The 1,153,433-nt window shown below is 37.0% G+C and overlaps 3 protein-coding genes, 1 long non-coding RNA gene and 1 other non-coding gene across 11 annotated transcripts; 3 read left to right on the top strand and 2 right to left on the bottom strand.

Moving 5' to 3' along the window:
• Positions 1-239,521: 239,521 nt before the first annotated feature.
• Positions 239,522-973,751, bottom strand: Sugct (succinyl-CoA:glutarate-CoA transferase). 4 transcript variants are annotated; one of them, XM_074065358.1, is made up of 14 exons: positions 973,589-973,751; positions 945,393-945,444; positions 944,604-944,677; positions 941,709-941,794; positions 940,791-940,841; positions 930,987-931,107; positions 884,222-884,313; positions 842,729-842,872; positions 781,412-781,507; positions 660,633-660,704; positions 650,679-650,776; positions 607,289-607,391; positions 329,117-329,180; positions 239,522-240,091 (listed from the first exon to the last, which is right to left on the bottom strand). In XM_074065358.1, exons 1-14 carry the CDS (start codon positions 973,734-973,736, stop codon positions 239,928-239,930), a joined length of 1,365 nt encoding a protein of 454 aa, XP_073921459.1. In that variant the 5' UTR covers positions 973,737-973,751; the 3' UTR covers positions 239,522-239,927. The 4 variants fall into 4 exon arrangements, with proteins under 4 accessions (XP_073921459.1, XP_073921461.1, XP_073921460.1 ...); XM_074065361.1 differs by lacking the exon at positions 239,522-240,091 and adding an exon at positions 320,060-320,494; XM_074065360.1 differs by lacking the exon at positions 781,412-781,507.
• On the top strand, positions 947,264-947,385 carry LOC141421173 (small nucleolar RNA SNORA26). The gene has a single exon (XR_012445835.1). It is a non-coding gene; the product is annotated as a small nucleolar RNA SNORA26 (small nucleolar RNA).
• A 2-nt stretch (positions 973,752-973,753) lies between the features above and the next one.
• Mplkip (M-phase specific PLK1 interacting protein) lies at positions 973,754-978,653 on the top strand. The gene is made up of 2 exons (XM_020184487.2): positions 973,754-974,474; positions 975,716-978,653. The coding sequence occupies exons 1-2, from the start codon at positions 974,082-974,084 to the stop codon at positions 975,914-975,916; spliced, it is 594 nt and encodes a 197-aa protein (XP_020040076.1). The 5' UTR covers positions 973,754-974,081; the 3' UTR covers positions 975,917-978,653.
• A 24,510-nt stretch (positions 978,654-1,003,163) lies between these two features.
• Cdk13 (cyclin dependent kinase 13) lies at positions 1,003,164-1,112,477 on the bottom strand. Of its 4 annotated transcripts, none has more exons than XM_074065356.1 (15): positions 1,111,261-1,112,477; positions 1,088,940-1,089,581; positions 1,080,446-1,080,616; positions 1,078,765-1,078,904; positions 1,076,514-1,076,684; positions 1,045,552-1,045,741; positions 1,044,272-1,044,328; positions 1,031,653-1,031,754; positions 1,031,473-1,031,550; positions 1,019,467-1,019,583; positions 1,018,589-1,018,720; positions 1,014,361-1,014,408; positions 1,012,649-1,012,854; positions 1,009,016-1,009,465; positions 1,003,164-1,008,461 (listed from the first exon to the last, which is right to left on the bottom strand). In XM_074065356.1, the coding sequence occupies exons 1-15, from the start codon at positions 1,112,475-1,112,477 to the stop codon at positions 1,007,611-1,007,613; spliced, it is 4,572 nt and encodes a 1,523-aa protein (XP_073921457.1). In that variant the 3' UTR covers positions 1,003,164-1,007,610. The 4 variants fall into 4 exon arrangements, with proteins under 4 accessions (XP_073921457.1, XP_073921458.1, XP_020040393.2 ...); XM_074065357.1 differs by having other exon boundaries at positions 1,009,016-1,009,285; XM_020184804.2 differs by lacking the exon at positions 1,014,361-1,014,408.
• On the top strand, positions 1,031,750-1,069,600 carry LOC141420730 (uncharacterized). Its single transcript, XR_012445283.1, has 3 exons — positions 1,031,750-1,034,959; positions 1,035,821-1,035,934; positions 1,069,432-1,069,600. It is a non-coding gene; the product is annotated as an uncharacterized lncRNA (long non-coding RNA).
• Positions 1,112,478-1,153,433: the final 40,956 nt, after the last annotated feature.

Raw genomic sequence — 1,153,433 nt, 5'->3', positions numbered from 1 at the left:
AACCAATCAGGTAAAGTCCATAAAAAGAGAGACAACCAATTAAAAAGTGGCCTAACTCAAAGTATAAGACTTACTTTGAATTGTGTCTTAGTGTGCTATGTTCCTTTGCATAGCTGCCTGACAGTCTATTCTTTTTGAATGGCATCGTAATAAATCTTTTCTGTCTCCTATTCTCCATCTCAGTAAATTCTTTTACTGGCCTGTCACTCCCCAAATCCACTACAAGTGCCTTACATATCATGCTAAGAACCATGGGTTTTCCTTTAGGAAATAAAGGACATTGGAAAGAGGTAAGGACAGAAAATAATGTGATTAAGAGAGGGTCAGAGAAAGTTGGGAAAGGATACATGATTGTTAAAATTCTGGCTCCCTAAACCAGAACATCCCTAGTTTCCTTTCCAGATAATCCTAATTACTGTCTGGTAGAAAAGGAGCTAGACCTGAGACTGCTATGTTTTCTGACTCCGGGTATAACTCCAGTTCTAATAATTGATTTGGTTATTAATTATGTCTCTGAAAAAAGCCATTGTAATCTAACAGTGACTAAAATGCCAGTGTGAATAATTACTCTGCATTCATTCACTTATTCAAACACTATCTGCTATCCTCTAGGAATACATCCTGCAAGTCAAGCTGGTACACAAAATGATGATGAACATTAGTCTTGCTCTCTGACCTCTTGAAACTTTCAGTGAAAAGGGAAAAACAGTAAGCATGCAAGTAGATACATAAGTAAAAATTTCATTATGTCAAATACAAGAAAATGCCAGAAAGCCAAAAGAGAAAATAATAGGGTAGAGAAGGGGACCAATTTTATGTAATACGTGAGTAAAATTTTCATGAAAAGGATAAGGTCTATAAGAGGTCAGGAGAAAGATTTAGTATTGAATGAGTGAGATAATTTTGGAGAAATAGAGACCAAAGTATTCATGTTTTTTTTTTTTTTACAGCGGTTAGGAAGATTTTATTTGTAGAGAATTTAGTTGGAGAAAAGAGAAGAGAAAGACTGCATATTAGAGAATCTGTATGCATGGTTTTATAGGCATATTAAGAAGTGAGTCTTAGTTTACTTTAAGGCCAATAACAGGATGATTTGAGTTATGAAAAATGGTCTCTGGAAATTGTGAATGGAGCAGAAGAAAGAGTAGAGGTAGAGAAAACCAATAAAAGCACATATCCAAGGGAAGAAATAATGGCATTTTAGAATACATTCATGAAGAGTTGAAAAGATGAATGTGTTTCTAAGGGCCCAGTTTTTTTTTTAAAAAACAAGAAAACATTTTATTTAAAATGGAAGAAAAAAGAGAAAGTTTAATCTCTGGGGTTACTAGTCAAGTAAGAAAGAGCTGTGAAGATGATAGAGGATTTAGTAACCTAGAGTTTAAACAGCAAGAAGACACCTTTACCCTCTTCAGCTGGTGGGATCAGGTGAGAAGATGCCATCACTGGAGCTTCTGGTCTAGAGTCACCCACTTAGCAGTTGGAGCCACTGAGTATAAAACAGCTCAGGTGGAGTAGAGGAAGAAATAATCAGTTTTTTTCTTTTCCTCCTGCTCTCTGATATACTGTCAATGTCTTCCATGGGAGACACAACAGAAACCAGATGACATGGGAGCCTGGGAGCATATTGTAGAACAAGGAAGATACAAGATGAAGAATAGATCTGAATACAAATGGGCTCAGAGCAGGTAAACATAATATCTGTATTTTACGGTCGCTTTGACATCCACTGGTAATGAATGGAATATGGGGAAATGAACAGAAAAAAATTGAGAATGATCACTAAGTTTCTGCCTTGAGAAACCATATACACTTGCCATGTTCAGAATAGAGAAGATATGGGGCTAAAGTACATTTGGTGAGGAGTATACATATTCAGTTTGGGAGATGTTAAGTGTAAGGTGCATCACATACATATTCAAGAAGCTGTTTGAGTCTGGAAATTTCATTTGCAGATCTTGATTCCAAAATAGAAGTCAAATGTTTTTGTTTGGAAGTTGTCAACATTAAGTTGTAGTTGTAATCATGAGGATCAATTATGTCACCAAGGAGGAGAATTTGAAATAAAAACAGGGCTTGAGATTTATTCCTGTGTTATGGTCTTGATCTTAAATGTTCTACAAGGACCTATATGCTTAAAAGGATTGGTCGCTAGCCTGTGGTGTTATTGAAAGGTGGCGAACCCTTAAGAAGTGGGTCTTAGATGACATAATGAAACATACTAAAAACTGTTGAATAATAAGGGGTAGAAGAGAAATGGTAAGGCAGAGTAATAAAGGGAGTCAATGTGACCAAAATACAGTACATTCACAGCAGAGATACCATACAGAAACCTCTTTGAACAATGATATGAATTAAAAATAGAAGACAGAATTTAAAGTAGGTCTTGTGAGGGATTGAGTACTTGTAGAAAGGAGGATAAATGGAGGTGATAAACAAGGGTGAATAGGGTTGATGTGCTTTTCATAATTATATGAAATAAAACAAAACCTTTTGTAAATATTTTAAGCAGAAGGGAGGGGGATGAGGGAACAGAGATAAGGGCCAGACCTAACCAAGGTTCAGTGTAAGCATATTCAAAAGAGTCAGAATGAATCCCCCTTGTGCAACTAATAAAAAAATAATAAAAAGAAGTATTGAAAATCTCTTTAAAGAAAACTGCAAAGAACTGTTGAAGAACCCCAAAGTATACAACTGGGGAAGATGTATGATGTTAGTAAATTAGAAATTTTGACATCATGATAATGCCACTTCTTTCCAAATTAATTAATTAATTAATTATGATCCAATAAAAATATCCCCAATTGCAAGAATAATGAAATCTCTTACCAATGTACAATGTAAGGTTATTTGGAATTGTCCCAGTGAATCCCCCCTGTACAATGAATATATCCTAATAAAAGTGGAAAAAAACAGCAACAACAACAATAAAAAGAAGTATATCACCACGCTGTCTTTCTTAGCACTAGAAAAGTTGTCTATAAAGTCAATGTTGAAAGAAAAAAGCAATAATAAATATGATAACCTTAAATGAAAAGATCAAGAGGGAAAAATAATTCTAAAATATATTAAAACATATTTTATACTATAAAATCTCTATAAAGTAGTACATTATGACTAAAAAGGAAAAATAGACCCAAATTCATATGAAAATGTAGTATAAATAATCTTGTTTAAGTCAGGAAAAGATAAACTTTTTAAAAAGTGGATACTAGTGGAAGGAAGTTAGGTTATTGAGTATTTGGTCTTGAAGAGGATCTTGGCCCTTCCCCTTTTTCTCCTGGATTCCCACCCAACATGAGGTAAACCAGTTTCCTCTGCCAAGCACTTCTGCCATGATATACTGTGGTGCCACAGACCCAAAAGCAATGACCCAACCACCGTGGACTGAAGCCTCTGCAACCATGAGTCAAAATAAATATTTCCTCCTTTTAGTTGGTTTTATCAGGTGTATTGTCATAGCAATGGAAAGTTGACAAGCATTTCCTAATTAAGTCCAAATTTTAGGAGGCAAAGGAGAAAGAGTTGAAACAAAGATAGAGAAGCGCATCTTCCTGAAACAAAAATCCAAACAAAGCTTACTACTCTGAAGCTATTCACTGTCCAGCTACTATCTCTATATTTCTGCTTCTCCTCCAGCAGAATCTCTGGATTCATGTGGAATGTATGTGTCTGAATTCACTACTTCCAACTTCTCTGTTCATATTCTATTCCAAGTCATTCTAACCAGGCTTTTACCTCCATGCCCTCCACCTTTACTGCTTATATTGAGCTCATTAAAAACATTTCTAAATATATTAGTCAATTTTCAGTTAATCCTACTTGATTCATATCTTTTTTCCTTATTTTTTTGCAGAACTAACCTATCAGCAGTCACCATGATTTATACATCCAGGTATTTACAGAATTCAGGTGTTTCTTACCATATTCACCACATCCACTTTGGATCAATGATGAAAATTGCAGCCACCTTCCTGCTTCTGTTCCTATACCCATTTACTGCCTTATCGACTCAAGCCAGCATGGTTCTATGAGACTTTAGATCTTGTCTCATTTATCTACTCCAATTTTTTCATAGATTTCCTAGCTCAATTAGAATACAAAGAAAAAATGCTATTAAAGCCTTCTTACCACCCAAACCTCAAACCTTGCTCTACTCAAACTTCTTTAGCCACATAGGCCTCCCTTGTCAGTCCTCAAATAATCCAGGTGCTCCTAACATTTGGACATCTGCTGCAGCTATTCCTTCTGCCTGGGAAGATTTCTGTTTATCTAAATGACCCCTCTTTACTCTTTATTCAAATGTCACCTCTGAGATCTTCCTTAAAACTTCCCTTTCAAAACTGAACCCCTTCATATCCCTTCATAGTTTTACTTTCCTCCTTAACATACATCATCATCTACCATCCCATATATTTTACATGTTTATTTTTCTTCCCACACCAAAATGAAAGCTCTGTGGGGTCAGACATTTTGTCAGTGTTGTTCACTAGTAGATCCTAGCTCTTGGAACTGTGCCTAATGCAGAATATAAACTCCATAAAGATGAGATGATCATAAAGAAAGAGAAAATCAGGGAAAACTGTGCTTTTAAAAAGTCAAGAAAAGGCATTATTTCAAAAAGAGGAGTGTGATCAGTGGTATCTAATATTGTTGAGACAATAGCAATAGAGGTCTATGATTATCATGGCATGAGAAATTTCAATGAAAAGCTGGAGAAAGACTACAAATCAGAATGAGACAAAGACTGGAGGGAGTAAACACTGAATGGGATGTGATAAAGGGGCACTTCAGCAGGCATCACCAAGAAGTGTGGCAGTGACAGAGCAGGGAGAGAGGGCTGAAGCTGAGGACCATCAGTGTCATCATCAATATCCTATTACTCCAGCTTGAAGACAATGTTGTTTCTTTGATTTTTCATTATGCACTGTCTAATCACAGTCCTAACGATTGAACCTTTGAAAGACCTCTTAGTCCTATTCTTTTTTTCTATTGTCATAGTTCAGTCTCTTCATTACTAATCTATCAAGAGTTTTCTTATCATTAGTAAATAGACTGGACTCAAGTTCAACACATTTTGATTTCCCCCCAGTGGAAGGAAATGGGACATAATCACAAGATCAATAGAGGTTAGGGCTGAAGAAAACTGACAAGGATAACAAGAGAAATTGTTCAGGCCCTACTCTGTTAAGCCCAGAATCCAAAACCAACTTCAAAGAGGTATATCAAATTGAAGCCCAGCCCTTATCAAGATCTATAACAACTGGATGTGGTGTCCAGATTTTCAGATGACAGCCCTTCTCTGCATGAGACAATGATTATATAAGCCAGGGAAGGGCATTCAAGTAAAGATGTGGGAACTCAGCAGGGTACAGTGGCTCTATCCTGGAACCCTAGCTACTTGGGAGGCAGAGATAGGAAGAGTTGCAGTTCTAGGTCAACCCCTGGCAAAAAGTTCAGGAGTTCCCATCTCAACCAATAGCTGGGTGTACTGGCATGCAATGTGGCAACCAGCTATGTGGGTAACCACAAATAGGAGGATCGCAGTCCAGGTTGGCACAAGCATAAAATGAGATTCTGTTTCAAAAATAATGCAAAAAGAGCTGGCAGAGTGGCTCAAGAAGTGGAGAACCTCCCTAGCAAGTGCAAGGCCCTAAGTCCAATGCCCAGTACCTCCACAAAGAAAAGTGATGTGCCAACATTGGATACAAGATCTGTGTCCAGATAAAGAGAAGCCTACGGGAATAAAGGGAACACTATTGATATTAGTTGATGAGCTGGCGCAACAACATGGGTACCAAAGTCTAGAAGGAAAAGCAGAATGAACAGACATCTAGAACTTGAGCAGGGATTCTAGAAATAGGGAGATTATACATCTAAGTTCCTGTGGGCACAGGAATTTGGGATCAGAGCAGCAGGATGTTTTCAGACCTTATTTTCTATAGGCAGAAAAGATATTAAAGTATCATCATTGAAACAAGCTCTGAGCTGGTAAAATCCTAATCATGGTTGCTGAGATGGGACTGGGGCAGGCTGGGGTTGACAGTAACAGGTCCCAATGCCTTTATTCTTTCTTTAGTTTTCATTCCTTTCTACTCAATAGCACTAGAGTTATTCTCCTCCAAAGGCACATCTTGATAAGACCACTCTTGTGACTTAAATCACTTCATCCTTCTTCACTATGTATAAGTCCATACTCATAGCACTGTGTGCAAGGCATTTTACAACCTAAGTCTTCATGAGGGAGTTGCCTTCATGCTCCCCCTGCTAAGTCCACTGTGTAATCTTGCAAACACCATCACTGTCTCTCTTTCAACTCATTAATATTATCTAATGTCATTGTCACCAAAATTCCTTCTGCTTCAATGCTTCTGTTTCTACTTTCTTTACTTGCATTCTTACTTGTAATCAAAGTTCTTTTTATCATCCATTTCTTCCCCAGCTATGGAGTGGCAATGATCATTTTCCTCTGTTCTTTTTTGTTTGTGGTGTTTGCTACTAATGTAAAGATGTGTTTATTTAGAATTCTTCTTATTTCATAAAAGGATTCTGAACTCATAAACAATTATAAAATATAACACAATAATATGAATATTAGGATTTTGAAAGAGAGAGAGAGAACTCCCAGGGACAGACTATGGAGCCAGGAATGAGACTGATCCAAGCATGCAAACCAAGGAGCCTCATACAATTGCTAAAGGGTGGGCCATAAGTTTAACAGTAACCCTTCCTACATCCAAGAGGCAGGAAGAAATTCAGACTGTTGCACCATTTCTTCTGCCCAATAAAAACTGACCTGTTGGTTAGTAGATTCATAACTATTCCTCATATATCAGAAGAGAATTTTTTCCAAGGATCCATTTGTAAAGAATAAACTGTACAATGCAATAGAAAACACCCTCAACAAATATGTTCATAAGAAAAATGGCAGTATCATAAGGTGTCCCTTTAGCATTATCAGCAAAGTCCAGTTAGTCAATTCTATAGGGGGAGACTGATCACAACTATATAATTCTCAGTTCCTCTGGCTTGATGTTTAAGGACAATAGTTTATGGACCAAAATGTTTGAGAAATTATCCAATTTCTCAGCCTCCCCAAATTTAATACACATTTTTACATATTTCATTTACTGATTGATTGGTATTCACAGCCTTTCAAAATGCTTTGGCCTCACAGTTAAAGAATCTCTAAGTGAAGCTAACTGACAATTCTTCAATCATCCTTCATACATGTTGTTTTTCTCATACACAAGGAGCACAGTCTGTAGACCCAATGAAGGACAGAAGATTATGGCTTAATATGCAATTCAATAGCTTGTTATGGGAATGGGATATTCCAAAGAAAAACTTAAGTCACACATCAGGGACACATAGCTAAATAAGAGATTATCCTAGTTTAAGTAAGAAGTAATACAAAGAGAAATTATTAGCAGAATAAAAATATTTATTTACTTTTGGTAGTCTCAAGTACCTGACTAGCACAGGTAGTGGTCCCTGAGTGGTGTCTGTCAAGCACAGCACTCCACAGAGCTCAGTGAGGAGATCCCTGATGTAGTGAGAATAAGATGGGATTAAAATACACATTATAATCATGAAACCACCGCTAATTAATTTCATCAATTCAGGTAAATTATTAATCTCATCCATCTTTAATTTTCTCCTCTAAAAAGGGAGAGTGATCATACTCATTTCACAGAGTCAGTGTGTGAATTAAATAGAATACTAGTGAAACTCCAAAGCCAATTGCCCTGGACATGGGCTTAATCTTTGTTAATTTATTTTAAAATAAATTCTTTCCATCTTAACAAATGTCAGCGTTGGCCTCAGAAATTCTGACTGAAAGATCTTTAGTGTTTGAGATTTATATTCGTCAACACATTTAAACTATTATGAAAGAAATTATGTGACAACTTTATAAAATGCAAAGCCAAAAGAGAAAGGCATTTTAAAATCTAGTATTTGTAGGACCAGTTACTTACCAAACTAATCTATGCATTTTATTAATAAGATTGATAACTTGTTTCTACAAAATTTAGGCATGTGTCCTACTATTGTGGGCTGCACACATGCAGATATCAATGTGAAGTTTATAGCAAGAGTAAGGTATTAGACATTTATTGTTTTTCCTGCCTAGACTAGCATACATACTTCTGCTGGGAAATTCTTCTTCCACTTTAACTTTGGGATTCACATGGATATATTTCCCTTGGTTTATAAGTTCTTCCCCTCTTGACTACTATTACTGGAGAAAAGTACCTAATCCAAACTGGAACAGTATCTTGGTCATCTTCCAGTCCTTCCCTATATCTGATCATCTGTGGTTGGAACAAGTACGGATAGACTCATGATCCAAATTTTACTGATAATGCCCCTTCCAAATTCCACCAATAAAGTCCCTTCCCTTTTTCTTTTTCTGATGGTGGGAATTGGAACATATAAGCCAGCAGATGGGTTTCCTACAATCTAAAGACTTGAAAGAGGAAGCAGAAATGTGGGTCTATGTGTATATTGTGGTGGAGGCTGAGACTCATTCCATTTAGGGTCTGGTGGTACCCCCAGCTGAATTCCCCTACCTTTCCCAATGTACTTAAGTGAGTCAAGGAATTCTTCCTGTGGCCTGATCTAATTGTTGGATTCTACCACCTAAAACCATAAAAGTCTTGACTAATTCAAGTGGGTGGTAATTAGTTAGAAAAAAAATGCTCTGTCTCTGTTCATGTCTACCTGGAGGCTGATTATGGTAAGAGCTGAAGGAGTAAGAGGTTTAGTCAGATAAACTACAGTTCAAATCTACCATTACAAGTTAGTTGTTGGAAATTTTTAAAAGTCAATTAATTAATTGGTCAATTAAAGTTTTAGGTTATTCATCTATGATTCAGTAGGAGAAAGAAACCATTCTAGTCATTTTAACAGAATTCTTTATAAAGAATCATTAAGTATGTACAGAAGAACAGAAAGAGTAAAAGGAGAGTTCTTTTACCAATTCCAAAAGAACTTGACAACCTCAAGCAAGACCACCATGTAGGGTACAGGGAACCAAGGTGTGAAGTTGTAAATATCAAGTCTTAGAAGCTTGGTGGAGAATCGTTCTGGGACTAAATAGAGGACTATGGGGACGCATTGCTCTGTCGTTGCTGGTGATTCTGAGGAGAATTTCATGAGCCTGATTTTTCCCATGTTGGTTTACAGCTGCTCCAGTAAAGAATCATCTCAGCTGGGGTGAAGCCTTGGAACAAAAAACAGATGGGGAAAGCAAGTCATTTTCCCTCCTAGATCCTCTATCAGCAGAACCTAAGATGGAGCCCTCTGACTGGTCAGGAAAGTGCTTTGCAGAATCTCAGATCCACTCTCACAAAACTGAAGGTAGAAGAATAGGTAGGAAGCTGAGTGACATAATGGGCACAATATGTAAGGATAATGAAGCATGTTTCACTAGGATTTGGGGAATATGCAATTATATATAATTAAATATAATTAAATTAGATATTAAATATAATTTGGGAATATATAATTATAATGAAATTGGCACAAATCTAAGAACATTACCTGAAAAGGTGTTCAATAAACACAATATCTTTCTTATGGTGACAAATCAGGCACATGAGACTATAAGAAATAATAATAGAGGTGCCTAGGTCTTGTCCCTCACTGAGATGAATAGCTGGCAAAAATCAACTTCCAAAGTTCTAGTTGTAATTATTCATTTCCAGGCTGTTCCATGCAATTGAGATTTTCTTTTCTATTTCATCATTTGCTTTTTTAGAGATCAGCTTTTGTTCACTGTCAAAATTCAACATGTATCCTTTTCACTCTGGAAAATTTTTCAGAATATTCCAGCCCCAAGTGATTTTTTTTCCATGTTATTAGCTATTAATACACGTACTATGCTTTTTTTGCTTTTTCCAAATAATGGTGAGAGGCCTCGGAATGTGGCTGGGTTCCACAAATTGACTCAGATCTCTCTGAACTAGGCCAGAGGACAGAAGTGTGAAGGAATTTTTAGAATAAAATTGATGGCCAAAGAAGAGACAGTCATATATTTGCATACTGGGATAGATTTTGGAAGTGAAGTTGAAGCAGTAAACTCTCTGGAATTCAGTATCCACTTCTAAGCTTTTGGACCTTAGAGATAGGACACTGATAAGCTATCTTTAGTTCCTGTGTATAAAGAAATTAAGAACACCCTAGTAATCTAAATTTGGATACATGATTGAGCACTTAGGTTTGAATGAGATTGTGCTTAACTATCACTATGGGATGCTAGGGATTTGCTAAATTTGACAGTGCCTGGATTAGACAATGCTTTGTAACTTTATGGGTCTTTACCTAGTTCTTTGATAAACTACTGTGTGCAGAAGAATTTTATTGATTTCTGTCTGTGAAGATGTGTCTTCCCAACAGATTGAGAAGGATACTTTTCCAATCTTTTACCAAATCTCTCCCAGAACATGGAGTCAAACGTGAGATTTTCTGTGTATACAAATCTGGGATGTTATCCCACTGTATAGACATCATATAATTAACTATGGGCCATCACTAATGAAGATCTTTATACCCATGGTAGAACAATCCAGAAACTACATGGATGAGCAAAATATTCTGTAGATGAACACTGCATTCTTTCTGGAATAAACTCTTCTTGTGAAAAGATTTCTTGTGACAGGTGATAACAATCTTCTCCAATTACCTGTAAAAGTAAGTTGACAGTACAAAATTTCTTTTGAAGACATTCTATTAAGCACATTTCAACCAATGTTTACTGTCAAGCCAAGAATTCATGCCAGACAGGTAGAATCACTTTCCTTTATAAACCTATTATTAGCACCAGATAGACAACTAGATCTGCAAAAAGAGTTTTCATTAGCATTCACACATTACCAAAAGTCAAATATTTTATTTCTTCATCCTTTAATGTATAATCCCAATGAAAATATAGCTATTACTTATTATACAAAATGCTGAAATGGTTAAATGGTATATATATATATATATATATATATATATATATATATATATATATATATGTGTGTGTGTGTGTGTATATATATATACACAAAATATGTATATTTTATAATTACATATATATATTAAATGCTTACATGGAATAAAATCAATGACCTTTGAAAATTTTTAGGCAACTGTGCTCTTTTTATTGGTTTTTCTAGAAATGCTTATGATTGCAGTGATTTCCTCTTGGTTCCCTGGTTTCTCCTTTCTAGGCAAACAATAAGCAGTGAAATAAGGAAAGATGGTTTCAAAACATACAAAACCTGTTCCTTGTGTAGATACAGCTTAAAGAATATAAACAGATGGGTTTCTCCCACAGGACAGGTCATCATACCATCAGGGGAAAATGAGTTGGCTGCTGCTGAGTTAAGAAGCAATGAAGTCATTGCTATGCACATAATTAAAATGTGATATTTCAAGAGGAGTGAATCCAAGAAGGAGAAAAGAAAAATTACAGATAATACATACTGTGATTGTGGCTTTGAATTAATATGTGCCGGGGTGCAGAAGAGACAAAGCAAACAAATGTCAGCCATCAAAAATAAGCAAAATGGCAATTCATTTAACATGTCACCTTCACCCTGTGCTCCTTCCTCCACATAATGGCAGTATTATTTATTTTTACTCAGCCAACTTTAAAAAAAACATAAGTTTTGATAGCAGACTAAATTTACATTATATAGAATAACTTGATATACACTATTCCAGTGTGTATAGCAGCCATGGTCAGTGTGTAATGAAGCAAGCCAATTCAGAAGACATGAGTTTGGGTCATGCCTTGTGATAGATTTTGCATCTATGTATGAATTACTGATTGGACCAGTTCTGGAGAGAAGCTCTTCTTGTCTTAGCTGTTATTCAGTTTATATAAATATTCTTCTTTGTAGGTAGCATTAGGTCTAGATAAAGAAAAGAATGCTATAGATTTTTGAACAATGGACCCTATCCCCTTTATGTCCAGGAATTTGCCTAGTGAGGAGAAAACAGCAGATGCACAAGCGACTGTCATTTGGGTAAGAGATCTTTTTCTTGGGACCATGTCAGTTTCATGTTTACAGCTCCTCTAAGGCTATATCTATATGATGACAGGCTTTCTGGTGAAAGCTGAGAAATTCAGTTGCAAATATGAATGCTACAAAATGTGTGGCTATTTGGCAACGGGCAGATCAAACATCTGGATCTTTGACTCAGTTTTTCCATTTTCACCCAATATTTTCATATCGTGAAAAACACTAATTAAAAAAAGCAGCCAATCTGGTGTTTTGGCTTTCCTACTAGCCAATTTGTATCTCAGAATGGTTGGTCCAATTGATTGTGCTGCTTTCGATGGCCAAAATGAACAGATCAAGATAAAAATAGTTGATGGGGTAGCTGTTCTGATCTGTTTCAATCAACATGGTGGAATTATAAACTTTTAACTCCTAAGTGCTATACAAATGCAGATAATTTCTGACATCTCAGGATTCAGCAATCAGCAGGTAGATAATTTACATTTCTCTCTATTTTTCCAGACAAAGATATAGATATCAAGTCAGGTGATTTGTTTTGGAAAATACAGCAAGTTGGTGTTCTTTTTCTACTAGAATTTGTGGGTTCTTTCTGCAGTGGAACCTCAAGCTAGCAAAAGGAGACCAAACTACATGTGAGTATTTACAGAGACAGAGCACTAGAGTTTGCTTTTGAGTCTCCATGCAAATGGAATACACTAGCACTAAAAGAAATGGAAAAAATCAGAAAGCAAAAGAAATGTTACTGAAATCTTGTTTTGCTGTGTACTACAGTGAGGTTTATAAATATTCTAATACTGAAGAATAACTTACATTTTGGAGAGATATCAATGAATGTTAAACTAAATGCATTTCAGTTTACAAAATGAAAGGTCATACAGATTAGGTTATTATAGGAAGTATTGATGTTATGATACAAATTTTGTACAATTGCCCTTGAAAAATAGATCTAATACTAAGTGATAAAAACCCTAGTCAGGGACTGAATTGATTTGTGTAATATTTAAGTGATCATACATTGTTTTAAAAAGAAATGCAGATATATATATCTAAGTAAATAATCCTGTGTAAAATATGTCTTTCTTTCTCAATATAGATTACCTAGATCCAGGAATACCACCATATACATTTTTGTAGGCCTGTATCTAGAATTCCATATCATGATGGTTCCATAGCAGACTTCAAGGATGGCACATTTTTTCCTCTGGCAATGAATCTGATGCTATGGAAAGATTTACAAAGAAAAAAATACTAAGTCAAAGAATAAAATTGAAATAATATTTAAGGAAAATTATTTTTTTCCATGTATTTTTAAATTTTGCAGCTTTCAAAATAACCCAGCATACAGTACCCCTCAGATTGACTGACTCATCCCCATGTCCACACACTTTCTTTAAAAACAGAAAAATCATTTTTGAAAATGATCAAAACATAACATTTTGCTGGAACAGATGCCTTGCCTGCGCTCTGTGCCACATTTTTGTAGTATTTAAAATGAACGTTTCAGTTTTAAACATGGAGTGACTAATCGTAGTTGGGGAGGAAAGGAAGGTCCTGTTGGAGGCAAAGTCAGGCTCTTCCTCCATCACATTTGTGAGAAGCACCGAGCTTCAGTCTTGTGCACACAAAACACTTCTGATTGGGCTACCTTTCTCAGGATTGCTTTTCAGCAAGAAGTCTTTTTGAATATTTGACTGGCTTGAGTTCAAGGAAATGGGGTAATTTTTAATATCTGAAACTAACATGTACTTTTCAGTCATCTGTTTGTTATTTTTAATTTTTGCATGTCTTATATCCCATGCTTTGTTTTAAGTAACCTCAGCATTATCACTTTCCAGGATATATCCAAAGTATCTTTGTTTATATCTGAATTTGTAGCTGTTGTTCCAGCATTATGTATAAAGGGATTCCTTTGCCTGTTAAAATCAGACTGATTTGCAGGGTAAACTATATAGTTACCCTAAGAGTAAAGATTCTCTATTCAGAAAAATATATGCATTATTTTATTTTCCTTGCTACATTTTTCTACATAAACAGATTTAATCATAAATGGGTTAAAGTTTGGTGCAATTATAAATCACATAGGTGTTTCTAAATTTCTCCAAAACTGGGATACTGCTTAACTGTGTTCTTTTCACTTTTCACTAGGGTAAGAATTCAATGAGGTTGCTCGCTAACATTCTGATTGTCATATTACAGATGGCTCCTGTAAGTAGTATAGTAGCTGTCCTCTGTCTCCCTCACTACCAGCTCTGTGTACAAGCCTCTGAAGACCAAGAGAACATTTGGAAAAAATATTTTCCAGAATAACAGTTTTATAGCCCACTCAAGCATACTAGAATCATATTGACATCTTAATGATAATAAGAATTCATAATAATAACAGTAAGTATTATTCAGTGTCAGGCTGTTTGCAGTAGAACCAAACGCTCATTTTATTAATAACTATTTATCTCATTTCTGCTCTTAACACACATAATTTTTGCAAGCTCTGTGCACCAGAGTTTCTTTTGACCCACTGACTTTTCCCAAATCCTGCAACTTCCAATCTTTCATAGAAAATGTGGGATTCTTAAAGGGAAGTTATCAGATAAATGTGTCCCAATTTTTTTCTCAGTGTGTAAGGAAATTGGACAGAATCTAAGATTTGCAATTAATGATGATTTGCCAAGCCCACCAGAAATTTGTAGTGAGCATTAAAGTTTATTTACTAACAAGGTAACAATGCCAATTAAGACAGAGTGGGGTCAGGAATGTCATTTCCTGATTCATAATGTTTCAGTTTGATAAAATACAGATGCTTCATCTCCCTCACCTAAGTCATGTCTTTCACCTAACACCACAAGTACAGTGTTCCTCAGAGGCTCAACTCATATTACATAAAGCTGAGTTTTCCAGAGAGGAGTCATAGCTCACACCCTCACAGAAGCATGGTGAATGTATAGAAGGGCTGTAGCCAGGTGTGGGAACTGACAGGGGTTAGGGCTATGCATTCTTATTTCTTTAGATCACCGGATTTGTCATTGTTTTTCTGAATTGCATAAGACACCCTGATAGATGGCATCTATAAACGAGGGAAGGGTTTGATTTGAAGATAGAATATGGAAATGAAAAAAACTGAAAAACACTAACCCAAGCAGAAACTGCCTAATTCTGTTATTTCTATTATAAATCTGAACTATAAAACAACCAACACACTTTTAGGAAGTGTTTGTAATTTATTTTTATTCTTCCTCATATTAGAAAAGATTTAAGAAGCTTGCACATGTGCTATCTGTGAGGGAAAGTCAGGACTAAAAAACATGTCTCTTTGGCATCTAATAGCTTACATTGCTATTGCAAGCCAGGAATAAAAAGTAATTGTCATATTATGTAAAAAATTCTTCGCTAAATTTTGTCACATGAAAAATATGACACATATCTTATATCATATACTCTGAATATTTTATATGTTACAGTACTGTGACGATTTTTTAATATTTTATATCATTTTTCTGTAGGTTCTTTTTCATTCAACTGGACATTTTAATGTTGGGATTAGAAAATATGGTCACCAATGCTATAGTCTAGGAATCTTGAAGCTATTTAGAGAAAACTTATGTTATTGAATATGTACATATTCAGCAAATTCTACAAGAAAAGATACATTGATTAGATTCATTGAAAAGAGAAAGTTGAATATTTCAGGTAATTGCCACAGGCAAGGAGTGCCTATGAAATCATCAGATAGTAAAAACTCTAATCTGGCAATGTCATTGATTAGGAGAGTGGAAGAAAATAAGGCTGGATAGAGAGAGATTATGGAAGATCTTTAAACTAGGGAAAGAAAAGGAACTTAGCCTGAGAGCTAAGACTTTGATTAAGGAGAGTGATAGCATATTATCAAATTTACAATGGTCAGTTTGGCAGTAACATGGAATAAAGCAGAGAATGGGTAGATTTGGGGGATCTAGTTCAGAGGTTGTTATACTAATACAGTTAGGAGGTGATTAAAAACCATTTTTCAGTCATATGATGGTATTTCCCAATTGCCTGAATAACAGCTTTGCTTAATCGGTCCCTCATTGAACAGATGTATGTTGGAGTTAAGGCAGGTTCTAAAACCCATACCACCTCAGAGAACAAAGTTATTTGATTTAGAATGTTCCAAAGAGTGCCACAAAGTCTCTTAATGTAATTATAAAATAAGAATGACAAAATTTTTAAGCATTGGCTTCATCAATGAAGCAAGCATTTTGGCATATCTTGTAAGACTTAAACTCTCATATTACAGTATTCCAGAATTTCTCAAAGGCTATTACCTGGAACTTTAATTCCTTGAAGATTTTAGTAGGTGTGTGTAGGGGAAAAGGATTCCATGTTTATATTTGGATACTGGGATCAATGAGGTTGAACAAAGTCCTTACTGTACCACGGTGGTGCATGGAGAAAACACGACATTTCCAGCTGAACTTGATCATGGCCCTTTGCTTTCATGTAGTATCTCCTGACACACATTGGAAAGTGCTTGTGTATGCAAATAAAATAATATAGTCTCACTCATGATCTAGATACATAGGAAAAGTATATTAGAAAGAGATATATATATATATGTATAATTTCATTAGGACGCAGTTATTTCATAACTGCAAAGAATTCAATTCAAGTTATTCATCCTTTGCTAATTGCCTTTGGCTTTAAGGCTTGTCAGAATTCTTCTGCTCATTAAATTCATAATCTCTCCTTATGAGGGAGCGTTGAGGACGACTTCACTGGAGTGGCTCACCCACACACAGCCCCCAAATCATGCTGTTCATCATTTGAGTATTTTTCTTCAAGCACACAAAGAAACTATTTTCTCCTGGGTAGGGGCTTCCCCTGACCTCCCACCCACCCCTGTTAGGTAGAGAGTCATCCCCAAAGAGATGTGTCATTCTTGGAACAGAACATACCTTGGCTAAGACTCACTGAGTAATCATTCAGCTAGAAGCATAAATCTACCCCAAGGGTCGGAAAAACCCATAGCGAAAGAGAATAATGGGCAAAGGGAATTGCATTCCAGGGTATTAAAATAGACGCAGGCACTTGGAGTGAATGTGCTGCAGTGAAACAAAGTGAATTATCCAAATTTTACAAAGTGAATCCTCCAAATTTCAAACATTGAACTCTGGGTGATAAACTCTCAACTGAGGTGTGATTAACTCTTTAGTCACTCAGAGGAGATCATCATTCCCTTTTACTCAGGGTAGTGTGGTGGTTGATCGACCCTGAGCCATTTCCTGTTAGTTTTATGGGGCTGATGGTAAACACAAACTTCTTTCCTTCCTTTCCATCTTCCCCTCCATATGTGGCTATAATGTTGACCCTGCAAAAAACATTAGATGAAAGATTAGTTGAACTCAGGATTCTCTGGTGAGTCAGAACAGCCTACCTGCAGCCAGACAGGCCAGGGGCAGGGAGCACAGTTGGCACTAGCCCTGCTCTGTAGGTTGGAACAGGAGCTGAGAGCTGTCCTTGCTGCAGAGGCTGGCGGGGAATTTTCTGCTGGGTGGGCTAGGCACAGGTCCAATAGGGATCAACATGTTCTTGTCACGATTCAGGCAGCCGCCTGGCACCAGGGGGGACCAAGCTGGAGCCACCCAACAGGTGGGCAGAGCATTGCTCAGAAAATCAGACTGACTGGGGGCTTGATTATGAAAAAGCCAGGATATGGGAAGGGTAAGAACATGGGCTTCTGGTCTCATTTCCACTCCTTCTGACTATTTGATTATGGACAAGTTACTCAAACTTTCTGAACCTCAGTTTCAGATAATGTTACCAAGGCTTTTCTTAAAAGATAAAATGAAATAAAAGTGATGTCTAACAATTACTCAAAACTTACTATGTTAAATACTATGCAGAAAATCCTATGAAATAGCTAGCATCCTTACATCTCCATTTCATTTATGAAGAAGCTGATACTCAGATCAGCAACTGGAAAATGATAAGTCCAGATTTGACTTCAGTGGCCAAGATTTTAACTAAATGCGAATCATTTAAAAATAAAACCACTCCCTGATTAGTAGAATGGTAATGCTACCACGTCTGTTGCTGTTCTTGAGAGTGAGAATGGTAACCTTAGTTCAAGTTCTTGGTGGAAAGGGCAAGATGAGAGCAAGACTGTGTGGTCTTCTCAGTTGGAAGGACCAGCTGAGGAACCAACTCCTCATTGTGTTAGAAAGTACACCAAAATCAAAGCTCAGTGCTATGGATGAGAGTACAAAGAAGGACTTGAGAACAGAGTGATCCATGAAACTCTGGCTTCAAAATGAGGTGACTTGTGGGTGGGCAGATAGCAATGGAGGGGCCCTGAGAATAGCCCTGGGACAGTGACCCTGAAATCGCATCCAGGAACTCAGGAAAGACTATGGCAATGTGGTACATAGAAAGTCATTGAATCCCAAGGCCACTGCAGGACTGTGTGAGGCTTGGGAAATGTGGGCAAGAACAGAGTCAGTATGCAGCTGGACTCAACGTGCAGGATGTTAGTTGAACTCTAGTGGACTCAATCCAGAAGACTGGAGCTAAAAGTCTCTCCAGGTTAATTTTTTGTTATGTCGTATTGTGCACTGGAGTTTAGTGTGAAGTAGTGCAGTGTAACATGGTGTACTGTACTATCCTACAATAGTGTAGTACAAAGCCACACGTATAGTAGAGTGTGCAGTGGGGCAGTGATATTTGTTCTAGTGTGGCACAGTGGGGTTTAGGATGGAGTACTGGGGTATTACATAGACAGAGTAATACAGTGCAGTATAAGGAAGTGTTTTGCTGTGTTGGGTGGTGTCATGTAGTTTACTGAAGTACAATGTAGTGTAATGCACTAAAAGAACCAGTCAGCCAGAAGTCAGGAAACGAATTCTCATTTATTTCTGTGCAATTAATAAGCCGTACGGCCTTGGATAAATCACTTAGCCTTTTTTGGCTTCATTTGCCTGCAACATGTAAAATGAGGGGTTGGAAAAGATGATCTTGAAGGTCAATTCTAAGACATCCCACAGCTTGGTCTTACTCATGAGATCTCTAACAATTTAAATTCTCTGCCAAGATTTAGAGGTTCCTTATACAGACTTTCCCCAAGTTCAGAATGCCAGATAATGTTCCTGGAAGAAAATAGTAAAGGGAAAAACCCATAAATAGACTTTAGTACCAATCCAACATTGAGAATTAAATTAAACGAAAGGTTAACTTATTGTAATCCAATCCTGGTCATAATTCTTTGTTAAATGAAGGGTATTCTTAGCCAGAATCCTGGGTGGTCTGGGTGGCTGCAGTCTAGCTCCAAAAGCTTCCTTTGTCATACCCTGGTGCAGACACAACTCGAGTACCTGAAGTGTAAGAAATCTACTTGCTCAAAATCACTGGACCAGATGAGAACACTGTGATTGCTATGATCAGGAGTAACATTTAAATGGTACCTTTGCTGGAAGAAGTGTAAACTGATACAATGCTTTCAAGTCTGTTATTAATTACTTCATTTAATAACAAAGATAGTACAAGTTTTAAAGGTAAATTACCTTACGAGACTTGTTAAAAGCATAGAGATTTCTTTTCCTGTTCCTCTTCATTTTCTATAGTCCTGCCTAAAGCAAGCTCTTTTGACTCTTACTGTTACTCCAATTACTTCCAACATTTACATATTTGTATTTCTTAAATAATACTATACTTCGGACTTTTTATTCAGACATTATCTGATAAGTTCTTGTATTGATAAATGAAGATTGGTTAATATTTAACATTTCCTCCATATGCTGTCTCCCATACACATAATACAGTATTATATTTTGAGGTTGAAGTAATATTCAGAGTTAGCATTATTATGCCTACAAAAATATTCTTCACAATGTAGCATTGTATTGTACCATGAAACTGTTTTCTTCCTTCCTTCCTTTCATTCTTATTGAAGTGACTTCTTGCCTTTTTTATTTACTTGGTTTTCTTTGCACGTACTGTTAATTATTTAAACATCTTCCAAAAGCATATCAGATTAATTTTCACAAGGTAAATTAGATCAGTAATCTTTCAATTCCTTGATATGTTTTTTTGAGACATCTTTACGTCTTTTTCATAACTGCCATCCTTGGACTACCCTCTGTCCATTATCCTTGGAATTCCCTGTGCTCTTCTTCTTGCTTGCTCTTTAATGACTATTTCTTTGTTTTGAAGCACCAATTCACTTAGCGTTTATGTCAGATTAAAAGCACTTTATTAGGGCAGAACTCAAGGTGATAACCTCAGCATGCCTGTCTTTTGAGTCATAACATGAGCTGCTTTACCCTGAAGCACTATTGTCATCCTGGAATTTTTCTTATTCATCATTGCTTATCTTCTGACTTGACTTTCCTGTTTTCTGAATCTTGTATTCTTCCTCTTTCTAGATGATAATATCCTGTAGTGGGAAATGTCTTCTAATAGCTTCTTGAGAAGATGTTTAAAGGAGGCTATATATATTCAATTATTATTATTGTTTTTGTTGGAACTGGGGTTTGAATTCAAGGCTTCATGCTTGTAAAGCAGGAGCTCTGTACCGTTTGAGTCATGCCCCAGTGAGAGAAAACATTTGAGACCTTGTGTGTTTGAAAATGTCTTCATTTTCCTCTGTAACTTATTGCTAGTTTGGCTAGGTATGAAATTATAGCAAGGAATTATTTTTCCTTTAAATGTTTTTTTTGCTTCCTATCTTGTCTAGGAAAGTTGGATTTCATTTTTATTTTTCATCCTTTACAAATGTGCTTTTTTTTTTTCTCTCTGGGGAACTTTTAAATTGCTTTATTATCTTTAGCATTCTGAAATCTCACAAAGCTGCTTCTTGATGTGTACCTATTTTCTTCTTGTGTAACACATTCAATTTGGAAATTCCTGTTATTTAATTCTGAAAAAAATTATTTAATTGTTTTTTTCATTTAGTTTTATGTGTTGCCTCCTTTTTCTGGAGACAAAAATTATTCAGATTTTGAGTCTTACAAGTCTTGTCCTTTCTTTAAGACCCTGTTCTCTGTTCTCTTTCTCTCTCTCTCTCTCTCTCTCTCTCTCTTTCTCTCTCTGTCTCTCCCAGTTTCCATCTCTTTTTGTTTTACTTCTTTTTCCTAACAGAGTTCTTTAACTTCATTTTATATCCTGGTATTGAATTTTCCATTTCTACTATGTATACTGTTTAAATTCCCAACATCTATTTGTACTCTGAATATATATATATATATATATATATATATATATATGAATATATATATGAATATGAATATATATGTTTTTTTCTTACATTTAAAAACATATCTCTGTCTCTTTATGTGTGTCTATAACACACAGAGACACATATACACAGTTGATTCTCATTAGTCACAGACTAATGAGACCATTACAGAATGGTACTTCAGTAGCCCCTCATAGAAATGTGTAGCATGATCTAAATTTTCAGCCACCAGTACAAACATTCTCAGTTGAGATCAAACAAAGTAAGGCTCTGTCTTCTTGTTTCAACTCTCACACTGTCAACTGTCCTTTCTGCAGTCCATTTGTGCAACATTTGACATAATTTTGTGATTTTTTTATTGGTTACATATTGATAGGCTCATGAAAATGTTACTAGAGGCTCTCAAGAAGCAGTGGCTCAAAAAATATTGTCTAGTTCAGTGTCATAGTGACTTCATAGGACATAAGTAACAGGGATAACAAGAATCAACTATATAGGCATATGCGTGTATAGCAGTATAAATATAATTTTCTTCTCCCTACATAGTCTCTATTTCTTCTAAGTTGCTTTTTTCTGTCAAATTAAATGTTTTCATTAGTTGTATGACAGTATTTGGTGTTTTATTCATGGAAAGAGCATTGGGGTTTTGCTCATGAAAAAAGCAAAAACCTAAAAAAGTGAGTTACATTCTTGGAGTATATGTGGCATTGTGTTGACTTTAAGCTTCAGTTTGTTGGGAAAACCCATGTGTCAAGATCTCCGTAATTTGTTTATTTAACTAGTTAGTTATTTTTAGTTGATCAGATATTCTGAGGAAACTCTTTTCAAATAGTTTCTTTTCAAAAGGAAGCAACTGTTTTCAAAAAATTTTTAAATGTACACATATAGATAAACTTTTTTATGTAATAACTTCCATTTTTAAAACAACCTTCAGAAGAAATAGAAAGGGCGTGGTGTGCTGTATCAGTCCTTAACCTTAGCTACTTAGGAGGCAGAAATCAAGAGGCAAAGCCCTGGCTAAAGTTCATGAGACCCCCATCTTGACTAATGGCTGGCTACAGTGATACACGCCTGTTATCCCAGCTATGCTGGAAGCAAAAATATAGGATCATGGTTCAGGCCAGCCTGGACATAGAGTGAGATCCCACCCTCACAATACCAACAAAAAGAGGGTTGCAGAGTAGCTGAAGCAGTAAAACACCTGCCTAGCAAGCACAAGCCCCTGAATTTAACCCTCAGTACCACCAAAAAAAGAGAGAAAAGAATATAAAGTGCAAATAAAAAATCAAGCATGGCTGTGCACCAGTGGCTTTTGCCTGTAATCCTAGGTCCTCGGGAGATTGAGATTGGGAGGATCACAGTTCAAGGTCAGCCTGGGCAAAAAGCAAGACCCTATCTCCAAAAGTGACGAGGGCAAAAAGGGCTGGAAATATGGGTCAAGGGGTAGAGCATCTGCCTAGCAAGTGGGAGGTCCTGAGTTCAAACCCTAATACCACCAAAAAAAGAGTTGAGTATGGTTCAAGAGGTAGAACACCTTCCTAGGAAGTGGGAAGCCCTGAGTTCAAACCCCAGAACTTTGAAACAAATAACAAGCAATGAAGACATTCTTTGCAATAGAGACATATTGAAAAATGGCCAACAGCTTATGTGTTCAATGACCAATTAATTAAGAACACTCAAAACTTCCAGAGAAATATCTTGTAATCATGAACAACTATGTTTACAAAAATGTATGCCCCCAAATGTTTATGAAATAATAAGAATAAGGAGAATGGTGCAAAATGTAGTGCAATGTAAACTGTCATAAATAGGAACAGATGGATACGTCACTGAAAGATTAAGAAAACAACAGGTAGGGGTAGGAGGGATTTTTATACTATTGTAAATATTTGACCATTTATTTGGACAGCTTTCTATGACAGTATATGTTTACATCTAAAACCTAAGGGGTAGTAATAGGCTGTTTTTCTTTGCTTCCAAATTTCTGAGTCTTACTGGTATCCAAAACTACAGTGCCCAACCATTGTGATTGGCCTGGTACTAAGGGCTCTCCTAATATGTGGGCATTTCATCACTAAAAATAGGGCAGTCCTGGACAATCCTTGATTTTTGATTTTTGGTCATCCTATGACCAGAACTCTTTTTTTTAGTGGTATTGAAGTTTGAACTTAAGGCTGCACTTTTGCTAAGCAAGTGTTCTATGACTTCAGTGACTCCCCCAGCTTTACTGTTGTAGTTATTTTTCAGATAAGAGCTTTAGCTTTTTGTCTAAGTCTGGCCTCAGACTCCAGTCCCCCTACCTCTGATTTCCATATAGCTGGGATTACAGAAATAATCCAGTATGAGCGACTTATTTATCAAGTTGGGGTCTTGTTAACTTTTTGCTTAGGGTGGTCTCAAACCCTCATCCTCCCAATCTCTGCCTCCCAAGTACCTGAGATTTCAGGTATGCAAACTATATCTGGCCACAACCAGAATTCTTGATGAAAGGATAGAAAGCAACATATAAAATTATGTTGACAACTAGTCTACGCCCTTCTATATATTCAAAAGAAGGAAATATGTTAGCTAAATTATGTAGAAAGTCAGCTTCCTTTATACATACAAACCTTATTTTAATTATCCAAAACTGTACTAATACCATAGATTTGGTCATATACAAAGTCTGTCATTTATTATTAATATTATGTAGAGGGACTGTTAGTACATTCTATAATGCCAGAAAAAGTAGTGGTTGTCTTCCTGATTGTCTTCTGCTCAAGTTGTCTTGCTTGCTTCATCCTCCTGATTCCTAAGTCCTTTCACCTGGTCTCTTTATCCGTGACCCAAGCAATGACTTTAGGGACCTTTACACTGGTTCTCTTGCATATACCCTTCCTTCTGATTTTCAGGATTTAATTTCCATCTCCATATTTCCTGTCATTTATTATATCCCTACATTTCCCTCTCCTAAGTGGCAAAGATATCATTATACCCCTACCCAAATTAATCATGCTACTAACATTCAGGTTACCTGAGTTAGAAATCTTGGCATCTTCCCCTTAACTATTCCTAAGCCAGTCCATCCCCACATCTTGCCAATTTTAACTTCATAATATCTCTTTTCCTTATATCTTTGTTTAAATAATTTCTGACCTTGTTCATCCTTGAGCAGCACATTTAAGGCAGTTCCTAGAACCCTAGTACTAACAAAAAAAAGAAGCCAGTCCCTGAAACTGCTAGGAAGGCAAGCATTTTGTTCAGGCCAAATGCCAGCAAGCTACTGTCTCTCTCAATTAAGCAAAGCCATCCTGCTCCCATGACTTCTTTTGTTTTTCTGAACTTGACTTCTATAGTGAATTCTAATTTGATATCTATGACTGTCAGTGATGGGCAGTTTTCATCCTAATTCTCTATCACTGACCTTTGCTTTGCCCCTATACTCTATATCAACATATCCTGTACTGTAATAACAAAAATGTAGCTCTGTAGGCATAATGCATGCCCTTACTTGACATATTAATGCATGTCAGATCTTGCTTTCTTGCATATATCAGAAGCTTAGAAGGGAGAGATAACCAAGAGACCTCTAGGATTTCCCATACATGATAATCCAGGAAATCCTTTTCCATTCTTCTTTCTTTGAAACCTAGAGGAGAACTGTTGATGGCAAAAAGGGCATCCTACTAGAACAGTATAGTCTCTTCTTAAAAGAGTTCCATAAGTATTTTAGAGATAACATTAAGTGAAATTATCAACTAAGCCTACTGTATCAAAGATAAGTCTCAAACCAAAAGTACACTATTGTTTTGCCTCTTTTTCTAGTGCTTGGAGCATAAAAGGACCTGACAGAAGAGCCTGGGCAATGAAGGGAATGACAATATTTCATCTGATCTCTGACCTGTGTACTTGGTACTCATGATCAGTCCACTCACCAAAACACGTAATTCAAAAAGAAATGGTAGAGAACTGATCTTCTAAATCCTTCTTCAAATCAAGGTCATAACGGGATCACGATAAGCAGAGAAGGAGTTGTGAAGATTCAGAAGAAATGTAATTCTCTGCTATATGGGTGAGTCACTTCCAACCTTCAGGAGATTTGTTGGGTGGTGGGACTAGGAGTGGGTTATTGCTACCTACTCTGCCCCAAGAATAGAGCCATATGGAGAACTTGAGTATGTTCCTGGAATGGCCCAATCTTTGACTTGAGGCTTATTCATGCCTGAGAAAGTCTAATATAGTCTTTGGTAGAACAGAGAACATGGAAGACTGCATTTGGAAAGTTATTAGTCTCTTATCCATGACAGGGCAAGGGTGAGTCCTTCCTCATAGATCACACAGAAGAGAGAAGGCTTAGAGTTATTTAAGTTCAATTCAAGAGGATGCTTGGAAGAAAGGGGATCCATCAAAAGAAACTGGGCATAGAAAAGACCAATTTACTGTAGTAAACTCCAAATAAAAACCTGGGAAGGAAAACAGATTAGCAATGTAGACTAGTACAACCACTCTGGAAAAAAATCTGGAGGCTACTTAAAAAGCTAGACATTGATCTACCATTTGATCCAGCAATACCACTCTTGGGGATATACCCAAAAGACTGTGACACAGGTTACTCCAGAGGCACCTGCACACCCATGTTTATTGCGGCACTATTCACAATAGCCAAGTTATGGAAACAGCCAAGATGCCCAACCACTGACGAAGGATTAAGAAAATGTGGTATCTATACACAATGGAATTTTATGCAGCCATGAAGACGAACGAAATGTTCTCATTCGCTGGTAAATGGATGGAATTGGAGAACATCATTCTGAGTGAGGTTAGCCTGGCCCAAAAGACCAAAAATCGTATGTTCTCCCTCATATGTGGACATTAGATCAAGGGCAAACATAACAAGGGGATTGGACTTTGAGCACATGATAAAAGTGAGAGCACACAAGGGGGGGGTGAGGATAGGTAAGACACCTAAAAAACTAGCTAGCATTTGTTGCCCTTAACGCAGAGAAACTAAAGCAGATACCTTAAAAGCAACTGAGGCCAATAGGAAAAGGGGACCAGGAACTAGAGAAAAGGTTAGATCAAAAAGAATTAACCTAGAAGGTAACACACACGCACAGGAAATCAATGTGCATCAATGCCCTGTATAGCTATCCTTATCTCAACCAGCAAAACCCCTTGTTCCTTCCTATTATTGCTTATACTCTCTCTACAACAAAATTAGAAATAAGGGCAAAATAGTTTCTGCTGGGTATTGAGGGGATGGTGGGGAGGGGGCGGAGTGGGTTGTAAGGGAGGGGGTGGGGGCAGGAGGGAGAAATGACCCAAGCCTTGTATGCACATATGAATAATAAAAGAAAAAAAAAAGAAAAAGAAAAAGAAAAGAACCAAAGGAAAACAAAAAAAAAAAAAAAGAAAACAGATTAGCTAAATATAGCTCTCCACAGACGCTGGGTAGATGCTGTCTTAGACCTTTAGAGGAAAAAGGGATGGAGGGGTTTAACCTTAGAATGAAAATTAAAATTATTAATCTGGATATGCTAATTTCCCAATAGATGGGTTTGTAGTATAAAGTGATTTTAGAGCTGTTTGTGACCTAAGACTGATTAGAAAAGTCTTAGTGATAGAAAAATCTCCTAACCCCACATATGCTGGGAAGAAATAAGAGGAGAGAAAAAAAAGTTGAATTTTGGACACATTTTGGATCTGATTTTTCACATACTGACTTTTATTTGGATTATTGAATTTATTTCAGTGAACATTTATTAAACTCTAACTGGAAGGGGCATTATTAGTATGGGTTAGTAAAAATAATACAGGGTTTGAAATCAGAAAACCTGGCTTTAGACTCCAGCTCTTCACCTAATCATAGTTGTACTGAAAAATTTAACTTCTCTTGAGCTTCATTGTTTTTGTCTGTTGACTGAGGAAAATAACTAGACATTCTTTTGAGTGCTAAATTGGATAATGGAAAGAACAGCAACCCTGGTAACTGCACTTAGTGCAATAAATGATTACTCTGTGGGGCACATTCCTATATATGCAATTTTTAAGGAAGCTTGAAAGAGAATGTTGGTATTTATAGTTGGAGATTATTTCTTTGTAATTTTGAACGAGTTCTTTCTTGTCTTTGGAGGAATTACTTTTTAAATGCATTAATCAGGCAGTCTTTAGGCTCCTGTCCACAGTCACATAAGGACACACATTTACAGAATAACAGTAATCATCAGTCATACTAACATTGGTTAGCCACAATGACACACACCTCTAAAGTAGATATTCAAAAGAAATGTTAGAAAATATCTTTCTAAATATATGTCTCATAATAATGACTACATCTTGAGTAGTGTCTAAAATAGACTGACCTTGTACTTTTTTAACGTCCAAAAAACATAGAGTCAGCTCATCCTAAACCTCAAATGGCTTCTTCCAGGCTGTTGAAAGCCTCTTTGGTGAAAAGCTACTCATACTTTGGTGAAGGATGAACCTACATATTCTACTGGTTTTCTTCTACAGTTAAGCCTGAACTGTGACTGGGTGGACATTAGGATGACTAATACAAATTCTCCAGTCCTCAAGGAGTGAGGTGGGATAAGCATAACATGAATGAATAGAATAACAGAGAAGACATTATATGCTAATCGCTACATGAGGTAGATGACAGGGAGGCAGGCAGCAAGGTGCCACAAAAGTTCTAAAAGAGTCAGCCAGTCATGATTCAAATAAACCACCTCTGCTTTCAACTTCAGGATTTATAATTATACGGTCCTCTGACACTCTCCCCACATCACCTAGAAATTTCCAAAAGACCACTGTGGATGATGTCATCCTTTGGCATCACTCACTATACTTGCAGGCTGCTCTCATCCAACTCCGGCAGGAGATGCTGCACTTTCTCTGACCTGACTGAAAACTTCATAGACCTCAGGCCTAATTTTCATCTCTTGTCATCTCCACACACCTTTTATCAAAGTGTGACAAGAAGCACTAATCACAATGTATATGTACCTCATTAATCGTTATAATAGAGACCTGTTGTAATTTGCTTCCATTTACATTCATTCAGGCCCTTTTTGCTTCCCTGTCTGTTCTTTAAACTGTTTATTCTCAATCTGGGCTGGAGACGTGAGAATTTATTCTTCTAGTCCCTCAGAACTCTGTCCTTACCATTAGGCTTTTATATAGTTCCTTTTTCTAGAACTTTAACCCTGTCTTCATTATTTGACATTTCTTCACATGGAATTCCATCAGCCAGTGATCAGGGTATGTTTCCATTTCTTTTCACATCATCCCAATTTTTTTTGATTAGCCTTCTGTAATTCTTTACTTTCATCACTTCATTACAAATAGCCTTTATTGGGCAAGAATATTCACAGAGAACCCATTTTTAAAAGCCCTTATTCCTCCTAGCAATCATCTTCCATCTTTCTTTCTATATTTAGAACAAGTCAACAGAAATTAACCTTCTCCAAAGGCAGCAGCATGCCCCATATATTCATTATCAAATGGAAAGTTTCCTCCTTAAATGTGTCTATTAACTCCAGGCATCATTCTTTCAGAGAAAAATTCGACAGACTTGTCTATGTAGGATGGCATTTTTAAAAGGTTCATTGAAATCCATATGTCTCCTTCTCTTGTATAATTTATTTATTTATTTATTTTTGTTATTCATATGTGCTTGGGTCATTTCTCCCCCCTGCCCCCACCCCTTCCCTTACCACCCACTCCGTCCCCTCCCTCTCTCCCTCCACCCCCTCAATACCCAGCAGAAACTATTTTGCCCTTATTTCTAATTTTGTTGTAGAGAGAGTATAAGCAATAATAGGAAGGAACAAGGGTTTTTGCTAGTTGAGATAAGGATAGCTATACAGGGCATTGACTCACATTAATTTCCTGTACATGTGTGTTACCTTCTAGGTTAATTCTTTTTGATCTAACTTTTTCTCTAGTTCCTGGTCCCCTTCTCCTATTGGCCTCAGTTGCTTTTAAGGTATCTGCTTTAGTTTCTCTGCGTTGAGGGCAACAAATGCTAGCTAATTTTTTAGGTGTCTTACCTATCCTCATATCGTTCTTGTGGACTCTGTCTTGTATAATTTATTATGGCCATTTTTAAGTAATTTATTCATTCTTCACAGGTGATCCTATTTGCATCAAAGCAGATCTCTCTCTCTCTCTCTCTTTCTCTCCCTCTCTCTCTGATTCAGTAAAGTTCTGACACTTTGTCTTCATCTACCTCTTATCTCTTAGCAGTGTTTCACATACTTGAATGCAGGTCTTGGCTTCCTAAACCCCTCGGTCCCCTAGTTACACTTTTATCTCCTTGTAACTCTTTCCTAATCTCTTGCTGGTTCTTTCTTCTATATCTGGTTTGAATGATAGAGCCTTTGGGGACTTAGGCATAGGCCCTATTTTCTATCCACAATTTCTCCCTTGATAATTTCATCTGACCTCTTAACTTTAAATACAAACTATGTGCTGATTTCTTTCAAATTATTATCTGGACCTATATGTATCTATTTGTCTTCTTTACTTATATGTCTATTAAGCATTTCAAACTTACTATGTTTCAGATGAACCTCTTTATATCTCCTCTATCTATTCCCCAATCTGTTTCATGCCAAATACTTAGTTGCTCTACCAAAACTGAAGTAGTCTTCTCTGGTTCTTCTATTTTCTTTGTCTCTATAGTGAATTTGTCATGACATCTCATAAGATGTACCTTCAAATATAACTCACATATATCCAATTTTCTCTAATTCCACTGATCCACTAGTCCAAACACCTATAATTTCTCACCTAAATTGCTAAAATACCCTGTTAATTCACTTTCTTACTTCTGTTCTTACTTTCCAATATCTGTTCTCCATGTGAAAACTTAGTAACCCTTTGTTTTTCTTTTTTATATTTAAATCGGCTCTCTGGTTATAATACTTCTACAAGATTATACCCTCAAGTGCTCAAGTGAAAGTACTCTTCAGTACAGACATGTCCAAAAAAATTGCCATGGCCAAGGGGAGAGACAGATGAAAGAGACCAAGAGAACAGTACCCAGTGATCAAACATACAACATGGAAAACTTCATAATTCACAAAGCATTGTATACTTAGAAGAGTGTAGTGTTAGTAATAGGAAAAAATAGCACAAAAGTCTGCACTAGTCCCATCTGCAGATCTTAAAGTTAAATTTTAAAATGATCAAATTGTCTCAAAGTAACTTAATGATATCTTACAATATACCTTGCACTTATTTAGACATACACAGCAATATTTGCAACTAACAAGAAAAAATTCACAATGTCTAGCATATAACAACAGACTCTTACCAAGCATTAGTAGAAGTAGGGAAGTATATCCCATAATGAGGAGACAAGACTACAAATAGAAAAACACTCAGCTAGAATCTTAGTAGGCAAAAAAATCAAAACAGTCATTGCAACTACACTCCATAAACATAAATTTATTTCTTATATAAATACATATATCTTGTTTCCACTTCTCTGGAAGAACCTGAGTGAATTGATTTAAGACAGAAAGAAAATAATGCTAGTTAAAAGTCCGGACGTGTATGCTTAACCACATCATTAATCCCATTCAATGTAATAAGTACAAACATCCCAATAAAAAAAGCATAAATTAAGCCAGGTACAATGGCAGATGCCTATAATTGCAGCCTTTGGAAGCTGGATAGGAACATCATGAATTTAAGGTCAGCCTAAGCTTCACAGTGAGTTCTATACCAGCCTGGGCAACATACAAACACACCACTATTCCAAAATAGATTATTAGATTGACCAAAAAAAAAAAAAGGTACAACTATTTTCTGTTGGCAAGAAATCCACATTAAATATAAAATATTGATGAAAGAAATGAAATTAACTTCAGTAAATGGAGACTTATAGCATGTTCATTGATCAAAAAACTAAAAAATTTTAAGATATCAACTCCTTCCAAATGATCTATTAATACAATGCAATCTCAACAAAAATTACAAATGGATTTTTTGCACAAATTCTAAAAGGCAGTTCTAAAATTCATACAGAAATGCAAAGGACCAAAAAGAGGCAAAAACAACTTTTATACCTAATGTGAAAACATAAAACTTTTGGAAAAAAAGAAAGAAGATATTAGATTGGCAAAGATTTATTTAATACAACACCAGTACCAATTACTTAAAAATTTCTAAACAGTACTCCATCATAATGCAAAACTTTTACCATTTATTTATTTATTTATTTTGGCAGTACTGGGACTTGAACTCAGGGCCTCACACTTGCTTGGCAAGCTCTCTACCACTTGAGCCATGCCTCTATCCCCAAGATTTTCACTCTTTAATTTTAGCATATGTGTTGCCCAAAAGAGCACAAAACTTTTACTTTTTACAAGAAACTTGGGAATATGAAAAGATAAACAACAGAGTAGGAGAAAGTATTTTTATAAAATAAATATTTTCAAAATATTTACCATTCATTGGATATGGTGGCACACATCTATACTCCCAGTACTCAGGGGGCTGAAGCAGGAAGATCACCACTTTGAAATACATCTGGCCTACATACTGAGTTTCAGCCAGTCTTCACTATACATTGATATCCTGTCTCACCCCCCCAATACCACCAGAAAACTTACACCTAGAACATATAAAGAACACTTGTAACTCAATAATAATGAGGTAAACAACTCAATAAATTATGGGCAAAATGTCTGAACAGGAACTTCTCCCAAAAATATATGTGATTGGCAAATAAGCACATGAAATGTTGATGAACACCACCAGTCATTACATAAGTGTAAGGTGAGACCAGGAGGAAATTCTTTGTGCCAACAGGAATGGCTAACATTTAAAAGCCTGATCTTACCAAGTTCTTCCGAGGATGTGAAGTAAATGAAACATTCTTACATTGCAGTTGGACTTATAAAATGGCATGACTACCTTGAAAAGTAGTTTGGTAGTTTTTATGTACTTTTTATTTCCCTTGTTAGATGGGTTGTAACTCAGTGCCTAATGCTTGCTAAGCAGGCACTCTTCCACTTCAACCAATCCACCAGCAGTTTGGTAGTTTTTCAAATGTTAAACACACCCCTACATTTTGGTAATAACAAATGTGAAAGGACCTGGAAAAGAAAGGAAACTCAATTCCTTGAAGAGGTTCCCCCAGACACAAGATTTCCTCTGGGAAAACAATAACTTAATGCAACCATACCCTTCAAAATCCTTTCTGCTGTGAGCAATTGAATATCACTTCCATTATTCAATTACTAATCCATTAACAATAACTTATTAGTATCCAACTAATTGTTTGGCCTGTGTTAGATTTTAAAGATACTGATCTTATGAGGTTCATTGTTAAAGACTGCAGGTGAACTCATAAGTAACGTAAAACCCTAACTCATAATAGGATATCTCAAATGCAGACAGGATAAAGAATGATTAGTTTCATTTTATGAATCTCCAGAGAATGAAATTTTTTAAGTTGGATCTTGAAAAATAAATTTGGAGATATTCAGAGTGAACATGCAGAAAAGAGGGAAATGCAGTTTCAGAAGAGTGAAATGCAAAAATAAAAAGATAAGGGGTACAATGAAGCATACTAGTGACAAACACATGTGAAGCATGTTGGTGCCATGTCTATGTTATAGGGTTATTCGGATTTTTATCTATATCCCACATTTAAATCACTCCTTTGTGCACACCCATGTTTATTGCGGCACTATTCACAATAGCCAAGTTATGGAAACAGCCAAGATGCCCCACTACTGACGAATGGATTAAGAAAATGTTGTATTTATACACAATGGAATTTTACACAGCCATGAAGAAGAATGAAATCTTATCATTCGCAAGCAAATGGATGGAACTGGAGAACATCATCCTGAGTGAGGTTAACCTGGCCCAGAAGACCAAAAATCATATGCTCTCCCTCATATGTGGACTTTAGATCAAGGGCAAACACACAAGAAGCTTGGACTTTGATTACATGATAAGGCAAGTACACACAAGGGAGGCATGAGGATAGGTAGGTAACCCCCCACAAAAAAAAAAGATAGCATTTGATGTCTTCAATGCCAAGGAACTAATGCAGAAACTTCAAAGCAACAGAGGCCAATAGGAGAAGGGGACCAGGAACTAGAGAAAAGTTTAGTTCGAGAAGAATCAATTTAGAATGTAACACATATGTACATGGAAGCAAAACTAGGAATCTCCCTATATAGCTATCCTCACCTCAACTAGCAAAAACCCCTGGTCCTCCTTATTAATGTTTATACTCTCTCTTCAACAAAATTAGAGATAAGGGCAAAACAGTATCTGCTTGGAAGTGAGGGGGTGGGGGTGAAAGGGAGGGGGTGGAGGGAAAAGGAGGGAGCGGGGGGAATGGGATAGTAATGACCCAATCATTGTATGCACATACGAATAAAGTACATAAAAAATAATAATAATAAATAAATAAATAAATAAATAAATAAAATCATTCCTTTGTAGATCAAGGCTATGATTTTTTTAAATGAAGTAGGGTATGAAATGCGTAAGAAAATACTAGAATGCCATGCATGTAATGCTCAGAATTATTTCATAACATTTTGTTTTAGTTAGATGTGAGTGTGTGTTCATGCATGTACCCACTAGATGCATTTTCAAATGCACTAATGTATCATGGCCAGCAGTTTGTAAACATTGCTTTAGTATCTGGAGATGTGTGTAAGCACATCATCTACAGGTAACATAGAGAAAGAAGGCGTCAAAATGGCAATTGTAATAATCAAAGATAAAGGTGGTGAAAGCTTGAATCTATAGTTGGTGGGAATGAATATGGACAACAGGCATTTGAAAGACACTGATGGAGTATAATTAACAGGAATAACTTGGTAACTAACTAGAAGTGGGGGAAGTGAACAATAGCACTAATTTCTCCAGATTAGATGACAGTATGGTAAAGTACAAATGAAGGTTTGGAGGGAAAAGAGCAAGTGTAGCATATAGCACTGTGGTGTGAGTTACTTGGATAAAGCAAAGCAGAACTATGTACTACAAATTGACTCTAGGTAACAGGCATGCAGATTATTAATTTTTATTGTAAGTAATTTGATATATTATTACATTGGTAGGTAATATTGTAAAAATGTATTTATATAATATACTAACTATATATAATTCTAATAATGATGATTTATATACACAACTAAACAAGTATAAGTAAGAGCATGGAAGATCATACTGTGAGGCAAATTTCAGATCCTTAAAGAAAACAGTAGACATATTTGCCTATAATCATGGCTTTTTAAAAAATTTCTGTAAGCTTTTTTGATTTTATTCTTCACTAATTGAAGTTCCATGCTTGACAAAATAAGATGCTTGGTTTTATATGCATAATTAATGGATATGTTCATTGGTTTAATAGAATTATAGTGCATTAGGATCCTGATAGAAAATAAGAGTTAACTGAATGGATTTAATGAAGAGACTTTTTCAAAATGTGAGTACAGTAGGAGAAACAAGGACTGTTGAGGTACTCACGGACTATCACCAAAGAAAAATCACTAATGCTCTTAAGTTGAAGGGGCTAAAGGAAGAAATACTGTGCCTAAGCCATCACTGGAATTGTGTACTTGGGGCCACCCAGAAGGAGCTATAGCACCCTATAGAATCAAAGCATCAAAGCAGAGAGAAAGCTATAAAGAACTATCTCTCACTTATTCTCATTTCATATTCTGAACCCAGTTGGAACTTTTTATTTTTTAAGAATTATAATATTTTTGAATTCTTATACATTATTAATACAAGGGGTTTTCATTGTGGTAATTCCATACATGCATAAAGTGTACATAGAATAATTTCATCCCCTCCATTATATTTCCTTTTCTGCTTTCTACTACTCACTTTTTCAAACAGTGTTTGGTGGATTTACTTATGCTGTCTTCAACTAGACAGAGAGAGAGAGAGAGAAAATAGATAGATAGATGTGGCATGCTTTGATTCTCTTCACCCCTCAGTATCCTTTCCTTTCCCCCTCCCATTGATCCCCTACATAATATCCCACTTTCATATTCATGTGCCATTACCATCATTGTCGTCATCATCCTCATCACTTTAGACCCAGGTTCCACCAATGAGCAAGAATGTGGGATATTTGGCTTCCTTATCCATTCACCATTCATCACTTTTTGGGCACCTTGGCTGATTGCACAGTTTAGCTATTGTGAACAGAGCTGCAATAATCATGGGTATTCAAATGTCTCTCTTGTATATTGATTTACACTCCTTTGGGTAGATGCCCAAGAGTGGTGTGGTAGTTCTACTTTTAAATTTTTGAGACTTCCATACTGATTTCCATAGTGCTTGCACTAGTTTACATTCCCACCAACAGTGTGTGAATGTTTGTTCCTTTTCCCCACATCCTTGTCAGCATTTGTTGTTTTCTTTTTTTTTTCTGTGATGGTTTTTTTTCTTTTATTTATATGTGCATACAATGTTTGGATCATTTCTCCCCACTTCCCCCAGCCCCTTCCCTTATCTCCCCACCCCCTCCCTCTTCCCTCTACTCCCTCGTTACCAGACAGAAACTATTTTGCCCTTATCTCTAATTTTGTTGAAGAGAGAGTATAAGCAATAATAGGAAGGAACAAGCGTTTTTGCTAGTTGAGATAAGGATAGCTATACAGGGAGTTGACTTGCATTGCTTTCCTGTGCGTGTGTGTTGCCTTCTAAATTAATTCTTCTCAAACTAACCTTTTCTCTAGTTCCTGGTTCCCTTCTCCTATTGGCCTCAGTCACTTTAAAGTATCTGCATTATTTCTCTGCATCAAGGACAACAAATGCTATCTAGTTTTTTGGGTGTCTTACCTATCCTCATACCTCCCAAGTGTGCTCTCACTTTATCATGTGATCAAAGTCCAATCCCCTTGTTGTGTTTGCCCTTGTTGTTTTCTTAATGATAGCCAATCTGACTGGGGTGAGTATAGTTTTGGTCTGCATTCCTTTTATTTTAAAAGATTTTGAACATTTCTTCATATATTTATTAGCCAGTTGAATTTCTTTTTCTGAGAACTGTCTGTTCAATTCACTAGTCCTTTAATTAATTGATTATTTCTGCTTTTGCTGCTCAGCTTTTTTTTTAACCTCGTTTCTATGTTCTGGATATTAATCTTTCACCTGTTGAGTAGGTGGTCAAGATTTTCTCCCATTCAGTGGGTTGTGTCTTGATTCTGGTAACTGATGAAGAAACTTTTTAATTTGATACTGCCCATACTGACAATTCTTGCTCCTATTAGGAAAATAATTACCTATGCCTATTTAGTCTAGACTTTTTGCTATTTTTTCTGTGGTAGCTTCAAAATTTCAAGACCTTTGATCCATATCTTTTCTCTAGTGTAGGATTTTTTTTGCTCCTTTGTCAAACATTAGATGACTGTAACTGTGTGGTTTTATATCTGGGTCTTTGATTCTGATCCATTGATCTTTGTGTCTGTTTTTGTACCAGTACCATGTTGTTTTTGTTACTATGGCTGTATACTATAATTTGAAGTCCAGTATTGGGATACCTCCAAGTGTTGCTCATTTTGCTCAGGATTGCTTTTGCTATTCAGGGTCTTTCATTCTTCCATGTAAATTTTAGGATTGATTTTTCAATTTCTGCAGAGAATGACATTGGAATGTTGATGGGAAATGCATTTGAATCTGTAAACTACCTTCTGCATTGTAGCCATTTTCATGTTATTAATTCTGCTAATCCATAAACATGGGAGGTCTTCCCATTTTCTGGTTTTTCCTTCAATTTTTTTCTTAAAAGTTCTGTAGTCTTTATTGTAAAGGTAGTTTGTCTCCATGGCTAAGTTTATAACTAAAGGATTGTTTTTGAGGCTGTTGTAAATGGAACTGCTTTCTTGATTTCTTTCCAGCCTGTTCATTGTTAGTATATAGAAAATTTACTGACTTTTATATGTTGGTTTTATTCCTGCTATGTTTCTGAAAGTGTTTATTGGATCTAGGAGGCTTTTAGTAGAATCTTTAGGGTCTTTTAAAGTATAGAATCATATAATATGCAAATAGTAATTTCCATTGTTCAAACATAATACGAAATCAGAGAACAGAGGTAGTCCATAGCATGAGCCACTGCAATAAGAAAGGATGGTGAACAAATCTCAGAAAGGGGAAAGGAACAAATGGAAAATAATCAGCATTAGTAGCCCAGGTTAATTTCCAGAGTGTATTATCATTTAAACTAAACTTAATCAGTTTTTGCCATTGCAGCTGAAAGTGAATGTTTGTTTGCCCTTTTATGTGTGAGACTTCTGGTTTCTGGTCCAGTATAAAAGTAGTATGGAAGCCATCACTCCATTCTAACAACAAGTAAAGTACTGAACAAACTGAAAATATCAAAATTCTTAGATCTTTCAGAGAAGTGATGTCATAGGACAAACTGTTACCCCCCACATTGGAGAGGTAGGTAGGAGAACAATGAGAATTAATCACAGCTTACCAAAACAGAAACTCATGAGCAAAAATTCTGCAGTAACCAAAGCCAAGTTAGGAAATTTTCACCTGTAATTGATAAATAGATCAAGCTCAGTGTGGATAAATCTGAGAATTAAAAACTCCAGGGGACCATTCATGAAGTATGCTCACACTTCTGAAATTTTATAAAAGTGTTCACCAGGTTTATACAGCAAAGACCACAGAAAAATCCCTTTGATTACCCTGTCAAAGAATGTGATGAGAAACCATTTAAAACATGCTGGAGTATTTTGTTCCTCTTGGCAAAGCCTGCTCTCAAGAGAAACTATTTTATTAGTGCCTAACATATTGAGGGTTAAAGGAAATATCTAATGCTGCTTCTCTCTAGTCTTCCATACAGGGGAAAGGAAATATACAATACCAGTCACCTGTAGCCAATCAGTCACAACTGTGGGATAGGGAATTAAAACACAAAATTACTTAAATTCACAGTCCAGGGACACAGTCTCCTAAAAGACTGAAAACTAACCATGGAACAGCAGAACACTTTCCATCCTCCTATATCTGAACAGTACACTACAAAAGACAAATTTACACATCTACTCAGTACATCATATGACTATCAAAAAAACTTAAAAACATACATAAGGGCAAAATAGGCAGTTCAAAGAAACTGAGAAAACATCAGAACCAAACTGAGATAGGGCAAGAATGTTAGAATTAACAGACCAGAAATTTTTAAAATTAGGATTAATTAACAAAAGGAGCTAATGAAACAAAACTATAACAGGTAAGAACAGATGACAAATGTAAGCTGATTGATAGAAAACCTTAAAAAATTTTTTTTAATGCTAGAGATAAAAAAAACTTTAACAGAAATGAAAAGTGCCTTTAATGAATTCAGTACTATGCGACTTATAGCTATGAAAGAATCTCTGAACTTGAGGGTATACCAAAAGATATTTCCAAATGGAAAGTAAAAAGACAAAAGGCAGAAAAGAAAATGGAATAGAATAGCCAAGAACTGTAGGACAACTACAACTTTGGGAAAAAGGATCTAACATAAAAATAAAAGGAATACCAGAAGAATAGAAATGAGAAAAAAGATAAGGAGGATATGAAACAACAATGACTGAGAATATCCTCCAAACTAAGGGCTGACACAACACCACAATCCCAAGAAGCTGAGAGAATAACAAGGGTAATGAATATCCAAAAACTATGTCTACACTTATAATTTCAAACTGCAGAAAATCCAAATAAAAGAAAATACTGAAAAAAAAAAACCAAGCTAAAAAAGAACTTACCTATTATCAAAGTTAAGAATTACATATGACTTCTGTTCAGAAACCATGCAAGAAAGAGAGTGGTGGGGAGAAATATTTAAAGTTTTGAGAGCAAACAATACCAAGTTATAATTTATACTCTATACTCTGAAAAAATTATTTTTTAAATGAGAGAGAAATAAAGAATTATCCAAATAAAAATTGAGGGAATTTCAAATAGGAAAGGAAAAAGTTAAATTATCTCTATTTGCAGATGATGTGATTCCATACTGAAAGGACTTTAAAGGTTCGACCAGGAAATTCCTAGATTTGATAAACACTTTTGATACCATAGCAGGATATAACATCAACATACAAAAAATCAGTAGCTTTTCTATATACCAACAATGAACAGGCTGAGAAAGAAATCAGGAAAACAACCACATTCACAGTAGCCTCAAAAAATACCTAGGTATAAACTTAACCAAGGTGGTAAAAGACTGCTACAGTAAAAAACCATAAAACACTGAAGAAAGACATCAAATAAGACACCAGAAGATGTTAAGACCTAGCATGTTTATAGATTGGCAGAATTAATACTGTAAAAATGGCTTTTGTACTCAGAGAAATCTAAAGAGTCAATGCAATTCTGATCAAAATCACTGTCATTCTTCTCAGAAATAGAAAAATCAATCTTAAAATTCACATGGAAACATAAAATAGCTAAAATAATCAAAGAAATCTGAGGAAAAAAGAGCAACACTGGAGGTATCATAACACCAGACTTCAAATTATACCACAGAACCATTATACAAAACCATCATGGTACTGGCACAAAAACAGACACAAAGATCAGTGGAACAAAATAGAAGAATCAGAATTGAACCACATAACTACAGCCTTCAGATCTTTGATAGAAGAGCCCAACACGTACATTTGATAAAAGGTAACCTCTTAAGAAATGATGCTGGGAAAACTGGTTACTTACATGAAAAAGACTGAAATTAGACCCCTATCTCTCACCCTGTACAGAAATCAACTCCAAATGGATCAAAGATCTTCACATAAGGCCTGAAACTTTGAAAGTACTATTGGAAAAAAAAAGGACAAATCTGGAAGATACAGGCATAGATAGGTAATTGTTTTCACAATAAGACACCAATTTCCCAGGAAAGAAGAACAAGAATTGAAAAATGGGGCTGCATCAAATTAAAAAGTTTCTTTACATCAAAAGAAACAGTTACCAGAATCAAGACACAACCAAAAGAATGGGAGAAAATCTTGGCAAGCTATTCAATAGATGAGAAATTAATACCAGAAAATAAAAAAGGGTCAAAAACTGAGCAGCAAAAGCACAGATAATCCATTTAATTAATGGACATGTGAATTGAATAGACAGTTCTCAGAAGAAGAAATAAAACTGGCTAATAGACACATGAAGAAATGTTCAACATCCTTTGCCATAAGGAAATGCAAATTAAAAGTACACTAAGATTCCTTCTTACCCCAGTCAGATTGGCTATCATTAATAGCCAGTGCCAACGAGGATGTGGGGAAAAGGAATACACTGTGGATGGGAATGTAAACTAGTGTAAGCACTGTGGAAATCAGTATGTACAGTTCCTCAAAATGCTAAAAGTAGACCTACCTTCTGATCCCACCACACCACTCTTGGGCATATGTCCAAAGAAATGTAAATCAATATATAAGAGAGATACCTGCACACCATGTTTATTGCAGCTCTCTTCACAATAGCTACACTATGGAATCAGCTGAACTGTCCAAGAAATGATGAATGAATAAAGAAAATATGATATAAGTATATGCAGATATGTATACATATATATATAAATTACTCAGCCATAAATAAAAATGAAATCCTGCCATTTGCAAGAAAATGGATGGAACAGGAGATGATCACTCTGAGCAAGGTAAGCAAAGCTCAAAGCCCAAATATCACATATTCTTTTTTTATTCATTTTTTCATATATGCATACATTGTTTGGGCCATTTCTCCCCTCTACCCCACCCCGCCCCCTCCCTCTCCTGCAACCCCCCTTCACTTCCAGGCAGAGTCTGTTCTGCCCTTATCTCTAATTTTGATGAAGAGAGAGTATAAACAATAATAAGAAAGACAAAGTGTTTTTGCTAGTTGAAATAAGGATAGCTATACAGAGAGATTCCTAGCATTGCTTCCTTGTACAAATGTGTTATAAAAAATGATGATAATGGTAATACTAATAATTATCAGTGGCATATGACTGTGTTTGCGGAACTCTGTGAGGAGAGAGGGGTGAGGGGTGAAGGAAAGGATACTGAGGTGTGAAGTGGATGGAAGTATACTGTACATACACATAATAAGACAGCATAATGAAACCCATCAAGCACTTTAAAAGAAGGAGGAAGACAAGAGGGAGAAGGGGAATATATTGGATGAGGGTACTTTTTTCAAGGTGCACTGCATACATGAATGGAATTCTAGTAACAAAATCCCTTCTTATTATGAGTGTATGGTAAGGTAAATCAAAAATTAGAAAAAAAATTAAAAATTGACCTTTGACTGTTAACACAAAAAATCTGAAAAGAAACTCCTCAGAGAAATACAATAAAATGTATATCAGAAAGTCACATATGACACAAAGAAAAAAATAGTATTGGAGAAAAAGACAAGTGAAGTCAAAATAAAACCTTCTGTGTTATCTTGTATTGATCTAACAGATAACAGTGTGTTCAAAATAATAGCAGCCCAATGGCTGGAGGTATGAGCCAACGTTACTCTAATACCAAAATCAGAGAAAAATATAAGGAAAGGAACCTATAACCCAATATCTCTCATTCATATAAAAAGTTCCAATAAAATATTTAGATGTCTGAATCTAAAAACATATAAAGGAATTGTACCACATAACCAAGTAAGATTTATTCTACGTATGAAAGCTATTGAAAATCAGTTAATGTAATCGATCACCAAAACAAGCTAAAGAAAAAACATATCATCACATTAGAAAAAGCATTTTTTAAATATGGTACACATTCATAACAAAAGCTCTCAGTAAACTAAGAATAAACTAGACAGTAATGTCCTCAATTTCATGAAGAACATCCACAAAAATCTTATAACTCACATTATCTGAAGTAGCAAGGAACTAAAAAAATGTGTATGGCTGCTTTATTGATATGTGCCTGAACTTGGAATCAACCAAAATGATCATAGTTAGGTGAACAAATAAATCAGCTGCAGTATCTCCAGAAAATGGACTATTATTCAGCAATAAAAATAAATGAGCTTTAAAGTCATGAACAACACTGAAGAGGAACCTTAAATGCATATCTCTACATGAAAGAACCCCATCTGAAAAGGCTGAAGAGTTTGTGATCCCAACCGTACAACATTCTGGAAAAGGCAAAACTGTATGCCATAAAAGGTATAGTTTCTAGAGATTAAAAGAGGAGAAGAATGAATAGGTATATCACAGAGGACATCTGGTGCAATGAGTTAGTGTAAGGACAGTATAATGGTGGATGCATGTAATTATACTTTTGTTAAAACCCACAGGTTGTATAACACCAAAGGTGAATCCTAATATAAACTGTGGACTCTGGGTGATAAAGTGTTGACCTAGGTTCATTGTTTGTAGCACACTCTAGTGTGGGAACGTTGTCCATGGGAGAAGGCTGTGTGTATGTTGGGGAGTGGATATATGGGAAATCTCTGTATTTTCTGCTCAATTTTTCTGTGAACCTAAAACTTCTCTAAGAAACATGTTTTTAAAAAGTAGTTTTGTGTGATGAGAGATGGGAATCATCATTCCTTGAACCTTGGGCAGTGGGCAGGCTGTCTTTCCTACATCGTATATTTTTGGTGCCTTTATCAAAACTCAGGTGGGCATAGCTGCGTGGATTCATTTCTGGATCTTATATTCGGTTCCACTAATCTGTCTGTTTTTGTGCTAGTACCAAGCTGTTTTTATTACTTTGGCTCTGTAGTATAATTTGAAGTCAGGTATTGCGATATCTTCGGCATTGCTCTTCATGCTCAGTAGTTTCTTGGCTATTTGTGAGCTTTTGTTCTTCCAAATTAATTTTAGGGTTGGTTTTTCAATCTCTTTGATGGATGTCACTGGAATTTTGATGGAGATTGCATTGAACATATAGATTGCTTTTGGTAATATAGCCATTTTTACCATATTAATTCTGCCAATCCATGAGCATGGGAAATCTTTTCATCTTCTGTAGTCTTAAATTTCTTTTTTTTTTTTTTTACTGGTTTATAGTTCTCATTGTAGAAGTCTTTCACATTATTTGTTAAGTTTATTCCTAGATATTTTTGACACTATTGTAAATGGAATTATTTTCCTATATTCTTTCTCAGTCTATTCATTGTGTCAGTATGTAGAAAGGTTACTGATTTTGTAAATTGATTTTGTATCCAGCTACTTTGCTGGAGGTGTTTATGATGTCTAGGAGTTTTTTGGTAGTTTTTTGGGTCTTTTATGTATAAGATCATGTCATCTTCAAATAGTGATAGATTGACTTCTTCCTTTCTTATTTTTATTCCTTTTATTTCTTCTTCCTCTATTGTTCTGACTAGAAATTCCAAGACTATGTTGGATGGAGACAGTGGACACCATTATCTCATTCCTGACTTTAGAATAAATGGTTTCAGTTTTTCCCCATAATAGTATAATGTTGGCTATAAGTTTGTCACATATAACCTTTATTGTTGAGATACATTCCTTCTATTCCTAGTTTCATCAGATTTTATCATGAAAGGATGTTGAATTTTGTTGAAGGCTTTTTCTGCATCCATTGAGATGATCATGTGGTTTTTGTCTTTGCTTCTATTAATATGCTGTATTATATTTAATGATTTGTGAATGTTGAACCATTCCTGGGATGAAACCAACTTGATCATGGTGTATGATTTCTTTGAAATGTTGTTGAATTTGGTTTGCCACCATTTTATTGGTGATTTTTGCATCTAAGCTGATTAAAGAAATTGGCCTATAATTATCTTTTGTTGTTGTTGGGTCCTTGTCTGGTTTTGTGATGAGTATAATACAGGCTTCATAAAAAGAGTTTGGCAGTGTTCCTTTCCTTTATATTTCATAGAAAAGTTTGAGGAGTGTTGGTGTTAGTTCTTCTTTAAAGGTCTGGTAGAGTTCAGCAGTGAATCTGTCAGATCCTGACTTTTCTTTTTTGGGAGACTCCTTATTCCTGTTTCAATTTCACTGCTTGTTCTAGATCTATTTAGGTGACTTATATTCTCTTTGTCAATTTTGGATACTCATGTATGTCTAGAAATTTGTCCACTTTTTGTAGATTTTCCAATTTATTTGAATATTGATCTTCAACATAGTCCCTAATAATTCCCTTGGTGTTTGTTGTTATCTCCCCCTTTCCACTTCTATTTTTATCAATTTAAGTCTTTTCCCTCCTCATTTTAGTCAGATTTGTAAGTAGTTTGCCAATTTTACTTATTTTTTTCAAAGAACCAGCTTTTTTTTCCTTTGGTCTTTATTTAGTTAATTTCAGCCCTCATTTTTATTATTTCTCTCTTTCTGCTAGTTTTGGGTTTAGCTTGTTCTTGTTTTTCTAGGAATTTGAGATGCAGCATTAGGTTGTTTATTTGAGATTTTTCTGTGCTCTTAATATATGCATGCATGGCTATCAACTTTCCTTTCAGGACTGCCTTTGTTGTCTCCCATAAGTTCTAAAAGGTTCTGATAGGTTGTGCTATCATTGTCATTAAATTCCAGGTACATTTTGATTTCCTCCCATATTTCCTCCATGACCCACTGATCGTGGAGTAATTTGCTGTTCACTCTCAGGTATTTGAGTATTTTCTGCTGCTTTTGTTCTTGACTTCTCATTGCATTATTGTCAGACAGTATGTAGGAGGTTATTTCAATTTTCTTATATTTGTTAAGACTTGCTTTGTGGCCTAAAATATGGTCTATTTTGGAGAAAGCTCCACTGATTGCTGAGAAGAATGCATATTGTACTATTGCAGGATGGAATACTCTGTAGATGTCTGTCAGATCCATTATATGTATGGTGTCATTCAATTCTAGAGTTTCTTTATTGATTTTTTGTCAATAAATGACCTACCCATTGGTGATACAGGAGTATTGAAATATCCCACAACCACTGTGTTGGGGTCTATTGTGTTCTTAAGTCCAGTAGTGCATGTTTAATGAAGTTGGGTGTGCCAACATTGAGTGCATGTAAGTTAACATTTGTTATTTCCTCTTAGTGTATTTCTCCTTTTATTAGTATGAAGTGACTCTTCTGACAAATTTAGGTTTGAAGTCTACTTTATCTGATATAAATATTGCTACTATTGTTTGTCTGGGGGGATCATTACCTTGATAAATCATTTTCCACCCCTTCATCATAAGACAATGTTTGTTGCTTTCTATAAGGTGGGTTTCTTGTAAACAACAGATTGCCAGCTCTTCATTTTTAATCCAGTTTGCCAGTTGAAGTTTTTGAGTGGGTGTTAATGCCATTAACATTCAGTGTTAATATTGAGAGGTATGTGATGATTCCTGCCATTAGTTGTTTTTGTTGTATAAGGGTTTGTGTATATGCAACTAATTCTATGCTACTTTCTACTTTCTTGTCTGCTATTTTCTTGAATTTAATACTTCCCATCTTTTCATGGCTATGATTGTTTTCATCTTCTGTGTGTAGGATTCCTTTCAGAGTCTTCTGTAGTGTTGGGTTACTGGTCATGTATTGTTTTTGTTTCTGTTTATCATGGAAGATTTTTATTCTTCCCTCAAGTTTGAATGGTAGCCTTGGTGGGTACAGTATCTTAGGACTGAACTTGTTTTCAGTCATACCTCACTCCATGTCCTTCTTGCTTTTAAGGTTTCTGTTGAGAAATCTGCTGTTATTTTGATGGGGGACTTTTATATGTTATTTGACTTTTCTCTCTTATAGCCTTCAGTATTCTTTGCTTTTTCTATGTGCTAATTGCTTTAACTATAATATGCCATGTAGAAGTTCTATTTTGGTGCTGTCTATTTGGTGTCCTAAAGGTTCCTGTACCTGAATGGACATCTCTTTCTCAAGATTTGGTCATGTGTTGTTGATTAGTTAGTTGTGGGTTTTAATCCCTTGTTATCTTTCCCTTGACTTAATTTCTACGCTCTGACTAGATTACTTGTTAGCTAGGTGGTTGTAATATTTCTGTTCACTGACCTGGAGGTATAACTTAGCAATAAACAAATTCACAGATTCATTGCCAAACCAGTTATTTACATAATATATAAAACCCTTGGTGATATTATCTATAAACAGTGGATATTGAGGATATAACAGTTGTTTGCACAGAGATTGATACTTAGGTAATTAAAATGATGGTACTAGAAGAGGAGATAAGGGAGAGAGAATGGGGTCAGAGGGAGAAGAAGTATGAGATGTGGGGGCTATTGGGTAGTAAGGCCCTAATGTGTATAAAGGTATAGATTAGTGCTTGTGGTAGAGGGTGCTATTGTCAGGGATTGCAGATGGATAGGAAGAATGGGGATACTGTGTAAAGTTGGTATAATAGACTATTTAGTGAATGGTTAGTGTGAAGGAGGTAGGGACAATGAGGGAGAAAGGAGGAGGAAAAGAGGAAGGTATGGAGAAGACAGGAAGAGAGATAAGAAAAGAGAGAAAAAATTGGGGGGAAGGAAGAAAAGTGGAACAAGAGAGGGCTAAGCAAATTGAAATTGTAAAGAATGGAAAAAAGGAGATAGATGATAGCAACAAATAAAAAAAGGAAAAATAAAAAATAATATATATTATATATGTACACATGCATGTATATGTATACATATATATATACATACATACACACACACATATATGGGGAGAGAGAGAGTTCAAATTACTTCCTTGTTATGAAGAGGTGTGGGTTTCCTCAGTTCAATGAGTGCTCTGAGCTCTTTCCTCTGATTTCTAATCCAGGTACTGACCCTTCTGACAGGGACTCTGTGTATTTGCCCCTCCTTAAGGTTGATAAGCTGGGCTGGGTAGCAATGGATGGTACCCCTCTTTACCAGGCAGCTTTGGGGATATATCTGCTCAGGGTGTTTGGGTTCAGGCTCTTTTTGGGGTGATGGGCCACCTGGTTCAGCATGTATTTATTGTAGTTCTGCAGAAAAGCTGGTTTGTGGGCACTCTCCAAAAACCCTTCCACTCACAGGGCAAGTCTGGGAGCTAGAATTGAGCTTTTTGGTCAACTGCTTTTCTCTTGGAAGGTTTTCAGTTTCAGCTCACTATCAGTTTCTCCAGGCTTTTTTTGCCTGCCCCCATACAGGCTGGGTCAGCTTAGGACTCTGCCCCATCCCCACTAGGCAGAGGTGAAATTTCACTACATTTATTTGGCCACCAGTTTTGTCCAAGAGGGGTACAATCTGCCCACAAGCTACACTGGACTACATGGTTCCCCCTGGAGCAGATGATGTGGCACACTCACCTGGCAAGGTTTTAGTTCCTGGGTTGGTGCCAGCAGCCTGCAGTTAGCGGTTCTGTGTCCAGGAATGTTTGCAGGTCCAGGAAGTCCTAGATGCTTGCAGAACTGGTTCTACAGTTTACTGAATTGCGTTTTTGCTCTTAGGAAAGAGGAGCGGCAGTGTCTGGGCTTCTGGGATATATTATATGCACTCTGTGTGTTGCCAGCATCTTGGCTGGTGAAAAAGCCAGGTTACGTGATCCTCACTACCGTGAACCTGAAGGATTCTTTCAGAGTCATGAGAGCTCAGGGTTCCAGGGTCTGTTGGCTATCTGCTATCTTGGTCTTTCCAATCATTTTAGAATATAATTTATACATAGTATAAATCAAACTGTGGTTGGTAATAATAATAATAGTAATAACCCTGAATCTCTCCATAAATTATCCCTAAGATCTTGATATCTTAAAAAATTTTTAATTATATATATTTTCAGTGTTTAATTTACTATCGAGATATTGAATCTTTAAATAATTTTAATAAAACAGATGATCAATAAGTAATGCATTTATACTTCACTTGACAAAGCAGAAGAGCATAATACAAAAGTTAAACTTACATTTTTGAACTTTTCCAAGGAAGGGAAAAAGTTTAATTCATTTAAACACAATTTACTTTTAAAGTAACACTGTAGTAACTATTACAAGTCATTTAACAAAATCCAACCATTAAATGAATCAGTGAATAGTAAAAGACCATGAAGAGACAGTAAGTCCTGTCAATTCTTTCATATTAGAGGTTTAAAGTATTAATTCAACAATCAATTTTTTCATAAGGAAGTTGAAATACTTTATGATTCTTTGACCTACTGCAGGCCTAGTTTGAAGTCTTGTGTGGTCTGCATTTGTGTGGCCATTCCTCAATGTGATGATTCACCAGTGGTTTTAGCTCCAACACACCAGAAGATTTTAACTTGGGCATTGCTGGGAATTATTTATAAAATTGGCTTCTCTACTGTGTGGAGGAAAGGAAACTGAGAATAGAACCATTATATTGTCATAGCTATAAATTTTTCCACAAACTGATGGATTGAAGATTTTCATTGAATGGAATTGCTAGTCAGTTATATCTAATGTGTTTTGGGACTCAGTTTGTGTACACGGTTCTTGAAAGAAAGAGGTGAGTCTCCGGAAATCCAGAAGGGAATCTAGAGGTTGGAGTGAGGAACCTTGACATGAGCAGAGAGAACAAACCTCTCACCCACATACCCCAGGTGGCTTTTCTCCATGTATGTAACTGACATGAGCAAGTCAAGGATGATTTTCTAAAACTTTTCTTCCTTCTAAATAAATGGCTGCATAAAAATTTTCAGTCCTACTGCTCAAACTAACAAATCTATGAACAATTGCTGGTTTTCGCCATCTACAAATACAAGATGTATTTGTTTGATTTTTAACATAATTGAGGGAAATTATCAATTTTATTAAAAATCAAAGCAATAGATACACACACACAGTTTTAAATTTACAGAGCATGGACAAAGAGAAAATTTTAATTTTCTATTAGTTCTTCAGGTTTAAACATGTAATTTAATGATTTTTAAAAATGATCAATATGTAATGCACTTATACTTCATTTGACAAAGTTGAATGACCTAATGGGGGTGTCTTAGTTTCCTTCTGGCTTGCAGGTTCTCCTCTCAAAATATAAGTTAGCACCCAAACATATAAGCATACAAACTACTCTTTGCAGAAACACCATAGTGATTTCCAATAAGCAGAGACCTATTTCTTCATTGTATCTGTAAAACACTAGGGATGTATGACAGTTTGACCTTTTGTCTAGTCTCCTGCATTATCTGATTTAGAACAAACTCCTATTTGTGTTGTAGCTGTTGTGTTTCTGGAAGTCTGAAAAGTTTTTAAGTAGGATGCAGACCTCTCTCTAGACAGAATATTAGAGTGTCAGAAGAATCCCAGAGTACCCTACATTTCACTCTTGTACCTTACAAAGTCCCAACTCCATTAATAGACATGGGACTCCTCCTGTGGATGGCTACTAGAGGTTCCTGAGGGTCTTGGGAAGGCAAAAACTACCAGGATCTGGCAAATGATGGCATTAGGAATCAAGTGTGCCTTGGTAAGAAGGCACATAAATCAGTAAATGAAAACAGCTCAGAAAATTGCAATTTGCCTCTGAAATATACAGATTTTTTAAAGCTCAGTTTACCCAAACTGCTTCTAAGTATGAAATGGAAAAATGTGTCATTAATATGTATGTGTGCAAATTTATGAGTTACAAATTTCATCACTGTCACAAAATACCTGATATAAACAGTTAAAGATTTATTTTAGCTCATAGTTTCAGAAGTTTCAGTCCTTAGTCCTTAGCTCCATTGATTCTGAGTTCATGGTGGGAACATGAGGCAACTCACCTCATGATAGACAGGAAGCAGAGAGAGAGGAAGGGACCATCCAAGGACCAGGTATTACTTTCAGAGGCATGACCTCAGTGATATACTTCTTCCAGCTAGGCCCCATTTCCTAAATTTTCTGCCATATTCTAAAATAACACCACCAGGTGGGGACCAAGGCTTCAAAACCTGAGCCCTGTGGGAGACATTTCATATTCAATGTATTATTGGGAGGTTGTTGTCCTCCAGGATAAACTGAACACCTATGAGGAGATATTCAGAAAGTAATTAATAATTCAGAATCAGAGATAGATCTAGATTTGTATATTGGTGTAATATTAGAAAGGGCATTCCTGACAAAATACTGAAATACATAAATGTGTAGCAAGGGTTCTTGGAGTAAAAACTGCCCTTTGGGAATTATCTAAGCTATATGGGGTTGTATTCAAACATACTGGTATTAAGACAGATTAAGGGACAATAGCATATCGAGAGATAAATATTTGAAAAATACCAAAAATAAGTAATACAGAAAATAAGAGGATGAAAGGAAAATATAGAAGGATAGTAATATGGAAAAAGAGCTCAGTAGTAGCAGAAAAAGACAGATGGTAGCAGAAGAAATCTAAATAAAGAGTAAGATGGGGCTGAAGTAGAAGAGGCTCCAGTACTTCAAGATTAGTGTTGGGCATTATGGCCTGGTGCTCTTCTGAACCTGAATGTTAACAGTATTAGCATCTGATGTCCTTGACCCTGTACCATGTCCATTAGTAGAGTCATTAGGCATGACTGTCAGACTGCTCTATTCCCTTACTCAAGGCTCTCCTCTGACTAATACAACCATATAAACACAGAAGCTCCCAAGAAATCCTAACCTTCACAGAAGTGACCATGCAAGTCTTCATATCACATCTGACTCCTCATCCACAGGTTCCCCATCCAATACTAAAGCAGATTCCAGAGTTTCTGGTTTTAACTAAATGACAGCCTGTTTTTCCTTCATGGGAAAGAAATCTTAGCTAAGTATTCCTAAAAGAAAAAACTAGACAAATAAAAATATCCATTCCTACTCTAGCTGGTCAAAGATGAGCAATGCCTTAGTTTAAATTAATCTACAGCACAAGAAGAACATCCACTTACCAATTATATATTATATGTATATAATATTAAATGTAATATTATAATGTATATAATATACATTATAAATATGTGTGTATATGTAGTCCGTTTCCTTTGTCAACAGTGGAGTCCCCATTCCTGGCCTTTTGTTTGAGGAGCTGGAAGTGTAAGTTGTCATTTCCATACAAAATGCTGAGATAGTTTGCCAAATGACCCTGGTGACTGCCTGGCCTATACCCTCATGTACAGGACCTGACAGCTCCCATAATTTCATTCTATTGGACTTTAAGCAATCAGAACAATGTTTTTTAGCTATGAACTTATGCAACCCAAAACTTTATTTGCCTGGGTCATTTGTGTTTTGGAATTCCCAAATGTAATCTCTTTGCAGGTTAAAAAAAAAATCAGATTTTTACTGAATTGAATGCATTGAATCATTACAAGAGTAGCTTTAATTAAAGAAATGCTAATATGAACAAAATACTGTGAACTTTTCTCTTTGCATGTCACAGATTAAGTAAAATTTTAGGCAATACTTACTTTTGACTAGGAAGCATATAAAATACGATATAGCTCTTGATGTAATATAAAATATTTTTTTGGCTTTTTTATTCTTGTTGTAAGGAAACAGGTCTCTATTGTGCAACCTGGGAAATTGAAGCAAACTTTGAACTGAAATATTCGGGTAATTGCATACTAAATAATTCCTAAAAACTGGTTTAAATTTTTTCCAATGTAATAGAAGGAGTGAGTATGATCAAAGTACTTCATATGCATGTATGGAAATGTTACAATGCAACCCCTTACTAGGTGCAATTTAATATACACCAATACGTTTGTTTTTTGTGGTAATGGGGTTTGAACTCAGGGCCTTCACCTTGAGCCATTCCACCAGCCCGTTTTTGTGAAGGGTTTTTCAAGATAGGGTCTCCCGAACTATTTTCCTGAGCTGGCTTTGAACTGCGATCCTCCTGATCACTGCCTCCTAAGTAGCTAGGATTATAGGCATGAGCCACCAGCGTCTGGGTAAATTATTTTTAAAAGAATGACAAATAGTTCACTATATTTTAAAAACTATAAAGTGTTATATGGTTCCCAGATTAAGAATTATTCTCATTCACCAGACTCTGAATTTATTTCTGTCAAGATTATTGAGATTCATTAGAATGAACTCTGAGGCACAGAAGCTCAAGATTCTAGTCCTAGTTCCACTAAGTATTTCTCCACACACTAAGAAATCAGGTAAGCACCCTACTCCTCTCAAATGTCAGTGTTTTGGGCAGGATGCTCTTGGCATTTGGAGTGAGACAAGGCTAAATAACAATTTGCCTCCTTAGCCCCTGACATGCTAAGTTAGATCCAGACCAGTGCTTAGCGTTTAGACCAGTAACAGAAAAGTTCCCACACAAGTCAAATTGCCTGGAGAGGACCCTTTTGACTGAAAAGTAATGTAGATCATCTTTAAAGTCCCTTCCTGCACTAACATTAAATAATTGTCTGTGTGCATAAGTATATTTTCTTCTTAAGTAATGCTTGGCACACGCAAGTCATTATTTTGAAGTCTACTCTTGGAATAAAACTGAAAAACAGTAACTATTCTGGTTTGCTTGCACATGACTAGCCTTATATTTCACATCAATTACAAGTACAAATGTAAACAATGCACTTATTTACAACTGCTGCACCCTTCCTATCCTTCAACTACACTATGGTTTTATATTTCTCCTGACATGTTATTTTTCTAGCAATGTCTTCTACTTAACATTCAAAGGAAAGTATCTTCTCCATCTTTGAAGCCAAATTCCCAAATATCAAGGAATTTATTTTAATGCCATATATTTCTATTAAAGTGTCTTCCACAGACTCAGAATCCTTAGGTCAGAGCACAAAGTTTAGAGGCCTCTTAGGATTGTGGATTGCTCTGTCCTTTGGAACAGAAAGGATGGTGTTGGAGTGAAATTTCCTGAGTGTTTTGTAAGTACCAGGGAATAACCTAGATAATGACCTGTGTAACTTCACCGAATCCTCACAACTTAGCAAAGAGTGTATTATTATACTTACTTTATGATAAAACAGATCGTTATAGGTTAATTTGCCAAATGAGTTTATAGCTACTGAGATTGTGTTTATTAGTAAAAAACAGAAATCTTCATGATGTTATCAAACCATAGAGATTTTTCTGAATCTAGTACCAATGCTGGAGTTGCACAAACCCATACCCAAGATGCTTTTAGTGTGTGTGTGTGTGTGTGTGTGTGTGTGTGTGCATGTATACATGTATGTGTTCTTTTCATTTTGGATTATTGTGCTGCAAACCCACTGTTCTCTTCATCCGAGCTAGTCTCTCTAGTCACTAAGGGGAACAAAGTACTATCAAAAATAATCCAATATTTCATAAAGTTTATTTGTGTCCACTTACCATAAACCAATTTGTGTTTTGCAGATTCATGACATTGTGAGTAACTATTATTGAATTTTAATGTATTAAACTTCTTACTGCTTATTCCTGTTTTCAGCTTTCTGTGTGGTGCATATATTCCCTGAAGGTCAGATTCCTGTGTGGTCCATATATTCCCTGAAGGTCAGGGAATGAACATGGCAGCTATCCCACATGGACCCTTCCAAAAATCAATCAAATACGGAAATAAACAAATAAATCTTAGATTTAATTGCACTAACTACTCAGTGGTCTTTTCCATGTATTTTCTCATCATCTTTCCAGAAGTCCTTGAGAGAGAAAAATAAATTTCCAACCAAATATCTGTCCTGTCCCACTTAACCTGTGGCTGAATTAAAATTGGAGTGCTATTTATGCAGAAAGACCTTGGCACAGTGCTCAAGATTCAACACTTATTTTAAGATAAAGAGTCATTAGGCTTCTAACTTCTAAAAGTTCACAAACTCAATTATTTAATTCATCAGAAGTCTTTAAGTTGCTTACACATTCACCACAGGCTTGGGCGTGACCATGTTCTGAATTGTCAATGTTGTTGAAATGAACATATGTTTTTTTTCCCCACATGATTTCCCCAAACACAGTCTCAAATGGTTTGATTTTCACTCATTTTCCAGTCAGTGTCTCTTTAGTAGGGAAGATAGTAATGCTGGTAACATTTTACTCAATACAGTAACCTCAGTGATTTTCCCATACTTCACCTCAATTACTTCATTGTCTGCTTTTTAATCAGACTGGTAACTCTCCAAGCTTGGCCTGGGGATCCCTGTGCGTCCCTGAAGCTCTTTCATATGGCCTATTCTATTATCAGAATAATAATAATAAGGCATAATTTGCTCTTTACACTTTAAAGTGATTGGAAAAGATGTGAAATGATGCCACTACTCACTAATTTTATTCTCATTTTAGAAAACATAGTTATTTTTATATTACTTATGTTAACATGCAATGAATTTGTTACTGTTATTTTAATGATCAATTTTTTAAATTTTCCACTTATAATGTAACATAAGTCAATATAGACAGGTATATTCATATTATGCATGTTATATGTACATAGATATAACTCCATTGTATGTTATGCATATTATGTCATATTATACATATTATAGTACATATTATAGCAAAGGGCCTTTGGGGTCTTCAATACTTTTCAAGAATGCAAAGTGGTCTTGAGAACAAACAACTTGAGAACCAATGAATTAGACCGTTGTCAATAATTTCTTCTAAAAAAGCCTAAAGTCTGATTAACTTTGAATTTTAAAAGAAATGTAATTCATGAAGCAGCTAGAATAATGGTACATGAAGTACTGTTTCAATTTCTTTTTTTCAAAACATTTTTTCTAGAGTTCCGCAGAGAAACTAAAGCAGATACCTTAAAAGCAACTGAGGCCAATAGGAAAAGGGGACCAGCAACTAGAGAAAAGGTTACATAAAAAGAATTAACCTAGAAGGTAACACACACGCACAGGAAATTAATGTGAGTCAACTCCCTGTTTGGCTATCCTTATCTCAACCAGCAAAAACACTTGTTCCTTCCTATTATTACTTATATTCTCTCTTCGACAAAATTAGAGATAAGGGCAAAATAGTTTCTGCTGGGTATTGAGGTGGGGGGAGGGGGAGGGGGCGGAGTGGGTGGTAAGGGAGGGGGTGGGGGCAGGAGGGAGAAATGACCCAAGCCTTGTATGCACATATGAATAATAAAACAATAAAAATAAAATAAAAAACAGTCAAAACAGAAAAAAAAATAGAGTTCATGAATCTGTCTTTGCAATTTCTTCCCATACTCTGATCTTATAAATATATACCTTCGCTATTATACCTCACTGTTGGAAAATTATAGGGAAATTTGTTTGTACTAACACACACATCTTATAGACATTGTTGTGTATTCTTTTTTTTTTTTTTTGGTGGTGTCATTTTTATTCCATTAAATGGCCTTACAACCAGGAGTGATACAGAAACATGCAATATACTAATAGCATAATATCTTGTTGCATTTTTTAAACTGTGTTAAATTTTAAAGCCATAAGATGGCAAGAGTGTAGTTGTGTATTCTTTATTTGGAACTTTTCTGACTATACAGTTCTGTGAGTCACAGGTTCATAGACAGATCTGGATTTGCACTCATTTCTTGCATCACCTGGGAAAATGAAAGCAAGATGCTTGAAAGCCACATAGGGGAAGAACTTTGGAGTTCCACAAAGTCCTTTTATTTTTTTACCTTTGGACCAGGTACTTTATCAGTTCACACCAAGTGTGGATTGCAGAAGGGCTGATTTTATCTTTCTGTGGCCCAACAATAATGGCCAAGTCTCTTTCTTACCTTCAGAACCTGGAAAAGAACAGTGCAGTGTTCTGGAGGTTTCAGGTGGCAGCCAGAAGCTTGCCAGCATGCTTGACACCTGAGTCCTCTAGCAAAGGACACAGTTAACTCCACTCTGAAGGTGGTGAACTCGCCAATGTCTGGAGACATATGGTGACTTCTTCCCTGCCAAAGAAACCAAGCCCCTCTGCCAGGGACTTAGCCAACCAGTGCTAGCTGTCAGGTCTCCCTTCCCAGGGGACGATAAGTGAGCAGACCCCAGCATTGTTGCTTGTTCCGAGTCCCGCAGCACTCTGAGTCCTAGGTATCATGGTGTCAGGCCCACAGAAAAAGAGAGACTTTGATCAAGGACAGGAGAGACATGATAAAGAGGACAACACCCTTCTCTGATCTCTTTGCTGATAGGAAATGCAACTCAGTGGCGCCCAGGTTCTGCCCCAGCAAGTCAGTTCCATACACTGGCTCAGGAAAAGGTGCTCAGAGGCACAGGACCTGCTGCTCTCAGGTTCAAAAACTTCAGGTTTCATTGCTCTGTGCCATGGAGCAATGCTCATGCCAGCTGGGGTCAGTTTTCCCTGGAGCTCCTGAGGGACCTTGCGATGTCTTCCCTTTCCTTTTTGAAAACTTTGTTTAACCAAGAAAAAAGTGAAAACTTGTACATTTTTAAAAAGAAAACTCAAACAAGAATAGAAAGTTAGTTATAACATGTCTGTGTCTGCCTATATTACAACTTTAACTCTTCTACTACAGGTAACTACAACTAATAACTTTTTGCACCCAAAAAATAATCAAGTGGTATTTGGTGTGGGTATCCATAACCTAGCAAAGTTAACAGTGCAGCATTTGGAGCCAGACTGCCTAGATTTGATTCCTGGCTACATCATGCACTAGAGCCACCGGCAACTGACAGTGACTGTGAGACACAGGGCACCCATAGGTATACCTCTTGCTAGTTATTGAGAGATAAGGCATGTGTTTAAAATAGTACCTGAAATATAGCGACACATAAGTGCTGTGTATTTTTATTATTTTAGAACTACTACAATCAACATAATTGTTATTTATGTATAACTCCTTGGTAAAGGTTTTACAAACACAAACACAAAATGTGCTGTTTTTAACTTTCTTTTCCACCAAGTAAAATAGGAGCCAGGTCTTTGATGAAAACATAGATCTGTTTCATTCTTTTTATAGGCACATGACATTTCATCATATGGATGTACACTGAAGAAATGCAACTAAATTGCAATTGACTCATGTTTGAGTGGTTTCTAGTTTTTTTTTCCTATTGTAGATAATTCTTGGAAAAATTTTGTTAATGTCATTTATGGTCAAAGACTATGCTTTAAATTATCATTGTCACTTTTAAATTTAATCTATTTGGAATTGAATTTGGATATGTTGTGAGGTAGGGTTCAGCCTTGTTTTCTTCTACAGGTTACAGCCAATTATGGATACATTTTTTGTTGAACAAAATATCCTTTTACTCACTGAATTGAAAGCCTATTTATATTGTATTGAATTCTGAATATGCTTTTAGTCTTTATTCTATTTTAATGACCAATATTGTAATTCTTGTACATCATGTCATCAAATCTGTCAAATTTATCAAGTGCTAAATACATTTTAAATCCTTATAGAAATGTGTTATAGAAATACTGGATTAATATACAACTCTCATATTCCCATACCCTCCCATCTGTGGATATCATCAATTACCTTTAACTATTTTTGTTAATCTACTAGTTGAAAAATAGAATCATGTTTTTCCTTTTGTGTCTTATTTTCTATAGAGTTGTTAGTGATTTTCATGTTTTTTGACTGTTCTTTCTATTTCAAGTAAATTAGGTTCTAGTCATTAGTATGTGTTTTAAAATTTTTTAGTGTGCTGGGGTTTTAAACTCAGGGCCTTGAGCTTTCTAGGCAGGTGCTCTAATACTCAAGCCATACCGCAAGCCCTTTTTGCTTTAGCTATCTTTCAAATAAGGTCTCATTTTTATGCCTGGGCAGGCTTGAAGTATAATCCTCCTATCTATGCTTCCTCTATAGCGGGGATGACAGTTACATGCCACCATGTCCACCTTCCTATTAGCAGAAATTGGGGCATTGTTTGCAAGTGATGGCCTTGACAACCCCCCAACACTCTGGATCTCCACCTCCCAAATAGTTGGAATTGCAGGCATGAGCTACTTGATAGGGTCATGATTTGGATATCAGCTTATAGGAATTTTTTGTGCTTTGATACACAGATATTCTATATTAATGAGATTGCTATCACTAGAGTGAAGACCTGAGAAAGGCAACTTCTATATAGAAAAAGTTCACTTTGACCCATATGTTTTGAGGTTTCAGGTCATGATTGGTTAGGCCCATTGCTTTGGGCCTGTGGCAGTGCAGCATGGAGAGAGTATGTGGCAGAGAAAAGCTGCTCACTTCATGGCCAAGAGCAAGAGAAAGAAAGAGGGATTTCAGGCCTCAAAATTCCCTTAGAAAGCATGTCCTCAATGACCTAAAGATCTCCCACTAGGCTCCACCTCTGAGAGTTCCCATGGCCCCATCACTTTAAGTCTGCCACATCAATGTTTAGGGACACTTAAGATCCAAACTACAGCACATAAACACACAGAGAGACATGTACATTTCCTTCATATTGTCTACCAGATCATTTGAGAATTTTTTAATGTGTATATATGTTTTTAATGAACTGAATTTTATTTTGGTATACAGTCTCACAAGTATTCCATTTATGCTTCACATGTTTATCCAGTCCTTGACATTATTTATTAACTAGTTTATCTTTTCAATATTGATTTTAGAATGCCAGAAATTATCAAATACTGAAATCTACATGTTTACACAATCTACTCCAATATCAAAATGCATTGATTATCATAGCTTCAGATTACAGCTAATATCTGACAATTATATTTGTCTTCTTTTATTCTGAGTGGTTTTGAACATGGGATTTTTGCAAATGAAGTTTGGCATCATTTTCCAAATTTTCTTAACAGAAAAAGAAAAATACTAAACTCTGAGTAATTTAAATATAACAAATTATATATTGGGGTATTAAAATCATATCCCTATAATATATAGCCAGAGAATATCTTTTCTCTGCTTTCAGGGATCTCATCTCCTGCAGAGTGAAAACCAGATACCTACAACTATAGACCAAGGGACCTTCAGTGGATCAGCACTGACTTTGTACCCTAACCCATCTTTGTCTCTCAGTTCTCAACTCCCACATGGGTCAGCCTCACATTTCTAAACACCAGCATCCTCCCCACTTTAAGGACTTTGCACTTGGCTGTTCTTTGTGCCTGGGATGCTTTTTCTTCTATTAGCCACGTGCCCTGGATCTTCACTCCCTGTGGTCACAGCTTTAAAAGTCACCTGTCAGTGAGGCCTTCCCTGACCCTAACCTGCTATTTAAAAGAACACACTTCATCATTCTCCATCTCTTTCCTGTTTTACATTTCTTCATAGCCTTGAGCACCCTCATAATTTGAAATATTTTTTACTGTGTCTACTGTCTGTCTCTCCTTGTTCCATCCAATGGACTAGGTAAAGGACTTTGGTCTATTTTGTTCATTGCTGTTTCCCTAGAGCCAGCTTTTTCTATGTTGTAGGCCCTCACATACTTTTTGAGTGAGTGAATGAATGAATGAATAAAAGAATCTTTTCAAAATTAATTTTTATTATCCAAGATATAATATGGTTTAATATTTGATTTTTCTTTCAAGTCCTTTAAATATAGGTCATTTACATTAAAAAATAAGTGATCCTTATTTTTTTGTTCTAAAAGATGTTCTTATCTAATTTTAATTAGACATTAGTTACACAGAGGAAGCTTTTGATTTGTATTTTAAGTTTGTAACTATTATTGATTAAATGATATAATTCCTTCTGATGGCTATTAGTTGATTGTTTTAGGTATTCAATAATATGCAAATAATGATAGCTTTTATATCTGCCTTTCAATTATCATACCTTATTTGTATGTGTTCCTAAATTGCATTTTCTAATATTTGGAAAGCAATGTTAAATATAGCAGTTATAAAGGGCATTTCTCTTAATCTTTCATAAGAATGTTTCTAGTGTTTTATCATTAGTATGATAGTGAGTTTTCATTGCATGTTTACATACATAAATCCAAATACATACATATACATGTGCACACACACAAAAGTCACAGAAAGGTCAATTAAATATTGTCAATGATTCTTCTTTTAAAATAACAATAATTGTTGCTTTTAATAACTTACATTTTGATATATTTGAAGTGAATATACTTTTACTTCATAAACTAGATGAAATTATATGATTTGCTAATAATTGGCCATCTTTCTACTCCTGAGTAAAACCGATGGTACAATTTTGTATTTTTCTCTCATGATGCTATTGAATTTTATTTGCTACTGTTTTAAAGATCTATTCTCATACTTATAAATGAGATTGATCCATGGAGAATTCTTTACCATTCATTTGTTGTGTTTTCTATTTCAGGTGTATCAATTATCTTTACTTTAATCTTTGGTCTCCAAAGTAATTCTAATCTCATTTTTCTGCATTCTTTCCTTGACATAAAGCCCTTTATCTATAATTACTATCACATTTCAATGATATTAATTTGGTTCCTGATTGTTTTAATTTATTAAATTATTCTGTAAATAAAAAATTTTGATCTCGAACTTATTTTCATACTTTTGAAATTGCATTCTACCATTTTAATATCTTGTTGCTTAATGTCATTTTAAACTTTTAGTTTTAAGTTACAGAAAGAAAAAACACATTGTAGGACGTGTCCTTAATTTCCTGACTCATCTTGTCTCACAGAAAGCATGCACTGTCTGAGGCATGCTCTTTTGACCCTACTGCAGTGGAATTTGTGGAAAGTTACCGTCAGTGGTGTGCTGGAACCATAATTAAAAGTCACAACAGTTCTAGTAACTATCTGCCTTTCTTTTTCCTCATTCATGACTTTTCAAAGTTGTCCTTTTTTTCAGAAAGACTTTATGTGTGTGCCTTTTATAATACCCATTAATTTGAGTTCATTTTGTTAGATATTAGGAAATGGCTATTATGTGATCCTTTATGTCTTCATTATATTTCTTGAAGCCTCCTTCTTCTGGCCCAATTTTTTGATGAGACATATATACATATGTATTCGCACACATATATAATGTTACTGGGTATGTAATATAGTGTTGGATGAATGCGTTTCTTAACATTGCCATTTACTCAAATGAATCATATTAAAGTGAAGAAGCAGCACACCTTTGGGTTGAATACCTTCTGATTGATTTAAGTTCACAAAGCTTTTAAAGGGAATGCAAAATTCAATTTGGTATGAAATATTTCTATGAGAAAATTAATAGTCTATTGATTGTATGTGGTATTAGCAATTATATTTAATTATTTTAGACCACATAAAAAAGCTACAATTACAGTATCTACTATGCTACCTTGAAGTATGTATATCTAGGTCAAATGATTCTGTGAAGATACAGTTATATATTTGTAAGATGTATCTAAAAACATTTGCAATAGTTACCCTCATTCCAATTCTCTTTAGCATATTTTAAAGTTTTGAGGAATTAAAAAGTTAGGATGCTCTTTTTTATCTCTATCAAGACAGGAAAGATCTGCAAACACTGACCTAAACAATCTCTGTACCTGGTGAAATTGGGCAGATCAAACAAATTCTGCAGCAACAGACATTTTTCACATTTCCCTGAGCTCTGCCTCATATTGGCAGAAGGATATGAAATTCTCCACCAAGGATGATAAATTTAATTAATTGTGTTGGAATCTACTTTGGGGCTCTTTGCAAGTCTTGTGTCACTTAATTATCATGACAACTTTGACATGCAAGTATCATCATCCCCACTTTACTAGCTTGGAAATGTAGGCCCACTTCAGATCACAAATATTTTATGAAAGGCACAGAAGACTTTTTATCCACCTCTTGGAACGCTTTACACTACACTGTCATGCTTCTCAGAAGATCAAGAACTCTCTATACTTTGAAACTGCAATTACTCTCAAGAAAGCATTACTTGCTATTCATCTATGCAGCCCCAGTGAGTCAGAGTTAAGTCCACTATCGTTGATTGGACTTGCTTATTAGGTGGGCTAATCTAAAGGAGCTAAAAGAAAAATGTCAAAAGGAGTTAACCTTACTTGCAAGAGAAAAGGTAATTGACTTTATCTCCCTGTTTTCACAAACTTTGGTTTTTATGATGACAGCTAGACTGACCACGACAGAAACTTTAAAATTTTTGTCAATGTCTGAACCATGCATGTATATTTTCTTTACTACGAATTTCATGTCATCATAGTCCACACATGAATTATATGAACATTTGAAGATAGTAGCAGCCTTAAGAAGTGGATATAAGAAATGAAAGAAAAAAATAAAACAAACCCTTCAATCAACTGTTTCACCTATAGACTTCTATACTGGATAGAGGTGATTTTTTTAATGAAATTTACTGCTTTAAATAAAATGAATCATTCATATGTTGATCAGTTGGGCCACTGGGGCAAAAAAGTAATAAGTATTTGCACACATACTATGTACTTGGAACAAAATTCACAAGGTGTAAATAGAGACTTCACTGGGTCTACAGGATCACCTTGAATGTAAAAATGAATAAGAAAATTTACTTTTACCTTGCCTCCTCTCTCTAAAAGATAATGTTCAGTGTGTGACCAGAGAAAACAGTGAAATATCAGTACTTTGTTGAGAATAGGTTGCTACTAATCATGGCTTCAATAACTGTTAGAGGAGCAGCCAGATATTGATTCTTTAGTGCTTAATGGACAGTCCCATTGCTCTCTCCAGTCAGAGAGCAAGATCAGCCAGATTTAAAGCCTGGGGAGATACCCAGGGTTGAGATGGGTACAGGAAGATCTGGCCCTGAAAGCCTGGACGATGATGATGAAGAGGAAGAGCCTGATTTCAGTGAAGAAAAGATACACTCTAAAACAGCCATCATCCATTTAGCATCTCTATTTAGGATAACCTCTTCTTACTGAAATATTCAGTCTCTCTGGAGAAGCTCAGAGACTTGGGAGAGACATGGCTTTGTTTTAGACAGAAATCTGAACTGTTTTACTTGAGTGAAGATCATTGAGAACACATCACAAAGGCATCATCTGTTCCAACACTTTCTTATTTTCCCCCATGCAAGGTTGACTGGGATAAAATCCAGTCGTTACAGAAAGGTAATGACTACATAGAGAAGGGAACAGTAAGTTAGTACCTTCTCGTGGATTAGACACAATATCAGAGAGTTCTGGACACAAAACATGCTATTTGATTTAAAATTTTTAACTTGTTTTCTCAACTGTGTTACTTTGTTAAAAGTCCACTTCTCTAAATGCATATAGTACAAAGACTATGAGTGTCAAAGAGTTGAGTTAAAAACTTGATTTAATGTCTGACAACTGAAACTTGTCTGGCACACAGGTTTATTTTGATGAGGACATTTGTTTTTGATGAGTGATAACTATAAAGGAATAAAATTCAATCGCCTTTGTAATGGATTTTAAAATGTCAGTAAGTGCCTGTATTTCCATCTTGCTTCCTTTAGGTGAGAAGGATAGTGCTATTATGTTTCAGGTATGTTAAAATTACAGTGGCTTGCCTTGAGTCAGTCACTATCTAGTAGGCAAAGCACTAACAAGAAAACATTTTTAATGCCCAAGAAGAGTCATTAGTTGTGCTTGACTCCAAAGATGTTATCGCAACTTTAAATTCTGATAAACATGCACACAGTCAGATTTTGACAACATTGACTGTGATGACCCAATGGCCTCATGAAGGAAGCAATAGAAGGAGGAAAAATCCGTCTTTCAGCTGAAAACAGAATCAATCTCTGGTCACCTGTAGAACAAATTACCAGGTATCAACTTTCAAATTTCAACTCATTGGTAAAGAAGACTGAGCTTCCCTGAAACATTCTTGTTGAGGCCAAAAACAGAGGGAAATTATTGCAACCTTATGGTGAAAAAAGACAAACTAATGCAATCATTATAATTATAATAAAACATTTAAGAATAATGTTCTTTCAAGCCTATGCAGTCAAATAGATATCTAGAAAATGTATGGTGTTTTGAAAAAGAAATGTTATTCATAATCAGATTGGTTTGAAGTCGTGGAGAAAATAAACCTAATATGAACAAAACAGAGATACAGAAAGAGGTTAAAACTTCAGAAGGTATTTGAAGATTTATTTGAAATTCTTGTTATTGGAATTCAAAATGAAAAATACAAAAAAGAGCCAGGATTATGGGATAAAGTTCAGCTATCATATAATTATTCCAGAAATTGAGGTATTGGTTTATCTGCATAATGAAGAAATTGTAACAACTGCATAGCTTTTCTTGTTTGCTTTCTCCTTTTAAAAAATTACTGAGCTGTATCTACTCTGACTTTGGCTTGTGTGAGGCAAAGCCAATGTCATTCTTGTTCTGCCTCAAGATATTTTTTGGATTCTTTCTGGCTCTCTTTTTATTCCTATACATTTGGTAGTAATTGTGCAGAAGGTTTGAATGAAGCAGGAACTCAGAAGAGACATTAAACTGTATCACTCCATAAAACATCCTTATTCACCATGGCCCTGTAGATCTTGGTGGGTATCACTGTTTAGATATCAAGGACTGTCTACCCATAGCAGAAACTATGAAAGAGACAAGATGGAGATCTTCAGGTACCAGGAAGCATGGGAAAGCTCTGCCTGATTAGGAGAAAAATAGCTCAAACTTTAACATCGGCCTAAGGAGGAACTGGTCCTCAATGTTTCTTCAAGTGCTTTCCATCTTTAATTTAGATATTTCAAAGGAAATTTAATCCATATGTTTTGGATTCATTTGGACTTAACTCATAAATATGCTTCATCAAGGGCTGCCAAGTACTGCATTCAATAGAAACAAGTAGTTTTATGGAACAATAGTACAGACAGAGGAAATTTGATATTCCAGGACCCATCACCCAAACAAGGCAAAGAAATCCTCAGACTCAACCATTGTCAATGAAATATATTTGAACAGTAATTTACCCTGCAACACTGTCATAGCAAAGTAAGTCATTTTGACTGTTAAGGGCACATACAGATGCACATGCAATAAATACATGTCCCTTCTGAGGGAACTATCACAACTCAGAGTCTTGTCACTTCCAGAAAAGCTAACAACTTCAGCATCATGTAAAATCCAGACAGATTCTTTTCTCTTTGTCTTCCTCTTTCCGTCTCTCTCTTTCATGTACACGTGTACACCTTGCTGGCACGGGGACCACTATTAGGTCAGATAACTTTAATTGACCTCTCTTTCTTGAGTTCGCATGGCTAAAGTGATGCTTTTCCAACTACAAAATTGTATTGTATTACTAAATATGATTTTTAGTAAATAGCTCTTTTGAATTTTTTTTCTTTTATTAGGGACATGTACCCTACAGGTTATGAATCCTTGTGAATCTTTTGGAATAAAGAAGGTGACCCAATGAAGGTAATATTATAGATCCTACCCATTGTATATATTATTCTATTTTCCTTAAATGTTATTGATTCAAAATGATTGGTTTTGGTATATTTTTAATCAAACACTATCTTTCAGGGCAATATATACTATCAATATTCCATGTAGCATAACATCTGTGTTTTAGAGTTTTCATAAGTGAAGACTAGGAAGTCTGTGGCCCATTTCCGTATTGGCTCAAATTTCTTGTGTCAATGGCATCTAATACCTCAAAGCATCTGAGGACATTTAATAACCAAATACATTTCAGGCATTAGAGATAACTTGGCACAGTTATTATCTTCACATTCTCATATTATAGAAAGTGAGTGTGTGTGAGAGAGAGAGAGAAAGAGAGAGAGAGAGAGAGATAGTAGTGCAGGGTGACATGTCAGATGGGATTCAGGGACCCATGCACACTGAATTCTCAATTTTTGGTCAGGCTGAACAGCAGTGACACTATGGACAATATGGACATATTTATGTAGATAAATATGATTTGGCCTATATTGTCATTTGGCCATATTCCCTTAGCATTTCTTACCTAAAGGACTACAGGAACAATTATGATGTCCTTTGACTTGAAAAGATGAATACTGGTCAGGCAACTAGATAATAATATAAAATATCACATAACTATCATTTAAAGTGCATAGAATCCTAGCCTAATGGCCAAAGATTTTTGACTCATGCAAAAGAATGACATTGTATTTTTCTCCTCAGCAGGAGAGAATTATATGTAGTTTAGTAATAAGACAGAGAAAGACAACCAGGTTTAAAACGGTTCAGATTTAACTCACTTTTCTTTTCCACAGGTAGAGTTTGGTATCAGGTGATGCTCATTTCCCTGCACTGTGCCCTCTCACAGATGGAAACACCAAGTAGTGAACTTTGCCAGGGTCCAATAATGGTAACTGTGCTTTGGCCACAAGCCTAAATTCATCCTGGTGGGTGTGGTGACTTTTTGAGGTATAACAAGCTTTCAGGAAAAGAAAAGCAGAGACAAAAGATGAAAGAGAGAAATCAAATAAGTAAAGAATGTGTACTGGTTTCCTTGCTGGTAAGAGCCACCAAACCCCTCTCCTGGTTTCAGTGCAAGACAAACAAGGAAGCAATGGTGCTTCTCAGTCTTGGTTTGAAAAGCACTGGACTGAGGCAGTATTAGCTGGAGCAACCAAGCCTGGCTGGGAACCTTGGAACTCACCTGGGTTACTCCACCACCCCTTTCATCCACCTTCCTCACCCACAGCCTTCAGACATTAAGCTTTTTCTGAACAACTGAACTCAACCCCACCCAAAGCCACACAAAGCAGCATTCTCACCACTTCCCTTTCACTGGCAAGCCCCTCATGGGTCGTTGTAGCTACTGATGAGAATTCAGTTTTTTTCACAGGGCAGTTTTAACTTTTAGTATTCCTACTCTGTCAGACTGATTTATTTATCTATCAAAAGTGTTATTTGGCTTATAAATTTTAATTTCTAGCTTTTACAACAGTTTTGTGAGGTAAGGAAAACCAACATATTTACTTCTGGTCTACTTTTTGTCTTACAGGTGGCTGAAAGTGGTTCTATCTACCCTAAGATGGGTTTTCCTTATAATCCACACAAAATGCCCTAAAGGTAATGATGGAGTGTTGAAACGATTATTTCAACACTTTGAAATAAATGTCCTCAAAGAGAGGCTCTTCTTAGTGCAAAATACCATTCTGGGCTGTGAACCACTTCATCCAGTTCTGCTAACTTCTGGGGGCTCACCAACGAAGAGGAGCCTGCATGGAGAATGGTGGAAATAGGGAAATAGCAGAAGGAAGAAGGCCTGGGAAGATCCTAGCTCAGAAATACCAGGAGACCTGCAACCAACTCTCTTAGTGAGAAAGTCAGGACCATAAATCAGGTACCATAATGAAGTATTTTATGCCCCTTGCTCCTTTATTGGGGTCAGCAATTGAATCCTCGTCCTGAGAGAATCATAAGCTCTTGTCTATGGAAGCAAGTGCAAGTGGGAAGGCTGCAGAGACCATGCTGGCTACCCAGTCTGTTTGATGAGCAATAGGACTGCAAGGATGAAGTCATGACAGATGTAGGCTAAGAAAATGGATTTCAAGCAAGCCAAGAGCCAGAGAAGCAATTCAAGCTGAAACCAGAATGAGCTGCCAAATGTTAGAACCCTTGTTTCATACTAGGGACGTATACATAGTGGTAGACACTTACCACCAAGTAAAAGTGAGTAGGAGATTGCCTCAAAGCAGGTTAGGAGACCTGAGAAATTGCCAGTTAAGCCAGAAAATGAGTTCAGCCCAAGATAAAAGGCCCTTTGTGGAGGTAACCGCCCATTCCCGCCTTTCCTTTTTCTCCCTCTGTAAGGAGACTTTCAAAAACAAGACTCCTGCTATTGTGAATAGTGCTGCAATAAACATGGGTGTGCAGGTGCCTCTGGAGTAACCTGTGTCACAGTCTTTTGGGCATATCCCCAAGAGTGGTATTGCTGGATCAAATGGTAGATCAATGTTTAGCTTTTTAAGTAGCCTCCAAATTTTTTTCCAGAGTGGTTGTACTAGTCTACATTCCCACCAACAGTGTAAGAGGGTTCCTTTTTCCCCGCATCCTCGCCAACACCTGTTGTTGGTGGTGTTGCTGATGATGGCTATTCTAACAGGGGTGAGATTTATACTCTCTCTTCAACAAAATTAGAGATAAGGGCAAAATAGTTTCTGCTGGATAGTGAGGGGGGGGAAGAGGGAGGGGATGGGGGATAAGAGAGGGGGTGCGGGAAGGGGGAAAAAATGACCCAAACATTGTATGCACTTATGAATAAAAAAAAAGACCCCTGCTGCTCCTAGGGTCCCTAATCCCAGTGTGATCCCACCTATTAACAACCAGCACCTTCCCTGTAACCTGATCCCCTGCAAGGTCCTTTATGAATCCCCTGATTTCACTGCTGGGGTCCCAGGAGTACTAGCTCATCTGGGACCACTGGTGTAAAATAAAGTAAAAATCTGAATTTTCCCACTTCTCTGAGTGTCATTTGGTTTCTTGTCTGACAATATTTCCACAACAAAAGGAGTGCTAGCTCAATAGGAATGAAGAGAAACAAAAAACAGGTACTTCAAGTCTACAATCCCAGGAGGTTTCACACTATGAAGGGTATGTAGTGGACACTGAATTTGTACTTCCATCTGAAATTCATCCTTGTTCTTTTGGTAATAGCACCTTCATTGTTCCTATATAAACACCCTCTGCCACTCTCAGTCCACCTTACTCTTAGCCTCTGTGTGGCCTTGGCCAATCCTATGGCCTAGCTAATGGGTACCATAATTGGTATTAGGTTGAGTACACCATCAGTTTTTGAGTCAGTGAGGGAATTGGGTAGGACTTGTGACAGAGCTATTAGCAAAATTAAAATAAAAACAGAAAACCTCTGTCCCGTGTGTACTTGAATCCATGAAGAGAATCATGTGACATTCAGAAAGTGCAGAAAGCAAAACTGAGGCCTGGTGAAATCTTTTGGATTCCTGGGTCAACTGTGCCGCTGGAATTTTCAGTTAAATAATCAACCGTATTTCCTTTTCTGTTTCAGCTATTTGTTTGTTTGTTTTTTTTCGTTTTTTTTTTTTTCATTTTTCTTTTATTATTCATATGTGCATACAAGGCTTGGTTTATTTCTCCCCCCTGCCCCCACCCCCTCCCTTACCACCCACTCCACCCCCTCCCGCTCCCCCCCTCAATACCCAGCAGAAACTATTTTGCCCTTATCTCTAATTTTGTTGTAGAGAGAGTATAAGCAATAATAGGAAGGAACAAGGGGTTTTGCTGGTTGAGATAAGGATAGCTATACAGGGCATTGACTCACATTGATTTCCTGTGCATGTATGTTACCTTCTAGGTTAATTCTTTTTGATCTAACCTTTTCTCTAGTTCCTGATCCCCTTTTCCTATTGGCCTCAGTTGCTTTAAGGTATCTGCTTTAGTTTCTCTGCATTAAGGGCAACAAATGCTAGCTAGTTTTTTAGGTGTCTTACCTATCCTCACCCCTCCCTTGTGTGCTCTCGCTTTTATCATGTGCTCATAGTCCAATCCCCTTGTTGTGTTTGCCCTTGATCTAATGTCCACATATGAGGGAGAACATACGATTTTTGGTCTTTTGAGCCAGGCTAACCTCACTCAGAATGATGTTCTCCAATTCCATCCATTTACCAGCGAATGATAACATTTCGTTCTTCTTCATGGCTGCATAAAATTCCATTGTGTATAGATACCACATTTTCTTAATCCATTCGTCAGTGCTGGGGCATCTTGGCTGTTTCCATAACTTGGCTATTGTGAATAGTGCCGCAATAAACATAGGTGTGCAGGTGCCTCTGGAGTAACAGTCTTTTGGGTATATCCCCAAGAGTGGTATTGCTGGATCAAATGGTAGATCGATGTCCAGCTTTTTAAGTAGCCTCCAAATTTTTTTCCAGAGTGGTTGTACTAGTCTACATTCCCACCAACAGTGTAAGAGGGTTCCTTTTTCCCCGCATCCTCGCCAACACCTGTTGTTGGTGGTGTTGCTGATGATGGCTATTCTAACAGGGGTGAGGTGGAATCTTAGTGTGGTTTTAATTTGCATTTCCTTTATTGCTAGAGATGGTGAGCATTTTTTCATGTGTTTTCTGGCCATTTGAATTTCTTCTTTTGAGAAAGTTCTGTTTAGTTCACGTGCCCATTTCTTTATTGGTTCATTAGTTTTGGGAGAATTTAGTTTTTTAAGTTCCCTGTATATTCTGGTTATCAGTCCTTTGTCTGATGTATAATTGGCAAATATTTTCTCCCACTCTGTGGGTGTTCTCTTCAGTTTAGAGACCATTTCTTTTGATGAACAGAAGCTTTTTAGTCTTATGAGGTCCCATTTATCTATGCTATCTCTTAGTTGCTGTGCTGCTGGGGTTTCATTGAGAAAGTTCTTACCTATACCTACTAACTCCAGAGTATTTCCTACTCTTTCTTGTATCAACTTAAGAGTTTGGGGTCTGATATTAAGATCCTTGATCCATTTTGAGTTAATCTTGGTATAGGGTGATATACATGGATCTAGTTTCAGTTTTTTGCAGACTGCTAACCAGTTTTCCCAGCAGTTTTTGTTGAAGAGGCTGCTATTTCTCCATCGTATATTTTTAGCTCCTTTGTCAAAGATAAGTTGCTTATAGTTGTGTGGCTTCATATCTGGGTCCTCTATTCTGTTCCACTGGTCTTCATGTCTGTTTTTGTGCCAGTACCATGCTGTTTTTATTATTATTGCTTTGTAATATAGTTTGAAGTCAGGTATTGTGATACCTCCTGCATTGTTCATTTGACTGAGTATTGCCTTGGCTATTCGTGGCTTCTTGTGTTTCCATATAAATTTCACAGTAGATTTTTCAATCTCTTTAATGAATGTCATTGAAATTTTGATGGGAATTGCATTAAACATGTAGATTACTTTTGGGAGTATAGACATTTTTACTATGTTGATTCTACCAATCCATGAGCATGGGAGATCTCTCCACTTTCTATAGTCTTCCTCAATCTCTTTCTTCAGAAGTGTATAGTTTTCCTTGTAGAGGTCTTTCACATCTTTTGTTAGGTTTACACCTAGGTATTTGATTTTTTTTGAGGCTGTTGTAAATGGAATTGTTTTTATACATTCTTTTTCCGTTTGCTCATTGTTAGTGTATAGAAATGCTAACGATTTTTCTATGTTGATTTTATATCCTGCTACCTTGCTATAGCTATTGATGATGTCTAGAAGCTTCTGAGTAGAGTTTTTTGGGTCTTTAAGGTATAGGATCATGTCGTCTGCAAATAGGGATATTTTGACAGTTTCTTTACCTATTTGTATTCCTTTTATTCCTTCTTCTTGCCTAATTGCTCTGGCTAGGAATTCCAGTACTATGTTGAATAGGAGTGGAGATAGTGGGCATCCTTGTCTGGTTCCTGATTTTAGAGGGAACGGTTTTAATTTTTCTCCGTTAAGTATAATGCTGGCTGTAGGTTTGTCATATATAGCTTTTATAATGTTGAGGAACTTTCCTTCTATTCCTAGTTTTCTTAGAGCTTTTATCATGAAATGATGTTGGATCTTATCAAAGGCTTTTTCTGCATCTATTGAGATGATCAAGTGGTTTTTGTCTTTGCTTCTGTTAATGTGGTTTATTACGTTTATTGATTTTCGTATGTTGAACCACCCCTGCATCCCTGGGATGAAGCCTACCTGGTCGTGGTGAATAATCTTTTTGATGTGTTGCTGAATTCGATTTGCCATTATTTTGTTGAGGATTTTTGCATCAATGTTCATTAAGGAGATTGGCCTATAGTTCTCCTTTTTGGAGGTGTCTTTGCCTGGTTTTGGGATAAGTGTAATACTGGCTTCATAAAATGTGTTTGGCAGTTTTCCTTCCCTTTCTATTTCATGGAACAGTTTAAGTAGGGTTGGTATCAGTTCTTCTTTAAAGGTCTGATAGAATTCAGCAGAGAATCCATCAGGTCCTGGACTTTTCTTTTTGGGGAGACTCTTGATTGCTGCTTCAATTTCATTTTGTGTTATAGGTCTATTCAGGTGATTAATTTCCTCTTGGTTCAGTTTTGGATGATCATATGTATCTAGAAATCTGTCCATTTCTTTTAGATTTTCAAATTTATTTGAATATAGGTTCTCAAAGTAGTCTCTGATGATTTCCTGGACTTCCATGGTGTTTGTTGTTATCTCCCCTTTTGCATTCCTGATTCTACTAAATTGGGTTTTTTCTCTCCTCATTTTAGTCAGGTTTGCCAGGGGTCTATCGATCTTGTTTATTTTTTCAAAGAACCAACTTTTTGTTTCATTAATTCTTTGTATGGTTTTTTTGGTTTCTATTTCGTTGATTTCAGCTCTTATTTTTATTATTTCTCTCCTTCTATTTGTTTTGGGATTTGCTTGTTCTTGTTTTTCTAGGAGTTTGAGATGTATCATTAGGTCATTGATTTGGGATCTTTCAATCTTTTTAATATATGCACTCATGGCTATAAACTTTCCTCTCAAGACTGCCTTAGCTGTGTCCCATAGGTTCTGGTAGGTTGTGTTTTCATTTTCATTGACTTCTAGGAACTTTTTAATTTCCTCTTTTATTGCATCGATGATCCATTCTTCATTAAGTAATGAGTTATTTAGTTTCCAGCTGTTTGCATGTTTTTTGTCTTTACTTTTGTTGTTGAGTTCTACTTTTACTGCATTGTGGTCAGATAGTATGCATGGTATTATTTCTATTTTCTTATATTTGCTGAGACTTGCTTTGTGCCCTAGGATATGATCTATCTTGGAGAAGGTTCCATGGGCTGCTGAGAAGAATGTATATTGTGTAGAGGTTGGATGAAATGTTCTGTAGACATCTACTAGGTCCACTTGATCTATTGCATATTTTAGATCTTGGATTTCTTTATTGAGTTTTTGTTTGGATGACCTATCTATTGATGATAATGGAGTGTTAAAGTCTCCCACAACCACTGTGTTGGCGTTTATATATGCTTTTAGGTCTTTCAGGGTATGTTTGATGAAATTGGGTGCATTGACATTGGGTGCGTACAGATTGATGATTATTATTTCCTTTTGGTCTATTTCCCCTTTTATTAGTATGGAATGTCCTTCTTTATCTCGTTTGATCAATGTAGGTTTGACGTCTACTTTGTCAGAGATAAGTATTGCTACTCCTGCTTGTTTTCGGGGGCCATTGGCTTGGTAAATCTTCTTCCAGCCTTTCATCCTAAGCATATGCTTATTTCTGTCGGTGAGATGAGTCTCCTGTAAGCAACAAATTGTTGGATCTTCTTTTTTAATCCATTTTGTCAAACGGTGTCTTTTGATGGGTGAATTAAGTCCATTAACATTAAGTGTTAGTACTGATAGGTATGTGGTGATTCCTGCCATTTAGTTATCTTAGTTGTTTGAAGGTTTGATTGTGTGTACCTAACTTGATGTTACTCTCTACTGTCTTGCTTTTTCTTATCCTGTGGTTTGGTGCTGCCTGCCTTTTCATGGTTAAGTTGGGTGTCAATTTCTGTGTGCAGGATCCCTTGCAGAATCTTTTGTAATGGTGGCTTTGTGGTCACATATTGTTTTAGTTTCTGCTTATCATGGAAGACTTTTATTGCTCCATCTATTTTGAATGATAGCTTTGCTGGGTAGAGTATCCTGGGGTTGAAGTTATTTTCATTCAGTGCCCGGAAGATCTCACCCCACGCTCTTCTTGCTTTTAATGTTTCTGTTGAGAAGTCTGCTGTGATTTTGATGGGTTTACCTTTGTATGTTACTTGTTTTTTCTCTCTTGCAGCCTTTAATATTCTTTCCTTAGTTTCTGAACTTGTTGTTTTAATGATGATATGTCGTGGAGTAGTTCTATTTTGATCTGGTCTGTTTGGTGTCCTGGAGGCCTCTTGCATTTGTATGGGAATATCTTTCTCTAGATTTGGGAAATTTTCCGTTATTATTTTGTTGAATATATTACGCATTCCCTTCGCTTGCACCTCTTCTCCTTCTTCGATGCCCATGATTCTCAAGTTTGGTCTTTTGATGGAGTCAGTGAGTTCTTGCATTTTCTTTTCACAGGTCTTGAGTTGTTTAATTAGTAGTTCTTCAATTTTTCCTTTAATTACCATTTCATCTTCAAGTTCTGAGATTCTGTCTTCTGTTTGTTCTATTCTGCTGGATTGGCCTTCCGTTTTGTTTTGCAGTTCTGTTTCGTTCTTTTTTCTGAGGTTTTCCATATCCTGGCTGTTTTCTTCTTTATTGCTGTCTATTTTTGTCCTGAGTTCATTTATCCATTTATTCATTGTGTTCTCTCTTTCACTTTGGTGTTTATACAGTGCTTCTATGGTTTCCTTTATTTCTTCTTTTGCTTTTTCAAATTCTCTATTTTTATTGTCTTGGAATTTCTTGAGTGTCTCCTGTACATTTTGGTTGACCCTATCCAGTATCATCTCTATAAAATTCTCATTGAGTACTTGTAGTATGTCTTTTTTTAAATTATTCTTGTAGGCTTCATTGTGTCCTTTGGCATAGTTTATCTTCATTTTGTTGGAGTCTGGCTCTGAGTTTCTGTTCTCTTCATTCCCCTCTGGTTCCTGTACTAATTTTTTGCTGTGGGGAAACTGGTTTCCTTGTTTTTTCTGTCTTCCTGTCATTGTCCTTGGTGTTGTTACTGTCCCTGTACTGTGTGTAATTAAGTATTTTCTAGCTTGTAATAATAACACTGGTAATATTGAGAATGGAAGAGTGAGCTGAGATGGAAAGCAAGAAGTTAAAGAAAAGGGGAAAACAAATATACAGACAAGAGGGAGAAAGCAGAACAAGGTATCAGACAAGAGAGTTTCAAAGGTATAAACAGGGAGTGTTAGTGTACTAATCGACAGTAAGCTGAACAGACAATAGTGTGACAGAGAGAGGATTGAAAATCAAAGATAAAAAAAATAAAAAATAAGTATATGAAAGTAATATCTATTTATAAAAATGAATTAAAATAAAATGGAAAATAGAAAATTAAAAAAAACAAAAAAAACCAAAAAACCAAAAAACTTCCAAGTTTATATGCAATGCAATTTCAGTCTTAATAATTTGGATGTCCGTCTCAATCTCCAGTCCTGGAGTTGGTGCCTCAGATGTTGTTCTGTAGTTGTCTCATCAAAGGGGATGCATAAAGTAGAACAAAACTACACTCACACACACACAGAAGAAAAAAAAAAAGCCCCACCAAGTGTCCCCAGTTCAAATGCAATACAGTTTCAGTAAGTTTTTCGGCTTGCAGGTGTAATTCGGTTGTTCTCTCATCAAAGGTAGGGAGAAAAAGAAAAAAAAAGCGTCTGGAGGCAGTTCTGAGAGTGGTATCTGCAACTGTGGCTTGCCTGCCTGCTGCTCTCAGCCTGTAGCTGGCGGAGTTATTTATGCAGATCTCTGGGGTGAGCTTAGCACTCACCTGGTCCCACAGGCTTTGTTTGCTCAGAGTTCTCCTGTGGGGGGGAGGGGGGCCTCTGCTACAGGCTTTTCCCTTTCCAAGCACTGGGAAAGGCGACACTGCCCCGCGTTGTCAGGCCTGCGTGTTTATTTACAGTTCACGTGGGAAGTGGGTCTTCCCTCCTCTCACAAGCGTCCCCGCTCCTGGTTGCTGGTGCACCCCGCTCCCGCCAGAGCCTCTCCGGCTCGTTTATTTACAGTCCCGGGAAGGATTCCCTTCCCCCAATCTTCAGCACTCAGGGCGCCCCACCCTCTTTCCAGTGTGTCTTAACTGTTCTTATTGCTTAGTACTCAGTTTCTCTTTTTTTCCCGGGGGGAGGTCAGTCTGTCCAGGGGGCTATGCTGCTCTGGCCCAGGCTTGTCTGTGGGGGAACCGCGGTACCGCGAAGCTCACCTGGTCCGCGTCTTCCCAAGCCGTATGGGCGCCGGCCACTGGCGGCCCCGGGGGCCTCCTCGGTTCTCCGTTTAACGTGAAGTGGAGATTCTCTGCGCCGGCTGGAGATGTGGAGGAGTCAAAGTTATGCCTTTTCTCGGTGATTATGCCTGCAAAGTGTGTCTCCAGCGTCTCTCCAAGATTTCACTATAGGAGGGTCGCTTTCTGCTTCCTACCTCTAGCCGCCATCTTGGAATTCCTCTGCCTGTTTCAGCTATTTGTAATTTGGTTTCCTATCACTTACAGCTAGAAATCCTGCTTAATATATTAGATCAAAATTTGATTTATACAAAAACACATCCATTTCAAATAAGCAAACAGATTAATAAATAGAGTGAGAGTCCACACAAGACAGTAATGAGAAAAACTTATGATTGTCTTCATGGATGTTGAAAATACATTGGACAGCCTCCAACAATGCGTGTGATTTTTTTGAACCAGACTTAAGTAGAAATAGATAGCTACTTCCTTATCAAGATCAGAAACATCTATTTTAAAGGGCATATTTGGTAGTGAGACACGTCAGGCATTCTAATTAAAACTAGCCACAAAACTAGATCAGAAGGTAGATAGATCAAGGATTACAGATTTGATACTTGCACAAATTCCTGACACAGATTATTCTTCTTTTGTTATAGGAACTTGAGCAAATGGCTCTAAATTTCATAGAAGAAAATGCATATGAGAGCAGCTAAGATTTATTCTAACAGATATTAAGATATATTTTAGTGTGACAATAATACAAATGGTGTATTAGTGGCATAAAAATTGAACAATGAGTCAATTGAATTGTTCAATGAAGTGGCTTATAAAATTGATGATTTGGCAAGAAATGAAGTTGATTTTTGTTTCTTGAATATTTTACTGATATTGGAATGGATACAAATTTTATAAAATTGAAAGCCATAGCAAAATAAGCCAGTGGCTCACGCCTATAATCCTAACTACTCAGGAGGCAGAGATCAAGAAGCTGGCAGTTTGAAGCCAGCCTGGGCAAATAGTTCTTGAGACCCTACCTCGAAAAACCCATCACAAAAAAAGGGCTGGCAGAGTGGCTAAAGGTGTAAGATCTGAGTTCAAACCCCAGTGCCACAAAAAAAAAAAAAAAAAAAAAAGAAAAAGAAGATATTCCACAAGAAATTATTAGCAGTTTCCCAGAGCTTACCTAAAATATTTTAGGAAGATATGAAGATAGTCACCAAATAGGAAAAAGAATTATAACACATATCAGAACCTTAACTTCTTAATATGCTAACCCTTTTTCTTATTCAAAATACTACTGATTTTAAAATAGAATCCTAACTAAAGTCTAGTTTTAATAATTCTTGGGTCAAGAAAAAAATTGCAAAGTGCCAACACAGGAAACAGTGACCCACAATCTGCTAATGGGACAGAAAAGTCTTTCTGGAAATCAATTAGGTCATAAACATCAAGAACCTTAAATGATTCATACTTTTTAACCCGATTATTCTACCATAGGATGTGTCCTTGAGGATATAATCTGAGATAAAAACCAGCAAAACAGGAAGATTGTTCAGAACAGACTTATGTAAAATAGAAAGTGACCTAACTGAATAAATTATAATATATCCAGTTTTATTTTAAAAATCATGGTGACATTTCCTAACAAGTTCTGAATAAAAATTTTAGAACATTGTAAATAATTGGCTGAGCACAGTCACTCATGCTGATAAGCTCAGCTACTCAGGAGGTAGACATACAGAGGACTGGTGTTTATTGCCAGCCCAGGCAAAAAGTTAGCAAGATCTCATCTTAACAACAACAACAAAAGCTTGTCATGGTGGCACATGTCTGTCATCCCAGCTATGCAGGAAGCATAAGTGGGAGGTGCCTGGCCCAGGTTCGCACGGGGAAAAAAAAAAAGTGAAACCCTACCTAAAAAATAACTAAAGCACTGAGGGCTGGGGATGTGGCTTAAGTTGTAGAGCACCTGTTTGGAAAGCATGAGGCCCTGAGTTCAAACCCCAGTATTGCCAAAATAAAGAAGTAATGTTATTTATTAAATGTAAATAATAGAATTATAGATTATTTTATTACTTATATAAGTAATAAAAATTCCAATTCTGTTCATTCTAATTTGTCTGATTTTTTAAAGGAAGGTCCAAAAGAAAAATGAAAGGCAAATTTTTGTTTAGGAACTTTAAATTTTCTGCTGTTACTATAACTGAAAACTGCCAGGACTTACCACTTCTTAAATCAAATTATACATTGAATATACAGAAGCATGTTAATTTTTATTACATGTACTTTTTATTATACAAATTTAATTTATTAAAGACATGCATAGTTATAGTTTTAATTTTATGTGTTTTATTTTAAACTACCCCACAAATTTGTTTTAAAAGTATTTTTCAGACATATTTTGAAAGAAGACCACCAGGATTATTTGTACATGAATTGTTTATGTGGATTAATCTTGTCACCGTAAGTATATGAAAGAATGGGAGTCGGTTATTTCTCTTCCTCCCCAGGGTCTCTGGGTAATCATTCTTAGCAAACATCTAGAGGAAAACATTTAAGATACGTGACTTTGAAATTCAGCACCATTCTTCTGCTCTGTGGCCTGTGGGAGGTGCCCTGAGGTTTTCAGCCAATACAAGTAGATGTAACAACAGCCAATACTTACTTTCTAAGCTTTGGTTTGATCATCTGTAAGGTGGGGATTATGGAAAACATACACAGAAAGCCCAGAAAACATGTCTGGCACATCGTAAGCACAATAGACATGTGCTCTGCTGACTCTTTTCATATCCCTGGCTCTGCAGGCCACAGATGTGGGAGGAGCGTGCTGCCAACTCTGTGGCTGGGCCTACTTCCCAGATGGTCTCCTCCCTCTGCCCAGGCCGTGTTTCACTCCAGCAGAACATGACCCAGACACGCCCAGGGCAGAGGCAGACCTCCAAGCTACTCTGATGACTGACCACCTGATTAGAAATGTACTCCTTTGTAAGCTATGAATCATTTATTGATAGCAATAGTAAGCAAGGTATTCCCACACTGAATGCACAGGTATTGTCTGTCACTCCAGCCCAAATCCCGTGCAGTCCATGTGAAGGCAATCCAACCCTACTGGTCATTGTCAGTCATGTCTCAAAATGGCCTAAATGTTAGATGTGCTGAACTTAGCTGAGCGTTGCCTGGGGGCTGTTGCCTGGGACTTTTTTTTGCATATGACCTGGGGTTGAGAAGAAGGGGGGACTTGTGGTCAGAAGAAAGTGTTTTAATGGATTATATTTTTTTAAAGGAAGTTTTTTCTAATAATGTCTTCTTTTGTTCCATGGATGAAGGGCCCATATTAAGCTAATCAGTTTCCTTTGCTTTTGGGGCTTATTTTCTTACAAGATCTGTTTTAAAACCTCATATTGAGGCACCATTTTCAGTAAGTTAGAGATTAAAACCACTTCTTTTGCTAAAACACAAATACTCAAGGGCAGGTGGAAAGCTGGACTGTGTTTTCCCTCTGTTCCTACCTTCCCGAGGATGATTTATGGGAGCATCTTGAGCAGGTCGGGGGGCAGCACAATGACACTGTTCTCTGGATGTGAAAGGGAGGATCAAGATGACCAACATCATGGAGGAGGGAGGCAGAAAGGGAACTAAAGAGTTTGGCCTCCTTCTGGATGCCTGATTCCCGTTGCTTGTTCTAAACATAAGGTACACAGTATAGCTCCATCCACCCTACACCTCAGCGTGAGGGTTCCCACTCTTTCGTCTTTCTTCTTATGTGTCTGTATATGTTCACAGCTCACTTGACTTTTCCTCCTCATGGATGAAAACAGATTGTTTTGTTTCCTTATACTGATTGATGCTTGCTCACTATGGCACTTACCTTGGCTAGGGTAAAGGGAAACAAAACAGAACTTCTAATGTTCCTAACAATTTAATCCCATATTTGTCATAGGAAAAATGGGGAAAGGTTTTGAGAGTTCCAAGACATTCACTGACAATAGGAAGTGTTGTAGGAATCTGCACTTTCTATTTTTCCTAAAATTTATTTACTCTTTCCCAAATCTTCTTGGGTAAGCAATTCCCTGATGCCCTGGCCCTCTGCCACACCTGAAGCTGGGAAAGGGGAGTGTTGTCCCAGGAAGGAAGCTGCACTTGAACCAAAGACAAACAGTGCCACTAAATTGTCTCAGAAAAACCATCGCAATAGATGCTTTTTTTCAGATACCCAGTTTGAACTTTCTCATGTCCCATTGGCATTTTGATACCAGCACAATCGGGAACTTTTGAATATACCTGGTGGAGAGGTCACTTATTCCCTTTTGCAAACTGGGAAATTCTCGGCTAGCCACTGTAAACCAAATACTCTTCTCCTTGGAAATCTCAGAATAGGTCTGTGTGATATCAAACACCTATGCTGGGAAAAACAGGAACAAACAAAGCCATAAGGGATTGCCTTTGAAATGGAGCCTGGGAACCCTTCAGCCACACAGGAGTATTTGTTTGCTTTCCTTGTTTCCCCAGAACAGTGCTCACCTGGAGCAACAACACGCACTTTGTCGTTTGCTGGGATGAGGAGGGGCAAGAGAAGGGAGGCACGCTGGCTGCATGTCAAAGCAACTCCAACCAGAGACTGTTTAAAGAGTTCATATCTTAAGTAACCCTCAACCCACTGTTCCTTTCACCTGGGGATATGCCAAGGATTGTCGTGGACTAAGCTTGGGCCTAATTCTGCTGTCATTCCTTAAGCCCAAAGTTCCTGGTTCCCTGGCTTTGGTGCCTAGAATGTAGGGGCAATACCTTGGCGGGCCAGCACTAGCTTTGCATTAAGTACCTTTGAAGCTGCTACTTTCCTCTATGAACTCTAATTGCTGCTATGAAAAGGACAAAGAAAACAAGGAAGTCTTCTAGAAGCAGCTCTGTTGGCAGCCTGTGAACCCTATGTCACACAGGGGAACAGGGGTGGGAACACTTCCCTGCATTGATGAAGAAACAAGTCAGGTCCTTAGAATCTTTCAGTTTACAAGGGGCAGGTGTACTCTGCAACTTTGGGGACTGCTTCTTTAAAAAGATACACAGTAAAGAGACCATTCTTTACCAGGACTGAAATGCTGTGCATGGCAAAATCCAGACCTTGCTGGTTGCTACATTTAATGCTCGCCAAGTCAAGGGCCTGTGATTTTCTCTACACCATTCTTTTTCTTTTTTTTTTTTCTTGAAACAGACCCTCACCAGGTAACCCGGTCTGATCTCTAATGAGCTTCCTTGCCTCTGCCTCCCAAGTGTTGGGATTATAGGCATGTACCACCATACTCTGTTAGACTCTACCATTTTGATGCTGTGTCTCCTCTCTGAAACCAGGGGCTAAATATCTTGGTTCAAACTTCCAAAGGAAGGGTTTGATGGTTGAATTAGTTACTAGCTAGTGTAGAATACCTGTTAATCAGAGGTTTTTTTCCCAATCTGCCCATTGGCTGACCATCTAGAGGCCCTGATGCGCACCCCTGGTCCACGGGTGAGACCACCTTGTGGTATCACAGGATGTGATGTATTTTGTTTCATGGGTGAGGGGCTGCCATGACTCATGACCTCAGCTGGGGACCGTGGGTGTAGCAAGCATTCAGGGCACCATGTTTTCCCCAGTTCTGAAGAGGCAGTGTCAGAAGTGAGGTTTGCTAAGTGCTATGAATAATTTGAGCCACCAAAAGATTGGCTGTGGTCCTCCTTTATCTTAGTGTAACTCAAAAGTAAGACAAGGAGACTGATTCCTACATGCAGGTTTGGTATATGGAGAAATCACCACAGAGCTAAACTCAGAACTCTGAGGATGTCAGTGCCTCAAGGATGTATGTGGCTCCTATGAGCTATCAGAGATAGTGACAGAGGTGACACTAGAGGCCCCAAATCAGGAGCAGGAGGACACTGGGTGGCTGGAACTTAGAATTGGCTGTGAGAACACATGCAAGCTCTCTGATAGCTTGATTTTGTGGGGTCTTTTGGAAGGTGCTGGAGGTCAAAATTCGCAGGTACAAGAAGAAACACTAAAAAAAATGATAAAGGATGAGAAAAAGGTCTTAAGGAGAAGAATAGAGAGAGGAAAAGAAAGGAAGGAAAAAACCTCCATTTTGGAATATATAAAAAATAGCTGTCGATTCTGATATTTCATTCAATTAAGAATATTAGAAAGATAAGCCTTGGTCTGTTTTCTATTGCTGTAACAGGATACCCGAGACTGGGTAATTTATAAAGAACAGAGGTTTTTGTTGAGCCACAAATTAGGCTGATTTTCCTCCCCCTGTACAGTGATTTCACACAAGTAGATCTCCCCCATGACCTCACTTTCTTGGATCAAGGCTTTGATGACTAAGTAGCCCAAACTTAATTTGAAGAACGGCCTTTGTTAAAATTGCTGATGATGTTTTGTTTCACTCCAATCCTGTCTGGAAACACTGTCAATTCTGTTTAGGATTCTGGGGATTGTCTTTCTCTCCCATTTCCCTTCTTGATTTTTTCATCTTTTGTTTGGTTCCAGATTATCCCTGAGAGTCCTGCTTGATATTCTGTGCCTGCAGTGGCCATGGAAGGAATCAAACATTGCCCCTGGGGTTAGCTTAGTATATCCCACAACATTAAGCAGAAATACAAATGCTGCCCCTTTCCAGACCAGGCTGTTAGGACTCCCTTCTATATCTATAGCCCAGAGGTTATTCTTTTTCACCCATTTATGCCTCTTAGAGTGAAGACTTTGATTCCTTCAGCCATAAAGACACTCTACTCTGTTCTGTCTCAGTCCCCTGTATTCAATATTGTATGTAGTTTTTTGAAAAAAGCCATGCCTCCATTGCAGAGACTATTTCTACCCTCCAACCACCCAGCCATCACCATCAGGCACTTCTACCTCATGCTTGTATGTTGTTTCACAGTTGTCAAGGTACTTCTGTGTCTGATATGCAGAACCTCCTGTGACCTATTCACAGTACCTGTTATTGCCTTGACTTTTTTTCAAATGAGAATCCTTTAGATTGGCAAGGTTAAATGCCTCAAGGTCAAGACTTGGTGCAAGGTCACATGGCTGATGAGCAGCAGAACAGAGCCAGAGAAAACCAGATGTTCGTGGCCTTTGCTATGCTCAGGCCCCCTGTCAGTTTAACCTTCCCTCTATCATTTGTCCAACCCCAGGGGGAGTCGTTTGCTAAGAGCTTGGAAAGATGAAGTTTGGAAAGGTTCTGACAAACTAATGTTTCAACATGTCACCCCTCTCAAGGACATTGCATTTTAATGAGCTGTCTTCAGTTATATAACATGAAGGAAGACTTTCCTAAATACAGAATTGCAGGCATTTATGAGAAGTTAGTTGGGGAAGTATATGTGGGAAGCAGGAGCTTCTCACACCTCTAAAATCCATATCATATCCAGATCCTCACCAGACAGAGCTGACCTGATTCTTCATGAGGCTGAACCAGCTCTGAGGTGGTGATTTACATACCCTCCAAGAATTTCCATACACACAGAGAAGCTTCACTGCCATTCATTCAATCAAAGTAGGGTCTAGGTTGTGCTTTGATCTCACACTTACTCATCAAGCATGAATTGGCTCTCGTTGTCTGGTGTATTTCCTCCATTCAGTTTTGCTCTGCTTTTTGCCACATTCAGTGGTACCAGGTCTCTGATCATAAGAAGAAAAAGCAGCCCAGTAACTGCAACCTTGGGCCAGTGACAAGCAGCAAGGGTTAATCAGCTTTGCTCGAAGCAAGCCTGGCTCCACCCTGTGAATCTCTTTTTCACATTTGCTGCTTATTCATAACCCAAGCCCATCTGCTGCACAAGAACGATCAGCGGCTCCTGTTTCAGATGTCAACCGCCCCAGCTGTTTCTCTCTCTGTAAATACGGAGAGGGAGCAGTTACCACAACACTAATAGTCCAGCTTGATTATTTCTGTCAGTGGAATGGAGACTGATGGACTCTCCTCTCACCCACTATCATCTCAGCCTCACACCTTACGCACCTGTGTAGGGCAGTCCAGTTCAAACTTCCCAAGAAAGCCCAGGTGATCCTTAGTGTCCAGGCTGTGACCTGGACCACCTAGAAATGCCATGGTGAGCCACATGTGTGAGGGAAACTTGACAACACGCTTGGGTTCTGCCGAGCTTTGAAAGTGACATCAGCATTGAAATGAAAGAATGAAGCCAGAATCAGGCATGGTGGTACACACCTGTAATCCCAGCACTCAGGAAGGTGAGGCAGGAGCTTGAGTTTGAGGCCAGCCTGGATTACAGAATGAATCCCAGCCTCAAAAGAAATAATGATGTTCTCAGATGACCCTGCTAGCCAGGTTGACACTTAGACCTGCTTTGATGTAGACTCCAAGAGTTCTAATAATCCTTTCTGTCTGTATTCTTTACGGTAAATAACATGCCCAAGTTATTCTGCTTTCAGATCTTGGTTCCCTTACCAAGTGCATGATCTCCAGCAAGTTCCATGGCCTCAGCTTCCTTATCCATGAAATAAAGATGGGATTGTTAAGAGGACAAAAAGCGTTAGCAAGTATAAAGTGTGAAAAGTGGGGAATGGAACCATTAAGTGAAATACAGGTATTGCCACTATTTCTCTATCTCAAAGGGTTTGCAGGGATAATCTGTGTGAACATCAGTGGCGGCGTCGTAGAAGGGGCACGTGTAAACCAAGCCCTGGCCAAAACAGTGGCAGCTCAATGTTCTGAGAGAAAATGGAAGCCAAAGGTACAGCTAAAGCAAGCAAGGAAGGAAGGAAGGAAGAAAAGTTCTTTACATGTTCAAAGTTAAGTCATACATGGGGACAAGAGTGTAAAGTGCATGGTAACAGGAAAAGGAGGGAAACAGAACACAAAAGGAGTTACTCTTGGAACAGATGAGAAAAGGCTTTGAGCAATAAACTGGGGAATTATGGTATGTTCTTATGAAGAGCAGGAAAGCTTGGTAAATTTCTACATAAGAAAATTACCCATACAAAAAATTCTAAGAGTAGGCAGTTGAGAGGCTGGATTAAAGTGGCCTTCTGATAACCAACTAGGCCACTACATTAAAGCATCAGAGCATACCCTCATGGAGGGAGGAGAGTCCCAAGAAGCCATTTTTTGGCTGTAGAATTTTGCCCAGTTCATTCTAACCTTCAATGAGAGTATTGCACTTTATACTGGGAAATCTTACCTTATGAATCAGCGATTTTTGGCATATGTGCATGGGCATATGTGTATGCCTGGACATGCCTGAACATATGTGTTCATGCATGCATGTGTAGATGAGTTGGAGGGGAGAAGGTGGATCCAGTAAGAAGAGCTAAAGTTGTATGATAAAATTTCAGTGACTTCTAACCCTATCCTCAAGAACTTATTCATCTCACTGTGCTGAAATTCCTTTAATGGCATCCCAATCCTTTCTTTCTGTTTAGCTTAATTATATACCCTGTAGTAGAGAAAGTCTGTGGATGAGACCCCTCCCACTAGCTATCCAGCTTTGACCTTGAGTAAGTTATGTAACCTGACTTCTTCTCCTATAAAAGGGGTTAGTTGAAAGAATTTAAGGAGCACTGCAAGGATGAAGTAAAACAACAAAACCACTTAGCAGAGGGCTTCAAATTTACTAAGTAGATAAACATGAACCTGAGCTGTTACTGTTATAGAAAGACTGTGGAAGGGTACAGGCAAGCTGCCATCGGTCATGGTCACATATGATGTCAGTATGGCTCCTTCCCCAACCCAGGCTGTCTAATGCTGTGATTAAGCCTTGCAATCCCAGTTCTGCCACTATGAGGCCTGCACTCACCAGTGCCTGAGCCTCCTTTGGTTTTGTTTTTGTTATTTTCTTGACAAATGGAGGTGCACCTGCTGCATGGAATTGTGCAGATGAAATGAGCTGGTATATGGAAAGTGGTGAGAACTGTGCCTGACTTATATTGGTACTACTTATGTTTAGTTGTTAATGCTACTAAAGAAGAGGAAAGACAGAGAAAAGTGACTAGAGAGAACAGAATGCCATCAAGAAGTTAAGAGTGACTGATAGTAGGTCAGGGATGCTGAAGAGCAACTTTTCTGATGACCTGGCTCTGAACACACAGTAGGACCACAGCTGTCACTGTGTCAACCAGCATGTTGATATACACCAGATTTTCTGAGTAGGGTCATTTTTAAAGTGGAACCAAAAAGCAATACTTGAACTACAGTTCCAGAAGAGTCTAGGTTGTCTTAACATGATGACTGGTGGTCATTTGGACATACCCTTTTTAGATATTACATGGTTGAGAAATAAGGAGAGATATGCAAAGTGAGAGCCATAGTCTGTATTAACTGCTGTCTGGCAGCAAGCATGTGCCCAATGTTGAGAAATTTCAATGTACATCAAAACAAATTCCTAAGCTTATAAAAATGGAGTGGAGTTTTCTGGAAAAAGAGAGAAGATAGTCAATCATTTGCATTATCAAAGAATTCTTCAGAAAAGGAAGAAAGAAAGAAAGAGAGAGAGAAAAGGGAGGCAGGGAGGAAGGGAATGAAGAAGGAAGGAAGGAAGGAACAAAGGAATGAAGGAACAAAGGAAGAGAGAGAAAAAAGATCAAGAAGTCTTTACTAGTTGAGGTAAGGATAGCTATACAGGGAGTTGACTCACATTGATTTCCTGTGCATGTGTGTTACCTTCTAGGTTAATTCTTTTTGATCTAACCTTGACCCAAGCATTGTATGCACCTATGAAAAATAAAAAAATGGAATTTTTTTTAAAAAAAGAAGTCTTTAAATGGCATCCTTTCTTGGTGCATTTCAAATGGGATTCAATTTTCAAATACTGGATTTGCACTTCTGGTTATAAGGCTTATGTTTTGGAGGAGAGTTTAAAATGTGTAAAGTGATGCACCCCTGTAGGAATGATATCTAGAAGAAATTAAAACAAACCAGAGAAAAGCAGCTCTTTTCTTTAGGAAGAAATAGAGTAATTTAACTTAGGAGTGTGTGAGTTTAAACATCAGCTGAAAAACAGCTGCTCTGAGGAGAAGGATAAGCCAAGAGAGTGAAGTTGGGAGGAAGTTGAGATGAGAGCTGTTTAGTTCTTTAATGCTCCTGTGTGTGGATAAAAGAGTGAGAAGGAGGGGATCTTCTTTGGCACAAGCAGCAGTTCTAGAAGTTTCTGCCTCACTGAATATGATCTTTCCCCATGGCCAGCTGAAGGGGAGGACCAAGGCCAAACACATGGAGCGGTGATGTAGCAGGGCTGACGGGGCAGGCACCTGTGAGGCTGCAGCCACATTACAATCTTCAGAAGCTGCTTTTTGACTTAACCAAGCACAATTTTCCATCCCATATGTGCAAAGCATTTCATCCATTAGTGTCTTCTTGGCTCTTTTGAGCTTTTTTTCCATTAAAAAAGTCACAAAAAATAAAAAATCTCCCCAAACTCCAACTCATTGCACACAAATATTATGCTTCTGAAATCCACTCCATTCTCTCCTCAAAGCCTGGCATATTTTAACCTGTCGCAGCCCAATTGTCCCTCTCTGCTTTTTATTAATGCAATCTCCCTCTTTCTCAGGTCTGAACCCAATCACATGAAACAAGGTACTTTGCTGAATGTTGTGAGGCATAACAAGGCAGCATGAGCAGCTGTCTTAAAGGAGCTTACATGTAATTTAATCTCCATGTAACTGCCTGTCTGATTTCCTCAACTTCTAGAGTATACTCTCCTCCCTCCCCCTCCCAAAAAAGCCATGCTTTTAAAAACTTGCAAACTGATGCCATAAATTTTGTATAGGTGAGGTGAGGCATACGTGTGTCTATATTGCACATGTGTGTCCACACACGTACACAAAGATACACAGGCATCCAAAATAACTACTTCAGGTTCTACATTGTGACATATAAACAATATGATACTTTGGGGATCGAGCACAAAGGGTTCTTTGATCTGAATACTACATGTAGCCTGAGGAGGGTTTCAAAATGGAGAGAGGCTGGAGCCAAGAGGGCAGCAAAGGGCACTTTTGCAATCATGCAAGGATGAAAGAACAATGGCCTGAATGAGGAGATGATGTGGGAAGGTGATTCCCTGAGTTTGGAGGGAATGTGGAGTGTCTGCAGTCTTGGTTCACTCTGTGATAATTGACCTGGTCACTAGGAAAACGGCATTCATGTTCGCAGAGATATAAAACTCATGAAGAGGAGTAAGAGTAGGCAAGGAGTAGAAACACAATGGATTAAGTTTGGAAAAATTAAGTATGGGATCTCTCTGGGAATTCCTAGTGTGTGTCCAGCCGGTAGTTGCAGAAGTAGAAGAGTCTGAAGCTGAGAGGAGGGAGGGGACATTGCTGGAATGCATCAGGCAAAGCAGAAGAAGTCCGGTCCAAGAGGTAGGTAAAAGCATTTACACCAGGACAGAGGTCAAGGAGTCAATGGGCAACCGTAGCACAGTGCAGGTGTCCAGTGCAGGATTGACAAAATGATGGCTCTTCCCAGAAAGCTTTGGTGACGTGACTGAGGAGGAACACAATGGTAGAGGGCTTGGAAGTTGGGAGAGGGTTGCTAGAAAGAAGTGGTAGCAAGTATAACCACACAGAGTAACCATATTATTTCTGGTATTTGTTCTGCAGTAGCACGGACTTTCATTACAAAGAGAATCAGAAAGCATTTGAGGTGGAGTAACAGCAAATCCGTGTACCTCCCTGAGAAATGTCCACAGTCTGTGCCACATTCTCCTCTCTAGTCTTATCCTCCAAGGAACACAATGCACATGACCTGACATCTGTGCTTAAGAACATGAAGGAATTTAGGATTTATTTAATATATGAAGGAAAATATTTTAAGGATTAACACACATTGATGGATGTATACTCATGACCGTCCTTAGACCATCAATTCATTAACACAGTCCCCTCACCAAACCTTCCTGGCCACTGGTAGCACACTGGTAACTGACTAACACCAGTCTTCCCATTTGAGAGATGAGGCAATTGAATGGTTGAATGTCTCTTTTTATTTATTTATTTATTTTCATTTAATTCATACGTGCATACAATGTTTGAGTCATTTCTGCCCCCTACCCCAGTGTCTCCCCCCAACCCCTTAGAATTTAGGTATGCCAAAACTCCAGGGCTTCACCTATGTGTGAGGGATTTCCCAGGGATATTGATTCAATTCTCACTTCCTCTACTAAGCTCAGTCCCTACACTATGTCTAGTCCTTGAACTCTCTAAAATGTAGACAGAAGAGTTCTAACCTATGACAGAATTATAGAGCAACTGTCTGTTTGAAAACTTCTCTCTGATGAGGGTCCCCTTTGCATTGAAGGAATGTATGGTAAGTTCTTTTAATGGTTATAGTGCTTTTGCCTTAATAGAGCCATGTGTAAAATCTTTGTCCCCTTGTGGCATGAGCAGACCTTTAGTAAATACCATGTCAAGTGATCCATGGGCAGTGTGCATTTGCAAACACCTGCCTAGTATTGCTATGTAGTTCTCAAGTATTGATTCAGACTTTTTTTGCTAGCCCAAATTTCTTCCTCATATCCCAGTCAGTTTAAAAGCACCTTAGTGGTTCTTCTCACCTCTGAAGCCACATTTGCAAAAATTCTCTTCACTTACCAGCTTCTGGGCTTAGAAGCCCAGAAAAAAACTTGTAACAAATACAGTTATTATTTCTGTCTCTTGATATTACTTTGCTGAAATTTGGAATTTGGAACTTTTTCCCACCTTGATAAATGACCTCTGACCCTTTCTACATAGAGGCAACCCATCTTAGTGGTAGAGTATGACCTCTGAACTGCACTCTTGGATTCATTTTTTGACCCTGACACCTGCTATCATTGAACTAGGGGTAAGTTGCTTAACATCTCTATTTCCCCATATCTAAAATGGTAATAAAAGTAGCACCTCTCTGGTCTGGTCATTATGAGAATAAACCTATCCATGCAATGTGGATAGAATAGTGGCAAGCACATGGTAAATATATGCATGGGAGTTGTGTGGCTGTGGTTGCTACTACCGACTCACATAAGCCTCTTAGCCTACACTTCCCACACTCCTACACAATGGAGTGGTCCCAAGGAACTTGGAACCTGGAGGCTGGGCTCACAGATGGCTCCCTGACAGAACCAGGAACACATTAGCAACAGGCCCTTGGGTAGCTCTGAGCAATGACAAATATCCACTTGGGGCTCAGAACTGCTCTTCTTATGGAGGAGGAGGTATAGAGAAGAGAAAAGCCACAAAGTACCTTTTAGTTTTCAGTATTTCCTCATCCTTCAAGTCTTTACTTCTGTTACTATCTCCCGTCCCCCTGAAATTCTAGGGAACGAGGAATTTTGGAGACATTCTAGAATTCAACAGGGACTTGCCACATAACAAGACAGCAAAAACTTCTTGAAAGCTTTTATTTATGAGACCAGTTGCTTAACCCTTTGGACAATCAGCATGGTCCATTTGTGGGTTAATCTATAATTTACAGTTACTGGTATTGAGGACAGCTACTGAACAAACCCAGCCAACCCAGGTCATCATCATAGAAAGCATGGTAGAGGGCCATCTTTTCAAAAATGCTCCCACCCACCTGCCCCAAAGGAGACGAGGCATATGCCCGCAATGGGAGTGTGAGCACAGAAGCCATTCTGAGGGAAAACAGCGTCAGCAAATAATAGGGAAAAAAAGCTGGAGGAGCCCTGCCTTTTCTCACTATGTTTTCAGGCCTTTCTGATGAAAGAAAATAGAAATAAATGTGTATGTCTAGGAGACAACACTAATAAAAGAGGAAAAAGATTGGAAATGAGAAACTTAAGGAGTGGCAGCAGCAGGGATGGCAGACTGCCTTTACTAAGCACATATAGGTGCCAGGCATTGTGCTCAGGGCTTCTATGTGTCATCCCATTTCACCCTCCTCTCTGCCCTTCTGAGCAGGTGTTACCTGGTGGGTTAGTATAGCAGTGAAGAGGACAGGCTCTGAATTGGGCTTTCTTAGCTTTAGCATTATTGACATTTGGTCTGGATTATCCTTGGTTGTGATTACTGTCTTATACACTGTAGGGTGCAAAGAAGCATCCTTGTCCTCAGTTGCAAAAATACCATTAGCACCATCCTCTCCCTCTTGGCAGTGACAACCAAAAGTATCCCAAACACTACCAAAGGTCTCCTGGTACGCAACATTGCCCCTGGTAGGGAACCACTGCTCCAGAGTCTTAAGAAAAGGCTCAGGAAATTCTGGCTCCAACAGCTACCAATGTGGCTGTCTGTTAGTTTGCTCATTGGCAAATGAACAAACCACATCATATTGTTAAAATCTAACAGAAAGAGTTCTAGTATCTTGCATAGCCCAATGCCCCGACTCATAGGATGTTTCTATTTGTATTAGCTATTTTAATTACTGTTTCACTTTTTTTTTTAACTGATGAGGAAACAGAGACCCAGAGAAGCAAAATAACATGTCTCATTCTCAGCTGAATGTGTGGCTGGGTTCAACCCCAGTTGAAACCCAGGCCATCTGTCATCAGACTTGTTGTCCACTAGCTTTTCCAAGAGGAAAGCTCTGGAAGCTGGCTGGGCTGAAAACTACATTAAGCCAGGGTGCTTGGCTGGAATAAGAAGGCCAGAGCTTGCTATTCCTCTGATGGCAGACCCCTCCATGGCACCAAGGGCAGAAGGCACTTTAGCAGCTCAGCCAGGCAGCCATGGCGATCCTCTGGCATTTGACATTGTTTTTCAGCAGTCACAAGTGGTCACTATCAAGGATTACTATTTGTGTATCTGTGAGTCACAGTATGCCAGATTCATAAGAGCCAGATGTCACAGCTGACCCAGACAAGGCCTTCAGATCCATCCCACGCGTTTCATGTGTCAGGCCTATATTCATTCATAAAACAGTTCCCTCCCAAAATATAAGTCTCAAGAAAAAATAATATCTGAAGTTGATTGTGTAATTCTGAGACTAGTTACAATTGATTTACAAGCTTTTCCCCCAAGCCTCTCATACTTTTAATTCTGGATTAATTCTTTCATGGTTCAAAGCAGATGAGGGGACATAGTTTCTGTCACTCAACCCCAGAAGATGAAACAGGAATTGCAAGATATAAATAGGTGAGTATGGACTAATAAAATTATTTTTGCTGTTGTAAACCTTTAAGCTACAGAACATCTAATGGTCAGAATTGAACAGATGTGTCACTAAACCCCTCCTCCTGTTGCTCCTTTTTCTTTTTTTAAACTTTGGACTGAGCCACTTTTTCAGAAGCACAGCTGAAAAAGCCTTAAAAACACATGCATGCATACACATCACCTCAGGAGCTCTAGGTGTCTGGAGTAAGGATTAGAGAGATTCAAGTCAACTCCCCTTGCTAAAATTACAGCTGCACGGAAGATGGTACAGTATATCAACCCAGGGCTCAGGAAACTCGTCCAGTTCTCAGGAATAAGAAAATGCAGCTGTGCTGGATCAGACACAAGGTGGAGGGTGAGGCTTTCCTTTTCCTATCACCACTCTGTCCAGAAAGAATCAGAGAGATGCCTAGCCACACTGGGCAGAATCCAGGCCGGCCAGGGCCTAAGCAAGTGCAGTTGTCCTTCTACAACTGTTTAAAAGACAGGTACACTTATTTTTGACCAAGAGTCAAAAATAAGCTCTGAGTTTAGCGTTTTTTCATTTTTCATTTTTGCTTTTTTGTTTTCCTCCAGGGGTTGAAATTTAATCTCTCTTTTAACAAAATAGAGCTGGCTTTCTGTCTTGCTCTGGCTTTTTCTCCCCAGTATACTCTCAATACCTATCCCACAGATACACTCAGCTGATTATGAAGCCTGTGCATTGTCACTAAGGCCTGTTGTCACCACAGAAATGTGTTACTGGGCAGGTGCTTTCCCTCCCCTCCCTGCCTCCGATGTCCACAGCCACAGTGACTGTGCTAATCTGCAGGTTCAGCACTTGTCAGGTGCTGACAGCAAAGGAATCCCTGTGCAAAAGGCACCCACCATGGACTGTCTGTGCATGTAAACGTGTGTGAGGCCGTGTGTGTGTGTGTGTGTGTGTGTGTGTGTGTGTGTATGTGTGTGTGTGTTCAGCTCTCCTGCACAGTTCCAAATCTCCCATGGCTCTCACTACTGCACTCATCAGAGTGACATAATCTCATTCAGTAGCTGTTCTAAGAAACTTTGGCCCAGGGCTAAGCTTGCCCCTCTTCCTAGGATGTCCTCCTTGACATTTCTCCCTTCCCCAAGAGGCACTTTTGGTAAATGAGGCAACAAAACATCATTCACCAGCTGCACTCCCACCCCTCCACTTGATGACCTATGTTATTGGCTAGCACAGAGCCTTTTTTTAGTTAAACTCACATCCGGTTAGACACAAAGATATTTTTAAGGCTACTTTGTGGGGGGTGAGGACACATCAGGGGTCACTCCAAATTCATTCCAAGTTGAGCCTCACAGGCAAACCCCACAGAGAGCCAGAAGGAGGAAATGACTCACTCCCCAGGCCCATTGCTCTCTGGTAATATGTTAAAACTCCCTCTCCCATCGCAAAAAGCCAGAGACCATCACTGAGGTTCATCTGCTACTTGAAATTGAAGTCCTGCCTTTAAGAGCATCCATTGCCCTTCACTTTCCAGAAGATGGCCATATTCTAATGATACATGCCTATGCACTGGGTCATCCTTGTATTGTACAAAAAGTTGACAACAACAGGTTTCCAAACACCTCACTCCCCTGTGAAAACCCTTAGAAGGTCCACCCTAGAAATAAGGTGATTTAAAAATCTTTAGTAAATAGAAAACACTCATTTTCCCCACCTCACCATTCTTCAGATCCATTGTTTGCAAGCAAACTGGTAGATAGTGTTGGGATTAAATAACTTGATGCCTTGACTCTCGTTTAAAACATGTATCTTTTATTTACTCATCATCCCTTCAAAAATACTTAAGTGCCCCATCTCTGGGCACAGTGAGACCCAGGAGATGGATATACCTCCCCTTTCTGATGGGCTAAATGGGTAGCAGGAAAGAAATTGATGAGTGAACAAGTGCAGTAATGTGTCACTGAGAACTAGGTCTTAGGAAGCATGGTGAAGTGACATAGCATAGGTGGTCAGTGCCACCTGCAGGCAGTGAGGAGGCTCCTGAGACTAGATGGTATTTCTAGGCAGGTGAGTAGGCAAAGGCACAGCAGATAATGAGGACTCTTTGAGCTATTTTACACCTCTTGTCCTTAGGACTCTTTAGGAAACTTCTAGCATGTGGTAGACAACTAAAAGATGATGAATAGTTAAAGAAAAGATGGGGGTAAAGACACAGTAAGTAAAAGAAAATGGGAATGGCAGACATCAGTAAAGCATCACCACAGTAAAGCAGTCTCTCCACTTGGGTTCAGTGCCAAGGAATTTTCAGGCCTCTCAGACAGAGTGCTTGGCTAGCACACAAAGTAGAACCTATTTGTGTTTGCGTTTGTAGACTTTTCTTATGAGGAACTTGACCATGAATAGTATCATAAATAGCTGCACAGGGTTAGAGAGAGAGGAGAATACTTTTACCATAAAGAGTCTTTGAGGTGAATGTCTGCATATTGCTCACATCTCATATGGTGATAAAAATGAGAGAAGCTAATATTTCTAGGAGGATACATTTTTTTGCAGTTGTGTTTGTTTCTACACTTAAAATTTGCTTTGACTGTGCTATGCAGTGTATTTTCTCTGAGGATATTGTGAGCCTTATAGAATTGTGAAGATACAGGGATGTGGGGATGCAGAGGTAAGTGTGTAATTTCCATAGTGAGAAATTAGGAAAATTCTAAATGATGTACAGCTGGACTTGAAAAGATGTTTGATATTTAAACATGCAAGAATTGGTACACAAATACTTTCAGGAGGAAAAGAGCTTGGAAATGCCTAAAAATAAAACAAGGGAAGAGGTTAATGTATCCAGAATACACACTATACTGAGTGCATTTTTTGACATTAATTAACTGAGTCCTCTCTTAGTCATGCATGGTGTCTATTGGTAAAAGGTCAATCAGTGTGCTCATATTTTCATATTTTGAGGACTTAAGGGAAAAAGTGACATTTTTAGGAAACAGAGGTCATAAGAATCTTAGTTCATTCATTACATCTATTTGGTCCTGGGAGAGAAGCATGAACTGCTGGTTCAGGAAGGGTATTCAGCTAGGCTTCTTGTTTCTAAGCCTGAATAGAATTAATCCCTTAGAAAGTTATTTAATTGCTTTGATCTTCACGGTTTTTTTTTCTTTTGAAAATGTGGCAAGAGTAATTGAAAATTCATTTGAATCAACTTCAAATGATTGCTATACGCAGATAAAATGAATCTTGCCAGGTACACAGTAAGTGTATGCAGGAATCATGGACTATGGGTGGTAAAACCATGCTTATAACATTGATGGTGTATCAGCATCACCTGAGAGCTTCCTAAAACACAGATTTGTGGTCCCACCCTCCAGTGTTTCTGATTCCATAGGCCTAAGGAAGACCTGAATGTTACATCTTTGAATAATGTTACTGGTCCAAGGACTACTCTGTGAGGCCACAAATGGGGCTACACTGCCTTTCTCTGCTGTATCATTTAGCATATCCATTCTGGGCCTTTACTTACTCTTACCAAGGACCTCTAAACAACTCTATACTCAGAGAGAAGATCAATAAATTCATCCATGGAAAAGTAAGAGATGGCTAATGAATTCACTACCAACTAGTTAATATAAATCAGAAAAAAAATCAGGTAGTAGAAACAATATCAGATCATTTGTATATAAAGGGGACATATTTAGAGGAAGGAGGATTGAGCATTATTTTTGGAGCCATAGCTCTCCTTTCAGTGAGGTAACTAAAAATTTGAGAATTTTCCTAGCAAATAAAATGTAGTCTATATTTCTATCTAGCTAAAAGACCATTGGCTTTCATTTGGCACAGGAATTTCATGGAATCTCATGGAATTGAAGCTTTTTTAATCTGCTTTTCTTCTTCCTCCTACCCTGCCTGTCTCATTACCTAGGACAGGGCTACACTGTGCACTCAAGGACAGCTTTGACTGGCCCTTCTACAACAGACAAAGCATTGTTTAATTTGACACCTGACCCAAGCATAGATGAGGTGGCACTGATAATAGAGCAGATATGTTCTCCAAACTGTAATGTTACCTCTTAAAGTCCTAATGTTAAGGATAGAAAAATCCTAACCCATGTCTGCCACTCAAGGATCCTGATGCTGCTAAATGGAGATTTAGAAAAAAAATTGAACTTTTCTGAAAAAATCCTCAGCTTTCCAACAAAAGATACAGCATAATGAAAACTTCTGAGTTGGGAATTACCAGCTGTAGAAATAAATGATGGTATGTTGGCAATCTATGTAAATAATTCTTCCCCATCATAACCCTCATCCCTGGTGGAAAATAAGAACTTGACATCTTTGTCACACAAACTCGTGTGGGGTACTGGATGCTCCCTGTTAGCACAGATCATGAATCACATTAGTTAGGAGGACCCCACAGAAGTACCAGAAACAACTTCAAATACCACAGGCCGGTAGCCTGCTGAGTGAACCTCATATTAAAGCTTTAAGGAGAAAGGGAGAGACCACATGGCACATGCTCCTCTCCTGGTTCTTCACAGAGACCTTCCCATAAACCTAGTTTCCTTTGCAGTCCCCCTCACCAGTGTGTGCTCATGAATATGTAAGTAGGGAACCAGCATGAGGAACTAGACTTCATGCAGTGTACTTTACAAATAATGAAATTTCCTTTAATCTTCGCAGCAATCCTATAAGGAATCACACACCATACATTGAAAAATATGCAAGCAGAGATTTTACCAATGGGGAGCCACATTGCTTAATGTTAGTGACAAGACCAGGAATAGAGCTCAGGCCCATCTGAACCAAATCATCACTTTCACCAAAACAGCTGGGTCTTAATCTTTTTAAATTATATTAAAAGACACATGACAACTTATCATCTCAACAATTTTAAGTGTGTAGTTCTGAAGTGTTAAGATAATCATATTGTTGGTCCACAAATTTCCAAAGCTTTTTCATCTTGCAAAATGTAAGCTCAATACCTATTGAGCAAAAACTCTTCATTTTCCCTTTTCCCATCTCTCAGATATCACCATTCTACTTTCTGTTTCTTATAACTCATATAAGTAGAATCATAGAATATTTGTCTTTTCCTACCTGGCTTATTTCACTCAGCATAAGATGTTCGAAGTTCATGCACTTTGTAGCATGCCAGATTTCCCTCTCTTTTAAGGATGAGTAACATTCCAGTTGTAGGTACATGTCACATTTTTCCCATTCATCTGTGGAAGGACAGATTCTCCATGGTGAATAATTCTGGTATGAATGGTGATGGGCAAACACCTCTATAAGATCCTGCTCTCAATTTTTTAGGATATACCAACAGAAGTAGAATTTCTTGTCATATGTACCTTCTATTTTTGTTGGTAGTACTGGGGTTGAACTCAAGGCCTCAAGTTTGTTAAGCAGGTGCTCTACCACTTGAGACTCAACCCTAGCTCTTTTTGCTTTGGTTGTTTTTCAGGTACGATCTCATGGTTTTTGCTCAGGTCACTCTGGACTGCAGTCCTCCTATTTATGCCTCTTGCAAAGCTGGGATGACAGGCATGAGTCACTATGCCTAGCCCTGTTTTTAATTTTTTGAGGAACCAGAATACTGTTTCCATTGTGGTTTTATCATTCTCACCAATAGTGAACAATTTCTCTACATTTTCACCAATGCTTGTTATTTTCTGTCTTTGTTTTTTTCATTTTAACAGTAGCCATCCTAATGAGGCTTGTGGCTTGGGTTTGCATTTCCCTAATGATGAGTGATTATGTTAATCAGTTTTCCATTACTGTGACAAAATACCTGAGAGAAACTACTCATTTATTCATTCATTTATTTTGTTTGTCCCTCAGGGTTCTTTTAAAAATGATATTTTTATTATAATTAGTAATATTGATTGAATGTATAAATGAATTTCACTGTGACATTTCCATACATGCACAAATCATGCTTCTTCAAGAATTTCTGAGGAGAAACAATTTAAAAGGAAAAACATTTATTTTTGTCCACAGTTCCAGAGGTTTCAGTCTATAGTCACTTGACTCCATTGTTTCTGGGTTATGATAAGGCAGACTATCATGGTGGAGAGCATATAGTTGGGCAAAGCTGCTCACCTCATGGCAGCTAGGAAGCAGAGAAAGAGAGGAAGAGGAAGGGGCCAGTACAAGTTATAGTCACCAAGGACTCTCTCTGTTCAACTAGGTCCCACCTCCTAAGTTTTCATCACCTCCCAATAACTCATCAGACTCTAGCCCATTAATAGACTAACCCAATGATTAGATCAGAGCCCTCACAACCCAATCACTTCCCAAACCCTGTCTGAATAATGCTGCATTGGGAACTAAGCCTTCAACACACCAACCTTTGGGAACATTTCAGATCCAAACCATAACAGTGATGCTGAACATCTCTTCAAAATGCTTGTTAGCCATTGTACATGCCATTTTGAGAAACATCTACTCAAGTCCTTTGCCTATTGTTGAAATCATGGTTTTTGATGTGTGTGTGTGTGTGTGTGTGTGTGTGTGTGTGTGTGTTTGGTGGTGGTGTTTAGTTGCAGAAGTTCTTTACATATTTTGAATATTAGTGCCTCATCACATACATTGAAAAAAGTTCCCCATTCTGTAGTTTGCCTTTTGACTTGGTTTAATGTGTTTGGATGCACAGAAGTTGTTTAAATTTTTGATTTAATATAATTTATTTATCTTTCAGTATCATTAAGATTTTCTTTTGTGTTTTCTTTTAAGAGTTTTATAGCTTTATGTTATAGATTGAGGTCTTTGATCCATTTTGAGTTCATTTTTATATTCTGTGTAAGGTAGTGATACAACTTCATTTTTTAAAATGTTGATATCCAGGTTTCCCAGAACCATTTATTCAAAAGATTGTCCTTTACCCATTGAATGGTCTTAGAGTCCTTGTTAAAAATTATTTGACTACATATGCAGGAGTTTATTTCTGGGCTTTCTATTTTATTTAATGGGTCTGCATGTGTGTCTTTATGCCAGTACCACACTGTTTTGATTACTGTAGCTTTGAAATAAGCTTTGGAATTAGGAAATGTGATAACTTCAGTTTTATTCTTTTGTTCGTCAACATTACTTTAACTACCAAAAGGCCTATTCTAAAGGAAAAAATGAGGTATTTGAGTCTAAAAATTGGAATGGAGTTCTTAAACACTTTTTATAAAGAATCAGTTAAGATTCCAGACACTCTTCAGTTAAAGGGGAATCACTTCATAAGCATCTGAGAATATCATCCCCTCCTTCATGAGTTAGGTCAGGTGATTTTAAACTAGCCTCATACTGCCCTTCTCTTCCTCTGCTCTTCTAGTAACTCAGAGTTCTGGCCATGACTCCTGGTTAAATGAACAGTTCTAGGTGGGAAGTTCACATCCTGATAATCAGGAATGCAAGAGCAGCAGAAAGAAGGAGAGTAGCAAACAGAATGGGATGTACCCAACCTCATGGAGGGTTGTGGCCATTCAGGAAAGAGAGTTCCTTTTCCAGTTTTTAGTTTAGTGGCAGAAGGTTAGCACTTGGCAGAACAAAAACACCAAATTCCATAGGAAATACCTCTGTCCATCCAAAGCACTTTAGCTGGATATGTGAGAGGATATAGAAACTTCTTTTCCTTCCTTGCAAAGACACATAATCAACAAGAAAAATGAGAATGAACAATATTGCCACCACTTTAAAAGACAGTGGTGAGAGTCTATGGGAGTCTGGAGATGAGTCAGAATGACAAAGCCAAGGAAATATGAGCAAAAAAGGGGAACAAAAGAAACTCCAAGTTTCTGGGACAGGTGAGTACAGAGATTTCCTCAGGACCTCCTGTAAGGATTGTCCTAAGGCCCAGCAGGTTTCCTGAGGCAAATGGTGGAAAGAAGGGAAAGGACTCCTCTTCCACACTGCTCTTCTTTATCACTCTTCCTACTACCAAGAGTTCTGTTCTTGAGTTTCCCATGATCATCACCACTGTGGTCTCTTCTTCCCAGAAATCCTTAGATTATAAATTGCTCTTCCCCATCAGGATATAACAGCTCTATCCTCCAAACCTCAACCTACACACACACACACACACACACACACAGCACTGCACTCTCCTTTTCCAATCTCGATCTTTGTCTAACAAAAGATTCAGCTCCTTAGTACTAAGTTCCTCACTCAGAAAATGCTGAGAAATGGCTTCCAATGGGCAAACACTTCTTAGAGGGTGGCCTCATGATGACATTTTGATGGAACAGAGAGTTACAGGAGACACTGAGTTAGAAAAGGGGACTCTGGTAGAGAGAGAGTTAGAGAAATAGCAGAAGTAGATTAAAATAAAATAAGAAAACGTACATAAAAGAAGGAGTAAAATAATTATGAGGTAAGGGGATCATTCCATTGGCCAGTCTGTACCTTGCATGTGCTATATACACCACCTCAGTTCATCCTGACAGTGCCTCTGTGAGGTAAGTATTACTATCTTCTGCTTGCTGGCAATAAAACTGATGAAAGAGAGATGACGCTTAATGTGTTCTCTTTTATGGAAACTATGAGGTAGGGTTTGGGAGACAAAGATTTGGCCTCCTTGGATTAATGTGTTCTCCTTCTGTAGATACAGCCCTCTTTGGGGAAGTTCAAATTGAGTTTATAATACAGTCACACAGCACAGTGATCCCTCACTGTGGGTAAAAGGGGTGACTCCTCTCCCTTCCTGTTCTGAAACCTGTATTGGTCACAGAAGGGCTGGGTGAACTGACATATTAATAGGGAGTTAAATATGATGACTACTAGTCTGTTCTGAGCAACTGACATATACCACATATACTCACTTATGCTTTCAGTCAAGGTGCCATTTTTGTTGTTGTTTTTGCAGTGCTGGGGATTGAACCAAGGGCCTTCTCCATGTTAGGCAAGCATTTTACCCCTGAGCTACACACCCAGCCTTCAAGATGCCATTTTTACAGTTAACTTCTCAGAACCTCAATTTGCTGCCTGCAATGTTAGTGTTGAGGAAAGAAAAAGGGGAAGTTGACACACAGCAGGCATCAGGGGAAATTACAAGGTCAGAAGACATGAAGGAGCTCATTCTTATACCCAGGATTGACAGGAAAGGAGGAAAGAAGGACAGGTGAACTTCTACCTGTCCCCACCAGAGATAATCTGGTGGTCTGAGCTGTCCAGTTCTCAAGGTCTTCTCACAACTCTTCTGTTCCCTCCATTTTAAGGCTTTCTTGGGAAGAAAAACATAAGAAGGATAAGGGCTATTCTCTCCCTTGTAGGGTATGCATGTGTTTTAAGATAATTCTTTTCCTATCCTGTATTTGAGTGACCCAACAACATTCCTTCATAGCAACTGTACTTCTGTGTGGATTAAGAACCAAATGTTGAAAACACAACAGAAAAAGGAATCTTATTGCAGTTTCCTACCTCAGACCTGCCAACGAGTGGGAGCTTCAGGGAAGCTAAATCAATTACTTAAGAAGTTTCCACTTTTTTCAGCTTTTCTCAAGAAAAGTTGGGGGGAGGCACTGTTCCAAAAAAAGTGCACCAATGGCAATGAACTGATAACTCAGGCATTTGTATGGTTTACACGTTGGATGGGAGGGCTCACATAGAGATTTGCCAAGAGCACCAACACTAACTCCAGAAGGTTTTCTGAGATTGCAAATGAAATATTCTTTTCAATGAATGGTCCTTAGCAAAGAAATTTGCAGTTCTTTTGTCAGGGAACTTAGTTATCTGAAACTCAGTCCTGTAAAGCCAAAAACAAACAAACAAAAATGTCTAAGCACATGGACTTTACTGTCTTCTAGAATCTTATGGAATATTATGTAGCATATCATTTTTAGAAAGCTTTGTTGATTACTAATAATTGGGAGGTGTGGGGGAGAAGAGTGGAAAAAGAGGGCTTGGGTTTGATTAGTGAACACTGTGTGCATGTGTGAAATACCACATTTAATATGTACCATAAGTGCATGTTAATAAAAATTAAAAAATAAGAAAGCTTCATTTAATTTGATGCAATTTGCCTACTGTTTGTTGAATGCCTGGTGTGAGAATTCAGGTTTGGTAAGAACTTAGTTCAGAATTTCAAGGGAAAGGTGGGCATAAACACACATGCTTCAGGGGGAGAGTGTGAGAGTGTCTCTGGGGAAGAGATGAGTCTACTTCACGTGGAAAGGATGAGGAGACAGAGGTCTTTGTTGCCAGGTGAAGAAAGCAGCCCAGAGGGAAGGACTGTCTTTGTGTCACAAATTTTTGTGTTTTGTTCCCCTTCCCCCCACACAAAGGTGAGATTCAGGTCTTACAGGAGTAGTTTTGCTACTTCACAAGTGAGGAAATTGAGTCAACAAGAGACAGAGCTACTTGTCCAAGTTAACAAAAATAGCAAACCAGAACTTGGACTCAGGCATCTAAATGCTTCTGAGAGCCAGCTAGCTTGTTCTGGTTAGGCGTTTAGTGAGGAAAGAAGCTGTCAGTAGAATCATGGGGTAATGACTGGCATTGGTAGATGGTCAGGGGAAACAGGGAGAGTGACTCAAATGTTAAAGAGAACATAGGACTATAAAAATCAAGAGACGTAAGTTTTAAGAAATGCCAAAAATGCTGCCTCGAACTTACACAGGATGAGAAAATTACTAGACCTGGCAATTAGCAGGTAGTTGGAGACCTCAATGTAGAGGACTTTTTGTTGTTGTTGTGCTGGGTGGGGGTACATTGTGGCATTTACAAAAGTTCTTACAATATATGAAATATATCATAGTTGAATTCACCCCCTCCATCATTCTCCTTTATACCTTCTCCCCCTATTCCTGGAATAGTTTCAACAGATATCATTTTGCTTTTTTTTTTTCTTTTATTATTCATATGTGCATACAAGGCTTGGGTCATTTCTCCCCCCTGCCCCCACCCCCTCCCTTACCATCCACTCCACCCCCTCCCTCTCCCCCCCACCCCCTCAATACCCAGCAGAAACTATTTTGCCCTTATTTCTAATTTTGTTGTAGAGAGAGTATAAGCAATAACAGGAAGGGACAAGGGTTTTTGCTGGTTGAGATAAGGATAGCTCTACAGGGTATTGACTCACATTGATTTCCTGTGCGTGGGTGTTACCTTCTAGGTTAATTCTTTTTGATCTAACCTTTTTTCTAGTCCTGTTCCCCTTTTCCTATTGGCCTCAGTTGCATTTAAGGTATCTGCTTTAGTTTCTCTGCGTTAAGGGCAACAAATGCTAGCTAATTTTTTAGGTGTCTTACCTATCCTCACCCCTCCCTTGTGTGCTCTCGCTTTTATCATGTGCTCATAGTCTAATCCCATTGTTGTGTTTGCCCTTGATCTAATGTCCACATATGAGGGAGAACATACGATTTTTGGTCTTTTGGGCCAGGCTAACCTCACTCAGAATGATGTTCTCCAATTCCATCCATTTACCAGCGAATGAGAACATTTCGTTCTTCTTCATGGCTGCATAAAATTCCATCGTGTATAGATACCACATTTTCTTAATCCATTCGTCAGTGGTGGGGCATCTTGGCTGTTTCCATAACTTGGCTATTGTGAATAGTGCTGCAATAAACATGGGTGTGCAGGTGCCTCTGGAGTAACCTGTGTCACAGTCTTTTGGGTATATCCCCAAGAGTGGTATTGCTGGATCAAATGGTAGATCGATGTCTAGCTTTTTAAGTAGCCTCCAAATTTTTTTCCAGAGTGGTTGTATCATTTTTCCATTTACATGTGCACACAGTATTGGCACTCCTCCCACACCCTATCCCCACTACCTCCTCCTTCACAGTGGTACCAACCCTCCTCCCAGGCAGGACCCGTTCTGCCCTCCTGTTCTCTGATTTTGTAATAGAAAAAAACATGACATTTTTGTTTGTTTAAGATAGGTAAACAGGGATTTTTAATAGAATATTGAGATAGGGAAACAGAACAGTTTAGTGAGGAAGAAAGTAGAATTTAAAACAGGAAAAGCAAAAACAGGAAAGCTGACCCGGAAGGCGAGGAAAACATTAATCCATGACCATCTAAGGGCAGAGGCAAGGATTATTTTCTTTATATATTGGTATGCTTCAGGGTGGGGGTTTAAGGAAATTTTCATGCAGAAGGATGTCAGTGAAGATGACTGGAATAAAGTAGAGACAGAAGTTTTCAGAAGGAATAAAACTCCAAAGGGAAAGGTAGAGAAGCCAGCAATGGGGAGATAAGGGATGATGTGGACAGAATTGACAGTCAGGGTCAGCAGGATCAACAGTACCTATCATCCTTCACTTTCTGTGACAGTGGCTTAAGGGCTATGTAGAGAATGAAGAGAGCTGTGGTGAGTGAGATGTGAAGCTATGGAAGAAACCACCAGAAAGATATTGTTGTCAGGGATGAAGAAATGAGGTAGGCTGCTGTGAGAAGCAGATATGATAGTAAGAAAAATAACACCAGGTAGCCTGGTATCAGTGTAGGAGTAGGGTAGCAAAACACGAAAGAAAAGATTCATAGTTGATGTTCTCAATGAAAATACTGAATGAAGTACACATTGCATCAAACTCAGTATCCTCTGTAGATAAAGACTAGATGAAGACAGGAGTGAGCATGCTAATATTATAATTAAATATTTTTTCATGCTCCCTCTTTGTGTTGGGTGCTAAGCTTTTTAAAATTTTGTTGTCTTATTTGCCATGCTGGGGACAGAACTCAAAGCTTAATGCATATTAAGCAAGACTTCTACCCCTGAACCACAACCTCAGACCAGAAGCTAATAGTTTAATATATAAGAGCACCTTAGTTGTTGTTACCTCTAGTCTACAATGAGGAAACTGAAGCAAGATAAGCAACTTGCCTAGTCACAGAAATAGTTAGCACTGAAAGCAGATTTAGAACCTAAGTTTGTCTTACAATATTCTGTTTTTAAATATTATTTTCCTCACATGGAAAAATTTCTAACCTAAATTGCTACAAAAAGTTTGATAGAAACATTTTTAAGAAAAAGTGCCTTAATTGGATTGATTTCTTGATAAGGTCAGACATATATATGAGTTATCCATCCAATAATTTCTTATTTATTCATTCATTCCACACAGTTATTATTTTGGGGCAGTCCTGGGGTTTGAACTCAGGACTTTGTGCCTGCCATTTGAGCCACACCCAAGCCTTTTTTTGCTTTTTAATTTTTCGTATAGGGTCTCCTGTTTTTTTCTGGGGCCAGCTTGACTGAGTGCTATCCTCCTATCTCAGCCTCCCGCATAGCTGGGATTACAGACATGTACCCCCATGTCCAGCCCTCCACACAATTTATTGAGTATCTATAATGACCCCAGCATAAGGCAAATCACCAAAGATCCACATATAAGGGAGACTTGGTCCCTTCCTCACAGATCTTGCAGCTTCAGGGCAAATAAGCACTTAAACAAAAATGTTCTTTGTCTATTGGAAGGAATGTGAGAGAAAACTGCGTGGGGCACCAAGGGTTGACCTGAGGGTCGTAAAAGTTCCAAAAATGAAAGTAGTCAAAGCTAAGCCCTAGGAGACAGTCACAAGGCAGGCTCACAGTGGGGGTATAAGAATATGCTGGACAGAGAGGCCATATGGCCAGTATGCGGTGCATAGAGCCACCAGGGATCTGTGTGGTTAGTTTGAGTTCCTGAATATCAGGAAGTCACCCTCATTCTGAATTTTTGATGTATCAATGCACCACTTGTACAATTGTTTGATTGATATGTTTTATTTAAATCAACTATAAATAATTGAGTTTCAAAATTTTAAGTCTACAGAACTGCTATTTTGATGTTGTATTTATTTTATTCCTAAGACATTAAAATTAAAAGGTATTCATCTGTGTGTATCATAAATCACCTGTACCTGCATGACAAAAAGTGAAACCCCCAGGCCAGAGAGTGGAGGTGAGAGCATAGATTGGTGAATCTTAAATTTAGGAGGCTGCAGATGCCTTTGAGCGTATAATGGCAACAGTGGAGTCTCTCTATGCACCATATATGCACAAGCACATGCACTCAATGGGCATTGTGCATGTTTTTTCAGGACAGAAGGGCTCAGAGTGTCCAAGATGGAGAGGTCCAGTCACCTTGCTCTAGGACTAGGTGGATTGCATCGCGAGTGGTCGTGTTAAAGCATCAAAAAACAGATGTCTCCACCTTCTACTCACCTTATTTGGATTCTTAGAGGCCACCTGGATGCACCAAATAGCCACTGATAGAATTTCAGTAATCTTCTCATCCTAGCAATAGGAAGACTGCAAATTATAAGAGGTCCAGACTATGCAAATCAGCCATGGCCTGTGTGCATTGGGCACTTTAGCCCTCTGCTGGCTGAAGGAATAGACTGACTAAACTCAGCAGGCAGCTGGTGCCAAAAAAGAAATCTTCCTGGGGCAGAGGCTTGCCACTGCCCCCAGTGCACAAGTGTCCACTTCACAACCTGTCAGCTGGCATGCGGACCAGAGAGATAGGGAGTCTGGCTGGCCTGTTCTGAGATAGTTTGGATGGGGCAGCTGGAGCCACCAAGCAAGAGCAGAACCATGCTATTCGTATTCTGCACTTCATTTCTGAGGTGAGGGCCTCATTAAGTACCACTCCTCATCGCCCCTAGAGAGAGAGCCAGACGACAAGGAATGCTTGTCTTCCGTTGGCAGCACAACTCCAACTCAGCGACCACTTCGCCTTCCTCAAAAGACCAGAACGAAAGGCAGACGGAAGGAAGGAAGAAAGAAAGAAGCAAAAAAGGGTGGATGGACATGAGGAGGAATGTGGCTGCTGCCTTAAATGTACCACTGTTTAAGCTCCGAACACAGTAGCCAAGAGATCGTGTTAAATGGTGAGTAAATGAAAAGGTCAGCATGTCCGGGGACCCAATTACCCTCAGCCTGGTGTGCAGGAAGGCCCAATTAGTCCTCATTAGCTGGCTTCTGCTGGGCTGCATGTGGGCAGCTTTGGCCCGTTCAGCTCCAGCTAAGATTGCGTTCCTGGGCCCAAATGCTTCATTGTGAGCCTTGGGTTTTCAATACTCAGGCTCAACTCTAAATACTTGCCAGCTTGACCCAAGGAATAAAGGACTATGGCCCTGAAGTAGTAAACTATTCTTCCTAAATTGTTTGTTTTTTCTCTAAAATGAGATTTCTCTTGACCATACACATATTACAAGAATCAAGCCACCCCACAGAACCTCTCTCAAGTGCACATGAGCATGTATACACAATTTTCTGAATTCAAATGATTTGATTCTGAGCTAGAAGCTAGACCATGTCAACATATCCTGACTTAAATACTTTAAAAACAGTGAGAAGTATTAATGAATCGTGCATGCCTTTGTGTTGTATTGGTTTAGCAGCCTATTATAATCTCTATGCCATTGTCCATCTGAGCAAAGCAAGCTCACACACCTTGTCCATACAGGATTCAAGGACCAAACTGACAGATTCAAACCTCTGTGGATCTGAAAACTTTGGTTTCTGACAATTTCCTCCTAATGTGCCAGTATCACTTCCTCTTCCTGGTGTCAATTTTCCTCTATCTTTCACCTACGTGGTTGCCCAGACCTGACTCTAGTTTCCTATTCCTCTAGACATTTCTCTCACATGAAGATCAACTCAGTCCCATGGAGTGGCATGAGGCTCATCCCAGGTTAGCATTTTTTCCAACCCAAGGAGCACCTGGTGTCAAAAACACCTGGGGACTCATTGACAATATAAATTCCTGGACTCCACAACTAAATCAAAATTTCTAGAAGTAGGAACTACAAAAATGCTTTTAAAGTAAATTTCCTAGGACTTCCTACGTGCATGCACAAATACATACACACAGGGGAAAAAAAACCCACTAAGATAAAGTATTTCACCTCCCAGGGCCACAAGAGAAATTTGTAAACCATACAGACTTGGAGATTCCAGGACAATCTCTAGTCATTAGCCTCTGTGGGGAGATGTATAAACATGTCTGTATATTCGAGTTCTTGCTGCATGCAAGCTTCTCAGATCAAGTTATTGATAGGCACCACCCTCCCAAAAGGCCAACAGATAGGTGGAGAAGTCTAAGTGACCGACCATAGCTTATCATGCAAATTCCAAGAAAGAGAGGATGGTGCGGGAAGAGATAAGGTAGTATAGGGAAGACTGGAAAGGGAGGTCAGGAAGGAAGGATAAGGAAAAAGTTGTAATTGTTGATCTAATTTACTACAACTTAAGAACATGTGCTAATCAGATGTCCCCACAGTGGTGGGACCCATTGTGCATGAGCCACCTACAAACTGATTGTTGAGTGACCAAATGTTTGGCTTCTACTCATTTACATTGTGCCATACAAGAATTCAAACTGGGATTTTTGTCTTTTCTCACTCCAATGCACTCACTATAGGAGTCTAATGATGAAGTTCTGTGTCTTTCAGAGATGGAGTTCTGCATGGAATACAAAAGTCTACTGTGGCCTAGCCAGTTTATTTTCCTCATACAATGATATCTAAGAAGGTAGACTCTACTGTATTTTTTTACATGTCCAAATCTCCTTCTATTGTTTTGATCTGTCTTCCTTAGGAAAGTATTATCATTCTAGGGTGTCCTACCCTCACTTTCCCTCTGTTTTCCATACAAAAAGAGGAAAAAGAAAATAGGAAAAGTACCACTTGTTTCAAGGAGCCCAAACTTTCCCTGAATCCCAGGAATCCTCCACTTCTCTCTGGTGAAGATATCAGAGATAGCAACAAGGGAAATGGGAAATGAGGCTGTTCTTTTTAAATTTTGGACACTGTCTCCTTAAATAAAATTGGGTTGCTATAAGCAAGGAACAAGAGATCTATGGACACTGGGTAGTTAACAAGTAGTGCTGCCCAAGTCTAGAGAGAAGTCCTTGGTTCTCTGGGAAAGATGATTCTTCTGTTATATGTATTTGCTTCTCAGATGAGATCCACAGTCTTCATTTCAGACTTTAACATGAATTTCAGACTTCTTCATCTTACTTTTAGGTTCAGTCATTCACTCATTGAGATCCTATGAATTATCAGGCACAAAGCCCCACCCTCTGGGTATGATGAAGTGGCTTTTGCTCTCCTAGAACCTGTAGTCTAATAGATGGAGGCAGATGCAAAAACAGGTAGGAGCAAGGCAGAAAGAAGAGGGATGTGACAAGGGAAGTAAATAGTGAGTGGCACACAGCATGTTGGTTTCCAACTCACGGAGGATTGGCAAGGTTGTCCAAGAATAGAAAGGAAAAGGGGGCCATGGAAGGGCTATTCTGGGATAATAGACAGCATGTTTTAAATGATCTGTAAGGAAGAGAATTGGCTTCTAGAAACTTTTGAAGTCTGGAGAATGTAAAATACAGCCTGCAAAAGTAAGAAAAACACAATCTGAAGGTTTGGAAGTGATCTGATAATGATGACCTTACCTGGAGAACATGGGACGTGGCTACAGTCACATTTATCATCTTGACTTTCAGTTCTGGTACTCTATCAACAAAAGACTGTTTTATCACTGCTGACCAATCAGTTTACAAAATTCCATTCTGAAGAGTTTTTCTCTTATTTGGTGAAGCAATTGGATTGGAAACAGATTATTTTGTTTTTCAGCCTTTTATGGCAATCGTGTATAGACAAAACTCCCAAAATTTATGAATCAGAGGCCAGACTACACCACTAGTGCCCTCATTGACCCATGGCATCTAAAGTCTTCCATCCCTGAGCCATCTCATCTAGGCATGGCATAAGTTGTTAGCACAGAAGAATGAGAATCCTTGATTTAAATAATCCTTGAAACTGGGTACCTACTGCATTAGCTATGATATACTAATATGTCCCCCAACCGTGAATGAGTATTCATTACTCCCCTCAGCATCCCTTTCTTTGGGGGTGTCTTACCCACATCTTCCATTCCTTCCTCCCTACTTACCATTTACCCCACTCTTCCCACAACTCAGATGAGGACAATCTTATTTACAGCCAATGAAAACTCACCTTGAGACCAAATAGAACTGTCACCATACATTCCAAATTTGTAGTGTGTGATTGATCAAGAATGAAAACTGGGGTGTTTTTGAAAATCCTCAGATACTGAATTTAAATGTATCTGAGTTTAAAACTCAAGAAGGTAATATAAAAGTCATCTTTTCTGGGTTTCTAAACAATAAAGGATGAAAGTAGTGCTGGGAGGAAGAAATAAAGAATGCAAAAAGATAAACATGAATAATTATTGGCTGCTTATTATGGTGTCACCATCATCTTAACACATATTTTCAAACTTTTATGTCATCACTCCATTAGTGGATGAGTAAGCAGCAGTAAGAAAATTTAAATGTACTCAGAAAGGATGAAAACAGGCTTCCCACTTCACAGCCTGTTTTCCAAATGAGAAAAACTTTCAAATGAAAACTCCATTTTGGGTACTCTCTAAGAAAAAAATAACTAGAACCAGAAGACCTAGAATCAACCTGAAGATTTTAGTAAAGAAAACAGTATCCAGAACTTAAGTCCACATAAAAACGTGAACATGAGTATTTATAGTAGCTTTATTTATGTTGCTCTCAAATGTTAGCAACCAAGATATCATTCAATAAGCAAATGTTGAATCTGAGGCAATTCACACAATGGAGCAATGAAAAGAATCAGCCAGCAATATAAAAGAATGAAGTTATCAGGCCATGAAAAGATCATTTTGCTAAGTGAAAGAGGTCAATCTGAGCAGATTGTGTTCTTGTTGGTACAAATTTTATAACATTTTGGAAGAGGTAAAACTGTAGAGACAGTAAGGAATTAGTGGTTTCAGGAGTTGAGGTGTGGAAGGGAGGGAGAGATGAATGGTGGAGCCCAGGAGATTTTTCAGGCAGTAAAACAATTCTGAATGATATTACAATGGTGGTACGTGACATGTACTCACCAGAAACCCACAGAAATGGGTAGTACTAACAGTAAGCCCTAATGTAAACTAAATGTGGGTTTTAGTTAAAAATAGTATACTGATTTTAGTCCATCAATTGTAACAAATACACCAAAATAGTATAATATGCTAATAATAGGGGGAACTAAAAAGGAGGAAATACATGAGAACTCATACTTCCTGAGAAAATTTTCTGAAAGCCTAAAACTCTACAATATAATATCAACTGCAAAAAAAAAATCTCTGTCCTGAGATTTTTCTGGAAGGAAGATAGGACATTTCAGATGTCAGTGGTGGGCCTGTCAGGGAAGAGGATTCCACAGGCCAAGAGAATTGTTTCATGAACATCCACTCAGTCTTGTGTCAGTCCTTAGCCACAGAGGTGGAGGGGTTGTGACCAAATGCTGCTTACTCAGTAACCTCAAGAGGTTCTATAAGTTATGTGAAAAATCTAGAGGTAAGATCACACCTCTGATTTGGGGGTGTTCTGACTAATATGTGACTAAGAATTCTCAAGGAGACATTATCACATATAGCGAAAGCCTCATTGTCTATGCAAACAAATAGCACTCACCTCATAGAGGGCGACATTTAGAATTAGGTGACTCATGCTCCCATCTCAGAAGCTGCAGATGACTGGATTTTCAGGTCATCACACTGCATGTAGGCTGGCTTGCTGAGGAGACCACACGAGTGCTCCCACACATCACTGAGGACACAGGAGGAGGAAGCCATAAGGAAGGGGTGACTGACTCGAGCTATAAGTGTTCAGAACTAATAATCCTTTCATCAGCTGTTTAAAGACCTAGAGTGTGATTGTGGTACCATCTTGTTCTCTACAGCTCTTCCCTGGAGACTTATTAAAAAAAACAGTTAACACTAATGAAACATGAACATTTAATACTTCAGCCAGCCAATGACAGAGACACCACTGATCTCCCAATTATAGAGATGCAGGAACTTGCGCTTACAGAGGTCGGATTGCCTGCCCTACAGTATTCTGCCAGGGCACACTGGAGTTGCTTGTCTCCAGAACTGGACAGCTGACTCATTTAGGTTTATCACTTTCCATGGTAGGCACTTAGAATGGCCAGTGATGCCTGGAATTATTTAGGGTCCTACAAAACAGTAAATCCTAATGCTTTTATTTTGTGTAGTCTTTCTTGGGCCTTTGATCTATTCTGCCCCTTTATCATGAAGTTTTCTCCATGTTCCCAGGGTTTGCAACATTCCTTCTTTCTCTTGGCTTGTAGGTGTACTAATGTAATTCACGTTCTTCTCCACCAATCTTATCAATGCAAGATAGGGTCCAGATACCAGAGGGATGGCCTCAATACCTGCCTGCATTAATAATCTTCCTGATCACCACGAAAAACTTCCTAAACACTGGGCACTGAGGTAAGTATGTGTCCTGCATGATCATTTAATCCTCAAAACCTTAGAAAATAAACCTCAATATTATTCCCATTTTACAGATGAGGAAAGTACAATTTGGAAGGGTTAATAAACTCTGAGAGAGGAAAGGCCTGACATCTGGTGAGATAACACGTGCAAGGTCTGGGACTCTTCCAGCCCCTGTATGTTGTCATAATGTGGTTATCTCAGTTTAAGTAGATGAGAGAAGAATTTGAACATCTTCCTATCACAGATTCTTTGTGGTCTTTGGATGACATTACAAAACTAAATATGCCCCTGTTATGTCTCTTGTCTCCAATTGTTTTCCCAATGGGAGCTTGAGGTTTTTCCACATGAGACGACTGGTTTATACTCCCCAGGAGCCATGAATGAGAATGTGTTGCCCTGAATACCTTCAATTTCTCATAACCACAACTGTAGGATGTATAAAATGGGCGTACAAACTTCCTGAATATTTGTCCCTTCCATTCCAGACATGCTTCTTACACCACAGAACATTCTACAGATCCAAGGGACATCTCCTCAGCCCCTGATATAATGTAAGCTTCAAACCTACTCAGTGACATGAATTACATTCTTCTGCTCATAGTCACCACTCTTTGGCTTGGCCTCAACCCTGACCTGGACAAGGTGTTCTTTCCAAAGTTAAGCCTTTCCTCAGGACTCTTTCCTGAATTCCCCGGAAGTCAGTGGAAAGCAAGGAGGCAAGATGAGGCTGGGATACAGAAAAGACCAGCCATTAAACTCTATATGGCACCTCTCAACCTCTTTTTGCAGCTTGCATCGGCTTCCAAAAGGGAATATAACAATGAACCGTTTCTATCTGGATTATGGATTGTAGAGATAATATGGATCTAGTTTGTTTTTCTTTAACATTGTCTTAAGTTTAAAAGCTGAGGATTAGATAATCAGCATTTAAAAAAGCCTGGCTTCAGCAGGTACCTTTGATATGGATAAAGACTACAAGATTTTCCAACTAGTTGCGTGTGTGTGTGTGTGTGTGTGTGTGTGTGTGGTGTGTGTGTGTGTGTGTGTGTGTGTGTGTGGTGTGTGAATACTGTGTAAATAAAATCAAACTGTGTTAGCATAAATCCAACCTAAATTATCACTTCCAGAATACCAATATTGCATCACTCATTGTGCTTTTATTTTATTTTATTTTATATTGGTGTCAGTTTCACTGAGTATAAATAGAATTAATACCCAGACATCAATAATGAGATGAATGCAGACTTCTGCCCTGGACACTCCAAGTTTCACTGCACTTGATGGCTGTAGGGCACTTTTCTCCCTAAGCTCTTTGGTGCTATATGTAATGGATCAAATCAAAGCTATAAAACAAACAAGGGAACAGATACCTGCAGGGGTCCGGCAAGTAATGTAAATGGGAGAATCAATTTAAGTGGTGACCAGGTGAGGATAGACATCATATCCTCTATAGCAGGGTACCATTGCCAGTCTGTTGTTGCCAAGAGCAGGACCAGCTACACACTTTGAGAAGCTCAGTGGAAAGTGAAAAGGCAGGTGCCTTGTTACAAGAGTGACAGTAGAGCATCAAAATAAATGTGTGGCTTTTCTGTGGGAGGAGCCTTATGCACCTATGTAGGTTGCAGACCTATGAAACTGTCACAGCCAGAAAGAAATACCCAGTCCATAGGACAGTGACAGCAGCTGTGACACACAGTTGCAGCACAGTACATGGATGCAGCTTACTCTCCTGAGGCTGTTGAACTGATGGAGGCCCAGCACGGGTGTTGGAGGAGGTGGGCTGGCCTCCACTGCCTATCCCGAAGATCACTTCTGCACCTCTCTGTGGGCTCCTGGACTTAAGAATGCCAATGTTTCCAGTGCCTGAAATCTGTTCTCCCGGAGTCTTTGTTAACTTGGCAAGGTGTGTGTCAGAGGTTTGTGGTCACATAGTTGGACTAAGCAAAGGGACCTAACGCACCTTCCTTTCCTGTCTTTCCATTCTAAAGTGAATGAACAGATGTCTTCCTTTCAACCATGACATTTAACAATTTTTAACCTTTCATTCACAATGTGTTTTAACTTTTTATTTGAAAGTACTCATATATTGATTACATTTCAAATATGTAAAATAATTAATTACATTTCAGATAGGCTAAAGATATTATACAGACATCAGACATGTCTAACCCTGTATTTAACAAATATTGGCATTGTGACATATTTCTTTCAGTTGTTTATTTGTTTTAAGAAAGTACTTATTGCAGATATATTTGAAATGCCCTGATATATTCCTTTTACTTCTACCCCAGAATTAACCATAATCTTAAAGATTTTTATAGCTTTCCCGTCAACAGTTTTACATTTTGGCATTTAAGAAAATATATAGCATTATTTTCTTTTTAATTTATTAAAATTATATAATGCATAGGTAATTTGTTAAGGACTTTTTGAACCCCCTCTTATAATTTTTTTAAAATTTTTTATTATCATATTATTGTTGTGCTGGAGGTACATTGACATTTACAAAAGTTCTTAAAATATATTGTAGCTGAATTCACCCCCTCTGTCGTTCTTCTTTATAACCTCTACCCCCATTCCTGGAATAGTTTCAACAGGTCTCATTTTTCCATTTTCATACATGAGTACATGGTATTTCCACCACATTCGTCCTCCTACACCCTTTCCTTATATCCTCCCCAATCTCACTGGTAACAAGCCCCCAGACAGGACTTGTTTTACCTTTCTGTTCTCCATTTTTGAAAAAAAAAAAGAGACATTTTTGTTTAAGATAGCTGTATAGGGTGTTTCATTGTGACATTTTCATGTGTATTTGTATTACAACCCAAATTGGCTCATTCCTCTATTTTTCTCCTTTCTACCATCATTTCCTTCTTATAGTGATTTCAACAGGCTTAAAAATTCTACATTCATTCTTGTATAGAAAGTACATGAACCATATTTACCTCCTTAACTTCCTTCTTTTACCCTCCCTCTCTTTATATGACCTCACCTTATCGTGACCTGTTTTTCGTAATAGTGCTTACATTTGTATTAGGTCTCTATTCCACAAATGAGAGAAAATATGTGGTCTTTGGCTTTCTGAACCTGGCTAACTTCACTTAAGATGATGTCCTCCAGTTCCATCCATTTACCTGCAAATGACAAAATTTCACTCTTCTTTGTGACTGAATAAAATTCTGTTGTATATAAATACCACATTTTCTTAGTCCATTTATCAGTAGTGGGGCATCTTGAGTGCTTCCATAGCTTGGCGATTGTGAATAATGCTGCAATAAACACAGGTGTGCAGGTGTCTTTATTGTAACTTGACTTATATTCATTTGGCTATATCCCTAGGAATGGTATTGCTGGATCATATGGTAGATCTATGTTTAATTTTTTGAGGAGCCTCCATACTGTTTTCCATAGTGGTTGTACTAATTTACATTCCCTCCAACAGTGTATGAGGGTTTCTTTTCTTCCACATCCTCACCAACATTTGTTGTTTTGTTCATGATGGTAGCCATTCTAACAAGAGTGAGGTGGAATCTTAGTGTGGTTTTGCTTTGCATTTCCTTTATGGCCAGAGATGTTGAGCATTTTTTCATGTGTTTTTTGGCCATTTGGACTTCTTCCTTTGTTCAGTTCAGTTCATTTGCCCATTTCTCCATTGGATCACCAATTTGGGGGGAATTTAGTTTTGTGAGCTCCCCACATATCCTGGTTATTAATGTCTTGTCAAATGAATAGCTGGCAAAGATTTTCTCCCATTCTGTGGGCTGCTTCTTCAATCTGGTGGCCATTTCTTTTGTTGTTTAGAAGCTTTTTAGATTCATGCTGTCCGATTTTCAGTCCTTTTCTTAGTTGCTGAGCCATTTAAGTTCTTTTTAGGAAGCTATTGCCGATGCTTATTAGTTCCAGTGTATTCCCTGCACTAGCTTCAAAATTTCAGGTTTTATATTAAGGTCCTTAATCTACTTTGAGTTGATATATGTATAGGGTTAACACTTTGAGAATATACCTATATCTATATTGATGCATGTAGATCTAGGGTATTCTAAAACAAATGTTGCTTAGTAAGCCTCTATATTTTTGTAAGGTAATTTACCTGGGCATCATGCATGAGACTTTATGTTTCTTTCTGGTAGCTTGCCATTTTTCAACAAGCAACGTGCAGTGAAGGTGTGGCATGTGAGTCCTTGTGCACATGGGCACATTTCTCAATGCTCTGAACCTGGGTTTTAGAGTCTGAGCATCTTCAAGTTGGAAGTAGCCTGACAATATCCATTAGGAAGCCTCTGTCAATTTACATTCCCACAGTCAACATTTAAGGGTTCCCCAATTCCACATCCTCTCCCACACTTGTTATCATGAGGCAATTTTTTTGCCAAACTGATGGATATGAAGAAACAATTCATTGCTGATCTAACCATTTCTCTGTCAGTAATGAGAGTTTTCATTTTTATGTTTATTGGCCTTTAGGGTTTTCTCTATTGCTAAGCATTTATTTCTACCCTTGACTTGTTTTTTTAAAAGGAAAAGTAGATTGTCTTTCTTTTATGGAAACATTCTTATACAGTCTGGGTATAGAGTTTTTTGGTTGGTTATACATTTGATAAATATCTTCTCTTAGCCTGTGGCTTCTGTGATCACTTAATCTTGATTGCCTTTTGTTATGGAGAAGAATTTAATTTTGATGTTAAATTTATCAATTTTTTGCAGTTTATGTTTCTCCAATCCAACCTTATGAAGGTAGTATTCAGTGTAGTCTTCTGAATATTAAAAAAATTTGTTTTCTATACTTAGGTCTTCAATTGTCCTGCAACATAATTTTCTATATATTGTGAGGTAAGGTTATAAGTTTATTTTTTTCCAAGTGAAGTTTTCTCAGGATCCTTTATTTAATAGTACATTTTGTCTCCACTTACTTGTAATACTCTTCTGCAATATATCAAATTCATATAGTCATTCACCACTTACCAAAGAGGACAGGTTCTAAGAAATGTTTCATTTAGCTATTTTGCCATTATGGAAACATCATAGAGTATATTTAACACAGACTAAGACCATGGTGACATCACCACATGATGAAATCTTATGGAATTACTATCATATGTTTGCCCCATCATTACCAAACTTTATTATATGTACACGACTGCATATGTATGTGGTCATGGATTAGTGTATTTAGCTGCTCCTGCACTATTATAAGGATTTTAATTACTATATCTTATTCATGATTATTCATATGTAATAAGGTAAATTCACGTTTTTATTTGTTAGGATACTTTAAAAATTAACAATTCAATTAACAATGCCATAAAATGGGTTTTTATGAAATGTTATATAATATTTTATGAGATAGGAAGATGGTGACTTGAAAGTCACTTCTCTTTACCAGGAAAAACAAATCCTGTCCCAGTAGTCCTGCTAGGGACTGTCCTCAAATACCACTGCCAAGTTTGAGGTGGTGCAGACAGTCATGTTATTGTCTAGAAAAGGAAATGAGTTTTGTAGAAACTGATTTATTATTGTGGATTTGGTTGTTTTTCCTTTTAACTCTGTTTGATTTTACTACAATATATTTTAATTTCATATATTCTATGATGTATGTGTTAAATATTTAGGATTTTTATCTTCATGGTAGATGGTTTCTTTTATTTTTTAGAAGAATATATTTTTGTTTTTCTGTATTGCTTTATTTTTAATAATTCTGTTATTTTAATTTATTATTTAATTTTAATTAATTCTGCTATTTTAAATATCATTTGCCTAGAAATGATATTAATATGTTGGACTTTTTATTAATGTTTCATTACCTCTTTTCTTATCGCTTTACTTTCAAAATATAATTATGTTTTACATATTTCTCTTGTATACATCACTGGGAATGGGCTACATGTTATGCTGCAGATAGGAATGGCTCCAACATATAAACTACTTAATGCGACAAATATTTATTTCTCTCTTGAGCTTTGTGTGCCTCAAAGCTCCATGGCGTCTCTGCTCCTTTTTATAATTACTCTAGAGATGAGAGCTGCCAGTTGCTGTAGCGTTGCTAATGTTGTAGTGGAAGGAAAGAGGAAAAACGATGTGTCATGCACTAGATGTTAACGGCTCCACTCCCAAAATGGTGTATGTCACTTCAGTCACATGGATTTGGTCACAGCAAATTACATAGCCTCACCTCTCTTCTAGGGGGAAGGCAACTAAAATCCAAATCATGATTTCAGGCTCAAGATTAGAAATATTTAGCTATTAGCATTAATAACTGCCTTGACAGGTACTTGGGTTGTTAAAATAAATTCAATTTCAGAAGCTATTAATTAATAAATTTATTTATATGCTTATTACAAATACTGATGTGTGGATTAATTTGTGTTTTCTATTTATCTTGCATTTTTGCTACTTATATCCCCTTGCCTCTCATCTAGCGGGGATAAAGAATACAGATTCAAGTTCTATTTTTACATGCTTATCTTAAAATTTTAACAAGTATGTTTAATGTAGCAAATTAACACTTCTACTCTTGTCCCTTATCCTAGTTCAAATTAGAATCTTTTTCTAAATGGTTATTTCTTACATGGAAAATAAGAAGTTGAGGCTTGGATTGGTGGTATACTCCTGTAATCCCAGCATTTAGAAGGCTGAGACAGGAGGATTGTGAGTTCAAGGCCAGCCTGGGCTACAAAGGAAGGCCTTTTCTGAAAAAAAGCAAAACAAAACAATAATAAAAAATGCATTGTCTGGTTATAGCATCACAGAGAACCAAATTATTTATAGACACAACCCCAACCTTAAACAGCAAACATGCAAAACTGTGACATAAACTCTAATAGAACACTTTAAAAAAATGTACCATGAGGAAAAATAAGGATTCTGTGAGTCCTTTCAGCTTGGAATCCCTAGAGGTTCTGATTTTGCAAAATATCAAGGGTTTCACCCATCTTAGACCAGATTTCAAGTTAATTTTTGAGTTGGCATTCTGCACCAGCTAATAGCATAACTTTGATTGTCACTCCTCTGTATATGGTAGACTAGAGTTTCAGTTTCTCAAGAAACTTGTTCCTGAGTCTTGGGCAGAGAAAATTTCTTGCATCTTGTCAGGTTGGTTATGAGGGTGTTCCATGAAGGTCTTTTCCCAGAGTGGGTTACCCAACCAGGGTTCAATGCAGCATGAAATTCAGTTAGAGTAGCATGCCTCTCAGAAGCCAAGTCCACATGTCCTTCTGTGTGTGAACATTTGTACTTCCGTCCCTAAATTATAGGACATCTATCTAAATCACAATGACTTCTCCACCATATAGGGATGTTACTACATTAGCTTAGGTCAGGAGTTTATTCTTCATTTCTGGCAACAAAGAGCTCCTTTCTTTTATTTTTCTCCTCAGATATGTTTTTATAAACTGTTGTGCTATGTATCCAAAATTTGTATGTTTGTGGAAAGAGGTGAGTCTGTTACAATTTAGTCCTCTATGCTGCTAGAGCTTTACTTTCTATGTAAGAAACCATCAATTATGAGAGAAAAAGCACCAATCTATAATTACTTCTATGGAAATTTATTAAAATATTGAATTTTCTTAAGGAATAAAACCTAAAAATACACACATGTACGAGTTAGAATAGCATCTATACATCCAGGTACTACAAATAGTCTTCACTCCATCAGTCATTATTTATCTTTTTTGTCTTAGTCTGTGGCCCTGTTATTTTAAATCTGTGGTTTCAATAATGAAACTTCTCAGAATTAACATATGGAACTGCATTTTTGCTAAACTATTTACTTCTCATTTCTTGCTTCCAGGTTTAGTTTAATGTGATCTCTCGCTTTAGCTACCATACTTTGTAGAAAATGCGTTCTCTTGCAGAGCCAAGGAAATGTAAAACAAAAATGACACACACACATGTCCCAAAAGTATCCATCTGTTCATTCACCCTTCTGGAATTTAGGAATTTTTCATATACTAGTATGGAGACTTTTCCCCTTTAAGACTCATGTATTTGATATTTTGTGAGACCTGGTAAATCCATAACATAGCATGAGGTAAGTTCCAGGGAGTAAGATAGCATTTGTTATTTACAATGCATTCAATCCTCTTGATGATTGAGTGTTATTTTTGCTTTAAGGGAAAGAAGGAGAATGAAAATAAGTGCTTGGATTTGGAAAAACAGGACCTTTATGTTGGTGAATATTGAACACAGGGAAAGTGACATGTGGCAGCCAGTGAGGAATTATGTCCCACAGGAAGATACCTCTGTAGCCAAATATAGACAGAGGGGATTATTGCTCATTAAAGTCCTATTTTGAAATATTTATTAAAATTTAAAATTTGTTTGTTTTCCCCACAGCAAAAGCCCCAGAAAATTCATAGCCCTATACCTTCCACCTTTCAAGATGAGAACGATTATAAATAACACTTCCTTAGGCAGAGGTTGACTGGATCAAACTCCTACTTACATCTTTAGCCGAGGTTGTGAGGTCAGAAACCAGTTACACCTTTCTCAGACTGAAAATACAAGGTTGGAAAATTCCATCCACTGAATTTCTTTTCTCAATTCAAGTAATCTATCCAAGTCATATAAATAATGGTGGATTTGCATATATATGTTATAATAATAAAGAATAGTTAAAACGATATAAAAATTAGCTGCTACTATATGAACAGGATTGGATTTCTGAAATGCATTGCATCATGAGTGCTGGCATAAGAATGGACATGAAGCATCACCATTGAGGTGGGAAGACATGACCTTGGAGAGTTGACAGTGCATGAGGTCAAGGTCAGCAGAGCAAAATCATTCTGAGAAGACAGAACTGAAGGTTGAACATGCAGATGACAAGTTAATTGGTGTGAACTGGAAAATTCAGAGTATCAATTTTAATCATGAATTTGGATCAGCAACTTCACAGTTGTCCTAAAGAAATAAGAGTATACAAGAGCATTATCAATGTTATTTATAGGAAAAAATTAAAAGTAATTGAATTTCAATGACATTGGTTAAAATTATTGATAATTATTCATAATCATGTATAGTTATTAAAAATTACAAAGCAATGTTATAGAAATACAGAGAAATTGATCAGTTAGTATCTGCTATTTTTGTCTTCCAATGTTTCTTCAGACTTTATTAGATAAGGACAGTGTAGACACTTATGAAAACATAAGGAGGCCCATGTTTTGTTCTGTTTTATTTTTTTAATCAATCTTAAATACTAGTAGATTATGTAAGGCAAACACGGTGTCAACTCAGTAATTTAAAGTATCCAGTGTCATGCAATCATTGAAACTTATAACTTGGTTTTAGAATAAACTTCTCTTTCACAGCTTAGACCTTCTGCAGGCCTAGGGCTGGAAAGGCAGGTGGTTATTTCTTCCCATTTCCCACTGTGTTTCCTCACTTTTCCCTCTATTTTTCTGACTGACTTCTGACTATTTCTGGTGGGGCAGGGGAGAAGTAAGGGGCAGGACCATTACTTGACTGGTCTGTAACGAGAGCCACTATGCTCTCAGAGCCAGATTAGAGGTCTGAGCTCTGTTTCTCTGGCAGTTCCCTTGATGGCTTTTCTCAACCTCCTCCCCACTGGATTCATTGAGTGCATTTGATTGCATGACTCTGTCATGTATTAGTCACTACGCTCAGAAGCCCTATAGATAGAGACTGTAAGTCCAAGGAGCTCTCCCAGAAGCCTTGGTTTGGGGTGAAGACATCAGAATAACACTGACTATGGGGCCATATCCTAGCTAAAGAGGAACCATCCCTCTTCTTTTGCCCTGAGGGCAAGCAAGGTAGCACATGTAGCTCATTTCAGTTTCTAAGTTTTCCCAAGCAGAAGTAACACATAAATCTACTGTGACTTCCCAAGTGCAGACAACACATGTCAAAACAATCCCAAGTGGCCCTGAAAGCCACTTGTCACTAGATGTGAAATGCAAAGCATTCTGCTTCTTCATTTCTTTCTGGCTTGGGTAAGGATGTTTTATGGCCCACTAACTGCTCTATCTAGTAAAACCTTTCCTAATCTCCATTCTTGTACCTTTTGTATTATTCAAGGGAGGGTAGGGGGGACCCAAGAATTGGGTGACTGGTTTTTTTTTACTGTCTCCCTTGAAATTCCCACCATGTGATCTTGTTATTTCTCTTTGTCTTTTCTGTGTATTGCATCTCTCTGTCTCTGTGGAAACTTCATACATATATGGGGGTGTGAATGGCCCTTTTCCAATGGCTCAGACTCCTTCTGAAAATGACAGTGTCAGTGTTTCAGGGGAGACTTTGTGTAATGAAGGGAATTCCTGAATTTAAATGTGGAGGCAAGCTTTTAAAATATCTGTATTGCTTTGCAAGAAAAATGGGGTGGGGAGTGAAGAATATGATTTCTGCTTATGAGAGGAAGACAGTAAAAAGAAAAGAGCAAAGCAAGAGGGGCAAAAGTGCATGCCTGAGAAGCATAGCTTTAAGACTAAAGAATTCTAATAGAAAGGATGTCTGATGCTCATGTGTAATGGTCTTCACATCCTGAAATGTTCAGTTTAGAGGGTTATGCATGGGGAAATCCTTGTATGGATGATTTGTTGTACTACTGAATCAAGGAAAGAACCCAATTCCCTTATTTGGGTTTATGGCCAAAGCAAAATAAAGGAGCAGCTGTAGGCTGAAGAGTGGAAAATGGGATTCAGAAGAAGCAGGAAGTCAGAGTAACAGGTGAGCATTATAACGTGAGATGCTGGGGAGTTGCCAAAATCTTGAGGAAAGCAATGAGTGAGGGGGCCAAAGCATCTTATCTAAATAGCAAGGAGCAGAGAGACCCGGTTGACATCTGGCTTATCCATATAAGTGCATATATTAGAATGTCTGGAAGATGTTAACTCTACTTATTGCTGGGTGGTGGGATTTCAAGATATATTTTCTTCTTTTTTTCAGTTCTAATATGTTTCTTAGATTTTCTACCATATTGTTATAATTAAAAAAATAAGTATGTTTGAGTTTAAAGGAAAAGCAGAGACAAAAATAAGAATCAGAATCAAGAGAGTCAGAGAGAAGAGGTTCAACCTTGACAAGTCTAACCTGAATACAATGTGCTCTTCCTGTTGGTTCTGTTTTTAATATAAATTAGCATGATTGTATTTTGTTTGATTAATGCATTGATTTTTGTGATTAGCTAATACATGTTTATCCTAAATGCATTTACATACCAGAAAAATTTTTTAAAAAATAAATTTCATAAATGTATTTGCTTGAATTTCTAGGAAAGCCAAAAACCAAAAATTAACTGTACTGACTTCATTAAGCAAATTGCTCCTTTACAAGGCTTTTGGATGGAAAACTATTTTTCTCATGATATACTACCATAGTGTATTTCTTGTTACTGTAACAGAATACCACATACTGTGTAATTTATAAAGAATAGAGGGGTTTTTTTGGGTTCATGGTTCTGGAAGCTGGGAAATTCAAGAGCATGGTGGCAGGTCCATGCTCTTCAAGTAAGGATTTTATGCTATGTCATAACAAGACAGAAGTGGAAAGGGGTTACTTTCTAAGAGGGGAAGCAAGAGAAAGTTGAAGAAGCCAAACGTATTTTTAACAGCCCACTCCTACAAGAACTAACTCTCATGGCATTTTAATGTATTCATAAAGGTGGAGCATTCATGACCTAAACACTTCTCATTAGACAGACACCTATCACCACTGTCCACTGGGTGTTAAGTTTCCAGTACATGATCTTTTGGGGTGCACATTCAAGCCACAGCATATAGCTCTGTGATGTTTGAAACATGGAAACATTTTTTTCCCAGAGAAAAGTCTGAAGGCATAGTGGTGGGGCTTATTCTCAGCTTCTATCCTTCCATAGACCTTGCTGCTAGCTGCTCTCTACCATTGGAGGACCTGCCCTCTACCCCGCTACACTCTGTTGCTACACCCTACTGTTGGAGAAACACTCGACATTAGAGTAACGGCAGATGGCAGCAGTAGAGGGTGGTTGGCAGAGGGAAAGTCTTCCAGTAACAGAGGGCAGCTGGCAAGAGAGGCTATATACAGGTAGGAACCATCTAAGTTATTTTCAGGGCAGGTGCTCTTTGTAAGAGCTATTTCTAGGTAACCACAGTTGGAGAGATGAGGAAATGCTGCTTCATTTATTTAAAGGCCTGACCTTTCATGTTGATCAGAAATATAGGCTCATCTGGAAGCATACTAGTGTCCTAAGTCCTCCTGGATAAGTGACTTGGGTCAGGAGTATAGATTTTCCCTTACCAGGGAAGCCTAAGAAAATGGAAAGACAAAAGGAGGGATGGGAGGAAGAAAAATAATAGAGTCATGAGAGTTTTCATCTAATATAAAACACAGGTTTGTAAAGCTAGCATCCAGGTTATAGAAGAGCCTGGGCTCTGCCATCTCATTGCCTGAATTTAAATCAAGGTATTTCCCTTTACTAACCATATGTAAGTTTTGTAACTATTCTTATTTGAAAAATGAGGGTCATCAGAAGGTCTGTGTCATAGGTTATTATCAATATTAAATAAACAAATGTGTATAAAGTACTTGCAACAATGCCTAGTATGTAGTGAGCTCCCATTGACTAGCACTAAAAAATGTGCTGTGCTGTTGTAAGCCCCTGCCCTACACCCTTTCTTCCTAAACGGTTTTCTCTCTTGAGGTCTTACTTACTGATTTTCTGGAGCAATCCAACTGCTTCTGGTCCAGAATCTGAGTTCTTCTTCAATGAAAGACTACAAAGTTTAGCTTGTTTAGTCAATATTAAATACTGAGTAATATTGATCTGCCAGGTCACACAGATATTTTGCATGGCTCTACACCTCCAGGAGAAAGGTAACACTACAGGATAAGTTTTTCATTTAATCCCCCTAGCAAAATGCCAACAGGTATTATTTTTAGTAAAATGTATAAATAAAGATTCCTATAGAATAACATTCAGTGACACAGGTGAGACCCAGGAACAAAACTCTCTTTTCACCTAATTATGAGGTGTGTGCTAAGACCAGAAAAAAGATTTGTGTTTCTTTCCCTCTTTTCTCTATGAATGTGTGAAAGAAATAAAAAACAATTTAACTTAGCACTTTTGAGTATTACATTATCTAAGATGTATTTAAGGACCTCCAGTTTCATGAGAAAATCATGAATAATAGCAAGAAAGGGAAAAAGAAAGTTAAAAAGAACTTCATGTCAAAGAAGCTTGAGAAATGTCAGATTAAACCAAAGGAGAGAAATTAAACTAAGGCATTCTCACTCTAACATGCTGAGGTTGGTCCTTAGTTAAGTAGGTCTCCAGAACAGCACAAGTTGTTGATGTTAATAATAGAGTGCCTAATATTAAAAAAACTAAAGTTAATGATCCTAGTGGAAACCAGGTGAGATGCTTCCTGGAGTGTGTGTGTGTTTAATTGTTTTCATTATTGACTCTCTTGTTTTGACCCATGTTTTTAGAGGAGCAAAGTAGACAATATTATCAAGGTGAGACAAGAGTTACTCTTAAGAAATGATCACTTTGAGATGAAGCAAGGTAGAGAGAAGAGAGGTAAAGGGAGAAATAAATGTAGACAAAGTTTATGGCCACAGTGAGAAAATAAGAGCAGCAGGATGATTGGCATACATGATTTTTTAAAAAAATATTTAAACATATTTTTTCTTTAAAATGGCCATAGATTTATAAAAAGTTATGAAGATAGTACATGTCACAGATCTAGTTTCCACTATTATTATGGTAGTGTAGTACTTTGTCAAAATTAATAAACCAATATTGATACTATTAATCAACCATAGTCCATGCTACGTTCAAATTTCTTTAGTTTCTACTTGCCAGTTCCAGGATATTACTTGGCATTTAGCTGTTCTATCCCCTTGTGCTCCTCTTGGCTATGACAATTGCTCAGGCTTACCATGTGTTTGTTGACCTTGAAGGCTTTGAGGAGTATTGGTCAGACATTTTATTTAATGTCCCTCAATTCACATAATTAGACTGTGGCTATGGATTTTGGAGAGAAAAACCATAGGAATAAAGTGTCATTCTCATTACATTATAAATTAGAATTTTCCACGGAGATGGTAATACCGACTACTAGTATTTGTTCACCAAAAGTTGTTTCTATTTTTGCTGAAAGCATAAATAGACAACCTTCTTAGCCTTGTAGTTAGTAAGGCCATAAAATTGGACTCTGGTGAAAGAATCCCAAGGTTTTGACTATAACAAACCTCCTAACAGACTTTCCACCATATTTTCCATCCCATGACTGCTGATCTAATGAAAAGATCCAGTGGAGGCATCTGAGAGACTGGAAAATAGTGGCACAACTAGAAGGAAGGACCCTGGGTCTCTGAGTGGCACAACTAGAAGGAAGGACCCTGTGGAGCAGAGCCTCAAGTACTCTGCAGTGTACTGTGACATGAAAGAGAAGAGATTTGGAAGTTGTAAGCAACAGAAGTTAATCTTCCCTGAACAAGACAGATATTCAAGGTAAAACTCTATGCTGGTCATAAGATTGAGAACAATTCCAGTTTTTATTTAAAATCCTCTTCCCCTTTGTAATTTCAGTAGTCAGGGTTTATTTCATAAAAAGGCAGTGCCTCAGAATAGGGAGAATTAAATTTTTCCCTGCAGGACCTCCCTGGATCACAAGTCCTTCAACACCATTTGTGATGCACCCTTCTAACTAAATCCAGTAACTGTGTTGATCTGTTACTGTGTTAATCAGAAGTCTTTTTCTGAATCTACCGTGAAGTTTATATGGAAACACAGGAAGCCACGAATAGCCAAGGCAATACTCAGTCAAAAGAACAATGCTGGAGGTATCACAATACCTGACTTCAAACTATATTACAAAGCAGTAGCAATAAAAACAGCATGGTACTGGCACAAAAACAGACATGAAGACCAGTGGAACAGAATAGAGGACCCAGATATGAAGCCACAAAACTATAACCAACTTGTCTTTGACAAAGGAGCTAAAAATATACAATGGAGAAATAGCAGCCACTTCAACAAAAACTGCTGGGAAAACTGATTAGCAGTCTGCAAAAAACTGAAACTAGATCCATGTATATCACCCTATACCAACATTAACTCAAAATGGATCAAGGATCTTAATATCAGACCCCAAACTCTAAAGTTGATACAGGAAAGAGTAGGAAATACTCCGGAATTAGTAGGTATAGGTAAGAACTTTCTCAACAAAACCCCAGCAGCACAGCAACTAAGAGAGAGCATAGATAAATGGGACCTCATAAAACTAAAAAGCTTCTGTTCATCAAAAGAAATGGTCTCTAAACTGAAGAGAACACCCACAGAGTGGGAGAAAATATTTGCCAGCTACACATCAGACAAAGGACTGATAACCAGAACATATAGGGAACTTAAAAAACTAAATTATCCCAAAATTAATGAACCAATAAAGAAATGGGCAAGTGAACTAAACAGAACTTTCTCAAAAGAAGAAATTCAAATGGCCAAAAAACACATGAAAAAATGCTCACCATCTCTAGCAATAAAGGAAATGCAAATTAAAACCACACTAAGATTCCACCTCACCCCTGTTAGAATAGCCATCATCAGCAACACCACCAACAACAGGTGTTGGCGAGGATGTGGGGAAAAAGGAACCCTCTTACACTGTTGGTGGGAATGTAAACTAGTACAACCACTCTGGAAAAAAATTTGGAGGCTACTTAAAAAGCTACACATTGATCTACCATTTGATCCAGCAATACCACTCTTGGGGATATACCCAAAAGACTGTGACACAGGTTACTCCAGAGGCACCTGCACACCCATGTTTATTGCGGCACTATTCACAATAGCCAAGTTATGGAAACAGCCAAGATGCCCCACCACTGATGAATGGATTAAGAAAATGTGGTATCTATACACAATGGAATTTTATGCAGCCATGAAGAAGAATGAAATGTTATCATTCGCTGGTAAATGGATGGAATTGGAGAACATCATTCTGAGTGAGGTTAGCCTGGCCCAAAAGACCAAAAATCGTATGTTCTCCCTCATATGTGGACATTAGATCAAGGGCAAACACAACAAGGGGATTGGACTTTGAGCACATGATAAAAGTGAGAGCACACAAGGGAGGGGTGAGGATAGGTAAGACACCTAAAAAACTAGCTAGCATTTGTTGCCCTTAACGCAGAGAAACTAAAGCAGATACCTTAAAAGCAACTGAGGCCAATAGGAAAAGGGGATCAGGAACTAGAGAAAAGGTTAGATCAAAAAGAATTAACCTAGAAGGTAACATACATGCACAGGAAATCAATGTGAGTCAATGCCCTGTATAGCTATCCTTATCTCAACCAGCAAAAACCCTTGTTCCTTCCTATTATAGCTTATTCTCTCTCTACAACAAAATTAGAAATAAGGGCAAAATAGTTTCTGCTGGGTATTGAGGGGGTCAGGGGGGAGAGGGAGGGGGCGGAGTGGGTGGTAAGGGAGGGGGTGGGGGCAGGGGAGAAATGACCCAAGCTTTGTATGCACATATGAATTAAAAAAAAAAGAAAGAAAGAAAATGAAGGTGAGGGCTCCTCAGAGCCCCACCAACTCTACTTTTCACCCAGAGAGCTCAATTTGAGATAGCCATTTTTTTCCTATTAAAGTTGGGTTTCAACTTAGAAAAAAAAAAAAAGAAGTCTTTTTCTGAGCTTTTCCTTCCTGAAACACCTTCTTCCACATAAATGCAGTGCTCAACCCAAGGACATTTTGTGTGAGAAACAATTGGCATCCAGGGGAAGAAATACAAAAGATATTTTGGGGGTATATGTTAATGGGCTCTGGGTTAAAACAGGCAAATATAGAAATAAAATCACTCTGGCTGTGTTTTACCACACGGTGAAGAGAGTTCGAACTGGGTCTGCCATGTTCCACACAATGCATTTTCTGAAAGTCTCCACCAACAACCTCCCAGAGTTTTGCTAACTCAGTGCAAGTGAATAAAAATGGGCTGGTGTCAGTTACTATTTGAAGAGTGAGGAACCAAAACATCCGTTCATTTCTACCTTGTTCTATATATGTGGGTGCTAGTAAGACTAATCTGGAATCAGTTGAAGATGTGGAAGTCAAGGTTCCACTATTAATAGTCTTCTCTGATAGCTTATTATTTGATCTCCATCTCTTTTCTGATTCCTGGGTCCTTATATTACCATGGGACTAGTGGAGATTAAAAGTTATCTTATTGTCAATGATTTACATCACTAGCTTTTGTCTGCAATTGTATCTCTTCTTATATTAACAAAAAAGCTCTGCCTGCAATAATAGTTCCTTTTGTTTTAAAAAGGTGACAACTCTTAGGTATTATAATGAAAAATGAATGGGTTTCCTAGATATTCAGTACAAGGGCTGCATATGCTACACACTACACAATTTCATTTGATCATCCCAGTTCCTCCAGCCTGTTCATGTCGATGCTGTAAATGCTGTCAGCACCCTAATTAATGAGGTTTGCCCTATCCCTAAAGCTGTGAGTAAAATGAACTGAATTAGAACACAAAATGCAAACAGTTAAGGAATTTTAGTAAAATTTTTCTTAGAGACCCTATTTTGCTTTGGAATTCCCTCTAATTTTTTTTATCCTTATAATCCATATCTTTAGTAATTAGTTCAAACATTACTAGGCTCCTGTCAAGTTTGTTGTCTAGGTTCCTCTCAGCTGTCACAAGCTGTAGCCTGGCGTTCTCATCTGCAAGTCCTTTGAGTCCCCTGGAAAAACTGAGAGACACTAGAAAGTACTGAGTTTCTTTTGCTGGTCTTAGATTCCATTTACTAATATTTATTGTGGTCTTTCCAGTATAAAAATTATGCTAGTCAACTATAATATGCCACTTTCACTTCCTAAATTCCAAAAGATATTGGGGGGGAGATGGTGAATAAATTAATGGAAAATATCTAAATTTTATATTTTTGAAACTTTCATTAGTCACTGAATATTCTATCAGAATATTAGCCATATCAAATCAGCTCGTTGACCACAGACACACACATACAGATAAACTCACATCTACACAGTGCACTCATATGTAGCCATTTTAAAAACATTTTGAAATAATTGGGTTTGCATGATGTTACAAAGAAAGCGCAGACAGGTTTCATGGATTCTCACCCTCCCTGTTTACTCCCCATGGTTTCATCTTATATAACTAGGGTACGATATCAAAACCAGAAAATGGCACTGGTACACTATGTGTAACTTTTAAGAATCCTATTATCTGTTTTCTCAGCCAAAGCCGTTGACTGTTACTGAATTTGTGAACTCACATTGGTGGGCTCAGTCCAATTATTTTGATTTGCATTTGAATTGGGTTATAGCTTCCCAAGTTAAAGATTGACAGTATTTAATTTCAAATTATATGCGTTCATATAGTTATCTGTTGCTGTTTAATAAACCAACCCTACATGTAATAACTTACGACAATAACATTTATTTTACTGGTCAGCCAAATGACTAGTCACATACAGATGCACACAAATCTGGTGTGCATTTAGGGTTAGATAGGGACAGTCATTTCTATACCTCTTCGTCATCCAGTATCAACAAGTTGCTCAAAGGCTAGCTCCATCTGGCATAGGGCAGGGAAGCTTGAGGGTGAGGGGCTAGAATCACCTGAAAGATCCCCATGTAACATGCCTCTCTTCTGCTACATGGTTTTTCTTAGGATGTTCCAGCATGGCAGTTGGGGGAAAGCTGTAGTTTTCACATGTCAACTCAGGGGTCCCAAGACGTGTGAAGAGAGGCTGACAGAGACAGTTTGCAGGGAGAGGGAAGCTGTAACCTTTTAGTGACTCAGCTTTGGAAGTCACAGCCTCACTTCTGCTGTGTTTTATTCTATGAGGCAGCAATATAAAGGAGATGGGATTTAGACTTCACTTCTGCCCTCCTAAATCAGCTCACCCAGTACAGTCACACACACACGCACACGCACATACACGTGTACACACATGCACATACACACGCACAATATATATTTATAATTATATTCACAGCATACACATGAATGCACATGCATGCTTGAACCTATACACACACACACACACACACACACACCATGCACACACACATATATACACACACATACCCATGCTCACCAACTTTGGTTACTTTTTTTCTCAAAGTGGCTTCTCCAATGTCAGACCTGACCCAGGGGCTATCAGTGAATCCAATGTCAAGACACAACTAAATTGCTTTTGGTTTATCTATGAATTGAGTTATGGACCCCAAGAGAAGGAACTGAAATCATCAAACTAATTTCACATGATGTACTCAAAAGAATACATACTACATGAAAGAACTTAATGATGAGTTTACCAAGCTGTCCAGGTCCATGGAAACGACCTGTGATAAATGACTGGCCAGCCAAAAGAACAGAAATCACGCATTATTTCCACAGTTTAAAGTAAAATGCCATTTGTATTTATCATGGTTCTGAAAGAACATAATAAATTGTGTGGGACAAAACTTTCTGCCAACACATAAATGGAGTTTTTAGTATTAAATACACACACACACATGCACACACACACACATCAGAGTTTCTTTACTTGGTTTGTCAATATTGACTTGCAGGTTGTTATTATTGTGCTGTAAATCATGTAATTACAAGAGCTCTTAATCCAGAAATACTTTAACAAGGTCATGATCTTTTGCTTTTCTTTTCAAATATTATCATAGATCCTAAGAGTCACGCAATACATGCGTAGCTATATTATGATATGTTTTGATTTTTGCATTCTTCTGCTTTAATTTTTCTTTTAGTTTCTCTGGATAAAATATTAGCATAAATAAATATGGGGGGTGCTTTCCACACCTAAAATTACCATGAATCTTAGAGCTCTGTCTAGAGAGAATTGAAGTCATCACAGTATGAATGAGCCATTTGGACATATTAATATTTCTTAAAAGTCAAGATTAGCTAATGAATTGCCAATTAAAGGCCCCAGCAGCTGCCTTTTATCAGTTTTGAACACTTGCTATATGTAGTACTGTGCTAACTGCAGCTCCTAAAGACTGAGTAACCAGGATCTCAGAGACATGGGGGTGGGTTGGAACTCAGGCCCGTCAGACACTGACACCTGCCTTTAGCTATCATAGTGCATTGCCTTTTACAGAGACTACACAGTACAAAGGAAGGCAGCTTGAGAGGCTGTGGGAAGAGGCTGTAGAGTGTGAGCTGATCAAGTTTGGAGCCTAGTGAGGAATATGAGTAAGACTCAAGAGGAGGGAAAGTTCACTGGAACTAATGAGAGAGGGTCCCTAGGCCCTAGAAAGAGGCTAGTTCAGGGAAATTTCCACATTACAGAAACTGGGGAATTATTATGTTTCCAGCTGAATGGCAAATAATTCTAGCCGTCTCCACTCAGCTTCCTCTGTTAGCTGGTTGAGCTTGGGCTGCACACAGAAAGATATAAGAGTGGAATATGAAGTGAAATGGAGAAGGAACATAAAATATCATTGGTGAAGGGAAAAGGGTATAATTCAGGGAAAAGACAGTAATTCCATGACACAGTGTAAATCAAAACACAAGCTGATCAAATGAGCTGATTTAGGGTTGGAACAACAGACATTTTCCTACCAGTGCATTCTCAGAGAATTCTATTTGTTTACACAATGTGCACCTGTGATTAAAGTCTCTATGTTTGAATACATAGTAGGTTTGTAGTAATTTTTGTAACTTATCTAGATTCAGTTCGGCAGCAAATGGGACTATGTACACTGTTTTCTGTCCTGTGGGATTACAGTTCTCTAACTTTGCTCACCTCTAGTTTATCTGGGTTGCTCCAAACTGTCTAACACAGTTGCTATGGTTTGGATCTTAAATATTTCCCCAAAGGCTCAAGTTGAAGGCTTGGTGGCCCACCTATAGTGCTATGGGGGCAGGGTGAAACTTTTAAGAGGTGTGGCACAGTGGGAAGAAGCTAGGTCATTAGAGGCATGCCCTTGAAGGAGATATTGAAACTCCAGCACCTTCCTCTTCTTAATTTTTCTGTCACACCTCCTCTGCCACCCACTCCCACCATGATGAACTCTGCTGCCACAGGCCCAAAGCAACAGAGCAAAGCAATCATGTGCTGAAAACATGAACCAAAGTAAACCCCTTTTAACTTGATTTATCTCAGGAATTTTTTTTTCTCAGCAAGGGAAATCTGTGTTACTCAACACAACAGTGCTTCTTAAACTTCAATGAGTTTATGAATCACTTAGGAGATATTCTTGAAATACAAGCTCTTATTTAGTAAATCTGAAGTGGGGTCCAAGTTTCTGCATTTCTAAAAAGCCCTTCTATTTTACCCCAAGCTTTTAGGTTCCCCTGCTTTGGGACATCTAGGGATTAGATAAGCCAGGGCCTCATACATATTAGGCAAGTGCTCTGAGCTATAATCCTGGCCCCCACACTTTGAGTAGTGGGTTCTAAGAAATGAGATCATCTTAACAAAATATAGAGAAGATTATTATTTTCTCCCAAGAAAATGGCAATTGTCTCCCATTTCACACTTTCATTTCTTCACTGAACTCTCTTTTTTGTGTATTCTAATAAAGCTAAGGAAAGGATACACAGGTCCAGGAGGTGCCACGCCAAATCCCAGGCTTGTCAGCCTCTCTCTCTCCTCAGTTCTTTCCCGCCTGTCCTCCTCCCTTTGCCTGCTCCCATCTGGATGGCTGGACTTCCTTCCTCTCCAGAGGGAATTCCACCGAAGCAGCTGCTTCCTCCTCGTGCACATCAGCAGGCGTCTTATAGAAAAGCTATAATCTAGAGCTTGGAGTGGAACATGAGAAGTCAGCTGGCCTAGCCTTCTGCCCTTGGTAAGGGAATGTCTAAACCATTCATTGAGAGAAAGATGCCTACTTTCCTCACCCAAACCACCCTCATTTATTTTTTTTTTTCTTAACGGTGCATGTTTTCAAACATTAGCTGTAGGCCTGGTCCAGTTCAAGACTCAGTCATCAAGACCATATTTGGATTCATTTGGTTCCAGGTCAAACATATTTTATCCCATGATTTCCTAATGCTATCAAATGACACATCATTTTATTTTTTTCCTTTGTTTTTCTCTTTCAACTAATTTATTTAATAGGTCCAAAATGAGTGATTAGACCATAAAAACATGTGGTATCCTAATTGGATTTTGAAAATGTGTAAACATGGCCCTCCAGTGGCTTGCTATTACCATCTGGACCAAATATAAACTTCTGACCATTGCCTTCAAACTGTCCTCCATCTAGCCACGCCCTACTGCCATTCTCATGTGGCACTTCTTCTAGGGTCCTGCTGCTCCAACAAGGTTGGCTTCTTATTTTTCAGAATGCATTTCTCAATTTCTGCCCAGAAGCTCCTGCCAGAGATGGTCTTAAGAGGAGTTATAGACAGTTCCCTGTAATTTTCAGAAGGGTTTTCTGGCTTGGTCTCATAATCTATGCCTCTAGAGATGTTTCCAAAACTAATCCTGCCCATTCTTCAGTCCACTGTGATCCATAATTCACCTCAATGTCTTCAGATAATTTTGGCAAAGCTTGTGTTTTACTCATGTATATTTTGAGTCATTAACAGACGCTAACCATATGTTTCAGTTAGTGAAGCTTACACTAAGTAACCTAGGTACTAGGGATCAATAGTGAACAAGCAATGTTCTTCACACTACAGTTTACATTCAGGTTTAGAAAGGTGGATAATGAGAAGTAAATAAATAATAATAGTTTCAGGTGATAAAAAAATGAACTGTTGCATAGTATGAGGCTAGAGGGTAGGAAGTGAGTTTGTTCTTGATCTGAACTGTCTCCTTCAGAATGCACTTTAAGCAAATACTGGTTGACTCACTTGATTGAAATATGCATGTCAAAGTTAGTGTGTGAACAAACATGTTGCACATGTCCTGAGGGAAGGCTCTTTGTGAGACTAACATGCCTGGGAAAATATCACTGAGGAGACTGGTTACTGATTCACTGATGGTAAGTAAGTTCCCTGCCTGTTGGGTTCATGGTTACCCAGAACTTCTCAAACTTCATTTGGACTCATTTTGGGTCCTTGCTAATTATCTACACCTCAGGTGATTCTGAGACAATTGACTTTGGCTCACATAATTAAAACACTGTACTATAACCTTTAGGCAACAGTAATCAAGACACTGTGGTGAGTGCATAAAAGGGTGAATAGATGGGGGGGCAGGAGGGAGTACGGCTGGAAGGAGGGATGGGTAGTAGATGGACACCAGAGATTTGGGGCTGTAAGTTAGCAGCCAAATTCATAACAGGGTTCTAAACAAGCAGGACAAGTAAGCTCAGTTCTGGCTCCTTTCTCTGACTTTTCACAAAGAAATAGTATACTCTTTGAGCCCTAAGTATAAATAATATTGGGAATGAATAATAATATAGACTGCCTGGAAGGTAATTTTTTATTCAATTGTTCATCATTTGCCATCTAAATTGCATTTTTTAGAGCCTCATTTTTCCTAAATATGTCAGTTTTAAGATGTGCTCATTTTTGCTCATGTTAACAGAATATTCAAGAGCATGGAAAACAAAGATACTTTCATATTCCAACAAGACCCATCAAGAAACTCCTATGTATGGGAACCAGACGCTGCCCTTCAGGATGACTGAGAGACAGCAACCAGTCTCATTGGCACAGACACCATTCTATAGGCCTTCCCATGTCTGGGGAAAATGTGGGAAGAGGGTTGAGAAAGGGTCTTGTGGGAATTACAGTGCAAGTGTCTGTTCTCTTCTTTAACCAAAGGGCAGGAAGAGTATGTCCTCTCCCAAAAGCAAAATGAAAGGACTCCCTGGTAGTCATCCAGTGACTGGGGGAGCCATAATAAAGTGAAACTAGTACCTCATTTCCCAGTGAGAGGACCCCAAGTTTTCAAAGCTTTAAGATAAAGTTTTTTCCATAGAAGACTCTGTACCAGAGTTCTTGGGAGTGCTTGATATATGGCCTTGCTCTGTGGCATAGGCACATAGGAACATATAAGCTGTGATCAACTTTCAGTCTAGAATTTTCTGAAGACATGAGCATAAGAACTTGGAGGAACTGTAGCAAAAGTACCTGGAGGGGCACAGTGAAACCCAACTCGCCTAATTGTCTTCCATGCTTGAGTGAAGTGGAAGAGAACCCTGGCTTTTCATAAGCTCTACTTGGAAGAGTGCTGACATTGGTGAGGGTGCTGAAATAATGGTGTTCCTTTTGTTTTTACAAAAATGAGACCTGAGATGTCTTCCCTAGGGTGATGACAGGCAAGGCTGCTTTGGGGAGTGGGGAAAGCTTCAAAACACACATATACCACTATGTGGAAGCCACTAGTCTTAGCCGGGACCTAGAACAATGAGAGAAATGCCCAGAGGCACCTCCCTTCCAAAGGCAAGTGGCCATTTAAGGCAGGATTTCTCTGTGTCCCCATGGCCTCCTTCTGCATCCCTAGAGGAGCTGGGCTTAGAGAGGGGAGGACAGAATTACTCTAGAGACAGATCTTGCCCCACCTTCTTTCTAAGCAGCCAGAGTTTAAATTGGATATGCAATTAAGGGTTTAAATTAAGCCACACTAAGTTTTAATTACCAAATGTGACCAGGAAGTTATGGAATACACCCAAGATTTTGTTAAGGGAAGAGAAAACAGCGGATTCTACATAGCACAATTGAGCACAGTGATTTTAAAAAATACATAAGACCATTTTCCCTTTTCTTCAGATTTTACTTGCAATTCTTTCAAGATTCTATTGTCATAGAAGCCGTTACTTAAAGCAAATTCCATGCTCTCATGGTCAAATAATTCAAGAATGTTAATTTCTTTTTTTTCCCCCTCCTTACTTTTTTGCATATTTCTGGAATTACATAATGTAGTTTCACTCATTGATCACTGCACATTAAATCTTTCACCAAAAGTTCAAAGTCAAGTATTTGGTCATTTGCAAGGGAATATATCTGGCATTGGTGAGTAGTAGGTCTCCAGAGTGAGGGAATTAGATGAAGTGCCAAAATTTTGCATCCTGTTCCCTGGGTGATGTCCTCAGACATGCACACAGCAAGAATAATACTGTCCACCAGATTCAGTGTCCAGGCGCTCCCATTCTGAATATCTACTTGTTTATATTTTGCCACTCTTACACATAAGTAACTTTACTCTGGACTAAAGAGGTCTTGATCTGGTGCAAAATGCTTTTGGTAAAGCCTGTTTCATGAAGGCAATCTTGGTATCAGATCAAACAGAATCATGCAGACTGATCAGAAGTGTAACAATAAGTCAGGTCCGTGTGCAACTCAAGAAATGAGACCCACTCTTTATTTTCCTGTGATGACTCTGATGCCAAAACCTTTGTTTTACTATCAACAAAACTCGCACTGAAAGAAAATGTATTTTAAAGTAAAATAGCATGTGTTTCTGCTCTTTATTTTAAAAATAAAGTATGAATCTCCAAGTCTAATATTTTTCCATATCAGTAAAATGAACATTTTTCCATGAGTTTCCTTGAGGCCCCACTCCTTTAAATTTATGTCGCTGCAAAACTGACTAACAAAGATATATGTTATAATAGAGTCCTTCCGTGGGTAATCATGTAGCTTTCAGAAACTATTTCACAATCTTAAAGTAGTTATTCTTCAATCAGCCAACATATTCAATCAATAAATGCCATTCTATGTGATCATTACAATTCCTGCCAAGTGATGCAATCTTAAAATGTGGGAGAAAAATAAAAGAAGGAGAGGTTGAATATCCAGGACAAGACCAAGTATTTTACAGCAAGAGGCTTTTCAGGTAAACTGGCTGAGTTCCATATAAGCCCATTCATATCTGGAAGTCTTTATCATTGTCTTAAGCCTGGAAATCAATGACCACCATCCCCCTGAGAGTCTGAAACCTGAAACAAGCATATTTCTTTAAGCACCTTTGCAATTGTACTTAATTTTTCATGAGAACTCACTGTCTTGACCTGGCTCCTGGAATTCAAGGGAAGGGTGGAAAGTCAAGTCCAATAAAGGAACAACTTTCAGGAACTTCAAACTTCATTATTTCTGATAGCAACCCAAATCTTTTTCCATTGTAAAAAAAAATGGTGAGGTATTTTGCACTTAAGTAGCTCTTTCAAAGAGGAGAATGAGAGTGTGCAACTCTCTGTACCCTGGTGAGAGCCTTACATTCTATATCTTGTTAGCTCAGAGTGCCTTTGTTTGGAGTCCAGCCCGGGCTGAGGGTCATCTAATGAAAAGAGGGAATGAGGTTCAAATTCTTTAATTAGTTTTGTCAGTGATTCTCAATGGTTGGCAATAAAAGAAATACTTTCTGGGCGATCAGGTTCTCTCACTGAAACTTTGGATAGGATAAAGCACTTGAAACGCCAAGATCATTTTCAGTCCATTGTTCTAGCCTGTCTCTGAACTGGGCTTTTTGCTAAAGGGCTTTGGAACCTAAATTTGTATGTCATCCCCCACAATCACAGCTCACAGGCACCAATAAGCATGTCCCTTTCAAATATTAATGCAGAGACCTGCCATCTCAGAAGGGCTTCATAAAAGCAGTGTATTCCAGAAACCAATTGGGAGGCAAGCATGTTTTGTTTGGGAATGTTGTGAATGACAATTGCAGTCTGCTATACAAAATTCCTGGGATGTTCACAGGTCAAGTTCTTCCAAGGTGAAAGGATGAAAGGATGAGGGCAGCTTACCAATGATACTGAAACTTGCTTAGAAGTCAGTGTTGAGGATGGGGGCAATCTTCATAGAAGCATCTTGGAATAAAGTTACTGTATTCTAACAGTAAATTCTATTCTCTAATTCCAATGTAGGTCCTATGTAGACTGACTACATAGTGTAACACAAAGGCAACACATGTAAAAATATGTAACCTTATTCACATGGTTATGTACTGAGAGAGAAATTTTTCACACAGCACAGGATGAAAACATGACTCTGGTGCCACCTTTAAAATGGGATACTTCACACTTGAACAAAACCCACAAAGGAGAAGTTTCCATGTTTTTCCAGCTTATGGAGCAGCTGGAGCATGTCTGAAAGGGACCCCACCCTCTGTCTCCTTGGTGAGTCACTGTTCTTGTCCTTCCTTGGGGAGAACCCGCCTTGCTTCCTGATGGAGATGAAGGCCATATATGGAAACATCTCTTCCCACTGGGTGTAGGGTGAGATACAAAGTTCAAATCTTACATTGGTATCCAATCTCACAAAGGTTTTTTTTCTTGGGAAGTCTGACTTTCCTGTACAGGTCTATATCAAACAGAGATCAAACATTCAGTTGAGGGAAAAACATTTGCATTCTAAATGTTACTAAGTCTTCTCCTTCCTTCTCCTTCAAACTTTACTCTGTGTGTGTGTGTGTGTGTGTGTGTGTGTGTGTGTGTGTGTGTGAGGGGGATGGGGAGTAATTCCTTGTGAGAATCACCTCTCTCCTCTCTGATTTGGGGCATCATCAAGTGATTCTCAAAGCCATGTAGGATCCCCATAATGTTCACCCAAATGAGAAACTCAAAACATCAAGATGGAAAACAAGAGCAAAGAGAGAACACAGAAAGTATGCATTCTAAGCAGATGCTAGCCACTATTTGTGCTCACCATTAGAGGTACCTCTTTTCTTGGCTACTTCAGTGTCATGTCCAGTTGATGTCATATCAACATATCATCTCTAAGTTCCTTTAACTGCCTTCTGTACTTTTGGAGCTTTCTTCGTCAGCACTTATTTTGGTGAAAAGAATATTGAGATGTAAGTGACTTCTTTCTACAAGGAGAATTCATTATACATTTAATTTATAGAATATTCAGCTATTCTATAGTGGTTTTGTAATGTTATTTGGTTCTTAATTCAGTGCCCTATGTGCATGTTCCCAAATGGCAGAGCAGACAGGAGCTACAACTTACTAATGTCCTTGACAGTCATTTTTCTCCATACCCTGCCCACTGGGCGTCTTGTTATATCCACAATGGTTACTTTCTGAACCCAGTGGTATTTGTGACTTTGTCCACTGTGTCCTATTGCAAATGTCTGTACAGGAGGCTGGTCTTTTGGCTGTAAAAATTATCTCTCAGTGCCCTAATTCTGCAATAGTATTTGAAGTTTTCATGCTGGGTCTTTTAAATTATTTCTTCTGCCCACCCTGCTTAGGATTGCTCAAAAAATAGCAAATAACAACAATAAGCTCGCCGTAACTTTGCCAAAAGAAATTGCCTGGGACTTTTCAGAAGCCACATTCAATTTATGAATAAATGAAATAGATCTTCTCGACCAACCATGACAATAAGCACTGGCCTACATATTCAGGGCCTGAAAGAAGTTGAGGCAATGGGCCTAATGAGAAGCAGTCAGTGAGTCTAATGAGAATCAGACAGAAGGCCTAATGAGACATTTAACATGCTCTGCCTCTCCCTCCTCTTTTGTTCAGTTTTCATGGGAATCTGTGTTTGGGGAGTTCAGTTGCACTGACTACAAGCAGATACATATGGCCTTACTGGGGTGATCTAGAAAGCAATAGAAAGACACAAAGATCTCCAGGGATAGGGAGGAAACTCCTATCCCTGAAGGAGATCCCAACTCCTTTCCAGAACTTGGAAAATGTACCCAAAGGCCATGACAGTGTGGTAAAGTCAGTTTTAATTTTAATTGTATCTACACCTTTTCCAGAATACCATAGAGTCTTGGAGCTATGGGTGATGGTTCAATAAACAGGCAGAGATTTCAATCACATTACATCACTGCTCTGAGGGAAAGAAAGATAAGAAAAGCATGTTCCTCTGTTTCATTCAGAAAGAACCGCCTGGAATGGAGGTGTTGCAAAAGAAGGATACCTGGGATAGTCTCCTTATGAGGCAATGTTCCTGGGAACAGTAGGTGTTTTCATTTGTTGATCTTGGATGGGGTTGGCAGCTAGAGAGATAGCTATCAAATTATACATTGGGGTGGATTAGAGGTGGGGAGGAACACAGACCTTACTGAGTTACAGTTCTGCATATCCATTACCTGCTCTGGAGGCATGAAAGGGTGTGTACACTCCACTGTGCAAAATTTTGTCTGGTCCATGGATTTAACAGCTTTGGAGTGTAGCTTGGTTTTGAGAAAGTAGGCAAGATTTCTGTTTTATTTAGCTTTCCAGCACAGGAAATTTGCATTGGCCCTTGTTGCCTGCCTATCAAATTAACAGTCTCTTTGGATATACATGTTCTTTGTTTTATTTGCTTACCCAAATATATGCTTTAAATGCAACCCTATCCCTCTCTCTATCCATCTGTTTATTTATTTATGACAACTTTTCCTTTGGTTGCCAAGGTCCAGCTTCTGCTCGCCCACCTGTATCTGAGTTAAATCAGAAGGTAAATGAAACAGACTTGTTCTTTGGTGGCGCCACCTAGTGGCCTCCAGTGGTGACACAGTTCTCAGCAATTAGATGTTGAAGAACTTAGATTCAGAATACCGTATGGACTGGTGAGGCGAGGATAAAATAGAAGCACACCAGCATTTAGACAGCTCCAGGCAGCAGGATAAGAATTTCATACATTTCAACTCTTTTCTACTTTACAAAATATCTGTGTGGTGGATAATATCATTCCCTAATGGCTTCTTCATAGCTAACAATCGTGGACAGAGACTTCCATAGGCAGAGCACTGTGCTAGATGCTTTACGGCTCATTTTTATCTTAGTACTGACATAAATGTATGAAAAAATTTGGATTTTAGGTATAGTAGTTAGGATCTGTAGCAGGCTCTAGCCCTCTCAAACTGTGTGACTTTAAACAAATAACTTCTCTGTGTCTCAGTTTCCTCTTCTATAATAATAGCACAACTATATGTAAATACTAATCCTTGCAAAGTCCTTTAAAGAGTGTCTGAACACAATAAGCATTGGTCATATACCTGCTATTATTAGTAGTATCAGCTAAGACTTTTGCCTTATTACTGTTAAACTTTGCTGGACAAAAAAAAATAAAGAAAATTATACTGACTGGTCTCATAAATCCCATGTCAGACAATCTCAGATGGACACACACTTAATTGTGCCAGACTTTTTTACAAGTATTCTCTTTCATGCCTCTTTCAGCCTACCCTAAACAAGGATTTCTCACCTTTCTGTCTTCCTGTCTTCTCCTTCCCTACCATCCTCAACCTCAGCTGATACTATTGTCCCATTACTGATTAGACAAGCAATTACCAGGTGCTTTCTACCTCTCACCCATAATATCCACTGGCCTGCCTGCTCTCTGCCCTCTGTCTATTAACAAGAATTGATGCTCCCATTGTCATTAAAAGGTAACTGTTTCAATGTGCACTCAGATTTCAAGGCCCCTTGTCTTTTCAAAGGTTTGGCTCCTGCCTTTGCTAATTCATCAAATTCTGCCTGACACCAGCAGACAAACATGCAACCTTCAACTACTCTGCACTGAAGCTCCATCCTGTCATAGACTGAATGTTTGTGTCTCCTCATGATAAGCATGACAAGATCTTAACCAGCACTGTGGTAGTCAGAGAAGATGAGGCCCTTGGAAGTAATGGAAGTCATGGAGGTGGAGCCTTCCCAGTGGGATTACTACCTTTATAAAAGAGATTTTGGAGAGCTTTCTCACCCTCTCACCACATGCCAGGAGGCAGGAGAAGTCAATATCTTCAGGGCTGTCACCAGAACCCAGCCATGTTGGCCTTTTAATGTTGAATTTCCTCATTCCAGAATTATGAGAAAGAGCTTTCTCTTATCTCTAAACTACTTCAGTTTATGGTTGCTTGTTATGCAGTCTGAACTAAGCCACCCCTTCCAGTTAACGTCCTCATTTTTTTTTTTTACTATTTTTATTGTTGTGCTGGGCACAACACAGTACATTGTGGCATTTACGAAAGTTCTTACAGTATGTCAAATATATCAAACTTAGACTCACCCCTCCATCATTCTCCTTTATCCTCATCTTCCCCCATTCATGGAATAATTTCAACATGTCTCATTTTTCTATTTACATAGATGTATACACATAATTTGCATCACATTCACCCTCCTACACCCTTTTCCCACCTCCTCCTGCTCCTACTGATGCCAATCCCCCCAGACAGGACCTGTTCCATGCTCCTGTTCTCTGATTTTTCAAAAGAAAAACAGAGACCTTTTTGTTTGTTGAAGATAGCTTTGCAGGGAGTTTCCTTATGACGTTTCCATGTATATATGTATTATAACCCAAATCCCTTGGTTCATTTGATGCTTTTTTGTCCGAGGTTCCATGATGCTGTACGTCCCCTCTTTTGCCCTTTGCTGTTTGACTTTTAAATGTTGCAGTATCTACCCTGACAGCTCCATCCCAGGCCCTTCTCTTCTTTAACAGCATCTTTAACTTAGAAATTTTACCAGATAACTTTAAACATCATTTTTATGAAAGATGAAGGTAGATATACCCAGCTCTAGCTCTTTCCTGAAATTCTAAACCTACTGTCTACGCCTAACTTGTCATCTCTACATAGATACAGAACAATCACCTTCAGCCAGCAGAGCAGTAATTCCGATGTCACTCTCAAGCATCTTTCTTATACAGCTTTGATTTTTTTCTCAGTAAATAGCATCAGTACTCATCAATTGGTCACATCAAAGGCCTAGGAGCCAAAAACCTAGGAGTTGTCCTTTAATGACTCTTCTTAACTTCAAGATTATGTTTGGCCTCTATTCCTCTCTAGGAGGAGGACACTTCTCACCTGATCCCTAACGTAAGTCTCCCAAAGCATTGTTCTGATTCACCTTACTCATCTACAGTGTGTTCTTACAGCATTTAGGGATGTTATTTGGAAATATGAATCAGGCCCCACCAATCCCATTTTGTGAATCCATCCACATTGCACTTAAACCCACTTTTCTTACTCTGTCTCACAAAACACAATATAGCACTTCAAGAAAAATTAATAAGCTTTTCCTTAATTCTGAGAGTTAAGTGTCTTTCCACCAGATTCCTTTTTAAACTGGATACACTAAAGAAATCAAAATTGCATAGTTTAGGAGTAGAATTTATTTATAATTGCCTGACACTTTGTAGGGGAACACTTGGGGTATGGATAAGTTATAAACATAACAACCAGACTGCAAACTCCTATCATCCAAGATCAATTTAAGTGCCTTTGTGTGTGGAAGTATAATAGAGTACACACACACACACACACACACACAAAGATAACAGGCTTAATAAAAACGTATTGAGTGCTTTGAGTTTAACTTGCAATTTCTCTATGAAATCTGCCTTCTCACAAATCTCAATAACAAAACAAAATAAAACACATCTTGTTCTGGAGAGAAAAACTGCTGGCAAAGTGTAGGCCTTTGTGATGTGACTATTGAGCAGAGCTAATTTATCCATAAAGCACTAATACATTTAGGAATTCACAAAGTTCCTTTTAAGATCATAATAAAAGACTAATATAATGATAATTAATATATAGCAATGAATACAGCTTGTATTACATTCATCTTTGTACCGAAGCAATAAAATGCAATTTTAATTTGTTTTAATGGAGGAAGGGGTCAAAAAAGGCAAAAATGCTAGTAAATGGCCTATGAAAGCCATAATTTGGCCCTGCTGCTGGAGACCTTGTTCCTCACAGGAACATTTGGGAAAGGAACTTTAGAATTTTGGGCCTATTTGGACCTCCTCAATTGGGGAAAGGACTACTATTTAGAAGTGACATAGTGAAGTTAAAAATCACAGCATTCTAGTATATTTATTTTGTTTTTGTTTAGCGCTTATTTAGGGCCAGCTGTAGATGACTTGCACCACAGCATGTAATCTTAAATGAATATGAAGTTTATCTCAAACACCTGGCTCCACCCTTACAAACATACCTCTTTTTCAAGGTGGATGTCATCCAAAGACCAATAGAAATTCAAGCAAAGAAGTGTTGCTCTTTTTTTTTCTTTGACAGTGAATCTCTAGAGTTTATTCAGCTTGCTGTCCTGAAAGTTTCTTCCACCATTCCACACTTTCATTCTATGATTTGATGAATGTGTGTATCTCATGTAAGTGGTAAATGCAGTGTCCATCTGTGACTGGCTTTTTTTTAATTTTTATTTTATTCATATGTGCATACAATGTTTGGGTCATTTCTCCCCAATAAGAAATGCCCCAGCACTCTCCCTTACCCCCCTTCCCCCACGCCCTCCCTTACTCCCTCCTTACCCCTCGCTACCTGGCAGAAACTATTTGCCCTTATTTCTAATTTTGTTGAAGAGAGAATATAAGCCATAATAGGAAGGAACAAGGGTTTTTACTGGTTGAGATAAGGATAGCTATACAGGGAGTTGACTCACATTAATTTCCTGTGCATGTGTGTTACCTTCTAGGTTAATTCTTCTTGATCTAACCTTTTCTCTAGTTCCTGGTCCCCTTCTCCTATTGGCCTCAGTTGCTTTAAAGTATCCGCTTTTGTTGCTCTGAGTTGAGGGCAACAAATGCTATCTAGTTTTTTTAGGTGTCTTATCTATCCTCATACCTCCCTTGTGTGCTCTCGCTTTATCATGTGATCAAAGTCCAATCCCCTTGTTGTGTTTGCCCTTGATCTAATGTCCGCATATGAGGGAGAACATATGATTTTTGGTCTTTTGGGCCAGGCTAACCTCACTCAGAATGATGTTCTCCAATTCCATCCATTTACCAGCGAATGATAACAGTTTGTTCTTCTTCATGGCTGCATAAAATTCCATTGTGTATAGATACCACATTTTCTTAATCCATTCGTCAGTGGTGGGGCATCTTGCTGTTTCCATAACTTGGCTATTGTGAATAGTGCTGCAATAAACATGGGTGTGCAGGTGCCTCTGGAGTAACCTGTGTCACAGTCTTTTGGGTATATCCCCAAGAATGGTATTGCTGGATCAAATGGTAGATCAATGTTTAGATTTTTAAGTAGCCTCCAAATCTTTTTTCAGAGTGGTTGTACTAGTTTACATTCCCACCAGCAGTGTAAGAGAGTTCCTTTTTCCCCACATCCTCGCCAACACCTGTTGTTAGTGGTGTTGCTAATGATGGCTATTCTAACAGGGGTGAGGTGGAATCTTAGTGTGGTTTTAACTTGCATTTCCTAAGGCTAGAGATGGTGAGCATTTTTTCATGTGTTTTTTTGGCCATCTGAATTTCTTCTTTTGAGAAAGTTCTGTTTACTTCATTTGCCCATTTCTTTATTGGTTCATTAATTTTGGGATAATTTAGTTTTTTAAGTTCCTTATATATTCTGGTTATCAGTCCTTTGTCTGATGTGTAGCTGGCAAATATTTTCTCCCACTCTGTGGGTGTTCTCTTCAGTTTAGAGACCATTTCTTTTGTTGAGCAGAAGCTTTTTAGTTTTATGAAGTTCCATTTATCTATGCTGTCTCTTAGTTGCTGTGCTGCTGGGGTTCCATTGAGAAAGTTCTTGCGTATACCTATTAATTCCAGAGTATTTCCTACTCTTTCCTGTACCAACTTTAGAGTTTGGGGTCTGATATTAAGATCCTTTATCCATTTTGAGTTAATGTTGGTATAGGGTAATATACATGGATCTAGTTTCAGTTTTTTACAGACTGCTAACCAGTTTTCCCAGCAGTTTTTGTCGAAGAAGCTGTCTTTTCTCCATAGTATATTTTTAGCGCCTTTGTCAAAGATAAGTTGGTTATAGTTGTGTGGCTTCATATCTGGATCCTCTATTCTGTTCCACTGGTCTTCATGTCTGTTTTTGTGCCAGTACCATGCTGTTTTTATTGTTATTGCTTTGTAATATAGTTTGAAGTCAGGTATTGTGATACCTCCAGCATTGTTCTTTTGACTGAGTATTGCCTTGGCTATTCGTGGCCTTTTGTGTTTCCATATAAATTTCAAGGTAGATTTTTCAATCTCTTTAATGAATGTCATTGGAATTTTCATGGGAATTGCATTAATCATGTAGATTACTTTTGGGAGTATCGACATTTTTACTATGTTGATTCTACCAATCCATGAGCATGGGAGATCTCTCCACAGAAATGTTGCTCTTATAACTCCAATGTAACAGGCATGAGAAAGAAAGTTGAAAAAAATATTGTTTAAAATTTAAGTTGTAGCCTCAAAGGTTGACTTACCTTTTAATCTCAATGATGGCTGGTCTTTCTAAAAATAAAATACAGAAAGAATACTTTAAAAGGAAAACAACAACACCACCAAAAAAATCCTTCAAGTAGCAGGAGTCTGTTTGTCAAGCAGCCCCTGCCACCTGGAAACTGTCCTCTCCAAATCATGGAGGCCAATCTCCATGCTTTCCCAAGTCAGAGATAAAGTACAAGTGTGTCACTTCAGCAGGTCACAGCATGGCAGAGCCTTCTGTAACACATTCTATGAAGATGTGCACATAGCATGTTGTATGTCTTTGGGTAGTTCCATTTACATATGTATATAAGTGCTTAAAGTAACTGGTACAGAAACATAAATATGATCCTTGCAGAATATCTTATTTTTTCTTTTCAACAAATTTCTTTCGCAGGGAAATACCCAGGGGAAGAGTCAGTTGAACTTGTGTTCAAGAGAGATTGCCTGAACTTTGTGAAGCCCATTCCCACTGTGGACATGGAAAAAGAACATGCTCTGGCTAGAAAGACAGAGTGTCACATCTAATGGAGAGCAGCTCCTTCTCAATCCTAAATGCTCAAAACATCCCAGGGCAAGGGTGTGGGGGAAAAGGGGAATTTATATAAGATCTTAATACTTAGACCACTTAAATCAGAATCCTTGGGGTTATACCTGGGTATTGGCTTTTCCAAAAGCCCCCTAAGTGATGCTCAGATTTAGTCAGAACTCAAAACAGTACTAACTTAGTAATAAACACTAAGACTGCTAAAGTTTCCAAATTAGACCAAACCTTTGTACCTGTGAAATGCCATAAAGTTGCGACCTTTTACAGGTAGTCCCATGTTTTTCTCTGTCTTTATTAAGGAGCACCTTTTGAATTTACTACTAATTATATGCTCAACCCATCAACACCTAGTTTCAAAGTCATTCTAGAATGAAGACCTCATTGAAAGTTTTCTAAAACTGTAGAGAAGCTACTGAGAGATCTTAGGGCTGGAATCACAAGAGTTGACCCCAGGACATTGAGGGATCCCCTAGAAGTAGCTGTCAGCATTGGTGGGCATTGTTCAGAAGGACACCGGAGTCAGCATCACTGCTAGGTCCATCTATACCTTTGTCAAGACAGGAAGTAAAGTAAGTCCAGATAAGCACCAATTACACTGATTTGAGGGGAAGTGAGGTTGATCATTTCTGTTAAACAGATTTCTTGAACATCTATTGTGTTCCATGTATTGGGCCGGGAATTCTAATCCACTGTGAGTTTAGAGAGGAAACACCATCCAATAACTCAAAAATTACTTGAGAATATTAGCAGGGTGAAAAGGGGTATTTGATCCAAGCAATGCATTTGAGAAGACTTCCAGGAGATACAACCTTAATCTTGTCTTGAGATGTGAAGGTTATCCATGCAAAGCATACAGAGAAATGCCGAGAAAGTAGACAAAACAAGGGCGAATGCACGTGGTCATCATTTAGTAGGTGTGTAGGTACAGTGGGGATAGGTATACCATAAACTATCTAGTATGACCAAACATTAGAATGTTAGGCAGCTAAGAGCAAGGTCAGGTGCATTTTGTGGATCCATGGTGCTGGCTGAAATAGGGGAACAAGGTTGATAATGGGGCTATTGTGAAGAGAGGGCAGAAGGTACAGATGAGGGATGGGGGACATGAGCCAGAGCAATGTCAGAGTAGGTGCAAAGGAATGAAGCAGGAAGTAAAATCATGGGGCTTATAGCTGATTGATATGTGGAGAGAGAGAGAGAGAGAGAGTCAGTTGATGCCCGGTGCTTAGAGGATGCTTTCCTCAGGACACGGAATTTGAAACGGGTGGGGAAAAGCACTTCAAAGCAAAGGCCATGGACCCCATGAGGGTTTGGGGTACCAGCCTTAAATGGGGTGCCAGTTGTGGCTCAGACCTGGCTTGACCTTGACTTGTTAAGCTACATTTAGTATCTGCAGAAAGATCTTGCCTTTCTCCTTCATTTTCATTCTCCATTTTACTCATCGCTTTGACAAGTCAGGATTAGTACTTTCCTAATTCAATTGTTTTTGGAAATCCCCATTCATGTGATGATTGATTACAGGTGTCTATAAACTGAGAAATGACAGAGAATGGTTTGGACTCCCCTTGTTTCTCCTCAGTACGCCAGAGGCCTGGAAAATCTTGGGGCTGCCTTGGGAAACATAATATACTTCAAATTGGGAGCCGAAGGAAGGTGGAGCATTTAAATTAACCTCCAGTGGAAAACCCCAACCCACTTGTTATGGTCATTCTTGGCAAACAAATCTTCTCTCTCATGTTGGCTAAAATCCAGAAACACAAAGATGGTAAAATTACAGGACAGAAAGTTGGCATACACCTTGTGGTATTCTCCCCTGATTCTCCTGACTAGGAATTCTGTCTAGACTTGGCTTTGAGGCACATTCCTTCAGCCTTCAGTAGGCAGAGGTGTCCGGCTCTTACAATGAGTACATGATTTAAAAAGAACTAAGAACAGGCTCTCAACAACCACTGCCTTCTAAAGGTCAAATCTCATTGCTCTAACTGTGACCGGGAAACACAAATATATTCCAGACCTCTCAGCCCACAGGTGTAGAAGCTGAGAACTGCAAATTTCATGTGCAGACTGGCGGGGTTCTTTCTTCCAGTCTCCAGATGCACAGGGAATGTTTTATGTACAGGAAGACAGAGGCTACACAGTGACAGCTGAGCTTCAGAGAAAAAAAGTATGGACATGTACTTAACTCTACCACAAATCCCCCAAATTCAAGCCACCAACATAGGAGGGAGAGTGAGAGCATCCAAGGGGATTTTATCTATGCATTCCTTCCAAAAATGTTGAGTACCTATTATATGTCAGACATTTTCCAAAGGTATTTCCTCATCCGGGACTAAATTGCTCACTCTGGAGAAACATGTTTCCTGCCACTTAGAAGTCACTAGGCAACTCAAGGGGTTAGAAAACCAGTAAGCCATTTGCCTTTGAAATATGAAATCACCAGGAAAGTGATTTTTGTAACTTAACTTTTATTCAACTAACCTAGTCCCTTTTCGTAAATGCTCTGGAGTGAAACATACTCTGAGAAGTAGATTCACCAGAGGCATCTTTCCTGAAGGAATTTGTAAAATGTGCAGCTTGGAGTACACTTCCAGCCCCTCCAGTGACCACAGGTATATTGCCTAGAGGCTGTTGCCATGGAGGGCATTAGTTTTCAAATTCTCCATATACAGAAATGCAAACAATTCTATATGATGATTATAGTGATGACGATAGGGAAGTGAGGAAAAGATTGAGCAGTGAAGGGGGGGAAATTCAAGTATGACACATTGTAAGAACCTTTGTAAATGCTATGTTAGTACTCACTTCCAGCACAACATTAATAGAAAATATGTGAGAAGAACAAAAAAGAAGTAGAGGAATCTAAAACTATAAGGCGAGGGAAGTATTCAGGACCACTGAACAGAACATGATCCAGGACATCTTTCATTCAGAAATAGTTTTGACCACCTATTTCTTAGCTCATGCTAAGTGCTAGGGATGCAATAATAAACAGAGAAGTCAATGTTCTTCTGGAAATTTCTTTAGCAACATGGAAGAGAGAAAACTAAAACTAAAATAAAACATAGAAGATGTTGAGTCCTGAGAGTGCTGGGGAAGAGGTAACAGGGAAAAGTATGTATGTGTCTTGGAGTGATGTTAATTTTCTTGAGGGGTGTCAAATAAAGGAACAGTAAGAAAATAAATAATATTTAGACAAAATCTAATGGCTAAATGAAAAAGTCATTCCTTGGGCAAGTAGTTGACTGGTTGCCTTCCTCATCATTCTTAGTCCTACCCACTCTAGGAATAGCTGGTGTACGCTCCATTTTCAGCATCCTGTTTCTTTCCCTATTAGAAATGTACTATGTGTTAATGTAAGAGAACATCTGATTATTGGACCATGTGAACAAAAATACAGAAGAGTTTATGTCCAGTATGTCCAGTACCCCTTTTTGCATCTCATGCCTACCACATCCCAGGGTTCCTGCTCTGGGTGCTAGGTAGTTTCTGAGTTATTCTGTTTCTTCCAAAATGTCAAGAAACCTATCCATAGCATGTGCTCTGTGAGATTTGTTAATACAGATTGAAGAGTTACAAAAACCAATATTAAAAACCTGGCAGGCTTCCAAATTGGGGGTAAGTCTTTGAGGAAAAAGGAATGTGCTCCCTTTGGATTTCTGGAGTATTTTCACTCTAGTATCAATGATATGAAAAGGACTGGACTCCAACTTCTTATTCAAATGCACTTTATTAAAGCAAGAAGATCTCTTTACTCCAAGCTAAATGCACACTAACACCTTTAGGGCCCAGCAGCCTATCATGTGGTTTATGCCCTGGTTGACAATGTCCTGACCTGCTTCCTATCCTTGGAGCCAGGAGTGACCTCACTTTTGGGTGTCAAGAGGGCAGGGAAAGCTTGATAGATTTCCTGAGTAGTTCATCACCCTTCTGTCTATATTACCCTCCCTGGGGTATTACTAGGGCTCACTTGATGGGATTCTAGAATCTTGGACATAATTTTACAGTTGGCAAATTGGGTAGCCAAACTAATGCAGAATTCTTGTTTCTATAATCCTTAATAATTGTAAAATAATGTTTTAGTTTTTTTAAAGTTTTTTCAAATATTTTCTCTCTTGGTCTTCATAATAGAGTTGTTAGAAAGCTTGTGCTATTTGGTAATCTTCATTTTACAGATGAAAAATACGGTCTCAAGGAAGCTAAATAACTTGTCTAAAGATATTACTGACTAATTTCAGAGCCCTGAGTGGCACCCAGTTTTTCTCTTCAGTTACACCTTGAAGGTGCAGAACACAAGTACTGGATTCTGGCCACATGGATAATGCTTGTCAATGGGAAACAAGTCACCTTCTTACCTCCTTCCCACCAAGGAGTAATTTTCTCTTGCTGGAGAAATTTCATGAAGGAAGTTGCAGATGAATCTGTTTCCTGTGCACTTAGATGTGAACACCCAACAATGGAGAGAATTGGTGACATTAAGAGCCTTTCATTTCCCACCTTCCCTGCAGAGAAGTCCTCCACCCAAGCCTTGGCCAGGTTCCACCAATGCTCCCTGACATATGAGCTCAGCTCTGTTTGTGAAGGACACTCCAGTTCAGTCTCACAGGATAAGCAGTGGTGATCTCCTGCACCTCCCATAATTAATCTTTTTTCCTCAATGTAGTGGGCAAACACAGGGCACAGAGTACTGAACTCATCTAGGATTGACTACCTGAAAGAGCTTGCCAGTGTAGTGTGTGGAGGTGGGTGGGGGGCTTCTTGGACATAAAAGTAAGGGTGATGAGGCTCATCTTCATGAATGATGTGGAGAGCTGCTACTGAAGGGTCCACAAACCAGATGATCAGCATCACCAGGAAGTGAGGACAAGTTAGAAACACAGAAACTCAGATCTCACTCAAGAACTTCCAAATGAGAATCTTGATTTTAACAATATCCCATGATTCATTAGCTCATCCAACTTTGAGAAGCTTCTGCTGAGAATTTATTTCCCCTGTGGTTGTATATGGGGTATGTGTGCTCTAGTTCCTACTTCATTCTCCTACCCACTACCACCCCTCCTACTACCCATGTCTGTCTGCCTGTCTCTCTCTCTCAGCACTCAAATCTAGCCACACTCTTGTTCTTGGATACACCCATTGAATTTTCTCAACAACTTGTATAGATGGCCTCTACTTTACAGGTTCTGAAACAGAGGCTCAAAGACAGAGTAACTCTTGCTAACTATGGCTGTGTCTGGGATTTGAAGCCAGGTTTTACTCCAAATACAAATCTCTGCCTAGTACAGCCACAGGAGCCATAGGTGCTCCATAGGAGGCCTCCATAGCCCCTCTTTCTAGAGAAAACCTTTTCAGAACAGGGGAAGCAGTTCTCACTAATCCTGTAGGGAGGGAGCCTATCTCTGGAAGCTCAGATATCTCCACAAATACCATGGCCACAGAATAGCTCAGGAAACATCAAGCTTCACATCTTCAAGTGCCATCTAGAAGAGAGGCAGATTCTTCTGGTATCTTCTTCTCCTCGGAGATGCTATCCTTCATTGACCCAAACTCTTTCATGTCCATTCTTATACCGATCATAAGGGCTGAAACTGGAAATACTTAAGTCAGTAAGGGGCACTAGGCTGCAGGTGGGCTCTTTCCATCTGATCTCATGACTGAGGATGGAGAAAGAAATCCCCCAACTCCCATCCTATGGCATGGGATATGATACATGAAGTTAGAGTGAAAACTAAGGAAGAAATAAAAAATTGTAAAGAATGCATTAGAAACATATTTGTTGACAAAGGAAAAAATTAATCAAATCACAGAAGAAAAATTTCACCATTCTTTCATATCTTTTCTTCTTGAGTATTTATAAAATGAAGTCTTTAAAAGAGTGCTAAGATAATAGGGTTGTGAGAGTTCTTTATTTTTGAGGTTTTCCTGAATATTTTGTATTTTCCCTACCATAAAAATGTATTTTACTTGTGAAGCATATACTTAAACATACTCTTCTCCCCCTAGAATTGACATTACCCTCTACACAATGTCCATATTTTAGTATCTATATTGTTGTACAACACTGTATAAAATAAGTTTTGTTGACCATCATTATTCCAATTGCTTATAACACTCCCTAAATGATTCCTTGGAAGAAAGCAAATCTTCCTTAGGAAAATGAAACCAAGACATGGTAGCACTAGAGGAGAGACTTCTTAATGCAGGAGTGATGATGCATGGACCTGAGTTCCTTTCCTTGGGAGTGTTCCCTGTCATAAAATCTTATCCCTACCTATATATTCTATGGTGGCCCTTGATCTTTCACACTTCAGCACATATTTAAACTAAACAGCTCTGACTAGATGCCTATTTGCTTAGCTCAGAAAGTGTTGAATACACTTAAAATAAAGAACTTTACCAATAATTAAAGAATTTCAGAAGACGAATAAACCCAAACTACCATAAGTTTGTATCACCTATTACATATGCCATTGTGTTTGGGGAATATAGATAAAAGCTTACACAAATGGAGCCATTTAGAAAAAAGAAGGCTTCACTCTATCTCTACATGCACCCCTGCTTTCTCCAAGGATCTCTTTCCCAAAACAAGAGGCAGACAGAGAGATAGACACAGACACAAAGAAATTTCACAGTGTCTCAATCAACCTTGCAATAATAAGAGTGACTTCTTCTTGGACCCCAGATCATTACCAAAGTATTTATTTTATTGCCATTGACTTGTTTGTGGGGATAATAAATAAAATGTACAATTGTGGTTCTGCTCTAAAAAGCTTACTATTTCTGATGGGAATATCCAACAAATGCTTAGAATCTATGTTGGAACACTAAGAAAGAACTATGTAAATGTTCCCTACTCATTCCATTCATCATTTGGCTCATGATTTAATGGTCTCTGCCACCATTATAGCTTCTTAAAATCAAAGTTAACCTTTAAAGACTAGTTTTAAAGACATCTCTTCCATGAAGCTGCCTCTGATCCATTCTTCCAAAGTCATAGAATTATTTTCTTCTGAACTCCCAACATATACTGTGTTTCTCTTGAGAAACAGTTCATGATTTACAAAGACTTTCCACAGAATGAAAGGGTAAGGATATAGCCTTTGAGAGGCATGGAGTAGAAGCAGCAAATATCTTTTACTGGAAGCTTATCATAAGCTAGAGAATATAAGAAGTCTTTTACAAAATCTCACATCGTGTCAACAGTGACACAATTAATTTAAAAAGTTACATAATGTCAAAAATAGCACAGATAAGTAGAAGGCTCCACATTTAACATTTAAATTTACATCTTGTTTTGTTCCAAAGACCCTGCTTTGAGCTACTAGTGCCTTGTGATCATTTTCAAAAGACTTCCACAAGCTCCTCTTCTCTCACCCTCCACCCCAAGCTTGGATTCTGGATACCTCATCCCTTCTATACATTCTTGTCAATCACTGATAGTTTAGCAGGATGGTCAGTGGAGAGCTGCACTCCTCTCAGATGCTGAGGAGAAATGATGTTGAGGACTACTCTTTGACCCTATTGATGTGTCTTATCTTTCCTACTGGGTTATATATCGCTATAGGGAAGAACCTGTAACTTCATTTATCTGTCACTTCTTACAGACACCATCACCATGGAACATGGAACAATGTCTTGCCCTTATCATTTCTGTATGAGTTTTTAACCAATTTTGAATAAAGAAAAACAGATTAGGCAAGTACAAATAATATAAGGTACAAGTGGCAACATTTGTGGATAATGAGGCTGATGTAGGAAGGGCTTCCTGTGGGAAGTGAATGTTTTCATTTTTCTTGGCTAAGAGGACCCCAATTTAGCAAAGATAAAGGCAAAGGGAGCCTTGTTCAGAATTGCAAAATGGTATGATGTAAAACACTTTTCAATGTTGAAGAGAAATGATGGTGCTGATAGATTTCTTATGACCATAGAACAGATGAGCAAGAAAGTTTAATTCTGGGAATTTCTGTTTTCCATCTCAGGAAACCATTTTCACTTCCGTAGATGAAGGTACTTACTAAAAATAGGCTGCTAATGTTTTCCTTAGAATTATAGAACGCGTCAGAAGAAACTAATGACCCAATGCTGCAGTATTTTCTTTTCATTTCAGTTGGCCTCAAACAAATAAAGCTGATAAATATTATCAGAGTCACATATGCTCATTAAGGGTTATAGTCAGTGGCTATGTTTGTTTTACTGTGTAATAGATGATGAAACCATGGTGATGAGTGGAATAAGCAGAGATGGTTTTCGTATTTTCCCATCTTAGCACTGAAGACTTGCTCATTGTTTTTCACTGGCTTATATGGGAAATAGGATGCTTGCTAATACACTTGCTCATTTTGACATATCTTAAAGCAGTCCACATTCATAGCTTCTGATCTATCTCAAAGATACATGATAAATGTTTGAGAGTGATTCCTGAACATAGCATTAAACATTCAATAAGCATTCTCAGTGGCTACAGGGTCTGAAACTTTTCCAATAAGAAACAGTATCCTTTAACAACTTTGAATTCACCATAATCAAAGACTGAGTTGGTAAACATTTTATAGACTAGAGAACAAAATGTGGCTTACGCTATATAAAATATGTCATTCAAATGTCAAGACATAATATAACTGTCTGCTGTCTTTTTTTTTTAAATTCCAGACTTGTCAAAGAAAATAAATACTATGATTATTTCCCAATGAAATTTCCACACATTTTCATATCTGATCCTGTGGTTTTCATATTTTTAAAAGAGATGATAAAAAATAAATGGTTTTCCCTTTCTTTTATAAATTCTTACCAAAATGGAAAAATTATACCTGTAATTTGACCATCCACAAGGGCTCCTTTTCCCTTCATACTTCACTCCATCCTTCTGACTGTCAACTAAGTGATCTTTCTAAATACAAATCTGACCACATCACACTCTAGTGAAAAATTTCAATGGCTCTGTATTTACATAATCCAAGTACCTTGGCATGATACCATGAATATTCATATTGTGCCTATTTTAGCTCCTTTTAAAATTCTCTTTTTGCTGTTTCCTTACTCTCCTCCTGTGTAACTCATAATCCTTCTGAAGTTCCCATGGACCAAAATTACAGGCTTTGGTCTCTCCATCTGCAAACAGCCTCCAGCTAACCTTCTGAATAAAATTATCATAGTCAAACCTGAACTCAAATGTAACTACTTCTGAGATTTTTTAAATTTAGTCCTAAACTCTTAGTGGTTCCTTCTTTGTGCATCTCTACCATAATCTCCAGGCCTTCAAGTCTTGTCATTTCCATCACCAGTGTTTTCAGTGTTTGAATGTCTACCTCCCATGTTCTAATGAGGATTTTATCTTTTTCATAATTGAAAGGTCAGTGTTGACACAATCCCTAGCCCCAAGGCAGTGCTCCACAAATGCCCCTTTATAGTGAAGTTGAATGAATTAATTATAAACTGTCCCTCTAGTAGAAGGAGCACATCCAGAACTTAAGCCTTTTAAAGCCCTGGTACAAGTTACAGTTTCAGACAGGGATATGGTTTTGCAGAAGTGTCCAAGTAGCTTTTAGTTGTTACTTTTTAAAACCACATACACCCTAGGCAATATCAGGAATGGTGACTAGAATAGCCATCCCTCATCCACATGAAAATGGTGAACACACTTCCTTCTTTGACAAGGCTTCCTTGTGTCTCTGTTGGTATGTAGTAATTTAGAAGATCAAAGATTAATGAGTGTGTCACCAACCAAACAGCAGGAAATCTATGTTTGGCAACCACTTCCACAGCGATAGAGGCCTATTTATTTTTCCTAACAGAATTCAGGGACCTGACTTGGAGGGAGAAGTTACAGACAAGGCAGCAATAAACTAAGAAAAAATAGTGTCACACTTAATAGTAATAATGTTCCCATCAACATTGTCCAAATCTGCTCTATAATTACATACTTCACACAATTCTAAAACAGTAACCATTGGAATATAGCTACAGAAACATACAATGCTGCAGGTGAAAGGAGGCTTAGAGATCATCTCAATACCATTTACTATTCAAATGGGTATGTAATAGGTAAGAAATAAGTCCTAATTGCCTAGCCTATTAGGAATACCAGGGGAAATAGATGTGAAGAAAAGCCATAGAGGTGGCAGCATGTACAATGGACAGACCATTAATTCTTAGGTCAGAGAAGCATTGGTTCATTACTTGTCACCTGTATAGTTAGAGGTAAGAGAAGCTCTTTGATGGTCATTTTCTTCACCTGTAAAGTAATATATATAGTCATCCCTCAGCATCCACAGAGAATTTGTTCCAGGATGCCTAAAAATGTTTAAAATCCATGGATGCTCAAGTCTCTTATATACAATCCTGTAGTATTTGCATATAACCTCAAACATCATCCTACATATTTTAAATTATCTTTAGATTACTTATAACACCTAATATAAAGTAAATGCTATGTACACACTTGCTACACCGTATTATTTAGGGAACGGGGCAAGGGAAAATGTCTGTACATGTTTGGCCTAACTGAATTTTTGATCTGCAGTTAGTTAATCTATGGATATGGATCCCGTGGATATGGACAGCCAGCTAGCTATATGATGCTTTTGTTTTAGATGGTGTGGTAAAGATGAGAGATTAAACATACAGAGCATCTACGACAATGCTTGAAAAATATGTGTCCTCAATAACTGATGGATATTATTACTACAGTATAAATAAGGGAAATGTTAATCATGTTTGCGGTGGACTTTTATCATTTGGGGCTTCACAACCTCTGAATCTTTTAAGAATCGAGAGGAAACATCAGAGGGAGGAGGAAGGCCCACCTTCTACTAATTATGGAGGCCAAAAGGTATGGTTCCTTCAGTTATGGTGCAGTGAAATTTGTCAATCAGAGTTTTCACCTATAGTTCTGGATCTGAATGCAACACGGCAGGACTTACTGCATTCTGATAGAGGAACCTATAGCATAGGTTTCCTTGATTCCTACATGTGATCTGAACCTGACATTTGTAGGAGCTTTCTCATATCCTCCAGCAAATTCTTTTCTTTGTTTAGTATAAACCAGTATGGTTTCTGCAATTTCTGACTGATAAGATATTCACTACAGATATAATTCTAACAGAGGTAGACCAACCCTTTATAATCTGTTCACTGTTTCTTCATTGATAACATACTTTGTGTCATATCACTTCCTCAATTATTACTAGGACTCAATTTCCAATGTTAGTGGACACAGTATAGATCTATAAAAATGGGAAACTGTACATAAACCACAATGTTGACTTTAATGCAAAAGATGAAGCAATTATAAACACAAACCTAGGCAGAGAGGCTTACCCATCACCAGTGGGTTTAAAGGCCTAAGTCTGACTGCTCAAAGAGTAGAAGCCTAGAAAGTCCGGTCTCACCGGTCTCACTCAGTGAGAGCCAATTATAAAAGCAATGATTGTCTAGTGCAGGCCTGACTTTGTGCTCAGTAGCCAGTGATTTTCCAATGTTTTTAAGTTGGAGGGAAATTCATGACAGATGTGTTGGCTCTAGAAACAATAAAAACAGCTCCTTAAATCACCAAGAAGGGTGTGGGGAGAGTAATACAATACAGAATAAATCAGGAGGGAGGCAGCAGGACTGTCCGTTAGGGTTGGTGGTAGCACAGGGGTGATGTATTCAGTAGCAGTAAACAAGCATGAGGTAAGGAGGCCTTGGACCACAGCATAGACCAGTGTAGAAACCTGTCCGGAGCTCCACTCTACAGGGATGTGATACACAAATTGAAGACAGAAGAAGGATAAAATACTAACAGAAATTTAAGTGGAGCAACAAGATTAAAGCACTGTAGTCTCTATGCATTTAATAAAACAAAGGGAGAGAAATAATGAGTTGGTAGCCTGTCCCAAGTTCCATTAAGACAGTGGTTCTCAACATTCATTGTACCTCAGAATGCCCTGAGGTTCTCATTAAAAAATGCAGATCCCTGGGCTTCTTAGCCAGGAGGTGATGCAGTAGTGTATTTTATATGGAGCTCAAGAATCCATATTTTTAACTTAGAAAGTACTTCTCAAGCAGTAGCATTACTTACTACATTGCACAAGAATCCTGTACGGTTTTTAGTCTCAATAAAAACAATAGCAGGCAATATTATCCTAGGATAGATAATAAGTTAAAGACTAAGACACTGGATATTATAGAAGTATGAGTAATTAGAGAAAATAGAATTCATTTATGAAAATTCTACCTCTCACTGTAGATTTGTTATGTGGTGATGTGTACAGACCAGTGATGGTAATAATGACCATCCTGTTGAGGCTTCATCATACTCTGCTAAGGGATTTACATGTATTAAGGTTTATTCTTAAAGCAGCTCTGTGAGGTTGGTTTTATTAGTACCTCTATTTTATACTAAGCAGAGATGATAAGAATCTTGGAGATCATTCATTATACTTAATTTTCTGTGTCAACTTCACTGGGTCACAGGGCAACCAGACTTTAGGTCAAATATTCTTGACTTATCTGTAAAGGTGTTTTCCTGATGAGATTAACATTTGAATTGTTAGACTCAGTATAGAAAATTGTCATCCCTAATACAGGTGAATCTCATCTAATCAACTGAAGACCTGTATAGACAGAAGACTAAGAAACAGGCAACTTCAACTGCAAGACTGGTTGAACTGAAACATCAGTCTTCTGACCTTAAACTGGAACTTAGAAGGCTTTTCTGGTTCGTAGGGTTTTAGACTCAGAGAAGACCATACAACAATTAGCTCTCATGAGTCTCCAGCTTTCTGACTGCTCTTAGGACTTTCAGCCCCCATAACTGTGAAAAAATAAATTCCAGTTATTTAAGCCACCCAATCAGACTAATAGAGTCCAATCAGACTAATTAGTCCAAACAGACTAATAGAGATTTTGATATTAAGTGAAGTACTGCTGTGAAAAACACCTAATCCTGGGGAAGTGAGTTTAGAACTGGATAGTGGAGAGAGTCAGTAAGAGTTTTGAGATTCTTACTAGAAATAAAGACATCAAAGGAGATTCTGGTGAGGTCTCAGATGAAAATGAGGAACATGTTATTGGAAACTAGCAGAAAGACAAATTGTTGCTATAAAGCAAATAAATTGGCTGAACTATATTCATATTCTTACGTTTTATGGAAGCTAGAACTTGTGAGTAATGAAATTAAATAGCTGTAGAGAGTTCTAACCAACGTGTTGAAGAAGTGGCTTGGTTTTTCCTGACTGCTTATAATAAAATGTGAGAAGAGAGGGAGTTGAATTGAAGAAGAAATTGTTAAGCACAAAGGAATCAAGAATTTAAAGATTTTGAAAATTCTCAGCCTATCATGTTACAAACAATAAGAAAGCTTGCTTTACACAACAAGGGGATTGAACTTTGATCACAAGATAAAAGCAAGTGCACATAAGGGAGATATGAAGATAGGTAAACACCTAAAAAATTAGCTAGCATTTGTTGCCCTCAAAGCAGAGAAACTAAAGCAGATACTTTAAAAGCAACTGAGGCTAATAGGAGAAGGGGACCAGGAACTAAAGAAAAGGTTAGATCAAAAAGAATTAACCTAGAAGGTACCACACATGCACAGGAAATTAATGTGAGTCAACTCCCTGTATAGCTATCCTTATCTCAACTAGCAAAAACCCTTGTTCCTTCCTATTATTGCTTATACTCTCTCTTCAACAAAATTAGAGATAAGGGCAAAATAGTTTCTGCCGGGTATCGAGGGGGTGGAGTGGGTGGTAAGGGAGGGGGTGGGGGCAGGGGGGAGAAATGACCCAAGTATTGTATGCACATATGAACAATAAAAAAATAAAAATTAAAAAAAAAGAAAGCTTGCTTTGGAGGGAACATTGATGATATTATTGAACATTTGATAAGAGATCGTGGGTGCAGCTCATGGACTTGATAGTCATCTCAACAGAATCAAGCAATGCAGATATGATTATACCAGCAGAGCACTGCTAGTTTGAACTAAAGGGGAAAGATAAGGCAGAGCAAAATTTAGGATAGGATCCTAGAACTATTTAGGTGTGTATGTACATACCTTTCAAGAAAAGAAAAGGGGGACTACAGAACTAATTCAAATATTATCAGAGCTTCCAATCCTATTACTGTTCCAGAGTGCACAGGCCAGGAGCAAGGCTCCCTCCACCTATGTCAGAGTGTGAAAACAGAGCCCAGCAGAGACATAGATGGGCAGAGCTGCTATACAGAGCCAAAGAGATGGGTTTGCCCTGATGATCTATAAGGCTGATGCTGCCACCCCAGTACACATGGAGGGTAAAGCATTGAACCAAAGAGGATAATTCTAGAGTCTGAGTATTTAATAGCATTTAATAGCATTTGCCTTATTAGATTTTGCTCGAGTGTCCAGTCATCCCTTTCTTTCATTCAATATCTCCCTCTTGGAATGGGAATGCTATACTTTGACTGCCTCATCATTTTGTTTTAGAAGTACAAAGCTCGTTTGGTCATATACATTCACAAGTATAGGAGCATTCTTGTTCAAGATGAACTTTAATTTGAGTCTTGCCCATATCTAATTTATATTCAGGTGATGCTGGATTTTAGATTTTAGAGATACTAGATTTAAGCTTTTTGGGGTATGTGGGAGGAATTAATATACTTGCATATCATAAGGACATAAATTGGGGGGAGGCAGTCCAATGTTATGAACTGAATGCTTGTGTCCCTCTCCCCAAAATTCATGTGCTGAAGCCCTAATTTCTAATATGATGATATTGGCAGGTAGAGAATTAAGGATGTAATTAGGATCAAAAGAGGTTATAAGGATGGGATCTCATGATGGGATTAGTTCCCTTAAAGAATAAACACTTGGCCTTCTCAGCCTCCAAAACCCAGAGCAAAATAAATTTCTGCTGTTTAAGCCACTCATTATATGGAATTTTATTATGTCAAACTGAGTAGAGTAAGCAACATGCCCAGGAAGTGTTAGGGTTAGGATTTAAACCTAGACATGTGACTTAAGTATTTTTCACTTGGCCATCTATACTGTACTCCCCAAGAATTTCTAGAGAGAAAGTTTTGTATTCTCTCTCTCTCTCCCAATCTCCTTTTGTTGTTGCGCTGGATGGAGGTACATTGTGGCATTTATAAAAGTTCTTATAATATATCATACTTGAATTCACCCCCTCCACCATTCTCCTTTATTTCCTCCTCTCCCCATTCCTAGAATAGTTTCAACAGGTTTCCATTTACATACATGAGCACACAGCATTTGTACCATATTCACCCTCCCATGCTCTCTCCCCACCACCCCACCTCTGGTACCAATCACCCCCCACAGTCACCCACCACTGCAGAACCTGTTCTGCCCTTCTGTTCTCTGATTTTATAAATGAAAAAACATGACATTTTTGTTTTAGTCTCCTAATTTCTCCTAATTTTCCTAATTAAAGAAAACGCATGACTTGATTGAGGTTTGAAGTGCTTGAATTTATTCTTCCTTTGTAAAATGTCTCTGAATACTGAGATAGAAATTTCCCCACTACTCCATCCTAAAGCTGCATAAAGAAAAGGAGGATTTGAACTTCTTGTTTCTACATGACTCAGTTATGTCACCAACACCTGTGTCAAAATGAAGTTTCACCAGATGCAGTGGTGGCCTTGAAGAGGGCTGCACTGACTCCTGCAGGACCCATTGATGATGCACTCTCCAGTCAGCTCATCAGACCACCATTCTGCTGGCCTTCAATGATCCGGTAAGAGTTGGAATCCTGGGAGAAAATTGCAAATGCATATTTAGTACCTACTATAAAGGTAAAATATTTTGCAACAGCATTTCTAGTCTTTAGATTAACACATACAATATGTCAGGTTAACATCTGGGCCAGATTTGAGTTCTGGAAAAGATCAGGGTGACAGTAGTCATACTTCTTTCATAGGAAGGGAAAAGGGTACCAGGGATGCTTGTTTGTGGATGCCTTGGTGCTTGGAATGTTGAAAATGGTAAGAAGAAACAAAGTCAAGGAAAATTCTCTCACAGATATTGGGGGTGGTGTTTTGTGAAAGCATAGCATAGGGTCATCATGGAAACACATGGGGAACAAACAACTAAAATATGGGGTGCATCATTTATGCACTTATGTCCAGTCTGAAAGGAAGATTATGGGACTGGGCAAGGCAGACACACAAATTACAGTAACTAACACTTAGCCAAAGTTATCTTCCTAAAACCAAGTCCTACTTAAACCTCTCAGTGTCTTCCATTGCATTAAGAATACAGTTGAAAAGCATCAGTGTATCCTGCAGTTACCTGTCTCATACACATTTTGATAACTACCTTTTCTAGCTTCCTTCCCTCTACACAAATCTCCCTTCTGTTCCTGGAGTGCATCTCTACTTTTCTGCTTCATGGCCTTGGCATGAAGATGATTGGACCACTCATCTTCTTGACCTTGGGTTAGACTTATCCTCTTGGTCTCACTACAAATGCTCTATTTCAAGTTTTATTCCCTGCATTGCTATTACTGTTTTCTTTCTCAGCACCCAAGTCATGACTCCCTTAGCTGTCATTATTACCAAATGACTATGTCTGCTGACATGTCTTTGCATGGCTATCAGATTTGAGAGGACCGTGAGCTCAGAGACCATGTTTTCTGTGCTGTCTTGCAATGGTGTCCCCTTAATGTACCCAGTGCCTGACACAGGGGAAGTACTCAATAAATATTGAATAAATGAATGAACTGAAAGTTCCAGTGACAGGAGTTGCGCTATCCCTGCTGGGGCATTGTAGTCACCTGGCATAGGAGTCAAAGGAGTCTAGAATACAAGCACTGCTTAACTTTGAGAACTGATTTCTCTGTCACACTCTTGCCAAAGGCAGAGAGAAAGAAGAAAAGTTTTGTCATCAATCAGGCTGTCTTAGTCCATTTTCTGTTGCTAATAACACAATGCCACAGACTTGGTAAGATATAAAGAAAAGAGGTTTATTTTGGCTCTTGATTCTGGCCCAAGGCAAAAAGGCCACATATGGTGATATCCTTCTTGTTGCCAGAGTTTCAAGGCAGTGCAGGACATCACATGGCAAGAAAGCATGAGAGACCGACAAAAATGGCTTCTATAGCCGACTCACTCTCAAAACAATCCATTAATCCATTGATCCATTAATAACATGAATGGATTACTCCATTCAATAGAACAGAGTCCTAACCACCTCTTAAATGTCCCTCTTGGTTTTATTTCTTAATAGCTTAAATGAGGATTCAATTTCAACATGTATTTTGGTGGACAAAAGCCATATTTAAACCATAACACAGCATGTATCTATGTCTTGAGCAATGGGAGGAAGTGGAGCCAAGGATCAGCCTGTGCTCCACTGGTCAGCCATGTGTCCTGGCTCAAGCTGCCTCAGTCCACAGAAGGATGCTTTTCTAGTAAGTCTGCCAAGAGTGGTGAGCTTTTGGTAATTCACACAAAGAGCCAATAGGATTGTCCTGCTAATGACTCAAGGGAATTGCAATCCAGTGAGAAAATGGTGGCCAGAAAGAGTTGAGTCTCAGCCCCAAGTTGGCTCAGGTTTAAGGGTCAAGTGATAGGCTTAACAGGCTACAGAAAAACATCAGCCAAGTCCAACACAAGAGCCTCCAAACCAGAGAAGGAAGTGGTGGCATTTCAATAAAGTCTGCCTAAGGAGAAATTTACTAATCACTTTGATGCAATTTGCCCCTAATTAATTTGGAGGGAAAAGCAAAGACCAGGGGAATCAGAGAAATAAGACAAAGGAGAATAACCTTGTACATATGTCCTCTGACTACATCTTAAAGCTGTTTATCAAAATAATTTCCCTATGGGAGGAAATGGTTTAGATTTCTGATGAGAACAGCTGTTCTATAAGTTTACGTCTACCCTCTATATTGTAAACCCCATGCAGCTTGCCACATAGAATGCTTTGAGAAATATTGAAGCCCTAATTCCTTTATTTTCCTTCTCCAATGAAATACAGACAGGCCTGGGTTAAAAGAGATAGCATGTGTAAGTTGCTTTATAAATTCTCAAAGAATCCTGACAGACTTTAAATAATGTACCTTGAAGAGAAAACTATGCGAACAGAGAAATTGAAAATGACATTGCCATTCATTTTAGTAGTAGGAGCTCTGTCTTGCCCAGTTAACCTTGTAGCCAACATACTTTGGAAGTCAGACCAGCAGCTCCCTTTTGCAGATGGTCTATTGCACTTGCTATTATTATTGACATTGCAACCTGTTCCCTTTTCTCTTCTTCCCATCAGCAGCCAGAGTATCAGCCAAAAGGCCTTGAATGAAGAAACCCATTCAAGGCCAATTGTCTGCGGTTGCATGTGTGTTCAGGCCTCCAACTTCACACTCACTCCATCCTGACAAGTGCAGAAGGTGAAAACATTGCTAGACAGTCTGTTTTCTGAGAGGGATCAGCCTGTTGCTGAAAGATTTATTATTAGGAAACTATGAGGTTGGGAAAGGCCTTTACTTGAACCAAAATTGGTCATTCAGAGTTCATTCTGTAACCCGATCATTTATTTATATTTTGTGCACTTTCTACTGAGGAGAATAGGGTGCGTGTGGGACTCTTACCTTATTGAAAGTAGTATGGTCAAGAAACAGTCTCACTGGGCAGTTTGTTAGGAACTTGAATGTGTAGCTCATTTAAACACTGCTTTAACTCTTTGGGTCCTGTGTGACCTCCAGAGAGAAGGAGTAAATCAGGGTCTCTTCTTCTCATTTACAATGGGATCATGAGACATTGCTCCTTGTTCCAGTAGACATATTCCTTCTCTTCCCCTTCCCAACAACTCAAGAAAGAGAACATGGCTGATGAGAGGGAACAGAGGCCCAGAAAAACAATCAAAGAATGGGTTGTAGGAAAGAAAATTCTTATAGTGATGGCCTATAATCATGAGAACAATTTCAGTGATATGTAACATCAATGACCAGGAATGGGAGTCATAGCTTGGCATTGTTCTAAGATAAAATCTATACCAACACCCTCTATTTACACCAGGATTTAAGCTTATAAGAGTGTGCTAATTCTATTTTATCACTAATCTATAGATATTTCTATTTTTATTTCACAGATGAGGTAATAGAGGTCTAAGGAATGGTTTGGCCCAAGTCACAGACCAGAGTCAGAATTCGAACCTGTATTTGGATGTCTCCAACATCTCTAAAACCACATCTACAGAATGTTGAGGACAATAGGAGGTGATACAGAAAGAATTTGCTTGCCTCAATCAAAAATAAGCTGACCTCCCAGCTATGAGTGATCCACAAAGGGTATAAGGGATATATAAGTCCTCGCTTTGTTCATTCAAGTTGGAACTCAGTGCCATAGACTGGTTCTCCATGGAGCTTAATTAAGTCATGGCTATGAAAAGAATGTCCATAATTTGTTGCTGAATTCTCAGAAGCTACCCTTATTTCTAAGTCTTGTTTGGGATTCACCAAAATCTTCCTCTTCTTATTGAAGATAACTTTGAACACAACAGAGGTTGGTTCATTTAGCACACATTCTCAACCAAGTTCTTCCTTTCTTTCTCTCTTGTATCTAAGAGCAGCTATACAATGTTTAAGCAACAGAGATTTGTTTTCTGAGTTCTGGATGCTGGAAGTCCTAGATCAAGATCTGGCAGGGTTGGTTTTTGGAAAGAGATCTTTTCCTGGCTTGTAAATAGCTGCCTTCTTGGTGTGTCTTCACATTGTGAAGACAGAGAGAGCCCTGGTGTCTCTTTTCTCTTCCTACAAGGTTACCATCCCTGTCAGATTACATCCCATCCTTCAAATTTCACTTAACTTTTACTTCCTCATATGCTCTATTTCCAGATATGGTCACATTAGGGGTTATGGCTTTAAAACTTGCATTTGGGGAAGATACAAATATTCAGTCTGTAATCATGATTGATTCCTCATGCTTTGGCAATAGAGTGGATGTCTTTCAAAGGCGACTTTCTATGAACAGTACCACAAGATCAGAAAGAAATATAGAGTTTCTTTCATTTAAGGGTAGTTCTTTAGGCTCTATGTATTTTTTCTTCTAACATCCTTGGTGTGGAGACAAAATTAAACTCTCCTTAGGACATAATAGCTCTACTCTCTTTTTGGACTCATTCACTTCAAGGAAATTCCATGTCTAGTCAATAAGTAATTCATTTCAACTTACCTGCTTCCAATGCCAAGAAGTGCATGGGGAAGAAAATGGAGGAACACCTGCTGGGGGATAAGATAGAGAGGAACTCTAGAGAGAATATACAGACTAAGAGAATATATGACTTTAGTCTCACACATATAAATAAAAAGGGACTATTGCAGAGGATTCTCTAATTGAAGTAAAGCTCATATATTCACACTCTTATTTAGCAGAAAAAAACAAAACAGAAAAAATGTGACAATACTAAAGTCATAGGAAAAGTCTGTCATGAAAACTGGGTTTCCCATGCCCCAATCCACTGGCTCCAGCCACTACTCAGTCAAAGGCATCCTACAGCAGGCTTAGACCCAAGGGCAGGCCTTTCTGTTTAATTAATGGTCGATGGTCCCATCTTGCTTTTAACACTGTTAGTTACTGCTCAGGGTTCCTTCCCACAAAATTTTCCTATATATTAAAGACAACACACCTGGAAAAGAAAGTCACTGAAACTTTCAACCTAGGAATTCAGATTGGCATGAGCCAAAGCCCCCGGGGAAGGATAGTAAAAAAGTAAGAATTGCATATTTCCACATCTGTTTTCAATGAGACTTATGTCAAATAATTTTATTATTTGACAAAAGCAATCCAAGGAATTACTTTTTTGTTTTTCAGAATGCCTTGAAATGTCATTAAAACTCACCTACAGGCACACACACATAACATAACACCTGTCCAGAGTGTTAGATCAAATGAGAAAACAGGGAGCAAGGCCTCATGAGTGGGAAGAGACTTGACGTGCTACAGTGGAGAAGGGTAGTTATTGCTTATCGTAGCATTCCTGCTTCCACCAACGTGGCACAAGCAATCTACTTTCAGCTTGACCCTAATCAGGAAATGGTTCTGCAAAAATACCCTTCCTATTGATCCAAGTGAGACATATGCCCAGAAAAGCAGAGACTAGCAGCATGGGTCTGAGGACTCAGAGGAGAGAAGCCAATCCTGACTTAGTAAAGGAGCAGCAATAGTCATTTTACAGAACGTAATCAGGAAAGCAAACCGAAAGGAGCAAGTTTCGTTGTGTTCAAAGTAACAACTCTGCAGTCCAGAAGTTTCACTCCTTTGAAGTTATAAGGATATTTTAAACATATATAGGTAAGAACGTTTATTGTTGGGAGACAGTCATTCATGGGTCTCTTGTGACACTAGTGTCTCTTAAGGAAGACATCCTTACAACTCTTTCCTATAACCCTGGAGAATGAGGGATGCCTTGCCCCAGTGCAAAGAGCAAGCTTGCTTAATGTCTCCTGGGCAGAGGAAGGTTCCCCTTGGTGTTTCTCAATTGCAATACAAATCCACTGTGTGCACGGATCTATGGAATTACCCACATCGCGCTGCCTGTTGTATTGTTGCTGATGAAGTCCTTTGTCTCTGAGCCGAGAGTCTCGTGTCTTCTGCCAGTGTTCACAAAAAAAGTATCCTTACCTTTAGCTGGCGAGGAAAATAAAATCAAATTCCGGATTTATTTTGTAAAAAACAATTAGGTTAACTTTCCTCTGTGGAGAAACTGATTAATTTCACTGTGGTACACAATGTATAGTATGGACATATATAATAACTTCAGGACATGTTTTTGGAAAGAATATATTTGATATATTATTTATTACATTAAGATATTTCCATACCCAGTAGGGTATGTGAGTAAAATGTCTCTGTGTAAGAAAATGCAGACAACAAAAACACATGTGCGGAAGTGCCAACTTTACACAAATATATGGATAGTTTATAGACACGTATGCACACAATTTCTTGATGGTTGTCTACACAAAAAGAAAAGTGAACTGGAGTTTTCTCTGGCTTTTAGACATTGAATGTGTTGTATTTAATTTTCTCATTTAGTTTCCTCCTCCTATTTATTATGCAAATCATCTACTTGTATAGAAAAATAATGACAGCAGTTGAAAAAGAACTTCTAGAAAAAAAATCACATGACAAATCCTTGTACTTGAAACAAACCATGAACAGCTGCTGTGCAACGACACAGTTTGCTTCAAGTCAAAGTGAGTTCCTGACAGGAAGCGGGTCTTCCTGTGGTGCGGAGGGTGACTCACGGAGCCTTGAGAAAGAGAGATAATGGAAATGTTCATGGTCTACACAATCCTCTTAGAACAACCGAAGAATGGTGTAAGAACCTAGCCACTAGTATCTGAGAGGAAAATGAGGTTAGTGGTTAGTGTTTCACATTAAAAATATCACTCTTGGGCCAGGCACATGGTGACTTACTCCTGTGATTCTAGCTACTCATGGGGATGGAGATTCAGAGGATTATCATTTGAGCCTAATCCAGGCAAAAACTTAGTGAGACATCATTTCAACAAATACGCTGGGCATGATGGTACATTCCAGTAATCCCAGCTACATGGGAGGTATAGGTTAGCCGCAGGCTCCAGGCAAAAATAAAGACACTCTGAAAAATAGCCAAAACAAAAAAAAAAGTGCTCCAGGCATGGCTCAAGTGGTAGAGCGCCTGCCTAGCAAGCGTGAGGCACTGAATTCAACCCCCAGTACCACCAAAAATAAAATACTGATCTGTCAACTGTTTGAATTATACAGTCATTCATCTATGATTTCACTGACTCCTCTCCACACAAACCTCTCTAAATCTCTTGTGCTCATTTCTTTCAGTTCATTTCACTGGTCTGGCCCGAATCTGGGTTCTCCTTATCATCTTCCTCAATATTTCAATATTTTTTGACATGGTCTTTCTCTCTGCTTCACACTTCTTTGGCCTATGGATAATTCTGTTTCCAAGTCATTTTTTTTAAAGACATAAATGAGAGCATACCACTTCTTTGCTTAAAATACCTCAGTGACTCCCAAATACCTACCAACTTGTATGGTCGGCCCATTGCCTCATCAAATTTGTTTCTGGTTGTCTCTTTCCCCGTCTGTCTACACTACTTTCACTTCCTACCTGTTCTTTTCTCAGGAAAATGCTAACTTTAAGTCTTATCTCCTGGAGGACATGGCTCATAACGGACTCCTCAAAAAGAATTCCATTTTTGGAGTCCACTGGACCCCACAAGAACTCATCAGAGCACCAGCCACCTTGCTTTTATTTGTTTCATAAATAGCTCTCCTGTATGATTATAAACCCTTTGAGGGCAGACAGCATTTCTTTTTTATATTTATATTATCAGCATCTTACCCTGTAGCTGCCCAAAACAGAATCCATATGTGGGCAACAACAAAAAGTATTGTTAAGCCACAGAGTCTGAGTTTAAACACAACAAACCTGGATTCTGAAAAGTTCCAAGAGCCAGGCACCAGTAGCTCGTGTCTGTAATCCTAGCTATTCAGGAGGCAGAGATCAGGGGGATTGTATTGGAAGCCAGCTGGGGGCAAATAGTTCCAGAGACACTATCTCAAAAATACCCAACATAACGGAGGGTTGGCAGTGACTCCAGTGGTACAGTGCCTGCCTAGCAAGACCGAGGCCCTAAATTCAAACCCTAGTACCACCAAGAAAAGAGTTCAAGTTCAGAGTCCCTCATAATTAACTCTCAATATATTGCCACCAACATTTTGCTACCCAAAAAGAAAACAATTAAGGGGGATTCTTATCTACAATGAAGGCAGGAATGGAACCTTCCTTCCTTCCTTCTTTTTTTTTCTATTTATTTATTTATTTATTTTGGCAGTATTGGGGTTTGCATTTAGGACCTTGTCCTCACTAGACTATGACACTTGAGCTACACCCTCAGCTCTTTTTTCTTGATAGTTTTCAGATAGGGTCTCACATTTTTGTCTGGTGCCGAACTCAGACCAAAGTCCTCCTACCTACAGCCTCCCATGTAGCTCAGATTATAGGCATGTACAATCATGCCAGCCTTATTGACTGAGATGGAGACCTTGTTATTTTTTTTCCCCAGGCTGTTCTGAGACATGTACTATGTAGTTTGGTGTACAATAACTGCTTCTGTACTGAGTGTGGGTAAACCTTTCTTGCTTGTCATTATTCCTTTGGCAATATGGTATAACAACTATTTGCATAGTGTTTGCATTGCATTGGGTATTATAAATCATCTGAAGATGAGTTACAGTGTGCAAGAGGATATGCATAAGTTATATGCAAACAGTTTGTCATTTTATAGAGTGGATTTGAGTAGACTTAGATTTTGAAATTTGTAGTAGGAAGAGGGACCTTGAACCAACTCTGAAGATACCCTGGGAAGAGTGTAAATAAGACTTAACGATGGGGACCAAAAGAAGAATTTGTTTCAAACTTCATCGACTCCATTTTTCATAGAATGAGTAAGTTTTTCATATGGAAATTTTCTTAGGTTCATGAAAGTAAGAAAGAAAAATGATAGGTTAAATATCATCTGTTGTTAAAATTAGGCTACGCACAGCATTCTCCCTTGCACCATGTCCAGTTCTCAATAGTCAATGATTTCAGTCTTAGATTCTATATGAAGGAAGAAACAGAGAATTTTTGTGATTGTTACATGTGTTTCTATGTGAGAAATCACTATGCTTTGGTCCATTAATTCCTGTAATTTGGGAAAGGACAGTCAAAGCTACATAGTCAGACTTTATCCAAGTACCTCTTCAACTTCAGTGTGATTGAGGGTAGGCGTGCGTGAGAGTGGGAAGTACGGAGGTGGTTATTTTATTTAATTGCTTGGGTGTGGGAGGATCTGGTTATCAGTTTCCTATGAAACGCACTGCATTCTGAAGGATTCTGTGCTTGTCTTCTTAGTCATTAAGTGGGGATTCTGTGATTCTCTCATTACTTACACATGAACTTAGTGACTTATAAAAATACTTCATGATCCAATCTCAACTTTCTCCTTTCCAGCTATGACAAGGATAACATCCCGCCTCAGGAATTCTGGCAGCACCTTTTCCACACTGGAGAGATTAAGCTCTGGCCCATGCAGAATAGGGTTTTAGACAGCCAAAGACTCTGCAGTAATGGGAGACAGAACACAGGGCAAGTCAGTTCTCACCCATTAGAACAACAGCACAGATCATCTGAGTAATACCTAAGTAGTGCATCATAGACAGTGAGCCCAGAGAAAGGTATGCTTGGAAAATGTCCACAATCTTGTCATGGTAAGTACCAAATTTTCCAAAAGATGGAAGAAGGGAAGGAAGATGTGGTCTGATGGGTCCAAAAGCACATCTTTCTGGATAATGGGCACAGAGCCAGATTAATCACTATGGACTGGTATAAACAACCCCTAGAACAGACTCACATGTTTCCTCTTCACTATTCCTTTCAGAAGCTCTTTCAACCAAACCATGAATCTTTTCCAATGTGGTAGTTGATTCCTCTGTGTTTGAGTCAAGATTTTAATCACCCCTTAATAAAGTCCTTAATGTCTAAAGGGAGCAAAAGAGGACAATCCACTACCAGAAAGGAAATATTGCTATCACAGGAGCTCCAATGAATGTCCAGAGAATGGTGCAAAGCAGCTTTATTCAGTAGCTTATTCTCAGTGCAGAATCCCTCTCACGAACCTTCTCTCTCATTATCACCTCTCATTGTCTTTTCCCTGCTTCCTTCCTTCCAGAAGCCCAGGTCAACCAGCTGTCCTATTTAGTTTCATCACCTGTAAAAGTTTGATTAAATCTTAAGAGACCTGTTCTTTCTTGGAAGTAAGCATTAGGTCTTTCAAAACTAAAATGCTTATAATAAACAAACAATTTTCTTGCTATCAGTGCCCACTTGTATTGCATAACCTTGGTGTTGTTTGCAAATAGAAATGCTGGTATCTATTCTTTTATTTTAAGAAAAGTTTCCTGAGATGGTGGTGGACAGAAAGAGAACAAGTGGGATAAAACCCATTCTATAGTATTTAAAGTATCCCATCCCTATGACTGAACTTTTATAATTTTCTAAAACTTTTGGTAAACAGTCTCCTTTCAGTGATGGTATCTACGTATTAGTGCGGTTCACCTAATGAAAATTACTTATATTTTTCATTTCCTGTTTTAAAAGAAAGGAGTCAATCTCAGTATCTGCACAGAATTTGGGTTTTATTTTGTTTGGTTTAGAAAGTGTTCTGATTTATCTTTCAGAAGAATTGCCAAATTAATAAAATTATAACCAACCAAAAGACTTTACATTTTCTTTCATTTGTTTTAGTATGAGTATATACTACTTTAAACACCATATACAGATCAAATGACATGGATGCAGGGATTTATTAATAAGCATAGTAAAGTGTAAGTCTTTATTTTTCAAATTACTAAATATTTTCTACTTTTTATATGATTGTTAATTTATAAATCTATTTGCTCAGAGTAATTGATGAGGGCAAGACTAAACCAAATGACTTAATAAAGAAAGAAAATAAATAAATAAAGGAAAGGGAAATGACAAATGGATCCAAATATACAAACCACATGGGCTTGCACAGTTGCAAACAGTTTCATTTGGCTCTAAGCCCCTATCAGACAAAGCAAAAGAAGGGAGATACAGTCAGTTGCATAGTTCCTATTATTAGACAAGAAGAAGCACTCTAGGTCCTTGGAGGATGCTACCAGTATGTTTCTTGCACTATTTTCCCAAAGAAATCATATTGGTGGGTCTTCATAAGGAAAACACAGAGTAATGTTACAGGCAATGCATTCAGATTAAGTCTTAAAAGCAAGGATAGGATCCCCCTTAAAAATCAAGAGCACAATATTAAAACACAATCTTGTCTAGGAAATTTGTAAGCCCAAGTGTGAAGTTTTCTGTGTGTCCAGCATGATTAGAGGTATGGATGGAATGACTAGCTTTCAGACAACTTTTTTGCTAAGACTGCTTTGATACTGTCTTTTCAGTTGTGTAATGAGGCAGTTGAAAGCAGATCAACTTCTTAGGCCAAACAATCTCAGTCACAGCACATGGATCTACTGCAACCAAGCATGTAGTCTCCCTTCATCTTCCAAAAGAAGGATGCTCTGGGGTGAATGCAGATGCACCTTTTTGTAGGAGGGGTTTTTTTTTTGAGCACATGAATAATGAATTGAGCACTCAGCTTTTGCAGAGAAGAACATACATTTGGGGTGTACCCAGCTGAGAACGCTCCCTTGGAGTTGCACAGACTGAGACTGCACAGTTCTGGGGCAAAGCATCCTCACTCAGCGCTGCATACCATCGACTATTTTTCACAATGTGACCTTTGTGAAGTGAAGTGACTAAGTGTTTATGTCATTTGAGGCCTTGGCCTGGACTTTGCTTTCTTGAACCCCTCATTAGAACCTGACTCTCTCCTCTTACTGAGAAGCACAGTCAACTTGATATCCCTACAAGGGTGAAATATATTTCTGAATTTAGGGTACAAATAAAGCATTTAAAATTATTTGTATTTTAGCAAGTTCTTATATGTTTCCACTTCCATGCATTCTCTCTGACATACATAGAGCTTTCTTTCTCCCCAGGAAAACCTTCCAAACCAGTAACTAGACATGTAAGTCCAAGTTTATTCAAACATAACCCTACAAATGTATTTCAGTCTATGAATCATTCATTGATAGGAAATAGAGAGGCCTGAAATGATAAGACAGTAAAAAGTAGTAGGTAGAATAGGAAAGGCTTTCTGCAATTCTAAATGTCATTTGATTAAGTCGGCATTCAGTGGGCTAGGAGACATCATTTCAAGTGTTCAAGTGCAGGGGATAAAAAACACTTTCAACAGGCCCAGGGTATCTGTCCTGATGAAGGAACTAATGGAGATTGATGTCAACCTTACGCAATTGCAGTCTAAATCCACATTCAACATCTTTTCAAAGGATCAAAACATTGAACAGCATAAAATATTGCTGCATTTGACTTCTCTTATTTTTAACTTGTCTTGATTATTTGCAACTGTTTCTAAATTATCTATATGCATTTATTTTTCCAGACAGAGTGAAGAGAGTGAATATACAATGATGATTATATATAAGGAGAATGAGATGTTCTAGGATATTGATATATGTAAGTAATATTTATCCCATAGAATGCCATTTCTCATTATTAAATTTTGTATGCAAATAAAATTAGAAAGGAGTATTCTATTTAATTTCACAAGAGAAACTTGAAAACATTCTTTCCAGTACAAATTGGCTCTAGGTAAGGCATGAAAGTATACCCTGCTGTTCAACTTACAGAGAAAATTATTTTCATTACTAAAAGCAGAGAATGATTAAATGTTAAGAGACTAATTGAATTCTTAATATCTACGTAGACAATGTGTGAGTTGCATCAGAAAGAGTCAAAATTGGGAATAGTAAAAATATCAATGAAGAACATCTATCTCGATGTTTATGTTCAGTGGTCAAGAAGTTTGGTGACAATCTTCACCTAGGCAGCCAACAATACCTTTCTGTTATCCAAAAATGTCTCTTGCTTCTGGGTACAAAAAGCAAAATGCTTGAAAATAAAATAAGCATAGTATACACATGTGGGAATAATTGAAATAATTAATAATTAGGTAAATTTTGAAATAGTATAACTTGGAAGAGAGAACTTATGAAAGCACAGGGCTGGGGTAGCATAATAAGGTTTCTTTGTTTTTGTGGATTTCCCAGAAAAGAGCAGTTGATACTTAAATACAATCCCTTTGGTATGATCAGCTTCTTCTTGGAGGGATCTGGTAATAAATTCATCTCCAGATGATTCTCCTGGAAACCTGCCTGAGAGGGTGATATGTGGATCCAAAAATAAACAAGCTGAGAAGATTAGGGTAGAACAGTTTCCAGGAACTGAATCATGACACCTCTATCTAATTAAGAGCATTCAACTCAACTGCGTTCCTTATCAAAAGTCAACCTGGAGCCATTGTGTGGTCATCCCAGGAACAGCAAAACCATCCACCCTTTTCCCATTGAGTTGCACACTATTTGCATGGTTTTTCAATCTCAAGCTGCTGCCCAGGCACATTAGCAAGTGTGCTGCCTACCCAGGTAGAACTCACTGTTCTTCTGAGTTTGTTGCCATGTGTGTACATAGAGGCCCAGGGGTATTTTTGATTTGTTTTTAAGGAATCCACAAGCCTAGAGACTGGGGATCCTCAGGAATCAAGGCCTATTGAATGGGGTATCATTCAATCCAAAGGATCCAGAGATACCAAGTGTCTACTTGAAGCAAAGCAGCCTACCTCTCTCTGTCATTGGTTTATTGCACTTAAAACAAATGGAGAAGACATGGGTTTTCTGAGTCTTCCCATCCTTCTTCAGTAACAAAATGTATAAGATGAAGTTTATCCTAGTAGAAGCCACAGCTCTGGAGGCAGATGATAACAAAAGAGAACAAGAAACAGGTGACAGCTCTGAAGGTAAGGGAGCTCCACCAAAGACCCACAGGATCCTTGGATACAGTCTGTTACATTCCTAAAAATGCTAAGAAGTTGAGGTGTTGTGTGTTATATCTCTGCCTCCAGAGCCCTTCCTTGAAGAATACCTACATGTGGACAAGCAAGTCAGCCTTCATAGGACAGTTGGATTTGGTGAACTTTACTTCAGTTTGAAGCCATTCAAGATTCTTCAAGTATTTCTAAATATTTTTAATCCACTATGCAATTTAAAGTGACCTGAAATCAGGGGAGTGTGGGGTGGAAATGAGAGGGTTCACGTCAACTTACCGTAAACCACAATAACGTGATTGCCTAATATCATGTGTATGTGTGCACAGTATTTTTCCCTTCTTAAGAAAGTTTTCCAGTCTTCCAAGAATAAACACCTACTTCAAAATACTTGTGGTAAGTTAATACTTTTCAGATCTGCCTACTGGGTGAGTTGTCATAACATCAGTGATACAAGTTTGTGGACTAATGCATTAAAAGTTCTGGGAGAGAAGCCATGTGATGGTATGCTGGGATATATAAAAAGAAACATACATGGTATGTAATGCTGAACATTTTACTAAAATGGAGAAATATCTGGAGGTAAGCTAGATATGCAAAAGGATGGCCCAAACTTCTCCAAGTTGGTGTGCCATTTATTTATGACATTTCTCTTTAAAAATTTATTTTGGTGCTAGTAACATATATGCCTCTGAATTTCCAACACTTTTAAATGTATGAGGCATTTGAAAGTATTTACAGTATCTAAAGTGCATGTACATTGTACAGCATCTTGTATGGTTTCAAACTTATTGTTTAGACCCAGAAGGAAATTAGAAAATGTTTTTAATGGCACTAAGGGGACTCTCTTTACAAATACTGATGTCATTTATGTGCCATGACTGAGTGAAAAATAAACTTGTGTGAGAACCAAACATTGGCACAAACACAAGGTCTGTATATTGCAAGTCCCAACTTCCAAAGAAATTATAGTGATCACCTTGAAAAACAAGATTTGAAGCAGGGAGTGCAAATGAGATGATACGACCTTTTGTGAGTAGTTGTTTTTTCCACTTCACCAAGGACTCAGAATCTAATGGTTACCACTGACAATTGGGCAATGAGGCATCAAAGGTTTCTGGAGAAGTAGGGATGCTGCCAGAGTTGACACTAAATCTGTTTGTGGGTTTCATTCCAGTCTGAGTGACATGAATCATGGAATGATGGAGAAAGTCACCCATTAAAAGTTGTGATCCATCTTGCAACTACCTTGGAACATGATCATAAGTGGCAAGTTCTTTAAAGATATAACCATTTGGGGAAGGAATAGCATGACTACAACAAAGAGAGAAGTAAACAAAAAGCTATTTTCTATTTGTCATTCAGTTACTTGTGCAACAGCACAGGACATGAGGAGGAACACCAAGACACATAGGGAATTTCCTTAAAGAGACAAACCAGCTAAAGGGTATGCCTTGCATTTTGCCAAACACAGAATGAGAATGCATTAGTTAATTCTTTTGCATAATCAAAATGGCATTGGAAACTTCACTGGCTAGAGGAGAAGCAGCTTCCCTTTTGCATACTGGGTAAGAATGGAAGTCCAGACCCTCCTAATCCTCTATTCTTTATAATCTCAGCAGGAAACTGATGACTGAACTTGAGACCCTACACAATCATTAAATGAAGGCTAAGGCACAGTTTTGAATTGTTAACTTAAGCATTGATGATATCCTTGAGCACACAGAGCAAGCCACTTGGGAAATAAGCATTGAAGGAAATGTCTATTCAATAACCCATGGACTGTTGAACTAATTAGGTAGAGATTTCAGTAGTCACATATGATAAAAAAATTATAGACTGTTATTGAGCTTTCTGTTACTATAACAAATATCTTCAATAATCAGCTTATAAAGAGAAATGATTATGTTGATTCTCAATACCAGGTATCATTCTGTGATTGATTGGCCTCATTGTTTCAGGGCCAGTGGTGAAGTAGCACATCCTGTTGGAGAGTGCATGAAGGAAGAAAGCTTCTCACCTCTTGGCTAGAATGCCAAAGAGAGGAAGACAAAGGGGATGGGGTATCAGTATCCCTTTCAACTGCATGCTCAGTTACCAAAAGACCTCCCACTAGGCTCTACCTCTTATTGGCTCTTCTATGTCAAAATAGCACTGTGAGCTTGTGACACACAGAAGGCAGAGGTAGGAGAATTGTTCAAGGCCAACTTGGGCTACATAAATGAGTTTTATGTCAGTCTGAGCTACATAAAAAGACACTGTCTCAAAAATAAATAAATATGGCCACTGCCTGCCCACTAAGTGACCTGCTGGCCACCGCCGCCCACCCACCAGCCTACCAGCCATCAGCTCCAAACGTGCTTGGGAGACCTGCAGCAGACCAAACAGAATACTTCCTTACTGGAGCCACACTTGGCAAAAAAAAAAAAAAAAAAAACAAGAAACAAAATTCCAAAATCCTGAACCCCCAGCCCATAAAAAGCTTCTCCACACCACGTTACACTGAGAAAACAGGAGGGCTCCAGCACTGCCAGACACCAGCTCCAAACCTGCTTGGGATACACAGACAAACGGGACTAGATGCTAAAGGAGTAACACCAGAATTACTAAGACTGAAATTCTACTGTTCCTGAACCAGGAATTTTGTTTTTTCTTTTCTTTAAGTGTTTGTTTGGCATGTTCACTTTTTAATTATCCACCATCTCTCCCTGTTGATATCTTTGGTTCTCCATTTTTTTTCTTTCTTTTGCTTTTTTCTCTTTTTTTCTTAGTTTTGTTAGTTTTACTATTGTAAATTAGCTAATACTAAATTACACATAGACCAGGGACAGAAACAGTACCAAGTAGAATGATGGGAAGACAAAAATGGGATGGAAACCATTCTCCCCCCAAAATAAATTAGTACAGGATTCAGAGGGAAATGAAGAAAGTGGATACCAGTTCCAGACTCCAACAAAACAAACAAACTATACCAAGGAACCCAATGAAGCCCACAAGAACAACCTGAAAGAAGAAATCCTGCAAGTAATCAATGAGAATTTCATAGAGATGTTACTAGACATGAACAACCAAAATGTAAAGGAGACACTCAAGAAATCCAAGACAACAAAAATAAAGAATATGAGAAAACACAAAAACAAATAAATGAAATCATAGGAGCCCTAAATAAACACCAAAGTGAAACAGAGAACACCATAAATAAACACCAAAGCGAAACAGAGAACACCAAAGAGAGATAAATGAAATAAGGATGAAAATTGACAATATTAAAGAGGAAGTGACCCATGATATGGAAAACCTCAGAAAAAAGAATGAAACACAAATACAAAACAAAATGGAAGGCCACTCCAGCAGACTAGAACAAGCAGAAGACAAAACCTCAGAACTTGAAGATGAAATGGAAATTAAAGGGAAAACTGAAGAACTATTAGTCAGACAACTCAAGACCTGTGAAAGGAATAAGCAATAACTCACCAGCTCCATCAAAAGACCAAACCTGAGAATCATGGGCAAGCATGAAGAGGTGCAAGCAAAAGAAATTCATAATATATTCAACAAAATAATAACAGAAAATTTCCCAAATCTAGAGAAAACTATGCCCATTCAGGTACAGGAAGCCTCCAGGACACCAAACAGACGTGACCAAAATAGAACTACCCCATGACATATTATCACTAAAACAATAAGCACAGATAATAGAGAAAGAATATTGAAGGCTGTCAGAGAGAAAAAATAAATAACATACAAAAGTAAATCCATCAAAATCACAGCAGATTTCTCAACGGAAATCTTAAAAGCAAGAAGAGCATGGAGTGAGGTCTTCTGGGCACTGAATGAAAATAACTTCAATCCTAGGATAATCTACCCAGCAAAACAATCATTCAAAATAGATGGAGCAATAAAACTCTTCCATGATAAGCACAAACTAAAACAATGTATGACCATGAATCCACCACTACAAAAGATTCTCCAAAGAATTCTGCACACAGAAAGTGAAAGCAAACAAAACCATGAAAGGGCAGATAATACCAAACCACAAGAAAATAGAAAGTAACATTGATTCAGCTGCACACAATAAAACCCTTAATCAACAAAGACAACTAAATGATAGGAATCACCATGTACTTATCAATACTAACACTGAATGTTAATAAACTTAATTCCCCCATCAAAAGACACTGTTTGGCAAACTGGATTAAAAAGGAAGATCCAACAATCTGCTGCCTACAGGAGACCCATCTCATTGACAGAAACAAGCAACGGCTGAAGATGAAAGGCTGGAAGACGATTTACCAAGACAATGGGCCTCTAAAACAGGCAGAGATAGCAATACTTATCTCAGACAAAGTAGACTTCAAACTTACATTGATCAAACGAGATAAAGAAGGACACTCCATACTAATAAAAGGAGAAATACACCAAAAGGAAATAACAATTATCAACCTATATGCACCCAATGTCAACACACCAAATTTCATCAACCATAATATGAAGGACCTAAAAACATATACAGACTCCAACACAGTGGTAGTGGGAGACTTTAATACACCCCTATAACCAATAGATAGGTCATCCAAACAAAAAATCAATAAAAAAATTCTAGAACTAAATCACACCATAAATCAAATGGACCTTGTTGATGTCTACAGAATATTTCATCCAACTTTGGCACAATATACATTCTTCTCAGCAGCTCATGGAACCTTCTCCAAAATTGATAACATCTTAGGGCACAAAGCAAGCCTCAGCAAATAGAAGAAAATAGAAATAATCCCATACATTCTATCTGATCACAATGCATTAAAACTAGAAATCAACAACAAAAATAACAGTAAAATACTTGCAAACAATTGGAAGCTGAACAACACATTGCTCAATGATCAATGGGTCATTGATGAAATAAAAGGAAATTAAAAGGCTCTTGGAAGTTAATGAAAATGAAAACAAGACCTACCAGAACCTATAGGACACAGCAAAGGCAGTCCTAAGAGAAAAGTTTATAGCCATGAGTGCATCTATTAAAAGATCAGAAAGATCTCAAATCAATGACTTAATGCTACATCTCAAACTCCTAGAAAAACAAGAACAAGCAAATCCCAAAACATGCAGGAGGAGAAAAATAATTTAAAAAGGGCTGAAATCAATGAAATAGAAACAAACAAAAGAAAAAACCATACAAAGAATTAATAAAACAAAATGCTGTTTTTTTGAAAAAAATAAATATTATTGGCAGACCTGGCAAACCTGACTAAAATGAAGAGAGAAAAAAACCCAAATCAGTAAAATCAGAAATGCAAATGGGGAGATAACAACACCATGGAAATTCAAGAAATCATCAGAGACTACTTTGAGAACCTATATTCAAATAAATTTGAAAATCTTGAAGATTTCTAGATATGTACAACCATCCAAACTGAACCAAGAGAATATTAATCACCTGAACAGATCTATAACACAAAATGAAATTGAAGCAGCAATAAAGAGTCTCTGAAAAAAGAAAAGTACAGGACCTGATGGATTCTCAGCTGAATTCTATCAGATGCTTAAATAAAAAACAATACCAACCCTCCTTAATCTGTTCCATGAAATAGAAAAGGAAGGAGCACTGCCTAACTCATTTTATGAAGCCAGTATTACTCTCATCCCAAAACCAGACAATGGCACTGCCAAAAAAGAGAACTATAGGCCAATTTCATTAATGAACATCAATGCAAAAATCCTCCATAAAATAATGACAAACTGAATCCAACAACATATCAGAAAAATCATCCACCAACCAAGTCAGCTTCATACCAGGGATGCAAGGGTAGTTTAACATACACAAATCTATAAATGTAATACAGCACATTAATAGCAGCAAAGACAAAAACCACTTGATCATCTCAATAGATGCAGAAAAAGCCTTTGACAAGATCCAACACCACTTCATGATAAAAGCTCTAAGAAAACTATGAATAGAAGGAATGTATCTCAACAATATAAAGGCTATATATGACAAACCTACAGCCAACATCATACTTAATGGTGAAAAACTGAAACCATTTCCCCTAAAATCAGGAACAAGACAAGGGTGCCCAGTGTCCCCACTCCTATTCAATATGGTACTGGAATTTCTAGCCAGAGCAATTAGGCAAGAAGAAGAAATAAAAGGAATACAAATAGTTAAAGAAACTGTCAAAATATCCCTGTTTGCAAACGGTATGATCCTATACCTTAAAGACCCAAAAACCTCAATCCAAAAACTCCTAGACACCATAAACAGCTATGGCAAGGTGGCAGGATACAAAATCAATTTACAAAAATCATTAGCTTTTCTATACACTAACAATGAACAAACTGAGAAAGAAATATATGGAAAAAATTTCATTTACAATAGCCTCAAAAAAATATCTAGAAGTAAACTTAACAAAGAATGTGAATGATCTCTACAAGGAGAACTACAAACCCCTGAAGAAAGAGATTGAGGAAGACTACAGAAAGTGGAGAGATCTCCCATGCTCATGGATTGGTAGAATCAACATAGTAAAAATGGCTATACTACCAAAAGCAATCTACATGTTTAATGCAATTCCCATCAAAATCCCAATGACTTTCATCAAAGAGATTGAAAAATCTACCCTAAAGTTCATTTGGAAACACAAGAGACCATGAACACCCAAGGAAATACTGAGCAAAAAGAGCAATGCTGGAGGTGTCACAATACCTGACTTCAAACTATTTTACAAAGCAATAACAATAAAAACAGCATGGTACTGGCACAAAAATAAACATGAAGACCAGTGGAAGAGAATAGAGAACCTGGATATGAATCCACACAATTGTACCCACCTTCTTTTTCACAAAGGCACCAAAAACATATGATGGAGGAAAGACAGCCTCTTCAACAAATGTTGCTGGGAAAAGTGGTTATCCGTCTGCAAGAAACTGAAACTAGATCCATGTTTATCACCCTGTACTAGTATCAACTCAAAATGGATCACGGACCTTAATATCAGACCTGAAAATCTGAAGTTAGTACAGGAAAGAGCAGGGAACACTCTGGAAGCAACAGGTATAGGCAAGGACTTCCTCAATAGAACCCCAGCAGCTCAGCAACTAAGAGAAAGGATAGACAAATGGGACTTCATAAAATTAAAAAGCTTCTGCACAACAAAAGAAATGGTCTCTAAACTGAAAAGACCACCCACAGAATGGGAGAAAATATTTGCCAGCTATACATCAAACAAAGGACTGATAACCAGAATATACAGGGAACTTAAGAAACTAAACTGTCCCAAAATCAATGAACCAATAAAGAAATGGGCAACTGAACTAAACAGAACTTTCTCAAAAGAAGAAATTCAAATGGCCAAAAAACACATGAAAATATGCTAACCATCTCTAGCCATAAAGGAAATGCAAATCAAAACCACACTAAGATTCCACCTGACCCCTGTTAGAATAGCCATCTTCAAAAACACCACCAACAACAGGTGTTGGTGAGGATATGGGGAAAAAGGAACCCTTGTACACTGCTGGTGGGAATGCAAGCTAGTGCAACCACTCTGGAAAAAAATTTGGAGGCTTCTTAAAAATCTAAACATAGATCTTCCATATGATCCAGCAATCCCACTCCTGGGGATATACCCAAAGGAATGCAACACAGGTTACTCCATAGGCACCTGCACACCCATGTTTATTGTGGCACTATTCACAATAGCCAAGTTATGGAAACAGCCAAGATGCCCCACTACTGATGAATGGATCAAGAAAATGTGGTATTTATACACAATGGAATTCTACTCAGCCATGAAGAAGAATGAAATCTTATTATTTGCAAGTAAATGGATGGAACTGGAGAATATCATTCTGAGCAAGGTTAGCCAGACTCAGAAGACCAAAAATCTTTTGTTCTCCCTCATTTGTGGACTTTAGATCTAGGGCAATTACAACAAAAGTTGCTGGACTTGGATCACATGATGGGGGAGAGCACACACGGGAGGTATGGGTATAGGTAGAAAACCCAAAACATGAAAGTGTAGATGTCCCCACTGCAGAGGAACTAATACAGAAACCTTAAAGTGACAGAGATCAATATGAGAAGGGGATCAGGAACCAGTGTAAAGATCAGTTAGAGATGAATCAACTTGGGTTGTAATACATTTGTACATGGAAGCAATGCTAGGAATCTCTCTGTGTAGCTATCCTTAACTCAACTAGCAAAACCGCTCTGTCTTTCTTATTATACTTATATCTTCTCTTCAACAAAATTGAAGATAAGGGCAGAAGAGGTTCTGCCTGGCAGCGAGGAGTGGGGAGAAGTTGGGGTTGGGGGGAACGGGAGAGAATGACCCAAACAATGTATGCACATGTGAATAAATGAATAAAAAAAAAAGAAAGAAATTTTAACAAAAGTATCAGTACTTATCCAAGAAAATAAATAAATAAATATAATTTTTTTTTAAAAACCCATTATCCAAACAAACAAACTATAACATAAACTTTATAAAATTAGTTCGGGAAAGTCACTAAGGAAATAGCAGCACCAACAATAACAACAACAAAGAACAGAAAAATCAATAAATCCTTGGGAAAAGGTAGAATCATATTTCTAGAGTTGCTGCATTATAATATTTTACTTTGTCAACACAAAATTATAAGACATGCAAAAAAAAAAAGTAAGAAAATACTATCCATGCACAGGACAAAAAGCAGTCCATAGAAACCAAGTCCTTGGATTTACTAGGAAAAATAAGTATGTTCAAACAATGAAAGGAAATTATTTATAGGAACTAAAATAAAGTATGACAATGATTTTTCATGGATTAGAGAATACCAATACACTAAAAGGACAAAGAGCAAACTAGAATTCTGAAGTTGAACAATGTAACTGAAATAAAAAATTTATCATAAGGCACAGTAACAAATTCAAGCTGGCAAATCCAGCAAAACTTTTCTTCAAAATAAAATTAAAGAAGAAACTCAGACACCCCCAGATAAACCAAAACCAGGAAAATATATCATTAGTAACTGTACCCAATTAGACATACGAAAAAGGACACCTCATGATGAAATAAAAAAACAAGAGAAAAGAATTCAAATTCACAGGAGAAATAAATAATACCATTTAAGATAAGCATGTAAATACATATAAAACATAGTACAAATGTATTTTTATTCTTTTTCCTCTTAACTGACTTGAAAGAAAACCACATAAAATGATAGAAATGAGACTATATTAATGTGTATATCAAATACAAAGATTTATTTTATGAAACTAATAGCTTGAAGGAAAGGAGCAGAACGAAGTTTCTTAGAGGAAAGTTTTTGTATGCTACTTTAAGTTAATTTGGTTAAAATGTTGTCTCCCAATGGTCCATGTGCTAGAGACATGGTTCTCCATCAGTGGCAGTAATTGAAGGTGGTGAAACTTTTAAGAGATAGGTCTACTGAGAGATTCTTAGGTCACTGGGGACATGTCCTTGAAAAGGACAGTGACCTTGAAAAGGGGTCCTAGCCCTTCCACTGTATCTCTTTCACCTTGTGGCTGTGAGGGTAGTGATCATGTTCCACCACACCCTCCCTATCTTGATGTTCTGCCTCACCAAAGGCCTAAAAGCAATTGGGCCACCCAATAATGAACTAAAACCTCCACAATTATGTCCCCAAAAACCATTTTATCTCATAAGTTGATTTGTTATATACAGTGATAGAAAGCTTACTAACATAGTTGGTAATAATTCAAACTAAATCATTATAAATTGAGATGCTAATGGCAATCTCCAGGGCAATAATTCAAATAACTAGGAAACAAAATGACAAGGGAATTGTAATGGTACACTAAAAACATTTAAAACAAAGAAGACAATAATGGAGGAATAGATAAAAGATACAAAAATCAAAATCAAAATGGTAGATGTAGCTGGGCACCAGTGGCTCATGCCTGCAATCTTAGCTACTTGGGAGACTGAGATAGGGAGGATCCTAGTTTAAGGCCATCCTGGGCAAACAGTTCACAAGACCCACATCTCCAAAAATAACCAGAGCAAAATAGGCTGGAGGTACAGCTCAAGAGTTAGAGTACCTGCTTTGCAAGTGTGAAACCCTGAGTTCAAGCCACAGTCCTGCATCCCCACAAAAAATGTAGATGTAAATCGTATCTTATCAGCAATTCCAAATGTAAGTGGATTAACTACACCAATCAAACAGCAAGAAAAAATATCCAACTTTATTCTACTCTGTCTACAAAACACGATTTCCAACTCAAAGCGAATATAGGTTGAAAGCAAAATAGGTGAAAAAAATAGTAACTGAAAGAGGACTAGAATAGGCATAGTAATCAAAGAAAATAGATTGTAAGAGAATAACTGTTGCTAGAGACAAAGAATGAAGTTTTACATCAATACAAGTTACATTTATCACAAATACCTTACAATTAAAAACACATATACAGCTATTGACAGAGCTCAAGAATACATGAAAAAAAACTGATACAGTTGAAAGGAAATAATAAACAATGCAAGAAAAATTGCTGAAAACTTTAATATAGCACATGCAATGATGATTAGAACAACTAGACAAAACAACAGATAGAAGATTTAAATAATAATATAGACAGTATACCTAACCTGCCTCTACAGAATCTACCCCAAAGTAGCAGAGTACATTTTATCTCCAGGAAACACAAGTTTTCTCCAGGATAGAACATAGGATACATAAAATAAGTCTCAAAATATTTAAAGTAATGAAATTGTATAGATTATCAGTATTCCATACAGTGAAATGAAATTAGAAATCAGGAACAGAAATTTTTGGAAACATGGAAAAACACACACAAATATTCTCAAACAACCAATGGATCAAAGAAGAAGTCATAAAGGAAATTAGAAAATAATTAAGATGGGTGAAAACCAAAATTATAACATATCAATATATGTAACATATCACTAAAGCAGTACTTACAGGGAAAGGCATAACTCTAAACACATATATTAAAAAACAAATCTCAGACAAATAAACTAACATTTCATTGTAAGAAACTAGAAAAAGAAGAGCAAACTAAACCCAAAGCAAGAAGGTATAGAATATAAATAAAGATTGGAATCTAAGTAAATGAAATAGAGAGTAGTAAAATAATAGGTAAAACCAACAAAACCAAAAGTTGGTTCCTTGAAAAGGCTAACTAGTTTACTAAACCTTTAGCCAGACTTATCAAGTATAAAAGAAAGAATACTCAATTATTAAAATCAAGAATCACCAGGAACTAGAGAAAAGGTTAGTTTGAGAAGAATTAACTTACAAGGAAACACACATATACAGGAAATCAATGCATATCAACTCCCTGTATAGCTATCCTTATCTCAGCTAGCAAAAACCCTTGGTCCTTCCTGTCATTGCTTATACTCTCTCTTCAACAAAATTAGAGATAAGGGCAGAATAATTTCTGCCAGGTAGAGAGGGGTAAGGTGGGGTAAAGGAGGGAGTGGGGGTGGGGAGTAAAGGAGGGGGTGGGAGAAGGGGGGAGAAATGACCCAAACATTGTATGCACATATGAATAAAATAAAAATAAAAATAAAAGAATCACAGACTGGACATTATGAATGATCTTATGGAAACAAAAATAGAACAACTTTAGGGAACACCATGAACAATACCAACAGTTTAGATTACCTAGATGAAGAGGACAAATTCCAAGAAAAACACAAACTACTAAAGCTGAATGAAGAAGAAATAGAAAATATTAATAGACCTATAAAAAGTAACCAAAAAAAACTTCATAGATAAAAGCCCAGACCAAAATGGATTTGGTGGTGAATATTACCACACATTTAATAATTAACAGCAGTAGTTCATAACTATGTTACAATATGTCTATAATATACAAATCACTTATAACTTGAAAATAAAAAGACTAATAGTACAATTTAAAATCTGGCAAAGGATTTGAGCAGTAATTTCTTTAAAGAGACATACAAATGGCCAATAAACATATGGAAAATCTTCAACACACTTCTCAGCCATCATAAAAATGAAAATCAAAACTGCAGACGATCCTACTAGACTCCCAGGAGGATGAGTCTACTCAAAAAAGACAATAGCAAGTGCTGTTAAGGAGCTGGGAAAGGTAGACCCCACATACACTGCTGGTGGGAATATAAAACAGGAAGTTGCTATGGAAAATGGATTCACAGATACTCAAAAACCTAGGTATGGGGTTACCAGACGGCCCGACGATTCAATTCTTAGGTATAGACCCAAGAGTCGTGTCTGAGAGAAAATCAATGTTTGTGGCATTTATTTCAAAGTAAACTCCATGTTGCTAACTCCAACTTGAGGCAAGGGTCAAGGACACCTTTATACTTACTAATCCACAGCTCACTAGGCTTTTCCTTGAATCCTACTTTATTCTGGATGTAATGAAATTTACCAGTGGTTTCTTTTAAAAGAAGAGACAGATTGGATAGGAATCCTTGTGGGTTTGCTTCTCTTTAAACATGCATGTGATTTTGGTTTTGCCTGAGGTCGTTGTCTCTGGCTTCTTGGCAAGGACACTGAGCCTCTCCCTGAGCTAGGTTGGACTCCTGATGCATGAGCTCTGAGGCAGGCTGCAAAGTCTCCCAAGGGAGAAACGATGTATTTTCTCCAGATGTACCTAGGTCTTAGCAAGCATGGCAAAAGGGCTAAAGAGTTACCAGAAATTATGGTTGGAATACTGGTGCTTCTACCTCCAGGGAGGCCAGGTGAGATGAAAAATCCACTGCCCTGGACAATTTTATAGAAAGTCTGGGGTATGTGCAAACATTTCACTAAGTCTAAAAGCCTAAAAGACATAGTCCAACTCAGAGAAACACTAAACTTACACATCAAAGACCCCTCTCATCCTTCTAAACCCAGGTGTAAAAACCAAGTGTCTCCCCTCATAGGCACTCAATAGTCACTAAAAGGTTTTGCAGAAAGGAGTGAGATGGTCAGATTGGTTCTTCTAGCAACTATCCAGGAAAACACATTAGGACAGGGGGCAGTGGGGAACAGAAATGGGACAAGGAGGAGATGAGGCAATCAGTTATTATAATACTTCTGACTATGAGATCATAAAAACTGCATTCTCTCCCCCTGCCCCAAGGATGGGTTATTCAGGAAATAAAATTGGTAAGGACTTTCTGAGTGACTAAATGCCAAGTGGAAAATGGAGGGTTTAAAGGAGATAGCTTGAATTATGGTGTGGAAAATGGCACTTACAGAAAACATGGGAGAAGTTTGTTTTGAGAGAAAGATGAGTGAAGTGTTAGGCTGGATTTGAATTGGAGTGGGACCTCAGGGGGAGATGTCCCATAGGCAATGGACAAACAGGTGTGAAGGTTGACAAAACCAAGTGTGAGCTATCTGTACCTACAAGGTGGTTAAGAGTATGTGATTCAATGAGCTCATCCAGGAAGAGCACTTGGAGCCAGAAGAAGAGAAAGATAACAGTCAGTGGATGGTTCTACCTGCCTAAGAAATGAACTAGTATCTGGGGTAACTTTTCTCTTGCCACTACATCTGAAAGGATGTTTTCATCTGTGAAGAGTCCCCAGACACCAGATCTTTCTGAAAATGTCATAAGTATGCTTGTATCAACAATAATACGGCATATTGAAAGCTCAGCTCTCTAGAATCTTAGTTGAAGGGCATCTGGCTATTGGGATGAAACAAGAAGAATGAAACTTCAGACAGAAACAACTATGTGTAAAAACAGGATGGGCACGAAATAGCACATTCCCTCTTGTTCCCCTCCTTATTTTATCTTTGTGTTACAATCATCTCTTTCCAGAATTGTAGTCTCACTAAGTGAGACCCCCTGGGAGAAAAACTTTACTGGTAAAGGAAACGGCTGTAAAACTGGTAAATTATACCCATACTAGTTTGGTTCTCCTCTTTTAATCATGCATAGTCTTGAAGTTTTAAAAGACTAACAAATGTTCCATATTTTTCCCTTCTTATTAAAGACCATTTACAGAGAATTGTGGGTATGTGGTGAAAACTCTAATTTTTCCTCTCAATTTCACTCACCTATCTCTACACTCTAAGCTTGGCAACATGTCCTACTTTGCAATGATAATCTGACCCACTTTTCTCCTGTGGAAGGTGCCTTCACTCCTATACCTTGACCTTCCAGGCTGTAACCAGGTGTTGTAGACTAAATGTGAAGCACTAACCTCAAATGTGATGATATTAGAAGGTAAGGTCTTTGGGAGGTAATTAGGATTAGATAGGGCCATGAGGGTAAGGCTCTCCTCATTGGATTAAGTTCCTTATAAGGAAAGAAAAAGACATCACATGAGGTTCTCTTTCTTCTCTCTGCTATGTGAGCATAAAAGAAGGTGGCCATGTGCCAACCAGAAAGAGGGTCCTCACCAGCAATGATTTTGGACTTCTCAGCCTCCAGTACTGTTGAAGTAAACATTTGTGTTTAAGCCACCCATGCTATGTTGTTTTTATTTTTTTAATAGCAGCCTAAACTGACAAAGACAACAGACTTCTTCTGCCTTACAACAGGCATGGTTGTAAATCAGAGTCTACCATGCAGAGGATGGCAAAGTCCTAAAGGATGATATGGTCACAGGATGAAGGGAACTTCGGTGGCTGCTTGAATCTCACCACCTCTCACCTTGTCTGTTTAGAGGAAAACAAACTTTTTGTTCTTTGAACCTCTGAATTTGTGGGGAATAATTTTGGAAGAGTAACCTACCTACCCTAACTAATGGGAACCAGAAAGGATGAGTTAGATATGCCCGTTCTTCTAAAGGGAGCCAAATAGTTTTAAAAATTATAGCCAACATTGGGAAGTTATTTCACAATGATTAGGAGAGACAAGGATGCAATAAAAGTGTTCTTAATAATTGACAGCCTTGAATTTTTACCTAAAGTCTTCAAGAAATCTATATTGAATGTCTGAGGACTTTGATGTCACTCATTGTATCTTTTGGGGATTTTTGCTTTTGTCTTTTTTAAATTATCATATATTAATCATACAAAGGAGTTTCATTGTGATATATCCATACATGCATACAATGTATGTGCTCTGATCAAATTCACCCCCGCATCACTCTTTCTTATCCCCCGATGAATAATGGCTTATTGCTTTGTTGTGTATTCTTAGGCTACCTCCTCAGCCAAGAAGATTGCTTAACCAGTTGAGTCTCTTGGGCTCTCTATTATGATTTCTTATTTATTTGAATCAATGTTGTGTGCTTTTTTTTTTTTTTTGCCATTTTAGTTATGGTCAATTGATCATATGCTTTCGGTTCTGAATTATTTCAGATTATAACTTTGTCAATAGCTTAATATATGGATATTTTGAGAGAGTAATATCTGTGTACATAAAGAAACAAATGAATAAAGATGCTAAAACTGACAGTCTGACACTTGAAAGGTGTCAGTAGCATATCCTCATGTTTTCTGTATACATGCATGCAAACATTTACACGAATATACTCTGTTTTTTTAAGTGAATAAAAAAATCAAACTAGACAGTGGAATGTTTGGAAATAGCAGATAAATGGTTCATAACAGTGCTGCTTAAGTGTGGACTTAGCTTTTATTATGATGAGGCAACATGACCCATATGATATCATAAGGACCCAGTTTATCTCTCTTCATTTGTATGGCTCTGTTCTTAAAAGACTTTTCTCATTGCCACAGGATTGTCAGAAGCTTATGGTCTACATAACCCTAGGTTGAAATCTAGTGATAGCTAGTGAGAATCTTTCCTAATATTGCCAATGTCTGAGAATTCACTTTGCCTGCACTCACTTGTTCGTACTTATCTCTCAATCAACCATTGCAATCAGAAGGCAAAGCCCTGATTTCTTCACACCTGGGTCACATCCATAGGGATGTAAGTAGATCCACACCCAGACTATAGGGACTGAGAGAGACAGGAGCAGACTCCAAACTACATATTAGATCTGTTACTGAAAAAGGAAACAAATAGTAGCTATTCACTGTAATTCACCTCTTCATTACTTACATTATATACAATTTTAGTACCACTGTATTACTATACACTTATTTCATTAATGTCCAAATCTGGATATCACATACTCAATCCCCAGAGACAGGACGTGAACACCTAAATTCAGGTTTAGGATTACTGAGCAATGTGCAATTCTTACCACCCAGGAACCCAACATATCCATATATAATTAGGAAGAGAAGACAATCATACCAACAACAAAAAAGGGTGTGGGATGGGAAACATAACGAGTATACTGTTCTAATTTAGATTGTATGTGTACTTTGGGTGGAATAATGGGTGATAAAATGTTCTTACTTCTAAGATGTACATTTTCCCACTTAACATTTCTAAAACCAGGATGTTTCAATCAATGTACATGTGGCACAGTGGTCTTTGACAGTGTTTCTCTATCTCACCAGCTCCACCTCAATGGTGTCCATCATGGGAGGAATCAGTGGTCTCTCACATTCCAGCAGCTCAGAAGTCAGGAAGGATTACAGGGGTTGACGGCACTGAAGCAATAAGATCAGGGCTGTGCTCTGTGACAAGAGCATCAAGTATCTAAGTAGCACTATTAAATATTGATGGAGTACAAATTAACTCAAAGCAAAGTAGTATTCTGTTGCAAAACTAAATAGTGAGCTCTGCATTGCACTGTGGTAAAGTAAGCTCTTTGGGATAGTCTTAATTGCCTCAATTTGCAGTCTTTCAGAGTGAAGATTACCATATTATGCAGTAACAAAGCAATTACTTTTAATTTGGAAATTGTTCAGAACAATTCCTACCAATTGGCCATCACGTTTATAAAACAGCTGTGAGATGGCCCCATCTGGCATGGGAAACTGGACGGAATAAATCAGTGATAGATGGAGTTACATAGAACTTGCCTTGTGAACATTGGAGATTGTCAACCAAAGCAAAACTTCAGCTTTAGTTTATCTGATATCAAGCTGCTCTTTTTGATTATAGTTAGTCAACATATTCAGCAGCTGAAATTTTCCCATGAAACAATCTTATAATTGGTTGGATAATTGGGAATTGTGTTCCTGACCAAGGACTCAGCAGCAAATAAATCATAGATATAACCAACAATATGTCATACAAGCAGATACAACAGCCATAAACCTCTAAAATCATTTGAATTAGTAAAATTATAGTCCAGGTCCCATAAAATGGCCAAGAATTTACAAATAACACATAAAATACAGGCCTAATGTATCATAAATTTGGCCAACCTAAAACTAAGAGAAAGTGAGCTATTGTAAACATAGAATTAAGACTTTTGTAGGATAATGTGTAACAAGGCCTAGGTCTTCAAGAAAAGAAAAGCAAGCTGTCATGGTAAGTATAACCGATGCATTCTTTATTCCTCCATAAATTCCACTGCTATAAATTTGTCAAATAAAAGCCAATATTGTTTCTTGAAATGCAAAACCTTGGGAAAAAGTTCTTAGGACAAAATACCAACAAGCCTTAAATTCAAATTTTCAACTTCCCCATCTATCTTCATTTATAATTAACTAACAATGTGCACACATCTGGGTATGTGCACACACGTGTGAGTCCATGCACACACACACACACTTCATTCCCACATGAGTTTATTGTTGGTATATTTCCTTCAGCATCAGAACATGGGTCTGTGAGAAGTCACAGCAAAACAAAACAAAACAAAAAACACCCAAAATGCTCTTTTTTGGTCTTTTTGTACCAGTGGTTGTTCACTGAACATGACAGTGTCTAGGGACACTTTTGAGGCCAGAAAGGTTGCTAAACATCTTATAATTTGTTCCTACACAGCCCTCACAATAAAGAATTATCTGGCCCCAAATATTAATAGTGCCAAAATTGAGAGACTCTTTTTTATATAAAGATTTGTATTGTAGAAAAAGATGCTGATTCATCCATCCAGCTTACTTGGATAATTCTTGGTCATCTACTTTGTTATTTAGCAAGAAGCACTACTCAGTAGTCCCGTCACACTTAACCTCCAAAGAAAGTAGGGAACTGGATTATTTTGCTCACCATTGTGATCTCAGCCAAGTGCCTGGCATATTAAGTGGTGGATTAAGAAATATTTGTTAAATAAATCAGTAAATGGGTGGAAAGAGGGAGAAGGTATAAGAAAAATAGAACAAATTGGGGAGAAAGGAATTGCATTGTCCTAGAGCCAAAATTTGCTTGATTTTGATGAGTCTGCTTCATAGTCTCTCAGAAAGCAGTAGGTACAGGCTCATATATCTATTGTTTACTAGTTAATATCATTAATTGCTTATTGTCCTTAACTTATGGCAACAGTAACAATTAAAGGACCTAAAGTATTTTAATGATCACTGCACAATTCTTGCAGCAGCTCACAAATAAGAGATTTAAAAATAATGCAATTGACTTTCAACTCTACTCAATGTCTAGGAAAACTATTTTCATAAATCATTTGTAACTTCAAGATATTCTAGTACTTTACTTAAATTTTTGGTGTCTTTTATTGTTTGTTTATTTGCTTGGTTATATATTGCTTTGTCTGTTTATCTTTTTTTTTTTTTCTTGTACTGGGGCTTGAACTCAGGGCCTATACCTTAAGCCACTCTATCAGCCCTTTTTGTGTTAAGTATTTTCAAGATAGCATCTTGCAAACTATTTGCCCAGAGCTGGCTTTGAACAGCGATACTCCTGTTCTCTGCCTCCTGAGTAGCTAGGATTACAGGTGTGAGCCACCAGCACCTGGCTCTGTATATCTTCTTTGTTCTTCTGATCTTTCCCCACACCCTAAGAAATATCCTGAAGCAAAAAAATCTAAACCTCTTTGGAGTATTTAGGAAAAATAAAAAGTTATCCTTGCTAGTCATGGAGAAGAAAAAGGGTGCAGAAAGCAGAGGGGATACAAGACATAGTCTAGGTTAAAAAAGCCTAGACTTATTTTTAGCACTTATTACTAGAATGTTGTCCTCTGAATTTCTTCTTCTTTCCTTAAATTACAACCCACTGACACCAAGGTCTTAATTAATACTAAACATAAATAGACATTTCTTTCTTTCTAAATGTCATCATCCTCCTCCCAGTTTGCATTCCAATACACTTCAAAAACATTGATCAACTTTCAAGTTTTTATCTCATTATAAAAAATGGTTCATATTTTTATAGGCAGTTAGCTCAATATCTCTGAAACTCAACCTATGATACGTGAACTACTTTTTGTAGATAGCAAGTACCAAACTAAGTTTATAATTCTTGCTATCCTCCACTAAAAATGAATCATCTCAGATTGGGCATTTTGCCATCTTTCTTAGATTTTAACCTAACTTCTGTCTTCTTTGGTCCTAATCTTCCTTTTCCAACTTGATATAGATTTCTGGTTAAGCCACTGATTGCTTCATGTCTCAGTCTCTTCATCTATATTCAATGGACCTGTTAGAGCATCCTCATTTGTGGGCTGGCAGGTGTTGGAAAAGCACTTTCCATTTTGAAAGAAAGAGAGAGACAGAGGCAAATCCTACATCCAAGTTAAGGCAATAACAGCTGGGTTGAATTGCAATTTCCAACTCTGGATGCTATCCCTGTCCTCACCAGCTTCCGAGGAGGAAAACTAAAGGTGAATTAGCCTGTTGAACCCCAAATCAAGGATTCAGCAAGTAATGTGAACATGTTCCTGGAAGACGACCTTGGGTGGGACCTTATCTAACAAGTTGCTGTTTTTAAACCCAGACATGCTGGCTCTAAAAGCCACTACTCTGTAGGAATTTTACACAAAAGAATTCACTCTACTGAAAACCTTTCTGATAAATCCACTAGATGAATTAAAGTACTTCATAACCTTGGAGCCAGCCTGGTTGGAAAGTGCCAGAACAACCAGACAAGTTGCCCAGTTGAAATCTTCCATGAAATATCTGCAGCAGGTAATAATGAGAAAACAGAATCCCAAATGAAGTTACACAGAAAGAAATTCAAGCAAAGACCACCATGAGTAAAGGTGATGTTTAAGCACAGGCTGTCCTTTCCACCTGTCCTCCCTGCGGTGTCATAAGGAAGACACATCTCGGTCACCTTCCTGTTGCCTTGCATCTAGGAATCAACTCTGGCTTCATAAAATAGAACAGCTTTCAGTTACTAAATAAAACAACCTTCATGAATAAAACAGCCTTCAGTTACTAACTGACTATTGAACCCCTGGTTCAGCAGGAGCAGCAGGAGCTCAGTGAACCAGGGGTGACAGTCACACTGCAGAGCAGTAAGTCAAAGATACAAGTCTGGAGGCCTACTCTGTTTGAACAAGTCATACTCAGAACCAACACTGAGTGTTCATCAGTGTTGCTCTTGGTTCTGCCAGGCTCACCAAGTGATCTACCGCCTTCCAGACCTTAGCCTGTCCTTGGCGGAGTTTGGTCCAGGTGACCTGAGAAGGAACTGTTGAATTTGGAAATGACTTGGGCTATATTTCTGCCACAACAGATTGCATCTCCTCTCTTTTATATAATAAAATTTTATTATTATGCTTTCAGTTTATGTTCATTAAAGAAAAAGCACATGAAAATAAAGGGGAAAATACCATAAATGACTACCAAAACACAGATTTGAGGGTAATTTAGAGTTTTCTGCTATGAAAATTTTCTTCTGTATTTGATGAAGACATGCATATTTTTAAAAAATGGAGCCATGCAGTCCGTAGTTATTTTAAGATTTTAAGTATAGTATATGTACAGAAAAGTGCATATGTTATCATGTAAGTCAGTCAAATAACTTTTTCTTTTCTTTCTTTTTTACTGATTTTTTTTGAGACAGTTGTTGCTCTGTTGCCCAGGCTGATTTTGAACTAGTGGGCTCAAGTGATTCTCCTGTCTCAACCTCCAGAGTAGCTGAGACTTCTTTTTTCTTTACTCATTCACTACAGATTTTTACAAATTCACAGAGGGGCTTCAAATATCCCCATGTATGTTAATAGCCACGTTATATTAGATTGTATTGTTAATATCATTTGGATCTTCCAAAGTGCAATATGACTAAATTATAATATTAATATCATGAGATTAAACTTTGAGTCTTTTAAAGTTTATTCAACCAATCCTCTTATTAGATATACTGTGAAAATTCAGGTAGCAATATATTCTGCTGTTAAGTATTTTTGTTTCATAAATTAGATTACAATTATAAATTTCTTGATGAAAAAAATGTGTTATTCAAAGAGTATGAAGATTTTAAGGCTTTTGATATAATTGGCCAAATTGCTCTCCAAATTATTTTTGAAAATGTCTTTTGTCATGCCTAAATAATGCAATATTCATTTGTAAAATATGCCTATTTGATAAAGTGATGTATCATCAGTGTTTTGTAATTACTAACAATCTTTTTCTGGTCCCTATTTTTAAATGGGTAGTGCCCATTTTCCAGTAGTCCCTTTTGCATTTTCCTATTAGGTTGAGGTTGGATGTGAGTATTTTTCTTGCTTATTTGTATAATAAATATCATACAAAAATGAATTTCATATTTACCTTTAAATATTCTGAAACTGTGAAGTGGTGAAACTAGACCTTTATTTACTAATGTTAAGAATGGAAAGGTGAGCATTGAGTCTCTCATGAGATGAATGAATTGACACACTTTTCTTGTTCCAATATCTCAATTTCAGTGACAATGATGTCAAGCACTATGAAGCACAGCTTTAGAACACAGCGTGTTTTAGGCATTGTCAGTACATTCTCCATCTTTACACAGTCCTGAGCTAAAGATACCATGTGTTAAATGAATGTAGAGTCAAGTTCTTTTTATGACCTACCAGCTATGTGACATTAGGCAATAGACTTAATCTCTGTTTCAGTTTTTCAGCTGTGAAATGGGAAGAATAATAACATGTACTTCACAGGGTCTTTTGTGAGCGTTAGATGAAGCAATGCATATAAAACTGCTAATAGTTAAATGTTAACTACGTTTATGTACCACTTTATAAGCATAACACCTGACACAGAATGATAACTCAGTAATGTTGGCTGTATTAAACTAGTGTTATTATAGCTATTATTCATGGGCCCTATCTAACAATTACAAGCAGGAATTCAGAACCCAGTGAGGGAAGAGATACATTAGGCATAATCCCTTATAGAATTTTGTTTCAGCAATGGCGATTTTTGCCTGGAATATGACACAGAACACAATAATAGTGCACTAAGTCAGGACGTTGATACATTTCTGAGCTGAGAAGGTGGTGAATTACTGCTATGTTCATGAAAGGATTCAGAATCCAGTTAAGTTCATGCTTCTGTATCCAAAACCAAAGACCTCACTCTCACAGTTCTGTACACACACACACACACACACACACACACACACACACTTAGGACAAAATGTTTATCTGGGTTCTATATTCTTAACTTACATCTTCCCACCCTGAACTCAAGCCCTATCATATTACAGGAGAAAGACTCATCAGAAGAGGCCCCTGGCTCCTAATGGCAACACAACCATAATAAAGAAAGAGAACCACCTGGAGTCTCTCTCTAAGAATATTTTTTATTTGCTTTGTCAACTCTAAATTATGTAGTATTTTAAAAACCTGGGGATGTAGCTCAATGGTACAGAAATGTGTTGGTCATGTGCAAGGCCCTGGATTTGATCTGCAGTACTGCTATATATATGTATGCATGTGTATACATATATATGTAAATTTTTAACATATTGGCTCCTATTTATCACTTATGTGGCAATCAGTGTGCTTTTCCTACTCCTCCTCTGTTTTTTTGTTCTAGGTATTTTTAGTTGTTTTGTTTCAAAAAGCAAAAGTGGTTTCCCCACCATTGTCCCCTCATTTTTTCATCCTTTCTTTTCTTTTCTTTGTGGCACTGGGGATGAATTCAGGGTCCCATGCATGCTACTGAGCTACAGCCTTAGCCGCACCAGCCATCCTTGATGAGAGTTTTCCCAGCGGTTTCTGTTGTGGATGATTTTCTTTTTCTCCTTTCAAAGTCTTGCAGAAGGGCTCAGAGTACAGAATCCCTAAGACTGGCATGTTCAAATATGCTATAGGATAGCATTGCTGGATAAAATCCTTGGCTCACATCCTTGAGATCTTGAAAGTGCTTTCCACTATTGCCTGACTTTACTGTTGAGAAGTTTGATGCACAAGAAGTTTGATGTACTGGAGATGGACAATAAGTGATGGCTGCACAACAATGTGCGTTCACTTAACACCAGTGAACTGAGCACTTAAAAGTGGTTAAAATGGTAAAATTTATGTCATGTATATTTTACCACAATCTTTTTTCCTCAAAGCACTTATTTGATGCCCAGAAGTTTGCTACAACCTGGGACACAGTTGCTTGCCATCACAGAATTTACATCTAGAGGGAAATATACAAAAAAATCAAGAACCTGAATATAAATATGTAGTCAATATTTATTAAGCTTTCTTCATTTTCTTTTGCCATCTCTACTCATTAGTATTTACTCATCCTTCTGCTGTTTTGTGAGAAATATGTGATTTTTTTTCAAATAATAACAAAAATTGAGACTTTTAAATCAATAAGAAAATTGCTCTTCTTAGAGTGTTTGGAGTTGTTTTTTCATAACTGATGGCTTCTTCCCATTTGAAAATGAAAGGAAAGTCATCTTCATGATCCAATTGATTAAAGTAAAAAGTTTTATTCAGTAAAACATTCAGTTTCATTTTTTGATGCACATACTTATCAGTACTTTCAAACATTAGTAATTCATCACAAAAAGTGTTTGATGAATATTATCCTATTCGAAGTTCCCATAACTGAGCTTCTCACACCATGAGTTAACCATTTACAGAGATTTTAGTTAAAAATGTTGACTTGTCACACTAAAAATACCTTCATCCACTGCTACTAAGGCAAACCTGAGTAGCTGATAAAGCTAGAATGTCCTAATCATTTCATACTAAAGCTAGATTTTAGTAACGCTTGAGACCTAGATGTTGGTATTACCAAGAAATAGAGTAATGCATCATTGAATATGATTTCAAGAAAGGGGGTGTTTTATAATATCTGTATATATAGATACGGGTATTTCCTACCCTACTCCTAATACCTCATCCTCTAAAGACAACAATAGTTGTTCTTAACTTCCCAATGATTTTTCATTGTGGTAAAAATATACATGAAATTTTTCATTTTTAACCATTTTGAGGGAACAGCTCATGGCATTAAGGGCACTCAGATTGCTTCATCACATCACCACTCATCTGCAGAACCTTTTTTTTTTACCTTCCCAAACTCAAACTGTACAATTAAATAACAGTTAAATAATAACTTCTCATTCTTTCTTCCCTGAAGTTCCTGCCCACCATTATTCTACTTTAGGTCTCTATAAATTGACTATCCTATTATTTGACAATAAGAAACAATTTTTAATTACAACATAATTATGTTTTAAAACACTTAATTAAGTAAATGATGTTTCATAACCAATAGGATCCACCCAGCATCAGCATATATACAAAGACCTCATAGTTCGGTAATCCAATCTCTGGTTTGATGGTGACCTGCCTCTATCAGGTAGGCACAAAGAGCCTTTATCCCCCTATTTAGATGAGCCCTAAACAGTTTCACTGGTGTTCTGGGCCCTGCCTATATATGCTGTGTGTTTCTGATGGTGCAAACTCAGTCGTAAAAATATCTACAGCACTTGCTTTAAAAGTACTTGCTGCCATTTAACTGTAAACAGACTTGTAATGTGGCTGTAAAAACTCATGAGTTGCTGAAAGGGGCCATAATAAAGTCATAATAATTGTTAGTGCAAACACTGCCAGAGAGGCCAATGATGGTTGGCTGGCTGGCTATGGAGGATGGTATGCATGATATAAGCGGGGCAAAACATGGGCTGTGGCTGAGGAACATCTTTCTCGTGATCATCGTTGCCCAAACACATCGGGTACTGGTGAACTCCTGGTTGTTACAGGGAAGATGTGATACCAGTCTTGCCGTACTGGAGGATGTGGAGCAACATTTGGAATGAAAGTTAGAGCTCATGGTACTTCATGCTGGAAAAGAAGTCCTACTGAATGTGCAGTGTGCTAGCCCTTGCTTGGTGGAGGACAAGAGAACTCTTCCTTTCAGGGATTGTCAGGGGAAGGTTTGGCCAAGTACAAAAGAGGTTTAGTTTTCTCTTTCATTCTTAGGTACAGGGAGGAAATAACCAAAAGATGGTCCCTCATTTCCGTTAGCAGGCCTGTGAAGGGGCTTCAAAGATGACTAAGGAACCTCTGGTAAAACAGACTGGAATGTAAGCAAAGGCCAAGCTTGCTGCCCTCCTCTCCTTCTCGCTGGCACTGCTCTCTTTTTCCTAGCTCTGTCCACAGTCATTTTTCATACTTCACTCTCCAGAGGAGGGAGTGGATGTGGGGCTCACTGCACAGAAGGTAAAATTTCTCACTAGACACTCTTCAGATTTCCCAGAATTCCACATACAGCTGCCCAGCTTGTCAAGAGGGTTTGGCTAAACAAATGTCTGCCCCACCATGGCTTGGCCAAGGCCCCAAGACAATAGATAGTATTTGGATTTGGAATCAGGAGATCTGTACTTGTAGAAATAGTTTTATCTTTTAGGACTTAGATCCTTCTTTGTAACATGAGGGAATTAACCCCATAGTTTAAAGTTTTTCTCACTTAAGTTAGTTTTTTTTTTTTCTTTTTTGAGCTACAGGATATCTCTTGGAAACCCTGGTACTCCACACTTTTTGAAAGATGAGGCCAGAAAATAACTGGACACAGGAGTACATTTCTTTCAGCTGAGGTCTTGGCTTAGACTTATGGACATAGAGAAAGACAAAGAAGTCCTGAAAGACAAATGGAAAATATCATTAACATGGAAATTTATCAGTATTTAATTATGCTAAAAGAAACATAAGGAGAATGTGATTTTTTATTAATTCTTTGTGGTTCCACCTTTTTTTTTAAAATAAGTGTTTGAAATGTAACTATTCTGGCCTCTGAATACATTTTTTCATATAGACACAATTTTCTCTATGATGCTTAAATTCACAGGAAAACCATCCTGATGACTTATCTCATGATCACCATTGACTGTAAAGGAAAACACAGATTCTTATTTCTTTGCAGAACTCCTGGAACCAGCATTGTGTGCTCCAGAGTCCTGAGTCCATGTGTGGACTTCGATAAACCCTGAAGGGGTAGGATAATGATGGCAGTGTTTTAAATGAGGCCTTCTTCACCTTTCCACTCCCACCACCTGGGATTTGGCTTGATGTGTATTATTTTTCCTCCCATTTTGTACAATATGGCCAGTAAATCCTTACCATATCATGACATTTGTTCTGAGATTCTAGAATTTTTAAAATATCCAGTACCTATTTTCACATTTAGCATTTCTGTACTATTTTAAGGAATTTTAAAGACTGAAATCCAATTTATCCCAAACAGAAACCAGATATATTCTGCATTGCCTTTGATTCTCTTTATGCTTATTTTTCAATTCTGTTCCTGATTTATTGCCTGGCATCCTTTGCTTTGACAGCTATGTGCCAAGAAAATGTGGGCATGGAGTGTGCTGTGAATCTCTGTCTGAAGATGGCCATAAGTCAAAGCAGATGAGAAATCCCATTCAGTGAGGCCTGATCTTCCACAGTGCATTGGGATGACCTAAATGGGTGCATTCCATCTGCATTGTCTAGTACTCAGAGGACATGGTTGCTAACTACTGTATGTTGCAAACATTCATGGGTTTAAAAGGTTTTCCTCTTGAGAGGGAGAAATAGGGGCCAGCCTCTTAGGCAATAACAAAAAAGGAGAAAAAAACCAGAAAGTACATCTTCTAGAATGGCCAAAGAGGTGACCAGAGAGTCTTGATGAGGAAAAGAGAAATTCGGAACTAGCTAGGAGAATCATTATTGTCCTCCTTGCAAGCCTGAGTCACTTCCTCACTAGTTACTCCCAGCAATTGGTCACCAAGATTCCTAACTCACTTTTCCAATCCTTTGTAAACAAGTTCTGCTTCGATTCCATAGATCTGTAGATCACTGGGAATATCTACTCTGTAAGGGACCTAAACTCCCAAATACAGTCTGAATCACAAAATGAAAACACTCAATCAAGCTTACATTTGGAAGCACTCTACAACCAAACTCTACAACATACACATTCACCCCAGATCAGTTATTTTTTTAAGCTCAGTGGGCCAGATATAATCCTTGGATTTATTGTTATATAGGTTTGCCTACATTTATCTTGCATTTTCAGTTGCGTGTGCTTTTAAAAAGCACTTTAATTGTTTAGGAGGAAATGATGCATAGCTCAATCACTTCATAAATGAAAAAAATAAATGAGGTGCCATTTTCCTTGTGAAGGCTCCTCCCTTCAGTCAACTGTCTTCCTTTCATTCTGGATTCTGTTAGCTTTCTTATGAACAAACATTCTGTTTCTTGTGGAAATTGTTTACTTTTTAGCACAGAGCGTTTCCTGAAAATATTGTTTGCAAGGACCCTAATATTTCTTCAGCAGTCTTCTCAATATCCATTGACACCCACCCAGCTTGGGTTGGGGTACAGTCTATACCATTGACAATAAATAATCACTATTGCTCTTGTCAGCCAGATACGTGGAATTTACTTCAGAGAACAACAGGTGGTTTTTGTTCACATCTGCTATGCCCAGAATCATCATTAACCTTCATAGCTAGTTATCTCACAGATAAGGAAATGGAGGCATAGAGAGGTTTAGTAGTCTGTCCAAGCTGGTAGAACATTGCCAGGAATTTAGGCAATGAACTTCACAATTCAAAATTCTAAGTGCACAGGGAGGCAGAGCAGGCCAGAAAAAGAAGCAGTTAGATAGGAGGGTTGGAGGTGGCTTCAAGGGGATCGTAGTGTTGGCTCTAGGCCTTAGTGGACAGGAAGACATGAGACAAGCTTAGAGGGTTAGAAGGGGAAAGGATATTTAAGGAAAAGCACCAGGCAAGTTTCCAAAGCTGGAAAGCTCGGGATGGCCATCTTGGGCTCTTTCCACAGGCTGGCAAATGCCTCATTGAGGATGTCTCAGAACAGCACCCAAAATGAAGGAGATGCAACCATGACACCTAGACCAGAAGGAGGAAGAGCCTTTCCAACACCTCAGCCTGCCTCAGCCAGAGCCCAGAGCAGGCAGGCCCTTGTCCCAGGCTCCTGCTGATGTTCAATCTACAGGCCTGGACTACTCTCTTTATCTTTATAATCAAGCTTGACTTATACTTTAGAGCTGGGTAATGTGTAATGGTGTACATGGACCATACACTAGGAAGGAGTGGTAAGTTAAAGACTCAATTTCCTGGCCTCTGCAGCTTTGCGTCACTCTCCTTAATGATATTTCAACATTGAGAGGTTTGAAGGATTTTTTTTCTCTTTAAATTAAATATACAGTAGGTGTTTTGTGTTTAATTTCCTTAAGAAAATGTGTGTTGTGTGGGTGAAATGTTAAAAAAAAATAGAAGAGGGACCTGGAAATTTATAAAAACCATATTGTGTGTTCAAGAGACGGGAGTTACCTTTTTGGAGCCTTTTTATTCTCCTGGGAATACTCATAATGCAGTCTTATGAGTTTTGTTTGTTGTTGTATTTTTCCCTTTATCCTTTCTTTATTTTCAGCATGTGCATTGCCTCCTGAGTGGCTTGTCTTTTTATATGCTTCTCAGAGGTATATTGCTGACACAATAGCCCCGAGCAAGGAGGCTTTGGAGCCACTTCTGTTCCATAGCCATAATTACATTCACAGGGTGTATTTATAGCAACAAAGGTGCCAAAGAGGGGGATGGAGAAGGGAAGAAAGGGCCCTGTCTCAGGAAGGTGGCTCACAGAATCTGCAATGCAGAGGCTCTGACATTGGAGCTATGGATTGCTAAGAAGGGTGGCTAGCAATGTCACTCATTACTCAGAAGGAAGGTCCACAGTTGCATGCTGCTCATGTCAACAGCTGAAAGAATGTGAAGAGGAACACACCAGGGTGCTGGAACCCTTGCTCCTCCCATATCTGATTGAGTTGTCACACTGTGCCCTTCAGAACCTTGGTGAATGTGCAAAAGTGGCTTAGAGACCATTTTAGGGGACAAAAAGAAGGGATCACCTCATGGATGAGGGCAGAGTTGTCTCTAGGCTCCTTTCTCAACCCCAAAGAAGTCACGGCACAGCCCAAATCAAAGACCCTATGGAAGTTCTGAATAAGACTTTAAAGTATAATTCCTTCAATAAAAATTGGCCCTCATAGGAACTTTCCATTCCTGTCAAAGGAACCATCTATCTCCTGACCCCTTAAGGCCTCATTAAATATTATTCTCAGTCACCCTATCCCACCCTCAGACAAACTCATACCCTTCCCTACTTCCTGTTCCTGGAAGTCCTTAGGCTCAGTTGGAGTCCCCATCACTCACAAAAGGCTCTTGGTGGCCCTCTGGGATCTATCTGCTTCTAGGTATGACACAACACACTTTTCCCAGCAAAGAGTGCTCACTCTACACACACCTTTGGTCCTATCCTTGAAGTGGGTATAACCTTTTGCAGCACCCTCCAGCTCTTGAACAATAAGCACCAAACACCACCACACACACACACACACACACACACACACACACACATTTCCATCTTTGTTAATGCATGATTAATCAATAAAAATTTTATATATTTAATGTGTGCATTGTGATGTTTTGATATGCATATACATTGTAAAAAAGATTACCATCATAACGCTAATTAACACACCCATCACCTCACATAGTTACTGTGCATGTGTGTATTGAGAACAATTAAGATCTACTCTCAGGAGATTTCAATTATACAATACAGTATCATCAACTTTCCTCAGCATGTGCACATTGGCTATCTAGAACTTATTCATGTTGTACAGCTTATACATTGTACCCTCTAGCCAACATTCCCCATTTCCCCCACCACCCTGCAGCCCCCTGTTTCTATGAGTTAGACTCTTTTAGATTCCACATATGTGAAATAATTCAGTATTTGTCTTTCTGTACCTGGTTTATTTCACTTAGCACTACGTACCCCAGGTGCATCCACATTGTCTCAAATGACAAGATTTCCTTTTTCAAGGTTCAATAACATTTCATTATGTATGTGTATATGTGTGTATGTGTATGTGTATATATGCATATATATGTGTATAGGTATGTGTGTGCATATATACATATATATATATATATATATATATGTATACATATATATACATTTCAGTGAAAATGAGCAAAGGACCTGAATATACAATTTTAAAAGAAGATATACAAATGGTCAAGAAGTATAAGAAAAAGCACTCAACACTAATCATGGGGGACATGCAAACCAGAAGCTCAATGAGATATCACTTCATACTTATTATAATAATTACTATAAAAAAACCAAAAGTTAACAAATGTTGGTGGTTATGTTGAAAAAATGGAATCTTTGTATACTTTTTGGTGGGCATGTAAACTTGTAGGATCATTATGGAAAACAATACGAATTAAAAAATAAAATTACTACATAATCCAGCAATTTTACTTCTGGTTGGAAAGAGAATCTGAAGGAAATAGTATGTCCAAGAGAAATATTTACTCCCGTGTTCATTATAGCACTACTTATAACAGATAAGACAGGGAGTCAACCTAGATGCTCATCAACAGATAAACAGATTAAAATGTGATATATATATATATATATATATATATATATGTTTGCATATATTTTATCCACATGTATTCTGTTCCATTAGTCTATGTTTTTACACAGCACTATACTATTTTGATTATAATAGTTTTAAATTATATCTTGAAATGAGGTTGTCCTATGTTTCCAGCTTTATTCTTTTAGCTCAAGATAGTTTTGGCAATTTAGGGGACTTATATTGAATCTACAGGTTGCTTTGGGCAGTATGGCCCTTTAACAATATCAGTTCTCTCAATCCATAAACACAAATATCTTTTCATTTATGTATGTCTTCTTCAATTTCTTTCACAATTATTTTGCACTTTCAGTGTAGAGAAATATCACCTCATTAGCTAAATTTATTTTTATGGTTTTTTTTAATTGATGCTATTGTAAACTGGATAGCTTTTATTTCTCTTTTGATTTATTCTTTGACCCGTGGGTTTTTCAGGAGGCTGTTTTTGAATTTTCATATATTGGTTTATTTCAAGTTTTCCTCTTATTATTTTCCAGTTTCATACATTTGTGGTCAGAAAGGTACTTGATAGGGTTTCAAATTTCTTAATTTATTCAGACTTATTTTATGGCCTAAAGTTTGATTTATCCTGGAGAATATTCCATATGTGCTTAAAAAGAATGCATATTCTGCTGCTGTAAAGTGGAATGTTCTCTGCATGTCTGTTTGGTTCAATTTGTCTGTAGTGTTCAAGTCTGATTTTTCTTTATTGATTTTCCATCTAGATAATCTATCCTTTATTGAAAGCGAGGTATCAATGTCTCCTAGTAGGAGACATTGTATTGTTGTTCATTTCCTCCTTGTTCTATTAATATCAGCTTTACATATATGTACACATGCTTCAATACTGGGTGTATATATACTTAAAAATGTTATGTGCTCTTAATGAATTGACCCTTTTATCATTATACAATAACCTTCTTTACCTGCCAGAATAGTTTTGACTTATAACCTATTTTGTAGGATACAAGTATAGCCACTCCTTCACCATTTAGTTTACCTTTGTTTTAATATCTTTTACTACCTCTTCTTCTTTCTACCCATGTATATCTCTAAATTAAAGTTAGTTTCCTGTAAGCAGTAAGAGACTTTAAAAAAAAAATCCACTCAGACACTATATGTCTTTAGATGAAGAACTTCATTTATATTTAAAAGAAATTTCTGAGAGGTAAGGACTTTATTGTGACATTTTGTTCATTATATTTTGATAATTTTGTAATAATTTTGTTAATTTATTCCTCTTTCTTTTTGTGGTTTGATTTTTTTGCAGTAGTATGCTTTGATTTCTATATGTATTTTATTTATCTACTGCAAGCTTTACTTTTATCCTGGTTACCATAAGGTTTACACTAAACATCTTATAACAATTTATATTAAGATGATAATTTAACTTTGACCTCTTCTAAAATATCTATAATTCAACTTCTCTTCTGACATTTTATTATTGATGTCATAATTTATATCTTTTATACATTGCATATAATTAAAAATTACTGTACCTACAGTTATTAATACTTTTGTCTTTAACTTTCATACTTTTAAGTTTTAATTTTCATCACCCTTACATTAATAAACTATTCTGAATTTGACCATATTCTTATCTTTATGTAAGTTTTAGACTTGCATACAAACTTTTCACACTTGGAAAGTTGTTAGCATTACTTTATGTCAACTTAAATTTCTTATAAAGTAGACCTAGTGGTGATAAACTCCCTCAGATTGTGTTTCTCTTGTAAGGTCTTTATCTCGTCTTCATTTCTGACAGATAGTTTTTCAGGGTATAATGTTTATTGATTGGCAGTGTTTTATTTTTTTCTAGTACTTGGAGTATATCATACTACTATCTCCTTGGCTAGTAAGGGTTTCTGTTGAGAAATCTGCTGATACTTTTGTGATAGTTGTCTTGTTACTTGAAAGAGAATTTTCTTTTGCTATATTCAAAATTCTGTTTGTCTTTGCCTTTTGAGAATTTGATTATAATAAGTCTCAATGGTGGATCTGGATGCTTGTTGCCCTATGTGTGAAACTCTCTGATTTGTCCCTTTTTGTTGAACTTATTTTGTTTATGTATAGAATCTCTTTTTTTATTTAGTTTTCTGTTGTATTCACTTGAACCTCACTGACCTTTTTTTTTTCTTTTATTATTCATATGTGTGTACAAGGCTTGGTTCATTTCTCCCCCCTGCCCCCACCCCCTCCCTTACCACCCACTCCGCCCCCCCCCGCCTCAATACCCAGCAGAAACTATTTTGCCCTTATTTCTAATTTTGTTGTAGAGAGAGTATAAGCAATAACAGGAAGGGACAAGGGCTTTTGCTGGTTGAGATAAGGATGGCTATAGAGGGCATTGACTCACATTGATTTCCTGTGCGTGGGTGTTACCTTCTAGGTTAATTCTTTTTGATCTAACCTTTTCTCTAGTTCCTGGTCCCCTTTTCCTATTGGCCTCAGTTGCTTTTAAGGTATCTGCTTTAGTTTCTCTGCGTTAGGGACAACAAATGCTAGCTAGTTTTTTTGGTGTCTTACCTATCCTCACCCCTCCCTTGTGTGCTCTCGCTTTTATCATGTGTTCAAAGTCCAATCCCATTGTTGTGTTTGCCCTTGATCTAATGTCCACATATGAGGGAGAACATACGATTTTTGGTCTTTTGGGCCAGGCTAACCTCACTCAGAATGATGTTCTCCAATTCCATCCATTTACCAGCAAATAACATTTCGTTCTTCTTCATGGCTGCATAAAATTCCATTGTGTATAGATACCACATGTTCTTAATCCATTCGTCTCACTGACCTTTTTTAAGATGGCTACGTTGAATTCTTTGTCAGCAGTTCATAGATTTCCATTTCTTTAGGTTACTGGCCCTTTGTTTTGATTCTTTGGTGCCATGCTTTTACGAATATTTGTACTTCCATGACCTTATATTAGCATTTGGACCTTCCATCAGCACCTCTTTACAGATTCTTCATCAGGGAAAGCCCTTCACTAGTCAGCTTATTCAGGGATTCTGGCAAGGCTTATGGGTAGGCTAACCTGGTACCAGAGTTAGCAGGTAGGCAGACAGGCCTGAAGCTTTGAGTCCATAGTGGCTGACCTCCTGCAAAGGTCAGTCTGGGTGATTCTGAAGATAATGTCGATGAGGATAGGCCTGAGTCTTAGCCTATGGGGGTAAGCCTAGAGCCTGAGTCCATGCATAGGCTTGAGCACGCTGAGAGTCTGAGTTCACAGGAGTGAAAGCCCAAATAAATCAATATAGCACTCGATAGTCTATACAGTCTTAGTCTTACTTTGTAACTGCTTACCTGTTTCTCCCCTCATGCTCCATATGGCAACCATATGGACCCTTTATTCACTCAATAATTAAATAATTCTTTATGAAACAACTGGGATATTCTAGGTATACCGTCAAGGCTAAATGATAAATGCAAGTAACTACCCTCATAAAGCTTACATTTTGCAGGAGAAAGGGGACAATGAACACAAATACCTAAATAATATGGTTGGTAGGTACCCTGCAATACCAATGAAGGTGAAAAGGGTAAAACCTGACTTGTAGGACTATCAAGGCTAAGACCATTTGGACAGATAATGTTTGAGTAGACTTGAAAGGTGAGCACCCACAATAGCATCTGAGGAACTAGCTTTCTGGGAAAAGCAGAAGGGTAGATAAGGCCAGGGAAGTAGGCAAGGTCAGGCCAAAGTAGGAGGATTATGATTTTACCTAATTTTAATGGGAAGCTATTAGAAGGCTGAAAACAAGTGGAATATATGATCTAATCTCCATTTTTAAAGATCTCCTGAGATGCTGTATGCAGAATGGATTTTAAACGGTGTTGCAGGAGAAAAGAGCTGCATATTCAGCACACCATGCATTTCCACAGTGTAGAAGGATTACCAATTCCCCAAAAGGAAGAAGCAGGAAAGAGCTCTCCAAGCACACTCTTACTGCTGTCCACTGGTGACTTTAGACAAGAGTTTAAGCTCAGAATGAATGTGAAATGAGGAAGAGGACCAGTCCCTTTCCTGAGTTTTGCTGAGAAAAGATCCAGTAAAAAAAGACTGTGATGAAATCCTAGCTACTTGGGAAGCTGAGATTGGTAGGATCACAGTTCAAGGCCAGCCAAAGCAAAAAGTTTGGAAAACTCCAACTCTGTCTCAGCTAAAAGTTGGGTGCAGTGTGCATGCGTATCATCCATGCTACTGAAGGAAGCATAAAATAGAAGGATCATGGCCCAAGCTGGTCTGGGAAAAAAGTGAGAGCTTATCTCCAAAATAACCAAAAGTAAAAAGGGCTGGAGTTATGCTTTAAGTGATAAAGTTCCTACCTAGCAAGCACAAAGCCCTGAGTTCAACAAAACAAAACAAAACAAAAAAAAGAAGAAGAAGAGGGGAATTGATTGGCAGGCAATAATATAGTTAAAGGAGGGCTGTTTAGTTTGGGTTGGGAAAGATATTTGTGGTAGTGGTGGTGGGAATTTATTGTGATGTGGATTCCAAAAACAGGATCTTTGTTTGTACGGACCAGAATCCATTCAGGTCGTCAAGGAATGGACTGGAGCATGAGGACCTGACTATGTACTCTATTTCTGACCCTGAAGGTAGCTAAGGCCCATGGTCAGGTAGTGAAAAGGCCCCTGAGAACTACTCTTGCTGAGATTCAGGTTCTCAGTGATATAGGCATAAGATTTCCTGTACCCTTTCTTGAGGCCCACCTCAAAGACAGTGATGGTCTGAAAAGTCATCTTCTCCCATTAAGCTGGCTCCACAGAGTACATGGCCTTCAAGTTTTGCAACTGTCTATCCTTCTAGGGAGCACTGATGACCACATGCTTTAAGACCATAAAGTCCAGCTAGAAGCCACACACGAATGTTCCTCACTTTCCAAATGTTGCCTCAGAGTGTTGGTGGCCAGCTGGCCAGCTTACCCACCAGGGCCCATGTTCCCACAAGTTGTGATGCACCACTGACAGCTTGGCCCATCAAACTGCCCCTGGGCATAGCTTAACTCCTAGATTCCCTGCTTCATCCATCACAGTCAAGCTCCAGCACGTCTGCATTTTCTTGCTGCCTTTGTGCCAAAATAAAATGGTCAAATAAAACACAATCATGCAGCATCAGGCCACAGGTGGTTTGTCTCAGGCTAAGTGACTCTGACAGCACAGGGAGGAGAGCAGCAGATCCAGCCCAGCTGAGAAGCAGCTATTGCTTGAGTTCCAGAAACACAAGTAGACACTGGTACCTCTAGCTGTATCTGAGATTCTCTCTGGTGTACATTCAGGAAAGGATGAATTGGGCTTATCTCAGACTGCCTCCTTGGCACCTCCCTCCCACCTGGATTCCCATGCCTCAAGCGAGGCAGTAAAGAGTTCTGTCTTTTGCCTGCCATAAATCCTCCCCCACCAAGGTTCAAGGTCTGTGCACCCAACCAAAAATTAAGGTCCTTGCTTGGATAGTGCTGGCTACTATACCCAAAGTACGTCTTGCCTTTATCTGTAATATGGTTATGAAAAAGATCTGTGAGTGTGCCTTAGAACGTTGGTTGTTCCAAACCCTGCTGGAAACATGATGTCAGTTATAGGTCTATTTTTTTTGCAGATAGGTTTTCATGAGAACCATTTCCCACAGTCTTTCGAGTCCATGTTTGCTGCTACAGAATAAAAAAAAAAAGATACATAGATTTAGGAGTGAGATGCCACAGGCTACAGTCCAACATTATACCCTATTTGTCTTTGTAGCCATCTGAAACTCTGATGCTCACTTCTGTATCAAAATGAGGGTATGGATACCTGGTAGCACAGTGTAGTGTAGCAAGAAAAGGCATTGGGCATAGCATTGTACATACTTTGTTTTCAAACCAAGCTCTGTCACTTTAGAAATCAAATAAGATGCTACACGTAGACTGACCAGTGCTGCACGTACCACAGTGAGCCCATCAGTGGCCCCTGGTCTTGATGACCTCTTCCTTTTTCTCCACTCCCTATTCCAGTGGACTACTCCAACTTGTCATCCAACTTCATTGACAACTTCTTTTCAGTGTCCTTTGACAACTCTGCCTCTTTGCCACAAGCACGAAACTTTGGATTTTCTGGGAGTTAGTCCCAGAGCCCTGTCACCTGCTTCTCCCCTGGGAATTTCAGTCTTCTCAATTGTGTTTCTCTAATCTTGACCACTCCTGACACAGCAAAACATCTTGGAAAAGCAAATTCTTGCTCAAGATCCTACTTGACTATCTCAAAATCAGAATTCTTGCACCCCTCAGGTAAAGCAGTCCCTCCTCTCTGTATAATCCATCTAAGTCCATAGTACCACTGTCAGTCTGGTTGCTGAAACTAGAAACTGGACCAACTTTGTTGATTCTACCATCTCCATCTTCACAGCCTTTGTAGTCCACTATTGAGTGCTGTGGTTCAATTTTCAAAACATAATTTGAATTTTTATTTGTGTTCATGACCCTGTCACTACCATTGTAGGAATCAAAGTCAACATCACCTCTTGCTCTGACTCTGCAGTCATTTCTTTACTAGTTTCAGCTTCCAATTTGCTTCTACCCAACACATTCTCCAAAAAACTATGGCCTTTGAATGAATATGAAACACTTTCCCTATCAACTTCCTATTCCACTTACAAATGAATTGAAACTATTCTCCAGGATTTAGAATGTGTTCTACCATCTGCCCTTTCCTAGATCTTCAAGTTCATCCCACACTACTCTCCAAGTCAATGGTTGACCCCAGTTATGTTGGCCCTTTGGTCCAGCCTTGAGGTCCTGCTGGTGTTGTTTCATCCATTTATTGCTTACAATCACTTATCTAATGTAGGATTCAGCTGTATGTCCAAGGGAGACTAAAGGAAGGGATGCCATGGGTTCAGAATTGTTCCTGCTCTACCAAGATAAAAACAATTTGGCCAAGAGTCAAGTTTCTTAGAATGGCAAATTTTCCTGGTGGCATCCCAGTTTTTTCATATAAGTAGACTTTTCAGGCCTTCTGAGCCCTTCTGATGGTTCAGAACTTTCAATAGATAGACCTGAAATTTAATAGTGAAAACAAACCTAGGCATATGGGATGTCCTGAACATAATAATATGGATGTCTCTGAATTCTCTTTTCACTTGAACTTGATAATTCTGGGAGTTGGCTGGCTAGCAAGTTCGGAAAAATAGACTGCCATGGAGATATCCTGTTCTGGGAAGAATTTCTAATTAAGACAAGACCTCTAACATTTTAGCCCAGACCATTTTTCATCTACTACTCTATCCATATGCATGCATTTTGTTCCACTGAATGATTCATTGCTTGATGAATTAACCTTTCATGGCTCCTGTGTCCAATCTGTACTCAGAATGCTTCCCTACCCATTGAAGGAACCAGTGAGGTCCACAGTAAATATTAGCTCCACTTCAAATCTAGGCATTCATCTAACAGTGGCTGAGTGTACTCTCCTCAGGGCATCAAGGCATGGTGCTTATCTACCTCTAATGGTCTCTACTGAACCCTACCATAGATTGAATATCAGCTCTGTACTAAGCACTTTATAAGTCCTACCTAACATACACTCTATGAAGAAGCTACTATCAGTATCTCCATTTCACTCATGAGGAAACAGCCCAAGAAAATGGAGTGGCATATTCAGTTACAACTCAAGCCTACATCTAAGCTATTCTGTCATGCATTATCTTAGTGGTTACACTGCTTTTCCTCATTTAAAGGCATGACCATCTCTCCATATTCTTTGAAACTTAGCTTCATATATCCCAGGACTTCATAGCATATGATAGCTGTTAGCATAGCATAGTGATACACTATTAATGGTGTGATTTCCTTTTCTGCTTCTGTAGTCTTTTAAAAGGAAAAAAAGAAGAGGTAAAGGTCCTTCCACAACACCATTAACATTCTGTTATAATGAAAAAAAAAGTTGAAAAATTGATATCTAAATCTTCCCAGCACCAACATAAGCTTAAATTCTCATCCACACCCTTGGCCTGTGAGGGCCACACCAAGACAAGTCAGCCTGCCCTTTGGAGCCCATTCATTAGCAAAGGGAAGGGAAGTGTTTATGTGACCTCTGTTCAGGGATGATATAATAATGATCGCCTTTCCTCCCAGCAGGTCTCACCCCATCTCAGGAAGACGTCAGGGGTCAGCACAAGGACAAACTCCAGTTTGATGAGTCACTCTGGGAGAAGGCCAATCACAGCATGAAGGTTGGCTCTAAGGGACTGGCAAAAGGAAATGGTACCTTTCCCTTTGAGGACTGAGGGTGAATCTAACCTCAGTCTGATGTTATGGAGAACCACCAGGTTTCTCAGGAAAGAGAACAGCAAGGGTCCCCAAAGAAAGCTCATAGGGCCTTTAGAAAATCAAATCTCTGAGAAACTCAGGTGAGGCAGGTGTCAGTAATAGGGGCCTATTTATTTTTTGATTTGTAAGTTTATTCCTTTAAAAGCAGTCCAAAGTGATGGGGAAAATGTACTTTTGAGGAGGCGATAGAGATATGAGGCCAGCAAACTTTGGGTTCTCTTTAGTCCTGTTCCTCTGCTATGGCACCCTTGAACAACCATTGATTCATATGATTAAACAAACTACAGCTTAAATGTATTACTGTCTCTCCATCCACTTATAGCACCATCATTATCACCATCCTTCACTTCACCATCATCGCCAACACTATCAACCCCATTTTCATCATAACTACCACCAACTACTCTTTCAGTGCCATGAAATTATTTGAAAGACACCATTCTAGACACTTTGATGTTTTCTTCCGTTTTATTTTACTTTATATAACAGAAACTATTGTCTTTAACAATGAGGAAAATAAGGTTTAGAAAGGTCAGGAAACCTGACCAATCTTATAAATGGCAGAATCTTTCCCAAGAGTGTCTAACACCAAGGCTGATCTCTCAATTACTATGCCAGATGGAACATTCCTTCTTGAGAAGAAAAAAAAAAAGAGTTTGGATTAATATTAATAAATAATAAACCATAAAGAAATATCAGTCTTATTCCACAGTTCTCTCATTCTCAGTTTTTTTCTCCTTTTGCTTACTCTTGGCTTTCAGTGACTCCAGAGCACTCTAGAATAACCACTCTTCCTCTTTTATCAAGGATGACATTCTCTTGTCTGTTTCTACCAAGAAAGAGTTAGTTACCATGTTTCTTCTGCTCTAGATTACTATAGCTATTGTTGTGTTCTCAGCAGGTCACTGTGACTTGTGCTTGAAAAATGCAGGCTCCCCAGTCCCCAGTATCAATTCCTGGAGGGTAAATGAACTAAATCTAATGTGAGGACTGAACTGCCCAAAGGGAGTCTGCCATCCTCTTCATTATGACACCCAAGAGCCCACATCAGGAACATGAGATCAGAGAGCGTAGTCATAAGGTGATGCCTCAGTTCTTTGGGAATCCAAAAGCATTTGTTCCCTTGTCAGAAGTTCATGGGGCAAGGAAACACAGATGAATCTGGAATCCTAGAGTATAATTTTCCAATCATGAACTGCAGAGTTAGTGTTGATGTAGACCTTGATGGAGAGGCAATCTGTTGAAGGCTCCTGAAGCCTTTTCCTCAACAACTTAGAGAATCAGCCAGGTAGCAGTCTACTGATGATGGTTTGGGAAAATTTCCAGTGTGTTCTACAATCGTAAATATCTTGGAATGAATCTGATCCTAATAAAAACACCAAATGTCAGGAAAGTTGAATATAAATCTTGCACAGGGTGGTGATTCCTTGACAGATTTTTTTTTCACTTGGATTACAAGAGAGAATGTGAAAGTCCAGTCTGATTTTATGAGCTATGATCATAGTATTCCTCTTTCTAGAACAAACTTGCCATTGTAGAAAGTTTCTGTTATTTAAGCTTCTGGCAACTTAATTTGCTGGAGACCATGTCTGTGGCTATGTATCCTGCTCCCTCCCATGGTGGGTGCCAGTTCAGTGGGATAGTCCCTGAAGGTGGTAGACAAGGTCTATCTGCTCTTGCAGGACTGAGGTGGCGCCACATCAATGGCTTATACTTACAGGAAAATATATGGGACGTTAGATCATACTTCACATTAAAAATGTATCCAAAGCATTTGCAGTTTGAAACTTTAGAGCAGGGAAAGTAAATTTCCACTCTTAACTTCTGGAAGGCCCATTTAATACTATTTACAACAATTACAGAAGCTAACATTTAACAAGGCCTTCCTCTGTACTATATGTTTCATATGCATTTAATTATCATGACAGTCTTATGAAATAAATAGTTATATAAGGAAATAAAAGGAACTCAGAGTCCCAATTGAATTTTTGTTCCCCAACTCCAACTTTGAAGATGTTCAAAGTCACCCAGGTAGGTGAACTATAGGAATAAATAACAGGTGTGTTGAAGGGACCAATATCCCAGACCACCTGATACATACTTCCTTTACTCTGAATGTACATGAGAAAGATCTTCACCTTGTGTAGCTCATCAGATAGATAGATATCTAATAAACAAGCCTGTATCATTAAACAGAAAGACAAACAAGTCAGGAATGCCACGTTCTAGAATAAATTGAAATGATATGAATCTGGTTTTACCTGATAAGATACCATTTCTGATCATACCTTTATCTCTACTTTAAAATTGAACCAATAAATTAGTGACTTACTTAATTGTTCTGTTTCATCATTTAAATCTGTACAATTTTGAAAAGTCCAGTGTTCACTTGGACCTTCTTTACTCCTTTCACCCGAATTCCATGGATAGCAGACTTCATAGGCACTTACAAATGCATCAATCTCAGAGTTTTACTGTGTGATCTAATGCTGAGCACATATATGCCTATCTTCACTTAATGATGGTGGGATCTTGAAGCTGCTTGTGCACACACATTCATGCACATTTCTTGATATATGCTACAAACAGTGTACATTCTAAAGGGACCATTGAGTATTACCTTCCATAAGGGAAAAAAGATAAAAATATATAGGAGGAGCTAGCTGAGATGGTGTTCTCCACAATGTGGTCATAAAAGAATCCAATCAGTTGGAGACAGACACCAGGGTCCCATGATCCATAGAACAATTGGCCATTTTGAAAGTTTCTGAAAAGAAGTCAACAAAGTTTTGTGTAAAATGGGATAGAGTTCAAGGAACTTTCAACTTTAATATTTTATTGTTCAAAAGCTTCATAAATTGGTAAGTTTCTCTACATAATTTTTAACCCAATGGATCATGTTTTGATGTTTAGTATTCAATAGAGACCTCCTTCTGTGTGGCAGATTTAGTGTGTTGCTCTCATCTATTATAAGGATATTTCAGTACTTCCTAGACTATTTAAAAGGAAACTATGAAACAAACAAAGACGTGATAAGGAACTTTACAAGGAATATAGGTGAAAATTAGATCCAGTGTTGATTTACTCAATAAACCAAATAACCACCTTTCTCTGTGATGCTTTTTGTACATGCATTTTTGCTACAATAGCCCTGAATGTTCACTCAGATTATACCACTTTCCAGAGCTGAGCAGTCTGTCCGGCTACTCCTTCTGTAGCCTGTTTTCCTTGAAGTGGGAGTGACAACTTCAGAATAAACACAATCCTTGTATAAACAAGGTTCCATCTTGACTCTCTCCAGAACCACCCAACATTGTAGAAGCCAGTGTCAACTTCCACATGAGGAAGGATGCCACTGTGTTTCAATACTGGAAATGAGATCTGGAACTATCTCCCAGCCTGTTGCTTTACTTGGCCTGCAATTATCATGTTAAGAAAGGACCCAACAATGTCCTCTTTTATATCAGGGCATGAGCCACCTACAAGTCCCAGCCAAAGCAATAAAAGGAAGACTTGATATGCAATAATGTGGCTATCACTCAGATAGTCTATTCTTCCAAACCTTGTCATGTATGCCTGAACCTTAAGAGAGGAGACAATGGGCTCAACTTGAAGGAGATGTTTGACTAGGACCCAATCTTTGTAAATTGTTGAGTACCCAAGAGGACTGCATTTGTAGTCATATAATGAAATGAAACACAAATCTGAAGGTGAGGTGTTATTCCCATTTCAAAGGAGATGAGAGCAGATTGAGCACACTGGAAGCATAGAGAACATAGCAGAGCTGGCTTCTACAGCCATAGTAAATTATGGTTTCAAAGAAACTGACACTTTGGGTGATGGGTTGTGAGAGGAACTTAATGATGGTGCCTCCATGTTTCTGAAAACATATGGGAACAGTTTACTATTCTGTAAGAATGTGGGGACAGTTGCAGGTTACTTTAGAGAAAGCTGAAGGCCTAACAGTGTAGGAGAAGGGACAGAGAGAGATTATGTTTTATTATGGTTTGGAATCCCAGTTTTATATCCCACATTAGTGTGAGGTACATATTTGTACAACTTGGCCTAATAATCATTCTTCACAGATTCCAATGACAAAAATTGAGGGTCATTCTCACTTACTTTACAAAAAGAAAAGCTGTTACCCAAGAGATCTTCCATGATTTCCTTACAGTCCATTCTCTTCAAGCACAGAGGGAGACTAACTGGCTACAGTTCTACAATCACAACTGAACTTCACTCTATCATCTGTAGTGCTTTGTCCTGTCATGAAACATCGGTTCAGCCCAAGTCACTGAATCATAAGCCGTTAAAGCTGGAGGGTACCCAAGAGATTCTCTGCCCAGTGATTTTTAAACTGTTTTTAATAAAATGTTTTCAAATGAAATTTTGCTCAGATTCAAAAATATAAAATAAAGACAATGGTTGTGATTCAAAATGACAGTTTCATCATAGCTTACTGCTCTTATCTAATAAATGAAGATAAATGTTAATATTCAGAGGAAAATATAATTTTGTAGTCCTAATGAAATAATAGACCAAGACAGTAATTATTACTGGGTGCTAAGATCATAAGCTCAGAAGTTGATGGGGAACTTTACAATAGAGGAATAAACTATTATCAACTAGACTCACTGATCAACCTGAACATTAGTATGAATGGGTTGATCTGCTATCTTCTGGGCTTAGAGGGGTAATAAGGGATCACATAACCCAAACCATGAAGTAGTGTTGGTGAGAAAAAAATTGAAGCCAATTTAATCATTCCGTTAGAACTAAATATCAGTGTTCAGGAAATATGGGACGTGAAAGCATAAATCAAATACTACTAGAAGAAAGCAATCAGCCAAATTCAAAATGTGAGTCTATAGAACAAATGTCTCAGTTTTTGTAATTGATCAAGGGCATGTTCAGTGGATTGCATTATTGCTCAATTTGTTCACTCTTCCTGTAAGAAGACTTTACATCCATGCCTCCTGCCCTTTGACTGGACATACTGACAGGAGACAGTGTGCATTTCTGCCACACTGATGTCATTTGTTTTGACCAATGGCAAATGAGTAGAAGAGACCATGCCAGGTCAGGACAGAGCTTGGTCAACTATGCCACCATCAGTTTTCTTGCTTTTTTACCTTGCCCACAGAAGTCCTGATAGACATTGAGTCCCAGAATAACAAGACATACACAGAGAGGCCAAACCACTGCCAAATGTCAGTGTGCAATGGGATCCATAATAATAACTTTTTAACTATTTTTGTTATAACCATTGAGATTTGGGGTCATTTGTTTTTAAAACAAAGCAGGTAAATTTAATATAGAGTGAAAAAAACATGAACAAGAAGTGTTACAGAGTAAGAGAAATCTGAAACATTGAAAACATTCTGTGGTTCATGATTGGGCCTCAGTTCAAACTGTAAAATGTCACTTTTGAGGCAATTCAAACAATTTGTTAATGTTCCTATATTATGAAATACTAAGAAGTTCATTTTGTTTTGGTATGGGAATACTCATATCTATGTAGTTCTGACTTACTGATGTATGTTGATGTACCAATGGGACAAATAACATGATGTCTGGATTTGCTTTTAACCATTACAAGAAAAAAGTTAAAGGATAGAGAAAGTGTTCACAAAATATCGATAATTATTAAAGCTGAGTAACAAGCACACAGAGATAATTGCACCATTATCTCTAATTTTATAGGACGGGATTTTTTGTTGTTGTTATTTTGTTTTGCTGTGCTTTGTTACTTTTTAAGACAGGATTTTGCTATGTATCCCAAGCTGGCTTCAACCTCACAATTCTCTTGCCTCAATCTGAGTGCTAGCATTAGAGGCCTGAGCCACCATACCAAGTCTTCAAATTTTATATGTGTTATAGAATGTTTCTAATCAATAATTTTAAATTATAGCAAACAAATGAAATGGCATTTAGAAAAAAACATGACAGTATGGAAGTCATCAGCAGACAAGAAAATTCTGAGATTTCTGGAAGATTTCAATAGTTGGGTGAATGATAATTTAGGAAGAAATGTTTGGAAAGCTTTATTCTCAAATATGGGTGGTAGATCCTTGAAAAGGGCCATGATCTGGGGTAGTGTGGAGCAGACAGAGAGGGATAAGTGAAAGTTTATGCAGCAACATCGAATACTACATCCTCCTGTCGAAAAGTCTACACAGAGTGAGCCCCAACACACGGTCTACCTTCAACTGGTGACAGTTGGCAGGCTTTCTTTCTCTTTAAACAAATGAAATAAAACATGCTAGGAAAATCTAGGGCAGCTAAGGTAGGCACTTGTGCCAAAAGGTGAAGCACTCCAGATGATAGCAGCTTTCTGGCATGATGGTCCATTCTTACTGTGTGCACCCTAAAGTGAAGTCTACCAGATAATCAGCTCTGCCCACAGAGGAATACTCACAGGTTACCATTGCTCCCTTATTAAATATGAATGAACCGCCTGCTAGGGATCACCATGTACTTGAGGAAAGCCTGCAGCATGCCAGAGAGAAACACAAAAAAATGACACCAGAGAACACATAAATCATTAGGAAAGAAAGGATAACATGTTTTAAAAGAAAAAGATTTGAAACAAAATGAAATCAATAAAACAAGAATAAGATCCTATGAAAAAATTAGAGATAAAGAAAGGCTATTGGAAATTAACATTCAGTTCCAATCCTTTTTCTACCTCAGTTAGAAAGGAGAAAAAAGGAAGAAGGAAGAATAGGAGGAAGTGGAGGAGGAGGAAACACAAAAGAAATAAAGGAAATAGGATGCTTTTCACTAATGTGAAGGTGAAGGAAGCTTTAGGGACATGGAAATGGGAATGAAAGTAAGTGGATAAGAGAAGGGCGGAGTAGTATTGATTTGAAGGAACAGTGGAACACCAGAGCTTTGTTTAAAGTGTCAGTGTTTTCATCATCTCTAGTTTGTCACCGTGTATTTTCCAAAATACATGACATGTGCATATGCACATATGCAGGTACAGTTTAATGTGATAACCTTACTCCAGAAATATAAATCATTAGAAGATTCAGCATCATACATTGTAAATCATCAAATGTCTAATAATTAAGGCAGGCTTTTGTATTTTTAGAACTAACAAATATTATAGTCATCTCTTGGTTTATACAAGTTAAGATTTACACATGAAACAGAAGGGTCTGAAGTGGTACTGCAGCCTATAATCTCAGCTATTCAGGGGACAGAGGTAGGAGGATCATGGTCCAAAGTGAGTAGACAGGTAGTAGCATGAGGTGGTATCTGAAAAGCAAAATAACTTGAAGTGTGGCTCAAGTGTTAGAGCATTTGTTTAGCAAGCGCAAGGTGCTGAGCTCAATTTGTAGTACCACCAAAAAATAAAGATGAAAGAAAGAAAGAAAACAGAAAATCAAAGTTTCCCTCACAGTGAAGTAAATGCTCCATAGAAGTTTCTGTTGTCATTTTGGTTTAGGAAGTTTGGACTATATGGTTTTCGAATGAGAGCTATGTTGGGATTTTTTTTATAAAAAGGAAAGGTTTACTTGTTGAAAAAAACCTTCACTAACACATACTTCCCACTCACTATACATTAATGACCGGTAATACATTATTGAAAATGCCAAAAAAATGTCAAATTTACTTTCACATTGGCTAAGTCTAAAAAGATTCTTATCAAAGAGCTTGTAATCTATTTGATAATGATTGTGGGGAAATATTTAAGAATGAACTTGAAATCCATGTAATTTTCAGTAAACACACACAGATATAGACATTTGGGTATAACATGAAAGATATTTTTAGGAATCTCTTTCTAAATTGTTCATTATATCTAAAGATTATTTGATGTTTTGATAATAAGCCAAATTTTGAAGAGAAACTTCATCCGAGCTGATCCTTCAACTACAGGAAGCATCTATTGGGTTAAAGTGATAATACACATATAAAAATATACACATATAATACACATGTAAAAAATGTTCTTCAAAAAACCCTAAGTAGATCTCAACCTTAAATGCTTTTGAACCTCATCCAGGCTCTAAGAGAAAAAAAAAAAAACCCATGTGAATTTTGGAGAAAAGCTTTTGTTAATTCTAGGGGAGCAATGGCTGATCCCAAGGGTGCAGATCAGGTGGGATCCAGGAATGGCTCATGCCTACACAGGCCCCTCCTCAGCAGTGGGTGCACAGACAAGGGACTGTGGCACTGAGCAGCATGTTAGGTGTGGCAGCCCCAGAAGGGACACACATAGACACATTTATCCAGCATGGCATTTTGCTAACCCACCCACAAAGGGCTTCGCCATCACCTTCCACAAGCCTGAGACAACCCATAAAGAATTTGGAGAGGAACCTCTGATTGGTGGTGAAGCGTTCTTTTCTTCTGAAATAGAGCCTCAGCCTGATAGAAGGAAAGAGGCCAAATTCAACAACTTTCATAATAGACTTTTAAGTCATGGGTGGCATTTAGTAGCTTAGCTATAACTTCAACTTATTAAATACACATAATCCCCTTTTTTAATGTGTTAAAAACTTCAACATGCCCAAATGAGTATGATCCTTCTGCTTTTTCCATGAAATCAGACTAAGATGTAAGAGTTTAGGTTCTGGAATCAGACTTCCCAAGGATACATGGCTGTACGACCTTAGGAATGTTCACTTGAGAAGTGAGGATGAAGACAATATCCACTTTTATTGTGGATAGGAAAGTGAGGATGATAAGTTAGAGGAACTGGCCTAAGATGAAAGATATGACTTCATTAACGCCAGGGGTAAAAGGGAATAACAGGATTCTGTTCCTTTTATGTTCTTTCTTTCTGCCATGTTTGAAACTTTAGACATAAGGAAACACCTCTCACAAATCCTCAAGACTTTCAGATTCAAACCACAAAAGCATCTCTACCACTGAAGAATAAACTTCCAAATTTCTGAGACAGTTAGTTTTATCAACAGTCCAATAATTATTTACTGAACACTAACTCATTTTCTATTTTGTGTCAGATGCTAAGTGAATACAAAAGAAGCATAACACAGAAGCACTACCCTGAAGAAATTTCCAGTCTCTCTCTAAAAATAAAACATGTGAATAGTAAAGTGTTAAATAGTACAGCAAGACAATCTAGAATTCAGAGCCCAGGGAAATTGTTAGAGCCATTTTAATTGGCCATGACTAAACTGACCAGGGAGAATCCCATAATTAACTGCAGCACTGTTTTGCAGATTGACATATGGGCTCAGCCTGAATCTGTAATAGGGACTGATACTTTCCAAGGAGCAGGCAGACAGATGGCCACAGAGTTTTTTAGACTTCACGTCAATTTCTCCCATGTGCTAACTAAAACCACTACCATGACCTTGTATAAATACATATTCATCCAGAGAAGGATGAATCTTGAAGCATGATGAGGTAGTAAGTTTTTACAGCTCTAAAATGTGTAGCAATGGCTTCTCAGGCTCCTGTCTCATCTTCTAACAGAACTCAGAATTTTCAGATTGAACTTGATTGATCTGACCTCAATGACTTGGAGCTCTTGGCCCTAGAGAATACAATATCAATGCTATATGTTTAGAACTCATTTGGAGCAGTTTAGCCTGATGAATATTTTAGAGTGCTATTTACAACAGTTACTCACTAATAGTTACTTAATCCCAAGCACTGTGTACGTAAGAAGGGACATGCCATAAGCTAGGAAAAGACTATCTCTAGCTCATGGGGCATTTATATCTGGTTAAGCTAATTAAACACAGACATATAGAACAAAATTTTACAAAGCAACATAGAAGGCTCTGGTGTCTCATGAAAGTTAGCTTTTTGGGCCCAGTTCTTCTCCACTGCTGTCTACTGTATACACAACTGTAAGAGCAATCTTCCTAAAGTGCAACATGGGGCATGTGGTTTCTTTGGTGAAAAGCCTCCTGTGACTTCACAGTGCTTATGGAAAAACCACCTGCTCAATTTCCAAGACCTCCAACTATCCTCTCAAATCTGCTCCTCCCTAGCCTTCCAATCTTTTGCCAAAACAATGGTCCTCTTTTACTACTCAAATGTTCTCTTTAATTTTGTTTATTTAAGATCTCTATTTCCAAATGTGCCAGTGTCTTTCCTGCTTCCACAGTTCAATCTTCCCTACATTTAACACACCTCCTGTCTCCATTTATACAAGTCTCACTTTTCTTTGAAGGTAAAAACTCATTTCTGATATAATTACTCTCCCAAACATACTGGATTACAGAGTTATTCCCATCTGTGAACTCCAATAGCACTGACATTTCTCATGTAATAAGATGCGTTATTACTTAGCAAGTTTGCTTAAGTTACTTGCCTCCCTAGCTCAAGTTCCAAGTTCCAATCATCTCTGTACATCCAAAGCCTAATAAACACAAAATTTTCAACAATGATGTTGATAGAAAAAATTAAGTCAGCCTTAAGTATTGAACAGAGTGGAGAAATAATCAGTTATAACCCAAATGGACTTGAATGAATTTCCAAAAGTCCTACAAGATGTGGACTTTTTGAACTGGATTTGAAAGAAAAGCACAGGATTGCCCAAAAGGGCGAGACAGAGAGGAAGCAAGAAGGGCATGGGCTGAAATGGTGGTGTGCACATGGAAAAGAATGTGAAAGTAGTGGGTGGACTTGGGAGCCTGGCCATGCCCTGATAATGGAGTAAAATCAACAAACCAGCACAGAAGTCTGGTTCCCAGATGCCCTTCCTGTTGCATATTTTCTAGGTGTAACTTGCTTAGGTCTATGGAGTTGACAGGGTCAAGAAAAAGTCATCATTTGGGGTTAAATTCTATCGCATGACCTTTAAATACTATTTTTCCATTTAATTCTTTGAAATACCATTTCCTTTGGCAAAGTAATTTTTTCCAATGGGAACCTTGTTGGTGAGTTTTTTGGTCCTAACTTGAAACTTGTCAGAATAATTGGGAAGAATTGCAAATGTTGATTAATGCTTTGCACATGTATTTATTCTTGTTTTTATGCCTTCAGGTTCTCCCTCAATAGCTCTATGTTATAAAGAAGACCCTGTCACTTCCAGATCTGCAGTTTTTCAGGAGAGTAGGGGACACTACTGGGGATGCATTGATCAAGGGGTCAGCTGAGTTCCTCTGAGGCTATAGCTGTGACAGTATCAGCTAGTCTTTACCTGAAAGGCTAAACTGTTCAACAGTTTAGCTCTGACATCTTCAAGATGCATCAAAGAGATAGACAGATGTGTCAAGAAATGTGTAGATCATCTCACTCTAGGTTTGTTTACTTTGTAAACATTCTATCAGCCTACAACTCTGGATTGCTAGACACCCAAAAGTAGTACTGCAAATTCTTTATTTAAAGTATCTTTCTCCTTTAAATATTATTGCCCTAAACTGTCCATCAGTTTTGTCTATACTTATGCCATTCTCATTGGATTTACAGTGTGACCCTAAATGAAAGAACTATAGAATGGATGAAGTCAAAATAAGGATCCTGGAAATTATCTCATCAGAACCCCTTTGTCTACCAAGTAATCCCAAAGCCAAGAGATACTTGTGACCTGGCCAGTGTCACTTGTATAGGTTACAGATCTCTGGTTATATTAAGGTCTAACATCTCTCCTATAATTTAATTTAAATCCTTAATGTACCTGAAAATGTGAAGAACAATGGATAACTAGTAATAGAATGTTTTGTTTCTTCCACTTTAGAAGCATACTCATTGCAAAACATTAAAACAAGAATTTCATGAGAGGTCAAAGTGGTTAAAACAAAATTTTCCATCAAAAAAACAGTTGTAAATCGGGCACCAGTGGCTCACACTTGTAATCCTAATCAGGAGGCAACGATCAGGAGGATTGTGGTTCAAACCCAGCCTAGGCAAATAGTTCACGAGATCCTATCTCAAAAAACCTTTCACAGTAAAAAGGCTGATGGAGCATTCAAGGTGAAGGCCCTGAGTTCAAACCTTAGCACTGCAAAAAAAATTGTAACCTTAATTTTATATCATGTTTTATCTCAATAAGTCTATCTTTTTCCTCCCCTAAACTTACATAATATAAAAATATAGAAGTGACCATTTACTCTTTCACTTCAGGTATCAGCATCCTCTGGAATAATATTTCTCAACAGCATTAGTATTGACAGTACAGGCTGAATAATCCCTTAATGTGAGAGCTGTATTGTGTACCATGGAATATTTATCAATTTCTCTCACCTCTGCAAAACTCTTTCCCCCTACCCTCTTCTTCCATGCTATTTCCTGTCACAAAAAACAAAAATTACACTCAAAAGTCCCCTGTGGGAAACATTTGTCCCCTCACCCCATAGAACTACTTGCCAGGAATAGACTATAAAGACAGAGTTATTCCGAGGGCCCATTGCTAAGGTTTCTCATTAGTCATTGTGTTCTATACCTGTACCACCAGCTTCACCATTCCTACTTTAATTTCTATTCCGAGTTCCACAAAAGAGGTTAACATACAGCAGGCAACACTGCTCATTATTCTTAATTATGCTTCCACACAAGGCTTGACAGAGTAGAGATGTTGAGGCTTGTGACTGAAAGAAATTGAGACTCATTAAGGACCTCCATAAAAGTTGCCTAACATAGAAACCACTCAATAATTTGAACTCCTCCTAGATAGGAATTCTTATTATAAGTGCCCTTGGATTTTATCTGAAGATGGCAAAGGATTTGCATCTGGTTGAAATATTGGTCCTGAAGCATGACAACCTCAAAATAATTCAAAATACTCCATTCTTTAGTGACAACAGTAAGAAAATCTATCTCAGCAGAACTTTCAACACCAAGATTTTGTTGGCCTTCATACAATAGAAAAATTAGTTACAAAGCCATTTAGCATATTATTTCCTACTTATGTCACCAAAGATTCCATGAAAACATTAAACTATATTCACCAAATATTCACTGAAAAGCTTCTCTAAATTAGATAATTATGTATTGCCACATATAAAAACCACCTAAGAACTTAGTGAATTCAAACATCTATCTATGTCAGTCAAAAATTTGGACAAGGCTTAACTGGGTAGTTCTTCAGTTCCATGTGGCATTGACTGAGGTCACTTACTCAGTTGTTTTCACCTGGTTGTTCAGGAGGGAGAGATGGAGATTCCAGAAAGCCTCATCCTCAGTCATATGTGTAATGTGTTGGTGCTCCTTCCAGTGACTCTCTCTCCATAGGGTAACATGGGTTTCTTCAGGATGAAGGCTAGACTTCTAACCTAGTGGTTGATTTCTGAGAGAAGAGGAAGATTCCAGGCCTCTTAAAGTAGAATTTGCATATAATTTTAAAAACAGATTAAATAGATACATATAAAAATAAATACAAATCTGTTCATGTACATTTATTTTCTCCCTGGTCTGCAGAGAGGGCCATGTAACAAAGACATTCCAGGAACAATGAGCATATCTAACATAGATATTGATTTCTAAACATCCTTCTCCAGTAAAATGGAAAAAGTGCTTTTTTGGAGAAATGCTTAATTCTAAAGATGTGACAGGAAAATATAATATGCTCCTGAACATTTTCTGTTGATAGAAAGCAAGGAAGTGCTCAGAAAGGGCATATGAGTCACCTTGAAGATGCTCATGGTGGCCAAATTTGTAAAAATTTAGCAACAAAACAATGAATACAATGGATCACAACCCATAAAATAAATATGCATTGCTTCTTATTGACATAAGTAAATAATTGATTCAAGCACATTGGTCATGCCTATAATCCCAGTTAGGAGATGAAGATTGAGAAAATCACAGTGTGCCTTGGGCAAAAACGTGAGATGCTCTGAAAAATAACTAAGAAAGCAATCAAGGACTGGGGTCATAACTCAGGTGGTAGAGCCCTTTCCTAACAAGTCCAAGGCCCAAAACCCTAGTACCACCAAAAAATAAAAATAAATAAAAAATTTTTAAATATGTAATTGAATAAATAAACATATAGAAGAGAATGGACAATGCTTACTCCCACTAGAATTACAGTCAATAAATTTAGGAGAGGAAAAAATAGCAGAACACAAATAAGTATTTCAGGCAAGAATCAATAGCAGGTACAAAATTTCATGAGTAAAATTATAACACAAAACACAGTATTTGTATGATTCCATATATGCTAGAAAATTGCTACCTCAAAAGATAACATGTTCTAATCCCCACAACCCATAAATGTCATTCTATGTGGCAGAGACTTTATTAATGTGATAAGTTAATGGTCTTGAGATGGAGAGATTATTTTGGATAGTGTGGGTGGGTCTGAAATAGAACCACAAGACTTACAAGGGAAAGACAAAGGGAAATTTGATGGCCCACAAAAGATCATGCAACACAAGAACAGGCATGCAGAGTCACAGAAGGAAGATGTTACACAACTGGGTTTGAAATAGAGTAATGGCTGTTAGCCAAGGAATAGAAAGAATGTAGCTCAAGATGCTGGAAAATGTGAGGAAGGGGATTCATTCTTGGAGACCCTACAGGGAGCACAGCCTTCCTGATGCTGTCATTTCAAGTTGGGTGATATTTTATTTTAGACTTTGGACCTCTGAACTATAAGAGATTGAAGCCCTGTATTTGAAGCCACCAAGTTTGTGATATAATTTTATAATTTTTAAATAAATTTTATAAGTTCATTTTATAACTTGTCCAAAGGAAACTAATACAACATATTTATCAAATAAAAAACTCAGAAGAAAAACAGAAACTTTACAGAGGAGGGGCCTGGAACTTGGTAGATATAATCCTAAGAAAACAATCAAAGTTAACATGAGTAGTAATATAATACACAAGAACATTAAATACTCCCTGTTAGAATATGCTGAGAAGATATAAAACTGTCTCTGAAATCTCTTACCACAAATGCATAACCTTGATCTAATAATGAGAGCATTCCTTACAAAATCAAATTGAGGGATATTTTACAAAATACCTGTGAAATACCCTTCAAAAGTTTCATGATCACAAAACAAAGGAAAATTGGGGAACTAAAAAAACTGACAATTAAATGTGACATGGAATATGGGAAGGCATCCTGAACCAGAAGAAGGGTAGCAATGGGTATATTCATATACAAAGCATAGAGGCTTAAAATAATATCAATTTATTAGCTTATAGCTCCAAAGATCAGAAGTTCAGCATAGTATGACTGACATCTTTATTAAAGACAGAAATCAAGGTATTAGTTTGCTTGAGCTCCTGTCTGGAGGGTCACGGAATGAATACACTTCCAAATTTGTTCAGGTTATTAACAGAGTTGAGTTCTGTGTAGTTATAGTACTGAGGTCCCTGCTTTCCGGATGGCTGTCAGTTGGAGGCTCCTCTCAGCTCCCAGAATCCACCAGTGTTTTCTTGCCATGTGATTCTCTCCAGCAATGGAGACTTCATACAAAGTCACATCCTCTATGTGCTTCAAATGGGTGGCCTAATGTAATATCTAGACCCATACCTAAACAACTCACAAAATGATCTTCTTATTTTAAGGTCAACTGATTTTTGATCTTAATCTTATCTACAAATCCTTCCATAGAATCTTTTAGATTGTCTTATTGTACAACTGAGAGAGAGAGTGCATACATCAGGGGTAAGAATCTTGAAGAAAGTCTTAGAATTCTGCCTGATAACATTTGAGTAATGTCTATAGATTAGTCAATAGTATTATGGCATTGTTAATTTTCTGACTTACATAATTATACCTTGGTTGTATAAAATGTTAACATTAGTGAAAACTGGATGAATAACACATGGGATTTCTTTGCATCATTTTTGTAATTTCTTCTACATCTAAAATTATTTAAAATATAAAGGTTAAAAACATAGGAGTTCTCAAGACCAGCTCATGTTCCAGATGAGTGTGCCCACTGACATAATGTCTTCTTCAGACAGAACGTACTTCAGGCCTTCTGATTCACACATACTAAGTGAGTTAACACATGTAAATCTCAGTGGAAAGAGACTCATGGGAATATAGATGGAGTGAAGAATGGAATGGTGGCAATCTTTGAAGATTATTTTTGGTACTATGAGTAATAAAAAAGCAGATATAATCAGTTCCTCTCTCACAGAACTTGAAGATTGGCAGGTGAGAGAATATCTATTAAAAAGATATTTCTTGTGCAACTCCTGTACAGTAGGCACTATGAGTAGTAGTCACTATAGTAGTAACCACTGGAGAAGCAATGACTAAGATATCCTCAAGGATATTATAGGATATTATGTGGGAGAGAGTCGCCAGTCACCAGGTAGCTAGAACTCAATATGAGATAACTGTTCTGGCCAGATAAGTATATGAGACTGAGACAGTAAACAAAATTCAGAGACCTCTTCCATCTGTAGAGCTCAGAAAAGTATATACATTTTGTATAACTCTCATACTTCTTTTCATTTGTTCAAGAATATGGAACACAATTGGAAATGAACACCACTCATTTTCAGACCTTTTTCAGGAGTTTTTGATAAATTATAGTTTATACACACTGGTCTCAACAGTGTGTGAATTGTTTTCTTGTACACTAGATTATGGTCCTCTCAGTGGTGAACTCCAAGTACATTTTGTTTTCTCTTTTCTTTTTTCAGCAGTGGTGTTTGGGAGAATTGCTCTGACCTACCTCATTAGCAATTTTATGACTTAAAATTTAACATTTTAAAAGAACCAAATAGACATACTTGTTGGAGTAGAGAGGACCCTACAAGTCCTTCTGTTACAAAAGTGCATATTCTTAGGACTTTTAACAGGTGAGAAAATGCACTGCACCCCTGCAAGGGCAGTCTGAGGAGACTGCTGAGGATTTTGCCAATAGTGTTCAGGCTTTGGGAATCTTGCTATTTCTAGAACATTTGCAAAGGTCGAAATGATTAGATTAGGGTCTTTCTTTCCCTGACATGTTTTAGCCTTTATTTATTCTTTAAAGATCCCCAAAGCTCTAATGCCTGTGAGTTTAGGCAAACAATCTAAGAGTAGTGCTCACAGCAAAAATGGCAGGGGAGCACTTGGACACACTGAACGTGACAGAGCAGAGAGAACATGAGTATGACCACTGATGGATGCTCTCTTCAGGGAGAACATCCTTAAGGCCTTCTTTTTCACATTTATTAAGTGAGTTAAAACATGTAAATCAGTTATAATAGTGCCATATATGTAAGAATCTAAAAGATTTAATTGTCCTCATTATTATCATGTAGAATCAAATTTAATACCAATTTTAGAACCCTGTAAATAGCCTACTAGTATGGGTGACCTTTATTCATTATTTAATCTAATCTATCATCTATCTAATATATACATGTGCGTACATATATGTGTGTGCATGTATGTATATGCAGATATATAACTATATAATATATATATACATAAATATCAAAAGTTCTTATATTACATGAATAACTCTTGTAAATCTACTTCCATTTTGTTCACAAAACTAAAGGTAATAACTTTGACAACTGCCAGAGTCCTCTTCCTCGCCTAACAGGGCCTATTCTAGATCTGAGAGCAATTTTTGCCGACTTAATAAACCTTCCCCAGAAATGCACCCACACAGAGACCCACCAAGCTACTCATTTCACCTTACTTCACCTGGTAGTATGAGAGTAATTGCATAAAGCACTCAGATTTGATCACTGTCACCTCCCTGTGGTTTGTTGAGAAGTTCAGCTAACTAATTCTGCTAGCAAGTCTTGAGATTCCTGAGTGCTGAGCCCGTATCTTTTAGTGGGGTTTTCCAAGATGCTAGCAACTAAAGCAAGAGAACCAGACAAAATGACTTGGATTCAGAAAGTGGGAAGCATGCCTTAGAGATGAAAATCCAACTAACTGGGTATTCCCAGCTTTGTTGTGTATTTTAGAATGGGACACTCTAGTTTGCTTTTGACTCATACTTTCCCATGACACAGATCAGCAAAGCAAGATGAGAAGATTCTCAGGGTATCAGACACTGTTTCCAGACACGAACTGGTGGTTTGTAGCATTTCTATCCTGCCCTGTGGCATTGCAAGCACATTCCAACCCTACGGAGGGCAACCCTACTCAGAAAGATAGAATTCACTTTTTAATTCCAGAAAGAGTGACACTTTAACTGTCCCCTCAAAATAGAAGCTACATTTTTCTTGACCTCTGCAAGGAAGAAACACAGTAATGTCCATTACCAGCACATTTCAAAGCTTTTATCAAGAACAGCCAGGAAGTTCTTTGTAAAAATCTAAAAACATAAACACAAGACAGTCAAGGCAAATGTGTGTTACATATGTTGCTACATCTCATACCAAGTGATGCTGTGGAAATTTTTTCTTCAGGGTTCACGAAAGGTAAAGGGAGCAGAAGTAATGATATTTTCCTGTGTCAGTTTTACATTAATTTCTTTACTCTTAACATCTTGGTTGCATGTTCCGAGCCTGAATGGCCCTGCTGCAGGATGATGCCTGTGCAGAAGTTCTGGGTTAGAGGAAGGGGTGCGGGTGACAGGATGAGAACCATTCCTCCAATCTACATGGTCAGGAGCCGAAGAAACTAATACAGTACCATGCGGTTGATTCTCAAAGAAAAAAGGAAAGGGGAAAGGAAAAGGGAGGGATGTGTCAAAGTGTTTTGCATTCTGTTGAAAGAAGGAAGGAGGAAAAAAAGGGATCCATGAGGATCAAATCATTCTGCTTGACAGATGGTGAAACCAAGGTAGAGGAAAAGGCACCATTCTCCTGGAGTCCATTTGAGTAAAATATCCAGGATCAAATGATTAATCACCCCTGAAGTTTCAGTAAATTTACCTTCCTAAGAAAGAGCAAGAAACAGGTCTGGGGTGTGCCTTAACTGGTAGAGCACTTGCCTGGCAAGCATGAGGCCCTGAGTCCAAACCCCACTACCATCAAAAAAAAAGAAAGAGAGAGAGAAAGAAAGAGAGAAGAGAAAAGAAAGAGTAAGGAACCAAGTTCAAGTCCAAGGCTACTGCTGGAGCAGAACAGTCCACCATCATGTCCTCCCTGTCACTGGAGCCTCCTCCAAACTGTAACAGCCTCCAGCTGTGGAGCATAGTGTCTGTGACTGTGACGAAGTCTAGACTCTTAGAATTGGGGCAGGTGATAGAGTGGTAGGAAGACTGAGGACTTTTGGAGCATTCCTTCACTTCTTCTCCTGGTGTCAACGGAGAAGAAGTGACAGTTATTGAATAACTGCCCCAACCAGAGATTAATTCTACATTGCTTGTGGAGGTGAAGTCATGCCAGAATTACCACTAGTTATCTTCCAAATTACTGAACAAGTCCTTTTTTCTGAAGGCCAGACACAGGTTTGGTATTTATGTTTGTGCAACATACATCTGTACCACTGTGTTCACATGTCCATGCGTGGAGTGAGAAAGAGAAGAAAAGGATGAAGAGATGAAGATTAAGAAAGGGAAGAAGAGGAGGAGGGGAAGGAAGATAAAAGATTATTACCACAGAGAAGAAGACAAAGAGAAGGAGGTTTGAAGAATGAATAAAAAAGAAACGTAGGAAAAGAAGTAACCAGAAAAAAGAGAGAAAGAAGCAAAAATGGAACAGTAAGGAGGGAGCTACTGGCCACCTTGCAAAGTAAAGATTTCCCTGTCCTGTGCTGTGAACCCTAAACTTTTAATAAATAAGGGAACAATTCCCAAGAAAAAAAATGCATTGAGTGAAGTCACTTTTTGGGGCAGTGTTTGAGCTCCCTCCAGGGCTTTCTCCTTCTTCTTGGCATCTCCACCTGAGGCTGATATCTCTCCAGCATGGCCATGGCTCTCCAGCACCTTCAGAGGGAATGTGCTCTTATATCTATCTCTCCTGGGTATGCTTATTTTTCCTTTCCTGCTAATCAACCCTACCTGTTTAATCATTGTTCCTTCAAAACTCTTCTCTGTTGTACTTATTTTTCCTAGTGTGTGGAATAATTGTATTGATGCAGACAATTTGCATTCATTTGTCTAGAATACCTCAACCTCCTGAAGTGATACTGGAAGGCTTATTCTCCAGTGGTTGTTGGGGGATGTGTGTCGATTGAAGTCGCTTATATTCCGCTAATTCAACCACAATCTTGCATACTGCTAATCTTGTTTTAAAGGTGAGGGCTGCTTGTACTCAGAAGTTAGCATTGTATGTCTGTGTAGAGAAACATTTTAAGTATCTCACCAGACCAGCAATTTATAAAGCATTTCACCTTGGTATTGCTATGTTAGTAGTAAGAGAAATACAATCATATCACAATGCCTGAGCAAACTTTTAGACCTCAATGTAAAAGCATCTGTGTTGTATTTTGTTTGTTTGTTTCTCCTAACTGATGTTTCGAATAGAAATCTGTAACTTTTTTTGTGAGCCTCTTTAGCCTCCTTATGAAATAATGCTTGCAGCAGTACTGGTGCCACAAAAACAAGATGGAAGAGAGGTGAGATTAATATTCTGACCTCCCGAAGATTATTGACATTACAATCAAGATTAGAAGTCATTTTTTCAGGCCCATTGTACCCCATGAATCCAACCAATTACAAATGCTCGCTACAGCAGGGAGTCTCCCATGAATAGAAGTCAATGAAAGGAGAATATAAACTTGGAGGAGTCTGAAAACCAACAGCCAAGGATGAGGGTGTGGAGGGCAAGAGCGTCCCTTTTACTCCCACTCATCTCCTTTGCCATCGAGAATCAAGGGTGAACAGTTCTAAGAAGGGACTGTAGATTTGAATAGTCTGGTCAGCTCTGTACCTGACATTCATTGTCAGATGCTTTAGGACAATAATCTGGAGAACAAATCCTGTGAAATGTTATCATTCGCTGGTAAATGGATGGAATTGGAGAACATCATTCTGAGTGAGGTTAGTCTGGCCCAAAAGACCAAAAATCGTTTGTTCTCCCTCATATGTGGACATTAGATCAAGGGCAAACACAACAATGGGATTAGACTATGAGCACATGATAAAAGCGAGAGCACACAAGGGAGGGGTGAGGATAGGTAAGACACCTAAAAAACTAGCTAGCATTTGTTGCCCTTAATGCAGAGAAACTAAAGCAGATACCTTAAAGCAACTGAGGCCAATAGGAAAAGGGGACCAGGAACTAGAGAAAAGGTTAGATCAAGAAGAATTAACCTAGAAGGTAACACACATGCACAGGAAATTAATGTGAGTCAACTCCTTGTATAGCTATCCTCATCTCAACCAGCAAAAACACTTTTTCCTTCCTATTATTGCTTATACTCTCTCTTCAACAAAATTAGAGATAAAATAGTTTCTGCCGGGTATTGAGGGGGTGGGGGGGTGAGGGAGAGGGCGGAGTGGGTGGTAAGGGGGGGTGGGGACAGGGGGGAGAAATGACCCAAGCGTTGTATGCATATATGAATAATAAAACAATAAAAAAATTTTAAAATAAAAATAAATAAATAAAGACAGCACTGAGCCTTATAGGAGGGTGATTGGCAAGACACATCAATTTATAAAAGTTTTTAAATACACAGCATGCCAAAGCCAAGACACAAAAGAGTCAGTAGTGAAATGTCAAATTCAACTGAGATAGGAGTGGATGCAAATTTTCCCAAGAAGACTCATAAGCAGGAGTTGTGAAATTGTAGAGTAGAAGCTCTCTCTGTGGAGCTATCCAGGGTTAGTAGCCTACTATTATAGTCTGTCATAGCCACTGTAATACCTCCGTTGTTTGCTGAAATCATGATAGTAATTCTAACCTCAGTAGATGGATCAAAGAAAAGATCATGCCCAAGTAACTGGGGAACTCACACAAAGTTGATCCTCATTCATTTCTCTTCTACTAGAAAACCCTTTAGCTTATCAGACTGCTTGCTGGAAAACATCATGCTTGATTAAACAGAAAATCATGGCAGTTAAAAGTTTAGGGAAAAAAACCCATTTGCTTATGGATACACCCCAAATTCTGTAATGATTAACCCACTAAGTTTCAAGGAATTTTCTAAGCCAACCTCAGACACAAACCTGCCAGAAGGCAGGCCTTGACACAAATTGAACTTGAGCATATGGTATCTTAGTAGTGTGTTCAGTTTTGGGAATATGTAAGATAATAGGCTTTGATAATTAAAACAGCACATTTGTTTATAAGCATAACTTGATCTGGGGCTTATTGCTAGAAGTTTTAGCAATCACAATACTTCTTTCAGACTAATTATCCATCTGAACTTAAAACATATTTTTTCACTAAATCAGTAGAGTAAATCCTTCTGTTAGGTGGGTTACTAATAGGTACAAAGCTCTCTTGAACCATTTTCAGCTGGGTAGGTAGAAATCTGGATAACTGCATATATGACTGCACTGCAGACACAGTCTGTTTCAATGGTGAAGTTGCTGAATCTGAAAACTTCAGTCTTTTTTGACTTTAAAGTTTCAGAAGCATTTTTTGACCTTTATGTCTGATCAGGATTCCCTTATTCAGGGTTATTCACATATTTAGAGTTATTGTTCAGTAATTGAGTAATTTTTATTTTGAGATACCAAACTGGATCAGTAGGAGACATGGTAAATCTGTCTTTCAAGATATGTGGTTTTATCAATTCCTTCACTGATTTCCATACTGCCATAAAGATATTTTTCTTAAATGCCTGACCTGAAGTGAGCATCTCCAAGTGTATATCTATGAGTTAGGCAGTGGGGGTAAAAGACTCCAGAGGTATCAAATTACCCTGGTATGATGAAACTCTAGTGGAATAAAACAGGAATCCTTCAGAATAAGATGTCCACAAACAGCCAAGCAGGGAGGACAATAACTATTTCAAAATTAGTAGGCTTTCTCCTAAAAATCCTCTGGGGACCTTGTCAGAAGACAAGCTTTTTATTTATTTGGAATCCTTATTTCTTGAAACATATTGGTCCTTACAGCATGGATAAATGACTCAAATCATTCCAATTAAAAAGAACATGAAAAGAAATCTAGCTTTAAATCACAGTTTGAAAGATGAACATCTGTAATTTAGCTTTCAATTACCACTTGGTATGTAATGACATTGCTTTAAAGTATGTGTGCCTAACAGCCATGAGTTGAGGTCATATCAGAACACTGATCATGGGGCCTCTGATTCTCTGGTCTGTACCTGGGCTTCACAGTCTCAAGTGAAAATTTATCCTGGAATATATGATCTATTCACTTTTTACCTTCCAGACATGAAACTTTTCTATTCTTTGAATTTACTGACAAATTAAAATACTAAGGCATGATATGGTCTTCCACAGTGGATGCTCATATTACAGACAAATGTTTTTCTATCATTCTCCTATCTGTCATTATTCATGTATTATTTAATGCATGGAGTGTCATATAACATTTACTTAAAAACCTGTTGCCTTTGAGCATGGCTCAAAATAAGGTATCAGCTGAAGAGCCGCTCCTTGACCACTCACACAGACACATACTTATACCTCAAGTGTATTGGGAAAAATTCATTTTCTGCCGTATGTCATGAAGTCACCAGACACATAAAGTCCCATGGGAAGAACGAAGTTCAGTTTTACAAGAACAGCAGCAAAGTCCGTGGTTTAAATCGCACACTAACGAAGGGTTCATGAGCACAACATTAAGTTATTCCATTTAAAACCAATCACAGAGATTATTGTTGCTCTGACTTCCTAACAAAAATTTAAATAAGAACTTTAGGTATAAGTAGAAAGCACCAAGAGATCTATTCTTTTTCAGCCTGGTTTGGGTAGGGCAGGCAAACATTTAGACCAGTAAGGTAACTAGAATGAGGAGTGCATTTTTCCAGAAAAAAATGTTTCTATAAGTTTTATTTTATTTTAAATTAACAAATATCAATTGTACATTTCATGGGGTAAAATGTGATGTTTCCATAGATGTATACATTATAGAAGGATCAAACCAGAGTAATGAACATATCTATCATCTCAAATAATTATCAGTTCTTTGAGGTGGGAGCAAAGAATTAAATCTTTATCCACAACCATATTCTGAAATTTAAATGGTAGGTAATTAAAGGTGGGGTATATTTGAAGAGTACTAGATTCATTAATTCCAGAGATTCCAGGCAGTAAATCCACTGTTTTCCTAACTGTTCTTTTCTATGGTATCAGAATTGGGGGAAGGGTCCAGGCAAAATACTTCTTTTGCTAGAAAAGTGAATTCAACTTGTGTTTTTGAAAAAAAGCATTTTTTCCTTTGTCACTTGGCTTCATGTTGGGCCACTACTCCAGCACTAAGCAGCTCCCTGATGACCCTGTCATCATATCTGAGGATCTCCTTCAGGATGTGTGTTGTGTGCTGCCCAAGCAGGGGAGGTGGCCTGGCTTCAGACATCTTGAACTTACTGTATCTCACAGCTGGACCTGTCAAAAGAGGGAGAAAGCAGGAAGCCTATTAATAACTAACCCTTGGAAGTTAATTACCAAAGAAATTTAGGGTGTCCCCCATGAATGCCAAGAATATCCAGTGACACCCTTCCATATACACCATTATTTTGGAAATAAATGTATTTTCACATGTGGCTTTTCTTGATTCAGTTTCATGCAATTATACAGTGGTCATTTGACCTGCCCCCGCCATGAAGTGGTCTGCCTGTTGGAGCCTGGCATGTGCTGGATCTGTTCAGAAGCTGTCCCTCCTAATACAAAGATCCTCAGAGGTAGGCCATTCAACTGGGAAGACTGGATCCAAAAGAACCATGACCACAGATACAGAATGTCTCACTAAAGCTAGAAATCTGGCCTGAGATGAAGGCAACCCAGAGGTGTACTACTCAGTGTCTACTCTATAGTTACAAAATTTAGCTCAATAGACTTCAGATAAACAAACCCCAAGCCAGATCCCCCTGGTTTAAGCCTTTTGGCAGCAGATGGGGTTCTAACAAGCAAGTCTTATAGCCAAGGAGATTTGGATCAGGAGAGTGCTTTTAATTTTTTTTCTTTTTCTTTTCTCCTTCTTCCTTCCTTCCTTCCTTCCTTCCATCTTTCCTTTCTTGTAGTACTGCTAATTGAACGCACAGCCTCACACATGCAAGGCAAGCACTCTACAGTGAACCACATCCCCAACTCCAGCATTTGTATGTTCCAGCGAAGACATCTTGATCAGATTACTTACCTTATCTGCGCCTCATATTCCATGCTGTGAACTTGGTATAATGTTTACCATCCAGAATTGAGGTAAGGTTTTAATTGAGAAAATGGAGAGAAAACACTAAGCAAGCATTCCTTAACCCATAATAATGCACAAAACCTGCTGTCTGCCACAGTTATGAACATCTGTGCCACCACATCTCTCTTGAAGCTTGCTTGCAGTGTAAGGGGGAAAAGGCCATTTATGGGCAGCTGTTTGCTAAGCACTAAGTCACTCTGCACAGGGTAATGCAAGCAATACTTTCAACAACTGTTAGAAATGGATTTCATTACCCCCATTCTTCCCATAAGAACACTGAAGTCTCAAAACCTAAGGCTTTCTCAAGGCCTTAATCACAGTGGCGGGATGAAATCCATGTTGGTTGGAACTATCTCATATTAACAGCCAGGCATTTTCCATAATATTAGTGAAGTCTTCTTGTCTCTCACTCCCCAGTTGACAAGTTGGACACTGAGAAACATGTCTCAACAAATTTTGCCTTCTTATCCCAGTCAATAGATGATATTAATATTGGCTTGTTTACATTTCATTTTAACTAGGCTTCAGGAAAACATATTAGATAGTAGTCCCAAGACTTTACAAAGCAGTACATTTCAATCTCTTGAGAGCTTATGTAGAGGTTCTAGAACAGCTGCTCATATACCCTTGATTGAAGAACAGTCCTTTTTGGTAAGGGAAGGTTAAAGTGTGCAGCTATTGGGAGGAATGCACACGGAGGGGTGAGGAAAGAAGGGGACATTTACCTAGCCAATCAGGTCAACTGAATAAACCCTGGCAATAAATAATATAACAGATGTCACATCCAGATCACCCTCACATCCTACTTTTCTATTTCTTAATTTTTGTCCTAGCCTACTCTTGATTTGAGATGCTCACAGGAAGAACAAATAAAATGCATGTATAGTTAACAGAGCATCCATCAGTAAAGCAGCAAATATGCTTTGAGCTCTTTGAAGAATTCTATTAATAAGAATACTTTTGTGCATGTCATTTTTGATAAGAAATAGCAGTCATAGATTTCTCAACACCATCAAGCAGCATCTTTCTCTAACACATGCCATCTACCACAGTCCAACAACCTCCAAACTAAAGTTTTCCCTTCTCTGAAGCTTAGTGAAATTCATTTTTCTCACATCTTCCTTTAAATGCAGTGTGATATGACTGTTTCAAGGGTTCGTTTCTGTTCAGAAAAGGATGACACAAGCATAGCATATGTTGAGAGGCTAAGAAGAGGTGGATAAAAATTGATCTGTTTCACCCTCTCAGAGCCTCGGATCTTAAAATGATTAGTTATGAGAAAGACAGAACTGGAACTAGAAATAGGATTGAAAACAGAAGTCTTGAGATTCTCAATATAGAAAAACGGATCCTGTTTGGATCCACTATCTCCTTTAAGCAAGCTTTATAAAAGTAGATAATAAAACCCAAATGTGCCAGAAGCTTTTGGGTAATAGGGGTTCAGGGCAATAGAGAAAGATAGATGGGGTTAATTTGATTAAAGCACGATATATACATATCTGAAATACCAAGGAAAACCCCCTAGAATTATCAATATACACTTTTAAAAATAGGTAACAGGATGGTTAAACAGGTCTTATTAGGAGTGAGCAGCAGTGGATATAGGATTTGAGGAGCCCATAGCCTATCTTCAGCTTCCTGTACTTGTTTCAACTACTCCTTCTAAAATAAAGTTCAGTTAAACTGCCCTGCACCCTTCCAAGAATTCTTACTCATACTAGATACAAGAAGAGTGGAAAATAGTCTCACTGACAGAAACAGTCAATTTGTGGGCATCCAGATCTTTTCTCTACATAAGAATGCTTGACCAAAGATCACCAGGAATGAGAGCCACATAAGAGAGAAAACAATGGGAAATGTAAGGATAACTCAGAGCAGAATAAGAATACAATACAATGCAAAAGGCACAATTGAAACAAGATTTAGCACTTAGGATTTGTCATAATAGTGTCAAAATTAAGAATTTAGAAAATAATGTTAAAGATAACTCCAAGGATATATACAGAAAAATGTAAACTGTCCTGTCCAAAAATGTGAAGAAAAGCTATCTCATAAAACAGACAAAGATCCCAAAAGGAAGAACTAAAGAAGTGGAGGGTAGGGTGAGAAATTTTTGCAACACATACTAAGAAGAATGAAAAAGCAAACATATTTTCATATTGAGTGAACTGAGAATCCAACACAATATATGAAGAAAAGATATACATCTTGACATCGTCACATGAAATTCTTACAATATTAGTATTGAAAAGAACTTAGAATGTTTCTTCGGGTGTAAGAAGGGTGAACAAATCCGGGATTAACCCTAGGGCATGGGAGTAGAAATGAGTTGTCTGTGAAAGAATAAAAGTATACTGCACCAAACTGCTCACTAGTTTTTACTAAAAACTAGAAGAAAATAGAACTTGATTTAAACTTTATAAAAATAAATTATGTTAAATCTAGAATTGTATATCCAGTCAAATACTGAAACAGGGGAAGAAGAGAAAAAGGAAGAGGAAGGAGAAGGAGAAGGAGAAGAGGAAAATTTTGGCACACAGTAAGGACCTACCAAGGAGTGCAGGAAAGGAAGGTCCCAGGCTGACAGTTTGGAGCTGGAGAGCAAGGAAGAGATGAGGGTGTAGAACAGAAGCCTCCAAAAGTCAAGTCTAAGAAGACAAAAAGAGCCTAGTGGTATAACTAGTATAACCAAAAGGCTGGAAAAACACAACAATGAGATAAAGTTATATCATGGAAGAAAATAATAATAATCAGAGAATTTAGGAAAAAATGTATGCAGAAAGTCAAATATGAAGCAAATCCAAAATTGTGGCAAGATTTTAGTCATTGTTGAATTATAAGCTAAGGAAATCCATTTGACCTTGATGCCAGAACTTTCATTGAGAAAGACATTTCCCTTTTTCATCCTATTGAACAGCACTTAGTATAATATATTAAATTGACTGTTTAGTTGCCTGCATCTCTATGGAAGCAGGAATGATGCAACTGTGTTTGGTAATGGGTCTCTATTGCTTCCCATGGTCTCTAAAAATGAAGGCAGCAGGGGCAAGCATTCTTCTTTGGACACTCACTGCTTTCGTGGCCTGTCATTCTATTTCCTTGGACTCCTCCATCCATATGAAGTAGTTCTTATTTTATAGGTCAAAAAGCTGAGGCTCTTTTGGGGGAAACTGATTCATCTAATGTCACCCAGCATTACAGTTAGTGTTAGATCCAGGACAAGAACTGGTATCTGCTAGACTCCAAAGTCTATGCTCTGGCAATCGATACAAATTAATTGAACTAATGATTGCTAACAATTAGATACATTGGAATAAATATTATTCATGTCACATTAATGAATTTATTTATCCGCCAATTTATTCTGGCTATAATTTTTGAGTATTTATCTCTGTGTCAAGATTTGGGCTATCTGATCTTGATATATCTTAGTGAAAGAAAACATATCTAGTCTGTACTCTTAAGAAATTTACTTTCCAATTTGGGAGACAGACAATAAACAAATAAACAAATTGCTAAAGTTTGACAAAGATTATAAAATTATTATAAACCAACCTGATAAGGGAATAATGTTATAAGGGGCTGTCGTGGAAGTAAAAGACTGTATTAAATGAGATGTTCGGAGAAGTTCAAACTGATTAGATCATCATAACCTGCATCTTAAGTTGAACTGTCAATATAAATAGTGGAGTAAAGAAGCATCTAGGCACCATGAACAGGCTTGACATTTAGGAAATTGAAGAAAAGATCCAGTGTAGCTAGAAACACAGTTTGATAGAAGAGACATCCCAGGTGAAGTTGGAAAGAGAGTCAGAGAAGAAAATGCATAGCTACAGTGATGAAGTTAGATCTGATGGGTTCAGGGGAAGGCACTGGAGCTTTAAGAAAAACAGTGACAGGATTTATAATAGTCTTGTTGGTAGGCAGAGAAGGTAATGAGTTTTGAGTCTGTTGTGGGTGGAAGAGAAGAGATGATGATGGCCTGGTAGAATTTGAGGAGAAGAGATGTGTTGAGAGGTTTTCTGGCAATAGACAAAGAGTGCTTGCTAATGAACATGTGGCTGTGGTGGTTGGGGAGAGAAAGAAGGATCAAAGGAGAACCCTGCGTGTCTAGTTAAATAATTGATGGGCCACCTACTAGATGGGGAGGACTGAATGAATTGTATGGATGTTTGGGTTGGAGAAAAAGTCACAGATTCTTTTGGACATCCTAAGTTTGAGGTGCTTATGAAACACCCAAGGAGAGATAGGGGTGAGCTTGTACAAGTCTCAAATCCAGGGAAGAAATCTGACAAGTGTATATGAATTTAGAAGGTATTTATCATTAAAAATGTCCTCATTCCAAAACAATACATTTTGAAGGAATTGTATATATTCCAACATACTTGATGCTAAGGATTTAAAAGTAAGTTATTTATACAGTCTATCTTACTATCTAAGCACCCTACCAAAACCTATTGCACTGAAAATGTTTTGTGTACACAGGAAGCAAATTAAATTAATAAGAAAACCTCAAAAACTTGTAATTTTAGAGATAAGTGCATCTCCTTTTTTTAAAGGCCTCTATCCTTGGTCTTCAGCAGGTAAATCTCCATTGACTTGAGGGTAGAAGTTAGGACACTTTTCCTTTTGAAAGAACTATGTATTTTGTTCCCCTCAGAAAAAGGCAAAGAAAGCACTGAGTTCTCTCATGGGTCATAGCCATTTAAGGATAAATTAATGTGGGGCATTTTGCCTGTATCTTAATAAAAACAAACTTAAAAATACTGAAACAAATATATATATCACGGTGAGTTCCAATACATCACTTGTACCAAACATGAACCCCGAGTTCTGTTTGATGATTGGTGATCAAGCCCCAAATATATATATCACGGTGAGTTCCAACACATCACTTGTACCAAACATGAACCCTGAGTTCTGTTTGATGATTGGTGATCAGGCCCCTGGGTGTCCTGATGTCTTTTACAAGAAAGGAAGTTGGGCAGCATGGCTTTTAGGTATTCCTACTCCCCATGGAGGACTGTATGTGAACAGCCTGTGATCCTCTAGGAAGGCATCAAAATGATTCCAAGAAAATGACAAACCTTTCTTTCTTTAACACCTGCATTGCTCACACCTGAGAGTCTTAACTGATAAACATCGTGAAACCTAGAGTTACAGAGCTTGCAGTTAACAAAACACAAAGGTAAGTGTTAGAGGGACCCTGTGTAGTTTCTAATGATACATGATAACAGTTAAAACTAATATTTAGTGAGGGCTCACTGTATACCAGACCCAAGGTTAGGCAATTTATATTTATTATCTATCTTGATCTTCACAATAACTTTAGATAAGCTTTTATATTCACTAATTAATTTTATCCCCATATCATAAAAGAGGAACATGGAGCTCTTGTACACAAGAGCACAGAGGATATGCAAATATAACTTGCTGACTTCATAGCTATTGTTTCTGACAAGTGATATGGCAAGGTTCAGGAACTAGAATTTCTAGATTCACAACCTGGTTGTACCATTTATCAACTGTATCTTCTTGGGTAGTTCATTTAATGAACCTGTGTCTTGGTATCTTAATATATAAAAATGGGTATGTAATGGTAACTACCTTATAAAGTGGTGAAGGTTAGTAGAAATAGTTTTTCACAAATCCCTTAGAAGTGTGTCAAGCCTACAGTAAGCACTTAACACTTGTTGTGTTTCCTGCTCTGTAATAGTGCTTACCTTAGCAATTTAGATAATTCTGTGAGAGGCCCAATCACCTACTAATTCAAACCTGGACATCCCAGAACAATTGGTAAGATAGCTGCATTTTAAATTTGTGAAAGCAGATTGAGGATAAAAGTTTAAAGTTTTAAAAAATCTTCAACATTCAGGGAGAAAGTTACTCCAAGTGAAGGAAAAGGAGGGAAGGAACTAACCATTTCTTAAGCATCATTATATAATAAGCACTTTTTGAATATTTTATTTATTCCTCATCACAACCCCTTTCCTACTTCCTACATATAATAAAAGAGAAACCAAAGGAAGATAGATGATTGCCCAAGATATATCTTACACATTCGTCAACAAGCAGATGACCAGCTACTGTCTCCAACAGCATCAGAACATGTAGAAATTAATTTTATACTCTCTTTCATTTAACTAGTTATAGTAGAAGAAACTTTGGAAACATGGAACTTTTTTTTTTACTTCTTTAACAAACATCAAATATGTGCCAGATACTATTATATGTGATTTATACATTTGCTTCATTAAGTCCTCACGGTAACACCAGAAGATACTATCGTTATCCCCAGTTAACAAATGCAAGTGGCTTGCTCAAGGTAACAAACTTAGTGAGGAGTGAGTATGAATCACAACCAGATAGTCTTGATTTAGAACCCCTGCTTTGCCATGGGCTGCACTTCTTCCTTGTAAAAGGAAAGAAGCAAAAGAAGAGAAAAATACTTCAATTTGACATTGAACTTAGGGGTCCTAGAGCAGAACATGCCAAGGACAGCTTCAAGCTTTATCTTCTCACCAGTTTATCCTCTTTGTCTTTCTAGATCATATTTCTTCCACTGTATGTACTCATTACTTTCTCATTTTTTCAACTTATTTGTTACATGCCAACTATCCCCCTATAAAAAAAGTCCTGGAATCACAGCACCATCAATCCATTCCACTTTCTCCTCAGGCAATGCTCTGACACTTTTCTCTCTATTCACCCAGAAAAAGAATGAAGCCTTCACTGCTTTCTCTGCAAAGTTACCTGGTTCAAAGAACAAGAAAGGCCAGTGCCTAGCATGCCAGACAATACCTCAGACTAATCCTGTAGTGTTTTCCATTTGTGACTGGAGGCTCTTTTCAGTAACAAGACACTGACTGTTTTGCCTTACCTATTTTAGAAACTATCCATGATTCTTGGACTGAAAGAGAATCTACCCAATCTATGTGAATATCACAAGCTACTCTATATCCAGAGTTCAAGCTTCATATCCATAAGCCAGATCAACTTAATAATGCAAACAGTTGCAGGAAACAGAGGTAGCCAAAACCATGTGGGAAACCATAATGAATATTCAAGTAACAGGAACATAAAATCACATAATCATGAGAGAAGGGATGTAAACAGTCCCTTTTTCCAGAACTCCATGCTCCTCCTGTCTTAATGATGCATTTCCAAAGCAGTGAAACAACTTATTACTCTACCTCACAACTAACTAGTAACTGATTGGCATGAAGGATTAAATGAATTAACATAGCTGGCCAGTGGAAGCAAGACTGACTAGAATTAAAATTAAATATATCAGAAATTTTTTGCATTTGTTTTTTTCTTTGAAATTTAAACTTAAAATATCACAAATACTTAAAAGCAAACATCTGTTTTATAATATATGAAATGTTACATTGAATGTTTTCATTTTGACTTCTTTGGCCCATTGCTAAGATACATGTGCTAGATACTATTTAATCTTCAGGACTTACTAGTGTAATAAGAAGCCAAACTTCATTTTGCTAAAAATGATAGTTCCAGTATCGAGTTATTTCACAATTTCCCCTCTGGTGCTTGAATTCATCATTATAACAATAACAATATTTTTTATATGGTGCCTCTCAGCCATAGCATCTAATGCACCAAATGGAGCCATACAGTTAGAACACATTAAACCCATTAGACGTGAGATCAAAACAGATAAAACCATTTAAACTAGCATGGAATGATGGAAGAAGGCCATAGAGAATAAATATGGCTTTGAACCTCTTTAACAGAAGAACTCAGTCTATGGTACTGCTCATGAGGTCAGGCATCCCAGAAACTCCAGGCAGCATGTGGTATATACCAATAACTTGGATGGGTCATCCCTGTCTCCCTCGGAGTTTAGAGGCACCATACATCACTACTACTGTAGTGAATTTTAACATCTTGCTGGGATTTTTTTTTATTAGCATACATTAATTGTACAAGGGAGTTCAATTGTGATATTTCTGTAGATGTATACACCATACTTTAAACAAGTTCACCCCCTCTTATATTCCCTTAAGCCCCTTTGTTCCTCTCTTTTCAAACAGTATTTGATGGGTTTCATTATGCTACCTTCATCTATCTATCTATCTATCTATCTATCTATCTATCTATCTATCATCACTTTATCTATATCTTTGACTCAATAAAGAGTGCCCCAAATACCACTATCTATCATAGTCTATTTTTAACATCTATGGCTGTGCTGCTATTATCAGCGTTGTCCATCAAATTTCCATTTTCTACCTTCCTTTCTAGTATTACATGACCAGCCCTCGTGTGGTTGGGTGAGACCATAAGGCCCTGATGAATTGTGAATGGCAGGGCTGTTTATGTCACCTACAGAACACTCAATACTTGATTTAAGGCCTAGATCTCTCTCTCTCTCTCTCTCTCTCTCCCTCTCTCTCTCTCTCTCTCTCTCTCTCTCTCTCTCTCTCTCATGACAATAGCAGTGTGTGACATGATTACATGTAGAAAGAACAAGAAATATATTGTGTTGTTTCAAAACAGTGTTATTTGGGAATTGCTTTTGGTTACAGCATAACGTAGCCCTACTGAGACGGATCCTGTGCCTCAGTGTGCCTGGACTGAGGAGGAACTCATTTAAAAGCATTCTTTAAAAAGCAGTTCTTACAAACAAATCCTTTACAAATCATGTAATCCAGACATTTCAAATACTTTGAAACTGATTTCATGAATAGCCAATTTTGACCATGGTATGACGATAATAGCTATTGTTTATTGAGAACTTTCATGTGTTAGGGACTTGACAGAATGGTTTCCATACATTGTCATCTTTGATAAACTAAATGACTTTAAAAGATAGTATTATTATACCATTTTATCAATGGGGGAATTAAAGCTAAGTAACTTTATAATATGGCGTAGCTTGTTAACTAAGGAGATTCATTAGAACTTATGCTGACTAAATACAAAGTGCATGCTCATTAACACAAAGCTGTACTTCCCCTCTGCATAATGAGGGAGAAAATCTGTTCTCATATCAGTGGCTGAATAAATACCATTCTTTGGCAGATGGTGCTATAAAGCAGTACTGTGTTATAAATACTTATATATTTCATGATTGCTAATCCATTAAGGCATTTTTCTTTCATTTGAAACAGAAACAGGGAAACTTGTATTTGATTTATCTATCTTGTTCCAACCCACTGAAATGTCATAGCAGATTATCCATTTCCTACTTGAAAAATATATGGCCCATAAGGAAATGCTATTCGTATTCATTAGTAAACATGCTGTCTCCCCTCAAAGTGTGCTACCCAAATCTTCCACTGAGGTCACTGAAAAATGTCCGGCTGGAAGGAGCTCTCTTCTGAAAGCTTCTTTCCAACATTTATGTTTGTTTCTCATTATTTCTCACACTTCTGAAAACCTGAAGACAGGTGAAGAAACACCTTGCTTACAATGTGTGCTTTGCCAAAATAATCAATTCGTTTGCTTCTTTGCCTTCTAAAATTCAAATATTCAATGCAAACTCTTTGGGCACCCTCCCAAGATTTTGTTTGGTTAGACTTCACCATGGAAAACAAAATTGGTTCAGCTGAACTCTGTAGCCAGAACATTTTCAGCTTCATAGATCTTCAAAGTACTGACCTTCTCCTCACCTCCTCTGCCGCTGTACTCCATTAAGGAAAATACCGGAAGAAGTTTCCAGTCAGAGAAGCCAGACTGCAATTCAATTCAATTTTGAGAGGAGGAACTGAGTGGAGCTGGAGCAGGTGGTTATTTGTGGCTCTTGCCTCAAATGAGCTTTGAAAAGTTCTGTAAATCTTTGAAGGTCTTTTGTAATTTAATAAAATATTTTTGGACTCTTAGTCTTTTATTAAAAGATTTAGCTTTATATCTACCATCTTCTTCATTTCCTTCCCAAGAGTCTCTGAGATCACACAAATCACAATTATATTCCAAGAAAATCAAAGGTCAAGAGTTAGGTCCCAACCTGTTGCTGAGAAAATGAGGATGTCCTAATTATTTGCCAAAAGAATTGATCTTTGCATTTCCCTTTGCACTTTGCCTGTGCGGTCCAGATGGAAAGGTTGGAAGAGAAGGTTCTTACTCTCTATGTTCCTATTTCAGTTTTGGCACACAGCCCTATCAATAAAAGTACCCAGTAGTCTTGCCTTTAAAATGTCTCTCACATATGCCCACACTTCTGATCTTTCCTTCTATCTCCTTGGTCCAAAGCACTCTGCAATATGAGAACACGTAATCAATCTTTCCTTCTGATAAACTGCACCAACTCTCCCCTGGAACTGGTGCTGTGCAGGTCTGTGTGCCAACCTGGAATGCATGCCAACTGGGCAATCCCCAAGTCTACATTATTCTCAAGAATCAGTTCTGACTAACTTTATGTGGACTCTTCCTTTTTCTCACATTCCAAAGGAACATCTCTCTTTTTGACTTTCTATAACCTTCGATTTATTTTGCATCCCTAATAAGAGACCACTTGTGAACTCTTCTGAAACCAAAGTTAGTATTTGTCCCAGTTTATACCCTCCATAGCACCTGTGTATACACTTTAAATAACTGCTGAAAGAATCCTTTCCTTTGGTCTGAAAGGAAACACACAACCTATCCGCCCCCTCCCCCACCCCCACCCCCACCCCCGTCGCCCCCCGCCCCCCGCCCCCCAGCCGCCACCACACACACACACACTAGTACGTTCCTAGATTAGGAAACAAAGCCACTAGAAACATGTAAAATATATAATTAAAAGGCAATCAAGGCTGCTGGAAGAGTATGTTTTGCACAGGCTTCTAAACAGTCCATGTGCCATCTTCATTCTATCAGTAAATTCTATTGACTCTATCTTCAAAATGAATACAGATCCCGGCCACCTTTCACAGCCAGCCTGATCAGAGCCATGATCTCTTCTTCCCTAGAGCTCTGTGAGTGCTGTCAGGTCTCCCAGCCTGCATGCTTTCCTGCACTCAATTCTCAAAAAGGCAGTGGAAGTCACCCTTTTAAAATATAAGTCAGATCATATTCCTTTGCTCAAAAATCTGTGAAGCTTTTCTTGTTTTACACTTGACAGTGGGCTATGGGTCTACCCAATCCACTCCCCTTCCTACTAAGCCACCCAGGACCTCCTCTCCACTGTGCTCCTCTTCATCACTTTGCTACAGCTACACTGGCCTCTCCGCTGTTCACAGCCATACTCCTCCTCAATGTTTTTGCTCTAGCTGTTCCCTATGTTTAGAACATTCTTCCTCTTGAAATATACTCAGATATTCCATCCAGCCCTTCAAGCCTCTGCTTGATGAAGTCTACCCCAATTGCCATGTTCAGCCTGCCACTGTGCCCCTGCCAGTTCCCATCCCTCCTAAGTCTGCTCTATTCTCTCTGTCTTCCACAGTACTTTTGGCATATGTCTACCATTCTTTGTCTGCTTCCCTTTGCTAGATGCACATGTCAGAATGGCAGGGATCTTTGACTGTTTTCTTCAACAAATATGTGCTACAAGAAAATGAATGAATCAATGATTTAGTTTAAGCTTTGAGTTCAGTCTTCAGGTCTCTGAGACAATGAAACTTAATGTGTTGCCAATCTTAAACCTTGAGATTCTAGCAAAATAAATCTTGTCAAACAGACTCAAAGGCAAGACGATGCACTTTTATTGCTATGAATCAAAACAGTCATGTATAACCAAAAAGACTAAATACAATGTGTTTGTTCTCATTGCATCTGATTTAATAACTTGCATTTCTGCTACCCATGAGGAAAGATGCCTTGCAATTTTTCAAAAGTCAAATAGTTCAACAGTTGTGTGGAATTTTTTGAGTACAGAGACTTGTTTCATGGGATAGGTAAACATTGGTGTTCAGGAGAATTTTTAAGTTCCTTAAGAATAAAAACCTATATATTTTCATTGTACTGTTTATCCAGAAGCTGGCAAATTAGAATGCTCAATACATAATTTGTAAATTAATGAACCACTATATTTTCAGAAATATATAAAACAGCAGAAGATAATTTTATTATTCACACAAAAAGGTTTTATCACCTGGAGGTTGGTATGATACAAAAAATTTATATTAATAATTCTTAGAGGTTAATTTTTATTAAACAATAATATTTAAGAATTTATTAATCACATAAAATAGCCCAGGCAAACATTGTCAGACTTTTTTTCTTAATGTTCATTATTTCTTCTTGGAAAGACATAAATTCTGTTAGATTTTTAATAACCTTTTCTATTCAGTAAAAAGTTATTTATGTGGGACTATAATTTTTACAATTGCACATTAACTTTATTTTCTTGCCCATGTTTCTCTTTGCTAGTGGCTGTTGTTGATTTTATATAATAATGACAATAATACATGTCTATTGTGGTATACAAACAAACATTTTCCCATTTGTTGTTTTTTTCTTTCTTCCATAGTCTCCTCATTAGCTATTTAAATCGATGCTTTCAAAATGCTCTGCCAATTCTTTTGCACATTAATTCTATGGCTATTCTTTCCCAGTATCTTTTGAATTATTTAAAAACATTTAACACATAAGGTGAAAAGAACTAATTACTATTGAAAATATGAAATGTTTTTATTTTCAGTTTCATCATAAACCAGAATGTGTTCATTTTTTAATGTACTAATGCACGAGTAATATTCTCTTCCCCAAGGAGATCTTTGCATGGTTTCCAAGGACATAAGCTCAGTTTTCATCTTCCATTCATGATGGAGTTAGCTTTTGACTATAAAGTTTGTTACGATATCCTTAATCCACACTGAGTGGAAAAGCATTCTTTCCATATTGGAATTTCATTAATTTTGCCTAGCTGAATAATAATCCAGCTTAAGCAAATGAAAAGTATGGAACATATCATTTCTTGTAAGTAAATGAATCTAGGCTAAAGGTGTTCTGTAAACACATAAGAAAACTTACTTTGATAATATACACAAATGGATTATAATTAGCAAGTCAATTATTTGCCTACACAGGATACTTGTTCTGGGTTTGAGTCTGCTTATATTTCAGAGTAATTGAAACATTTCCTGTGTGATCATAACTAAAGCAATAATTTGTGCAGGAATTTTTTTAACAAGATAGCACAAGATAAACTTCAACTTAGCTGACCCTATCTACATGATCATATACTCCAAATTAATGAGAACCAAATTTTAAAATGTTACGGTTCTTAATCCCATAAGGTCAAAGGTCCATAGACCCAAAAGACTAGGTTTCTGAAAATGATCTACATATCTTCGTGATCAGTGAGCCAGGGATAATTTGTCATTTGTGTCAGCAAATATTATTGTTTGAGTCAACACTTTACTTTATTAAAGAAAAATAAGTAAATAAGAAATATTCTAAGTAGGTTCCTACATGACACTTTGAATGCTATAAAAGAAAAAGTATTATAAAAATGAATTATAAATTTAAAAGTTTTCCTTGGATTGTACTTTCTATGAAAATCTTTGCACTTTAAAATCACATGAAGTGATTTCCTAACAGCTTATGTTAGGAAAGTGACAATTTTTTCATGCTATAAAAGGATTTTGTACTTGGTATTCTATAAAACAGCTGTTATATATTTTAATGGTAAACAAAATTTTGTTTTCTATGAGACAAAACATTCAAGACACATCCAAAGGGTCACCCTGCAGAGACTGATTGCGTTCAATTCCACAAAGTATGGTAAAGTGCTTGGCATCCTGCTGGGCAAAACTCAGAAGAGGATTGTATCTCCCAACTTCTTTTTTTTAAAAAGAAGAGGTTTATTTGTTTTCCTTATCGTTTATTGGTGAAAGCCAGTTTACCAAAGAGAAGGCAGTTATCTCAATGTGTGAATAAAAGGCTTCCAAACTCAAATTTCCAGCTTGCCAAGTCAAAAATGTATATTGCTGAGCTGACTCTGCACTTAATAAATCGGAATACTTGGGAGTAGGATTTGTTATCTGGCTTTGAATAAGGATGTCAGCAAATATTTTATTACTAAATTGGAAATTTCATGCTACTTCCCACCTTTGTGGGACTGAACAAATCATTTCATCTCTTGCAGCCTCAGAGTTCTCATCTATAGCATGAAGGTAGAAATACTATTGTGTCCATGGCTTACTTCTGAGGATTAACGGATGCTAAGTACTTTGTCCTGGCATGCATGAAGCATTTTCAGATTGTCAGTCCTCATTCTTCTCATTATAATGAACATGGTGGGGGCCTCAGGAGAAGATGAAATGAGAATTAAGAGTCTGCTCTGGTGATTCAAGCTCATGTTTAGGTCTTTTCTGAGAGCTGACAGAAGGACTCTTTCTAATGTGAGGTTGTTTATTCCACCTATAGAAAACAGAGAATGAAATCTAACAGAGAAAGCATTACATAAAAAGCAATACCTTAGACTTTTTGTTCTGGTCAAAGTGAAATAGCCCCATTCTTCCTAGGTCCTCCCTCTTACACCTAAAAATCACTGAACATAAGGCAACAAAAGCATACAAAAATTCTCAAAAGTGGAAAGAAGGGACACTGGAACTTGAGAAATGACATTACTGAGGATTTTCTTGGATTTTATTGCTGCCTCCCACATTCCTGGAGAGGATACCACAGAAGTTTCTAACCCAAAACCAGCTACATGCATGAACAAGACAAATGCCAAGAAAAACATGTTCCTCTTAGCCACAGGACAAGGAACAGAGTGGTCAAACTAAACTAAAACCTTTTTGGCAACCTGCTCTACTCTAGCCAGACACCAATAGGAGGATTCTCTATTTCTACTGCCAAGTGGTTCTAGTAGGGTCATACCAAGAGCTGATCTTCTACCGTACCCCTAAAGAAGCAGGGAGTACTGTTCTGATTCCCCAACCCCTCTGAGTCAACAAGACCATGCAGGAGAAGATCTCTTATTCCCCATATAGAGAAAGCAGATGTCACTCTAATTTTCCCACTTGGATAGTGTCATGGAAATCTGGTAGTGATCTGAGTATCCACTCCCTACCTCTCATAAATGAGACTGAACAGGAAGTATTCAATAGGACTATTCCACACTATGCTTCACTCTGCTCTCCTCTTCATCCTCACCTCTTAAGTGTCTGCAGGTCCCATCCAGGAGTTGAATTCCATCCTTCAACCTCTTCAGCAACAAAATGGGGTGGATTGGCTCTCTAAATCTGCCCTGCCAGAGTCAGTGGAGTCCAGAAGAAAACTGAGGTCACACCCCCCACTTGGAAACAAAGAGAGGGTGCAAGTTGGTCCCCCATTTCCCAGAGGAAGATGCTGGTAAAGTCAAGAGGTGAACCTATGTTTTCACTCCACCTATCTGCAATGAGACAGTGTTAGACATATCTGACTTTTGTTACATTGGGAGTAGAAAATCTAGTGGGAAAGCTGTACATGCCACCTGGTCCTGTGATAGACCTCAACAGGAAGAATGCCTGCTTTAAAAAAATGAAGATTGAGAAGACCTAGAGTTTCATAGAATAATATCCAAAATCCAAAATATAATTAAAAAGCTCTCATCATATCAATAACCAGGAAAATCAAAACTTCAATGAGAAAAGACAATCAACAGATATCAATTCCAAGATAAATCAAAATGTTGGCATAATCTGACAAAGATTTTGAGAGAATCATCATAAAAATGCTTCATAATTAATTATTAAAAGAACAAAGTGGAAATCATAGAACTGAAAAATACAACATCCAAAACAATAAAAAAGTACTGATAAGCTTAACAACAACGTGAATATGAAAACTTGAGGACAAATCAATCAAATTTACCAATTTCATTGAGAAAATAATAGGCTGAAAAAAAGTTAAAAGAGAGTCATGGACCACTAGAACAAAAACAAAAGAGTTAATATTTCTATCATTGGAGTATCAGAAGGAGAAGAAAGTGAGAGAGTGAGACTAAAAAAATATTTGAGTACATTACATAAAGACTACAAGTTTCCAAAATTTTGTGAAAGATAACATAAATGCATAATTTCATTTGGACAAAGTTCAAATAAGATAAACCATGCCAACATTCATCATATGAACTTTAGACAACAAAAAACAAGAAAATATCTTGAAAGCATTCAGGCAAAAAATGACACCTGTCCTGTGGTGGAAAATAATTTGAATGAGAGCAGACTTCTCATCGGACACCAAGGAGAACCAAAGGAAGAAGCACATTTTTAATGTGCAGGAAGAAAACAACAATTAGTTATGGGATTTACATCTAGCAAAAATATCTTTCAGGAGTAAAGGGGAAATCAGTATATTCTCAAATGAAGAAAAACCCCTGAAATTTATTGGTAGCAAATAGATAAAATAGGAATAAATATGTAATAGACTACCCTTGTCATAACTTTTAAAAATCATATTTTATTAGTGAAGTGAAAAAGGTAATACCACAGTTATGGTGTCTTACATATTTAAGAAGTAGGAAAGGGGATATACCTTACTTGATAGTAAATTGTCAGCACCAGTAGACTGTGATGTTATGTATATATGACATACCACTTAGAACAAAGTCTACACAAAGAGATACACCAAAAACCTGTAAATACATGAAAAATAATTCTGAAAATGTTCAAGTAACTCATAGGAAGGGAAAGAAAGAGAAAAAGAGAAAACAAGACATAAATAATCAAATGCCATTCTTGTTCCATAACATTTCCCTAATTACTTAAATATTAATAGTCTAACTGCAATAATTAAAACACAGCAATTTGCACAAAGCACAAAACATATACTGCCTTTAAGGAACTCATTTCAAATTTAATGCAGAGGTAAGTTAAAAGTAAAATGTTAGAGAAGTTGAACCATGCAAGCACTAACTTTTTTAAAAAGCAAGTGGCTGTATTAATATTAGATAAAGTAGACTTCTAAGAAAAGAAAATTACTAGAAACAAAGAAACATTAAACAATTATGAAATGATTGTTCCAACAGAGACAATGTAACAAACCTAAGTGTGTACACACCTAACAACAGAGTTCAAAACTACATAAAGCAAAAAATGACAGCACCCAAAGACAAAATATCTAAATACAAAACTGGAATTGTAGACTTTAATATTGCCTTCTCAGCAATTGATAGAATTACTAATCAGATAGTCAGCAAGAATATAGAAGATCAACCAACATACTTATATTTACATTCATAGAACACCCAACAGGAGCAAAATGGACCTAATGTTCAGGCTTCCATATAAAATGCAAAAGGGTGCCCACATTTGGGACCACAAATCAAGCCTCACTAAATTTGAAAGAACTGAAATCTGTAATATAGTCTGATTCCGTTTTTATGCTAGCTACATTTAAAGCTCACATTTACTCCTTGTCCTTTTTCTCTACACTTAGACAAGCTGACGAGAAAGTCTATATGCTACCTTGTATGTTCCAAATGAAAAATTCAAATCACATAGACCCAAGCCATGTGTGTGCACAGAAAACTTTACTCCAGCACTATCCTCTAACCACCACTGAAACCTGTATTAATTTTCTAGGGATACCATAACAAAATACCCAAGACTAGGTGGTTTAAACAACAGAAACTTATTTTCTTTTTGCAGTACTAGGGCTTGAACTCAGGGCCTTCACTTTGAGCCACACACCCAGCCCTTTTTGTGTTGGGTATTTTTGAGATAAGGTCTCACAAACTATTTGCCCTGGCTGGCTTCAAACTGAGATCCTCCTGATCTCTGCCTCCTGAGTAGTGAGGATTACAGGCGTGAGCCACCGGCACCCATCCTAGAAACTTAATTTCTAGTGGTTCTGGTGGCTAGAAATTCCAAGGTGTTGGTAGAGTTGAAGTCTTCTGAGAACTCCTCAAGTTGCACATGGCTATCTTTTTTCCCTGTGTCTTTCTTTGTCCCTCCCTCTGTATTTGTCTGTATCCTAATTTCCTCTTTTTATAGGGACACTAGTCATATTTGGTAAAGAGCCACACTAATGACCTTTTTTAAACTTAATAAGAGACTTTATCTCAAAATATAATTATATTGTGAGGTATGGGAAGTAATATCAAGAAATGAATTTTGAGAGAACACAACTCAGACCATAAGGAAACCCCAAGCCAGTTTTACTTCCCTGCTCTCTTTTGTCATTTTGTGACCTGCTTGGGAGCCACCATACTCTCCTTGGAAAATTTCATAATGTAAACAATAGATATCTTAAAAAGAAGTACATACCAGGATCAACTGGAATTTATCCCAGTAACGCTAAGAGCTGGTTCAACTGGAAGTCAACCAATGCAATCTACCATATCAACATGGCCAAGAAGAAAAGTTTTATGAACACATCAATTGATGCAGAAAAATGTATAAGACAAAACCCACACCTTTTTGTGAAAAAAGTTCTCAGGAAAGCAGGAATAGAGCACATTTTCTCAATTTGGTAAACACTACACAGCATTCACAAAGCCTAACAGATGCCATCCTACTTGATAATATAAGGCAAAGTACTTCCCTCTAAGATTAGGGACAAGGCAAGGATATTTCTCTCTATCACTCATATTCAACAAAGCACTAAAAGGTCCAGCCAATGCAATGCAAAAAAAAAGTAACAAGCTGTGAAAGGTTGGAAAGGAAAAAATAAACTTTCTGTATTTGTAGATAACATAGTTGTCTATGCAGAAAACAGTAAAATACAAAACACACAAACACACACGATTTCATAAATGAGTTCACCAAGAAATGCCTCAGGATGCAAGATAAATACATAAAACTGGATATATTTCGTGGTTCAAGTGGTTAGAGCGCCTGCCTAGCCATGAAGCCCTGAGTTCAAAACTCCAGTGCAAAAAAAATGGATACATTTTGATGGACTAACAAGGAAAACTGAAATTAAAACCAAAATATTATTTACAGTTGCTCCAAAGGAAGTGAAATAGACATATCCACTTAAAGAATTTACATGATAAACATGCTAAAAAATTACAAAATTCTGATGAAAGAAATCATTGAAGACAAATAAATGAAGCGATGTACTGATTCATAAATTGAAAACTTCAACATGTTAAAGATGTGGGTTCTGCACCAATTGACTGTATATAATATTTGTAAATATATATATACATATGTGTATAAATATATTCAGTGCAATTCTGATCAAAATCTTGGAATGACAAAATCATAGAGATGGGGAACAGCTAGTGATTGGAAAGAATTAGAAAAGTGAGGAAGAAGGGAAATATCAGTGGTTCTAAAGGGCGTCATGAAGGATCCTAGTGATGAATGTATTTTGTACATTGACCATGACTGTATTCACAACAATCTACATGTGCGGCAAAATTGCATAGTCCTAAACAAACACAAATGAGTCAAATAAAACTGCGAAAATCTGCCTAAGGTCAATTGATTGTATCAAGGTTAATATCTATCTGCAAAATTGTATTATAGTTATGCCAAGTTTTACCACTGGAGAAAACTCTGTAAAGAGATTATTTCTTGCAATTCCATGTAAATCTATAATTATCTCAAAATAAAAAGGTTTTGAAAGCTATAAATAGACACCAAAACCAAAAACATTTTATCTTATACTTTGTAAATGTATTCCATTTGATATTACAAATCATTTCATAACTAACATCTAATTTCCACCTAAGAAAATGGAAGATAAAGTGCTAGGGGCATAGTTCAGTGGTATAGCACTTCCTTAACATGTGCAAGACCATAGGTTCAATCCCCAGCACTGCGAAGGAGAAGAAAGAGGAGGAAAATGAAGTGGAGGAGAAAAGAGGGAGAGGGGAACAGAGAACACAGTACAACCCTCACGTGTGTTCTCCTGTTAATTTGTTGGCACACCTTGGGAAATGCCTACCATGCTACACAAATCAGGTTAATACATGGTGGTAGGCAGCAAATACAGGTTTTCAATTAAAAAAACTCCATTTCTGAGAACCTGGAAGGAGAATGTGAGTGATGCTGGAAGGAAGGCCATAGCAAAACTTAATTTTTACAGTCATGGTTTTGACATGCAAGACATGGGAAAGACGCTCATAACTGATAGTACTTGACAAGAAGAAATTTGAACAATTTAGGCATGGAACTCAGTATATATATAGAAAGAATCTAAAACAAATTAAAAGCTAGTCCATACCAAAACTGGAAATCAGATTTTATTTCCATTACTCATCATATTTTAAGTTTTGGAGTGAACCTGTTGTTCACTCAGGGCCTTTCACATGCTATGCACACATCCTACATCCTCCAGCCTTTCAGGTTAAATCTGGAAGAGACAATGGACCAAATTCCAAGGCTGTCACCAAGAAGAAGAAGGCAATATTTTGACCTGTACTGTCCAGTGTCAGAGCCACCAACCTTGTGTGGGTATTTAAATTAACATTATAAAATTGTTTAAAAAGGGAGGAGGAGGTGGATAAGAAAGAGTAATATAGGGGGTAAATATGACCAAAGAACATTACATGCATGTATGGAAATATCAAAATGAGAAGTTTTTATCTAATTAATGCATGCTAACAAAATATTTTTAATTAAATTAAATTAAAATTCAGCTTCTTAACTAGACTACTACATTTGGAGGGATTGTGGCTAGCGGCTACCATACCAGACAGTGAAAAGTTATTTCCATCATTTCAATAGGCATGATTAGCTCCAATCTAGATAATTTGGGAAGATACTACAAAGCCCCACAGCATTTTTTATAAAAGAGGACACCATTTTACAAATGACACTTCTGAGACCTTATACCCATGGCCTCTTAGAAGAGCAGGATTGGAAAGACTTCTTACATCATCATGTCAAAACATTTGCTATATGCTAAATCTTCCTGGTTATATGGTCAGTCTATATCTGAATGTCCTTTCCTATGGTAAATAACTTTTATTTTCTTCATCCTTTGAAGGTTAAAAGAAACATTATTGTCACTTGAAACTATTTCATGGCTTTAAGTCTTTGACCATCTTGGCTGCTCACTGTTGGATTCCAGTCTGGATTCCAATGTATCTATATTGCTAATGAAATTATTCTTGTGCCAAAATTATGTACCATTCCAGGTGCTCAGGCATAGACGGCTTGTCTTTTTCCTTACTCTAGACATCACACTTCTATTTTTATAGAATAAAACCACAAGGTATCTTTTAGTAACCTCTCGGTTTATTTGCAATGAGTTTTCAGCCAATAAAATCCTGAAATCTGGCTACTTTAGTACATTTATCTACCTGACTGAAGCGTTTTGTATACTAATTCTAATAGTGTCTCTATGAAGTGAACCACCAGCTTACTTTTGAATACTCCCATGACAAATTTACTAACAATGCTGATTTTGTATCAGATGCTAAAATGGGGCCACCTACATCTTCCTGCATCTAATAAAATGATAACACCAAACACCAAGCTTATTTCCTTAAAAGACTCCTATCACCACCTACCCCCTTCCCAACAACCAACACAGTTTGGACCCAACCATTCACAAGTCCAACAGTACTTGGGTCCAGTCTATGCTTCTCTGTTATAACCACAAAGACATACCTAGGCATCTTGAGTTTATTGAATCTCCTACATTATGCTTCATCTTTTTCAGAAATTTAAAAGCAGATATAGAATTTTGTTTGTTTCTTTATGATGAGTAACACAAAAGGGAACTTTCCAACCCTAGAGAAGGGACAATACAATTTAAGTCTCGACACCCCACAGTGAGCAAATCTATTATTTCATATGGTAATAATGCTGAGGACAATTTCTAATGGTTCCATTGATTTTCAAGCAATAATAAAAGGTAGAGTCTTACTTAACTAAATTCTAATAAGTATGATATTTACCACATCCCTTTACTGGATGAACTTCTTGTACAAAATTCTGAAGTTGCTATGGAAGAAGAGAACTCAGTGTTCCAAATGTTGCCATCACCACTGCCCAGCTAGGATGCTTAGACTCAAATCTCTTATGGTCTCATTCAGTCTAGAGATAGAGGAAATTTTTAGCACCTGACCTCAAAGCAGGTGGCTATGCATTAATGATATAGATAGCCAAGATCCCTGAAAGGAAAGGTTCTTGTAAGATAGAATTATTTTTATGTTTCTCCCAACTTTAAATGTTTTGTGGCCATGACTTCAATTTTAAAAAGATACAAGATGGTTTGGGACTTTAAAACAGGAAATCTGATTAAGGAAGTAATAAATGTATAAGCATCTGTATACTGTACCTGCAAAGTACTATGCAGGTAGACTTGTTTCTATCCCAGAAATTAGAGTCACTTAACAAGAGTAAAGAAGTCAATGTTTACTTTCCAAGCAAGGAAAAACTTTACATTAAAAATGGGAGAAAAAGTCAGCAGGTAGCTAATAATAGAATAGTAAATAATTACTAATAATAGGGAAGTTTCGCTGGGTTTTTTAATGTTTCTTTTTATGTTCAAGTCTTAAAAACAACTCACCTCAGCTCAACATTCTTACACTTGAAATTTGGACAGGATTTTTCTTTTCCCATAGTAGTCTACAACTAAAATCAAATCTATTTGATTATTGTTAGGAGAACTTAAAAATATTATTTATTAGATTCCTCTCCAATGGGACAACCCTAAAGAATGAGCTACTAGAAAGGTGCATTATTTTGGAAGGAGAACTTGCAACATAAGGGGATGCTGGCTCCAGCAGAGGGCTAGTGTCTGAGGGATGGGAGCAAGTAGACATGGAAACTAGACTTCGGAGTAGACAGAAACTAGAAGGCCTGGAATAGAGGTGATATCTAGGCTGAATTCTTCCCCTTTAGATAATTCTGTTACAAGAAGTGCTTAAAAACAAAAACACTGAATAAACAGAATTTTGTAGCTATCCCTCTCTTGGCTGTTTGGTATTAGCACACTAAGAATATTAACTTTTAGAGACATGTGGCCCATTGTGTAGTTCTAAGTATAATACTAAGTTAGCATTCAATGGGAGACAGAGTGTTTTCACCACCATATCATGTTAGATGTTCACGATAACCCTGTGGAATGGAGAGTAATTATTTTTCCCACTTAATTTTAAAGAAAAATAATGTTCCGAGAGGCTACATGTTGCCTAGAATTCCCCAAACAAGGAAAGAAAGTAAGGACTAGTGCAGCCACATTCCAGTTCTAGGTACTTTCCATGACTCTGAACTGTCACCTATTTCATCAGTGTCCCTAAAGGCACTAATGGACAGTCACAACTCTACAAGTGTGGCCTCTTCAGGATGATGCTTGACTCCTTATTGCTTACATTCTTTCATTACTCTGTTCATCACAGAAGACCCCTCATCACCTGTTATTGCCCTGAAACTGGAGCAACTGCCATATTTGCTTAGAACACAGGCTATTGCCTTTTCAGAGGACCATATTCTGTTGGTCCCTAAAGTCCCCTCTTCTTGCTGGTGTGAGAGCCTAGTACAAATCCATCCTTAAAATGCTCAGCACCCCCTTTACTCTAGAGGTCTACAATCACTCTGTTGACTTTGGGCTGCAGTAAGAGTAAACAGTAAGGAGAATCTCACACAGAGATAGGAGCTGGACATGAAAAATGTGAACAGAAGTGTTCTTGGTGTCTGCAGTTGGAACTCAAAACTTGTATTTTCCCACAGAATCTATGTGACTGATGCTGACTTGCTAATGAGGTTCAATAATTCGAGGACTGTCTAGTATCTTGGCTGGACATCTGCATTATACAGCCCTTCATGGTTGACCCTAAGACCTTATCCATTATTGATAATATTGTTTCTATGGGGAAATGTGTTTTGAGTTTCATATGACAGCTGGCCAAAGAAATTCTAGCAAACAAACCTATTTGTAAGTTGGGCACTGTCTGTCTTCCAGCACTGGCTGTTCCCTGGCTTGTTCTCTCTGACCTAACCTGTTTTCTATGTCCAACTTCTGGGTGGTCCACAAAAGCTATGGCTCCTCTGAGACCACAGTGGAGTAAGCAATGAAGAGAAGGTGAAAGTTCTGGGGAAAGGGCCTAGCAGCAGAAGGAGGAAGTGAGAAGAGGAGGGAAGAAGACAAGGTTGGAATTATTCACCAGACAGCACAAATTGGGTATGCCTATGCTGTTGACAGCTTCCAGTCCTTTTACAGCAATCTAATATGCAACTTTTAGGCAGAATGGATGGGTGTCGTTAAGAAAGCACAGGCTGTCACATGAGACAGGCCTGGGTACACTCTGTTACTTATTAGAGATAAGGATTTGAAGCTATATTCTTAACCTCTTAAAAGGTTCCTTTTCTCATCTCTGAAATTGAGACAATGTTGACTTCCCTGAGTGTTTGTGAAGCTTAAAGTAATCATGGAAATGTGACTGTCAGGATCCCTGGTAACTTAGAACAGATAGCAACGTCACTTTTTCTCACTGTCCTCTGGATGATGCAGTATGGTGTAAGGTAAGATACACGGTAATAAATGGATTTGAATTACTCTCATAGAATCCACACCAATGAGAGCCTGTGTACTCTCTAGGCTTCTGTCTTTTGCATGGTCCTCTGGGATCTTTTGTTGGTAGTAAATGAAGTCATGTATGTGTGGATGCCTGTGAGTAGCTGGTCAATAAGTAGTATTAATTTGTTATTTCAAATTAAGCATCCAATATGTGTTAAGCATCCAATATGGACCAAGCATTGTTCTAGAAAAATGAATCTAGGCAAGGAGAGATAGGGCTCTTATAGTAGATCGGGTGCTCCAAGAAGAAGATATTTGAGAAGACCCGAATGAAGAGAGGGATAGAAAGAGCCCTAGAAATACCTAAATGTAGCGGCATCCAGGCAGAGGGAAGGCTAGGGGAAAAGCTAGAAGGTCAGGGACTTCCTGTGTCCTCAGAAGGTCTTCTTGACTAGTGAAGGGAAAGTATAAGCTTGTGGGAACTGAAGCCTATTGACTGCCCTCTGCAGACTGCTGAAAGGATTTTCTTCTTAGTTCTAAGTATGAGGAATTCCTTGGAAGGTCTTGAGCAGTGGAGTATGCTTTAAAGAACCTGTTTGGAGAAGAGGCGGCAGTGGCCCAAGTGCAAAAGCAGGGCAAGGACTGGGAGGAGACTGTGACCAATGGAGCAAGCCTGAGATGACATGCTGGGGCCAGAGTGCAGGAGGGTGGGATGCTCAGGTGTCTTGATTCAAAGTGGGCTCTGAAATTAGAGCCAGTTGAATGTGCTAAATGAAGACTTGGCTGTGGAGCATGAAAGAAAGAAGGAATCCGAGAATCAAAATGTTGCTGTAGTGGCTTTTTCTCTGAAGATGATGCTAGTGACTGTGACAGGGAGGCCTGTGGGAGAAAGAGTTGTGGTGGGAAGTCAGGTTCTACTTTGAACAGGTTGAGTTTGACACACACTTTGGTGTCTGTGTGGAGACAAAACACAGGGCCTGGCATGCAAAGACTGCAGGCCTAGAGACCAGGGCAGAATGACAGTGTGAAAGCAAGGACCAGAAACAATCACCTGGAGAAGATGAACAGAGGTGAGGGAGAAGTAACCAGAACAGCAAAGCATTTAAAGGGAGTGGGGAGTGAGCGACCCATCAATGGAAAATGAGAAGGTAAGAAGGTCTCTCAGCAGAAGAAGGTCTTTCTTATTAAAACTCTGCATCTTCTTCTTTTATTGCTTTTCCTTTTTTTATTTAAAAAAATTATGAAATATTTCTAACACACTGAGTACTGAAAATAAAATAATTCCACTCAAATTCTGAACTTGCAAACACTTTGATGACTTGCTGTATTCAATGCAAAGACAACTAAATAATGCCCTTCCTTCCAACCCCCTTCTTGTCCTTCCCTCGGCATAGGCCTTAATGAGAGTCAGGAATAGTGCCCAGCTGCCGTGTGGTAAGTTCACCATCCAGGACAGATACCATGGTGATGGTGCTGGTGAAAGTGGAGGTCACTGTTACCATAATTATGATATTGATATAGTTCTTTCCTGTGCATTTTCTAGCTTGTACTACATAAATCCAAATCCATAAAAGCAGGTAGTACAGTTTTATATGTTTTTATTATTGTTGCACTAGGGGTACGTTGTACATTCACCAAAGTTCTTACAATATATCAGCTGAATTCACCCTCTCTATAATTCTCCTTTGTTCTCCCTCCCCCCACTCCTGGAATATTTTCGCAGGTCTCATTTTTCCAGTGCATAATAGCTCCACCATATTCACCCTCCTATACTATGTTTTTTAAGATGGCAATGTTTTGTACTATTTTTTCGTATTTGTTATTTTTTCATTATTTTTAATCAATTGTGTTCTTACGATGGCATTTTATTTTTCGTTTTTTAATTATCATATTATTGTTGTACTGGAAGTATGCTGTGACATTTACAAAAGTTCTTACAATACTTCATAGCTGAATTCACCCCCTCCATTATTCTTCTTTATCTCCTCTCACTCCATTCCTGGAATAGTTTTGACAGGTCCCATTTTTCCATTTTCATACAGGCCTACATAATATTTCCACTACACTCACCCTCCTACACCCCCTAGTGGGTAATATATACACATGTATGGAAATGCAAAAATGACACCTATTGAAACTGTTCCAGAAATCAGGGGAGGGGGAACGAAAGAGAGCAGCGGAGGGGGTCAATTCAAGTATGATGTATTTGACATTTGACCCATTGTAAGTACCTTTGTAAATGCTACAATGTACCTGCACCCAGCACAACAATTTAAAAAAAGAGAGAGAGAGAAAGAAAGAGTAACAGGAGGAGGAAACAAAATCTGTGCAGAGAAAGAAATGCAGGGGAAGGGGTTCCCTGAAAGTCACAACACACCAGTTCTGAGCACACATTTTCCTCCATCTCTTCTGTCCTTTGCATCCCTCTTTAATGTGCAGCTACTGGAGGAAAGAAGATCATTCAGTGTTGTGACAATATTAAAAGTTAGCCTTACAGATTTGAGCAGGAAGGAACCCTAAAGATCATATCCTTCTATAGTTCTGACTTGATATACCGTGGCTCTCCCTTCCCTGATAAGGAGCCAGAAAGTGGTAACCTGGGCGGCCTCTCACTTTACTCATGAATCGACCAGCATATCCTTTTCTGTAAGCGAAAACCAAATTGAGCATATGAGCTATACTTGCCGGTCTCTCATAGTTCACTTGTTCTCATACACAACTGTTCTCTCATAGTTCAATTATCTGCTTTATTTTTATTTCAGAGTCTTCACAGAACAGGCAATGTTTGGATTTAAGCTCCAAAGAGACGAGGGTAGACAGAGGGCACATTCCACATGAGAATCCAGGCATAAATTTCAGAGTGGCAATTTGATCAATGTCGTTGTGGTGCTTAGACTAGAACACTGGATTGGTTTTCGAGATCCTGACACCCATTTGCGACAGAGTAGACCATTTTTTGTGCTGGCAGTATCAAAGTTTCACCACCAGAGATGTACAGCCCTTCTGCGGCACCATGGTTTTCATGATGTAGGGAGTTTTGTTATTGCTGTTGTGAAGTTGAAGTTCTTGTGGCTTTTTCCCTTTTGCCAGCCTTACTTTACCAGAGGAGAGTTTGGATGGTTAAGATTTTCCCAAGGGTGGGCAAAAAAGTTGCAGATCAAGTCTCCTGCCACAGAGAGGGGGAAAGGATCAAGCCTTAAGCTTGGGTGTGGACAAACCCTGGAGGAATAAGCCTCGTGGTTAGTAACTGATCCAAGCTTCCGCTGCCTAAACTTTCACTGGAATTAAGAGCTTTTCACATTTCATTTGATTACAGAACAGCTTGGGAGCCTCCAAATCAGAATCAGATTGAAGCTGGTGAGAGGAGAAATGACTCTTGGACATCTAAATGTGAAAAGCCAGTTCCCTTCCTTCTCCCTGTCCCATATAAGCTTTCTCTTCCCTTTTCTGAGGCTCTGACTTTAAAGCAGCAGGTGCCTGATTTCGGCAGAATTTTTCCACCACAGAATATCGCAAGCTGGGGCAGCACCTTCCACCCACACACCCTTCTCACCTTTGATCCTCTGCCATTTGCACTTGTCAGTTTTCTTTTGACCCATGCTCTGAGTTTGATCCAGTATCTGTGTTTTCATATTTTTCTCTTTTATGCTATTCTTTCCCTGCCCAGTCTAATTATACTGTGACCTGAGTCCACTGAGCTCCTTCCTTTGTAAGAGACAGAATTTGTTTTAATTTATGTTAAAACATAACTATATGGAACACAAAGATTTGAAACATAAATTGCCAAAAACAAATTGAAATTTGTTTTAACTTGAAAACATAGTGAATTTGAGAGTGAAAGGAAGCACACATACATCCCAGTTTCATAATCCTGAAATACATTTATGTTCTTGGCCAAGTTCTCAGTTATTCACCAGTGAGCTCCTAATTGGTATCTTAAGGGATAGGTGAAGGAGCTTTCCTGCTTAGCACTTAATTCTGAGGAGAAACACCCCTTTTTTTCCTCTAGTGATGCACTTGCTGCTGGCAGTGGAAACACAGAGCACCCAAGAGGCCAAACTCTCTAGAAACCTGAGGCCTATTCTAACGGAGACTGACGCCTTGTGGGGGATTCAGAAATAGCCCCAGGGTTAGAGGAAGCATTCTTCATATATTGCTTAAATGGTAATTATCTGTCTTGAGCAGAATACTTTCTGAAAACCACTTCTCTAGCCTATAGAAAGCCTAGGCTTTGGCTGGGAGACCCAGAAGTCTAGCTTCTTCACCCAATGCTTGCAAAATGTTTATAGTAAACTCAAATACCTTTCACAGATTACTCTCACTCTCCATCCGACTTCTCCACCAGCTGTTCTCTGCCTGATTCATTGTCCAGATTTCTTTCTAGTGTTGTGGATATTCCCTAGTTACCAACCCTAATGCTAGGACTTACAGGTGTATAGCATGCTTATAATGCTTGTTCCTACACTCCCAGGGAAAAAAATCATAAAATATAATCTTACGTGTAATTTTCATAAATACTAAATGCTTTGCCCTAAACTTGGAGATAGTGTATCAGTCAAAGGATGCCAGGAATTACTTCACCTCTTGTATATGTACCTGATATAGATTATATTCATTTTTTAATTAATTTCAAAGCCAGCTGTTACTTTTGCTAAGAGTAATCCAGGATGGTAGGCTTTCATAACTACCATTTAAAATGTAAGCGACAACTAGCTGTGCAATTTGAGGATTTAAAAATACAGTGATCAGTTGTTTTATATTTTGAGCTTAAGTCATCCTTATAATTACATTGCCCATAGACACTTAAAAATGGACTCTTAAGAAAAAAATTATTCAGACTGACAGATAGATAGATAGATAATTTAGATTATATAATGTATTTAAAATGCTGAAACTTGGTGATTTATTTTTCTTTTAAAATATAGTCATTTAGCTATCTCTGTAGTAATACTAAATTTGAAAAATAAGTTTCTATACCATGGGGGTTTGTTGGGAACTCCAGCTAGGCCTCTATGTAAGTCTTAATCCAAATTGATGTTCCTCTCCCTGGGAAGGTACCTCTGGATGATCACATAGTCCTGTCATCATGGGTCACCTGCCTCCCCCACCTGGAAAGCTGAGCCCACTCTGGCAGTGAGAGCTGGGAGGAAGAATCTTCTTCAATATGAGTACGCATCAGATACCATTTTCATTTTCCTTAGTCATGTGGAGTGTTAGGATTTTAAAGTAGAGTCTTGTTGTTTTTCCCCCATGAAACTGATACAATGAATATTTGCAGAATAAAAAATGAAAATAAAGAAATTTTTAGACTATATCATCCATTTCAAATTAAGTTTCCACAGAAGTTTGAAACCCTAAAATGTTTCTTTCTTTTTTTTTTTATTTGCAGTACCGGGACTTGAACTCAGAGCTTACAACTTGAGCCACTCCACCAGCCCTGTTTTGTAAAGGGTTTTTTCAAGATAGGGTCTCATGGAACTATTTGCCCAGGCTGGCTTCAAACTGCAATCCTCCTGATCTTTGCCTCCTAAGTAGCTAGTATTATGGTGTGAGCCACTGGCACCTGGCCTAAAATGTTTCTTAATTCAAGCCATAGACAGATACAAGTGTAAGAAAATTTTTTAACGTTAATTTCATGATAAAAATTAAGAAAACTACCTCATCTGCACACAAATGCTTTTTTCCATACCTGATGTTTCTCCCCACTTCCTTTCTTTTATCCTTTACACACACATATGCAGACACTCACATGTATTTTTTTTTCATCTTAAAATTTCAAGCAGGCCTGTCAGCAAGGACTCTTAGGACTCTAAGAACACTAATCAGCTTTATTGCTATAGACAAATTTCTTTCCTTAGGGAACTTCTTTTTGGGAAAAGATTATGTTTTGTTTTTTTCTAGTTATAAGGTGGATTTAAGCTACCTGCTTGTCCTAAGCCTGAACAAGAGGAAGAGACAAATTTTCTTTCTCTCTTCCAAATTTCTGTGACCACCACTACAATATGAGTTCTTTTAGGAAAGGGACAAATGCATATTGATTGTTTATCTCTAATACTTGGACCTTAACAGGTTATCAGTAAATGTTGGATATTACTTTGAAATAAGATTATAAAATAGGAAACCAGTTGGTTTTGTCTCTGTCAAAAGGCATTATGACAATTTTATGAGATTTAGACATATGTCTTGCCATTCTCTCAGTCCGTGGTTATTTGAAACACAGATCTGAAACTTAAGGGAAATAAAAATTTAAATATAAAATATCACCTTTTAGCTCTTCTTCAGGTCATCTTTTTCTTTTCTCAAAAAATGAGGAGGAGTAGGAGAAGGAGCAAAAGAAGGATGAAGAGAAGAAGGAGGAAGAAAGGAAAGGAAAACTTTCATCTTTGAAAAGAAAATGGATGCCTTAAATGCTTACAACATCTTCCCCTTCCATATTTATGGTAAGCAGTCATAGTAGAGTTACTTGAAGGAAATGGAAAACCAGGGGAGAAGAAATTGCGTTAGGTAAGTATAAATGTGAAACCATAGTTTCCACCTTCATTCTCCAGTGTTAGTTTTTCAAATCCCCATAGTAGGAAATCCACTTGAAATATGTTTGCCTTTGGATCTATTTTTAAATGAAAAAAATCTCAGTGCTTCTGGTATATGTATGTACTAGAGACAGTCTTAACCTAAGATGTTAAGAGAGAAGCCTGGGGGCAATTTATCAGTGACAGAACCCAATGCCAGAAGAGAAATTGGAATGGCTTTTTAACAAAGGTTCTATTTTTAAGACCTAATTGACTTATCCACTGGGATTATTTCTGGTATTAAAATTTTTAAAGGATCTGTTCCAAGAAATCCAGACAGGATGTATGGTAAAAATCATTACTAAGATGATACAATAGTGGTAAATATTTATTGATGCAAAATAAGAAGCTCTAGAAAATCTGAGGACTCACTCTGCTACGGTTATGTGTTATGAGAGACATTACAACCAAGACCTGCTTTTTGGTTTTTACTTGTAACAAAAGAAATAAACACAATCCTTAGAGTCATCATAATCTGTAAAAGGACTCATAACCTGTCTTTTGAGTACATTAGGTCAAACTTCTGTCAGCTGATTACTCATCTCTGAATTTTCCACCTGTTTCCTTTCCTGTTCCTATTTGTGTTTCTGACTGCTTAATCATATAGCATTTCTCTATTCCTTAAACACTCTCATTTTACTCCTCCTTTATACCATTCTCATAATTTCTCCACATCTAACACTATCAGATTTCCTCAAATGAATGAGTCTACTCACAAGTGTAAATATAGATAGGGCAAATGGTAGTTCTTCTAGGTTACTTTCTAGCTCTTTATGGACTTCAGTCATCCTCTCCCTTTCTTATAAACCATTTCTTTCTATCTTGGAATATATGTTCTATTAACAATGATACTGTATCTCCTTCCTTCCCACAGACTTATACATATTCTCTTCTCTACTGGCTCACTTCCCACTTACTTTTAAATCTTCTGAACCCATAAATCTGGTTTTCATCTCTACCATTGAACCTACTGTGTGAGGAACAATGCTTTCATATTACCACTGTCCGTACCACTAAACAAGAGGCATACAGAAAACTTCTTCCAGGGCCACTGACTCTTTTTGAGAAAGCAATCCATGGTGGCAATTTATGAAAAGATAGTTATTTTCTAGGTATCCTATTACTTTGTCTCCTTGGTTACAGCTACCTGGACCCCAGGGAGCAGGGCAATACAAGTGATCCAAGCACTACCAATCTACACATTGTAAGATCTCTGCCTAATAAGAAATATGGGGATAAACTAGACCAAGTGGATTTTTTCCTTTAAGACTTGATGTAGACATAGTTGAACGGCAATGGAGTTAAAGCATTATAGCTTCTCATACAGTAACAGTCAGGCAGATGGCAGGTTGCATACAGAGAGATCAGGGTGCACTTCCTATTGACAAGGCAATGCTAGATCCTGATTGAAAAAGCTGTGTTGTAACCTGAACAAACATCTAGTTCCGCACAGTATTCTATTCTTTATGTGGCCTTGCTTTTTGTGGTTCCTGTTCTTTTAAAACCTGATTGCATGAATTGGGTTCCCGCCAACTTCATTTTCTGAGTGTATACTTATTATAATCAAGACACTTGATTCCTTGATTTCTCGCTCAAGAAAACTGGAATGAACATGTTCACTGATAGCAAAAAGCCTTTCTAAGTAACAGAGACACGTAACAACCATTATCGTACATCTGTGATACTCGACTCTGCTGATCACTAACTCTTTCTAGAAGTTCTCTCTCTTGGCTCACAGCATTTCTTGGTATTCCTCTTACTTACCTGGATACTTCTCTGTTTTCCCTACCATTTATATTTCCTCATCCCAAAAATCAAACATTGTTGCTTCTCTGGCATCCCATGATCTACTTTTTTTCAATGTAAAGCAAGTGCATACATGGTTTATGGCTTCAACCTCTATTTAAACACTAATGACAACTGGTTGTTGAATATCATCTTTTGGATGTACTACAAGATCCTTAAATTCTACATCATTAAAACTAAAGTCATCACTAGTTTGCATAAAACAGCTCTTTGTCTTATATCCCTTACATCAATAGATGATAGTATAGTTATCCTGAATCACCCCATCCAGTAGCCTGATTCTAAATCCAATCTATTTATTCTCACCAATTCCATCTGTTACCATTCTTCCACCACTGCTCTATTCAGATCTTCCTTACTTGCCAACCCACTGTCCTTCCTCTGTGCTTCCATAGTACCTGCTGTATACCTCTTTCACAGAACCAATCTGTTGTTCAGGGTATTGATTTCCTCATCTGTCTCCTCCAACACTGTAAGTTCTTTGTGGGTAGAAAGCCAATTTTAGTCTTGTTTGTACTTTTATCACTTAACACAAAGCTGGCCAAACACATGTACATGTTAATAGGGCTTTTCAGAGTGGATAATAAATAAATGAGTAAATAAAGAAAAAGTTTACACTATACACAAACATAAAGATGCTCTACCCACCTCATTACATCAAAACCTACTAAGAATGAGAAATGTAATATTGGACCACAGAGATGTTGGGTCATAATTTCTAAACTTCTCTCAAAAGACACTAGTCAAACCCTTCTCCTTCACTTCACTCACATCCCCTTCTCTGACTCTTTTATAATACCTTCATGCAACTCTTATTTCACTTCTCACTTTGTATTCTCACCAAATGAGGCCCTGGATTTGGGGTTAATGTCCACTATGAGTACTATAGAGTTGTGATTACCTCACTTACTAAGATTCCATCTTTTCCATTTGTGAGGAAGATCTTTACTTCTGGAAGGCTTGCTAAAGAATGATTTTAGTAACATTTTCAGCCTTAAACTTGACCTATTCTCTTCATATTAATGAGATATTGAATTAAAAAGAAGGATTTGAGAAAGGAAATCTTAGTGTCATCCTTTTAACTAAGTTAAGTTAATCCTGAATCCTGTGGAGGCAGCAATGTAGTTACCCTGTTTGATATTTTGTCTGCTTGTTTTGTGTGTTTGTGAATATGTGAGAGAGAGAGAGAAAGAGAAAGAGAAAAAAAAGAGACAGAGACAGAATACAAGCATATACACATATTTACATGTATATATAGAATATAATGTCACTGTTGCCCATCTTGACTTGCCCTTTGTAATGGAAAATAGAATTGACATACATGGTAAACAATAGACATATATAAAATTTAATTCTGGAAGGAAAATCATAGTGAAAAAAATAATATGAGCTAAAAATTTACTTAGCATTTAAAATAGACATTATTAATCACCATACAAGTAATTATCTTATATAATTCTCACAAGCTTGTTTATAGATAAGAAAATGGAGGCTTTGATGCAGGTGAGTCACCTGGGAAAGCAGCAAAGTGGGGCTTAAAATCAGGAACATTTTTCTATAAAAATCATGTTTTCAACAGCAATAACACACTGTCTGCCAAAATGATCTTGTTAAGTTCAACTTGCTAACTTTCCAAATAAGAAAATTGATGCCCAAAAGTATGACATGACTTGACCAAAGTCCCACGGTTGGTTAGGCGAAGAGTCAAGAGCAGTCATGATTTTCAAGGGAGCATTTAGCCTTGCCACTAAAATATATGGCTTCTGGAGACAAATATCTACAAGTCAGGATGCTGAGTTTGGGAGGTGAGCAAGACAAAGTCACATGGTTTCCTCCTTTGGCTGAGCTTGGAATGGCCTGCTTTCTGTTTCTTATAAAATCTCCAAGAGACAACAATTACATTCATGAGAGAGAAAACAATCTGTTTGAATGACACACACAAGAGATATTTTTGCATGAAAGCAGGGAATTGAGCCACATATAGCCTCTTGAAGATCAAAAGGCCCTTGGAGGAATGTTCCTCCTTACCACCAGCTCCTTATCCCAACCCACAGTTGACTGGCTTCCTTATTAGGCTTGGACAGTAGAAGGACAAAGAATTTAAAACAACTGGGCTTTGTAAAACTGCAGAAGAGTAAGGCTTGGGGAATGGTAGTAATGTCCCCTGGGAGCATGGCTGGATGTAGACCAATTGGGCAGTCAGGGAGGAGACAGTGCCCAAGCATATGGACGTCTCTGCAGATAATCCAGACTTGGCTGACTACAGATATTGCAAATCTAAGGCTTCTTAATTTTTCCAGAAGGCTGTTCCCACTTATTCATACTGCCCAGGCTCATGCTGGTGGATGTCTGCTATCCTCCATCTTCAGGTGGCCAAGGGCTAGTCTCACAAAGTTCTTCAGATTAGCCTTCAATTAAAATTCAGCAGCTTTCTCAAACCTGGAGTCTACTGCAAAGCCCTGGATTACTTTAATCTACTCTTGAGCCTCTCTTTCTACCAAACAGGTTATGAGGGAGTATGGCCAAGTATAGCTAGACAGCCTTTCCATCATAACTCAAACTTATCCCCAAGTTAGCTTCATTCTGCTAGAGCAACTGCTTAACAAGCATACAAGAATGAGACCATGGGTTCAAATCGCAATATCACCAATAAAACAAAACAAAACTCCACCACAGTTCCTCTAATTTTATAAAATTTAAAGAAAAGAGTAATAGACAAGCTAAGAGAAAAATCAGGCTGCTGAAAGAGGTTACAATGATGGTGACAGAGAAGGGAACTAAGACTGCCTGTGATAGAATCTCAGTATCCAAAGAATACTTAAGGAGGAAATTAATTTGCACATTTAGAGAAGTAAGGATGGGATGAAACAGATTTAAAGTTGGGAGGACTGGAGGTTAAACATCTACAACTCTTGATGATAAGTTTGATTAAAAACCTGAATAGACTATTCAGGACCACCTGGAAGCCTTTGAGAAAAAGCCTCCATCAATACTACAGGGTTTAGACATAGCCTTCCCTCTCTACCCACACCGACCTTAGAAGCAGGAATTCAAAACAAAATATCTTGCCCTAGGTACTTGTAAATTTGAAATTTCTTTAAGCTATAAGCTTTATTTTACAGAAAGAAGATGTCATTAAACTTAATGCTTTTCACTCGGATGCTAGATATTTGAGGATCTGGAAGTACATCTACTCATTGCTCCTCAGGAGATTCCCAGAGTGGCTTTCCAAGATGCATGCACTATTTCAAGGGATCTTTTCTTCTCATTGTTTTACATTTCTGAGACTTCTTAAATGACATTTTGCACAGACAAAAAATGATTTAGACTAAGTCAGAGCAGCACCCTATTTATACTACTACAATAGCCTGATAATACACATGGAACCATTTAATATGTTCAAAAGCAAAGCACTAGAATTTTTATATTAAAAAGAATCCCAGAGGAGTATGTTCTTTTTTCACAAGGACATAAAACAAATGACAACTGCCATTAAGTCAACTACACAGATGAAATATTGATTCCCAACAATGGAGGCATTAGCAGTTCCCTAGGCTGGATTCATGTCTGGATGATGTGAATGGGGAACATTTGGGATGTTCCTCTCCAAATGTTTTATAGGAACTGAAGCTTTGGAGGAAATCTTTAAGAAGAATCAAGTTAGTCTCGATGTTTGTATCACACCCTAATGCAAACTGCTTGCATACATACCACTGCATAAAACAAGTCACCTTGCTTTAAGGTGTTGTCAGCTGGGGGGATGTCAGCTTGAGTTGAAGTGTGGAACTCCTGACATATTTTGGCTTTCAGATAGTGACCAGCAAATGATTTTCTTTCTTACCAAACCCAAGGAACAAAATTTTCATGTCTGTTTTGATGAAAGAGTTATTCAGAAGCAGTGAGTTCATCTCTTTTGCTGTCCAGAAATTGGTGAAGACTCATATAAATAGTAAACAATGCTTTTTTGGTTTCCTGACCCAACCCAAATAGTATGTTACATGCAACCAGCCAGATTCTACCCTTGGACACACCCATGCGCCCCACTGTAGTCAATGAAAATTGTAGGAGAATTTCTTGGGGGCAGAATTTGTCTGGGTGCTATGCATGAGGACCTAAGGGCATGGTTTAGGCCCAGAACTTAGCTCAAATAGGTCGGATTCATGTGTCTTCTACAGTGCCTTTCTTCTTAGCAGCATTTTAACTAGCATGCCTCCAGCAGGCAGAAGAAAACTGACCCAGGAGCCAGTGAATCCTAAAACTGTCCAAATGTCTGAAGTCATACTGTCAGAAGGCAGAGTCCTTTTTACTTCTGAAGTGTGTTTTCGTGTAGACACATCGAAACTGACCACAAATAAAAGTGAAAACAGATACAGAATAAGTACAGCAAACAATGGAAAACAAATGGGTCCTGGAGTTCAGATGAAATGAGATTTGCTTTGCTTGCTCCATACTCTGCTTTTCCCCCCAAATGTTTTCTTAACATTTCTAGCATTATTAATGGAATTAAATTGTTCCACATGGGTGTGGAATCAGTCCCATGGTGCCAACATTTGTTTTCTGCACTCAAGCTGGGAGAAACATAGAGCACTTCTATGACAATGCCACAACTTTTTTATTATGGCAATTTAGGACTTAGTGTTTACCCATGGGAAGCTAGACATCATGCAGAGGATATAAATGACAGGGACTTTGAACTTGAGTACCTTATCATGCTTTCTAACAGATGCTTTCACTTAAGAAGGTCAGTCTTTGCATCATCCACAACATCAAGTATAAAGAGAAAGACTGTTTTTATCTGAGAAGGGCCTGGACAGTGATATTCTTAAGAAAAGTAAGGTAGAGGATTGCACAATTTCAACTCATATACATAGAAACTGATGCAAGAAGAGATGCAGCACCTGTGGATTCCTCCTCTTAAAATTCACATTATCTAAGAAAAATTTATTAACCATCTATTATATGTCAGGAATTTTTCTAGGTGCTAGAAACATAATAATTAATTAAAAAGAACTAAATACCTATCCCCCATGGAACTTGCATTCTACCTGGAGAGGAGAATGTAGACAACTGTGTCAGTAAGTGCTGGCTTAAGGTTTTGTAAGCTATTTCTATTGTCTGCTTATGCTTAATGGTATATTAATGCACAAGATGTACAATACAGCCAAAATTTGAGTTTTTGAAAGGCAGGAAGAGGTCTACACACTTCTCCTTCTGGGACAGTCATCAACTCATGGATGATAGAGATGAACACCTTTGCAAGGATAATTAAAATGTTATCATCTCAAAACTCCAGGTTCCACTTAGTCACCATTGTGACTATAGTGGCCTGCTTGTCATGTGATAAGTGAATAGACCTGAGTTTTGAAGTGGATCTTTCCAGATAACTAGGTAATAAAGTAAAATAAACCACTCCTTTTCTTCTTATAAAAGTAAATTTAATCAATGGGTTATTCTTCTCACAATGGATTGTAACAATATGCTTTATACTCCTGGATAAAACTAGAACTTGAGGAAACAGTAGTGAAACAGACCCCCAGGGATGGAAATGGTCTTCAATTGAACTATAAGACTCTTTTTAGAACCACTGCTTGATTTCTTTAGATTACTAGAAGAATTTGTCCATAGTTGCATATTATATTATTTTGGTGGTCATTTTAATCATTGGTAAAATTAATAATATTGTTTTTATTAGTTTTAGTAGTTCAAAACTATTATTTTAGAAAGTAAATTCTTGTTTTCTTCATGAGGACAGAATAAGAAGCTGCATTGTGAGGAAAGGGAGGGACACAGGAAACACAGTGACTTCTTTAAGGTTTAAAGGAATATGTATCACTACATAGCATACCACAGGGAGTTAAAGGCATAGGCTTTGGAGTCAGAAAAATTTGACTTAAATTCTGGTCCTGCTACATACTCATGATTTTAGGCTAAGATCAGCTGCCTATCAGTAAAATAAGAACAATTTGCTCAGAGAGTGTTTGTGAACATGAAATGAGACAATGTCTGTGACCTAGTGTGAGAAAACAGCGAGGGTGATATTTGAAATCTTTCAGCTCCAAATGCAAGAAATTGGCTCTTCAGTATTGGGATGTCTACCAGCTATCTATGAAAAGCAAACATTACTCAAGGGACTGAAGGAAAGCACAGTGGTTTTCAGATACGTAAAATGAAGTACACAGCCTCTGTAAATGAACTTTTGATTGAAGTTAGGTTGTCCTCTTCATTCTTCATCACTTCTTAGAAAGGAAGCTCAACTGCTTACTACTTGAGTCACTAAGACTCACTGGGGAAGGTGTTTACAAGGCTTTAAAGATGACGGAGTGGAAACTGTGAGGATTTTATAGTCTTCACAGAAAACACTGTCCATAATGAAGACCAAGGGGAATCTGAAGAGACACCAAATGTAGACCTAGCAATAGAAAGAGGCTTTGTTGGTTATAAAATGATATTTTGGTGATAATCAAACTGAAAAGTCAGAAAGGAGATAATTCAGAAGTGACCCTGGTGTGTGTGTGGGGTGTGTGTGTGTGTGTGTGTGTGTGTGTGTGTGTATGTACATTCTCTGACACCACTGAGGTAATTTCCATAGGGGAATAGAGAAAAAGTATATTAATCCACTCTCTACACCCCTGCTTCTCGCAGCGTATCTTCAAATCATTTGTCTGATCTCGTTTGAAATGACTAAGTGATGGGGATTCCAAAATGTTCCCAGTGAGACTATTCCACAGTCTACAAAATTTCACTGTTTCCTTTCATTTAGCTTAATTTTACTTCTGTTCAATTTACTGCTTCTATTTAAGAAAAAATAAGTCTGACCTTTAAATTCATGTCATAGGAAACAATTTTTGATTTTTTTCATTTTTAACGATTGGCATTCTCTGTGCCCATGTCTAGCATTTGCCAGAAGGGATGTATAATCATATGAAGATTTTTTTTCTTGTCCAAAAGATCTATCTAGGCTAGTCTTGGGGTCAAATTCTCATCCAGTACAACTGTGATGGATGGCATTTTTAGTTCTATGCATCCTGGCCCAGAGGGACCTGAACACATGTGATAAATCATGTGTTATATAATAGATATCTTTAGAATTTGGGGGATTTCCCCCCATTCATTATGTCCAAGGTTCATAAATGAAAATTGAAGGTTCAGTCCAATTTAAAATGTTCCACAGGCTTTATTTCCAAGCTTACTTCTAAGAGGCATGAACTACTGCTTGCCCCACCTTCCAGAAGATGAGACATCCTCCTGGGAAGCAGGGAGTTTTAATTTCATAGTTAGGACCTCAGACTGACTCACTATTGCCAGCTTCTCCCTCTTTCATTGCCAAGAAAAATCTGCCTGTGAATGTGAATTTGTGCAACAAAGTTTCATAGCAAGACACATTCACAGGATCCTGGAGGAGGAAGATGTTTGGGATAAAATTTTAGTTTCTACTCTTATACAAGTTGATGGTTGTAAGACACAAATCTCTTAAGAAATAATTCTAGGCTGCTCCTAAGATGTTCTGAATTGTTTGGGAATTCTCATAATAATGTGGACTCTACATCCCAACAAAGTTTATTGAATCTTTTGTAGGTGGGGAAAATTAATAAATGTCCATTGTATTTGTGTCCATGCTAAAGTGGAAGCACCAAAGGATCTAGTTCTTTTGGCTCTATCTAGGAGAGTTTCCACAAACTTTTAATGTCTATCCACTTTAAACATATTGTCTGCTACCACTGGGTATCTGCTTGAGATGAGCATCAGGAGGTGGTTAGCAACATAAGCCCTGGGCCCAGCTGCAAATTCCTGGCTTCATGACTTTAGACGAGATGTTGCCTGTCTCCAGCTCAGTTTCCTCATCTCTGAACTGGTGGTAATAATAGCAACTACTTCATAGCGCTATAGTTAGGATTACACGATTAAATTAATTAACATGTGTGAAGCACTTAATGCCTGAAACATAGTAAGCACTTTATAATGGTTATTATTAAATTTAGAACACTATGGTGTCAACTTCTGAAGGTAACATGATCTTCTGTATACCCTATACATTCTCCTGGGAAGAAATCAAAGTAACAGAGTAACTTGAATCTACTGTGAGCCATGCCAGGAAAAAAATGGAAATCCTGATTTCTGTGGTGTAGAATCAATAGCAAAGACCTAAAATGGCCATGAGGACAAACCCCCACCCAGCCTGCAGTCCTGACCTATACCACTGCCACCCTCAGACAGGGCCATGCCGTAATCCAGGACAGGTAATGTCAGCAAAACCAGAGCACTGCAAATATCGTCATGATGTGAAGAGAAAGGAGGAAGGAAGTCTTGCTTTTCTGGCTAAATAGGCAAGAATAAATGTTTGGACATTCATGACAATGAAGTTTGAATGTTAGAAATGAAAATAAATATCTATGTGGAGTGCAATGTCATTTTCCAGGTCCATACAGACTGCCACCACCATAGCACTTGTGCTAACAAAGAATTTTCCTTCATACAGAACCAAAAGATTATGAATAAAAGCTTGCTGATTTTCAGGAAACTAGCCTTCTGAACTCTGTTACCTGTCTTCATTTGTGGCGGACTTGCTACAGTAATAACCTTCTCACCACAGGTATTCAGCATTTGCTTGTTTCACAAACTTTCTTCTCTGTATTTTCCAAGATAATGTCAAGGATAAGTCTTTTCCATGGCAGGTTTTCTGAAAAATTAATATATCTGCTGTCATAATTCTAGCTGCCTCAGCTGACGAATTTAATAAACGACAGGATGCAAAGCCCAGGTTTCCTAATGGAATTGCTTTCTGTTCTTTCTTTCTTTTTTTCCCCCTCTTTGACAAGTTTTACAGAGTAGCACTTCTGAGATGTGGACAAGTGCTATAAACCTAATCCTTAGCAATTTCCTCCTTAGCTCAAATAACCTAAATATTTTATGAATGGTAAAGGGTTTCACATGACAGTCATTGACCAACCCTTGTCTCTCTCTTCACTCTGTCTTAGTTTTCTTCTGGTTGTTTGGGTAATTTTCTTTAAGAAAACATACTTCTGTCAATTTTCCACACAAAACATACATGATATTTTTAATATGTTTACTTTAGAAGTTTTTAAAGGAGCATTACCAAGTGAACTATATTATATGAAAGTTATCAAAAGTTTCCAATGGCCTTGATGTTAGTTTTTTTTAAGATCTGGATAAATACAGGGAGCTGAAAAGAACTCATGGTGCCACAGAGATGGGATAAACTCCAGGGTCCAGATGGGAGAAGCAGCTCTGGTAGCCTTTCAGGAATTCTAGATCCTACTGGAGATAAGTGTGGACCCACAACTCACACTGACTCATAGGAGTTCCTTTTCTCAAAGTAGCTGGAGTCTTCCTCAGATTCAACGGTCTCCAAAGCAAAGTTATTCAGTACCACTTAGTCTATAGCAATCTTCCTAAAGCAAAGAACAGCAAGGATTTATGATGTCCCTAGGGTAGTTTAGCTTGTAATTAAAAATAAAAAATTATTATGTATTTGTAAATCTAATATTTGGGGGCACAGCCTATCTAACAAAAATGATTACAGGGGCACAATAGAAGTACTCTCTCTATATCTATCTATCTATCTATCTATCTTTCTATACAGATATAGATAGGTAGATAGACAGATAGATAGAGAGAGAGAGAGAAATGAAACCCATCAAACACTGTTTGAAAAGGGGAAGAGAGAAGGCTGGTTAATGGAATATAATACAGCAGGTAAACTTGTTCAGAGTATACTGCATGCATCTATGGAATTATCACAACAAATCCTCTTGTACTGTTAATGTATGTTAATTAAAAAGTAAAATAATTTTTAAAAATAAATAAATAAAATTTGATTATTAAGTGATATGCCAACCACTATTTCAGCAGCTTAGATAGTTTGCACCCTTGAATCTTTATGATAATTCTATGAAGTAGATACCATTTCCCATGCAAAAGGGAAGGAATCTGTGCTCAGAGAGGGTAAGTAGCATGCATAGGGCATGGAAAGACACAGATAAAAACAAATGGTGGTATTTGAACCTTACAGCATGAAAGAAAACAAGGTATTTTTAAATTTTAAATCACAAAACACTAATATATATGGAAGTGTTATTCACTAAAAGGAGGATGTATTACTTGCTAAAATAAGGTAAGGTTTTTTTCTTATTTTGACTAAAGCTATGTCAACAAGCAACAAATTCTGACTTCATTTTTTATTACTATTAACAAATAATTTCTGTATCTTCTTAATATCTATGTGTCCTACCTTAGCAACTCAGAATACAAACTTTTTGTCTTTTTAGATATTTATTCAGCTATACAGTTTTCAAAGAAACTAAAAAAAATGCATCATAAAAACAACAGAATTTATATCAAACAGGCCAGAGTCATTTTTGTCATAATCACTTATTCTTAGTACAATCATTTATTCAATGTTGGCATTTATGGATTCAAGCTTTATGCAAGGGGCTGAGGATAAAAAGTAGATATGACATGAGTCTACACTTAAGAAGATTACTTTGGAAGGGGAAACAAAAGAGCAGATTGTTATTGTAGAACATTTTTATAAATTGTAGGAAATGTAGCCATACAGAGAAGTAAGTTAACTTGAAGAATTTTCTGTGTGTGGCTGGGAATTCCATTGGAATTGCTGATGCTTGAATTTTGAAGGAGCAATTAGAGATCTCCTAGTTGACATGATTTTGCACACTTTGGGCAAAGAACATGAAATCAGCAACAGCACACAGCTACAAGTATGTCTAAGTGGATAATGTATAGGGTAAGTTTGGGGGTAGGGAAAAACAGGCAGGGAGGGTAGACTGAGTCCTGGTTATGACATCCTCTTATTACAGGCTACAGAATATGAGTTTTGACCTATAAGCGAAGGGTTTGAATACAACATCAATAAGCCTAAAATCTTAAAGGTACCTCCCACTTGCATTACCAGTTCCAGGAAAAAGCAGACCTTGTCCATCCATGTGGGATCCATGCTTTTCATTATTTGATCTTGTAAGTTTGGCCACAGAAAAATGAGATGAGAATCAATGTTTGAGCCACATTTTGTAGACAACAAAACTCCATTGTCCTGGAAAGTGGATGGGATGGGAAATGCAGGAATGGAGAAGAAGGGATAAATCTAAGAGTGGTATACGACAAGGCTTTATTGACCAGTTCAATGTGGACATGAAACAGATGAAGCAGCCTAGGATGACTGACATTTCCAAATAGGGTGACTGATGAGCCAATAATCTAGAAAGTGGATATATGAAGAGGAAAGGATTACAGAGGATAGATAAATAGGGGTGTCTTGAGAGATCTTAGGTTAGGACAGTGAAATGACTGAGCTGTATATGGTGGAGCAGTTATATTTTCCAATTGGAAAAAATTGGTTTATAAGGACTTCCCAGTATATAGTTTTTGTTTGAAAATAAGGCAGTTATTTCAATTTGAGGTTATTACTGTAACTAAGAAATACTGTTGTATCTTTATGTTAAATGCTGGCATCAAAGGTCAATTTTACAATTTAAGAAAATCAGCTTCATGCTGTTAGTTCATATACACTACTTTAATATGTATGTAACTATACCGTGCATCAGTGAGTCTCCTCTCTGTCCTACTAGGTATATGAAAATCACAAAACTTAAACAGGGCTCTTCAGTATGCTCTTCAGGTTACAGAATAAGGAACTTTGGTCATGACCACCAGAAAATGCTTTTTCAGAAATGCTATGGCCCCCTTAAAACTTTGTGCATGTCACATTCAACTTTGGGCCTACCCTGTCTTGCTCTTTGGACCTTTGGCTGCTGGGCTGCTCCTAGCCCATGCTCAGAGACCTCCCTGGTCTTAGCTGTTGCTGACCTCCACTCACGGCCATCTTCTCTCATCAGCACTTGCTTCATGCTAAGATTACTAGGGCTTCTTGGTTTCACACTTCCACTGGTTCAGATTCACAGCAGAAAGTCATCTCTTTCTCCAAAGAGTCAAAGATTAAAAAAAAAAAAAAGGAGGAGGATTATAACCACATCTGCTCTAGGATGCTTAAGAATTAAAACTAGGAGTGTGGTGTCAGAAAAAGTTGTGTTCAAATCCCTGATTTTTCATTTATGATGTAAGATCTTGAACACATAACTTTAACTATCTAAGCTTTGTTTGTAAAACAGGGATAATGAAAGAAGTTGTCTCTTAGTTATTGAAGCACAAATGTTATGATATGCTATATGCTTAATAATGAGTGTCATATGTCCAGTACTTAACCTGGCACCCAACAGAGAATAAAAGATTCATATTTCTTCTCCTTCTTCTTCTCTTCTTCTTCTTCTTCTTCTCCTCCTCCTCCTCCTCCTCCTCCTCCTCCTCCTCCTTCTCCTCCTCCTCCTTCTTCTTTCTCCTCCTCCTCTACCTCCTCCTGTATCTCCTCCTCCACCTCCTCCTCTTCTTCTTCTTCCTCTTTCCTTTTTGTTCTCATCATTAGGAATACTTCATAATATGCTTCTTGTTAGTGCAAAGCCTACCTAGTAGCCATCTTATAAAGCATTTTCTCAGAAATGCTTCAGCCACCTCTTCACCTTAGAAAGTTCTCTCTTTTTATAATATCTCTATTCTCAACCTTTTGAATAATTCTCCATCTATCCATTTACTTTCATGACCTAAAGAATAAATGAGATACCAACACTAGGATTCCAAACCCAATTCTCACCTTTGTCTTATTTCAGCTATTAGTCACACCTTACTGATTATTTAGTAGGTTCAAGGTACTGTGCTTTTTTCCGTGAAAGGTATTTGTTGTACACAGACAAACAGAAAAAGGAAGTTCTAAAAGGAAAGAATTTTTAGATCTAGGATCCAAAAGAGTTATTATAAACAATTAAGAGTGTGAAAAAAAGAAGAAACATTTAAAAGAGGTCAAGAAAGTACCTTGACAGAACCCTTTTCATTTATATTGTTTCAAGTAAAAGATCACATATTCAAAATGTTCCTATTAATTTTCATATGCGGCACTCACCCGGCATGTTTGACTATTTCACTTCATAATGTTTTGGCACAAAAATGTAAATAACCTTGCACTTCACCTTCCCAAGTCCCCACAGTCCATTTTCTGTAATAGCAGGAAGAATACACTAACAGTCAGAAATCGTGCACATTCTGTTGGTTTAAGTCCAAAAGTGGTTTTTTAAAAAGTTTTCTGTCACAACGTGTTCTTGGAAGTTTGTTCCCTGCCAACTAAAAACCATGATTTCAGGAGAGCATAAACCCTCTTAAAAATCAGACAGGATTATTGTACCTCGGGTGTTGATGTGGATTGAAGCCCCATGAAAGCATCAATTTTCTACTTCAGGTCAAGATTTGGAACTACTGCTTTTTGACTTCAGATTTTATTTTCCTTAAAGAACTTCTGGAGCAAGCTTATTTAGCTGTTCTCAGAAAGAAGTCAATTTTCCTTTCATATAGTGAAAGAAGATGGCCCTGAACACATTTCAACTTGGGGATGGAGTCCAACTGGAAATAGCTTCACAAGTAGCTGTTTACAAAATGCTTCATTGTGACAATACAGAGGAAGGGAGAGTTAGGAGAACAGGTTTCGATCTTGGCTGTGCTGTGCACTTCCCATATGGCCTTGGGGAAGTCATTTTTTAATCTATATGCTTGTTTTCCTCAAGTTTCCCTCAGGAAGGTGAGTCCCATGAATGATCCCACTCTCAAAGCTGCTCAGTCATTCTGGCATATCACACGCAATGCAATATCTTCAATGAGGGAATTGGCTATTTTGTTTAATCCAAGCTTATGTCACCACACTACAAGTTGGTGTTCTACAGAACGTTTACTTGGAAAGTACTACTCTAGGTATATATTTACTCATCAGGAGTAAAAGACATGTAGCAAGATTTTTATATGTTCTTATTTTTTTGATTGCTCGAAATGTCTATGACATGAAATGAGGACAGGAGAATGAAATCTTTTTCTTAATTAAATTTGAAAAGAACATGGAACCTCTATTTGTGGAAACATAGTGGGTTAACTATCTTAAACAACCCTATTGATCTAAGATATTTTAATATTTTAAATGTATGGCTGAATTAACAAAAAAAAATTAAAAATCATTGAGGGTGTTGAGTTGGGGAAGAAGACCCAAAACTCAGAGAAAATTATAAAGTGTTAACTAAATGAGTTCCAAAGCTAGCAAGAGCATCTTGCTGATGCTTATTGACTTATAACAGCTGTGTAAGTGGCCACACAAAGAACAGAAGACACAGCATAAGGATTGTATGAGGCAAGCCGTCATGTTTGAGATCCCTACATAAAGCTAGACCTCTAAAATGTTACAAGCTTGGGAAAATGATAATCTGGAAATAAAAACCATCTTACACAGCAAAAGAACAAGAAAAATTCCATGTCACACTCTGAATCTACAAGGAGAGTAATAAAATAATGTCCTTGAGAAGGACAAATCTGTCTTTATATAGATTTGGAGCATCAATTCACACCATTTTGATGGCCACAAAAACTCTAGCATGAAATGTAGCTTAAAGAGTAGTCAGGCTCAAGTGTGTCATAGGTCTCTTTCAGAAACAAACACAAAGGAACGTGCTTTCAATCTAGGCCTTGAAAAACTCCAAGTCACAAAATTCTTATGAATGTAACACAAAAGACATATATGGAAATATATTGCCATGAACTACAGAGAGCAAGGTAAATAAACAAACAGAAGAATCATTTCTCAAATATTTCAGCTATTTGATAAGATCAAGCATATAAACTTTCTAAAAAAGAAAAGATTGAAGATCAGATCCAGAATATAAACTTCCTAGAAAAGAAAAGGAGGAATCAGTTAACTAAAATTTGATATACTAATAAATATAAGTAAGTTGTATTTCCTATGTCTGTCCACTGTGAAGACCTGTGAGTAGCAAAAAATAATAAAATTTTAAAAAGTCTATAAGAATAAGAAGATTTGAAAACATAACCTGCAACTTTTAGAAGTTAAAAAAAATTAATAAAAACTCAGTGTAAGTGTTGAATATTAGATATGAATAAAAAGACATTCATTGAATTGTGACTGAAAAGACATACAAAGAATTGTACAACAAACCTGAAGGAACTAATCAGTACACCACAAAAGACACAGAATTGAAAAATATGAAAGATGGGGTGAAGGGGGATGAAGGAGAGGGATGGAGAGGGTGAATTCAACTCTGACATATTTTATATATTGTAAGAACTTTTGTAAATGCCACAATGTACCCCCAGCACAACAACATAAACTAAAACTTAAAAAGTAAAATATGAAAGAGAAGTTAAAAGATATGAAAGGGTGGTAAGATCTAACACACATGTAGTTGGAATTCCAAAAGGAGAAAATAGAGAAAAACATTTGAAGAATTGTGTAGAATTGATGAAAGACATGACCTCAGCTTCAGTAAACCAAAGACATTACAAGTAAGACATAAAAATATTAATAACTGCAGATATAGCTCAGCAAAAAACAAACAAATAACAAAGATAAAAAGTCCAAGAGAAAAGGTTAAGTTTAACAATGGAGGAAGACACAGAATGGATTACCTATGAACTATCACTTACAGAGCTGACTTTTCAATAGCAAAAATGAAGCCAGAAGCATGGATTCTACCAGTCAGTGCAAATGGCCTTTTACAGTATTCTATGATTCTGAGAACAAAATAAAATGAAGAAGCTAACTAATAAATGACTAACTAGAGAAAAGATGACGAATTCTAGCTAGATCTAGCATGGTCTTCCAGTTCTCAGTCTCATAAAAGCTGATGTACTAAAATCAAACTGCCTTTGAAAGTACTGGTGGAACCACTCTTTAATGTACATAGCTAACTATGTGGAACACTAATATTCACATTTTCATGATTGGCCCATTCTCCACTGTGAGAATCAACTAAAGTCAGATCTTCTCTGGCAAAGAGGCTAATGTATAGTATGTTACCATTATACAGATGTCAGCTTGACTTCCCCGAGTTGTTGCCTACGTGCCTTGTGAGCACGTGACATATCAACTAACCCTGCAAATTCCTGTTTTAAACAAAGGGCTGTTCTTCTTAGCTGAGCAAGGTCCTGTTAGTTTCAAAAAGTGCTTACTTAAGTCAACTATTGTCCAACTAAATCTTTGCTCTCTCTACCTCAAGGTCCATTGCCTCATGTACTCCTTTTTCAAGTTAGTCAATCATGAAGATTGTGAACTTGAAACCCTTTCAATCAGGGTGAGGGACAGACTTGGATTAGAGATAAAATCTGAGTGGAACAAAACCTGAGTGGACTTCCTGCCTGGTGTGCTTGCTAACTGGACTCTTTGCCTGTAGCACACCCTTCTGCAGAAGTAAATTTTGCCTTGCCTATTGACTTCTGAGGTGTGTCATCTCTTTTGTGACACCCCAATATCCTGAATTCATTTCCAACATCTACCTATAATCAACAACATGGAAACATAATTGCAAGAGGAGATTTTATTAACCAGAAACCATTTTTACATCAACCAGATAGCTACATGAAATCTAGCAGAGTCCATTGGTATATTTTCTTCATAGAAATGAGTAGGTTGTTAGAGAATGTGAAATAAGAACAAAAGAAGTAAGATAAAGATCCCTTGAAATACTGTTTACACAAAAGCATGTTTTTCAGCATAAGAACAAAATATGCAGGTCTTGTGACAACTACCTCTATGAACAAAGCATTCTGCTTTAGGATACTCCTGAAAAGAGTTCCAGATGAGAATGGGATGTGTGTAGACAACATTTCTTCCATAAAACTCATAGTTAACTACAGTGTCCTGCTTTACATTCAAGCCTCTTAAATATACTTTTTAAATATACTCTATTCTTTTGTATTCTAAGCCACAGACACATGCTGTACTCAATGTCAAGACACATATTAGGACAGATGTATAGATTTACTGTGACTTTTTAAAAAAAAATAATGCACCTCTGACACACAAAAACTGTTTCTTCAATATAAATGCAAATTTTCTGTGGTAATGCCTCATGTTTACCCATCTTAGGTCAACCCTTGTCCAATCATGTGTGGTCAAAAGGGCAGGACCAAAATCTGTTCATGATCTCTGTATGTGGGAAGAGTTACCCCAAGAAAAAGAGGGGCTAGAAAAAGAAGGAAAAAGATAGATGTGTGTAAAGTGAAATAGTTTCTATATTCATGGTATTCTTGATTAATTCCAAAGGGATCTTCTGTCAGAAACAAGCCAATTCATTTAAGTAACATGTTTATAATAGCAGGGTGGCAGCCCCAGGTGAGACCTTCAGTATATTTTTGGATTGTTTTAGCAATAAGAATTTGGACTGAGTAAGACAAAATGTAAATCCAGAAATAATATTTTCATTTTTTATTCCTTCCTGTCTTTATTAAACATCAGCCTTGATTGTAAAAACTTGCCAACGTTCTACTGTTTTGTTTACCCAGGACCTGTGGAAACAGCATTAACCAATTTATTCCTCAAACTACTGTCTTTCTCTTAAAATCCAGTGCATAACATTATGGCTCTTTTTTCAAGCATAGTGAGCCTTATATATCTATAATCACTAATGTACATCCACGGCTTCTGAATTTATTAAAGAAAATCTTCAACATTAAATGGCAGTTTCTGGAAACTCAGATCAGTTAGAAAGCTGGTAAAGCCAAACAAGCAAGTGAAAACATTCTTTGATTTTTAATTCTTTTGCTTCTACCTTTAAGCAAAATTATTTGTTTACAATGTACAGACAGTAAAGAGATACAATCATAGAGCTTTAGGTAATTGTTAGTTGATGAAGAAAAACTTGTATTAAACTAATTTTAATCCAGCCATTTTACCTTTATCATAACAAGTTTATTTTTTAATTGAAAAGGAAAAAAGATATGTTTTGTATAAATAGCAAGTACATTTTCTGTCAAATCTGATTAATGCTTTGTAAACAAAGTTTATGAATTTTGTAAAAGAAGAGATTTTTGAACAATCTTTGCAGAATAGCTCCCTGTGCTCTTTTGATATCTGTTAGCTCCTCCATATCCTGAAAGCATTAAGTGTATTATGCTTTCAGCTGCAAGCAAATCAGAACAAATCTCAGCCACCTCATTTTTTAAATCCTCTCAATTATTTGTAACATTCTTTGACTGGCAAATAAAAGGACTACGTCACAAAAGTAACTTAACTCATTGCTTACAGATGGAAAGAGTGCGTAGCAGTCACTGTCTAAAGACAGAACACAAACTAAACCCAAAACAGTCAACATGACAAGTTAAAGAGTAATTCTTTAAAAAATATTGGCAATATCTCAAGTTTCTAATTTTTTCTGAGGTAAAAGTGATCAGAACTCAAATTAGTATGCACATATAAGTAAACATGGGATGGTCTAATGTTCTAGAATTATTTCACTATATCTTTGAAATAAATTTTCTTTACCTGCAAATTTATTTAGCCCACCTATTTATTATTCTATCATCTGTTAGTTCTATTTTTTAAATCTGAGTTCAACCATCAGAGAAAAGGCAGGTTAAGAAAACCTCTTTGTATGCTGGCTCACTACTATGTATTTAGCTTTTCAAATTAGTACATATCTAAAACCTGTGAAAACTCATTGATGAACGAATCACGATCTGTAACACATTTTATCTTCCTCACACATGTACAGATAAATTTCATTTTGAAGGCAGCATTTGTTAGCAGGCACTATGGCCTTGAATTTTTCCTGGGGCATTTATTAGTCAAGCAAGCAACATTTCCTAACCTGTTCCTAGCTTCCTTCTTTACATGTTTGTTAAATGTGGAAAATGGGTTTTATGAAGATTAGAAGAGTACAAACACAACATAGTACCTGGAAAACAACAGTTACCATTAAAAGTTAGTTCCTTTCTATATGTTAATTTATAGAAATATAACACAAAGTAGGCTTTTCTCTTCAAGATTTTGTTTCTCAGGACACTTTCTTAAACATGTGACCTAACTTAAAAATCTAACTCAAAACCTACCATATTTGCAGCAACCTTACTTTTCAGTATTTATGCAAAAGAACTGACTAAAATCGAGATCTCTTGAACAATAACAGCCCAGTGGTCAATGCCCCATTATTCACAACAGCTAAAATGTCCATCGATGAATCAATGGGTAAAGAAATGTGATTTATACATAAAATGGACTATTATTGTAGGAAATGCTGTGATATAAATCGATTTAGAAATCCATTCCATGTGGATGAAATTTGAGGACATTTTGAGAGGCAAAATAAGTCAGTCACAGAAGGATGTACTGCATGACTCCATTTATGTGAACCATCTGAAATGTGAAGCATCAGAGAGCAGACTGGTAGCTATGACAGACTGAGAGGAGGGGGGAATGGAAACTTGCTAATCAATGGATATAGTTTTGCTCACATAAAATTTTATTAAGAAGGAATCTAGTTTTAGTAATTTTTTCCCACAATAAAACCAATTCAGTATCTCCTTAGGACATTTTATACAATGTTGTGCCAGTCCTGACACAATGGTTGCAAAGGTACAGTGGACAGAAATAACATCTGTTTCATAGCACAGTAAGGTTATTTATGTAATATGGTTAACAACATCTAGTTGTATATTTCAAAATACCTAGGAGGTTCAGCATTTCAATGTTTGAAGTGATGAATATGCCACTTACCCTGTTCTGATTATTATACATTGCATTCATATTTTTAAATATCACTCTGTACTCATAAGTATGTATAATTATATGCCAATTAATATTTTTAAAATAGTAATAGGTAAAATTAAATAAAGCTGAAAAGAAAACAACTCAAAAGAAAGGTCTGAATGAATGCAAGTGACCAAATCAGGATCACCAGGATCCTAATTCATCAAATCTTCATTCCTGTCTGTGGCTTCCACCACATTTTAACAAATACAACAAACAAGAGCCTGTGTTTATGTTCTAACAATTGAGCATATCAAGCTGCAAAAGATATATATTTCCCAACATTTATAGAAAAAGAAAATCGAGAATTTTCTCTGGTTTATTGGGATTTGGAAATGTGCTTTGCCTGAACTAAATTCTCTGGCCAGACGAATGCAATAAACCCATGCTTCCTCATTGATTAATGAAGATAACAGCAGCCCTGCCTGGACCATGATGAGAAGGGGACATGAGAGAGCAAGTGAAAAGCAAAAGCTGACACAGAAAAGTAGAACAGGTTGAACTTCGGATACAGAACACAACCCACACACAAATCCATCGAAAGAACAGAAACTGTATAGGATCAACATGTTGTATCATTTCCAGTTTGTTCTTTACATTGATTTCTTTACAAAGATGTTCTGTTCTTTTGCTAAGACTTTCTACTTTTTCCTTTGTGTGTTTATAATTGCTTGCTTCAGGCTCATTGAGTTTTTTGTTTTTGTTTTTTTACTGATGGCTGCTTTAACACCTTTGTCAGATAATGTCAACATCTGTGCATTGTCCTTCATGGCATTTGTGGACTGTCTTTTCTCATTCAAGTTGAGATTTTTCTGGCTCTTGGTACAGAGTGATTTTCAATTATATCCTGGACATTTCAGGTATTATGTAACTATGAATATGATTTAAATTTTCTGTTTTAGTAGGCCTCCTCAGAGTCCATGCTGACAGTGTGAGGAGGTGCTGCTTCATTACTGCAAGGTGAAGCGGAAGCAGAGGTTCTGCATTTAGGGTCCAAAGATACCCTGCTAAGGACTCCTAACTCCTCATTGTTGCTGGTCAGAGGTGGGAGTTCAGGTTCCCAACAGCTATCTGCTGAAACCATCCTGGCTCACAGTGGGGAGTAGTATCTTCTTATTCCTATACTGCTCTAGCAGTGGAGGCTTTGTTATTGCTGGGAGAAGACTGAAGTCTAGGTTTTCCTCTTGGCCTCCTCTTACACCATCCTAGCAGAGGTGGGCAGCAAGTACCCTGCTACCATTGGGTGGGGGAGAAAGTCCCTTCTTCCAATAGAGTCTTTACTTTGGTTGTGGGAACAAAGTTGCAGAAGGTCCTTGCTCCCCACTTGGGTTTCTTTATGCCACTCCAGTGTGGGTGCATGATGCAAGTTAGGTTTTATTTCAGTTGGTCAGGTTTGCAAGTCTAGACTCCCTGCACTGCTTTTGCTGACAGATGTGGAGGTGGTGTTTACCTGAAATGGGGTCATTATTGTCTGTTTTGTGGTCTCTTGTGTTCTGGCTGCCTTACATATCCCTCAACTCAAACCCAGCAAAACTGATACAAAACATAGGCCTCCACTTTCTGACTGCTCTTCATGTTATGTACCAAAGAATGGAAATATAGCAGGGGGGTAGGAAAGGGCGTGTCAGAGCCAAGTGCACAAGACTTACTTCAATGTGCTTCCCTTTTATTGGGATAATGACACTCAAGTTCTGACTTTCTTGGTAGTTCTTCAGTGTTTCTGAACAAATAAAAATACCCAGTTGGGACAGATTACATTTGCAAAGTTTTATGGAAAATGAATCAGTGGTACTAATGAACTGCCTGGTATTTGCCAGGACTGATAGCTTGTATGTATTGGCATACCCATACTGGTTACACAAACATTGAAATATTTCATATTAATTAGTAAATGACTGCTGTCATGCTTCCCCAGTGCTCTCCTTGAGTCCTGCTGAAATTCCAAATGATCCAAAATATAAAGGGCTAACACCCTTTATATCCTAAGATGCAGCTTCAGAGACCCTGATTCAACACAATGGCCAGCATCCTGGAACTTTTGTTGAGGGCCATTATTAGCAATTTTTAAATATTTTGACTACTGCTCCTGGGTATATCAGGGCTATACATATCTCTATTTGGTTTTTCAATTGTTGTAAGAATTAAGTATGATTTTTCTCTTGGCTATTTCCATAGAAAACTTTTTGGTATGACTCTTATTTATTTGTATAATATGGAGTGATATAATCACCCACAAATTTTCAGAATTGTTTCTGCTAATGTACTCTATTTTAATTTCTAGCCTGTGAATATCTTTTCTTTCATTAACATAATTAAAATCAGACATGATTGCCAGGTTAAGCCAAATAACTTATGATAAGGCCAACATCATAGCTGAGATACTAATTTTTTCTTTGCTAATCAAAGGTGTTATGTTGAATATATGAGACTAAGAATACTCTATAACACATATCTTACAGAAAATAATCATTAGCCAATTCATTAAAAGTAGACATTTTTATTCTTCTTTTATTCCCTGAATCACTTTCTTGAACTAAGGTCTCAACATATTATAGTCATTATGTTTGTCTGAGATAATACACTCAAATTTCATAAGCCTTAATCAAAAAATATTTCACTTACTGACTTTCCACAGGGAAATTCAAATTTTGTTTATTTGCTACTTTGGAAACATTACTTTATGCTGAAAATAAAAGAAAAAGTTCTCATGGCCAAACCTAGGAGGCTTTCCTGAATCTACCTTAATTTCCTGATTACTATTTGGTCTAAGTAAATCACAACATCAAATTTATAATCTCTAGTTGGACTAAGGTTCTCTTAGTGAGATTTATGAGGTTTAATTATTTATGAGGTTTAAGATACTATAAAGATTGGGTTATAAGATACAGAAAGACTCTCCCATTGTCAGAATTCATTTCATTGAGTTAATTTAATCACAGTTCCTAGCCCTAAAAAAATTGGTGGAAAAACCAGGTAGCCACCCAAAGTCAATATGAGAACAGCCATCTTCTCCAGGAAAGGCCCATCTAGCAATTTATGCTTCCTGATAGAAGAAATGGATGATTTCAATTTTTTGTCTAAACTGGTTTACTTTGAGAAGCAATTTTCAATAGATAAAGCATATGCTGAGAATGAAAGATCTGTAACTACTGGGGAAAATCCAGAGGAGAGTGGTGGCAGCAGGAGTTGCCACAGGCGTGACTGATTAAAACTGTCTAGCTATTGACCATGCTTAGAACATTAATGCCTCTTATAATTGGTTTGTACAAGAATATTTCTCTATCAAGATATATGCAATATTACCTTGCTTTTATGTGCTCCAAAAGACATGTATGTTGATATCATTTATTTCTGACAGTAAGAATTATTCATTTTACAGTAAAGAAATGTAGGCTCAGTATAGTTAAATGACTGATTTTAGGTAACAAAATATGTAAACACCAAGGCCAGAGTATTCAGTGTTGGTCCTCTCCAGTCAGCCTAAGTAATACCAGCCACATATGCTTTATCATGTCTAACGATGAGGTTAAGATTTTCTCAAGGAATTTTTAAGTCATTTTAGTATTATACTCATACTGTTTTAAATTTATTTCTTTCCCATTCCCTCCCTACAGAAAAGATGAACTAAACAGGGTCAAAGAAGGGGCACTTGCCAGCTCAACAGACAGACTTCAGAGTGTACTAATAAGGGATTAGACTACAAGAGTTCCTCCCAGAAGCAAGTGACTCTACTCTGAATATAATCCCCAGTAATGTAGGAAGGAGTTTAATGATATCAAAGTGTTCGAAATAACTATGAGAAGAGGGTGACCTCAGCAGTTCTGAATGGTCCACTTGAAACACTGAAACTGAGAATGAAAAGAATGCTGTTCACCCTCTTTTAGGGGCTCCATCAGTGAAGCTTCACTCTCAGATGACTATAAAAGCATGCTGATGAGTGGAGCAGAACTAATTTTTGACAAATTTCTGAAACCAGCCTTCCCCCACACCTGCTCCAAACTACCTGCCAAGTCCCCTTGCTTGTACCTGCTATCCTAAAGCTGCAATACACACAGCATTGTTAACAAAAGACCCAGATTCTATTCCATCTGCTGGCTGAGGGTCTCCCTAATCGCTGCCACAAGAAGACCGTGTTGAAGATGAGCTTCCCTCTGTACAGAGTCATTCCCACTCTCCCCAGCCACAGGACTCACAGGTAGAGTTGCAAAGAAATTAGCTGCTCACAAGTGCTTATTCACTATAAGGTCCCTTTCCAGAAAGGCATGAAAAGGAAAGAAAAGGCAACCTATGGTTAGAGATGTTAAAAGGCTATAGTGAAAAGTCCTAAATTTGTTGGACACCTACAGAACTGAGGGTGGGAGGGTGGGGGGGAAGATATGGACTTGTAGGAGGGTGGAGTGTGTGGCGGAGATGAAGGTAAGGGAATACAGTTGATGAGCTTAGTATACATATATGAACTAGAACAATGAAACCTCTTGTGACTGTTTTAAGTGGGGCAGGGAGGGGGTTGAGGGAGGAAATGGTGGGGGTGATCTAACCAATATTCAATGTAAGGCTGTTCGAAATTGTTACAATGAATCTCCCCTATATAATGAACATATGCTAATTAAAATTTGAAAAACAAATCTTCATCATGAAACTACTGTGTTCCTCCATTCTCCTGTTGCAATTTTATGAGATGGATTCTGTCTGAGGTAAGGCCTGTGGTACTACTTTTTTCTTGACAGGAATTTTTTTGAACTGGATCCCCTTATAGTCCTTAAGCTCAATGATTTCATGTGCCAGTGCAATACATATTTCCCTCAAATTTTTCTAAACTATTATTTAATTTAGAATTAAAGGCAAAATTAAAGTCAATAACTCAATTTGATGCTGCAGAATAAGTTCTGCTAAGAGTTTTGTTAGAAACTCTTATTAGGAAAAAGAGGAAATACACATGCATATATTACTAACTTCTTTATCATAGGCTGCATATAACAATCACAATAAACTGGTGATGGTATCTTCAAATTATTGCATATGCATGTCTTAACAGACAGACTGAAGATGAAAAGAAAGGAAACAAAGCGAAATGAACTTGCATCAGCAAAAATAGGATTAAGAAACTAGAGAATTTAAGAAGGTGAATATGGTTGATGTACTTCCTATATAAGAATGAATATAGAATTTTTAAACCTGTTGAAATCACCATAAGAAGGGGACTAAGGTAGAAAGAAGAAAAATAAAGGAGGTGAGCCAATTAGGGTTATTGAAATGTCACAAGGAAACTCTTTGTGTAGCTATCTTCAAAAAACAAAAACATCATTTTTTTTTCTTTTTTTTACAAAATCAGAGAACAGGAGGGCAGAACAGGTCTTCTTTGAGGGGGAGGATGTTGGAAGAGGGTGTAGGTGGGTGAATATGGTACAAATACTGTTTGTACCATATCAAAAAATTTGATAGGTACTGTTTGTACCTATCAAAAAATTCTAAGAAGGGGGTGAAGAAAGGATAAAGGAGAATGAAGCAGGTGAATTCAACTATGGTACATTTGATAGAACTTTTGTAAATGCCACAATGTACCCCCAGCACAACAATTTGAAAAAAGAAAAGTCAGTGATAAATCAGTCAGGAATACTTACAGTTTAGAAGTAAGTATAGAATTAAAAATAAGGATGTATAGGGTATAATATAACTGTGTAAAGCTCCAATTCTCAATGAATATTGAAAAACAATATTCTATTTATTAGCAATATAACTCCAAAAAAAGTATATACTTTTTCCCCTCTTTTCTAAAAATGCTGTTTAAATACTAAGGTAATATTGCAAATTTTAAAAAAAGATAAAGAAAAAAAAGGAGGAAAACTTACCCAGAAAGAATTATTATTCTTAACATTATAACACTGTTATTAACATGTTAGTATGTTCCTTCTAGACTTTTGTTTGGAGGTTGTCATAAACCTAGTGTTAATCAATTACACAAAAGTTTGAATATACAAAGCAATGGAAAAGTTGAGTTTTACACAGATAACAAGTTCTAAGGTCCTGATAGAAAAGAAGATGGAAACATAGATAACCACTATTTGATGTTAAGAAGCCAGCTAAGGAAGCTGCTTGAGAAGCCATTGTCACTAACTCAATAGTAGGAAACACTTGCCAGCTCATTGCTGTGTGTTTCACTTATTCTTTTTACTAGGATCTAACCAGTAACAGACCCTTGAACTTTTGAAGAATATCATTTATTCTCAAAGAGAAACATTTATTTCTGCCCTGGTCTGAAGTTACACAACATACTAGCATATCTGACTGCCAACATAGTCTGTGACTCCTATAGTTCCATTATTTAAAAAACATCCACACGTGTAGGGGTATACAAGTATGTATATATGCATATTTATCTGAATATATGTGACTATGCACACATGCATATGCACATATGCAGGGCTACACTGCAGCATTTTGTCAGAGTTTGGCTCTCAGGTCTTTCTTACTCTCAGGAATGGTAGAGGACTGTTGCATTTTTCCTGAACCTCAAAATTCAATTGCTATTTAGGTTTTATTATGATTTCCATAGTTATCAATTTTAGTAATGTCCTTTTAATTACAAGCAAATGTAAGATGGAAATTTACTGTGAAAGGCCCAAGGCTAAGAATATGGAGATAAAAAAGCCTTGAGAATACTATCTTGGTATATATAAACAATGCTGATCCATTACTGCATAGCTAAAAAGAAACTCCCAGGTGATATGGACTTCAAGGAAAAGGAGAATGTGAGTCCACATGGGAAAGAAGTAAAATGAACTTTCTTCAAAAGCCCATGTGATACCAAAAATAGGTAACGGAATTATCAACAGGAGGAACCCAATGTCTGAAAAAATGCAAAAAGATAAAATCAGTGACATTGTACTTATTTTATCTTTTGGTGAACTTCATCACTGGAAATATTTCCTTTCTTCCATTTTCAAGATTTATAATGCCATACTTTATGCTTTAATGAACTTTAAGCTGGTCCTTGAAAACTATTTCCTCAAAATGTTTAAAACTTTTGAATGTTGGTGGTTTCAATTTTTTGAAGGCAACAAAATTAAAAAAAAATAAAATAAAAGGAAAGAAAAAAACCCACACTAGGAACTCCAAGTCCTGCCAATTTTTTCTTCCTGCCAAGTCCTATTAGTATAAATGAACGGTTTATTTTAAGAAATGCCTGATAAATTACTCTACACAATCAGTAATGAGGGTACTGTCAGCAAAGGAGAACCATTTCCAAAATTTACTTGGCATTAAGGAGCTACTGCCTTGTAAGCTCAAACTGGGTTATGTGGTCCTAGCTCCTGTGGATTCTGTAGATCTCTCCCTTCTTCTTAACAGACAGAAGGATCTACTGATGGGTATAACTGCTGAGGTTTTTCTATGTCTACTTACAGTTTTTGAAAACTGAAACAAAACATGGTCATTTTCAACCTTTCCTTGTCAAAGATTCATACCACTATCCTCGGTTTCTTTTTTCTTGGACTTTGCCCCAGGGGAAAATATTAAAGACCTCAGCGTATTATAGTAAAATTAAAGACAACAGGTCAGGACAAAACAGCAAACACCATGATATAGCATGGAAAAGTTTAAAGAGCCTTGCACATCTTGTAGGACATAAACAAGTGCTATGCCACAGCTTGATTTGTAGCCAGTGTGACTTTGGAGAAATTCAATTATAGAAATGCCCAGGCTACAGCAAGTTACTCATTGGATACAAGAGCAAAGAGGGTAACAATAACCACTTTGGAGGACACAAGAAGGAAAAATCCAGAATTTAAAGAATCTGTGGCTAAGGAGGACCACTAGAACTATGACTGAATAGTGGGGGATGATAATCCTGGCATGGGTGTTCACTAGTTCTCCTGTGGCACTGTGTGCCTGGGGTATACCCATCAGGTGAAACTCATAAGTTTATACAGAAAGTCCTGAACCAACATTTCAGAAATTAAAGACCTGTAGTGGTACCCTCTATCCCCAAACCACTAATGCCACTAATGGAAAACTACCTTGTCATGAAACATTTTGTTTTTATTGTTGTGCTGGGGGTACATTGTGGCATTTACAAAAGTTCTTACAATATATAAATATATCATACTTGAATTCATCCCTCCATCATTCTCCTTTTGAAACTTTATTTTTCTAAAGGCATAAATAGGTGATTTTTTTATGGCAGCAAACCCCAACAAAGCTGCCATGGGAAAGAAGAGTCTAAAGCCTGGGGTCTGTTATATATGAAGCCTTTTTTGTGCTCTTTTAAGGACAGTATTGTATAAGTTAATGTGCAAATAAAATAAAAAGATCCCTTTAGTTCTTGCCCACCCTCAATTTCCTTGGCCTACTTATAAATCCCCCAGTGATATGCTTTTGCTACTTTTGCTGTAAGACTCTTTTCTAGCCACTGTCTAAAAGACTTCCACTTACTCTTAGCAGTGTCTGTATAATGTTTGTAGTGACCCTGCATTGTTAGGCCTCCAAGTAGGAGACAAAAGTGTTTCATACAATTTATACTACTCATATTTTGTATTTAATATGTTTAAACACTAGGATCAGAGTTCAGCGTTTAATGCAATGCAGTATGTACACAAGCTGACTAAATTACAGATGAACAGAGAGATGCTGCATACTTCCTGCAATCTTATAGCAAGAGGAAAGATACCAGCTCTTCTTGGGAAATATTTATAAGTTCCAAGCATTCTTAGCATCATTAATAAGCAAACTTCCCGATGCTCTTTAGAAGCCATTGAGGGGAATTGATTCCTATTTTGCAGATAAGGAAACTGAGTCCTGGGAAAGAAACATTGGGTAAATTGTTCAAGGACAAAGACATGAATAGAGCCAGAACAAGTTCTACTCAGTGCAGAATCTCCTCCTGTCTTCCTGCCTGGTCTTGTTTCCCTAAGGTTTTGTTCACAATGGTACCTGCCTCCTTTGCACAAAACTGGAGTGGTCAATGTCCATGCTAACATTCCTGAGATGCCTGAAAGTGAGCTGAAAGGACGGGATAAATGGACTGAAATGTTGGCTTGATTTGTACTTAGTAAAAGCCATGCAGAAAGTAACAACAGAATAGAAAATCTCCTCCTTACTCAAAAGACTCTCAGCTTTATCTTCCCACTACAGAAACATGTTTCTATACAAAATTTATACTTTGAGGCTCTCAGGTCTGATCCCAAGTTACTGTTAACACCACATTTCATTAAATGGAAAGGTCAGGGGAAGAAAGGTACAACTTTTATATAAAGCAGGTCCACAATAGAAACCTAGCTTCCTCAGCCTCCATGCCTATGATTATTTTCTGATCATTTCAGAGTGCAGAGCAAAATGTAATGGGTTCTTTTTTGTAGCCTCCCTCACTTTTAGGTGATAGAGAACATTCCTAGACATTAAATTACAGAATATACCTATTGCAATAATTATAGGAAAAATGAGTGCTTCTGAAATGATTCCACCAAAGCCAGAAAAAAAAATTACATGAAGATAGATGACAATTTTAAATGGGCAACATGTGATAGCTAAATTTCTGAACATAACCTTAAACTTATTGTGGAGCCAGCTTTGGAGATGGCTATTGCACTACTTCAAAAGCCCCAGGTTATTAGGATTCTGATTTCAAGGTTTCATGATCATAATCCTACACTTCCAAGGGTACTGGTAGCACCAGTGTACTAAAAGGGTGTAGAAGATATCTGTGATAGCTACAATCTGTTTCTGCAATTCTGGCCATACTGCAGCTGATCAAACCAATAAGGTCCTGAGTCTAGGGCAGCTAACCCCTGGATTTGGGTCTATGTGACATTATGATCACTAAGTTGTCATGGAATGACAAATTGTGCCCAGGTCCTATGTGCAGAGTTGAGAACTGGGATACTAAGCTACTGAGCCGGCTAGCTGAGGCCACTACAGCAGAAAGGTGGAGGTAGGCAGAGCTGGGTGGCCATTATGGACTAAGTGTGTGCTGGATTTATGAGGGGGTAGTGACTATGAATGCGCAGAGGAAGCCAGCTGGGAAAGAAAGGAAGAACGAGGCAGGAGCACAGGATTCAGAGAAGATGTGAGGGCGGTGCAGTCCAGCCACTGCTCTTAGTGAAGCTGGTCATTCAGCTTCTCCCACAAAGAAACTTTCAATAAATCCTCCTTCACGTGAGGCAACTTAAGTGCATGTCTGTTTCTTGTAACCAAGAGAGCCTCCAGAAGAACAAAGGCCCCCAAGGAAATGATTAAAGACCTTCTGGGGTAGTCCAGCCCTGTTTTCCAGCCCCAGGCAGACCCAGTTTTCTACAAACACATAGCAATGTCAGGCCTCCCAGAAGACAGTGCCCCCTAGTGTAACTCCTTGTGCATTACAGTACTTCAAGCAATTTGGTCATTCTTCAAAATTAATATAAAATAGTACTGAAATGTAATGCTGCTCACATATGGATCAAATAACAACACAAACTGGATAAAAAAGTTTTCACCATGGACACATAATGTGTTATTCAATTAGGATTCAGCGTCTTTTCACTCTAACCCAATAGAATGTGTTACCATACCACACTGGTTTATCCTGAAGCTCCTGGAAAAGATGAGGGTGCTCTACTTGACCTATACTTCCATAACGTGACTTTAGTAAGCTAAGGAGAAAAAAAAAGGAAGTATAGGTCATCCCTCAAGGTGCATATCTGGGCCAAGATAAGGAATGTGAGTTGTGTTCTGTCAGTGTTTGGCGAACATGAATCTAAACCATCCCTCATATAAAGTATAAGAAAAGGCTGTCTAGAAAGGAGAAGAAAATTACCTCTATCCTTGAGGAGATGACAGTGAGATTTTTAATTAAAAAATCTAATTTCTTCATGCAACAGTTTTCATAGATGAGATCCTATTACATCATGCTAGAGTTTCTAAGAAAGTCAGAGTCTTCTCTATAGTTTGCCATTTTATTGCAAAGTATCTTTTCATTAAGGTTTCAAAGTGCTCTTTGAGTAGAAAAAAAATCAATATTTTTCTTGGTGTTTATTACATGGGGGCATTGTTCCATGGATGGCAAATTGACACCATCCTGTACAACTCCAAATGATTGTTGGAGCCTGTGCCAAGAAAGGCTCTCTAAAGTCAGGCGCCATCTGGGCTTGGCGGAAGAGAGCTTGGGATTGATAAGCAATGTTTGCCCACCATGGAAAAGAACCAGAATACTAGGTACTGGACAGTTTTAGTTAACACCTTTAATTTATAAGCAAGTGTTTGATATAAAGTGCAAGATGACTGAGCTGGGCACAAAATAAGCTTCAAATATCCATTCCAGGTATTTGGAGATGCTGACATTCAAAACTAAAATACTACAGAGAAAATGGCACTCATATGAAACTTAGAACCACTAAGCTTCTAAAAAAGAGAAAACAATGACTAAAAAACTTACAAAAATGTATCAAAATAAAATCTAGGAAGCAAGATTTTTATCATGATATGAAAGGAACATACATTAATAAAAGAGAATCACTCAGATGAATCAAACTGAACTCGTGCAAATGTCACAATGTTGTACCCCCATTACGACAGTAATATGATGATAAAAAAGATGAATAAAAATAATGATGTAATCAACCTGGGCTTAAATGAATCCCAAAAAAAAGGTCTCAAAAGTTACTTAATCTAAATAAGAATAGAAACTCCCTGCAGGAGACATGTACTTTTTGTTTTCATTTCCTTATTTTGATAGTTGAGAAACTGAGGTAGAAAAAAAAGGAAATGCTGAATGAATCCAACATGATTCAACAGCATGTTCTACAATTGCCAAATAAAAGAGTTGGTGGATATTTTAATTACCCTAATCCCATCAGTATGTATTTAGACATTACACTGTACCTCATAAATATGTATAATTATTATGTATTCATTGAAAATAAAATAACACTTAAGATTAAAGAATTGATTTGAAGCTGATTTGTTTTATTTCTCAGACCTGGATCATCCTCTGGTGGACTTTCATAGTGGCAGAAGAGGACAGGCACTGTCACCTAACTGCAAACTGCAATATGGCTTAGCATGAGTTTAGCAAAGGTGGGTGAAATAGCAAGCATGATAGGGACAGGCTCAGGTGAGAACACAGGAGATTATCTGACATGGGAGGACAGTATGTCCCAATTGAATAGTTTCTTTAGAACAGAAACTTTAGACACATGGAAAGAAATGAAGTGACAATTCCAGCAACTGAACCATTCCAGATTTATCTATGTTCAACATATGTATGGAGCTTCTCCCTCTGTCATTGTATGCAGCCTTTATTTTGTTACTGCTTCTTTAAGTGAATTTGGAAGATTGCACCTGCACTGACTTATTTATATGTCCATGGAAGGAGATAAAGCGCAGAAATAATCCACTCACTTTACACTTAAGCCAGAGACAGTTTACTATCTTGGGCTTCTAAAAGGCATAAAGTATGACCACTTAAAACCAGACCATATTATCTCCCCTGGAGAAGCAAAGTAAAGCATGGTCCAGAACAGCGATTTTAAAATCATACTCACATCAGTTACAACACTGGCTCTGCCTCTTTTCAGCTGAGGGACCTCAACTATGTCCTCAGCCCACCTCAATTTTGATTTTATAATTTGTAAGACAGAGAAAAACATCTTCCTGGAAAAATGGAAGGATGTTTTTTAAAGTATAGGTTAGGAACCTGACACAATATCTGACACAGCACTCAGTGCATATTAACTGTTAATTATAGATACATCTCTTCATATTGTTAATTGAGATGCTTGTAAACATATGTATTTCCAGTAGAGAAACTGGGACTCCATGACCTGACAAAGACCACCTTATACAAGTCAGAAGCTGAGATCAGAAATAAAATACGTTTAGCTGTAAGTCATGGTATGTAATTGCATCCGGGACACACCATTCATTTTAAGCGAGCTCACTAGAGCGTCCTGGCCTATAGACTACTTTCTCTTAGTACAGTTACATTAATGGCAAAGCAGATGTATCTTTCAAAAATGTCAAAGCTGTTCAGGCAACTCTTAGGGTTCTCAAATATAGTTTTTATTTCTGTTTTTATTTAATATCTCTTTTGAGCAGCAACAAACCCCCAAAATACCCCAGTTTAAATTCCATGGTTTGGTAAGCAGTCTCCAAAGACAAGTATCAGATGCTACTGTGAGCCAGGGGGCAGTGGCACATACTTGTAGCAATCCCAGCTACTCCAGAGGCTGAGGCAGGAAGACACCAGCCTGGGAAACTTAGCATGTGCACAGCCCTTGGTTCAATACCCACTACCACACACACACACACACACACACACAAAATTAATCCTATTTTCTTCAAATAACAAGTATTTAATCCCACTTAGAGGGGTCTTTTGTCATTATTGTTTCCCAATTAAAAAGATGTGAATAACCGTATTTAGATTTTCTCTCTTTTTTATTGCCAACTTACTGAGACTGTTCTAATGGCCACAAAAACTCAAGACCTGTTATTTCTTAATGTTCAGGACAAATTTGTGGGGTTTTGCCAAAATGCTTTTGTCATTGTATTTCACATGTTTCAGTATTTTGTATAGATTGAAAATACAGAATTTATGAGAAAGCCAACATATTACCGAAACCCCTCAGTCTTCTCAAGGCTTTATAATCTGTATACAAATGTCAACAACACCAGAAATAACTCTTTTAGGAAATGCAATTACATTCCAGTAAGACATAAGTCTTTAGTCTACAGGTTTCACTTGAGCATTTAAAAATCAAAATGTAGCAAAAATCCACACAATTAGCAGTCTCTCCATCTCCCCAATGAAGAATGAGAAAATGACAAATTAATTTCATGGGACACAGGCATCAGAGAACTTTTCAGATCTAATTAATAACATCTATTCCTAAAGGTAAATCAGCAGATGCATGTATACTGTTGTACATACCTCTCTCTTATGTAAGTTAGAGAAAATATTTTAATTTTAGTATTGCCAGCTACTTCCAAGGCATTGGGTGGTGGGAATAATAACCTTCGGGCTTTCCCTAGGTCAGTTAAAATACTTTATAGAAGTGTTTGTCTTCCTTGTGACTCAGAGATTGTGATTTAACCCTTTATAGAAAGGAAGACAGATTGCCAAACTCTGAAATAATCACAAGATTATGCAATCTTGGTGAGTCTTAAATTAAGGAAAGAAATAAATGTAACAAAAGAAAGATTTAGATTCCCAGATGAATTAGGCAGTATTGTGGAATTCTAAAATCCGATGTAGTACATTTGTTCTCACTAAAAAGTTGTTCAACACATTTCTGTACAGAACAGATTTATAGCATCTATTTTCCCTCTGATTTCCTGTTTCTCTGTCCATTCACCAGGCAAGTATTTGGAAGGCTAAGCCAGCTATGTGGGGTATTAAGAGTTGGCCTAGGAAGTGAGCACCCCTCTGGGAGCAGTTTCGTTGGTTAACACTGGTTCTGAGCCTGTTATGTGAATCTTTATGACTGTACAGCTTCAGGAAAGAATTACTTGACCTCAACTTTCTCCATGGGGGTGCACACCTTGATTTTCCACACTCATTTTCAAGTGAAATTGCAAAAACCACTTTACTTATCTAGAGGTAAACTATTCTACAAACTCAACTTCTTGGAACACAGACAAAAAGCTTGTTTTAAAAAAAAGTATCTCTGTAAAGTATCTCAGTAAAGTGATGTCATAAAATTCCATGGGTTTTCTTCATCAGAGAGCTGCTACTCATTTAGAGCAATTGTACCTTGTTTTTCATTAACAGTTCTGATCAATATCCTGATATTGCTCTTGAGCCAACAGATTAGGAGAACCAAATCATATGTGAGAAAGAGGGCCTAAAAGAGTTAATATGGTGAAAACAATACAATATTTAAAAAGATATCAACTCAAACATAATAGAAAAAGGACAAATAATCCAAGTACGTCTATGATCCCTATGGATATCACTTATAAAAACAATGAAAATTAGTAACATTCTTAATGATTATAAAACCAGAAAAATTTTCATTTTCTTAAATTCACATCAATTAAGCCAGGGAAGTACTACACCAGGTCATTTTATAAAGTGTTCCATTGAGTAAGGAAAACATTTCAAAAGGATTAGCACTTAGACGGGTAAGCTCTGGTGATCCATCCATCATCTATTCTGATGGATTTGAGATGATCCCACAGTCATTTAAAGAAATGCTCATGAGCCCAAACATGGAAATCTATCTTAAAAAAAAAAAAAAACAGAAGCATCTTGTCTTCCAAAGAATAAAAGATTTTCTCTGTAAACCACGGGAACTTGAAACAGTCTGCAAGACTGGAGCATGGACTGATTTTCGGCAGGTGGTAACAAGAATATGGGAGCCAAATCCAGAAACCGAGCTGTCACAGAGACTGTTACTCTCTTTCCTCTGCAAACCCTACACACTTTGCTGTGGAAAGGGAGAAAAGACAGAAAGCACTTACTGCTGTGGATGGAGGAATAGGCTATAAGTTGGCTGATTCCTTCAGTGGGGAAAAGGGGAACTTTTAACTACTATATTTGGACAACAGGTATAGATCAAGACAGTCCCAGGAAAACTGAACATATAGTCACCTTAGTTTTAAAAGTGAAAAATACTTTACAAAATTGTCAACCTCCAGCAATTCTTGAGGTAGAGAATGGTGGGAAGTGTGAAAGGATGATTCATGAAAGTATCCCATAGAATGCCACGAAGAAATGGTGTTCCAATTAGTTCATTCAGTCACTCAGTTAACCTTAACTCATTGCTATTCTGACAATTATTATTTTAATATAATCTTTTTTCCCTGCTAGATTACAAGTTAAGAGTATTCATCTTTTTTATTGTGTTTCCTTTCAAGTCTCATTTATTTTTATATAGTACATCATAAATATCTGTTAACTATTAAAAGTGTCCTTAAGAAAAATGGAAAACCTATACATATAAAGTGATCTGAATAATTATTATACTTATACTTCCCTATCTAATATTAAATTAATCTTTCTAAGGTAAACTGGTTGCTTGAACTTAAAGAATGTTGTAAGATTTTGATTCTCTCTGAACCATAGAACTTACCTTTTTCCCTAAATCATTCATTCATTCATTTAGTGTAAAAACATTTTAATAACTACTGTGTTAGGCAATGCAGAAAGAAAAACAGAGCTCCTGCCTGAAATTGTTCACAGTCCAGTGAGCAATTTGTTATGCAAAGTTATGAAGACATTTGACAAACTAAGGTTAGGTATTCACAGATCATTTGGGAACAAAGAGGAGGAACAACCAATGTACTTGGGAATTAAAATTTTCCCACAGCAAGATCATGTAAACTGAGTTTTACATGAGGTTGTGACAGACATTAATATTCCTTTCCTTCTTCCATAGAAATAGACCATCTGCCACCCCACCCTCAAAATAACAATGACACTTGCCAGCCTCTTTCCAAATGGCTAGGTGGGTACTCGCTAATGTATATGATTAGAGGTATAATTTGACAGCTTCCAGGGGCTTCACCCAAAAGGGAGATAGGGCATACTCTTTGTTCCTTTTCCTCTTTGTACTTTCTTCTAACCCTCTGTCCAAGCTCTAAAGGCTATGCTGTACTATTAAGACATAGACCATCCTCCAGGGATGACACAGCAATGAACTAGAAGGAGTCTGATTCCTGAGAACATCCCAGATTGGTGCCAGTGTCCTCAGGAAATCAGGTTCTCCAGGCCAGAGGAAGAAAGGATTAAATTCTATTGAATACTGTGTCATTTGGGGGGGTTCTGTCATAGCAAAACATAATCCTGATGCAGCTGAATAGAAGTTACCAAGGCAAAAAAATAAAAGACACTCTCCACAGAGAAAACAACATGTATAAAACAACAGAGGCAAAATTACAATGTACTTTCAGGACACTTGACAAGCTCAGTGTGACAGGGGTTTCAGGACGAAGTAGATGGGAAAATAATAAGACTAATCATGACACAGCTTGGAAATCATATGAAGAAAGTTGGATTTAAATATATATGCAAAGAAATAATTACTCCACATATGTAAATGAAGAAGAGATAACTATAAGGAGTGACTTCAACCTAAAGGGAATATTATATAAGCTCTATTTATTGTTTTGTTGCAGGCTGAATTTTTTTTTTGGTTGTACTAGGGTTTTACTTAGGACCTCATGCTTGCCACCCAGGAACTCTCCCACTTCAGCCATGTCCAGGCCTTATGTTTGTTTTCATGTCGGGGGCTTGAACTCAGGGCTTCCAGCTTGCAGGGCAGGCACTTTAGTCACTCCTCCAGTCCATTTTGTTCTTGGTATTTTGGCGATGGGGTCTCAAACTGGCTGCCTAGGCTGGCCTTGAGCCTTGATCCTCCCAAGTAGCTAGGATTACAGGTGTGAGTCCCCGGCACCTGTCACTAGTGGCTCATTCTTAAAATGCATCTCTGGACTATTTATTTCTTATTTTATTCCTTGAAAAGGAATTTTGAGCCAGGCACTGGTGGCTCACGCCTGTGGTCTGAGCTACTCAGGAGGCAGAGATCAGGAGGATCACAGTCTGAAGCCAGGCCCAGCAAATAGTTTGTGAGACCCTATCTTGAAAAAACCCTTCACCAAAAAGAGCTGGAGGAGTGGCATAAGGTGTAGGTCCTGAGTTCATGCCCCAGTAACCTCAAAAAAAAAAAAAGAAAAAAGGAAAAAGAAATGTTGATATGACATAATTCTGTACTTTTATTCAAAATAGATAATAGTTTTATGGGTTTTTCTCCTTTCATTTTGAACCACGTTGATCCATGTGTAAACCTAGATGTTTCTCTGGCATACTAGGAGTTGAATTCAGGGCTCTTGAACTATTTGCCTGGCTTGGCCTTGAACCTCGATCTTCCCTAACCTCTGCCTCCCAAGTGGCCAGGATTACATGTGTGAACCACTGGTACCTGTCACTTGTGGCTCATTCTTAAAATGAATCACTGGACTATTTGTTTTCACCCTTGAAATGTTGAGGTGACATAATTCTGCTCTTTTATTCAATAATAGTTAATACTTTTATGGGTTTTTTTCTTCTTTCATTTTGAACTATGTTGATCCATAGGTAAGCTTAGATGTTTTTCTGGTATGCAGAAAGACTTAATTTTTATAGATTTTTGAGATAGTAATGTTTTAAAAGTCACTGAAGAAGGAATTTTTGTTACTTCTTGGAAATCAATTAACCAAATCTTTGTATTACTTTCTTTTCTTGTCATTGAAACCAGTTATCTGAGTACAACAACTGAAAGGGGGAATTTATTCATGCTGGGGTTTTCATGAATCTCAGTCCTCTCTGCTGGGGGCAATCTATCCAATGTGCAATGTAAGGCTATTGGAAATTGACATAATGAATCCCCCTGTATAATGAATATATGCTAATAAAAAATGAAAAAAATAAAACACCCCCCCAAAAAAAGAAAGGAGTGACTTAATATATGTTCAATCTGAATATAAACAACTAATGTTGAAAGGAAATAGTCTACTTCCATCATTGGTTTGCAAATTTTTCACCTTGACTAGCTTGGGACTGAAATAAATTCCAGACACTATTTAGAGAAAGAAGTTTCCTATTGTCACTGTGACAAAATATCATAAAGTTAATGGCTTAAGCCTCTGTAAATTCATTTCCTTAGAGTTGTGAAGGTCAGAGTGTTGAATTAGGTTTTACCGGGCTAAAGCCAAAGCACTGGGAGAGCAACATTCCTTTTAGAAACTCCAGAGGATGATCCACTTCCTTGCCTTTTTCTAGTGGCTTCTACTGGCTGCCTGTACTGTTGGTTTAAAGCCCCTTGTCTCATCATCAAAGCACATCACTCCAATCTCTGCTTCCATCTTCACATATACCATGATTTTTTTTTAAATAGCAATTCAATCTCAATAATAAATATGAAAATAAAAATAGATAGAAAGCAACATTTGGTCTTGGTTATATATTGAACATATTTTCTAGAAATTATGATAGAAAAATAGGGTGGGTCTATGGACTGTTCAAAACATTTGGAGGTTATTAGCATCAACTAGAATGAACAAACAATTTCCTGGGTGACTTTGCTCTCTGGCCAAGAAGGGACTCCTACAGTGTCATAAAGAACTTGAAACATCACCCAGATATCCTTCATAGAGAAGAGTCCTTATTGGAATTGAGGACTCCAGAAAACTCTAGGGAAGTTTCCCAGGGCATAGAAAACACTCTAGGTTGTTGTTTTGAGTCCTCTTCCATGAAAGCTAAAGAAAGTTCTGAGAACTATATTATTAAGAAGTTTGAGGGCCTTGTTTATGGAATCTTACTTGCTGAACTGAGAGGAAGCAGCCAGGACCTGGGCTAACAGCCTCTGGGTAAGATTCTGCTTGATTTTCTGCCCTTTAGCTTTTCTCCTCCATTTGTACCAAGCCTGTAACCCTGAAGGATGCTGTGAAGAGCACTTGGTCCAAGCTCAGGTCTCTCAAGGTAGGTCCAGTCCATAAGCTGTAGTCCCAGTTCTGGTTTTCAACCTTACCTAAAACAGATTGCTACCTTTTGTTCAAGTTGTGAAAAGTAGGCTCTTCCTTCTTCCCTCAGGCTCAGTTCTGTTCTTAAAATCATTCTGGTAGCCTTGTTCTTCCAGGATTTGGAAAGATCAATGACTCTATACCATTGTTCCTTTTTTTAAAATTTCTTATGCTAGGAATTGAGTTCTGCATGGGAAGACCAGCCCTGTAGCTGAGGACTTGTTATACAGAATTTACCTGAGGTCCAAGGGATCCATCTCTTACTAGGATTCTGTGATCTGTCTTAAACCTGTGAGCTTTGTGTGTTTTATGACTGGCTTTCTGGGTACATTTTTACCTCTTACCAGATCCCTGGCACCATATTCACTAGTTCCTGGGCCCCCACTGATGGATCAGCACTTCTTCCATTGCCCATAGGCAGGCTATCTCTTGTTGTTCCTCTGACCATACAGGTGGGCCATCTAGTTCTCACATCAGTGGGCCATGGGCCATTTGTAACTAACCCTACAGCTTCTGTATCATTTAATATCAGACCCCAGGTCCCCTAAGAGATTTTTTTTGCCTTGGAAATGTGATACAATTTTATATCATGTGATTTGACTTATATTTTATAGGCACACCTTTTGATATCAAAATCTATAAAGAGGGTATACAGGAATTAAAATTATGCTTCTTATTTTAAAATTTTGTAAAGAGACTACCTATTTTTTTTTTTAAATCAAGAAGTCAATTCCTGAGTCAACCTGCTTTTAGTGTTGTGGTTTAGGTCAACTTGTCTCTTTCTTTGCAAAAGACAGGCTTAAAAGGTTATAAGCACTGGAACAATTTTCAAAAGCACCTAGTAAGTAAGTAATGCAGACAATACATATCCAAATTTTTCTTAGGTTAGATGTGAGATATCACTAAGATACACCATGATCATCAGTCTCCTTAAGTGTGGATTGTTATTTTCAACATTCAATCCCTCTCTTCCTGCCAACATCACTAAATTTCCCCTAGTCCGAAGTAGATGTACATACATAATAAAATCAACCCTTTTACACTTAAAATGTTTAACACAGCAATTTAAAACTATGTCACATTAAAGACACATGTATGTTGGGCATATGAGAATGCTTACATTACTGGTATACTTTCTGCTAAAGCCTAAAACTGGTTTATTTTCAAATTATCCATCAGCTCTCTATATATCTTCTAATAAAGTGTTTCAGGAGAAATATTCGTTTCAAAGGCTTAATTCTCACTAATATATTATTTTCTAATAGAAAAAATAATAAATTTGTGTTGGAATTTAGATTTGTAGAAGAAAAACAACCTGACCAGCATATCCATATATGAAGATACAAGGTTGAATTTTGTTATAATACAAAGTTTGACACTCAGGAATTATGTATGGATTACAATGTATCACTTTTTATACACTTTTGGGAGTTCAGAGTTTCAGACATAGAATATTGGAATGCAAGAATAAGAGGTTATTTTATAACAGAGTTCCATTGTGTTTAAATAGAAGAGCATTAAGATAAACTTTTTCCTTTTCCCACCTCACACTAAAGGTTAAACATTGACATTTCCTTTTGTATACGTGAAGTATTTAATAAGCTAAAGAAGAGCAGTCCAAAGAAAATACATGACTGAAAACTTAAGAGGGTGATGCCTGATGTTCTAGAAAAGTGCAGAAGAGGCTATGTTGTCAGAGGGTTCCCTACATGTGAAAGAAAGTATACTGTTCAAATGAGGTGCAATATTTAGACTACTTCAGAAATTATTCAAATATGGGTATCCTTTCTGTGCTTAAGAATCATGAATTCCAGGTTTTTTTATCCTACTTTTCAGACTTGGTTATTAACTCCTTTACTCTTTCAATAAAGACAAAGGAAACAGATGATAAACACAAAACTGTTCTTCACATTGGTTTGGAAACTTTAATTCTCAACAGATAATTTTTATTATGACTCAAATTCTCAAAATCAAATCAATAACTTCAAAGCATAAAATTAAGTTGATTATCTTTTTTCAGAAGAAACACACAGGTTTTGGTTTCTTTTTAAAATTTATTAAATGAAAGATTTTGAATCAGGGTGTTCAGATCCCAGGCAAGACATTTGAAAGTGAAAAGAACTTAAAGTGCTTTAAGTATTTAAAAAGCATTTTCAAGCAAGGTTTTTTCATTTTGTTTTGTTTTAAATGAAAATTATCCAATTCCATTTAAAAAAAAAAATCCTAGAATTTCACCTGGAATAGCAACGTCTGGTTTGGAGTTTCTATAGTTCTGATTTAATTGAAGACAAACATGCTTAAATGACAGTTCTTTGAATTCAGCTTACTAGAAAATTTCATAACTAAAGATTCAGAAAAGTAGATTAGGAAAAAATTGTAATTCTTTACAAGGGAAGGGAAGTTACCTATCAAAAACCGTTGGTGCATCCTGTTGGTTCTAAAACACCAAATGTAGACTAAATTGTCACTCATACTTTCTGAGGATTTTGGATTACTGCTCTGCCCTGACAAAGGAGATTAAGAAATACCATTTTTCCATACTGATTATCACTTGAGCTACCATATGCATAAAGAACCACCAAAACTGGGATAATAAAGAAAGCTAAGCTTCTACAGCACAAAAAAGAACAAGTGGCCTGCTTAGAAGGGCTGGGCATGAGTCTCGCTAAAAAACTGACAGCTCCCTTTGATCAGGTGTCAAAGTAACAAAATAGGATTGGGGTTACCTTTACCGGACATGTCAACAGGGAAGATGCTTTAGCCAGTTCAATACAGTAAAACAGCTCTAATCAAACTTTATCTGAAAAACATACCCTTTAGGATAGTATTATTTTGTTTCATATTCGACTCCACCCTACTCTCTTGAATGATTCCAGAAGAATTATTTAAATAACTTATTTTTACAACCTTCCTGTCAGACCTGGTTTTTACATCAGTACTAATATACAATTTATATATTTTTTTTTAGGAAAAGAAGAAAGCATTACAAAGGTAGTCAAACGAGATGATATATACCATCTTTGCTTAGGTCTAGCTATGGAACTGGATTCCTTGGATTTGAAATGTGTTCCATGAATGTAAAAGACATAAGCAGTCAGTCCTGATGGCTAAAAAAGGTGAATGAGGTAACAGTAACACTGATGGGCTGTTTGTCTCAAATGTCCCATAAATAGGAAAGTGAAATTAATTTTTTCACATTCTCTCTATTCAAGGAAAACATTTCTCAATGGTAAGCTGAGGTAAAACACTTCATAGAGAGTGGTTGAGCTACTATTTGCATGCACATAATTGGGGAACTTCTTACTCAAATAAAAAAATTCTGAAGCCCAGATTTCCTAAATTTCCTGCACAATTTATGAATGTAGAGTGATACTATTGTAGGAGCAATTTTTTTTTTTTTTAAGTATTCACACCAGGCTTACTGGAATGATCTCCCCCTGCTGTTCTATGTATTGTAAGGCAGTAGGGGAAGACTCTTTCCTCTGGCCTGCTGTTGTAAGGATGGGTGACTTTGGCATTTTCATGTAAACATGCAAGCTGAAGAGGAATTTCTCCTTTCAAACTGGCCCCATTCCCCCTTCCTGGGACATTCCACAATGCCACCAACAATGAAGTTCTCAGAAAGGAGGAATCATTTCTGTTTATGTGAAAATAGATCTGATGTCCATGAAGCAAGGGAAGAAATAACAAAAAGCTTCAAAGACCACAAAGAGAAGCTATAATCAAATCTGGGTGCTGGTTTTGCTATCTGGCTGTGCTTCTCCTTATACCAGTTCTGAATGAAGGGGCATTGGAGCCACTGCTCCTTCTTCCAGCCTTGCCTATCTCACTCTGTGTGCAATCTGGAGAAAACTGCTCGCTGAAGCCAGTGTCACCTGGGCTAAAAGTGGGTCATGCCTATAGTGATTGCCCCTGCTGAAACATAAGCAACCATTTCACAATGAGGAACACTTCTAATATACTAAGCCACTGGCCTAAAGTTTATGTAAGTGATGATCAAAAATGCCTTCAGGAGGCAGCAAAGCATTGCAATAAAAGGGCATGGATTTTTTTTTTTTTCTTTTAGTAACTCAGAATTGGATGCAAATTCTACCTCTCTGACCTACTAGTTATCTGATTATTTAATTCCTCTCAGGCTCAGTTTGCTTATCTGCAAAATGGGGATATTAATGTCTCTCTTAGAGTGTTGATCCTATGATTAGGTCCTATATCTGTAAAGCACCTAAAGCATAGTTGTGATCACTAAGTGTTAACTTGTTTTACTAAGTAATGCTATGGTAACATCCTCATTATGGTTTACATTACAAGACATAGTTCCACCTCCATAGCTTCACATTGTAATATGATGTGTGTATTTTCTGTTTCATATCACCAAAGATATTACTATAATTCAGTTTAAGAGAAAACATGCCTTGAGGCTTGAAGCTATGTCACCAGTGAACAATATCTTGCAGCAAATTAAACATGCTTAATTCCACATTGAATGAACACGAAGACATATACATCTTTAAAAAAAAACAATACTTTGTTGACACTGGGATATTAAAAGGTAGAAAATCATCCTGAATCTTTATCCAAATAACTTATTTTTCCTTTCAATGACAGTCAAATCACCCTCATTTTAAATACTAGTTCCCTAATACACTTCAATCCAAGTTTCCTTTTTGGTGGTTAAAGCCTGTTTCTTCTCATTTGCCGCATTAGGCAATTAATTGGGTATTTATAGGCAGCTATCATATATCCCACTGTCAGTGCTACTCAGTCATCTATCTTAATTTCTGCACATCCTGCCACTTAAATCCTACCCCTTAATCACCTCATCATCTTTGTCACACTTTTTAAGTTGCTTTTCACTTAATCAACTCCATTTTCCTAAGCCGGAGTACTAACAATTGTGCAGAATTTTCCCAATGCGGCTTTACAGAGCCTCAATGAAGACAGTGTTTTTTTTACTTAAGTGAGTTCTTTAGATCCCAGGATAGTTTTTTGCTTCTAGTGCAAGAGCATCACCATGTGAGCTGTTCCTGATCTGCACTTCAGCTGTGCCCTCAGCCTATACATTATTAATGTTCTCATTGTCAAATGAGGTTCTCACTACCTTAGAGCAGTACACCCACCCCATGGCTCAGCCGCAGCCTCCCCACCAGCCCCCACCCCTGCTGATCCTCTGCTGCCCAGTGTTCAATAGTGCTCAGCCTTCATCAGACATTCCTCAGGATCCTTGGTCTCTTGAGCTAAAAAGCAAGAGAAATCCTGACCCTTGAAGGATAGTCAATTTTGTTGGGTTTTCTCTCCCTTTGTTAGTATAAATTAGTCAATTTCTCCAGCAAATGACCATTACAACTTGTCTCATGTGGCTCCAAGGGACACATGTTCCCAGTGGGGTGACCCACAAATCACTTTTCCCCCAGGATCTTTGTTAAGAGGTCTGGGGGAGGAGGTGCCCTACTGTCAAACAGTTTAAGGAAATAAGGCATTCAGTATTCTTCTCTTAGAGACTCAAACACATTTTAGAATATCTGAGACATGTCAAAATAAAGAAAATTCATTGGCCCTGTCAAAATAAAGAAAATTCATTGGCCTTTGTTTAATTCAGGTTTCGTAAAGTGGTTTGACCATATGGTCTTTTCTTTCTGGAACAACTTTTACTAACTGTGTCAAGAACCTGTGGGGTCCTCTGAGGTATTTTAGAAATACTGGGCTCGATCATGGTCCTCTTTGAATGTCCCCCAAACAAGCTGTTTACAGTCTCATCTATGACCTCTGAATTACTGCACGATTTGTCAGAGAACTATGTTTTTTGAGAAGCTTTTCATACTGCATAGTCTTTCATACTGCACTGATTTTATGCACAAAATATTTATCCAAGATCTTCCAGTGGGAAAACAGATGAAGTTTGCCTCATACACTTCTGGCAGTGACAGTGTCAGGCTCTCCCTGCCCTGCATTTCATTTGATCAGTCACTGTCACATGTTCCATCAGCACTTAATACTGGATAAATATCAGAAGACATTAATTAGACAAAATAATTATTTGTCCTAGCGTCTTTCTTAGAGAAACTTGCCTATTTATTTTAATGTTTAATGAAAAATTAATAATGTGGCTAGTTTTATTTTTCCTAAGACTCCTTGCTACTACAGATACTGTTTAGAGTTTATTAATTCTCAACAATATGCTTCCACTTACTCCTTTTATGTACTAAATACTTGGCATATATTGTTGTTTAATTATTACAAGTTGCGATGAGGTAAATATTTGAACTTCATATTGCAAATAAGAAAGAGCCACTGAGACCGATTAGGTGAACTACTTATGATTTTCAATTATAAATTGCAAAGCCAAGTTTTGATTTCAGGTCTCTCTAACCGAACCAATAGGCTCTCTACTCTACTCTGTCTTGTTATATTTGCACACCAAATATAATACATGTATACCTGAAAACAGAAATGAATAAACTTTTTCACTAATTATGTTTTATTACTAATATATATATATAATAAAAATTATTATTATTTTAGCTGTTTTAACAGTAGGCTTCTGTGACATTAATTATATTCACATTGTTATGCATCATCCAGATTTTGAGTTTTTCTAAACTGAAAGGCAGCATCTACTAAACACTAACTCCTCATTCTCCCTTCCCATGACAACTGCCATTCTACTTTCTGTGTCTTTGGCTTTGACTACTCAAGCTACTCATATAAACACAATCATATAATATTTGTCACTAATTTATTTTCAAACTCTTGCTCTGGACATACTATCAAACACATGCTGGGGGAAAAAATCATCTCAACTTTCTTATACCAACAAGCATTGTTTGCAGTTTCATTAGTGCTGCTCAAAGGAAATCAGGCTCTGATTTTAAGACAAAACCAGCTCCAATAAGAGTAAGTGGAAATTTGCCCACACAGCCATAGGGCCAAAGGCAGATCACTAGAATGGTAAAAAGACCTGGGTAAGTCCAGCTAGTAGCCTTAACATCATGGGTCTTTTGATGACAGAAATATGCATTATAGATCCCAAACATTTCTCTTGTTTTCCTCCTTCCAAAATGCATTTCTGTTAATGTGTGAAAGCAGTACAACTCGAGGGAAATGTAGTCCACATGTTTGGTGCATTTACACTTATATGCTCTTGAGAATATCAATCTAGCTTAACAATACATTTTCTCATTTTTTTAATAGCAGAACAATTATAGACTTTGTAAAACACAAACTTAATCCCAAAAGGAGATGGACTCAATCTAAGCTTGAATACTTAAAGTTTAAATTATTTAAATAATTTCTTAAGTTGATCTTAAGAAAACATTTAAAATACATTCAGTTGCCTTTAAATTAGAAACTAAAGTCTTAAGGTCAAAAACTCAATAGTAGATACAATTTCCTTTTTGGCCTAGGAAAAGGTTGGTCTTCAGAGATATAGGAACTTGGGTTTGAATTGCTACACTAACATTTGGTTGGTGCAGCAACACTAAGCAAGTATCTGTTTTCTCCTCATCTATAAAATGGACCTAATAACTTATGGCTCACTGAGTTATCTGAAGATAAAACAAAATTATGTACATAAAGTGCTCAATTAGACACCATGCATAGAGAAGTACTCAGTAGATACTTGTTTATATTCTGTGCCTTCAAATCTGAATGTGCCACAGCAATGATGCCATAAGACTTATCTATAAAATATAGTTATGTTCAATACAGAGAATTACATTTTTCTTTGACAGAATGAAAAGACTGATCCCAGCAAAGGCACTAGAAGTTGAGGTGGGTTATTAAGGTCACAAATCCACTTGAAAGTCCTGCAACAAAGAGAAAGCAGATTGTCTGTCTTGAGTTCATGGGAGGCAAACCACATTGAGGACTTCAAGTCTGTGTGGGGAACTGCTTCTCTAGATTTCTGCGACTAAAGCATCTTAGGGTATTTTTATCATGCACTCTCCTCACATTCCCCAGATGTTTGTATTAACTTCTTTTCTTCACTAACTTAATTAAAATTAGGTTTTTGCTTAACTGTTTGCAAAGCTTATGGCCTCTTAAAACAACCAGGGGGCATACAGCTCTTTAGGAACACTTGTAAAAGAGACAAGAGTTCTGAGTAGTTAGACTAAAGGGCTACTCGCTCCACAACCAACACAGCCATCTGTGACTTACATGGCGCCCAGATGAAGGAAGCATTGGGAAAGCACTCAAGGCCCCTTGGGCCTCTGCTTCTATGTGGTATCACTGGTGCTGGAAGGATGAACCCAGAAACATGTTGACTATAATACCACAGGCAATTGGGACATGACAACATGCACATATGATTTCATTAAAGCTGATACACAATGGACACACAGAAGACAGCATTAGCTCAAGCTGAGGGGATAAGCAAGGAGGCCCACAGACTCAGCTCAGTGCCAAAACATCCTTAAGGTTTGGGGGTGATGTGATAAGTGGGATATTGCATATGATCCATTGGCTATGTTAAGCTATCTGGAGGTTTTATTCAACCCCTTTACTTCCACTTCTTTTCCTTCACTAACACCTTTTTAAATATTAACAGAACACTGTGGTAATATTAGTTAAAAATTAAACTATGATACTTTTTATTTAATAAAAATATGGCTTGTTCCATTAACATTTTCTTTCACTGGCTCTTCTTAACAGAAAATGTCTTGACATGTTAAGGATTCACAGCTAAATAAAACAGTTTTGCTCTGGAATTTGGCCCATTTGCCATCTCTTCATGCACCAGAGTTCCTTCTTGGTAATGCTGGAAGAAATCAGAGCCACACTTCCTCCAGAGAGGCCTAAAATTACTCCCTCTCCAACCATGAATAAACCCAGTAAGGCAGTCAAGCAACTCATCCAGGCTGACGCCACTTGGAAGCAAAGATATAACTTCCTGATTGTCCAACTAAACTCTGTAACATGGAAGTCCAAAATGGAAGATAATTTAAAAACTTTTACATTTAGTTATAATGTGGTGTCTATTTTTCTTTCTCCAATTAGTTTACATGCCTAATTATCTGTAATTAATTTTTTTTATTCCTTAAAGGCCCATCAGAAAGTTAGTATGTAAATCCTATGCAGAGAAAGACTTCTCAAGGTACTTAATGGAAACTGGCTGCTGCTAATAAAGAAAGGATTCAAGAACAGCAAATTTCTGATCAACCTGCTAAGACAACAGAAAAAGAATCTTTACTATCATGGAGGTTTCCACTCTTCCTATGACTTTTTTTTTTTTTTTTTGCTTTTGTTTTGATTTCTATATTTGGTTAGACATTAGTGGCCCAATCAGTCGTATTATTTCAAGACTATCTCTAACTTCAGGGATTATTCCTTACAATGATAAGCTAAGAAAACACTGCAAAGAACGTGTATATACAATTACATATTCACTCAGCAATATTCTTTATTATAAACATCATTTTCTGTTATTGAAATTTACTCTGTACCTCAGAAATTCATTCATAACTGCTGATCTGCTACAAAAATTTGTCTGCCAGACAAATTCACTAATTATCAGGAAACCCACTGGGGTCTGGGTAGATGAGCACATGCTGCAAAGGAACAACGGAGTTGTTGACTAATTTCTCTGTCCCAACTAACAGAACGTGAATTCCCTGAACATGAAAGCCCACATCCCACAGAATATTTCTTCTTCAAGGCACAGATAAGCACAGTTGATGGAGATTCCTAAGTCATATCGGTGACAGTAACTTGGCTCTCAGAGCTTCTCTGGTGCCTGATGGAAGATGTTCCTATGGATGAAATTCACGCCCCCTCTGCTTCCTCTCACCTCTCCCACGAAGGAAAACCACTGTGGTATTCATTTCTCACTGAATGGGAACAATGTCTAAGATCCCCACCTCATAGTAACAGAACTTTCAGGGAAGGCTGCATGCACTAAATGTCAAATCATTTGGGAATACACTGATTGATTTCACTCTTAGTACCCTACCATGGGTTAGGGGTTTAATAATGGTAAAAAATAAGGATTTTGGAAGTACCATGGCTAGTCTATTTGAAAATCCGCTTTCCTGCCAGCTTTCTCTCCTTCTGTTGACAGACTGTAGTACCTTCCTTTCATATCTTTCATCTTTTTTGCAGCGTAACCTGGTCCCCAAAGGACTATGCTTTTTCAAGAAGATAGATTGTGCCCTACACAAAACATGAAAACTTTATACACTTTTCCTGCTGTTGTCAGAAAGGCCTTTCTCCCTGGAAGAAATAACTTATCTTACCTTTCATTCTCAAATTGGTTTTACTTTGAATTCTTGAAGAAGACGGACATATTTAAACTTTAGGATATAAGCTGAAACTTTGGCTCCTCTTAATTTTTCTTTTTCCCCAGTGACATTTGTGACAGCTTTCCCCATTGTTGTTATCTATTATAGAAATTTAACTGCACTTTGAGGATATGTGATTTCAGAAACATTATCCAATTTTCTATCTAAAGGGAAGAATAAAAGCTAAAAGTAACAGTGCAAGGTGAAAGAGCATATAGCATGGAAGATTTGTAACCATAGTAGAAAGTAGGTGGTCACATTTATTATACATGCTTCAAACTGTAAAGAAAATAAACAAGTGAAATAAATCACTTTCAGATCACTTCCATAAGTAGCCAGTCTGTTCATAAAAGTGCACACTGCATAAATGGGTCTCAGATCATTTTTCAAAATGTATTTTATCTAATAGTTTTTGATATTAATCATACCCAGAAAACTGTACTAAGTTGGTTCAAAGGACGTTGGTAGAACTTAAAATGATAGCACTTTTGTTTTCCATAAGTTTATGAAGGCATACTATGTCAAACCTAGAAAGATGTTTTAGATCATTATTGATAAAATATCTAGTAAATTATCCAGAAATATAATATGTCAGATAACCAAATAAAGAAGTAATTCAATTTTTTTAAAATACCACCTTAAAGTCTCAAAACATCAATATTCCAATCATTTAGTTCAAGCTACATTAATTCATAGTGGTGACTACTCTTCCTTCATCCAACACCCATTAGCTAAAGATGGATGCAGGTTTGAGGATAACATTAAAATACTATGGGGAAAAAGCTTAAGAGAAGTATTATTTAAAAAAAAAATTGGAGCTGCTCTTTGGAAAACACAGATCAGGCAACCAGCAAGCAGGGGTAATTCAATTTGGAATCTTTTCAAATGCTGGGAAGATGGCTTCCCCTCCAGTGTGCTGGCTGACACGCTCACCCCTGAACACTTCCCAGAAGTGCTGTAAGCGTCAAATGACCACAGTGCACACTCACAACGAAGGATCTGAAAAAGGTTATAGTGAGAAACTTTAGAGCTACACATCAAACTCTATTTCAGTGACATCCTTTGAAGTTTGCAGCTCAGCACCAAGGCTGTTTTTCACCTCCATAAAATGTGGAAGGATACCATGCTCCACTCTGGCTGAAAGGCCAATGGCCAACAGTATTACAGGAAGAAGATGCAAATTGTGGATGGCTCAGTGGAAACTGGCAGTCCTTAGAATATAATAATTCAGCACAATCTTTCCATTGAACACCAGTAACATGATATGTGTATGTTTCATGTATACCTTGTTGCAGAAGTGTGTTGGGAACTTTTTCATGTGTCTTTTCATCTTTGTACTTAAAAACACATTTTTATCAAATTCCACAGTTTCAAATTCAGGATATTATGAGTTGTACAAAAGTTATCAATGGAGGCAGAAAAACTCCTTAGATGAGAAATCTGCTAAGCCAGTGTTTGAATTTCCTATTCCCCCTCCATTGCCAGGTCCCAATTTCACCCTCAGACAGTAGGAGCCTCAGAGACTCAGCACAGATAGCCTTGAACTCTCTGATTGGTTTCTAACTTGTTCATTAGTTGAATTTCAGGTGTTATGCACCTAGCTTCTGGCTCCAGGGTAACTGTGAGCCTGCCCTTCCCACTTTCTCCATTCCAGCATGTCCTCATCTCCTTCAGTGTGCCATATATACTCAGTGTTCAAGTATCCTCTCAGGGAACCTTTCCTCAGCCCTCATGCTAGGGGAGGACTCCCTACTCTGTGCTCCCAGAGCTTCCTGCTGTAACCTCAGCTTCACCAAGGAAACACTCCTGTCACTCTTCCCTATTCATCATTGCCATCTGCCTTCCCTATAAACCTGTGTGAGAGAGTAAGTTCATCCAGCTTTCTCACCAGAACTTATGCAATGTGCAGACCAAAGTTTGGTTAGTTTAGTTGAGGTTAGAGGGTTAGTATATGAAGCTTCAGGATTCAACCAGGTTACATTAATGATTAGTGCATTGTGCTACCACTTGTATCTAAACATACATCAAACTAACAGTGAGCTCAGACTAACAGCTCCTTCCTCACTGAAGACTGTTAGAACACCAGAGTATATGAGCCTGGCAAAAAGAGTATCACATATGTCCTCATCTATACCCCCACTGATAGATGATTTTTCTCAGTCTTTAAAGCTCAAAGAGTACTTTAGTGAACAATATAGGAAATTAAGAACAATAGTGTTAGCATAACTAAAACTCATTTAGAGATAGTTGCATGTTCTAACTATGGCATTTACATACACAAATGACATTTCTTTTTTAATTTTGTCAAAGATAAAGTTGACAGGAAATGATATGAAAAGGAAGACTGCAGCAGATACCAATTAATAAAGGGGAATATTTAGATCATACTATTTGCTGTATTTTCATATGAGTAATGGTTAAAAATATTCAAATCATACACTAAATGATTAAAATTTTATCCTCCAAAAGGATTTTGAGGAGGCAAATAATTTTCCATTCCCATTCAAAGTATAGTAAACATTGGTTGAAAATTTTTAAATGTGATTACTGATAAATTCCCTTTGTATTTAATATCTCTTGTCCTAAGTAGCCTTTTAGTGGGATACATTGAATTAGGAGATAAAAATCATTTTATCTGACATGTATTAGTAGAAATGTCAGGGGCTGGTAGAGTGGCTCAAGTGGTAGAGCAAGCATGATGTCCTGAGTTCAAACCCTAGTACAGCTAAAAAAAAAAGGTAGACTGTCATTTCCCTTTCTTGAGGAATCCACATGTACTGCCTTCAAGAAGCATCTATATTCTAATTCAAAAAAAATAACCTAGTTACACCCATTTCATTTCAAATTAGAGAATTCTCATATTGGTAAATGTATAGAAAGCATAAAAGATAAGTCAGTAACACAGACATAACAAAAAGATACCTAAGCGCTACAGAAGTTAAAGAAAGAAAAAGTTTTCCAAAGAGAGGTAAAAAAGAGACAGCTGTAGAGCTGAGAATTTTATTGTGGTAAACTGACCTTTTGCTCCTGATTATTGATTCCTTCCTATGACCATGCCCTTCACCATGTAACTGAAGTTTCTTTTAAAAAGGACGACATGTGTTTCCCTACCCTTTGGATATAGCATAAAACTCACTTTAGCCAATGTGATGTAGGCAGAAAGGTTTGCTAATTCAACTTCATTATCTTAAATGGTGTGATGGCTTCTGTTTGCCCTCTTGGTCTTTAGCATTGCCATGAGAAACACAGAGAGCAGAACTGAGCCTCACCTGCAGTGAGGAGTCAAGCCAGACCTAGAACCAGACACAAAGCCACCCTGCTGAGCCCAACCTGTATCCAAATTGCCCAACTGGTCCACACACATGTGTTTTTGCTTGAATGTCACCCAGATTTTGTGATTCTTTGTTACACAGCATTATTTTGGCAACTGCTAATGATGTATTTATAAGTTAAAGTGAGCAAAAGCGCCATTCTTCCCTTGTAGGCATCTAAAAATATACCCTTTTCCTGAGATCAATTCTTCATTCCTTTACCCTGCAAGTCAGGAAATTCCTGATTGATTGAGAGAGTGTTACATACAGTGAGTTCATTCTATGTTAGCCACTGACTTTCTTTTCTCCTCACTGTCATGCTGACAATTCTATTGACTTTTAAATGCTTATCCTTTCTTATAATGCACTGGTGATCCCAGTGAGGGCAGGACCTCATCAGCAAATACATGGGGTCGTGAATTATGGTTTGGGGCCCATGGTTCCAAGAGACATGTGGAGAATTTGATGGGGACAAAGGAGGAAAGCTAAATGGTTAGAGTACAAATCTATCAATCAGAAAAACTGTTTTGACTTCATTTGGAAGATCAGTTCCACTGTTAGAAAATTAAAAACGACCAGATAAAATGCTTTTTAAAGCATTTTAAAGATTGAAAGTACTGTGATTACAGTTTTTGTTCTGATCACCCTCTTCTCTTTGTCTTTATTTCTATGACACTAATTTAAGAGACCATCACCTAAGCTCCTGAAGTAACTTCTTAACTGGAATCCCTGTTTTGCACTATAAATTGTGTTATTTTGCTCCCCTAATTAAAATTAGGGTAAATCCAGTTTGATGGGGCCTCAAGGATCTGCCTCTCTCTTCAGTGTCATTTTCTGCCTCATTCTCCTCCCTTCTCTTTCATAGGGTCAAAAACACACCCAGCTTTTTCCTATGTAAGGGTCTTCTCACAGGCTTCTCTCTCTGCTTGGAATGTTCTTCCCCTGTTCTTCAAATGCCAACTTGTTTTTATTCTTCAATCTCAGTTTCTAAGTCAACCTCTCTGATCACTCAAACTATCTAAGGCCTCATCCTTCCCCATCAGTCTCTGTGACAGCACAGTTATAGAAATATTTAATGGTTGTTCACAGTTGACATTCCTTTAAGAACAAGCTCTAATGTGGCCAGAAGCCAAGTTGTCTGGCTTATTTTTCTGCTCCCAGGACCAAATGGAGTGCTCTGTTTTCCCCAATATGAGTGAATGAATGAATGGCCTTAGCTTTTATCAGCATTTTCTTCACTACCTTTCTGTGCCATATAACATTTCCTTGTAACATTTGATCTCCATCCTGATAGCTTTATACTACTCTCTCAGTTATCTTCCTTAATCCATGAGTAATGTTCCTTGCTCTTATACTTCTGTATTTTCTCTTTAAGTCTCTTCCACTCTCATACTTCCCTCTTCTTATCCATTTTGTTTGCCAATGGTCATTGTCTGGTCTACTGTGGGAAATTATTATCAAGTTGACTTCAAACGAGATTTAGATTATGTTTAGAATGAAATTGACAATAGCATTTATTCAAAAATGAGATCAGATACCTCTAGAAGTCAATGCTCTTGCCATTTGACTGAGGTAGCTGAGGCGTATTCCATAGGTAGGTAGCTGTGGAATGTATCCAGACTCCAAGTAAAGTCATGAGGAAATTGTTTTAGGAAAACAGTAACAAAAGTTATTCCCTGGCTAATTTCAATGCCCTCTATTGGAAGAAATATTTTTAAAAGTAATAAGTGCATGGTTTACATAAAATCTAGAATATAAGGACACAATGAAGAAGATTGTGGAGTGTTTTCCCTGCAATGCCGAGAAGAAGAAACAACAGATCTGAGCCATGGTCACTTCATGATCACTAGGGAAAAGAAGTCTGTGGGGTGACATAGTGATCATAAGCTTTTGTTATGCTTTGGATGAATGACCAAAGGATGCTCTGGCAGTACGTCTGAGACCTACTGGAAATGAAAAAAAAAATGGCATTTGGTTTAAGCAGCAGTCTTTGGTGTGTTTGGCTTGTACAAGTCAATTTACAAAAGAGCAATCTATTCTGGGTTAATGAAAACATATTTTGGCAGTACTGGAATTTGAACTTAGGGCCTTGTACCCACCAGGAAAGCACTCTACAACTTGAGCCATATCTCCAACTCTTTTTGCTTTAGGTTACTTTTCAGATACAGTCTCATGGTTTTTGCTTAGGGATGGGCACTGGGCTGATCACTTGGACTGTGATTCTTCTACCTATGTGTCCTCATAGTTGGGATTACAGAAATTTGTCACCACTCCTGTGAGAAAGAGTCTTGCTAATCTTTTTTGTCTGTAGTGGTCTTGAACCACAGTTCTCCCATCTCTGCCTCCCAAGAAGTTGGACTTTTAGGCATAAGCCACTGTACCCAGCTAACATTTTGTTTCTTAATATACAAGGTCAAGATCCATTCCCTAAACTATAGTTCTGAAAGATAATGAGCACTTCTATCTTGCCTGTTTTCTTTCTCATTCTCATATAAACCCCATATATTTCTAAATATTTGGCATGTCTACTATTGTGTATCCATTGGTAATTACATGATAGACTTTTGTATGTACATAAATGCACAAAATGCAATGAGGAAACATGAACACTTTTGTTACTGATCACTCAAACATTCTTTAGAGCTAAGATACATAGAAACTATAGTTTCAGTAAGCATTCTGATGGGTGTGGTCCTAGGAATCACCTTTTAGCCAGAGTTATAAGTTTGGATAATGTCTCAATAAGCTGTTCAGGAAATCATCAGCTACCAGCTGTAGACAGCATATGGGAAAATTCAATGGTGGAAAGTGTCAATAAAAATATTAAAAATGTTCAAACCTGGAACTGAAATATTCCCCACTGTGGGATGCTTCATCTCCATCACAAGGCCATTGTGTAACACCTAAAAATGGAAAAACAGAGAGAAAAATAACTTACAAAATAAAACTGTCTTCAATCTCAAGGTCTATGCACAGCCATTCAGCCAACATTCACAAAAAATATTAAAAGACACAAAGATGTTTAAATTTTTCCCTTCAAAATAAATATTTGAAGTTAATATGTTTCCTTATATCATGTATACCAAGTGATGCAAAAAGATTACAAGACTCAAAGGCTAGAAAGCTACATTTGTATAAAATCTTCCCACTCTTAAAAAAATGTTATTTCCTCCTAAATATAGTGATGATTTTCCTCTCTCATCTGAGCATGCTCCTCTAAGATCAAAGCTCGGCCTCTTCCTGCATTATTTCATAGCAAGAAGAAATGCATACTTCTGCTGCAGTTGGTCCAGGTAACTGCAGCACAGCAGGATGGGGGGGACTTAAGACCTGCAACAAAGGAGCCCACTGGGGCAGCACACACACTCCTGGCAATCTACTTAGTGGGAGGGGGAGACTTAATCCAGTGTGAAAGGTGAATCAGAGTCTACTGTCAAGAAGGCCCACTGACTGCTTGAGGTGGTTGGAGACATGGCTGCTATGAATAAGCACATGAGTAGAGCCAGGTAACAGGCAGCCCAGAATCCCAGGTCAAAAGCCTGGACCAGGAGGTTAAACCAGGTATATTTTCAATTGTAGTAAGACTTCAATCATAAGCCAAATTACAGAAATAGGACTCTACTATCCTGAAAGGGGGAAACAAAATCAGCTAAGAAAAAGCCAGAGATGCCATCCTAGAGGACTGAGTAGGTTCTATTGCAATGTGACTAAGATAGGTATTCAGTGTCCTATGAATAAAAAAAAAATATTTAGAGTTAAGATTTAAGGTCAGTTGCTTGTTCAGGACCATTCTGGTAGCGACTGACTAGTAAAATCCAAGTGGGTGTTGAGTTACTTGATTACAGAAACTGAAAAAGGGGGCAGGAATTCTTTTTCAGGGAGTGGGCAGGAAATGCCTTCCAACTATAGGTAGAGGATGAGATGAAGGCATTGGACCAGACTCTGGAATATAAAAGTAGAATTACTGGAGGCAAAATATTCTGTGATATATAAATGAAAATGCCATAAAGTTTGTTTCATTTTATTTACACAATTGCAGGATACCTGGGTATACTCAAGTGTAGAGGCTCTCTTTTTCTGTTCTGTAGGTAACAAAGTATTTCAGTGGCATAGTAAATTAATGGACCACAAATTCATGCCAGAATCCCAAAGAGTGATAATTGTAAGGATGCTACAGCATTTTGAGCTTTACATATAAGCAAGATCTGCCAATGTATATTCTTACCAAAATCTTTTCATAGAGCAGAAGGCCATGAACTAAAGAGGCTAATAAAAATGTTTTCTCTTGGAAAACTCAGGGAAAGAGGTCAAATTTCTTGAATTTTATCCATTTCTAATGAGCTTTTTTGGTCAGCAAAAAGACAGTAAGTCATCAATAAGATAACTTCATGGGTGACTTTTTAAAGCTTGAAACTACAACTCTGGGTTGGCTAAACACTCTGGCTTCTACTGTTTTCTCTGGGAATGCTTACTATTTGGGAGGCCATGCTCTTTAAACAATCCTGTCAACCTCCCTCATTTGGGATAACACCACATCATAGGGAGACCCTTGCTAGCAATGACTCCCCTCTCTTTTAGGATCACCAGGTTTGTACCCAAGAGCTGGCCAAAGAAAATTCTTGCCAGTGTTAGAACTGTGCTATAATTTAATTCTGGTGAGGCTCGTTCTCAGCATCCACCCAGCACAGCCTCCTTCTCTGTGGGGGTGGGGGCTAACTGCCAGCGGGAGGTGCTAAATCTCAGTTCTACCAAGGACAGGAACAAAAATACCAAGCTAAATTTCACTTGAAACAATTATCTGCACACTGAATCACTCTTCTCTTCTCATATCTCTGTTGCCCTCCTGACTACCTCTTTGTAATAATGCTGCAGTGCTACTCACAAAAGACAAAAGTGAGTGTTCTTAGCTAAATATAACTTAACTGATAGTGTTGAAATTAATTAACGCTGAATTTTAATCATGTAGCAAATGTTAAGTGTCAAACGTGAAAGGGTAGTTAGTAAAGGTCAAGGGACATATGTCAAAGTTCTGTGAAGCATAAGCTAACAGCAGTTGAGTGAAATTTTTCACAGAAGCTGTTTAAAGGATTGTACCGCCTTCACTCCTACCCTGACTGCTGTCTATCTATAATATTTCCCATGTGAAACCTTAACCTAGGCAATTCTTTTGCATGGAAAACCACTCAGTTTAAGCAAAAGTGTATATTTGTCTCATGTTTGGCAAAAGACATTAACTGCCATTTTTCATTTGCTGTAGCATTTGTACAATTAAGAAGCAAATAGGTTGGCCTGAGCTCTCATCTGCAGAAAGAATTGACTTATTCCCTGCTTTGCTATCAGCTACCTTTTTTATTCTAAAGTCTGAAGTCTATATCATTCCATAGGCTTTCTTGGTGAATCAGGTCAGATTATTCCAGAGGACAATTGGGGCAGTGACAGTGCTGTCCCTGGAAACCCGGCATGGTGATTTGGAATCTTGGGAAGCTCTCCAGCCTTGTTTGTGAGGCAAATACTGCTCTCCTTAGTAACATTTTTGAGAATCTTAGAGCCCAGGAAGTCTGTCTGAATCTTAACATAAATCTCTCCTGCTTCACTTCAGGCAATTGTCTCATCTAAACTTCATTGGAAATGAAGGGACTACCCCCACCGCCACTTGCAAAACATTTCTTTGAGAATGGTTACTAAACGTTCCCCTTTCCTTTCCTCATGTAATAACACTGCAATCTCTATCAACTTCACTGAAAAATTCAAATAAAAAATGTTCCATTTTCTGACCGCTAACAAGGGACTGAGAACCGTTCTTTAGGAACCTCCAATTATAATTTTTTCTTTGGGTGAATTTCATGCCTTTACCCTCAGTTTGATCACTTAGGGCATTCCTTGTTATATATTGGGTTATTTAAAATTCAAACAAAAACCTTCCCTAGAACTCCATGGTGAGTTTTGTCCATTTGGCGAAGTCTTTGGATTTTACAGTTTTCTCCTTTTTACTTATTTTATTCTTCCTAGATCTTTCATGGTTTGGTAGCTCTTCTAAATTTCATTTCTTCTCCTTGATATTTCAAAAGTCTATTCTTGACAAGAATAGAATTATAGATGGTGCACTAACCTCTTTAGCAAAGTATCAGACCTATTTAAAATAAGGACTCTCCTTTTTTCTCAAGGGTTTTACAGATTGACAGCCTAATGATAGAGTCAAATGGTACTGTATTAATGATGGGGGAAGAGTAAAATATATACCTTAGAGTGATGTGGGAAATAAAAGTTTAAACAAAAGCTAAAGAAATCTTTTTATAAAGTCCTATAGCAGAAGAAAAATTTGTAATACAATACTGGCAAGACCAAAAGAAGTGCAAAAAATAAAAATTAATACCCTCTATATAGAAAGTGAAAAATCTTTATGGAAAGCAAGAGATTTAGCTCAAGACTATATTTTCTTTACATGTACCAAAACCAAAAGAGAATAGATCAATGTGCAAAAGATAATGGACCAATCCATCCATGGTAAATCATCACTGGACCATCATTCATTCAATTCAACAAACCCCACAGAGCACTGATATGCTAGGCACAACAAAGGGGCTGGCAGTAAAAAGATGAACAAGCTTACATTAAAAATGCCTGTAATTAGAAAACAGGATAGGACATAAGAGACTTCAGCCAATTTTCTTAACACAATTTAAACTCTGTAATGAAGGAACAATACCTAATGAGAACCAAATACTTAACTCCACCTATCTTGGGACAAAGCTAACTAACTTAGGTGAAGGAAATCAGTAAAGACAATAGAACAAAGACAATATTGAAGTTAAGTGTCAAGGTTAAAAATAGTAATGATAAATGTAATAATAACAGCTACTGCACAATACAACTTCTTAAAAGTCAGGCTTTATATTAGGAGTTACACAGTTCTTTCATCCAGTTCTCTCATTAGCCAGACTGGGCAGGAATTGCCATCATTTCCATTTGTACTGATAAGGTAATATAATCTAAAGAGGTTAAGTACTTGACCAAGATCTTACAATTCATAAGTGGCTGACCTTGAATAATAATTTAGATGTGTCTAACCCTAACCATTTAGCCAGGTTCCTGGCATTCAAGATTCAGTCAAAGAAAAAAGTTGAAAAAAACTAGCCGATATGGTTAATTCTGTAAAATGAATTAGTCCATTGACTGGAGAAAGAAAATTAGCCAAACAGATTATTTGGCACCAGGAGGCCCATTTAGTTAATCAGCTGAACTGCTCCCTTGTAGGTAGCTAAGGATTCTCTGCCATCATAACTCCAAGGGCTATGAAATGAGAAGGATTTGGGGTCATAGTAGCTCAAGTTTTGAAGAGGTTGACTCACAGGTAATCTTTGGCAAAACAATGAAGTATCCTGAGGCTTGGGACCTTTATTAACATAAAAGAATAGTATCATCTCTTTCTAAGGACTTTGGAGTTAGGTGATGAAGGCAAAGCACTGATTACTGTCCCTGGTACAAGGTGAACTCACAACTATTGCCAACATTGTCAACAGACTGGGTTCAAACTCTGGTTCTACCAAGTACCAGCTGAATGGATTTGGGGCACATTCATATGTTCATACAAGAAACTTATCAAATATGTTAACTTGCTAAGAAAAAACTAGGTCACAGAACAAGCAAGGTCCTACTCTTAAGAAGCTTACATCCCTGTATGGATACTTGACTTAAATGTATTACTGGTCTGTTATTGCTATACATCTGTTTTGTCCTCTGGTATGTGGAAGGGATGACTTGTCTTTCCCATCAAAGAAATAGAATTATATACCCAACCCAGGTAAATCCACTTTAAAGCAGAAGCTCATTATGCTTGCTTAACTCATGGCTTCCTGGAATGTTAAATGTTAACATTGCCCCTTATCTCATCTATAGTTAATTGAGAAAGACTGTGAACCCTGACTCCTACCAATAGGAGAAGGGGGCAGTGTTGCATCAGGGATAAAAACCCGAGTGGACTTCCCACCCCGTGTGCATGGTTACTAGCCCTTTATAGGTTGCACACCTTTCCGCAGAAGTAAAACTGTTTGCCTTGCTGACTGACTCTTGAGTCTTATTCATCAAGCCAGAGATTTTTTTCAACAGGTATATGCTTAGAGCCATGAACATTTTCTAGTAGATGTTCAGCAAATGCTTATCAATGTTTTAGAATTAAGTTGACTTAAATGGGTAAGCTGCAGATGCCTCTTATGGTTTTATTTATTTATTTATAGTGGGGGGGGAGTACTTTTTGTTTTAAGCTATTACTAAATCCCTAGAGTTCTCTAGTCACGAAATTGCTTTATGGCTTTCCAAAATGTATTCATTTTAAGAACTTGGCTATGAAGTTCCAGTGTGATCTATGAGCACATCCATTTATAAAAGCAAAATAATTGTGCCAAACTTTAATAAACTGATCAGCATTCCCCTTTGTTAAGAAATTTCAGAAAATCACACACATGCAATGATAGCTTATAAAGCAGAAAACACTGGAGTAATATCTTTCGTTGCGCAGGTTGAGTATTCCTGATATGAAATGTTTGGGATCACAAGTCTTTCAGATTTCACAATTTTTCAGATTTTGGAATATTTGTATACACATAATAAGACAGTTTGGGCATGGGATCCAAGGGTAACATGAAATTAACTCATGCCCTGAAGCTAATCTTATGCAATGTTTTTAGAGTGTGCTGTGGCCCATCCCATAGGACAGGTGTGGAATTTTCCACTTGTGGAGCATTCAGAAAGTTTTGGATTTGGGATTTCAGATTATCAGACTAAGGGTCCTCAACCTGTATTGTTCATTTTATCAATTTAGTCAATCATTAGCATAATAAGAAAGAAATCTTGGAATACCAAGTGAAAAGCTATGTAGTTGAAGGCAAAATTAACAATTCATTTTTTAAACGTTAGTGTAATTATTTCTAAAAACTGTGCCCACAAAAATAAAATTCATGAAAAAAAAAGCTAACAGGGAAGCCCTGAGCTTTACTGAGGTAAGAGAGATCACTTCAAATACTGATGTTTTTGGTTTTCTTGCTTTCTTGAAACAATTAAGCATAACTAAATTTTATCATAGAGTTAAAGCACAGAAAGATAGCCATTTCACTGTTTAATTTAATAAATTATAACCAGGCCTGGCCATGGTGACACATATCTGTAATCAGCTACTAGAGAGGCAGAGGTAGGAGGATCATGGCTCATGGTTTGAGGTCAACCCAGGCAAAATGTTACTGACATCCTGAAGGACATGGTAGCCTTTTCCTTTCATCCCAGCTACTCAGGAGGTCAAATTAGGTGGGCAGCAGTCCAAGGCTGGCCCAGGCAAAAGTGTAAAACCCTATCTAAAATCAAACCAAAGCAAAAAAGGATGAGGGTGTGGTTCAAGTGGAGGAGCACTTGCCTAGCAAGTGTGAAGCTCTGAGCTCAAACCCCAGTACCATCAAAAAAATAAACAAATAAATACAAAAACTTAACTTTAAAGAAAAAATTGTGACTATTAGTCACAGAAGCATCGCATGCAAAGAAGAATTACAGCATACAAGCATAACTTAGTAATCACTAATAAATGAATACTTGTGCCCCCAGGGTAAAAACATAGTATTTCCACAAGGTTTAAAGACCCAAGTGTACCCAATGTCTTTCAGATGAGCCCAAGTAATCCGTCTACCAGATTTCACTAACCATTTCCTTACTTTTTTTCATACATGTACCACATTGTGTGTATACGTGCCAACAGTTTAGTACTTGATTTCACCCAGTTTGCACATTTATTTTGGCAAAATCATGCATGTGAGCTTTTCTCTGTCTTACTTTTTCTCTTAACATGATCACTGAGATGCATCTGTTGTGAAAGGTGGCTGTGTACTGGGTGGTTGTGGATACAGAGTATGGTACGGTGTAAATATTCCATCACTTACTGGTCTACTTTTCTGTTGCTGGCAGTTATTTTTCTAACACATAAGGCCACCACTGACCCATTTCTTCCTGGAACAATTTCTCTAGGGCATATACCTAGAGCTAGAACTTATAAGAAATAGGGTACATATTGGTACAACTTGTTAGGTAATGGCAACTTAATTTCCTAAATAGTTTACCAAGCATTCTGGCTAGTAGAGACCATTATTTCTTACTTGCTATACATCCTCAGCAAAACTTGGTGTCCTCAGCGTGTTTAGATTTTGCCAATGTAATTGCCATGAAATGATAGCTTACTGAAGGCTGAGCTTACGTTTCTTTGATTTACCAATGAGGTTAAATATATTTCCCTATTTAATAATCCACTGAAGAATTCATCTTTAATAAAATGCTTGTTCTAGAAGTCATTTGTATGTTTTCTTATTGGCTTAATTATATTTTTTATTATTGATTCTGAAAGGTTCTTCATATATTATGGATACAAATCCTGACAATGCTAGAACTGAAAATATTATGCCTTTATTTATTACTCACTTTGTGGGCTGTTGCTTTGATAAACAAAAATTTTTAACGTCAGTATTCTCAACTTACTGACCTTAATTTTTTATAAATTCTGTGCTTTTTATGATATTTAAACATTCTCCCCTAGTTTTAACAGGTAAAGATAGTCTCTGAAATTTTCTTACAAATGCTTAAACATTGGCCAACTCATAATAAAGAACCACAGAAAGTTAGGGAATGAAAGAAAAATCTTCAACTTAATGAAGAATATGTGCAGCTAGATATAGTGGTATAGACCTGTAATCCCAGGAGGAGAGGGGGTGGTGCAGGAGGATTGTGGAGTTTGAGGCTAGCAAGGGCTACATAGCAAGACTATCTCAAAAACAAAAAAAGAGAGAAAAGCATGTACAAAAACCTACAGCAAATATCATATTTAACACAAAAAATTAAAGACTTTTGCTCTAAAATCAAGAACAAAGCAAGGATGTTTGTTCTCACCCCTGGAAAAGTTTGGTGGTTTCGTTAAAGACTAAACATGTAGCTTCATAGAATCCAGCAACTGCACTTGTGAGTGTTTATCCCAAGTAAATGAAATCATGTTCATAAAAAACTTGCATGCTAGAAATGGCCATATTACCAAAAGAAATCTACGGATTGAATACAATCTCCATTAAAATTCCAGTGACATTCTTCACGGAACTAGAAACATGTCCTAAAACTCATATAGATGCACAAAAGACCTCAAACAGCCAAAGCAATCCTGAGCAAAAAGAGCAATGCTGGAAGTATCACAATACCTGACTCCAAACCATACTGTAGAGCCACAGTAATAAAAACAGAATGGTACTGGAACAAAAATGAAACACTTAAGCCAACAGAATAGAAGGCCTAGAAATATACCCACATAGTAACAGCTATCTGATTCTCAACAAGTGTGCCAAAAATATATGTTGGTGAAAAGACAGCCTCTTAACAAATGGTGCTGGAAAAACTGGATATCCACACATAGATGACTGAAGCTAGATCCCTACCTCTTACCTTGTACACAAATCAACTGAGGACAGACAAAATGGCTCATGCCTATATTCCCAGATAATCAGAAAGCAGAGATCAGTAGGATCACAATTCAAGGACATCCCAGGCAAAAAGTTAGAGAGACCCCATCTAAATCAATAAGTTCAGGCCTAGTAATATGTGCCTTTCATTCCAGGTACACAGGAGGCATAAATAAGAGGATCATAGTCACGTCCAGCCCAGGCAAAAAAAAAAATCAAAAAAGCAAAAAGGGCTGGGGACATGGTTCAAGTGGTAGAGCTTATGCTTAGCAAGCATAAGAACCTAAGTTCAAGCCTTAGTATTGCCAAAAAATGAAAGATAATATGGGATATATACACAATGGAATATTACTCAACCACAAAGAATGAAATCATGCAGTTTCAGGAAAGTAGGTGGAAATGGAGATCATCATTTTAAATGAAATAAGTCAGACTCAGAAAGACAAATATCATGTTTTCTCTTATATGTAGGATCAGAATTAAAAACAAAAAACACTTGAAAACAGAAGAACTACATGGGAAGAGGAAGGAAACCTGCTGGAGCAGAGAGAGGGGAAAAGAGGGCAATGAGAGTGAGTGTAATCAAATCATGTTATGTACATAAGAACATGTCATCGTTAAACCCATTATTTTGTATTATTAGCACATGCTAATTAAAAAGAAGTTGCTTAAGTAAAAAAATTTTTAAATCCAAAACTTGCACATGAATATTCATAGCAGTTTTATTTGTAATTGTCCAAAAAGAATCACATCAATGTCTTTAAGCTGATGAATCACATTAAGCCAAGTGTGGTAAATCCTTGTGGTAGACTATTCCTTAGCAATAAAAACAAACACTATTGATTCACACAAAAACCTGGACGACTCTTGAGGCAATTATGCTCTATGGAAGCGGCCAGTGTGGAAAGGTTGCAGTGTTACGTTCTCTTTCATAGAATTCTTGGACAACAAGATTCTACAAGTGGAGGAGTGAGGGGAGAGATAGGAGTGAGGGGAAAAGTTGTGGGGGGCTGTGAAAGGGTAACAGGTGGCAACACTGTGGGATGAAATGTTCTTAAACTTGACTACATCAGTGTCAATATCCTCATTGTGATGTTACGTCCTAGTTTTACAAGATGCTACCAAAGGAAATTGTTTTGGTAAAGGGCTCATGAGAACCCTCTGCTAATTTCCTAACAATTGTCTATGAATCTAACTTTTCTTCCATTTTTTGTTTCTAAAAACTTGGAATTAAGTTTTTGTGTGATGGGAGGAGGTTTCCTCTGGAGCGCTTTTCGAGAAGTCCTTTCTTTCTTCATGAATCTGCAGCACCAACTCTGCCATGTGTCATTTCTATGCACGCTGCACATTTTCTGGGCACTTTGTTCCATTCAGTGTTCCGTTTGTCTGTGCTGTTTCCAATACCACACTGGCTTATCACTGCAGGTTTACAGTAAGTACCTGTTTCAGTTGGCAAGAGCACGGCCCACCCTTGCCTTATCCTCTGTCTTCAGGGATTCTTGGCCCTTAACTCTTCTCTATAAATTTTAGTGTTAACCTGTCAAGTTCCGGGAAAACCCTATTGGGCAGAAGCAATGCCGTTAAAATATTGTCTTACTACCCATTAAACATTTATGCTAGTTTTCTATTTAAGACATTTTAATATTTTATAGTCAACATTTTTCATTAAAAGCTTTGTATATTTTTCATTACATTTATCCTTAACAAAAGCAGTACATATTAGCTAAACAGCTAAAATGAATTCTTTTCTTAAATAAAACTTTGTGTGCATAGAGAGGTGAGATTAATTTTTAAATTTTGATTTTACATCTGGCAAAGATTCTTACTAATAATTCATCTATATATTCTATTTTCTATAAAATTATATCATCTCTTAAGAATTACGGTTTTGTTTCCCCTTCTAATAATTACACTTTTTATTTTGTTCTCATACTCTTTTGGTGAATACCATGTTAGTAGAAAACATTTCAATCTTCTTAGTTTTAAAGGAAATGTACATAATGCTTTATCATTGAATATGTTTGTGCCAAATTACTATACTATTACCTTATCAAATTAAGGGGACTATTTTTAGTTTGGTAAAAATGTATATCACACATGTTTCCCTTTTGTAAGTGCCTTTTATCCATCTATTGAAAAGACCATGTAATTTTTTATTAATCTGTCCACATAAGAAATTAATGAATTTTCTAATGTTTAACAAGCTTTCATTTCAAGAACTAATTTTTGCATTCTATTTCCCAATGTTTCTAAAGTTTGCCTGTATGTTTCCATGAATGATATTGACTCCTCATTTTCCTTTATTGTTTTGTCCTTGTTTGTTTACTCTTGTTTATTTCATATCAAGAGTAAATCATTTCATAAAGTGAGTTAGAGTAATTATTTTGTAAAAGTCTTTGTGAAAAGTTTGAATTATCTGGTTTTTCAATAGCTGGTAAAAGATCATTTTCAAACTGCTTGGAATGGGTGCTCACTTAATGAGGAGATTTTTAATTATTCATTTTTTTAATGGATAAGACAATCCAGATTTTCCCATTAATCTTGACTAAATTTTAATAACCCAATGTTATAGGAAATTTGTCATTCCACTAAGTTGTCAAATTTATTGACTTACAATTATTTACTAATTTTAGAATAATTATATCTGATGAATTAAAATTTTTATTGTCAAAAAGTGACTTGTACAGCAATGCATTTTGTCTTAAAGTCTGCAGTGCCTAACAATACTATATAGGTACACTAGCTTAATCTTGGCTTGTTATTTTTTTCATCTTTCATTTTGTGCCCATGTATTCAAGTCTTTCTAAATTTTTAAGTTTTAGGTATGTCTCTTAGAAAAAAAAATGCAAGGATTCATCCTATCATATATTTGAAGAATTTACTGCATTTTCATAGAGATTATTGCTATGTTTTAATTCATTTTAGCACCTTATTTAGTGCCTACTTTTTGCCCTACCAGAAAATAATTCCAATCTCACCTTATTTGAGATTGACTGACATTGTTTTCTACAATGTTTCCCACATTTGCTTGTTTGGAATATATAGGTTTTATCTTTTTACTATTCTTTTCATCCAGAAATTTTAACTTCATACCTACAAAATAAAAAAATGATTAATACATAAACAGTTTTTCCACACCAAGTTATATGCCAGCTGTTTCAAGCTTTCTTAGTGTTTCTGGTACTTTTGGCATCTCACTAAGTTTTTCACAGTGCCTCAAGGAAAAGGAAACCTTTAGTTTTGTTCCTTTAGTAATTTTGTTTATTAACTAATTAGGTAAAAACAACTTAATATGTATTTATGCACCATAATAGTAATTTGAAAAAGTAATGGTCATAAATGAAAAGAAGAAATTTTATTTCCTTCCTAAATAACCACAATTGGTTTCTAATAGCATATGTGCACCTTTTTGAATCCTGAAATTCAAACTTTGAGTCTTGAAATAAAATCATATACTTCCATCACTGTTTAATGTTTCATATTGATTTCTCTTAGTATTTGCTTTTTTCCTATCAAAACCCAGTTTAATTGGCATGTAAGTGAAGGGCTGGAGGTATAGCTCAGTGGTAAAGCAAAAATTTGCTTATCATGTGAGAAGCCCTGGATTTGATCCATCTTCTCCAATGCCTTGGAGGAAAAAAAGTCATTGCAAGATAAATACTGTGGTGCAGTGTTGAAATTGTGAACTCTCTTGAGCTAGCATTCTGTGCTGTGGAAAGCAAAAACATCCTGCAGTACCCCTGAGTGCTCACTGGGATATCATGGGTACCTCAGTAAACAGTTTGGGAACCACAGTTATCTGCTATTGTGTTCACTATTTAAGTTCTCTTTCACTCCCTTTCTCTTTTAAATTCAAAATTTAGACAGTATCATATTGTTTTTCAAGATTGATGACTTTTAGTGCACAAGTTTGCTATAATTTTTGCTGAACATTTAAAAAAATTTAGGCATTTCTATAAGTGGCTGTACTTCCTCTTCCTATAGAATGTCTTCCAGAATTTCCTAAGTCATCTATACACAGAAAATTCTCTTGGTTGTAATCTTCCTGAAATTTGCTTTATTTTGCCTCTATTCTGAAAGAGAGTTGTGTTGGTTATGCATTTCTGAGCTGACAATTATTTTCTGTCAGCATGCTAATGATGTCATTCCATGGTCTTCTGATTTTCACCATTGCTCTCAAGAAGTCAGACATAGGATTGGGGATGTGGTTCAAGTGGTACAGTATTGCTTAGCAAACATGAGGCCCTGAGTTCAATTCCTAATACTATAAGAAGTACTGATAAGCAGTAAGATATAAGCCTAATTGTCATTGCTTTGTATGTAATCTACATTCATTCCTCTGGCTGATTTAAAAATCTTCATGGCTTTGATTTTGTATAGCTTAACCACCAGCAATCTAGTCTGATTTTTACCGATTTAAGACTGTAGGACTTCCTGAATCTGAGTCATTATGTCTCTAAAAATCTGAGAAATTCGCAACCATGTTTAAACAATGCCTCTATTCTCCCAAGCTTTTCCAAAAACTTCACCTTAGATATTATATTAGACATATATTAGCTATATTTTAGATGTGGTCACCCTATCTCTTACATTGCTCTGTCTCTCTGGGCTGAATTCTAATTAATTCACTCACTCTACGTCCCAGATCATGAATCTTCTCTCCCATTGTGTTTAATCTACTATTTAATTTGTCTGCTGTGTGCTTGTGCTTTATCCTGAGATGATTTACATTTTCTGTTTTCCAAGTACTCAGAAGCAGCACCAAAATAAGACCACATCACATTAAATTTTCTGCTTGGGCATTTTTGGGCCCCAAGTGGAATTAATTCTTGTCCTGTAGGTAGAATAGCTAGACTATCTCATGGCAGATTTTTCTCTTATATCTTTCTTTTAAGAGCCAAAGTCAAAACAGGCCAGAATCTCTCATTTCCCCTTTTAGTTTCAGTGCAGGTTTTAGTTTTTTTCACCTAGTTCACCACTCAGAATGCTGAATTTTGCATGCCAAACTTTACTCTGAATTCTCTATTCTCTCTTCTATCTCGTGTGGGGCTCAAGATTTTTGTTTTCTTTGTCTTTCCATCTCTCTCTCTCTCTCTCTCTCTCTCTCTCTCTCTCTCTCTCTCTCTCTCTCTGTGCATGTGTTTGTTTTACTGGTCACTGAATGTAGGCCAGTGCTAGGCGTGCTGGCATTGCATACTTCTTGAGCCACACTTCCAGCCATTGTCTCTGTTATGGCCCCAATCTTCAAGTTCTAAGTCAGCAGGTACAGCTAATGCTGGTCTCAGTACATGGTTCTCTGCATGCATCATTTCTGTACTAGCAGATTTCTCTGGTCATGTAGTCCTCTGTATTGTCAAATGGAGAGGTTTTCCAGATATCATTGTATCCTCTTTATGCTACATTTTTGAGGCTTAATTTGATGCTCCAAGCTTTCCCAAGATTAATTAGCCCAGGAAATAAGAAGAATAACAGCTATTAAATAAAATAGGAAATGCAATAGAACCCAGTGAAATATAAAGGTAATTTATGAACTTTAAAGTCAGGATATTAGAAGTCCAGACTCACATCTTTAATTCAATCCTCCTTGGCAGTGGGATCTTTAATTAAATTATCCCAGAACCCGCTGCTACAAACTCTGGTGAAAGTTAAGAAAGCATTCTTTCCCCTCCAGCACAGGGGCCTGCAAAACCCTGTGAGAGGAACCATTCCATGAGGTGGCCAGCAGTATAACTGTGTGTGCTGTCTTCACTTAGCAAGAACCATATAACTCCTTCATTCTTAGGAATCCTCCAACTGCCTAGTGGGAAAACTGTGAGATTTGATTACTTCTAAGAATAGATCATCTTTCTGACTGGATTTACTCTTCCTCTTCCCAGAGACTCTGAAGATTCTAGAAGTTCAGCATGAGAGGCAGACAACATTAATTATATTTAATAAAATAGTTTGGGGGGGATAAGGAGAAGCAAGGAGTGAGAAAGAATGAGGGGAGTGAATAATACCAAAATGTACTGTGTCTATGTATAAAGGAAACCCGCTAAAAGCCGTTGAAAAATGGGGAAGGGGGAAGAGAGAGCATTCGATAGAGGGGTTAATCTGATCAATGTACAATATATGTATGTATGAAATACCACAGTGAAATACTATGATGCACAATTAATATACGCTAATAAAAATCATTCTTGGTCCTTTCCAGAAACCACTGAAGTAAACACTTCTCTCATCAATATTCACTTGTTGATCAAAATTCACTTAAATGTGGATCACAGCCAACCACTCTAATCTCTCAGAGAACAAAGTGCCAAAGAATGTGAGGAAGAAAAAATCAGTTGGACAAAGTGTGACAAAAAGAAGAAATATGTAAACTCTGAGTGGACAAAATTTTCTAAGTGCATACATATCAGGTTAGACAGTTTAATCAGCACAAACATAAAGAAAAAACAGGGTGAGTGTCAGAAGACAGCACCTGTCACTTGCTTACTATTGAGGGGCACTCTGCATGTCCTGTTCATCTCATCTGGATTGTGACCCTAAAGGAGCTCTTGTCTGTATTTCAGAAGTGAAGACACAGATGCATGGGAGATGCATGCTTGCTCTAGACAAAGCAATAAGAAAAGCTATTTTAGGAAGGAGCTCCCACATGACTCTGTGTGGGAAGGTTATATTGATAAGTGTGAGGGGGTCACTGATAACACTGTGGGCAAGTGACCCTTTAGATATGCCCAGGGGTTTTATCAGCATGAAAAGAGTAGGTCATGTATATATAATTTTGGCTCAAATTAGTTTGGATGTTCAGTAGAGAGTAGGGTTGGTGGTAAGACACAGAAAATGAAAAGGAAAGACATGAACCCAGCCAAGAGTTAGGCCAGAGCCTTTTTCGTGCACATCTGTTTTCCTAGATGACTTTGTGAATCCAGTGGCTCATAATTGTAATCATGTGTCATCAACCTGCTTTACAGACACATTTCACCCTGTATTTTCATGGCACTGTCATGTCTCAATGGAGCATCCAAAACAGTGGCTGCTCCCTCTACCTTTCCTCAGAATCATAGGAAACACTGCCTTCAGACTTCTAGCTGTGTGATGTGGCTTCCTGTTTATAAGTATGTTTTATATTCGAGTCCTCACACTTGACACTACCAGTCTAATTTGAATATCATCCTTCCCACAGTGATGATGAAGACTTTCCTTAGAGCTGAGTACTATAGTCTAAGACACGTTTTGTTTAGGATAGTCCTTGAATTATACTTTATCCTGTCCATAGAAGGTTGAGTAATGACTACCCAAATATATCAGGTTCCAATTCCTTGAATATGTCCATTTTACTTTATTTGGAACAAGAGGCTTTGCAAATGGGATTGAATTAAGGATTTTAAGATGATATGACCCTGGATTATGGAAGTTGGACTTAAATCCTGTGTCTAAGAAAGAAGCAAGAGAAGATAACAGACACACAGAGAAGATGAACAGAAGAGAACAGAGTGGTACTGTCACAACCCAAAGAATACCTAAAGCCACTGGAAGCTGAGAAAGGCAAGAAAAGGGCCTCAGGGATGTGGTCATGCCAATACCTTGCTTTGGACCCCTGGCATCCAGAACTGTGAGGGAATAAATACCTGTCATTCTTAAGCTCTTTGGTGCGTACTCTTTTGGTAGAGCAGCCTTGAGACACACTGAATTCTAGCTCTTGAGTTATACCCAGATAGATCATCAGGACTAGAATTTTCAGTTTAGTTTACAACCACTTATTTAAACAAACAAAATCTTACCCAATCTTGTAATCCAAATGGGACTGGAGGTGCACTATAATAGAGACAGGAACATTTTGAGCAACAGTCATGCTTAAGTCAACTGGTAGGTGATATTTCACTGCACATGTTTTCACGGAAGAGTATTTTTGTTTTCATCCTCTTTTGTGGTCTTTTGGAATTAGCTTTGCCACTCTCAGTAACATAGTAGAAACTTGAAACCAAATACTGTTTTCATGTCAAATCTATCTTTCTTCTGTTTTAGTGATTCATCTATGCAAATCATTGAATTCAGGCACAGTCATGAATGTGTACCATATATATAAATGCAGAAGCACATATTGACCTTGCTCTTTGGTGAATTATTTTCTGATGACCCCTAAATACTGATTTTCTCACATTTTGCCATCAACTATGAAGGAATGATTCACAAATGCTTTCTTTTTTCCTATAACATAAGAGCAGTTAGAAATTAAAATAAGGAAGTAAGGAACATTTGGCAAGTATTTCAGAAGATAGTGCTTTATCTGAAAGCAGCACTGACTAGTAAAAAGGAGACTTAACCATTTGGGTTCTGAATCTTCTAATTGCATGAGAAAATTCGGGGGTTAATTTTTTTTAACCTCTCTGGACTTCAACTTCTGCACTATAGCACCTGTTAATATCATCTACTTCAGAGCCTTGTTAAGACAATATATGGGTTAAAATACTTTCACCTGAACACCCTGATCTTCCAACATCAATAATGCCCCCTAAAACTCATTTTCCTACATCAAAGGTTGAAAATTCATATATTTCACAAACAAGCTTGGATTTAAGAATTTTCATAGAAAACTAAAGGATCTGTAGTCCCTATACCTAATTCACAGAAGCTGAGAAACAGTAGTTCTTGTTAGCTGTGGCATATGCTTTCCTATTTTCCATGGTCCCCACCATCCCTATTGCTGGTCACCTAGGTTAATTTACTCATTGACTTTTTCTGGCTGGTACTTGTATTTGAGCTGTGATTTCTGGTTTACAGAATGAAGCCCAAATCTTTTAGCATGGACAAAACTCCTACCCTTGCCTGGGACCACATACAACATTGAACACTTACAGATTCCTGAGTATCACACTTATTCAAATGTCCTCCACTATCAATATGTTTCCATTCCCTTTACACAAGTACATCTGCATTAGTATCTTCTTTGTAAACACATATCCTGAAGAACGCTACTTAAATGGCACTACTTTCGTGAAGTTTTATTTGGCCATCTCAGAACAATTTCAATGCTTCTTCTAATCTTATACCTATGAAAGTATTTATCACATGGTTCTAATTACCTGTGATATAAAGTCCCCAACCAAAGTGGCCATAATTATATATCTATATATGTGTTGAAGGTTTTATTTCCTATGTGTTTTGAATTGGAGCAAACAGTATTAGGTATCACAAAATGAGTTTAATATGAATGAAGTCCACTTTGGATTGCATCAAAAGAAATTGTAGCATCATCCCGTATGACTACAAATGTAGGCTCTGATAGCAAACTTTCTAGCTCAGCTATGTGGCAAACTGCTTAGTGTTTAGAAAGTTTCTTTCTCAACTTAGTTTAATAATCCAGGAATAGGAATTCTGCTTGCTTCAAAGGTTATTGAGATAATTATACAGATATGTATGAGCCCTGAACAACATTTGGCACACAGCATTAAATAAATTTAGCTGAGATTATTATTATTATTGTTATTATTAGTTTTTACATAAAGCCTTCTTCATCAATAACCTCCAAGTTGTGTAAAGATCTCACAGAATAGACCTATAGACCAGCATTCTAGGAAGATGGCTATATTGTATGGCCTCAGGTTTTACTAACAAAGTAAAAAGCATATATTCAAACAAATTCCAAGGTCCCTTTTCCCACAGGTGGATCTTTCATAAAATTCTTTCTTAAGCTTCAAATTAGTTTTATACAAATAAACTTGATTTAAGAAAAGCTATCCAAGGAACAAAGTCAAACCACAAAGATATGCCTAAAACAAGTGAAACACCATCTACTTACAATATTTGTAAATATGCACATGCTTAAATAAGTACATGACTTTCAGGGATAAAAGGAGGCACATTACTTTTACCTTGAAAGTCAGGCTGTAAATTTATACATCTTTTGAGAAAAGGCTTAATCAATATATATACAAAGAACTTTTACAATGTAGCCTTTGGCAAAGTAATTCTAATTCTGTGGCTTTGTTCTAGAGAAATAATTTTTTTGAGATAGAGTTTTGCTAAGAATCCCAGGCTAGTCTGAAACTGTGCAGCCAAAGCTGAGCCGGAGCTCACAATCCTCCTGCCTCAGCCTCCTGAGTGCTGAGATTATAGGTGTTAACTGCCACATCCACCCTTAAAAGAATAAGCTTTAAAAAATAAAAAGCCTTACTTATACATAAAAGTGCTTATCTCAGCATATTTGTAGCACTATCAGATTGGTAATAAGCTAAGTGTTCAAAAGTAGAATAATAAATAATAATGTTATAAATGATAGAACATTTGGGAGGAATATTAAAATTATGCTCAAAAAGTTTTTTTTAACAATAGAAGAAAGCTACAAACAAACATCCAAAGCACAAAGTTATATAAATAAGATAATCCTAAATGAAAAATGAGTGGAATTATATATACTTCACTTATTTTGTACATAGAAAGCTAGAACTGCAGCATTCCTAGAGCAGGCAAAATTCTCTTACTAAACTTATGACCCATGCATTCAGAACTAGACAAAATGTATCCATTAAATTGATATCAACAGTGTTTGTCAAAGTTCAGTGTTTGAAAAACTGAGTTCTAATATGAACTGGGTGGGTATTCAGGGGAAACCATGCCTATGAGGAAGGATGTAATTATGTGTCAGCACGGGTACCAGACACAAAGGACACAGCAACACTTTGAGTGGATACTTTAACTTGCTAATAAGTAAAAGTAAACGATGTAAAAGGAGCATAGAGGCCTTGGGACTCACATAAGTGAGAACTATTTTACAAGAGAATGAACTGTGGTCTAGACACCACTGCTGAAGAGGAAGAAGGATGCTTGGCAAACCGTTTCCAAAATGCTACAACTTTATATTGCTTGAGACTACAGAAAGAATAACAATGACTTAGAAATACAAAATGGGGAGGATTCCAAGATGGCAGCTAGAGGGAGGAAGCAGAAAGCGAGCCTCCTATAGTAAAATCTTGGAGAGACGCTGGAGACACACTTTGCAGGCATAATCACTGAGAAAAGGCATAACTTTGACCCCTCCACATCTCCAGCCGGGGTAGAGAATCTCCACTTCATGTTAAAGGGAGAAACCAGGAGGGCCCACGGGCTGCCAGTTGCCGGCACCCAGACAGCTTGGGAAGACACAGACCAGGTACCCCCACAGACAAGCCTGGGCCACAGCAGCATAGCCCCCTGGACAGACTGACCTCCACCCAGGGAAAAAAGAGAAACTGAGTAATAAGCAATAAGCAATAAAGACACAGGAAAGAGGGTGGGCGCCCTGAGCACCGAAGATTGGAGGAAGGGGATCCTTCCCGGGACTGTAAATAAACTGTAAATAAACAAGCCAGGCAGGCCGGAGAGACTCTGGCGAGAGCAGGGGCGCACGCCCAGCAATCAGGAGCGGGAAAGCTTGTGATAGAGGCGGAAGGAGGAAAACTCCACAGGAGAGGAGGGAAGACCCACTTCCCACATGAGCTGTAAACAAACAGGGCGGCTGGCAGGAGCAGCAGCACCGCCCAGTAAGCAGGAGCAGGAAAGTTTGTGAAAGTGGCAGTGGGAGGAAAACTTCACAGAAGAGGGGGGAAGACCCACCTCCCACATGAACTGTAAATAACACACAGGCCTGAGAACCAGGTGCAGTGTCACCTCTCCCAGTGTGCTTGGAAAGGGGAAAGCTTGTAGCAGAGGCTCCCGCACAGGAGAACGCTGAGCAAACAAAGCCTGCGGGGCCAGGTGAGTGCTAAGCTCACCCCAGAGATCTGCATAAATAATGCCTCCAGCAACAGCACACTGACAGCAGTGGGCAGGCAAGTCACAGCTGCAGATTCCATTCTCAGAACTATCTCCAGACTCTTTTTTCTCTTTTTCTCCCTACCTTTGATGAGAGAACAACTGAATTACAACTGCAAGCTGAAAAACTTACTGAAACTGTATTGCATTTGAACTTGGGACACTTGGTGGGGTTTTTTTTGTGCGGGTGTGTGTAGTTTGGTTCTACTTTATGCGTCCCCTTTGATGAGACCACTACAGAACAACATCTGAGTCACCATCTCCAGGACTGGAGACTGAGACTTCACTGCATTTGAACATGGAAGTTTTTTGGTTTTTTGGTTTTTTTTTTTAATTTTCTATTATTTCATTTTATTTTAATACATTTTTATAAATAGATTTTTCTTTCATTTACTTATTTTTTATTGTTATTCTTACCTTTATTTTTTTTATTTTTGATTTTCAGTCCTCTCTCTGTCTCTCTAATGTCTGTTCAGCTTACTGTCAATTAGGACACTAAAGCTCCCTGTTTACACCTTTGAAATATTCTTGTCTGATACCCTGTTCTGTTTTCTCCCTCCAGTCTGTGTATTTGTTTTTCCCATTTCTTTAACTTCTTGCTTTCCATCTCAGCTCACCCTTCCATTCTAAATATTACCATTGTTATTCTTACAAGCTAGAAAATACTTAATTACACACAGTACAGGGACAGTAACAACACCAAAGACAAAGACGGGAAAACAGAAAAAATAGGGAAAACAGTTTCCCCACAGCAAAAAATTAGTACAGGAACCAGAGGGGAATGAAGAAAACAGGTACTCAGATCCAGACTCCAACAAAATGAAGATAAACTATGCCAAAGGACCCAATGAAGCCCACAAGAATAATTTAAAAGAAGACATACTACAGGTACTCAATGAGAATTTTATAGAGATGATACTGGATAGGGTCAACCAAAATGTACAGGAGACACTCAAGAAATTCCAAGACAACAAAAATAGAGAATATGAAAAAGCAAAAGAAGAAATAAAGGAAACCATAGAAGCACTGTATAAACACCAAAGTGAAAGAGAGAACACAATGAAAAACAGATAAATGAACTCAGGACAAAAATAGACAACATTAAAGAGGAAAACAGCCAAGATATGGAAAACCTCAGAAAAAAGAATGAAACAGAACTGCAAAACAAAACGGAAGGCCAATCCAGCAGAATAGAACAAACAGAAGACAGAATCTCAGAACTTGAAGATGAATGGTAATTAAAGGAAAAATTGAAGAACTATTAAACAACTCAAGACCTGTGAAAAGAAAATGCAAGAACTCACCAACTCCATCAAAAGACCAAACTTGAGAATCACGGGCATTGAAGAAGGAGAAGAGGTTCAAGCAAAGGGAATGCGTAATATATTTAACAAAATAATAATGGAAAATTTCGCAAATCTAGAGAAAGATATTCCCATACAGATGCAAGAGGCCTCCAGGACACCAAACAGACCAGATCAAAATAGAACTACTCCACGACATATCATCATTAAAACAACAAGATCAGAAACTAGGGAAAGAATATTGAAGGCTGTAAGAGAGAAAAACAAGTAACATACAAAGGTAAACCCATCAAAATCACAGCAGACTTCTCAACAGAAACATTAAAAGCAAGAAGAGCATGGGGTGAGATCTTCCGGGCACTGAATGAAAATAACTTCAACCCAAGGATACTCTACCCAGCAAAACTATCATTCAAAATAGATGAAGCAATAAAAGTCTTCCATGATAAGCAGAAACTAAAACAATATGTGAACACAAAGCCACCACTGCAAAGGATTCTTCAAGGGATTCTGCACACAGAAAGTGAAACCCAACTTAACCATGAAAAGACAGGCAGCACCAAACCACAGGAAAAGAAAAAGCAAGACAGTAGAGAGTAACCTCAACTTAGGTACACACAATCAAACCTTCAAACAACTAAGACAACTAAATGACAGGAATCACCACATACCTATCAGTACTAACGCTTAATGTTAACAGACTTAATTCACCCATCAAAAGGCACCGCTTGACGAAATGGATTAAAAAGGAAGATCCAACAATTTGTTGCTTACAGGAGACCCATCTCACGGACAGAAATAAGCATAAAGCTAAGGATGAAAGGCTGGAAGAAGATTTACCAAGCCAATGGCCCCCGAAAACAGGCAGGAGTACCAATACTTATCTCTGACAAAGTAGACTTCAAACCTACATTTATCAAACAAGATAAAGTAGGACATTCCATACTAATAGAAGGGGAAATAGACCAAAAGGAAATAATAATTATCAACCTGTATGCACCCAATGTCAACGCACCCAATTTCATCAAACATACCCTGAAAGACCTAAAAGCATATATAAACGCCAACACAGTGGTTGTGGGAGACTACAGAACATTTCATACAACTTCTACACAATATACATTCTTCTCAGCAGCCCATGGAACCTTCTCCAAAACAGATCATATCCTAGGGCACAAAGCAAGTCTCGGCAAATATAAGAAAACAGAAATTATACCGTGCATACTATCTGATCACAATGCTGTAAAAGTAGAACTCAACAACAAAAATAAAGACAAAAAACATGCAAACAGCTGGAAACTAAATAACTCATCACTTAATGAACAATGGATCATCGATGAAATAAAAGAGGAAATTAAAAAGTTCCTGGAAGTCAATGAAAATGAAAACACAACCTACCAGAACATATGGGACACAGCTAAGGCAGTCCTGAGAGGAAAGTTTATAGCCATGAGTGCATACATTAAAAAGACTGAAAGACCCCAAATCAATGAACTAATGATACATTTCAAACTCTGAGAAAAACAAGAACAAGCAAATCCCAAAACAAATAGAAGGAGAGAAATAATAAAAATAAGAGCTGAAATCAATGAAATAGAAACCAAAAAAACCATACAAAGAATTAATGAAACAAAAAGTTGGTTCTTTGAAAAAATAAACAAGATCAATAGACCCCTGGCAAACCTGACTAAAATGAGGAGAGAAAAAAACCCAAATTAGTAGAATCAGGAATGCAAAAGGGGAGAAAACAACAAACACCATGGAAGTCCAGGAAATCATCAGAGACTACTTTGAGAACCTATATTCAAATAAATTTGAAAATCTTAAAGAAATGGACAGATTTCTAGATACATATGACCATCCAAAACTGAACCAAGAGGAAATTAATCACCTGAATAGACCTATAACACAAAATGAAATTGAAGCAGCAATCAAGAGTCTCCCCAAAAAGAAAAGTCCAGGACCTGATGGATTCTCTGCTGAATTCTATCAGACCTTTAAAGAAGAACTGATACCAACCCTCCTTAAACTGTTCCATGAAATAGAAAGGGAAGGAAAACTGCCAAACACATTTTATGAAGCCAGTATTACACTTATCCCAAAACCAGGCAAAGACACCTCCAAAAAGGAGAACTATAGGCCAATCTCCTTAATGAACATTGACGCAAAAATCCTCAACAAAATAATGACAAACCAAATTCAGCAACACATCAAAAAGATTATTCACCACGACCAAGTAGGCTTCATCCCAGGGATGCAGGGGTGGTTCAACATACGAAAATCCATAAATGTAATAAACCACATTAACAGAAGCAAAGACAAAAACCACTTGATCATCTCAATAGATGCAGAAAAAGCCTTTGATAAGATCCAACATCATTTCATGATAAAAGCTCTAAGAAAAGTAGGAATAGAAGTAAAGTACCTCAACATTATAAAAGCTATATATGACAAACCTACAGCCAGCATCATACTTAATGGAGAAAAACTGAAGCCATTCCCTCTAAAATCAGGAACCAGACAAGGATGCCCACTATCTCCACTCCTATTCAACATAGTACTGGAATTCCTAGCCAGAGCAATTAGGCAAGAAGAAGGAATAAAAGGAATACAAATAGGTAAAGAAACTGTCAAAATATCCCTATTTGCAGATGACATGATCCTATACCTTAAAGACCCAAAAAATTCTACTCAGAAGCTTCTAGACATCATCAATAGCTATAGCAAGGTAGCAGGATATAAAATCAACATAGAAAAATCATTGGCATTTCTATACACTAACAATGAGCAAACTGAAAAAGAATGTATGAAAACAATTCCATTTACAATAGCCTCAAAAAAAATCATATACCTAGGTGTAAACCTAACAAAAGATGTGAAAGACCTCTACAAGGAAAACTATACACCTCTGAAGAAAGAGATTGAGGAAGACTATAGAAAGTGGAGAGATCTCCCATGCTCATGGATTGGTAGAATCAACATAGTAAAAATGTCAATACTCCCAAAAGTAATCTACATGTTTAATGCAATTCCCATCAAAATTCCAATGACATTCATTAAAGAGATCGAAAAATCTACCGTGAAATTTATATGGAAACACAGGAAGCCACGAATAGCTAAGGCAATAGTCAGTCAAAAGAACAATGCTGGAGGTATCACAATACCTGACTTCAAACTATATTACAAAGCAGTAGCAATAAAAACAGCATGGTACTGCCACAAAAACAGACATGAAGGCCAGTGGAACAGAATAGAGGACCCAGATATAAAGCCACACAAGTATATCCAACTTGTCTTTGACAAAGGAGCTAAAAATATATGATGGAGAAATAGCAGCCTCTTCAACAAAAAACTGCTGGGAAAACTGGTTAGCAGTCTGCAAAAAACTGAAACTAGATCCATGTATATCACCCTATACCAAGATTAAATCAAAATGGATCAAGGATCTTAATATCAGACCACAAACTCTAAAGTTGATACAGGAAAGAGTAGGAAATACTCTGGAATTAGTAGGTATAGGTAAGAACTTTCTCAACAAAATCCCAGCAGCACAGCAACTAAGAGATAGCATAGGTAAATGGGAACTCATAAAACTAAAAAGCTTCTGTTCATCAAAAGAAATGGTCTCTAAACTGAAGAGAACACACACAGAGTGGGAGAAAATATTTGCCAGCTATACATCAGACAAAGGACTGATAACCAGAATATATAGGGAACTTAAAAAACTAAATTCTCCCAAAACTAATGAACCAATAAAGAAATGGGCAAGTGAAGTAAACAGAACTTTCTCAAAAGAAGAAATTCAAATGGCCAGAAAACACATGAAAAAATGCTCACCATCTCTAGCAATAAAGGAAATGCAAATTAAAACCATGCTAAGATTCCACCTCACCCCTGTTAGAATAGCCATCATCAGCAACACCACCAACAACAAGTGTTGGAGAGGATGCGGGGAAAAGGAACCCTCTTACACTGTTGGTGGGAATGTAAACTAGTACAACCACTCTGGCAAAAAATTTGGAGGTTACTTAAAAAGCTAAACATTGATCTACCATATGATCCAGCAATACCACTCTTGGGGATGAACCCAAAAGATTGTGACACAGGTTACTCCAGAGGCACCTGCACACCCATGTTTATTGTGGCACTATTCACAATAGCCAAGTTATGGAAACAGCCAAGATGCCCACCACTGATGAATGGATTAAGAAAATGTGGTATCTATACACAATGGAATTTTATGCAGCCATGAAGAATAACGAAATGTTATCATTCGCTGGTAAATGGATGGAATTGAAGAACATCATTTTGAATGAGGTTAGCCTGGCCCAAAAGACCAAAAATTGTATGCTCTCCCTCATATGTGTACATTAGATCAAGGGCAAACACAACAATGGGATTGGACTTTGAGCACATGATAAAAGCGAGAGCACACAAGGGAGGGGTGAGGATAGGTAAGACACCTAAAAAACTAGCTAGCATTTGTTGCCCTTAACGCAGAGAAACTAAAGCAGATACCATAAAAGCAACTGAGGCCAATAGGAAAAGGGGACCAGGAACTAGAGCAAGGTTAGATCAAAAAGAATTAACCTAGAAGGTAACACACACGCACAGGGAATCAATGTGAGTCAATGCCCTGTATAGCTATCCTTATCTCAACCAGCAAAAACCCTTGTTCCTTCCTGTTATTGCTTATACTCTCTCTACAACAAAATTAGAAATAAGGGCAAAATAGTTTCTACTGGGTATTGAGGGGGTGGGGGGAGAGGGAGGGGGCGGAGTGGGTGGTAAGGGAGGGGGTGGGGGCAAGGGGGAGAAATGACCCAAGCCTTGAATGCACATATGAATAATAAAAGAAAAAAAAAGAAATACAAAATGGAATTCATATCTCTTGTTACTTCCAAGGGACAATAATAATAGATTTCCTATAAAAGAAATCATGACACTGTTTGTATATAGCATGGAAAAGTATACTGTGAAAGGCAAAAAAAAAAATATCTCACAAATCAGGAAATCTTAGCATAGAGAAAAAGTTACAGCTTTTGCTACTGGTGAGCAAGGAATCACTAGTAATAACACAATACCATTCATGCTACTACATTATTCAGCATTTGATAGCCCACGGGCGTTCACCTGTTTTTCCAAACGCAATATACATAGCTAAAGTAGGCTTTCAACCACTCACATGACTCCAGAGCCTTGCTTATATCCCACTCATCCTTCACCAGCCACACAAGAGTTGCATCTTGTTTATGTGTCATTGTCTGTTCCCAGTGCACAGTCTTCTGCCTGTATATCCTAACTCCTACCCTGACAATCAAGTTATTCCGTTGCATGAAAACACCTATTCCAAGCAAAACCTGTGTAGCCAGTACAGTATCCTCATGGGGGTGGTGAGCAAACTCACTGCTGGTGCCCTTGAAAATAAACCTGGCACCTCTGCTGTGGAGCCTCAGCAACTCCAAATGCAATTATCTCTCTGTGAGTGATACTGGGATACAGAATGTTAGCCTTATAGACACCTAAGGAAACGTTAAGTGCCTGAGGTATGCAGATTAGTACAGATTAGTTAATAATCTCCAGCATTTAATGAGTGCTTATTATGTGCCAACATCTTGTGTGACCATTTCTTTTTATAGTCTATCAGTCCCAATATATTAACAAAGAAACTGAGGCACAGAGAGGTTACAAAATTTGAAAAGGTCTCCCAGCCAGTTTAAATAGCAGAGCTGGAATCTGATTTGAAACAACTGCCTAGTACCAAAGTCTTGACCCAATACAATATTGTTTTCTAATTACTGCCTGTCTAATTGCAAAGTTCTCACCTGTTTTGTCAGGAGCTGCTTGCTATCCCTCTCTATAAAGTTCTGTATCCTCTTACTCTTTCTGTGGGTACCTTGCCTGAAAAAAATGTACCCTTACAAACAAAGGTTGTAAGAAGGGTTGAAGCTGTAAAAACAGGGAAAATGTGATTTCTCTCCATGAAAGAGTTGGGATTTTTATCAAGATCAGTGATTGTGGAAACTTTAGACTTATATTAAGTCTGTTGAGAAACAAGATTTTAAGGTAGGTATAAATAATTAATTATAGAGTTTGAAGAGATTGCCAGTAAGAGCAAGTATGTGAGCCAGTCATGAAGACAGAAAGTTCTGATGGATGCTAATAGTGAGAAAGAAAGAGAGAGAGAGAGAGAGAGAGAGAGAGAGAGAGAGACTTGAAAAACTTGTGTAGCAAAGAAAAGGATAGGTCTGTACTGCTCAGTGCCTTTTATGATCCCAAATGTAAGTAAGGTTTTATTTAGAAGGAAAAGTGAACTGAAAAGATTAAAAATAGATGACAGTACTAAGCCAGTCCTCTTTATCAGAACAGAACATGCATTGTATCATTTGGAATTACGATTTTAAGAAGATAGCTTCAGATGACACATATCTTTTAAAGTATACACTGAAGGAAGGTCTCACATTATTCATTCATTCATTCAAAATTAAGAGTCTTCTATATTGGCAATTCTCCAACTCTAGCACCCATAAAAATTCCCTAGAGAGCTGGATTAGGAGATTTGCCATTTTGGAGACTGCATTTCTAAGAAGCTCTCAGGAGATGCGGAGCACACCTTGAGCAGCAAGGTTCTATATGATGTAACTGCAAAGGAACACCAGCTGTATAAGTCCTGTGAAGAAAAAGCAAGGCATGGTTGCCCTGAGTGGTGGGCACAGGAACTAAAGGACATTCTAATGCCCAAATTCAGCATTTCCCTTCCAGCTATTTTGAGTCCTTCAAGGGTTGTTACATGGCTAGAAAAAAGAAGCTACCGACAAGTGCTCAGCCAAAGGCCCCTTTGATAATAGCAGTCGGTCTTTAAAAGCAGTTCCCTTTTTGTTTTCTCAAATCTTAAAATAGAAATGTTTCTTAATGTTTTATTGATTTCTAATTTATATTTTTGCTTAAGTAAAGTACATACAGTTGATTCCAAGAAGTTTACTTTTCACATATGTGATAGACCTATATAATTTATATTATATATTTATAATAAACACATATTATATAAAACATATATAATAAATATTCAAATAGCATGTACTGACTTCAGTGGGGAGATCAGAAAACCACATGCTGCACTTGGATCTCAGATTCTAGGCCATTACACAGATCTTCTTAATAAGAGAGAGGAATGACCATGAATGCTAGATATGCACGAATAGAGTCAAACGTGGCAACTGCCATCTACAGTGTCTTTCCCTCATATGAAAAAAATCTCTCTCACATGTTTTGCTTTATCAGATTACAGAAACAATATAGGCAATTGTTTTTTGCCTTAGCATTAAGTCTAGTGCTCAAGTGATCTCAGCTCTTGGCATATCTATCCTTTCATTATCTTCTGATAGTGTCTGGTCTTTTTTTCCTATCTTAATTTTATTGTTCTGTCTCACATGCATTTGATATAAACTGATTTGGATCCTTTTGTGAAATACATAGGAAATATGTAAGTATTGAAGTATTTCTTGGTTCAACCAACAGTTTCCAAGTACCTATGAGGCGGCAGACACTGGGGATAGAGGTGATAGAGATCTACAGGAAGACCATAATCATGTTGTACAGTGGTTAGAGCTCAATCCTCAATGTGTGTCTGAATTCATGGGATATAGTATAAGACTAATTTTTCCTTTAAAGTTATAGTGGTTTTTTTTCACCAAAAAGTCTCAAAAACCAAATTAAAGATTCCACAAATGGCTTTGTGATTTAACTGAAAGTCAGAATGAGAAGTAGAAGCCCATTATAAGAAACTAGTATTAAAACCTGTCCTTCTGAATAAAAATAAACTCCATTCTCTTTCAGTAACTGTGACTTCAAGGAATCAGAACATTCCAGAGGGTAAAGGTCACCTACTCAGTGATCAGTTTGAGGAATCTGTGCATGCTGTATCTTTTTGCTTCAAATATAGAAGCAAAAAAGATAAAAGGCAGCATCCTCTACACCTGCTGGGAGGGGAGAGAGAGAGTGAGAGAGAGAGAGAGAGAAATAGTACTAAATATTACAGCCACACCTACAACTATCATCTCCTTTTAGACTTGCTTCAACTTCTGAAATCAGAGGAGTTAAGTCACTTTCAACAGTCACAAAGAAATGGTGGGGCCAAGATTTTAGCCTGTTTACCTGCTATTGCTAAAATTGGAGATCTTCTATCCAGGGCCAGTTGAAAGCCTGGGTCCTGCCTAATGGATATGTGCCTGGTATGCTTATAAAGTGGTTGACCCGAGTTTTCACACAGTGCTTCACAAGCACTTTGCTATTTTAGCTAGCTGGAAGTTTCAATAGTCCTACAAAAACTGAAGTTCATAGAAAACTCTCCCAGTTTTCTTCCTGGATTTGGACCCCAGGCTAGCTGATCTCAGAAGCACATCCCTGACACAGCACTATCGGTAGATTCATTTCAGATGGCAAACATTACTGGAGAGTACAGATGTTGTTTATGATTTGTATTGTTTATAAATAACTTTATCAGGTTGAAGGATAAGATTCAGTGTGTCACATGGACATTTTATTGACCAAAAAAAAAAAAAACCAAAACCCAATGAAATGGGTTGGGGTAGGGATGAGGAGGGGAATACTCCACTGCAAAGGGGAAATTTGAAAAGAATTTGGTAGGAAAAGATAAGTAACAACATGATAACTCAGCTTTGGGAAATGTGTAAGTATTGAAAATTTTACAGAAATTTATTCTGAAACCCCTAATTTCTTCATTCACTTGAGAGGTAGTTATTGATTGTTTCTTGGTTCAGAATAAGAAAAAAAATCCCTTTACACATGTGTGATGCTTAATAATGTATCAGTCAGCTGGCTCTTAGACATTTCCCTGATATATTTTTACCAACCCCATTTCCTAGTGTTTTGTAACCCCACTGATTTATTTACACTGTCTCCTAAAAAGTCTAAACCCTTAAGAATAAAACTTGTAAAAGATAACATTCAGCCCCTACTCAAAAACTACATTTAGACATGATTTACATTATGTTTAAATTTTGTGGGAATTTTTCACTTATTCCCTGTAGCCTTCTTTGTTTTGGGTTACACTCAAATATAAGGGGCTGAGAAGACTAGAAGTTTAGTCAAATGCATAACCTTCAACATAAGTAAGACTAGTTACCAATTATTTGTCTAAATGGATACAGTCAATGGAACACTTCTACAGGTGAGTTTTCATGACTAGAAGCCAAGCGATTTCTGTTGATACTTTTCTTTACCTTCACTCACACAATAGATCATACATAAGAAACAACTTTATAAAGTGTACAGATTATGAAAATTCACATTATGATTTTCAGAATTTCTTTCCTTTCTAAAACCAGTCAGTTTCAAAACATTAACTTTCTAAGAAAGAGGAATAAATTTATTTGTTTTGACAAGTTTCCCAAATGATAGATTTAAAGTAGAAGCCCAGTTGGGTTCAGTGGCTCACATCTGTAATTCTAGCTCTTTGGGAGGCTGAAATCAGGACTATGGTTTGAGGCCAGCATGGGAAAAAAGTCTGTGAGACCCCCAACTCAACATTAAAAGGCTGGGCATGATGGCACATGCCTGTCACCCAGAGGCAGCAGAAGGAAGCTTAAGACAGGAAGACCATGGTCCAGAAGAGCCTGCGTTAAAAAACCAAGACCCTATCTCCAAAATAGCCATAGCAAAATGGGCTGGAGGCATGGCTCAAGTGGTAGAGAGCCTGCCTAGGAAGCATTAAATTCTGACTTTCAAATCCCAGTATGACCTAACTGATTAATTAATTAATTAAAGTGGGATCCTACAAAGATTTGCGATTTGTCTTTAAGTCATCTTGAAAAAGCTTTAACTATGCGAAGAGGATTTTTGGTTGTTTTGTTTTGCTTTGTATGTGAGTTCTAATCCAGTCACCACTGATTTAAGCAAGACTACCATCAGAGCCCCTCAGGAACAGCTGCTTGCTATCCAAGTCTGCACAGATTAGCCAGAAATCTTACATATCTGACTCACTTTTACCCTGGATTGTATTTCCATGCCCATAGGTTCTGGTAGGTTAAACATGACATGAAGACTTGGATGGATCCTATTTTTTCTTAGCTTTCTGTGCATCTTACTCATTTGATGAAGGAATCAATGGCTAAATGATTAAATCTGGCACAGCATTCATTCACTACCATTCCAGAAAGAGGCAGCTTTATATATTGTTAGTCACTGAGAGCAATATCCCAAACACAGTTAATGTGCTTAGTGCTGCTTATTAAATGAGAACCATCCACAAAGTTTACACAAACCAAGATAAAGGGTTAATCCTTGAATTTGACTAAATTTCATCTCAAAGTTAATTTCTTCTACAAAGAAACTTGCAATGGCAGGGGGATCTCATGTAATCTAGGTTCCAGATTCATCAGCTGCACAAGGAATGACAATTTGAATGGACTCTGGAGAATAAACAGTGACTGGCCCTTTGCCCTCCCCCAGCCCAGGTGGTGCTGCAACTTCTTAAAGCATCTGAATTCCACTGACCAGGTTCCAGGGAACATCTTCTCTGGTCCTGTCTCTAGAAGGTCCTGTTTGGAGAACCACAAGCATCTAAGAAAAGGCAGATTGGTTTTTTTTTATGCTAATAAAATATATGTTTTATTAAAAACAGTTATTTAGGAAGGTGTTGCTCTTTCACACTGATAATATGAATATATCCACAATTTGCTTAAATTATTGTCCAGTTGTAAAAGGTCATAGTCCAATGGCACATCTTTAGTGATGACTTACTATGTGGTATTCTTTTTTTTATTATTCATTTATTCATATGTGCATACATTGTCTGGGCCATTTCTCCCCCCGATCCCCGTCCCCTTCCTCTCCCCACTACCTCCCTTGCTTCCAGGCCAAATCTGTTCTGCCCTTTTCTTTAATTTTGTTAAAGAGTAGACATAAGCAATAATAAGAAAGACATAGCATTTTTGCTAGTTGAGATAAGGATAGCTATACAGAGAGATTCCTAGCATTGCTTCTATGCACAAGTGTATTACAGCCCTAATTGATTCATCTCTGACCTTCCCAGTCACCATCCAAAATTGACCTCTGTCATTTTAAGGTTACTGTATTAGCTCCTCTGCAGTGGGGACATTAAACACTTTCAAGTTTTGGGTTTCCTACCTATCCCCATTCCTCCCGTATGTGCTCTACCCTTAGAGTGTGACCCAAGTCCAACAACATTCCTGCATTTGCCCTAGATCTACAGTCCGCATATGAGAGAGAACATACGATTTTTGGTCTTCTGATCCTGGCTAACCTCGTTCAGGATGATGTTCTCCAGTTCCATCCATTTACTTGTGAATGATAAGATTTCATTCTTCTTCATGGCTGAGTAAAAGTCCATTGTGTATAAATACCACATTTTCTTAATCCATTCATCAGTAGTGGGGCATCTTGGCTGTTTCCATAACTTGGCTATTGAGAATAACACTTCAATAAACGTGGGTGTACAGGTGCCTCTGGAATAACCTGAGTTGCATTCCTTTGGGTATATCCCTAGGCGTGGGATTACTGGATCATACGGCAGATTTATGTTTAGATTTTTAAGAAGCCTCCATATTGTTTTCCAGAGTGGTTGTACTAGCTTGCATTCCCACCAGCACTGTACGAGGGTTCCTTTTTCCCCACATCCTGTTGTTGGAGGTGTTTTTGATGACAGCTGTTCTAACAAAGGTGAGGTGGAATTTTAGTGTGGTTTTGATTTGCATTTCCTTTATGACCAGAAATGGTGGGCATTTTTTCATGTGTTTTTTGGCCCTTTGAATTTCTTGTTCTGAGAAAGTTCTGTTTAGTTCACTTGCCCATTTTTTTATTGGTTCATTGATTTTGGGAGAGTTTAGTTTGAGTTCCCTATATATTCTGGTTATCAATTCTTTGATATATAGCTGGCAAATATTTTCTCCCACTCTGTGGGTGGTCTCTTCAGTTTAGAAACCATTTCTTTTGTTGTGTAGATGCTATTTAATTTTATATAGTCCCATTTGTCCATCCTTTCTTTTAGTTGCTGAGCTGCTGGTGTTCTATTGAGGAAGTCTTTGCCTATACCTATTACTTCCAGAGTATTCCCTGATCTTTCCTGTACTAAGTTCAGAGTTTTGGATCTGATATTAAGGTCCTTGATCCATTTTGAGTCGATACTAGTACAGGGTGATAAACATGGATCTAGTTTCAGTTTTTTTGCAGGTGGATAACCACTTTCCTTAGCAACATTTGTTGAAGAAGCTGTCTTTTCTCCATCATATGTCTTTGGTGCCTTTGTCAAAAATAAGGTAGGTACAGTTGTGTGGATTCATATCTGGGTCCTCTATTCTGTTCCACTGGTCTTTATGTCTGTGTTTGTGCCAGTGTCATGCTGTTTTTATTGCTATTGCTTTGTAATATAGTTTGAAGTCAGGTATTGTGACACCTCCAGCATTGCTCTTTTTGCTCAGTACTGCCTTGTCTATTCGTGGTCTCTTGTGTTTCCAAATGAACTTTAGGGTAGATTTTTCAATCTCTGTGATGAATGTTATTGGGATTTTGATGGGAATTGCATTAAACATATAGATTGTTTTTGGTAGTATAGCCATTTTTACTATGTTGATTCTACCAATCCATGAGCACGGGAGATATTTCCACCTTCTGTAGTCTTCCTCAATCTCTTTCTTCAGGGGTTTGTAGTTCTCCTTGTAGAGGTCGTTCACATCCTTTGTTAAGTTTACTCCTAGGTACTTGATTTTTTTTGAGGCTATTGTAAATGGAATTGTTTCCATATATTCTTTCTCAATTTGTTCATTGCTGGTGTATAGAAAAGCTAATGATTTTTGTAGCTGTTTATGGTGTCTAAGTTTTTGGGTAGAGTTTTTTTGGGTCTTTAAGATATAGGATCATGTCATCTACAAATAGGAATTTTTGACAGTTTCTTTACCTATTAATATTCCTTTTGTTTCTTCTTCTTCTTACCTAATTGCTCTGGCTAGGAATTCCAGGACTATGTTGAATAGGAGTGGGTACAGCGGGCACCCTTGTCTTGCTCCTGATTTTAGGGGAAATGGTTTCAGTTTTTCTTCATTAAGTATGATGTTGGCTATAGGTTTGTCATATATAGGAAAAGGCAGATTTGTTGAAGATCCTCAAGGGCCACTGTATCCAGAGTGGATAAGCCATGTGGTTTTTGAAAGCTCATTCTATTTTTTGCCTGTGCCACTGTGATTCCAAAACAACCAGCAGAGAAGTTTAAGAGTTCATGTTCTTGCAACTGGCTTGACTGCTTTTTGGAAGTGACTAAATTTGGTCTAAAACTGACTATTTTCACATTGAATGAGCCAATTTTCCCAAAGAGCATTTCAATGAACTGTAACATGTCTGCTGCACTGGGATGGCTGAGCACTACATCAAGGTCTATTTCCACTTGATTATATGTGTATTTATTATAGAAAAATAGAGCAAAACTGCATCTCTTCCAACAGACTCCTCTACATTATAGTATAAGCATGAGTTAAGATTTCTTTAAATTGAAGAGCTGCATGTTTGTTTTGTTTTCACAGCTGTCAGCCTTTTTATGTTTAATTTTTCCCCAGTTGGCAGTTATTCAACATGCTTATTATTTAGGAGAATTTACTGGTAGCAAAACGTGCTTGCTGGCAATCCCGAAAGAGGAAGCCCTCTGCTCTGTCAATTTTGTAGATTGAATTGTTCAAAACTGTAATTAAAAAAAAAAACTGACAGCAAAAATTGTCCAAATACAAGCCAGTTTTACTCATACTTAAATGGATAAGTTTCCTTTCCTTGGTCAGAGACTTCTGCAAAATCTTCTTTCATCGAGGACTAGAATGTGTGTATGCAGTACCAAAATCTCTCATGAAAGGACATTCTTGAAGCACTTCCAACCCTATAATTCTCATTGGGAATCATATTTTCAACTACAAGCTATGTAAAGCAAAATTTCTAAACCTACCATCTTTTCACAGACTGCACACATATGCATAAACAGGGACAGAAGAAACTTTATCTTTTCTGTAGCAACCACAAACTAGAATACACACTCCTCCAAGGCAAAGAACATCCAGGTTACAGGAACAGAATGAAGCCACTTAAGAAAATGGTCAATTATGGAATGTTCTGTGAGTAAGTATGTCTATTAATTAAGAAATGAACTGAAATTACTAATGGATTTCATAATGGCCACCAACCAGCTGCCAGTTGGCTGCTGCTTGGTGACAGATGGTAGTGACTGATCTGGATTAGATTTGACCTAGAGATATTCCATCATTTATTAAATTGCAGCCCCAAATAAAATTCCATGCATTACAACATTTCACCATCATGTCTCACACTGAGATGCTCTAATAGCATTCCTTATCTGTTGCAGAGAGCAAACTATTTCAAGGGCTTAAATACAACACTCAGTAAAGAAAGTCCATAATACCTCTCAGATGAAAAAAAAATGCATTTGAATGAAATTGGAGCTATTTCATGCTAATCTGGTTTGTTATCTCCCACTACTGAGAAGCCCTCCCTTCCTTTTTAAATCAAGGGGTTCTCATTTAGAAAGCAACTGATAGATAGTGGACTGTTTAGGTTCTCCTCTAATCCATCAACACATCCTCAGAGTGAGGAGAGCTGCTCCTGACTGGCTCCAGAACCTGCCTAGGTAAGGCACTTACATGAACAAGTCACTCTAGTGAACATATTAAAAGTCCCAATTACTGTCACCAGATCCTGTTTCCTCATTTGAAAAATTTGGAAAAATTAGCCTTAGCCATGCCTTTGGAAGATAAAGTTCATAAGGACCATGGGGGTTGGAGGGAATCCTACTGTTATTATTCTGGTAGAACCTAGATAGACATAGAGAAAATAGTCTCAGTGTCTTAAAATCTTACATGTGAACATGCTGCAGAACTTTCTTCCTGCTGCCAAGATGCCATGGAGCTTTTTATCCTATTTCAGGCAAGACATGTAACAATTATTACAAAATACATACATTCAAAGAATACAAACAGAGCACAGATAAGTGGCATTTGGTCTTAAAGTTATTATCTTACTTATTTCAAACAGACAGAATACTGTTATTAGTAAAGTTCATACTTAACACATTAGACTAGTTACAAGATATTTCAAAATGTCGTGTTTTAGCTGGAAGGAACCTGAGTAAAACTGCAATTACCTGCTTCTCAAGCAGAACTCCTGAAAGACCCTAAACAGCAGAGAGGAGATTTGGGGGAAAATCCTACAGAGGCTTACTATGAATGACATTTCTTTGTATTTTTATCTTTCACCCTAAAACTGTATTCAAATTTTTCATTTGACCCACAGCATAACCATTTTTGTATGGATTGAAAAGAATGGTGTTAAAGCTGCTCCATTATATAAAATTAATGCACATCCAAGAAGGGGTAACATTTTTATCCCATGATTTTGGAAACTCGAAGGCCCCTCATGCCTCTGAATGTTTATGTGTCTATTTTGACAAATAATGGATGAAGCCCAAACTCCTCAGTTGATGGGTAATAGGACTCAGGCCCAGAGATGTGTGACTTAACCAAGGTACATGACCCTAAATTGTCACAAGATTAAGTGATTTACCCAAGGTCGCACACAGCAATGGGAGGTTTAGAATCCTAAGTTTGTGATTGTCACAGCAGAACTGTGCTGCTTATTAAGCAACCTGTCTGGGACACTTCCTCTGAGTTTGTCACTTGCTTGTTGTAGTCCTGCATGTCCTTCTGTTTCATTCAATTTTATTGCCTCTCACCTCTTCTTACCCAATCATGTTCTCATCTTCACCCCAACTCACCCTGTGTGTTGACCCTCTTCTCAGCTTCATTCAGTTTTTCTGTTATGAGCTTTGATAACCTTTTGCTTGACCCAGTTATCAGCTTTTAGTTGATAGGCTAAAAGAGGTTCCACACATTTTGAGGAACTCTGTGATATGTGACTTTCCAACACTGGTTATACCTGGGTATGTTGCCAAAATTCAACATGGAAGGAAAAAACCAAACTAAAAGTTCCTGAGGGCAGTCACGGACCAAGAGTAGAGAGGTTGACCTAATACACACAGCAAACAGCTAGAATAGCAGAAAGAGTTAGAAAAAGAATACAGTAGCCACCACTCCCCACTTATTTACAGCAGATGCCTGAAACCACATATAGTACTGAACCCTCTGTATACTATGTTTTTCCTGTTAAGTGACTATCAGCGTGGATATCCTGGACAGGAGTCATTCACTTCCCAGATTGGATAAATAAGGATGGCACAAAATTTCATCATGCTACTCAGAATATTTGCACATAATTTAAGACTTACAAATTGTTTATTTCTGGAATTTCCCATTTAATATTTTCAGACTGTGGTTGATCATGGGTAACTGAAACTGCAGAAAGTGAGGCCTAGGACAAAGGAAGACTGTTAAAAATTAAATTAGAGCCTGGAATAAAATGGGAACTAGATTGAGATATAGAGGACTGAAGGGGGAAAGCCTAGACAGTTTCAGAAAGAACAGTGCAACAAGGGAGGTATAAGGATAGGTAAGACACCTAAAAAACTAGATAGCATTTGTTGCCTTCAACGCAGAGAAACTAAAGCAGATACTTTAAAGCAACTGAGGCCAATAGGAGAAAGGGACCAGGAACTAGAGAAAAGGTTAGTTTGAGAAGAATTAACTTAGAAGATAACACACATGTACAGGAAAGCAATGCAAGTCAAATCCCTGTCTAGCTATCCTTATCTCAACTAGCAAAAACCCTTGGTCCTTCCTATTATTACTTATACTCTCTCTTCAACAAAATTAGAGATAAGGGCAAAATAGTTTCTGCCAGGTAGCGAGGGGGTGGGAGGAGGGGGGGTAAGGGAGGGGGTGGAGGAAGGGGGAGGAATGACCCAAACGTTGTATACACATATGCATAAAATAAAAATTAAAAAAAAAAAGAAGAAAGAACAGTACATGCAAAGTCCCAACAGGAAGGAGGCACAGTTGATGCTCCAAAGGATGGAAAGAGGTCAATAAGGATAGATGAGCCTGGGGTGGTTGGGAGGTGACAGATCACTTAAGGTTTTGTAAGCTTTGTTGAAGGCATTGAGTTTTATCCCAAGGACAATAAAGAGACACTGAAAAGCTTAAACACACAATAGCATGATGAAATTTGCATTTTAGGAGTGCTGTATAGGAAGTATGCAACTTGTTCTTATTAGCTAAAGGAGCTCTATATAATTACTTTTACAAAGTGGTCTACTTCCTATCTATTTTTTTCATTGTATATTATATAGTCTTTAGGAAGAAAAATTATAAATAAATATTTTATAGCCTAGGATATTGTAAGAATTTATTCTTATAATAAGTTTGTGGTGAATAGAGTGGACCCAGGTACAAGGATGTGGAATCCATTTCAACAAGTATTCTTTAAAATATCCTAATTCATTTGTTGAAAAAATGTGCCACTGAAGAGTCATTTAAAATATTTACTTATATACCTAAATCTCCAAACTGCTGATAGCCATTCTAAATGGAAGGTCAAAAGCTGTTTCTTTCCCTTTTTATTGGACTATTATTAAGCAGTCAGAAAGCCTAGCAGTTCATTTATCAGGGAAAAAAATGTATAAATGTTTGACAGATAAAAGCTACAGCCAAACTGTTACGACTTTATTTGAATTACATTATATAGACAAAGCATGTGAATCCATCAGCCTCAAGTTACTGCCCTATTACCTATGGTAACAGTAAGATATTTTCCTCATTACTTAATAATACCATCTCTCAAGTAAGTATCAGAACATGAGAAACAGATGTTAAAATGTGACCTCAAGGTCAACTATACTGCGTACTTGTTCACTTTTAGGTGCCTGGTTATTTCTCAAAAATTATTTCTGAAGACTTTCACAGGATTTTCTTGGTTTTGGTTGCAGGTATTAGAGTCTTAATATGACTTGTTATTGAAATAGCTATAAGATGGGAGAAACTAGCTTTTATACCACAATGCCCATTACTCTGCATGAAATAATGATTTTGTACAAACAACTAAAACCAAAATCAAAGGCTTACTTTCTACTGTGAACATTTTTATTTGTATTCTCCCTCTACTGAGTCAAGTAATCTTTTAATTCTATTAAAGGTACATCTTTTGTTTTACATAGAAAATTTTTCCATTATTGTGCTATTATAGATTATATTTTTAAAGACTAAAATAGATGAATAAGAAAAAAGAAGAAAATAAAATTTTCTTTGAAACACCACTCTCAGAAATGACTTCTAATATAAATTTAGTTCCAGATGTTTATTTTCTCAGTGTACTCATATCTTTATATATGTCTATAGATATTTTCTTGAGAAAAATTTGGAATCAAAATATGCAGTGAAGATATCTCCATGCCAATTACTCTTCATCTGCAGCATCATATTTAAATACTGAAGATGGTGTTCTGATATGGATGCACTATAATTTATTCAGCTAATCACTGATTTCTGTGCATTTAAATTGCTACCAATGTTTTGGTTTTATAAATATTATGGCAATGAACAAATACGTATCCTAATTTTTCTACCCATTTCTGATTATTTCCTCATCATAAATTCCAAGAAGTGAATCTCTGGGTCAAAAGGATGCATGTTTTAATAATCTGGGTGCTGTAACTGCTAAATTGCATCCAGAAAGATTGTATACCAAATGACATTCTCACAGGCGGGGAGTAGATGACATTTTTCTGTCATATTGTTTTTCCAGTTTGCTGCTTTACTTCCTTGCTTCCAAGAGGCAAGTTTTTTCTCCACATTTTAACACCTTTAAAATCAGGTCAAATTTTACAATTGATGGTGGATCGTAGCTTAACTGGGAGTATTTTTTGTTCTTTCTCCATGATAATTATAAAATAGTGTTGTGTCATAAAATCAATATCTTAAGTTCTAAAAAAATATAGTATTTGCCTTTGTATATTATGGCTGTGTTAAATAAATATATATATAAGGTTTTGGTTTTTATTAATCAAACGATTTCTTCACTGGCTGTCATAGTCATGGCTCCTCTAAATTTATGTAATAAATAATTACCTATATTCTCTTCTATTATAACATATTATGTTTAAAAATTTAACATAATTATTATTTAAAATTACTCTTTTCATAAATGGTTAGCCTCATCTACTAACAATATTTATGATAGAATGCTTTTTGTACTCCTATAGCATATTTAAAGCTTATTCCATTTAAACACTAGTATGCCTATTATGTCATTGACTTAAACACAACAAGAATTTAATAGATAGTCATTGACTGATAATTAAATTTGTATCAATAAAAAAAGACTTTGGAATGAATTATGGTTTGAAAGTTATAGGTTAGGGCCTATAAGGAGATTACAGACTTAGCAGTCAAATGCCAGTCAGCTATTGTGTTCCCTGATTTATCACTACTCAGGCACAATATATATAACCAGACCCAGCAAAGTAAAATCTAGCATTCCTCCTCACTGACGTCATTCTTCTGGCACTCTAGAGTCAGGAAGGAGGGATAACTGTGCAGAGCTGCAAAGTCTCTGCTGTAGTACCCATAACATTTCACTGCAAAGCACTGAGAGCCAACCAGAGGCGAGCAATACACTAAAGTCAAGGACATGTCTCCCACCCAACTCATTAACTGATTTCACAAGTTTATATTTTACAATGCCCAAGTCCAGTCAATGCATTAAACTAACATGTAGTAAGCAGCTGCAATCTACTCAGCACTATGACAGGCAAATACAAAAATGTTTCTGACCTCAGAACATCAGCCAGTGAGGAAGATAAGTCAAAAGTAAGCTCCATAACATCTAATCTTTATTTTACTGAGGATGCAATAGAAGGATAAAGAAGAAAACAAGGGTCCAAGAGGAAGTGGGATGCAGAAAACCACACAGAACAGCCACGTGAAGCATCAGTTGGCTGACATCAGTTGGGAGAAGAGGGACTGGGGATAGCCTAATAAGCATATGACAGGAGGTGACAGTGAAAACATCCAAGGACACATCTGAAGAAAATGAAAAGGAAGCAGACAGAAGATACAGTAAGGAGATGGAATGAGGACTTGATGGTTGACTATAAAGGAAAGGATAAGGAGAAGTCTGGGATGATTATCTCTTTTGTAGCTTTTATACTTGAGAAAAGGTTGTGCCCATCCATTGAGAGACAAGAACACAGGAGGAGAGGCAAAGATCAACTCAGTTTTAGACATACTGAGTTTGAGTTGCTGTAGGTTGGAATAGCCTGGTGGACATATGCCTAGAAAGACACAAATCTAGAATTTGGGGAAAGTCAATTATGTCCAACTGTACATTACTTTGGTTCATTTGTTCTCCTAGCATTCTTGCTGGGGAATGAAGATTAAATTTGTTTCTTTCTTTGTGGAAAAATAAGGATAGCTCATTGATAGAGCACATTGGGATCCTGATGGAAGAGACAAGGGACATCAGGAAATGGGAGAATGGGCATTTTGAACGCAGCAAAAGCAGGCTAGATGTTTGTAATTGCATAGATAAGGTCAAAGAGACAGAAGCTCTCCATCCCCCCACCCCCACATCCACACTTCTATTATGTTCTCTGGATGGGCTCATCCTTTGCGACAAAACTGAAATGAGTAATACTCTAGAATGGCTTATCTGTTCTAAGTTGGTTGATTTTTTTTTTTAAGACAAAGGAGAGATCTTTTAAATAAGCAGAATTAAAAATGTGTTTTTTATAACCCTAGACACACCCTTGAATTTCCTCTTTTCCAAACAACCTCAAGTCTCAGAAAATGAAGGAAGAGATATCCCAGTGTGCAGACCTGTCATTTGCACCTAGAATTTTGGAATGTCATAGAATTTTAGTGCCAATTAGACTTTTCTAGTGTTAAACCAGGGCGAAAAGGAGCACTACTCACTGGAAGTTGAAACTGATCAATTGTCTGCAGGGGAGCATGCAGAAAAGGATGGGTACTCTGGAAAAAAATTTGGAGGCTACTTAAAAAGCTGGACATCGATCTACCATTTGATCCAGCAATACCACTCTTGGGGATATACCCAAAAGACTGTTACTCCAGAGGCACCTGCACATCCATGTTTATTGCGGCACTATTCACAATAGCCAAGTTATGGAAACAGCCAAGATGCCCCACCACTGATGAATGGATTAAGAAAATGTGGTATCTATACACAATGGAATTTTATGCAGCCATGAAGAAGAACGAAATGTTATCATTCGCTGGTAAATGGATGGAATTGGAGAACATCATTCTGAGTGAGGTTAGCCTGGCCCAAAAGACCAAAAATCGTATGTTCTCCCTCATATGTGGACATTAGATCAAGGGCAAACACAACAAGGGGATTGGACTATGAGCACATGATAAAAGCGAGAGCACACAAGAGAGGGGTGAGGATAGGTAAGACACCTAAAAAACTAGCTAGCATTTGTTGCCCTTAACGCAGAGAAACTAAAGCAGATACCTTAAAAGCAACTGAGGCCAATAGGAAAAGGGGACCAGGTACTAGAGAAAAGGTTAGATCAAAAAGAATTAACCTAGAAGGTAACACACACTCACAGGAAATCAATGTGAGTCAATGCCCTGTATAGCTATCCTTATCTCAACCAGCAAAACCCCTTGTTCCTTCCTATTATTGCTTATACTCTCTCTACAACAAAATTAGAGATAAGGGCAAAATAGTTTCTGCTGGGTATTGGGGGGGGAGCGGGAGGGGGTGGTAAGGGAGGGGGTGGGGGCAGGGGGGAGAAATGAACCAAGCCTTGTATGCACATATGACTAATAAAAGAAAAATGAAAAAAAAAAAAGAAAAGGATGGGTAGAACTGTGCAAGTATGAAGTACTTCGTACACATGTTATTTTTCTGGATTATCTTGTACAGCTTGACATATACCCTTAGCGTTTTAGCTTCTCCACAATGTTACATTCAAAGTAACATGCCCAGAGTTAAATTTGCTTCTGAGAACAAGTCGTTGTGTTAATGTGGCTTACTTGATAATGGCCAACGTGAATCATATCATTTAAGTTCTCTGCATTACTAAATAGTTAAATAATGGAGAAGAACTTTAAAAAGAAAAAATCGAGGAAACCCGCACAAGCACATGGTCCTCATTTGAGGACGAGGTGCTGAGGAGAGGCTCTGCTCTGAGGTTGACTTTATGGCTTCAGGCGAAACCAAAAGATTAAACAGAAACTGTGGCAGAACCATAATTCTCTGCTTTTAAAAGCATTTAATTTACTATAGGACAAATCCCAAGAGATTTTTTTGAATTTGGGGGAAACAGTTAAATGGGGAAATGTGAATAGTTATGTTCATTCTTTGTTGTTGTTCCTAATCAATGTCACCTAAATAACATCACCTTAAGAAAGTGACAGAAAGATTAAAATGATTCTTAGATGCCAAATGATGTCATCTAATGAGGTCAAAATGCCTCCTTTCCAGAAGTGGGAAGAGAATATGAAGAAAGGTATAACGCGTGATGTGGTGGTGGAAGGTGGAGAGGGTAGAGGGCAGGAGAGAAACAAAAGGAATAATTTAAACAATTCTAAATATAACTGATACTTCCTAAATACACAGATTGACCACTGCTGGATGCTATGTGAAGGGTAGCATTTGCACATGCTGCAGGACATTAAAATAGAATCACTTATGCCTCTGTTTCAGTTAAGGCCCAGAGGCTAAACACAAAATAACAGGTGCCTGTGGTTCTAGGATTTAAAGCTGTGGTGGAAATTGGTGGAAATTGGTTCTATAACTATTAACTCAACACCTACCTCACGGGCATGAAGTTATTAGAGTGTAGTGTCAGTGATCATAACTCCCTGGTCATGGCGGTGGGGAGGGCGTTCCTTCCTACTCTCAAGCTTCATAAGAGAGGCTTGGATAACTAAGAAAGGATTTAGAGAGAGCTGAGGAAATGCCACAGGCCAGGTATAGGAAAGGCACTGTCTGAGCCAAGGAACTCACTATGACTGTGCATGGGAGACTCTTAGTGAACCATGAAGGCACACTGTCAGGAGTCAGCCTGAAGCCACCTCTGAGCACAGCCAGGGTCTCCACCAGATCATCCAGCACCATCCAGTTGGGGGTTTTCCTGCCCCTCCCTTCTACTCTGTTTGTGTCCCTCTCCTGGCAGGAGTTGAGGTGACTGGTATAGAACAAGTGAGAGGTAAGGATATGGAACAGAATCCAAAAAGCCCTCCTTCCTCTGCCACCCACTGCAGACTTTAGACTTGAGGAGGGCCACTGCTGGGAGAAAATAGTTTTCATTTCTAAAAACAAATTCAAAGATTTTACTATTCTACTGTAGTTGACACATGAATTTCATTTTAAATGAGTCTTGTGAGTGAAAGTGATGTGGGAAACCTTTTTATTATCAGGTCACTGAAAAACTTATGGCTTCTTCCCAAAGTTCCGAGGCAGGCACCTGCCTCTGTTGAGTGTTACTCAGCTTTCCATCATTGACAAAATACCTGAGATAGACAATTAATAAGGAGGAGAGATTTCTTTTCCACAGTTTCAGAAGTTTGAATCCACAGTGCGTTAGCTTAATGTTTTGAGGACTGTGGTGAAGCAGTATACCATACAGGAAGTATGGTGCAGTTAGCTGCTCACCTCATGGTGTCAGCGGAGCAAACTGGAGAGGATGAAGAGGGTTTGGTTCCAATATCCCCTTCAAGGTATGCCCCCAATGACCTAATTAACTTCCTTACACTAGAACCTCCTCTCAAAGGTTCTACCACTTTCTAATACAGCACCACAAGCTAATATAGCACCAAGCCTTCAACACATCCAAACTCTAGCACCAGGGATTTAAGAGGAATAAAATTGTGTCAGCATCCTCTGAAGTCTGCTTCCTAAATTTAACTCTAGGGAAATGTGAGGCCTGCATATGCCAAGGAAGCTGCCACCCCAGGAAAGAGACTCCATCCTCCTCAGAGATGCATTCAGATTCTGAATGGTAAAATGATTGATTAAACAACCTTTTTTGCAAGAGTAATAAATATAAGAAGCCAATATATTCCCATTTTATCGGAAAAGCATTTATTTACAAGTAAGAGTTTCATACCCAAACCAAGTTTTATATTATCTAAACTCTCTTTATCTGAGCAGAGCAATTGGTAATTGTCCTTCCATATGCTTTTTTTTTGGGGGGGGGTGTGAAGGATGAACTTTCATATAATATATAATGTGCTGCCTTTCAGCTCTGCCTGATGAAACTCAATATTCTGCATTTGGCTAGAAAATACAACTGAAACTGCTCTTATAAACTTACTTGTGGCTAAAAGTAGGTATTATATTTTTTATCAGACCTGGTCTACCAGCTTCTCTATTCCTATTGTCCCTTTAACATGAAACCTATCCTATGTCTAGCAATCTGTGTAAACTAATTTGCATACAGCAAGTACACATTATTTGTAGATTTATTACACGTGGTTTTATTACCAAGCACAGCCAAAATATAATAATTTTAAAAGTCAAAAGAAATACCAAAACCAAAAATTTTAAATTCCTGCACTCACATTATGCAGCTCAGTTGATGCAGAGAAGCTCCTGGTCAGTTCCACAGTCTCATGTTAATCATTGTGTGACCGACTGAGTGTTTCCCTGCCCTTGATTTTGTGAAAATTTGCTTCCAAAAAAGCAAAACTGAAAAGCAAAAGTTATGATAATCCCCCAAAGCCAAAAAGTGCACATAATAAGATTAATTTAAGTGATAAAGTGAAAATTTTAGATTTGTTGAAGGGCAGCATTTCTTCAACAGAAGTTGGGTGGTGTTATAGGAAAAACAAATCAAGCATCCACAGTACAGCACTAACTCTACACATTCTGAGTGTTGGCAGGTTTTCCTCAGCAACCATCGCCTTGGAATCATGCACTTGAGGATGCCAGTGGTCTCTTATACTCAGTTCTTGATTTATCATTCAAAATGCAAATAAAAATTCTGTATTTGTAGGCTGTGCATTATAAAGACCAACAAAGTCAAAGTCAGTTTCCAGTGCCAGTCCTTCTTCTTATGACTGGGGCCAACTTGTTCATTCAGCAGGCTCCTGAACCTCAGTTTCCTCATGTTGGAAGTGGAGGAGAGTAAAAATATGGAGCCCTTTGCCTTACGGTAAGTACTGCGTAAGTGCAGGTTCCATAATTGTACTCAGTACATGGCAAGGTATGGAATACTCCAAGGAGCCCAGAGACATGGGAGACTGAACACTGTGCTCAAAGAGTTTACAAACCTAGTATCTCATTGGGGATACTATGATTTCCTCTGTAAGAAGGGGACTAAGGTAGAAAGGAGAAAAATAGAGGGATGAACCAATCAGGTTATGGTAATATACATGGAAATGTCACCAGGAAACTATATAGCTATCTTACACAAACAAAAATGTGTTTTTTTTTTTTTTTCAAAAACAGAGAACAGAAAGGCAAAGCAGATCCTGTCTGGGGGGTTGGTACCAGTGGGAGGGGAAAGATGAAGGGAAAGGGAGTAGGTGGGTGAATATGATGGAAATATTATGTACTCATGCATGTAAGAGGAAAAATGAGAGCCATTGAAACTGTTCCAGGAATGGGGGCGGGGGGAGAATGATGAAGGAGTGAATGCAACTATGATATATTGTGAGAAATGTGGTAAATGTCACAATGTACCCCCACTACAATGATAATTATCAAAAAAGATTTAAAAAATACCACTGAACTATACACTTAATACAAGGCAAAGTGGTAAATTTTATTTTATGTATATATTATCGCAATAAAAAGGTTTTTTAATTCTTAAAAAAAAAAGACCCCCAAAAACCAATGAGTTCAAATGAAAAACCACTAGCACAGCAATGTAAATTCCAATCAATGGTTCAAAGACCATGGAAAGATTCCCTAGGAGGCAGTGAACTACAGGAGCAGCAGCAGAGGGTGGGAAAATGGAACCTGATTGGGGGGACCTAGTAGGAAAAGATGAGTGACTATGGCAGTGTTTCATGTTGAGGTTGCAAACTTACATCTCCATGAAAAAATCTACAATAGCATTCTGATTCCCAGCTTCTCTTTCAACCCCAGGGCCAGTCTGACTTGTGCCCTTAAATGGAAGGTAACCTCTCCAGAGCAACACAGTGGTCTCTGTCACAAGTTTCTTATGCCCCTTGGCCTTGGCTTACTAATGTTCCCTGCCTGTCCCTGGTGTGCATTTGGGATTTCAACTCACTAATTAAGAGGTTTTGCTACCTTGTTAAGCAGTGATTGGGTCCTAAGTGAACATCAACCCACTTGGGCAACCATGAGCATTTCCTGTTCCCGACTGTATCTCGTGCTGCTGGCAATGCACCATCCTGTAACACCTTGGGTGCTGCATTCCACACTCTAACCACAGAAAAACTACATACGAAACTTGAGTTTATTTTAGAGGACTTCTTTTCAAATAAAAACTCCTGAGGGAAATTTTGTTAAATTTGGAGCCCATAGTGGGGAAAGAGAATCAAATAATAAAGTTCTGATGAGCCCTGGGACTGGTCTTTCAATAAGCTGACCACTGTTTGCTAAGCTTCTCCATTCAAATAAAATCTAGCTTTAGTATCTTGTTTTCTTTCTTTCTTTTAGACTAGTTAATGTGATTACAAAGTTTTTCTCATCTATTTTTCGTTAAGCATGATTTTCAAAATCCACCTCCTCTACCACAAACTCTAATCTCTAAAACCACCTATTTTTTATCAAGATCTAGAGGAATGAAGATGAAGGAGGAAGAGGTACAAGGAAATTGTAGTTTTCTCGATAATGTCTCTGGGGTAGAACATGAAAAGTCTTACCTCCCTTTGAGCTCCTTAATCATCATCTAAAAAACAAGGGAGGGCCGAGATTATATCTATACTATTTCCATAAATATTGAGATGGCTCACAAATACTTTGTTCCTAATATCTGTAGAATAAAAATTTACAATTGCAAATTTACAATTCCTCAGTAAATAAAAGAAAATTCAAGGTCATATTTGTAATAATGCATCTTTGTCTTGCATTCTACAATACTTGCTGGAATGGGAAAGTAAGAGTCCACTCTACTACAGCTAGCATGCAGAAAATGTTTCATAATCCTGGAAGAATTATGGTCACTACAGTGAGGAGGAAACTTTAAAGAGAGGAGTGTTATCTAAGAATTATTTAAGTTTGCTAAGTGTGATATAGTGCACATATACCACCCCCCTTCTTCAAGAAAATATTGCTCCAAGTTTAGGAAGTTTTATTTTTGTGGGATAAAAAAGTTCTGGAAATCTAGAATATAGCATGTTAACTATAATTAATTATACTGTATTGTGCATTTGAAATATGCCAAGAGACTGTATTTTAAATATTATTGCCTTTATAAAAGGTAACTGTGATACAATGGATATTTTAATTAGCTTTTCTGTAGTAATCAGTTCAAAATGTGTATGTATATGAAAACATTGTATTGTACACCTCAGATGCAATCTATATTTGTCAATTATACCTGAGTGAAGGTGGAAAAAATTTCAGTAAAGATTTACATGATTCCCAATGTCTTTTAGAGTAAGATTTGTGTCTGTATTATTGGAAAATATCTTCAAGGCAATCTTCAGTGTGCAATAACCCAGTAATTCTATTTATTTATTTATTCATTTATTTATTTATTTATTCATTCATTCATTTATTTATTGTGATGGTGAGGATTGAACTCAGAGCCTCACACATGCTAGGCAAGCACTCTACCACTAAGCTATGTCTCCAGCATAAACTCAGTGGTTCTCAAAGTTAGTCCCCAGTCCCTGACTGTCAACAGCACCTGGGGACTTGCTGAAATAAACCTTTGAGTTCCTCCCTAGATCAACTATGTCAGAAATTCTAAGAGTGACGCCTTCCAATATATGTGTGTTTTAAGTCACCCTCTAAATGATTCTGAATCATGCTGAAATTGGAGAATAACTGCTATAACATAGGGAGAGCAGCCATCTGTAGTACAGGCACAGTTACCTCCCATTCATATCACCTTGTCCAGCAGTACACATATCCCTGGATTCCTTAAGTAACAGAAATGAGGCTTTACCCTGTATCTCCGTCCAGTGATTTATCCTGGAAAAAAATAATGAGAGATGCCTAGAAAGCTGCTCACTTACAACTCCTGACCCTGGGCAGCCAATGACTGACTGATAGGGTACTTAACCATGGACACTTTGAAGGGAAGGAAAGCTGTGCCCTATGAGTCTTGTGGATCAGGCCAAGGACATACTCCACCTGAGACCACATCTTTGTGGTCATCCTCACTCTCTTACAGGTTTTCATAAAATACTACCCCCTCCATTAAATTCTGTGTTCCCAAACCTTTTCTCAGGTCTGCTTTGAGGGAACCAGACCAAATATTATTATTAGGTGTAATGATTACAAATGATTTCTATGCTTTTCTTAGAGCAATAAAGGGTAGGAATGGTTATTGTTCAGTGGGGAAAGAGTTTCCAAATATGGAAACACCCATAGGAGTCCTCTTAATAGCATGTCAGGCAACACTGTATGATTTGGTTTAAAACTGCAGGACCAGATGAGCTCTACTGAATCTTCAAGATGTAAAATTTATATCACCACAATTTCTGGTAGTGAATAAGAAATACTTATTGTGAAATTTTATTTGGGCTTGACCATATGAAGTGAAAGGACAAGAAGTCTCAGAGGGGCATCTATTCATGTTCATGAACATGAAATAATTCGTTAAACAACTGTTTGCTTAGCCCCTATGTTCCTGGCACTGGAGCCTCCATAGTAAATTCTGCAAAGTCTCTGCCCTCAGGAAATTTTTATCCTCATGAGAGAGACAGACAATAAAGATGAATACATTTAATCTAATATCAAAGATGTCTATGAGAAATACCATGGACAAGAATAAAACAGGCAAAGGAGACAGAATGACAACTGGGGTTGGGAGGGTGAGGAGCATGTTAAGTAGGTAATATTTGAGCAAACACTTAAATGCAGAAAGGAAAGTCATTGCAATAGAATGTTCTAGAAGTAGCAAGTATAAAGACCCTAAGGTGGGGACTCACTTAGCCAGCTCCAGAAATCAAGAGGCTCACATGGTTGATGTGATGTGAGCAAGGGAGTCAGCAGCAGGAGGAGTGTTCAGAAGGTAGCCATGGCCCTGACTACACTAGGGTTTGCAGTTCACAGTAACAACATAGTTTGATGAGAATTCCTCATAAGGATCTGAGTAGGCGAAGGCAGGACTTACCTATGCAGAGAGGCAAGAGAATCAGGGACCATGGATAAGAGAATTGTACACTTGGGATGCAGATAAGTTCGAGGCCAGTCTGGGCAAAAAGGTAACAAGACCCTGTCTCAAACACAAAGGGGCTAGGGGCATCACTGAAGTGGTAGAGTGTTTGCCTAACAAGCTCAAGGCCCTGGCGTCTTTTCTAAAAAAGAAATAAAAGAGGGTGGTACAGCGGACTAGGTGAGAAAAAGATGGACACAAACAGCTCCTGGGAATATTTACTGAGCTACATATGCACTTTAATCCAATGAGAACTCTGAATGGCACTGTGGGATGTGCACACACCATGACTTCATGCAAATCACCTTCCCTCTTTGCTTTGTCACAACCTGGAACGGGAAGGAAGGACTTAGGATGGTTTTGAGTTTCAGACATCCAGAGTGAGGTAGGTATAAGACATCATTAAAGCCCAGAGTTCCCAGGAAGTGATCAGTGCTGGTGCCTGACATTGACATTAGTGCTGGTATATTTCATGAAGCATCTCCTGGCTCCCTGTCACTTTATGGTACTGTGGAGAGCTGGGAAGTGTTACTGAGACTACATTCTGTTTTCTGAAGCCAAATGGTAAGGCATAATTTCCACTTTCTCTCATTCAAAGTGTATAAATATCCCACAATTAAAGATCTCTACTTCATTTTTTCTCCTTCCCCCCAAAAAAATCTTCTATTTGTTGCTAAAATTTTATTGTATGTTTTTAAACATATGGAAAGCAGGTCTCAATTATGATTTATAACAGAAGCAAGCTGTAACATAGGAAGTCAATTCTTTGGTAAGGAAAAAAAAAGGAGCTTACTTAGAAGCAATATTTAAGGCTTAAATCCATGGAGATTCCTAATAATACATTTCTAAGTGGAATTCAATTTTCCCATTTGTAAGTTTCCTGGTTGTGGTATATGTGTCTGTGGTCAGGTGATTTAGGGAAAGTGAGTTATGGGAAGAATGAAGGTGCTGGTTTTAAAATTAAACCTGAATCTTTCACATGCCTTAGGATTATGTCCAAAAGAAATTGCTTTCCTTGGGACTAAAGGTACCATCTCACCACTTAAATGCAAAAGGCATTATACATTCTCCATGATTTGTTTCCCAGATTTACTTTTCTATAAGCACTTCCTTCAGGGAAACACACATTTCCTCTCATGCAGCCCAATTTCCTGTAGGAAACGATAATCACAGCATCGTTCTTGGGCTTATGGTGACAACACAGACACAAAACATACACATCACACGTTCCAAACAAAATAAGGATGAAGCAAAGAAAGCCACATGAAGAAATGTTCTCATTTTCCCGAACTGACCTTCCTTGTTATAATTAATTAATTAACGTATGTATTTATTTTTAAATAGTAGTTTCTACAGCATTTTCTTAGCTCATTCTGAGATTTCAGATCCACACCCCTCCTTTAAAGGTAGGTCCTTCTTTTAGGGTTAGGTGTAGATTCAAGTAATCAGAGTCACTATTAGAGCTTAATTCAAACACATTGAGAACAAAATGCCCAGGGGCAGCAGTGTTGAGTCATGCCAACACAGAGGTGCCCTTGTGTCCCAAGGGTGAGTGTGAATGCTCAGGGTACTTAGCTCTCTAGTTATAGTTCATGATATAGCTCACAGCTATTGACCACATTAATGTGAAGATCCCCTTAAGGAATAAAACTGCTTATGCTGACCTAAGTGAGGGTCTGTGTGGCTGCCTACAAGAGAAGGAAGAAGGGGATATATAACCTTTCTTCCTAAACACAAAGCTAGCACTCAAAGCCAGCTTGAAATCCTCTGGCAATGCTATGGTTTCTTCTAGTTTGAGACTCAACAAGGTCTCTGGTCATGGCTTCCCTCTGGAAGTGGTGCTGGAAACAAGGCTATTTGCCCAATTGCCAGAGCAGCCTCCAGAAGGCTGCTGAGTGGATGCCACTGCCAACTGAAGAAGCCATCACTCTGAGAGGAAGGAACATGCGTGTTTCCATGAACTGGTCAACTTTGTGCTCAAACCTTACAAGGATCACATTCCCTCAGCTTATGGTGACATTTCAAGAGGTAATAAGAAATACCATCAGAATGTAAGGCACATCCTGCTAGAAGTAAAATAAAAATATATTTACCATCGAATAAATGAAATATGATATTATTAAAAATGACAGAGTTCACAGAAATACTAGGCAAAGTTGAGAACTTCCTAGACTACACACATAAAAATATTACCTCATTTAATCTTCATAAACATCACAGCCCTCTGAGATTGATACTATTTTTCTCACTTTACAAATGAGAAAACTAAGGCTGAAAAAAAATTAAGAAAAGTGATGGAAACCTAGAGTTTTGTGGTTCTGAACTGATGCCCTTTGTACTCTACTAGTCTCTCTGAGTGTCTAAAATGTGCTGACATGGAAGGGAGCCACCTCAGATGCAAGAGATGGAACAGACTCCACTTGTCCCACCAAGACCTAGGGACAAATGTCAAAGAAATAGATAATTTCACACCAGAAGCCGAATTAAGTGGCCCAAGACCTTGGTTTGAGCTCCACTGTATCTGATGACATAAAAATCAAATCCCTACTACCACTGTGACCCAAATTTTAATGGATCCGAAGGAGCAATAGTTCTGAGGTCTGAAGACGTAAGGTTTGTAACAGTATATGGCTAGGACAAAAGGGCGAATTTCTAAATGGTGTCAAAAATGGTGATTTGTAAAACAAATGATACTGAGAAAATTGGAAATTAGAAAATAGACTCCCTACTTCTTAGTAACACCAAAATAAATTCCAGATGAACCAACAAATTTTAAATAAAACTGAAAGCATAAAGAAGATTTTTGTTAAAAGCAACTGAGGCCAATAAGAAAAGGGGACCAGGAACTAGAGAAAAGGTGAGATCAAAAAGAATTAACCTAGAAGGTAACACCCACGCACAGGAAATCAATGTGAGTCAATGCCCTGTATAGCTATCCTTATCTCAACCAGCAAAACCCCTTGTTCCTTCCTATTATTGCTTATACTCTCTCTACAACAAAATTAGAGATAAGGGCAAAATAGTTTCTGCTGGGTATTGGGGGGGGGAGAGGGAGGGGGTGGAGTGGGTGGTAAGGGAGGGGGTGGGGGCAGGGGGGAGAAATGAACCAAGCCTTGTATGCACATATGAATAATAAAACAGTAAAAAAAGAAGATTTTTGTGGCAATGCAATACTTCTGTGTTTTCATTGCAGTGGTCATTATACAAATCTGTACACAATAGAACAGTATGAAACTATACATATACATGGGGTCCAACATCAGCTTCCTGATTTGATACCGCGCTATACTTATGTAAGATGGAAGCATCTGAGGAAACTGGGAACACAGGACTTTCCTGTATGATTTTGCAACATCCTGAGAGCCTATAATTAACTCAAAATAAAAAGGCAAAATAAAGCTTTAAATGAAAGCATAGAAGCAATATAATAATAAAATCAAATAGCTGAACTTGGTGTGGGCAAGGGAAAATCCTTGTCTCCCTGAGAATATAAAATTCCTGAATATTCAAAAACACAAAATCAAAAGGCATATTAATGTACTTGCAGCATATCTGATAAATTAGCATTCAAAATTCTCAATAAAATGTTATTAATAGTGACCAAAAATGCTCCATTCTTTAACCTGGCTCCACCATTTGATGGCTGTGTGACTTTGAGAAAGTTACCCTCCCTGAGCTTTACCGTAACCATCTATGAAATGGGGACAAGAGTAGTGCCATTCTCAGTGAGTCAAATGATTTATTCATTAGTGTGGATCAAATGATTTATTCTAATGCAAAGTCCTAAGAAGAGTATAAGAGTATCTAGAACATAAGATTAGCTGGGTTAGTTGTTAGCACTGTTGTTTGAATTACTGAAATTCAATATAAAAAACAAGGAACCTTCTATGATGCTAGGTTCTCATTATTGGGGAACTCACTGGGGTAAACTCATTCTTGTCAGATGACCCAGAGCTGAGCTGTAACATGATGTCTTCCTGCTGAGTCAGGCCTGGTCATTTAACCTGACAGCTGATGATTCATGTTATGTTAAGTGACCTCTAAGCCAGTGGTCACCTGTTTGCTGGCACTCCTTGCTCCTTTCAACACCCCCACCTCCCTTCTAATCACCTGCTTCTAGCCCACTGTAATTAGATAATGGGATATTTGTAAGACTCACTTTTGCAGTCTTCAGTGTTGTCACCTGACTCTCCCACACATCACCCCTCCTAATCTTTACAATACCCTTGTGAGGCAAATTTTATTATCTCTACCTACAGAGGTAGAGAAGGGAACTCAGAGAATTTGGTGAGTTGCCCAAGATCACTCAACCCACAAGCAGTAGCATCTAATCTGCAAACGACTTTTTTCTGAGTTAAAAACCTAGACTGGATGTTTCCAGAAAGATGGGAAATACTCTAGCCCTCATTCTGAACATCATATCTAAACTAAGAAATTCCCGATAAGGATCTGTGGAGCTTCAATTTTTCTAGTGTGAACTTCTGGACCCTCTTTTTGTGGTTTTACTTCCTAATTCTCATGAAGAGAAATCTCCTCTGGGCAACCCAGTTTCTTCCACAGTTGGGCCACACTTTATGCAGAGCATACAGTGCCTTCTGTATCCCTTTGCTAGTCTCAATGTTCTGGCCCCCAGATAGACTAAGGAGTTCATAAGACGCAAAGCCATGTATTGCTATGATCTGGAATCCACTCAGAAAATTTAATACAGTGGTCTATAACTTCTGATCCTTGGCCTCCAAATTAGAAACAATGAATTAAAAAGCCGGAGAGAGTCCATATTTCTATTTGAGAAGCTCATGCATATATGCTCACCTTTGACCACCTATGACTGCAAATATGGAAACCTGAGTATCAGTTACTCTGATATTAAAGAGGAGGAAGTTTATTTGCTTTATTGCTACTCTTAGAGCCAAGAACAGAATTCTTTTAAAACTACCATCCAGTGTGACCTTGGACAAATGATTGAACTTTACTGACTCTCTTTTCTTACATTTTGGGAAAACTACACTACAAGACAGCACCTCCAATCCTGCCAGTCTCTAAAGACATGGAAGGATGTATATAAAGAAAGGAGAAGACACGAGGAGATGACTCAAAACACATACCCTGAGAGGCTGCAATGGGTCAATGCAGACTCTACCTGTGCTGAGGTCTCCAGGGAATACTGTTCAAAAGCACTGGTTAGTCAGGCCTTGGCAATGACCACCACCCACAGAGAAGACAGGCTGACACAGGTATATGTATATATCCATTTTCTTTCTTAAACATATACATGCTTGTATATTTCTCCTGTTCTAATATTCTATGTGTACATAACTACATGCTTTTCCTTGGAATAACAAAGGTGGGACAGCCAGGGTATAATGTCTCTGTTAAACATAAAAACAGAACCAAACTATTTTGCACACCATGGGGACTGATTTGAGAGTAATATATCTCTTGACTATAAGAGTTCCATGTTTAGCTCTGGTTCATAGGAGAGGGTCCCATGGAGTAAAGAAACCAGCCCAGGAAATGCATTTCAGTGATCTTTTATTGAGCTGGTAATCCCACACTGGTGCTTGCACAGAATTAACAAGAACACCTTGTTACATGACTCCCTCAACCCTGAAAACATGGAGGAGACTCATGTTGATGGATTACTATGAAACTGAAAAGTAGCTTTACAGTAGGTTGACCCCTAAAGCAGAGAGTTTCAAAGTGAGGTGGACTCAATGCCTTAAAAATACACATAAATCTAACGTATCAATACCATATGCTCTAGACGTCATTGCTGAGCACACGAGGGAGAAACAGGCAGCCAGATGCCCATAGTCCAAGAAGCTGAGAAGGTAATTTGAGGCTCTTAGAGCCGATGAATAATGATATAAGTTAGTTTTCTTGGCTTTGATGTTTTTATAGAAAAAGTCACATGCAAATAAGTATTATTTTCTTCATCTGAAACAATGCCAAGTTTCTTTCACATTAGGAGAAATATCTTAGGAGAGTTAAAGGTTAGAAACTGGAATTTCAATTTCATATAAACTTGTTCTAGCAGCCTGTCTGCCCACCCAGTGCAAATCATAAGGCAAAAGAGAAGTCTGAGCATTGACAATGATCTCACCATCACCAGTTAGACAACCTGAGGAGGCCTGGCTGCCTTCTAACTGTCCCACCTGAGGCAGAATGCTCAGGTTTTGGTGCTTTGAAGATAATTTTAGGAAGCTAGTCTTTGGCTGGATTTACAAAAAGGGCTAATAACTGAGAGTTGCAACCTTTGATGACATAACCTGTATGGATCACACACTAACCTGGGAGTTTATTTATTTCTACAGGTTGGCATGTGTGTGTTAGTACAGGATCACAGCCATGGCCCTGGAGTAGGCCAAGGACTCTGAATGTGAGGTCAAGTTTTTAGAATGTATCTTCCCGTAGTTCACTGTCCAATTCCAGGCCACTTACAAACTTCTTCCACAACTCATACCCTTCAGTTGAAAGGAGGAGGAATCCATACCTACTTCATAGACCTTTTCAGGGAAATTTTAACAAATCAGGATGGCAAAGTGTGTTTCGATTTTAGAACTGCTCCAGAGATTCTCAACATTGAAACTGCACTGGCTAAAAAGATAGAGTTTGGTAGAAAGGAAATATAGGTATTAACTTCCTATCAGTGTCCAAATGGCTATAGACTTTGAACAATCTTTTTAATCAAAATATATTTTGTATTTCTGAGAAAATGTTCTACCAGTCCTTCTGGAAAAGGAATACGTCCAAGGTGTAATCAGTTTGTTGGGACACCGGCTTTTCAAAAGACAGGTAGCAGCCACTTCTGAAAAGGACAGGGTTAGGCTTAGGAGCTGCCAATCTGATCTGCAGAGGTAGCTTTGAGCCTTTAGGCTATGTGGTGTTGTAAACAAGAGGATGTCGCCCACCGTCTCGGAACACTGGTGTGGCATGGCGAATGAGCTAAGTTCTCTGAAGTGGCCATGGTGACTGAGATAGAGGTGCCCTGACATATTCACTTCCTAAGGACAAGTTCAGCCAAAGCCACATTAAAAAGCAGTTGCTTAATGTTGGCAGAACTTTTCAGGAGGCATCAAATGAGGGTGTGTGGGAGGAGTGGGCATCTGTGTCACAAAATGACGAAGCTGCACAAACGTTTCCTGTCCTCATATTCATAATCTCTGATGGGGGTGGAAGTGGCTTCAGAGGCCTGGGGCTTTCCTGAAGAAGCTATAAAAGGAAAGAATGATAAAAGGAGCCAGGGTTTCAGTGGAACCACTACCAACCAAAACAAAGAAGGAGGCGAGGAATACACCGCACTCAACCCCAGCCCTTGCTTTAATTTGCAGACGGGGTTTGCTACAGGAAGTCATTTAGAGAAATGTGAGGTTTGGTTTTGTTTCTGTGGTGGCGCTTTTCTCCTCAGCAAGCCACTGTGGGTTGCATCTAGTCTCTCATGTTCTCACAATGGATGCATTTAAGAAGTCAAACAAGAAGCAGTGGCTTCTTTCTGTACCACACACTTCCTAGTGGCCTTGTACAAAATATACTACCTACACAGAAAGTATCCTTGCTCTCTGAATTCTTGCTGTTTGAAATCAGGAAGTAACAGCAGCCAATGCCTACATGTCAAACCATCAACATAGTCTATAAATATGTGTCTTTTATTTGATTTCCAGGACCAGAAGAAATCACAGACCATTCCCTCTGACATTTATCAATTTTCAGTCATAAAAGTATATGAATAATTAGAAGACAGAACAAGTGGAAAATTGTTCAAAATACTCAGACACATTATTGGCTTATTTCCTTCAGCTTTCCAAGTCAATCAATCAGTACTATTTGGAGAGGTTGCCCAGTACAGATTTAGTGAACAGAATCGATGCTTAGGTTTCTCATTTCAGGATCACGCACTTCCTACAATGTACAATTCCACTCAAGCAAGGCCTGAAAAGAAAAGTGAAGTTCTCCTGGATGCTTTAAGAACTTCCCATGTTAGTACATGGGACTGAAGGTGTGAGGCCAGCCCACTTAGCTAATATATGCTACACTGTGCATCATAAAACACAGGGTGTGAGGCAGTTTCCACAGAAGCTCCAGGCATCTACAGAGCATTGGGAATTGTATTTGACTCATGAAATTTAGAATTGTACACCCACACTGGTCAATGTCATCTTTTTCCACCTTGTCCTTGTTCCACTCTCCTCTATAAATCAAGCGATGAGTGTAGCTGCTTTCAGCAACCACAAAGATTTCTTCAATAAAGAAATTTCTATTGCAAAGGAGGGAAACCTCAGAAAGGCTCAAAGAGTTCAGAACTTAAATCAAATAGTCTCACTTCTGATTGTGATTGTGGCAATGGTTAAATAATTAATAGCATTTAAGTATCTTCCATATGCATCTCAGGTTCTTTAACATTAAGTAACTAATTTGACCTTCACAACACATTTAGAAGCCATCACTCCTATTTTACAGATGAACAAGTCAACTCCAAGGTCTGTGTAACTTGGCAAAGGTCATGTTACTTCACTGACTGATTGGTTGTCACATACAATCTTCCACTCAGTGTCCACCAAGAGGCCTGAGTTCCCATTCTCCCCAGGTTCCCACCCAGTGCCACTTGCACACACATCCCTACTCAATGTCCATCCTCTTCAATGGGCTTGTCTCATCAGACTGCGATTTGTAATTGAGGTTATTTGTACTATTTATCTAATTATTCTTAAAGGCTAGAAACCTCGCTGAGAACAAAGAGCATGGGATACATCTTCATGCCCTGAGGCTCACACAGTAGCACATCTTGCATACAGTATGTGTTCTGTAAATATTTAGCAAATTGAACCAAGCTGAATTAATCCAATATGAAATTATAAACCAGGTGAATTCTGTGCTTTACTTACCCATGTAACCTCTTGTTCTCAACCCAACTCCCACCTAGTCCCAAATCTTTCAAATACCGAAAAAGCTGTGTGATGATAAAATGTTACTCATTCCAGTATATAGGTAATAAATTTGAATCTAAATGAATGTGGCATTGATTCCAGGTATAGACTGAAAGTCTGAAATCATTAGCAAGTATAGGAACTTTCCCAGAAGGCCAGTGGTCACATAGGAAACTTGGTGGCACTTAAGCCTACACCAAAATCACAGATATCCAGTCACCCAGCTTGCTGCTTCTCATCTATGAGTTCAAAAGTGCAAGTAATCAGCTATTTAAAGTATTTTAACTTGTTAAGTATTAGGATAGTAAAATGTAAAACTATAATCCTAACTGAATACTAAGCCCAATTTTATCAGCCAATTGAACAAAATCGACTTTGATATCCAAGAGAGAAACAGTAACAATTTAAGAAGATTATGTAGATAACCTGACAGGTGTACTGCAAGTCACCTATGAACTCTCCATAACAAATAGAGCACAGTTGCAAGGGGTCTACCCCTCTTTGGGTAGCATCCTGAACTCTCTTTCAGCCCCTAGCACTCTGTTTGCAAATGGATGTATACTGAGGCATCTGCATTCAACCCTTGAAGAGAGTTCTGTGACTCAGGGGTGAGCCCCTGTCTCCACCAGTCTCCATCATTTTGGTTTGTACTTTGAAACACTATGTCCAGCCTCATCCTCCTTAATCCCTCTATCAGCCTAGATTCAGGCCACTTGAGATTGAGCATCTCATGTGAGTGAGTTCATCTGCATTATATAGACATAATCTGCAGATTATACACATACCATATTCACCTCCCCAGTGGCCTTTAAACCACTGTCACCCCTGCCACCTCCCTGCCACTGGTTCCCAGGCTTCCTTTCACTAGCTCTAGCACTATCTCCAGGACCTGTTCCTGCTGTTCTTGCCTACAATTTCCACTCACCCTTCAAGACTCAGCACACATAACCTGGGAAGTCTTAACTGTCAGAATGCCTTCCTCCCTATTTCTAAAAGATCTTGGACCTATATCAAGAACATCATACAAGATAACAAATAGTGATCTTCATTAACATCTGTGCCTTGTATTTGCAGAGGTCCTGCAAATGGCTGCCACACTGAACACTGAGAAAAAAAGTATGTTTGCTTATCAACTAATTGAATGAATGGATGACAGGCATAGTGGCGCCCTTCTGAGAAAAAAAGGCTGCAGTCCTTTGAGATGTTTCCTTTCCAAGGGTCTAACACAGAGCCTGCCTTGTTAAATGAAACTGGATCACATCATTCCAATCTTGACCAATCTTCATTCTCTCAGTCCTCATCTTCTACTAGCACATGCATTTTACTGGGTACAGTGGATGCAAATTAGGTAAGACAAGACTTCAGAAGTGTCTAGATGCTAGGGGGCAATAAACTTATAGACAGAAGAGCCACAATGATCTTTGGTACAGGTCAGCTACTCTTTGCTTGAGAGTGTAGAAAGAAGTCATTTGAGTTTAATCAGTTGAGTTTTGAGTCAGATGTTAAGTGACAAGTGAATGTTCACTTTTAGCCCTTTAGCTGAGTGTGTGTGTGTGTGTGTGATATTTTGGATATCTGCTGCTACTCTGCACAAAACAGTATGGCATGAATATTTATGCAAATATCAATTACACACTAATTACATGCTATAATCTATAACTCTCCTTGGTTATTTTCTGCTAACACAATGGCCTTCTGCATGTCTCTAACATTCTAGTTGCTTTTTGGATGACAGTTGGCTTAACATTCCACAGACCCTACTTTGCTCTCCCTGAACCACTTATTCTCCTGAGTCCTGTTTATCTCTCGTGTTTATTATCATTTTTTCAGCTGTAATCATTGTGAACAGTAGTGTGTTTTCCCCCATGGTAATAAATATTCATGTGTTTAGACATAATTCATTATGAGCATAAAAAATTTGATGTCAACCTTCAGGAAAGAATGAAACAGCATTAAAATCTATTAACCTTTTTACACCTTCCTAGTAGATCAATTGTCTTAGATAGAAGAGGCTAAAACTTGGAGCTTGCAGGTTTTGATAATGATTACAGGATGGGCAGGAAAACAAAAACACATCTGGCTCTTCATGGCTCTGGGTGTCATTTCTATTTCACAACAGCACATGGGTGAGAAGCACTCTGTTGCCTTTTCACATTATTTATTTATCCCTTGGAGACTGGGATAGTTTACTTACCCCAAACATAAGACATAGCCCAGGCAATGATGAATCAAGGTGAAGCCCAATTAAGACATGAGATTTGCCTACGATGGGGGCCCTGCATCTGAACTCGTACCTGTACTCTGAGCTCAGGCCTCCATTCAAATGCCCCTTCTGGATCAGATGGCTACTGTGATGACACAACTGTCAGTTTCTTTTTCTACAGTCCCTGACTGCTGAATATCTGAGGATTAAGGCAAAGTTGGTTGTAGAGTTTTTGAACTTTGAACAGAGAGATGCCAGACAAGAGTGTAAGCAAGTTTGCACATAGCATATATATGGCAATGTCCACTAGACATGCGCTATGAGACAGAAACGGGAAGGAAAAAGAGGATGGCTGGAAGAGTGGTGGCACTGGTTACTGAGCAGAAAAGCATTTTGTAGTCAGAAAAGCTTTGCTATCCTTGCTGTGCCACTTAGGACCTTAGGAAAGCTACCCAATTATTCTGGGCCTGAGTTTCACCATCTCTTTAATGCAGTCGTTCTTAACTGGGTTAAGTTCCACCCACAACCCCGCAGGGACATTTGACAAGTTTGAAAACATCTTTTATTTTCACAAATGGGTGTGGTCCCACCCACTAACATCCAGTGGGTAGATGAGAGGGACACTAAAAAATACCCTGTAATGCACAGGGTATTTTAACAAAGAATTGTCCCAATTGTCATTAATGATAAGGTTGGAAATTCCTGTCTTAATAGAATATTAACAATTCTACCTGATTGAAAAAGCTCTGAGGAACTTTGTAAAGGAATCAATACATTGAAAGTATGTCAGTGTTTGTTATCATTATTTTCGTTCAGATTCATCATTACTGCCTAAAATGTTATTGGAACTGTGTGCTCAATTAATGATAGAAAAGAAACTAACATTTGTTAAGAGCCCATTATGTCCCAAGGTCTGTATGCTAAATGATTTATGTAGCTTACCATACATAACAATACAATAATAATGATAATGTAATAATAATTATATCCAATTTATGAAGTTAGTACAAACTCTTCTTTACCAACATAAGTCAGTTTCAATATCCTTGTATAAAAAGAAGGGAAAGTATTATTATGAATGAAAATAACTGCTTATAAATGACCAAAATATGACTTATTAGGGCTGCAGGAAAGATACAGCTTTTATTCTCTTACTTTCTCAGCATTTCCCTCCGTCATACTCATTTAAATACCCTTACTGTCCAGCTGGGCTGCCTACTTCTACTTGCTCCCCATTGCCCCTAAAAGTCAGCACCCCTCTTTTCTACCCTCACTAGGATCCCTTACTCTGTTAAGAACCCACAACAAAATTCCAATGTATCCCCCGGGACTGCAGCTAATTTTCCCAAGAAACATAGGAAAATTTATAGGGGATATAATACTAATTAAAGTAAATAACTGAAGTGAAAATCTAAGAACCTTAAGGCAGTTCAGTATCTGGTCCTGGGTGCAGATGGTAATCCCAATATCTTCCAGCAATATCCTGTCAGCACTTGCCTTGCCATGAAGATTTACATCGTAAAACAAAGAGGACGGTCAGCACAATATCTGTTCTTCAACCAAATCCACTAGAAATGACAAGGTGACCCAGTGATATTGGGCTATCAAATCACCCCAAATATCTGTAGGCATTTGGTCCAGATTCGCCCCACTACTTCTTGAAGCAAAGTGATAATTTGATTTCAGAAAGTTCATGGGCATTTCGTAGCAGTAATATTTTCGAAGAGGAGTGATCCGACCACTGATGCCAAGAATTGTTTTATGTCTTCTTTGACTTGTTTGTTTGATAGGACTGAAAGGTACAAATTCATGTCCTTCTCATTGCCTTAACCAAAGGCAAGGTTCTATTTAGAGCCCAGCAAGAACAGTGTAGAAGTTGTTCACTAACAATATGAATCATTTTCTGACAATCCCCAGGAAATATGGGATAAGTTAGGTGGAAGAGAGACAGATGACAGTATGTGGAAAACTTTATTTATGAATGTTAATAAAATTTCTATTGCAAAGGAAATACTAGAAACAAAACTGAAAGGTCCTGCATTGAGAAAGAAGCTTAGTCCAGGCCAAAACTGAGATACAAACAGGCTAAGAACCAATCCATTAAATGCCAAGGTCGAGAGAGATGGCAGGGTGGAGCTGAGCTGGAGAAGCAACCTCCTCCGGGTTTTGCCCAGAGCGTGATCACACACTTTGCAGAGGATCAGATATGGTGGGACAGACCTGACAGGTTGGAAAAAAGTCAGTAGGTTTTGGACTAAAGGCAATCTTCCTCATTCACACTTGGGGCCTTAGACAGAAACTTTGAAAATGGAAAAGGAAAATGGAAGCCAATCAAAAATCAGAATTTTAAATTTTACAACATCTGGAGATCCCTTTTAAGGACAATGGCTTGAACGTATGTGAAAATGCACTCCAAGAAATATCCAGATACTTATTAATTTATCCAGGGGATACTTATATCTTCAATTTGTTTGAGCCGTGGGAATGCTTTCAAAAAGCATGGTGAGAACATGTCAGGACAACGTGTTTGTGAGGGCATGACAATATTTTGAGAGGTTGGAATGAAATTGTTTTAAAACAACAATTTAAAGGAGGATCTTTCTTTAGAACTTGCCCAGGTTGTGGAAATAGTAAATATCATAACTGTATTCATGTAACTGAGTTGGAGAAGTGAATATCAGTTAAAATGTCATCAAGGTAAAATCAGGTTTCAAAATCCTAATACTGAAGAATATACTAAACATCAGATTCAAATAAAAGCCAAGATTCCTTTGCCAGCTGAACTTCACTCTATGATTATATCTTCCACCCAGTGTGCCCAATTGTTTCATGCTCTTTCAGAGGCAGTTACAGCAGGGTAGCCAAACAGTGAAGCCCAAAGGTCTGGCTTCAAATCCTAGCTCTCATACGAGTTGTGCGACTCTGAGAAACTTGCTTAACTTCCCGTCTCTCCTCTTTCTCATCTGTTAAATAGGGATAATTACAGTAGCTACCTTAGAAGCTATTGTTTGAAAAATTAAATGAGTGAGTGCCTATAAAGCCCTTAGAGAGAATATCACCTGATGCATTATAAGCGTTCCACCAATTCTAGCTCTCCTCATCTAATTATGTCTTCATCCAGACCCTCTGAGAGAAGTACTATCCATCATTCTCATCTCATTAATGAGAAAAATGATACTTTGCCAATAAATTAACATGCCCACATTCACACAGATCCTAAGTGCTGGAGCCACCTTGAAACAACTTTTATTACAGGACTAGGCCCAAGCTAGTAACCACTCACTGTACCATATACTTGGAGGAACTGATTATGACTGGATGTCAGTCTTTCCTACCAGTGGAAATACTGACTACTAGGGCAGAGATTAGGAACACCCCAAGTCCAAGATGTAGCAATGGATGACACCCTCCAAGGGGAATCCACAAATGTTTTCCTCTACCCAAAGTGCTTCTTGGGAGAAGTGGTAAATTGCTATGATTTCAGTGATGTTACCCTAGTATCTCAATTAAAACTCTTTTACTGCAATTTAATCAGATTGCTTTCCTGACACAGCACAAAGTAGTATCTGAGAGCAACCCTTCTTCCCTTTAACCAACAAGCTTCTTAACAACATGTTCCTCTCAACTCAACTGTGTAATTGCTAGAATTTTACTAACTGTGAGTCCCTTGATGCTGGCTTCTGAGTGAAGGAAAAGAGGCCTTGAAGGATCTTGTGAAATTCTGAAACAAGGTTTAGTGTTGCTGCCTGAGTCCTTTCTGTATGTATTTCTCTCCACTACAATCCCTCCTGCACCCCAGGGAACCAGGCTCCACAAGTTGTTCTTGGGTTAGTGCAATGGCCCAATATAATAGCATATTCACCCATCAACACATTTCTCAGCTCTATTTTTTCTCAGCCAGTCAGCTTCCCCTCCATGGAGACTCATTCTCTTTCTATACCAGTGATCTAAAAGAACCTTTGCATTTTTAGTTACTGCATCATAAAAGTCCATAAAATCAGGACTTCCAAACCTTTGAGTGTTTTCTTTTTCTGTTCTTATTCCCTGGCCTGAAATACTTGTTTCTTTTCTGAATTCCATTTCCTCTCTCTGTGTACCCTTAGCCCGGCAAACTCGTGCCTTTACTCTAAAGGGAAAATTGAAATGTTACCACTTCACTGTGGTTTTTCTAGACCACATAAATACCTATGTTCCCTGCACTCCTCAATTTCTCATAATGCTTTATAAGCACCATTATTATAGCAGTAAGCACGGTGCATCATAACCTTGCTCTGTTGAGTACCTAGTCTAGTCTTGAGATATAACAGACATGCAATAAGGTTTATTAAGATGTGCTGTTGAAGAGTGACTAGGACAGACAAAGCAGAGGTGACATAATAAGAAAGAGCATCTTTTTTTTTGGTGGTCCTGGAGTTTGAACTCAGGATTTCAGGATTTCACACTTGCCAGGCCAGTGTGCTACCATTTGAGCCATGCCTCCAGCCCTTTTTCCTCTGGTTATTTTTGAAATAGGGTCTCACTTTTTTATTTTGTTTTGTTTTTCCCAGGCTAGCCTGGTGTGTGACCCTCCTATTTTATGCTTCCCATAGTAGCTACGATGACAAATGCTCATCACCACACCCAGCTTTTTATCCATTGAGGTGGGGTCCTGCATACTTTTGCCCAGGCTGACCTGGAATTGAGATCCTCCTGAACTCAGCTTCCCAAGTAGCAAGAGTTATAGGCATGATACACTGGCACTCAGGAACCATCATTTTTAGTATCAGAAAGATCTAGGTTCAAACTCTGGTTCTACCATCTCCTATGGCAAAACCTCTAAAAACCTCTATTTCTTTCTCTATGAAATAGATAGTATGACTGTAAGAATTAAATGAAAAAGGGTTAAAAACATTTTTGCTACATAGGAATGATTAGCAAATTTTTGTTTTCTTGAATTTTGCCCATATTTTCTTTCGTTTATATTCTTGCTCCTCTAAATCTCAAACAATTTTCTCTCCTAGAACAAAGGAAGGCAGTTGTTAAAAGTTTGCCTAAAGGTGAATTATAAAAGTTTTAGGGTAGTCTAGCCAACCAGAACCTAAAACAGGGAGATGTCCATTTGACTTGAATACTATGAATCTGATGTGAAGGATGGCCCTAGTGCAGAGATGAATGTAATACTCTTAAGCCAAGATTTTAATAATTTCTGGCTCTGCTAACAAAGACATTGCCATCACTGAGTGGACATGACAGGCCATCAAGTTTGGCTCCATTAAACTTTGGCTACATCTAGCATGGGTATTCTGATTTCACACACACCAGAAAGCTGAGTCTGCCTTCTGGGGAGAACTATCAATCGTGCTGATTTTGGTTCTTTGTAGATCCCAGTGGCTGTGATATCTTCAGATCAGTAAGCATAGCGGCTTCTGCTTCTGCTCTGACTATGAGGAGAAAATTTTCTGACCTTGTTTCAGTCCTAGAGATAAAACAACAGCAACAATAAAAGTCTCCCATGTGAATTAATCAGTGAGTTTTTGAAGTCTACCACAGTCTCACATAAATTTTAGTTTAGGAGGAAACAATTCTGATTGACATTGAATGCGAAAACCATTTCTTGTTTCTTTAGTAGAGGGTCTGATCAGTCCAGGACCTTATCCAGCTTCATTTGTTTTCCTATTGCTATACAATCCAGTTCTGCTCCTTGAGATCCTGAGTTGTCCAACAGTAGGGAGCACTCAACATCAGTTTTTCCTATGTCTTCCGTTTCTGTTCCAGAGGAAAAATCAGAGAGCCAAGTGCAAAATCCCAAGTACATTTGGCCTTCACAGGCCCTGGCTTTGCCACTGGAAGAGAAGCAGACCTTGTCAGGGCCTGTCAGCAACTTTCAATCACAATCTCTAGATCCTTCCAAGATTCAGTCTATACATTTATATGAGTTGCCTTCTTTTTTTCTAGTACATTAACATGATTTAAAGAAAGACCTGTGTGAACATAGTTTTCAATAGTTAACGTATTAGACCTAATGTACATACTATCACAAGTAACATATTTGGTATCATTAGGTATTGGGAAGAAGTCAGTGCTTAAGAAAGATAATAGGACACATCTAAAGATGACTGCAGAAAGTCAACTGAAAGTTATGAAACATTTTCTGGCTTTGAAATGTCTTTTGAGTATTAGTTAACTCATCACAAATGTGTTCTTGTTTGTTCATATGAAGATACTGTAGTGCTAGTTTTAAAAAGAGCTTGAAGCCAATAGTCAAAGACAACTAAAGTATAACCATTATGTTTACCATTTTGGCCCATGTTCCAAGTTCCACATGTTCTTGGCATCCTCTCTGACTCAACAATAAGGGCTCAAATGCAAAGATTCATTTTTGTTGCTACTCTTTCAAATGCATAAGAGAACATTTCCATTTATCTAAACATGAGTTTGAAATTCTTTCTAGTATGGTGACCATATGCATCAGTCCTCAAAATAAAAGAAAAATATTAATTTCCCTTTCTATTGGAGCATTTTATGTTTCTGCCATGAGGAACTGATCCTATTAAGTGGTAATTTACAGTGGCTCTTTATTGCTTAAATGTGGAAAATTCACAGGAGTAAATCATGGGAATTAAGGAAGAAAGTACCCTGAGTAAAATAATATGGATGGATAATCCTCACAATTCATTCTATATCCTTCCTCACTGACTCCCCACCCTCCAAGTCCATCTACCTCATTCCCTGGCATTCAATTAAATGAGAAATGCCAAGCAATTTGGCTGCTATAAGAATTGGAGTTGCTACAAACCAACTTGGTCTGCTCATGAGAAATGAGTCTTTGGCCTTGGTTTTATATCATTCACAGCAGGATTCCATCAGACAATGCCTTTCACACAGAGTGAAGGAACTATAGGTCGGTCGGGGGAGCATTTTGTCTTTATGGAAAGCAGTAATGGAGAGGCTCTGCCTGAAATCTGAGAGAACTGCTCTTCCATTAAGGTTGCTATAAGCTCTCACCAGGAAATTGCTCATGATAATATAATCTTCTTTTCCTTTGACAGTGACATTCCAAACAAACTACACTTCTTTCTTTTTGCTTGGAAATCCAAGCATTTTTAATTCAGATATAAAAATATAAAAAAGAATGCCTTCTCATTATTTTTACTTCCCCACAACTTGGAGCCTATCTCTTGCCATCAATCCGACACCTAGCCCTTTCCTGGAACAGTGAGATGTCTGCCACTGCCAACTCTGCTTTTTTTTTTTTTTTTTTGATTTATGGACTACATATGCGTAAACCCAAAGATTAAAATGGGCTTTATATAAACTCCATTCCATTTCAAAATTCAGTAATAGGATTTTCAAATATTTATTCCCTCTAAAGAAACTTTAAAAACATGGATATAAAATTTGAGTACTTAATCCCATGTATAAACTTGCTAATTTTAATTAAATTTAGTAATTTCTACCATGTGTCCATATAAATTATATGTTCTCACTCAAAAAAAATTTCATATTGTGGTACTGGGGTTTGAACTCAGGGTTTTATGATTGCTAGGCAGGTGCTCTTGAGCCATGCTAAGATATATTGTAAGCATTTTTGTAAATGTCACAATGTACCCCCAGTACAACAATAATATGGTAATTAAAAAAATTTTAAAAAGAATACAAGAAAAGAAAAAAAAAATTCATTATAGAAAATTTGGAGAAATTTTAAAAAGGGGAAAAGTTAAACTATAATCTCATTCTAAAACACAATTAGCATTAATGCTTAAATATATTTGATTCCACATCTGGCATTTTTCATATACTTTTAATGTAATTGTGACCAAAGTATGCTAGAAATTTTGTATCTTTCAATCTTATCAAAAATATATATTTATATTAATGATCTGATAACTATTATTCAAATAGATGCTTTTGTAATTTTTAAATTTCTTAGTATTACAAATATAATTTCAAGACAAATAGAAGTATCATATCAACTATTCCAGATACACAATGTCTAGTAGATATTGAAACATCTCACTCTAAATCTCTGGTAATAGAGAAAGCCACTTTTAACTCTGCAGATCCAGAAATATTGTTAAGAGGAAGACTGTATCTCTAATAGTATCCATTACAACCATAGACATAAACAAGAAGATTGAATTTGGTCCAAGTTTCATGGTGCCACAGGAATCTAGAGGTCTCTGATTATCAAAGAACTAATATTTATTTACCATAGTATTAAGAACATTGGAATTTATTACACTTTTCAGGTTTAGTCTTAATATTGTGAATGCTGAATAAATACTTTGAAAGATGAGTAGCTTAGCATTACCAAATTGCTTGCATGGTGAATAAGGTGATGCATGAAATAATTTTAAATTACCTCTACTACCTTGTAGAACCTGAAGTCTCCCTGGAGCTGCCTAAGAGAAGGCTGCTTAAAGAGCTCCTAACAGGCTTAACAGGGTCTTGTGATGTATATATGGGTGTAAGGTGGCACAAATTCAAGCCAGAGTCTAGCACCTGCTTCTCATCTAGAGATTATTGAAGAAGGGAATGTTTGTTGGAGCAGCCCATGTAAACAGGGCATTTTTTGGCTACAATATAATATAATGATTAGGGGAAGAAAAAAGTGGTACACCCATTTCAGTTCTCCACCGAACTTTGAAGGTTTGGTGGGAGAACTCAGTAGTGCTGCTGATCCTCAAGAAGCAGAGGTTAGAGGGGGTATAGGAGCTCTGGGGCAGCCAAGTGGCCACCATAAAAGCCAGGAGGCAAAGCAGTAAAAAAAGGGGGTGGGGGTATCAACTATAGTTTAGTTAAAGGGCAATTAATCTGCTAGCACTCGGAAAGGTTCCTGAAATAAAACTGAAATTCACTCCAAGCAATCACAACCACTACATCAGGAGAGTTACAGTGTCAGAGAAATTAGACACAACCAGAAAGAAAAGTATCTGCTTATGCTGGGCATGGTGGTACACTCTGTAATCTCAGTACTCAGGAGACTGAGGATCAGGGCCACCCCTGGGCTACATAGTGAGACCTTGTTTAAAAAAAAAAAACCAAAAAAAGAAAAACAGGGGAAGGGAAGGAAAGGGAAGGGAAAGATCTGCTCACAACTGGCAAGTATACTGATGGCAGAACTCTGCCTCTCTATCCTATCTTGCCAGTTGATCTGTGCCTGGCTGGAGAGGGGTGATTAAATATGCTCCTTCCTAATTCTCCACCAAAATAACAATAAAGGATTTTTTTCCAAGCAAGATAGATCTGAAGCAAAAGCAGAAAAGAAACAACAGGTATGGATAAGTGCTAATTGACTCAAAGATAAGAAGATAACCAATAGCTGGGCATGATGGCACCCACCTGCCATCCCAGCTACATCAGGGAAGCCTAAAATAGGAAGACCTTGGTCCAGGCCAGCTGAGGCATAAAGACCCTATCTAGCTACAAAATAACCAGAGCAAAAAGGGTTGGAGGCATGGTTCAAGCTGTAGAGTAACTGCCTAGTAAGTCCTGGGCCCTGCGTTCAAACCCTAATACCACCAAAATAAAAATGGAACAATGACTTGACAGATCCAGTGAGAAACAAGCAAGTTATATGTGATGAATCCTGGAGCTGGAGCCACCAGCAACTCAGAAAATTGAGATACAGGTTAAAGTGAAAACATGAACATTGGCTCGACACTTACTTAGTTGGCTGTCCCTCCTGCAATTTCTGGAAAGGTAGAACATAGAAGCCATGGATTTTAGAGTGCCACCCATAGCTGAGGACAAAAGTGACAGTCCATGCAAAGAAGGAAACAACTAAATGAAAGTCTGCATGCCAAACATGAGATTTGATCCCCAGCCTCCTTCCCTTACTTAGCTCCTGGAACACAGATGACTGGGCGTAACCCTATGAGCCAAGATTGATAAGATTTCCTCTCCAGAGAACTGACAGATCATGGGAATAAATGTGCAAACACGAGAGTTGGGAACCGACAATGAAAACCCAGCTACCTTATCGGCCTATATTTGAAAAGCAATCAGCCAACAACCTCTGCCCACACATTCGAAGCTTACAATCAGCATTTTAGTGCCAAATTCTGAAATATTATCAGAAAGCCAGTGTTGTTCTTCTGTGTGTACCGAGCACTACTCCAAAGACGTTTTAATTTTTTATACAGATTAATTTCATTTACATATTTTAATATGCATATAAATTTTTATATGTTTTCACATATACATACTAATTTATTTAACCCTAATAACAACTTTATATATAGGCACTATTATTATTCTTGTAGTTTAGTAAGGGAATCTTACTTAAGATCAAAAGCTACCAAGGAATACGGTCAGTTTCACAATCATTCAGTTTGGATACAGAGCCCATGCTTCTATCCTCTGTATCATACTGTCTCTGACATGGAAATAGAGACAAATTTAAGCAAAAAAGGAAAAAAAGTAAAATGGAAATAGCCATGAAAATATAAATCATCAATAACATTTGCTCAGATGTGTTTGTCAGCTTTCTGTTGCTGTGATAAAATACCTGAGATAAACAACTGAAAAAGAGGAAAGATATGTCTTAGCTGACAGTTTCAGAGGTTTGGTCCACGGTCATTTGACTTTACTGCTTTGGGCCTGTAGTAAGTCCAAATATCATGGCAGGGAGTGTACTGGAGAAAAGCTCCTCACACCCTGCTGGCTATAAAGAAAAAGAGAGAGAGAAAGGAAACAGAGACAGAGAGATAGAGGGAGTCAGAGAAGCAGAGCAGCAGAGAGGCAAAGATGCCATGGTCTCAGTATCCTTCAAGGGCAGAGTCCCAATGATCTAACTTCCTTTCAATAGATCCCGCCTCCTAAAGTTTCCACCACCAACTGTGGACCATGTCTTCAACACATGGGTATTTGGGGAACATTCCAAGTCTAAACTATAGCATATTTCATAAAAATATGAAAACATAATGTTCTTTCATTCAAAGAACAAAAGAATATGGGGGCAGAAAATAATATAGATGAGTCATAAAATGGAATTACAGAACTAAAAGACAAAGATAAGTGAAAAAAAACTAGGACAGTATATCTAGAAAATAAGAAGAGATTGAGCTACAGTATAAAATTACCAAATAAATAATGTAAGAAAATATTCAGATTGAATGGGCTCATGAATATTTAACCAGCACAACAAGTGAAGAAAGATGCACATTAAGATGCAGCATTGATAAATTCAGACATCAGATGTAAAAAGATCATTCTAAAATCTTCTAGACAGGAAAATAACCATGATCAGAAATGAAAAATTGGAACAACATGAGGCATCTCAATGAAAACTCTAAAGGGAGTAGATGAATGGCATCTGCCAATCAAAGGAGAAAATAAAGCTCTCCCATCATGCAAAGATTCAAAATTATGTGCAAAAAGAAAATTATATCCAACAAGAAAACACAATTACAAAAAACAGCCTAAGGAAGGGATGCTTCAGGAAGATATTTAAGCAGCAGGACTACAGAGAATTAATCCACATTGGAACAACAAAACAGAAGGTTGCAAGAGGATGTCTTTAACTACTTTGATTAAATGATTTTTAAAAAAATTGTGGAGAAGGTTTTTTTAAATGTTATGGCAGACTCTCAAGAATTGGATTCCATGTAAAATGTAACACTTCATTGCATCTCTATCTCCTAGCGTACAAAGACTATGTGGTAGGTAAAATAACTGTTCCTAAAGATGCCATGTCCTGGAAACTGTGGTGTTATTTTAACTGTAATTAAGGTTCCAAACCTTGACATGGGTAAATTATCCTGGATTATTCTCTTCTGGCTGCAGTAAGAAAGAGGCATCCTGAGAGGGGCCTAACTCATCCTTGCTGGTCTTTGAACATAAAGGAAAGGGGCCATGAGTCAAGGTATGCAGAGGACTTACAAAGCTGAGAACTAGCAAATAAAAAGATACCACAGTCTTACAACTACTCAGATCTGAGTCTGTCAACACCCCAAATGAACAAGAAAATGGGTTGTTCCCTAAAACTTCTACAGAGGAATACAGTCCACAGACATCTTGATTGTAGCCTGATGAGACCCATGTCAGTCTTGTGACTTACAAGGCTATTTGATAACACATCTGTGTTGTTTTCAGCCAACACACTTGTGATGTATTGTTATGGCAACAATAGAAAACTAATACCAACTGCCAAATCCTAAGCCACCACATGCAATTACCCACTTAAGTGACAAGGACCGAAAGTGAATTTCAACACTTAATAGGCTCAATAATACATGAACGTAAAGTTCTTAATATACTTGACTGTGGTCAACTGAGAGCAATGGAGAATCTGCCTACTTATCCTATGCTGATCAATAGAGCTGAACATGGACCAAAAAACTTGAAGTTTCCCATAGTGGGAAAGGGGATTTCAGACGAACACATTTCTTCTATATTCTCTATTAGACCATTCCTCAAGTGCATCCAAGCCAGTAGGATATGTTTACAATGGAATTTGAATATTTTTAAGTAAGATAGAAGTATAAGCTTAGACTTCATGAGCCAGCCCTGCAGAAAGGCTGGTGGTGGTCTTGAGCATAGGTGAGGCTATGGGAAAACCCACTGCTCCAAGAGCTGTCTCTGCAGTAACATGAGCAGAAGTTTCAGGACTGTGTATTCACAGAAGAGGTGAATGACCCTTTCCTCAAGCTAAAAGCCTGCATAGAAGAAAAAGAGCCCTTTCTGCTTTCTTAACTAGAACATGAAAGACACTCTGAAATTATGCAGAATAACTAAGAAGTTGTTTGTTTTAAACTTATATTTACAGAAGCAAGCTAGGGGTTTTTTAAGAAGAAAAGTTATCCAAAATTTAAAAGGATAAAACACTGATTTTAAAAAAATAATAAATTGACAAGTTACAAAATAGTAAGGAATACTATTCCCACTACAGACACAGTACAAGTACAAAACCTATCAAAAGAAGAATAACAGAAACAGATCATTTCCTTTTGTAGCCACACAAAAAATTTAGAATGGACTAAGATAAATATAATTTGGGTTCACACTGATAAAATAAGAAATAAAGATTAGTTTCAAAGTAGGTTAAAAACAAACAAAATATTTACTTTCATCTCTCCTCCCAAGAGAAGTAGGGAATTCTTTTTTTTGTTTTTTTGCCTTAGTTTTTATATGGGATATTAATAGAGATAAAAATCAAAGTGTTTTTCTACTGCAAGTCAGCTCTCAATACAATACTCCTGACACCAGATGCGTGGGGATTTCTCTTCATACACCACGCACAAATTATCCAGTGAATGTCCTACAATTCAATCTAACTCTGACACTATTGGCCTGGAGATAGCATCAGGTCCCACAAGCCTAGTCCCCTGCAGATGCCAGTCACAAGCCCCAGATTTTGGCCTGTACTTCTGACTTACTAAGTATAAATCAAGAGTCCTTTGACTCCCTCCTTGAGTTTTATTAATTTGCTAGAGTGCCTCACAAAGTCAGTAACCACTTTGCTTAGAATTTATTATAAAGGACAGTACAGCAGATACAGGTGAAGAGCCAGATAGAAGAGGTGAACAGGACCAGGTATGTGGAATGAACCCTCCAAAGAATCTCAAATGTTTAGCTATTCTGAAACTCAAAGGAATCCTGTTCTTTTGGGTTTTTAGGGAGTCTCATGACATAGGAATGATTGATTAAGTCATTGACCACTGGCAATCAACTCAAACTTCCCAGAGGCTGAGGAGAAAAGTCTAAAAGACTCATCTCTCTAATTATGTTTTGGTATTTCTGATGACTAGGCCCCACTCTGAAGCTATCAAGGAGCTGTCAGCCACATCTCATTAACATACAAAACACACTGTTATCACTCCAGAAATTCCAAGGGTTTCAGAAGCTGCACGCTGGGAAATAGGTACGAGGAACAAATACAGTCTACCACCTGTATCCATGGTTTCAGCATCCTGCATTCAACCAAAGACTGATCAAAAATACTTAGACAAAATCTGGATGTGGGTGTCTCAGCCCTATAATCCTACCTACTTGAGAGGCTGAGGTAAGGAAGATTACAGTTCCATGACATGAGACCACATCTCAACCTACGGCTGGGCACAGTGGTACACGCCTGTCATCACAACTATGCAGGAGGTTGAGATAGGGAGGATCATCATTCCAAGGGCTTGTGCAAAAAAAAATCTGTGAGACCCCATCACAATGGAAGAAAGCTGGATCGTGGTGCATGTGTATCATTCCAGCAACTGTGGGACGTGAAAGGAGGAGTGTGGTTCAGGCCAGCTGGGGTCTCCAAAATAATTTCCAGCAAAAAGGGCTGGAGGCATGGCTCAAGTGTTAGAGCACATGCCTAGCAAGTGCCAAGCCCTAAATTCAAATCCCAGTACCACCATATATATGGTATCCAAAGTACAGATACCATACTTCCTCTCATTACTCATTATTGCCCCCAGAGCCTCACATACTGGACTAACAACTCTAGTAGCTCACCAACCCCAATCAGAATGACCATGACTACATTGGTCACACATCCCAGATTTGGATCTGGTAACCATGGTTACCATAATCAAAGAAGGCACAGACAGTGAAAAATGGGAGCTAAGTAATTTCTGATTACAAATGATACCAAAATTCTCTTCAGACTAGGATTGTACTAATGTGTCATACTGGAAAATTTTTTCCTATAAACTCTCATTAAACAAGGACAGTTGAGTCCTGAGTGGGGGTAGGGGTGAGGGTGGAGAGGAATTACTTTTTGACAATAGAATGTACCCTGGGATGTTTTAGGCAAAGCTATTAGGCTTTTTTTTCCCCCTCATACTTCTTTTGTGGGTATGCAATCCTTTCTTAAACATTTGGTGTACATATGGATAGACCTGTGATTTTAAATGGCCTAATGAGCCTCAGACAGACTTTTAAGTAACACTCATGAATAAGCCTACGGGAGATTCTCAAATGCTAACATTTACTGTTCTGCGACTTTTTTCTGTTTGCTGATTTTTTTCCCCTTTTAAAAAGTTAACACTTATTGAACATAATATATAAGGAATCTCTTGCAGGTGTTACCAACAGCTGACTTTAATTTTTTTAAAGAACTAAATCCATCTATTACCAAGCTTAAAATTTTTAAAAATCTCTATTTATTTAGGTGATTTTGTCAGTAAATCCTTCCTCTCTATTCTGTCCTAGGAAAAGAATTGCATTTCTCTATAAAAATAAACTTTCTGTGAAGATTAAGACATGACTTCATATGGACTTCTTCCTTAAAAAGCTGAGCAGTCTAAAATGTGACATTATTATTTTCTTTGTTCTAACTCCTTAATTTAGGATAGAAGGACACATATGAGCAATATTGCTTCAAAAATAAAGTAGCTTATTTTTCTATAATGACACAAAATGCCATTATGTTACAAGTGGCTTTCAGTTAAGGCATTGTCTACAGTGGGTATAGAAATCCCATCATGGGAGAATACTGTAGGGAATAAAGGAATCAATCACAGGATAGCAAAAGAGATTTGAAAAAGAAAGGGGGAATTTAACAAGGACACACTAAATTTTAATTTATGGGGGGTTGGCCTTAGACTCAGGACTCTTCCCCAACATCTGGGCTTTACTGTCATTCATTTTCCAATGTTGCTAGATTGTCACTCTTTTAGTTACAAATTATCTTTACCACCTATGCAAAACAAAAACCTCTGCTTCCAGTCACCAGAACAGAGGTCAACGACAAACAGGGAAAAGTTGCAAAAAGTTATGTACAGTGCTACTCATTATTAGTAAAAGGTCTTAACTTCATTGAACAAACTGGCACAATAAAGGGCAGTTGTGTGTGGCAAGACACAGCCTGGTCCAGCTATTCTGTGAGTGGTGGTTCTGAGGTTGTGGACTTCTTCAGAATATTCCAATGTAGGGGTGTCATATATCCAAGCATGTTAGTGTTAATCTACACCTTTGAGCTAGTCATCTGTACTAATCAGGAATATACACTCCAGGAGTGGTGAGCTACCATGGGAACACTCTTAATCAAAAGGCCAATTGCTCATACAGTTTCTACAAAATAAGACTCAGCTGTCTTCAAGTCTGATAAATACTAAGGGCTTTATTCATCACATAATGGGTATTATAAATTTTCTCTCATCAGTAAAGCAGTGTCAAGGTATGTGAACTGGGTAGACATATTGTGGAAACATATTTAGGTACCAATGGGAGTGTGGAGGAGGTGGGGAAATGGTGAAAGAGGGTGAATATGGCACAAATATTGTATACACATGTATATAAATGGAAAAATGAGACATGTTGTAACTACTACAGGAATGGGGGGGTGAAAGGGCTGAAGGAAAATTGTGGAAGGGTGAATTCAAGGACAATAGGTACAATATACTGTGAGAACTTCTGTGAATGCCACAATGTACCCCCAGTCAGTACAACAATTAAAAGTTTAAAAACTTTAAAAAAACATAAAAAACAACAAAGAACATGGTAAACTCAAGAGCCTGAAGTCTTCAGAATGGTAGCATGGTCACTGTGAAGCAGTCTTGTATTTAGTCCCCGATCTGAAGAATATACCACTCTCTGGAACCACAAGCAGCTATCAAAGTAAACTGACTGACCAAATTTTATTTATTTGTATATTGCTTTATGCAACACTTTTGTAACAGTGCTCAAGGAACTATCTAAAAACTTTGGGAAAGCAAAGTGACTACTGTGTGAAATTAAAATATAGGATCAAATTACTTATATTTTCTTCATGTCAAAAAATAGCTATCCTAGTGTACAAAATATCTATCCTAAAATGCAAAATTGTAACAAAATGTCAGAGTTCCTTGCCCCTGGGCACTATAACAGCAGTCCACTTCTGGGAAACAATTTACACCACTTACTCTATGTTACTATAGTAGAATTTTTCTTAGGATTTTGTTAAAAGTCACCCAGCAATGTTGACTTTTTAAAACAAATATGTATAGAGTATAAAAGAAGGAAACACCATTCATGTTCTTTTTGTGGTCCCTTTTCTTCCTTTTGGTGGCTGGCAGTTTAGAGGTAATTTTCTAGTGGAGTGGGGAGGTATGGATGATTATTTCTTGCTGTCAATTGTAATTTTATATAGGGGTCATGTTTTCTTCATCACACATTCAATCACTCCTATTCATGGAAAAGGAACATAGAAATCATTAAAAATGTCACTATAGCCACCAAAACCCAACACTTTGTGAGACAGGAGATAATATAGGGGCAGAACCTTAGACCTTTGTTGCTGTGGTAGTCCTTCTCCAAGATGGCAACCAATGATCTCTGTCTCCAATTATTTTTGCCCTTGTGTGGTCTCCTTCCATATTGCATAGTACTGACTGTATCAAAATACTGAAGAAGTGATGGTGCAACCTCTGAAAACAGGTCATAAAAGGTACTGCAGCTTCTGTTTTAAATCTTAAGTCATCTGCTCTGGGGGAGGCCAGTCACCATACTCTGTACAAGGAAAGGCGTACTGGAGATGAACCAAAGCCAACCACCTTTAGAAACAGTTCCTGCAGCCCCAGTCAGGCCTTCAGATGACTAGAGCCCAGGCCAACATATGACTGCAAACTCCTAAGAAATCTCAAGCCAAAATCACTCACCCAGCTAAGTTGCTCCTGAATTTTGGATCCACAGAAACCATAAGAGATATTTTGTTTAAAGTCACTAGATTTTTGGATAATTTGGTATATAACAGTACAGCTACTAATCCAACATTTTCAATCCCATAATCTTTTTACTGACTCTTACTATAAAGGTTTTAAAATACAAGATACTGGTTTTCTTATTATTCTCCCTTGTAGCTAGAAGTGGCCATAAAACCCATTCTAACTAGTGAGATCTAAGAGGGAGTCTACTGCAGAAACTTTCTTATAAAAAGAGCAGAAATAAAAATGTGAGTCACACACATAGCCTCCTTCCCATTGATTATGTTTTGAACGTAATGATATGTGGGGCTAGGACATAGCAAACATGAAGCTAGGAAATGAACAGAAAAGGACAGGGGAATGGATGGGACAGAGCCTAGCTATTGGGTGGTGGTGAGCTAATGTTGGTAACCTCTTACCACCTTGGTAAGTGACTCAAGTACACCCCATCTTTAGACCACTGTTAGCTAGATTTTCTATTACTTGAAGCTGACAATATTCGTAATTGATACAATTTTTTTCCAGAATAAAGAGGGTGCTTTAAATAACAGACCCTAAAATGTAAGGGCTAAGATATCAGGCTGTGAGATTCCAACTCCTCCTGCTCAAAAGCAGGATCACCTCTATTATACAAGGATGAGGAGTGTGTTTTCACTGTTGTTTGTGGGATGCAGACTGCATACTACTGAAAAATAGATGTAACACTAGAGAAAAATATAGAAAAGTTAGTTGTGACCACTTCCCCTCCCCCCAACCATCCTGCTTTTGTACATTTCAGGTTTAAAAACTCACACATAAAGGTAAATAACTTCTGTGGGTGCTTCAAAGCACAGCATGTCTAGTAGGACCTTTTCTATACTACATAAACACACTAAGTAAATGTCCTGACAGCTGTGGATTTGTATGTGTGGCTTACAACAATTTTTGTGTGAAACTAAATAGATATCTTCAAAGCAGGGAGATTGTTCTCCCTTTGGTTTTCCTAATCATTGATAAATAATATCCAACTAAACCTTTCCCATTCAACTCATGAATGGGAAATAAAAATTGGTAAATAGGCATTAGATGTCATGAAATGTATTTCATGTTTTGTCCTGGTGATAAAATAACAATCATTTAAAAAGTATTAGTAACCATATTTTGATCATTTTAAGTTTTTAAGTATTTTATACTGTTTTGTTTTGTTTTGTTTTTGCAGTACTAGGGTTTGAACTCAGAGCCTCATGGGCCCTCAACTACTTGAGTCACACCTCCAGCCCTTTTTGGTCTGTTTGTTTTGGAGATAGGGTCTTGTTTTTTGCCCAGGTCGGCCTGGTCTGCAATCCTATTTTATGTTTCTGACGTAGCTGGGGTGACAGGTACATGCTACCACACCTAGCTTTTTTTCTGTTAAGATGAAGTCCCACATTTTTTTTTTTTTTTGGTCTAGCTGGCCTGAAACCATGATCCTTCTGATCTCAACCTTCCAAGTAGGTAAGATTTCAGGCATGAGCCACAGGCACCTGAACCATGGGGTAAGTTTTACCAGTCCCTTTGCCAGATGAGAAACTAAGGATGTTACAAAGTAAGCCCAGCATTGTTTGACTGCAGAGCTTGTGTTCCTGCCATCATGGTACTAACCCTTCACCACCCTGCTCACCTCTGAATTACATGATACTCATAATCATATACTTTGATTATTCCTCACTTTTGTCTGTTTTCCCCATGTGACTAAGCTGCCTCACTCATCTCTCCAAATCCTCTCTCACCGACTGCAGCCATGGACAGCTCTCCCAAGCCTAACTTGCTCAAGTTCCTCCAGTGTCATTTCAAGAACTAAGCCAACACTCCTTGACATTACACCTGTAAGCCCTGTATCACCTCCCCATTCCTTTCCCATCCTCATCTCTCAGCAGTTTCCTGGCTTTGGTACCTTTCTGTATCCTAAATCTCACTGCTCACTCGGTGTTCTACCAGATGAATTTCTTATTCTTTCCCAGCTCCAGACTTTTGTACCCAAGGGCTTCCACTTTCATTTTTGCCTAGATATCTCCTACATGGACTTCATCTTGAACATCACCTCTGATCTTCAATTCTAGGTTAGGTGGTCCCACTCTGTGTTTTCAAAACACTTTGTCCTTCTATTAATTCAGCATTCAATGTCTCTATCTTGCTTGACTAGGTTAATATTTTTTTTACCATTCTAAGCTTTCAATACATGTTCAATTCACTCATTCTTTTAAAAATGTTTATATGTGATTTAAATCAAAACCAGTCAAGGCAGAACCCTTGAAAAGAGAGAATACTTTCTAAGGAAAAAAAGGGGAAACTATATTCCATCCATTAGTTTATATTACAGTGTGCACCACATTGTCAAAGTAATACCTTCTTGGCAAACTGCATGCTGCTCTTACTTATATAATTACAGATAACATTCTGCTAGATTCTCAAGTACAACAAAGAACTCAGATGCCTAGTTGAACTAGATTTGAACATTTAATGAGTCATTCCTCTCCTTAAAACATACCAGGTTGTGTACACATGTGAATGTATGTGCATGTAGGCACTGTATGTTTTCATATCTATTATAAGACATACGTAATCATACATTAGAGGATTCCATGTATATAATTAAATACAATTATCTGACAGGAGAACAAAAAATACTTATCAATCTTATAATCACTGCAGCCTAATTCAAGTATTCAAAGCACCTTCCAAGTAAACTAAATTTAATCAAAAGTTGCTTTTCTAACAGTCAGTACTCCACCCTACCTTCTACTCTAGGGAAGAGAGAATTTCTCTTCCTCGTCTCATACATCATTCATTTTTTTTCTGTAGTTCTTTACTATCACCAATACATATTCTCATACCACCCTGTACTTAAACATCTATTGAAAACTATTAATGCATTAATTGCTTTCCCCTTTTAAAAAAATCAGCCTGTCTTTCTGGATTTATCTATTTTTTTAACCAGAATAATTTAAAAATTTTCATAATTATGTTTTATTTATTCCATTCTATACTTCCCATTGGATAAAGTTATTCTTTTTTAAAGAAGAACATGTATGCAAAAGCTTTGAATCTCCATCCAGCTGCTTTCATTTTGGGATTGGTGGGAATTCATATGGCTGCCAAATCATTTGGTATCATTTTTGATTTTCAAAACAGTTTTGTCTTTTTCTATATCTTCATGAGTATTTCCATGGAGTGGTAGAAAAGAACTTATTGTAAAATGTGAATGTTATGTTATTTTTGACCCCAAAGGCTCTGCCTATCTTTAAAGAACTTTTCCTTTTGCCATAGGAAGCACCAACCAACTATATTTCATAAAAGTGAAGTTTCAGATGAAACAATAGGCTGTAATAGGGAGCCTGCATTACCAGGTAATGAAAGTTTCCACAGACTATGTATGAGGGTAAATGCCTTCATTTTATTAAATGGAGTCACTCCTTATAGAAAACCCATTCTTTCCAAGAAGAAATACCATTTGGTACTTTAAGAATGACAAACGTCCAAAAAACTATGACCAGTCATAGATTTTAAGCATTTTACAGTTTTTCCTTAATCTTTGGTTTCTTCCCCTCTCTCACTGAAGTATTTTTGAACGTTCAAAATCTGTGACTGGTTTTCATTGTTGTTATTATTATAATAGCTGTCATTGTTTTAAGTGACTCCGACAGGAAATGAGTGTAGGTTGAAGAAGAGGTTTCTAGATATCTGGAATATCTTTTTAGCAAAAACCCTTGGTAAAATTAAGGAAGGAATTATTTCTTTCCAGCAGGATAAATTCACAACTTGCATACAATGTGAGACTACAAAACATAAAATCAACTCCAAAGCCTAGGCAATTTTGTCTCAAAGATCAGTTTTGCACATGAAAAAGAAATGTAATGCAGTTAATCCCCTCATATTTATTATGTGATAGGTGACTATAAAAGAAGTTTATGAATTGTATATCCTCCATGTGTATGTTGTACTTCAGCCACAGACATTTTATGGATGGTTATATAATTCTCTTCAGCTTTATATAGTACCACAAAACTCCTCACAGAGAGCTTCATTCAAAAATAAAAGAGGAAAAGAGGGGTTTGAGGCAAGATTTAAGTAGAGGAAGTGACTTGGTGATTCAGGGAGAGTGATGGCAAAAGAATGGAATGGTATCCAAGAAGAAGAATCCAAATTGTGAAAGCCATGGGAGGTGAGAGTTAGAATGGCAATGTGAGAGGCAGGACTCACAGGCAGTCTTCAAGAGGAATTCAGTACAGGGCTACACTAGAATCTATGTTGTGACAATCACTCTATGGAAAGATGAAAAGTTCTGGTATAACATGGAAGAAAGAAACAAAGAAATGAAACTGATCTGAGAAAGTACAGAACAGATGCAGAGGACAGAGATCCCAAATTCTTAATCTGAAAAGGAATAGAAGTTTCAAAGGAAACAGAGACAAAATGAACAAAATAAGTGGTTTGTTACTGAAGAATACATTAGTAATCTGAATATAGATCTAAGCACACAGTTTAACAATAAAAACTGAGATTCTAGAAAAGGTAAACTAATTTACAGTGACAGAAGGCAGGCTGCCAAGATCTGGAGTGAAGAAGACAGCCTACAAAAGGGCATAAGAGAACTTTTTGGGGGGATGAAATGTTCTATATCTTGATTGTGGTGGTGGCTAACCAGCCGTATACATTTGTCAAAACTCACCAATTTATGCACATGAAAAAAGGTATACTTTACTGAGTGTAAAATATAGCTCAATAAAGTTGATTCATGTGACAATATGTATGTTGAGATAATTATAGATCCATAGGCAGTTGTAAGAAATAATACAGAGATCCCATGTAATGTTTATCCAGTTTCTCCCAATGGAGGAACAACAGAAGCATTGTTCAATATACAATCAGAATACCAAGAGTGATACAGTAAAGATACACTCCATCACCACATTTCCTTAATCACAAGACTCTCTTGTTGCCCTGTGACACCCACATCCTTCCTGCATCAACCTCCTTAAAACATGGCAATCATTAATCTGGTCTCCATTTCTATAATTTTGTCATTTCAACGTTGTACATACAAGAGGAAATTATTATATGAAATCTTCTGATGTTAGCTTTTTTTCCTTTATAATGTTCTGGCTATCCCTATACGGTATGGCATGTGTCAATACTTCATTCCTTCTTATTGCATTATGTTGCTTGTATTTTCATCCCCTTAATAGGGCATTTCACAAAGTTCTTGATGAAATTCAATTTTCCATTTTTTTCTTTTATGAACTGTGCTTTTATTTCAAGTCTAGGACCACTTTTCCTAATCTAGATCCTGAAAGCCCTCTTAGTTTCCATGATTTCTGATAAGAAAACTGTTGGCATTCAAATTGTTTTACCTCTTAGGTAAGGTGACATTTTGTCATATTTTTCTGTTTTTAATTTTCCAAAGTTTTCAAACATATAATTTATTTGGGCATGGATCTCTTTAGGTTCTTGTTCAGGATTTGCTCAGATTCTAAGCTTTCTACATTAATGCCTACTTCCAAATTTGGGGATTTAGTAACAGTTTTTTCTAATACTTTTTCAACTCTATCATTTTTCTTCCAAGACTCCAATAACAGGAAGGTCATAAACCATAAATCCTTTGTTGTTTTTTCCAATTATTCTCTCCATTGTCCACTGGCATGATTTCTTTTGCTTGATCTTCAAATTCACTGATTTCTCTGTTCTCTACATTCTAATGCTGAATCTGCCCATTGAGGGTTTCCATTTGTTTTTGGTTTCATTTTTTAGTTATTGCAGCTCTCATTTCTAAAATATCTGTTTAGTTCTTTTGTTTATATGTGTTTTGCTTTTTCATTTTGCTTTGTTTTTTGAGACAGGGTCTCACTACATAGCCCAGGCTGGCCAGGGACTCACTATAAAAGCCAGGCTGGCCTCAGACTTGCAACCCTCCTGCCTCTGCCTCCCAGGTGGCATGTGCCACCATTCCTGGCTTCTGCCATTTGGTTCTTTTTGTATATCTTCCAGTCTTTGCTGATATTTTCTATTTGTTTACTGAGATTTTTTTCTGTTCTTTCATTTCCTTCAAGTATGTTATAATTACCAGTTGAAACATTTTAATATGGCTGCTTTAAAATATTCTTCAGGTAATTCTAACATCTTTATCATCTCTTTTGGTATCTGCTGAGTGTCTTTTTTCATGGAATTTGAGATATTCCTCATTCTTAGTAGGATGTATGACATTTTGTTGAAATCTACACAATCTGGGTATGATGTTACATGACTATAGACCTTATTTAAATTGTCTGCTTCAGTAGACCTACCTCCCTCCCATGTTGCCAGGTGACAATAAAAAACTAGATCCCCCTCCTGACCTTATTTGACCCAGAGAAGGGAAGCCCACTCGTAACTGCTGAGCTGTTTTGGGACTTGTCTCCCTTACAGCCTTCCTTGAATTAAAAAGGAAGAAGAATACTTTTATTGTTTCTTATGTGGCCTCCACAGACACCACAAACGATGGCCTCATTACTGCTAGATGGAAGCAGATATCCTCGTCTACTTCTGTTGCTGTTAACAGAATACCACATACTGGGTAATTTATGGAGAAAAACAGTTAATGTGGCTCACAATTCTTTCCAAAGGCATCTTGCTAACAAGAGGCATTTTGCTTCTCATCCAAAGCTCTTTTCCTCAAATTGTGGTTTGAATCCTACTGCCTTTACCAAAGCAGAGGCCTGTAGTATACATTAGTTATTTCTTCTCATTATCTGAATTAACCTTAGTGCTTACACTTGTTAGCAGCCCTATCTGAAAACAAAGTAAATTAAATTAAAATTTAATTATTGCTACCACATCCTTTGCTTCCACTTCTTCTCTCTACTGTGCCTGGATTCTTTAATTCTTTAAAAAGATGTCTTCACTCACTGCCTTCATTCCCCAACCTTCCACTCACTGGTCAGCCCACTGCAAAATGGCTTTGGACCCCACTCTATTAAAAACATCTTTCCCTCCAGTAACTTCTTTTTTTAATTAAAAAATTATCACTGCATATTAATTATATAAAGTAATAGGTTTCATGTCATGTTTTCATATATACATCTAACATAGTTTGAACATTTCCAACCCTTACTTTCTAACTCCCCATCCCTCTCCTCTCTGACTTCTTGAATACTCAAATCAGTGCACAGTTACCTTTCCTTTTCTTACTTGACTGCTTTTTAACTCTCACCTTTCTTGAAAACCATTTTCCTCTTGAAACACTGTTTTCACTTATCTTTATCCATTCTTGGGATTTTGTGTGTGTGTATGTGTGTGTATGTATATGTGGTTTCCTTCTAATCTCTCTAGCCAATAATTTTTAATTTCTTTTGTGAAGTTCACTTTCTTAGTCATCTGTTACATATTGATATTCCTCAGGGTGTTTAATAATAGACTATTGGTTCAGTAATTATAATGTACATATAAATACAAATTATTATGAAAACACATTGAGTTAAACATCTATTTATGAAAAATAATAACCCAGAAAAAAGCTTTCTATTAAATTAAAAAAGATTATCAGAATCAGAAAGACATCACATTTTCTCTCATATGTGGAACACAGATTTTGAAAAAATAAGACATGAAAGTAATATACAAGGACTTCTTGAGAAGAAAGAGAGTAGTGAGAGAAGGAAGGGGGACAAGAAAAGATAATGGGAGATAAATGTGATCAAAGTACATTTTAATACAAATTAAAATGTCATTAAAAAGATTATGAGCATCCAAATCTATGATTAAATAAGAGAAGTCCTGTGTTCTAGGTTCTCCAATGAAGGAAGGAAGCCAAGGATCCTACCAGATTAATTCTCCCCTGGAGGTTGAACCAACTTACTTCTCCCTATGCTGATGCTACCTTAACTTAACTTAAGATACCATCATCTTCTGCCTAGATTAGCATATTTGTTCTCCAAATTTTTCTCCACTCAGTTTTCTTTATGAAAACACATACCTGAGTATTCTGCTTTAAACTTCCTAGTGTTTTCCTACTGCCTTTAAGATAATATCCAAAGTCCTTACCTTGACCTACAATTCTCCCACATGAAGCCACCTCTACCTATCTGTGTGAAACATCTTGTCCATCTAGTTATATTGGCCATCCTTCTAATCACAATGCCAAATCTGTTCTTACATCAAATTCTTTCAATTTACTGTTCCTCTACCTGAAAAGTTCTTTCCATGAAGGTTCCTTCTTATTCTCCAGGTCAACCAAGGTGTCACATTCTCAAAGAGGCTGTCTTTGCCAGTATAATCCAATATGGCATCTTTCCACAGTTGGTTTCTCTTGTACACCCCTATTTCTTTCCTTCCTTTCTTCCTTTCTCACTCCTTTTTTCTCCCTCTCTTTTCTTTGCTTTCTTCCTATTTCCTGCATTTATGTATTTACCAGAATATAAAGACATAGTATGAAAATGCATTGAGTTAAAAATCAAGAAAGTCTACATAATTTTCTCCCACTTTGTGGAAGGAAGTGAGCCCACCTATAGTTTCAGATGTAGGCTTCATTTGGTCTGAATCAATCAAAGAGCCCCCTCCTTCCTCCTTATTATCTGTACATGAATGAGCATGCAAACTGGGCTCAAACCTATGGTTAAGGAATAAGCAATGTCATAAGCAGACCAAAGCAGACTAAACCTAAGTACCCTCCCTCTCCTCTGGAGGTGACTGAGAAGCATGCAACCATGATTGCTGCCAGCAGCAGTTTTGTGACCTTGAAGGAAACCATCTGAGGACAAACACAAACATATGGAGAGCAGATAATCAAAGTCAAAGCCCTGATTCACCACACCCAGAGCCCACATGATGCAGAACTTTTCAGTTACATAAGTCAATAAATCAGTACTTATCATCCCTGGCTGCCTATTCAATTCTTCTGGGAAACTTACTGATACCTGGGACTCATCTCCAGAGATTCATACTTAATGTGGTCTGGGTTGGGCCCCTCATATTATTTGAAAGCTTCCCATGTGATTCCAGTAAGTCTCCAGGTTGAAAGTCAGTGCAATAAATCTTTATTGTTGATGAGTATTCACTTAGATTTTCTCTTACTTGGTCTTGAAAGCATTCTAACTGTATGTCCAATCTTTAACAGTGATCAATGTAATTGCTTTCATTTCATTTTAATTAAAGATAATTCTTTAAAAATAACTCACTTAAAATTTTCTTGTTTATTAATGTACTATGTACATATTTGAAATATTTGGTGAATAAAGAAAGTTACATAAATATATTAAATGTGCTCGTTACTTTTAAGGATACCCAGACATTACTTTTGGCATTTTACTATAGCTCTTTCTCTTTCTGTGGTCATTCCACATGCCTGTGTCACCACTGTCTCATTTTTTTCTTTTCTCATTATATACACCAAGGGGTGTGTGTGTGTGTGTGTGTGTGTGTGTGTGTGTTTACTTAAGGTTTATTACCCCCACCCCAAGTCTATTTCAGAGGTCTTCTGTGAGTGGGGAGAAGTCTTATATGCCTTTTGTGTATGTAATTGAATTAATCTGTGCCATAGCCATGACCAGTAACTTATTTCTAGAACTCTACCCACTAGCTAGTTATCCCTCAGGTAGTCTCAAGGATATTCATCTTGGAAGAAGGGGGATCAATTCCACCCAGTCCCATGCATAGGAGATATATCAGTTAGAACCTTGCTTTTCAAAGTGTGATCCATGCCCCAAGAGTATCAGTGTTTTCTGCAGGTTTGTTAGAAATGCAAATTCTTATTCCTTACACATTGTGAGTTGAATTGTGTCCTACCAAAATTTATGTGTTGAATTTCTGAAGTACCTTATAATTTGACTTTATTTGGAAGATAGATTCTTTTCAGAGGTAACCAAGTTAAAATGAATTCCTCAGGGTGGGCCTAATCCAGTATCACTGGTATCCTTATAAGAAGAGAAAATTTGGCACGGATGCACAATAAAACTCAGGTTGCCATCTACAAACCTAGAAGAGAGGCTGAAAGAGAGCCTTCCCTCAGAACACTCAGAAGGACCCATCCCTGCTAACAGCTTAATTTTTAATTTCTAGTGTCTGAAGTGATTGTTGTTAATTTCTGTTGTTTAAGCCACAGAGTTTTGTGGTACTTTGTTACAGCAGTACTAGCAAACTAATCCACCACAACAAAGCTATGAATCAGAATTTTAATTTTAAGACAAGCTCCAAGTAAGTTTTTATTAAATAAATGATCACAGAAGACCTCTGAGAAAGTCTTGGGCTGGGAGCAGTAAAGACACACATATACTCACACTCACAGACTTACAATTTATAATTTTCTTTTCCACAAAATTTTCCAAGTTGTTCAAGTAGGTACATATTATGTTAATAAACAGGACAGAGTTTAAAGTGAGTTGTTTTAGAAGAATTATCATTAATTAAAGTTGAACAAAAGCAGTAACATTGGTGACCTTTTAAAAATCTTTAGTAAGGAGAGTAGCAATTCTTTACTGAAGTGTAGAGACATACTAGTATACTAGTGTGCTGCTGTTAGTTGGACATTTTGATAGTTATAATGTAATTTAAAGTTCTAAAGTTTTCATCTTCTCTAGACAACTACTATAATAATCACTATCCCTTTTAATTCTGAGTTATATTTGGAATGCCAGAAATTATGAGTCAGTCAATCACCAAATATTAGGACACCCAATATATGAAGCACTGTTCCAGTCCCTGAAAATATTACAAGAAACAAAAAAAGAGGATTTTTCCTCCAGAAACTTAAGCATTAGGGTATAAATATAATCCATCAATAAAACAAGTTAACATGAAAAATAAAATACAATGATATCAGGTCCCAGTAAGGGATATCAGGAAGATAACATAGAATACCATAGTGCAAAGTGTAGGGTCATTATTTTCTATGGTCCCAGAAGATTTCTTGAGGAGGCAATATTTGAAGTGAGAGCTGAATAAGGAGAGGAAAGTCACATAGCTCTCTGGAAAAAGGCATCCATCCTAAGCTGACAAAATAACTAGTTCCAAGTTGCTGAGATTGGGAAAAGCTTGGCAGGTCCAAAGCATAGAAGTAGATTTACACTCAGAGAATTAGGCAAGGTCTGACCATGCACACCTTGAAAGCTGTAATTACAATGAAAAACTATTGGATGGTTTTAGGCAAAAAAAAAAATGACATGCTCTCATCTTTACTTTATAATTTTGCTTCTACATGAGGAGCACAGGGAATAGGAGGTAAACAGAGGATGTAAGGTCATCAGTTAGGAGGCCCTTAAGTAGATAAGACTGGTCACATAGTCTGATATGTTTAGCAGTGGAAATTGTAAAGAGCTGAATCAGAGTTGTATTTTGGAGGTTGAACCAATGGGATTTGTCAATGGGATAAATGTGAGGCATTAAAAAACAAAGAAGTCAAAAACCCTTGGGTTTTAGCTTAAGAATCTGGGCCTTCCATAGAACCATTTGCTTTGAAAGAAAACTTGCTTTATTTAGGTGGGGAGGAAATACTTTTGGAAAAGATGAATAACTGTTTTGCCTGTTATTTTTAGCTACTTATTCATAATCCAAATAGAAGTATAAAAACTCAGACTGGATAGGATCACCATGCAGGAAGTATGGCTGAAGCCCTGACATGAAAAGCATGGTAGAGAATAAAGAAGCCAGCAAAGCAGACAGACAAGAAAGAAATCCAAGAGGATGCTGTGTTGCAGAAACCCAGAAAAGACAGCATTTAAAAAAAGATACAGCCATAGATGCTGCTGAGAGACTGAGTGTAGTCGAGACTGGACCAGAGCATTGATAAGACATAGATGGTTGGTGATCTTGATATAATCTATTCTAGTGGTGTCTGAAGGGTCAAATCCCAATTTCAATATAGTGAGGAAAAAAATAAGAGGAGAAAAATCGGGATAATGAAGGTAGATAATGCTCTCAAGGAGTTTTTCTGTGAGAAATTCAGGAAATGAGGTGACACTTGAAATGAAGCACAACATTAAAAGGATTTTGTTTTAAGATGGGTGATCCTACAATATGTTTGTTTGCCAGTGGGAATGATCAGAAGGAGAGGAGAAAATTAATGATACAAGAAATAAAGGGGATGAAGGCAAAAACTAAATCCTTTAGGTGGGGCAAGAGATGAGATCTAAGAAAATAGTGAAAAGACTGCTTTCAGAAGGAACCACTTTTTCCTGTAACATAATGAGTGGTAGGAAGTTAAAGTAGTTCTTGTCGGTAAAATATGCTTTTTCCACTATAATATTCAGCTGCAAATGTGTGACATATATAGATGGTGGATTTTAACCAGATTTCTGAGTTTGCTAGTCAAGTACAATAAAAGAAGAGAGGAGCATGAGATTGCAAAGATACAGAGCTAGGCAATGAATCCATCCTAGTAGGCAGGGGAAGTGAGGGCTCAAGGAGATTGACAAACAGTTTAAAAGAGGTACAAGTTGGGACATGCAAGATGGTGACTAGAGGTAAAAAGAAGAAAGCGTGCTTCCTAAAGTAAAATCTTTGAGAGATGCTGGAGATACACTTTACAGGAAAAACCACTGAGAAGAGGCAAAACTTTGACTCCTCAACACTCCCAGCCCACGCATAGCATCTCCACTTTACGTTAAATGGAGAAACTAGGAAGGCTCCCGCACCTCCAGACACCAGCGCCCAGACTGCTTGGGAAGAGGCAGACCACCAGGTGAGCTAAGCGGCATGCGATACTCCCACAGACAACCCTGGGCCAGATCAGCATAGCTCCCTGGACAGACCAACCCCCATCCAGGGAAAAAAGAAAAAACAAAAATTGAATAATAAGCAACAACAACAAAAAAGACACATAGCAAAGAGGGCAGGGCACCCTGAGCACCAAAGAAGGGGGGAGGGGAAATCCCCCATGGAACTGTAAATAAACAAGCTGGCTGGAGAAGGCAGGAGTGGTGGCACCCACCCAGCAACCAGGAGTGGGAAAGCTTGTAAAAGTGGCAGTGGGAAGAAAACTCCACAGGAGTGGGGGGAAGGCTCACTTCCCATGTGAACTATAAATAAAAATGCCGGCTTGAGAAAGCAGGTGTAGCATCACCTCCCCCAGTGTGCTTGGAAAGGGGAAAGCTTGTAGCAGTGGTGGTTGTGCCCAGGAGAACTCTAAATAAACAAAGCCTGAGGGGCTAGGTGACTGTTAAGCTCACTCCTGAGATCTGCAGAAATAAAGCCTCCAGCAAAGGCAGGCTGACAGCAGTGGGCAGGTGAGCCACAGCCTCAAATAGACAGTCAAAAAGCTGTCTCCAGACTCTTCTTTTTTTCCTCTCTGCCTTTGATGAGACAACAACCAAACTACACCTGCATGCTGAAAAACGTACTGAAACTGTATTGCATTTGAACTTGGGACACTTTGTGGTGTTTTTGTTTTTGGGGGGGGGGGAGGTTTTCCCCTTTGATGAGACAACAACAGAAGTACTTCTGAGACACCATCTCCAGCATTGGAGGCTGAGGGACTAACACCAAAATTACTAAGACTGAAACTTCATTGCATTTGAACTTGGAGATTTTTTTTTCAGTCCCCTCTCTGTCTCTCTAATGCCTGTTTATCTTACTATTGATTAGTACACTATATCTCCCTGTTTATATATTTGAAACTTTTTGTTTGTTTGTTTTACTTGTTTGTTTATTTTTCCCTTTTCTTTACCTTCTTTGTTTTCCCTCATCTCTCAACCTTCCATTCTAAATATCACCATTGTTATTATTACAAGCTAGAAAATACTTAATTGCACACAGTACAGGGACAATAACAATACCAAGGGCAAAGATGGGAAGACAGAAAAAACAGGGAAACCAATTTTCCCACAGCAAAAAATTAGTACAGGAACCAGAGGGAAATGAAGAAAACAGATACTCAGATCCAGACTCCAACAAAATGAACATAAACTATGCCAAAGAACCCAATGAAGCCCATAAGAATAATCTAAAAGAAGAAATCCTACAGGTAATCAATGAGAATTTTATACTGGATAAGGTATAAAATAAAACTGGATAAGGTCAACCAAAATGTACAGGAGACACTCAAGAAATTCTAAGACAACAAAAACAGAGAATTTGAGAAAGCACAAGAAGAAATAAAAGAAACCATAGAAGCACTGTATAAACACCAAAGTGAAACAAAGAACACGATTAATATAGAGATAAAAGAACTCAGGGCGAAAATAGAAAACATTACAGAGAAAGCGACTAGGATATGGAAAACCTCAGAAAAAAGAATGAAACAGAATTGCAAAACAAAATGGAAGGCCAATCAAGCAGAACAGAACAAACAGAAGACAGAATCTCAGAACTGGAAGATTAAATGGTAATTAAAGGAAAACTGAAGAACTATTAAACAACTTAACACCTGTGAAAAGAAAATGCAAGAACTCACTGACTCCATTAAAAGACCAAACCTGAGAATCATGGGCATTGTAGAAGGAGAAGAGGTGCAAGCAAAGGGAATGTGTAATATATTCAACAAAATAATTACAGAAAATTTCCCAAAACTAGAGAAATCTATTCCCATACAGATGCAAGAGGCCTCCAGAACACCAAAAAAAACAGACCAAAATAGAACTACCCCACGGCATATTATCATTAAAACAACAAGTACAGAGACCTGAGAAAGAATACTGAAGGCTGTAAGAGAGAAATAATAAATAACATACAAAGGTAAACCCATCAAAATTACAGTAGACTTCTCAACAGAAACATTAAAAGCAAAAAGAGCATGGTAGAGATCTTCCGGGAACTGAATGAAAATAACTTCAACCCCAGGATACTCTACCCAGCAAAACTATCATCCAAAATAGATGGAGCAATAAAAGTCTTCCATGATAAGCAGAAACTAAAACAATATATGACCACAAATCCACCACTACAAAAGATTCTTAAAGGGATTCTGCACACAGAAAGTGAAACCCAACATAACCATGACAGGTCAGGCAGCACCAAACTACAGGAAAAGAAAAAGCAAGAACGTAGAGAGTAATTTCAACTTAGGTACACACAAACAAACCTTCAAACAACTAAGACAACTAAATGACAGGGATCACCACATACCTATCACTAATAACACCTAATGTTAATGGACTTAATTGCCCCATCAAAAGGCACCACTTTACGAACTGGATTAAAAAGGAAGATCCAACAATTTGTTGCTTACTTGAGACCCATCTCACCGACAGAAATAAGCATAGGCTTAGGATGAAAGGCTGGAAGAAGATTTACCAAGCCAATGGCCCCCGAAAACAGGCAGAAAACGAGATAAAGAAGGACATTCCATACTAATAAAAGGGGAAATAGACCAAAAGGAAATAACAGCTGTCAACCCATATGCACCCAATGTCAACGCACTCAATTTCATCAAACACACCCTGAAAGACCTAAAAGCATACATTAACTCCAACACAGTGGTTATAGGAGACTTTAGCACCCCATTATCATCAATAGATAGGTCATCCAAACAAAAAATTCAATAAAGAAATCCTAGACCTAAAATATACCATAGATCAAATGGACCTAGTTGATGTCTAAAGAACATTTCATCCAACTTCTACACATTATACATTCTTTTCAGCAGCCCACAGAACCTTCTCCAAAATAGATCATATCCTAGGACACAAAGCAAGCCTCAGCAAACATAAGAAAATAGAAATTATACCATGCATTCTACCTGATTACAATGCAATAAAACTAGAACTCATCAACAAAATTAAAGACAAAAACCATGCAAACAGCTGGAAATTGAATAACACATTGCTTAATGAACACTGGGTCATTGATGGAATAAAAGACGAAATTAAAAGGTTCCTGGAAGTCATTGAAAGTGAAAACACAACCTACCAGAACCTATGGGACACAGCAAAGGCAGTCCTGAGAGGAAAGTTTATAGCCATGAGTGCATATATTATAAAGACTGAAAGATCCCAAATCAATGACCTAATGATACATCTCAAACTCCGAGAAAAACAAGAACAAGCAACTCCCAAAACAAATAGAAGGAGAGAAATAATAAAAAATAACAGCTGAAATCAATAAACTAGAAACCAAAAAAACCATACAAAGAATTAATGAAACAAAAAGTCGGTTCTTTGAAAAACTAAACAAGATTGACAAACCCCTGGCAAACCTGACTAAAATGAGGAGAGAAAAAAACAAAATTAGTAGAATCAGGAATGCAAAAGGGAAGACAGCAACAAACACCATGGAAGTCCAGGAAATCATCAGAGACTACTTTGAGAACCTATATTCAAATAAATTCAAAAATCTTAAAGAAATGGACAGATTTCTAGATACATATGATCATCCAAAACTGAACCAAGAGGATAGATCTATAACACAAAATGAAATTGAAGCAGCAATCAAGAGTCTCCCCAAGAAGAAAAGTCCAGGACCTGATGGTTTCTTTGCTGAATTCTATCAGATCTTTAAAGAAGAACTGATACTAACCCTCCTTAAACTGTTCCACAAAATAGAAAGGGAAGGAAAACTGCCAAACACATATTATGAAGCCAGTATTACACTTATCCCAAAACCAGGCAAAGGAGAACTATAGTCCAATCTTCTTAATGAATATTGATGCAAAAATCCTCAATAAAATAATGGCAAACCGAATTCAACAACACATCAAAAAGATTATTCACCACAACCAAGTAGGCTTCATCCCAGGAATGCAGGTGTGGTTCAACATATGAAAATCAATAAACATAATAAACCACATTTACAGAAGCAAAGACAAAAACCACTTGATCATCTCAATAGATGCAGAAAAAGCCTTTGATAAGATCCAACACCATTTCATGATAAAAGCTCTAAGAAAGCTAGGAATAGAAGGAAAGTACCTCAACATTATAAAAGCTATATATGACAAGCCTACAGCCAGCATTATACTTAATGGAGAAAAACTGAAACCATTCCCTCTAAGATCAGGAAATAACAAGGATGCCCATTATCTCCACTCCTATTCAACATAATACTGGAATTCCTAGCCAGAGCAGTTAGGCAAGAAGAATGAATAAAAGGAATACAAATAGGTAAAGAAACTGTCAAAATATCCCTATTTGCAGACAATATGATCCTATACCTTAAAGATCCAAAAAACTCCACTCAAAAGCACCTAGATACCATCAATAGCTATAGCAAGGTAGCAGGATATAAAATCAACATAGAAAAATCATTAGCATTTCTATACACTAATAATGAACAAACCAAGAAAGAATATATGAAAACAATTCTATTTATAATAGCTTCAAAAAAAAAATCAAATACCTAGGTGTAAACTTAACAAAGGATGTGAACAACCTCTACAAGGAAAACTATAAACTTCTGAAGAAAGAGATTGAGGAAGACTATAGAAAGTGGAGAGATCTCCCATGCTCATGGATTGGTAGACTCAACATAGTAAAAATGTCTATACTCCCAAAAGTAACTACAAGTTTAATGCAATTCCCATCAAAATTCCAATGACATTCATCAAGGAGATTCAAAAATCTACTGTTAAATTTATATGGAAACACAAAGAGGCCCCAAATAGCCAAGGCAATGCTCAGTCAAAAGAACCATGCTGGAGGTATCACGATACCCGACTTCAAACTATATTACAAAGCAATAGCAATAAAAACAGCATGGTACTGCCACAAAAACAGACATGAAGACTAGTGGAACACAATAGAAGACCCAGATATGAAGCCACACAACTATAACCAACTTGTCTTTGACAAAGGGGCTAAAAATATACAATGGAGAAAAGACAGCCTCTTCAACAAAAACTGCTGGGAAAACTGGTTAGCACTCTGCAAAAAAACTGAAACTAGATCCATGTATGTCACCCTATACCAATATTAACTCAAAATGGATCAAGAATCTTAATATCAGACCACAAACTCTAAAGTTGGCACAGGAAAGAGTAGGAAATACTCTGGAATTAATAGGTACAGGCAAGAACTTTCTCAATGGAACCCCAGCAGCACAGCAACTAAGAGATACATAGATAAGTGGGACTTCATAAAACTAAAAAGCTTCTTCTCATCAAAAGAAATGGTCTCTAAACTGAAGAGAACACACACAGAGTGGGAGAAAATATTTGCCAGCGACACATCAGACAAAGGACTGATAACCAGAATATATAGGGAACTTAAAAAACTAAATTCTCCAAAAATTAATGAACCAATAAAGAAATGGGCAAGTGAACCAAACAGAACTTTCTCAAAAGAAGAAATTCAAATGGCCAAAAAGCACATGAAAAAATGCTCACCATCTCTAGCAATAAAGGAAATGCAAACTAAAACCACACTAAGATTCCACCTCACCCTGTCAGAATAGCCATCATTAGCAACACCACTAACAATAGGTGTTGGCGAGGATGCAGGGGGAAAAGGAACCCTCTTACACTGCTGGTGGGAATGTAAACTAGTACAACCACTCTGGAAAAAAATTTGGAGGCTACTTAAAAATCTAAACATTGATCTACCATATGATCCAGCAATACTACTCTTGGGGATATACCCAAAAGAATGTGACTCAGGTTACTGCAGAGGCACCTGCACACCCGTGTTTATTGCAGCTCTATTCACAATAGCCAAGCTATGGAAACAGCCAAGATGCCCCACTTCTGACGAATGGATTAAGAAAATGTGATATTTATACACAATGGAATTTTATGCAGCCACGAAGAAGAATGAAATGTTATCATTCACAGGTAAATGGATGGAATTGGAGAACATCATTCTGAGTGAGAATAGCCTGGCCCAAAAGACCAAAAATGTTCTCCCTCATATGCAGAAGTTAGATCAAGGGCAAACACAACAAGGCGATTGGACTTTGATCACATGATAAAGCGAGAGCACACAAGGGAAGTGTGAGGATAGGTAAGACACCTAAAAAACTAGATAGCATTTGTTGCCCTCAATGCAGAGAAACTAAAGCAGATACTTTAAAGCAACTGAAGCCAATAGGAGAAGGGGACCAGGAACTAGAGAAAAGGATAGTTCAAGAAGAATTAACTTAGAAGGTAACACACATGCACAGGAAATCAATGTGAGTCAACTCCCTGTATAGCTATCCTTATCTCAACTAATAAAAACTCTTGTCCTTCCTATTGTTGCTTATCCTCTCTCTTCAACAAAATTAGAGATAAGGGCAAAATACTTTCTACCAGGTAGCGAGGGGTAAGGGGGGATAAGGGAGGGAGCAGGGGGGAAGGAAGGGGGCTTGGGGAAGGGGGGAGAAATGACCCAAACATTGTATGCACATATGAATAAAATAAAAATTAAAAAAAAAGAGGTACAAGTATTGATGAGTTGGAGATTTCTTGAGAAGGCAGAACCAAACTGAGGCAAAATTATAGGAAGTGATGGTTAAATACTCAACTGTTTCTTTCAAATCAAGTTTTCTAAAGTAGCATAATATCAGCAATTACAACATCTAAGATAGTACTTCCTGAGTGAGATGCCAACATATGGTACTAGAGAAGATCCTCAAAGCCAAAGAGATTAGAGAGCCTGGGATTGTTTGAATTATCTCCTTGGATGTGGAAATTGCTAACAAAGAAAGGACAAGCAGTCAAGAGTGAGACAATGACTCAAATGTTGACATCTTCAATAAATAAGAGAGGCCAGGAGGCCAACAGATGGCAACATGGAGAGTTAAGGTAGTAAAGTCTGATGTCATACACATAAAAGATGGACAAAGGGAAGAAGATTTGCAAATAGAAAACAGAAAAATATATCTGGCCTTCTAGCCCTGAGATCTGTAAGATAGGAAGAACACACAGCTGTCATTTGACAGAACTATAAAAGAGGCACTATCATCAGGGGAAAACAACATTGTACTTAAAGCAAGAAAAAGTTGATGCTGAAGAGAAGTTGAGTGATAAGAGGTTGACAGGGAGGTATGGACAGTGAGAAGGTGGAATGTGGCAAATAGGCTATGATTAAGGTGATTATAATGCAGTAGCAGTTGGGGAAGATGAGGCTCTCTGAAGGTGAATGATGGGACTGGTCTTGAGTTCGTGCTCTCAGTGACTGGCAAGTCAGGAATTTGTTGCTGCAGAGCATAAAAGACCAGAAAATGTGGCCTGATCCCTGCAAACAGGGACTTACTGCCAGAGAACTGGGTTGTGATTCATGCTTCATGTGTATGTAACGTTCTATTTGTAAATGCCATCCAATGAAAGAGAAGGCTAGCTATGTACATAAGGTTCACATTCCCCTTTCCTACTGCAGAATGATGAACAACTGCCTGATCATGTACTACATTTCCCAGCTAACACTCACACTCTTACTCCATGAAATCAGATGGAGCCATGCAATTAAACTCAGGCCACAGGAATGTGAATGGGGTTGGTGAATGCCACTTCAGGCTTAAGTGCATAAAAACTTACTATGCTCCCTTTCACTGGCTGGATGTCAAGCTAAGGGTGACATTGCAGGCTCCACATTGAATATAGAGAGCATCCCTCAACCTAAATGATGATATAGAGGAATTCTCTCAGGATATTTTAGGTGAGAAAAAAGTAAACATGTTGAAAAATTACTAAACTTTTGGGGTTGATTTTTTATAGCAGCTAATGTTTACCTAGTATTACCTCTAGCATGTGTCTCATAATTTGAGCTAGAGACCTCTTCGAAAAAAAAAACTACAATATGTAGCAACACCATCTACTACATCACCTCCTTATAAGGTGATGACTAAAGGAGAAGACTAAAATGAGAAGAGAGGTGAGTTGTTGGCTCCATGAATAGTACAATATATCTAAAAAAAAAAAAAAAGAAAAAGAAAGTAAGAGTGATGGTGCCTCTTAGCCCAAGTGAGATAGGAGGCTCTTGGTGGAATCACTGATAGAAACTAGGATGGCATTCAAGAAAGGTAGACTGGTTTCTCTTCTCTAGTATTATATTTTTCCTTCAGGTAAGTTTCAGAAACCTGAAAGCCCACTGTGGTAACTAGCGTCCAATATGGCCTCCATTAATTTTCATCTCTTAGTATTCATATCATATGTTTGGTCCATTTTCACATTGAATTAGGTTGGGCTATTCTGTTTGACTAATGGAATAGCACGGAGGTGACAGCATGTGGCTTCTAAGCTGAAGTCAAAACATGTAGCTTTTGACTTGGCACTTGGGTCATTCATCCTGAGAGGAAGCCAACATCATGTCAGGAGAACACTCAAGCACTCATGTTGATAGGTACACACAGAGAAGAGCTGAAACCTTCTTCTGATACCCAACACCAATATGTCAGTCATTTAAGTGAGCGAGCCTGAAAGCAGAGCCTCCATCCCAGGTGAGTCTTTAGATGACTAATGCCCCAGATGATAGCACAATGTAACCTCATGAGAAACTCTGGGAACTTTCCAGCCAAGACTCTCCAAAATTCCTATCCAGAGTAATTATGAAGTAATAAGTTATTGTTCTTGGGGATGGCTTTCTTCTATAGTATTAGATAAATATAAGATCAGAGAAAGCCTTCCTGATGTGTTCCCTAAAGTGTGGGCATATTCATAAACAGAGTGTAGTGACTGCTCCTGGGCTAGAAACTTCCAGAAGTGAAATCCTCACTGAATCAGATATGCCAATGGGACTTGTAAAGATAAATATGGTGGTGCTTTGAAGAATAAGATCTGAGTCAAACTCCATACCACCTCAGTTTCCTAGGGTCCTAAGGACATAGAAGAAATTTTCTGCATTTTCTCATCTTGTGTGATGAGGCACAGAGTTTAACCTCTGTGTCAGGCAAAAAAAAAAAAAAAAAAAAAAAGGGATATTCATGAAACCACCAGGCCAAGTAATTGATCTACTTCACCCAGTAAGGGTATGCACTCCTATGGCTGGAGATACCAAAGGAAGACCAAATAGTGAGAGAGTACTCACAAAAAAAGTGGGTTAAAATTACTTTAAACCTATTCCAAGAAATTCATCACCTGAAAAACAACCACCTATGCAGAGTCACAATCATCAGGTAGAACTAGACTAATGAGAGTTGGGTCTTTTTCCCTACTGACATGAAGCCAGAGTAATGGGAGAAAATATTTGCCCCTGCTACTTCTCCTCCCTGAACCCAACAGATAAGAATCTTAGTCTTAAAGAGTTTAGGAAGAAGGTAAATCAGAGCCAGGCTCTCTACCCACCCATTCTAGGGAAAATTCTAGCCTTTGATATAAGAAAGAAAGGACTTTAGGTTAGGAATAGGATTAGATTAATATTAAGTCTAATACTACAATAGTTAGAAATTTATGGAGTCATCCAATATGATATTACGAGTTGGGAAAAGGAGAGAGGGCTCAGTGTAAGAGTTGAAAACAGTAATTGGAAAAGAAATATATTATCTCATGTTTCTTTCTCAATAAATTGAAAGTCCTCAATATAATGGTTATCCTTAAAATATCATGCTGAGTTGCAAATATTCAGAGGTTAGTAGCAGAAATGTAATACCTATGGAATATCTGGAACTCATAGACACATTCATAGTCTAACTGAAGATCAATACATATTTCTAAAAGGACAAAGTGTCTGACCACCAGTTGAAGCTTTGCAGTTATTATTAGTGGTGTGGTACTGCTGCACAGCAGATCACCAGGTTTGGTGTCAATCAGCTGAAGTTCTCATCCAGGCTCCACCATTAAAGAGACACAAGAGCTTCAACCAGTGATTTCTCTTCTTTGACTTTAGGATCTTCACTTATAAAATGATAATTAAGAAATCTACTTCAGGAGATTACTAAATTACATGTAATCAGATCTAACAGAGTACTTGGTGCAGAATAACTTTCCTGATATGTAAAGCAGAATCTGATAACTGTGAGAATATAAGTATGGCAGGCAAGCTTTTATTCTGGCTTCATTGTCAATGTTAAATACAGCACAGACATGGTATTGACATATTGCTAGCATGCGGAAATTAGAGGAAATTATTCTTTCCTTACTCAACAAAGGGAAAGAAAAATATGAAATATACACATATACACTCAAAAACTCTTTAGCAGTTATATACATATAGATGTTTTTCATGGAAATTTGATTTATAGATTTAAGGAAAAAAAATAACCTTAAAACCATGTAACCCCTAATGTATTCATTCCCTGAAGCTATAAACACACCTCTAGTTATTCTGTCCAACAAAAATACACCACAGCAGGTGGAGTACAAAAAAACCTAATGGTTTCAATCTTTTCATTTATTTCAGTCTATTCCCTCAACAAAAACTTCAAACTGCAGGTGCATGCAGCATACTTCTGCTATGACAAGAACAGTGTATCTCTGTAACCGGGGCTTCACCTAATGATGTGTGAATTAAATGTTAACTGCAGCAAAATGACTCCAAGCCAAGAAAGCCCCAGTTGAGGGTCATGCCTGGGAGAGGGGCTAAGCCACAGGAACACACCAAAGAGTGGGGTTGGATCTTTGGTCCTTGGAAGATCATCATTCTTTCCTTTCCTTCAATTTCTAATGTTTCAAGAACAGTATAAGTTAAACTGGAATTTTCAGTTTGCATTTTAGGGTCCAAATTTTATTTCAGTCTGTAAGCTAGCACCTAAATGAATTTGAGAGAGGAGCAGGGGATAAAAAAGGTCAAGTCAGTCAAAGTAAAACACTAACCAATTATTACAGGGAAGCAGTTTTACATCTGGAATTGGTTACATGTGAAACAGAAGGAAGAGTTTTCTTAAGACAGTTGTTTTAATTATATTTATAAAAAAAAATAACCTAGGAATGCTACCTAATCTCAATTGCAAACAGGCCACCTTTAGCAAGTGAATATATTTGCTTATTTCTACCAGAATAATTACTACTATATTCTTAAGTAGTTTTTAATCATTTGTTTGCCAACTAATGCTAACTTAGGAATATCCCTTTGAAGTGTGCACTTTGTATGGGCATTTCCATGTGTTAGGGTCAAATCTAGGTATTCAGACATCTTGTCTCTTTAAAACAAAAAGATGCTGTGAGAATAAGCATGATTTTGGCATAAGACTGGCCTAGAGTTTAATTCACCAGCTGTGTGACTTTTGGAATGTTACTTAATCATTCTTTATCTTTTCCTTACCTAGGAAATGGGGATAAATCTTATCTTGAAGAGATCTATGTTCTGATTATTCTGTTAAATTGCACAGCATATGTATAACCCCAAACAATTAAGAAACTGTCTACAGAAGGTATTCAACAAATGCTAGCTCTCTTGTCCCTCCTATTCTCTCTGCCTCTAATATTTGTTAACAACTTATTTTGCTCAGATGCAATATATTTTTGGCAAATATAATGAGACAGGAAACTGTATGTAGCCTACAACCTAACCCTCAGTAATATAGCACAGAAGAATATAAAAACTTAAGCATATACATGAATTTGAAAGTATTCTCCATTGGATATTTCACAAAGTTTATTGTTGCCATTTCATGAAATTCATGAATTATATCTTTTGAGATATGTTTTATGAATGTAGCAAATTGAACCTTTATGATTTCACCACTTTCCTCCATTCTTCCCCCAGTCTCATCAAATACAGTGATCAGAGGCATATTTTCATCATTTTAATCTTCTATAATCAAGATAATCACAGGTTTTTGTGTTGGAAGACATCTCAGACTACAGTGTGTCATCACTTTTGTAACCAGTATCTTTCTAACATTCCAGGTTAGCAGTGGACAAATTTCACACTAATACTTTGCCCTTAAAAGAGAATTTCTGCTTTGCAATGAAATTTAATGTAGCTAAGGATGATGCTGAAAGCAACATTTTATTCCCAAGGAGCAGGTTATGACCTTTCAAATGAAACCCAGCCAAAACATTTATGTCACATTAACACTAGTGAATGAAAGGGGCAGGGGGAAAGGATATATTTGTTTTAACTGCCTTTCGCCTAAGTTTTTCTAAGATTTGTAATATAGTTCATGAAGTTAATGGCAATATTGAACACCTTCTGATTTAACAAACTATTCTCTCTGCTTCAGTCTGTGAGAAGGAGTAAAGCTGTGAGAAAGTTAGAGGACAGAAAAGACAGTGCTGACCAAGAAGATAAAGAGAAACATCTAAATATCAAAAAACAACACATGCTGCAGACTCAAAGTGGTGGAGCAAGGCATCCCAATTATCAAAAGAAAAGAGAGCCCTTTGTCCACAGTTTGAAACTCCCTAGGGACCGTCTTTGGACACTTAGCTTTGGGTCTTTCTGTGCATGAAGCACCTAGTACAGGACAAGACAGAATGGATGCTAAATGAAAGGCAAGACAAGAGAGGCTCTTGATGTGGTTGAGCATTTGCTCTCATTACACTCTGATCTGTTTATAAACACTCAAGCTATGCAAATAATAAAAAGCCAAGCACAGGCCTTTGTCATCCCTCCATGATCTATCTGGTACCAAGGGGTTTAGGAAGAGGTGTTGAGTTTTTGTGTGCTGAAGCTTGTCAAGGGCACATCAAAATGTAATAATGAAATCAACTACCAGACAGATTGGATGGCAGATTTTGGCAGCTAACAAGGAGCTTTCTTGTTATGTGATGTGCAAGCTTGTGGGCTGCACTGCAATTAGAAATGGAATTTTTTTGCTTGAATTCTCATACTTTTCATTCGCATAAATGACAACAGCTAATGACTATTTTTCACTCCTTAATGTGCACTTATCCATTTCCCAGTTGGTAAAGTAACTAGCATCTTAATTGAAAATCTTTTTTTTAAAATTAGACCAATGATATTTAGTGTTTATGAGATATTGATACCTCATGGAAAAGTAGTGATATATCCCTTAAAACTAATTCCCTTGATTTCTTTTTGTATATGCAAACTATCTTTCTGGTATTCTTTTTTTAAAAAAAATTGTTGTTGCTGTGCTTTTAACCATATGTCTCCAGTAGGAAAGCAAGATCTTTGTTTCTTAACAGCTGATATGTACTTGCTACTGTGTCACACAGGAGTCCACAATACTGTTAATAACAACTAAATCATTTCCACAGAAACTAATTTTAGCCTTTAAGAAGAGGAAAATACTATTTTTCTGCCATTTAATAGAAGGATTTTGAATACTTGTTTGGAGAGATACCAAGATGGTGGCTAGAAGGAGGAAGCAGAAAGCGAGCCTCCTACAGTGAAATCTTAGAGAGACACAGGAGACACACTTTGCAGGCATAATCACTGAGAAGAGGCATAACTTTGACCCCTCCACACCTCCAGCGGGTGCAGAGAATCTCCACTTCACATTAAACGGAGAAACAAGGAGGGCCCCCGGGCCGCCAGTCACCCGCGCCCAGACGGCTTGGGAAGACACGGAACAGGTGAGCTTTGCGGTACCGTGGTACTCCCACAGACAAGCCTGGGCCAGAGCAGCACAGCCCCCTGGACAGACTGACTGCCACCCAGGGAAAAAAAGAGAAACTGAGTAATAAGCAATAAGAACAATAAAGACACGCGGGAAAGAGGGTGGGTGCCCTGAGAGCTGAAGATTGGGAGAAGGGAATCCTTCCCAGGACTGTAAATAAACAAGCTGGGCAGGCTGGAGAGGCCTGGCGGGAACGGGGGTACATGCCCAGCAACCAGGAGTGGGAAAGCTTGTGAGAGTGGCAGAGGGAGGAAAACTCCACAGGAGAGGAGGGAAGACCCACTTCCCACATGAACTGTAAACAAACATGGCGGCTTACAGGAGCAGCAGCACCGCCCAGTAATCAGGAGCAGGAAAGCTTGTGAAAGTGGCAGTGGGAGGAAAATTCCACAGGAGAGGGGGGAAGACCCACCTCCAACATGAACTGTAAATAAACACGCAGGCCTGACAACGTGGGTGCAATGTCACCTTTCCCAGTGTGCTTGGAAAGGGGAAAGCTTGTAGCAGAGGCTCCCGCACAGGAGAACTCTGAGCAAACAAAGCCTGCGGGGCCAGATAAGTGTTAAGCTCACCCCAGAGATCTGCATAAATAATGCCGCCAGCAACAGCAGGCTGACAGCAGTGGGCAGGCAAGCCACAGCTGCAGATACCATTTTCAGAACTGTCTCCGGACTCTTTTTTTTCTTTTTCTACCAACCCTTGATGGGAGAACAACCGAATTACACCTGCATGCTGAAAAACTTACTGAAACTGTATTGCATTTGAACTTGGGATACTTGGTGGGGTTTTGTGTGTGTGTGTGTGTGTGTGTGTGTGTGTGTGTGTGTGTGTGTAGTTTTGTTCTACTTTATGTGTCCCTTTTGATGAGACAACTACAGAACAACATCTGAGGCACCATCTCCAGGATTGGAGATGGAGACTGACATCCAAATTATTAAGACTGAAACTTCATTGCATTTGAACTTGGAGGTTTTTTGGTTTTATGGGTTTTTTTCTTTAAATTTTCTATTTTTAATCTTATTTTAATTCATTTTTATATATAGATATTTCTTTCATTTACTTATTTTTTATTTTTATTCTTATCTTTATTTTTTTATTTTTGATTTTCAATCCTCTCTGTCTCTCTAATGTCTGTTCAGCTTACTATCAATTAGTACACTAAAGCTCCCTGTTTATACCTTTGAAACATTCTTGTCTGATACCTTGATCTGTTTTCCCCTTCTTGTCTGTGTATTTGTTTTCCCCCTTTCTTTAACTTCTTGCTTTCCATCTCAGCTCACCCTTCCATTCTAAATATTACCATTGTTATTATTACAAGCTAGAAAATACTTAATTGCACACAGTACAGGGACAGTAACAACACCAAAGACAATGAAAGGAAGACAGAAAAAACAGGGAAACCAGTTTCTCCACAGCAAAAAATTAGTACAGGAACCAGAGAGGAATGAAGAAAACAGTTACTCAGATCCAGATTCCAACAAAATGAATATAAACTATGAGAAGGACCCAATGAAGCCCACAAGAATAATTTAAAAGAAGACATACTACAGGTACTCAATGAGAATTTTATAGAGATGATACTGGATAGGATCAACCAAAATGTACAGGAGACACTCAAGAAATTCCAAGACAACAAAAATAGAGAATTTGAAAAAGCAAAAGAAGAAATAAAGGAAACCATAGAAGCACTGTATAAACACAAAAGTGAAACAGAGAACATGATGAATAAACGGATAAATGAACTCAGGACAAAAATTGACAACATTAAAGAGGAAACCACCCAGGATAAGGAAAACCTCAGAAAAAAGAACGAAACAGAACTGCAAAACAAAACGGAAGGCCAATCCAGCAGAATAGAACAAACAGAAGACAGAATCTCAGAACTTGAAGATGAAATGGTAATTAAAGGAAAAACCGAACAACTACTAATTAAACAACTCAAGACCTGTGAAAAGAAAATGCAAGAACTCACCGACTCCATCAAAAAACCAAACTTGAGAATCATGGGCATCGAAGAAGGAGAAGAGGTGCAAGCGAAGGGAATGCGTAATATATTTAACAAAATAATAATGGAAAATTTCGCAAATCTAGAGAAAGATATTCCCACACAGATGCAAGAGGCCTCCAGGACACCAAACAGACCAGATCAAAATAGAACTACTCCACGACATATCATCATTAAAACAACAAGATCAGAAACTAGGGAAAGAATATTGAAGGCTTAAGAGAGAAAAACAAGTAACACACAAAGGTAAACCCATCAAAATCACAGCAGACTTCTCAACAGAAACATTAAAAGCAAGAAGAGCGTGGGGTGAGATCTTCCGGGCACTGAATGAAAATAACTTCAACCCAAGGATACTCTACCCAGCAAAACTATCATTCAAAATAGATGAAGCAATAAAAGTCTTCCATGATAAGCAGAAACTAAAACAATATGTGAACACAAAGCCACCACTGCAAAGGATTCTTCAAGGGATTCTGCACACAGAAAGTGAAACCCAACTTAACCATGAAAAGACAGGCAGCACCAAACCATACGAAAAGAAAAAGCAAGACAGTAGAGAGTAACCTCAACTTAGGTACACACAATCAAACCTTCAAACAACTAAGACAACTAAATGACAGGAATCACCACATACCTATCAGTACTAACACTTAATGTTAATGGACTTAATTCGCCCATCAAAAGGCACCGCTTGACGAAATGGATTAAAAAGGAAGATCCAACAATTTGTTGCTTACAGGAGACCCATCTCACGGACAGAAATAAGCATAAGCTAAGGATGAAAGGCTGGAAGAAGATTTACCAAGCCAATGGCCCCCAAAAACAGGCAGGAGTACCAATACTTATCTCTGACAAAATACACTTCAAACCTACATTTATCAAACAAGATAAAGTAGGACATTCCATACTAATAAAAGGAGAAATAGATCAAAAGGAAATAATAATTATCAACCTGTATGCACCCAATGTCAACGCACCCAATTTCATCAAACATACCCTGAAAAACCTAAAAGCATATATAAACGCCAACACAGTGGTTGTGGGAGACTACAGAACATTTCATACAACTTCTACACGATATACATTCTTCTCAGCAGCCCATGGAACCTTCTCCAAAATAGATCATATCCTAGGGCACAAAGCAAGTCTCGGTAAATATAAGAAAACAGAAATTATACCGTGCATACTATCTGATCACAATGCTGTAAAAGTAGAACTCAACAACAAAAATAAAGACAAAAAACATGCAAACAGCTGGAAACTAAATAACTCATTACTTAATGAAGAATGGATCATCGATGAAATAAAAGAGGAAATTAAAAAGTTTCTGGATGTCAATGAAAATGAAAACACAACCTACCGGAACCTATGGGACACAGCTAAGGCAGTCCTGAGAGGAACGTTTATAGCCATGAGTGCATACATTAAAAAGACTGAAAGATCCCAAATCAATGACCTAATGATACATCTCAAACTCCGAGAAAAACAAGAACAAGCAAATCCCAAAACAAATAGAAGGAGAGAAATAATAAAAATAAGAGCTGAAATCAATGAAATAGAAACCAAAAAAACCATACAAAGAATTAATGAAACAAAAAGTTGGTTCTTTGAAAAAATAAACAAGATCGATAGACCCCTGGCAAACCTGACAAAAATGAGGAGAGAAAAAACCCAATTTAGTAGAATCAGGAATGCAAAAGGGGAGATAACAACAAACACCATGGAAGTCCAGGAAATCATCAGAGACTACTTTGAGAACCTATATTCAAATAAATTTGAAAATCTTAAAGAAATGGACAGATTTCTAGATACATATGACCATCCAAAACTGAACCAAGAGGAAATTAATCACCTGAATAAGCCTATAACACAAAATGAAATTGAAGCAGCAATCAAGAGTCTCCCCGAAAAGTAAAGTCCAGGACCTGATGGATTCTCTGCTGAATTCTATCAGACCTTTAAAGAAGAACTGATACCAACCCTCCTTAAACTGTTCCACAAAATAGAAAGGAAGGAAAACTGCCGAACAAATTTTTGAGCCAGTATTACACTTACACCAAAACCAGGCAGAGACGCCTCCAAAAAGGAGAACTATAGGCCAATCTCCTTAATGAACATTGACGTAAAAATCCTCAACAAAATAATGGCAAACCGAATTCAACAATACATCAAAAAGATTATTCACCACGACCAAGTAGGCTTCATCCCAGGGATGCAGGGGTGGTTCAACATACGAAAATCAATAAATGTAATAAACCACATTAACAGAAGCAAAGACAAAAACCACTTGATCATCTCAATAGATGCAGAAAAAACCTTTGATAACATCCAACCCATCTCATGATAAAAGCTCTAAGAAAACTAGGAATAGAAGGAAAGTACCTCAACATTATAAAAGATATATATGACAAACCTACAGCCAGCATCATACTTAATGGAGAAAAACTGAAACCATTCCCTCTAAAATCAGGAACCAGACAAGGATGCCCACTATCCCCACTCCTATTCAACATTGTACTGGAATTCCTAGCCAGAGCAATTAGACAAGAAGAAGGAATAAAAGGAATACAAATAGGTAAAGAAGCTGCCAAAATATCCCTATTTGCAGACGACATGATCCTATACCTTAAAGACACAAAAAACTCTACTCAGAAGCTTCTAGACATCATCAATAGCTATAGCAAGGTAGCAGGATATAAAATCAACATAGAAAAATCATTAGCATTTCTATACACTAACAATGAGCAAACTGAAAAAGAATGTATGAAAACAATTCCATTTACAATAGCCTCAAAAAAATCAAATACCTAGGTGTAAACCTAACAAAAGATGTGAAAGACCTCTACATGGAAAACTATACACCTCTGAAGAAAGAGATTGAGGAAGACTATAGAAAGTGGAGAGATCTCCCATGCTCATGGATTGGTAGAATCAACATAGTAAAAATGTCAATACTCCCAAAAGTAATCTACATGTTTAATGCAATTCCCATCAAAATTCCAATGACATTCATTAAAGAGATTGAAAAATCTACCTTGAAATTTATATGGAAACACAAGAGGCCACGAATAGCCAAGGCAATACTCAGTCAAAAGAACAATGCAGGAGGTATCACAATACGTGACTTCAAACTATATTACAAAGCAATAACAATAAAAACAGCATGGTACTGGCACAAAAACAGAAATGAAAACCAGTGGAACAGAATAGAGAACCCAGATATGAAGCCACACAACTATAACCAACTTGTCTTTGACAAAGGCGCTAAAAATATACGATGGAGAAAAGACAGCCTCTTCAACAAAAACTTCTGGGAAAACTGGTTAGCACTCTGCAAAAAACTGAAACTAGATCCATGTATATCACCCTATACCAATATTAACTCAAAATGGATCAAGGATCTTAATATCAGACCACAAACTGTAAAGTTGATACAGGAAAGAGTAGGAAATACTCTGGAGTTAGTAGGTATAGGTAAGAACTTTCTCAACGAAACCCCAGCAGCACAGCAACTAAGAGATAGTATAGATAAATGGGACCTCATAAAGCTAAAAATCTTCTGTTCATCAAAAGAAATGGTCTCTAAACTGAAGAGAACACACACAGAGTGGGAGAAAATATTTGCCAACTATACATCAGACAAAGGACTGATAACCAGAATATACAGGGAACTTAAAAAACTAAATTCTCCCAAAACTAATGAAGCAATAAAGAAATGGGCAAGTGAACTAAACAGAACTTTCTCAAAAGAAGAAATTTAAATGGCCAAAAAACACATGAAAAAATGCTCAACATCTCTAGCAATAAAGGAAATGCAAATTAAAACCACACTAAGATTCCACCTCACCCCTGATAGAATAGCCATCATTGGCAACACCACCAACAACAGGTGTTGGCGAGGATGCAGGGAAAAAGGAATCCTCTTACACTGTTGGTGGGAATGTAAACTAGTACAACCACTCTGGAAAAAAAATTGGAGGCTACTTAAAAAGCTAGACATTGATCTACCATTTGATCCAGCAATACCACTCTTGGGGATATACCCAAAAGACTGTGACACAGGTTACTCCAGAGGCACCTGCACACCCATGTTTATTGCGGCACTATTCACAATAGCCAAGTTATGGAAACAGCCAAGATGCCCCACCACCGACAAATGGATTAAGAAAATGTGGTATCTATACACAATGGAATTTTATGCAGCCATGAAGAAGAATGAAATGTTATCATTAGCTGGTAAATGGATGGAATTGGAGAACATCATTCTGAGTGAGGTTAGCCTGGCCCAAAAGACCAAAAATCATATGTTCTCCCTCATATGTGGACATTAGACCAAGGGCAAACATAACAATGGGATTGGACTTTGAGCACACGATAAAAGCGAGAGCACACAAGGGAGGGGTGAGGATAGGTAAGACACCTAAAAAACTAGCTAGCATTTGTTGCCCTTAACGCAGAGAAATTAATGCAGACACCATAAAAGCAACTGAGGCCAATAGGAAAAGGAGACCAGGAACTAGAGAAAAGGTTAGATCAAAAAGAATTAACCTAGAAAGTAACACACACGCACATGAAATTAATGTGAGTCAATGCCCTGTATAGCTATCCTTATCTCAACCAGGAAAAACCCTTGTTCCTTCCTATTATTGCTTATACTCTCTCTACAACAAAATTAGAAATAAGGGCAAAATAGTTTCTGCTGGGTATTGAGGGGGTGGGGGGAGAGGGAGGGGGCGGAGTGGGTGGTAAGGGAGGGGGTGGGGGCAGTGGGGAGAAATGACCCAAGCCTTGTATGCACATATGAATAATAAAATAAAATAAAATAAAAGAGAAGATTTCATGTGAAACAAGCCAGTGAACCAAGTCAATGTGTTTTTCAGAAATTAAAGGTGAAACTCCCAAAAGGGTAAATGGTTTCCTCAGAGATTAACAGCTTGTCTGGATGAGGTTTAGTACTCCATGCAACTGAGCAAGCAATACCCAGGCAATTATTGATGATTCGGGAATAGAGTAGAAGAGGAACATTGAATTCAAGTTTTTAAATTTCCCCTCTCAAAGAATTATCCATGTAAGAGTCAGCTACCATTCTAAGACACTGCTCCCAAAAGGAAGGTTGATATGCCTAAATTGTACAAGTAGAGGTGATGGACAATAAAGTCATAATGCAGTTTATATTTTTTATAAGATAAAGTTTATTTCAGAGGGAAAAAATAAGTTCAGGAATTAGAGTATAAATCCTTAAGAGAAAAGGGGAGCTAAAGAGACAAACTAGGCTTATATTCATGTCTTTTTATTTTACTAGGAAATGGAAGAAATGTACTTATATATCCAGGTCTCCTTTGAATCAGCAGCCACTTTTCAATGCATTTAGTATGTGCCAGGCATTGCACCAGGATATAAGGATGAGAAGTAAGTAAGGAACCTGTGTTTCCCAGCCATGACAAAGTAAAAGTAATAGGAAAATAGAGGCACTAAAAATGACTCATGTATGGTGTTCAGCAGAAGAACAAACATGGAAATACCATGTCCTCTCTTCATGGAGATGAAGCTTGGAGTTTAGTCTTGAAAATTGAGTAAGCATTTTCAGAACTAAGTGGGAAGAGAAGACCTCAGAGTTAGAGGGAATGCCTGTGTTAGGAAAAGCCTGAGGTTTAGGTAGGTCTGTAAGGTTTTGAGAATATTTTTGAATTTTTATTATTTTTTTTATGTGTGTGGCACTAGGGATTGAAGTAGACATGAGAATTTGAAGATTAAATATTCCACAATAAGTTCTTTGGAAAGGAAGAACACTAAGAAGCTTTAATATAGGGGTGACATAATCTACACCTTTTACAAAGATCCTTAGGCAGTCTGTAGCAAACACATTGGAAAGGGAAAGTATTATTCAATTAAAGCATTTCTTTTCCTGCAAAAGAATGCCTGATAAAAGTCACCAATGTAATTCCCCTAACTTCTTGTTAAACTATCCATGAAGTCACAGAAATGTGAAGTGTACCTAAAGCTAATATCAACACTAACAAATTTAGGGAAATAGACCATAATTAAAAGGTACTTGGAACTGAACCAAGATACATTGGATCCCCTAACATCTCCCTAACATTCTAATTTCTAGACACGATGAAAAGCCAGATATTCATCAAACAATAAGTATAGGGATGTGAGGGAATCCTGGAGATCAAATAGTACATTTTGGAAGATGGGTGCAGACACAGACTTGGTATCACAAAAAGACATTTTCATGTATCTAATTGATTGATCAAGCCAGAGAAATAAGAAGTCATGGAAAGAACAGGCTGTTCTGTCAAGAGTAGAGGTACACTATAACATAAGCCTGGTAGAAAACAAGAACCAAATACATGAATGCACCCTCCATATGACAGTAAAATAAGCCAACCTCAGGATGTATCAAGAATGTAAAATCTAGGGTAAAGAAAAATTTATTGAAAAATGCTGACTACTAAGCACTGTTCAAAGAGGTCATCCTTGCCCTCTCTCTCTCTAGATATGACCTTCTTTTAGTCTTTTGAAAGTGTATTCCTTTCCTAATAAACATTACTTTCACTAAAAATAAAAAACAATGAGTAAAAGGAAAATAAACATGGTTAGAATAATTTTCAGAAAAAGCAAGAAGAAATAACACTATGGTATATAATATAGTATAAAACACTTTACAATGCTATGTCAGGACTGAGTAGAAATTTCAAAGAAGCATCTGGTATCTTCAATGAAGGACAAGAAGATGAGGCATCTATAGATAGGAACAAATAATCTCAGTGAAAGAATAGGCTGAGCTGAAAAGATGAAAGGATGAGATAAGGCATAATGATAAAATGAAAAAAGAATCATAAACATACCAAAACCACATATTAGAATTAAAATCTTTCAAATATGCATTGAACGAAGAGCAGAATCAATGCAAAAACTTAAATCAGTTACAGTTTTCTTAGAATACAAAGAAAAAAAAACAACTAAAAAAAGACAAAGGAAATGACAACTGTAAATGGCAAAACCATAAAGCCAAGTTGAAGCTAACTGGTGTTTCAAAGAAAAGAATGAAATAAAAGAAAAGTTGCAATAATTAAAGACATAAGAAGAAAAAAGTAAAAGTCTATGTAAGCAGGTCAATGGCTACAGGAAAAACAGTGAAAAAATGCATGCCTAGGTACATCTGGATAACATTTTTAATATACAAAAGAAAGGGGGAAGTCTCCAAATTCAGACATACAAAGCAGCAAATTTTCATCTCTTGTAGAAATGTCTTTTGCAACATTAAACACTAAATAACAATTAATTGCTGAAATTCGGTTAAAACATACCCATTGTGATCACTGTCAACCATTTCTGCCTGAGATTGCAAGAGGGGGTAAAAACACACCCCCAGAAACATGTAAGCAGTGGCAGGCCAAAGCCTTAGTATCACCTTCCTCAAATGGCCTCAGGTTATTCATATCTGCTTAGAAGCATAATTTTAAAATGTTATCTCAGGAGCACAGAGCTAAAACCAACTTGTGATAGGCAACATCTATAATAGCCTTCAAAGATTCCTATCTCTGGTATGCATTCTTGAGTATGGATTGAATTTAGCTGTCCCTTTCTAGTAAGTAGAATGCAGCAGAGGTAACAGAATATCATATCCAAGATTAAGTTACAAAAGACTGGCTGGCTTCTGCCTTGCACACTTTCATTCTCTCCCTTACCCTAGAACTCTTATGGCCATGTTATGGCCCCACTGAGAGGTCCACAGGGCAAGGGACTGAGAGAAGCCTCAATCCCAGAACATGGGAGAAACTGAAGCCCTCAGTTCAACATCTCATGCAGAAATGAGCTCTACTGATACAGTACAGCCTTCAAGGGAGAATATAGCCCAGGCTGGTATGTCATCTGCACTCTTCTGAAAGACCTTGAGCCAGAAGTGCCCAACTAAGTCACATTCAGATTCCTGACTGAAAAGAAACCTGAGATAATAAATGCTTGCTGTTTTAAGGCTACACATTTTGGGACAATTTGTTATGCAACAATAACTAACCAATATATAACACATTAATTCTGAATTAAGAAGGGGAGAGCAAGAGACTCTTCCACTGATTTCTGGGTCTCTTGGTATTTTGAAATTACCACCACATGATTTATTTTTAAATAACTGAAAATTAGCCTTGACACTGAAATGGGAGACACCTCTGATTTGAGTAAGAACTTCATACATTACTAATGCTACCAAGTCTCTGACTATGGGTTAGACAGACTTAGAAATCAGCTAATCAATCAATTAGACTATCAATCAATCTATCTTTAATACCAAAATAAAATATCCAAAAAACAGGATCATAACTTAATACTGATTAGACCTAAAACTTAATTAGATCTAAACACCCCAGAATTTATAAGGAGGCCTATTAGAACAGTGGTATAGACCACAGCTTCAGAATAGAGGTCCCTCATTTGAAAAGTGGCTTTACCAAGGTTTACTTAGTAATTTGGGGCAAGTTACATAATCTTTCACTGGTTCAATCTCTTTGCCTGTAAATCAAAGACGCATATGTACAGACTACCACAGTGGCATTATGTCTTCTTAGTAAATGCGAACTAAAAGTAGAAAAGAAGGAAAAACCACATTTGCTCAACTCCTAAGCTCAGGTATAGGCAATTCAAAAATTGATATTTCAATCTTAATTCTGATAATTAAAAAATATAGGTTAAAAGAATGGATTTGAAAAAACAAAGGTAATAAAAATACTCATTTCAAAACACTGGAGAAAATATAAGCAAATAAAAAGACAAAAAAATGTAACATGGGGAGGCATATAAAAAGGCATAAAAGTCAAATAACTTATACCAATTATATTAGTGACAGTAATAAATAATATGGATTAAGCGGTTCTTTTTTTTTTTTTCATTTTTCTTTTATTATTCATATGTGCATACAAGGCTTGGTTCATTTCTCCCCCCTGCCCCCACCCCCTCCCTTACCACCCACTCCGCCCCCTCCCTCTCCCCCCCTCAATACCCAGCAGAAACTATTTTGCCCTTATTTCTAATTTTGTTGTAGAGAGAGTATAAGCAATAATAGGAAGGAACAAGAGTTTTTGCTGGTTGAGATAAGGATAGCTATACAGGGCATTGACTCACATTGATTTCCTGTGCGTGGGTGTTACCTTCTAGGTTAATTCTTTTTGATCTAACCTTTTCTCTAGTTCCTGGTCCCCTTTTCCTATTGGCCTCAGTTGCTAAGCGGTTCTTTTTTAACAAAAAAAATTGCTCTGCTTTGTTCAAAAACAAAAAATACTACTGTTATATTAGTTTCCTTGGGCTTATGCAACAAATTATCACAAATTAGGTGGCTTAAAATAACAGAAATGTCTTCCCTTGTCATTCTGGTCCTGGAGGCCAGAAGTCTAAAGTCAAGGTGTTGCTCCCTCTGAAGCTCTGGAGAAAAAACCCGTCTTGCCTCTTTATAGCATTTGGTGGTTGTCAGCCATTCTTGTCATTTCTCTTATAGCTGCATCACCCCAATCCTTAGTGTCATCAGATGGCTATCTTCTTTCTGTGTGTGTGACTCTGTTTCCAAACCTCTTCTCCTTATAAGACCACAGTCATTGAATTTAGCACCAGCCCTAATTCAGTATGACCTCATATTAACTCAATTACATCTGCAAAGACCCTACTTCCAAATGCAGTCACTTTTATGGTTACTAAGGATTAGGACTTCAACATATCTTTTGGGGGGACACAATTGAACTCACAACTATGTACCATTTATAAAACGTATACCTAAAATTCACCAAAAACAATTGAATATGAAGAAATTTAAATAATGAAGAAACAGTCAAATTAGCATGTATCCAAATAATCAAATATTAGGAACCTACTAAAACAGATTGTAGAAGAATAGTCAATATGTGAAAAAATGTTACTGATATGATATAAAGCAAAAACATTAAACTATAAATAGCTAGTTAAATACATGGAAGGATATAATGACCTCAGTGCACACCTACATATTTAAAAATCTTAGGATAAATATACTGAAATATATAGTGGTTAATGCTCTTTTGTAGGATTATAGGTAATTTTTATTTTTATTTTCATAATTTTCTGCACTTTTAATATTCTACTAAAGTAAGAATAGCATTTTTTAGATTTTCATTGTTTTTGTTTCCTTGGTAACAGTAAAAGTTAAGTATACTGTCAATATCTACCTTCTGGTAGTGTAGATAGGCTTCTGTGCTTTTTGAAGGGTTTTAATCAATGCTTAAGAAATTTCTGAGATGGGGAATAATTGCAAGCTTATATAAAATGTAGTAATTAGATAATACACCTGTAACCTGGGTTTAGAGTCAGGCTCTGCTACTTGTATCTGCAAGAACTTAAGCAAGTGACTTACCCTCTGTTTGTCTCTGTGTCCTAACATGTAAGCTGGAAATATATTAGGGCTTGACTAAGAACTTCTTTTAGCAAAAGTTTTGTGCATATATCCAATGAAAACAATAGGTCAACTGCTTTTTTTTTACCTAGATTTCAACTAGCAATTTCCTATGGTGTATCTGATGGTAGTAGAAGTGGTGGTAGTGAAATGTGGTTTCTAAATGTTCCACATGTACATTGTGATTCAGTGCATTCCCCTTAAATGACTTTAATGACTCACAGGCACAGAGATCCTAAAGTGACCCAACTGGGAAGTGGATAATGTATCTGTCTGTCCCTCCCCTCCCAAATAAACAGGTAAGTCTGATATATTTCCAGGTATTATTGATACCCTTCAAGTGCTTGATCTTATATGATTTAACATCATAGACTTTCAGCTACTTATCCAGCCCCCAATGAAACAGAGTGCTAAAGGCCCTGAGAGAATCAGTTCTAACCTGTTTCTTGCCAAGTTTCAGGTGCTAAGGATCTGTGACCCCCTCAGATACCCAGCCCAGCTCTGCTGAACCCTGGCCGGTCCCTCCCCAAGAGCTGGGTGGTCTGGGATTTACCCACTGCTTGGAGTCTGCTGATAGGTGTGCTTAATTTCCCAATCAGCAGCACCATCCCATTTGTCCTTTCCATACAAGGTTAAGTGATTTATGAATGTAGCAAATATTTATTGAGTTCAAGGCCCTGTACTCAGTGCTGAACAAAATTATAGCTGCCCTCCTAGAACTTAGTTAGTTCAAGCACTAAACAATATATACATTGTGGTAGCACCATAAAAAAAATGGTAGGATACAACAATGGAGAAAAACAGGAAGTGGCGATTAGTTAGGTTGGGTAATCTTCGAATGCCTCATTGAGGAGGTGACAATTAATTAAAACCTCTAAGGATGAAAAGAATGGTCCATGCAAAGAAAGGGGGAAGAGTGGCCCAGGTAAGGGTTTGCTGTGTCTGTGAAGGTCCTGAATATGAAAGCACTGGACTGATGCAGATAATAGAAATGAAGCCAGTGAGTGGTGCAGGGGAGGAAGAAAAAATAGAAGTTACTGAACAGAGGCCAGAGCCCATAGCACTTGGTCTCATAGGACACAAGAAGCATATTTTGATTCTGTTATAATTGCACTGAAAAGGCATTGATAGTTTTTAAGCAAAGGAATAATAATTATTCAGACTGTGTTTTTATGAAATTGACTCTTTTCTGGACATAAAGAGAAAGAGTAAAAATGGAGAGACTAATCATGAAGTGTTCCAGCAAAAGTATGACAGGCCCTTCACCTAGCACGGTGGCAGAGAATTGGGCAAACTTGAGTTTTATGTTGACAAAGAAATGATAGCACTTGCTACTATATTACATGTGGAGAAGAAGGATACAGGGGTCATTGTCAGGATTCTTGCTTCAAGAAATGACTGTGGACAATGGATCATTTATTGAGATGAGAATAGACATAGAAAAAATCTTGATGGGGGCTGGTGGCATTGGAGTTGATCAGTGGCAGTGAGAGTTCAGTTTTGAAAACATGATATTTTAAATGCCTGGGCATCGAGTGTTCAAATGGAGGTGAAAGGAAGCATCTGGATATCCACATCTGTAACCGAGATACATGCAGAGTGAGAATGCAGGTCATCAGTGCCAGAATTTCTCAAGTTGTGAGACAGTTTCCCTCCATGCTAAGGTCTTGGCCTATATCAGTTTGGTTGACTGAGGGACTGACCTCCAATCTACTTCTTACAGAGGTGAGGTGGGAAAAATCAGGGGATAGATAGCATTCTTGGTGTGCAATTGAATAGGTATTGCTACGGTAATAATTGAGGGGTATACAAGACAGGCAAACCTGATAACTCTCCATCCTGGCCACTGTCCCTGGCCTTTGCACATGGGTGTCCTCCCATACATCACACTGACCCAAAGGTGAGAAGAGAGCCACGGTCCACAGTGCCAGGCACTGGAGCTGTTTTAAGAGTATCCGATCACTTGCTCTCTAGGTCAATGCTTGCCTGGTCTTCTTGTCCAACTCCAAGGACAGGGAGGGTATTAAGGCAGAAAAGCCAATAGGAGTGAGGCACAGAGTGGAGCTACAGCCTGTGTGGGAGGTACAAGCAGTTCAGCATTTTCTCTACCTTAAGGTAGAGGCTGACTAGTAAATGAGAAGGGCAGAGCCCAGGGCAGTACAACACAGCACACCTGCCCTTCAGTGGCATGTCAACACATTTCTGTTCCATTGGGTTAAAAGTCCCACCTCTTTGGACTCAGTCAGCTGGAGAAAGCATCAAATATCAATAGAAAACTAGTAGGGACAGGGAAAGGGGACAAGCCAGAGAAGTATTTTGAAATTTATCCCACCACACACCCTGGAAAACAGTTGAATCAGAAACACAGCTTTGGTGCAGTTGACAGAAGGCATAAAATTGGGAACAAAGGGCTCTGATGGACCCTGTGAACCAGTATGAGGAGGGCAAATGCCACACAGGATCTGCTCAGCAGGGAAATAAAAAGACAAAGGAACACCAGAAGCTTTTTTCTGTGCATGGAATTCCAGAAACTGCCAAACTTGTCAGACATCATGGTTCCCTGACATCAGAGGGCCCTAGTGGACACTATGATAGCAATGGGACAGAGGACAGTATCCTGAGATTAAAGGGTTTAACATGTGTCTGCACGGAATGCTTGTGGTCCAAGAGCCAGCTGCTCTTGTTAACCTAGGCTGAACTCTGCCTGGTTTTTTGTTTTTGTTTTTGTTTTTGTTTGGAATCAACAAATATAGCTAGACATAGTTTTTTTTTCTAATATAGCTTTTTGTGAGAAACAGATCCATTATTATAGCTTACAGGGTTGTGAATTAAACTGAAGTATAACATGAGGAAAGGCAAAGGTGCCAAGACAACAGAGCAAGTGTAATTAGTAATAAGAGGCTCAGCAATTCAAAGAATGATCGTGTGCAGGCTGCAGCACCCCCCAGAGCAAGAGAAGCAGTAAGAAGAGCAGAACGTTGTAAAGCACCATTAGACAAGTGTCAAGATTGGGATGGTGCTGTACCCCACATCAGGGAAGTCAAGAATTAATTCCCAGGGAATAAGGACTTTGCTTGCTGGAGTTTCTCTAAGGAAACTTCCTCCATCTTTCCTCACTCCTACAGCTTGGAGACTTGCTGAGACTTGATATAGGAATCAAATAGGCATCAATAATAATGCTAGATCAGAGACTATGTCTGGTACCTGAGATCACAGTCAAACTCCCAACCTCTCCATATCCAAGCTAGAAGGTGTTCCCATGGTAAAAGCACAGCTTGCCTGATAAGATTACCACAGAAAGCAGGAAGAACAGGGCTGCGGCCATAGAAAGTTACTTTCCCCAACCAGGCAATCAGATAAGTCCTCTTTCCTGTGGGAGAGGGCTGGCAGGAAGGGTGAAAGTTTCCTCTCTTCCCAGTACTTCCAGAAAGACAGATGTTTCTATTTTATGGGCCTCAGTGGGGATGCCTGGAAAGGAAGAAAATTATTCTCCTTGCATTGTACTGGTGTATATTGTCAGATTGTACATTTTGATATTTAGAGAGGAAAAGTTCTAATTTCTCAATGAGCTAGAAGAAGTCCTAGGCATCTTTTGATCCAGTTGCTTTCAAAAGATTTTCTTTTAGCTGTTTAACTTTTCTTCAAATATAAAACATGAACAATAGAGTTGTTCTGGTTCAAAGAAGCAAAAAGTAAGAGTTGTGGAAAGCCCAAGCTCTGCCACAAGGAAAAGCTGCAACACAAGTAAGAAGAGCCTAGGACTTCATGCTGTCATTTCCAATGCTCTGAAATGGTCCTGCTACACTGGAAAATGTTCACCAGGAAAATGATGTGACTGTCAAATTGTGCAGCTAAGTCAATGGTGGAGATGGGGCTTTAGGTTCAACATAATATGCCTTACCTTGACAATGGTTTGAAATCAGCAGAGTTTCAAGTCATTTGTAAGGAACTCATGTTAATACTGGCCATTTTCTACTTCTATCTACCTACCTAATACCCAGAGGCTACATGCTATACTGCTGTAACATCCAGGGAGTTCACACCGAGAAAATCGAGAAAATCGCTAAGGACTGTGAATATTCTTTTGTGTTTACTTTTGAGATCGCTAAGGACTGTGAATATTCTTTTGTGTTTACTTTTGAGATAGGATCTCATTATGTAGCCCAAGCTGGCCTTGAACTCACATTCCTCTTGACTCAGCCTCCCAATTGAGTACTGGAATGACAAGCATGCCAGGCTGTGGGAATAGCTTTAATTGCTATTCTTAGAGTTGCATATCATTGCAAAGGGGTGAACATTTATAAACAGAACGGTTCAACTGGAGGAAAAGAGGTGGATGGTCTATTGGAGCTTCCAAGGTCACTTCCAGTACTACAATTTGAATTGTGGGTCTTCTTTTGTTATTTGTTTCTCCTTTCTGGAAGGAAGCAGTTTACAAAGACAACAGAAGCGTGCCATGATAGGTAGCTGCTGGTTAGAAGCTATTGCCCTCACTATGGTCCTGGCCTTCCATAAGAAAGCAGATAGTGAAGTGTTTTTAAACAAAAAGAGTAAGACCAATTTGGCTATTGAATATAGAATTGGGTTATATGAAATGAAAACACTGAACCATATATTTTGTAAATCATTAATGGCCAAATATTGGCACTTCTATATATTTCAATCTGTATTTCATGGGCCTAATTCCCAATCAGCTTTAACTTTTCCAGTATTCCAAACAATAGGCTTTGGTCTCTGTTCACCTTTGATTCTGCTTCTTAGGATAGAGACTGACAAAAATGCTGTGGCCTTTTATCTTGATATGTCTTCTACCAAGGTCCACAAAAATGCCACAGGCATCGTATCATGTCCTCCCTTCTGCTTACACTGGATCCTGTCCATTCACCTCCTCCTCCTTATCCTCAATTTATGCCCACACACCCATTATCATACTAAGACTACATTGAGACCAAAAATTGATTTCATAGCCACTACAAAACACAGAACAACTTTCACTACTTTCAGAGGTCACAGAAGGGCCATAACCAGGATTAAGTATCTCGGCATTTGATCACTTACTGTAGACATTATCAAAATTATTTAAGAGCATATTTATTTCTATTATACCCTGCATAATTACATTCACAATATAATCCCTACAAAAGCAAGGGCATTGTTTAAAAATCACTTGGTGAGCATCAGGGTGGAATTCATATCATCACACGTTGGTAAGCCAGAATATCACTATTACCAAACTTACTTTACAAAACAAAGTGAAGGTAAAAACCAGGGAAAGGGAACCACGAACATCAAACAGGATTGATGGGGTTATCATCATTGCGCTACATTACAGGGTGACCTCTACAGACTGGAAATTGGGTTACATCAACAAACCTCACTTTAAAGTGTGAGATGAAAGAGGGCCTCCCCTAACATTTTGCAGTATTACTGGCTCAGGTTTAAAGAAAGTATGCAGCCAGGTACCCGTGTCACATTTCAATCTGTGATATTGACATGGATGTGAAAACCCAAGCCTTTGAAACTGAGCCTTTCATATGTTGAACAAAAACCTGAAATGCACTCTGTGGCAAAGGCCTGAAGGAGAGAGAAGGTAAGATGATAAAGGGGAAACCTTTACACACGGGACATTTCTGAATTTTCCTGCCATAGACCGTAACTCAAGTCTGCCAAAGGAGAGCTTAGCTCAGATCTTGACATCAGTTTATTTGGTTTTCCTCGATATCAAGGCTTACCTGCCTTGTAAAGATTCCAAAAAGTCAGTGATGTGTTGCCAGAGTATGCAAAATTATTTAACAGAACCAGCCTTATTTAAGTTGGATTCAATTATAATTCCCTCAACTCTACTTCATCCAACACTCTTGTCATTTATCCATTTAGCTAAACTACTTTCTTAGTTAGCTCAGCAAAATCCCAAGCAAGCAGTGAAGGGCCAAAATGTTAAATGCAAGTTTCATTAACCTATTGACAATAGGCTTCATACTTTTCTTCTATAATATTCTAAAAGGAAAATGTCTCTGACTGTACCTTCAGTTTTCAGTCTTGAGTTTTTAACCTAGAAATTAACAAGCCAAGTATCTCATCAACTGGCTTAATCAGTATGTACATTTGTGGAAATGCAGGGTTTGCAGACAGAAGGATTTCTCAACTTCTCAGAAATCATTTTAAACAAGATCCTCAAATTCTCCCAGTTGTGAGTTTCAGAATAAGAAGGGCAAGAGTTATATTACAAAGGGCATTTTGAACTCCTTGTAAATGGGCATAAAAGGCCATTTGTTAATATCTGATGATGCAAACCAAGTCTCCAATAGTAGAACACAAAAATGCCTTAATATTTTTAAAGCCTTGAAAACATCTCTAGCCCCAGGTCCTTCCTTGGCTTCCAGCCAGGCCAGAGGCCCCTTTACCAGGAACAGACCCCAGGATGCATTACACTTCCTAATTCTTCATAGTCTGCTTCATTTGGCCAAGGACCTAAACTTAACCACAACAGTTAAAAGAAAGACTTACATTCTACCATAAAATATACAAATCATGAAATGTATACAACTAACAAAAACAGTTTCAGTACTACTTGATGAGAGGAATTTTGTGGGGTTTTGGTTTTTTTTTTTTTTTTAATTCAGCATTCCAGTAATGTGAGACCACTGTTTAAGGTAGAAAATCATTTTTCAATCTCAGGAAACATCGTTACTAGCTGCCAAAAGTTGATCCATATAATAAGAACTATTTGCTAATGCTGAACACCTGCAATTTTATAGATAGCCTCTCAGGACAGCTGTAGCTAAGACTTCAAGTCTACTGATACAGCAGCCAAGTAAAAAAACACAAAATTTTAGATAAGAATGCTTGTTGAATTAGCCATGCATGTATCTACACAAAGCCTAGTATATTTATTGGTGAACTCTGACAGTCATTAGACACAATAACACACAATACAAAATATGTCCTAGATAAGGTTTCCAGCTGCTAGAAGCTTACATCTTGAGGTGGTAGGATACACAAATCAAACCATACTAAAGGTATAAACATATATCATGCTTATGGAAGACATGCATAAATATTTATTTCACTTCCCATGGTTAGTTTTAGTTTTTTTAGTTTCATTGTTTGATTTTTCTGACTTGCTAAGTTTAAGGAAAAAGGCAGCTACTAGAAGTTTGAAGGAAGAGTTTATTAAGAAAGTGTAAGCATTGTTCTATACCCTTCTGAAATGAGGAGTTTGTAGCAAGCATCTTAAGGATAGTTTTCAAATTTGCACATATATATTCAAACATGGTGCTGCTGATTCTTGATAGCATTCTCTTTGCATTGGTCTCCTATAACCAATCAAGCAAGAGCCAGAGACAGAGACAGATTACTTTCATACTGGTGCTATAAATAAAAAGCATTTACAAAGCAGAGCCAGAAATAAGAAGAAGTCCATTATATAGTCTTTATTATAACATTACTAGAAAGCATATATTATTACCTTCCCTTTACAAGCAAGGAAACTGAAAACCAGAGTAAAGAATGTGATTGGCTCAAGTTAGATATATAATAAATAATCTTGTCTGACAAGAATTTGGTAGAACTGGAATCCAAACCAAGATTTAACTGGCTGGAGATATTGTGGTCTTCCCTCTATATTATAATTCCTCCTTCTCCAAACATTCAGTTACCATGGAGTCTGTAATGGGTAGTATACTGGAATGACAGTGGTTAATGGACCAGATGTGGTCCTCCGTTCACATTTTAGATTTTACCAGGATGACAGACATACACTGAGTAGTAATAGATAAAATTCAGGCTATTAATAAGGGACATAGTTTAGTAGGAGACACAAGGGAACCCTGGCCAAATGGTATGACAAAAAGCCACAGAAAACTACCTGCTAAGTAATCACATTCATCCCTCAAACTTTAAGTCATCCCATTATTCATCAAATTCAATATTTATATCTTAATCTTTCTACTTAAATAGAGTATCACCCAATCAGAATAAGATGAGAGGCACTGGAAAGGCTCTTACATGACCTTTCTTTCCTTAGATTAAGTCTTTCTATTGCTCTCCATTCTAGTATATGTCCTACCTGTATCATCTCTGAAGCAATCCACCACTCCTTCTCCATCACCCAGTCATGACCATTTTATTCCATTACACATCCCCAAAGCTCTTTTACATCATAAGCATCACAGTCCTACTACATGCTTTTCCTAGTACACACACCTTCTTGCCTCCTCCCTTCTCTGACCTCTATAGCATCTTTTCACACTGGGATGGAACAGTTCCCTAATGGCAGAGATAATGAATTCACATCATTCTTGGGTATTTGGTCCTCTTCTCACTCATTCTAGGCAGAAAAAAAGAACTTTTCTAGAAGTAGTCTAATCCAGTTTTCACCACATAGTCCTGAGATTTTCAAAAGTGCCAATAAAACAAGTGACAGGATTGGTTCACAGTGCCAAGATTAACCAGAATTTGTCAATATGAACACAATGGGTGATCTGTACCTGAGAGATGTACACATGTGGGAGTGATACAGCCATAGTTGCACCTACTCTCATCCATGAAGAAAGCATTTCAGAGTTCAAGTGGAAGTGATATTTTTAAAGGGAAAATCTTGACACTATTTTTTTAATAATCCACTCTAATTCATTTAATAATAGTAATTATTTACCCATGTTTTACAACACACCTCACAATCAAGGCATTGTGGAAACAACTGCAAGAAGCTGAGCGTGGTAGCACACAACTGCCTTCCTGCCTACTTGGGAGGCAGAAGCAGGAAAATCAAGAATTCAAAGCCAGATGGGCAAAGTTAGCATGAGATCCTATCTCAAAAATAAAATAAAAAAACCAAAATGACTGGGGGATTACCCAAGTGGTAGAGTGCTTATCTAGCAAGTGCAAAAGTGCAAGGCTCTAGGTTTAATCCCTAGTACTGAAAAAAAAAAAAAAAAAAACCAAAAAACAGATATTGAAGACAGTGGCTAGTAATCTTACTTTGCAAAGGAAACTGACATTTCTAAGGAAAATTACTATTCAACAGAGGTAAACTACAGAAACAGGGACAAATGGCAAATTATCTGAAGTCATGAGTAGTTCTCATAAAATTTATTACATATGCTCAACTATTTATCCCAGAGAATTTCCTGAAAAATTCAATCAGTATCAGTACAAATAATAATGTTATCAAATACTTACAATACTCCATAAAAATCAGAAGGAGAAGCACTATGTTACTGAGACAGAATCTTTCCTTCCACATGAAGAATTTTCCAACCACCATATCACATTCTTAAAGAACATGTCATGCTATTAGCATAATAACCAGTTAGTTAATGTGTGTACACTGTCACTTTTATTAAATTCAGAAACTGGAGGTAAGCACAGTATAGGTGGAGTCTAATTTTCCTTCCTTTTATATGGGTCTATCTTAGTAATTCAATTCTAGTGAACAAGATAAGGAAAAGTGGTAGTGAATGACTGAGGCTAGGACATAAAGGTGATAGAGCCTCCACCTAGCTTTCTCCCCTCATGACCCTTGAAAGCCAGCCAGATCACAACCTGAGGAATCAAAGCAACTATGCAGAAAGGTCAACAGTAGGTTTTCTGGCTGTAGACCCAGCTGAAGTCCCCATCAATAGCTAGCATCAACCATCAGATATGTGAGCAAGCCTTCACCTAATTCCACTCCCTGCATTCTCTCTTTGTCAGGTCATTTATACCCCCAGCTTTTGAGTCACCCCAGTGATGCCAAGTGAAACAGAAGTTGCCCTCATCAAATCTTCCTCATATGTCAGGTTCATGATCAAGATAAACATTGTAAGCATTTTATTGCTATCAGCAATAAATACTAAGCAATCAGGGTAAAAGGTAGCCAGTACATCACACAAGTGTATATAAATTCAATGTCAGCCTCTATGTATCCCATACAATAAATGAAGAAAAAAAATCAGAAGCCCATTCCAGAGAATCTAGAGACAAACTGGCTTTGGAATATTCAATTAAGTAAGTCCACAGTAACTTAGATCAAAGACAAGATGGAGAGGAATCAACAGTCTTGAGTTGATAAGCGATATATAATGAGCTATACAACACCAATGGATATCTATAACTCAAGAGAAAATCAGACAATTCTAAATTAGGTATTAGATATATTAATATTATTGATACAGATGTAATATACATCATGAGAGGAAGTATTTTCAATCCACTGGTAAAACTAAAGTGTATTTCTCCTTAGTATAAAAGCAAAACTCCTATTTTGGCTTGTACTGTCACTTAATAAATACTCGCAATACAAACAGATTAATAGATCATGATGGCAGAAAGAGAGACAATCATGCAGACAGACTCTGTTCTAGCAAAAACAGGACTGAAATAAATAATAAGTGTTTCAAAATATTTTCTTTCTCAAAGCTTCAGTAAGTATGTTTACATACAGAGTTTTGTTGTTGTTTTGTGTTCATTTAATTTGATTAGCACTCCATGACTTTCCTGGCTAAGAACTCATGGCTTTCTTCATTTCTCAAAAATTCTTAGCTGTAGTCTGTTAAATACTGTCTTTTCTCCACTCTCTCCTTCTGGAATTCCTATTATACACATATTTCATGTCTCATTTCACCCTCTGCTTCCTTTCTCTTTCATATTATCTATCCCTTTCTTTCCTCAACATTTTGTGTAATTTTCCATTCCATTAACTGTTACATTAACTATATCCAACTCATACTCTTTATTAGAGTCCTTTTTTGAACCTTTAATCCATACGAAAAATTCATTTGCAGGATTGTTAATGGGTTCTTGGCCACATTCATCCATGCTATGTTCAAAATTTTTAATTTTTGTTCACAATCTCCTATTACTGTTTAATTTGAACACTAGTCCCATTTTTGTCTTCTCAAAGATTTATGAAATAATTTTATTCAAATCACCTGGGCAATGATCAATTATTTCTAACTCCTCAGGCATATCTTTTCCCATTTGATGGGTTTACTGTCTATTTATCATAGTCTTGAATATCCAGGTATGCTTTAAGTTTGTGCCTACATATTCTCCTTGCATAGGAAATTTAGTTTGTGTTGTTTCTTCATTTTTATCCTTTCCTAAACTCATGCTCAGGCAGTGTCCAATTTCATGATCACCTGAGCCTGACACCTGAGTCCACAGCATGGAACAAATCTTATTTAAAAGTGGGGCCTTTGTCCAGCAAGAAAATCAAGTTCTAGTCCCTGTGGTACCAAGGAAGTGCCTCTGAAAATCCACTGGAATAAACAAACTCTGAGTCCTCTCCTTGCTTGATAGTTTATACCACAGTTCCTGACATAATAGAAAGCAGTAACCTGTGAGACTCATCATAGTGGGATGCATTTAGTGCCTCATGGGGTTTGGATTACTGGGAAAGATACTCTCCACCTTGCACCATGGTATATATACCCCATGTATACCCACTTTGACAAAAGGGGAAGAAACAGAATAAGACTAATTCTTTTTTACCCTTGTTTTGCATAAAAATCATGGTAATTTTTCATCTTAGTTCATTTTGTGTTGCTATTGCAAAATACCTAAAGCTGTGTGCTTTTTACAGAAAAGAGTCTTAAGTAGCAAGAGTCTAGGAGAATGGCTTCTGGTGAGAATCTCAGGTGGAGGGTATCATATTGTTACCTAATGAGGGCAAGAAGGTTCCCACAGCTTCCAGTTTCCTCACAAAATCACAGGTATTTGAGATCAATATGTGAAAAGCATTCCAAGATAGCTTACAATAAGGGGTCATTCAAGATGACAGAAGTTTTACCAACCATGTATTTTAGTATAGTAAGATAAAGTAAGAACAAATTGGGGGAGAGGGAGAAAAACACTTCTCACTCCCCACACAGGAAATGGGAGTGAAGACTCAAAAAGGTGGTCCTTATCTGTACTCTTATACTTTCTGAGCTGGAGGAATACATGTCATGTCTAACAACCTCTAATCATTAAGACAATGGTGGCTAAGATGGGTGCTAACACATGGAGATGTCATTTTGACCTACCCAAAACATAGGGACAATAGGTGAATTTTAGGACTTCCCTTTGTCAGTCATTCTTTCTTTCCTTCTATCCATTCAATGACCCTGGCACCTTGTTAACATATCAAAGAGGAAGGCAATAGGAGATGAGTGGGGGATAGCTAGCTGATCTGGCTTTTCAGTTTTTCTTCCTCATCCCAATGACCTTTTTAATATTTACTAATATTAATACGTTTCCTTGTCTCCTCCTCTACCTGTTCTGCCTCAATATCATGAGAAAGGAAGCACAAAGTAGTGGGCAGGTGCATGTAGAAGAGTAAAGCACAGTTGCAAGAGAGACCAAAGGGGATGCCAGGCTTGGTTTGTAACAGTTGACCCTCACTGTTAGCAATTCAGTGTGCAAGAGTAAGCACTCATCCCTGTGAGGAAAGCATTAAGTCCTCTTACAGTTCCCAACATTCCTCAACACTCTTACATTGGGACAGATCTCAACATGAGTTCTTGTGGGGGTTGAGGAACCATATTCAAACCATAGCAAATTCATGGTTAAAATATGTTTGTTTCTATGTATCCTAGTGAAGAGAAGAGGTAAAGTAATTCTATCATTGCATAAAATGATAAGTTTGCTCTAGCAAATTCTGTGACACAAGTACTCTGGGTAATGTAGAGTCTGATGAGGATTTGATTCAGTGCTAGCTAGGAATACCAAGAGAATAATTTTAAGTGTATAAGTGTGTATATTTATGCAAACCAGAAGTTACATAGAAAAATCACACTACATGCCTCACATAGGACATGAATCTTTTGCAGATATCCAAAATTCTATGTTTAGAAGTCTTTAAATCTTTTGATTTGTTGGATTTTGCTTTAGATTCATAGCATAAACAAGCTCCTAGTCAAGTGAGAACTGATTCTTCAGTTCTTCTAATCGCCTGACTTTTTACCAAGCACCTGCTAAAGGTATCATTTTCCTGGCTGAAAGTGTAGTGACATGACATATGCACTGACAACAGACTTCACATAAGTATCTATCCACATGTTAGTTAATTGTGAGAAAACTTTAATATGTTTAAAATCCTGACCCCTGGTCAGCCCATCCCAGGATAGGCTCGTCTTTCTGCAGAGGTCAGTTTCTGCATATGAGATGTATTCTACAATGTTTACTTACTTTTAATTTTACTACAATGTTTAGTTTACTTTTAAAAAGACAGAAATATGTTCTTTAAAGCCTTAATATTAAGTCTTAAATAGATTTCAAAGGAAAAAACCATACAGACACTTTAAAATATCTATAAAGGAACTCAGAGGTTAGTCAGCAAAGTTACTGAGCACCTTCACTAGGTGGTAAAATGAGTAAGGCATACACAATTCCTCCTCTAGTCAAGTTTATAATATAGTTGTCTTATTATATGTGAAGAAACTCTTACTAAATCAATCTAAGTATCCCTCTCTGTCTCTCTTGGTCTCTGTCATCTCTGTCTCTGTCTCTCTCTCTCTCTCTCTTTCTTTCTGTTTGAAGAAATCCTCCTGGGGATTCTTTTTAATTAGCTGAAGAAAACTTCTTTTCTAATATAGTCTGTATACAAATGAATGAAATGTACAGGTCACTGAAGGAAACATTGGTGGCATTTAGAAATACTAGTATATTTAAATTTCAAGGGAAATGTAAATTAGTCATTAATATTTCTTAATGAAAGATTCTAAGTTTTTTCTGTTTTGAAGATACAGTAAAATAAATCATATTTTCAATCACTTGTATGGATGAAATATAGCTGACACTAAATTAAATTTTTTTTAAAAATAAACAAACATGGTTTTACACTCTCTGTATGGAAAAAGCTATGTAACATTCCATTTCTTCTTGTTCAAGCACAGGAAAGCAAGGGAGTCAAGAGAAAGGCCTTGGTAGGGTAACTACACATTCCTTTTTTATGTCTATCTATTTTGTCTTCATGGTAAATGAATAGAAAATGGAAAATAAAGTGCAGAACAAATGCTGCCACCTCAGAGGAGACTCAGAGGCAGATTCAGATGACATGCTTTAACACTTATTGACCATAGGCTATATGTCAGGTCCAGTATAAGGAGTCATAATTCTTATTTTCCAGCAAAGGCAAGCACAGAAACATATTAAGTCTTCATATGATGCTGACATAGGGCAGGAGTTGAGCAGGACTGCCATCCCAGAAAAAAAACAATGTCAACAAAGGATGAGTCAACCTGAGTGTGTAGCTGTGCCAAATTCACTCTACACATATTTACCAGGGGCACAATTTGCTCAAAGCACTATTCTAGGCCATGGAGTTCCTATGGTGAATAAGGTCCTTATATTGTGGAGGTAACATTCTAGAATAGGGAGAAAGGGCTCTATAGCTCTGGGAGCTCCTGCAGAGGTTATAGTCAGAATCCAAAGAAAAAAAAACCCAATAACTTCAAATCCAAGCTGGATTTAAAGCCAAAGATGGGTACAAATGTTAGGAATGGCTCCAGGTTATCAAAGAAAATATTTGAGACCATGTAACAGTAATGTAGACCTCCATTTTCCTAGGAGAGAAACGGGAGCCTGTTCCTGATAAGGGAATCTCAAACCCAATGGTCTTCTAGCTACATTTGCCTCATTCGGCCTCAGCTTTGAAATGGAATTGGTCCTATGTCTCAGACATTGGCAGGAAAGATTAGATCCAAGAAGTCTGAGGGTATTTCTTCTTTTCCTCCTTCTCCTTCTCTCTCAGATTGAACCCAAGGTCTTCTTTATGCAGGGCAAGCACTCCACCACTTAAGCTATGCCCCTAGCCCTTTTATTTTGCCTGAGTTGGTCTCAAACTCGAAATCCTTCTACTTCTACCATCCAAGTGCTGGAATTATAGGCATGTGCCATTATACCCAGTTTTTTTTTTCTTTTTTTTGACCCTGAGACAGTCATACTATGCAGCCCAGTCTGGCCTCAAACTCACTATGTAGCTCAGGTTGGGCTCAAATTCATGACCTTCCTGCCTCAAACTCCTGAGTACTTGGATTACAGACTTGCACTGCCATGCTCAGATAAGTAAAGACTTTTTAAATTACAAATAGAAATGATCACTTCACCTACCATGGATATTCAGATCCAATCCAGGCACAGTGTTTCAGATCATGAAAGGACTATCTTTTTCCAACGTGGAAGGCAATCACTGATTTAACAGTTTATGAAAACCATCTAATGTTGAATTTGTTGAATGTAAAATTAATCTGAACAGCTAGTGATAGGGATGACACAGGTCACATAGTAAACTCTCATTCAGGATGTATATTGTCTCCAAACCCCACATACATACATGAATATATACAGCCAAATTAAAGAAAGGAGTTATTAACCACAAATCATCTTTATATGTTGAAGGCTAAGTGGTGTCTTGTTACGTGAAAATAATGCCAAAAGAAACTTAGAATCAAAGTAAAGCTGCTTAATACATCTATGTCACAATAGAGCGTTCATGATAACAAGCCCTGCTTCCTGTTTTCAAACAGTCGCTTTTTTCTTTCACTTCAGAACAGAAGGTTACAGAGATAGGGGTCAGTAGAGTAAAATAAAACATGGGACTTTGGAGTCAGATTTGGGTATGAATGTGAAACTACTAGATGGGCTGGATCAAATTACACAACCACTCTGAGCTTCAATCTTATAATATATAAACAGAGATATTGATACTTATACCACAGGATTTTTGTATGAAGCTAACAAGAATCTGCGTGTCTCATGTGAGGCACACACACATGCATGTGCACACTAATCAATCCCCATTCTGTTAGTTCAGAATCTTGTACTTTATTGTATAACTTTTAAAGTATTTGTAATAAATTTACCTTCTCTTCTAGACTGAGAGCTCTCTGTGGAGAGAGCATATCTTCCTGTCTTTCCGTTGTGAGGACTGAGAAAGTTCTTGGTACAGAGTAGATTTTTTAAGGAAGTTATTTTGAGTCTTTCTTTTCTTAGCATTATTTGTGCTGCTTCATAAGTCCTCTCTTCTCCATTTGTTAAAATAGAAAAAGAGAACAAGAGCAAGAAAACACCTAAGTTCCAATATTCCAAGTACACAGATGCAAAATCTTTTTACTATAAATAATATTACAAAAAAGAAGTTCTACTACTTCTAGCTTTTGCTTACCCTTGCTTTGTGGTTACTCTTCCCCCGAAATACTCCTCCACGTAGCAGTTCTCAGATATTATGTTAGACAGCAATGAGCAGGTAGTAGGTATTTTATAATGTTAAGTGAACATATATTTGAACACATATATCTACATAACGAGACAGCTTCTTCAAAGAGTCAGTCTCCATCTTATTAAGAGTTTCAATCTACCTGGTGCCAGTGGCTCAGGCCTGTAGTCCTAGCTACTCAGGAGGCAGAAATCAGGAGGATCAAGAAGGTTCAAGGCCCATCCAGGCAAACAGTTTGAGTGACCCTATCTCGAAAATATCCTATACAAAAGGGGGCTGGCAGAGTGGCTTAAGTGGTATAGTGTCTGACTAGCAAGTGTGAGACCCTGAGTTCAAACCCCAGTACTACCAAATAAAATAAGAGTTTCAATCTAAAAATGCAATGATAGGGATGTTATTTGATCTTGGAACTATTTTTCTCTCACAGAAACAAGGGCTATAATAAAATATTCACTGATTCTAGGACCCCCAAAGGATTTTGTGTGTGTGTGTAGTACTGGGAATTGAACTCAGGGCCTTGAATTTGCTAGGCAGACACTCTACCTCTTGAGCCAAATCCCCCAGCCTCAAAAGGACTTTTAAATGACAATACTTCTGAAAATACAATAGGAAGTTAAAATACTCAAGCTTCAAGAGAATTAGAGGATGTGAAGAATACATCAGCCCGATATCTACTCTAGTCTCTTTCTAGACTATGCAATTTAAAAAGACTACGCAGTTTAAAAAAATGGAATAAAACTGGCATAATGGCTCAAGCAGTAGAGAGCCTGCCTAGCTAAGCGTGAAGACTGGAGTTCAAACTCTAGTACCACCAAAAAAAAAAAAAGAAGAAGAAGAAAGAAAGTAAGAAAAAAATTGAAGGCACTATTGTAAATAAGGCTTCAGGGAAGAGTTCCACCATTCACACTAATTTACATGAAATTTTTATTTAAAATGGAGAGTCACAACAGAAGAGAAACAGAGAGGGAACATCCCATTTTCTGCTCTGTGTGGTTCCTGAGTTAGGTCTTCCTGTCTTAACTCTCCTGAGGGCAGAAGAAGGAGCAGAACTGCAGTCACTACAGATAGCAACAGCTTCCTACAAAGATCTTGGCAGCTTTCTTGAGCACAGCAGAAGCAGAAAGATTCTGGGAGCTCATAGTTGCCTCTAGGAGGTCAGCTTTCTGTTCTAGCTCTTCCAACAATTTTGTAGTACTTCATCTTTGTATTAAATGTTTCTCTACTTACAAAAGCTATAACAGATTCTGACCACTAGAGACAAGTAGAGTAAATGTAACTTAGGACAGGAGCCCAATCACTGTGCAGGCAAATTAGACTTGAGTTCCCTGCATAAGTATTATCTTTGCTAATTATCACTGTTTGATCTCCTTCTATTTCAGATCCCAGAGAAACTCAACAGTTTTTATAAAATTACTTTCCCTGAAGAAATAGCAGTAGTCTGTGTGTACATTGGATTGGGGTGTTGGAGGGAGAAGGTGGAAGAGTGAGGTATTATGAGGTAGAGAAGGAGCAGATGCAGCATGTGTGTGTTGCCTGTCTGTAATGTAGCTACTTGGAAGATAAGTACTATCTTTATTGAAATATTCAGGAAATGCTTTGAAATGTCCAATTCCTACATGCCATCACAAGTTGACTCGGTCAGAGCCTAAAACAAGTATGTGGACCCAGGAACCTGGCAATGGTGATAGTTATCAAGGTTTGGGGTCCAATAAGGATGCTGAAACACAGAGTCACTTGGAAAGCTCTAGTATTCTTCACTTTCAGAAATAACTTAAAGTTTGAAAGTAGAAAGATGACTTGATCTCAGAGACGTGTTCTCTTTTAGCTTGTAGTTATTGATATCAAGAAGAAAAGAGCAGGATTTTCTGTGGGTGAAATGTCTCTATTTAAAATGACAGGTACCCTTGAGTGTGCTCTCACCTGGTTAGGAGGTCTAATGTAGATGTCCTACCTGACAATACCTTTCATTTGAAGGAGAAATTAAATGGCATGCTCTGATAACTAAACCATATCTGTCCAACCAGTGGTTCTAGACAAGTACAGTAGAAATTTTTCCTGCTTATGAATCTTCAGAGGAGATATTGGTCAAATCACTAGATTGATGATAAATGGTATAAGCACCTATCCTGCCTCTAGTGAGCATCTAAGACTTACAATAAATTTCAATATAAAATCACTTAATATAGTAAAGGATGATAACATATGCATCCAAAGTCTAAAATTCAGATAACTTCTCCGAACAAGACCACATGTGATGACATAATTACCATACTCAGTTCCTCCCAGACACATGCACAGAGCTGTCCTGCCAACTGGCCCTGGCAAAGGAGTTTCAGCTCATGGATCTTGAACCCACCTTGGCTTCTTTGTCTACATGTGTTTCAGGCTTCACCAAAATTGGATAACAGGTAGGAGTTGGATAGTAGGTCAGCACTGGAAATGCCTTTTTATTTCTTTATAAGGAAAATGCATATAAAAATAAAGAAACTGAAAAAATAGAATGTCTTCATTGTATTGCTTTCCTCCAAGTTCCAATATTGAAACCACTGGATATTTTGAGCAAATATTGAATAAATATGCTTGAGAAATTCAACTAGAAACACAAAGGGAAATAAAATATTCATTGTGTGTTTTTTTATGTGTAAGACACTATGCTAGGGAATTAGGTATTACTATGCGTTTTATACAAAAATAAAGACTCATAAAAGATAAGCAACTTGCTATAGGACACACACGAAGATCTATAGTTAGGACTTAGGCTCATGCCTGCTTGACCTCAAGGGCCATTCCCTGCAAGTTTTCTCATTATGATTAAAAAAGAAAAAGAAGAAAGCAGGAGGTCCTGAGTTCAATCCCCAGTACCACAAAAAGAAGGAAGAAGAAGAAGAAAAGGAAGAGGGATGGCCAGGGGGTAGGAGAGGGGGAGGAGGAGGAGGAGGAGAAGGAGGAGGAAGAAGCAGAAGAAGAAGGGAAGGAAGGAGAAGAAGAAGGAGAAGGAAGATGAAGGAGGAAGAGAAAGATCAAGGAAGGAGAGGAAGATGAAGGAGGAAGAAGATGAGGGAGGAAGAAAGAAGGACAAGGAGGGAGAGAGGGAGGAGAAGGGAGAAGAAGAAAGAAGAAGAAGAAAAGAAGAAGAAGAAGAGAAGAAAAGAAGAGGAAGAAGAAGGAGGAGGAGGAGGAGGAGGAAGAGGAGGAGGAAGAGAAAGAGGAGGAGGAGGAGGAGAAGAAGAAGAAGGAGAAGAAGAAGAAAGAAGAAGAAGAAGAAAGAAGAAGAAAGAGAAGAAGAAGAAGAAGAAAAGAAAGAAGAAGAAGAAGAAGAAGAAAGAAGAAAGAAGAAGAAGGAGGAGGAGGAGGAGGAGGAGAAGGAAGAGGAAGAGGAAGAGGAAAGAGGAAAGAGGAAAGAGGAAAGAGGAAAGAAGAAAGAAGAAAGAAGAAAGAAGAAAGAAGAAGAAGAAGAAGAAGAAGAAGAAGAAGAAGAAGAAGAAGAAGAAGAAGAAGAAGAAGAAAAAGCACATATTCCCAGAAGAGTTTGAAAATAGTTGTAGCCTTCAAATTCTATGACCATCTCTCAGGAGGCAGGAAAATGACATCAAGTCTAGAGAACTTCTCAAGGGGATTCAAGGAGTTCCAGGAGGTAGAATATTTAGGGAAAGAAATGTCCTTTTGCTCATGCAGTGGCTGGAGAGCACAGTCAGGAGTTAAGAGCTTGGAAGGTCAGGGCATGGCTCATGGCAGACTGCACTGCTCCCATTCTCTGGGTCTTTTGGGGCAGCTGCTTGACCTCTTTCACTAATTAGGATAATAAATATGTACAGAGTGTGAAAATTTCAATTGCATAAAGAATCTGAAGTGTTTAGCACAGATGCAGAGCAACTGCTTAGTAAATCTTCTTTATCATTGTTAATACTAATTGTTCAAAGAAAAAGAAGTGGTCTGTGTTTCCCTCACACAGGCTCCTGACTGCTCTCCAGCGAGGGAAAGGTTTAGAGTAGCCTCTGTTTGGGCTCACTGAGCAGCCTGGCTATACCCCTCCAACAGGGCCAGACTGTGTTAAACTAGCTTAGAAAAGCTCTTTACAGCTTGCACCAGTTTCTCTTGGAGAGAAAACTGTACTGTCTTTATTTAGAAAAAAATACCCTGATAAGTTGTCCAGGATAGAAAATGTGAGCTGGGAGACAGGATTAAGGAGGCAGCTAGTAAAGCCTGGCTAAAGAAATGAAGAGAAATTCTGAGTTGAGGGATGGCAAGGAAAAGAAAAAGGGGAGGAGTAGGAACAGGAGGAGGATTAGGAAAAGGAGGAAGAAAGAGTGAGAGGGACTAGATCTAGTGTGGCAAAAGAATGCAATCATGGAACCTTTCTGGTGGCGGCAAAGTGGCTCAAGGATTTTCAAGAACAAGGATGCCCAATATACTATTTAATTGCATAATTGGGATGTAAACCTTCTTCTGCTGCTTGCCAGGTGCTCATTAGAGAACAATTCCTTCTGGGAGTGAAGCAGGGATGAAGGGGGTTGCAAGTGAAGGAGAAAGGATTGAGCATAGAACACAGAGAAAAGGACAGTCAGAGAGGGAGAAGGCATTGAGGTCAAGAGTGCACCAGGAAGAACTGCCCATGAGAACAGGCAGAGAATGTGCAGAGATATGGGGGATGGCATTGGAACTTTCTATGAGATATGAAATGGGAGATTGAGACAAATTTATGTAGATTTCAAAGGATGGGGTGGCCTCAGAGACAAGGTTGACCTCAAACAAAATCTGAGTTACATTAGCATTTCTAGATCAGGGAGGAAAAGATAAGAATGCACTGTGATAAGTGGGGTTGTAGAAGGCAGCAATTTTCAAAGCATTTTTTTTTTTGTATAGAAAAACTCTTCAAATGAAATATTGCTTGGAAGCACAGTATATAAAAACAGATAAAAGAATATCTGCTCAGCTTGGCGTGTGTGTGTGTGTGTGTGTGTGTGTGTGTGTGTGTGTGTGCGTGAGTGTGCGTGTACCCGAGCACTCACAGGCACACATGCACTTGTGTGTTATGCATGTGAGAAAGAGTCAAAGGAGACAGAGCACTACCTTCAGGCTTCCCCACTCCAACACTTTCTCTTACCCTCTAATCAGTTCTACCTGTGATTAAGATCTGACCATCACAATGTTAGAAACACAACTAGGTACCTGTGGCTATGTCTCAGAGGGAACATATTAGTGCATGACTTAAGCACACAGAGTCTCAAACAGATAGCCTTCACTCATAGTGTGATTCTAGACAAGTTACCATAATATTTTTTTGCTCTTCTTCTATAGGGTGTGTGTATGTAACAGTAAACATTCTCTCAGGGTTGCTGTGCTGATTAACTGCAATAATACATGTTAAGTATTGTAAAAAGTGCTGGCACAGTATAAAAACTGTTAACTGTTATTACTACTTTAATATACTTCTTCCTTTACACAGAAATAGCATGTAGATATTACATTATTAAACCATTTTCACTTTGGCAATTACCTAAAATATGCCATGGAGCAGAGAGAGTAGTCCAGCACAAAAAAAGAGACAGGCCTAAGTCAGAGGGGAGGCTGGGGCAGCCCCCAGTGTTCTGGGAGGAAAATGAGGGAGGTCTGTTGGGGAAGGTTCTCCATCCCCAACTAGTAACCAGTGACAGCACTCCAAGTCAGAGTGTATCTGACTTAGCAACACCAACAGAAATTATTCCACTAGCTGTTTATCTCATGCTTGTTTAATCGATGTACTGTGGACCACATGCTGACCCTTGTTATTGTTTTGGCCTAAGCACCCTTAATTATCACCAACAAAAATAAAGTAATGAAAGTATCAAAACCCAATGTCACAGAGGGATGTGGAATCTTGAGGCAGAAAGGAGAAAATGTTAGTAAGAAATATTCTCAACTCTACTTCATCAGTTTTATTTTAAAATGAGGAGCCAACAATTATTAGGAATCTAAGAGCTGTTTATGAAATATAATTTTCCTTATTCTGCCACACAGAATTCTTAATTAGACATGGTGTGTGTGTGTGTGTGTGTGTGTGTGTGTGTATGTGTGTTCTCAAAACTTACAAGGCAAGTATTATCAAAGTAAATGTTCTTTTTCATGTTTACTTCTTTTGTGCAAAACTGGCAGGATAATCTCAAATTAAAGTGTCTTCCAACAAAGACTAAAAGCAGAAATTGAGGATATTTTCTTTAAAAAATCTTGGAATTGTATTTTTTTAATAAAATGTATTAATCTAATCATTTTCTATAAAAGGATATGTTAAAAAGTAGAGAGAGTATAAAAATGATTTGTGGCGGCTCATAAACAATAAATTGTACTTTATAGAATGGAGAAAAATGAGAGTGAAATATATCTTTCCTATTTACAGTAGCCATGGGAAATTTGTACCAGAATTCAGTTCTGCACAATTCACTGTTCCAAAGCACCTTGGGTAATTTAGTATTGTGGGGGTAAACATTTGGGGACAAATTCTAGGATCTGGGGGAGGTCTGAAATAGAGCAGGATTGCTGGTGCATTTCGGGAATGAAAAATAAAAAATGCCTCTAAAGCTTGGGAAAACTATGCCTCTAAGGCACGGTTAGACTATGGAGCCCCTGGAATGGGGAGACTGGCAGACAGAAAAAGAGTTAAAAGACTGAAGGATAACTCCTTGTGGAACCAAGGAGTGGTTCCATATGCCTTTATTGGCAGGAAGGTTTCTAGAAAATCCTGTTATCAAGCATCAGAGAGTTTGGAGAGAGATCAAATGAATTGCCCAAGGTCACACACTGTGTCAGGGCAGACCCAGAGTTAGAACTCACAGCCCTGAAGTTTCCAATCAATTGCTTGGCTCCCTAAACCACAAATGCTTGTCAAGGAAAAAGTATCCCTAGAGCTGAGGCAACACAGCTGGAGAATATTAACTCCAAGGTGAAGCAGACAGGATTTCACTGGATCAGAGATCCAGTGTTTCTGGTGAAAGCACATGGAAAGCAGGAGGGTAGGAGGAAGATGGGGAGGGTTAATGAGGTGATTGAATCTTCTCACAGGATCGCCATTACTCTTCAAACATGCACACACACACCATGCACGTGCTGTTAAATGTTATTAGCTGACAAAATTGAAAATACTTGCATAAAAGAAAAGTCATCAATATGGCTGATGTATTTTCTACACATGTATACATACAGAATGTAAATATGTGTAGAAGTCATTTTAAGAAGAGGGAGGGGGAAAAGGGAGAATAATAGAGGGGATAAATCAAACAAGGGTACATTGTACACATACATGGAAATGTCACAAAGAAATCCCTGTACAACTATTACATACTAATAAAAAACAGTTTTTAAAAAAGGTAAGTCACCATTTTAAGAACAATTCATCAGTAGGTAGGTGTAAGTAGGTATGTGTGAGTGGTGTGTGTGTGCCTGTTTGTTCACGCACATACACGTTTTTTTAAATACGGAAAGGATATTGCTGTTAGATCAGAAATTCTTTCTGAGAAGATGAGGAAGGAAGGAAGAGAGGAGAGAGAAGAGGGAGGAAAGAAGAACAACCATGAAGGCAGTTAAGTCTAAGATCATTTTTAAAAGTAACTTCCACATTCTGGGTATCTCCAGGTATCCCTGGTCTTGAGTCTGTAACCTTTCTTGGAATTAGCTCCATTGAGAAATTGATGAAAGCTAAGGTCTTTTACCAGGGAACTGCTCTGGAACCATACTCAAAAACTTAATATTAAAGTTTCAGGAGTTCAACAATCCCCATAAGCCAAAAAACCCAGTGCAAGAAGCACTATTATAGGAGGTGTGAATACTCAGAGGAAGATGTAAATGGTATTGGTGGGTTCATTCAACTTCCAAAAACCCATCTACAAGCCAACTGCCTCATGATCACATGGCACACTTTATAGAAAAACAGATACAAGAATGTGTCCAACATCCAAATGAACCTGAATTTCTGGGGCTCGAGGGGTGGGGCAAGCACCATTAGAATCAGTATTTTAACCAGGGCCCTGTATGGTTCAGATACACTGTCAAATGTGGGAACTGCTGCTTTAGACAGCTGCTTAATGATCTGTTTACTTGGAGACTTCTATAGGCTTTCCTCAACTGTACATGACAGGGGTAACAGATATTGGGGGAGGGGAGGTAAAAACATGATATTTCCCAATCCCAACTTAAGACGAATATCAATGGCAGAAATATTTGAAAACTGGCACATCCTAGAAAATCTGAGACATGTGGTCATTATAGATATAAGATGGAAAAAATGTCAGAGAAATCATTAGTTTAAAGATAAGATAGGCAGATGGTCTACATTCAGCTGAAAAGGTCCATCATTTGATTTTACATCTTGCATCCCTGCTTTTCTCTTGCCTGTTACCTTCTCCTCCAGCTATCAAAACATCCATCTTCCTTTTATCACCAGATTTCTCCAGCTGATCCATTCGCCTGCAACCTCACTCCAGCCCTTTCTTATCAGCCAAAGGGCTGATTTGATAGGTCAGCCCAGCCTCTCCTGGTCTTCTTTGCTCCACAGTCAAGGGCCCCCAAATGTTAACCTATTTCTTCTCCTTAGGTAGCTACTTCCACCTACACTACCCTTAAGACTTCATCCTTCTAAGCATCAAGCCAGGAAGTAAAATGCAGCTCAGCATCTATGATTGGTTCTGAGAATATCTACACTGGCTCATTTTTATCACTGATCATGGAAAAATAACAAAATACAAACTTGAGGAGGCTCCCCAGTGTTAGCAATGCAGATTCCTTTCTGTCAGGTTCACTGGGCTCTAATTGTTGATTTCCTATGTCTCTCTAATTTCTTGCTTCTCATTTAGTCCTCAATCAGCTACAATAATATAGTTATGATATTTGTGTGTATATATAAACATAGATATTGTATATAAGTAAATCAGGTGACAGGATGAATAAAAATACTGGTTAATAAATTATTGGTAATTACTACCAGAAGTGTTTTACTCATGGTTCCAGAAGTAACAAAAAGAAACAGACTGCAGATTATAAAACATATTCCTCACTCTGATTATTGTGGTTCACCATGTGATACCTACTAAAAAGAGACAATTAAACCAAAACCATCAAAAGACCGATAAGCAAAGAAGCTCACTGAGACTACGTCCACACAAAAACAAATGGAGTTTCCCCTAGTGTCTTTGCCACCTTGTTCCTCTTGCCATTTGGCTAACAGTGAGTAAAGCAGTCCTGTCAGTTAACACTCACTTTGACTATTTTCATCATTCTCACGATTATTAAACCATTCAGTTAAATGTCAGCACTATGTTAAGAGCCGTTTGTTCTGTCATTTATTTTTTTCAAAAATTTTGTGAAATAGATGCTAGCTTCCCATATTTTATAGCAATGGAAAATGAGGCTCAAGGAAGTTAAATATCTTGAGCAAATTCACACAAATTAAATATACTAAACCTGTGATATCCTGGTAGCAACCAACTCCTTGGGTTGAGAAGAGTTCTGATTCGAGGTATCTGATGATTTCCATGGTGTAAATCACAAGATTTCAAGCTACCAAGGTGATGTCACTGGGCACAGAGCTGGAAAGAGATGTGCACGGCCCCATCTTATCAGGCAGAACAGTGCTTCAGCACACCCCAGCTCATGCACAGGCCAATTCAAATCCAAAATCTGAATATCCACTCACACAGCATTCTCACAGATGTGTGAGTATGGTAATTGGGTGCAGGCCATATTTCTATCCTGACAATACCAAAAATTTGTATAAGTCAGTATTTTTTCATTCACTGTAAAGGTAAAAGACAGAAGAAAGCCACCAAATTGTCCTGCTCTTACTGTGTGAAGTCAGAGCCAAAAGTAAAAGCTATGTAGACAACTTTGAAGGCTGAGTTAAAAGTAATACAACAAGGGAACATCATCTTAAGTATGATCAGAAATACTACTAATGGAAAATATTAGCACTCTTTTGACATGGAACTTAGCTGCTTGCTACTAATATTTTCTTCCCAAACTATATGCTTTAATTTAATAATGAAAAATCAGAATATTCAATTCTCAACTGTAACACCCAGGTTTTTCCTCCTTCCCTTCCTCCTTCCCTCCCTCCCTCCCTCCCTCCCTTCCTCTCTCTCTCCCTCCCTCCCTTCCTCTCTCTCTCCCTCCCTCCCTTCCTCTCTCTCTCCCTCCCTCCCTTTCCTCCTTCCCTCATTTCTTCCTTCCTATCTGCCCACTACATTGTGTTGAAATCATTCTAAGGGTCTTGACTAGTTTCTTCCCCAAATATACAAATGTAGATTCTGTAACAGATCTGTAGATGAAGTCAGTGTCCACAATGCCTGCCTAACTCATGAGTACTAATGAAAAGGAAAGTAGAAAAGCATACTTGCATTTTGAAAGATGAGCCACTGCCCAAAAGAAAAGACAAGAGTAGATGAAAAGGCAAGTAGTCTCTGACATTTACCTTAAAACCAATCGCAAGTTTGGTGATACATCAAACTTTAAAGTTGTTTTAAAACAACTTTAGTTGGCTAAAAAAACAAAAAACCCTATAAAATAAAAAGGTAAGAATTACTTTATGTATGATCATAAAACTATAGCAAATTTCATTCCTATATCATATCCTATATCATATTTTAAAACATCGGCTCTATTAAAAATTTCAACACTTGCTGTTTTGTTAATGTAAGTCTGATGGAAATTCCATTCACTATTAACATATAAAAGCTGGAAAACAAAACCAATAAACCATAAAATTGTCAGAAATGATTTGTTTCATCTACCTTTTAATGTAGGTACTCTGGATAAAGAAAAATTAGTAGATCTATCCTATTGGCAATATGAAATAAAGACTATGTTTTCCAAATATTTGCCAGGAAATTTCTTTAGTTTTCATTTTAAATATACATAGGCCTACTACAGGATAGAAGAAAGTAATACAAATATTAAATATTAAAGAATAAATAAATAAGGCTGTAGTCAAACTAATAATTTATCAGTTTTAATAATTTACTAAAATATAGCTCTATTAAAATGAGGTTATATGAACCCAAGTTAAAAGTGGCAGCACATGTCTTGCAGTTCCAGGACTTGGGAGGCTAAGGCAGGAGGATCACAAAGCCAGCATGGCCTACACAGTGAGACCTTGTGCCAAAGAACAGAAACAAATAAAAAGAAATCCAATTATATCTCTGATGTATGGATTCTTACAGAAGCACACATGGGTCTTTATAAATAATAGGATTTAATCTCTGAAAGAAAACATAGACGACACCTGTTAAACAATGTTAGACTCCTATGCTATTCCTGGCCAGGGTGGGGGTGGAGGTGGAGGTGCAGGTGTTCAACATCAGAATGTGCCTCAGCAATGGCAGCTTCTGGACATCTCTAACCATGAGAGTGTCTATCTATGTTCAGTGGAAACCTCTACCTGTATTCAGACTACCAGTGTTAATTGGGCCTGCTAGAGAACAGAAGAGAAGTGAAAGAATAGTAAATTATAAAAACAAAAATTATTTGATATTAAGATTAGGCGAAATCATTTAGATTCTGCATCTCAATTTCTTTATTTCAAACCAGTGAAAAATAGCAACCTAGAAAAATTATGAAAATCAAATGAGATAATTAGGCAAAGGGCTCTATAATCTAAGATACTAAACAAATAATAGATAATGTGGACCCTAACAAGTACTTCTTACTCTTTCCATTTACCTGCAATTCCCTTAAGTTATTTGAAGATAGCTACCAAATGCCAGCTAGGGTCTTTTTCATGTTCAAAACAGAATTAATTCATGAAGACGTACTAGTAGTATTCTCTTAAGTGTTTCAGTTTGGTAATGATAACAGTTATTTGGTCACATGCAATTCTGAGATAGTAGTATGTATACCACTTCCTTTGTGCATATGGTGACTGTAGAGGTCTGGTTAGATTCTAATATTTTGTAGTGATGAAGTTCCAGTGTTTCCTGTTGTATTAGATGTTGACTTTGAATGTAAGAGGGTCAAGTGTGGTTTCAAGATTTGTGGCTTAAATGACTAGAAAGATGGAACTGCTATTAATAAGGATGAAGAAGACTGTGGGTAGAGCAAGAGAAAGATCAATTTAAATTTGAGATGTTTATGAGATATCCAAGTACATACGTCAGATGATAATTTAACAAAGTAAGAATGAAGATATCAGTGATATATAATGTTGAAGCCAGTTCAAGAATTCTTTGAAAATAATTCTCAGGATGTTAACAGACCTAAGAAATAATCAGTCAAAATTAAAACAGGAAATCTAGGTTCCAAGAAGAATGTCTTCTAGAAAAAGAATGAAATGAAATTATAAACAGATATCAAAGGATAAGGTTACAGTGAAGTAACGATATTTTTTGATCAATTATATAGAAGAAAGACAATTAAAACAAGAATGAAATGTCATTTGAGAAAGTTTGATGGAGTAAATGTGAAAAAACAAAGTACAATATAATTTTGAACAACCAGCACAATGTAAGATAAAAGAATACTTGGCTTTTAAAGTAGCCCAGAGAGCATGTGGCCACAAATACAAGAGAAGATAAAGTCATAAATCTCCACTGAAAAATCAATATGTAGTTAGTGATTTTCAGTGTTTAGAATCAACTTATAGACAAAGTCTGAAAGTTACAGAATTTCTGAGATGTTTTAATTTAAGTCTTTAATCCCACTAAAACATTTTTATATGGCATCAGTAGTTGTTTGTTTTAAGTAGCTAATTTCTTTTTTCCTAAAAGAGTAGGTCAGTTAATAAGAAAGAAAGAAAGAAAGAAAGAAAGAAAGAAAGAAAGAAAGAAAAAGAAAAACTCTATACAACCTAACCAGCTGAATTTTACTCAGAATTTTACTGGACATCTGAGCTCTTATACTGCAAGAGTCAAATTTCTTCTTAAAAAATATGTCAAAAGCAGACATTTCATGGATACTTCAGATAGCATAAAAGCATAAAGCTTCAAGCCTGACAGAAACTTTGGAGGTGATCTTATTCAAAGCCAGGACTGGATGACCTCTCAGTGCTTTCATCTCACCTTGATCATCTAAGGGTATTCATTAAGCCCCCTTATGACAAAGGTGTCCTGCTAGACATTAAAATGGTGTTCATCCATCTTTTAAAGGCTTAATTCCAGTCTTTAGGAACAATTTCTTCAAAACAGTGAGGAAAAGAGGCAAATGTCTTTGGACTTTTTTTCCAAATATAAGATAAGGAAAATGGTTAGTAAATAAAGTACAGGTCTTAAAATCAAGACATCATATTAATTTGCTTTGTAGCATGACAGGAAAAAAGGCAATCTTCTCTGACCTTTAACCCACTAAAGATACAATTTTCAAATCTGAAGTGAAAACATTTAGTGAATTCTGATTTCATTTATATGCAAATGGGAAATATCTAGACTTTGTCAAGACAACCAGTGCTGGTGAAGTAAAAAATATTCTGTTATATGTGTTGGTGTCAAGCCCCCAACATTGTGGCTTTCAGTCCCCCTGGGTGAGCAAGGTGGGGAAGGGGTGACCTGTCAATTCTACTGAAGACCCTTCTCTGGACAGGCCTTTACCCTGACCCTAAGACCAAAAGGCCCCAGGCAAACGGCCACCTCAGAATCTCCCCTTGTCTGACTCATTCTACAGTTACAGAGTCCAGCACACTCATCGAGTGGAATACTGATTCCCTGACATATTTCTTTTACTCTGAGGATAACTACATTTGTACTTTTATCCCATCATTTTCCATTTCTTGGATCTTGGCCAAATCACTTGAACTTTATTTATTCTTTATTTAATATACAAAAATAATTTATTATACCCTAGTTCCTGGGTTTCTCTACAGAATAAACAGGCCCAAATATGTAAATATATTGTACAGTAACTAGCTCATGACAGGCAATCAATAATTATTAACTCCAGCCATATATTCATTATATTTTTGACATTTTAGTTAGTGATCCTACAAGCAAATCCATAGAGACCTTTAAGGGAAAAGAAGATGGTGATGTTTCCAATAGCTAGTTAAGTACATTAACTAAGACCTACTGATACTAAACATACTAAATTTTGTGGGTGACTCTTAAATTTGAGATTAACTTCTTCTTTACTACCAGCAATAGCAGTCTGCTTTCAATTTTACGCAGCAAAGGGGACTCATTCTTCACATATGAAAACATATTACACACACCAAGAGGATAAAGTCTCAGTAGGGAAGAAGACCTGAATTTTTAAATTAAAGCTTTAAATGGATCTTATTGTAACATACAACAGGCTGAGAATCATATCCATTCCTTCCTTATGTCTTTCCCTTACAACTTAAGAACTAAGAGCATGAATTAAAATACCTTTATAACAAATCATCCCAGTTATTTTTCTGGGATTGAGAGGTTCTGGAAAAGTTGGTCACTGAGCAGCTAATGATGTCTAGAAGACATTTTTGTTTTAGTCACTATTATAAAAGGTCATAGGTATTTATCAATCTATATTACACTGTCACATTTTTTTAAAGAATGACTGATGATTTGAGGAGCTTGTAGTGCCATAGGCCATCTTTCATCAATTTAACTGTACATAGAATATATACACAGATTAAATTAAATTAGTTTAAATTTCTGGGAGATTCAGGGTTTGGTATAGACCTATAGTCTATTTTTTTTTATTTTTAATCATTTTCTACTTTTTTATTTCCAAAGCAGGAACAAAAACACTGCAGTAAGTTCTTAACTCAAGGTTTTTGTGTTTGTTTTAAATAAGCTCTGATATGACCTTATGTAATCTTAAAAAAAAAAAACAGCACAAATATTATTGTGTCAGGTACCTATCCATATTTCCATCTGTAACAGTGGCAACCATGTAGATTAGCATATCTTGAAGTGTGGCTCTCAGACACTAACTCTGTGAGAAGCTGCAAGAAATAAAGATAACATGGTCAAATAAGCATAGCATATAATTGTCTCCTCTTGGAGACAGACCCCATGCATTAGTTAGTAAAGGATCTGTGAAGTCCAGCAGAAAGGAAGTCTGGTTCCAATACATAGGCCACTGCTTCCTAAACTAGTGCAAAATGGTACAGAGAATGTCAACATGTCCAAGCTGCCCCAGAGCAAACTGGGAAAGTCTGCTATAGCCACATGGGAATGGGTCATTTACTTGAATACAGAACTCACCAAAATTAAGGGAAAGCAAGAAAAATAAAGTAGCACCCCGAAAAGTCAACTGAATAATGGAGTAGGGAAAGGGCCATACTTCCTGAGCTTAACCTTCAAGAATAAAAGAATCAAAGGTGAGGAAGACAGAATGGCAAGGAATCATTCATATGCTCTTAGTGTCCTGCTCTCTTTTCTTTACCTATCCCAGTTCTGGAAAACAAAATCATGCTGGAGCCAAGGGAATTCTGACTCCCCACATAACCAGAGAACAAACTATATAAACAGTTTCTAAGTGCCCCAAATAAATGCAACCATGTGGCTCATTCCAGCATTTTCAACCAGTGCCCCACAAACTACTCCAGCTGTGTAAGCAGCCCCACCATGATCTCTCCAAAGCCCTGCTATAAGGGCCCACACTGACTCTCAGGGTAAAAGGCTTCACACACACACACACGCAACACACACACTCTCTCTGTCTCTCTGTCTCTCTGTCTCTCTGTCTCTCTCTCTCTCTCTCTCTCTCTCTCTCTCTCTCTCTCAGAGGGACTCTCATGGAGTTTTAATGGTACTCACTGAATTTGGCTCCCAGGATTTAATTTGTGATTTTAAAATTCAAAATATTACTTCTAAAATACAAATGTAATTTTATTTCTAATAGCCATAATAAAATTAGTTAATGTTATTTGAATGTTGCTATATGCCAGGCACTATACTAAGGTTTTTAGTTTTCTTATTGAATTCTCACTGCAACACTGTGAGATGTAAACTAATGTAAGAATCCCTGCTGAACAGGTGAGAAACTCAAGGCATGGAGAATTTTGATAAATCCCAAGGTTGCACAGCTATCAATCTAAGTAGGCAGAATGTAGACCCTATTATCTTAATCTTGATAACTGTGCTGCTTTCTGTAACTAGAGCAAAAGCTTTAGTTTGAAAAAAAAAAAAAAAAGTAAAAACAAAAGCCCTGATTTTCCTGACTGTGTGGTGGTTGAGTATGGCTCTAGAGCAGTTCAAAGCCTTTCTGTTTCTAAACCTTTCTCTTCCTTCAAAACAGCAGAGGGCCTGAGAGCAAGTATTCAGCCCCACTGAAGTCTCAGTCTCCCTACTTGCAACAACCAGCATTTATTTATGGGTGCTGTGAGTAATTAGTGGTGTACTGAAGGCTTTTAGCAGTGCTTTGAGGCAACATAAATTAATGAAATAGTAGCAATAAAAATGTTAATAAGGCAGCTCTGGATCAGTGGTTAAGCTGCCCTGCACACAGGTTGACCAGATCAGAAGACCAATTTAATACTGAATGGCTGCATGACCTTAAGAAAATTCTTTACACAGTCTGTGCCTCAGTTTCTTCAACTATCAAATGAAAATAATAAAAATAAATGCCTGCCTTTATGGGGTTGCAAAATGGAGATCTTTGCTTTATAGGATAATGAGTTTTGAATAAGATAAAACATTTAATGTAGTTAGAAAAAAATTTGGCAGATTCTCAGAAGGTTAGCTACTAGTAGTAGTCACATCGTAGCTAGCCCTGCTACTGCTAGTGTGCACTTCTACATAACTCAGATCATCTTGTGATTCTCTCCCCACAGAATGTTTCTAAAAGAGAAATCCACATGTGATGCAGGGATATCATCAGATTTAAAATAAAACCAGGGGCTAAGTGTGTAGCTCAGTGGTAGAGCACTTGCCTAGCACATTTGAAGCCTTGGGTTCAACCTCCAACACAGAATAGCAAACAAACAAACAAAATAAAATAAAATCAACATGCCACATGAAGATTCAATAACTTCATTTTCCAAAGTCTGAGAAAGGACATTAGGTATGTTTTGTTCTTCTTTCAATCACATTTCATCATCAATGATCTAAAATGGAAAACTTCCTACGGTGTTATTTTTAATAAGTCATTACTAGCCATTATGATACATCACAGGAAGATAAATGGCACTTTAAACAGAGTTGAATTTTCTGATAAATTATGCTAATTTGCTTTACTTTGAACAAGGGAATGCCTGATTATTTACAGATTCATAGCCTAACAGCCTTTCAGTTTCAACACCGGAAAAGCAATTGTACTTCAAAACATATGGTCATTCTAAAGTTGTATTACTAAATCTGATATACCCTGACTATAAAAATGTATGAGGGAGCCAGAAAATGTACACAAATGTACAAGAAGGTGCCCACTCAAAAAGTCAACAGCGGGCAGTCCAGACTTTGCACCAGAACCAAGCACGTTTGGGGGAAATGTCTATAATGCATGTCCTTCTCCAAGACTCACAACCTTGGGTTTAGATTAGAATAGGAGTGTCGATCCAGATGCAAACTCTGACATGCACTCAGTTGCTTTGAGAATTACCATAATCAATCTTGGACTGACCTGGTCCATAATAAATGAACTAAAAATATACCAATACCAAAGTTCATGCTAGAATTTGAAGTCATAAGCACGGCTAAATCCCCTTGGCCCAAAGTGAAGCCATGCGTAATAAACTGTTAAAAATCCAGATTACTGTTCAAACCAGCACTCTGATCCCAAGGGCAATCCAGAATCACTAGGATTTGTTGGTCTCGTCTCAGAATTACCCCTTTCCAAACATTCAATTTGGGCTCTGCCAAAACAAATGCAATTTCCAAGGAGGAGCAGATGAAGTATAAGTTGACTGTTGTTTTTCTTATCCATTACAAGTCAAGTATCAGACTCGTTGCAGAACTAGATCTCTTCTAGGAAAGGGTTTTCTGAGTTTTTCCTATTTATTCATTAGTTATATTAACACTTCCTCCTGCTCAAAAAAGTTTATGAGATCACTAATAGTCAATAAAAACAAATTACAAAAATTAGGGCCTAGAAAAATAAAATCTAAACTCAAGTATCACATCGTTAATAGAATTGAGCCACAGATCCAGCAGGAAGCTTTCCCATGATCAAAGCAAGAAAAGAAAAGGTCTCTAGGAACTAAGTTAAAGAGATTATAGATATAGAGCCAGATTTAAACAGCCATTCAAAAGTCACATGTGAAAGTATTTCAATGAATGTATGCCTACCTAAGACTCACAAATTGATGCTGCCTAAATATTTCCTTCACACAAGTCCTGTGCAGAGCCAATCCTGCTGCACTTTCCCCTAAGGCCCCTAAACTCTCTGGAAGGAATGTCCCTGCAGATGATATTTCAGTGTAAGAATACATTCAATGTTTCCGTTTTAAGCCAAATAAATGAATTATTGCCAAATAATGGTGCTTATATTGCCAGTAATGCATTTTTATTTTGCTTTAAAAAGGTATTTTGAAATACTGTTTATCAGATATTCAGAGAAATCAGCCTGACCCCTTGTGTGAGACAGCAAAACCTTCATGAGTGAAGAATGGATCAAGTTAGGCCCAATCTGTCAGGTACCAAGTATGTAGTCACAATCCACATTTGATTTCATGCTGTTTATTAGGAATTTTAAATGGATTTTTAGAAGCATTCTGATGTAAATAAATAAATAATAAAGTGATGGTGGCATTTCTATTGTAAGGAAGCAAGGAAGAGCTATTCGCATCCATCCTGGTGCCTGGTACTTACATTCATCATCTTAGTCTGCACAATAACACTCTCCTGTAGACCATCAATATCATTGTTTCACAGATGAGGAAACCAGGGTTCAAAGAGGTTAAATGCTGTGCCCAAGATCAGGAGCCAGCCAAGAGTATGGCCCCATATATACATCATTGTGTAGCTCATGTCGTGAGCTCAAAATGCTTTTGCCTAGCAGGCACAAGACACTAGGCCCACTTTACAAGTGAGGAAATCAAGACATTAGAAGGCCACACTGGCGCTCTACTGGCATGCCAGTGCCAGAACTACAACTCAGGGCCTTTCCACTGCTTGAGAGTTATTTTGCTTTAAAAAGCACAATTTGCAACATTAGTTACATTGATAGAGTGCCTGTGACATTCTGAAGACAGAGCTCAGTTAATAAATAACAACAATGTGTTTTCTTTCCTTTCTTTTTCCCTCTTTTCACCCTTTTTTGGCTCATTGGTAAAAGAGACTTTGTAAGTTTATTTGTGAATTTGACTATTGTACTAAAACTACAAAGGGATATAATTAAGATAAACTAAAAACATAATAGTGGACTAAAAATATACCATTTTCACAAGGGAAACCACAAATTTCTAGGCTGCATTCCCTAGAGCTAGAGAATATACTTCTAATGAGCTTTGAGTAATCACATAAATTGGAAACCTAACCTTGTAATGCCTGATAGTGATCTAAACTACTTAGCTATGTTCTGTATTATACCACAAAACAGTGGTTTGTTCATGAAATGTAACAAAATATCATGTGTTACTCATTCTTTGGCCTTAGGCTTACATGTGTTGAAACCATAATCCCCAATGTATTTCAGAGTATGTTTGGACAACCAAAGTTACCCTATGAAAAAGGCCCAAAAGGAAAACCCTATTCCATTAAAAACACAAATTGCTAGGAGTTAAATGTTTAAGTATTGCCTAGAGTGTATAAAGAAGATTTTAAATATAGTGCTCATTTTTCCCACTTAAAAAATGAAAAAGGTACATTCAGGAACCATACAGGAAAGTTGTAAATTAGCTATATCCTGATCTACTTCATATATGTTGCATTATGTAATGTGGAAGAAACAAGATCCTACATCCCAACAAAGAGCTTCAGATTGAGAGAGAAATGGGGCTGCCCTGCTTGCTAAATTATACTGTCCAGGGAAATGCAAAACGTCAGGGATTCCTACCAAATATCATAGGCTGAAGAGCCTCAAGTGAGAACACCCACACCCATGCTAGTAATATTTATGGACATTAGTTCAGCCATAAATTCTCCAAGGACAGTGTGGTTAAGAATGAGAGCAGTGGCAATCTGCTTGGGATTGCGAACCCTCCCTGTCTCCAGGAGCTTTTTCCTTCCTCTTAATAAACTTGTCTATACCTTCAAAAAAAAAAGAAAGAAAGAAAGAAAGAAAGAAAAGAATGTAAGCAGTAAGACAAGGTAGCAAATACATTTGAATCCCAGTTCTGAAATTTTCTAGGTCTATGACCTTAGGAAAATCACACGACCTCTCCAAGAGTTAATATCTTCATCTTCAAAATGGGTACTACTTCCCTCACGGGGTTTGTGAGAATTAAATGAGATGGTATATGTAAACTACTTAGCAGTATTTCCTAGCACCTAGTAAGCACTCAACAAGTTTCAGCTATTATTATTATGAATAATATCTGTGCCCTGAGGATCGGTCATGGTGCTTATCAAGGGGTCAATAAAATGTTTACTAACTGAACTGAGCTTTGAGGCTAAATAGCTTGACGTTTTACATTGTTCCACTTAGTTATATGTTTAAAGTTAACATCCAAAGTCCAGGAAGTATTTAGCTAGCCATCAAATAAGACTTGGAAATGTTAGATTAAACAAAAGTCAAAGTTTTCTTTCCTGCAGAACTTCTCAGAGCCTTTAAGTGATGATTTGAATTATGGCACTCCAAAAAATACAATCTTCAGTATTTTTCAAATTTCTTGTAGCTTCCTCATCTGTAAAACGTAAGATTTTACAACATAATCTCTAAAACTCTCCCTCCTCATTAAAATGTTAAAATTTTAGTCATTTTTCAAACTAGCTAAGCATATGAATATAAATTAAAAAATAAATGTTTATTCCTCCTTGAAGAAAAAGGAATTAAATATTTTTCTTTTTTTTCCTATTTCTAAGCCCACCCAGAAAGAACTCAATCTTTGACACAGTATCGTGTATGTAAACTGACTTTCAATTTAAATAGATCAAGTTCATCTTGAGTTTATTGTTAAGTCATTTTAGATTTAATATGGCTTTTTGAAAACATACCTTGGTTGACGTTAAATGCAAGATGCTAAAGTTGACAGGCTGTAGTTCAAGAACAAAAGGATTTTTTGAAAAATCCACTTTTCTTGTTAAGGCAAAATGTTGCCCAAATCTACATCCTCAACAATGTCTGCTGTTCAGGAGGCAGGTAGGTTGTCACCTCATGCTACCAAGTGGTCTCCTACAGTCATCGGCTGTACGTACATTGGCTCCACATCAATGAATGCCAAACTCCACCGTTAGCTGGTCCCTCTATCTCTCTTTCTGAGCTGAAGGTCCCTATCTCCATCTATTTAGTGGGTATCTTTACTTGCAGTCCCCTCAAATTCAACATGTCCAAAGTAAAACTCCTGATTGTGACACCAAACCTTCCCCTCCTCATTCTGGCATCCTTGTCACCCTGCTTCGTGTCTTCCCTCATTCTTCTTTCTTCCTGATCCCATCAGTTTCTGCCTCTTAAGATGTTTCTCAGTGAATTCTTTTTCCTGGATCTCCACTCTCATTGCTTTTTTTTTTTTTTTGGCTATACTTTGGTTTGAACTCAGGGCTGCACAATGCCTAGGCAAGCGCTCTATCTACCACCTGAGACACATCCCCAACAATTTTTGATTTAGTTATTTTTAGTATACCTGGACTACAATACTCCTATCCACACCTCCTACATAACTGGAATGACAGGAGCACATCACGATGGCCTGCTTAGTGGTTAAGAAGGAATTGCATTAACTTTTTGCCCTGGCTGGCTTTTGAACCATAATCCTCCTGAGTAGCTGATTATAGGCATAAGCAACCATACCCATTTGCTCTTCTTTTGCATTTTTCTACATCAACACAAGCTAAAATAGCTTCCTGTTGCCATTTTTTGTGTCATCCCGTGCTCTATCCACTCTGTACCTTCCTGAGAGATATTTCTAACATGAAAAGCAGTCAGCATGCTCTCCTGTCTACAGTCTATCCATGACCTCCCTTCTCTGGCAGGACACCTCCAATCTGCTCAGCATATGCACCCCAGCTCTGTCCAACCCACTTGCCTTACCTCTCACCACTCTCCACTTCTTTGATTCCAGGCTCTCAGAAGACCCTGCGAGACACAGCCCTACCACTTCTCTAATATCTCCCACCTGCCATACCTCACCCTGTCTAACTGGCAAACACACAAACATCTTTCAGTACCCATCCTCACCATCTCTTGAAGCATATCCTAAGTTCTACCCCTCTGTGGTGGTGTTGGTCTCTACTTCCCTACCTCAAAAATTTACCCCTTCCTTTATTAATGCCTTTTTTTGCCGCAGGTCCTCTATACTGAGCTTTGCAACATTTTAGGTTTTATCTTTGCTCCATCTCCCAGTGGTCAGTGCAGTAAACAATGCTGTATATAGAAGATGCCCACTGATGCTTGCTGAATGATTTATATTAATGGGAATGTAATTCAAAATTAGGATATTTTAGAAACATCCTTGTTAAACATAAGTAAAAGCATGCAAATATGCCAAACCTTCTACTTCCCCCAAAATGTGGAATATGCTGAATGGAAAGGTTTGGCTAATTGACAATTCTTTTTATGCTTGCATTTACTCTGACTACTAAGACGTTCACATTGGTGTATTGTACCATGGAACTGAATATTATTAGAACAGGTTTAAAATCACAGTTTATGGTAAGAAAAGTGACTGGGCAGAACATAAAATGAGTTCTTCTACTTTGCTCTTTCAGAATTTTTTAAGTCTTTTTTTATTATTGTTGTACTGAGGTACACTGTGACATTTACAAAAGTTCTTACGATATATCATAGTTGAATTCACCCTCTCCATCATTCTCCCTTATCCCCCTTCCCCCATTCCTGGAATAGTTTCAACAGGTCTCATTTTTCCATTTTCATACATGAGTACATAACATTTCCACCATATTCACCTCCTACACCCTTTCCTTTTATCCTCCTCCCTCCTACAGGTGCCAACCCCCAGACAGGGCCTGTTTTACCTGCCTGTCCTCCACTTTGAAAAAAAAATTTCATTTGTTTAAGATAGCTATACAGGAGTTCCATCGTACGTTACCATGTATATAAGTATTATAATCTGAATTGCTTTATCCCTTCTACTTTTCTCCTTTCCCTGAAAAGGAAGGCTGCATTTTCATGATCACCATCTTACACTAGCACAGCACCACCCCTACAAAGAAAATCTGCCCATGTCAGCAAATGCTTCAGGTTCCATAAGCCAGGTGCAGCAGAGTGGCTGCATTTGTTGCTCTGCCCAGCAGAGGGCGTGAGGCCCCCAACACCCTGCCGTGGGGTCAGTAAGCCCGGCAGGGCTGGGTGAAGTTGTCCAGCAAACCCAAGCCCCTGAATCCAGGTCAGCACACTGACCTCCTGTCCTTGCCTGCTCCCTGGAGCTCTGTTCTGTTCTTCCCGCTCACAATGAAGTGTTAGTGAACTTCCAGATCTCAGGCACACCAGTTTTTCAGCAAATGGGGAAAGGGCAAAGGTGAGGCTGTTCACTTAGGAGTGTGATAATTTCTTGGAAAAGGAAATTTAACTCACTCCTTCTTGGTGTTACAGCTACAGAAAAGCATCCTAAACTGGTTACATCACACATTCTGATCCCTTCCTCCTCTGAGTAAATAAGGGAACACAAAGGTGGAAGTTTTCAATACACAAGTTCCCCTGGCATTGAATGAAAATGATTGCCCACTCTTAATGATTTGGTTTAGATACTGATAAGCTCCCTCAGCTCAACATGTTATTTATATTTTACAAGGGATAGCCAGAGAGGAGAGAAAATATGACATCCTCTCACATTCTAAAGGCAGAAGCTTCTGTGGCCCAGTTTAAGAGTAAAGGCCACTGATGTAGAAATAAACAATAAAAATAAGCAAAAACAGACTTGTGTGACACTCAAGGAACCTTACAAGTCCCTTCTTTGCTTTTTTCTTTCTTTCTTTGTTTTCCCTGAGGAACACAAAGGAACAACACAGCTCTTATGGAAAGATGGTCTGTTTTCTCTATTAACCCTAAAACCTACTGATGAGGAGATAGCAAGGTCCTCTGGTTAACACTCAGAAAGATGGTTTGAAATATTGCATTTGTCCTTCAGAATACACCAGTCAGAGAAATGAGAAGTTATCAAGGAATTTTACTCCCACACTGAGGACCCTCCCACACCTCTCGTCCAAAAACCTGTCAGCAGGAGAGAGAGTGAATACTGGAAAACTGTGGGTGCTCCAGGATGGCTGGAGAATGCAAGGGATGGGGGGATGACAGATGAAGCTTGGTGTTACTTGTTGTTAACAGTGCTGCACAGAGGGAATTTAAATAGGACAATGACAAGAGGAATAGTATTGCATGTTGGGAAGATCACTCTAGAAATAGAAGACAATTGAGCAAGTTTATACTTGTCAAGTGTGAAATGTCAATAAACCATCACATTTACTAATTATGACAGGGCATAGCAAAAATCATTATTTTCAAAAAACAGAACATGCCAAATAAGAATGGGGAGCTTTTTCCATTTCTGTTCCTCTTGCCTTACCCTAGACCTGGAGCCCGTGCTCAGAACAATCCTAAGGGCCATCATTCATGTAGACCACAAAGACCTAGAACCATCCAACCCAGAATAAGATCTCAAGTGACTTGACTTGCTATCTTACTTTTAATCATAAAAGTACTGTTCCTACCTAGGTAATTAATTTAATCTCACACACAAAACAACTTGCAGAGCAGCTACTGTGTTCAGTCTATTACACTAGGCTTTGTTGGAAACTCTGCAATCAATAAAATATGGTCTCTGTTTTCTAGAAACTCACCCTACTTCAAATACATAGAGCAAAACACTTGCTTTTGTTGTTTGGGTTATCTTGTACAAATAAAAATACCAGTGAAAGCACTTTCGTTGTTATTCTGCATGTGCAATATTTATTCCTAAGTCTCGAGGCCACTTTAGTTTCTGAGCCCAAATTCTCCAAGCATAAGCACACAGTTTGAATATAGAAAAATTAAAGTCAGCATTTTTCCATATCCTTAGATTATATTTCTCTTAAATACAGAGGCAGGATATGCTTTTTAAAAATATACCCCAAAGTTGAAAATAACTGTAAATGAAAAAAATGTATCTAATTCTTCCTAGAAAGTAACTTCTTCAGAGCACAGATGAGAATTCTGTTCCACTCAAACCTATTTATGCTTAAATTGACTATACCAGCTCCTTTGCTCCAAAATCCCACCATTACTGCAGCTCTAAAAAGCAGCTTCCCAAGAGTGTTTAGGAGATTCCTATCACTTCTAAAAGCAAGTGAAGAAAATCCTAAAAGCATCATCCTACTGAAAGATTGGGGTTACTGTAAGTAATGTCTAGATGATCCTATGGAAGGGAGAGACACTGCATGTAGAAACAATTAGAGTGGATAGCAAAAAGAAAGGAGGATCCCACAGGAAGGAGATAGTTTAGATTAGTTTTCTGTGACTATAACAAAAGACTTGAGGCTGGGTAACCTATAAAGAAGAAAGGTTTATTTTAGTCACAGATTTGGAGCCTGAAAACCCAAACCACATAGTGCAAGCTCAAGCAAAGACTCCCTTAGTTGCATCATGCATGGCAGAACGGTATCATGGCAGGATGGCATGTGAGAGAACATGGAGAGATAGGAAGCAAAAATCAAAGGAAAGCTCTGAGTTTCTCTTTTGTAACAACCCTTTCTTGAGATTAACCAAGGTCCCATAGAACCACATCAATTCCTTCCAAGGGCAGCAAGCTCAATGACCTAACTATGTCCCACTAGACTCACTTCTTAAAGGCTCCACGCTACCTCCCAACATTGCCACACAGAAGACAACTAAGCTCTCAATACAAGAACCCTTGGGGAACACATCAAGCCATGTCCAAACCATAGCACAGTTCTAATCAGTTCTAATGAGGACACTACAACTTCCTAGTGCTACATCTACCTAACACACATTTGGGGGTTTGTGTTTCCTCATGGCTTGATTAAGTCTATAGCCACAGCTTAAGGATAAACCTACAGTCTGTTCCTACATGATCGGAGGCAAGATTAGCAAAGGATGGGGACTTTATTTCACTTGGCAAAGTTGAGCTGAGATTATTTAAAATGAGAAAGTATATTTAAAACCAGACATATTCTTATATGAAAAGGGCTCCAAAATGAGGACAAAACTGCAGTTTCAGTACAAAATTGAAAGTCTTTATAAAAGGCCAACAGAATGATTGTGCATGTGAGCGTGTGTGTGTGTGTGTGTGTGTGTGTGTGTGTGTGTGTGTGTACATGGTACCGGGCTTTGAACTCAGGGCCTTGCTTGCTAAGCAAGCACTCTACCACTGAGCCATCCCCCTAGCAGCAAAGGAATGATTTCTAACTTGAAAGGGTGGATGCTTTAAAGTGAAAACTTTCAGGCAGAAGGCGATGCTAGATTTTTAGACACACTTTGAGTTTGACTACTGGAAGTTTAAATCTGATTTGTGCCACATTTTCAAGACTTGGGCTTTTTGCAGCAGAGCTGCTGTTATGGAACCCTGGAAGGGAGGAGAGCAGGGATGCTGTGATACTCCACATCATGAAATTTTGTGTTCAAGAACCACAACATGAAGCCAGGGCATTTTGTGGATCATGTAATTATCTCCATAACAAACCCAGAGCCTTGAGAAAATGCTTCTAAGCAGTATTATTTTATCACTCAGAAATCCATTGCCACATGGATTGTGGCAAGGACACATGTGCTCCATGATGACATTCCATGGGGAATTTGGAGCCTGCAGGCCCAAGACCTCCACTGTGGCTGATGAAGAGAGATGGGAGCTTCAGATCAGTGCAACAGATATAAGCTAGCTAGAACAATAAAAAAAGTATTCTTCTTGATGTACACTTTGTAGAATATAGCAAATACCATATATTCTCACCTATTTACTGAAGAAATTCCTTTTGTTCATCTATGTGCTGGATCTGATGAATGGTTTGGATGTATTAGTTTTTTACTACCACAAGCAGTTCTGAATATTATGTAAATATGGAACCTAAAAAATGAAGCCACTGTCTTCTTTCTTTCTAAAACTGGCATCAAACTCATAGAATTCTATTTATCTTGCTATGTTAGAATGACAGTGATACATTTCATGTTTTAACAAAAAAAAATTGAACTGAGTATTAAACATAGGTGCCTTTAAAAGTACTTGAAACTGACTGGACATAGTGGCACATGCTTGCAATCCCAGCTACCTGGGAAGCAGAGACAGGGGGACCACAGTCCAAAGCCAGTATAGGCAAAAAGTGCAAAAGAACTTATATGAAAAAGATTAAAAAACAAAAAGACTACGGTATAGCTCAAGTGGTAGAGTGCTTGCCTAGCAAGCATAAGGCCCTGAGTTCAAGCTTCAGCAGTGAAAAAAAAGTACTTGAAACCTACTCTTATCAAAATAAAGATGGCTTAAAAATGAAACAAAACAAAACCACCAAATTAGAAAATTCTAATTAAATTAGAGCATCACTTTCATCCCATGGACATATCTACCCTCACTTCATGCAACAAATACTCATTTGAATCTAATTCACAGGCTTATGGAGAAAAACATCTCTAAATTCTTTAGAAATTCTAAATTTGTATGTCCCTTGACTGAGAAATGAAAAACGGTTGACTCTGATTTTCATTACTTTGACTTTTTTTTTCCCAAAGGTATTTGAGGCTTGATTTTTTTTTTTTTTTGAATCCCTTAGGAAATCAGGTATCGGGTCTCTCATTTCTCACACCAAAGAAAAATGAGTGGAACTTGTTACATCTTTATCCTCAATTCGATGTGATAGCTTGGAGATTAAGCAGATCCACCGAGGCTCATTCATAAAACTTGTGACATTGATGAAATTAATACCTTGCATGACTTCTGCAAGTGTGGTTACAATCAGCCTTGATAACCCATTCATCTAGCAACAAAAATGTGCCAGGTTCTGATGGAGGGACTCTCACACATCCTCCTCCATTGGGTTAAAAGAAAACTCACATAAAGTCACTTTTCTTTGTTATGCAGGAATCCAGCTTGAATCTAGGATTTACACACACTGGATGAGTGAGTGAGTAAGAACTCTGGTTTTTTTTTTTTTTTGAGGCAGTACTGGGGCTTGAATCCAGGGCCTCACCCTTGTTAAGCAGGCACTCTACCACTTGAGCCACTCCACCAGCTCAGAACTCTGGCTTTTATTCTTTGACTATTGGAATTTTTTATTCTCATGTGTTTGTTTGGGAGCAGGTTCGTACAAAAAAGAAAAATAAAGTCATTTTGTGCATATATCCATGAAGAAACTATGACAGCAGAACAGCCTGCTCTCTACTAGAAGTGTGGTCCTGACACAAGTCCTGTAGAAAGAGCTGCAGGTAAAGCCAAGAGGCACATGGAATGTTGCTCTGGGGCTCAGTAGACAAAGCCTAACTACAGGAGGAAGGCAAGCATTCTCCTCACTTGAGCAGAACCCAAGGAAACTTTCCCACAAGGAGAAACACAGGGCTCCCAGCCCATCTGGGGCCTTGCAAGAGTTTCAAGAGTACTTGGTACCAGCTACTTGAATTTTGACACCAAAATTCATATAGCAGAGCCAGAGAGCCACAAAGGAACTGCTCCTAGCTGACCTCTTGGATTTGGACCATACCAAGTGGAGCTAGAATAGGGAACGCAAGAAAGAACTGCTTAACAGTAGGGTTAGAGGTCTAGAATTATACTAGTTAGCACAGTTACTGTTTCTATTTATCATATATTATCCACAAGCTGGTAAGCCTGAGGAGTTGGTTTAGAAATCAAAAGCAATTGGGTTTTAAGTTTGAGTTTTAAATAAGAAAATCTGATGGGTAATTTGGGGGAAGAAAAAGAAGACTTATAATCAATAAGTTTACTTATATTACTAGGAATGAGGTGGGAATCATACAGGAAGTTTTGTAAAATGAATCTATCCTTAGTCTTCATTGACCAGGCTGCCAAGGGACCAGCTTTGGTGCTGAAGTTAATTTGACCCCAAAGCAAAGTCAAGTAAACCACTGCAATTTGATGTAAAAAGCCTGGCTATCATCTACCCTCCCACGCTTCATTTCCTCAACTTTAAATAAAGACATTCCTTATCCTCCAATTTATAGCCAGCAATCTAATTTCCTAATTAATGAATATGCACAAGCTACCCACAAACTTCTCAGAAAACTCCCCTAAGCCTGTGGTATCCTGTGGCATGGATAACAATGGGTAGCCAGAAAATCCCAAGCATCAGCTTCTGAGGCTTTCCTTACAGTGTGGGTTTCAACCTCCTTCTCTCTTGTCTGACCACAGAGCAGAGCTGTTTCCTGTGGCATCTGACATGGGTGGCAGGAACAAGAGACAGCATTTCATTCAGAAATGCAGAAGGTGAGCCACATTGAGGTTTGCAGCCCTGCAGCCACCATCATGTTTAGAATTTAGGATGGAAGAGGCAATGATCTTGAGATGACGGAAATGATTGCTTTCAGAATTACTCCTTTGTCTGGATTTTGGAGGCCAAGACTGCAGCCTGTCTCCAGTTCAGTGTAAAGAGAACTCTCCCAACTCTAAGAATTACACATTATGTGTGAAAGGTTTTGAAATGCACATGCTGCCTTTATAGATGCTGCATTTGGGATAGAGACTACCATTTGCTGGTCAAGGTTATCATTTCATATCAACTGTTCTAACATCTTGTTTTCTGAAATAATACTCTGCAATTATTTCTCACTCTTCATGAATGTGGCAGATTTGTGTCCCATCTGACCCTCACCTGCTCTACCCACTCTGCACTATTTCCTGAATGTGTTCATGTCCACAGTCTTTTTTTTTCCTTTATTGCCTTTCTCCAGTATTCTCCAAAGAAGAAAAATCATATTCTTGGAGAAACCATAAATTATCACTTCTAAGAATCACCTCCCCATTCACCTTTCAAAAGAGACTCTGTCTCTATGATAATGATGGCATGTAGGTTAATGTATTTGAATTAATTGTTCATGTATATGTCTGTCTCCCTGAGCACAGGTCAAGCCATTGGTTTATTCCTTTTCAGTGACAAGACTATTAGGATCTCTCTCTAATTTCAGGCTCCTAACAGAATAGGTCAAGGAGTAACAGAGAGGGCTTATTGTGACCCAATACTTGGGAGACAGATAGGCTCCAGTAGAGTGTGTGCTGTGGGCCAGCCACCCTTTCCTACTGCTGCACTTTGGGTAATAGGTAAGGAAGTATGTGTGAGTTTCAATAGCTGATATCTTGGCATATGACACCCCTTAAACCTATGCAGAAATCTGGATCTACCAGGATATCATCCCACTAGTGGGCAAGAGACTACTCACCTGTGAGAAACCATAGTCACTCTACATGCAGAGAAAAGGCAGTACTGGAATGATAACGCATTTTAGTCACTTTTACAAACATTTTTGGTTACAATAAAATCTTGCAGATTTTTTTTGACAAATTGATAGAAAAGGCAGACAATATCTGAGTATGCCAAGGATTAGCTAGAAAAATTAGAGAAACATTACCTATATGACTCAGAAATTATGATGTAATAATAACAACCTCAAATTTCAGTGGCTTAAAACAGCAATGGTTCATTTCTCTTCCATGGTAATGTCAATAGTAGACTGCTCCTTTTAATCACTCAAACCCAGGCTAATGGAGAAGCTACCATGTCAAGCATTTACCAGTCTACCATGCCAAAGAAAATGAGAGCACTGTAGGGTCTCAGACCGGATATTAAATCTGTGGCCTGCAAATGACATACATCCGCTCTTCCCAGCATTTTGGCAAGATCTAGTCACATTGTCCCATCCCACTATAAGAAAGCCAGGAAGTGCAATCCTACCATGTTGCCAGGAGTCAAAAGCAGGAAATATTTGGTAAACAGCACTGATGACTACCACATGACCTTATTCGTACCCCAAGCTTACAAAAAAGTCATACTTTCTATAATAAGTTGAGTTGTATTTTACTGTAACAAGTTTTTCTGTTGATGTAGTTTAAATGACTAAAATGCACATTGTTCATAAATGCTGCAAGTCTCTATCCAGTCTGAAAGACTCTAGAAAAACACTTATCTGAATCTGAAGTTGCACAACTGCACCAGTACATCTCCAAGAGCTTTCTCTAAGGAAGCCAGGACAGAACAATTCCGTTTTCTAAAAATACTGGAAAAATTAACCCAACTAATAGTGAACAGATTTTTATAAGTTAAGGATTTTCTTTTGAAGGAAGCAAAGTCTGATGGAAAATAAAGACTAATTAGAAAAAATATGTGACGTGTTTCCTCATTTTCTGCCTCTCTGCTATATAATTTTGAAAAGTCCTTTAAGCCCCTGTAGTTTAGTATTTCTATCCAGAAATGAATAACATTATTTCATTCAACTATCAAATAATCCTTTAGCATCATCTGTGATGATACAACTCAGTTGTGTTGGTAATACAGAAATTAAAGGGAAAAAAATACATGAACCTTGACCTTGTGTATCTCATCAGCTGTTTGCCACTACTGATAGAAATCACTTAGTTCTGAATAACAGAATGTGTTGATACAGGTGTGGATACTCATGGTGTACAATTACTCAGACTTTCATTAATCTGTTAAATTCACTGGTATATGAACCCATAAAGGGAGGTTTATTAATAAAGAAGACAAGCAATAGGGAAGGAATATGTAAAATAAAACAACACTAACACCACATGCATTACATGAAAGATGATCTCTATCCATCCATATGTACTGAACCCCAGTGTTTAATGAAACACATGTCCAAGTATTTAGAAGGCATGTAAAATCATCTCTGTCAATAGTGTGTGGCCCTTTTATGAAAGTGAACAGTTATGTTTTCTTGGAGAGCTCATAGACCATATAGGGGTTTCCATTGACTTCCTAGATATTCAACTTGGGATGATTTGAGTATATTTAAAGAATCTAACGTCCTAAACAAAATATGAAATTTCACATTGCGATATAACCAACATTCTCCATATATTCAGAAAAGTACTTACAGAAATTTTTTCTGTGCCTTTCTGATTCTTTTAGTATCAGTAGAACCAATGTGGTTTCCAAGGACATGGTGTACGCCCAATGTCCATTGTAGTTTTACTTTTTAGCTATTTTTATTGGAATCAGTGAATAAACTAGTAAAATACAAAGGACTCTTTCAAAGCTACAAAGGAACTGTGCAAAAAGCCATAAAAAGGATAAGAAATTATTTCTAAATTGAACAGTTTGTTTTATTATTAACAATAACAATAAAGTAAGTCACACAACTCATAAGTCCTCCCAGATGAGACATCTGCAGGATTCTCTGCTTTGAAAAGAAAACTTAGCTTATAAACATGTCAGCCATGTTCTGAATAAAAGAAGATTTCGCACTACATGAGAATGTGACTATTTGTTCTTCAACAAGTCCAAGATTCAGGGCTATTTTAAGATGTTTTTGCTTCCAACTAAATGGGTTTTTTTTTCCACCCACTGTAGTGGGAATAAAGCTAACAGTAACTGTTTAAAGAATAAAATTTGTTTAGGCTGCTAAACTTTAGATTATAGGCTATTAGATATTTATGCAAAATCTAAATCCTACTCTGCTCATAGGTGTAAATAGTCTATTATGCTTTATCCTTTGTCAGCAAAGACCATTCCCACATTCTGGCTGTGATATTTGATCTTTGAGTTGTAATATCTGATTTAGAAGATGGGAATATGGGTATATCTCGACTACCTCCTAACCTTACACTAAAAATGTATGGCAGGGCTGGCAGAGTGACTCAAGTGGTAGAGCACCTCCTAACAAGCAGTAGGCCCTGAGTTCAAACTCCTTAAGAGTGTGGTGCATTCTTCTTTTGTGGAAAACACAAAGAGAAAGAAAAAAGAAACAGAGAGGAGTCTATCAAGTAGCCCTCTGGGATGCACTCCAACAAGGTTGTTGGTGAAAGTTTCTCTTTTTCTATGCCCCTGTCCAAAAAAGGATGTGAGGACTTAAGCTCCACCTCCAAAGTGAGGTCAGCTGTTATCAACTTCAACTTGTCAATTACATGTTCCCAACTTTCTATCAAATATCTTTCAAGGTTCACTGGCTGTACTCCACTCTCTTCTCTATTCATGGAAATCATGGATCATAATAATATATTACAGCAGAAATTAAAGAAACACAGTTCATTTCCTCAGGGCTCCACAAATGGAAAGGGGGTAATGGAAAGAATGTGGTCTTTAGCATCATACAGATGCATTACTTACTAACATTATGACTGAGAACAAATAGCATCAGCCTTTTTAAGGAACCCGTTTTAATCAACTATAGCATAAAGATAATAGCCTTATCACAGTTGTGGCAGATCTTATATGAGACAATATATTTTAAAGTGACTGGCATATTGTAAAATTAGATTTTTTTGTTTCTCTCAGAATATTAAGTAGAGAACTTTTATCTTCTGACATAGATAAAATTCCTTCTTTTGATTGTCAATGCCAAAGGCTACTCCAAAGTAAAAACAATTCAATTATGACCTTTGAAAAGGGAGACTCTGTCAATATACTAATTCTAAACTACTAAACAGAATGATACTTTACAGATGTGATCTTCATTCACAACTTAGCAGAGTGGCCTGAGGGTTGCAAAGGTGGGCTACAGAAGTCTACACAGACAGGGCATTGAATTTCTCACTCCACTTTAATCAAAGCAGCTATGCTTTCTTTGGTTTTGCCCTGACTGTACAAATGTAGGATTTGGGAAATGCACTAATAATGGCCTACTTTTTGCCTTTCTTGTTGGTACCACATGGGAACGAACTAAAATCCTATGAAGACAGAAGGGAACAACTGCTCTGATGTAAATAATCCTGGAAGAGTTTTATGGTAGAGCAGGTAAATCTGGAGCCAGTCGGGCCCAGACCCCTAGCTTAGAGTTGCTACCATTGGGAGAGGCTGAGGAAGTCCAGCAGAGGCCTAAGAAGAGCCCACGCTGGATTTTACTTGTGCTGCATAGGAGAGTCCTGATCTGTGCTGTATTCTTTCGTCAGACCCTAATCTTATATGTGTCTCATATACAGTAGACAGTGGGCTCTATTGGATGTGGCCTGTGTCCATATTTAGAGAAAAGTAGTAAAATGTCCTTTCTTAGAGAGCAAAGTATGGTGGCAGTCATTGTCGTTGGAAGAACACAGCTTATCTGGCATGCTCTCCCAAGGCAGCCCTGTGGTAAGTAACATGAGGAGTGTGACCTAGACAAACCCAGGACAGGGCACAAAGAGGTCTTATACTTGAGCATCCATGAGATAGAAACTGGAAAAATAATAATGAACTAACACATTCTTAGCACTATATGTGCCAAGCATTAAGTGCTTTACTTATTTAATCCTCACAGAACTCTACTAGGCATGCATTATCTCCATTTTAAATAGGAGGAGGGCTGGCAGAGTGGCTTAAGAGGTAGAGCACTTGCCTAGGAGGGCATGAAGCCCTCCTGAGTTCAATGCCAGCACCACCAAAATTAAATTATAAAATAAAGGAGGAAACTGAAGCATGAGGAGGATAAATGACTTGCCCAAGTGGGATGATTAGATCTTCTGAGATGGGCTAATTTCCTGCAGTTTGGCAAGTAAAAGCTCCCAGCATCATAACTGAGTATGAAAAGGAAGTGTGACCACCTTTTATAATAATGGTAGAGGTAACTTGATCAATCTGACAATAAATTGGAATTTTACATAAGAGTTTATTTTTAAAAAATCACACTGAAAATTTTTAAACAACTTTAAAAAGTCTCCTCATTAAGACTTTTTGTTGCCATTTCAAGCTAGTGTTCTCAAGCTTTCTTACGCATGAACCACTCAGACAAGCTATTGCTGGAAGTAACAACTTTGAGGATTTTCTTTTGCCAATGTCCATTTTCTGGTCAATAACAAAAACAATCTACTGATCTGAAATTAAAGAAAATATACTTCCACCATCTTATCTCTTGAGCTGGACATGTGGGAGAATATGGGTTTGGAGTCATAGGGAAGAGAAATAGCTTAACCAAGAACAAAGGGAGGTGGATTCTTGTTAGGAGCCCATAAGCTCTAAGTATAGGACCGTACAGAGTTAGCCTGTTTAGATTCTTCCCTGATCTGTATTCCTAATAGTATCATTTGGCCCTCTGCCTTCCTGCCTGGCTAGGTCCTTCCCAATCATTGTCTTTCGGTCTTATCAGCCACTCAGTCTAGCCCAGAGCCATAGGCTCCAATCCAGATTGATCACCTGGCTATTATTTGAGACCTTAAATCCAAGCAGGATATTTCACTTAGCTATATAGAGGGTTCTTTGATATAAATGTGTCTAAATACTAAAGTCACTATTTATGACTGATAAATGTGAGCAACAGATATCCTTGAATTTTAGTCAACGTTTCCAGGACCTAGACATGAGGAAGAGAAAGAACCTGAAGATGACTTCACATTTTTGTCACAAATCAAAATATCTCAGTCAAAACCACAATCAAAATGTTGTCTGGTTCTTAGCAGGCACCTGCTCAACAGAACCTAGGCAGAATCTAAAAGTGAACTGGAAAACCATCGGCATTAATTTACTTCTATGTTTATTATACTTTTTTCTACAGTCCACCATTCCATATGCATCCCCCTAGACAGCAATTTTACATTTTGTAATATACAAAGGCAACCACCTCCTTTCTTTACCTTCTTATTTCCTTTAGCCCTCCACCACAGGCTCTCTGCCTATTCACTGTCCCTCTGCCCCATGCTTGCAGACCCAGAAGGTCAACCTGAGAAAGAGAATTGATTCTAGTTATCAATAGCTAAGCTGGTCCAGCCTGTGATTATGGCAATTAGCAATTCACAAAAGTGAAAGTGACCTTAAAGAAAATTTAGTCCAACTTTTCAACAAATGTTTAAACCTGTTCTTTAATATTACCAGAGTTGACTTCCAACGTACATTTGATGCCTCCTACCACAGTCCACCTCTTCACAAAGTATTTCTTTCTTCCTCTTTTTTTTAATGATCAGGATGAATTTTTTTTACTGTTGCACTGGGGGTACATTGTGACATTTACAAATGCTCTTACGATATATCATAGTTTAATTCACCCCCTCCATCCTTCTCCTTTATCCTCCCTCCCCTCCTAGAATAGCTTCAACAGGTCTCATTTTTCCATTTACAAACATGGACACATAGTATTTCCACCATATTGACCTCCCACACCCTTTCCTTATCCCCCCCTCCCCACTGTTACCAATCTCCCATATAGGCCCTGTTTTGCCTTCCTGGTCTGTTTGGGTTTTTTTAAAGGCAATTTTGTTTGTTTGTTTAAGACAGCTATATAGGATGTTTCATTGTAACATTTCCATGTACTACAACACAAATTGGTTCATTCCCTCTATTTTTCTCCTTTCTACATTAGTACGAAGTATTTCCATATAGTTATATATGCACAAAAAGTCAAAGGAATATATCTAAAATGCCTTAAGCACATTAGGATATCTAAAATAGTATCATAACGTCAACAAACTTACCATTCTGTTCTTTGGTTTAATTTTTCACTAAATGGCAAAAGAAATATACTGCCACAATACGATCAAGAATTCTCAAATTCTCTCATCTTACTTATATCTAACCTCACTCTCCCTATATATCTGCTATGGTGAGAATATATCCCCAAATCCATGTGTTGGCAATGTAGCCCCCAATGCAACAGTTGAGAGATGGAACCTAAGGAGAGGTGTTTAGGTCATGAAGGCAGAGCTGTAAAGTCTCTGTAAAGAATAGTTACCAGGAAGTGTGTTTCACAGTAGAGTGCCTGCTTTGCAAGCAGGAATCCCTGAGTTTGAACCCCAGTCCCACGGAGGAAAAAAAAAAAGGAATACTTTTGAGCTGGTGGAGTGGCTCAAGTGGCAGAGTGCCTACCTAGCAAGCATGAGGCCCTGGGTTCAAGCCTCAGTACCGCCAAAAAAAAAAATAGTTACAAGAGTGAATTTTCCTTCTTCTATTCATTTGTCACGTGAGGACAAAGAGTTCTACCCTCTCTCTTTTGCTCTTTACCATGTGGGGATATGCCATTCCTCTCCTCTGGAGTATGAAATATACAAGGCACAAAACTGGAAGCAGAGAAACTGGGCCTCAGCTTGCTGACACCTTGATTTTAAACCTCATAGCTTCTAGAACCACAAGAGAATAAATTTTCATTCTGTATAAATTACTCAGTCTTAGGTATTCTATTATACCAGTACAGACCAAGATAACAGCTGAGAATAGAATTGCAAGATAACAGTTAAAGGTGGTACATATGGAAATATGGCCTAGGAGCACAGTCTTAAGAATACATACATAACCCCCCCCACACACACACACACACACTTTAATAACACTGAGATTCTTAAAGTGAATGACATGTTACTAAGACAACAATTATTGGTTCTCTTTCAGTTCAAAAAAGCAATCTTATTTAGATTGTTTTGATTAGATCATTCTTTGAAAATTATATATAGTCAGGTGCTGGTGGCTCACTCTTGTAATCCTAGCTACTCAAGAGGCAGAAATCAGGAATAACAGTTCAAAGCCAGCATGGAAAAATAGTTCTAGAGACCCTATATCAAAAAAAAACCCTGACAAAAAGGGGCTGGTAGAATGGCTCAAGGTGTAGGTCCTGAGTTCAAATGCCAGTACCACAAAAAAAAAAGAAATTTACATATAAACATATTAAATATATGTTTAATTATATATTTGATTGTACGAAATAGAATTTTTCTAGCTAGCAAAAAATTATGAGATATCAATGTACTCAATCAACACATGCATGATACTACTCAATATTACAGAGAGAATGGCAAATGACTGAAAGATAAAATCAAGGGAAAAAAACATTTATAGTACTTTATAGCCTTCAAAGTACTTTCCTATTCATTACCTCAAATTCCACATTAATAAATGCAATCCATTCAAAGAATAACATATTCTCAACTTTACACTTTCCCTAGTGGGACTGTTTCAAGATTGACCAGGATTGTTGGTATATTATTATATATGATGTTAATAAAGCTTCAACCTGGAGAAATGCTAAAGCACAGAACCAAGTAAAATGCTTAAATTATAATCATTAGTAATCTTGTTATAATTCTTTGCTACGATTAATAATGTTCTAAGCACAGAACCCTAATCATTAGAAATATGAGCATGGGAAAGTAAACAACTCTGTACGTTACCTTTTCAATTATAAAACAGAGGTCACAGCTTATCTGCTTGCAAAAAAATGAACTGGGCCAGATAACAATTTGAAGTACCTTCTACCTAAAAATAGTATGAATCTGTGGTTGATGAACACACAACAAAATTAGTAAAGACAAAAACATGTAGTATTTTTAAATTGATTCTTCATGAAAATTTTCTTGGAAATAAAAAACAGATCTTGACGTGGGGAGGGTTGGTAACAGTAGGAGGGGGAAAGAGGTGGGGAAATGATGAAGGAGGGTGAATATGGTGCAAATACTGAGTACACATGTATGTAAATGGAAAAATGATACCTATTGAAACTACTCCAGGAATGGGGGAGGGAAGGAAGGATGAAGGAGAATAGTCAAAGGGGTGATTTCAAGTATGATATATTTGATATATTGTAAGAACTTTTGTAAATGCCATGATGTACCCCCACCCATCACAGCAACAACAAAACAGAAGGAAAAAATGAGGAAATTTGTACATGCTAAAAAGACATGCATTGAATTATTGTCTTATAAGTGGCTTACTATAAAAACAAAAATTTCATTATGCATTAAGAAACATTAAAGTGAGCTTTCTAAGGGGTTGATGATCTCATACCCTAGTTATTTTTCACTTAAACAAAATAAAAGAAAAATAGGATAAGTCATATACATTTTACCATTCAGATTTAATTAAAATATGTCTTCCTCCTCTACCTCCACCCTCTTTCCAATACCATTGGCAAATAAACATCAAGCTGAAAAAACATTTAATGTGTCAACTCATGTTAAATATTAATTTAAATGTTTTATTTACACACACATCTTTTTAAAGAGTCTTTAACTCCTACCTCATTTTTCTGTTAAATGTGTTGTATGAAGATATGCTTAAACACAAAAGATTAGAATCATTTATTTTTCAAAATAACTATAGTAACTAACTTTATTTGCACTTCACATTTGTGAAAATAAATTTGGATATACTTTGAGTCTTTCTTTGTTTTTTCACTCAGTTTTATTAAAGTGAAATTTACATACAGTAAAATTCACCATTTTAAATTCACAGTTGTCATATAACCACCACTACTATCAAGATACAGAATATTTCACCATTGTTCCAAAGATCTCTTGTATCTCTTTGTAGTCAATCCCTGCCCTTCGCCTTTAACTCATGCAACTGCCGATTTTTTTTCCCTTTGCTAGAATGCCATAAAAATGAATTAGATAGTATGTAGCCTTTTACATCCAATTCTTTCACTTAGTACAATGCTCTTGGGATTCATTCATGTTGTTACATGTATTTGAAATTCTGTTCCTTTTTATATTACTAGTAGTATTTCCATGACTGGAAATACTCTATTATTTGTGTATCCATTTACCAGCTGAAGGGCATTTGGACTATTCCCTGCTCTCAGTCTTTCTTAACCAAACAGAGCATGAGACAGCACATTATGGTGGTTAAGAGCTTAGATTTCTGAATTAGGCAGACTTCAGTTGAAATCTTAGGTCCAATATTAATTTGTACCTTTGAACAAATTACTGATATTCTCTGAGTCATAGTATTGTAAGATTAAATTAGTGCTTGCAGTTCAATAAATGGCTGCTGTTATCAACACTACTATCTCTAGTTCTCAAACTCTGCTGTACTTCAGACTGATCCCAAACATAACATTATCAGTCACCTCTTGAGTTTCTATGATACCCCTTCTAAAACATTCCTACTCTCTCCTTCTCATCTTTAAGTTCACCTCTCTCTATCTCATCTCACAGTCCATATTTCCATTTCTAGTTTTCCATATACCTATAGCATGCATTATCCAATTTTCTAGCCACTATACTAACATGAGCATTTTTTATTTAAATTGATTAGTTAAATAAAATTTAAATCCTCAGTCACAGTAGCCACATTTCAAGTGCTCAATAGCAAAATGTAGATGGTAGATGCAATACTGGGGAATGAGTATAGAGAATATTTCAATCATCACAGAAATTCCTGTTGGGAAACCCTTAATAACACTTAAATACACACACATGTGCACTCTAATACATATACACATATACACCATTTAGGACTTGACTGCATGATATAGTCTTATTCTCAGTTTTACTATGCCAGTACTTTTATATTTCATGTAAAACAAATAAGTAATAGATATTGACTGAGATTAAGCAATGCTACAGCATCTTCTAGGGAATCTTGAGCCACATAAAAAATAAATGGAAATGGAAATTAGAAGAAATTGGGACTGGGGATGAAGCTCAGTGGTTAAGTGTTTGCCTAGTATGCACATGACATTGGGTTTGATCCCAAGCACTGCAAAAAAAATTTTTTTTAAATATTACTAAAGTCTGACTGGTACAGACAATGGGTCACTAAAAGTTTAGGACAAGCCAGGCACTGGTGGCTCACACCTATATTTCTAGCTATTTGGCTACTTGGGAGGATCATGGTTCTAGGTCAGTTCAGACAAAAAAAAAGTTTGTGAGACTGACCCCCATCTCAACAATAAAAGCTGGGTGTGGTGGCATACACCTGAAATATAAAATAGAAGGATTGTGGTCCATGCCATCCTGGGCAAAAGTGAGACATTATCTCCAAAATAACCAAAACAAAGGGGTTGGAAGCAAGGCTTAAGTGGTTGAGTACTTGCCTTGTGAGCAGAGAGCCCTGAGTTCAAACCCTAGTACCACCAAAATTGTTTTTTAAAAAGTTTAGGACATATATGAAAAAGAGTATTCCGGATATGTAGAAAAGTGGATAGAATCCTACCTTGTACATTTTTATATTCCTTCTAGAGCATGAAGTTCTGTTGTACTGAGACATGGAGGAACCAAACTATCAGGAAAAGAAATCTATGCAGACAGTCACATGACAGAGAATGACAAGTGGCAGACAATCATGTGTTGAGAATTCAAATAGGAGAAGGGAACCAGGAACTAGAGAAAAGGTTAGTTCGAGAAGAATTAATTTAGAAGGTAACACACATGCACAGGAAAACAATGCAAGTCAACTCCTTGTATAGCTATCCTTATCTCAACTAGCAAAAACGCTTGGTCCTTCCTATTATTGCTTATACCCCTCCTTAACAAAATTAGAGATAAGGGCAAAATAGTTTCTGCCTGGTAGCGAGGGGGTGGGGGGAAAGGGAGGGGGTGGGGGGAAGGGGGAAGAAATGACCTAAACATTGTATGCACATATGAACAAAAGAAAAAAATAAAATAAAAAGTTCAAGTATAAATTAAAAAACCAAAACAAAACCCAGGTACTTAAAGCAGATCAAACTAAGTGAGATGACATGGTGAGTATAGAACAAATTCAGAGGTGGGGGGTTAAGAAGAAAAAGCAAATCAAGCTGAAGAAACTGAATAAATGAATAAGGACCAGGCAATCAAATTGATATGGAGATAAACAACAGTTCAAGGAGGAAGGCAGTGTTCAAAGGTTAGGACAATGAGCCAGAAATAACTCATCACCAGAAAGACTGAAGGACAAGAGAATGTGTGCCCATACAGGAGGCCAGACTGAGGAATGCAGCCAGCTTGGGAACAGCATTCCAGCTATCTGATGTTTCCACATGGGATGTTTTTTCTTCCAGTCTCAAATGCTCAAATGACATATGGAAGTCATATAAATCTTTTGGATAGGCAGTGTTTATTGCCTAATGCAAGATAGCTGAGGTAGTGATATTAATATTTTTAAATCAAGCATAAAGGTAAAAATTTGCAAAAACTATATTGAAGTATAGGATAAAAAGTAACATCCTACATTTATTTGCTTTCTGCAAGGCACTAGCTGCCCTAATGGGATCTATCCATTTTTCTGTCACTTTGCTTGGATTTCTTTTCAGCGTGAGTGACCTGCTCAAGGAGCTGGTTACAGAAACATGGTTTCAATTGCTTGTTCTTGGGTCCCACCCCAAGTGCTTTGCCAAAAGATTTACAGTCATAAAACAGTGTTCTTCCCAGATTTGTTTGAAGCTAATAGGAGTATCAAAGAAAAAGTAAGCATTTTTAAGTCCAAACCTTGAATGAGAAATGAAATGTGTTTTTAGAGAAAAAGACAAAACAGTGACAACAAAACTTGACAGCAATAGCAAAGTAACTTCTGAATGTACCTTAAGGAGATAATACTATATATCACATTTTATGAAGCAACACAGATACTGCATTGCCCACGGCTCTGGCACAAGGCAATGACTCACTAGACTACAATGCTCACAGAATCCTCAGGGGTTCAAGAATAAGCACACCTGGCCCAAGTTGATGCCACAGTTTGGATATGGAATGTCTGCAGCCCATGTGTTAAAGGCTTGGTCTTTAGTTGACACTATTGGGAGATGGTAAAACCTTTAAGAGGTGGGGCCTAGTGAAAGGAAGTTAGGTTACTGAAGTCATGACCTTGAAAGGGATAATTGGGTTCTCTCTTTCTCCCTCTTTCCCATTCAGTCCCCCTCTCCTGGCTGCCATGAAGTGATCAGATTTGTTCCATCATGCACCTCCATGATGTTCTGCCTCACTACAAGCCTAAAGGCAATGGGGCCAAGTAACCATGGACTGAAACCTCTAAAATTGTGAACTAAAATATATTTTTCCTCCTTAAAGTTGATTACCTCAGGTATTTTTTCATCGCAGTGGAAAGCTAACACAGTTGGCAATGGAAAGAAGCTCAGTAAGAATTCTCCATTTTTCCTGCCACAGGCCCTCACCGGGAGAAACCACTTACAACCACAGAAACAGAGGCTGAGATCACCCCAGCTATATATGCTTAAGGGGGGGGTTCTAGACAACACTGGAAGGTGTCTTTGAAGGCAAACCATCAAAGTTCCTTTAGATGCTGTGAAAAGATTAAGCCATGAAATTATCATCGGCAATGCCCTTGTATTAGAAAACCCTGATTTTCTTTCTTTTCTATTTATACAGTATCAGGAATTCTTTCTGAGGGGAACAGAATGCTAGTGTCTCCTGGGAAGCCAGAATCATTACTATCACCCCAGAGACAAAGAGTAATAACGGCGGGAGGAAAAAAATCCAGTGTAAATGGTACTGTAAAAAAAACACAGGATGTAAATCAAGAACTACATTCCAATCCTAGCACTTTAATAACTAGCCTGGTAACCTTAATTTAGCCTGTTGTCAGTTTATTCATCTGCAAAGTGGGACCAAACATTCTTTAACTACTTTGGTGAGGTATTGTGACAATCGGATGAAATAATGTCTGGGAAAATGCTTTGTACTCTGGATCACTAGGCACATGGGAACTATTATCTAGTCTTTTTTCATAAAAACGTCCTTGGAGTCCACTTAGCCCAGAGTTTTTCAAATGCACTTCTAAAGGAACATTTTTGGAGCTACTCAAATGAAGACATAGACAAAATAAGAGTATCTGTTTTCTGCTTCTTTTTTTCTGATCCAGAGAACTTGCTTCCTTTCACAGATTTCACTCTTTATGTCATTAACTAAATTTAAATCATGCCTAAAGACTTACTTGTTTGGCAGCACAGTTTCATATCCTGTTTGGTTTAATTTTTTAAATTCTTTTGTAAAGCACTCCAAGATGTTTGCATGAAGATCATTCAACAAATGGAAGCTTCTCTTGAATACACACACAAGGACACACCCACATCAATGAGAAGAAACATAATACAGACTTTTGTTAACTTGGTAAAACAAGGCCAGGAAGAACAGTTCCTAAAACTACATCTGTTACTATACTGTATGGTCATTTCTTGGCTGAGAGATCCTTAACATTCTCAAACCAATGTGAAAGGCTAATGTGATCCTATAGAATGCAAGTTCATCAACTCGTATATAGAGATTTTAGGATATGTTCAAAATAGACACAGTACTTTCCATGAAGCAGGCATACTGGCAAGAGAAAACTCCCTAGTGTTTCAACATTTATCGAGAGACTAACCATTAGATCCTGAACTGTGTTGCATAAGCACAATACCCTTATTGTTAGCAGCTGTTCATTGGTCAGCATTGCACAACTGACCAGGTGCATGGCAGGATGAAGTTTTGTCTTTATCCAAAGATTCAGAGTAGATGGGCTAAAGTTCTAGTCTATGATGGAAATACATTTGCTTCAAGTCTTCAGGATCACTATAACTATACGGTACTTTGCCTACTTATGTATATGTGACAGAAATTAAAGCATACTATAGATACAAAAGGACATTATTTTAATTGGAAAAACTCTTTTTGATTTTGTATAAGAATTGATTTTAATTATTTTGATGTAAGGGTAAAAATCATTGACTTAATATCAATAAAGATCATTAAACAATTCCAGGGAAGATATATTTGACTTACCAATAGCAAGAACATTTGATTTTTCAATGATCACTTTAAGATGAATAAATAATGTTGAAATGTATTCATTAGAAAAAGGAAGGAAAGACATTCATACAGAAGAGTTTCTAGAGTTAAAAAAGAGAGAAAAAACCCCTATCTTTGGTATTGGAAAAATTCTTTCACTTGAAAGAATTAAGGTTCAGGCTTTTATATTGTCTATATAAAAATGTAGGTATATATTCCTTAAAAACTAAACCAATACAATTAACTAAATTGACTCACTGTGACAATACAGATTTACTGAACACAGAAACTGGCATATCAATAACTGCTGTTACACCATCATTAGATTGCTGGTGAAGAGTAAGTGCTATGAAGTACATCTTTCTCTAAACTCTTTGCCTCAGTTTCTTCATCTATACATCAGGCAGGTCCTTTAGCCCTGTGCCTGTCAGAGCAATATTCAGAATATATTAGTTCTATATTAAAAAGTTTAGGAAAACAATGGTTTAATAATATCAAAACATGAAATTTTCTCTGATAATCATGTTGATATTAATATTGCCTAGATATTGCCATTTTCTTGGGTTGGCACTATTTAAAATATCCCATTTTCAGATTCTGTTCCAAGTATGGGCTAGTAGTCTATAATGACCCTATTTTCCATGTGAAGAAAAAAGTGTGTGGGGGGGGGATGAGGGGATTGCGGTTGCATATTTTCTTCTGAAAACAAATCTTTCCCCTGTCCATCCTTATGTAGGGTGGTATATGTCTATCCAGGATTGGAATTTACCACAGGTTCTGGAAAAGTTGCACATGTCATGATTCAAAACTTTTAGAACCAAAGGAAGATTATGTTTCCTCTTGCTTTATGTCCCCACACCCATCAAGCAGGAGGAGGGACATTTGCTTCTGTGCCTAATGGTCTCTAGCTTTTATAGACCAATACTTACAAATACAGAGGTGATTTGAGCTTCTTGAGATTCCCTCAGCTTACTAAGTACTCTTAGAAAGTACCAGGTGGGAGCAGAGCAACTAATCAATAAAAATATAGGTAGACATTATATATGTATACTTTATATACTTAATATACACACAACATTAAATACATATGTCTGCTGTATATATAAAACATATCGTGTTCACCTTTTTGTTTCTTTCCTTGCTGTAAATGGTATGCTGAGCAGAATCTCTAAATTGGGTCCTATTTGTACTACATCTTGCAAAAATTATTCAAATATTCTAGCGTGTGGTATTCCTGTTTCTTATTTCCTGTGCAAATACAGTCTTTTATCTGATATATATCAGCAGAAGGATTATACAAATACACATCATTTGAGAGATAGGGTGTTAAATATGTGTGACAAAAATCACAATCTTGCAATAAAAATAAAGTAGTCCTTTTTTAGACTTCTTACACAATTGCCATATTTCAGGGAAGATTAATTTCTGTATCTTTCTCCAAGAATACAACAAATTTTGAATAATCTACTGTCCCTCTTCTTCCTTCCTTTATTTATTTTTTTTTAGTACTGGGGTTTGAACTCAGGGTCTTAGGCTTGTTAAGTAGGTACTCTACCACTTAAGCCACTCTTCCAGCCCCTTCCTTTTGTTTTGAAAGTAAAACAGGATATGTGAAGTTTGCAGATTTTCTTGAGATTCTGAGGTATAAAGCCCTTTTTGTCTGATTAACTCCTTCTAGCCTTAAAGGTCACTTAGCTGCCCATCTCCCATCTAAATTATGTCACTTACATCAGTCTCTCATAGCACTACCTTCATTCACTTACTACCATGCCTATAATTATAGAGTTTTAAATCCCCTACTTTCTCCAGGTAATTATAAACTTTCTCCTTTTAAATTTTATTTTAGCCATTGTATACCTAGTGCTTACAACAGACACTCAATAAGTTAGCACTGAATTTATGATGAAATAACAGTAAAACACACAACCAAGTTTCTTTTTATGAAGCTGTTTAGTGAAGTAAAATACAGTGTCATAAGACAATTGCACTATGTCTGGCTAATGTAAGAACATTTTCACTCAAATCTGTAGTTAAATCAATTAAGAAAGTCCTGTGCCTTCCTCCTAACCCACTGCATTTGAATTCTGCTCTGTGGAGTCATTACAGGTTGATTTCTTACGTAGGCTCTAAACAAAGTACAGGACAGGGATAAATACACTGCCTGAGGTATTCTGGGATCCTGGTTTGGCCTTTGATGGAATAGCTTGGTTTTTTGACCCACACAGTTTAAAGGACAATGTAACTAGGTAAATGTTTTGTCTAGACAGATCTTCTAGCACTTTTTTCTGTCTTTTTTTTCCACAAAAACACCAATATTCTAAATGCTAACTGTAACAGGATATACATAATCAATCATTGTCCCTCTTCCTTTCTCCTCCTCCCTCTTGCTTCTTAGGACAATTTCAACAGGTTTCATTCTTCTATTTTCATATAGGAATACAAAAATATCCACCTATTCATCCTCATTCACCCCTTCCCCCCTCCCATTGGTACTCACCTCCAGAAAAGACCTGTTTTACTCTCATGTCCTTCATTTTTTAAGAAGTATATATTGGTAGTCCAAGAGGGTTTCATCTTGGCATTTCAAGCCTGTATGCTTTAATCAGATTAACCCCACCCTTACTTTTTATCACCGTGTTCCCCTATTATTTCAGCAGCTTGCAGTGTATAACATTATATTATATTCATAAATAGATGGGATGTTTCAATTTTGTAATAGTGTATATTTTAAACATATTTTCTAAATAGAATGGCCACTGCATTTCAGCAAACTGTTTATCATCTCATTTAAATAGAAAGACAGATTCACTGATCAATAAATATATAGACATATGTGTGTAATATATATCTGTATGATATGTGTTTGTATATATATATACTGCATATGGAAAAACATGTGTTATTCACATCTGTGCTTCAATCATCTAATAGATTCCCTTTTATAATTCTGCATTACAAAAAATAAAGCTCTAGATTAAGCATTTCTAGTAGCTTAATAATTAAAGACATACTAAGTATAGAGAATCTAGTTAAAGTTCAGATTTCTTTCCTTATGGGGTCTACACTGGCTATGAAAATTGTTTCATATGTCTAAATAAGCTACTTTAACCCTACAAGAAACTTGGCCACATAGATGAATTATCTCAGAAAGAATCTCAGAAGGATCAACATGAAGAAATACTGATTCTACCTAATCCCTAAGCCAACCTGCTCCAGTCCAGGAAGGCCTCCCTAAGGTCAGCACATGGGCCATTTGTTTTGGCCTTATCATCTGTGTTTTAGTTAAAGTCTCTGAGACTTAGCCCATGTCCTTCATTTGACCTACTTTAATCTTGATCTATCTTCCCAATTGAGTTCTCCTTACATTTAAATTTCCATGATCAATATTTATCCCTGTGTCCTGTCTGAGCCCTCTAGAACCTAGACATTCTACAAACTATAGCATCTCCACACCATTTATGTCTGCTTCCATAAAAAAATAGATGAGTATATCTTGTTCACATGTTGTTTCTGGATGTGTTCTTGGGCATTTTTGTGTGTCTGGCTGGCTGCATGGAGGAACTACAGAGACTTTCCTATAGCTCAACCACTGCAGGAAGACTCAGCTCTGCCCTGAGACTACCAGGAGCTCTCACCCTGGACCTAATGTTTAGGTCATTAGCAGTACCAAGCTGCAAGCAAAGGCAGAGGTAATTTCACAGAGTCCAGAAGCCCTGGCTCAGGTATCATCAGGCAGGATTGAAATGTCCCTTCAATTCCTGCAAGTCACTAAATTCATCTAACAATGTAAGGATGTCACTGGTAACTACAAAAAAAAAAAAAAGAAGAAGAAGAGATGCCAGTGGAAATCTTTAAGTGGTGAAATGTTTCTCCTTTATTTGTTCAACTATTTACTTTTCAGAATTATGTACAATGTAATTTTTAACAACAGTAACCCACTAGAGTATGAACTCTATGAAGGCAAAGAGGACAACTTTCTCCCCTTCTTGGGTCTTACTGTTGGTTATTGCACTGTCTTTGGGGTCTGACACAGTGCTTGGCACATTGTAGGTATGCTTTAACATTTGTTGAGCAGTTATATGTTCTCCTTAGAACTGGGTATGCACTGATACTTAAGGCAGAGCTCTTGCTTTCATGGAGCTCACATTCTATGGGAGAGTAGTAGAATACAAACAGAATTAAAAAAGAATACATCAGAAAGTAATAAGTATTTTTAGTGCCAAATGGGAAGCTAATTTAAATTCAACGGATAATATTACAATACTTTTCATTCTTGGCTGCTTGACAGAATCACCTGTGGAGAAAAAGACTACCAGTGGCTAGGTTAGATCATCCAAGACTAATTTCATTGGGCACGAGAGGCAGGGGTTGACCACTGGTATTGTTTAAATGTTCCCCAGTTGATTCTAATGGACAGTCAGGAGTGAGAACCACTGAAGAGGAAGAGCATTCCAAGTGAAGAACAGTACAGTCTTCCTAATGAGACTGGGCCTTGTGAATAGAACAACAGTTAATGAACTTCTGATTAGAATCATATAGAAAACTTTTAAGCATTCAGATACTCATGTTACACCCCAAACCTACTAAATAAAACTGAGAATAGTACAGGGGGTATCAGCTAGAGAATTTTTGAAAACTTCTCAGGATGTTAAAATCACTGCCAAGTGTGTTGACAGAGTGACAATGTGCCAGAGAGAAAAGATTTCCAAGGGACATGAGACTTTCAGTATGAAAACTGGGACTGTCTCTGGCAAACCAAGATAGTTGGTCAACCTGGTTAAATAACAGGTTCTTAAAGAATGGTCCGCTGAATCAGAAACTCTGGAGTGGGGCCCAGTAATCTGTATTTTAAGAAGCCCTTCACATGATTCTGATGTATGCTAAAGTTTGAGAAGCACTATGTTCAAGCAATTGAGAAATCTATGCATTGTGTAGGTAAAGTTAGAGGAGACACTAGTTAGAAGAATGAATGAATTAATGAATGAACAAACTCATCAGGAAATATTTTTTGGTAATGTCTCTACAGTGGAATGAATATTAAAGTCTCTTGATTTTAGGAAAGTGTAAGCCAACAGAAAGGCATATTTTGCTCAAGCAATAAAATGACAATTTATAGACTTTAAACAATAAGAATCAAACCAAAAAAATGAGCACAAGGCTTAAACTGCTGTGAAACTCCTTTGAACTTCTTGTTGATAATAATGCCAAAAGACAACTTAAAGGTTTGTTTAAGGTGTACTTGCTATATTTTTCTAAAGGAATGAACAACTGGCAAGTCTGTCTTCCCACCAAAGCGGCCTTCATAGTGGAAATGGGGAAACAACATATGTCTCTTTCACTCTGTTCCCAGCTTCAACTCAAGCACTTTTCTGGGGTCAAACGGAACCTGGGGAATTCTCATACTGTAGAAACAAGATTGGGATCCCTTCTCCTGGAGATCAGCCCAGAAGAGCCATGGGATTTTGTTCTGAAGAGCTGTGCCTGCTGGTATCCTTAGAGCCCAAGACCCTGAGAAGTACTGGCACTCGAGCTGCATGTTCTCTCTTTGAGGCTCAGAGACCATGTGGAAGCCAGAGAACTGAGAAGCTTTCTGGTGTCTGCACATGACACTCACTGCCGGCTTGTTGTATGGAGGATGGAAACAATCCACCCACTACTATTCTCATTACCACAACCATTTATTGTACCCTAATCAGAAGAATGAAGAAACAAAAAAACAACACACTCTCTAAACTAAAAAATTTGGTAAATTAACTGAAGGAAAGCTTTGTCTCTTTTGAGAATCAAATTTGTAGGCAAGAAAAAATATGCAAAGAAATAGAAATCATGACAGAAAGATGAGTCATTTTATGATAAATCCAGGACCCTTAATATCTGAACAGTGGGAATTCAGAGTGTGAAGAGAAAAAAATAACTAAACCATACATAAAATTTCTTCATCTTTCTCTAAACAAAAAGTAAAAAGTTTTATATCTATACAATTTCTCATTTGCAAACTTAGAAGTTAAAAGGCAATAAAATAATATCTATAAAGTAAATAATTATAATCTAAAAATTCTCCACTAATTATCATGCTTAAAAATGATTAGATATGCCACTATTCAAACAATAAATGACAACCATATACAACTAAAGAAAATACTGAAAAAACTCTCTCCAGCTAAAGAAAATCCTAAGAAAAATCTATTCAATACAAAAGTATGAAGTATGAAGCCTCAAGAGAAGATTAATAGATAGACATTAACAAGTAATAAAAACACATATTCATACACATACATGCACATATGTTATAAGCCTATAGTTAAATCTTTAGTACATATGACATTGATAAACTAAGAATGTATAAAATATCTGCTTAGAAATGCCTCCTTAGATAAAACAGATATATCATGAGATTAATTCTAATAAGCCCTAGAACTTAAAATATTATACTATACTATCTCGGGATAAAGACAGAAGAAGAAAAGAAAAGATAGTAAAAGTTTCATGATTATGTTTGTAGAAGATACTTTGGTACTTTGATTACACGTTCTAGAAGAGAAATGTATGTAAGATTGTGAGTACTATTTTCAGCACAGTAAATACACCTAACCATCAATGAAATAGAAAACTAATTGAGGAAGAACAAAAAACAAAGAAATGACAACTTTAGGAAACTAGCAAAAATTTTTCAAAAATAGAAAAGAAGGAAATAAATATTAAATGTAAAGTAAAATTTAAAAAAAAACACTAGAAATTATATCACTGGCCAAATAAACATGAATGGCTATGACTCTCCCACTTAAAAAGAGATGGTCAGATTAAATTTTTAGAAATTAAAAGAAAATAATAAAAATTTAATATTAATTAATGAGAGTGAGGAAGATAAGCAAATACAAAGGTTTGTTCTATAAAGACTGCATTTGCTGCATCGTAAACTGGGGATCACAAATGAGTGAACAAATAAAAAATATAACACAATGTCAAAGTATCTGTGGTCACATATGCAATGGTTGTTAGAGGACATAGAAAGGAGTAGCTTCTAAGGGAGGAGAAGGGAGTATGCAGGGGAGGTTTTGCATTGCCTAGAGACACACAGAGCACTGGGGTCTTGGTTAAGTGTGAGTTCATCACACAGATGTGATGGGAGAAGAAGCAGTGACCATACCAGACAGAAATTATATGTGCTTATATGATATATAATTTCAGAATAATAGCATTTCATAAATTCAACATGAAGAAAAAGAAACAGAAACATTGCAAGTGAATAAAATTAGTCCTTTTATAATAGACATTTTTAAGCAGAAGAAAATGAGGGAAGTAAGAAACATAAATAAGCTTCTCAAATCATATGCTCCAAAAGAAAGAGTACCAGGTTCAATGATCTGACTCAGTGGTAGTGGGGACAGACACTACCTGGGAGATTCTGAGTAAATGGCTGCAAATTCTGAACCTACTCATCTCCAAAAACTGCATGCTGACTTATTAGATCATTAAGGTATCTGTCATCTCAAAACTCTAGGACTCAATGGAAATTAAAGCTCCACCGTCACATACCTAATTATAAAGCAGATCAGTAAAGCATTTGGTGCTTATTTTAAAAAGATCAGTTTTGAAAACTTACTTCATAATACAAAAAAATTACAGACATATATTTTGTGTGTGTATGTGTGTGTGTGTGTATGATACAGCTTATTACTTAGGGGAAAATAGACTGGATTAAGTCACACCTGGCTAAGGTGCATGGGGAGGCGAAAGGAGAAGAAAAAGGAATTTTGAGATGTCTGCAGAGCTCATTATCTGCCCTGATACCAAATGATTCAAGGACATCTTTGGCTTTGATTCAAACAGTTGTTCTGTTCTGAGTAACATGACGACAATCTAAAGATCCACAGCTGGACTCTGGAAAATCCTGTCTGATTCTTCTGTTATAAAAGTAACAAATTTGCTGCATTGGTTGTATGACACAGAACAATTTCAGAATGAATCCTGTCAAAATCAAGGTCCCAAAGGAGCTGCTTTATTCAGTTTGGGTAAAAGATAGGATTTGTTTTTAAGTTGCTCTGGTATTTAGAAAGGCTGAGCAAGCAGTTTTAAGAGGTCACAGTTCAAGCAAAAACAAAAAGTGAACATGTGTGTTCACACTTGGTGATGGGATGCATTTCTGTTACTCTAACCTCCTTCTTCATGCTGGGTTTCCCAGACACCCTCCAAACAATCCAGGGGCACATGTCTCCAAGATTAATCACACCCACCCATGTGGCTTATATCCTGTCTTCTCTTGTTCCACAGAACTTTGATGGCACAATGGATGCTACCAATGACATCATTTGGTGGAGAAATAAGGAGATATTCTAGCTCTTCCTCAGACAACCCTAACCCATTCTTCATTTATCACAGCATCACCAAAAGCTAAAGCCAGCAGGAACCTCACACATCAATTGAGATGCTTAATCTCAAGGAAAGGCAATACTTTAAACACTACAGTAACAATGATGAAGTTAAAATCATAAATTTCTTGCAGAGGTGTTAAGGATTTTCCCCTGATTTTTTTCCCCACCATTGCTTTTTAAACTAAAGATGACTCCCATTAGGATCAACCACAGATGAGTTCAATCAATACTTCCTCCGGCTCTTCAAAGATTGTTCTATCATAAGTGTCTCTGCCACCTTCAGGAGGCCTCCATCCAAGCTCTTCATTTTTCCTGCCTCGACTCTACAGAGCAATCCAGAATCATCTGACCACTAGTGAATGGACCCCAATCCATCTAAGAACCAGTGACCCTAAACTGCTTCTATGAATGAATTTCTCTCTATTCAAAGAGACTATCAGCCCTATGAATTTCTTCTTTCTTTGGGAAAGCAAAAGAAATATTTTTGTTGCTGCCACACCAATAAGTTCCCCTCACCCACCAAATTTTTACGGGCTACTTTCTACACTAAAATTTGCACTTGAGGTGTAAACTTTCAGGAGCTTTCCTCCTAGAAAGCGAGTTTTTCATACGCCTTCTAACAAACACTGACCACATCCTGACCAAAGCTATGCATGCTGTAATACTAAGCAGACATGAACCTGCAGGAAACAAGATGCCACATTTGGGACAGCTGTCAACACTCATCCAGCACCCTGCCTTCCACTTAGCCCTGCCCTGCAATCAGCAAGGCGTGAGGTTTGGAGGTAAGGGGATACCCTTTGATCCCAAAAGCAAAGAAGTCACTTGATTGCTACTTTGCAAACGCTTTGCCAAGGCTGAACACTGTCTGAAACTATTTCATTTCTAACCCCTTTCTCCTGAGACATGTGATGACCATCATCTTACACATTCCACCATAATCCTAGAGAATTTTAGAATACCACATACTCAGCTTTATTTTTAAGGAACTGATGCCTGACAGAGCTTTTCTGAAGAGTGCTGGGTGATAACTCTTGATTCACTTAGCAAAGATTTAAGTCAGATTCCAGTTGATGGATTTATTCATTTATGCATTCATTCAATAAACATTTTTGTGACTATTTTGTTCAAAATACTGTGGCAAATAATGTTGCTCATATGAAAATATAAGTGACAACTTCTCCCTCAAAGAGTCAATAACTATGCATCCATGTACAATTGTACATTCCTGTACACAGAAAATTTACAGTCTAGAATTTTTGAAGTAGAAATATAGTTATGTGCATTTCCAAAATGCAGAAATAATTAGACATGGCACTTGAGTTTGCTTTTTCTCATAATGTATTTGTAGTCAAAAATAATGTAACAGAACAGATTATTTAAAATTAAATATTGATCTGCTTTAGACAGTGATCCTAAACATTTAATTTTTTTACTTTATTTTTGTCTATAGTAATGCAATGGGAGCTTTTATTTTTTAAAGTAGTTAACACTTGTACATAATTAAGATGTGACAGCCTAACTATGAAAAACTTAACTATGAGAAGCATAATAAAACGCAATTCTTTTTTAGAGATCTTTTTCAGAACAATTGTAAGTGGAATTACAAATTTAAAGATACTTATGTGGCACTTTGTTCATTAGCCTGTTTTTACAGATAAGGAAACTAAGACAAAGAAGCAAGGTGGTGCATTTATAAAAGTCTATAGTTTTTGTCCAGAGGACAGTGTCTCCATATCAAATTCATGACATTTTTACTTTTACATTAGAAATAATTCTAATGAGTTTCGTTACCTGGTTCTCCAACCAAATGGGAAGCAAATTAGAAAGAAAACAACAATGAAGTTACTAGAATTAGAGGTGATGATTGCCGTCAAATCCAAAAATTAGCAACAGGAAAGGAAGAAACTGGAGGAGAAGACATCATACACATCACAAAATTGATAGCAATCTGGTGACATTTATTTTAAGGCCAAGACCTCTATGTGCATGAATAGCTCTTCATGGTTTAAACGCATTCCAGTCTATCTTTCTCAGTCTCTTCTTGTTCCATCTTCTTCCCTTGGTAAGCTCTAACCATACTATTAGAGCAAAACTTTCCAAATGCCTTAACACTTCAGGGACAGCTCCTTGATTGGAACTCTTTTCTTTTCATTCTTCACATGGTTAAGTCCTTTTCTTTAAGATATAGTTTATTCAGTAACTGGTACTAGATTGACACTCAACAAAATATTTGTTGAACAGATAAATGAAAAATAAGTATCTATAATATTAATCCTGTGTCCTTTAGGAAAAACTTAATTTTAATACATTCTAACAAAAAAAATCAAAGAATGAAGTGCATATAATATGTCCATTAAAATGTTTGAAATTTGTCTTAAGAATAAAAGCAGTAGCAACTTCAGACAACTAGAAAATTCTTATTTTCTGGAATACAATAAGATCATCACTGAGCTACTATCCTCATAATTTCTCTTAAACCCACTTTTTTCTTGCCATGAAAACAAGATTTTTTATAACTATGTGGCTGTACATCTTTCATTTTTATGACATCAAGCTGCATATCCATCAATTCTGGATACCATACTTCGTATTTTGAGCAGAGAATAATTTCATCAATTTCTCCCACCAATTTTCCAATTCATTCAATGCAAAACAATAGCTATCTTATCATTTAAGGCAGGAATGGAGTTTGAATAAGATTAAAAGCTTTTTCATTTATTATGATTATATTCAAAATACACAACAAGTCAGAGACTAGAGGATCTGATTGTTTCTGATCATGTAACTCTGAACCATCCATGAATTAACTCAAAAGTTCCTTTTTATGATCCTTCCACAGTCAGATAATGGAGCTTTCACAGTAGAAATTCAATCCCACATTTGTATCTCCTCAACGATTTCTCAGTCCAAGTTGCTCACTTCACAAGTCTAAAGACAGTTCCTTTCTGCCCAGCTGTGCCAATTCAACCTGGAGTGGGAAACATTGAGTTCTGACACCCTCAGGAGCTACCAAGACTGCATGATGGAAATGAAGCTGACAGTTCTGTCAGGGATGTGAGAAGCAGAATCAGATCCAGCTTGTTCCTGCAGAGATGTGCTGGCTCTACACAGCTGAAGATAATAAAAGCAAGTTTGGTGGGATAAGAGGAGCAGATATAACGCAAAGACACATGGGAAGAGATACTGAGCAAAAGGTTGACATTTCACAAGTTGCTAATCGGGTGAGCAGTGCCTTGCCAAAAGTTCAACAACCACTGGAGAAGAAAGAAGGGCTGAAGTGACTCCTTAGGGTCACCTTATACCTTACATGTACACTACACCTTACAGTCTATACTTACTGCCCCCTTAAGCTCTGCTCCCTTATTTGGCATTTCAGGCAATGGACTTACAGGTTCTTGGCAGTATATGTGTCTTGCAATGAGGTTGTTAATGATTTAAGTTCCATTGATCATGTAAATTAAACTCCCTGATTTGTGAATATGATTTACAAACTTTGAAATAATCCTCTCAAATGCTTTGCAGATGAGAAAACTGATGCTCAAAAGAGAAAATTAACTTGCCCAATGTTACACAGCCAGGGAAGAGCAGAGCCTGGATTAAACCCACACCCTCCAGACTTATGGTGCTCTCTTGCCTTCTACTGTTGCTGGTAGAATCCTATATACTTCCATTCTCACTGAAGAGTCTTTTCCTTTTATAAAATGTAAATTAAGTAAAATCTCTACAAACATGTCTAAAATACTTCTGTAGTGAAGACTGTAAGACTTCCCAAGAACCACAACATCTCTGGATGTCATTGTCCAGCCAGATGTCTGCACAAGCTATGCCTCTGCCCATGCTCTGAACATGAGGCCCTATAGCTGGCAATGGTTGCTCCTTGGGTCTTTGTGGATTGGGAAACTCTGCCCTGATGAAGTAAGCAACTTCTGGTAGCTAAGGAATAAATTCACCTCGAAGCAGTTTTTGTAGCTATCATTAAGTTTTCAAAGGTTTTAATAAAGAGAATCATTTAAAAAAATCACTTAAAATGTTTCTAGTTTGGGATTTTTCATTACTTTTGTCACTTGTCCCAAGGGAATGTGTATATGTGTTTGTGTGAATGTGTTTGTGTATGTGTGTTTGTGTGTAAGTAAACATTCTGTGTTACAGATTATACTCACTATTCACCTGAATGATGAATTTTAAAATTAGGAAATATAATACAACATCACAAAATAGCCATTTCACTAACTTTCCACTGAATTAACTATTCATTTGTCCATTATGCCCAGAGAGTATGATCTATCTCCCTGGCAAAATAAAAGAACTACAGGATTTCTATTCTTGTCACTAACATGTATCCTCTCTCATAGTCTATGTCATCGCTTTGAAAAATAGAGACATGGAAAATATGTACTCCAGAACGTTACATGGAATTGTTTATATGAAGACCTTTTGTAAATGACATCTTATTTACCCTCGGAGTAGCCAGGAACTTGTCTAAGTTACACCCTGTCTTTTTATACCATCATAAGAGATTCCACTTAACAGTGACCTTCTGGATCTTTGGTTGTGGTGTTGCTGAGTTGGAAATATCTTGATATATTAAATTTGGACATCTCTTTTCCCCCCAACAGTTACAAGGTTGCAGTTCTGATCTGAGGACACAAATTATTTGGCAAATTCTACTCACAGCTATGGTGGCTGCTATCCTCCCACACGAGGGAGGAAGCAACCCTTGTGTTGTGTTAGAATGTTGGTCAACCAACAAGAGAGCATGGGAATGACTGAAAGCAAGAGAGACAGAAACTGGACAGATGTTGCTGCAGAATTCTCCTTCTGTCTTAAAGGTCACTTGGAGCAAAGGATTGATGACTGGCAGAAGGAAGTATCGTGTCCATATTTAGATGCTCAGAGTACAAAAAGAAAATCCTATTCCTGTTTCATTCATATTTTCAGTAACTTTTCAGATAATATCTAGGTCTGTAATGATTACAGTGTGGCTAGGAAATGAGCAGTAATGAACAGTGCTGAATCATTTCATCTTCTAAGAAAAAAATCAAGAACAAAGTTTAATGATTACCCCTAGCAAGTAAACTACTGCAGACCACAAAATGGTTTGCCATTCTAATCCATTTCAAGCATAAACAAACACATATTTGCAGGCACACACTTACTCCTACACAGAACCTACAGCCAAATGCTGAAAGAGTTAATTTAGGCATTGGAGCACTGGTGCTTTAAGCACTGGTTCAAAAGCTCTTAAATAGCAGAAAAATCAATACACTTTTATCAGACCTCAGTGTTTATAGAAGCAATACAAAACAGGATTTTATTAAATGTATATATTATGCCAGATAAAACTAAGTTAAAACATCTGTGTCCAAGTTAATCTCAGATATAGCATGGAGATTATTTGAATTGTGTGTTTCCTTTTGTGACCTTTTTAGATGTGGCTTTCAGGGGGATGGGAGAGGAATAATTTTCTTAAGCTTTTAGTTGTCTGCAATGGTACCAACAGTTGAACATACAGCAACATTTTTTAAATCACCCAGATAAATAACAAAAAGGAAAGACACCTCTTACAAATTCCAAAATGGTATTGTATAGGGAACCTTTAAAAATAGACTACAGACACATAAATATAGGTATATACATCTAAGATTGCTATAGGCTCCCCATGACATAAAGTTTTCAATTAAAACCATTTTTATGAGCAATAATCACATTCTGAAAAGGTATACACACTTGCTAGTGGATTATACCACTTCCCTGAAGAAACAAACTTTACAATATAAGCAAACATAACGTACTTATTTTAACATGCACAGATATTTTCCAACAATAAAGGTTTTAAAGTCTTATAGAAAGTCCTTGCTTCTTGTTTGTAGGAGACAAGAAAACAAGAACTGAAGTTGATGGAAGCTTTCTTTTTTTAGATCTGTTTTTTAAGAGATCAGACATCTGTAATTCAAATCCATTTTGATTGAAACAATAAATTTGATTCAATTCTGAAATTTCATTTCAAAAGTGTAAGAGAGAAATTCATGGGACCCCCTCAAAGCAAATGACAAGCTTGGTCTCTGAAATATGTCAGGAATGCATTAACGCCATATAAAAATAACAGCAGAACCAAACCAAAGTCACAGTGGCCAAATGTCCTGAAAAACAGGGCTCGAAGAAAGGAACTTGCAAATCTAATATTAATTGTACCTTTGGTAAATAACTGGGACCCTTAAAAAGTGTTTTTAGTATAATAGTGCTATTTATTTAATCAATGTGCTGGGCAAAACCATTTATCTAAGATTAAGAAGACAGCATTGCAGATACACCACATAAAGCAGAATCATTCAACAATATATGAAAAATATTTATTGTAACATACATCACAATCAAACTCTGTTCTAGACTCTATTCATATATCCATGAACAATATAAAATACCTACTTGCTGATGGAGAGAAATGCCATACATACTATATAGCTATATGTATACATATACATATATACATGCATATATATATACACACACACATAACATGTCAAGTGTTGAGCACTAAAAAGAAAATGAAGCAAGAAAAGGGAACAGAGACTAGATGAGGAGTTCCATTTAAATTGGGTGATCAGAAAGAGCCTCTCAGTTGAGGTAACACTTGAGCAAAGCTCTGAATAAAATGAGAGAGGAAGTCCCATGGATGTCTGTAGAAAGAATATTCCATACAGAGAGAACAGAAAGTATAAGAATCCCAAAGCATGAGCTTGCTTAGTGTACCTGAGGGACATCACATGATCTGTAGGGCTGGAGCAGGGTGAGAAAGTTGGATAGAGGTAAGAAATAGACAAGAGGGCTAACTAGGGCCAGGTTATTCCAGCCCTGGGATTCCTACTAATTGCAATGGAAGTCATTGGAGTTTAAGCAGAAGAGTGGCATGATAAGTCTAGGATCCAGAAAACTAGGACTTCTACCTAAAGTAGAACCCAGAAATCCTTAGCACAAAGCTGCAAGCAGCATACAGACTATAACAGATATTCAAAAAAGATTGGTTGGATAAAAAAAAAAAAGATGTGTGAAAAGAGATAATGAGAAAAGATATAGCCTATGCCCAAACAAAAAACTATCCATCATTACAATTTTTATTCCTTTAATGAAAACTGCAATTTGGTTATTTTGTCACCATTGTATTTTGTGAATTAGGATTAAAAAAAGTCTAGGGAGTATAAATTGTGTATTGGTTTCTGAAGAGGAGATATATAATAATAGAAGTATGAATATGGTGCAAATACTGTGTATACATGTATTTAGATGGTAAAATGAGACCTGTTGAAACTATTCCAGGAATAAGAGAAGAGGGAGGTAAAGAAGAATGATAGAGGGGGTGAATTCAACAATGATACATTTGGAATATTGTAAGAACTTTTGTAAATGCCACAATGTACCTTCAGCACCACAATAATTTAAAAAAATAAAGAAAGAAAAATTACTAGGAAAATGTTACTAAGAGAGACGAGCACAATGGTGAGTTCTGCTTAGTTGGTAGCTTCTGAAAGCCAGCCCTGGTGATGACATTGGCCCATATCCACGGCATACCACCAAGTGCCCCGCCACTTCAGAGTACAGTTTGCTAGCTGAAGTAGCAGTTCTGGACTACCATTCTTCCTGTTCTACAGGAAATTGGATCTGGTACTATTTATACAGAGAACATAGCGAATGTTTTGTACCTAGGATAGAGGATATTGGGTCTATGAAAGTTGGAAAATTATCCTCATTCTCAGTACACAAAAGCCTGATCTGAAGTAATAAGTATGTTTTTGGAGTGTACAATTCACTAACAGAGAGGCAAATTGGCCATTAGGGAGATTTTTATTCCTTCGAATATTGGTTACAGGAAGCTAGGCCCAGCCTCTCCTAAAACAGGACATAGTGACAAGTACTATTGACCCAGGGCTTAGTAATAGTAAGCCCAACTAGGTTATGCAATTATCTTCATTTTCAAGATAGTGAATGGCTGTGTAAAGGATGGACATACCTCCATCAGGAAAGGAAGCTGAGATTCTGATTCATGACTTAAGGCAAGGAAAGGATAAACTGAAACCAATATAGAACAATTCCAAGTGCATTTCTTTCTCCTACCTTACATACATGTGTTCTTTTATGGCAAATTAACTATTCTTTGATTATAAAATTTATACAGGCTTATTGTTTGACACTCTTTAATGAAAAAAAAGATAATCACAACAGTTCAAAACTAAGAGGTAAAACTATTAGCACTTTGGTATGCTCTATTGTTTCACATAGAACTTGAGGGGACCATACAGTGGACATTTGTTACTGTTCTTAAATGTCATTTAGTGCATAGTAAGATCTCTGTCTCAGAGGCAAATCTTTCAGTTAACGACATTAAGCAAGGCCAAGATCAATGAGTTGCTTTGAAATAGTCTGTAATACAGATTACACATGGCCAAAAGGAGACATGGCATGTACTTTCTTCTGCATCAGTCTTCTAACTTAGGACCTGGCAAGCTTCAGTCCTAGGATCAAATCCAGATACTACTATTTTTTTCTTTTTTTGGCAGTACTGGAGTTTGAACTCAGGGCCTCTTGCTCACGAGATGCATACTCTACCATGTGAGGCATATCCAGGCTTTTTTGCTTTAGATCTTTTGCAGATAGGCTCTCTGTTTTTGCCTAAGGCTAGTCTCAGGCTTCCATGTTCCTACCTCTACCTCCCATAACTGAGATTATAGATGTTCCCACCACAACCAACTTAATTCTTTATGATAGTGTCTTGCAAACATTTTTCTGCCCAAGCTGACCTCAAACTAAAATCAGCCCATCTCCAGCTCCCAAGCTAGGCTTATATGTGATAGTTACCATGCCCAGCCTGCCACTTACTTTAATAAGTAAAATTTTATAGGAACACAGTCATACCTATTATTATGCTGTCTATGGCTGCTTTCATACTACAATAGTGTGAAAGCAGTACAGTGGTTACAAAAGAGACTGTAAGGCCCTTCAAGACAAAATATTGCTACTTGAATAGCTCTTTATAGAAAACACTAAGTGACCAGGCCTTTCCCATAACCACCACCTCCCATGAAGCATGTAATAGAGAAAATATTATATGTAAGTCAATTATCATCCCATCTTTAGCTTGGCTTGGTTAGATTTTTAACTGTCATACATATTGAGTATCCCTTACCTGAAATACTTGGGCTCATAAGTGTTCTAGTTTTGGAATATTTACAGACACATGACATACCTTGGGTATAGAACCCAAATCTAGACACAAAATTCACTTATGGTTCATATATACCTTAAACATGTAACCTGAATATAATTTTATACAAGGTTTCTAATAATTTTGTGCATGAAACAAAGTTTCGCGGTACGGAATTTTCCACTTATAGTATCCTGTCTGTGTTCAAAAAGTTTCAGATTTTGGAGTATTTCTGATTTTGGATTTTTTAATTAGGGCTGTTCAATCTGTATTATGAGTCCATATTGAATAATAGAGGTTTGGGGACACATCACAGTTTTGTTTTGCTTTTTGCCTTATCCTTAGTTACAAGGTGACATCCTCAAGTTGCAGTGAGGTAAGAGAGGCAGTGGGCAATTCCAACTGAGGAAATAATGTAGATGACCCTAACAAGTGCACATATGTTCCTTCTGTAGATTTCTAAGGACTGACAACTCCATGTTTGTCACCTCAGCATCCCTAAGGGGCCACCTTTTATTGGCTCTACCTACCTGCACAAGACTGCCTTTCAGATCATGTTTATTTATTTAATTATCAAAATTTGTTGTATAGAGGGTGAACTTTTTCCCTTTTCAATGTAGAAAGCCATAGAGGCTCTCACCATAGCAACAGAAAAGGCCAAATAGTCTATGAATAATGACTTATCTTGAGCATATCCTAGAACTAAGGTGATAAGGCAAGTGGGTGAACTGAATTCCAAAGAATTGACAAGACCTTCTGAGGAGAGACAGAGACACAAAGTATCTCACCTTTATGGGAGAGGTAACTGCCATTAAAGCAGGTGAGGAGAAAATAGTTAAAATTTTTTTGAATTCTTAAAAGCAGAGTATAAGGCAGCATGACAGAGTAGCTGAAGGCCACAGACAAAAGTGGAGAATGAAACAAGATCTTTTCTATGGGGCAATGCCAATGCTCAAGAAAAACATGGGACAAGGACAGGAGACTGGAGAGCATCCCTTCAGTGTCACATGCATGCAAGGGGTAACCAACTGCCACTGGGGGAAAAGAATTTGACCCTGCTCACTTCCTTGGCCCCTCTGTCATAAGAAGTAAAAGATTTAAAGCCACTAAGAGAGGAACAGTAAATACTTCCACTTCCAGAATCAAGTATAAGAACCACACTTCTAGCTAGCTCCAGCACAAGCTCAAGTTCAACTTTCAACATGAATGAAGCATAACTCATTTTCTTCCTCTGAAAACCTCTACTGTCTTCCTTAATGTGGACAGTGATGTCATCCACTCACTTAGCACACCGCAAACACTGGAGTTCATCATGGCTCCTTGTGTCTGAGTCCTCGTTCCTCAGTGTTATGATTTAGTTTGGACCCTCACCACCTTGTCCCAGACTGTTATAATACTTCCTAATTAACACCTATGATTTCAGCTGTACACTGATCAGCTCCCCTCAGTGACCAGTTTCTTAAAATTCTTCAGGGTTTCTCTATATCCTACAAGACAGAGTCTGAACAGGTCAGCACAGCAGAAAATACCTACCCACATAGCCAAATGCATCCCTAGCCCACCCAACAGCCCATCTTGAACTCTCACACTTAAGTGACACTCAACAAGTTGCCATCACACCAACATGCTGCACCCTTTGCACCACATGCCTTTATGAGGGTCACTCAGCCTGGAATATCCCTTCATGCCTCTTCTACCTGGGAAACTGGTGTTCAATACAAGATTCAGTTTGAGCCACTTCTGTGAAATCCTGAGCCCCGCCCTCCAGCCCTATGTGCTTCATATTATCTCCTCTGCCAGTTTGTGCTGCTCTCAAAGTAGGGCTATTAAAGCCACCATATCTATCTTAGTCCTGTGAGGAACCCCTGTCCCTAGCACAACAACTGGTATAATAGATATCCAATACCTTTATTGACTAAATTTTAAATCTGAAACGAAAATACAGACACAACAATGTTTTCCACATCTCAGTTTCAATAAGTAGTTTAAATGGTTAATACTATCAATGGGGTGGAACCTAGTTTTCCATTTTCAGATAAAATGCATTTCTCTGTTTCTACTTATGAGTTTGGAAGGATATTTTAGGGTAAGGGAAATGGGTTTTCTTCTTCATTTAGAGAAGAGAGAGTCCCAATGAAGGCTTTTTTATACATGGTTTTTGCCATCAAACCTTTGGTAAGGTGGATGTGGTCATCATGGCATCATTAGGACTCGGTAGCAAGTTACTTTTACTAAGCTAGGTAAAAAGGCTAGCAACTTGCAAGTAATTTCTGAAGGATATGCATTCAGTATCGACTCCTAGTGAGTCCAAAGACAGGCAACGATTTAAAGAAAGAACAATGTGGTGATAATCACCATTTATTCTCAAGTGTTGCATATTTGTTTCAACAAATTTCAAAACATTTCCCAAGGGATTTTAAAGAAAGCCACCAAGTATGTTTAACAAAACAACATATGGAATGCTAATTTTGTTGTGATGCTATCCTCTAATACAGCAAGAAACAGATTTTTCGTAAAATCAGCAGATTTGCAAACACTAATTAAGAAACACTGAAAACTATCAAGGTCAATTTAAGAATCCACTTGAAAACAAATATTCCTAGTCTTGTTAGTTCTAGTAATTTCTTACCAGGGATTCACTGAACATCAAGAAACTTTTACTATGCAGTTTTTGCAGAGAAGGTAAATAAACAAAGGTACACTTTGGATTTTGAACATGCAGTTGAGTATCGAGGTTTGGAGGGTTGAGTGGAAATAACTAATGACTCTAACAGTGTAATCTCTCTTCAGGAATCTAAAAATCCTTGGAGTATAGGATTTCTACTTAGTTTAAGATACATGTCTCCTAAGAGACTTTCCAGGAGTTCTGTGCTTGCATAAAGTATATTGCTAACTCTAACACTCTAACTCTGCAAGAATGGTTCTCTGCCTTGTGTAGAAAACATAACTAACCCTGATGGCCATGTCGTTTTCTGCAAAACCCTCCACCCATAAAGCAAAGGGAGATAAATATACGTACATGTGCATGTCACATGTGTGAATACATATGTATAAGTGTGCTTGCATGTGCATGTTATCACATTCTATGTGCTCATATTTTCAACTACGGGTAGTGATTAAGCACTCACATGATCAACCTCACTGTATTCTTAGAACCACTCATCTTCTCATAGTTAATTTCTGCACAGAGGCTGGGAAGTATATTATATTTTTACTCTCCAAGATCAGAGTCATTATGAACATAAAGGTGTTTTTAAACAGTATAATTCATACCAGGCTACTCTTTCACCTAAGCACCCTAGACCAACAATGGAAAAGCTAATTTGAGTCCAAATACCAATAGTTAAATACATATTCAGGGACCAAAATTTTTATGTTAAGTAGTTTTTCATATTGTTACTTTATCTCTTTATTTCTTGCCATGTTCCAGAAGAGAATCAGAGTAGTCTTATTTGAAAACAAAGTGTGAGACTGGCTAAAGTTTTGATAAATGTGTTAAATGGAATTTGGCCTTTTGCCGAGGTTGTATTCCTTCTGATGGAATTTGATGTAAGTAACACATATTTAAATGAGTTAATCTTCTGTCCTACAAACCTACAATGCTGAATTGCCCAGATGACAACCAAAAACTCTTTTAGATAATGATGCAAAATTGCAGAGAACAAAGATGCAAAAGTATGTCAGAGTAAATGTTATAGAGATTAGTCAAATTTGTCAACCAATTCCCTGAAGAATGATATCTCATACACAAATCCACCTCCTCTGCCCTTCCTTCTTCCATTTCATTTCACTGTCCATGATAAAAATGAGGATAATTTAAGACTATGGAATGGGAAGGACATCTTAACCAATGGGTGACTGTCAAAATTTAATGTACTGTGACATCTAGAGCTTTTGTGTATAGATACAGAAAGTCCAGCAACTAAAACATAAAACATTGGAAGTTTTAAAATACTATTTACTGTTAAGTCTAAAACACTCAAACACCACAGTGCTCAAATCTAAATTAGAGTTTGCGGGCTTTTAAAAAGTTGCTCTTAGGGGAACATTTCAGTTCTATGGAGAGGTGTGATACGTAAGAAGATGGAGCATCTGGCTGAAGACCAATGTGCCTGTGAGACCAAACCAAGTGGACCCATATGAATAACTTTTATAAAATCATAAACAGTAATGCTGAAGAAAACTCTAGGCTTGCACTACTTTATGGCATCAATAATTAAACTAGACTTGCTGCACTCATGGGATTATGGCAAATTCTGACAAGACCTAAAGGATTTTCAAGTAACCTAATTATCATCTTACTTATTCATGTTTGTGCATAGTGGATTTACTTTCTCTGTTTTAATTGACAAATGAAATTCACAGCTAATCAGTCATATTTGTTCCTAAATGTCCACAGACAACTCACATTTATTTCCCTCATGAAAGAGAAAAGAGACATTACTTATACAGATATCAAAGTCGCCCAGCTTTTATGGACTATCTCTGTGCAACTACCCATAACTATCCCTACAGCATACTTCCATATGTCAAATTTTCTTTTTGGATTAGTTTTCTTTCTGTTTGTCAGTTGTTAATATATATATGAGAACATTATTTATATATATTTATAAACACACACACACACACATATATATATATATATATATATATATATATATATGTATTTGTAAGCATTTTTCAAATACTAGGGATTGAATTCAGGGTTTTGCATTTGCTAGATAAGGACTCCACCACTTGAGGTATGCCTGCTTTTGTTTTTATTTATTTTTTTAAGATAAAGTCTCAGTAACTTTGCCTGGACTGGTCTCGAACTCATGATGATTCTGCCTCCACCCCCGAAGTAGCTGGGGATACAGACTGTACCTCTACGGCCAGCTCCAATATTTTAAATTGTCAGGATTATAATTATTACATTATTATTTTTGCAATTTGTTTTTATGTATGTCATCTTTGCATCACTGTCAATACTGAGGGTATAAATTTGGGGAAAGATTTTTAGAGGGTCCTAATTTGTTTTCTGGAGTTTTTGCAGATATGCCTTTGAGAAACTACATTATTTGCTTTTGTGAGTCAGCATTGTGCATATACATGGAAAACAATGAAAGTTTCTCAATAAATGAAGATGTCATTTTTATACATCTGAATTTGTGAAAGATAAATTTCTCCAGATCTTGTCATTTTGGCCAACTGCATAGACAGATGTGAACCATTGGTCTTGTCAAAAGATACCTTTTCTGCTATGGTGTTTCAGATGACCACAGTTGTAAAGCTGGGTGATATACATTTATTCATACGTTTTGCTATTTGTCCTACTTCCTTTGCAATACAGTTTGTCTGCTCATAACTGTTATAGACATGACTGTCATTAGTGTATCTGAGTATGTATGCTTATAAAAAAATATGTATCATTGCCAATTGCATTGTATAGTGACCCAAGAAGTATTCTGTTACATTTTTATATTTCCCAAAAATGTCTCCTTTAAAAAAAATGTAAGCAAGTGTATTTTGAAGAATTCTTTACTATATTTTCCAAAATTATATTTTGGGAAGTTTGATCTTTCAGGATTCCAGATTTAGGTTTTTTTTTTTTTTAATTCATATGTGCATACAATGTTTGGGTCATTTCTCCCCTTTCCCCCTGCCCCCTCCCTTACCCCCCGCCCCTCCCTTACCCCCCTTAACCCCTCACTACCAAGCAGAAACTATTTTGCCCTTATCTCTAATTTTGTTGAAGAGAGAGTATAAGCAGTAATAGGAAGGACCAACTGTTTTTGCTAGTTGAGATAAGGATAGCTATTCAGGGAGTTGACTCGCATTGCTTTCCTGTACGTGTGTTACCTTCTAAGTTAATTCTTCTCGAACTAACCTTTTCTCTAGTTCCTGGTCCCCTTCTCCTATTGGCTTCTGTCGCTTTAAAGTATCTGCTTTAGTTTCTCTGTGTTGAGGGCAACAAATGCTATCTAGTTTTTTGGGTGTTTTACTTATCCTCACACCTCCCTTGTATGCTCTCACTTTATCATGTGATCAAAGTCCAATCCCCTTGCTGTGTTTGCTCTTGATGTAATGTCCGCATAGGAGGGAGAACATATGATTTTTGGTCTTTTGGGCAGGCTAACCTCACTAAGAGAATAATGTTCTCCAGTTCCATCCATTTACCTGCAAATGATAAAATTTCATTCTTCTTCATGGCTGCATAAAATTCCATTCTGTATAAATACCACATTTTCTTAATCCATTCATCAGCAGTGGGGCATCTTGGTTGTTTCCATAACTTGGCTATTGTGAATAGTGCTGCAATAAACCCGGGTGTGCAGGTGCCTCTGGAGTAACCTGAGTCACATTCTTTTGGGTATATCCCCAAAAGTGGTATTGCTGGATCATATGGTAGATCTATGTTTAGCTTCTTAAGAAGCCTCCAAATTTTTTTCCAGAGTGGTTGTATTAGTTTACATTCCCACCAGCAGTGTAAAAGGGTTACTTTTTCCCCCCGAATCCTTGCCAACACCTGTTGTTAGTGGTGTTGCTAATGATGGCTATTCTAACAGGGGTGAGGTGGAATCTTAGTGTGGTTTTAATTTGCATTTCCTTTATTGGTAGGGATGGTGAGCATTTTTTCATGTGTGTTTTGGCCATTTGAATTTCTCCTTTTGAGAAAGTTCTGTTTAGTTCACTTGCCCATTTCTTTATTGGCTCATTAATTTTTGGAGAATTTAGTTTTTTAAGTTCCCTATATATTCTGGTTATTGGTCCTTTGTCTGCTGTGCAGCTGGCAACAGATTTAGGTATTTTAGTCTTCCAGATTTTCAACATTAGGTGTTGTATATTTCAGGATTATATTCCAAACTCATTCTCTTCTAAGAATACAATAGTTTTTAGTTCTTACAATTAGATCTTTGATGTATTTTGAGTTAATTTTTGTATAAGGTAAGGCTCCAACTCCATGCTTTTGCCTGTGGATAGTCAGTTTTCCTAGTGCTTTTGTTGAAAGTCTTTCCCCTCCCCATTGAATGGTCTTGGCAGCTTTGTTTTTTTTTTTTCTTTTTCTTTTTCTTTTATTATTCATATGTGCATACAAGGCTTGGGTCATTTCTCCCCCCTGCCCCCACCCCCTCCCTTACCACCCACTCCACCCCCTCCCTTTCCCCCCACCCCCTCAATACCCAGCAGAAACTATTTTGCCCTTATTTCTAATTTTGTTGTAGAGAGAGTATAAGCAATAACAGGAAGGGACAAGGGTTTTTGCTGGTTGAGATAAGGATAGCTATACAGGGAGTTGACTCACACTGACTTCCTGTGTGTGGGTGTTACCTTCTAGGTTAATTCTTTTTGATCTAACCTTTTCTCTAGTTCCTGTTCCCCTTTTCCTATTGGCCTCAGTTGCTTTTAAGGTATCTGCTTTAGTTTCTCTGGGTTAAGGGCAACAAATACTAGCTAATTTTTTAGGTGTCTTACCTATCCTCACCCCTCCCTTGTGTGCTCTTGCTTTTATCATGTGCTCATAGTCTAATCCCATTGTTGTGTTTGCCCTTGATCTAATGTCCACATATGAGGGAGAACATACAATTTTTGGTCTTTTGGGCCAGGCTAACCTCACTCAGAATGATGTTCTCCAATTCCATCCATTTACCAGCGAATGATAACATTTCGTTCTTCTTCATGGCTGCATAAAATTCCATCGTGTATAGATACCACATTTTCTTAATCCATTCATCGGTGGTGGGGCATCTTGGCTGTTTCCATAACTTGGCTATTGTGAATAGTGCCGCAATAAACATGGGTCTTGGCACCTTTGTTAAAATTAGTTCCTGCAAGATGTGTCAATTCATTTCCAGGTTCTCTCTCTGTATGCCTCTCATTATGCCAAACCACACTATTTTGATCACTCTAACTTTGAAGTAAATCTTATAGACAGAATGAATGAATTTTTGTCTTTTTTCAAGATTGTTTTGTCTACTCAGACCCCCTCAGGTGAATTTTTCCATTTCTTAAAAAAAAAAAGTTAGTGACATTTTATAGGGATTGCATTGAATCTGGATATCACTTGGAATAGTATTGCCATCTTAGCAATATGGTCTTCTAATCCATGGATACAAGATATCATCCACATGTTTATGTCTTTTTTCAGTGTATTTATCTTTCAAATTGTTTTTACAAACACCTAACTTTCACCCTATACCAGGAAACTATTCCAGGTGATTTACAAGTATTAATTTATTTAATCCTTACAATAACCTAATGAAATATGAGTTTTTACTCACACATGAAGGTTAAATAAGTTCTTCGAGGTCACATGGCTGGTGAGTGGGATTTAAGTCAAGAAGGCTGGCTCTAGAGTTCATATGCTTGGTCTCCTTTTCCCGCATTAATTCAACAAATATTTAAACAACCCCTACCAGTTCCCCAAAAGCAGACTCTGAGAAAAGATTTTATGTGGAAGTGATTCATTAAGGAGTTGCTCACAGAAGAACCCAGTTAGGCACTGAGGAAAATAGGATATGGAAGGGGAAGTAGCCAAACAAGGATTTGATGTTAGATAAGATCCCTGCTGCAGCCTAACCCTGTGGGGAACTGGGTGTGTGTCCCCCATAAAGCAAGAGAGCAGGGCTTTGCTACCCTTGCCCCTTTCATTGGCTGCAGGTCCCTCTGCTGGGACATACATGTCTAGGTAATCCCAGGTCTCCCTGTGTCTGAGTGAAGTGGCTCCAGCAGCACGTCTTGTGTAAGGTGCTATATTGTGCACTAGAAGAAGCAACACAAACGACACCCATATACTCACATTCAAAGAGTTTACATGTTTGCAACAAGGCATACTTTATATAGAGTAGACAGAGATAAATACTATAGGAAATTGCTATGGAGAGGACCACAACAACTGTTTTCTGTCCTACCTGAGAGGAACTTTAAAACAAAAAGGTCATTGGAGAGATGAAGAGATGATCATGTGATCATGGCATTTGATCTAGGTATTATAATTGGCAAAACCTGAGGAGAGCTTATGAGACAAACTATGTGAGCACTCACACAAAAGTATGAAGACACAGTGCTTCCATCATAACACTTGGCAGTGTTGTACTTATGTATGTATGAATTTTGCAAAAAGGGTTAAAAATGCACACTCTCAGGTCCCTTCAAAGACCTAATGAATCAGACACTTGGGTAGGGTGCAGCAGTCTGTTTTACCAATTCTTGTAGGTTAGGGTAGTGCATGCTCAAGCTGGAGGGACAGTGATTTACCCACCCAGGACTGCAGTCCAGAAAGCTCAACTGAGCTCCATGACCCTGCTGCCTGCCTGGTGCCAGCCTCTCCACTCCTTGTGCTGAGTGAATATCAGAGAGGAATGAAAATGGAGTTTGGATTGGATGAAGGAACAGTCATTCCAGTGAATAGCTTCTTGTCAACTGCAAGCTAGAAGCTCAGAGATCCAGAATTCCATGAAGTCCATTCAATGAGGAATAAAATGACAGAGAGTGATGACTTCATTGATCAGCCAGCGAGGCCTGGACCACCATGAACTGGCCATACTCTCCAATGACTTCCTACAAGTTCTGCGAGTTCTTTCTCTTTGGCAACTGGCCAGCTCTGTAATACTTGCCTTGCCTCAAAAAACAACAACAACAACAACTGACTGGTTGTTTATATCAACAGACGAGAAGGGAAGATGATGCTACTGTGGTTTAAAATCATATGTCAAATATTTTATGAAAGACCAGATACTTTCTACAGAAAAATGATTGTGAATAGGTAAAAGTGTAACTTACAAAAGAACAGTAAAGTTTAGTGGAGCAGAAAAAATGAGTTATGAACATAGGATTTAGAAGATGTGCATCCTAGATCAGGATGAGGAATCATTAGGCCTGGGAGTGAAGTGAACAGAAGTTCACTTTAGGTAAATGACTCTGGCAAGGTGTGCAAATGGATTACAGAGGAGAGATCCAGGGTCTTGGGATATAGCTCAGTGATAAAGCACTTGCCTAGCATGTATGAAGTTCAATTCTCAGCACCACAAAAAAAGGAAAAAAAGAATTAAAAAAGAGAGGATGGATCCTAGAAGAGGCAAAATATGTTAGAAGGCACAGAAGTAGAGCTATAGATATGAAGAAAATACATGAGAAAACATGTAGATGAAATTGACAAATGCTTAAGAAAGCAAACAAGGAAACTATTTATGTCGACTATAGGTATCAATAAATATAACACACCCCCTCTGTAAGTCTTTTCTTGATAAAACATCAAATTCATCCATGCCCTCAAAACAATAGTTGTTAAAATTATCCACACAGTAAAACTGAGTATAAAGCAGTTGTAGCCACATAAATTCTATTTAATTCCCACACCTACCATGCTGAAACATGGACAAGGTAAATAACTCCAGGTGTCTATAAAATGAATGCTTGCAATCACACTCTTAATACAAACCTACAAAGTTACTCATTCCCTCACAAAGTCAGCAGCTTATAAATAAATCCAGTGCTAGTATACATAGCACTAACCTCTCCAGATCTGTTAGAATTGGTTTAGAGAAACCATCCACCCTGTTAGGTATTGTCATATCAGTTCATCAGAGAAAAAGTTAACTTTTCACAGTTTTTACAATTTGAAATTAACATGAAATATTTATTGAGTGCTTACTGTGTGCCAGAAACTATGCTTCTTATGTGCTGAGAATTAACTGCATTGTTTGAGGTTACAGGGCTTTTAATTAGAAAAGCCAGGATTCAAATCTAGAACTGCTGACTCTAAATCCAGGGTTCAATACAATAAGCAATTTCTCTTTATACATTATCTCTTTTAATTTAACTCTCCTAACAATCCTTTGTGATAGTCATTAGTATTACCATTTTATAAGCATGGAACATGAAACCCAGAGAAGTCAAGTGTCAGATTCCACAATAGCCTACCAGGAAAACCTAGTGTGAGTTGCATGAGTCCAGGGCAGCATTGCTCTGCTGCCTGATATAAGGGCTGCTCTGAATAGGGCATCCTCAATGTTCCCAAAACACACCAATATTTTCTAAGAACATAATCAGGACATTTTAAACACATCATAGCTCTCTCTTACACACAAATAATATAGTAACTTGATAAACCAAGCAGGTAATGATGTGAGAATTATCTATACTTTAGATTTCTACTATCAGTTAATGACTATTAATCTTCAGGTTGGGGTAGAGATATATACAGACATATCTATACAGATTATACATATAAATACAGAGATACCTATGTTCAGATATGAATGAGTATTGTGTACTACTAGCTCTGTGATTTTTGGAAATCCATAGATGAATTCTCATCTTGTCTGTTACTATAAAGAATAAAAAATCATCTTGAGAAAGCAAAACCAATGCATTGCACAAGGATATCATTCAACCTCCACATGTATTCTATGATCAGTCCAGAGAAAATATAAATTTTTCTAAGGACCTTTTGTGTTATCTGATCATTATTTTTCTAAAAGAATTATTCTCTAAATTGCAGTCATATCCCCAATTCATCTCTCCCTTTCTTTAATGTACTTATATTCATTTTGAAGAAAGGAAGTATATAGTGTGACAAAAGAAAACTCAGAAACATTGCAAGGTTTTTGCTTTTTTGGAAAAGAAAATCTGGAACACAGGTCCAAAAGTAATTATTACCTGCCTGATTAATTCCATAAACTATTGTTGCATTATGAACATGTTTGTCCATATTATTTTAAACATAATGCATTTTGGAAGTAAATTATCTTCTGCTCATGTTGACAAGCAGAAATAATTCATTTCCACTTTTCAGGAGAATGAGCAGAACCATCTAAAACCCCAAATACGGAATGAAAGATGTGAGGTCAGTCAGGTACAAAGCCTGCAATCACAGCCAAAGCTTCATATAAACAGAAATCAAGATTTCCCAAATCCTGTGATTAGGTCAGGAAATCTCAAATCCCTGAACCAATTGATTAATACTACTATGATGGATTCAGGAAACTGGGGGTGGGGGGTGGTGGTCTAGTAGTGGCTATGCAAGAAAGGCTATACTTAAACATAATTTGCCCTTTTCCTTCCATGCCTTTGGGGAAAGTATGATGGAAGACGTTGCCCAGATCGTAGCCGCTGTGTTTGGGCAAAGTTCTAGGTTATCATTTATGTGTCCTTCTTGCACTTTGATCTTAGTCATGCTGACAAAGGAAATGAGTGGAACAAGCTAGGCAAACCCCCAACGCGTGGTAATCATGACAGATGAACAAGGGGCTGAGCCGTTCCATCTGGCCTCACAGGCCATCAGCAGGCCCTGTGTGATCTATTAGCTGGGTGAGCCCAGGTGCAGAGACTGGACTCCAGGCTCAGAGTGCAGCTCCAGCCATTAGCTGGTGTAAGCATTGGGTAACTTATGAAAAAAGCATGCAACCTAAACGTCAGTCAGGAAATGGTTACAAATTAGAAAAAGAAAGCAGCATGGAGGGCAGAGGGGCCTTGTATGCCACAGTTATAAAAGCAACTTCCTCTTTGCCCTGATTTCAGAACCACAGAGTAGAATTCTCTCCATATGAAATTCCTCCCAAGTCACAGGCTGCACTAAACCACGGCCTGTCCCTTTTGATGTGTTTACAATGGAGTCACATAGAAACAGATGTTGCTGCTTGGCTGTCATGTTGTTAAGGGAAAGTGTCATGCAACAGGGGAAGTGGCGGCCTATGACCTCTCAAGAACAATTCTCCGGCACCTCAGAGATGCTTTTGTTCTCAGAAAATCTGGATCCTTAAAGTTTGATAAAGCTCTCCAGCATGATGTCGCCCAAATTTAATATTCTGATAGACTCTAACTGATCTGAAAGGGACCTCTCGCAGCTTGCCAGCCAGGTGTGATGCTGACCTGTGAAGGCTCATATATTTCACTCTTTCTGTTGTACTCAGGCTGGCTAACTGAGCACTCCTACCTCAAAATCAGCTTCCTGTGCTGGTTAAGTATCCTCTCTCATCCGTGTCTTTAAGATTATTTTACATAATCACAGTATGATGACATGACACTTCTACCACATTATAATTATACATTGTACAAGTTTGTCTCTCCAACCAGATGGTCACCTCCTATAGACAGGACCAAGCATGTATCTGGTGTCTCCAAGGCCCAGCCCATAGACACTGTGTTTGGGCAAAGTTCTAGAACAGAACCAAAGACGTATGGTGTCCACTGGTGTGTGCAGAGTAAATGGAAGGATATACTTCAGCCTGAGTCAACAATATTTATTTTGACCAAGCACAATATATATTTATTTCTCTTTGTTTTAGATTGTATACTTCCTCACAATTTAACTAAATCACTGCTCTGTTTACAAACTTGGGAGAGAGAGCTTAAAGATGTTTTATAGTTATAGTGAGGATAGGTTAAGTATGTTTAATAGCATTCCTGGTATCATTCAGCCTGCAAGTTAATTTTCTCTCACCAAAGAGACAGTATATCACAAGAGAAGATAAATAGAACTTTATTTTCAGCAGAAACTTAAACCTTTTATACCAAAAAACAGCTTTTTGACCCAAAGACCAAATCTTCCCGAAGGATTTAAGCAAATGGTGGAGTGGGAAATAAGAAAAGATGGCTGTAATCCACAAAAACAGAAGTATTCTCAGAGGACAATTGAGAGTGCATCTTGGGAGACCCTGGTGGACAGAGATTGTGGAGGACTCAGGAAAGGCCTGGAGTAACACCACGCAGAGACCTGGAATGCACAGCCTGATGCAGGCATGAAGTAGTCTATCACACAAGCCTAAAATGACAAGAGACAAAGAGAGGAAAGAAGAGACAGTGCTCCAAAAAGACTTTGTAGCCAGACTGGGAGAGCTCTAATTAAGACAGTAAATGAGTCCTGAGCAAAAAAGGTTATGAGATCCTAGCAAAGCATCCAGTGCCAACTCCTTCAGTAGAAATACACTGTAATTCCTTTTTTGTGTCTTCCTCTCAGACAGTTTCAACCAAATGCTTACATTTGTAGAGTGCTTGCTTTAATTTCATATTCAAATTAAATGTAGTCATTATTCTAAGAGTTATTAATGGTTATTCCATTTATCACAAAGAGTTCTGTTTTTCAATCTATAATTCATTAAAGCTTACAGAAAGTCTAAATCATCAGATCAAATATTAAGCAAAAGTCTAAATAATAAAGCGACAATAAATGTCATATTCACAAAAGGCAAATCCAAATGAAACAATTTCTTCACAGAGCACAATGCAAGGACTATTGCTCTGAACCCAAAATAATTTGGTATTCATCATATATGGCCTGTTATTGTTAGCTGCATGTTTATATGAAGAAATAGTATTGGTTGTTTTTCACTGCATTATTCAAATAGGACCATTACAGTAAACTACAAAGTGTTTGATAGTATATCTCAACTGATGGAAAGATTGAGAAACTTACTATTCATATGTAAATTGTCTTCTAAGCAGTCAAATTTTCAAAGCTAATAGAAACTATACATGATAATTTTTTGGTTTTAGTCCACTGAACTGAAAATAGACTTAACAACCTGCAATAAGTTTTTATAACAATTCAAAATTATTTCATATTTTTTATAACCAGACATAAAAATAGAAAACATGACTTTTTCCTTCAAGGGGCAGAAAGAAAAGGCATGAATTGGGGATTAGAAGAAAGGAAATGATAAATGGAACACAGGTTTTTAGGGGGGGTAAAACTATTGTGTATGATACTGCCATGATAGACATGTAGCCAAACCATGGGTTGCACAATACTAAGAGTGAACCCTAATGTAAACTATGGGCTTTGGGTGTTATTGATGCTTACATGTAGGCTGACTGATTGGAAGGCATGCACCATTGATAGGGAATATTGATAACAAGGAGACTGTGCATGTGTGGGTATAGGGGAAATATGAAAAATCTCTGTACATTTTACTTAATTTTTCTGTGAATGCTAAACTTCCCAAAAAAATAAAGTGTAAAAAAAAAGGAAGAAGGAAATAGCATATTTGAGGACTAAAATTAACGTGTAAAAATACAAGATGGTATAAAACTGAAGTCACTAAATAGAATATTTGTGTTAGAAAGTTGTAGAAAATATTGTTAAACATGGTGGTGCATGCCTAAAATCCCAGCACTTGAGAGGTTGAGGCAGGATAATGATGAGTTTGAAGCTAGCCTAGCCTAACCTACAAAAGGAGAGCCTTTCTCAAACAAACAAATAAAAAGTTGTAGACTGCTTGGCTGCAGTTATAAAAGTATGGCAAAAACAGTTATGATGTTATAAGAAAAATTAAAATTCCATTTTAAGAGATTTTCTCCTACATGAATATATGCACACAAAATTCCATATTTGAAGATATGGAAACCACCTTGATATATTCAGTGGTAGATTAGCTAAATACATTATGGAATATCCATATGGTTACCACCAATTCTCAAATTAAGGGAAACATTTATTTCCTTCTTTTTCTCATTTCTATTATATGTATTTTTATAATAAACATGTATTTATTTCATAATTGAAAATTGTAAGAATATCTTAGTTTTTTGATGAAATATGGCATTTTAAATCATCATTCCAAAAGAAAATTATGTCCACAAAAATGTTCTGAAATGAATAAACTGCTTTATCAAAAATGAAAAATAGCCATTATTACTTTTTAAGGAATGTATGATGGCAAATTTTATCTCGTGACTGGGCAATGGGGTTCCCAGACATTTGGACAAACATTATTTTTGGTGTGTCTGTGAGGGTGACACTGGATGAGATTAATATTTGAATCTGTAGACTGAGTATAACAGGTTGCCCTCTAGAATGTGATTGATCTTCATCCAATCAATTGAAACCTGAATGGAGCAAGAAGACTGAGTAAGAGGGAACTCTGCTTCCCTGACTGTTTGAACTAGAACTTGGCTATCTGTTTATATAGATACAGATATATAATACGAGATGTAGGATCTCAGAGAAACAAAACCAATAAGATCTCTGTCTCCAGCTCTGTGTCTCTCTGTGTATGTGTGTGTGTGTTCTGTCCTTGACTAATGCAGAAGGAATTCATGATGAAAATTATATTTTAAAGGTGGTTAATCCTAAAGTGTCACACAGTGTAGACTACATTTTGGGAAGGCCAGAGGCGAAATATCCAGCCAGAAAGATGATGCAAAATGTGAATAAAAAAGGTGAGTGGATGTCTGGGGCAGAACCAGTGGATAGGACAGATTATGCTGCTCAGGAAAATGAAAGGACTGATTTCCAATCCAAGCTTAGCCACTATTCCCAGAGTAAGTCAGTCGTTCCTCCTCTCTAAGCCTCTAATTCTTCCTCAGTGATATGAGTTTGTTAGACCACTAATCCCTCAGGATCCCTTTCTGTACTATAAATCTAAAATTCTACAATCAATAGGAAACAGTATTTAGCAGCTCTTATTCAAACTGTGAATATACTGACTTGACTTTGTTGTCATATACTATCCTGAAATTCCATCAGTGCTCAATAAATAATACATTAAACAAACTCTTTTGGACATCTTGCTTTAATTGTGAGGCCTGGACAGGCCCTGCCTTTTGGCAAGATCTTCACAATATCAATTACTTTATTAACTTTGCAAACATAAAATGGAAAAATAGGCACATTACTTTGAAATCAGCCTATTTTAATCTAATTCTCTTTCTTATTCATGGAAAAAGACAATTTATGAGAATAACACATTTCATATCAGATAATTTATTCATAATGAAACATGAAGTAACTTCAGCACTTGATGCAATGTGAGGACACTGTACGGGGGTTAAAGTAAGGTTTTATAGTCCAAACAGCCCTTAACATAAATCTGATACACATAGTGATGACCTATACCTGAGGCTGAGCTAGATATTAGTCTGAGGAAAGAGTCTTGTTAAATTTATTCCAATTAAAAATCCCACTGTCAAAAGTTGAAAGACATTTGAATAGTGTACTTGAAGATTAACTTCCTGCACGTTGAAATTCATGTGATCCATATCATGAGTCTGGTTTTAGATACACATTGCTGAACCAGTTGGATCAAATTAAGGCAATCTCACAAACATATCACTAGGCCACAGAAGATGTAGAAAGCCCAGTGTGTGTATTTCCTCAAGCACGTTCACTAGTCATCTTCACCTTAATCATATAGTTCTCCGGATAGTTCCTGAGTCAGAAGTTTAAATGAACCTATCCATGATTCTACTGTGCTAGCATACTCAGTTATTCTCTATATTCCTATGTAAATCAAATAGGAAAAAAAGAAAGAAAAAAAGGACAGCACACTAAATTTCTTTTCAGCCTGTTGTCTGATCTCTTAGAATCTTGACACATGGACCAGCTCCTACTTTCATAAAATTCTTTCCCTTCCTTTGTCTTGGGTTCTTTTTACAACTAAATCTGGATCTAACAGCATTTAATGTCCTGAAGCTTTCAGGTAAGGCCATATTTTATATCATATTTTATTTCTGGTCTTGGCAGTGAACTCAGAATTAGCCATTAAGTCAGGATTTCTCATCTAGTCAACTCCAGGAAAAAGTACAATAGAGAAAGATAGAAAAAGCCAGAGGCCTTGACCAAAAGGAACTATACTAAACCAGAAGAAAAGTATTCTACTTGTCCTCCAATAAGAAACAAAAAGAGAGGCTCAACATTTCCATATCAAATGAGGGACTTCTTCCAACAGAGAGGCTCCATGGAAAACCTTTCCTTGACCTTCATCCAGGAATACTGAATGTGTCATGACTTTTTCAACTCTACCTCCTCAGTCTACTTTATCAACTGACGTTTATGAGATCTAAGCCATTATTTCCAAAAAGGGAGGAAAAAGAATTTGTTCCCAAAATATCTGGTTCTCCACCCCCACCTTCCTTCATTTATAAAACAAGCCATCTAAATCTCTCAGGCTATTTTTCCACGGGCTTGTTTATAATGTGGTAATGATTATGCTAATACCAGCTGGGAATATATCTATGTGGACATGGTGTGTGTGTGTATGTGTCAGGGGGCTGGCAAGGAGGGCTGTAGAAGTGCATGAGGAGAACTATTCAATAAAATTATAGTACATGTGTAGCCCTCTTTCCATATTTACTAGTTTTTGTAAGCTCCTTCTCAAATGGGAAATAGACCATGTTTCCTTTGCAGAGGGATAGTTATTGAATAACGAAGACCATGTGTTCTGCTACGTCTTGTTTGTCTGAACACTCTACAGCTATTTTTTAAACCAAATTAATAACAGTATATTAAACTTATTTCCCCAGTGAAATCGTTTGACTACTAACAGTGTCAGGATATGCACCCCACTGTTCCCCAAAGCTCAGGTAATCACTATATAACCAAAGTCTATGATGGCACCTGAGTAAAGAGAATGTAATTTTCATGGTATGCAAGACAGACTGACACCTTCTAATTAAATCATACTGTTTTACACAAACAATAGAGTATTACATCACTTTCCCTATGAAGGGAGAGGATATGAAGTTTCAAGAAAGACAGATAGCTATTTAATGTGGAACTTGTCACCACGGTCAGCATTGACATAATAAAATGTACATGGAAAATCCCTTGCAGGAAGCCCTCTGTGTAGCAGACTCTTCATTTTTCTGGGTCAGAGGGTGTGTATGTCTCTGAAGGAAGTGCTATCTCTCTTTGGCTCACATACCCACTTGCTGCACAGTGAACTTCTAATAGCATTTCTGTGAAATGTCTAATGGATGCAGGGCACAGAGGCAAGAGGCTGGCCCTGAGTTTCCTGGATGGTTGAAGGGAAAAAAACAGTATTTCCTTTTTTACAGATAAAGAAAACATACACCCACATTACACTGAACAGAAGAGAACCTGGAGCATACAGAAACTGCCCTCCTTTTTTTGAACCTGTCCAGAGTGGAATAAAATGCAAGCAAAAATGATACAATTCTGGGAGCAAACTCATCTGTTAAGGGATTTCTTCTACTGTATCATTCCAAACTACAGCACCTAATCAACTACAATGTATGACTTTTGACACATCACTAAAAGAGCATTTTTCTGCAAACATACCTAGAAACAAATAGACTCCTGTTCTCTCAACTGGATTTTCAATAAAATTGGCAGTGATGGAAGCTGTGTAACACTTTCATATTTCACATATGGCATCTGATCCCAACCTAATATATAGGCATATATTCTCATTATTAAAAATTCACTCAAAAAAATCCATATTGGGATTTGTGTTCCATTTGGATATCCCAACTAAAACATTTTGTTCATTCCACAGCATGTTCATTCTCTCCTAAGTAAATATTCTTTATGGTGTTTTCTGATATAAATTTCAAAAGTTTATTATAATTCACACATGAAAAGTTTTTCTAACAGAATCAAAAGTAGCAAGAGTTAACAGTCCTGTCCAGCAGATAAACTTTTGCAGGTTTCCATCTGAAAGTCATAACATAACCTTTTATTCTGTGTATCATTGGTGCAGGAGGTTTTTCAAGGCAGAGTTCTTCAAACTGCAAGATGTTAAACAGATGTACTGTAGAGTCTTCCAGGTCTAAATTATGAAGAGTTTGTTTTCAGTCTGCATGCTGTGTCCTTTTTTAATTCTTTTATCAAACTCTTCAGGTTCAGATATTTGTTTTGCTGTTATTGTTTTGTAAGTTGTATATTTGTTTAGAAGAAAACATACTGCTTTTGAACTAAATAAGGAATATTAATTTAAACTTTACCATTTAAAAGCATATTTTCAGCAGTACAGTCTCCACTTCCTGGAGCAGGTGTTGGAAGACCATCCCCCTATATTTTGATGTGTAAATAGCAAGGGAAGAATTTGAGAAATGGGTAGAGATATAAGGAGGAGGAAGACATAAACAAAAACCAGACTTGTTGAATGTTTAGTTCATATAGGTCTGTCACTAAAAGCCCTTTCTTAACATTCTGGCTTTTGTTTTTCCATTGGTGGGCTTCTATCCTTAACTGTTTTCTCATGTTGCAAATGTCATGTTCCAAAACATGAAATGGCCATAGTGATTGGTCTAAGTGTTCACCTAGTCATTTATTTCCAATGAACCAAATCTATTCCAATATTGACCAGAATAAATCCTACATTCAAGTTCAACATGGTGAGATTCAGAATCATACCTTATAGGTGTAGCCAATTCCCCATTTTAAACTGCACGGAAGCTTGGAGTTTAACATATCAAGTCAGCAAGATAAATGGGTTCTCTAACACGTTAGCCTGGGTCTTTGTAATTGAAAAACTAGTTTTGACCCTTTTGTTCTTACCCATTTGTTACTTGAAGGGATTTCAGAATGCATAGCTCTAATAGGGTTAAAAGGGTGCTCATAAATGTTTTCTTCTTATTTAGCTTGATGTTGGCAGGGCCCCTCCATCATTTCAATGAGAGACACATGAGCAGAAAGGCTTTTATAAGGTAGGCAGGCCTTTATAATATGGGCAACTTCCTTCTCGAATATCTTTTTTGCTATCTAACTAATCAGTACAGGGGGGTAATTAAAGCCATACCTAAGGTAGAGCTGAGTTTTGGCTTCTTTAACCACTTCATCACCAGGCCCTTCTTCACCTACACTGGCAGGAATAGATACTATGGCCATATTTTTCAAAAGTGCCAGTGTCTCTGGAAAAATTGGGGGTAGCATAGTAGAGCCACATATACCTGACTTTTCCAGGATGCGTGACTAGAAAGTTATTTACTTCTTTAAGAAATGGCTTCCTTGTCTGTAAAGCAGATGATGATGGTGGTGGCTATGGTTTGATTAAAATTGTCATATAGCCACTGTGAAGATGAATTAGATATAGTGCATAAAGGACTTGGGACGATGCCCAACAATTAGTGCTAAATAACTTGGTAATTGCCACATCGCTTCATGCATACCATGCGCCTCAACCAAAGTGAACTCTAGTTTCTCCCTAGAATGTATGCTGGCCCATTGCCATTTTATTGCCAAGCATCTGCTGGACCTGACTCTCCTCCCTGGAAGACTCTCAAATTACATCTCAAAAGCCACCTCCTCCACGAAGTATTTCCCAAAGTCTTCATGTTATGACCCTTTATTTTGATGACTCTCCATGTGTTTTGCTCTTCCTGGTGTAGAAGATTGAATTAAACATATTTCGTGTTTAATGACACATTATCATCATTGATTCACAGTCCCTTCGTGTATTTATTTTCTTTTACTTACAATCCCTTTTGTTCCTTTAATTCTTCCCATAGGAAACCATTCTAATACATTTAATATGTATCTTTTTAGTAACAAATGTCTTTGCAGGCTTTTATGCCTGTCTTTTAATTTATGAATTGTGGTCTATGAGAAAACTCATTCACTTCTTTTATTGCTCTATGCTACAGCCCTTCCAAGAAGCTGCAGGTACATCTGTTGCCTAATACTCCTTTATGCTCACTGCTCACATTTTCCTGTACTTTTGACAATGAACTCCCAGCCACCAGAGGTGAGTATCTTTTTACATGACCCCTTAGGGACCTTTTTTTTTTTTTTAGAATTTTATTGGGATATATGCCAAAGAGAGAATTGCAAGGTCATAGAAACAGGTATGTTACTGACCATATAATGCCAAAACTTTCTCCAGAATTTTGGTACTTGTATGCACTATCAACAATAGTGCATGTTGGCTCCTACATCGCCACGTCTCTGCCATCACCTGGCTTTATCTACTGCCACTTTACTCAGTGTCACTGACATATCATTGTTGTTTTCACTGGCATCTCTCTGCTTATTAATGCATTCAGTCTTCATGATTCTATATAAGCAGTTGTGTTATATACAGCATGGAGGTTCTTTTTAATTAAAATTCTTATCTTTCCTCTTCATTCTCTGCAAGATAATAAATTCCTTTAAGGTGGAGCTGTTTTTTAGTATTTTTGCACTCACTGTGGTACCTACCATTGCACCTGAGGAAACATATAAAACATGATACAAATAAACTGAAGCCAAGAGAGGATGAGTGGGTGGTAATAGTTACAGAGAAGGAAAAAATGAGTGCTTTGAGTTCTGAAATAACAAATTGGATATGGTTCACCCTTTCCTTGCAAAAATGATGATTTCTGTTCCCAGCTTGAACTGAAAATGGCAGCTTCTCTTTACTATTTCAAAAGCCATAGGGAAGAGTAGAAGGAAGGGGCTGATGTGCTGAATTCTAAAGTAGAGGTTCTACTATGGTGTAGATAATTGGGCTCCCTTGGGTAGTTATGTAAGGATATTTGTTTCACTTTTGAGACCTGTATGAAATGCGGGCTGGCTGCTTTATCTTGACTATACTCAAAAACCTGCTTTTAAATAGACAAAAAGACTACAATAAAATTTTTTTTGAAAACTCTTGTTTGCCAGCATTCATATGCCCTTGAGAGTAAATAAGCATTTAACCAGCAACCTGTATGGGAAGCTATATTTTCTGTAATTTTCCTACAAAGAGAAAAGCAACGAAGGTCTCAAAATTAACACTACCATCATGAATGTCTGTCATGAAAACTGTCAAACTACAAAATGTGGTGATCAAAAAAGGAGGGCTTTGGAGTCAGACAGATTTGGTTAGGATTTTGTCTCTGCCACAAAACAGCTATGTTGCTGTTTTACTCATCCTGACATCAGTCTCTTCCACTATGAGATGTGAACTCCAATACTTACCCTATAAAGCTATTATAATAACTAAGTGAAAAAATAGCAGAGTGATTAATAAGTATTATTTTATTATGCCCATTCTTCTCCAACCTGTTCCAGTTATCAAGATTTCAGCAATAGATATGAAATATTTCATATATGAAATAAGTTTTGGAAAGAAATATTAATAGTTAAAGGCTTGGGATGATGTTTTTCTTCGCAAAATTGAATTACAGTTGCTGAAGTAGAAAAAACATACAATTTTAGATACTTAGTTCTAGTTTCAAGTCCCAGCTAAACCACTCTTTTGCTGTGTTACTTTGAGCAAGCCCCCTGATCTCAAGCCAGTAGTCAAAGCACTGTAAAAAAAATGATAATACAATCTATTCCATAGACACTGTAAAATTTTCATAGGATAATAAATGTGAAAGCACTTTGAAAATTAAAAATAGCACCCACCATGTCAATTATCATTGATTCTATAGTTTGACAGTATTTTGTTTGCTAATGGCATTTACTTAGATGTTGAAATAATAAGCTCCTCTTACCATTATTAATTATTATTATTCTAGGGATGAAATAATGTCAGCAAAAATATTTTACCTCATCAATGAGAAATTTCCAGCTTCTATTTTTTATTCTAAGACATCATAAGGTTCTTTTTAACAATGGAGCCAAAAGAAGACCTCCATTTCCCTAACTCTAGGAGACTAACAGAAGAAATGACTGCTCAATGCCAGTGAAGAATCTTACTTCTCTAGAACATTTTTATTCTAATTCTATGAAAATGGTGATGTTTGTAACTGATCTGGTTTCCTTTGTGTATGTGTGTGTCCAGGAAAAAATCTCAGAACCAAATTTGAAGTTGCTTCTAATGTGCAGCACTTATTTTGTGTTCTCACCTCATATCCAGACATGCTTATGTATTCCTACCCATATTTTTCTTTACCCATGTTTTCCTATTGCTTTTTTATCATCTTGAGTAAAGAAATTTAAATAAATAAATAGCACAGTGTCAATGACTACCACTAAGTTTTGGGCTTTTTTTCTGGCCATTTAAAGGTCAGCCATCATGTACCTGTGCATTCCTTCTGCCCCTGGACAACAGTATTATATCCCAGTCTTTCTTCATGTTCAGTATTCACTCAAGAAGATGTTTTTGATGAAATATGAAGCTCTCTTCTTATGCTTCCTTTGAATCATGAGTACCAACCCTTAATCTTTGTTTTGGTTTTTCTTTAGAAGCATTTCTTGAAAAAACTGCCCCAGACTTACAGCTTTCCTATTCTAATCTTTAAATTCTGAACAACCTATAAAGCTAAACATATCTTGTCAACATACAGTGCTTATATTACAATGTTGCTTGTTTTGTTTCACATAGTCTTATCCTCTGAGCAAGAACTTAGAGGACAGAATGCCCTGCTCTAACAGAGATTTTGGTGACCATAACTGTAACCTTATCTGATTAATAAAATGTTAGGAAGGAGGAGAAAGGATATTCTGACTGCAAACATCTAATTATGAGCCCTCATTTTCTACCCTAGACCGTGCAGAAACTTTAAACTTTATATATTATTTCATATCTTCCATACAAGGACATTTATTTGGTAACCAGTAAAAATCCTGATGTTTGCATCTTTCAACTGGCCTTCAAATATGTCTCAAAGTGTTACAAATTATTAATGCTAAATGGATAAATTCATTTCTTCAATTGTGGTGACTGCTTCTTAGGTCAAAGATATCAATGCTAATGATCCAAAAATAATAACAATTATTGTTGCTATTAATCATAGTATAAAATTGGAATATCAAATTGCAGATTTATGGAGTACTTTACCTTAAGTGTACTTTATTACTTACTTATTATAAGAACAGCACTAATAATAATGCTAAATTGATCACTATATGTGAATTCCAGGGAGGTTTTAAAGGAGTTAAAGTAAACCATATAAAGGAAATGTTTCACACATTTCCTTGGTTATTATTCTAGCAAGAAAAGAAATGTAAGAATTCAATTATAGTCAATAGAGCACAATAAAGTGATTCATAATGATTCATTATATAAAACATATAGATATTATTCTATTAACTTTCCCCAAATAGCAATTCCTCTGCACATAATATAGTTAAACAGTTTAAAATTAGTTGCATACTACTATGTTTTGACTTTAAAAAAAAAATCTCTTCACTAGGCACAGTGGCTCAATCCTATAATCCTAGCTACTCAGGAGGCAGAGATCAAAAGGAGCACAGTTTAAGATTAGCCTGGGCAAAAAGTTCCTGAGATCCCCATCTCAATTAATGGCTGGACACACACCTATCATCCCAGCTACACAGGGGTGTAGCACAAATAGGAGGATCATAGTCCAGGCCAGTCAGGCATAAAGTGAGACCCTATGTCAAAAATAGCCAATGCAAAAAGAGCTGGCAAAGTGGCTTAAGTTGGTAAAGTATCTGCCTAGAAAGCACAAAGCCCTGAGTTCAACTCCCAGTACTGGCTCCCTGTCGGGGGGAAAAAGTCTCTTTAGGAATACTAAATTTTTACTATTGCATAGGTTCCAGAAAGTATTAAACAATGTTAGGAAAAATATTTAATAGTCATTTGGGTTATATTAACTTTAAAATCTTTAAGATCTCTGTTAATCGACCAGTACATTTGAATGCTAAGGAGGATCCTACAATGAAGGTTTTATAATGCTTAACCTATTCAGAACTGTATAATTACAAAGATTCTTTCTTTGATTTAGATTCTTTCTTTGTGATTTAGTCTACCTCTGCATCTGAGACTCTAATGTATATTACTGTTTTATACTGCTTAAATTACTCACTCTAAACACCAGATTTGTGCATAGTATGCATTTGGAATTTCGTTCAACTAATTAGGGCCTATTTGGTTGATACACATGAAGTTTTCAGAATTAATAAAGAAGACCTAAGATGCCCAATTAATTCAATTAATGACACAAACTCATGAAAATCTTTAATTGTAGATTTGGTAGTTTTGCCCCAAATATTAACAAAAAGATGAATAACAGCAATTTTTCATTACCGTAATGGTGAAGCCATACGTTCCCATCAGATTCAGTGGGCAGAGTAGACAGGGAATGCAGCTGTCTTGACCTGGGACAGGAGGAGCTGCCCCATGGTGATGGTAAAAAGAAAAGTTCTCTTTTGAAAGGGGAACACGCAGGTGTATTGGCATATGGTGTGAAACTCCCAGAGTAAATAGGAGGCTCCTTTCTCAAAAGTGCAGAAAGCCCAAGCCCTGTTGGTATTATTTAAACCTTAAATGTTGTCATTCTTGAAGGACCAAATCCTGTGAGTCATCATCTTCTTTTTCTTCTTCTTTTCTCCTCTTTCAATTGGATTTTGGTCACTAACAACTTGAAAGAGTCTAACTAACATGTTGGTGATCTTTTTTTTTTTTTAAGGGTTTTGGTTTGTTAATTTCCTATTGTCCTGTCAGCTGTCATTTAGGGCATAATTTAGGCGTTTAGAATTTTCTGTTTCTAATTTGCTTGAAAACTACATAATCTTGTTTGAAATGCCTATAAAGTAGAGCTAAGCAGGCATGTAAAGGCATCTGTGATGCTGTCCTTCAAGTAAAGCTGATCTGCTTCTCTTCTGAGGCTGAGAAAGGAGTTCCTCCTGTTAGGCAATGCAGCAGCAAGGTAACTAGGATTTACCTGTGGAAACTCCTGAGGACCAGGGCAAGTCTTTCACCTCTGTGTCCCAGAACCTAACCAAGGACTTAACACGGAGCAAATGTTTAGAAATGCTAAACTAATGACTCTGCATCACACAGCTGTTTACTGCGCTCTATTGACTATCTCACATTCAGTTCTGAGAACAATCATCTTAAAACTTCCATTTCCTAAAACCCTCCCAATCACCTTGCCTTCTCTTGCCATTTACAAATGACTTTATATCTTATTTAACTGAGAAAACAAACAAGGCACCAATTTCCTGTACTTCCTGTCCCTTCAGCTGCAGACACCAGTAGCCTTAGCCCCCTTCTCCCTGCCAATCCCTTTCTTCCTACCAATCTAGAGCATAAAGTATCCCTTCCTCCAGGTTCAAGATCTTATTTCATTTATCTTTGTTCTTTCTCTAGAAAAGTGGAACCTCTTGCTCCCTGTTGTTAGTGCCTTCTCAAAAGTCTACAAGCCATTGTTGATCCACAGGCTTTCTAATTATCCCCCAGACCTTCTTTTCCCACACAATCTTCTGAAAAGATTAGTACAACTAGTTTCCTTGCTTCTAGGAAATCTTGAAGCTATTCTATTAGGGCTCTGTCTCTCCTCTTCTACAGAAACCTTTCTGCACAAACAGCACTTGTCAGCACGTATACAAATTTGCAAGCATGTCTTTCAATTATCCAATATTTGTTAATGATTTGAGTGTCTTTCTTATTGACATTACTTAGTTGGCAATAATATAAAAATAAAACCTTATGTCATAATGTTTTGCAGAAAACGTGAACTTAAACCAGTGTTTGCCAATGGTGTTAAAGTGAAATAATGGAGTATTCTGTTAACATGTGTCAGTACTGGATTCTTCATGCAGTTAAAATTCACAAAAATAAGTCATACTGTATGTAAAAATGTATCTCCAAATTATTTTTTAAAACTTTGTTATTTTATTTTTTCAGTGCTAGGGATCAAATCCAGGGCTTTGCACATGGCAAAGCAATCCAGGCCAAGCAATCTATGATTGAGGTACACTCCCAGCTCCAGAAACCATTTTAAAGATTCTTGAGTTTTACCTGTCTGAGGAGAATACTGGGGTCATATCACATAGGTTTTTCCTAAAAATTTGAGCTGGATCCAAGATCATGCCATTAATACATACAGATATTTAGCTGCAAATTTTGTGTTCATATACTCTCATATACGTCTTTTGGATTTAGCAATAATAAAATTCCCAGAGGAAATGTCTATTAAAGAACTGCAAGGTGCTCCCAGTATTGTCAAATCTTTTTATGCTGTTTTTATGTAAAATGATTGTTCATTTTTTGAAATTTCAACAAATAGGGGTATAAAGCCTGCATAATTTCTAAAAACATGCTAGACTTGTATCATGGTACATTATTAGGTGTGCCTGAAATATTTCCAAAGGTTATTAAGACATTGAATGTTATAGAAAATTATTCTTTAATCAACCAAATAAGTGGCTGAAAAATCAAGCAATTTGGTGGTAGTATTTTTAAAGTCTGAATGTATTTTTTTTGAAAAAATTTATCATCTGCTCAATTATAAAAATTCTTTCTAAAGAAGTTAAACATAGAATTATAGATATTTTCTTTGCCTTCAAAATTAGATGTAGTTGTTCAGCTAAATTTCAAAATGCATTTGCAAAGAGTAGGGAAAGTATAAAAAAAATTCCCCAAATGCATCAAAATCCACAAAACTGTCTCCTTAGAGAAGAAAAAAAATATGAAACAAGATTGTGGCTTTTTGACTTATCTACATCTTCAGTTATCACAAAGTACAAATGTTTACATTTAATATGCTAAAATATGTTTTGCTTAGACACAATATTCCCAAATTTAAAATTTGATGCCAATAATTTGAACAAAATGAAATTTCAGAGCTACCCTTTAAAAGAGAAATGAATATATAAAAACACCTGAAGACGTAAAAATTTTATACATGATAAAAATATGATTCCAGAGTTTAACTTATTAAATAACTACAAAATTAAATTGTATTTATAGTTATACCACCTTTATATATACTGGACCTTTGTTTACTTAACACAGATTTCACAATAATGCTTCTTGCATTTTATAGCTGTTATATGGTGTATTAGTTTAGATTATACTGTACTGTAGTGACTCCCATTCTATTATGCATCATATGAAAATATTGTGAGTGTAGAAAGGAGAGCTTATAAAGAGATTTAGTAGCCCATCACAAATTTTAAAAAGTAGAAATTGTTAAGTATTTTAATTGAGCTTGAAGGTCACACTTCTATTTACCCACGTGAGCTGAGAGATCCATGGTGTGGTATTGAGTTAATTTTAATGTAATTAAAATGTTTATAATTCACATATGAAACCTTAATTTATAAGTTCTAAAGCTTTCTTGTAGTGGAACACAATGCAAATTCTATTGTTTAGATGACATAATGGAATAAGTATGAAATATAAGTAATATAATAAATTTAAGTATGAATAATTTTACTTTATGAAAATTCATTCTTAATAATTTAAAAAAACTTCTTTTGCCAAATGCTAACCTGAAATGTCTTCTAAAATTTCTTACTTGCTTACTTAAGATCAACTTTGGAGAATCAGAAACTACAGATTAAAAATGATATAAGACTAACTACAAATACCTACATATACACAAGCACAGACACAGAGGCTCAGTTTAGGGTGCCATACTTTCTAATCTTTTACAATTTATTGGGTTCCTTTAAGAATTTAAGGGATCCTACAGTATTGCTCTAGTCCAAAAAAAATTGCTTCCCCCCTCCCCATAAGAAGGTCTCCTAGAGAGAATGGGCTCCAAGTTAATAAATTTTCCCTTAAAAAGAATAATTAATTTTCTCCCTGTTGGTCACCTAGGGAATATAAGACATTGCTAAAGTTTTTTTTGTATTTGTTAATGTTTCTGCTGCTGTATGTCACTATAAGACATCAAATTATTCAATAGTGTTGGATCCATATTCTGGAAGGAGAAATCATGACATGATTTTGCCAGCCTTAGCTAAAAAATCTGCATGAGGCTGCCCTGAAGATTATTCCTACCCCTGAGGCCTGTTTCCTCAGCCATTTGATCTCATCTCTTATGCATCTGGATAGGTAGATACTTGTGATAGAAACACATGCTTAATTCAAACTGTAAGCATGTGGCTGGCTATGTAAGTGGATAAGAACTTCTGGTCTGTGTAAGGTCAAGATCAAGACATATTATTTTCTGTTAACAGCTTTGAGTAGTTTAATTATCCACATAGAATTGTTCCTTACCATTAATAAAATATAATTCAATACTTTCTCACATTTTTTGACTGATCATATCAATGAAAACAAAAAGAGCCATTAAGAGACAAAAAGTTCAGTAATTCCTCTGTTGTGGTAGTGAGGCAACCACAGAATATCAGGTCAGAAGACCCACTCTGCTACTTCTGTGTGGCCGTGGGCAACTTACATGAGCTTTAGAGATATGTTTCCTTATTGTAAAAGAAGCATAAAACCACATACCTTGTAGAGTTCTTACTTTTTTTTTTTTTTTTTTTTTTTTTTTGGTGGCACTGGGGTTTAAACTTAGGGCCTCAGGCTTGCTAGGCAGGCACTCTACCACTTGGGCTACTCCACCATCCCCCTTGTAGAGTTCTTGTGAGGTTTAAATCACATAGTTCATTTTCTGGCTTCAACCCATTTTCCACTTTTATATCATGCCACATTTTCCACATGCTTCTTATGTGATCACACCAAACTCCTTGAGATCCTTCCCTTTGTCTTTGCATACTTCTTGTTTCTGTCCGCTTAGACAGTAAGTATTAATTCAAGACTCAAGGAACCCTTCTCCTGACAACCTCCAAGTTGAATCAGCCCATGCTCTTCTAGACTCCAGATCAATCTTTGTTGATCTTTGTGCTAATGTGTACCTGCTTATTAGTCCAACTCCCTGGCCATACTCTATTCCTTGAGCAACTAAACTATGTCTTCCATCTCTTCCATGTCATATGCACCTGGCACATGCCTAACCCAGAATAGAAGGAAAAAAAAAAACTGAGTTAGTGATTGAGTGAATGCATAACATACAAAAAACATTTGGCTTGATTGTCTGTGATATAGTAGGGATTCCATTTAGGTTAGCTGAACCTAAAATTTAAACCCTTAGAATTGATGGATCGATTGCTCACCATGATATCACTTCATTTGTGCATTTTAAACTTCTAAACAATAACTAACTTCTAGTTATCCTGAGATATGTTTTATAAAAAGAATGAAAAACATCATCAAATGAATCCCACATATGGTCAGCACACGCTTTTAGGAATATTTTATCTTGTTTATATTAAGTTAGCATCAAGGTCTTTTCAGCTTACAAATCCCACAAAACAGGGAAAATGACATGCAAAACTTCAATACACCACAAAACTAAACTGTAAGCATGCTCTTCTCAAGTTTCAGTGTGGTCATTGAATTCAATTGCATAGCAGTGGTATTTGAAGGGTAACATACTTCATGCTATGGGTCAGCTTGATTCTTCATTAAAATAATTGTATCTTCATGCCCAGAAAGTGTACATAATGTTTGCAATAACTGTAAAGTCATAGAAAGAAAGTTGATTCTAGTCACTTTATGTAGCTAAAAATTGCAGAAGAAAGCATTCTCAACATGTTACATGTTATAATTAGAAGCACTCAAAAAGAAAGAAAAATAGCAATGAAATAGGAAACAAAAAATCCTGAAAAGTGATTCACAATACTTTCAGGCATGAAGAAATGCATTGTTGATATGAGTTAGGGAAGTGCTTGGCAAAAGAGACTGCAAAAAAGATGATAAATACAAGGTAGAATTTTAAAAAGAAACTGAGGTCAAGTGAACAATTAGGTTAAAAAACTCCAGGCACTGGGACTCTGGGGACTGTGGTCTCCATTGGGACCAAATGTGCTATTTATACAGCCACATTTCCAGTCCTTGGAAAACTCAATTTTTCATGTGCTTTTGAACACAGAATGCGTATCTTAACTAATACTTTCTGCAGTGGGGGTAAAATTTATATTTTATAGTTTGTAAAATTCTTATCATTTATATCATTTCCTGTATAGGCCTTCTTCTTACTGGTAGAAAGACAAACAAAAAATTCTTTAGCCTCACAATTATAAGGAGGCCTTATAATTCCTTCTCCTTCTTTCTAAAGTGGCATTGTCTGAGTAAAGAGGAGCATCTGGTCCTCGATCCTCTGGGATACTGCTGGCTTCTGCTGAGATGTCAATCTGTCCAGTCCAGGGGAATCCTCTGCTGGTGACAGTGACTTCTCTAGTGTAGTTTCTTTTTACAATGTCAGACTGGTATCCACAGATGATGACCAAAGAACTTACCATCACACCCAGTGGTGAGATCTGTGTTCTGTATTCTCTAGTACCTCACTCCTGATTCATTGGTCTTCTCAGAATGGGAGCAGTGGAGAGGATGTTCTGTTCTGCTTCATGATTCCTACCCCAAGTTCTGGCTCATAATAAAATCAATGTACACCCTCTCCTCTTTCTTATCTCAAAACAGCATGGCTTTTGCAAACAAACTGTGCATGCTTCAAGACTACAAACTTCTTTTGTCATTCTGGAAGCTATTCTTGAACCCAAGACCTTGCACATGCTGGGCAAGTGCTCTACCACTGAACTACATGCCCAGCAAGATGACATTCTTGGCATAGATGTTCTAAATCCTATTTGAAAATTAAAGCCAAATGTTATTTCTATTGTCTTTCTCAGCAGGGTCTGTCTTCCTCAAGAAGCAATGAATGATGAAACAATAAAAAATAATTATATTAATATATAAAATACAAAAAAGAAGCAATGAGTATAATTGATTTAATGAGTTGAAGGGCTCAAGGAACAAGTAGGAACTTGAGATTATGAGGAGTCTAGATACATTATTTTACTATCTCTAAAATATTATCTTCAGCATGTATCTCAAGTCCAGTTTGAAAGAATTTACTTTCCTAAAGTTATATTTTACATGAGCCATTTTAAAAAGTTTCAGTATGATTAACAAAAATCCTTTTGGTACAATCTTTACATTGCTTCAGAGAAAACAGAACAGAAATATAGATCATAGAGCCTTTCTCACTAAACAAAAGAATCCCAAACTACTGATCCAAAACAGAACTTTCCATTCTTAATGTAGGGAGAAATTAAAAGTACAATTTCTTTCTTTTTTGGGGTGGAGGGATGGCAATACTGGTGTTTGAACCAAGGGCTTTGCACTTCCTAAGCAGGGATTCTATCACTTTAGCCACACTCCCAGTTCTTTTTTGCTTTTGTTATTTTGGGGATAGGGTCTTGCATTTATGCCCAGTAAAACTGCAATCTTAGTATTTATGTTTTCTGCACAGCAGGGATGACAGGCATGCCTCCACACCCAGATTTTTATGGGTGGAGGTGGGAGTCTCATAAACCTTTTGCCCATGTTTGCCTCAAACCATGAGTCTCCCAAACTCTGCCTCCCAAGTAGCTAGGATTACAGGGTCTGAACCACTATGCCAGGCACAAACTGTAATTTCTAATACATATATCCATCTTTATTCATAATATTTAGGCCATTTCAAGTCTGACCCATTCCCAAGTGACACCCTAAATAGCAATTTACATTGTGTTGTCATAATCTTCCCTCCCTGGGAGAAACAATAAATCAACTAGGAAGTTTAGTAAAGATTAATGATAGAAGCCAACAGTGATTGAACACCTTTTATATGCCAGAAACCATACTAAGGACATTACATGTATTACCTCAGCTAATCTTAAGTGCACTCTTTCTTGGGAAATGTACTCATTATTTTCATGTTAAAAATTAGCAACTGGAGGTACAAAAAAGTTACGTACCTTTCTCAAGTCACAATGAGTAAGTAGTAGAGTCAGAATTTGAACCCAGGCAAACTCATCACATAATCCTTATATCTGTTGATTTTGTAATGTTGCCTCACACTTATAGGAAATGTAAGGCCCCCAGTTTAAGATATAAAAAGAAAGAACTAGGCATAAAGATGCTGCCATCTTTATAAGGACAAAAGAAGGGACAGGGATTCCATATTTAGAGCTGGCATGCATAATAATCCCCATAACCATATGTTTCTAATGACCCAATCATTGGGCCTTTCATTTCTAATCATTTGACATTTGTAAGCATGAATCATCTAATGAAAAAATTACAGGGCTTTCTTTTGAACACATTGTTTATTTGTCACCAAGAGATCTCAGATATACTTTAAACAAATTCCTTCTATAAAGGAAAGACTACATACCCTCATGAATGGCATAATCCAAAAATAGAAATTATTTAAAACAGCTCTAACACCTTTTCTAAATTTCCTACATTGTGAAATGACAGCAGTGTCTCCTTTTCAACACTGCCTTCTAGTCAATGCAAAAAGAAATAAACCATCCCCACATGCTCATATTTGGTGTTTACTTTTCCATCAGTCATCTAAAATGGGACACAGGAAAAGGGATGTGTCTGTCTCTGTTAGAAAGAGAAGAAAAGTGAGGGGAAGAAAAGCTAATGTAACAAGAGAGTTGCCAGATTTGGAACTGATTGAAAGAGTTTTGTGTCACCAAACATTTTTCAAAGACCTATCAATCTGCAACTCTTTTTATAAACCAACCTGTAATGAGTGGTGTTTCCACACATTTTCTTCACACAGTTGCTTCTGAGTTTGGCAGTGCCTTTGATTTGAAAAAGAACTTCAAACTTTAGATGATCACACAGACCCCTTTTGGCATGATGGAAAAGAATATTTAGATCATAAAGACTTAAAGGAATGTAAGCTAGAGTTCCAAGTAGTTTAAACTTTCATTACAGAGATGCAGAAAGCCACATTGCAGTGCTTGCAACAAGTATGTTTATAAGTGATGCCATTTGTAAGTCTAATTAAATGAAAATTGTAAAGTATGTAAGAAAGAAAAGCAGAGATAAAAAAATCAATATTAAATGGAAAATATAAATTCTACAGTATATCAAATACCAAAACAGACCCAAACATCGTCACAATGTTCCTATTCACATCTTTTGGCACCAAGGGAAAACCACCTTGGAAAAACCAACAAATCCTTAAAATAACAGAAAAGTGCCAGCACTAACAGTGATATACTTAGCACTCCCTGGGAAAATTCAAAGAAAGTAGAGTAATGAAACTTGTCACCTGCTGACTGGTTTCTGCTTCTTTAGAAAACAGCACAGAAGACTGGGGTTCAGAATGCACAGCCAGAGGGAAAAGAATTCCTAATGTCAGAGTAATTGACTCCATTATAAATACAAGTCTCCTCCCCTCTGCCCTTCCCAAACCACTGGCTCTCAAAGTTTGGTCCCTAACTAGCAACATCAACATCATTTGGGAACCTACCAAAGAGATACATTCTCAGGCCCCACCCAAGAGCAATGGACTCACTCTGGATCTGTGTGATTGTCACCAAAGTTGGAGATACACTGCTCTAAATTCACAACATGATCCATATAAAGTACAGAAGTCTATCAGTCTAAGAATCCTAATGATGGTAACAACTCACAGGTCTTCATGTCATGTAGTTACCACCATGCCTGTAACTCTTTAGCTAGACAAGTCACAGCAAAAATTATTTATGAATTAAAAACAGTGAGAATAATGAGTTTCTTAAATGTACATCTACCAACAGCAACAAAGGCAAAAATCCTGAGGCCTTAAAAATATTTTTACAAAACTTTAAAACAACTTTTACTAAAATTTCTCTTGAAGGACTGACAGGTCAAGGTCTAGATTTCTCATGAATCAACTTCCTAAATCAGTTCTTTTCTGATATCCTTTGCAATGGTCCAGAATGAGAGTGGACTGAGTCCAGGTAGGCAGATGTTCTGAATAGCATTCTCTACAAGATGGCAGATATTGCAATCAGATTATCCCCAAGTCTGGCCAGAACACAGATCAAATTTCAACTTCTCTACCACTGCTCCCTTATGTAATTAGAGAATTGTACTTAGCACCAGTGTATAGAAAGAAAAAAAGAATTCAAGAAACAAAACCAAATTGTGTTAACTATTTAAATGACAAACAACCCAGGAAATACATGGCATTTCATTTTGAGCCCCTTAACTAGTTCTGTCATTCTATGATCTCTTTTCTAAAACTCCAGGTTTGAAACCTTTATATTGTTGAGTACTTCTCTTTCTTCACTCTTTCATCCAAGAAATCCCCAAATCCTAACATTCATTTGTACAGATTCTCCTCCTTATGTCTCTCTTTCCATTCCAACTTTCCTAACTCTTTCATTTCATCCTAGATTATTGCAACAGTCTCTTAATCTCCTCCTTTCTATTGTGTGCATCATGGACAGCAATGACAAAGCCATTTTTACCACAGATTCCTTTTCAAAGCCCAATCAATACTCCATTACTGACAGGTTCCTAACTCCTCAGACATAAATGTAAATGTCTTCACAACTTGGCTCCAGCTTCATCTCCAACTTGTTCTTCATGTGACATGACAGTCACAGTTCTATATTCACTGTCTCCAAAATATGTTACTAATGTTTCAGTAACTTCTTCATCACTCTCCACAGCTTATGATAAACATTAATTGCTGTAAAATGCCAAAATAAGAATAGGATTTAAAGCAGAGGACAAATTAAAGCCTTCTTATTCTCCAGGATTTCATTATGAAGGAGTACTTCTAATTTCATTATTCTGGTATACGGACTCACAACTGTTAGGAGAAAGTAGAGAATGTTTAAAAGGTAAACATAAATCTTTTCTTAACCCATATAGCGGCATTTGAATTAAATGTTAAGCTACTGCTATTCCATATGTTAAGGATAAACATGTTTATAAATAAAAAAGGTTTCTGCTGCAGAAGCTCACAGTTTTACTGTAAAGCAGACATCATCATGGGAGTTAGTGCTCCTGGACTTAATTCACTGCAGAAAGAAGAGAAATTCCTATCTGTGCCTAGAAAAAACTGTCCAACTACCAAAACCACTCAACTGAGTACTTCATGCATAAATATTAAAGTTACTAAGAAAAAACAATATCTAGGAAAAACTAACAGAGTGATAAAAAAATAATGCAAGCAATACTAGGAAAATTATCAATGACAACAATTAATTACATGTTTTGAAATAGCTAGTTGAGACCATTTTGAATGTTCCCACCACAAAGAATTGGTAGAAGTTTGAAGTGATGGATATGCCAATTACTCTGATACACAATGTATATACATATTGAAATGTCACACTATACCATATAAATATGTATACTTACATCAGTTAAAATTTTTTAAAATGTATTTCAATAAATGCTGCTAGTAGAAATAAATCCTAAGAAGAATTTTTGACAGAAACAAAATTTTAAGTAGTTTTACTTATTATTATGAGTAAGACTGAAGAATTATAGTGTTCCTTTAAAAATGTGCTAAAAAGAAGACAGAAGAAGTCCTGTCTGGGGAATTGGGACTAGTCAGAGGACAACAAGCTGGGGAAAAGGTGAAAGAGGATAAATATGGTAGAAATAATGTGTACACATGTATGTAAGTGGAAAAATGAGACATGTTAAAACTATTCCAGGAATGGGGAAAGGGAGAATAAAGAGGAATGATAGGGGGTGAATTCAACTATGATGTATTTGATATATTGTAAGAATGTTTGTAAATGCCACAATGTACCCCCAGCACAACAACAACAATAACAAAAAAACATTGTTCAGAAGAAAAGAATAAGAAGGAAAGAAGAGGAATAACAGGAAAAAGAAGGGGAGGAATAATAGTATTCTATAAGTTAAAAACACTGTGGCCAATGTTTTTCAAAAATCAACAGAAGTGCTCACTATGAAGATGGATATGGATAAAGCTTTAATTAATGATTTAGAAGAGTATATGCACCCAATGCAATGCACCCATTTTCATCAAACATACCCAAAGGGACCTAAAAGCATATATTAACTCCAACACAGTGGTAGTGGGAGAGTTTAACACCCCACTATCATCAATAGATAGGTTATCCAAACAAAAAATCAATAAAGAAGTACTACATCTAAAACGTACCATAGATCAAATGGACCTAGTTGATGTCTATAGAACATTTCATCCAACTTCTACACAATATACATTCTTCTCAGCAGCCCATGGAACCTTCTCCAAAATAGATCATATCCTAGTGCACAAAGCAAGCCTCAGCAAATACAAGAAAATAGAAATTATACCATGCATTCTATCTGATCACAATGCAATAAAACTAGAACTCAACAACAAAAGTAAAGACAAAAAAATGCAAACAGCTGGAAACTGAACAACTCATTGCTTAATGAACAATGGGTCATTCATGAAATAAAAGAGGAAATTAAAAGGTTCCTGGAAGTCAATGAAAATTAAAACACAACCTACCAGAACCTATGGGACACAGCAAAGGCAGTCCTGAGAGGAAAGTTTATAGCCATGAGTGCATGTATTAAAAAGACTGAAAGATCCCAAATCAATGACCTAATGATACATCTCAAACTCCTAGATAAACAAGAACAAGCAAACCGCAAAACAAATAAAAGGAGTGAAATAATAAAAGTAAGAGCTGAAATCAATGAAATAGAAACCAAAAAAACCTTACAAAGAATTAATGAAACAAAAAGGTGGTTCTTTGAAAAAATAAACAAGATCGATAGACCCCTGGCAAACCTGACTAAAATGAGGAGAGAAAAAAACCCAAGTCACTAAAATTAGGAATGCAAAAGGGGAGATAACAACAAACACCATGGAAGTCCAAGAAATCATCAGAGACTACTTTGAGAACCTATATTCTAATAAATTTGAAAATCTTGAAGAAATGGACAGATTTCTAGATACTTATGATCATACAAAACTGAACCAAGAGGAAATTAATCACCTGAATAGACCTATAACACAAAATGAAATTGAAGCAGCAATCAAGAGTCTCCCCAAAAAGAAAAGTCCAGGACCTGATGGATTCTCTGCTGAATTCTATCAGACCTTTAAAGAAGAATTGATACCAACCCTCCTTAAACTGTTCCATGAAATAGAAAGGGAAGGAAAACTGCCTAACACATTTTATGAAGCCATTATTACACTTATCCCAAAACTAGGCAAAGACACCTCCAAAAAGGAGAACTATAGGCCAATCTCCTTAATGAACACTAATGCAAAAATCCTCAATAAAATAATGCCAAACCAAATTCAAGAACACATCAAAAAGATCATTCACCAACACAAGTAGGCTTCATCCCAGGAATGCAGGGGTGGTTCAACATACGCAAATCAATAAATGCAATACAGCACATTAACAGAAGCAAAGAAAAAACAACTTGATCATTCTCAATAGACGCAGAAAAAGACTTTGATAAGATCCAACACCGTTTCATGATAAAAGCTCTAAGAAAACTAGGAACAGAAGGAAAGTACCTCAACATTATAAAAGCTATATATGACAAACCTATAGCCAGCATTATACTTAATGGTGAAAAACTGAAACCATTCCCTCTAAAATCAGGGATGAGACAAGGATGCCCACTATCTCCACTCCCATTCAACATAGTACTGGAATTCCTAGCCAGAGCAATTAGGCAAGAAGAGGGAATAAAAACAATATAAATAGGTAAAGAAACTGTCAAAATAACCCTATTTGCAGATGATATGATCCTATACCTTAAGACCCAAAAAACTCTACTCAAAAGCTTCTAGATACCATCAACAGCTATAGCAAGATAGCAAGATATAAAATCAACATAGAAAAATCATTAGCATTTCTATATACTAATAATGAACAAACAGAAAGAATATATGAAAACAATTTCATTTACAATAGCCTCAAAAAAAAATCAAATACCTAGGAGTAAACTTAACAAAGGATGTGAATGACCTCTACATGGAGAATTACAAACTCCTGAAGAAAGAGATTGAGCAAGCCTACAGAAGATGGAAAGATCTCCCTTGTTCATGGATAAGTAGAATCAACATAGAAAAATGGCTATACTCCCAAAAGCAATCTACATGTTTAATGCAATTCCCATCAAAATCCCAATGACATTCATCAAAGAGATTCAAAAATCTACCATTAAATTTATCTGGAAACACAAGAAACCACGAATAGACAAGGCAATACTCAGTCAAAATAACAACACTGGAGGTATCATGATACCCGACTTCAAACTATGTTACAAAGCAATAACAATAAAAACAGCATGGTACTGGCACAAAAACAGACATGAAGACCAGTGGAACAGAACAGAGGACCCGGATATGAAGCCACACAACTATAACCAACTTGTCTTTGACAAAGGTGCTAAAAATATATGATGGAGAAAAGACAGCCTCTTCAACAAAAACTGCTGGGAAAACTGGTTAGCAGTCTGCAAAAAACTGAAACTAGATCCATGTTTATTACCCTATACCAGTATTAACTCAAAATGGATCAAGGACCTTAATATCAGACCCCAGAGTCTAAAGTTGGTACAGGAAAGAGAGGAAATACTTTGGAACTAATATGTATAGGAAAGGACTTTCTCAATGGAACCCCAGCAGCACAGCATAGATAAATGGGACTTCATAAAACTAAAAAGCTCTGCTCACCAAAAGAAATGGTCTCTAAACTAAACAGACCACCCACAGAGTGGGAGAAAATATTTGCCAGCTAGACATCAGACAAAGGACTGATAACCAGAATATATAAGGAACTCAAAAAACTAAACTCTCCCATAATTAATGAACCAATAAAGAAAGGGGCAAATGAATTAAGCAGAACTTTCTCAAAAGAAGAAATTCAAATGGCAACAAAACACATGAAAAAATTCTCATCATCTCTAGCCATAAAGGAAATGCAAATCAAAACCACACTAAGATTCTACCTCACCCCTGTTAGAATACCATCATTAGCAACACCATGAACAACAGGTGTTGGCGAGGATGCGGGGAAAAAGGAACCCTCTTACACTGCTGGTGGGAATGTAAACTAGTACAACCATTCTGGAAAAAAGCATGGAGGCTTCTCAAAAATCTAAACATAGATCTGCCATATGATCCAGCAATACTACTCTTGGGGATATACCCAAAAGAATGTGACACAGGTTACTCCAGAGGCACTTGCACACCCATGTTTACTGCAGCACTATTCACAATAGCCAAGTTATGGAAATAGCCAAGATGTCCCACTATCAATGAATGGATTAAGAAAACGTGATATTTATACACAATGGAATACTCTGCAACCATGAAGAAGAATGAAATCTTATCATTTGCAGGTAAATGAATGGAACTGGAGAACATCATTCTGAGTGAGGTTAGCCAGGCCCAGAACACCAAAAATTGTATGCGCTCCCTCTTATGTGGACTTTAGATCAAGGGCAAACAGAACAAGGGGATTGGATTTTGATCACATGATAAGGTGAGAGCACACAAGGTAGGTATGAGGATAGGCAAGAAATCCAAAAAATAACCAAGACAGCATTTGATGTCCTCAATGCAAAGGAACTACTGCAGATAATTTAAAGCAACAGAGGCCAATAGGAAAAGGGGACCAGGAACTAAAGAATAGGTTAGATCAAGAAGAATTAACCTAAAAGGTAACACACATGCACAGGAAATTAATGCGAGTCAACTCCCTGTATAGCTATCCTTATCTCAACTAGCAAAAGTCCTTGGTCCTTCCTATTATTGCTTATATTCTCTCTTCAACAAAATTAGAGATAAGGGCAAAATAGTTTCTGCCTGGTTGCAAAGGGGTGGGGGGGGAGAGGGAGGGGGCAGGGGAAAGGGAGGGGGCAGGGAGAAGGGGGGAGAAATGACCCAAACATTGTATGCACATGTAAATAAAAGAAACTTAAAAAAAGATTTAGAAGATCATGAGAATTCTCTGAGGACAAAAAATAGGTCTAGCAAGTTCAGTATGATGAAAATAAACACCAGTAATAAGTCATACAAAAACCCATGAAGCTAGCATTCTTTGCTAATAATCTGACATCCACTGAGATATTTGAAAAAGTATTGAAGTAAATATAAATTAGTAGACAGCTGATATGTGGGAGGCAAGTAAAGTAGGGCTTCTGATGGGTAAAACTGAAAATTCTAAATGTGGGTGAGATTGGAAAGACAATATAATGTGGCTGTGATTCCTTCAGGGAAGGACAGACTTGATTTTGGGAATGAACACAGTTCAAATATTAGAAAAACTATGTCTGGGTAAGAGAAAGTTTTGCTTCTGAAAATGTGGCTGTAGGGGATAAAGGTAGGAAAGGCAGGGATTCATGTGGTAATATCTCCTTTTTAACCCATGATTGAGAGGGGAACTTAATTTTGTGTTCATATGCCCTTGCTAAATTTTTATTTTGTTAGCCCCTCTGTCTTAGTTATTGGCTTTCTTTCTCTGGATATCTTTTACACATTTTTCCTTTAATTTAATCTCTGCCTACACCAATTAATACATTTGTGTGTATATTCTTATAGGAGTAAGGATTTTAAAATGGCTCAACAGTATCTTCTACCACAAACTTATGTGTCCATAGGCAAGAAAACAAATTTATCCCTACACTTAATAAAAGTATTTAGTACGGATGCTTCTCCTTTGTGTTGCCAGAAGAAAAATTTGCATGTGGATTTCATCCTGTTTTTATTCTAATAATTGATCATATTTTTATTGTTTAGTGTAAAATACATACATACAATAAATACATAAATATATACATATAAACATACATGCATAAAAACTTGCATTTACAAAGCCAGCTGGAAATAATATCAACATGCAGTAGTTATATGTTAGCAATTACAAGCTAGAAGGTGAAACCAATGAAGATCTCATTCAAAATTCAAACAATACTTTTAGAATCACTAAGAATAAAGCCAAAGAGAATGTTCAGTAAATATTTTTTTAAACCGCCAGCCTCACTTAAGGACACACAAGAACACTTACATCCCAAAGAAACTCCATGCTCTGAAGAGAAAAATTCAATATTGTAAAAGTGTACATCTGTCCCCAAATTAACCCACAAATTCTAACACCTATGCCAAATAGCTCAATGAAATGAGTAAGAAAAAAATTTAAAGGGAGAAAATTTATCCAAAAATGTGGCTGCAATACTTTAAAACTAGTAAGACATTAATCCAGTGAATAAACTGACAAGTAAACAGAATAGAGTCCAGCAAAGGATCCATGAATATGAGGGATTTATCTTGATAATGATTTTCTCCTTGACCAAACTCTACTCAGTCTCCACAGACTCCGTTTTCAACTGGGCTTCAAATTTTGGACTTTCATGTTTGTTTATGCATCATACAACTTTAGCAAGAATTGTGTTAAGCAGTTTAGCCATCCTCCAAATCTGATTCCCTTCAATATTTAATCAGGTTCCTCATGCTAAACCATCTCCCCCCCCCCCCCCCCCGAGCATGTCTGATCACCCTGGCTTGCCTTCAGCAAAAATCTTGCTAAAAAATTCTTACCTTGGAGATTCTAAGATGGCAGCTAGAGGGAAGAAGCAAAAAGTGTGCCTCAAAAAGTAAAGTCTGGAGAGATGCTGGAGATACAACTTACAGGAAAAACCACAAAGAAGAAGCAAAACTTTGACTCCTCCACACCCCCAGCCCACGCATAGCATCCCCACTACACATTAAACAGAGAAACCAGGAGGGCTCAGACTGCTTGGGAAGATGCAGACCACAAAGCGAGCTAAGCGGCATGCGGTACTCCCACAGACAACTCTGGGCCAGATCAGCATAGCCCCCTGACAGACCAACCCCCCACCCACGGAAAAAAGAAAAAAAACCTGAATAATAAGCAATAACAAAAAAGACACATAGCAAAGAGGGCGGGGTGCCCTGAGCACTGAAGAGGAGGGGAGGGGCAATCCCTCACAGAACTGTATATAAACAAGCCGGCTGGAGAAGGCAGGAGCAGCACGTGCCCAACAACCAGGAGCGGGAAAGCTTGTATAAGTGGCGGTGGGAGGAAAACTCCACAGGAGAGGGGTGAAGGCCCATTTCCCATATGAAATGTAAATAAACAAGCCAGCCTGAGAAAGCTGATGCAGTGTCACCTCCCCCAGTGTGCTTGGAAATGGGAAAGCTTGTAGCAGTGGCTCGCGCACAGAAGAACTCTGAGTAAACAAAGCCTGTGGGGCCAGGTGACTGTTAAGCTCACTACTGAGATCTGCAAAACTAAAGCCTCCAGCAACAGCAGGCTGACAGGAGCAGGCAGGTGAGCCGCAACCTCAGATAGCCATTCACAGAACTGCCTCCAGACTCTTTTTTTTTATTCCCTACCTTTGATGAGACAATAACTGAACTACACCTGCATGCTGAAAAACTTACTGAAACTGTATTGCATTTGAACTTGGGACACTTTGTGGTGTTTTGTTTTGTTTGGTTCGGTTTGGTTTTTTTCCTCTTTGATGACACAGTGACAGAACTACTTCTGAGACACAATCTCCAGGATTGGAGGATGAGGGACTAACACCAAAATTACTAAGACTGAAACTTTATTGCATTTGAACTTGGAGATTATTTTATTTTATTTCATTTTATTTTATTTATTTTTCAATCCTCTGTCTCTCTAATGCCTGTTGGCTTACTGTTGATTAGTACACTACTTCTCCCTGTTTATATCTTTGAAACTTTTGTGTTTGTTTTGTTTTACTTGTTTGTTTATTTGTTTTTCCCATTTTCTTTACCTTCCTTGCTTTTCCTCTCCTCTCACCATTCCATTCTAAATATCACCATTGTTATTATTACCAGCTAGAAAATACTTAACTGCACACAGTATAGGGTCAATAACAACACCAAGGACAATGATGGGAAGACAGGGAAAACAGTTTTCCCACAGCAAAAAATTAGTACAGGAACCAAAATGAAATGAAGAAAACAGATACTCGGATCCAGACTCCAAAAAAATGAAGATAAACTATGCCAAAGATCCCAATGAAGCCCACAAAAATAATCTAAAAGAAGAAATCCTACAAGTAATCAATGAGAATTTTATAAAGATGATACTGGATATGGTCAACCAAAATGTACAGAAGACACTCAAGAAATTCCAAGACAACAAAAATAGAGAATTTGAGAAAGCACAAGAGGAAATAAAAGAAACTATAGAAGCACTGTATAAACACCAAAGTGAAACTAAAGAACACAATTAAAAAAGAGATAAATGAACTCAGGATGAAAATAGACAACATTAAAGAGGAAACCACCCAGGATATGGAAAACCTCACAAAAAAGAATGAAACAGAATTGCAAAACAAAATGGAAGGCCAATCCAGCAGAATAGAACAAACAGAAGACAGAATCTCAGAACTCGAAGATGAAATGGTAATTAAAGGAAAAACCGAAGAACTATTAGTTAAACAACTCAAGACCTGTGAAAAGAAAATGCAAGAACTCACTGACCCCATCAAAAGACCAAACCTGAGAATCATGGGCATTGAAGAAGGAGAAGTGGTACAAGCAAAGGGAATGCATAATATATTCAACAAAATAATAACAGAAAATTTCCCAAATCAAGAAAAAGCTATTCCCATACAGATGCAAGTGGCCTCCAGAACACCAAACAGACCAGACCAAAATAGAACTACCCCATGGCATATTATCATTAAAACAATAAATACAGACACCCGAGAAAGAATACTGAAGGCTATAAGAGAGAAAAAACAAACAACATACAAAAATAAACCCATCAAAATCACAGCAGACTTCTCAACAGAAACATTGAAAGCAAGAAGAGCCTGGGGTGAGATCTTCCGGGAACTGAATGAAAATAACTACAACCCTAGGATACTATACCCAGAAAAACTATCATTCAAAATAGATGGAAGAATAAAAGTCTTCCATGATAACCAGAAACTAAAACAATATATAACCACAAAGCCACTACTACAAAAGACTCTTCAAAGGATTCTGCACACAGAAAGTGAAACCCAACATAACCATGAAAGGGCAGGCAGGACCAACTACAGGAAAAGGAAAAGCAAGAAAGTAGAGAGTAACCTCAACTTAGGTACACACAATCAAACCTTCAAACAAGTAAGACAACTAAATGACAGGAATCACCATATACCTATCAGTACTAAAACTTAATGCTAATGGACTTAATTCCCCGACCAAAAGGCACCATTTGACCAACTGGATTAAAAAGGAAGAGCCAACAATTTGTTGTTTACAGGAGACCCATCTCACAGACAGAAATAAGCACAGGCTTAGGATGAAAGGCTGGGAGAAGATTTACCAAGCCAATGGCCCCCGAAAACAGGCAGGAATAGCAAAACTTATCTCTGATAAAGTACACTTCAAACATACATTGATCAAACAAGATAAGGAAGGACATTCCATACTAACAAAAGGGGAAATAGACCAAAAGGAAGTAAGAATTATCAACCATATGCACCCAAGGTCGACGCATCCAATTTCATCAAACATACCCTGAAGGACCTAAAAGCATATATTAACTCCAACACAGAGGTCGTGGGAGACTTTAACACCCCACTATCATCAATAGATAGGTCATCCAAACAAAAAATCAATAAAGAAATCCTAGATCTAAAATATACCATAGATCAAATGGACCTAGTTGATGTCTACAGAACATTTCATCCAACCTCTACACAATATACATTCTTCTCAGCAGCCCATGGAACCTTCTCCAAAATAGATCATATCCTAGGGCACAAAGCAAGCCTCAGCAAATACAAGAAAATAGAAATTATACCATGCATTCTATCTGATCACAATGCAATAAAACTAGAACTCAACAACAAAAGTAAAGACAAAAAACATGCAAACAGCTGGAAACTGAACAACTCATTGCTTAATGAACAATGGGTCATTCATGAAATAAAAGAGGAAATTAAAAGGTTCCTGGAAGTCAATGAAAATTAAAACACAACCTACCAGAACCTATGGGACACAGCAAAGGCAGTCCTGAGAGGAAAGTTTATAGCCATGAGTGCATATATTAAAAAGACTGAAAGATCCCAAATCAATGACCTCATGATACATCTCAAACTCCTAGAAAAACAAGAACAAACAAATCCTAGAACAAATAGGAGAGAAATAATAAAAATAAGAGCTGAAATCAATGAAATAGAAACCAAAAAAACCATACAAAGAATTAATGAAACAAAAAGGTGGTTCTTTGAAAAAATAAACAAGATCGATAGACCCCTGGCAAACCTGACTAAAATGAGGAGAGAAAATAACCAAATTAGTAGAATCAGGAATGCAAAAGGGGAGATAACAACAAACACCATGGAAGTCCAGGAAATCATCAGAGACTACTTCGAGAACCTATATTCACATAAATTTGAAAATCTTAAAGAAATGGACAGATTTCTAGATACATATGATCATCCAAAACTGAACCAAGAGGATATTAATCACCTGAATAGATCTATAACACAAAATGATATTGAAGCAGCAATCAAGAGTCTCCCCAAAAAGAAAAGTCCAGGACCTGATGGATTTTCTGCTTAATTCCTTCAGACTTTTAAAGAAGAACTGATACCAAACCTCCTTAAACTGTTCCATGAAATAGAAAGGGAAGGAAAACTGCCTAACGCATTTTATGAAGCCAGTATTACACTTATCCCAAAACCAGGCAAAGACACCTCCAAAAAGGAGAACTATAGTCCAATCTCCTTAATGAACATTGATGCAAAAATCCTCAATAAAATAATGGCAAACTGAATTCAAGAACACATCAAAAAGATCATTCACCACAACCAAGTAGGCTTCATCCCAGGGATGCAGGGGTGGTTCAACATACGAAAATCAATAAGTGTAATAAACCACATTAACAGAAGCAAAGACAAAAATCACTTGATCATCACAATGGATGCAGAAAAAGCCTTTGATGAGATCTAACAACATTTCATGATAAAAGCTCTAAGGAAACTAGGAATAGAAGGAAAGTACCTCAACATTATAAAAGCTATATATGACAAACCTACAGTCAGCATTATACTTAATGAGAAAAACTGAAACCATTCCCTCTAAGATCAGGAACTAGACAAGGATGCCCACTACCTCCACTCCTATTCAACATGGTACTAGAATTACTACTAGAGAAATTAGGCAAGAAGAATGAATAAAAGGAATACAAATAGGTAAAGAAACTCTCAAAATATCCCTATTTGCTGACAATATGATTCTATACCATAAAGACCCAAAAAACTCTACTCAAAAGCTCCTAGACACCGTCAATAGCTATAGCAAGGTAGCAGGATACAAAATCAACGTAGAAAAATCATTAGCATTTCTACACACTAATAATGAACAAACTGAGAAAGAATATATGAAAACAATTCCATTTACAATAGCCTCAAAAAAAAAGTCAAATACCTAGGTGTAAACTTAACAAAGGATGTGAACGACCTCTACAAAGAAAACTATAAACTTCTGAAGAAAGAGACTGAGGAAGACTATTGAAAGTGGAGAGCTCTCCCATGCTCATGGATTGGTAAATCAACATAGTAAAAATGTCTTTACTCCCAAAAGTAATCTACATGTTTAATGTAATTCCCATCAAAATCCCAATGACATTCATCAAAGAGATTCAAAAATCTATTGTTAATTTGTATGGAAACATTAGTGGCCATGAATAGTCAAGGCAATACTCAGTAAAAAGAACAATGCTGGAGGTATCATGATATGTGACTTCAAACTATGTTACAAAGCAATAACAATAAAAACAGCATGGTACTGGCACAAAAACAGACATGAAGACCAGTGGAACAGAACAGAGGACCCGTATATGAAGCCACACAACTATAACCAACTTGTCTTTGACAAAGGTGCTAAAAATATATGATGGAGAAAAGACAGCCTCTTCAACAAAAACTGCTGGGAAAACTGGTTAGCAGTCTGGAAAAAACTGAAACTAGATCCATGTCTATCACCCTATACCAATATTAACTCAAAATGGATCAAGGATCTTAATATCAGACCCCAAACTCTAAAGTTGGTACAGGAAAGAGTAAGAAATACTCTGGAATTAATAAATATAGGGAAGAACTTTCTCAGTGGAACCCCAGCAGCACAGCAACTAAAAGCATAGATAAATGGGACCTCATAAAACTAAAAAACTTCTGCTCAACAAAAGAAATGGTCTCTAAACTGAAGAGAACACCCACAGAGTGGGAGAAAATATTCACCAGCTATACATCAGACAAAGGACTGATAACCAGAATATATAGGGAACTTAAAAAACTAAATTCTCCCAAAATTAATGAACCAATAAAGAAATGGGCAAGTGAACTAAACAGAACTTTCTCAAAAGAAGAAATTCAAATGGCCAAAACACACATGAAAAAATGCTCAACATCTCTAGCAATAAAGGAAATGCAAATTAAATCCACACTAAGATTCCACCTCACTCGTTAGAATAGTCATCATTAGCAACACCACTAACAACAGGTGTTTGCAAGGACGCGGGGAAAAAGAAACCCTCTTATACTGCTGGTGGGAATGTAAACTAGTACAACCACTCTGGAAAAAAATTTGGAGGCTACTTAAAAATCTAAACATTGACCTACCATATGATCCAGCAATACTACTCTTGGGGATATACCCAAAATAATGTGACACAGGTTACTCCAGAGGCACCTGCACACCCATGTTTATTGTGGAACTATTCACAATAGCCAAGTTATGGAAACAGCCAAGATGCCCCACTACTGATAAATGGATTAAGAAAATGTGGTATCTATACACAATGGAATTTTATACAGCCATGAAGAAGAACGAAATGTTATCATTCGCTGGTAAATGGATGGAATTGGAGAACATCATTCTGAGTGAGGTTAGCCTGGCCCAAAAGACCAAAAATTGTATGTTCTCCCTCATATGTGGACATTAGATCAAGGGCAAACACAACAATGGGACTAGATTATGAGCACATGATAAAAGCGAGAGCACACAAGGGAGGGGTGAGGATAGGTAAGACACCTAAAAAATTAGCTAGCATTTGTTGCCCTTAACCCAGAGAAACTAAAGCAGATACCTTAAATGCAACTGAGGCCAACAGGAAAAGGGGAACAGGTACTAGAGAAAAGGTTAGATCAAAAAGAATTAACCTAGAAGGTAACACCCACGCACAGAAAATCAATGTGAGTCAATACCCTGTATAGCTATCCTTATCTCAACCAGCAAAAACCCTTGTTCCTTCCTATTATTGCTTATACTCTCTCTACAACAAAATTAGAAATAAGGGCAAAATAGTTTCTGCTGGGTATTGAGGGGGTGGGGGGGAGAGGGAGGGGGTGAAGTGGGTGGTAAGGGAGGGGGTGGGGGCAGTGGGGAGGAATGAACCAAGCCTTGTATGCACATATGAATAATAAAAAAAAAAAGAAGAAGAATTAACTTAGAAGGTAACACACATGCACAGAAAATCAATGTTAGTCAACTCCCTGTATAGCTATCCTTATCTCAGTTGGCAAAAACCCTTGGTCCTTCCTATTATTGCTTATACTCTCTCTTCAACAAAATTAGAGATAAGGGTAAAATAGTTTCTGCCGGGTAGTAAGGGGGTAGGGTGGGAGATGGAGGGGGTGGGGAGGATAAGGGAGGGGGTGGGGGAAGGGGGGAGAAATGAGCCAGACATTGTATGCACATGTGAATAAAATAAAAATTTTTTAAAAAAAAGAATTCTTACCTTAGCCAGAATCTCTTCCTACCTCTGGTGTTTTGTTTTAGTAGTTCCATCCACTCTCTCTCACCCTGCTCCTTGAGTATAAATTCCTCCCTTCCTTGTTGTGTTCAGAGTTTATCTCATCTCAACTCCAGTGCAACACCCATTTCAGTGGTTATCTCCCTATCTTGATAGTACCTCCTTAAATAAAGTCTCCTATACCATCATTAACAAGTGTCATGGCTAACTTTTCTTTAACAGAAGGCAGGCCTTCAAACAAAGCCCAGGAGTCATAAAAGAGAGATGCTCTGTTTGGCAAAATAAGTGTTCTATTTGGCAGAACAAAGCAATATAACTCTGATGGTTAATCATGACTGTCACTTGATTGAATTGAGAAGTACATAGATCATTAGCAAAGCACACCTCTGGGTGTGACTAAAGGTATTTCCAGAGAGGATCAACTAATACAGGAAGACCATTCTTGAATGTGGACAGCACCATTCTAATTCTACAGGCTGAGGGACTTGGATGAAAAAAAAGAGAAAAACAGGAGAAAGGCAGTGATCACAGACCTTTCCTCTCTCTGTTTCCTGGCCACCATGATGTGATCTCTGCTCTACCACACCCTCCCCTCCATGATGGGCTGAAACCTCTAAAACTTTAAGCAAAATAAATCTTTCCTCCCTTAAGTTGTTTATGCTAGATATTTTATCAGACCAACAAAAAGTCTGACTAACACACTAAGTAAAGTTAAAATGCAAGCAAATGATTTAGGGGGAGTGGGAGGGGGAATTTACTATTTGTAAAATACAAACAAAGTTAAAATTCATAATATTCAGAAATAAAAATTTCTTAATAGTTTATTACAAAAATAGACAACAGGCTTTACACATGAAGACAAAAGGACATATTCAAAATGATCATTCTCATTTTTAATCTAGGAAATGAAAGTTCTGGTGTTGGTGAAATACAAATGCCATCATTTTGCCATTCAGATTAATAAAGATCAGTAAAGAATAATGTCCAGAGTTGTTCTGTGTATAAGAATTCTTGATTCAATTATGATTGGAGTATAAACTAACTAGTGCAGCCTTTTAAGCACATCATAACAGTTTTTAGTAAAATTCTGCTTGCAACCATCAACCAGAAATAGTGTTTCAAGGAAATTATCTTAGAGATACTTGCATAAGCAAGCCAAGACAAATACATGTATATTCATTGTGTATTTATTTAAACATTTCAAGTTGCAGATGCCATCTAAAAAATGCAGAATATTACACATTTCTTAAAAACACTTATTTAATTAGTTAATAATTGACAATAATTATAATATATAATTAATAAGAAACTGATGATTAAAAAATAACTAAAATAGTTCTTCAAATATAATGTTCACCACAGCACTGCCTACTACCATACAATATCTTTATTCCTTGCATAATAAATATCTAAGTGGAAATTGATTGTCTCCTTTTAGGTACAAACTACAACTTTATTGTGTTAATCAAGTTGACAATATTTGTTCTGCCCATACATCAAGGTAGTAGGTAGAGTTACAACCCCTCAAAGATGCCTAAATCCTAATCCCTGAAATCTGTAAATGTGTTACCTTATACAGCAATGGGGACTTTCCAAGTGTGATTCAGAAAAGAGAGCTTGAGGTAAGGAGATGGTGTTGGATATTTGGGTAGACTTGAATGTACTCACAAACATCTTTGTAAGTGAAAATGTGAAGCAGGTTTCAAAGTGGTATAGTATGATGGAAGGGCAAATTGATTCTCCCTTAGAACCTCCATAGGATCTGAACCCTATTCCTAAAGGAATACCTTTAGGTATGTATTATGTTATAAAATGCCAGGGCATCCTCTTGCCTTTGATATATTCTTTCCAATGGAGCAAAACAGATACTTTCACATATTAAAATTTTTAAGATAGATATTAAATGTCAAGGCATAGGACTATTTATTTTTAAATTATGCATACTTTCATAACTACAGATATCCTGACTTCAGAAATCTGTAGATGTCCTCAACATTTGCATGTTAGATAAAATTGACTTAGTGGCTTTGTTATTACTGGTTGAAAGAGGTAAAACTTACAGCTCTGTCCTAAATATCTTCATCTGCATGTCTTTCTTAATTCTATTGATACTGCTACAAAATTATTTAATATTAAAATAGAGATCAAAAGGGGACATGCACTACAATTCATTGTCAACTTCACTTAACAGTTTGGCATACATTAATTATATCATTGATTTTAATGGTTAAAATACGTTTTTGTAACAAAACTTGAATCCTGAAATTTCTAGAAAATAAAACATTTGTGTGGGTTGAAATTTCTTAAATGATATTTAATTAATGAGCTAGCATGGGAATTTATTATTTCCAGTAGGAAAGACAGAAAATAACTTGTAGATGCACAAATGGATAAGAGCATTTGGTAATCTGGGTGTTAGTTCTATAGCAACTGTAAGTAGGTTTACTATTTAGTAAAATCCCAGAGAAGGGACAATTCAATCTATTCCTTACTTGATGGAAAATTTCAAGTATTTATGGAATGTTTTCCTTTATGGTATGTTTTATATATCTCAACACAAAATTTTCTTCAAATTATATTCATTTTTAGGAGTCTGTCAGTACTGATAAGGGTCAAGTTTAGAAAGCTAAATCACACCATTTCTCTTTTCAGAGAGTTTAATAAAAATGGTAATTTAATAAAAAGAATAGGGAATTAGTTAAATAGTTAAAAGAATAAAAAAAGAAGTCTAAAGTATTACAAACGTAGCAGCTACAAGAAGCAGTACCTATGGCTGAGGAAACAATGTCAAGCATTGAAATTATTAACCTTAGCAACTTAGAGGAAGGACCTATGGAGTTAAAACTCAGAACACAAAAGAGGAGGTGCTGGTGTCTCTAAGTAGCACATTTTGAAGCTGATTCTGTAAATGGTGGGAAAACCACAAATTTGATTCAGTTGCTGACAAACAAAAAAGTGACTGCTGCTAAGGTGAAGTAATACTGGGGTGATGATTTTAGGAAGCCCAAAGGAACTGGAGCCCATGAGAAAAAAAGCAGGAAAGAAGCCTTTTTGTCCTCCACTCACCTTGCCAACTTCCTCTAGCATCTTTTCCATGCAAGATTCAAACAGGCAATGCAGAAATGTGGTTTGAAGAATCCCAGCTCTAACACTACACAGCATAATACAGAGGGTGAACATGCTAGTGAGAAGCAACATAGTAGCTGGGGCAGTGCAACCCCTTTGGTGTCTCACAGCCACATACAACTTTTCACACAACAACAACAAAACAATCATATCATCCCTTTGCTGTGTTACTCCCCAAATTCAGTCACAGTTCCACTTGAATTTTCCCTTATCTAATATTAAATGGAAATTAATACCTATAAAATAAGAAAGGATATGAAATAGAAGGAAGTTAGCATATATAAATATATACATATATCCACATACATAATTAAGTGTGTATGGATAACACACTTAAGAACATATATATTGCTGCTACAGTCTTTTATTTATGCAATGGTCCTGAAGCTGTCACAGATGTTTGTATCTTCCTTATTTCATTATCTATTCCATATTTCTTCTGCCTTCGACAAGACTTCAGCTGGTCAGTGTTCTTACCTGGTTAAGTAGCCAAACCTTCATGACCAAAGTGCCTGAATACTATTTTTGGTAAGGATAGCATATTTTTCCTTTAGCTTTCACTATTGGACATCAAAATATTACGAGAGTTCCAAAAGAAAGCCCTGGATCTTCCCTGTTCCCACTGGTAGCAACAACCTAATTTTCCTTTGGTAGTCAGAACCAATAGCCACAACCAATAGTAACCACCTTTGTTGCCATTTCTTCATTGACAGGAAAAACTCAAAACACTCCAGTGGAAGGTTCATTTTTCAGTTCAATGGAATTATTTATTACTGTGTCACCTAGTAAAGATATTCCTTTCCTGGGAAATAATACTACCAAAATAAGAGAGCTTAAAGTTGTGGAGATAGAAAACAAATATCTAAGAATGGGCTGTTAGGTATCAAGAATGTTTTAGATATTAGACTCTAATCCAAAGCATATTCTGTCTCCTGTAAAAGCACACCTTATCTTTCCAGTGTGTCTTCATTCTACCTGCCCATTAGGAAAGATACTGTTGGGTGATATGTGATAAGCCAAGTTAATTTCAGAGGCATGAGTCCATTGCTGCACATTTTTGTGGTGAAATGTTTTGTGTAATCAGAATCAGTGCCATACAGAATACCTTGAGAGTGGATAATCCATTTTGTGAGTTCATGGATGGTGATAGTGGCAAAAGCAAATCCATATCAAAACTGTATGTCAATTCTGTGGTGGATAAATACTGCCCCCTCCATGATAGAAGGGATTCAATATAATCAACCTGCTAAATGGGTGACTGGAGTGATAATCAATGGTTGTTGCTGTTGGTAAAGTAAGCACTAGCCAGTAGCAGTAGCCAGGTCAGCCATGGGGAGGAGAGTTCTATGTTGTTGAGCTCATCCATAGCTTTGATTCTTGCACAATAGCTACTCTGTATATGAACCCACTGAGCAGGTACTGGAGAGGCTAAGAAAAGAAGTGGATATCCATAAAAGTGTGTGGGGGTGCGGTATTCTGAGCTGATTATTGAGAGCATTTAGTGAAGATCGGACACAAATATCTCCACACTCTACCCACACAGAGGGGAAGAGTAAGCTACAAACAGAATAACTGAAGCCAAAAGAGGTTTGGTAATTTTAGGGGAGTTCAGTAACCTGCCCCAATTATAAAATTGACACTACAAGAGCAAAGATTCTAGTCCAAATTTGTCAGACTCTAGCCTATATAACTCATTATTCCACAGTGTCTTTGAAAGAGAGAAGAAAAACAGAAGCCAAGAAATAAATTGAAACTGAAAAAGTATACTATTACACCATTAACAAAGCTAAAGAAAGAGTTTTTGGAAAGTGACATTCTTCACCCAGGTCACTGCTGAGAAGAGTGATGTACAGCAGATATGGGACACAAAATGAATTAGTAGAAAGTCACTTTTACCTTTAGTAGAGCATTTTCAAATAAGAAACAAAGGCAGAAGTTAAGTTTCAATGGGTTGCAACTAGATTGACTAGACTAGCCAAAAGGTAGGATATGACAGAGGTGCATAGTAATAAAGAGACCAGAAAATTGAAGACCAAAACAGAAAGGGGTGGAAGGAATGAAGCTAAGGCAGGTAATGTGAACGTTATGTGTGTATGAAAGAGGTATACAAAGAATGGATGAGTGAAGCAATGAATATTAAGTTCAGTATAGTTTGCAAGTTCCCCCAATGAAGGAGGGTTATAATGGCATCTACTTACATAGTTGCTTGGATTATTAAATGACATGGTTACTCACCCAGCACAGTGAATGGTATACAGAAGGCACTCTACTAATAGTAATTACAGTGACAACAGAAGGAACAGCTTACATTTCTTGAAGCCTTATATACCAGATCCTGTGCTAAGAAATATTTGCCATCCCATTTAGTCATCACAGCAAAGTCACAATTGCCAATATTATAGCTATTTTTAAAATGAGGAAAACAAGGCTTAGATATGTTGAGTGATTTGTTCAAGATCACATAACTAGTGATAAAGACAGCCATCTCTTTCCAGATCCAAATACTACATGCTTAACTAGTAAGGAAAAAAAGGAGAAAGGAAGGAGGAAAGAAGTGGAAAAATAAGAGAATAAAGTATCTAAAGTTAAATAGTTTGATTAATAATGGCAATACTTCTTGGTTATAAAGACTGGACAATAAATGACACATAAGCCATTTAAGTGTAAATACATAAAGGGAAAGTGTTGCTTCTTACCTGACCATTCTTATTTTATCATGATTTCTATAATCTAGGTTTTTCAACTATATATTTCATTGCACAATAGTTATAGGTATTTTGAATTAACTAGCTACCTTTACAATTAAATTATTTACTAGTTTTAAGTCGGTATCTGTTACAGAAACTAAATGTTGGAAATTATAACTACCAATCTGAAAGATAAATACAAGAAAACGTCCTTTCAAACTTTTCCATTCTTTCTCTTGCAATCTGAATTTCAGCACTAAATACATCTACCAGAGACAGCAGAAGCATGTGATCATGCTGCCAATTTATAATGGAAAAACATACCATTTTCAAATTATTTTACCTACGATGCTTTTGCCCACAAAGCAGAAGAATCACAGAAGTGGGAGTCCAGCTGCACTGACAAATGTCTCACCTTGAGAGACTTTCTTTTCATCCTCCTGTGGTAGCAAATACATTGAAAGAGTCCTGGGATCAATCAATCAGATTCCAAGATGGCAGCTAGAGGTAGGAAGCAGAAAGCGACCCTCCTATAGTGAAATCTTGGGAGAGACGCTGGAGACACACTTTGCAGGCATAATCACCGAGAAAAGGCATAACTTTGACCCCTCCACATCTCCAGCCGGTGCAGAGAATCTCCACTTCATGTTAAATGGAGAAACGAGGAGGGCCCCCGGGGCCGCCAGTGGCCGGCGCCCATACGGCTTGGGAAGACGCGGACCACCTTACTGTCGATTAGTACACTAACACTCCCTGTTTATACCATTGAAACTCTCTTGTCTGATACCTTGTTCTGCTTTCTCCCTCTTGTCTGTATATTTGTTTTCCCCTTTTCTTTAACTTCTTGCTTTCCATCTCAGCTCACTCTTCCATTCTAAATATTACCATTGTTATTATTACAAGCTAGAAAATACTTAATTACACACAGTACAGGGACAGTAACAACACCAACGACAATGACAGGAAGACAGAAAAAAACAGGGAAACCAGTTTCCCCACAGCAAAAAATTAGTACAGGAACCAGAGGGAAATGAAGAGAACAGAAACTCAGATCCACACTCCAACAAAATGAAGATAAACTATGCCAAAGGACCCAATGAAGCCCACAAGAATAATTTAAAAGAAGACATACTACAAGTACTCAATGAGAATTTTATAGAGATGATACTGGATAGGGTCAACCAAAATGTACAGGAGACACTCAAGAAATTCCAAGACAATAAAAATAGAGAATTTGAAAAAGCAAAAGAAGAAATAAAGGAAACCATAGAAGCACTGTATAAACACAAAAGTGAAAGAGAGAACACAATGAATAAATGGATAAATGAACTCAGGACAAAAATAGACAACAATAAAGAAGAAAACTGCCAGGATATGGAAAACCTCAGAAAAAAGAACGAAACAGAACTGCAAAACAAAACTGAAGGCCAATCCAGGAGAATAGAACAAACAGAAGACAGAATCTCAGAACTTGAAGATGAAATGGTAATTAAAGGAAAAACCGAACAACTATTAAACAACTCAAGACCTGTGAAAAGAAAATGCAAGAACTCACTGACTCCATCAAAAGACCAAACTTGAGAATCATGGGCATCGAACAAGGAGAAGAGGTGCAAGCGAAGGGAATGCGTAATATATTCAACAAAATAATAACGGAAAATTTCACAAATCTAGAGAAAGATATTCCCATACAAATGCAAGAGGCCTCCAGGACACCAAACAGACCAGATCAAAATAGAACTACTCCACGACATATCATCATTAAAACAACAAGTTCAGAAACTAAGGAAAGAATATTGAAGGCTGTAAGAGAGAAAAAACAAGTAATATACAAAGGTAAACCCATCAAAATCACAGCAGACTTCTCAACAGAAACATTAAAAGCAAGAAGAGCGTGGGGTGAGATCTTCTGGGCACTGAATGAAAATAACTTCAACCCCAGGATACTCTACCCAGCAAAGCTATCATTCAAAATAGATGGAGCAATAAAAGTCTTCCATGATAAGCAGAAACTAAAACAATATGTGACAACAAAGCCACCATTACAAAAGATTCTGCAAGGGATCCTGCACACAGAAAGTGACACCCAACTTAACCATGAAAAGGCAGGCAGCACCAAACCACAGGATAAGAAAAAGCAAGACAGTAGAGAGTAACATCAAGTTAGGTACACACAATCAAACCTTCAAACAACTAAGACAACTAAATGGCAGGAATCACCACATACCTATCAGTACTAACGCTTAATGTTAATGGACTTAATTCACCCATCAAAAGACACCGTTTGACAAAATGGATTAAAAAAGAAGATCCAACAATTTGTTGCTTACAGGAGACTCACCTCACTGACAGAAATAAGCATAGGCTTAGGAAGAAAGGCTGGAAGAAGATTTACCAAGCCAATGGCCCCCGAAAACAAGCAGGAGTAGCAATACTTATCTCTGACAAAGTAGACTTCAAACCTACATTGATCAAATGAGATAAAGAAGGACATTCCATACTAATAAAAGGGGAAATAGACCAAAAGGAAATAATAATCATCAATCTGTACGCACCCAATGTCAATGCACCCAATTTCATCAAACATACCCTGAAAGACCTAAAAGCATATAAACGCCAACACAGTGGTTGTGGGAGACTTTAACACTCCATTATCATCAATAGATAGGTCATCCAAACAAAAAATCAATAAAGAAATCCAAGATCTAAAATATGCAATAGATCAAGTGGACCTAGTAGATGTCTACAGAACATTTCATCCAACCTCTACACAATATACATTCTTCTCAGCAGCCCATGGAACCTTCTCCAAAATAGATCATATCCTAGTGCACAAAGCAAGCCTCAGCAAATATAAGAAAATAGAAATAATACCGTGCATAATATCTGACAACAATGCAGTAAAAGTAGAACTCAACAACAAAAGTAAAGACAAAAAACATGCAAACAGCTGGAAACTAAATAACTCATTACTTAATGAAGAATGGATCATCGATGCAATAAAAGAGGAAATTAAAAAGTTCCTGGAAGTCAATGAAAATGAAAACACAACCTACCGGAACCTAGGGGACACAGCTAAGGCAGTCTTGACAGGAAAGTTTACAGCCATGAGTGCATATATTAAAAAGATTGAAAGATCCCAAATCAATGACCTAATGATACATCTCAAACTCCTAGAAAAACAAGAACAAGCAAATCCCAAAACAAATAGAAGGAGAGAAATAATAAAAATAAGAGCTGAAATCAACGAAATAGAAACCAAAAAAACCATACAAAGAATTAATGAAACAAGAAGTTGGTTCTTTGAAAAAATAAACAAGATCGATAGACCCCTGGCAAACCTGACTAAAATGAGGAGAGAAAAAACCCAAATTAGTAGAATTAGGAATGCAAAAGGGAAGATAACAACAAACACCATGGAAGTCCAGGAAATCATCAGAGACTACTTTGAGAACCTATATTCAAATAAATTTGAAAATCTAAAAGAAATGGACAGATTTCTAGATATGTATGATCATCCAAAACTGAACCAAGAGGAAATTAATCACCTGAATAGACCTATAACACAAAATGAAATTGAAGCAGCAATCAAGAGTCTCCCCAAAAAGAAAAGTCCAGGACCTGATGGATTCTCTGCTGAATTCTATCAGACCTTTAAAGAAGAACTGATACCAACCCTCCTTAAACTGTTCCACGAAATAGAAAGGGAAGGAAAACTGCCAAACACATTTTATGAAGCCACTATTACACTTATCCCAAAACCAGGCAAAGACACCTCCAAAAAGGAGAACTATAGGCCAATCTCCTTAATGAACATTGATGCAAAAATCCTCAACAAAATAATGGCAAACCGAATTCAGCAACACATCAAAAAGATTATTCACTACGACCAAGTAGGCTTCATCCCAAGGATGCAGGGGTGATTCAACATATGAAAATCAATAAACGTAATAAACCACATTAACAGAAGCAAAGACAAAAACCACTTGATCAACTCAATAGATGCAGAAAAAGCCTTTGATAAGATCCAACCCATTTCATGATAAAAGCTCTAAGAAAAGTAGGAATAGAAGGAAAGTACCTCAACATTATAAAAGCTATATATGACAAACCTACAGCCAGCATCATACTTAATGGAGAAAAACTGAAACCATTCCCTCTAAAATCAGGAACCAGACAAGGATGCCCACTATCTCCACTCCTATTCAACATAGTACTGGAATTCCTAGCCAGAGCAATTAGGCAAGAAGAAGGAATAAAAGGAATACAAATAGGTAAAGAAACTGTCAAAATATCCCTATTTGCAGACGACGACATGATCCTGTACCTTAAAGACACAAAAAACTCTACTCAGAAGCTTCTAGACATCATCAATAGCTATAGCAAGGTAGCAGGATAAAAAATCCACATAGAAAAATCATTAGCATTTCTATACACCAACAATGAGCAAACGGAAAAAGAATGTATGAAAACAATTCCATTTACAATAGCCTCAAAAAAAATCAAATACCTAGATGTAAACCTAACAAAAGATGTGAAAGACCTCTACAAGGAAAACTATACACTTCTGAAGAAAGAGATTGAGGAAGACTATAGAAAGTGGAGAGATCTCCCATGCTCATGGATTGGTAGAATCAACATAGTAAAAATGTCTATACTCCCAAAAGTAATCTACATGTTTAATGCAATTCCCATCAAAATTCCAATGACATTCATTAAAGAGATTGAAAAAATCTACTGTTAAATTTATATGGAAACACAAGAGGCCACAAATAGCCAAGGCAATACTCAGTCAAAAGAACAATGCAGGAGGTATCACAATACCTGACTTCAAACTATATTACAAAGCAATAACAATAAAAACAGCATGGTACTGGCACAAAAACAGACATGAAGACCAGTGGAACAGAATAGAGGATCCAGATATGAAGCCACACAACTATAAGTAACTTATCTTTGACAAAGGAGCTAAAAATATACGATGGAGAAATAGCAGCCTCTTCAACAAAAACTGCTGGGAAAACTGGTTAGCAGTCTGCAAAAAACTGAAACTAGATCCATGTATATCACCCTATACCAAGATTAACTCAAAATGGATCAAGGATCTTAATGTCAGACCCCAAACTCTTAAGTTGATACAAGAAAGAGTAGGAAATACTCTGGAGTTAGTAGGTATAGGTAAGAACTTTCTCAATGAAACCCCAGCAGCACAGCAACTAAGAGATAGCATAGATAAATGGGACCTCATAAAACTAAAAAGCTTCTGTTCATCAAAAGAAATGGTCTCTAAACTGAAGAGAACACCCACAGAGTGGGAGAAAATATTTGCCAGGTACACATCAGACAAAGGACTGATAACCAGAATATACAGGGAACTTAAAAAACTAAATTCTCCCAAAACTAATGAACCAATAAAGAAATGGGCACGTGAACTAAACAGAACTTTCTCAAAAGAAGAAATTCAAATGGCCAGAAAACACATGAAAAAATGCTCACCATCTCTAGCAATAAAGGAAATGCAAATTAAAACCACGCTAAGATTCCACCTCACCCCTGTTAGAATAGCCATCATCAGCAACACTACCAACAACAGGTGTTGGCGAGGATGTGGGGAAAAAGGAACCCTCTTATACTGTTGGTGGGAATGTAGACTAGTACAACCACTCTCGAAAAAATTTGGAGGCTATTTAAAAAGCTGGACATCGATCTACCATTTGATCCAGCAATACCACTCTTGGGGATATACCCAAAAGACTGTTACTCCCGAGGCACCTGCACATCCATGTTTATTGTGGCACTATTCACAATAGCCAAGTTATGGAAACAGCCAAGATGCCCCACCACTGACGAATGGATTAAGAAAATGTGGTATCTATACACAATGGAATTTTATGCAGCCATGAAGAAGAACGAAATGTTATCATTCGCTGGTTAATGGATGGAATTGGAGAACATCATTCTGAGTGAGGTTAGCCTGGCTCAAAAAACCAAAAATCGTATGTTCTCCCTCATATGTGGACATTAGATCAAGGGCAAACACAACAATGGGATTGGACTATGAGCACATGATAAAAGCGAGAGCACACAAGAGAGGGGTGAGGATAGGTAAGACACCTAAAAAACTAGCTAGCATTTGTTGCCCTTAATGCAGAGAAACTAAAGCAGATACCTTAAAGCAACTGAGGCCAATAGGAAAAGGGGAACAGGTACTAGAGAAAAGGTTAGATCAAAAAGAATTAACCTAGAAGGTAACACCCATGCACAGGAAATCAATGTGAGTCAATGCCCTGTATAGCTATCCTTATCTCAACCAGCAAAAACCCTTGTTCCTTCCTATTATTGCTTATACTCTCTCTACAACAAAATTAGAAATAAGGGCAAAATAGTTTCTGCTGGGTATTGAGGCGGGGGGAGGGAGGGGGTGGAGTGGTTGGTAAGGGAGGGGGTGGGGGTAGGGGGGAGAAATGAACCGAGCCTTGTATGCACATATGAATAGTAAAAGAAAAATGAAAAAAAAAAGAGTCCTGGTTGTTTGTTTGGTATCATTTTGTGAGTACTCTGAAGATAAAAGTTTTCCATAAAATGGAATGACCAGCATTTTGACAAAGTTAAGAATAAAATACTGAGGTATAAATTTGTCCAAAGAGGTATAAGACTTATACACTAAAATTCAGAAATATTTTTGAAAGGTGACACAAATAAATGGAAAGATATACTATTTTCATTCATCAGATGAGTTAATATCACTAAGATGGCAATTTACCTAAGTTGATCTATAGATCCAATGCAATTCCTATCAAAATCACTTTGGCTTCTCCCAAGCTACTCCTAAACTTCATGTGAAAATGTAAATAGCCTAGAAAAACCACAAAAATCTTGAAAGAGAAGTATCTACACTTCTTCATTTTAAAACTTACAACAAAGCTACAATAATGAAGACACTGTGTTAATGGCAAAGGATAGATATATAAATTAATGAAATAAAATAAACTCTCACATTTACCATTACAGTGCATTGATTTTTAGTAATGGTTATGAAAGAATTGGATGGGAAAACAATAGTCTTTGCAACAATTAGTGCTATGTCAACCGGTGTCAAACTGTAAGAGAAAGAAGCTAGATTCCTGCATTTCACTATATACCAAAAGTCACTGAAAAGTAGATCAGATAGTTAACAGTAAAAGGTAAAACTATAAAACTGTTAGAATAAACAGTCATAAATTTTCATGTCCTTGAATTAGACAATGGTTTCTTATATGACACCAAAAACATAAACAACAAAAGGAAATCATGAAAATAAAAAAAATTTTGTGTTTCAAAGGATAATATCAAGAAAATGAAAAGACAACACACAATGGAAGAAAATATTTGCAAGTCAATATATTTGATTAAAATATATTCTTAAGATCTGTATACAGATCTTAAGAAACCTTTTGAGATATGAAGGACATTGATTTATGATATTTCAATCAGGTATCTCCTCCTTCTTTACCCTTCTTTCTCACACAAAGTAAATTGTTAAATACTCCTGGAACCCAATGGGTTAGTCCCAGGAAGAAAGAAGTGGGTTATTTAGAACATGCAATCCACTAACTCAAATAAAAGGTGACTTCTCCATTAGGTTTTCTTTAGACAATAAGGAAAAAGCAACATGGGTATATTATGAATTTTGCTTTCCCAATATGTTTCTTAGCCCTGCTGAAGTCTCCAATTATATGTGTAAAGCTGTCACTATGTTAGAAATTTTTCGCTTAGGCAGTGTAGATAAGTATATATTAAAGAAAGAACCCTTCCAACTCAATAATAACAGACAAATAACCCAATTTAAAAATGGATAACAGATTTGAATAGGTATTTACCAAGACATACAAATAATAATACCTTGAAAGATTTTCAATATCATTGTCACTAGTGAAATGCAAATGAAAACTACAATGAGAATCCAATTCATAACCACTAGCATGACTATGCTTTAAAAAGGAAAGATGGTCCAAAAAAATGAGGGGGAGCAAGGGAGGGAAGGAGCAAGGGAGGGAAGGAGCAAGATAGGGAGAAAAGAAGGGAAGGAGCAATGAAGGAAAGGATGGAAGGAAGGAAGGAAGAAAGGAAGGAAGGAAGGAAGGAAGGAAGGAAGGAAGGAAGGAAGGAAGGAAGGAAGGAAGGAAGGAAAAAGGCATTAGCAAGAACGTGGAGAAATCAGAACCTTCACACATTACTGGTGGGATTGTAATAATGTTACAGCCATATTGGAAAACAGTTTACCCACTCAAATGTTAAACAGAGTTATTATATGCCAGAAATTTTACTCTAAGTATACCCCAAATATTTGAAAGTGTATGCCCATACAAAAGCCTATATATGAATAGACATCTAGTCACAGATGTCTATCATAACAGCCAACAAGTAAAAAAGTAAAATGTGGTGTGACCATACAAGGAAATATTACTCAGCCATATGAACATATAATACTGATTATACATGCTACAACACAGAAAAATCTTGAAAACATTGTGCAATGTGAAATAAGATTCTCACAGAAGAACACACTTTGAATGATTTATTTTATATGAACTGATCAGAATAAGCAAATCCATACAAATAGAAATAGGTTCATGGTTACTAGAAACTGTGGGAAGGTAAGAATGTGGTCTCTTTTAGTTATTAAGAAAATGGCCTGAACTTTGAGCACATGATAAAAGCGAGAGCACACAAGAGAGGGGTGAGGATAGGTAAGACACCTAAAAAATTAGCTAGCATTTGTTGCCCTTAATGCAGAGAAACTAAAGCAGATACCTTAAAAGCAACTGAGGCCAATAGGAAAAGGGGACCAGGAACTAGAGAAAAGGTGAGATCAAAAAGAATTAACCTAGAAGGTAACACACACGCACAGGAAATTAATGTGAGTCGACTCCCTGTATAGCTATCCTTATCTCAACCAGCAAAACCCCTTGTTCCTTCCTATTATTGCTTATACTCTCTCTTCAACAAAATTAGAGATAAGGGCAAAATAGTTTATGCTGGGTATTGAGGGGGTGGAGGGAGAGAGGGAGGAGGCAAAGTGGATGGTAAAGGAGAGGGTGGGGGCAGCGGGGAGAAATGACCCAAGCCTTGTATGCACATATGAATAATAAAACAATAAAAAAAAAAAAGAAAATGGCCTGAAATTCCCAGCTACTTGGGAGATGGAGATGAAAGGATCGTGGTTCAAGGATAACCCAGGCAAAAAGTTAGTGAGACTCTATCTCAAAAAACAAGCTAGGCATGGTGGTACATACCTGTAATCTAAGATATTAGAAGATGTAAGTAGGAGGATCACAGTGCAATTTCAGCGTGGAGGTGGGGGGGAATTACAAGACTCTATCTGAAAAATAGCTATAGTAAAAATGGGTTGGGTGTGTACCTCAAGTGGTAAAATATCTACCAAGCAAGCATGAGGCCCTGAGTTCAAACCCCAGCACGCCAAAAGAAAAGTCCTGACATTAGGTACATGGTTGGGTGAGTCTGATAACTTTAAAAGGCAATTTTATGGAATGTAAATAAAAAATAACAGCTCAATAAAGCTGTTTTTAAAATGTCACATACTATATTATCCAATTTATGTAGTATTTTTGACAAAATTATAGATATAAAAGACAAATTAACGGCGGCCATGGAATGAGGGTGGTATGGCTGTGAAGATGAAACAGAAGCATGAAGCAGGTCTTCCTGGCTATGGAACAATTCTGTATCTTGATTATGCTTGTGGTTATACAAATTTATACACGTAACAAAATATTATAGCACTATACAACCACACTGTATCAATGTCAGATTCCTGGTTTTTGCTGGTACCCCGTAACTATGTAAGAAGTAATCACTGAGAGAAAACAAGACAGCTCCATACTGTCTTTGTAATTCCCTTTGACGCAATTGTTTCAGATTAAAAACTGAAAACAAAAAAAATTCATTATAAAAAGCTCCAATCTCATCTTTATCAATAATGACTTGATTATTAATTGATCTCTCCATGAGTTAAGGATAACATCTGACAGGTACACCCTGGTAAATAAGACATGATTGCTGCAGGTTTTGAAGCAGATATATATATGTTTCATTGCAATAATTTGATGTTCCTGTTTATCAATTTTATATTTGCTTTGAAATAGTAAACTAAGTACTATGATCCCATCTTGCAAGTACTTATTATATTGCTTTGCTAGTGGGCACTCATGAAATGTTTGATAGTGAATGAGCTCTGAATCTTCAGGTCTCAGATAGCAAACTGATCTGTGATGGATCCATGTTAATACTGCAAAGGCTCCTTTTAAGGGAGTATCGACCACCATTTAGGGCACCTTCTTCACATATAAATTTCTGAGTCTCTGAAAAAAATATAGTCTTTATTTAGTTGTACTTCTACTAAAATTTACATAAATATGCTCCTCCTTGCCTAAAAACCACACAATCACCACCATCTTTATGAGAGTATGGCTGCAGGTCATATACTTTTGTGCGATGAAGGTCTCTTTTTCAAAACTGTGATGTCATTGAGTGTTTTGTCTAAAAGGATTCCAAAGCACAAAGCAGCCTTGCCTGTGTCTGCTCCTACACAGGCATGTGCCTGCATGGTTAGGTCCTGGTTTCCTCCTACTTCAATGACAACTTGAGAATTAGTAAAATGGAGGTTCCTGGCACTAGGAACTGAGTCTTATCCTGGGGTAAGCTCCTTCAAACAAATTTTACAAATCAAAATGGCCAGGATCTGGGATTATAGCAGGTTATATTAGTCTAACTGCAGCTACCTAGAACATAATGTACTTAATAGTGCACATAGATTTTATCATTCCCAGAATTTGAGTTTATTAGAGGCTGAGATCCAGAATTCTGGCTGACAGGGTATAAAACCAACAGCGAATGAATAGCCACATTGGGAAAGTTCCCAAGAAATCCCATGGTGCATCTTGTTTGTTTTGGTAAGCCATGTTAAAAGTAGCTTGGACCTGAAGACTTCTACCTCTCTCCTGAACCTCTCTACTCTACATTTATTATATGTTCAGGTGTACATAGCATATCTTCATTTTGTACCCCTTTGGGCTTCACTACCCAGAAGAATGCTGGCCAGTTCAGAGACCATGTGATCCTCATGACCACCAGAATGCATAGCTGCTGGCATGAGAACAGCTGCTCCACTCCAGCAGCTGGCAGCCTGCTATATGGTCCCGTACTTCGGATACAAATCAAACTCACTGGCATGGCACACAAGCATTCCATGAATAATTCCATAGCATCCACTGACTTGAATTCTTTGTTTTCATCTCTTGCCATCTTTTTACCCACATATATACTACCTGAGTTACACATATTTCTTGTTTCACATTGCCTATTTCTTTTTTGTTGTTTTCTGCTACTGTCTAAAGTCTTGTCCTTTACCAGCTTGTGTTCCACATAACATCTAATCATCTTAGAAAATTAATCAACAATTGCCATGATTTTAAGTTATTTATATACACTATCTCATTGAAATATTAAAAAAAAACCAATGAAACTTTGTCCACGTGTTATGACCATGTTCAAACCAGTGTTCTCCTCAACCTAAAGTATTCTATTATTCCACAATGGAATCCTTGGGGAATCTTCTGAAAATCCAGATATCCCTATGTCCAAGGTCTGTCTTTACAGAATTCCTGTTGCTGGAACTCCAGGATCTATATTTTTGGAAAAATTCACCAGGTGACTCTGATGAACATCCTGTTTAAGAACCACTGTCTGAAGACAGGCTTGGAACCACTATTGACATTTCAACATACCACTAGAAACTGGATAGCACCTGAAGCCAATTTGGGTGATACACCACTTTTAAAAAAGTTAAATGAGACATATCTACTTTACAAAATTGAGTAGAGATGTACTTCCAGGAGTAACTGAATTCTGGTTACATTTTAATTACACTTTGTAAATTAGCAAAAATCTGTTTTGTAAAGAAAAATGAATTTAAATTATCTTTCATTTAAATTCTTGAAAACAGATAACCTACTTTGTGTGGAGAATATCTGAACATTTGATTAAGTGTATGGCTATTTTAGTAATCCTTGGGCATTGGAAATAAAATCTCAACTATGATACAGAAATATTAAAATAATTTGGGCTTCACACTACTAAATGTATCTGGGATAGCATCATATCAAGATGTGTATGGTATATAAGAGCTTATTACTGGTGATCATTTGGTTAAGCTGGTGTCTGTAAGATTGCACAACTGTAAAGTTATTATTTCTCCTTTTGTAACCAATAAGATGAAAAGATACTTTGAGATTTTATTTTTAAAATCATCCTTTTAATCATTGTAGTTATTTCCTGCAGTAATTATGACTTTGGTTTTTATGTAAGGCTGACTTTCTATTTTCCTCCTTCCTTCTATGTTAATTAAAATCCTAATGTATAAAGAAATCTTCCCATTCTTCCACAGTTACTTATTTATTTGATTTTTTATTTATATTAGTAGGGTATCATAGATACTTGTTTTAGTCTATGAATTATAATTCATTAGTATATTACATTTATTTTGTTACTCAAATTGTTCTACTTTAGCTATTGGGAGGGGACTCTTTGAAGTTGGCCCCTTCATGCTTTTGCCATGATCCTGTCATCTTGTGAGCACATTCTTACTTACTGGAACCACAAGATGTTCCAGGCTTAGATTGTATTTGCTGTGAAAATTTGGATGGATGATTTAGTACTGCTCAGAAACAAGAAAATAGATTTTTTCACTCCATCTTCTTCTTAACCATTGTAGATTCTGATACCTCACTTTTCTGAAAATTCTGTTTCCTTCACACTCTAAAATAATGCATTTACCAGAGAATGCTGAAGGAGTGCTACATAACTATCAACTGCCTGACTTGGAAATTTGACATTTAAGGAAAATAGTTTAAGGACAAGCCAACTATTCATTCCTGTAAATCAGAAGATTTTCTTTCATTTGTTTCAGCAGGAGATATTTTATTTTAACAAAAAAGCAAATAGAACCTAATTGTAAAGCACTTGAAGGCAACACTGTATTAATATTAATTGAAATTAATGTCAATTTATATCAATGTTAAAAACTATAAAAATTGCTTACCTTATAATCAGTGTGGAAATTGGTATTTTATATAATAGTTCTAGTTATTTATTAAGACTTTCATCCATTATATTTCTATGTTTTGCTTTACTTTATGAAAATTCTAATTTCTACAAATAAATAGTTTAAAAGTATGTAAACTTTTTGAGCACTTCTGTTAAACAGCTATGTCAGGATTCTCTTCAAGCAAAATGATCTTTTTTAAAAGAAACTTTAAAATAGTAAGAAAACTTTCCCTTTAAAGTTGACACATTCAAGTTCTGGACATGATAGGATAATAAGCATATCTCCCATTGAATTCAGCTATAAATTCGGGACAGACTAGACAGCACAGCTTTTTGAGGATTTAAGTTATTGGCATGCTAACTGAGTGGAGTAGCTCAAGTGGTAAAGCACCTGCCTAGCAAAAGTTAGTAGCAGAAGATAGACGGGGGAAGAATAGAAATACCACCAAACAATGGTGAAGCTAATTTTCTATTTTCTATGATTAGCAATGTTTTCACTGCTATATCCTCTAGTTTGAATTCAGCTCACAGAAATTAAGTGACCCCTGGGCTACATACAAATGGAGCTCCAGAAGCTTTTTAATTCTGGCTCAAGGAATGGAAAAGAAGCATAAAACTCAGAGAGAGTGTGGAATCTCATTTTTTCTTTTTCTTTTCTCTGTTCTCCTACCTCCTGCATCTCAGTCAATCTTGCAGTAATAGTGGTAGCAGCCACTGTGCCAACAGAGGCCCCTTCCTTTAGGTTTGATGAACTTGCAGATTCCAAAGGTGCAGCTAAATCTCATTGCTCTTTTTTTCTCTCTCTTTGCCCTTTTGCACCTAGCCCCAAGGATAGATGCAGTTGTGGAAGTATACAGAAGACTTAGGGTAACTAAACCCATACCTTCCTGGCCAAATGACCAAAAAGAGGCATCACCAATAACTGGTAATTGCCAGAGAATATAACTACATAAAGCTCCTTAGGAACTCCAGGCATGTAGTCTGGACCAGAATAATTCTTGAGCCTTATCCAAAGACATAAGAAATCACCGAACTTTGTTAGGTCCAGAAATGTGAGTTATACCCAGGTATAATGATGATTCTGGTCCAGATATTCTTTGGGAGATCAGACCTAAAACTGGTACATATGTCTTTCAGAAGTAGTGTTCAAAAGCAATCAGATGGGTGACAAAACACAGCAGGTTTAAGACTAGTAAACTAAGCAGCCCAGTGGGGCATTGTCAGAGATGCTTAATGGTATAGGTACAACTGGAACAATAATGAGCACCAAGTACAACGCAAAAGAAGTGTAAAGATGATTTAAGCTTATCTTGAAAAGAAGCAAGAGTGTACCAGCAGGACAGGATCTCTGAAACAGTGGAGTACAGTGTTAAGTGGACTCTCTACCTAGTAAAATTGCAATTTATCTAGTAAAAATTATTTTAAAAAACCATTTAAACACTGGTACACACACACACACACACACACACACACACACACACACACACACAAATAACATTTAAAATCTCTGGAAAGTAGCCAGGCACTAGTGGCTTATACCTATAATCCTAGCTATTCAGGAGGCAGAGATCAGGAGGATTGCTGTTCGAAGCCAACCTGGGCAAGTAGTTCATGAGATTCTATCTCAAAAAACCCAATACAAAAGAGGCCTGGCAGAGTGACTCATGGTAGAGCACCTGTCTAACAAGTGTGAGGTCCTGAGTTCAAATGCCAGTTCCATATACATTCATTTATTCAAGAAAATCTACTCAAGTTTAGTAAGAAGAGTGACAGCCTGTGGCATGTCAGCCAGGGTTCACTCCATTAACCATCATCATCATCACTAACCTCTAGAATTCCATGTTACAAAAGCTTGAACCTAGGTACTATAGCCCTGGCAGGTTTGACCAAGATAATAGGAGTTTCCTTTCTACCTATCCTTCCACTCTGGAACTACAATTTTACTCCATGCGAGGCAGGCTATTATTTTTCACTCCCCATAGTCTGTGCTGTGATACTATAATCCAGGTGGATATAACCAAAAGAAAATGTTTTGTTCTCTCTTTCCTCATTCCATTTCCATATGTACATTCAAAGCTCTAGCCTATGTAAAATAGGCTAAGAAAAGTGGGCCTTTGTCATATCTTCTACAGCATGCTTATAGGTAAAATAATCCATTCCACAAGGAGCAAGTCAAACTGAGCATACAGTTCAGTGGTGGAGCACTTGCCTACCATGTACAAGATCCTGGGTATGATCTCTAGAGTTGCAGAAGGAGTGAGCCAGAATGGTTTGCAATATCATTTGAATGCTCACTCTTACAGAAGAAGTATTACTCAGGAAAAGGGAGATTCCACCTCCAAAGTCTAGTACAGTGCCAAAAGGGTTCTGGCTTAGGGAAAAGGTAGGCCATAAGAATCTTACTTGGAAAAGAGAATGGAGAACTTCATGCCGAAGGGCATTGTCAAAAACAATGGTGATCTGAGCAATTATAAGAAAGCTGTTAGTTCCATGATATAAGCAAAGCAGTAGACAAGCCAATTTAATAATGAGAACCAAGGATAGAACAGTCAAGAACTCTCCTTGGAATCACAGTCAACTCTACATGTCAGGAAGGGCATGCACATGTGCTAAGCTGTACTCCAATGGTTAGTCAGAGTGTGATGTAGAGAAAGACATAAAAATATTCACAAAGATGTGTCCTGATTCATTGATAAGGCAGAAGCCTCACTGATACAATGAGCATAAACAAAAGCTAGCCAAAAACTGGTAGAACAGAAAGTTGCTTTCACCCTGAGGGTGATGCCTACAAGTCAGGCTAAAAATAAAAAAATATGTCCATTCCTGGAAGTCTGGGTAGCTGTGCACATATTCAAGGTGGTATGCTCTCAGAAGAGAACACAAAAGGAATCTTCACATTACTAGTCCTTAGCTGAATGTAGAGCAAATAAAAAATGCAAACTCCTTTAACAATAATAGCAGCCTCCAAGGTACATACTCAGATCCAGTTGCAAAAGATAAAAACCTAACTGGCTGAAAACAACCTTTGACCAAAGTGGATTACATCAAACAATGAGTGACCCTTGGGTAAAACAGTATAACAATTGGAAGCAATCAGAGTTGGGACATCACAGACTATGTACTGCAGGAGAAGTAAAATTCATAAGCTCATACATCCAAATCACTATTCTTTGACCTAGTAAGCACAAAACAGAACAACTTCTGTGATGGAGGATCTAAAATGTCCAGTTATCACCAAAAAATTATGAAACATACAAAGAAGTAGCAAAATGTGGCAAATACACAGAAATAAAAAATGTTGGCAATAGAAACTGCCTTTGAAGAGGTACAGATGGTGGATTTAGCAGAAAAAAAACTTCAAAGCAGCTATTACAAATATGTTTAAAGAACAAAAGGAAACCATAGTTAAAGAAGTAAAGGATGGTATGATGACAATGTCTCATCAAAGAGATAATATCAATGAAGAGGTAAAGATGATTCAAATTATAAAAAGAACCAAATTGAATTCTGGGGTCAAAAATTGTAATAACTGAAATGAAAAATTAACTAGAGGATCTCAGTCACAAATCTGAATAAGCAGAAGAAAGAATCAGCAAACTTAAAGGTAGATCAATGGATATTTTACAATCCATAGAACAGAAAGCAAAAAGAGTGAAGAAAAATGAACAAAGCCTCAAGGAAATGTGAGATATGATAAAGTGTACCAACATACACATAATGGAAGTACACAAAAGGTGATGAGAAAAAAAAAAATCCAAGAAAAAAATGTCTGAAAACTTTCTAAAAGTCATCAATTTACCCATTCAAGAAGTTAAACTAACTCAAAGTAGCATAAACCTTAGGAGAACCACATACAGCTTTACATATTATACTTAAAATGTTAAAAGATCAAAAGAAAACCTTGAGAGGATCAAGAGTAATATGGCATACCACATACAAGAAAAATCAAATAAGATTAACGCATAACTTCTCATCAGATACAATGTAAGAAAGAAGTCAGTGGAACAACATATTCTAAGTGCTGAAAAAGCATAAAACAATCTTACGTCCAACAAAACCATCTTTCCAAAAGGAGACAAACTAAATATACTGTCATATAGATAAAATCTGAGATGCTTATTGCTAGCAGTATTATATTACAGTGAGTAAAAAAGAAAGTTCTTAAAGTGAAAGTGATATCATGTAACATTTTGAAACCACATAAACACAAAAGTACCATCAAAACTAATCACGTATGCAATTACAAAAAAGTATAATTTTATATTTCCCATTCTCCCCTCTTCTCTTGACTGATTTAAAAAGTGATTACAATAAACAAAATGTATAGAGGTATGCTAGTATGCCTATAACATACAGAAATGTAATATATTTAACAATAAATTCCATAAACATTATAAGAAAGAAAGCTATACCAGAATAAAGAAAAGACATCAAACACTCAAATTGAAAGGAAGAATTAACAGGACAAAATAGGATAAATAAGAAGACCAGTATAACAAATTCTATAAATACAGACTGGCTCTCATTTCTTACATCAGCTTCTATAAGATTTCAATATTATATAATATATAATACTAAAATAACAATTGTAGCAATACATCATTGACTTTTTAATATACATAAAGAAATATATGACATGGCACTATATATCACTCATAGTAATAAGAGGGAGAATCCAAAAGGAAGATATAACAAGGATAAGCATATATGCACACAACACAGCCCAAACTACATGAAGTAAAAACTGACTGAAAGGAGAGAGAGATAATTCAACCATAATAGTTGCAGACTTCAACACTCTATTTCAATAATGGGAAAAACAACTAGGAAAAGAATCTACAAAGTAATAGAAGAGTTGAACAACAGCATAAACTAATGAGACCTAATAGGCATATGCAGACTACTCCAATAGAACACACATTCTTCCCAAGAACACATGCAACATTCTGCAGAATAGATCATATATTATCAAAAAAACTTGAGAGAGCTGAAATCACATGCTTTTTCAAAAACAATGTATAAAAATAAAAATTGCTTAAAAGTTTGAGAAATACCAAAAAATGTGGACCTTGGACAAGGCATTTCTAAATAATGAATGGTTTAGAAATTAACCTTCTCATTAGTGGTCAGCTGATTTTAAGAAAGAGTGCCAAGAAAATCCAATGAGAAAAGAATAGTTTTTTCAACAAATAGTGATGGCACAACCAGATATCCATACGCAAAATAATGAAGCTAAATCACCTACTCCACACACACCACATACTTGTGCTCATGCAAAAACAAACACACACACTCAAACTCAAGATGGATCATAGGTGTAAATGTAAGACTGAAAATTATAAAACTTTTAGGAGAAAATATTCCTGTCCTTACATGAGGTAATGGCTACTTAGTATGACCCTGACAACATAAGTGACAAAAGAAAAAAGAGAGAGAGATGTTGGAATACACTAGGATTACAACTTTTGTGCTACCCCCTATAATATCAAAAAGCTATAAAGACTAAAAGATTGAAAGACAATATTTGCAAATCAAGATGAGAATACAAGGAACCTTGAATTAGAATATCTATACTTTTACATCTCAATTAGAAAATAACAACCCAATTAACAATGGACAAAATATTTGAACAGATATTTTCCTTAAAAAGTATATAAATGATCAATAAGCATGTTAAAATTTGTTCCACATCATTAGATAGAAAAATATAAATCAAAATCACTTCACACACTAGAAATGATACTGCTTCATATCCACTAGGATGGCTATAATTTTTTTTAAATGACAGACAATAACAATGTAGAGATGTAAAAATCTAAATACTGAAGAAAGGCAGCAGGACAGGAAAGGAAAGGGAGCAGAGAAGGAAGGTGCAGAAGGGAGAGGGAGAAAGAGAAAACAGGAAGGGTAGGGTACGGAGAGTTCATGCATGGTCTATGCTAGTTTCAGGTCTATTTTTAATTGCTGAATTCTCACAAATATAGGGTCCCTTTTCAAAATCCATTTAGGTCATGAATATACAAATTCATATTTATTCCTTTAATTCTGTTTTAATTTTAGAGATACTGAAAATACAGTTTCAGTTTTATTGAAGTATAACTGGAAAATAAAAATTTGTATATATTTAAGGTGTACCAAATTATAGTTTGATATATATAAATACTGTAAGTTGACTACCACATCAAGATAATATGTCCTCCTCTTTGCACTGTTACCTTTGTGTGTGGAAAAGCGAGAACACTTAAGGTCTACTCCCTCATCACATTTTAAGTATACAATACATTTTTGTTAACAATAGTCAAAATGTTGTACATTAAATTTGAACTTATTCACCTTATAAGAGAAATTTTATAGTATTTAAACAGCATCTCCCCTATTTTCTCTACCTCCCAACCCCTGGTAGCCACCATTCTACTATGTTCTATGAGTTCAACTGTTTTTAGATTACACATATAAGCTGGAACATAAGGTCTTTGCCTTTCTATGTCTTACCTTTTTACTCAACATAATTCTGTGTTTCATCCATGTTATTGGAAATTGCATGATTTCCTTACTCTTCAGGCTATATAATACTTCATATATGTACCTTACTTTTTTGTATCCATTTGTCCTTTGACACTTGTCTGCATATGTTGGCTTTTGTGAATAATGCCTCAATGAATATAGGGCAAATATCTCTTTGAGATAGTGATCTTATTTCCTTTAGCTATATACCCAGAAGTGGGAATGCAGGATCATATGGTAGCTCTAAACTAGAAATCAACAAACAAAAGCCAACGAACAGTGCTCGTGTGTCCTCTACTTTTCCAATTTTGAGTATTATCAGTAGACAAACATATGTGTGTAAACATGCAAATATATATATCACATATTTTTCAGTTTATTGAAAGATAAGAAATTAAACTTGGCCTTTAAGTTTGAATTTCTATTTACCATTAGGAGAGCTGAATTTCATTTTGTATGTTTATTGGCTGCTTGTATTTCCTATCTTTTGTCCCCCAGTACAACAATATTAAATAAAGGGAAAAAAGATCAAACAGGTAATTTCCAAGACATTCCAGTTGAATATCTAAATATAAGTAAGTATGACAGTTAAAAAAATTAGTGTTTATTCAAAATGTATCTAATTTTTTTAGATATATATTTTTAAATGAACATAAAATATCAGTAATATTGTTCTAAGTTCTTACTTTTCATTCAATATTTCAACGACTTTCCTTTTAAATAATGGGGGTATTTTGAATCATGACTCTTCTTAACAAAACAAATTTCAATATTATTGCCTTATATATTTATATTTCAATATAAAAGGAACTCTCAATTTTTATTTTAATTACTTGACATGCATTATTTCTTCAAAAACTGAAAATATTATACCCAGATATCATAAAACAAACATACACAGAAAACATTCAAATTTGTGCATTATCTAAAATATGATTTATATATTCAGAAATGCACATAAAATTTTTTTATCTCCTTTATCTTCTCGGAATTATTTCCATACAAACTATTTTACCTGAAATCTTCAACAGTTTTCCAGTTATAGGGGCCACTGTTTGTATAGATTTCTGCATAATATTAGACAAGGATATGATTTTGTTTGATGTGTACAAACCCTCTGGGGTCAATGTAACTGTATTTCAACAAGTATTAACCAATGTCACTCAAAACATGATCTTTAAAATGCAGTAGGTGTGTGTGTGTGTGTGTGTGTGTGTGTGTGTGTGTGTGTGTGTTAAAGGGCCTGAAAAATAGTTCTGTATTTTGGGGTGCTTCTGGCACTATGTGAATATCGAAGGTCTTTTTCCCCAGATGCTCAGATATTTTGCCAAAATGTGCTAAAACAAAATCACTTAGAGAATATGAGTTAGCCTAGAGATTAATAAAACTTCCAACTTCACAGATTTCCACAATGAGATGAAAACAACAGATAATTTTCAGCCATCAAATATCTCAAAACTTCACTCTGTTTCTATGACACATTTATCCCATATGAAATATTTGTAAAAGGAGTTTGTAATGGCCTTGGGGACTAGAAGAATAAGGTTTCTGTAGAAAACGTTAAATTAATTTTGATGGTGATGCAAAGTTAAGGAGGGGTTGTTAGGGATGGCTTGCTGCCACAGGGTGGGGTTTTGTTTTGGTATCCTTTTAGAGCCTGCAGGTGTTTGGCACCAGTTAAAATCGGGGCCAGCTGTGATATTTCAAAAATTCTGATTTTTCCCTCGCAATAGTTCTCAGAAGTGATGCTTCAGGGTGATGTCTTACACCTGACATATTCAACTTGTGTGGTACAAATGGAAAGACAGTTAACTAACATGAGTTTTGTGACACCCTTTGCCCTTCTTCCCCACTGTCAGGTTATGGCATCAAAGACACAGAAAAACACTAATGAGAGGGCTCCAATCACCCATACTTTTTAGTTGAAAAGACCAATCAAAGATGATGTTATACTAGAGTAGCTACTCAATCTTAAGCAAAATCCTGAAACCAGGATGGTACATTCTCTTTTGATACTCAGTAAATACAATGATGCTTTTAAACCCTCTCAGTGGTGAGATCCATACCTATTTTTTCAGGAATTTGTATAGTTTCTATTAAAAGGTACATTTTCTTTTAAGTTTGTTTGGATTGGAAACCCTCAAACCACAATGTATTTCATGCACATGTTCCCAAGGGTATGTTAAATAGGACCATACTGAGGTCATCTAGTAAGTTTTTTAAACTTTTTAAGAATTCCTTTAATGTACTAAACAATCTTGGCTTGATTAAAAGAAGATGTTTTAAGAAAGTTCTTGGAAAAATGACTGGCTATTAAAATCTAAATGCATATAATCTATATTATATTCTGTAATGCATAGAGCTTTCCACAGATAATTTGTCATTGAAGGAGAAAAACATAAAAACTACCACGTTAAACATTTTGAGTCAAAACTTCTCAGAACTATCAGTAAGTGCAGACAAATCCCCAGATAGTATTCTTGATTGACTTAACAGTGGATGCCTGTAGGATCATTTTAAGTGTGAAAGGTCTGCAGCATTTAATCAGAGGATGACAGGTAGACAATCTTCCATCTATACAGGAAAAAAACGTATCATCTGTCGTTTTAGTTGGAACAAGGAATCAAGCTTCTTTGGAATGTCAGGCTTTGATGAACTTGTGAGGTTAGAAATAGTTTCCACTATTGAGTAAATTTTTATTGTCTACCGAAATTTTTAAGTCATAGCATAGGATAAGCATAGCATAAGCAAAGGGTCCACTTGATAAGCAGGCACACGCAATGCTTTTTTATATTCCTTGAGGTTTCCAATTTTTTTTTTCCGGTTGGACATACCCTTTTTCACTTCATCAAAGCCTTCCTTCCTTCCTGCGCCATGTTCCAGGCCAAAGTAATTTTTAGTTGAAGGAGCAGCTGTGTTGGCACAGCGCACGCGGGGAGCAGGGCCACCGCGCCAGCGCGCATTCCCACATCTGAGCACAAGTGGCCGGCCCTTGTACCCAGGGCCAAAAACTCTGCAGCTCATCAGAGGGAAATCAAGGGAGGACACCTCAAATGGAAATCATACTTACAAAACATTTTTATGGAAAATGAAAAATAAAAGGGTAGTTAGTGATCAGAAGTGGGGAAAGGTTCAGAACTTCTTGGCCCAAAGTTTAAGGGTATATTTCCATTAAAGGTTAATAGAGTGTGATTGTAGGTTAAGGATCACCATGCTTATGGCTACATGGGATGTGCTTCTATCCACTAACATAGGTAGGTGAAAGAAGTGATTTATAACAAGAATATAACCATAACAGTACCATCATAATGAGAGCTATTTCCATGCATTGAGCTAGAAAGCTTATAAAACTATCTACCAATTTTGACTTGAGGTCTTAACCATTGTGTTATGCTCAGTCCCCTGAGATCACTGAAGTCACCAAGAGTACCTTCTCAACCCCATTCAGAGGCACACAGGAGCCACATGTATGTTTGAAAAACTGATGCTTCCCACAACTCAGCAATTTACTCATATGCCGATTCGTGAATCCACAAATATTTGTGTACCTACTATTTAAGTTAATTTTGAACTTATTTCTCAAAAAGGCAAAGAGACTAATGCCAAGCACCTAGTACATAGTATATATAAGAACGTATCTTGAATAAATGAAAGAACTTTTAAGTAGCCATTTTTAGAAATGACATTAATGTGTTTGGTGTATATGTGTATGAGCGCATGTATGTGTGTGTGTGTGTGTGTGTGTGTGTGTGTGTGTGTGTGTGTGTGTGTGTGTATGTTACTGCAGACTGAACCCAGGGTCTTACACATGCTAGGCAAGGGCTCTACCATTTAAGCTATGCCCCAAGTCCATGTTAATGTATTTTAAAAAAAGTATTTTTGTACAGATTATTAACTCTCCAGCTTTTCTATGTTACACCTTTAAAAATTTGAAATTTTATAGAATTATTTCTAAAAGGGACAAGCCCTTCCAAGCTTGAGGGAAAGATGGTATCTAGTTGGGGGGAGCATAAAATTTCCACTCATTTTGGTCTGCCTGTAAAATGTAATCATAGCATGTTACTCTCTAGTCTTTCTAAAAATCCAGATATATTTTCAGTATTTAAATATATATATTTTGGTATTTAAATTCTAAAGAAGAATAAAATTGTGCATGAAAGAAAACAATCCTCTTGCTTTTAGGATACAATTATCGATAATAATCACAGTGTGATTAAATATGTTTGATGCTAAAATGATAACAATTAGATCCACTTTTTTGGTAGATAAAGCTACATTCAAAATATGAGAAACTGGTATTCCTAACTTAGGAAATATCAATTTTCTCATTTGCTATGAAGTCTAAAAGTATCAAAACTACACCCCGGACCAAAAAGAAAGTTCTTTGAAGGTCCAAAATAGTTGATATGTGAAGAGTTAAAATTAAATAGATTTTTTATGTAGTAACTAAACTGAACTACAAGGGAAAATTAAGTTTAAAAATCCTAATTAGTTTATATTCACTCTGAATCAGCCCATAACATGAACAGGTTTAAGGTAACCGGTGGGACTTTGGATATTTGTTTATTAAAGCCTAAAAACAGTTAATATTAAAATACCTTATTGATGTTTATGAATAATTCTTTCCTTTAGTGTCTCTTCCCCTGATAAAACAGATGGAGCAACAAAAATGCTGATGGAAAAACTGTCAGGAAATACCTCCAGTGAAATGTGTCCTCAAATGGAAATAAATGAGATCCTGCACACCTCAATATAATGGCTTATTCATATGAATATGAATATCAAGTGAGAAAATGAACTCTCCATTCTACATTCAAGGTGTGCATGCTTCCACCTCATCACTAAGAATCATAAAGTATAAATCCAATGATGTTTGGGGTTGCTTCCCAAGTGGGCCCCCTTATCTCAAACACATACTAGCTATTGTTTGATTATGAACAAAACTCACAGGCTTGGCTGAAAAAATAGCAGAGAGAAGAATTCCAGAATTCATTCACCTTTCTCCAATGAATCTTGTAACTGATTCATCAAATATACTCTAATTTGCTTTTTTTCCTTTTGTCCTTTTGTTAGCTTTTAAACAGATATTAATGTAAAATAAAGGTACCAAAGTAAAAGAGATTGATTTTCCAACAGTTACCCTCCCTCAAAAAGGTATATTCCATTTTCAATAATTAATTTAAATAAAAACCCACCTGTATGTAAACAGCCCAAGGAAGAGGGGATATTCACAATTTTGAATTGTTAGAAACTGACAAGGTATGTGACTAATCCCAGTGAAAGCTTTATAGAAAAATGGAATTCCTCTATATTTTGAGGTTATTATGCAAATCTGAGACATGGTAAATTGTAGTTATATTGACTGAAATAATAAAAATCAAAACATAATTTTAATAGCATCTAAAACTAACCATCTGAACAATATTATAGAAGAAACATTTTTTTTCAATTGATCCTTCTTCCTGGACCCCAAGAAAAAGCCTGTTGAGCAATGTACAGCAAAAAAATCTCTATTCAAGTAAAATTTATGCCTCACAAATAACTCTCATTAATCAAAGCACATAAAAGCCTCTAATAAAGTTGGGAATGAGTGGCTCACACCTGCAATCCTAGCTACCTGGGAAGCTGAGATCGGGAAGATTGTGGTTCAAAGCTAGGCTGGGCAAAGGGTTCTCAGGACCTCATCTCCAAAATAACCACAGCAAAATGGATTGGAGGTGTAGCTTAAGCGGTACAGCACCAACTTTGCAAGTGTGAAGGCCTGAATTCAAACTCCAGTCCTACCAAAAAAAAAAAAGCCTCTAATTGGCAGAACTAAATACAACTTGCCTTGTGCATTTTCAGCAATATAATCAGAGATGGTATGTAGCTGAGAAAGTTCTCGTATTTATTTATACAAAGAATGATCTCTGTGAACCTGACCACAACTCCTCAATTGTCTATATTTCTGCTTTTTCTAGAAAAATAAATGCTCTGACCTTGGAAATTTCATGTCAAGGAAATACATTAGATCTGGCATAAGCAGAAGTAGCCAGTTCTAAATTGTGGTTCCGTTTATTTCAGACCCACAAACAATTTTAACCTAACAGTGAAAAAATTTATTATGTGATGTAAACTTAAGATCAATGGCTAATGTAATTTTGTATAAATCAATCTGTATAGGAAAGAGAAACAACCAAAAACTTCCAAATGCAAACCTGGGGTTCTGCAAATACATCCTTCATGCTATTGATTGGGCCATACGGGATCCCACTGCCTTCGAAGAGAGATAGCCACTTCTTGGTTATTTCTTCTGCAAACCTAGGAGCAGACAAAAAAGGATACATATTTTTTTCATTCTAAAGAATGTACACATTGTTTCTCATGTGACCCTCTTTTCAAGTAACTATTAGTAACAAAAACATGTTTCTTAGGCTTTTTTTTCTAGACTTTTGAGAAAAAGTTATCTATATGAAATGACTTGGGCAGCCCTGCAGAAGTAAGAGTAGCCACCCAGGTATCAGGGTTAAAAAATAATCCATCATTAAAGACACAATTCCTTCTTTTCTATCCCTATTATTCTCTGACAGAGAGTTCCTTGGAAAAGAAAAGTTGTGTGGAAAATGAGATAAAGTTCCAAATGTGGTATTGAGCAATTTATAAATTATTATTATTATTATAAATAATTAATAGGTATAAATGCTAAGTATTATATAATGATTATAAATATTATTATTGCAACTTGAGCATGAAATCATGGTACAAACTGATTTTCAGGTCTCAGGTATAGTATACCAGGTTAGGGCAAATACTGATATACTAAATTATTCTTCAAAATAAAAAATAAACTAATATAGCTGTTTTAAAACTATGTATAAAGTGCGAAAGAATTAACGACCACACCACTGGCCTAAAACCACCTCAATCCTAGTTTATTTGTTCCATGATTTATGAATTAGAACTCAAGACATACAAAGATTTGTATTTCAGTTTAGCCAACAAAATTCAAATTCATCCATAACCTTTACCTCTCTCTTGTTTCTTCTATAATTTAAAATTGGACTTCAGAGACAGGAAAGCATATTTCATTTCTTTTCTTTTCTCTATTAGGTCCTAAGAAAAGGAGTGCTGATTTATTAATGAGATTTACTGTTTTTTATTTCTTCTGCTAAGACAGTAAACACAAGTAAAATCCTGGATCCTTAGAGACAACTCAAAACAATTGTAATTTCTAATGTAGGAAGAACTTCAGAATCGTTCATTGTTGAAACTGTACACTACTTTTAGTTCATTAATAATCTAATAGTTGCCAAAGAGATTTTGAAAAACACTAGCTAAAGTAGATCACTGCCATCAAATAAAATGCTTTTCAATATGAAAGCACAAGTGGAACTATAGTAGAAATATTTAATATTTGTGGAATTCTATTTGACTCTTGTACATAATCAGAATTAGTCTCAGATCTGCAGATTCCACAGGAAAATATATTATATAAGTATATTACTTTGACTATTTTCTAAAAAGAATGTGCACGACAGTATCAGTACTTGGAGGACACTTCTCTGATCACCATCTAACAGACAAAACGACAATGAAAAGAATTACAAAGAAGAGATGAAGTTAATGTACTCTCTAAATGATAGACTGCTATATGAACAATGATGTTCAATCATGTACTTGTTACATAAAGACATAATAAAATTTTTAATGAAAATAGTGTCATATCTCACTAGAAATCTAATTAAACCTATTTATATATCTATTTAATGAGTACCTTCTATATACCAAGCATTGACTCTTTCTTTTCTTTTTTTATTATCATATTACTATTATACTGGGGGTAAACTGTGACATTTACAAAAGTTCTTACAATATATCATAGTTGAGTTCACCCCTCCATCATTCTCATTTTTCTCCCTTCCCCATTCCCAGAACAGTTTCAACAGATTTATTTTTCCATTTTCATACATGAGTGCATAAGATTTCCACCCATTTGCCTTTCTACACCCTTTCCTTATATCTTCCCCCTCCCACTGGTATCAACCCCCAGACAGGACCAAGCATTGATTCTTATCTTTAAATATAATGCCTTCACTTTTCTCTCCAATTATGATGGGTACAGATTTCTCATTATAAGGACAGCCCTGGTGGAACATGCCTGTAATCCCACCTATGCAGGAGGCAGAGGTAGGAGGCTCACTGCCCAAGGCCAGCTAGAGGAAAAAGCTCAAAATTCTACCTGAAAAACAAACTAAAGCAACTGGGGGCAGCTCAATTGGTACAGCATTTGCCTAGCAAGAACAAGGCCCTGAGTTCCAACCCCAGTACCAACAACAATTAAAAAAGATTTTTCATCATATATTTTAATTTCAGGCCATTACTGCTAACTACTTCTATTTAGTAGATAATAAAACTCTTTACTTTTAAATATTGAAAAGTAAATTCTTCATAAGAACATTATGATGCAAGTTTAAATATCTTGCTTCTAATTGATTCTTCACATTCATATTTTCTTTTCAATGACTGTTAAAGTCATCTCCTGGCCAAGACTTCTGAAATATATATAGATACATAACATCAGAATGACATATGCTGAAAGAATAAGAGAGATACTTTGAATCTGGAGACTTTTCAATCAGGGTGTCAGTTATTTAAGTTTTCATAAACAGAGTGTAATTATAGTTAGTCTGATAAATTCTCAGCACAAATGAATTTATTACCACCAGACTCACTTGAGGCCTGAAATATCTGCATAGAAAATACATATCAAAATCCACACAGACCCTTAGCTTCAGGCTAGCCAACCGAAAACTCAGGAGAATAGCTGAAGTTTCAGTATTTATATAAGCTTTTCACCACTGGGCAAAAGAGAGGGATTTATTTCATGTTATGGAAAACAACGGATGCTCTTTGGAAATGAGACCAGGGCAGAGGCAGCATCTGGAGCTGCAGTTGCGACCACTGTTTGCATCTCTGTGTGGGTGTGAGCGTGGAAGGGTTCCTAAATGCCGTAAACTCAATCAGTCAGAGACGGAACACACTGCATTCTTCCTCTCCCAGAGGACACATCCATCATCTTCTCCCGAAAATCTATCTCTTGATCTAAATCTGATGTGGACTCCTTTCCTTTATCTATGCAAACAAAAAAGCTGTAGGCATATGTTTTTATTAACCACAAAAATTCTGCCAAAAAAAAATGGAAAGAGTTGACCTAAACCACTCAGGGAAATAAAATCCTGAAGATAAGACAGAGTTCTAAGATCCAGCTTAGCAAGCCTCAAAGCTAAGGTTTTTGCTAGGAAGTTATTTGGAGCCTCATAAACAAGCCAGACTTAATTGTGAACTTACTAAATTAATCTATATATTTAATTCTAGAATTGTGATAAATTCACTTGATGTCAGGAATGAGTATTATTAATCAGATATTATCACTTAGGTAAATGTTAAAAAATAACTGGAGTTTAAATTTCCTTACTTCAAAATTTAAGTTAACAAACATAAAACTCTTTTCTTTAGAAAATGGTTTCAAGTTTTAAAGGAGCCAAATTCAAGACCAAAGGGAAAAGAATGAGAGATTCCGGCCATGAAGATGGGAGTTGGAAATAAAATAACATTGGTGATAACTTAAATTGCTTAGTTTATATTTTGTCAATTTTATTCTCACAACTGCCACTAAAAGGTAAGTATTTTCCTTATTTGACCAATAGGAATTCAGGTTCAGAAAAATAAACTTGTTCAAATTCATGTAGTTTTTCAGGTCAGAGACTTCATTGAACCTGAGTCTGTTAAACTCTAAAGTTTCTTTCTGATACACAGTGACTGTAGCAGAATACAAACAGAGAACATAGTTTCACATATTGCATGTTATGTTCAATCACAGATAATTTTTACAAAGGGAGAGCAGAGATGAAACTATTCTCTTTTAGGCTATATGCTTCTTTGCTTCCATCTTATATATTTCTATATATACTTCCTTAGGTGAATACTCATTTCTGATGCTTTAAGTAAGAGTGTGGTTTATGTCAGCCTTGGAGAAAACAATGAAAAGGCCCCAGGTTCAGAGATCATTTTATCTAATGGAGAACTCAGTTATTGAAACAGATGAATTACAATCAGGGTGCTAAGACAAAGATATAAGTGTGACACTTACAGTTGAAGCACCAGAGAAGAAGACTGTCACTGGGCCCAGGGAGGCAGGAAAGGGTTCAAAAACCAGGTGACACTTGAGCCAGGTATTGAAGTTAGAACTTTCCATGTGAAAGACAGGAGGGAGGATTTCCAGGCAGAGAGAGCAATGTGTACAAAGATCCAACCTGGAAAGAAGCTGAAGTCTCCTGTGCCCCAAAAGGCAGAAGATGAAATGAGAGAGTGAGGCTATAACCAGAGTCCAGAGCATCTTGTCTGCTAGGCGAAGGGTATAGGAATTGTGCTGGCAGCTAGGAACCCAGCGAGGTCCTTAAGCAGGGAACTAACACACCCAGTCCTGATCCCGAGAACAGAATGAAGTAGATGAGACTAGAGATAAGGAAATGTCACAGTAAGCAACAAACTCTCTCCTGATACATCTCAAACCATTCCTCTATCAATTCTTCTGCATTGTTAGCAATAATAATAAACATATTCCACTTGAAAAAAATTTTCTGGATATCCCTACCCCTTTAGGTACTATTCTATATATCGGTTTCCAATACATCACTCTCCTGAACCTCTAAATCTGCCTTGGTCATCAATGCTTTTTGTACCCATTCTCCAAAGGTCTCCAGTGATCACTTGTCAAATCCAATATTTTTTTTGGAGCTGCCATCCTACCTGAATTGGATGCTGCATACTATCCTACCTTTAGGCCCTGTGATACTATAATGTTTTGTTTTCATTAACATCTCTTTGGGCATTCCTGTTTCTTATATAACCCTTTTATTAAATTAATTAATATTTTTGTCATCCTGGGGATTGAATTCAGGGCCTCACACTTATGCTCTACCACTTGACCATGCTCCAAGTCCTTTTGCTTTTCATTTGTTTTTCAGTGTGGTATCTGATGTCATAAGCATATCATGATTATGCTGGGGCCCACCTCAGATTGTGATCCTCCTACCTTTGCCTCTCAAGTAGCTTGGACCATAGGCAAATGCCACCATAGCTGGCATGTTTTTTGAGATGTGGTCTTATTAACTTTTGCCCAGGCTGGGCTCATTAACCGCAATCATCCTATCTCTACCACCCAAGTAACTGGGAATTATAGGCATATGTGACCACACCCAGAACTCTTATATTAATCCTTTTGCTAGTCCAAATATTCCTGTGGTTGCTTCTGCTATAGCTTGGAAATCAATCTCCTGAAACCCTTGTGTTGAAGGTTTGGTCACCAGCCCATGATGACACTATTAGGAGGTGGGGCCTAGTGGGAGGAAGTTAAGTCACTGGAGAATGTGAGGACTCCAATGCCTTTTGCCTCTCTCTCTCTCTCTCTCTCTCTGTCTCTCTCTTTCTCTCTCTCTCTCTGTCTCTGCCTCCTGGCCACCATAAGGTGAACAGCTTTTTCCCACATGCTCCTGTCATGATATATTGCCTTGCTATATATAAGGCCCAAAAGTGACAATCAAGGACTGGAACTTCTGGAACCATGAGCCATACAAATCTTTACTCCTTAAAAGTTGATTATCTTGTCATAGTAAAAAAAAAAAAAAAAAAAGCTTAGTAATGCACTCACCTAAGTAATCTTGTATCCTTGAGCAGGTAACATCTAAATCCTTATTTTTAGCACTGACCTTTCTTGTGCCAGTTCCCTATTCCTACTCACCATAAGATAAGTTCACTCAGATGCACTGTGATCCTCATAAATGCAGCATGCCCACGGGTGACATTATAATTTCCTTTTCCCCATAAACTCATATTCCTCCCTTGCCTGACCTGGCACTGGAACTCCTTCTTTCCATCATTTCTCATCACATGTATAATTGTCCTGTGGAATCAACTTTTCCAATGGTCAGTTTTATTCCTCTATTGCTGCTATAACTATCACAGTCCTGGCTTTCAATGTTTCACACTTGAATAGTGGCAATAGTTGTGCAAAACTTACTGCCTGCGATCTTTTTCCTGCTAATATGTCACCAAAATTGTATATGTCTCGAATTCACTCAGCTCTTCCTTCCCCAGGATCATATCTGCTCTCACATTGAAGAAACATAATTTTTATCCACTCTGATGTCCTCAGAACTTGGAATGCAGTTGGCACTCGCAATTTGTGGAATGAATATGACTGTTTGGGAAGAACAAGAGGTTCTCATATTTGCCTGAACTAGTGTTGTGGACCAATTTCTCCAAAAACCTCAGAGAGACTGTTTACTCAGACACTGAGGCTGAGAGAAGGAAGACAAGTTAAGACATTTAGGTGTAAGTGAAATGTCATAAAATCTCCTGTATTCCCTTTTTTTTTTTTCTAAATTGTTCCTTAAATTCTGTTTGGGAGTATATGTTAGGGAAAATAAATTTCAAGTTCCCAATAACAAAAAAAAAAAATGCTTTAGCTGACTCACACCTGTAATCCTAGCTACTGGGGATTACAAGTAGCTCCTGAGATCAGGAGGGTCACTGTTTGAGGCCAGCCTGGGCAAATAGTTTGCAAGACCCCCATCTGCAACATAACTTGATCAAAATGGACTGGAGGTGAGGCTCAAGTGGTAGAGCACCTGCTTTATAAGTATGATGCCCTGAGTTCAAACTCCAGTACCATCAAAAAAAAATGCTTTAAATATTATGTTTAATTTAGGGATCATCTGTGCTATCCAGAGAACCATAAGATCTCAGAAATTCAAATAACCATTAAGATACATTGTTTTTAAAATCTTACAGAGTCATTATCTTATGTATATTGGAAATATTTCTAGCAATAGGGACCTCACTGGCTGTTAGGCTAATGGAATTATACAGAAAAACAGGAAGTGACATGAGCATTGGATAGATATGGGTTTAAATAGACCTAGCTATTCTATCTCTGTCATCTCCTATGGATGTGACCTATGTAAAAATATCAACAACATTAATAATTTTTCAACTCAAAGTAATGATTTTGTAAGCATTTACTAAGTCTCAGATTCCATAGTAAGCACTTTATACATATTATGTCCTTTAATTCTCACAACAGTCCTATGAGGGAGGTATCAACATTAAGCTCATTTTAAAGATAAGCAAAATCAAGATTTAGAGAATTTAAGTAAACTTTTTAACACACAGGAAAATTATGTAGCAAAGTAGAAATTCTCTCCTGGATCCAAAGCCAAGTCACTGTCTACTGCTTGGCTTCTGGTGATGAAGTTGAGGGCAACAGAGCAAATGCAGCTCATGAGTGATGCACTGCTGAGCACCAGTCCCAGGAAGCTTAAAAAAGTGGCACTTAGTTGGGCACTGATGGCTCATGCCTGTAATCCTAGTTACTCAGGAAGCAGAGATCAGGAGGATCCCAGTTTGAAGCCAGCCCAGGGCAAATAGTTCACGAGACCCTATCTCAAAAAAAAAAAAAAAAATCACAAAAGAGGGTGGTGGAGTGGCTCAAGGTGTAGGCCCTGAGTTCAAACCCCAGTACCACACACAAAAAAAAGTGGCACTTAATGACCAGCATCATAGCACTACATTGTGAGCCTTTTATGTATTGGCACCACAAGAAACACTATCTAGTGTTGCCATCCTCATAATCCTATGACAACAGGGTTGGGATGTGGTTCAGTGGTACAGTGCTTGCCTAGCATCCACAAGGCCCTGGCTTTGATTCCCAGTACCACACACACACATCATAGCTATGTGAGTATTATGATCCTTATGGTTGAGGGAACTAAGGCTTAGAGTTGTTGCAGCTTCTGCTGCATTATATGGAGCAGAAGGCCTAAGGCCTAAGAATTCAGGAGAGGCCCTTTTTTTTTTCACCCCTAGGCTTGTTCTGTCATGCAGACTCACTAGATGTTAACAACAACCCAATCAAACTCTAGCACATGGTGCCAAATCAGCTGTCTGTCCCCTTGGGGACAGGGGTAGGGGGACAGGAGGCAAAAGACAATGCTGTACAGGGTGAGTTTCATGGGATCCAAAATTTCTGGCTCCTTTCCAACTAATCATGGTCAACTCTATGGTTCCTGAATATCTCATGACATCAGCAATGATTTTCTGGGCTGATCCTTTTAAGAATGCTATAAGAAAGAACAAATTATTTGTATTTTGAAGATGAAACATTGAAGCATTATTGGGATTTACATTCAGGTCTTTGCATTCTATGCCCAGGACTCATCTCACCACACACTGCCACCATATATGGAAAATAACCAGTCAATCAATCATCAATCAATAAAATAGATTGAGAAAACAAGTCTGACTTAACCTCACCTAGCTTTGTGATTGTGGGTAAACTGTTTAATTTCTCTAAGCTCCAACTTTCTCTGCTCTAAGGAATTTATAATAGTTGTAAATTGCTTAGCCTTGCAGAGTAAGCACCCCATAAATAGCATTTACTTAATAGTAATGCCACTTACAATAAAAAGAATTTACAATAATAAATATCATCTCTGTGATTGCAAATCCAACATAGGAATTAACAATTTACATAGAAGTCCTGTTTATTGCTGATTATCTGTCAATTTATAGTTATAAAAGCTTAAGTTTCTGGGACTTCTAAAATGTTTACATTTTCATGTTTATTTGTTGTTGTTTATGACTGTCATTTGTTTCTTTCTCTATAAAACATCTGTGTTTGTACTGAAGCCTCTAGGGTCTGGAGATGATGGGTCTCAGGAATCCCACTTGGTCCTCATTACACTTGGAGCTCCACTGCAGGGAAGGATGAGGCAGAGATTTCAAGCTGGGCAGGAAGTAATAAATCAGGCACATTTTACCAGGCCAACAACCAGGACTGTTTTGAAACAGTTTAAAGAGGCCCCAACAGCAATATAGCTTGTGCAGAAACCAAAGAGGCTGAAGATACTTTTAATCTCATCCTTACAGTTGAAACAAGCTCAAAGCCTAAATTCCTAGGAATGATGAGTAAGTGTCTGCTGGGCTCCATGCTGATTCCATATCTGGATGAGGCTGTCTTTCCTAAAAGACCCTGGCCCCTGCATACCCTTATGTGAAATCAGTGACAGCCATGTTGGCAAATGAATGGTCTTCTTTTCCCTTATCTCCTGCAAGAGTCTGGGTGCTTAAAGACACTTTTTATCGTGACTTTCAGAATTCTCTTCAGAAGAGCATAGAACAAAGCTTATGACAAAGGCACAGTCATATCAATCTTGATGTCAAATGTGTCCTCCCACTTTGGGTCAGAAGAAAAGTCTTTAAAATATCAAGTGTATCTGCAGAGTCTGTGACAAAACCAAATCTTTGCATCTTCTCACCCATTTCCCACATGTATATTCAGAGCTCCAAAAACAGGTTATTTGAGGGGTTTAGTTAGTTGTCTTTTTCTGAGAGATTTTTATATCACACAAAAAGCCAAATGCAATAAGCTAACATAGAATATGACTATGCTACAAAAGCATTCTTCATACAATGATTGTTCATTCAACTTGAAATATAAATTAACTTTCAAAAATTTACTTTTTATGTAGTTTTATTTATTTATTTATTTATAAATGGAAAGGTATACCTGTCTTGTTCCTGGACTGCTTTTTTTTTTATCATATTATAGTTGAACTGTGGGTACATTGTGACATTTACAAAGGCTTTTACAATATAACACTGTTGACTTTCCCCCTTCCATCATTATTCTTTAAGTAGACTGCTTTTTATACTAGATTTGGGGATTTGCCAAAGATGGTTTTCTGAAAATAAGTTTGATAGTTGAATATCTAAAACTCAAAACCATAATCCTTTTACATTTTTTCCCATCCCATTACACAAATAACTATAACTACAATTGCCTATTAACAATATACAATACGTAACTGTATATTGTATTTAAGCCTTGAGAGTGGCTTTCCAGAGAAAGAGAAAGATATCTCAACATTTTACCTTCCTGCTATACAGAAGACAAAGCCTAGAAAAACAATAGCCCATAAAACTGCTTTAAGTTCCACATAATTTTGTAGAAAAGTCAGAAAGCTAAATAAATATTTTGTAGAGTCTTCCAAAAGCAATTGGGAATTGAAAAAGTTCAATTACATGTAATACAGTAAGACCTGAATATAAGACTTTGAAAAGGAAATGATCAAAAGAATCTTAATTCTGATGACCTACAGAATGGGAGAAAATATTTGAAAACTATTCGTACAACTAGGGATTAATGTCCAGAATACAGAAGAAACTCAAAAGGCTGACCATCAATTTAAAAACTCAAATAATTCAATTTAAAAACAGGTCAAATAATGAGATAGTTCTCAAAAGAGGGCATACAAATGGTCAACAAACATATGAAAAAATTGCTCAGTCTCACTGATCTTTAGGGAAATGCAGATTAAAAACACAATGAGACATCATGTCACCACGGTTAGAATGGCTATCATTAAAAAGACAAAAAAGTAATAAATGCTGGTGAGGGTGTGGGAAAAGAGGAATTCTTACATAATGTTGGTGGGAATGAAAATCAGCATACCCAGTATAGAAAGCAATACTATGGAAATTTCTCAAAATCTAAAATGGGAATTACTATATGATCCAACAATTTCATGACTGGGCATATAATCAAAGATGTCACCAAAAAGACTTCTGTACTCCCATGTTTATTGTAGCACTATTCATAATAGTAAAATATGGAATCAACCTAGATATCCACTGGAGGATAAATGGATAAGATGTCTTATACATATGTACACACATCACATTTATATATATGGAAATATTATTCAGTCATGAAAAAGAATGAAATCTCATTTGTAACAACATGAATAGAACTGGAGAGCATCATGTTAAGTGAAATAAGCCAGACACGAAAGACAAATATCACATGTTTTCACTTATTTGTGAAAACTAATAAATCAAATTCACAAAAGAATGGGATGAAATAGTGATCACTAGAGACTGGGGTGGGAAAAGGGGAGAAAGGATGGAAAGAAGTCCAAGAAAGGAGATCAAAACTCAGAGAAGAGAAATTAATTGTGCTTTCTCTATAGTACAGTAAGGTAATTATTGGTTAAAACAATTTATAAAATATTTTAATATATCTAAAAGAATACAAAATTCCCAACCCATAAAAATGATTAAAGTTTGAAGAAACTGAAATACCTATAAACCTAATTTAATTATTATACATTGCATATATACATATCAAATTACCATAATGATGTATCTTATAAGTCAGCATAAAAATTATGTCTCGATAAAACAAAATTTAACAATTGAAGACATGGCAACAGAACCCTAGTCTGTGAAGCTAGAAGTGAAGCTGAAAGTGACGCTTGAAAAAAGAAGCCGAAAGTCCGTTGCAATGCACCGTGGCATAATACAGCAATCAAGACACAAGATGGCAAGAACAAGAAAACAGTGACCCAAAACACTTAGAAACATTTGAAAAGACATGCAGTCCCCATAGTGTATCTATCTCTATACCAAAGTAATGTCTCTCAAAGATTTTTAAGAGAAAATTCACAAGATACCACCCACAACATTTAGTTTTTAAATTGTTTTAAATTATTTTTTTATTTTATTGTTGTGAAATGTTTCAAGCATACCAAAAGTTTAGGAACAGAAAACTATAGAAAAGAAAATAATAAAGACTCTTATTTCTGCTGCATGTACCCGCACTGTTAAAATATTAACATTTAGAATATTTTCTGCACCTTGTTAAAAGACAAAATGTTATATTCAGGCCTCTCCTTGCACATTTCCTAGATCTCAGCCCCCTTTTCTACTCTGGAAGGACCATCTTCTTAAAGTGTGCACATCTGTCTGTTCATATCATTACATTTTTATTACACATGTACAAATCTGTTTGGATGAGACCCTAAGCAACACAAGGGTCACATTTTGTGTTTGTACATTTTACACTGCAACTTGTTTTTCTTATTCAACATTTTAACTTCACCATCCACCCATATTCATACATGCCCATGTGGCTCATTCATTTTATCCACAGGACACATTCCTACTTGACTATGCACCAATTTATCTTTTGTTCATTTGTTTTGGAGACAGAGTCTCACAATGTAGCCCAGGTTGGCCTGGAATTTGAGATCCTCCTGCCCCAACTTCCTGCATGCTGCAATTACAGGTGTGCACCACAATGCCTGGGAAACACAATTTTCTTTTTCTCTTCCTAGGAATCCATTGTCCCCAGTTTCTTACCATTACACCCAGTGCTTCAGTGGAACCTTACATATGTCTTAGTTCATATGAGATTGATTCCTTAGGGCATATATAGGAAAGTGCAATTGCTGAGTCATAAGGTAGACACATCTTAACTATATTACCCTTTGCCAAACTGCTTTCTAAACCACATCCATACTCTTACCTACTTTTGTTACCATCAGACTTATTGTCTATCTGATAGAGGTGCAATAGTATCTCATGGTTATTTTAAGTTACATTTCCCACAAATGGAGAAATTAGCATTTTTTGTGGTACTAGGACTTGAACTTAGGGTCTTCACCTTGAGCCACTCCACAGCCCTTTTTGTGATGGGTGTTTTCCATATAGGGTCTTTGAACTATTTGCCTGGGCTTCTCCTGATCTCTGCCTCCTGAGTAGCTAGGATTACAGGTATGAGCCACTGGTGCCTGGCGAAATGAGCATTTTTAAAAATTATTTTATTAGCATATAACAATTGTACAGGGGGCTACATTATGATATTTACATTTATGCTTATATTATATCTTAGTTAGCATCATCCTCCCTTTCCCCCATACCCTACTTCTTAGACCAATTTCAACAGGTTTCATTCTTCTATTTTCATGTATGGATACAAAGTACATCTACCATATTCACCCTCATCCTCCTTTCCTTGTGCTCACCCCCTCCCACTGGTACTCATCTCCAGAAAAGTCCTATTTTCCCTCCTGTCCTTCATTTTTTTTAAAGTATATATTGATAGTCCAAGGAGGTTTCACCTTGCTATTTCACCCTGTATAGATCATGCTTTAATCAAATTAACCTCTTCCCACCATTTCTTACCCATTCTCTATCATCAAGTTCTCCTAATATTCAACAGCTTACAGTACAGTGCTTTATATTATATTCATATAGAGGAGTTGTTTTAATATTTTTCATTCTCTAACATTCTCTTTATCTCTCCTGCCTCCCATAGTCCCCTCAGACAGACTAATTTTGTTCTCTCTCTCACTATATATATATATATATATATATATATATATATATATATATATATATATATATATATATATGATCATATATGTATCTATATTTACATTTAACTTGTAGGTCTAGCTTCCAGATATGAGGGAAAAGTCAAAAACCTTTGATTTTTGAGCTTGGCTGACATAATGTTCTCCAGTTCCATCCATTTACCTGCAAACAACATAATTTTAATTCTTCTTTATGGCTGAATAAAACTCCATTGTGTATATATACCACATTTTCTTAATCCAGTCATCAGTTGTGGGGTATCTAGGCTGCTTCCAAAACGTGGTTATTGTGAATAGTGCTGCACTAAACATGGGTGTGCAAGTGGCTCCGTTGTATCCTGGAGCACATTCCTTCAGATATATGCCGAGGAGTGGTATCACTGGATCATTAGTTGTTGGGGGTACATTGGTTTGTTTCTTTCTTCTCCATAATTTTTTCCCATTTTTCAGTTGAACTGTTTGTCTTACTGACTTATAGGAATTTTTGCATAGTCTAAATACAGATCCTTTTTCAATTACATGCTTTTCAAATTTCTTCACCTCAACATGTCTTTTGACTTTACTTACTTTTTCGTATAGGAGCTTTAACTTTTAATGTAGACAAATTACAATTCTTCTTTTTTTTTTTGCAATACTGGGGCTTGAACTCAGAGCCTACACCTTGAGCTACTCCACCAGCCCTTTGCTGTGTTGGATTTTTTTTTGAGACAGGATCTCACAAACTATTTTTCCAGGGTTGGCTTCGAACCTCAGTCCTGATCCTCCTGATCTCTGCCTTCTGTGTAGCTAGGATTATAGACGTGAGCCACCATCACAGGGCACAATTCCTCTCCTTTAAGAGTTGTACTTTTCGTGTTGGTTTAAGAAATAGTACTTAGTTCATAAGCTTGCTATAAGGAATTAAATGAAGTAACACTTTGAAACTATTTAGAACAAAACACAGTACAAGTAAATGCTATGTAAGTATTAAATAAATAAAATTAAACTGCCATTTTTAGGTGGAAACTGTTGGTAAGGAGGTGGAAAAGATTAGAATAGAAACTTTAGAAACAAAAATCTGGTACAGAGTTGCATTCCATAAGTGCATTCACTATAGGAAATGACCTTTTAGACAAATCTGAATAAAACAAACCAAACCAATGAGACCCCATAAGATCCAGACTGGAGTCTACAATTCAGTAACTATAAACAGGCCTGTGACACTTCTATAACCCACAGAGAAACAGCTGGAATTTGTTGGTCGGCATTTCTACCATAAACAGAATCACAGATTTAATATTTCCTGCAATTTCCTCAGACCTTATTTCCTCATAGGAATTTATCTCTGCATATTACCAATAAATTATGCTTAAAGTTATCTCTCTTCCCCTTAGCATTTGCTAGCTCTTTCTATTGTGCACATGTCAATTTTCAGGCTGTACAAAAGATGGAGGAGGAATCCATCCAGGGAATCCAGTCACTGCCTTCTCTCTCTAGGTCACTTGGGACGTTCCTCAATTTGCTCTTAAACACATTGAGAGACTAGGTTGAGTAGCCAATATGTCTTAAGACTCATTTTAATAGTACATTAATAATTCTGGTTCATAGAAATTTTCATTCACAGCTCAGAAATAAATTGTTTTAAACTTAAATAATTTTAAATAGTTATTTTAAATTGTTTAAATGATTCATTAATGTTAAATGAAGCATGGGTCATATATTATAATGGTTTGGCCGGACCAGAATTGTTGTGTCTGTTCATAAAACCTAGGCAGAATTACTATAAACATGGTGTGAAAAAGTTGTCCACATAGCAAAGGTCCAGTGGTATCTCACACCAAAGGCTGCTCGTATTAAAAAATAAGCCTTCTTGACCAGGCACAGTGGAGGCACACCTGTAATTCCAGCTACTTAGGAGGCAGAGATTAAGAGGATCATGGTTTGAGGCCTGCCAGGGAAAAAAATTAGCAAGACTCCCATCTCAACCAACAAATCAGGCGTGGTGGTATGTGCCTATCATCCCAGCTATGCAAGAGGCATAAATATGAGAAGGGAAGTCCAGGCCTCCCCTGGGCAAAAGTGGAAGATCCTATTCAAAAAAATAACTAAAACAAAACTGGCCGATGGAGTGGCTCAAGTGGCAAAGTGCCTGCCTAGCAAGCATGAGGTCCTGAGTTCAAACCCCAATACCACTAAAAAAGCAAAATAAAAAATAAAGCCTCATTAATTGAGATTCTTTTATGAAGAGTTAGTAGTAAAGCAATATAGAATTACTGTAGAAAAGTTATTTCATTATTAATAGGCACCATAGAACAAACTAAAACAAACTATAACCTTATCACACAGAAATAATTCTGGCATATTCTTCAGCATTTTTGTACAAACATATATTTTAAAATTTAAAAGAAATCACAATGTTTTGTAGCCATTTTAAATTTAGCAATCATATGCCCATGTCAAGAAATGTTACCTACTATGTGACTTTACTGTCTTAGCAGAATCCATTATAAAGATTTATCATGTTACTTTAAGCAAACTCTTGTTGTTAATAATGTTTTATTTTCCTAAAACTTGTGAATACAGCTTCAATAAACACCCTTACAGTCAAACCTTTATTCATGATTTTATTGCCCTAGAATTCCTTCTAAAAAAATAGAAATACTTAAATGTGCATAATTTTAAAATGTTTTAATACATTGAACTAAGTAATTTCTAGGTGCTAAGCACTAGAAATTAGGTTAAAGCAGTGAACAAATTAGAATATTCCATAATTTTTCATTTTTATTACCCCATATCACATACATAATAATCTCCAAAATAAATACCTTAATCCTACCACAAGCAGTTACTAGGTTTAAAAATAATTTAAAATATTTTTAAATTATTTTAAAAATAATTTAATTATGCTGCCCCATCCAAGCATATGATTGTTCCATATCTATATTTACAAGATTAGAACACGTGGGCATTTCATATTATACTCCTGCCCTTTAGCTCTCATCTCATCATGTGTTTATGTGTGTGTAAATGAAGCTCACTATCAGCCTTTAGGTCACTATTCCCCCAGTCACCTTCATGATCAGAAGCTCATTCTCTAACAGATTACTCAACCCTCATGCACAATCACAACAAAAAGAATTAATAGACCTAAGAAAAAAACAGAGAAGTAAAGATTCATACACTGAAGAATTATAAAACATGGATGTAAGATATTAAAGAAGACAAAGATAAATAGAAAGGCATCCCATGTTCAGGGATTAGAAGAATAAATATCATTAAAATGTGCATGCTATCGAAAATGAACAATGAATTCAACATAAATCCAATAAAAATTCTGGGGTATTCTTTACAGAAATAAAAAAAGGCAATCCTAACATTTATATGGAACTACAAAACAGCCAAATTACCCAGAATAACCAAAATACTCATGAGCAAAAAAGAACAAAATTCTGCATCTCAAAATATTTACAAAGCTACCATAGGCAAAATAGTGTGGTAATAGTATAAAAACAGACATAACGACCAGTGGAACTGAACAGAGAACCCATAAATAAATGCATCCTTCTACAATGACTGATACTCAACACAGGTGCTATGGACACAAAATGGAGAAAAGGGTCTTTTCAAGAAAAGATGATGAGAAAATTGTACACTAAGAAGTGGGAGAAACTAAAATTGACCCTTAAAATCTCACACTACATACAAAAACCAACTCACAATGGATAAAAGACCAAAGCATCTGACATGAATGCTGGGAGTAGAACTCAAGTGGTTGAGTGCTTGCTCCCCAGCACCACAAAAATAATAAATAAATAAACAAACAAACAAGCCCAAAACTGACATGAAACCATGTAACTACTAGAAGAAACTGAGAAAAATTCCTCAATAGTTACCTGGGGAATGAGTTTTTTAATATGACCCAAAACACAGGCAACAAATGCAAAAATAAACAAGTAGGATTACATCAAAGTATAGTTTCTGCTAATCAACAGAGTGAATGGACAACTTACAGAATGGGAGAAAATGTTTACAAGCTAAATATCTGATAAAGGGTTAATATTCAACATGAAGAAAGAACCATAGAACTCAGCAGCAAAAATGAATAAATAACCCAATTGAAATTTAGCAAAGGAACTAAATAGGCATTTCTCAAAAGAAGAACATGGCCAACAAATATATGAAGATTCTCAGTATCACTAATCACCAGGAATGTGTAAATCAGAATCATGATGAGATGGCACCTTCTCTCTGTTATATTGGCTATCAGAAAGACAAAAGATAACAAGTATTGGTGAGAATGTGGAGAAATGGCCATTCTTACATAATAATAATACAAATGTAAATTAATAGAACTATTCTGGAGGAAAGTATGGAAGTTTCTCAAAAATTAAAAATATAACTACCTTATGATCAAGCAAACCCATTTCTGCATATAGTAAAGGAAATCAATCAGTATCTTGAAGAAATATCTGCACTTCCATGCTAATTTCAGCATTGTTCAAAAAAACCAAGATGTGGAAACAATACAAGTGTCCACTGATGAATGAATAAATTTTAAAAATGTGGTATGTATGGTTATACACATATTGGAATAGTATTTAGCCATAAAAAGAAAAAATCCTGACATTGACAACAACATAAATGAACATGGAGGACAATATGTTAATTAAGTCAAACATCAGAAGGACAAATACAATATAATGTAATATATGAGGAATCTAATTAAATTTTATTAGACAAATGTAATATGTTAATACAGATTGGATTAGCCATATCTGTGGAGTCTATTTAGGACATGGGGAAATGTTCAAGGTAAAATTTCAGTCAAACAAGAAGAATAAGCTCTGTAAAGCTTATAAACAATGGTGATCCCACAATTAATACACTACTGCTTGCTGAAATTTACTAAAAGGGTTGCTCCACCTCAAAAAAGTGCAAACTATATGCAATGATGGGTATATAAGTTGCTTGATTGTGGTGATTATTATACAACATATATGTATATCAGATCATCAAACTGTACACCTTATATACAATTTTTGTTGTCAAACATACCTCAATTTTTTAATATACCTACAGTTCTTTAAATATGCTAGCCAGACTTTACTTCCATTATGTACTAGTTACATGGCCTTGGAATACTTTTTCTCAAATTCTGTAAGCAAAGAGGGCAGGGCTGGATGCCATGGCTCGTGCTTTAATCCCAGCCACTCAGGAGGCAGAGATCAGAAGGATGACCATATGAGAGCAGCCTGGGCAAAAACCCAAGACCCTATCTGAAAAATAAATAAAGCAAAAAGGGCTGGAAATTTGGCTGACACAGTAGAGCACCTACCTAGCAAGTATAGTCCCTGAGTTCAAACCCTAGCACCACCAAAAATAAACCTAAAAAGTGGGAGCATAATGATAATCTTTACTTTGTAAATGATTTATGAAGGCTAAATGAAATATATGTAACATAAATGAAAGTTACTTCAGTGCCTGGCACATGTAGTATATACTACATTATTGTTGGGGATGTCATTGCCAGACTTCTCACCCCCAAAATTTATTTTTCCTGTGTTGACGAACCTTAAAGATTAATAATTAAGCTAACGTCATTTAACATATACAGTCAGACTATCAGCAATGGGACTGGGGATGTAGCTCAAGTGATAGAGTACAGAGAGTTCAATCCCCAGTGCTGATAAAACAAAAAAAGACAGTCTATCAGCAACATATCAAACACATCTAAATTCCAATACGTGAGTACATGATAATGGAAAGCAACACACTAAAACAAAAGCCTGAAAACCCTATTTAATTTTTCTGTTTCAAACCCTGTTTTTAATATGTTTCTACTGAATTTAATTTAAACTTATTAAAGAAAGGAAATTTTCAAGTAAGTATGAAAATCTACAACTATAAAGATTTACCCATTTTTTCATCTGTTGCCTTCCATGCATGAATATAGCCTTAGGAAAAGGAACATAATTTTGTTACTGTGCATAATTCACTAACATGAAAATGGTAGAAAGTAAAAAAGTATGGGATAGAAACCATTGCTTATGATTTCAATGGAGCCCAAAACGGAATGAATTTTACTGTCAATTTCTTCCAACAACCAAGAACAGTGGTCATTCAGCCTCCTTTTACATTGATACAGTATAGAAAGTGCTCTTCCTGGGAAGGTAGTGCTTTCAGAAGCAACTCACCTACTTTGGAAATCTGCTCCACACCTGGTGTTGGAGAGCAAACCCAGGGCCTCATGTGTGCTAGCAAGCTCTCTACCACTATCCCCTACCCTTGGAAATCTCCAAATGATCACTCTGGCTTCCCAGTCTTTCTGCTCTTTCTCCATCCTTCCTAACCCCACCCATACTTCTCTCCTTTCCCTTGCAGAAAGTCTGAGGTGACCTAGGTGAGAACCAACACTGTAAATGTGAGAACACAATAGCTCACACTCTTTCTGGAATCTGCCCTACAAACTTCCTCCCATTGGTCCTTGTTGAGTCCTCAGGAGCCTCGTGCATGTTCCTTCACATTTTTAAGCACTGCATACCTGTCCACCAAATCTCCTTTTCTCTAAGTCAAATATCCCAATGTCCTTTACCTATTTCTCAATATGGCACATTTAAAAAGTTAAATAATCCCTATTCCGCTTATCAGTGGAGAAAATATATTTTATTCAAAGGAAAGAAGTGAAAATAAATCATCACATGGAACATGCTTAGCCCTACTTATAATTTTAAAAGGCAAATTCAACAATTTTACGTACCATTATATACTACATAAAATGGTAAACATCAATGGTTACATATTGGTGAGGTGCTACAAACTAATTCAGATTTTCTTTCTGGGCATGGTGGTACACATCTGTAATCCCAGCACTTGGGCAATGAAGTCAGTAGGATATCAAGTTTGAGGCCTGCGTGGAATACATAAACCCTGTCTCAAACAAATAACAAAAATTCTTGAAAACATCTCTTAATAAGAGATAATAATTAATAATTAATCTTAATTAATCTCTTAATTAAAAACTATAAATCTGTCAATTTTGTTTAATTTAATGAATCCATTTATATAAGGAAATTCAAATCAAATGCTTTTATAAGGCATAAAAAATTTAAATATTCTAAATGCAAAAAAAATAGTAAAAGTCCTTAGTACATTGTGGACTACTTATACATCAGATTAGTATATGGGCATTTCAAGTAAATATATAGCCAACATATAGAAAATATTTTATATCATATGCATACAGAATAATTTCAAGTAAATCCAAAACAGAATTGTATACATACATACATATACATATACATATACATATAAAACAGTCTGTGGCTTAATAGAGTTAAGGATCCCACTGGCTATATGTTCTCTGGGGCAGGAAACAGTCTAACTTGTTCTCTCTTATAATCTTCGAATAGTACAAAGCTGACAACTGATTGCTGATATTTTTATGGGACAGAATGTGTGCCAATTTTAGGCCTTTTACATAGATTTAATCCTCGGAACAATCTTGTAACATAAATAAATACTTTCATCATCCCTATATTTTAGACAAGGAACCAGAAGCACAGGGATATTGAAAGGATTTACAAAGGTCATGCAGTTAGCAAGAAACAGGACAAGAACCCAAAAAATGTGAACTCCAGAATTCAGGCTATTTCTTTCTCCACACACCCCACCTCCATGCTATACCACCTCACCAAAAAAGAAGGTGAGCAACAAGACGTGGTCAAATGTATGTATGTGTGGATGGATCAATGGATTGATCAATCTATCAATAGATGGAGTGTTTGCAGTAACTCTGTGGAACCTGGGGAAGGAAACTGACCCATTGAGCAGCTCTGTGCTCCTATGCTAGGCTAGGCACTTTCATAATTCTCTCACTAAATCATAGAAACTTGGTATGAGTGCATTATTATTGCTCATTTCTGAAGATGAGGAAACCGGATTTTGTTAATTTGTTGATTCTTGGAAGAGTCATTCTGGTACTCAAAATAACACTTGACAGGGTGGAAGCTCAGTATGTGTTTGGTGAATGAACTGTTCTTACATGAATGATATTCATTCCAATATATTTAATTGATAGCAATCACTAACTCATTAAATTTGCATTGAACAACAGAGCATACAAAGTCTAACAGATAGGGGTTCTTCTCCTGGATCTTGCTTACTATAATGCTGGGTAACATTAAACAAATTAATTCCCCCTAAAAGAGGCCCAACTTTCTGATCTATAAAATAAGAGCTACAAAGTCTTCATTGAAGAAGTCCAATGAAATAGACAGCACAGCCCACAATAATAGTGAGTGTCTAAGAAAGGATGCTTGCCTGAGTGCCTTCATCCCTGCCTCCATAGGGATACAGGTAACCAAATAGTCAATTGAATACATTATGCTAAGTACTGCTGAATAGGATGCAAAAGGTAAGATGTCTTTTTCAAATGAAGATCTTGTCATCATGGTCAAATGGATTTTCTTGGCTTATATTCCAATGATGGCTTAAAATCTTGCCACAATTTTGGATTTTCTGCATATTTTTATCTTGACTTTTCTCATGCAATTTTCTCTATAAAGTTTCTAATTATTATTTTTCTTCCATGATGCAACTTCATCTCATTATTGTATTTTTCCAACCTTTCAGGTATACTAGTTATATCACTAGGCTATTTTGGTCTTCTTAGCCTTGCCTTTTGAAGGCCTCTGTTCTATCCCCCATCTGTTTCTTGCTATCTCTCCGGCTCCAAGCTGTCAGCCTGGGAGCTTCCTTTCCTGCACTCCTTGGTAGGTCCTTACTGTGTGCCAAAATTTTCTTCTCCTTCTCCCCACACCTTTTGTTTCTCCTCCTCCTCATTCTTCTTCTTTTCATTCACTGCTACTAGAGTCATCTTCAAGAAACTTAGACTTACTTAGTCTTTGAAAGTTTGCAAATGTCATAATATTTGATTATTCCTCTAACTGGATATATAATTCTAGATTTAACATAATTTCCTTTTAGAAAGTTCAAAGAAAGCTCTGTTTTCTACTAGTTTTTAGTAGATACTAGTAGAAACTTTTCACTCATAGAAACTAGTGAAAACAGTGCATCTGTTTTTATTCTTGCATAGGTAACTCATTTCCATGACCCTGCCCAAGTGTTAGTCACTGGCTTGTTCACCCTTGCTACATCCCAAGGAAGATTTTAAGTTCTTTTCAATGCTAATATTGTAAAAATTGAATGAACTGTTTTTAAAACATTCTTTTCATGCATAGAAAGGGAAATCGTAAGAATTAGTAACTCTTATGGTTTTCGTAAAGGTAAATAATACCAAGACAATCTCATTTTCTTTTTTTTTTTTTTTTGATTGGGTTCTAAACAGGTATAGGAGGGAAATCCTATGGACAAAGTATTCCTGGATTTCACCAAAGCTACTATTAAGTCCATTGAGGGTACTTTTGTGGATAAGGTAGAGAAATGCAGTTTGCATAATGACACAAATGTCTGAATGCTATGATAGGCATGCACCCTGAGGCTTCATTTTCCATCTTGAGTAGTGAGGATGGCTTCCACTGCTATACTTAAATGAGGATTTGGACAATACCATGTTGGTGAGATTTGTGAAGAACAAAAAGCTGGTAGAGACAATTAGGTTGGTTTAACCAGAGTTGACATTGCTTTAAACATTATGAATACAAAATGTATTTAAACTCAAAAATAATATAGGCCCAAGGAGAAACAAGACTTAGTAGTAGCCAGGGCTTTAAAAAAAAAAAAAAGGATGCTGGATGCTTTCATGGTTAAGACTTAATGAAAGAGATTATGCCACAGAGCTGCCAAGTAAGAGTGAAAACTTAGACTTCATCAACAGAACTGATGAAGTCAGTAAAACAAATGAGCTACCACCACGCTGTACTTCTGCCCTGTACTTCTCCACCAATAGGTATACATATCAAGTGCTTATTGTATGCCAGGTATTCCTACAGTACTCATTGAATTTTCTCAGTAATTCTCATGGTGTAGATAGATAGATGATTGATTGATAGAGAGATAGAAAGATAGATAGATAGATAGATAGATAGATAGATAGATAGATAGATAGATTCAAGGTATATATAATTATTATCTCCAACTTTAGATAAAAAAATTTGAAACACCAAAATCATATTACTTGACTACCATAATGTCTTAATAAGACAAAATAAATGTTGAAATCTGAGCACTTCAATTTAAGCTTCAACTTATGTTAAGCACAATTCTATGCAGCCCTTTTTGTCCTCAGACACCAGCTATTGTAGAGGCTAGAATTTTGTGTCTCTTAGCCAATCTGAGTTCTATTGCAAGTACACAGAGTTCCCTCCTGCTGACAGCTTCTCTTATCAAATGCTTGTGCCTCTTCTTTGCATGTGGCTTCCTCCAACATTGTTGGAAGTTTGCTGAACTACATCCCCAGGGGCAACTCTCATATATAGGGAGATGACAGAAGCTAGGGAATAAATGCCCAGGATCCCCATCCTTTTGTGACAGCATTCTGAATTATGTTCCACACCATTTTCAAAGTGTCCTCAGCATGATAGAGCCACAGCTAACCTCAGTGGCAACCTGGTCATCAATGGATAGTTCTATGTGTCACGTTCTTTTCTGTTAGTTTCTGTTTGTTGGATTCAATTCCCTGATAAATTATGTGTACTTAAAACTCCATATTGACTTGGTTTTATGCTAACCCAAAGGATACAACTTTCTGCTATTTCTGAATCACTCAAATCTTTTACTAACTGTAAGTAATTAAGCAATTACTTAATTTAATTGTTTTAAGGATTTAAGTAATTGATCTTTTTTCAGCATACCACAGATAGCTCTGGTATTAATTAAACATTCTTTGATTGTCTTATGTTATTAAAGTGAACCTTGACGTGGAGAGTGCAGAGAAGCTAGCATAACTTCCTCCAGGCCACCTACCGAACCTAACAGTAGCTGAGGAAGACAGGGAAGGGGAAATGGCAAAATAATGGGAGAGGAATATGAGACAGGAGTTCTGGACTTAGTCACTGTAACTCAAATCAAACTTAGGTCTTTGACCAGCCCACTAGACACCCATGGATACCCAGCACCAAATTACAAAACTGGCTTATTCTCAAGAATATTCCTGAGAAGAGTAAGTTCCTAAAATCAGTTTCTTTTAGGATATGCCACATGTGACTACTGGCACTTAGAAATATAAACCAAAGTGGGCTGCAAACTGGAAAACTTTCTTTCCCTTGGGTAAATCATGTGACTGTTTTATTCTTCATTTGCCACTCAGAGGTACACTCTTCTAAATCAAGGAGTTCTTCAAGGAGGTGGTAAAATGTGCTCTTACCAAGTCGGTAATCCTGGTGCAGTGCTAAATTATAGGATGGATAATTTAGACTTAAAAGCACGTGGGAAGTGGAGAAAATGATGGCTACCTAAAAGTATACTAAATGCAGTATACTGGAAAAATGATAGTTCTTAATCAAATGTCATATTCAACTACTACTGTATAGGTAAAATGGTATAGTTAATAAAAATAAGGTAACTATCACAAACTATTGCCATTTCTCAAGTATACAATTTTTGCATGTACATGTTGCTTTAACATGCTTCATTTGGTTACAGTTAAAATAAGTATGTAATTTTTATTGACTAATACAGCAAACAACCACAAAAAAGCAAATTGTTAATAGATTCTGCTCTTAATAGCAGAAGTCATTGGTGGACTGGGTTTCATCAAAACATTTCTCTCACCCATTGAAAAATTGAGTTTTTCAGCACACAAATAAGATAAATCATCTTTTGCCTCTTAACAGGTTAATACTTTCCCTCCCATAAAAAGGCAAAGTAAGGATAGTAATCAACCTTCTCAATGAATTTGTAAGGGAGAAAACTACAATTGAAAATGAGTAAACTGTATAGGACATTATTATTAAAATTTAGCTATTTAATCCATAGCAACATAAAAGTCAGAAAATAGTCACAGATACCTTTGATGGTGATATTCACATGAAGAGAAAGAACTTGAATTAATGACAGGAGATACTGCCATAAAAAGTATTAATTTCTTACTTTTATTTTCACTTCTACATTCAATACTATTTTTGAACCTCACAGACCAAAGACAGAATAAAATTGGTGGTATGATTATCCAGAGCACAGAGTATTTGGTTTTGTTTTGGGATTTTCTTTTTTTGGGGGGGAGTACTTTTTGTACAATGTTTTTGCTCTTTTAAAAATAGGTTATTTATGGACTAGTGGTTTGGCTCAAGACATAGAGTCCTTGCTTTGCAAGTATGAAGCCCTGAGTTCAAGACCCAACCCTACTAAAAAAAAGAAAGGAAAAATAGATTATTTTATGCAAATGGTATATTGCAATGTTATTTACATGTACTTAACTTCTAGTAAGACTGAATACTTCTCCATATATGAATTTGACATTAAGATTTCAGCTTTTGTGAATTATTTCTTCAAGTTAATTTATGGAGGTTGTTGTAATTTTTTTCCTGATCTATTTTAATGGTCTCTTTGTAAAATAACTACAGTTATTACAGTTATTGTCAGAAATATTTTCCCCACTTTTTCAATAAACTTATTTAGGATGATTTAACGTTATGTTCTAAAACAAAATAGGGATTGTCATCTTATACTTCATAAAAAATCTTTTAGTCTATTAATGAAAATTAACAAGAATTTGTTAAATTTTGAAATGATGTTTGGAATTTTATTAAACAACTGATAAGTGAAAAACTTGGCAGAACTATAAAATTTAATCTTCCTAGCCAAGAAAATGGTATAGCTTTTGTATAGGGGGTGTGGTCATATAAATCCCACACACATCACCATTATCTCTAGCTATTTTAAATTTGCTATGGCAATCTCTTCATTGAATTTTTACATTGTACAGGGAAATACTGTTTTCTGTACATTTACTTTGTATTGGTCACAAGCTAAACTTTAGTAGCTGTACATTTTAAAGTGCTGTTTTAATATTATATTTACCTTTTTATTGTCTAACAAATGTAACCATGTAAGTGACCATTGTATACTTGTTAGTGTGTACTCAGATGCCAACTTTATTCTCTCTACCATCTTCTATTTTAGGTAATGGCATGTTAAATTATTAAACAACAATTATGCTTCTAATTACTTCACTCTGGTTTTCTAAACTTCTTTACTTTAGAATATATCTCTATATGTTGACATATTTAAAATTAGCTTGGAATCATCCATTACTCTTATTTTCCAAAAATGGTATGTATCAATGGGCACCAAAAAAGACCAATCCCAGAGCCACCAAGATCCACACCAGCATTTTTATTTCCCTTTTTTGTTTCTGTTCATTAAATTGAACAGAGTACTGAGTCTTAAATAAACTCAGACATTCCAATGTCTGGATTTTTCATTTTCCAAAGTTAGCAAATGAGAAAAGAAAAACAATTCACAAAAATGGAAAGAAAGATTGTTAAGAAGGGAAAATGTAAATTTGTAAGTTGAAAGAATAAAAGTGTCTATATGACTCTGTATGTGTGTGTGTGTGTGAGAGAGAGAGAGAGAGAGAAGGAGGAAAGGATAGAGGAAGAAAGCAAGTGATATTCACTTACTTTATTTTCCTAGCCAAGATTATTGTAAATATAAAATTAATGCATTGAGAAAAGGGGAATAAACAATTATTCTGTGAGTGCTATTCTAAAGGCAATGATAATTAAGAAATTCCATTGTGTATAGATACCACATTTTCTTAATCCATTCGTCAGTGCTGGGGCATCTTGGCTGTTTCCATAACTTGGCTATTGTGAATAGTGCCGCAATAAACATGGATGTGCAGGTGCCTCTGGAGTAACAGTCTTTTGGGTATATCCCCAAGAGTGGTATTGCTGGATCAAATGGTAGATCGATGTCCAGCTTTTTAAGTAGCCTCCAAATTTTTTTCCAGAGTGGTTGTACTAGTCTACATTCCCACCAACAGTGTAAGAGGGTTCCTTTTTCCCCGCATCCTCGCCAACACCTGTTGTTGGTGGTGTTGCTGATGATGGCTGTTCTAACAGGGGTGAGGTGGAATCTTAGTGTGGTTTTAAGAGCACACAAGGGAGGGGTGAGGATAGGTAAGACACCTAAAAAACTAGCTAGCATTTGTTGCCCTTAATGCAGAGAAACTAAAGCAGATACCTTAAAGCAACTGAGGCCAATAGGAAAAGGGGACCAGGAACCAGAGAAAAGGTTAGATCAAAAAGAATTAACCTAGAAGGTAACACCCACGCACAGGAAATCAATGTGAGTCAATGCCCTGTATAGCTATCCTTATCTCAACCAGCAAAACCCCTTGTTCCTTCCTATTATTGCTTATACTCTCTCTACAACAAAATTAGAGATAAGGGCAAAATAGTTTCTGCTGGGTATTGAGGGGGGGAGCGGGAGGGGGTGGAGTGGGTGGTAAGGGAGGGGGTGGGGGCAGGGGGGAGAAATAAACCAAGCCTTGTATGCACATATGAATAATAAAAGAAAAATGGAAAAAAAAAAAAAAGAAATTCCAGTTTGAGCCTCATTATGTGATATTGGGGAAAGTACATTAAACTAGAACTAAGATAGGTACAAACTGGCAATAGAAGCAGTGACAAACTTGTCAAAACTACTGTGGGTTGTCCAGGTGACAATGACCAGGAGTAGCTGGTCACTAGGGAATGTTCCACAATGCTGGGCACCTGGTATGAATCAAGACTCAGCATGGATGTCAGCTGTCACCACTGGATGAGAGGTGGAGTTAGTGCTTACTAGAAACATCAGTAGATGAAGATCAAAGACCAAGGAAGCCAAAGATAAGAGGAGATAAGAATAGAACCCAAGCAGGAACAAAGTAGCTGCCGAACAGACCTCAGTCCTAGCCACAGGCAAGCAGGAAACTGGGCGGGACAGGAATGAGTCAGGGAGTCTGAGGAACAAACCAGAGCATAAGAAGACTGAGTCAAACTCCAGATTTCCCATTCAATTTAAAAGTCAAGAGCAAATCAAGGTCAGCCAGAAAAGTCTGGAGAGTTGTATCTATACCCTCCCAAAAGGAAAGCCTTTAGGGTTGACTTATAGAACCTCCCACCAGGATTCAGAGGATCTCTGGCTCATTCTGATGCTAAATTTAAGTTCTTACACTAAGGAAAGGGTTAACTTTGATGATATCCAAAGTTCTATCCAGTTCTCAAAATGTTTAGGACTCTAACAATCTATAAATCTAAAAAATATACATCAAGTTCCAATGGAGCAATGAGCGTATTAAATGTTTTATCTGGGGAAATAGAATTTACTGGACTCCCTCCCATCACCATCATCCCCTCCCTACTCATGCATATAAATATCCTGTAACCACCACCTAATTCTTTCTACAAAAAGGCAGTGTGGAATGGTTTATAGCCCTCCTGGACAAAACATGGAGGGAGGGGTTGAGGAGAGTGGGATGACATTCCATTCCACCCTGACTCACTTAAAGACATCATTTGATTCTCAGTCACAAAGAATTCTCTTAACAGGGTGGAAAGAGCCCTGGTCACGAGGCTCTTTTTTGGAGTTGCAGTGGTTCCCTTTGCATTCTGTAAGCCAAAGGGATGCTTTCCAGAGCCATGTTTCTTTGTTTTACCCTCCAGGCTGATTTTATAGTAACAAAACATAGTCACTTAAATCTCTCTCCAAAAAACCAACATTTAGAAAATGTACTGCATAAAATATAGACATTTTACAAGGGACCATCTATTAACTGATAATGGCACAGCTGCCAAGGAATGCATAAGAAAACAAATGTGACCCTCACCAAACATCATATCCATTTATCCAAATGAGTCCTACTATAGTGGTTGCCAGATAAACCTACAGTGACATGATTCAGAGCACTATGAGGGGTTGGGGGAAGGTTACAATAAACTAAATATGTAGGTTGAGGATGTATATAAATCACGTGAAATCATGAGATGCTAATAGAAGTCTGGATAAAAGGCTGGCAGAAGAGATTTTTAAAATGTGATCATGTGGAATATTAAGCCAACAAAAACATTTCAGAAAGAGAAAACAGTAAGTTTCTCTCTCTCTCTCTCTCTCTCTCTCTCTCTCTCTCTCTCTCTCTCTCTCTCTCTATATATATATATATATATATATATATATATATATAAACAAGTTGATGGTTGCCAGGTTTAGGGAGGAGTGAAACTGATCAGAGACTTACATTGCCTCCTGCCTTTGGGGCTCCTTTCTGCTTTCAGCCCTCCCAGCATTCCACTCCTCTTCACATACCTTAGGCAGCCAGTGCTTTCATGATTTCTCTCCTGTCTCCATATTAAACTCCAGTCTGAGAAAAAGAACTGGGGAAACATATTTACACTAAGGAATCAGAGTACACCCTTTAACCCTCCTGGTACTTTCTGAAACTTAGGAGTGGACAAACCTGCAAGCCAAACCTGTAATTGTAGAACTTTAGAACCTCTGAAATCAGCAAACTATGGATAAGGAAGGATGACCTTCTATGACATGGAGGTTCATGCTTACCCTCCTAAATCATATCTCATGGGTAGACAATGATGAAAATTTACCCTGTTCCCTAAGGAAACCAGGGATTCAATGAAGCCTTCTTGCAAAAAGTAAAATCCAGTTAGGAAAGAGATAGACGTGTATTTTTTTATTGCTACCATTTATTCATTAATTTAATCTTAAAACAGTCCAAATTGTGAAAGGCAGGAAAGACACAGGAAGATGGGGCATAGAAGGGAGGCAGAGGGGTGGAATAAAGGGGAATTTAGGAAAGGAGCAAAGGTGATGGCTGTTAAAAATGAATGGGGTAGTTTTATTTTCACTAAAAATATAATAAGAAAATAATTACTCTTATTTAACAGAAAAAGTGAAAAGCTTTCCAACAGGCCAAAGATAACCATTAATACTTTGAAATATTGGAGCCAGGTCTGGTGGCACATGCCCATGATCCCAGTACTGGGGAGGCTGAGGCAGGAGGATCAAGCATTCAAGGCCAGCCTCAATGATACCCAGTCTCCAAAAAAAAAATTTTTTTAAACCTACCCATAAAAACAACACAGGAGAACTCATGGATGGATTTTACTTAGGAGTTCAAAAACCCTGGCTGAAACTTCACAGAGGCTCTTAACACAGCATAGCAACTAAAGGACACACAAAGTGTTTCATTCTTTGTAAGTATACAGCCACAAATGGAAGGCATGCTCAAGTGGAGTGTTCACAAGCTCCAAACTCATTGTCCACACTGAGGGACAAGTGTCTCTTGGGAGTGAATAGAATATGGGTTATTAAGATCCATTTGGGGTTTGGAAAAAAATGGGCACTATTAATAGCTTTCATTAGAAAAGTATTACAAAGTTAAATGTATTCCTGTGTCCTAGGAGCTACTTTTAATTTTTCAAGTAGTTGAATAGAAGTTGTTTATCTACTTAAAACAAAGCCATACAGACCAACTAAAATCTCATGCATTATTTTTGCTAGAATTAAATCAAATCAGAATAATCATATTATATAGTTATATCATCCCAGTGAAGATTTCTGATTAATAGTATAATAGTACTTATTAAATAAAAAATGTCAAAATTGATTCTTATAGTATTACAGTTTGGCAGAAAAAAAACTCTCAAATACATGAGGTTCATCACATAGAACTTGAATGATAAAATAAATATTGGAGAACTGTAATTTATAATTCTCAATGATTGAGATTCTCCTCCAACAATCTGAGCACTGTAGTATACTCAGCATTGTACTAGCTGCTTTCATATCTCTTCCCACTTTTTAAATGCTCACTATGATATGGGTACTATTATATACATTTGATATACACAAACCTGTGGTTCAGGGCAATCACAGAAATTGCTCAAGACCACAGAGTTAGTCAGTGGAAGACTAAAGTCTTTTGACATATTTTGATCACAAATCAAGCCTCTCTGGTTTGTGCAAAGTCCTCTTTACTGGCTACCACCATTCTCCTCTTTTTGTTTTGTAGGCCCTACCATTGGGAGTCTTCCTTATTCACTCTTTGACCAGTCCTTCCATGCTTGGATGGTTTTGTTCATTGTTGATTCATGTATTCACTAACCAAAACAAGTTATTGAAACTCAAACAGGCACTAAAAATAAAAATCAGTAAGATATCATTTCTGCCTTAAGAAATTTACTGTCTTGTCAAGGAAGAATAGAAGCAAATAAATGATGACAGCTGAGTGAGAAAGATTTTTGCAGCAGTGTAGGAGGGGCCACTCACAACAGACAAGCAAGGCAGGAAAAGCACCTAAAACTGTGCATGCTGGTGAAACACAGGCATCATCATTTTAGTGTAAAGCAAGGAACATGGGAAGGCATGGAGGATGAAATACCCAGGTCACATTGTAAGGAAGACCAAGTGGTTTGTCATGACTGAAGCAAGGCTGACAAGGTGGGAGGTACAATTACATGTGTTAAGGTAAATGGTTTACATTTATCTTAGAGCTATGGAAAGTCCCAGAAAAAACTAACCAAACAAGCAGAATGATCAAGGTTGCCTAATGGTACCAAGATGGCAGTTTTTTTTTAATTAACATTAAATTAGGCACCTTTGAAATTATAGTTCCTCCATCATCAGCCAAGAAATGTTCCAGATTCAACTCTCCTCAAGTTCAACTCTGCACATGTATATTAAAAATAATTTGATGTCAAGTTTTGAAAATGGTCAGATTAAAACAGGAAGGGAATTAATAATCCTTAATTCAACACAACACATATTTTTAATACCTCTGTTTAGAAAGCCTTGAAACAGGGCATTTCATTCACAATCTTTATATAATAAACTCTAAATGCACAATTATATACCTGAATTTTTCAACTAACCTCTGAAACTTAATCAATAAAAAAAATATAAGATCCCAGCTCCGCATGGGACTGCCTCTCAGGCCCCACTGGGCCTTAGCTCCATGTGGGACCACTGAATCCTCACCCCTCCAGGATCCCTGCCACTCGGCCCCACCAGGCTCCAGCTTCACATGGGACTGCCAGGATCCCTATCCACTGGGCTCACCACCCCTCGGCCCCACCAGGCCCCAGGTCTGCAGGCTTGCTGGATAGCCACTCCACTAAGCCCCCACATAGGCTGCCAGAGGAGGGCTCCAAACCTGCCTAAGAGACACACACAGACAGGACTGCATGCTAAAGGAGTAACACCAGAACAACTAAGACTGTAATTCTACTGTTCCAGAACTGGAGGTTTTTTTTTTTTTTTTTCCTTTCTATAAGGGTTTGGCTGTCTGGTTAGCTGTTTGAGCATCCACCATCTCTCCCACTTTTTCTGTTTTTTTTTTTTTCCTCTTTATTTCTTTCTTTTACCTTTCCTTTTCTTTCTCTTTTTTCTCCTTCTCTCTTGGTTTTGTTAGTATTAATATTGTAACTCAGCTAATACTAAATTACACACATAGTCCAGGGACAGAAATGGAACTCACTGGAAATACGGGAAGATGAAAAAGGGATGTAAACCATTCTCCCTCCAAAAATAAATTAGTACAGGATTCAGAGTGAAATGAAGACAATGAATACCCAGATCCAGACTCTAACAAAACAAAGATAAACTATACCAAAGAACCCAACGAAGCCCAAAGAACATTTTGAAAGAAGAAATCCTGCAAGTAATTAATGAGAATTTTATAGAGATAATATTAGACAAGGTCAACCAAATTGTACAGGAGGCACTCAAGAAATTCCAAGACAACAAAAATAAAGAACATGAGAAATCACAAAAACAAATAAATGAAATCATAGGAGCCCTAAATAAACACCAACCTGAAAGAGAGAACACCATTAACAGAGAGATAAATGAATTGAGGATGAAAATTGACAATGTTAAACAGGAAGTGACCCACGATATAGAAAATCTCAGAAAAAAGAATGAAACAGAAATACAAACAAAATGGAAAGCTACTCCAGAAGAATAGAACAAACAGAAGACAGAATCTCAGAACTTGAAGATGAAATGGCAATTAAAGGAAAAACTGAAGAACTACTAGTCAAACAGCTCAACACTTGTGAAAAGAATATGCAAGAACTCACTGCCTCCATCAAAAGACCAAACCTGAGAATCATGGGCATTGAAGAAGGAGAAGAGGGGCAACTGAAAGGAATGCATAATATTTATAACAAAATAATAATAAAATATCCCAATCTAAAGAAAATTATCCCCATTCAGATATAGGAAGCCTCCAGAACACCAAATAGACTTGACAAAATAGAACTACTGCATGACATATCATGAAAACAACAAGCACAGAGACTAGAGAAAGAATATTGAAGTCTGTAAGAGAGAAAAAACAAATAACATACAAAGGTAAATCCATAAAACTCACAGCAGATTTTTCAACAGAAAACTTAAAAGCAAGAAGAGCATGGAGTGAGGTCTTCCAGGCACTGAATGAAAATAACTTCAGTCTTAGGATATTCTACCCAGCAAAACTATTATTCAAAATAGATGGAGCAATAAAACAAAACTATCATTCAAAATAGAAGGAGCTCGATAGAAATAAGTATAGGCTTAGAATGAAAGGTTGGAAGAAGACTTGCCAAGCCAATGGCCCCCGAAAACAGGCAGGAATAGCAATGCTTATCTCTGACAAAGTAGACTTCAAACCTACATTGATCAAACATGATAAAAAAGGACATTCCATACTAAAAGTGGGGAAATAGACTCAAAGGAAATAACAATTATCAACCTATATGCACCCAATGTCAACACACCCAATTTCATTGAACATACCCTGAAAGACCTAAAAGTATATGTTAACTCAAACACAGTAGTAGTGGGAGACTTTAACACACCACTATCATCAATAGATAGGTCATGCAAACAAAAAATCAATAGTGAAATACTAGATCTAAAACATACCATAGATCAAATGGACCTAGTATATAAATTGTTCTCAGCAGCCCACGGAACCTTGTCCAAAATAGATCATATCCTAGGGCACAAAGCAAGCCTCAGCAAATATAAGAAAATAGAAATTGTACTATGCATTCTATCTGATCACAATGCATAAAAAGTATAACTCAACAAAAATAAAGACAAAAAAACATGCAAACAGCTGGAAACTGAACAACAAATTGCTTAATGAACAATGGGTCATTCATGAAATAAAAGAGGAAATTAAAAGGTTCCTGGAAGTCAATGAAAATGAAAACACAACCTACCAGAACCTATGGGACACAGCAAAGTCAGTCCTGAGAGGAAAGTTTATAGTCATGAGTAATATATTAAAAGGACAGAAAGATCTCAAATCAATGACCTAATGATACATCTCAAACTCCTAGAAAAACAAGAACAAGCAAATCCCAAAACAAATAAAAGGACAGAATAAAAAATTTAAGAGGTGAAATCAATGAACTAGAAACCAAAAAACACATACAAAGAATAAATGAAACAAAAAGTTGATTCTTTAAAAAAATGAACAAGATCAATAGACCCCTGGCAAACCTGATTAAAATGAAGAGAAAAAACCCAAATCAGTAAAATCAGGAATGCAAAAGGGCAGATAACAACAAACACCATGGAAGTCCAGGAAATCACCAGAGACTACTTTGAGAACCTATATTCAAATAAATTTGAAAATCTTGAAGAAATGAACAGATTTACAGATACTTATGGTCATCCAAAACTGAACCAAGAGGATATTAATCACCTGAATAGATCTGTAACACAAAATGAAATTGAAGCAGCAATCAAGAGTCTCCCAAAAAATAAAATTCCAGGACCTGATGGATTCTCTGCTGAATTCTATCGGACCTTTAAAGAAGAACTAATACCAGCCCTCCTTAAAATGATCCACAAAATAGAAAGGAAAGGAAAACTGCTTAACACATTTTATGAAGTCAGTATTACACTTATCCCAAAACCAGGCAAAGACACCTCCAAAAAGGAGAACTATAGGCCAATCTCCTTAATGAACATTGATGCAAAAATCCTCAATAAAATAATGCCAAACCAAATTCAACAACACATCAAAACGATCATTCACCACGACCAAGTAGGCTACATCCCAGGAATGCAGGGGTGGTTCAACATACGTAAATCAATAATTGTAATACAGCACGTTAACAGAGGCAAAGACAAAAATCACTTGATCATCTCAATAGTTGCAGAAAAAGCCTTTGATAAGACCCAATACCATTTCATGATAAAAGCTCTAAGAAAACTAGGAATAGAAGGAAAGTACCTCAACATTATAAAAGCTATATAAGACAAACTTGTCACAACCTAATGGTGACAACCTGAAACCATTCCCTCTAAAATCAAGAACTAGACAAGGATGCCCACTATCTTCACTCCCATTTAACATAGTACTGGAATTCCTAGCCAGAGCAATTAGGCAAGAAGAAGAAATAAAAGGAATACAAATAAGTAAAGAAACTGTCAAAATATCCCTATTTGCAGATGACATGATCCTATACCTTAAAGACCCAAAAAACTCTACTCAGAAGCTTCTAGACACCATCAATAGCTATAGCAAGGTAGCAGGATACAAAATCAACACAGAAAAATCATTAGCATTTCTATACACTAATAATGAACAAACTGAGAAAGAATATATAAAAACAATTCCATTTACAATAGTCTCAAAAAGAAAAAAAATCAAATACCTAGGTGTAAACCTAACAAAAGATGTGAAAGACCTCTACAAGGAAAACTATAAACTTCTGAAGAAAGAGACTGAGGAAGACTATAGGAAGTGGAGAGATCTCCCATGCTCATGGATTGGTAGAATCAACATAGTAAAAATGTCTATACTCCCAAAAGTAATCTACATGTTTAATGCAATTCCCATCAAATCCCAATGACATTCATTAAAGAGATTGAAAACTCTACTGTTAAATTTATATGGAAACACAAGAGGCCATGAATAGCCAAGGCAATACTCAGTCAAAAGAACAACACTGGAGGTATCACAATACCCAACTTCAAACTATATTACAAAGCAAAAGCAATAAAAACAGCATGGTACTGGCACAAAAACAGACATGAAGGCCAGTGGAACAGAACAGAGGACCCGGATATGAAGCTACACAACTATAACCAACTTGTCTTTGACAAAGGCGCTAAAAATATACGATGGAGAAAAGACAGCCTCTTCAACAAAAACTTCTGGGAAAACCGGTTAGCAGTCTGCAAAAAACTGAAACTAGATCCATGTTTATCACCTTATACCAATATTAACTCAAAATGGATCAAGGATCTTAATATCAGAACCTGAACTCTAAAGTTGGTACAGGAAAGAGTAAAAAATACCCTGGAATTAATAGGTATAGGCAAGAACTTTCTCAATGAAACCACAGCAGCTCAGCAACTAAGAGATAGCATAGATAAATGCGACCTCATAAAACTAAAGAGCTTCTGCTCAACAAAAGAAATAGTCTCTAAACTAAAGAGACCACCCACAGAGTGGGAGAAAATATTTGCCAGCTAGACATCAGACAAAGGACTGATAACCAGAATATATAGGGAACTTAAAAAACTAAATTCTCCCAAAATTAATGAACCAATAAAGAAATGGGCATTGTACTAAACAGAACTTTCTCAAAAGAAGAAATTCAAATGGCCAAAAAACACATGAAAAATGCTCACCATCTCTAGCCATAAAGGAAATGCAAATTAAAACCACACTAAGTTTCCACCTCACCCCTGTTAGAATAGCCATCATTAGCAACACCACTAACAACAGGTGTTGGCGAGGATGCAGAGGGAAAAAGGAACCCTCTTACACTGCTGGTGGGAATGTAAACTAGTACAACCACTCTGGAAAAAAATTTGGAGGTTTCTGAAAAATCTAAACATTGATCTACCATATTGATCCAGCAATACCACTCTTGGGGATATACCCAAAAGAATGTGACTCAGGTTACTCCTGAGGCACCTGCACACTCATGTTTATTGCAGCACTATTCACAATAGCCAAGTTTTGGAAACAGCTAAGATGCCCCACCACTGACGAGTGGATTAAGAAAATGTGGCATTTATACACAATGGAATTTTATGCAGCCATGAAGAAGAATGAAAAGTTATCATTCGCTGGTAAATGGAAGGAATTGGAGAACTTCATTCTGAGTGAGGTTAGCCAGGCCCAAAAGACCAAAAATCATATGTTCTCCCTCATATGCACACATTAGATCAAGGGCAAACACAACAAGGAGATCGAACTTTGATCACATGATAAAGTGAGAACACACAAGGAAGGTATGAGGATAGGTAAGACACCCAAAAATCTAGATAGCATTTGTTGCCCTCAATGCAGAGACGCTAAAGCAGATACTTTAAAGCAACTGAGGTCAATAGGAGAAGGGGATCAAGAACTAGAGAAAAGGTTAGTTCGAGAAGAGTTAACTTAGAAGGTAACACACATGTACAGGAAATCAATGCATGTCAACTCCCTGTATAGCTATCCTTATCTCAACTAGCAAAAACCCTTGGTCCTTCCTATTATTGCTTATACTCTCTCTTCAACAAAATTAGAGATAAGGGCAGAGTAATTTCTGCCTGGTAGAGAGGGGTAAGGGGGCATAAGGGAGGGCGCAGGGGTGGGAGGGTAAGGGAGATTGTGGGGGAAGTGGGGAGAAATGACCCAAACATTGTATGCACATAAGAGTAAAATAAAAAATTAAAAAAAAAAAATGGTCTCCTACCTGAAGAGACTTTGCCAGCTATACATCAGACAAGGGATTGATAACAAGGATTTACAGGGAACTTAAACTAAACTCTCCTAAAAATCAATGAACCAATTAAGAAATGGGTAACTGAACTAAACAGAACTTTCTCAAAAGAAGAAATTCAAATGGCCAACAAACACATGAAAAAATGCTCACCATCTCTAGCAATAAAGGAAATGCAAATTAAAACCACACTAAGATTCCACCTCACCCCTGTTAGAATAGCCATCATTAGCAACACCACCAACAACAGGTATTGGTAAGGATGTGGGGAAAAAGGAACACTGGTACACTTCTGGTGGGAATGCAAGCTGCTGCAACCACTCTGGAATAAAATTTGGAGGCTTCTTAAAAATCTAAACATAGATCTGATCCAGCAATCCCACTCCTTGGAATATACCCAAAGGAATGCAACACAGGTTACTCCAGAGGCACTTGCACACCCATGTTTATTGCGGCACTATTCACAACAGCCAAGTTTTGGAAACAACCAAGATGCCCCACTACTGATGAATGGATCAAGAAAATGTGGTATTTATACACAATGGAATTCTACTCAGCCATGAAGAAGAATGAAATCTTATCATTTGCAGGTAAATGGATGGATTTGGAGAACATCATTCTGAGCGAGGTTAGCCAGGCTCAGAAGACAAAAAAATCGTATGTTTTCCCTCTTATGTGGACTTTAGATCTATGGCAAATACAGCAATGTGATTGGACTTGGGTTATATGACAAGGGGAGAGCACATATGAAAGGTATGGGGATAGGTAGAAAACTCAAAACATTAAAGTGTTTGATGTCCCCACTCCAGAGGAACTAATACAGAAACCTTAAAGCAAGCGACAGAGGTTAACATGAGAAGGGGATCAGGAACCAGTGTAAAGATCATTTAGGGATGAATCAACTTGGGTTGTAACACATTTGTACATGAAAGCAATGCTAGGAATCTTTCTGTATAGCTATCCTTAACTAGCAAAAACACTTTGTCTTCCTTATTATGCTTATGTCTTCTCTTCAATAAAATTAGAGATAAGGGCAGAACAGGTTCTGCCTGGAAGGTGGGGAGGAGATGGTAAGGAGGGGGGCAGGGGGGAATAAATGACCCAAACAATGTATGCACATGTAATAAATGAATAATAAAAAATTTTTTTAAAAAATAAGATCAGCCAAAACCAAAAATAATTATTCTAATAAGAGAATCATCACATTGTTTTAACAGTCAAATTTACCAAATGCTGTTACTTTTATTTATGGGGAATTAGTGTAACCAAGTTTTTAGAAATGGTTTTACTAGGCGTATGTTGACATACACTTGCTTTACATGTGTTTATTTTTTCCAAACTTTAAAAATTGTCATGAGTCTTTTCAAACTACTTTTTTTCTCCTCTCATAATTTTCTTTTTCTTCCTATAAAATTATAGTCAGATCAATATTTCCTTCTTTGAATTAACTTTTCTTCGACTGCTTAATTCCATCAAGACTCCTGAGAGATGGCACAGCCTCAAGGAAGCTTTCCCTGATTCACCTGAACTGAACTAGTTGCCTCTTCTCAAAGGTCCACAGCATATATTATGTATTTGTTTTCCTAATTGGACCATGAACTCCTCAAGAGCCCTGAAGCCATCTCTCATCTCTTAATCTGCTGGACCAGGGTAGACAGTCAGTGGCCAATAAATGTTAGTAAATAGAAAAAAAAAGGAGGGACTAAATGAATGGTATTTCTATTTCCTCCATCATTTCTCTTTTCCTTCATTCTCATTTCATATCTTCCTATTATTTCTCCCCAACCACTAATGCATCATCTTTATCCTTCTGTTCTTAGATTCCACACACATCAAGACTTTCAATCTCTCTCATGAGATCCTAACTATGGCAAAAATGCTGATCTGGTGTCAGTAGCACTGGCTTAAGAGTTTGTTGCTCTTTAGCATTGCAAAGAAGGGATTTGTTTTTATCAGGCCCCGGATTAATCTCTATTATTTCTCCTCTCCTGTGTTTTAGCTAGGGATTTTTAATATGCTTTAGCTGTACCTAGTTTTCAATGTTAGCAGCTGGGTAAACAGACTTTCTGCAACACTCTGGATAAAATGGCAAGCTCAAGGGGAAAGTCTTTCACATTAAAATTAAAGAAAAAAAAAAAAAGACTTGCTTACAGGCATGATTGGGGAATAGCAACACCTGAGAGCCTTGGAGAACTGTGTGTGCTGGCTGTGGAACACTCAGCTGATGACCAAAACAGGCAGTGGCCTTCCTGAAGGAGGCTGATGCTCTCAGAGAAAAGCCTTGAATGGTATTTAGCAAGACCCACAGAGAAGTAAATGACAGACATCTCTGATAGGCACTTTCACAAGGTCTTATGAATTTCATAGCACACAAAGGAAACACCTGATTCTAACAAAGTTTAAATGAATGCTTGCCATGCATACTCAAAAACTGCTAAGGAAAATATAGAAGGTAGATTTTGAAACATGAGAGGAAATCCATGTGTCTACCATGGAGTGTTGGCTTTGTAAAAGTCCATAAAAGCTTCAGTTTTCAGTTTGGGATGTCAAGTTGGTTGTAAGAAGTAAGAGTTGTTTGTTGATTTTTAAATAAATGCTGTGAGTCCGTCATTCCTACAGTTTATTTTTAAAGTTAGTATACTTCTAACTCATTCTCACAAATCCCTCTATATTTTTACATGTTTTAAAGATTTCCTAAAATAAAAATATAGGCCATGGAAAGCATATAAGAGCAGCAAATAAAAGTAGTTATGATGTTGCAATGTTTAATAGCAGACAACAAGCAAAAACATGGTATGCTCACATTCTAATGTAGCTACTGTAACTAAAAATATGCTTTCAAGATAGATGTAATTGGCAAACCACAAAAGAAAAAGTTGTAGAATTTATATCAACATGAAAAAAAAAACTAGACAACAAATGATTAACAGGCACAGCTTGTAGCTGCAATAATTTTTTAAAGCAACGATTTAAAAGGTTATATGAAAACCATGGAAAAACTTCTTAGGCACATTGAAACAGATGTTATAAAAGGTTTCAAATCAACACAAACAACAATGAGAAACATGTCTTCTGGAAAGTCTGCAAGGATTTCCCTAATGAAAGTCTAGGAGGTATAACTTATTATTATTATTTTAATGTCCTAGGGATTGAACCCAGGGCCTCGTGCATGCGAGAGCTCTCTTTTTTTTTTAAACCATATTCCTAGTGTACCAGTCCCTGGTATGTACTGGATAAATATCTGTTCAATGAGTGAGTGAATGAATGAGAAGCATTCGCCACTGAGACTCATGGGTCCTACTGCTCTCTCCGGGTTAGAAATGAGGTTTTGCTGCCTTCATGTGCTAGTATACTTCAAACTCTTGACCAGATGGACATTTTCCTTCAAAACTTCCTTTTGGGTTAGATAAAAAATATAAGGTGCTGATAAGCAAACCATTTTATGACCTCCACCACAATAAAAAGAAAAAAAACCTTATTTCACAAGTTTAAACTCCTACTTTATCACAAAGGCTGTGATGACTCTCACAGCCCGATCTGCCTTCTCTTCCCCTCACTCCCTCTGGCCTGGTCCTCATGTTTTCTCCTGCTCATCCAGCCCCAATCACACTGTCCCACTCTCGGCCTCAGATTTGATCCCAGACATCCCTCTCTTGTTTCTTGCAGGCCTTTGCTCAAGTGTCACTCTATCAGACAGGTTCCCTGTCCAGAAATGAAAGAGCCAACCTCTGAACAATAGTGACATTTGTCCAGAAAAATTCACGATAAACAGGAATGAACCAATCACCTCATCTTTCCTGCTGGTCATCACTGTTTGATTCACCATGGAGGAGAAGAGAATGAGCTGGAAGGGACTTGGAGAACTGTAACCATAAAGGCCAACACACTAGCAGAAGACAGCATAAAACTTGGCCTCTAAACAACTGAGGGCCCTAATTTCTGCATCACCTAACTTAACAACATCACCTGTGATGATGTGATCTCCCTATCAAATTCCCTCTCATAGAGAAATTTTCTTAGTCTCTTCCTCAGAGTGTGCTTTCTTGAATTTGAATAAGAATATAATAACCTTATGAGTTCAAGAATGCGGAAACGCCTACTTCTGGGTATATAAAGGTAAAAAGAAGGTGTCAGATTATTTAATTCACTCCAAAGAGGAAAAATTAAAATCTGCCAGAAGTCTTTGCACAGTAGAATTCTATAACAGAATTTAGCAAGGAATAAAAATTTTAGGACAAAGGAAACCAAGGACTTAACTTTGTGGCTCTTGAACCTATCAAAGTGTTGGCACCTAGATAATAGGCTGATACTTATATCTGCCTGGGTTTTATATTTTCTTGGGATCTGCTCTTCTCACATCATGGACATGATTTATTTAGACTATCAAAGAGCTTTTGATAAGGTTCTCACAAGTAGCTATTATTGAAACTTGGTAACCATGGGGTGAAAGGAAAAAACTCATATCAATGAATTAAATGAATTAAAAATGCTTAAAAGGCAAAGCAGAAATAAATGGCCAATTCTCATGTAGAGAAAAGGTTAATCATTGAGGGCTCTAGAGCTTTGCGGTAGAATAAGAAAGTAGAATCAGGAAGGGGCACCCAATTCTCTTTCTTCCATTCTGTGTGTATCGGTCCTACACAGAGCCCCCATTGATGTGAATAGCATTTGTCACAAGGAGGAGATACATACAATGTAAAGAAGTATTTAAAAACCTGCAATGAACAAATAAATAAATGAATATTGACTCATAATTTCTTACAGAGATCCAAAATACAAAGGGCATGGAAATAAAAGTAAAATTAGCAGAATTTTATTTTCCAAGAACTTTAATCTATGATACATGGAAAAACATGAGCCTTTTCAAAAGTATGGTATTTTAACAAAAGTACCTATTTTATTGGCATGATGAGAGTCAATTTTCAATAACAAAAGAACAGGTTGCATGAGCATTTACAGCCTCAAAAACTATTTCTACAGATTAAGAAGTTTAGAAGCAAACAAAAGTGAGACTGATATGAAAAAGGAGGAATTACTACTATGAGGTTTTGTTTTATTTTTTTTGAACAAAGATGCAAATTGGTCCAGATTTTTATTAAAAGCATAATCTGATATGAATGGATGATTTGGAAATCAAATACTCTATTTAATTAACATTAATATTTTATGACCCATCACACAAAAGCCTCAGAAAAATCCAATGAACTCTTAACTTCCCCTACCTTTGCCTTGTTTTCTTTATCTGTAAAATGGGAATTATAAAACTTACTTACAGGAAGATTATAAGGGTTAAATGAGACCATGACACAGGGCATTTAAATACAATAAAATTACAAAGTAATGTTAAATTATTATGATGATCATTATTATTAATTATGATATACTAAATCCATATAAAAGCAAGCTAATTCAAGTCATTGTGACATTCTTATCTTTTTGTGACATTCTTATTTTTATCATTATTATTATTCAATATTTAATTAAACATTTAAATGCTTTCAAGTGTTTTTGAACAACAAAAAAGACTTTAAAGTATCTTTCCATTAACCAATTTTGAGAAACGGAAAAAAATTACAGACTGATATAAGTAAGTAAAAAAAGAAAACCACAAAATCCCAGATAAAAACTTATCATATATTCTGAAATGTGTTGACTATTAGATCCAAGCTTACCTTGCAGATAGTATTTTAATAAGCTCTTTTCTATTCTGCACCCGAAGATCATTGGTTTTATACTTGTAGTCATCGATCAACTCAGGTAAATTCAAGATCTAAAAGGGAAAAATAATTTTAAAGTATAGATCACAAGTTTTCCGTGTACCTTCAGGTCCTAAGGGTCCTGCCATTCAGTGTCTGTCACTGCTTTCCCAAGGGGATGAGGAAAGAATAAACAACTGGGATGGACTGTGCTGGTGAATGGGCTTATCATGTAAAGAGGAGGTTCTTACACTTTTTCATATATGTCTACCTATGGGAGCTCAGAAAAAGAGTTATTTATCAGATATCTATACTCTCTTAAACCCATATATGAGAATTCAGAACAGTTATCAGATCCTTATGGTAAAAAGTCTTGCTGAGAGGAAATATGGAGAGAGATACAAAATTGGAAAAAACTGACTTAATTCTGAGACTAATATCATCAGTGCCTGTCTGCACTTGTGTGAAGCCCACAATCAACATACGTCTTATAGGTATATTTATTTATTTGTTCCATACGTAAATAAAATATTATCTGCCCCAGTAGTCCCATCCAAAATGCTGTACAAGGTACTAAAATAAAGGGAAAGCACATACATTTGCCCTAATGCTAACCATTAAAACAATGTCAGATTAAAAGGTCTTCTTCCTATCGGAGTGTCACTATTTTTCCTTAGTATGTCTCCCCAAGGAACACCAACTAGAAATGCTTCCTCTTTTGCTGCTCCTCACTAAAGAGAAAATCTATCTTGCAAATCCCTTTGGACATCTTGCAATGTTAACAAGACCATAATGAAAGTACCAAGTGGATTTGGAATGGAAAAGACGTTTTGGAAAAGAATGTGTGGAGGCAGAGTTTGGCAGTTGTGTTGGAAAGTCAGAAGGAGCATTTATGGGCTGGGGGCAGGCCATGTGGCCTAAAGCCTCACTGTATTAATGTATTTGCTTTCAATATAAACATTTAATGGTTTCATTTGTTTCCCACAGTTTAAATAAAATCAATCCATTAATCATCTTACAAAGGAGAGAGAAGTGAAGAAGATTCCCCGGAGTAAAGAGACCATCTCAATGGTATAATTCCTCTTTTACGTGTTCCACTTACTTGTTTCTTTCAGGAACAATAAAAGCAGCACTACTCTCCTGGATTTAAAAAAATGATACCAAATACAGTGCCCTTTCTAGAAACCTCCCTGTCACCACTCCTGATCCCAGAATTGGCCTCAGGGCTTGTCCAGCAGTCAGAACAGAACTCTCTCTAAGAGCAAATAAGTCACTTCAAGAAACAGCAAGTACCTTTCCTAAAACACAGATTAAATTTATACATCTGGCCTCACCCAGAATACATCCTCAGCTACATAAAAAAAATGTAGAGTGACTATACTCAAGGGGGACTAGGACACCCATGTGGTCTCTGTATTTGACTGATTGGACCCTTTTCTCCTTCAAAGTTGTGAAATAGTGAGTCAAAGTAATTGTCCTATCTTCAGCTCTGCCAGCTAACATTCAAAATGTTTCTAGAGAGACAGCTTCAAGAACTATGATCACAACCATTCTTTAGGTACATGACAAAGAATGCTACCTGGGAGAAAATGAAATTGTATATGAAAATGATTGACATATTAAGCACTAATAAAATGTGAACTATTGCAATGAGGCACTGTTTGCTTTAAAAGAAACAATGAAGCATGTTTGTTTGAAAAATAAGGGAGAGAAGCAGGCTCCATGAAAAATAGTAAGACATAATAACAGAAACTACAAAGGGTTTTAATTCTCCTGTTATATGATACCTTCTTATAGCAAAAAATAAACTTCTGATAGCCACCAAAGCACTACATGACCTGGTCTGTCACCTCTGTAACATCACCTTTTACCATCCTCTCCCCCCTATGCTCCTATTCCAGCTTCTTGCTGGGCCAGGAACATGTCTATCAGCCTTCCATCTCAGGATATTTGTACCAGCTCTTCCCTTGCTGGAACATCTCTCGCCAGATGTTCAGTTGTCCAGCTCCTCCTTTCCTCCATTGAATCTGCTAAAGGGTTCACTTTTTAAAGGAACTACCTTGAGCACCCTAACTTGTTACCTAACTTATTCTTGTTACCTAACTTATTATATTTATTGTTTATTATCTATGTGGCCTTCTAGAATGGAAGCTCCACAATGTCAGAATACTTTAGAAGTTGTTCACTGATATATCTCAAGTGCAGATAACATATTTACCAACCACCTGACTGACGCACAGGTAAATAATATAAGCACTCTGAAATACATGATCTTCCAAACATTACTGTAGGCATAGACCTTATTTTCACAGCTTCTTTAATGTAGGTGTTTCTTACAATCTATGGCATCTTAAAAGAACTGCTTGCTAGGAGAGAATTGTGACAGTTGTCACAAAACCAATAGGTCATCGTCATCACCTTACATGCATTATTCATACAAGAGATATTAAGTTCAATTGCCATTTAAAATGTCATCTATTATAGTATATAATGTGATTATAATTCAGTCCTGATCATAATTCAGAACTGAAATAAAAGGACATTGTATATACAATAAGGCAAAGTAAAAAAAAAAGCTCCAGTTATACTATAAGAACTATTAGAAGCTAGTTTTTAAATAGAGGAAAAAGTAAATTCCCTTTGTGAAATGTGAGGTTTCACAATTTCTCAGCAATTCATATCACCCAATCTCCCCTCTGCCAGTGCAAATGCTAGATAAGTCCTTGTACAGGGATTTGTTGCAAACAAGTTTTCTGAGGTGACAACCATTGGTCCATTGTTACTATAGACCCACTCCAGCTTCCTTTTGATTAGTATTTTCATCTTTGTTTAGGTTTTATGTCTTTAACTTCTGATTTGCCAATGTCATTAAATTTGGAGTAAATTTAGTGGATATAGCATGGAGTTGAGTAATGGGTTTATTTTTTTTTTATCTTTTCTGAAAATGACTGTCTTTTAATTCATGTAGTTAGACCACTCACATTTAATGCTATTACTCACATTACATTATTTATATTATTTACATCTATCTATCTTTTTTTTTTTTTTCTGTTTGTTCTGTTTTTCCTTTCCTTCCCTGTTTGGAGTTTGTTGAAAGTTTTTAGTATTATATTTATCAATTTTGACTTTAGCTATTTTTTGTACAGATTTTAATGATTAGTTTAGGATTTACAGCATATCTGCCTAACTTTTCACAATGTACTTCAAAGCAATAATTTACCACTTCAAGTAGAATACAAAAAACTTACCACAGAATAGGTTGTCTATATCCACTAAAAATTCCATTAGATAGTTTCTTAAAATTTGTTTTTACCCATCAAACATATTTCAGACAATTCACAAAGCAAATAACAGTCTATTTATATTCACACAAACATTACTCTTTCTGTGTCCATCCTTCATCCTGATGACCCTCACCTCCTTCTGACATCATTCACCTTCTGTCAATGAAGAACTTCCTTTAACAGTCCTACTAGACTAGGTCAGCTGGCTTCAGATCCTCAGAGTTACACTTTATATGACAATGTCTTTGCTTAACCTTCATTTCTTAAGGATATTTCTACTGAATATTCAAAGCCAGCTGGTAGCTCTTTTCTCTTAGGCTTTTAAAGTGTTGTGCTACTTCTCTCTAGGCCCTATTGTTTCTAAAAAGAAATCTGCAGTCAACTGTTTTACTCTTGGCCCTCTCAGGACTTTTTTATTAGTCTTTAATTTCAGTAGTTAGACATTTATGTATTCGGGCATAAGTTTCCTCGGGCTTCTCCTATTTTGGATTTGTTGAAATTATTAAAACAATAGGCTTTTATTTTTCACCAACTTTGAAAATTTTCATCCACTGTTTCTTCAAATACCTTTTCAGCATGTAATCTTTCTCCTTTCCTTCTATAACTACAATGACGTAAATAATGGACTTTTTGATAATATCCCACAGCTTCCCAAGGATCTTCTTTTCTTTTTCTTTTTTCTAAGTAAAAAGGGACTGGGTATTTTTTTTTCTCCGTATTGTCCAGGCTGCATAATTTTTATTGATCTATATTCAAGTTCTTTGGTTACTTTCTCATTCATCTCTGTTGTACTGAGTTAATCCATGAAGTGTTATTTCTTCTCTTAGTTACCGTATTTCTTAGTTCTAGAATTTCCATTTGGTTTTTCTTCATATCTTCTATTTCTTTGATAAGTATTTCTACTTTCCCATTCACTTCAACAGTGTCTATGATGCTTGTCAGAGCATTTTTAAAATAGCTGTTTTAAAGTCTTTGGGAGTTAATTCCAACATGTGTTGTCTTGGCATTGACATTTATTGATTGTGTTTTCTCATGCAAGTTCTGGTTCTTCATATGCTGAGTAGTTTTAGATTGTATCCTGGACAGAGGCACCTGCACACCCTTGTTTATTGCAGCACTATTCACAATAGCCAAGTTATGGAAACAGCCAAGATGCCCCACCACTAATGAATGGATTAAGAAAATGTAGTATCTATGCACAACAGAATTTTATGCAGCCATGGAGAAGAATGAAATGTTATCATTCGCTGGTAAATGGATGGAATTGGAGAACATCATTCTGAGTGAGGTTAGCCTGGCCCAAAAGACCAAAAATCGTATGTTCTCCCTCATATGTGGACATTAGATCAAGGGCAAACACAACAATGGGATTGGACTATGAGCACATGATAAAAGTGAGAGCACACAAGGAAGGGGTGAGGATAGGTAAGACACCTAAGAAATTAGCTAGCATTTGTTGCCCTTAATGCAGAGAAACTAAAGCAGATACCTTAAAAGCAACTGAGGCCAATAGGAAAAGGGGACCAGGAACTAGAGAAAAGGTTAGATCAAAAAGAATTAACCTAGAAGGTAACACCCATGCACAGGAAATCAATGTGAGTCAATGCCCTGTATAGCTATCCTTATCTCAACCAGCAAAAACCCTTGTTCCTTCCTGTTATTGCTTATACTCTCTCTACAACAAAATTAGAAATAAGGGCAAAATAGTTTCTGCTGGGTATTGAGGGGGTTGGGGGGAGAGGGAGAGGGCGGAGTGGGTGGTTAGGGAGGGGGTGGGGGCAGGGGGGAGAAATGACCCAAGCCTTGTATGCACATATGAATAATAAAGCAATTAAAAAAAAATAGATTGTATCCTGGACATGTTGAATATTGATTGTGTCAGGAGCCTCTGGGTTAAATCCTACAGAGAATCTTTCATGTTATTGTTTTTAGCAGACAATTGACCAGGTTAGGCCCAAGCTGCAAGTTCAAGATACTTTTTATGCACTTTCTAATGCTGCTTCAGATTCAAAGCCTTTGCAGTGTTATTTGACTATCTGTCCTTCATGTGCTCCACTTAATGATTATACTACAACCTTGCCAGTTGGATAAATGTTAATTCAGTTCTCAACATGTTTGGTATGCTAATTGGAATCAGATCAGTGCATGTGCAGCACAGGGGTGAGCCCAGGAGTTCATAAACAACTTCAAGGACAGCTTTGCAAAACTCTTACCCCTCTCCAATCTGTCCGGCACTTTCCAATTCCCTGGGGCTTCACTTTACTTGCTCCACTCTCCAGCATACTTCCAGTGCAGAAACCAAGCAGTGGAAAGACAGAGAAAAAAGCAAGAAGAATCCACCACTTTCTTTGGGATCTCAACTCAGTAATAAAGAAGAAAGTTCCTCTTTCTCAGATTTGGCTCTGGCTCCTCTGCTGCTGCCGCTGCTGCTGCTGGTAGAGAATTGCTTTAGGGCTGGGATGTGAGGAAGTAGAGAGCAGAAAAAACAGGATTTCCACATTCTAAAATTAAAGTGCTTATGCAAAAAATAAAGAGGAACGCTGGAGCTCAGTTCCTGGTGTCTATTTCCATGTTTCAGGCTCCACTGGATATAGATAATGGAATAACTAAAGAGAAAAGCTGGTGAATTTACTGCCAGTTTAGAAGCATTTAAAAATCTGATGTTTTCCTTAATTCTACCACTGTTTACTTTCAGAGTCCTCAGATACCTATGCATTCTTCCCAGGTTCTATCACGGTGCTATGCAGAAGGGATGGGAGAAGTGTGCTTACTGAATCCTCCCCAGTACCACTATCTCCCCACCCAATTTTAATAGCATCAATTTATCAAGCGGATACAGTCAACCAGGACTATGCTAAGTGTTTTAGTTATCTAATCTCTTACAAAACCCCCCAAGGTATATGTTAGTATACATTTTTACACACAAGGAAACATGCTTAGAAAATACTAAGTACCTTGCCAGAGATTATCTTAATAGTGATGAGACTTAAGAAATATGCTATAATGTCCTCAGACTACTGCTCCAAATCAACTACAGTGCTTATTCAAACTGAAGTTTTCTGTGCCCCATCTCAGACACACTAACTTGAATTTTTGAGAATGAGGCTCAAGGAGATTCTCATGCATACTAAAATTGAGAACTGATGCATATTGCCCCCAATAAAAGAAGCCTTCAGTCTAAATGACTTTAAAAAGGATGTCAATATACTTCAAATAGAAATACTCATTAGTGTTGGCATCAATCAGCTTAAAATAGCTTACATATGCTCACTTTCCCTACTCTTCTGTATCATGTTAAGGGACATAAAATAGAATTTGTTACAAATGAAGGTTCACTTTATACACAGGAAGATATTCTGACCTCCAATCCTTGAACCAAACATTCTTGCTCCCACTTCAACTCCTGTCAATGAGAGCTCCCTAATAGGGCCCCTCATCAAATGTGTTAATCAACCAGGACATCAAATTTTATTTAAGAAAAAGAGAAACTAAGTAAATTTTAGTCATTCATCCAAACAATATTGCTATATGTCTCCCCAAGAGGTAGATCTGCCCCATCTTTCCTGATGGACCTTACTTGCAAAAGAACAATTTTGACTAGCCCACTGTCACAAATTGGGGACCTCACCTTCTATAAGGCCAGTATGAATGATGAATTCCTCATTAATAGGTAAATCTGAATAAAGATACTTAAAAGAAACTCATTCACTAGATATGACTGAGAGGAGAAAGAACTTTGCATCAGAGTCAGAAAATGATTTTTCTTAGATGAGATTTTTAGTACAAGTTTATATGTAAGGATATAATTATGAAGATTGAAAAAGCCAATCAGATTGCAGCAATCACTCAAGATGCCTAGTAAATGATGCAAATAACACTACAACCCTGTATACCTAAAACTTTCCTTCTAAGGATCACAGAGATTTTACTGACATTGCCTAATGGCTCATTATAGGAATTATCTAACTCACACATGGGCAAATCAAGGTCAAGTATGCCAGTCTTCAAGGCCCTCTTATAGTCTACTTTTTGGGGAAAAACTGTATAATAACATACCATAACAATAAGTCATATTTTAGCACTAAAACTTATGGCAAATATTCTGCTTTGAAACAAAAATCTTTTTCAAAAAATGTTCATCTGGATATTTATGAAGAAGTTCAAAAGATTCAAATTGATCAGCAGTAATGAATCAAAAACAAAAAGAATTCAGTACAGTTACTTTCAACAGTGAAGAATATGTCAACCAGTAATCCCCTCTCCCCCCATTTTTTGGAGAGCAAAAACTCCAAAACATATGGCCCAGGAAGAAAATCTGTACTTGTTTAGAGTAGTGAATCGGCTTTTACATCTCTGCAGTTAGAGTACGCAAATGACTTCACAGGCAACGGCTTCCGTATGTTTCAGATTTTTAACATTGACCGTTCATAATAAAGATTCTTTGATCCCAGATCAAATGTTTGAATCAATTTTCTCTACACTCACTGAGTCACCGTTATAAAAACTCCCCTCCTTCCCACCTCAGATGTGCCAGCCCTTCCCGCGGTCGGAACTATCTCCATCTGTCACCTTTTCCGTGCTGCTTCCCACCCCTTTGCTGTGGTTTTTAGCTCTGCTCGTTAACCTCTCATACAAAAGAGGTGCGGTAATAAATAATTTTTGTACATAATAAGTTAACTACAATGAATAAGATTCCTCTAAGGAATTCACGGGAATCTTTAATAAAACTTCAAGCTCATGGTAACATGCATGGTCAGTTAAAAACAAAAACAAAACAAAACAAATCTCAACAGGTGAGGCCTTTGCCTATATGCAAGAAAAAGGAAAACTTATATATATATATTTAAAAACTAGGTTACATTTCTTGAATGGAAACTGGAAAAAGTAAACTGATACCTAAACTTCTTAAATAAAACAAAAGACCTAGTCAAAGGTCTAGATAAATAGTAAAAAACAGTAATAAAAAAGTCTAGGCAATGCTAAAAATTTAGAATATTCATAATATAAATTATTTCAAATGATTTCAAGCCTTTTTATTTATTTTTATTATTATTGTGTTGAGTGGGGTACATTGTGACATTTACAAAAGTTCTTACAATATATCAAATATATCATACTTGAATTCACCCCCTCCACCATTCTCCTTCAGCCCCCTCTTTGTATTCCCCTCCCTGGAATAGTTTCTATTTTTCCATTTACATAGAATGTGTACACAGAATTTGCACCATATTCAACCTCCTTCATCATTTCCCCACCTCCTCTCCCCTCCTACCCATACTTAGCCCCCCAGGCAGGACCTGTTCCACCCTCCTGTCTCCAATTTTGTATAAGAAAAAAAGAAGAAAATGACATTTTTGCTTGTTTAAGATAGCTACACAGGGAGTTTCCTTGTGGCACTTCCATGTATATATGTATTATAGCCCAAATTGGTTCATCTCTATTTTTCTTCTTTCTACTTTTAGTCCCTTTCTTATGGTGGTTTCACCAGTTTAAAAATTCTATATTCATTCTTGTATAGAGAATACATCAACCATATTCACCTTCTTAAGTTCCTTCTTTTATTCTCCCCCTCTCGTATGTGACCTTCCCATAGCACGACCTGTTTTTCATAGTTTTGCTGTATTTGTATTAGGTCTGTATTCCACATATGAGAGAAAACATGCAGCTTTTGGCCTTCTTAATCTGGCCAACTTCACTTAAGATGATTTCTTCAGTTCCATCTATTTGTCTGCTGACAAAATTTCATTCTTTGTGGCTGAATAAAATTCCATTGTATATAAATACCACATTTTCTTCATCCATTCATCTGTAGCGGGTCATCTTGGCTGTTTCCATAGCTTAGCTACTAGGAATAATACTACTATAAACATGGGCATACAAGTGCTTTTATTGTAACCTGACTTACATTCCTTTGGGTACATCCCCAGGGGTGGAATTGCTGGATCATTGCTGGATCATAGGGCACATCTATATTTAGCCTTTTGAGGAGACTCCAAATTGTTTTCCATAGTGGTTGTACTAATTTACATTTCCACCAACAGTGTATAAGAGTTCTCAGTCCTTTTTTAAAATGTGTTAAAGAGAAAATTTTTCAATATAAACATTTTTCAAATCTTTGAACATGAATTTTGCAAAAAAGTATTCATTAAATAGGTTAATTTGAAAAAATTAAGTTTTGGATTTTTCTAAAGGTAAATAAAATAAATTTGGGATTTGTTTATATTTAGCCCTAATTAAACCTGATAAGGAGGGAGGCAGGAAAGAAGTGGGGGAGGGAGGGAGGAGATGTACATAGAAAGGAGAAAAATTCCAGTGTTAAAAATACTTTAAAATTCACTTTCATCCTCTCTCCCCCCCTTTTTTTTGATTAGTAAATAGGTCAAAATTGAGAAAAATTTAAGATATTATGATTCTTTATTTCAAAATATCACTAAATATTGCAATAAAAAAAAACAGAGTGCTAATTTAGCCCCAGTCCTTACCATTTTTAAGTATAAAAATGGTGTACTTTCAAGTGCTAAAACAGGGAGTCTTGAGTTGGATACTGACCTAGCATCATTAGTGCTAGGCAAAAGTGAGCAATTCCCTGGGTTTGTACAAAATGAATTATTGCATATACCATCCCCCCAGTGATCATGGAATTTACCTTGCACACAGTAGCAAACTGTTGGTTATTTCCTGCTCCAACTACAAGATAGCCATCCTTGGTTTTAAAAGCCTAAAAAAAAAATACATATGTAAATATATGTTTATGTGTTAATAGGACCACAAAACATTGGCTTTAATTTCTGAGACATATGTACAGAAAGCTCATTCTAAAGCATGTTCTTAATTCAGTATCAACTAATTTATATCTTTTTTCTTAGATTTGCATAATTTTTTTACTTTAGGATTTTCAAAGTACTCCCTAGCTCTTCCACTAACTATTACAATATTGAAAAACAGTGAATCAAAAAATTAAGAAAGTCTAGAGTTTATTACAGCTCATAACATGAAATTCTGTATTCATCATAGTATGGATTCATATAGATTTTTTTCCCAAAGTTTTGTGTTTTGTTTGTTTTTCCTTATAGGACAAAGAATCATAGGGCAAAAATCACTATTTTCTACAAAGTGTAATAATAGATGGATAAATGAAAGAAATTAGGAGGGAGTAAGGAAAGGAAAGAAGTAACAAAGAAAGGAAGTGAGTAAGCTGTTGGAGCTACATTTCTATTTGAAGATACAAGATAGAAACTTTTGGGTAATTTTCACTTTTTGGTAGTAGACAAAATGAAACATCAGACTCTTTCTGCACCTCATGTGGCTTATGTATCTGAAAACATCTGCTGCTTTTTGGAGACAAGTTCACATGGATAGCAATTGGCACCCCCACTACCATAGCTGTAGCTCTTCTGGAGATCTTTTCCATACTCGCTTCTCCACATGTGACCACAGTGCAGTTGGAGGAACCCAATTTTACCTTCATTCCTACTTTCCCAAAGTAAATAAGCTCTTGGAATTCTAAATATTGCTCTGTATCTTCACCTACTTCTCTGTACTTGCTCTGAGAAAAATGACTCTTATCTCCCATGGCAGGGTTTGCTCCTATGCTGGTGACCTCAGTGTTACTTTTGCCCATCCTCCAGAACTTGCTGGATCATCTTTAGTCTGTTCATTTTACCAGATCCATCTGTTCTGCCTTACATGTAGGTTCAATCCTCCATTGGAAATATCATTAGCAGCAACAAAACAAAAATTCCATCAATCCTGACACCTTTTAAGCTACCTTGAACTTTTCTTCCTTCCATCCATCTCTGAATAGCATGAAAGTGCACCCTGCCTATACCTGCATACCACTATCAAACTATGACGTTTTTTGCCATCAGGAATCTGATCCTATCACTATACTGAAGCTATGCTTCCTTTGACTACTCTGTATTACTGGGTACTGTTAGCCATCTTCTCCTCTAGGATCCTGTTTTATCTATAGGCTGTGTTCAGATTCATCTATTTCTGGCCTATTTCCATATGCCCTTATTGCAGCATCTTCTTCTCTTCGGCCTTTAGATTCCTTCAGCATCTGTATTTCGTCTTTTCACTTCAGTTCTTTCTTATGATAGTTACTAGAGCCACATGTGACTATGAAATTTAAATAAACTAAAATTAAATTAGTCAATCACAAAAGACCACATATTTTGATTCTATTTATATGCAGTATCCAAAATAGGCAAATTCATGGAGATAGAAAACAAGATAGTGGCTGCCTAGGATTGGGAAAGTTGGGGGCAAATGGGAAGTAACTGCTAATGAGTACCGGATTTCTTGTTAGAGTAATGAAAATGTGCAAAAATTGTTTGTGGTAATAGTTGCACAATTCTGAATACATTAAATGTCATTGAATCATACCCTCTAAATGGGTGAATTATATGGTATGTGACTTATATCTCAGTAAAGCTATTATTTAAAATATTAAATTAACAATTCAGATCCACAGTCACACCAGCTAGCCACATGTGGCTGTGGCTACTGTAGTAGACAGTACAGTTATAGAATATTTCCTTCATCACAGAAAGTCCAATTGTACAATGCTGGTACACTAGGACCAGTAGACTGTAATTTTTTGTCTCCTAGCCTTCCTACAAGGCTTACCTTGAGACCTGAAGAATGTCAGGGAATTAATAAATGGTTGATAAACAGTAAGCAATCAAGCAAATGATTACTTCCAGATAACAGAATTGTGGCTAAAATTGAGCTCATGTAAAAAAGTATAACAAGTATTTATTCTATTCACATTGGTGTTTAATTTGGTAAGGAATGCTATTAGGAAGAATTGTGTGAACTATCTTAAACATTTTCCCTTGTTCACAAGGGCAAAAAGAAAGTGAATGTCTCTGATAATGCCCTGGTGTTTCTTAAACTACAGAAAAGGTATCTGCAACAGAACCTTGGGTGAGGTACAAAGGATTTTAGCTGAGGTGTCTCAACAAAGTATTTATAAATGTGAAGTTATACCAGTTGGTCACTTACTTTCTTGTGGGAAAGGGTGAGGTGGGAAGTGTATAAATAAATGCAAAATAACCAAGTATAAGGCAAATATTTTCAAATTTTTAGATGAGTGATATGTTCGATGAGTTAATGTTTTGGGGGCTGCTCATTTTTTTATAATAAATGAAGAAATGCCTGTTTTTATTTCCTTCAGCCTCTATCATACCACAAAACATATCTTTACCAATATACGGATTAAAATTTTTTAAGCACAGATGGGAAAGCAAACACTTAACAATAAATGAGCCACCAGAATATGATCAGACTAAAAATCACCAAACATATTTATAAGAACTAAGGCAAGATTATGAATTCTTTTAATAATTATTTTCCCTATTATTATTTCTGCAGTATTTAATTCAGTAAATAAATTTTGAATAAGAACCTTAAAAATACATTAGCACTATGAAAAAGTGGGTAAGTACATAAGGTACATAAAATACTAGGAGGAAATAAATTACCTATGACACAATCACCTGGAAGAAGTAGCTGTGAGTAATATACTTCTTTCTGGTCTCTTTGTGTTTACCTTTACATAATTAATATATAACTATACAGAGATTTCTGGTTTGTTTTTAAAATTTAAAATCCTCTCACAAGCATATTTGAATGTTATTTTCATGACAAAAACATCTATTTCAAAATTTGCTTACACATTATCTGCTTAAACTACAGTGTATTTTTATTTTATTTTGTTTCAAGTAAAGTCCTATATCATACTATTGATATCACAGATGAAAAGTTATTTAATTTCATAGTGGAACTCTGAAACAAGATGTCTCATCTAATTAAGAGCCTTTAAAATCCATCTTTACCCCCATAAGACAATACAACAAAAATAAAATAGAAAAGTGAATTCTACCATTTACTTAATCTGTGTGATACAGGAAAGTTACCTAATTTCAGAGCCTCATCTTTCTTTTTTTTATAAGATAGGAATGATCCATACTTACCTTCAGAATTATTATGACTAAATTCATTAAATACATTTGTTCATGTGTTTGCAAATATTTATTGACATAATTTAATATAACCCATACACTGGGTACAATGGATAGAAAATAAAAAGCTAAATAGCTATGATTCTTCACATTAGGCTTACATTCTAATAAACTGGAAAACATCAATCAAATATTCACTTAAATAGTTACATCAGTGAAAGGTTCTAGAAGGGAAAAGCACAAGCCACAATGACATCTTAGAATATGTGGACCTAATGTTATCTTGGTTGGGGGCTGAGAAGTCAGGAAAGATTCCCTAGCAAAGTGATCTCTGAGCTGAGTTCTAAGAATTCATAGGTATTAACTAGATGAAGAGCTAGGGGCAGTGAGTCATTGCTGGCAGAAGGAACTGCGTAGGCAAAGAACCTGGAGTGGGAAGAAGCAATAAGCCACAGAGAATATAGCACAACTGAGGCTTTAAAAATAGGCAGGGACCCAGATGAAGTCAAAGGTCACATGAAATATGTTATTTATCATAAAACTAATTGGAAGTCACTAAGTGGACTTGAATGAGCATGTCGATATTTGAGAAAGACCTCTCTGGTTTCAATGTAATAACTAATTAGAGATAAGATTAGAAATGAAAAGCCAGTAAAGAGGCTGCCATGATGATCATAACAAAACATGATGTCTTAGATTAGGAGCCATGTTGATAGAGATGGAAGGTAATAGATTCAATAAACATTTAAATGGTAAAATCTATTGGAGTTGGTAATAGACTAAGTATGATGGTTAAAAGCTGAAAATTCAGAGAGAAGAAGGTATCACAGATGATGCCTCAGTTTCTAAGAAACTTTGGGGATATTCCATTGGAAATTTCTTTCACATGAGTAGGAACCGGATGAAAGTCTGAACTGTAGGCAAAAACTTGGCAGTTAATTGCTTCTAATCTTCTAAGGTACCACATAGGTGAAATAATTTAGAAAGTGTGCATAAACTGCAGAGTAGGAAAAATAAAAGGGAGCCTAAAAAGGAATCTCAGAGCATACAAGAGAGGAGTAGCCAGAGCCTAGGTGAGGACTGAAGAAAGCTTACAAAGTGGACCTTCATTATCAACCAGAGCTGTGCTGGGTGTCAGGATGACAATGGAGTGCAAAGAAGGAAATGAAAAGAGAACATGCAAACCTCTATCTGAGAAGTCTAGTTGTAAAGTGAAAATTGAGCCAAGACCTCCAACCCAGCATAAGCAGGGACACAGAGACAGATCCTCAGGTGGGGTATGTGATAGGACATCAAGCAAGTTCTCAAGGATGCTTCTACTTCCTTATGAAATAAGAGGGAGACATCACATAAGGTAGGGCTAGGGAGATAGGAGGCTGGCAGACTGAAAGAGTTCTGACAGACAATGAAGACACTAGCCAGAGCATCCCAATCAGATGCTGATGTGTTAAGAGTATAGCTGAGTGATTTTTCTCCATCATCTCTCAGTTACCCAGTCATGGAATGAACACATATATGCATTCACTAGGTTTAGAATTTTTCTAGATGACTATCAAAAATAAAAAAAGATAAAGGTATAGAAAAATTAAAAAACTAGCCAGAATGTCATTGAGCAACAAACCATGGACTATTGGTCTAAGGAAAAAGATGGTAAAGATAGGAGAAGGTATGAATGGACAGGGCAGAGGGAGTAGCACAGTTAATGAGGAGTCTGATGAAATCTGTGAAGAGCCATGATGGGAGTAGTTGAACAAGCAAGTGGAAGAGCAGGCTGCAGGGAATTCAGAATATAGCACTTCTCTCAGTGACTATGGAAATGAATCAGTTTCAGGTTATAACTAAACAGCCAGTGTGAAGTGAATAAAATTGTTGCTGATTTGAGGGAGAGACTCAATATATGTTGTTCTTATTAAAAGTACTAATATACTGGGCCCCACATAAGGGGAACTTCCAGTGCATTCTAAGCCCTTATGTCCTAAAACTCAACCCTCACCAACTCTGAAACTGCTCCTTCTCATTCCCTTGACTGCCTCACTCTCCATACCAGGCAAGATAAGTGACAAGATGCTACACACACACACACACACACAAATACACACACACACCACAAGCAGACTTTCCACCACAGGGAGGGCTCAAATAAAAAACACCTAATGGAGCAGCAAATGGTCATGACTCATTCAAACCCCAGTCCAACCCCCCAAAAAAAGAGGAAACATTCATGACTGAAGCATTCCTATTGTAAGGAATTCAAGCCTCAGGTAGGAAGAATACATCATTTCTGCATGAAATGATGTGGAGAATGCACAGCAAAGGTAAGGCTCTACAGCTTTAAAAGGACAAAATCAAAACCAAGGCTTTCCTCACAGGAGACCAGAATTCTTCCTGATGAAAGAAATCCTCACTATGACGTGTGCTTATTCAAGAGTGACAAAGATACCAAGCAGAAACTGCAAGATAATCTTCACATTCTAGTCATGAAAAACCCATCCAGGTAGGGAAGTTTTTTAAGACTGACAGAATGTTGAGGAATCAAGGGATTAGATATCCCAGTGAAACTGACCAACTTCTAAAGCAAATTGGAAGGCATCTAAAGCAAGAGGACACGTGAGTTCATAGTATAGTTATAAAGCAGTTTCAGAAGTAAAATGCTACCTGAGGGCTAGGGGTAGTCGTGAGATTTCTCTGTAGGACACAGAGGGAAAGAATACTGAGCAGACATGAAGGCAAAGAAAAAAAGAAAGTCAATATGGATTTATGTTGCTCTTGCACATTTCTAGTCGTTCCCAGAGACTCTATTCTGAGTTTCCAGCTTTGTTGGCCTGCTTTAGTGATGCCCTAATTATTAAACTGTCCAAAGATGAAAACACAGAAGGATGTCTAGATTGTCCACATCAAATCAACATATCAGATAATCAAGTGGAAAAGGGGAAATGTATAACTAGACCTTCCTGTGCTATCTTCTTCAGCTATCTTATCAGTATACCTACTGTTTTCTCTGCCATAAACTACATACAGTTGGTAGGCTGTCTACTTCAAAAACAAGAACTTGAATTCCAAGTCTTCCTAGGCTACTTACTTTTTAACAAGATTTTCTTCCACAAAAGGTAATGTTAAAGGACTTCATCATCCACTGGAAAAAGACATTCCATGAAGTTTAACTCACTGTCATGAGAATGTTTGCAGGAATGTCAAGCAGTTGACTTCTGGGTCTGTGCTAGTACATTGTGACAAATATAGAGGACTATTTCCTACCACTAACAGTTCAATGCACCCTATGGTGCTGCAGTGGGCTGAGCCAGATGGCAATGAGGCACAGACTGCTTACCAATCAAGAAAAGTGTTATCAAGGGATAGAGCAATGCAGCAAATAGGATATGAGCCTAGGAGTCTCCAATTCCACCTACTACCAATTTGGCTTTCTCTGCACATTTTTCACATGGATTAAACCATTGTGAAAACTCATTGCTGACTGCATGCCCTTGCCTTGAATTGCATAATTCTAAAGTATCCTCAAAAGCAATATTATATACGGATTTCCTGCCCCAGATCCAGGCTAAGATTTGCCAATTCCATAGTAAATTTGAATGTTCAGAGATATTTTTGAGGTTTTTCAAGCCAATTAAATTTCACTTCAAGTGCTTTAGTATCTGGCACTGGGTACAGAGGTACTGGCAAGGACAAACATGGGAAAATGTCTTTGACTGTATTCTTCACAAGTTGTCAATGCATATTATTTTTCTTATAGTCCTTCTTGGGGAAAATTGGTTGCTGCTCAAGAAGGCAGTCATCATGTATTTGGACACAATGTAAAATGGCACATGAAGTTTTTCTTCCTGAGACATATGGGCCAGAACTGGTTTTGATGATCCTAAACTGATATTATAATGAATCCTAAACCAGAATATTTGGAATAGCCTACCAAAATCACTTACTCATTAATGGAAGCTAATGAAAAAATGCTGGACCAGTGTCCATATTGATTTTTCATGACTATTTCAAGGTAAAAGTTCCCTGACTATACTCTTTTTTGTATCTCCAAAATTTTATAGCAATCATAGAGTTGTACCAGTTATGTGCCATACATGATAATATAATTTCCTTCAGACTAGTGAAAAGCATGTATACAGCAGAACTTTAGTGAAGCTGCCACCACATTTCAATACTTTCAAGTAAAATAATTAAACTATTAAAAAAATCAACTATAGTTACAGTAAGAATATTCTGAATCAGTTCGTAGATGGACTTCCAATAAGGTTTTACAAGCACATCTTAATTCCATCATGTGTTCAGATTTATCAGTGACAAAACACAGAGCCCACAGTAAGGCAGGGAGAGGCCCTGACATCAGAGCTTCCCACTAGACCTGAAGAGTCATGACAATGCAGTACCAGCTCTCACAAAATTTCAACCCAGAGTATCAAAAATGTGAATGTGCATGAATGGATCAGGAAAGCAGTTAGCCAGAAAAAGTATGGAAGTATTGGAAGAAAATAAGTGAGACATTGATAGACTAATACTTGGAAATCCTGCAGTGGGTACTTGGCCCTTGATATGTATAGTCAGAAGCTGCAGGATCACAGCTATGAATAGGAGACTCAGAAATTTGACTTCAAATTCACACAAAAGAAATTGTGATAGCAAGGTAAAGGATGGAACATCAGAAACCAGGCAGTTAACTCAAAAACAAACTCTAAGAATATAGGCAAAAGCAGTAAACCAAACCTTTGAGCAAAGGCATCTGAAGCAAGAAGAGTGATCTCTGTCTGGATGGCACATAAGAGCCACTTTTGAGTCCCACATGCTGGCCAACTACAGTTACACCAGCATCTAGGACAATGGTAAATAATAAGAGGTTACTACATTTTATTACAACAATACCAATATGTGAATGCAACCTAGGAAATTTAAGAAATATCAAACACTATACAAAAGGCTTGGTAGAAAACTGGAAAGCATAAATTAGAGCAGAGGAGGAAGTATCAGGGACTCAAAAATAAGGACTGACAGAGAATGGCAAACACACTGAGAAGTGATTCCTGCTACAACCTCCTCATTGGTGATCACCCAAGTTTAAGTAAGCCAAAATGAGATGGCAAATACACTCCCCTTAGTAGTTCCAGGTGTCCTGTACCTGAAGCAATGATAGCTTCAGTCCTTCTAAGTATGTACTTCTCATTCTTTTTACTATTCCCAAAGTTTTGTCTTGAAGCATATAAGACAGTCTTGGTGTCCTTTGCAGAAAACACTCCAGATAGTTACTACCAAATAATGGGATATGACACTAAAAGTAAAATGCTTTTGTGATCCAAATATAAGATGGGTTCCTATACAGGAGCTTGGACTCTAAAGTATACAGATTCTAAAAAGACCTTTGGGCTTGGCAGAGCATAGGAACTGTGGGTGGCTACTCAGTTCACTCCATGGAAAACAAGTGATTATGGGAGGGCCCTGCTGACCACAAAATATAGTTCTTAAGGAATAACCAACGTCTAAAAACAAATCATAGAAGATGCAGGGAAGGCTCATTCTGAGAGATTTATAGACAATTATAACTTAGGAAAATGATGGAAGAGGTAGCAGACTGCAAGCATCTAGTAGGACCTTGAAGATGCCTTCTTTCCCAGGCAATTTTTTTGGCTGGGGCTTGAACTTAGGGCCTAGAGTTTGCTAGGCATGTGCTCTACCACTTGAGCCACTCCACAAGTCCTTGGACTTTTTTATTTAAAGGACTCATTCCTTGCCCTGGGTGGTCAGATGTGAGAACTAACTCAGACCATCTAACACGATTATAACATAATTAAGTACCAGAAAAAAAGAATTGCTACTGTCTGAGCAATTCTAAGGCAGAATACTTAAAGACTATATCATTAATGAATTCTCTTCCAGAAAAATTAATACTCAGAAGGCGAAATCATAAGAGATTTGAACATATTTCCCCTGAATCTGGATACAGAGTTAAGCCTGAATCTGTCAATGGAAAGATCAGTAGACCCTTCTGTGTGTAAATATGAAAAGAGAGGAAAACTGGCCCAGACTTATACAACAGAGGGAACCATGCTTAAATGTTTGGGGATTAAGGTTTCAAAGTACACCTCAACCATTTCCAGTCTATCAAATAATCATAAGAAAAATGCAATATGAATATTATTCTATATGCATCTATGACTCAATCATTGGTTTCCCAAAAGAGTTGAATTCCCGTGGGCATATATACAATGACTGAGGTCATGGGAGTGGTTTTCAAGGTTTCAAACAAAATTGAGATAAACTAAGAAGCTCGCTCTTCAAAAATAACTTAATAGCAGAGTCATTAGAAACATATTTCAAAAACAATATGAGAAGAAATTCAAGTCCTTCTAGTAGACTAGAAGGCAAAAAAAGCAATAATTCTTTCCTGGCCTTTATAACTACTTACGAGACATATTTTGTATTTCTCTTTGCCCTCTTCCCTCAGTTAACAGGTCATATTAACTAAAGGCTCAAGGGTAGCAGAGAGATTCTGTTTTATTTTATTTTATTTATCTACTTACATAACTTTTATATTTTAGTTTCTTTGAAATGCCTGCTCTATAAATAAAGGTAGGAACCATTTAGAATTTTTATCCCTAATAAAAGAATGAGCTGGAAATAATTTATCATTGTCTAGTTCCTGAAACACTACAGTTCTTCATCCCAATGGTAATAAATATATTTAATTTCTATTCCATGCCAAATCCATCAAAGAAACACCTCTATATTTGATACAACTGAGCATTCCTCATCTTGGCTTGAATGGAATAGTGTAGATTCCATTCCTAGGCCAGTCAATAGACTCACTAGGCAGGAATCAATTACATCAGCTTGAAGAATCAAAAGTCCCTGGAGATGGCGCTTGGATGACCATATTAGGCTTAAGTAAGTCAAAAAGCCTCAGAAACACTAAAACTGAGACAGAACACCAGACTATATAAATGAAACAAGGATATGGACTAAGTACCTGCCTCCTTCCTGATGAATCATGAACCCAAACCATACTTTAGTTTAAGAGAAACCTCTGAATAACCTTTGTAATAACCTTTCCTTTGTACTACATTTCTGACTATTGGAACTAAAAGACCCTTAGATTTCCCAAACTATAGTATATGATGCAAATTCAGGATCACAATTATAGAACTTCTCTTGCATAATAGAGTTTTGGAGTGAGAAATGAATAAGAAGACTGGGTCGGGTCTATATTTCATGGGATGATAGTCTATTTGCCTAGCACAGGGCCTGGATCATGGGATGACATTGTATTTATACTTATTTGAAAAAATTGTTTTGTAATACAGATTTTCTTTCATCATCTCCCAAACTAGTTCCCTATTCCATAAAATGTTCATTACAATCTTCTCTGTCAGCACCACACACACCTACACACACACACACACACACACACACACACACACACACATCCCTTTTCTTCACTAAAATAAATTCGACAAATGCAAGGAAAATAGCCTTTTTCTTTTTACACTACACTTTCCAAAACCCTTAAAGTGCTAGTGAATTTCTGAATATACAAAGGAAGCCAACAATTTTAAAAAGGGTATTTCTCAAATTAGTTTAATTATTAAATCATTTTTGCAAGCATACTAATTCATTTGTCTTAGAAGAGCACTTCACAGAACAATTTGAAAATATACAGAAGCAAGGACCCTACTGACAATCAAAAGAATCTATGCATGTGATTCTTTATTTACCCTTTGTTAGTTTTATAAATTAGCTGACTTAGTATTATCCTTCAAAAGAATAACTGTGTTTGAAATTTTATATAAATATTTAAAGATGATGAGTAACTGCTAAAAGAAAAATGCTATGACTTTGTTTTTTTCCTTAATTCATCCAAATAGCTCAGTTTAATAAATAAAAAAAGTCAGAGACTACTTTGAGAGCCTATATTCCAATAAACTGGAAAATCCTGATGTAACGGACAAATTTCTAGATACTAATGACCATCCCAAACTAAACCAAAAGGATATTAACCATCTAAACAGATCTGTAACACATAATGAAATTGAAGCAGCAATAGAGTCTCCCAAAAAAAAAAGTCCAGGACCTGATGGATTCTCAGCTGAATTCTACCAGCCTTTAAAGAAGAACTAATATCAAGTCTCCTTACACTTTTCCACAAAATAGAAAGGGAAGGAACACTACCTAACTCATTCTATGAAGCCAGCACTACACTCCTCCCAAAACCAGACAGGGACACTACCAAAAAGGAGAAATACAAGCCAATTTCTTTAATGAACACCAATGCAAAATTCCTGAATAAAATAATGGCAAATGAAACCAACAACATATCAGAAAGATCATTCACCATAACCAAGTCAGCCTCATCCAAGAGATGTATGGATGGTTCAAGAGACATGAATCAATAAATGAATCAATAAATGTAATACAGCACATTAACAGAGGCAAAGGCAAAAATCACTTGATCATCTCAATAGATGCAGAAAAAGTATGTGATAAGATTCAACACCACTTCATGATAAAAGCTCTAAGAAAACTAGGAACAGAAGGAATGTACCTCGACATTATAAAGGCTATATATGACAAATCTATAGCCAACATCATCTGTAATGGGGAAAAACTGAAACCATTTCCCCTAATGTCAGGAAAAAGACAAGGATGCCCACTCTCCCCACTCCTATTCAACATAGTCCTAGAATTCCTAGCCAAAGCAATAAGGCAAGAAGAAGGAATAAAAGAAATACAAATAGGTAAAGAAATAGTCAAAGTACCTCTATTTGCAGATGACATGATCCTATACCTCAAAGACCCAAAAAATCCACCCCAAAAATCCTAGGCACTATAAACAGCTTCATCAATGTAGTAGAATACAAAATCAACTTACAAAAACCAGTCACCATTCTATACACCAACAATGAACAAATTGAGAAAGAATATAGGAAAACAATTCCATTTATAATAACCTCCCCAAAAAATCAAATACCTAGGAATAAATTTAACAAAGGATGTAATTGCCTCTGCAAGGAGAACTATAAACCACTAAAGAAAGAGATCAAGGAAGACTACAGAAAATGGAAAGATCTCCCATGCTCATGGATTGTGGAATCAACATAGTAAAAATGGCTATAATACAAAAGCAATCTACATGTTTCATGCAATTCCCATCAAAGTCCCAATGATGTTCATCACAAAGATTGAAAAATCTACCCTAAAGCTTGTTTGGAAACACAAAAGGCCAAGAATAGCTAAGACAATACTGAGCAAAAAGAGCAAAGCTGGAGGTATCACAATTCCTGACTTCAAACAATTCTACTGAGCCATAGCAATAAAAACAGCATGGTACTGGCACAAAAACAGATATGAAGACCAGCGGAACAGAATAGAGGACCCGGATATGAATCCACACAGCTATTCCCACCTTATTTTTGACAAAGGCACCAAAAACATACAATGGAGAAAAGACAGCCTCTTCAACAAATGTTGCTGGGAAAAGTGGTTATCTACCTGCAAAAAAACTGAAACTAGATCCATGCTTGCCACCCTGTACTGGTATCAACTCAAAGCAGATTAAGGACCTCAATATCAGACCTGCAACCTTGCAGTTAGTTCACAAAAAATCAGGGAATACCCTGGAAATAGGTATAGGCAGGGACTTGCTCAGTAGAACTCCAAAGCCCAGCAACTAAGAGAAAAGATGGACAAATAGGAATACATGAAATTAAAAGACTTTTGCACAACAAAAAAAAAATGGTCTGTAAATTGAAGAGACACCCACAGAGTGGGAGAAAATATTTGCTAGCTATACATCAGACAAAGGAGTGATAACCAGAATATACAGGCAGCTCAAGAAACTAAACTCCCCAAAAATGAATGAACCAATAAAGAAGTGGGCAACTGAACTAAACAGAAATTTTTCAAAGAAAGAAGTCCAAATGGCTAAAAAACACATGAAAAAATGCTCACCATTCCTGGCCATAAAGGAAATGCAAATCAAAACTACACTAAGATTCCACTTTACTCCTGTTAGAATAGATAGCATCAAGAACACCACCAACAATAAATGTTGGCTAGGATGTAGGGGAAAAGGAACCCTCATACACTGCTGGTGAGAATGTAAGCTAGTACAACCACTTTGGAAAACAATATGGAGGCTTCTTATAAACTAAACATAGATCTGCCATATGATCCAGCAATCCCACTCCTAGGGATATACCCAAAGGAATGCAACTCAAGTTATTCCAAAGGCACCTGTACACCCATGTTTATTGCAGCACTATTCACAATAGCCAAGTTATGGACACAGCCAAAATGCCTTACTACCAAAGACTAGATCAAGAAAATGTATTTATATACAATGGAACTTTATTCAGCCACATAGAAGAATGAAATTGTGTTATTCGCAAGTAAATAGATGGCACTGGAGAACATCATCTTAAGCAAAGTTAACTAGGCTCAGAAGGCCAAAAAATTGCATCCTCTCCCTCATATGTGGATTATAGACCTAAAACAAATGCAGTAATATTATTGGACATGGGTCACACACTACTGGGAGAACATGCACAGGAGGAATAGGGAAATGGAAGGAAACCTAAAACTTGAAGGTGGCTGGTGTGCTCACTGTAGAAGAGTGAATAAAGTAATCTTAAACTGGCTAAGGCCAATATAGGAAGGTGACTGGGAAGTAGTGAATAGGTCAGGTAGAGATGAATCAGTTCAGGTTATAATACACTTGTGCATGGAAGCAATGCTAGGAATCACTCTGTATAGATATCTTTACCTCAAACTAACAAAAATGCTGTCTTTCTTATTATCCCCTATGTTTTCTCTTCAACAAAATCAGAGAAAAGGGAGTAACAAGTTCTGCAAAGGAGCAAATGGGGGGGGGGCGGGAGAGGAGGGGAAGTAGCCCAAACAATGTATACACATGTAAGTAAATATTAAAAATGATAAAATAAAAGGAAGAAAGAAAAATAAATAAATAAAAGATAAGTAATTATTCACATAGGGTGGGGTTTTTTTTAAATGACCATGAAATCATGCTAAAAAATATCATGAACAAAGAATGACATTTTTAAGACTCAAATCGTTTATGATCTTCAGAAACATCTCTTTTTAAAATTTTTTTATTAGGACATATTCATTATATGGGGGGATTCATACTGACAATTCTGATTAGATCTATATTGTACATTATTTACATTGCCTCCATCATCTCTCCCCCTCAACCTCTCCCCACTCCACTTAAAGCAATTGCAAGAAGATTCTTAGTTCTGAGAAACATCTCTTCCTATGTTGATAAATAAAACTTTAGGGCTGGGGTTATAACTCAATGCTGGGGTCCCTGGGTTTGATTCCTAGTGCCAAAAAAAGTTTTTAATTATTCATATAAAAATTACTTTGCTTCTCAAACTGCAGTCCCTCTTTACTTCCACTTCCCATCATTTGTTCATTTTTTTTCATTCTTGTGATGTGACTTCTAGCAAAGTATACTCCATGGAATTGTTTTTCTATATTCCAGAATATAGAGGGAGCTGAAAAAACTAAACTCCCAAAAAAATCAATGATCCAATGAAGAAATGGGCAAATGAACTGAATCAGAGCCTTTTCAAAGAAGGAAGTCCAAATGACTAAAATAAAAACATGAAAAAATGCTCACCATCCCCCTGTTAGAATCAAGAATGCAAACAACAACCAAAGTTGGCTAGGATGCAAGGAAAAAGGAACCTTCATATGCTGCTGATGGGAATGTAAATTAGTAGAACCACTGTGGAAAACAGTACAGAGGCTCCTTAAAAACTAAAAATAGACCTGCCATGTGATCCAGCAATACCACTTCTAGGGATATACCTAAAGGATTATAAGTCAGCTTACAACAAAAGCACCTGTATACCCATGTTTATTGCAGCACTATTCATAGTAGCTAAGCCAGGGAAACAGCCAAGATGCCCCACTACTGATGAACAGACTAAGAAAATGTGGTATTCAATAGCCAAGTTATGGAAACAGCCAAGATGACCCACCACTGACAAATGGATTAAGAAAATGTGGTATCTATACACAATGGAATTTTATGCAGCCATGAAGAGGAATGAAATGTTACCATTCGCTGGTAAATGGATGGAATTGGAGAACATCATCTGAGTGAGGTTAGCCTGGCCCAAAAGACCAAAAATCATATGTTCTCCCTCATATGTGGACATTAGATCAAGGGCAAACACAACAAGGGGATTGGACTTTGAGTACATTATATAAGCGAGAGCACACAAGGGTGGGGTGAGGATAGGTAAGACACCTAAAAAATTAGCTAGCATTTGTTGCCCTTAATGCAGAGAAACTAAAGCAGATACCTTAAAAGCAACTGAGGCCAATAGGAAAAGGGGACCAGGAATTAGAGAAAAGGTGAGATCAAAAAGAATTAACCTAGAAGGTAACACACACACACAGGAAATTAATGTGAGTCAACTCCCTGTATAGCTATCCTTATCTCAACCAGCAAAAACCCTTGTTCTTTCCTATTATGGCTTATACTCTCTCTACAACAAAATTAGAAATAAGGGCAAAATAGTTTCTGCTGGGTATTGAGGGGGTTGGGGGGAGAGGGAGGGGGCAGAGTGGGTGGTAAGGGAGGGGGTGGGGGCAGGGGGGAGAAATGACCCAAGCCTTGTATGCACATATGAATAATAAAAAAAAAAGAAAATGTGGTATTTATACACAATGGAATTTTATTTAGCCATAAAGAAGAAAGAAATTCTGTCATTCGCTGATAAATGAATGGCACTGGAAAACATCATCTGAAGTGAAGTTAGACAGACTCAGAAGGCCAGAAGCTCCATGTTCTCTCTCATATGTGGAATATAGACCTAATACAAATGCAGCAATTTTATGAAACACTGATCATACTAAGGGGAGGTCATGCATGGGAGGAGTAGGGAAACTAAGAACTTGAATAGGGTTGGTATACTCTGTATACAAGAGTGAATATAGAAATCTTAAACCAACTGAAACTACCATAAGAAAGGGACTAAGGTAGAATGAAGAAAATTAGAGGAGATAAACCAGTTGGGGCTGTAATACATACATACATGGAAATATCACAAGGAAACTCCCTGTGTTTCACCTTTATCTCAAATAGGCTAAAATGTCATGTTTTTAATTTTCTCCTTTTTATTCTACAAAATTGAAGAACAGGAAGGCGGAACAAGTCCTGCCCAGGGTGGGGAGGCTGGCACCAGTGGGAGGCGGAGGTGTTGAAAAAAAGGTATGTGGGTGAATACAGTGCAAAAAATGTGTACACATGTATGTAAATGCAAAAATAATACCTGTTGAAACTACTCCAGAAATTGGGGAAGTGGGGAGGATAAAGGAGAATGGTAGAGGAGGTGAATTCAAGTACGGTACATTTGATACATTATAAAAACCTGTGAAAATGCCACAATGTACCCCACACTCACAGAACAATAAAGGAAAAAAAATTAAAGCACTCACCATCAACACCACTCTCAGATAACAACTTTTTTTTCTTTTCTTGTGGGGTTTGAACCCAGGGCCTAACCCTTCAGCCACTCCACCAGCTCTTCTTTGTGATGGGTTTTTTTTTGAGATAGAGTATCACAAACTATTTGCCTGAGCTGGCCTTGAACCACAACCCTCCTGATCTCTGCCTCCTGAGTAGCTAGGATTACAGGCATGAGACACCAGCACCCAACAACATCTTAATTATATATACTTCACTTTCTTGGCCCCTTTTCTTCCAATTGCTACTCTTCTTTTTCTTCCTGTAAAGAAGCTATAGAATGGGAAGTTTAATTTTTCCTTCCTCTCTGTGCAGTTTACTAAGCTTTTCTTCTCAGTCAACCGTTCTTTTTTTTCTCCTGACCTTTTGGTTGTGTCTTCACTCACTCCCAGAAATTCAACAATGGCTTAAGAAATCATGAAGTTTCTCAGTAATACTGATGCATCTACAAAGTCTCATACTACATTCTTCATAGTCGGTAATCAAAAATCAATTCACTAACTACCACCTAAACCAGGACTGGGACAAAATAGAAAATTGCACCTGAGGAATGGCCTCAGAAAGTTAAGACAGGCAAGCAGGTTACTTTAAGAGTGAAAGTATAAATGAGAAAAATTAACTCATGAGAAGGGGATCAAGTCCTCTAAATAACCCTAAACATGACTTCTACTTAAAGAGACTTATATTTATTTGGATACCAAAAGCTAACAAATTAACAAAAAATAGTCCCCTGATTGGTACTGTCTTGGAGTGCCATAAAAGTAGCAAATTACAGATGCTATTTGGAAAAACATACATCTCACATAGATTGAGATAACACCTAACACTGAGCTCACAATCCAAAATTACAAAATGCACAAGTAAATATGCTAGCATTGGCAGGAGTAGGCAGAATTAGAATCATGACATCTTCAAACAATGGTGTTTTCAAATACAGAATATAAAATAAGTATGAGTAAAACACTCTTAGAACTGTAAGATAAACCCAAGAAAAAATTTTAAATATAAATAAAATTTTAAGTTCAATGGGCAGATTACAAAGCATATCAGAAAGCTGAAAGGACAACAGTCTGAAATAGAACTTGAAAAAGTTAATTCAAATTTAGCAGGAAGAAAAGATCTAAAGGATAAAAAGTGAGATTAAGAGACGTGGAAATCCCCAGGTACACTGACCAGAAAATTTTTCATGAAAAGCTCATTTAGAAGTGAGATATTTGTATTCTTCCAGTTAGAGCAGCTGGCAGGATCCTACAGGAAGTAGTAGATGCAGTACCAAAGGGCTATGCAGTCTTATTTGGTGGTAGACAGTGTTAAAAAATAGTCAATGGTGGTCCATTTTCAAAGCATTTAACCCTAGCTACTTACTTGAGTATCACTTTGGGGATGTTGGAGGAGGGGCAACTGATAAGCGAACTTAAATTGGGTGAGGTAAATCATGATAGAGTGAGGAAATGGGTTACATGCCAGAAAGCACAGCTCATATGGAGACCTTCCTGCCACGAAGGCAGATAACCACCTGCCTCTAAAATTTGACCAATCACAAGAGGCATATTTTAAATATCCCAATAGAAATTAGGCAATGTTTGAGAAAAGAATGTAAGCCCCATAGTACTCAGCCAATGAGTAACCAGGGCAGGGACTTGCACTTTAGACAATATGATGCTTATTGTAACAGCTTCCAGGTGGCTGCTCATCAGGCACCAACCTTGTAAGGTTGCCATTAAAGTCTCACTTTCACTGTATATAAAAAAAAAAGAGAGACATGGAAAATAAAATAAAATTAAAATATCCAATTAGAGTTTCAGATGGAGAGAACAGAGGAATTGTAATATATAAAAAGGTGATACCTAACAAAAATATAGAAGTTTTTATTTTGTGAACTCAGTAAATCCAAAGTGGAATAAATAAAAAGAAAAGTGCACATAAAAAACTGTAGTAAAGCTGAAGAAAAGACAATAGATGTCAAAACCAGCCAAATAGAAAAGACAGGTTACTTGTAAAGAAAGTCAGACTGGTATCAGAAACCTCAGGAGCAATTAGAGAAGCCCAGTGAGATAAAATAATTGTCCATAGATAATTTTAGAACTATTGAAAATATTCTTTAAGAATTATCTTGAGGCAGGTGTAGAGGCACACACTTATAATACCACCAACTCGGAGACTGACACAAGAAGATGAAGAGATCAAGGCCAGCCTGGACTACATAGTGAGACCCTGTCTCAAAAACAAAACCAAACCAACAAGTTTTTTTTTCAAAAATGAATGATCTTGAAATAAATTTATTTTTAGACTAACAAAATCTGAGCTAATTTATTACTGCCATCTCTTTGTCAAAGCAATCTCTAAATAATATGCTTAACAAGGAGGAAATTGAATCTAGAAGGGCCATGATGGAAAATAGAATGGTGAAAATATGATAAAAGCATGAGCGACTCTAAGCAAATACTGATGAACGAAATGGTAATACTAATGACTCTGGCAGCAGGGATGTGCTTCTTAGATCTCTCTTCAAGAGAGAATGTGACACAGGTTGATGTCAGCAAGTAGTAGAATAGGAGTGTATTGGTCAGCTTTTCATAAGTGTGACAAAATTCCTGAAAGAATACATTTAAAAGGAGGGAAAGGTTTATTTTGGCTCATGGTTTCAGAGATTTCAGTCCATAGCTCTATTGCTTTATGACTATGGTGATGCAGAATCCTTATGGCAGCAGGGGCATGTGGTAGAGGAGGAAGCTGGGAAGCAAAAAAAGACAGAGAGAAAGGGACTAGGATCCCCATATTCCCTCAAGGGCACAGCCACAATGATCTATTTTCTTTCACTAAGCCTCACCTCCTAAAGGTTGCAACACTTCCCAATATCACCATGGGCTGGAGGCAAAAACTTTAGTACATGGCATTTGAGGAGATATTTCAGATCCATACCATAACAAAGAAGCCTCTTTCCACAAACAAGAAACACTGTTTCATCAATAAGACCTACACCAACTTTTTGTAAGGAATCTATAGAACAATTAAGAGGCTCCTACCTGCACAGCAGTCAAGCACACAATCAGCCACAATGAAGAAAATAAATGATGTTCACTCACCATAATACCATAGTTCATCATAGCATAATTGGAAAAAATCTCTCAGCTCTCAGCTTTTCCTTGGAGAAGGAAAGAGAAGACTAAAATATACTTCCAAATGTGCTAACTTCTCAGAGAGCTGTCTAAGGGACTCATTTCTGACTTGCCTGAATCTAAGTGCTAACAGGGAAGATAGATTGAGAAATGTTGAGGAAAATGTGAAGGTTTGAACTATCATGCTCCTATTCATAATCACCCCACACCTGGTCCCAGGTATGGAATAATAGGAGAAAACCTTCAACTCTCCTCTTCTACCTAGAAAGAGAGGAGTTGAAGCATGTATACAATGTAGCAGTTTTTAGGGAAAGAGGGATGCCAGAGAGACTGGTTTCTACCCCAGTTGACTTTGAAGTAATGACAGAACCTAGAATAGTGTAGAAGCCTAGGCTACTGGGAACAAGAGAGAGCTGTGCCACTACCACGCCCCAGACAACCTATACCACAGACAAACACCAGACAAAGCAAGAGATTATGTACTTTTTAGAAAAACAATCATGTATATCTCTCTAAAGGGACACTTGCATAAACAAATCTAGAGAAGATGAAGGCACAGAAAAGATTTGAGTAATCCTGGTAATTTTTAGTCAGGATGTTTGGTGAAGGTCTTTCTCTATATAGAGACAGCCATAAAGACCAGGAGAAATAGCTATTTTTTCAAATGTATGGATCCCAACATAAACTCACAAGGCAAACAAAGAAATAGGAAAATATTGCCCAACAAATGAACCAAAATAAATTTCAAAAATTAAAATTAACCCTAAAGAAGCAGAACCTGAAAAACAATTCAAAATAATCATCACAAAAATGCACAGTGGCCTCAGGAAAATGTTACATAAACAAAATGAAACTATTAGCAAAGATACAGAAAACATAAAAAAAGAACCAAGCAAATATTGGAACTGAAGAATGCAATAACTTAGTTGAAAAAATGCACTAGTATGATTTAATGACAAATTTCATCAAGCAGAAGCAAGAATCAGCAAGCTTGGAAATTTCACATTCAAAGGAGCAAAAAAGAAATCAGATAAGAAACAGAAATGAAAGGTATCCAAAGCAGAAAGGAAGATGTAAAATGATCTCTACTTAAAGAGGACAAGTTCCTGTATATCAAAAATCAACATTCAACAAAACAACTGTTAGAACTAATAAACTCAATAAAGGTACATGACACAAAATCAATACACAAAAATCAGTAGCATCATGAATAATGCCCATTTTAATTTTGTTTACCATTCTTACCATTGTTGTTTTGAGTTAATTTTTTGAAATTTCATCCATATCTTTTATTGTGTAATTATTGACTTTTGGAAGAGGCCATTGCCTTGTTTTTCATATCACTTGTGTTTCTACATTGGGATTTATGCATCTAAAGCCAGGTCATTGGTTGGAACTTTCAATCACCTGCGGTCTTTCAGTTGAATAGTCTCAATGATCAAGCAGGACAGTACAGTGAGTTTGTTGACGTGCTATTTCACACTCCTCTACTGAGAGGTATAGCTTAGCATTGGCCCATATGTTCAGGACACTGGGCCTGATTCCCAGCAGTGCATAGATCAAAGTAAACTAGCTGAAATCTCTTTTAGAAGGGTGAGTTGTCTGCTTCTAGGCATCGTTCATTATAGAAGTTACCCTTCTTTGTGCACTGGAAACTGTTGTTGGCTGCAGGGAGCTCTACAGCTTATGGGCTGAGAAAGTTCTCATTTATTCTACATTCCTCTTGGTTTGTGTCCCCAGGGGCCAAGCGTTCATGCACTGGAGTGACCCCTGAATGAGTCAGAGATCAGGAGACAGCAAACAGAGAACTGAGTTCTGCACTGTCTGGGGGAAGAGCTGAGGGACCAACTCATTCTGCTCACTCTTCTCAGTGCTTACAAATCCTGCCCAGCAGTTTACCTCTCTTTATGGAAGTGGGCACTGTTGGAACTTCATGATGCAGAGGGCCTGAACTTGTGTTTCCTAACTGTCAACAAATACATGCCAGAATGCAGTTCCCAGGGGCAGGTCTCAGTACTTTTCAGGCCCTGCACAATGGTTCACCTCTGGGCTGGGCTTTGTAGGATTCATGTGATTTGGTATATTTGAGGTCAGGGCTCTGACCTGCCAAGCAGTCAATCCACACAACCAGGAGGCAGGCCCTAGAGGCTGAATACTAAACTGCAGGTTCATCAGTTTTTTTCCATCTAAGCCTCAGAAGATGGGACTCACTGCTGAGCAGGTAGCATGAGGTCTCTGTCCACCACAGCACCCTATTCTGCCAGCCCAGATCCCCATAGTTTGAACTTCTCCACGGGATCACATCAAACACTCTCCCTTTCCTTAGCCACCTCTCATGACTGTCTCCCTCTCCTCTAGACTCTGTAGCAGATGTCCCAAGACTCCCTGAGCCATGAGTTCCTTGTTTTCAGGCCCCCAGAGTCTTTTATTTTCAGGCCCTTAGAGTATCTCAGTCTCAAACCATCGGCCCTTTCTCAAGATGGTAACTCACTATAATCCTCCAAGGTAAGGGAAATGACAGAATGTTTTTGTTCACTGAGGCTAACTTTTTACACTGCACCAGTCACTGTCTGGAAAATCTCCACACTGGGTTTAAGGCTTGTGGGAGTTGTGGGTTTATCTTACAGCTAGGATTGGCAATCTGTTTTACCTTGTGATGGCCTCTTTGGCTTCTCCTCCATGTCATTGGAAGCTGGGGATGGGCTTGGAACTGTTTGCTGTTTTTCTCTCTTACCTTGGTTTCTGTGTGGTTTTATTCTGTACTCCTACCTGTTTCATGATTCCTGAAGTACTTCCTTCTTTTTCTTTCTCAGAATATAGTCTCTCCTGTATGACCTGACTCTTCTTATTCACAGAGTCAAAATAATGGATGATTCTAATCCACTATCTTGCCCCTACTTCCTCTGATAAAACATTCTAACAGGTGATCAATAAGAAACAGAGGACTTGATAGATACTAAATGGACCTAGACTAGTTAACATGAAAACCAATCAATGTGGTATTTCCCACATTGAGCAACTAAAGGATAAAAATCCACAGGGTTATCTAAATAGATACAGAAAAATCATTTAATAAAATTCAACATCCTTCTTTATAAAACATTCAACAACCTAGGAGCAGAAGGAAATTGCCACAAGATAATAAAGGCCATATTCAAAGAGCCTACAACTAACATAATGCTCAACAATAACAAACTGAAAGTTTTTGCTCTAAAATCAGGAAGAAGGCAAGAATTCCTACTCTTGTCACTTTTATTCAACATAATTCTAGTAGACTTGGCCAAAGCAATTAGACAAAAAAAGAAAAAAAAAAGATAAAAGGAAAGAAATAAAAGCCATCCAAATTGGAAATCTTTCTTCACTGAAGAAATAATCTTTGAAATAGAAACCTCTAAAGTTAACACACACAGAAAAAAACTGCTATAAATAATTTTGAAAATTCAGAAAACTTGTATGATACAAAATCAACATGTAATGGGAGAGGAAGGGTAAAAGAAGGAAGTTAAGAAGGTGAATATTATTGATGTACTTTCTATATGAGAATGAATACAGAATTTTTAAACCTGGTGAAATCACCATAAAAAGGGGACTAAGGTAGAAAACAGAAAGATAAAGGGAATGAACCAATTTGGGTTATAATACATGTATGCATGGAAATGTCACAATGAAACACTCTGTATAGGTATCTTAAACAAACAAAAAAGTCTTTTTTCAAAAACAGAACAGGAACACAAAAGAGATCCTGTCTGGGGGTTGATACCAGTGGAGAGGAGAGGATATAAGGAAAGTGTATAAGAGGTGAATGTGGTGGAAATGTTATGTACTCAACATATGAAAATGGAAAAATGAGACCTACTGAAACTTTTCCAGGAATGGGGAAGGGGAGTTAAAGGAGAATGATGGAGGGGATGAATTCAACTGATATCCAAACTTTTATAAATGTTTGTAAATGTCACAATGTACCCCCAGTACAACAATGATAATTTTTTTAAATGTAAAAAATATCAACATGTAAAAAAGTTGTATTTCTATATAGTAACAATGAACTATTTAAAAAGGAAATTAGAAAAACAATCTCATTTATAATAGCACCAAAAAAAGAATATAAAATAGGAAAATATTTTACCAAGGAGACAAAAGACCACTGAAATTAAGGAAAATATAAATAAATGGAGAGATTTCCATGATCATGGATTAAAAGAAATAATATTCTTAAAAATGTCTGTACTTCCTAAAATGACCTATGGATTCAATTCAATCTCTGAAAATTTTTCCTGGTATTTTTTGAAGAATAGAAAAAAATTATAATAATCATACGGAGCCACAATGCACTCCAAATATCTAAAACAACAAATAATAATCTAGAAGCCTCACACTTCCTGAATCCAAAGGGCTTTAAAATATAGCTCAGTGATAGAGCACTTACCTAACATCCACAAGGCCCTGGTTCAATCTCCAGCACTGCAAATATGTATACACACACATACACACACACACACACACACACACACACACACAGTATTTAACTGGCATAAAAGCATACATACATGCCAACAAAAGAGAATACAAAATAAATAGAGAGCTCAAAAACTAAATCTACACATATTTTATCAAGTGGTTTTTGGCAAGGCTGCCAAGACTACACAATAGAGAAACAATAGTCTCTTAGACAAATGGTGTTGTGGAAACTGTATATCCAGCATGCAAATGATGAAATTATACCATGAATAAAAATCAACTCAAAATAGATTAAAGGCTTAAATGTAAGAACACAAACTATAAAACTCCTAGAAGGAAATATAGTCGAAAACCTTCATGGTGGTCTTGCCAATGAATTCTTATATATGCTACTAAAAGCACAGACAACAAAAGCAAAAATAGACAGGTGGGGCTAAAAATCAAAAGTCTTAGTGCAGCAAAGGAAACAACCAATGGAACTGGATGAAATATTCACAAACCATATTTCTGATAAAGGGTTAATACCCAAAACATATGAGAAACTCCCAAAATTCAATAGCTCAAAACAACCTGATTTTAAAATGGGTACAGTACTTGAACAGGCATTTTTCCAAAGGAAAAAAAAAGGGATGGCCAATGAGTATATAAAAATATGTTTGACATCATTAATCATAAGGGAAATGTAAATCTCAAAATCAAAAAGAGATACTCAGAGAGAAGGAAGAGGAGGAACAGGAAGAAAAATAAGTGTTAGCAAGAATGTGGAAGAACTGGAATTCTTTGTGCATTGTTAAGTGGGCATATAAAATAGTGTAGCCACTAATGAAAGTAATATGGAAATTCCTCAAAAAAATAAGACATTTTATTTTTATTTAATAAAAACAATCCAGAAATTTGACTTACGGACATTTATCTAAAAGAATCAAAAACAGGATCTCAGAGAAATACTTGTACTCCCATATTCAGTGCTAAATTTTTATGTGAGGTATCTAAATTAGTCATACTTCTAGAAGCAGAAAGTATAATGCTGGTTGCCAAGGGTTGAGGGTAAGGAAAAATGGGAAATTTATGTAAAAAAAAAAATGGGTATTGAGTTTTTGTCATGAAAGATGAAAAAGTCCTAGAGATCTGCTTTATAGCAATGTGTGCATAAAGTTAACACTACTGTACTACACACAAATTTTATAAGATCTCATGTTATATGAAGTTATTTTTAATCATAATAAAGAAACAAGAGAGAAAAGAGGAAACCCAATGGCGTGAGTATCACTAATTAGCAGACAGTGCTACACCTTTGAGAGGCAATTCAATGGTCACATGTTCCAGGTGCTCCAGCCACTGAATCAGCATAGCTCATGCTTTAGTCAGACCATTCCTGAACAACACAGGAGTCTTACAATAGGCAATCTTTGCTTTCAGGGGCCCTCTGAGCATGGCCAAGATTTTCTCAGAGCTGCATTGTAAGCACATGCTCTGCTTCCCAATCGTCCTTTTCTCTATCCTTTTCCAGCTATCATTTTCTGTACTACAGTGTGAGGGCTCTCTCTGCCTGTTCCTACTCCATAGGTGCTGCTCCCAGTAAACCTCTTACTCATATAATCCAGTCTTGGCATCTGCTTCTTAGAGAATCCAAATTGCCACAATGACTGATTATGGAGTTGAAATAAAAACAAGGTGGAAACAAATGCTGAACAACAATAATATGTAAGCTGAATGATAAATGCAATTAACATTGCTCAGAATATTTGAAAAGAAAGTAGAAATATTAACAGTTAAGGTTTTTTTTAAAGTAACTGTTAAAAGATAAAATATAAAATGTATATAAAAATACATTCAGGCAAAAATAGTATTACTAGTCAGAGCTGAATTTGAATTTCAGTTCTGCAGCTTAGTTAGCAATAAACCTAGACAAGTCATAGACCTCAATAAAAATAATAACCATCTTATACAGTATTATGCAGATTATTGAAGGATATTTTTATTGTTGTTATCACTTGTTATCTATGAAATAAACACAAATTCCTGATCCAGACATTTGGAACTCTCACCATTTAATCCAAATTAGCTTAAGGAACCTCACCCCTCTCAGTTCCTAGACATATATACTACAATTAAAATTCTAAATGTGCCACTCTTGGAAGAAAAGATATGCTTCCTTATTTTCATACCTTCTACTTGTACGTTAGCTCCCATGATTTCTATACACCCCCACTGCTCCTTAGCCCAGGGATTCTGCAATGTTAAAAAATTTCAGAGTCTTAGATATAATTCCAAAACTCCTACAACATGGCTGTCTTCCATCTGTAAAAAATACCTTCAATGTTGTAGAAGTGACTACCATCCAAAGTAATCAAGTCCTTAACAGCTAGTTCTGCCTATCAAAACGACTAATTTTTAATCCAGATCAGTCTTGTCTAATTTGATCTTACTGGAAATAATTTTTAAAATCTCCTGAAATCAAATATAATAAGCCATCTTTCCAAAAGACTCCAGAATAGAAGCCTATTGCTAATCTTTTAGTTTACTGAGGATAGAGTCACTGATTTTTGTCTTAGACTCAGACCCTGCTGAGTCTCAGATATATCCAGATCATTTGTATATACCAGAAATCATAACATTCCCTGATCTCCAGTCCCCAAGAGCACTAAATGCCCACCACACGAGCCAGGTCATGGAACTGGTTTCTGCCTTGGTTCCTCTACTAAATATTGTTGTTACCTGTTCAGACTGGAGTACTATACTAAATTGTGAATGATCTGTCTAGAACTCTGGAATGCTAGAAAGTTCTCTTAGTCCTTTCTGAAGAGAAAGAGTTCATTTCTCCATAACAGATCTTTTCCTGGGAGGAGACTGATCACCTGGAATTACACTGATCACTATGTAATTCCACTATGATGTAAAATGTATGTGTGCCAGACATGATGCTAAAGTCATCTTACGAATTTCCTAGTTTGATTATCAGCACAACTGTAAAATGTAGGTATTATTATAAATTTACTATATTGAGGAAGCAGACACACCAAAAGTTAAGCAACTTCCTCAAGAAGTTTGTTAGCAGAACTTCACTGGAGCTAAGGTGCTATTGTTTTTCTGACTCTAAATATGCTATCCCACTACTTGGAACTTTACTGGCTGGTTGTCATTCTGGTTCAACCTGAAATACTTGGATAATTGCTATCTGAAGATACCTGAGATCACAATATCCTTTATAAGTGGTATATGGCCCCCTCCAAGCTTACAAGGGCCAGCCTCTGCTTCCCGGTAAGAGTCCCTAGCACCAGACCCTCTAAATCGCTCATTCCAGCTTTATGCTGAAGATCACTTTGTAGGAGCCCAATACCACCTCCCCTATGCTATGAAAGCTTCAATATTGTCTGGATCAGTCTTTTTTTTTTTTTTTCCCCTAAATGTTCTGGGCTTGGAGACAAGAGACCAAGATTTTGCCACTGACTTACTACATGGCCTTGGGCAAATCACTTAAATTTGTCAGATCACAGTTTCCTCATGTATAAATTTAGGGTGTTAGACTAGTCCCTTCCAGCTATAAAATTCTGTGATTTTAAGATCAAACATGAAATCCTGATAGTAGGATTGCAATAAAACAGTGAAAAAGAAAGAAAAGGGCCCGGTCTAGATCTTTCATATTTTATTATGAGAGTTTGGGGCTATTTTATACATGTTTACATATATTTAGAGACATTTAAAATGAGGACATTTTACAAGGTAAGAAACAAGAAAGCCCTCACACATGATGTGTGGCTCCACAGTTCATAACACCTTCATCATGTCTAAATAGAATGTAGCATTTACAGTCACTTACCCTGTAATATATTTCCTTTGGCTGAGAGGTAATGTTCAACTACATGGCTCTTTGAGAATACTGACTTTTTTCTTTATGTTATTGAATAAAGTCATGCTATTTTATAAAGACATAGGGTCTTTGGGCACTCAATCTAATTACTGCTGTGCTCTTAAAAAAAATGATAATGGCTTCCATTCATAGAGCACCTACTAGTGGGTCTGACGCTAATGCTTGGTGATTTACATATATAATATCATTCTTCCAAAAACCCTGCAAAATATGTGTAATTGCCCCCAATTTACTCATAAGAAAATCATTCCTCAGGGACTACACCAGCTTAGCTAAACAATGGTTAAATAAGAACCAGGAAAAAACCCAAAGCCTGTCAAAGTTTGTTCTACCATTCTGCCCTGAAACAACTTAAAATAAATCTACTCACTATTTAAATAAAAATAGTAATGAAATTTTGAATCCTTACTATACAATAACCTTTTAAGTCTCCTTGCAACCACATCTGCTAGACACAATTATTGTCTCCATTTTATAGATATGATAACTATGCATTTAGAAGTTAAGTAACTTGTCCAAAATTATACAATTAAAAAAGATCAATGTTCACAAACTTCCACCTGCAGACCACCTAAAATCTGGAAGACATTTAAGATCTAAGAGAAAAATACTCATTTCTTTTCAAATTTCACAAATTAAAATCTAGGATGGTTCAATTGATAAGGTGATGCTTATAGAGTTTCAAAAAATCATGAAATTCATCCAGTCCTACTGCTTTCTACACACCTACACATATATCAAGTATGTATAAAAGGAAATGACCTCTAAGGGTAATACATATATTCTAGTACTCCTGTCCATCTCATTTGCTTCAGTTCCTCACAACTTGCTTCTTTTCTTTATGAAAATTATATAAACAAGTGTCTGACCAAATTAGTGAAGCCAACAATGATGATGATGATAATGTCTTTAGATCATTAACACAGGCACCTTTTGATTCTAGCCCACCATGCAGAGCATGCTTTCAAATTTAAATGACAAAAAATAATTTATGACTGACCACTTCATGATTCTAAGCCTTGTTTTCTTTCTTATTGACTATAATTTATAAGTAGTCTGTTACCAGCCTAAAGAGAGACATGTAACAAATATTTTTGCCACAGAAATAAGAAAAAAATTTTTAAAGGGGGAGCAGAAATAATATATAGCTAGCTGTAAAATATGTTTTAAATATCATAAAGTTCATGATAAACCTTAATTCTAAATAAACTTCTTGATGTTGTAAACACACACTGTGTTGGAGTGTTTAAAGGTTTATACACAGAATCAAATTCTCCATTGCAACATTAATTTTCCATTACCTTTTCAATAGTATCCTATGAAAATATTCACATATAGAAGATGGATACTTTATGATAGCAATACATTGGAGCCAGTGTAATGAGGGTTATGTCAATGTTTCCATTTAAGTTACTTTTTTCAGAAGGTTAATTACAGACCATAAAAATGTGATTAAGTGAAATCTGGCAAGTGTGTTCTTCTAACATTTTAAAAAACTAAAAAGAAACTAAAAGCAATGGCTGACCATTTGGAAGACTTAAAAATATTTTTAGGAACACGTGCTATAAAGGAGAGTTATACAAAAGTTTTGGCAATTCAATTTATAAATTTAAAAGATTGTTGCCAAATAAATTTAGTCAAATCTTTTTCTATAAAACAGCCTGTGACTTTAGGCAGGGTGATGTGCATTTTCTTACCAGTTATCACATGTATCAACAAGAATATTAATATTTTTCCACAGTCACTAGTCATAGTACTTAGGAGTCCAAATTCCTATAAGAGTAGTTTAGTTTTGTTGTTTGGTTTGGTTTTTTTGCAGTACTGATGTTTGAACTCAGGGCCTCAGGTTTGCTAGGCAGGTACTCTACCACTTGAGCCACTCTACCAGCCCAAGAGAGGTATGTTAAAAGGTAATAATGAATTAAGCATGAAAAGACTCCATTTAAAAGTATACCTCTGAAAATTGTTAGAGGGTTGAGACTATGGATCAGGAGTCAAAGATCCTGAGTTAAGGTATCTGCTCTGCCAGTTGATAGATGATGTGAGCCAAGCAAGATATTTAACCTCTTTATGTCTCTGGCATCTCATTTTTAAACAAGTAATGAAATTATATAGTACTCATCACATAGGTCCATTCATCATTCAAAAAAGAAAAAAAAAACCCAGCCTCTCTCAGAGAACACAGCAGTAAACAGGACTTTTGGAAACTTGCTTTATTTAAATCAATATTAAGTATTACTAAGTCATGAAAATTTCTCAAAATTAAGTATTAGTGATTCTTAGTGGCTATATGCTTTAGGGAGGATGTTTGTTTTGACAACTGGTTGATTCTCTAAGATGGCAGAGAGGAAAACAAATCATCTCAAATCATGCCAATTATTTTGCTATTAAAAAACATCTTCTTAAGCAAAATGTGATTAAGTAGCAAAGCTACCCAACACTCCTAATGTTAAATTCAAGAAACCTTCACTGAGTACCTACTTTAAGGAAAATGCATTGAGGTATATAACCAGTGGTAAAACACTTCCCTAGTGGACACAGTCCTGAGTTCAATCACCAGAGACACACATGCACACACGCAAGCATGCACAGGCACACAACACACACACACACACACACATACACACACACACACACACACACATGCACACACACAAGAGAAGATGCTGAAGTTCACACTGATTACAGATTGAGGAAAGACTCCTAGAAGGGGTCATAACTATGAATTTAGAATTTTGATGTGATGAGAAAAGACTGCATTAGTAGATGGAAAAAATGTGCAAATACAGCAATCCCGCCTTATTCATGGATTTATTACATGCAGTTTTGACTAAGCGTGGTCAAAAAATAATAATAAATTTAAAAATAAAAAGAAATATCAGAAAAATTTTAATTCCTACACATACACTATGCAGCTCAGTTGATGTGGAGTTCCCAGTCAGTCCTACATTATTGTCAATTGTGTTTAAATGTTTATATGATCTGCCAAGTGTTTCCTTGTCCTTAATTTTTGTGAAAATATGCCTCCCCAAAAGCAAATGGTTCCCAAAAAGCAAGGTAAAAGTTAATGTGCTAAATGTAAGTTGATAAAGTGAACATTTGAGGTTTATTGAAAGATGGCATATAGCAAAAGTTGGGCAGCATAAAGGGAAAAATGAACCAAGCACCCACTGTATTTGAAATAAACAGCACAAAATAAGATCAATTTTTTGGTAAGCAGTACTATTGTGTATAACAGCACTTTTAGGGGCACTAATGTAGCCTATTCCATGCAGTTTCAAGTTATGAATGCTCAGTAGGCCTGTGCATCCATAGCTTACCTATACCTATTATGTATGGTGCAGGTAAATTGGAATAATCTAAAAGTACTGAACTCTATGCATGTTGAGTGTTCCTGGTTTTTCTTCAATGGTGGTCTCCTGGGAAGCATATACCCACAGATACTAAGGATCTACCACAGGACACAAGAGAGCTAGAAATATTTTCAATTGTAACAAAGTGTCCAAAGGTGGTGAGAAAATAGGTAGAGAGGAGAAAATACAGGCTAAACTATGAAAATTCCAAGAAATTTTTCACATATGATTCTATGGAAGACACACTGAAAGCGTTTCAAAAAAGATTAAATAAGCCAGGTGTGATGGCACAGACCCAAATGCCAACACTCTACAGAAGCAAAGGCAGGAAGATCTTGAGTTTGAAGCTAGCCTGGGCTACAAACTGAAACCCTGACTCAAAAACCAAAGGCTATGAAAGTAAATTAAGGCTTATCTCTATACCTTATTTTGAATTCTATGTAAGTCTAGAAGATGTTTTAAATATTCAATTTAATCTAAAAAACTTGATTCCTCATTGTGCTTGAGTGAAGTCTGAAGTTGTATATACCATCCAGCAAAATTCTGAAGAAGTGGTCCTTGTGAAAGGAGAAGACTTAAATCTGTCTGGTAGTCTCATCTTCTAAGAATGCTGGACTACAACTCGTACTATCTGTCTATTACTGTAACACCTACTTCAACAAGATGCTCAAACCTAATCTGGTTACATGCCTGGCTGCTTGAGTGTAAGCAGTGAAAGACAAGCACTTTGTCCCTGAACTATTAAAAGCAGATTTTTAGCATCTTAAACAACAACAAAAAAAACCCCAGAGGCTAGAAATGTAGCTCAGTAGCACTTATCTAGCATGCACAAGGCCCTTGGTTTGATCTGAGCACTGTAAAAATTTTTTAATTAAATAATATATAAGGCAATTTTATCACAGTATCTGCCTCATACTAACCACTTAAAATACTAGTCAATTATTAACTGGTTTATAAGAACAGTTAATTACACTGTATTCTAAATACAAACAAAATACTACTAACAAACACAGAACCATACAACTTATTTCACCCAACTCCCACTCCCACAACCTTGCATTTAGCATATATTACAATTTAGAAGCATTTAAATCTACTTTAATTGTGTTCCATGGACTATCTAGGATTACAAAAGAGGTACAAACAATCTCTTGGATCTCTTGGATCACCCAAGCCTTTCTTGCCTGGGCAAATGAAATAAGTGGAAGCTACTGAAAGTTCAGTGTTAGACAGTAGATCACCAAGATATTGTTAAAGATTTAACAGCTAAGACAGCTGCAACAAGATGAAGGAACCTAGGTAGAAGGTCAGAACTTTTTGGCAACTGTTCAGAGCCATGGTTGGGGTTAGAGCATAGTCCTGGGATGGTGACAAGTGTCAGTTAGAGCATAGTCCTAGGAATGATGACAAACCTCAGTTTGACCTTCTTAGGTCCAAAATTGACCTGACAAGCAGTTTTTGACCTCATTAGCCAGGATTCATCTGAAAACAAGCTGTCACTGCCGTATAAATTCTGATTTCCAACAATCTTACATTTATTTAAGTGATTGAGAATTGTTCCTTTTCATTGTACAGTGAGTTTAATGAAAGCAGGGAAATGCCTACTGTTTGGCTCACCACTTTGTCTCCAGTGCCTGCCACAAAGTAGATAATTAGAACTATTTGTTGAAAGAATAAATGGCAAAATAAATCAGGAAGCTCATGCAGTTCAGGCCAACCTTCTTTCCAAACCTTAGGCCAACAGGGATGCCGAGCTTGGATTTTGGCATGGTATCCAAGAGCCTGGTCAGGACACAGGGGTTGGGTGTCGCTTACCCTGGGGCCTCTCAGTGCAAATTTTGATGATGCAAGAGGTGGGGTATTGGGAGGATAATAGAACAAGTGCCAGCAACATATCTGCAGGAACTTGACAAGATACAAAGTAGAAAGTACAAGGCAGAGGCTAGAAAAATCCTCACCACTGCAGAATAACTGCTGAAGATCTCTTAAAGTGACTAGCAGTCTCAGGAACAGATTAGAAACATCTGTCACACCTCTCTACCAGGCTGGATAAGATAGGCATTACAGATCCAAACATGCGGGAAGGGTAAAAAATATGGCGGGGTGGGGATGGGGGGGTCATGAGAGAACTACATAAATAAAGGCAGTGTAGGAACATGAATAAGTGGGCTGGATAAAAAATATACTGAAGCAAACAACTGGAAACTCAGTTGGAAATATCAAGCCTTAATAGCTTCCATGTTAAAGAAGCTGGACTTTCATCCATGAGCCTTAAGAGAACCTCTGCAAGTCTGTCAGTAGGGGAGCGACCTGATCAAAACTTTGCTTCCAGGCTCAAAGGAGCCTGGAATATTATGGTTCGACCAAATGATTTTCAAACTTTAGGACACTGTGAAGAACTCAGTCAAATCTGAACTTAAAACTTTGAATTTGAATCTTTTCTCCAGCAAGTGGCATGAGGCATGAGCTCCTCACGACGCTGGGCAGCAAAAATAAGCTGCAGCTCCCAGGCATCCCTGTGATCACGTGGGGAAACAACACATATTCCACAGTGCACTGTGCAGCTAAGTTGTGACGGTTGGTAGAGTCGGTGTATTAATCATCCTTTTACTTATATTTCCAAGTTAGGATGGGCTTTTAGGCATATAACACTATTACAGGTCAAGGAGCACCAAGGGGTACATTGGAAGGAAGAGAGAAGGTGGGGCTTGTACAGTAGCCCAGGACAATGAAAATGAGGAATTATTGTGTCCATGGAAATGGAGATACAATTCTCAGCACAACAATTGAGCCAGTAAAACCATCTCCCCAGAGTATTTAAAAAATTGGGATGAAATATGTACACATATTCTTCCTCTAAGCATACATAACCTACATAATGTGAGCTGACTCCTGCCCCCTACTAGGCCATTGTTTCCCATCCCCACTATTGAGAGATTTTCTCTGCAGCCAGTAACAGTAGCATACTGCAGATATCTACCTAATCGCATGCCTTCACAGAATGCTCTACCTTGTCCATCCAAATGTCCTTTCTCTCCTTCATGAGCTTCAAAGTCTACCCTAGCATGTGATTTTCCTAAGGCTGTCTTCTGATCCCCTTCCAGTCCATGATAACTTAGCCACAGTGCTTACCGCACACTAAAGTGCTACTTCAGATTTTCTGCTGTTTCTTTTCAAACTCTCAACTTGTCACACGGAGAGAAAGCAGAATGCAAAAGATAAGAGCACAGGTTCCTATTTCTTTAAATTACCAGCAACATATCATGCTTGGTCCTTAACTTCCTCTGCACAATGCAGGTAATACCTACCTCACAGGACTTCTGCAAGGAATATATTAGACAATAAACAGAAACTGCTTAGCACGGTGTTTATCATGATAGAAGCACCACATAACACAGCTTCTTAAATTAACTATCCCTGTGATGTTGCATACAAAACAATGAAGCAGGCTAGGCTGTGTGGCAGAGGTGACCACCAAAGTCAATGACTAGAGCCAGACTTTCCATCAAGATCTTCAGCCTCCCAATTCCTCTTCCCTCCACATGCTGCCTCTTGGCAGTGGACCGCCTCAATATTGGGCCTACCCTATAAAATGTTCAAAGAGAAGGCCAAGCTCTTGAATCAATTCCTCATTTTCTCTCATGAATACCAGACAAGAAGACATGTGAAGAGAGAGTTACCCAAAGCACAAACCAAACTTATACAGCTTTGTGGCTAGAAAATAAAATTTGAGAAAGTAGCTTTTTACTGACTAAATTATACATCTCCTCCTATTTCTTCTAATTCAAGCCAAAATTGTTTGGTTTTTTTCCTTTTTGGTAATGAATCAAGTGATTCATGAATAGATTACATAAGTAGATGTGGTTACATTTTAAAAATAAGAATTCCTACTATCAAATCTCTCATTGCACTAGTTTTTTCAGTACCTTTGCCATCAAAGAAATTCAATCAATAAAACCCATGAAGAATCCATTTATAATATGCATTTAAAATATATAAACATGAACTTTGTCTTTTGTTCCATGCAACAGGAACTCATCACTCATGAATGAACATAATCACTTATGATTCTGCTGCATCTCATTACAATAAAGGGAAAAAACTTACCTGACATAATTTACAGTGGCATTCTTTAAAGTTACAATTCATGCTATAACATTTTCCAAATATACTTATAGCACTTATTTTTTAAGCAGAGAATAAGGAAAAGAAGAAAGCATCACTTCAGGATCCTGACAAATATTAAAATTCTGACTAGAAATGCATTAGAGTTTAGGATCCTTATGCTTCATAAGGAATTTTTTATTTCTTTTTGCCATCTTAGAATGAAGCCAACCAACACTCAGAGAGCAGAGAAAAACTGAAAAGATGTTGCTCTTCATTAAAGACCGCGTTGGTAACTGATGGACTTCAGAAGAGAAGCTGTCACTTCCTGTTCATGCCAAGTCCCACTTACTGCATTCTTCCTGCCTACAAGCCCTTCAACCCAGGTGGCCTCTTCTGTATCATGGTACCGCCTTCATGCCATAGTTGGTAGGATTCAGACAAAGGCTGCTGATCAATGCAAGTGGCTGTCCATGACCAAAAATTTGAGCTGGTACAAACATTATTCTCCCAGATACTTGGAATTGGGTAAAGGAGAAAGTAATCCATATAAAAAAAATGCTGGGAAGGTGAGTGGAGAACACAACAGCATTACATGGAACCCAAAGTAACCAGGGACAAAATAAACACGGAATTATGGTATTCAACCAAGATGCTCCAGGGAAGGCAGGAAAGATCAGCTCCTGGGGAAGACACATTTCCTGAGAGTTCCCATCCGAATCCTTACCATAAACCTTTTACTAGGAGATACTCTGTTCCTTGCCATCAGAAACACAATGACATCTAACATAGTATCTATTAGTAATTAGTACAGCTATTTTAGAACTAAGAAAAAAACTATTTTCACAGAAATATAAAAGACAAACACCTAAAAAGAAAGATTTATCCTGTTCAAACATCAAGTGTATAAAAATGTAAGGCTGTATTCACAAAAAAGCTATTCATTGTTGTTAAATCAGTTGACATAACATGAAACATAAGGCTCATATGAAATATATAAAACTTACCATATGTGTTTATTTTCTATGGTGCACAATAAATTACCATAAATTTAGCAACTTAAACAACACCCACTTATTATTTTACAGATTCTATACATCAAAAATCTGGGCACACTGAGTTGGGTCTCAGCTCAGGGTCTCCTAAGGCTAAAATCCAGTTATCAGCTGGGCTGTGGTCTCAAAAGAAGGTTTGACTAGGGAATGATCCCCTTCTAAGATCCCTTAGATTGTTGATTTAACTTCCCTGTGGTTGTAGGACTGAGGCTCACATCAGTTGCAGGATGTCCCTTTCCATAAGGAGTTTACAATGTGGCTGTTTGCTTCTTAAAGACCAACAGGAGAATGTCTAACATGATGGAGACATGTGTAATGTAACATAATCACATTATCATCTTTGTTATATTTTTTTATTAAAATCAAGTCGTAATTTCTAACAATATTCAAGAGGAGGAAATTGCACAAGGGATGGATAATTGAGGATCATCTAGTCATTCTGTTGACCAAATCAGACAATATCACTGAGAACCACACCTTTCCTTTTGGCTTGTGGAATAAGCTAACCAAAATTCCTCTCCTTTAGAAATTTCTTTAGAAATATTAGTTGTCAGAAATAATAGTTCAAAATACAAAGCCACCCACACACATCCTCACCTACAAATTAATTTTACCAAACTATAAAAATCTTCTTATGGAATCTACGTTTATAAAGATTATGAAAATAATTTTAAATGAAGAAAACTCTCATAACCCCAAGGCCAAATGTTTTACATTTTTCCGTAACCCCTTCCACTCATGATCCACAGAGATGACAGAAGATAGATAATTTGATTTAGGTAGGTTGATTGATATATGGTTGCCATGACACAGACACAAACAAGACAATCCTGTCCCATGATATCTGCAGTCTTAATGAAGTGGCTAGATTCTTAATACTGCAGCAAGCTGATATGTCAGAATTGACGATAACATTTTCCTACTAGGTTATAAATTTGTTATTAGATGATAACATAAAAATTCCTAAGAAAATTTTTTTTAAAAGTCAGAATTATAAGTTAAAATGTACAATTATTTATTTCTTGAAAGACACTGCTAAGCAGTTTTCCAAAAGTAGGTAATCTACTTATGTAGGCTGACACAATGAGAAAGAATTTAATAACACTACAACATCAGATACAACTCTGGTTTTTTTCAAATTTAAGACACAAAATTGTGACTTTTGTTTTAAGTTACATTATTTTATTCATAGGATAAACTATTCTATATACTTAGGCATAAAACATATTTGTGTTGCCAGGCGCCAGTTGTTCACAATGTCCCACCTGTATTCCTACCTATTCAGGAAGATCATGGTTCAAAGCCAGCCCCTGACAAACAGTTCTAAAGACCCTATCTCTAAAAAACACACCATAAAAAAGGATTAGGAGAGTGGCTCAAGCAGAAAGAGCACCTGCCTAGCAAGTGTGAGGCCCTGAGTTCAAACCCCAGTACTGCCAAAAAAAAAAAAAAAATCCAATTTCATTTGTGAAGAGAGGTGCAGACAATGTCAATAAAATATTGTCAAATTGAATCGATGTTTGCAATATCTCAAAAAAAGAGCATTATGATCAAATAGGCTTTATTTTAGGAATCCAAAGATTACCAATAAATATAACAACAAATTCATTCATCAAAGCCTTAAAGGAAAAAATACATATGATTCTTTAAATGGTACTAAAAATCAATTGATAAAATGCAGTAGTAATGTAATGAGCTCCAAGCAACATGGCAACTTCAATACAGTAAAGACTACATCAAAAGAAAAACATCATTAAGATCAGCATGAGTATCACCTTCCTTATCCAAATGTTTAGTTTGTGTTTGAAGGTTCTGGTAAACGAAGATAACATGAAATAATTGACATAATAATAGTAGTAGTAATAATAACAAATAAATAAAATTTACAGATATATTTATACCTAGAAAAATCAAAAGACACTAAAACTAAACCAACTAGAATTATAAGGAGGGACTGAGGTCTATCAGTGCTACAGCACACACTTCACATGGAGAAGGCCATACCTTCCAAACCCAGCAGCAAAAAAACATAAAAAAGTAATTTAATAAGATGACTAGATATTTTATATGTGAAACTAACTTTTATCTCTGACAAAGCCCAGAAATTAAAATAGAAAAAGAACGCTATTCTCAATAGTGAAAAAAAAATCACATAATATATTTTTATTGTTAAATACAAAAAAAAGATTTGAATCAATATGTCATTGGAAAGGAAGATTTGATGCCAAAAATAACAGAAACATAAATTCTACAAAAAGCATGCACTTTGAAAACAATCCGTTTAGAATCACAATCCTTTTGAATCAATTAGCATTAATGCTCCTATGGACGAATAAATGTCAAAGAAGTGGAAAAACCTGAAAACAATAGTAAGTTGAGGGATTTCCTAAGAAAATGTACTATATCAGCGTCTTAGACCTGGACTAAAGAAATACTTCAGTGGAACGACACAGAAAGCCCAACCAGGCATGGTGGTAAATTTCTGCAATCCCAGCTGCTGGGGAGGAGGAAACAGGAAGATTCTGAGTTCAAGACCAGCCCAAACAAAAAGGTAGCAAAATTCTGACTCAAAAGCAAAAATAAGAGGGGTGGAGGAATGGCCCAAGTGGCAGGGCACTTGCCTCATGTACACAAAGCCCTGAGTTCAATCCCCAGTACTCCTCTCTCCCAGAGAAAGAAATAGAGACAGAGACACAGAAAGCCTAGTAGTAGGTCTCAACATGTACAAGACCTATAGAATTTTAATTTAATATGGGAAAAGCATTTACTCAAATGCTATCAAAACTAGCTATCCATCTATAAGCAAATTAGGTCATTATTTTATATCACAGAAAGACATATTCCATATTGAATAAGTATACAAATGTAAAATAAAACCAAAATAAAAGAAAGTTTCAGAGAATAAATTTCAGGGCTTTAAAAAAAAAAAGGCCTTTCTAAACAAAGGAGAAAACCCAAAAGTTCTAGAAGAAAAATCAGATAGATTCAGCTAGATAAAAAAATAAAAACATAGTCAATGGTGAGTAAAGGATTGGGAAAATAGTATTCATGTTAAAAAGAGTTTCTACAGATTGGTAGAAAAGCCATAAAAAGCCAGGAGTGGTGGTGCAAGCCTGTAATCCCAGCACTGGGGAGACTGAGGCAGGAGGATCATGAGTCTGAGGCCAGCCTGAGCTACATAGAAAGACCTTTACTCAAAAGGAAAAAAAAAAGAGAAGAGAAAAAAAAGCAAATGAATAGAAAATGAAAATGTTCAATCAATACACGCAAAAAAAAGTCAAGATCAATACAAATCAGAGAGCTAAGTGTTAAAATACATGACTATTAAGTTTCTTGGGAAAAAATTTAAAGGTGATAATATCCAATATTAGAGAAAATTAGAGGTAGGGCGAGGACACTTTCATACACTTCTCGTAAAAATGTGACTTGGTGCTATCTTTTTTGGAAATCAATTAGTTCCTTCAAACTCTTAGTTATAACAAGCCCGCTCTTGATAGTCTATTTCATGGATGTAACAGACATATCTTATTCACATATAAAAGAATATTTATTGCAACATTTATTACAATGGCAAAAATGGAAACAGTATGTTGTCCATGGATAAGGGAATAACTCATATTACCTCCAAATCATAAAATAGTATGCAGACACTAAAAAGAATGAGGTCTTGGAAAGAAATGTTCCCATGATGTACTGGAAATGTAAGACTTCCTTTTCTTTATATTTGTTAATATAATAGAGAAAATCATAATTCATCACTTTCATTTACATTGATTTGATAGGAAGTTTTCTTCATGTTCTTAATAGCCATTCATATTTTCTTTTTTAATACATCATCACTTATGTTGCTTATTTTTCCATTAGGATTTTCATATTTTCCCTTTAATTTATACATAAGGACTTATTCTTGATCTTCAAATCATGTTAGAAATACTTATACATAGAGTGAGTTTTCTCATATGCAAACATTGAATATTTTAAATTGTTAAATCTATCAACAGCAATTTAATTTGTCCTTGGATTGGACAAAATGTACATCCCTACTCAAGTAATATATAAGTGATTTTCCCCATTTTCTCTGAGTATTTATAAAAGTATTACTTTTTTACATGTAAGTCTTTACTCCATCTGAAGTTAGGAATTTGACCTTCCCCCTCGAAGTAGTTTTTGCCTGAAACAGCAGGCAGAAGTTCCAGGAAGGAGGCCAGGCATAGACAAGCAATATTGTTGAGGGGATGCCAGAAGGAACAACACTGGCTATGGAAAGCTGGCCATGGTGCAGTAGTTTCCCTACATACAGACAAGCCAAGCAGAGAGGAAATTTCCCTGCTTGGGTATCCCATGTCTCCAACTTCTTCCAGATTGCTGGATCACTAATATAAATTTACCCTACTCAGCTATTCAATTTTAGATTTAAAGGAAAGGCCAGAATGTATACCACAGGAAATCTCACATGCCATCTGGAGGACAGACTTATAAACCCAGAAAAAACTAAAGAAGAGAGGGGCAAAAAATATTAAAATGGCTCCCAAGTGATAGAAATAATGTATTAAAATAAGGAACCTAAACAAATGAGACAAAACATTAACTATTACATCAGAAGTTTCCGTGAAAGTAAAATTGTGGCTGTTGTTATTGTTGTTCATCTTATCTTGGAAGGGTAAAGAAAGGAGAAAAACATAACTGGCTAGTTTACAAAATAGACTTACTCTGAGTGGTAATAACAGTTTTTCTTGGACAACACATTTTGGACACTAAGAACATTTAGTTCCTAGTCAAACTCTGTCATCCTAACAGACTAAACAGATGCACCAATAAGAATTAAGCAGTCTAGGCCAGGCACTGTGGCTCAAGTCCGTAATCCTAGCTGAAAATGGAGAGGATCACAGGAGGTAAGCCCAGGCACAGAAAGTTTGCAAGACCTCATCTCAATCAATGGCTGGATGTGTGGGGCATGCCTGTCATCCCAGAAACAATGTGAAGCATAAACAGAAGGACTGTGGTCTCAGCTAGCTCAGCATAAAGAGAGACCTTATACCAAAAATAATCAGAGCAAAAAGGGTTGGGGGCGAGGCTCAAGTGGGAGAGTGCCTACCTAGGAAGCATGAAGCTGTGAATTCAACCCTCAAGACCACCAAAAAATTAAGCAATCTAGTCCACAGTGGTGACTCACACCTATAATCCAGCTACTTGGGAGGTGGAGATCTGGAGGATTATGGCTCAAAGTCAGCCACAGCACAAAGTCCATGGGACCCCATCTCAACCAACAGCTGGGTAGAGAGGCATATGCTCCTATCATCCCAGCTACATATAAGGATAAATAGGAAGATGGCTGTCCAGGCTGGCCTGAGAAAATACCTGAGGCTCTATCCCAAATATAACTAAAGAAAAAAGGGCTGGGGGCATAGCTCAAGTGGTAGAGTGCCTGCCTAGCAAGTGTGAGCCTTGAGTTCCAGCCGCAGTGCTCTCAAAAATAAAAAATAAAAATTAAGCAATCTACGTCTAAGTTACAAACTTAGGAAGTAAGCCAACAACAGCAGACTGGCTTTGATGTGAAGGTATGAGACTCTGGACAATCATCACTGTTTAGTCTAAAAAAACAAGATTGTGTGGGGCAGGGGCTAGCATGGTGACTCACACCTGTAATACCAGGTATTAGAGAAGCGGAAATAGGAGGCTCACAGTTCAAAGTCTGCTGGGCAAAAAAGTCATCGAGATCCTATCACAAAAACAGGCCAGGCATGGTGATGAAACACTGTAATCCCAGCTAAAGGGGAGATATAAGTAGAAGGATCATGGTCTGAAGTCAACCCAGGGAAAAACATGAGACCTGATCTGAAAAATGAAGCAAAAAAGGCTAGGGATGGGATATGAGACCTTTCTGTGAGCCCTGGATAGAGTCACTTAAAGAAGACAGGGTTTGAGTAAAGGAAGTGGGAAGAAAGCCCTGCCACTTTTCTCTGGCCAACACAATCAATAAATTGCCCTCTTTTCTTTTTTCTAATGCCTGATTTATTGGCTGAGGTCAGTGAGCTAGGGAGAAGTGACATGTGGTCTATATTCCTTTAATCTATTCAAAGTTTTACTGCAGCAAATAAAATTACTGAGTTAAACAAAAATCTAAATCTGCTGACTAAAGATCTTCACCTTCAACAAGGTATAAATAATTAAACCTCGGCCAAACCTGATGAATGTTTTTCAAAAATAAGGAAATGGTCTTAAAAAATAATTTTTAAGAAGGCAGAGTGGCTTAGATTACTTCCTCACAATATCACAGATGGAATAAAATTGCAGTTCTTCAATGGAACAAGATTGATTCTCAAGAATTATGTATGCAGACAAATTTTCATTCACTTTATAGACAACAGGAAGGTAACGTCAGACTATGTAAGATTTTTAAAATATGTCACTTGTGTATTATGGAGGAAAAATTCAAGATTGGAGATACATTCCAACCACAGAGATGATAGATAAGACAAAAAAAATCTCATGAATATGGAAGTTGTGTTATAAAAAAGAATGTGAATGAACATCACCACCACTTAATCTCAAAATCATATCCAAAATAGTTGGTAAAATGTAAAATATTATGAAAGGTATAAAAATTATTGATAGAAATTAGTAGTGACTGAGATTACCTATATGAAGAAGTCTAGAAAACTTAGCTAAGGGGCAGACTATAAGAGTCGACTAGTGCCATGCTCCTGCATGGAAAGACTCAATTATGGTGAGCAATACAACTCTAGCCAAATTAATTTTACATTTAGAAAATAATATTCAATTTGATATTTTAAAATTAACACTTATTTTGGATGCAATTCAAATTCTGAAAGCATATCTTAATCTTGACATTGTCACTCAAGAAGTTCTTTAAAAGTATACACAGATAACAATAGGCAAGGAAATATTGAAAAAGAAGAATGCTACATTTATTTTAAAAGTAAATGTCTAAACTTGCTATAAAGCCAAAATAATGGCAATAACTGAGCTGAAGCACTAAGAAATAATAGAACAGAACATAAAGTCCAGAACCAGGTGGACCTCTACATTTGTGCTCGTAAATTCAAATAGCTGAGGGATTATAAATAAGTGGTTATAAGATTTGAAGGATCTATACAAACATACAAACTGTACTTACCTTTGGACAATTGATATTTATTTTATTTTGTTTCTGTTTGTTTTGTCTTTCCCCAACCTTTTGGTACTTTCCTGAACTCTCCAAATTTCCAACAATGAGAATGTTTCAATTTTGTAATTAGAAAAAATTCAATATTATTTTAATGGTATGGGTTCAATTCAAGCTGTATTTAGAAAATAAAAATGTATCATTTTAATTCTATAAATTTGAGATTTCTTCCACAGTGACAGGCAACTAAGGGAAAAATGTTTTGGTAATAAACTAGAACCCAGGTAAACTGTGAAAGAGAAGAAATAATAAAAACATTCTTAAAGTGTTGAGAACTGCCTTGGAAAAGTAGGACTTGGAGAGAGGCTGTAAGTGGTAAGCTTCCACAGGTAGAAAGGGAGAGGCACCCTGGGAGGTGTAAGAATAATTAATGATAATTGATCCTTCTCAATTTGCATAAGCCAGTTTCTAATGTGGTTTCTGGAAAGAAAAAAATGTTCAAATGAAAATGAATAGGTTCCCTAAATTACTACTGCACATGAGCATCTCTAGAAAAATGATGAAATGTTATGTTCTCAATAGCAGCTCCAGCATATCACGATAAATAGAATATGCAGGTACATGCATTGTACATTGATGACTAGGAGCACATGCCATTTAAGATTAAGAAAGATAACTAATGAAAGTTACTTTCAAGTTTAAGAGGTGCACTTGGAATATTGTTTTTTAAAATAGAAAAATATTACCTTTAATTCACCTTCTAAATTTTTTTTTTTACATAACGATTACTAAGATCACAGAAAAGTATGTTTGGTCTGAATGACTTGGAAAAACTTTCTGGCATCAAAATCAATAAACCATTGATATCCTTCCAAGGGAAATAGGTAAAACAGGACTAAGAGCAACATCTGAACTCAAGGGTAGGTGAGCAAGTTTACGGTAATAGAAAACTATCCCAGCCTCTCCAGGGAGTGAATTGGATGGGTCTTATTTCAGAGAATGTGTCCTGTTTTAACCTAAGATAGTCTATTTTAGAAGAAATATAAATGAAAATGCTCCTACGGTCTGTGTTGCCAATTCTTCTGTGTACACTGAGAAATAAATTGGGGGTAGAGAAAGGAGATGGTACTCCTAATTTACTCCCTTTAAAAAGCCTTTTAAATGCTCAAATCTGCCAAATCCTTTTGTTGAGGATTGCCAAAACTGAATAAGAAGAGATCAAAAGCAAAGTATTGGTCAATGTTGTTTGCTCTTCAATACTTAGAGTCTGAGCCCAACACCAGCAATACATTTCTTTTCTTTCATTTTTTTTATTTTGGCATGATCTTAATTCCTGGAACTTACTACTTCTACCTTCTTAAAACTTAAATGGATCATTTTTTATCAGACCATAAATAATGACATACTTTTTATTTTAGTATATACAAAATTTTATATTTCCATTAACTTAAAAGATATATGATTAAATGAATGTTTACCCTAATTTCAGATAACATTATGTAGAGTGCTTTTTGACTTTTATTATCTTAATAAAACAAAATATCTGGAATTGTTCTTAAACTTTAAGCCATTTTATCCTGCTTTTGAAATACCACATAGTTATATTAACTGCACTTTTTATTCACAGAGTCAAGTAGATCAGGAAAAAATTTTGTCTTAACAAAAAGTTGTCAACAGCAAGCTTTTCTCTGAGGACAATAAGGTAAATTGCAAGCATTTATTGCCTATAAATTTGTACATTCAACTCATTTTCATTGTTGAAGTCTTAAAAGAAGGCCTTAAAGATCTTAGTTCTTTTGTTTTCTTTTTCAAAAAAAAATGTATTTAAGTTTTTATTTATGTAAGGGAGAAATTCTTTCAACATTTGTTTTAAACCAAGAACCTAGACTATCACTACATTTCCCAGTTTTCTTTCCATATCTATAATTTAAAACTCAGCAAAAATAACTGAGCAAGACTTTGTTTCTATTCCCAAGCCCAATGATCACTGTAAAAATTCAGAACTCTCTCAGCTGTCATTGAATATGAATGAGCATCTAAAAACCCAGCATACTTTGTGATATCATTTACTCTTTAAAAACATCTCAAAAGACCAGGACAGATTTTTGGCATACTTACCCCTCAGCTGTATTTTTATGACTAAACTACAACTTTTTGGATAAAAGAGATTAGTATAAATTAGTTCATGATTGAGCAAACCCTGATCAGGTTAGTTCTCCAGTTAACCTAAATAAACCACTTTGTTTTCTTAATGATAGCATTATTAAAATCTTCAGTGATAGCACAATCATAGTATGCTACAAAAGGATACCAAAAGGATATTTCCTGATTGTTAAAAACATTAATTTTGAAATATATTTCCTATATTAAGTAGCACTGATATTATAGGAAGCAAAGTAAATGTGCTTTGTAATAATCAAAACATAACATATTGAAATGTTCATTTTAAAGTAGAAAACATGTTATCTTAACGGTAATGGGAAAGGAAGAGACACACTCATTACAGAGAGAGGTTGAAGCCCATGTCATGCACCACATCTCCTGTAACACCCATGTCTTTTTTTTTTTCCTTTTTGGTGGTACTGGGGTTTGAATTCAGAGCCTTCCTCTTGCTAGGCAATCATTCTACCACTTGAGCCACAGCTCCAACCCTTTTTACTGTAGTTATTTTTTTCAAATGGGATCTCTCATTTTCCCCAGGCCAGCTTTGGAGCACAATTCCCCCTACCTATACCTCCTGAGTAGCCAGATGTAACCACACCTGGCTTATTTGTTGAGATGAGGTCTTCCTAACTTTTTTGCACTACTGGCCTTGAACTGCAATCCTTCCAATCTCTGCCTCCCAAATAACTGGGAACACCATGTGTTCTATCACTTTAAAGCAGCATGAAACACTGAATGTGTTTACCTGGGGAAAGGTCACTGTATACACATAACCATCAGTTATAACCAACCATCAGTAAACTAATACTTTGACCTTGTCAAAACAGCCCAGGATGAGGGCTGGCTATTTCAACCGCTCTGGGGGATCAGCTATGGATCTCTCATCTCTTATTTCCTGTGCAGCTTGCAGAAAGGTAAAGAGGTTTAGGTTTGCATTTTAGGTGATGAAAAGACCTAGAAATTGAAATTGAACCACTTATCCCAGCTCAGCATACCAGAGAGCTTTGCTGTTGTGTTTTAGGCTAAAACCCAAAAACCACTATGACGATACCAGAATTAGTAATAAGAACCACTTATTCCCATCACTGCTGGGGGCACATCTCTAAGCAGTAAGGACCTGGCAGAACATAGGCTCCCACTAAAGAGCCTCTCCTAGCTTGAGAAGCATTTTTCTCCACAAGTAGCTTTGCTGCCAAACATCCATCAGAATCTCCTCTGTGTGTAAAGAGCAACAACTGCAACTAGAGACTTATCTGAAGCAATGAAGGAATGTCTTCCTCAGACCAAGAAAGAGAGATAAAGAATGTCTACAGCGGCTAGCAGAGTGGCTCACGTAGTAGAGTGCCTGCCTGGCAAGCATGAGGCCCTGAGTTCAAATCCCAGTACCACCAAAAAAAAATGTGTACAGAGGCAAATGCCTGGGCATCTTCTCTTGCACAGGATGTCAGGAGCCTTGCATAACACATAGACCAATGTTACCTTCCACCTTTACTAGAACCATGGAGGAGTAACTCCATAAGCAACCTCCTCAGCTCTAATTCTTCATCTCCCTGATGAGGAATCTCAAACTCAAAAAAGTAGGCAACTCACTCAAGGTCACTTGAAGGAGCTTCCTGAGATCCAGGCCAGAGCCCTTCCACTGCACAAGGCAGTGGCTCATGTATCTTCTTCAGTTCCTAGTGACCTCTACCAGCCCACTTAGCATGTCATCTCTGAGTGAAGCCAGAGAAGTTCATTTTCCTGATTTTTTTCCTCATCTCCTTGTCCTATGTTGCCAAAACCTAGAAAAGAAAATTCACAGAAGACCTGGGCACCAATGGCTTATGCCTATAAAGCTAACTACTTGACAGGCAGAGTTGGGGAGGATCGCAGTTGGAGGTCAGCTCAGGCAAATGGTTTATGAGACCCCATCTCCAAAATAACAAGATCAAAATGGACTGGTGGTGTGGCTCAAGTGGTAAAGCACCTGCTTTGTGAGTGCCTGCTTTGCAAGCATGGAGCTATGAGTTCAAATCGTAATCCCACCAAAAAAAAGAAAAAGGAAGGAAGAAAAGAAAACCCACAGAAGAAAAAGTGGCCAGGAGTGCAATACATGACTCCATCTAGATTGATTACTTTTCATCAGCCAGAAAGCCAACCAAAAAAAGTTGCCTGGAGCAGATGTTGCTTCCAAAACTAATCTTCAAAGAGATTAAAAGGACATATTGTAAACTCAACCTGTGTGCTATATAGATGAAGACAACATGCTTGGCATTACACTGCATCAATTAATTCTGTTCTTTTATGAATAAACAGAGTAGAAAGAAGTTGAGAATGACTTAAGCACATCACAAGCTGACACATGGGCAACCTCAGATGGAAATTTAAAGATTTTGGTCCTCTGTCCTGTCCTCAGATCAGAGGACTATTTAGGTTATGGAAATATTCCTCCTGGATTTTAAAATGGCTCCTCCATTTTTATGCCTGTTGTAACTTTTCTCTTTTTGCCCAGCCTACTGACAATTTAAAATACAGTATTACTCCTCTTCTGCAAATGCCATTCCCCTATTCCTTTAGGACTGCAGTCCCTCTAGCAAAAGTCAGTGTTCCTGAAAATGTTACCACTGTTTTTAACACAGTAAGATGAATAAATTGTACCCTATTCAAATATATGGTGGATAAAACACAACTCGGCTTCATGCAGCATGACAAGTCTTATTTTATTTACCAGTGAACAAAACTTGCATGACACTCTTATTTATTGACAGAGGATTTTAATATTGCTAAGCTTATCTACTTCCTTATATTTGTGCCAGGTCAGCAGCAAAAGGATTCTCTTTTGTACATAGCCTACTACAATTGCTGAAAATGAGAGCAAAAAGAAAATCACTGTGTTTATCATATAGTTTATAGTTATCTACTCCCCAAAGGCAAAAGAAATAAAATGGAAAGATACATGTAAGCATGAGCATAAGACTTGAGGAATAAAGTAACAGTTTAAAATGTAATAAGTAGCACAGATATCAAGAGCAGATAATGCTCCCTTGCACATAATCATGTCTTGGGCTGCCTCTAACCCATTGGAAATTAAGTGAAGTGCGACTTGAGGTTTCCAGTAAAAAGTCTCTGCTGTTCTCACCTAAATCCATGGAAGACAGTAGTCCTCATCACTAAAACCACACATAAATCAGAAAGTTGGCAGTACTTGCTCTGAGGAGTCCAAAACTTAATCTGCCTGGAGACTGAACTTCCTCTCACCCCAAAGAGGGTGGATCCTACCCCATCAGGATAAAGCAATGACAGAGGTTTTTCCAAGAGAAGAGGGAGAAGAAAAAAAAAAAGATTTAAAAGCCATTTAGTGTAGTTCTTATTAAAATGCATATTTGGATTCTCACACCAACACATTCAAGCCAAAAAACTACAAATATTTTCAAGGGCAGATTTTAAAGAAAGAACAGAAAGAAAGCAGGTGCACATAAATAATATTTGAAAAACAAGAAAAATTGCCTTTGCATTGGTAGGTTGTTGTAGGGGTTATTTTTCTACCTTATCATTAATTTTACTACCATGGAAGTTTATAGCAAGTTGCCCTTCTTAAGTAAAGCAGTTGAATTCCAGACCACAGGAATAGCAGGCACCTTGGTTTTCTATGTCAGCCATATACTAAACTCCCATAACCTTTCTGTTTACTCATTAAAAATAAAAAAAAATAAAAGCAGATTATGCCAAATCATCTCTAATGTCTGAAACAGTTCAAAAGGAAACTGGGGCAGTATCACAGCACAGATTGTAAACCACCCTTCCTAACTGTGTGACCTTCAGCAAAATATTTCACTTCCACATAACTCAGTTTCTCCATTTGAAGAAAGAGGGTAATAATATCTATGTCATGAGTGAATAATAATAATAATGAATAATGAGTCATTTAACCTACCTTTCAGGAACCCTTAAGTTTAATTGATCATTTTTTATTTGTACCCTAATACTGTCCTACATAAGTTAATAAATTAATAGCCTCTCATATTCTGTTCTCTTTGTCTCTTTGTTCAGTCCTTTGTGCCCAACATTTCCACTTTCTATAGGACTGTGAGGCACATGGAGGGCAGAGTCCTTGTGTGACCATCTCAAGTCTAGCCCTGTTGCTACGTAGTACATCACAGACCCTTTAAAACTGTTAAAAGACTTGTACAAGGCACTAACTGTATCCTATATCACCAATGATTTCTTAAGTTTCGTGTAATAAAAGCCCAAGTAAATTTTTACTACCTTACCAGCTAGTAGTGGAAAATTCTCTTTTTAAAATCATACAGTATATTTTTTAAAGAAATATATCAGAAGCCTTGTGAGATACAGGCTAGTCCAAAAGACAAAATACTCAAACCATCATCATTGCTTAATCTTTGCAGTTAAGAATAATAATTCATGATGGGTAAGAAAAAAGTAAATCACAGCTACAGATAAACAGGAGATGAAAGAAGAATACAAAAATTGGCATTTTGGCAACTTTGAAGGCATGAATTGGACTGCTTTTTGATGAAGAGTTTCATCTAGCTTTGCTCAAACCCATCCAAGTACAGGTGCAAAAAGTTTTTCCCTCTCCCACATCCCCATTACTCCTTTGGGGTACACTTTTATATCCTTTATCTTTGGAGATTGAGTTAAGGTGGGATGAGAATCCAAGAGCCCTTAAAGGTAGGTTGATAATTAAGTAGAGAATGAAGTAAACAGAAATGCATATGCCCAGCAGAAAGTCAATGGAATATGTATCAGCAGGTAGTTAGGCCCTCACTGAAAGCCAATGAGGAGAGTAGTCTGTACAAGCCTTTGCTAGAGGAAACACATTAAAATTCTTCTCATGTGGAGACTGAAGTCAACACCCAAGAGGTTCCATAGGGTGGGCACTGTTAAGCTTCCAGGTCATATGTAAGTTATGTAAAGGCTGTGGGTGAACCTCAGTGGTAGAGTGCTCACCTAGCATGCACATAGCCCCAAGTTCAATTCCCAGCACCACTCTGCCCTTTCTGTTCATGATTCCAAATTAAGAGTCCTTTCTTCTCATCCCACACCAAGGAATCTTACCTATTTCTGGAGATGAGAAGCTTTCACCTGCCTCATTGCATGTAATGGTCACTCATAATATATGCAACCCAACTTCTACTCTTCTTTCTTGTGGCAATGGCATCTCAACTTTTTTAGTTTTTTCCTTCTCCCATTGTCAATTCATGCACTTGTGTAAACTGACTCTACCCCTGGAGAATCTGAGCAAGGTCATAAATAACTTAATCTTCCTACACAAACTCAGAAAACAGAGGATGAGGAAACACTTCCCAATTCACTGATACCAAAACACAATAAAGATATTATAAGAAATAACATTGCATAATCAACCATGAATAGAAAAATTAAACATGGATCCCACACAAATTAAACTTGGCAATTTATAGAAAGGTAAATATATCATGATCTTCTGAAATTTATGCTGAAAAAATGAAGATCAAAGTCATTAACATACTTGGAGCATAAAGTAGAGAATACACATAGCCATCTCAATTGATGCAGAAAAAAGCATTTCACAAAATTCAACACTGATTCATGATTTAACAAACAAACAAAAAATCTTCAAGGTCACTGTGATAGCATGTGCCTGCTACTCCAGCACTCAGGAGGCAGAGGCAGCAAGATCGTGAGTTCAAGGCCAACCTGAACTACAGAGCAAGATCCCACCTTAGGAAAAAAAAAGAAGAAGAAAGAAAAGAAAAGATAAAGACTGTGGGTGAACCTCAGTGGTAGAGTGCTCATCTAGCATGCACATGGCCCCAAGTTCAATTCCTAGCACCACAAAAAGAAAGAAAAAAAATTGAAAACTACAAATAGAGGGGACAACTTCAATCTGATAGATGAAATTTATGAAAAACCTACACATTTCATCATACTTAATGGTAAAATACTAAACCACTTTCTCTACTACCAGGAGTAAAGCAAGAATGCGTGCTCTTACTCTTTTTATTGCACATTGTACTGGAAGTTTTCACCAATGCAACAAAGCAAGAAAAAGAAATTAATGGTATACAGATGGAAAAGTAAAATAAATTGATTGCTCATTTCATTATGCTGGCTGCTGTTTGGAGACAGGTACATGAACAAAATGAGATCCAATGAGAAATAATTCCTCAATTAGTACGAGCACTGTATGCTGCTGTGCTATTGTAGTGAAGAGACTCTTAAACTTGTGGAATCCATCACATAAAGCCTGAGATTAGAACTATCTCATTAGGATTAGGGCCAGAAAATGATCCTCGTGACATTAAGCCATGACTCAAGCTGGTTTGAGAGTAGTTCTATGCCTACAACTTTTAGTTGTGTGGAAAAATAGATTCTCTTTTGGGCTTAAACCAATTTAGATTAGACTTTTATGTCACTCATTATCTTCAAGTCCTAATTTCTTTCTTACATTTTCTCTCATAACTTAGAACCCCTTAAAAATTGAACTTCTGATTTCTTTTGCTTCTGCTTTTGTTTTACTTTTCTTTCCTTACAGTAATCTCTAAAATCTAGCTTAAATAGGCAAAATATACATATAAATGAAAATGTATAAAAAATATCTGACCACATGTATGAGAAATAAATGTAACATGGCGATTCTTTTAAAATCCCTGACTGGCAACTCAAAATCAGTCTTCTATAAGCTTCTTTGTCAGCATAAATGGGTGACAATGTGGCAATGGTAGTGGAATAGCAGTCGCATATGATGGATATACTGATGCCAATAAAACTTATCTAGAGATATGAGAAAGGTATAGTACACATTAGGTTTTCAAGCATGGAAACTCAATATAATAACATTAATCTAATACCTAAGATCACCCCCTTATAATTTTATTCTTTATTCATTGTACACATCCCTCCAAGACTCCTCCAAAATTCCTTATCCAAAATTATGTTAACTAAACCACATTTTTCTGAGTCTTATCAGTCTATTATTATTTTATCTGTAACAGTTATCACTGTATCATTAGTATGAAGATTGGACCTTAAAACAGAAGAAATTTGTCTTTGCTAAGACTTCAGCTCTTGGCTGGCAAAGTGGCTCAAGTGGTAAAGTGCCTGCCCAGCAAGGGTGAGGCCCAGAGTTCAAATCCCCATACCACCAGAAAGAAACCTTTAAAAAAAAAAGAAATAAAGAAAGACTTCAGCTCTACTTAGTCAGACTGTCTTAGGATGAACTGGCCCAAAATAAGATCCTATTTGTTAAGTAATCTAGGGAAGCACAATTTAGGGATATATAAAAGAAAGATCATGAAATGAAGAAAAACACTGAAGAAGATGTTAATGATCACATGACTGCTCTGGCAAAGACTTAATCTCACTGGGGACTTTCTGAAGAATCACTTATAATATACCTCAGAATTGTGTAAATAGGGGCAAAATATTTAACTGCTCACCTTCATGCCTCATTGGTTCAGAGTTGTCCTTTTGGCAAGAAATCTGAACTTCCCTATGTGGGATAACCAAGAATCTGTGATATGAAGTGAGCCCTTAGTCAGAGATTCAGAGACACAGCTAGTTGTTTGAGGTAGGAAGCCATCAGTGAGTACAGAGATTGACTACCACATCTACAGGATAACTCAGAGTACATACAATGTATACAGAATGGATATCAAAAGCATCAGTTATATTTTCCAACTCACTTCTTCCTAATGATCATGAGAGTTCCAGCATTCTTCTTTCTTCTCCTCATTATCTCATGGATTTTTCTGTAGTCTTTATGTGTGTCTTCATTTACCTGCTTAACATATCATATTTCTACTTCTATCCTAGATACAATTCTTTTACTAAATACAAGGTATTCCCCTTCAATTGATACAAAAGACAAAAGAAGCTGGGAGCCAGTGGCACACATCTGTAATCTTACCAATTTGGGAGGCTAAGATTGGCAGATTGCAGTTTGAAGTTAGCATCAGAAAATAGTTTGAAAGACTCTATTCCAAAATAACCAGAACAAAATGTGTGGCTCAAGTGGTAGAGTGCCTGCTTTGCGAATGCCTGCTTCCCAAGTGTGAAGCCCTGAGTTCAAATCCCAGTCCCACCTCCATCCCCCCAAAAAGAAAGAAAGACAAAATAAATGTACGCTTGATATAATGTCCCTTTTTTGACCAGGCTGTCTTTAGCCTCTTTGAGAATGATGCTCTGGAGAAAATAGAAGAATTAACATTCAAGAGTTTTAAGAATAAAGAAGACATAGTCCCTGCTCTCCAGCTGTCTAGCTGAGGAAAGAAGTCAAGGTCACAAATAACAAAAACATAAGGCAAAATGAGCTAAAGTGCTATAAGAGAGGCACATACAAAGTGCTTTGAGAGCTCAGAGGAGATAAATATCACATCCACTTGGCAGGATCAAGAAGGATATGTGAATGAAGAGGCTTGTGAGCTGAGCTTTGAAGGATGGATGGGGTTTTGTCAGTAAGATGTGGCTAGAGGGCTTTCCAAATGTAAAGAATATTATAAGTAAAGTTCCAACCACAGAAAAATGCATGCTCCTCTGAGAAATAGTCTGGTTTGGCTGGAGCAAAATGTACACATGACAGAAGTGGAGAGGGAGATAATGGCTTGAAAGAACCCACTGCATGCATTTTAACCATTTCCATAATCTTAAGAGTTGACTGAGGTGGCATTACCCGAATGCCTCTGGTAGTAAGACCTATTAACTGTATGTTACCTTTTCATACCAGTTTAATATTCATATTTTAAATTTTCCAAAAAATTCAACAACAATATCTTCCAATAAGATCAAACTTGTTGAAAGGGAATGGAGGAAGTCAAAATGTCATTCCCTTATGGTAATTCCTTATAGCATAAAAGTATAAGAGCATATGATCTGTTTTGTTTTTGTCCAACTACTGCTTAAAGAAAGAAGTGATAGTTTATATTTTACAAGAGAGAAAGAATGACATAATAAAAAAAAGATGAATGAACAAAATAAGTCAATGCTTAATAGTCTCTTTAACAGGTGCCTGAATCCACACGTATACATGAGTTTAAAGGAATTAGCCAAAATAAATAACATGGGAATCAATGTTAAACACATTTATATGCATGTGGTTTTTCTCCACATCCTGGGGGGAATTCACATTCTAGTATTGCTGCAGCCCCATTATAAATCTTATGCTTAGCAGACTCAAATGGAAGCAAATAGGCAAAGTGTAATAATTAAAGCTAGAGGAAAACTATTTCTTTCATACAGAACAAATACTTCAGTTTTGCTTGAGAACTAATTTAGCCAATCCTAAAGGTTAATGTGCCAAAGGTCGTAGTCTAGGTCTTATGAATACACAATAGCATAGGTAAATTTACCTCCAAAAATCAGTTAGTACTTTTTTATTTTATTTTATTTTTGCAGTACTGGGGATTGAACTCAGGGCCTTGCACTTTCTAGACAGGTACTCTACCATTTGAACCCTTTTATGCTTTTTAGGTTATTTTTCAGGGAGGGTTTCAGGGTTTATCCTTGGACTATGTCCTCCTACCTATACTTCCTGTATAGCTGGGACCACAGGTATGTGCCACCATGCCTGATTAATTTGTTGAGATAAGGGGTACTTTACTTCTTGCCTAGGCTGGCCTCAAACTGTAACCCTCCTGTTCTCCACTTCCTGAGAAGCTGGGTCTATAGGTGTGAGCCACTATAGAATTTTCTTGAGTCTCTTTTTTCCATATACCTGAAATGAGTCTTTGAAGAAATTATTTGCTTCAATAAGTCACTTTTTAAATCTGTATGATGGATGCCAAAAAAAAATAAGGTGGAGGCACTTATTTTAGTAACTACTTTTTATGCATATCATATTTTTCCATGGGATAACCATAGCATGATTTTTTAAAAGCACAAAGCAATGCTAAAATGGTCTCTTACATGTTCTTGACTTTAGCTCTCTGGGCTATGGCATAACTGCTATTGCAAAAATTCAAAGTGTATCTTAATGGTAAGTTTGGCCCTGCCACTGAGAACCATGACATGCCTATTCTGTACAAGGCTTGATCCACTATATCTACTATAATCTAAATTGAATTCCTCATTTACCTAACAGAATGTCAACTTCCTACTGGTATTTCTAGGATCCCAGGCCAGACTATACAAGCTGGATGGCAGCCTTTGACCAGAGTTCTCCTGAAATGCTGACTTCCATTGAGAGATTAAATAATAAAACAGCAGGAAAGATGAGTGAGAATGAAGGTAACATAACCTGGAGGAGAAAAACAATTCTCAAACTTGACTCTTCCAACAAATCACCTGCAGATTCTGATTTAATAGAGCTGAAGCAAGACTCAAGAAGATTCTAATTAGCTCCAGGTGATTCACACCTATGCTATTGGTGGAGGACAACAATTTGAATAACAAGAGTGCAGAACACACTCTAGCTCCTGACTATATGGCCTATATAATGAGAATGATTTGAACATTTTTAAATGGTTGGTGGGATGTACACAGTGACTCGTGCCTGTATTCCCAGCTACTCTGGAAGAGGCGATCAGGAGGATCATGGTTTAAGGCCAGCCCAGGAAAGAAGTCAGTAATACACCATCTCAACAAAGAAGACAAGCATAATGGCCATCCCTAAAGTCCCATAATCTAATGCTGTACAGCACAAATATATACAATTTTTATTTGTCAGTTTAAGAATAAATAATATAAATCCAAAAGAAAAAGAGACTTTTGGAAAACAAGCATGTATATTGATTTTACATATTATATAAGTCCATTTTGCATTATGACAGTTAAGTAGTTACAACAGACACTGTACAGCTTACAAAACCTAAAATATTTACTACCTGTCCTTTTATAGAAAACATCTCCTGACCAGTGGTCTAGAGCAATGTTCTCAACCTTTGTGCAAAGCCAAACCGCCAGGGAACTTTACAAAAACATTGTGGACCATGTACCACACTAGATCAGTTAATCCTGAGCATCTGGGGATAACCACGGCATGATTTTTTTTTTAAGCTTTCCAAGTGATTTCTGTGAAAACCACTAATCTAAGGAAATTTTCTTTTCCTGCTCATGTCTCAGCATCTATAGATAAAATTGCCATTGTCAAAACACATGAAGTGTAGCTTTTTGACTATTCCCAGCTTATTCCTGCAGTGTTTACTTTGCTGTTACTACAAACTAAAATACAATCCCTAGAACAATTCTTTCCTTGCTTTTTTTTTTTTTTTTTTTTTTTTTTTTGGCTAGTGTTGTTCTTAACTCCAGCACTTCAAAAACTGGTATAAACCCTTACTGCTCTCTCACCACATTCATTTTCAAGAGTTGTCATTGCTTTCTTCTTCCTCCAGATGCTTGAAACCAGCTGTGTTGTCACTGAACTGTCTAATGCACATGAGCTATGCATGATTTACAAGCACAGCCATCTTCTACATCCTTTAGACCCATGCAAGGCTCAGTCTCTGTCTTTTCACTCCAGCCTTAGAGCCTTCTGTGGAATCTGTGCTTTGCACATACCCTCATCTCTATCTCCAACAGTAGACTCCATTCCCACAACCTAGAGGCCTGCTCAATTCTACCACAACAAAAACACCACTTCTCCCCTCCCCCAAAAAATCTCCCTTTATCATCAACATACTTAAAAGACAAGACTTTACTTGCTGTCTCCATTTCAAATCTAACATTTACTACTAAACCCAATGTGTCATGGTTCCATTCTACCAGGTCTCTTTTGGCAAACTTCACCAGTTATCTCCATGGTCCAAGTGAGCAGACACTTCTCATAACACCTCTTCACAGTACTATACACTGTTAACCATTTCCTGCAGTTCTGTTTCTCTGACATCAGGCAATGATGGTTCTCATCATACCTTGGATTATTCCTGTCATGTGTCCTTGGTGGGCTCTCTACTTTTCAATCAACTAAGTACCCTAGTGCTCCCTCTATAGCCTGCTGTTCTCACACTATGATCTGTCACTCAGACCCTTGCACATACCATAGAATATGATGATTCCAGAGTCTTTTCCTATCCCAAATCTTGGCCCATCACGTCAAAATAATATAGTCACTTTCTGTTGACTGTCACTGCTTGACTATACCAAACCCAATGTGCTGCAAACCAAACTCATATTATCATTGATCTGACCCTCTATTATTTCTCTGTCTTAACTGGTGACTCTACAACCCACCCAGTTATACAGACTGGAAACCCAGCACTTATTATTTACCCATTCTCCCCTTATCACCCAGAGCATTTGATCCTGCAAATTTAAATCTTAACTATGTCTCAAACGTTAAGTTCCCCTACTACCATTGACCTACCATCTTTCATATGGAAGACTGAAACATTTCCTTAGTTGCAATTTTGTCTCCTAAAACTAACTCCTCACCCATTCAAGGATGACTTACTTACAACACAAATATTACCATGTCACTTATATACCTGAAACATATCAGTGTCTATCACACAAGATAACACTGAAGTTCTCCAACCAGATTCTCCAAACTTTGGACCTTACTCTGGACATCATTTCCCTGCTTCACTCTCAATATACTCCACAGAACAGTAATAAAATCCCAGACTGCAGAATCCCTCCCTGGAAATCTTTTCTTCTCCCCCACCATTCCTTCTGCCTATCTTACATACTTTTAAGATCATGCCTCACAGACTTGGTGACATGTCCACTTCTGTATCTCTGCAATAGCCTTGTATTTCTATATTATTCTTATAATAATACAGCAGTTAAGAGAACTAGATAACCACAGCAATCTGGATTCAAAGTATTTCTACCATCTCTCAACTCCCTTACCTGGGAAAATCATATAACCCCCTTATTCTTTACTTCCTTCATATGGAAAATAGGGATAATACTAACGTTATTGCTTTGTCATTAAAAATTATTGAGATAAAGTACTTAGGATATAAACTGGTATAGGATGAGAAACCAAAAAATTAGGATTGTGGATGTTATTATAAATGTTTGTTGCTGATTTTAAAGACAGGGCCAAATACTGTGATGTATGAGTTCAGTAACTCTCCTTAAAAAGTGTTACTTTTGTTAAGAAATCTTTGTAAAAGATTTTGATATTATATTTAATGAAGCTAGTCTTTTCAGAGTTCATGAATACCTAAAATAAAATAAAAATTTTAAGTAATCCTTAAAAGCAAACAAAAACAAAAAAGTATCAACTGAAATGATAAAAAAAAATCTTGTCTTTACAAAAAGAAATGATCTTGACACACGTTAAAATAAAAACAAGAGTAAAGCCTGATGGTGTCTTGCCAATGAAAAGATAGAGGAGAAGGAAGGAGTTTTTCTCACCATAAATGAACATCTCAAAGGCATAAATACTTGAGGGACAAGGCCTCACTATGCTACCCAGGCTGGCCACAAATTTGTAATCTTCTTGCCTCGGCTTCCCAAGTGCTGGAGTTATAGACGTGCACCATTGTGTCCTGCTCTTGAACATATTTTTTAAAGTTCTTAATTAGTAAAAATGTGAATACTATGAAAGATAGATGACTTTTTGAAAGAAAAAAACCCCAAGAATTCTTATAACTAAATGATTATGAATTATCCACACCCCAAATAATATGAGACCTTGATGATGTGAAAATATGAGACATAAAATTCTACAAGAACATCTAATTTAAAAAATGTTCAAGTATTCTGAATTGTGCTGCTTCCTGAGTTGTATTAAAGTTGAGTTTAATTCCAAAGCCAAACTTTCTTCATCATATTAAAAGCCTATTCATTATCCTAAGTAAAACAAAATACAACTCATTATAAGAGTGGCCCATTAGCTTGCTTCATTAAACTCCTGTAATTACAGCATGTCTTTTAGTAGTGTGTAAAGGGAATCAAAAATACATATATCCAAGGTGTAAGCTCTGTATTCTGCAGACTTAGACACAGATTTATGTTCTCAGTCTTAACATTGTGATACTCTGACTACATTTCCACTTATTTTTTCTACTTTCAGCTGAAAGCAAAATGCAGACATGTAGGGGACAAAATTCAGCACAAATACTGACTGGGCTGTCATGATTAGGTGAGCCCAAGCTCTTTTCTGCCCCATATTTGCAGAGAAATGCCCCATATTTCCAACCATACTTGCCCCCCACTTCCAACCCATCCACTTACAGACTGTGTTCCTTTGCTCAAGTAACAAATTCTGTAAGCCCCATATTGGTCATCTGTGACATGGAGCTAAGAATATTTATTTCAGGAAGGTTTAAAGGTTCATTAAGTGAGAAAGCACAAAGCTGCAAAGTACTTTACATAGTTTCTGGATAGTAACTCTACCCCTCTACACTCATGAGTGCCAGGCAGCTTTCTAGACACTTTACACACATTTATTCTTTGAATCCTTTATCATCCTCTTTCATAACAAATGAGAAGCCTTTTCCAAACCACAATTCTGATTATGTCACAGGACAGTAATACCAGATAAACAAGAGTTAGACTAACTACTCACGGATTTCAGTAAGGGAAATGAGCCTCATGCCTGGGAACCTCTGGTGCATATAACGAACTAATTTCTCTCCTACTAAACTAGAAAATAGCATCCACAATAGAATGGAGAAAAATACTCAATGATACCCTTTTGTTGTTCCATTGAGAAACCCAAACAGAAAATAAATACAACTGTAAACCCTTTCAAATTATTTCCCATGTTTGCCTCAGCCTTAGCATAACCCTTAGTAGGTTATGTGTCCTACTTGCTCAAGGTACAGCACTCAGATTCCCCACAGTAAAGAAATTAGACACAGAAGTAGAGCATACCCATTCATTTTTTAAAGGAAATATGATACAATATCTATGTTTAGGTAGCAGGGTAATTTATTAAGATACTAATTAGTTTTTGGCTTTGTGTCTTTTGAGTAACAAAAGATTGAAACCACATTTAGTTATTTTATGCTTTATTTTGCCTTCTTATACCTCACTCCTCCCCCTGAGAGACAGTCAGACCTCTGCACTCCCCTGCCACAGAGGAGCCCTGCTTGCAGTGCTAAAGCAGAAGTGGCCTTAAGAGAATCTCCCTTCCTTGCTGTGGTTTTCCAAAAGCCTTCTGTTATGAAGCCAAAAATAAACCACTGCATTTGGTATGACAAAGAACAAAGGCAGGAATAAGTATGGTATAAGCAGCAAGAAAGAATACAAGATTGCCCCAAACTTAAGGGAGGACTGGTCTGTGGGACCCCCAACTAAAGGAATCCACAAGCTTCCCTTTGAGAGTTCAGGGAAGAAGCTAGGTCTCCATGAAAAAGTAGCCATGCAAGGCACTCTGCTTGGAATAGCTGAGCACACAAGATGTGCAAGAGCCTCAACACCGTCAAATTCCTACATCTCAAGAGAGTGAGCGGGAGGATTAGAGTAGGTATATTAGAGGGTTCAAGTAAGTGGATTTGGAAAGGCTTTTTTTTTTTTCAGTTATCACAAATGCTAAAAACTTCCTACAATATACAGCACAGTCCTATACCACAAGAATTTCCCACCCAAAATAACAGCATCATTAGAGAAATGGGTAGACAAAGGGCATCAAACAAGAAACTGATTTGAACTCAGGAACCTGAGTATTTTCATCTGTGACTGCTCCCAGGACCTTGGCCCTACAACTTCGAGAGTAAGAAGAAGCATGGTTGTGACTGAGCTTGAACTCCCTTCAAGGTGGGAGCTCAGGGGCTCAAAGTCAGATTTTTTTCAAACATTTCTTTATTCCAACTTTTCCTGTGAAAACAGTAGCAGTGATTATACTTTTAAAGTTTTATTTTAAGATATTTTATTTATAATCAATAAAATATGCTTAAGCATCTGTATATGTGCCCATCCCACCTAACAATTGTTACATGTCACAACAAGATTGGCAAGAAAGGACTTTTGCAATGCTATATAAAGTGACACACACAAATGATTGTTTTCAGGAGAAATGTCCATATATCACCTGGAACAAATAAGTAAACAGCCACATGCATTTTAAAAAACAGTTAAAGTCTTGAAGCATTAAAGCTTTTTTAATTTCAATATCAAAATAGATTTGAGAAAAGAAACAAAACACCATCCATGTAGCACCTTTCTCTAACAGTGGGAAAAATGTGATGTAATCTTCAAAAATCTAAGAGACAGAGTGTTGCCCTGTAGCCCAATCTGACCTCATCATCCCCTTGAGACCATGTGGCAGCATGTTGTACATGGCCATCTCAACATTGTTGGGTGTTAATTTCATGAAGGAGATCTATTCCTGTTCTGCATGTTGAGCATCTGCTCCTCTACCTCCTTCATAGATATCTGTCCACAGAAAACAGTTGCCACAATGAATGGACATAGTGAGGATCACAGGCAACTAGTGTTCTTAGTGTAGAAGTCTGGGTGAGTTGAGGCACAGTGGTGGCCCAATACTGCTGGTTTCCACAGCTGGTGAGAGGAGCCAAGACAGGCAAAAGGAGAGACATGGGAAGGGTACCATGATGACTAAAAGATTTCAGAAGTCAGCATTGAGCTGGCCAGGGTAACAGTTATACCACTCCTAGTGGCAGAGAGGAGGTGATTCAGATCACTGTAAGGTTAGCATCATTAGTTTGCAGGTACAAAAGCAGATGGTACAAAGACTCCACTGCCATTACAGTAGTAACAACATTAATGAACAGTAATCTCATTAGTGTTCTCTACTAACAGTGGACAGAGAGAGAGGTGCTATAATGCTCAACCACAGCATGAAACACTTTGCATGAGGGCACCACACTGAAGGTGTTCATGATGTGGTCAGGACACTCTTCATGGATCTTACTGATAACCAGGCTGCCCATTGTAGAGCCTGTGCTTCCACTGAGTGAAAGGGTAAGCTGGAAACCCTGTGGGTAATTAGAGTTCTCAAGCTCCATCCACACCACATTCAGAACTGAGTCAACCAGATTGTGACTCCACCACCACCACCACCACCATATAGTACCCTTGGCCCAGCTATTTTCTGCTCCCAACTGACCAAAATCAAAGTTGTCTGGTCTGAAGATCTGCACAAAAGAATGTGAGTAAACAGAGTTTATGGCCCCATATTCTGGACCCACCAAGATAGCACAAGGCACATATTTATCACCTGTGGCTTCAGTGTAGTATACAAAGATACAGTCCACTGGCAGGTCACAGTGCCCCTGGTAGGTACCACTGGGGTTGATGAGTGTTCACCACTGGTAACTCTCCTAAAACATGGCACTGACATGCTTGTTTCACTGACCAGTCTAAATGCACATGGTGTCCTTCGTGGTTAAAATTTATTTTAATAAATTTTGCTAATATACAAAGCAAGAAAATATGTTAATGTTTTGTGTTTTAGGTGGGCCAGGATGACCCCTCCCTGTTTTAACAGCCATCTCAGCCACCCACAAGATCCAAATGAGATGGCAGGAAGATTCTGACAGGCTAATAAACCAGACATGGTGGTAGATCCCTGTAACAGCACTAAGGAGGTAGAGGTAGGAAAAGATCATGACTCAAAGATCAGCCTGAACTATGTAGTGAGATTAGACTCAAAAAAAAAATTCTTACTACTACTATTACTATTCTATTTCTTATGTAGCCAACTATATTCAGAATCATACACACCTGTACCATAAAAATCAAGAGAACTCAGAGAATCAAAGACATAAAATAAAATGGATTCTATAGCTCAATCTTCTCAACATATTATACTGTTTTCCAACTACTGAGAAAAGATATTAATAAGATGACATGCCGATGTTATTATTTCAGTATCACAAACTAGCTTTGGTCACAGTGGAACCAGCCTAATTGACTAGCAGTCAGCCTGATTGACTAGCAGTTAGCCTAATTGACTAGCCTAATTGACAAGCAGTAAGAAAGAGCTGTACATTTTCTTTTTCTTTTATTTTGAAGTTTTAGCAAGGATTTACTTTGGCATAACAGGATAAAGTATAGACAAGGGGGCAGGGAGAAAAAGAGAGAAACACTTCCTATTTCCCACTCAGAACAGTGCCTCCACATCTCTTAGTCTCATACTAGAGAGCTGGGGAATATACAAGATCAGAGATAATGGGTCTGGGTGGCTGAGATGGCTGTTAAAACAGGGAGGGGTCATCCTGGCCCACCCAAAACACAAAGACAGTAGATGTGCTTTAGAACTTCCTATTGCTATAAAGATTATTCTCCACCCATCCAAGGAGCCTAGGAACTTGTTAACATCCCAAAGAGGAAAGCAGAAATAGGTAGCTCCTCTATGTCTCCCTGTTCCTGTAATTTAACATCTCAAAGGAGATGAGAGGGTATTAGCTCCTATAGCTTTTCAGTCTTTACTTCCTTGTTCCAATGTCATTTTTTGAACCAAAGCTCTTGTTCCATAGACATTTACTATTTATTTTATAATGAGTAATCTTGTGTCACTTCAGGAAAAGATGACAATAAGAAAACCTCTACCCCTAAAAACTAACAAAATAAATACAAAAAGGAAAAAAATCAAATGGCAGAGCAGCAGTCAAACTAAAGAAGACAGCAATTTTGATAAATTTTGACAAGTGCCATCCAGAGACAGGATGAAAATTTCTGAAACCAACTTTCAGTTCCTATCATGACTGTCAGCAGCACATTGTCCTTTGCCACTTCATTCTTTGTTCTGCTCTTTAGTCCTTTGTTACTTTTTACCACAGTATTCATCAGTCTGTAACTGTTTCTTCTATTTGCCTATTTCTAGTAATACTGTCATATAATGTACCCCACAGTGACCTTGGGGAATGTAAATTCCACGGAGCAGAGGCCAAGAATCCAGAATCTAGTTTCATGAGAGGATGGGTGTTTAATGAATATTTGTGGGTGAATGAATAAAGGGTTGGAATGTAAGTGAAGAGGAAAACTACACTGGGTATTGATGAGAGAGTATCATTACAGAGTTCTGTGCCAGAAGGAGAATGTAAAAGATGTGTGTAACATAACTTCAATGTGTAATAGCAACAGGGAACCTCATATTTACAGATATCTCATCAAATTTTCCTTCTGCTAAAACAGAGCATTGATTTATTCTTTTAAAAAAATTATAGAATAAATATATTCTGGAGGTAAAAAGTTAAAATGATTAAAAAGAAAACCTAAAGCTATAAAAGAAAAGTAAATCTTTCCTTCAATTCCAGTTTCTATTAATACATTCTCACATCTTTCTGGAAATTTTATATATGACAATCTGTGCTGATAGGGAACAAAGCTAAAGGATAAGAAAGAATAGGCTCTCTAACAGTAGAGAAATAACATTCCATGTAAGAGATAAAACATGGACAAAGGCACTGAGGTACAAAAAAAGCCCATGATTTCAATCCTGATATATACAATTTCTCATAATTTTATTTCTCCTTCAAATACTCAAAGGCCCACTGGAAGAAAAAAGTAACACCCACCCAAGTGTCTTTCAAAGGGATTTGTCTTAATTAGTTGTCACAGAAATAATCTTATATATTCCCAAAGAAAACTGATTGAACTTTCCTATTCTTTTAGTTCTTTCTGAATAACATGGTGTGCTCCCTTTGTCCTATAAAAGTGTACTATTAATATTAGCTTATGTTCACAGTACTACTCATGACCTTTCCTCAGTTGCTTACAAATGCACCATGATTCTTTCTCTGAGCTCAGAACACTCAGCTTTGTGATTCTGTGCATACTGGACTTGCCTCAATTAAGCTTAAAATTTTAGGACCTTGCTTCAAGAACTCAGCCCCATAGGTGACAGTCTTTATTCTTACTCATTCAGATTGTGGCCAATTCAACAAACACAGATTTCATAGAAGAAAGAGGTAAGGGAACTTGAGGATGAAGAGAGACAGACAGCATCCAAATCTGGTCCCTAACAACTTTCCACAGTCATCCTCTCCATGAAAACCTACACTCAGGCCATGTGAAATTGCTCTCTATGCTCACCAACACATATTGCCTGCCATGTTCTTACTTGTGCTGTTCATTTAGCTCAGGATTGCATATTAAAAAATCATCAAAGTCCATGGAGATGAATACAGTTAACTGAGAATAATAGAGGGTGATGGAAACTGAGAAAGTCTGAGTCATTCAAGTTCCGATTAAAAAATAACAGCAACATAGGGCTGTCAATGCTAAACTCATATGAAGGCTGAATTCAGTTTATGGACCCGTCATCCAATTTGTGACCTCCCTAGTTCCATATGTCTAGATTTTACTTCTCCTTTAAGTATTTCAAATAGCGCTTATTCCATAAAATGTGTGCTGGACCCTTAATTTGGAGTAACACCTATCTGTGTCTCTCTACTTAATGGAAAGAAAAAAATAAAGTAGATCCAGAAGACTTAGGTTAAATCTGCTTGCTCATCTATGATTTAAAATAAGTAATACCACTAAACCTCAATCTCCTCATGTGTACAATGAGAATAACACCACCTACCTCACAGGGTCGTTTTGAAGGTTAAGTCAGAAAATACATGTACCATAAGAATACTGATTCAAACTGTAATTGCTGATTTTCCCAATCTTCATTCCAGAAATAGCTTTCACCCAAGGGCTACATCAATATTCCTCTTTACTTAACTCCATACGACTTTCCCAAAAAACTGTCTGAAAAACTTAATTAATATTTTGCTCTATGGACTTATAGAGTAATACTGAGAACTGAGAACTAGTAGCTTCACTAAAAAACTTCAAGTCTTGCTTCACAGCTGAAAATTAAAAGAAAAAAAAAAGATTAACCAGAATATTTTTGTATTTGAACAGATATAACAGAGGTCCTAGGAACAGATACCAAGGTAGATTGTGAACATAGAAAGATAAAAATTAATATAGATATTTTATATCCTCTAAGTGAACTCTTCATCATAATGAGTTCAACTTGTGTATGTTTTTAATCCAGAGAACATTTGAAACATTCCCATAGGATTCTATTATTCCTGCCACTGACTCATTTCTCTTTAAACCCTGAAAATACTTTCCAAAATTGATTTGGCACAAGCATGAGTCAATCACAGATAATTCACCTGCTTAGCTCTGCTGTTATTTACAAAGATAAACATGCATTCAACTTCCATTGATATCAAAGATGGTCAGAAATGTGCATGTGTGGACAGAATGAAGTACACAGACTTTCATCATCATCCAAATTTGAATTTGATAACATCCTTGTGTCATATTCCTTCTTTAGGTATATACACTCCTGTGTAAAATTCTCATATGCCATTATGAAAATCCTCAAATTCTCACAGTACTGTTAATTAGAAATCATTTTTAAAAATCTCATAATGCTTTTCAGGGATAAAACCATTAAGCTTTAGTGTATTTTTTATATCCTATATCAACGGTATTCTATTATAGCTATGTGGAAAATAGATAATTAGATGCCTATTATTTCTAGAATCACTTGTCTCTATACAAAGCCAACAAAGAAGAAAAATTTAACTTTTTAACTTTTACTTTAAACCACATATTCTATGAATTTATACTATCATAGTGTCACTTCAGTCTTTACTGAAAGAAATCTTCATCTATAAATTCCAAAAAATTGCTTAGTAATAATAATTACCATTATATAAAATTATACCACATGATATGTACTGTGTTTTATATATACACTACATTCTGGGATTTTTAGAGTTGGCTCTTGAAACCTAATAATCCTCTGATTATATATGTGCCACAACTTCCTTTCATGAAAAAAGTCAATGTGGATTTGATATAAATTCTTAGAGAAGAGAGGACCTAGATTACTCACATTGAATTTTTCACAACTATTTGAGCAAGGACATACCTGCTCCTCAACCATGTATGTGCCTGTGTTTTAGACAAATATTACCTGTCTAGTGAACAAACATTCTTCATAGAATATTTGATTCCCTTAAAGAGCATTTTCTGTAATTTTTACATTGGTCTTTTCAAAGTTTACATAGATGTATGATTTGTTTACCTGAATAACTTTACATGTTTCTCTACTAACATAAAGAATTAATTATATTAAAAATTTAAAAAACATTGGAACAGTGTTTTCCTGATGAGAAATAAAACTATAGCCTCCAAGAATATACATTTCCCAGGAAAACCATAAGAAATAAGATTATAGAAGATATCCCCATGCAAATGACAAAAAATAGAAAGTTATTTTTTCAAAAGAAAAAAGTGCTTGCGAGCATTCATGATGCAGTTTTTAAAAACCACATTAAGGCATTTGGGTAGAAATAAGAGAAAAATAGAAAAAGAGTTAGCCATTCAGTCAGTTTCATCCACAAATTGCAAAGTGCTCATGATCACTGGAGATGTAGGGTTTAAAATCTGCAACATACTTTGTAATAGCCTCAATCAGTCCTCAGAATTCCATATGACTAACAGAGTCAGGCACCTGACAGATGATGTTACAAAGGTCATCTCCCTGTGACTCTGTCAGCTTTTCAGCTCCTATTCCCTTACTAGTCTTACAAGAAAACAGGAAGAGCATCAAAATAAATAAATAAATAAATAAATCTTAAAAAGAAAGCAAGCCAAACTGAAGCTAGTAAATCTATGGCAAACACACACATAACCCTGGTTCTCATCTCAAGTATGTATTCATAATCCTGATGCTTTAAACCACATTGTACTCAACCTGTACTCTTTTAACCACACATACATATATGCATCCCTAGGAAATGTATTTTCTGATTACTTAGAAGGATTATGAAAATTTTCCTGTAAACATAACTTTTAAATTAGAAAAGGGAAAATAAAGATTATCCTCTTCCAATACCTCAGGAAATGAAAAGGAAGTTTTTAAATAATCTTTTTACATACTGAAACAATGCTGAATGCTATCTCTGATTGAACAATGATTACAGCACTAAAGAAGCAGTACCAAAAGTCTGTAATGACTGAAAATACCTTCTAAAATGCCGCATTTAATGAACAGCACCATGTTTGCATGCATCAGATCTCCTCAAATTGAATTTCTGTCCTCTATCTAGTTTCATACTCCTGCCCTCCACTGGGATTTAAAGCCTAGCCATAGACCTCATTTAATCCAACATAGCTGAGAAACATAACTACTCTTTGGTTGTAGAAACCTGGGTCTACTGCAATTGAATAAACTTCCTTGAGAGCCTATTCCACAAGCCCACTTTCTGCTCATCACAACTGGAATCTCAAATATTAATGCTCAGGTTTGTAAAGTAGCTCAAGTGGTAAGAGCACCTGCCTACTAAGTGTGAGGCCTTGAGTTCAAATCCCAGTGTTGCCAAAAAAAAAAAGTTAAAAGAAATAGGTGATATATTGGACTGGGGAGTGCCTCAAGTGGTAGATCTCCTGTCTAACAAATGTGAGGCCCTGGGTTCAAACCCCAGTACCTTCAAAAAAAAAAAAAAAAGGAAAATCAAATATTAACACTCAGATAGAATTCAACTCTTGTCTTTTCCTCTTAAACACTGTGATAGAGACCAATGTCTACCCTGCTCCCTTTCTTAATGACTCTGTTATGACCAGAGCTGCTACAGAGTCATTCTCTGGCATGGTTCTGCATTATGTGTACTTCTTTCCTTTTTACAGTGGTTTACTGTACATTTTATGAGTAGCCAAACACAAATATAAAGGATTGTTAAATAGTTACATATCAAGCTGCTACAATAGTGGACATGGGAAGTCAGAGTTAAAATAGAATATTTGATGTTTAATAAGAGAAGAATTGATAGAGACATTATTGTAGGCATAACAAGGGGCCAATTTCAAGAAGTACTTGAGTTTTTAAATGTTTTCATTAGCATATAATAGCTATACAGGGAGTTTTGTTGTGACATTTCCATATATGCATACAATGTACCCTGGTTTGATTGGTTCCCCCCCCCATTATTCTCTCACCTCCCTCCTACTTCTTAAAATGACTTGGAAGGGTTCCAATGTTCCATAGTCATATGTGTACAGAGAATGCATCAGCCATTCTCATCCTCCTTTACTCTCTTCATTTACCCTCCCCCTCTCGCTAGTACCCTTTCCTTTTACAAGTTGTTTTACATTCCTGTCCTTCATTAAGTACTTGTTCATAGCTCTCTATTACTCATCCTTTCCCTTTTCCCTACTGTTCAATAGTTTTCAGTGTGTTTCATTGTGTCTTGTTCCTACACAGATGTGATGATGTACTTGACTTAAAAGCCATTTTCTTCCCACAAAAGAAAGAGAAATTTATAACAATACTCATCAATACTTGTCTCTGAACCCACTTCCAAAACTAAGAGGAAAGACAGTTACATTAAACATTTTGTAACATTTGTTGAAAGACTGGTTCCTAAATGTCACTCTGCAGACCAGTGCTGATCTCACTGCATGTGAACCACCTGGAGACAGTAAGACTTGCCCAAAAGTTCTAATTCAGTAAGCTGAAAGCCTAGAAATTTGCATATTAAAAAGATCACTAAATAATTTTGAAAATTAGCCAAATTGGGGTATCAGTACATTATGAAAATGGACTTCCTTCAATGCCATGATTGCCCAACTCTGAGTAGTGATGAATTTGAATCACATCTAACTTCAGCTATAGATATGAGGCCAATGAAGACACTTTGTACTTAAGGCAATTGTAGACAAATGATTCTCATCGAGGCAACGAGCACATCAGCCTAATATAAGAAAAACAATCCAGTCAGGATAGGTCAAGAAAAAATATGGAACAAAAATAGAGACCAATCAAGAACAATTCATTTACTCATCCATTCATTATTACCAAGAAAACATACAGAGAGAAACTACTATATGCTAGACAGTGTGCTAAGTGGGAGAATGCAAGAATAAGCTAAACCAAATCTTACTGTTAGGGAATATGTAATTTATTGACATTGATAATGAATATTAAATAGATAATCACAAAAATACACAAGGGTTGACTAAAACTTTAAAATTGGAGATCTGACTCAATAGGGACAAGCAGGAAGTATGTGGGTGTAGTCAAGGAAGACTTCTTTTTTTTTAAATTAATTTATTCACATGTGCATACATTGTTTGGGTCGTTTCTCCCCCTCCCCCCACCCCGCCTTCCCTCCTACCCTCTCCCCTTTTACCCTGTCCTGTTCTGCCTTTATCACTAGTTTTGTTGAAGAAAAGAGACAAGCATAATAAAGAAGACAAAGTGTTCTTGCTAGTTGAGTTAAGGATAGCTATCCAGAAATACTCCCAGCATTGCTTTCATGTATACGTGTTATGACCCATGTTGAGTCATCTCTAACTGATCTTTACCCTGGTTTCTGATCCCCTTCTCATGATAACCTCTGTCACTTTAAGGATTCTTAAAGTCCGCTCCTATGGAGTGGGGACATCAAACACTTTCATGTTTTGGGTTTTCTACCTATTTCTATATCACTCAGATGTGCTCTCCCCTTGTCATGTGTAGTCTTCCTTGATCTCTTTCTTCAGGAGTTTATAATTCTCCTTGTAGAGTTCATTCACATCTTTTGTTAAATTTATTCCTAGGTATTTGATTTTTTTTGCGGTTGTTGTGAATGGAATTGTTTCTATATATTCCTTCTCAGTTTGTTCATTGTTGGTGTATAGAAAAGCTAATGATGTTTGTAGGCTGATTTTGTATCCTGCCACCTTACTGTCGCTGTTTATGGTGTCTAAGAGTTTTTGGGTAGAGTTTTTTGGGTCTTTAAGGTATAGGATCATATCATCTGCAAATAAGGATATTTTGACAGTTTCTTTACCTATTTGTATTCATTTTATTTCCTCTTATTGCCTAATTGCTCTGGCTAAAAATTCCAGTACTATGTTGGATAAGAGTGGGGATAGTGGACACCCTTGTCTCACTCCTGATTTTAGGGGAAATGGTTTCAGTTTTTCACCGTTAAGTATGATGTTGGCTGTAGATTTTTCATAAATAGCCTTTACAATGTTGAGGTACATTCCTTCTATTCCTAGTTATCTTATCATGAAGTGGTGTTGGATTTTGTCAAAGGCTTTTTCTGCATCTATTGAGATAATCAAGTGGTTTTGTCTTTGCTTCTGTTGATGTGCTGTATGACATTTATAGATTTGCATATGTTCATCCCTGCATCCCTGGGATGAAGTCTACTTGGTCATGGTATATGATCTTTCTGATGTGTTGTTGGATTTGGTTTGCCATTACTTTATTAAGGATTTTTGCATCGCTATTCATTAAGGAAATTGGTCTAGAATTCTCCTTTTTGGAGGTGTCTTTGTCTGGTTTTGGGATGAGAGTAATATTGGCTTCATAGAATGAGTTAGGCAGTGTTCCTAAGGAAGACTTCTTGAGGAGGTGACATTAGAGACAAAATCTGCAGGATAAGTAGCAGTTTCCCTGGTGAAGAAGTGGGAGGAGTGGAGAGTGTTCCAGGAAGATGGAAAAGAACACAGAGATGGAGGGCTTAGAGGCTCCCAGGAGAGTGACTAAAAGCAGATGGTTTTCCTGAAGCACAGCAAAGGAATGGTGCATAGTGAGGATGGAGAGGGAGGCAAGGACAGTTCATCAGTGCCAAGGCCAACTAAGAACTGGGTCTTTATCCTTGGATCAGTCAGGTGACTCAACACTTGAAGATAGGAGTGGAAGCAGGGGTCAGAGTCTGCAGTGCTCTAACAGAAAGACCACCATCCAGGGTGGGGCAGCAGTGAGAGAGACCAGTGGAGACAGTAGAGAGATTTGAGAGATACAGAGGACAAATATGTTGCCTGAGGTTAAAACTTGGATTCCTTTATCCATTATATTTATTTTTTACTCTTACCTACTATCTATGACAAACTATGCCAGTTTTCCCTTTACAGAGGTAAAGCAACATTTCTTTTCCTAAAAAAACAAGACAGTTGGAGGGAGGCAGGTGTTTAGTGAGTTAGTATACTTTTATTGAATCCCTCAGTGTCAGCTATTATTTTTAAATGAGTTGTTTTTGGTTTGAGGTTTAGGTTTGGGGGTTCTTTTGCATTTTTGCTTATAATTTTAAAAACTGGAGCTGTTTCTTCATAGACAAAATTACATTTTATGAACAGAATAGCTAAAAGCAAATTCTTATCTTACCATATAAGTCAAAGCTACATCTTTTTCTAGAACTAGATAGCAGTAGTAGTTGCACAACCTTGTCAATATATTAAAACCACTCAACTGTGCATTTTAAAGGGATGAATTTTATGGTATATGAATTATATCTCAATTTAAATTACATTATTGTTTATAGATTTAAGTTTCTACTTTTTGCCTCTTGTGTTGGATGTAGTCATCATTAATACTTACAGCCGTGTAGTACTGCAGTACAGAGATAACTACACATCCTTTCCCAACCTCCTTCTTCTATCATGCAAGCTAACTACCAGAACTTCAGCAGTTATTTTTCCCAGGGACGATAATTTAGCTAGTAGTGATGAAGGACTTGAAGGATAATATTGATTGGTTGGTTGGTTAGCTGGTTGATTGATTGGTTCATTGATTTTAGGAACTTTTTAATTATCTTAATCAAGTTAAAATATTGTACAGCTATACTTAATGTACTAAAAGAGTTTTCTTTCCTTAAACTGCTAATTTTCTCCCTTTTTGAGGGGTAAGATGCCTTTGCTTTGTTGGTATCCTAAAGGACTGATCAGATTGCTCACAGAAAGTTGAACCCATGCTAGAATGCCTTACCTAAATTATAGGCATTTGAAGGAATTTTAAGTGAAGCTCTCATAAGCATTAAAAAAAATACCACTATGTCATAAAAGTGAACTTGTCATTTCCCCATTTCTCCATACAAAACCTGCTCTTCAGATGGCACTAAGAACATCCACCCAAAAGCTGAAGTAAAAAAATTGAGGAATTATGGTTTATGCCTTCATTCACATCCTCACTACACTTATTGGCCAATTCTAATACCTTAATAGCTATTTTAATTAATTTTATTAGCATACATTAATTGTAAAAAGGGGTTTCATTGTGCTATTTCTACATATGTATACACTTTACTTTGACCAAATTAATCTATTACTCTTTCTTATCTCCCCTCTCCCATTCCCAACCTTTGTTTTATGTTTTTAGTGGGTCTCATTACACTATCTCATGCATATATATAATGTACTTGGATAATGTTCACCTCCCATCACCCTCTCCCTTCCCCTCTGCCCTCCTGCTAATTCCCCCACCCAACAGTTACCCTTTTACGTTCATGTCATTCATGTTATATTATTTCTTTAGGTCTAGACTTCACATATGACAGAAAATATATGATATTTGTCTTTCTGAACTTGGTTTATCCTATTCAACACAAGGACCTCTACTTCCATCCATTTTCTTGCAAACAACATAATTTCATTCTTCATTATAGCTGAATAATCAATTGTTTTTATATACCAGATATCTCAATTATATGTTGATTTACATTCCTTTGGATATATGTCCAAGAGTAGTACAGCAGGGTCATATAATAGTTCTACTTACAGTTTTTTTGAGGATTCTCTATATTGGTTTCCATAGTGGCAGCACTAATTTACATTCCCACTAACAGCGTATAAGGGTTCCTCCCTCCTTCCCCTCACCAGTGTTTGTTGTCATTTGTTTATTGATTTTTTTTGAAGTTTTTTAGGTTTTTGGGTTTTTTTAGGGGGTTGGGTTTCTGGTTTGGGTTTTTTTTTTGTTTTTTTGGGTTTTTTTTGGCAGAGTTGGGGTTTGAACTTGAAAGCTTGTGATTGCTAAGTAAGCATTCTACCACTCAAGCCATACCTCTAGTCTTGCTGTTCATTGTTAGTTTTCTTGATGATAGCCATTCTGAATATGGTGAGCTGGAACTGCAAGGTCATTTTGACTTACATTTTCTTTATGGCTAAGCATGTCATTTGTATTTGTTTACCATTTGTACTTCTTTTGAGAGTAATCTGTTCAATTCATTTATCCATTTATTAATAGGATTATTTGTTCTTTTGGTATTTAATTTTTTGAGTTCTTCATATGTTCTGGTTATTAATCCTTTGTCCAATGAATACCTTGCAAAGATTTTTCTCCTGTTCTGTAAATATTTCTTAATTTTGGTAATTGTGCCCTTTTTTTTTAATATGATCCCATTTGTCAATTCTTGATTTTATTTCCTAAGCAACTGGAATCCTATTCAGAAAGTCATTACTGGTCTGGGAGGATAGCTCAGTGGTACAGCTCTTGGTTAGTATGCACAAGGCCCAGGATTTAATCACTGGCACCACAAAAAAAAACCCAAAACAAAAACCAGAAACTCATTGTTTATGTCTATCTTTGAGTGTTTTCTCTATATTTTCTTGTAGTAGTCTTAAAGTTTCTGGTTTTACATCAAGATCTGTGATACACTCTGAGCTGATTTTTGTATAGGGTGAGAGGTAGTCCTAGTTTCAGTCTTCTACATGTGGATATCCAATTTTCCCAACACTATTTGTTGAATAGGCTGTCTTTCTCCAACATGTATTTGCCACCTTTATTAAAAATCAGATTGCTGTTGCTGTGTGGATTTATTTCTGGATCTTCTATTCCATTGGTGTATGTCTCTGCTTTTATGCCAGTACCATGCTGTTTTTGTTACTATGACTCTGTAATATAATTTTTAGGCAGGTATTGTGCTGTCCACAGTATAGCTCTTTGTGCTCAGGATTGTGTTGGCTATTCAGAGTCTTTTATGCTTCCATATAGATTTTAGGAATTGTTTTTCTATTTCTGTGAAGAATGACACTGGGATTTTGATTGGAACTATGTTGAATCTGTAAATTGCTTTCAGTAGTATAGTCATTTTCACAACATTACTTCTTCCAATTTATGAACATGGGAGGTCTTTCCACCTTCTAGTGTCTTGTTCAATTTCATTCTTCAATGTTTTATAGTTTTCATTATAGAGGTCTTCAACATCCAAGTTTAGCCTAGGCATTTTTTTTTTTTTGTCTAATGTGACTGGGATTATTTCCTTAATTTCTTTCTCAACCTATTAATTGGTGGTATAAGGAAAGGAATTGATTTTCATCTCTTTGCATCCTTCTACTTTTGTTGGAGCCTTTAGGATCTTTTAAATATAGGATCATGTCATAATTTGACTTCTTCCTCTCCTATTTGTATCTCTTTTATTTCTTTCTCTTACCTTATTGATCTGTCTAGGAATCCAAGTACTGTAAGAAGGAAAGTTGAGAGTGGACACCATAGTCTCATTCCTGACTTCACATGGTTTCAGCTTCTCCCCCATTCAGTATGATATCTGCTCATAGGCATGCCATATATAACCTTTATTATGTTATGGTATGTTCCCTCTGTTCCTAGTATTTTCAGAGCTGTTTTCATGAAGGGATGTTGAATTTTGTCAAAGGTTTCTTAGGCATCCATTGAAATAATGAGATATTTGCCCTTTGTTCAGTTTATGCTTCATATTATGCTTATTGATTTGCATTAAGGATCTTGTAGAATTCAGCAGTGACTTTATCTTGTCCTGGGCTTTTTTTCATTGTGAGACTTTTTAATTAATTCTTTAATCTTATTGCTCATTATAGATTTCCTTTAGTGTGTAATAGTTTTTGGTTCAGCTTAAGTAGATTATATGCAATCTAGAAATTTATCCATTTCTTCTAGATTTTCCAGTTTATAACAATATGTTTTTCAAGTATTCCTTGATGATCCTCTGAATTTCATTAGTATTTGTTGTGATATCTCTTTTTTATCTCTAATTTTATTAATTTCAATCTTCTCCCTCTTTCTTGTGGTTAGTTTTCCTAAGAGTTTGTCAATGCTATTTATCTTTTCGAAGAGCTCTTAGTTTCATTGATTCTATGTATTGTTTCTTGATCTCCTTTTCATTTCTTTCTGCCCTGATCTTTATTATTTCTTTCCATCTATTCATTTGGTGGTTGGTTTGTCCTTCATTCTAAAAACATGAGATACATCAATACATTATATATCTGTGATCTGATTTTTTTAATGTAGGTGCTTATAGCTATAAGCTTTCCTCTTAGCACTGACTTTGTTTTGTCCCAAAGGTAAGGGATGTTTTCATTTTCATTGATTCTAGGAATTGTTTTATTTTACCCACTTATTTCTTCAATGACCCACTCATCATTCAATGGTGTATAGTATAGTGTCCATATGTTTGAATATTTTCTCTAGTCTCCCTTACTATTGATTTCTAGTTTCATTCCATTTGATTTATTTCAGAGAAAGTTCCCTGGGATACTGAAAATAATGTGTACTCTGCACGTCTAGGATGGAATATTCTATTAAGTCCATTTAATCTACAGTGTCATTTAATTCTAAGTTTCTTTGAAGATTTTTTTTTTGCCTGAATGAAAGTGGAGTACTGAAGTCTCACACTATTATTTTGTTGAGGGGTCTATGCTCTATGTCCAGTAATGTCTGTCTTATGACATTGGATACACCAATATTTGGTGTGTATATATTTGCAACTGTTATATCCTCTTCATCTATATGAAGTGACCTTCGTCTCTGTCTCTTACAAGTAGTTTTGGTTTGAAGTCTGCCTTGTCAGATATGAGTATTGCTACTTGTGCTTTGTTTCAGGCTCCATTTGCTTGATTCATTTTCTAGCCTTTCATTTTAATCTTATGTTTGTCTTTGCCAGTGAAATGCATTTCTTGTAGGCAACAAATGGATGGGTCTTTTTTTTTTTATTCAATCCCTAAATCCTGGTGGTCATGAATTCCTTTAGTTTTTATTTATCATGGAAGGCTTTTTTTATTTCTCTTTTAATTATGAAGGATAGCTTTGCTGTATATAGTAGTCTAAGTTGACAGTTATTTTCTTCCATGTATTGAAATCATCATTCCATACCCTTGTTGCTTTTTGTTTCTGTTGAGAAACTATTATTCTAATGGGCTTGCCATTTTAGATAACTTAGAGATTCTCTCTTACAGCTTTCATTATTCTTTCCTTGTTCTGTATATCTATTGTTTTAACTATAATATGACTTGGATATATTCTTTTCTGGTTTTGTTTGTTTGGAGTTCTAAAAGCCTCCTGTATCTGAGGAGGCTTTCTCTTTCTCAAGATTTGGGAACTTCTCAGCCAATACATTATAAACTATGTTTTCTATACACTTGATTTGTAGGTTGAGTCTTTTAGTGATGTCCTAGAGGTCTTGCATGTTCCATTCATACTATCTTTGTCTTTTTTTTATATTTGCCTGAATGTTCTAATTCCTCTTTTTTGTCTTTCAGCCCTGATATCCTGTCTTCAATTTGATTTTTTTCAGAATTTCTCTATCTTTATTGAATTCCTCTTTCATGTCCTGCATTGCCTTCTTTATTTCATTCAGCTCTTCATTTAAATTCTCATGGAATTCATTAAGTCACTGATTTGTGTTCTCTTTAATTTCACTGATCATTCTTATAAACATTTTTAAAAATTCTTTGAGATTTCATCCACTTCACACTTCACACTTCACTACCATGTTTGTTACTGTAGTGGTGTTCACTTTTAGAGGAGTCATGTTGCCTTATTTTTCCATATTTCTTACTTTTTCGTGTTGGGATTTGCATATCTGAGACCAAGTCATTGGTTGGAAGTTTTAATTACCTACAGTTTTTCAGTTGAAGTATTCTCAATGTTCAGGCAGGACTCTAATGGCATAGTTGCTGTGCAGTTTCTCACCACTGGAATGGCAGTATATCTCAGTAACCAAACATTCACCCACATGCTCTGGACATTGGACCTGATTCTCAGTACTACTTAAATAGAGGAAAACTAGCTAGAGTCTCTTGAAGTTCCTAGTGTATAGGTGGTTGCTGTATGTGATTGCTTCTTTCACCTTAGAAATATGATCTCTTTGCATAGCAGGAGCAACTGATGGTCACAAGGAACTTAGCAACCTGTGGGGCCAGGTGGGCTCCACCACTTGGTGCAAAGGTCTCTCAGTTTGTGCCCAGGGACAGCAAATGCCCAAGCCTAGGATTGTCCCTTGAATGCAACAGAGAAAGGAAGAGGAGCTAGAGCACTGAGTTCTGCTCTGGTGGTAAATTGAAAGGTTCAGGTGTTTGGCTTGACAGTCTGTGTTTTCAGACTCCCCCTACCCAGAAGTTCTCCACTTTGTGAGTGGGAGGTAGCTGGGGAAAAATCACATGATCCCTAGGTCTTGGGGTCAGAGCTCCCAGACCTACCTAGAAACAAGCTCCTTTAGGCACCTCCTAGAGACTGAGCTCTTTGCCAGTCATGGGCTTGGTGCTCTGTTTCTACAGTGATTCTCAGGCAATGGGGCTTATTCTTATGAAGGAAGGTGGAACCACCTACAACCATGGCCTTTGTTGCCTGTACTCCCTGCTGCTTAAATTTCTCAGAAGGTCCATGCCAAACCCTTTCCTTCTTCACAACCACCTCTCATGGACATCTCCTGCCCAGACACTGTGGCATGTGTCACATAATTGTTATGGCCCCTACAATTATGGCCCAACTACAATTATTGCTCAGTCTCAAACACTGTCTGGCAGCAAACACTGTCACTGGACACTGTACATTCCACCCACCTTTGGGCTTGTTGCTCTGCTTCTGCAGTAATCCTTAGGCAATGGTGCTTGCTCTCTCCAGGAAAAGGGGGTCAACTAACTACTGTATGTTTGACTATCTGAGCTCTCTTCTGTTTAAACTTCTCAGTAGATCCACATTAGATACTCTGCCTGTTCTCCAGAGACTCATATCTCCCACCTGAACATTGTTGTAAGGTGTCCCAAGGCTCCCTAAGCTTTGATTATTCCTTGTTTTCAAGTCTCCTGAGTAGCTCAGCTTCAAACAGTAGACCTCCTCTCAAATGGCATCTGGCTATGGCTCTCTGAAATATGGGGAGCAAAACAAAACAAAACAAAAAAAAAAGTCTTTTTTGTCTGATACTAGCCTATCATACAGGGGAAGTCACTTTTGCACCAAATAATTGTGCTAGATTTGAGGCTTGCAGGAGGTGTGGGCTTGTGGTCACTAAGAACACCTAGAGTTTACTTTGTGTTGGAGGCTTTGGCTTCTCCTCCCTCCCTTGGACAGTTAGGGATGGAGTTGCAGATTGTTTCCTAATGTGCTCTTGTCCCTTTCTGTTTTTCATCTATCTTGTAACTCCTTCACAGTCTCTCATGTTCCTAGTCTCTTTCTCCCTTCAGAATATAGTCTATACTTTGTTACCCTGACTATTCTCATCCATGGAGTCAAACAGAGAAAGTTTCTACTCCAACATCCTTCCCTGCCTTTCCACCTTAACAGATCTTGAAACAAATTCTATTTGCTTCCTTCATTACCACCATTTCCTCTTGCCTGGAGTACTACTGTAGCCTCTGGTACCCTTATCCACCTTCTTTGCCTGTTCCACACTATTGCCAAAATTTTATTTCTATATGCCTAAGACCTTTTAGATGCTCCCTGTTTCTCTAAGGATAGTGTTTTCATTGCATAAGGGTTCATGGAGCCCTAACCTTTTCAGTTGCTTTCGCTGCTCCCTTTCATGATGATCTAATCTCTTTATCACTGTTTCAACTACTTTTGTTGGAAATTTTAATTCTTCTGGGGCATTTTCTCAAGTGTTCCAAAGCTAGAATAGGTACCCCTTCCCCACACACCCATTATCACAATGCATTTACTGTTATTGTCTCAATCACTAATTGATTATTTCCCAATTACAAGTGAGCTTCTCAGCGGCAGAAACAATGTCTTGTTCTTCATTGTTAACTCAGTAGTTGACAGACTATACAGGCTCAGTATTGCTGAAATAAAGAATGAACAAATAAACCAATGAATGAATAAAAGCTTTTGTATTCCTTCTCACAAATCTCAATGGAATTTTCATTAACCTTCTTCAAGCAAATTTACAATAAAAGAAAAATAATAGTTATAAAAATATCTTCCACACACATGCACAACAGGCCCAGAGGCTATACCGTGGATATTAAAATTCACATTTGAAAGTAGTTACTGTTAACTCTGCCCATAATGAGCTTGTATTATGCAGTGACAACATTTACCTAGTCATCTTAAATTAAGAAATAGTAAAGTAGTAAAATAAAAAAATCTGTCATTTAATGTAAATAAGACCTACCATTACCATTTTCTATGCTCTGTGCTAAACAATTGACACATTGTCTTATTTAATTCCCAAAATGAAACTGAAGTAGATCATGCTAATTTTTCAATTTGAAGGGTAAGCACCTTGCTTACAACACCACCATCAGGTTGTGGGAAAGGCAATCTGGCAATCCTTCTTTAATATGCTATTCTTTGGGTGAGTGTACTTCTACTCTTGCACCATCAAAGGAAAAAAATTTAACAGAACTCTTGCGCTAACATTGTCAGGTCAGGTCCAGTCCTGCTCTAGTAAATAACAGAATACAAAGTTAAGATTGCTGGACAGAAATGCCTCTGAGTCATTCAAATAGGGCATATCCAGGGAGCATAGACCCATGCCAAAGGTGATGCTTAAAAGCTTGCTGAGTTCTTTATTTGAATGTGACCTTAATGAGTTTGAAAATGTAGTGTAAAACATATCTTTACTTAACATCATAGGTCCTACAGTTACTCCTACCTTAAAGTAAACAAGAAACCTGAAAGAACACATTACTTGGGTGACATATTAAGTAGTCTAGCACACTAAATAGTTAAAATATTCTAACACTAAGTTTATACTGCTGGGAAGAACTACTGGCTACTAGCTTTTTCAGCTTGAAGTTCTTTCCTTGTTGAAAATCCTCTCATTTTCTCTGAATAACTTGTTTAAAGAATTTTATTATAAAATAAAGTACCTCATAGAAGTAGTCTAGAGTGCTTTGTTAGCTACACCTTTCCTATACCTTAATTATCCAAAATAATACACTCTCAAGTTACTATTATTTAAATTCGTAACCTGGCCAAAATGATGCCTAGTTACTAAACATTTCTCTATATTTCTCAGGGACACCTTTTCCTATTTTTAAATTTTCTAACAGCAAACAATTCATTTTAATCCCATCATATTTAGCATTCCATATTGTGTAAGATAAACAGCAAATCATTCATGCATTTTGTTCATCCAACATATCTTTATAGCCTTATTATTTGCCAGAAATTGTCTATTACTTACTCATTTAAAAGACACTTGTTGAGTACCTATCTGCTGGGAGCTGAATGGTAAACAAGGAACCAAGGTTTCCTATTCTTATATGCCAAGTCTTAAGATTTTTAGTATCTCTAAGATTCTGCTATACCATGGATCAGTGAAGCTCAACAACAGGGGTCAGTGACAGTGACCAGTGGGCCAAATCCACCTCATTTCCCATTTTTGTATGACCCACAAACTGAGAATGACCCTTATATTTCTAAATGATAAAAAAAAAAATCTAAAGGAAATTACTCCATCCTACATGAGAACTACAGGAAATTCAAATTTCAGTGTCCATGAATAAAGTTTTATTCAAACACAGACACACTCATCTGTTTCCTTCTCTACCACCTTGGTAGAGATGAGTACTTTGCTTTGCACATCTGCTAATGCAACATAAATCACAACAATGCAGTTATAAGTCAACAGCATTTCAAGTGTCATGTGTGTTGCCATACCACATTCTTATTATGAATGTATAACTGAAATGTCAAAAAAAGAAGTGAAGAAAAATGGACTTCAAAATGCCATATTTTTAGCATACTCTAGAAGGTAAATTATTTTGTTACTGAATTAAATAATGACAAAGCATTTTGCTTTTTTTTCAATGACACTATAATTATACCGAATGGAGGAGAATAAGTGATCATCAAAATACCCCTAATTCACAGGAAAACAATGTAACAAAAATTACAAAATTTAAAACAATATCTCATTGCAGAAGAATGTCTTTACAAGTTTAAAAAGATGAAAATAAGACCACAGCCAAAGTAAATTTCAGAGTGGCTCATTCTTTAGCCAAGAAAGAACAGCCATTTACCAATGGTGAGTTAATTAAATCATGTCCAGAAAAATAAACTGTTTAGGGCTATTAATCTTTTGGTAAAGACAGTTAGTTCAAAGAATGGGGGACATCAACTCAACAGTCAATTTAAAAGTAAGGCAAATTACTTTGAGAATTTTCCTTGGCTGTGGATGAGTTGACAGATGTTGTGAATATTGCTCAGTTGTTCTTTATATAGTAGACACTGCCAATTTTGAAGGGACTGAAGAATTGGTCACTAATAGACTGCATGGACGTGTAACTACAAGCAAGAATATTTTCAAACAAGTTGAACATTAATACAACTCAACTGGAAACTACTAAGTTACGTTACATCCTAGAGTGGTAAAATTTATGCATTGAAGAAAGAGGCTTGGGCAGATTCACAGATTATAAAATGTAAGGTGTTTACAGCAGTGGTCCCATAAGATTATAATAGAGCTGAAAGTGATCATCTAATGACATTATAGCTGTGGCAACATCACAGTGCAATGCATTACCCCTGCATTTGTGGTAATGTTGGTACAAACACACCTACTGCACTGCTACTAATATGAAAGTTATGCATTAGCAGATACTTTTCAGGAAGTATGTGAAACTATCAGTGACCAAGGTCAAAATGCCACCAATGCCACATTATAGTTTCAAATATTTTCTAAAGAGTTGATGAATAATACAATGGTGGTCTTCATTTGTGAGTGCTGTGAAGTTTTTTCAGAAATAGAAGTTTAATATTCTATCTAACTGTGATTTTTGAGGTCAGGGTCATAATGAAATTTTTCTGAATCAAGAATCACACTCAACCACCTCAGCCACTACCATTAAACACTGAGTAGCTTTGGAAATTAGCTCATCCTATGGACTTGATAATGATTTTAAATGAATTCAATTGACTATTATAAGGCAAAATAGCACTTACATGTAAAACTTTTATGATAGTAGCCTTTCAATGACAACTAATGTTTGAATAACAAGTAATGTCAAGTTGTTCCATATACTTCCTGTGTTGTCAAATGATAAAACAAAATGCAAGATTTCCATTCCCACGTGAATTTCTGAGCTCAACCAACAGCAGTGTTTTTCACACTTTGATGCAAGTGCAAAGAAAATTTTCATATTTCAAAATCCATTTAACTGTGCAGTTGAGGATTGGAAGTGATTAATCTGCCATGTAATGACATGTAAAAGGAAAATATCAAGACAAAAATCTAATAAATTCTACAAATGCCTTTGGGGCGATGAATATGCTGAATTACAATCATATGTTTGTGAATTGATATCACTATTTGGCAGCACCTTTCTGCATGAAAGACATTTTCAAAGATGAAATATGTAAATTTTTATTACAGAACAGCATTAACAGAGAAACATTTGCAGTCAATTCTGGTGAAGTGAAGTATAATCCTCCCCAAAACGAATTTGATTCTTCTCACTAGAAAAATCTGTATTACAAAAACAATTATATGGCATTTAATCAAGTGAAATTTGTTTATAGTAGTATTAGATAAGTACTTGCATAATATCCTCAATATTGCGTCTTGGCCTGCAAAGCCTAAATTATTTATTATATAGCCTCCACTCAAGAAACTTGGTGGTGAAACACTACTTGAAAAGCAGGAAGGAGGGTGGGAGTGAGGGAATATAACGGAGGGGGTAAACTTGTTCAAGGTACACTGAAAGCACCTATGGAACTATCACAGTGAAACTCCCTTGAACTATCAATGAATGCTAGTTTGAAAATAAAATAAAAATTTTTTAAAGAGGGTTGGTGGTAAAATGGAACATTTCACAGTCTCTAAAGGCACATGAATTCTTTATATTTCTTAAAAGTAGAATAGGTTACAAAACAATAAAAAATTACCATAGATTAGGATTGATATAAATTAAGGTCTAAATACAACTTTGTCTGGAAGACATTAGGAATAATGAAGAGAAATTCTACAAAGGGAACAGATACCCTGTTGGGACATAAGAGAAGCGAGCAGGACCTAGTAACCTGGACTTAGAGTCCTTCCCTATTTATCTGTTTACTATGCAAATATCCTGGACTTCTACACAATAATTTGGAGAAGGCAAAAACCAAATAATGACTGAGGTACAACTTCCCATGGTGGGGTAAAAGCCCAGAGCCAAATCTGAGTAATGTAAAAAAAAAAAGTGCATATATATTTGTGACTAAGAGCTGTAACTGTTACATGGTAAGACCTCAATGTCATGTGTGAATTAAATAAATTTTGTAAGGCACAGCTGAGTGTTTGGCACCAAAAATACTAGCTATTATTATCAGCTTCAGCGTGCCTTGCTACTTTACTTTTACATTTTCTGCTTCCTATGCTCCTATCCATTTCTGCATTAGCACACAATGTTCCTCTCCCAGGAACTGTCATTTCTCCCTTATCCCTGATTATTGTACCCTCCCAATCTCCATTTATTCTTTCTCTGCCTTGCTCAGTGCTTTTGACAGTGACCCTATGGATTGCAACACCAAGTTCCAGTTGGCTTTTCATAAGATCCAGTGAATGGGCAGAAAAAGAGACCAAAGAATTTTTAGCAGTTCCCCGTCAGTTGAGGCATTATATATCTAGAAATATCTAGGTTCTCCAGGACTAGCTTCAACCAGGAGGCCTCTTCTCTACAATTTCAGTACTCACTAGGCTCCATGAGCTCAATTTCCTGAGGAGGAGGGGTAAGAATACCCTGCTTTTCCTGCCTCACTATCCCTTCTTGGCCTTCTGCCCACACTGTTTATGTAGTATAGCCATTTGAAGTATTAGGGCTGAATTTTGTTTTCCTTTGTCCCACCCCTCAACACTGCTAAATATCCTTTTCATATTCTTATTCACTCAGATCCCCCTCTATGAAACCCTAAATAACAACACATTTTCCCCTAAGAGTTCATTAACAGATAAATGGATAAAGAAAAGGTGTCATGTATGCAATAGAATATCATTTAACCATAAAAAGATTACAATACTGTTATTTGGAACAACATGATGGAACTGGAGGTAATTATGATAAGTAAAATAAGCCAAGCACAGGAAAACAACTAGTTACATGATCTCATTCATATGGAAACTAAAAAAGTTAATCTCATAGAAGTAGAAAGTATAACTGTGGTTCTTGGGGTTGGGATGGAAAAAGGAAAGAAGAGAAAAGGGAGATGTTGGTAAAGGCTGTGTATTATAGTTATATAAGAGGAACACAATAGTGTCCAGAATATGCCAATATTTAAAGATAGAAAGTAGATAAGTGATTACCCAGGGCTGGGTTGGACTAGAAGATAGATGAAGGGTGAGAAAAATGAGGAATGACTACTGATAGTTATAGAGTTTGTTTTTGGGTGTTAAAAATATTCTAAAATTGATTATAATGGTGGTTGCACAACTGTATAAATAAATGAAAAAGCATTGGATTATATGCCTTAAGTTACTGAGCTCTCTGATATATGAGTTATATTCTTAATAAAGCTATTTTTAAACAGAAGAATATAAAATATTTCAACATCAAATCATGACAATTTGATCAAATTGGGAGACTGCAAGATGGAAAAGTACTTTTTAAATATAAACATAATAAAGGAGTTCATGGGGGGAAATTGCTAAATACTTAAACTTAACACTACATACATTGAGAATGGAAATACAATTAAACAAACTGGGAAAGACCAGTTAAAACAATTATGAGACAGGCAAAATATCAATCAACCAAGAGCTCATAAGAAGCCTAACACTACAATGAACAAAGAACATAAGTAAACAGTTAACTATACATAAAATTCATTTAATAAAAGAGAAAATTTCAAGATCATTAATAATCTAGCAAATGGGGGCAGGATGTGGCAGTGCACAAATCTCAGGTACTCTGGAGGTGAAAATCAAGAACATCACAGTTTGAGGACAGCCCAAGCAAAAATTTAGAGAGACATCATCTCAACCAAAACCTGGGTATGGTGTACACATTTATGATCCCAGCAATGCAGGAGGCATAGATAGGAGGATCCTGGACTGAAGCCAGTTCCAGGCAAAAACACAAGACCCCATCTAAAAAATAACTAAGGCAAGAAAGGGTTGTGGAGTGGCTCAAGTGATAGAGTACCTACCTAGCAAGCACAAAGCCCTAAGTTCAAACTCCAGTACTATCAAATAAATAAATAACAAATGAGTATTATTCAACTATCAAATAGGCAAAGTTTTTAAAAATCAATGTGCAACTTAAAAGAAGAAATTGACATGAATATATTATCTATTAGTTCCTGCATCTCCATTGAAACAAAAACATACATATATATGAACCTATTTTTGAAAGAATACTACCAGAATAAAGGAAACCATACAAAAATATGACAATATTCTGCTAGGCATATTGTAGATGAACAAAAATAAATGGAATCATCATGGTTCCATGGATAACTCACAAAACTAAAAGCCAACATTGACAAAAATATAAGAAGACCTTGTTGGAGGAGTGAGCTATTGATACAAAGGTGGGAAGCAGTGGAATCACTTCTACTTTATAGCTGAAAATAAGTTGTATTTGAAAGCAGGGCTCTTCGAGAATGTCCCAGAACTTGTGCACTGACAGCATCAAGGAAAAATTAGAACAACAAGAACTATACCCAAGTAGGCAAAGTTATTGCAACCTCTGTCATCCATGGATTCATGAGGTAATTTGCTTATGCCCAAACTACTCTGAGAAGAAGGACTGGAATCTATTCAACTTCATTCACAAAAACATCAGAAATTCTGGGTAGGATAATCCCTATCTGAAATTCATGTACTGAATAAGACTCTTATAAAATGAAGAAAGGATAAATACCCTCAAAGAAAGAGATACAAAACAGACCTAGTTTTTACATCTACTCTAATAAGTTATATATTAGTTTATGGAATGAAAGCAACAACCTGAAAAACTATAATAGGAAATATCATAAATAATATGAACACATTTTCAAATGTCTGAATATGTACATCATTATATCCTATAGTGCAATGACACAGAAAGAATGTAAGTTGGTTGATGGGGATAGTAAATGGACTATGAGCTGGCTTAACAGCTGTCATCAAATGAAGCTGACTACTGGAAACATGGCAGGCAAACTGGTAATAGGGTACAGTAATGCTGGTCTCTTCTGAAAATACTTTCTCATTTTTTTGTAACATGGACAAACAAAATTTATCAAATCTCTAATTTCTAGTTTATTTTTTGCTTAATTTTTCTTTGGTTCATCTTTCTTTCCACACATTTAGTATAAGCAGTCAGGATGACTACATATCTTAAACATCTTACTTAGAAATTCGTCAGCTAGTGTAAAAGGGAGGGATTATTTAGGGTAGGAAAAAAGCAATAGGGGAGATGGTGAAAGGAAAAGGTAAGAGGGGGTGAATATGATCAAATATGAACAAAATCCATATAAAATTGATTTTAAAGGAGGTGAGGAGGGACAAGAAGGCAATAAAGGGGGAGAAATTGATCAAAGTACATTATATGCATATATGGAAATGACATAATGAAGCCTCTTTGTACATTTAATATGTGCTAATAAAAATCTGGAAGACTGAACAATACATTGCTGCATGACCAGTGGGTCATCAAAGAAATAGAAAGGAAATCAAAAAGTTTCTGGAAACTAATGAAAATGAAAATACAACCTATCAGAATTTATGGGATAGAGCAAAGGCACTAGTAAGGGGAAAATTAATAGCCATGAATGTTTATATTAAAAACACAGAGAGATATCAAATAAATGACATAAGGCTGCATCTCAAACTGCTAGAAAATCAAGAACCCAAACCAGCAGAAGGAAAGGGATAATAAAAATAAGGGCTGAAATCAATGAAATAAAGACCAAAAAAACTGGGCAAAGAATAACTGAAACAAAAGTTGGCTCTTTGAAAAAATAAGATTGATAGACTCTTAGGAAATCTGACTAAAAAGAGGAGGGAATAAAACCCAAATTAGTAAAATTACACATAACAAAAGGGATATCATAACAAATACCAATGAAATCCAGAGGATCATTAGGGAATACTTCGAAAACCTATACTCAAATAAATTGGAAAATGTAGAAGAAATGGATAAATTTCTAGATACATATGACCACCAAAACTGAACCAAGAGGATATAAACCACCAAATAGATCCATAACAGACAATGAAATTGAAGCAGCAATAGTCTCCCCAAAAAAGAAAAGCTCAGGACCCAATGGATTTACTGCTGAATTCTACCAGACCTTTAAAGAACTAATACCAACATTCCTCTAAATATTACATGAAATTGAAAGGAAAGGAACACTATTCCACTCATTCTATGAAGCCAGTATTACATTTATCCCAAAACAAGACAAGGACATACAAAAAAAGAGTATTGTAGACCAATCTCTGGAGAGCTTGTTTGGAGGTTCTAGCAGGGGAGTGCAGCTACTCGTATACCCTTGACTGAAGAATGGTGCTCCTCTATGGGGATAGTTATCCTCTTCAACCAAGCGCACAGCTTCAGGAGGGATGCACATGGAGTGGTGAGGGAGGAAGGGGACACCTGCCTAGCCAGCCAGATCAGCCAAATCAACCCTGATGATCAATGGGGTGACAAATGTCACAGCCAGATCACTCTCAGATCCAACCAATCTCTTTAATGGACATATATACAAAAGTTTTCAATGAAATACTGGCAAACTGAATTCAATAATATATCAAAAAGATCATTCACCATTATCAAGTTGGCTTCATTCAAGGGATTCAGGGACGGTTCAAGATACAGAAATCAATAAATGTAAGACAGCATATAAACAGAAGCAAGGGCAAAAATCACATAATCATCTCAACTGATGCAGAAAAAGCCTTTGACAAAGTTTCAACATCCTTTCTTGATAAAAGCTCTGATGAAACTGGGAATAGAAGGAATGTACTTCAACATAATAAAGGCTATATATGACAAACTTGTAGCCAACATCATACTAAATGTGGAAAAACTGAAACCATTTCCTCTAAAATAAGGAAAATACAAGGGTGTCCACTGTCAATATAGTTTGGGACTTCGTAGCCAGAACAATAAGTCAGGAAGAAGGAATAAAAGAATTCAAATAGAAAGGAAGAAGTCAAATTATCTCTATTTGCAGATGACATGATCTTATACCCAAAAAAACTCCACCAAAAAACTCCTAGACTTCATAAACACCTTCAACAAAGTAGCAGTATATAAAATGAATCCACAAAAATCAGTAGCTTTTCTATATACCAACAATGGACAGACTGAGAGTTTATGAAAACAAACCCATTTCCTATAGCATCAAAAAATCAAATACCTAGGAATTAATTTGCCAAAGAAAGTAAAAAAAACCTCTACAACAAAAACTATAAACTACTGAAAAAAGAAATCAAAAAAGACTAAAAAAGATGGAAAGGTCTCCCATGTTCATGGATTGGCAGAATCAAATTAATGAAAATGGCTATATTACCCAAAGTAATTTACATGTTTAATGCAACCCCATCAAAATTCCAATGACATTCCTCACAGAGATTGAAAAATCAACCCTAAAGTGCATATGTAAGCACAAAAGATTGCAAATAGCCAAGCCAATACTGAGGAAAAAGAGTAACCTGGGGGATATGACAATACCTGACTTAAAGTTATACTACAGAGCCACAGCAATGGCTCAAAAATAGGCATAAAGACCAATGGAGGCAGATTCCAAGATGGCAACTAGACAGAGGAAGCAGAAAGCGTGCTTCCTAAAGTAAAATCTTGGAGAGATGCTGGAGATACACCTTGCAGGAAAAACCACCAAGAAGAGGTAAAACTCCAACATCACCACACCCCCAGCTCGCGCATAGCATCTCCACTCCACATTAAATGGAGAAACCAGGAGGGCTCTCCCGCCACCAGACGCCAGCACCGAACCTGCTTGAGAGAAGCAGACCACCAGGTGAGCTAAGTGGCACACGGTACTCCCACAGACAACCCTGGGCTAGATCAGCATAGCCCCCTGGACAGACTGACTCCCACCCAGGGAAAAAAGAGAAAAAAAGACAAACTGAATAATAAACAACAACAATAAAAAAGACACGTAGCAAAGAGGGCAGGTCGCTGTGAGCGCCAAAGGGGAGGAGAGGGGCGATCCCTCATGAAACTGTAAATAAACAAGCTGGCCAGAGAAGGCAGGAGTGGCAGCACCCGCCCAGCAACCCGGAGTGGGAAAGCTTCTAAAAGCAGCGGTGGGAGGAAAACTTCACAGGAGAAGGGAGAAGTGTCACTCCCCATGTGAACTGTAAATAAACAAGCCGGCCAGAGAAGGCAGGAGCAGCAGAAGCCTCCCAGCAACCAAGAGCAGGAAAGCTTGTAAAAGTAGCAGTGGGAGGAAAATTCCACAGGAGAGGGGGGAAAGTGTCACTTCCCACATGAACTGTAAATAAACACGCCAGCCAGAGAATGCCGGTGTAGCGCCATCTCCCCCAGTATGCTTGGAAAGGGGAAATCTTATAACAGTGACAGTCACGCCCAGGAGAACTCTAAGTAAACAAAGCTTGCAGGGCTAGGTGAGTGTTAAACTCACTCCTCAGATCTGCATAAATAAATCCTGCAGCTACAGCTGAGTAACAGCAGCAGGCGGATGAGCCGCAGCCTCAGATAGACATTCACAAAGCTGTCTCCAGACTCTTTTTTTTTTTCCTGTCTTCCTTTGATGAGACAACAACCAAAGTACACCTGCATGCTGAAAACTTACTGTAACTGTATTGCATCTGAACTTGGGAAACTTTGTTGTGTTTCTATTTTTTTGGTTTTTTTCCTTTTGATGAGACAATGACAGAACCACTTCTGAGACACCATCTCCAGGATTGCAGGCTGAGGGACTAACATCAAAATTATTAAGACTGAAACTTTAATGCAATTGAACTTGGAGATTTTTTTATTTTTATTTTTAATTATTTTATTTAAATTTAACATTTTATTTTTTATCTTTTATTTTTATTTTATTTATGTATTTTATTATTTTTTAATCTTCTCTCTGTCTCTCTAATGCCTGTTTAGCTTACTGTTGATTAGTACACTATCACTCCATGTTCCATATCTTTGACATGGTTTTTTTTGTTTGTTCTTTGTTTTATTTTTTTTTTTTACTTCTTTGTTTGTTTTTCTCTTTTTCTTTACCTTCCGTGCTTTCCCTCTCCTCTCACCCTTCCATTCTAAATATCACCATTGTTATCATTACAAGCTAGAAAATACATAATTGCACACAGTACAGGGACAGTAACAATACCAAAGGCAATGACGGGAAGACAGAAAAAACAGGAAAATCCGTTTCCTCACAGCAAAAAGTTAGTACAGGAACCAGAGGGAAATGAAGAAAACAGATACTCAGATACAGACTCCAACAAAACGAAGATAAACTATGCCAAAGAACCTAATGAGGCGCACAAGAATAATCTGAAAGATTAAATCCTCCAAGTAATCAATGGGAATTTTATAGAGATGAAACTGGATATGGTCAACCAAAATGTACAGGAGAAACTCAAGAAATCCAAGACAACAAAAATAGAGAATTTGAGAAAGCACAAGAAGAAATAAAAGAAACCATAGAAGCACTGTATAAACACCAGAGTGAAAAAAAGAACATGATTAATAAACAGATAAATGAACTCAGGTTGAAAATAGACAACATTAAAGAGGAAGTGATTCAGGATATGGAAAACCTCAGAAATAAAATGAAACATAAATGAAAAACAAAATGGAAGGCCAATCCAGCAGAATAGAACAAGCAGAAGACAGAATCTCAGAACTTGAAGATGAAATGGTAATTAAAGGAAAAACAGAAGAACTATTAGTTAAACAACTCAAGACCTGTGAAAAGAAAATGCAATATGGAAACACAAGAGACCACAAATAACCAAGGCAATACTTAGTCAAAAGAACAATGCTGGAGGTATCACGATACCTGACTTCAACCTATATTACAAAGCAGTAACAATAAAAACGGCATGATACTGGCACAAAAACAGACATGAAGACCAGTGGAACAGAATAGAGGACCCATATATGAAGCCACACAACTATAACCAACTTGTCTTTGACAAAGGTGCTAAAAATATACAGTGGAGAAAAAGGAGCCTCTTCAACAAAAACTGCTAGGAAAACTGGTTTACAGTATGCAAAAAACTGAAACTAGATCCATGTCTATCACCCTATACCAATATTAACTCAAAATGGATCAAGGATCTTAATATCAGACCACAAACTCTAAAGTTGATACAGGAAAGAGTAGGAAATACTCTGGAATTAGTAGGTATAGGTAAGAAATTTCTCAATGGAACCCCAGCAGCACAGCAACTAAGAGATAGCATAGATAAATGGGACCTCATAAAACTAAAAAGCTTCTGCTCAACAAAAGAAATGGTCTCTAAACTGAAGAAAACACCCACAGAGTGGAAGAAAATATTTACCAGCTACACATCACACAAAGGATTTATAACCAGAATATATAGGGAACTTAAAAAACTAAATTCTCCCAAAACTAATGAACCAATAAAGAAATGGGCAAGTGAACTAAACAGAACTTTCTCAAAAGAAGAAATTCAAATGGCCAAAAAGCACATGAAAAAAATGCTCACCATCTCTAGCAATAAAGGAAATGCAAATTAAAACCACACTAAGATTCCACTTCACCCATGTTAGAATAGCCATCATTAGCAACACCACCAACAACAGGTGTTGGTGAGGATGCGGGGAAAAAGGAACCCTCTTACACTGTTGGTGGGAATGTAAACTAGTACAACCACTCTGGAAAAAAATTTGGAGGCTACTGAAAAATCTAAACATTGATCTACCATTTGATGCAGCAATACCACTCTTGGGGATATACCCAAAAGATTGTGACACAGGTTCCTCCAGAGGCACCTGCACACCCATGTTTATTGCAGCACTATTCACAATAGCCAAGTTATGGAAACAGCCAAGATGCCCCACTACTGACGAATGGATCAAGAAAATGTGGTATCTATACACAATGGAATTTTATGCAGCCATGAAGAAGAACGAAATGTTATTATTTGCAGGTAAATGGATGGAATTGGAGAACATCATTCTGAGTGAGGTTAGCCTGGCCCAAAGATCAAAAATCGTATGTTCTCCCTCTTATGTGGACATTAGATCAAGGGCAAACACAACCAGGGGATTGGACTTTGATCACAAGATAAAAGCAAGAGCACACAGGGAGATATGAGGATAGGTAAGACATCTAAAAAATTAGTTAGCATTTGTTGCCCTCAACGCAGAGGAACTAAAGCAGATACCTTAAAAGCAACTGAGGCCAATAGGAGAAGGGGACCAGGAATTAGAGAAGAATTAACCTAGAAGGTAACATACATGTACAGGAAATTAATGTGAGTCAATTCCTTGTATAGCTATCCTTATCTCAACTAGCAAAAACCCTTGATCCTTCCTATTATTCCTTATACTCTCTCTTCAACAAAATTAGAGATAAGGGCAAAATACTTTCTGCCGGGTATCGAGGGGGTGGGGGGAGAAGAAGAGGGTGGGGTGGGTGGTAAGCGAGGAGGTGGGGGTTTGGGGAAGAAATGACCCAAGCATTGTATGTACATATGAATAATAAAAAAGTAAATATATATATATATATATATAAATAAAAAATGCAAGAACTCACTAACTCCATCAAAAGACCAAACCTGAGAATAATGGGCATTGAAGAATGAGAAGAGGTGCAAGCAAATGGAATGTGTAATATATTCAACAAAATAAATACGGAAAATTTCCCAAATCTAAGGAAATCTATTCCCATGCAGATGCAAGATGCCTCCAGAACACCAAACAGACCAGAACAAAATAGAACTACTCCATGGCATATTATCATTAAAACAACAAATACAGAGACTCAGGAAAGAATAATAAAGGCTGTAAGAGAGAAAAAACAAATAACATGCAAAGGTAAACCCATCAAAATCACAGCAGACTTCTCAACAGAAACATTAAAAGCAAGAAGAGCTTGGGATGAGATCTCCTAGGCACTGAATGAAAATAACTTCAACCCTAGGATACCCTACCCAGCAAAACTATCATTCAAAATACATGGAGTAATAAAAGTCTTCCATGATAAGCAGAAACTAAAACAATATGTGAACACAAAGCCACCACTACAAAAGATTCTTCAAGGGATTCTGCACACAGAAAGTGAAACCCAACATAACCATGAAAGTGCAGGCAGCACCAAACTACAGGAAAAGAAAAAGCAAGAAAGTAGAGAGTAACCTCGATTTAGGTACACACAATCAAATCTTCAAACAACTAAGACAACTAAATGACAGGAATCACCACATACAGCTATCAGTACTAACACTAAATGTTAATGGACTTAATTCCCCCATCAAAAGGCACCACTTGACCAACTGGATTAAAAAGGAAGATCCAACAATTTGTTGCTTATAAGAGACCCATCTCACAGACAGAAATAAGCATAGGCTTAGGATGAAAGGCTGGAAGAAGATTTACCAAACCAATGGCCCCCCAAAACAGGCAGGAGTAGCAATACTTACCTCTGACAAAGCAGACTTCAAACCTACATTGATCAAACAAGATAAAGAAGGACATTCCATATTAATAAAAGGGGAAATAGACCCAAAGGAAATAACAATTATCAACCTATATGCACCCAATGTCAATGCACCCAATTTCATCAAACATACCCTGAAGGACCTAAAAGCATATATTAACTTCAACACAGTGGTCGTGGGAGACTTTAACACCCCATTATCATCAATACATAGGTCATCCAAACAAAAAATCAATAAAGAAATCCTAGATCTAAAATATACCATAAATCAAATAGACCTAGTTGATGTCTACAGAACATTCCATCCAACTTTTACACAATATACATTGCTCTCAGCAGTCCACAGAATCTTTTCCAAAACAGATCATACCCTAGGGCACAAAGCAAGCCTAAGCAAATATAAGAAAATCTAAATTATACCATGAATTCTATTTGATCATAAAGCAATAAGACTAGAACTCAACAACAAAAATCAAGACAAAAAACATGCGAACAGCTGGAAACTGAATAACTCATTGCTTAATGAACACTGGGTCATTGATGAAATAAAAGAGGAAATTAAAAAGTTCCTGGAAATCAATGAAAATGAAAACACAACCTACCAAAACCTATGGGACACAGCAAAGGCAGTCCTGAGAGGAAAGTTTACAGCCATGAATGCATATATTAAAAAGACTGAAAGATCTCAAATCAATGACCTAATGATACATCTCAAACTCCTAGAAAAACAAGAACAGGAAAATCCCAAAACAAATAGGAGAGAAATAATAAAAAGAGCTGAAATCAATGAAATTGAAACCAAAAAAAAAATACAAAGAATTAATGAAACAAAAAATTGGTTCTTTGAAAAAATGACCACGATCGATACACCCCTGGCAAACCTGACTAAAATGAGGAGAGAAAAAACCCAAATTAGTAGAATCAGGAATGCAAAAGGGGAGATAACAACAAACACCATGGAAGTCCAGAAAATCATCAAAGACTCTTCAAGAACCTATATTCAAATAAATTCGAAAATCTTAAAGAAATAGAGAGATTTCTAGATACATATGATCATCCAAAACTGAAACAAGAGGATATTAATCACCTGAATAGATCTATAACACAAAATGAAATTGAAGCATCAATCAAAAGTCTCCCTAAGAAGAAAAGTCCAGGACCTGATGGATTCTCTGCTGAATTCTATCAGACCTTTAAAGAAGAACTAATACCAGCCCTCCTTAAAAATGATCCACTAAATAGGAAGGGAAGGAAAACTGCCTAACACATTTTATGAAGTCAAAACCAGGCAAAGACACCTCCAAAAAGGAGAACTATAGGACAATCTCCTTAATGAACATTGATGCAAAAATCCTCAATAAAATAATGGCAAACCGAATTCAACAACACATCAAAAAAGATCATTCACCACAACAAGTAGGCTTCATGCCAGGAATGCAGGGGTGGTTCAACATAAGAAAATCAGTAAACATAATAAACCACATTAACAGAAGCAAAGACAAAAACCACTTGATAATCTCAATAGATACAGAAAAAGCCTTTGATAAGATCCAACACCATTTCTTTTTTTTTATTGTTTTATTATTCATATGTGAAGAATGAAATGTTATCATTCTCTGTTAAATGTATGGAATTGGAGAACATCATTCTGAGTGAGGTTAGCCTGGCCCAAAAGACCAAAAATCTTATGTTCTCCCTCATATGCAGACATTAGATCAAGCGCAAACACAACAAAGGGACTGGACTTTGATCACATGATAAAGCGAGAACACACAAGTGAAGTATGAGGATAGGTAAGACACCCAAAAAACTAGATAGCATTTGTTTTCCTCAACACAGAGAAACTAAAGCAGATATTTTAAAGCAATTGAGGCCAATAGGAGAAAGGGATCAAGAACTAGAGAAAAGGTTAGTTCAAGAAGAATTAACTTAGAAGGTAACACACATATACAGGAAATCAATGCATGTCAAGTCCCTGTATAGCTATTCTTATCTCAACTAGCAAAAACCCTTGGTCCTTCCTATTATTGCTTATACTCTCTCTACAACAAAATTAGAAATAAGGGCAGAATAGTTTCTGCCTGGTAGCGAGGGTTAAGGAGGGGTAAGGGATGAGTGGGGGGGGTATAAGGGCGGGGTGGGGGGAAGGGGGGAGAAATGACCTAAACAATGTATGCACATATGAATAAAATAAAAATTTAAAAAAAAGACCAATGGAAAAGAGTAGAACACCAAGATATAAATTCTGGCAGCTATAGCCAACTGATTTTTGACAAAAGTGCCCAAAACATATGATGGAGAAACTACAACCTCTTCAACAAATGATGCTGTTGATCCTCTTCAACAAACTGGATGTCTTTATGTAGACGACTGAAACTAGATTCATGTCTTTCACCCTGTACAAATATTAATTCAAAGTGGACCAAAGAGACCTTAATATAAGATCTGAAACTTTGAAACTTTTGCAGGAATAGATAGGGAATATACTGGAACATGTAGGTATCGGCAAAACTTCCTAAATAGAACTCCAAAAACTCAGCAAGAGACTGGATTGACAAATGAAACTAAAAAGCTTCTGCACAGAAAAGGAAACAGTCACAGACTAAAGAGGCAGCTCACAGAATGGGAGAAAATCTTTGCCAGCTAGCCACCAGATAAGTGATTAATAACCAGAATTTATAGGCAGCTCAAAAAACTAAACTCCCAAAGAATCAACAACAAGTGAAGAAATGGGCAAATTAAGTAAACAGAAAGTAAAGAAGGTGAATATGGTTGATGTACTTTCTATACAAGAAGGAATATAGACTTTTTAAACCTGTTGAAATCACCAGAAGAAGAGGACTAAAGCAGAAAGGAAAAAAATGGAAGGGATAAACCAATTTAGGATACAATACATATATACATGGATTTGTCATATGAAACTCCCTATATAGAAAACTTAAACAAAAAGTCTGTTTTCAAAAATGGAGGATAGGAAGATAAACAGGTCCCATCTGGGAGTTGGTACCAGTGGGAGGGAGAAGGATATAATGGAAGGGTGGGAACAGGAGGTCAATATGGTGGAAATATTATGTACTCATGTATGAAAATGGAAAAATGAGACCTGTTGAAACTATTCTAAGAATAGGAGGAGGAGGGATAAAGGAGAATGATAGAGGGGGTAAATTTAACTAAGATATAATATAAGCACTTCTGTAAATATCACAATGTACCCCCAATACAACAATAATATGAAAATAATTTTTTAATGGAAGAGGTACAAATGGCAAAAAAAAAAAAAAATACATGAAGAAATGCCCAACATCTCTGTCATAAAGAAAATACAAGTCAAAACCACAGTAAGATTCCACCTTGCTCCTGACAGAACACAAACAACAACAAATATTGGCAAGGATGTGGGAAAAAGGAACCCTCATACACTGCTGGTGGGAATGTAAATTAGTACAACCACTGTGGAAAACAGTATGGGGGTTTCTCAAAAAACTAAAAATAGAACTACTATATGATCCACCAATACCACTCCTAGGCACATATGCAAAGAAATATAAGTCAGGATACAATAAAGACACCTGCACACCATGTTTATTACAACATACTCACAATAGCTAAGCTATAGAAATGACCCAAATGCCCTACAACTAATAAAGAAAAATATACATAAAATGGAATATTATTCAACCATATATATCTATATATTTCACCATATGTATAATAGAATATTAAATATACATTATATATAATGGAATATTATTCAACCATAAAGAAGAATGAAATTTTGTCATTTTGTCATTCACAGGTAAATGGATGGAACTGGAGAACATCATGTAAAGTGAAGTAAGCCAGGTTCAGAGAGACAAAGGTAACATGTTTTCTCTCACATGTGGAAGATAGATCCAAATCTAAATACAAGCAATATATATCTATATAAATATAGATAGATAGATATAATTATATATATAATTATTGGCTCATATATAATTATTGGAACATGTTTCCAATATAAGGGGAGGAGGAAAAGAAGAGAATGATGGAGAGTGAATAATATTGAAATGCATCACATCTGTATAGGAATAAGACACAACAAAATGCACTGAAAACTGCTGAACAATATGGGGTAGGGAGAAAAGAATATAGAAGAATAATAGAAGGGGTTAGACTGATTAAAGTACAGTCTATTTCCTGGTAAAATACCAAGGCAAAACCCCACTGAACAATGAACAGATACTTACACAATGAAGTACAGGGATGTAGAACAGGTCATGTTAAGGAGATGCTATTAGCAGCAGGAGAGTAAATGGAGAGGGTAAACGAGGTGAATGTGGCTGATGCATTTTATACACATGTATGAGTATGAAACATTGAAACCTATCAAAGCCATTTTAAGAAGGGAAAGGAAGAATAAAGGAGGAAGTACATTATATACATATATGGAAATGTCACAAAGAAACCCCGTGTACAGCTATTATAAACTAATAAAAACATTTTTTAAAATTTCCTTGGCTAAATACCCAATTTCAAAGATCACGAATACTGTCTTCCCCAAAACTCTAGAACACAATTCAGACAAGTTCTTTACTGCTGCATGACAAGCATCACCTTTTTTCCAATTGTCAATAAACCTGTTCCTCATTTCCATTGGAGACCTCACCAGAATGGGTTTCACTATCCACATTTCTACCAACAGTCTGTCAAAGATTATGGATGTGTTCTCTAAGAAGCTGGAGGCTTTCTCTCCTGCTTTCTTTTCTTTCTGAGCCCCCAGAAATAATAATTAATCTCTTTAATATTCATATTACTACCAATAATCCCTTCATGGTGATCTCGACTTTTTCTAACATATACACCAAACTCTTCCAGGTTCTACTCATTCCTCAGATCCAAAGCCACTTTCATATTTTCAGGGATCTGATACAGCAGCACCCCTACTGCTCAATACCAGAATCTGTATTAGTGTTCTTGGTCTGTATTATGGTTTGGATATGTTTTAAGTGTGTCTCCCCTAAGGTTCATGCTTGGCACCCAGGTTGTCACTATGTTTCAAAGCCAACAAATACACACAAGAGCATAATTGGAACATTAATGCTATAGTCCATATTTTAAAACTGAGTCTAGAACTATGGGAGGTTGGTTTGGGTGATTACTCTCCGAGATAACCTCAGGTATCCATTCCATATTAAATGGAATAATTTTAAAAGAGGTTATCTATTATTTATGCCAGATAAGGAGAAAAAGATAATTTCTTTGATATCTTCAGCTGGGCAAGGATAAAAAAAATGTCCAACAAACTGTTTTTGAAAGGCTTTATATTTACTTGGAAGATGATCTAAACAATATATAAACAATTGCAACTAGATTATAAGAATTTAAATTTTGGCCTTTCCATTTTGGTTCCGATTACATTTGTGAATATTTTGTAAAGAAAATAAACTTCAATGCTAGAAGAAGTTAAGAGTAAAATTGTTTCACAAACATGGATGATGGTCTTCTAGACTTAGATATAACATCAGAGGAAATAAATAGTTGAAATTTGAAAATTAGATGAAGGAGTCTGCTAGCTAGGATCACTTAACTAGACATCAGTAGAAAAGAAACATAAGAAAGAAAAGTTAGGTTTAGGACACGGATTGGTATATATTGAAACTGAAGATGAATAAAGAAGACCCAAATATAATAGAAGATGGTAGAGGTGGTTATTATATATAATATACATATTTATTTCAGGAATGGGCACCATTTGTTTCATGATTTATTTTACCAATGAGAATGAATTTTAAGAAGCAAGCCAAACACATAATCAAATGAGCATTTCTGTGACTACATAAAACTGTAATTATGGGCACTGTTCTTTGAATCTCATGTAGTTTTCACATTTTGCTAAATATTCTTTAGTTGATTTTTTATGAATCATTTAAAAATGTAAAAATTTTTCTTACCCCAGGTGTCACCTAAAATTAGCACAAGTCCATGGGTCAGTTTGTCAACTCTCCACTCTAAAGAACTTCCAGATACAATATAAAAATGCAATAAGTCAGCCTGAGGTAGGGTCAGTACTAAAAGCTGCCACTAGATGCTAAACAGCTGAAGGTCAAGATGGGACTGGATATTAAGAGCCTTATAAATATCAAGATAAAATAAGCATGCCAATAAACAACACAAACAGAAATATGAATGAGGCAGTACTTTATGAACACTTGTTGGAAACACATCCCTAGCTGCCATTTAGATTTATGATCTCCCAAGTTTTAGGGAAAAAAGAGAATAAGATGCCATCCTTGAACCCACAATGTGTCTTCTTAGCTGGAGTCAACACAGCTGCCTGTGTTGAGTATCCACTATTCAGGCTCTCGGGGAACAGGCCTAAGGTCTGCATGGAAGACAGAGCGAAAAGAAATAGAAATATTTACAGAAAAAGAAATGTAAGGGGGAGGTGGGTAGAAGAAATAGTTTCAAGTTTGGAGATCTGTCTAAGAGATTCTGTTCTTAATGGAGGTTTGTGGGAATACCATCATTTATCCAGTCTCGATGATCCCTGTCCTTTCTTTTCTTTTTTCCTAAAAGAGCTCACAACTGAAACACTAGACACAGTTTCAAAGAGGTTTCTGATTCTTCCATTTTGAAAAGATCTGGATTCAAACGATTTCTTTCAACTAGGGAGTCTAACTTCATCGTGTCCCTTCTGAGGTTCTGCTTGCCATGGACCATGGAACAAAACACTTCAAGTGTATTTAATTTGGTTCTCATAACAATCCTTTCAGAACTGAGTCAGGATTTGAAACCAGCTCCTTCTCATACCTTATTCTCCCTTTTGACATATGACCATTAAAATCAAAAGAATTCACAGGCACAGTCATTTTGCTTCCAGTGCACCTCTGATTTCAAAACAAGATTCATCTACAATGATTCTAAATGTCTTTCCTGGTTCCTGAACAAAATGAAGCTTTTAACTAATTCAGAATCCACAATTTTACAAGTTTAGTTTCTTTCCCCCTATGTGCATAGTAACTTTCTGTCTTCTTATATGATCTTTCAAAAGTTTTTCCTGTTGGTTTATAATTGGAATAGCCAAAAGAGTTTAGTCCTGCACCCTTGGAAGTTTCATTGTATGCTTGCTCTTCCAGATTATCTATAAACATGTTTAATAAAGAGGGCCAGCAGAAGTCCCTAGAGGGGCCTCACTGTTTACATGTCTCCATCAACAGTAGACTGACACATCCTACTTTTTGCTTCTTCTATTAATACCTATGTGTGACAAAATAGTCCTCCTAATGTCATGGTAACACACATTGGAATATCTTTGTTGTGAAACTTTTTGACTGACTCTTTTAAAGTCTAAACAAATCATGCATGCTTATTTACTCTTTCAAACAGCTCTACCATATCACAGAAAACAGGATACTTTTCTCCACTCGTTATCCAAAATGGTCAATGACCCTACAACTTTTAAGGTTCACCAATATGACTAAGATTCACCAGTCAGCAGAGTATAGGGCACCTTCAGAAGATTCAGTAGAATGGAAGCAAGAATGGAACTCATTAACAGTGAATAGTGAGTGCAGTAACTCATTTCACATTTAGCTCTGTTCATTCTCAAATTTCTTCAGATCCTTATAATAGATGTCATAAAGTTTTAGCAATTTACTTATATCCAGCACACCAATGAGGCAGAACATCCTGTTCTCTTACCACTATTTGATCTAATACTACATATCTCACCTTTTTGCTTCAAAAGACATGATGACAGTGAAGATTTCTGTGTTTCAACAAAGACCAAAGCAAAGAATTCATTGAGTCTCCAGATTTCCTTTCTTCCAGTGAGCACCCTGATCATCAAGAAGCCCCATTTATTCTTCAGTTGACCTTGTGCCTTTCATGAATAGAAAAGCTTTTATTTCTGGATTGCACTCCTTTTGTGCTGTTTCTTGGATTCCTTTATAGCCAGACTGGCTTCTTATTTACACCTGACCTGTCACACTTGGAGGTCTTCCCTGTTCTAACTTGAACAATCTTTTCCCTACTTTTCCCCCCTACTTTTGCTTCTTTTACTTTGTAAAATGGATGCAAAAGTTTTTCTATGAGCTCCTACTCTTTGATATGTGACATATTTTCCTGCTCTTCCATTAAGTATTTAAAGCACTTCCAGATTTCCTACAAGTTATGGACTTTTTAAAATATTACTTTCAATTTTAAATTAACGCACACATTGATTTAATCATAGCTCCATTCTCTAAAACTGAGCAATAAGGTAATGGCATTTCTTTTTTTCATTCAGAAGGCTGAATATAATTGAGTTGTGAGCTTTATTACAATAATCACAGATTATTTCCTATACCAATCTCTACCTAGTTCTAAACTCAAGTCCATATAATTTAATTCCTTCCTTTATTTTAAAACTTCTTGCCCTGTGAAGCAGACATTTATGGGAGATTTTTTTTGTCTCATACCATTATTTGGTCTAATTACCTATACAACTATTTGGTCTAATTACCCATATTCTCAATATTATTTCACTATCTGTACTCTTTTCAGTTGGTCTTTGATGGGAAATCTTAACCTAGGATTCAGAAATGGTTTCTAGGAAGTCTGAAAAGCTCCTGAAAACATAGGCAAAATATCATATCATGTGTGTGTGCTTTTCTGAGATATGACTCCATAGCTTATATCTGTTTCTCAAGTAAGTTATGACCAGAGAAAAATAAGTTTAAAGTACAGACATGCAAAAAAAAAAAATCTCTGAAATATTTGAGGTGGGGATGTGGTTCAAGTGGTAGAGCACTTGCCTAGCAAGCACAAAGCCCTGAGCTCAAATCCCAATACCACCTCCAAAAAAAAAAAAAGTTCAAGAGACACTTGTCCAAGTGTCACTAACTAAAATATATTACTAAGCATGAATTTCTCATCTATAGAGAACCTACATTATATCCTACATTATTTTGTATATTTCTGCTTGCTGTTTTTGTATTTATTCTGTTTTCATCATTTTTGTATATTTAATGGTAGATACTCACAATTTCCTCCATTCTTAATGTTTACAATAGATTTCTAACCCAGCAGTACCGTTTTCTCTAGTTTCTACCATTTTTCTCATTCTACCAAGCCTATGAAAGGAAGGCAGAATGAAGATCCTTACTTGCCTTTTTGATGATTCTGAAGTTTATAACTCAATATGCATGTAAATACCTAGGGCTTTTCTTTTTTACAAAACTATTAATTTTCTGTCTAGATAGATGGATTGTTTTTGCCATCCCCAATATGCCATCTTCGTACAACATATCACTGAGTCCCTTTCTTTTACTGCTCCCATCACATAATGCTAGCAAAGTCTGTGTCAAACTGGGTCTCATGCTTCCTCTGCACTTATCAACTTTCTCCCAATTTTCAGGTTAAACCCTAAACTGCCACTTAACAGATTCAGTACACACAGAGCTCATTTTCTGGCCCCCCACATTAACACAACACCTCAATGCACCATTATATTTGCTGAACAAACCTCAGATTCTTTTGCAATCCACACAGTAACACCATTATAAGTTTTGTTCCCTACCCCCTTGCTTCTTTGAACTGGGCCTGAACTTGACTAATTTGACTCCTACAATGGAAACAACAATGACATCGAAGAGAAAAAAAAAATCTATACCTCCTTTTAAGGTTTTATGAGATGCATTTTAAGCAATTTGCAAAAATACATACTAACATTAACTGTGTAAAAGTCAAAAATATTCAATGTGTATTCCAAAATCTACCAAGAAAAATAAGTTTATTTTTAAAATAATGATAATTCTTGATATTTTTATCTTCTATTTGAAACAACACTCTAATACAGTCTTACATCAAGATTGGAGGTGTGGCACAAGCAGTAGAGCACCCACTTTGCAATGGTGAAGCCCTGAGTTCAAACCCCATCCCACCAAAAATAAATAAACACTATTTACAACCTTACATCAGAGTCTCCATTATTCTTCATCAAGAGCATATTATCCAACAAAAAGCACAGTGCTGCTGATGGTAGAAATACAAAATTCTCACTAAGATGTTTTCAGGATGAAAGATGTCTTCAGACTTCCTTGCAGAAGCTTTTTGAGGCTGGAAAGCTGCTAACCAGGTAATATTCCAGTGACCTCAAGGTGAGAGTTATAGCTATTGAAAGTCTTCCAAAACTAAAAAGAAAAAAAAAGTCATCCCAAAGAAGTTAAAGACAATAAAGAGCAGGCAATATGGAACTTCTGTTGCAAAAATTCAACTGAGATTTGGCCATTTGTATCTCACAGTGTGCTTCTCTTTAGAAACAATGTTTAAATTGATGATTAGGATCCTGGGCCAGCCTAGGATATTCCTGCACTGACAATAATAACAGTGGTAACAGTTCTATTGAGCTGGACCACCACTTAAAACACTGAGGGAATTTTTCTTTGAGTATTCCAATGTGGGTTGTAAGAACTTCTCTCCCTATTATCTTCTAGGAATGATATGCTCCCTAACACTTAAGTGCTCTTACTGATCTGCCCCACTGAAACCATGCCCTCATCAGGCACAGGAAACAGAAGACTACTCCATGACTGAGAGCCAACCTTCGGTAGAGAAAAACTATAGAAACAGAAGCATCTGTTGCAGTTGGTAGACTGGGTATAACAGCTGAGAGATGGGTTATCAACAATAGGGCTAGGGTCTTGGAGATGGGTACAGGAATTGACCATAACAGCTATCATATAGCTTAGTGTGTGCCAAACTAAAAGCCAGACTGTGCCACATACTTTCTATGCACTATTTTCTGGAAGCTGCAACATAACCCTTGTGGTAGGTAGTATCATTTCTATTTTATAAATGAAGTAACTCAGTGAAAAGAAACAATGTGTTCAAGTACTGTCTGACTTCAAACCCCCTGCTCCAATGCCAAACAATATAACTAGATATGCTGCTATCTCTGGCAAGTTCTGTAGTATAGGAAGCAGCAATTAAAAAGAAAAGAAGGAAGAAAATTCTAATCACGTAAAACCCTATCACAAGTAGTTTAGATTGTGGCTAGGATTAGGAATAAGCATTTTAGGTTTGTTTCCCACAATTTAGGTACTGATTTTTGTAAAAAACAAAGTTTACTTTTGATAAAATGCTATATAATTCATTCCGTTCCTGGTCATCAAGGATCATATCATAATAAATGACATTAGAAAGAGGACTTTTAAGCCTAAAATAAATACTCTAGTTACCTTAATTATTTTGAGCAAAAGAAAATATTTAAACTAAAATTATATTGTTTTCACATCAATAAGAATATTAACTAAAATCAATCAAACTAAACATTTTTCATTTGTTTAGTGATACATGTTATAAATTAAATGCCCTTACTACATTCAGAAGAGGAAATACACACATTCACAAAACACATTCAAACACACCGTACACACACACACACACACACACACACACACACACACCTACCTGCTACTTTATGACTTGTTTGCTATCCTTGTTAACTGAAACAGATGAAAAAACCACATCAGACTCAGGGGGAGATGGGTTTTACAAGAGGCTGACTTATTTCAAGAACTAACTTTTCTCAAGATGGGCATCTGGCAAAAAATTAGATCTTCTAAAGCATGGTCTTTAACCTTTTCACCCCTCTTGCCTAATATGCAGACCCAACCAGTTGTTAACATGACCTTTCCTAAGGGTCTCATACATCTCTGAAAGTGTACCATCTCCCTCTGGATATGACTTTAACTGTTAATGTCCTTAAATTCATCTTCATGGCTGAAACTAACTTCCTACAAGATTACATCTGGGGCACTTTTTCTAAGCAGATTCTACCTTCTTTATAAAACCACCCTTGAGACATCCCAATAACTTAGAAAGGTCAGCACTTCCTCCAACAATCAGGTCTTAGAGGTTGATGTTAATTTCAGGATACAGCCTTGCTTCCCTTCTGCTCTCAATAATTTCCACAGAGATCAAACCTGTATGTTTATTCTGTGTTGCTGCTCTCAGCAGCTCAGGGTGCTGCTCTTTCAATGAGCAAGTCAGAGCATCAGTAGCATATTCTGTGTTGAGGTTATATAACAGACTAACCCATGCAACAGGGGGCTTGAAGGAGGGAAGAATAGCGGACAAGAGTGCAAATTCAACAAAATGAAAATCATTTTCAGGAAGTAAAAAGAAAGGTAATTTTATCTTAAATAACAAATGTGTATATCAGTCCCTAAGGGTGGGATGGAAATCATCTTAATAATAGGATTCTTTCAGGTCCTGATTAAAAATTTCTATCCCATTATCAGGTTACAAGAGTGACATCTAGTGGACTCAAATTAGAATGACAAAAAAGGAATTAAAATATGTTAGAATCTAATATGAAAATCAATCATCTGGGGATCTTGTTAAAATGCAGATTTGGCTCAGCAAAATAAAACAGAATCTCATTTCTAACAGAATTCCAGGTGATGGTAATTTTGCCATTCCATGGACCACTCAGAGGAGACAGGAACTACAGCATTTCACACCTGCTCTTACCCTTAAAACAGAAGAAGGAAGGGACATTTGAGAATAGTTTCCAGGTTAAAAATAGGCCAAATGAATTACTAATATGATTTTTAATGTCCCTAGCCTCACTCAGCATGCACACATACATACCATCTCCTATCTGAGCAGAGTCACTGCATGAGGATTATTTTCCTAAATGGCAGAGCAAATCTAAGAAGGAAAGAGCATTCTTCACAGCCATGTTTATCCATGGACATGATTTGTTCAAGTCTCTAATACAGACTCACTTCAGCACTTAACATCTTAGGAGTTTTCTTTCTTTTCAATTACTTTATTTGCCCCATATTGAATTATATTTTGGGGGGTGCTGAGGATCAAACCCAGGGTCTTGCCCATACTAGGCAAGTCTTCTACCACTGTGTTATACTCAATTGAATTATAATAGTAACTTGTATCATTTCAGAACTCAGTTGTTTTCCTCCATGGAATCAGCACCTGAGCAGGGATACCAAGTCAGAATTTCACTAAGATTTTCCCTGGATACTCATAGGTATAAGGTATAACTATATTAAACTCCAACTGCCTCCAGAATCTGGTCCTGAGTGTGAGCAGACTAGTCTCTTACTGTGAAATAATGTGTCCACTCCTCCACAAAAGAGCTTTGTCAGGACACACACAAACTCCTCCCACCAAAGTCTCCTTCTCTGCTAGATTCTAGGTCCACAATTCTAGGAGCCACAACACTGATTGCCATCAAGCAGGAAAATCAGTTCTCTCCTCCAAAACAGTCACAAACATGTTCAAAACCCACTTTCTGGTCCAGTAGAGTTCTTTAGTAGGAGTCAATTGACTTAAGAGAACTAGACTTTAACAGAATAGAGTTTGAACCTCTATTTTAAACTAACAAACAAGAACAGAAAAGGTAGAACTGTTCTGGTTGAAGTGGAGTTGGAATATCTGCGGATATGCCTACTTGATTTCTCCCCAGTCTCCCCAGGTTCCTAAATACTCTTCCTTGTTCCCCAAATACTTTCCACCCCGACCTCACAACAATGGCATTTGAAAATCAGAAGCCATTATATAAGCATACATACAAATATAAAAGGGGGTTAGCTGAGTGGCTCAAGTGGTAAGAGCACCTACCTAGCAAGCAAGTTCCTGACTTCAAACACCAGTGCCACAAAAAAAAAAAAAAAAAGAGCATTTTGGTGAAAACCAGAAACCATGAGTCTCACAATAGCTAAAATCACCTCCAGACTCCTTGTTCAAGCACAGCATTGTTCTCATTAAATAGATGGGTCTAGATAGAGTTGTTTCCCTATAACTTGAGTTAATTATGATTCTAATACAATTTTAGCATATGCAATCAGAGGATTTATTCAAAAGATGTACAACCTGATTTCCTTGAGGAAATTTGCTTTTAAGTCATAATTAAGGATCCCTGTGATGAGTAAATAACAGAATGGTTTATACCTCTTCAATTGCTCTTGGCAGTCCTAAAGGGGAAATTATGTAGAGAAAAATGTTACATAATTCTTCCTCAAAAGTGAGATGAAGAGGGAAAGGAAAAAATAAACATGCGATATTGTATCATCTGCCTATGCAATGTAGTGGGCTCAAGTCCCCCTGCTTCACTTAGAATCCCAGTTACACCACTTACTCATGACCTTGCAAAAGTTACTTAAATGCTTTATGCCTTGGTTTCCTCATTTAAAAGAAGGAATAATAGAAAAACCAATTTCAAGGGCTGTTGTCAGGATTCAATTAATGTATATATAGTATTTAACAAGTAGCATATAGTAATTGTTCACTAGATGTCTATAATGATTATTACTAATATATTACTAAGACCAATGACTAAAATTCTTATTTAAATGGCATTTGATTCTTTCGGATGATTCTAGCCAAATTTCATAGGCACAGAAAGCATACAATCTCATCAGTTCTGTCTGTACATTGAGAATATAGAAGACTCATAAAAAATTCTGAAGGAGTTCAAAATTTTTTACTCACTACACATTGCCTTTCCTCATGCCTCTCACTGAAATGCATTTAAAAGACTGCATTTGTCAGTGGAAGGCAATTCTGGTTTTGAAAAATCAAAATAATTTATTCTCTCTACAATATGCTCCACTTGAACATCATATTACTATATTTGTCTAAAGTTTGGGAATTGTGTTGTAAATCAAAGAATGGCAAACCTTTTCAAAGAAGCAGCCCAGGGATGGGGGTAGCTATTATGCCAGTAGTTGGCATATCTGCTCTAAATTTATCTGCCTCTTGGACTGCCCAATGACCTATTTTCTTAGAATTGTGGCAAAATCCTCAGCACTTGGTTTCAAAGTAACCAGGGCCTTCAAAAAAGACTTCATTTTGTTTCAACAAGAATCAAGTTTATAAAAATCAAGGTATACACCAGCTTTGAAGCAAATATGCAAATGATACCTACACAAAACTATTTAGCACAAGACAGCTAAAGGGAAATTCATGCTTTAGTTTACCAGAAAACCAGTTTATAGTACTCCAAATTGTCAGTGTCAATTTAACCAAAAGTCTGTAGAAACTTCTGAAATGTAGTCTAATATACTTGCTATCACAAGCTTTTTTGCTCCCAGTAAATCTCCAGATATTTTACAAATAGGTAAACGTTACCAAATTTCATTGAAATGTTAAGGCTATAAAAAAATATGTGCATAAAATAGTCTGTGTTTTTCTCACTTTTTAAAACTGAGGGAGAAATCTCCACAATTTTTGGCTCTCAGAAGGATGGGCTTGTATTCTTTGTAGAGATAAGATCCCATCCTGTGGGCTTCTCAGAGATTACTTCTGAAAATCATTTTTATCATGTTTCATTTTGTTGACTATAAATTTATACTGAATCTCAATGAACTAGACAATTCAATAAACTAGAATCCTATTTCCTTTAACAATCACTATATATGATTCTCCTCAAATGGCACAATATTATAATTTTTGGAAAAGATCTGAAGAGTTTTTTCAAACAGAAAAATACAACCACATGTTGCCTTCCTTCTCCTCTTAAAAAAAAGAATTAAACTAAAAATTCCATTAACATTAAGAAATAAATTCATCTTCCATGAGCATTTTCATAGGCACTGTTTCTTACTTTTATAGAGTTACAAAGTTACAATTATTTGGTTTCAACTTCAGCAATAGTAATAGGAGCCACCTTTTACTGAGAGCTCACTAGAGTCATGCACTATGCAAAATAATTAGCACACACTATCTCACTTAATTCCTCCAGGTCCATCTTATTCCAAAGCTCAGGCTCTCATGGCCATGCTGCTCTACTACCTCTAAGTTCCTTGAAATCAAGGGCACAGTTCTTTCTCACTGGAGTTTTGAGGACTATGTTTCAACTCTATAGGGGGCTCAAGAAATTACTTACTTGATTTGTCAAGACTCATATGAAAGCAATGGATTGAAACCATGGTAAAGGGAAACATATACCTGCTCCATAGCTCATAATTCAAATATAGTTCTGAAACTAGGCCACTTATGTTTCATACCTTCTAATCAAGACAAATAGGCCATTTGTCCAAGAGGTTATGGAAACAGATTAGAATAATTGACTTATCTGCTAAAGAAATGAAGAACCATATCCAGCAAGCACTGAAAGAACTTCTAGTCAGAGAGGCAATGAGTCTTGAAATCTTCTTTTCACATGTGCATAGATTGTTTGGGTCATTTCTCCCCGGTGACCCCCACCTCCAACCTCTCCCTCAAACCCCTCACTTCCAGGCAGAACCTGTTCTGCCCTTATCTCTAATTTTGTTGAAGAGAAGACATAAGCATTAATAAGAAAGACAAAGCATTTTTGCTAGTTAAGGATAGCTATACAGACAGATTCCTAGCATTGCTTCCATGTACAAATGTGTTACAACCCTAGTTGATTCATCTCTAACTGATCTTTTCACTGGTTCCTGATCCCCTTCTCATATTGACCTCTGTCACTTTAAGGTTTCTTTATCAGTTCCTCTGGAGTGGGGACATCAAATACTTTCATGTTTTGGGTTTTCTACCTATCCCCATACCTCCCGTAAGTGCTCTCCCCTTGTCATGTGACCCACGTCCAACAACACTGCTGTATTTGCCCTAGAACTAAAGACCACATATGAGGGAGAACATATGATTTTTGGTCTTCTGAGCCTGGCTAACCTCACTCAGAATGATATTCTCCAGTTCCATCCATTTACTTGCAAATGGTAAGATTTCATTCTTCTTCAAGGCTGAGTAAAATTCCATTCTGTATAAATACCACATTTTCTTGATCCATTCATCAGTAATGGGGCATCTTGGTTGTTTTCATAACTTGGCTATTGTGAATAGTGCTGCAATAAACATGGGTGTGCAAGTGCCTCTGGAGTAACCTGTGTTGTTTCCCTTTGGGTATATCCCCAGGAGTGGGATTGCTGTATCATATGGAAAATCTATATTTAGATTTTTAAGAAGCCTCCAAATGTTTTTCCAGAGTGGTTGCACTAACTTGCATTCCCACCAGCAGTGTATGAGGGTTCCTTTTTCCCCACATCCTCGCCAACACCTGTTGGTGGTGGTGTTTTTGTTGATGGCTATTCTAACAGGATTGAGGTGGAATCTTAGTGTGGTTTTGATTTACATTTGCTTTATGGCTAGAGACAGTGAGCATTTTTTCATGTATTTTTTGGCCATTTGAATTTCTTCTTTTGAGAAAGTTCTGTTTAGTTCAGTTGCCTATTTCTTTATTGGTTCATAGATTTTGGGAGAGTTTAGTTTCTGAAGTTCCCCATATATTCTGATTATCAGTCCTTTGTCTGATGTATAGCTGACAGATATTTTCTCCCACTCTGTGGGTGGTCTCTTCAGTTTAGAGACCATTTCTTTTGTTGTAAGGAAGCTTTTTAATTTTATGAAATCCCATTTGTCCATTCTTTCTCTTAGTTGCTGAGCTGCTGGTGTTCTATTGAGGAAGTCTTTGCCTATACCTATTACTTCCAGAGTGTTCCCTGCTCTTTCCTGTACTAACTTCAGAGTTTCGTATCTGATATTAAGGTCTTTGATCCATTTTGAGTTGATACTAGTACAGGGTGATAAACATGGATCTAGTTTCAGTTTCCTCAGGCAGATAACCACTTTTCCCAGCAACATTTGTTGAAGAGGCTGTCTGTTCTCCATCGTATATTTTTGGTGTCTTTGTCAAAAATAAGGTGGGTATAGTCGTGTGGATTCATATCCGGGTCCTCTATTCTGTTCCTGTAAGGTACTGCCAAATTAAGACCACGCCACATGTGGAAAGGAAATATTTATTAGAAATCCAGACCGCAGGCTGCCCCACCGAGATCAGGGAGCAGCCACTTGGGTGAATTGGGTAGTGGGCTTTATAGGAGGGGATGAGCCATGGGGGATGGAAAGAGCCTCTGGTCTCTGATTATCTGCGATCACCAGATGGAACAGGTCGACATGCCTGGCTAGTTGGGTAACTGGAAGTTCCTGAGTTGTTTTGCAAGCCAAGAAAATCAGGCAGGGAGAAACAAGCAGTCATAAATCAGGGGGTCTGGTTTTAAGGTGTAGCCTCGGGTCCTTCCACCTGCCCCAAGAATGCCAGGGACCTAACAGCTCCACTGGTCTTCATGTCTGTTTTTGTGCCAGTACCATGCTGTTTTTATTGCTATTGCTTTGTTTGAAGTCGGGTATTGTGATACCTCCAGCATTTCTCTTTTTGCTGAGTATTGCCTTGGCTATTAGCGGTCTCTTGTGTTTCCAAATGAACTTTAGGGTAGATTTTTCAATCTCTGGGATGAATGTCATTGGGATTTTGATGGGAATTGTATTAAACATTTAGATTGCTTTTGGTAGTATAGCCATTTTTACTATGTTGATTCTACCAATCCATGAGCACGGGAGATCTCTCCACCTTCTGTAGTCTTCCTCGATCTCTTTCTTCAGGGGTTTGTAGTTCTCCTTGTATGGGTCATTCACATCCTTTGTTAAGTTTACTCCTAAGTATTTGATTTTGTTTTGAGGTTATTGTAAATGGAATTGTTTCCACATTCTTTCTTAGTTTGTGCATTGTTGGTGTATAGAAAAGCTAATGATTTTTATAAGTTGATTTTGTATCCTGCCACCTTGCTATAGCTGTTTTTGGTGTCTAGGAATTTTGGGGTAGAGTTTTTTGGGTCTTTAAGGTATAGGATCATATTGTCTGCAAACAGGGATTTTTTAAAAATTTGTATTCATTTATTCACATGCGCATACATTGTTTGGGTCATTTCTCCCCCCTTCCCCCCCGCCCCCGCCTCCACCTTGTCCCTCCCTCCCCCCCACCCCACTCCCACCCCGCTTCCAGGCAGAACCTGTTCTGCGCTTTTCTCCAGTTCCATTGGAGAGTAGAAATAAGCACTAATAAGAAAGACATAGCATTTTTGCTAGGAGAGATAAGGACAGCTATACAAAGAGATTCCTAGCATTGCTTTCATGTACAAATGTGTTACAACCCAGGTTGATTCATCTCTATCTGATCTTTACACTGGCTCCTGATCCCTTTCTCGTGTTGACCTCTGTCACTTTAAGGTTTCTGCATTAATTTCTCTGGGGTGGGGACATCAAATGCTTTCATGTTTGGGGTTTTCTAGCTAACCCCATACCTCCCGTATATGTTCTCCCCTTGTCATGTAACCAAAGTCCTACAACATTGCTGTATTTGCCCTAGATCTAAAGACCACAAATGTGGGAGAACATATGATTTTTGGTCTCCTGAGCCTGGCTAACCTCGCTCAGAATGATATTCTCCAGTTCCATCCATTTACTTGCAAATGATAAGATTTGTGCAAATAGGGATATGTTGACAGTTTCTTTACCTATTTGTATTCCTTTTATTTCTTCTTCTTGCCTGGAACTCCAGTACTATGTTGAATAGGAGTAGGGAGAGTCTTGAAATCTTAAAGCCATGATTCTGACCTAAGCTAGGACACAGGAAAGTTGCTTAATATCTCTAAGTCTCTCGTTTATCAATATAAAATAAAAAATGTATGTATGTACATATTATATATATGTATATGCATAATTTAAATATGCATATATAGAGAGGGAGATAGCCGATATATAAAGAGAGATATATAGCCATATGCCAGTTATATAGGACGCATTCAATGACAATGTAATTATTACCACTATTAATACCAATGCATCAATCAAGGTAAATATGCAAAACAATTATATGCCTGTTTAAATTGTACCTTCACATTTTAGTGATTGCCTTAGTGTAACCATAGTCTTTTAAAAATCACATAAGAAGAGACCGATATGTATTGTTTAAATTTTGACTTTTAAAAGAAATCCTTAACATGAGTTTTTTTAAAAAAGAAAAGATTCTCAACATTACCCAATCTGCCATGATTTAACAGCGCTTTGACATTTCTAAGGAATAATAACAAAGTGCTGCATCTCTTCAAACTTGGAATGTACTACCTATCTGAGTCTCTGCTTGTGTCAAATTAAACACAACATAATATTCCTACCAAAAATAATAAAGTATAGCTTCCTGGTTGATGACTTGGTTAAATAAATTGAAACTGAAGCAAAGAAGACATTATTTTATTTAATCACCTAAGTAATTGTTTTCTTCAAACTCTTGAGGCAGAAACTAATTCAGAAGACAAGTTTAGAAGAAATTAACATGTGATTTATCAGGTCATTTAAAGGAAAAAAAATTTCTTTTGAAGGTTCTTCATTTGAACCGATCAAGAAAGCATAAAAGGAATAGTCTCATTAATGAACCACTCAGAAAGTCAACTGCTCTCGCTATTCCACTGCTCCCAAACTCCTGAGTCTCAGCAAGCTGAGAGGCACAAATGGCATTGTAGAAGAAACAGTGTAGCACTTCCTTCCAGAAAACACTACACAAAACTCTCCTGCAGTGTTTGTAATTTAAGAGCATGGAGAAGCAGGATAGTAAAACAAGCCCTGGGGACCAAGGAAGTTGGTGGGATTTTGAAGATAAGGATCGTTCATATGCTTATCCACACTGATGACTAACACAGGTGACAGATGAGATAAACTGTAGGATCAGTGCTTTTAGGCAGACAAATGTGGACAGGGACAATTCATCCATCATGACAGGAGAGATAGCAGTCAGTTATATATGGGTACACATGTAGGAGTTTTAAAGATACATTGGGGAAAAAATGAAGCAATTCTCCTGACTGCAATAAAAAGCAAAGTCTAGGTTTTAAAGCAATAAGAAGCAAAGTCAACCTCAGGATGAAGACAGACCTGGATGGATAAGGATGAGAACAACTGAAAAAAAAGATGTGAAGTAGTCATTTCAGAAAGAGAGAAAACTAATCATGTAGGTGAATGTGGCAGGACTGTTGGGTAAGGTTGGGAACCATCTGAGAGAGGTGGCCATCATCTGGGAGGTAGTCAGCATCATAGTGTATTTTCTAGTCATATCCACTGTTTGGGTGCACACATGAAAAATAGATGAAGTATTAAGTCTAATCAGCACTGAGATCTTGCCAGTTCACTACAAAACAATGGTGTTATTATTAATAATAATGAAGTCTAGATTTGGAACCATACTGCTCACAGTACAGCATCTGCAACTTAACAAGACCTCAAAATGATCCATATGCACTTTGAAGTTTAAGAAATGCCTGAGTGAGAGCCAAGTGACAAAAGTAAAATATCATGAAGAGAGGGAAGCGGTTAAAGAAATTGGAGGCCAAGCTTTGCAAGGGTGCTCCATGTGTAGGTTTTATAGTCACCAAAATTGATGGCAGGAGAAACAACTGGAGGAAGAGATGAACAGAGCCTTATGGAAAATTGTCTAGGTGACAATAAATGGCCTGGAAAGCTTGTAGTCCTGCTGGAGATTGAGGCAAATGACTATAAAAAATAATGGGATAGCAAGGCATCATGTTCCTAATTACAGCTACTTGGGAAGCAGAGGCAGGGGGTATGACCAGAGCTCAGGAGTTCAAGAACAACCTGAGTACATAGTGAGCCTCCACCAAAAGAAAGAAAACCAAGAGTGATGGGGTTAGTTCTGGTAGTCTGTTACAGGAAGCAGATAGTTGTGGTTGTACTCCCATTTTCAGATTGGTCTCTTAGGCAATTTTTACTCATTATGGGGTAATAATGTAGGTGAAGGCTGTATCTTCCACTGTGGTTTCACTAGAAGCACATGAAACTCTTTAGGCTCCTTCACGTGTGCTGGACACAGCGTAAAGTAGGGAAGACATTGTCTGATCAGGAACACAGAATTCAGTGGCCTTCTACTAGATCCACACATCAGCATCCCTTTAGGAAGCAATTCTCCTCATATAAAAGAGTATAAATTGTTAGGCTCTTAGGATTAGAGAAGCTACCCAAAGATCTGTGCCTGCACTAGACAGCATAATAACTCCCTATAAGACAGGAGGAATTTATTGTTCTTGAAAAAGATAAGATGGCAAGGGATCTGAGAAGGGAGAGAAAGGAACAGAAGATGAAGAGATTCTTATGCCATTAAAGGTAGCGAAACTCCCTTCAGCTGCTAAAGGAGAAAGCCGAGGCCTCCTGTTCTATTTGAGATTGGGTAAATTTCATCTATAAAAAAGAAATCCTGTTTTTCTTCAAAATATCAGTATAGTTTCCTGTCCTTGTAAGTGTATTATGAATGAATCATCTATGATTTTGAGAGAGTAGAGGTCAGTGTGGGTCACAAGAAGAGGGGAACATACAAATGTAGCATCCCAGGAAGATGAAAAAATTGGGAGTTTTAAATATACACAAGCTATGAAATTAAAAGAATGACCATGTTAGTCATTCATCTAAAGGGCAGGAGTCCCACTGGTAAGTATGTTAGGCAGTACAATATATTGTTTTTGAAGACCAACCATCTGCTTTCTCTTCACACTCCTTTCCCATTTCAATATAATCCTCATCTCTTTATAAATATAATTGTTTAAATGGCTGGGAAACATACCAATGCACTAAACATATTAATGTGAACGCCAGGCATTGTTGTGCACACCTATAATCCCAGCAGTTGGAGACTGAGAGGGGAGGATCACAAGGTGTAGACCAGGCTGGGTTATATAGTGAGACCCTGTCTCAAAAAATACTAACATGAAAATTATATAATTATTCATTCTTTAGATTAGGTGTTTTTCTGGGACACAGTCCAAAAGTAAAGGAAACAAAAATTTTTTAATTTTAATTTTCATAAAATCATCCACCAACATGCTCAACAAACATTAAAATTATTATCCCAATTGTGTCTACTTTTGTTTAACTTACTCGTTTTTTTAAAAGTTGGCAGCAAGCTAACCATGGTGGCACACAACTGTAATCCCAGCACTCAGGAGGCAGAGGCAGGAGAATTGTGAACTCTAGGCAAGCCTGGGCTACATAGTGAGTTTTAGTCCAGCTTGTATTACATAATGAGACTCTACCTCATTATGCAATACAGCTAAAGAATAGAGAGCAAAGGAGCACCAATGGATAATCAAATTGAGAAGTTAAGAACTGGATGTCTATAAAATAGCACACAAATCAAGGATCACTACTTCTCATAAATTTATATTCCATGCATTCAAGGTATATGATCCTCCAGATAGGTTTCAAAATAACTGAGGAAAATGAGTTGGGCACCTTAACTAATTTCTGGGACCCATCAGAGTCTTTCATTATAGACACTCAGCTAAAAACTAAGACAACTCAAATTAGATTCAAAGCTATAATTATGATAATAAATTAAACTGAATTATAATTATCTTTGCATTCACCCATGAAAATATTCACTAAATCTATTTAAAAATGGAAAACAGACCAGGCTCTCCAAGTATATCTAAGAACCATCTTGCTATACTAACTTCATTCAGGTTAAATTTGCATTTATTTCTTAATCAATGTGTTGAACCAGTTCTCTACAAAGAGGAAACAAATTAATTCTGGGCTCCTAATGAAAGACCCTAATAGATCTCTAATTTCTTACAGATAATGAAGCTGCAATCAAATATAATCAAATAAGAACAGTATCTATTTCATGTCACTGGGTCAATTCAACCAGGAAAAGTATATTTCTATCTTTGAAGATTGTATGTATATATATTGTATATATATGTGTATATATATATATATATATATATACACATATATATACAATCTTTTATATTTTTTAGCTTCCAAAGTAAAAACCAAAAATTCTGAATTTCTTTTTACCTCATGGTGAAATAATTAAGATTAGGATTCTAGGTTTTAGATGCCTAGGAGGGATACGTGAGGTCTATAGAAAGTTTTTTATAAAAAGAAATTCTGTTTTTTAAAATAAACAAAAACTTATAATCTGTATGGTTGAATATAGTGAGCATCTGCTTTTGTGATGTGAATTAGAATTACATTCCAACTCAGAAATGTTTTCTACATACACATCAAAGATAAAACCCTGAATTTCATTATTTGAGATGAATTCACATATATATAACATTGTCACTTGTTACAACTCCCTTGAGAGCAACTTCCATCATCAGTGACGAGTAAAAATCATTTAATGAGACCCGTGAGTTAGGAACAAGTTGGATGGGGAGAATATACAGGTAGAGTTGAAGGAGGGAACTGAAATCAAAGCACTCTTCTGCCAATGGTAGTAGGACTTGAAAGAATTCTCAACATGGAGGCAGGAGGCCAGAGTTGGAGTCTATCTACCCAATCTAAGCATCAGACTTCTTGTCTGAAAATAAGGCCGAATCTGATTATTCAACCAATTCCAAAATGCAAGTACTTTTATAAAGTGACATAGGTCTGGCTGGAAGTACAGCGCAGGACACAAAAGGCTAGGAAGTAGAGAAGCAAAATGTCACTAAGATGGTTATGAAGCCTCTGGTGGTGAAAAAAGAGAAGCCACTAAAGAAGATTAACTGAATGTATTGAAAAGAAGTTCTACAGGGAAATCATCATAAAGTCTCAAGTGTAAAAAAGAAATAAGAGAGGAAAAGAATCCTAGACTCACATTGGATCACTGCTTTCCTCAAATTTGGATTTTTAAAAATGGAAAAAAAACTAGTTTTGCCTGAGGTAATAATTTCTTAAGCTTAAAAGGATGATTAGCAGTGCTAGCAGATTTCCAGGCAAATGAAAAATGTTGGCTTTTATGTTTTCCATCAAGAGTACTAGCATTGAAATAAACAGAGTGAAACTCACCCCTTCATTCCACAGATATTTATATGGTACCTAGAGGAGGTACAATGATGAAAAAGATACCTCTACAGCTTACAATATGGTATGGAAGATATGACAAATACACTAATAAATACAACGAAATATAAAGCAACCATCCTAAGCAAAGGTTAGGGGTTTGGAAAATGTGGTAGAGTTTTTGTTTTTATTTTTGGAATACCACAGTTTCTTCACATACTCATTCACACTAGCCAAAGTCCAGAATTCCTAAGGATAAGTTTAGACACTTAATAAAGAACAGCAGCTCCTAAACCATCTGTTTTGCTCCAAAAATGAAGATCTGAAACATGCAAACTTTCATTTCACTCCAACCCTGAGAGAATATCACTGTCAGATGGGGAAGGTAACATTCATTTTATAACTGACATGGTAACAAATCATGTTTTATAAAGTGGCTATAGTCAGTGTCTCTTTTGGGTGAAAAGAAAGCAAACATCACATGAGTCCAAAAGTCACTCATTTTCAGCAAGTTCCTTTGATCCACTTAAGTGTCCTGTTACTAATCTTCTTCTGATGAAGAAATGTGCAAAACACAGAATTTAAAGAGAACAACAGAATCTTGGTATAACCAGACAGAGAAACATGACAGAATACCCCAGAGGTTTTGAAGAATTCATTTTCCAAATTCATATTATACAAAACTACAGATTATCATAACTCAAGGCAATATTGTATTCTTACCTGGTAAGGAACAATACTGCCATGAGCTGTGCCCCAACGTTTTGCTTCCTTTTGGCCAATAAGATAATTCACAGCTACTTGGGTCAAACAGGCCACCTACCAGGGGATAAAAAAGAAAAGGTAAAGAAAAACAGTTTATCTGTACTCAAAAACAAAATGTTATCATACAAAAGTGATTTCACTTCATGCCATTGTAGAAATTAAAAACTGAATAAACAGGTTAGAAAATATACAGCTGGAGGTATGGCTTAAGTGGTAGAGTGCCTACCTAGCAAGTGCAAGGCCCCGAGTTCAAACCTTAGCACAACAAAAAAAAAATACATTTATAGGTAACTGTATTCTCAGAATACAAACAGAAAGCAGTATGACATCATTGCATCAGACTAAGTAATGATCAACACATAAATGTTCAGCTCCTGAGGGATTCTCTAAAGGCAGAGTTGACCAAGCCGATGACACCTTGGTCTAGTTTTGAGTATTAAAGCCATATCAAAGTATATCAGCAATAGTACATGCCTTTCCCCTCTCCAACTATGTCTTTTTATTTTTCATCAAGATGACACCAAAAAAGCCTGAATGATCACTGAGCTGATGACCCAAGTCCAGGAGTCATATTCATCTACACTTCCTGTTACATAAGAAAGGAATTACAGTACATTTCTGTTTTGTTTAACTTGGTTTGGTCAAGTTCTCTGTTACTTGTTGTCCAATCATTTTTGACATAGAAAAATCAAGATTTGACTTTAAAAAAAATTCATTAGTGAATCATCCTCATGTAAACAAAATTTACTATAATTATTGTTCCTCTCCCAACTTAGTTTTGCCCCCCCCCCATTTTTATACACATCTCAGTTTTTCAGCTTCATAGATCTCTTAAAGGGGTCATCTAAAAACCTAAGGTTAACTTAAGAGTCTGGCAGTATTTCATGGGCAGCTCTTGAGAAACTACAAAAGTTCAACTCCATATGAGGAGAACATGAGGAAAATGACTTGATTCCTGATGGATTTGCCATAAGGATCAGTGGATACCTATGTCTCCAAGCCCACAACTGTGGAAAGGAGCTGACCAAATGACTTTCCAGTTTCCAGGGGGAAAAAAATGATCTTGTTTCGTGACATAATCATGACATAACATTGGCTAATTTTTTCCTTTCTAAATCATATGATGTGGCTGAGAACCTACTAAGCTAGCAATTCAAACACATTCCAAATTAGTATTGGCCTCTGGAACAACTTAAGTGTTTTTTTGGTTTTTTTTAGAACTTGGTGCTACAACCTTTTCTTGCTCTCTCCCTGGCATGATAGCTGTACCTTCTACAAGAGAAATCAACAGGACTCAACCTGGATGAATCTCCTTACTGAGGCAGCCATTCTCCATTACTTTATTCTGGGGATTTACACTCATTTTTATGTTCATTTACTGCTCTATTGAAATTGGAACTGCCTTATGGCAGCTGGTTCGGCTGTATTGCTCAGGTGGCAAAACTAATAAACTCTGAATCATCCACTTCTGGACTTCCATCTGGTCTTGGGCATTTGAATCATGGAGCACTCCAGGGCTGCCTGGGGCTGCCTAGTGCTAATCACCATTTCACAGACCACTTCTGTGTCTTTCAAAATGGAAAACCAAAACAACATTTTCTAGTAAAAATGCCCTGGATAGGAAGTCTGAATTCATGATTTCTAATTTCTGTCAATATCCAAGTAGTTGCATGACTGTGTATAAAACTGAACTTCTTTGACCTTCGAATACATTGTCCATGACGTCTTAGGAATTTGAGCTAAACTGATGGTTTTCAAACTTTTTTAAGAGCCAAAACTCTTGTATCAAGTCAAGTAATATGTGAAAGCCTAACACATAAGGAGACAATACCTCAAGTGCTTTGGATGAAGCAGCAGTGGGCCTACAACACCACAACAGGCAGCATGAACACAGAACACAATTTGCTAAATGTAAATGATATTAAATTTGTCTCCAAAGTCTACCCTTCTGACTCTATTATTTCTTGTAACAGTCTGAGAGATAAAAAAGAAAGATGGGATGCCTCTTCCTGGATTTGAGGAAGTTTTCTCAAGTCTATGTTCATTTCTATAAAAGTGATACATTTGAGGGATAGTACTGGGGTTGAATTCTGGGGCCTTACATTTCCAAGGCAAGTGCTTTACCACTTGAGCCACACTGCCAGTTCTTTTTGTTTTAGTTAATTTTTTAGATAGGGTCTCATGCTTTTTGCCCAAATCAGACTTGACTACAATCCTCCTACCGATACTTCTCACATAGCTGGTGTTATGGCCATTTCCCAGCTTGTTCTTTGACATAGGGTCTCAATAACTTTTTGCCCAGCTGGTCTCAAACTGCAGTCCTCCTCTCTTTGCCTCCTGCATAGCTGGGTTTACAGAAATGAGCCATTATGTTGGCCCTGAGAGGTAATTTCTTGATATAGCTATACTGTGGTTGTTTGTATTTTTATTTTCCCTTCAAATAAATTCTCTAGGGGCTTTGATGCTTCTGGAGTCCAAGAACTCATATTAATAAAAGTAACTCTTTGCAAGCAATTAATCATGAGAGGTTTTTTTTGGCAGTACTGAGGTTTGAACTCAGGATCTCATGCTTGCTAGTCAGGCATTCTACCCCTTAAGCCTCATCTCCAGACTATCGTGAGAGGTTTGTTATTTATACTTTTCTCACTTCAAACTTAATTGATAGACAAAAGACCAACATCACAAGGGCTACATGAGATAGTAAATTGGCTAGATGATCAAAAGTTGATCTGTAAATCCTAAAATGATCTGAGCCATTTGGCAGGAATGGGCAAGGATAGATATCAACCTGGCTGCTTCATTTCTTATCTACTATCCTATTCTTTCTTTTTCATTTTTGACTTTTGCTTGACTTCTGATCTTGTTGCATTTAGAGAGAGTTTAATGAAGGATCAGAATGTATCTTTCAAACTGTTTCTAAATGGAAGAGTATATCCATTTTCTCCCATCAGTGAAATTAAAACAAAATACATTTCAGAATTAGCATGTTATCACTAGGCAGAAAGGTTAAATAAGATTTTAAGCCAGTCGCCATCAAAAACCAAAGTATGATTTATCAGTAACTATTTAAAGGCAAAGTTAGGAGGAAAAAAAGAATTCTTTTTTTTTTTTTTAAAGAGAGCAACAGGGCTAAAGTTAGCAATTCAATGTTTAAAGAGGGCATTACAAATCTGAAAGTAATCTTTTTATAAGGATGTATTTTAAGGAAAGAGAAAGGGGAGAAAGTCAACAGCTATCATGTGATTATGTATGAAAAATCAGAGGTTCTTTGGGCAATTAATGACACATTTTCCACAAATTAAAAGAATGCAGGATATGACTTTTAGGTTAATAACTACATACTACATATCCATTCTAAATATTACATTAGATCATTACTTACATCTCTTAAACTTAGGCTCATTATTTCATCAAATGGATGCTATATAATTTACTCAGAATGTTGCCTTTATATGGTTTCATCTAAACAAAAAAACCAACTTTGGTTTAATAATAATCATTCTGCATCAAAACTATTATTTTAGATAACATAGTATCTCCTGATACTCTTTGTATCCAACCAGAAAGCCAATGGGATGGTCAAAGTGGATATCAAAGGGCACAACCCTTAAACGCTGAAGGAAGAATATACTCAGTTATTTCACAAAATGGCTTCATGGTGTCTGTCACCACCTCATCTTTGTTTCACTCCCTCAAAATAATCAAGCTGCAAGAATAGAATCTCCAAAAGGAAACTAAATTTGACAGGTAAAACAGGAAATGTTCTCCTTCCTGCTACCTTGTATATATTCTAGCCTCCAACTGAACTGAACTAAACACCAACCATACAATCATGCATGTGCCCATATCTCTACCTATTCTTCAAAGTTCATCTTAACATCAACTTTTCCATTAAGCCCCACTCCCATAACCCAAGCAAGAAAATATTTTCCCCAACTTTGAATAAAAACAATATCTTATTTAACCTAATTCCTTCTGTACTTTCAAAGTCTGCCTTTTCCAACAATTAGAATTACAAGGTGTCAAAGTTAAAAGGCCCTAGATGAGGTCTTCCTAAACCTAGCTATGCATCACAATCACCCAGGGAATTCCTGACTATCCCAGGGCTACTGAATCAGATTCTCCAGGGACAGAATTTAGGAGAAAATAATTTAACAAGTATATCTTCAGTTGCATATCAGATTTGCAAACCAAAGTCTTAAAAAGGTCCAGTCAGACTCCTAAATGGAGAAATAAGGGAACAGAGAAGGGAAATAACTTATCTGAGGTCACATTGTTGGTTAGCCACTCAAATTAAATTGCTGTCCCCCACATTACAATGATACTTGTGTCTTCTCTCCCTCCTCTCAAATTAGGGGACATTTTAGGTTAAATATTATGTATTTATAAGCCCTTCATATGTTTCATAGCACCAAACACAAAACATGAATGTTAAAATTCTTTATTGATTGAAAGCAATAATTGATACTTGTCCATTAAACAAACACTGAGTGCTGTTATGTGTAATGCATTGTGCAAGGTACAGGATAGAAATAAGTAAATAAAGTACATAGTCCAGCCCCCTTTGGACTTAAGAATACTAGCAAAGATAACTAAACAGCTATAGATACATGCCATGGGTAGAGGATATGGAAGAGAATTTTTAAACAAAGAAAATAATGTGTGAAAGCTCTAAGGAAAGATAGATAGTGACATAGAGAAAAAAATCTGAAAGCTGACTGATACAGCTGAGATATGGTTAAAAAAAAGACAGAAACATGAAATAAATGTAAAGAGGTTGACAGAGGCAAGATCGTACCAGTTTTTACCAGTCATGGTAAGGCATCATTCTTTGCACGTCTTTCATAATGATAACCTTAAAATTATAAATGATATAATGTCACCCTTCTATTTAAAACTCATAAGGCTTCCCACTGCATTTGCAATCATCTTCAAGGGATAAACTAAAAAGAAATGAGAGAAAGAGGACTGGAATAGAAACTGCAAAAATCCAAGCATGTTGATGATAGCTCAAGGTAGGTTGGTGGCAGTAGAGATGGAAAAATCCATTATTTAAGATACATTTTGGGGGAAGAATAGATAGAATATATAAAAGATTGTATGAGAAAGGACAGCAGATGGAGTGAAAGAGCCAACTCCTATGTTCCTGGCTGAATATTTGAGTAAACCATAATGGTATTAATACAAATAATAAACTCAGAGAGAGAAACAACTGAAGGGGAAAGAAAATACAAACCCATCTCTGACTATGTTGCATTCGAGATACCTGTAAGACAGTCGTTTGAGCTGGGGTCTTCAGCACATAAAAAGTATTTGAAGCCATAACCCAAAGTCAAATACAGAAAGATAAAATGAGAAATAAGAGATTCACTAAAAATTAAAAAAGATAAGTGTCCATGTGCAAGGCAGGTATAGTCACAGATATGGTCAAAGATATAAGTACAAACTACTGGAACCAACTTACATATCCATCATTATGGGGGTAGGTCAAATAAGCATATATAATAGAAAATAAAGTCAGCACTTAAAATTATATAGAAGGATATAGCATCACATGGAAAATAGTTGCAACTTTTCTAATAAACTTACAGTAAGTTTATTCTGTCCTAAAATAGTTCTAGGTTTATAGAAAAATTACCAAGACAGTACAGAGAGCCCACATATACTCCAAATCTAGTATTCCTATTATCACCATCTTACACTACTGCATTGTATTTTAGTAATTAAAGGACCAATATTGATTCAATATTATTAACTAAAGCCCATACATTCCGATTTTCTTAGTTTTTACTTAATATGCTTTTTCTATTTCAGGTTGGCCTGGAACTTGTCATCTCCTCCCTCAGCCTCCTGAGTGCTTGGATTGCAATAACATACTATCATGCTTGGCTTACTGTGGGTTTTTCTGGGTTTTTTTTAACCATGATGGTTTCAAGAATACTGTAAAATGTTCCTGAACTGTTATTTTTGTGCTGTTTTTCTCATAATTATTGGAGCTACGGAATTTTTGAAGAAAGACCGCAAAAGTAAATTGCCATTTTCAGCACATCATATCACAGGTATATACTATCAACATAATTTTATATTGACCTTGATCATTTGGCTGACATATGTGTTTAAAGATTTTTCTACTATAAAATTACTCTTTTCTGAGTCTTTCCATACTGTACTCTTTGGAAGAATGTGACTGCATGAAGTCTACTCTTGAGGAATGGGAAGTTATGCTTCTCTTTCTTGAGAGTATCAACATAAATTATTTGGATTCTGCACAGATTAGTCTCTTCTCCTAATTTATTTACATATTCAATCATTTCATCATGGTCATGCAGATATTTATTCAATACTACTTTATTCTGTTGGGTTATAATTCAATGCTACTTTATTCTGTTGTCTAAATTATTCCAGTTTTAACCATTGAAAGTTCTTTAGTTGGTTCCTGTATCTTCTTAACACAAGCCCCATTCTTGAAGAGTTTTTGTTCTTAGTACTACCTCAGTTTATGGCACCAGTGTATCCTACACTCATCTTTATAGCTCCTTCACCAGTTGTACAGGAAAGCATAAAAAGAAGAGAAATCATAGGGTTAAAAAAGGGAACAAACATTTACTTCAGTATCAATCAACACCTCATTCATTCTCTCCTTTATTCAAAAACTGATATTATATTTAATATATAACTATTCTAGGAACTAGGGATGTCACAGTGAGCAAGGTTGACATGGTCCTGCCCTTATGAAGTTTACTTTCTAGTGTTAAACTACATTTAGACATAAACAAGTATCAAACATCAAACATTAAGATATGATAAGTGCTATAAAGGAAATGAAACAGAATCACAGGGGATGCTTCTAGACTAGAAGGTTTAAGAAAGGACTCTTTGATGACTTTATAGTTAATCTGAGACCTGGAGAAGGCACCTGAAAAATCTAGGAGAAATATTTCTAGGGAGCAATATCAACCAGTTAAAAAAACTTTAATGTGGTTTGTTTTTAACTCACCAAAATGGTAAGAACAGGAAGAAAGCCATTGTAGCTGGAATGTGGCAAATAAAAGAGGCAGTAGTATAAAAATAAGGTCAGGGAGGTATGGAAGGGTCACATCATATGGGTCCTTGTAGACCTGAGTAAGCACTGAATGCTATTCTAAGTGTCCCAGGAAGCTGGTGATTTATGTAATTAAGCTATCTGGCTTTTATATGGAATATGAAAGGGCAATGAATAAAACCAAGTTATCTCACATGAGTAGGCATTACAACTTCCATTTTATAGATGAGAAAACTAAAACCTAGGGAGACTAAATATATTGTCTAGGTCTCACAGTTGGTAAATAGAAAAACTGTGACTTATACCAAGATCAGTATAATCTCTGAGCCATCCCTATATTGCTACCTTCTCTCTGTTCAACCTCTCTCCCCTCATCCCTTTCACTGTGGTGATGCATAACTTCACATCTGTACCCTTGGTTAAATCCTTGGCTTCAACATACATAGAGATGGCAGCTAGGGTATGGAAGCAGAAAGCCTAAGCTCCGTGACTCCAGAAACCTCCTTTGATGGTGGAGCTACCCTTGGGTAATTCTGATTGCTTCTAGCCAAAATAATAACTGCCATCACATTAGGTGTAGAAAAAAATTCAAATACTGACCCTTAAATCAGCCTTTAATTGCACCTAACAGCTGCAACCTTCAGCACAGGCAAGGAGGCAGGACTGGCCCCAGGAAAAATAACCCAGCTGTTTCTCTTTCCATTTTTTCTTTCCTTCTCTTCTCCTTCTTCCATCAAGCAGAAGACAGAGTATCAATCAGAAACAAACTCTGTGACATCCTGAGCACCTAGCCCATGGAACACTTCCCATACCACACTGCACTGAGAAAAGTTAACGCCATTTCTCCCCACCACCGCTGGCTCCAAACCTGCTTGTGTGTGAATTGGCAGAATGGACAGGTAAGCATCATGCACCATGTGTGACCCTAACCATCCCTCGGGAACATAAACCAGCACAATCCTGGGGCAGACTGAACCGCCCCCCTACAAAACTGAAAAACATAAACAGCAAACTGTAATCTAACACCAACAGTGGAGGCGTGAGTAGAACACTGGACCTGCCCCAGAGAATGGGGACAGGGCAAGGAACTGAACTCTCAGCACCAAACTCTCAGTGAACAAATGCAGGAAAGGCAGCAAAGGTGAGAGCAAAGGTGGGGTGACAAGCCACCTCCCAAAACAGGGCAAGTGGTGAATCCCAGAGCTGATCTCCTGGGCCAGAAGGCAGCATTCAAAACTGAACTGCCCCACTTTGCTAGGGGAAGAGCTGATCAAACAGAGATGCAGCTGAAGGATAACACAGATGCTGGCTGATGAAAACAACAGCTCTGACCACCTTGCATGAACTGGCAGACTTACCTCACATCACAATTTCAATTAAACTGGTGGACAGAAGAACCAACACTACTCACAAGCCAATCACCTGGTGAGACCATGTCAGAGCTTCTGCTTATATGCCAATACCAGGACTGGATGCCAGAGGAGTAACTCCAGAGCTTAAACTAAACATTGAAATTCTATTGGTCCTGAACCTAGTGTTTTTTTCTTTCTATTGAGGGCTTTTCTATTTTATTTTATTATTGTTTCTATCTTCTTTCTGTATTATTAACTTCACCATCACTATCTTCTTATCCCCTTCACTCTCCTTCCTTATCCTGGGCTACAAGCCACTGTTCTCCCTCCCAGCTACTCTTTCTGTTCCTTCTTATCCACTCTCCTCCTGTCCTCACCTCCCCCTCGTATCCTCCTCCAACCCATCACCACATTACCCCTTCCTCCTACACACTTACCTCCCGCTGACTAGCCTACTATACAAACTTTACACAACCCCAACCTCCTGCAGTCCCTGACACAACCACCCCAGACTACAACAACAGAAATATACCCAAACACACACAAGGGTCACAAAACCCAGCAGCCCCATAGTTCTTCTCCCACTCACGCACTCCACTTCCTCCCCTCCCTTTTAGTGCCACATTCACCAATTTCCCAAATTTCTATATTTAGTCTAGCAAGCATTATTCCCCCAACTCCCACTGTTTATAGAAAATATCACCAAGGAGTCTCCTATATAGTATATAAACAACTGGTTTGGCATTGAACCTGTGAATTTGTTATTGCTAAACTATACCTCCAGGCCAGGGACAGAAATAGCACACCAACCCAGCTAACAACCAAGACAGTCACAACACAAAAATTCAACCAGGGGAAAGAAAACAGGCAATTAAAACCACCAACTAGTCTATCAAGTATATAGTTGCACAGCACCAAGTGCAGCAATGGGAAGAAGAAGGGACAGAAACCACTCTCCACAAAAAAATAATTCAATACAGGATTCAATAGGAAATGAAGAAAATGGATACCAAGTTCCTGACCCTAACAAAACAATGATAAATGTCACTAAGGAGCCCAACGATGCCTATAAAAAAATCCCTCCAAGAAAAAATCTTGCAAGAAATCACTGAGAAATTCATGGAGAAGATTCTACACATGTATATCTTCTTGTATTCCAAAGTATACAAGACAACAAAAGTAAAGAACATGAGAAGACACAGAAACAAATAAATGAACTCAGAGACAACTAAAACAAACACTAAAATGAAACAAAGGACACTATAAAAAGAGAGATTATGGAATTAAAGATGACAACAAAAAATATAAAAGAGGAGCTGACCAAAGATATGGGAAACCTCAGAAAAAAGAATCAAACAGAAATCCTGGTAATAAAAAGTCCCTTTAATCAAACAAAAATCATAGTGGGAGGCACTCTAGCAGACTAGAACATGTGAAAGACAGAATCTCAGAACTCGAAGATAAAATAGAAATTTAAGAAAAAAAACAAAAGAAATTTTAGTCAAACAACTCAAGAGCTGTGAAAGAAATATGCAAGAACTCAGCAACTCCATCAAAAGACCAAACCTGAGAATCATGGGCATTGAAGAAGAAGAAGAGGTACAAGCCAAAGGGATTTGTAATATATTCAATAAAATAATAACAAAAAATTTCCCAAATCTCAAGAAAGTTTTGTCTATTCAGGTACAGGAAGCCTCCAGGACACCAAACAGACTTGACCAAAATAGAACCTCCCAATGGCATATTATCCTTAAAACAACAGGCACAGAGAACAGAGAAAGAATATTGAAGGCTTTAAGAGAGAAAAAAACAAATGATGTATGAAGGTAAACCCATCAAATTAGCAGCAGATTTCTCAATGGAAACCTTAAAAGCAAGAAGGGCATGGAGTAAGGTATTTTGGGCACTAAATGAAAATAACTTCAGCCCTAGGATATTTTATCCAGCAAACCTAACATTCAAAATTGACAAAGCTATAAAAATCTTCTATGATAAACAAAAACTAAAACAATACATGACCACCAAAGCATCACTACAGAAGCTTCTACAAGGAATTCTGCAGAAAGAAGATGAAAGCAAACAAAACCATGTGAGGACGTGAAGTATTAAACCACAGGAGAAGAAAAGACAAGTAATCAGAGAGTAGCATTAATTCGACTGCACACAATCTACTCCTTAAACAAAAACAACTAAATGGCAGGAATCAACACATACATATCAATATTAACACTGAATGTCAATGGACTCAACTCCCCCATAAAAGACACCATTTGGCAAACTGGATTAAAAAGGAAGTTCCAACAATCTGTTGTTTACAAGAGACCAATCTTACTGACAGTAATAAACACTGGCTTAGGGTGAAAGCTGGAAAATTTATCAAGGCAATGGCCCCCCCAAAACAGACAGGAGTAGAAATACTTATATCAGACAAAGTAGACCTCAAACTTTCATTGGTCAAATGAGATAAGGACACTGCATACTAATAAAAGAGGAAATATATCAAAAGGAATTAACAATTACATGCCTATATGCACTCAATGTCAGTGTACCCAATTTCATCAAATATACACTAAAGGACTTAAAAGCACATATAAACTCCATCACAGTGGTAATGGGAGATTTTAATACCCCTCTATCACCAATACATAGGTCATCCGCACAAAAAACCAATAAAGATATTCTAGACCTAAATGGCACCATAGATCAAATGGAACTCACTGATGTCTACAGAATATTTCATCCAATATCCACACAATACACATTCTTCTCAAGCAGCCCATGGAACTTTCTCCAATATTGATCATATCTTAGGGCACAAAGCAAGCCTCACCAAATAAAAGAAAATAGAAATAACTCCCTGCATTCTATCTGATCACAATGCTTTAAAAGTAGAACTCAACAACAAAAACAGCAGGAGAAAATATGTAAACAATTGGAAGCTGAATAACACATTGTTCAATGATCAGTGGGTCATAGAAGAAATAAAAGAGGAAAGTAAAATGTTCCTGGAATTTAATTAAAATGAAAACACCACCCTCCAGAACCTATGGGACACAGCAAAGGCAGTCCTAAGAGGAAAGTTTATAGCCATGAGTGCATATATTAAAAAGACAGAAAGATCTCAAATAAATGACCTAACGCTACATCTCAAACTCATAAAAAACAAGAATAAGACACAAAACAAGAAGAAGGAAAAAATAATAAAAATAAGGTCTGAAATTAATGAAATAGAGAGTGAAAAAACATAAAAAGAAATGAAACAAACACCTGATTCTTTGAAACAATAAACAAGATTGACAAGCCCCTGGCAAATCTGACTAAAATGGGGAGGGAAAAGACCCAAATTAGTAAAATCAGAAAGGAAGAAAATAGGTAACAACAAACACTAAGGAAACACAGATAATTATCAGAGACTACTTTGAGAACCTATATTCCAACAAATCAGAAAATCTTGAAGAAATGGACAAATTTCTAGATGCTTATGGCCATCCAAAACTGAACCAAGAGGATATTAAGCACATAAACAGATTTATAACATGTAACAAAACTGAAGCAGCAATAGAGTCTCCCAAAAAAGAAAAGTCAAGGATCTGATGGATTCTCTGCTGAATTCTACCAGAGCTTTAAAGAAGAACTAATACCAACTCTCCTTAAACTTTTCCATAAAATATAAGGGTAGGAACACTGCCTAACTCATTCTATGAAACCAGTATTACACTCCTCCCACAACCAGACAAAGACACATCCAAAATCTTCTTAATGAATATCAGTGCAAAAATCCTCAATAAAATAATAGCAAACCAAATCCAACAACATATCAGAAAGATCATTCGCCAGGACCAAGTTGACTTCATCCCAGAGATGCAGAGATGGTTCAATATACGCAAATCAATAAATTTAATATAGCACATTGATAGAAGCAAAGACAAAAACCACTTGATCATCTGAATAGACTTAGAAAAAGCCTCCAAGATTCAACACCATTTCATGATAAAACGTATAAAAAATAACTAGGAATAGAAGGAACGTACCTTAATATTATAAAGGCTATATATGACAAACCTATAGACATCACACTTAATGGGGAAAAACTGAAACCATTTCCCCTAATGTCAGGAACAAGACAAGGATGCCCACTCTCCCCACTCCTATTCAACCTAGTCCTGGAATTCCTAGCCAAAGCAATAAGGCAAGAAGAAGAAATAAAAGGAATACAAATAGGTAAAGAAATAGTCAAGGTGTCCCTATTTGCAGATGACATTATCCTATACCTTAAAGACCTAAAAAACTCTACCCAAAAACTCCTAAACACCATAAACAGCTATAGCAATGTAGCAGGATACAGAACCAACTTATAAAAATCAGTAGCATTTCTATACACCAAGAGCAAACAAATTGAAAAGGGATATAGGAAAAGAATTCCATTTATACTAGCCTCAAAAAAAATCAAATACCTAGGAATAAACTTAACAAAGGATGTGAATCACTTCTACAAGGAGAACTACAATCCACTGAAGAAAGAGATCAAGGAAGACTACAGAAGATGGAAAGATGTCCTGTGCTCATGGATTGGTAGAATCAGCATAGTAAAAATGGCTATGCTACCGAAAGCAGTCTACATGTTTAATGCAATTCCCATCAAAATCCCAATGACATTCATCACAGAGATTGAAAAATCTACCCTAAAGCTTGTTTGGAAACACAGGAGCCTGCGAATAGCCAAGGCAATACTCAGCAAAAAGAGCAATGCTGGAGGTTATCACAATACCTGACTTCAAAATGTACTACAGAGCCATAACAATAAAGACAGCATGGTACTGACACAAAAACAGACATGAAGACCAGTGGAACAGAATAAAGGACCCAGATATGAATCCAAACATCTATGCCCACCTTATTTTTTGACAAAGATGCCAAAAACATATGGTGGAGAAAAGACAGCCTCTTCACCAAATGTTGCTGGGAAAAGTGGTTATCTGCCTGCAGAAAACTGAAACTAGATCCGTGCCTGTCACCCTGTACTAGTATCAACTCAAAGTAGATTAAGGACCTTAATATCAGACCCGAAGTTAGTACAGGAAAGAGCAGGGAACACTCTGGAAGCAATAGGTATAGGCAAGGGCTTCCTCGGTAGAACTCCAGCAGTCCAACAACTAAGAGAAATGATTGACAAATGGGACTACATGAAATTAAAAAGCTTCTTCACAACAAAAGAAATGGTCTCTAAATTGAAGAGACCACCCACAGAGTGGGAGAAAATATTTGCTGGCTATACATCAAAGGACTGATAACCTGAATATAAAGGGAGCTCAAAAAACTAAACTCCCCAAAATTAATGAACCAATAAAGAAGTGGGCATTTGAACTAAACAGAACTTTTTCAAAGGAAGAAGTCCAAATTGGCCAAAAAATACATAAAAAAATGCTCACTCCTGTTAGAATAGCTATCATCCACAACGCCACCACCAACAAATGTTGGCAAGGCTGTGAGGAAAAAGGAACTCTCATACACTGCTGGTGGGAATGTAAGCTGGTACAACCACTTTGGAAAACACTATGGAGGCTTCTTCAAAAACTAAACATAGATCTGCCATATGATCCAGCAATCCCACTCCTAGGGATATACCCAAAGGAATGCGACTCAGGTTATTCCAAAGGCTTCTGCACACCCGTGTTTATTGCAGGACTATTCACAATAGCCAAGCCATGAAAACAGCCAAGATGCCCCATTATCAACAAATGGATTAAGAAAATGTGGTATTTATACACAATAGAATTTTACTAAGCCAGAAAGAATGAAATTGTGTCATTCACTAGTAAACGGATGGAACTGGAACATCATCTTAAGCAAAGTTAACCAGGCTCAGAAGGCAAAAATCATATGTTCTCCCTCATATGCAGGTTATAGACTTAAAACAAATCCAGTATTATTGGACATAGGTCACATACTAAAGGGAGAATGCACATGGAGGAACAGGAAAAGGGAAGGAAACCTAAAACTTGAATGTGGCTGATGTGCCCATTGTAGGTGAGCAAATCTAATCTTAAACTGGCAGAGGCCACTATGGGAAGGTGACCAGGAAGTAGTGAAGAGGTCTGGTAGAAATGAACCAAGGTGTGTTGTAAAACACATGTGTGTGGAAGAAACGCTAGGAATCTTTCTGTATAGCTATCTTTATCTCAAACTACCAAAAACGCTGTATCTTTCTTTATTCTCTGTGTTTTCTCTTCAACAAAATTGGAGAAGAGGGCAGAACAGGTTCTGCCTGGAAGTGCGGGTTGGGGTATGTGAGCATGGGGGGAGGGGCCCACGGGCAGGGCGGGGAGAGGTAGCCCAAACAATGTATACATATATGAATAAATGTAAAAACAATAAAAGAAAAATCCTTGGCTTCATGTCCTATGTTCACATCACTAGAGTAGACTGGAAGCCTTCTACAATAACCCCACTGGCCTCTACATTTGCTTAGAAAGCACATAATTAACTGAATCCATTAATTTTCCTCACATTCTTCTATTCAACCTCACTCATTTACTGCTATAAAACAGAAGAGTTTTTAAAGAAATGAGGGAGCAAGCCTTTGTAGAAAACACACCTGTTTAAAATGAAAATTTCTCCTCCCATCAGAAAGAGCTTTTGAGCTCCTAACATCGTTTTTTGTTTTCATTACAATACCATTATTTTGCACATTAAAACTTTGTCCCTCACATCTTAAAGTGAACTGATTCTTTCCCAACCCACCAGGATCTGAGAAGAAAAAAAAATTCAGGAATAAAATTGTTTTGCCAACCTATATTAAAAGGAGAACATAAATTCTCCTATCTACACCATATTTCTCATTTTTAGTTTCTAATATTTACTAATTATAAAAGCTCACAATTGCTGCACACTGTTCTAATGTGAATTATTTGCATGAATTATCCCATTTAATCCTCATTTTGATTCCATGACTTCTGTACTGTGATTATTTTTTTTATAAATGAGAAAATGAGGCACAAAGCAATTTAATAATCTGCCCAAGGTTATATCCTAGTAAGTGAATGAGCCAGGATCTGATCCCAGCTAGTCTGGATTCTGACATTCTATATTAAATTACATAGAAGAATCAGCTTTCTTAACATTTCTAAAAGGTCTTGATTCTGTAAATGTTTAATTGGACCAGGTTAAAAAAAATAATAATTTGGCATTCTTTATTTAAACTTGCTACTTTAGTTTGACATCATTAATGGTCAATGTGAATCATTACAAAAAATATGGCAACTTGCTTGTGCCTAAAGGGAGGGGTTGGAACTAGAATGTGTGACTGTGTGGAGACGATGTAAGTTTGTTAATTGACCTACAGCTAAACCTTAATGTTTTGTGTGTCTCTTCATTGTTTTCCACTATTAAGACATATAAACGCTACTACCATTTTCCTGTGCATAACCTCTGCATGTAAAAACAACTACTGAACTTTGTAAATATGCAAATTTTTATTTAAAAAAAATTGAGCACCCTCCACAGATAAATCTGACTTTAATTATTACATAGTACTTAATGTACTACTCAAAGTTTTCTGCATTTCTGTAAATATGGTTTGGCTTCTATTCCAATGTAATGAGAAAAAAACTTCAAGCATAAACATTTTACCTGTAAATATTGACACACCATATAACTTTTAAATATCTACTTTTATTTACTTAGCAAAGAAAAACCATATTATCAAATCCCTCTCTTCATAACAATTGTTTAATTTAATGAAAGGAACATACACATTTCCCATTCCTCCAAATTATCACTAATGATAATAAAATCATATTGATGTTTATTTTATGTATGAATTAAAAATAAAAACAGATTTGCATTATACTCAAAATTTTTGTCAATCTGTCTGAATCAAAACCAGACACATAAGAAACTGGATATCAAGTGCCAGAAAGTAAGACCAGACAGCAAAGAGAGACTGAATTTCAAAAGTTTGTTTAGCATAATACATCAAACATATTTCTTACCATGAACCACTGACCCAGTCAATCATATGATTCAAAAAGTAGTTATAAGCAACTAAAAAAACGTGATGAGTAAGTGGAAATGTGGGAAAGCAACATCTAATGACATGGCATACTTATTTATTCCTGTGATGGCATGTCCTTAGTTTCAATGTCGTCTTCAAACATTGTTTGAAGTTTTCAACAACTTAATTTTTTTATTATTATTATTATAGTTGTGCTGGGTGGGAGTACATTAGAGTATTTGCAAAAGTTCTTACAGTGTATCAAATATATCATATTTGAATTCACCCCCTCTGCTGCTCTCTTTCATCCCCCCTCCCCTGATTCCTGGAACAGTCTCAACAACTTAATTCTTCAAAATATTTATTTGCAGAATAAAGTAATATGCTGTCTACATTAGTTTTTTAAAACTTTAAGAATGAAATGAAAGTTATTTCTGTTAATTGGTTCCTTTATGCACATAACAGATATCTAATAAGGACTCTTGACAGTTTGTTTGCTCAAGAAGGTTAAAATTTATAATTGAAAATTGAAATAATCAGTGCTATAAGAGGTTTTTTTTTTTAAATAAAACTAGGAATTTGAGCTGACCCTTTGATGGTGAGAATTTAATCATGCAAAAACAAGTCACATAAAGAGCTGTCCAAGTAAGAGAACTATTGTGAGCAAAGTCACAGGAATGGGAGATCACAGGGAAAGGAAAGAAGGAAGGGAGGAAAGGAGGGAGGGAGGGAGAGAGGGAGGGATTGAGGGAGGGAAGGAAGGAAGGAAGGAAGGAAGGAAGGAAGGAAGGAAGGAAGGGAGATTTCATGACCAGGAAAACACAGATGGTCATTAGATACAGTAGCATTAAAGTGACAGGGCAAAAATCCAGATTTAAGGGGGTCAGTGAATGAATAAAAAGTATGTGGGAGCCACAAGATATTATAGAGGATGTGCAAAGGGGGAAGCAGAGAGACTGGACAGTAGCTTAAGCAGAAGAGCAGAAAGAATAAAGGCTTTATTTTTGAGGATGACAAAAAAAACTGAGGTTTATCTAAGTATGCAAGAAAAGGAAGAATAGTTGAAGGTATGGAGTCCTAAGCAAGATGCAAAAGGATGAGAAAGAAAGTACAAGTGTTGGTGGGGAGGGGATATTACGGTTCAATGTCATCTCAGTGAAGTCTTCTCTAACTCTCTTGCATGGGTCACCTCCTCTTCTGGATCTCTGTCCACTAGAACATAAGCTTCCAAAGGCAAGGGATGTGTATGTCTGATGTGTTTGCAGCTCTCTCCCCAGCAGCAGGAACACTACCTAAGACACTGTAGGCACTCAATTCACTCAACTAAAGAAAAAATGAATGAATAATACAATCTTCCTCTAATTTGAGAGCATAAATGAAAGAATGAAAAAAGAATGTTTCAAGAGGAAAGTTGGGTCCAACACTGCAGAATCATACAATAGTAAGAAGTACCTTCACAGAACAAGGACAGGCTGAAATTTGTCTCTTTCTCCCTGTACTCTGGCTCTGCTCACTGGGGTCACACAGAACAAGTCCCCTCCTTATTTCACTCTATACCAGATGAATAAACATAAGGGTGAGTTAGAAAGCAATGTCAGGATCTGAGGCCATATTCAGAATTAGGAAAGCAGAAAGGTGGCTTAGGGAACAAAGGAATCTTCAGGGATCAAGACCTCATGGGGCTAAAAGTGAGCTCATGATGATACTAAAAACTTACAGATGGGTACACTTCTCTGAAACCAGAATTAATGTAGGAAAGTGGGTGAGATGGGTCTATAATTAGAGTGACCAATGGATTAATTCTATGAGAGAACACTAGATAATTTAGAAGCTAAGAAGTTGAATAAATGCTGATTCCCACTGACCTTTGTACATTTTCCCGGAGCCCAAAGTGCTGATTCTTTCACAGAAAGTTGTAATTCATTTTGGGAAAGTTTTGTACCCTTTAATTAGTTATACCAGTTCAGATTCTCCAATTCTCTAATTACCAGTTTTCCTCTAGTTCAGATTACCTCTGCTTTCATGTCCTGGTGCCTTTGTTTTACTATTTTCTCAACACTATCCAATAATGTGTTATCTATCTCAAAATCAAGGCAGACGAGGCACAAAACTATGCAGGTATGGAAGGTAAGTATTCCTTAAACTATTCACCTTCCTCACAAGGAGATGGGCTATATTGCATAGGTGTTCACAGTGTGAAAAAAGAATAAACAGGAAATCTGACAAACAAAGAATCACAAAACCTGGCAAAAGACTGTAGGGAATATAAGAGAGGTTACAAAGAGGGCGCCAATATTTTTAGCTTGAACAATTGGCTTTCTTAGTGGAAAAATTTGCTGGGTTTGGAAAGTTTGTCTGTTTGTTGATGGCAGGAGAGGGGAGAAGGGGAGGAAATGACTGTGGATATAATGGTTTAAAGGACCAGTTGGGATGTTAAAGTAGAGATTCCTATGAGTGGCCGTCATCCAGCCATGGGAGTCCTAGCTGATAATGAGAGCTAGTCACAGCTATTTGGTGGCCATCCACACAGAGACTTACGTAGGCAGGATTCTAAGATGGCCACCAAGATTCCCACTCCCTATGGTACACTTCCCCTAATGATGGAATTTCACTCCAATGATTATGTCAGTACTCAGTTGACTATGAGTTCATCAAAAGGGAAGTTAACTGAGCACAGTTGTGTATGCCTAAGGCAGAAAGATCACTTGAGACCAGGAGTATGAAATCACCCAAGGCAACATAGCAAGAACTTATCTCAAAAATAAAGTAAGGGGGTAGATTATCTTGACTGTGTCTGATCTAATCAGAGGAACCTTCAAAAAAAAAAAAGTATGCTCCTGCTGGTCTGGCAGGAATACCATCCATAGGAACTGTATTCTGAGTTGTTTTTGTTTGTTTTTCTTTTGTCAATACTGGGGTTTGAACCCAGGGCCTCACCCTTGCTAGGCAGGCCCTGTACACTTGAGCCACTCCACCAATACAAGAACTATGTTCTTCCAACAATCTGAATAAGAATGGAAGAGACCTCTGAGAGCCAGGTGAGAAGTTCAATCCAGCAGATATCTGGATTGCAGCCTTTAAGACCTGAGCATAAACCAGTTAAGCCATTTCTAGACTCCTCAGCCTAGAAACTAAGAGATAATAATTTTGTATTGTTTTAAGCTCTATTTATGCAAAATTTCTGGTAATTTATTATGCAGCAATAGAAAACTGACAGAAGAATAAAGCCACTGAAATGAATGACTATGCTGGGTAATTACAGAGAAAACAGAGCACAAGGGCAAGCCACTAGAGTCAATCAAGAAACGGACAAAAGAATAGATTGTAAAGGTGGGAAGAATATTAGATGAATATGTTGTCTGGAGACCAAAGAAGGAGAGTGTTTAGAAGGAATAGTGTGGGCATTTCATGACAAAAGCTCTGATGAAACTAGGAATAGAAGGAATGTACTCAAAATAATAAAGGCTATATATGACAAAGCTATAAGCCAACATCATACTTAATGGGGAAAAACTGAAACCATTTTCCCTAAAGTCAGGAATGAGACAAGGGTGCTCACCCTCTCCTCTCCTATTCAACATAGTCTTGGAATTCCTAGCCAGAGCAATAAGACAGGAAGAAGAAATAAAAAGAATACAAATAGGTAAGGAAGAAGTCAAACTATCCCTGTTCAAGGACGACATGATCTTATACCTAAAAGACCTGAAAAATTCCACCAAAAAACTCCTAGATACCATAAACAGCTCAGCAAAGTAGCAAGATACAAAAATCAGTAGCCGTTCTATATACCAATAATGAACACATGGGATTGAGAAAGAATATAGGAAAATAATTCCATTTACAATAGCCTTTTAAAAATTAAATACATAGGGAATAAACTTAATAAAGGATCTGAATGAACACTACAAGAAAAACTACAAATCACTGAAGAAAGAAATTGAAGAAGACTACAGAAGATGGAAAGATCTCCCATGCTCATGGATTGTCAGAATCAACATAGTAAAAATGGTATACTACCAAAAGCAATCTACATGTTCAACACAATTCCCATCAAAATCCCAACGATATCACAGAAATTGAAAAATCAACCCTAAAGTTCATCTGGAAGCACAAATGACTGTAAATAGCCAAGGCAATACTGAGCAAAAAGAACAACACTTGAGGTAGCACAAAACCTGACTTCAAACTATACTACTGAGTCATAGCAATAAAAACAGCATGGTACTGGAATAAAAACATATATGAAGACCAGTGGAACAGAATAGAAGACCCAGACATAAATCCATGCAGTTAAGCCCACGTACTTTTTGACAAATGCGCCAAAAACATAAGGTGGAGAAAAGATAGCCTCTTCAACAAATGTTGCTGCAAAAACTGGGCATCTGCATGCAGAAAACTGAAACTAGATCTGTGTTTATCACCCCATTCAAGTATCAACTCAAAGTGGATTAAAGATCTTAATATAAGACCTGAAACTATGAAGTTAGTACAGGAAAGAGCAGGGAATACATTGGCAGCAATAGGCATAGGCAATGACTTCTTCAGTAGAACTCAAGTGGCTCAGCAACTAAGAGAAAGGATTGACAAACTTGACTACATGAAATTAAAAAGCTTCTGCACAGCGCCCGCGCCCGTCTATAATCCAGGGCGGTTGAGTGGAGCTCGTCCAGCCAGGTCCACTGGTGACATACATGAACATACTTCAAATGAGTGAATTGATGAATTTCATCTGACTTTCTGCAAACGACAACTAGAGCTTATGGTTGTGGACAGCTGTTCAGTCATCTGAAACTGGGAGAATTCCAAGATGGCGGCTAGAGGTAGGAAGCAGAAAGTGACCCTCCTATAGTGAAATCTTGGAGAGACGCTGGAGACACACTTTGCAGGCATAATCACCGAGAAAAGGCATAACGTTGACTCCTCCACATCTCCAGCCGGCGCAGAGAATCTCCACTTCACGTTAAACGGAGAACCGAGGAGGCCCCTGTGGCCGCCAGGGGCCGGCGCCCATACGGCTTGGGAAGACGCGGACCAGCTTACTGTCGATTAGTACACTAACACTACCTGTTTATACCTTTGAAACTCTCTTGTCTGATACCTTGTTCTGCTTTCTCCCTCTTGTCTGTATACTTGTTTTCCCCTTTTCTTTAACTTCTTGCTTTCCATCTCAGCTCACTCTTCCATTCTCAATATTACCATTGTTATTATTACAAGCTAGAAAATACTTAATTACACACAGTACAGGGACAGTAACAACACCAAGGACAATGACAGGAAGACAGAAAAAACAAGGAAACCAGTTTCCCCACAGCAAAAAATTAGTACAGGAACCAGAGGGGAATGAAGAGAACAGAAACTCAGAGCCAGACTCCAACAAAATGAAGATAAACTATGCCAAAGGACCCAATGAAGCCTACAAGAATAATTTAAAAGAAGACATACTACAAGTACTCAATGACAATTTTATAGAGATGATACTGGATAGGGTCAACCAAAATGTACAGGAGACACTCAAGAAATTCCAAGACAATAAAAATAGAGAATTTGAAAAAGCAAAAGAAGAAATAAAGGAAACCATAGAAGCACTGTATAAACACCAAAGTGAAAGAGAGAACACAATGAATAAATGGATAAATGAACTCAGGACAAAAATAGACAACAATAAAGAAGAAAACAGCCAGGATATGGAAAACCTCAGAAAAAAGAACGAAACAGAACTGCAAAACAAAACGGAAGGCCAATCCAGCAGAATAGAACAAACAGAAGACAGAATCTCAGAACTTGAAGATGAAATGGTAATTAAAGGAAAAACTGAAGAACTACTAATTAAACAACTCAAGACCTGTGAAAAGAAAATGCAAGAACTCACTGACTCCATCAAAAGACCAAACTTGAGAATCATGGGCATCGAAGAAGGAGAAGAGGAGCAAGCGAAGGGAATGCGTAATATATTCAACAAAATAATAACGGAAAATTTCCCAAATCTAGAGAAAGATATTCCCATACAAATGCAAGAGGCCTCCAGGACACCAAACAGACCAGATCAAAATAGAACTACTCCACGACATATCATCATTAAAACAACAAGTTCAGAAACTAAGGAAAGAATATTGAAGGCTGCAAGAGAGAAAAAACAAGTAACATACAAAGGTAAACCCATCAAAATCACAGCAGACTTCTCAACAGAAACATTAAAAGCAAGAAGAGCGTGGGGTGAGATCTTCCGGGCACTGAATGAAAATAACTTCAACCCCAGGATACTCTACCCAGCAAAGCTATCATTCAAAATAGATGGAGCAATAAAAGTCTTCCATGATAAGCAGAAACTAAAACAATATGTGACCACAAAGCCACCATTACAAAAGATTCTGCAAGGGATCCTGCACACAGAAAGTGACACCCAACTTAACCATGAAAAGGCAGGCAGCACCAAACCACAGGATAAGAAAAAGCAAGACAGTAGAGAGTAACATCAAGTTAGGTACACACAATCAAACCTTCAAACAACTAAGATAACTAAATGGCAGGAATCACCACATACCTATCAGTACTAACACTTAATGTTAATGGACTTAATTCACCCATCAAAAGACACCGTTTGACAAAATGGATTAAAAAAGAAGATCCAACAATTTGTTGCTTACAGGAGACCCATCTCACCGACAGAAATAAGCATATGCTTAGGATGAAAGGCTGGAAGAAGATTTACCAAGCCAATGGCCCCCGAAAACAAGCAGGAGTAGCAATACTTATCTCTGACAAAGTAGACTTCAAACCTACATTGATCAAACGAGATAAAGAAGGACATTCCATACTAATAAAAGGGGAAATAGACCAAAAGGAAATAATAATCATCAATCTGTACGCACCCAATGTCAACGCACCCAATTTCATCAAACATACCCTGAAAGACCTAAAAGCATATATAAACGCCAACACAGTGGTTGTGGGAGACTTTAACACTCCATTATCATCAATAGATAGGTCATCCAAACAAAAACTCAATAAAGAAATCCAAGATCTAAAATATGCAATAGATCAAGTGGACCTAGTAGATGTCTACAGAACATTTCATCCAACCTCTACACAATATACATTCTTCTCAGCAGCCCATGGAACCTTCTCCAAAATAGATCATATCCTAGGGCACAAAGCAAGCCTCAGCAAATATAAGAAAATAGAAATAATACCATGCATACTATCTGACCACAATGCAGTAAAAGTAGAACTCAACAACAAAAGTAAAGACAAAAAACATGCAAACAGCTGGAAACTAAATAACTCATTACTTAATGAAGAATGGATCATCAATGCAATAAAAGAGGAAATTAAAAAGTTCCTAGAAGTCAATGAAAATGAAAACACAACCTACCGGAACCTATGGGACACAGCTAAGGCAGTCTTGAGAGGAAAGTTTATAGCCATGAGTGCATATATTAAAAAGATTGAAAGATCCCAAATCAATGACCTAATGATACATCTCAAACTCCTAGAAAAACAAGAACAAGCAAATCCCAAAACAAATAGAAGGAGAGAAATAATAAAAATAAGAGCTGAAATCAACGAAATAGAAACCAAAAAAACCATACAAAGAATTAATGAAACAAAAAGTTGGTTCTTTGAAAAAATAAACAAGATCGATAGACCCCTGGCAAACCTGACTAAAATGAGGAGAGAAAAAACCCAAATTAGTAGAATCAGGAATGCAAAAGGGGAGATAACAACAAACACCATGGAAGTCCAGGAAATCATCAGAGACTACTTTGAGAACCTATATTCAAATAAATTTGAAAATCTAAAAGAAATGGACAGATTTCTAGATACATATGATCATCCAAAACTGAACCAAGAGGAAATTAATCACCTGAATAGACCTATAACACAAAATGAAATTGAAGCAGCAATCAAGAGTCTCCCCAAAAAGAAAAGTCCAGGACCTGATGGATTCTCTGCTGAATTCTATCAGACCTTTAAAGAAGAACTGATACCAACCCTCCTTAAACTGTTCCATGAAATAGAAAGGGAAGGAAAACTGCCAAACACATTTTATGAAGCCACTATTACACTTATCCCAAAACCAGGCAAAGACACCTCCAAAAAGGAGAACTATAGGCCAATCTCCTTAATGAACATTGATGCAAAAATCCTCAACAAAATAATGGCAAATCGAATTCAGCAACACATCAAAAAGATTATTCACCACGACCAGGTAGGCTTCATCCCAGGGATGCAGGGGTGGTTCAACATACGAAAATCAATAAACGTAATAAACCACATTAACAGAAGCAAAGACAAAAACCACTTGATCATCTCAATAGATGCAGAAAAAGCCTTTGATAAGATCCAACATCATTTCATGATAAAAGCTCTAAGAAAACTAGGAATAGAAGGAAAGTTCCTCAACATTATAAAAGCTATATATGACAAACCTACAGCCAGCATTATACTTAACGGAGAAAAATTAAAACCATTCCCTCTAAAATCAGGAACCAGACAAGGATGCCCACTATCTCCACTCCTATTCAACATAGTACTGGAATTCCTAGCCAGAGCAATTAGGCAAGAAGAAGGAATAAAAGGAATACAAATAGGTAAAGAAACTGTCAAAATATCCCTATTTGCAGACGACATGATCCTATACCTTAAAGACCCAAAAAACTCTACTCAGAAGCTTCTAGACATCATCAATAGCTATAGCAAAGTAGCAGGATATAAAATCAACATAGAAAAATCATTAGCATTTCTATACACTAACAATGAGCAAACGGAAAAAGAATGTATGAAAACAATTCCATTTACAATAGCCTCAAAAAAAATCAAATACCTAGGTGTAAACCTAACAAAAGATGTGAAAGACCTCTACAAGGAAAACTATACACTTCTGAATAAAGAGATTGAGGAAGACTATAGAAAGTGGAGAGATCTCCCATGCTCATGGATTGGTAGAATCAACATAGTAAAAATGTCTATACTCCCAAAAGTAATCTACATGTTTAATGCAATTCCCATCAAAATTCCAATGACATTCATCAAAGAGATTGAAAAATCTACTGTTAAATTTATATCGAAACACAAGAGGCCACGAATAGCCAAGGCAATACTCAGTCAAAAGAACAATGCAGGAGGTATCACAATACCTGACTTCAAACTATATTACAAAGCAATAATAATAAAAACAGCATGGTACTGGCACAAAAACAGACATGAAGACCAGTGGAACAGAATAGAGGACCCATATATGAAGCCACACAACTATAAGCAACTTATCTTTGACAAAGGAGCTAAAAATATACGATGGAGAAATAGCAGCCTCTTCAACAAAAACTGCTGGGAAAACTGGTTAGCAGTCTGCAAAAAACTGAAACTAGATCCATGTATATCACCCTATACCAAGATTAACTCAAAATGGATCAAGGATCTTAATATCAGACCCCAAACTCTTAAGTTGATACAAGAAAGAGTAGGAAATACTTTGGAGTTAGTAGGTATAGGTAAGAACTTTCTCAATGAAACCCCAGCAGCACAGCAACTAAGAGATAGCATAGATAAATGGGACCTCATAAAACTAAAAAGCTTCTGTTCATCAAAAGAAATGGTCTCTAAACTGAAGAGAACACCCACAGAGTGGGAGAAAATATTTGCCAATTATACATCAGACAAAGGACTGATAACCAGAATATACAGGGAACTTAAAAAACTAAATTCTCCCAAAACTAATAAACCAATAAAGAAATGGGCATGTGAACTAAACAGAACTTTCTCAAAAGAAGAAATTCAAATGGCCAGAAAACACATGAAAAAATGCTCACCATCTCTAGCAATAAAGGAAATGCAAATTAAAACCACACTAAGATTCCACCTCACCCCTGTTAGAATAGCCATCATCAGCAACACCACCAACAACAGGTGTTGGCGAGGATGCGGGGAAAAAGGAACCCTCTTACACTGTTGGTGGGAATGTAGACTAGTACAACCACTCTGGAAAAAAATTTGGAGGCTACTTAAAAAGCTGGACATCGATCTACCATTTGATCCAGCAATACCACTCTTGGGGATATACCCAAAAGACTGTTACTCCAGAGGCACCTGCACATCCATGTTTATTGCGGCACTATTCACAATAGCCAAGTTATGGAAACAGCCAAGATGCCCCAGCACTGACGAATGGATTAAGAAAATGTGGTATCTATACACAATGGAATTTTATGCAGCCATGAAGAAGAACGAAATGTTATCATTCGCTGGTAAATGGATGGAATTGGAGAACATCATTCTGAGTGAGGTTAGCTTGGCTCAAAAGACCAAAAATCGTATGTTCTCCCTCATATGTGGACATTAGATCAAGGGCAAACACAACAAGGGGATTGGACTATAAGCACATGATAAAAGCGAGAGCACACAAGGGAGGGGTGAGGATAGGTAAGACACCTAAAAAACTAGCTAGCATTTGTTGCCCTTAATGCAGAGAAACTAAAGCAGATACCTTAAAGCAACTGAGGCCAATAGGAAAAGGGGACCAGGAACTAGAGAAAAGGTTAGATTAAAAAGAATTAACCTAGAAGGTAACACCCATGCACAGGAAATCAATGTGAGTCAATGCCCTGTATAGCTATCCTTATCTCAACCAGCAAAACCCCTTGTTCCTTCCTATTATTGCTTATACTCTCTCTACAACAAAATTAGAGATAAGGGCAAAATAGTTTCTGCTGGGTATTGAGTGGGGGAGCGGGAGGGGGTGGAGTGGGTGGTAAGGGAGGGGGTGGGGGCAGGGGGGAGAAATAAACCAAGCCTTGTATCCACATATGAATAATAAAAGAAAAATGAAAAAAAAAAAAAAAAGCTTCTGCACAACAAAAGAAATGGTATCTAAATTGAAGAGGCCATCCACAGAATGGGAGAAAATTTTTGTCAGCTATACATTTGACAAGGGGTTGATAACAGGGAGCTCAAAAAACTAAACTCCCAAAAAAATCAATGACCCAGTAAAGAAATGGGCACATGAACTGAACAGAGCCTTTTCAAAGGAAGAAGTCCAAATGGATAAAAAAAAAAGAAACATAAAATAATACTTACAGTTTCTGGCCATAAAGGAAACACAAATCAAAACCACATTAAGATTCTACCTTACTCCTGTTAGAATAGCTACATCAAGAATACAAACAACAACAAATGTTGGCAAGGATGTGGGGTGGGGGGAAGGAAATCTCATACACTGCTGGTAGGAATGTAAGCTAGTACAACACTGTGGAAAACAGTATGGAAGTTCCTTAAAAAACTAAAATCAGACCTTTCATACAATCCAGCAATATCACTCCTAGGATACCCAAAGGATTGTGAGTTATCTTACAACAAATGCACTTATACACTCTTTTTTATTGCAGCACTATTCACAATAGCTATGCTATGGAAATAGCCAAGATGCCCACTACTAACAAATGGATTAAGAAAGTATGGTATTTATATAAAATGGAATTTTACTCAGCTACAAAAAAAGAATGAAATTTTGCAATTCACATGTAAATGGATGGAAATGGAGAACATCATCTTAAGTGAAGTTAGCCAGGCTCAGAAGGCCAAAAGCCTCATGTTTCTCTCTCATTTGTGTAATATAGACCTAATTTAAATATAGCAATATTATGAAACACTGGTCACACTAAGGGGAGTTCATGCACGGAAGGGGTAGGGAAACTAAAATCTTGAATAGAGCTGACATGCTCACAATACAAGAATGAATATAGATCTTTAACTGAAACTACCAAAAGAAAGGGACTAAGGTAGAATGAAGAATATTAGAGGAGATAAACCAAATCAGGTTATAATACATACATACATACATACATACATACATACATATATGGTAATATCACAAGGAAACTCTCTGTGTAGCTACCTTTACCTCAAACAAACTAAAACGTCATGGGTTTCATTTTATCTTTTCTTTTCTTCTCCTACAAAATCAGAAAACAGGAGGGAAGAACAAGCCCTGCCCAAGGGGGAGGGATGGCACCACTAGGCGGGAGGGAGGTGTTTGGGGAAGTGAGTAGGAGGATGAATACAGTGCAAAAAATGTGTACACATGTAAGTAAATGCAAAAGTGATAACTGTTGAAACTATTCCAGGCACCGGGGGAAGGGAGAGTGAAGGAGAATGGTTAAAGAGGTGAATTCATGTATGATATATGTGATACATTGTAAGAACCTGTGTAAATGCCACAATGTACCCCCACCCATCACAACAATAAAGAAAAAAAAGAAGAAGGAATAGTGTCTAATGTATGTCGAATAGTAAAGTGAGATCTGAGATAAGAGTGAGAATCTTGGAAATTAGATTTTAAAAGCAGTATCAATAGAGGAATGGAGTGGGCATCATAATGCAAAGGATTAAGAATTAGTAGGAAGTGGAAATCTCAAATACCAATAATATATCAAGTTTGGTATTAAAGGAAGGAAAGAGATAGAACAACAGCTGGAATGCAGAGCCAAATCAACAAAAAAATGGTACCAAGTAAGGTTTTCATGATAATAACCTTTAAAGATCCTAAAGATTTCCTTGGAGCTAAAGAAATGAATCTGTCATAGTGAATTTCAGGCATGTTCCTGAGTTCATAGAAGAAAGATTTTGTAATCCAGGCTTTTTTTTTTTGTTTAGAACTGTTTAGTAACACCACTATGTAAAATAATCCTGCATGTAACAACAGATTTTAAAATCAAGCCCCAGCAACAGAATGGAATTAATTCACATACACACTCTGCCTACATCTAATCATTCAGATTGACCAAAATCCAAGCTTTTAAAGGTGTATCAGAACATCTTTTTATAATCCACCTCATAGATGGCATAGTCCTTGTCTGGCCACGTTACCCTGCACTGCTCTCTTGAGCTTCCGTGGAATGGCTCCGAGAACAACAGAGACTCTCTAGAACATAATACATGACTAAGTTCTTTAGCAATGAATCTTCTCTAAGTGACCTCATGGGAGTTTTGGGGAAAGGTGTAAAGCCAGGTGTGGATTAAGACAAGGAATGATGTCAGTGACCAAATGATTCAGCAGGTAAAGTATGTGTTATTGTCTTTACCCTTCAAGCAAAGCACCCCTGCAAGGAAGGTAGGTACATAATGCCAAGAATTTCTGGATTAATAAATAAAAATAAACTCAGAGGTGGAAAAGAACTGAAGCATGCAAAAGAGAAAAATATATTTTATACCCTTATATACTAATTGTTACATTTACATTTTATTTGTTTTCATTCAATGACCATTTACTGACTACTTTGTTCAGGCATAAGGACATACTACCCTCATGGAACATACACTCCAGTGCCACGCACAGAACACTCAAAAAAATCTAGTGACCTCAGAAGTCTGTGGGCAGAATGCAATTGGAAATGCATTTAGGGGATTTATCTCAAAGTAGAGTTTGCATGACAAATACATTATTTTCACATCTCCTTTGCTCTTTTCCCCAACTTACACAGAATGTTTTAGGTAAATATAATTGTCATTTTATGATCATCTTTGCAAATTAGGGAGCCACTTCATAGGAACTGGAATAATGAGGCTATCTCGCCACAGACACGAACTCCTGGCCAACCTCTTCTCTGTTCTTACTAAGACATCTCACCCAATAATAAAACCAAGGAAACTGATTGCAGAAATCACTAACTTAAGTCACAGTCAGAACTCATCAACAACAGACCACATGACACAAGCCGGATGGCTTTTAAGATCTAAGCTGCAATGTAGGCATGTTTGGACTTTTCACCATCACCTCTAAGAAACCTCAAAGGTACACCAACATAATCAGCCTTTGATGATACACTATATCATATATCCATCTTCTCATATGTCCCTAATTCAGCACATTTGCATACAATCTGCATTCTAACATATCCACAAATATGTTCGTATGTGCTAGAAGACTGTAACATGATAAAACCCTTAGGGCACCACTCTGCTTTGTTGTGTCAATTCTCATATTCTTCAGAAAATCATCATTCTCTTAGCCATGTTCTCCACTTACTCTACATATTCTACATTTACCACAATTGGAGGGCTAGACAGTTTGGAAAAGGACATTGTTCTGAATCTTTTTGACATTGTCAGCAGTTTGGTGAAAAAAAATTTGGATCCTGCATCAAGAGGCCTAAAGCTTAATCTCAGCTCAGTCCCTTCACTACTCTCCCATGGACTCCCATGAACTTTGCTAAGTCTGCTACCCTGAGTCAAGTACACAAAATACCACTGGCCTTCTCACATCCCAATGTGCATGTTCAGAATAACACTGGAAAAACTGCTTTGAAAATACTCAAAAGTAAAAATAATGAAAAATTATCACTAAAAATATACTATCCAAGGGAATACAGACCAAACAGCTTACTTATGGTTTTACTACACAACAATTTAGTAATTTCAGTGAATTAGGTTAGTATTTTCCATCTTTCACTGATAAAAACAAGTCATCTCAGGAAAACATCTCCCAAAGATGACAAGCCATGATAGACTGTTTCAGAAATTCCAAGTATACTTAGAAATTCCAAGTAGCTTCTGAACTGCTGAATTTTATCTTTTATTAATATTAAACACATACTAAAATACTATTGATTCAGAAAAATATTAGTGGAAATCATTGATTAAACACTGCAACTTGACTATAAATGATTTCCAATAAGAATTCTAAAATTTATCATTTGTCCCACAGAGGTTGCAAATTGGCAGCCCATAGCTTGTTTTAGTTAGTTAATGTTTTGTTTGGCCAAAGTAGTATTTCAAAAGTTGAGATATTTTATATAAAATTTCAACTTTCTTGCTTCAAAAATTACAATCCTGACTGCACTGGGCTAGTGGTGTGCTGGATCTGGTTTCTGCTTGCTTATAAGTGCCAATTATTATATCCTTTCCAAATACATTCAGCAGCAATCATAGTAAAGTCTTGAAAATTAGCTATATGGTAGTATTTAAACTGTCAAAACTGGCAAATGCAATACTTTAAAAAAATAAATAAAACCAGCTGCTAAACATTTACCTGCATTGAGATCACAATCTCACACTACAACAATTGGCTTGAATAAAAAGTGACAATCCCTTAGACAAGATAAGATTTATCCATCCTATTCCCTATTGTTTTTCATCTGATTTAGTTCAGTCATTTCAACCAGCTGCCTTGCAACTCCTAGTTTACAATCATACTCCACCTAGAATAAGCTATTCTCTGATAACAGAAAAAACACTGTGCTTGTTTGAAAATTAAAAGCAAAGAAAGAACAGCCTTAAATCAACACTGCTGGACAAATTAAAGCACCATCTTTAGATTCCTTTCTCCCCATTTCTAACCACTATGCTATTTAAGCACAAAAGAACATTTTTGCAATATAGATTTCAAGTCATAAAGTGAGAAGAAGGCAAACATGGATTTTTTTTTAAGATAAGTACATTATTTAATTATATACTATTAAACAAAATGTGAAAAATTTGGGATTTATATTTCTGGGGAAGAAGTCATCATTGCTTCTCAAAACTTTGAAGGCTTGTTGGTTTGTCTAAAAACCTTATATGAATATTTGATGGAAGCCTTGAAAATCTGGGCCAAAAAAATCTTTACCAAATAAACCTCTGACTAAATGACTCTAGCAATAAGAATGTCTGAACATGAAACCAGATATGATCTTGTCAAGAAAAGTCCCTTTCATGTTACATCAAGTGGGTTGGTATATAGATGACTGTTGCTTATCCTGCCCTAATATATGTCCATGTTTCCAAAGACAATAATGCTTTCATTTGCCATTCTCTTCCCTTGAGGCACGAACATCATAGTCCTACTCACTACAAGAAAAACATTTTCTAGAAACCACTTCCAAGGTCCAAGAACAAATAGAAAGGACAAAATATGGGAAAGAAGACCAACTAGAGTTCCTAGAACAGTTCCATCACTGTGTTTCTATTTCTGGACATTGCCTTAGCAATAATTATTTCTGACTTAAAGAAAGGGCAATATGAGCATATCAGAAGTTTCTACCCCAATGTGCCATTTTCTTTAAAGACAGGGTCTCAGTATGTAGCCCAAGCTAGACTTGACCTCTCAATCATGCTGCCTCTGCCTCCTGAGTGCTACCAATATACCACTTTTTAAAAAAAATCAATTTTCTCTCTTCTACTTGCTATTTCCCATCAATTTCCAATCTCTGACCTGCTTTCACATGGTCATCTTTTCTTTTTATCAAGATGTTCAGATAATAAGTACTTACAATTCTAACCAGTCCCCCAAATTACAATAAAGTTAATTCTACTGTAGCAAGAAAACAAAGAAGTTAAAGAGACAAAGAAATAAGAAAGGGAGGGAGAGAAAATGAGAGGGGGGAGGAACAGATAAAGAGAGGGAAGGAGGAATGATAAGAGAAGGAAGAGAAAGAACAAAGGGAGGACATAAATATGTTTTAAAGTAACAGGAGAATAAAGGGCCATGTTTTTTAAAAGAGAGGGAAGAAAATGACCATCATGTATCTTTTCTTCTGAATGTAAATTTTGGGTAGGGGTAGAATTCAAAAACTATTATTAATCATCTTGAAATAAATTTGCCTCTAATTTTCAACATCCTTCCATGTACATAGGACATGCTTGAAGGTACATGGGAAAGCTCAGGAGATGATTCTGCTAAAATCAAGAGGAGTTTGTAGACAGAACCTAATCCAAAAACAAAACTAAAAGAGCAAGAGTTTTACTTACATTCAGAAATATATACTGACAATAGTACTTTTTGTCAAGCTTTGTCTCAGTGTACTGATTTCCACCAATTTAATACTAAAGGCCTGGATCTCAGTTATCTCAAGGCCTCTTGGTAAAAGAGAGTAAGGTGAGCCAGAGTACTTTTCTTCTCAGGTTTGCACTGCAGCTAACCAGTAAAGATGTATTTCCTGAACTCTCAAGATATTTGTCCTCTGCCTATTCTAAATACCAATCAGAATCCACGGGCTTCACTGAAGATTTATTTATAATAAGCAAATGCATCATTGGTATTTTTCATTTAATTTTATTTGTTGTATTTTAAGTCAAGAGAATACCTTGACTTAAAAAAATGCTGGAGCAAAATAAGAATCTGACTTCATAATGTCTATATTCTAAAGAATTGCAAGGCTTAAAAAAAGATAAAGGTGTAAGGTAAAAATCAGTCTCTGCTGCAACCATTAAGTTCCCACAGAAGGACACACAAGGGTAAGTAATATAAAAGCAAGGTGAAAGTGTGCAGCAGAGGGGGTGAAAAGAAAGAGAACAAAAGGAGAAGCTAAGGTAATAGTAATAATAACAACATAATAATAAAAGCAAACATTTATGTAGTGCTTACTACATAATGGGTACTATCATATGTACTATACATATATTAACTTATTTTAATCTTCATCAATCTTAGGATGAAAACACTATTATTATTCTCATTTAAGGAATTATGAAAGTGAAGCATAGAGTCATTTTATGACTGAAGGCCACAGCTACTTAGTAGAATATTGAAGATTTAAATCTAGGTTGTTTGGCAATAAAGTCCAGTTCCTAACCACTAGTACCCTAGCAACCTATCCAGGAAGGTTACCAAATGGAAAAAAACTAGTTCAACAATAAGCTTGAAATAAATTAAACCCACACACAAACAAAGAGAGACAGGAGAGAGAGAGAGAGAAAGAGAAATTTTACCTTATGGGAGGGAAAAGCATTTGCATTCAGATTAATATATCTTCCTACTAATAAACACAAAACAAATTTTCATATTTACTTGGCAACAGGTAAAAAATGCAATTACAATCATTAGAAAAGATTATTAAAAGCCTTCTCCAGAAATATAGGCTCACAATACTTTAGCTACTAAAGAGATTCCATTTCTACTGTAGCCCATGAGCACACAGTGCCATCCAGTGATAGCATAGGTGAAGCACGTGTACAACTTCCACAAAAGAATGGACAGCTGCCTTCATCTTTTCCACAACTAATTCAAAATTTCACATAAAAAAGAAACTTGCACTAATAATAACCTATCTTTTTGGCACTCTCTCCAAATCACCTTACATTTAAATCCACACCACATTATTTAAATATATGAATTCCAACAAGACCAATCCGAACTATTAACTTAAGCAGTTGCTGATAATTTAGTGGAATACTTCACTTTCCTCAAAAAATCCTTCTATTCATTTTTTAATAGCATGTCAGTCACCCAATGAGGGCATAGCATCACCATATAGGGTACTTCAGCTACTAGAGGTTTCAGAGAGCTGAGAAGTGATGAGGGTTGAAAGCACTTGCTTCAAACAACAAAGTAATTGCAGGTAGTTAGTTACCACATTAGCACCAACTACTCAACAAATAAATTCATGGTGGAGCATAGTCATGGGAATATTGGGGGGGGGGGGGCTAGACAAGTACCAAACAATGAAACATTTATCTATACAGCTAAATAGACAGGTAATTACCTTTCAAAAATTCTGATACATGGAGTGTTTACACTATGCCTTAAATGAATTCTAAAGTTTAGTTTTTGGAGGTCAGCCGGCTCAGAAGACCAAAAATCGTATGTTCTCCCTCATATGTGGACTTTACATCTAGGGCAAAAGCAGTAATGTTGTTGGACTTGGGTCTCACAATAAGGGGAGAGCACATACAGGAGGAATGGGAATAGGTAGGAAACCCAAAACTTGAAAGTGTTTGATGTCCCCACTGCAGAGGAGCTAATACAGTAACCTTAAAGTGACAGAGGTCAACATGGGAAGGTGACTGGGAAGTAGTGAAGAGGTGTGGTAGAGATGAATCAATTTGGGTTGTAATACACTTGTGCATGGAAGCAATGCTAGGAATCTCTCTGTGTAGCTATCCATATCTCAATAAGGAAAAACGCTTTGTCTTTCTTATTATTGCTTATGTCGTCTCTTCAACAAAATTGGAGAAAAGGGCAGAACAGGTTCTGCCTGAAAGCAAGGGGGGTGGGGGGAAAAAAGAGGGGGCGGGGAGCAGGGAGGAGAAATGACCCAAACAATGTATGCACATATGAATATATGAATAAAGAAAAAAATAAAATAAAGTTTAGTTTTCATCCAAAGCCATAATATTATGACTAATTATACCACTAAAAGAAACATGACTACATATGAAATATAGTAATTCAAGAAAACTCAGCAGTAAGTTCTTTCAATATGATTTTTACAAAATGTCCACCAAATTTTTAATTCCACTAAGGAATGGAATTGCCAACACTTTTTTTACTTACTAAATTATATATTTGCATAGTGATGGCATTTTTCTTCCTAACATATATTTCATTCGTTAATGATGTGGAAAAGTCTTGTACCCTACTTTATTACAAGCATGACAAAGAAATACTGAGAGGAGCCAAGATGGCAGATTAGGACCAAATAGCACTTTCCAGTTCCTCCAACACTCAGAAGTGAAATAGCCAGAAAACAGTTTCTCAATGAGATGGATCACTGCAGGAATGCATTGACTTCAATATCACACAGTGACTTGTAGAAACCAAGAGATTCTGGTTACTGGAACAGAGGGCAAGAAAGAGTTCATCAACCCTGAGTCCAGTGGCTACTGATATATGGCAGAGGGGCAAGCTCACAGAAAGGAAAAGATAGACATAGTGAGCAAAATTGGCATCAAAGCAAATACAGAAAAGAAAGTGTGAACTTAGCTGATCTGGGAACAACACACAGTGTTGGCACTTGAGAAGTGCTCTATACAACCTATAACAGGGGCCATATTGAGAAGGTCAAGTCCATGCTTACTGCTTTGGGAAACAGAAATTCCTCTAATTTCCTTTCCTTTGGAATTCATAGTAAATATTGCCACATCATCCCAAACAGCATCTACCCAGTGGTGGCCCAGCATCTACCTCATAGCCCTGGTGGAATGCTACTGAAGCAAGTCCATTAAAAAGCATATGCAGATATATAGATGGAAATGTCATAACAAAACTCCCTGTGCAGCTATCTTAAACAAACAAAAATGTCTTTTTTCAAAAATGAAGGACAGGAAGATAAAACAGGACCTGTCTGGGGGTTAGTACCAGTGGCAGGAGAAAAGGACATAAGGAAAGGGTGTAGGAGGGTAAATATGGTTGAAATATTATATACTCATGTACAAAAATGGAAAAATGAGACCTGTTGAAACTATTCTAAGAAGGGGACAAGGGATAAAGGAGAATGATGGAGAGGGTTAATCTAACTAAGATACACTGTAAACACTTTTGTAAATGTCACAATGTACCCCCAGTATAATAATATGCTAATAAAAAGAAAAGAGAGAAAAAGAAAAGAAAAGGAAAAAATATATGCAGAATTATTCTGGTTGGAGACATGGAAAGGAGTATAGCTTGCTTTTCCTTTAAGACTAGAGGCCCCAGGGGCAGCTAAAAAGAGTCAGAAGACCGGGCAAGTGCATACAACTGCATTCAGGGACTGGGCCTTGGAAAACAGTAGTTACGGGTGGAGGAAAGCACAGAACCTGCTACATTTGCTCCAACCAGTGCAATTTATTACCCTACCCCCTTTATGGGATTCATGGGGCACCTGGGACCTTGACACGGCTAATCTCAACAACAGCCCAGCTTTGAGAGTAGGTGTATAAAAAAGTATATGTGTGTGTGTTGTATGTGTTCAGGAGTCAACACACATGCCTTGTTTTTTGAGATAGGGTCTCACTAACTCTTTTGCCCAAGATGTACTCAAACCTGAATCCTCCCATCTCTACCTCCTGTGTAGCTAGGATTGCTATTTTTTTCTTTTCTTTGTGTTACTCTCCCTTCCTCTCCTTCTGATAATTGAATTCTTTTGTTTTCTCTCTCTTCCACCTATCTCCTTAAATTAGGTCTTAACTTTCCACCTTTCTCCTTTCTCCCTTTTTGCTTTTTGAATACTGTAAGTTTTTACTTTACATTTCCCATTTGCTCTCTCTTAATTTTTTCTTTCTTTTCCTATCATTTCAAAAACTTTTTAGTTGATAAACCCACAAAGAATCAACAGTCCACTAAATAAATGGGCAAAGGAGCTGAATAGAAAACTGGCATCCAGAATCAAATATGAGAAAACCAAAAAAGTATTCTTAACCTTACTATTCCTTTGCAATCCCTGAAGATAGCACCCTTCTCCACAATAAGTGAACTATATTCCTACACACTAGTATTTTACTTGAAGCCTTCCATTTCACTACTTCTACCAATCTTCCCTCTTCCTTATTTCTTCCCTCACACCTCTCATCTTTACTACCTAATTTTTAATTCCTACACAAATTAGTTTTACTTTTGTAACCTGCTACTATGCCATAAAGAATTCAGGACACCATCATGTAACATGATTGGTTGTATAGATAATGTTATTCATGGTATTTTATTTCACGTAAATATCTGGTTTGGTATTGAATTGGTGAATTTGTTATTGCCGAGTTATACCCCCAGGCCAGTGATAAGAGATGGCACATCAGCCCTGACACTACTCAGTCCCATCAGAGCAGAGAATAATTCACCTGAAAGACTTTAAGTATCGAATACTCCTAAACAACAAATCGACTTTTTTTTTTTTGGCAGTACTGGGGTTTGAACTCAGGGCCTCATGCTTGCTAGGCAAGTGCTATATCAATTGAGCCACTCCACCAGCCCTATAAATTGACCTTAAGTAAGCAATCTCAACAGAGAAACACAAAAAATATGAAAAAGAAAAGCAATATGACACCTCAAAAGGTCAACAATCAATAACAAAAGATGTGAATGATCATGAAGGGGATGAAATTTCAAATTTTGAGCTCAAAAGAATGGTGGTAAGAATGATTAATGAGACGCAAGTAGACATATAAACACCTCAATGAAATAAAAGGGGATAAATATAAATGGCTAAATAAATTTAAAGAGAATACAAATAATGAAATCAAAGAGAATATAAAAAATAGCTGAATAAACTCACAAAGTATAGTTATAAATAGCTAAATGAGGTCTGTGACTCATTAAAAGACCAAACCTAAGAATCACAGGCATTGAAGAAGGAAAAGAGGTGCAAGCTAAAGGCATAAGAAACATATTCAATAAAATAATAGCAGAAAATTTCCCAAATCTTGAGAGAAAGATGTCCATCTAGGTATAGGAGATCCTTAGGACTCCAAACAGACACAAACAAAATAGAACCTCTCCATGGTATATTATATTTAAAATATTAAGTAACCTTAACCAAGGAGATGAAAGACCTCTATGATAAAAACTATAAACCTTGAAGAAAAAAATCAAAGAAGACACCAGAAGATGTAAAGACTGCCATGTTGATGAACTGGCAGAATTAATACTGATGTGTGAAAGTGGCTATACTACTGAAAACAATCTACAGATTCAATGCAATGTCCATCAAAATACCAATGGCATTCTTCACAGAAATTAAAAATCAATCCTAAAACTTATAGAGAAGGGAAAAAGACTCGGATTTGCCAAAACAATCATAAGCAAAAGGAGCAAGGTTGGAGGCATTACAATAGCTGGTTTCAAATTAGGCTATAGAGCCTACTAACAAAACCTCAAGGTATTGGCATAAAAACAGATGTATAAACCAACAAAATAGAGTAGAGGACACAAAAATAAACCCATGGATCTATGAGCCATCTGATTCTCAACATAGGTGCCAAATACAAACTTTGCAGAAAAAAAACCTCTTTAACAAATGGTGGTGGGAAAACTTAATATCTATGTATAGAAGATTGATGCTCTGAATAAAATTCAATTCAAAATGTACCTAAGACCTTAATGTAAGACATGAACTTTGAAACTATTACAAATTATTCAAAATATAGGCATATATATATATATAGAGAGAGAGAGAGAGAGAGTTCTGACTGACAAATTTTATTAGATCAAATTAAAAAGCTTCTGAACAGCAAAAGAAACAATCAACAGAGTGAAAAGACAGCCTGTAGAATGGGAGAAAATTGCCAGTTTTTCATCTAACAGAGGATTAAATATTTTGGATTCATCTATCTAGAATATTTAAAGAATTAAAAATTAAACACCAAAAGAACAAGTAATCCTCTCAACAAATGAACTGAGCAGAGACTTTTTAAAAGAAGTACAAATGACCAATAAATACATTTTTAAATGTTCAACATGATTGGCCATCAGAAAATGCAAATCAAAATTACATTAAGATTCCATCTAATCCCAGTCAGAATGGCTCTCATCAAGGAAGGAAAAAAAACAAGTGGTGGGAAGGAGGTGGAAATCAGTATGATGGTCCCTTATAAAACTAAAAGCTAAAAATTGAACTACCATTTGATCCTGCTATACTCCTGGGGATTATCTAAAGGCAATGAACTCAGCATAAATAGAGACACCTGCACCCATGTTTAGTATAGCGCTATTCACAATAGCTAAGTTATGGAATCAGCCTACATGCCCATCAGTGGATGAATGAATGCTGAAAATGTGATACACACACACACACACACACACAGTGGAGTATTATTCTTCAATAAAGAAGAACAAAACAACAAAATCATGTCATTCTCAGGAAAACGGATTGAAGTAGAGATCATGTTAATTCAAATAGGACAGACTCAGAAAAACAAGTATCACATATTTCTCTCATGTGAAAGCTAGAAAAAAAGACATGAAAGTAGCAGGGCTTCTATTAGGAAAGAGGAAAGGGATTAAAGAGGGGAGAGAAGATATAAGAAAAATAGGGGGTCAGTATGATCAAAGTAAACTAGCAATGAGGGAAGTATAAATAGGAAAATCACAGTTCAAGCAAGACCAGGCATAAATGCAAGATTCTATTCAAAAAATAACTATGAAGCAAAAAAGGCTATCAGCATGATTCAAGTGGTACAATGCTCACCTAGCAAGCACAAGCCCCTGAGGTCAAACCCCAGTGCCATCAAGAAAGAAAGAAAGAGAGGAGAGTAGTGTGGGAGAGGGGACATTTTAATATTGTTGACTGTCATTCTCTTTTTCCTTTCCCTCTTCCTCCGCATTCCATAGAGTAGTTCCACTATTATAAACATGTTCTACATATAAGTTTGTATATGATCATGCTTGTTTTTGTGTATGCATTTATCTTTTGGATCTATCTTCCACATTGAGACAAAACATGCAGCCTTTGTCTTTCTGGACCTTCAGCCCTAACATTTATTAGCTATAACCTTCAGGTAAATTGCTTAAATTGATTTCATTACCTGTTAAATGGAATGATAATTTCCCCCTCTCAGTACCACATAGGTTTGTGGTGGAAATTAAAGGTATAGTATATGTAAAGGATATCAGGAACTTGACAGACATATATTAAATACTGCTTGCATTATTACTTACTCAGCTAAAACAGTGCTCTTCCTTAAATCTAAAATATAATTGTTGAATAGAGGACCCAGATATGAACCCACAAAACTATAACCAACTTGTCTTTGACAAAGGTGCTAAAAATATATGATGGAGAAATAGCAGACTCTTCAACAAAAACTGCTGGGAAAACTGGTTAGCAGTCTGCAAAAAACTGAAACTAGATCCATGTATATCACCCTATACCAAGAGTAACTCAAAATGGATCAAGGATCTTAATATCAGACCACAAACTCTAAAGTTGATACAGGAAAGAGTAGGAAATACTCTGGAATTAGTAGGTATAGGTAAGAAGTTTCTCAACGAAATCCCAGCAGCACAGCAACTAAGAGATAGCATAGATAAATGGGACCTCATAAAACTAAAAAGCTTCTGTTCATCAAAAGAAATGGTCTCTAAACTGAAGAGAACACCCACAGAGTGGGAGAAAATATTTCCCAACTACACATCAGACAAAGGACTGATAACCAGAATATATAGGGAACTTAAAAAACTAAATTCTCCCAAAACTAATGAACCAATAAAGAAATGGGCAAGTGAACTAAACAGAACTTTCTCAAAAGAAGAAATTCAAATGGCCAAAAAACACATGAAAAAATGCTCACCATCTCTAGCAATAAAGGAAATGCAAATTAAGACCACACTAAGATTCCACCTCACCCTTGTTAGAATAGCCATCATTAGCAACACCATGAACAACAGATGTTGGCGAGGATTCGGGGAAAAAGGAACCCTCTTACACTGTTGGTGGGAATGTAAACTAGTACAACCACTCTGGAAAAAAATTTGGAGGCTACTTAAAAAGCTAGACATTGATCTACCATTTGATCCAGCAATACCACTCTTGGGGATATACCCAAAAGACTGTGACACAGGTTACTCCAGAGGCACCTGCACACCCATGTTTATTGCGGCACTATTCACAATAGCCAAGTTATGGAAACAGCCAAGATGCCCCACCACTGACAAATGGATTAAGAAAATGTGGTATCTATACACAATGGAATTTTATGCAGCCATGAAGAAGAACGAAATGTTATCATTCGCTGGTAAATGGATGGAATTGGAGAACATCATTCTGAGTGAAGTTAGCCTGGCCCAAAAGACCAAAAATCGTATGTTCTCCCTCATATGTGGACATTAGATCAAGGGCAAACACAACAATGGGATTGGACTTTGAGCACATGATAAAAGCGAGAGCACACAAGGGAGGGGTGAGGATAGGAAAGACACCTAAAAAACTAGCTAGTATTTATTGCCCTTAATGCAGAGAAACTAAAGCAGATACCTTAAAAGCAACTGAGGCCAATAGGAAAAGGGGATCAGGAACTAGAGAAAAGGTTAGATCAAAAAGAATTAACCTAGAAGGTAACAAACACGCACAGGAAATCAATGTGAGTCAATGCCCTGTATAGCTATCCTTATCTCAACCAGCAAAAACCCTTGTTCCTTCCTATTATTGCTTATACTCTCTCTACAACAAAATTAGAAATAAGGGCAAAATAGTTTCTGCTGGGTATTGAGGGGGGAGGGGGGGAGGGGGAGGGGGCGGAGTGGGTGGTAAGGGAGGGGGTGGGGGCAGGTGGGAGAAATGACCCAAGCCTTGTATGCACATATGAATAATAAAAAAATAAAATAAAATATAATTGTTGAAAAGAACATTAGTGTATGAGAATTAGGAGTGGGACTAGTATATATTAGGTAGGAGAAAGAAGTGGAGTCTTTTTATTTCTTGCATAGCCAAAAAAAAAACATTGAAAAAGAAGACATTTGTCTCTATTTTCTATATATCCCTCATATAGTTTAGTCAATTATCAGCTGATATTTTCACACATACTAATAAAACACACCTTTTGCTTAAATTAACCATTGTCTCTCACCACAGAACTGCTTAAGAATCTAGTCATTTTACAGTGAATATTTTCCAGTTAACAGCTCAGCTGGCTTTGCAATTATTTCATTTTTTTAAATGCCATGATAACACATCTATGGGAGTGACACAATTTAAAAAGCCAATATGTGAACTCTGGTCACCACTATGTGAGAGGCACAATATGATGCAAGGGTCATGCTTATGGCCCAAGGATACTTCTTCTGATGCTCTCTTCATGTCAAAGGTTCGGGATGAAAGTTCTAAAGACTCCTACCCTAAAGACTACAAGTCAACACTAAACACTAAGCTTTTTATGTCCAATTAGTCCATATCCTCATTTTAGATCCCCTTCCAGCAAAAGACACCATGGTAGCTTATAGACGAAAGGCATGTGAATGATGTCTAAACCCACAGACCACCCAAGAAAGCTGATTATGGTCTGCACCAACAATTATTTGGAGAAACTTCAGTGTCACTTAACTTCACAAATATTACAATATACTAGTGGAACTGTCTAAGAAGTTCTGTTATGTGGAAGAGAATACCTGTAAGGTTTATTCTATGATACACTTTCTATTTAAATTGTAACCCACAGGTCTATTGTCAACCACTTGGGGTGCGGCTGCAAAATGCACATTCCTGAATCCTGTCCCAGACTCACTAGTCCTGAATGCTTGATTGTGAGGCCTAGTGATCTGGTTTAAAAAAAAATTCTCTAGCGATTTGCATACATCATAAGTGTGTGAATCACTGTGTGGAAAGCAATTCTTGAACTTTACAATACATTGCAACCAGGTGGAGAGTGTTTAACCTCAATGCCCAGGCCATGACCTATACCAGTGTAATTAGAATCTCTGGGAAACAGGAATCAGTAGCTCTGGAAACTTCCTAGCTGATTCCAAAGTGCAACAAAATGTGAGCACAAGTATTGAAAAGTTGCCAGTCCTCCTAAGGGTCAAGGCACACTCAACTTGAGACTTTTAAAACAACAACAAAAATGGCTAATGCCAAATTAGTCATGGTGGCAACAAATAAGAACTAACAAGCTGTCATAAAATACGTTAAATAAAACTTAAACATGCACACACAAAAAATCTCGTTACCAAACATGACTACATACAAAAAAGAACTTTTTGACAGTTTTACACAAATAAAAAAAAGAAGCTTATTAAAATACAACCTCACTGACAGAAAAATTATTGTCTGAATATTGCTCTGCACTTATGCTCTGAATTAGTTTCATTAAATAACATATGAAGAGATATGTATGTTTTTTCATGCTGTTACAACTAACAGTTTGGGGATATTTAGAAGATGCTGATGAACAGTGTATATCAAAACAAACTAAATTTTCTATAAGGTGACAATGTCAGAGAAATGAGTATTCCCTGACATCATTTGAGTGAGGAGCCTTCAGTCAAAGGTTTCGTCCTTAGAAGATTAACAGATGTACTTAGTTTTCCCTCCATAGTTTGTAAGATGATGCATTGTACTTTTTTTTTTATCTTGTTTTCTCAATGCTAGAGATCAAGCCCAGGGCCTTCTGCAAGCTAGGCCCATTCTGTCCCACTGAGCATAGCCCCAGCCCAAGATGACACATTATTAAACTTGAAACAACATATCTGAATACACTGGACCAGAAACTATAATCACAGAATTCAAAAAGGATGTCTTTAGTCAATAAAGTACAAATTTAAAACTAGACCTAGAAATTCAGCAGAAGGCAAAATGTACTCATTTTATGATTAGGGCCTGGATTGAGTTCAATAGAATCAAAGCTTTGAAAGAATTACAGAGCTATGTGGTGAAAAGAAGTCATTTCAGAAAAGATGCAATGATTTACATGATTCCAAAGTATCTGCTGCAGCTTTAAGTTGCTGCAGCTTCCTTTAAGAAAAACCTCAGAATGCATCTGAATTATCATTTATCTTATAAGTGTGGTTTGGTTTCAGGAATAATTGGAAACAAGCTATCCCGCCAAAAATACACAGTGTTCTTGGAACTTTGGAGACAAACATACAGATTCTCAAGCTACCCTGAAATTTCTGGCAATTGTCTCTCATCAATGTTTTAGTTCCCTGCCCTAATGACATCCATTTAAAATATAAAATTGCTGAAATGAAAATAAGTACTCAATCACTGATTTAAACCTTGAGTCAGAACTGATATAGATCCTCATTTTATATGTCCTTTAACAATAGCAAAACAACTGATATGTAAAAATAAAATTCTTGTAGCCACTTAGGTGGTGAATTTCTTTTCTATCGCTGCTGAAACAAATTACCCCCAAACGTGGTAGCTTAAAGGAACACAAATTTATTATCTTATAATTCCAAAGGTCAAAAGTCTAAAAATCTCTCTCAACAGGCTAAAGTCAAGATGGGTTCCTTCTGGAGACTCTTGGGTGAGAATCTGTTTTCTTACCTTTTCCAGCTTCCAGAGCTGAATGCATTCCTTAAACACATGGATCCACTCCTCAAATCACTCCAGCTTCTCTCTACCTTTGTCATATCTCAAACTATTGACCAGTACTTCTGCCATCTTCTTGTGAAGACCCTGCAGTTACATTGGCCCACCTGAATAATCCAGGATAATTCCCCTGTCTTAAGACCTTAACCTAATCATATCTATAGTGTTCCTTTTACCATGTAAGATAACATGTTCACAGGTCACAGAAGAGGGAGGGTAGATGAAGAGCATAACAGATGGCTAATATGGTTGGTGTACTTTCTATACAAGTATGAATATGGAACTTTGAAACCTACTCAAGTCATCTTACCAAGAGAAATGGGAAGGAGGAAGCTAATGGATATATGGAAATGCCACAACGAAACTCCCTGTATAACTATCATTTTTTTTTAAATGAAGGAAAGGAAGGTAAAACAGGTCTTTTCTGGAGGTGAGTACCAGTGGGAGGGAGGAGGGCATAAGGAAACGGTGAAAGAGGGAGAATATGGTGGATATATTTTATATTCATGTGTGGAAATAGAATGAAACCTATTGAAATTATTCTAATAAGGGGGGAGAGGAATGAGAGAGAATGATGGAAGGGTAAATCTAATTAAGATATATTTTAAGCACATACATAAATGTCATGATATATCCCCCTGTACAACTATTATATGCTAATAAAAAATTTTAGAAGAACAAAATTATGGAGTCTTTGTTCCCATTTCCTGCATGGGGAACCTGAAATGTTTCTCTCTCTTTCTCTACCCCCTATCCCATCTATACTTTATCCTTTTATACTAAAATAAACCCTCACTAAAACTTAAAAAAAAAAAATTATGTCATTTAGAGGAAAATGGATAGAACTGAAGATCATTATGTTAAGCAAAATAAGATAGTCTCACGAAGACAAGTATCATGTGTCTTCTCTCATATTTGGAATTTATGGGGAGGAATCAAGGACATGGAAGTAAGAGGGATGTGGAAAGAGAAAAGGGGGAGGGAGGAGGGCATAATAACAGACAATGGGGGGAAATATGATAGAAGTACGTGATAAGCATGTGTGGAAATGTAATAATGAAACCCTATACTTTGTACAATTAACATACACTAATACAAATTCAATTAAAAAAGAAAGAAGTACCAGAGGGAGTTCTTCAAGCTGAATTAAAACACCCAAAGAGTGTAACTGAAAAACACCCAAAGAAATAAAGAGCACTGGTAAAGCTACTTATGCAGGTAATTATAAAAGACAGCACAAATGTTTATGAACTTTTCTTCTACCTGACTTAAAAGAGACTGAATAAAGATATAATTGAAGTCTGTGTTGATACGCATACAATATACAAAATTGTAATACATATAACACTAACAGTGCAAACAAGAAGGGAGGAAACAAAGTTATATTGCAACAAAATTTATATATGCTATGCAAATTAAGTTTGCATTAATTGAAGCTACATTGCTTTAGATTAAGCTGTTAATTGTAATCCACAGAACAACCAGTAAAAAACTATATTCTATAAATACATAATGAAAGAAAAACCTGAAAATTAAAATGGTACACTAGAATGCATTTACCCAAAAAGAGAAGAAAAAAAAAAAAACACGGAAAAAATAGAAAAGTGGCAAAGGTAAGTTCTACCTTAGTAATTACATTAAATGTAAATAGACAAAAGATTCAAATTAAAAAGCAGAAATCTAGCAATAAACTTTTTTAAATAATTTGACTATATTTTGTCTATAAGAGACATACTTTAAATTCAAAGACACAAAGAAGCTAAAAGTTTTTTAAAAGACGAAAAATGGATACCACGTATTATGGACTGAACTCTGTTTACCCTCCCCCCAAATTAAGGTTGCGATCCTAATCCCAGTACCTCAGAATGTGATATTGACATTTGAAGATCCTTTTTTTGGCAATACTGGGGTTTGAATTCAAGGTCTCACCTTGATAGGCAAGGGCTCTACCACTTCACCCATCCCCCCAGACCCTTTTGCTTTAGTTATTTTTAGAATATCATCTTATATTTATGCTTAGGCTTGCCTTGGACCATTATTCTCCTGTGTATGCTTCCTCCATAGCTGGGATGACATGTACATACCCCCGTGCCCAGCTCGTTGGTTGAGATGAAGTCTTATAAACTTTTTGGGGGTGCTATCTGCAAATCACAGTCCTTCACATCTCTGCCTCTCAAATCGCTAGGATTACAGACATGAGTCACTATGTCAGGCCTAAAGATAAGACCTTTAAAGAGGTAATTAAGTTAAAATTAAGTCATTAGTGTGTTTTGTTTCCTGATCCGATATTATTAATGTCCCTATCACAAGAGGAAATCCAGAAACAGACATGTTGAAAGGAAAGATGATGTGAAGACACAGGAAGAAGACAGTTATCTGCAACCAAAAAGAGAGGCCTGGAATAGCTCCTCCATTCATAACCCTCAGAGGAAATCAACTTTGATCTCAAACTTCTAGCTCCAGAACTGTGAGGAAATAAATCTATTCAACCTACCACATCTGTGGTACTGTTATGACAGGCCTATACAACATTAAAATAAGATCCAAAAACCAGATAGGGTACATCAACAAAATAGTATTTAAGACAAAAATTGTTACTAGAAACAAAGAAGTGGGTTTTATAATGATAAAATGGTCACTCCATCAGAAAGACAAATATATACCTATTTATAGCCATATATTCACCCAATAACAAAGCTATTAAAATGCAAAAAACAGGCTAGTGGAGTGGCTCAAATGGTAAAAAGTGCCTACCTAGTAAGCATGAGGCCATGAGTACAAACCCCAGTGCCATAAAAAAAAATTGACAGATTTGAAGGAAAAGATAGATAATAAATCAATAATAGAGACTTAAATACCTCACTTTCAATAATGAATAAAAGAACTAGGCAGAAAATCATTAAGGAAATAGAACATTGGACATGCAAAAGTACGGTGGACTGGTTCAAGTGGTAAGAGTGCCTGCCTAGCAAGTGTGAGGCCTGAGTGCAAACCCCAGTGCCTCAAACAAAAAACAGTGTGGATACAAAAGTGTAAATCAAAACCATTTCACATATACTGGTTAAAGTAAAGGAAATAAAGAACAGCAAGTGTTGGGAAATATATAGAGAAATTGGAAATTTCATAAGTTGCAGCCACTTTGGAAAATAATTTGACATTTCCTCAAAATGTTAAACCTAGTGTTATCATATAAATCAACTAGACCTAACATACATCAACATACTCAACTCTACTCAACTACAGAAAAATACACATTTTTCTCAAATGCTCCTGGAACATCCTCTAGCATAGACCATTTGTTAGACAATAAAAAGCAATCCTTAGTACATTTAAAAGTACTGAAATCACACAGAGAATGCTAATTACAATAGAATAAAATGAGAACTTAATATAGGCTATTTGAGAAATTCATAAATGGGTAAAATTAAACAAGACATTCCTTTAAAACCACTGGTTCAAAGAAGAAATCACAAGGTATATTAGAAAGTATTTTGAGATGATTTGTTTTCAGAGGAAAATTTATAGCTAAAAATTGCTTTTATTTGTGGTCTCAAATCAGCAGTCTAAAATTCTACAGATGAAAAATAATAAGCCAAACCCAAAATTAGCAAAAGCAAAGAAATAATAAAGGTAAGTCTGGTAATACAATGTAGAAAATCCATGAAATTATTGAGAATTAACAAACTAAGAAAACTTAAATTAAACTCCCCAAGGGAAGAAAAGAGATTTAAGTTACTAAAATCAGGAAGGAGAGAAAGAACATCTCTACTGACCTTACAGAAATAAAAGGGATTATGGTCATGTGACCAATAATTATGTTTCAATCAGTAATAAAGCACATAGATGGCAGTGGTCACATAAGATTATATCACCTAAAACACGGCAGCCATCTTAAGTAAGTACACTCTATGACAAAAATCAGTAGCAAAATGGCCTAATGATGCATTCCTCATAACATATTCCTATCATTAAGCAAGGCATGATTTTGTACATGAATACCACGAGCAACTGTCTGCCAAGAAATTAAACAAGCTAAATGAAATGAACACATTCCTTCAAAGACACAAAATACTAAAAACGGCTAAAGAATAAATAGAACTGGGAGCCAGTGGCTCATGCCTGTGATCCTAGCTACTCAGGAGGCAAAGATCAGGAGGGTCGTGGTTGGAAGCCAGCCCAATCAAATAGTTCCCAAGACCCTATCTTGAAAAAACCCTTCACAAAAAAATGGACAGTGGGGTGGCTCAAGGTGTAGACCCTGAGTTCAAACTCCAGTACTGAAAAAAAATAAAAGAGAATAAACAGAAAAACTGAAAAACATAAAACATGAGAAATTAAATTATTACTCACAAAACTTATACATACACACACACACACACACACACAGAGCCCAGGCTTTTCTCTTTAGCTTCACAATGAATTCTACTAAACAATTAAAGAAAAATTAGGACCAATTTTTCACTAACTCTTTCGAAACCTGTTACAGAAGGAAATACTTCTAAAATTATTCTGAGGTGAATATTGCCCAGATACCAAAACCCAACAAAAACATCACAGAAATAGAAACTATGGGCCAATGTCTCTTATGAATATAGACCTCAAAATACTAGCAAACTGAATACAGTAACGTATACAAAGAATTATATAACACAACCAAGTGAGATTTTCCCCAGGATTGAGAAAATGTCTCAGCATGCAAAAGTCAATGCCAATTACTGATTAATAAGTTAATGAATCAATTAAAAAAAACATATGATAGAAACACAAAAGACCCTGAATAACCAAAGCAATAGTGAGCAAAAGGCAATGCTAGCGGTATCTCAATATCTCTAACTTCTACTGACTACAGAATATTGAGTTATTATTTGAAATGTTGTGGCCCATGTTTATTCTTCATGACCAGATTTAGTGCTCAGATGAACTACTAGAAGTCTTTCAGTCAATCATACCAACATTTTACCAGTTCCTAAAATATGTCAATTTTTTTCCCTCCTTTGGATATTTGCATCAATTTTCTCTATCTGGAACAATCTTAATCTGTCTAGCCACCTGGCAGGCTCCTTCTCTTCTCTCAGATTTTAAATCCTTAGAGTAGTCTTTCCTAACAAGCCTGTCTAATGCAAGTGCTCCTTGTCTGTTTATCAACCTATTTATTTCCTTCTGTGCATTATCACTTAGTTTTTGTTGCTGTTGTATCTCCAACTTCAATGAAAGTTCCATGCAGCAGGAAACTTGCTGTCAGGTAGTAGATATGGAACAGGTATGGTAGGATGGATGGGTAGATGGATTCTGTTAGTGCAAATATGACTTGACCTCTTAAGCCTAAGTATATATCAATATATAAAAATAATTTGGGATCAAAATAATAACCTTTAAGGTAAAAGTATATTTAGTACATTGTATTTACCATAATAGAAAAGTAAATGAAAGCATTTTATAAGATTTTTCTGTAAGAGTTGAAACCAAAGCAGTTTCCTTTTACTCTTTGTCATCTAGAAGATGAAATTGACCATAGTGTCCAGATTGCTTAGTATTCCAGCTGATTAAACATATTAAAGATATATTTACTAGTATAGAGTGACACAAGACTACAAAGACTTATAAATAACATTAAATCTTTTTAACCTGCTAAGTGGATCTTAATAACATTAAATTATTACTCACAACTATACTTCATACCCATTCTGTGAAAAACTAAAGTAATTTTCCTAAAATGAAGTCTCAGCCACAATGTATGTTGCCTAGTGGCTTACTCTTCCTTCAGCTACAGTGATAGCATGATATTTGGGACCAAATAGACACTATCCACCAAGACTCAGTTGATGCCTAATATATGGTGTATAGAGTCACCACTTATTAGCCAATACAGAAGGATATAATTACATTTTATTCTACCTAAGATTTCCCAGCCCCAGTAAGCACATACATGAAAGTAGAATTGATTAACTTAGCAACAAAAACAAATTGTTCTAACTCTGAAAGTATATCAGAGAATGTAGGTCATTCTTATACTGTTAAACCCAACTTTAGTAACAATTAATTAACCATTATTCTATAATATTCTGCAAGGACAAAATATAAATTCAAGAAATACATATCAACACCAATAGATCTTTCTTCATTTCTTTTATGTATTGATCTTAACTGTGTTCTTTCTTTTTTTCAAAACATGTAAAAGCATGAAAGTGTTTTAACTTATTTAATAAGAAAATTAAATTAAATCACCACAAATTTTGTCTTTCTGTTTTATTCTTTTTTCCTTTGGGATATTCTTCCACTAATAATTATCAATTACAGCAAATTAAAAGTATTGATAAATCCTCAGTTGTAGTTCATGTCATATAAAAATATACAATATAACTCAGGATTTCAGTTATACAACACCAAAGGATCCTCTTAATATATGAGCATTACACTGAATCTTCTTTAACCAGACAGAAAACTATGCTTTGTATTGAAGTCAGTTTGCAGTTAATCCAATAGTATAAAATAATAATATAAAGTAATAGATCATCTAAAATTCTTTGTAGTTTGCTTTGGAAGTCATCAATTTTTTTTATATTTTCATGTGTCTTTTGCCTTCCTATTTACAGTACTCATCTTAACATCTTACAAGTTTTTAGTGTTTTGCTTTAATTAATAATTATGAGGGATTTAATTGATAAAATTTGTATACACTTATGGAATATAACATTATGTTTTGATACACGTTAACACTATGAAATAACTAAACCAAGCTACTTAGTATATCTATCACCTCACATTACTTACCATTTTTTAGAAGAACACTTAAGAGCTATTCTCTTAGTGATTTTCAAGAAAACAACACATTACTAATTGTAGTCTCCTTATTGTATAATAAATCTCTTAAACTTGTCTCTCCTTTCTAATGGAAAGCATGCATCCTTTGACCAACATCTCGCCCTTCCCCTATTCCTCTAGCCCCTGTTAACACCATTCTCCTCTATACTTCTATGAGTCCACCTTTTATAGATTCCACATAAAAGTAAGATGATACAGCATTTGTCTCCCTGTGCCTGGTTTATTTCACTTAGCATAAGGTCCTCCAGGTTCATACATGTTGTCACAAATAACAGGGTTTCCTTCTTTTAAGGTTAAATATTATTCCACGTTGTATATATCACACTTCTTTATCTAGTCATCCATCAAAAGACAGTTACATTGATTCCATACTTGGGCCATTGTAAATAATGATGCAGTGAACATGGGAGCACAGGTATTATTTCAACATACTGATTTCATTGCTTTTGGATCCCAGGAGTAAGACAGTTAAATCATATACAAGTCCAGCAGTAGTGTACAGAGTTCCCTTTCTCCACACCCTCACCAAAACCTGTTATCTGGTAACACCCATTATAATAGGTATATGGTAATATTTCATTGAGGTTCTGATTTGAATTTCCCTGGTAATTAATATTAGACAACATTTCACATACCTGTTGGCCATTTATCTGTCTTCTTTTCAGAAATATCCATTAGATCCTTTGCCCAATTTCCCAATTTTAATATGGTTATTTATTTTCTTATTGTTGCATTTTTGAGATTATAGATTTTGGACATTAGCCTCTTATCCGATGTATGTTTTGCAAATATTTTCTCACATGTGTAGCTTGTCTATTCACTCTGTTGATTTTTTCCTTTGTTGTACAGAAGCTTTTTGGTTTGATGCAATCCCATTTGCCTACTTCTGCTTTTATCATCTTGCATAAAGGCAAAAGGATATGGCTTCAGTCATATCAAAAAAATTCATTGCCAAGAAAAATGTCAAGAAATTTTTCTATATATATTCTTCTAATAGTTTGACAGTTACAGGTCTTGTGTTTAAGTCTTTAATACATTTTGAGTTCATATTTATATATGGTGTCAGATAAGGGTCTAATTTCATTCTTCAGCATGTGGATATTCAGTTTTCCCAATGCCATATTAAAGAAACTGTCTTTTCCCCACTGTATTTTCTTAGAACATTTGTCGAAAATGGATTGACTGTGTAGACTTATTTCTGAGCTTCCTATGCTGTTTCTTTGGTCTATGTGTCTTTTCTTATTATTCTAGTACCTTGTGGCTTTGAATACAATAGCTTTGCCTATTTGTGAAATCAAGAAGTATGATGCTTTGTTCTTTTTGCTAAAGATTTTTTTGGTTACATTAACAGAGTGAAGGATAAAAATCATATGATCATCTCAACTGGTGCATAAAAAGCACTTGACAAAATTCAACATCCTTTTATAAAAATTCCCAAAAAATTGGTATAGAAGAGGTGTACTTCAACATGATAAGCCTCATATTCTTAAGATCATACTCAACAGTAAAAGGCTGTAAGCTTTCCCTCTAAGATCAGAAACAAGATAAGGATGCTTCTGTTCAACATGATACTGGAAATCTTAGCCAGAGTAATTAGGTAAGAAAAAGAAATAAAAGGCATCTAATAAGGAAAGAAAGAGGGGGAGGGAGGCAGGGAGGGAGGAAGGAAGGAAGGAAGGAAACAGTCTCTGCAAATGAAAAAATATTATATAGTAAAAACCCTAAAGACTCCACCAAAAAACTATTAGAAGTAGCAAACTAACTCAGTATGGTTGCACGATACAAAATCAACATATAAAAGCATACTTGCTTTTCACACACTAGCAACAAACTATCCAAAAGTGAAAACAAGAACATAATCTCATGTACATTAACATCAAAAATAAAATATAATTACTTAGGAATAAATTTAACCAAGGACATGAAAGATACATACAATGAAAACTATAAAGCATTGGTAAAAGAAATGGTTTTTAAAAAGGCACAAATAAATGAGATGACCACCTATGTTCATGGATGAAGAATTCTCGTTCTCGTTGTTAAAATAATAAGCAACTACAGATTTAATGCAACCCCTACCACAATTCTAATGAAATTTTTCATAGAAGTAGGAAAAGCAGCATTTTCCAGCAAGCCTCAGCCTATCAGCGTCTCAGGAGTGGAGCCAGTGGACAAATTCTATGACCATTGGGGAGCAAGCCTCCAAGCCAAGGTTCTGCACTCCCTGTGAGAATGACTAGCTGCATCTTCCAAGGCCAGTGAGTAGAATAACTTCTCACCCTGGAAATCAAGTCAGGAGCAGACAATAAGAAGAGAATTTGGAGAAGCTCTAGCAGATCTATGAATTCAAAAAATCACAGGGAATCCAGGTCCATGGCAGTGAAGAACTTTTAATTCCATTGGATTTTGCAAACTCCTTAAAATAACTGCATTGGGAATGCAGAGGGAATCCTTGGGCCAAGCTGGTACTTACATCTCCACACTTGCCTATAGCTCACCCCTGGCCATTTTCCATATTGGTGAGAAGTGATCTAAGGAAGTCTTCATCTTTTGCCATCTTTCTACAGTCAATGGATAATTTCCGCAGATATTCAGCAACAGATGCAGAGGGTGAAGAAAGTAAGGAAGAGACTCACTGAGGCCTTGAGACAGGCTCACTGGGGGGGCAGATTGAATGAGAAGCAAAGATGGATAATCTGAACACTAAATGAAAAACAGGAGAGGGCACTGCTGAAGAAACAATGGGGCTGCCCTGGACAGATGTTCACCATGAAAGAACTTTTCATTTTACATGTGTCTTTTGGTACCAATCCTGCCCTTACAAATGATCCTGTTATACTAAACTTTTAAACTCATTTTGAAAGGGAAAAAGAAGAAGAAAACAATCTAAAAATTCATTTGGAACTACAGATAAATGCTAATATCCATTCACATTTCCTGAGCTTAAATCAATTCAGTGGTGAAAGTCTTAGGGAAAATGCTGGTTAAAGAGTAAATGTTGAAGTAGGATTAAAAATTAGCCATAGGTAACTAAGGAGTCTTAAGCTGATGAGGGCCTTTAAGGCACTAATGCAATGGCTCTTCAAAAATTAGAGATTCAAATGCAAATCACTGTTCCCTGATTTCTTGAACTTGTTACCCTCTTTTTGTCTTTCCCTGCTCCATTGTCTCAACGTTCTTGGTCACAGACTATGTGCCTCTCTAACTACCTATCTTTTACTGTACTTCAACATAATCTCAGTTTTGAGATAATTCTTCAGGAGCTGACTCACCCGTTAGATACAGTAGCCACAGTGCCTAATAACCACAGTACTTAGGAGTATACAAAAATGTTTTAATGTTAATTTCTTTTAAAATTGGAAGAAAAATGAATGAAATTATAATAAATCCAATGGTGAATTATATTTATCTTTATACCAATACAGTTGTAGAATATAATTTTTAATATTTTTATGGAGGAAAGAATCCACAAATGCAAAAATTCCTAGGGTCAACAGAAGTCATAATAAGCTCAAAATCTAAGTCAGCCCAACCCTAGATTCCTCCCCACTCAAAACTGGTACACTCTGGCCTCATGAGTAGGTCCACACCAAAGGTGATTGTATGAGAGTACTCATTTCAAACCTTGATTTATAATGATGGCTTCATAACTCACTAAATTTACTAAAAATCATTAAATTATCATTTAAAGTAGGGCAAACTTTATTATATTAATATATACCTCAACAGACCTACTTTTGGAAATGATATAGAATAAAAAGGGAAAGCAGAAACACAGGAGAATCTAAAGACACAAAAAGATAAATTTCAAATTATAATGCTTGTTGAGATTCAAAAGGTTTATAGACAAAAGTGCACTAAAACATATGAGTTAAAGTTTTATCTACCCTAATATGTTCGTGTATGTATAGAAGAATATATAAATGTGGGAAAGAGATTGTGGCATCAAAAGTGAGAAAATGCTCTATATGTGAAAATAATTATGATGCTAACAAACTAACGCACTATAGAATAATTAAGGAAGCCTGGTTACAATTAAGTACAGGAAGGATATTAAAACTTCCAAAAGATATTTCTGTAAGCCACAACAGAAGAGTAACAGCAATAGAATAATTGGAACCATATCCAAACCCACTTCCTTTTTATTTACCAATATCATCTAAGAACACTGTTCAGATGCTGACATTAGACAATCTTAAGTGAACAACTTTAAATCATATTAAGACTAAAAGAAAATCAAAAGAATTCTGTGACAAGGGTTAAAAGTTTATAGCTTTGAGACTTTAAAAAAAAATGGTGCCCACAACAAACCACATCCCGGCAATTGTCATGTCACTACAGTGAACTACTTGAAATGGTTTTATTGTGGTTGAGGCAATTATCTCTCAGTTAATAATTAGCAACCATTCAAATCAAGTATAATTTGTCTATTGTACACTGGATCTCTTTTAAGAGAAGTACAAAATTTCATTTTTAGAAACTGACATTGAATGTTATAATCATTTGTCATCCTATGGAATGCAATCAAAATGAATAGAAAAGTATGTTTTATACTGTTACATGAAATCATAGTCACTTTCCAAGCAGCTGAAATTAAGAAAAATGTTATGTGCTTAATGCAGGTGAACACTTATATTTAAAAAGAAAAGGAATGCTTTAAAAATTGAAACTTCTGCTGGGGGTGCAGCTCAAGTGGTAGAGCACTTTGCCTAGCATGTACAAGACCAGAAGTTTAGTCCTCAGTATGGGAAAAAAAAAAAAAAAAAGAAAGAAAAGGAAAGAAAAATTCAAGTTTCCTATTAAACTACTTCGAAGGTGTCTAAAAATAGCATCTCAATTACATAAAGCAGATTTTAATCACTGTGTGGTTTGGTTTTCGGATCTAGAATCTGTAGATGTTCTCTTAAATTGAAAGACAAAGTAAAGTTATTCAAGATTTCTCTACTATGAAGTTATAGGTGTGATCTTAAAATAATTATGTCAAGGTGTACCTTTTAAATCTCAGCACAGTTCTAACCCTATGCAATATTTTTTTCAATAATCTAGTAAAAAAGGGATCATGGCCTGCAACCCCAGCACTGGGAGACTGAGATAGGAAGACCATGATTTCTAGACCAGATTAGGCTACAAAGCAAGTTCAAGATGAACCTAGGCTAAAAATTGCAATAAGTAAAAATAACCTAATGAAATTAATGTTTGTGATCATTAGAGTACTTTCTAATTTACAAAACATTTTTTACATCCTTTGTTGAATACACTATCATACAAAAATGTACGATAGTATACTAAAAATTTGTGGACTGTCGCTCAACATCCATTTCCCCCTTCTCTAGCAAAAAAAATCCCACACCATTCCTTGGGGCATACCTCTATTCAGACTCAGCCATATAATTTGGGTGACATAAGCCCATCTTGAGTACCAAGATATGACTTAAGCCAATCAATAAATTCTGATTCTCAGGCCTCAACCCAATTTAGGATGATCATGCAACCCAGCAAATATATAAACTTGTTTTCTAGGACTTCCTTTTTCTTCCATGGCAACTACCTTAAGATTCTGAAACTTTGCTGAATGATACAGTGTATGAATTGTAAGATCTTGAACCAAAGCCACTACAACCTCAGCTCCAGTGAAGGAAGGATGGAGGGAAAAGAAGACAGAAGACACAGGAAGAGAATATAGAAGAGGAAAGAAACCAGGAAAATAAAAAAAAAAAAAAGACAATAATAATACAGAGGAGAAAACAGGTATCCAGGCTAGAAAAGTACACTGAAAACAAAAGAGATGCCCAGAGACAAGGAATAGGACAGAGGCCTTAGCCTTGAAATTCTCTAATATTCACAGCCCAAAGGCTATTCTGCCTGGGGAAGCTATAGCAAGTATCCAAGGAGATATACTATTTGATTGAAAAGACCATCAACCTAACAGAATGTATAGACAAAAGCCTTGTGAGATTAAAATCAAAGTTCCTGAGTATGACATACTAACAATGTCATACAATCTTGCCCCAACCAGGTTTTCTGATCCTGTCTCCTGCAATTCCTTACTCAAAGTCCAAATTCCAGCTTTGTTGTATCTCTTTGCCATTGCATTTGTTGTTTGCCATGCTGGCATGACTACATGCATACACCTGTCTCTCCTATCCCCAACTTGGTGAACTCCTACACATCCTTCAAGAGTTAGCTCACATATCACCTTCAACCCTTTCATATGACTTGGCCACTAAACCCTAAACAGTTGTGTCGCCTCCCTCTTCTATCTCACTTAGCACAGGACTTGAGACAAGGAATGTTCAGTTGATAAAAGAAGGAAAAAAAGTGCAGTTATCTCCTGACTCCAAATGCTGTTTTCCCAAAGTTCTTCTATTTCAATAGAAACATGTCCATCAGTTAACTTCCATAATAGTCTTCACTCACTGGGTCAGATATGATATGCATGATCCAGAAAGATCCACGGTGTTTCACTATCTTTTGTGGCTCTTGTATGCATTATGTATGTGGTGGGCATAGGAAGACTTGCTAATGTGTTTGTAATGGAATGCTCTTTTGCTTCCTCTACCTCCTACTCAATTTGCCTTCTCCCATGGAGCCTTCTTTGTAGAAAAGCCTAGAGCCAATCTACTTCTCAATGCCAGATATTTTGCATTCATGAAGCAAGGAAAAGACCCAACTGGGATGTCAGAAACCAGACTTCTTGTTGTGACTCTGGTTCATCAGGTCAACCTCTCTTACCCTCAGTTTCCTCAAGTGATTAATATCAGAATCAGATAAAATAGTAAATGAGAAAGTGCATAGCTCTAAAATAAGGGATAATGGATTTTATTGTTAAAAGATAACTATAAGTCTTAAGTTATAGTTAACTTAAGTTTTAGTGACTGACTGAATTTAACTATAAGCACTATAGACCAAATCACTACCACTGTTTTTGTCAAAAGCAAATCACTTCATCATATCTATTTATCAAGTACTTCTTCTAAGTCAATGGTTTTCTACCTTTTTCTCATCTTCTCTACCTAAGGGTTATGAGACATTTCCATTGGTAACCTGCTATTTGACAAATATTGGGCTGAGCCCTGATGATACTATGGAAAACAAACACAAAGTTTATCACTTCACTCATGGAACTTACAGTTTCATGGCTTGACATGAACAACAAGCATATACATATATACACCAAAAAGGACTAAAATAAATATCTGTACATACATTGACAGCCCTGCAGGTGATTCCACCCTCCTCCACCCGTACTCCCAGGGAAACATACTTCACATAATGAATCACTAGTTAGGTGCTAGAAGAGATTTAAACTCTACAATACTCTGCACAGGAAATTTTTTTCAAAACTACTTATTTATTAATTGAAGTATAAAGTAAAGAAGTGTAGGTAGAGATCAGGAGACCTAAGTGGAGTCCAAACTACAGGACCTGTTACATATTTTGGGGTACCTGGTGCCAAATGAAAAATACAGGATAGCTTATTCAAAAATTATTAAGAATTTCAAGACAGTGAGAACAGGACATTTAAACTAAACCCAGAGTCCCCTTCAAGGCTTCCACACTTGATGGATGTATAACTTTTATCCAATTACTTAACCTATACTGGGTTCCTTGTAGCTAGAAATTAGGAAAGAAAAGACTTTCAGCTCTTTCCCATAACTAGCATTTGTGGTTGCCTGTGAAGGAACAAGATCACTCATTTGAATAAAATTTTTTTATTCTTTTATAAAACCATGAAAATCCTGACTATGACTCAAAGCTATAGTTAAAAACTCATACAGAGTATTTCACCTTCAAACATACTGATTTTTTTTTATTTCTGCACACCTCCTTAATTTTGCCTAAGAGGAAAAAATCTCCAAAGCAGTGTTCCAAGTTCACTAGTTTCCCATGTATGGCATTTAAATCTGAAATTCCCAACTGAGGTCTCCATGTCTACAAAGTAATTTTCCCACAGTAAAATGTCTCCTTGCACAAATTAGATATTTTCTTTTTTCTATCCCTGAAAAATTATCTATTCAGAATCAACTTCCACATATGGTATAGCATCTGGGTCTGATCCAGCAAAAAGGAGACAAAATGTCATGCTGAGAGTGATTTAACCCTTTTATTCCACCAGTTTAGTATTTAGTACATGACTGATAGCCATCTAAATCAAAGGTTCTTAATCTGGAGTCCATGGACAGATTTCTGAGAGTTATTTGATTAAGTAGAAAAAAATTATATGTTTATTTTCATTAAAATTCAGTGTTTTCTTCAATTATGAATGTAGGCAATAAAACCACCACAGTATTAATAGTACCTCTGACTTGATCATCAATAAATATTAAACATACTTCAATATCATAGTTATTATGATATAAATCAGTTATTACAGAATTCTTAAAATATCATTCATGCTCCACATTCCCTCAAAATTATAATAGTATTAGATTCACTGCATATCTTATGATTTAATATGTTAGTAAATATCATATATATGATTAGAGCACAAAAATGATTTTAACAAGGTGGGCACTGTTGGCTCAACCTATAATCCTAACTTCTCAGAAGGCTGAGATTGGTAAACTCATGGTTCAAGGCCAGCCTTGACAAATAGTTGACAAGACCCCATCTCAACCAATAACGGTACAGTGGCACAAACCTGGCATTCTAAGCCATGCATAAGGCTGAGATCTGGAGGATCGCAGTTCTAGGCTTACCTAGGCAAAAAACAATTTGGATGACCCCATCTCAAGGAAAAAAAACTGGGCATGATGGTACACTCCTGTCTTCCCAGTAATGGTGGGAAGCATAAATGGGAGGTTCATGATCCAGACCAGTCTGGGAAAAAAAGTGAGACCCTATCTCCAAAATAACCAGAACAATAAGGGCTGGAGGCTTGGCTGAAGCAGCAGAGTGCTTGCCTTAAACACATGAAGCCCTGAGTTCAAACCGTAGTACCACACACAAAAAAAAGGATGCATTGGGATAGCTATATTTCAATATAACTTGCTTGATTTATAATCCTAATTATCCCATTTTATAAATTTAAAAACATGATTCCAAGATTTCACCAGACTACCAAAGGGGTGCATAGCACATAAAATGTGAAGAAACTGATCAAAAGAAGTTACAGAACTCATATGACAATAAAATAAAACTCTAGTTCAAAAACAATGTCCATATTACAATAAAATCTTCATGGTTCATTAATTGTAACATGAAAATAAGAACAGCAAAACAGAGTAGGTTTCATTGATTTCTGTTGTTTCTGTTTTCTGTCATTTTGCTTTTTTAGTTTTAATGGGTTTTTTGTACTGTGACATTAGGATTTAATCTAAAAAGGTATAACCCAGACACATGTTTTTATACCATCACATAAATTGATATTTGGATTGGTACCTGAGAAGACAGTAGGTTACAATCAATGAACAGTCCTTTTCCAGTTTTGGTTCTTTGTATCAGCCCGGCCATAATAGCTCCATATGCAAATAGGCCAGTGGCCAGATCAGTCATGGCCACTCCTGGGCGAACTGGATCTCCATCCTGATTTGAAGGTTGGGTTGGAAAAAACAGAAAAAAATTAAACATTAAAACTATATATGATTTTTTAACTATTCAAGATTAAATAAAAGAATTATATAAGCAGTATACAGATATATACACAAAAAATACAAGTTATAACTGAAGGCATCTGTTATGGTGAAAATATGTTTATATTTACTGTATATTTGCCACTGTGTTTCCTCTCCTCAACCCCTACTACCAAGCTTAACCAAACTAAATTAAATAAAAGCTTTTAAAAACACATCTGAAATTCCTTCTTAATGTATTTTATCTTAATTAAACAAAAAATAAGTAAATTTGAACAAATTTGTTGGGAAGGAAGAAGCTAAAGCAGTACTTTGGTTAGGTAAACAGCTCTCTGAGAAAAAAAAAGACAGAAAAACTGGTCTAATCTCCTTATAATCATGCTAACAGCAGGCAAACAGTCTATTGGCATTTGCTTAAAAAAATACTTATCCATAAAAGGCTTTTAGTAGGACACCTCTGGTTTAAAATTACTATGTTAAATAAACCTAGAATCTACAGATCTGTTGGATGTAGGGTTTGAGACACAGGGCATGAGCTTTGCAGCAATCCAGATTAGATCTGAAATAGAGTTATTTCACAGCCCTACAATGCTGCTTGCTGTAATAATGTACAACCCATGTACTTCGCTAAGGATTTTATCTACTCGTCTGTACTTGAGAGTTTTGCCGATGATGATACAAAGAATCTGACAGACTTTCTCAATGTCCAGGACATTTCTTTGCTTTATCCATTCTTTTTGATTATTTTGTGTCCTGGACACTTCAAATGAAGCTTGATACTCTTCAATTCATGTCAACCTGATTTGACAATTCAATCCGCTGTTCATACATAAAGATATTATAACAGTGCCTGACACACAGTAAATCCTCTTTAAAAATCACCTATCAAAATCATCATCAACCTTATTATCATTAATCATTGTATCATTTTTTAATTTATACTACTTTAAATTTTGCTAAGTCTTTCACTGCACGAAGTATCTAGAAACTTCACACTTCATATTTCATCTGGTTCACACATTCTTTCATCCATATCCTTATTCAGTAATTCCACCTGCTCTTCAATCATTTTTATTAACTACTTTTTCCTTTTCTGTAGCAACACACATACCGTATTGATCATCTTACAAGAATAATAAGTAAAGTTAAAAATAAATAAATAAGTAAATATATAAGTAAATAAATGAGACTACACAATGGCTAAAATTTTCTCCATGCTTTTCACCACAATTTCAAGTAAAATACTGCCAATTAAAAGCTGGGATTATCTGGCAGCTTCTATAATTGTCAAAACTTGTAAGTGCTTGAATTAGTAAACTTAGAATTAAATTGGTCATTGAGATTGAAGATAATTGTATTAAAAGTGAGAGGCAAGTTCAAATTTAAGTTTATAGCTGCTTTCTTATTACAAAATGAATAATTTTATTTTATCCTCGAGTTCTAGACCATAAGAATGATTTATAATATTTATATTTAAAATGTCCCCAAAATAAAAAATATACCTGATTAATATTATAAAACCTTACCCATAATAACATGAAATATATGAACATTAAGTAAACATTAATAATAATTTCATAAATTATAAATAAAATATGTCCTTCATGAATTAGAGACAACACTGCTACTGGTAAAAATTACCATTTGTAAAGGATGAAGGTATGGGACGGCATAAAAATTGTAAGCATATATACTCCTACCAACAGACAAAATTACCAAAATTAAAAAAGCAAAAAGTGGGCTGGTGGAGTGGATCAAGTGATAGCATTCCTGCCTATAAAGAATGAGTACTACAAAAAAAAAGAAGAAATTTAAAAAGTAAGAAGTGACAGTTTTGAAGGGAAAAACAGGCAAAATATACAATAAGAAACTTCAGTAGGCAAATCTGAATAGTGGATAGAATAGCTAAATAGAAGATCAACAAAGAAATGAGATGTGAATGACAGTATAAATCAACTATACCTAACATATCTCAAAAATGACCCATCCAATAACAACAAAATGCACTTTCTTCTCAAGTGCACGTGGGACATTCTCTAAGACAGAGCATAACCTCCAACATAAAACAAGCTATAATAAATTTTAAACAAGTGAGTTTATGGGCTGGGAACATAAAGCGTTTACCTAGCTTGCATAAGATTCAATCCCCAGCACCACAAAAAAAATAAAGAAAAAATAAAGAATTAAAAAGAAGTGAATTCATACAAAATAAATTCACAATGGGATGAAATTAGAACCAGTAACAAACATATACTTAGGAAACTCAAAAATACGTAACAGTAAACGACCTACTCACCAAACACCAATGAGTAACAGAGGAACTCATATAGGAAAATAAGAAAATATTTTGAGATAAATGAAAATAAAAGTACAACATACTATAGCTTATGGGATGCAACTAAGGCAGTGTTTAAGGGATATTTATATGCCTGCAATAAAAAAGAAGGTCTCAGACCAATAACCTACACTCCAAGAAGAAAATATATATATATTTTCCAAAGCAAGCAAGAGGAAGGAAATAATATAGATTAGAGCAAAAAATAATGAAATAAAGAATAGAATACCAATAGAGAAAATCTTTTAAAAATCAACTAGTTAGAAAGACAACAAAATTTAGCTAGATTTTCCAAGGAAAAAAAAGATTTAAAATACTAAAATCAGGAATGAGAGAACATCACTAGTGACACTTCAGAAATAAAAAGAATTGGTAGCAGAGAAGCTGTGGGCATATCCTAGAAACTGGTGGAGGGGTTATAGGGCAGGAGTACGGGGTATGGGGCAGGGCTATAGGTGGGGGCAGGGCCAGAAACAGGGGCAGAGCCACAAAGATGGCTGCCTCCGGCTGAGCATTAAACCCTTTGTGCCTTTACCTCCCACTAGTGCTGCTGCTACTGCAGCCTTATGCCTCAACACCCAGCAGCACCACTCCACCTCCGCAAAAGAAGGACATTCCAGGTTATAATGATGCCTATAGGGTAAGTCTTCTGGAGCAGTGGGAGAAGAATGATGACATAGAAGAAGGAGACCCTTAGCACCTGTCAACTTTTCACAGGTAGACCTGAGTGAGCCATAAAGTATATTGAAAAATGACACTGTGTCAGGGAGTGCCCCAGAGAAGGAGACAGGAAATCACAAGGCTGTGGCAGGGTGACCTGTTCAAGGCCAGCTACAATGTCCAGAGTTCATGGTGGGATCAGACTGTACTTCTTCATGCTTTCTGACAGGAGCTATGACACAGAAATGGAGGACTTTTTGGTCAGTCAAGACAGGTGTGCTCCAGTTAGAACAGCCATCTTCAAGAGCAAAAACAATAAATGCTGTGGAGGATGGGTAAAACAGGAACTCTTTTACACTGTTGGTGGGAATACAAATTAGCATAACCACTATGGAAAGCAGTATGGAGATTCCTCAAAAAGCTAAAGGTAGAACTGCCATATGATCCAGGGATACCTCTCTTGGGCATCTACCCAAAAGACCGTAAGTCAGGATACAATAGAGACACCTGTACACCTATGTTAATAGCAGCACTATTCACAACAGTCAAGCTATGGAAACAACCCAGATGCCCTACAACTGATGAATGGATCAAGAAAATGTGGCATATATGCACAATGGAGTTTTACTCCATAAGGAATAATGATGTGGTTTGGAGGTAAATGAATGCAACTGGAGGACACCATGTAAGTGAAGTAAGTCAGGCTCAGAAAGACAAGGCCTCATGTTTTCTCTCATATGGTGGAAGCTAGATCCAAAAGATAAACATAGACACAAAAGCAAACATGATCATATACAAAGATATATGTTTGTAATAGTGGAACTATTCCATGGAACTGGGGTGAGGGGATGAAACAGAAAGAAGAATGACAGTCAACAATATCAAAATACTTTACATATGTGCAGGTAGAAGACATAATGATGTGTATTGAAAGCTGTTGAATAATGGGGCGGGGCGGGGGAGGAGTAAAGGAGAGTAAGGGAAGGAGCTGAACTGACCAAAGTAAAGCGTACTCACAGAGGGGATACATCAAGTAACCCCTTTGAACCTTGACTTTGGAATTCATAACAAAAGATAGGTCTGTAAGATAGATACAGTGTGGGGGGAGTATTTGTGGGAAGGGGGAGGGTGAATGGAGGAGATGAAGGTGAGGGAATATGGTTGATGTGCTTCATATTCATATAGGAAATAGAATGATGAAGTCTCTTGCAATTGTTTCAAGTGGGACAGGAAGGGATGGGGGGATGATAGGGGTGATCTAAGCAATGTACAATGTAAGTCTATTCAGAATTGTCACAATGAACTCCACCTGTACAGTGATGTATCCTAATAAAAATGAATACACACACATGTATGTGTGTGTATGTATGTGTGTATGTGTTTTATATATATATATATATATATATATAAAAGAGCTCCTCTCCACTTTGCTAACTCAGTATCTCTGCCCAGTGGTGTCAAAATGCAACTACAGGCAATAAAATTCTGCAGGAAAAATGAGCTTTGCTTCAACATTAATGATTCTTATATTTAAGAATGTACTATGAAAAATATTTTTAATCTATTATTCATAAAAGAAGATAGTGAAATATGTTATTTATTTTCAAAATTACAATATATAACACTAAATTTAAAAAGATTATAGAAATTTGGAAGATGTCAAAAAAAAAAAAGGGACAGGTGTGCTGATGTTACCCTAAAGGAACAGGTGTACTCTGGCAAAGGAGGATGGACCAAAAGAAGAATAAAATAAATCAAGAAAAGGGCAGAAATAAGGAAGTAGTTCCAAAATTGCAAGGAAGACAACCAATCTAGGAGCACACAAAACAGGAAAGCTTCTTGCCGGACTGATGGGGTGGGTGGGTGCTCAAAGCTACATACCAGATGACATTCTCGTTTCTTCTAGGAAGGATCTACCATGTGGTCAGCATCAGAATTACTGTTATAAAGGCTTCAAGTATGAAGACAGAGGTTTTCTAATTGCTGACACTAACAAGTTCGTGTTTACTACAGAACCATCTTACATGGAAACTTGACTGAGTTGCTTTTTCCCACTTAAATCTGATGAGTCACTGACTTCCCCTAGTGTGAAACTCCATCTTCACTATACTTCTCTGGTCCCATGGAATGTTATGTCTATGCTTTTAATTTTCTAGTAACTGAAAAAAGAGCAGGTTCTTATCAGATAAGCCTTTACAGCACTTCTTAATTGAATCAGACTGCAGTCATCATTTTCATTATAGTAAAGGTAAAACAGTGCAGTGAGAGCCCCACTGTGCAGCAAGCTCTGACATCTAAATATACATCCAGGAAGCCTAGGTGGGCAGAAACAATCTATACCAGACATGCAGATGACACAAACCAATGCCACTTGGAAATCCTAAATAGTTCCTTCAAAATCTCTTTGAGGTACATCTCAAGGCTGTACATTGAGGGGTCATGTCTATTTCCTTGTTGAGGGAAGGGCATTGCTAGTATTGAGGACCCATTTCTTCTATGCCATCTGACAGCTATGAAGTATATGAGGAGATGAGCAGAATCCATTGCAGGGTATGGCAGAAGATTTAATGACCTCATTTATAGTATTTCTAAGCATTTTTCTTTGATAAAGCTCTAAACTTGTGGTGATTTTGTATAGCACTAATATGATGTGCTGCTGTTCATGTCTACTTTTTGCTGTTCATATGTTGCATCCTACTCACAATAAGAGAACTTGCATATACAGATGTCATTTTTTCTTTGAAAAAAATTTCAATTGTGATTTTCAGAAATTAAAAACAGGTAGTACAGATTTTGGGGGGAGGTGGGACTGGAGTTTGAATTCAGGGCTTCATGCTTGCAGAACAGGTACTCCATGGCTTAAGTCACACCTCCAACCAAGACAGGACATGTACATGATTAAAAATATAAAAAGGATTATATGGGGGGACAGAGCATGCTGGGCATGATTACAGCTGTAATCCCATCTACTCAGGAGGTAGAGGTAGAAGGATGGTGTTCTGAGCCCAGCCAAGATAAAAGCATAAGACCCTATCTGAAAAACAAACTAAAAGCAAAAGGACTGGCCATGTGGCTCAAGTGGTAGAGTGCTTGCATACCAAGCACAAGGCCTTCAGTTCAATCCCCAGTACCAAAAAAAAAAAAAAAAATTACATAGGAATACTATCAACATTATATGTCAAAAAATTAGATAACCTAGAAAAAATGACAAATTCCTAGAAAAACAAAATATTGGAACTGACTAAAGAACAAATACAAAAATTGAATCTATCTATCTATATAGACATATATTAATTAGAAATATTGAACCAGTGATCATAAAACTTCCAACAACAAACAAAATGCTGAGGCCTTTTTTTTTTTTTTTTACTACACTGGTGAATTTTACCAGACAGCTAAAGAATTAATGCTAATTTGTCACAAAATCTTCCAAAGACTAGAATAGAAGGAAACATTTTAACTCATTTTATGAGGCTAAGGTAATTCTGATCTCAAAGAAAAATATAAAATGAAAATAAAACTATAGATCAGTGTCTCTTATGGATGTGAACATATAATATCCTCAACAAAATACCAACAACCTGAATCAGTAATATATAAAAAGGATTATATACCATGACCAGTTAGGGTTTTTCCCAGAAATTCAAGGTTGGTTTAACATATGGAAATCAATCATATGATTAGAATAAAAGAGCAACATGACCATCCCAATAGGTGCAGAATATGTATTTGATAAAAATAACACTTTTCATAATAAAATATCATAAAGGGCAACAATAAAGGAATGCAACAACTACCATATTTAAAATTGAAACACCTAATGGTTTTCCCTAAGATCAGGAACAAGACAAGGATATCCATCCTCACTACTTTGATTCAACATCGTGCAAGAGCTTTTTAATCAGTATACTTAAAGAAATAAAAGGAATACAGACTGCAAAGAAAGTAAAGCTATCTCTATTTGCAGTTACCATCTGTATATAGAAAATCATTTAAAAAATCAACTTAAGGAAATCCAAGATAGCAATTAGGGTAGGGAATCAGAATTCTTGAGCTCTGTGATGCCAGAAACCACCTTGACATGTAGGATCTACACTTGCAATTGTAGCCAAAATAATAACCACCATCACATTAGGTGCACACAAATTTCAAGGATTGACCCTTAAAACAACTTTTAATTGCACCTAACCCAGAGTAGCATAGCCAATAGGGCATGTCTGCCCTGGGAAAAAAGCCTCTTGGCCATTTCTCTTTTTTTTTTTTCTTTCTCTCAATAAGCAGAATACAGAGCATCAATCAGAATTGAACTCTGTGACAGCCTGGACCCCTAACCCATGGAAAGCCTCCCTATACCCCACCACGCTGAGAAAAGTGGCACACCATTTCTCCCTGCCGGCTAGTTCTAAATGGGCTTGTGTAAACCTGCAGAATGAACAGATGAGCAGCACCACATGCAACTCCCCTACCCAACCCTCCCCCCTGAACCTAATCCAGTGCAGCCCCTGGGCAGATTGAATTCCCCAACCCCTGCAACAAAACTGAAAAGCATAAACAACAAATTGTAATCTAACACTGACAGTGGAGTTGGGGTGGAACAATGAACCTGCCCTGGAGAACAGGGGTTGGGAAAGGAACCAAACTCTCAGTGAATGAACACGGGAAAAGTAACAATTCCCTGAGCTGGTCTCTTAAGACTGAGGGTGGTACTCAAAACTGAATTGCCCAACTTGCTGGGGGAGGAGCCAACCAGACAGAGTTGCAGCTGTAGGGCAACACAGCTGACACCTGGTGAAAACAACAACAGCTCTGAACACCTTTCACATACTGGCAGTGAGCTACCTTAGGTCCCAATTGCAACCTACTCTGTGGACAGAAGGAACCAAATACTACTTACAAACCAGTCACCTGGTGAGACCACATCAGAGCTCCCACTTGTCATGGACAGCCCATGAGACCAAGGAAAGCAGAAAAAGAAAAAACTCTCCAGCCAGCTTCCCCCACCCCCAAAGCTGTCCAATGAGAGGGGCAGCACCCTTCCCCACAAAGTCCAGAATACCAAGTGCCAATACAAGCATTGGACACCAAAGGAACAAGTCCAGAACTTTTACAGAGCAGACTGAATTTTTTGTTGCTGCTATACCTGGTAAGTATTTTCTCTCTCTCTCTCTCTCTCTCTCTCTCTCTCTCTCTCTCTCTCTCTCTCTCTCTCTCTCTCTGTATTAACTTTATCAGCATTACTTTCTTATCTGTATTCTTACCTCCTTCACTTCCCCCCTTTTTGTGTGCCACAATCCATTGCTCTCCCTCCAAACTTCTCTTTCTTCCCCTTCTCATCCACTCTCTCCCCACCTTCACCTCCCCCTCCTATCCTTCCCCAGCCTGTCACAACACTACCCATCCCTCCTACACATTCACCACCCTCTGACTAGCCTACTGTACCAACTGCACACACTCCTTGCCCCCTGAAATCCCTGACACAAGCACCATCCACTACAGCAGCAGAAATAAACCCTAACACACATAAGGGCCACAAAACCCAGCATCCCTCATACAACTACCCCCACCCACCCACCCCTTTTTCCACCCCCTCCCCTTTTAGTGCCACCTTTATCAATTACCCAAGTTTTTATCTCTAGCTTAATAAACCTTACCACCCCCAACTCCCACTGTTTATAGATATTGTCACCAAGGGATTTTCTATATAAATGTAAACAACTGGTCAGGCATTGAACCTGTGAATTTGTTATTGTTAATTTACACCTCCAGGCCAGGGACAGAAAGAACACATCAACCTAGCTAACAACTAAGTCAGTAACAACACAAAAATGAAATCAAGGAAAAGAAAACAGGCAATTAAAATCAACAACTAGGCTATCAAGAACATAGTTGCACAACATCAAGTAGAGTGATGGGAAGAAGAAGGGATGAAAACCACACTCCACAAAAAAAATAATAATTCTATAGAGGATTTGGAGAGAAATAAAGAAAATAGATATCCAGTTCCTGACCCCAACAAAACAATGATAAATGTCAATAATGAGCCCAGTGATGCCCAGAAAAAAATCCCTCAAAGAGGAAATCATGAAAGAAATCACAGAGAAACTCATGGAGAAGATACTATACATAATTAACCAGAAAGTACAAGATGTACTCAAGAAATGTTAAGATGCCAAAAATAAAGAACATGAGAAGACACAGAAACAAATAAAAGAACTGAGAGAATACTTCAATGAAAACCAAAGTGAAACAAAAAACACTATATTAAAAAAAGAGAGATATATAAATTAAAGAAGACAACATAAAATATACATGAGGACTTGAGCCTCTGAGGACAGCAAAACCTCAGAAAAAAGAATCAAATACAAATCCTGGAAATAAAAAGTCCCTTTAGTCAAACAAAAAACAAAGTGGGAGGTCCACTCCAGCAGATTTGAACAAGTGGAAGAAAAGAACTTGAAGATAAAACAGATTAAAGAAAAAAGCAGAAGACCTCTTAGTCAAACAACTTAAGAGCTGTGAAAGGAATATGCAAGAATTCAGCAATTCCATCAAAAGACCAAACCTGAGAATCATGGGCCCAAGCCAAAGGGATTCATGATATATTTAATAAAATAATAACAGAAAATTTGCCAAATCTTAAAAAGTTTTGTGCATTCAGGTACAGGAAGCCTCCAGGACACCAAACAGACATGACCAAAATAGAACCTCCCCATGGCATTTTATCATTAAAACAACAAGCACAAAGAACAGAGAAAAAAAATTGAAGGCTGTAAGAGAGAAAAAAGCAACTAATGTATAAAGAAAAACCCATCAAAATAACAGCAGATTTCTCACTGGAAACCTTAAAACCAAGAAAGGCATGGAGTGAGGTATTTCCGGCACTGAAATGAAAATAACTTCAGCCCTAGGATACTCTACCCAGCAAATTATCATTTAAAATTGATGGAGCGATAAAAGTCTTCCGTGATAAACGGAAACTAAAACAATATATGACCACCAAGCCATCAACTACAGAAGATTCTACAAGGAATTCTGCACACAGAAAATGAAAGCAAACAAAACCACGAGAGAAGAGGAAGTATTAAACTGCAGGAGAAGAAAAGATACAGAATCAGAGAGTAGCATTTCCTTAAACAACAAAAACAACTAAATGGCAGGAACCACCACAAACCTATCAATATTAACACTGAATGTGAATGGCCCCAACTCTCCCATCAGAAGACACCATTTGGTAAACTGGATTAAAAAGGAAGATCCGACAATCTGTTGTTTATGAGACCCACATTATTAAGAGCAATAAACACTGGCTTAGGTTGAAAGGTTGGAAGAAGAATTACCAAGCTAATGACCCCATAAAACAGATAGGAGTAGCAATACTTACATCAGACAAAGTAGGCTTCAAACATAATTGGTCAAATGAGACAAAGAAGGACACTTCATACTAATAAAAGGGGCAATACAGCAAAAGGAAATAACAGTTATCAACCTATATGCACCCAATGTCAGTGCACCCAATTTCATCAGACATACACTAAAGGACTTAAAAGTACATATAAACTCCAACACAGTGATAGTGGGAGACTTTAATACCCCTCTATCACCAACAGATTGGGCACCTAGAACCTAAATGGCACCATAGATCAAATAGACCTAGTTGATGTCTATAGAATATTTCATCAAGCAACAGCACAATATACATTCTTCTCAACCACCCATGGACTTCATCAAAAACAGATCATATCTTAGGACACAAAGCAAGCCTAAACAAATAAAAGAAAATAGAAATTACCTCTGCATTCTATCTGATTCCAAAGTAATAAAACTAGAACTCAACAACAAAAGCAACAGCAGAAAATACACAAACAGGTGGAGGCTGAATAATACATTGCTCAATGATTAGTGGGTCACAGAAAATAAGAAAGGAAGTCAAAAGGTTCCTGGAATTTAATAAAAATTAAAATACAACCTATCAGAACCTATGGGACACAGCAAAGGCAGTCCTAACAGGAACATTTATAGCCATGACTGCGTATATTAAAAGGACAGCAAGATCTCAAATAAATGACCTAATGCTACATCTCAAACTCCTAGAAAAACAAGAACAAGCAAAACCCAAAACAGGCAAAAGGAGAGAAACAATAAAAATAAGGGCAAAAAATTAAGGAGAGACCAAAAGAACCATACAAAGAATCAATGAACAAAGAGTTGGTTCTTTGAAAAAATAAACAAGATTGACAAACTCCTGGCAAATCTGACTAAAATGAGGAGAAAAAAAGACCCAAATTAGTAAAATCAGAAACAAAAAAGGGGAGATAACAACGAATACCAAGAAAATCCAGGGAATCATCAGAGACTACTTTGAGAAACTATATCCAATAAATTGGAAAATCTTGAAGAAATGGACAAATTTCTAGATACTTATGGCCATCCAAAACTGAACCAAGAGGATATTAATGACCTAAACAGATCTATAATATGTAATGAAACTGAAGCAGCAACAAAAAGTCTCTCAAAAAAGAAAAGTCCAGGATCTGACGGATTCTCAGCTGAATTTTGCCAGACTTTCAAATAAGAACTAATACCACACTCCTTACAGTTTTCCATGAAATAGAAAGGGAAGGGAAACTACCTAGCTCATTCTATTAAGTCAGCATTACACCCATCCCCAAACCAGACAAGGACACATCAATAAAGGAGAACTACAGACCAATCTCCTTAATGAACATTGAAATGAAACATGAAATGAGGGCAAACTGAATCCAACAACATATCAGAAAGATCATTCACCATGACCAAGTCAGCTTCATCTCAGGGATGCAGGAATGGTTCAACATACACAAATCAACAAATGTAATACAGCACATTAATAAAAGCAAAGACAAAAATCACTTGATCATTTCAATAGATGCAGAAAACACCTTTGATAAGATTCAATACCACTTCATGACAAAAGCTCTAAGAAAACTAGGAATAAAAGGAATGTACCTCAACATTATAAAGGCTATATATCACAAACCAATAACTAACATCATAGTTAATGGGGAAAAACTGAAACCATTTCCTCTAAAGTCAGGAACAAGACAAGGATACACACTCTCCCCACTCCTATTCAACATAGTCCTGGAATTTTTAGCCAAAGAAATAATGCAAGAAGAAATAAAAGGAATACAAATAAGTAAAGAAATAATCAAATTATCCCTATTCACAGATGACATAATCTTTTACCTTAAATACCCAAAAACTCCTAGACACCATAAACAGCTTCAGCAATGTAGAAGGATACAAAATCAACTTACAAAAATCAGTAGCTTTTCTATACACAAACAATGAACACATTGAGGAACAATATAGGGAAAAAATTCCATTTACAATAGCCTCAAAAAATATTAAACACCTAATAATAAACTTAACAAAGGATGTAAATGATCTCTACAAGGAAAACTACCAGCCATTGGCAAAAGAGATCAAAGAAGACCAGAGAAGGTGGAAAGATCTCCAATGCTCATGCATTGGCAAAATCAACATAGTAAATATGGCTATGCTACAAAAAGCAATCTACATGTTCTACGTAACTCCCATCAAAATCCCAATAACAATCATCACAGAGATTGAAAAATCTACCCTAAAGTCCATTTGGAAACACAAGAGACCATGAATAGCCAAGGCAATACTGAGCAAAAACAGCAATGCTGAAGCTATCACTCAGTTCAAACTATACCACAGAGCCATAGCAATAAAAACAGCATGGTACTGGCACAAAAACAGATATGAAGACCAGTGGAACAGAACAGAGGACCCGGATATAAATCCACATAGCTACACCCACCTTATTTTTGACAAAGGTGTCAAAAACATACAATGAAGAAATGATAGCATCTTCAACAAATGTGGCTGGGAAAAGTGGTTATCTGCCTGCAGAAATTGAAACTAGATTCATGCCTATAACCCTGTACTAGTATCAACTCAAAGTGGATTAAGGACCTTAATATCAGACTCGAAACCTTGAGGTAAGTACAGGAAAGAGCAGGGCATACACTGGAAGCAATAGGTATAGGCAAGGATTTCTTCAGTTGAACTCAAGAGGCCCACCAACAAAGAGGGATGGATTGATAAATGGGACTACATGAACTTAAAAATCTTCTGCACAAGAGAAATGTTCTCTACATTGAAGATCCCACCCACAGAATGGGAGAAAAATTTTGCTAGCTATACATCAGACTAGAGACTGATAATCAGAATACACAGGGAGTTCAAAAAACTAAAGTCCCCAAAAATCAATGAATGAATAAAGAAGTGGGCAACTTAACTAAACAGAACTTTTTGAAAGGAAGGAATACAAATGGCAAAAAACACATAAAAACATGCTCACCATCCCTGGCCACAAAGGAAATGCAAATCAAAACCAAATTAAGATTCCACCTCACTCCTATTAGAATTGCTACCATCAACAATACCAACAACAGGTATTCCAAGATGGTGACTAGAGGGAGGAAACAGAAAGTGTGCTTCCTAAAGTAAAATCTTGGACAGACGCTGGAGATACACCTTACAGGAAAAACCACCAAGAACAGGCAAAACTTTGACTCCTCCACACCCCCAGCCCACACATAACATTCCCACTCTATGCTAAATGGAGAAACCAGAAGGGCTCCTGCACTGTAAGATGCCAGTGCCCAGACCACTTGGGAAGATACAGACCACAAGGTAAGCTAAGCAGCACACAGTACTCCCACAGACAACCCTGGGCCAGATCAGCATAGCCCCCTGGACAGACCAATCCCCACCCAGGGAAAAAAGAGAAACTGAATAATAACAACAAAAAAGACACATAGCCAAGAGGGCAGGGTGCCCTGAGAGCCGAAGAGGGGGGGAGGGGCAATCCCCCACGGAGCTGTAAATAAACAAGCCAGCCAGAGAAGGCAGGAGCAGCAACGGCACCCACCCAGCAACCAGGAGCAGGAAAGTTTGTAAAAGTGGCGATGGGAGGAAAACTCCACAGGAGGGGAGAAAGGCCCACTTCCCACGTGAACTGTAAATAAACACGCCGGCTGGAGATGGCATGAGTGGAGGGCTCCACCCAGCAACCAGGAGCAGGAAAGCTTGCAAAAGTGGTGGTGGGAGAAAAACTACACAGGAGAGGGGGGAAGGCCCACTTCCCATGTGAACTGCAAAGAAACACACCGGCCTGAGAAAGCAGGTGCAGTGTCACCTTCTCCAGTGTGCTTGGAAAAGGGAAAGCTTGTAGAAGTGGAGATTGTGCCCAGGAGAACTCTAAGTAAACAAAGCCCGAAAGGCTAGGTGAGTGTTAAGCTCACTCCTGATATCTGCATAAATAAAGCCTCAAACAAAAGCAGGCTGACAGCAGCGGGCAGGCGAGCTGCAGCCTCAGATAGCCATTCACAGAACTGTCTCCAGACTCTTTTTTTTTTCTCCCTACCTTTGATGACAAAACAACCAAACTACACCTGCATGCTGAAAAACTTACTGAAACTGTATTGCATTTGAACTTGGGACAGTTTGTGGTCTTTTGTTTAGTTTGATTTGGTTTGGTTTCGTTTCGTTTCATTTTGTTTTTTTCCCCTTTGATGAGACAATGACAGAACTACTTCTGAGACACCATCTCCAGGATTGGAAGCTGAGAAACTAACACCAAAATTATTAACACTGAAACTTTATTGCATTTGAACTTGGATATTTTTTTATTTTTTTATTTTTTATTTATTTATTTTTCTCAATCCTCTCTCTGTCTCTCTAATGCCTGTTCACCTTACTGTTGATTAGAACACTAGCTCTCCTTCTTTATATCTTTGAAACTTTCTTTTCTTTGCTTGTTTGTTTTGGGTTTTTTTTTTTTTTTGCTTATTTACTTGTTACCCCTCTTTCTTTAACTTCTTTGCTTTCCCTCTCCTCTCACCCTTCCATTCTAAATATCACCATTGTTATTATTACAAGCTAGAAAATACTTAATTGCACACAGTACAGGGTCAATAACAACACCAAGGCAATGATAGAAAGACAGAAAAACAAGGAAACCAGCTTCCCCACAGCAAAAAATTAGTATAGGAACCAGAGGGAAATGAAGAAAACAGATACTCAGATCCAGATTCCAACAAAATGAAGATAAACTATGTCAAAGAACCCAATGAAGCCCACAAGAATAATCTAAAAGAAGAAATACTACAGGTAATCAGTGAGAATTTTATAGAGATGACACTGGATATGGTCAACCAAAATGTACAGGAGACACTCAAGAAATTCTAAGACAACAAAAACAGAGAATTTGAAAAAGCACAAGAAGAAATAAAAGAAATCATAGAAGCACTGTATAAACACCAAAGTGAAACAAAGAACACGATTAATAAAGAGATAAATGAACTCAGGACGAAAATACACATTAAACAGGAAGCAACTCAGGATATGGAAAACTGCAGAAAAAAGAACGAAATAGAATTGCAAAACAAAATGGAAGGCCAATCCAGAAGAACAGAACAAACAGAAGACAGAATCTCAGATCTCAAAGAAGAAATGGTAATTAAAGGAAAAACCAAAGAACTATTAGTTAAACAACTCAAGACCTGTGAAAAGAAAATACAAGAACTTACTGACTCCGTCAAAAGACCAAACCTGACAATCATGGGCATTAAAGAAGGAGAAGAGGTGCAAGCAAACAGAATGCGTAATATATTCAACAAAATAATAACAGAAAATTTCCCAAATCTAGAGAAATCTGTTCCCATACAGATGCAAGAGGACTCCAGAACACCAAACACCAGACCAAAATAGATCTACCCCACAACATATCATCATTAAAACAAGTTCAGAAACTAAGGAAAGAATATTGAAGGCTGTAAGAGAGAAAAAAAAAGTAACATACAAAGGTAAACCCATCAAAATCACAGCAGACTTCTCAACAGAAGCATTAAAAGCAAGAAGAACGTGGGGTGAGATCTTCCAGGCACTGAATGAAAATAACTTCAACCCCAGGATACTCTACCCAGCAAAACTATCATTCAAAATAGATGGAGCAATAAAAGTCTTCCATGATAAGCAGAAACTAAAACAATATGTGACCACAAAGCCACCACTACAAAAGATTCTGCAAGGGATTCTGCACACAGAAAGTGAAACACAACTTAACCATGAAAAGGCAGGCAGCACCAAACCACAGGAAAAGAAAAAGCAAGACAGTAGAGAGTAACTTCAACTTAGGTACACACAATCAAACCTTCAAACAACTAAGACAACTAAATGACAGGAATCACCACATACCTATCAGTACTAATGCTTAATGTTAATGGACTTAATTCCCCCATCAAAAACAAACTGGATTAAAAAGAAAGATACAACAATTTGTTGCTTACAGGAGACCCATCTCACCGACAGAAATAAGCATAGGCTTAGGATGAAAGGCTGGAAGATTTACCAAGCCAATGACCCCCAAAAACAGGCAGGAGTAGCAATATTTATCTCTGACAAAGTAGACTTCAAACCTACATTGATCATATGAGATAAAGAAGGACATTCCATACTAGTATAAGGGGAAATAGACCAAAAGAAAATAACAATTATCAACCTATATGCACCCAATGTCAACACACCCATTTCATCAAACATACCATGAGGACCTAAAAATATATATTAACTCCAACACAGTAGTCATGGGAGACTTTTACACCCCATTATCATCAATAGATAGGTCATTCAAACAAAAAATCAATAAAGAAATCCTAGATCTAAAATACACCATAGATCAAATAGACCTTGTTGATGTCTGCAGAACATTTCATCCAACTTCTACACAATATACATTCTTCTCAGCAGCCCATAGAACCTTCTCCAAAATAGATCATATCCTAGGGCACAAAGCAAGCCTCAGCAAATATAAGAAAATAGAAATTACACCATGCATTCTATCTGATCACAATGCAATAAAACTAGTACTCAACAACAAAAATAAAGACAAAAAACATGCAAACAGCTGGAAACTGAATAACTCATTGCTTAATGAACACTGGGTCATTGATGAAATAAAAGAAGAAATCAAAAAGTTCCTGGAAATCAATGAAAATGAAAACACAACCTACTGGAACCTATGGGATGCAGCAAAGGAGTCCTGAGAGCAAAGTTTATAGCCATGAGTGCATATATTAAAAAGACTGAAAGATCCCAAATCAATGACCTAATGATACATCTCAAACTCCTAGAAAAACAAGAACAAGCAAATCCCAAAACAAATAGGAGGAGAGAAATAATAAAAATAAGAGAGGAAATCAATGAAATAGAAACCAAAAAAAAACCATACAAAAAATCAATGAAACAAAAAGTTGGTTTTTGAAAAAGTAAACAAGATCGACAGACCCCTGGCAAACTGACTAAAATGAGGAGAAAAAAATAACCAAATTAGTAGAATCACGAATGCAAAAGGGGAGATAACAAACACCATGGAAGTCCAGGAAATCATCAGAGACTACTTTGAGAACCTATACTCAAATAAATTTGAAAATCTTAAAGAAATGGACAGATTTCTAGATACATATGATCATCCAAAACTGAAACAAGAGGATATTAATCACCTGAATAGATCTATATCACAAAATGAAATTGAAGCAGCAATCAAGAGTCTCCCCAAAAAGAAAAGTCCAGGACCTGATGGATTCTCTGCTGAATTCTATCAGACTTTTAAAGAAGAACTGATACCAACCATCCTTAAACTGTTCCACGAAATAGAAAGGAAGGAAAACTGCCTAGCACATTTTATGAAGCCAGTATTACACATATCCCAAAACCAGGCAAAGACACCTCCAAAAAGGAGAACTATAGGCTAACCTCCTCAATGAACATTGATACAAAAATCCTCAATAAAATAATGGCAAACCGAATTCAACCACACATCAAAAAGATCATTCACCACAACCAAGTAGCTTCATCCCAGGAATGCAGGGGTGGTTCAACATATGAAAATCAATAAATGTAATAAACCACATTAACAGAAGCATAGACAAAAACCACTTGATCATCTCAATAGATGCAGAAAAAGCCTTTGATAAGATCCAACACCATTTCATGATAAAAGCTCTAAGAAAACTAGGAATAGAAGGAACGTGTCTCAACAACATTATAAAAGCTAAAGATGACAAACCTATAGCCAGCATTATACTTAGTGGGGAAAAACTGAAACCATTCCCTCTAAAATCAGGAACTAGACAAGGATGCCCACTATCTCCACTCCTATTCAACACAGTACTGGAATTCCTAGCCAGAGCAATTAGGCAACTAGAAGGAATAAAAGGAATACAAATAGGTAAAGAAACTGTCAAAATATCCCTATTTGCAGATGATATGATCCTATACCTTAAAGACCCAAAACACTCACTCAAAAGCTCCTAGACACCATCAATAGCTATAGCAAGGTAGCAGGACATAAAATGAACATAGAAAAATCATTAGCACTGCTATACACTAATAATGAACAAACTGAGAAAGAATATATGAAAACAATTCCATTTACAATAGCCCCCCAAAAAAAATCCAATATCTAGGTGTAAACTTAACAAAGGATAAAAACAACTTCTACAAGGAAAACGGTAAACTTCTGAAGAAAGAGATCAAGGAAGACTATAGAAAGTGGAGAGATCTCCCATGCTCATGAATTGGTAGAATCAACATAGTAAAAATGTCTATACTTCCAAAAGTAATCTACATGTTTAATGCAATTCTCACCAAATTTCTAATGACATTCATTAAAGACATTGAAAACTCTATCGTTAAATTTATATGGAAACACAAGAGGCCAAGGCAATGCTCAGTCAAAAGAACAATGCTGGAGATATCACGATACCTGACTTCAAACTATATTACAAAGCAATAACAATAAAAACAATATGGTACTGGCACAAAAACAGACATGAAGACCAGTGGAACAGAATAGAGGACCCAGATATGAAGCCACAAAACTATAACCAACTTGTCTTTGACAAAGGCGCTAAAAATATAAAATGGAGAAAAAACAGCCTCTTCAACAAAAACTGCTGGGAAAACTGGTTAGCAGTCTGCAAAAAACTGAAACTAGATCCATGTATATCACCCTATACCAATATTAATTCACAATGGATCAAAGATCTTAATATCAGACCACAAACTCTAAAGATGATACAGGAAAGAGTAGGAAATACTCTGGAGTTAGTAGGTATAGGTAAGAACTTTCTAAACGAAACCCCAGCAGCACAGCAACTAAGAGATAGCATAGATAAATGGGACCGCATAAAACTAAAAAGCTTCTGTTCATCAAAAGAAATGGTCTCTAAACTGAAGAGAACACCCACAGAGTGGGAGAAAATATTTCCCAGCTATACATCAGACAAAGGACTGATAACCAGAATATATAGGGAACTTAAAAAACTAAATTCTCCCAAAACTAATGAACCAATAAAGAAATGGGCAAGTGAACTAAACAGAACTTTCTCAAAAGAAGAAATTCAAATGGCCAAAATACACATGAAAAAATGTTCACCATCTCTAGCAATAAAAGAAATGCAAATTAAAACCACACTAAGATTCCACCTCACCCTTGTTAGAATAGCCATCATCAGCAACACCACCAACAACAGGTGTTGGCGAGGATGCAGGGAAAAAGGAACCCTCTTACACTGTTGGTGGGAATGTAAACTAGTACAACCACTCTGGAAAAAAATTTGGAGGCTACTTAAAACACTAAACATTGATCTACCATTTGATCCAGCAATACCACTCTTGGGGATATACCCAAAAGACTGTGACACAGGTTACTCCAGAGGCACCTGCACACCCATGTTTATTGCGGCACTATTCACAATAGCCAAGTTATGGAAACAGCCAAGATGCCCTACTACTGACAAATGGATTAAGAAAATGTGGTATCTATACACAATGGAATTTTATGCAGCCATGAAGAAGAACGAAATTATCATTCACCGGTAAATGGATGGAATTGGAGAACATCATTCTGAGTGAGTTTAGCCTGGCCCAAAAGACCAAAAATCATATGTTCTCCCTCATATGTGGACATTAGATCAAGGGCAAACACAACAAGGGGATTGGACTTTAAGCATATGATAAAAGCGAGAGCACACAAGAGAGGGGTGAGGATAGGTAAGACACTTAAAAAACTAGCTAGCATTTGTTGCCCTTAATGCAGAGAAACTAACGCAGATAACTTAAAAGCAACTGAGGCCAATAGAAAAAGGGGACCAGGAACTAGAGAAAAGGTGAGATCAAAGAATTAACCTAGAAGGTAACACACACGCTCAGGAAATTAATGTGAGTCAACTCCCTGTATAGCTATCCTTATCTCAACCAGCAAAAACCCTTGTTCCTTCCTATTATGTCTTATACTCTCTCTTCAACAAAATTAGAGATAAGAGCAAAGTAGTTTCTGCTGGGTACTGAGGGGGGTGGGGGGGAGAGAGAGGGGGTGGAGTGGGTAGTAAGGGAGGGGGTGGGGGCAGGTGGGAGAAATGACCCAAGCCTTGTATGCACATATGAATAATAAAACAATAAAAAAAATTTTTTTAATTAGGTATGGTTGGAATTAAGAGAGAGTTTCATTGCACCCAACACAGGCACCAGTTCACACTTCATGGGCACAGATTGCAAATACAAATTGCCTGAACCTTCTGTTTCAAACACAATCTACTCCAACCTCTAAATGGGTGGTGAAAAAATGCACTCACAGTGACACTCACATACAAATTTTCCACAAAGTAACATTTCTCCTGAATGAAAGAAATTCCATGTAATGGCTAATAGGCTGAGTCCAAACCTGAAGAGTCTATTTCTTTCACTGTCTCACTTATAAACAAACATAGGAAAATCTACCACTTATGTTCTTCAATAACAATAAGGAGTTCAACATAAATCATTATTTTAGGAACCCAAAGGATCCCATAGTTCAATCTCCTTATAAGTAAAACAAGAAAAGCAGGAAACTATATCAGTTAGAGATCAGTCTTTATTACTTACTGACAAACAGATCCCAAAAAAGACATAGAAAAGAGTGTCAACACTGCAGTGCATTGAATTTAGGCTTTAAATTGTAGGCAGTACCAAGAGTTTCAGCTAGAGACTGGAACAGGAAGATCATTGTTCTTCATCACAGCCTGAAGGCTTGAGGTTCTCAACCCATAGTTCACCCACTGATCTCCAGTTCAACCTCAACAAAGTACAAACCAGAAGCAAAAACATGACAAATTGGAAACCCAGAAGGGTAAAAGAAGAAAGAAAGATTGAGACCATGAGGAACAGAAGAGAGCAAAATCTCTCTGACCTTTACCCCAGGCAGACTCACAATATCAGACAGGAGACTCCAGGAGAAATGTAACACATTGACATTTTCTGGACCCCTTGTGAATGCTTGATTACACAACATTGTTAATTTCTTTCTAATAATAAAGTAAATCTTTCTGCCCTTCCAAACTTTAAAGGTATAACTTAGGGGTGTTGGAGTTATAGAATACAACATTCTACAGGGCACTATCTAACTTGTTCTAACTTGTTCTTTACACAGCCCTTAGATGCAAACAATCCTCATTACAGATAAGGAGCTAAGGAACAACTAAGTTCAGAAAATACAGTAAGATGCTATGACCTTTCAGTAGAAAAGTCAAGATAATTTCAAATCAGTGACCCCCAAATGCCTCTCCCACTATTCTAGATTCAATTACCTTTCTTAATTAAGGCTTCATGATCAAGTTTGGTTTTGTAACTAGTTTGTATTCAATAAATCAATGAGAAGCTATCTTCAGGTCTCCTTTATGTCCAAAATGTGCATGTAAGCTTCATGTTGTCAAAGTGCTTTAGCATATGTGATCACATTTAATGCTCAACAATCCAACAATATGCATCAATATTATCCCCACCTTATAGATCATGAGAAAAATAAATTAATTTGTCAATAAATTAACTTGTCAAATCATTTTGCAAATGGCACAACTAGAACTAGAACTCAGAGATTCTGACCCAAAAGTTTGTGTTCTTCTTGCTACCACCTTGCCTCCATATATCATTTATTATGGTATCTAAGACTCATCATCTCTCCTTTTTAGACCATCACCAATGAGCAAGAATTTTAAATGTGTGAGTTGATCTGTTATCTCTACAACTAAATTCAAGAAATGATCAGCCTTCAAATGGGATGGTTTGTTCTATGCAAGCTGAGTGAATTTCAAACAATATAATACATCTACAGAGAAACATGTTTTACCACACTCACAAAAATGTAAGCCAAACCTTTTTTCAGAAAATAGCTGAAAGAATCTATTCATTGAGAGCCTACTACATTAAAAAGTAAACAAAACTAAAAGTTTTTTTAAATGCCTTGAATACACCAATCACACTATTTTCTTGTCCAGTAACTAGCAATCATTTAAATCATTTTGACTCAACTCCTACAGTAAGGTGCCCAAATATATCATCTAGCTTGGCTGCCCTCATGAGTTTAAACAGGGGAAGACTGGGAGAAAATGGAATGAAAGTTTGGGAAATGTGATATTTTAAGGGGTAGACTAAGATATGGTTTGTAAAGTTGTTTTGCTTCTGCCCCTGCTGTTCTTTAACAAAAAGTTTCCTAGTTATAGACTCTGTGCTACAGCTTTCTGTGTTATGGATCAGAGTAGCAAAAACAAATCTGAAAGTCAATGGCTCTAACTTAGGAAACAAAATAACATTCACATCCATTGGGATCTGTGAAGAGTCAGTCCTATATTAACAGACCTCCTCTGAACTCAGTCTGTAATAATCTCTCAAAGGGTCATGTGGTCCTGCCTTTAGCAGGTAAACTTCTAAATCATCTAGCAGAGATGCTTATCCCTCTTTCTTTAAAGATCTCCAAAGGACTGAAAATAGTTACTGAATGTCTGTTACATGCCAGATTGGCACTACAAAGGGAAAGGGGTTAACCTGTTATTCAAACTAAACAGGAAAATCTTGGCCCAGGCATAAATGCAAGACCCTACCCGAAAAAAACCTAAAGTGAAAAAGGCTAGAAGCATGGCTCAGGTAGAGTGTCTGCCAAACAAACATAAAGCCCTGAGTTCAAACCCAAGTATTGCCAAAAAAAAAAAAAAATCCTAAAACTAAAACAAACACATGATCCAGTCATATCACTTCTGGGTATATACCCAAAGAAATCAATGTCAACATAAATTGAGATACCTGCACACTAATGTTTATTGCAGCACTACTCACAACAGCCAAGCTATGGGATCGGCCTATATGCCTGCCACAGTCCAGTTGCAGTGGGGGCTGCAACTCTGGCCTTAGGTGCTTGAGCAGCAAATAACAACACGAACTCGGGGTTGTGCCAGGCAGCAATGACATAGTTTATTTTCTCAAGAGTGTATTTAAGCAGTGCAGATAAGCAGGAAGGAGTACGTGGTAGTCCCCAGGTTTCCCTTGACCTCTGTACTGGGATTGGCTATCACATTGTTATGGCTGCAAGCCCAAGTGCAGAACATCATGTTCTCAGGACTGGGTTTTCCCAGTCCCATGCAGATAGAGAACAGGGGAGTTCAGCAACTATCCTTTTGGACTGTTGCAATCTCTCTTAGGGCTGTTGCACAAAAGCTATAGTGACTCACTCCTTTCCAAGAGGCTTTGGGGGTCCTGAGGGTTTCTCACATGTGCCCATCAACATATGAATGGAAAGAAAATCTGGTGTATGTATATACACAATTCAGCCATAAAGAAAAATAAAGTTATGTCATTTGTAGAAAAATAGATGGAACTGAAGATAATCATGCTAAGCAAAATGAGCCAGATACAGAAAGACAAGTATCATATGTTTTCTCATATATGTAGAAACTAAATAAAATAAAACTAAATACCAGAAAGGTAGAAGAGATACTATTAGGGGCTGGGAATGGAGCCAGGGGAAAGGAGGATAGAAAGAATCGTGGACATGATAAATGATAAATGCATGCTATATACTTATATGGAAATGTCACTGTGAAGCTCATTAATTTTTACAATTAATATCTATTGATCTTTATAATAATAAAAAGAAATAAAGTTATCTGCTCAGTTAACTAAAATCTCTTCTCTTACATAAGATAGTTCTCTCATTATTCTATATTCAATAAAACTAACTGTTCTACCTCCTCATCAAAATAAATGGAAACAGAAATCAAATCACTTCCTTGCCTAACTCAGAGCAAACAAGTCCAATCTTTTTAGGCTTTTATTAAAGAAACTATTTTATATCCATTAGATAATTTTAGCCATTCTTTTCAGTATCTTCTCTGATTATAACAACTTCTTCAAATCATGAAAACAACGTTCTCAGAAGTAACCATTTATTAAGACAGAAAAAAAGGGGGAGAGGATTCATTACTTAAGATTCAGAGAATAAAAACATTATAAAGATATAAAGAAACTTGTTTAAATTCTCTTAAGTCCTTGTCTCAAGCTGAATACTTTTTCTAAATAATATCACTGTATTTTCCAAACATTCACAATCCAGAAATTCTCCATTCATACTTTCTGCATATGAGACTTTTATTAAATGGTCCACCCAATAGAAAAGACTCTCCTTTTATTTTTAAGTGTGTACCTTAAAGAACCCTAGAGGAATGATCAAGTGACATTGATCATTGAATATGTATAGTGCTACAATGGACTTGAGAGTACACATGTCTCTTTGACATACTGATTTCATCCAAAAATTCTAAATTCATATATAACAAATAATTAATGAGCATCCACTCCCAAGTGGATTTGTGACACACTCTAGGGATACAAAAGGAGTGTCCCAAAGACGTTCTTCCAGAATTAAGCCACTTATATTCTAAAGAGGGCAGACAGACTCACAATTAGTAGCATAAATAAAATTATATAGGAACAAGAGAGAAAGGAGAGGCAAACTATGTCTATGAGATCTAAGGGGGAGAGAAAGAGAGAGACAGAGAATTTATACAGGGTAAATACAATGCTACATACCCAGTAGTTCTTTCAAGAAAAGCACTATCAGCATTTTATAAGAAAATATTGAGATTTGTGGGGCTGTACCATACATGAAGGAGGCTTACCCATCCCTACCATATGTACTAAATACCAATAACAATCTATTGCACACATCCATTTTTAAATTTCCTTGAAATTTTACCGCCCCCAGAGAAAACCACAGCTAGAGTCTACAATACTCTAAGCTCAGAACTGACATATTGTAGATATCCTGCAGTCTACTTCTTGGTTATGGACAGTAGTAGGGGAAGTGAAGCAGATGGTAGCTGAGCAGCTAAAAGGAAAAGGATGAGAATCAAGATGGCAGATAGCTGATAGACCCTGGAACTGCATGATTTCAAACGATTACTCTAGATTTTTGTGACAGCAAGGATCAGGTACCACTGCTTTTTCTGCCAACCAAGATACCACCAACACTGGAGGGGCACGTATTTTTGACTGACCCTTAAACTAACTTTTTCAAGAGCATAACAGCCAGACAGCCGGCTGCAGCAGGGTCAGATTTTTTTTTCCTCTTTTTCCCTCTCTCTTAATTCCCTCCCTCCTGGGTCAGTAAAGCTAAAATACAACACAGAGAACAGCAGGACCTGCAAGAATCTGGGAGTACCTGGACCTGCCATACTACATGCGGACACAGAACCTCCAACTACTGCACACCTGCACAGATCTCTCTCCAACTTAGTGTGTCTGCAACCTCGCAAACAATAACACAACAGAGAGAACCACAGAAAGAGAGCTGCTTCTAACATATGGGAAGTCCAGGACCCACCAAACACAAGAGGACACAAAACCTCTGTCTGCTGCCTGCCCGCATTGCCCTACAGCTGACCCGTTCTCAACCAAGCAAATCTGCTTACCCGCCAGGTAAGCACAACTATTTGTGAGGGAACCTCATATTCTAGCACAAGTGGAGAGCTGACTGCATTCCCTCTGGACAAAACTGGTGGCCAAATACACAGAGGGAATATTTCCCCTCTCCCTGTGGGGGAAGGGCAGAATGCAGCTTGGTGAACAGAGTGGAGCAAGTTAAAAATAAACTATCAGGAACAGAAGACAAAGTAGAGGAATTGGACCAAACAATGAAAGAATGCTAAAAAAATATGAATGGAACATGCAAGATATCTGAGACACCATGAAGACCAAACAAATGAATCATAGGTGTAGAAGAAGAGAAGAGATACAAACTAATGGCACTGACAATCTATTCAATAGAATAATAGCAAAAAAGTCCCTAACCTCGAAAAAGAGTCATCCAGGTGCAGAAAGCTTACAAAACACCAAACCATCAGGACCAAAAAAGAAATACCCCCAGATACATCATAATTAAAACACTCAGCACACCAAACAAAGCATTCTGAAAGCTGCAAAATAGAAAAGACAAGTCACATATAAAGGCAAACCCAAATCACAGATTTCTCAACTCAAACTCTAAACACAAGAAGGTCATGGAAAGACACAATTCAGGCCCTGAAAGAAAGAAACTATCAACCTAGACTAGTCTACCCAGCAAAACTATCCTTCATACTTGAAGGAGAAATTAAAACCTTCCACAACAAGGAAAAACTGGAGGAATTTATGACCACCAAGCCAGCACTACAGAAGATACTTAAAGGACTTTTAAATATAAAAGAATAAACTAGAGTGAGATGGGAGGACTCAAGAAAGAATACACCCTTTTGAGCAAGGAGACCAGTAAATGGGGAATAGGTAAAACTAAACAACAGGGGAACAAAAATGACTGGAAACAACAGGCATCTCTCAATATTAACACTGAATATAAATGACCTCAATGCCCCAATCAAAAGACATAGAATAGCATACTAGATTAAAAAACAGAACCCAAGCATATGTTGCTTACAAGAGATTCATCTCACTGAAAAAAATAAACACTGGCTTAGAGTCAAAGGGTGGAAAAAAGTTTTCCAAGAAATGGACTCCATAAACAAGCAGAAGTAGCCAAACTCATATCTGACAAAGTAGACTTCTGACTAAAATCAATCAGAAAAGATAATGAAGGTCACTTCATATTAACAAAAGGAACAATTCATCAAGAGGAAATATCAATCCTTAACATATATGCACCAAACACAGGGCCACTCATCTCCATCAAAAAAATTCTAAAGCCCTAAGAGTACAGATAGATGCTAACACAGTGATAGTGGGAGACCTGAACACCACACTGTCACCAATAGATACGTCATCCAGACAAAAGATCAACAAAGAAACTTCAGAGCTACTCCATACCTTGAACCAAATAGACATGGTTTACACCTACAGATTATTTCACCCAACAACTAGGCAATACGCATTTTTATCTGCAGCTTGTGGAACATTCTCCAAAATAGATTATATTTTAGGACACAAAGCAACTCTCAACAAATTCAAGAAAACTTAAATAATCCCCTGCAGTATATCAGATCACAAGGGAATAAAACTAGATCTCAACAACAAAAGAAATGCCAGAAAATATTCAAACACATGGAGACTGAACAACACACTACTGAAAAACCAATGGGTGACCAAAGTAATAAGAGAAGAAATCAAAAAGTTCCTAGAATCCAATGAAAATGAAAATACAACCTACCAGAATCTGTAGGAGACAGCAATGGCCACACTAAGGGGCAAGTTTGTAGGTATAAGTGCCTACATTAAAAAAACAGAGACCTCTCAAATAAACAATCTAATTATGCACTATAAGCTCCTAGAAAAACAAGAACAAACCAAACCCAAAACCAGCAGGTAGAGAGAAATAACAAAGATCAGGGCTGAGATTAAGCAAACCAAACCAAAACAAACAATACAAAGAATCGATGAATCAAAAAGTTGGTTCTTTGAAAAGATTAACAAGATCAACAAATCCTTAGTCAACATGACAAAACAGAGGAGGGACAAGATCCAAATTAATAAAATCAGAGATGAAAAAGGGGACATAACCACAAATACCAACAAAATCCAGAAAATAATTAGAGAGTACTTTGAAAACTCATACTCAATCTAGATGAAATGGATAAATTCCTAGACACATGCAACCAACCAAAATTGAACCAAGAAGATATTAACTACCTAAATAGTCCTATTACATGCAATGAAATTGAAACAGTAATAAAGAGTTTCCCTACAAATAAGAGCCCAGGACCTGATGGATTCACAGCCAAATTTTACCAAACATTTAAAGAACCAACACCAACACTCCTCAAACTTTTCCAGGAAATAGAAAGGTAAGGAACACTACCAAACTCATTCTATGAAGCCAGCATTACACTCATTCCAAAACCTAATAAACATGTAACCAAAAAAGAGAATTATAAACCAATAACCTTAATGAATATAGATGCAAAGATTCTCAACAAAATACTGGCAAACAGAATTTAACAACACATCAAAAAGATCATACACCACAACCAAGTTGGTTTCATTCCAGGGATATAAGGATGGTTCAACATACATAAATCCATAAACATAATACAGTACATAAACAGACACAAGGACAAAAACCATATGATCCTCTCAATAGATGCAGAAAAAGTCTCTGACAAAATCCAACACCCTTTCATGATAAAAGCTCTAAAGAAACTAGGAATAGAAGGAAACTAAAGCAGATACCTTAAAGCAACTGAGGCCAATAGGAAAAGGGGACCAGGAACTAGAGAAAAGGTTAGATTAAAAAGAATTAACCTAGAAGGTAACACCCACGCACAGGAAATCAATGTGAGTCAATGCCCTGTATAGCTATCCTTATCTCAACCAGCAAAACCCCTGGTTCCTTCCTATTATTGCTTATACTCTCTCTACAACAAAATTAGAGATAAGGGCAAAATAGTTTCTGCTGGGTATTGAGGGGGGGAGCGGGAGGGGGTGGAGTGGGTGGTAAGGGAGGGGGTGGGGGCAGGGGGGAGAAATAAACCAAGCCTTGTATGCACATATGAATAATAAAAGAAAAATGAAAAAAAAAAAAAAGAATGCATGAACTTTTGCCAATAAAGAAAGAATTACAAAAAAAAAAAGAAGGAACATTCCTCAACACAATAAAGACTATATGACAAACATAGAGCCAACATCAAACTAAATGGAGAAAAACTGAAACAGTTCCCCATAAAGTCAGGAATGAGACAGGGCTGTCCACTTTATTCACTCCTATTCAATATAGTTTTGGACTTCCTAGTCAGGGCAATAAGACAAGAGAAATAAACGGGATTCAAACAGGGAAGGAAGAAGTCAAACTATACTTATTTGCATATGACATGATCTTATACCTAAGAGACCCCCAAAACTCTAACAAAAAATATTAGAAATCATAAATTCTTTCAGCAAAGTAGAAGGATACAACATTAACATACAGAAATCAGTAACTTTTCTATATACCAACAACTCACAGTCTGAGAAAGAAATCAGGGAAATAATCCCATTTACAATAGCCTCAAAAACAATAAAGCACTACAGAATAAATTTAACAAAACAAACCAAAGACCTTTTTAATGAAAACTATAAACCACTGAGGAGAGAAATTGAAGAAGACTTCAGAAGATGGAAGACTTCCTTCCATGCTCGTGGATTGGTAGAATAAACATTGTGAAAATGGCCATACTACCAAAAGCAATCTACATGTTCAACACAATCCCTATCAAAACTCCAATGACATTCTGCACAGAATTAGAAAAAGCAAACATGAAGTACATATGGAAACACAAAAGACCTCAACTAGCCAAAGCAATTCTGAGCAAAATGTCCAATACTGGAGGTATCACAATACTTGACCACAAACTATAATACAGAGCTGTAACAAAAAAAACAGCATGGTATTGGCACAAAAACAGATAAGAGACCAATGGATCAGAATAGAAGATCCAGACATAAGCCCATGCATCTATAGCCAGCTGATCTTTGACAACCAAAACTCACAATGGAGAAAAAACAGCCTCTTCAACAAATGCCGCTGGGAAAACTGGTTATCCACATGCAGAAGACTGAAATGACATCCCTGTCTTTCACCCTGTACCAAAACCAATTCGAAGTGGATCAATGACCTTAATGTAAGGCCTGAAACTTTGAAACAACTCCAAGAAGCAGAAGGAAATACACTAGAATAGATAAGTATAGGGAATGACTTCCTAAACAGAACTCCAAAGGCTCAGTATCTAAGAGAAACAATGAACAAATGGGACTGCGTTAAAATAAAGAGCTTATGAACAGCAAAGGAAATAGTCACCAGACTCAAGAGATACCCACAGAATGGGAGAAAATCTTTGCCAGCCACTCATCACATAAAGGACTAATATCCAGAATCTATAGGGAACTCAAAAAACTTAGCCCCCAAAGAATCAACACCCCAATGAAGAAATGGGCACATGAATTAAACAGGGAATTCTCAAAGGAAAAGGAAGTAAACACAAAGGGAGCACAGTAAATACATGAAAGAAGTGTTCAAATTCCCTGGTTATAAAAGAGATGCGAATCAAAACAACACTTAGATATCATCTCATACTAATAAGAATGGCCATAAACAAGGATAAAAACAACAACAAATGCTGGCTAGGATATGGCGAAAAAGGAACCCTTATACACTGTTGGTGGGAATGCAAATTAGTACAACCACTACAGAAAGCAGTATGGAGATTCCTCAAAAAACTAGAGCTAGAGCTGCCATACAATCCAGTGATACCACTCCTGGGCATCTATCCAAAAGAACGTAAAACAGGATACAGTAGACACACTTGTGCATCAATGTTCATTGCAGCACTATTCACAATAGCTAAGCTCTGGAAACAACCCAGATGCCCCACAACTGATGAATGGATCATGAAGTTCTGGTATATATACACAATTGAGTATGACTCAGCCACAAGGAATAATGACATGGGGTTTGAAAGTAAATGGATGCAATTGGAAGACATCATGTTATGTCAATTTAGCCAGGATCAAAAACACAAAAGACACATGTTTTCTCTCATAAGTGGAAGATAGATCCAAAGATAAACATATACACAAAAACAGACATGATCATATACAAACTCAGATGTAGAACATGTTTGTAACAGTGTAACTACTCTATGGAAGGAACTTGGGGGAAAAGAGAATGATAGAGCAACCGTAATATCGCATACCACAAGATGTGAAGGTAGAGTATATAAAAATGTATACTGAAAGATGTTGAAAAACAGGGTGTGGGAAGTTAATGGGGTAAGGAAGAGTATTCTAAGGGACTAAACAGACCAAATTAAAGTATGCCCACAGTGGGCATACATTAAGACACCCTCTGAACATCAACTTAAATATTAATAATGAGAACCAGGATGTAAAATAGATACAGTGTGTGGGGGGGGATACTTGTGGAAGGGAGAGGAGGAAAGAAGGAGATTAAGGTGACAGTTTATGGCAGATGGACTACCTATGCCCATATGAAACAGAACTAAGAAACCTCTTGCAGTTGCTTTAAATAGTGGGAAGGGGGCTGAGGAGGAGAAACAATGGGGGCAATGTAACTAATGTACAACATAAGTCTAACTGGAATTGTCACTATGAAACCCCCGCTCCGTATCATGAATACATCCTAACAAAGAATTATTTTAGAAAAAAGAATAGGAGGAAAGGTTTAAAAGATTAAGGAGCTAATAAAATCAAGGAATTTGTAATGTTGATGATGTAATCAAATAATAAATCCAAAATGGAATTCTCACATACTACACAAAATATAAAATGTGGTCATGTGATGGATGGATCACATGACTGTCACTGAGTGAACAATATAACTAAGCATTTGACTATAATGCAAATTACATGTTTCCATGTATAATTTGTCTGATGTTTCTACCATTGCTTTACAACTATATTTTTTCTTTTGTTGCATATATTAGTAAGTACAACATTATGTTTTGAAATACATATACATTGTGGAATAGCCTAATTCAGCTAATTTTAACATAGGTTTTGCCTCATATATTATCATTTTTAAAGGTGAAAATGCTGAAAAAGTCTACTCTGAGTTTTCAAGAAAATAATATATTATTATTATTAACTGTAGTCACCATGTTGCATAATAGATCTCTTGAACTTATCCCTCCTATCAAATGAAATTGTCTATCCTCTGACTAACATCTCCCAAACCCCTCCATCTGCCAGCCCCTGGTAACCACCTTCAATTGAGTTCAACATTTTTAGATTCTACACATAAGTGAGATTATGCAGCATTTGTCTTTCTGTATCCAGCTTGTTTCAATTAATACAATGTCCTCCAGGATCATACATGCTGTCACAAATGACAATATTTCCTTGCTTTTTAGGGTTAAATAGTATTTCATTGGGTTCATACCCATTCATCAATTTTGAATGGGTTTTTACATTTCTTGTCTACTATGAATAGTGATGCAATGGACTTGAGAGTACAGATGACTCTTTGACATACTGATTTCATCACTTGTGGATATATACCCAATAGTAGCATTGCTGAATCATATAGTAATTCTATTTTAAAATTTTTTGAGGAACATCCACACTGTTTTCCATAATGGCTGTGCTAATTTACAGTCACTAACAGCCATCACTTTACAGTTTTACAGCTACAATTTTTTTTTGAGACAGAATCTTACTATGTAGTCCAGACTCATTGCAAATTTATGATCCTCCTGCCTCAGCCTCCTGAGTGCTGGGATTATAGGCCATGAACTGCCATACCTAACAATAATAACTACAACATTTAAAAGATGTTTTCAGTATTTTGCAGATGAGGAAACTAAAGTTAGACAAGTTGTCTAATGCTATACTGAATGATCAAATAAAAACTCAGTTTTCCGATTCTTAAGACCATTTAAATTTAACCATTATGCAATGTTTAATTAGGATTAGAGTTAGGTTAGGTAAGTAAAAGTACGAAAGACTACTTAGTAAGTATTGAGTAAACTTTAAGTACAAGTACTTAATCAACAATAGTTGAGAAGAGAGGAGGGAAAAAAACAGAAGAATGGCAATAGTTTCTCATACCATGAAATCAATCCATGATGTTGAAAATTAAACATGTACGTAGTTTAAGAAGCATGAAATGACTCCAGTGTCTTAAGGGTTTTCAAAAATTCTTGTCTCAACCTCAAAAGGATCTTCTAGCTAAATGAAACATTTAGCAAAATTTGAGTAATACCTTCCATTTCACTTCAACTAGTTACTTCTGTTAGATTTAATTAAATTTAATACCTATTTGCTTTAAATTAGCAAGAATATTATGATCTCATCCTCATAAAATTATTTTTGTTCTTCATGCCCTCTGAATAGGCCCACATACAAGCATAAGCAGATGTCTGCTTGGATGCTCACCAAATTTTAATACTAAGAACTTCTGAATAGCGAGATTAGAATCATTTATTGTTTTCTTCGCTAATGTTTTCTGCATTGCTTAACTTTTTATAATAAAAATGTTTTGTATATAAAATAATTACTTTTAAAAGTAAATTAAAATGAAGCATAAATAAAACTAAGAAATTAAGTTATTCTACCATTAACTCTGACTAATTATTGGCCAACTGTTTGAGCAGTGTCATTTTGGAAAGATGCACAAATGAAGGAAAAGTTGATAATTTCATACAGACTATTTAATTTATTTTATTACATATTAGTATGCACAATAAATAAATAAGATGGAGATCAAGGAAACATATTATCCTAATATGCCATATGATAAGAAATACATTTGAGGCTGAACACAGTAGCTCAGTCCTATAATACCAGCCACTTGGGAAGTGCATATTAAGAGGATCACAAATGGATACCAGCCTAGAAAAAAAGTTAATGAGACCCCAACAAGCTAGGCATAATGGTGTACACTTGTACTCCAGCTGTGCAGGAGGCTGTAGGTAGCAGGATTGTGATTTAAGGGTGGCCCTGGACAAAAATACAAAACCCTATCCAAAAAATCCAGTCCATGAAAAAAAGAAAGAAAACGAAATACACAAAAACGAAATAAATTCCCATAATATTTAATAAGCATGAAGTTCTTCACTAGATACAAGAGTGCCAACATAAAAATAACAAGGAAATAATAGGAAAATAGTTTATTCTCAGCCAAATATGAGTGACCATGGCCCTGGAACATGGATGCAAGTTACCATGATTGACATGTTCACCATGGAAAAGGTTTCATGAACTTTTATAGCCACAGAAAAGAAGCTCAGGAATCGATGAGTCTACAAAATACAAAGGTGGGGTCATCAGGTAGATGGGCCAAAGGATTTAAATACAGTCTTTATCACTTTCTTAGCTTTAGGCTTGGAGAAGCTAAAGGTGTGTCAAGTTTAGGGATACATTCCAAGAGTTTTATCTAAAGGTCAAAAGCCTGTTAGGTCAAAAACAGAAGTTGATGGTAAATGGCTATTAAAAGGAATCAAAAATAGCCCAAGATAACTTTGGCTCTTGCCCTACAATATTCCATCTCTCCACAATCATGATGTTCTACTCAGCCAAAGTCAAGTTGTCTTAGGATCTCTAGTATAGATGCAACTTCTTCAGAGAATTTTGATTCACAAGAGATACAAAATAATTTTATGACACATTTCTTGGGGTACATATATTTTAACCAATGATCAAGTATGGTAAATTTTTGTTAGTATGTGTGTGCGTGTGTGTATGCCACACAGGGATGAGTACAAGCAGTGTGTGTGTTGGGAAGGGTCACATCTCTGTAATTTTTTTTGTTTACATATATATTTCAAATTTCAAATATGTCCTTATTTTTAGATACTGCTGATAGAATTTAAATTTGCTCAATCTTATGATATATTAATATCTATCAAAAGTAGAAATGAACTAATCCTTTGATACTTTTCTGGAGATCTTTCCTGCAGATACAATTGCACATATGAAAAATGACATAGGAGCAAGGAACTTGCAAGAAACTCCTTACACCTACGTGTTGAAGCAATCGTTAAATAATGGAAAGAAACTTAATGCTTAGCAAGCCAGGACTGGTTAAATAGACACGGTACATCCACAGTTACAGACATAGCAAGAGCAAGTGTGCTGATATAAAATAATGCCCAAAATACACAAAGTAAATGCAATGCAAAACACTTAGTTTAGGCAACCTGAAAAGTGAAAATTAAAAGTATAAACCTTCTCAAAGAAAATCTTCATAACTTAAGGGTAGGCGAAGATTTTTTTAAGATAATAAGAGACTAACCACAGAAGAAAAAAAATAATTTAACTTAAATGAAATTTAAAACTTCTTATCAAATGACACTCTTTTGAAAAGCCCGAAACTAGGAGAAAATATCAGCCACATAGACATCTGTCAAATATTTGTATCCAAAATATACAAAGAAATTCTTTAAATCACTGAGAAAAAGACTAACACTCCAATGAAAGTAGAGGACAAGACTTGCATAAGTAGTTCACAAAGGTATTCAAATGACCACTAAGCATATGAAAAATGTATGTCCTTACTCATCTAGGAAGTGCAAATTCAAATCACAATAAAATATCACAACACCCACTAAAATGGCTAAAATTTAAAAGACTAGCACTGTCCACAGGTGGTAAAAATAATCAAAACTCTCATACTTTGCTCATAGAGAAGAACCTGTTATAACTTTGGAAAACTGGCTGTTTACTAAAACTAAACGTATTTCTAAACTGTTGCCCATCAGTTCTACACCAAAGTATACCCAGAGAAATCAGTGTGTGTGGCCAAAAAAATACATTCAAAGGAATGCTCGTTCATGATAGGCAAAAAACTAGAAACAACTCAAATGTTCGTCAACAGAAGAGAAGATTAAATTGGGTAGAGTCACACAGCAACAAAAGCACAACACAGATATACACAATTGGATGAAACACAAAACATTATGTTGAGCAAAAGAAGCCAAATATAAGGACACCATATTACATGCTTCTACCTATGGAAGTTCAAGAAAAGGCAAAACATGTCTGCGGTATCAGACACCACATCAGAAGTTAAAACAGTAGTCACCTCTGGGAGGAGGTGACATTTCTTGGGAAGAGGCATAAATTACTTTCTTGGATGATGGAAATATGCTATATTTTGAACTAAATTGTGTTTATCTAGGTGTGTATACATCACTGAACCATACCCTTAAGATTTTTCACTTTTATAAATGGATTTTTTTAAAAATTGAAAAAGTATACTACCAAGTATATTTTTTAGGAATGGGGAAAGGCTACTTCCTTTGCTTTTGAAAAGAATATTTCCAAAAGAATAGAAAATAAAAGTGATAATACTGATTGCCTCTAAGGAAAAGCTGGGTTGGGAACAGAAAAAAATACAAAAAGAGAGAGAGATTTATATTGTAGACTCTTAGCTTCAGAAGGGAAAAGATAGGCCCCGTTTATGTATCAATGTTATTAGATAGAAGCCCTCTTGCACTCTTAAAAGTGTCCTGTTTTGTATAAAGTATATGGTCAACCTAATTATGTACCTTATGGATTTAGTATTATTCAAATGTAATACCTTCGTTAAAAAGTAATAAAATATAAACTAAGATAGAATATAGTGCCTATTGGCAATAATGTAAGAGCATTTTTCTCTTTGTGTAATTGTGTTTCTTTAGTTTTTAAAAGGGGAGATAAACATCTAGGAAGCAATGCTTGTAAACTTGATTAATTCATCCTGCACACTTAAACCAAACTAATCTTAAGAAACATGGTTTTCATTATGTCATTCCCTTCTGAAAAAAGTATCCCTAACTGCACTGTGAGCAAACAACATCACAACTTCACTTGACTTTGGGGACTTTCTGAAGTATGGGCTCAACCAACCGTTGCATGCTGCTATAAAGCTTAAACTCTGAACTCTTCCATAATTGGCCTATTGCTTTTCCTGAATATATCTGATTCCTTCTCCCTTCACTATCTTTACTCACTCTGCGATTTCCACCAGAAATGTCTCAATTAATCTGAACTCTATCCATCTTTCAAGGTACCAAGCAATTCAAGCTCCACCACTTCCTTGAAGCCCTATTCTAAACCACATTTATATCTCAACTCTTCAAATTTTAATAACTTCTCTCCAATAGATTCAATGTAAGTCATAAATTGATTTAGAAAAAAATTAAATTTTTTGAAAAGCACCTATTGTACTGAGCATAAAACAAAATAAGAAGCTACTCCTACACTAGTTCTCATAGAAACAGCAACTGACACCATACTAACTTGCCCTCACACCTCTGCCAATCTGTTACTTGCAAAGTAACTTCATTGCCAACATCACACCTCTCTCTCTCTCTCTCTCTCTCTCTCTCTCTCTCTCTCTCTCTCTCTCTCTCTCACACACACACACACACACACACACACACACAGTCCTTGGCCTCAAGCTTCTAGGATCATAAAATTCATAGGTTTTCCAAAGCTGTTTATCCTCCAGGAAAAGCTAGAGATCTCTATTTTACAGTTTTCTGTATTGTCTATGATGTAGTATACCACTTAATTTATGCAGTTTTCCATTTTTCTAATTTTTTCATAAGTTTATTTCTGATCTAGTGAATAAAACTGTTATTTATACGAGTAACTTATTATGGTACCTAATATAATACTATACCCATAAGACCAAAACATCTTGTTCACTGTTTGATCAGTACCATTCTTCATAATGTTGAAGTGTTGTGTAATTTAGAAACATATCGCATATGTCTGGATCATTTATTTTCTAATCTCTCACACTTTCTGATTTCATCTCCAATCCCCTCTCTATATTCCCTATGCATAAAAAAATTAGATAGATAGATGTTCTCTTTTGTGTAATAATTGGTTATCATAGTGCCATGAATATGGAAAAAGGGAATATGATTTCACTAAAAGCACAAGATTATAATTTAAACATAGGATAGAGACCTTTCATAGGCTCGACCTTCTGCTTGAGCCTATGAAAGAGTATCTGCTGTTTCTAATGAAAAAGAGATTCCAATAATAATAATACTTTCTATATCTGTCTCTAAATGTGGTCCATGAACCACCTCTATCAGAAGCATTTGGGGCCATCATTAAACATGCATATTTGTGGGCTCTACCCACAAATCAGTAGTTCTGATCGTGGAGTTCAGAAATCTATAGCTATACTAAAAACTGATGATTCATATGTCTACTGCCTTACAGTCTACATAATTTTATATTTTATATGTTCTATAAAAGCACAAATTTTTAAATAAATTTTATATATTTTCAAAGATATTGTATTTGATCTTTACATTATCTTGTACAGAAGGTATATGAGGATCACTTTCAGATGTACTTCATGAAACAGAAATCGATATCATATGTACAAGATCATATAACACAACAAAAGGTGTTCATTTATTCGTTCATTCAACATACATTTATCGGTTTTTTAAACATTTTTCTTAGTTTATAATAGTTGTACAGGGGTTTCTTTATGACATTTCCATATATGCATACAATCCATCCTGGTTTGGTTCATCCCCTAAGGCTCTAATCTATGCACAGGGATACAGCAGTGACCAAAGCAAAGATCAACCATCATGGAGCGTAGAAAGAGTATTCCAGGAGGAAGACATGCCTGGGTTCAAAGCCTGGCTGTTCACTTTGCACACTTGAATCTCTAGACAAGTTATTTAAGCCTCTTAGCTTCAGTTATAGAATTTATCAATACCTAACTTGAAGGAGCAATGTGAGGATCAAAAGAGATAATAACAGGTAAAACACCTAGCATAGCAGTGTAAGTACTCAAAATCAGTTCTCTTTCTCTCCATAATCAAGTATGAATCTTACCTTACTACCCTATAGCATAGGATTTTAGACTGAGTGGTGGTCAACTGTAACTAGTTTGCCTTTAATCTCATCATAAAGACTGCTTTCATAAATTTTATCCTGTACCATACACAGGTATCCTCCCTTTTGATAAGAATGCATTATTACTCCATTACTGAAAAATCAGGTACTTTCAGTTTTTCACTTTGGCACTACTGTATACCTTCGAACATCACTCAATTTCCAAGTAGAAATACATGAAAACATCTCTTAAAATTGTATATAATAATGTACTTTCTCGTCTCATCAAACTATTAAGTAATATGTCTACAAACAATTTAGTCACCACTCCCTCCCTCTTCAACCTCTTTCTGTCCCCTTCATTGCTAATTCACAATAATCCAGTGACACTGGCATTCTTTTGACTCCTCAAACCTACCAGACTCTCTAGCATGTAGGAATGGTGCATGGTGCTGCCCTCTGGTCATCAAGCTAATACTAATCAGTTTTCACCTTAAATATCTGGCCCTCTGAGAAACTTTCTGACTGACCATCCTGAAAAGGCTAGGCTCCTGCTGCACAGGATGATGGGGTAAAGCCTCCTAACAACAATGAAGCCTGGGCTCAAATGTGACATTACTGAAAAGTCAGGTACTTTCAGTTTTTCACTTTGGCACTACTGTATACCTTCGAACATCACTCAATTTCCAAGTAGAAATAGTGCGTGTGCACTGGCAAACTAACAATTTCACCAGGCTTTTCTAAGTGCCCCTTCCTGTGCAGCCTCTGCTCAGAGGCTTAGAGATTAGAGATTGTAGTACATTGCTGATAAAATAAGAAAAAAACAGCCTTCTTAGGGGAAACACCCAGCATGACCTAATTATCTTTTAGTCTGCTTTTATTTTTTGCTGTCAAACCTTTTGTGGAGATCTTTACAAGTATAATAATTCTCCAAGGTATACTATTATATATGTTAATAGCACCCTGTACTCTTCTTCAAAGCCCTTTCGTTTGTATGTGATGAATATTTTCTGTTAAAGTTTGCCTTCTCCACTTGAGAGCTTCAGGAGCACAAGGACTGTGCCTGTCCTGTTCCCTGCTTAATCACAATGCCTTCCCAATCCCAATACAGTAAGGAATGCATGCAATGAACCAATGAATGATTTAAAAAGTGAGAATTACAACCAGGTGAACAAAATACAGTATATGGGAGTTAATTGTACTATCCATATGAAGTATATAAATCATTTGGCACGTATGAAGTGCTCAATAAAATTTATAATTTGCTTAACCAGAAGGAAAGTCACCCATGTAGGATAATATAAGACAGAAAGGCTGTTGCTGACTGGTAAATTATTGTATTACATATATACTGTGTGGTTATCCCTGTTAAACTATAGAGCAGTGCACCAAAGGAACCACAGAAGTCCTTCACCTCAATAGTTTTTAATTCATTCTGTCCTTTGAATAACAAACTTAAAAGTCCCAGATGTTTTCACATGTTCCCAACTGAATTCAGTGCCCTTAAATAAAAGCACTCACAATAATGTCATCTTGGCCATATGAGAGACTATGGGATAAAGAAAAGAGAGAGATGTCCATGCTCCATTTTCTCAACAGATGGAAAGAAAACCAACCGCAGAATATTTTAAGAAAAGGCCACATATTTTTTTTCTGTGCCTTACAAAAATGAACAGCAGAAGAGGATGAAAATACAAAAGACCTTACTTCTTAAGACATTAAAACCCCACAGCTGCTTTGAATTTAAAAGAAGTAAAGGTTGCTAAAGAGGAAAGTTGAAGTCATTGTACCTCAGTTTATCCCAACACTACAGCAATATTTCCTAAAGAATTAACTTAATAAAGTAAGTCAGGGAAAGAATGCCTGCCAGAACAAGTTTTTTATGCATATTAATCCCATTTATTTTTAAATGGATGCCTTTTAATATTCTTATTTGGTAGGCCTTCATATTGTTTTGTTTTACTTTAAGGCTGTTCATACTCTTTTCCCCAAGAATCCATATTCTGATCTAGCCAACCACAATTTAGCCATCAATACACTTTTTTAGTAACTTCCAATATAGTATCAATGGAGAGAGACTGGTATAGTATCAAATAATTCCTTTATTGTCAGACTCTAATGCACATGACTCTATTGTCAGACACAGCTACATCTGACACTAAGTAACAAATTGTCAAACACACAACTACTTATAATATTCCAAGAGAAAAAAGAAACCTTTTGCTATGTGAACATATCAAATGCCAGGTATTATGGCAAAAAAATGGATAACTATGATCCAGTCTTAGCCAGTCTATTTCACAAAGAAATATTTCCAAATATCACAAAGATGATTATGCTTTAAAAACAAAATAAATATAGAAAATGTGCTCACCACCTTCTTGTTAAAAATATTAGTCTTTTCCATGAGTCAGTATTGAAGTTTAGGCTCCAGTATATTTATAATGACCACACTTCTGTTTTACCTTAATAAGTCATTTACTTTTCCTGGTTTCTTTCTAAAATGAAGTTGAGTTTAATTCTAAGGATTAATGAAAAGGAAAATATCTCTGGAATATAAAGGGAAATTATGAATATTCTTAGAAGAGCACCTACCTCAGGCCCTGTGATGTGCATCAGACCAGAAATAGCAGACGCAACAGCATCATAACCAGCTCGTTGAGACATGGGACCTGTCTGCCCATACCCTGAGACAAGAATAGACCAGTGAGAACCATGAAAGGTGTAACAGTGTGGTAAACATCTGTCTTCAGAAATCTTGCAGCATTTTGCCCTAGTAGATCTGTATGACCCCTTGAAGAAGGCAGTAAGAATTAAGTACAGTGTTACATTCCAGAAAGTCAAAAACTGCTGACTTATTAGCAAGATCCCACCTACAGGAGTGTTTTCTTTGTCCTGCAAAGTGTTTTGCACTGATTTTGTTTAGTAGGCATCCAATAAAAATAAAGATAGCACAAAAATGCAAATTAATGGCTTTTCTTGAAAAATCAGAAAATGCATCACAGTTAGGCCCACATTTTCCCATGGCAACAATCCAAGTTCAAAATTTGCTCTCACCTTTGTACAGGGCATGAATTCTCTGCCACTTTTCATTCCTGTACACATAAGCCTCATTCACTCATTTAACTTACCTCCTAGACCCCAATAGGCACTTGCTACTTTTCATCCATATGGGACAATATATAAAATAAAGAAATATAGTGTCTCCCTAAGTTCCATTTATGTATTTTCACAAGTAAGAAAAATATATATATATTACAAAAAATTTGAACATAATAAAACAATTATATCTCCAACTGTGCTTTTATAAGGCATCACACTTACGTATATATTTTATTTATTTATTTATTTATTTGGGGGGAGTGAGGATACATCAGCAAGAATAAGAGAACACAGAAAACTTTTCTCCTGCTCTCCTCAGTCTTAGTGCTTATTGTTCAAAGATAAAGATTGTATCAGGAGGTATATGAATCTATTTCCAAACCCCATTTACCAACCATAGCATACTCTAATCAAGAACATTCCAGGGAGATTCCAAGATGGCGGCTAGAGGGAGGAAGCAGAAAGCGAGCCTCCTATAGTGAAATCTTGGAGAGACGCTGGAGACACACTTTGCAGGCATAATCACTGAGAAGAGGCATAACTTTGACCCCTCCACACCTCCGGCCAGCGCAGAGAATCTCCACTTCATGTTAAACGGAGAAACCAGGAGGGCTCCCGGGCCACCAGTCACCCGCGCCCAGACGGCTTGGGAAGACGCGGACCAGGTGAGCTTCACAGTACCACAGTATCCCCACAGACAAGCCTGGGCCAGAGCAGCATAGCCCCCTGGACAGACTGACCTCCACCCGGGGAAAAAAGAGAAACTGAGTAATAAGCAATGAGAACAATAAAGACAAGTGGCAAAGAGGGTGGGGTGCCCTGAGCACTGAAGATTGGGGGAAGGGAATCCTTTCCGGGACTGTAAATAAACAAGCCGGGTGGGCCGGAGAGGCTCTGGCGGGAGCGGGGGGCGTGCACACAGCAACCAGGAGCGGGAAAGCTGGTGAGAGTGGCAGAGGGAGGAAAACTCCACAGGAGAGGAGGGAAGACCCACTTCCCACGTGAACTGTAAACAAACATGGTGGCTGGCAGGAGCAGCAGCACCGCCCAGTAATCAGTAGCAGGAAAGCTTGTGAAAGTGGCAGTGGGAGGAAAACTCCACAGGAGAGGGGGGAAGACCCACCTCCCACATGAACTGTAAATAAACACTCAGGCCTGAAAACGGGGGTGCAGTGTCACCTTTCCCAGTGCTTGGAAAGGGGAAAGCTTGTAGCAGAGGCTCCCGCACAGGAGAACTCTGAACAAACAAAGCCTGCGGGGCCAGGTGAGTGTTAAGCTCACCCCAGAGATCTGCATAAATAATGCCGCCAGCAACAGCAGGCTGACAGCAGCAGGCAGGCAAGCCAAAGCTGCAGATACCATTCTCAGAACTGTCTCCAGACTCTTTTTTTTCTTTTTTCCCTACCTTTGATGAGAGAACAACCAAATTACAACTGCAAGCGGAAAAACTTACTGAAACTGTATTGCATTTGAACTTGGGACACTTGGTGGGTTTTTTTGTTTTTGTTTTTGTTTTTTTTGTGTAGTTTTGTTCTACTTTATGCGTTCCCTTTGATGAGACAACTACAGAACAACATCTGAGGCACCATCTCCAGGATTGGAGACTGAGACAGACACCCAAATTATTAAGACTGAAACTTCATTGCATTTGAACTTGGAGGTTTTTTGGTTTTTTTTTTTTTTAATTTTCTATTTTCCATTTTATTTTAATTCATTTTTATATATAGATATTTCTTTCATTTACTTATTTTTTATTTTTATTCCTATTTTTTTATTTTTGATTTTCAATCCTCTCTCTGTCTCTCTAATGTCTGTTCAGCTTACTGTCAATTAGTACACTAAAGCTCCCTGTTTATACCTTTGAAACTTTCTTGTCTGAAACCTTGTTCTGCTTTCTTCCTCTTGTCTGTGTATTTGTTTTCCCCTTTTCTTTAACTTCTTGCTTTCCATCTCAGCTCACCCTTCCATTCTAAAAATTACCATTGTTATTATTACAAGCTAGAAAATACTTAATTGCACACAGTACAGGGACAGTAACAACACCAAAGACAATGACGGGAAGACAGACAAAACAGGGAAACCAGTTTCCCCACAGCAAAAAATTAGTACAGGAACCAGAGGGGAATGAAGAAAACAGAAACTCAGATCCAGACTCCAACAAAATGAAGATAAACCATGCCAAAGGACCCAATGAAGCCCACAAGAATAATTTAAAAGAAGACATACTACAAGTACTCAATGTGAATTTTATAGAGATGATACTGGATAGGGTCAACCAAAATGTACAGGAGACACTCAAGAAATTCCAAGACAACAAAAATAAAGAACTTGAATAAGCAAAAGAAGAAATAAAGGAAACCATAGAAGCACTGTATAAACACCAAAGTGAAACAGAGAACATGATGAATAAACGGATAAATGAACTCAGGACAAAAATAGACAACATGGGCTGGGATGTAGCTCGGTGGTACAGCGCTTGCCTAGCATGCGTGAGGCCCTGGGTTCGATCCCAGCACCAAAAAAGAAAAGACAAAAAAAAAAAAAAAACCAAAAATAGACAACATTAAAGAGGAAACCACCTAGGATATGGAAAACCTCAGAAAAAAGAATGAAACAGAACTGCAAAACAAAACGGAAGGCCAATCCAGCAGAATAGAACAAACAGAAGAGAGAATCTCAGAACTTGAAGGTGAAATGGTAATTAAAGGAAAAACCGAAGAACTATTAATTAAACAACTCAAGACCTGTGAAAAGAAAATGCAAGAACTCACCAACTCAATCAAAAGACCAAACTTGAGAATCATGGGCATCGAAGAAGGAGAAGAGGTACAAGCGAAGGGAAAGCGAAATCTATTCAACAAAATAATAATGGAAAATTTCCCAGATCTACAGAAAGATATTCCCATACAGATGCAAGAGGCCTCAAGGACACCAAACAGACCAGATCAAAATAGAACTACCCCACGACATATCATCATTAAAACAAGTTCAGAAACTAAGGAAAGAATATTGAAGGCTGTAAGAGAGAAAAAAAAAGTAACATACAAAGGTAAACCCATCAAAATCACAGCAGACTTCTCAACAGAAGCATTAAAAGCAAGAAAAATGTGGGGTGAGATCTTCCAGGCACTAAATGAAAATAACTTCAACCCCAGGATACTCTACCCAGCAAAACTATCATTCAAAATAGATGGAGCAATAAAAGTCTTCCATGATAAGCAGAAACTAAAACAATATGTGACCACAAAGCCACCACTACAAAAGATTCTGCAAGGGATTCTGCACACAGAAAGTGAAACCCAACTTAACCATGAAAAGGCAGGCAGCACCAAACCACAGGAAAAGAAAAAGCAAGACAGTAGAGAGTAACCTCAACTTAGGTACACACAATCAAACCTTCAAACAACTAAGACAACTAAATGACAGGAATCACCACATACCTATCAGTACTAACGCTTAATGTTAATGGACTTAATTCACCCATCAAAAGGCACCACTTGATGAAATGAATTAAAAAGGAAGATCCAACAATTTGTTGCTTACAGGAGACCCTTCTCACCGACAGAAATAAGCATAGGCTTAGGATGAAAGGCTGGAAGAAGATTTACCTAGCCAATGGCCCCCGAAAACAGGCAGGAGTAGCAATACTTATCTCTGACAAAGTAGACTTCAAACCTACATTGATCAAACAAGATTAAGAAGGACATTCCATACTAACAAAAGGAGAAATAGATCAAAAGGAAATAATAATCATCAATCTGTATGCACCCAAAATCAACACACCCAATTTCATCAAACATACCCTGAAAGACCTAAAAGCATATATAAATGCTAACACAATGGTTGTTGGAGACTTTAACACCCCATTATCATCAATAGATAGGTCATCCAAACAAAAAATCAATAAAGAAATCCAAGATCTAAAATATGCAATAGATCAAATGGACCTAGTTGATGTCTACAGAACATTTCATCCAACCTCTACACAATATACATTCTTCTCAGCAGCCCATGGAACCTTCTCCAAAATAGATCATATCCTAGGGCACAAAGCAAGTCTCAGCAAATATAAGAAAATAGAAATTATACCGTGCATACTATCTGATCACAATGCAGTAAAAGTAGAACTCAACAACAAAAGTAAAGACAAAAAACATGCAAACAGCTGGAAACTAAATAACTCATTACTTAATGAAGAATAGATCATTGATGAAATAAAAGAGGAAATTAAAAATTTCCTGGAAGTCAATGAAAATGAAAATACAACAGAGATCAGGAAAAACACAAAAACTGAGAGTGGGGTTGGGGCAACAGGCCAAAGCAGGGCAGGTGGTGGATCCCATAGCTGATCCCTGGGACAGAGGGCAGCATTCAAAACTGAATTGCTCCATCTTGCTAGGGGAGGAGCGGACCAAACAGAGCTGAAGCTGAAGGGAAACCCAGCTGCTGCCTGGTGAAAACAGTTCTGACTATCCTGCATGAGCTGGCAGTCTTACCTCACTTCACAATTCCAACCAATCTTGTGGACAGAAGAAACCAAATACTACTCACCAGCCAGTCACCTGGTGAGACCACACCAGAGCTTCTGCTTGTATGCCAATACCAGGATTAAACACCTAAGGAAAAACTCTAGAACTTTTACCAAAAGACAGAACTTTCTGTAGTTCCTCAACCTGGTGTTTTTTATTGTGTTTCTTCTTTTTTTAATTTTAATTTTTGTTATTTCTGTATTATTAACTTCACCATCACTATTCTCTTATCCCTATTCTTACCCTCTTCACTTCCCTCCTTCTCCTGTGCTACAGTCCATCATTCTCCCTCCCAACTACTCTTCCTGCCCATTCTCATTTACTCTTTCCCCCATCTTCACCTCCCCCTCCTTTCTTTCCCCAACTTGTCACCACACTCCTACACACTCACCACCCACTGAGTAGCCTACTGTACCAACTGTACACAACCCCCGCCTCCTGCAATCCCTGACACAAGCACCCTCCACTACAACAGAAATATACCCAAACACACACAAGGGTCACAAAACCCAGCAGCCCCCATACCTCTTCCTTACCCACCCACCTCTTTTCCCACCTACCACCTTTTAGTAATACCTTTATCAATTCCCCAAAATCTATAACTAACCTAATAGCAATCACCCACCCCAAACCCATGTGAAGTATCAAACCACAGGAGAAGAAAAGACAAGTAATCAGAGAGGAGCACTGATTCAACTACACATAATCAATTCCTTAAACAAAAACAACTAAATGGCAGGAATCAACACATACCTATCAATACTAACACTGAATGTCAATGGACTCAACTCCCCCATCAAAGACATGATTTAGCAAACTGGATTAAAAAGGAAGTTCCAACAACCTGTTGTTTACAAGAGACCCATCTTACTGACAGTAATAAACACTGGCTTAGGGTGAAGGCTGAAAGATTTATAAGCCAGTGACCCCCAAAAATAGGAGGAGTAGCAATACTTATATCAGACAAAGTAGACTTCAAACCTACATTGGTCAAACTGGATAAAGAAGAACACTTCATACTAAAAAAAGGGGGCAATATATCAAAAGGAAATAATAATTATCAACCTATATGCACCCAATGTCAGTGCACCCAATTTCATCAAACATACACTAAAAGACTTAAAAGCACATATAGATTCCAACACAGTGGTAATGGGAGACTTTAATAGCCTCTATCACCAATACATAGGTCATCCAAATAGCAAATCAACAAAGAAATCCCAGAACTAAATGACACCATAAACCAAATGGACCAAACCAATGTCTACAGAATATTTCATCCAACAAAGTTACAATATACATTCTTCTCAGCAGCCCATGGAACTTTCCCCAAAAAAGATCAAATCTTAGGACACAAAGCAAGCCTAAGCAAATATAAGAAAATAGAAATAACCTCCTGCATTCTATCTTAGCACAATGCATTAAACCTAGAACTCAACAACAAAAGCAACAGCAGAAAATACACAAATAATTGGAGGCTAAATAACACATAGCTCAATGATCAGTAGGTCATAGGAGAAAAAAAGAGAGGAAATCAGAAGGTTCCTGGAAGCTAATGAAAATGAAAACACCACCTACCAGAATCAATGGGACACAGCAAAGGTAGTTCTAAGATGAAAGTTTACAACCATGAGTGCATATACTAAAAGAACAGAAAGATCTCAAATAAAGAACCTAATGCTACATGTCAAACTCCTAGAAAAATAAGAACAAGCAAAACCCAAACAATCAGAAGGAGAGAAATAATAAAAATAAGGGCCGAAATTAATGAAATAGAGACCAAAAAAATGATACAAAGAATCAACAAAACAAAAACCTGGTTATTTGAAAACATAAACGAAATTGACAAGCCCCTGGCAAATCTGACTAAAATGAGGAGGGGAAAGACCCAAATTAAAATCAGAAAGGAAAAAAATAGGTAATAACAAACACTAAGGAAATCCATGGAATTATCAGAGACCACTTTGAGAACCTATATTCCAACAAATTAGAAAATCTTGAAGAAATGGACAAATTTCTAGATACTTATGACCATCCAAAACTGAACCAAGAGGATATTAACCACCTAAATGGATCTATAAAACTTAATGAAATTGAAGTAGCAATAAAGAATCTCCCAAAAAAAGAAAAGTCCAGGATCTGACAGACTCTCAGCTGAATACTACCAGAACTTCAAACCAACACTCCTTAAAGTTTTCCACAAAATAGAAAGGGAAAGGACACTGCCTAACTCATTCTCCTAAACCAGCATTATATTCATCCCAAAACCACACAAAGACACATCTATAAAGGAGAACTACAGACCAAGCTCCTTAATAAACATTGGTGCAAAAATCCTCAATAAAATAATGGCAAATCAAATCCAACAACATATCAGAAAGATCATACACCATGACCAAATTGGCTTCATCCCAGTGATGCAAGAATGGTTCAACATACCCAAATCAACAAATGTAATACAGCACATTAATAGAAGCACAGACAAAAACCACTTGATCATCTCAATAGATGCAGAAAAGCCTTTGATAATATTCAACACCACTTCATGATAAAAGCTCTAAGAAAACTAGTAATAGATATAATTTACCTCAAGATTATAAAGGCTATATATGACAAACATATAGCCAACATTATACCTAATGGGAAAAATCTGAAACCACTTCCCCTAAAGTCAGGAACAAGACAAAGATGCCCACTCTCCCCACTCCTATTCAACATAGTCCTGGAATTCCTAACCAGAGCAATAATGCAAGAAGAAATAAAAGGAATACAAATAGGTAAAGAAATAGTCAAAGTATCTCTATTTGCAGATGACACGATCAACTTACAAAAATCAGTAGCCTTTTTATACACCAACAATGAACAAATTGAGAAAAAATATAGGAAAACAACTCCATTTACAATAGCCTCAAAAAAAAATCAAACACCTAAGAATAAACTTAACAAAGAATGTAAATGACCTCTACAAGGAGAACTACAAACCACTAGAGAAAGAGATAAAGGAAGACTACAGAAGATGGAAAGATTTCCCATGCTCATTGATTGGCAGAATCAACATAGGAAAAATGGCTATACAGCCAAAAGCAATCTACATGTTCAACGCAATTCCCATCAAAATCCCAATGACATTCATCACAGAGATTCAAAAATCTACTCTTAAGATCATTTGGAAACACAAAATACCATGAATAGCCAAGGCGATACTGAACAAAAGGAGCAACGCTGGAGGTATCACAATACCTGACTTCAAATTATACTACAGAGCCATAGAAATAAAAGCAGCATGGTACTGGCATAAAAAACAGATATGAAGACCAGTGGAACAGAATAGAGGGCCCAGATATGAATCCACACACCAAACCCACCTTATTTTTGACAAAGGTGCCAAAAACATACAATGGAAAAAAGACAGCCTCTTCAACAAATATTGCTGGGAAAAATGGTTATCTGTCTGCAGAAAACTGAAACTAAATCCATGCCTATCACCCTGTACTATTATCAACTCAAAGTAGATTAAGGACCTTACTATCAAACCCAAAACCTTGCAGTTAGTACACTAAAGAGCAGGGAATACCCTGGAAACAATAGGTATAGACAAGGACTTCCTCAGTAGAAATCCAGCAGCCCTGCAACTAACAGAAAGGATGTACAAATGGGATTACAAGAAATTAAAAAGATTCTGCACAATAAAGGAAATGGTCTCTAAGCTGAAGAAACCACCCACAGAGTAGAAAGTATTTGCTAGCTATACATCAGACAAGGACTGATAACCAGAATATACAAGGAGCTCAAAAAACTAAATTCCCCAAAAACTAATGAACCAATAAAGAAGTGGGCAACTAAACTAAACAGAACTTTTTCAAGAAAGATGTCCAAATGGCTAAAAAACATATGAAAAAATGCTCACCATCCCTGGCCATAAAGGAAATACAAGTCAAAACCACACTAAGATTCCACCTCACTCCTATTAGAATGGCTATCATCAAGAACACAAACAACAACAAATGTTGGCGAGGATGCAGTGGAAAAAGGAACCCTTATACATTGCTGGTGGGAATGTAATCTACTACAACTACTTTAGAAAACAATAGAGGCTTCTTAAAAAACTAAACACGATCTGCCATATGATCCAGCAATACTACTCCTGGGGATATACCTGAAAGAATGCAACTGAAGTTATTCCAAAGGACCTGCACACTCATGTTTAATACAGCACTATTCACAATAGCCAAGCTATGGAAACAGCCAAGATGCCCCACTACAGACGAATGGATTAAGAAAATGTGGTATTTATACATAATGGAATTTTACTCAGCCACAAAGAATGAAATTTTTTCATTCCCAAGTAAATGGGTGGAACTAGAAAACATCATCTTTACGGAAGTTAGTCAGGCTCAGAAGGCTAAAAATCGCATGTTTTCCCTCATGTGCAGATTATAGACCTAAAACAAATGCAGTAATATTATTGGACATAGATCATATACTAAGTGGATAACGTGCACAGGAGGAATAGGCTTAGGGAAGGAAACCTAAAACTTGAATGTGGTTGATGTGCTCACTATAGAGGAGGAAATAAAGTAATCTTAAACTGGCAGAGGCCAATATGGTAAGGACCAGGAAGTAGTGAAGAGGTCTGGCAAAGAGGAAAGCAATGTGGATTTAAATACATAAGTGCATGGAAGCAATGCTGAATCTCTCTGTATAGCTATTTTTATCTCAAACTAGCAAAAATGTTATGTCTTTCTTATCTCCTATGTTTTCTCTTCAACAAAATTGGAGAAGAAGGCAGAATAGGTTCAAGGGTGGAAGGGGCAGGGGGAAGGAGGAGGTGGCCCAAATACACATGCACATAAATGTAAGAATGATAAAATAAAAGAAAGAGAGAGAGAGAGAGAGAAAGAGAGGAATAAAGAAAAAAATGAAATCTATAAAGTGTAGATGAATAAAGAAAAAAGTTAAGTGCTTAACAGACCTAATCAATTAATCTACAAAGATGCATCTGCTACTGGCAATGATCTCTGTCAGAAAGGTATATAAAACTCATCAGGTAAAGCCATCACTTAATGTTAAGAATTTAGAATAGTTTAAGATAAAATGTTTATCATTACTGATGACAGAAAAGGCATAAAGATATGTCTCCCTTGTGTTTTATTAAGGAGCATATCATAAGAAGATAATTTGTAATAAGCCTTTTGTCAAGCTTCAATAATCACTTATCATAGACAATGTTCTTTCCAGTGTGCTTATTTTTCAATTAAAACTATTGCATGGAGGGCTGGGTGCATGGCCTAAATGGCATGTACCAGCCTAGCAAGTGCAAGGTCCTGAGCTCAAACTCCAGTACCTCAAAAAAAAAAAAAAAAAAAAAAGGAAAGTAAAAACTATTGCAGGAGGAAAAATAATAAAACCCTCTATTCAGGTAAGACAATTTTGTCTCCCACTTTCAAAAACAAAACTTGTAAATTCTGAACTATTACTTTTTAAATCTTTAAAAAAGCAAAAATGGGATACAAAGGGAACATAATATAAAGAAAAATGGTACAAGTCAACATTCTGCATGCAGAACTACAGAAATTCATTCCAAGCTTTAGAAAATGAATTTCAGAGCAGCTAGTTTGCATCTGTAAAAGGCACCCTAGTCCAAACTTTTTAAAACCACAGTAGTCCCCAGCACAGAACAGGCCTCATGGAATAGAGAAAAGCTGCCACCATAAGGCAGGAATGCAGTGTGCTCTGTGAACCACCTGTTATCTCAACAGGAAGTCAAGAGAAGAATTAAGTTTCAGTCCACTCAAGGTTGAGAAAATCAATAGGTGCTTCTGGTTAAGAGCCCAGATCCCTCAAATGATACAAATGGAGGCTCCACATCATTGGTACAACTTTAAATAGAGTTGTCTAAATAAAAGCCTGCAGGAAAATATGCTCAGAAAACAAACAGCTTACTAAATAAAAGTGTACCATAATAGTTGCCTTGTGATAGAAATTCTTTTTTTGTTTGGCTTACAATAGGAAGGCACAAATATACTAATTACTTTAAATTACAACTTCCAAGTATTTCCAACTAAGGAGATATATAAATAGTTACTCTTATTGAGGCATTAGTCATAGTAAAAAAAGAAAATGAGTTTTAGATTTGAAAAAATTTGAATTCAAATTATGGTTCTACCAGCTATTAAATCTCCAACAATTCATTTAATCTCTCTGAGCCTCAATGTATTTATCTGTCAAGTGTCAATATTACCTTTACAGATTTATTGTGAGGATTCAGTTTGATAAGACAACATAAACAAAGTGCATTTTACATTGAGCATTAGATATACATCAATCAGTTAATATGAATTAATCGATATAGTAATAATTGCCTGCATTTTCCATAAAATATCTAGAATAACAGAAAGAAAACTTTCTTGAGTTAGGCTGAAATTATGAGAATAGATATCCTAAGCATTAAAATGATATTGTTCAATAACCTATAAAAATTAGAAATTTTAGGGCCAGGTATGGTGGCACCCTCCCAGCTAGTTGGGAAACAGACACAGCAGGATCATAGCCAGGACAAAAGCTTAAGATACTCTCTAAAAAATAAACTAAAAGCAAAAAGGGAATGGGGCGGTGGCGGGGGAGGGGGATTGGCTCAAGTTCAACTTGAGTTCAAATCCTAGTACTACAAAAAAATTTTTTTTTATTTTTTTAAAAATTTTAGCTGGACATCATGGTGCACACTTACTTGCTCATTAGAGAGAAGCTACAAGTAATAGTAATAATACCCATTTCACCTTTTCATCTGATTCTTACCTTAACCATTTGAATACTGACTACTTACACAATCAACAAATATTTTTAACAATAAATAAAGTTTTCAATCAGGGGACTGACAAAAGCATAGTTTGCTAGGATTACTCTGTTGGCAATATGCAGAATGTGATTATCTACTGACAATTCAATAAAGAGCTGAAAAATAGATAAGCATGGGATCCAAATACTTGTTTTTTTTATTTTTAGTCTTACAATTTCAAAAACAACTATGCTCAAAATCCAATTATAGTGGAATAAACACATATTCAAATAAGGGAGTGAGGAAAATTAAGGGAGTTGTAGAAAAGTAGAGAGAAACAATACATACACATTTTCTGTTCTTTCTCTCTCCCTCCCTCTTTCACACTTACTTTCCTTTTAAGGAGCAACCTCGCCACCTTGTGGCTTTTATGAACTCTGACATTGACACAACGTTTAAAAGCTTATGTTTTCAGAGCTGTAAGCAAAAATATTAGGGGAGGAAGCTGACAGAGATTTTTATCTTTTAATGTTTTCCCTGAATAGCACATGATCTCATCTATGTACTCCTAGTTTCACTCATTTTTCTTCTTAATCATATGGAACTTCATTTCTCATTCTCTCCTTAACTTAAAAGGTCTTAGAAAGCAGGCACTATCATTGCTGCCGGTGCTTTCTGTAACCCAATGACATCTCCCACAGTGCTCAATGCTCTGTCTTTCAATGGTTACCCTTTTGAGAGTCATAAGTCCCTTCAAAAAACTAGTGAGAAGCTATCCACTCTTCTCAGAAGTACTGTAATTGAAGGCAAGTCCCTCTTAGAATCCAGGACCCTCAATGGGTAATAACTGCTTGTATCTCTCTGCTCCAGAACAGCACAGGATTATCAGGACAGCTCTGGACCTCCAAGCAACCAAGAGCTTCAGGTTGAGGCTTCTGCCTGATAATAAAAGGAAGACACACACAGAGACAGAGACCAAAATAAAGCATCTCATTTAGGCTGCTTCATTATTACCCTGCTTCAAGCCTCTACCTTATTTGTGTCTTTTGTGATCACAGTGATCTTTTTAACATGTAAGGAATACATTACTTTCTTGCCAAAGCTTTCTAGGAGCTTTCCAAGTCACCTGGAGTAGATCCAGCCTCTTTATCCTGGCTTAGAGAGTCCCACGTGGGTTGGTCACTGCCTGTTCTGTGGCTGCAGCTCCTCGGATTTCCCATTGCCCTATCTTGAATCCTGTACCTTTCTTAGTATTCTCTGAATACACCCATATTCCACCCTTATTTCCACCCTTGAGCCTGTGCACTACCTGCAACACTCTTCCTTCCAATCTTCACATGGCCAGTTGCTACTGACTATGTGACCTTCCACATATCCTCTTCAGAGAGGCCTTTATGACCACCCAATCTAAAATCGACTCCCCTGACACATAAGCATAATGATGGCCGTGGCCTAGATATCTGATCTCTGCAATATCTTCAGCACCTAGAATAACATCTCCCAGTATCTCAGCAAATGTGTTGAGTAAATGTAGAAATGTAAATGGGAAATAGGAATGACACTTATTACTCTGACTATAAGAATCTGTACCTCCTCTAGTAATAGCTAAAATAATCTGTTGAGGTAGCAGAAAGAATGGGAAGGTGAAAGCAACTAAATTTCCAAGGTTCAACTGCTGGCGTTCCCCAATATCCTGTATTTTCCTCCCTGTCTTCTCATTCTTAGTATTCTCTTAATGAATCTCATCCATTCTATGTCTCCAAACAAGGTACTGTCAACCTCTATGTCTAAAATAATAATGATAATAATTATAGAGTTATTGTGCATTAGCCACACTGTTAGATTTTTGCTAATTAGGTTACTTAACTCAACAACCTATACTTAATACAACAACCCTGTGTTAGTTATTCCCTTTTTAAATCTATAAGAACAGACTTAAAGAGGTAAAACCATCAGGTGAGAATAGAGCTAAGATTTGAACTTAAGTCTGGGTCCTTAAATATAAAGATGTTTATGTGTTTTGTACATTTGACATCTACACCCAAAAGTACAAACTACAAGTTGTTGATACCCTAACCAGAATTTACCATCCTGTGTCAGTCACACTTACATGCCACCAACTGAAACTGTTCCTTCTCCTGCAGTCACTATTTCACTGAGTGAAAAACTCTCACTCTGCTTCCTGTCTGACATGAGGTAAGCAGCCTTCTTCTCCACACAATCCTACCACCATAATGTTTAGCTTCACATCAGGCCCAAAGTAATGGAGCCAGCAGATCAGACTGAAACCTCTGAAACTGTAAGCCAAAATAAATAATTCCTCCCTTTAAGTTGTTCTTTCAGATATTTTTGTCACAGCTATGGAACACTAGAACAACATGATTCAGAGAACTTTTGAATATGTAATTTTGATAATTTTTCTAGTAAAAATTCTTATTAAATTATATATGTGATAAAAGTAATAATTCCTTAGCATGACATACTAAAACCTTTATGATCTGGCCCTTACCCACCCCATACGTCTTATCTCTTGTCACATCTCCAAAAGAACTCATGCTTAATATAGTTGCTCTCCAAATGTGCAAGGCTCATTAGTTCCTCTGGGCCTCTGCACATGGCATTTTACTTGTGACCCCCATCTACTCAATGGTAGACATTTTTTTAAGGACAAGAAAGAAGGAGTTTTCATAAAGGACAAGATTGTGACAAATATCTAAGAAAACCAACTTAAAGGAGGAAAATTTTCTTTTGGTTCACAGTTCTAGAGATTTCAGTCCATGATACTTCAGCTCTGTTGTTTTTGGTCCTGTGGTGGTGAGGAAGAACATCGTGGAGGGGACTGTGTCATAAGGTGAAGATGCTCACTTCATGGTGTGTAAGAAGGAGGAGTGGGAGAGAGAGAGAGCAAGAGAGAGAAAGGCAGGGTTCAAAATATACCTTCAAGGGCATACCCTCAATGACTTACTTCCTCCAAATAGGTCCCAGTTCTTAAAGTTTCTACCACCTCTCAAAAGTTCATTAAGTTATGAATTCATAAATGGATTAATTCTTTATGTTAGAGCCATTGTGATCTAATCATCTCCTAAAGTTCACCAATGAACACCACTGAATAGGGGACCAAGCTTTCAACACATAAGATTTTGAGAAACACTGAGGATCCAAACCAAAGTAAAAACCTATACTGGTAGTGAATTAAAAAACAAAAACAGGACTATGTCTAAAGTTAGTACTATAGTTATTAACTACATAGCTAACACCAATATTTCAGCAGCTTCAGAAATTCCGAAAATAAACTGTTTACCTGAAAGAACAGAAAGTAATAAAATATTTCACAATAAATGATGTAATTTTTAATATAATTCTTAATATAACTTTCATATTTCATATGAAATATTATTAGTTATTTCATAACTTTCAGATATTTCATATCTGGACTTTGTTTATTTGCTAATTTTCTCAAGTGAAGGATGTTTCTAAGTTAAAATGATAGGATATAAAGTTATAGTTTTTTTTTAATTTTTATTTTTCACTATAAAGGTCTAAAAAGAAGAACTAACACTTTAGCAGTGAGTATTCCTAGGCCCCAGATTATGGTTTCTACGTATACTTTAAAAGAAACTAAGAGTCTTTGGAAAAATGTCTGATTGCAGAATAAGACAAGAAATACACAAAATTCTCCTGGAATATCTTATATAACAAAAATCAAGGAGCCCCTAAAGACTATTGGCCATGTCAAAGGATACAAAAGTCAAACTGAAAAGGCCATTGCTGGCCAAAGATGAAAATGTGAGATTCAATTTGAATAATAACTGCAATGGACTAAAACACATCAAGTGTGTTAAATTCTGTGTCTTTATAATAATTTTTTTAAATAATCATTACCCCTGGCATATATTTGAGAATAAATTCATTATTATGACAATTGGTACATGAAGAAAAAACTTGCATCTACCTTGTCTTTACTAAGTGAACTATACCTTAAGGTAATCAAATAGTTGATTCAGGAAAGATTTCTTTTATAGACACTTTCTATCCAATATATGAACAAAGAATACAAAGTTAGAAAATCATTACTGTGTGGTTCCTAATGAATTAATGGACTTAAGAAGTCACTGTCAATACCTAACATCATAAAAAAACACCAATATCCAGACATTATGTGCCTCCTAGCAGAACTACACAGCATTATCTATAAAGTATTCTTTTTTTATTCATTTATTCACATGTGCATAGATTGTTTGGGTCATTCCTCCCCACTACTCCCAACCCCCACCCTCTACCCCCACACCACCTCACTTCCAGGCAGAACCTGTTCTGCCCTTATCTCTGATTTTGTTGAAGAGAAGACATAAGCATTAATAAGAAAGACAAAGCATTTTTGCTAGCTAAGGATAGCTATACAGAGAGATTCCTAGCATTGCTTCCGTGTACAAATGTGTTACAACCCAAGTTGATTCATCTCTAACTGATCATTTCACTGGTTCCTGATCTCCTTCTCATATTGACCTCTGTTGCTTTAAGGTTTCTGTATTAGTTCCTCTGCAGTGGGGACTTCAAACACTTTCATGTTTTGGGTTTTCTACCTATCCCCATACCTCTGGTATGTGCTCTCCCCTTGTCATGTGACCTAAGTCCAACAACATTTCTGTATTTGCCCTAGATCTAAAGTCCAAATATAAGGGAGAACATGCAATTTTTGGTCTTCTGAGCCTGGCTAACCTCACTCAGAATGATGTTTTCCAGTTCCATCCACTTACTTGCAAGTAATAAGATTTCATTCTTCTTCATGGCTCAGTAAAATTCCATTGTGTACAAGTACCACATTTTCTTGATCCATTCATCAATAGTGGGGCATCTTGGTTGTTTCCATAACTTGGCTATTGTGAATAGCACTGCAATAAACATGGATGTGCAGGTGCCTCTGGAGTAACCTGTGTCGCATTACTTTGGGTATATCTCCAGGAGTGGGATTGCTGGATCATATGGCAGATCTATGTTTAGATTTTTAAGAAGCCTCCAATTTTTTTTTCCAGAGTGGTTGCACTAGCTTGCATTCCCACCAGCAGTGTATGGATGTTCTTTTTCCCCACATTCTCGCCAACATCTGTTGTTGGTGATGTTTTTGATGATGGCTATTCTAACAGGGGTGAGGTGGAATCTTAGTATGGTTTTGATTTGCATTTCCTTTATGGCTAGAGCTGGTGAGGATTTTTTCATGTCTTTTTTGACCATTTGAATTTTCTATAAAGTATTCTTGACAAAAAAAAAATCAAATCAAAATTCAAGCAAGCTGGGCTGTAGGAATGGCTCAAAGTGGCGGCAGCACCTGCCTAGCAAGCTTGAAGCCCTCAGTTCAAACCAGTACCACCAAAGAGAGAGAGAGCTAAGACTTGTTGAGTTATTGTAAAGAACTAAGCAAAATATAAGCAACACAACAGGAAATATTAACTGGTATTTAAACTGAAAATACAAAGAAACTGTAAGTTAAAGGAAACAATTGCAATCAATGATTGACCTTCATTTGGAAGGTCAAATTGCAGAGAGAGTGATTCAAATTACAGAGAGAGAGAATTGGGAAAATCTGAAAACCAACTGCACAGTTAATGCTATTAAGGGATTGTTTTTTTTTATATGTAATAGTGACATTGTGTATTTATACTTTAAAAAGATTCCTTTTCTATTAAATATATTCTGAAATATTTAGAAAGGAAATTACATGAAGTATGAAGTTTGCTTTTAAATAATCAGAGTAGACATCCCCTCCACAACTTTGAGGGCTCTGCTCTCCTACTTTACTCTTTCCTATCTCAATAAATTCTCCTGCTTTACACTTAAAAAAATAATAATCAGAGGGGAGAGCAGTAATAGGATTATAAGCAAAGTAAGATCAGCCAGGAATTGATCATTATTGAACTGGATATTGAAGAGTCATTATGCTATTCTCTTACTTTATGTAACTAAATTTTTCACAATTAAATGTTTACAATAATGATAAATTCTAAAGTGACATGCAAATTTAATTTTGTATGCCAAAAAGTACACCAAAGAATCTTAGAACTAAATGCGTCAAAGGCAAAAATTCTTGCTGTAGAGAGGAGAAAACTGAGATACAGAGAGAGTAAGTGACTTGTCCAAAGTCAGAAAGCCAGACAATAGCAAAACAACAATCAGCACTCAAGTTTTTATTTTCCCAGTCTATTCTCCTTCACCTGAACAGGAGAAGAGTTCATACTCTATTCTTCAAGATTCTTCCTAGTTACTTTCCACCTTACAAGGATTAATTCAGAAACAAATTCAAGAACCAGTTCTCTAAAGAGTATTTTGGGGGATTTGTGCTTTTTTTGTGTGTGGACATTTCCTTCACTGTGGGAACTAAATGAGACATGGCTGAAGTTTCACAATCTTATGGCTTTTCACTCAACTTTTTCTATTACCATTGTGAAAAACCTTCCTGTTACTTTGAAACAAATTTTCCCACAGGGGAGAATTCAACTATGATATACTGTAAGAACTTGTGCAAATGTCACAATGTACCCCCAGTACAATAATAAATTAAATAAATAATAAAATAAATTAATTAAAATATTATATAAAAATTTTTTGATCTTTTTAATTAGTTTTAATTTTTTTCTTTTCTCCTTTTATTTTATTGTTTTTACATTTACTTACATGTGTACACATTGTTTGTTTACATTTTTTAAAAAGAAAATTTCCCACAATCATATCATCAATTTAATAAGGTTTATTCTTCTGCCATATGCATAACAATTTAGATTCTGTCTCTTTCTAACCTCAGCAGGATTCCTATGAGGCAAACCTGCAAGCCAATCTAAAAAAAAAAAATTAACTCAAGCACTCCATACGTAAAATAATAGAGGTAATTTGAGTTATAGAAATAGCATGACTAGAACACTTCTTATTTTCAGGAGCTATACATGAATTTCATGTGTCATCTCATTTAAGTCACACAGAGCTACATGAGATAAATTTCACTGTCCTATTTTAATTACTATTGAGAGAAATGACGTTTTGAGAGACTGTGTTCCTTATACAGTAGGTTACACACTACTTACCATAATTTTACAAGTAATTACTGAACTGTTGACACATATTACTGTTAATAATATGTTTCAAAATATTTCCGTGAGAATCAACAATTCATATAATGTTTAAGGACCAAAACTGTGATTAAGAGTATCAACAATTCAGACATTGTTCAAAGATCAAAAGTGTGATTACCATGGTTTATTACCTCAATAACCTTTGAAATTAGACCCCTCTCTATCTCAGAGAGGCAGCAAAACTGGTTGATTAATGGTAAAACATTTAAAACATGTGAAATATCATGCTAGCAAGTAGATGTTCCTAGTCAAAAAAGAAAAAAATTAATGTGTAGTTCAAGCAGTATTCTGTGATGCAGCAAAAAAAAAAGTTTACACTGATATTGGTCTTTATCACAGAATTACCATTTTGTTTTACCACATCCAATTTAGTAACACTAATGAATAAAAATATATTTTGCTTAACAATTGTTTCATATGCATACCTTTCATTTTTTCCAACTAGATAGCATAATATCAGAGGGACAATAGGAATTTAAGATTTGTCATCTAAATGGTACATATTTTATTCTATTCCATGCTTATCTATGATACTCTGCACATAAACTATCAAAATAAATATTTTCACAGAGTTGACAGGACTTAGAGGTAATTGGGTATCAAAATACTGTCTTGCCTATAATATACATTATGTTTTTTATGGAAAAGATATAAAAATTCTTTTAAATTATTATCTTCCAAATGGAGTTTTCTACTACAAAGAATCTGATGACATTGTCAATGCATTCTCCTAACAGTGACCTTAATATACTCACAATAACATGCAAACACACACATATACCTGCAAATTACTCTAAATCCTAGAAGACTTATTCATGTAGGGATGGTGAAAACTATTACAAACCACTGACAAAATGAACATGAATAGCAGAATTTGCCTTCAAATTAAGAATTCCAATATATGTTCATGGAATCTATTCTAAAGAAACTACATCTCCAGATAGCTCCATATTCTAAGGGTCAATATTTTCTATAAGAAGAATTCAGCTCACATTTTGACAGATGCACCATAAAATCATTAAAGAATGAAGAAAATTGCCATTGTTATATATTTTTCATCTTCAGGGGAAAAATCAAATTCTAAATGACAGAAATGTAAAACAAACTTTTTGAGTAGAAAAGAAAATAAAAACCCAGCCAGACTCTCACATAAAACCAATTCCCTATAGCTGGATTCCCACACTCCAAATAGCAGCACTACGTCAGCCTGTGAAAGTACATTCTGGGCAAAGAACACAAAAAATGTTCAGCACAGACTACTTTTCAAACCAAGACTAAACATCATCTCAAATCAAATCCAGATAAATGGATAACCCAAATGAGTAACAACTTAACAAGAATCACCTTTAGCCTTATTACAGTGCCAAGAGGAAAATACTCAATTAAGCACAGACTACATCTTTATTTAATAAATAAATGAAAGAAAAGTAACCCAAGAAAAGAAGATATCAAATAAATCAAATAATCCCTGAACAGTCCAATGATGAGAGCAATTAAAGCTTTTCCAAAAGTACAGACTTTGGGGTAAGCAATGCCTCCTAAATAAGCAAATACTCTTATAACACTAAATCCCAGAGCTGAAAAATAAGATGAAATAAGGAAAAACAGCACTTTAATAATATGTGCAGTCTTTATAGAATCACTGATGGGAAGTTTTAAAAGTATGTAGTTACAGTATAAGCACATCTAGTGCCCGGATCTTGTTTTTTAAATAACATTATCCACTCAACGGAACCAGGGCTCCATGGAGGAAATGGTAGATTCCAGGAATAGGGGGTGGGGAAAGGCAGTGAAACGAAACTAGAATATCTTGTACCAAAATTTCTAAAAGTATTGAACGATTAATGAGGACAGAACAAAGTATACAAGAGCCATCTTAACGATGTTTCCACTGGCCACATCTGGGGTAAAATTTGAGCATCAAAATAAAAAAGTCACAGTTATGGATGATTATCTGTTCAATAAAAGGAGAAAGGAAAGCTCTTCTTTATAATATAAGCCACCAACTAACAAATGTAGAAAGAGTAATGGCAATAGTGTAATAGAAAATCACTATTTACCAAAAGCATGGTAAAAGTAAAATCAGGCCAGATTATCAATGTAATATAAAACTGGTGGATGAAAGTTTGAGGAGTCCCAGCATAGTTACATAGTCTCAAAGTCCAGCTTCCATAAGATATTCTTTAAGTATAAGGGTACAACAGTAAGTTTAGTGGAGAATCACTGCAGACACAATCTTGCCCCAGTGATTAAGGTTACATTGCTAGTATCAGGACTAATCAGAGCATAAGCTTCCTAATATGATGCATAGAGAAGAACTCACCATCACTGTCTGAGATGTAACTGCCACAAGGACTTAAATCTATTCATGAGGAAACAGCAGAGAAGTCCAAATTGAGGGACATTCTACCAACTGACCTGAGCTTTTCAAAAATGTCAATGCCATGAACTACAAAGAAAATCCCAGATTAAAGGAGGCTAAATAGACATGAAAATTGAATGCAGTGCAAATTTTTCTACTTTCTTTTGCTCTAAAGGACATTATTGGGACAACTGACAAAATATCAAGAAGGTCTATAAATTATATAATAGTATTATTTCCATGTTAATTTCCTGATTTTGGAAATACACTGTGGTTACATAACAGAATCCCTTGTTTTCATGAAATACAAACTGAAATAGTTAGAGGAGAAGGGGTATCACATATCTGTAACTTATTTTTATATGGTCCATTAAAAAGGGAGATAAAATAGATTAAATTGATAGAGACACACAGACTCAAGCAGGAAGATAGCACAAAAGTATATTTACATCCAAGTACATGGTATAATGGTATAATAAATTATTCTGTAAGTAATGAGTGCTAACATGCATATAAAGCTCATTTAATTTGTTCCTATGCTACAGAAAGAAGGAAGAGGAATAAGAGAAAGAGGAGGAAGCAGAGGAAGGAGAGGCAGCAGCAAGCAGCAAAGTGCTGAACACCCTATTGCCAAGCTCTTAACATATATTAATTCAATTTATCCTTATAATAACCCTAGAATTTTTAGAAGAGAAAATTGCAGCTTAGAAAGTTAAGTAACTTGTCCAAAGTTATGTAAGTAATAAGTGGCGGAGTCATTATGGTTTTTGTTGTTTGTTTTGTTTTGTGTTTGTTTGTTTTCTGCAGTGCTAGGGGTCAAACCCAGGACCTGGCACATATCAGGAAAGCTCTCTACCACCGAGCTACATCCTCAGCTCCTGGCCCTGTTTTAATATGAGCAATGTCACTTTATCTGTGTTAGACTTTCATGTAAGATATTTGAAGAAAGTCTCAATAACTTTCAAACACTGTAAGATACTATTCTGCCTTACAATGTTCCTGGACTTTACCCTGAAGCTATAATGAGAGCATCATTAGTAAGAATACAAGACTAAGTCTATGAAGAGGTAAGAGAAGCTAATTAGAGCTGCTCACCAAGCCTAGTATCATAAAGCAAAACACCAGGAAGGTAAGGAATACTCACCATAGTCCTCAGACCCAAAGCAAAAACCAGGTTATAGTCATTCCATTTCTAGTAGATGAGCCACAACATTTTATTCTAGTAATACAGATTTGGCAACTATCTACTAAGGATCTCGTATGTGCAAATATTACTTTCAAGAAAATCAGTAGTGCTTAAGAAAAACCATTATTGTCCAGTAACAATAGGACCCAACTCTATGGTAGTACCCCATTTTGCTACTAAGGAAAGTTTCTCATGCCTGCATGAGTGGGCACAGGGTAGAAGGATTAAGGGAGGAGAAGAGTTCTGGGCAGTAGTGAATGAAGGTTCTTTCTTCATTGGTACAACCATGATGAACTCATGTCGTTCCTCTCTGGGCAAAGTTTAAAGTCCACTGTTGTCATATGGAGCATTTAAATGAATTCTTTGCAGAACTCTCTCGCCCCATCAATGGAAATTTCTAACTTCCATGATCTCCTTACACTGGTGAGTCTGTCTCTTTTCCAGCCTGGTCACTTGTAAGTCCTTCCTTGGCCCCAGGCACCCTCAGGACACCACCAGCTTCCTTCTGTTCTCTTGGGCAGGATCAAAAGCAAGCACACAATATTTTTCTCTTTTGCATCCTGATTCACAGGAAATATTGGCAGGACTGTAGTGGCTTCCCAAACCACAGTCCTTCAGACATCCTTTGGCTTTCTAAATATCTCAGGACTGAATCACATATAAATCAACTTGTTCACCAAGCTCCAGGGAACAAAAACCAAACCCTCCCAGAGGTCCCACTGAAGTCTTTTTTCTTTGTCTTGAAATTATAAATTCTGTAGAACTAGTTCTTTTGAAACTATGACCATCTGGCTGAAAGTTTTTTCATTAAAAATGATTATGGAATTGCACCAAAATGTTAAGAAGTTATCTCAACATGATAGCTTTACAACCCATAATTATTTACTTTTTTAAACTCTCCTATTTTCAAAGTTTTTTCAAAATGATCAGTTCTACTTTTGTGATTAATACAAGAATAGCAGATTTTTATTTAAAAATAAGTAACATAAATTCAAGTAGATAATGTAAACATCTTATTTATTCTACAATTATATCACTAGTAATAATAATTACAAGTATATTTCTAATATTAATATAAATGAAAACTGCCTTTTATTTATATACTTTTCGCTAAGAGCAAGACAAATATCAAGAGGAAATTCTACCGTATTCATCTATTTGATATCATCACAGATGGTGGAGACACTGACTCCAAGACCCTAAAATAATTGTTCTGTTACTGTATCTTCAATACGAAATATGACCTTCTCAATTCCTTTCTCATCATTTGAACTAAGTTAACATTAAGGGGAATTTACATTTTCTTTCAACAGTTCAAATGGAAAAGGAAGATGATATCAAAACATTTTGTGTTAGGGGAGTCAGCTAAGTCACAAGGTTTTCCTGTGACTGATCCAAAATTAAATAATTTAGAATTTACCATGCTAGAATAAGAAACTAAGGTGAGGCTGGCATTATTTCTTAGAAAATGAATACCTCTATATCTTCATGGAGTTGTTCTAAGAACAGAACAATTACCACATCATATTATTAAACCATTGTATGCAGAGCAGTTTCCATTGCAGTCCTAAGTTAAATGGCTTGGTAGAGTAATCAGACACTTTCAGATTTGTAACTTAGATTACATGGTGCTTCCTCCATTGTCACCCAGGGACTATCACTTGGCCTGCTGTTCTGATGGCCTGATAATACTTGGTAACAGACTTATCATGAAGTCATGAACCAATACCAACTTTCTTCCTGACAGTCAAGTTCCAAAGCCAGATTTTTGTTTTTAATTAATGCTAGCTTTGCACCAGATACAAACAAATTTCTGAAATACTCTGTATAAATCATTATAGTCAAATGGAATATCAGTCAAATGACTATGTATTCATCAAGAGTAGTTCTGGCTTCTGGATTAACATGGTAAAACAACCATTCCATCAAAATGCCTATACAGAAATATGATAAAGATTAAAACTGGCCAAGACAGTGGGGACTTAAAGGGAAGATAACATCACATACCATATTTAGTAGAGAACTTCTACTAGTGCATCACTGGTGCAAAGGATTAAGAAGCACATTCTTGAGTGATAAATCATATGAGTCCTATTCTAACTCAGAAGAATACAAGCTGCTTTCAAATGAATTGGAAAAAAGTATTTGTTTGGTTTTTTATATACTCCTATTCTAAGGAAAAGCACCCAGTGATTAGGGTAGACTCCCTTATCTTTAGCAGATTTTAATTAATTGATATTTTTTAGAATTTAGAATTGTAAGAAAAAAGTTGGATCAAAAGAATTGGAGGGAGTGCAGACAGGCATGGTGGCACCTACCTGTAATCCCACCAACTCAAGAGGCAGAGGTAGAATTTTGGTCTGAGGTCAGCCCATGAAAAAGCATGAGACCCTATCAAAAACAAACTAAAGAATCCCACATCAACTAAAAAATGAAAATCAAACAAACAAACCCTAAAGCAAAAAGTGGTAGAACATTCGAGCAAACCAAAAAGCAAGCAAAAGATCCAGAGTTCAAACCTCAGGACTGCCAAAAATAAATAAATAAATAAATAAACAACATCTCTTAATTTCTGCTTTAATATCTGCACAAGTTTGTTCAGTCATTTATTCATTAGCAGTGTTTTTTTGGGGGAGTGATATTTTGTTTGCTTATTTTTGCAGGGCTGGAGATCAAAACCAGGGCTTTGAGCATGCTAGGCAAGAGCTCAACCAATGAGCTACATCCCAGCCCAGATTTGGGGTTTTTGTTTTGTTTTGTCTGTTTAATGTTCATTTTGAACATCCAAACAACAAAGCATCGCCTCTACCATCATCACTGATGCACGTAGTGGCAGGAAGTACACTCATGAACAAGTAGCATGGACATGGCCTGGTTACTACCTCTGATAGTAAATTTTGATTGTCAACTTCATTGGATTGAGAAGTGGCTAGGACACCAACAAGTCACAGCTCCACATGTACCTGTGAGGGCATTTGCAGAGAGGATTTACTTAGGGGAGACTACCTACTCTGAATGTGGGTAGTACCATCCCATAGGCTGTGGCCCAGATGGAATAAAAGGAAAGGAGAAAACCAGCCATCTCTCTCTCTCTCTCTCTCTCTCTCTCTCTCTCTCTCTCTCTCTTTCTCTCTCTTTCTCTCTCTCTCTCTGTCTCTCTCTGTCTCTGTCTCGTTCTTTGTCCATGTTCACCATGAAGTGAGTAGTAAATACATGCTCCCACCACCAAGATACCAAGATATTCTGCCTCACCAGAAGCCCAAACCAACAGAGCCAAGGACTATTGTCTGAAACCTCTAAGACCAGGAGCAAAATAAATCCTTCCTCTGTCAGGAATTAAGTTGTCTTAAGGTTTTATAAGTTGTCTGTCAGGTATTACATCACAGCAATGACAAGTCTGACTAACTAGCACTTAAAGCAAGAAACCATAAATCCCAGTGCAGCAAACCCTGCTAAATTCAAATACAGAGTCTATGAACAATTTCACATCCAATATAGTATAATGGGAGTATAGGGAGTACCACCACCCAAGGGTACATTCATAAAGGAAAAGAACACTCTACCACAAAAATCCTCACAGGGGCCACGTACAGTGACTAGGATTACACCTATAATCCTAATTACTTGGGAGATGAGTATCAGGAGGATCACGATTCCAATGCAGAGGAAAAAGTTCACAAACCCCATCTCAACCAATAAAAAGCTGGTCATGGTGGAGCATACCTGTCATCCCAGCTACACAGGAAAAATAAATAGGAGGACTGTGGTCCAGACCAGCCTGCCCATAAGTGGCAAAATCCTACTCAAAAAATACCTAAAGCAAAAAGGGCTGAGGGCATGGCTCAAGTGGTAGAGAGCCTACCTAGCAAGAGCAGTGCAAAATCCTGAGTTCAAACCCCAGTACCACAAAAAAAAATCCTTATATGTGCCTCAAATCTCCTGACTGCCCTGTAATAACTTCTTTTCCTTTCTTACATGAAGAGGGTGCTAATAAATTATGGCACTTCTTGAGCAAGTTTAGCCAGCAATGTTCCTTCATGCTTTTTTGTAAGCTATTTGTGTATCTGCACCAAGAAAAAAATGAAAAAAAAAAAAGCCTACATATGAAAATTCTCATTTGTTTCTCAAAGCAAGTAAAGAAAGTAGAACAGGCTTTCCCTGTGAATGGGATCCATAAAGTAAATTTCACTTTCGTGCCATAATTTCTGTTCTATATAAGGTAAAGCAGTAGTTCAGATATGTTCTAAAGGTATGGGCTGTGGGATGCAGTCATCTACCTCTACTTAGTAACGGAGAAATGCCAATTCCAAAATCCAAGCCATTCATACTACAGAGGTACCAAACCCTGAAATTTTATTTTTATTTCATAAGAAAAAAATGATACAAGACTCATTGAGGTAGTCATCATTTGCTGACATCTTAAATGTTCTCCATTCACTGTAAATTCAAGAATGAGAAAAACAGAAAAAAAGAAAGAAAGGGAAGGATAGAGAAAGGGAGAAGGGAGGGAGGAAAGCAAGAGAACTTCTATGTGAAAAAGACATAGAAGCAAACCAGGCATGGTGGAACACCAGCTAACTCAGGAGGCAGAAATCAGGAGGATTATGATTCAAAGCCAGCCCATGCAAAAAGTTGGTGATACTCCATCTCAACAAAAAACCTTGGCATAGTGGCTCCTACCTGTAATCCTAGCTATGTGGAAGGATGCTAGCTATGTGATCCTCCTAGCTACATAGGAATATCAAGGTCTGAGGCTGGCCCCAGGCAAAACAATCCACAAGACCCTGTCTAAAAAACAAGGAAGGCAAAAATGGGCTGGCAGTGTGGCTCAAGTGGTAGAGTACCTGTCTAGCAAGTGTGAGGCCCTGAGTTCAAACCCCAGTACTGCCAAAAAAAGTAAGATAGAAAGACACAGAAGACAACCAAAGCCAATCAGTGGTCAAAACTGGAGAGATTTTAATAAGAAAATACATAACAATTGCATTGGAGTATAGACCAAAGGATAAAATAAATATACATGAGTCCATATTTATAAGTGACTGAATAAGCAAATGTGGAAGAGCAATTATGAATAACATGTAACTATTCCCCCCTCCAGGAGTTGGGAAGTATTTCTCCTTTACTTAAAAGTAGGCTGAGCTTGGTGATTTGCTTCACAAGACCATAGCATAGAAAGGGAAAAGTAGTGCAGTTGCAGTGGAGGAACTTGATGGATACCATGGTGACCAAGAGATGAAAGTCAGCATCATCACTGATGGTCATGATGTCATTCACTCCCTAACATGATACAGTGAGGAGGCTGCTTCACCTCTGCCACTGTATACAATTAAGTATACACACTTTCGCCAACTGTACCAAAGTAAAGCCAGAAAAATAAAAGAAAAAACTGAAGGTATCATTACAAGAGGTCAAGATCATTCATTATACTATGCAATTTTTCCATATCATTGGTTTTTTTGGTCACTTTTCTTACCAATTATTTTTTAAAAAGACAAAATCTTAAGCTGTAATTGTGAATTTATATGTTTCTTCTTCTTTTCTGGTTTTCTTTTTTTTTTTGGTGGGACTAGAGTTTGAAGTCAGGGCTTCACACTTTATATATTTCTTCTCCTAGTTTGATCAATTTTTATTTTCTGTATAATGAGGCTATATCATTTGGAGCCTATATAATTAGAATTGTCAAACTTCTGATGAATTCATCATTACGAATTTTTCACCACTATCCTGTGCCTAGATGAAGATGTTTATCTTTCTTCAGTTTGGATGGATTCTCCTCACTCCTAACAGTAATCCTCCATACACTCCATTTCTTCATCTGAAAGCTAGTTTCAGAGGATTCACTGCAGATTCCAACACCTTAGGTGATGGTTGTGCCACTGAATGAAAGATACCACAAAGCCCACTATAATTCATGCTATCGATGACATAAGAGACTATTGTTAAGTCATTGAGACTGGGGGCTTGCTCATTAGAGAAGCTAGCTTACCCTAACTAATGTAGGTTATTCATTCACTCATTCTTTATTCATTTCCTTATATTCCATATCTAATTCATCAGCAAATTCTGTCAATTCTAACTTTAAAATATATCCAGAATTCAGCCACTTCTCACCACATCCACCATCTTCCTGGTTCAAGGCACCATTAGCCTCTCACATACAGTGATGGCATACTGTCCTCACTGATCTCTTTGCCTAATTATTTCAAATCATGGGTCTGCTTATACTACCCCTTCACTCAAAAATCTTGTGTAGGTTTGCCATCTCACTGAGAGTAAAAGGCAAGGACCTTACAACTGCCCACAACATCCACGAGATCTGATCCCCAGCTACCCTTCTAATCGAATCTTCTGTTACCTCCTCCTCTTCCCTCACTCTGTTCCATATATACTGACCCCTCAATATTCCTTGAACAAGCCAAGCTCACTTCCACGTCAGGATCTTTGCCTTCCTAATCTCTGCTTAGAACACTCTTTTTCTAAATATGATTCTCATGAGTCTATAAAACTCACTCCTTCACTTCCTTCAGACACTTGCTCAAATGTCCCTTCACTTCCTAAACCCCTCAAGTCCCTGACAGTTTTCAAAAAAGAGGCTACCTGAGATAAGAAAGCTGGATACCCAAATGGCAGAAAAGATCAGACTCCCTGGCCTCAGACTCCCTGACCCATGCTAGACTATCACATAAGAAAGAAATGTCTATTGTATAAAGTCATTGGGATTAGGGGACTATTTGTTGTATCAGTTTTCCATATAAAGTTACAGAAATTTGTCATTGTTAAGGATTACAAGTGGACACTAGATTTAGAGAGCATCTAGTCAAGTTAGTTTCCTGTCTATAAGCTTGGCTTTTATTTTTAACATGTTAACAATTCAAATGCTACACTTGCCATTCACTAAAATTTTATATAATACACAATTTCTGAATTCAGGATGCATGTAAACAGATGTTCCATGACTTACAATGGTGTTACATTCTAATAAACCCATCATAAATTGAAAGCATGGTCAGTCAAAAATAGATCTAATATACCTAACCTACTTAAAATCACAGTTTAATGACACAGTATACTTCGGAGTATCAGTTGTTTGTCCTCATGATCATGTGGCTGGCCAGGAGCTGCAGCTCATTCCCATGGCCTGAATCCCAAGAGAATATCATACTATCATCTGAATATGCTAAACAGCTAACCCAGGAATAGGTCTAAATTCAAACTTGAATGTGTATCATTTTCAAACTACTGTAAAATCAAAAAAAGGGTAAATCAAATAAATCAGGCACCTTCAGTAGATCAAAGCTTTCTAACCTGCTCTTTCCTGAAAGCTGTCATCCAAATTCTCATCTTCTTTTAATTTAAAAATTCTTAGGCCTGGCGCTGTGGCTCATGTCTGTAATTCCAGGTACTAGAGAGAATCACAGTTTGAGGCCAGCCTGTGCAAAAAGTTAGTGACACACCTTCTCAACCAACAAACTAGGTGTTGTGGTACATGCCTGTCACTTTAGCTACATGGGAGACTATAGGTAGGATTGTGGCTCAAGCTGACTCCAGGCCAAACACAAGACTGTATTGGAAAAATAACTAAAGCAAAAACAAGGCTGGGTTGAGCACCTACTTAGCAAGTGCAAGGCCCTGAGTTCAAACTCCAGTACTGTATCACTTTGATAGATTCCATTTTCACTCTCACTTAACTCTAAAAATGATATTGTAGAGGAAGTGCCAGCTCCACTGTTCCCATTTTACATCCAGAAAACAGGTGACAAGAGATTAAATAACTTGAACAAAATTACACAAGCAATAAAACAGAACTTGAACTTCAACCCAGATCTGACTACTATTCTATAGTCTCATAAAATGGGGTTCCAGATACGACTAGTTATTACACAAGATACCTCAGTTACACAGCCCAATCCGAAACATACTTAATGATATAGTGTCACAATAAAATGATTATGAAATGATTTAGTTTTTAAATCTTATTAATTACATCTCACACTCACTAACAGCCTATAAAAAAAGCAGGGCAGATTTATTCACATTTTAGAGATGAAGGCTCAGACCAGTGTGATGACCCCCTGAATGTTACGAGGCACTATGATACAAGTCTCATAAATCCAAGCTGAGAGTTTTCAATTGTATGGCATATTTTCCATAACTTATAAGAACTGATACTGACATCGTAACTTTACTTATATGTAATTGGCCTATATGTATGTAATGAATGGCTCAAGTCCAAGTGACACTGAATATCATTTATGAGATAATAACATATTAAATGCTTAGCACAGAGTCTACCGCATAATAAGCACTCAATAAATACTAAGTATTACGTTATGTAGCCAAACCAAATGTAAATTTTTCCTGGTAACATTTCTTACTACTTCTGTAGTCATTTTCACTGCAGAGAATTGTTTCCATACTTGGGAATGTGGACACAGGAAGCAGACTCCTGACATTTTAGACTTTGGAAGCTCCAAAGGGCACAAATAAAGTGCCTTTTTTCTCTCCATCCCTGCCATAAGGCCTTCAGAGCGTGAATACCACATGTTTTAGAGCTGGGACCTGTGAACTTTTTCCAGAAAACAACAGATAGTGAACATTTCCTGCTTTGTGTATTGAGGTTTGGAGTCCCTTATAATCACTCAGCTCCATATTGCAACACAAAAGTAGCTATAAGCAATATGTTAAACAAATAACCATGACTGGGTTTCAACAATACTTTGCTTCAAAAACAGATAGGTGGTCACATTCGGCCCACTTGGGCCCTCCTAGGCCCTGTTCTAGGTAGCTGAATTCAAGAGCTGCAAGAAATCTAGAAAATGCTGGGAGTGTGGTGTGGGTGAGGCAGAGGCCTGAGAGGGAATTATATTTTGACATATAACTGTTCTACTCCTGTATGTCATGATCTGAGACTCTTCTATGCCTTATCTATCCTTTTCCTACTGTCTCCATCTGAGAAGTGTCTGGCCACATGGTGTATCGTTCTGTGTGTTCCACCTTAGCCTTGATTGTTTTATGTACTGCAGCACATAAAGTGGCCAGGATGGACCAAAAAGCTTGTATCCAGTAATCTCTACAGTTTCATGTATGTAATAAATGGCCCAAGCCCAAGTGACATATCAGATCTGAAATGACAGAGTAACTAGAGGGCAGAAGCATGAAGTATCCCATTCAAAGATGTAAACAATCCACAGAAACCCTGAAGACAAGACTGAACACTTTGTTGCTGATAACCGATCTTGTGAACCTTCAAATAATTACTGACAGGTAACAGATCTAAACAAAGAGCTGGGCACGGCACGATGGTACATTCCTATAATCCCAGCTACTCGGGAGGCAGAGATCCAGAGAATAGTAGTTGGAGATCAGCCCAGGCAAGAAAGTTAGAAAGATTTCCACCTCAACCTGTAAGCCAGGTATGATGGTATGTCTCTATAATCTAAGCTACATTGGAGGCATAGGTTGGAGGATCACTTCAAGACTGGCCCCAGGCAAAAATGCAAGACCCCACCTAAAAACTAACCAAAGCAAAGAGGTCTGATGGTGTGGCTTAAGTGGTAGAGTACTTTCCTAGCCAGTGTGAGGTTCAGAGTTCAATCCCCAGTACTGCCAAATGAAAAACTAAATGTATGGCTTAGAGGGATCATTCCAACCATATGCTGGGCTTAAAAGAGAACTGAGTGTGTGGGAGGCAAGGCCCTGAGATATTGTTGGATAAGAAGAACAGAAGATTCATAGCATGAGGACAATGCAAGATTAAGGTTCTGGATGTATCTAACTGAGATGAAGGCTGGTCCCATGCCACCATTTAATGACTTTCCTTAGAGAGCTGCAAGAAACATGACTGAAATTTCTGGTTGAACTACATAGGGAAATGTGCCCTCCTAAAAAACCTAGAACCAAAAAACATTATTTCTTAGACTGAAAATTTAAAACTAATTATAATATAGTGTAATTTCATTTCGAAGTTAAACCAGCAGTTGTCTCAGAATGCTCATGTTATGCCCATTTATCTTAACAGGCAAGTCTTCTCTTCAGTAGGTATTAGTTTAAATTCCATTTCCTCAATACTTAAAGAATTTCCAAGACAATGTTAGAAATGATAAATTATTTATAATAGAATGATAACATATGGTGACTAGCAATAAGATCTAATGATGTAAAATTAGTATATGAAATAGAATTCTGACCCAAAAACATGAGCTTTTGGTCAATATTTAGCAATAAGTAAATGACAACTATATACCCTACATTTTGTTAATTCTGTCAGATTGAAAAGAAAAGACAAAATCCTTGAAATAAACTGCATTTAGCTTAAAACCATAAGCATCAACTTATTCCTGAACAAGGAGAGTTCTCATGCTCAGTTCCTAGTCATCAATTATTTCAACTTGTAGACATATCCAACAGCTATGGAAACAACATTGTCTTGTGATCGTAACATAGCAACCTGAATTTCTTCTAGAGTATACCTTAGAGTTTACAGTTGTTCCTTTTTTCCACCTTGTAAAAATTGTGATAAAAGTATTCACAACATAAAATTTACCATTTAACCAATTTTAAGTATATAATACAGTAGCACTAAGTACACTCATACTGTAGTATTACCATCCCAACATTGATTTCCAAAATTTTTCATCTTGCAAAAGTTAAACTCTATACCTATTAAACAATAACTTCCTGTCCTCTCTTCCCCCAAATCCTGGCAACCTCCTTCTACTTTCTGTCTCTATGAATTCAACTGTACCTCATAGAAGTAAAGTCACATAGTACTTGTCTTCACATGACTGTCTCTTAATTCACTTACTATAAATGTCTTCAAGGTTAATCCATGTTCTAGCATGTATCTGATTTGCCTTCCTCTTAAGGCAGAATAACATTCCATTGTATGTACAAACACCACATTTTGTTTATTCTTTCACCTGTTGGTGGACACCTAGGTTGCTTCCCTATTTTAGCTATTGTGAATAATGCTGCTATGAACATGATATAAAAATCCTCATCACAACCCTGCTTTCTATTCTTTTACACATATACCTAGAAGTGGAATTGTGGGACCATATAGTAGTTTAAATCTTAATACTATTTTCCAAGTGACTATACCATTTTACATCCCCATCAATAGTGCACAAGAACTCCAGTTTTTGTTGTTTTGTTCTGTTTTGTTTTTTGTTTTTTGACACACAGCCTTGCTATGTTGCCCAGACTAGCCTCGAACTTCTGATCCTCCTGCATCAGCCTCCTCAGTGCTGGGATTACAGACCTGAAGCACCATGCTCAGCAAGGGTTCTAATTTCTCCACATCCTCACCATCTCTTATCATTTCCTGTTGTGTTTTGCTTTGTTGCAAGTGGAATGGAGTTTGAACTAGGGCCTTGTGTCTGCTAGATAGGCACTTTGCCACTTGTTTTGTTTTGTTTTATTTTGTTTTGTTTTGGATAGGAGCCATCCTAATAGCTATGAAGTCACATCTCATTGTTTTTATTTGTATCTCCCTAATAGCTTACGGTGTTGAGCATATTTTCTTTGCTTCCCAACCATCTAATGTCTTCTTTGGAGAAGTGTTTACAAAGAGTAAATGTCAGAGTTTACACAGCATTTAGCTCATGAATGCTAATTATTTGGAGAAGTGTTTAATTCAAGTCCATTGGCCATTTTTAACTGTGTTGTTAGATTCATCTTTCCTATATCCAAATATGTTTTCCAGTTTTTTAACTTTGTTATTTTTCACTTGATGAACTTTTGTGGGTTTTATGTTCTTTATAAACCAAATTCCACTGGTTTCACAATTTGGTATTCTATCAATATTCCTCATCTCTCAGGGTTCATGACTCTTACTCCATATACTTTTGACCTTTGTGACTAAATATACTATGGGTCAAATAAAGGGCTGAAAGTTGTAGTATTGCACCAATGTTGTCCTGGAAAACCACTCAAACAATGGAAAAAAATCATTAGTGTTCATGAAATAAATGCTATCTAAACTTTAACATTTATTCTTTATCCTTTTAAGTATAAAATTTCTACTTATCTAACATTGCTTCTTCTTTAAATTTATGGATTTTTCCCCCTGGGCCTATTACCATAAGGGGAAATAATTTAGTTCTGATGACAGGGTTTTTGGATGGTGGCTAAGTCTTGGCAAGTTTATCTGGCACAATCTATGAAGCATTAAATTTGTGAAGTTTTGAAATAACTACTGATTTGACATTAACTAACATTGTTATCTTTTCCCCTCTGGCTGGTCCCTAGTCCCTAAGAGATTCTTTAAATTGAGAACTATTATATCTACATATCAGAAGTTAGAGATTCACTAAATGTAAATCCAACTGATTCTGGTGGGTAAAGAGACATACTAGAATTATGCCATATTTTCAGACCTAGGCTATCTCTTTGCATCTAGAATTTTAAAGTATGTAGAAAAACAGCTCAAGCTCTCACTAAATCTTGGATTTGTCTTTTATCAATTGATAGTATAAGAAAAATAAAAATATCTGGGAATTAGAATAGGTTACACATGCATTTATATGCAAAATTGTGTCATGAGATGTTATACACTTATATACCTATAATACACTCAGCAGGTCTTTTAAGTAAATAATTTTGTCTTTTTTAACAAAATGAAGAAGGCTCTTTTTTTGTTGTTTTTTGGCGGGACTGAAGGTTTGAACTCAGTACTCTGTGCTTGCAAAGCGGCACCCTACCACTTGAGCCACATCACTAGTCCATTTTGTTCCAGTTATGGGGAAATGGGATCTCTCAAATTATTGTCTGGCTGGCCTCCAACCAAAATCCTCCTGGTCTCAGCCTCCCAAGTAACTAGAATTAACAAGTATGAGCCACTGGTATCCAGCTGGAGAATCCTTTAATCCATGTCCCATGTTCCAGTCCAGTAGATTTTCTTAATCCTACAGTTTTATAAAGAGTTACTAAGGAAACCTATCATAATATCTGGTTGGAACTCAGTATCTTTGAAGTGGAATTTACTATTGGGAAATAATATTTATTTTGAAATGAGGTACCTGGATGTTATCCTGAAAAGGATTTAAATAGTTAAAGGTCTATGTGAAATTAGTCAAAATGTTTTTACCATATTAAAATATTATTCTTTCATACTTAAAAACTATGAAGAAAGAAATCTCAGGCTCACTCTACTTAACATTACTTTTGTTTAAGTCCTCCTTCCCTTCCCAGTTTATTACAATACCCTTTTTGTCCACATTTCTCCACAGCTGCCCAATTTTCATCAAACCTAAATATAAAAATACAATTTTCCCTGAGTCTTTAGGTCCTCACCTAGGATCTATAAAACTCTGCTTAGCAAACTTGTTATGCATTTTTTTTTTGCTAACCTGTCTTTTGTTAGAAAAGTATAGACCATGGACTGTATGATAGGTGACAAAAAGATATTAGGTCTTTTTCTCCTTACACACACTCAAAGGAAAAAAAACAGGAGTGTGTGAAGAAAAGATTTTGGCAAGAACTTGTAGAAATTAAAGGGTGATGCTACTGTTTACTCCCTGAAAAACATTTCTTTACCAAAAGCTAATCTAAAGAACGTTCAGGCTGGGGGTGTAGCTCCGTGGTACAGCATTTGCCCTATATGTGCAAGGCCTTGTGTTTCATCCTCAGCATCACACACACACAAAAAAAATATTCAAACAGGAATGGTTGTCTGTTTTAGCTGAGGCTTCAAATGCAAAAAGAATGCCCTGCATGCCAGAACACCTCGTGGGACATGCTAAAAGATTACAAAACCACATTTGCTGCCCTTAGCTAATCACCCATTGAAGAGTACTCAAGAAACAGGGGAAAAGTAAACAAGAACTTTAGCACAGATTTCCTGGAAAAAAGTTGTTGGTGCCATGTGTTACATCTTGACATAGGGGAAGGGCAAGCTGGTTCCCCCTTACCTCAAGCTACACACAGGAAACTTCAAACACAGCACCAGAAGAGACATTAGCCTGTGTTCTGGGAATTAGGAATTACCTAAGCACTTGGCATGCACCTAAAATAAAACTAAAGGCAATGAGATACGGTTACTTCAGCTAAAGGCAGCAGAACTAGAGTTGGGAATAAAATTGTACTCCCGCAAAGGAGTAGACAAAGAATGAAGGCGGATTCCCTGCTAGCTAAGTGGACCATCAGGACAACAGAACTAGTTTATCTTAAAAGGAATTCTACCAATGAGAACTGCTTACAGCACATGGTGATCCTAACAGTACACTTTGTGTATAGACATAAAAAAAAAGCAAGGGACAGAACACAAGAGCTGCAGTCTGAGGCCTCTGGGAGGAGCTTGCAAAGACTCCCATTAAACAAGAGAGCCACTAGCTGAGCTTCGAGCACACAGCAGCCTCGGGCCACAGTAGGTACCTCAGCCCTGGTAATGGCCCTTTTGTATCCTTTCATTCACTTCTTCTCTCTGTGGTTGCCTGGATCTGAAGGAATCACAAACAACAACTAGCAAAAGGGAAGAGATGAGTCATGGAAGAGGAAAGAAAAATCACACCGGCACACACACACACATACACATATACATGCACACACTCACATACACATTTCAAATTTCCAAGAAAACAGGTCCAAGCTAGAGAAAAGGAGAAGTCAGAAATTGGATAAATTTGAAGTTTTGACAATAGATTGGACTGGACTTTTTAATATTCTAAATGAAATAACCAGAAAAAGATCATATAGGATTTGCCTGGGGTTTTATCTATTAGCAAGGAAAATGAGCCAACAGTGCTGGTTTCCAGAAGTAGGGTGGGAGAGAAGACTATGTATGCTTATGACATGTATATGTGTATGAGTAAAACTAAATATTGATGATAAAGAGGTTATTTTATCATTTGGGACAAAATGAAGTCATAAAGTCACTTTCTGAAATCAGTTCATACCTACAGGTAAAATATAATCTCAGTCCTTTGGTTAGGGGCTATGTTTTGATACTTTGTAGTTATTTAATAAGTTTCTCTTCCCCTGCAGAGACAGTGTCATCATTTGTTTAAATAGTGAGTTTGGTATGAAATGTAAATATATCAAACCATACTTCTGTTAGAGATTACTCACTATGAAGTTGGACAGAGACCACAACATTCTGAAATTCTGAGGAAAAATATTTCCTGATACAAAAGAGGCAACAGAGACACTCATAATTTATACCAGTACTTGCCTATCATTTTGACCATAAGGGGTCCTTTTAATGTCAAATACTGCCATATTCTGCCTGGTGAGGTAGTGGATACCTATAATCCTGGCTCTCAGGTGGAAGAGGCAGGATATGGAGTTAAAGGTGAGCACAGACTATATATTGGATCCTATCTCAAAAAAAAAGAAAAATCTGTTATGTCCATATTAATTATTTATTCAATGTAGAAATGATGCTTAATGCCATGTGAATATCATCAGATGAGCCAAACTGGCCCACTGTTATTATTATTACTAATATTATGTTGAAATGAGATTTCACTTTGTTGCCCAGGACTCAAGGAATCCTCCAACCTTAGTCTCCTGAGTGCTGGGACCACCTGTGTTAACCAACATGCCCAGCTTAGACTACTGTTTTTAGAACTTTTAAAAACAAAGAGAAACCTTGTCTACTGATATTCCATTAGCCTACTTCTGATTCTTTTTCTTCTTTTTTCCCCTATTTCATTATCCTTCCTTCCTTCATCTTTTCCTTTCTATTCCTCTAGACTTACTCTTCTCCTTTTCAAAATTTCTGTGGATTAGCAGAACAGGCAGACTTTTACATCTATAATTTTTAGACGATGTAGAGTGGGGTATAACTCACAAGAAGAGCACTTGCCTACCATGTGTAAGGCCTTGGATTTGATTCCCAGCACCACTAAATTAGTTAATTAATTAACAATTAATATAATAAATTAATTTAATGAAATAAAGGATGTAGTTATGTGGGAATACCCAGAAAATGATAAGACTATGTGTATGTGTATATGTGTGTGTGTGTATATATATATATATATATATATATATATATACACACATATGTAGAAAGACTAACTTATCCATAGGAATCCAGCTGTGGCAGTGTTTTGTTTTGTATCCTTGTTGCCATCATATGAATGTGTAATGCTGTAGCTAGACTACTTGCCACATGCATTTGGGTTCATCATTCTCTGTGATTGACCCTGAAACACTATGGTGGCCTTTAATAGTCTAAAGAAATTTTATCTTTACAGCTATTTTCTGAAACATGAATTTCATTTCAATATCCAATGTTTATAATGAGATGACTCAACCAGGGATGGAATCTTTCTTCTTTAAAAGACTAAGATCCTTGTCCAAACCCCTTCCTGCCTTCATGGCCCCTGCACACCTCTGCAGTGTCTTCTTAGATATCCTGCTCTCAATTCTGGTATTCTACAAAGATTGGCTTTCCCTTGGGTGTTTAAAGGTATCTGGACCTTTCTTCTCTTCAGGGCTTTGCACATTGTATTCTCTCTGACTGAATTGCTTCTCCCCTGCCTCATTACATGGCTGACTCCTCATCCTTAAGGTGTGTTAAATGCTTTAACTCTCCAGAAAGGCTTCCCTAATCATCCCATTTACAGCATGCATGTCCTCTTTGATTAAGCTCTACCACAGCACTGTTTGTTTTTTAATAACAGAACAATTTGTTAATATGTGACATATCTTAATTTTTAACCTTTTTATAGAATATCTCTAACACTAGGCTATAAGCTCCTTAAAGGCAGGAACCATGTCCGCAAAGTTTGCCCTGAACACTCAATACAGCCAGGAACATACAGAAACTCAAGAAATACTAGTTTGGAGGTAGGAAGGAGATGAAGGAGAAGAAAGAAGGAAATAAGGAAATATTTGGGGAATTCTGAATCTTTTATTGTTGTTATTTCAACTGCAAAATACAGAATAACATATATGTACCAGTTAGCTTATTTTGCAAATACATTTTGCGTTGACAGCAAAATGATGTTTTCAGAAGACTTTGGTTCTTGTGTTTCAGCATGGAAGAATCCAAGCAGAATGCGTGGGTGTAAGTGGGATTTATTAAAAGTTAGGAAAGGGAAATACAAAGGGGGCATTCTGGGCCCAGGTGGAGTCCACCAGCAGAGAGAGCATGCTTTTCTTTTTCAAGTGCTGAACCCATGGGAGGTCAGGCCCAGGAGGTTCCCACCCAATAATGAATGAGTGGGGAGGGGCATGGGCAGTTCCCAGCCAGGTGAGGGTGGTCTCTGCTATCCCCAGGCAACCTACATGAGCCCCAAACTTTGCCTGCCTCACAGGCTCTGAAATTCAGTATTTTTCATTATCATGTATATCTATATTTTAATAATATATAAGTAGATTCCTAAAAATATACATAATATATATAAATGGTGCCATTCTATATGTCATCTTTTGCAACTTATTTCTTCACTTTTATTTCTGAACCTTAGAAAGTTCAGGAAACTTTCATTTTCTACAGGTATGTACCTAGAAATAAAGCTGTAGACTATAGGGTAGACTCATATACAATTTCACAAGAGCTTGCCAGATGGCTTTCCACCATGGATATACCAATTTATAGTCCTACCAGAAATGTTCAAGAATTCCCTTGCTTTAGGGAGATATGAGGATAGGTAAGACACCTAAAAAATTAGTTGGCATTTGTTGCCCTCAACACAAAGAAACTAAAGCAGATACCTTAAAAGCAACTGAGGCCAATAGGAGATGGGGACCAGGAACTAGTGAAAAGGTTAGATCAAGAAAAATTAACCTAGAAGGTAACACACATGCACAGGAAATTAATGTGAATTCCCTGTACAGCTATCCTTATCTCAACTAGCAAAAACCCTTGGTCCTTCCTATTATTGCTTATACTATCTCTTCAACAAAATTAGAGATAAGGGCAAAATAGTTTCTGCCAGGTATCGAGGGGGTGGGGGGGAGTGGGAGGAGACAGGGTGGGTGGTAAGGGAGAGGGTGGGGGGAGGGGGGAGAAATGACCCAAGCATTGTATGCACATATGAATAATAATAAAATAAAAATAAATAAAAAATAAAAAGAATTCCCTTGCTTTGTTCATACTTTGTACTGTCAAGACTTTTAAATGTCTGTCAAATTCATGGGTATGATACGGAATACTATTTTTCTTTTGATTTAAACACTACTAAGACTAAGTAACTTATTTACTTATTTAAAGTTTCCTTTTTGGAGCTTGCTCATTTTTCTGTTGAACTATTTTTATTTTTTCTATTTGATTTGAGGGAATTTTTGTATTCTGGATATTAATCTTTTACCAGTTTTCTTCCAAGAGCCTGTTACTAGTCTTCTTTCTTTTTTGTGGTACCTTATGAGATACAAAAGTTTTTAATTTTAACAAGCAGTCAAGTTTATCAGTCTTTTCCTTTGTAGTATGTACTTTTTGTGTATGAATAAAATTCTTTTCTATCTTAAGGTCATGAAGATATTCTCTTACAATGTTTTCTAAAAGTTTTAAAACTTCACTTTTTATTTGGGGCTTAAATCTATCTGGAACATTATTTTAGTGTCTAGAATAAGCTAGAAATTTGATTTTTATCTTTCTCCATAAGAACAATCAATTGTTCTACTATTGTTTTCTACAAAATCCATTCTTTAATAATTAACAGAGCGAATCTACCATGTTCTTCTTAAAATTTGTCTTGGCTATTCTTGTCCCTTTGTTCTAACATATGCTATTCTTTTGTTTCATAAGAAGTAGGGCTCCCAAGCCTTTTCTATTTACAACTAAAGAGTGAGTCAAATTCTCTTGAATATTCTCTCTGAATTGAGTCCTCATGAAGCTCTATCCTCAAGAGGAATACTGCCTTTTTTCCATACAAGGACAAAGATTAAGATGAGTCCATTGAGGAATTCACACAAATCAAAATGGCATTTTCTAAACCTCTTTCCTTAAAAAAAAAAAAATCAGGAAATTTGATTAAAGGACATACACAATGTTCCCACCACAACTTAATCTAGTCAACAATAAGATGTAATGTTTATCCTTCCAGAAGGGAAGAGAAATAATGTGAACGACAAAAAGAAATATTTTTAAGGGTGGTGCTAAATTATTATAACTAATAACATGCCCAAATGGCACAAATGAAAAAAGTACAACTTAAAGGTAAACTGTTAGGGGAAGTACAATTGTTTCTCTAAAACTACAGAGCAGTATGGAATGGTTGCTTTAAAAAAAAAAAAAAAAAGCCTTCTTAAAAAATATAAATTTGTCCCTTTTAGAGTTTCTCTCTACCCAGTGGTTCACAAAGAACTTTGTTGAATTCTCAAAAAGTTGATTCCTAGTGAATGATAGCCTTTTAAACACTGCCCCCTAATGTACATACTAAGTTTGCTCTGAAATGATAAGGGCCATTCTAATAAAAACAATCATGTCCTTCCTTTCTTGAGGTCAGTTTAGCATTTTTGTCCAGCAGACCAGATTTCATAGACTGAGGCAATTTCAACCACACAACAGTCAGGGTACATTAAAGTAAATCTGCCAGTCATTATAACTTTACTCTCATTAGTAGTAAGGCCAACATGTAAGTGAGAACAGATGATTTGGGCTTGGACAGCACTGACAACATAGCTATACCAGAGGGAAACATCAGGAAATTCTAGAATCCCAATCACATGTGCAACTTTAGACTGATAAAATCAGCCTTACCAAAAAATTAAAAAATAAACATTGATTAACAAGAATACCAAACTTCTACAAAAGAGATGAACCTTGCTTTATAGCCACACAAACTTATGACTCATAATGACTTTTGCTTCTAAAAGAATCTGTTGAAATTTAGAATTCCTGACTAGCAAATCTGTTCATGACTTCCACCACTGTAAATATGATTAACAACAAATGAAAGAGAATGACAAAAATAATTCTCAAGTAGAGCTGTTCAATGTCCTATAATCACAAAATCCATGTCAGCACTTAAAAATGACATGTCTAAGTATGGAAAGCCTTGGGTCACTTAATATTGTCAAGAAGCCTGAGTTTTAAATCTATCTGCTATTAAAAAGCAGATGACCTTAGGTTCCTTGGCCATTCTGGACCTGTTTCCTTATCAAAAAACAAAGGAGGATAAACTTTACAAATGTTATTCTAAAAGACTGTCAGGAGATGGAGATGGAAAGAATTATAGAATAACAAGAGGTATTTTTTCAGACATGCCTCTGCCCATATCTCCTTAGTCCCCCTTACCACTGAAAATCATATGACTCGTCCATTCTCCCTTTAGCTAAGAACTTTCTCCAAGGCTCTTTTTTTTTTTTTTTTTTGGTGGCACTGGCTTTTGAACTCAGGGAGTTCGCTTGTTAGCCAGAGTACGCTTGTTAGCCAGGTACTCTTACCGCTTGAACCACTCCACCAGCCCTCTCCAAGGGTCTTTGCTACACTGAAATATAGAATTTGAGAACTAGAAGAAACTTCAAGATTCTCTAATCATAAGTTCAGGCACAGAAGAAATTTTTACCCTAAACATAGTTAGGTATAAGTATGAACCAATGGGGAGTGTGATATCTCCTAAGTGGATTACAATTTGGATGATAAAATAAAATGCATTCTTATTTTCAATCTCATAAGTATAAATAGGAATATTGTTTTTGCTTTAATTTACATTTGTCTAAAGGCTACTGAGACTGAATAGAAAATATTTCATCATCCATTTTTATTTGAATTATTTATACATTTATACATATATGTTTACATTGTTTGGGCCATATCTCCCCCCTTCTCCCCACCCCCCTCCCCTTCTATCCCCTCCGCCCTCGCTTCTAGGCAGAACCTGTTCTGCCCTCTTCTCCAATTTTGTTGAAAACATAAGCAATAAGAAGAAAGACAGCATTTTTGCTAGCTTGAGATAAAGATAGCTATACAGAGAGATTCCTAGCATTGCTTCCATGCACATGTATATTACAACCTGAATTGGTTCATCTCTACAAGACCTCTTTATTACTTCCCAGTCACCTTCCCATAGTGCCCTCTGCCAGTTTAAGATTACTTTATTTGTTCCTCTACAGTGGTCATCATCCATTTATACTGGGCTTGGCCATGTGGCTCACTTCCACCAAAGGAATGTTGGCAGATGTGATTTGAGCAGAGGCCTAAAATGTACTTTTTGGGATTGGGCTCACTTGTGTGCCTAACTTTCACTGTGAGGAAAGCATGCATTTGGTAGCTGCTGGCCTAAGAAGGATAAGACACATGCAAAGTAGACTAGACACCCCAACCCACAAATTGGAGCTAAACTAACCAGTCTGCATCAGCTAATCTCAGCTGACCACAGACATAAAAAAGAAAAATAAATACTTACTTTCAAGATATTACATTTGTGGTCATAGGGTAATTTAGAACATAATTTATCTATATTGATATTTTAGAACTCAATATTATCACTGGATCTTGAGATCCTAAGGAAAAACCTCTCCCAATCTCTGCCACACATGTAAATATTAATATTCAAACACAAAAATAAAATGTGATTACAGATCTATAAGATTGCATATCTAAAAAAAATCTAGTGACAAAGAGTCATCTACCATGTATAGAACCTGTCTCCCAACCCAGCTCAGTAAAGAAGTTAATGATATTATAGCTCTTCATCCTATCTAAAACAATAGCAAATACTGTACTACAGATTATTTTATATGAAGATATTTACATAAAGGTAATTACACTGTGAAAAGCAAAATCATAATATCTCAATTAACCTAGCTACACAAAAGTAGGCATGTTTTATTATGTTATTAATAATAAATATTGTTAAACAGTATATATTTTGTGATTTTTTTTATATAAAACAAGATTTTCAGATATCTATTTGAAGTTTACTGAAACTTAAGGAATAAATGTTTTGCTTAGCAATAATACTTTTAAATACACTATTTCCTCTCCCTGCCTTAAGAAAAGACATAAGGTTCAGTGACCTATGAAAATAACTGAATATTCACTTCATGGCACAAGCTCTTTTCATACATTAAAGCACAGATCATTGTAGGGTGGTATGAAAAAACTATAGAAAAAAGTAACAAATTAGGCCAACTGCACACTCAGCCCAGGTCATCCTCTTGAAGTTTCCTAGGAAAATGTAAGCATAATCTTTACCACTTACCCTTATCTATGAAAAATGGAATTTAGACAAAGTATTTAAAACCTTTTAGTCAAGTTCCGATTGCTCATTCATTGATTTAAAAGACTACTGTTCCTACCACATGCTCTGTACTATGGGTAGAACTGGGAATAGAACAAGAGCTTGAAGAAGAGTAGGAGAAATAGGCAAGAAAAGATGCAAATGCACAATGTGGATGAGAACTCCCAACCCAATCTTCAGGGACCAAGAAGGTCTGAATGGATACAATGACACTCAAGCTGAGACCTAAAAGAAAATGAAAGAGTAAATAGATGGTGGAAAAACAGTATTCCAAGTAATGAGAGCAGCATGTGCAGCAGCTATGGAGAGGAAGAAGGAGAGGGAGAGAGAGAGAGTAGCAAATTTAGAATTTAAGTAAATATATTCTTCATGTCTTTCTGCTTAAACAGTTTATGCTTTTAAGTTAAAACTGTCTAGGAAAATAAACAATTTCTGTACTTGGCTTCCAGAAGGGTCTCACACTTCACTGACATTCCTTTTTAATCTGGGCCCTAGTTATCATCTAGTCATTGGAGTGCACCTGGCTCAACCCCATGGACTCTCCTTTTTCTACCTATACTCACTCTCAAATGATCTCACCTAACCTTTGTGTTTGATCAAGCTATTAAATTTTCCATCTCCTCTGAACTCTTGACTCTTAGTTCTAATCGGTTTCTCTACCTCTGCCCTTGAATATCTAATTGACATCTTAAGCAAGACTTGTCCAAAACCTGACTCCTGACATTTTCCCTAAAAAAAATCTTTTTTTCAGTGTTTCTCGTCTCAATAAATAGTAATTCTAATCTACTAACTGTGCAGGCCAAAATTTTAGCATCAACTGCACTCCTTCTCTGATGGTCATCTGTAATCTGTCTGTAGACCCTACCCACTTTGTCATGAAACATTATCTATCACCCTTCAACTGCCTATTCCACTGCTACTCTATTTGCAGCCACAATCATTTCTATCCTGGAATATTTCTACTGCTTGGTAATTGTGCTTCTACTTCTGCCTTGGTCCTCTACAGTCCATTGAAAGCCCAGTAGCTAGAGAGATCCTTTAAAAAATATATCAGATCATATCATTCTGCTCCAAATCCTCCATTAGCTTACAGTCTTACTCAGAGCAAAAGATGGATTCCTTAAAAGTCACCCTGAGGACTTTTATGGTAACCAGCATCTCTGATTTTTTTCCTGCTATTCTGCCCAGTATAACTCACTCTCCTGTGTTATGCTCACTAAGCTTTAGCCATACTGGCAGCAGTGGTACTCAACCATGCCTTACACATTCTTGCCTCAGGTCCTTTGTATTAAGTGTTCATCCTTCTGAAGCCCTCTTTGCCTATATCTGTATGACTTACTCTTTTACCTCATTCAAGACTTCTCTCACTTCCCAGTATAAAATAGCTTTTCCTTTCTCTGCTTTATTTTTCTCTTTAGTCCCTATCTCTGCCAGATTGATATACTTAAAATATAAATCTCTTAGTGTACACAAGTGTGCTTTATTTACTCCTGCAATTAGAACTGTAGTATACTGCCTAGCAAATGAAAGGCCTACAGTACACATGTGATGGATGAATGAATAGAAACTGAAAATAAATTTTTCTGACAAAACTATTAATATAATTTTTTATTTTAAGAGTTATTTTTCTATATTGTATCCCTAATTAATAGGTAAGTATTTATAAAATACACAAAACTAAGTAACACTATAACATTTTTCCCTGATAACCTAAAGATACAAACACACACAAGGGGTTCACTTGGCAAGGGCTGAACAATTGGCAGCCCTTACAGCGCTCTTTTCTTTCCTTTGTGTTGGCACTTCTTAAGCTATTGAGGGAGTATGTTGAGTTTCTATGTTGTCTTAAAGCCAGTTAATACTTCACCTCTAAATCACCTATATTAATTCATAACAGTATTTTGTGAACATTTATAAAACATCAATATAGAAAACTGGCAAAACTATAGACAGACAAATCAAAGAAGAAATATTAATTTGTGAAAATGTTCATTTAGGTTAATGTTCCTTAATAGTTAGCAGTCTTAATGGCTTGAGAAGGAAAGCAGAATCACCTCGAGAAGAACACTGCCAGAAGCTTTCTTAGAGAAGCAAGAAAAATACAGAAATTGGAAACACAGGCATTGATGAGGTTGTGAAGCTGAAATACCTGTGATGGAGCAGTAGATGATGTGAGGAGCGATCTTTTCTATATCTTCATATCCCAGTCCCATCTCAGACAGTTTGCCAGGGACATAGTTTTCCACAAATACATCACAAACAGCTGCAAGCTGAAGGAAGAGGTACAGATGAATCAGACTTCTTAAGGGACTTTCAAACTTTCAACAACTTTTCCCACATGGTAGAGTTTAATTTCAATAAACACAATGATCCCTATTTTGTCACATTCCAGAAAAAAAAATCACAGGAAGATGAAGTAAATTTAGATAAACATAATCAACTGCTTGAAGTATAATTGTTAATAAAATAATGGCTATTAATTTTTTTTATAAATACATAGTATTAAATAGAGTCTGCTTCCTTCAAGAAATATTTAGGCAGCAAGGGCCTGTAATCCTAGCTACTCAGGAGGCAGAGATCAGGATTGAGGTTTGAAGCCAGACCAGGCAAATAGTTCTCAAGACTCTATCTTGAAAAAACCCACCACAAAAAAAGGGCTGGTGGAGTAGCTCAAGGTATAGGCCTGAGTTCAAGCTCCAGCACCACAAAAAAAAAAATTAATCTATATAGTCCATCCAAATATTTTCTCAGAATAAAGGTAGAAAAACAGAATATAAGTATGTAAAATACAAAAAAAAATCTTCTGAGACCTTTAAAAACTAAATACAATGTCCTCACTACTCTGCACGCCTATTATATACTATTCCTCATCATAAATGCAGCTCATAGATGTAACAGGATCCATACTCTTCAGATGCTTTCCTTCCAAAGAGTTTTCTTCCAAAGTATTGTTTATAATTTTATTTTGCTTTGGTTTTTGGCAGTACTGGGATTTGAACTCAGGGCATCATGCTAGCTAGGCAGGCACTCTAACCCTCGAGCCATTGCACCAGCCCTGTTTTGTGTTGGGTATTTTCGAGATAGGATCTCACAAACTGTTTGCCCAGGCTGGCTATGAGCTGTGATCCTGATGATATCTGCCTCCTGATTATAGGCATGAGCCACCAGCACCTGGAAGTTATAAATGTCTTTAATGAACCATTGTGTTGATTTTTGTTTTATTTTCCAAACTCTTACAGGATGGCTCTGGAAACAGTTTCTGTCAAAAACAGGACCCAGATTTTGATTCCTAGATCACTACTACAGAAATTAGGAGACAATGAACCATTATACACTTTAATCTCAGGGGTTATTTTTTCTTTCAAAATCTCAATTGTGATGCACACCTTTATAAATTGTTTTTAAAGTCATCACAATAATTGTATTGGGCCACATAGAGAAATTTGTTACAGTAATTATAGAATGCATGCAGGTGCCTAAAAACTATTCAATAAAATTTGGGGGGTGGGGCAAGCAATACGCTCAGTGGTAGAGTACCTGCCTTGCATACACAAAGCCCTGGGTTCAATCTCCAGCAATGCAAATAAATAAATTCACAAATACATTAATTAATAAAAATTATTGCCATATTGACATATATAGAGATATATTCACACACATACAAACAGAATAAGTAGCACTCAGGAGTGGACAAAATGTTTTTATCAAGTGTCAAATCATAAATATTTTAGTCTTTTCAGGCCACCTACATTCTGTCACGCATTAACAGTCTTTAAAAATGTAAAATTCAATTTTGTAGAGTTCATGGGTCCTTCAGAAGCAAGTCTGATTTGACTCACATAGTTTTCCAATTTCTGCAAAGTCTGAATCAATATAAACTTTACATGTAAATAAATTTAATGTAAATAAATGAAGCACATATATGGAATTGTCTCACTTAACTAAATTGGGGTGGGGGGGTGAATCTTACAGACACTTCAAGAAAAGAAGCTGTCATCCTCCGGAGCTCTTGAAACAGAGGCACTAGAACCCAGATGACCACCTCTCAGGAGAGGGGTAATAAATAAATTAAGAAATAGGACAAGGCCCTGGTTCAGTCCCCATCACCATATAAAAACAAAAACAAACCAAAAAAGGGGTTATTTACCTCACAATTTTAGAGGTTCAATGGCATAACACCAGTATCAGCGCAGATCTGAAGAAGATTTTATGGTCTTTCAGAAATATGTGCAAAAGGGATCACATGGTGAAGCAGGAAGCCAGGGAGCAGGGATGGGGTGAGGCTTGCTCTACTGAGACCTGAGATCCTTAATCTCTTCTGAGGACAGCGTACCCCAATCACCTTCCACTAGACTACATCTCAAAGGTTCTACCATCTCCCAAAATCACCATACTGAGGAACAAGCTTCCAAAACATAAACACTTTGGAGACACACTCAGACCATACCCAAATGATAGCAGACAAAGAGAAGGTTACACGTATGCAGCTCCACTCTCAAGCCATATAAGCATCCTTTCCAAAGTTCAGATGCCAATTAACAATGGAGCTGCCTCTCACATGGACAACTCCATGCATCACACTCCAAGAGTGAGCCTTAACAGAGACACATTTGTTTATTGTGGCTTCTGTTTTGGTCATCTGTCTGTTACCTCTGATCTGCATGGTACATGATATAGTTAGTACCTTATTTATGTAAACGTCATTAAATAAATTGTTTTTAGTTTAAAAACCCTGTGGGGGATTCTTCAAAAAGTTAAACATAGAATTATCATGTGACCCAGAATACCACTCCTAGGAATATACTGTTTTTAAACAGCTGGGCATGGTGGTACATGTTTATAATCCAAGCACTCAAGGACAGGAGGCAGAAGGCTCAGGAGTTTAATGGCAGACTGAGCTGCATAGCAAGAGCCGGTCTTAAAAAAAGCAGAAACAGAGTCTCAAGGGAATGTAGCGAGGTGATAGAGCACTTGCCAAGCATGCACAAGGCCCTGGGTTTGATACTCAGCACCACAAGAAAATAGACTCAGATTCTTGTATACAAAAGTTATTTCATAGCAACATTATACACAATAGCCAAAAAGTAAAAACAACCAAAGTGTCTATCAACAATGAAGGTATTCAGCTATGAACAGGAATGAAGTTCTGATATATACTACAACAATGATAAACCTTGAAAATATTATGCTAAGTGAAATTAGCCAGACACAAAAGAGTAAGTATTGTGTGATTCACCTTATACTGAAAAGTATAAGTAGGGAGAGATAACAGATTAGAGATTATCAGGGGTTCAGGGGGAAAGGAAGTGAAGATTTATCGCTTAATGAAAACAAATTTCTTGACTGGGGTGATGAAAACATTTGGGAAATAAATAGTTGTGATAGTTCTGCAACATTGTAAATGTAATTAATGCCACTGAATTAAATATTTATAAATGGTTTAAATGGAAATTTTATGCTACTTATATTTTACCACCATAAAATTTTAAAGCCATCTGGGGTATCTGTATTTTTAGATTTCTATAGATTCTAAACCACATCTCAATTCACATAAAGTATCCAGAAGCACCACAAATTCCTTATTTCATTGGGACAAGAAAATAAATGTAACAAAAAAAATAGTAATAGAAAATTATTCAGAATAAAATAAGGAAAAATCCAATTACATGCTTTTGCCAATAATTGGTTATGTTAATAGAAAAATTATGCTTTTTGCCCATACTTAGTTATGCTAATAGAAATGCGTTTTTATTACATATGAACAGTATAAATGGAATTTTCTAATATTTGGAGAGAAATGAGATAATGAGATAATTTCATATGATATACAAAAACAGCAGTTATTTTGTCCATTGCTATAGCTTGCCGTTACTTGTTTTGTTTTGTTTGGTGCTACCGGGACTTGAATGCCGGGCCTTGCATTTGCTAAGTAAACACCCTACCATGAAGCCATGCCTCCAGTTGTTTTTGCTTTCGTTATTTTTCAGATACAGTCTTGCACCTTTTACATGAGCTGGCCTCAGACTATGATGCTCCTACCTAGGCCTCTCACATAGCTGGCATTACTGGGATACACTACCATACCCAGCTTGTTCTTTGAGGTAGGTCTCACTAACTTTTTTTGCAGGGGATTGACCATGGACCACAATCCTCCCACCTCTGCCTCTTAAGTAGCTGGGATTATAGTGTGATCTACTGTGCCTTCTTAGTTTGGATCTTAAATGTCACCCAAAAGCCCATGTATTAGAGATGCGATGCCTGGAAAGGTACCATTGGGGAGATGGCGAATGCTACAAATGTGGGGCCCACTGAGATGGATATATGTATATAAAGAAGGACACTTACTGCTTCAACAGCATCATTCCCCACAATGTCTACAAGCATTGCACAAATCAACTTCCTCAACAGAGACCAAATGCTTACGGCATTTCCTTAGCACAATACTCTACTAGAAAATAAAGTGAAAAGACTTGTTTTTTTATTTTATAGCTGTTCACCTCTTCCCTGTCTAAGTGCTCACAAATACCTAATAATCTGTTCTAGAATCGTACCCAGAAAAAAAGCAAGCACACTTTTGTATGAGTTAGAGAATCCACCATTTTTTTCTTTTTGAAAAGGGAAAGGGGGAGGGGGCCTGGCAGAGTGGATCTAGTGGTAGAGTACCTGCCTAACAAGCATGAGGTCTTGAGTTCAAACCCCAATACTGTCAAAAAGAAAAAGAAAAGTAAAAAAATCTTCCTTCCATTCATAAAATAAAAAATATATAAAAATCAATTTGAAATATACAGTACCTAATTCTGAGTTTCTCTCTAGACTTTATAATTTAAGAACAAACTGAGTCAGCAAAATGAGAAATAAAGTGGTAAAAATGATAATTTTATCATTTAGGAAAGCAAAGCAAGTTTAAAAAATATTATGTCAAAGAAGGTCCTTATTCATAGAAGTATTTTGAAGGATTTAAGGGCAAAGATTGGTATCTTCCACTTACATTAGTTCAAACACACACACACACACCACACATGTACACATATATAAAAAAGCAAATATAGCAAAATACTAAAAATGTTTTATCTAGGCACTGGATAGATGAGATTTCATTGTTCTTTCAATTATACTATATGTTTTAAATGTTCATTATAAAATATTAGAGGAAAATAAATCTCATGTTTTTTATAGACTCTACTGACCATAATATATGCCCATAATAGGGATATTCTGACTGTCAAGTAATGAACATGGAGAGTTATTTGAAATGATGACATATATTCAAACGTTATCAAATTCCAGTACCACAAAAACAGTTATCAAATCTTATTGCCATAAAATACCAGGCTCCACAAAAATTTTCTAACCACAATTTTTCTTTTAACAAAGTCTAGTTTTATTTAGCCTAGTTGACACAGAGTCACACTTTTGGAGCTCTTATGTATCCAGCTGATTGCCCTGCGAAATACTTTGGAACCATTTCTATAAACCAGACTCACTGTATCAGCAATCATAGCCACTAAGGTCTGCATGCAGAAGTTCCTATTGCAACTCAAGCAAAAAGAGAAATTCATGCCAGAAAAATACAAAAGAGTAGGCAAAAAACAGTTTTTCCTCTAGGAAGTAAGGACGCATAACTTAGTGAATGGCATAACTAGCTAAAAGCAATACACATAAATAATGTCTCCAAACAATCTAAGTTTAATATGAGTTGAAGTATATTTTATTGTTATCAAACAAACTTGAAGAAAAATCAAACCCATAATGAGAATTAATTTTAAATTGTTACAGTCTGGTAGAAGACACTGGCAGGATCCAAGGAGAGTGGAAACATTTATTTATTTGGTCAGAATTCAATGTTCAATAGTCAATGTTCAATAATGTCTTATGAATTCCACCTAACACTGCCCCCCTTAAGAAGCCCTAAAGGAAATGCAAAGTATATGGTCAATCAAATCTGAAACCTTGACTACTCAGGATAAAATATCAGAATTTTTTTTTTAACTCAGGACCTTACACTTGCTAGGCAAGCACTCTACTAATTAAACCAGGCCCCAGTCTTTTTTGTTTTAGTTTATTTTTCAGACAGGATCTCATGCTTTTTCCCTGGGCAGCCTCAGCCCACAATCCTCCTACCTCCACTTCCAGGGCAGCAGGGATTACAGGTATGTACCACCCACCTGGCCTTCAGAATGTTCTTAAGTGGAAGCAAAGAAGGAGGACTGTGAACACTCAAAATGAACTAAGAAACACAGACAGAAAGAGAAGTATTGAGAAAGAAACAATCCTAGACAACAATGATGATGATACAATAGTAACTGCTGCTGATATTTAAAAAAAAAAAAAGGCCTGAGAATGAAGACAATGATAGATGGTTGCAAAGTGAGAGTAGTTGATTGAAAGAAAAAGAAAGACTAACAAACCTAAGTGATGCTGTAGAAAAGACATGGGAAAGCGAGGTAGTTAGATCAAGACAGTTTCCCAGTTTTAGATTAAAAACTCTACCTAGTAAACTAAATTCTAAATTTGCTGGTTTGATGGCAGCAAAAACAAAAACAATGGTCATTGATTCTGATCCCAAAAACTGAAAGAAATTATTTTGATCACCCAGAGAGATAAGAAAGTAGCAGCAAAGCAATGAAGCTAACATTGATGTTTTGCTTTAAAAAAAATTTTTTTAATTGAGAATTGGTTCTCTAATTAAATAGATACACATCCTTTAAAGTAGATTGTAAGACTTAAAAGAGGATAACAAACAAGTTTTATCTCAAATGATGAAATCAACATCATGGGCATCAGGAAACAGCAACAGATAATGCTTAGTACCAACTATCTGACTGGGACATCTCTACATATTTTATACAAATCAACTCAAATCTAATAGCAACTCTAGGAAGAAGGTACTAGAGTTTGCTGATGAGGAAACTGAGGCACAAGGAAGTTAAGTAAACTGCCTAAAGTCATGTAGTCAGAGGAGGCAGGATTCAAACCTCCTTTATGTGAAGGTGCACACCCATACCCATTATGCCCCTCAAAAGAAAGATACTGAGATCAGGTCTGGATGTACTGGCCATCTGAATAAATGTTTAGAAAGCTTGGGTTCTCCAGCAATGTGACCCCAGCTTCAAATGTCAGCTTTTCTCCTTTTTTGTGATTTTAAAAATAAATATATTAAAATTAATGAGCTTAACAAATAATAAATTTAGCAGGATTTATTTGGAGAGAATATGATTCATGTATCAAGCAGTTCTCAAAACCACGAGAGATTTAGGAAGCTCCACCCAGCAACATGGGCAGGCAACATTTACACACACACACACACACACACACACACAGGCATCCAGAAACAGTTCAATTGGTTATTAATCAATATTTGCCTAATTTGGGCCTAGTATGATCAGCTAGCAGCCTCTGCTTTGCTGAAGTTTGGTTGCTGTGATTGGCTATTTTTTTTTCCCTGCACTGGGGCTTGAACTCAGGGCCTACACCTTGAGCCACTCCACCAGCACTTTTTTGGAATGGGTTTTTTCAAGATAGGGACTCTCAAACTATTTGCCCATGCTGGCTTTGAATCATGATCCTGATCTATGACTCCTGAGTAGCTAGGACTACAGGCGTAAACCACAGGTGCCCAGCTGAGACTTCACTATTTGTTGCAAGAATACTTTAGCAGGGCACCTGTGGCTCATGTCTGATATCCTAGCTACTCCAGAGGCAGAAATCAGTAGGACTGTGGCTTGCAGCCAGCTCCAGGCAAAAAGTTTTTGAGACCCTATCTCAAAAACACCCAACACAAAACAGTGCTGGTAGAGCGGCTCTAGTGCTGCCTAGCAAGTGTGAGGCCCTGAGTTCAAACCCTAATCCACCAAAAAAAAAAAAAAAGAATATACTCTAAAATTAGTTTGCAGTTGGTTTACATGCTAAATTAAGTTGCAGTTTACTGCATGTGGAGAAAGCTTTAGGCCAAATTTAACTTAGTATCAGCTACCTTTTGGCAGTAGTAGAGCTTGAACTCAGGGCCTCAAGCAAACATTCTACCACTTAAGCCATGATCCAACCCTAACTTCTACAATCCTTGGAGCATCACTTAGACTCCAGGAGACTCAATTCCCTCCCATGGAAATCAGGATTCTAATATTTCCTTTACAGGAAAATTCTGACACTTAGAAGATATATTAGATATCAGACCACAAACTCTAAAGTTGATACAGGAAAGAGTAGGAAATACTCTGGAGTTAGTAGGTATAGGTAAGAACTTTCTCAACGAAATCCCAGCAGCACAGCAACTAAGAGATAGCATAGATAAATGGGACCTCATAAAACTAAAAAGCTTCTGTTCATCAAAAGAAATGGTCTCTAAACTGAAGAGAACACCCACAGAGTGGGAGAAAATATTTCCCAACTACACATCAGACAAAGGACTGATAACCAGAATATATAGGGAACTTAAAAAACTAAATTCTCCCAAAACTAATGAACCAATAAAGAAATGGGCAAGTGAACTAAACAGAACTTTCTCAAAAGAAGAATTCAAATGGCCAAAAAACACATGAAAAAATGCTCACCATCTCTAGCAATAAAGGAAATGCAAATTAAAACCACACTAAGATTCCACCTCACCCCTGTTAGCATACCCATCATTAGCAACACCACCAACAACAGGTGTTGGCGAGGATTCGGGGAAAAAGGAACCCTCTTACACTGTTGGTGGGAATGTAAACTAGTACAACCACTCTGGAAAAAAATTTGGAGGCTACTTAAAAAGCTAAACATTGATCTACCATTTGATCCAGCAATACCATTCTTGGGGATATACCCAAAAGACTGTGACACAGGTTACTCCAGAGGCACCTGCACACCCATGTTTATTGCAGCACTATTCACAATAGCCAAGTTATGGAAACAGCCAAGATGCCCCACCACTGATGAATGGATTAAGAAAATGTGGTATCTATACACAATGGAATTTTATGCAGCCATGAAGAAGAACGAAATGTTATCATTCACTGGTAAATGGATGGAATTGGAGAACATCATTCTGAGTGAGGTTAGCCTGGCCCAGAAGACCAAAAATTGTATGTTCTCCCTCATATGTGGACATTAGATCAAGGGCAAACACACAAGGGGATTGGACTTTGAGCACATGATAAAAGCAAGAGCACACAAGGAAGGAGTGAGGATAGGTAAGACACCTAAAAAATTAGTTAGCATTTGTTGCCCTTAATGCAGAGAAACTAAAGCAGATACCTTAAAAGCAACTGAGGCCAATAGGAAAAGGGGACCAGGAACTAGAGAAAGGTTAGATCAAAAAGAATTAACCTAGAAGGTAACACACACACACAGGAAATTAATGTGAGTCAACTCCCTGTATAGCTATCCTTATCTCAACTAGCAAAAACCCTTGTTCCTTCCTACTATTGCTCATACTCTCTGTTCAACAAAATTAGAGATAAGGGCAAAATAGTTTCTGCCAGGTATTGAGGGGGTGGGGGGAAAGGGAGGGGGTGGAGTGGGTTGTAAGGGAGGGGGTGGGGGCAGGGGGGAGAAATGACCCAAGCATTGTATGCACATAGGAATAATAAAACAATAAAAAAAGGAGATATATTAGAAGGAAAGTGCCCAAGTCCAGGATCTAATGTAAAACAGACTCAGCCAATAGTAGCTAGGGCTATAATCATAAGCAATATACAAGAAATTATATGGGCAGGGAATGTGGATCAAGTGGTAGAGTGCCTGCCTAAAAAGTGCAAGGCCCTGAGTTCAAACCACAGTACCACCAGGGGGAAAAAAGAGAAAGAGAGAGAAGAAATTACTAAATTATAAATTACTTAAAAAGTCAACTTAAATAGGGTTTAAAGCAAAAGTACAGAGATTGTCAAAGAAAGGAAGTTTAAAACACTTTACTCTGATGGTCAAATTCCTAATTATAATCTAGGTAATAAGATGCCCTCTACAGAGTGTACTATACCTCTTTGATGATTTTCATTCCTTTTGGATCCTTGATATTAACAGCTATACTCTAAAAATCAAAATGTATACATTAAAATATTATTATAAAGGCTTTTGCTATTACCAACAATTCAATAACAAAGTCACTCAAATCATAGATTGTCCTCTTAAATTTATTTTCCTTATGAGGTAATATTTAAATTATCTTTACTGATTTTATTTACAATTAGGATATGTAATAGCAAGGATTATAGTAAATGTTATTCAACAGTAATACCAAATGTTAAGCAATTAACATTCTTTGAAAAAATAATAAATGTAAATCAAGCCAAGCATGTTGACTCATGCCTAGAATCCCAACTGCTAAGGAGGCAGAGATTGGGAGGATCATAGTTCAAGGCAAGCCCGGGCAAAAAGTTAGCAAGACTCCATCTCAACCAATAAACCAGGCATGCCAGCCTTCACCTGTGATTCCACTATGTGGGAGGCCATAGGCAGGAGCATCTGGGACTGAGGCTGATCTCAGACAAAAACATAAGATCCTATCCAAAAAATAACTAAAGCAAAAAAAAGGGCTGGAGCTGTGGCTTAAATGGTAAAGCACAACCTAGCAAGCATGAGGTCCCAAGTTCAAATCTCAGTATTGCCAAAAAAAAGAATAAAATGATTCATTTCAAAAAATTATTTCCATTATAAATCCTCATGAAATGCTTTAAGTTACTTAGTAGAGAAGAAAGAAAAGTAAAAAGCTCTATTGCTTGTATTTAATAACTGGTGAATGAATATATGAAACACTAGTTACATCTATTTAAAAAAAGCCATGACATCAAAAGTTTTGGTTTGTGTTTTGTTTTGCTGCAGTGCTGGGAATTGAAACCAAAATTTTGTTATTACAAGACGATTACACAAATAAAGCAAATAGGGATTATATTCTTACTCGTTTATTGCGGTTAACACTGAGAAAATATGTACTTTCCGTTCCCACAAAAGGTGGTCCCCAAGTTCGTGTGTCATCACCAGTGCCTAAAAATAACAATATGAGCTCTTAATGTTTAGCTCTGAAGCATCGTGAGACATTTCAAACTGGTAGGCTCACTCACATACACATTCATAGGTGCCTGAAGGAGGCCAGCTCAGCCCAGGGGAGTCCTCAGCTCACAGGCCATGGGAGCTCCTTAGAGCTGTCCAGCTCTTTACTTTTCGTGTTCATCACTGAATCCTTCCCTATCCTCTTTCACTGAGTTTCATCCTTCAAAGTCAAAATCCAGAAGGAAAGATCCTACTGGCAAATGTTTAGATTTAATGGAAAGCCTGGTGGGGGGAGGGTGGGAGAATTACTCTCAGTTTTTAGCAAGCAAGGTGGTCAGCTCTTTTAATTCCAAGAGGAACTGAATGTGCAAAGAAATGTGGAGTCTGCAAAAGAGTCTTGTTAAATCCAATTTAAATTGGAATAATTATGTAAGTCTTCATGGTAAAGTAGCATCTGGGGCTAGGTATATAACAGTGATTAATAAATCTATTTATTTCTATAACAATGAATCAAAACCATCAAAATAAGTTACTGAATAAAAATGTCAATAATTTAAAATACTATTTTAGAATAAAATTTAAATTATCTGTCTTACTTCAAGTAAAAGTCTAAAACCATCCAAAATACATTATTTGATTCTGTATAACTTCTTCAAGTGATTCTGAAATGTATTTGTGTTTGATTCAAAGGCAACGCTATAGAGTTACAGAACAAAGTTTTCTTTACACAGAAATTAGCTGGTAAGGAATGTAGCTAGAACTAAGAAAATGATTCAATTATCAAATGGCACAAAATAGTATCACTTAAGATTTTTATAAGTTCTGAATAAATATTGATATAAACTAATCAGTATAATTGCCTACAATTATGGTTAAAGTATTTATCACTGGTCCCCTAAAAAAAATTCATGAACATGCGTTTAACTATAGTCATTTTAAGTGGTATAATCATAGCCATTAGACTTTACTCACTGAAACTGATCAAGAAAAAATAAGCATAATCTTTTGAATAAAAAAACAGAGGCTTGGGGCTGGTGGTGTGGCTCAAGTGGTAGAATGCCTGCCTAACAAGCAAACAATCCTGAGTTCAAACCCCAGTACTGCCGAGAGAGAGAGAGAGAGAGAGAGAGAGAGAGACAGAGACAGAGAGACAGAGAAAGAAGTACACTTGAGTTTGATAAACTCTGATTATAAAAATAATAATAATCTAAGTCCTAAGTCAAATCTACAACCAAATTTTATTTAACTAAAAAAATGTACATAAAAAAGAGACTAGTTTAGAAACTACTTGGAAACACTATCAAGTAGCATTCGATAAGAGTGCTACTAAGTCACTTTTCCTCGTATCCATGTTGAATAAGTATCTCAAAAATCCAAAACACCTAAATATATAATGTGAACATTAAAACGTATTGAGCAAAAGGGTTAAAAATGTCACATTAATCAAACAATAAAGGAAGAGTGAACACCTGCTAGGAACAAAGGCTTGATATATGCATGGGATATAGGACATAATAAAAGCAGAGACAAAGAACAGTCTCTCTACAGTGGAACCTAAATGATAAAAATCGGAAATAGGGTTAAGCAAACAGGAATCATGATTTATAAAATTAATATAAACACAAATATTATCCCTGGTGACCCACTGAAATAGCAAGAGAAATTAGATTGTATGCTCCATCTACGATCAGGAGACACAAGAAAAACAGTGGTTGAGACCAAGGCAGGTGTAACCCCAGCACTCAGGAGGCTGAGACAGGAGGATTGTGAGGCTGAGGCCAGTCTGGACTACACAGCAAGACATTCTCTAAAACAAACAAACAAAAAAAAAAAAGAAAGAAAGAAACCAAGAAGTGCTGCGGTACTGAAATAGGATCATAATGCCAATGCAGAAATTAGAAACTTTATGGAAACGGTGGGGGGGGGGGGGAAGAAGAAAAAAAGATATTTAGAAAGTAAACATTCTGCAGCCTACAACCAGCAATAACCAAAAGGTATGAACATCATGGAGTGGATAGGTGAACCATTATCTCTAGAACACAGGACTCACCAGGCACTTCTACTCCCTGACACTGACAAGCACAGGCTCAGTTGTATATGACAGGGTAAAATATAACAGTGTAGGTGTTTTTCCTTCAAACCTTTTAAAATTGTAAAATAAGAAAATGTTACTTTTATTGGGAATGACTTAAGTTGGGGTTGTTAGGTCCTTTTTTTGGTGGACTTCAATTTCTTTTCCTTCTCTCCTTCTTCTGTATCCTATTGTTTTCCTTTTATCTTCCCTTGTCCTTGCCTTCCCTTCATCCTATAGTTAAGGAGTGTGGTCACACTCTATTCTCACTATCGACAGTACAACTTATGTGGGGCTAAGGAGGGCCAGGATCAGAGCTTAGTACCTGGATATCCCTTATTAACTGTGGGAGCTTGAACAAACTGCCTATTTCTCTGTGCCTCCATTTTCTCATTTATAAACTTAAGAACAGTAATAGCACATAGGCAAAGGACTAAGAACTTTACATGGCACTGTAAGAGTTGTTATCTTTGTTACTCTGTGTTCTAACAGAAGCTTTCAGTGTGTGTGAAGAAACTGGCCTAAGCCTTCATCTTTGACATATACAAAGAGTAAAAAGAGATCATTAACACAGATTCAGAGGAAGACAAGAAATGAAGAAAAGAAAATATTCATTTCATCTCAATTATCTCCTCTTCCCATTTATAGGTACACTAAGCATGGATTATTTAAATAATTACTAAAAATACTTATTAACCTGATTCTACTTTTAAAAGAAAACAATAACTTTACCTGGTCTTTCCACTTTTATAACTTCTGCTCCAAGATCTCCTAAATTCATAGTAGCAAAAGGTCCCGCCAGTACTCTACAATGTTAACAATGATAAGCAAATGATCATCTTAAAATCTTTGTATTAATTATATTCATAATAGTGCATCAACACAGATAAGCTCATATAATGCTAGTAAGAATCAAATTGTTAAAAATATAATTTGGCCATATGTATCATGAGCTTTAAAAAACGTATATTCTCTTTGAGCCAATAATTCTATTTCTAGAATTCCATTCTGAGAAAGAAATAAAAAGTGAGGCAAAGATTTGTATCAAAGGAAGCCTAATTTATAAATGTGAAATATTAGGGGGGATGATTAAGTAATCATATGACATCTATATACTACTATGCCCATGTTTGTTTAATTTTGAATGACACAAGAAACTATTCACAATATAACAGTATATTCAAAATATGGATAAAAAGGTGTAATTTTCAATTTTTGCTTTTAAAATTTTGGAATTACAATGAAACCCCCAATTATTATTTTTTTTAAAATGCAACAAAATGATACACTTAAAAATTACTAAAATAAAATAAAATGTGAATGTATAGATTAGCATATATGTATAAATATTAAAATAATTGTCTTTAAAGTAGTGAGATTCCAGGAAATTTTCCTTTTTTTCCTCCAAAATTTCAACATAAGCATGTAAGTATGTAAGTATCCATTTATAAATCAAAACAATAAAATTTTTGAAAGAAGGAAAAAACTCAATCACCAAAATGTAGATGAACCAAAACAAACCTTGTCATATCCAGAATTTTCACACCCTCCAATGGCTTCATAGTGTCAGTATCTAGCAAAACACAAAGAAAATACTTGAAGAGTACTGATTACTATTTTCAGGGTGGAGAATGAAGCGTTCTTCATATTCTGTTGTAGGTAATCTCTGTTGCCATCAAAAATAATAATTTTTCAAAACTATTGTGCTTTGTATGTAACATAGAAACCTTGGCCTGATCCCATTGAAAGTAAATCTGTAAAAATTCAAGCCTCTAATAAAAGACTATTCCCAACCAACAGAGTGCATTGCTTCACTGAAGATACTTTGTCCAGAGAAAAATAAAAAGTAAACTAAACAGCAAATCTAACATGTGGAACACTGACAGCAACAACAAGATCTCTGCACATTTGTTCTGTCAAGACAGGGAGGAAACAAGGAATCTCTGGAAAGTACTTAAACAGTTTATAATCATATATGTATTTCTCCACTCACCTACCAGCTATAAAAATTAGTAGCTACACTGATAATTATATTAACAATTCAATGAATAAGTCACACTTAATATCAACATTAAATCACAAATCAAATCTTAGCCAAATGGCTTACTTAATTTAGATCATGATGACTGAGATCAAGCTGAACTTGTGTTTAAGACTTCATGGATATCAGGCATTGTGCCACATCAAAAAAAAAAAAAGCCTTATGAGGAAAATATGAACTATGACAGGCATGGTGGTGCCCACCTGTAATTCCAGCCACTCAGAAGGCAGAAATTGAGAGATTTGTGGCTTGAAGTCAGCCCAGGCAAAAAGTTAGCAAAACCCTATCTCAACAAATAAGCCAGGCATAAATCCCCATTAAAATTCCAATGATATTCATCACAGAGATTGAAAAATCAACCCTAAAGTTCATTTGGAAGCATAAAAGCTTGTGAATAGTCAAGGAAATACTGAGCAAAAAGAGTAACACTGAAGGTGTCACAATACCGGACTTCAAACAATACTATAGAGCCATAGCAAACAAAACAAAACAAAACAAAAAAACAGCATGGTACTGGCACAAAATCATATATGACGACCAATGCAACAGAATTGAAGACCCAGATATGAATCCATGCAACTATGTCCATCTCATTTTTCACAAAGGTGTCAAAACCATATAATGGAGAAATGACAGCCTTGCCAACAAATGTTGCTGGGAAAACTGGATATCTGCATGCAGAAAACTGAAACTAGATCCATGTCTTTCACCCGGCACAAGTAACAACTCAAAGTGGATTAAGGACTTTAATATAAGACCTGAAACTTTGAAGCTAGTGCAGAAAAGAGCAGGGAATATACTGGAATTAATAGACATAGGCAGTGACTGGCTAAGTAGAATTCAAATGGCTCAGCAACTAAGAGAAAGGATTGACTAATGTGACTACATGAAATTAAAAGTTTCTGCACAACAGAAGAAATGGTCACCAGATTGACGAAGCAGCCCACAGAATGGGAGAAAATCTTTGCCAGCTATACATCTGACAAAAGATTAATAACCAGAATATACAGGGAGCTCAAAAAACTAAACTCCCCAAAAATTAATGACCCAGTGAAGAAATGGAGAAATGAACTGAGCAGAACTTTTTCAAAGAAGTACAAATGGCCAAAAACATATGAAGACATGCTCACCATCCTTGGCCATAAAGGAAATGCAAATCAAGACCACATTAAGATCCTACCTCACTCTTGTTAGAATGGCTACCATCAAAAACACAAACAACAACAAATTTTTGTGAGGATGTGGGGGAAAAGGAACCCTCATACACTGCTGGTGGGAATTTAAATTAGTACAAACACTGTGAAAAACAATATGGAGGTCCTTCAAAAAACTAAAAATAACTCCCTTTCCTATACCCTCTTAAGATTGATGCAGTGTTTTAAGAGGCTAACACAGAAAGGTAAAGGAAATCTTCATAAAACCCAGAGAAGAGATTGTAAAACTCCTCCCTGGATCCTGTCTGGAGGCACACCTGGAAAATAGAAAGAAAAAAACTCAAAATAGAACTACCATTCCTAGGGATATACCTGAAGGAATGTTAAGTCAGGTTACAATAAAGGCACCTGCACACCCATGTTTATTGAAGCATTATTTCACACTAGCTAAGCTTTTGGAGCAGCCACGATGCCCCAAAACTGATGAATGGATTTTTAAAAGTGGCATTTATATACAATGGAATTTTATTCAGTCATAAAGAAGAATGAAATTTTGTTATTTTCAGGTAAATGGATGGAACTGGAGAACATCATCTTAAGTGAAGTTACCAAGATTCAGAAGGCCAAAGGCTGCATGTTTTCTCTCATTTGTGGGATATAGCCTAATACAAATACAAGCAATATTATGAAAAATATGTCATGGTAAGGCGAGGTCACATACCAGAGAGGGAGGGTAAAAGAAGGAAGTTAAGAAGGTGAATATGGTTGATGTACTTCCTATACGATAATAAATATAGAATTTTTAAACCTGTTGAAATCACCATAAGAAGGGGACTAAGGTAAAAAGGAGAAAAATAGAAGGGATAAAGCAATTTGGGTTATAATATGTATATACATGGAAATGTCATAATGCAACTCCCTGTATAGCTCTCTTAAACAAACAAAAATATCATTTTTTAACAAAAACAGAGAACAGGAAGGCAAAACAGATTCTGTCTGGGGAGCTGCTACCAGTGAGAGGGGGAAAGGGTGTAGGAGGGTGAAGATGGTGGAAATCGTATGTACACATGTATATAAACAGAAAATGAGATCTGTTGAAACTATTCCAGGAATGGAGGGAGGGGAAGCTAAAGGAGAATGATGGAGGGGGTGAATTCAACTATGATATATTGTAAGAATTTGTGTAAATGTCACAACACACCCCCAGTACAACAATAATAAAATAAATAAATAAGCCAGGAATAGTGGCACATGCTTGCAATCCCAGTAATAGGCATGTGTGTTTCCTCAATTCTTTCCATATCTTTGTAGCTCAGTTGGTTTAAATGCTGAATAATATTCCATTGTGTGTGTCACAGTTTACCCATTCCCCTATGGAAGAACATGTTGATTACTCCCAAGTTAGAGCAATCATAATAAAGCTGCTATAAACATGGTGTGCATGTTTTTGTGTGACCATAAATTATCAGTTCATTTAACTGATAATTACCAAGGAGTGTAGTAACTACCAAGGAGTGTAGCTACTGGACTGCATGGTTAAAAGTAGGTTTAGTTTTGCAAGAAACTGCCCAACTGTCTTCCAAAGTGGTCACACTATTTGTCATTCCCATCAGCAATGACTGAAAATTACTCAATTCAGTACATTTTTTTTAAATTCTGAATGTAGTTTCATCATAAATAGATTAAGAATTAGGATTAAAGCCAGGAGCTGATGGCTCACACTTGTAATCCCAGCAATTTGAGAGGCTGAGATCAGGAAGATCTCAATTCAAGGCCAGTCCAGGGATATAGTTCCCGAGACCCCATCTCCAAAGTAACCAGAGCAAAATGAACTGGAGGTATAGCTCAAGTGGGTAGAGAGCCTGCTTTGCAAATGCAAACCCCTGAGTTCAAACCCAGTCAAAAAAAAAGAATGAGGATTGAGTTTCCACATTTTTCCATATACAGACCTGAACTGGATCCCAAGGAGGGTAAGGATTCTTAGCTGGGGGTCCACAGACCATACTGCTCTAGTAAGGAATACTGGAAGTCCATACTCCTTGGCATCTTGAAATAAGCCAATTTATTGTTTTATAATAAGAAATTACTGTAACAGAAATAGGAAAGAGTTGAAGCCCATGTAAGTGGTACATTATTTTCTGGAAGCACACTTATGTGGAAAAGCAAATTATTATCAGATGATAAACTGATATTCAGAGAATCAGAAAAAGGAAGGCAGCTAAAACAACATCTAGTGTAGTAGATAGTTAGAGCTACAGAATCCACAAATCACACTTCTAGAACCCACAGCCCTACATATTCTCCTTCCATGTAGACCCTGGACCTGGCCATTTGCCTTGTGGCCAATGGACATAAACAGACTTGACGCTGACAGAGGCTTAGACAAGTGGTTGCTCAAAGAAGTTGGCTTTTTGGAACCTTAAGTGAATAAGCACAAGATGACAGAACTCATGGAGAGAGGCTCAGCCATCTCAGTTACTGCAGAATCCCAGCTGAGGCCCCAGACATGGGAGTGAAGACATTTAGTACACTCTGCCCCAGCCCAGACACTCACCATCTGCAGCCACACAAATGAGCCCAGGTGAATCCAGCTAAAAAACTGTCAACCCACAGAATGTGGGGGAAAAAAGTACATTGTTGCTTTAAGCTACTAAGTTTTGGGATGATTTTTTTAATACAGCATTAAATAAACCAATACAATGGCTTATGGCAGAAATAGCCTGTTGTAGTAACCAGAGTGATCCTTTTAAAATGTAAGACACAGAATGGCCTCTCTCTACTGAAAATCCTTTAACAGCTTTCTACCAAACTTAGAATTAAATCCAGTATCTTTCCACTGTCCAAGCTCCTATATGTTCTGGCCATTGGCTACCTCTCCAACCCCATTCCCTCTCACTCTCCTCCAGCTTTTTTGAAGTTATTCCATCATGTTTCAGGGCCTGTGGCAGGGATGCAGCACTCACATTCCTCTTCAAGAAAGGACACACTGCCTACCTGCAAGGAACATGTTTAGCCTACAATCTCCAGTATCAGCTTAGTCAGGATTCACCTCAGTTTACCTCAGCAGAGCATCCCACTCTCAGGGTAGTCCCTGGTCAAATGACTGAGAAAGGTGGGGTAAGAAGGACTAGTCCTTTCCTCCACCCAATGCTTAACTGCTGTAGCAGCCCTCTTTAGGGTACTGGCTAGTGAACTCCCTTTGGGCAAGCAGAGAATTTGACAGGTCAGTATGCAGGCTGGTGGCTTTTCCTTCCTTTTCCTTTCACAGGGGTTGACCCAATAATGGTCTTAATATCTGCTTTCTGGAGATCCCAAGATTTAACAGGGTCTTTGCTATTCCCCAGGCCTGAAACTCACTTCCTCCATATATTTGCATGTCTTCTCACTTTATTTAAATTTCTGCTAGAACATCATATTCTAAGAGACCTTGCCTAACCATTTTACCTAAAACAGAACCCTTGAATGTCTATCTCTGCTTAATTTTTTCTTTATAAAATTTATCATTACCTAACATTATATTGTGTGATTATTTATATTACTATCTTTCCCACTAGAATGTAATCTCTTGTCTTGCATCTCCATGTTTAGAACCATGGCTGGCACTTACTAAGAATTAGTTGAAGGATCTCTCTGGAAGTTAAAGGAGGGAGGAAAACGAGGAATCCATACACTTAATAATCATTGAAATGGACCAGAATCCTCAAAGTCAGGTAGTTAACTTCCACTTTCACTTGGACAGGACTTGAATAGAGAGGAAAACAAGAAACAGTGAACCAAAGACACAGTGAAATTGCTGTGCCAAAGAACCCAATGAGAATTGAGATGTCACTAAGCTTAGCAGCTAGAATGGAAAGGAAAATTGGAGGAGAGGAAGCTGGGCAACAATGGCAGAAGAAAAATAAACAGGGAGAAGTTCCATCAGCAAGGTAGCCAAAGAATTTTTTTTAATAACAAGAATAGTTAACATTACATTTTAAGTTAGATGTGATGTCTCTCCAAAATCACCAAGCAGATTCTGCAAAGCTCAGTAGAAAGACAAGTGCTCTGTGCAAGTGACTCTTGGAAGAAGAGGTCAAGTTTTGCCTCTGAGTGGGTAAAGGCAGAGGGAATAGAATAGCTGTGGAAGGCAGGACATGAATGGAAGCTCCTATTATGTGACCTTTGTTCCTCCTTATGTGTTAATCATTTTAGGAAGATATAGTAAAGAAATGTGCAATGGTTTGAATGTGCCCTCAAAAGTTTAAAAGTATTGGAAACTTGATTTGCAAGTTCATATGCTAATGGTATTTGGTGGTGGAGCCTTTGTAAATAATTAAGGTCAGATGAGGTCATGAGTGTGGGGCCCATGATGGTATTAATGGCTTTATAAGTAGAAGAGAGAGTCAAGCTACAACATTCACTGTCTGGCATGTGATGCCTCCACTGTTGTGCAACAAAAAGGCCCTCAAAATTCTGGTGCCACACCCTTGAACTTCCCAGACTCCAGAAATGTGACTAAAATAAACCTTTATTCTTTTTAAATTACCCACTTTCACATATTTTGTTATAGCAACAGAAAATAGGCCAAGATAAAGGCATCATGTCTCAGGTACCTCCTCTTAGGCATTCCACAATCTGCTGACTATAATATTAGTTACTTAGGAGGCTAAGATCAGTTGGATCATAGCTCTAGGGTAACCCAGAGAAATAGTTAGCAAGACCCCATCTCCAAAATAACCAGAGAAAAATGGACAGGAGGTGTGGTTTAAGAGAAACAGCACCTGCCTGCCTTCCAAGCAAACCCCAGTCCTACCAAAAAGAGAGGGAGATTCATAGTCTCACAATTCTAGAGACTGGAAGTCAAAGATCAAGGTTGTTGACAGGTTTGCTTTCTCTCTAGATCTCTTACTTTGGCTTCAATAGCTGCCAACTTGCTGCATCTTCATGTGGTATTCCCTATTCACTCATATCCCTGATACCTCTGTTTGTATTAATCTCTTTTTGTAATGGACACCAGTCTGACTGGATTAGGGCCCACCTTACCAATCTCATTCTAACTTTGATTCTTTAAAGACCCTATCTCCAAATATGGTCATTCTGAGGTACCTTTGGTTAATGCCTCAACATGTGAACTTGGGGGGAGGAGGGGCACAATTAAGCCCATAACAATGCTCTACTCATATACACAGTTTCTGGTAATCTTATTTTTTAGCATTATTATGATTTTAACATGTATTAATAGTATAAATTAGTGGATTTCACTGTGGCATTTCTATATGTGCATATATCCACCACCCTCCCCTCTTCCTTCTCCAGCCCCTTTCCCAGTTCCTAATAGTCCCTCTCCTACTTTCTTGGATTGGATTCCAACAGCTCAGGAAACAAAAGCAAGAATTAAATGGGCCTGGCATAGTGGCACACACCTGTAATTCCAGCACTCAGGAGCTGGAGGCAGGAAGACCAAGACTTCAAGGCCAGTCTGAACTACATAGAGTTCCAAGCCAACTTGGGCTACGCAGTAAGACTCTGTCTCAGAAACAAAAAGTACAAATGGCCCAATAAATATGCAAAAAAATGCCCAATATCTTTAGCCATGAGGGAAATGAAAATCAAAACTACATTGAGATTCTCCCTCCCCCCAAACAAACGCCACCAAAAACGCCACCAAAAAAGTAACAAAAGCTGGGAAGGATGTGGAGGAAAAGGAACACTTCAATATGTGGTGAGAATGTAAATTATTAGTTCAGCTATTATAAAATAGCAGTATGAAAGTGCCTCAAAAAACTAAAAATATATTTATGACATGATCCAGCTATACCACTCCTGGGTATTTACCTGAAGGAAACAAAGCCAGCATACAGTATGAGATTCACAATAGCCAGAATACAGAATCAGCCTAGGTGTCCATCAATAGATGAATGAATAAAGAAAATATGATATATAAACACAATGGATATAAACATAATTCAGCCATAAAGAAGAATAAAATCCCATCATTTGCAGGAAAATGATGTAGTAGGGGACATCATGCTAAGGGAAGTAAGGCAGATACAGAAAGACAAGTATCACATGTTCCTTTCATATGTGGGAGTGGAACCTAAAAACAGAAAAAAAAAAAGATTAACACCCATTTCTTACCATGCAAGAGAAAGTTGATGATCGGCAAAATATGAGGAAACCTTTTATCAGGAGAGAAAGACCAAAGCAAACAAACAGAGAAGATCAATAGAATTTTTTAACTCTCACTGTGGAGTTGGGGTGTCACTCAGTGGTAGAGAGCTTGCCTAGCACATGTGAGATCTTGGTTCAATTCCCAATACAGGGGCCTGGAGGTGTGGTTCAAATGGTAGAGTGCCTTGTTTAGCAAGTGCAAAGCCCTAAGTTTGAACTCCAGTACTGCCAAAAAAAAAGTATTCAATTCCCAATACAAGAAGAGAGGAAGGGAGGTAAGAAGGGAGAAAGGGAAGGAGGGAGGGAGGGAGGAAGGAAATAAGGGGAAGAAAGAAAGGAAGGAAAGAAGGGAGAGAAGGAAAGAAGGGAGGGAATAAAGGGAGGGAGAGAGGGAAAAAGGAAGGCAGGGAGGGAGGGAGGAAGGGAGGAATGAAGGAGGGAAAGGAATGATTACAAATTTTGAGGAATAAGGAAACTTCTCTATGTCTTTTTTTGAACAGTACTGAAGCTTGAATTCCAGGGCCTCATGTGTGTTAGGCAAGTGCTCCACCACTCGAACCATGCCTCCAGTACGTATTTTTTGTTTATTTATTTATTTTTTGCTTTAGTTATTTTTTTTAGATAGGGTCTTGCATTTTTGCTCAGGGTTGGTCACAGACTGCGATCCTCCTAATTAATACAGCTGGGACCACAAGTGCAAGCTTCCACAAGCAGCTTATTTGAGATAGGGTCTTCCCAGCATTTTGCCCACACTGGAGCACTATCCTCCTGACCTCTGCCTCCAGGGTAGCTGGGATTTGCAACTGGCCTGTTATAGATCTTAAATATGGAAGTAGCTACATGACTATGTGTTTGTCAATTGTCAAAATCACAGAACTCTACACTAGAAAGAATTTTACCATGTGAAAATTTTACGTTCATAAAAACAAGGTTACTAATATGTTCAGAAACATGAGATTTTTCATACTTAAAATAGTTCAAGAGAATCTTTAAAGATTATTCAGAAGATAAAAATATTATCTTGGGAAACTTAAAATAAGAGAAAGTAATTTTTTAAAACCCTGGAAAGCAGAACAAAAACACAAAAAAAAAGTTGAAAAGGTAAAGGAAAATTCAGGATCTGTCCAGGAGTCATAAGAGTGAACAGCAAAAAGCAGAAGAAAGAGCATTACCAAAAACATAATTTAGAACTGAAGGACATAGAGTTCCATGTGGGAAGGTTCCTCTGTAAGCCCAGAATAAGACAAAATCACACCAAAATATGCCACTGTAAAATTCTGGAAATCTGACATCTTTCTGATGGAAGACTTTAAACATCCATAAGACAAACAAAAACAAGCTAGTCATATATAAAGGATTTTAGTTTAGAATGGTTTCAGATTTCTCAACAATACTACAAACTAAAACACAAAAATAGAGCAAAAACTAACATTTTTGAGGGCAGAAATTATTTCTCTCTTAAATTCTAAATCCAATCGTGCCAAAAAGAATAGCAAGCAATGTAATCAGTGTGAATAATAATTGTATAATCAAGTGCTGGAGGTATGGCTCAAGTGGCAGAGCACCTGCCTACCAAGTGTGGGCTCTGAGACCAAACTCCAGTACCGCCAAAAAAATAATAATTGTGCAATCATAATAATTGAGATGAACATTCATCTAACAAAAGTTATGACTTGGAAGGGTGGAAAGCGTATGTATGTTTGTTCAAATAATAGTGAACGCATTCACTATAGAAAATGGCTAAAAAAAGAAAACAGTAAGAAGTCATTACATCATTATATGTTTTAAGATTTGGAAGTGAAAACCAAAAGAAACAGCAAAAAGAATAGAAATAAATATACTGACTGTGGGAAAAGGGAAGGAGCAGTGGGTACAAGGTATTTTTCACAGTTAACCCTGCATAACTTCTGAAGTGTACATTAAAAAAACTTAAAAGAGGGCCAGGTGTAGTGTCACATATTTGTAATCCCAGCACTCTAGAGAGGTAAGCAGAAGGATGTCAAGCTCAAAGCCTGCCTGGGCTTACATAGTGAGACTCTGTCTCAAAAAAAAAAAAAAGAAAAGAAAACAATGTAAAAGATAAATTACATGCTATATTTCATTGTTATATTCATGAATAACATGGTGAAGTATCATTCCATATCTCCTGCTGTACAGTCCCTAAAACTTTTTAATTAACATTGACACTCTGAGGATTTTATTGATTCATAGTTTGCACACATGGCAGCAGCATCAAAGAGGAATTACAATCAATCCACTTGAGAATTTGACTACTCATTGAAATTTATTTGCAACCCCAAAATTAAGACAATGCTTACACAATCATTCCTGAACACACATAAAATGCAGGAAAATTGAACCACCAATGCATATGTTCCCAGCTGAGGTAACCCTTATACAGTAAATAGTGTATATTTGGTAGTGTACTTCACATTTTTGTGCTTTTGGTTTTTGGTGGTTACACTGTTTAAACTAGTACTTCAGCACAGTGCTGAAGTACTATTTAGTATAGCTCAGCACACGAAGGCTGTGATATGCCACATAGAAAGAACATACACATTAGGTAAGATTCATTCAGGTATGAGTTACAGAACTGTTGGCCATGAATTCACTGTTAACAAATCAATAGTATTTATTAAATAAGGTGTCTTTAAACAGAAAAACACATAAAATAAGGTTATCTATTTATCAGTCAATGAAAATGTATGAACAGAAGACTGACAGAAACTATCCCTGTATTTGCCCTGGAAGCAAAGGTTCAGTATTCAGTATTCACTAATCCAGTGTTACCATTGACTTTATACAACATGACTACTGTGAAATAACAAGAATTGACTATGTTAAAAAGGCAAAAGAAAGACCAGTGCTAGCTCATCAGCAAGCCTGAGAGAAGATCAGGATGTCTGCAAACAAAATTGAATGTCATTATCATCAAAATGCAATTAGGGAAGTCAAGTAAGACCAACTACTTGAGCCTAGGATCTTGGGAGCCAGTCTGGGAAACATGGCCAGATGTCATCACTAAAAAGAAAAGGGGGAAAAAAACAAAGGGAAGGGAAGGAAAATGTAAAAGACATGATAATTTTTTTAATTCATTTTGATAAGACATGCTCAAGAATGACCAACAAAACTATACGAAGGGAAAATAGGGCACTTAGACTAAGTTAACATAATTTTGATATAGTAATTTTAAACATGTGATATATAAACATAAGGACAAATGAATAGATCAAAGAATAGAGAAACAGCCATAGGCCAAGTGCCAGTGGCTCACAGCTGTAATCCTAGCTACTCTGGAGGCAGAGATCAGGAGGATCAGGAGGATTGAGGTTCAAAGCCAACCCCAGCAAAAAATTCACACAAGACCCTATCTTGAAAAAACCCAACAGAAAAAGGGCTGGTGGACTAGCACAAGGTGTAGGCCCTGAGTTCAAATCCCAGGACTGCAATTAAAAAAAAAGAAAGAAAAGAAACAGCCACAGATAAAAATGAAAAATTATTATATAATGAAAAAGAACTCTCAAATGACTGTAAAATGCTAAATAATTTAAGATAAAGTACATATGAATAATAAAAGAAAAATGAAAAAAAAAAAAGATAAAGTATTGGGAAAACTTTATCCATATAGCTAAAATCAGAATTGTGATCTCTACCTGATCCTGTTAAGTTCCAGGTAGATTAAGTATCTAAATATGAATAAAATTTAAATTAAACCATTAAAGTGCTAGAAAAAGATTTTTTTTTAATTTATACTTTTGGTAAAGGGAACCCTTTTTCTATTAAAAAAAAAAAGACTGAAATTAAAACACCACAAAATAAAAGGTTGATAGTTGTGACTATATAAAAGTTTAAGCTCAGTACAAAATTAGAAGATAAATGTCAGGCTACAAGGCTAAAAGCATTTGCAATAAAAGTAAAAAACAAAAGATTTCTACAACATATCACAGAAGTCAATAAACAAGACACAAAGCCAAATGGGAAAATAGGGAAACAACATGAATAATCAACTCACAGATAAATAAAAATTTCTAATATCATAATAAAAGCCTTTTTTGCAATTTCATTTATAATCAAATGAACATTATAACAATATTTCTTCTCATTAGATTGGAAAACATTTAACAGATAGCTACCCATGGTAAAATGGGCACTTTCATACCTTTTAGGAGAACAATTTGACACTTTCTGTAAAAATGGAAGGTATTAATATTTTTCAACTAAATTTTTCTGTTGGCCAGATTTCATTCATAGAAACATTCTACAAGTATGCTAAGAGATAAGGTAAAAAATGTCCATTGCAGAAATTTTTTATTTTGATTTGTTGCCATGCTTTAGATATTTTTAATCAATCAATCTTATTAAAATATTATTTACATATAATTATATTACATATAAATAATTCATATTGCATAAAGATATTTGTTATACATCATATATAAGTAAGTTATATTGTTATATAATTCATCATTTATATAAATACAATAAATTATAACAACTTACACAACTGTTTTGACAAATGTGTGCACCTGTGAAATCACCTCTACAATCAAGAAAGAGAACTTTCCATCACTTATAACCTTCCTATTGTACCCAGAAAATTACCTTTCCCTCCATCTCAAGCCTCAAGCAATCACTGATGTGCTTTCTGTCACTGTAATTTAGTTGCACTTTCTAGAATTTTACATGCATGAAATACAGTATACTTGGGGTCTAGCTTCTTCCACTCAACATCATAATTTTGAGATCAATTCATCTTGCTGCATTTTTATAAGTTATCCTACTGTATAGATATACCCCATTTGTTTAACAATTAAGCTGCTGATGGACACTGCTCTACTTTGAATATGGTTTGTCCCCAACAGAACTCATGTTGGGGCTTGGTCCCCAAAGCATAGTGTTGGAAGGTCAGATCTAGTAGGAGTTGTTTGGATTATGGGGATGGAGTCTTCATGAATGGATTAATGTCGTTCTCAATGAGTGAGTTCTCACTCTCTCAGTACTAGACTAGTTAACTTCAATACACGTTGTTACAAAATAAGGCCATCCCTGTGTTTCTTCTTTTGCAAGATCCCACTTACCTACCAACTTATGCCCACCATAAATTGAAACAGAATAAGGCAGTTCACCAAATTCAGCTGCTCTATGTTTGACTTTCCAGACTCCAAACCCATGAGCCTCAGGGAGCCTCTTTCCTTAATAAATTACCCAATTTCAGGTATTCTATTATAGTAACAGAAAATGGATGAAGGCAGACAATGAATGTGCGGACATGTCTTCTTTTGTCTTGAGTGAGTATCTAATGCAATGACTGGGTAATATGGGAAGCATGTATAAAAGTTTTTAGTGTACAGCTGAACAGGTTTATAAAGTGCATGCACACTATATGAGAGTTCAAGATGTTCCACATCCTTACAATACTAGGAATTGTTAATATGCCTAATGTCAGAGATTCTAACAGGTGTATAATGGCTTCTCATGTGGTTTTAAGTTGCATGTCACTGATGACCAATGATTTTGAGCATCTTTTCATAGCTGGCCATTTAATGAAGCAAAACCTTTAAGTTGACTTCATTTAACATCAGGCAATAAAATTTCATTATCTGAAAAGACATTCAGGGTATATTCAACTCAAAATCAATTGACAAGTTTTAGATAGTTGAGATCATCTCTGAAGTCAGACTATCTAGATTCAATTCCCTGCTCTATGATTTAGCACCCAGGTAGCCTGGATCAATGTAATTTCACTTCTTTGAGCTTCCCATTCCTCATATGAAGCACCTACCTCACAGACTTTACAAGGATTAAATGAAATGTTGTATGTGATGTGTTTAGCACATTTTCTGACAGTTTGCATGTTATTGTTATCATCACTATGATACATGTATTATACAATCACACCAGCTATGATAGCAAATAACTTACAATTCATATTTGAAAACCAGAAAATAAAAACACATGATTATTATTGAGAACATGATCCTCAATACTCTATACTCTATACTTTAAAGGATATCTAGAGCATATTTTGCCTGTTTGTAAAAGAACTGATAGGCTGGGTGGAAGTTAGAGGGAATGATAACAAGGGAAAAAACAGTTGGAAAAGGCATCAATTGTAATGTAATTTGTTGAAATATAACATAATATATAAGCAGCTTGTATATCTCTCTGTCTTATTTGGTCTCTAGTATGGAAAGCTAGTAGGATGATACAGCTGAGCAAAGATGAATAATTATCATGAAGTTGCCATCAGTACTATGCTTGCCAGAGCTGCTTGCGAGAACTCATCTGGTACTTGACTCTAGGGTTTCTATGACACAAATAAACTTGAGCAGCACCAGAGTGCAGATAATTGACAGATGCCCACACAAGTGGCTCATCTGTGTGACAGTAATCTAACACTCCTCCCCACTATCAGCTAACTATGAAGATTAAAAAAAAAAAGGACACATTCTAAAACAAACTGATCAACTATAAGTATCAAACAGAACATGTGATACATACCAAAAGGACTGCTTGCTATTTTAGAAGAGAACTTAACCACCAGAATTTATGTGTGAGAAAACAAGATAGACATCTCATCAGGTATAGTGGTAAACGGCTGTAATCCCATCACTCTAGAGGCTGAGGCAGGAGGATTGTGAATTTGAGGCCATCCTAGGCTTCACAGTGAGTTCTAGGCCAGCCTATCTCAAAAAAAGAAAAAGATAAGACATCTTCTCAAATCATACCTTTATTCTGCTGAAGCTTTACCTATATCAGTTAGCATGATGTATTCTAACAGGCATTAGAAATTATGAAGGAAGTTCTGGTACCAATAATCTAGTTTGGCAGGTAATTTTAGGAGGGTAGTTTACCTGTAAATTAGTATCATCTGGAAGACATTCCAGGGAAATTATAATTTGGACATCATTAGGTCACAATTGTTTTCAATTTCTAGGTTTATGGGAAATAAGAACCAAGATTCATGTAAAGGAGGGTAAGAGATCCTCATGGACGCAAGGTGTTTTCAGTTTTAGTCGTCACTGAAACCCATGTGTGCTTATGTGGATATAATTACAGATTGCTTTCTTCTCATAATCCACATTATTTCTCTCTAACACAAATGCTAATTAGCTTTCTTAATCTGAAACCTAAAGGGGAAGGAGGACATGAGTTTTCAGCATCAAATGCTTAAGTTTATGAATAATAAAAAAATAAAATAGGGCTGGGGTATGGCTCAGTGGTAGAGTGCCTGCCCAGTAGGCAGGAGGCCTTGAGTTCAAGGCCCAGTCCCACAAAAATAAATAAAAAGTAAAATAAAATAGGAGCCAGGCATGGTGACACATGCCTGTGCTACTAGCTACTCAGGAGGCTGAGGCAAGATCACTTGAGCCCACAAGTTTGAGATCAGTCTAGCCAACATAGCAAAAACTCACTCAAAATTAAAATAAAATAGGAATTCAGCCTGGAAATGAGGAGGGGAAGGCGGGAGAGGGGAGGGAAGGAGGTCAGGGAGGAGAAATGACCCAAACAATGTATGCACATGTGAATAAATGAATAATTTAAAAAAACAGAAATTCACCTTCTACATCAATTGATTAATATTAACTTCTGAAGCCCCTGTTAGAATATTTAAAAAGTAAATCAGGTCAGAGAGATGTAAGGATGGAAGAAGGGTTAAGAAAAGACATCTCGACACTTGGCTCCTTTATGTGGCTGCCTCTCTCTTCACACCCCATTTGTCTCTTTTCTTAATGGCATCCTAATGAATCTTTGTTTTATCTTATTCCCCATCTTGATAAATTCTTTTACCAACCCATGGCTCCCCAAATCCATGACATAAAATGGTGACCCATATGGGGATTAGTAGGGGAGTCCCTGTCCCCCATACAGGAATTTAGAGAATGCCTTTTGAGACAGGCAAAATTAGGGAAAGTTCAGGACTCATAGAAATTTAGTATTACATCTCAGATTAACCATGCTCTGGCCCAGAGACCTCCCTCACCTGTCTTGGCAGCTACCCATGCCCCGTCCTACTCATTGATTATTGGATGGGAATCACTCGGTTCTGCCCTTCCCATTGGTTAGCATAGGTTTTAAAAGCACCTGGAAAAGTGAAGTTGGCCCTTGGTCTCCAGATTCCACCTTGGCCCCATCATGCTCCACTTTGTATTTCTCTTCCCTAACTTTTAATAAACTCCATTTACATCCATATGTCCTGAGATGGATTCTTCCCTGCAGGACACGAAGAATTTGGAAGTTTTCTGATCACAGACTGCACCACCACCTTCACAGTCTTTTCATAACAGAACCTTCAGTAGTACTGCACTGGAGCTTGAGGACAATTGCAGTCTCTGACAAGGGCAACTCTCTCTTCTTGGGTGTCTGGAACCCATTTTCCCTGAGGGTGAAGAGTCTGTCTGTCCTCTCTATTTTCAAGTCCCTACTTCCAACATGTGGCACAATTGAGAGCAGAAGCTCACCTGGCAAGCCCTGTATGCTGTAGACTTGAGTATCTCTCTCTCCTCACACTTTTACTTTCAAACTCTCTCTTCAACTCCTTGAACAACATCATTTCTATCCTGTAGAAGGAGTTCTGGCACCACTGGTGAGTCTCCCTTATCCCTTGTCCCTCCCTTTCTCTGGTCAGGACTGCTTACCCTGACTTCATATTTGGGAGTCTTCTCCACACTGTGAGTAGCACTTCAGTGGGTCCTCTCATCCTGGAGAGTTGCACCCCAAGACTGAGTCCCTCTGACTTGGTGGGGTGCCACAGCAGAGCAGGCACCCCGATTTTTCCCTCTGTGGAGGGTAGGCCTCTTCTCTCCAGGTGGGATGCCTCAAGGAGACTTAAAATGCTGAAAACCTCTTCCCCAACATGCAGCAAGCTGCTTCTATCCCCTCAAACTCACTCCTGGGCTGTATTCTTCAGCACTGGGTTAAATTTGATCCTAAACAATTGAAAAGAAATGCTTAATCTTTCCCTGTAATGTAGCATGGCTGGCTTACAAACTGCCAGATAAGAAAGTCTGGCCTCAAAATGGCACTCTTTATCATAGCACCATTTTACACCCTCATCTTCTCTGTTGTAAGTCCTCTGTATGGTCCCAGGGTCCTTATGTTCAGACTTCATCACCCTTTCTCAGGATTGGGATCTCTGGGAGGGACACAGGTCCAGTGGATCCTGTCCCAACTCCATGTATCCTAAGGAATTAAATCTCCCTTTGTGTTTTCTTTCCTCTAAAAACCTTGCAGGCTGACTTTGCTATTCTTCCCTGAGGGAAAGCCTTTTACTGTCTTCAGACTTTCCTTTTTCCACTGTTGGTTAAAGTCCAGACAGATTCAGTAGTCATGCAAGTTATCCTATCTTGCCTCCCCAGGCTATCAGGAATTAGAACAGGCCTCCCTGGATTGAGAGAGCCCCTTAAATTGGTTCTACCACCTTTGGCCTCTGGGGTCTCAGACAAGAGAAAAAAATTCTCATTTGTTGTCTGTTCTGCACTTATATGTTCTATATAACAAGGCTTTGTACTCCATCTGAAAGCCCTTTGGAAAGATCTTGTGGTTGCAGACTCAGTGGGAAGGGGGCAGAGAAACGCTGCCGCTAAGGCTGGGGTCACCATGTTTCTTCCAGCAGCCCAACTCCACACTGGTCATCCTACCATGATGGCACTAGGAGGGCACTCACAGATCTGCACCATCTTGTTACGCCTTAGGGAGTATTGTAATTAGTCTATGGCTAAAAGGTCTATCTGAGTGCTATAAATTAATATACTTATTTATATGTGTTAATTTTGTAAATAGGTAAAAGCTGTTATTTCTTTAAAAAAAATCAGTTATCTTATCTCAGTCAGGTCTAACTAAAACGCAGGCATTCAGGAATCAGCTGAGACTCCAGACCAAGGGAAGAAGTTGGCCATTTTAAAACTCAAGCGGCTGTTTCAGCTGCCTAATTGGGAGCTTATAAATGGAACCTTAAAGTTTGGTTTTTTATTTATTCTAAAAAAACCAATTCTGTCTAAGTTCAAATTTTTATAAAAACTTCAAAATGCAATTTTAAAAAAATCAGTAAGTAAGCCTGTCAATTGCTAAATTGTTTTCCAATATTCCAACCATGGCTATTCCAAGTCCTTTGTAATTATAGTTTTGCTGTTTCTGTAACATTTAAAAATCAAACCCTTAGAAAATTATTCTAGCAAATTTTTATCTGTCAAATCAGCTAGCTTTTTAAATACTTGTTTCTGTTGGGTTTTGTTTTGTATTTCCCTTGTAAATTACTGTTGTCATTCTACAGAAATAAAGTTTCTAACAATAACAACCTAAAAAATGTTCTCTTTTATATACTGGGTTACATATAATACAGATGAAATTAAACAGATGGACTCCAGGTAAGACCAGCCTAAGAGCCACTATTTCTAAATCTCTTTGGTACTTAAATTTGACCAAAAAGCATCTTAATGGCACTGACTCCCACCTGACATGACTGTTACTCCCTCTGATGTTGGAATGATGGATCAGACCAGACCAACCAGGACATCTTATCCCAGCAACAAGGGACTGACGATTCAGAAATAAATAGTTCAGAGAGAACTGTTGAGACAAGAGGGGAAGTTCTTGGATTCCAAATGGAGTCACTTGCTTTGGAGACCTTCCAAAGCGACTAAAGCCAAGTGGTTGTAAAGAAGTGGTTCATAAGCATGGTTACTTAACTCTAAACCCTGTCCCTATCTTGCAAGTAGATAAAAACAAGCCTATCACACCTGCTATTCCTGTGTCAGAAAAAAAGTCCAAATGTTCTTCCCTCTGTGTGGTCAATCACAACTTTTTAAAAATAGGAGGTCTATCCAGCCCTACTAATAAGCATGGAAATTACATAACTTCTCCCCTTCTTGGGACCTCTGGTATCTATTTTAGTTCTCTGCCATTGGTCCTTGCTTTATTAATGTTTTAACTGATTTATTTTTTTACCTCCAGGCCATAAAGTTACAAATGATGCTACAATGTGGGTTCCATCCCCTATTCCCTGACGCTCCAGTATCTCTTAGTCCCCAAACCAGGCTCCAATACAATTTTATCCAGGTATTCAGTTAGATTCTTTCATGTTCCTAAGGACTCTTCCATAATCTTCTGCCAGAACAACAAATACAGAGGCAGCGACATCTTATGACCCTACCCAGCTCAAAGCAGTTACAAGAAAATGAGACCTCTTCTACCACACATACACTTCAAAACCAGAATTGGTTTTGTTGTTCTGTCAGGGGAGAATGTGGAAGAGACACCCATTTTAAAGAAAGATAGCAGACAAAGATATAACAAGGAACAGATTAAATGTTAGGAGTGGGTCCAGCCCCCGGGAGGATCCAGATGGTACAGAGATATTCCTGTGCACAAGAAATTCAAACCATGATCCCAGGAAGAGACAACAGTATGGTCCAGTAAGGGCCACAAAAATGAAGACAGCCAACCAAAAGTGGCCTAGCCTGAAGTTACTCTAAACCCTGCCTCAGTACGCTATGCTCCATTGCGCAGATGACTGCCATTTGTCTCTTCTCTTAAGGCATCCTAATAAATCTTTTCTGGAAGGAGGGAATACTGTTGGATTCAAAGATAAAGTAAAGGGGCTACAAGCCAAGAAATTTGGTCAACCACTAGAAGCTGAAAAAGGCAAAGAAACAGATTCCCACCCAGAGCCTCTAGAAGGAACCAGACCCACCAACAGATTCTGGTCCAATGAGTCACATGTCAGACTTTTTCTTTTTCTTTTCTTTTTTTTTTTTTGAGGTACTGTTGTTTGAACACAGGGACGTACTCTTGATAGACAGGTGCTCTATCACTTCAGCTGTGTCCCAAGCCCCCATATTAGACTTTTGAACTACTGAAATGTCTCATAATAAATTAGTGTTTTAAACCACCACCCAAAAAAGGTAAATGAATGAGATACTGTGGCAGGAAGGCAGGAATGGGGAAGAGATCAATGAGTGCTTCAGTAAAACAAAGGAAAACCGGAGTTGGGGTATGTTACCTGGAGACCAGAGGAGAGTCACCTCGCCCCAGAGGTTAAAACAGCCAATGAAAGAATATGTGACTTTGCTATTATTGTGGGGCTTGTAATTAAGCAGATTTTGAAACTATTGTCTATTTTAATAAAAATTTGAGAAACTTACAGGGAGTATGGTACAAAAAAGTTCAGGAAAAAATAAAGCTCTTGGGCCATGTTAAAGCATGTCACGATCACAGCACAAGTTAGGGCTAGCAGAGTGGCTTCAGTGGTAGAATGCCTGCCTAACAAGCACAAGGACCTGAGTTAAAACCCCAGAACAGACACACACACACACAAAAACCCTGAAAGCCACAGAACAAGTTAGTACCAGTCCCAAATTCCTCTGCTCTTCCACATTTCCCAGCTTCTATGATAGTTAGGTGTTGCGAGCTTTCTCACGCTCTGTTGTTCCTCCGGACCTAGCTGGGAGTGACTGGAGATGCAGAAAGGACAAAAGATAGAAGACAAAGCTGGGACCAAGCCGAGTGCTCAGATGGAGACACACACAGCCTCATTGCTTTTTTTCTCTATTAATTCTTCTTTTATTTTGCTTCTTTTCTCTTATTCATTAACACCTTACTTCTAAAGTCTTTCTTTTCTATTCTTTAAAGTCTCTTTCCTTTGACTCACACTGTCCCATGTTTTCTTTAATCTCTTAAAGTCTCAGTCCTCAGACACAGACACACAAACAGCCAGAAGCAGCAGCAGCAGCCAACCAATCAATCCCCCATCAAAAAACCTCATGTCTTCCTTCAGTGAATCTTTTTGCTTTTAATTTTTATTTTATTCATACGTGCATACAATGTTTGGGCCTTCCCTTACCTCCTCCCTCACCCCCTCCCTCTCTACCCCTATGCCCTCGATACCCAGCAGAAACTATCCTGCCCCTATCTCTAATTTTGTTGAAGAGAGAGCACAAGCAATAATAGGAAGGACCAAGGGCCTTTGCTAGTTGAGACAAGGACAGCCATACAGGGAGTTGACTCACATTGATTTCCTGTGCATGTGTGTTACCCTCCAAGTCAATTCCTCTCGCACTAACCTTTTCTCTAGTTCCTGGTCCCCCCTCTCCTATTGGCCTCAGTTGTTCAGCTGGAAATAAGGAGGTGGAGCAACAGTTCCTGGGGAGGGGCATGACATTGTAACAAGAGAAACCTGCAATCCTAATTCTCTCAATGTAAACAACTTAGGAAAAGCAGCTGTGCTGCATTTTGCCTCTTGCTCTCTTCTGTGGCTGGGGCTGTGCCAAACTCAGCCTGTAGACCATTGAGCACAACTATGCTTATGTCAAGTTCTCATAGACTTCTCATAATCCACTCCCCACAGTTAGGTTGGAGTCAAGTGGGGGATCTGGCTAATGAAACATGTAGAAGAAAAGCTAATTCTAGGCCTGACCCTTAAAGCATCCCATAAATCCTCCAGTCTTCTATTCCCCTAGGAAGATGCAAATTTCAAATAGTGTAGCAACATGTACAAGAAAGATATTTTTGTTGTATTGATACACTAAGATAATCAGCTAATTCATAAAGCAGCATAATCTAACCTACTCTGACCAAGTAAGATGGCAAGCATTGAAGGCAGAGTGAATTCTAAGTGAGTCCTCAACATCAAAGTAAAAAACTAGGAAGTCCATTTCAGGCTAGACTGTTTCACTGTCCCTTTAGAAGCAGCCTTTTCAAACTACAGTACATCAAGGATTTACTTAAGGATGCATGAATCATTTTAAAGAAAGCAAATTCCACACAGGGTGTGGTTAGCTCAGACCTGGAATCCTAGCTACTCAGGATGCAGAGATCAGGAGGATTGTGGTTCCAACCCAGCCTGGGCAAAAAGTTCGTAAGACCCTATTTCAAAAATACCCAACACAAAAAAGGGAGTGTTTCAAGTGGTAGGGTGCCTGCCTTGCAAGCATGAGGCCCTTAGTTCAAACCCTAGTACCTCTAAAAAAAATAGGGAAGGAATGAAGGAAGGAAGAAAGGAGGAAAGAAGGGAGGGAGGGAGGAAGGAAGGAAGGAAATTCCAGGTCAACTTCTACAACTGATCAGCTTGCTTTCTTCATAGTATGCTTTCTGCTCTCACACATTCCAGATCTTACCCTTATGTTACTTCATATTATACAATTTCCTTAAGTGACAAAAACTTTCAAATATTAACTTAAGATGGACAAGGAATTATTTTCCAAAAGTCATTTATAAGATAGAACATTACAGAGGATGGGTACATAGAAACTTAGAAGGCAGTACTCAGTTATAGAATTTATAAATCAACTTATAAAATTCATAACCCAAAGTCAACAAGTCAAAGGCAAAAACTTCTCCTTAAGTGTTCAGACTTCTTCAATAGAGAATTCTGAAGTTAGCTACCCAGAAGACTAGAAGTGGTTGACTTGAACTTGTGGGAAAAAATGATCACTTTGAATTACTAAATATAAGAGAGCTCACAAACCCAAGAGGTGCTTTGAACTTTTAGTATTTGTGATGTAATTTTCCTCTGGGAGAAAACTGGCCAAAGAGAAGACCTTTGTGCAAATTAGAAAAGGGCATCCCCTATAGGTTAATGAAACACTGTCATAGGTACTTGAGGATTATAATGATCACAGCCAAGAAAATGTACATGGGGAAGGGTAGTGGGGTGTCCAATGTTAGCCTGTTAATGCAAGGAGCACCTTTTTCTTTTCTTTTTTTCTTCTTTTTAACTGGAGGGGACACATTCAAAGAGGAGCACCTTTTGACATAAAAAAATGTATTGAGCCCTATTTCACAGAATATTGTAGATGTTTAGGAGGAATAAAAGGGAAAAGGAGGACGTGAGGGCAATCTGACTGCGACATCTGTCACCCCATTGATTGCCAGGGTTGATTCGGCTGATCTGGCTGGCCAGGTGGGTGTTCCCTTCCTCCCTCACTGCTCCATGTGCATTCCTTCTGAAGGCAGTGAACTCAGTCGAAGAGGACCACCATCCCTGATAGAGGAGGACCGTTCTTTGGTCAAGGGTATACAAGTAGCTGCACTCCCCTGCTAGAACCTCCAAATAAGGGACAATAAGGAAGAAAGGAAGGGACAATAAGGAAGAAGTGTGGAAGTGAACATGATTGTGAGACAGAATATATTTTATGATTTGATTTGCTTGTGCCAGCTAACAGGGGATGAGAGCAGGAGAGATTTCCAGAGAGAAAGTTAGAATGGTTTCTGTGTGAGGGGCTATGGAATCCTCCCAGTGACTGCTTCCTTCAAGTAGGAAAGATAAAAAATTAATCTTTAAGGCTTTTAGAGTTGGGGGGGTGATGAAACAGTGAAAGCAAGAAGCTTGTTACTAAGGACAAATGCAGGCTTTTGAGATGGCCTAGTTAGGTTCATATCACAAATGCTTAAAAACTTTTAATGCAAGCCAAACATAGTGACATATACCTGTAATTCCAACTACTAAGGAGGAGAAGGCAGGAGGATCATGAGTTTGAGGTCAGCCCAGGAAAGTTAGGAAGATCTAGCTCAAAAACAAAATATAAAACAAAAGAGCTAGAGGCATGGCTCAAGCCAGAGAGCACTTGCCCAGCATGTGTGAAGCCCTGGGTAAAATCCCCAGTTATGCACACTTTTATGTATATTATCAAATTGTCTACCAGAAAGGTTATATATAACATGTACTGGCACTAGCTCAGGATATATAACTAGTGTTCTCTGTCTTCTTCTATAACCCTGAATATAATCTTGAGGGGATTTTATTTACTTGCTCACTACAAATTTGACAGTAGAAATTTTGCATGTAACTCATTGGTTTATATATGAACTATTTTCATATCTTTTCTTATAAATTATTCTTGTTATCAGCCCACATTTCTAGAGACATGTTTACCTTTCTTTTTCTTATTGATTTGTATAGATTATTTAGGTAGTAAAAAATTAACTTTTTCATTAGTCATTATTTGGTGAAAGTAATTTTTCCCTATCCACTCTTTGTTTTTTACAATTGTTTTAGAATTTCTTTTCTTTTCTTTTTTTTTTTAGGGATGGAATCCAGGACTAGACCAGTATTCTATCAGTGAGCTATATCCTCAGACACAAGAATTTCATTTCTTTGATGATTTCTGTCTTTGATGTTGTCTCAGGGTTTCCCAAAACCACACATACTTTCAGTGATTTGCTAGAAGGAATCACAGGATTCAGCAAATGATTATATTCACAGCTAAGGTCACCATAATAAAGTGACACATAACAGGACCAACAAGGGGAAAAGACACAGGCAAAGATTGGAAAAATCCATGAACAGGCTTCTTAGCTTCTCTCTCCCATGGAGAGCTACATCAAGCATGATTTTATCTCCAGCAACAAGAAGCACAAAATCATGTGTGATGTTTCTAACCACGGAAGTCCATTAGACTCAGAACCCAAGTTTTTTATCAAGAGCTAGTCACACAGGCACTCTGCTTACCATGTACCAAAATTCAAGACTCCCAGAAGAAGGTGTTCATCATAAATCACATTGTTTGTCAAGCCATCTAGACATAGTGAACCACCTCCATTAGTTAGGAAGCAATTCAAGTATCAAGTTCCCAGACATGAACCAAAAGTCAAACTTGTAAGGTGGTCCTTCTGGAAACAGCAGCCTAAGGCCTGCTATGTTAACTCTTTTCTGTACAGGTATTATGTTTTTCCAACCCTAGATTATATTATTAATTTATAACTGGTTTTTCCATTTAAAAAGCCTCTGTTTTCCTATTTAATGTTTTAAACTATCTGAGGTTTATGTTTCCAACTTAAACATTAAGTAGTCACTTTTTGGATAAAAAACAGCATTTTTTCTTTCTACTTTCCTAATATTTTTACATTTTCTATGAAGTATTGTCTTACCACATTTTCTGCTGCTACAATAGAAACCCACAGACTGGGTGATTTATTTTAAGAAGAAATTTATTTGTCATGAATCCATAGCCTAGGAAGTCCAAGAGAGCATGATGCCTGCATGTGGCCTTTGTGCTGCATCACTCCATGGAACAAAACAAGAGGACAAGAGGGCAGGAAAAAAAGAAGCCAAGAAAATTGATCTTGCTCTACAGTAACACACTCTTGGAATAACTAACCTACTCATATGATAACTGCCCTAATTCATCATGAGGGCTGAGCCTTCATGACCTAAACATCTCTTAAAGGCCCCACTACCCATACTGTTACAGTTGCAATTAAATTTCAACCTGAGCTTTGGAGGGGACATTCAAGTCATAACCATTGTGTATCATTTTTATAACTGTAAAAATACAAAGATGCAAGTTGAGCACCAGTGGCTCTTTGGGAGGCTGAGATCAGGCCAGGCCAGCCCAGGCGAACAGTTCTCAAGACCTCTTTTCCAAAATAACCAGAGCAAAATGTACTGGAGGTGTGGCTCAAGCAGTAGAGAGCCTGCTTTGCAAGCACAAAGCCCTGAATTTGAACTCCAATCCCACCAAAAGAAAAAAGAAAAGATTAAAAAAAAGAAAAGGAAATCCTAGCCATGTACCAGTGGCTCACGCCTGTAATCCTAGCTACTCAAAAGACAGAGATCAGGAGGATTGCAGTTCAAGGGCAGCCCAGACAAGTAGTTCTAGAGACCCTATCTCAAAAAAACCCATCACAAAAAAGGGTTGGTGGAGTGGTTCAAGGCATAGACCCTGAGTTCAAACCCCAATCTGCCACAAAAAAGAAAAGAAATCCCAAGGCAGGTGGATAGTGAGTTTAAGGCCATTCTGGGCTACATAGTGAGACCCTGTTGTAAAAGCAAAAACACACACACAAAAAGAAATGTGCCATTTTCCTATACCTAGTATCTCACAGGTGACTCAATGAGAATCACATTACAGGGGTTGAACCACAGGAGAAGAATGCCAAAATTATGAATCTGGGAGTTTTTGTGGAACAACTGCCCAGCTGACACCTTCCCCTGAGATAGGGAGAGAAAACTAATTTAACCTAAGGAAGCAAATTCTCCTAGGGAAGAAAAGTGGACTATGACTGGGTTCTTACTCAAGGCGTGGCATGTGGTAAACATTTCCAGGGGGTAGATAAGATAAGCTTCACAAGGTTTACAATATCAGGAATGTCTTCAAGGCTCTGGGTTTATATTCCTTTAAAATATAAACACGTACCTCCTGGAAATTCTCAAACTACCTATTCAGTCATCTTTTAACTTCCAAGGCTTGTCCTTTAACCCACAGTCCAGTTTTCTTCATTTAGAAAGCCTTAACCATGCAGAAACAGGAAAATATTTACTTCTTGAGATGACACAATAAAACTAAACAAAGTGCTGATATTTGCAACATTGCCACCTACCTAAAATAGAATTCAAACCCTTTCTGTAGAGACCTGAGAATTCCTCAGAGGGATCCCAGAGCCTTTTTGGTAATTGTGGAAGGGGGTGAATATTAAATTAAGGGTACAAGGTAAGCCCTGGGACTCTAATTCCTGCTCTAAATGTATCTCTTCTGCTTTTATGTATTGGGCTCCCAAGTATGTTTCTTCTTCTTTTTAAGATAAGACTCTATGAAAAAGAAAAAAAAATAAATTTACTGAAAAAAAGAAACACTAAAAAATTTTAGGTAATCTAAATATTCAAAGTCGTATAGAGCCAGACAATGTCCTATTTGCATTTATACTTAAATTTCCCTGTCTTAGTATTCTCACTTGCTTTTAACTTCTAAACTTCTGAAACACACCACCACCAGAAAGTTAACCAATTATGTCTGAGGCGCCTCGTGCAGCTCACAGGTAGTCAGAAAATTCCTGGATGTTCTTCTATCTAATAATGCCTAGGTATGCAATGCTACTTGAAGACAGCACCTGGCCACTGACTGCAGCTTTCATAAAAGCACTGCCTTATCCAGGATCGTGTCTTCTAATGCTGGTCTTCCCTACACAGTACTGCAACTCTCTTTTTCACAGGAACATGCCTATTTGCTAGCAAAAATGAGAAATGCCATTTCCCTCCACAGGGAAACCACCATATACTCACAACTCCTTTACATTCATGATCCTAGTCCTTCACTCTCCTACCTCCAGAAAAACCCAACATAAAGCTTCTTCCCTTTCCCCTCATCTTCTGAACTCACCACCACACAAAGAACTAAAAGCTGGTCAGAGCCCACCAGCTCAGACAGCAAGACTATAATTGCCAGACTAATGCCATACTTATAAAGATCCAATAGTTAAGATTATATTCAGTAATGTCTACATCTAAAAGAAATTACATCGGTATCACTTCCAACTTATTTATTTTATTTTTCAAATGATAGACCGATTGTCAATCCATGTTTCTTAGGTAAAAAAGTTTTCTGGAATTCAGGAAGCCTGAGTTCTTGTCCTGGCTCTGCTTGCTAGGTGAACTTGAGCAGTCTTTTAACTTCTCTTGACTAATTTCTCATCTGTAAAGAAGAAAGTCTCAAAAGTGATTCAACTAGATCTGGAGTGTCATATAATTATTAATTTATTTATCTTCATATGTATAACTATATGTGCTGTCATGCACAATCTACCTGTCAAAATATTCTACTGTATTTCGTCCCTTCCCAGATTTGTAATGCAAGTTCCTATGTGTAGGAGACAAGAACACTCCAGAAGCATAAGCCAAGTAAAAAAAAAAAAAGTTGCAGCTCTTCACTCAGCAAGCTGAAACCCAATTCTGCATATCTTCTGTCAATTATAAAAAAAAATATATGTAATTTTGGTCTCCACCACCCTCACTGCTCTGCTCTCTAGATTGATGACATAAAAGGTGGGAATCATTGACCTATATATTATGTGACTTCTTCGTTCATTCAATAAATGTGAGTATCCTATTGCCAGCCAATCAAGGTACACACAATGTTTCGAAAAGGGAATTTTTTTAGAGATAAGGGCAAAATAGTTTCTGCCGGGTAGCGAGGGGGTGGGGGGGAGAGGGATGTAAAGGAGGGGGTGGGGGAAGGGAATCTCGGCTTCCTAACCTATCTAACTCCTTTCATCTAACGAGCTGAAATGAAGAGGTAAAGCGCGACATTTGCTGCTTCGGCCTCTCTCCCCAGTTAATTCTAACAGGCGGGTGGATGTTTTTAAAGTTGTTTCAAGTTGGGGGACGAGGGGCTGGGGGTACAGGAGAAGCAAGGCTCGCCAAGAACGGCCAGCAGCGGCCCGGCCCGTGCGCAGTTCCGGCCCTGGCCTGGGGCGCCGGACCGCGCGGACCTGGGGACAGGAGAACCAGGCGACCACGGCCGTGGAGAAGCCACAAGGACCATAAAGCGGACTGCGGGGGCAGCCGACTTCACCAAAGCGAGCGCGCTCTCCTCAGGGCGTCCCGAGATAGGAACCTGGGGCCCGGGTCCCTTTCGCCGCCCGACCAAGTGTCAGAGTACCTGACTGCGGGCGGCCCGTCCACAGCCCCCTCCCGCCGCCCCGGCCGGAGGAGACGCCGGTTCTCCGCAGAGCCGCTACCCGGGCCAGCATCGCGCGCCCTCCGGATTGCCTCCGCTCCTCAGAGTGCAAAACCCAGCGCAGCGCCATCCGCAGCCACTCGGGGCGCCCGCGGACAGCTCAGGCCCCACCCCCTTTGGGCGGGGCGAAATTTTGTTCGCGCTCTCCGCTGAACGGACTCTTCACCTGTGGGGCCGACCAAAGACCGCCAGACTTAGACCCTGCCTTCTAGGGATGGTCGTGGGTTCCACCCTTCCTTTAGATTTTTTTTCTCCCCTCTTTTCTTACTTTAATCCACCCCGAATTCAGTAATCTATTTATCCCGCTGCCCTTTGCGGAACTGTTGTGAGCTGAGAACCAATGTGCCGTGGCGCACTGGCGGCCGGAGGACTCTTTTAGCAAAGAACTACCAGTTCTCTTGAGGCGGGTCGGCGGATGCAGTTCCGGTGGGAGAACGCTGCAGTGAGGTCCTTGGCTTCTGTTCCTGAGATGCACAGACCGAATTTTCGACCCCCGACTCCTCCTTACCCCGGCCAGGGTGTAGGAAGTTGGGGTAGCGGGAGCAGCTTCCGGGGTACCCCGGGCGGGGGCGGACCGCGGCCGCCTTCCCCTCGGGACGGGTACGGGAGTCCGCACCACACGCCGCCTTACGGACCCCGGTCTAGGCCCTACGGGAGCAGCCACTCTCCGCGACACGGCGGCAGCTTCTCGGGGGGCCGGTTCGGGTCTCCGTCCCCAGGCGGCTACCCTGGCTCCTACTCCAAGTCCCCCGCGGGGTCCCAGCAGCAATTCGGCTACTCCCCGGGGCAGCAGCAGACCTACCCCCAGGTAAAAATAATAGCCAGCGTTTGCCGAACTCTTACTGTAATGGCAGGCATGGTACTAATATTCCCTTTATGTGGACTATTTTGTTTACTCCTCTCTGAGGTGTCATACTATTGTTAGCCCTATTTTGTCGATGAGTAAACTGAGGCTTAAAGAAGTTAAATAGCTTTCTTAAGATTACCTTAAGTGGTCAGGCGCTGGTGGTGCACGCCTGTAGTCCTAACTACTTGGGAGGCTGAGATGGGGAGTTTCGCGAGTCAAGGCCAGCCCGAGCAAATAGTTCGCAAGACCCTATCTCCAAAATAACCAGAGCAAAATGGACTGAAGGTGTGACTCAAGCAGTCGAGTGCCAGCTTTACAAGCACAAAGCCCTGAGTTCAAACCCCAGTCCCACCAAAAAAAAAAAAAAAAAAGAATTACCTTAAGTGGGAGAGTCATAGTTCTGTTACAGAGCCATTGTGCTCTTAACCAGTACACTGCCCCTCAAACATTTCCGTAATCCTGCATTTCCTCTCCTTTTTGCCAGGGCTCTTGCCAGTTCCTCTCAATACGGAGATACTGAAGTTGAGGGGAAAGAAAGTGAATGAATCTTCTGTAGCTTTTCTGGGTTATAGGCTGGTGTCGTTTGGCTACAGTTGTCACCCTTCCTCCCCCTTGCTTTTTTTTTTAACCTTTATCTTATTTCAAGTTCTCTCATGGTAAAATTGGTAATAGTAGACAAAGGAATACAGCAGAGAGAAAGTATTTCTGGTGTGATTAAGAGCTTTGGCTAATAATTTGGGTCTACTAGGTATTTTCCAGTGTTGTATTTGCTAAACCAGGTGACCCTTTGAGTGTAGAATAATGAATATAGAAAATTAAACTGTAGGGCTAAAAATAAGCTTTAGTTTTTCTCCAGAAAACAAACTAAGTTCCCAGGAAAAATTGAATACAATGCATTTATTTCATCACTGCTTGTACTTGCCATCACCATTTGTATTTAATAACTGCACAGTTATTAGATTAGAAACTCAAGTAGTTGAGGTGACAGTGGGCAGAAAGTTATTAATAAATTAGTATACAGAATTGGTTTTAGTACTTTTAACAAAAACACTACATTAAAGGAATGGACTTTGTAACAGAACAAAATTGGTTTCAAGTGACAACTTTTAACCAGCAATGTGATCTCCACTAGCTTTTAAAGGAAAAAGTACCAATTACCTTTACTGAATTTTTTTTTTTAACTGATGGTTTTTTTCCTAAAGGGTTCTCCAAGGACATCTACACCATTTGGATCAGGGCGTGGTAGAGAAAAAAGAATGTCTAATGAGTTGGAAAGTTATTTCAAGCCTTCAATGCTTGAAGACCCTTGGGCTGGCCTAGAACCAGTATCTGTAGTGGATATAAGCCAACAATTCACCAATACTCAGACATTCACAGGCAAAAAAGGAAGATACTTTTGTTAACATTTCTGAAATTCAACTGGAAGCTTCATGTGTCAGAACATCTTGGACAGAAGTTTTTATTTGTATAATTAAGTTGACTTTGAATAACTGAATAATTATTAGTAGGGCCTTTTTAGTATTTCTCATATCAAGTATTGATATTAGAGAAGATAGGATCATTTACAGTATTTAGCTGCCTGTAAGTGCCTACTACATTTAGAAAAATTAGTTTCTATATATTTCACATTCCTGGTTATATAATGAACATTTGTCATAATGTTTTTCAATGCTTTAAAATAAAACATTTTGTCTTTCTAGTTATATTGTGGTTTCGTGGTATGATAAGAAGTAGAATTACTAAGCTAATGCTTTGTAATCATTTAGAATTCATAAGTAAGTGTTTTGCAAACTATTTAAAAATGACATAGACCATCCTTGCTATAGGCAGTTCTATATTTGTTCATAGAGAAAGGAAGAGAGTAGTACAGTTCTATCCATATTTGTCATAACCATTATCCTACATGCTTATTTTACCTAACGCTTCTGTAAAAACACATTGAATTTGAACTGAAGTCACTGAAACCCACTTAGGGTAAGTTTGTACTCATTTGACCAGAAAAGGCAAGGATAAACCATGCATAAATAGCTTTGTGTTCTATCTGGATTTCCCAACTCTATGATTGTAGACTTACTTTCTCCTGAGGCCTATGTGGTATTAGTCAGTTTCTGTTCACTGAAAAAAATACCTGAGAAAAGCAAGGGAGGAATGATTTATTTTGGCTCACGGTTTCAGTCCAAGGTTGTCTAGATTCATTACCTTGGACCTGAGGTGGGGCAGAATATCATGGCAATGGGAGCATGTGGCAGAGGCTGTTCACCTCATGAAGAGGTTAGGGATAAGGGGCATCCTCCAGTGACTGACTTCATCTAACTAGGCCTGGTCTCTTTCTGCCACCTCCCAATAATGCCATCATGTTATGAATCCGTCAAGGGATTAATCTATTGATTAGGTCAGATCCTTGTCTAATCCCCTCTCAATGATTGGATCCATCAGCTAGGAACCTAACCTTCAACACAGCCTTTTTTTGGGGGGGGGTGTGGGAGTAGTGGGTAGACACTCAATACCCAAAACATAATAGATGGCTACCAGCAATTTCAAATCACTTCCATTGCAGGAAGAAAAAAAAAATCTGAACTGGGCACTGGTTGCTCACACCTGTAATCCTAGCTACTTGGCAGGCAGCACTTCCATTGCAGGAAGGAAAAAAAAAAATCTGAATTGGGCACTGGTTGTTCACACCTGTAATCCTAGCTACTTGGGAGGCAGAGATCACAAGGGTCTCGGTTCAGAGGCCCCCCAGGCTAATAATTTGCGGGATTCCCATCCCCAAAATAACCAGAGCAAAATGACTGGAGGTGTGGCTCAAGCAGTAGAGTGCCTGCTTTGTAAGTAGGAAGCCCTGAGTTCAAACTTCAGTCTCATCAAAAAGGGCTGAATTCATCAATCCCAGAGAATACTTTCGTATTCTTAAACCAATTAACTGTGACCAAGGCAGTGAGACCTAATTATCCTGAATCATGAACTTATCCTGAAGCTGAGAGTCAGTTCTGTGATGTTTAGCCCCACTTTATCTACCAGGAGTAGAGAAGTAGTTTTCCAAAGGCAGTGTGTTATATGTATAAATCTATAGTAATGGAGATAAAAAGTGAAGGAATTTTGTCCCAATTAATTAAAGAAAATCCAAGTCCTGCACAATGCAGCCTCTTTAAGTATTTTGAGTCATACAATACAAAGATAAAGCTAGTTAAATATTTATCTCAACATTCCCCAAAAGAAACATCTGAAATTAACTGGTCATACCTCCATTTGATCCATACAGATCCTATCTGTTTGTTCACTGGCTCTTTCATAGGGGCAAAGAAAAAAAAAAAGAAGAATTATAGATTTATAAAAAGCATGAGAATCAGGACTTTGGAAATTATCTTTCTACCAATTACTAGATAGATGACTTTACTGCTCTGTTCCTCAATTTTCTCATATGTTAAAATGTGGAAATTAATAGTACCTGTCATATTATGTTTGAGAAATGGCTTAAATATGTGAAAATCTTAGGGCCTAGCACATAGTAAGCACATGGTAAGCACTCACCCCTATGTCCTCAGTTTTTAGACTAGTGCCTGCAAAATAGTAGGCACTAAAATATTGGATGAATATAGAAATTCTGATTACAACATTCCATTGCTCTACCTACCTCCTTCTATAGAGAGATAACCTTAGTAATTTTATCCAGTATTGAAGGAAAAGTCCTATTTCTCAACATCTTGTCTTTCCAGATATGTTAAGGTAATAATGTACAGTGAAAATTAAAGCAAGTGGAATACTTTTGTAAATAGCTTTTACTGACCTTCATAGGTAAGAGAAAACACTTGGAAATAATTATTAACCAATATCTTAAGAGATCATTGGGTTATTAGCAAAGATGAAAAAGGAAATGAAGCCAACTCATGATACTGTGTGCCTGTAATCCCACCTACTCAGGAGGCTGAGATGGAAAGATTGTGAGTTTGAGGACAGCCTGGGCAGCTTAGTAAGACCCCATCTCAAAAAGAAAAAAGGAAATTATGGAAGATTTTATGCCAGTGTATTAATACCATATTTGGGAGACTTTGAAATATAACTCATCAATGGTTAATGTACATTCTATTATTTCTCTGTTGTACTTTATAAGTGAAATATTAAAATTTACTAACTTCCAGACATCTGTCCTTTTCTGCCTTTTTTTAAGAGAAAACATTTTTTGGCCCCAGGAATAATAATGTATAAACTACTAGTTGCTCATTCAATTATCAAAAGGTTTTTTTTTCCCCATGTTTGTTTGGTGTTTTTTGGGAAGCAACAGTATGTAGCCCAGCCTGGCCTTGAATTCATAATCCTCCTGCCTCAGTTTTCCTTGCTCTGGGATTACAGTTGTGTGCTACAACATGTAGCTACTTATCGAAGTTCTAACAACATTGATAATTCAGTTTGGTTTTGTTCTGTTTTTGTTTAGCTGAGCAAATAGAAAGTGATTTTTTTTTTTTTTTTTTTTAGTGTTCCGGGGTATACATTTTATCTCCATACAAATGCTGAACAATTTTTTAGAAAAGTATATGGTGGGCTGGGTGCCTGTGGTTTACACCTGTAATCCTAGCTACTCAGGAGGCCAAGGTCAGGAGGATCAGGCTTCAAGACCAGTCTGGGCAAAAAAAGGAAGACACTATCTCAAAAAATACTCAACACAAAAAAGGGCTGGCAGAGTGGCTCAAGTGGTAGAGTGCTTTCTTAACAAGCATGAGGCCCTGAATTCAAAAACCCCAGTACCACAAAAAAAAAAAAAAAAACTATATGGTGAAGTATGTACCTTAGAAATTCAGAAAATTAAAGAATGAGGTTATAATCTATAGCAGGGTCTCCAAACAGGGTATGCCTACTCCTGGGAGTATTCAACTTTCCAAGGGATATGCAGACATGGGTAGCTTTAAGTATATCCAAATTCAGATTCCTCAATTCCTATGTGAATTCTTCATTAAAGTAAACCTGACTAAGAACATGCCCATGATCAATGGATCGTATCAGTTCACCCTTTTCCTAATTACCTTTCCCCATTTTACAAAAGAAACCCATAGCATGTTGCGTTTTCTGAAAATGACCCCAACAATATTTCAGGTCCATGTATTCTTCCAGAACCTTACCATAACCATACCTAGATGGTGTAGCCCTCTCTTTTGAACCTGAGCAGACCTTTCTGACTGCTCTAATTAAGGGGAAAATGATGTAAAATAATGTGTTTTCATTAATGGTGTTAGAAATGAATTCCATTGCCTCATGTGGAAATGTTCTGCATACAAATGTTTATCAAGTAGGAAAATGACTGCTTTAATGATTGCCTCTTTTGTTTCCTGGCCATTCAAAAAGCTGGTTCTGTGGGTGAATTGTCTAAAAAGGAAGGCAAAAAGCATGAATATAACAAGGTTTTTTTGTGGTATGGCATTTGAACTCATTGCTTTGCACTTGTTCTGTGAGCCACACCTCCAGCCCTTTTTGATCTGGTTATTTTGGAGACAAGGCCTCACTTTTAGCTCACGCCAGCCAAGAACCACAATCCTGCCTTAGCTGGAATGACAGTCGCACACCACCATGCCCACCTTTTTTCTATTAAGATGGGGTCTCAGAAACTATTCTTTGCCTGGGCTAGTCTGGAACCACAATCAGCCTTTCGAATAGCTTGGGATGACAGGCATGCCACTGCACCCAGCTGGGAAAGACACCTCCTTTTTTAGGCAACAAGCAAATGGTAAGGTTCTGTGCCTCATCTTTCTAAGAAGTAGAATATTCAAATCTGATATAAAAACACAGTTGGTTTTGGTGGATATTCTATGAAGCAGACTTTGCTTTTTTTTGGCAGTACTGGAGCTTGAACTCAGGGCCTACACCTTGAGCCACTCCATCAGCCCTTTTTTTGTGATGAGTTTTTTTCAGATAGGGTCTCATGAACTATTTGGTTTGGACTGGCTTCAAACCAAGATCCTCTTGATTGCTCTCTCTTGAGTAGCAAGGATTACAGGCACCTTTACTGGCTGCTTTGCATATTTCTATCATTCTCAATAACAATGAAGAGCCTGATAATTGAGTCTCAATCCCTGTCACAGAATTTGAATGATTTGGAGGAGGAAGTGGTTAAAAGTTCCATGTTACTTCTTACATACTCAAATTACACCTTTAAGTTAAAAGAACATGTTTTATGGATAAATTCATGGTTACACATTTTCTGGAACACCTTTCAGATTCTTAAGAGAAACTTTTTTCATTAGCCTTTGCCAGTATGTTATAGTCTATAAATCCCATACCAGTTGTTTTACCTAGACCTGAGTCTCCTTCTATTGTCACTCAGCCATTTCTGTTCTCTTTTTGTTTTTGGTTTCATTTCTACCATGTACTTAGGTTTAAATTAACAGAAATATTTTGTGGCATTTAGTATAAATAAGACACATTAAGACATAACAGTTACCAGTCTATTTCATATCAGCCTAAACTTACTAATGACTCAATATCTTTTTCCTATTAATCTCCAAAATTCACCTAATCTGATACTATTGTAAGATTTATCATTTTATATGCCACTTAATAAAAACACTGCCAATTAAATATGTCATCAGTTTTAAGATGAGTCTCAGTTCCCAAGATGATGTGTGCCTTAGCTTGATGACATACCATGTACAATTAAAAGTAGAATCTGTGTATAGATAGAGAACTAAATTGTCTCCCAAATGCAGTGTAGGATATAGTGCAGTGAAATCTTTCTCAGATATATTTCTGTTCCATTCTAATTAACAAAAAAGCATAAATTGTTTATCAGTCATAAAATTTTTATACTATAATTGCCTTCAGAAAATCTTGTAATTTCCAATTTTATGGTGTGTTTTTATTCAGTTTTTTTCTCATTTTATGCTCCATTACATAGATAAGATTTATAGATAGGTGCTTGTAAAACTTTTTGGATGACTTCTGGAGGGACTGAAAAGGAGCACTTTTTGAATAGCAGGGTCTTCAGTGGAAGTGGTTTTCAATTGTTTGCACTTACCAAAATTCAAGAAAGCTTAAATTGTTAACTAAGAGATTATTAAAAATAATTTCATGATAAATCGGCTTATGACTTAAAAGTCATGTAACTTAGTCCAAGAATTGTATGACATCATTGCAACAATTCTTTTAATCCCTTTTTATTTATACATGTGTATCTATACTTTAAAAATAGCAATAAAATTGATGACTCATTCTCTAACATAGTTACTTAAGTTAATGTACTTAAAAGTTAAAATTAATATATTTGTTTTTTAACAGGTGAATAGTAATGATCCAGACAATAATTTTCAACATTTGGAAATTTATAGTCATTGAAAACAGATTGCTTTAAATTTATTTTTAAAAATACTTTATTTCAATAAATATTTTAATATATTTTGAGAAACAAATGTGTGACAGGGTACCAGTAAAAAAAAATTTCAATTGTCATCCCATATATTACATTAAGATTAAACCATATGGGGCCAGGCGCCAGTGACTCATGCCTGTAATCCTAGCTACTCAGGAGGCAGAAATCGGGAGGATTGGAGTTCAAAACCAGCCTGAGTAAATAGTTCACAAGACCCTATCTCGAAAATACCCAATAGAAAAAAAAGGGTGGTAGAGTAGCTCAAGGTGTAGGCCCTGAGTTCAAGACCCAGTACCACAAGAAAAAATGAAAGTTTAAAGTATATGGGTAAGTGTAACTAAAGTGCAAGTTGGGAATAAAAGAAATAATGCAAGCCTGGCACCAATGGCTCATGCCTGTAAACCTTGCTGCTTGGGAGACTGATATCTGGAGGGATGCAGTTTAAGGCCAGCCCAGGCAAATAGTTCATGAGACCCCCATCTCCGAAATAACCAGAGCAAAATGAACTGGAGGTGTGACTCAAGGGGTGGAGCTTTGCAAATGTGAAGCCCTGATCTAGCCCCATTCCCACCAAAAAAAAAAAAAAAAATTACAAATTTAGTACTACAAAAGAAAAACATGTTCATATTCCAAGGTGTGGTGGTTGATATTAAATTACTATGTTGGCTGCCTTAAAGTAATAATAAAATGGATTTATCTTAAAATGTAAATATTGCAGAAATGACTTTGCAATTTTTGAAATGATAATGATTTATATCAATTGGAAAATTACTGAAGAGAATGTGGAACCAAATTTTTTAAAGATCCAAAAGCAGCTGAGGAGGGAGAAAAGGGCATTTATTAAAGTGAATCCAAGAAAAGTCAAAGAATTTAAGGTAAACATTTTTCTTTTAAAAAAAATGTACAAATATGGCTGGGCATGATGGCTCACACCTGTAATCCTAGCTACTCAGAAGACAGAGATCAGGAGGATTGTGGTTCAAAGCCAGCTGGAGCAAATAGTTCATGAGACCCTATCTTGAAAAACCCTTCATAAAAACAGGGCTGGTGGAGTGGCTCAAGATGTAGGCCCTGAGTTCAAGCCCCAATATCACACACACACAAAAAGTACAACTATTTCAATAGTCATAATAAATCTAAATAAAGTAGAATTTGCTCTTTAAAAATAGATTGGATTCAAGAAATGGGTTCCGCTGGTTTGGGGAAAATGCATCTAAAAGAGATTAGCTAGGGGTGTGGCTCAAGTGGTAAAGCACCTGCTTAACAAGCGTGAAGCCCTGAGTTCAAATTCTAGTACCACCAAAAAAAAGGTTTATTAAAAATTCAAATGTACCATTAGAGTGGGGATTTTAGCATTTAGCAGATCTCTATCACAAACAGATGTATCAAAGATACATAGAATTTGAAAATGGATATGTTGGCTCCTGCCTGTATTTCTAGCTACTTGGGAGGTAAAGACTAAGTTCATTCCTGAGATTCCACCTCAACCAATAAAAAGGTGGGTGTGGTGGTTTGTGCCTGTCATCCCAACTAGCCTGAAGCATAAATAGGAGGATTGGGTCCTAGGCTGGGCCAGGGCATCAATGTGAGACCCTACTTGAAAAATAACTAAAGCAAAAAGGAATGAAGTCATGGAGCAAGTTCCTGCTTAGCAAGCACAAGGCCCGGAGTTCAAACACCAGTATAATAACAACAACAAAACAGAATTTGTGAGAATAGAGAACCTGCAAACAGAATACAGAATGTGTATGTATAGTATGTACATGCTCTTTTCAAGTATACATATTTTATATAATACTTTTATAAATGTAATTCTCAGAGTCTTTGCAAATTTTAAAGAATTTGTTCATAAACAGATCATGTTTCTAACCAAAGTGTCAAAAAACTTAGAAATATAAAAAGTGTCTCCTCTTATTCTTATACAAGAAAGTCTATGAAACAAGACAGTCTGCAGAGAATGTCACCAAAAGCAAAATCTGGTTCTTTGAATTAACTGGACAAAGACTGAGGAAGAAAAACAAAAAAGAACAAAAGGAAAAAATAATTATTAACACTTGATGTAACATAAGGAACTAAGCTTTAAAGAAATACAAAATACCCAAGATTCTATCTGAAAAACAACTAAAAGCATTAGTATTAGAGGTATGACTCATCATAAAGTTCAATCCCCAATACCAAAAAAAGAAAAGAAAAAAATTGGGCATAGCTGCCCAAAATCCTAAATAAGATTTTTATCCCAGTTCAATTGCAAACAAAAATTAACTAATAGAGCTTATCAGCATTGTAACGTGAGGCCTTGAGTTCAGCCCCCAGTACTGCCAAAAGCAAAAAAAAATTTTAAGTGCATTTGATAAGAATGTCCCACCCTCCATAACAAACTGTAAAAAATCTGGAGGTGGGAGAAAATTACAAAGCATTTTTGAAGGGCTTTTTATTATTTTCAAATACTTTTTAAAATGCATGACAAGTGGAGATAATATCTACAAACTTTTGATTTCAATTACTATCCCAAAATAATTTTTGTGGATCTTGCAAAACAACTCCAACATTTTATATGTAAGAAGAAGGACCGAAATGACCCAAACATTGTATGCACATATGAATAAAATAAAAATTAAAAAAAAAAAAGAAGAAGGACCAAGGTTAATCACAAAAATGTTGAAGAAAAATGTAAAGAGACTGGCTTCACCAGATAAGGAAACTTGTAAAACTCGTGATGGATTGGTGCAAGAATATATAGATGGATGAAACAAAACTGGAGACCTCAAAAACAAACACATACATGTAAAATTTTGTACTAGATAGCCCTACACATCAGTGGGGAAAAAACAGACTATTGGTCACTTGTTTATGTATTTGAAAAATAAAAGTGGATTCCTACCTCATGGTCCAAAAACTAAATTCCAAGTAGACTAATGACCCAAACGCAAGAAAAGCGAAGTTTAATGTTTAAAATTTAGGCAGTGTCTTTTATGAACTTGCAACAGGGAAAGATTTCTTATACGTGAAACAAAAAAAAAATTGACTATTAAATATTTTAAATGTCAGTTGCATCTCAGCCTTTTGGCTAAGATCAATTGTAAAATTTTCCAATTTTGGCCTAAGCGACACAACAAAGAAAGTTAAAGGATAATATATTTATAATGCACATAATTTACAGATGATTTGCATTCAGAATAATGTAAAGAAATCCTAATAAAGGCCTGGTGTGATAGAGCACAACTGTAATCCCGAAACTTGGGAGCTTGAGACAGAAGAATCACAAATTTGAGGCCAGCCTGTGCTACACAGTGAGACCCTATATAAAAAACAATAAAGAAATCCTAACAAATAAATGAAAGTCAGGCAGCCCAATGGACCAAGAATGACAATTACTGAAGAGAAAATTCAGATGAAAAATAAGCATACGAATCCCTATTAATCATAAAAATATCAGGCCATAATGAGTTACCACATCACATTCATCAAGTTGATAAAACAAAAAGTTAAGATGCAGAGCATCCAATATATGTGCTTATAAAAATATAAACAAGTGCGAACACTTTGAAGGGCACTTGGCACTATAGTAAGCTCAATTCCCTAAGCCCCAATATATCTACAAGTAGATATTGTGGGATAAACTTACAAAGTTTGCTCAAAAGGACAAAGATGAATTCTTGTAACACTGTTAGATTTGTGTTTGTTATCCTCCAAATGTTGTTACCTGGCAACATGAGATTATAGAAAAATTAACTTTTAAAAATAATTGTGCACAAAATTATTAGAATATGCGATAATAAGCCAAATAGACTCACTAATTTTCTATAATAACCAGCTGACCATGACCTCACTGTGTTTATCACAAACTTAGAATAAAATACTGTTAAATCTCTTACTGAATAAAGGTATCTGGAAGTCTTTCTCCTTGCTGAAATTATTTTTATATATAAAGTAAATTAAACAAAACCACATAAATTACTTTTATTGTTACCATATATAACCTGGAGAAATACTTGTATTTGTGCACAGAGACATTCAGAATGTTCTTTGCAAATGTTTTTCAGATCAAAAGATTGGCAATAATCTAAATGACCATCAATAGTATACAAAAAATAAGATATACTTGTGCAATGAAATATAATTAGAGCCACCTCATACAACATGAATTAGTATAAAATCACAATTATGGCAGACAAAGCTAAAGCAAAGATTACGTGATATTCTTTACTTGAAATTTAATAGCCTGCAAGTGATACTTTGTCCTGATTATAGATATGTACATTTAAGGTAATAATATAAAAACATAAAGTTACAAATGCTATATCCATGACAATAATTATTAAGAGGTGGGGTTCAAATGAATTTAGATAAGTGTGTAAATGTGTGTTTCAAGCAATGCAAATTTGGAAAAATGTTAAGATTTATTAAAGCTGGCTATGGAACACAGATTTATTTTCTTTCCATTGAAATATTCATAATAAAAGTGTACTCTAACTTTCTAACTCATTCTATGATGCCAGCATCACCATTATTCCAGAGTCAAAGCCATTGCAAGAAAGGAAAAATACACACTAGTATCTTTTGTCATTCAGAAGTGCTAGCTAATTAAATAAGACAAGGAAAGGAAATAATATGTCTATGAATTGGAAAGGTAGAAATGAAACTGCTCATAAATGACATGATTGTGCAGAAAAACACAAAGAATATAGAGAAAAAAACCTTCCAGAAATAATGAGCAGTTAGTTCCTGCAGGGTTGCAGGATGCAAGGCTTATATATAAAAGTCAATTGCTTTCTCATATACCAGCAATGAACAATTGGAATTTGAAATTAAAAACCTAATAATATATGCATTAGCACCAAAAAAAAATGAAAGAAAAAAAACTAGATACAAATCTAACAAAATATCTGCAAGGTCTATGTGAGCAAAACTATAAAAGTGAAGACAGAAAACTAAATGGAGACATTCCATATACATGTATAGGAAGACTCAATATTGTCAGGATGTCATTTTTCTCAACTTGATTCCCACTAATGCAATGATATGATGTAATGTAATCCCAATCAAAACCCCAGCAAGTTGTTTTTTCTCATACACATTTTGAGTTTTAATCCACACAAATGTGCATGTTTATGGGGTACAGTATGACATTTCAATACATGTATAGGATGTATGTTGATTGGGTCAGGGTAATTGGTATATCTATTACCTCAAACATTTATCATTTCTTTGTGTTGGTAACATTCAAAATTTTTCTCTATTAGTTATTTTGAAATATGCAATTAATTGTCAACAATGGTTTCCCTACCATGTTATACAATGTTAGAAGTTATTCCTGCTAACCAAATACACCCCTGTACCTGTTAACCATCCTCTCCATCCCACTTGTCCCTATTAATGGCCACCCTTCAGTAACCATTAATCTTCTCTACTTGTGTGAGATGACCTGTTTTAGCATTTATATTTAAGATAGAACATGGAGAATTTGCCTTTTTGTGTTAACTTATTTCACTTATCATTAATGTCATCCATTTTGCCACAAAAACAGGATTTCATTCTTTTTATAGCTGAATAATATCCCATTGTGTATATATACCACATTCTTTGTATTCATTCATTGATTATAGACAACCAGGATGATTCCATATCTTGACTATTTTTGGCAAGTTATTTCATGGATAGTAACAAACTGATTCTAAAGTTTAATTGTAAAAGCAAAAGGCTTAGAATAGCCAACACAACAAAATATAAACCTATTAAAGAAGATAACATAAAAGAAAATCTGAATGACCTTTGGTTTAGTGATACGATTTTTTTTTTTAGAGTAAGTGACAGCAAAGTTTATTAGGAAAGTGTTCATTGAGATTGCCTGTGAAAAATATAGCTATGATCTTTTTTAGATAAAACACTAAAACCTTGATTCGTGAAAAAAAATTAGAAGTTGGACCTCATTATAATTAAATTTTTCTGCTCTGTGAAAGACACTTTAAGTTCATGAAAATACAAGCTTTAGACTGAGAGAAAATACTGCAAAGCAGTAATGAGGTACCACTATTGACCTAGTACAATGTAAAAAATTCAGAACACTGATGACTAAGGCTGATGGAAGTGTGGAGCTACAGGATCTCTCATTGATGGTAATGTAAATAATACAACCTATTGGAAGACAGTTGGGCAGTTTCTTACAAAACTAAATGTACTCTTACCATATGATCCAGCAAATCACACTCCTTGGTATTTACCCAATAAGTTGAATTTTATGTCCACACAGTGATCTACACACAATTTGTAATAACTCTATTCACAGTTTCCCAAAACTTAGAGACAACAAACAAGTCCAAATAGATGAATGGATTCACACATTCTTCCAGACAATTAAGCAATAAACAGAAATGAGTATCAAGCCACAAAACCTAAAATGTACATTACTTAAGGGAGAGAAGCCAACCTAAAAGGGTTACACAACATATGACCCCAACTCAGTGACATTCTGGAAAAGGTAAAACTGCAGACAGTTAAAATGACTACCACTTGCTGGGAATTGAGAGGAGTGAGTGGGTAAAAAGAGGAATGAACAGATGGCATGCAGGATTTTTAGGACAATCGAAATATTCCATATGCTACTGTAATGGTAGATGTGTATAATTGTATAGCCCTACTTCACAAACCCACAGATTGTATATATAACACAAAGAACTCTATCTATGACTTTAGAAACAATATATCAGTAATGGCTTTCCATAACAAATACCACACTAATGCAAGACAATAATAGGGGAAAGGAAGGGAAACCGGGGAGTTGAAAGAACATGTGAGAACTCATCGTACTTTCTGCTCATTTTTCTATAAACCCAGTTCTATAAACTGCTCAAAAATAAAATGTATTTTTAAGAAATTTATCTGTCATTTTTAGTTGTATAGATACTTTTATGGCAGTGGCCGCTGCTGTTGTCTCCAAATCTAACCTGCCTCAAGAGTCAACAATCTCCCTAGTAAATCCTGTGCTGTTCAGGGAGGCCTGGTCTAGACCCTGCTCCTTTAGGCCTTTCAGCGGGTTTTTAAGGACATAAATATCTATATTATAAAGTCTCCATCAATGCTTAGAGTAAATTTTGTTTCATGCTTTGAACTCTGATTGGTTAATATATCATACAGTTTTTTGTTTTGTTTTGTTTTTTGTAATGGGGAATAAGACTAGTGGGGAAAGCAACAGGTATTCTTTTGAAGCTGGAGTTGTTGAATGCATGGCGGACTTCCACTACATCAGCCCGCCGTATCTATGAATGCCACATACATTATCCAAGTTCCTGACTGGTCACAAACTTGATTTATAATAATAAGACTTATTAAAGACACAGCCTCAAAATCTGGACCTGTTTTTTTTTTTTTTCTTAACTGAAATCATCCCAGATTTGAACAAGTTTTTTAACAGTGTAAACACTTCAGGTAAAACAAAACTACCTATGAGCTTAATCCCAACCCCCAAGTCACCAGTTCATGATCTTTCTTCTGAGTAATTAACAGAATTGTGCACATGCTGTCCCTTAGTAAAAGATTTTAAAAACTTGTTGAACCAGGGATATCTTTGGGGAAAAAGTTGCCTTTTAAATTGGCACTGGGATATATGGAGTAACTTTCCTAACTATTCTCATGATATGTAGATATAAAGGAATTCTCATTGTTGGCTGGCGTTCTATGTGTTAGGACCAATGTTGTAAGTCAACAAGGTTTATTGGAAATGGGTGACCGTGATGTCTATTTCTGAAACAATTAACATGACTACGTGAGCCCAAAGAATATATGAGGGGTTCCTCTTAAATCATATTATATTATGAATCCTGAATTTAAAACAATGACATTATCTCAAACATGACATTATGCTGTAATTTTAAGTTCATAATTCTAGAAAATGGATTGACAATTCAAAACATTGGAAGCAACATAAAAATAGTTTGTGCATTGCTAGAGTTTTCTATCAAGGCACATTTTCATGCCTTTTAATCTTTTTTAATCTTTCATGAAAAATTCTGTACATGTGTGAGGCCCTAAGTTCAAACCCCAGTATACTCCCCCACACACACAAAATTCTGTACACTTGCGTTCAAATCTTCAGTACAAAGAGGAAAAAAAAGAAACCTGTAAACACTCATAAGCAAAGTGTTATCACTTTTAGCTATATGCCATTAATTCAAAACAAAACAAAACTTTGGGGTCTCAGTCAATGATGTGAATGGATGAAGTCAACTGACTGAAGACAGTAAGTTAAAAATAACCAAAGCTTCAACTATCAAACATTTTTCTCTTTGTCATAGACATTTCCTAGTCATATTTAGTTCTGTTTAGTGCTTTTTTTTTTTTTTCCTGATTCAGGGTCACACTGTGTAGTACAGGCTGTCCTTGAACTTGAGCGCCTCCTGCCTCAGCCTCCTGAATACTGGATTATAGGCATCTGCCACCATACCCAGCCCAGTGTTTACTATTTTTGATGACAGAAATAATGTGTGCTCCTAATGTAAATTTCAACCAGTTCAGAAATGTGTAGAGCATAATGTGAAAATCTCTTAGAACCTCAGTACAGTTTACAGATTAGACCTTTCTAAAGATTTTATTTTATATGCATAAATAAAAGCATTTTAGAAAAAAATATCATATTGGATGTACAGTTTTGCATTACCTCACCATAGTTAGCCATTTTTGTACTAGTGTGAATTCCTTCAAGTTGAAAGATTCAGAAAACCCAACTTAAAATGCCTTAAACAACAACCATGATTTATTTTAAAAGTGCAGGACCTGGCTGGCTGGTGGAGAAGCTTACATGATGCTATCAGCTCTTGGTTTTGCTCTCTTATTGTTTGCCCTGTGTTTTCAAGTCTTGGTCCCATTTCCTAGCAGACTTTTGCCTTAGGATGACAAATATGATAAAACTCCTCTTAGCATCCGAGTAGAAAGGAGAGCTGTGGTTTCTTAACAATTCCACAGGTTTGGGAATTTCTCGCACTGGCTCTAAGTCACAGGTGCATCCCCATATCTGTAACTGACCAAGAGGATGTGACGTAGCTCAGGGGGTAAAGCCCAAGTCACTTGCCATCTACACAGGAAGAGGTGGACCACAGAGACCAAGCATGGTTGCTGTACTTCCAACAGAATGCAGAATATTGTTGACAGAAGGGAAATGACCGCTCAGGATGAAAAGACATTTCATCTGGCAGCCTGATTTCCACACATCAGCCTCTGCCTGTGTGTACATTGTATCTTGAAGTTTTCTTTATATTTTGACTGTTAGATGCACAGAGAAGTTGCAAAGGTAGTTCAGAATTTCTATATAGCTTTCACACAACCTTCCCTAGTATTAATGTCTTACATAACCATAGTGCATTTGTTGAAACTAAGAATATTGCCAGGTGCTGGTGACTCACACAGGTAATCCTAGCTACTCAGGAAGCAGAGATCAGGAGGGCCACAGTTCAAAGCCAGTCCAGGCAAACAGTTTGCAAGACCCAACACAAGAAAGAGCTTGTGGTATGGCTCAAGGGGTTAAGTACCTGCCTAGCAAGTGTGAGGCCCTGAGTTCAAACCCCATTGCTGTAAAAAAAAATTAAAAAACAAAACTAAAAATACAAACAAATTAAACTACAGACTATATTCAGATTTTGTCAGTTTTTCCCATAATGATCATTTTCTGTTTCAGGATTCAATCTAGAACTCAACACTTAGCATACACACACACACTTTTAAAAATAGTCACACCCAGTAAGATGTAACTATCTAACACATCTGATAACGCACCTCCTTAGGGAGTCAGTCTCACTATTCTGAGTAATTTGAATTTCTCTTTTGATGTCTAAACATAATACAGTTTGTTCCCATGGCAAACTCACTGAATTATGCACACAACTAATTCTACCAAACTCACTGTGCAGTGGTCAAAAGAAAACAGTCACCACAATTTGGAAGGGGGAAAAAAACAGAAGAAAAAGAAACTTCCACTAGGATAGTAAGAAAGAAATGAAAACATACAGTGGTCAGTAGTTGAAACCATATGCATACAATACACCCTAAATGAAAGTAAAGCGGACTTTTGGATGCCCCAATCATGCTACTTCTGGTTCTTCTCTTGAGAGAATCTCTTTTGTCATTGTTCTATGGCCACATCTGAGGTGGGCTTTGAGGAAGGGATTTCCTCCAGGTAACTGTTTTGTGCTCTTATGAAGCATTCTGCAATTCTTTGAGTCATTAACTTCATTCCATTTTACTCTCTTACTTTTTATACTGTTGTAATCCTAAGTCCAGTGACTACTTCCCTTCTACTGTTCCCTTTATATTTTTCACATACAAATTTCCAGATTTAATTGGTACTTGCTTAGTAACTACTGAGCCAGGTTTACCAGGTAGTCAGTTTTTTTTTTTTTTTTTTGGTTTTGTTTGTTTGTTTAATAATATTGCTTTGCTTTTTACAGTACTGAAGTTTGAACTCAGGGCTTAGACCTTGAGCCATTCCATCAGCCCTTTTTTGTGAAGACTTTTTTTGAGATAGGGTCTTGAGAACTATTTGCCTTGGGTTGGTTTTGTACCACAATCCCCTGATCTCTGCTTCCTGAGTAGCTAGGATTACTGGTATGAGCTACCAGGTATGGTTCTTGATGCTGGATGTAGAGAACAAAACACAAAACATGGAGCTCATATGAGGGAAAAATGATGCTCAATAGAGGCAAGGGCTGGCAGAGTGGCTCAAGTGATAGAATGTCTGCCTAGCAAGCATGAGGCCCTGAGTTAAAAAAACTCTAGTACCACCAAAAAAAAAAAAAAAGAGAGAGAGAGGGAGAGGTGACCTGCAGGTTTTCTACAAGTACAGATTATCCATGGTAAACTAGTGAAACAGGGCAGGCGCAAAAGGTGAAGGTGATGTGGTAAGGGCTGAGGGATTTCCTTTATTGATGTCTCTATCTGTAAAATGAAAAAAAGGCACCAACTGAAAGGAAGAGAAAGTGTTAGGAGCTGAGTTGAACTCCACAAAATCCATTTGCTAAAGTCCTATCTCTCAGTACCTCAGAATGTCTCCATAATTGGAGATGAGGTATTTAAAGAGGTGATTAAGCTAAAATGAGGTTGGTAGGGTGGGTCCTAATCCTATCTGACTGGTGTCTTATCAGAAGAGGGAATTGAACACAGAGACACCAGACATGAATACACACAGAGGAAAGACTCAGTGAAATAAGGCAGCCATCAGCAAGTCAAGGAGACAGACTTCTGAAGAAACTAAACGTGTTGACTTCCAGACTCCAAAACTGTAAGAAAATTATGTCATTTAAGCCACTTGATCTGTGGTACTTTGTTATAGCAGCCACAGCAAGCTAATGACAGGAAGTACCTGAGGTTCGAAGAGAAGAGACCAAAGTATGAAGTGACTGGAAAAATGAGAATGAAAAGGACTAGGGAATTATGCTAAATTGCTACTTGGTATACAAAGAAAAACCCTGCCAGTTAAGTCATGCACAATGCCACAAAATAAGACACATCCTCATTTTAAAGATAAGCATGAAAATTTGTCTTCTTTAGAATTGATGAAATAAAGTAGTATAGGGCCAGACGGTGGCTCATACCCATAATCCCAGCTACTTGGGAAGCAGAGATAAGGAGGATCATGGTTCAAGGCCAGCCGTGGTAAAATTTATCCAGAAATACCTCCTCCCCCATTTTCACCAACAAACAGGCTGGATATAGTGGTTCACATCTGTGGTCCCAGCTATGCAGGAGGCCATATATAGGATTGCAGTCTGAGGCTGGTCCTGGCAAAAACTGGAAACCCTATCTAAAAAATAACAAAAGCAAAAACTGGCTGGGGGAGTGGCTCAAGTGGTAATGTGCCTGCCTAGCAAACATAAGGCCCTGAGTTCGAACCCCAGTATCATTCTCCCCCCCCACCACACACACACACACACACACACACACACACACACACAAAGATAGTTTAATTATCAGGCAGTGTTAGGGACCCACATGAAGTGTGAGTAATTATGAAGTGAAACTGGCCAGCATCGATGAGCCTTTTTCCAGCACTAACCAGCTGCATAGATGCAAGCACAAAACCATTCTGAGAGTTGGAGTATAAACAGTTTTAGCTTCAGCGAGTAAGTACAAGAAGCAAGAGGGTGACAAAGCAACCGAAGGTACAGAGAGTGAGAAAGCATTTATAATGAAAATGGTAGTAGAGGGAAGGTGCAGCAAACCTAGGAGAGGTTCTTCAGGATATGATTTGTATGCTTGAAGTTGAAATTACTGCTACTGAAAGGTCACATACAAGCATTTTGAACTTGAGAGAGAAATGAGGTGATGGTGAGCCAGGATTTTAAATCCTCAAAGGATGAGTGGGGAGATGGAAAAGGGAGACTACTCAGAGGTCAGTAGATGACTGCAACAGAAAATGCATGACATAGTCTGATGAGAGGAGAGTCAAAGTTAGGTAGTTTTTAGGGGTTTTTTGGTTTTGTGATGCTTGGGATCAAATCATGTTTTGTTTTGCTTTGTTTTGTTGGTGGGACTGGGTTTGAACTCAGGGCTTTGCACTTGCAAAGCAGGTGCTCTGCTGCTCAAGCCACACCTCCAGTCCATTTTGCTCTGGTTATTTTGGAGATGGAGGTCTCATGAAGTGTTTGCCTAGGCTGGCCTCAAATTGCCATCCTCATGATCTCAGTCTTTTTTGAGTAGCTAGGATTACAGGCCTGAGGCACCTGCATCCAGCAAATGTAGGTAGCTTTAAGGAGGAAACAAAAATGATAGAACATGAAAGTGAGGAGAGGGAAGAACACTAACTAGACCCAGTCACAGTGGTACAAGGGAAGGAAGATAGCCAGCACGTGAGAAGGCTGCTGTCCTTGGGAAGAGGCAGGTTTCAGTCAAAGCAAGAATGTCAACAGAGCACTTAAAGAAATGGTATCTGCACAAATCCTCCAATCAAACCACACCTTGACACACTTAATATGGTATGCTAAAGTAAAAATTATTTTCTCTTAAACTTTGCAGAAATTTTTTAGCATCATGTTAATTGGTAGAGTTTAATGCCAGCCTGTTTTTATGACCTCAATAGAAGTAACTGTAAAATTCCAAAACAATCTACAATTCTGAAATTTTACCTTGATATATTCTAAGTACAGATCTTTTGTTGTATATTTTTCTTGGCATTCCATGGAGAAGATTCCTGTCTTTCAACTCTGGGAAATTTTCTTTCAGTATTTCATTTCTTTATATCCATTCTGTCATTTCCTTTAGGAACTCCTATTAAATGGATAGTGGGTTATCTAGATCTATTCTCCACTTATTAATTTTCCTTCTTTTTATTATTTATTTTAAGGGGCAGTATTGGAGCCTGGCACTTGCTAGGAAGGCACTCCACCACTTAAGCCACACACTCAGCCCTTTTTTTTGCTTTAGTTATTTTTTGGATGGGTTCTCTCATTTTTACCTGAGGCTGACTTCATATCTCAATTCTCCTACCTATGCCTTCAATTACAAGTGTGTATCACATGCCCAGCTTGTTTAACATGTGTGTGGGGGAGGGAGTTCCTGACGACTTTTTGCCTGGGCTAGCCTCAGTGATCTTCCTGATCTCTGCTTCCTGAGTAGCTGGGATTATGGATGTGCACCACCATGCCTGAACTTCCTTTCTAATTTTTAATGGTGAATTTTAGGGAAGATCATTTCTGACCTTGATACTTAGGCCAATTTCCTCTTCAGCTGTGGATTTTGTTTTTCAACTCTTTTTTGTTTGCAATCATGTTTTTAACATTCAACAAATCTTGACTTTTGTTGGCCTTTTTTATTCAATGAATGTTTTTGGTAGTAATTATAAGTGACTTTTCAAAATTCCTTCAACACTGGTCTAAGCCAGTCATGAAAATTCCATTCCTCTTTTCAGTGATTGGTTTGGCAATGTGTGTAGAGCTCATTTTCTGGCTAATGAGACGTGTTTATCAAGACACAATTCTTTTTTTTTTTTTTCATTCTGGAAATATTTTATTCTGCAAATATTTGTTGTATTAAATGAGCACCAAGAAAACAAGGTTGAGGAGCCCAGGAGCAATTAAGTCACTTATTCAACAAACATTTATTGAGTACCTACTACATTTCAGTTATTGATCAAGGAAGCAAAGTTCCCTGTGTGTAAGTGAGAACACACAGACATAAATGGGAAGATATGGGTATTGATAAAGGAGAGTGATTGAGGGCAGGACAAGGAAAAGAAACCAGAAGTTACAGGGACAAGAAGTGGGGGAAGACCTAGGCACTTAGGGAAGTGATAGAATTAAACATCTAAAGGCCGTGGTGGCTGGCAAGGGAAAAGAGTGGCAATAGACAAGACCAGAAATGTTGACATGGCCAGATCAAGAAGAGTCTTGTGGGCCACTGTGAGTGTGGGTTTTATTCCAAGTACAATATGGATAAGTTGAGAGTTTTAAGCAGGGAGAGAGGTCATTAACTTCTCAACAACTTACTGAAATTGAACAAACACTAAACTTTTGTTATGTGTCAGGTGCTGTTGACAGGAAGATGACAAAGACAATACCTCTGTCTTCAAGGTACATACAATCCAGTGGTGACAGTAGTGTCATGGCAATAATGAACAACACGTTATAGGTTATGTGGAGCCACTCCATCTGTTTTATCAACAAATAGAATGTGACCTCATCGAAGAGGCTCTTCTGCATGTGTTTGGGTGTGTGTGTGTATCTGGTACTGGCTTTAAACTCAGGACCTATACCTGGAGCCACTCCACCAGCCCTAGTTTTGTGAAGGGTTTTTCAAGATAGGATCTCTTGAACTATTTGTCCAGTCTGGCTTCAAACCACGATCCTCTTGATCTCTGCCTCCCGAGTAGCTAAGATTACAGGTGTGAGCCACTGGCACCTGGCTGCATGTGGTGTTTTTTTTTTTTTCTTTTATTCACATGTGCATACAATGTTTGGGTCATTTCTCCCCCCTTCGTCCCCACCCCCTCCCTCTCCCTCCCACCCACTCTTCCAGGCAGAAACTATTTTGCCCTTATCTCTAATTTTGTTGAAGAGAGAGTATAAGCAATAATAGAGTATAAGCAATAATAGGAAGGACCGAGGGTTTTTGCTAGTTGAGATAAGGATAGCTAGACAGGGAGTTGACTCGCATTGCTTTCGTGTGCATGTGTTACCTTCTAAATTAATTCTTCTTGAACTAACCTTTTCTCTAGTTCCTGGTCTCAGTCATGAAAATTCCATTCCTCTTTTCATTGATTGGTTTAGCAATGTGTGTAGAGCTCATTTTCTGGCTAATGAGACATGTTTATCAAGACACAATTCTTTAAAAAAAAAAAAAATTCTTTTTGCTCTTGACTGTTATGGTTGATACCTAGAATTGCCACAACAATTGTGCTGTGATGCTGAGGATGAAGCCAACACCCAGAAAACAGAACTAAGAATTGCAAAGAAGTAGACCTCAAATCCTGATGGACTGTCTGAAGCCTAATCTCTCTTGCTTAGGCAACTTCAAGATAAGATTTCTGGTCTTTGCAACCCAAACATGCTGACCTGATGCAGAATTTGGTTAAAAGAAGTAGGGTCTTCAAGTAGCAAATCCAGAAATGTGGAATTGGCAAGATGATGGCAGTGAATTGGCCAGCGTGACTTCCACAATTCCAGTCTCGGCTGACCCCTGCATTTGGCCAAATTTTAGCCTTGTACATTGGGATAGTAACCAAAGACCTATCGAAGTATAGTATTAAGGGAAATGGGAGAAAAATTCAGGATGCTGGAATATGTTGGTTATTTCTTGCAACATGCAAGAAAGATGTATCCAGCTGAGGTTGGCATATTTGAAAGCAGAAGTCCCTTTTAGCTGTCACCTACAAATACAAGATGAAGTCCTGAGGTTTTAAAAGGCTGGATTATCTTCCCCAGAAGTAGGAGAGGTAACAGGAGACAGGATTGAGGAAAAAAGATAAACTTTATCAGGCTTCTCTCAGAGATACAGGATTATGAATTTCTTCCTACCCAAGGCTGTTTAAAATTGCCTCAAGATCAGGTATTATTAAATAGAAGGTCATTCCTCTGACCTTCTATTTAATAAGCACAAAATGAAGGATCTCTTACTGTGTTATCAGTTTGACCAGAAATATTACACAAAAAAGGGAAAGGGTGATCCAATTTCTGTCCTTGTAGCAATCAATCAGCTCAGTTGTATTTCTTTAAAGAACCAAAAAACCCACTTTGGATTTTCCAATATTTTCTTGAGGATGTTCATGGTGAGATACTGGTTTATAACATTTTTGTAAACTTTGTATTGGGTTTTGGTGTCAGGGTTATGCTGAATGCAAAACAAGTTGGGACATGTTCCTTCCTTCTCTAATCTCTAAGAGTGTATGAAATTATTAGAATTCATGAGCAAGCAGTACTAAGCCTGCAGTTATATTTGTTTTGCTTTCTGTGGAAAGGCTTTTTTTTTTTAAAGTAGGTTAAAACTTTCAGATTTTTTTTTTTTTCTGTAATGAACAGTTTAAGAACTAGCAAAACAGCCAGGCGCAGGTGGCTCACACCTATAATCCTAGCTACTCAGGAGACAGCAGGAGGATCTCGGTTCAAAGCCTAGCTTGAAAAAAAAGACATTAAAAAACAAAAAGGGCTGGTGGATGGCTCAAGGTATAGGCCCTGAGTTCAAGCTCCTATACCATGCCAAAAAAAATAAAGAAAGAACAAGCAAAACCAATCTAAGGTGTTAAGACTACCGGTTCCTTCTAGGGGAAGTGACTGGCAGAGTATGACCTGAAGTGATGGAGATGTGCTCTTTTTTGATCTGGGTGGTTACATGGTGTTAACATACAGATTCATTAAAAGCACTTAACTTTAATGTGAAATTTAAAATTTTTAAATTAAAAATAAGCCTAGCATGATTCTGATGCTCATGCCAGTTTGAGCACTTACTGGATACCTAATCTTTGGAAATGAATGGCTCTAGTAATAAAATATTTATGCAGTTTCCTTCTAGCAAACAAAGATTAGCTTATTCTTATCTCTTCTAGTACACAACAGGGAAATAAATTACATGAAGTTAGAGATAATAATCTGTTTAAATGATAAAGAATAGATGAGTTACAAACACATTATGGAAGCTCTACCTGAATCTCTCCTGTAGAACATAGTTCACATTTTCTATTCTACAGAAAAACCTCAAGGATGAACATTGTTATTTTTTTTTTTTTTTTGATGGTACTGAGGTTTGAACTCAGGGCCTCACATTTCCGAGACAGGGGCTCCACCACTTGAGCCAGGCCTCTAGTGGCAAAGCGCTTACCTGTAACACACACACAGGTTTTAAAGTGACTAGAAAAGAGTATGTATTACAAATCAACAGAAGGTCTCAAAATGTAAGCTTTTAAAAAAACTCTTCAGAAAAGATTAAAAACTAGCAAACAAGAAAGAGAAAGCAGGGGTAAGGAAGAATAACAGAAGGGGTTGAACTGCCCAAAGTAAAATACACTCACAGTGGGGATACATCAAGAAACCCCTTTAAACATTGACTTAGGAATTAAAAATGAAACTACTATAAAATAAGAACTGTGTGTGTGTGTGTGTGTGTGTGTGTGTGTGTGTGTGTGTATAGGGGTACCTGTGAGAGGGGGAGGGTGAATGGAGGAGATGAAGGTGAGCGAATATGGCTGATGGTCTCCATATACATATACAAAATAGAACAAAGAAGCCTCTTGCAATTGCTTTAAGTCAGGTGGGAAGGGGGCCAAGGAGAGGAGATGGTGGGGGTGATCAACCAATGTACAATATAAGCCTATTCAGAATTGTCACAATGAATCCCCCCTGTACCTTATATTAAAAAAAAATTTAAAAGATTGTAACAGACAAAAAGAAAAAAAACAGCATAAAATAGAAAACCAAGTAATTGTGGCATACTAAAATTGGACCTCACAGAATTCTAAATGTTAAAAAAAATACATAGAAGATTAAGACAAAAATGATTAGAGATATAAAGGAAAATACAGAACAGCAGTATGTAAGATTTTATTTTATACACTCCTTCAGAAATAAGGATAAAGGGAATCTCACCAGTGTTTAAAACACTATTTTAATGAGTACATGACAATTTGTACTAAAGAACATATTCTTCCTAGCACACAGAAATATTTACAAAATGTTTGCATAGCAGGCTAAAATAAAATCCTTAATGAATTCCTCACTGCAGACTATACACGCTAATTTTATGTATTAGCATTATAAATTGTTGACAAAAACTAAAAACCAAAATATATCCAACCACCTGGTAATGGAAACATACTATTCTAAATGACTCTAGGACCAAATGCACAATCAAATTTACACTAAGTATTCACAAAACCACAAATGAAAATATAATATTCTTAACCTATAAGACTGAGCCAAAGAAAAAGAGGAGATTCCTAACATTAAAATGCTTCCTTTCAGGGCTGGGTGTGATGGCTCACACTGTAACCTAGTTGGAAGACAATCAGGAAGATAATGGTTTGAGGCAAAAATGTCATGGCGTGAGCAAAAAGTTAGTTGAGACCTGCATCTCAACAAAAAAGCTGGGCACAGTGGTGTGCCTGTCATCCCATCTACATGGGAGGCGTAAGTAGGATGATCATGGGCCAGCTGATTCAGGCCAAAACAATAAAACCATGACACCAGCTTGAAAAGCAACTAAAGCAAAAAGGGCTGGGAGTGTGGCTTAAGTAGTACAGCACCTGCCTAATAAGTGGGAGGCCCTGGGTTCAAACCCCAGTACCACCAAAGAGTTAAAAAAAAAAAAAAGGGAAAAGCTTATGAGGTCCTGAGTTCAAATTCCAGTACATAACCCCCCCAAAAAAAAACCCCTATTTTGCCAGGCAGAAAGTTAACAAAACCCCATCTCAATCAATGGCTGCAGGTGATGGCAAGTGCCTACCACCCCAGCTGTGTGAGAGGCTTAAATACCATTAAGGTCCAAGTTGGTTGGGGCCAACATGAGACCCTATTCAAAAAAATAAAGCAAAAAGGGCTAGAGGCATAGCTCAAGGGATAGAGCAGTTGCCTAGCAAGCATAAGGCCCTGAGTGCAATCTCCAGTAACACACCACACACAGAAATAAAGAAAGGAAAAAGAGGGAGGAAGGAAAAAGAAAAATTGCTGGGTGCAGTGGCCTGTACTTGTAGTCCCAGCTAATCAAAGGCTGAGGCTAAATCAAGAAGACTGGTGGAGCCCGGAAGGTGAAGGCAAATTTTGGCAACACAACTGAGATTCTATCTCAAAACAACGACAACAAAAAAAAAAAAAAGAAAAGAAAAAAGATCCTGTACGAGTGGGCCATGACTGTAATACTAGCTACTCAGGAGAATCGTGATTTTAAGCCAGTTGGGGCAAATAGTTCACGAGACCTTCTCTCAAAAAAACCCATAATGATAAAGAGCTGATGGAATGGCTCAGGGTGCAGACCCTGAGTTCAAATCCGAGTTTGTGTGTGATAAGTCTCTTGAACTATTTGCCTGGGGCTGGCTTTGAGCCGGGGATCCTCTTATCTCTTTCTCCTGAGTAGCAAGGGTTACAGGCGTGAGCCACTGGCAACTGGCTAGTCACATTTTTAATGAATAGTCTGATATTATATCTTAATATAATTGGTTGTCATAGATCAATGATAAAATCCATATTTAAGCATTTAAAATTATATATGATCCTATTAAATAGGTTTCATGAAAAAAATCTTAGACATAAAGGATTATCCTATTTCTATAAGTTTAAATTATGCCTAAATAGCAAAATTCTAGACATTCATAAAATCAGAAGGCATGCCCATTATAACTCAATCAACTGAGAACTATTACAAATGATGGTAAGTTATATGGCCACTTTAGAAATAAAAACATAAGTTTTCCTATATAAGCAGTGAATAGCTTAAAATATTACAATACTTACAAAGACTCCATTTCTAAAAGCAATGAAAATATTTTTTGTAAACTTTAAAAAATACATTAGAAGTATAAAGAAAATGCTGTGGCTGGGCGCTAGTGCCTCACACCTGTAATCCTACCTATTTGGGAGGCAGAGATCAAGAGGATCTGTTTAACAAATGCTGTTGGTATAATTAATATAGCCTTCAGAAATAATGTAAAACGGAGCCCTTATTTCATAGTATCTTAACAAAAATAAATTCTATGTAGGTTTAGAATTAAATATAGACATAAAGTAAAAACAGAAAAAAAAAGAAATACAGAGATAAAGCTTAGGTGGATATATAAGATAGACAGACAGACAGACAGTCTTGGAAAGAGAAAAACATTTTCTAAGGACCCAAACAAATAAGGAAAAATTAACAGAGCTAACTAACCTCACAAAACTTAAATCTTCCTAATATAAAACATTCCATAGTTAGGTCTTTTAAAGATAGGCAGTTCGCAAAGGACTCCTTTCTTACAGAGAGTTCTTCAAAGCAATAGAAATTAAACCTAATACTTAAACATATCATGAGATCAAGGGCATTCAGGGTGGTATGGTCAGAGATAATTCAACATATGAATAGCTAATATGCAAAAGGAAGACCTGGCAAACAAATGAAATGAAGTTCACCAGTGATTAAAGAAATACAAATAAAAACAAGATGATTTGTTAGCTGTCCAACTGACAGCTAACATTTTGAATACTCAATGTGTAAATGAAAAGGGAAAGGAACAGGACTGTACATCTGGCAAACTTTTTGAGAGCAATTTGGATTCTGAAAACATTTTAGAAGTGTACTCTTTATACAAGCCAACTCTGAGGAAACTGTTTGAATATATGTATGTGGATTTTCACATTATCTGTAACAGAAATGCCAGAATTTGTGTCCAGCAATAATGCATAAATTATAGTTCCATAAAGAAATAACTTACCACTAAAAAGAGCATAGATTTTGATTAGTTGACATACAGATGTTCATGATATGTTATTAAATAAAAAAAATTGAACTATAAAGTGATGGGCAGTATAATTCCGTATTTTAAGGGGGGAAAACATGCATTCATGTACAAGTACATGCATCAAAGGGGAAGCATTAACAGTGGTTATATCTGTTCCTATTCCTGGCTATATATGTGTATGTGTATATATGTATATATACATATGTGTGTGCATGAATGCATGATATATATATATATATATACACACAAAACATATATGCTGTAGGTTTTTAAGACTTGTCCAAAAACAAAAACAAATAGGATTACAAATAGTCTTTTTTACAAGAAAAAAATTATTCCAAGAGTCTGTTCTGGAGATAAGCAAAAATAGAAAGAACAAAAAAAAACCAAAACAAGGCTTAAAAAAAAGCCTGGGAATTCTCATGGCAGTTTATTTACAAACTGTTAAACACAGCCGTTTTTTTTTTTTATTAAAACAAATGGCTTATATTAATACATTAGATTTTTTAACAGTTACGAGACTTTGCTAAAATTTCTTGCAAACAGTACAATACCTTTACAATACATTGGGAAAAATTTAAAGGGTGATTATTCACTACAGAGCCCCATTTGAATAGAATCAGAATAGAAAATTCTTTTTGTATGGTGAGAGGAGGTGAGACCCACAGAATTTGGTAGAATTCAAAGGACAAGTTTCTTCCACTATGATCAAAATTGTTTTTTCCATCTTCAACTTGATCGCTTAATAGCTTATTATTATAGCTGTTTTAAAAAGAAAATTAGAAACAATTTAAGAAAATTATCTGGAGAAGACTGTGGTAAATGACAATCACTCCCCTTAAGCTACCTGAAATAAAACCCTCACAAGATTGAAAAGCAAATTATGTTTGCAAGCCTGATAGCAATCCTCCTTGTACAAATAGGAAATACATTTTAATGAATGATTCCCAGTTTCATGTAATTGATACGTAAACATACGTAACTATAGTCTTAAAAAAACAAAAAAAAACACCACAGGAACCTCCTTTTTGAAAGACTACCCGTATATGAAAAACAGCCCATACAAACTCCTAGCTTTCTAATACTGTTATATTTCTACTTTGTTTTGAATTAAAGTTATATCTTTATGTAGAGTTTTTAAAAGCCACTTGTATTAATTAGTCCAGTATTCTAAATGTAATTTTTTATTTGACTATAACACTGGCCAGGTTATTAACAGACAATGCCAAGCCTCATTTCTTATTTGTATAGTGGAGACTAAGCACGTAAGTTTGGGTTAATTGGCACATCCTGTTCAGAGTAGAAATAATAAATAAAACCAGGATCCCAGGGAATCAGTAAGTATGTATTCAAAACTTGAATTTCTGCTGAGCACAGGTGGCTCATGCCCTGTAATCCTAAACTACTCAGGAGGCAGAGATCAGGAGGATTGAGGTTTGAAGCCAGCAGGGGCAAATAGTTACACAAGACCCTATCTCAAAAAAACCCATCACAAAAAGGGGCTAGTGGGGTGGCTCAAGGTATAGGTCCTGAGTTCAAACCCCAATACCACACACAAAACAAAAACTCTTGCATTTCAGCTTTACTTAAAAATAACAAACCCAGAGTGAAATAGAAAACAAAACTGGATTAAGCTCCTAGCAAATGCATGGAACCTTAACTCAAAAGCCCCAGTCATATTAAGTTTGGAAGCATTTAATCCCTGCCCTCTTTATTTTTCTCAAATCTTGGTATTTCTTGCAACTTGACCTATTACAAATTAGCAAGAATCAACTTAAAATGTGTCTTCATCATTGAAAATTTCAGTTGTTTAGCGTCCAAGAGCTTTCTCTATTTGAATTTTAATTAAAAAATGCTACAAAGACACTGAAATTTCCACTTCTTATATTCAAAAGTACAATTTAGGTATAGATAGGAATAGCAAATACCACTAGCTTTTCTCCAGACACTTAGATCTTACTGCCAGTCTACTAGAAATATGATTTATACTTTCATGTTTATGGATGTATCCCAAGAACTAGAATACTGCCTGACAGTTGGTAGGCATTTATTCTTGCTGACAATAAAGCACTGAATCACAGCACATCTATTACCTTAATTCACATCCTACAAACTATTTTAATCAGTAATAGCCCTCTCCAGAATGCGTGCTTCAAAATGTCAACTCTCCAAGAGGTAACAGACTGAATTCTTGGGAAATGCAATGAGTTGCATGCAGAAAATCTTGCTGTGTCAGAAAATGCAAAAGGGAGAAGATAGGTATTTTCTTACTTTCATAGGCCAATCTTTTTTTCTACTTTTACCTTCTTATTTGCAATTTGACTTACCTGCTTCTTCCCAAAAAGCTTCAGCAACATTTTATGTACCTTAGATTTCACTCAAGAACAGTGATTCCCCAACCCTGTTCTTTACACTAATCCAAGTTCACTAAAAGTATCAAATGTTATGCAGGAATGCATTAAAATTTTTACTACCATATTTTATCTATTATGAAACACATTCTTTCATATAGGTAACACCTTTAAATCTGGGATTATCATACAGTTGGTGGAATCTTACCATTGTAGTGTTATTTAATTGGCAAAATCTTTTCTTCTAAGTGGTATACTAGGTACGTCTCACAAGCAAAGCTGTCTTAGAAAGTACAGAATATTAGAAGGTATAGTTCAAATTTTCCATCTTAAAGCCAACAATCTCCCTGTCTTCCCAGTCACTCTCCCAACATAAGTATGTAACTGAATTAGAAAAACTGTCCAAACACAGTACAATTTTATATAAAATATTTAATTTTTAAAACACAGGCTATTCATGTCACATAAATATCTTCAATTTTAGGTTAGCTGCTTACGATCAGCAGAATTACCAAGTGTGACTATTAAGAATAATTTAGATACTGTCACTTATAGGAAAGTCTAAAGTCTAAAGCTCTAAGGCTCACCATATTAAAATTTCAGAGACTTGAATACTGTAGCTATTTTGCTAAATTTCAAAATATTTCTTCACTTCCTGTAGTTTTATAAGTTGTTAGTACTCAATATTCAAACAAAAGAAAAATATTTTTTCCTTCCATTTGTTTCTCAACAAAATTCCATCAAAAAATAAAATGGTCAACTGATATTAACTCATTTTATAGTAGTAAAATGGTAAATTATCCTCTTTAAAATATTTTACTGCTACCAAACTATAGTGTTTCCTACATCGTATTTTAAAACACAGTCTCATAAGTCAGATAGAGGGCATAGGGCTTACTAGGTTTAGAACTGGAGCAATTTCCATTCGATAACAATTGTTCCAATTTAAAACTCTAATCAAAAAGTAAGTTACCAGAACAGTTAAAATGGTTAATTGGCACAACTTTAATATCCCAGAATCTATTTTTCCATTTCGTAATGTTAGAAAAACTAGTTATTTACCTTTGGTTCTTTTCCAGAATTATTATGTATGTATGTGTGTGTGTTCACAAAACATTAGTGAGACTTGATAACATTACAGTTTAAGTAGGGGTTATTTCATCTTTTTTGCTTTTAATAGAAGAAAAAAATTGTTAAAAAGTTGGTGTAAATCTGACAGAAGTCAGAATACACTTCACAGACGTGAGAGGAAGGAAGAGAGGTTGTTCTCTCACTATTTACTTCAATAAATTTAATCTAGACAATGTTTCTAGTTAACAAGTTGACTTTTTCTTAAAATGGTAATTAAATAACTTAAAATATGGTGCTTACCACCCCCTCCTCCCAAGAGCTTTAGTACATTTATGCAAATTGTTATTAATTCTTCTAAACTCCTGCCCTCCAATGAAAACAAGGTCAATAAGACAGCCTGAAAGAAGAGTATTTTAAAATTCTCATTTAGCTACTGTTTTCAACCATTTAAGTGACAAAACTTTTCCAAACTTCTCAGAAGTAACAAAAGGTACTGATTGCAGTTCTATTCCCTTTCTTTGCTCTCACTCCCCTATCAAGAAAAGGTAAAAGTTAACATAGCCAAGACAGACAGAAAAGGAGAAAGTATGACAAGCAGAAGGAATGGACCTCACAGAACTGAACAGGCAGATCCTAAAACTTCCTGCCTCTTCAATACAATACACTGATTACCTTTAAAAGACAAACGGGTGTCAAGATTAACTACTTTTTCAGACCTTAAGCTTACCTGTTAAGGCACTTACTTAACCCACCCCACCCACATTTTCCATATAAAACCCATTATTTAGCTGAATGCATTTTGCTAGGCTATGGTAATCTGCAAAACAAAACAAAAATAAAGTTGACCATTTTTTTTTATAAAACTGTTGCATCAAGAGAAAGGTTGTGTTTTATTTTCTGAAATGAGCACAAAGTACACCTTTCACAATAACACTGAAAGCAGGTGCAAAGACTGACAGTGACCTTTGACTAAAGGTAGCTCTGTAAAAAGAAAAATACCAAATAAATCAGTGCCCTTTCTGATTGTTGTAAAACTGGAGGGGGGAGGGGAGGGGTTGTTTGTTACATAAAAGTTGGTCCAAACTTACAAAAAAAGCACAAATGTGCATAGTTCAGAAGATCTGCAAGAGGGGTCATAAAAAGCTTACGTCCCTAAGATTAGCATCCACTTAAAACTGCAAGAATACAAAATAAAATGGTTAACTAGAATTTGTGAAGATGTACAATCAATAGATCTAGTTTTAAGAACAGCATGAATTTAAGCAAAGGTTTTTTTTTTTAACTATTGTATGCAAGACCCTTTTCCACATAAAAATAAAGCTGTTGTTGAATTAATATTATTCAAGTCTCTTGGATTGCTGCCTTAAATTGCAGCTAGAAAAGTCTTTCCAGATAAAAACGATGTGCCTGAGGAAAAAAAGATACTCAGTATGGTAACCCTCTGCCTCGACCTCTGCCAGCTGATGTGCTAATGTGTCCCCTGTATCCCTGTGAATATCCAGGTCCTTGGGCAGGAGAAGTCCAGGTCTGTCCATGCATGAGGCTGGGGGCACCTGGATTTTCCTGTAAATTACCACCATAGTTATAGTTGTGCATCTTTGCTGGCAAAGGATGAGTACTCTCTGGCCCTGTGGAAGGGTCACTGCTGTTTGCCAGGACTGCGATAGGACCATGGCTGTATTCAAATCTATGGTCCTTGTCTCCACTAAACAACATGGGACCAGCATTGAGGTAAATGTCTCCATATCCAGCTACTGAACTGGGAAATGATTCAGAAAAGGCAGAAGGTTGAGGTGGACCACCAGAATGAGATGAAGCAGTACTGTAGTTATCCAAAGACTGAATATCTGAGTTTCCAATGAAGCTACGTCGTTCCAATGGTGGAGCAGAACTACTTCCTAGACCATCACTGCTAACATAAGGAGCAGAAGAGAAAGAAGAAGATCCAAAATTGTCCTTATAGTCTGAAGTGGGCACATAACTATCTCCTGCAGGATAATCAATACCACCTTCTCTTTTGGAATCATCCTGGGGCTGATGTTGAGCAAGCAGCTGTAACAGAGCTGCTTTCACTCCGGCATGAGGGTCAGTTAACAAAGAACTCGTGGTAGGTACATGCTGGCTTTCTGTCCGATAATCCAGATCCTCTTCAGTGACAGGTGGTGGTTCAGGTGGTTCAGGAGGTCGTTGATCAGGAGGCAGAATCCGAGGCCGGTCTGGTTCTGGTGTTAGCTCCAATATCCTCCTCTCTTGGTGCTGGATGAGATCATCTTGCCCTAAGTGAAACAAAACAAAAAAGAGTCAAAAGGTACCTAAGAAAACTAAGTATTCAAAATAGTTCCTCTTTCCCATTGGGTGGTCTTGAAGATGATTAGGTATTTCATCTCTGGCAAAACATTAATTACATGTTTACAAGTGCTAATGTTGTTGCTACCATTTAAGTATAAGGTAAAGTGAAAACAAAGTTATTGTCATCAGCTTTTCAAAGGCATTTCACATATTCCTATTTATTGCTTGAAGAAGAAAAATTACTGTATACATAAAGTTTATGCTCTAGTCAAGCATCCTTTTGTATTTACAATTAAAGATTACGTATCATAGAAAAATATATAGTACACATAACGAATTTTATCACCTGTGGATAATGTGTTAAAAGAATCCATTCCTAAGAGTAAACAGACTAGGAAACCAATCTATCATTAGTGACCTGAGAATTTTCAGGACATATCCTAACATCACTAGACAGTTCACATTATAGATACTCAACAGTAGCAAGAAAACAGCTTGAATGAATGCAGCCCTGTTAGTAGTCTATAAGCTACCCACTCACCCGATACTGGTGTGCTGGGTTCTGGAGGTGGCCTGAGTTGTAATGGTGCTTCGTGTCCTGATCCATTTTCCCTCTCTTCTAGTAGCACATCTTTCTGCTTTGACTGCTGAGCCTTTATTAACTGAGTCAACAGAACTGCAAATGCACTCTGCACAGCCGCCTGTGCAGCATCAGTCTCCACTTTAGGCTGGACGATCTGAGAAGGCTGAATTCCTCCCAATGGTTTTGAAGACTCTTGCTGTGGTGTTGATGGATCAGTCTGTTTTTCACCTGTTGCCAAAATTCCAGCAGGAAGGTTTATTTTATTTAGCTGCTGTTGAGTCTCAGAGTTTACCTTAATGTTCAACACTTGGACAAAATCAGCCATATTAACACTTGTTTTAGATTGTAGTAGGTTTAGTAGAATTGCCAATTCACTGTGGTTTAACTGCTGTCCAGGGCCTGTTATTACTAAAGACAAAATTTGTATTAATTAGAACTGCCATAATTCACAGCTCTTCCCACCCCATGCCCAAAGGGCTCATGTTGCCATATTAAAATGTACATTTGAGAGAGAGTGTTTCAGAAACATTGTGAAAAGGGTATCTTAGTCTAGTTCACTATCATGACTTTTAAGATGCAACTGTAACATAAAAAGAGCTGCAGTCAATTTTGAGTATGTAATCTTTAGGAGTAAATTCTTCAAAAGGAAAACCAAGTCTACTACCAAAACCCTCTGCTACAGATTTAATCAGGAAATACCACCTTGCAAATGGGAAATGAGTAATGATGGTGGTAGCTAACATAGTGTCAGATACTTTCTAAGAATCTTACATCCTTTATTCCCCATAACCACCTTATAAGACACACTCTTTTACTAGCTCATTGTAGTAAAGAAGAAACTGACTTAAAGAAACTGAGTATCTTGCCCTGGGTCACAGATTCTATAGAGATCTGAACTGATTACAAATTTAAGCTTTTAACTTCTATACCATACTACTTTTCTAAAATGAAGTTTATGTAAGAACCTAATTTTGTCTTTGCAATAAGTCAAAACTAGGATGTTTTATAAACTCTGACAAAATGCCTACTATTTTATTTAAATTACTTTTAAATAAAAAATTAAAATATATTTTTGGTGGGACTAGAGTTTGAATTTAGGGCTTCACATTTCCAAAGCAGGCGTTCTACAGCTTCAGCCACACCTCCAGTCCATTTTTGATCTGGTTATTTTGGAGATGAGGTCTCAATTTACTTTTCGGTTTAATGCAGGTTTTTGTACAAGCTTATCTGAATCATATACAACAAGGCTCAGATGCATATATATGGCAACAAAAAAGATACTGACAAGCAATTCCCATAATCGTAGGAGACATAATCACAGATGACAGACTAACAGAAGAATAACACTAAGATGGAAAAATAATGATTAATGCTACTCATATTCATGTTATCTTTTCTTATTTTTATGTATCTTGATATACTTTTCGTTACATCTTAATATTACCTTTAGATTAATTCAAACCAAAATTTTCAAGTTCTTCTTAGGATCCACAAGCATTCATAAAGAATCATGTTTGTTTGCCACACCCCAAGAGCCATTTTTCCTCATTTCTCTATTAGCAGAAAGTCTCCATGTGAGCTCAGGGAAGTACTCTAACTGAAATGGCTCTTCTGCAGAAAGGACAATTTTCTTACTTCAAGATACATACTGATGATGGAGAGGAAAATGGAGCAGAGAGGATGCATTCCTATTTCAAAAAAATCAGAATTCTCACTTCCTAGTAGTTAACAGTCTTTAAAAATAAAAACAAAATAGCTCTCCATCATAACTAGAGTTGTGAAATAAAGTTAGAGCTAAGTAACAATAACAGAATGAGCCCAGAAAGGGCAATTCATGGTTTATCAGCTAAAATAAAGTAAAATAACTACCCTATATTCAACTAGGTTTGCTTCTAGTTGCCTCCTGATAGTCTTGTTAAATAAATATGACAACTACTACTTGAGACATTGACCACACCATCTAAACCTTTTCCTACTGCCAACTCAAATCCTCCTTTAGCACAAGATGGTATGTAAAACATGTAACATAAATATAAACTAAGAAAGCTTACTGCTGCTTCTCTTTTGCCTTTTTCCAAATTTTGTGTTTTTAACATGAAGAGAAGTAATACTGACATGTTATATATTAGCCCTCATGGTATAAAACAGTTATGTTCTCCAAAGCTAAAAATCAAGCATTTTCATGTATAGAAAGCAAATTCAAAAAAGAATACTTCTAAATAACAAATAACCATTACTTTTGGTTTTTAAAGTCTGAGTAACTTTAAATACATACTTTAACCAAGGTCAAGGATTAGCTTATAGGTTATATAGGCAAGTATTACTGGTAATCTTTCTCAAGATTTCTCAGCTAATCTACGCTATTTATATTTAATCACTGAAAGTTTAAATCTAATTCACGGATTTGTTTTAATCAAAATTAATGGACTGATGAACAATTACTCATTTCTGAATAAATGGTTTATTTTTCATGTTTAATAAACCACTACCTTCAATGACATACACACACACACACATTTTATATCAATCTCTGTTGTCATAAGATTTAAACTGAAGCTGAATGCTCCTGGATTCCTGAGGCAAAAGGAAGAAGTAGATGTCATTTTTTAAAAGTTGTTAACTAAATGAGGTAATTTAAACAACACACCTGGTAACACTGATGAGTCTAACTTCTCATCAGGAATATTACTCTTATGGCAGATTGAGTCAGAAAGAAATTTATGCTTCCCTCCCCCCCAATACCTGGTTATAAAATGTCCTTCTTTATCATATTTTATTTTTGGCACAAATATCAGATTCTGATCTTTAAAATTCCATGATATACCAGGGGAGATATATATCACTTGACCTAAGGACATTATAAGCTCCCATTATGATTTTTGGCTGTCTTTCATATATTCTTCCTGTTCCTTAAGAATTCACAGAAATTAAGTGTTAAGCCTCATGGAGAGCAGGTTAGGAAAAAATATATTGCCTGAGCATAGTAGCACAAGTCTGCAATCTTAGCTACTCATAAGGTGAAGATTGAGAGGATCGCAATTCAAAGCCAGCAAAAAGTTCACGAGACCCCATCTCAACCAATGGATGGGTGCAGTGGCATGCACCTGTCATACTAGCTACACAGTGAAGCTTAATGGTCAGGCAGGGCATAAAGCAAGACCCAAGCTCAAAAATGACCAACACAAAAGGGCTAGCACAATGGCTCCAGTGGTAGAGTGCCTGCCTAGCAAGCATGAGGTCCCTAAGTTCAAACCCCAGTAACACCAAAAAATATATATTTATATTTATATTTATATACACACATACTTATATGTGTGTATAAGTATGCACTATAGAAAAAGGAAAAAGAAAAATATGACTAATCCCCAATCATAGATAATTTCATTCTTCTTCAGAAATTTTCTTACCTTGAGATTCCTTAATACTATTGTGCCAGTAACAATAAAGCTTCTGTACTGGCACAAATGTCAGGTTCAGTGAAAAAATGTTAATTGTTACCTTTTACCACAGATGCTTGAACAACAGTACAATACTATCAACATCAGCCACAAAACAAGGTGAAGAAAATCAACCCACAGACGCATTACTGACCAGGTGCTACATTCGAGTTGCCCTGAGATTTCAGTTGTGTAGATGGCAGCACCCCCTGGGGTGTATTGGTTCTGCTATCATCCAAGCCCAAAGACAAGTCCTTTCTGGGGGCTTTAATTGTGGAAACATCATCAGTCATGCCCATCTGCTTCTGTCTTCTTCGCTTTTTACTCCATAATTCATGGCAATCTTGCCATAGAGGAAGGCTGAAAAAATATATGAATGTTAAATTGTGAATGTCATTTCTTAACAAAATAATGCTAGATTATTATGCAGCGTCAAAGCCATTCCCCCAAAACCATTCTTGAAGACTTCATACATACAGACTCTGTGAAACACCTCCAATTAAACTAATCCCTTGATGCCCCACTTCTTCAGGGCTTTACCTTTATAGATAGACTACTTTTCTTTGGCTTCTGAATAATCAACAAATGACCATTTATTAAATTTACGAATGGAAACTATATGTTCATAAAAGTAGGCTTCCATTATCTTTGATGCAACTTTTTAAAGGCAATTTTTTATCATAGTATATATCACATATTGAACAGGGCATGAAGAAGGAGGCAGAAACATGCCATTTGCAGAAACTAGATACAGGATAAAAAAAGAATAAAGGCTAGCATATAACATTTGTGAAAAACTTTTCAGTGAAAGATATTTACTTTTTAGTGACTTCTTATTTGCTTTTATAACCAAATGCTTTGGAAGGGTACTGATTAAGATGAGTTTCAAAATAGGTAATTAGGCATAGAGAGACGCATTACTTGTTAACAAAATTCTGGAATAGCTAATAACTATTATCAAAATTATCCAAGATTCTGAAACACTTCTACCTTAACACGATTTCATAAAACAAGTAATACTATAGAATAACCTTTGCGTAAAGACAGACATAAATTTTGATTTATAAATGTTTTCTGCTTACCCTAACAAAAAAAAAAATCCTGTGAAAACTTACTACTAATTATGTCTACTTTAAAGATGAGAAAATTGAGGCTTGGAAAGGTTAATAAACTTGCCCAGAATATCTACAAATTTCTTCCAGCAACCCCATCTAGTGATATATACTTGCAATCCTCAACCTGAACATTTACCTCGAGGGATACAAGAAGACTTTCCAAGGGGGTATTGTTTTAAGGGAATTTCCATATCCACATGTTCTTTTTTCTAAGATTGAGCTCTGAGAATGGCCTGCACGTTCAAGTAAGTTCTTCTTTCACATCTCCTCTTTCACAATTACTTTAGCTCATGTTATAAAATAAAGGCATATGCAACAGCATGGTTGAATCTTAGCAATATAATAAAATATTAGTAAAAAAGGTCATTGTCAAAAGATTACAACAGCATGATACCCTTTTACAAAATTAAAAACAACTAAAAATTTTAAATATAACTTTTTATGAGTACATACAGATGGCAACAAAAAGTATATACAGAAAAAAACAGGGATGATGGTTACCTCAAGGTGGAAGAAGGCAAAGGAATAGGTGGGAGGAGGGGTTATGATATGATTAAAGTAGGTTATTTTTAAAGCTCTAGCTTTTGTTTGGTAGGTTCATGGCTGCTTATTAACAATATTTAAAATAACTAATTAAAGTAACTAAAATAAATTAAAAAAGAGCCATGCATGGACCAATGATGAGTGACACAAGGATTATGATTAAACCAAGTCTATGCACCTGAGGTCTGAAAACAAAACAAAGGCATACCTCTCAGCCATCTTACTATGGTGCATTGCCTCAGCGTGTAAAAACCTCCTGGAGCAACAAACAAAGGGACAATTTGAAATATTGATACTGGGAAGCTTTAAGGCATCACAAACTCTCCAAAGACTTTCCTTTCTGGGTATGTGTCTGCATTATATGATGGGCCTCAGCCTGTGTCAGGATACTCTTAAATTCAGATGTACTCTAATATTGCAGAGTGGGGATAAATGAAGTGATTCCACCTCTTTCATCCTGATGGTCAGGAAATACAATGCTCTTGTGGGAGAGCTTCATGAGAAGAAAGAAATCCATAAAAAGACCTTTTTCTCCCTCCCACAATTTAAAACTAAGGGATTCATTATGGAATATCTTGATTACTTTGGGGTGGGGTACTGGGGAGGCTGAACTCAGGGCCTCGTACTTGCTAGGCAGGCACTCTATCACTTGAGCCACTCCGCCAGTCCTCATTATGAATTATCTTACCACTCATCTTATAAAAGATAAACAGTACCCTATAAAAATCTAAAACAGTAAGATTAGCGATACTGATTATTTTAGATAGACCAGGAATGGTTTTCCAGATGACCAAACTTATAAGCTTCCTTCAAGATTTAAATGCTGGCTCAGCCACTTATTTGCTGTGTCTTATTAGGCAAGTACTTGACCTCTGTGCCTCAGTTTCCTTATCTTTAAAAATGAGATTAGCAATACTACCTACATCATGGACATAGAGGTAGCATACGTAAGCACTGGGATAATGCCTCTTGCATAGGTGGCACATACCATGTTTTATATCAGCAATCTGTTTGATGCTTGTTATCTGATGTTAATAAAAAAATTATAAGCTAGCTGCCAGCCTAATTCACTTTGTAATTATATATACATTTTCATTAAATAATTAATGGAGTTATTTCTAATATTTAATAATTCATTCTCATTTCATTATTCCTAAAAAATTAATTGAAAAAGTTTGACACACTAATTTCCAAAGGAACACCATGTCTTTATTCACAGTCCTTACCTTGCAACTTAAATTTTTAGCTATTCTTACATTAACGAAATACAAGATGCTACATATTGTTTATGCAACTTTTTGTTTAAATACTGAATCAATGACAATCTAATCTTGACCTGACTGCTTTAGTAATGTGTCTAACAGGATGCATTCCAAAATATATTACTGATTAACAAAATGTTCCTCAACTTTTACTGAAAGAATGCACTCAGGTGTGTTTTGATAAAAATTAAAGTCGTCAGGTAAGTTGACAAAAATTACAGAAAAATATAATAATTGGAAGAAGTCATTTTAATAAGTATTGAAAAAAACCACTGAAAAAGTGAATTAATGATTAATGACTGAATAAGAAATCATTTTGCAGGTGACAATGTTTCCAATTCTTCAGTGTCACAAATATTGAAGACAAAGAATTTTAAGTTGACGTTTGAAACATCACTAATTTTTGTTGTTGTTTTTTTCACCTCTATTGTAGCCCAGGTTGGTGCTGAACTCTCAATCATTCTGCCCACCCACCTCCACCCTCGGTGTGCTGTGATTTCAGATAAGCACGACCATGCCTGCCCTTAAAACCATTTTTGATATGACTTTTGATACATAATGTGGAAGGAGCTCAAAGATTGTGATGTGACTGTGACACATGACTTTCATTCTCAAATGCTAATTTACAAGGGTGCTCACAAAAATAAAAACCAAAATTACAATTACTGTGGATATCTTTCTCATTCTACAATAAGTAATACTAACTTTACTTAGGGAAAATTATCTCAGCCCTATCACCTTCATTTCCAACAAAATTCACTGATTTTTTTAAAAACTGAAATAAAAAGTTACACTACTAATATGGAATAATGTAATAATAAGGTACATTATCACAGGAAATGTCTTAAGATTAAATTTGCATTCATATACTTTTTTAAAAGAAGCACAACAGGGTAACTAATGATATGTATGTAACATCAGAATAAAAACCTGTAAGGACTGAGATTCAAGATGAATAAAAAACAATGTCCAATCGTTGAACATATTTTCTAAATGACTCTTGGTGGATATAAAAAGGCTATGATACTTAATTCCACTGAATACATTTATAAGACTAATATAATTGCTCTATTTAAAATTTTCAACATCTAATGTTCATTGAAAATTACATCTTTTGCAACTATTTAAACTCTTGACCTAAAAAGTTCATAGTTATCAGCTGAAAATATGCTCAATATAGTTTACCAGAATTCTTTCACATGGACCAACTTAAACCATGAGACTAAAATTAGCATCACCAATAAAGGAATAAAATAATAAGTATATTTGTCTTGATGTCATATAACAGGAAGCATATGTCATTATGTAGGTAGTATTCTTACAATGAAAAATGTCAATCTAATTCTGATTACAGAAAAGCAATCAAATCCAGATTGTCAAATGTTTTACCAAACAGCTATTTCAGATTCTTTAAAAAATGTCAACGTTGGGGCTGGGAATGTAGCTGAGTAGTAGAGGACTTGCCTACTATGTGTGAGGTCCTTGGTTCAATCCCCAGCATCCCCCACGTAAAAAAAAAAAAAAAAAAAATCAACATCATAAAGACCCCTTCCCAAGGAATGACTGGAAGAGACATGCCAATTAAATACAATGTGTGAGCTCTAAAAATGACTTTTTCATCAAAAAAATAAAAATAAAAAAATCTATAAAACAATTATTGGGGAAACTCAAGTAAGGACTATCAGATATTACAATGTTAGGTTTCTTATGCTTTGTCATGGTACTAAAGGTAGTGGAATAAAGTCCTGGTTCTTACACATACATGGGTATATTTACAAATACAAGTTCACCTCCACAACTTAATATTCAACTAGTTCAGGAAAAAAATGTTTAGAGTGATAAAGCAAATGTGCCCACATATTAATTACCAGATCTAAGTAAAGGATATATGAATGTTTATTATATTAGCCTTGCTATTTTTCTATAGAGAAATTTTTCCAAATTAAAAGTTAAAAAATTCTTTCACAAGGTATTAGAACCAAAGTTACAAATACTGATGTTTACCCATAAGCAAAACAAAGTAAAACAATCAAATACAGAATGATTCATCTTCCTTACCATATCAAATGATAGCTACTTTACCTTTCAAATTATCCCATAAAAGCCATTCATTAACAGTTCAACAAAATCTTAACAAAGCTGAATGACAGCTTCATAGAAATAAGCTCAATGTAACTCATCAATGAAAGAGTCAGGATTTGAACTCTGAAGCACATGTTTATTCATTCAAAATATTAATTTTACTAAATACCTGTGTCATTGTAGAGAGAGTTTTCTTTTAATGATGCTCCTCTAAGAAAATACCTATTAAGTTTTTAAACCCTACTTAGAAGCAGATGGATTGTTCTCTTCCCTGCTCTCTCCCCAAATCAATCCTGGAGAAACTACAGGAGTCATGAGATGATGATGATGATGGTCCAAGAAACCAGCTACATTTTGATTTCCAAACTAAGCATTGTTCCTCCATCAGACAATAACTCATTCCACATATGCTTCTAATGCTAGTTTTCTTTTGATGATAAAGCTCTTCTATTGTGTAGGATGCCACAGAATATTTTCAGAACTTCTCTTTCTTATTAGATTAACTTAAATTTGAGAGCTGGTTTCACCCTTTTCCAGATTTCTATTCTTAGGCAAGTTTTTTAACCTCTTTAGCCTGCTTCTTCCTCTATAAAATGGTGATAATACCTACCTTAGATTAGTAAGGATATGTAACACAAAAAATGCTGAGCAAGCACTCAAAATTTTTAGCTACACCAGTACTAGTATAAGCAGTACTCAGACAAATACCAGCAGCAGAGATTCTGGAGGGTGAATTTTATTAACAAAATCTTGAGAGATCAACTGAGCCTACATTAGCTAGAGAAGAACTGCTTTTACTAGTCCTAGCTCAACAGCAACCAAGCACTGCTTGTTTCTTTTGTGGTCCTGGGGTTTGAACTCAGGTCCTTGCGCTTGCTAGGCAGGCACTCTACCACTTGAGCCACATCCCCAGCTCCAAATATCTCCATTACGGATGTGCCAATTCTATGTTTCTGCTGTTTTATCTCTAAATCTTTTGGTTTCTTTTGACTTAACTAGGCATGGAATATATTCAGACCATTATATAAAGATGTTATTCAAACTGTCCACATTCTGCCTATGTAGAATCTAATATAATAAAAAGTCACTTACTCGGGTGGAGGCATTTTTGAGGGTTCCACATCTCGTAGGAACTCACACTGAAGAGCCTGCTCAGCGGTGCAACGCTTACTAGGATCCAAGGCGAGCATGTAATCAAATAAATCTAGTGCAGCTGCAGGAATACTAGCATGAGAGGATTACAAAAGTCATGTATGTTCTTTAAACTCAAGGGTTAGTGTTTTTATTAGGAGCTTATTTTAAAAGTAGATTAATTTTTTGTTGTTTGGTTTTTGGTTTTTTGAGACAGGCTCACACTACTCAAGTTGGCCCTGAACTCACTATATTGTCCAGGCTTGCCTCCATCTCACAATCTTTCTGCCTCCACCTCTCAAGTGCTGGGATGACAGGCATGTGCCACCATGTCTGGCTCTTAAAATTATTTTAAACCAAATTTTTAAAAATTAAATTTTAAATACTAACATTTTATAATATGTATACAGTACTTTACTTAAATAACAACTTTGAAGAAATATTTCATTATTTTTACATAATTTCGTAACTATTTGGCAATCATGGATTTTATTACTTATGGGCAATCAGCTGTTATAAATTTTAAAACTGAACAGAGTAGTTTCTTAAAACAAAATAAGAACCAAAGCCCAAGTAATTTGAAAGCTGTTTCAGTAAATTTTAAAACAGTATGATTAAAGTTCTTCCATGTAAGCATCAAATCAAACATACAACCCAAATCACTAATTCCTTAATAATGGTAAAAGGTAATTTGTATGCAGAAAAGGAAAACTCAAAATTAAACAGTCTAAAAAGAGCTACAATTGGTCTACTTCTGGCTAGAGTGACATATAATTAAAAAACAACAAACAAACATTCAATGCAACATGGATTTAGTTTAAGCATCATCCCCTTCTTACAAAACAAATTCTTCTCTTAACTTTCGACGATATTGCTTCTTTGGTTTCATGGTGTTGAAATATGGTAGTTTGATTACATCAGGCCACACAGCAGGACATGGACTCCCACATATACGGCTAAACAATACACAAAAAAGTGTATCATTATAAATTACATAGAAAAATAATATACACAACTGTTATACAACACAGCAATTCATTTTTAAATACACAGAAGTTGAAGCCTTTATAAAATGTATAGGGAGTCTAATTAAATATTTTTGTCATCATCTCGATTTAATTGTTTTTTAAGAAATTAAGTTTATTTTTAGTAGATTCTTCTAACAACCCAAGCATTCCAGTTTCTAGAAAGGACCTTCCTATTTGCAAAACAAAATCTTAAAACACAGGTGACATTCAAACTATGTGGCCTATGTCTTAAAACCAACATAAAAAATTTCATCTCAATAAATTAAAGAATATGTCTTGCTCTGGGTTTTAAGGTACCTGGTACAATTTCTTCCCATAAATATATGGTTGTCTCTAATAAGGACAGAAACAGATTTTCTACACCATCTCAAAAAGGAAACTGTAAGATCTGCCACTGAACACAGCTGGGGTTACCTAAAGGTAACTATCTTAAAATATGTAAGTTTTCCACTTTAAACAGTACCACTGATCCCATGAGGTATTTAGGAATTTTAGCAGCTTTACTCTTTTCTTATGTATACCTTGAAAATGCTCATTAATTTGACATTAACTAATAAACTATTTATGATAATTTACCGGAAAATGCTATAAAAAGAGGGTCAGGTAAGCCTAGGTGGTGAACATTTAAAAACTGATTTAGTAATATATAGACAAAATGCTGGCTAAATATGCCTGATTGTATCAAATCTCAAGGATACATGCACATTGTCTGTAACACTGTCAGCTGACCTTCACATTTAAAATGAAAATTGCCATGTCACTAAAACTATTAAGATCTTATTCTTTGTCCACGTTCCCTCCTGCCTAAAACTTACAACCTCCTCAAACCTCTTCCCTTAGGAAAGGAGCATGGGCTCAGCCAGACTCCCAATGTATCTCTCTCCACAGACCACTCAGTCATGTCTATGCTTATATTTCTTCTCCTTAGATTCTACACAGCTAAATCTTTAACTTTACTTCTAAAGGTTCAGATCAAACATAATCTATTCAACAAGGTCTTCCCCATTTTTAAATGCTACTCAGAATGGCTATTCTTTACATGAAGTGTTTATTATGACATTTGTTTCATATTTTAGTTATTTACATGTCTGTTTCTCTTACCAACGTATAGTTCATAAACTATGCCTCTTGCTTTTCCATACTTCTACAAGTAACTACATGAACACAAATAATTAACCCCAGGCAGAATGATGTACATTAATAATAAAAGTATAAGGCATACTGGAGTACAGGAAGTGAAGAATATTTTCAATTGCAGACAAACTTAAGTTACAGAAAGGGTGAAGAATTCTGCTTATAATTTCAAGGACAGGTGAGAAGGAGAGTAAGAGAAAAATGTTACTGGAAGAGCGAAGAATAGACAAAGGCATGAAAGTAGCAAAGAACAGACATCTAAGTAAACCAGTATAGCTAGAATTTGGGGATCAATGAGGGGAGTTGGATGCATAGACTTGGGGCCAAACAACAAAGTTTAAAAAGGTACTTTGCCTACTTATAATGAAGACAAATTGTGGAAACAAACTTTAGCTTTGAATTCTGTCTGTGTGGTACTGGTCAAATTGAGCTGCTGAGGAATCTATACTTTATATAATCCAGATTAATTTTGCTTTAGAGCTATGAAATGAGATGAACTAACATCTATTAGCAATCTTATAATAAATACAAGGTTATTACCTTAAAAAGTTTCAATTACTTTATTACATGTCCTGTTGGAAGATAACTGAGTACTGAAGTTATCTAACTGGTAGCAGCATACAGGAAGGAACAGGCATATACTGAGGCAGAGAAAGTTACTAGAAACTAGGGAAGCAACTGCACACTAACAAAACCTGTGCTTGGTGGCAAGTCAGCTATTCCAAGATAGGCCTGTAATGCATCATATATTAAAGCACACATTCTCAAATACCAGAGGTATATTTGAGAAATCTATTGTGACCAACTGACCCATATGCTCTGGTGTCAATACCACAATGCTTTGCTTTTTTTTGAAAGTCTGATAGAACAAAATCCTACATTCACCCTTTCTTCCAATTATTTTCCACAAAATTTTGTGACACATAAATTGTAATCAGTACTACAACACTCCAAAAGAGAATTTTCAACTGTTTCTCTGAACTTGTAAATTTAAAAAGTGAACTTATAAATTTAGAAATGATTATCATTAAAATGTTTAATATTTCTATCCTAAAAATATTTTCCATTTCCTTTACTTATATTTTTTTCCAATGAGACCGTTAGTTTCCTTTTACAAATTACTTTTTTTTTCCTTTTAGAATGTTTTTAGTCTATTACATTTTCTAAGCAGTGTAACAAGAAAGCTTTGTATAGAAAAGGTTGAAAATTTGGAATACCAAATTTTTAGGTAGCTACCTGATATCGTACGGTTTCTAAGCTTTAACAGTTGTTTCTTTAAGGCTTCCCAGATTTACAATCAATTCATTTATAATTAGAATCTATGTTTAAAAATGTGTGTGTGTGTGTGTGTGTGTATCATTATGGTTTGTTGTCTTATGTACCAATTCTCAAACAGTGCTAAGATGCTACTAATGCTACACACTATTTGTGTGTGTGTATATCTATATCTATATCTATAGATATAGATAAACACACACATATGTATATATGTATATGGTACTGTTGATTGAACCAGGGCCTCATGTTTGTTAGGCAAAAGCTCTACTACTTGAGCAACACAGTCAGTCTTAGTTTCAAGAATTCAATGTGAGTACTTGTTTTTTTTAATTTTTATTTTTTTATTATTCATATGTGCATACAATGCTTGGGTTATTTCTTCCCCCTGCGCCCACCCCCTCACTTACCAGCCACTCCACCCCCTCCCTCTCCCCCCAACCCCCTCAATACCTGGCAGAAACTATTTTGCCCTTATCTCTAATTTTGTTGAAGAGAGAGTATAAGCAATAATAGGAAGGACCAAGGGTTTTTGCTAGTTGAGATAAGGACAGCTATACAGGGAGTTGACTCACTCAATGTGAGTACTTTCAACGTTTACTCCTGGGAAAACCGATGATTTTTGGTTTAAGAAACATAACACATAAAACTATGCACAGACATACACACAAATTCACATATATCATCTGTTAAGAGAGCATTCATTTGTTTTTACTACAGGTTTTAACTTTTGTGGCTTTTAAATTTTAAAAGGCTGCTTTCATTTTACCAGTTTAATGTTTAGAAACTCTATTCTCATCATTTGTACTTTCTACCCTGGGATTCTAGTATTAAATTATACTAAGAGATTTCCTATTACGTATTTATCCTTATTTTCAAAGAAGGAACAACACTCAGGCCTAATAGTAGCACTATTCCAGTATAATGCTATATATTTTCTACTTATTAGTTTAGATGTTTTGTGTCGTACTCATATGTGAGAGTGGAAAACAATAGCAGTTCTCAAAAGCAGAGTCCAAAGGTCCCTAGGTTCTCCATGACTTTTTCTTTTTTTTGGCGGTATTGGGTTTTTAACTCAGGGCCTCACACTTGCTAGGCAGGTGCTCTCCCTCTTGAGCTACTCCTCCAGCCCTCCAAGACTCTTAAGAGATCTCACAGATCAAATTATTAGTAAAACATTATTTGTCTTTTTCAACGTGTTAATTTGAACTAATGGTACAAAAATAATGATGGGTAAAACTACTAGCATATTAGTATGATTCAAGTCAGTGGTACCAAATTATACTACTGGTAGTACTCTTTACTACCATGGAATTTGGGGGGTGGGAGGGAGACAGTTTTACTTAAGAATGTACTTGTTTAAAAAAGAGAATTACTGGTTGAAGCAATATCACTGTAATTAAATTCTAATGCTTAAGCATGTATCTTTGTAGTATTCTCTGTGGAAAAGTGGGAGTGGGAAATACTCATGAAGAACTTCTGGTGCACACACACACACACACACACACACACACACTATGAGGAGAAATACTTGTGCAATTTGAACTGCAAGCTAAAGTGGTTGTTTTTACATGCACCACCATTTTTACCTACAAAAACAAAGTACTGGTCATTCAGATTTACATAACTGCCACACATTTTCTCAAATATGAACAAAGTCAGCTTTTCACTTCAAGGAAAACAACTAGCTGTATTTATTTAAATTATAAAATTTTAACTTTCAAGGACAATTAGAATACTGGAACTTTTATATCCACCATGAACTTGATAGCTTCATAATACTTATAAGGCTTTGGTGGTGAGATTAGTGGTGATAATAAATACAAAATGAAATGCTTCATTTGGAAGATCTGTTCAAGTCAATAACCAATATTTTCCAAATAACCAATGCATAATATCACAAAATCAGATAAAAGATTCATGAGGTGCAAGATAAACCAATGGACTTCAATATAGTATAGCACAAAACATTCCTTTAAATGAATTTGGATTGCATGTTACAACTAGCCTGCAAAAGACTACCACTTATCTAGTTTTTGTGTAGCTTCAAAAAGAATATGCACATTTATCTAAAAAGATTATTGAAAATACCACATCATAGATATAAGGGTCTAAGTGTGACTTCTATTAAACTAGACAGTCAAAAATTTGTAAACACAAATAACGATACACTCATTTCAGTAATTTTTATTTTGAAGAATATATTTTTTAAAATTAAAAAATACTGTGTTACATTGTATTAAAATGAATTCACAAGTATTTCTTAATTTCTCAGTTTAATTTCTAATATAGTAATTATCAATAAATATAATCAACACAAAAGCTCTTAAGATTTCTGATAATTTTAAGAATGTAAAGAATTTCTAAGACCAAAAGGATTGAGAAACACAAGTCTACAGAATATTTTATGCTATTAACTTATTTAAAACATAAGAACTTTGTTTTCCTGTATTCTCCAGCAAATGAAGTCTATTCCTTTAATCTTAAAATTTTTACCTATGTGACCATTTAGACTTAAGAATTTGTGTATACTGGTTTTCGGCGGGGGAGGGGGAAGAAGATTCAGACAGAGAGAATCAGGATTCTTTTAATTCTAATCTACTTTTAATTTCTTCCATGTGTAAGTCTTTATTTCATAAGCAGGTATAATGTACAACATAAAGGCTCTTAAAACTGGCTGCTATAATGCTTGGAGATAAAAATGTGATTAAAAACTTGTGCAATACAAGTTTGTAGCCCACAGAGAACATTTTTTTCTCTCATTCATTCCATTTTGGCCCCACCTAGATTTTCCATCACTTTTAAACCCATACTTTTTTTTTTTTTTTTTTTTTTTTTGTGGTACTGGGGTTTGAACTAAGGGCCTCTTGCTTGGCAGGCACTCTACCACTTAAGCCCCTCTGCTAGCCCTTTTTTGTGTTGGGTATTTGAGACAGGGCCTCAAGAACTATTTGCCCAAGTTAGCTTAAAACCTTGGTCCTCCTGATCTCTAACTCCTGAGTAGGTAGGATTGCAGGTGAGAGCCACTCATGCCTTGCTTAACCCATGCTAGTTCTATCACAAACTTTAGTAATCTGCCTAAAATACTTTCTGGAAGTAAGCAAATTATAAATAAAACAACCAAATCACTGTAGTGTAAGGATTCTGATTATTATTTCTACTCTTGATCACTTTAATATGTACTTACATAATGCTGATACATGTCATTCTGCCTGAGCCTTTAGATTAGGCCAACAATCTAGCACTACTGCAAATAAGCACCTCCAAAGTAGGTGGGATAATAGGCCTGAGCCATCATACCCAGCCCCTAGTAGTCCTGTTTTGATTGTGAAGAAACAAATTTAGGGCATTACAGAACTTACCCTAAGTTACAAGAGTCAAAGTGGCTAAGCTGGCATTTGATCCCAGGTCTGTAAGATTCTGAAGCCCACACCCCTTTCAATATACTTTGCTGCCTTATTACACTCAGAGACACTTGTTTCTTTCATCAGAAACTTCCTTTAAAGCTGGCAGAGGGGCTCAAGCTGTAAGAGCCCCTGCCTAGCAAGCGTGAGGCCCTGAGTTCAAACCCAAGTGCCGCCAGAGAGAGAGAGAGAGAGAGAGAGAGAGAGAGAGAGAGAGAGGAAAGAGAGAAGAAAAAATTTCCTTTATTTTCTTCATGTTTTAAAAAAATGTCACTGCACCAAAACTGAAGCATCTTATAAATATTTGATAACAAACACATGCTGAAATATATAAATCAGAAAGTAAGAATTTTCTTCCGTGGCTTTCTTACAAATCTACATTCAGGCAACAATTCCAGACTCTTTGATGAATTTGTTTTACCTCAATGGATCAAGTTTTAAACACAGCCTTCTGTAATACTGTTCTTTTCATGTTGCTTTCCCATGTCAGTATCTACAGATCTACCATTTCCCTTTTGACTGTACAGTATGCTAGTAAGTGATGGAGTGAACGGTCCACCTCTGTATCATTCATAGACTAGCACACGTTCCTAGAATAAGTCAAGCACATTTATACCTCAGGATCTTAATTACTTTGCTGTTCTTCCTTCATTCAGATTTCTGCTCAAATGTCACCTTTCCTGACCTTATATACACTACCTCCTTTCATTTTCTACTCCCTTATACTTTTGGTCACTTGATATACCTTACTAATTTATTTGTTATACCCCCACCCCAAAAAGAAGTAACAGGCTTTCTGCCTTCCCTCTCGGTCTCCTCAGAGCCTCGTAACTACTACATACCCAGAAATCAATAAATTTTGTCAATTATTCCATCTGATCTGCTATCTTCTATATAATATTCTATGGTCCATATTAACTTCTTTTGTTCCTGGACTTCCCATATAATACTACTGATTAAATTATACATTGTGCCCAGGTGGTTTTAGTTAACTAGAAATTTTTTGAACATGATATGCCAAATTTTCCTTCTTTTTAATACCTCCTCATATTTTTCCTCTCCCCCCCCGCCCTTTTTGCTGGTTATTGTCATGTTTAAGTTTTCAAAGAAACATAAAAGCAACTGTCCACATAAAATCAACTGTCCAGTTTTAAAGCCTGTCTGGAAATTCTCACTAGGAATGGTCTGACAAATATAGGATTAAACTGTTAATCTTTAAAAAAAAAAAAGTGGCCTCCTAGCCAAAAACAAGATACGCCTTTCCAACGGTTTTTCCAAAATGCTTTAAAATTTTAAGTGAGATATTACTGTTTTCAGTATTCCTGGTATATGGTAGTGGTTTTATTAAGGCACCTTTCCCCCTAATGTTTTCTAATTGGTTATTATTGGTACACAATTTTAAAAAGCTATTGTTTTCAGTATAGATGTATTAGTATATAATGTACATTAGCATATTATGTGTGTGTTACTTTTTCTACTGTCATTTTACCAAACTTTTTATTTTGAGGTGTTTTAAGTGATTCACTGGCATGTTCTATGTAAATACATACCCAATGTTATCATACACAAATTATGACAAGTCTGTCTTCACTTTTCCACTACATGTATCTCTTATTGGTTTGCTTTTCTTAATGCTACCAGTAACTGGCTATTATTTCTAAAACAATCTTAAATAACAATACTAGAAGGCAACCTTTTCTCACTTTTGTCTTTACTAGTTTTACTATTTCATCACTAAATATTATTCTGGCTATTAGTTTGTTATACATATTTTTTATCACATTGAGGAAATATCCATTTACACTTAGTTAACAATTTACATTCCTAGCAAATGTCTATGTAGCACTTATCAGATAAACACACTCTATGAAAATGATGAAGTATAATAAGGGATTTCTTACAGCTTCCTTGCATTCTTGGGAGGAACCCTATTTTATGCTATAACTTAATTTTTTTAATAAAAAGATGCATGTTTGCTAATACCTCTCTTAGAGGTATTCATGCTGTCTTTGCCAAATATTAGCATTCATATCATACTATGCAAAAAGTTGCAGGAAGGTTTTGCCACTAGAAGTATGACCCTGGATAAATTCATAACCTCTCTAAGGTTTAGTTTTCTTAAGAATAAAAGAAGTCATTGGGTTGTTATGAAGCTGAACTGAGATAATTCAAGGGAAAATCTATGAACATGCTTGCACTGTAAATAGGCTCAATATATGTTAACTTTCATTGACAGAAGCCCTAATATCCAGTAAAATCAAGCACAATTATTGCTTAAATACAAAAAAAAGTCACAGGGGATTTTGCTTTAATTGAAAACTTGCAAATGTAATTTATTCTCTAACCATCTGACATTTTGCCAAGGCTTTCTCTTTGAACAGAGCATTCACTGATGGAATTCTGCTTTCGCTTTCTTATACAAACCACAACCATAACACATCTCCAAGGACTTTTAATTTTGGTTGCTTTAAATAAAGCTGGAAATTAAAAACACTTTCTATGTATGCTAAATTCTGCTATATATTTTAGTTTTCTTAATGCTTACACAGTTACTCACTCAGCAATGTTTTAAGATTTTTGCAAAGCACTAACCTGTCTATTGGACATAAGAAAACTGAAAGCCACCACCCACCTCTCTTGGTCATCAGATGCCTTAACTGTCATGACAAATATGTAGCCTTACTAGCAAGTGGTAAACTATAAGCTCTACATCTTCAGCTTGCTATGTTATCAAGCTATTATTTAGAGGGAGTAGAGGGCATCAGTTAAAAATCTATTCAACAGAAGATTGGATAAGAAAGCTTCTACTGTATTATTCTTTTATGAAACAATTTAAAGAACATTATAATTATTGGCTTCGGAAAGATTTGCAACAGTTTACCTATGAAAATATAGGGGGCTTGATTCTTCAAAGAGTGCTTTGACAACACTATTTTACACATTTAGGTTTTCTAATTGATCTAGGGTCCATCTTAGTGAATCAAAGCAATCTCAGTTTTTATCTTCTTTGTACCTGAGGTCAATTTCTATCTTATCATCTTCATTTCATTTCATTTGTTGGCAGTAATGGAGTTTGAACTCAGGGCTTCATGCTTATTAGGTGGCACTCTAACGCTTGAGCCACATTTCCAGCCTTTTTTGCTTTATTTTCTGGAGACAGAGGTTTTGCTTTTTGCCCAGGCTAGCCTAGACTGCAATTCCTATTTTATAATTCTCACCATCACTGGGATGGCAGGCACAACCCACCATACCCAGCTTTTTACCTTGAGATGAGGTCTCACAAATGTTTTTGCCTGGAACTGCAACCTTCGTGATCTCAGCCTCCCACATAGCTGGGGGTGACAGGCATGTACTGTGCCTAATTACTGGTTGAAATGGGGTCTCGCTGTTTACCTGGGCTGGCCTCAAGGTGTGATCCTCCCTATCTCAGCCTCTCAAGTAGCAGGATTACAGGTATGAGCTACTGGCATTTCATTTCTTTATGTTCTTTTTTCATAAGTTAAACTATTAGATTAATTTATATTGCATATACATGTAAATAAGCCCAACACTACAACTTGGATGTATTCCTAAGTTCTATATTTTTATGTATTGTAACTCATTAAATGCTTTTATTCACTAGGTTTATTTTTGCTAGGTTTTATTTCCCTAACTTGTCACTTCAATGCTTAATTCAGTTTTTTAACTCATTTGCCTTCATTTTCTTATTTAGTACTATACCATCATGTGTTGCTCAACAGCACAGTTATGTTCTGAGAACTGTGACATTAGGTGATTCTGTTGTTGTATGAACATGATAAGAGTGTACTTACACAAACCTAGATGGTATAGGTCAATCACTTGATGTGGCCTCCTGATGCAATCAAGAGAGGCAGTAAACACAAGTTGTATGAGGCTGCTGCCCAGTGTAAGCATACTGCTTTACAGTAAACTTTTTTTTTAAGTAAGTAGAAGTAGTACACACTAAAATAACAATAAAAAGTATAGTATAGTAAATACATAAACCAGTAAAATAGTCGTTTATTATCATTCTCTAGTATTATATACCTATATAATTATATTGCTTTGCTTTTTATATGACTGGCACCACAATAGGTTCTTCACTACAAATGTGACTATTCCTTGTAGTATGATGTTACAACAGTTATGACATCACTAGATGACAGTAATTTTTCAACTTCAATATAATCTTATGGGACCACCATCATACAGATATGGACCTTGGTTGACTGAAATGTCATTATATAGCAAATGACTATACTTAGGTTGTGATTTTTCTCCTAAGTACAGGTTTAGCTTTATTGTTTTATTATACTCATTATTTTATTATACTCATTGTTTTAGAGTTCATTCTTGTTTTCTTTTTCTACTAATATTTAACTTTTGTATTATTTTGGATATAGCAGTTCCTCTTGGTTCTTGTATACTTGTCTGTTGCACAATAAAAAAGGTAAGATAAAAGTTTATTGTCTCTCTTCTGATTAACTCCCTCCTACTCTTGGTTTGAATGCGTCCACCAAATTTCATTACTTATTAGAAATAATCCCCAAAGTCATGTGTTAATGGTATTAGAGAGGTAAGAGGGTCATGAGGTCTCCAATGATTAATGGGTTATTGGGGGGGTGACTTTGTTATAAATGCTAGCTCTCTTTTTCTAGCTTAACCTGTCTCTTCATGTGATGTCCTGTGCTACTTTAGGACTTCACAGAGTCCTGTATAAGCAAAAAGGACCACACCAGATGCAGGTGCCCAATCTTGAACTTTCAATCTTCAGAACTGTGAGATGAATATTCTTTTATTCTTTATAAATTATCCAATCTGTGGTAGCTAGAAAATAGCAGCAGAAAATGGACTGGGACACTCCCTTGCCCATTTCATTAAATGTTCTGTGTTTGCACCACCCCCACTCCCCTGCCAGCCAAGTCTGGAACACAATGCTTCCAATTTAGGTGAAGCAACTGGCTGTTTTGTTGTAGTTTCTGCTTGGGTATTTCTGAGTGTAACAAATTTATTCCCAAAGAAATAGGCTTTAACCCCTCTTTTGGTTTTTTGGCCTTTTTTTTTTTTTTTTAATTGGTGGGGGTTTGGTGGATTTTTCTTTTTTTTTTTTTTGAGTGGGGAATTTTGAGCAAAACTCTAACTTAAATTATCTCTCCCTAAAGGGGGATAATTTATCAGTTCCCAGGATCTTCTTTTTCTTTGACTAAAGTTTTCTGTTTCTGGGTGATATCTTTCCAATTTATCAGATGAAGTTGGAATCCTTCTCTACTATTTATTGCTTTACGTTCATTTTGTTCTTTTAGGAAAGTGAAATTCTGTAAATCTGTGCCTACCAGACTTCCTAAGGCTTTACACTCATTTCAACACTTTGGTGTACATCTTGTAAGCTGCAAATTTACATTATTATTAAAAACCCATTTTTTAGAAAAGATTTTCTTTTAAAATACTACGAAGTAAAAGAAAGATATTAACTAACATGTATGAGTAACTGCTTATATGAGCTAGGTCCTTTGATAGGCTCCAAATAATGAAGGTCAACACTAGTGGCTATATGCATATATTTTGATGTGCATGCATAACACGTTATATGTATACAGACTTTAAAAAATATGTGAATTTATTATGTATTGTAGAGTATTTATAATACGCCAAACATTAATTCTTTATTTATGCCATACTTTCTTTGAAAGTATTCATTTTCTCCCACCTCATTATTACTCTTCCTTCCCAGTCCTATCTTTAGGGCATTAAGTTCTTTGACTGAATTCCTCTCCCCACTGATTAAAACATATATATATAGAGAGAGAGAGAGAGAGAGACTTCAGATCCTTAATTTTACTGGAACAAGTATGAAAGGGGCTTCATTCTAATTAATCTTCCACTTAGCAGTCATTAGCCTTCAAGAGAACCATGCTGTTCTCCTGAAAAGACAAGCCTTTCAACTTTAATTTCCTATGGAGTACGACATCTCCCATTCCCACAGATATTAACATCAGCAGTTTACCTTATTAATTCTAGTTGTGCAAGTTCCTGATTTGCTTGAAATATAGGTTTTTTAGTGAAGAGTTCGCCAAGAATACATCTAATAGGAAAACAAAACAAAACAAAACCCATCATTACAAAATGTCCTGATTTACCACTCAATGTTTTAAGAAAAATAAACCAGTCAATGAGCCTCTCTTACCCACAGCTCCATACATCAATAGCTGGTGTATATCGTTCTTCTCCCAACAGCAGTTCAGGTGGGCGGTACCATAAAGTGATGACCTTGTTAGTATATGGCCGACTAAAAAACACAAAAAGCAATCTTTAGAGTTAGCATTTGTTGTAGTAAAAAAGAGTCTCTTAGGAAATATTATTTTGAATTATCAAAGTAATCCTACAATCCAAACTAAAATCACTTTCATCTGCCTACTAAATACAGATGTACTAAGGCATCTGTGATCATAAAATCCATCTGCAAGAAACCTCATTAACTGAAAAAATTTCCTAAATACATGAAAATAAAAAGCAGCAAGTGTTATTTGGTCAAAGGTAGATCATTATATCAACTTACTTGAATAATGTTTTTCTTTCCACAAAACATTTTAAAAGGATTAACTGATTTAAAAGGGAGTTGACTTTGGCCAAAGCTTGACAAAGTACTAATAGGGAACAAGATATAGTTCAAACTGGGATCACCTAACAAAAGTCTGCTTTTTGTTGGCTTTTTGTTTGTTTGTTTCTGGTGCTGGATTGAACCCAGAGTCTCACACATGTTAAGCACATGCTCTACCACTAAGTAACACTCCAGCCCCTAACCAGGGTTTGGCTCAGGGCTTTGTGCTTGAGCAGGCACTCTACCGCTTGAGTCACACCTCCAGTTCATTTTGCTCTGGTTATCTTGGAGATGGGGTCTTGTGAACTATTTGCCAGACTGGCCTGGAACCTCGATCTTCCCAATCTCAGCCTCCCAACTAGCTAGGTTAACAGGTGTAAGCCAACAGTGCCCAGTCCTAACAAAAAGTTTTAACTGGGCATATACATGCCAATATTTTGTTAATTTCAATCCACTCTGACTTGTGAAAAGAAGTAAAAAAAAAAAAAATGCAGACTATAGAGTTTATACTGCAAAAACCTCACTACCAATAGGCATGGTACTTTATTAGATGACTTGTCACTTTCTAAAAAGAGTATGTATACTTACCTCTTTATTTGCCATAAGAGATATTATGTAGCCAAGTTATATTAGAGCTAAGTTTGACCATCATATTTGCACTCTCTGGCAAAGTGTTTTTAAACCTCAGAGAATGGTCACCTTCTATTTGATTTACATGAGTTGAAGAGGGTGCTAAGAAATCAGAGGACCCACTTGGCCAAATTTCTCCAAATAATTTAAGCACTAGTATTATAAGACATCAATCTGGGCATCACAACATTACCAAAGAGAGAACAATATTAACAGTGCTCCAAAGACAGAAAAATGTTCATTGACTTTGGTAAAAACTGAAAATAAAGAGGACAATCTGAGATGTGTATTTTAATAGCAAATTAGGATTCAATTTTTCCAACATTATCATACTTAGTGATTTTTATTTGTTTATTGGCATCACATCTTCACACAATGGGAAGGTATTTTAAAACTGCAACTAATTTAATTAAGCCAGACTCAATTTTTTTTTTTTTTTTTTTGGTGGGACTGGGGATTGAACTCAGGCCTTTGTACTTACAAAGCAGATGCTTACCTCTTGAGCTACACCTCCAGTCCTTAATCATTCTTTTAAAATGTTTGCTTTCCAATTTGAAATTCCTTTCTGATTTTTCTCACTTAATTCCTATAAATTGTTAACTATATAGTAAAAGATGCACCTTCTTAAAGTTTAATCTCTGTTTTCAATAATGTATCTTAACCTTATTTCATATTTTCTATCTTCCCTGAAAATTTAAAGGCATCATACCATTCTTTAATATAACCCACACACACAGCCCAGAACAGTGCCAGGCATAGAGGGGGACTTTAATTTACATGACCTTGTAATATTAGATGACATATACAAATTAGCTGAATGGGAGAACTAAGTTTGTGAATGAGGACTAGTTTTTAGGATATCTCAAAGGTCTACAAGCATTTGAAATCTACAGTCATGTTATAAAAGTACAACTAGATAACTAGTCCCAAAGAAATGTTTAATATAAATCTGTAAATAATTTTTATCTTTTTTTTTAATGAAATTATGTTGACTTAGCAAAATCACACAAATTCAGGTGATGAAATTTTATTTTAAAGGAATATTTAAATAAGATTATACATACTACATATCAATTTCTACACAATATTACACAGACCTCTTTAGCAGTTAAAACTATATTGTTTATTAACTGTATTATCAAATTCAGAACAGTACATTTTCAAAACTGATTAAACACAAAACTAGATGAAATGTACCTCTAAGTATACCACCACGAAAATATTTACTGTATACCAATTAATGGTTTTTCCAAATATTAGATAGTTTCTGTCATAGACTTTCTATTTGTTTGGTGACAAGTTCTAATACTTTGCAGCTATACAATCCCAAGAATTCCAGAGATTGGGGAGGGTGGTCAGGGGAAAAGAGAAATGGTTGTGGTCTTCCCTTCCTTAGGGCTTGACAAGATCATTCTAAGAAATGAAAAAGAAGAATCATATAAAAGAATATACCTAAGCGAGCTCTAAAATGCTTAATTTTTCCAAAAACACATACAATAAAGTCTGCACTAATTTCTTTTACACTATAACTTACACTATTTTTTAGAGACGTAAGGGCAGCATTCAGTTAACTACCTAAAAATCTAGGGCATCCACTGAAAAAATCCAGGAACCACTTTTATTTATTGGTAGTACTAGCGTTTGATCTCATGGCTTAATGTTTACAAGACAGGCACTCTACTGCATGAACCACACCTCTAGCCCTCCCTCATCTTTCATATGTATGTATGTATATATACATATATTTATGACAGGGTCTCCCTATGTAGCCCAGGCTGTCTCAAATTCATGATCTTCCTGCCTGAACTTTGTGAATGCTGGAATTATAGGCATGCACCACTTTACCTGGCCAGGAATCATTTGTGATTCCTTTTTTCCTCAAATCTTGTGCTAACAAACTTGATCCTAAATCCCATAATTTTTCATAATTTCAACAACTACAACCAAAGTCTGAGCCATTAGTATCATTTCACTGGTACTACTGCAATAATATATTCAGTGGTTTCCTTGCTTCCACCCCTAGTTTCTTTCACTTCTTTTTAAAACTCATTGTTGTTATTTTTAAAGCATTAAGTCAGATCACATCACTGTGCTTAAAACTGTCCAGTGATTTCCCATTGCAACTAAATAAAATTTAAACTTACCTCTGTTTATAACACTGTACACTGAGGATCTCACTTCTGTCGCCCACAGGACAACTTTCTGACCCTTATACCTTCCAAGTCAGTCACCAGACTGTTCACCAGCTTCTACTTTCTAATAGGTATGTTCTTTGTTCAGATCTTCATTAAATTTCTCCATCTCATCACTCAGGTCTTAGCTCCAATTTATTTCTTCAAAGAAGTCTATCCTAATTGCCCTAGTGAAAATTACCCCCCACCACCCTCATCCCCATCCCCAAATAGGTCCTACAGTCACTTTTTTTTCTTTATATTACTTAGCATTTTAAGTTCTTTCCTCTATCACACATGTGAACTATTTCATCACTATGTAAATGAGACCAGGGATTTGGTCTGTTTTTAAAAGATCAATTTCCAATACGTATTTCTTAGCGCACCATCTGACAGAGAGTGAGCACTTATGAAGACTAATTGGCTGATTTATATCATAACTACATAAAAATAAATACAATCTTTTTTCCATGCCCTTTTTTTGTTCCTATTTTCACTCTTTTGTTATCTAAGAAAAATAACTTTTAAATTCCTATATCATCACATTGCTAAAGAAAAATAAAACTAGTATTTTTCAATTGATGCTGTTATCTTAGTTGTCTTCCCTGTTTATTCGTATTACACATGCAAATTTAGAAATCCTTTAAGCACCTAATCATAACATATTCAAAAGTAAATTTATTACCTTTTGCTGCAAATTGCTTCTCTCTTCCTGTTTCCTGTCTCGGCAAACAGCATCACCATTTGTGGCAGAGACTGACAGCTGTCCTCTAAAATCTGTTCCTTTCTTCTATGGCAGACGCCCAGCTATGCTACATTTCCCATCCTCACCACAGTGAAACTGTGGCCACATGACCAAGTTCTCTCCAATGAAATAGGAGTACATGTGATAAATGCTATTTCTAAGCCTGGCTTGTAACACCTCCCTCCTTGTTTCTCACTTATGACAACAGCCTTGGAAGGCATGTGCAGAAGATGGCACCTCTTCCAACTGGTTTCCTGGATGACTATATGAAACAGTCACCACTCAACCTGATGATATGGTTAAATATTAATGGTGTGGTAAGGTAAGCAAAAACTATTCAATATAATATACATAAATTTTATGTGTGAAATATATATGTATACATATATATATAAACTTCTCACTTTTTAATCCACTGCTAAAACCTTGTGCTTCTCTTTGTTACAATATTTTAGCCTATCCTAATAACTATTTGTCCAGCTGCTTAAGCAGAAACCTTGTAATAGTAGTGGAAACAAGGATGTATTTCACAACACATATTCAATCACCAAGTTCTAACAATGCCCCAAAAATCCTTATGACGTAATTAATCTGTCTTTCCAATACCAATGCCCATTGTTTAGTCCTATTGATTTTATTGCAACAGTTTTCTGATTGTCCTTGCTTCTAGACTTACAAGGCCAATCCACTTTTCAAAATATAGTCAAAATGACAGTAAAAAATAACAGTGTGTTACATGTTTAGTACACATTGCTTTCTTTTTAGTTAATATCCACACAAAATCTCTGAAATCCTTTATTATTTGGTTCTTGCTCCAATACATAAACATTTGGCTCTCTGAAATCGCTGCACAAATGCCATTTCAAGAGCAAGGAGATAAAAGCCAGGGTTAGAGAATAGAGATGGCAGGAAAACTTTCAACTTAGTGGTGCTTTAATTATGTGTTAAATGTTTTTAAGTGGCTAATTTTTAGCAAACAAAACATCTCATGGTGATTTATTTAAAATTTTGTAAAACAAACCAAGTGTGTGGTGGTGCACACATATAATTCCAGCACTCTAGAGCCTGAGGCAAGAGAATCTGGAATTTGAAGTCAGCCTGGGCAACACAGGAAAACTATCTCAAAAAAATAACAAAAAGGATTTTTGTTTGTTTTGGTTTTTTGCAAAAATAAGTACCACATCTCACTTTCAACCTTACTACTTAATGAGAAAGAAACAAACACTGAAAAAGTATGCAGACAGAAGGACTTTAATCACAAAAGCAAATTCCAAGGTAAGTGGCATTTGAGGCTAATTTCATGAATCACATCATTCAATTATCAAGAAAATATTCCATGTTGTTTAAGATGCCAGGTTTACAAATGTAAAAACAAAAGAAGAGATTGAAATTATGTTTTGAGGCCAGAAAAATTAAAGTACTGTTGTAATATGAAAATAATCATCCAAAGACAGACAAATAAATAAAAATCAAGAATCCTCAAAACTTAGTATTTCAAACTTGGTCTAGTCTAGTTTTGATTACTTATTGTCAACATTCTAAAGATCTTGTTTATATGACAAAAAGAGTAAGTAAACTGATGTGTTAACACAAATATGATACTAAGTTTACATGTTTGAGGAGTTCAATCCAGTCTTTTCACAAAAAGCAAATTAACACCCAGTGAAGAGTTAGCTCTGAAAAACATGTATTAGGATTCTTAGGTTTTATACACTTAAAAACTTACAAAAAAAAAAAAAAAGAAAGAAAATCTAGTAATATGAAATGAACCACCTAAGCTATTTCCATAATTAAAGTCCAAGCAACAAATTTGCAAGATACAAAACACACAACACACACCTCTAATATTAAGTCAGAAAACCAAAACTTAGTAAAGTCTCAGAAATACTGGTCTGGAAGTTAAATATTCTAGATTTCAATTTCCACTAAATACTTTCATCTATAAAGCTCATTACCAGCTTGGCTTTGCATTGCTGGGGACTGAACCCAGTGCCTTCCTCCACGGTAGACAAGCATGTTATATCCCCATTCCTCAATGCCAGTTTTTTGTTAAAAAAAAAAAAAAAAAAAAAAAAAAGGCAGACACTATCGCTTTATCAGCTGGGTATGTAATACCTAAATAGCTGGAAGGGGAAAAAAGAAAACTCCCTTAAAATTTTTTTTACCTTCATGTGGTTAATAAGATATTAAAATGTAAATCATTAAACTTATCAGATAATTTTAAATAACTTTTGCTATCAAAATATTTTCACTTATAGGTCTGGTGGAGTGGCTCAAGTGACAGAGCACCTGTAACAAGTGTGATGCCCTGAGTTCAAACTCCACTACTGACAATAAAAAAAATGCATTTTTTTCACTTATAAATTTTGCAATAAGATATTTAAGGAGTTTTAAAGCTACTTAAATACAATGGAATTCAATATGACTAAGGGAAACTTAAAAATGGAAATATCACACAATTTGTTAACCTGCTAGAAGACTTAAACTACATCATATCTCACTTGGCAAAAGTAAAATACTACATTTGGAGAGTTAAAAAGACAGAGACAGTGAAATTTGCTGCAAAAGAACTCAAAAAATGATCACTAGCTTAATGATATCTTGTATGCAGACTTTTGAGGCTTCTAGTGTTCTCTACCTAAAAGAATACTTTTATGTGATCAAAGTTGGATCCAAGGTTTAAAAGCAGTTTTTCTGTCAAAAGACCTCCACTTAATTCTTAGCTCCACGAAGTTCTGCAAGATCTTGCAAATGCACTTAAATTTTCTAAACTTCAGTTTCTTTAACATATGCGTAAGAATAATGATACTTGCACACCCATCTCAAAGGACTTTCTCTTAAAATAATCCTTGTGAAAGGGGACTATATGTAATAAACTGTCATATACATAAACTATGTAAGTTTGTTTCTTCTTTTTCCTTTCTTCAAAGCAGCAAATATTTACTGAAACTCTTGGGCTAGGCAGTGTGCTAACTATGCAATAAAGACAGACCAATCAAACAACAAAAAAGCATGGCTTCGACAGGCATCACGCTGGTAATCCTTGATACTTGGGAGGCAGAGATCAGGATTCTGGTTCAAGGCCAGCCCAGGCCCAAGACCCTATCTCAAAAATATCCAGCACAAAAAAGGGCTGGGGGAGTAGTTCAAGGGGTAGACAGCCTACCTAGCAAGTGTGAGGCCCTGAGTTCAAACCCTAGTACTGTGCCTCCCTCCCTCCCAACAAAAAAATCATGGTTGCAGTTGTTTAGAGCCTTAAAGTCTGGTTCTATATAGTTATAAATTATAATAATGTACTAAAAGTGCTGCACAGAATAATAACAACTTAAAAGATGCAGGGGTTGGGGGCATGACTCAAGTAGCAGAGCGCTTGTCTTGCAAAAGCAAAGAACTAAATTCAAACCGTAGTAACATCATCACTACAACCACCACCACCAAAAATAAGGAAGGAGCAAAAAATAAAGCCTGTGGAACTCAGAGCACGTTTCAAAGAAGGCAATACCTAAATTGCACACTTAAGGAAAAAATACCAAATTTGTCAGACCTAAGAAATGAAGACAGTACAATTCAGTGCAAAAGAAATACAGTTTATGTACAGTCACAAAGGCATTTCAGAACATGTTTGTTTAGGGAACTCCAAATAGTTCAACATTACTATTATTGGGAACTGGGGATAGCAATGGATATAACAATGACACATTAGGAACAAAGACCACAGGCAGGAAAAAAACAATAGACTCTATTAACCAGGATTTGTAAGAGATGTATCTGTGAGAATAACTGGGTAACTTTACCTAAAATGGGAATAAAGTAAAGGAATATAATTCTTTCTGGGAATGGGACAGATGGTTTATAACAAGATCTAAATTAAGATCTTGTGTGTTCATCAATAAACACACAGTTTTGGAGATGAGATGATCAATAACTGAAATTTACATCTGTAAGGACATGAATTAAATTTCCCCCAAAGAGGAGAGAGAAGCACTATCCCCTATAGAAGTAAACTGCCTTTCCCATTATGTATGATAAAAAAGTAGCCTACTGCATCAGGACAAAAGGAACTACAATTTAATTTTGATTATGCAGTTAAGTCAGTGATCTAAGTAATATTTCTATTGGTGAAGCTTGCTCAGTCTTATCATTATTGTTATTCATGTTATTATGTAGCAATCCTATTAGCATGGTTCTAATCCTGTTCTGCCCTCCTCCCCCAAAAGATCTCCCTACTACCTGGAAACTCCACAAAGTTCCCTGTATTATGTTAGGAGGATCCTCCAGAGCAGAACCACTTTCTCCCAGATCAGAGTTAATCATGTACCTACTGTGAATACAGGTGATGGTTTAGAGCCAACAGTATAAAATAAGGTCTCCTATCATTAAAATGATTATAATTCTAGACTGAGTGACAAGGATACAATAATAGTGGCTTGAATGAAGGAAGCAATTTTAATGTTGAATAATTTCATTTAGTCCTTGGACAAGGAGCAAGCAGTGCTAACTACTAATAGCTTTGAGAAAATTTAGTTTTGCTTTTAATAGTAATTTTATGAAAGGCCACTAGATGGCGATGTTACCTCCAAAAAGGTGAGTGTGTTGGGGTTGGGTATGTATGTTGGTAAACTAATGCTAATACTGTAAAATCCCTTTATCGTTCCCCAATCCCTATGGGATCATCACACAGAAATGCAACAGACTTTCATTACCACTTAAAAAACTATTTTATTTTGATCACAAGAATTTTTATAATCATAAAAAGCACGCTTTTCAATATTTTGTATTAGGATTTTGGAGGTTTTTACTTTATTCTTGGTTTTTGTTTTGTTGTGGTAGTTGTTCTGCAGTCATAAGAACTGACCCCAGGACCTGAGGCATATTAAGCAAGTGCTCTTATCACTGTACTACACTTGCAGCCCAGGATTTTGAAGATTTTTAAATCATTCTTAAATAGAGAATAATGAGGCTCAAAGAGTTTAAATGACTTGACCAAGATTCCATAATTAGTTAAAATAGCACAGGTAGGGACTACAGCAAAGTTTCTTGATTTATAACTATAGAGTTCCAAATGCCAGTACTTCCCCTCGAAAAAAAAAAGAAAAAAACCCTGAATGTGCTAAGTTATAGTTTCTTCTCTGGAACATGAATTTCAATTTAGGTGGAAAACTTTTTTTCCCCCCATATGACAGAGCCACCATATAGAGGAAGATACACTCTATCTTTTGGCGAAACATTAGAACAATGACTTACTAAATTAAAACTCAGGAGAGAGAAATATTGTGACTCAAAGTCTGGGGGAAAGCTGTATTTTGAGTAAGTACTGAAAGATGACCAGGTAATGAAGTTCTACATTTCCCAAGGCTAAGTAGAACAAAGTATGACTATTAATGTCCAAAATGAGAAAATGATTATTTATATTTAAAGTATCATTTCTCACCTTCCCTTTAATCCAGTGATTCTTTCTCCTGTTATTGCCCACATAACAGTGGAGACCATATTAGTCAAAGAGCTCAAATACTAGCTATAATTCCTCCGAATGGAATTATAGTCACATTAAAAAATACCCAAAATCAAATATGAAAGAGATGTGGTTGGTGCTAATACAGTGATAAGCTGAAATCTGCTTTATTTTGAACAACAACAAAAAAATCTGACACTAAATTCTTGAACATTTCAGTTATTCTAGATATAGCAGCTAATTACTTACAAAATACTCCAAAATAACTTAAAATTTGCATGGCTGTATTATGGTAATATTTTACCCTATTCTCTGATTATAATAACAAAGTAGAATATGAATGGAAAGTCATTTGCTATTGTTTTCAAGAAATACCTAGAAAATTTAGGAAAATACAACAAACATGCTAAAGACAGATTCAAAGTTAGTATGTTACTTAAATTTGCTGGAACAAAAACGTACTTTAGAGGCATGCTATAATATTAATTATCTTTTTTCACCAGTGGATTTTGAAGACATTAGAATTGTTCTAATCTTAAAAAAAAAAAAGGAAGTTTAAAGGAGTACATAAATCCTTCAAGGATATTTGCTTTAAAAAAGTTTTCTCTTACAAATGTGAGCAGAAAATTTTATTATACATTGCCTTAAGACTCGAAAGTAAACTGAAAATTCTAAAACCAGGATAACAGAGCCCATGCTCAATGAAATACCACACCTCTGACACTCTATTGGAACCAAACATTGTATTTTAAAATGAAAAATCAATGAGAAAAGGAGAATGAAATATAGAATGTAAGATTTTTGTTCCAGTAAAATTTTCTAGAATGTGACTATTCCAAATGTGCATAAATATATGCATAAAAAGAACTTACTGGGGCTGGTGGCATGGCTCAAGTGATAAGAGTATCTTGCCTGCCTAGAACAATGCCTTGAGTTCAAACTCCAGTATCATAAAAAAAAACTTATTACACGGAAATGTAATCATTTATATTAGAATATGACAGATACACACTGTATTCAGGATAATGTAACCAGTGAAATTTCACTTAACCAGTTAAGCAAATAGAATCCTTAATTAACAAGAATTTCCCCCAAAAGAATAGCCAGAGAAATTTAGTAATTCAAAAATTATGTTAGTCACATGAAGTTTTAAGTTAAATACACATTAAGACCAATTTCTTTTCAATTTCTATTAAGAGGCACTACTGATACGATGTAAAGAATAAAAAATTCTCAGTTGAAAACCTTCAGCTATATCTCCTTGATTCTGCCAAAATGTATTTATTTATTTTTAGTTTTCAGCTTTTTTGAGACATGGTATTGCTACGTAGCCCAGGCCAGCCTGAAACTCATGACCCTCCTGCCTTAGCCTCCCAAGTGCTGAGATCACAGGTGTGTGTCATCACATCCAACATTTATTTATTGTTAGTCATTCAATCTTTTACAACAGCAAAGCTATGGCGTCAATGCAAGTATCCATGACTAAGTGAATGGATAAAGAATATGTGGAATATATGCACAACAGAATACTACAATGCCCTATCATTTGGAACTAAAAGGACAAGAAGTTAAAAAGAAAAAAAAAGAAGCCAGGCATAGAAAGACAAAGACCACATGCCTATAATCCCACCAATATGGAAGATGGAGGTAAGAGGGCAGCAGTTTGAGGACAGCCCCAGTAAAACCATGAAACCCTACCTGAAAAATAAACTAAAAATTTTAGCAAAAAAGTCATGCTAGAGTTATCATAACTCAAGTGGTAGAGCACTTGCCTAGCAAATGCAAGATCCTAAGTTGAAACCTCAGTACTGCCAAAAGTGTGGGGGTTATAAAACTTCAGTTATACAGATGAAATAAATTCATGAGATTTATTGTACAACATGGTAAATATAATGGCAATACGTTGCACTCTTGAAAACTGCTGAGTAGATTTTAAGAGTTCTTACCACAAAATCTGAGGTAACACAACTTCTAAACTTAGTGAAACAAACAAAAACAAAATTGCTCTGATGGAAGTAGGTATAGAGAACCAGAGCCCTGTCCACACACCTCCATCCAGGCCACGCTCTGAGGGGTTTATGAACTCTAATGGATTCAAAACACACTATTTGAAAACCTTAATTCTAAAATAATAGACAATTAATAAAAAGAATTTTCAGAATGATGTCACAAACCCTGCAAGGTTAAGTAAGAAATAAACAGATTTTCTACTCTAAAAAATTTGAACAACAGTTTTTGTTCTTTCAATTGCCCAAAAACTGGCAAAGATTCATTGAAGGCAAACTCTATTTCTAAGAATTCCAGTCAACTGATATTTCAATACATTAAACTGAGGCATTACTAAAGAAATGATAGAAAATCATTAAGAATTATAAAATTAAAAATATAAGTTAATGTGAAAATAAATACTGGAAAAGAATGAACTACACTGACTTATTTATTAAACCTAATTAATGCCAGGGCTGATTTACATAAAATCCACTATTTCACAAAATATTTTATTTCAAAACTCTTATTGTTAGTTCTAATAAGACAAGTCCTATTTCATTACAACCAGGCACATATGGAGCCAAGTCAGATAAATACCCAACTTTAGCCACAGAAGATCAACCTTTCTATATCTTATACACTGAATTTCCTCACAAGTTTGTTTAAATACTTCCAGAGTTAAAAAAAAAAAAAAAACTACATATGTAAGTAAAACCAAGAGTGAAATCTAAATAATGAAAACAAAGTTTATAAATTTCAATATGTAATTTTAAAGGAATATGCTAAAGTTTTTTAATAAACATAAAATTAAGATCTTGATTTTTTTTTTTTTGGGCGGGGGATAGTGGCAGCACTGAGGTTTGAATTCAATACCTCATGCTTGCTAAGCAGGTGCTTTTACAGCTTAAGCCACTCCACTAGTCCCAAAAATTAAGATCTTAATGTCTAGATCTGCAGTGAAATCTAAGGATGAATTTTAAAAATTGTGAAGTACACTTCAGTCATATTTAAAGCTGAACATTTTTACAGAAATGATATTTACTTCTGTTAAAAAAATTATAAATGTTATAAAATTAAAAGTCAACCCAACATAGTGTAAAATTTCATTATTGTTTCACACTAAACATCTTTTTTAAAAAATTACCAGTAAGATGTTCTAAACACAGCTTCTAAAACTGAACTCTAATATCTACAATGTTCATTTGAGAGTACTCTTACCTTTCTTCTGAGCTGTACAATCGAGCAAGTCCAAAATCTGCAAGTTTTATCTGCCCTCTGGCGGAAATAAGACAAAATCAACAAAAGGTATTAAAGTCTAGTCTGAATTGATAATCCATACTCATATTCTATTGCTACAATTCATCAAAAACACATATAAGTTTTAATTTTAATCATGCTGTAGCACTACCAAGGTCCTACAGGTAATTTGAGTAGTAGACAGATTTACAAGATGGCAATTAGTAGCTGAGAGCCTGTGCTTCACACCTGTCATACTAGCTATTTGCGAGGCTGAGATCTGGAGGATCATGGCAAAATGGACTGGAGGTGTGGTTCAAGCAGTAGAGTACCTACTTTGCAAGCATGAAGCCCTGAATTCAAACCCCATTCCCAACAAAACCAAACAAACAAAAAAGGATTAACAATTAGCACTCTGCTCTGGACAGTTTCAGTTACTGTTATTAATTTATTATTATTGTTATTATTATTATCCATTTGGCTACCCATATTTATAGGTTCTGAGTCTACAGACTCAACCAACTGTAGATAGAAAATATTTGGGGGAAAAATGCACTATTTCATGCCATTACTCTCTAAGCAATACAGTACAACAACTATTTACATTGTATTAAGGATTATAAGTAATCGAGAGATGTACCCAGGTTATATGCAAATACCACTACTCATCTTATATATAAGGGACTTGAGATCCACCAAATCTGGTAAGGGGATGGAGATCCTGTAACCAAAATCCCTCCCCGTGGATTCGAAGAGACTATACTACTACTACTATTGCTATATTAGTAAAATAGTTTATTTCAGGTACTGTTCAGTTCCTATTTAGGAAAGTATATCTCAATGAAATAAGACAAATTACTTATTCAAGTCAACAGTGCTCAGAATTAAATCAAATCATTTAAACTATGCATTTAATTTCCTAGCTCTTAGAGATGCTAGCTGCATGGAATAATTCTAGGCAGGCTTCATTTAAATAAATAATTGTACCAACTACAAGAGATTTACCAGAGCTCAGGTTATGATGTCACTGCAATGTTTAACATAAGCTGAAAACACATTTTAACTGTTTTTTATGTACATTACAAACTATTATTGGAAATAAATATGAAAAGGAAATTTAATATGACTTTAGAGGGAGCCTGAGCTGCATGGTTGTTGTTTATGGTAAAACAGTTTGAATCAATGAAGTAAATGTTAACAGAATCAAGGTATATAAATATTAACACTCATTTTAAACATATAGATCAAGCTCATATCCATACCTATTATTTAGAAGGATATTTGAACATTTAATATCTCTATGCAAAAAGTTCTTCTTATGGCAATAATCCAGACCTTCCATGAGCTGTCTCATAAATGACTTTATGTGATTTTCATTAAAATGAACCAAGCCTGATTCCAGTAGTCCCATCAGATCATGGTCCATATATTCAAACACCAGATAAAATGCACCTAAGAATGAGAATAATTAATACATTAAAGACTTTTATTCTTACAATTTTTCTATAGGTTCAAAATAAAATCATGTAGGGGATTAATCCTTGAAAAGAAGTGCTACTGTGTTATACTCATTGTTCCCTCAGAATTTAGTATCAGTAAATATATCCCAAGGAAATATCTAAACTGGGTTTCTTCTCCTAAAGAATACTGTTATAAGAAAAACCAACTCTGCTAATTCCCACATTGCATCGTTCCTGAGTGTGGTTAAAGTCAATTATTAACTGTTTTAGATGTTAAATTATGTCTCAGTCAAAAACTGAATAAAATTAGTTTATAAAGAAAATTTAAAAGTTGCTAAAAAGAATAGTTGTTAATAAGTATGAGCGACTTCTATTAAACTTTCAATAACCGTACAATTTAATTGTTAACTCCATATTATTTGAAAGCAGAAAAATTACATTACTTTATAATAAGTATAGTCCTGCTAACCTAAAATAACACACAGCATACATATGGTATAGAACTGTACTTATGAGAGATCAAAACAAAATCTTAACTAGAACTTGCACAAATTGAATATAAACCCATATAATGACATGTCACAATCAGATCCAGTCCTGGTGGCACATGCCTGTAATTCCAAATATTTGAGACAGAGGTAAGAAGGATCATGGTTTGAGGCCAACCTAAGCGAAAAGCATGAGACACAATTTGAAAAACAAACTGAAACAAAAAGGGCTAGGGGCCTGGCTCAAGTGGTAAATCCTGAGTTCAAACCCCAGTACTGCTAACCAATTAAAAAAAAATGATATATCACAACCAAAGAAAGTTTTATTAGCAATTCAAGAATGGAAAAGTACGAACATTTATCACATCCATCTGTGAAGAGAAAAACTGTAACATCATGTCAAAAAAGGGCATTTAAACATAGTGTACAATCAGTTCCTAATTAAAACATGCAAAGAACTCTTATTAAACTTGCAATAATTCTTTCTTAAAAGTTTATGATGGTACCTCTCTGAAACTAATAATGTCGTGTTTAAAAGAAAATGCCCAGTGTTGTATACAAGACAAACATCTTCATTATTACTAACTCTGAACAGAAGTTATTAAACAAAACTTGAGATAAATTATAAGTACTGAAAGAGACAAAAATATAATTATTGGTAGGTTGGATGACCACTTTCCTAGGAAATCCAAAAGAGTTACAAAGGGAGTAGCTAGATTAGAGGAAAAGCAAAACTTCATACAGGCAGCAACAACTCACTAAAGGTAATTTCCAAAGATCTCCCAATAGAGGAAAAAAGTACAAATAAATTGGAATAAAGTTTATCAGCCCAAACACTGCTGAAAATAGAAGAAATTAATATGACCTGTCAACTACAGACAGAACAGGTGTATATAATACACATCAAAAAACAAATTCCAAGTATACACCCATATACACCCAGAAACTATAGCAACAACCATTTTAATTTTAAGTCAGTGAAGAAACAACAGATAAAATGGAATATGGAAAAACCTGTAACCCATAAGAGATGGGCAGTTATATAAAGACAAAACCAAAACAAACAAACAAACAAAAAAAACACCTGATAGATTTCACTAAATAAAATCTTAAGCGGTATTACATAAGAAGACACAAAATAGAGGTTAAAGGGAAATGACAAACTTGGAAAATGTATTTGTGACATGTAACAGACTAATATCTTCAAAAGGAGACTTTATATTTAATTTTATATTTATTTACATATATTTATTTATATTTAATTAATACATATAATTAAAAATAAAATAAATAGTAAAAAAGTCAAAAGAATATAGCAAACTGGAATGGTTATTCAGCAAATTGGTAAGTGTTAATTATTTATCTGCAATGTAAGTTGCAGTTTACAAAATCTCTCTGTAAATCCAAAATAAGATAACCTCACAGAAAAGTGAGAAAAAAAGGACAAATATCCAACTAAAAAGGGAGATATCTGCCCTTAACTGAGAGTGCTTAACTATGCTTGTCATAACAATTTCTCAAACTAAAACTTCATGCAAAAGTATGACTCCAGAGTCTATTGGGTCGGCTATGAGAAATACTCATACATCTCTAGGGAAAATATAACAATACAAACCCTAGAAACCAAGATTTTTAGTTCAAAGAAAAACAAGTAGAAGATCAAAGAAGTATAGATCCTGTATTTTTAAATTTAATTTAAAAAGATCTATGGTAGCCAGCCTCCAAGATGGACTCCAAAGATCAGTTCCTGGTGCCCATGCTCTCCCACAGTGATTCAAGGATAGATAGTCTGTCTGACAAACAAAATATTAAGGAAATGATAATGAAACCTGCTAGATTAGGTTAGAGAGACACAGAAGCTCCTGCTTTTCTTGAATTATTTGTCCTAGAAGAAGGCAGCCACCCAGTTTGTGGAAAGCAACCTTGTGGGAAGGCTGATATGAAGAGGAATTGAGATTTTTCATGAACTGAACCACAACTTATGAGCCATGCAGAAATGGGAAACCACTTTGAAGTGCCTCTCCAACCCCAGTCAAGTCTTCTAATAACAACAACCTCAGCCAACATCTCAGAGCAATCTTGTAAGAGATCTCAAACAAAAACCATCTAGCCAAGATGCCCCAAAATTCCTGCCCATAGAAAATATAATCTCCCAGAAACATTTTGAAGTGAAATTAACAAAGAATTTACATCTAATTATCATTTATAGGAAATGCAAGATCCATGAAGAATGAATGAATGAATGAATAACTGCTTGTGTGCAATGTGCAGATACTCTTTGCATTTAATTCAAGCAAAGCATCTACAAAAGACACTTTATGACACCTGAGTAAATGTAAATGTGGACCATTAAATGATATAATATACTGGCAATTTTGTTAACTATGAGACTCCTTTCCTTTTTTTAACATAGCTATAATTTTACCCCTACAAATGGATAATCAAATGCTTATGATATCTGTGTTTGCTTAAAAGTAATTCATGCAAAAAGAAAAAAGAAAAAAAATGAAATGAGACAGGGGATTTTGAGAATTATTATACCACTTTTTTTACTTAATTTTTGGTAGTGGAAGGGTTTTGAACTCAGGGCCTTTGCACTTCTTTGGCAGGCACTCTACCACTAGAGTCACACCAGCACACTGATTTGCTTTAATTATTTTTCTGATAGGATTTTACACTTCTGCTCAGGACCAGCCTTGGACTGAGATCTTCCTACCTATGTCTTCCAAGTAGCTAGGGTTACAGACACATGCCACCATGCCTCAGCTGTGTGCAACAACACCAGGCTTATTGATTGAATTGGAGTCTCACTAACTTTTTTGTCTGCGTTGGCCTCAAACCATGATCCTCCCAATGTCCACCTCCCAATTAGCTTACATTACAGGTGTACACCACCATACCCAGTCACAATGAGGTTTTTAAAGCATAAAAATATAAAAATTTTAAGAATTTTTATCTTGAAATAGGGATAATTTTATTTTCCCATATTTTGATTTGGTTTCTGTTTTTAGCAAGGTTCTATGTTTATGTAGTTTAAGGCAATGTTTTTCAAAGTGTGAGTCGTCCAACCAATTTAGCATTATTACCTACATTTTAAAAGTTTTGGTATTGCTTGACATAATCATACCTGATATGTAAATTAAAAGAAAAAAAGCAAATAACCCAACTAAAAAAAAAGTCAATGCTGCAAAGAATTCACAGAGGAAATCAAAATGGCAAATAAACACACATAAGATGCTTCATAGTTTACCAGTTACCAGGAAGGCAGTAAGCAAAGCAAATGAGATACAATTTTTTACTTATCACATTCACAGTGTACAGCAGTAAACAAATAAAAAACTCATACACTGCTGTAAACTTTAGGCAAAGTAACTGACAATATATATTAATTAAAAATAGAAAAGTCCTTGGACTTAGCTATCCCATTTTTGGAAGTAATCCCAAGAAACTAATAGCACTAGTATGTAAACACACATCATTTCTAGAAGTATTATTTAAAATAGAAAAAAGTGAGAAAATCTGATTTCACAGCAATATAAAAATGGGTGAACAAATCTGGTATGTCCATGTTGTAGCATACTAATGCAACTAGAAATATGGTGTGTTCTTTTAATTTTTTTTCCTTTTCTTTTTTTAAATGGTACAGGGGGGTTGAACTCAGGAACTGTTACTTCCTAGACAAGCACTCTACCACTTGAGCCCTGCCCCCAGTCCTTGTTGCTTTACTCATTTTTCTAATGGGGTCTCACATTTATATCCATGCCAGCATGGGCTTTGATCATCTTATTTACTCTTCCTGAGAAGCTCTGATGACAGGCACATGCCACCATGCCCAGCTTTTCACTGGGTGAGAAGGGGGTCTCTTGAACTTTTTTACTGGCCCAAGGTTGGCCCCAAACCGTGATCCTCTAGAATTCCAGCTCCCAAATAGCTAGGATTACAGATGTGATCCACCACACCTGGCATATGCTGTATTCTTTAAATAAGAAAATAAAAATACAAAGTAAAAAGACAATTAGCACCAGGAACTTCTGGCTTCTGTTCTGGCACATAAAAAGTTGGAAATTGCCATTCCTATCCTTACAAGAAGAGAAAGAGCAGAATGAACTGAAAAGTAACAACTCTTTTTATACCCATCAGAGACACTGGGGCCACAGCGGAAACCACTGCCTCTAAAATTAAAGAGATATTTTAAACCCGAGTACCAAAAAATAAATAAATAAATTTAAAAACTAGAAACAGGCATATCCAGAGAACACGACTTATCAACCGAAGTCTCTGGGGCAACCATCACCAGAGCAGGAAAGTAAAAACTGCAATTGATGAACTGCTGGAAAAACATCATGAACAAATTTGAGTAAAAAACTCTATGGGATCCAGGCACCAGTGGCTCATACCTGTAATCCTTACTACTCAGGAGACAAGAGATCAAGAGGATTACAGTTCCATGCCAGCCTGGATAAAGAGTTCCTGAGACACTCTCTGGAAAACCCGACACAGAAAAGGACTGGCGGAGTGGCTCAAGTGGTAAAGCACTTGCCTAGCAAACAAGAGGCCCTGAGTTCAATCCCCAGTACTGACAAAAAAATAAAATAAAATATAACTCTTTGGGGATCAGTCTTAGTCAGGTTCTCTTTCTTTTGTCAGATTTTACCACCCTCCTATATTATCATAATGATCAGAGGAAAAATCCCATTGTGATTCCAATAAAAGGAAGAAAAAGTAGTCACAATGATGTCTGTTTTTAATGATGCTTGTCCCCAAGAGAAACTATTTTACCAGAGCCTAAACAGTAAGGGTTCTACCAGAGCTTTACCAATGTGGAAGAAAGGAAATATTCACCTACAGAGTACTCTAACCTAACAGAGTACTCTAGTTAGGGGAAAAAACAAATATACATTCAGCTCCAGCATACTCTATTTCTAGCACATTTCTATCTCAAGGGGGAGAAAACAAAGAACAATTAAGAAGTAACTGTTAAAGTCACAGCCCAGAGCACAGGCTCACTAAAAAACTGAGAATAACATACTACAACACACTTTCCCTTCCCCCAACATCCTATCACCAGAGATAACTGCGCCTGAATACTAACTCAACAATTGAAAGAAGAACTGCAGTCTCACACATTATTTTAAAAATCTTCAGAGAAACGGAAAGACAAGTAAGAAGACAGAAACAAGGACATTAGAGGAAATGTTAGTCTCCAACAAAAACAGTTATAATAAGCTGCAAACACAGCTCAACCTGTAGCCAGATAAACAAAAAGTCAGACACTGAAGGCCTATCTACCTCAGTTCCTTCTGTCCCACACATCATGTGGAACTTTCAATGAAAAATTATAAACTATGCTAAAACTCAGCCTAAAGGAACAAAGTAAGCATCAAACACAAATATAGCAGAGACTGGAATTACCAGGTCAGGAATTTTTTTAAACTGTGACTAACATGGTAAGAACTTCAGTGAAAAAAGTGAACAAAATACAAGTACAGAAGAGTACTGTACAAAGAGAAACAAATTCTACAAAAGAATCAAAAGGAAATGCTTAAACTCAAAAAACCTGTAACAGAAATAAAGAACATCTTTCATAGGCTCATTGATATACCAGACAAAGCCAAAGAAAGAAGTAGTGAGCACAAAGACATTTCAATAGGAATTTCCAAAAGTAATATGCAAAGAGGAAAAAAGACAAAACATAATATCCAAGAACCACAAAATATCCAAGAACAAGAGTTGTTAACATATGTGTAGTGGGACTACCTGAGGAGAACAGAAGAAACATGTGAAACAGTAATGACTGAGAATGTCTCCAAATTATTGACAAGCATCAAATGAAAGATGCTTCCTTATATACCAACAATGAAAAACTAGAATTTGCAATTAAATACACATACAGCATCTATATGAGGAAAACTGAAAAATTCTAATGGGATAAATCAAAGATTTAAATAAATGGAGAGATATCTCATGTGTATGGATAGGAATACTGTCAGATATCAGCTCTTCCCAGCTTGATATATAGAGTTAACACAATCCCAATCAAAATCCAGCAAATTATTTTGTTGATATCACCAAAGTTTATATGGATAGCAAAAGACTCAGAATAACAACATGATTCTGAAGGAGAACAAAGCTGGAGAACAGAGTTAGAGAAGCGACACTACCCAACCTCAAGACTACAATAAATCAACACTGTCTGATCATAGTGGGGAAAAAAAGAAAAAAAGATATGCAGACTGACAGAAAAGAAAAAGCACAGAAATAGATCCATAAAATACTAGTCAAGTGATACTCAACAAAGAAGGCATTTCAGTAGTCTTTTGAGCAAATGCTGCTAGAACAAGTAGAAATAAAGTTGCAAACGAAAATGATTCTAGATACATACCTTACACCATTTACAAAAGCTAACTCAAAATGAATCATAGTGCTGGTGGAGTGGCTCAAGTGGTAGAGCATCTGCCTAGCAAGTGTGAGTCCCTGAGTTCAAACCCAGCACTGCCACCAGTACCGCCATAAATAAAATAAAAGGATCACAGGCCTAAATATAAAATGCAAAAGTAAACTACAAGAAGATAGACAGAAGAAAATCTAGGTTTGGTGATGTCTTTTTAGATACAATACCAAAATCACAGTATGTGAAAAAGGAAACTGATAAGCTGTACATTGTTAAATTTACAACTCTCTTTGAAAGGTATCCTTGGAGAATGAAAAGGCAAGTCACAAACTAGGGAGCAAATCTTTACAAAATACATGTCTGATAAAGACTGATATCCAATATATACAAAGAATTCTTTTTTCTTGGGGGTGTGGGGGGCACTGGAGTTTGAACTCAGGGCCTCATGCTTGCTAGGCAAGCAAAGAATTCTTAAAACTCTACAATGAAGCTGGGCATGGTGGTGCACATCTGGAATCCCAGCTACTTGAGAGGCTGAGGCAGGAGGATTACAAGTTCAAGGCAAGCCTGGGCAATTGCCTCAAAATAAAATTTAAAAAAAGGGTTGAGGACATAGCTCAGTGATAGAGCACTTGCCTAGCAGATGAGAGGCCTTGGGTTCAACTTCTAGTACTGCAATTAAAACAACAACAAAAATTTTATAAGAAGAAAACAAATAGGGATGGGGATGTTAAGTGTTTGCCCAGCATGCACAAGGCCCTGGAACCAATCCTCATACTACAAAAGGAAAGGAAGGGGAGGAAGGAAGAAAAACATATAGCCCAATTAAAAAATGGGCAGAAGGTCTAAACAGACACCTCATCAAAGATAAACATGGCAAAAAAAAGATGCTCAACATATTTCAACAAAGAATTGCAAATTAAGGTGTACTACTACATACCTATTAGATTACAGAAATCCTCAATTTTAGCATCAAATGTTGATGAAAATGTGGAGCAACAAAAACACTCATTCATTGTTTGCAGGACTTAAAACACTAAAGACACTCTTACTACATCATGCCCCTAAGAGTTGAAAACATATATCCACATAAACATCTGCACATGAATGTTTTAGAAGCTTTGTTCACAACTGTCAAAACTTCCAAGTAATTAAGATGTTCTTCAACAGGTGAATGGATAAATAAACTATGATACTTTTGGACAACAGGTTATTATTCAGAAATAAAAAGAAAGGAACTTCAGTCCATAAGACAGAGGAACCATTCCTCCAAAAGAAAGAAGCCAATCTGAGCAAGCTATACACTGTAAGATTCTAACTACATAACTTATTCTAGAAAAGCCAAAATATTAAGATAGGAAAACAAAACCAAACAAAAATACCACTAATTACTGCCAGGAGTTGCAGGGGTAGAATATATGAATAAGAGACACCTGGATTTTTAAGGTAAAACTATTCTGTGTGTCTCTCTGTCAAACTGTTTTCTGTTTGACTGACTGCAGACTCTCTCCGGCACTTATTCTTTCTATTCTCAAATAAACTTTAAAAATATTTTCCATTATTTTTATTTGTATTTTTTAAGCACAAAAGCATTTAAGAAAATATACCAGGCTAACTGTGCGTTGGGCAGAAAGTGACCTGAGAAAGAGGGAAGTTAATTTTTTTTCAGATTATATCTGTGCATTATTTCCATCATTATAGCAAAGCAGCCTACTTTTATACTTCTTACAGAGGAACTCTTTTCTTTTTTTTTGTGGTACTGGGGTTTTAACTCAGGGCCTCAGGCTACCTACAGAGATACTCTACCACCTGAGGCACTCTCCCAATTCCAGAGAGAAACTTTACTTTGAAAACAAAAATATTAAAGAATTTATAGTTAAAACTTCGTAAAATACATGGTATTACAAATTCAGTAAAAGCTGGTTACAATAACCTCTGAAGTCATAAGTAAAGCAAATAATACGTAAAAGCAACAAGAACACCACCAGAGCAATAAAGGATTGTACTACTTGCATTTCTGATCCCCTTCAATATAATCAAGTAGTCCTAATCATTCACTGTTGTTAGACTGAATCCTTAAACATCTGCTTCAACAGGTCTGTAAAAAACCCTGTATAGCACAAGCATCTGAGGACCTCTAGGCCTAAGTCACAATGGATCTAATTTTAACTGGTGGAAACCTTCCCATCAATCTCAAAACAACCCTGTGCTATTGTAACACTCATCATCTAAGATCATACGGCTAATTATTCCAAGCTAGGTCATCCTAATCCACACCTCTTGCTCATTTGAGACTATTTCTATTTGAAGTAACAGAAAGCCCAATGCATACAGATTTCAACAGCCACTAAAAAAAAGTAATTTACTAATCTTCTAAAAACTCTACTTAATTAGGAATAAAACAGAACTTTCAAAATTCTGTGTCAAGAGCCTAAGTCCCTCTCTCTATTTCTCAACGCTTGCTCTATTCTCAGAACCTGCACTGTCTCAACAGGCAAGGGCTACAGCTGTAGCTGGGCTAACAACTCATAGGCATATGAAATCTCAGCCAAAGTCTCAGCCTCCTGGACAGAACTATAAGCTTGAACTGGTGGATCTGAGTCATGCGCCTGTAGGAATGGAGTTGGCTTCATCGCTACACGGATTGAGAACAGACAAAAACATAAAGCCCAAGGCTGTTAATAGAAAATAGAAGAGGCCAAGCACCGGTGGCTGGCTCATTCCCAAAATCCTAGCTACCTGGGAGGCTGAGATTGGAAGGATTATAGTTCAAGATCAGCCCAGTCTATTGCAAGACCCCATATCCAAAATAACCAGAGCAAAATGGACTGGAGAGATGGCTCAAGTAGAATGCCTGCTTTGCAAGTACAAAAGCCCTGGGTTCAAACCCTAGTCCCCACCACACACAAAAAAAGTACGATAAATAGGAAAGTAGAATAAATAGAAAATAAATTGGTAGTAGGTGACCCAAACATACCTAATAAAATATCTACCCTAGAGTAGGGTCAATATCAAAGTTTAAGAATACACTGTCTATTCAGAAGGTGTCATACGTGGCTACTGAGAATTTGAAATGTGGCTACATCTAGTTGAGATGTGCTGTAAATGTACAATACACAGTGGATTTTGAAGATTTAGTATAAACATTACAATAGTTTTTGATATTTGGGGTTAAAAACTGTATTACTAAAAATTTCACTTGTCTTTTTACCTTTTTGAATGCTATTTCTAGAAATCTTTATTTTTTAATGGGGGTGGGGAGCAGTACTGGGTTTGAATCCAAGGCCCTGTGCTTGCTAGGAAGATACTCTACCACTTGAGTCACACCCCCAGCCTTAGAAAACCTTTAAATTTACATACATGGCCAGCATCATATATCTATTGAGCAACATTGTTCTTGACTAAGAAAGACATGGAATCACAAGTTAACAACTTGGAGAGGAACCAGACTGACTCATATATAACTTGAAATAGTCTGTTTTTAAAAAGCTAATAAAATATTTTGAAGCAACTAGACTTTAGGCACCACAATATTTTATTACTCAGATTACTTCCTTTCTTCCAGTATTTTCATTGTATTGAAACTGGATGGCTTATGGATAAGTGATAATGACAAGCTATGACATGTAAGGCAATAACCAGCAAAAGTCTGTGAAATTTCACTGGGTATGGTGGCAGACATCAGTAATCTTGGGTACTTGAGAGGCGGAAGAGACAAGAAGATCTCAAGTTCAAAGCCAGACTGGGCAAAGTTAGTAAGACCCTACCTCAAAAACAAAAGCAAAAATACCAAAATGGCTAAAAGGATGATTCAAGTGGTAGAGGTATGTGTGAAGTCTTGGGTTCAGTCCCCAGTACCACAGAAGAAAAAGGAAAAAATAAGTCTATGAAATCTAGTTAACTCACACTCTGCCCTTCTAAAAGAATAAGAAAAATATTACCTTAAGCAAAGGGTCTTTACAGAGAAACTGAAGAAATTTTGTGGCCATTTATTAGGTCGCTAAATAGTTCAGGAGAGCAGAATGGAAAAAATTCAAATTATTTAAAAATAGTATATTTACACAGAATTTCTTTCACTTTCAATTGTGGTAAATGTTCATATAATGTGGAAAGCTACATCAAGAAAATAATAAATTCAACAGTATAGATTTAAATAAGATGAAATTGTAATTTTCACTTATTGATTCTAAAACAGCATTTCACAACACAGCCAAACATTATGAAATGCAAAGTGAAATCATGGCTAGCATAATTTACAATAATATGTTTTAAAATTCTTCAGTAAGATCATTCCCCATGAGGGAAAACCTATTTCAAGAAAAGGACCAATCAGCTTCCAATTATCCACTCTAGAAATTATATGTATTAACCTAAAAACAATCTGTTCAAGACTAGTAAATTTGCAAAAACTGGACGTAGACACAAGAAATAGGGATAGTGAATGTGGACCAAAAAGTCTGTATTTGAAAATCTGATTTAAGTAATTTTTAAAATCATATATCTTGTATACTTTTTATACTCTATTGAAACTTTACCTTTATAAAACTTTACTCAAAGAAACAGTCAACAAATTTATTGTCTAAGTACAAAGATATGTAAGAGTTGCTGACATCAAGAGACTCTTATTACAGCAAGCACTGCAGACATAAGCAAATAAAATAACTGCAATAGTATACTGCTTTAACTGACTGGTTTAAAAATGCAGCTGTAGCTCAAAAGAAAAAACCTGACTGTTACATCAGGAAGAGGTATTTAATCTGAGATCTGAAGCAAGACTAAGACTAAGCAGGCTAATGGGGATGCTGTACATGCTGAGTTTGAGATACTGTTTTGAAATGTGAACACAGAATTATCTAGTGACTAGCTATGGCTATCTGGAGCTCAAATCTGGAAATATTTTTATGCACTAGTAGTGGGATAGAAACAAGTATGATAAACGCCACAGCCTATGAGAGTATCTGGGAAGAAGGAAGCCAACCACCAAGAACATACCTCTCAGAAACATCAACATTTCAGGATAAGTAACACAAACCTGAACAGAGGTCTTTTAGAAAAGCCAGAATAGTCAAGAAGCAAGTCTTTATAATAAATGTTACCCACATCAAATAAGAAAAAAAAGAAACTGCTATTGGTTTTAGTAAGCCCTTATCTTTATAAAATAGTGAGAAACTTAAGACCAATCAGTGAATGACAGTGACAGAAGTACAGACAGCATGTACTCCTTCACAAAGTCTGATAACAATGGGAACCCATAACCAGACACAAATTAGAGAAGGCTTTTTGCTTTTAAAGATAGGTAAGATCTGAGTAGGTTTAGTGCTAAATGAAAGAAGCTAGAAGAGGGAAGTAGTTGAGAATACAGAAAAGGTAACACACATCAAAGTTCCTAGAACTGGAAGGAAAAACATTTTCTCCTCAGAGACAAGAGTGAAATAGATATAAAGTGAGGTAACTACATGGAAAATTAAAACTTAAGAGGGCTGAGTTTTCACCTGGTAAGTGTAACTTTCTCTGTAGAAAATGAAGCAATGTCTTCTATTTAAGAAAAAGAGAAAAGAAGCTGTACAGGAATCACTGCTTTGCGGAATGGAAGAAGGAGTTGATAAAAACAAACAAACATAAAAGAATGGTCTAGTAGCCCTGAAGTCCCAGCTTCATGGATCATAAATCTTAAGAGAAAATAACCTACTTGGTTATATGATTTTTCTCCAGCAGGGTTAGTATTTTAAAAAGTGATCAATCCTGAAGGGCCTGGACCTGAGTGTCTGGAGGTGGAGGCAGAGGTAGCTGGCACTGCCATGCAAGGAAGGCCAGGATTGGTGAGGCGGGGTGGGGACGAGGGGGAGAGTAAACAAGGACACAAAGATGAGGATTTCCAGGAGCTGAACATTGTGGCAACTCCATGAGAAAGGTGGGTGAGTACCAGGGGAATGCAGAAGACAATGGGAAGAAGGGCTGGTTGGGGAGGGTGATGGGATCAAAGCCTAGCAGGGCAGGAGAGGGGATGGGGCTGATGTAACAGAAGAATGGTGAGAGGCATTGGGTTTGATGGGATAGTTGGTGAATAAGGGGAAATGGAAGGATGGTAAGGTAACAAAAAAATTAAAAACAAAGAAAAAAGTGATCAAGCCAAGATTAAAGGTCAGGGCAGGTGGACAGAGGACAAAAAATATCAAGAGGCATAAGCTTCCTGGCTAGTGGCTTAGAAACTTATTCTTTATAACTCAAAATTTCTTCTTACTGAAAATGTGTTATCAAAAACACAAAATGTAAATTATAATAAATCTCTGCTTTCTAAAGTTCAACATCAGAGGGACTGGAGGTGTGGCCTCCTTTGGAAGCATGATACCCTGAGTTCAACCCCCAGTCTCTCCAAAAAAAAAAAAAAAGAAGTCCAACATCAGAAATAAGAAAGAGAATTTAAAGGACAATAAATAACAGTTCCAACTGTAAAATGAAAGACTGCAAAACTTGTGTTGTTCTTTACTTGAGAAAACAAAAAACTAATTATTTATACACCATTTCTGCCTAAAATCTGCAACAAAAGCAAAGCATTTCTTCCTAGGGCTCTTTGCTTTTATCTGTAATTGCTAGAAAATACTTCGACCTTTAATATGAGGGAAGGAAGTGAATTAATCAAAACCTATGAGTCCTAAGCCATACAGTATCACTGAGGGTGAATGTGACCTCTCCCTACTCTTTGTGATCATGGTATCTCCCCTGCCAGGTAAGTATTCTCTCCCTACTCTTTGATCCTAGTTTTATTCAAGTTGAGGCAGACAGAAAGGAAGCTACTTCCACTGATTCATCTAATCTTAACTGTAGCACCAAATCTCAGCTTTGACAGTACAAAAACTATGGGTTAAAGACCTTGTCTATGCAGACAAGAACAATGTCTGGTATTTAACAGATGCTCAGCTAAAATTATTCAGGGATCTTATTTCAGCATTTTTATTTACCCCAAAATCACATTAATATCTCTTTTTCACAGGTTGAATAAATAGCAGAAAAAAATGTCTGTGGGCAGAAGATGAGCATTTAAGGGTTAGTGGAGAAAAAAGGGATCTTTATATACTCTTTCTCATTCACATTAGTAGTAAAAAACATTAAAGGACATATGCACATTGCAGATTACAAGAAATTGTGGCTGAGAGTGACAGTAGGAATAAAAACAGAAAATATATCAATTCCTGAAAAGCAAAAGAGAAAGATTTGAGCCTGTGTCAACCTGAAATCAAGTATCTCAAACTCAGAGGTATTTACACCAAAAAGAGCCCCCACCTCCTAAAAAGTCTCTGGTGCTCCATGCTTTAAGAGCTCTGTAAGAGCTCCAGGCTCTTCATCTCAAGTTTCAGGTCTTCATTCCTAGTTTCAGGTCTCACAGCCACCAATGATAGTGAGATGGATACTCCCATTACACAAAAGTGGTATGAGTAGAAAAAGTAGGAATCTCCTTAATGATACCACAACTGGGAGTAAGAATACAGATATATACCTACCCTCAAAATTTAGAGTTCCAAATGACTATCCACTTGAGAAAGAATATTTCTGGTCACTATTTTCACACTAGATATCTAATATATCATTAAATTATTCAGACTTTTTTGGCACCCCATTTTCTTCTCTACTCCATACACATTCTTCATGAGGATTAAGTGAATTAATATTTATTTGTATTTTGGGTTTTTTTAGAGGGGTGGGACTGGGGTTTGAACTCAGAAATAAGTTAATATTTATAAAGAGCATATAAAAGTACCTGGTCCACAGTAAACATTAGTTTCTTTAAATCAAATGCAACACCATATTCTTTAATTAAGCTTATAATTAGTTTTCAAAAGTGATGTTAGCTCTAATTTGTTAATAATGTTTTCGTAATTTTCTTTTGGGGTTATGTCTAGCAAAATTGTCTGGAGTTAAATAATCAAAATTACTTTTTTTTTTTTCTTTTTCGGTGATACTAGGGTTTAAACTCAGAGCTGCAAACTTGCTAGACAGGTACTCCACCTCCACCATTTAAGCCACATCCCCAGCCCTAAAATTTATTCTTTCCTTTCTTCTTTCCTTTCCTTTCTCTCCTTCTTTTTCTCTTTCCTTTCTTCTTTTTCCTTTTTGATGGTACTGGGTATTGATCTCAGGGCCTCCAGCTTGTTGGCAGGCAGCCCTTGAGCCATGCCTCAAATCCAAAATTACTATTTCTAAAGAGTAGAACATAAACTGATCTCAGAATTTCAGATTCACTCATAACCTTTTAATGTGTTTAAAAGTCTTGTCTTTCAAAATTACTTTGCTTTTTAAAACTCTACCTACAACTTATTTTACCCCATACTGTCACCATTTTATGTCTAAGCATTTTTTTATTTAGCTTAATAATGAATGCTCCATTAAACTGCTATCATTTACTATAGCATCTGTTCTAAGATGAGGTATAGGAAGCATGTGCAACCTCAATTACATTCTGGGACAAATGCAACCAAAGTACATTTTAGGATACCATGCCAGTCCAGCCTTTCTTATGTAACGATACATTGGTGGAACAGTGTGGAGGAGTGCTAAAAATGGTAAATAAAGGTAAATGGAAGTATCAATAAAAGGGATCTTCGTTGGTAAAGTGGCTACACTAAAAATAACACGAGGTAATAAAAAACTCTGAAGTTATTATACAAATTGAAACTTTATTGGTTATGGTTAATCTAGAACATAACATAAAATTCCAATTCGTTGTTAAGAAAGTTCACTTAAATCCAGAGACGAATAAACAAAAAAAACTTAATAAAAGTGCAAAAATTATTCAACTCCTAATACTTAAAAAAAATGTAAAAGTGTGAATGCATAACATTTTTCAGAAAGTCCCATTATACGCTAAAATGATCACAAAATCTCCAAATTGAAGTATGGTACCTAGGAGTGAAATGAATTTAGACCCTGGCACAGCCCAGTAATGGAAGAATAGCCAGGAAGTAATTATTACATATACTAAAATAAACCACTAAAGTCAGAACGTTAAAAAGAGGGTATCAATACAATATTGTATATCCTAAATTTAAAATGGCTATCAAATTGGCTGACAATTTCCACCTGTCCTAGAGACATAAACTAACTCTAAATGGGGAAAGGTTAAGCGTAAGCAGATTGGGGCCTAAAAAGACGCTAAAAAAGGTCTCTAATAAAGAAGCATTCCTACATTTCAGAGAGCCAGGAAGAGTCAGGCTCTCACCAGATATGAACACTGACCTTTCAAGCAGTAAGAATGAAGCACACATTCTGGCAGAACATGGGTCTTTTATAGCATCATATGCCACTAAATCAACTAAGCCTAAAGCCTGCCCTATCTCTGGACTTCTCTCATGTGAACTAATAGATTGTACATGACTTATAACCATTTTAGCTGGATTGTCTGTTACTCTGCCAAAAGCATTCTGTTAAAGTGTGACACTCTGATTTCACAGGCTATACTGCCCAGTTGCTTGGTCAAAACTAGTCTACATGCTACTGTTAAGGTATTTTTTAGATACAGGTCTAGCATTCCCAATCCAAAAATCTGAAGCTTTTTGAGTAGCATGATACCACAAGTGGAAAATTCATGTGATTTGTCACAGCCAAAACACGGGTGCACTAAAAATATTGTCTAAAATTACCTTCAGGCTATGTTTATAGGTACATACTATGCATCATATTTATGTGTATGTGACATACCATACTTAGATGTGAGTCCTCCAACTCCAAAATATTATGTATATGCAAATATTCCAAAATTAAACATACTGAAGTCTGAAATACTTTTGATCCCAAGCATTTCAGATAAGGGATGCTCAAACTGTATGGTTAACAAATTTCTGATTTGCCAGTCCCCAAATATTATGTGACTAAATTTCTTAAAATAAACCTTATATACATAAATGTAAACCCTACTGGTTCTATATCTTAAAATAATAAGCACAGTAGTAGTTTTGCTGAAGTTTATTATGCTCTAACAGAAAAACATTTTTTTAACATCTTCAATGTGCTAAAAAATCATTCGTAATAAATAGAATATATGTACAGGGAATTACTGAAGTAGTTTTCACATAGATGTGTACCTGTGAGACTGTGGTTACAATTAAAATAATAGTTATCTATCACCCAAAAGTTTCCTTGTGCTCCTGGAGTACATTTTAACATAAAAATCTCACTATACTTTATTTCCTTTCTAAACATTTTCCAGTTAGTAACAGCATGAATAATTTTCTTTACTATCCAACTGTGGCATAGTTTTAATGATTATATAGAATTCCACAGTATTGGAACACCATAGTTCTATTCAACAATACTCTTTTGTTAGTTAAGTTGCTTCTAATGTTTTCTTTATTTTAAGCAATACTAAGAAGAACATTCTTGTAGCTCTGTCTATGAAAAGACCTGGTTACTTTTTTATGTTTCCAAAAATAACATTATTGATCTGCCATTTTATTTATAAAATAATTTATTATAATAGCAACGTAAGATAATCTCTAAAAGTATGACAATTTTGACTCCACAGCACCACATTAATATTTCTGTCAATGATCCCATATTCTAAATGATTTTTACAAATCCTTGCCCTAAATTAGTATCATTGTAACCCCATTCAATTCCCCATTGTTAAGTTTTCACACATCATATCCATGAAAATGACTGAAAATAAGCAAGATATTTTTTAAGAAGAGAAAACCTGGATATACCAGAAATTAAAACATAGTATAAGGCTATACACAAAACAATATGGTGTGACAGCTGGACATACAACAGGATCAGTGAAACAGGAGAGCTTAGATAATGTAGAAACTTTATACAAAGGATAAAGATGGCAGAACAGTGTAAGATTTAAAAAAAAAAAAAAGACTTAAGTAACAAAATATTTTTAAAAACTATAAAAGTAGAAAAAAGTACACAAAAGCATTCTTGTAAGCTTTCCAAGGATTGAGACTCCCTAAGCATGACACAAACCACTTTCCCTCAGAAAAACCCACCAGAATAACACATAGGACACAGAAAGATTTGGAGTAACAAAGTATATGGGGGAGGGGGAGGGTGTTAAGGGTAAGCAAGGAAAAGGGAAAAAACTGTAACACATGCAGCAATATGTTTTAACAAATTTCTCCAATCAGTAAGAAAATGTCAAAGGAATATGGAATTGCAGAAGAAATGGCAAAAGCATAAAAAAATGTGCAACTCAAAATATGGAAAAAGTATTAGTGAATCCTGTCAAAGTTCCAAACAAATACACACAAGATTTTCATTGAATGATGTCCTAGTAAAGCACTGTTAGTAAATGCTAAAAACTGAACTAAATCTATCGAGAGAAGCAAATAAAAGGAAATACACCCAAGTTACAGAACTACAGAATACTGTCTTTTAATGGCTGTTTAATGGCATACAAAAGTATCTATTTTACAGAATGTTATGTCCCCAGTTTCATAAAAATTAATGCATATTAACAAGTCTGGAAAGAAAATAAAGGGGATGATTCATGTCTCTTCATTGAGGGCCATATTATTTGAATCAGCTACATATGAATATATTCCCGTAATATTCACTTATACTTTTTATTTTTGTAATTCCAGTGTTTTAATGAAAGAAAATATTATTTTCAGAATTCCAAAAAAATCAGTACAGAAAAGTTCTTTTGAAAACATTACCAGCTTTTTTTACTTGTTGGCTTTGTTTGTTGTAGTACTGGGGTTTGAACTTGTGCTTACAAGGCAGGCCCTCTACCACTTAAGCCATGCCCCAGATCTTTTAGTTTTCAGTTAGTCTGCAAGCAGGTTTTGGCCCAAGCCCCTACAGGGAGTGAGCCTCAGACTACCTTTTGCATAGTTGGGATTATAGACCCATGCCACCACATCCATCCCCACTACCGGTTTTTGATAGGTTAAAAGAAATCCCATTTAAATTACAAAGCTACAATTATTATAGTGAGGCTACTTTGTCTTTCATTTATTTCTTTATTACCTTTTTATGTCCTTTCACAGTAAATCTATAAAACAGAACTGTGCCTATATGTTTAAAAGAAGAGTTATGCCACAGTTCATGTTTCTCTTCAACCTCAGAGAGTATACTTCTAAAGATATGACACGTGGGACAAAACCTCCCCAACTCTACCATCTGACTTTTAACAAAATTCTAACACAAACTGAAAGATATAAGAACCCTGAATGTCTTATATGGATTGTACAATGGATCCCCATTATATAAAGTTTCTCCTGTGACATGTCACATTAGGAGTTATATCCTCATATATAGGCTGACTCTAATGTTAAACACAAAGAAAGAATGGTAAACTATTATAGAGGTGAAAATACTTTATACATTATCTTACTTAAGACTCACAACAACCCAAAAAGTATAATTACCTCCTTGAAACACACAAGGCTGGGAGTCAGTAAAGAATTTACAGATCACACAACTGCTAATAGCAAAAGTAAAACAATTACTCAGACTAATTGCCCCATCACTCTTTTCACCAAGAAATGGCAGTTTATTAGCTTCCTCAAAAACGACTCAAAAACTGAACAGCTATCTTTTGGTTTATACATCCGTCATGGTGTTCTGCCACTTCCATTCCCCACCACTTGCATATCCCCCAATGTAGAATTTAACTGAGGAGTTCTGTCTTAATTTATACTGGTCATAGTATTCTCAATGTCAGAGGATCTGCTGCTTAAATTTAACCTTTTATTCTCCATTTCTAATCTACATGATGGCTTCTGCTATATCTCTTATTGTCTGCTACTGAGCTTCATTCTGCTGTGGAACTGCCTTTCTCTGCTTATTAGGATTCATTTGCAACCAGTTTTTGTTCTTCTAATGTCAATCTGTGTAGTCTGATATGATTGAAGTGCTTCATTTTTCTTGACAACTTTTACTATTAATAATTAGAATAAAGATGACCTTAATGTTAAAAAATAATAGTACAGACTGCTTCTAAGCTTTCAGGATAAGTAACTTAAAAAACTAAAACAAAAAACTTCTGGATCAATAACCATTCCAGATGTAAGAGCTCCAGAAAATGAAATTAAACTATGAACTAAAACTAAAATAGTCATTTATTCCAAACTTCTAACCTCTCTGCCTAATAAAAAATGATTATTCTACTAGTGACTTAATTTTGCCCTCACAGTCAACCTACCACCAAGCTACAGTAATAGCTAACTTAGTATTGTGTCACACTCTAGGCAAATTGCTTCATACATATTATTACATTAAATAACCACAACAAATCTGAGTTGGGTATTATTACTTTTTTTTTTTCTTCAGATAAAGAAAACAGAGTATACCGAGAGGCAAGGACTCAAACTCATGTTTATTAGCATTACACATATTACCATTATTTCACAATACCTGTCCCAGAAGAATAACAAGTTGAGTATCTCACCCAAAATACTGGGGATCAGAAGTGTTTGGATCTCAAAATTTGGATATCTGGATATACAGATTGAGGTAGCTGGCAGATGGCACTCATAAAATTCATCTGTTTTATATACAGCATATATATATATCTGTATATATATATGTATCTGTGTATATATATAGCTAAAGGCATTTTTATACACTATTTTCAATAATCTGTACATGAAACAAAATGTTATGGTTGGAATTTCCCATTTATAGTGTCATGCTAGCACTCAGTTTATGATTTTGGAACATTTCATATCAAACTGAGGATGCTCAACCTTGGTTTCTTGTTCACCTACTCAGGAAATAACTGACTGGAGAGAGACACAGTCCCTCTTTCCATTCCTACACACTCCTTTCCTACTTCTCCATAGATTCTTTTCCCTTAAACTCCTGATAAGCCTTGCCATTGATCATCCCCTGATGGACACCTATATATTCTGGTCTCTTATGGGCTTTAAAACATGGTGCTAACTCTACATTTCCTTGTAACCCAAAAAAGGAAATCATTTCAAATTAAGATTTTAATTCTTTTCCCTTTAACCTTTTTTTTTTTTGGTGATACTGGGGTGTAAATTCTGGACCTCAGGCTTGCTAGGCAGGCGCTCTTACCACTTAAGCCACACCCCCAGTCCTTATTTTCCCATTAATTGAATTACCTAGCATGTCTTATTAAATATACAAAAAAACCTTCCTACATTATCTTCTGATTATGTAAAATTTTTAATCATAAAAGGTTTATTTGGCTATTCCTGGAACAATCTACAATTTTTTTTAATAATTTTTTTTGTCAACTCAACAAAAGCTTACTGATCACTAACATAAAAAATATAAGCAGAATAAGTAACCCAGATACCTGATTGGTTTTTAATGTAACTCACTTAAAAGATGATTTTCTTACTATGTAAAAAATATATATATATATTTAATATCAATTTTTAAAACCCTAATGCCCTAATAAAAAAATAGACAAAGGACATGAGCAGGTAATAAATGAATTAAACAAAGTTATTCGCTATAAATGCTGATCAAAATGCACAGTAAGCACTATACTTTTTTAAAGTAAAAAGTTATTTCACAGTTCTCTGGTATAGCATTTAAGGTCAACCATTTTTTGCACTAACCTCTTTCTACAACTGATACCACCTCTCAGTATTTATGTCTCTCAATTTAAACAGTATTTTCATCTCAACAGACAAGTTTTGGAAACTAGCTATAGGTTTATTACAAAGTAAAAGTTTTACTGAGATATAATTCACATACCATATATTCACCCTCCTTAATATATGGTCTTTTGTGACTAGCTTTGTATACTCAGCACAGTGTTTTAAAGATGCATCCATGTTATAGTATGTCATTTCATCTTTTTTTTTAATTTTAAAAATTTCTAACAAAATTGACTATTTTAGTCATTTTTAAGTGTATAGTCCACAGGATTAAGTATCTTCACACTATCATATAAACATCACCACCTTTCATCTCAAGAATGCTTTTCATCCTTCAAAACTTAAACTCCCTACCTATTACACAATAACTCCCCATTTTCTCCTCCTTCAAGCCATGGTAACTGCTATTCTACTTTGTCTTATAATCTATCCTCGTGGAAGTATACATATGATATTTGCCCTGTTGAAACTAACTTATTTCCCTTAGTAAAAATGCCCTGAAGTTTCATCTGTGTTGTATCACGTAAGAATTTCCTTTACTTTCACAGATGAGTAATAATACTTCACTTATTGATTCTCCCATCCCAAGATACTTGAATTGCCTCAACATATGGGCTACTGTGAATTATGCTGCTACCAACACAGGTTTTTCAAGTATCTATGAGATGTCAATTTCGATTCTTTTAGCTATATATGCACTCAGCTGAGCAATTTCTGGATCACGTAATTCTATTCACATTTTTTGAGGAACCTACATAATGTTTTCCACAGTAGCTGCACCATTGTATATTCCCATAGCAATGAATAAGGGTTCCAATTTCTGCACATCCTCACCAACACTAATTATCTGTTTTGTTTTGTAATAGCCATCCTAGTGAGTATGAGGTGGTATATCATTGTGATTTTGATTTGCATATCCTAAATGGCTATGATGTTGAATATCTTTTCTTAGTCTTTTGTGTATCTTCTTTGAAGAAATATTTATTCTGATCTTTTGTCTAGTTTTTAATCAGGTTGTCTTATTATTTACTTTTAAGAATTATTTACATAGTCTACATACAACTCTCTTATCGGGTATATGGCTTACAAGTATTTTCTCCCACTCTATGGGTTGTCTTTTCATTTCCTGATAGTGTCCGCTAATACAGAAGTTTTTTTATTTTGATGAAGTCTAATGTACCTATTTTTCCTTTATTACTTTGCTTTTAGAGTCACCTAATAAGGTTTTGTCTAATACAAAATCATAAGGATCAACTGACTTATATAAATGTGAGGCTTATTTATAGACTCAGCTCTATTATTGATCTACAGTTTACCCTAATGGCAGCACCACAGTCCTGATCATGCTAGCTCTGTAGTATGATCTGAAATCGAAGCTTCCAACATTGTTCTTCTTAAGATTCTTTTGGCAATTAGGATTCTCTTAAATTTTCATATAAATTTTAGAATCTACTTGTAAATTTCTGAAAAGAAGCCAGCTGTGATTTTTATAGGGACTGTGTAGAATATGAAGATAATGTGGGAAACAGCACCATAAGAATGGAAGAAAATCTAGTTCCAATGCATATGGACCCAATTACAGCCAGGACTGATGTGCTATCTGCTCATTATAAGACTTTTATCATTACTACTCAATTTCTAACCAAAGCAGCAATTTAGAATTGATTAGGAGGACTTTCCTAACAGTTTTTATATACTTTTACCTAGATCTCTAAGCATAAAATGTCAAAACATGAAACTGTAGTGAAATAACTAAAAGAACCTAAATATGCAATAATGGAGGGGTGAATATGATTCACCCAAGTGATAACGTATCATTTCAAAAAGGGAATTACTGAGTAAGACTTAATAGAAGCAGAACCTCTATTTAGAAATAAATAATCATACATGTGAGAAAAGAAACATGAGGGGAAAAATACAAAAATTGACAGTGATAGTATCTGGGTCATTTCATTTTCTTCTTTATATTTTACTTTCCAAGTTTATAAAAATGAACATTACTATTGTAGTCCAGAAAAGAAAATCTAAACATTAACATTGTTTTCTTCTCTGTTCCATTCAAAAAAGAATACTAAACTCTACAAAATAGACATATACAAAAAGAGGGTCAAAGGGATTTTCAAACTACTAATCTCATACTTAATACTTTAACTGGAAATTTCACATAAATTTTCAGGCAGGAATAAAATGTACAATTGTGACTACTTCATAAATTTTGTTTTTACAGGACATAATAACACAATGTAAGCAGCCCCAGTATTAAAAAAAAAAAAATTGAGCCTATGTATGACTTTCATCCCTGCCTCAACATGCTGCTGAAGGACCTGCCATTAAATGAACATTTCATTGTTAATAAAAACAGTCTACAAGTCCATTTTGGGTTTTTATTTTTAAGGTGGGGGAAGGGAAAGAATACCACTGATTTGGATATACATGTGTGCAGGTGTTAGGTGTTCATACTGTGTGCTTTTGAGAGAGGCAGGGAGGGGGAGAGAAAAAGAGAGAATATTTGTAGTGGCTAAGAACAGACTCCTTAGCAAAGCACTCTTCCTTATCTGATAGGCTCCATAAGCCTGTATTGCTTCAATTTTCCTACTTCATTTGAAACTGAACACCTACATTTAAAATCCCAACAACTGCTATTAACTGAGTTAATAAAAAGGAAAGAAATTAAATCTAGACAGAAACGTTTTTCATTCATGTACTTACTAATGTGATTTAGATCTATCAGTGCTATCCTTCTGGTTTCCAGAAAAAAGGCTGAGTCATGGACCAGATTTTTCGGGTTTTTTTTTTGTTGTTGTTGTTGTTTTTAACTATCTCCAGTATCGGAAGGAGCACTATTTAATGCTGAGATGATGGAAATGTTCTATAGCTGTACTATCAAAATGCAGTTAGAAGCCATAAGTACACACACAGCATGTGAAACATTACTAATATAGAACTCAAACCATTATGTTGAAGAACTGCACTTTTCCTTTCATTTAAATTAATTTAAATTCAAGTAGCCACAGGTGGCTAGTGGCTACTGTACTGACTAGCTCAGGTCTAGAACCTAGCAGAATAAACATTTGTGGAAGGAATGAATGAAAGCATCAATCAATTTTCCCTTCTTCCCAAACCTTATGAGATACTAACAGCTCTAAATTATGGGAATGAGTTCAGATTTTTAAGAAAAATCTTTTGAAGCAAGATATTCTTTGAGACTATATCCCAATCTTTCATTGCCTTGTAAAAAGTTGTAAGTTAAGACACTATTAATTAGAATGCCCTCCTCTTGCTATCTACATTCACCCAATTTTGTTTTCCTTTCTTTTTAGGTAGCACTGAGGTTTGAACTCAAGGCTTCATGCTTGCAAACCAGGTACTCTACTGCTTGAGCCAAACCTTCAGCCTATTTTGCTCTGGTTGTTTTGCAGATGGGATTCTCTCTATCTACTGTGTTCCTTCCAATCTCAGTCTCCCAAACTGCTAGGATTATAGGTATGGGCCACTGTCGCCTGACTTCACCCTCTTTTAACATTGCACCTATTCCACAGAACACTTCTACATTTCATTCATTCTGTTATTCAAAAGTCAATGATCGGGCTGGCAGGGTGGCTCAAGCAGTAAGAGCACCACTCTAGCAAGTGTAAGGGCCCTGAGTTCAAACCCTAGTGCCGCCAAAAAAAAAAAAAAGTCAATGATAATAATTATGTGTTATAGGCTATATTAAGTAGAAAATTCAGTCCCTTACAGAACTATTTCTTTTTAAGTTTTCATTTGGTTTTATGTTTTTTGCAGTGGTAGGGGTAGAATCCAGGGCCTTGCACATATTAGACAAGTGTTCTACCACTGAGTTAAATCCCTAGCCCCAGAAGCAAGTATAACATACAATCCAAGTACAACAGAGCACCTAAAGTACTCCATGTAGGAATCAGAAACTACAGATGAAGCAACATTTGAGGACATCTTACATAAGCACTTACTAAGGAATATTGGGGTTTGGGTTTTTTGTTTCTGTTTTTGTTTTCACTTTCAGGAAAATTACAAATTAAAAGAATGCTTAAATTTCCTCAGTACACAAATACTAATATTGGAAGTACTATAGGTAAAGAATGTGTGCATAATTGTAATTCTGGCTTTTGGTTGTTCATAATACATGCTGATACTTTCAAGTACCAAAACACTATTATTAGGGTTGGGGGCATGGTTCAAGTGGCAGAATGCCTGCCTGGAAAGTACAAAGCCCTGAGTTCAAACCCCAGTACTGCCAAAACACTATTTTAGAGTAATACCATTATTTCAATGTTTCATATTTTTTAGTCTGAATACTGAAATTCTACTTCTTCAGTGGGAAATCAATGACTCATGTTTTAATGTCATACTTTATATATACAACTGCAAAACACAAAATCTCTCTATCCAGAGAATTATAAAATGAGTTACAATCTATCATACTGAGTATTACTGTGCTCACTCCGAAAGTATTTTTCTTTAGGTTTATAATCCTCAGTAGATGGAAGAAAAACAAAACTTCTGTTGCAAAATAATTCATACTAGAGTTCAAAGAATTTAAGTTTTAGCAAGGTTTTTTTTTAGTATAACAGGATAAAAGGAGGGAGAAGTGGGGAAAAAAATAGAGAAGCATTTCCTGTTCCCCATGCAGGAAATGGGAGTAAAGACACCAACCAGTTCAAAGATTCTAAACAGTGAAATAGGAGCACACTTACTAAAACTATTACAAGTAGCTACATCTCCCTCTCCACTATTTTTTCTCTTTGACATAGTCTTGCTATGTAGCCCAGCATGGTCTGGAACAAACTATCCTCCTGCTCAGCCTCCTGAGTGCTGGGATTACAGGTGTGATGTATGGCCAGTTGAAAATCAGTATCTTCACAATGGGAAATGTTTTCTTTTAAATAAAAACCCCACCTTGCTAACGATTAAAAAGATTAAAAAACAGACAAAAAACTTGGGACTACACAAAAAATATTTAAAATTCATTTATCATCTGCTGTCCCAGATTAACATACGCATGACTTGTTTTTTTTTAATTATTTTAATTAACACATAAAAATTGTGCATATTTATAGGTACAATTGCTATGTTTCATTACATGTATACATTGGATAATGTCCAAATCAGGGAAAGTATGTCTTATCTCTTCAAACAGTTCTTATTTCTGGTCAAACATTCCACATTCTTTATTCAGCTCTTTTGAAATATATGATGTATTAAATCTACAGTAATCCTACTGTGCAACAGTATACCACAACCTGGACCCACTGACCAACCTTTCCTCAGGCCTCCCGCCCCTCTATTCTCTCAATGTCTATGAGACATTAAGAGACTAAAAAAGACTAAATCAACATTTTTAGTTTCCATATATAAGTGAGATCATGCAGTGTTTCTCTTTCTATGCCTGGCATATTTCACTTAATATCCTCTAGTTCCAGTCATATTGTCACAAAATGACAAGATTTCATCTTTTTATGCCTGAAAGTACTCTACTATACATATAAATAACATTTTCTTTATCCATTTATTAGCTGGTAGAGAATTTGTTTCCACTTCTTGGCTATTATGAATGGTACTGAAATAAACAAAGAAATGCAGACGTTTCTTCAACATACACATTTCATTTCCTTTTATATTTTGAAGAACCTCCAAATTGTTTTCCATGACTATAGTAATTTACATTCCCAACAACAGTCTTTAAGGACTCATTTTCTCCAAATCCTCTGTAGCACTTGTTTTCTTTTTTTTTTTTGAGTCAGGGTCTCCTGTGTAACCCACACTAGCCTCAAACTCAAGATCTTCCTGCTTCAGCCTTTCAAGTGGTAGGATTACAGATTGACACCACCATACCTAGGTATCTTTTGTCTTTAAAAAAAAAAAACAAAAACTTTCCCAACATCAATTCCCAATATGGAAAATATTGATTGGCAAAAATCATCTGAACAACATTTGTCAGTGTTCTGAAAAGTTCTTAAAAATATAAAGGGACTGGGCATGGTGGTACCCACCTGTAAGTCCAGCCATTTGAAGGCAGAGGCAGGAGGATGGAGACTTCAAGGCCAGCCTGGGCAAAATCAGCAGAGATCCCATCCCAAAAAGTAAAACAAAACCTTTTGTCTTTTTGATGATAGTAATTCTTACTGGAGTGATGTCTCACAGTCCTTTTGATTTGCATTTCCCTGATGATTAGTAATACTGAGCATATTTTCATATACCTCTTAGTCATTTACTTTTAGGACAATGATTTTTTTCTGTTTTTCTGTTTTAAGAAAAAAACCGTATTTCATTTTCACTTTTTCATGACTGATTTTTTTCTCATTCTTAAGTAGACCCAAGCTTTTATTGCTGCCATTGTAAATCTGTTTCCCATGTTGAGACTGAATCCACAGCCTCATGCATGCTGGGCAGCCACTCACCTCCATCTCAAGCCCTAAACTGAGTTCTAAAACAATACTTTTATGGTATTTTTCTTATACAACTAATGTCTTGTGCAAATTTTTTTTTACAAGTTAATATATTACTTGATTTTTGTATTGCCTATAATTTTCACATTTAAGTGTTTTAATTATAGTTTCACTTTTTCATATCATATAAATTCTAATGTACTTGTACTGATTAGCCCACAACATTAAACCAACATTTCTGAGCAATAAGGCAGGGTGACAATCACAATTAGTGCAATATGACATAGCATGATCATGATTCGAATTCCAAGACTCAAAGATCTAGTTTCCTTTTCATCAAATCAGGCTGCTTTATATCACTGCTCTTAGCAAAATTATTAGATTACAATAGAGAGCTTGCCTAGTAAGCACAAGGCCCTAAATTCAATCCCCAGTACCGCCAAAAAAAAAAATTGTTAGATTAAAAAAGATTTATGTTTTCAATTTTATACTCCAATCCATTTAACTAAAACCTCGTACCCAAATGTAAATTTTCATAGTGTAAAATCCACTCTTATTTATCATGATTCATGTAATTATAAATAGGATTATGGTAAGGAGATAAAAGAAGTGTACAAATACATAAATTTGTTTTATAAAATGCAATGCTAGGCATGAACACTTTTTATCTTGAGAGACAGGAGTAGTATTTTTAAAAGTGTTAGACAGGAGGTGTGCTCAAACAGTAGAGCACCTGCTTTGCAAGCACAAAGCCCTGAGTTCAAACCCCAGTTCCCACAAAAAAGAAAGAAAGAAAGAGTTTGCTTTGCCAGGCACTGGTGGCTCAAGCCTTTAATCCTAGCTATTTGGAAGACTGAGATCAGGAGGATCACATTTTGAGGCCAGCGTGTACAAATAGTTCATGAGATCTCACCTCCCAAAAATAACCAGAGCAAAGTGGACAGGAGGCATGGCTTAAGCAGTTAAGAGTCCTTTGCACATGCAAAGCCCTAAGTTCAAACCCCAGTCCCACAAAAAAGAAAATAAAAAAAGTGTTGGACAGGATTATAACAAGTAGAGCTCATTTATTCATTAAGCAATTAGTCATTTTTTCATCTTCATGTTCCAACAATTGTGCTAGGTGGGGGCATAACAATTAATAATGCAGGTATGGTTCCCATCTTTATTAGGAGAAACAAGTAATAAACTAATGTAATTATTCTCACTTACTGGGAAAAGTTATTTTAAACTGTGTGTCTATATTCAGCAGAAAGGGAAAGATTAGTCAGATAAAGTCCTCACTAATGAACTGAAGCCAACATTCAAGCTAAGACTTCAAGGGTGAGAAGGCAGCCTTTCATCAAACTTTCTGGGTGTTAGAGGTAGAGAGCTTTAAGCCCAGGGAAACAGCACATGTACTAACTTGAAACCATAAAAGTTTACATGCTTATTTGAGGATCCCAGATATCCATGTGAATGAGGATTGGTAAGCAATCAAAAATGGCAAAAATGGGTTTAGACCTGGGCACCAGTTACTCATGCCTGTAATCCTAGCTACTCAGAAAGACTGTGGTTCGCAGCCAGCCTGGGCAAATAGTTCATGAGACTTTTATCTCAAAAAAAAAAAAACCCATCACAAAAAAGGGCTTTTAGAGTGGCTCAAGGAGCAGGCCCTGAGTTCAAATCCCAGTAACCACAAAAAAAGGGTAGGGATTCAAGGAGCAGATAGGAAGTTCAGCATATGTAAGAGCAAAGGGAAATATATTAATTTGGCCACAACATGAGGTTAAGATAAAGTAAATAACATTTGCACACCACACTGATATTTGAGGTTTTAATTCAATTTTTACTAGATGCTGAGAGAGATAATGTTTCCCTTTTATGGATGAAAGGATAATAGGCTCAGAAGAGCTTAAAAGCCTTGCTAATAAGGTCGCAATGCTAATAAGGTAGGTTCAAACCCTGGACATTTTAAACAAAGACAAATCAGTACCTATTATACTGTAAGGAGCAATTAAAAAGTTAAAAGGACAAAACAGGTTAAACATCATGCTAAGAAATACAGGCTTTATTACAAACAAAAAAAATGAGAGTAGTAACATCACTTAAGATAGTTCTGATCTCCACATGGTATACAGAATACTTTCAAACAAAGTAATTTATACAAAATAATTACTATATAGCACATCATTTTTAAACTGTGTTCCCCAGAAAAGTAAGACAGTATGTGTGTGTCGTATCATGTTGAATCACAACATACCTACTAAACCTTGTTTTATATTAGATTTAGTTTGAAAAAAAAAAAAAGAATTTTGCTATTTGAAATGCACAGACTATGAGCGAAGTCAACTTTGGTTCTAAAATCTTGCTCTAAAAATCTAAAATATACTGACAGTAGAGTATTTCTTTCACTCATTATATAATCTATGGTACCACTTATTTAGTAAGCAGGCTGATTTCTTGGCAACTTTTTTTTACTAAAAGACAACTATACATTAACATAGTTTATTCAAAGCAATTTCAAGTTAAGATCTTTGCTTCTGTACTTTAAGAAATAACAAATATGCCAACCAAAAAGTTTCCTTGGGTGTTAAGAATCCCTAAGGTAAAAATGTAAGATAAACATACTCTTATTTTTTTTTTAAATCACTAAAAAATGACTGAAAATCATATATTGATTCTCAAAACAGCAAGTATTACTCATTAACACTTCGTGTAATGCTGGTAAGTATACTTTATTTAGCTGACCCAAAATCTCTTAAATAAATCATAATTCTTCAACTCTACTAAATCTTAAAATAGTTCAACATTAGGGAATAATTCAATATATCCTATAATTACTCAAATGGTCAGCTTCTGTAAAACAATTTGCAAGCTGGAAATACCACGAATACAAAGAATTGGTTGTTTAAATCTGCATACATACCTTTGTCTTTCTTAAAATCCAAAGCATCTTCTTTATCAGTTACTATTTCCTTCATATTGATAATACTCTGGTGTGTAAGCTGCCGGAGAATTTTAATTTCTCGAATTGCTGTAATTGGAAAGCCTTCCTTTTCATTATCTAGGCGTACTTTTTTTAAGGCTACCATTTCTCCTATTAGAAAATTAAATAAAATCAGGTTACAAGAAGACAAAAAGCAGATGACACTATTCTTAATTTTAAATTAATTTTAATTCATAATTTCTGTTCCTGTCTCCTGAAACTACAATTCACAAATTGTATCTTAGTTTCCAACACAGCAAATAATATCTGCAGTTCAAGAAGTTAAATGTCCCAAATTATGGAGTATTTATACAACCCTCTGTATACTATTAAACTGGTTGGAAAGGATGAGATAGGTTTGTTTTTTATGTTCTGCATTTATACAGTAAAAAACCCAAGATGTTAAAGGGTGGGTACATTACAGTATTATTCATTTTTTAAAAGTGAAGGAGGGAAGGGTCAATATATCCAGTACCCTCATAAATGCATAAAATTCCTCTGAACAGAAAATATGCTTCCCCCAAACTGATCAGTTCTAGCAGTGAAACTAGACTCAAAAGTAATGTGTATTTCCTCACTATGTTGAAATTGCCACATAATTTAGATATAAGTGAGTTTTGTATCAGACAAGAGCTAAATAACAAATAAAACGCACATAAAGTCTATTACAGTTGAGTATACCTTACCTGAAATGTTTCAGATTTTAGAGTTTTTTTTTTTTTTGGATCTGGGAGTATTTGCACAGACTTTATAGGCTGCACACCAACCAGTATAAGAAAATTCACTACTATAAAGCTTATGTTCATTCCATTGTTTTTTGGGGAGTGGGGTTAGGACTGGGGGGTTGAACTCAGGGCTTTGCATGTGCTAGGCAAGCGTGCAACCACTTGAGCCAGGTTCCCAGTCTCATTCCAATTCTTTGAAGAAAAAATTATTCTTAGACTGGCAGAGTGGCTCAAGCAGTAAAAGTCCCTGCCTAGCAAGTGTGAGGCCCTGAGTTCAAACCCCAATACCACCAAAAAAAAACCAAAAAAAAGTATTCTTACATATTTTCTTTAAAAAAGTTTATCCTCTTAATCATTATTCATTTCTATTAAGTTTTTCTATAATATCATATGTTTTTCTTGTTTTGTTAAAAAGTTTTGAAAATTTATAATTAATGTCTTTTTCAAAGCCATCGTAAGTATCAGTTCTTGCTCTATGCTGTCATCAGTAGTTTCTAACCATAAAGTCATTTCCTCTATATGAAATAGCCTCATGTAGCTGGCAATTTTAATCTATTGGTTTATGTCAAAAGAGAACTAAAAGTATATCCTAGGCATTATTTAATAAAATGCATAGCTTCTGTACATAGATTGATATAGCTACTTTTTCCTTTGTTTCAAGGTCTTTCAAAACTTTCTCCCAGGTTCCTGATCATGTTCTGAAAAATTAACTGTTAAATCTAGCCTACAGGGGTAATTTCTATAGGAAAAAAAAAAAATCTCCAAAAGGAATTAATGTTGTAAGGCTTAATTTAAAAAAATTAATTACTAAGACAAATGCAAGTCAAATATGTTCCTCTGAGTTACTAATAGCTTAAGAATTATTCACCATAGCCTGGATGTGGCGACTCATGCCTATAATTCTAGTTAACCAGAAGCTTAATCGGGAGGATTGTGATTAGAGGGCCAGCTCAGGCAAAAAGTCTGAAAGACCCCATATTTCAACCAATAGAAGTTAAATGCAGTGTTAACGCATCTGTCATCCTAGCTGCACAGAAAGCATAAGTTGATCACAGTCTAGGCCAACCCAGGCATAAATGTGAGACCTACTGAAAAATACCTAAAGCAAACAGGACTGGGGGGGCATAGCTCAAGTGGTAGAGCACCCTGAGTTCAAAACCCCAATACCAGTAACAGTAAGTAAATAAATATAAAAAGAACTATTCACTATAAAAGGGGGGAAAACTCTAAGTTCCACCATATAACACATCATAAATACTAAACACTTATTTGTGCATTGAGCCTCACCTACATGTATTCATATTTACTTATGTGCATAAGCATAATAAAATTAAAACAAGATAAAATGAAAGTACAGTAAATCTGAAATTTACTTTTTTGAAATTCCTAAGACGATACATTAGAAAAGAAGCAGAAATTGAGCACACTGCATAGGCCCAAAGAGCTCCAAAACTTGGCATACTTACCAGTGTCTTTATCCCTGGCTTTGTAAACTTGTCCATAAGTACCTTCTCCAATAATTCCAATGATATCAAATTTATCCACGCAGCGTTTTCCCCAGTCAATATCTTTTTCTTTGATTTCACCGTAGCGAGGCCCACATATTCTATTAAATATAGTTCTGAAGTTTTTATATACAATCAAGAAAGTTGAATAAATTGCTTAACAATTCAATATTCACTCTCTGCCCAATTTAATCTTTTATTTTCCCCATCCTTGAGTATTGGTGATCATCCATCTAAATAAGTTACACTGTGATTTGACAGTAAAGTTATCATAAAGCCAAATTATGATTTCTACCTTCTGACTTTTCTTCTAAACTACCACCTGAACCAGGAAAGAGAAGCAGTAGTGCTTCAATGAAGGACTTTTAGAAATAAAATATAACTTCTAAAAGAATGGACAAAACTAACACCAGTAGAAAGAGCCAAAGTTCTCTAACCAACCTCAAGAAAGTTTTATCTTTCATTCACTGACAACACACACACACACACACTATATAGTATATATATGTACTATTAAAAAATAAGTTTGGTAATATGCATTAACAAAAATGTACCTATAAAAGTTATTGAAAAATGTAGGCTGAATAAAATTACCTTAAAAATGGAAACACTGCAAAGATTTGCAATCTAACAGAATACAAAAACTACTAATATCACCAACTATTAGGAGTCTATACTTAGGCAGAGATAAACAGATACAACAAAAATTGCCCAATCTTCAAAACATGTTATTTTGTAGTATTTTAATATTGTAGAAGATCTCAGAAATTCAAGGAAATCAATTTTATTAACTCTTTAATGTAATACAGTTTTGCCCCATTCTTCAATGTTCCTTGTCACTCATATGTACCCTTTTGAACTTACCCTTACTAACTCATTTGACTGTACATATTGTTTCCTGGATTTGTATTTATATAAGCTTATTAAAAATTTTTAAAAAAAAAGAAATTCAAGGAAAAGAATAAAGGTTCAGTACTCAAGGACAGTAAGTTTTCAGTCTTTCTCCTTATACTAGAACATGACCTCAAAATCTTACAATAGGCACTACCTAGAATTGTTAGAACAACAATGCTAAAATCACATCTAACCCAAAAGTCTTACACTTTCCCTTGACAGAGATTTAAAAAGACATCAGTGTTTTACCACTGTAACTAATGAAAAGGTTTCAAGGGAGAGAGCTCTATCTAGGCATTTAACTTGAAGCTAATCTAGGATACAAATTTTAATCCTTCTTCCACTTGCAAAATGAAGAATGACTTTAGTTACTGGGGAAAGTGGAGCTACAAGCAAAGGAAAACATAGGTTGCTTCCCCACTTTTGACTTTTTTTTTTAACTCACTGATGTTGACTTTCACCTTGTTCAACTTCAGTGTTACTTAGCTATCTTTATTGTAGAAATTATCTTAACACATACAGTACCCCATGAAATTAATAACTAAAGACCTTGAGAGAAAATTTAATCTAGTTTTATTAGTCATTTTAAGCATGTAATTATGAAATTTTTTTCAAAACTATTTATTTATTCATATATGTTAAAAGAATACATATACTTCATTTTAAATCTTAGTTTGGCATTTTATAGATTTAAATGATCAGAACCATTTTTGGTCAAATTAAGAGCAGGTAAAGAGCAAGTACATACTTAGGCCTCCTTTTATTATGCAACTGTGTTGCTGTTTTCTTTTCCTCTGGACTCTTTGAAAGATCATCTCCTCCTGGTAGCTCAGGCGGCAGTGGTAAATCAGCAAGTAGACATCGGAGTTTCTTTTCTACCTCTTTTTTAACTGCTTTAACTGAAATATTTCCTCTTAAGCTGGAAAAAAAGGGGGGGGGTCACACAAATAAAATACAAAAATCTGATTAAGCAATAAAAATGTGGCCATTGTACATTTTAAGTAGCATGTAATGGTCGTGAATATTCCATACATTTTCACACAAGACACTAATCTAAGTTTACTTTACAGATAAACTAATACACTATATTCAACTGCAAAATACAAAATTTAGGGATTAAAAAGGACACAGACAAAAACTAAGGAAGTCTGTATAGGGTATGGGCTTTGGTTAATTATGTATCAATATTGATTTGTAACAAATGTACCATACTAAAGTAAAATACCCATAATGGGGAAAATGTAACTTTTCCATAAATCTAAAATTACTCTAAAAAAATAAAGTTGGGCTGGTGGAGTGGCTCAAGTAATAGAGTGTCTGCCTAGCAAAGCCTAGCAAGTTTAAGGCCCTGAGTTCAAGCCCCAATACCACCAAAAAAAATAAAAATAAAAAGTAAAGTTTATCTTAAAAAATATATAGCCTTAACCTCAAAAGTAAATTAAGATTGAAAATCATCTGATCTTGCACGGTAGGAAAATTTATTAGTTATGCAGTATCATTCACTTTAGGATCTGGTGGAAAAACAAAAGCTATTTTCTTGTAAGAAATAAATAAAACCACTTGCTATATATAAATAATATGTTATTGCTTATCGTGTCCATTTAAAAAACCATGAACAACTGATTCAGCACCAACTCTTGTCAAAATTAATTTTTGTAAATGATTCAGTAATTTTTTAAAGACTAGCTTTCTGTAACTACAGATGAAATTTAAGCTTGGCTAGTTTTCTAAGTGTCATGAATACATAAGGAGCTGTGATTTAAAATACGTCTTAACTTGGTAATACTACAAATTCTGTTACCTAATAATGACATGTTGAAAGGGAATTTTTTAATGATAGTAAAATGTGGACTTTACATACTTTCACAGTAGTTATGAGTCTGATAATGAAAAATGTTATTGAGACTACACAGCTATGGTCCAAAATTATTAAACATGCTATCAAGATAAAAAAAACTCAAATTTAAGCTACCACTTCTCCTTCTATTCCTAAATATCATTATTGTAAAACAAAATGGATTCTTTAGTACTATCTGATAAAAACTATTCACCAACAATCAGAGTAAAACTGAGCCTTTTCTTCCTAACCCTGCTACTCACTAGAAGGTTCTTTAAACAGGGAAAACATGCTTGAAAAGAAATCTATCTATAATCTTATTTTTTGGTGGGGGGGGAGGGAGGCAGTACTGGGGTTTGAACTCAGGGTCTCCCACCTGCCAGGCAGGCACTCTGTCCCTTGAGCCACACATCCAGTCCTTTTCTGTCTTATTTTTAAGATTGGGTATCACACTTTGGCCTAGGGGCAGTCTCAGACCACCACTACAGGTATGTACAACTACATCCAGCTCACTTTTTTGAGATGGAGTCTCACTAACATTTTGTCCGTTCTAACCTCTGTGATTCTCCCAACCTCCACTTCCACAGAAGCTGGGATTACAAGTATGAGATGCTCTGCAGGACCTGTAATCTTATTTTTAAAGCAGTGTATCACACAGCTCACTTCTCAGTTTTACTATTCTTCTATTCAGCAAATATTGTTAGTTTCTATTTGCTAGGAATTGGAGATCTGATGAATACGTTACACTACAGTTCCTTTTGAAAAGGAGCTTACAGTTTTGAAAGATAGTCAGTAAGCAGTAGGATAAAATACTATGTGAATGGATTCCCAAATATTAAGGCAGGTAAAGAATAGCTAAATTATGTTTGAAATATGGAAAAGACTTCTTCCTAGAACAATTATCACTTCAACACTGTCTAAAAATATGCCTATCTAAATAACTTATTGAGAAATATGTAGTCTAGCTGGAGCTAGTGGCTCACACCTGTAATCCTAGCTACTCAGGAGACTTGAGGTTCAAAGTCAGACTGCAGAAATAGTTCAAGAGACCCTATCTCAAAAATAACCACACAGAAAGAACTGGAGAGTGGCTCAAGTGGTAGAGCATCTCCCTAGCAAGCTGGAGACCCTGAGTTCAAACCCCAGTACTTAAAACAAACAAACAAAAAAGAGATGGGAGGGTGAGGTGGTCAAAATTCCCATTTATCTTAAGATTCAAATCTACATTGGGGACAGGGTGCCCTTACACCTTTATTTTTATTTTGTGTGTGTGTGTGTCACTGAGGCCTTGCACATGCTAGCCAAGTACTTTTTCACTTGAGCTATGCCCCCAACCCTTTTTGGTTTTTGCTTTCTTTCTTTTTACTTTCCTTTGGTACTGAGGGTTCAACCTCTGGGCCTTGCACTTGCTAGGCAGGTGCTCTACCACTTGTACCACTCTGTCAGCTCTTTCTGCATTGGTTATTTTTTAAAATAAAGTCTCACTTTATGCCCAAGCCATTTGGACTATGATCCTATTTGTGCTTTCCTGTGTAGCTGGGATGACAGGCATGCACCACCATGGCCAACCACTGGCTGAGATGGTGTTTCACAAACTTTTTGCCCAGGCAGGCCTTAAACCATGATCCTCCCAATCTCCACCTCCCAAGCAGCTACGATTACAGGCTTGAGCAGCCACACCTGGCTTTTGTTTTGTTTTTAAGAAAGTGCCTCACTACCTTCTTGCCTGGGCTGGCCTCAAACTTATGATCCTCCTGTCCCTGCCTCCTGAGTAGCTGGGATTATGGGCATGCACCATTATACTCAGCCAAAAGTCTTAATTTCACTAATAATTTAATGTTTTAAAGTTTAAAAGTCTTAATTCTATTTAAATATGTCATCTGAATTATCAGATATTACTTTTTGAGAACAAAACATAACTAAAAACTTTACATTTTTACTGAATACTAATAATAGAAAATGAAAGTTTCCATACATTACAGCAACAATAAAAAATGCCTAAACAAAAAAAAGTGTAAGACCAATAGAAAAACATAATAAAACATTGAAGAACATAAATCTGTATCTGAACAAATGGAAAATATTCTTGTTTTTTGCATGGGTAACTGTAATACTGCAAAGCTGTATGTCTTCAAACTACTCTAGATTTAATATAGTCCCAAACAAAACCTTAGGGGATGGAGGTGTGCTGTGGTTCAATTGGCAGAGCACCTGCCTAGCAAGCCTGAACACCTGAGTTCACAGTCCCCTCTTCCCCCTCCCCCACCACCACGAAAACAAACACAAAAAAACTTACGGGAGAGGTTTTTTAAATTTAACTTAACAAAGAAGCTGATGGTTTATAATATTTGTTTATTAAAAAAATTATATACTGAGATTTACCCTGTTAAATGAAATGTTCAAAGTATTTAAAAAGATGAGGAGGACTGGTCGAAGTCAACAAATCCGTATTACTCAGTCTATCTGATGTTTTGTAAAAACACATGAATCATCCTTTTTTAATCAGAGGATTCACATTAATATTCAGGTCCAAGACTTCTTTTTTGAAAAGGCAAAAGCTCTACAAGGCTGAGCCTAAATTCTTGTGCAGAAGTTGAGGCTCAACAGCAGGACTGCCCATCAAGCATTCGTTTTCTCCCTCCTCTTCAATTTTACATTACCTACCTGCCCCTTTAAGATGCACCTCAAGATGCTAAAACAGTAAGGTACTAGTAAAGAAAAAACAAATCAAGAAGAAAATACACAGACACACAAATATCTCTAAGAATGTTTATATATGGCATTTCAAATTAGTGAAATTCAATGAACACTATTGGCAACGACTATGGATGGAGGGGGAGGGGGAGGGGCAGAGAATCAGACCACTTCTTTCCTGTTTTTTTTTTTTTTTGGTAGTACTGGGGTTTGAGCTCCCAGCTTCACTATGTAAGCAGTCTACAATCCCAATTTCTTCCTTCTTCACATAATAACCAAAAACAATTACAGTGAGAAATCTTTTGAGATAACCTTTTTAAACTTCATAAATCTAGAAGTTTTAAAGGAAAAAGAATAATAGATTTGACTACATAAAAAAGAAAACATCCATAAGCAAAACAAAACAATAGAAAAGAAAAAGAACTGATTCAGAGGAAAAGTTCAAGATCCCTAACATAAGAACATCTAAATTAATAATAAAAATGGAAACAACCTTAAGGAAAAACCAGCAGAAAATATGAACAAGCAATTCACTGGAAAAAGTAACTAATAACATTCCTCATTAAGAATCAGAAAAATACAAAATTCAACAATTACATATTTTAAATAAAGATTGTCAAAAATCCAAAACTGAGAAAATACAGCACTGTTCTAACAATTTCATATGTTTGCGTATATATAAGGTATAAAGTATTATTTAAAATATAATTTGGCAGTTTCTATCAAACTTTTAAATGCACATACTTTGACATGGATCTATTCTACAATTACAACATGTACGTAAAATATTAATATACAGTTCATAGCAAAATGTTATAAACCTAAGTATTCATTAATTAACAGTACAAAGCACAATGCACCTATTTCTATAGATAAGAATGTTAGACCTATCAATACCAAGATGAAAAGATCTAACTGAAAAAAAGCAAGTCAAGGAACATTATTCATTTAATAAATTCTAACTCTCTTATGATTTGGGGGAAAGTGGTCCAAAGTGCTGGGGGATAAGTAAAATTCAATGTGAGCCTAACATATATTATTTGGCTGAGAAAAAAGGAATTACTAAAAACAAATAAAAGCACGTCAAAAGGATAAAGGAATCAGCTTAGAGGAGCTATCTGAAAGTAAGCCAGAGAATTAAAAATCCACACAACTAGGATGACTAAATGGGGATGAGAAGTATCATATTGATACCAGCTTTATTAATTGCCAGTGTTAAGAGAAATGACAGAATTAGAAAATCAGCATATGCACCTAGTACAGTAACTGATTAAGACAAATCTCATTAATAAGTGCTAAACCATTAGGTGATGGGTTGTTGGGGGAAAAGAGCTTACAACACTACCAAGGTATCCCACAGCTTACTTACATTTGCAAGGAGAAAATTCATCTTACATATGGAAAGATCTTAACATTAGTTATCAGCTTAACCAAGTGATTGCAACACTACTACTAGAATAAGACAATTTATCACTTTTATTCCTCTTGTACTGACAGCATGAGGTACATAAAATCACCTTCTCATCTCCTAAAGCATTCTCTCGAAAAAAAGTATTTATTCTTAATCTAGGCAAGGCCTCATAGATTTCCAGTTTGTAGGAAATGAAAAGGTTAGAGAAGAACAAGTTACATGACACCAAGAAAAACGATCAAATTCAGAGGTGAGACATTCTGTAAGACAATTTACTTAAATTCTTCAAAAAGTTGGGGGAGGGGGGCTGGACAAAGCTGAGTACAGTAGATAGTAGATAATGTTATACAACTCTTGTTAATTTTCTCAGATACATTAATGATACCAGGATTAAACTGGCCTTATTCTTTGGAGATGATAAAAGAATTTAAGAACAAAATATTATGATGGCTACCACTTATTTCCAAATGGTACAGCAAATAATACACACACACACAAACACACACACCCCTACACAAAGACAAACCATCCCTATTAGTTCTCTTAAGCAGATATACAGGCAACATGAGCACAGAACAAAATTTTAACACTTGCTGAACCTAGATGGAGATTATACAGATGTTAATTTTATTATTCTTTCCCATTTTCTAAATTCCTGAATATATTAACACAAAATGTATGAGAAAAGGGGATAATTTACTTGATTATATAATGAAATAAAAAAGTAACAACTAGTAGAGTACAGGTTTGTAAAAATCACACAAAACACACAATCTTTTGCTGATTTACGGATTTAACAGAGACAGTAGATCAGGAAGTGGACAGAGGCATACTTAAGGAAAGCAAAGATGTGGCTAGCTGACTGGAGGTATGGCTCAAGTGGTAGAGCAGCTGCCTAGTAAGCCTGAGACCCTGAGTTCAAACCCCATTATTGCCCTTCACTCCCACAAAAAATACATATGACTAGCTGGGTGCCTGTCACTTATGCCTGTAATCCCAACTACTCAGGAGGATCTTGGTTCAAAAAAGCCAGTCCCAGGGCCTATCTCGAAAATAACCATCACAAAAAAAAAGATGGTGGAGTGGCATAGGCGGTAAGAGCACCTGCCTAGCACAAGTATCAGTTCAACCCCAGTACTGCGTAAAGAAAAAAAAAATGTATGGTTAACAAGGGCTGGAGTCATGGCTCAAGTGGTAGACTGCTCACTTACCAAGCAAGCATGAAGCCCTGAGTTCAATTTTGATACCACCAAAAGAAAAAAAAGATGTGACTAACAAGATTACATAGAACATTACTCTTTAAAATGAACTCTAAATTTACAGTAAATAACAACAAAAAGATACCTTTCATATTCAGATTTCTTAAAATATATCATAATAGAACAGACTGTTCTTTATATCAAGAGGAATAGCAAGAGGAAAAGCATTTTCAACTAATGGCTGTTTAGTACAAAATAAAAAGTATATCAGGTTACTAAAAAGAAACTCTTAAACATGAAATTGGGCTGGCAGAGTGGCTCAAGTGGTAGAGCACCTGCTTAGCAAGAATGAGGCTCTGAGTTCACACCACAATACCATCAAAAAAAAAGGAAAGAAATTAATTCCTAACCATTTCTCTTTTTCACAGCATGTTTTTAATCACCTAAATATTTTTAAAAAGAAAACAGGCTGGGGATGGAGCTCAGTTGGTAGTAGAGTACTTACCTAGCATGTGTTTGATTCCCTAGGGGTGGTGAAGGAGAAAAAGAGAAAGAATAGAGAAATAAAGCAGAAAATAATCTCTTCTTCATACACTTAAGAGTTTGTAGTCAAATCAGAGACACTAGCATAAAGTTCCATTGGTGCTGAATCAGTCTTTGACCAAACAGACATGTTAGTAGTAGTACTCAGGAATCTTAAGAAAATTCTGTATCCATGAAACATAAACACATTCAAAGAAAGAACAGACACAATAAAAGAGAAAAAGCAGAGGAGACAGAAAAGATGGATCTAAAAAAAAAAAAATTAACAACAAAGAATGCAATGTGCCACCACTGCAAAAAGACAGCTGCAAAAAGAATCCCCCTTAGGCATTCACATGAGTTTGTACAGAATTCTTTAAAATATTCCTAGGGAAAATGTACCTCTAAAGCATATATAAAGTACAGAACCACCAGTCTCACAGACCCTGAATTGTCAAGTAACTAGTTACTCCTCACTAATGAAGTGACTCTATTCTGGACTCAAGCTTCCAGGCTAGACAGCCCATTCCAGAACTCATTAAAAATCACAAATACTACTGCTAAGAACCTTAGTGTTCCTTAAAAAAAAAGTAAAACTTGCATATATCATAGCACAGTACAAATACATAATACCTCATTACATTAAACAGGATCGTCCAGCAATATTTTGATTTTACAAAAAAAAAAAGGACCTCATAAGACATGAAACACAAGCATTTGTTTAAGCATTTGTATGTTTTAAATTATAAAATTTTCATACTGCTAGCCAAAGTAAGCACTTGAAACACATGCCCACATGGTATTTTTATCCAATTACGAAAACTGCTCATATAATTGCTTTTTGATAGACAATGCAAAAAACAGCTCTAATTTCTTCATAAAATAAAAATGGTATAATATGCACAAAAATCACAATAGCGTAATTCAACCCTATGATACATATAAATATTCTTGGCTGAATTTATTTTACAGTCACCTTTATCCTCTTAAGAATAAAATGTTTTAAAATAAAAAAATAAGTTTTATACCCAATACTCATAATAGAAATTTTTAAATATGTGAAAGAAAAACATAATCACTTTATGATTTTTCTGTAATATAATGTGGCTAATCCCTAGCTGTAAAACAAACTAAGATAATTTAAGAGTTAAGGACAGACTAAACTAAAAAGTGATCAATTCATAAAGCTACTCACAGCGATAAATTCATTAAGGCCACTAAAGAAAAACTGAGATGAGATGTATGCTTATTAGAACAGCAAACGTCCTGGCTGTGACAGTATCATTAAGGAAAACTAAGGCAGAGAATACTGGCATTTTTAATACCCAACTAATCTTGAAATATACATTATATCCCAAGGCAATGATAATTTTTTCCTAAATTTCTCAGCATAAACTATAATTCTGGAGCTTATAAGCAATGTGCTTCCTTTTAAGATGTGCATAAAAGAAAATCCATTTATACCTATGTAGTTCTTTTTATTAACTGGGTGGGATGAACTAGGGGAGGTCAAATCATTTCTCATTTCAGATGATCGTTTTCTCTTTAAACAGTTACTGACAAATTTGTTTGCACTTACCTATCAGTATCTTTATCTTCAGGCAGCATGGGAGGCAAAGGTAATGGTGGCAATGTAGAAGTCACTAAAGCCACATGTTGCTCCTTCTCCTTGGCTCCTATACTTGGTGTAAGTGGTTTGGTTTTCTCTTTAAGAGGTACTGGTTCCTCCTTTGTAGCAGCAGATTTACTCTCCTTCCCAACTACAACTGTTTTCTTGATGGCTTTATCTACAATCAAATTATTGTCTACCTTTGTTACCTGAAGAGGTGGCTTTGATTTTGCCTTGTCATTCTTTAAAGTTCCACCACTTGAGGGAGAAGGTGCAGGCTCAATTTTAAGTTTCTTCACATCCTTCACATGGTTTGTTTGTGATGCACTGGCACCAATTTCTGTGTTCCCCTTGGTAGGTGTAGAAGTGTTTGAGGCTTTTGCAGCCTTGGCAGCCGCCTCGGCAGCCTTAGCTGCTTCTGCAGCTCTGGCTGCCTCTGCAGCTCGTGCTTTTTTATTCTTGTTCAATTCAGCTGCCAGGCTACTCTTCAGAGTTAGTGTGCTAGGAGAAATGCTAGAATGACGACTTCTGGATCTAGACAATCTGTGCCTGCTCCGAGATCTTGAATGCCTAGACGAATACGGGCTTCTGCTTCGGGATTTGGCAGACCGTCTGGTGAAAAATAATTAAGATTTAGTCAGTAATCAGAAAAGTTCAGACTGAAATTTACAAACAGTACTAAGTTGAATCTTTGAAATAAAAACAGAAATGTACTTAATTTCAAAATCATGATAGCTTTTTTGAAGAGTTTTTTAAACGCAAAAAGTGCTACAAACTAAAATATCTGGTGGCTATAGTTTTCTTAAAAGAGGACTTGCCTACCTTTCTCTAGCTATGAATGCTCAAAGGTACAGCTGGATGAAAACACACCTCAGTAGAAAGGAATAACGCAAAAGCAGAGAAATGTGACAAGGTATCACTACCACCGCAGAAAACAGAAGTAGGCAATAAGGATATGCCAATGATAACAGTAGCAAGATTAAACTCTGACCTATCTTTTACCCAGGGAGACAGTTTCTGTATCTTAAAACATCCATAGGTCGGAAGTAAGCAACTCTTATTTACATACCATTAAGCAATAAACAAATAAAAACCATCTCTGAGAATGCACTTCAGAAAAATTGTTTTTTTACAAATTTATATATATTGAGATTAAAATACACGAAAGCATAATCATTTCACCTACATAAACATACATAAGCAGAATGTCTTATGATGTGGTTTCACACAAAATAAAGTAAAAAACATACAAACATTCTCAAGCTGCAGTTCTACTGATAAACTCTGCATAAGTAAGTAACAAAAAAATTATTTTAAGTCTTAAAAGTGCTTGATGGGGGTGGGAGTGGGGGGAGCTGGCCCAAACACTGTATACATGAGAGTAAATGTAAAAACATGAAGGAAAAAAAAGTGTTTGACAAAACTGAACTTACCAATTCATTTTTTACTAGTATATATCATTACTTCAATTTCTCAGAAGGAAAAACCACAGAGAGGTAAAGTAAATATAACACCCACAAACAGCTACACCAAATTTAGTATAAAAAAGTATAGTCTGAACTAGAACTTAAGGTATCCTGGCTTAGAAACTACTCAAGAATAATTTACTTTTCAAAACATAACGTGTATTTAAAAGTATGGTGGCAACCAAGTAAAATGAAGCGAAGCTTTTCAAATCCAAATATTATCAAAACTTTAAAAAAAAATACTCAACGAAGACTATTATACTACTTCAAAATGCTGTCTCATTTATTGCCCCCATCAAGCCAGTAAAGTATATACAGTTAACAGATATTAAGTTTAAAATATTATGTCACCTGAAGCCAAAGTCACAGTCATTAATAAATGTGTTGGTTATTATCTTTAGTGCCACTATCTTATTCAGCAAATAATTTTCTGCCCTATTGTGTACCCAAGTACACTAAGCCCAAACAGATCCATCTTCTGGGTTCCACAGTTGACTCCCATTGGCAGAAAATCAGGAGACACAGAAAGGCTGGATTATTTCTTCCTAGCCCCTCCTTCCTCTTGGCCACATTGTCCCTTTACCACCATGGCACAGGTCAGGCACCCTCTTCTCCACAGTTCTCACCATGCTCCAAAAATAGTGCATTTTCTGTCATTTCAGGGTTCCCTGTTACACCTGACAAAACATCTCTTGAGAGCTCCCTTAATTCGCTCCACCTCTACAGTCCCTTGAACCATCGAAACTGGATTACATTTCTTGCCAAAACCTCGATTGATCTAACTGTATGCCAAGCCTTAAACTCAGATTTTTAAATTCTAAAAGTAGGCAGGTTAACACAATTAACATACTTTCCAGAAGACAGCACTCACTGGAATTTGGGAGAAATAACAATTCTACAATTAGCAGGTTAACAAAATTAACAAATTGCCAAGAAGACAGCTCTCACAGAATTTAGAAGAAATTATGGAGAGATGGTAAAGGAAACAAAGAAACTCCTGGGAACCCATAATGAAAATCAGCAGAGAGAAAAGAAAGAACTGGAATTTCTCTTTATATCCAATAATATAATGTGGAGAGACGTGTTTGGAAACATTCCACAATTCTAGTATGTAAGCAAAATAATAATTAATTTAGGATAAACCCAAACGCAAATTCAACTTCCTCTTCATTCATTCAAAAACGAGCGTATGAGGCCCAAAGAGTGTTCAGCACTGAGATCGTGCATCATGCAAGCCCCTTATGTCACATAAAAATTTATGTACGATTACTTGAGATTAATTACTTTACATTATTGTGAATAGTAGTTTAGAAAGTATTCTAAACTAACATCATCAAATATTCATATACACCAATCGTCAAAATAACCAATAAGCTTACAATTACTCATGGAAATGAGAAGATGTTTGGATAAATGTAAAGTGTCAGGTTGGTTGTGAAATAACTTGGACACCTTTAATATAGAAAAGAAAAATGTTATGATAGATTTGACCACATTTTAATTTCCTTTCCCTTCAGACTCTGTTGAGCTCACAACAAGTTTGATATGTCACATTTCTATCCCCTGATCATATACTGACAAGCAGCTTGAGGAAGCAAAGACTGTCACCTCAAACCTAAGAACACAGAGGGCTTAGATAGCGACTTTTCTAAAAATGAATTTTCCTAGACTGCTAAACTCTGGTTATCTATTTAATATAGACACACATATTTTAATGGATTTATGATGAATAAATCTTACCTAAGAAAAGAAACACAAAGATAGTAGGTTAAAATCCCAATATATTAATTCCTTTGGCTTATTGAAGTATTCTCACCTAGCCCAATGCCAGGGGCTCACACCTGTAATCCTAGCTACTTCAGAGGCTGAGATCAGGAGGATTGGGTTCCAAGGCCAACCTAGGGAAATAGTTCACAATACCCCATTCCCATGTCTAAAACAAAATGGACTGGAAAGTGTGGCTCAAAAATAGTGCACCTGCTTTTGCACTCACATCAAACATCAGTCCTACTTTAAAAATGCCTATTTTCTTCTGGATAGAAGCTGAATAAGAGAATCTGAATCAGTAAAGCTTTACAAACTTTTTATTCTGTAACAAGGATATTATGAAATTGACATTACAGTATTTGACTGTACAATGGCTTCTTCTAGATACTCTCCATTCCTCTCCAACACCACTATTTTACAAAAGCTCCTTTGTTAACTTCTTTTATGTCTTAACTGACATTGTAAAACTTCCTAGTAAATTCCAACATATTCATTTATAACAAGCATGGTTTGGGAATCTGAAACTAAATATTAAACAAAACTTTAGGTCATTTTCACTAAGGATTTAGCCATACATTAGAATTTTACTAATGCTTCAGCCATACAAAGTTACAAGGGGGAGAAAGAAATGAATCTCGAAGACTATAAAACGAACTATACTATGAGCATGTCTTACTAGAAGATAGGGAATGGGGGCAAACACCAAGTCTGACCTCCTTGCTTTATAGATAAGATTTTTCTTTTAAAAATGTTTTTCTAATATTTCTATACTGTTGAATCTACAACGAACACATATTAACTACTTACTGCATGTTTAAATGTTTTTGTTGTGGTGGGTTTTTTGGTGGTATGGGGACTTGAACTAAGGGCCTTAGGGTTGGGTATTTTTGAAATAGGTAGCTAAGATTACACTTGTGGGCCACCAGAGCAAAGCTGTGATAATGTTTTTAACAAGTTATAGGACCTCTTTAAAAAGTTAAAAGACTTCTGTTTCTAAGAGGTCTTCCCAAACTCAAGAGGTTCTCACACAACTCAAAGCAGAACCAGGATTACAACAACTCAATTGGCTAGTGCTCATTGTCAACTAGGCTAATGTCCCTTGGAGACAGAGCATGGTGTACTGTTCACTCAACTATACCACAGTTTCTCCTAGAGTCCAGGTCTCCTGAAATTGTGCCTAATTAGCAAACACAAGTGCTGGCAGAACCTTTGTCCAATCACCACCAAAGCTCCTGCCTGGCACCACTCTTTTCCACAGCTCTCACCAGGCTCCAATAGCACTGTATTTTTCTTACCAGTTTCAAATTCCCTGTTATTAGTGACAGAACTTTTCTCCCTTGTGAGCACCCTTAATCCACTATACCTCTGCAGTACCTTCATTAAAGTCTGTGTCTCTCCCTCCTTTGTTTTTTTAGGGAGAATGGTAGTAAAGTTTACTAGGGAAGAAGTCCACTTTCAATAGATTGCAAGCAGATCATAGAATGAGAATAATCTCATTAAAGTCTCTTGAACCATCAAAATGGATTCCACTTCTTTCTAGAATCTTAACATGCCAACTCTTAAACCCAGAGTTTTTAACTTCTAAATCTAACTTTTTAGTTTCTGGAATTTTTTACCTAACAAGCACAAGGCCCTAAGTTCAAGCCCCAGTACCACCTCTCCCCCCAAAAAGATCCCACATAATATATAAAATTCTACATATGAGATGAATGTCTCATTCAGTAGCCACTACCCACATTTGATTCTAAAATTTTCTACCGTGCTGATTTCACATTCTAATAGCAGCTGTGCCCATTTCAAAAAACTGTTGCCAATTCCTTCAAAAAGGTTTGAAAATGGTTACCAAACTGAAAAGAAATGCATGTTTTCAAAACCCCATCTCTCTCAAGCATCTCTTTAAACTACCTTCTTAGTCAAAACTCTGTATGTATTTTGTCATGTAACAACTCCATGAAATATATAACAGTATTACAGTAGCCTTTTAAATACATATCCTTATTTCAAATATTCTTCCACCTCATTTAATCTGCACTACTAAACTCAAATACTGTTCCCATCAAATCCACCAGCACTTGAAATTAAGACATGAAAAGTGAATACACCTTCCTCTAAAATCTACTCCTTACCATTCTCTATTATTAATGTGACTACGCTCCATCCATTTACCCAGGCTAGAAATCTTAGTTTCCTGGTACCCACACCACCTCCCACAGTTATCTCATTTTATTCATTCCAGCTCTACACTCCCTTCAACCCTTATCCTCTCCTCTGAATATTTCCTATTGCTGCTATAACAAATTACCACACACTTGGTGGCTTAGAACACCCCAAATTATATTACAGTTGTAAAGTCAGAAATCCAAAACGGCTCACACCTGTACTCCTAGCTACTTGAGAGGCTGAGCTCAGGAAGATTGAAGATCCAGGTCAGCCCTGGCTAAAAAGGTTTGTGAGACCCCATCTCACTGGAAGAAGCTGGATATGGTGGTGTGCTCGTCATCCCAGTGACAGTGGGAAGTGAAAATTGGAGGATTACAGTCCAGGTAAGCCTGGGCAAAAAGCTATACCCTGCCTCAAAAATAAGCAGAGCTAAAAGGGCTAAAGGTGTGGAAGGACTGGTAAAGGTACCTGCCTAGCAAGTGTGAAGCCCTGTGTTCAAACTCCAGGACTGCAAAAAAAAAAAAAAAAGCCCAAAATCAATCTCTTGAGTAAGCTTATTTTTTTTTTTGAAAAAGAAGAAATGTCACCAGAGCTTTATTCTAGCTAGAGTCTGCTCAGAAAAACTGCTTCCTTGACTTTCTCAGCTTCAACAGGCTGTCCACATTCACTGGCTTAAGGCTACATCACTCAGGCCTCTGCTTTCATGGTCACATTTCCTCTCTCTCTCTGCTTCTATCACCACACGACATTCTCTGACTCAACCCTACAGTCCTTTTACAAAGATATTTGTGATCACACAGGACCTGCCTGGATAATGAGGAATAATCTCTCCCATCTCAAAATTCTTAATTGAATCAAATCCACAACACCCTCCCCTCCTTTCTTGTGGTACTGGAGTTTGAATTCAGGGCCTTGTGCTTGCTTGGCAAGTGCTCTCTACCACTAGAGCCATACCTCCAATCTCACAAAATCCCTTTTGTCATGTGAAATCTTAGTATGTACAGGTTCCTGGGAAGAAAACATGGACATCCTTGAAGAACCATTATTTACACTGCCCTCTTCTAATCCAAAGGCCATTGTTCTACTTAATATCACTACCTTTCCTATAGCCAACTGTATCATTTAAAAAAATAACTACACTAGTTATAGTCTCTCCCAGTTTCAGTTATTTCTACAGAAACCGTAACAAAACTAATTCTCACTTTTTAGTGGTTATTACAGGTCCCAAATTCACTCACTTTCTTCCTCTAGTTAGTAGCTATTCTAAACCCTCACTACTTTCTTCAAGCTTGCAACCCCAGGTCCAAAACTATCAAACATGTCTCTCCCACACAAACTTCATACTTCCATCCGCCTTACACTCCACCTCATCTCAGAGAGGAGGTATTCCTCTCCCTACTTAAAGCTAACTCTTGAGGCTGGTAGAGTGACTCAAGTTATAGCAAGCCTGCCTAGCAAGCATGAGACCCTGAGTTCAAACCCCAGTACCACCACAAAAAAAAAAAAAAAAAAAAAGACCAACTTCTGGTATCTCCATTGATCCCACACTCTAGAATCTTACTTTTCAGTGTTGTCCACAGACCAGCAGCACCTGCAAGCTTGTACAAACTACTGTATCCTGCCTGGGTCCTTATCGACCTAAGAGTCCAGAATCTGCATTTTAAAGACACCAGTTACAGTATGAGGGACACTATGCTAGGCTCCTCTGTGATTATTACTGGTTTATTCCACTTAAACCTTTGCTGTCCACTTCTTTCTTCTTCTTTTAGTCAGGGTTTATGTATCTTAGGCTGGCCTCAAACTTGCTATGTAGCACCCAGGTTGGTTTCAAACTAGTGATCCTCCTGCCTTAGTCTCCAAAGTCCTGGGATTACAGGCATATGTGACCACATCCAGCTTTTGCTACCCATTTCTATTTCTCCTCCAGAATAACCCTAGTCTCTAAAATCTTTACAAACACACAAGAAAATAAAAGAAGCAAACAAACAAACAAACAAAAAGTGGTGGTACCCTGATATTGTATCTTATCTATCTGTCTAGTTACAGCCAAATTCTCACCCCAATATACTCTTCAAATCACTATAATGTCTTATATCCTCACTGAAATTTCTGGAAACCAGTAAATCTATTTTTCAAAAACAGAAAAAGCAAAGAGGACTAGAGGTGTGACTCAAGCAGTAGAGTGTCTGCCTCCCTAGCAAATGCAAAGCCCTGAGTTAAAAAAAAAAAAAAGCCCCGAGTTCAACCCATTACAACCAAAAATTAAAAAATCAATTGTTTACGATGACAATATTTGAACACACCCTTAAAAAAACACTTCCTAATCATTTCTACTACTTTGCTCTTTCCGATTATTTTCTTACTTCTATGGCTGTTTCTGCCTCTTCCTCTTCTCTACTACACTTACTCTCTCACAATAATATGTCTATATATTATAGCTGAAAGATCTCCTAAATGTTATTGTTCATTCTGTCTCAATCCTCTTCCCCACTCCCAACAATCACACATGTATCTTCAGCACAATACAGCTAAATCTCTCCAAATCCACCCTATTGCTCCTTAAATATTCCCTATTCTTGAGCAATGGCATAGAATGAAAGAACAGAAACTTGGAAATTATTTTACATTCCATGCTCTCCCCATATTCAATTGGTCTCCAAATCCTGCCAACTCCACAACTTAAGTATCTCTCCATTTTCCAGACTCACAACGAAGAGCTTCTATTCCATATTAGGTCCTACATCAAAACTCTTAGTCTAGGGCAGTAGTCACTTTACCGTGCTCCTAACTCAACCCTCCACTCTTTCTAATTCACTCTCCTGAATTACCTTTCAGTTACTCCATCAAAACTTTTCCGCCACACACGTACAAAGCCTTGTCCAGCCAATTCCAACACATACAAAATGCCAGACCTGAAATGTTTCCCTCGCATTCCTCTCTTTGTCTCCTTATCTGCTCAAAAAGGAATATTTTGCATCTTAGCACAATGTCTGTCAGCTCTATAGTTTTCCTTTTTTACACCAGGTACAGAGATGGCTCAGTGGTGAGCCCTGAGTTCAAACCCCACACCACTAAAAATGAGATATTCCTTGTTCCAAGATCCGATCACACTTTGTCCATGCGTCATTAGAATAAAAATAATCAAATCTGCCCCAACTAAACTGATACTGTATCTGCATAGCAGAAACCTGAGAATGCTCAATAAATATTTGCACAATTAAGTATACCACTTATGGCATTCCTATTGAATGGAATTTCACCTTGTTAGTCTAGTATCAAGGTGTTACATGAGCTATCTGGTCCTAACCTATCCTCCCACGCCCATGACTCCATTATTTACTTCCACATTTGCCAACAGAGAACATTGTCTTACCGATGATCTTCTATTGAAATCCCAGACATCCTTCAAGGCCTAATGCAAGAGTCCTTCCTTCTTCAAAAAAGTCTTACCACCAACGCCAACCAAGAACTCCTCAGTGTTTTCTCGACACCCTTCTTTGTAACCTGATATATCACTTTTAACTTTGTATTTAGATATTTACCACACTATCTGTACCATCTTTGAGAAACAGAATCCAGACATCATTTATTTTTGTACACTCCACAGTCCATAGCTTATTACCACATGGACAGAAGTGTGTTATTAAATAAATAAATATACTTGCTGAACCTCACAGTTTACGAAACATATTTATAGGCATTTTTCATGACTTGCACTTCATAGCAACCAAGTTATAAATAAAGCAGATGTGGGAACTAAGCAAAAAGGGTTGATATTTTTTGAGTGGTCAAGAACTATGAAGAGGTAGAGGCAATAGTCAAGCCTTAGGCTTGTAGTTCAAAGCCTACACTACTGCTGGATGCCTGTGGCCCACTCCTATAATCCTAGCTGTTCAGGAGGCAGAGATCAGAAGGATCGCTATTCAAAGTCAGTCCAGGTAAAAAGCCAAACCCTATCTCAAAAATACCAAACACAAAAAAGGGCTGGTGGTGTACCTCAAGTGGATGAGCACCTGCCTAGCAAGTATGAGGCTCAGAGTTCAAACCCCAATACAGAAATGAACAAACAAATAAATAAAATTCTTTATTGTGACCCACAAGACCTACATTTCCTCCCATCTTTACTATATCCTCTACTCACTAGGCTCCCAATAAGAATATGGTGGGAGGAATCTAGAACTAGAAAGAAGTAAAGATATCTTCTATTTTCAGATGATATAATCTTGCATGTAGAAAAACCTAAAATAACTCACTAGAAAAATGTAATAATAAATGAGTCAACAACTTGGTAGGACACACACTCAATGTAGGGGAAAAAAACCCCACAAGGATAGTCTACACATAAGAAGCAAACAATCAAAATGAAATTAAGAAAAAAAAATTCCCATTAAAAAAGTCTTAATCACTATTCACAATAGGCAAGTTATGGAAACAGGCAAGATGCCCCACTACTGACGAATGGATCAAGAAAATGTGGTATCTATACACAGTGGAATTCTATGCAGCCATGAAGAAGAACGAAATGTTATCATTCGCTGATAAGTGGATGGAATTGGAGAACATCATTCTGAGTCAGGTAGCTGGGCCCAAAAGACCAAAAATCATATGTTCTCCCTCATATACAGACATGAGATCAAGAGAAAACACAACAAGGGGATTGAACTTTGATCACAAGATAAAAGCGAGTGCACACAAGGGAGATATGAGGATAGGTAAGACACGTAAAAAATTAGCTAGCATTTGTTGCCCTCAACGCAGAGAAACTAAAGCAGATACCTTAAAAACAACTGAGGCCAATAGGAGAAGGGAACCAGGAACTACAGAAAAGATTACATCAAAAAGAATTAACCTACAAGGTAACACACATGCACAGGAAATCAATGTGAGTCAACTCCCTGTATAGCTATCCTTATCTCAACCAGCAAAAACCCTTGTTCCTTCCTATTATTGCTTATACTCTCTCTTCAACAAAATTAGAGAAAAGGGCAAAATAGTTTCTGCCGGGTAGCTAGGGGGTGAGGGGGAGAGGGAGGGGGAGGAGAGGGTGGTAATGATGGGGGTGGGGGCAAGGAGGAGAAATGACCCAAGCATTGTATGCACATATGAATAATAAAATAATTAAAATTTTTTTAAAAAGTCTTAATAAAAAGACTACAACACCAACAGTCTTAAAAAGATTAAAACACCTAAGAACTTAACAAAGGAAGGGAAAGCACTGAACTAGGAAAACATAAAACACTGAAAGAAATTAAAGGGAAAGACATTTGTTTAAGACTACAAAAATGGCAATACTCCTCAAAGTGATCTACAACTCAAAGTGCTTTTTTGGCAGGACAATAATTGGCAAGCACATTGTAAAACTCACATGCAAATGAAAAAAAAAATCCAAACAGTCAAAATGATCCTTTAAAAAAACTAAGCGGGAAGACTCATACTTGCCAATTTCAAGTTATTGCAAAATCATGAGGTTTTGGCTTAAGGATGAAGATATAAATGGATGGAATAGAACCGAGAGTACAGAAATAAACCCTCACACTTATGGTCCATTGATTTTCAACCAATGGTACTGGGGCAACTAAACAGCCACACACAAAACTAACTGAAAATGGGTTAAAGTAAAGCTAAAACTATAAAGCTTTTGGAAGAAAGGATAAGTCTTTGTAACCATGGATTCCACAGTCTTCTTAGATTAACATCAAAACTACAAGCAATAAAAGAAATAATAAGCGACACTTTGTCAAAGTAAAAAACATCATACTTTTGTTTTATTTTTGCAGTACTGGAGCTTAAACTCAGGGCCTATATCTAGAGCCACTCCACCAGCCCATTTTTGTGATGGGTGTTTTCAAGACAGGGTCTCAAGAACCATTTGCCCAGGTTGCTTCGAACCTCAATCCTCCTGATCTCCACCTCTCAAATAGCTAGGATTATAGACATGAGCCACGGGTGACCAGCTTTATTTTTTTGGTAGTACGAGGGTTTCTACCACTTGAGCCACTCTGCCAGCCTGGAACGTTTATACTTTAATGAATGTCATAAGAAGTGGGAGAATGAAAAAATGCTTGCAAATAATATATCTGATTAAGGAACTTATCAGTAAATACACAGAACTCCTAAGATCAACAATAAGAACACAACCAGAGCAAGGCATGGATGGCAGTACACGCTTGTAATTCCAGCACTGCGGAGGATAATGAGTTCAAGGCCAGCCTGGACTGCACAAAAAGACCCTGTCTTAAAAAAGAAAATACAAATATTCTCTTAAAAAAAAAAATAGAAAGACATACAAATGTCCAAAAACACATGAAAAGATACTCAACTTCATTACTTATCAGAAAAATGATGAGATGCCATTTGAAACACTAAAATCACTATAAGGAAACAGATTCTGTCACAGTTTTGGGGAAAAGGAAACCTCATTCATTGTTGATTTGAATATAAAAATGATGTAGCCACTTTGAAAAGGTTTAGCAGTTCCACAAATGTTAAACACAGAATTACCATATGTCCCAGCAATCCTGAGTATGTACCAATAGGTATATACCTATAACCCAGAGAAATAAAAGTATATTCTTATGCAAAAACTTACACAGATGTTCACTTGACCATAAATTATAATAACCAAAAAGTTAATAACCCAAATTATCATCCATCAACTGACAATAAAACATTATGTTATCCATACAATAGAATATTACTGGGCCATAAAAAGGAATATTGGTACATGCTATAACACAGTTGAGTCTTTTTAAAAATATGTGTAAGTGAAAGAAGCCAGTTACAAAAGATCACATATTTATTGTTTGATTTCATTTAAATGAAATGTCCAAAGTAGTAAACCGATAAACACAAAGCAAATTGATAGTTGCCAGGGCCTAGATGAGGTAGGAATGGGAGTAAATGCTAATGGCCACAGTTTCTTTTGGAGGTGAGAATAATACTCTGAAATTAATGGTGATGGAAACACAAGTCTGTAAATACACTAAAGACCAATTAACTATACAATTTAAAAGGGCAAATCAGTAGCCAGGTGTGATCGTATACCCCTGTAGTCCCAGATAACTTGGGAGGTGAAGACAGGAAGATTACTAAAGCCCAGGAGTTCAAGGACAGCCCCAGCAATATAGTGAGATCCTGCTTCAAAAAAAAAAATTATAGTAGCCAAGCACCAGGAACTCACACCTGCAATCTTAGCTACTCAGGAGGAAGAGATCAGGGGGAATCGAGGTTTGAGGCCAGCCTGGGCAAACAGTTTGAGAGACCCTATCTCGAAAATACCTAACACAAAACAGGGCTGGCAGAGTGGCTCAAGTGGTAGAGTGCCTGCCTAGCAAGCATGAGACCCTGAGTTCAAACTCTAGTACCAACAAAAACTTTTAAAAATTACAGTGGAAATAAAAAAGTCAACCATATATTACTCACATCTGAATAAAGACATTATTTTAAAAACTAGAAAAAAATTACAAAACTGAAATACTTTGTTTATTCTAAAAGTATACTTCCTTTTTCTTTAGGTTCCTTATGTAGCATAAAAACTAACCCATAAGGCTGAGTTTTTACAGATTTGCTCAAACACACCAGTTCCAGACCATTGAGCATAAAGTGTGTGTCTTCATGTTTCACCGAACCATGCCCTGAGATGTGTTTTTAAAGCAAGAAAAAGGAAAAGTTGGTAAGAAGAGCAGCAGGGGACTTGATTTGCACAAGGGCATGTACTTTTATTAGCCTCTTTCTACTTGCCTATAATATTAAACCTTATTAATATTAACAAGTTTTTTAAAAACCTGTGGTGCCGGATATTTTCTTATCCAAATCAAGTTAACGTCACTTGCTGGCTACCTACTATCACATACTGTGCTGGGTGCTTAAGAGAACTAAGATTAAAAAGACTTAAAATCAAATGGCTGAAAGCACACAAAATGTTAAGAAAATTCTCATCGAACTATGCAAAGCCAGAAGTGGGACAAGCCGAAGTAGTAAGGAAAAGATAATGTCAATTTAGGAATCCACATTCAATAAAAATACCTTCCAAGATAGAGCCTTTCCACATACAAAACAAGTGGAAAAGGATTGAAAAGGTAAATAAATATGTGATTCTGCATTTTTAATTTCATGTTTATACATAACATACGTGTCATACATATCTAGAAATACAACAGGGCAAGATTATCAGAGCAAGAGAATATGTCACTGTAATATCACATTGTATATATAAACAGACTTATTAATAAAGATGAATATTGCAAAATCAAAGAGAAAATCTTTGTAACTAGCTTCTTTCGCTTACGCATATTTTAACAAAGATTCATCTGTGTTATAGCATGTACCAGTATTATCCCTTTTTATGGCCCAATACTATCCTATTGTATGGATAACATCACACAAAAATCTTTTGACCAGAAAGTATAAACCATAAAAGATAGAAAGCTAAGTTAGACTTCATAAGACTTAAAACTTTTGCTCTTTCAAATTACTGTTAAGGAAAGTAAGCCACAGACTGAGAAAAAAACATTTGCAAAACATGTTTCTATATCCAGCATATGTACAGAACTCTTACAATAACCCAATTTGTAAAGAATATGGTGAAAACTTCTTTAAATACTACTCAGGAGGCAAGACCAAATTAGTGACACCCTGTCTTAAAAACAAAAAGTGAAGCCCCTTCCCAGTACCCAGTAAAATAAATAAAAATTAAAATGGGCAAAGGTCCTAATAGACATTTCTCAAAAGATATATAAATGACTAACAGGTATATGAAAAAATACTCATTGTCACTAATCACCACAAAGACTATTATCAATAGGAAGAGGTAGTGGGGCTGGTGGAGAGGCTCAAGTGGTTCAGTGCCTGTCTAGCAAGCGTGAGGTCCTGAGTTCAAGCACTAGTACAACCAAAAAGAAAAAAAAGAAAGAAAGAAAACTAAGAAGAGGTGGGTGCTGTGGATCACCCTTGTAACCTTAGCTACTTGGGAGGTAGAGATCAGAAGGAAAGCAATTTAAGGCCAGGACAGGTAAAAAAAAAAAAAAAAAAAGGAAGACACTAACACAAAATATGCAACACAAAAAAGGACTGGCAGAGTGGCTCAAGTGATAGAGCCTAGCAAGTATGACCCCTGAGTTCAAACCCCAGTACCACCAAAAGAAAAAAAGAAAGAAAAATAATTGTTGATGAGAATAGAGAAAAGGGAACTCTTTTTCTACTGTTGGTGTAAATGCAAAGGTTTCTCAAAAAACTAAAAATGGAACACCACATGACCAAAATGATAGCTAAGATGGAAGCAACCTAGGTGTCCATTACCAGATGCATGAATAAAGAAAATGTGGTATATATACACACTGGAATACTATTCCATCCTCCAAAAGGAAATCCTGTCATTTGCAACAACATGGATGAACACGGAAGACATTATACTTAAAAGGGAAAAAAGCCAGGCATCGAAAGACATGATTTCACTGTCAAGCTGAATCTAGAACTCCATGGAACTTAACTTCTATAGGAGCACAGAGGAGAATGGTGTTCATTAGAGGCTTAGGGAGGAGGATGGACAGGGAAAGCGACAATGTTTATCAAAGGGTACAAAGTTTCACTTAGGAGAAATAAGATTTAATGATAAATTATACTGAATGGTGACTACATAGGAATGAATTGTATACTCAAAATTGCTATAACACTAGATTTTAGCCAGGTGTGGTGGTGCATGCACATCTGTAACCCCAGCATTCAGGAGGTTGAGGCAGGAGGATGAATTCCAGGCAAGCCTGGGCTACATACTGAGTCCCTGCTTCAAATAAGATATTTGAACTGGGATGCTGAGGCACATCTATAATCCCAGCTCTCAGGAGGTTAAGGCAGGAGGAAGGTGAGTTGGTGAATTCAAAGCTACTCTGGGCTACGCAGTGAGTTCCAGGCTGGCTTACACTGCACAGTGAGATTCTGTCTCAAAAAGCCAAAAAAAAAAAAAAAAAAAAAAAAAAAACCCAACGTTTTCACCACAAAAAAAATGTGAGATGACAGAATTTCTAATGATTTTTATTTAATCATTCCACAATATAAGAACATAATCGAAACACCAAAGTATACTCCATAAAAACAATTCATGTTTGTCAAAAAAATAAAATAAAATTTAGGGGCTAGCAGAGTACCTCAAGTGGTAGAGCACCTGCCTAGCAAGCATGAGGCCCTGAGTTCAAACCCCAGTCCTGGAAAAAAAAAAAAAAAAAAAGACAAATTTGAGAAAAGTAGTTGCTGATGCAACAGAAAGTTAATATTGCCATTTAACAGAACCCTTATAAATTAAGAAGAAAAACAGAAAAATGAATCAAGAAACTAGAATATCCAAATAAACAAATGAAAATGTATTCACTGGGTGGTGGCATGGTTCAAGTGGTAGAGCACCTGCCTAGCAACTACAATTCACTGCATTCAACCAGCAAAAAAAGGAGGGAGGGAATGAATGAGGAGGGGAGAGAGAGAGAGAGAGACAAAAACGAAACGAATCGAAATGAAAAGAGGAAAGAAAGAAAGAAAGACAATGTATTCAGCCTTGTTAGAGATCAAAGATGAGGGAATATTACACAACTCCAAGTGTCTAAAGAGAGCATGTGCACTTTCACACTGGTGGGGAAAATAAATTGATAAAAGCCTTCTGAAGGGCAACTTGACAAAGTATCAAAATTATAAATGTGTACACCATCTTTGACTCCATTTTACCCCTGAAAAATCCAATCTAAAAGACATAATGGGAAAGAAATGCATAAAAATTGTACTTGGTATTAATACATATATACACATAGCAAAAACAAAAAAGTTCATCAAATGTGAATTTGGCCAAACAAGGAATGCTACATTCATACAACAGAATGCTAGGAGCCAATAAAAAGAATAAACTACGAAGTACAAAAAAGCATTATAGTATGTTTCCATTCTGTACAATCTTGTCCCTTGTGCATAAAGAAGGCATGCATATATGGAAATATCACAATGAAACCTCTCTGTACGATGAATATATGCTAACAAGAAAAAGTAAGAATGACCTGACATTTTATCAAAATGTAAGGTCATGTGCGGAGCCTATAGCTATAATCCTACCTACTCAGCAGGCAGAGATCAGAATTGTGTGGTTTAAGGGCAGCCAGGGCAAAAAATTAGTGAGACCCCACCTCAATCAATAAGCTGGGTGTGCTGACTATGCCTGTGATCCCAGCTACATGGGAGACCATAAGTAGAAGGATCATGGTGGGAGCCAGTCCTGGACAAAAGGCAAGACCCTATCTGAAAAAATAACTAAAACAAAGGCTGCGGCTTGGATTTAGGGGCACTTATATACTTACTTCTCTGTACTAACTGAAAACTTCTATCAAGAACCTTTGTCTTTGTGAACAGGCAAAAAACTATGAACAGTATGAAAAAAAAGAAAGAATTCTGAGTGGTAAGAAATAATAACTTTTAGACCAATTGTGTTTAGAGAGTCAAAATAACCCAGTGAGAGTGTCCCTCTACAACTGAAAACACAGAAACAGAAGAGTGGGGAGGCGAGTAACCCATTTACCACTTTCAATTCCTCTTCCCTACATTTTTCATTTCTATTTTATGTAAATTTTAGTGTTTACCTACATTTTATCCTCTAATTCGCATCCATTTCATCTTCCAATCACATGAAGAACACAAGATTCTCCCACAACTTGATACGTAGAAATTCAGGAACAAAATCACTGCAAACAAGTAATGCTTCTGATTCCAGCTGGGCACATTTTTTGCTTTCACCACCCACCTCAGCGTTTATAAATCTCTTTATATGAAAAAAAAGCCAACCAAAACCAAAAATAACAACACCAACTATTACCACACACATACACACATACAAAAAAGGGATAACCACAGAAAAAAAAGGAAAAGATTATAATAATCTTAACTATGAATATTAAGCAACATTCACTACAGCTGATTTTTTATAAGTAGCAACAATTATTCAGTTTCAAATAAAGTTTGATATAGTCTGTTCAGAAAATTTCACCTTAAAATTTAATTCAAACTCACCAAGAAACACAGATCACACATGATCATTTATTTTGATCAGAGTTAAATATAAGCAAGTAGGTCTGAATTTATTCTATTCGTACTAGTGACTACCAGTGTTACTTATTCCATTGAAGTAGAAGTAAAAAGAAGGATGGTCTTAAATAACCTTCTTATAAATCAAAACGATTACTTCCCAATCCTAGAGTATGTGTGAATCAAATGAACAAGTTTAGAGCTACAACTGGTAGACTGTGTTGACTGGTATGCATTACTCTGTGGAGGAAAAAAATGTATTTAAACTAATGAAAGCACTAATAAGTATGCGTTGGAATTTGTCCTCTAGGAGCTTACAATCTAGTAGGGAAATCTCAAATGCAGAGGGTCAACTAATTAGAATATTAAATATAACTTTTTAAAGCTCTATAACAGAGATAAAGCAAAAAGTTTCTTTTTTTTTTTTTTTTAAAGGTACTGGGGTTTGAACTCAGGATCTTTTGCTTGCTAGGCAGGCACTCAAACCATTGAGCCATACCTCCAGCCCCGCAAAAAGTTATGGAAATACAGGAAAAGAACTTTTTTTAGCTGAATGAATGAAAGGATTCAAGATGGTGAGATGTGGAACCAGTCTTGAAAGAAGCAAAGATAGAAAGAAGGTTTGGAGTATCTCTGACCATTCCAAGCTAAAAGTAGGAAGATAAAGAAACAAAAGGGCCTCTGAAAATAAGAGTTCTGATAGAATGGGGACAGATCATTAAAGGCATTAATTGACAATGCATTAGAAAGTTTTGGGGTTTGTTGTTTTGGGGCTTCTGGGGTTTTTTTTTGAAGACTCTGAGGTTGCTAGACAAGCACTCTACCACTTAAGCCACACCCCAGTCCTTTGCTTTTAATCTGTTTTGCAGATAGGGTTTTCCATTTTGGCCTAGTTCAATCTTGGACCACAATCCTCCTACCTCAGCTCTCTGAGTAGCTGGGATTACAGATATAGAATGTATATCAGTATACACTCAGATATACTACACCCAGCCTAGAAAGTTTAGTCTTAATTCTACAAAATGTGAGGGATATTATCTAACCAGATTTTAAGAAAACTCTCCTAATAAAGCATGAATTGCGAAAAAAGGAACGGTAATACTTATCGGGAGTCTAACCAATTAAAAATGATGGCTTAAACTAGGGTGCTAGAAATGGAAAGGAGGGAAAGGAATATTAGGATTAGAGGAAAGAAATATAATGAAGACTGAATAGATGTAAATGTCAGGTAAAAACCTGTCAGAGAATGAGCTAAAACAAAAAAAGGCCATCATCTGAGAATACAAGGAATGAATGATTACAACTTTGGAGAGTTTAAACAATTCATCCAAAGTTCTCTCCAGTTCTATTTCTGCACTTACTCTAGTACACTATATTTGTAATATTTTCTCTATTAAGTACAAACATTACGTCAGTAGCATTTTAGGAGTGATAAGAGCTTTATGAAAATTCTGGAATATGCTTATTTTTTCATTATTTTGAATGCTAATCCTAATGGAAGTGCCCCCATATAAAAGGCTAGCAAACACCAGTGGTTTCCCACTTATTTGTATCTAGGGTTCACCATCTTCTTCAGGTTCTCAGGGCCTTGATATTACATAAAGAAGGCTTTGCCTCTTCCTGGTACAATAGAACTTCCACAGATATAGAGAAAGAGCCAATTATACAGAACAGTTTACCATACTGACTGTAACTAGTCTGATTTCAAATCAACACAGCCCACAGGAAAACAATCAATAACGAAGTGTAATCATGTCCTCAAGGGACACTTTTCAACTGGGCACTGTTGGCTCACACCTGCAATATTAGCTGCTTGGGAGCCTGAGATCTGGATGGAGGTTGAAGTCCAGCCCAGGAGAATAGTTACAAGACCCGATCTCCAAAATAAACAGAACAAAATGGACTAGTGGTGTGGCTTAAGCAGTAGAGCACTTGCTTTGCAAGTGTGAAGCCCTGAGTTCAAACTCCCGTCCCAACAACAACAACAACCAAACTTTTTTTTGGCTGACTTTTATAAAACCAAAGTAGAAAAAAAATTCCAAAGATTCAACCCCTCTCATTGTTGGCAAAAACTACAAAATTAGAGCTCAGGGCATAGCTCAGTGATACACAGTTTATCTAGCAAAGGAAAGGCCCTGGTTTCAATCCCAGCACCAAAAAAAAAAAAAGTACAAAGAAAGAAAGACAAATGAGCTGAATGAAGCTTTAGGAAAAAAATGTTTGTCTTTTGTTTGTTTCATTTTTAACACAGGGCCATACTATATACCTCAGTCTAGCCTGAATTTGTGATCCTCCTGCCTCCATTTCCTAAGTGCTGGGATTACAGGTGTGCCACACACCTCAAAATACTTAAAAAGGAGGGGAACAAGGTACAGAAATTAACACATAAATTCTCAAATGGGTTAAATTTTAGCAAAACAGATCTGTATGTGAGGTGGCCAACTCCCTTCAATGCCAGCTGCCATTCCACCCATCCAGCACAATATTAAAAGCAGGTACTTTCCAATCAGCCCAGGGTTGAAGCCCAAGCTGACCTCAGAACAAATCACCTAACTTTCTGGAGCTTCAGTTTCTCAATCTATCAATGGGAATGTTTCCAACTATCACAGGGTTGAGGGGTGAATGTTTTTCAAGTCTGACATTCTATTGTAACACTACAATCAATACCATTCCCTCCCTCTCCTAAACAGCCCCTCTTTTCAGTGCACCTTACATTTCTTATGGACCAATCTGGAAGATAATGTGAATTTGCACATCCCGCTGCCCAAGTTATGAGACGAAAAGGAATGCACTGAGGTCTGGAAATTCAAACGAAGGCAAAGAGCACATTGTGAAGTAGACATCACTAGAATGGGAACATTTATTCTGGGGTGTAACATCCAAAACATCTTATCATAATTTCAATATTATTTTAAATGTATATGCACTTCCTTAAAAGTATCTACACTGAAGCAACGTGCTGGTGGCTTACACCTGTATTCTTAGTCAGGAGGCAGAGATCAGGAGGATCAGGGTTAGAAGCCAACGGGAGCAAATAGTTCCACAAGACCCTATCTCCAAAAAGCCCATCAAAAAAAGGGCTGGTGGAGTGTGCCTGCCTAGCAAAGGTAAGGCCCTGAATTCAAACCTTAGTATCAAGAAGAAAATGTGCATTCACAATTCATTAATACGTAAACTACATGAGCTGGAAAAAGACCATATTTCTATTTCTTACAACACAGAACATGGTCTACGTAACGTACTTACTTAAATGAAGTATATAGTTCAAATTCACAGTCATAGTTTGTTCAGTAAACACCATCCCTTCATTTACTAACGTTTATTTATCAAGCACCCACATGCGCCAAATACAGTGCTAAGCGCTAGGAATTCCAGGGTGAGCAACACAAGCCAGTTGCTTTCATGGAACTTACAGTCTAGAGGTCTATTCATTAAAGAACCTGAGTCACCTACCACAATCACTAAATTCTGTAAATAAATAAAACTTTTGCATTAACTGTACAAGTGAATTCAATTCAATTGTTTTTAAACAGTAATAAAATATTTGTTCTTTAAAAGTCTTAAGTTTTTTTTTCTTCTAGTGGTACTGGAGTTTGAACGCAGGGCCTAGCGCTGGGCACTTTACCACTACCAAAAAGTCACACACTTAAAAGTGCTATCTAAAGTACTCAGACTTCATCAGTTTGCACACACACACAGAAATACAAACCATTCGACAAACCTAAAAGGAAAGTATAAAACTCGTACAAGGTAAGTTCAGTGAAAGTGCTGTGAATGGCAATATACTCGAGCACCATAAGAATGAAGACATTTACACAGATCTTTTGGTTTAAGGACAAACTCACACTTAATATTTCTACTCACATCTCATGTTTACCGTTAGTAGGCTAACACTTGAAACAGACCGAGAATTTTAAGACTCAGTACCATTACTGAGGTACCGCATCCACCTGACATTACTTAAAACTAACACACCGATCCTAATGTTATTCTGCAAGACGCTACACGGTAAGGCCTAGGAAGTCCAGTAAAATACTCAAAAATGGTTCCTAATTCACTTTGTAAAATGAGTGAGTATATGTCAATGCATACACATTTTTGGAGAATACTACTGTATAACAAAGCATAACACACACATTATAGTCCAATCTCACCAGATTAAATTATACCCTTTAAAATCTTGTGCACAAACTTCCTAAAAGTCAAGGTGTAGCTCACGTGACGGTGAGCAGCTGCAGGCCTATGGGGAGAGAATGCACTGAGCCTTCACTTGGCTGCACTGGGTTACGCCACCTAGGTTTATGTTATCGGCAATTGGGTGTGATCACAAACCAACAGAGAAACCACAACCGTGTCATTTTTATTTAAAATGTGAACTTTGCAAGATCAGGTAAAAAGCTATCCCACACAAGAGTCTCAAAATCATTCTGTCCCTTATCTTCCAATTTTGTCTCCATCAACTTCCACCTTAGCGCCTTTCACTTAAGATAAGCTTTCCAGAAAAGTGCTTCGCCCACGGCTTTGCCGTCCACCAGTCCTGACCCGAGCCCCTGGCTGGTTCCTCTACAACACAGAGCCGAGGTGGCCTCCAGTCCCGCGGGCTTCCCAACCCAGAAGGAGTAAGCGCCAAGGCCCAGCCGGCCGAGTGCTGCCAAGGCCGTGCAGCTCGCAGGACCCGCCAGTGCGCGGAGCAACAAGTCCGCCCCGCCGCGCCCCGGACCCCGCACGGCCCCCGGGCGCGCGGAAACGCCCCTCCCCGCCAGCGGTTCGTCTCGGGCCGCGCCTCCCGCCCCGGCCCTCTCCCTGCCTCCCGGGGTGCGGCGCGGCCGCGCAGGGGCGGGACTCACCTGAGCACGGGGCTGTAGGGGCTGCGGGAGCGGCGCCAGCTGCTGCTGCTGTAGGGGCTCGGGGACACGTCGCCGCCGCGCTCGTACGAGCTGTGGCGGCTGTAGCTGGGCGAGCGCCGGCGGCTGTAGGGGCTGGGCGAGCGCGCCAGCCGCCGCGAGTAGGGGCTGCTGCCACCTCCTGCCGGGCTGGGGGACTTGCGGCTCCTCAAGCTCTGCGAGGCCCTGTGGGACACCGGGCTGTCGTCCCGGCCTCCCAGCGGGCTCAGAGAGCGCTGCCGCCGCCGGTAGGCCTTGGGCTCGGCCTTGTCCTCCCGGTAGGCCTTGGGCGGCTCCTTATAGGCCGACGGCGGCTCCTTGGACGATTTAGTCCGGCTCCGGTGGGCCTTCAAGTCTCGGTCCTTGCGGCTGCTGCCGCTGCTAGACGTGGCCGAGGCGCTCTTCCGGCGGCCGCCGCTGCTGCTGCTGCTGCCGCTCTTGGCGGCCTCGGCCCGCTCCTCGCCGCTGTGGCTGTGGCGGCTGCGGGTCTTGGAGGCCTCGCCGCCGCTGCCGCGCTGCCCATCCCGCCGCCGGTGCTCGCGGTGGCGCTCCTTGCTGCGGCCGCTGCTACTGCGGCGGTCCCGGCGGGGCCTGCGCTCGGATCCCTCCCCGCGCCGCTGGGTGCCGGAGGAGGAGGCCGGACTCCCGCCGCTGCCGCCCGTTCCCCCGGCAGCCGTCGCCGCCGTTGCCGCGCTGGCCCCCCCCAGCAGCAGCCCCTGCTCGGACTGGGAGCTCACATCCTCGTACTCCACCAGCGGGGTCACACCCCCGCCGCTACTAGCACCGCCACCGCCGTCCTGCTGCGGCTGGGGCAGCGAGAAGACCCGACGCTTCTCCGCCTCCTGCCCGGCGCGGGGCCCGCGGCGCCGCTTCTGCCGCCCTCCTGCGCGCCTCTTGCCTCTCGCCAGCCGCTTGACCTCCAGAGGGGGGCCTGGGCTGAAGCAAGAGGAGGAGGCCGCGGCGGCGGCGGCTGCGGCGGCGGCCGTGCCGGGGGCAGCCAGGAAGAGCAGAGGCGGCGGGGGCGGCGGCGGTTGCAGGAGCTGCGGCTGCAGGAGCGGCAACAGCAGCGGCGGCTGCTGAGGGGACAGGAATCGTCTCCGCTTGCGGCGTTCCTCCAACTTCTTCTCCGCCCAGCTCAGGCCCCCGCCTCCCCCCAGCGCCGTGTCCGAGCTGCTCGGCATCGCCTAGAGGCCGCCGCAGAGCGCGGCGCGGGTGCGGCCTCCTCCCGGGTCAGATCCTGGCCATATCCCCCGCCGGAAACGGGAGCGGCGACGGCGGAGGGACACAGAGCAGCAGGGCCAGCCGAGAGGCGCGCCACGATAATCCGGGGTCGGGACTGGGTCCCTGGCTTCCAGATCACAGTGCGGTACGCAGCGGCCTCAGCACCCGAGGGAAGCAGGAATCCAGGCTGCAGAGCTCGCGATCGGCTCGTCGTCCTATCCTCGGCCGCAAAAACACCAGATGCGCCGGGCTGCTGACCTGCGGGGGAGGCCGGAGTCCTCCAAGTGCCCCCGCGGGTGGGGGAAGCGGCCTCGGCCGCGCTCAAGCTCCCGCAGCGCAACGCGGAAGTACCACCTTCGTAGCCTCTTCACTCCATCGCACCCTGACGTTAGGTTCGAGTTCAGGGGAGGGGAGTGGGCGAGACAACAACACGCCTCCGCCGCCTGCTGCTCCGCGTCGACGTCGTCCTCCTGTGGTGGCGGCGACACCCCGCGGGCGCCTCGGAAGTAGCCTGGGCCTGACAACAACTCCCGGCCTAGGGCCTCGCGCACTCTGCGGCCCGCGGGGACGGACAGCGGGGCGGGGCGGGGCGAGGCGGGGGCGACCGGGCTGCTGCGGCTCACGGTTAGGGCAGCGAGTGTGCGGGGCAGGGCGGGGGGCTGTTTCCGGGGAGATAGGGGCGGGGACGTTTCTGAGTCGGTGGTGGTGGGTACGGGCCCCGACTTTCTTCTTCCCCCGCCGCCAACAGAGGTGGCGGAGCTGCCCCTTCCCTCAGCTCCCCCCTCCACGAGGAGTCTTCTGGCGTGCGCGGCCGGCCACGGCTCGCTCCACCCCCCTTCCCTCTCTCCTCCTCGTCAGGAGGAGGGAGGGCGATGGCACTTGCTGGTTGGGCCCTAACCCCCACAACCCCGCCTCCTCCCTGCGCCCTTTCGGCTTTCCCCCCCACTCTCTCTCGGCCCAGACGCAAATCGGGGAGCGCGCACGCACGTCACGCTGCGAGAAAGGCAAAAGGGGAGTAGTAGCAGGGAGAAGGGAGGCGGGAACAAAGTTGCCGCGCACTGGCGTGCTCGCTCCCGCTGGAGACCGGCAGTCCGCACCGGAAGTGGCCGAAGTAGGAACCGCTCAGTTTCCGGTGAGGGTGGGACAGTATGAGTGAAGAAGGGTTAAAGAAAGGAGAGGAGCGGTGTGCGGTCCACCGCTATCCTTGCAGTGGTGGCACGCTTATCGTGCATGTTGCTCGCACCCTGCGCGCCAGTGCCGACTCCGCGGGCCCTGGCTCCCCAAAAGCACCACACTGCCTCGTTGTTGAGTGAAAGGTCACGACTGGAATGAGAATCTCGGGAGACTCCGAAAGGAACAGCGCTGCTCTGGCTTTCTGGCCCAGCCCCGGGATGGAACAGCTGCGAGGAGACAGGAGCCCGCAAGAGGGCGGAGATGACGTGAACCAGGCTCACGTACACCCAAGTTCGGGGACCCATCTTACTCTAAAAATACACTTGGTAATCACAGCCTCGAGCGTTGGTAACACTGAAGTCTACTTTAAAAAAATTTTAAAGCCCTGAAACAATGTGGAATAAATGGGATGTCACAGGGATTACTGGAATTACCCGGGGACCCTGAAAACCTCCTATGCGAAGGAGGGCTGCCCTCTTGGTATTTCACCCACTTTCACCTTCCTATGTAAAGCTGCGAGGCCGCCAAACAGACCCACAAATGACCTCACGTCTCACTTGTGGCCTTGTCAGGATTGCCCTTCAGTTACAGGCTGAGCATTCAGTATAATTAGATTAAAATCTAAATGGCTTCTGTCTTTTTGGTGAGGTTGGACGGAAACGCTAAGCAGTCTCTTCAGTGGCTACGTGTAGTTCTCCCCTTCTCAAGTTTATTTGTTCGCATGACCAGCTGGTTCTTAGCTTTTCAATACTGGGTACCTCTCTCCAGCGTATCTTGGCGTAAATAATTTTAATCCGCTTGACGTCACCATATTACAGGTGACTGATCTAAGCTCCGATTTCACTGACAGATTGATAGGTGATAAAGGAGTCAGTCGGTGATCAAGTCAGTGTTTCCCGGTATGGCAGGCCTGGTGTGCCACTTAGTTGGACCCGCTGTGCAGCCGGAAAAGAAGTGGCAAGAGCATTGGGAAACTGAATAGAAAAGCAAGAGGCAGGGTACCTAGGGCAAATTTCTCGTTGGCAGTATTGCTGAGTGAATGTTTTTTGATAAATAAGATCAACCTACCCCATAATCTGCTTTAAAAGCCTGGAATAGGAGAAGGAAAACAAGATTTATCTAGCAGTTCCCTAAATCCTCTTCTTATGCTTACAAAGAAAACTCGATGCATAGTGAATAGATAGTCCAACCTGCAAACAGAAAACTTGAACTAAATTATTTTTACTGGGGTTCTGACACTCACATTTCCTCAACGTGGGATGGGAGGGGGGAGTTGCAGCGTTGTGATCTCCCTAAGGACACTTGCCCACGTTTTGAAATACTTAATAGGACTGAAACTCCAAAAAGAGAAATTGACCTTTAAATTAAAGGTTCTCCATTTCTACAACTGTGTCTGCTTGCCTGTATGGGAAGAGGTTTGAAATCGCCATTTGAGACTTTTTTTTTCCAAAAATATTTCTGCATTGTGCTGGTTGTGTGTTTAAGACAAATCGTTTGTCTTTTTCACTCTCATTTTCTCACAAGTAAGTGGAGTTTTCCAGAGTCTACATAACACAGGATTATATCATTCTGATGGCTAAGGGAATGTATGCTTGTGATTTCATGTTTTCTGGTGCGTTCTAATGTGTTAGGTTTCTGAAGTGTGTAAACATTTGGAAAAGCTGCATAAGTCACTGAATCAGTATTTTCCAAATGAACAATGAATGATGTTACAAGATCATTAGTAAAAGAGTCAGAGTGCAAGACAGACTGATGATGGATTTTAATGTAACAGCACAAGAAGTTCATTGAAGAGATGGGCTGGTGGAATGACTCAAGAGGTAGCGCATCTGCCTAGCAAAAGAGAAAAAACAAAAAAAAAGTTCATTGATAAGATCTCAGATTCAATTTAGCAAATAACCTATAAGAAACTACCACGCAGTTTATACTATCAAAGAGTAATCACAGTTATCTGGAAAGACTTTAAAAAGACTTCGAACAATATATCTCATTTATACATTTTCACCAAAGCAACATATTGCAAGAAATTGCATAAAGAGAAAGATAGGAGGGTCCAGTTTCAATTAGCTTATATTGGGTAATTAAGAGATTTGCAAAAAAGTGAAACATCTCAATTTTTCATTTTATACTAGTACTTTCTTTCATTTAAATGTGCTGTGTTAATGTATAATAGGGTTACTGTTATTTTAACTACATGCATAGCCTGGCACTGCCTTTAATTCTAGCTACTTGGGAGGCTGAGATCAGGAGGCTCAAAGTTCAAGCCAAGTCCACACAAAAAGGTGAGGAATCCCCATGTCCAAAATAACCAGGGCAAAACAGACTAGAGGAGTGACTCAGGCAGTAAAGAGACTACTTTGCAACTTGAAAGCCCTGAGTTTAGATCCTCATCCCACCAAAAAAAAAACAAAACAAAAAACTACGTGTATATATATATATATATATATATATATATATATTTCTTTTGCAACAAGATCTCTATGTAGTCCAGCAGCCTCCTGAGGGCTGGCATGCACCACCACACCTAGCTCCAATACGTAAATGTGAGATCCTAATCCAGGTGTGTCTGGCTTTGTTTTGTTTTTGTGATACTATAATTTGAACCCAGGGCCTCATACTTGCTAGGCAAGTGCTCTACCACTTGAGCTATGGCCCCTAACCACTGTATAGATTTGAAGCCCATGCCATGCCTTTCTTTTTTCAGTACTAGGGTTTGAACCCAGGCAGGGCCTCACACTTGCTAGGCAGGCACCCTACAGCTTCAGCCACACCCCCAGACTGAAGCTCATCCTTCTAAGAATATAAGTGGAAGTCTGGAGGCGTGGCTCAAGTGATAGAGCTAGAAAACTCTACACTTACTGAGTCCAAACCCTGCTACTGCCAAAAGGAAAAAAGAATACAAGATGGTTCATGATGATATTAGTGCTCCTGAACTTTGTGTTGAGTCAGTTATGGAAATGGTAATATATTCCAGAGATAACATAGGAAAGTACAATGCTGCTATGGTTTGAATGTGCCCCCCTAAAGTCCACACATTAGAAAATTAATGAGTTAATGGTGTCTAGAGGTGGGGCTTTGGAGGTAATTAGGATTAGATGAGGTCATGAAGCAGGAATCCCATGATGGCATTAGTGGCTTCATCAGAAGAGGAAGAGACTAGCATGTTTGCTGTCTGGCTGTGTGATGTCTCCCATCATGTTATGTTACAGCACTAAGACCTCACCAAAAGCAGAAGAGGCTGGTGCCATTCGTGTGTTTGGACTTTCCAACCTCCAGAACCATAAGCCAAGAAAACTACTATTCTTTCTATTTTATTTGTTTGCTTATTTGTATTTTTTGTGGTGCTGGGGACCAAATACAAGACCTTGTACATGCTAGACAAGCATTGTATCGCTTAGACATATGCCTGGCCTTACGTGCTTTTATAAATTACCCAGTCTAATTAATATTTTGCTACCATGCTCATCTTTTACAGTCTAGAGGCACAAAGTACCAAAGCAATCTTTTTCTTTTCTTTTTTCGGTATTTGGTTTAAAGTCAGGGCCTCACTCTTGCTAGGCAGGCACTCTACTTCTTGAACCACTCTGCCACCCCAGTTTTGTGGGGTGTTTTTCAAGCTATGGTCAGGAGAATTATTTGCCTAGGCTGGCTTCAAACTGTGATCCTCCTGATCTGTGCCTCCCAAGTAGCTAGGATACCAGGTGTGTGCCCAGCTAGAGCAATCTTTTGTAGGAGAGAAAAGCTGCTTCTATGTCATAGAGGGTAGAAGCTCTTGCTGAATCAGTAAAGCTTAAGGGTACCTATTTATAGAACTAGAGTGATGTAGTAAACTTCTAGTTGCCTTCCTATGTGGCTAATCCTTTGATTATTCTCTCGTTTTGTTATAGGTATAAATGTGAACAGCTAAAAACTACATCTCCCAACATTCCTTGCAGATGAAGGAAGTGGCCATTGGTTCCTGCCAATGAAGTGTAAGTGAAAGTTGTTGAATGTAGCTTTTGAAAACCTTCTTAAAATGGAAGGTCAGTAAAACTGGCCTGCACTTTTTCACCTTCACTCATACTTTTCTTTACATCTGAAACTCAAATGCAATTCTGGAGTTTTAGTAGCCATGGTGTGACTACAAAAGACTAGCACAGGCTAAGAATGGCTGGGTGAAGGGAAGATAGAAGGACCTGATTAATTCATCAGATCTACCCTGAACTAAAAAATGAACATGAAAACATCAATTTGTTTAAGCCACCGATTTTCCCAATTTTTTTAGACAGAAATTAAGTTCCTAAATATTGTCATAACCTCAAGTGACCATCCAACTATCATGGTGAATATCATTAATTATTGGTAGTACTCCTTCCTGCTCATCCTAAATACAGCCTCAGAATTCTTAATACACAACGCTACAGGTATCCATTACCGATATATCAGAGATAGTACCAACATCTCTGATAAAATTATTTTCATGCCTCCCCTAGAGTAATTTTCATGAGTATTTGGTGAGTTTGTTGGTCTAAAAACTTAGGCTACAAGCCTTGAAGAAAACTACATATTTTACAGGTACATTACACTCATTATGCTTTAGTAGTAGAGATGAATCCGTACATTGAGTTTTATCAAAAAATTTAAATATGTTTTGTTTGAATAACTATTTTCTCAAGCTTTAATTTCAAAAGAATGTATTCTTAGGAGAGCATATTCAAGAATTTTTGGAAGTTCAGCTACAGAAGCCTATTGTAAATGACTAATTAAGTCAATTATCATACTTGGCAAAAAAAAATAAGTAAGTATGAATGATTCATCTATGTTTTGTTACAATTTCTCATAAGTGAGCCAGATGCTGGTGGTTCACACCTATAATACTAGCTGCTCAGGAGACAGGGATCAGGAGATCTGAAGTTCAAAGCCTACCCGGGCAAATAATTCGTGAGACCCTATCTCAAAAATAGTCAACAGTAGAGGGCTGGTGGTGTGGCTCAAGTGGTAGAATGCCTGCTTGTCAAGCCTGAGGCCCCGAGTTCCATCTCCAGTCCCACAAAAAAAAAAAAAATTAATTCACATAAGTAGAATCATTAACATCTTAAACTACACTATTAATGATACAAATCATACAAAATAATTTCTACCAGAACATTTAACTGGCAATATGAATCTTATTTTGTTTATAGAACATTACAACAGAGGTAATAAAGTCAGCGTTTAAGAATTGATTTGTCCTTACATTTGTAGCCAGTTGATTTTCAACAAATGGTGCTGAACAGCTAGACATCCTTACACAAAAAATGAAATTGAACCCCAGCCTCATATCATATAAAACTGTAAATAGATTAGAAACCTAAATATAAGAACTAAAATTATACAACTCTGAGAAGTAAACATAGAAATAAATCTTTGCACCTTAGGTACAAAAAACCTCAGATGAGACACCGGAAGAACACATAACAAAAGTGAAAATAGATATGTTACATTTCAGAATGCAAAATCTTTTTTGTGCTTGAAATGACACCATCAAGATATTAAAAATAAAAAAAAAAAGAAAAGAAAAGAAATTGAAGAAGCTGGGTGCTGGTGGCTCACACCTGTAATCCTAGCTACTTGGGAGGCTGAGATTGGGAGGACAGTGGTTTGAAGCCAGCCCCAGCAAACAGTCTGAGAGGCCCCATCTCTGAAATAACCAGAGAAAAATGAACTGAAGGGGTGGCTCAAGTGGTAGAACTGCTTTGCAAGTGCGAAGTCCTAAGTTCAAACCCCAGTTCCACCAAAAAAAAAAAAATTTGCAATTGCATATCTAATACAAAGGACTTGTATCAAGAATATATAAAGAACTTCTACAGCTCAATAATGGAAAGATAAATAATTCAATTAAAAAGTTGTTATAGTTATGCATGATAAATAAGTTCCAGAGGAACAATGTACAGCCCAGAGACTGTAGTTTGCAATTCTGTATTATATCCTTGGAATCCTCTGAAAGAATAAATCTTTTTTTTGTTTTGAGATGGGTTCTGCTACATAGCACAGACTACATCACAATTGCTATGTAGCTCAGGCTGTCTTCAAATTCACTGCCCTTCTGCCTCAGCCTCCCACATTCTGGGATTATAAGTGAGACTATGCCCAGCATGAACAGACTTTTCTCCTTTTTTTTTTTCCGGCGCTGGGACTTGAACTCAGGGCCTCATGCTTGCTAAGCAGATGCTCTACCTCTTCAGCAGTTCCACCAATTCAATAGACATTTCTTTAATGACATATAAGTGGCAAAAAAAAAAAAACCATGAAAAATGCTCAACAGTACCCACTAGAAAAATTCAACTCAAAACCATAATGAGACACTATTCAAACACCGTGACTATTGTCAACAGACAATAGTTTTGTGGAGAATATAGAGAAACTGGAACCTTCATACATTGTTAGTAGGAAGGAAAAATAGTCCAGCCACTTTGGAAAAGTCTAGCTGTTTCTCAACGCTAAACCTGGAATTAACCATATGACCAGCAATTCCACGACTAGGCATTGACCCAACAAAGGAACACAACATATGAACACATATGTCCATGCAGCATGTTTATAGCAGTCTAATTCCTAATAAGCAAAAAGTAAAAAGAACCCAAATGTCCATCAATTCATGGATAAATAAAATATAGTATATCCATACAGTAGAATGTTGTTCAGCAATAGGAGAGAATTTTTGATATATGTTATAGTATAGATGAAACTTGAAAACTATGTTATATAACAGAAGCCTTAGTTTTGTCCTTTTTTTTTCCTTTTGGTACTGGATTGTGAACTCAAGGCTTCATGCTTGCTAGGCAAGCCCTCTACCACTTGAGCCACTATACCAGCCCTTTTATTATGTTGGGTATTTTCAAGATAGGAACTCCCAAACTATTTATCTAGATTGATTTCAAACTGAGAACCTCCTGATCTCTGCCTCCTGAGTAGCTAGGTTTACAGGCACAAGCTACTGGCACCCAGCTACTTTTTTTCTTTTAAGTAATTTTTTTTTCTTTGTCAGTACTGGGACTTGAACTCGTAGCCTCACATTTTCGAGGCAGAAACTTAAGTTACTCTGCCAGCCCAAGTTTTACAATTATCACTTGAAATACAAAGTAGGTGGTGTTAGTCCTATTAAACAAGTTGACAAAATAAAGCTCTAAGAGTCTGACTTACCTATAGCCACATAAACAATAATGTAAAACTGGGATTCCAATTCTAAAAATATACCCTAAACTTAAATAAAGTAATTTTTAAAAAGGTTTTCTTGATCTATTTCCCTTCCTTTTCCTCTATCATATCCCCAGTAACTGCACAAATGCTATTTATCTTTCCTTTTCCCTTTCTGTTTTTGTACCTGGACTTCTTCCCAGTGTCCTGGGCATAGCTAGAACTTTCCAGCAGAAATCAAGGGATTTAAAATTTAAAGTCTTATCAAAGTCTTACAATTTAGCCCAATCATCTCCCACATCCCCATGCCTCCAACGCTCCACCTCATACCCCACCCCGCTCACTTCACCTCTTGTCTAAGGTCCCACGGTACCTTGTGAAAGGAGCCTGGTTTATTTTGTCTCCTGTCCAGTACTCTTTACACCAGAGTCACAGTTTTCAACTTCACTTCAAAGTCTTAAGGAAATCAGTTTTCAGACCCTCAGCTTCTATATATTTTTTTTGATGGGACTGGGTTTTGAACTTGGCTCTTTGTGCTTGCAAAGCAAGTGCTCTACAGCTTGACCCATTCCTCCAGTCCATTCTTGCTGTGGTTATTTGGAAGATGGGGTCTCTGGAGTTATTTGTCCAGACTAGCCTCGAACTGAGATTCTGCCTGATCTCAGCCTCCCAAGTAGCAAGCATTAGAGGAATTTGCTACCAGCACCCAGCTTAACTTCCATATTCCTAAAACTGGTCTCCTTAAGAATGTAGTGCTAGTTCTCTTCTACTTTAGAAGAGGACTTTCACTTGTCTGAAACTGGTGCATTGATCAAAGCTGTAAGAACAGAGACAAAACAAGCCATAATCCAACACATCAGTGTGATGAAGCCTTTCTTAACCAAGGCAACCTGTCTCATCGTAGAAGTCATAATCTTCTGTGGACTCATGGCCTAATGGGGAGGGCACATTAACTAATGTTTAAAAGTTACTTATTAAAATGTGACATATGTTCTGTTTTCATCAATTGTATATTAGTGGTAACAAATTATAATTCATTCCAGAACATAAATTTTAACACTCATAATTTTCAGCTTAATATATATTCTTATGACAGGATGCAAGAAAGTCATTTGCATATCACATTATTATAAAATTATGTGAAGGGAAATAGAATGGTAATAAAAATTCAAAGAGAAGAACAATGTAAAATGTGTCTATTAAAGAAGGTTAATGTCATTTTTCAAAATGAACTATAGTAGGTAACAAATTGCTACAGTTTGAGTCTCTTCTGTGCACACAAGAGAGATATAATTGCTTGATGTTTAAATATTAATATTTATAATATGACAGAAAATTACATCCTTTGCAAGTTTTATTTCTAAGTGTTGATTTTTATTTGTTTTCTTTTTTTTGGTGGGAATGGAATTTGATCCTGGGGCTTTGAGCTTGCTTTGCTTTACTGCTTGAGCTATGCTTCCAGTCTGTTTTTGCTCTAATTACTTTAGAACTATTTGCCCAGGCTGTCCTCCTGCCATGATTCTCCTGATCTCAGCCTCCCAAGTAGCTAGAATTGTAGGTGTGACCCACCTGTGCCCAGCTAAATGTTAATATTTATAATATGGCAGAAAATTATCTCCTTTGTAATGAAAAAAATCTTACATATCAACTTAAAAATGTGTAAAGTAGTAGACTTTCAAGATTGTTTCAGGAAGTACAGGCAAAAGAAAACTGAAGGCCACTGTCCTAGGCAGTCCTCTCTGAAACAGTGACAAGTCATAGTAAATCTATTACCACTGTAGAAAAAAATTCTCAGAAAACCTGTCCACTAATTTGTGGTTGTTTTGGGGCAGTACAGGGTTTGAACTCAGGGCTTGCAGCTTGAGCCACTCCACCAGCCATTTTTTTGTGATGTTTTCTTCGAGATAGGGTCTTGTGAACTATTTGACCGGGCTGGCCTCTAACCAGGATCCTCCTGATCTCTGCCTCACTAGTACCTAGGATTATAGGCTTGAACAACAGGCTGGAGCCCATCCCTTGAAGAGCTTCACCTCCTCATCTAGGAAGTTACAGAGATGGAGGTCTGTGTGGGCATAACCCAGAGATCCAAAAGGTTATGGTTTATGCTCTTCTCCAGCCAGGGTCAAGGAGGCATCCAGGGTTTGACCGGCACATCTTTTTTTTTTTTTTAACGGTACTGGGAGCCATTCCACCAGCCCTGTTTTTGTGGAAGGTTATTTTGAGATAAGGTCTCGTGAACTATTTGCCCAGGCTGGTTTCGAACCTCAATCCTCTTGATCACTGCCTTCTGAGTAGGTAGTGTTACAGGCATGAGCAACCAGTGTCGGGCTTGACCACTCATCTTGAGAACACATCTACACGCTCTGGAAGAGTATGCAGCCGCCACCTTGGTTCTGCATCCTTAAGAGATGCTATGCATCATCACGTTTTTCCTGTGCCAAATGGAGAAGTGGTGCACTTCCACCAGAGCTACCTTGTCACCGGGGTACAGTAGCCCAGAGAAAGGCAGGCTCTGGGATCCCCAGATACAAATTAACCAGGCAACTGATGGCAGCCTCCACCTCGGTGCAATGATTCTGATAAATCTGGGAGGTCAGGGTTGGTTGTTAATACAGAGGTAACCACAAAAATTAGTGTTGGCTGGTCCTGGAAGCTGAAGATGGTTGTGCCCGCAGAGGAGATTGGAAGGAGGCTGGTGGCTGAAAGAGAGGGAGTTCTCTGGGTCTGTTCCTGTCCAAACAGTGTTGAAACAAGAAATAGACTGGTGGGACCTCCTGGTGTACTGCTCCAAAATCTATGATTTTGAAAGCATGCAATATTAAGAGATTTTTGCACCCACCCATGATTTTTATCACCTTTGTTTTTCTTGTGCAGTTTCTCCAGGTACCAGGTTGCTATACACTAAGTGAGGCTGCTGTTTAAAGCTCCCAATTGCTTGAGTAAAAAATACTAACACCTTTGTGTGACTCCTGTTACTCTGCATGATCTGAATCGTACTTATTGTTCAAGACTCTGTTTTCTTTGTCTGCTTAAACTTTGCACTCCAGTCATACAGAGAGCTTCTTTTCAATTTTTTTGAAGGGACTGAACCTCTCTCAACTCAGGAGCCTTCACAAGGGCTTTTCCTACTATTTGGAATACTGACTCCTACCTCTTACCTCCCAACAAGGTCGTGTTTTTGCATATTGTAAGAAAAATGATCTTTTCTATCAAAGTATTTGTTACCCTCTTAGATTACTTAAAAATTCCTCAGGTTGCCATTTTAAGTGACTTGCATGTTTAAAGGCTCCTTGCTTCTTCCGGATCCCTGCACAACTCCATTGCCTGCCAAACTGCATGCCCTAACCCATTCCCCAAGCGTTTTAGCCAATCGGGAAAGACTGTGAACCTTTGACCTGGACAAATCCCAGGTGAGGGGCAGGTACAACTATATCAGGGATATAAGGAGAAGCCACTGTCAGCCATTTTATGCTTGTGTGTTGCTTAGTGGAAGTGAGCACATGCTTGCACCCTGTTGATCAAGAGAAAATTACCTTGTCAAGATTTTCTGTCTCTTGTGTGTCTGTTTTCAGCACTGGAGGGCTATTAATTCTAACAGTATGAATTTAGATAATTGCTTGCAGCTTTATCTGATACCCCCGCCCCCAGACACACACATCAGAACCAGTACCATCACTAATGTTGTATTTAATGCTCCTTCTTTGTGTTTCTGGTGAATGTTGTCTTTCCCCATCATGCATTTATTGTATTCAACGCTTTTCTTTATCTGTATCTTCCAACACAGAGGGTAGGGACAGTGTCTCCTTACCATCATATACTTACAGTCAGGACAATGTAACATGTCATTTACTTTCACCAGTGAACAAGTTGACTTCTTTTTTTGCTGTACTGGGATTTGAACTAAAGGCCTGGTGCTTATTAAGCAGGGACTCTACCACTTGAGCCACTCACCATTATATTCTTACTATTATATTCTACTTAACTAGCCATCACAATGTAAATGAGGTGCTTAACAAATACTGAGAGAATTGATTAATTTGTTAATTGGTTGATTTTGCTGGTTTATTATTTAAAATAATGGAAAGTAACAGCTACTCTGAATATTTTAAGATTGTCAGAGTATTCCCTTAAGTGAAGAAATTTATTGGAAGGTATTAGGGTTCACAAATGGACATGAAGTTTGAAAAACCAGGCTTGAAAAAATAGAGAACCCAGGTGGCTCCAAACGATCAAGAAGCTGGACAATTGTAGCAGTACAAGGATACAACTTTTGTTGTAGGTCATTGCTGCTGCCTTTTGGATATTCCCCCTCACTGCCTTTGGAAATAATCTCCTGCTGCTGTGAACTAACTGTCATCAATTCTTTGTTTTTGAGTCTTGGTCAAGAATGAGAGTTCTAGAAAAATGGTCATTGACTAATGATAGATCAGATGCCTTATGCTCAGCTGTCCAATGTATGGAGCATCAGGAGATGGCCTTTCATGCTTCCAGAGACATGCCTCTCACCAAGACTGTGGGGGATTCCCTCAAATAGAAAGAGAAAGTTGGTCAAGCATGGCAGGTGCACACCTGTAATCCTAGCACTTAGGAGGCAGAGGCAGGATGATCACAGGTTTTAGGACACCCGGGTTACTCAGTTTGTTCGAGGTCAGCCTGAACTACATAGCAAGACCCTGTATGAAAAAAAAAAAAAAAAAAAGAAGAAGAAGCAAGGTCTGGGGATGTAGCTCAGTGGTAGAGCACTTGCTCAGCATGCACAAGGTCCTGGGTTCCATCCCCAGCACTCAAAAAAAAAAGAAAGGAAAAGACGATTGTACTCAGTGCCAGCTAAGAAAGTACAGCTGTCCATTACAGCTGTCTAGAACTAAAGCAAAATATGTGTTTCCACACAGAGCAGCTTACTTTGCTGACACGTGTATTTAGGGCCTCCAGAAGGGCTTAAAAAGTATTAAAGACACTGATCTAAGTGTGATGTGTTTAGAAATGCTCTGGCAACATAATTTTCATTCTGTTCTGAAAAGGAATACTCAGGAATTCAGATATGGCTATGCTAGACATTTTTCTCAATGAAATGCACACTTAAGGGTGGAAGGAGAAAATACAAAAGGCACATTTAAAACATCAACTAAAAAGAACTTAAAATACTTTCAGTTGCATTGTGGAAGAGTTATTTAGTGCTCCAATCTCAACTATAGCATGCAATTCTACCTTTCTTTGGAAATGGCCCTGAGCCTACAAGTCCAAGGGACTTTGAAAATTGCTCACCAAATCTGAAAAGTATTTGTATTAATTTTCAGGAAACCTTGTGATCAATATTTAATAGTAACCTAATGAGAATCCAAGCTTGTAAAAATAAGATGAAGGATTTTTCTCAGATATGGAAGAAATGAACCATATTAGACAAAGAAGACAAACTGTAAACCTGAAGAACAAGGGATACAAAAGATGTATCTACCTAAAAATCTATAGATAGGGGTTAAGGGTATAACTTCCTGGTGGAGTGCTCTGCCTAGTGAGTATTGGACATTGGGTTTGAACTTCAGCACTGCAAAAGAAACCTAGAAACAAGCAATTGAAAAAAAAAAACTGCGTGTGAATGTTTATAACAGCTTTATTCATAAATGCCAAAATTTGGAAACAGCCAAAATGTCCTTCAATGAATGAATGGAAAAAGTTGTTATGAATTTACTCCATGGAATATTATTCAGCATAAAAAGAATTTTGAGTCAAGCCACAAGAAGACATGGAGGAAACATAGGAGCATATTTCTAAGTGAATGAAACCTAAGTGAAAAAGGCTCATACTATTCCAGCTATCTAGAAAACATAAAACTATAGAACCGATAAAAAGATTACTGGTTGCCAGGGACAGGGGAGTAGGGATGAAGGGTGGGGAGAAAGCTAAATAGGTAGACAAACAGATATGTTTAAAGAAGTAAAACTTTTTATTTTGGCAATACTGAAGTTTGAACACAGGGCCTTCACCTTGAGCCACTCCACCAGCCCTATTTTTGTGGTGTTTTTTTTTTTTCAAGATAAGGTCTCTCGAAGTACTTGCCAGGGCTGGCTTCAAACCTTGAGCCTCCTGACCTCTGCCTCCTGAGTAGCTAGGATTATAGGCATGAACCACCAGTGCCCAGGTAGTAAAACTGTTCTGTATGATACTGAATGTGAGTACATGTCATTGTACATTTGTCAAAATCCATAGGATATATTATACAAACAGTGAACCTAATGTGAACTATGGACTTAGGTAAATAATAATGTATTAATCTTGACTCACCACTTATAATAAATGTAGTACACTAGTACAAAATATTAACAGGTGAAGATGTTTGGGGGAGAGGAGGGCACCTGCACAGTGTATAGGAACTATACTTTCCCCTCAGTTTTTTCTGGAAAACTTAAACTGCTCGAACCTGGGCAGGGGTCACATTATGTAATACCAGCACTCTTGAGGCAAAGGCAAGAAGATCGAGGTTCAAGGTCAGCCTGGGCTACATACAGAGTTCAAGGCCTACCTGAGCTATCGAGTGAATGACACCCTACCTCAAAACAACAAAAAGTTAATACAAAAAAAGAGATACATAAACAGAATTTAAAATCACTGTAAGCTGCTTAGTTATGTTCATAATAGTATCTATCACACTAGTAGTTATTGGTATTTTTATCACAAGTGGCAAGTGAAAAACTTACTGAGGAATAAAAGTGAAGTAGATGGACATATAAACTTAAGTCTTTAAACACTCTCAGATGGCCCCCAATAATTGCCATCTTTTTATTATTGTTTTACTCCCTTAAATATAATGGTATTAGTTATACAACAAGAAAAATAATATACTGTCCCTGAACTGGGATTAAATCATAGGTGCACATAAAAAGTAAAACCCTAAGAAAAGGTCTGGATTTGCAGAACTTCAGAGAGGTTTAGACTTGATTATAAGAAATATTACAGAGGGAAAGAGGTAGAAGTCAGATAGAAAGTGTGGTTTCAAACAGTCTAGGAAACAGATTAACTCCCATTTACACTCAAACAGAATAGTAGGCAGCCAGGTGATAACCTGAGTGGGTAGTGGTGCAGGGAGGTATCTTAGTCCGTTAAGGCTGCTATAACAAAATACCTTACGCTGAGTGACATATAAATTTCTCTGTTTTTTTTTTTGTACTGGGGTTTGAACTCATGCCCTACCCCTTGAGCCATTCCACCATCCCTTTTTGTGATGGATTTTTTTTTTTCAAGATAGGGTCTACCAAACTATTTGTCCAGGCTGGCTTGATCTCTGCCTCCTGAGTAGCTAGGATTATAGGCATGAGTTACCAGCACCTGGCTAAAATTTTATTTCTTACAGTCCTGAGAAGTCCAAGATCAAGGCACTGGCTGAAATGATATATGGTAAGGGCCCACATGCTTTCTGGTTCATAGACAGCAGCCTTCGTTTGCCTCCTCCCTTAGTGGTACAAGAGCTCTCTTGGTGTCTGTTATAAGAGCATGAATCCCATTCTTGAGGGCTCTATTCCCAGGACCTCATCAATTCGCAAAGGCCCCTTCTCCTCTTACCATCACCTTGGGGGTTAGGATTCCAACATATGAATTTGGTAAGGGGTGGGTGCATGGGAGGGACACAAACACATAGTATATGGCCCCAGTAGAATTCCTTTCAAAAGAACTGCAGAAAGTGCTAGGAGTACTAGGCAAGAGTTGGAACAGAGAGAAAAGTGCACCATTCCCACATGTGGGAAGCTTCCAGCATAAAACTGACCTCTATTCTCAAGGGAGACCTATTGTCTCCCTCAAAAAAAGTCAATTTTATTTTTGCATCATCTATGCATAATATAATGACAGGTGTGTAAGGCATGCAGTCACCCACAATCAAAGCATATTTCATTTTCAAAACCAAAAAGTTTCCTCCTGCCTCTCTGCTTACCACCACTACCACCACCGCTACCACCACCACCACAGCTCTACTTTGGCAACTGTAGATTACTTTTCACATTTTAGAATTTCTTAGAATTCATCATAGGGAATGTGATTCAGACTTCTGTTGCTTATTATAATGTTTTTGAGACCTGTCATGTTGTTGCTTCTATCAGTAGTTCATTAGGGGTTGTTGTTTCACTGAGTGCGATTTCATGGTACAGATAGACCACCATTTGTTTATCCATTCACTTGTGACTGGGCATTGTTTCCAGTTGGGGTTATAATAAGAAACACTGCTGTGAACTTTCATTTATGTTCCATTACAGTATCATAGAGAATAGTTTCACTACCCTAAACAATTTTCCCTGCGCTTCAACCCTTTCTTTTCCTCAAATCCTGGGCGATCACTGCTTGTTTTACCATTGCAGCAGAATGTCCTATTACCATTTTTTTTTTAATTTTTAAAAAATTTTTATTGTTTTATTATTCATATGTGCATACGATGCTTGGGTCATTTCTCCCCCCTGCCCCCACCCCCTCACTTACCACCCACTCCCCCCCACCCCCTGCATACCCGGCAGAAACTATTTTGCCCATATTTCTAATTTTGTTGAAGAGAGAGTATAAGCAATAATAGGAAGGAACAAGGGTTTTTGCTAGTGGAGATAAGAATAGCTATACAGGGAGTTGACTCACATTAATTTCCTGTGCATGTGTGTTACCTTCTAGGTTAATTCTTTTTGATCTAACCTTTGCTCTAGTTCCTGGTCCCCTTCTCCTATTGGCCTCAGTTGCTTTTAAGGTATCTGCTTTAGTTTCTCTGCATTGAGGGCAACAAATGCTAGCTAATTTTTTAGGTGTCTTACGTATCCTCCCACCTCCCTTGTGTGCTTTAGCTTTTATCATGTGCTCAAAGTCCAATCCCCTTGTTGTGTTTGCCCTTGATCTAATGTCCACATATGAGGGAGAACATACGATTTTTGGTCTTTTGGGCCACGCTAACCTCACTTAGAATGATGTTCTCCAATTCCATCCATTTACCAGCAAATGATAACATTTTGTTCTTCTTCATGGCTGCAAAAAATTCTATTGTGTATCCTATTACCATTGTAATTAAACAGTATTTAGTCTTTTCACACAGACCTGTTTCATTTAGCAATATATATTTAAGATTCATTCATGTAAGTCGGTAACTCATTTCTTCCCTCCCTCCCTCCCTTCCTTTCTTCTTTGAGATAGGGTCTCACTGTATAGCCTAGGCTGTCCTCAAACTTGTGATTCTCCTGCCTCAGCCTCCTGAGTGCTGGGATTACATGTGTGTACTACCACACCCAATTCCATTTCTTTTTACCTCTAAATAGCTTCATTTCTTATCTCTCAATAATTCCTCTGTATGAATGTATCACAGTTTGCTTATCCATTCGCCTACTGAAGGATATCTTGTTTGCTTCCAGTTTTTGACAATTATGAACCAGTGCTATAGTTATTTGTGTACAAGTTTCTGTGTAGACATAAATTTTCAAATTGGTTGGATAAATAGCCAGGAACGCGATTTTTGGATTATATGCTAAAGACTATGTTTACACTATCGTTAGCTTTATAAGAATCTGCCAAACTGTTTTAAAGTATCTGTACTATTTTTCATTCCTACCAGCAATGAAAGAGTTCCTGTTCACATAATCACCAGGATTTTAGATTTTAGCAATTCAAATGGGTATGGAGTGATACCATTGCCATTTTAATTCAAAGTTCCCTCATGGCAAATGTTATTGAGCATTCTTCACTTGTTTTATTTGTCACGTGTGTCTTCTGTGATATGTTTGGGGTTTTTTGTTGGTGGTGGTGTTGTTTGTTTTTTCCCTGATCTTTGCCTTTATAAAAATGGGTTTAAATAGGTTGCTGTTTATTAATGGTAATAGGCTGTTTTCTTAATTTTCTCCCCATTTCTCTTTGTTGCTCTGTCTCTCTCTGTCTCAGTTTCTCTCTCTCTCTCTCTCTCTCTCTGTCTCCCTCTCTCTCTCTGTCTGAGACTTTTACACAGAGTCCTGCCATGTTGCCCAAGCTGTTCCCAAATTTAAGGTTTTTCTCTTAAAAATGGTCTTAACAGTGTAACTGTGTTCCTTGCAATGGTTTTCTTTCTATTTTCTTGTTCAATTTCATTTATCTTGGATTTGTGTTTTTAAATTTTTTAATCAAGTCTGGAAAAATTTTGGCTAATTGTAATACATACAGGAGCCAAGCAAGTAAAATAAATGGGAAACAGAGCTCATGGATGTGTAAAGAACTTTGACATCTGCCCATCTGAAGAGCACAGCCATTTGACCAGGCTATTCAGTTTTGGAGGTAGAAGTCATTTGCTCTGTACCAGGTTAGTTAGTATCCCCCAAAATTCATGTCCACCCAGAAGGCAGAAAATAACTTATTTGGAAATTGAGTCTATGCATTATAATCAATTAAAATGAAGTCACACAGAATTAGGGTAGACTCTAAATCCAATGGCTGACGTCCTTTCAAGAAATGGAGATTTGGATGCAGAGACATACACACCCAGAGGAGGAAAAGCCATATGAAGATACAGGCAGCAATTTGATTGATACTATAAACCAAGGAACACCAAGGATTGCCAGTAAGCATTAAAAACTAGAAGAGGCGAGGAATGATTCTTTTCAAGGCTCTCAAAGGGAGCATATTCCTGGCTAATACCTTGATTTGGATGTCTTTCTTTCCAAATTGTGAGAAAACAAATTTTTGTTGTTTCAATCTACCCAGTTTGTGGTACTTTGTGATAGCAACATTAAACTGACTTTTTATGAGAAGCTAAACATTTAGCTTTGCATGGGAGTCCTGGAGTTTGAACTCTGGGCCTTGCACTTGCTAGGCAGGTGCCCTACCATTTGATTATCCCTCTGTTCTGTAGTTATTTTTCAGACAGAGTTTCATGATTTTGCCGGTGATAACCTCAGACCACCATCCTCCTACCTCTGCCTCCTGTAACTGAGATTTCAGGTATGAACAACCATGCCCAGCCTAAACAGTTAGCTTTAAAAAAATGTTAAGTCTTGGCTAAAGAACAACAAAATCCAAACAAAACATCTACAGTCAGATCCATCCTGTAGATCATATATTTGCAACCTCTGCAATAGAGAAACTAAATACAAAACAGGGATATGGCTAACAGAATTCAGAAGGGAGGAAAGTGAATTGATATGTGGTATCAGTGCATTGAATCTTCAGCTGTCATAGAAAGAAGTAAAAACAAGAAAGCATCTCTACCTGCTTAATTAAAAAATAGCAATAAAATGATTCACAGTAGTTCCTTTTGGGAAATGGCACGGGGTGGAGCAGGTGACTGTCCTTTTCATTATAAGTGATATTTATTGTTAAGCTTGACAGGAAGTTACACAAGAAGTGATCATAACTACATTTTTTTGTTGTTGAAAGTACTGGAGTTTGAACTTGCTAGGCAGTTTCTCTGCCGCTTCAGACACTCTGCCAGTCCTTTTTGGTGTTGGATATATTTGAAATAGGGTCTCACTTTTTGCTTGGGCCGGTCTCAAATCACAATCCTCCTGATCTCTATCTCTCAAGTAGCTAGGATAACAGGCATGAAACGCCAGTGCCCAGCATAACTGCATTTTTTTTTTGCAGTAATAATAGAAGAGGCCAATAGCTAAAAAAAAATTTGAAGGAATAGGAAAAGGTTTTGCTGCTGTCGAGAGAAAAATAGGACTTAGCATTTTTTTTTTTTTTTTTTTTTGCCATACTGGGGCTTGAATTCAGGGCCTCACACACTCTACTACTTAAACCACTCCAACAGCCCACCACCTTTGAAAGAGCAGGCAAAATGTATATGTTTCCACTCTTAGATATCCTCCAAATTTCTTTTGGTTTTTCTTTTTTTTGTTATTGTTGTTGTTTTTAGTGCTGGAGATCAACTTGGGGCCCTGCATGTGTGAGACACGTGCTCTACCACTGACCTCCATCCCCAGCTCCAGAATCACCTTTATGAAGTTCACAAGAGTCTTTAATTCTGAGTATGCTTTAAACTATGGAGATAAACTCACTGAATAATATAATCTGTTAAGTTTAAATACTGGGAAACTTTAAAAATTAAAAATATATTCTGAAGGCTGATGGAGTGGCTCAAGTGGTAGAGTGCCTGCCTAGCAAGCATGAGTTATACCATAATACTACAAAAAAAGAGAAAAGAAGAGAATATATTCTGGTTATTTGGTTTTTCTTTTTCTTTTCCTTTTCTTTTTTTTTTTTTTTTTCTTGGGACTGGGGTTTGGACTCAGGGCCTTGTGCTTGCTAGGCAGAGCCATACCCAAGCCCATCATTTTTAAATCACCTATGAAAAACCTTAACAGTGTCCTTTATGTTTCAAGGAGTTATTTGTGCTAGTCAAAAAGGGTGTATAGCTCTTCTAATTAATTATACAACTGTTCTTGATATATGACATGACTAATGATTTCAAATGATAAATCCAAAGGAATTAGACCACAGAGATTACACAAGAGAAAAATCATCTCTAGAAGAACACCCAGATTATCTTGAAATTCTTGTTTTTATAAAAACTTACCAGCACATTAGCAGGATGTACTAATATGAAGTTAACAAGTTGAATAGATATATTTAGGTAGTTACTTAGGATCTCTAGGATGTTTCTGAGAGCAATATTAAGAAATTGAGCTGAATCCTTATCTCAACCAGCAAAACCCCTTGTTCCTTCCTATTATTGCTTATACTCTCTCTACAACAAAATTAGAGATAAGGGCAAAATAGTTTCTGCTGGGTATTGAGGGGGGGAGCGGGAGGGGGTGGAGTGGGTGGTAAGGGAGGGGGTGGGGGCAGGGGGGAGAAATGAACCAAGCCTTGTATGCACATATGAATAATAAAAGAAAAATGAAAATAAAATAAAATAAAATAAAATTATAAGGAAAAACAAAAAAAATAAAATAAAAAAAAATAAAATGTCAAAAAAAAAAAAAAAAAAAAAGAAATTGAGCTGAATGTGGTGGCTTCTACCTGTAATCTTAGCTACTCTGAAAGTGGAGATTGGGAGGATTGTGGTTTGAGGCCAACCCTAAGAAAAATGTTATGAGACTTCTATCTTAAGGTGAGCATGTTGGCTTGTGGTCCTGGCTACATGGTAGAAGGATCACACTCTGTGGCCAGCCTGGACAAAAACTCAAGATCTCACCTGAAAAGTAACTAAAACAAAAAATGGCAGGGTTGTGGCTCAAGTGGTAGAGTGCCTGCCTAGCAAGCAAGAGGGCCTCAGTTCAAACCTGAGTATCACAAAAAGTTGAAATTGCATTAAACTTAATAAACAAGTTTATTATGTGTTACTTTCTCCCCTAGAAGACATTCAGCAATACTGGACTGATATCTACACTCTTTTTTCTTACTCTGTTCTTCACACAACTCAGATCCGCTTAAAATCTTGTAATTTAAATCCCTTAGTGGATCTCCATTGCCTTCAAGATTGCATAAGGTAGCCAGGTGTGGTGGCACATCCCTAGAGCCAGCACTAGGGAAATTGAGGCAGGAGGATTCTTCAAAGCCAGCCTGGACTATATAGTATAGGGAGACCCTACCTCAAAAAACAACAACAACAACAACAAAGAAAAAACCAAAAGCAAACAAAAAAGAGAGATAGTATTAGGTCTTTCTGGATTTGATCTTAGCTCACACTTCTGTCTCTCTCAACTCTCTGGTCAATGCAGATATAGTGCTTGCTGATACTTGAACCTGAGCTTCGGGACAGGGACTTCCTTCCTTTCCCAATCCTTTTTCCCATGGCTAACTCCTACTTGTCCATGAAGCTCAACTAAGTTGACCCTCCCCAGAAGATACCTTGTCCATCCCTACAAGGCTCGGTTGTATCCCATCTTGGAATTTTCCAAAACATCTTACTGGATTACTCATCAAAGTTTGGTTTCTTCACTCATTATCTTCTGCCATTCATCTCACTAGTGGACTTACAACTTTATGACATTAAAAAAAAATCTGTCTCATCAAAATTTTCTTCTTTTGTTTCTAAATAATGGCTTTAGTTCTTGGCTCATTTACAAAGTGGACAAATCCTAAACCTGATGAATTCATCGAGTCCTGCCTGTTCAACCTAACCCTACCCCAGCTCCTTTTACAATTCAGTTGTCCACACAGGGTCCTAAGACTTCAACACCAGAACTATACAAAATAAAACAGAAAAATACAAAACAAAAAAACTCTACCAAGGAAAATGGATTGTTTTCTCATTGAAAAATGCACTCATAATCAATTCTCCTCCAATTCCTTTTGATCTTTCTTGTGGCATAAAATTAAGTTTCTTGAAAGTGTTAATTATATTCCTATTACTTGGCATATTGGATAAGAAAGGAGGCATTCACTGAGTATTTCTTGATGATGATGGTCTCTGTTTGTTCATTTATTTGGGTGACTTTTTTTTGTAGTCCTAGGGCTTGAACTCAGAGCTTCATGATTGCTAAACAGGCACTCTACCACTTGAGCCGCTCTGGCAGCCCATATTTGTTTGGGCTTTTGTTTTTCTTGGGGTACTGTTGTTTGAACTTAGGGCAGGTGCACTGTGGCTTGAACCATGCTTCCAGTCTTTTTTTGCTCTGGTTTTGGATCTAGGGTCTTGTTTTTTGCCCAGACCTTCTTGGACCTTGATCCTCCTATTTTACACTTCCCACTGTTACTGGCATGATAGCAACCACACCCAGCCATTGGTTGAGATAGGGTCCTGCTAACTATTTTCCCAGGGTGGTTCCAAACTTCAATTCTCCCAATTTTAGCCTCCCGAGAAGCTAGGGTTACAGGCATGAGCCACTGGCACCTAACTTGATTTTAATAAATACTTAACTTTCAAATTCACCTCTGAACATAGCAGCAGAAACTTATTGCATAGGTTTGCTTGTGTACAAAATTTTAATTAAGAATGACACAATTCATAAAAGTTAGCGTGCCTCATTTTACAAAATATTATAAAAGAGATAATAAGAATCTACTGATTCAGAACCAGAGAAAACCAAAAATGTTACAGGACCTTTTATCTTGACTTTTTTTTTAATTTCTGAAAAAAATCTAGATTTGTAAACATCATGGATTTAAACAAAGTCCTTCAAAAACAAAGAAAGGGGAATTCAAACTGAATATAAAATGTAGAACAAATCTAAATCTGAGGTAAAGATTTATGTCACATGTCACTGAATTTCTTAAAATGTTTCCCAGGGTTGGTGGAGAGATCTCAAGTGGTAGAGATCCTGCCTAGCAAATGTGAGCCCCTGAGTTCAAACCCCATTACTGCCAAAAAATAAAAAATAAATAAAATAAATACTTTCAAAATATGGGTATTTCCTATTCTTTCCTCTTTTGATTTTCACAAAACATAAAATATTACTATCAGTAAAACTTAACTGCCATTTTCACGTGTTTTTCTAAATCCAGTAACCCTATGAATAGCTTCAGTACACTAGGCATCCTGCTGCATGCAATCACAGACAATAGCACATTTAGGAAGGATTATTTTTTAATTAATTAATTTTTTCTTGTCATACACTAATAGTACAAGGGGGTTCATTGTGATAATTCCATAGATGTGTACAATGTACTTTGAAAGCTTACCTCCTTTACTGTATTCCCTTAGCTCTCTCCCTCATCCCCACCTTTTTAAAGCAGTATTTAGTGGTTTCATTGTGTTATTTTCATATATATTTATGTGACTTGGATCCTCTGCACCCCAAGTACCCTCTCCTTTCCCCCTTCCCTCTCCCACTGATCCCCCACACCCAGGCAGACCTCCTTTTATACTCATGTCCCATTATTGTTGTTACTCTTATTATTTTAGATCCAGATTCCCTGTACAAGAGAAACATGCAATATTTGACCTTTTGAACTTGGCTTATCTCTATGAACTTGATGATCTTCAGTTCCACACATTTTCCTGCAAATGACATAATTTTGTTCTTCTTTATGGTTGAATAATACTTCATTGTGTATATATACCACATTTTCTTTCTTTTTTGTGGTAATGGAGTGTGAACTCAGGATCTCACACTTGCTAAGTAGGCATTCTACCACTTGAGCCACTCCTCCAGTCCTTTTTTTTGTTGAGTATTTTCGAGACAGGGTCTCACAAAGTATTTGCCTGGCCTGCTTCAAACTGAGATCCTCCTGATTTCTGCCTCCTGAATACCTAGGATTATAGGCATGAGCCACTGGCACCCAGTGAGTTGTTTCTCCTTTGAAAACATAGTTTCTATCTGTTTTAGTATAAGGTTTATTTGATATTTATTTATTTATTTATAGAGTATTCCAGTAATCCAGAGTATAACATATTTGAGATCTTTCTTCCTTAGAGAAATTAAAATGTCTAATGTAAGTGTGTATAATGATAGTAGCCTACCATCCACCTCCCCATGAAAAGAACCAATATTGATTATCGTTGTACCTTTGGTCCTGCCCCATGTTCCAGGTTAGCGTGAGGGGACTAAGTCTGAGGATCCACACCCCCATTTGTCCTTCTCTTGATAAGACCCTGGGTGTCCAGGACAGTTGACTCAGTCTAACATTGGATGACCTTCTCCTCCCATCCAGCATTAACTTCTCAGGGTAATAATTCCATTGACAGGTGCCAGGCTGTTTCCAAGGCCTCTATAAAGTTTGTCTCTACTCTATGCTTCTGGGAATTGACAGTCTTCTTTTAAGATCTCTTCCTGCCTCCATTACATTATTGTCACTCCATATCATCTTACTCAGAGAGTTTGAGATCTAGAAAGTAATAATTCTATTTTCAAGAGTCTAGTTTCTCTCTGTATTTACATAAAGTGCAAAAAAATTGTCAGTTCCTAGCTCATTGTCACCAAGTTATGCTCATTACTTGGTGGTCTGGAAGACCTTTTCTGAATTAATCTCTCATTAATCCATCTCATATTCATTTCCTTGGATAAAAGGTCCGTTTGAAAGCGGTTTACTGTCCATGGGCCCTTTGAGACTTAGGCTGTAACAGTCTTGAGAGGCAGGTGGATCCAAGGGATTAGAGGTTCTGATAACTGAGCCTGTTACTTAGCAGGAGAAAAGCACAGAGGTAGGTCTTGATAAGTCAGAGCAAGTGCGATGTCAAGGATAGCAGCTCTCCTGCTGTGCTCACCAGCAAATGTGATTTGTTCCCTTGAAATTGATGGGTCTTATGTTTTGACAGATCACTGATTCAATAGGAATAAATTAATTAAAAACAAACATTTTTGAGTACTTCTAAAACCAGTAAATTGCTTTCAAAGTATACATTAACTTCATAAAGCCAATGAAGCAATTTCAGGATTGTGTGTGTTGCACTGACATTTTACCCTTTATATCTGAACCCATGTATAAATTTTAACTCACTTTTATGCCTGAATCTTTCTGTCTTAAGTTTTGAAATTCAGTCCTCTGATGAAATCTCAAGAGGAGGTGTGGGGTGGTCAAAGAAGTGAGAAGCTAAGAGTCAGATGAACTCTGACTCTGCCATCTAGGTCATACTCAACTTAATCTCTCTTAGCCTCCACTTCTGTGCAAGGGCAAGAATGATTGGTTGCCTGACTTATTGTTACAAGGCTCTTATGATAATTGGCAGGTTATATATGAACAATCTCAGCAAGCACACAAGTAGGTGCTATTACTTGTCTCACAGAGCTAAAGCATGACTTTAATTTAGGAGCTTAGGTCACTTGCCTGAAGTCACTGACAATATTCCACAATGAGTTTATGCTTCAACCAGACTCACTCTGCAACACCTGACCCCAGCCTTGGACCTTGACCTCTTGCTCAGTGGAGCTCATCTGGTCTTCTAATACCTCAGCTGACTTACTCCCCAGCCTGAGGCCAGGCTTGTCAGCTGACTTCCTGACGGCCACTGTAACATTGCATTTGCTTTTCCTCCTTCCTTTTCTTTCTTTCTTTATTTTTTGAAACCTATTAAATTTAACATTCTTTAAATACAAAATTTTCCTGGGTGTGGCAGTACACATCTATAATCCCAGTAGTTGGGAGGCGGAGGCAGGATGATTATGAGTTCAAGGCCTCACTATGTAGTGAACTTAAGGCCAGCCCGGGCAATACAGCAAGACCTGTCTCAAAAAAACCAAATACACGCATAACTTCTTACCACCCTCATCCACTCTGGGAATGTATAAAAGGCTTTACCCCCTTCTTTTTCTGGGGACTCCATGTGAAAAGCCTGAGTTGGTGAGGATATAGCTGCTACCTCAACATATAGCTACCTTGACCTTCAGACACTCTATCCCCAGATCCTTTAGAAAAATCTCTTGGAATCAATTTTTTTTTCTTTTTTGTGGTACTGGAGCTTGAACTCAGGGCCTACACCTTGACCAACTCCACCAGCCCTTTTTGTGTTATATCTGAGATAGGGCCTCGTGGAACTATTTGCCCAGGCTGGTTTCGAACTGCTATCCTCCAGATCTTTGCCTCCTGAGTAGCCGCCAGCACCCAGCCCTTAAAATCGATTTGAGTGTAGAACAAGCCTTTGTTTTATAAGGGCACTCAAACTTCAACATAGAATAGGAAGCTCAGATTCTGGAAGGGGGATGGATCTGCCCCCTATCCTGGAGACAGCCAGCCTTTGTTCCAATAGATCCTTACTCTTTCCTGTTTCGTACAGAACCTCACCCACTTCCAATGGAATCATTTGGCTCCTTGCTCTTCCCTTCCTTCCTTCTAACCTTCCTACAGAAGCAGTGGAAAGGGGAGGGAAAGTTGTAAGTGCCCTTCTAGGTTAGTACAGGTTCTCCTAGGGGAATCTTGAAGGGGGTGCTCCATGTCCTTGGCCAGAGAGGGTGGAATCCTTCTCCCAGAGCAGGGACAAGGCAGGTAGACAATCCAGTGCCAGGACACCGTGGTCTTGATGGGTGACCACCAGTACTGAGTAGCAGTACTGGTGGTACTAGAACTTCCTTTTTCCATCACTGGTTGCTGCCCTAGACTGAATCTCCTAATAAGCAGGGGACATGCTCATACTCTAGTCTTGTATGCCCTATTCAGTAGCCACTAGCCACCTATGGCCTTTTCAGTTTAAATGAATTCAAGTTAAATCAAATTAAAAATTCAGTTTCTCACCTTACTAGCCATATTTCTACTGCTCAATAGCTACACATGGCTAGTAGCTACAGAACTTAACAGAACAGATATAGAATATGTCCATTCATTATCACAGAAAGAATTCTATCTTTTTTTCTTTTGTTTGAGACAGTTTTCCTTAGGTATCTCAGGCTGGCCTTGAATTTGCTCTGTAGCCCAGATTGGCCTCTAACTCACCATCCTCCTGCCTCAGTCTCCAGAGTGCTGGGATTACAGATATGTGCCACTGTGCCTGGATTATCATAGAACATTCTACCAGACAATGCTTCTCTAAGCCCTATTATAAACCAGTTATCTCTATTTTGAGCTATTCCATTCTCTGATAGGTACCCTCTATCTTTCCAATTTTCTCTAGCATTCCTACTTAAGTACTTTTGGAATCTCCATTTGGAGCTTGAGTTGTAGGATCCTGGATCTTTCTTTTTATCCTCTTGCTGTGTGCTCATCATTCTCCTTACCCAGACTACATTTTATCATTTTTCACCTCATTGTACTCCCTTTGATTATAGTCACTTGACATATAATGGTTGTAACTAGAGATCATTATGTTAAGTGAAATTATGCTAAGATCAGTATGTTAAGAGCAGAAAGACAAATACCCCATGTTCTTACTCATTTGTGGAAAGCAAAAGTTGATTTAGAAGAATGAAGAGGAGCTGTGGTCACTACTGCCTGAGGGGGTAGGGAGGTGGGCATCCAACACAGAGAGATTGAGCGAGACTGGGGGAGGGAAAGGAGGGAAAGGAAGGAAGGAAACTGCTCCCATTTGCTCCTCCAGATATGTTTTAGTCAGTTTTCCATTGCTGTGAGAAAATAGCTAAAATAAACAACTTAAAAGTATGAAAAGTTGATTTTGGCTCATGGTTTCAAACCACTATCACTTGGTCCCATTGTTTTAGGGTCTGTGGTGAGGCAGAACATCATAGTGGAAATGCATGGAGGAAGAAGACTGTTAACCTCATGGCAGGCAGGAAGCAAGGAGAGCAAGAAGACAGGGCCAGAGTCCCAATATCCCCTTTAAGGGACACACCTACAATCACCTAACTTCTTTCCACTTGGCTCAACCCCCTAAAGGTTCCACCGTTTCCCAATAGTGGGCGCAGAACAGGGACCAAGCTTTTAGCATACAGACTTTGGGGGACATTTAAGATCCATTCACCTGCTCTGTGGTCTGAGAGGGTGATATATATGGTCTGTAGTCATCAATGAATCCCTTGCTCTCTGAGTTCTACCCATGACAAACCCAGAAGGAAATTAGAGAGAGGGAGGAGGGGAAGCTTGGGATATTATTCCTCCAGCTTCTTGTCTAAAAAGTCACCATGAGCTGGCTATATCCCTTATTGGAAGAGCCCATCTTAAAAGGCCATCAGCTATTCTCTGTACAAAAACAAAACAAAACAAAAAATCCCACTTTCCTGGATTACTAATGAGCCCTAACAGAGATTTGTAGCCCAAGCTGTCCATCTAGAACTGGGTATTTATGCTCCACTAAAAACATAAGAATCAGACATGCACAGCAGGCTTTTTAATAAAATAGAAAATGATATGTCCAAAATTGTATGCAGCAACCTGCATATGAAGGTGGTATTGACTCCCATGCTGCTCTCTCACTGTTTTGTCACCTCTTTCTCAATCTACACCAGTGCCCTTGTAAGGAGTTCCATATGGCCAGTTAATAAAGGAGAAAGAAACAGAGACCAGGTTTGTCAATCAATTTGCCTGTTAGGCCATCACCAGATGGAAGTGGATGTCTGCTACACCGACATTCCACTGAAGGGTGGTCCAAAGAGATAGTGGTAAACGGATATCCTTATGGGCAGAACTTTTTATGCTGCATCTAGTCGTCCATTTTATGTGTAAGAAGAGGTGATCTGAAGTATAGAAATGTAACAATACATAGGCAATGACTCAATTGTTCAGAGATTTAGAAGGATTAATTTTGGAAAATTAGTGGCAAGGAGATCAGGGGGCAGAGGCATGTACATGAAACAGGCATTGTAGTAGTCAGTTTTTCATTACTATAACCAAATACTTGAAGCTGGGTAACTTTATAAAGAAAAGTTTATTGAGGTCACAGTCTTGGATGCTGAAAGTCCAAGATTAGGAGGCCCCATCAGTTTAGACTCTGGTGAGGGCCTAATGGTTGCATCCTCATGGATGGAGAACATGTGACAGGAAGAGATCATTTTGCCAGACAGGAAGATGGAAAGGCAGGGTGGAGCTAGACTTGCTCCTTTCTTTTTTATTATTATTCATATGTGCATACAAGGCTTGGTTCATTTCTCCCCCCTGCCCCCACCCCCTCCCTTACCACCCACTCCACCCCCTCCTTCTCTCCCCCACCCCTCAATACCCAGCAGAAACTATTTTGCCCTTATTTCTAATTTTGTTGTAGAGAGAGTATAAGCAATAACAGGAAGGGTTGAGATAAGGATAGCTATACAGGGTATTGACTCACACTGATTTCCTGTGCGTGGGTGTTACCTTCTAGGTTAATTCTTTTTGATCTAACCTTTTCTCTAGTACCTGTTCCCCCTTTCCTATTGGCCTCAGTTGCATTTAAGGTATCTGCTTTAGTTTCTCTGTGTTAAGGGCAACAAATGCTAGCTAATTTTTTAGGTTAGACTTGCTCCTTTTATAATAATTGGGTCCCATGAGAACAACCTTAATTCCTTCCAGGGCACTCCCCAAATGACCTAAAACCTCCCACTTGGCCTCTCCTCTTAACTTCATCACATTGAGGACCACAGTACCAACACATGAACCCTTGAAGGACAATCCACATCCAAACTATAACAGGCACAAATATGAAAATATCCATATCCCATGTAAATGCTGTCTACTGGGCATCCACTGATAAGAAGGACAAGAAGCTCTGTCCTGTGGGTATCAGGGAGTTTCCTTCCCCAGCTCCTCTGGGCTTCATGGACCTAAGTACAAACTGACCATGGTGATAGGAATAAAAGCCGTGCATGGACTCAAGAACATGAACGTCTTCTCTTCATTAGTGTTGATCTGGCTACCACCAAGGTCGAGTGTCCAATCTTCAATATATTGCATCAGCAGAAACCAATCCCAAGCCCTTGACATAAGCCAGCTGGTGGTAGGATCAGAATAAATACACAAACTGGGGGCAGATTTATCTTCCTTAACATCAGCACTTCTGCCAGCTCTACCAGTTTTGGACTCAGAATACCTTATCCCACACAAGACTAGGGGATGCATATTATGGCAAAGGAAGTGGTGCAATGGCTCAACATCTTTGAACTTCATTCATCTTACAACATACTCCATTATACGGGAGTAATTACTCTGACAGAACGGCGGAATGGCCTGCTCATGGTGTAGTCCTAGCACAAGCTGGGAGCAGCACCCTGGGAGGTTGGACTACTGATCTATAAATTCAGATGTGTTTTTAAATGGTGACAACTTATAGTGTCTTCTTTTTTCTAGCCAGAATGCATGGTCTAGGAACCAAGGGTTTGAGATGAAGTGATTCTTCTCATTATTATACCATAATCTTAAAGATTGTTTTTTGCTTTTTGTTCCTGTGACCTTGGCCTTCTGCAAGATCCTAGTGCCTAACATAGAAATGCAGAAAATGAGGTTATTGTGTTTACTGATTACTAGGGAGAAATTATGTTCTTAGATGAAGTAGCCTATCTACAGCAATTATATGCAGTTAACTGATGGTGCTATTGAGTTTAACTATGTCCTTATCGATTTTCTGCTTGCTAGTTCAGTCCATTTCTATTAAGGAAGAATTGAAATCTTCTACTATAATAGTGGATTCATCTGTTTTGCTTTGCTTTTCCCTCAGTTTTCACATTACTTATTTAAATACTGTATTTTTGGGTGCACACATGTTAAGTATTGTCTTTTTTTCTAATTTATTTGGTAGTGTTAGGAACTGAATCCAGGGCCTTGTGCATGCTACAAACACCCTGCCACTGAACTACCCCTCCTCCCAGCCCTATTATGCCCTCTTGTAGAATTGACCCCTTTATCATTATGTAACGTTCCCCTTTATCCTTGGTAACAGTCCTTTCTCTGCAGTATGCTCTGTCTCCCACTTTGTTTTGCTTAGTATTAGGATGGGTTGTTTGTGTCCATCTATTTATTTTTCATCTATCTGACTCTATATATCTGAAGTGGGTTCTTGTAGGCAACATATAGTTGGGCCTTGTGTTGGGTCCTTTTTGACAAGCTCTGACTTTTAATTGTTGTGCTTTGACCTTTGATGTTTAAAGCAACAATTGATATAGTTGGATTAATAGCTACCATATTTTCTTCTCTTTTCTATTTCTTGCGCTGGTTCTTCTATTTCATCTTCCTCTCCTTTTCTGTTTTTGTAGTTTTAATTGAGCATTTTATGTTTTCATTCTTTTCTTAGCATATCAGTTATGCTTCCTGGCTTACTATTTTTAACAGTTGCCTTAGAGTTCACAATATACATTTGCAATGAATCCAAGTTTACTTTTTAACAGCATTATACCACTTTACAGGTAGCTAGAGTACCTCATGATAATAAAACAATCTAATTATCCCCTCATTCCCTTTATATAATTCATTTTATTCACTTCACTTGTATATACATATACATGTATATATACACCTATGTATATATGTTCATAGTGCCAATTATCAGCCAAAGCATTACTAAACTGAACTGGAGAGATTAAAAAAATGAATTTGGTGGGTAGATTGGAACTTCCTTACAAGAAGGAGAGATGGTTGTTTCTCACCCGTTGCCTTTACGAACATGTTTTCAAGGAGAAGGGTTCTGAAGCCCATCCCAAGGCCTTGTTTATCTTTTGCAGTTCACAAGGCACAGGAGTGAGCACTCCTTGTGTACTGTGGAGGCCCAGGACACTCAGGACCTGGCCACTTACTGCTCTATCTGTAAGAAAAGAGAAATATCCAGAAAGAAAAGGAAGAAAGGAAAATAAATTGCACTTTAAGAAAGTGGATTTCTAAAGTTGGGGACATAGCTCAAGTGGTAGAGTGCTTGCCCTGGGCTCTATCCCCAGTACTGAAGAAAAAAAAAAAAAAAACCAGTGTAGAATTTTCTTTTAAAAAATAAAAAGAAAGCAGATCATGGTGGTGCATGCCTAAAATCCCAGCACTTGGGAGGCTGTGACAATGGACTTCATAGTGAGTTCTAGGCCAGCCTGGACTACATAGCAAGACTCTGTCTGAAAAACCCAATCACTTAATAGATAAAATTAAAAGAATAAGTATGAAAATTCAAGGCATAGAAAATGTATATGCCCAAAATGCATAGAATACCTTTAAAATGACTGATGCACACAAGAAACTAGCAACTGAATTCTGCTTAATTTAATTGTACTTATTAATTTTATTTAATTCTTACTTAATCAACAGAAATGGAGATTGAAAGGAAATTATTGAGTTATAAATAAACTAAGAAAGTTAAAATAACATTCCATGAACACAAAAGAAAATAATAACTTACCATTTAAAACTAATTTAAATCATGTTAATGTTTTATATTTTATTTATTTGTTTATTAATGGTACTGGGGTTGGAATTCAGGGCCTTGCACTTGCTAGGCAAGCTGTTTACCACTTGAGCCATGCCTCCTTAATGTAATATTTTAAACATTATCATTTATAAGAATTGCAGCATTTTAAAATTATAATATCCAGTATTGTCCATGTAATGCTGAATGCCAGAAACTTAAAGCTGTATGTACCCTTTAATCCAGGAATTACAAGAGCAAAAATTTATTCAAAGAAACTCATTTAACATGTATAAAGATTATCTAAAAAGATGATTGTCCTTAGAGTTAATTTTAAAACCTAAAAATAGGCCAAATGACTGCAACAGGGAATTGGTTAAATAAATGCCATAAATTTGTTACTATCTATTCATTAACCTTGACTCATAATTAGTCACATGGAAAGCTGTCACAGGAGGCTTATTTTGGCTTACGAGAAAGAATCTTCTAACTGCTAGAGTTACCCCACAATGGAATGATCAACCTGGGGCATTCTAACAAGGTTTTCTAGAAGGGCAGACATGTGTCACACAGCTAAGTGGACAACAGGATGAGGCTGGACAGGAGAAGAACTAGAGGAAAGAGTCAGGTCATGCAGCTGAGGGAAATAGCCCCAAAAAGGTTACTCACAGTGGAGACCATCAGACAGATTCCTTTTTCTAGACTAGTAAGATCTAGGGCAGCAACAGATATAGATGCAATAGAATTCATGAGTCATGTACACATTTTTTCTCCTTTTGGTGAGACTGGGTGAACTCAGGGCTTTGTTCTTGGCAAGCAAGCACTCTGTTGCTTGAGCTACACCAGTTCATTTTGCTGTGGTTATTTTGGAGATGGGAGTCTCACAAACTATTTGCTCCAGCTTACCTTAAATCTCAGTCCTTCAAATCTCAGCCTCTGAAATAGCTAGGATTACAGGCATGAGCCACCAGTGCCCAGCACATGTATTCATTTTTAAGTTATCAAGTAGTCAAATTTCGAATAAATTTTAATAATACATTAATTTGACACAATATGTCCAGATGTTACATTTCAATGTGTAATCAATATATGTAATTATTAGTGAGAAATTAATGAGGACAGAGCTGGGAATTTCAGCTACCTCAACCACAAACAAGGCCTCTCAGAGGATGCCTCTGCTTGGGCTGACAACTGTCTCTCTGAATGCCTGTTTTTTGTTTTTGTTTTGGGATATAGTAGGGTTTGAACTAAGAGCTTCCCAGTGAGGAGGCAGGCACATTACCACTTGAGCCACACCTCCAGCTCTTTTTGCTCTGGTTATTTTGAAGACCGGGTCTAGCTTTTTGTCCATGCTGGCCTGGACCCAGATCTTCCTATTTCTGGGATAACAGATGTGTATCTCCATGACCAGGTGTTTGTTGTGATGGGGTCTCGCTAACTATTAGTCCTGGCTGGCCTGGGCACCATGATCCACATAGCCAGGATTACTGAAAGTTTGAGCCACCAGCGCCGGGCCCAATACATGTTTTTTTTCTATGAAATGAACCACGTCTTTAGTGTTGATTTAATTCACCAAGTTAATTAGTTCTTCCTCTCTAATCTTGCTCTGGGTCCAGATTACTCATGCATAATCTCATAGCTTCTACTTTGGGAACCATAGCGTTATCTGTAAAAGTAATAATAACCTAGAAGCATGATGACATATGACTCCAAAGTCATAAACTGAGCTGGGTGCCCGTGGCTCACGTCTATAATCCTAGCTACTCAGGAGGCAAAGATCAGAAGGATGGAGGTTCAAAGCCAGCTCTGGGAAAACAGTTGAGACCCTATTTCTGAAAAAACTAACACAAAAAAGGGCTGGAGACTGGCTCAAGTGGTAGAGTGCCTGTCTAGCAAGCGTGAGGCCTTGAGTTCAAACCCCAATACTCCCCTCTCACCCCCTAAAAAACCATAAACTGGATTATTTGATGTGAGAAGTGGAAACCAAGGCATTGCGGGCTAGTGATGCCTTACTCCCGAAATGTCACCAGATGGCGCCTGAGCACCTTTATCCTAAAGAGGCTTCTCCTGAAAAAACCCGTTAGTTTCAACAAAAGCACTTGCCCATAGTGACTCCAAGTAACCTCAAGAGCAGAAGAAATGGTCAGGTAGCCCCTGAAAAAGCCTTCCGAGCACAAGATTTCGGTGAATCATCAGTTTTACTTTGAAAATTGACGTAACTTTCGATGGGATTTCCGAAAACAGCCTGGTTTAATGTATACATCCTGGTTTATTAATAATGCAGAACTGTCGTACATTTTCTGACTCCGGCTTTAGCCAGATGCCGGGAGGCAGGGTGCTGGTCCCGCACGTGCAGCCCACCTCCCGAGCGTGGGAACTGGCGGTCCTCCGCCGGGACCCCCGCACCTGCCTGTGGACGTTCCCACAGATGCTGGAAAGCAGGGCTGTCAGGCTGAGGACCTCCGAGAGGCTCTGTTACCCTGTCCTTGTTTACACAGGGGAACCGAGGCTCAGATGGGCACAGGGACCTGCTTAGAGTCACCCTTGAGATTAGTGTTACGCCCAACGTGAAACTCTTCTTGTTTTCCAACTGATGAACGGAGACTGGCATCACTCAATAGGAAGGGGGTCCGTCCACGTAAGTGATGACCTAACCAAGGCTATGAAGAATGTGAGATCCACGAAATGTGGTTCAAAGTGCAAAAAAGCCAGCCTGGTGCAGACGGCCGGGGTGGAAATTCCCAGCAATAGTTGACTGCAAAATTCCAGCGTGATGCTGCCACCCTCTGGACAACTAGGAGATGCATCTCGAACTTTGCCACAAAGCTAGCTATTCCCGCCAAGTACTTTGTAAAAGAGACCACACTTGGCTGAATTTCTATCATAATATCTTTTACTAATGCATTTTATTGGCACTTTCAAGCACAAAGGGATAATTAAAAGAGCCAGGAAAAATGTGCAACTAATTACTGAGAAATTAAACCATGTCAACAGCCAGGTGCTGGTGCCTCCTGCCTGTAATCCTAGCTATTCGGGAGGCAGAGATCAGGAGAATTGCTGTTCGAAAGCAGCCCGAAATAGTTCAAAAGACTCTATCTCGAAAAAACCTATCACAAAAATGAAACAAAACAAAAAAACTGGTGGAGAAGCTCAAGGTGTAGGTCCTGAGTTCAAACCCCAGTACCACAAAATAGCAAACATGTGTTGAATATTCACTGTATGCTTTCTCCAACTTTATTGTATAATCTTATGGATAAAAATTATGGATTAAGTACTTTCAGGATTCATCTATACTTTATATGGTTGAATTTTTTTGGCAGCACTGGGATTAGAACTCAGGGCCTCATGCTTGCTAGGCAAGTGGTCTACCACTTGAGCCACTCTGCACGCCTATTTGTGTATGTGTGTTGGGTTTTTTTCTACATGGGGTTTTGTGAACTATTTGCCCAAGGTTGGCTTCGAACCTCTAACCTCCTCATCTTTGCCTCCTGAGTAGCTAGGATTACAGGCATCAGACACCAGTTCCCGGCTGGTTGAATTTATACAATACTTGCTGAAATCCCCCAATAGATGCTATTATTACCCTCAATTTATATGTAAAGAAGCTGAGGTATGGGGACATTGAGGACCTTGCCTGAGGTCACACAGCAAACAGATGAATTGGGATTCCAGTCCATGGAGTCTGGCCTGGAAGCCTGTGCTCTTACCCACAAGGCTAGTAGTTCTCATATGTGGTCCCAGATGACCATCAACATCACCACCTGGAAACTTGATTGAACTGCAAGTTCTAGGCTCCACCCCAGACATCAATCAGCAACTATGGATGGGAATCAGGTGATTCCAGGTTTTTACCCGAGGAAGATGTTTGACAACCACTGAGTCAGACTATACTATTTCCAATTTCTGGAGTATTTAAATAAAAGCAACTCTGGCAGACAGAATTATACTGTCACTTCTGTTATTTCATGCATTCATGAAAATATTCAAAAGACCTTGTCCAGGACATAAGGAAAAAGTATATTGTGGAACAAAATGCCTATATAATTAAGACTGATAAAAAAATTAGCTGTATTTCCCAAGCCCATCAAAACTCCCCAGTGATTGTCTGGATTCTGGGTTCCTTATAGATGTGCTTTAATTGGGATCATGACCCTCCTTTGAAAAGTGCCCAGGACAGAAGGGTGTGGGCTGTTTCTGAAGAGAATCAAAGGTACCCACCCAGTTGTCCATACTAAAAGCTAGCAGCTGGAAATAATCCTCTTTTTTCTAAAACAAAGCATGAAACAAATACTAAAAAGAGGACATTCCCTGGGCATGGGATTTTTTTGTTTTTCTCTCTGTCTTTGCAGCTTTTTGATGGTCAGAGATACAATGGAGGCACTTTCCCTGCAGGAGTAGGGCCTCACTATCCTAAGTGTGTGATTTGGGAGGTGGCAATTTAATAAAACTGGAACTGCTCCTACAATTTCCTTCCCACGGTAGCTCCATGTTGGTGCCGGGCACCAAAACCCTCCTGCGTGGAATTTGGAAGGTTGACGTGAAACAGCAACCATATTCCTTCCACACTCAGTAGAGTGCTGCAGGGTACTGGCACAGTCATGCTCTGGTGGCACTGACCTGTTGGCTCGCCTTGTTAGCCTGGGAAGCTGCTGAGCTCACAACTCCTCCAACCCATGCTGCAGCCTCTTCCAAGTCTCTGACTCCTAGGCCAGGTATGTGTTTAGTTCCCGTGAAACAGAATTCATAGAAGAACATTGGCTTGGACTGAGCTCCTACACAAAGCCCAGCAGACCAAGCCAAAATGAAGTTACTCATGCTGAAGTTCCATGTCACCAAGCTAAAACTAAGTTGTTTATCTGACCTTTGAAGAAATCAGGAGAGATAAGAGCCAAATCTCTAACAAGCTAGTTTTAGCTGGCATGATAACAAAGTCCTCTCTGCTTTAAATTTCATAAGGAAAGTAGCTTTGAAATAACTGAAAATGAATTTGGGAAAACAATTCCATTTTATTTTATAGGATAAGGTATTGCTAGATTCCAGAATCACAAATAAAAGGCAATTAAGGATTGGAGCTAGTAGTGCACTTGCCTGGCATGCATGAGGCCCTGAGTTTGATCCACCAACACTGAAAAAAAAAAAAAAAAAGGGCAATCCCAATCTTTAAAATAAATTTGGTAAAATATTTGGCACCATGCTGGAAGGCTCTAGATATTCCTATATGAAACTCCCTTCCTTGGAACTGGAGCCTCCAGAAAGCCAATGAAGGGTACAATGTGTCCCTTGTTTCCAGGTTCATTCTTGTCCTTGATTTCCTCACTTCATATCCATTTTCACCTTCACTCCCAGAGCCCTGCAGACTTCAGACCCCAGGACTAGTCATCTGTAGACTGTTTAACCAGCTTGCCAAATGTTTAGTACCTATTATACATCCCTATTATAGAATCTTCCTCTTTGGGTTTTTTTCTTTGATTGAACCCTGACTGATATACTGGATCAGAGAAAGGACACTAGTTCTAAGAGGAGACAATGGACAAGCCAAGAAGGATCTGGGTACTTAGACCTGAAGAAGGGAGAACAATGCTAGAAGTTCAAGGTGTCTTGGCTAAAGAAACCAGGAAGTTTTAGGATAACCCAGTTTTCGGAAGAAGAAATAACTGCAGCACAAGAACCCTGGCCCTTTGTGCCATCCTTAACATTCTTGGTGTTATACAAACACCATCAGTTGCTCAGGACTCATTCACGAGAGTGACAACTTCCAGATGTGGTGGAAGGATGTCAGGACAATCCTGCCTGATTGAGGCTCATCTCCATCACTTACCAGCTGGGGGATCTTGAGCACGTTGCTTAACGTCTCTCCCTCAGTTTGCTTACAGGTAAAATGGAATTAATAATGGTTCCTACCTCACAGATTGTTGAGATGGATGCCTATGTGAGTTAATATGTGTAAAGCTTGAAGTATGAAGACACTAGCCTAAGGGCATACTCTTAGCATCCTAACTTCATTACTTCTGTAAAAACCTTTCCAGATAGGATCATATTCATAGTTACTGTGAATTAGAATCTGAAGATCTTTTAGGGGAACAATTCAACTACAACATATATTTGTATGGATAAAATAATACCTCTATGGCATGCAAGAATCACTTAATAAATGATAACAATTATTGTTATTATTAATATAACAATGGATGATCAAAGCTCCTTTCCAATTTGAATGACTGAGGAATATTACATGACAAAAGTAAATGAGACCTAGGAAATCAGATGAAACAGAAGGTTGTATGCACAGACCAGTATCTTTCAATTAGAGACATGGAAAGAAAGAAAATTTGATTTGCATTCAAACGTTCAAGTATGGCTGGAGGTGTGGTACAAGTGGTAGAAAGCTTGCCTAGTGTGCACAGGCCCTGAGTTCAAATCTCAGTACTGCCAAAAACCAAACCAAACCAAAAAAGGCCTAGGCCAAGTGCCAGTTGCCCATGCCTATATCCTAGCTACTTACTTGGGTGGCTGAGATGGAAATTCTAGGTTCCAGGTCAGTCTAGGGAAAAAATTTGTGAGACCTCTATCTCAATGGAAGAAAGCTGGGCATGTGCCTGTCTTCCCAGCGATGGGCAGGAAGGTTAAAAAAGAAGGATCGAGGTCTAAGACCACCTGGGCAAAAAGTGAGACACTCTGCCTCCAAAAAAATCAGAGCCTAAAGGGCAGAGAAATTTTGGAGCTGCTGAGAGTCTGCCTAGCAAGTTGAAAGCCCTGAGTTTGAACCCCAGTACTGCAAAAAAAAAAAAAAACCCAAACAATAACAAAACAAACCTTAAGTATTAAGTACAAATTGTGCTACCTTCAAGTGGGAAGGTCATTTAACCACAGAGATTAAAATCCCGGGGTTTCTTTTTCCTTTTCTCTGTTATTAGGTGACTGGATCAGATAATCTCTACATTCCTTTCCAGCTCTACTTTTCTGTGATTCTCTTATTACTTGTTTCAAATTACCCAATTTGGTCAACACTTTGAAATATTAAAGAGACTTTTGCAAAAGGAAAGCTGAGCTTAGATAGCAGTTGAGGTAGCTTTGCAAAGATTTTTATTACATAAAAGAGCTAACAATAAGTTTTTTAAAACTCCCTTTTATATCCCACAATGCATTTCTGAGTGGAAACTGAAGAATAGTATGGCAGAAAGGTAAAAGTCTCCTCCTTCCACTAATGACCCTTGATCCACATTGTCATTCACATACTTAACTCATAGACCCAATTATAATATGTGACAGACTTCTGACCTGTAGAGAGTTGAAGAACCAGTATAGACTTTCAGACTTCATATTTGCAATTCTAATTCCACGCACTTGTTTTTCATAATGGACATGTATAGTATTCATTAAATGTTGGTCACTAAATATTTGCAGCTTTGTCCCTTTGAGGCACCTGGAGGGACTGGACTTCTCCACTGAATGGATTCTATAGCTTTGCTTGGTAAATGAAATTTGAGTAGAATGAGACATGACCCTTTTAGGTAGAAAACAGCACTCAATTCACCATGTCCCACTGTCCAATGTCCTAGTGATCAAGGAAGCCTAGGCTGAGAGGAGGCCACTGTCAGCCTGGCCCCGAGTGATGACAACAAAGCCCTGCAGTGCTATTTGAATCTGCAGCCTGAGAAGACCAAATTTAAGCCACTGAAACTCAGGTATTACTTGGTACCATAGTACAGAGCATTCTATCCTGGATGACACAGCATGCTACTTTATAATTAAAAAAGAAGTTAAAAACTCAGTTTTCAAGCAAACTATGGCATTTCTATACTTTTAGGAGCAAAAAGAATTGTGATTTGGGGGCAGTAATTTTATTTTCTTTGGTAATATAACTTGCAAATTGAGTTCTTGTTCTTATGTGCTCCCTGGGACCTTGAAGTCCTGTTAGGGCAGAAACCAATTTCCCTGGTACATGTGTGAAAAGTCATAGGTTTACCTAGTGTAGCTCCAAAATATAGCTTAATCACAGGGATTTGATGGTATATTACACACACACACACACACACACACACACACACAC

The sequence above is a fragment of the Castor canadensis genome, chromosome 2 (assembly GCF_047511655.1).
Source record: "Castor canadensis chromosome 2, mCasCan1.hap1v2, whole genome shotgun sequence".
Classification (NCBI taxonomy): Eukaryota; Metazoa; Chordata; class Mammalia; order Rodentia; family Castoridae; genus Castor; species Castor canadensis.
Note: the sequence above shows the minus strand (reverse complement) of the source record. Positions and strands in the feature narration are given on the sequence as shown.

Bases quoted from the DNA above. Each gene is read 5' to 3' on its own strand.
- Cdk13 (XM_074065356.1), bottom strand. From the start codon at position 1,112,477: ATGCCGAGCAGCTCGGACACGGCGCTGGGGGGAGGCGGGGGCCTGAGC. The intron at 1,089,582-1,111,260 runs GTGAGTCCCGCC...ATTTTTCACCAG, and splicing joins CCCTACAGCCCCGTGCTCAG to ACGGTCTGCCAAATCCCGAA. The intron at 1,076,685-1,078,764 runs GTAAGTATGCCA...ATTTTCTAATAG, and splicing joins AGCCAGGGATAAAGACACTG to GAGAAATGGTAGCCTTAAAA.
- Mplkip (XM_020184487.2), top strand. From the start codon at position 974,082: ATGCAGTTCCGGTGGGAGAACGCTGCAGTGAGGTCCTTGGCTTCTGTT. The intron at 974,475-975,715 runs GTAAAAATAATA...TTTTTCCTAAAG, and splicing joins AGCAGCAGACCTACCCCCAG to GGTTCTCCAAGGACATCTAC.
- Sugct (XM_074065358.1), bottom strand. From the start codon at position 973,736: ATGGCGCTGCGCTGGGTTTTGCACTCTGAGGAGCGGAGGCAATCCGGA. The intron at 842,873-884,221 runs GTAGGTGCTCTT...CCTTCAAATCAG, and splicing joins TGCACATCACAGGGCCTGAG to GATGGAGATCCAGTTCGCCC. The intron at 781,508-842,728 runs GTACCAATCCAA...ATCCCCTGGTAG, and splicing joins GTAACCTACTGTCTTCTCAG to GTGGCCTGTTTGACCCAAGT.